Source organism: Schistocerca serialis, chromosome 7, assembly GCF_023864345.2.
Source record: "Schistocerca serialis cubense isolate TAMUIC-IGC-003099 chromosome 7, iqSchSeri2.2, whole genome shotgun sequence".
Taxonomy (NCBI): domain Eukaryota; kingdom Metazoa; phylum Arthropoda; class Insecta; order Orthoptera; family Acrididae; genus Schistocerca; species Schistocerca serialis.
Window position 1 is genome coordinate 175,543,424 of NC_064644.1, and position 1,153,433 is coordinate 176,696,856.

General features: G+C 41.9%; 5 protein-coding genes and 1 non-coding gene across 6 annotated transcripts in view; 4 read left to right on the top strand and 2 right to left on the bottom strand.

Moving 5' to 3' along the window:
- The first annotated feature begins 133,176 nt into the window (after positions 1–133,176).
- LOC126412212 (nose resistant to fluoxetine protein 6-like) lies at positions 133,177–685,755 on the top strand. Its single transcript, XM_050081695.1, has 12 exons — positions 133,177–133,301; positions 179,971–180,113; positions 201,714–201,973; positions 564,989–565,074; positions 572,597–572,778; positions 592,462–592,794; positions 594,976–595,169; positions 614,389–614,521; positions 635,637–635,820; positions 659,382–659,524; positions 673,588–673,696; positions 685,411–685,755. Exons 1-12 carry the CDS (start codon positions 133,181–133,183, stop codon positions 685,569–685,571), a joined length of 2,049 nt encoding a protein of 682 aa, XP_049937652.1. The 5' UTR covers positions 133,177–133,180; the 3' UTR covers positions 685,572–685,755.
- A 153,663-nt stretch (positions 685,756–839,418) lies between these two features.
- Positions 839,419–956,411, top strand: LOC126412945 (nose resistant to fluoxetine protein 6-like). The gene is made up of 9 exons (XM_050082837.1): positions 839,419–839,445; positions 839,692–839,951; positions 881,828–881,913; positions 889,204–889,385; positions 900,501–900,833; positions 903,015–903,208; positions 923,869–924,001; positions 944,930–945,113; positions 956,362–956,411. The coding sequence occupies exons 1-9, from the start codon at positions 839,419–839,421 to the stop codon at positions 956,409–956,411; spliced, it is 1,449 nt and encodes a 482-aa protein (XP_049938794.1).
- Positions 956,412–956,836: 425 nt separating this feature from the next.
- Positions 956,837–1,009,313, top strand: LOC126412946 (nose resistant to fluoxetine protein 6-like). The gene is made up of 4 exons (XM_050082838.1): positions 956,837–956,925; positions 986,366–986,508; positions 1,000,767–1,000,875; positions 1,009,153–1,009,313. Exons 1-4 carry the CDS (start codon positions 956,901–956,903, stop codon positions 1,009,311–1,009,313), a joined length of 438 nt encoding a protein of 145 aa, XP_049938795.1. The 5' UTR covers positions 956,837–956,900.
- Trnal-caa (transfer RNA leucine (anticodon CAA)) lies at positions 994,955–995,029 on the bottom strand. The gene has a single exon. It is a non-coding gene; the product is annotated as a tRNA-Leu (tRNA).
- A 101,017-nt stretch (positions 1,009,314–1,110,330) lies between the features above and the next one.
- On the top strand, positions 1,110,331–1,111,166 carry LOC126412446 (dnaJ homolog subfamily C member 24-like). The gene has a single exon (XM_050082051.1). It carries the CDS (start codon positions 1,110,461–1,110,463, stop codon positions 1,110,863–1,110,865), a length of 405 nt encoding a protein of 134 aa, XP_049938008.1. The 5' UTR covers positions 1,110,331–1,110,460; the 3' UTR covers positions 1,110,866–1,111,166.
- A 34,578-nt stretch (positions 1,111,167–1,145,744) lies between these two features.
- LOC126412691 (uncharacterized) overlaps positions 1,145,745–1,153,433 on the bottom strand; it is an 8,003-nt gene continuing 314 nt past the window's right edge. Inside the window, exon 2 of the mRNA XM_050082402.1 lies at positions 1,145,745–1,148,084. Within this exon, the coding sequence (XP_049938359.1) occupies positions 1,145,814–1,148,081 (2,268 nt within the window). The 5' untranslated portion in view covers positions 1,148,082–1,148,084 and the 3' untranslated portion in view covers positions 1,145,745–1,145,813. The remainder of the gene's footprint in view (positions 1,148,085–1,153,433) is intronic.

Consider the following 1,153,433-nt stretch of genomic DNA (forward strand, 5'->3'; position numbering starts at 1 on the left):
GTAGTGAATTCTAATAAGAAAAGTATGCAGCTCCTCGAATACTTAACTTTATTCTATCCTTGTGGTACATCGCTCTTGATAATACAAATAAGACTCTCTTCAGATACGGTTAATGGCGCCTTGCTAGGTCGTAGCCATGGACTTAGGTGAAGGCTATCCTAACTGTCTCTCGGCAAATGAGAGAAAGGCTTCGTCAGTGTAGTCGCTAGCAAAGTCGTCGTACAACTGGGGCGAGTGCTATTCCGTATCTCGAGACCTGCCTTGTGGTGGCGCTCGGTCTGCGATCACACAGTGGCGACACGCGGGTCCGACATGTACTAAATGAACCGCGGCCGATTTAAGCTACCACCTAGCAAGTGTGGTGTCTGGCGGTGACACCACAGTACGAAGCCACGATCCACTGGAGGTGTGGCTCAGTGGGCAAACATAATTGAGTCTGCCAGATCCCATGCGCCCGCTAGTGGCATCTGATGGAAACTTGCTGTTTCATTGCCAACTGCGACGCCCATGGGTGGTATCGATGTGCGATATCACACTTTCCATAATGGATTATAGATTTTCAATTTTCGGTTTTATCAGGACACCGAGCTGGAAACTCGAAGACACTTTATTTTAGAAGTTTCAAAAAAAGTGATTTTTCAAATTTTAGTTTAAGACAGCTGAAGGCCTTATCATAAAGTATTTCACGTAGACTTCGGCTGAAGGCCACATACGGAACACAGAACAACTCAAGGCTTAAGGCCTGGATGATAATAAAGATTTTCAATAGGCAAAATCCGCTTTATTTAAAAAAAATAGTTTAAGCAAGAATCTACAAAATTTTAATTTAAGACGGTTGAAGGCCTTATCTTAAAATTAAAACAAACTAAATTATTAGGCGGCTGAAGTCGTCGTAAGGTTAGGTGAGCTAGGCAGCCAAGAATAAGATTAAGTAATCAGATGGCAGCCCGACCCAGAGACGGCTGAAGGACCGACCAACAACCAAATCAATCCCGCTACGCCGACCAACGGCAAGACAAGGGAAAATATCAGCCGAGGACGAAAATACCAGCAACAGTACGTCTTCAAAATTGGGTCTAAAAACAGCCAAGACACAATAACCACTCAGAAATATGAACAACACCAAAAAGGCTGTCAAACTACGCGCGGTACGGACAGCATCAACATGGCGAGGAAAAACACACTGCGGAACACTACGTTAAAGCCCTCGCCGCGGAGACTTCCTCGCTGCACTATCCCATCCGACCGACTGCCTACTCCAGTACGAAGATAGCATTAACATAACTGCTCAGTCGAAATTAAACAAGCTAGACACAGTTACACGAAAACACTTCCACAAGAACTCGAACAATCGTAAAAGCAATCACTGTGGAATAACCAGGACAAATGGCAAGTCGACACACACAGAGAACGCGAAGCGGTCGGCGACCAATATACATCGTCCCATGAGACGACCGACCGAACGACCAAACAAGGTCATCCCAACTCAAGTCATGTGTGTCAGCAACAGTCGGGCGAGTATTGGCTGTCCGGACCTCACTGCAGCTCCATCCCAACTCAACTCCACGTCCGTTCGGAACTCGGAGACACAGCGACATGAACACACTGGCTCGGACCCAACCGTGCAGAGGTAACTCTTGCCCATTGGCGACCCGACAGCTCTGCACAAGGTAGGAACCGACCCACGTCCGGCAAGATGACCAACATACACGTTGCCGAATGAGACGACCGACCGAACGACCAACCAACGGTCGTTCCCGCGGCAGTCTCCTTGCGTCGGACAGTACACGTGTGTCGCCAGCGGTCGGCGAGTACTGGCTGTCCGCACCTCACTGGTGCTGCGTCCCGGCTCAACTCCGACAGACCACGAGCCGAAAATGCTAGCTATCGCTCCAGAGATAGTATGATACTGCATTTTATCGATAAGCGCTGGTGCTGCCACTACGGGCAAGCAAACCAGCAACTTAGTGACGCCAGTAAATCGAATAAGAAATTAGACGGCGGCACCGCAAGACAAGCTGTCAAGCAATAAACGGCATGAACGCGAGCCGCGCACGGCTCAAGTTGCGTAGCTGAGACAGCAAAAGCATTGGAATATAAAGATTTGGTCAAATCGGACACATTTTTGTGCCTGGGACACAAACCACCTTGTATGAAAATCTTGTAGACCGCAAGACTTCCACAACTGCGAGGGTCATTCAGTACTTAAAGAGACAAATTGGTCTGGGGAAAAAACTCTTAATAGGGAAAGTTTGGTACTTTTATGGCTTTAAGTTGGCATCACTGGGATGAGCTCTGATCAGCTGATGTACATACATTGTTTTGTTTATAACCTCAAAAATACATTTCAAAATGGCGATTCCGCTTGAAACGTCCACGTTAGTTGAACAACGTTCTGTTATTCGTTTTTTACTTGCTGAAGGCGAGAGGCCAGTGAATATGTACCGTAGAACGTCTAAAGTCTATAGTGAAGGTTGTTTAATTCGTGCAAATTTTAACAAGTGGGAGCAGTTCGAAAACGGTCGCGACTCGTTGACTGACGAACGCGGTTCTGGCCGACCAGTTGCTGTTTCAACTCCCTCACTTGAAAATCGAATTGATGACATATTCGTGGCGATCGTCGTATGACCGTGGAAATGATAGTTGATAAGGTTCACGTTAGTGCTGGTACAGTTCATAACATTATCTGTAACAAGCTGAAGTACCGCAAAACATGTGCAAGATGGGTCCCAAAGGAGTTGACGCTGCTACACAAGGAAACAAGGTTGATAGTGTGCACAGACCTAATGGAACGTTATGAAATAGAAGGTGAGCACTTCTTCAACAAAATTTTAACTTGTGATGAAATTTGTGTTCGCTATTATGAGCCAGAATCAAAAATCCAAAGCATGGAGTGGAGGCATACCTACTCACCCGTCAAAAAAAAAAAAAAAAAAAAAAAAAAAAAGAACAGGAATGAGCAGGAAAAGTCATGTTGACGGTGTTTTGGGATGCTGAAGGTCCAGCTTTTTGTGATTATCTCGAAGAGCAACGTACAATGAACAGCCTATACCACTCGGGTTTGCTTTTAAACAAGGTGAAGTCAGCCATAAGAGAGAGACGTCGTGGATCTCGGAGGAGAGGTGTGATTCTCCAGCAAGACAACTCACGTCCTCATATTGCTCAACTAACCTGTGAAACCATAGAAAAAATGGGCTGGGAAATTCTGACTCCTCCTCATTACAGTCCTGATTGGGCACCTAGTGAATTCCATTCGTTTGGTGCACTGAGGGAGTCATTATCTGGGAAAAAGTTCCACGACAACGAGGACGTGAAAAAGTTTGTGGGAAAGTCGTTCAAACATCAAGATAAAGAGTTCTTTGTAGCTAGAATGAAAAGCTTGTAGCCTGTTGGAAAAAGTGCATAAATGTCAAGGGCTTATGTTGAAAAGTAGGAAAAGTATTGCTTTGCAAAAATAACCGTTTTTTTCTCAAGACCAATTTGTCTCTTTAATTACTGAATGACCCTCGTACATCCCAAATAGGGCTAAGTGAAGGAAGTTTTAAGGTCTCTTCCAATAGGTGGATTCTGCTTTAAGTACATTTATGTGAAATTTCCAGTCATCAGTGAAGAAAAATTGAATTCAGTAATTTTTGTTGGTGCTCGTATTCACAAACCGATGACAGATGAGAAGTTGATAATGCAATGAATGTCAGATAAAGAGATTCACTAACAGCCTTCAGGTCAGAAACTATAAAAATTTCTAGGAAGTAAAGAACAGTCGGATTACAGGAACAATGTCAGAACCACAATGGAAAATTTCAGGAAGTAATGTGTTACATGAGGGTAAAAGTTCACTTCCTACGCGTACCCATTAGCTACTTCCCCGAAAATATGGAATGTTACAGTGAAAAGCAAGGCGATCGCTTCCACATGGACATTAATAAGATGGAAAAAGGTAGACTTTGTATAAATGAACTCACAACCGCTATGAATTTCTTGAGGGCAGTTTTATTTAAGGTTAAAGTAGCGTATTTTAATGTTTTTTAGCTGATACAGTGACAGAAGCCACATAAGGTTCGCGCTTATCTCTTTCCACATACGCACTACACATCTGAGACACGACATACATGTAGATTGTGCCTGTGAAATACTAAGGTCATAAGAAACTATTGCTAAGGACGCCATCAGATGTTGTTACCTCCACACAGATATGTAGAATATAAGATACTATGTGATTACAATTTTTGCTGTGGTATAAGTAACAGAAGTAGCATGAAAATGTCCAGGGAAACGAAATTAGCTAATAGGTAAATTATGAAATAAAGTGACTATTTCAAAATTAAAACAGCATAAACATGAAAATGAGTTCCCTCAAGTAAATGAGATACCGTGGGAGATGAAATGAGAGTGTGGTGAGCGACTGTTGTTGGATGTTGAAAAGGAACAGGAGAGATGATTTTGCAAAGAAACAAAAAAACAAAAAAGTTCGAGAATTAAATGAAGCAGGGTAAGATAACGTTGCTAGGAGAACAGTTTGTAGTATTTTAGTACGTGTTTAAAAATAAAACAATATTTATAAAAATACAGACTTTGAATGAAATTTTACCTTAAAATTTATGCTACAGTCTCTTAAATCTCCAAATTTTGTGACCTTTTTATTTTATGAAAAATTCTGATGTAACGCAACAAAATTAATTTTGATATCAGCATTGCAAATTCATTCTAGAACACTTAATTCTGAGAAATAATTTCACTAAAGTTTTAAAAAAGGCTGGCTTGTGTTACCAGTGCCACGACGTTCTACATAAAAGTTGGTCTATATGAAGCATTATCTTCTATTTATTGCTGTTGTCTTTTATTTGGCTGTGACACATTCATACTCTCTATCACTATTTATACCGTTAAATTTATTTCATTACAGTCTGCCAGTTGCAGATGTTTCCACACTCACGCATAGAATGGGCAAATTTAGTTTATTACATAAAACAAATGGCATGTCTAATATTTGTACTGTGGGCTAGAATTTTTTCTTCTTCATTTCCATAACCATGGCTACAAAAATATTAATGGGAAGTTGATTCAATTGAAGACCTTAATTATTGATTGTTATGCAAGTGAGATAATACGGAGAAATTTTAAATATATCGCTTTTCGATGTAGTCCCTGGGCGAGTAATTAACGCATTCCACCGTTTCTGCTGTATGAGGATATCCAGTGACAAGAATTGTTGTGGCTGTGAGCACAGAAATTCGGGCATCACTGTTTTCATTTCATCGCTTCTGAAATGATTGGCTCCCACCGCCTGTTGGAGCGTCCAAAAACGTGGATGTGAGTAATGCGCTAAACGACGAAATAAAAAATTAAATTACAGACTTACGGAAGCAATAAATTTGCTTTTGTAAGGGGTCTGCCTTGAGCAAAACACAATTTTATCCTTCCTTCTATTACCCAAGCATGTTTTGCTCAACTTTCAGCATCATCAGTAGGCTTTTATTTTCTTTTTGTTAAATAACAATAAAATTGCTCTTCTATAGATATAAATTCGAGGTTTTCGTTAAGTATTTACAAATTTGAAAAACACTAGAAGTTCGTCATACCACATTGTTATAGTATGTTGCAAATTTTTTGTCATCTGCGACCATATAGCATTTAATGTAGAAAAGTTAATTACGTCGAAGTTTTACAACTGGGAATCGTGTGGTTAGACCCAATGTTAAAGAATATATGTGGGAAATTGTGTGTGTGTGTCTGTGTGTGTGTGTGTGTGTGTGTGTGTGTGCACACGTGCACATGTGTGGCCGAAGGGGTGTGGATTTTCACTTATGTGTGTGTGTGTGTGTGTGTGTGTGTGTGTGTGTGTGTGTGTGTGTGTGTTTGTGTGTGAGTGGGTTTGTGTATGTGTGAGTGAGCAAGTGTAGGTGAAGGGGCATGTATTTTTGAATTTTTTATTTATTTAATTGTATAGAAATTAAATAAATAAAAAATTCACACCCCTTCACCATCAATCTCTCTCTCTCTCTCACACACACACAACACACACACACACACACACACACACACACACACGAAAAATTAAGGAAAATGTAAATAAATGGATAACCCCCCCCCCCCCCCACACACACACACACGCACAACACACAATCTCCCTCATATACTTAAGTAATGTTGGGCCTAACCACAACGTTCACAGTCGTTTTTTTTTGTTAAGTTTGTGTGTGTATGCATATGTGAGTGTGTGTATGTGCACATGTGTGTGTGTATGTGTGTGTGTGTGTGTGTGTGTGAGAGAGAGAGAGAGAGAGATAGAGAGAGAGAGAGAGAGAGAGAGAGAGAGAGAGAGAGAGAGAGATCGTTCGTGTGTCTCTAGAACACTGAAACGTCTAGAAAAGGGGGTTGATAAACTGCATACCAGCAGGCATATGTAAATACACAATGTAATTTCATGAGTACAGGAGTATCCCCTATCCACTTTCATGCAGATCCAGGCATGGTACGCCCTTAAGCCCAGCTCGAAGTGAGTTTTGTAATGGCGACTGAGGTGTTGGGCCATTAATACCTTTTATTTCACTCCATTTAACAGGGGCTCCGCTCTTTTAATTGGGGTCCTACGTCATTTTATGTAGGCCTTTCTCAGTCAGAGAATTTCTAGCAGACCTGGGATTGAAGATGATGTACTGTTTCATGCCATGTACCAAGGGTCCACTACTGTAACATACTTTAACTTATTTTAATATTAGATATGCATCCTTTATGGACTCTCATTGCAATGTACGTACAAGGATTTTTTGTTTTTATAAGAATTTCTGTTGGTTCTGTTTAGCTTTTCTTATGTTAACAATGTGGACAGGTGTTATTAATGACTTATAACTTTGCAGATGTACGTGAAGATGGGCACAAATAGAGAAATCAGGCCGTGCTTTCCTTCTTAGAAATAAATATTATTACAACTGTAATGTATTTTAACACTGATGATGAATATCCACCGTTGTGGATGTCCCTCAAGTGGAACGTGTTACACAATATTCTTTCTACATTATTCAGTAGAATCCACCAAAAAATGCGAAATACCTGCATTTAAAAGATGAGACAAAAATAAGTTTGACGTTTTCTCAATCTGATCATGTAAGTGTGGAGCAGATGTGGTTTAAATACAAAGAAACAGTGCCGATGGCAGTTGAGAAATATAAATCAAATAAAGTAATAAGAGATGGTATTGATCCCCCATGATACACAAAACAAGTCAGAACACGGTCACAGAAACATCGAAATAAGCGTGACAAATTTTGATAAACCGCAAAATCTTCAAAATGGGAGAAGTTTAACAGAAACTCAAAATTTAGCGTGAGCTTCAGTACGACATGCTTTAATAGATTCCAGAACGATACTATGTCTCAAGATCTGACAGAAAACACACAGATGAAGTACACTGGCAGCAGGATGCAATCAATATCTTCGCTGCGAGACAGCAATGGTGATGTTGCAAATGACAGTGCAGCTAATGCAGAGTTACTAAACACGGTTTTCTGAAATTCCGTCACCAAAGAACACTAACAAAATATTCTTGAATTCGACCCAAGAACAACTGCTAACATAGGTTAGATGCAGATATCCTCGGTATTGTGAAGCAGCTTAACTCACGTAATAAAGACAAGGTCTCAGATTCAGGTTTTGTACAGGTTAGTATCCTGTAAGAGTATGCTGATACAACAGAGCTCTTACTTAGCAATCGCATACAACCGCTCGCTAGTCTAGAGATCCGTACCTAACGTCTGGAAAATTACACAGGTCACACCAACATTCAAGAAAGGAAATAGGAATATTCCGCTGAATCCGAGATCCATATCACTAAAGTTTATTCGTAATAGAGTTTTCCACCATATACTGTGTTCGAATATTATGAATTATCTCGAAGAAAACGATTTACTGACAAATTGTCAAAGTGGATTCAAAAAATATCGTTCTTTTGAACCACGACTATCTCTTTATTCGCACGAAATAAAGAGTGCTATCGACAGGGGATGTCAAATCTGTTCCATATTTTTGATTTCCAGCAGGCCGTTGACACCGTTCCTGACAACCGACTTCTGATCAAATTGCGGCCCTATGTAGTATCGTCTCAGTTGTGCAACAGGATTCGTGATTTCCTATCAGAAAGGTAACAGCTCGTAGTAACTGACGGAAAGTCATCGAGTAAAACAGAACATCTGACATTCCCCAAGGAAGTGCTACAAGCCCTCTGCTGTTCCTGACCTATTTAAACAATTTAGGAGACAATCTCAGCAGACCTCCTAGATTGTCTGTAGATGATACTGTCATTCACCATCTTGTAAAGTTATCAGATGGTCAAAATCAGTCGCAAAATGGTGCAGACAAGATATGTGTAATTAGAAGTCAGCTGCTGACGGGTGTTGATATGTATCAACGGGGACAGGTGAAAATGTGTGCCCCGACCACGACTCGAACCAAGGATCTCCTGCTTACATGGCAGACTCTCTATCTATCTTTTTTTTTTTTTTTTAATCTCGTCTTGTGCTATATTGTCCGTTGACTTTGTTCGTGGCGGACGTGACGGCTATCCATCTGAGCCACCGAGGCCACAGAGAATAGAGCGACTGCAGGGACTATCTCGCGCACGCCTCCCACGAGACCCCACATTCTCACCCTGTATGTCCACTCACTACATTCGTAGCGTCCCTACGCAACACACTCATTATTCGTGAAAGACATTCTTGCCAAGTCCCGTAAGAGTTCGGGTAATATGTGTGCATCCGCACAGAAGAAGAAGGTCGTGGCTAGTATTGCCAAAACTATATACTTATATGGATATGGTGTCTGTTCTTTCGGACATGTCCGAAAGAACATCCACCATATGTGTAAGGCGTGAAAAATGGCAATTGGCTGTAAATAATGAAAAGTGTGAAGTACTCCACATGGGTACTGAAAGGAATCCGCTAAATTTCAGCTACAATATTAATCCCACAAATATAAAGGCTGTGAATTCAACTAAGTACTTAGTGATAACAATTACTAACAAATGAAACTGGAACGGTCACAGGGATAATGTTGGGAGAAATCGAACCAAAGACTGATTTATTACCAGAACACTTGGAGAATTCAAGAGATCTACTAAAGCGAATGTTTACACTGCACTTGTCCTTCCTCTTCTAGTGTACTGCTATGCGATGTGGGATCCGCATCAGATAGGATTGACGGTGGACACGTGGACATCGAAAAAGTACAAAGAAGAGCAGCTCGTTTTGTATTATCTCTAAATTGGAGAATGTGCCACAGATATGATACGTGAACTAGGGTGTCAATCATTGAAACAAAGGCAGGATCTCTCCATGAACTACTACGAATGCGAAAATATGTTCTTGTTCGCACTTACGTAGAGAGAAATGATCATCATAATACAACAAGAGAAATTAGAGCTCGCGCGGAATGATTTAAGTGTTCGTTTTCCCTGCGCGCTGTTTGAGAACGGAACGGTAGAGAAAAAGCTTGAAGGTGGTTCAATGAACCCTCTGCCAGGCACTTAACTGTGTATTTCAGGGTAATCATGTATATGAAGACGTATATGTAGACGTAACGTAATACTTCCTCACCTCAGCTGCAATGCGCCGGGACTGCAATGCCATAGGGCAGCAATGAGTGCAAGTTTGCAAGCTAAGCTAAAAGTTTTGTCTTTAGGTCAACTCAGTGAGAGATTTTCTGACTGAAAACATGCAGAAATTAACTTTTCACTGAAGAAGCCTAACGCAGCTGACGTCCACTGAAGGGCAGTGTGAGGTGCAATCTGCGGCTACTTGCTGGTGACGCTGAGGTTTGCGTGATGTTGTAGTCGTTGAATGACTATAGGAGGATACAAGATGACTTAGAATTGCCAGCTGGTGTGATGAATGGCAGCTTGCTATAAATTTATAAACACGTAAGTTAATTCAGATGAGTGGGAAAAACGCTCCTGTAATGTTCGAATACAGAATTGGTATTGTGCTGCTTGACAAAGTCATGGTCTACATTAGTTTATTGGGAGAAATTAAGTGAAGTGTAGCTCATCTGTAAAGGAGACCACATATAGAACACCAGTGCGACCAAATCTTGAGTATTGCTCGAGTATTTTAAGATCCCCAACAGGTCGGATTAAGGGAAGACGTAGAAGCAATTCGGAGGCGAACCATTAGCTCTGTTACCTACAGGTTCAGTCAGCACGCAAGTATTACGGAGACACTTCGTGAACTCAAATGGTGATCCCTAGAGGGAAGCTGACGATCTTTTCATGAACCGCTATTGAGAAAATTTAGAGAACCGGTACTTCTGACTGCAGGTCAGTCCTAGTTTCTCCATCGTGCACTTCACGCAAGGACTACGAAAATTAGAGAACGGAAATTAGGGCTTGTGCAGAGACATACAGAGAGTTGTTTTAACCTTGCTCGATATGCGCGTGGAACACAAAGGAAATGAGTAGTAGAGCTACAATGTACGCAACACACCATACGATGGCTTGCAGAGTTTGTATAAGGGGCGATCAAACGAAAAAAGTAAGACAACTGTCTATTATTTGAAAAGTATTCGCCATAACCGTTAATCCATATATCCCACTGTAAGACGATACGGTCAGTGCCTTCATGGGAAAATGTTTGCGGTTAAGTGCAGAACCACGAGTGTAGCCAGGCGCTCACCACTTCGTTAGAAGCGAATCGACGGCCACGAATGTCTTTCTTCAGGGCTCCAAAAATGAGGAAATCACATGGACAGAGGCCAGACCACTATGGAGGATGTGGGCACGCCCACATTTTGCAGGGTGGTTGGTTGGCTGGCTTGTGGGGAGAGGACCAAACAGCGAGGTCATCTGTCCCATCGGATTAGCGGGGAATGAGGAAGGAAATCGGGCGTGGCCTTTCAAATGAACATTCCCGGCATTCGCCTGAAGCAGAAAATCTAAATCACGGAGGCTGTACGCGAGTGTGAACGGTCCCACTTGTTGCCAAGTCCGTTTAGAGTACGCTGGAGAAGTTTCGCTGGGAAACCCTTACGCATCCTCCATCAGTTCGATCAGTCCTCAAGTGATCTTCATATTTTTGGAACCGTGGAGAAAGACATTCGTGGGCGTCGATTTGCTTCTAATGGAGAGGTGTGCGCCTAGCTATACTCATGGTTCTGTAGCCAACCGCAAGCATTCGTCCATGAAGGCAGTGACAGTCTTTGTATATACAGGGTGTTACAAAAAGGTACGGCCAAACTTTCAGGAAAAATTCCTCACACACAAAGAAAGAAAATATGTTATGTGGACATGTGTCCGTAAACGCTTACTTTCCATGTTAGAGCTCATGTTTTTACTTCTCTTCAAATCACATTAATCTTGGAATGGAACCACACAGCAACAGAACGTACCAGTGTGACTTCACTTCGTTACAGGAAATGTTCCAAATGTCCTCCGTTAGCGAGGATACGTGCATCCACCCTCTGTCGCATGGAATCCCTGGTGCAATGATGCAGCCCTGGAGAATGGCGCATTGTATCACAGTCGTCCACAATACGAGCACGAAGAGTCTCTACATTTGGTACCTGGGTTGCGTAGACAAGAGCTTTCAAATGCCCCCATAAATGAAAGTCAAGAGGGTTGAGGTCAGGAGAGCGTGGGGGCCATGGAATTGGTCCGCCTCTACCAATCCATCGGTCACCGAATCCGTTTATGAGAAGCGTACGAACACTTCGACTGAAATGTGCAGGAGCTCCATCGTGTAGGAACCACATGTTGTGTCGTACTTGTAAAGGCACATGTTCTAGAAGCACAGGTAGAGTATCCCGTATGAAATCATGATAACATGCTCCACTGAGCGTAGGTGGAGGAACATGGGGCCCAATCAAGACATCACCAACAATGCCTGCCCAAACGTTCACAGAAAATTGCACAATTGCGTGCGGATTCTCGTCAGTACACATATGTTGATTGTGAAAATTTACAATTTGATCACGTTGGAATGAAGCCTCATCCGCAAAGAGAACATTTGCACTGAAATGAGGATTGACACATTGTTGGATGAACCATTCGCAGAAGTGTACCCGTGGAGGCCAATCAGCTGCTGAGAGTGCCTGCACACGCTGTACATGGTACGGAAACAACTGGTTCTCCCGTAACACTCTCCATACAGTGACGTGGTCAACGTTACCTTGTACAGCAGCAACTTCTCTGACGCTGACATTAGGGTTATCGTCAACTGCACGAAGAATTGCCTCGTCCATTGCAGGTGTCCTCGTCGTTCTAGGTCTTCCCCAGTCGCGAGTCATAGGCTGGAATGTTCCGTGCTCCCTAAGACGCCGATCAATTGCTTCGAGCGTCTTCCTGTTGGGACACCTTCGTTCTGGAAATCTGTCTCGATACAAACGTACCGCGCCACGGCTATTGTCCCGTGCTAATCCATACATCAAATGGGCATCTGCCAACTCCGCATTTGTAAACATTGCACTGACTGCAAAACCACGTTCATGATGAACACTAACCTGTTGATGCTACGTACTGATGTGCTTGATGCTAGTACTGTAGAGCAATGAGTCGCATGACAACACAAGCACCAAAGTCAACACTACTTTCCTTCAATTGGGCCAACTGGCGGTGAATCGAGGAAGTACAGTACATGCTGACGAAACTAAAATGAGCTCTAACATGGAAATTAGGCGTTTCCCGACACATGTCCACATAATATCTTTTCTTTATTTGTGTGTGAGGAATGTTTCCTGAAAGTTTGGCCGTACCTTTTTGTAACACCCTGTGTGTGAAGATGGTATTTGTTCTTTCGGACATGTCCGAATGAACAGATGCCATCTGTGACCATGTAGCTCGTTAGAATGAGATTACTATGAAATAAATACCCCAGCTGCATACAGGCGTTGATATAAGTCAACAGGGACAGTTGAAAATGTGTGCCCCGACCGGGACTCGAACCTGTGATCTCCTGCATACATATCAGACGCTCTATTCATCTGAGCCACTGAGGACGCTGAGGATCGTGTAACTGCAGGGATATATCTGTGGCACGCCTCCCGTGAGACCCACATTCCTAACTTATTGCCCGCACTATATTCGTAGTGCCCCTACCCATTATACTCATTACTTGCGGCTTTTCTGCCGATTCCCATAAGAGTTCGGGCACTGTGCATCCGCACAGAAGATGATGGTCAAATGTTCGGTGAGCCTTAACTATGATGGTATCTGTTCTTTCGGACATGTAATGAGTATAATGGGCAGGGGCACTATGAATATAGTGCGGGACAGTAAGTTGGGAATGTGGGTCTCAGGGGAGGTGTGTCAGAGATAAGTCCCTGCAGTCAGACTAACGTCTGTGTCGTCGGTGGCTCAGATGGCTCACAGTCGTGTTCAGGCACTCGGCATGTGCATATCGTGCGGTGACGGGTGGTAGCGCGGGCCAGTGTTTACGTCGCGAGCAGTGCTGAGTTGGAGAGCTGAGCTGCGTGTGCGAGCGCTGTTAACGTTTGTTTCTGTATAACTGTTATAAGTACTATGGAGACAATTAAAAGAGCGAACAGCGTTCAGTGTGTTTTCGATCGCGCTGCCTTGCGACCGACGGCGTTTGAAATTCACGAGTGGATTTTTGAGGATTTGAAATTGCCTGAAGATATAGTCGACACGCTCCAGTTGGACTTTGTGCAGTACTTGTTATTTGTCAAATTTATTTCGAGTGACACTTATGAGAAATTTGTTGAGGAGCATGCTGGCGTGAGACCATTTTGTCATAATGGTGGCAGTATTAGTAATGTCCAAATCGTGCCTTCTGGATACGGAGTACGAACAGTCAGGGTATTTAATGTGCCACCCGAGTGCCCTAATGATCTGATTGCACGTTCTCTGTCACTGTACGGCGCTGTTTTATCAGTTACCAATGAAGAATGGTCGAGTGCATATCGCTACCGAGTTAACAGCGGCGTGCGAAGTGTACGTATAGACTTAAAGAAGCATATACAGTCGTATGTTGTCATTGGCGGCTGTCGCTCACAGGTGATTTGCATTGGACAACCCCCTACCTGTTCGATTTGCCATTCAACAGAACACCTGCGGATGAACTGCACACGTCGACGTCCATTTCAGCTTCCTCGGGAACGTCCTGCAAACGGTAGTGAAAGGCGTGTTCCATTATTGAGTGAGGTAGTCGCGGAGACTGTACAACAACCCGGGCAGCCGGAATATGTTTACGAGGCGGATATGCCAGTTCAAAAAAAAGAAATGGCTCTGAGCACTATGGGACTTAACATCTATGGTCATCAGTCCCCTAGAACTTAGAACTACTTAAACCTAAATAACCTAAGGACAGCACACAACACCCAGTCATCACGAGGTAGAGAAAATCCCTGACCCCGCCGGAATAGAACCCGGGAACCCGGGCGTGGGAAGCGAAAACGCTACCGCACGACCACGAGCTGCGGACTATGCCAGTTCAGGTGGAACGCAGTGCCAAGGACTTTCGCGGTAGGACGGACGTCGATTCGGCCCCGTCATCCTCGCCGGGACAGTTACCGCTGGATACCAACGATGCGCCAGCCGCCTCTGAAACTAAGCCGTGTGAGACGCAGGAGCGGGTGCAGATCAGTTTGTCTGAACCACTCCTATCGGCAGAGACTGCAGCAGAAACGAAGAAAGGCCACCGAAGGAGAAGCAAAGGTAATAGTAACAAAGAGGAAAAGTCGGATGATTTGAGACCCGTACACATGTCAGAAAGTGGCAGCGAGACTGAACTTCAATCTTCTTGCTCAGTGCGCTGCAAGAACACCGCGAGGCAAGAACGCATTCGTGAACAAACCAAACACCTGAAGGCACTACTGAGCTCTGAGAGGGAGCAGAGCGCCGTAACGGCTAAGAGGAAGAGCGAGCAGAGCAGCGAGCAGCTGCAGCAGCGCTCCCGCAGGAACTCGCTGACGTCAGTCGCAGCCCCGCGTGGTGCCCAGGCGGACGCGGCCACGTTGACAGACTCAGCCGGCGGTGGCGGGCAGGGCGGCGCGCGCACCGCGCAGCACCCCGACGGCAATGAGCCGTGGTGGTAGCAGGACGAGGAGATGCAGCAGTAGCTAGCTGCTCTAGCGCATGACCATCGCGCTGCGACCTTCCCACTCCCTGACCCGTTCTCGGCTTTGCCGTTTTGCCTCATACTCCAGACGTTACCAACGAACTAGGTTCAAAGCCGTCGAGAAGGACGATCCCAACACTCAGAGCTCATTGTCCTCTGAGCCATCATGTGCGACAGCCAAACCTACAACATTACCACACTTAACCTCAATAGGGTTCAAAGTGCGGTGAAACTTCGTTCGCTAACTGATTTCTTGTATGGTACCAGCGTTGACATCGCCCTACTACAGGAGGTAGTCACAGTCTTAGAAGTGCCCGTTTACGTTCTTATTGATAACATCAATAACCAGGATGCTGTAGGCACTGCCATACTTCCGCACGACGGTATATCCTTTACGGACGTGCAGCGGCTGCCTAGTGGTCGTGGCATTTCTCTTCGAGTGAATGGTGTGCAGATTGTTAACGTGTACGCCCCCTCAGGTAGCACTCATAAGAGAGAGCGTTCAAATTTTTATAAAATCGAAGTTCCCATTCTTCTTAGCGCTTATCGTGCACGCCTTATCCTTGGTGGTGACTTCAATTGTGGGCTTAACGACAGAGACCAAACTCCTAACACCAACAGATGTATCGAACTTGAACATTTAATTCATGGCATGCGTCTTCACGATACATGGGAACAACTGCACGGTGAACAGGTAGCGTACACTTTCGTAACCAGTCATTCGGCCAGTCGGCTGGATAGGATCTATGTGTCCGATGCCCTCCAGCGACACACTGTGATCTGTGACATAGCTCCTGTCGACATCTCCGACCACTGTGCACATCAGTGTTACCTTAACCTACAACGCCAGCATATTTACCGCGAGAAAGGCTACTGGAAATTGAATGTCAGCCTTCTGCAGGATGCCCAACTTGAAGAGGAGGTGAACATAACATGGCAACAGCTCCAGCGGCACCGACATTGGTGGATTCAGTGTGCTAAGCCTAAATCACGCCTCGCCCTCATGAGCTACGCCCGACAAAAAAGCTTTTGGCAGAAACAGACTATTGAATTTTATTATCGCTGTTTGAGAGAACTGTACAGTCGCACTACCAATCCTTCTCGCGATATCGATATAAAGATCAAACGAGGTTGTTGTTGTGGCTTTCAGTCCTGGGACTGGTTTGATGCAGCTCTCCATGCTACTCTATCCTGTGCAAGCTTCTTCATCTCCCAGTACCTACTGCAACCTACATCCTTCTGAATCTGCTTGGTGTATTCATCTCTTGGTCTCCCTCTACAATTTTTACCCTCCACACTGCCCTCCAATGCTAAATTGGTGATCCCTTGATGCCTCAGAACATGTCCTACCAATCGATCCCTTCTTCTAGTCAAGTTGTGCCACAAACTTCTCTTCTCCCCAATCCTATTCAATACCTCCTCATTAGTTATGTGATCTATCCATCTAATCTTCAGCATTCTTCTGTAGCACCACATTTCGAAAGCTTCTATTCTCTTCTCGTCCAAACTATTTATCGTCCATGTTTCACTTCCATACGTGGCTAAACTTCATACAAATACTTTAAGAAATGACTTCCTGACACTTAAATCTATACTCGATGTTAACAAATTTCTCTTCTTCAGAAACGCTTTCCTTGCCATTGCCAGTCTACATTTTATATCCTCTCTACTTCGACCATCATCATTTTTTTTCTCCCCAAATAGCAAAACTCCTTTACTACTTAAAGTGTCTCATTTCCTAATCTAATAACCTCAGTATCTCCCGACTTAATTCGACTACATTCCATATCCTCTTTTTGCTTTTGTTGACGTTCATCTTATATCCTCCTTTCAAGACACTATCCATTCCGTTCAACTGCTCTTCCAAGACGTTTGCTGTCTCTGACAGAATTAAAATGTCATCGGCGAACCTCAAGGGTTTTATTTCTTCTCCATGGATTTTAATACCTACTCCGAACTTTTCTTTTGTTCCCTTTGCTGCTTGCTCTATATACAGATTGAATAACATCGGGGAGAGGCTACAACCCTGTCTCACTCCCTTCCCAACCACTGCTTCCCTTTCATGCCCCTCAACTCTTATAACTGCCATTTGGTTTCTGTACAAATTGTAAATAGCCTTTCGTTCCCTGTATTTTACCCCTGCCACCTTCAGAATTTGAAACAGAGTATTCCAGTCAACATTGTCAAAAGCTTTCTCTAAGTCTACAAATGCTAGAAACGTAGGTTTTCCTTTCCTTAATCTAGCTTCCAAGATAAATCGTAGGGTCAGTATTGCCTCACGTGTTCCAATATTTCTACGGAATCCAAACTGATCTTATCCGAGGTCGGCTTCTACTAGTTTTTCCATTCGTCTGCAAAGAATTCGCGTTAGTATTTTGCAGCCGTGACTTATTAAACTGATAGTTCGGTAATTTTCACATCTGTCAACTCCTGCTTTCTTTGGGATTGGAATTATTATATTCTTCTTGAAGTCTGATATATAAAGCGAAAATCACGGCTATACAACGCCAACGAATGCAAGGCATCATCGTGCGAGCCCATCCCAAAGACGTTGCCGGCGAGGAACGGGTCACTCTGTACCACATCCTGAGAACGACGAAACGGTGTAAAGCCATGCTGACTGAAGTCGTGGTTGATGACGCTGAGAATGCCATCACGAAGCAACGTGACATCATCTCGCACGTCTACGACTATTATAGTTACCTTTACAAGAAGCAATCCGTTGATGAACACTCGTGCGACGATTTTATTAGGACCTTGAGCTGTCGCTTGTCACAACAGGATAACGCAAATCTGGAATCTGTTTTCACAGAGGACGAAATCCGACTGGCGGTCCACAGTGTAAAGAAAGCGAAATCACCAGGACCTGACGGTCTCAGCGCCGAGTTTTACCAGCGCTACTGGAACCTCTTCGACCCGACACTAATCGAGATAGCGAATGAACTCTGGCATCTGGAAGTAATACCCAAGGCATTTACGGTACGGAAGATATCATCTTGCCCTTGCCGAAAAAAGGTAACAGCAGGGAGGTCGAAAACATGCGACCCATCATACTCCTGAATGCCGATTTCAAAATCATCACCAGATCGATTAAACTACGGATGTAAACCGTTATGTACAAGGTTTTAGGCAGTTACCACTACAGTGCAGTGCAAGGCCGAAGTGCAATCTCAGCAGCCTGCGATTTGAGGGACATCATCTGTTCATATGCTGAAACCAAAGGACAGGGCGCTCTGATCTTTCTAGATTTTGAAAAGGCTTATGACCGTGTACGTCATGACTTCCTCTTTAAAAGCATGAAGAAACTAGGATTTGGACCTCAGCTCATAGCATTAATTCGCAAACTTACTACTAACGCCTCCTCACGGATTCTCATTAATGGCCATTTTACAAAAGAAGTTTCCATTGGGCAGTCCATCCGCCAAGGATGTCCTCTGTCAATGATTTTGTAAGCCATTGCAGTAGAACCGCTACTGAACAACTTAGCGCATAGCGGGATCGGACTTAGCGTCGAGACTGTCACTATCCTATGCACTGCGTATGCTGACGATATATGCGTAACTGTGTCATCATCGCAACAACTTCTGTCGGTGGAAACTCTGTTACAAACATTCACGTTTCTTTCAGGAGCAATACTAAGTATAACTAAAATCACAGCTTTGCAGATCGGAGGCGGTATCAAAAATGGTTCAAATGGCTCTGAGCGATATGGGACTCAACTTCTCAGGTCATTAGTCCCCTAGAACTTCGAACTAGTTAAACCTAACTAACCTAAGGACATCAGAAACATCCATGCCCGAGGCAGGATTCGAACCTGCGACCGTAGCGGTCTCGCGGTTGCAGACTGCAGCGCCTAGCACCGAATGGCCACTTCGGCCGGCGAGGCGGTATCGGAGACATATCCCATGTTACCTGGTGCAAGGTCATGGATTATCACACAACCCTCGGTGGTACCTTTGAGGCCAAACCAGACAAATTCCTGACGAAGAACTGGTCACACATGCTTAATAAATTAAGTGCTGCTTTGATACTTCACTCCGACCGTGACTTGAACATACTACAGGAAGTTAAGTCCATCGAGATCGCCATTACGAGCAAGATGAATTATTTGGCGTAAATTCTTCCAATCTCTGACCATCTAGCCAAGAGTATGCAACAAGCGTTATGTTGGTTTCTTTCTGGGGGCACATTTTCAAAGTTCAGTTCGACACCTTAACCTTACCTTCGTCCAAAGGTGGCCTTAACCTCATTAAAGTACACAAAAAAATGTGTCACCCTGCTCCTAAATCGCATCAGGAAGGAGTTCCGTACCCGGAGGACCAGTATCATCACAAACCTCATTCAGCGGTGGAAGCCTCGTAGCCTTGACCCACCCGTTAATATCACCGGCATTCCACTTTCCTACCGACATGTGCGACTGTACTACATGGAAATGAGCTACATTCGACACAACATCGTCGATAGCGGAAGCCTGACGAACAGGAAACTTTATGACCTTCTCATGACAACAAACCACAGGAATCGCCTCGAAGAAAAACATCCATATACACATTGGAGTATAGTATGGCGCAAGGTGCACAGCCACATGTTACCGTCACGCGTCGTAGCCGACTGGTATCTAACAGTCAACGATAAAGTAGCAACGAATGAAAAGCTACATAAGATAGGCCTTCATCCAACGCACGCGGAAGAGTCGATACGCTTATTCATGGGCTCACGTGTGGGAACGCAGAAGAAATTACATTTCTTCGTCAACGATTGTCGGTGATAGAACATACGACGCCCAGTGGTGTAAACCTTTTAGAGATCATTCAGCCACAAAAACTGAGATATCCACGAACCAAAAACAACGCTGCAACGTGGATCATGGCTCACACAGAATCGTTTATTATGCAGAATAAACATGCCACTTTCCCAGACTATTATTCTTACATAGAAACTGAACACTTTAAAATGAGCCAACATTGTGACTACAGGAGGATACTTGGAAATATGCTGAAAATCATAATTAACGGTGAAATACTTCAAATACAATGTTTCGTATAGCAGAAGTTGCCAGTGATCTGTATGTATGAATCCTAATTGCTTCCTGGGACTTTATCTGTTGTCTGAAATTTAAGATAATATCCAGACTCCCACCAATGCAGAAGGCATTTTTTCTTTCCCATTTTCGTTTTAACATTTTCCTTCTCTCGCAGAGCAGCGGAACAACTTTCCTTCAACAATGAAGTGATAGTCCTTTGTACACCATAAAATTTTCTGTTTATTACTTGGCAAAAAAAGAAAAAAACAAAAGAAACTCAAGAAGACATTTCATTTCTTATATCGCGCAACGGCAGTCTGGATATGATATATACACTTCGTTCATTCAATTCTCATTACAAATTGGATCAAATGTTTATTTTCCCTTCCTTATAAAAAAAATTAAATTAAAAAAAACAGTGTCTTGACGCAACGGTTCAAGGAGTCGTCAGTTCTAACCGTGGTAGGGGCCAGCGTGTGTGAGCTCTTTTTCTGATTTATTTTATGAGGCTGCGAATTTCCAGAAAAAGTTATGTAACGAAATCAGGAGAAAACCTTTACACATAAAATCCTCTTGGTAGCTCAACACAGTAAGTTGTGTTAATGGTCATATATCTCGCCTTTCTGACTGCCAAGCTGCTTCACAATACAAGCGTCTCTGAAGAAATACGAATCGACCGTCAACGATACGAAATTCAATATTGTTCTTCACTTAAGACTCACATGCCAGGATGATAAGTATGAAGGAAAGGAACCTCTTGGTTACTACAGGGCCTCTATGCCAAATTTCCACAGTAGCAATTAGGAACTCTCTGCAGATATTTGCTAACAACGGTGCTAGCAACTTACATTTTCTCTGGATAGCTTCAAATATGGACAATTTTGTCGCCTTAAATCCAACTGAATATTTTAAATATCACTTTTGAACAGCGTTCACTTCTCCACTATCTAATGTATGGACCTCAAAACAAGCAATTTGCCTTAGTAGCTATAGAGCAGGTTCTGAAAGGTATTGACACAATGTTTCACATCCATTTACCATAGGGAATCAAAGAAAGAAACCAAACACATTACATTGCATTTACTCTCTATACCTTGACTAACACATATGAATCCATGACAAAAATAAATTATTTGAAGAATCTCCTGTGAGAGGAAAAAGAACTGGATGTGACGCTTTAATTATAGTGCACTGGATCAGGAACAATGAAATTAATTCTGTGTCACATTGATGTATTGCATACTAGTGTAACAAAATACTCATCAAATAAAAACGGTTTTGTGCCTCCATTGCTATCGAGTGTGAAACACAAATCGTAGACAGATTTTGTGGATCACCACTCAACAACATTAAAGTTTTTACACTGTCGAGAGTGAGGAGTGGAGCAGAAGTTGTAGGCAGAAGGTGAGGCAGCGCAGGGCGTCAGCCCCTGCCGGTAGGCAGCAAACGGGTCCCAGAGAACTCAGACGCATACGGTGTTCAGAGGCGGATGGTCGGCCAAGAAATCTCTCATTAAAATATTGTTGAACCAAACTGTTATTACCAATGTGACAGAAAGGTAAATATATTGTAGAATCGCTTGAATTATACTCATAGCTTTAGCACCGAGAGGAAAGAGGCGATAAAAATTTTGTTGAATGTGCATTTGGTTACCAGAGATTGTATTACCTAGTCTCGCATTTTACCTCAAGACTATGGTCATAGACAAGAGTGATGTATTCCGACTGCAGTCAACAGTTCCTCTGGCAGTCTACAATGTTGCCAGAACTAACATATTGCCGAACATAGAATTCAGAGGGGAGCACGACTGTATTGTCCACCTTACGTGAACGACTCGGAGGTCCGTTTTTTTCTCGAAGACTGTATCTACAACACGTATTGCACGCTTATGAACCAGAAGAATTAAAAAAAAAATTAGTTCATGAGAGCGACGTTAACTATAGCGTTCGAAGTATTCATTGTATTGTATACGTGTGTATATGTGTGTGCCTTCCAACGCCCACTCAAGGAAGACAAGGATACACAGTCTAGCTTCAATATTATAAATACGCCTCAGTTTGTGGATGAACTCATACTTAGGTTGATAATCATTTTGAATATTTAGCAGTGCTGTACCCATTGATGTTAAGCACGTTCTCAACCAATGATTCCAACAGCTACAGGAACACTACTTGTGATACCTCTTAAACAAAATACTTACGCAGTGCTATCAGACGAAAAGATCAACCTGACACAAACTGTGGGAAGTTTGTTTTACAACCATCGTACCTGGATAAAGAGCATTCCTGTTTGAGATACCTGTGGACGTTGCTACATAAGACGATTTCAGAAGAAACTAAATTCCTTCAGCTACGCCAATGTTTAACGAAATCGTCTTAACGGCACTAAATCCTGGTTTGTGAATCGTTTACCGGCCGTACTCTGCGGCATTTCACTCGTTGGAAGGCAAAAAGCTTATTGACGAAATGTCTCCCACTGGAAGGTCATGTTGTTTTATTTAAATGATCACAAAATCAGGTAAAACGAACAGTGAGGTTGTCAGTATAAGCACATTACTGTTGTCAGTATGATGTTGCACCGCCTTGGGCTTATAATGATAAAGGGCCCGTTTAGGTCAGACGTATTCTATACAGAGGTGGAAGAGAGTGCACCACTAAATTCTACAATCCGTTTGCATTGCATACACACAGAAATTACTGTTACAGTGTACTTATGGAGCCCAATGAGTGAATTGCATATTTTCCGGTGAGAAAGAGCACTGGAAAACAGTCTTCGCTACATTAGGTTACTTAAACTGGTGTAACTCTGAGCTAGAATTTATGGTCAGCGACTAAGTGTAAGGACAATGAGTCGGATGCAGGTTTTGCAACTGAAATACTTTCCTATATTATAGGAGCGAATATTAAATTTGAACTAATATTGCGAAAATTTTGAACTTGGGTAGGTTAGAATGAAAATCTTTCTGTTTATTGCAAAGGAAAACAATTGATTTTTCTAAAACATTCTCTGTCAGACACAACTTGAAACAGGTCACGTCAACCAAATCAAACGGAAGAACTGACAGCGACTTAGTCTATATCGGAAGGCAGTAAGATCCCTTGGCTTTTGGTTGTCAGTATTCGACAGCCATTTCTAGGCGCAAGTAAATGAAGAAAGGCAGCGCGTTTTTGTTATCAAGTGACGTCTTCATCAATTACTTTAGTTTTAATGTAATCTACGAGTAATTGCTGATGTTTGATCTTAACATGAAAAGGATTCCGTAGAAAGGGAAAGAACCTGTTCTTGGGCAACTGCTTCTGTAATGACCAAAAGACCTTAAATGATCTTCAAGCACATGTGTTCCAGCAGCGGTATGAAGAAAATGATAGTAATAATGACGGTAATAATCGAATTATCCGGTAACTTCACACTTCACAGTGGATTTTCTCGAACTAAGAAATTTCCTTAATGGCTTCACATCCGGGCTATGGTGCCTAGAAGAGTCTTTACATCCTGCTGGCATGAGAATAGCATAATCTTCGCGTAAGAACCTTGCTTCTACTTAACCATTTAATAGACTCGCATTTTTTCCACCGTGACTAATTTTGTAAGGTAAGCATATCATCCGTTACAGCACACTCCTGGGGCTGGGAAATGTGGCCACAATGGTCTGGTGGAACGAAATATCACAAGTGCAATGCGTGGGTTCAGGCATTTACTTTTAAGAGGCACAAACAGATTTACTTTACCCCTGGCAACCTCAAGAGAAAGACGTTATAATCCAGAATCCGCATTAAACATCACGTTCCTTCATTCCAAACTGGGCAGAGCCGGTTTACATTGGGAAATGACATAGGTGGAGGTCATGGTAAGCAGAAATACTGTCGCCAGTAAACTTACATTAGAAAATTTTATTTTATTTGATGAACCGATAGCCATCTAAAGGAACAGGGCTCTTATTTTATTTGTACTTGATTGAACTAGAGACGTTGAAAAATTTGGTGCTGGACTGTGATTCGAATTCGTATTTTCTCTCTTGAGGTTCTGAATCTCTCGGAAAAGAATAGTTCAATCATTTCGTTCCTTTCCCAAGAAAAATGGTTCAAATGGCTCTGAGCACTATGGGACTTAACTACTGAGTTCATCAGTCCCCTAGAACTTAGAACTACTTAAACCTAACTAACCTAAGGACATCACACACATCCATGCCCGAGGCAGGATTCGAACCTGCGACCGTAGCGGTCACGCGGTTCCAAACTGACGCGCTTAGAACCGCACGGCCACACCGGCCGGCCCTTTTCCAAGACTGCAATCTTCTCCAGGTCTCCTCCAAAGGTAAGTATGTGGGTCCGAATCCTGAAACAGTACAAAAATATTCATAATTTCATTTCAAGCCCTATCACGTGCACACCGGCCTCCTAGTAAAAGTTAACCTGCATTTTTAATGTCCATTCATGTGTTTCCAACAATTTCTGGTCAAACAAGTACACATCTTACTGTTGGTGAGTAAGCAATTGATACTTAAGCTATATTCGTCACGATAAAGAAGAACGATAGGAGTGCGGTTCGATTCGCGCTCAGCCACAAAAATTTGTATCCTTATTTTAGATTCAAACACCTAGCAGCTGGTAAGAAAAACCGATACGTAACATTTGATTTTACTTAGTTAACAATCCGATTACGTGTTGGGTTCGTATCTCCATCACAGAAATTCACATCATGCACTTCATCTTTATACGCATACACACTATGTTACTTTTGAATGGAGATACATCAGACATCTTTCGTGGTTAGCTATCAGGGATGAATGGGTCTTGATAGGAGTCCCGGTTTATTACAAAAGCTGTCGTCTTTTATTTTCAAGTTTAGGTCTTTTTTGCTAATACTGGCGAAAATATCGGTAATTCATGACTCTTTACAGCTAGTCAGTAACATGATATCATTAGATTAGATTAGATTAATACTTGTTCCATAGATCATGAATACGACATTTCGGAACGATGTGGAATGTGTCATTTTAATGAAAGATTTCTTTACATGCCGGTATTCAATTTCTTTACAACAATTTTTTACCCTCTCTCTCATTCTTTTTTATTTTTATCTCTCTCTCTCCCTCTCTCTCTCATACACACACACACACACACAAACATTCTTTTTATATTTTTATTTGTTTGGTGTGCTCGACTATCGGCGAGGCACGAAAACGTCCGTGAACGAGTTTCTTAGTTTTGAGTACAGTTACGAAAGAAATATATAATCAACTATGAGAGTTACTGATTTATGATGCTTAGTTTGCAGTCAGTTCTGAGTATTATTAGTAACTACGCTCCAATCCCTAAACATAGTTACAGAAATGCGAATCAGACGCAATACGAATTCCAGGCCGTAGCAGCCACGTCTTTGAGACGCCAGCTATGGTCACTTCCCAGCCCGCTGTAGGATCACATCGATTCGTCTTCTTCCTGCTGGTACCGTAACTGAGATTTGGCAACAAGGCAAGGTATGTTTGGCAACTCTGTGATCTACGAGTTACTTCCTGGTGTGCACGGCAGTAAGCCTCAAAGTTCACTTGATTTTTCCTGTCATTTCCATTGAAAAATCTGAGTTATTATCGCTTGAGGTGTAAGAAAAGATTGTGATTTACGGTTTTCAGCCCAGGAAAGTCGTTGCACGTGGAAATCGCAACTAACTCATCCTTTAAATAGAGGTTTACGATTTCTAACCACTATTGACCTCATAAGAGGAAAGCACATCACATACCTCTTTGCTAGCTCTGTGGTGATGTGCTGACCTGTGAGAAAGTGTCTGTTATGGTTTGCGGTTCCAGTCTTGCAGACTGAAACGTTTTTATCCCTTCTGTGGAAGAGCTACAAGCAGTCAGATCAAACATCGATAAGGAAATCGCATGAAAATACTTTCAACTAATAGTGCAATGGTGAAATACTTACAATGCTGCACAACAGGTAACGTCTCTTTGCCCTGCTGACAAGCAAATTTTGAGTTTCTAGGAATACATAACTCTACTTATGAAATGCTGCATTTGCATACCTGTTGCGTATGACACAGTATACCAATTAAACACAGGCCCAATCGAAATCTAAGTGAGTAGTATTTTACTAATTCGTGCCAATAGAGATACTCAGTTTTATTAAAACAGACTTTTGTCGTAAGGTTATTGTGGGTAGTTTTATTTCATTTCTTATAATACAGTGCAAAATTCTCGTACAGTTTCTTTTAGTGTTGTGAAAACAATACTAAACATGAGAGAGAAATTAATAATCAACGATATTTGCGAACTATCTTATGTTATCTATAACAGTCTGACAATGCACGTGCAGTTTATTGATTACATGCATGTAGAAAACTTGTTCTGAGTTAAAGTAGTCAAACAAGGTTTGAAGACGAATAAAATGCCACTACCAGACGACAGCTAATGTAGAATATACTTTTCTGACTATTTTGGCACGATGTGCTCTCCCCATACATAATACAAAAGCTTCGAGATGCATCTGCTGCCTGACCGTCTATTAAACCTGAAAAGAACAAAATGTCGCAGGAGTTAGCCCTTTTTCCACATGCGGCTATTTTGGGTTGAGAAGTGTAGGGAATTATGTTCAAAGTTCCGTTAAATTGATAACATCAGCAGACAGCAGACAGCAGAATTGCATTTTAAAAAATGTAGCAGCGAATGAAATAGAACTCACAACGTCTTATCTATGGTGCGCGATGCTTATGGTTACGCTGCTAGCTGTCATGTAGCTACAGCAGCTCCAGATGTCAACAACAGTTCCTCCAGAACTTCCTCATTCCTCAGTGCTGTGAGATAATGCATATGGCCGGATCTAGACTTCTGAGAGACAGACAGTTACAGCTTTTCTTTTGCACTGCACGACGTTTTCAACAAACAGATAGCGCAACAGATTAGCTAAAATGAAAAGGAACACTTCCTATTTAAATTTCAGCACCCTACACTGGTGGCAGTTGTGTGTAGGTGGCAATTACGTGATTTTATTTCGGTTATTACAAAATAGAGTCGAATGTATGCACTGGGTAGCCAAGGCAGCTAGTTCATGGCGATTCGGTCAACCAAGTAAATGAATGTACTGAACATGCTGCAAACCACTACAGGCAGCCTGTGTGTCAGAATTCTCATCAAGTGTGCCGCAACGTTGTTATGATAGAAAAATGAGTGTCAGTGAAGAGGATTTGGTGGTCTGTTGGATTGCTGATTGGTTACTATGATGATGGTCTGGGTTCGATTCCAATTTCTGCTGATGGCTTTTTAGAGGGAGAGACAGATTCTGTTCTCTTCTGCCTATGCCAAGTGAAGGCGGTATAATGGCACTGTGGTCTGAAATTCACGTTAAACATGATATTCCTTCCCTACCAAGTAGACGTTAGGTTGAACCACAATAAAGTCAAGACTGGCGAAATGTGGGAACTCTATAACCAGTAACCTTTCTTATACTGGTAATTTATTTCTAGTGACGAATCAAACGCTATGTAGGGTCACAGGACACTTATTCCATCTTTTATTTGAGCTTCTGTATGTCGATAAAATTGGTTCTGAACTTGGAATGCAACCCAGACCGCCCTTAAAGCGGAATTTGATCTCTTCGTGACAATACAGCTCTACTACTATTTGTTGTTTGTTCAAAACTGCAGATTCCTCAACATCTCCACATACTGCGTGCGAATGGGTTCGAATCTTGGCCTGGGGATAATAACTTTGATTTTTAATGCATTTTCATTCGTTGTCAGCACTAACGTTATCTGACGTTTTTGACTCCCAGTGAGCCGTCCGAGGTGGCCGAGCGGTTCTAGACGCTATAGTCTGTAACCACGCGACCGCTGCGGTCGCAGGTTCGAATCCTGTCTCGGGCATGGGTGTGTGTGATGTCCTTAGGTTAGTTAGGTTTAAGTAGTTCTATGTTCTAGGGGTCTGATTACCTCAGAAGTTAAGTCTCATAGTGCTCAGAGCCGTTTGAACTATGTTTTGACCCCCAGTGAGACAAAGAACTATTTGAGAGACCACTGAAATTTCAAGGATTTTGTTCCCAGCTGCTGGTGAAGAAAAATTCGGTAGCTGACGTCTCTTTGTGTGTAGTCAACAACGATATGTATGGGGTTCGATTCGCAGTCAGCACTGAGTTCTTCGTCATATTATTTCTAGATCAAACGTGCTCACATGTCTGCTGCTGGTGTAACAAACCCGTATTTAACATTCATTTTCTCTAGAATATAACAGCGATAGGAGCGGGTTGGAGTCCTGGGAAGGAAAAAATTAATGTTTCGTCTCGTCATTTCAGTTAAAACATCTAGCTACTGCCGAGAAAATCCGATATGTCACAGCTGATTGTGCTTCGATAACAATCCGATTAGGTTCTGGGTTCGAATCCCTGTCCAACAATAAGCTTTACCTCACGGCATTTCACGTAAGTAATTTGTGAAGAAGCCATATTTAACATCTCTCGTAGATCGTTAGCAGGGACAGTAGATGCTGGGTAGGAATTCGCGTCCGTTAAAAATGTTTACGTTATGTAATTTAATGTTGATATTTTCTAACTGATACCGTTTAAAATCTAGGTATATCACTCTCTGTATGCCTAGTCAGGAACGACTGTTAGTTTCCGTCAGTCACGAAGTCGTAGTTTGCATGATCTGGGTTTGAATCTATATGCAGAACGAGGCGGTTCGTTGTGTCATTTGAAGTTCATACATATTCTCAAATAGCTGTTAGTGAATAACGTAAATTTTTAATGTCATTTTGTGTTAAATAACAAGTACGGTATGTGTTGTGACTTGGCAAGACAGCCAAGCCACTAGGAGGTAGCCGAAAGGCACGCGTTTAAGCTCACGCAGGCTGACGTCAGGTCTGGAACAGTTAAAGGAATAGAGACTAGCAAAAAAGGTACGTAACTTCTGGAATACTTTAATCCATAATTGTTAAACATCGGTCTGACGGTACATGCATCACAAGATAAATAGCAAATGATAATGGCGCCTTGCTAGGTCGTAGCAAATGACGTAGCTGAAGGCTATGCTAACTATCGTCTCGGCAAATGAGAGCGTAATTTGTCAGTCAACCATCGCTAGCAAAGTCGGCTGTACAACTGGGGCGAGTGCTAGGAAGGCTCTCTAGACCTGCCGTGTGGCGGCGCTCAGTCTGCAATCACTGATACTGGCGACACGCGGGTCCGACGTATACTAACGGATCGTGGCCGATTTAAAGGCTACCACCTAGCAAGTGTGGTGTCTGGGGGTGACACCACAGTATGTTATTTTGAAGAGGAAATCATGAATACGACGAAATTACTACGTGCATTACCTATGTGACGTAATAATGAGAGTGGTAACATTTCAGATATGTCATTTATTGCAATAAATGTGAGCTTACAAGCATTCAGGACAGTCTTATCTGTGATAAGGTGTTCCCTGATATTTGTAGTATCGTGGTATCTTGAGTTATTGCGACACAGAGCAGTGTTTTCTAGTGGTGACTTGTTGGAACCAATTTCAATAGTCAAAAGACTGTACCAACGAGCTATTAGAGGACCTGCTAGACAGCTGGGTTATGTGGGTTGCATGCGAATCAGGCGAAATGCAATTCAGGTCATTCGGATACTTTTGAGCATGACTGTACAACGTTCTCCTTTCAGCTCTTGCTCTAACGGGGTAGACAGGCTGCTACTCTTTTGATGCACAAAATATCTAATAATAAACCAATACTTAAATGTATACTCGATGTTCTTTCCGTCGATATATCAATATACCGATAATTTCTTTGATATATCAAGAGTTGATAATGATACTTCTTTTAAATATCGATATATCGGGTACCCGATATTCTTGAAAATATTAACAGTCCTAGTGCATGTATTTTACTTTGCTCATACGCTGCCACTGGTTATTATACAATGAAAGTTATGCTTGCAGACCTAACTAGCCACAACGAACTGTTAGTCTATTACAGTATAACATCAATGAATCTGCGTGAATAATTCTCCCATATTATGTCACATAGAGGGAGTAAAATTAAGTTTTTCATTATATGGAGGTCGTCCACGACCAGGAGTGACTCTAACTGCATAATAGACAAAAATTCCATAGCTTCTTCTGTGTTAAATTAGCCACACATCATCGAACAGTGTTTCATTTAATACAAAGGGGGGCTTCATAGACAATAAATTGTTGAACCAGAAATTATGTCTCTTGTGGCAAAAAATATATGTATACTGTTGTCTGTTCCTTCAGACATGTCCTAGCTTCGAATCCCAGTCCGGCACATATTTCCAACTTTCTCCATTGATGTAAATCATTGCCCACTAGCAACTACATGTTGTAATTCCTTTACGTCTTGATTGACTGATAATGGCTGCAGGATCAAAATGGTGTCTATTCTTTCAGACATGTCCTCCGAATGAACAGACACTACATTTATAATTAAGGATGCTCACTACACTCGAACTCTTACGGGAACTTCCAAAACGCCGCGAGTAATGATAATGGGGAGCGGGGGGCATTACGCCAGTAGTGAGTGGATACGTAGAGAATTTGGGCCTTTCGGGAGGCGTGCTTGGGTAGTCCGTGCAGATGTGCTGCACGCTATGTCCGGATAGCTCAGTGGACAGTCTGGCTTCAGCGGCCGCCCGGAATGAACGTGCCGTACTTCCGCCTGCGGAGCTTATGATCTCGTGTTTGTTTATTACATTCCGTCTTAGCCTGCGCCCGGGCTACCGTGCACTGAGATCATGGGAAATAAGTTCAGAAAATTGAAATTACGTTTCAACTTTTGCCCGGAATTTGCACGACCGAAAGCCTTAGATGTGGAATGTTTCCTCCATGAGGAGGCCAAGATCACGCCATCGGAACTTCTGGGTATCCACCTCTAGATTCTTAGCAACGCCGTTTCCATTAAAGTGGTCAATGACGCTGCATGCGAGCGCATTTCGAACGGGACCGAAAAAGGATTCCGTTTCCGTCACGCTGACGTTAACGTCGGAGTGGTCAAAATCGAACATGCGGGATTAGACGTTAGAGCTATTCGCGGCCTGCCGGTGTAGCCGAGCGGTTCTGGGCGCTTCAGTCTAGAACCGCACGACCGCTACGGTCGCAGGTTCGAATCCTGCCTCGGGCTTGGTTGTGTGTGATGTCCTTATGTTGGTTAGGTTTAAGTAGTTCTAAGTTCTAGGGGACTGATGACCTCAGAAGTTATGTCCCATAGTTCTGAGAGCCATTTGAACCATTTTGAAGCATTCACGTGTTCAAACCGTCATTCCAGGTATCTGCTGAGGTATTTACAGCGGCTTTCCGGCCATACGACGCTGTTCATGATCATAAGGCTGAACGCTGGACCCTCTTCCGCACATTCCCTGTTCTTAACAGGTTGCGTCGGATCACAATTGATCTGAGCACAATTGATATGAGCAGCCATGTTCCTTCTTATCTGACCATCAGCGGATGTCTGGCTGTAATCATGTACTACGGACGGCCGCGTACTTGTTCTGGGCGTGGAAAAGAGGAACAAATCAGATCTGAATGTCTGCAGCGACGGATAAAGAAGCTACCAACTGGAGGAGTGGTACTTCCCTCGTCATCTACGGTACTTGCTATCACATACGCGACGGCGCCTAAGTAATCGAGGTCGGCCGGCAGCTCTCGGTATCACTTGAACAGTTGATAGGTAGTTTTCCGCTGCTTCCTGAACCGGTTGCGGACGAGGCGACTAACTATGTGACGTCAGCGATGTCCTTAGTTCCGGTGATTGCTCCGGCTGCGCCTGTGGCCGACGCTGATATCGAACGTGACTGCTTGGTCGACTCTCCGGTTGTCCCGACGGCGGCCTTCCTACCTGACCGAGGTGACTCTCTCTCGTCTTCGGACACGGAAGGACGATTGCACAAACCACGTTTCCCTATACGACGCAAAAGGAGGCGCCGTACGACGTTGGAACGGGGCTATTCCCCCAGTCCAAATGATACACTACCTGTTGAGGAAATCAACGATTCAGCGTCTGAGACCGTGGACGACGGCGTCGTCAGTGCGTCTGTGGAACGGCGGCCCTCAGTGGCTGTCGCAACGACGGAACAGAATGTTCCTGCTTCCGAAGCCCCTTTCGAGAAGAGAATGATACCAGCCGATCTGGCAGTGTCGGCAGCCGTTGAACATATGGATACCACGGCGACAATTTTCAAGAAACAGCAGTATCCGTACAGAAGTCTCCAGTGTTGGGGGCGGCGACCTGCTGATGTCAACTTCTGCGCCGTAAGAGGCGTGCCGGTAGCTCCTGCTGCCAGGTGCCCGCATCTTCACAGCCGCGACCTGCAGCCCCCCCCCCCACTTCCCACCCCCCTCCCACCCCCCTGGTAGGGCACAGCTCCACGCATACCGTATCGCGACACTGAATTTCAACGGCATCTACTCGCCGGTCGAGATACAGCTTCTGAAAGAAATCATATGGGCGTCGAGACTAGACATTTCACTGCTATAGGAGGTGCATTTAGCAGAGCTACCCTGGATAGCAGGATACGACATCTATGCCTCTCATGGAGATCACCTTGACCGTGGAGTGCCGGTCTATGTACGCGAAGGCATCCTGACTGACGACATAATGTCTCTCCCATCTGCCAGGGGTATGACTTTTACGATTCACTCCAATCGTTTTATTAATTTTTGTGCGCCTTCTGGTACTGGACGTCAGTGTGAAGGAGCACAATTTAATTCGGAGGAGATTGCCCCACATGAAAATCTTGTCTTTGGAGGCGACTTTAACTCAGCACACTGCCGGAAACATCGATATCAGAATTTTAAACCGTGCCAGAAGCTGCGTCTCATTGTTCGTGATCTAGACCCTACGGGATACCTGAGAGGTACGGCACGTAGACGACCCAGGCTCCACACGAGCTGTTTGGCTAGTCGTTTAAACCACATTTGTGTGTCTCCACTAGGCTGGTTGATGCGGTGCTTGATGTACAGTGCTGGCCTTTTGTATTCTCCGACCACTGCGCCTAATTGTGTACATTGATTCTTCATCGCCAGAAAGTTCGGAGGAGTAGAGCACCATGGAAACTCAATAATCAGAATCTGCTGGATCCTGATTGTCGCAAAAGTATCACTGAGACATGTCCGTCGTGAGCTGGTGGCTGAAATATGCCAAACCGATGCTCCGGCGCACATTTATCACGTACAGCAAAGAGGTAGCACAGACGCAGTTCGGCGCCCTCCGAGACGTTGACGGCCAGCCGCCTTCGCCGAACGCAGCGTGATTAAGGCGAAGCTACTAGCGATTACTCGCCAGAAACGTCAGGGGACTGGTGCGAGCACGCAGACCTGATATGATGTGGCGGGAGAATCCCTCCATGCATCATGTTGTGCACGCTCGCAGACACCGCATACAAAACTTAGCTACCGAACTCGTAGATCATCATGCGCAAAGGGCCAACTGCCAAGTGGACGTAGTCGATAGCTTTGTCGAACATTATCTCCGAGTCTACCGTGCAGATGACGGTACAGTCGTGGACTACGACCCTATCGCCGTGGACGTTCCGCGCACCGTCACACTTGAGGAGGGGGCTACATTAATGAAACCTTTCACCACTGAGAGGATCTCTACCACTGTCTTCAGTGGTGCACTGTAACCTTTCACCACAGAGGACGTCACTACCGCTATCTTCAGTGGTGCACTATGCAAGTCACCAGGCATCGACAGACTCCCTACTGAATTTTATCGTTCTTTTTGTGGTCTCATGTCTACACGATGGATGGAAATGCATAATGAACTGATCACGCCTGTAGCTGCGATTCCGCCAGCTTTTATCGAGGACATTATTGTTTCCGTTCATAAACCGATGCCTGGAATTACTACGGGTCACTTCCGCCCTATCACCTTATTACATACTGATTAGAAGATTTTTATACGATTATTGGCGGCGTGCTGTACCCCATCTTACCATGTGTCCTCTCCACAACGCAAACTATGCCAGGTGACACAGTTAACGTCCAGACAGCAACTGGACACTCGCATGACGTGATTCCCCTGGCAGAGGAGCCGGCCGCGGTGGTCTCGCGGTTCTAGGCGCTCAGTCCGGAGCCGCGCGACTGCTACGGTCGCAGGTTCGAATCCTGCCTCGGGCATGGATGTGTGTGATGTCCTTAGGTTAGTTAGGTTTAAGCAGTTCTAAGTTCTAGGGGATTGATGACCACAGATGTTAAGTCCCATAGTCCTCAGAGCCATTTGAATTTTTGAACCTCGCAGAGACGTGCAGATTTCATGCTGCGATTGTAGCCGTAGATTTTGACAGTGCTTTTCACAGGGTGCGCCATGGCTTCCTACACTCTGTCTTACAACGCCGCGCGGGATTAGCCGAGCGGTCTCAGGCGCTTCAGTCACGGACTGTGCGGCTGGTCCCGGCGGAGGTTCGAGTCCTCCCTCGAGCAAGGTTGTGTGTGTGTTTGTCCTTAGGATAATTTAGGTGAAGTAGTGTGTAAGTTTAGGTACTGATGACCATATCAGTTAAGTCCCATAAGACTTCACACACATTACATCTCACAACGGACGGACTTCCGTGCCCGGTTCATCAGTGTCCTTCGGCGGCTCTTTGACAGCGCGCGTTCGTTGGTCCAGGACAATGGGCATCTAGTGGGTCCAATATAAATTCAACAGTTGGCCTGACACGGCTGCCCCCTGTCCATGTGTTTTTTTTTATGCAGTGTCACTGGAGCTGCTCATAAGGCTGCTGACGACGCAGTTGTCTGGACTCTCCTTATGCAGTTACACCTTCCGATGTCGTGCATATGCAGATGACCTCCTGCTGCTGGTTTGTTCTCGGTAGGAGGTCGCACAGATCCTCGACACCATCACGGCTAATAGGAGAGGAGCTGGGAGTGTGATGAATGTGTGCAGATCCACGGCGCTGTCTATTGGTCGCGGGCTATCTCCGGAAGATGTAGCGCCCCTGTCCTCTGTCCAGTATCTCCTCTATCTTGGGATCATCTTTACGTCGTCAACGCGCCATACAGCGGTGGTCAACTTTCGTCAAGTTCTGAGTGTTACCCTCATGATGATCAGTCACAGCTCCCTACGCCGCCTCGATTCTTTGCAGCGTGTTGCCTAACTTAATGCCTATGTAACATCCACAATGGTTCATATGGCACAGATTCTACCCTGCCGATTACTCTAGGACGTTGTATTCAAGTGGCATTCAGATATTTTCTGACTTCTGGGACCATATTCAAAGTACGCTGTGACTCGCTCACTCGACCCCCGCGTGCAGGAGGGCTTGGTCTTACAAACGTGTGCGGTAGCACTTTACATGGCTATGACGCACAAACAATGACGCAATGTCGAGAGCTCCATTTTTGTGCCAATACACCTCTCTCCGCCGGTCCCCGTCGGTACCATCAGACCCGCGTTTGAACACATCGTGGCCTTCTTTGTCGAACTCAGTTATGTTAGCACCGAACTCCTACAAACGGGCCTGCCACGGGCGAAAGATTTCTACGTCCTTTTCTTGTGTGGCGTCGCCTGTATCGTAGTAGAACGCAAGTTCCTATTGTTGCGGTAGACTGTGATTTCGTGGCACATATCAGATCAACTTGGGATTATACGATCTGTGGGAATTATCCAATTAATGAGCGGCTCCATGCCATAGGACACTCCCCTCTGCGCAGTCTGTCGTAATGTCAACGATAATCATCACCGATTTAATTGTGAATCCGTTGCGGATGTCTGGCTGTTGGGGCGACACATGGTCGCGTGTTTTCATCGAGTGCTGCCGCATGTACTTGACCCTGTGTCCTTGCTTTACCTAGCAATGAAATACACACATAAAAAAAAAAATTTGCATCACCTCGGTTCCGAGAGTTCCGGAACCTGTACAGAAAATTGGAATAGAGATCAACATAGACATCATTTCCGCCCTTTTAACTGCTCGTGAAAACCGCGCATTGCATGTTGTACCACCGTACAGCGAGACCTTCAGTGGTTATGGTCCAGACTGCTGTACACACCGGTACCCCTAATACCCAGTAGCACGTCCTCTTGCATTAATGCATACCTGTATTCGTCGTCGCATACTATCCACAATTTCATCAAGGAACTGTTAGTAAAGGTTGTCCCACTCCTCAACGGCAATTCGACGTAGAACCCTCAGGATGGTTGGTGGGTCACGTCGTCCATAAACAGCCCTTTTCAGTCTATCACAGGCATGTTCGATAGATTTCATGTCTAGAGAACATGCTGGACACTCTAGTCGAGCGATTTCGTTATTCTGAAGGAAGTCATTCACAAGATGTGCGCGATGGAGGCGCATATCATCGTCCATGAAGACGAATGCCTCGCCAATATGCTGCCGATATGGTTGCACTGTCCTTCGGAGGATGGCATTCACGTATCGTACAGCCGTTACCGCGCCTTCCATGACCACCAGCAGTGTACGTCGGCCACACATAATGCCACCCCAAAAAAGCAGGAGAACCTCCACCTTGCTGCACTCGTTGGACAGTGTGTCTAAGGCGTTCAGCCTGACCGATTTGCCTCCAAACATGTCTCCGACCATTGTCTGGTTGAAGGCATATGCAACAGTCATCGGTGAAGAGAACGTGATGCCAATCCAGAGAGGTCCATTCGGCTTGTTGTTGGGCCCATCTGTATCGGGCTGCATGGTGTCGTGATTGCAAAATGGACTTTCCAAGGGGCGTCTGGAGTGAAGGTGCGGAAGTTTCGCATCATGCAGCCTATTGCCCACACTTTGAGTCGTAACACGACGTCCTGTGGCTGCATTAACATGGTGGCGTTGCTGGCAGGGTTCCTCCGAGCCATAATCCGTAGGTAGAGGTCATCCACTGCAGTAGTAGCCCTTGGGTAGCCTGAGAAAGGTATTTCATCGACAGTTGCTGTCTCTGTATCTCCTCCATGTCCGAACAAGATCGCTTTGGCTCACTCCGAGACGCCCTTGTTGAGAGCCTTTCCTGGCACAAAGTATCAATGCGGACGCGATCAAACCATGGTTTCACCATCTAGGCATAGTTGAACTACTTACAACACGAGCCGTGTACTTCCTTCCTGGTGGAATGACTGTAACTGTTCGGCTGTCGAACCCCCTCCGTCTAATAGGGGCTGCTCATGCATGGTTGATTACATCTTTGGGCGGGTCTAGTGACATCTATGAACAGTCTAAGGGGCTGTGTCTGTCATACAATATCCACGGTCAAAGTCTATCTTCAGAAGTTGTGGGGACTGGGGCGATGCAAAAGTTTTTGTGATGTGTGTATCTACATGCCGATGTTCATCACTCGCCCTTGATTTCTGGCAGTGCTGGCAAACTGCACCTCCAGCGGTTGCGAGCAGTTCCCGTTATCAAGCGTGTTTTGCCAGTTATCTTAACAGTTTTTTAACCAAGACTCCACTAAGTTGGCATGTTCCCGGCGTGGCAGTTGCCCGTTCGATTCGGAGTGAAACATGACACACCTACAACGGACTCGGCCCGCCTGCCATCCTGTATCACCTGGTGGGATTTTCAGGGTTCGGGGTGGGTGTGATAGTTTTTTTCTTACTTTCTGTCCCTCCGTATATCTGTACACAAAAAATGGAATAAATAAGTAAGCAAAATTGATACGAACAGTGTGAGGGTACAGCACGGCGGCGGGAAATGGGAGGCATCGTGGCCAGGCCTCGGGATTCGACTCCAGCCTACCTTGTCTCCTCCATCCTGTAGCTGACAGTGGCTCTAACAAACAGGAAGTACAAAAAGAAAATAAATAAATAAATAAAAAATAAAAAGACAAAATAGAAGAAGAAAGATAATAATTTAAAAAGAAAAAAAGGGGTAGCGTTCGAAAAAAAAGAAAAAGACATGGTAACGTGTTTGCAAAAAAATAAAAAAAGTAATCAGAGCATCTGCCTATTGAGCATGGGACCTGGGTTCGAATCCCAGTCTGGTACACACTTTTCAAATTTCTCCATTAATGCTATTAATGAAAAGCAAGGCCCACTAGCAGCTTCATGTCGTAATTATTTTGTGTCTTGAAAAAAGAAATTCACTTGCTCATTAACCTACAGCGACCATTTACGAAGCTGTCTCTATTCGGCTAGCATGCACTGCATCTATAGATAATACCAGCACATTTTATTTGCAAAAAATATGTTGTGCGTTCTTGGAAATGACCGGGAATACTGACCAGATCAGTTCCCTAAAATTTTTGAATTAATACTTCCTCATTTGCAAGCTCCCAAAGCAAATAGAAAAAATATGACATGTAGCGTTTCATTCGCGTCGGACCGGGCTTAACATCTAGCTGCACTTCCAACTGCCTCTCTTTTCGTAGCCAAGTACTCCACTTCAAAGCGCTTGGAGCAATGACACTGTGTGACTGCCTGAAATTCAGAGTCCTCTTTCAGTTAGCCACGACTATTTGAATTATTTTCGTGTGTACTATTGCCGTATTTGGCTAGCTCAGTTAAAAACACATCGATTTTTTTCCGTTTCTCTCTCTCTCTCTCTCTCTCTCTCTCTCTCTCTCTCTCTCTCTCTCTCTCTCTGTCCCCTCCCACATTAGCAGGTCTACGTTCGAACTGTTCCGTCTATAGTTGGAATATAACTTCCTTTAGGTGGATATGTAGTGCCCATGTTCACAGCACAGAGTTCTTAGATACCTGCATATTTAATGACAGGTGATGCGCATTCTGGAATATTCGAGACAGAGCGGGGCGGACACCAGAAGAGGAGAAGAAGCTGGAATGATCGTTCGTTCCCCACCGTCAAATTACCAATGCCACTCACGTTTACCTGGTTCGTGTATCGCTGGGGGCACAACTGCCCTCTCGTCATTTCCGGTAACAAGAGAATGAAACAGCCCCATTTATCTCGCGACAGCAGCTATTTTAAAGCCCGCTTCACTAGCCTTAAAGCCACATACACGAGTACCAGTCACCAGAAAAAAGGCGTCAGAGATTCACTAATAACAGTTCGTCGCTAGAATGGGAATAATTTTATTTTCTTAAAGTATTTTTTTTTTACTTTTACTTTTTCATACCTCTGTATCTACATGGATACTCCGCAAATTACACTTAAGTGCCTGGTAGAGAGTTCATCGAACCTCCTCCACGTTAATTCTTTATTATTCCAATCTCGAACAGCGCGCGGAATATACGAACACGTATATCGTTCCGTGCGAGCTCTGATTCCCCTTATTTTATTATGTGATCGTTTAGTCCTATGTAGGTCGGTGCCAACAGAATATTTTCGCATTCGGAGGAAAAAATTGGTGATTGAAATTTCGTGAAAAGATTCCGCCACACCGAAAAACGCCTTTCGTTTTAATTATGTCGACCGCAAATCCTGTCTCATGTTAGTGACACTCTCTCCCTTACTTCGCTATAATACATAAACATGCTCCCTTTCTTTGAACTTTCTTGATGCACTCCGTTAATCCTGTCTGGTAAGGATTCCAGACCGTGCAGCAGTATTCCAATAAGAGGACGGACAAGCGTAGTGTAGGCAGCGTCTTTAGCAGAGCTGTTACATTTACTAAGTGTTCTGTGAATAAAACGCAGCTTTTGGTTTTCCTTCCCTACAACATATTCTATGTGTTCTTTCCAATTTAAATCGTTCGTAACTGTAGTTCCTAGGTATTTAGTTGAATTGACGATCTTTAGATTTGAACGATTGACCGTGTAACCGAAGTTAAACGGATTCCTTTTAACACTCTATGTGGATGACCTCAAACTTTTCATTACTTAGGGTCAACTGCCAATTTTCACACCATAGAGATACCTTTTATAAATCGTTTTGCAATTTTTTTTATTTTCTGATGAGTTTACTAGACGATAAACGACAACACCATCTGCAAAAACAACCTAAGACGGTTGCTCAGATGTCTCCTAAATCATTTACGTAGACAAGGAACAGCAGGAGCCTGTAACACTACCTTGGGGAACGCCAGAAATCACTTCTGTTTTGCTCTATGACCGTCCGCCAATTACTACGAATTGTGACCTCTCTGACAAGAAATCACGAACCCAGTCACATAACTGAGACGATATTCCACAAGCACACATTTCACTACAAGCCGCTTGTGTGCTACAGTGTCAAAAGCCTTCTGGAAATCTAGAAATACGGAATCGATTTGAAATCCTTTGTCAATAGTAATCAACACTTTGTTTGTGCTTGGGTGGTTGGCGGGGAGGCGACCAAACAGCGAGGTCATCGGTCCCATTGGATTAGGGAAGGATGGGGAAGGGGGTCGGCCGTATCCTTTCAAAGAAACCATCCCGGCATTTACCTGAAGCGATTTAGGGAAATCACGGAAAACCTAAATTACGATGGCCGGACGCGGGTTTGAACCGTCGTCCCCCCGAATGTGAGACCAGTGTGCTAACCGCTGCGCTACCTCGCTCGGTTTCGTTTGTGTAAAAAGCTGCTTGTGTTTCACAAGAAGGATGTTTTCTAAATCTATGTTGACTCTGTATCAGTACACCGTTCTCTTCGAGGTAATTCATAAAGTTCGAATATAATACATGCTTCAAAATCGTGCTGCATATAGACGTTAATGATATGGGGCTGTAATTTAGTGGATTACTCCTACTACCTTTCTTGAGTACTGGTGTGATCTGTGCAACTTTCCAGTCTTTGAGAACGGAACTTCCGTCAAGTGCGCGGTCGTATGTGATTATTAAGTTGGAGCTATTCCATCAGCATACTCTGAAAGGAACCTAACTGTTATATAGTCGACCTGAAGACTTCCTTCCTTTAAGCGATTTAAGTGGTTCACTACTCTGAGGATATATACTTCTAAGTTACTCATGTTTGCAGTTGTTCTTGATTCGCATTCTGAAATATTTACTTAGTCTTCTTTGGTAAAGAAATTTCAGAGGGCTGTGTTTAGATTAATATCTCAAAGTCTTAAAAGATGTACTGGCTGAAACTACACAAGACTGAAGCCATAAAATGGCTGAGTGTCTTGCTCGAAGATGGACAGTAAAAGTTGCATATATTCTTGTAGACAGAAGTGTGTATCCTCGTAATAGGTTGGTTGGTTGGTTGTTTTGGGGAAGGAGACCAGACAGCGTGGTCATCGGTCTCATCGGATTAGGGAAGGATGGCGAAGGAAGTCGGCCGTGCCCTTTCAGAGGAACCATCCCGGCATTTGCCTGGAGTGATTTAGGGAAATCACGGAAAAACTAAATCAGGATGGCCGGACGCGGGATTGAACCGTCGTCCTCCCGAATGCGAGTCCAGTGTCTAACCACTGCGCCACCTCGCTCGGTCGTAATAGGTAGGCAGCAAGTATTTTAACAAAAATGTAATATGCTATCACAGCTTAACATTGCTATATCAATAGAATCTTTCTTTCTTTTCTGCAGCATTTATCTCATTTAATATTGGACTCCTTTTTTCAGTATTTGGCAAATTTTATTTTATTATTTTACTCTGTGGCCGGATGTCCTTCCTGACATCACGGTCGTCAAGGTAACCTAAGGAAAGGGAGCCAGGTGTGCCGTCTGTCTGTGAAACGCGTCAATTTTGTTCTGTGTGTTATCGTATTTTAACTGTTTGTATGTTGTATTCTATGAGACGGAATTGGGACTCAGCCCCGAATTTACCTAAACGAGCATGTGTACCTGGCCTTGATTGTTAAACCATTGGACAGATTCAGTCTTGGTCTATCTCACCTTCTAGTCTCGCAAGCCTGTATGCTGCAGAGCATAAAAGAAATCAGTAGAGCGCTAGAAGAAATGAATCTCAAGCAACCTTGTCTACGACAAGGAAGTTTATTTTTACAACAGAACTACATGGATTCTGACCATATACAAAAACGCAAACTGAGTAAGAACTCATTAACAAAAAAATCTCAGACGTACGTGTTTTCTTCTAGCAGACGCCAGAAAGAGAGGGTGTTTATTTATGAACCCAACTGCACCCAAATTAAGGTCACAGTTTGAAACAGATAAAGCTAACCACTCCGTTAGACCGAGAGTAGAAATAGACTGGCTTTACGATAACTACATTGCAGGATCAGATTCTTTAAAAAACGATCGTTTTTGCTGACAGCTATTTGGTCCATAACAGTAAGGTTCTTGTTAATGAAATTAAGGAGAACCCAGTTAATGATTTCCTCTGTTTGGTTTCACTAGGCACCAGGAATTTATGCCCCATGTTCCCATTAAAGAAACGACTCAGCTAATCAGAAAGAATTTCACTAATACAATAAAATTCCTAGACAAGAACAAGTAACATTTATAGAAATGTTACGGCTGGTTACAAGCTTCAACTGTGTCACTTTCATTCACAAATTGTATATACGAAATAATGATTTAGCCAGGAGGTTCCAGTGTTTCAGGCAGTACAGCTGATGTTTTTATTAACTTTGGATGATTAATACTTAAAATCTGATGAAGACACAGTGAGAAAAGCAGTCTATTATAAAAGATTTCTAGATGACGCACTTTTGTTTGTTGATGGTGCTGAAGAAGATGTAGACGATATAATGACAAAGTTTAACAGTTGAGACATGAAAATTGAGTCCACTATTGAACATTAAACTGACATTGGTTTGCAATTTCTCGATTTTAACATTACAAGTCATGGTAATAAGCATGTGCTTAACATTTATAGACAGCCAACCATGGCTAATTTTATAATTCCTAATGAGTCGTTCCATCCAATAAGTAGGCTGCTTTTCGGAGCTTAGTGCTTACATTAAGCGGTCAATGTGCCAATGAGCTTGAAGGATAAAAATAGAGAATTAAACGCAGTTGATCTTCTTTTATCTTCTTCTTCTTCTTTTTCTTACTTACGCCTTTGTCCCGCAGTTTACACAGGATTGGTGGAAGTTCGTAAGAGTCAAGAAATCTTCAGTAGGATCTTGATTCCTGTCCTAACATACTTATACCTATGTTTAATCACAAAAAAACTAAGATACTGAATTACAGTTGGTCAACAGTTTGATTGTTTTGATTTCCAGAAAACAATTTCCTTTGATTACTATTAAATAATTCACTTAATCTCTAATTGCTCGTTTTTGTTCAGATGTTATGTATTAATGTGGCCTGAAGTCTATATAAAGTGACATGCAATGAGTATAATGTGAGGCAATATAATTCAATCATCCTAAATAAATTTTCCGATTGTTAATTTCTGTCCTCTAACGAATTTTTGCGAAAAGACAAAATTAGTTTCAAGTCTTCATCTTTCTATAGCTTATAATTATAGTGAAGAAATAATGAAATTTCAAAGCATTCATGTATTTCACTGGTAACACAAATACCATGTGTCCGTACAGGCTGTCCATCGTATATATTAAACTTAAAAATCATCTAAAGTATGACCCTAGCATATTTTCTACTTTAAATCACAGGTCTCTGTCCTTGTGTGCTGTGATAACGCTGAAATAAACTTGTCCATATCCTTTGGCAATGCAATCATAGTTATTTCTAACTAAAACGTAAATGTTCGACAGTGCACCAGAAGGTGAATTATTTTGTAGGTAGGTTGCTGACGAAAGTGCGTTACTTCCCCCTGGGATATGATTGAAGAGAATTGAGTTCTACAACTGTTGGAAGCCTTTTCGTGCAGGGAATGAAAGTTGCGAGAAATCTATAAAATACTTGTCGGGCAAGTCACTCACATTACTTTCTTACAGACACACAAACCAAACATGTCTTCATATGTTTTAGGTGTATCATACAAAAAAATACAAAACATGTTATATCTATGCTCCTCACCCGTTTTCAGCAGATTTCCCTTGACTGTAAAACAAAAGCAGCATCTGGTGGTACCCTCTGTAATTTTTCCAACTAGAAATCGCTTTCAGTCTCGTCCAAGCTGAGATTTTGGTTGGCAAGCAGTGAGCTATATGTTAACCAAGATCTCAAACATTCCACCCTATACTTTGGAATGGTACGTAACGAAAAAGAAAATTTTTAGGTTTCGAGGTTGTAGACATTACTCGATGTGTACCAGCTACTATTTCAATGTCAATTGATTGTTCCCTTTGCAAATAATATTTTCTAATGGAGATAAGATTGACATTACTTAGCGTAGAGGATTGATTGTATCAACGCCGCGGTTTGTAGTATAGTTGGGTAGTTGATGTGTTAATTACATTACTGTACAGAATACGACGAAAAAACTCTTCTACATCCATCTTGCTTTAATCTTTTGTTAATGAACGATTGGGCTCTGAATCTTAGGATCCAGTTTTAAAATGCATTCAAAGATCATATGTTATATTACTGTGAGTTCCTGCACCAGTAAATTCTAATGCTTCCTTATGTACAGAAACGTCAATATTAACTCTAATAGTAATGTGGTCACCTTTACGACAAGTATGATGTCGTTCTTCGTCTTTTTTACCTTGGGCTGTCACTAGTACATGTTTACTACAGCGACAGTGTTCGATGATGTTGTAATCTTTGTGAGTTCTGTAACACAAGCGTGCAGTTTCACAATTTTTGTCAGATGGTTACTAAAAAACAAGTATTCTAGAATCAATTTGAAATGCTGAATCTGAAGATTTCTTTTACTTTGTTCTTTCACGTCAGCAATTTTCGCCAAATGAGGTATCGTATTTTGAAGACTTAAGTAATTGAAGCATGAATATTTTTTAAAAATCATTCAAGGTCACTACTTTTGTAATTATTGTTTTATTTTTTAGTGCAAATAGTTCTGTTAACGACATTATGAGGACTCTCTTACAATACATTTTCAGAATTTCTCTCCATTCATTTCCTCGCGGAACCTTTGTCTTTACTGTATCACTTCAACATCCAACATTCAACAATAGGTGGTCGCCACATTGTCATTCCATCTTCCTTAGTACCTCTTCTTTATCACCTTAGTGTCCACAAGAAACTCAGTTAATGTTACAAAAAAGTTATTGATAAACATGTTTAATATCGATCATTTGCTATCAAGCAGACTACTACTGCTACTAACAGTGAAAAGTTTTTTCTTCTGCTGGCCTTGGGACATGTACATCTAAACGTTCCCTATTTCTCATCTGCGTTTTCCATGCGCTCTTCCCTTATTTATTCGTAATAGAAACGCTTTGTTCGTACATTTGATTTTTAACGAGTTTCTGGAGTATTACGTTTCAAACGCCCCAAGTTTATTGCTCTCCGGGGGCGGGCGACATCCAGATGCATTAAATTATGTGCTCTAGACCTACGGTTACAGATAACTCCTTCTTCAGTCTATTCAGTATGTGAGAGCAGCAGATGTTTACTTAGCCTTATTCTCTTTCACATAAGACCTTTGCATAATAAATTATTATATGTCTATAGGGGCATTTCTTCCATTTGACAATATGTCGATTCTTAAAAAAAAGTTTCTTCCCTTTCTTTGTTCCTATGTCTGCATCCATATTCTGTAAACAAATGTGAAGTGCTTGGCAAAGGGTACTTCACGTTTTATCAGTTATTAGAGTTTTCAAGCAATACTAAGTGGAGCAATGACTGCTTAAGCACCTCTGTGTACGCTGTAGTAGTCTAGTCTGGTCTGAGCAACCCTTATGGGTGCGAGACGTCGAAGTTTGTAGTATATTCCTGAATTCATCACTTAACGTTAGTTTCTGAAACTCTGTAAGTAGGTTTAACCGGGACAGTTATGTCGATCTCGAAGTGTCTCCCATTTTACTTTTATCATCAGCTCCGTGAACTCTCTCATTGGTCAAACAAACCTGTGATCATTCGTTCTGTGCTCCTCTGTATACGTTGCGTCTCCGTTGTTAGTCCTACTTGTTGCGGGTCCAAAACACTTCAGCAATATTCTGGTGTTTTGTAAGCTGATTGTATTTTCTTCATATTCAACGAGTGAAGCGAAGTTTGACACCTAATTTACCTACGATTGAGCTAATGTGATCGTTTTTAGGGATACTTACTTGCAAAGAGAACGGCTCTGAAGACAGACGACATAATATTGCTGTTGAAACTTCCTGGCAGTTTAAAACTTTTTGATGGAATTGAACTCAAACCTGAGACTGTTACCTTTCACGGGCAAGTTTTCTACTGACTGAGCTACCCAAGCACGCCAAAAATGTTGTGTTCAGATTTTCCGCTCCGGTTTACCTTCATATCCCTACATATTTTTGCACGCAGGTATTCGTCTGTGTTGACCGACTCCAACTGTGATTCACTGATATTGTAGTCATAAAAAACGTTTTTTTCGTTTTGTGGAGTGCAAAATTTTACATTTCTAACCATTAAAGCAAGTTTCCAATCTTTGCACAAGGCGCTCTTTAAATCAGCGGTCTTGAGTGTTCTAGCTCCATAGGTAGGAGAAATCACTCATTCTTCCTAAAAACACGATGCAGTTGGTCTGGGTTTGATTCCCGGCCAGGTTGGAATTTTTCTCTGCTTTGGGGCTGTGCGGTTTGTTGTCCTAATTATCATTTCATCATCATCCACACTTAAGTCGCCCAGAGGGGCGTCACCCGAAAATATTTGCAACTCGGCCGCCGAACTACCGCAGGTGGAGCCTCCCGGCTGTCAGTGCCATACGATCATTTCATTTCATTTCACTTTATTGACAGCCGAGGTAATTTTATGAAATGCTGACCATAATACGTCATAGTTGTGATGAAATATCAGCGAAGAAGACACGGGTACAATTCAGTGAACGGGGAAAGTGGTAAACACAGGAGTGAAGTTTGAGGATAACCAATGACGTTTGCCATATGAGTGTCGTACATTACGGACGATAACTGCTTCGTTTTTGTACTTCACACAGGCGTCAAGGTGTGGCAGGTGGGTGGGAATTAGACTCTAGGTAATTATTGGTTTTTCTACGTGCTACCTGTAAAAAAATGACTCAGTCAATTAATAGTATCCATTATTGGGATCTGAGTTAGTGGTTTTTATGTTTCATCAGTAGTAATTATTTGCATTCAACTACCATAATAGTACTTTGTCGTATCCAGCAGTGATTCGGATTGCCTGCCCAGCGTGAGTGTCGATGTATGAGGAAAGGTCAGCGGTACTCGGGCTTTATTCCATGGAAGTGCTGAGTCGTGTGAAGTTAGCACCCCTTTTTCGAGAAATACACATTTTTTTCACAGTTCTTGTTAGATGTGCCATAGTTCTAGAGTTCTTTCCACAAAATTTCAATAGTTCTGCAAAATGTAACGAAGAAAACAACAATACTCGAAAAAATTTTCGTATCGAAAATATTCTCTGACAACTTCCGCAAAATGTAAATAAGTACAAGAGTTCTGAGCACAGTTCTGAACAGAGCTCCAAGAGTTCTTTCGAAAATCCAACTAACATTTTTTTCTGCAGCTAATAGTTTACGAGATAATTGCAATTTAAGGAGAAAATCTTTTCACTTACTGTGAAGTTGGCACCCTTTTTTTCACAAATGTATACTTTTTTCAGATTTCTTGATAGATATGCCATAGTTCTAGAGTTCTTTGTACAAAATTTCATTAGTTCTGCAGAATTTAGCGACGAAAACAATATTCGAAAAAATTTTCGTATCGAAGACATCCTTCGTCAATTTTCGCAAATTGTAAATAAGTACAACAGTTCTGAGCACAGTTCTGAACAGAACTCCAAGAGTTCTATCGAAAACCCAAGTAACGTTTTTTTGTGCAGCTAATAGCTTACGAGATAGCTGCAATTTAAGGAGAAAATCTTTTCACTTACTGTGAAGTTGGCACCCTTTTTTTCACAAATGTATACTTTTTTAAGATTTCTTGATAGATATGCCATAGTTCTAGAGTTCTTTGTACAAAATTTCAATAGTTCTGCAGAATTTAGCGACGAAAACAATATTCGAAAAAATTTTCATATCGAAAACATTCTTCGTCAATTTTCGCAAATTGTGAATAAGTACAACAGTTCTGAGTACAGTTCTGAACAGAGCTCCAAGAGTTCTATCGAAAACCCAAGTAACATTTTTTTGTGCAGCTAACAGCTTACGAGATAATTGCAATTTAAAAAGAAAATCTTTTCACTTACTGTGAAGTTGGCACCCTTTTTTTCAGAAATGTATATTTTTTTCAGAGTTCTTGATAGATATGCCATAGTTCTAGAGTTCTTTGTACAAAATTTCAATAGTTCTGCAGAATTTAGCGACGAAAACAATATTCGAAAAAATTTTCGTATCGAAAACATTCTTCGTCAATTTTCGCAAATTGTAAATAAGTACAACAGTTCTGAGCACAGTTCTGAACAGAGCTCCAAGAGTTCTATCGAAAACCCAAGTAACATTTTTTTGTGCAGCTAATAGTTTACGAGATAATTGCAATTTAAGGAGAAAATCTTTTCACTTACTGTGAAGTTGGCACCCTTTTTTTCACAAATGTATACTTTTTTCAGATTTCTTGATAGATATGCCATAGTTCTAGAGTTCTTTGTACAAAATTTCAATAGTTCTGCAGAATTTAGCGACGAAAACAATATTCGAAAAATTTTTCGTATCGAAAACATTTTTTGTAAATTTTCGCAAAAATTATACTTCTAAAACAGTTCTGAGTACAGTTCTGAACAGAGCTCCAAGAGTTCTATCGAAAACCCAAGTAACATTTTTTTGTGCAGCTAACAGCTTACGAGATAATTGCAATTTAAAAAGAAAATCTTTTCACTTACTGTGAAGTTGGCACCCTTTTTTTCAGAAATGTATATTTTTTTCAGAGTTCTTGATAGATATGGCATAGTTCTAGAGTTCTTTGTACAAAATTTCAATAGTTCTGCAGAATTTAGCGAAGAAAACAACAATACTCGAAAAAATGTTTCCATCGAAAACATTTTTTGTCAATTTTCGCAAAAATTAAACTTGTACAACAGTTCTGTGGACAGTTCTGAGCAGAACCCCAAGAGCTCTATCGAAAATCCTAATAACATTTTTCTATGGCGATAATAGTTTGTGATAAATTGATTTAATGTGGGACACACTTTCTCTACAGAAAATATAAATATATTCGTACAACAGTTCTGATGACAGTTCTGGACACCACGTGAAGAGTTCTATCGAAATTCCTAGTAGAATTTTTTAGTGCAGGTAATAGTTTAAGAGGTAATTGCAACTTAATTAAGAACCCCATAAGAGCTCCTACTGTGAAGCTGGCACCCTTTTTTTCAGAAATATATATTTTTTTCAGAGTTCTTGATAGATAAGTCATAGTTATAGAGTTCTCTGTACAAAATTTCAGTAGTTATGCAGAATTTAGCGAAGAAAACAACATTGTATAATATAGCTGATTCAGGAACCCTTTCCTTCTGATACAATTCTTACTGTTGCCACAATAAATCACTTGTGCATAGATTCCAACGGTACTGATCATTACAAAAATACAACCATTGACCAGCGGCGCACATTTCTTGCAGCATGGTACAAAGCATTCGGCTTATCCGCTGTGAAAATACCACGCTTAACGCTATTTTAAAATTTACAGTGGATGGCTCCCGTTTATCTACAATGTCAGCATCTATCGAATTATCTTCATGCAAACGTGATGCCTGGATCACACACGTCCCCTTTTTAGGTACGGAGGAAACTAGAGTTCAGTCTTGTGGAAGCCAAAAAAGGAAATGTGGGCATCCCTTCTTTTACTGATAGCAAACTCTAGAGAAATCTCCACGCTTGTTTTTCTTCATCATGCCAACAAAAGAAAAATTCTCCCTTCATAGCTCTATTATCATTCCAGTACTAGTAAACCAGTTGTCCGCTTTCACATTTCGACCTGACTGATATATAGGTTTACACAGTCACAGAAGAACATCAAAATGTTTATTGCTCAGTTGGTAAATCCTTCTGGTTGCAACACAGCGTATATTTCCAAATTGTACAGGTAAAATACTTAAGAATCCACACTTAAGAATCCATACTCGTTTGTTTTGATTGATACATATTGGCGAAAACTGTACCTTCCACAGAATCCTTCCAGCTTCTTGTCTACTGTAACATTTTCTCCAAGGGTGTAAGATTTGTGGTAGTTGCGTACAAACACAGTAAATATTTCCCGAATAGCTGTTAGGTTGTCTAATTGTCTCCTTTCATCACGAATAGCGCGACTGTAAAATCTAAGGCTCTCCAGAATAAATTTGAAACGTTTTATGTTCATTTGAGAGGTGAAATTTTTCAATGCCATCACCATCAGTTCCACACAGATCTTCCAGGCTTTATCTGTTACTTTTGTTAACAACAATTAAAAACAAGAGACTCATGAAGGCTTTCAATTCAATATCATCTATTGATTTTACCCCTCTCTCACGTTCAAATGAGGCTTTGATGCTCTCAAAATTCTGATTGGAATACAAAACTACAATAGACAAATATCGTTATCTATGAGGTAATTACAGCATCACAAATGCTGCTTTGGCTGCACCTATTGGTACAGGTAAATTTCGAATAATATTATGCTCTTCGAACAATATGCTTTGGATTTCTTCAACACTATCTAGTACTTCCCACTTACAATAATAAAATTTCTATAAAATAACGCAACCACGCGCAGTGTATTGATCTGAAATTTGACGTTCAGACAGCGGACACTGACTATTAAACAGTTCAAACAGAATTTAAGTGCAGTTTACATTCTGGATTAGCTTTGTACTACTTACTACGGTGATAAACATATAAATTAATCGCTGAAATGAAATATGAAAGGGCACATAGGATAAAAACGAGCAATCGGCTCATATCTCATCAAGAGAGCATTAGCGTCGATACTGAATCATACAACAATGAAAGGCACACATGAAGTGTACACTTTTAGAATCAGGAAGAACCAGATGAATTTTATTACGTAAAAAAGTAATTGTTTTGGGCTCTCATGACATCCAGGACCCACTAACAGCTAAAAATATGCCCAGGACCCTCATGGATGACAGTTATGTGGCAACATCACCAGCCGCTAGGATACATAAAAACATGTGCTGTGTGTAACGAATAAATTTGAAATTGCTGTCGTTAATATTGTTGCAAACATTTGTTCTAGTTAGAAAGGAAGTGTGGAAGTTTGATGAGTTACACTACAGCGAGAGTTAAAAGTCTTTACAATGTATAGAAATGTAAGTATATTTACTGAATATATCGTACAAACGAACTAAGTAGTATGTTTAAATCCTAATTCAATACATGACTGATAGAGGTGTTATAATGTTGAGGGGATACAGTATTAAAGTTAATAAGAAGTTCGAAATTTGTAAATAAGAACCTCGTTTATTTGGTCCTCAGTAATCCGGATTTCCGGTTTATCCGGATTCATATTTTGTGTCCCTTGGTATTTTTCTCTTTTTTTCTTATAACACGAAGATGTGTAGTCGGTGAGGTACATAGGCTGCTTATCACTAGGCCGGTAATTTAGTCTAGTACTGAGTGATAAGGAACTCGGAGTGTTTGAATGACATTGTTTCTCAAGTATTGTACATTAATATAACGGTGTATTTATGCCCATCAAGTAAGTTGCATAGTAACCACGCCAACAGCACTCCACCACAGCTCATTGTACCTCTGGTGCGATTCTCGACAGGTGTGACACCATCTGGTTAGTGGCGCGTGTGAATGTATCTGCTCTCTCAGCCATCTGTTTGTTTTGCACTGACGAGCCTTCTCTCCTCGAATCAGCTAAGCGTGCGCATCCCACGCTTCCACCTACAGTTACTACAGTCAGTCTTAAGAAGGTGTACTGGCATTTGTATAGTGCTGAACATTTAGACTTTTTGTATTTAGTAGAATATACATCCGGGTATTCGATTTTCGGTTTTCCAAAATAAAAGTGAGAATTTACGATCATACTCATAGCTGTACTTCCAGCAGTACATTAACTCCTGCGTTCCCAATTTCGTAGAAGTTGTCCTACGAAAATTGCAGAAGAAGCACTCCTGGACAAAAGGATATTGTGACGATATTCTTTCGTCACAGCCTGGGGTTAGAGACCCGGTCCGGCACACAGTTTTTATCTGCCAGTAAGTTTCACATCGGCGCACACCCACTGCAGAGTGAACACACAATCTATTTCATAATCTACTGGCACCATAAAAATGTTATGAGGGTTTTTAAAAGAACTCTTTCGGTGCTATCCAGGACTGTCAGCAAAAGGGTTGTGCCAATTTATTATAATGTAGACCAAGTGGGTCTCTCGAAAATGCTATTATCTCATTAACTGTTATCCCCACAAAAAATGTTATTACAGTTGTCTCTAGAACTCTTAGGGTCGTATTAAGAAATGCCATCAGATCTTTTGTACGAATTTATTACTTTTACATGACAAAAGTGAGTCCCACATTAATTATCTCATATAATGTCATCGTCACAAACAATGTTATTATAGTTTTTGGTAGAACTCTGTGGGTGATATTCAGAACTGTCATCAGAACTATTCTACGAATTTTGCTACACTCCTGGAAATTGAAATAAGAACACCGTGAATTCATTGTCCCAGGAAGGGGAAACTTTATTGACACATTCCTGGGGTCAGATACATCACATGATCACACTGACAGAACCACAGGCACATAGACACAGGCAACAGAGCATGCACAATGTCGGCACTAGTACAGTGTATATCCACCTTTCGCAGCAATGCAGGCTGCTATTCTCCCATGGAGACGATCGTAGAGATGCTGGATGTAGTCCTGTGGAACGGCTTGCCATGCCATTTCCACCTGGCGCCTCAGTTGGACCAGCGTTCGTGCTGGACGTGCAGACCGCGTGAGACGACGCTTCATCCAGTCCCAAACATGCTCAATGGGGGACAGATCCGGAGATCTTGCTGGCCAGGGTAGTTGACTTACACCTTCTAGAGCACGTTGGGTGGCACGGGATACATGCAGACGTGCATTGTCCTGTTGGAACAGCAAGTTCCCTTGCCGGTCTAGGAATGGTAGAACGATGGGTTCGATGACGGTTTGGATGTACCGTGCACTATTCAGTGTCCCCTCGACGATCACCAGTGGTGTACGGCCATTGTAGGAGATCGTTCCCCACACCATGATGCCGGGTGTTGGCCCTGTGTGCCTCGGTCGTATGCAGTCCTGATTGTGGCGCTCACCTGCACGGCGCCAAACACGCATACGACCATCATTGGCACCAAGGCAGAAGCGACTCTCATCGCTGAAGACGACACGTCTCCATTCGTCCCTCCATTCACGCCTGTCGCGACACCACTGGAGCCGGGCTGCACGATGTTGGGGCGTGAGCGGAAGACGGCCTAACGGTGTGCGGGACCGTAGCCCAGCTTCATGGAGACGGTTGCGAATGGTCTTCGCCGATACCCCAGGAGCAACAGTGTCCCTAATTTGCTGGGAAGTGGCGGTGCGGTCCCCTACGGCACTGCGTAGGATCCTACGGTCTTGGCGTGCATCCGTGCGTCGCTGCGGTCCGGTCCCAGGTCGACGGGCACGTGCACCTTCCGCCGACCACTGGCGACAACATCGATGTACTGTGGAGACCTCACGCCCCACGTGTTGAGCAATTCGGCGGTACGTCCACCCGGCCTGCCGCATGCCCACTATACGCCCTCGCTCAAAGTCCGTCAACTGGACATACGGTTCACGTCCACGCTGTCGCGGCATGCTACCAGTGTTAAAGACTGCGATGGAGCTCCGTATGCCACGGCAAACTGGCTGACACTGACGGCGGCGGTGCACAAATGCTGCGCAGCTAGCGCCATTCGACGGCCAACACCGCGGTTCCTGGTGTGTCCGCTGTGCCGTGCGTGTGATCATTGCTTGTACAGCCCTCTCGCAGTGTCCGGAGCAAGTATGGTGGGTCTGACACACCGGTGTCAATGTGTTCTTTTTTCCATTTCCAGGAGTGTATATTAGATAAAGTGAGTATCAGATTAAAACAATTATTGTATAAACTATTATCGCCACAAAAATGTTCTAATCATTTTCAATGCAACTCTTCCGGTGCTATCCAGAACTGCCAACAGAACTGTTATACAAATTTATTTTTTCCAAACTGACAAATAATTTTTTACCATACCAAAATTTTGCCGAGTTAATGTTTTCTTCCCGAAATTCTGTAGAACTATTCGTGTTTTGAGCAGGGAAATCTAGAACTATTGCATATAAATCAAGAACTGTGAAAAAAATTTATATTTATCGTAAAAGGGGTTCAAACTTCACGGGAAATTCTCATAAGCATTCCTTAATAAAGGCAGTTACTACGTAAACAATTACCTGCACAGAATATGTTACTAGTATTTTCGATAGAACTCTTACAATGCTATCCAGAGCTGGCATCAGAGCATACGAACAGACATAATTTTTTTTTTAGTAAGAGTGCCCCACAATTAATCAATTACCATACAAACTATTATAACCACAAAAAATGTTATTATGATTATCGATAGAAGTCTTGAGGTGTTAACCAGAACTGTTCATCAAAACTGTTGAACGAATTTACTTTTTCTGTGGAGAAAGTGGGTCTAACATCAAAGCAGTTACCGTATAAAGTACCATCGCAACAAAAAGATATTATTAGGATTTTCGATAGAGCTCTTGGTGTTCTACTCAGAACTGTTGTACGAATTTACTTTTTGCGAAAATTGACAAAGAATGCATTCGATAAGAAAATTTTTTCGAGTATTGTTGTTTTTCTCGCTAAATTCTGCAGGACTATTCCAATTTTGTACAAATAACTCTAGAACTATGACATTTCTATCAAGAACTCTGAAAAATATATCTTTCTGAAGAAATGGATTCCAGCTTCACAGTAAGTGAAGAGATTCCCTCCTTAAATTGCAATTATCTCGTAACATGTTAGCTGCACAAAAAATTGTAATTAGGATATTCGATAGAACTATTGGGGTTTCTGTCCAGAACTGTCATCAGAACTGTTGTACGAATATATTTCTATTTTCCGTAAAGAAAGTGTGTCCCATATTAAATCAATTTATCTCAAACCATTATCGCCATAGAAAAATGTTGTTGGGATTTTCGATAGAGCTCTTGGGGTTCTGTTCAGAACTGTCCTCAGAACTGTTTTAAAAGTATAATTTTTGCGAAAATTTACAAAAAATGTTTTCGATACGAAAAATTTTTCGAATATTGTTTTCGTCGCTAAATTCTGCAGAACTATTGAAATTTTGTACAAAGAACTCTAGAACTATGGCATATCTATCAAGAAATCTGAAAAAAGTATACATTTGTGAAAGAAAGGGTGCCAACTTCACAGTAAGTGAAAAGATTTTCTCCTTAAATTGCAATTATCTCGTAAACTATTAGCTGCACAAAAAAATGTTACTTGGGTTTTCGATAGAACTCTTGGAGCTCTGTTCAGAACTGTGCTCAGAACTGTTGTACTTATTTACAATTTGCGAAAATTGACGAAGAATGTATTCGATACGAAAATTTTTTCGAATATTGTTTTCGTCGCTAAATTCTGCAGAACTATTGAAATTTTGTACAAAGAACTCTAGAACTATGGCATATCTATCAAGAAATCTGAAAAAAACATACATTTGTGAAAAAAAGGGTGCCAACTTCACAGTAAGTGAAAAGATTTTCTCCTTAAATTGCAATTATCTCGTAAACTATTAGCTGCACAAAAAAATGTTACTTGGGTTTTCGATAGAACTCTTGGAGTTCTATTCAGAACTGTGCTCAGAACTGTTGTACTTATTTACAATTTGCGAAAATTGACGAAGAATGTTTTCGATACGAAAATTTTTTCGAGTATTGTCGTTTTCGTCGCTAAATTCTGCAGAACTATTAAAATTTTGCACAGAGAACTCTAGAACTATGACTTATCTATCAAGAGCTCTAAAAAATATATATATTTCTGAAAAAAAGGGTGCCACCTTCACAGTAGGAGCTCTTATGGAATTCTTAATTAAGTTGCAATTACCTCTTAAACTATTACCTGCACAAAAAAATTTCAGTAGGATTTTCGATAGAACTCTTCACGTGGTGTCCAGAACTGTCATCAGAACTGTTGTACGAATATATTTCTATTTTCCGTAAAGAAAGTGTGTCCCATATTAAATCAATTTATCTCAAACCATTATCGCCCTAGAAAAATGTTGTTGGGATTTTCGATAGAGGTCATGGGGTTCTGTTCAGAACTGTCCTCAGAACTGTTGTACAAGTTTAATTTTTGCGAAAATTGACAAAAAATGTTTTCGATACGAAAAATTTTTCGAATATAGTTGTTTTCTTCGCTAAATTGTGCAGAACTATTGAAATTTTGTACAAAGAACTCTAGAACTATGCCATATCTATCAAGAACTCTGAAAAAAATATATATTTCAGAAAAAAAGGGTGCCAACTTCACAGTAAGTGAAAAGATTTTCTCATTAAATTGCAATTATCTCGTAAACTTTTATCTGCACAAAAAAATGTTACTTGGATTTTCGAAAGAACTCTTGGAGCTCTGTTCAGAACTGTGCTCAGAACTCTTGTACTTATTTACATTTTGCGGAAACTGCCAAAGAACATTTTCGATAAGAAAATTTTTTCGAGTATTGTTGTTTTCGTCGCTAAATTCTGCAGAACTATTGAAATTTTGTACAAAGAACTCTAGAACTACGCTACATCTATCAAGAACTGTGAAAAAAATGTATATTGCTAGAAAAAGGGGTGCTAACTTCACACGACTGAAGCGCTGCTGCCCCCTTCGCGCACGTCACTTGGGCCCGTTCACCGAGTCAACAGTCAGTCCGTAAATACTGTGACCCACCACCTGTCTGGCAGTTCTAACGACCCTCTGAATCATTTTCGATACGCACCACCGACAGCAGAGATATTTACTTTTCCTTTGTTTACGCTTTTCGTTTCGGATCTCTCCCTGAACTGTTTGCACACGGTTACGACGATTTTCACTACTCCCTGGAGTTCACATCTGATTAGCCGTTTACTTCTGGATACCCCACTGTCGTCGACTACAGAAAACGCCTGATTGTTCTACTCGTCTCTGCATCTCCACCGTTGTCAGTGATCATAAACTGTGTTCTATCTACGCCGAGCAGAACAGAAAACACTTAATGCAATGCGACTATCGTTTCAAGGAACACTGGGCTCACTGTCACCCGCCGGCTTTCATTAAATAAGATAAAATTTGACATTTCTCCTAGTTCCTGGTGGTACTTGCAAGCTACTATCTCTTTACTGTGCACCTGCAGCTTGTGTTTATATTTCCAGAGATGGCATTTCGCCAACCTCTAACTATTAACCTACGAAGTACTAAATACTTACATATTTTCATCTACAGTAAAATAAACCTAATTTTTTAAATCCCTTTCTATCATCACTAATTTGCTGATTATGAATATTGTTAGACTTCTTTTCGTGAATGGCTTCTTCTAATTCTTACAGAAAGTGGAGAATTCTTCCTTTCTTTCCAATGTAAGGAATTTCCAAGTGTACCTCGGTGGACCATTTATGCACATAACTGACTACTGCTAACCTGTATTTTCTCTGTGTGTTTTTCGTATCTGTCCCAAGAAATTATGTGCGTTTCTCCAATACAGTTTAATATACAGGACACGCACAGTATACCTTTTCTCCCAATCTTTCACATGTGTTCATCTTACTACCGATCTCATGTTTCAAGTGTACATCACCGAAGAAAACCGGAGAACTATGAAATCGGGGCGTTTGAAGCTTAATGCTACAGAAAACCGTTAAAAATCATTTGTACGAAGTAAGCGTTTTTATAAAGAACAAATAAGGGAAGTGGTCATGGAAAATGTTTTAGAGAAATAGGGAACCGTTAGACGTACATGTGCCAAGTCCAGCAGGAAATCAACATTTCACTGTTAGCAGCAGCAATAGAAAGCTTTCCAGTTACCTGATATTAAATATTTTTATCAATAATATTTTGTTACATTACCTTAGTTTCTTGTGGACAATAAGGAGATAGAGAAGAGGTACTAAGGAAGAAGGAATGGAAATGCAGCGACCGCCTGTTGTTGGACGTTGAAGTGGTACAGTGAAGATAAAGGTTCTCTGAGAAAATGAACAGAGAGAAAGTTTGAAAATTTAGTGTAGCAGAGTACTCATAATGTCGTTAAGAGGCCTATTTGCACTATTTTAGTACATGCAAAAAAATAAAAAATAATTACACAAGTATGGACTTTGATTGAATTGTTTTTATATTCATACTTTAATTATTTAAATGTTCAAAACACGATTCTTCATTAGGCGAAAATTCCTGACCTGAAGGAACAAAATAAAAGTAATCTTCTGAATCAGCATTTCAAATTGACTCAAGATCTCCTACTTCAAAAAAAATCATCTGACAGGAACCACAGGCTTGTATAACAGAAGCTGACAAAAATTAGAACACCACCGATGACTGTTGGGGCAGTAAGTGTAGGGGCAGTCTCAAATAGAAAAGACGAAATATACTAGTCGTAAAGCTGACCATATTACTGCTGCAGAAATTCACGTTTCTGTATGTAAGAAAGCAGTTGAATTTACTGGTGCAGATACTATAGTAATATAATGTACAATCTTTGTATCCATTTTATAATTGGTTCCTAAGATTGAGATGTCAATCATAAATTAACAAAAGTTTAAAGCAAGATAGACATAGAAGAGGTTCTTCATCATATTCTGTACAGTAATGCAATTAACACATCAAGTACCCAACTATACCGTAAACCGTGGTGTTAATACAATCTATCCTTTATGATAAGTAACGCCAATTTCATTTCTATTAACAAATTCTATTTACAAAGGAAGCAATCAATCGACATTGAAACAGCTGCTGGTACACATCGACGAATATCTGTAACCTCAAAACTTAAAAATTACGTTTTTTGTTACATACCATTTGAAAGGTTAGGGTGGAATCTATGAGCTCTTGGGTAATACATAGCTCACTACTTGTCAGCCAACATCTCAGCGTAGACGAGGCTGAAAGCGATTTCTAGTTGGGAAAATTCCATAGAGGCTCACCAATTGCAACTTTTGTTTTACAGCCAAGGGAAACCTGCCGGAAACCGGTCAGGAGCAGAGATATAACCTCCTTTTGCTTTGTTTCTCGGACAGTACATCTCAAACAAACGAAGAAGAGCTTGGTTTGTGCGCCTATAAGAGGGTTGTGTCAATAACTTGCTGAGTGCGGGTATCCATAGCAGACTCAACTACGTAGCTCACTCACCACACCCTGCCACTATTAAGAGCGAAAATGTTTCCCTTTCCCCTAACAAGGGTTTCTCAATGCTGAATTTTGTTTTCATCAAAGTTTTGTTTTTAAATATTTCTCGCTCTCTAACTAGACGATGACCATACGAGCAATAGCTCGCATATAATCAACAACTTAGCAGTCCAAACCGTTGATCAAATCCAAAAGAGTTTATGTAAGTACTGCTTTATTTCAGTATGTACTAGAAGTTTAGCTGCAAGGTAGTTTATCTGGCCAGTGCACCCACCGTTGAAATGACAGAAAGTGTTGCATTTTTGTGCAGTCACCTCCTTGCTGTTCAAAACTATCTCTGGCAGTCACCTACTGCTTCAAGACAGCACAACAAAAATCAACGTTCCGTATATTATTTAAAAGAATACTGATTAGGTATGGATTGATTAAAATAAATCACGCAATATGTCAAAGGCATACGGTCGAAAGGTATTTAAGTGTACAATAAAGCTAGAAGAAGACTGCGTGGCCAGAGTCTACAAAAAATATATAACAAAAAAGGTAGTTCTACAATTAATAAAACCATTAAAAAGAACGAAAGATGTCTTATTTATCCCTGAATGTAACTAAACTGTACCTCAAGTCTATTAACTGCAATTGTCGGCTACGGTACCAGTGCTTGGGCACATTGAAAGTGTGTGTAAACTGTTGTAGGATTACTTTTTAATGGCTGAAATCGCGCTCGTAGTGTTTGAATTTCATAGACGTATGCGCGAAACTTGACAGAGATGCTACACCACAAAGAGACGAGTCAGAAGTGATCTTTGTTCTGTGAAGACGCGCACCAGATTTGTCTGTTCATCGAGAGGAGAGGGAAGGAGAAAGTCAGTGAAGCTTTGGTGTTAGACGTGAACAGTCGAGTTTTGGTTCAGATATCCAGTTCAGAAATCTTTTTGCTTTTCAGTTTTTTGCTAAGACTGATCGATTATTGAGACAGAAATGGATTTAAGAATTAGATTTTGGAATTTTGTTCAAGGAGATACTATATATGTGTAGTTCAATTTTTTAAATTCAATTGTTATAGTTCTTGGATTATAGTTACATGATTTGAGAAAAAGCTTAAGTATTTTTGAAGGTTTCATTAAATGTTATTAAGTCTAAGGAAATGGAACTGGAACTGGGTTCATTTAAACCAGAGTCATTATCCACTTCCCAAGAGTCAATTAATTCATCTTTATTTGAAAACCATTATCAAAAGAAATTATGAACCAAGGTGACAGTAATGTTATTAAGTACGCATTGCACCTTTACGTGCCTCTGTAGTTAGATTTTCAAGGTGTGTTACTGAGACACACGATAGCTATGAGAACAGCTTGTGCCCAGGTCAGATAAAATGTTAGAGAACAGAGTCCTTCTTTAAATAAATTTCGCAGGGACCAACTTTACTTTCAATGTTATAATTTTTTTATCAATGTCCATAGTCATATTTTCCGATTACAATAAGTTTCAGACAGGGCATGATTTTCTTAAGATTCTCACAGCTAATTTTATCTATGTAAGTCGCCAACAGTTAGCATTAAGCTACCAACAGAGTCAACTTCACTTTCAGATTCACTTTCACTCACTAAATCTAATCGAAACAAACAACTTTTAGCATAGGTGCTTATATGCTACTTAACAATATGCTAGTTAAGTGTTCTATGAGGGTCGGTGACCCAAACACTATTACAACTAACCATAGTAGAAAACTGAATGAAATGGTCATATGGTATTATTGGCTGAGAGACCTAGTCTGGAGTTCTTCAGCCACCTAGGAAAGTCTTCTTATTGGACGCCACTTTGGCAGTTGATTGTCGATGAAGATGAGATGATATGATGAAGACGACATTAACACTCAGTCCCCAAGCTACAGAAATCTCTGACCAGACTGGTAATCAAACCTGGGACACTAATGATCTAGAGGCAATTGTGCTAATCAGTAGACCACGAGCTGTGAACTTGGAAGTCGCAGAATTAATGTTCATTTTAGTCTTAGTAACGTACGTTTCAGTAGTGGTAGTTGCTATAGAAAAATAAAGGAAGTGGTGGTAACAATAGGGTGCGAGTGTTCCATCACTGTGTGTGTTATGAATAAGCTATACATCTGCTCTGCAATAGTAGTCGAATTCCCCATTGGATGAAATCTTCTTAAATCTCTATTCTGCACCAACCTATACAAAATCAGTGCTCTCACAGCTTGGAGTTAGAATCATAATTTATTGTACATTGACTGTAAATCAGACAATAAATTAGTCATTAGTATGCTTTTTTATGTGAGGTTGATATTCAGTTCAAACTCTGACATTCAACCAACAGAACAAAAGATGTTTCAAAAATATTTACTATATACTAACATTATTACAATATATCACATTCGAGTGATTGATATTCCTCAGATTTGTACATGGCGCAGAAGTTTCTTCGATGTACCTGTGATAATGTCTGATTCAGCTTTACAAATAAATAAAACAGCCACAACAGAATGTGTTAAATAATAAATCTTCATGCATAACGAAGATTCTGACCCTCGAAATGATCTTCCTACTCAACTGTACCTGAACACACAACTGTGTATGCTAGCATGGGATTTTTGATTCTAATCAAATGGTTTTTCTCGAAATGCTTAGCAAAAATGCAGTTCTCACCTGCCAACCCATGTAAGTAAACAAGCATTGGGCTACATAATCACATGTAATAAATAACAAGTTCATGTGAAAACAACTTCAGTTATTTAAATTACAACTTTTCTTTTTTCTTTATGACTATTCATTGCACTAGATATTACACTTTTCTTCAAAATCAACATGAATTTGTATGTTCGACATACAAAAATATGTATTTATCTGCATGTGCCGCTTAAATATCGCAGTGTCTTCCAAAAGGGACCAGGTTAGTAGTTATGAAAACAAATAAAATAGATAGCTCGTTTGCCCCATGAAACATATCAGTTCCATACAATATTTGATAATACACTTATCGAATTCGTCATTGAGAGATTCATAATGGCCAACTATTTCACCCCAGTCTTAAAAGGTGCAAAAAGACTAGTACAACAAATCAAAAGCGTTCTTCCAAACTCATTACATTAATGATTCATTCACAGTGTAGTTACCAATTAAAAACTAATCTACTAAGGTCAGAAACCTTCTAGGGAGGCTCTACCTTTCACTAATCTTGTTATAACACGTTGTATAGAGCAGATGTAAGGAAGGGTATGCACAATGGAACTACTTCATTTGGTAAGAGGGAGGACAGAACTTCTACCCCAGTAGGGGAACATAAAAAAAGGACAAACTAGGAGCATAAGGACCTAAGAAAGATAACAGAAGATAGACCCCAAACACTGGTATCCTTCCAAACCCCCACCACAGACTCCCTTCCTGGGGGGAGCGAGTATATTGGTGGGGGGGATTTCTTAGTTTCTGGGTCAGAGAACAGTGGTGTTCATTGATCCTAAGGAACAGACATGGACAGCGTCACCCATCTCTGGCCCCAAAAAGTAATCCCTAATCCCTCAGTGAAAAGTAACGTGCAGCTACCTATCTTGATTTCACAAAGAAAAGCAGAATGAAAGGAAACTAAAGACCATCCAAGATCATACACCTGATTATTCAGAGGGTTCTAAGATAACTGTACCTTTCTGTAGAATGGGAATATTTCTACTTAAAACTAAGTACAAGTATCCACCTCTATTAAAATTTGTACAATCTATACCATTCCATTCCAATATAGCAACAAAACAACAATGTACAATTCCATTCACTTTTAAATTTATTCAAACTACAGCTACATGCCCACAGAAAAGATAGAAACCCTCCACAGGAGAGGTTAGGAAAGGAAAAAAATATCTTAAAAGACTTAACACCATGATGTACAAAACTCCCAAAAAATTGAAAAAATTATTCATTTACCTCACAATCCAAATAAAACCTTACACTTTCTGAACCATCAGCAGGTTCGGTACAGCTTTCAACATTTCAGTATCGTTGGGCTGGGTGTTGTGGCCACTGGATAGGTCATTTATAGAGGAGAAAGTAAGGAAAGGTTAAAGCTTCATTCAGTCTCATTGCTAACCGCAGTAACAACAGCTTTGATAATTACTGCTACGAGTATGTATACTACTAAAATCGACGTTTCACACAGTAAGCTATACCTTAGAAAGTCCTTCCAGAACTGTTACTTCAGTCCACACTTAAAACACAACCGCTTTTATAAGAATTTAAAATAAAATCTATTGGTTCACTGCACAGCCTAATACTGCATGTTAAGATTTCTTATGAAATTCAACATTAATGTATACAATAACATAAGTATATATTAAATATCGCCTACTACCCTTTGACAGGGCTTCCACTAACAAAATATTTCCTTGCGGTTGTACTCTAGAGGTGGTAGTAACTTTATAGACTATCCCTCCACTAGATAAATTGTTCCTTTTCATCTTGATACAGAATAAAAATTAAATAATTATAAACACTTTTTGATTACTTAAACTGTGAACCTTTCCCCAAGAGCCCATTAGTTTTGGAATATACTTCTTATAGCAAGAATTTTGAAGAATGTGAATTCTACTGCTTATTATTTCCTTATGGAGTTAAAAATGGTCTTAAATCTCTGATATTATACATGCCTTTATATTCCCCATCTCTGGTTCAGTTGAAACATGGCAGTGAAGATAAAAGTAGCCCATTTAAGTATAAAGGAAATGCAATGAAATTACAGAAACGATGAGCTAAAATTGACTTACCATTTATTTACACTGAAAAATACATGTATTGAAGATGATGAAAGTGACCCAATGCAACATCAATACACAGCTGTGGCCATCTAAGAATATTCAGATATACCCAGTGTAAAGTTTGGATATCAATGGTGGCAACTTCGCAGCTGATGTTGTCCTTCAATTCCTGTATTTTGTGTGGATTTATTTTATAGTCCTTGCTCTTCAAGTGTCCCCATAGCAAAATATCATATGTTGTTAGATCGAACATAATGGCCATAGATGATTTCTGACACTTCATTCCTCAGTGAAGACATCAAGGACTCATTCCTGAGATATATTACATGTGTGGCATGTTGTCCCAGAGTGCTGGAAAAAGCAGTATTGTGTTTCATATTCAGTGAGTTGAGCATAAAATGTATCAAAAATTTCTATATATGCAAACCTGTTGAGTGTAGTGTCAAAAAATATTTGTCCAATGATGTGCATTCCTGTTACCATATGTAACGCCGATTTTTTCGCCTTTTGTCTGCCTCCCATGTTAGCAATTCATTAATATAATTGTATGATACTGTTTGAACATTAGCATTCTCTACCAACCATTCAATCCACCTCAGAATTTGTTCTCCTTCTACTCATGCTCCTCCCGTATCCACTGGAGAGAATTTTGTGGTTAAGTGAGGTACCTCAGTCACGACTGTTTCGGAGTCCACTACCAATTCTGCTCACCTTGAATGTATGACTCTTTCAGTGCAAAAGCTTTGTGGTTGGGATCTAGAAATTCAAATATGATTTACAGTTTTCAGTTCTAGAAATTCTTTGAACTGTACTCTGTTGTCGAACAACTGGGTCTTTGTTTGACCAACATTTTTAAAATAATGATCTCTTAAGTTAATTATTGTACTATTGACCATTGTTCTTTTTAATGGATATAGTTTAACCAACTTAGATAAGCTTCCGAGACACCACTGATGTATCCCATTCCTCCATGGCCTCTAGGTAGCGGACCATAGAAGTCCACTGCCAATAAGTCCTAAATCCTGCCTGGAATAATGACACACTGCACTTTACATTTTTGACAAGTCTTGCAAGATTTAAAAAAAACATTTACTTGGCGACTCATACCTCTAAAGTAATAATACTTATTAATATGCATGATACATTTTTGGCCCATGCAACTACCAACTAACTAATTTCATACTGTTTGTGGTATACAAACCAACATTTTCTCTGCATTCTTATTCCTGTGAAATAAGATCCACATGTACAGTTTGCATTGCTCTCTAGTGTATGTATTATTTTGTTGTAAGTTATCAATATGGCTCCTCAAATGTACATCTTGCCTTTGACATTTTTTAAAGTATAACAGAAGCCTCCCACGTATTTTCAACCCACAAAAGATAAACTACAATTTTTCCTCTTTCTTTCTGACTCAAGGCTAACAGGTGGTCTAGATAGTGCACCTGATACCAAGTTATTTGCCCTCATATGTATGTGATAGAAAATCTTAAATCCCGTAGAAAAAAAGCCCAACTTCCAAGTCCACTATACTGTAACCTGCTTTCTATGAGAAACGTTAATGTACTGTTTTCAGAGGGAATTATTGTTTCATATCCTGATAATAGGTACTTTAACCCTTTAAATGCCCATGATACAGATAAAGTTTTTTGTTTCGTTATAGCGTAACTCAACTCTGCTCATTTCATGTAAGCATTCTACAAGCAAAAGCTACTGGTTTGTGTTCTATTGTGTTGTGTGTATTATCTTCCTGATATGGTACATGTGGTGTACATGTGACATCCAAAACCATAGTCTGACATCTCCACTGTTAAATGGAAATGTAAATTGAAATTTGGGTGAACTAATAATGGAGAGTTTGACAAAGTTTCTTTTATGTTGTTAAATTCATCTTTGCAGTGTATATTCTAGTTGCATGAGGTGTTTTGTTGTAATGATTTGATTAAATTAGGTGCATTAAGCACTGCATGTGGAAGGAGTTTTTCGTAAAATCCTACCATCTCTAGATAAGATTTAAGTTGCTTTTCATTAGAAGCTTCTAGACAGAGTTTAATTGCTTCTAATCTGTGTGGATCAGGCTTAATTTCTAGCGTATTTATAATTTATAATCTACAAATCTGCTCTGTAGTAGTTGTCAGACTCCTGAGTTGATGAAGTTGTCTTAAATCTTGATTCAACACCGATGACTATTAGATCATTATTCTGACAACTTGGAGTTACAATCAGAATTTATAATGCACTTACTACACGTTACACAAGAGACCAGTCATTAGCATGTGTCTTTGCAGAAGGCTTATGTTCTTTTAAGACACTGCTATTCTCCCAACCAAACAAAATGTAATTTCAAAAAAATTCATTACACATTGACATTATTGCTGTATATCACGTTCAAGTGGTTGATATTCCTTAAGCCACATATGGCATAAAAGATTCTTTGCTGTATTTGCGATGACATCAAGCACATGGCCATAGCTCTTGTCTATACGAGGGAGATGTACTTGAGGACCGTATTATGGAAATGGAACAGGACGTAGATGAAGATGAGAAGGGAAGAATTTGACAAAGCACTGAAAGACTAGTGTCGAAACAAGGCCCTGGGAGCAGACAACAATCTACTGGTAGCCTTGGGAGAGCCAGCCATGACTAAACTCTTCCATTTGGTGATCAACATGTATAAGACAGGCGAAATATCCTAAGAGTTCAAGAAGAAAATAATAATTTCAATTCCAAAGGAAGCAGTTGATGACAGGTGCGAAAATAACACAACTAACAGTTTAATAAGTCACAGCTCCAAATTACTAACACGAATCCTTTATAGAAGACTGGAAAATACAGTAGAAGCCGACCTCGTGGAAGATTAATTAGGATTCGAAAGCAATATAGGAACAATCGAGGCAATACTGACCGTACGACTTCTCTTAGAACTTAGGCTGAGGAAAGGGAAACCTCCGTTTATAGCATTTGAAGACTCAGAGAAAGCTTTTGATAATGTTGACTGGAATACTCTCTTAAAGGTGTCAGGGGTAAAATGCAGGGAGCGAAAGGCTATTTACAATTTGTACAGAAACCAGATGGCAGTTAGTAGAGTCGAGGGGAACGAAAGGGAAGCAGTAGTTGAGAAGGGAGTGACACAGCGTTGGGAATTGTCACCGATGTTATTCAATCTGTATATTGAACAAGCTGTAAAGGGAAGAAAAGAAATACTAGGAGTAGGAATTGAAGTCCAGGGAGAAAAATTAAAATTTTGAGTTTTGCCGGTGGTATTGTAATTCTGGCAGAGACAGCAAAGGACTTGGAAGCGCAGTTCAACGGAATGGACAGTGTCTTGAACGGAGTATGTAAGATGAACACCAACAGAAGCAAAACAAGGATAATAGAATGTAGTCGAATTAAATCAGGTGATGCTGAGGGAATTAGATCAGGAAATGAAACATTTAAAGTAGTAGATAAGTTTTGCTACTTGGGAAGCAAGATAACTGATGATGGTTGAAGTAAGGAGTATGTAAAATATAGACTGGCAATCGCAAGCAAAGCATTTCTGAAGAAGAGAAATTTGTTAACATCGACTATAATAGATTTAAGTGTCAGGTAATCCTTTCTGGGAGTATCTGTATGGAGTATAGCCGTGTATGGAAGTGAAATATGGACGATAATAGTTTAGACAAGAATAGAATAGAAGTTTCGACATGTAGTACTACAGAAAAATGTTTAAGATTAGATGGGTAGATCATGTAACTAATAAGGAGGTACTGAATAGAATCAGTCCGGATATGACTCGCGGGGGGTCCACACTCGGACACTAACTCTGATCTATTGCGGGTCCTGGGGGGTCTTCTGCGACACATTCATATACACAGTCACACAGAAAACAGGGCAAACGCTCTCCAAATGTGTGGGTGACTGGATACAATCGAGTATTATGCTATACTACGCCTCCCGATCAGTACATTTGGGCTAGGTGTTCGCAGCTGTATTAAATTTAAAACCAATTCTTGAAAACAGGACGAGAGGTTATTGCACGATCGCATGGATAGAACTGCCATAAAATAGATATAATTGCGAAAAGTGATGTGGGGATGGGTATAAATTGACAAAATATAAATGCCGCGAAATTGAGCAAGTACTTAAGTATCTTCCGGTTGGTACAGAACAATTTGTAAATGGGATCAAGTATGCTGCACCAAGAGGAATCCGAGAAAACGTCAACATGGTAGCGAAGGCAATGAGGGAAGCAGTCAATTTTTGTCCGTTGAGGCAGCATTATACTGTATGTCCATTGAGGTCTCAGTGATACACGCGAGTTGACTACTGTGTTTGACGCTTTTCAGGAAGGCAGAGAACGTTCCGTGTATAAACTTAAATGCGTCTGCGGTCACGTGACATAGCCTGCGTTCGACTTGTACACAGCCGCATGTTCTGTTTATGATTTAAAGCACTGTCTACTTGCGATGACTTCCATCTCATGTGCAATAAAACGTGACACATTCCTCTAAACGAACTATGATTTATGTGATGTACTCCACCCCCCTGTCACGTTTAGGTTGTAAAATCGAGACTTCAGCTTCATAAATAAGTTAGGGATAAGTTCTTGTGAGGTACTGCAACCCAATGTGTATACATTTGCCTGACAGAGTTAGTGGTAGAATGACTTGTAATTTTCGCATGTCGGCCGATGCTGCTATGCGTTTATCTGTTTCCTTGTAAGAGGCTTTCCCCATTAGTAACGGTCATTTTATATATAGGGTTGATGCAAGCATATGATAATTTCTGAACCGTGATCGGATGTGAACTGCGGTCACTATACATCACTGGAAAGCTGTTATTGTACTCGTATCACACAGAGCAAATGTTTTAAGAAAATAGTTTTTTCGTTTTACGGCTCGATACAGAGAAACCGGGAGGAAGGATGTATGTCATGCGCTTGAAATATATTTCTTACATTTAAATATTAACAGAGCTACATTTCATACGAGTGATAGATTGGAAACTTAAGCGATCTAACATTATAGCCCGTTTTAAGTCAGGAATGTCGTAGCCTTAGGAGTGCGTGTGTTTATTTTCTCTCTCTTAACAATACCTTCCAGCTACTGATCCTAGACTCTGGAATAACTGTTTAAAATTGATGGCTTGGTTGATTTACGTAAAAATACCTTGAACTCCATCCGTCTGAAGCTCCATCCATTCACGGGACGTGAAATGTAGCTGAGTACTTCTGGTCGGTTGCAGATTAAATAGGTACCAGTGCCGCAGGGCGGGTTGGTCGATGACAGTGTGAGCATAAGACTGTGCCAGTGTTCTCTGACTCTCATCAGCGTGGACATAGATCGTAAATTAAGCAGTATGTGTAGGTGTCAGAAATATGTAGAGCACTGTCTAATATACTTTGATAATGTATGTGTTCGAGAATTCAAAACGAATGGACGTACTGCACAGTCATCAATCCAGATTCGCAAAGTGGAGAAGGGGTGGTTTAGGTATGATACTGAATTTGGGAAACATGCTCTCACATCGCTGGTCTGAGTTGAAATTAATTTAGAATTGGTTAAATTGTTCATACAATCAATTGTAATGCTTATTATATCAGTAGATCGGCGGTGTCTTTTCCGTCCACTGGCACGTTGTTGGTTACCACATAATGTTTGACTGACAACGCTTGTTCGAGTTGGAGAAACAGTTTTGTTGAGGGGCGACGCCTTCTGGCGGATGTTAGCACCGAAACAGTGATCTCGTACATGACCACAATATGAGGAATCAGTCGAAACGGAACGCATAGCAATAAGATTCGCACTGTAGTTTGGACACCCACACGAACACGATAAAACTACTCTAATTTCGTTATCTTGCAGGTGAATTTTATTTAAAATAATCGAATGTATGTTATAGTAACGGCAGTAAAAAATTTATTTACACCATGCGAAGTCTAGAGGTGTCCCGATTGACCTATCTCATCTCCACAATTCAAACTTCCTGCGAACAGGGGCTTGGCAGGGAAGTGCGGCATTCTCCCATGATCTTGGGTAGCGGTACTCACGTCATCAGCTGACATCAGTCGCATCACTGTGCGAGGTCTAGTTTTCTGCGAGAGTGTGTATTAATGTCAGTTTAGAACTTGACACAGACCTCGAAGTCACGGCGGGGGAAAAAAAAAAATGTTTGACAGTGTACAAAACGTGTTAGAGCAGAAAATTAATGTTTCAAACGACGAGACAGGGTCACGGGGTGTGTCTCTTGCTACTTACAGTATATACATCGGAATACGATAATTGTCCTACGGTACAGGTGGTGAAACTTTAAACTGTTGTGTCCGGTTGATCAAAACGTGTATACTTAATAGGATCATCGCATGTGCTCGATGCGGTAATTTGTTTTCGATATATGGTAGGAGAGAGATGCGGTGAAAATCTTACCGAGTTGCCTGTTGGATGAAGTTAGTGGAGGTTTTATAGTTGGTAATATTTCTCTGTTAGATGGTACAGAATAACGAAGACAGATGTTCCTGGACGCGGATCTGTAGTACTTTTATGTAGTTTGGGAGGGGGGGGGGGCGCACCGCAGTACGGTAGAAAAAATCAGTGTCGTTCTAGCAGTTCCGGTTTCCACGGAATGGTTAAAACACTGTCCTGTTGCAGTAATACAGTTTAGCCTGTTTCTACATGGGTTGCAGAAGGTGGTAGACATATTTTCTCCCAACTCCTACTCAGTTGCGATTTAAATTGGAACTCTCAGATTCGTAAAGCTGGAGAAATGGCAGCAGTTGCATGGGAGCTATCTAAAACGAGGTTGGGATTTTGCTGTAGCAGATCGGCTCGAGAAAGGTGAGTCGTTTCTAGATATGAGAGTGGTAGAAATATGATTCATTATTGGCTGTAATAAAGGACTTCGCCATAGGATACTACGCAGGTATGTGCTTAAATGCGAGGACTTGATACAAAATCGGCTGCTGCATTTCTAGCAGTAGTACTAGAGATCTGAAAAGCTAGTGTACATTTCTCACGACATCATCCAATGTATGCGATCCTTCTCAATCAAGCATCGCCTATGGCCCAGTCGATATACCTCCGACATGGCATAGAAAGAGAGAATGCTTTACAAATACTGGATAAATATCTAGCCGCGGAGACTTGAGGGGGCTGAAAATACCAGTTTCATAACACGTTCCTTAGCAGAATAATTTTCTAAATTGGGAGCATCTGGTTTATAAAGTAGATGCATGTGTTCTGAGATGTGTGTAAAGGATATGACTATGTCCACTGGTAAGGAAGTCTTGGATTTGACGTGGAATATTGTGATAGCAAAGCACAGAGTCAGTCAAGTGATATGAATGGTACAGATATTTCTATTCCCAGAGTTGTAAGCAGGGTGTATTTCGGATACTTCGCTCATTGTCGAATGTCATTCAGCTGTAAGTATAGCGATCAATTATAGATGTGTTCGACTTCGTTGTATGATTCTGTCTATGTGGGACCTGTGGTGGAAATGATTCAAGCTTCCTACTGACAGCGGGAGGCCATCCGAACGGAGAGAGCTGTTGCAATGCGGCAATGTATCTGACTCAACTGTGTAGTCGTCTAGACGACCGAATAGCGAACTAATACTTAGTATGTGTTGGACAGCTTTCGTGATCAAGTGGGAATCTGACATGATTGAATATGTATGTATGTTTGCGTTGGGTCATTATTCTGTTATTATGTAAATTGTTTGGTCGAATGCTTCTTCGCATTTGACTTCTTTATTTAGTTGAGAGGAGGTCGATTGTGAAAGACACGTTTGCTGGTTGTCTAGATATGAGAAATATAATAAATTATAAGGCGTGATTTGGTATCTGCTATACCACGGATATCTATATTCGTGAGTGGAAATATCGGTTTAGAGGTAAATGTGTTCAGAGAGGTAATAAGTTTCTAAGTCGAATGTGAAAAAGTATATAGATTTTTGCTCATAAAACTGAACTTTGTCTATTTTCGTGAAAAATAGGACATTTCTTGTGATCGGAAATGTTTTGCTTTATTATAGGGGCGAAGTTGATGTTAAATAAATAATAATCGAATGGACTCGATCCGAAAACCCTAAACCTTATCAAAGAAACGCTCACAAACACAACTTATAAGATAAAATTCCTGGGTGAAATATCAGAGCCCTTCCTGATCAAAACCGGCGTCAGACAAGGTGACGGCTTGTCTCCACTCCTCTTCAACCTTGTCTTAGACAAAGTCATCCGAGAATGTGAAAAAGAACTGAAGAATCAAAATTACTGGAAGCCTATACAACTAGGAAGATCTAAAGATGGTATTAAAATTTCATGCTTGGCATTTGCAGATGACATGGCCATTCTAGCAGAAAACGAGACCACAGCAATTAAACAGATAGACATTCTCAAAGAATGCGCCGAAAAAGTTGGGCTACAAATTTCCTTCCAAAAAACCAAATTCATCTGCTCAAAATTTGAAACTCAAAAACTGACTACAAAATATGGACAAATTGAGAGAGTTCCATTCTTTAAATACTTAGGCGAGGTCCTAGAACCCACAGGGGGAGAGAAAACTGCACAAAAAGTTCGACTGCAAAAACTGAAAAGAGCATACTGGAAAACCCACAACATCTACAATAAAAAGTGTCTCTCCATTCACTCAAAAATACGACACTACAATACAGTAATCAAGCCCGAAGCACTATATGCCAGCGAAACACTCACAGTCCATAGAAAAGGCGACCTGGAAGGCATCCTGAAAAAGGAACGCAAAATTATCAGAAAGATTCTTGGCCCAAAAAGAACGGAAGATGGATACAGGTTACAGTCTCGGAAAACTACAGAAAAATTATCTAACCTCGCCGCAGACATCCGGAAAAGAAGACTAAAATTTTACGGTCATATCCACAGACTCCCAACACCCAGACTCTCCCACAAAATTTTAATATACATTGAAAAATTGAAAACCATACCCTGGATACAAGAAACCAAAACAGATCTAGCAAATGCACAAATAAATTCTTCAGAAGTTATAAACAGAAATGTATACAGGCAAAAAATCAATAGTTGGAAAGTACAACCCGAGAACGAAGTTTGCAAGAGACAGGGGACAAAATGGACAGAGGAAAGAAAGAGAATTCATGGAGAAAGAATGAGAGAAGTTTGGAGAATTAAAAAATTGAATTGGAAAAGCTTTGCGTGATCCGTATGGGTCCAATCGCACACAATAATAATAAAATAATCGAATCCTGAACGGCGACTCTTGTCCGGCCCTCCTCGAGCGTACTACGTAACGTAAAAACAGTCTGTGAACGCGAGGCGTTGTGGGGCTGTGCCAGCGATGATTCGTAGACATTAGGGATGAACAGGATGCGCTTGAAGGGGAAAGCGTGGTTTTCGCGGCAAGGCATTTCGGGGAGGCAGATGCCGTGAGACTATTAGCGTAGTAGCTCGATCACGTAGTTTGTGATTGTATATGGATGAGAAGGTAGTCTTTTCGGAAGAGGACCTCCCACTGGTTTCGGTAAGGGTGATGTATTTAGTAGGCGTGTGTAATGAACTCTGAGGTCAAATAGGGATAGATGGTATATGTCTGGAGCTAACAGACTTTGTTGAACTCGTATCAGTCAATAGCAGGATCTAGTGAGTTGAATGTTTTTCTCCTAGCTTGTAGGTGTAGTGTAGAGTTTGAGAGTTTCTGTCTCTGGTTTCGAGTGGTATAATTTTTTTCCGAAACAGGATAACACGATTTGTCAGTTTTTTGCATAGTATTGCGGTTCTTGTGCAGTGCTATGGATATAGTTGTGTAATTAAAGCATGATAAGGTGAGTTGCATAGTTAGTTTTTGCGATTTTAAGCCGTCCTTGTGCAGCGCTATGTATATAGTTGTGTAATTACGACCGATATTTGTGATTAATCGTGTGATTAGGATGGATATTTGAGTCATTTTCCCGCATCTGGAGAGTTTATAATGCGTTATGGGGGTGCACCTAGCCTTTCCATCCAGTAGAATCAGGGTTCGAGTGGTTGATGAGTTTTACTTGCACTGAGTGCTTTGCATTGAATTATTTTCAGGTGTTTAAACGTTGTGAGCGTGTTTGCAAGCATTACTTCAGTGATGTGCATGGTGTGTACTGGATTATTTCGGTTGGGTTGTTGTGAGGGAGGAGACCGGACAGCGAGGTCATCGGCCTCATCGCATTAGGTAAGGACGGGGAAGGAAGTCAGCCGTGGCCTTAGGGATATCACGGAAAACCTAAATCAGGATGGGGGCCGAACGTGGGATTGAACTGTCGTCCTCCCGAGTGTGAGTCTAGTGTGCTAGCCACTGTGCGACCTCGTAATTTACTAGTTGTTAGCGTAATGCATTATTTAGGAGTACTTTCGACATCTGTAAACTGTATATTCTGCCTCCAAGCACGTTAGGGTGAATGTTTTGCATCAGCGTAATAAATAAATTAGGTGAAATCTGTAGTTAAATAAATTGTCCAAAAAATAAATAAAGTACACTCCTTCCTCTCTCCAGCGCGCCAGAACAGACTGATTCGTTTTTCACACCTATTTTCCCTCCCTCCAGACTGCCGGCAGGGTGTTTTGTATCAGCGTAATAAACTAGGTAACATACGTCCCTCGATGTATGTAGCAAATGTGGCTGGATGACCTTGAAAAGTAGTTGAAACTAGGTAGTTGAAAGCGCAGTGAACCCCTTTTCTTACCTATGTAAAGCTTTGTGGGACTTCGGCCTCACGTAATGCTGGCCCAGGCGGACCAGAGTTTTCTTAGAGAAAGTGAGAATGTTTGTGTTTGGCTGACGTCAGCGGGTGTGAAAGTAGGCTAGTCAGCTGTCGATCGTATCATCAGTGCGCGACACACACATACAGCATGACGACAACGTGACATATCGCAAAGCGCAGCCTCTTGTGGCGGTAACATGACACTAATGCTGTAGATAATAAATTTAAATAAATTATGTTCAAATTGAATGTAAGCGCTTAGAGTACAACCGGTGAACATTTTCTAAGATGATGGCAAGCACACGTGATGGTGGTACTGCGTATAGTTGTTTAAATAAAGACTTATGTCCAGTGCATTTACTACAGCTCTCGATACCTCAGCCTCTTGTAACGGTAACAAAAAATATTTATAGAAATTATATTGGAATTGAATGTAAGCTCTTAGAGCAAAATTCGAAATTCCAAAAGGATGGTGAACACACTTGATGGTAGTACTGCATATAATTGTTTAAATAAAGACTTATGTCCAGTTCCTAGGAAGAGTTGACTTAGGTTAGTGGAGGTAGCTCAAGTGCCTTTTATTTCCCGCGATTTTCTTAGGTTAGTAGAGGTAGCCCAATTGACCAATCTCCCTACCAAAAGCCGCAATTTCAGACAATGGCCACACTTGATGGTGGTTGTGGCTCTATTTGTTTAAATAAAGACTTGTGTCCAGATCTGAATGAGTCTATGTAATACAGCTATCGATATCTCAGACTCTTGTGATGGTAACACGAAACCAATACTGTAGGTAGATAATAAATTTAAACAAATTTATACACATTTAAAGAAATTGAAACAAATTTATCAAAACTTATATTCAAATTGAATGTAAGCTATTAGAGCAAAAAATTCGAAATTCGTGGAGGATGGTGAAGACACTTGATGGCGGTACTGTTTGTAATTGTTTAAATAAAGACTTAAGTCCAGAGCTGAATGAGTGCATGTAATATAGATATTAAAAGACTGAGAAACTGATATCTCAGCCTCTTGTGGTGGTAACACAACACTAATGCTGTATGCAGATAATAAATGTAAACAAATTTAAATAAATTTAAACAAATTTATAGACTTTTAAAGAAATTTATACAAATTTAAACCAATTTATGGAAATTATATTCGGATTAAAGGAGCAGCCTCTAGTGGGGGTGGCACCATACCAAGTCTGCTCAACAAAATTTTCCAAGAGGATGGCTAACAAAATTGATGGTGGTACTGCTTGTAATTGTTTAAATAAAGACTTATGTCCATTTCCTAGGAAGAGGTGACTTAGGTTAGTGGAGGTAGCCTGAATACCGTTTCTTTGCCACCATTTTCTTAGGCTAGTAGAGGTAGCCCAATTAACGTATCTCCCCACCAAAATTCAAACTTCTGGCCAGTTTCTAGGACGATGTGACTTAGGTTAGTGGAGGTAGTCCAACTGCCCTTTCTTTCCCACCAGTTTCTTAGGTTAGTATAGACAGCTCAATTGACCCATCTTCCCGCCAAAAATTCAAACTTCTCGCGAGTTCGTAGGATGGGGTGACTTAGGTTAGTGGAGGAATCCCAATTGACCTATCTTCCCACCATTATTGGATAACGGTACTCGCATCATCAACTGACATCAGCCGCCGTCTTGGATTTGGGGCGACGCCGGCCCTTCGGGCGACCTTCTTGGGGCCGCGTCCCTGTTGCCCTACTACTGAAGAAGCCCAACAGATGAATACAGTAAGCAGATTCAGAAGGAAGTAGGTCGCAGTAGTTACTCGGAGATGAGGGTTGCACAGGACAGAGTAGCATGGAGAGCTGCGTTAAACCAGTCTTTTGACTGAAGACCACAACAATAACAAGTTCAGAGAGCAGTGTCAAATTACACAGATGTAGAACGTAACGGCGTAGAAACATAACACGAATAATTTAAACACTGTGAATGGAATTTGATGCACTACACAGTAAGGAAACTATGTGAAACAGTGCCATTGGCACTAACAACAGTGAATGTTCTTTAGTACAATCTTTTGACACCAACTGTCACGCTAAGATGCCGCAATAGATCTTCCAGTTTCGAAAAGAATATGTGAACGTTACTTAATGGACTTGCAAAGTGCGACATCAGTTGTACATTTTGTTAGTGACATGAAAATTGTCACTGGACTGAGACTCGAACCCGTATTCCCCACTTATCGCGTGTCACCTTAACCACTTCGGCTACCTTCGCGCGTCTCTCGGACCAACCCAAACTTACATATGTCATGTTGTCCATATCCCCTATGTTCGCACTTTCGTGATTCGCGCACAGGGAGAAACAATTTTTCTATCCTCGTCTTTTCAGCCCGTCGAGGCATATATGCCACTGATTATCAGACTGTCTGTAATTACACAGTGTCCGTATGTTACATCACAATGTCCTTCAGACAGTATCATCTTTGGAATAAGTAAACAGCAGGAAAACTCCTACTTTACGTAACCACGATGCTATTCCACTTGGCCTCCCGAGGCTGATATCGGAAACACACGGTGACATTGCAGGAAACAAGTACAGTGGTCATTAAGGAAAATTCATTGCAGTGTCAGTACTTTCAGGTCAGTTTTGCATATACTATCGACACGTTCAGCGTGTCCTCGTGAAATATCACCAGTAGTGCAGTGAGGTGTTATCCGTAATCATGAATACCCAGGGAGTGAAAAACAGAGCAACATGTCGCAAAAGTGGACAGATCCAGCTGAAAAACAGCTTATATTCTAAGTTATACGATTCTGTCAGGAAGAAAAAGAGAGAATCAGGTAATGTTACCTCTACAGAAAGTAATCTTCTGGACGGAAAGAATGGTACGGAAGTAGAAAGAACAGTAAACTATATTTTGAAAGGCCTTGAGAACACGGAGGAAACCGGGGAAAAAGTTAAAACTACTAGAAGACAAAGTCGTGCTAGAAAAGCAGTTTCTCTGTACGATTTCGGCAAGTCACTTAACAGAAGAAAATTTCTGGAGTATTATGAGCAAAATGAGGAAATCCCAACATCAGAAAGCTGTCCATTTTTTCAAAAACTGGGACAAATTTTCTGGGGGAAAGGAAAACATCTCGGAACATTTTGAAGTACACTAATGGGCATTAAAATTGCTACACTAAGAAGAAATGCAGATGATAAACGGGTATTCATTGGACAAATATACTATACTAGAACTGACATGTGATTACATTTTCACGCAATTTTGGTGCATAGATCCTGAGAAATCAGTACCCAGAACAACCACCTCTGGCCGTAATAACGGCCTTGATATGTCTGGGCATTAAGTCAAACAGAGCTAGGATGGTGCGCATTGGTACAGCTGCCCATGCAGCTTCAACACGATACCACAGTTCATCAAGAGTAATGACTGGCGTATTATGACGAGCCAGTTCCTCGGCCACCATTGACCAGACGTTTTCAATTGGTGAGAGATTTGGAGAATGTGGTGACCAGGTCAGCAGTCGAACATTTTCGGTATCCAGAAAGGCCCGTACAGGAACTGCAACATGCGGTCGTGCATTATCCTGCTGAAATGTAGGGTTTCGCAGAGGTCGAATGAATGGTAGAGGCACGGGTCGTAACACATCTGAAATGTAACGTCCACTGTTCAAAGTGCCGTCAATGCGAACAAGAGGTGACCGAGACGTGTAACCAATGGCACACCATACCATCACGCTGGGTGATACGCCAGTATGCCGATGACGAATACACGCTTCCAATGTGCGTTCACCGCGATGTCACCAAACACGGATGCGACCATCATGATGCTTTAAACAGAACCTGGACTCATCCAAAAAAATTACATTTTGCCATTCGTGCACCCAGGTTTGTCGTTGAGTACACCATGTCAGCACGTTGTAGGTGTCGCCACTGGCACCAACCTTGTGTGAATGCTCTGAAAAGCCAATTATTTGCATATCACAGCATCTTCTTCCTGTCGGTTAAATTTCGCGTCTGTAGCACGTCATTTTCGTGGTGTGGCAATTTTAATGGCCAGAAGTGTATATGGGAGTTCGTTTCAAGAAATGTAAATTTCATAGACTCATCCTGACAGAGTGTTCTGACATTGCTGCAGCGCATGAGGTATCCTTGAAAGCAATCAGAAATACTGAAAAGGGGCCAAATAAATCATGGGTATTCATAATGGATCAAGGGTGATATTACTGTTCATGCTAGAGGAGCAATGGGTTTCACGGAGGGAGCAGAGTTAATTTACGATGCAAAATCTAAATCCCAAGTTTATCACTATGATATGGATGTGGATAATTATTACAAGTGGTTCGAAGAGAAAATTATTCCCAACATCCCCAGTGGTAGTAGTGTTAATCTTGATAACGCACTACATCATGCTGTACAGAAAAATAAAGCCCCCACTACTGCAATTGGCAAAGAGGACAAAATTGAATTGATCTGTCAGAACGAAATCGGTTTTGAACCGAGCCTAACAATAAATGAACTCTTACAAGACTTACTTTATAATAAGCCAAAGTATGTTTTTAAAGGAGGTGCAGTTAGTTTTAAAGTGTAAGGGATATGCTGTTCTCAGGCATCCACCATTCCAATGTGATTTGAACCCTACAGTGCTAATCTTGAATACAATGAAGTTTCTGTCATTATCCCTCGACCCGTCACGCCTTTCTTGTAACGTTCGGCGTCCCGTGGTCATGAGAGACCCCAAAAGGATAAACATCATCTTATTTCTATTACAACATATATTTCGGGCATTATTTTATAGTATTTAGTTACGTGATAGGACCATAATAAAATAAACAAGTAATTGTAAGTTAATTTTTTATTTACACTAAGTAGACATTGTCTTTTTGGAACAAGTTTATCATGGTATTTATTTCTTTATGAAAGCGAAGCAATTTCTGTAAATCTTACAATTATTTGAGCTCAACACAGACATAAAACTAGTAAAAAATAGAAATTAACATGAACTGATGAAAAATGTTTAAACTTTCACATATCTAAGTGGGCCTAGTTTTCGTTTCAGATACAGCCTGTGCATGCTGTTTTGGTATGAGGTGGTCATATATTACGTTTGCAAAAATGACAAATAGATTTGAATTTTCTGTCTGCTCCTCTTGGACAGTGAATGCAACGCTTTCTCGTTGGTACGAACTTGTTATCATCAGGTGCTATATCCTGAACAGTAGGTATGCTTCGCGTTATACACTGTTTCAACTCACGAGACAAAGTCGTTATAGTTGCTCGTAAATCCTGTTGAGGGCGACACAGTTCAGGTGCTATTGTTTTCAAGAAAACTTTACGTTCCATTTCGTGTGCCTGATTGTGTCCAGTATTGTGTGAGCATTCAGTTCACCAACGTCCAGAAACATAGAGAGCAGCCGCAGTGGCCATCGGTGGCAAACTCGCGCAACGGAGTAGCTGCGGATAAGTTGGTCCACTATATCAACGCCCCCTTTTGTTTTATTGGTTCAAATGGCTCTGAGCACTATGGGACTTACCTTCTGAGGTCATCAGTCCCCTAGAACTTAGAACTACTTAAACTTAACTAACCTAAGGACATCACGCACACCCATGCCCGAGGCAGGATTCGAACCTGCGACCGTAGCGGTCGCGCGGTTCGAGATTGTAGCGCCTAGAACCGCTCGGCCACCCCGGCCGGCTTTGTTTTATTGTAAAAGCTTATAATTTCAGGAAGTTTTTTGTGGGCACTGTTATCGATGACGCCACTGTGATGCATTGTTGAAAGAAGTATTACTGTTTTGTTCTTCTTTCGGCAACAAGACAGCAAAGTGATTGTTGGTTGACAGCCAAAAATGGTTGAACGTTCTTGTATACTCCTCTTCTTGAATTCACTTGGAATTTCTGGTTTATTTTTTCGAAGTATACCCACCACCGTCAATCTGTGATCTCTCAGTAGTTCTTCTGCCAAAGCAATGCTTGTGAAGCAATTGCCCATGGTCACATTTCGTCCAGTACCTAATATGGGAGCAGTTAGCCGCTTGGCAAGTGCGTTGGTCGACGTGTCTTGATAAAAAGTTCCCTCCGGCTGATCTCTTATTTTCTGGCGTAAAATGTAACAGTAACTACTATAGAAAACACCTTGATTCCATATTTTGCAGATTTGCAGGACATGTATTGACGAAATCGGCACGATCCTCTGAAATTCTCTAGCATCTCATCCACTGTAATATGCTCATTGTTTCCATAATGTTTCTCACAATTGTTGAGAAAGACATTGTATAACCGCCTGATCGGTGCCCACTTGTCTGTTAGATTTCACTCTCCAAGTGTGTAAATGTTATCAAATCTAAGAGCTCTAACTAAAAACTGAAATCGTTGTTTGGACATAACAGCGTGACGGAAATCAAGACCAGTTCCGTCAGTAATCCAAATATCATCAATAGAAGTATGTGACGACTTATGTAGCTCTGTTATGTACATGACGCCAAACAGAGCTTTTAACTCAGTCAAATTTGTAAGCCCACTGTCTCGTTCTCTGTCATAATTTATCCGCATTGATGTTATTTTTTGTATTTCAGCAGTCTATTATGTGCTGCAACATTTCTAAGTCAATAAACAATAACCAAGATTCTGAAGGGGACCCGGTTGTTGTGTGACAATATCATGAAGTGGTCTTCTAACAGTCAGTTGGTAGGGAGTTTTTTTTTCTTTTGCAAATAACAGTGTAGATTCCGTCTCTTTGTCCTTTGTTGACAGAATAGAAATTATGTGACGATAAATTCGATAATGAAATGTCATCTTCGTCACTGTTTGCGGATTTTGGCGGTAGAAGATGTTTTTGAGGATTGTCATCTTCGCAATCTTGCTCTGACTCATGTGTCATGACCATTAACTTCCTCCAGAAAATCGACAATCTCTTCTTCATCTTCTTCGCCACCAACAATTTCGTCGTTTTCCTCTTCCAGCCATCTCAGAATTCGTTCATGCTGTCGTTCGTTCATGTTTATTTTATTTAAACTGCTCTACAACAAAACGAAACATTCATATAAACACTGTAACAAAAGAAACATAAAAGAATCAAAAACCAAATAAAGGAACCTGTAGAATTTCAGTTACGCCAGTCGTCGCGTGGGGTCCCTCGAAGCCTCCTGCAGAAACACACATCTGTACCTAACGGCGCACACGCGCAGATTGATTCTTGCCAGCGCGGTTGTTAAGTATTGTCCCTTTTAGGAAGCTACCACGAGCAACATACCTCTGGCAAAAATTTAAAAGTGCATAATTTGCGTTTATGTAGAAGCTAGGCTTCTGAAGCCCCACGCTACTGGTCGACGGTTGATTTAACTGCCCTAAAACAAATAATTAATGAGTGTTTATCAAAGATTACCGAGCATAATTGCCTAAAAGCTTACGAACATGTATAAGAAATAGGAAATGGATGTTAATGCAGAGGAATACATAATCAATGTTGGTCTGGTGAAGAAAGATGAATTTGCAGTAAATGGTGGTGACAGTGATATGTTAACTGACATGGCGGATGAAATGGTAACAGAGTCCAGTGAAAGAGATACAGTAAATGGAGAGCTTGTTGTCGGCTGCTCGTATAATGCACCATCCACTTTGCGACGCTAATCGCCTACGTTAGTGCAGTTTCATTGCCTATTTGTACGAAGGTAATCCCAAAAGTAAGGTCTCCTACTTTTTTGTAAGTACACAGACTTGTTTATTTCTACAGTTCACAGCTTGAACATTTAGCTATTTTTCGACATAATCACCATTTCTGTCGATGCATTTTTGTAGACGCTGTGGCAGTTTTTTTATGCCCATGCCATACCAGCTTGCCGCCATGTTTTTCAGAAAGTTAAGAACCTCTTCTCTGACCTCGTCGTCGGAGCTCAGTCGCTTTCCGGCCAAATGTTCTTTTAACCTAGGGAGTAGGTGATAGTCACTAGGCGCCAAGTCAGGACTATAGGGTGGGTGGATGATTGTGTTCCACTGAAACTGCTGCAGGAGAGCAACGGTTTGCCGAGCGATGTGTGAGCGAGCGTTGTCATGGGGAATGTGTACGCCCTTGCTCAACATTCCTCTGCTCCGGTTCTGAATTGCCCGTTTGAGTTTTTTCAGAGTCTCACAGTACCTATCAGCGTTAATTGTGGTCCCAGTGGGCATAAAGTCGACCAATAATACCCCTTTCCGATCCCAAAAAACGGCTGTAATGACTTTACCGGCAGACTGTGTTTGTTTGAATTTCCGGGGCTTTAGCGTAGAAGGACGCCGCCACTTGCGTTATTGTTACTTGGTCTCGGGTGTAAAGTGGTATGCCCAGGTTTCGTCACCCGAGTCGGTTGAGTCCAAAAAGTTGTCCTGTTCGGCTGCAAGGCGGTGAAGAAATGCGCGGGAAGCATGAACTCGTTGCCGCATGTGGTCCTCAGCATGCGTGGCACCCATCTTGCGCACATCTTCCGGTAGTTCAATGTTTCCGTTAAAATTTTGTGAGCGGTGCTTCGGGAAACCTCAGGAACCAACGTGCAGAGATCATCCAGGGTGATCCGGCGATCTTCACGCATGCTTTGCTCAACCTTCAACATTGGCTCCTCAGAAATTGACGGTCTCCCGCTCCTTTGTTCGTCGTGAATTTCGGTCCGACCAGCTGCAAACTCTCTACACCGCTTACGAACATTTTTGACATCCATGCACGACTCACCATCACTTCCGTCAATTGGCGATGGATTTCAATCGGCGCAGTGCCTTTTGCATTCAAAAACCGAAGAACCGCGCGCTATTCACACTTGGCGGTAACATCCAACGGGAGCTCCTTTCTCAACGGCTGCCAAGCCAAGACTGAGCGCCTCAGCGCGGCGTGCGTATGTTTACACACAGCGTGTGAAGCACTCTTCATAACTGTGAGACCAAGTGCCACACACAGTTGTGTACTTAAAAAAATAGAGGACCTTACTTTTGGGATTACCCTCGTATTTGTACCGTCCATCTTTCCCTTCGCAACCCCAAGTAGTCCGAAGTGCCCTCACTCGCAACCGAAATAATAGCGTGGTCAACTAATACCTGAACCAGAACAACAAAGTAACTGATTCCTAGTTGTTTACAATAGAGCCACTATAGCAACAACCAACCAGAGCACGAGTTCTGTCCTTCATTTTGCCTTGTACACAACTGTCATATCACTCTGCTATTTCAGCTGTAGTACCAAGTCAGCTGGACATGACAACTGCAGTCTGTAACATAATCGTTATGATTTGTTCTTACATGTGTTGTTGATCAGGATGGTATGTGATTCTTACGAAATGTGTGAAGCTAATTGTAAATTGCTTAGGGAAGTGATAAGTCTGTTACAACCTTGCAAAGCGATCTCAGTACTGCGTGCTGAGGGGAATGTATGAATGTACTCAGTATGCATCTGCACGGGAGAAGCTATAGTTAGTTGTGTCGGCGTAGATTGACCCATGACAGTTTCAGTGGCGCGTGCGCGGTAGCTTCGCGGCTTCACGTGCCTGCCTGAACCAATAATGTCATCCGTTAGCGCAGGGCCGACCAAGGTGTGCCAAACTCCACGCGTGCAGTGTGTGCGGGCCACGGACGGGCCAAGCACTGCCTGCCACTGGGCTTTGCTCGGTCCTTCTCTGAAGTACCCCATTTCGCTTAGCATTTCGGTGTGGCATTTTTCGGTCGGCATAAGTCTTTACATGTCGGAGAAACGTGCTGTCACCTCTGTTTAACCTTCGCTTGCGAATTGTTCGTGGTATGAAGGACGTTCACTGGCCCAGTGGTTATTTGCACAAAGGAGATAGTCTAGCGATCTGTTGTCGGAATCCTTTACAATGAATGGGAATGACAGAAGAGTGGGATGAGAACTCTCAATTCGCATATGCGACAGGTGGTGCATGTTGTCGTTGTGGTCTTCAGTCCTGAGCCTGGTTTGATGCAGCTCTCCATGCTACTCTATCCTGTGCAAGCTTCTTCATCTCCCAGTACCTACTGCAACCTACATCCTTCTGAATCTGCTTAGTGTATTCATCTCTAGGTCTCCATCTACGATTTTTACCCTCCACGCCGCCCTCTAAAGCTAAATTTGTGACCCTTGATGCCTCAGAACATGTCCTACCAATCGATCCCTTCTTCTAGTCAAGTTGTGCCACAAACTTCTCTTCTCCCCAATCCTGTTCAATACTTCCTCATTAGTTATGTGATCTACCCATCTAATCTTCAGCATTCTTCTGTAGCACCACATTTCGAAAGCTTCTATTCTGTTCATGTTGAAACTATTTATCGTCCATGTTTAACTTCCATACATGGCTACACTCCATACAAATACTTTCAGAAACGACTTCCTCACACTTAAATCTATACTCGATGTTAAAAAATTTCTCTTCTTCAGAAACGCTTTCCTTTCCACTGCCAGTCTACATTTTATATCCTCTCTACTTCGACCATCATCAGTTATTTTGCTCCCCAAATAGCAAAACTCCATTACTACTTTAAGTGTCTCATTTCCTAATCTAATTCCCTCAGCATCACCCGACTTAATTCGACTACATTCCATTATCCTCGTTTTGCTTTTGTTGATGTTCATCTTATATCCTCCTTTCAAGACACAGTCCATTCCGCTCAACTGCTCTTCCAAGTCCTTTGCTGTCTCTGACAGAATTACAATGTCATCGGCGAACCTCAAAGTTTTTATTTCTTCTCCATGGATTTTAATACCTACTCCGAATTTTTTCTTTTGTTTCCTTCACTGCTTGCTCGATATACAGATTGAATAACATCGGGGAGAGGCTACAACTCGGTCTCACTCCCTTCCCAACCACTGCTTCCCTTTCATGTCCCTCGACTCTTATAACTGTCATCTGGTTTCTGTACAAGTTGTTAATAGGCTTTCGCTCCCTGTATTTTACCCCTGCCACATTCAGAATTTGAAAGAGAGTATTCCAGTCAACATTGTCAAAAACTTTCTCTAAGTCTACAAATGCTAGAAACGTAGGTTTGCCTTTTCTTAATCTAGTTTCTAAGATAAGTCGTAGGGTCAGTGTTGCCTCACGTGTTCCAATATTTCTACGGAATCCAGACTGATCTTCCCCAAGGTCGGCCTCTATTAGTTTTTCAATTCGTCTGTAAAGAATTCGCGTTAGTATTTTGCAGCAGTGACTTATTAAACTGATAGTTCGGTAATTTTCGCATCTGTCAACACCTGCTTTCTTTGGGATTGGAATTGTTATATTCTTCTTGAAGTCTGAGGCTATTTCGCCTGTCTCATATATCTTGCTCACCAGATGGTAGAGTTTTGTCAGGACTGGCTCTCCCAAGGCTGTCAGTAGTTCTAATGGAATGTTGTCTACTCCCGGGGCCTTGTTTCGACTCCGGTCTTTCAGTGCTCTGTCAAGCTCTTCACGCAGCCTCATATCTCCCATTTCATCTGCATATTTGCTATGAAACGACATTACTGTACCAGGCAGAAGGAAATAAAAGATTTAGTTGACAATAAAAGAGAAAAAAATTACAAAGATCTACATTGTTTTGTACATCAAAAAGCATATTGCACTACATTCACAGGCCTGGAGGGCATGAAGAAATTGGTGGTACGAATGGTAAAATTTTTAAATATTCTTCCATTGACAGCTGCAACAGTTTTCAGTGGAACTGGACGAAAAGTATGGAGACTCCATCTGTTACTGCTAAGTACGTAGCTCAAGTGAAGGAGCATGCCTGGAACAATTTGTAGATTTAAAACTCGCTACTGTTGCATTCGTGAAGGAAAAAGAGAGTGCAGGAACGAAAATTAGAACATCCGGAATGGAGTGCAACTTCGCATTTTAAGTGAACTTGACATCGCACTGCCCACAGTAAGACATTGGCCTGCAAGGCACATCTGCATCTACCTCTATATCATGCTCCGCAATCCACCCAATAGTGTGTGGCGGAGGGTACTTTCGGTCGTGATGACTGGGTGTTGTGTGATGTCCTTAGGTTAGTTAGGTTTAAATAGTTCTAAGTTCTAGGGGACTGATGACCATAGATGTTAAGTCCCATAGTGCTCAGAGCCATTTGAACCATTTGGTACTTTCGGTACCACTATCTGATCCCTCCAACCCTGTTCCACTCGCGAATAGTGCGAGATGTATGTGTGTGTGGGGGGGGGGGCGGGGGGAGGGGGAGGAATTAAGATGTTGTCCGACTCCTCCTGAAAAGTGCTGTCCCGAAATTTCAATAGTAAATCTCTTTCTGATGCACAACGCTTCTCTTGTAGCGTCTGCCAGAGGAGTTTGTTTAGCTTCTCCGTAACGCTCTCTCGGCAGCGAAACGATTCCGTGACGAAACGCGCCGCTCTTTGTTGGATCTTATCTATCTCCTCTATCAGTCCGATCTGATAGGGGTCCCACATAGATAAATAATACTCAAGAATTGGGCGAACAAGCGGCTTATAAGCCACTTCCTTCGTGAGTGAGTTTACATTTCCTTAAGATTCTTCCGGTGTCTGCTTCTCCCACTGTATGTTTTATACGGTCATTCCACTTATGGTGGCACTGGATAATTCTTGTTCTTCTTTTAGTGTTCAACCCTGAGGTTGGTTAGCGGCTGAGCGCCTTTCCTCTCTTCAGTCTACCTTCCTCTTCAATTACGCCTAGATATTTTACGGCGGACGCTGTCTCCAGCTGTCATCAATAGCGTAGATGTACAGTTATGGATTACTTTTCATACGAATGCGCAATAGGTTACATTTATTTAAGTTCAGGGTCAACTGCCAGAGTCTGCACCATTCATCAGTTCTCTTCAGGTCGTTCTGCAAATTCTTACTATCTTCTGGCGTTGCTACTTTGCTATAGACAACTGCATCATCTGCGAATAGCCTTAAAGAACATCAGCCGCTTTCTACTAGATGTATAAAAATTGCAAAGAGCATCACACTTCGTGGTGGTACTCCGGGTATTACCTTTACATTTGTCGATTTATTTAGTTCCGTTATTAGCGGCGTGAATTCTATCTGCAAGAGAATCTTGAATCCAATCGCAGGCCTGCTCCGATACTCCGTAAGTTCGAATTTTTTCCTTAAATGTCAATGCGGTGCGGTGTCAAATGCCTTATTGAAATAAAGGAGCACAGCATCAACCTGAGCGCCGTTGTCCACTGCGCCGTTGATCTCATGGAGGAACAGAGCGAGCTGAGTTCTGCAGGATCTCTGTTTGTGGAAACCATGTTGATTTTTATAGAGGAGATGTTTATTTTCCAAACATGCCATAATTCTTGAGCATAAAACATGTTCTATACTTTTACAACAGATTGATGTCAACGATATAGGTCTATAATTGTGTGGGTCTGTCTTACGACCTTTCTTAAAAACGGGAATGACCTGCGCTTTTTCCCAGTCGTTAGTTACCTTTCGTTGCTCAATCGATCTACGATAAATTACTGCTACAAGAGGAGCAAGTTCTTTCGCATAATCTTTATAGAATCTTATAGATATCTCATCTTGTCCTTAAACCTTTCCGCTACTAAGCGATTGTAGCTGCTTTTCAATTCCGCGAGCGGTTATCTCAATATCTGGCATTTCGATGTTCGCACGACGATTGGAAGGAGGGACGGTGTTACAATCTTCAGCGGTGAAACAACTTCGGAAGACCGAATTCAGTATTTCAGCCTTCTGTCTGTTATCTTCCGTTTCGGTGCCGGTGTGGTTGCTGAGAGCATCGTCTTTGATCCCAAGGGAGGGGTTCTCTAACCTAAAAAGCCTCATGGGCACGCCACACGTACTCTGCTACCCTAGTTTCAAATGGCTCTGAGCACTATCCAAAGGGAGAGGTTCTCTAACCTAAGAAGCCTCATGGGCACGCCACACGTACTCTGCTACCCTAGTTTCAAATGGTTCTGAGCACTATGGGACTTGACATCTGTGGTCGCTAGTCCCCCAGAACTTAGAACTACTTAAACCTAACTAACCTAAGGACAGCACACACATCCATGCCCGAGGCAGGATTCGAACCTGCGACCGGAGCGGTCACGCTGTTCCAGACTGAAGCGCCTAGACCGCACGGCCACACCGGCCGGCTGCTACCCTAGTAGCAACTTCCTGCGTGTAGTAGGTAATTCCAGTTATGACAAATCTGATCACATTAAAACTGTCCAGGACGACTACCTACATTGCTTCCCTTCTCCAAATTCGGTTAGGTTACAAAAGTGCTACAATATTTCTACCTCTATATTTGTCTGAAAGAACTTTTCTGGATTATGAAACTAAGTAAGTCACGATTACATGGCGACTTGAGTTGGAGACTCTGTGAAATTGTCTGCGTCTGTCCGTATGCCGGCAGTTTGTATCAGGAAAGAATTATATTGTCTTCAGTGCGCCAAAAGTAATTAAATAATACGGAAGATTTGTTTCTTTTGTGACCTACGTTGTTGAGAAATGTGAAATACAAAACCAAGTCACATGCACTGAGACTGCACTGACTTTTAAATGTTGTGGATTCACAGCTTTGCCCTCTTCTCCGTCCTCGCGCTCAGACATCATGACTTGACGGTGGGAGAAATGTGGAGTGAGGCTGAGAGCTGTGGCACCCTTGCCTGGATACGGACCATGAGCCGAAATCTTGGCCACCCCTGCGTTAGCGCTTCGTAGCTGAAAGCTGGCAACAGGGCTGCAGGGAACTTCTTACACCATCCCGACTATAGCGACGTTCGAAACTAGACCCAGAAGCAGTGGCTGTTGCATATGGGTGGCGGGCGGGGCGGCGGGGCGGCCCGCATTAGCAGCCGCGCCGCCGCCGCCAGTCATCCCGCACGCTATTCGTTCGCTTCTTACGTCAGTCGACCGACTGAATCGAGTTATCGAGTAGTTGTACTTCCCTATGTAGCACGCGCGTCCACGTCATCGTATTTTATACGTTCCTGTCTGGCTAAACGATAGCTAACACATACCTAGGAGAAAAGTCGCGGCCATTCTAGTGATCTCGGTCGTTAATCTGTCTGGCATTTTTTCGAGAAAACTCGCGAATATTCTAGTGTTTTGCGATTAAAAAAGAGACTAAGATTCTTCAGTACAAGCAAACGAGCATAAACGCTCTTAGTGATCGTGATTATGTCATGCAAGCGCTGCCTGTTTGTCCTAGATCTAACTATTCTACTTTGCACACGCTGTCCAAATATTTGCTTATCTGCCTGCATCTGAGCGGTTCTAGGCGCTTCAGTCCGGAATCGCGCGACTGCTACGGTTGCAGGATCGAATCCTGCCTCGGGCGTGGATGTGTGTGATGTCCTTAGGTTAGTTAGGTTTAAGTAGTTATAAGTTCTAGGGTACTGATGACCTCACATGTTAAGTCCCATAGTCCTCAGAGCCATTTTGAACCTGCATCTGTTGCTACAGTAGAATGAAGTTTTTCAATATTGCGGCGTACTAAAACATGGTTGAGGTCGACAGTGAAGGAGGATCGACTTAATAGCTTAGATCTGTTGAACACTCACCCTGACATTAATTGTCCAGTTGAAGATGTAGTTAACCAATTTGCCAGAAAGAACAGGCGGATAGAATTCATCATTTAACTTTATTGTACCGTACGATTGCATTGTCTTGCATATGTGTATAATCAGTTTAAAGAAAACTTCCTTAAACTTTGCATAGCTCAAGGTATCATTTTAGCGGCGCGGTCTAGGGCCTCTTGCCACGGTCCTCGCGGCTCCTCCCGTCGGAGGTTCGAGTCCTCCCTCGGCGATGGGTGTGTGTGTTGTCCTTAGCCTAAGTTAGTTTGAGTTAGATTAAGTAGTATATAAGCCTAGGGACCGATGACCACAGCAGTTTGGTCCCATCGGAACTTACCACAAATTTCCAATTTTCAAAATATCTTTAGCGCCCCCTCCTTTAGGTTTTTCTGTATCCGCCGCTGCTCAGAAGTGACTACAAAATGACGTGTCACTCGATGCGATCACAAACCGCGAGCCACACTTGCTTCTTCTGTGTGAATATGCTCTCAGAAATAGCGAAGGTAAGTAACAGCTAATTATTCGTGACAAGCAAGAATACAACTGTTCACTCGCAGCAGTTTAAGTTTTGCTCTTAGGTTCCTGCCGTACCACACGCTTGGAAATCGAGACATATTTAAGAAATAGCTAAATATTCATGAATAAAAATGTCATTGCTTATCATTCAGCTCACAGCATCATCTTTCGTTTTTTTTTTTTTTTAATCAGACTGAAGTCACAAAATAAATGTACATCTGTCCTGAGAGCATGCTGTTGTATGTAAATAACGTCAGATATTGCAGAACATATTTCCATTACATTAATAAGGAAGTCCCAGAATCTGTTATCATAGAGGAAAAGAAACAAATATTAGCATGCAGCACAGGGGCAGCCGAGAATTCATTTCACACTTCGCGTCTTGGCATGAGTGCCATAGTGCATAGCCTGGCTGCACATTTCCCCTAGCACCATGATAGATTGTCCGAGAGGAAGGAGGGTGAAGAGGGAGAATTGTAAATGTTCCATATTCAAATGGTAATGCAATTGCACTACAAACGACTTCGTTTCATACCTCACACAGATGACCAAAAAATTCAGTATTATTTAGTTATTTTTTGACATGCTGAATACATTTTATAATTTTTCTCCAATAGAAACTATCAGTATATGGACAGACACAGAAAATTTCACAAGTTTTCAAACTCACTTTACCATGTGAACATGACTTATTTAGCTTCATAATGGAAGAAGGTCTTCCACACACATACGTTGATGTAACGATTTTAGTACTTTTGCAACCTCATTACGGTGACGTGGAAACTCCTCCTGAGGAAACGATGTAGACGTCCACGACGATTTTGATGTAAAAGATTTGTCTTTAAAACAGGAATTATACTGAAGATCGATCGCTAGCATCCGTACATGCAGTGGGGCACTTTCATTCAAATGGCAAATGGCCTCAGAAGCAGCTCCAAAACAAATGTAAGAATGGCAGTTTCCTCAAAACGTATAGAAAACTTTCGTAATTCTTTCAAAAGCCACAATGAATTCATCAAACCTTGGGTTTTTTTGACGCCATTGAACTTAGGGAAATGGACAATGTTTGTCAGAATGTGTCCCTTTTTCTTGTTAAATGCATCCCCATAAAATCATAAATAAGTTGCTTCTCATCTTGGAATGTTGTACTGAGAGCATTGCGCAGTGAAGCCTACTTAAAATATGAGACCTGCGATCAATTCCGGGTCTTCTAATTTTCGTTCCTGCACTCTCTTTTCCTTCAAAAATTCAACAACTGCGAGTTTTAAATCTGAAATTCTTTCCAGGCATGCCCCTTGACTTAACCAACACACTGGTCAGTAATATATAAAGTCCCCATGCCGTTCGTTCAGTTCCATAAAAGAGTTTGCAACTGACAGTGGAATAAAGCATGCAATGTCAGAGATATTACTGTTCATACCATCAGTTTCTTCATGTGCTCCATGCCTGCAAATTTAGCACAAAGTGCTTCTTGATGCACGTAACAATAAATCTCATCTGTCAATCGTTATAATTTTTTGTTCTTTCATTGTAAACTAAATCACATATTCTTTCTGTAATGTCATTTAATTGCAAATTTGCAGTGCCTGTCAATTATGAGTCGATGTAAGCTCTCCTGGCTATCCAAAATCCTACACCCTGAAGCAAGCATCCAAATCAGGTGAAATTTGCAGCACGCGCTTGCGGTAACGAGAGATGCACGTGATAGCGTTTCAACGCAGTCACCCATCACGTGTACCAGTAGCACCACTTGCAAGCACCATATAAAGGGGAAACACGGCCATATGGACATACTGTAATTCTCCTTTCGTGCGGCTATTTTGGTTAAGCAGCTTCAGTACACCTCGTATAAGACAGCATCATTTTTCGAGCATGTTTCGGAGTTCGACCGAGGATGAATATTTTCCTATAGGGATTGTGGATTATCCTTCGCAGAAATCGGTGGTCGTGTCGTACAGAACCAAGTAACTGTGACGTGGACCTGTAATCGCTGGATGCAGGAGGGAACGACGGACCGACGGGATCGAATGCACCCACCTCACTACACGTGATAATAGGCATGTTATGTGCATGGCAGTGATGAATCACGAACCACATCAGAACAAAAATGGTTCAAATGGTTCTGAGCGCTATGGGACTTAACTGCTGAAGTCCTCAGTCCCCTATAACTTAGAACTACTTAAACCTAACTAACCTAAGCACATCAAATTCATCCATGCCCGAGGCAAGATTCGAAATTGCGACACATGATAACAAATTCGGTCTGTTGCACAACAAGCAGTGTCTGTATGTACAGGGTGATTCAAAAAGAATACCACAACTTTAAAAATGTGTATTTAATGAAAGAAACATAATATAACCTTCTGTTATACATCATTACAAAGAGTATTTAAAAAGGTTTTTTTTCACTCAAAAACTAGTTCAGAGATGTTCAATATGGCCCCCTCCAGACACACGAGCAATATCAACCCGATACTCCAACTCGTTCCACACTCTCTGTAGCATATCAGGCGTAACAGTTTGGATAGCTGCTGTTATTTCTCGTTTCAAATCATCAATGGTGGCTGGGAGAGGTGGCCGAAACACCATATCCTTAACATACCCCCATAAGAAAAAATCGCAGGGGGTAAGATCAGGGCTTCTTGGAGGCCAGTGATGAAGTGCTCTGTCACGGGCTGCCTGGCGGCCGATCCATCGCCTCGGGTAGTTGACGTTCAGGTAGTTACGGACAGATAAGTGCCAATGTGGTGGCGCTCCATCCTGCTGAAATTTGAATTGTTGTGCTTCTTGTTCGAGCTGAGGGAACAGCCAATTCTCTAACATCTCCAGATACTGTAGTCCAGTTACAGTAGCACCTTCGAAGAAAAAGGGACCAAAAACTTTATTGGCTGAAATGGCGAACAAATGTACAACTAAATGAAACTTTATAGCTCCCTTAATTCGCCGACAGATAGTGCTTAGCTCTGCCTTTTGTCGTTGCAGAGTTTTAAATTCCTAAAGTTGTGGTATTCTTTTTGAATCACCCTGTATTATTCGAAGTCGTTTGCAGCAGAGTGCATTGTCCACAAGTCATCGATTGCAGCATTTACCACTGAGTCACCGTCACAGGCGTTTGCCCCAGCAATGGTTCAATGAATGACTGACGTAGAAAACGGAATGGAATGACATTGTTAATAACGACGAATCCCGATTGTGCCTGCACCACGAGAGTGGTCAGATTGGAGTCTGGAGACACAATGGTAAGAGACTTGTGAACTGTTCCCTGATGGATCGCCATACTGTCCTGCAACCGGTGTTAGAGTTAGGCGTGTACTGAATTCCAATCCCGTAAGCCCCTAGTACGCATTGCTGGTACACAAAATATCCATCGTTACGTCTCTGAAGTGTTATAGACTGTTGTCCTACCATACGTTCGGAGCTTGCCGGCGGTCACATTGCAACTGAATAATGGGCGACTACACGTGGCATGCTATGTTGAGGACTTCTTCGTCATCCATCAGATTGTATTCCAGCCTCGGCCTCCCTGTTCTCCCGATCTCTCGCCTGTCGAAAGGTGTGGTCGATGGTTACGAAACGACTGGTCCAGGATACACCATCATCTGCTACACCACTCCAACTGTGGTAATATGTGGACTGCTGCATCCCAACTTCTCTTCCAGAGCCTCTTTAATTCAATGCCGAGGCATGTAGCAGCAGTTATAGGCAGCAATTGCGGCAACACGCAGTACTGATTTCATCATCTCTCTCACTTCACATTCGATATTTGTACAACGTTTTATCTCTCTTTTGGCTGTGACATCTCTGGTCCTTCTTGGTGTTCCATTTTGGATGGGCAGTAGGTACTGAGAAATCTCGTCCCTCTAATATGTCATTCCATTCATTTTTAAAGGTTTGTGACGATAGATCACTAGATTGCCTCTTTTTGTGTAAAAAGCCGCTGGCCCTGTGGACAACCATATCAGGAACGAATGTCAGAGGGTGAACAGCAATGATACCACGATTCTGCCAAACTGAAGACAGTTATGCCGACCGAAATGCGCCACACTAGATATTAAATGAAGCGTCGCACTGTTCCAGGTACTTCTGAGAAGGACCGAGCAAAGCCGAGACAGGCCGAGCCTCGATCTGCACGTGGCCTGCACATTCGGCACATGTGCCTGACGGCATGCCATGGCTGGACACAAAACTACCAGGTGCGTATAACTAAAGTGCAGCTACTCACAGAGGTGCAGCGTGGGCTGTAATGATCAGATGGCAGAGGAACTTGGTTGTTATTCTAATGCTTCCATATGGACCCGATCTATGCTGGAAAAAAATTACTTTCGATTTTGGCCACCAGGTGGAAATCTGACGATGTGAATGCAAGAGAGATATACAGAAATGTTTCCATATATAATGGATCTGGAATGGGATGTGAGCTGAAAAGGTCAAACAAGTAAGAAAGGCATATTGTTAATTTTATTATTAACTACCAGTTACACAATGTGTTCAGTATGAGCACTGCAGACGTCGACGAGATACAGCGCCAGTTTTGCACCTGATGGCTAGAATTGGAACTAACTATTTTATAGCATAAATCGGTTCCGCATCAATGTCTTATCTACCAAGTTTCACTGCAATACAATAATTACAACTGATAAAGGACCTCTATGAGTAGCTGCACTTTAATTATAACCACCTAATACTTTCTATGAGTTCACATCTCTAACAACGTGATCACGGTCAACACGTACAGCTCACAATAATATTATCATTCATCTTAGGATCTCCTGAGGGCTTTTGCCGTAGATATGTCATTAACTTCCATATCGTTATAGCAAGTCGTACGAAGATTGATATTTTTGTGATAAATTGATAAGAAGCAATTGCCTTGAAATGGCATACTGTCATAACATGCATGTCACAGTACAAAAACAATGAAATATGACGAAAATCGTTATGGTATCTCCAACGTTCCTCATTTGTCGACTGATATCGACTTTCGTGGTAGCATAGAGTGACACGTCAGTTTGACACCACTTCTACACATAGGCTTCGAGAAGCATTGGCTTCTCCTGAACTGCACTGCTGCTGCTACTGGAGCCACATTGCGCTTGCGCGTCACAGGGAAACGATACATCACCCCCCTCCTTTTTTTCCATGCATAACTGTCAATCACTTTGTTATTCTGATGCATTTACACAAGAAGTGTGACATCTGCACAAATGCGCTGCATGAAGCAAATATCACTGCGTTCGTCTCACTCTGAGAAGAACCAGCTGAATTGTAGCTAGCAGAGAAGGTAATGAAACGTGTCTTGATACACTATGTGATCGAAAGGATCCGGACACCTGGCTGAAAAAGACTTACAAGTTCGTGGCGCCCTCCATCGGTAATGCTGGAATTCAGTATGGTGTTGGCCAACTCTTAGCCTTTATAACAGCTTCCACTCTCTCAGGCATACGTTCAATCAGGTGCTGGAAGATTTCTTGGGGAATGGCAGCCCACTCTTCACGGAGTACTGCATTGAGGAGAGGTATCTATCTCGGTCGGTGAGGTCCGGCACTAAGTCGGCGTTCCAAAACATCCCAAAGGTGTTCTAAAGGGCTCAGGTCAGGACTCTGTGCAGGCCAGTCCATTACAGGAGTGATATTGTCGTGTAACCACTGCGCCACAGGCCGTGCATTAAGAACAGGTGCTCGATCGTGTTGAAAGATGCATTCGTCATCCCTGAATTGCTCTTTAACAGTGGGAAGCAAGTAGGTGCTTAAAATAACAATATAGGCCTGTGCTGCGATAGTGCCACCCAAAACAACAAGGGTTGCAATCGCCCTCCATGAAAAACACGTCCACACCATAACACCACCGCCTCTGAATTCTACTGTTGGCACAACACACGCTGTCAGGTGACGTTCGCTGGGCATTCGCCATGCCCACACCCTACCATCGAATCACCACATTCTGTACCGTGATTCATCACTCCACGCAACGATTTTCCATTGTTCAATCGTCCAATGTTTACGTTCCTTACACCAAGCGAGGCGACATTTGGCATTTAAAAAAATATGATTCAAATGGTTCTGAGCACTATGGGACTCAACTTCTGAGGTCATCAGTCCCCTAGAACTTAGAATTACTTAAACCTAACTAACCTAAGCACATCACACACATCCATGCCCGAAGCAGAATTCGAAGCTGCGACCGTAGCGGTAGCGCGGTTCCAGACTGTAGCGCCTAGAACCGCTCGGCCACTCTGGCCGGCTTTGGCATTTACCGGCGTGATGTGTGGCCTATGAGTAGCTGCTCGACCATGAAATCCAAGTTTTGTCACCTCCCGCCTAACTGTCACAGCACTTGCAGTGGATCCTGATGCAGTTTGGAACTCCTGTTTGATGGTGTGGATAGATGTCTGCCTATTACACACTACGAGCTACTTCAACTATCGGCGGTCTCTGACAGTGAACAGACGAGGTCGGCTTGTACGCTTTTGAGCTGTATGTGTCCCTTCACGTTTCAGCTTCACTATGACATCGGAAACAGTGGACCTAGGGATGTTTAGGTGTGTGCAAATCTCGCGTACAGACATACCACACAAGTGACACCCAATCACCTGACCACGTCCGAAGACCGTGAGTTCCACGGAGCGCCCCATTCTGCTCTCTCACGATGTCTAATGACTACGGAGGTCGCTGATACGGTGTACCTGGCAGTAGGTGGCAGCACACTGTTCCTAATATGAGAGACGTATGTTTATGGGGTATCCAGATTATTTTCATCACATAGTGTATGTATCTATGTTTATTTTATTATGCCGTCTCCATGCAGACAGAACAGCGAAGACTAATTCGATGTACAGACTAAATGGGAATCCTATCAGTTCATTTTTCAGATCTGTGAATAACTGTCGCATGTTTTCCATTACTTCGTGTTTCATTTTCTTTGACTCACCCATGTTTTCGTCTACTTCAGTGCTCAGACTGTTCATAAACGTTTCCATATTATGCATAACTGTTACTATATCATTATTTATTGGTGTCATTTTGTGTGTGCTTACATCTGTTTCCCACGTGTTTCCATCTACTTTATTGTTCACTTCGTAGAATTTTGCATTTATTTTGTTCATGTCTGTATTGATCTGTTTAAAGCACTGCTTAACTCTGGATTCGACAAACCAAAATTTTAATTTACGTTCCTCATCGCAAATGAATCTGAGAGTTAATTGTAATCAGCCCGCATCTCGTGGTCGTGCGGTAGCGTTCTCGCTTCCCACGCCCGGGTTCCCGGGTTCGATTCCCGGCGGGGTCAGGAATTTTCTCTGCCTCGTGATGGCTGGGTGTTGTGTGCTGTCCTTAGGTTAGTTAGGTTTAAGTAGTTCTAAGTTCTAGGGGACTTACGACCACAGCAGTTGAGTCCCATAGTGCTCAGAGCCATTAGTTAATTGTAATCAATTTCACCTACTTCATGTGCAGTCGACAAAACAAAAATATTCGTATGGGAAATGGCTATGTCTCACGTCGAGCGTTCTCACTGTGTACAGCCACGTCAAAATTTGTAGCAACGTTTTCGCCCCATCCATTCTCATGTTGTGTTTCAGAGCAGCATATTATCATACCAGTGTCACTTACTATACACAACAATGAAAATTAATATCAGTTTCACATCATACACGGGACTGTAGGGTATCGGCAGCCATGTAGTGGTACGTCCGACTGCGGTAGGTGCGATCCGAAGCTGGTGTCATCGTCGCCGTACCTGTAGCATACTCTGCGTTTGGCACCGTGAAATTCATTGTGTCCGCAGTGGGTGGGTGCAGCGGAGCACTTGTTTACTGCGGAGTGTAGTTTGTGCTGCATGGAAGTGTCTACTGAACTGTAAGTAAATGTCTTCCTCCTGGAGAGTAACCTTCAAAGTTATTTTGAATGTCACACAGAAAGCCTACCCCTCCCGCTATTCGAAAAAGGATGATTAAATATGTAAAGCTGCTTGATGAGGAGGTGATAGACATTTAAATTCACAATGGTTTGTGTGGTGTCACCGCCAGACACCACACTTGCTAGGTGGTAGCTTTTAAATCGGCCGCGGTCCGGTAGTATACGTCGGACCCGCGTGTCGCCACTGTGAGTGATAGCAGACCGAGCGCCACCACACAGCAGGTCTAGAGAGTCGTCCTGGCACTCGCCCCAGTTGTACAGCCGACGTTCATAGCAATGGTTCACTGACAAATTATGCTCTCATTTGCCGAGACGATAGTTAGCATAGCCTTCAGCTGCATTTGCTACGACCTAGCAAGGCGCCGTATTCAATTGATAATTGAATATGAAGCATGTACCATAACGAGAGAAGTTCTACAATTGTGGATTAAAGTTAAGTATTATATCAACTACTTACTTTATTTGCAATTCTCAAGATATTGTCCTGTTCCAGACCTCACGCCAGTCAGCGTGTAATTAAACGCGTGCATTTCGGCCTCCTCTAGAAAAACACAGTGTTGGCTCTTCTACCAACACTACAAATTGGCGACGAGATAAATCGCGTTTGTACCAATTGATCTTGCCTTAATTTACATGTGTCATGGCTTCGTCACAATCTCCAGATGTACTGTCCGAATTTTATCGCTTGCAGAATCAGCAGACGCAGGCCTTATTGGATGCCCTTGGACAGCTCGTCCAGGGTCAACGTGCAATGCAAAACGATGCGGCAGCCGCCGCTCCACCGCTACCGCAGCCACAACACGCAGTTGCACCACCTTTTCGTCATTTCGATGCGGCACTGGAAAGCTGGACGGAGTGGTCACGCCAATTTGGATTCCATCTCGCCGCCTACAGAATTCAAGGTAATGAGCGGCAGCCTCACTTATTGTCTTGTGTCAGCGTCCAGACGTACTTTGTGATAGTTAAATTGTTTCCCCAACGCGACGTAGCAACTCTGTCCTACGAAGAAATTTTGTCTGCATTAGATGCATATTTCAAGGAAACAGTCAATGTAGTTGCAAAACGGTATACGTTCTTTCGTACAAAACGTACGGCCGGTAAAACTAATCAGGAGTGGGTTGCAACTTTGCAAGGCCTTACTAGGGATTGTGCTTTTGAGTGTGAATGTGGACTCCCTTATTCAGATACTATGGTGCGTGATGCAATTGCACAGAACGTTTCTGATGTTCGTATATGGGAGCAAATTTTGAAACTAGTCAATCCCTCCCTGCAACAAGTGATGGACATATTGGATAGGCAAGACACACTTGACTTTGCTCAGGAATCATTTGAAACTTCGCCAGCTGTGTGTCACATTAACCGGCCCGCCAGGCGAGCTGCACGGAACGGTAAACAGCCCTCGCGCACGTCCACGCAGCCACGTGTGCCACGTAAGCACGCAAATGGAGTTCTAAAATCATGCCCGCGGTGTGCAACCAGACATTCGCGTGAGAATTGCCCGTCACGCCAAGCTATTTGCTTTTTCTGTAATAAAAGAGGACATGTTCAGAGTGTTTGCCAGAAAAAGCTTAGATCGGACACTAAAAACCATTCCAGGCCCTTTGCTTCGCGCCGGAATCGAACCAAGAATACTCAGGCTCGTGAACCTTCACCCATGGATATTCATGTAGTTCAATCCACTCCGCCCAGTGCCACTCTCTCTAACAGTGACTGTGTTCGTCCCACAAAAAGTGTGCGCCGACGTCGCCGGAAATCACGTCAATTAGCAAGTGATTCTGTACCAGTGTCTGTTCAAATTGCACGAGACAGTCGCTCTTGTCGTCAGCAGGACAATAAACTTTTTGTAGACTTGGACATTCATGGCAACGTGATCCCATTCCAGCTTGATACCGGAGCTGCAGTTTCTCTGATCAATAAAGACACGTACGAACAACTGGGCACACCTCCGTTGCGTGCCGCAAATGTTAAGTTAAATAGTTATTCTGGTCAGAATATCCCTGTGTTAGGACAGTGCAGCCTTCTTGCCACATACAAGGGACAAACAAAACTTGTGTCATTTTACGTACTTCGTTCTTCTTCTGCAGTGAACTTGTTTGGTTTAGATTTATTTCAGTTGTTTAACTTGTCTATAGTCAATCAGGTCCTATCAGTGAACCAGACTGTGCCTTCAGCCAGTGTTTCCAGTCTATGTGAAGAATTTGCAGACATTTTTGCACCAGGCTTTGGTTGCGCTAAGAACTATAAAGCGCATTTGGAACTGAAACTAAACGCGCAACCAAAATTTTTCCGAGCGCGCAATGTTCCCCACGCATTGCGTGATGAGGTCGCAAGAACGTTAAACGATTTGGAATCGCAAGGTGTGATTGAACGTGTGCAGGCTTCTCTCTGGGCATCACCCTTAGTAATTTTGCCAAAACCTTCCGGAAAATTGAGACTTTGTGTGGACTTCAAGGCAACAGTGAATCCACAATTAGTGATTGCAACTTATCCTTTACCCTGCCCAGAAGATCTTTTTGACAAACTGTGCCCGGGTAAATATTTTTCGAAGTTGGACCTAGCAGATGCGTACTTGCAAATACCGATGGACGACGAATCCCAGCGCGTTTTGGTGGTTAACACGCATCTTGGTTTGTACCGGTTCAAAATACTGCCATTCGGGTGTGCATCCACCCCTGTATTGTTTCAGCAATATCTGCAAACTGTTTGTGCCTCGGTCCCTACTGCAGCAAACTATCTGGACGATATTGTGATCTCCGGAAAGACGGAAGAAGAACATTTAGCCAATCTCAGAACATTATTTCAGGTCTTGCGACAAAATGGTCTTCGCTTGCGGAAGGACAAATGTGTATTTTTTGCTCGTGATTTGCCATATCTGGGACATGCAATCAATGCCCAAGGCATACATCCTAGTCCAGAGCACCTCCGTGCCATACAAGACATGCCATCGCCGCAGAATTTGAAGCAGCTACAGAGTGTGCTGGGTAAAATAAATTACTGCCATCGCTATGTGCGCAATGCCTCTTCCATTTCAGCTCCGCTTCATCGCTTACGCCATAACGGTGTTCCGTTCGTCTGGACGACGGAATGCGAACGCGCCTTTCGCCAGTTGAAATCGGCGTTGCTTTCAAATACTTGCCTTACGCCATTCGATCCCCAGAAACCCCTTTTGTTGATGGTAGATGCCTCGGATTTCGGGATCGGTGCTGTGCTTGCGCACAAAGATGGATCGCATGATCGCCCTATTGCCTTTGCGTCCAAATTGCTCACGTCTGCGCAAAGAAATTATTCACAGATCGAGAAAGAAGCTTTGGCTCTCGTATTTGGTGTTACAAAGTTTCATGATTTCTTGTATGGTCGTCACTTTACCATCATCACAGACCAAAATCCTTTGACATCGCTTTTTCATCCGAACACGGCTGTACCTCCACGTACAGCGCAGAAATTCTTTCGCTGGTCTATTTTCCTCTAGCAGTACCGCTACGATATCTTGTATCGGTCCACTGCTAAGCACGGAAACGCCGATGCGTTGTCCCGTTTGCCTGTTGTTGAGGGTAGAGCATTCGATTCTTCCGAACTTGCTTGCATGTTCATTGATGCAGAAACTGATGACGTGGTCGAATCGTTTCCGATTGATTTTCGTCGTGTAGCTACAGCCACAGCTGCTGACCCTGTCCTTGCTACCGTTTTGCGTTTTGTTGCTACGCAATGGCCCTTGTCGAAAACACGGATTGGGGATCCGTTGGTTCGCCGATTTTTTGCTCACAGGGAGAGACTTTTTGTACAACGTGGTGTTTTGCTGTTGCGTTCTGATAATGATCAGTCCAGGGTCGTGGTCCCACGTTCGTTACAGTCCTCTGTCTTACGACTTCTCCACCGAGGACACTGGGGTATAGTGCGAACGAAACAACTTGCTCGTCAGCACTGTACTTGATTCGGAATCGATGCTGCGATTACGAATATGTGCATGGCGTGTGCCGAACAACAATCCGCCCCACCGCGGAAATTCTTTGCATGGCTGAAAGCCACTCCCCCTTAGCAACGCTTACACATCGATTTTGCTGGTCCATTCAAGAATGCTCGATGGTTGGTTGTTGTCGATTCCTTCAGTAATTTTCCTTTTGTTGTCAGGATGTCTTCCACGACGTTTTCAGCCACCATCCAAGCGTTATCCGCTATCTTTTGCATTGAAGGTCTTCCACAGACTATTGTTTCCGACAATGGCCCACAATTCATGTCCGCAGAATTTCAGTCATTCTGCAAGGCCAATGGTATTCAACATCTGACACCCGCGCCGTTTTCGCCTCAGTCCAACGGTGCCGCTGAACAATTGGTCCGGACTTTCAAGTCACAGATGTTGAAGTTCAAAGAGTCGCATTCTCGGGAGGACGCGTTATTGCTCTTTTTGTCCTCCTATCGCTCTCAGCCCCGAGATGGTCGCTCGCCGGCTGAGTTGTTGCACAGTCGTCCCCATCGAACCTTGATGTCTTTGCTGCATCCGCCGCATCAGGTTCCTGTGCAGCGGCAGCCACCTGCATTTGCTCCAGGCGACGTTGTATACTATCACAACTATCGAGGTTCACGGCGTTGGCTCGCAGGGCGCATTCTTCGCTGCCTCGGCCGCGCTATGTATCTGGTTTCGGGGGCCTCTGGTGAAGTGCGTTGGCATCTCAATCAGCTGCGCCTCTGTCGTCGCACGGGTTCTGCCGCTCCCCGTCTGCTTTCAGCGACGGTGCCGTCCGGTCAGAGCCCTGGGGACCCATCTACTGGCTCGCCTCATCCCCAGGTGTTACTGACGCTGCCTTCCATTTTGCCCCGTGGCGACGCGCCGCCGCCGCCGCCGCCGCCGCCGCCGCCTGTTCTCCCGCCGGCGCCGCCCGCAGCGGACGCTTCGCTGCAGCCGCCAAGCGCCTCCCTGGGTCACGCGCCGCCGATCGCTTCCCGTGACCAGCTGTCCTCCGACGTGGAACTCTTGCCCGCTCCGGACCAGATGTCGTCTTCGCCCGTCGGGTACCCCGACGCGATGGAGGTCGACCCTTCGGCCCCTCCTGTCTCTTTACGGGCGCATACACCGCATGTTGGTGTGCACCCTGGAATAGGTTTTCAGGCGTTTCCTAGCTCCCCTCAAACCGAATGGCCGGGTGCGGGTGGCACAGCCTCGCCTGTTGTTAGGCTCCCCACCTCGTCGCATACGTCAACATGGGGTCCTCCCCACGGCGGGCGGAAGCCTTATAACACAACCGTTCGCCGATTTGCGGGGGAGGAATGTTGTGTCGCCGCCAGACACCACACTTGCTAGGTGGTAGCTTTTAAATCGGCCGCGGTCCGGTAGTATACGTCGGACCCGTGTGTCGCCACTGTGAGTGATAGCAGACCGAGCGCCACCACACAGCAGGTCTAGAGAGACGTCTTGGCACTCGCCCCAGTTATACAGCCGACGTTCATAGCAATGGTTCACTGACAAATACGCTCTCATTTGCCGAGACGATAGTTAGCATAGCCTTCAGCTACATTTGCTACGACCTAGCAAGTCGCCGTATTCAATTGATAATTAATATTATGAAGCATGTACCGTAACGAGAGATGTTGTACAACTGTGGATTGAAGTATTACATCAACTACTTACTTTATTTGCAATTCTCAAGATATTGTCCTGTTCCAGAAATCACGCCACTCAGCGTGTAATTAAACGCGTGCATTTCGGCCTCCTCTAGAAAAACACAGTGTTGGCTCTTCTGCCAACACTACAGTTTGAATAGTGTATATGGAAAATGTTTAAGTAGGTAAAGTTAAAAGTAGTCCACTTCCCCTTTGAATGCGAATGCAATATTTCGGCTTTCGAAATAATAGCTGCAACAATGGACAGTTTTATACAATAATGGATTGTTAACTTCTTCTGTCAGCATTTCAGCTTAAATCATCAGTGAAGTTAGACGTTTCTCTTTACGGTCTGCAAAATGAGTTTGGCGAAAGAAGAAATAATCGGAATTGCTGAAGCTCACATGTGGAAAGAGGTTCGATTAAGGAAACTCGAGAAATTTTGTGGGTCAAGTATTCGGATGGAGGACTACCATCAAAGAGAACAATACAGAGTCCGTATAAAAACTGGTGCACCTACATATCTGTGCAAAATGGAAAACGACAAAGAATTCCTTCAGCTCGCACACCAGAAGTTATTGTAAACATTCGCCGAATAATTGTTCAGATCCCAAAGGAACCTACAAGAGCGTGTAAGTAGGAGGAGTTGCCAGCGGATATTGAGAAGTCTTGGTTTGAAACCATATCGCGTGACTATTTGCACAGTTATAGGAGCCTGAGAGTCATAAACGTGTAGATTACAACATGTCGCTTTAGAATAACATCAAAGATGGTTTATTGGACCTCTGCCATAACATCATGAATGATGAAGCATGGTTTCATCTTTCCAGTCACGTAAATTGACAGAACATGAGATACCGGGCAACGGAGAAACCTAAAATTGTGTGTCAGCAACAACTTCATGATGAAAAAATCGAGGTGTAACAGAAACGTGCATCACTGGACCGATTTTATTGACACTACCCTCACCACAGTTGCATATATGGAAATTTTTTTACCCATTTGGTGCTCATCTCACTGGATATAAAAGACAATATTGCTTCTTCCAGCAAGATGGGGCAACACGCCACACGTCTAAGGTATCCCTGGTACGAGTCCATGATGTCTTCACTGAGGAACGAACTGTCAGCAAACATTTATGAGCACCGCGTTCGCCGAGTCTAACAACATGCCATTCTTTCCTGTGGGGCACTTGAAGAGAAAATACTATGAAACAAATTCACATACAATCCAGGAACTGAAAGACAATATCAGCTGTGAAGTTGTCGTCATCGACATCCGATCTTTAAGCCGGGTACATCTGAATATGCTTAGATGTGCACAGCTGTGTATTGATGTTGCAGGGGGGTCACTTTCAACATCTTCTGTAATTGTATTTTTCACTGTATTTTGCGTTGTAAGCAAATGGTAAGTCCACTTCAGCCCTCGTTTGTGTAATTTCACTGCATATCCTTCATATTTACAGTGGCTTCTTTTGTCTGCGTCACCTTACAGAATTACAAAATCACATACAGTCTTATGTGACTGTATGACGTCATAGGGCACACATTTTGTATGGAAACCAGCCTCGCACCTACCATATGTGCACTAAACACCTAATGGGAAGTTGTTACCGTAGACGCCCTGTACAGCTGCATGTTGAGAAATGTCCGTGTGGAGCAATGACATATACAACTGTTCTGTCGGAGCGGAATGACACGACTTTTGGTACATAAGGGCCTGGCCATGGGAGAAATGTAAATAAGGTAGTTACAGAATCCATCTCCGACCAACAAGAGAACCGAACGGAGAGCAAAAAAGCTGATAATACGCGTAACTCTAACAGTAATGGTGGTATCACTGTCACTGGCGACACATATGATGAGGAAGATCAGGACGCGGCTATGAAAGTGGAAGATACTGCGGAGATGGCAACGGGCGTCAGTGAAATGACCGCCCACAGGAAGGAAACGAAATGGAGAGCGGCAGAGGAAACAATCAAAGTAAATTTATGGATGGGCGTGCTATCGTCGTACTGCCAGCGTGAAGCACCAGGAACGTTTGAATGCGCGCCTGGAAGTGGAATAGGATGTAGAGATGGCAGCAAGCATTATTGATTATTGACAGTAAAGAACAATTCAAACATAGTGAAACTAGGTATTCTGAATACACAGAAAACCAATACGATGGCGAACCTACGACCGACGAAGTCACCATGCTGGAAAAATCCGTGAAAAATGGACGCGATACCAAAACCTCTTCTACATTACGACAGTCCTCAAAATATTCATTGCACGCATAAAAACTGACAACAGTACCTTGTTCAAAACCGATACGACGAGCAGCGAAGAGACAGAGAAGAGAACTCCACACTTCAGACTCTAATCTCCAGAAACATAAAAGAGAAAAGAAGGGTTCTAGGCGCTACAGTCTGGAGCCGCGCTACCGCTACGATCGCAAATTCGAATCCTGCCTCGCTCGTGAATGTGTGTGATGTTCTTAGGTTAGTTACGTTTAAGTAGTTCTAAGTTCTAGGGGACTGATGACCTCAGGAGTTAAGTCCCATAGTGCTCAGAGTCATTTAGACCATTTTTGGAAGAGAAGGACAATGGGATTGCGTCCATGTTTATGTTGCATGCCAAAGAATTTCATGGACTGCAAGAGAAGACTGGCAAGCAAAATATTGTAAATATTGTATCCTGGGCAGAGGAACCGCAGGACCCACCGGACGAAACCCATCTTTGACAGTGAAGTAGGAAGTACTGATACTCCGTTGCAGAATGATATGGATGATATTGAAATTGCTGTGTTACGCACGGAGAGAATTTGACCTCAAGTGAATATGTGAAATACAGGCACATTTTTTCTAATTAAGGTGTACTTCAATGGTGGCTGTACGTGTCACCTGCTTCAAAAATATCGTATTTCTTGAGGAGGCTTTTGTGATTGAGCGGAAGTATATTTGCTCTGTTCGTTTTGAATGCTAAACCTGTTTTTTTTAATCTACCTGTACATTAACCTAGAAGAGGACTTAGCAATTCCAATGACCTGCATTTTTCTGTACATTGTAAAGGAATTGAGTGCTCTCCTGTCCATATTTTGTTTCTAGCAGTGTACAACCTAAGGATGTCCAATTCTTTAAATGTACTTACAGACAATGGAACGAACATTTATAGAATAAGATTTACTACTAATAACTTTACGTAATAAATATAATTTTCCTAGTGGATAGACAGGATATGTAGCGCGAGTCTCAAACGTTTGCTCATAAACCTATGGTATACATCTTTGTTGTCCTGATGATCCCATAAGACGCCTACACGCCAGCGCATCACATATGGTTTTATGGTTTTCTGGTGTCTGCAAACTTTGTATGCATTAATAGCTGTATATCTGTACTAAAATGTAAATAACGGTATTTTACATTTTTAAAAGCAAAAGAAAAAAACGTTATAAATGATGTAATGGCTGTATTTAACTAGGAGGGCATTCCGACATAGACGCTTGCTATTCGTTGGAGGCCCCTGACAGCGAGGCGTAGAGCGGTATCAATAAGATCATTACAGACCTCGGTATCGTCTAGAATCCTAGGTTTTAAAAAAAGCGTTGAATTTCCCGACTCTTGAGAGTTGTGCTTGCAGGGCTTTAATATCTGAAGTTGAGTAGCAACTGCAACAATACTCATATTACTACATTCTCCACAAACTACTCTTTCATTAGCTCTAATGAATTGTCTTTCGAACCGAGAAGCATAACTATGAGGCTATACTTATAGAGTAAGATGGCTTATTCTAATATACGATACCACAGGTGTCCAAATACGCGACGATTTCACATATTCGGAAATGGTAGCTCGTATTAGGGTAACTTAATCTTGCCACCCTAATAGCTGGATTCAGTCTCACATTTTTACCCAGTGGTCTGATAATTTTGTGCACCCTGTTAAGCTATCTGGTGACGATCCTCTTGTTCAAATATTTGACAGGCGACTTAGCACGCCTGTGTGCTAGACAAAGAAAGAGAAAACCGTGTTCTCATCATTTGCTTATCACTCCATTCAACGTATAAAATACAGCCTCTTATGTGGTATTCTGAATCTGTGAACTGCAGGGAACGTTTGAAACAGTTCAAAGAGATGAAAGCTATAGAGGAACCAAAGGAGACACAAGTGAAGGTTTTATTCTCGAAAACGAATAAGTAAAAACACAGGAAACAATCTTACAGTAATTCGTAGTCTGATACAGACTTAAACCATGAATACTGCATACAAACTTACACAATGAATGCTTTTTATACAGTGGTCCTTTCTCTGAAGACATATGTGGAGAAACGGGCTCAGTCCATCCAACACTATCCTTGGACTCCCAAAGAATGTTAACTTAAGAAAGAGCTTTTGTATAGCGTAGCTACACGTGTTTAGCACAATAAACACAGGAAAGGAAGAGAACATAATTATTTTAGAGTTTACCTGTTCTTATATAGATCGATATTCAATATTTTCTATGACTGTCTCGTATTGGTATACAATTTAAAATTCTAGTCAACCTAACTTGTTTCAGCTTCTTTTTCAGATATACTTATTTTAAGTGTTAGGTAGCACGAATTAATTAAATAAAATTTAACGTACAATGATTTCATGTAGATTTCCAGTTAACTAACCTACAATTGTATCAAATGTTGTCATACAAAGTGGAGTAATATGAGACAAGGAAAGTTTCACATCGGAGATGACACTAGTATGAGGTCCACCCAATTTTCTCATCAATTACTGGCGTTATCCAACAAGGCATGGAGGCGGTCAACCTCTGAAAATATGTGATCAAAAGTATCCGTACACCCACAAAAACATACGTTTTTCATATTACGTGCATTGTGCTGCCACCTGTTGCCAAGTACTCCATATCAGCGACCTCAGTAGACATGAGACATCGTGAGAAATGGAATGGGGCGCTCCGCGGAATTCACGGACTTCGAACGTCGTCAGATGATTGGGTATCACTTGCGTCATACGTCTGTACGCGAGATTTCCATACTCCTAAGCATATCTAGGTCCACTGTTTCCGATGTGACAGTGAAGTGGAAGCGTGATGGGACACGTACAGCACAAAAGCATACAGGCCGACCTCGTTTGTTGGCTAACGGAGTCCGCTGACAATATAAGAGGGTCGTAATGTGTAATAGACAGACATCTATCCAGGCCATCACACAGAATTTCCAAACTGTATGAGGATTCACTGCAAGCATTGTGACAGTTAGGCGGGATGTGAGAAAACATGGATTTTATGGCCGAGCGGCTGCTCGTAAGCTACACATAACACCGAAAATGCCAAACGATGCCTCGCTTGGTGTAAGGAGCGTACACATTGGACGACTGAACAGTGGTAAAACGTTATGTGGAGTGACGAATCACGGTACACAATGTGGTGATCTGATGGCAGGGTGTAGGTATGGTGGATGCCCGGTGAACGTCATTTTCCAGCGTGTGTAGTGCCAACAGTAAAATTCTGAGTTGGTGGTATTATGGTGTGGTCGTGTTTTTCATGGAGGGGGCTTGCACCCCTTATTGTTTTGCGCGACACTATCACAGCACAGGCCTACATTTATGTTTTAAGCACCTTCTTGCTTCCCACTATTGAAGAGCAATTCGGGGATGGCTATTGCATCCTTCAACACGATCGTGCACCTGTTCATAATGCACGACCTGTGGCGGAGTGATTACACGACAATAACATCCCTGTAATAGACTGGCCTGCACAGAGTCCTGATCTGAATCCTATAGAACACCTTTGGGATGTTTTGGAACGCCAACTTCGTGCCAGGTCTCACCTACCAACATCGATACGTCTCCTCAGTGCAGCACTCTGTGAAGAATGGGCTACCATTCCCCAAGAAACCTTCCAGCACCTGATTGAACGTATGCCTGCGAGAGTGGAAGCTGTCATCAAGGCTAAGGATGGCCCAACAAAATATTGAATTCTAGAATCACCGATGGAGGGCGCCACGAACTTTCAAGTCACGTCCAGAAAGGTGTCCGGATACCTTTGATCACATAGTGTACGCCTTAGCGTCCGTGAGGTTCTCCCATATATCCAACACCATGTCCGGAGGCCGACGTCGGCGAGTGTAACTTCATGAGACGCTTCATTTTGTCCCACAAATTTTCAGTGGATTTCATGTATGTCTGTCGTACAGGCTACTCGATCAGGTGACGCCAGGCTGTTGCGAAAACTATTGCTGAACTTTTCGACTCGTCTGGACCGGTGAGTGATCCTGCTGGAAAAGAATAGCGCACTGAAACCATCATACTGGACGAGTGCCAGGACTTTTTCTCTTGTTGCCTTTATATGTTGAGACATCCTGGCAGTAAATGTTTGTCATATACTCGTCTGTGGCACAGTTTGTTATCATGCTCGACATACCTCAGCTATATTCGTTTTACGTTTTACCATAAACAAACGACGTCAAAAAAATGTATTGAGAGGAAGATTACCTTAATTACTCCTGTGGAAACCCAGATTCTTGAATGCTGCCACCCAGCTACTAACTAACTACACAGCTCTGCTCTTATTTGTACTCGTATATTCAAGGCAGAATCATCTCAGCGTTTCAGATAAACAAATGTAAGGCTATAGTCTATGTATAAAACAATATGCAGCTATAATACGCAATCACAGAATATCGAAGAGGTCTGTAGGTATAATAGTTTCAATAAGAAGGGAACAAATACAGTGCTGAAAGTTTGTTGTATGTGGCGCTACCTCCGTTGCCAGTGTATATTGCATTCCCACTGGTGTGACCTGTATGTAACCGGAGGTACCCAAGCTTATCAAGACACGCGAACAATTTTACCTTGTTGACTGCACATTATCCTCTCCAATTTCTTGACTGTTACCGTTCCTTTCAACAACTTCGTCGCTGTTAACACACCTGTCAGACACTTTAGGAACTGTTGTTTCACTCACTAAAATGTACAAAATTGCAGAGCTATTAAAATCATTCCTAATTTATGCAACCAGAGCTTACATTTACCACTTTTTCTGCCTTTCCAGCCGTCAAATAGGTGACATTAGATTTTTCCACTGTAAATTTTAAGTCACACTCATCATTTATACCTGTCGGCGATTGGACCACGTCTCTGGAGATTTGTTGTATAATCCTCGTCCTGGCATGGTCACCATATCTAAGGCTGCCATAAAGAAATTAGAGACGGTGCTACATTACTCCTCTCCACATTGGTTTTCCATTCAGTCAGTCTTCCATGTCTCTTCAGTAGCATATTATGATGTGGAAAAGAAAAAGGATTTAGTTAACAAGATTTAATGAAGGACCTTAAAATGTATGCTCCATTTTTGGAATTGTTCCTTCTTCAAAATCAGTTCGAAGAACACTCTGATATAGAAAAGTCTTCATAATGGAACGTCATGTATACTGAATCACCGGCATAAATAATTACACTACACCTAATCTCAATAAAGAAGCAGTTTCATCCAAATCTCAATAAAGAAGCAGTTTCATCCCGGTTATATAGAAATGCAAACGCCTAAATGTATCTGCATGTCAAGAACGCTGCGCCCAACAGGTGCTGATCCAAATATTACACGCCCAGTGTGCGTGCAAGAGATCGACTATGGTTTAACCTCCTGAGACTGACGGAAACTGTTGTGCATTTATTTGAAACAAATTTTATGTACCTGTTAAACAGGAGATAGTGAAAAGAATTTCACAAAAATTTTAGAACTTTTTTAAAAAATTCATAGTTTTCAGGAGTGTCTATTGCATTGGACGCTGGGTATTGCTGACATACAAATAAGCATTAGAAAGGAAGATAAAATGTAAAAAAAGCACTTTGTTGGTTGTTTACTTAAAAAAATACAGTTTTATTAGGCACATATCACTTGTATGGAATACAGATTATAAGTTAAAAGAGACATAAATTGTAACAGTCTTATTTCTGATGATACTCAGAGAAACAGTGGTAGTGTGATGTAAGATAGAGGAAAGCTAAACAGCCTTAGCACTAAGTTTCGGTTTTCTATATGCGGCCAGTGTCCTTACATCTCATGTTATTTTTCACCTGTTTCATCTCTGGCGAATTGGCTACAGTAGGTGAACGTGATTGTGAGAGCAACAATCTTCGCCTTTTCGAGTTGAGTCCCTGTCTTGTTCTTCAGAATGCTGTTCGTCTTGGTCAGCTAACAAACGCTCTGATATTCTCAGTTTGAAATGAATACGTTGGCTTCTTTGGCTCATCATTCCCAGATCTACAAAATGAAAAATAGTTTTTACGGCCCAGTTTCTGGTTTTGGTGCAGGTCTTGTAAAAACTCACGATCCTGTCAATCAGGTTTCTACCACCAATATTTTTACTGTAGCAACTGTTGGCTGTTAGATGGGGAACTTGACTGCATCTCCCATCTTTCTATGACTGTCTTGTACATTGATCTATAGGTTGCTTCCCAATCTTGGTTAATGCAGTTATGCCTAGCCTTTGATGGTATAATTATACAATAAACGTTATTCTTCTCTTACAATCTGCAAGAATCTAGTCTGCTGTCAAATGGACTACTGTCAATATTCGTGACTTTATTATTCTTCCAGATATGATTATGTTGACACAGTACCTATTTGCTTACAAATAACAATCACAATGCGTCAAATAATGCCATTTAGTAACAATCACAAGCAATTTATTCGAAATTACCGAAAAGAACTAGCGTTGATACATAGCAACCAGTGCTCGAAAATGTAGTACTGTGTCCCAGCGTCGATTACAATGGACGTTACAATTTTGTAACCGTAATTAATGAGATATAAAGAACGATCAAAACTTATTATACAGCAAAGTCATACAAACAGTACTTACAGATATTTTCTACAATAGGTCCTTATTTTCATGAAATAAGCTTCGGAAAACACATAGTAACGAAGTAGGCTCACCTACCATTGTAACTTGGCGTAAACAAGGCTCCTACTTGGCACCAAGTGATCGTAGTGACTCTTCTCCCACCAGATGTCTACATAGTACTGTCCATTCCAATGTACCACAGGGATTGCGAGGGAAAACGCAGAGACTTTGATAGCAGAATAGAAAACACTATGTCCTTCATTAAGTGATCAAATGCATCCGGACAACAAAAACATACGTTTTTCATATTAGGTGCATTGTGCTGCCACCTACTGCTAGGTACTCCATATCAGCGACCTCAGTAGTCATGAGACATCGTGACAGAGCAGAATTGGGCGCTCTGAGGAGCTCACGGACTTCCATCATTCCGCGCGCTATACGAGACTTGAATAATAGTGAATGCCACGCACTTAAATATGATTTGCAAAGTATCCACGTAGATGTAGATGAACGTGGTCAGGTTATTGGGTGTCACTGGTGTCATACCTCTGTACGCGGGATTTCCACACTCCTAAACATCTCTAGGTCCACTGTTACCGATGTGATAGTCAACTGGAAACGTGAAGGGACACGTACAGCACAAAAGCGTACAGGCCGACCTCGTCTGTTCACTGTCAGAGACCGCCGATAGTTGAAGTGGGTCGTAATGTGTAATAGGCAGACATCTATCTACACCATCACACAGGAATTCCAAACTACATCAGGATCCACTGCAAGTACTATGACAGTTAGGCGGGAGGTGAGAAAACTTGGATTTCATGGTCAAGCGGCTGCTCATAAGCCACGCATCACGCCAGTAATTGCCAAACGACGCCTCGCTTGGTGTAAGGAGCGTAAACATTGGACGATTGAACCGTGGAAAAAAGTTGTGTTGAGTGACGAATCTCGGTACACAATGTGGCGATCCGATGACAGGGTGTGGGTATGGGGAATGCACGGTGAACGTCATCTGCCAGTGTGTGCAGTGCCAACAGTAAAATTCGGAGGCGTTGGTGTTATGGTGTGGTCGTGTTTTTTTATGGAGGGGGCTTGCACCCCTTATTTTTTGCCTGGCAATATCACAGCACAGGCCTACCTTGACGTTTTAAGCACCTTCTTGCTTCCCACTGTTGAAGAACAATTCGGGGATGGTGATTGCATCTTTCAACGCGATCGAGCACCTGTTTATAATGCACGGCCTGTGGCGGAGTGGTTACACGACAATATCACTCCTGTAATGGACTGGCCCGCACAGCGTCCTGACCTGAGCCCTTTAGAACAACTTTGGGATGTTTTGGAACGCCGACTTAGTGCCGGGCGTCACCGACGGACATAGTCACCTCTCCTCAGTGCAACACACCGTGAAGAACGGGCTACCATTCCCCAAGAAACCTTCCAGCACCTGATTGAACGTATGCCTGCGAGAGTGGAAGCTGTCATCAAGGCTAAGGGTGGGCCAACACCATATAGAATTCGAGCATTGCCGATGGAGGGCGCCACGAACTTGTAAGTGATTTTCAGGCAGGTGGCCGGATAGTTTTCTATCTACATCTATATGGATACACTGCAAATCACATTCAAGTACCTGGCAGAGGGTTTTGATAGCATAGTGTATCATGTCTCAAGAGAAAAAACAAAGAAATAGAATATCATGGAAAGCCATTATCGTAGCCATAACGAAGCAAAGTGAACAGCCAACCGTCATGTTTTCGGAAGTCGAAACAAATCGATATTTTGACATGATAGTGCTTAAAGAAATTACGAAAACTTGAGTCAAATAATAAATTCACATTTTCACATAAAGTTAAACACGTGAAAGTTCTTTCTGTGCTTGCGTGTAACACAAATGTGCAAGAACGACATACAGGTGATGTTTTTAAACAGTACTTACTCGAAACAAGATATATTCGTAGTTTCATTGCTTTCGTGCGAGTGCTTTACACTACACAAACTTTAGGCATAATTTCGAAATGAAATTTACCAACAGCTTATCTTACAAGTTGGCTCACGTAGCCTACTACTGTCTTCTTAGAACAACAACGTAATGCCGCCCCTTATAGCTCTAGAGGCTTACCTACAATCGTTCTTCCCACGCACTATTCGCGATTGGGATAGGGTTGGAGAGATCAGATAGTGGTACCGAAAGTACCTTCCGCCACACACTATTAGGTGGCTGGCGCAGTATGTTATAGATGTAGAGATAGATGTACCTTGGAGGTCAATTAGTTAAATCTGCACATGCAAAGAGGCACTTTCAATTGAAGCAGCAAACGGTCTCGAAAACAACTCAGAAACAGATGTAAGATTGACAGTTTCCTAAAAATGTTTAGAAATATCTCGTAATCCTTTCAAAAGCCACAATGGATTCTTCAGACCTCGTCATTTCTTTAATGACATTGAGCATAGGGAAATGGACAGATTTTGTCAGATTGAGTTCCTGAATTCTGTCTTCCGAAGTTGTTTCGCCGCGGAAGATCGTAAAACCGTCCCTCCTTTCAATCGTCGTACGAACATCGAAATGGCAGATATTGAGATAAGCGGCCGCAGAATTGGAAAGCAGCTACAGTCTCTTAGTAGCGGAAAGGCTATAAGACCAGATGAGATACCTGTAAGTTTCTATAAAGATTATGCAAAAGAACTTGCTCCACTTCTAGCAGTAATTTATCGTAGATAGCTTGGACAACAAAAGGTACCTAACGAATGGAAAAAAGCGCAGGCCATTCCCGTTTTTAAGAAATGCCCTAAGACAGATCCATACAATTATAGACCTATATCATTGACGTCAATCTGTTGTGGAATTATGGAACATGTTTTATGCTCAAGAATTATGACGTTCTTGGAAAATGAACAGCTCCTCTATAATAATCAACATGGATTCCGCAAACAGAGGTCCTGCGAAACTCGGCTCTCTCTGTTCCTCCATGAGATCCACAGCGCAGTGGTCAACGGCTCCCAGGCTGATGCCGTGTTCCTTAATTTCAGTAAGGCATTTGACACTGTCACGCATTGCCGTTTAATAAAAAATACGAGCTTACGGAGTATCGGAGCACACCTGCGATTGGATTCAAGGCTTTCTTGCAGATAGAACTCAACACGTCGCTCTTAAGGGGCTCCGGAAAGGCTCAAAATCATGAAAAGTTCAATTTTTACTTTTTTGCGTTTTCTGAATCTGCAGACTATTACCTTTTAATAGATATATAATTTATTCAATTCCGAAGACTACAACTATTTTTAAATTTTTTTTGCAATGTGTTCTATATGGGCGTGACCCACTGTGGCGCTGTTAAACTGCTGTCAAATGGTGTTATTATTAACGTCCGTGTTCATCAGGTACATTTTAGTGATGTGAGATAAAGTATGTGTTGTGGCTAACCTGTGATGGTTCAATATATATCGCTGGTGTGATTGTCGATTGTTTCATGTTTATTTACTCTGTCGTTATCTCGAAAATATTCGTAATTAATTCTGTTTCTTGAGTCTCTGTTTTGTTGAAGTATAATAATGAGTAAAAGTAAAGTTATTAGAAATCCTCTGAAGGCTTTTAAGAAAAGGAGATATGTTGGAAAGCCAAAGGTATGTGTTATTACTGTAAACAATAAAGACGATAACCAAGTGAGTGAACCTAACCTCTCAAGTACACCTGCCCATAGCAGTCAAAGTGGGAAAGAAAATACTTCACAGAAGAAGCTTGGTTCAATGAGTGAAAACTATGAATGTTTTATGGCGAATCGGATGTGAATGAAATATTTGATATGTCGGTTCTCAAAGGAATTTTTTCAAACTGTGTAAGATATATTCATTGTAGTGAAGTTGGTCTGGAACTCTCCATAATAAAGCACGTAGGACTTGCTAGTGAAATACAACTGAAATGTGATAAGTGTTCATACATGACCACCTTTTGGAACAGTGTTGCAGTAACTGCAACTGAAGAAAATGGTAGCAAAATCTACGAACACAACAACGAGCGATGCTTGCTTTAGACAAGGAACGCCTTCGGGCTGCAGACAGGGCTGTAAAGAGTCTAGAAATACAAGCAAGAGTAAACAGGAGGAGGAACAAGAGGAAGCTGGAGGAGGAGTTTGCAGAGGATGAAGATAATCCATCCTATGGACCTGGAATGCACTAAAAAGTTAATCCAATCTTTGTCGCTCGATTCCCAAAACTTTTATTTTCTCATACTAATTACATGTTTTCTAAGGATCTTCCAAACATATTTGTTTCAAACTTTCAGTAAATGTTACACAGTACCTTCTGCATAATTTAACACAGCCTTTTTCCAAAAAACTGTATATTTTTGAATATATAAATAAAAAATTTAAAAAAAATGTTGTGAATTTTCATTACAATTGAAAAAAATCATCTTTAATAACTGAACTAAAATTTTGTAAAATCCCTGTGTTAAGTTGTAGCCCATATTCCAATAAATAATCTGTAAAAAGTTCAACTTCCTACCTCAAATACTTTGTGAGGAAAGATGTAATTTATAAGCGTTATTTTAACATTGCAAGTATAGGGCGTTCCGGAGCCCCTTAACGGAACTAAATCGACAGGTCTCAAGGTAATATCCGGAGTACCACAGGGAAGTGTGATAGGACCGTTGCTGTTCACAATATATGTAAATGATCTAGTAGAAAGTGTCGGATGTTCTTTAAGGCTATTCGCAGATGATCCACTTATTTATACCAAAGTAGCAACGCCAGAAGATAGTAAGAACTTGCAGAACGACCTGCAGAGCATTGATGAATGGTGCAGACTCTGGCAGTTGACCCTGAGCGTAAGTAAATGTTACGTATTTCTCATACCTAGGAAAAGAAAGCCATAACTGTACAGCTAGACTATTGATGAGAAACAGCTGGAGACAGCATCTGCCGTAAAATATCTAGGCGTAACTATCCAGAGCGACCTTAAGTGGAATGACCATATAAAACAGATGGTGGGAAGAGCAGACACCAGACTCAGATTCATCGGAAGAATCTTAAGGAAATGTAACTCCGCCACGATTCTTGAGTGTTGTTCGTCTATCTGGGATCCCTATCAGGTAGGACTGCTAGAGGAGATAGAGAAGATCCAACAAATAGCAGCGCGTTTCATCAGGGGATAGTTTAGCTGGCGAGGGAGCGTTTCGGAGAAGATAAACAAACTCCACTGGCAGACGTTACAAGAGAGACGTTGTGCACCACGGAAAGAGTTACTATTGAAATTTCTGGCCAGCACTTTTCAGGAGGAGTCAAACAACATATTACTTCCCCCCTCCCCCCCCCCCCCCCCCATATATCTCGCATATTGACCACGAGGAGAAAAATCGAGAAATTAGAGCCAATACAGAGGCTTACCGACGATCATTTTTCCCACTCACTGTTCGCGAGTGGAACAGGGTTGGAGGGATCAGATAGTGGTACCGGAAGTACCCCTCGCCACACACCATTAAGTGGCTTGCGGAGCATCATGTAGATGTAGAAGGGGCATAACAGTACCCCTTGGCACCACGTGGAGTGCTGAATTGCGTGCCCCAGCCTCTCTATGTATATTCTGTCTCTTTAACTATAATTCATAAACCAATGTCAACAGGTAAAGATTATTTTTTATTGATGGATACAGCTTAAACAACTGTTGCTGCATAGCTGTCCAGGGCTTCATTTCGGCGGCAACGGGTCGGAACGGCGTTCCAGCACCTTCAAGGAAAATCTTTTTTGAATGCACTGGAACAAGTCGGCACCGACGATTTAAAGTATTACACCTGCATTAAACTGCAATGTAAGTATAATCCGCGACTGTGCCGGCACCAGTGAATGTGCCAGTAGTTGCTGTGTTATAGTGACTCAGTTCATGTTCAAATGTGTTACTTATTTGTAGCAATGAATGTTAACTGCAGGGGCCGCTAGACGATCAATAATATCGTGCCATAATAGTGTGCAATGTTATTGACGTGTTCCCTGCAATGGCCAGTATTATTGTGGATCAAACTTTTCATGATGAAGACGTTGCTGGTTTGATAATTGCTCAACTTCGTTGCAACAGAATAAAGGTGGTTGAAAAACTGCCTCGAGGAGCGTCAAAAATCCGTCACAAGAATTTGTTGAGAGAATTGAGGTTGAATGGGAACAAAAAGGTTATCACAACTTTTTGTGCGTAGATGGTCCACCATCTGAAACATTATTGGATCAACACACTCGTATGTAATCTTCCCCATAACAGGCATTTGCCGCCTCGCCCCTTCTCCCTTGAAATCTGGAGTACGGTGCTTTTATTCATTACAAAATTATTCTACACTTCTAGAAGTGATTTCCCATGATTCCGCTAAAGATCTCATTTAGGCAGGTGTAGCACTATTTGGTTGACTGCAGTGAGACAACACATACCTTCAGCAAATTATGTATAATCCCTTTTTGTTTTTAGTATCAAAGTATTTCACGTGTAACAAATATTTAGTGGATAACGATCACTTCTCTGGGATATTTTCTTTTTGTCTCATATACACTGAAGAGCCAAAGAAACTGGTACACCTGCTAATACCGTGTAAGGCCCTCGCGAACACGCGCAAGTGGTGTAACACGACGTGGCACGGACTCGTCTAATGTCTGAAGTAGTGCTGGAGGGAATTTCCGCCATGAATCCTCCAGGGCTGTCCATAAATCCGTAAGAGATCTCTCCTGAACAGCAAGTTGCAAGTCATCCCAGATATGCTCAATAATGTTCATGCCTAGGGAGATTGGTGACCATCGGAAGTGTTTAAACTCAGAAGTGTGTTCCTGGAGACACTCTGTAGCAATTCTGGACGTGTAGGGTGTCGCATTGTCCTGATGGAATTGCCCAAGTCCGTCAGATGCACAGTATACATCAATGGATGCAGGTGATCAGACAGGACGCTTACGTACGTGTCACTAGTTAGAGTCGTATTTAGACATATCAGAGGTCCCATATTACTCCAACTGCACACGCCCCCTCACCATTACAACTTCAACAGTCCCCTGTTGACATGTAGGGTCCATCATTCATCAGATTGTCTCCATACCCGTACATGTTCACCCTCTCAATACAATTTGAAACCAGGCAACAAGTTTCCAGTTATCAATAGTGCAATGTCGGTGTTGACGGGCCCAGGCGAGGCGTAAAGCTTTGTGTCGTGCAGTCATCAAGGGTACACGAGTGGTCTTCGGCTCCGAAAGGCTGTATCGATGATGCTTCGTTGAATGGTCCGCACGCTGACACTTGTTGATGGCCCACCATTGAAATCTGCAGCAATTAGCGGAAGGGTTGCAGTTCTGGCACGTTGAAAGATTCTCTTCACTCATCGTTGGACCGTTCTTGCAGGATCTTTTTCCGGCCGCAGCGATGTCGGAGATTTGATGTTTTATATGATTTATCGGATTCCTGATATTCAAGGCACACTCGTGAAATGGTCATACGAGAAAGTCCCCACTTCATCGCTACCTCGGAGATGCTGTGTCCCATCGCTCGTGCGCCGACTATAACGCCACGTTAACCTTGATAACCTGCCTAACAACTACGCCAGACACTTGTTGTCTTATATAGCCGTTCCCGACCACAGCGCCTTATTCTGTCTGTTTACATATTTCTGTATTTGAATACACATGCCTATAACAGTTTCTTTGGCTCTTCAGTGTAAAATTTAGTTATTGTGGCATGAAACATCTCAAAACTGACCAACTCATTTAAATCGAAATTGATAATGTTAAGTTTCTGCTGTAGCCCTTATCCGCACGATCAAATGACAAAATACCACAATAAGACCCGTAATTCCACCAGTCAGCGGTTATCCATCATGCTACAATACTTTTCCACTTGGCAATTCTTTCTACGTCTCTAAATTTATAAATGCAGCACCACCTTAAAGAATTTAAGACATAGGTATGGAAACGTGTCGTGAACTTTGAATTAGAAAGGTAAGTTCCTTCGTTTTGTTCAACTTTGTGTGTTATTGCTTAATGATGAGTCATGAAAAAGAGCTAGTTCATTGCATTAAGTGAGCAGTTTTAACTCGATCTCTGAGAACAGTTTTGCCCACCTCTATGTCTGGCACATATTTGCAGCCGTCGAACAGACACCATTTACCTATGGCAGCAGAGAATATCGTCACGAGTTTGGCTGCGTCCTGAATCCACGTCATTGGAAAAGTAAACACGTTGCATTCACTCCAACATGCTGCTCTAAATTCTCTTCCACTATGTTTACGTGCCACCCATGTCCAGAAAAAAAAACCATTATTCGCTCTCATGTTTACCTGTTAGGCCTCAAGAGATTTTCTTTCCCTGTCAGTTATAAGTTTTCTGAGCACCAATTCCATTTCATAAATTATGTTTCGAAATCTACTGCCTGAAATTTTGTGTGCACGATGAAGTGCCGTTAATTGGGTTGGTCGGATATTTCAACACTAAATGCGTTGCGGAGTCCTGGGGGCTCCAAAAAGAAAAAAAGTGTATTGTGTCTGGTAATGATTTTCTGTTCTTTTGGGAAGAATGCATAATCAGAGTTGTATAAGGAACCAAACTTTTTTTAGTTACAGCCAGTTTACAAACAAACTGAAGCGAAAAAAATCTGAATCTAAAGATATTACAAAATAAACATAATCTTTCTGTTATATCTATTTTGCAAGAAAATACTGTCAAATGAAAGCTTTTTTGTTGAATAAACATTTGGTAAGCTTTAACCTATAAGAACAGAACATATATTTGAGAGATTGCAAAGCACCCTCACTTTTGATATGGTGTCATGCTGCTCGATGTTCATAGGGAAGGTGCTCTTTATTATTTGGTTGCTATATTTGATAGGATCTGACTTCATTCATATGAAGAAATGATTGGCAGTAGCTAACGCTCTTGCTTGTGTGCTCTATTGACGGCATAGCGTTAGGCTTTACTTGCGTTTAAAGGAAGAGGGTGCCGAGTTAACTGACTGCAGTAAAAGCGTACAGTGGCTGAGCGCCGAGGGCCGGCCGAAGTGGCCGTGCGGTTCTAGGCGCTGCAGTCTGGAACCGCGAGACCGCTACGGTCGCAGGTTCGAATCCTGCCTCGGGCATGGATGTGTGTGATGTCCTTAGGTTAGTTAGGTTTAACTAGTTCTAAGTTCTAGGGGACTAATGACCTCAGAAGTTGAGTCCCATAGTGCTCAGAGCCATTTTTTTGAGCGCCGAGGGGAGCTTTTTCTGCAGAAACTGGTGAAAATGTTTTCGGACAGCCGACTCCCCCGGTCTCATTGTGCAGACACATTGGGTGGCGCCAGTCGGTTAGCGGCCACGTCTAGGTAGGTTGACTAGGGCTGATGACCGACAATAAACCAGAGTATGGGCCCTTGTTAGGTAGAAAGCGGATGAGATTGCTGAGAGTTTCTGTGAATTCCGTGGGACAGGGCAGTGGTGCCCAGGCGTCCAGACTCTACTACAAAATATATTTGTGAATGCACGAGGCTTTGAACGAGTTTATGGCCGCTCTTTGGAAAGTTCTAAATGCATGCAACAGGCGAGATAACGATCTTTTTATGGAGGGCTGTGGTTCCATCCAAGTCATGGTTTTGACAAAGACATGGCGTAAATGCGTGGGAAAGAGGGTGCGAAACTGAATCTCTTTCCTTTTCTCCCAGTTAATTTTTAAAGTCGTTGGTGGATCAAATCTGTGTATGCAGAGCAAGGAGTGGTCTCCCAGCTTGTGATTGGTTTGTGCTTAAGTCGGTGTAGTCTAAGCATACAAATGTGCTATGCTACCGAGCTGCAGAGGAAAGCTGTAGAGAAAGAGCAGCACACTCTCGTACTGGTGCTTCGCTAGTAAAGAACGGCAGGTCTTTACCTAAATGGTGAGTCTTGTGGCCTTTGCTAGTGTGCCACCTAGAGTTTGTGCCAGTCACCATCTGAACCATCAGAGGTGGTGCTGCTTGCATCATGCACACAACGAGTTACGGGTCAGTGTACTTATTTGTTTTGAGTTGGCCATCTAAACATTTGACATATTCCATCATGCATAGTCGTGTCACAGAGTCAAATAGGTTTGGCAGGCCAGCAAACAGGTCCATCTGCACACTGGAATCCACCGGGGTTTCAGAGGCTCATAAGGAAGCATCTACGTTTCAAGTCAGGCGAACACGAGACTGCATAATTGCTTATTTACGAGCGCGCGCCGTTTATGACAGATTGTCGCTTTCCATGACTGCAGTCAGCGAGCATGTCGTGCTGTGGCGCCCTGACCTGGAGAAGGGTAGAGTATTCGCTGCTATGGCGTAGGGCTCCAATATATGCTTCTCGGCACCCTGTTCTTTGTAACCATATTTTTCTTTATGGGATAGTGGTGTAGTTTTTGGCCCATTCCACAGATTCACATTTATTAAATCAGATAAAGTGATTACTTCTGGTTAGCGTTGTGTGTCGATCCCCGGCTGATCACTTTGTTAAACATAGACAACATATTATTGAAAGAGTTTGTCAAACAAAAAAAAATGTTTGTGTGGCATTTCCCCTCTTTTGTCATGTGATGTTAAGAATGAAAAACTCAATTGTTAATTAGACCACAATTCCTCCCAGTGTTCTGATTTACGTTACCTTTGCCATTTTATTAAAGACTTGGTTGCAAAGGAACGAGTCGGAAGTTTGCACATTTACTCATATAGGAAAACTGTAAAATGTTGATGACGGCCGGCCGCGGTGGCCGTGCGGTTCTGGGAACTTCAGTCCAGAGCCGCGTGACTGCTACGGTCGCAGGCTCGAATCCTGCCTCGGGCATGGATGTGTGTGATGTCTTTAGGTTAGTTAGGTCTAAGTAGTTCTAAGTTCTAGGGGACTGATGTTGAGTCCCATAGTGCTCAGAGCCATTTGAACCATTTTGTTGATGACGTTCCAAACATGCATATAAAAAGAGAGAATACTTAGAAGTCTTGTAGACTTGCAATGCATTGAACACACAATTTTCGTCTTCACTTTCTGTAGCCTGCATCTCGTCGTGGTCACCATATCCATCGCCAAAAATTTCACTTAGAATATCATTTTCGAAGGTAATATTGCTCTCGGGCCCACATTTCTCAATGCATATGCGCCACAGGTTAGATGTTGTGGCCAGGGAGCTGTTACACACTCATCTGTACATGGCAGCCTCCTTAACAAGAGAAGATTGGGATTGGGTAGACCGTGCCTCCTGGTCTTTAGCTGAGTGTGCTAGAAGGAATGCCTCATCTTGCCAATCTGCAAAGTTTGACCGCATGAGCAAGAAAGCACAGCAGATGGAAGAGACACGCACGGTGACGAATCTGAGTGGCATACAGTTTGATGATACAACCTTAAAGGTACTCAGCAGGGGTCTCAACTTTGCTACGACCCCTAGAAACGTACCCATTTCAGGTTTTGTCAGTGCAGTAGAGCAAGTTGCAGCCACACTTCCACCTAATGTGGCAGAGGAAGTCCGCCGAGAGACCCGCAGGGCGCTCACCAAGGCCAGGCCGCCGAAATCGAACATCACAACCGAGGAGAGGCTTGCACTCAAGAAACTACGGGAAGACAACAGCATTGTGGTACTGCCAGCAGACAAAGGGAACTCCACTGTCATCTTACAGCGAGTGGATTATGACGAGAAAGTACGCCAACTTCTGGAGGACCCTGCATACAGAATTCTGGAGTGTGACCCCACGGACAAGGTGGCCAAGAAGACTAGTGCTCTCTTGAAGGAAACAGGGATGCCCGATAAGATCATCAGACAACTACAGGAAAAAGCGCCAGTGCCACCTAGACTGTATGGTCTGCCTAAAATACACAAGGAGGGTGTGCCCCTACGTCCTATTGTCAGTAATATTGGGGCACCTACGTACACAACAGCCAAGTACCTGAAAGGTCTCCTGGCTCCATATGTGGGGAAATGTATTCACCACATCCGCAACTCAGAAGATTTCCTGCAACGCCTCAAGCAACTGCACATCACAGATTCGGACATCATGGTTAGTTTTGATGTGGTATCGCTGTTCACCAGGGTCACACTGAAGGACTCACTAGAACTGATTGCAGAGAAATTTGATGGTGCTCTGTTGGACCTGTTCAGTCATACACTGACATCCACGTATTTCCTGTACAGAAACCAATATTACGAGCAAACTGAAGGTGTAGCTATGGGCATCCCACTGTCCCCTGTGGTTGCCAACATGTTTATGGAGAGTTTTGAGGAGAGGGCATTGGAGACAGCCACATTTAAACCCACATGCTTCTTTAGGTATGTGGATGACACCTTCGTGACCTGGCCACATGGCATGGACAGGCTCAATGAGTTTCTTGAACATCTTAACTCATGCCACCCTAATATCAAGTGCACCATGTAACTGGAGAAGAATGGCCAGCTGTCATTTCTGGATGTACTAGTCCAGAGGAAAGCAGATGGATCAATTGGCCACAGTGTGTACCGAAAACCTACACACACTGATTTATATCTGCAGGCCAGCAGTTGTCACCACCCTGCACAGAAGAATGGGGTTCTGAAGACTTTAGTCCACAGAGCACGTGCCCTATCAGACCAAGAGAATCTACCCATAGAGATAGAACGTCTCAAAACAGTTTTCTCCAAGAATGGATACATGGACAGACAAATTGAGAGGGCACTCCGACCAGCCACTATACCACAGGTTCCTGAAGAAGACCAAGATGAAGCAAGGAAGGTGGCATATCTGCCCTATGCTGGCTCTATTTCTGCCAGAGTCAGTAGGATCCTGCGTAAACACAATATCAAGTGTGTTTTCTGTCCATCCAACAAGATCGGGGGACTGCTGGGGAGTGTCAAAGACGACCTGGGGTTACGAAAAGCAGGGATTTACCATATACCTTGTCAATGTGGCATGTCCTACATTGGCCAGACGACAGGAACTGTGGAGATCAGGTGCAAAGAACATCAGAGGCACACTAGACTAAGACAGGTGACTAAGTCAGCCATTGCTGAACACTGTCTAGAACTAGATCATGCCATGAAGTATGGGGATACCAAGATTCTAGCACAAACACCCAGATTTTGGGACAGTGTTATAAGAGAATCGATTGTGATTAAAATGGCTGACGATCTTATGAATCGTGACACAGGGTACCAACTAAGCAGAGCCTGGGATCCGGCTCTGGAATTGTTAAAGGAGCAACGGGGCCAGCTGCAACACTACACAAACAGAAGAGCCAGAGACATGGAGATGGTAAACGAGCCCCTGACGGACTGCCAGGAGCACCAGACCGAAGATGGAACACCCAGAAGTGGGACTGGTGCGCGCGGACCGCAGAGGGAACATCCAGAGCCGCAGCAGACGAAAAACGGAGCGGCAACGCTCCAACAGGTCGTGGTGAGCGGGCGCGGACCGCAGGGGGAACGCCTGGTACCCCAGACCATAGATGAAACCCCCAGGAGCGGGTTTGGTTGGCGCGGACCGCAGAGGGAACACCTAGAACCGCAGCGGACGGAAAACGGAGCAGCAACGCTCCAGCAGGTCACAGGGAATGAGCGCGGACCACAAAGGAAGCGCCTGCAGCCGTTGGTGGAGGGGGAAGGCCATAGGCATAAATACTGGACCAGGTCCACTCGAGGAGCAGTCTCAGGTCGCACCTGATGAAGGTCTCGAGCTACGTGACCGAAATATCGTGCAAGTACGACGCTGATATCCGGCAGAACACCCGACAACCCAAGATGTCATTAGAACGCCGGGAAAGCCTGAAGAGTTACATCAAAAGTCTCTACGGGGAGGAGATGTATCAGAATATGAAGAAGCTGGACAAGCTACGGCAGAAGAAAGGGAAGATGCTGAGTTCTCTCAGTTTTTACTGAGGTGTCGAGATGGAGAAGTGGTACCAGTATTTGCCAGAATTAAACATCACATCAACTCCAGAGCGGCGAACAAGATAAAACGCAGAGCTAGCATGGCACTGGTGAGAGAGAGGATTCGAGATATGCGCCACAGGTTAGATGTTGTGGCCAGGGAGCTGTTACACACTCATCTGTACATGGCAGCCTCCTTAACAAGAGAAGATTGGGATTGGGTAGACCGTGCCTCCTGGTCTTTAGCTGAGTGTGCTAGAAGGAATGCCTCATCTTGCCAATCTGCAAAGTTTGACCGCATGAGCAAGAAAGCACAGCAGATGGAAGAGACACGCACGGTGACGAATCTGAGTGGCATACAGTTTGATGATACAACCTTAATGGTACTCAGCAGGGGTCTCAACTTTGCTACGACCCCTAGAAACGTACCCATTTCAGGTTTTGTCAGTGCAGTAGAGCAAGTTGCAGCCACACTTCCACCTAATGTGGCAGAGGAAGTCCGCCGAGAGACCCGCAGGGCGCTCACCAAGGCCAGGCCGCCGAAATCGAACATCACAACCGAGGAGAGGCTTGCACTCAAGAAACTACGGGAAGACAACAGCATTGTGGTACTGCCAGCAGACAAAGGGAACTCCACTGTCATCTTACAGCGAGTGGATTATGACGAGAAAGTACGCCAACTTCTGGAGGACCCTGCATACAGAATTCTGGAGTGTGACCCCACGGACAAGGTGGCCAACAAGACTAGTGCTCTCTTGAAGGAAACAGGGATGCCCGATAAGATCATCAGACAACTACGGGAAAAAGCGCCAGTGCCACCTAGACTGTATGGTCTGCCTAAAATACACAAGGAGGGTGTGCCCCTACGTCCTATTGTCAGTAATATTGGGGCACCTACGTACACAACAGCCAAGTACCTGAAAGGTCTCCTGGCTCCATATGTGGGGAAATGTATTCACCACATCCGCAACTCAGAAGATTTCCTGCAACGCCTCAAGCAACTGCACATCACAGATTCAGACATCATGGTTAGTTTTGATGTGGTATCGCTGTTCACCAGGGTCACACTGAAGGACTCACTAGAAGTGATTGCAGAGAAATTTGATGGTGCTCTGTTGGACCTGTTCAGTCATACACTGACATCCACGTATTTCCTGTACAGAAACCAATATTACGAGCAAACTGAAGGTGTAGCTATGGGCATCCCACTGTCCCCTGTGGTTGCCAACATGTTTATGGAGAGTTTTGAGGAGAGGGCATTGGAGACAGCCACATTTAAACCCACATGCTTCTTTAGGTATGTGGATGACACCTTCGTGACCTGGCCACATGGGATGGACAGGCTCAATGAGTTTCTTGAACATCTTAACTCATGCCACCCTAATATCAAGTGCACCATGTAACTGGAGAAGAATGGCCAGCTGTCATTTCTGGATGTACTAGTCCAGAGGAAAGCAGATGGATCAATTGGCCACAGTGTGTACCGAAAACCTACACACACTGATTTATATCTGCAGGCCAGCAGTTGTCACCACCCTGCACAGAAGAATGGGGTTCTGAAGACTTTAGTCCACAGAGCACGTGCCCTATCAGACCAAGAGAATCTACCCATAGAGATAGAACGTCTCAAAACAGTTTTCTCCAAGAATGGATACATGGACAGACAAATTGAGAGGGCACTCCGACCAGCCACTATACCACAGGTTCCTGAAGAAGACCAAGATGAAGCAAGGAAGGTGGCATATCTGCCCTATGCTGGCTCTATTTCTGCCAGAGTCAGTAGGATCCTGCGTAAACACAATATCAAGTGTGTTTTCTGTCCATCCAACAAGATCGGGGGACTGCTGGGGAGTGTCAAAGACGACCTGGGGTTACGAAAAGCAGGGATTTACCATATACCTTGTCAATGTGGCATGTCCTACATTGGCCAGACGACAGGAACTGTGGAGATCAGGTGCAAAGAACATCAGAGGCACACTAGACTAAGACAGGTGACTAAGTCAGCCATTGCTGAACACTGTCTAGAACTAGATCATGCCATGAAGTATGGGGATACCAAGATTCTAGCACAAACACCCAGATTTTGGGACAGTGTTATAAGAGAATCGATTGTGATTAAAATGGCTGACGATCTTATGAATCGTGACACAGGGTACCAACTAAGCAGAGCCTGGGATCCGGCTCTGGAATTGTTAAAGGAGCAACGGGGCCAGCTGCAACACTACACAAACAGAAGAGCCAGAGACATGGAGATGGTAAACGAGCCCCTGACGGACTGCCAGGAGCACCAGACCGAAGATGGAACACCCAGAAGTGGGACTGGTGCGCGCGGACCGCAGAGGGAACATCCAGAGCCGCAGCAGACGAAAAACGGAGCGGCAACGCTCCAACAGGTCGTGGTGAGCGGGCGCGGACCGCAGGGGGAACGCCTGGTACCCCAGACCATAGATGAAACCCCCAGGAGCGGGTTTGGTTGGCGCGGACCGCAGAGGGAACACCTAGAACCGCAGCGGACGGAAAACGGAGCAGCAACGCTCCAGCAGGTCACAGGGAATGAGCGCGGACCACAAAGGAAGCGCCTGCAGCCGTTGGTGGAGGGGGAAGGCCATAGGCATAAATACTGGACCAGGTCCACTCGAGGAGCAGTCTCAGGTCGCACCTGATGAAGGTCTCGAGCTACGTGACCGAAATATCGTGCAAGTACGACGCTGATATCCGGCAGAACACCCGACAACCCAAGATGTCATTAGAACGCCGGGAAAGCCTGAAGAGTTACATCAAAAGTCTCTACGGGGAGGAGATGTATCAGAATATGAAGAAGCTGGACAAGCTACGGCAGAAGAAAGGGAAGATGCTGAGTTCTCTCAGTTTTTACTGAGGTGTCGAGATGGAGAAGTGGTACCAGTATTTGCCAGAATTAAACATCACATCAACTCCAGAGCGGCGAACAAGATAAAACGCAGAGCTAGCATGGCACTGGTGAGAGAGAGGATTCGAGATATGCGCCACAGGTTAGATGTTGTGGCCAGGGAGCTGTTACACACTCATCTGTACATGGCAGCCTCCTTAACAAGAGAAGATTGGGATTGGGTAGACCGTGCCTCCTGGTCTTTAGCTGAGTGTGCTAGAAGGAATGCCTCATCTTGCCAATCTGCAAAGTTTGACCGCATGAGCAAGAAAGCACAGCAGATGGAAGAGACACGCACGGTGACGAATCTGAGTGGCATACAGTTTGATGATACAACCTTAATGGTACTCAGCAGGGGTCTCAACTTTGCTACGACCCCTAGAAACGTACCCATTTCAGGTTTTGTCAGTGCAGTAGAGCAAGTTGCAGCCACACTTCCACCTAATGTGGCAGAGGAAGTCCGCCGAGAGACCCGCAGGGCGCTCACCAAGGCCAGGCCGCCGAAATCCAACATCACAACCGAGGAGAGGCTTGCATTCAAGAAACTACGGGAAGACAACAGCATTGTGGTACTGCCAGCAGACAAAGGGAACTCCACTGTCATCCTGCAGCGAGTGGATTATGATGAGAAAGTACGCCAACTTCTGGAGGACCCTGCATACAGAATTCTGGAGTGTGACCCCACAGACAAGGTGGCCAAGAAGACTAGTGCTCTCTTGAAGGAAACAGGGATGCCCGATAAGATCATCAGACAACTACGGGAAAAAGCGCCAGTGCCACCTAGACTGTATGGTCTGCCTAAAATACACAAGGAGGATGTGCCCCTACGTCCTATTGTCAGTAATATTGGGGCACCTACGTACACAACAGCCAAGTACCTGAAAGGTCTCCTGGCTCCATATGTGGGGAAATGTATTCACCACATCCGCAACTCAGAAGATTTCCTGCAACGCCTCAGGCAACTGCACATCAGAGGTTCTGACATCATGGTTAGTTTTGGTGTGGTATCACTGTTCACCAGGGTCCCAATGAAGGACTCACTAGAAGTGATTGCAGAGAAATTTGATGGTGCTCTGTTGGACCTGTTCAGTCATACACTGACATCCACGTATTTCCTGTACAGAAACCAATATTATGAGCAAACTGAAGGTGTAGCTATGGGCATCCCACTGTCCCCTGTGGTTGCCAACATGTTTATGGAGAGTTTTGAGGAGAGGGCATTGGAGACAGCCACATTTAAACCCACATGCTTTCTTAGGTATGTGGATGACACCTTCGTGATCTGGCCACATGGGATGGACAGGCTCAATGAGTTTCTTGAACATCTTAACTCATGCCACCCTAAAATCAAGTTCACCATGGAACTGGAGAAGAATGGCCAGCTGTCATTTCTGGATGTACTAGTCCAGAGGAAAGCAGATGGATCAATTGGCCACAGTGTGTACCGAAAACCTACACACACTGATTTATATCTGCAGGCCAGCAGTTGTCACCACCCTGCACAGAAGAATGGGGTTCTGAAGACTTTAGTCCACAGAGCACGTGCCCTATCAGACCAAGAGAATCTACCCATAGAGATAGAACGTCTCAAAACAGTTTTCTCCAAGAATGGATACATGGACAGACAAATTGAGAGGGCACTCCGACCAGCCACTATACCACAGGTTCCTGAAGAAGACCAAGATGAAGCAAGGAAGGTGGCATATCTGCCCTATGCTGGCTCTATTTCTGCCAGAGTCAGTAGGATCCTGCGTAAGCACAATATCAAGTGTGTTTTCTGTCCATCCAACAAGATCGGGGGACTGCTGGGGAGTGTCAAAGACGACCTGGGGTTACGAAAAGCAGGGATTTACCATATACCTTGTCAATGTGGCATGTCCTACATTGGCCAGACGACAGGAACTGTGGAGATCAGGTGCAAAGAACATCAGAGGCACACTAGACTAAGACAGGTGACTAAGTCAGCCATTGCTGAACACTGTCTAGAACTAGATCATGCCATGAAGTATGAGGATACCAAGATTCTAGCACAAACACCCAGATTTTGGGACAGTGTTATAAGAGAATCGATTGAGATTAAAATGGCTGACGATGTTATGAATCGTGACACAGGGTACCAGCTAAGCAGAGCCTCGGATCCGGCTCTGGAATTGTTAAAGGAGCAACGGGGCCAGCTGCAACACTACACAAACAGAAGAACCAGAGACATGGAGATGGTAAACGAGCCCCTGACGGACTGCCAGGAGCACCAGACCGAAGATGGAACACCCAGAAGTGGGACTGGTGGGCGCGGACCGCAGAGGGAACATCCAGAGCCGCAGCAGACGAAAAACGGAGCGGCAACGCTCCAACAGGTCGTGGTGAGCGGGCGTGGACCGCAGGGGGAACGCCTGGTACCCCAGACCGTAGATGAAACCCCCAGGAGCGGGTTTGGTGGGCGTGGACCGCAGAGGGAACACCTAGAACCGCAGCGGACGGAAAACGGAGCAGCAACGCTCCAGCAGGTCACAGGGAATGGGCGCGGACCACAGAGGAAGCGCCTGCAGCCGTTGGTGGAGGGGAAAGGCCATAGGCATAAATACTGGACCAGGTCCACTCGAGGAGCAGTCTCAGGTCGCACCTGATGAAGGTCTCGAGCTACGTGACCGAAATATCGTGCAAGTACGACGCTGATATCCGGCAGAACACCCGACAACCCAAGATGTCATTAGATCGCCGGGAAAGCCTGAAGAGTTACAAGAGCTTTCCTCTTATCTTGCACTCAGGAAAGAACTTAAGCGTCAAGTTATCGAAAATTGCTACACTTCGGTCCCCCGAAAGATTCTCACGTCGAAAATGCCTTCCTTCCTTCCTTTTCTTTCTCTGTAGCAACCCAATGTCGCACATTGAATTCGTCTAGTCCATACTTTCATCCAGTCTCTGTGTTGGTCGTGGTTTTTGGCATAACGTATAGCTGTAAGTCTGAAACTTGCATCGTAACTGCGCCGCATTCCTTAGTTTGGTTACACTTTTCACTCTGAACGGTCGCTCATATCGGTATAAATAAGGCTTTCTTACCACTATCCAACTCAAACTGAATTACAAGCTAACGAGATAATATTAGCAGACCTACAAAATGTAACGCCAATAAAATACCAGTATAAGTTTGCATTGCTGCGTAATAAAATGCCTTGCCAAAAGTTCCGGTTGTAGACGCTAGCTATAATGCTGCAAATGGGCATATCTTTTTACAGTAAGCGCCTGTAAAAAGACAACGTAGAGGAGAAGAGAAGCATCCAAACTTTTTGATGATGAAATTTCGACAAAAATGTTGGCTTATATTCGAGTCAGTACTGTGTGCAGGAATCTGACAACCCAACCACGTTCAGAAACGGTTGTGCGTTTACTTGGGAGCGAATGTCAATTGTGCAGGAAAAAGGAGCTGTTGTCAAGGTAATTGTTTTTTCTACGTACTTGCCTAGACAAAACACCGGTTTCTGGAGTCGTCCACTGATAACTCTCCCTAGCAATAAGCTGTGCGATAAGCTACCTCTACCGCGTGCAGTAGCGCTTAAGAATTTGTTGGCGTCGTTTTAGTCTGGAGGAAGAAGACATGTGGGCAGTGGCAATGCTGCTGGCTGCTGCTGCCGTTACGGCCCCTGAGGTAACAGCGATGACCCCTCGTTGCGAAACGGACAACCGCGTTGTGAACCAGGCGGCTCGCAACGGATCTCTTTGGGCGCTACGAAGTGAGTTCCGCAAATGGCTTTTGCCCTGAAATAACATTCAAGAATTATGTGTTCCACTGATCTACGAGGGATACTTTATAAATAATGCTCGCAATTTTTTTACTTACACTTTTATTTTTTATTTTTTAACATTTCTTTACGGTCCTTCTATATAGTCTCCCAGCTTCTCTATAACTGAATCCCAACGTCTCGTAAGTCCTATTATTCCATCCAGGACACCACCTTTGTTCATTTGTCGAATGGCTCGGGTAACGGTGGTTGAAAGCTCCCCGAGAAAAATATAGCGGTGACCACGAATAGGTTTTTTCAGCTTCGGGAGCAAGTCGGTCTGGTGGACTCACGTACAGATTGTAGGGAAGATGCCGCAACACTTCCCATCTCTATTTGGCAAGTTTTTGGGCTATAAGATTGCGGACGTTGTCGTGCAGAATGAGTGGCTCAGCCTCGAGCAACTGTGGTCGGATTTTGTGCATTTTTCTGAGCAGCTTCTGCATGAAGCTACGAGAATACACTACTGTGACACCTGCTGCAACAAGGGACTCTTTCTGTCATGGTGATTCCTTGGCGATCATAAAGTGTCCCGAGTCCCGGTCCGGCTCACAGTTTTAATCTGCCAGGAAGTTTCAGCTAGCTTGCAATATGTAGACGTTTCTGGTTGCTTTCAGCAGTCAAACACTATGGGACCCATCTCGCACAATTCTTTTCTCTTCTTCAAATCATTTGTCGGAATACGGAACACTGGTGTTGCGGGAATTCCGGAGGCTTCAAAGAGTTCCTCACAGCATCTACCACGAGTGTCACATTTCGTTAATCTGTTGACGTTTTTGACCATCCCGGTCTTGGAATATTGCCTACGTTCATAGTACCACCACGAATAGACTGACACAACGTGAAACTGTGCTACGGTCCATTTTAAACTCACCACAAACTTCACTTAAAGCATTAGGGATTTATGTCTGGTTTTTGCAGCGTAAAGTTTCGATCTTAGTGTACGATCTCTGGTCTTCAACAGTCATAGTACACGAGACCCCTCGCAATTTTATGTTAGAGTACACAGAGAAAAAATCAAAAACACGTGCTTCTTCCTCAATCTCCCAACTATAATTGACGAAATTTTCATTGTCATCGCATCAAAAAATTAACAGTGATATCAACTTGTGCATTATTTACGAACTGTCCCTCGTACTTGATATGTTTTGGCCTTTGCATTTTTTTTCATTTTCTCCATCGACACCATCTTTAAGGCAGAGCCGTAAAGAATTTGACATGATTATCAATGTTGGTTACTGAAACAGTTTGCTTCTCCTAGAACGAATAACGTCTACAAATATAGCTTCGTTATGCGATGTAACGAAAAATGTGGAGGAATCATTAATTTCCTCCACAATATAGTCCCTACATATCTTGTTCGACGCTTTAGAAGGAGCCAAAAAAATCAAAATTATTTGTACAGTACGTTCAGTTGTGACGGTGTGTTTCATTATTTTATTTTATTTTATTTCTTTACTTTTCTTCATATTATGCTGGCTAACGTGTACCAAGTTGCGAATTCAGTTTTGCACACGCCATTTGCCGTTTCTTGAGTTCACAATGTTGTTGCTGTGGTCTTCAGCCCAGAGACTGGTTGGATGTAGCTCTCCATGCTACTCTATCCTGTGCAAGCTCCTCCATCTCCCAGTACCTACTGCAGCCTACATCCTTCTTAATCTGTTTAGTGTATTCAGCTCTTGGTCTCCCTATACGATTTTTACCCTCCACGCTTTCCTCCAATACTAATATTCTTCCATATTTTAGACTATGTTGTCAATCATCTGTTTCCCCTTGATATTTTTACAGACTTCTTATCTTTTTGCGTAGATACATTCCTAACTTTAATACTTAAAGATTCCCTGACACTACTGCTTTTGATTTCCTAGAGTAGTTGAAAATTCAATTAATTTCACGCTCAAAGTTAATCACTCTCTCTTTTGTCGTCGTAAGTTATACACACCTGACTATTAACCACCAGGAAGGATAGAAAATCACGAAATACTACTAATTGTACGTACACTGTACAGTAATTGTACGTACACTGTACAGTAAAAATAAAAGTGATTGAATTTTTAGGTGATTTGTGGGTACACAGGGTGTAAATTAGTACACAGAGCTACCACCTATGGTAGCAACAACGGCTCTAACTCAGCTAGGCATCGAGTGGAATTGAGCCTGGTTGGCAGATACGGGTGTTCCACGTTGCTTCATCTGCACATCAGAAGTCGTGAACCACAGCAGCTGGCGAGTGGCGGTGGAGAGTTTCTCGAAGATCCACACATGTTAAGACATTTATCCTACTGGCAGACAGGAAATCATTTCCTGTTTCGTTGAACGCGGTCGGGCGCTGACGGAAACACAACCGCACCCGCTCTTGCACACTTCCCTGTCCGACTGGAACCGACGTCCACACATGTCCTTCTTTAGGTCATTAAAGACGTGAACATCACACTGTAGAAGATGCGAGCTGTACGGAGAATGTTCCAGTGTTTCCCGGACAAACTGCTGAATGCAGCCTCCGTCCGATTTCCAATGTAGGGGCGGGCGTTAAGGTGCAACAGGATGATTCCGTCCGATAGCTTTCCTGGCTGTTTTGACTTTATGGCGTGTCGCTGTTTGTCTAAAGTGTTTTCATAGGGCTGTGCATTGATTGTGGTTCCACGCTCGAGGAACTCTACCAGGAGAGGACCGCTGCAGTCGAAGAGGAAGGTTACCATGACTTTACCGGAACTTGTGGGAACAGCTTTGATCAAGCAATCGATATTTCTCATATATCTTATGCAAACATTCATGGCTAGAATTCCATCATTTGTATCGTGTACATCTTCATCACAGCAGTGGCGGTCCACAGGAATGATAACTGCAATAGTTTTTTTATTACTGCAGCTGTAAATATGAGGGGGAGTCAAATGAAAACTGAACACCCACAACAACGGGACCTTGGAATAGTTCCACTCAAAAGCAATCATCACACTCTCCCCACTGGAAGACGAGACGATCAATTCCTGTTTCGCACAACACGGTTGGCCACTGATGGATCAACAGCCACACCCACTTTCAAATGGTTCAAATGGCTCTGAACACTCTGGGACTTAACATCTGAGGTCATCAGTCCCCTAGCACTTAGAACTGCTTAAACCTAACTAATCTAAGGACATCACACACGTCCATGTCTGATGCAGGATTCGAACCTGCGACCGCAGCGGTCGCGCGGTTCCAGACTGAAGCGCGTAGAACCGCTCGGTCACACTGGCCGGCGCGCGTCTTTCATCAGGTCGCCAACGACGTGAAACTCACATGTCGGCTATAAGGAAAGTGTTGAAGTGTTTCCCAATCAAATCGCTGAAGCGTAGCCTCTGTCTGATTTGCAGTTTGGGGGCGGGCATTACTGTGCAACAGAATGATTCCGGAACTTGTGTGAACAGCTTCAGATTTCATGGGCAGGGGAAAATGTGGGTTGTTTCTACTGTCGGCTTACCGTTTGCCTTCGGGCTGTCGGAATGCTGTTGGATGAGTTCATTCTGTTGCACAATAACGCCCTCCGCCACATTGCCAATCGAACTAAGGCTGCGCTTCAGCTACTTGGTTAGGATAGACTACAACACCCTCCGTACAGCCCAGATACTCCACCGTGTGATTCTTACATCGTTGGTGACCCGAAGAAAAACGTGCGTGGAATTCGATTTCAATCGGACGCAGAAGTGCAAGAGTGAGTGCGGTTGTGTACCCGTCAGCGGCCGACTGCGTTCCACCAAACGAGAATTGACCGTCTCTTCTCCCAGTGGGTAAATGTCTTATCGTATGTGGTCATTACTTTTGCATGGAACCATTCCATGTACCCGTTGTGGCGTGAGTTCGGTATTCATTTGACTGGCCCTCATACATACGGTATATACTCTGAAAACGACTGCGCAGGGTTACCCCTTAATTGCTTCATTGCGTGCTTTGAGCATTTCATTTTATCCATATTGGATATGAGGTCATGGTTGTAAAAATCAGTGTTAAAATGTCAGCTCCACCGCCTATTTACAGTGTAAAAAACATCAAAATTATCGTATTTCGAAGGTCAGGTCTTCATCTTCAGAAAAACTGTACGAGAATCTTTGAAAGTGACCGATATAAAACATAAACATGAAGAACAGTAATTATAAAACAACAGGGCTAATTACCTTGCAGCTAAGTCCTCTTAAGGGGGTAGGACGTCAAACATGCCGACTTGGAGCGGGACAGACACCCCAGGAAATTTTACTTTCCACTATCTACACATTTACAAAGAAATTGATAAAACTTTGTCAGCATGACCAGGAAGGATTCAAGATTCACACTCATAGCAGTGAAAGTTCAAAAACCTAAAAAAATAAATTTTTTACATGTGAAATTTCATCATTTTTTCACTTACTATTGTCTGCATTTGTTGCTATAGGTACACTTTTCTTCGTAAATAAGAGAGATTTTTCGATGAATTTTTGCACAGCATACAAACCATACTTACAGGAGCATGAAACTGTAGAATTTATTTAATTTATGATAAAATGAATGAGCTATTACATTTTAAACTTCTTATTTAGAAAAAAACTCAAATTTTGTAGTTAATAATCTCAATTTTTACCAAATTTTTTAATATATTTGGAAAATTCTAGAGTTTCATACACCTGTAAGTATGGTTTGTATGCTGCGCAAAATTCATCGAAGAATCTCTCTTACTTATGGAGAAAAGTGTACCTATAGCAACAAATGCAGCCAATTGTAAGTGAAAAAAATGATGAAATTTCACGTGTAAAAAAATTTATGTTGTTATGTTTTTGAACTTTCACTGCTATGAGTGTGAATTCTGAATCCTTCCTGGTCATTCTGACAAAGTTTCATCAATTTGTTCGCAAAAGTATAGACAGTGGAAATTAAAATATCCTGTGGTGCCTCTCCTGCTCCAAGACGGCCCGTTTGACATCCTACCCCCCGTAAGAAGTATTTTCACATTACCGTCAACTGATAATATAGATTAAAGAAGCTCCGAAGACAGAACTCTGTGAATAGGGGAAAGAAAGTCATGGACGTGATTCAGGATTTGGGGTGGACATCATTAGAACAAAGACGTTTCACGTTGCGGCGGGATTTCTCATGAAACTTCGATCACCAACTTTCTCCTCAGAATCCGGAAATATTTTGTTGACGCCAACCTGCGTGAGGAGGAACTATCATCATAATAAAATAAGGGAGATGAGGGCTCGCAAGGAAGGATATAGGGGTTCGTTTTTTCTGCGCGCTGTTTAAGAGTGGAATAGTGAAGAATTATTGCGAAGGTGGATCGATGACCCTTTGCCAGGAACTTAAGTGTGATCTGCAGAATATTCATGTAGATGCTGCAGGATGTGGCTTTTAGGACGACACAAGGATTGTGTACACCTACTGCCGTTGTTGTGAAACTGTCAGTACGCAGGACAGCACATGGAACTCCTTTTAATCTACTTTATCAGTTGACTGTTATATCGAACAACATCTTAAGAGGTCACGGCTGCAAGGGGAGCAACCACGATATTTTATTATTATTTTTCTCCTTGCTGATGTTTTATATGGGTCACTTTTAGAGGTTGTCGTACGGTTATTCTGAAGATGAAGCCTTGACCTTCGAAACAATTACATTCGAGTGTTTCTTGCACTGTAAGTATGAGATTGATACGATATTTCAGCATTGCTGTAAGTCTTGTCTACGCTATCCGTATGGCAGCGATACATAGAATTCGTCTGAACTAACTACTTGCCGCCACTCCCGTGTCCAGTGTTGTCGTTGACTGCACTGCTCTCGACCCGCCTCACTCTGCTGCAAAGCAATGGATCCTGCAACAGTGAACAGTGGTCGTCGTCGTAACAGTCCGGGATGCTCCGGACGTCGATACGCCGTCCGTCCGCATAGTGTGTCCGCAGGCGGCGAGAAGGAACACTCGCCCCCGCCCATGGAGTCTGGAGTACAGTGCTTTTATTCATTACAGAACTCTCATACACTGCTAGAAGTTCTAATGTGTCCCGTTAAAAAAAAGAAATGAATGTGTAACGAAACGATTGCACTTGAAATCTTCCAAAATGTAATTTTTTGGAACTGGGATACATCACAGTCACCACTGTAGGAGCACGTTACAATCGCGAATAATTAGAATTTCACGTATCAGACTGTATTATAACTCTTACTTGGCCAAAGACGGTTCCTTTATAAGCATTGCTCGGGTGTTCGTTTCGTGTGAGGAGCAGAGAAACTTGGTGACGGACGACCGTGATAATATGGAATGTACTGCACCCAAATGATTTGCATTATACGCAAACTGTAATCGGACTTTCTAAAGAGAACATTATATTGCAAGGTTCGACTTGTAGAAAACGTAAAACGTATATGAGATAGTGCGGATGGAGCGAAATCGATACATTACCAACTCAATCGCTTCCCAACGTAATTAAACATCTGAAAGATAACAGATCCAGAATATACTATTAGTAATTGCATTTTTACTAAAAGTCTACTATATAAAACTGTAATTAATCATAAATATCATCATGCTTTGTATTAAAGTTACGAGTAACAAGAAAATGCGTCCTTACATGAAGACGGACTGAAGACAAAAGGCGATAGCGAAGAGATTTTAGTGCGTTAATTGCACTACTGGCCATTAAAATTGCTACACCACGAAGATGACGTGCAAGAGACGCGAAATTTAACCGACAGGAAGATGATGCTGTGATATGCAAATGATTATCTTTTCAGAGCATTCACACAAGGCTGGCGTCGGTGGCGACACCTACAACGTGCTGACATGAGGAAAGTTTCCAACCGATTTCTCATACACAAACAGCAGTTGAACGGCGTTGCCTGGTGACACGTTGTTGTCATGCCTCGTGTAAGGAGGAGAAATGTTTACCATCACGTTTCCGACTTTGATAAAGGTCGGATTGTAGCCTATCGCGATGGCGGTTTATCGTATCGCAACATTGCTGCTCGCGTTGGTCGAGATCCAATTACTGTTAGCAGAATATGGAATCGGTGGGTTCACGAGGGTAATACGGAACGCCGCGCTGGATCCCAACGGCCTCGCATAACTAGCAGTCGAGATGACAGGCATCTTATCCGCATGGCTGTAACGGATGGTGCAGCCACGTCTCGATCCCTGAGTCAACAGATGGGGCGTTTGCAAGACAACAGCCATCTGCACGAACAGTTCGACGACGTTTGCAGCAACATGGACTATCAGCTCGGAGACCATGGCTGCGGATACCCTTGACGCTGCATCACAGACAGGAGCCCCTGCGATGGTGTACTCAACAACAAACCTGGGTGCACGAATGGCAAAACGTCATTTTTTCGGATGTATTCAGGTTCTGTTTACAGCATCATGATGGTCGCATCCGTGTTTGGCGACATCGCGGTGAACGCACATTGGAAGCGTGTATTCGTCATCGCCATACTGGCGTATCACCCGGCGTGATGGTATAGGGTGCCATTGGTTACATATCTCGGTCGCCTCTTGTTCGCATTGACGGCACTTTGAACAGTGGACGTTACATTTCAGATGTGTTACGACCCGTGGCTCTACCCTTCATTCGATCCCTGCGAAACCCTACATTTCAGCAGGATAATGCACGACCGCATGTTGCACGTACTGTACGGGCCTTCCTGGATACAGAAAATGTTTAACTTCTGCCCTGGCAAGCACATTCTCCAGATCTCAGACTAACTGAAAACGTCTGGTCAATGGTGGCCGAGCAACTGGCTCGTCACAATACGTCAGTCACTACTCTTGGTGAACTGTGGTATCGTGTAGAAGCTGCATGGGCAGCTGTACCTGTACACGCCATCCAAGCTCTGTTTGACTCAATGCCCAGGCGTATCAAGGCCGTTATTACGGCCAGAGGTGGTTGTTCTGGGTACTGATTTCTCAGGATATATGCACCCAAATATCATGAAAATGTGATCACATGTCAGTTCTAGTGTAATATATTTGTCCAATAAATATCCGTTTATCATCTGCATTTCTTCTTGTTGTAGCAATTTTAATGGCCAGTAGTGTATGTCTGACCCATAGTAAGGGAAAACTGGATTCAAAAAATTCTAATAATTAAATTTCTTGCCTACTAATTGTCTTTGGTAACTATTTTTGACCCTTTAAATTCTCTCTGAATAGCGTAACTGAAGCAAGATTTGCAATTCAATGAAATTTTACTTTACCTTTCTTAGTTAAACCTAATTGATGGGAATGCTTTACTGCTGACATTTGTCAGATAATCCACTTATTATGGGTTTCAATCTATTTCATTAAAGGCAGTAATATTCAAAAAACATTATATAAAATTGCTGTTACCCCACGTCCTCCTATTCTTGTTGGGAATATTAGTGGGAAGCTCGAAGCACATATGGACATCAGTAATTCAGTATGTCCTCGATTAGAACTATCAGCAATGAAGTATGTATCAAAACCTCCACTATCCCTTCACAGTTATTTCTAATAATTGCTTAATGATATTTAAAACGTTTCCTGTTGGGGGATTTTAGAGTGTCAGAACTGCTGTCTCGAATGTTTCCAGTTTTATTACTGACGTACAGCACTCAAATAGCTGTGCAGTGCTTATTCACATAAGCCTATAATCAGGACTCTTTGCGAAGGCCCTCATCTCATTTTCCTCATCTTCAACTTCTGCGTCTTTCAAGTGATGGTCTCTTATGGAGAAAATACCTGTAGAAATATCTTTAGATTTTTGAGTGTTTTCTGTTTAACACCCATCGGAAGATACATTATGACAAAAAAAATCATCTTTTATTTTATAGGAGAAGTCCAAATGTGTCACGATTGTTAAATTTTTTACTCTACAAACCCAATTTACTGCAGCAACTGTGTCTATAGTTATTAAGCAGCTCTGTCTTCCGGAATCACTCACCCTAAAAAAGACTTAGTGAAAATACTAGAAATGACAGGAACTGGGCAGACAACGTTCTGGTTATATTCAGTGGTTCTGTAAATTAGCGATGTAAGTTACCTCTTACTTTATAGATTCAGATGTAGCCCACGTCATGTGTGGTGCAAACGAGTGAAGGAAGACTCATCAGTCACAGCCATGTGTGATCACTCCAACATGCTGAGCGCCTCATAAAGCTCTGCCTTTACACGTTCATCGGAACGCTGTCGCAGGCAGCAGGATGCTGGGGAAAATCCGACAAACGTGAAGTTTTCACTATTTAGACATGGTGTCTGTGTTGTTGAGTATTCGAATACCACACCTGAGAAGTAGATCTCGCGTTTGTAATTACGGATAGTAATAATTAAGAGAGTATAATCAATGAAAAGTGTAATAACAATTGGTTTCAGTACTGAAACTATTACCCCACACAAGGAATGACATTCGTAATTGAATGGGGTTTACCGATATTGACTGTCTATTAGCAGTTTCATTCCAAATGGAAATTTGAACTCCCATGTAGTATACAGGGTGGTCCATTGATCGTGACCAGGCCAAATATCTCACGAAATAAGCGTCCAACGAAAAAACTACAAAGAACGGAACTTGTCTAGCTTGAAGGGGGAAACGAGACGGCGCTATGGTTGGCCCGCTAGATGGCGCTGCCATTGGTTAAACGGATATCAACTGCGTTTTTTAAATAGGAACCCCCATTTTTATTACATATTCGTGTAGTAAATAAAGAAATATGAATGTTTTAGTTGGACCACTTTTTTCGCTTTGTGATAGATGGCGCTGTAATAGCCACAAACATATGGCTCACAATTTTAGGCGAACTGTTGGTAACAGGTAGGTTTTTTAAATTAAAATACAGAACGTAGGTACGTTTGAACATTTTATTTCGGTTGATCCAATGTGATACATGTACCTTTGTGAACTTACCATTATTGAGAACGCATGCTGTTACAGCTTGATTACCTGTAAGTACCACATCAACGCAATAAATGCTCAAAATGATGTCCGTCAACCTCAATGCATTTGGCAATACGTGTAACGACATTCCTGTCAACAGCGAGTAGTTTGCTTTCCGTAACGTTTGCACATGCACTGACAATGCGCTGACACATGTTGTCAGGCGTTGTCGGTGGATCTTGATAACAAATATCCTTCAACTTTCACCACAGAAAGAAATCCGGGGGCGTTAGATCCGGTGAACGTGTGGGCCATGGTATGGTGCTTCGACGAACAATCCACCGTTCATTAAAAATATGCTATTCAATAGCGCTTCAACAGCACGCGAGCTATGTGCCGGACATCCATCATGTTGGAAGTACATCGCCATTCTGTCATGCATTGAAACATCTTGTAGTAACATCGGTAGAACATTACGTAGGAAATCAGCTTACATTGCACCATTTAGATTGCCATCGATAAAATGGGGGCCAATTATCCTTCCTCCCACAACGCCGCACCATACGTTAACCCCCCAAAGTCGCTGATGTTCCTCTTGTCGCATCCATCGTGGATTTTCCGTTGCCCAGTAGTCCATATTATGCCAGTTTACGTTACCGCTGTTAGTGAATGACGCTTCGTCACCAAATAGAACACGTGCAAAAAATCTGTCATCGTCCCGTAACTTCTCTTGTGCCCAGTGGTAGAACTGTACACGACGTTCAAAGTCGTCTCCATGCAATTCCTGGTGCATAGAAATATGGTACGGGTGCAATCGATGTTGATGTAGCATTCTCAACACCGACGTTCATAAGATTCCCGATTCTCGTGCAATTTGTCTGCTACTGATGTGCGGATTAGCCGCGACAGCAGCTAAAACGCCTACTTGAGCATCATCATTTGTTGCAGGTCGTGGTTGACGTTTCACATGTGGCTGAACACTTCCTGTTTACTTAAATGACTTAACTATCTGGCAAACGGTCCGGACACTTGGATGATGTCGTCCAGGATATCGAGCAGCATACATAGCACACGCCCGTTGGGCATTTTGGTCACAATATCCATCCATCAACACGATATCGACCTTTTCCGCAATTGGTAAACGGTCCATTTTAACACGAGTAATGTATCACGAAGCAAATAACGTCCACACTGGTGGAATGTTACGTTATACTACGTACTTATACGTTTGTGACTATTATAGCGTCATCAATCAAACTATTGTGAGTTGTCATCACTAACAGTGGTGGCAAGTGGAAAATTCTTCATAAGAAAGCGAGAGGTATAATTTGCAGTATACAAGCTTACTTCAAGCGCAAAACACGTGTATGCACGTACCATAGCTGTTGCTTGGAACCGACAGTAAGCAATGGCTGTCCGTGGCTCGACCTGCACGAACCGCCATCTTTCGTGCGGACTATAACAGCCCGTAATGTTCGTTAGGCTCATAATTGGTATGTTACACCCATGCTGTATCGTGTTTTCAATTTTACGATGTGCTAGTTGCCAGTGTGTCTTTTTCGCATGTAGATCAAAGTTCGCATGTCAGATTAAAACGCTCTGAATAAAGGTGGATGGCACAAGGGACTGACAGTGTATCATAAACTAGGAGTGTATTTATGTTACGATAATTTTTAGAGGACCCTGGGGAAAACATGCCTCATTAAGAACGTTAATTGCACCGCTGTAACAGCGAGTCGACAAGGCAACTATGACGCAATAAATGACACAAATATTGGCCAATAACTAAAAAATCAATAAATGTCAAACTGCTTATCAATATCGTTTCTGAGTTCCTCTCAGTGATACAGTGATGATTTCCGATGTCTGGCCTGCCAGATGATCCTATTTTCTCCCAATATATACATTTCAGAGACTGATCCACTCATCTTCATCATAATATAATTGAAGCGATGTGACTTGAGAAACCTCTACTAGACCTTCAAAAGCACTGAAGTATTGCAGGTATCTGTGGGTAATCCTAAAAACGCGAAATTCTGACGTAGTTTGGTGTAGCTGAGTACCGTTATCGATTATTCGAGAACCAGAACTGAAAACTGCAGTAAAATCTCCCGTATGCAATTTCGGATATGCAATTCCTGACAGCATTCACGAGGAGGACCAGAACTGAAAATTGAAGTACTAGAAGAAGTTCCAGCTGTCAGTACTCGTGAATGATATCATTTCTCGCTTCCGTTTCGTTTCTGCTGGATCTTACTACGAGCATTTAGGCAACGAGTTTCACTTTTCATACGGAATACAGCGTTACGTTGAAAGTTGTTTTTATAATGATTTTAGGTGTATCAGTGCGGAGAAGCGTCGTAATCGCACGAATAGCGCAACTTTCGCAAGATGTTCCGAACTTCACGGGGTCTGGGATGCGGGCGTTGCTCGCAAATCCGAACATAATATGAGTCTCAGAAAGATTTATATGTGCTGTAAGTACCTTGCTCAAGTTTTCTGGACCACTGATCCGATCAAGACCCCAAAGGTTTCTCCAAGGCGTAATGAAAATTTTCCTGATAGTCAGCACACGCTCCACATCCATTACAGTGCTTCCACCAGCTTGAACAGTCCCCTGCTGATATGTAGGGTCCATACATTTATGAGGTTGTCTCCATACCCGTACATTTGCATCCGTTCGACACAATTTGCAAAAGAGACTCGTCTGACCAGGCTATATGTTTCCAGTCAGCAACAGGCCAATATAGGTGTTGACGGAGCCAGGCGAGGCGTAAAGCTGAGTGTCGCGCAGTCATCAAGGGTACACGAGTGGGCCTTCGGCTCCGAAAGCTCTTATAGACGATATTTCGTTGAATGGTTCCCGCGCTGGCATTTGTTGATAGCACTGAACTGAAATCTGCAGGAATCTGCGGAAGGGCTGCTCTTCTATCACGCTGAACGATTGTTTTCAGTCGTTGGTCCCGTTCTTGCAGGATCTTTTTCCGGCCGACGCCATGTTGGAGATTTGTTGTTTTGCCGGATTCCTGATATACACGGTGCACCCGTGAAATGGTCGTAGGGGAAAATACCCACTTCACCACTACCTCGGAAATGCTGTGTCCCATCGCTCGTGCGCTGACCAAACAATTACGTTCAAACCCACTTAAATCTTCATAACCTGCCATTGTAGCAACAGTAACGGCTGCCCCAGACAGTTGTTGTCTTATATCGACGTTGCCGACCGCAGCGTCGTATTCTGCCTGTTTACATATCTCTGTATTTAAATATGCATGCTTATAGCAGATTCTTTGGGGCTTCAGTGTCGTATCAACGAGAGTGCTGTCCGTATGTAGAATGGGGAAGGCCTGCAATCTATCTTTGTTTGACAGAGACCAGACCGTAATAGCCCGAAGGCTTGGCATGAGCATTTCGGTTCAAAATGGTTCAAATGGCTCTGAGCACTGTGGGACTCAACTGCTGAGGTCATTAGTCCCCTAGAACTTAGAACTAGTTAAACCTAACTAACCTAAGGACATCACAAACATCCATGCCCGAGGCAGGATTCGAACCTGCGACCGTAGCGGTCTTACGGTTCCAGACTGCAGCGCCTTTAACCGCACGGCCACTTCGGCCGGCCCGAGAGCATTTCGGAAACTGCATGGTTTGTTTGGTGTCCCAGGAGTGATGTGGTCATTGTCTTCAACAGATGGCGACACCAAGGTGAAACAATGTCCATATGTCGTGGGGTTGGACGGCCATCTGTCATTACAGATGTCGGGCATTGGAGTGTGGTAAAATAGGACAGGCGGCGCAGTGTGATGGAATTTAATGCTGGGCAGAGTACAAGTGTGTCTGAACACAGAGTGCACCAGACACTCCTAACTATGAGCATCCGCAACCGATGACCCATAGATTTGCCAATGTTAACACCACGACATCGCAAATTACGGTTGACATGTCACTGGATGTTGGAGCAGAGGCAGAGCGTTGCATGGTCTGATGAATCCTGATACCTTTTTGATCATACCAATAGGAGGGCCTGAATCCATCTTCTTCCAGGGGAACAGCTTCTTGGCACCTGTACTGCGAGACAGGCTGGTGGAGCTCCATTATGCTCTGGTGATCATTGACGTGGGCATCCATGGGTCCAGCAGAGCTCGTGCAAGGCACCATGACTGTCAAGGAGTATATTACACTGGTTGCAGACCACGTACGCCCCGTCATGGCCGTCATGTTTCTCAATGGTAGTGGCATTTTGCAACAGGATAATGCTCCACGTCAAAAGGCCAGGAGTGTGATGGAATGGTTCGAGGAACACAATGGTGAGTTCCAGTTGATGTCCTAGCCCCCTAACTCACCAGATCTGAACCCAATTAAAAATATCTGTGACGTGATTGAACGTGGCGTCAGAGCTCATAGCCCCACTCCGCAGAATTTACGGGAATTAGATGACGTCTGTTGGTACATATGGTCCCAACTCTCTTTAGCAACCTACCAAGGCGTCATTTCTTCCACGCCATGATGTGTTGCCGCTCTTATCAGTGTCAAAGGTGGATACACCAGCTATTAGGTAGTTCGTCACATTTTTCTGACTGATCAGTGTACGAGGCGTGCTTTTTAAGTAAGTACCATTTTGAAAATTTAAAAAAAGATGTGCTAAGATATGTCAATAACTTTATTTTTACATGAAAGACTGTACCTTAATCTACTTTTCTACACATTTTCCGTCAATACTGAGGCACTTGTCATAAAGTTGTACCGGTTTTTGAATACCCTCCTCATAGAAGTCTGCCGCCTGACTTGTTAGCCACTGCATCACCACAGTTTTGACTTCGTCATCTTCTTGAAGACGCTGACCTCCCAGGTGTTTCTTCAAGTGCAGGAAATCGTAAAACGTCTGTTTTCTCTCACCTTATTGTCCACCTCCTGCACCAAACTTTCATTAACGACCGAAGGACGCCCACGCCGTTGTTCATCATGCACATTTGTGTGGCCATCTTTAAATGCTCTCACCCACTTTCTTACCATTCCATCGCTCATAATGTTTTCTCCATAAACTGCCCAGATCTCACAATGAATATTGATCGCTTTTAGGCCTTTAGCACTAAGAAATCTTATGACAGCCCGTACTTCACAATCGGTGGGACTCAACACAACGTAAACAAGGAAGAATCAGACTGTAATGGCGCCACTGCATAGACAACAGATGCAGGTACCCAGTGCGCATGCTCAGAACGCCGACCGCAGCGCTGCGGCCGCAGTGTAGCAAAGCGGTACTTACCTAGCAAACATGCCTCGTATAACTGCCCTGAGTGACTGGCAGTGACTGTGTGACTGCTCAGACAGTGGTGGCCTCCCACCACTGAGGCGGCTGTCAGCAGATGCCAGTCAACCTGTAGACAGCCTGATGGTGTGAAGGTGCCAAGTCAATAGCAGTCAGACCCTGCTAAGGCAGTGTCCTGCAGCAAATGGTGACAAAGTCTGGCGCTAGCAGTTTGGTGGTTCATTTCAGACAGCAGACATGGACTTCGTCTCGGGACTAGTGGCTGATAACTGAGGGTACAAAGCACAGCTGAGACTGAGAGGCTAAATTATGTGGCGTATGTATACCAGCCAGGCTGGCTAGTGTTACTAACATGGTAGCACTACTGGCATCTAAGTCAGTATAGGCAGAGCTGCAGGATGTAATCACTAGAAAATAAAAGTATCATTTGCCTATGCTTTCCTACCTTGTCAGCTCCTCCAGAAGCCTTCTCAGCGCTTTATTGTGCCACAACTCTGACCTTAAGAAGCACTGGACACAGTCTTCTTCAGTGCAGTGAATATGTCTTCTTGGATACTGAATACATATTCTTGTGCCATAGCAGTTAGTTACCGAGCTGTCATGCAGTACCCTCTGTTGTGGGACATTTTTCTCCAAAACTGCACTGCAACCTTTATGAAATGTCCCCTTAGAAAATTTATAAATGACTGTGCTTAAACTGACACACAATATTTTAGCACAACGCTATATGACTTTCAATAACCTCTACAAGACAATGGCCCTGACTAACATTAACCTATACGTTTCACAAATCACTTACCTCACAAAAATCTTTGTTACTCGAACTACTGCAATACAGCGAGCACCACTACTGCCAGCTAAATAAAAGATCCAAACTACTGAAGGCACTAACTACTGATAGGCATAGGTAGCAAATGAAAGATTGTGATAGAGAACAAACAATGTATTTACCTTAATAGTGTTACAAAGTCATCATATATATAGCAGTTCATGGCATCCAGTCTTACAAATTTACTGTCTCTGATGGACACGCGTGCAGATCATCCGCTCTCAAAACTCCGCCATTTCTCTCCCCACATACACCACTGCTGGTGGCTCACCTCCAACTGCGCAACGCTACGCGCTGTTAACAGCCTACTGCCCAACACTACAATAACAATGTTCCAACAATGCAACCCAGTCGCAGACTGCACACAGCACAGCCAGTGATTTTCATACAGAGCGCTACGTGACGTTACCAACATAAATACCTAAACAGCCTACTTACATAGCCCCCATGCTCCCCACAAAAAAATTTACAACTTGTTTTGGGCAGTGGCCAACACAGATTTGAAAAAATGTTCATAATTACATTAACAAAGAAATCAAATGCACACACTTATTGATTTTCTCACGGTCCATAAAGATAGTCCTGATCATTCATCAAGGTATTAATTACAATTTTATGCACAATGTCTGAGCAGTAAAAGAAAATGCATACGGAAGTAGTGGATTTCCATGCAGCCTTGAAGAACTAGTGTTGTCCTTCCAAAGGAAAGACAGTGCCGACTCTTGACATGCAGACTGGTAATGGGCCACAACTGAGCAAACCCACAGCATAGTCAGTCGAAGTTTTGAAGAATGTTGGTAGGTAGGTCATCACACAGCAGACCCACTGTAGTCCTGGTAGAGATTATGGTATTGGTGGGCCACCAGAGGTGCAGACCCACTGCAGTCTTTGTAGAAATAATGGTATTGGTGGGCCATCAAAGATGCATACCCAATGTACTCCTTGTAGAGACGGCCAGCAGCCATCTGTTGCGACTGTGAATATGCACAATCACCATCGAAGAGTCTTTCAGAGAATATAGCAAGTCCATAAACCACCACTTGTGCACTCACAAAGTTTTTGGAATTGTCCTTAGAACCAGCAATGCTGTTAATCAGTCCATTGCTGAATTATTAATACACGTCCAAACACTAACAGTCCTCTTTTTTCACATATTGTGCATATCCTATGACCAACAGAAATATGTGCAGTGAAATGAATGTTTACAAGTTACTTAATTTGATGAACTGGTGTCAATTACAATTTTATAACATGAGAATACGATAACAAAGGTACAAAATACATGATTAAAGAACATAAAAATACAGATAACATTTGTAGTAGGACAGGCTTTACAAAAGAATAGAAATAAACAGATACATCAGTGTTACAGGAATTATGACATAAGTAAATAAATAAAATAATGAGAATAGTTTCAAAAGATTAATTTCACACATGAGCATTAAAACAAATCAAAATAAATAATGTCTAAACATCTTTACAAAGTAAATAACATTTTATTACAAAAATTCTACAAGATAAGTCTTATCAGCTAAACACATAAAGACAGGAAAAACACTAATACACAAGGGTACACAAACACATAGCGGAATAACACAAAAGGAAAAGACAGGGTTTGTTTTACTGCAGTATTTTGCAAACAAAACTTTATTTACTTCTTGGAGATCTCCCTTCGTTCTTCATTATTTCCAAAACGTCCTATCTATACCTGCTTTCTGTACTTTTTTCATATAACTTCTCAATGCATTTCTTCCAATTCATCACAACTCATTCTCTTATATAGTCTACCCCCTCTTAAGCTAACTTAAATCTACTGAGCTCAGATGCATAAACAAAGGGACGAGGCAATGCAGCAGCACAAAACAATTAATACAAACAGCAATGAAAAAATGCAAATGTTCAAAGCTAGCAGCAATAAATCTAAATTAGCAAAGCAAATGCAATATTACAACTAATATAAGGCAATGTGCAGCAAACAAGAAAAATAAATCAGTAATGAAACTGGCTTAACAGAGTAATACAAAGTGAAATTCAGTAGCACTATGCCTGGCAAACAGCAGCAGCAAGTGCAATAACTTATATCTAATCATGACAAAGCTCAAGCAGAAAAAATATTACAGTAAAGATGGCCATGTCTAATACCTATGTCACATTTTAACACTAGAGTGATGCATCATGATAAGTTACTCTACGAAACAAGTTACCCAGTCATTGACAAAAATTATGTATGCAATTCCTATGAAGGGAAATGTCTTTTTGTGCTCCCTCAGTTTTTTTTTTTGGAAGTATATCATAAAATTATTATGTACTGGATCTGTAGGCATAAAATATCTGTATTAGTACATCTATTAACTTTTATTTTAGCCAATGCTGCAGTGCAGCTAGAAACTAGATATTAACCGAAATGAGCATATATTATATATATATATATATATATATATATATATATATTATATATATATATATATATATATATATATATATATAAAGCAACATATGAAACATCATTCACTAGGCAAAAGGCGTCTCCAAACGCAAAAAAAAAAAATATCTCTCAACTAGAAAGACAATAGATGTGAAATGTTTCTCATCATTTCATTAGGCATTTTAGTAAATATCAAAAATAAGAGCTCCACAGTGTATTCATATGTTTTCGAGTTTGAGCGTGTCGTATTTGCGATGCTTTCTACAAAGAAATGTCAATAGCGAGGATAATGGCCTCTTTTTTTCTCCACCTAATGGCTTTCTGTTTCCAGACGACTATCTCTCAGCTGGGCGCCCAAAACGCATTCCATCAAGGTCACTTACCTTTCTTACCGACACATTTACGACAGCAGTTTCCGCTACAGTGACAGTCTCATATAAAATTTCACAGGTCGAGAATTTGCATTACAAATGTGTAGAAACCAAGTCCTGTAAATATAACAGTGTACAGAGAATTTTCGCCAGCATTGTGATACATTCACGCATATATACACATTTCATAACTCTTAAAGTACGATTCTTGGTTTCCAACGTCCTTTTTCACAAACCAGTGTCCCTAACCACTACACATTATTCCTTACTTTATTACACATATACATATTCGTGGACACTTCTTCAATATATCATCATAATAAATACATAGCACAATCAAATTCCTCATATAGCATCAGCTTATTGATCATAAACATACCTCAACAGCATAATACACATCGTCATCGTAATAACAACATCATAACACATCAATCACATCTCAAAATCGTCGCAGCTTCTTTCAATAATTTCAAGACCTTCAATAAAGTCATCCACCTCAAACGTACTTCAAAAATCATAATCCCTTACCAAATACGACATTCAAAGCTCTCACAGGATCGCAATGGTTCCGAAAAAATATGAACAGTTCACACAGTACAGACAAAATACAATTTCATAAGTGTGAAGTTATCCAAGTGTGTAATTACATAAACATCTGTCACTGATGTAGTAAAAAAAATGTTTGTCTCTCTCAGTTAAATGATCGGATAGCTGTGTAATTTTATGTGTTAGAGAAATACGGTACCGATGTGTAAAGTTGTATAACCATATACCATATTAGCTAGGGCTCCTTGTGCTTGCCAAACACATGGTACAAAGTAAGCGTGTACCCCCTGAGGATTAATGTAATTATACCCTCAGGTGTTACAGATCACAGCAATGGAATGAAATGTATCACAGAAAACCTTCGTATCTTTGTAATTCAAAAACCTTTAAAAATAAATGTTTTAAGTACAAAATTAATCACTCAAATACGTGTACTGCCGATCTAGATTGTGCGTCTTGTTGTAACATAATCTCTGTCATTAGTTAAGGGTAAAAAATGTGCTAAGTGTCGTAATTATCGTCGTCCATAAGCAAAGTTGTGTGGAAGTCAATGTACTTACCTCGTAATCAACAAAAGCGAAATGCTAGGGGTATAGATATCGTAGTTATTTCGTACAGTACCTTGATCAAGAAAGTACTACACTGTAACGTATTGTTGTGCTACAAAAAACGCTGTCTCATTCTAGCTATACCACAAAAGTTACTACTAAAACAGGTTTTACTTTCTAGAAGAATTCAGAAAAACTGTGCAGACATAAAGCAGATACAGCACAAAAGCAACAATGTAAACTGAGTCACACATAGTAGCATCGTGATATAATTGAGTAGCTGTCAAAGACACCAAATTCTAAGTCATCTTTAAACTCACAGAAAGTACTTCAAATAAAGAATGTCTTTTCAAGTAAACCAAAATGTTGCATTAAAATCTCATTAGCACTACCGGTATACGTTCTAAGTATGTAAGCCTTATAGTCGTTACGAGATTGTGCAACAAACAAGCAAGAATGTATGCACACAATAACACTGCATCCTCTGTTCACTATAACAATGCATTTGTAATTACTTGTCTAAATAAGTTCCCTAGGTTCTTGACTGGATAGTTAACTTTAAAACATAGTTGCATGTTAACAGTTTCTAAGTGTGACAAAGAGTACTAGTAACGAGAGGTGAAAAATTTCATAGCAAAGACTAAGTTAAAAAGCAGATTATCTCTCAATAAACGGTTTTACATGTGAAATATGGTGTAATCCTTTACTCTTCCTAGCATGCAGAGTTTCAACTTCAATGCAATTATCATGTGGTATACATCGGTAAAGAATACTGGAATTTTTCTCAAGGTTAGCGTCTATGTTATTTTTCCCCGAGCCAGACGGCGCACGTGGCTGCCTGCGGTCTAAGTCATTGTCTGTCACTTTGTTGGAGCGCGTCGTTATTGGGATTAGGAGACCTAACTTCTACAAATTCACCTTGTAGAGAGGGCCCTGCCCTGTTGGAATCCCGCCAGTTCTGATGAAATTCAGGTCTGTCGTTTTGTCAGCAGTTTACATAGTTTCTTTTTTGTCAGTCATGTGGTGGAGAATTTCTCCCAGAATCGTAACTGTGTGGTGGACCGTTGCGTCTGACGTTATTCTGTCTCCCTAGATAATAATTATTTTGGTTTCCATATTATCTGTTTCTCTGATTGTCTCTGTGATAGTCATTACCGCGGAGAGGTGATGTATCCCTGTAATTATTACTACTCTGCCAACGGTTGTCATACGGATGGTGTCTGTTTTGATCACGATTTACGTTGTAAGAATAGCCTTGTCGTGTCCAGTTATTATTTCTTTCATCGCGGAATTGTGATGGATGTGACCTGTAATTGTTGTGTTCCTGTTTTCGCGTCTCGCTATTGTCAGTGTCAATTTCCAATTCTTGTAACAGTCCCTGAAAAGCTTCAATGTCGTCTTTGCAACGTCCTGCCAAAATAATATGTCGCAAATGTGTAGGCAATCTGATTAAGCAAATGCGGATGAGTTCTGAGGGGCCGTATGGGTTTGACAGGTACTGATTCTTGTGCAACATGTCTTCAAAACATTTCGCAAGACTGGAAAATTCAGATTGTTCGAAATGTTTCGTCATTATGATGCTATGTTTTACTCGGTCTTGTGTAGCTTGAGACCAATATGCTGAGAGGAAGGCATGATAAAATTCTCCTTGACTGTGACAATCGTGAATGAGCGATCGCATTCTTACAGCTGGTTCATTCTCTAAATAGCCACACATAAATTCTAATCTGTACCCTAATGACCAGTTGGGAGGAAAACAATGAGAGAAATGATGAAGCCACGCTTGTGGATGAATGTCGTTGGCGGAATTCTTAAATGTTTTGAATTTACGTATAGTAATAAACAGCTTATAGTCAAAATCATCATGTCGGCGAGTCGCATCTCGGACATTGCTACATCGTTTCAGCGGTTCCATCTCAAAATTCGGTGTACCTTGCCAATTTCTTTCATAACTTCTGAAGTGCCCTCTGTTATTATTTTGTGGCTGTTCCGTATTTCTATGTCCCTCTTCCCATAGTGGAGTGCGAGTGTCCTCTGAAATATGTAATTCTTGTATTACCTGTGTCAGCTGATCTTGTACTTCCCGGATATCTGCTTGCTGTTGAGTATTAATTTGATTCTTATTTTGTTTGAATTTCCTAATTTGTTCATACTCTTCTGTATCATTAAATACTACCGGTCTTGTGTCATTCAGATTATCGTCTACCTTCATAGATAAATTATTTAGCTGATCCGAAAGTTCGACTACTTTCTCTGATAATGAACTAATTTCGTCCATGTGTCTCTCTGAACCAATTTTCAGAGTATCTAATGTGTCCTTTACATTTCCTGAGTTTTTGCAAGTAGCGTAACCGAATCGGTAGATGCAACTCAATCAATTTTAGCCCTCAAGGTCTCGTGATTTTCATGAACAATAGTTTGAAGTTCTTTTAAGGCTGCTTCGTGATTCTGTAATGCATTTTCATGCCACGAAAAAATAAGTTGAAAATGCTCACAAATTTGCGTTTTTAGGTCATTACAGACTTTTTGACATTTCGATTCAATGTTATGTAACTCAGTAGTTAAATCTTCACGTGTTTGTTCAAGTACGGTGTCTAACTTCCGAAGATTTTGTTCCTTTGTGTCTAACTGTTGCTGTGTTTGTCTCTGGTGTTGTTCCATTGTGTCTAACTTTTGAAGATTTTGTTCCATTGTGTCTAACTTTTGAAGATTTTGTCCCATTTGTTTCTGATTTTGTTCAAGCGTTGTGTCTAACTTTTGTAGCCTTTGTCCCATTTGTTGCATTAATTGTAATAACGATGCACTGGTGTCTGAAACATGTTCCTCAGTGCTATTCGGCAGTGTATTTGAACCGGCAATATTCGCATTTTGAAAAGCAGAAAATGTGTCTTGACTTATTTGAGAAAACGGTGAGGGCGCAAAACCTGAATCTACAGTATTTCCAAGATTGTGTCCTGTCATTTCGGATTCGTGAGGCGAGCTGTTGCCGACCGATCGATCGATAACGTTTCCCTGTTCACTAATTGTTTCACTGTCTACACCATTATTTGCGGCCCGCTCCATTTCCCTATGCACGATTACCAAATTACTACTTTGAACATTAGTTAATTCATTACACGGTGGCGCTAACACACTGCTTTCGTCTTCACTGTCATTTCTCAGTTTACTTTGGAGCCTAGTATTACGTTTTTCACACGCCATGATTGTCGAAATATTTCACATGATAACACAAAAAAGCACAATTTGAAGAGCAAAATAAGAAAACACATTAACATAGCATTGAAAATAATATCTCGTTAATTGCAAGCGCTGCTGCGAAATACTTGGTGCAAATCTACATGCATTAGATATGGGTGGTTCGCGAACGAATGGGTGCAAAGGAACGGTTCACCAAGATGAACGAAAGGACCGAGGAACGAATTTCAAGGAACGATCGGTTCATAGTTCACTTCGGTCGCGGCGATGTACTTAAAGTTCCCAGGAACGAGGAACGATCGGTTCATAGTTCACTAGTTCACTTCGGTCGCCGCGGTCACTTCGGCAGTTCTCGTTCCAGCCTCGGTCGCGTGCTCGTCTCAGTCTCGGTCTCCCACGGCCGCACTCGTCGTTCTTCGCATGGCCACCTGTCTCAGTTCCACCGCCGACTGCTCCTAGTTATTTCAGTATCCAGTTCGTTTCGTTCACTGCGCTCGCCAATTTCACATGTGTTCCAAACTGTTCTTCCACTTGGGTCTGGCTATTCAGCGTCCCCAACCGGTAATCAAGAAGTATTTTATAGTTACGTAAATTACATAAAAATTACGTCGTATGTAATAGGTACGTCTTTTCAGGTAACAAAAGGGCATATCAGCTCACTTCACTATATCGATGAACACCAGAAGACTTACTTATAACAAGGCAAGTTTATTTGTTATTCATATATTTTTTGGTTTCATCAACTTGATTTGGCAACTAACTTTCAATAATTTGCTTAATTTATAGTGTAAGAAAATTCATATAAAACGATTTTCGTGTATCTTTCATATACAAAACATTACATTTAGGAAAGCTCTAATTATTTTTAAGTTTGGTTGTTTCTAATTTGCATTACCTGCTAGTTTGGTTTCTTTGAAAAAAAAAGTGGGTTGTGGGTCATTTTGGCTCAGTAGCAAATGCGGAGCTTCTCCATTTGAAAAGACATATATTGCCATAAAATCGTATTTACTTATTATCTCAAAAACATTTGCTCAGAAGGAGCTTTGAAACCAAAAACTTAATTACTGCAAACTTAATTATTATTATTATTGCTGCATTAACTTTAATAATGCAACATAAAAACCTAATTTTTACTAAGCATGTGGCGCAAGTATGATGAGAAAACCACATTTTATTTTATGCTTCCATAAAGTCTACTTCGCCTGTGAACTCAGAGACAACATGAAGTATATATAGGGTGTAGACGATTACTGTTTACAACGTAGCATAACTATGTAGTGGAAGTCGAAACGAAGAATTTTATAGAAGACACTTTTGGTGTATTAAGTTGGGAAACAGCCACCAACAGGTTTACAAGACTACATGTGCTATAGCCCATGTGCGTCGCATGAGATTTTCATGTTGTCTTCTCCACCTCTCTACACATCATCATCGATTGTTTCGCCATTGTTGCTTGCATTAACTTGTTATTTCTTCACTGCCTAATCATTACATGTTTGTCTGTTTGTTATATCTGCTCGTAACGGGCAACACATCGTCCATAATTGGCGAGCAGTCTGTACTCAGGACCGGTTTTCCGTGCGCCACCCTATATTATTTCCCTGTGGTCAGCCTCAGAACGCTACAGTTGGCTAAATGAGAGGTTCTGCAGAGTCACAGAAATTACTTCTAGAAGTGTGTAAGAATTCTGTAATGAATAAAAACTCTATATTCCAGGGGGGAGGCAAGTGCCCCCTCTTGGGGCCCTCCATCCTTCAGTCACCTACACTACTAGTTTTCAGTTTTTCACAAGAACCATATACAGAGCACAAATGAACGGTGAACGAGTAAAAATGAATGGTTCCCAAAAAAGAACTATCAGCAGTGAGCTAGTTCCCAAGGATGGACGAGTTTGTCCATCTCTAACATCCATGCCACAACTGTTTTACTGTACAAAAACTACAACTACAAAGGAAATTCTCTCTATAATTACACACTAGCAATAAACAATAGCTACACTAATTACACAAACTACAAGAAAAAAATCAGAAGATTCCAGTGAGGTATCCTGGCAGCGTCGCCATATGAAATGTCCCCTTAGAAAAATTATAAATGACTGTGCTTAAACTGACACACAATATTTTTAGCGCAACGCTATCTGACTTTCAATAATCCCTACAAGAGAATGGCCCTGACTAACATTAACCTATACATTTCACAAATCACTTACCTCACAAAAATCTTCGTTACTCGAACTACTGCAATACAGCGAGCACCACTACTGCCAGCTAAATACAAAATTCAAACTACTGAAGGCACTAACTACTGATAGGCATAGTTAGCAAATGAAAGATTGTGATAGAGAACAAACAATGCATTTACCTTAATAGTGTTCCAAAGTCATCATATAAATAGCAGTTCATGGCATCCAGTCTTACAAATTTACTGTCTATGATGGGCACATGTCCAGATCATCCGCTCTCAAAACTCCGACATTTCTCTCCCCACATCCACCACTGTGGTGGCTCACCTCCAACTGCTCAGCGCTACGCTCTGTTAACAGCCAACACTACAATAACAATGCAACCCAGCCACAGAATGCGCACAGCACAGCCAGTGATTTCCATACAGAGCGCTACGTGACGTTACCAACATAAAAACCTAAACAGCCTACTTACACCTTCTAGATAATTTCGTTAGGGAAATCTCATCTATTTAAATGATTAATTCTGTATAGGTCACCAGGTTCCGATCTCGTAGTATATCTGGTGTATACTAAATATTCAACCAACATCTGACACCTTCTTATGTTATCCTGCTGTATAGACAAAAAGCTGTGCACCTTGCCAGGTGAAAGCTTTCCACAACAATCCTCTCCCCTTCAGGAACTCCAGTTCACCAGACTGTGACCTATTTACATTTCTGAAAAAAATCTTAGCAAGGTTTTCCAAAGTATGTTTATAATCTTCTCCCTTGTTTTTACCCTGACTCAGTGGAAAGAACATTGTTCCTTGGCCGTATATTACATGAAGTACTACTTTGTAATATTGATCCAGTCTGCAGCTAACTGATACACTGGGAGCTCAAGTTGTCAGGTGATTTTCCGCCTACAGTAGGTACAGGCTACACCAAGTTGAGTTTCATCCATAATGGTACAAGAAACCGAGACACTGATTGCATTACTTTACTGCATTGCTCATGATAGGTTTGCTGTATACGCTGTAGCATCTATTCCGTGGGAATGGGTCGTTTTTGTGTAGCTGTAACTTTATCCAGTGACCACTGCCATTTCCGGTCAAAACCGCTGACTCAGCATCCATCCACACATACATCTACATTATTATTCTGCAGTACGTAATTAAATGCCTGGCAGAGGGTTCATGAAACCACCTTCAAACTATGCCCCTGCCGTTCAACTCTCGGACAGCATGCGAGAAATATGAACACTTAAATCTTCCCGTGTGAGCTCTTATTTCTCTTATTTTATTATGATGATCATTTTATCGTACGTAGGTGGGCGGCAACAAAATATTTTTGTATTTGGAGGAGAAAATTGGTGATTGAAATTTCACGAGTGAGCCTGCCACAAAGAAAAACTCCTTCGTTTTAATGATTGCCACCCCTATTGGCTTATCATATCAGTGGCACTTTCTCCCTAAAGCTGCCCTTCTTCGATCTTCTTCAGTGTCCTCCGTCAATCCTAAGTGATGTGAACCCCAACCGCATAGCAGTACTCCAGAAGACGACGTACAAGTGTAGTGTAGGCACTCTCATTAGCAGACCTGTTGTATTTTCTAAGAGTTCGCCAGTAAACCGCAGTCTTTGGTTCGCTTTACCCACAACATTATCTAGGTGATCGTTCCAGTTTAAGTTATTCGTAACTGTAATCGCTAAGCACGTAGTTGAATTCACAGCCTTTCGATTCGAGTGATTTATCGTCTAACTGAAATTTAACGGTTTCCCTTTAGTACTCGTGTGGATTACTTTACACTTTACATTATTTAGAGTCAATTGTCATTTTTCGCATCATATAGATATCTTGTCTAAATCATTTCGTACTTTGTTTTTATTGTCTGATGACATTAAAAGACGGCAAATGGCAGCATCATCTGCAAACAATCTAAGATGGATGCTTAGATTGTCTCCCAAATTGTTTATAGAGATTAGGAACAGCAGAGAGCCTATAACACTTCCTTGGGGGACGCCAATATCACTTCTGTTTTACTCGATGACTTTCCATCAAATTATTATCAACTGTGACCCTTCTGACAGCAAATTACGAATCCAGTAACACAACTGAAAAGATACTCCACAGGCACGCAATTTAATTAGAAGTCTGCTCTGAGGAATGATGTAAAAAGTCTTCGGGAAGTCTAAAAGTATGGTATCAATTTGACATCCCTCATCATAGCACTCATTACTTCGAGGTAATAAAAAGTTAGTTGTGCCTCACAAGAGCGATATTTACTTAATCCGATTGTCAGTAAATCATGTTCTTTAAGGTAACCCATGAAATTCAAACAAAGTTTACGAATGCTCGAAAATTCTGCTGCAAATGGACGTAAGTGATAAGAGTCTGTAATTCAGATGATCACTCCTATTTCCTTTCTTGAGCACTGGTGTGAACTGTGCAACTTCCTAGTATTAGGTTTGGACCTTTTGACTAGCGAGCAGTTGTGTATGGTTACAAGGTATGGAGGTATTGTATCATCATACTCTGTCAGCTGTTCTTCATTTGGAGTCTGGAGTATTTACTTCACCATCTTTGGCGAAGGAATGCCGGAAACTGTGTTTAGTAATTCAGCTTTAGTGACACTGTCGTCAGTAACATTACCGTTGCTATAGTACATTGAAGCTATAGATTGCGTCTTCCCACTAGTGTACGAAACAGAGTTTCATTGTGGAAACTGTTAAAAATATCTCGCATTGAAGTCCGCGCTAACTTTCGTGCTTCTGTAAAACGTTGCCAATCTTGGGACGTTACGTTCGTCTGAATTTGGCACGCTATTTTTGTTGCCCCTGCAGTAGTGTTCTGACCAGTTTTGTGTACCGTGGGGTATCAGTATCATATCTTAGTAATTGATCTGGTACATATTTCTCAATTGCCGTCATTGCTATTTCCGTAAATTTAAACTGCATCGGGTCAACGCTTACATAGTCAGAATGGAAGAAGTGGAGTTTGTCTCTTAGGATGTCATAAAGAGAATTTTTATTTGCTTTTTTAAACATTTATATTTTGCGTTTATTTTTGGTGGATTTCGATGTTATTGTTTTCAGTCTTGCTACATCGAACTTGTGCTCACATCTCCTGCATACGCCATGGCGCTCCCTGCTTGCTCAGGATTATTTGTTGCTAGGAGGTCTATTACGTTTTCGCAAACATTTACACTTCGACTGGGTTCAAATGGTTCAAATTGCTCTGAGAACTACGGGACTTAACATCTGAGGTCATCAGTCCCCTAGAATTTGGAGAACTACTTAAACCTAACTAACCTAAGGACATCACACACATCCATGCACGAGGTCGCGCCGTTCCAGACTGAAGCGTCTAGAACCGCTCGGTCACATCGGCCGGCCAGTTGCACTACAAGGAAAGTACTTCTGACAGCAGTAAATATCCCACCACTAACTGTATTTAAACTATCCTTTCTGAACACCGCTAAGCCCTTTAGTGTAAATTTCAGCTGAATTTATATCCAGCTTTGACCAGCTTTCCACGCCTGTAGCGATCCGAACTTCAGTGCTGTCTATTAGTTCTTGGAACTATGGTTCTTTCTCAACAAAGCTGCGGCAATTTACAACTACAATGCCGATTGTTGCTAGGTCCGCACCTACCCTGTATTTGCCTTGCACCCTTTCTGACTGATACCCTTTCTGTAGTTTCCTGAGACCCTCTGACCTAGAAAACGCCCAGTCCCCTCAACACAGCCCCTGATACCCGTGGAGCTGCTTCCTTATCAGCATCAGCACTTTATTATCATCAAGATCGTGACATAATCGCGTTATTGCCCTGCGAAGGCAACTCCCGCCCCCCCCCCCTCCCCATGCACCACCCACGGCCTGCGCATCTGAACCCCCCCTTCCATGCGCCAGCTCCCCCAGTCACCCCTCTTCTCTTGCTGTCAGCCAACTGCATACAAGCTCAGCTCCTACAATTCCCCACAATGTTTTATGTAATAATTTGATTTGTGAGCGCTCCATCATTGGCTGTCCGGAATGGAGCGCCACCAGCCACAGCAATGATGTAATTTGTCAATCTATCCTAATTATTATCAATATTATCTGTGTATTTCGTTATAAAAGGGCTTTGTTACTAAAATTGTTACACACCAGGATACAGAGGCGATTCAAAAGTCACAGCTGTAGCCACTGTCCACTGACGGTCTTCCTGACCTAGCATCGATTAATTGTCTGTGCATTAGCACAGCTGCGACAACAGCAGGAATGAGCCTCTGATCCACAGATGGACGTGGGCACTCAGAGGTTCCTGCCTGACCCACAGCAGCACCAGAAGCCACTGTACATAGAATGTCTCCCCATCCATTCTGATCAAACGTCGTTCGACTATGACGTAGCACAGCCAAAACATCAGAGTCTCACAAGAGTACTGGCATTCACCAACACATACAATGTGATTGCTGGTGGTTCTAATTGCACGGCTATAGTAGATGTATGTCACCTGTGTGCTTTGGTAGTTTAGTGTTTGAATATCTGTATGTTAATTTAATTTATTAGACACATTTCTTGCGTTTTCGTAGATTTCTACAGTAGAGTTGCATTTCATTTGTCGATAGTCGTTTGCTTGTGTGTATAATGTCTTTAGTATCGATAAGGACTGTGACTGCTGTGTACGGATGTGAGCCGAGTTGGTGACTCTTCACTCCCAGCTCCAGGCTGTGATGGGTGCAATGGATGGCCTTCACTGTTGTGGGCCAACTTGAGGATCCAACGGACGTCCAGCATGACCCACGAGTCCGACGATCGGTCCGCGCCAGTGGCCAGCACAGTTATTGCTTTCACTGAGATTGACCCTTCACCTGTAGTAGAGTGGGAGGTCGCCTTGGGGCGTGAAAGGCTGCGCAAACCTCCAGGGGAGCTGAACAAAAGGCTCACCAGTTAATCTGGTAAACAGGTTCCAGGTGTTTCCTGTAGCAGACACTGTCCGTCAGTGAGATGCAGTCGCTTGTCCTGTTTCAGAGGAAACCTCTCAGCTTACAAGAACTGGGCAGTCACAGAGCACCAGTGCTAGGCACTTTATGGAGCCCCTTAGGGACTTGGCTGCCAACGAGGAGAAGAAGCCAATGTGCACTCCCTGTCTGTATTGCGTGGTGTTACTCCAGACGTGGAATGAGTCATTCCAAATGCCAAGAATAGCACAGCTCGCACAGAAAGATTAAGTGTTCGTTTTTTCCGCCCGCTCTTCGAAAGAGGAATAGTAGAAAATTATTGCGAAGGTTTTTTCGATTGACTCTCTGGCAGGCACTTAAGTATAATTTGCAGAGTGTCCATGTACATCGGTCTAAGGCGCTGCAGTCATGCACTGTGCGGCTGGTCCCGGCGGAGGTTCGAGTCCTCCCTCGGGCATGGGTGCGTGTGTTTGCCCTTAGGATAATTTAGGTTAAGTAGTGTGTAAGCTTAGGGACTGATGACCTTAGCAGTTAAGTCCCATAAGATTTCACACACATTTGAACATTTTTTTCCATGTAGTTGTAGATGCAAATGTATGGTGAGGGAACGCTAGAACTAACCTCATGGAACACGAACTTTCATCTAAAACATGCAAATATTGCTAAACTTAAAGACCAATATTACGCATTATCAGTTGCAACAGACAGATTGTGCCACTGACGCCCATACTTACGAGGGGTGTACTATGAAGTGTTTCTGCAACAACAATGTAACTATAGTACAATCGGAGCAACGCGTCAGTGTTCACTTGTTAAATTGATATTGAAGGTCCAGCGATATGAGCTTGAAGGTCTTAAGAAAGACCTCTTCAGGTATATTTCCTGCATCGATTCTGATTGAGAGATCATTAGGACAGTTCGGTCTCATCTAACAGTTTTTTCTCTCTTAGCGCCATCCAGCTAATACGTGCAGGGTGGTAGAGGGGTACTACCAGTGCACGTGAGCAGCAGTGGTCCCTCAGCTCAGTCAAGCAATGTGCCTCACCACAAGGCGTATAGACACTGGATACCAGCACTTAGCGATATTCCACCAACACCCATAAGAAGATCACAGTCATTGCTGAACACGTGGACAAGAATAAGAAGCAAACAAGAATCACCAATTCAGCGTCCGCCGCCGTTAATGGTTCAAATGGCTCTGAGCACTAGGGGACTTAACAGCTGAGGTCATCAGTCCCCTAGAACTTAGAACTACTTAAACCTAACTAACCTAAGGGCATCACACACATCCATGCCCGAGGCAGGATTCGAACCTGCGACCGTAGCTAGCTCCGCCGCCGTAAGCTGAGTGGTCAGCGCGACGGAATGCCACGACAAGGGGCCTGGGTTCGATTCCCGACTGGGGCAGGAGATTTTGTCCGCTCAGGGACTGGGTGTTGTGTCCTCGTCATCATTTCACCCCCAACTCCGACGCGCAAGTCGCCCAATGTGGCGTCGAATGCCCTCGGCGCCCGAACTTGCCCGAATGGGGGACTCCCGGCCCACAATGCCATACGCTCATTTCCATTACCAATTCAGTAAGAAATTTCATCGCGAGAATCCCCGCAACTGAGGTCTAGGAAACCGTCGTGGCGTGCAAAAGTCAGCCTGCAGGACACGAACTTCGGCATCCAAGACGTCTGGACCAGTCAATGGCAGGAACAATCTCCCATAAGGCGACACTTAATGAAAAGTGCCTGTGAGCGACCAGCAGGTTTCCATTTACCCTTACAACACCGGTGAACACTGAATCGCATCATAACTGACCCAGGCAGATGTGGAACGTTGCTACACGACAGAAGTCTTCCCCTGAATGTGACTGCGATGAAGGGCAGTGAACCATACATCAGTTAACATTTGAATGTTCCCTCAGAGCATTCAAAGTTACAGTGGAAGACCTTCACAGTTTGTCTACTGAAGCTTCTGATTCGATTTCATACCTGGACAAACAGCTCATGTCCATTACTCATTACTCATACGAAATCTATGTATTTGTTGTAAACAGTTGTCCATTTTTTTCTGTCAGCGTAAGATAAATAAAAAGATGGACACACTGCAAATCACACTTAAGTGTCTGACAGAGCGTCCATCGAACCACCTTCGCAATGATTTTCTACTATTTCTCTTTCGAACAGCGGGCAGAAAAAACGAACACCTAAATCTTTCCGTGCGAGCTCTGATTTCCCTTATTTTGTTATGATGGTCGTTTCTCTCTATGTAGGTCGGCGTCAACAATTTTTTACTGAAGAATAAAAGAGACATCTGTTGCAAAGTGTTATCTATCGCTTCTTGTGGAATGGCTTGAAGTGTAGGTGGATCAAAACAAAATGTCCAGACACTATGTGACCAAAATGGTACTGAAACAGAGGATGACAGTCTAAAGGCCGAAATACTAAATGTCATTTTCCAAAGCTGTTTCAGAGAGGAATACTACACTGTAGTTCCTTCTCTAGATTGTCGCACAGATGACAAAATGGTAGATAACGAAATAGATGACAGAGGATAGAAAAGAATTAAAATCGCTCAAAAGAGGAAAGGACGCTGGACCTGATGGGATACCAGTTCGATTTTACACAGAGTACGGGAAGGAAGAAGAGCGTAGCGTTCCAAAGGATTGGAAAAGGGCACAGGTCATCCCGGTTTTTGAAGAAGGGACGTCGAACAGACGTGCAGAACTGTAGACCTATATCTCTAACGTCGATCAGTTGTAGAATTTTGGAACACGTATTATGTTCGAGTATTATGACTTTTCTGGAGCCTAGAAGTCTACTCTGTAGGAATTAGCATGGGTTTCGAAAAAGACGATCAAGTGAAACCCAGCTCGCGCTATTCGTCCACGAGACTCAGAGGGCCATAGACACGGGTACCCAGGTATATGCCGTGTTTCTTGACTTCCGCAAGGCGTTCCCCACAGTCGTTTAATGAACAAAGTAATAGCACATGGACTATCAGACCAATTGTGTGATTGGATTGAAGAGTTCCTAGATAAAAGAATGAAGCATCTCATTATCAATGGAGAGAAGTCTTCCGAGATACGAGTGATTTCAGGTATGCCGCAGAGGAGTGTCGTAGCACCGTTGCTATTCACAATATACATAAATGACCTTGTGGATAACATCCGAAGTTCACTGAGGCTTTTTGCAGATGATGCTGTATTACATCGATGGGTTGTAACTGTGGTGTCACCGCCAGACACCACACTTGCTAGGTGGTAGCTTAAATCGGCCGCGGTCCATTTAGTACATGTCGGACCCGCGTGTCGCCACTGTGTGATCGCAGACCTAGCGCCACCACAAGGCAGGTCTCGAGATACGGACGAGCACTAGCCCAGTTGTACGGACGACATTGCTAGCGACAATACGGACGAAGCCTTCCTCTCATTTGCCGAGAGACAGTTGGAATAGCCTTCTGCTGAGTCCATGGCTACGACTTAGCAAGGCGCCATTAGCCTTACCTAGTTTGAGAGTTATCGTATAAATGTCTCAAGAAGAACGTTGTAAACCAACAAAGATTAAAAGTTAAGTATATTCCAAAGCTACGTATTTTCTTTATAGCAGTCTTAACGTATCCTGTTCCAGACTTGACGCCAGTCGGCGTGTGTGTACGCGTGTCTTTCGGCTCCCTTCTCAGTGTGGCGTAACTAGCTTGTTACGCCACAACAGTAACAATGGAAAACTGTACTGAAATGCTGGAAGATCTGCAACGAATTGACGCATGGTGCAGGGAATGGCAATTGAATCTCAATGTGGACAAGTGTAATGTGCTGCGAATACATAGAAAGAAAGATCCCTTATCATTTAGTTACAATATAGTAGGTCAGCAACTGGAAGCAGTTAATTCCATAAATTATTTGGGAGTACGCATTAGGAGTGATTTAAAGTGGAATGATCATATAAAGTTGATCGTCGGTAAAGCAGATGCCAGACAGATTCATTGGAAGAATCCTAAGGGAATGCAATCCGAAAACAAAGTAAGTAGTTTACAGTACACTTGTTCGCCCACTGCATGAATATTGTTCACCAGTGTGGGATCCGTACCAGATAGGGTTGATAGAAGAGATAGAGAAGATCCAACGGAGAGCAGCGCGCTTCGTTACAGGATCATTTATTAATCGCGAAAGCGGTACGGAGATGATAGATAAACTCTAGTGGAAGACTCTGCAGGAGAGACGCTCAGTACCTCGGTACGGGCTTTTGTTAAAGTTTCGAGAACATACCTTCACCGAAGAGTCAAGCAGTATATTGCTCCCTCCTACGTATATCTCGCGAAGAGACCATGAGGATAAAATCAGAGAGATTAGAGCCCACACAGAGGCATACCGACAATCCTTCTTTCCACAAACAATACGAGACTGGAATAGAAGGGAGAACCGATAGAGATACTCAAATTACCCTCCGCCACACACCGTCAGGTGGCTTGCGGAGAATGGATGTAGATGTTGTGATCATGTACTGTTGACTTTCTGCAACATTACAGTACATGAGACCTGGTGCTACCAACACCATCCGGAGACCAAGCGACAGTCACTGTCATGGTCCTAACCGTATTCACTGTCTCCCAAAACAAGTCGGCTGACAAAATCCAAGATTAAGATGATGTTGATCGTCTTTTTCAACAGATGTAGATGCAAATGTATGGTGAGGGCTTGAGTCATTATGAATCTACACCTGAGGGAGGTAAAGAAGACGATGAACACCATGCCATTAAATGTCGCTTCGTCGCTGGATCGTACTGAAAGCACAGGGTCTCATCTCCTGTAATGATGCGGATATCCAGTAATGCGACCCAACACTGGTTCGATCAGTCCCCCAAGGAGCGTTTGCTGGCAGTTTGAACAGCTTTAAAATTCATTTCTGAAAAATCCTGTAGCTCTGAAGGCACAAAAACAATTTTTTTAGTTTATAACTCTCGTTTCCTTCTTTTCTGAGAGCATTCACCAAACTTTTCAGATGTACTTCGCACAAGTCGTTCAAATGCTTTTGAACATGGTGCAAAATTCAGGTGTGAGTGGGCGCGCGCGCGCGTGTGTGTCTGTGTGTGTGTGTGTGTGTATGTGTGTGTGTAGAGAGAGAGACAGAGAGAGAGCATTTTTGATAAATAATTCAGGTTGTTCAGATACTTTTGAACATGGCACCTGTGATCTTGGAGGGTCTACAAAGCACAACCGAGCTAGGTCAGCCTTCTTGTATTTTGAAGATCACCAACTGGCACAATTGGGCAAGTACGCTATCCTTTTCTGTTTTAATATCCTTCCACTTCCGTCTTGGATTTTTTTAAATTTCCCAACGTTGCCATCTTGTCTAACACTGACTGCAGAACCAACTAGCGGCAGCTGCTTGAAATGTGTGTGAAAGGCCTTATAGCTATTCTACTGGCATGTTGACGAAGCTTGAGGGGGTACTGTACCTGAAGGATGGTGTAACTAGGAACACATGACGTTTTCTGCTCAGTACTTCATTCTAGTGACTGGTTTTAGAATCACATGAATGACATTGCACTAAAGACCGCCATAAGCAGTGTCGGTCATTTTCTGCTGTTTTTGTTGTTGCTAGACATAAGGTGGTTGTGTTTTCTTCAGCGTTTCTAAATATTATGAGTTTTACGTGTTTAAGTACTGCATAATACTCGTATATCAAAACTATTTGGAACGTACATATTGATAATTCTTCAGTTACATAATTTTATGGTAAATAAAATCCTATATATTTTGAAAACTAGTTACGTAATGTGTGGACAGTTAAGCCATTCTTCATCGATTATGAGCCATCTTGTACCTTCAAACATGCGATATTTGCAAATTAACTGAGTTGTTTAATGTCTGAACAGTTTCATCTGTCTTGAAAATGGAAATCTGTGTCATTTTCCAATGATTTCAGTTACAAAATATATTTAACTTGTAACTGGTTGTTGATAATTCTTCCGCTTAGTTTGATTTTACTCATTGATTATTGGTAGCAGAGTAACAGTGTAACAGACGACTCAGTACACTACTGGCAAGATTTTTCTCGATTGCACCACTTCTAAATTTCAATTGAATACTTGAGGGGCTGAGAGTACAAGCGAAACATATGCTTGTAGTAGGGAACTGAGTAAATGACTACCAAAGTTAAATGACTATACAAATTATGTGACTCATTATCGAAACATCAGATACTTTTCCCTAACGGTCGCTTAGTTTCTGTACGGTTGTAGGTATGGTTAGAGATTGAAGATTACAGTGCCACTGCATTATTTTTTCAAATGTATTAAAAATTCTTAGAATCCTTGGTCATAAAACGTTTTAGAATGAAACGGGTTCAAATGCAAAAACATTTTACTTACTGTGCTGTATTTCGAAGATTTTTTGGTACAGCACATATGATATACATAGCATGATACATGTTCTTTATAAAGTCAGGATTTGTGAGTACTTAAAACGAAATTAATGTAACAAGCTGAAAACCAATAGATAAATAACAAACAAAATTAAAATACAAAACGAAAATATGTTGGTATAATTCCAATGCATATGAGAGGTTATTCACTGACACTTTCTGTAATCCTCTCATAATCAGTGTCTCTCGAATCAATCATTTCCTGCTGTAGTATCTCTTGAAGAATCTCCTTCTTGGGCACCACTTGTGATGCTGTACCGTTGTGCTGTGCGTTTTTGATTCTTCCTTGTCCTCCTCTTTGACTACTCGCACTGCTTATTCTTTCTCCGCCCTCCCTTTTTACACTCGCAGTAACTGTTGCCTGGAAATGGAATATATTTTATGGAACTCACGATAAAATGGAGGGAGATCATTGTTCTCATTCTTCAAAATTTTCACATTTCTCAAATTTTATTTCAGACTCATCTTGATTCAAAGGCTGTAGAAGAGGTGTTAGTGGGTGACCAATGCTGGACCTCCTAAAATCCACTTCTATAAATTCAAGATCAGTCTTCAGTGAATATTTGAACATCTTTGTTAGAGGGTTTTCTTTGCTGATCGGGATCCATGTGGTATTCTTCCGGTGTATCTTGTTTCCTTCTGTGCCTTTAGCAACTTTATCCTTTACTATAGCATCCATGGCTTTAACTGAGAGAAAGCTTTCCTGTTTCGTGTTCCACTACGGAAAACGTTCTGCTGATGTGCTCCACTGCTTCCATCCTGTCGGTGGGAACAAATACATGTCTGAAGTGTTTCTTTCCCTTTCCAGAGAGACTAAAATCTTTATCACATTCCATATATGTACCACTAGGTGGCAAGAAGCTGATATAGCCTCAAGCTGTACAAGCGTTATTTCAAAATATGACGTATTTAAACATGCATTAATTATTACTATAAGCACACTAAATAGCAAACACAGCAGATTATTGCTGTACTTTCAGAAAAATACATATCTGACCCTTCCTTAGAGATAGTAACAATTCTTCTTCTGTTCATCATTTCTCTTATACCAGTTGTATTTTAAACGCAGTCGAAGCACTGGTTCAGAGCTTTAAGTTTTTCATCACAGAACGCGACATTATGCAGGAAAGAGGTTGTACTTCTTTTACTCAGTAGGGATCCATACTTTAACTATCCAGATTTTCTTGTGTAATCTCACTTGCGCCATGTGTACTCTCAGCCCTTCATTTTTTCCTAGATACCTTGGAACTTGTTTTCATATTTGTAAAAACCTTATTTTTTCTGACAGATTGATGTAATTTCAGTAAAAGGCTGGAGCACATAGAAAGTGAATACTATCATTTAAAAACATAAGAAAATATATTTAAGTTCCATAACAGTGCTGACAAGAGAAAAAGTCTGAAAAGTGTTCTATACTTTATAGACCAAACTTCTATACAAATCACCAGCAGATATAAACTGAAGGGCGAACACCAGTATGGTTGCAACCGATATACAGTCTTTCATACTGGTACTGGTTTTACTAATGCTCGGACGAATTGCTTTTAAACAATATATTCTAAATAGTGTTTCAGCGTTCTCGAAAAGGTACGCAGCCAACATCAGTTCACGAGGCATGGTTCGGAAGCAGTTCACTTACTCAAAGAAGAATGCATCCGTAAAGCGCGATCTCGTTTTCTTGGTAGCTTTTTTACCTTCTGGAAATCAAATGCAGGAGAATCGCACTAATTTCCACTAGTTTGCTCTCATACGTATGGTGCCCATAGACGGAGCTGTGTAAGCATTACTGGCCTGAAAATGTATTACTGGATGTACTGCTGGGTAACAGTGACCAGCGATATTGACAAACATTTGGCTGACATTCGTGTGACTAACAATGTTACCAGGCAGCATTGACAGTCCGTATTGCCTGCAATTTTTATGGCACCTGTATACGTACCTGAACAGGTTGTGTCCGCAGCTCGTGATCGTGCGGTAGCGTTCTCGCTTCCCGCGCCCGGGTTCCCGGGTTCGATTCCCGGCGCGGTCAAGGATTTTCTCTGCCTCGTGATGACTGGGTGTTGTGTGATGTCCTTAGGTTCGTTAGGTTTAAGTAGTTCTCAGTTCTAGGGGACTGATGACCATAAATGATAAGTCCCATAGTGCTCAAAGCCACTTGAACCATTTTTTTGAACAGGCTGTTGTTGTTGTGGTCTTCAGTCCTGAGACTGATGGAGGTCTCCATGCTCCTCTATCCTAAGCAAGCTGCTTCCTCTCCCAGTACGTGCTGCAGCCTACATTCTTCTGAATCTGCTTAGTTCATTCATCTCTGGGTCCCCCTGTACGATTTTTACCTTTCACGCTGCCCTCCATAAGTAAATTGGTGATCCCTTGATGCCTCAGAACATGTCCTACCAACCGATCCCTTCTTCTAGTCAAGTGGTGCCACAAACTCCTCTTCTCGCCAATTCTGTTCAATACCTCATTAGTTATGTGATCTACCCATCTAATCTTCGGCATTCTTCTGTAGCACCACATTTCGGAAGCTTGTATTCTCTTCTTGTCCAAACTATTTATGGTCCATGTTTCACTTCCATACATGGCTACACTCTATACAAATACTTCCAGAAACGACTTCCTGACACTTAAATCTATACTAGATGTTAACAAATTTCTCTTCTTCAGAAATGCTTTTCTTGCCATTGCCAGTCTACATTTTATATCATCTCTACTGCAACCATCATCAGTTATTTTGCTCCCCAAATAGCAAAACTCCTGTTCTACTTTAAGTATCACATTTCCTATTCTAATTCCTTCAGCATCACCCCACTTAATTCGACTACCTTCCTACCTTCCGTTATCCTCGTTTTGCTTTTGTTGACGTTCATCTTATATCCTCCTTTCAAGACACTGTCCATTCCGCTCAACTGCTTTTCCAAGTCCTTTACTCTCTCTGACAGAATTACAATGTCATCGGCGAACCTTAAAGCTTTTATTTCTTCTCCATGGATTTTAATACCTTCTCCGAATTTTTCTTTTGTTTCCTTTACTGCTTGCTCAATATACAGATTGAATAACATCGGGGAGAGGCTACAACCCAATCTCACTCCCTTCCCAACCACTACTTCCCTTTCATGTCCCTCGACTCTTATAACTGCCATCTGGTGTCTGTACAAATTGTAAATAAACTTTCGCTGCCTGTATTTTGCCCCTGCCACCTTCAGAATTTGAAAGAGAGTATTCCAATCAATATTGTCAAAAGCTTTCTCTAAGTCTACAAATGCTAGAAACGTAGGTTTGCCTTTCCTTAATCTTTCTTCCAAGATAAGTCGTAGGGTCAGTATTGCCTCACGTGTTCCAATATTTCTACGGAATACAAACTGATCTTCCCCGAGGTTGGCTTCTACTAGTTTTCCCATTCGTCTGTAAAGAATTCACGTTAGTATTTTGCAGCCATGACTTACCAAACTGGTAGTTCGGTAATTTTCACATCTGTCAACACCTCCTTTGTTTGGGATTGGAATTATTACATTCTTCTTGAAGTCTGAGGATATTTCGCCTGTCTCATGCATCTTCCTCACCAGATGGTAGAGTTTTGTCAGGACTGGCTCCCCCGAGGTTGTCAGTAGTTCCAATGTAATGTTGTCTACTTCCGGGGCCTTGTTTCGACCTAGGTCTTTCAGTGCCCTGTCAAACTCTTTACGCAGTATCATATCTCTCGTTTCATCCTCATCTACATCCTTTTCCATTTCCATTATATTTTCCTCAAGTACATCGCCCTTGTATAGAACCTCTATATACTCCTTCCACCTTTCTGCTTTCCCTTCTTTGCTTAGAATTGGGTTTCCACCTGAGCTCTTGATATTCATACAAGTGGTCCTCCTTTCTTCAAAGGTCTCTTTATTTTTCCTGTAGGCAGTATCTATCTTACCCCTCGTGAGATAAGCCTCTACATCCTTACATTTGTCCTCTAGCCATCCCTGCTTAGCCATTTTTCACTTCCTGTCGATCTCATTTTTGGTACGTTTGTATTCCTTTTTGCCTGCTTCATTTACTGCATTTTTATATTTTCTCCTTTCATCAATTAAATTCAATACCTGAACAGGTATCTGACGCTTAAATGGCTTTTGTATCAGCAGTGCGCTAGGTTCACACAGCTGCCACCAACACAGGACACACATGCTCAACAGTGGAGTTGTACTATTATTTTGCCACAGTATTATACAGGGTGAACATTAATAAAACCGACACACTGCGCGGACGGATTCTGACACTTGTCTAGAAATGCGTCGTTGTCATGATAGATGGCGCTGACGAATGACATTTCCTCTGACCACGTGGCTTGTGTTCCGTGTATGCTGCTGGCTGCGTGATTGACGCAGCTCTGTTAGCAGTAGTATGGTCCGGTACTTATGTCAGGAACAAGCCGAGGTGGTGTTTGTGGACGGTCAGGCAGGTGGGAACGGTCGAGAGGCAGCACGACTTTACAAAAACATCAATCACAACACACAACATTTCACTTCCTGTTAGGGCGATGACGGGTCCTTTCACATAGACGAACATGTAGGGAGGCTGCGGACTGTGGTTACACCAGATTTGGAGTTTGCACTTAGGTTCGCCTGAATATCCTGCAGAACGCGGGCTTCCAGATCTGTTGTGTGCGCAGTCCATCGCCTCCCTGCCCGTTGGTCCACCTGCAAGGACCCATCATCACACAAACGCCCAAACAGGACTTGAAATGTTGTATGGTATGGTTAGTGTCTGTCAGGGTACTTGTTTTGGTACAGCCGTGCTGCCTCTCGACCGTTTCCATCTGTTTGGCCGTACACAAACGCCATCTCGGCTTGTTCCCGACATAAATAACAAACCATTCTGCTGCTTATAGTACGTTGTATCAACGACACAACCTGAAACACACAAGGAACACATGCTCGTGCTCAGAGGAACTTTTATTCGTCAGCGCCAGGTACCATGGCAACGATGCATTTCCGGATACATGTTCATAGGACCTTTTTTCCTGCATTTCCAGTCGTGAATCCGTCCCTGCAATTTGTCAGTTTTATTGATGTTCACCCTGTATAGTCCCAAAGACCGGCGTGCGGATGCTGCAGCAAATATGCAAAATTGGCGGAGGGTTTACGATTTTTGCCGACTTAGGCCGAGTGAAGACAAGCGAGACACGACCGTAGAGGGAGAAAACAAAAAAGGTGGAGGGGGTGCACAGTTTATTTGTCCCTGCCGCCAGTACTTTTGATGCCCCCAATTCTCGGTTGGTGCGATCCACTGTATAAATAAAAAGGAATTCAAGATGAAGTCTAGTGTGGCTGATTAATAACATTACGAGAGCTGTTAGAAGTTGTGCCTGTAACCAGCTACTTACATATATTCTGTTCATTTCCACTGTATCCTCGTGTGAGTAATGTATGATCTGCCATTGGTCATCGGCTGCATTCCACAGTATATGGTTTCGTTAAACCACTGGTAGTAGTCCTTACGTATTAGGCATTTTGTTGTTAGTCTAGTGCAAATGATTCTTTGAGAAATGCTAAAGCTGGAGCCAGACTGCTGCATCTACATATACATTACGCAAGCCGCCGTACGGTGCGTGGCAGAGGGTACCCTGTATCACCACTAGTAGTGTCCTTTCCTGTTCCGCTCGCAGTCAGAGCGAAAGAAAACGACTCTCTATATGCCTCCGTATGAGTTCTAATTTCTCGAATCTTATCTTCATAGTCCTTTCGCGAAATGTATGTTGGCGGCAGTAGGATCATTCTACAGTGAGCCTCAAACGCCGGTTCTTCGACGTCTTCCTTTAATTCGACCTGGTGTTTATGCCAGACACTCGAGCAGTAGTCAAGAGTAGGTCACATTAGCGTCCTATTTGCGGTCTCCTTTACAGGTGAACCACTCTTTCCTAAAATTCTCCCAGTAACCTAAGTCGACTAATCACCTTCCCTACCACAGTCCTACCACGCTCGATCCATTTTATATTGTTCTGCGTCGTTACGCCCAGATATTTAAACGACGCTACTAATGCAGTATGCAAACTTACGGGTTTGTTTTCCTACTCATCCGCATTAACTTTCTTTCTTTTACATTTAGTGCCAGCTGCCATTCATCAAACCAACTAGAAATTCTGTCTGAGTCATCTTGTGTCATCCGCAGTCACTCACCTACACCTTCCCCTACAACACAGCTTCATCATCAAACAACCGTAGATTTCTGCCCATCCTGTCCGCTATGTCATTTATGTATACAGGAAATGAAAGCGGACGTATCACACTTCCCTGGGGCACTCCTGACAAAACTCTTCTCTCTGATGAACAATCGCCGTCGAGAACAATATACTGGGTTCTATAAACCATCTAAAGTCCTGACTCCATAGCCGTGTTTAAGGGGAGTGTGGGTGGCAAGAGGGGTACGTGTTTTTAATTCATTACGGGTTTCTACAGAATTTCAGCAGTCATTGTTTGTGATTCCATAAATTGCAGGTTTAATACTGACGACCGTTACAAGAAATACCTCAGCTTTAGCACTCGCTATACAGGGTGGTCAGAAACTGTCTGAGAAGCTTTTAAGCGTGTTGCAGCGCAGGTTGTCCTGAGAAACAATTGTTAAGAAATAAATTTATACGTCGCTCCGTTTCCGACTTAATTAACACCGATGTTAGTCAAACAGGCCATTCCGCGTGCAAATTGAAGCAGCACGCCAGTACGGTGTCGCTAAACGTGTTCTCCGTTTAGTTCCTAAAACCGAAAAAGAGGGCGATACAAAAATTGGACATAGGTCGGTAGTGTGGATCAAACCTGATCCAAAGGCAGAGCGGTTTTGCACTCTATCATCTCCTGCATGTGAACAACGGACACTAATTGTATTAACGGATCACATCAATTTGCGAGCACAACGGCCTGATTGGCTAACTGCGATGCTAATTAACTCGAGAACGGCGCAATGCATGGAATTTTTTTTCTGAACAATTATTGCTCGGCACGCCCTACCCTGCAACACCCTTACAAGCTTTTCAGGCTGTTTCTGGTCAAAATGGATTCCCATTTCGCGAATGTGGATTGACTCCGACTGTTTACGACACATGAAAATTTGTGCCACAACAAGATCTCCCGCTGATCGCGAGCGAAAAGGTTGTGGGTTTCCTGACAGGAGTCTGTATCAGTCCTGGAGGCGTCGCCCGATAGCCGAAGGGCTTAAGGCATCATTCCAGATACGCAGGAAGTCCAGATTCGAGTCCTGGTCCGGCACAAATTTTTTGTGTGTTGCAGACAGCTGAAGTCTATCCATATCCGTGAGGTTCGAATCTATTTTGTAATATTTACCACAGCTGTAATCGACAAAACAGTTTCTACTCCTGCAGATGTGTCTGCACGTCCAAAGGACGTTGTAATGAGAACATACAGACCCTGTATAAACGCAGACATAGTAACCGATGTTTCGAGCCCTGTATAAATACAGACATTGCAACCAGCCATGATGTTTATGATCACCCATATCACCCACTGTATGTTGAATTTTCTTAGTTGTGACACTATTCACGGGAAATTCTGTTTATTCCCTTTGTGTGCCTGGAATTTTGGCACCGATCTGTAGAAAAGATGGATACGAACCTTTACAGAATCGCACCGATGTAATAACATCAATTCTTTTCTGTCGTGTCGTCGTTCAGTCATTACACACATCACTTCTGCGCTAGAAGAGAGAGAGAGAGAGAGAGAGAGAGGAAAGCGTGAAATTTTAAGGTAAAAGATATGCTCTCCAGAACTGAGACTTTCTCAAAGTTTGTGGGTACGACGCTGCAACACGTGCAGCCACAGTACTTTGACACGGTGAACATAATAAACTTGCCCCATGTCACTAAAAGTTGATGTTATTGGCTGATTTGCGTGTAGTTTAAGGAGATTTCCCACGCTCATCTAGTCGTATATTTCCCCTGGATTACACTTTATCTAACAAACCCAAAAACCTATCTTTCAAAACACATGGTTTTGAACTTTAGTTGTGACATATGACATTAAAAGATAGAAGTCATGAAAGCTATGCAATAAATCTATTAATGCGAACAAAACTGTAGTTTTATAAGATACGAAAGTGTTATGGATGACGTCCATGTCGAGTAAGACTTTTTAAAAATTTATTCCCAATTTCTGCACTTCAAGGGTATTAATGTGGTATGTTTATAGATACCCAGCAGGATTTCCTCGGTGACTAATTTTTTTCCTAGCTCTGATTTTCCATTTTTAGTTTCAGTCTAGCACTGTAGGAGTATGAATAAATTATTTTTGCAAATATTTTCAAGCTCTGTTTTAGAACCAATTCGATATCCTGGATTTAATCAAATGAGGATAGAATTTCAGAGAGTTGAATCAAACTGATGGAATCTATATTTACATTAATAACACAAAAAGTAGTACCTGGTGTGTACTATTGGAGAATGCTTACAGTATGGATATCACAGTAATCCATCTTAAAAATGGTTTAAATGGCTCTGAGCACTATGGGACTTAACATCTGAGGTCATCAGTCCCCTAGAACTTAGAACTACTTAAACCTAACTAACCGAAGGACATCACACACACATCCATGTCCGAGGCAGGATTCGAACCTGCGACCGTAGCGGTCGCGCGGTTCCAGAGTGAAGTGCCTAGAACCGCTTGACCACACCGGCCGGCAAGTAGGTAACTATCAACCTTTTGAGATAGTGGAGATTTTGTGTTCCTCTTCTCGAATTTACTTCCAGGAGCACAACATGTTCTCAGACTCACCAAATCAGTTATGTCAAAACTGGCAAGTTTTGGTTTTTGACCCCTCTCGGAAACATTTCTACGGACGTCCTTGTGTAACCCATGTAATTCTTGTACCAAATGTCAGTGAACAGTTAGTTTCGGTGTGCGTGTCAGTCTGCCCACATGGACTAAAATACAATATCTGACAAAAACAGTAAGATGTAGATAATGTAATGTTTACAATTTTTCTATAAGGATTGTACAGTTTATAATTTATTAACTATGCTGACAGATTTAATTCGTTGCGTGCAATATTTTTCTTCGGTGTGGTTCATTGCAGTTCATTTTCTTATGGAAATTTTTTATGTGAATCATTAATCCTACCTGTTCAGTTAACCTTCTCATGCTAACGACTCTATGTCAAACACATTTCAAACTTAATTCGACTTATTAATAAAACGACTGATACCAACTGTTCTTTATTGTACCTTACTTACCTATGCGAATCTCATTCATAAACACAATGTCACTGTCATTGCCGCCACTTTCTTCACAAACGACAGAGGTGGATCTACATTTCGGCTCTGGGCGAGTTCACAGTTTGTTACTGGCCCCCTCCAAGTGTAACATCCCATCATCCTCAGTTTCAAAGACCCACATATGCCAAAGATTAAAATAATAATAATACTCGTATTATTATTATTATTATACTAGAACATTTATGAAATTTCTTTACGGTCAGTGCTCAGAACATCGCTTCAGCATAAGCTCCACAAAATTTAACTCCAGATAGACCATCAGGAAAGCATTTTTCCAACAATTTTAGAAATAACTATGTCATATAATTGTTTTATGAACTGCAACAGCTACAAGCTTTCGCAACTTTGGCACCTCATTACTTTATATGGTATAAAATCGAAGTCTGCACTCACCATTATCAGTATTCGACTTAGCTGTAAGTTTGTGAACATAGGCCTGCAGACTGTTGATATGCGGTCGAGTAAATGTGTGGAATTCTGTATCTTCCTGCTGTTCCACCTCTTTTTGGGAAAGAGAGCCTTCTGTCATTTTTATTAGCAGAGCATCTTTCTCCTTGTCTTCTTCATGTGGTTTTCATTTACACCTGTTGTTGGAAGCAGGTGCGGTCAGGCTGCTAAGGGGTGCCATTTTTCTGGCTGGGATGTTTCCTTCAGCCATTTAGATTGCAGAGTTGGGCTCAACCTCAGGGGTGCAACTGAAAAGCGTCCTTTCTTAAAAGACGCTTGTAATATTTTAGAATTTCTACCCTCTGTCGGGGCTCTTCGTCCTCACAATGCTGTATTCTGGGAAAGGCAGCTAAGAAAGCAACCGCATTTGTTCTAAATTTCGTAACTTCTGCAGTGCTCGACTCGTGGGGTCAGCTGCCGGTGCCTGGATTTCTGGAGGGCAACACGGCGCTGCTGGGGAACTTTGACGAGTGCCTGGACGCCGGCGCCAAGTACTGTCTGGCCACCGTGCATCTGCCGCAGGCTTCATTGAGAAAGGTGAGTCTTACGCTTTCGACGAGTTAGAGGAACATTGCTCGTGATCTATTTCACGATCCCGCTGATTTTCATCCCTTTAACCTTCGCAGTACCAAGAGAGGTACTTCATGCCCAGCTTTTGAAAATATTGTAATCTAATCAAGTATGGTACTTTATGCAGGATGTTCGGAAATTCCCTTTACATTACTTTACATTACATTTGCATGGATTCCTTGGACAGAAATCTCTGGGATGTGGAAAGAGTCTGTTGTTTTTCTTTTTTTTAACTCAGATACATGGATATTGTATAATTCTAATGCTGACATTGTTATGAGCTATAATCATTGTGAAGATATTCATCAAAGGAGTAGAAGGAGTTGGTCAACAGGAAGTCCTTTACTTCATTCTGAAACCTATCTTTATCAATTACAAGACATTTGATATGCTCTGGAAAGTTATTGAATATGTGAGTACCCATGTATTTGACTCCTTTTCGTACTAATGTTAGACCTTTATAGTCCTTATACAGATTGTTTTTGGTTCTGGTATTATAATCATGTTTTGCACTATTTTGTGTAAAAAGAGACATGTTGGAAATGACAAAAGATATCAATAAGTATATGTACTGAGAAGTAGTAGTTAGAATACAAAGTTTCTTAAAGAGGTATCTGCATGATGATCTAGGACTGACACCAGATATAATTCTGATGACTTGTTTCTGAATTTTGAAAATGTTCTCTTTGTGAGAGGAGTTTCGCCAAAAGATGATTTCATAACTCATTATTGAATGGAAGTAGGCAAAATAAAATAACTTCAATTTTAAATCACCTATTTCTGCTACCATGAGTACTGCAAATGTAACTGAATTAAGGTGTTACATTAAGTCTAGAGTGTGAGTTCTCCAATTTAGGATGTGGTCAGTTTGTAACCCCAAAAAATTTTACACTGTCTACAGCTTTAATTACGTTGTTTGAATACATTATACTTACAGGGCCAGGTATTCTTTGCGATGTACTGAACTGTATGTACTGAGTGTTGTCAAACTTCAGTGACAATCACCCGTTGATACTTACAAGTATTTCATCAGCTGATTGCTCAGTGATGTTACGGCTATGTTTTTTATACCAATACTTGTATTATCTGCAAATAAGAGAAAATTTACAATTTGTGACCTTGCATATGGAAGGTCATTAATATATAACAGGAACAACAAGGGACCTAAAATAGAGCCCTAGGGCACCCCATGTCTCATAGTTTCATATGTTGAATGACTATTGTTACGTGGTAAGCCTGATACAGACACATACTGTTTTCTATTAAAAAGATAGGCTGAGAACCATGTGCCTGCTACTCCTGTTACAGTCTTCTAAGACTTTTGGAGGGGAATACATAATATTTTAAATAGGAACCCACGTCTGGAAACGTACAGTTTCGGTGGTAAACCCGTTTGAAAATATTTTGCTGGGTTAGTACGCAATAGGGTAGTCCGGTGGAAAAGAGGGGTGGGGAGGGTTGGTTATGTCGGATCGGCTGATATCACCTGACGTCTGTCCTTCCTCTCTGACCTGGTTCGAGCCTCATACATGAGTCTGAGTGTTATAGCAGTATGGCTGAATATACGTTTGCAGAATACGTGGATATGATCCTTCGGAGTAGCGAAGGTCGCGGTAACGGAAGAGCTGCTCGTCGCCTTTATCAATGGCGTCCTCCACAACATTCGACTCCATCGCACACCCTTTTCGCCACAATTACGCAACAGCTTCGAGAAAGGGTACCTTCACCGTCAGCAGACGTGATTGCGATGCCTCAAGGAGACGCCGCACACCATTACTGGATGAGGCCTTACTGCATCACTTTGAAGAGAACCCGTCAACGTGTACACGAGCAATTTCTTTGGCTGTTAGTGAGTGTAATTGTGAAGCAAGTGATGTACTGGGTCACGCCTAATAAATTATTTGTGAAAGTGGTCGCGTTACCAACATGTTTTCAAATGGTTGTAGCACGAAAATGGTAGGTTTCCGGACATGTGTTCCAATTCAAAATATTATCTATTGACTTCCCTCTACCTAATCCTAGAAGTTTTGTAATTGGAATTTCCGAACACACTGCATTCTAAAATTTTGGGAAAAAAATTATGGGTTTTAATAAAGTCGCCAACCAGATCCCACAAATTTTTTACATTTTAAATTCAGCTTAACCTAAAAACTTAAGTCTTAGTAATACACGTGAGTTTTCAATATGAACGACATATTCAATATTTTCAGTTTCAGGGCTCTGCGTATACATTAGTATCTCTTAAAAAGGTATGATATGAGCGCAAATCAATAGTTAACGAAATTTGTAATTTTTTAAATATTTTTCATGGGGTCATAAAGTACCGCGCCACCCCCCCCCCCCCTCCCCCTCTCCATGTCATTGGCAGTACACGCTACTGAAAGAGCGTTGGCATTGCTAAGAGTGTGCTGATATATATTTTCAGACTCTGCACCCTACTTACACATCAGCACCTCTTTAAAAAGTATGTTTATAATGTAAGTCAACAAGAATTAAGAAATTTTGCGCTCCCCGTCCTCCGCTCCTCCCCCATCTAGTAATAAAGATAATTAAAAATGCGTTGGTATTGCTAGGGATAAGTAAAAAAACTGATAACTGCTCAACTTCTAGCTTCCTAAACGTAAACCACCAATATCAGCTTCAGACTAAATTCGTCAGCGGCAGCTGTTGCAGCAATGTATACCCACTGTCGATGAAGGACTCTTATTCTTTTGGACTTTTTCAAGCTTTACAATGTTCTCCTATATGCATTATGGCGGTTTCCCATCCATAAATGTTACCACTGTGTCTGCGGGACTGTCCGCATTTGCACTGAAACTGCAGTGCATGCAGTGGTCGCAGTTAGACCTTAACGCATCGGAAGAGACTGCAAGGTTCTCTAAATTGTATTGACCTGGAGTCGTCGCTCCAAGTGGTGGAAGCTGAGGCGTCGGATCTTCATCAGGTAATGTTAGCTGAAGAGTATTGCTACTAAATGGGACTGCGATATTTACGTTCAGGTACACTATTAAGTGATATAACCGAGATTTTAAAAAGATTACCGATTGTTTTATTTACGAAATAGAGGGTCAATCAAATAAGGAAACTACAGTCATTACAGGATCACGGCCTCACATCGGTAGATAATCGACAAATTTAAATGCAAAAGAATGCGCACGTGTAGTAAATATGCCTTTCATGCACCAATGAAAACTACGTGAAAACTTTCTTGCGTTGCTCGCAGATTAACAGCACCAAATACATTTCTCCTGACTGCTGACCAAATTGTAAATCTAAATACCTAGCCCACCAAGGCTCAACTACTAGCTGACAAAAAGGAGAACTGAACTCTATTTATTGGAAGCACTGATTCTTCCAATCTGCCTATGTAAGTGTAGGTCGGATGTGGTTTGGATTCAAAGACATAGTATCGATAGCAATTGAGAGATATATACTAAATAAATTAATAAAATATGGTACCGATCCTCTGTGGCACACGAAAAAGGTCAGTATACTGTCGCAGAAGCAACGAAAAAAAGCATGCCAAATTTAAACGAACGCAAAATCCCCAAGACTGGTGAAGTTTTACAGAAGCTCAAATATTAGCGCGAACATCAAAGCGAGATGACTTTAGTAGTTCCCGTAACGAAACTGTCTCGAAATCTTGCAGAAAACTCAAAGAAATTCTGGTTATATGTAAAGTGCACCAGGGGCAAGACGCTTCATGACAGTGCCACTAAAGCAGAATTTCTAACACCATTTTCCGAAATTACTTCACCAAAGAAAACGAAGTAAATATTCCAGGATAAGAATCAAGAACAAATGCCAACATAAATAACTTAGAAGTAGATGTCCTCGGTGTAAAAAAGCAGCTTAAACCACCTAATAAAAACAAGGCATCCAGTCCAGACCGTATGCCAAACATGTTCGTTTCAGAGCATGCTGATACAATAACTCCATACTTAACAAACATTTATAACCGCTCGCTCGTCGAAAGATCCGTATCTAAAAACTGGAAAGTTTCAAAAGCCAAACCAGTGCCCAAGAAAGGAAATAGGAGTAATCCCCTGAATCACACATCCTTATCACTGACGTAGATTTGCAGTAGGACTTTGGAATATACACTGTGTTCGATCAGTCAAATTAGCTCGAAGAAAACTATTTATTGACAAATATCCAACACGGATTCAGAAAATTTCGTTCGTGTGAAACGCAATTTGTTATTTATTCTCACGAAGTAATGAGTAAAATCGACAGGAGATATCAAATTGAGTCCATATTTCCAGATATCCGGACGGCTTCAGACACATTTCCTCACAGGAGACTACTAATCATATTGCGTGTCTATGCAGTATCGTCTGAGTTGTGGGACTGGATTCGTGGTTTCCTGTCATAAAGGTCACAGTTCGTCGTAATTCACGGAAAGCCATCGAGATAAACAGGAGTAATATCTGGCGTACCTCAACGAATTCTTATAAGTCATCTGTTGTTCCTGATCTACACTATGTGTTCCTGATCTACACCATGTGATCAAAAGTATCCGGATATCCCCAAAAACATACGTTTTTCATATTAGGTGCATACTGCTACCACCTACTGCCAGTTACTCCACATCAGCGACCTCAGCAGTCATTAGACATCGTGAGAGACCAGAATGGGGCACTCCGCGGAACTCACGGACTTCGAACATGGTCAGATAACTGGGTGTCACTTATCACACACGTCTGTACGCGAGATTTTCACACTCCCTAAACATCCCTAGGTCCACTGTTTCCGATGTGGTAGTGAAGTGGAAACGTAAAGGGACATGTAAAGCACAAAAGCGTACAGGTCGCCCTCGTCTGTTGACAGAAACTGCCGACAGTTGAAGAGGGTCGTAATGTGTAACTGGCAGACATCTATCCAGACCATCACACAGGAATTCCAAACTGCATGATGATCCACTGCAAGTACTATATGACAGTTAGGCGGGAGGTGAGAAAACTTGGATTTCATGGTCGAGCGGCTGCTCATAGTCTAGACATTACGACGGTCAGTGCCAAACGACGCCTCGCTTGGTGTAAGGAGCGTTGGACGATTGAGCAGAGGAAAAATGTCGTATGGAGTTACGAATCACTGTACACAATGTGGCGATCCGAAGACAGGGTGTGTTTCAACACGATCGAGCACCTGTTCATAATGCACGGCCTGTGGTGGAGTGGTCACACGCCAATAACATCCCTGTAATGGACTGACATGCCCAGAGTACTGACCTGAATCCTATAGAACAACTTTGGGATGTCTTGGAACGCCGACTTCGTGCCAGGCCTCACAGATCGACATTGATACCTTTCCTCAGTGCAGCACTCCGTGAAGAATGGCCTGCCATTCCCAAAGAAACCTTCCATCACCTGATTGAACGTATGCCTGCGAGAGTGGAAGCTGTCATCAAGGCTAAGGGTGGACCAACGCCATATTGAATTCCCGAATTACCGATGGAGGTCGCCACGAACTTTTAAGTCGTTTTCAGCCAGATAAACATTATAGGAGACAATCTGAGCAACACACATAGATTGTTTGCAGCTAATGCTTTCATTTACCGTCTCGTAATGTTATCGAATGATCAAAACCAATTGCAAAATGAATTAGATTAGACGTCTCTATGTTGCGAAACGTAACATTTAACTCTTAATATTAAAACGTGTGAAGTCATCCACACGAGTACTAAAAGGAATCCGCTAAATTTCAGTTACACGATAAATCACATAACTCTAAATGTGTCAATTCAGTTACGAGTAAATACTCGGACCACTATTAATAATTACTTAAATTTTAAGGATCACATAGATAATGTTGACAGGAAAGCAAACCAAAGTCTGTGATTCACTGGCAGAACGTTTAGAAAACGCAGTATATCTACTAAAGAGACTGCCTACACTACGCTTGTAAGTCCTCTGTAGTACTTCTGTGCAGAGCAGGATCTGCATTAGATAGGATTGACGGTGAACACAGAAGAAGTTCAAAGAAGGGAAGCTCTTTTTGTATTATCACGAAATATGTGCATTATGGTGTCAATCATTAAAACAAAGACTTTTTCGTTGGGCAGTCTCATGAAATTTGTAATACTCCTTTTTGAATATTTTTATATAAAATTCCGTGTAATTGTTGTGACCAAAGGGTCGATATGTCAATTTTTGCGTTATCTGTAGACAAAAACGGAGGCACGACCTTCAGTTTTTTCGCCGTCAGCTAGGAGATGCCTGGTTATTCGTTTTTCCTTTGTCTTCCGGCTTTCATCATGTAATCATGCTGCTCTGTAGTTCTGTATGATTGTAATATAATAAGCTACATCTTAAACAAAACGTGTTCGAATACTTTCTTTCAATATAAGTTCATATATTTATGCTGATTATCAACGTATTATCAATTTCATTTTTCAGCCTTTTGTGAGAGAGAGTCAACATGCTGATGTGGCAGCGATCCGCCATTGGCGTGACTTTACTAAAATTTTCAGTGTCTATTTTTCGCTTATTGTACGACCAGAAACTGCAGTCATTTGGAAAATATGTACGTGAGTTGTAGCTAATTACACAGCCTAGAGCGATAACCAGGTCGCGATGTGCAGTTTTACGTTTCAAAATTTCATTTGCCCACAGCTTTAGTTGCGCTGATACAAACACGAATCAAGGAAAATACACTCCTGGAAATGGAAAAAAGAACACATTGACACCGGTGTGTCAGACCCACCATACTTGCTCCGGACACTGCGAGAGGGCTGTACAAGCAATGATCACACGCACGGCACAGCGGACACACCAGGAACCGCGGTGTTGGCCGTCGAATGGCGCTAGCTGCGCAGCATTTGTGCACCGCCGCCGTCAGTGTCAGCCAGTTTGCCGTGGCATACGAAGCTCCATCGCAGTCTTTAACACCGGTAGCATGCCGCGACAGCGTGGACGTGAACCGTATGTGCAGTTGACGGACTTTGAGCGAGGGCGTATAGTGGGCATGCGGGAGGCCAGGTGGACGTACCGCCGAATTGCTCAACACGTTGGGCGTGAGGTCTTCACAGTACATCGATGTTGTCGCCAGTGGTCGGCGGAAGGTGCACGTGCCCGTCGACCTGGGACCGGACCCCAGCGACGCACGGATGCACGCCAAGACCGTAGGATCCTACGCAGTGCCGTAGGGGACCGCACCGCCACTTCCCAGCAGATTAGGGACACTGTTGCTCCTGGGGTATCGGCGAGGACCATTCGCAACCGTCTCCATGAAGCTGGGCTACGGTCCCGCACACCGTTAGGCCGTCTTCCGCTCACGCCCCAACATCGTGCAGCCCGCCTCCAGTGGTGTCGCGACAGGCGTGAATGGAGGGACGAATGGAGACGTGTCGTCTTCAGCGATGAGAGTCGCTTCTGCCTTGGTGCCAATGATGGTTGTATGCGTGTTTGGTGCCGTGCAGGTGAGCGCCACAATCAGGACTGCATACGACCGAGGCACACAGGGCCATCACCCGGCATCATGGTGTGGGGAGCGATCTCCTACACTGGCCGTACACCACTGGTGATCGTCGAGGGGACACTGAATAGTGCACGGTACATCCAAACCGTCATCGAACCCATCGTTCTACCATTCCTAGACCGGCAAGGGAACTTGCTGTTCCAACAGGACAATGCACGTCCGCATGTATCCCGTGCCACCCAACGTGCTCTAGAAGGTGTAAGTCAACTACCCTGGCCAGCAAGATCTCCGGATCTGTCCCCCATTGAGCACGTTTGGGACTGGATGAAGCGTCGTCTCACGCGGTCTGCACGTCCAGCACGAACGCTGGTCCAACTGAGGCGCCAGGTGGAAGTGGCATGGCAAGCCGTTCCACAGGACTACATCCAGCATCTCTACAATCGACTCCATGGGAGAATAGCAGCCTGCATTGCTGCTAAAGGTGGATATACACTGTACTAGTGCCGACATTGTGCATGCTCTGTTGCCTGTGTCTATGTGCCTGTGGTTCTGTCAGTGTGATCGTGTGATGTATCTGACCCCAGGAATGTGTCAATAAAGTTTCCCCTTCCTGGGACAATGAATTCACGGTGTTCTTATTTCAATTTCCAGGAGTGTACGTCGTGTGTTCAGTAACAGCTTCGGCGATGTTTTAATACGCGGAAATGGAAACCAAACATGAATTTGAGTCACCAACTTTATCTCCAAAGTGTGAAAATATTTTTTGACACCCACCTATATAGCGGAAAATGATCATTATAGTAAAGTAAGAGAAATCAGAGCTCGCTCGGAAATATTTAATTGTTCGTTTTTCCCACCCGCTGTTCTATGAACCCTCTGCCAGGCACTTAATTGTGAACTGCAGAGTAGTCATGCAGATGTAGTTTTAAACCAATCTCTCGGTACGTCCACAGTGGTATATCGTTCGTAACAACACGACAGTGCACGAAGTGATACTGGCTGTTCATAGTTTGTTAGGTGTTCCTAATTATTACACAGTTTAAACCTTTCATACTATACAAATTCATATTTGGTGTTTTAATTACAAATTATAAGTCATAAAGTTACTCGCTTCGGCCTGCATGTAGCCCAGTAGCCAACTGGAGCACAAAATCGCTCCGCGTTGCCATCTCACCTAAATAAAGGCACCCACCAAACTATGGTACGTGTGAAAATGATACGTGTTGTGTTCCTTGGTCGCATATACCGATCACACTTCCCAATGTCATCAGCTGCCTGCTGCAATACTTAGGTTGCTTTGATTGATAAAAAGTAATGATGGTTGCAAGAGCCAGAAATTTTACAGCATCCAAGCTATTCCTGCATCTTTCCGAATAGTAAGACCTCACTTTTAATTATGCAGTCGCCAGTGTCCTTTCATATATCCTAAAATCTGCCAAAGAACTTTCTTGGCCAATTCACCTAGCTATATGTACCACCCAGCTCCATTCCATATTCAGACTAACTAACGAACCACCCCCCTTCGCACTGGTAGCACTTCTTGCATCTCGTAGTAACTCCTAGCTTTCATCTCTCGATTTCTCACTAAGTAGAGGAACGATTTTCGCATCAAAGACCCATGTCTCATTGGTAATACATTCTGCTTGTAAACTTTTGTTTTCAGGCTGACCAGAACCCTTTTTACGAAAATTCAAAAAACTAATACGGCATGTAGGGCGTACAACAAGGATCAGTAATCACGTAGGAACCGGCCGTCGCAAATGCCATCTGCTGCTACTAAATGGCATTGCAGTTATTTAGTCACGTGCTACAAGTGAACTGCCATTGTGGGAGATGCTCAAAGTTTTATCCAGATTCATCGAGACACTCGTGACATCGACGATGCATTGAAGGCCGCACCCTCTCAAAGATACCTGCTGTACCTCGAAGACATCCTGCTGCCGCTACAATCCTGCCCACAAGTCCTTCGGCGATGGAGCAGGTGTTTTATACACAAAGGCCTTCACATACCACCACAGGAACAAATTGATTGGGCACAGATCGGGCGACGGTGGTGGCCGTGCGCCAGGCCCACCGCGACCAACCCAGCGGCCGGGAAAGGTTGACTGCGCATGAGCGCTGCTGAAACGAACGTGGCTCCATTGTGCTGAAATCGAACGCGGCGTGAGTAGGATGGGAACACCATTCAGCATATCCGGCAGAACCTCTCGCAGGAATGCGAGATACGTGCGACCATTAAGTCGGTCCGGGAGAATGTACGGCCCAATTAAACAGTCTCCGACGATGCCAGCCCACACGTGACCGCAACGCTCTGTCGGGGCGTTTGCAACCCCCGGTTCCTATGTGATGACTGATCCTTCTTGTACGCCCGATGTGCCATCTCAGTTTGTAAACTGTTTTTCTTTTTTTTTTTTTTAATCACCCAGTGTAGTTTGCCAAATGCTACCGGACCATTTCCCCTTTCCCCGCTGTCTTAGCGAGTGAGAGATAAGAGTGATTGATGGTCAATGCGAGTGAGGTGGGAGTGAGTCCATGAGTCATTTTACAGGTTTCCTCCTAATTGTTTGATAACATTTTCGTAATTTTATCCACATTCTCTTCTTTTAATGTCTGCAAGGGCACTGATAACGCCGCTCACACGCGCCTACAAGCACCGCACCATTTCAACTTTTACGTTTTGCCAGCAGTCCATGGTTTGCATCCATATGATGCTGTCCTATAGAGGTACATTATCAAAAATTTCACTCTCAAGTTGAGTCCTATGTCTGATGCTCGTAAACGTCAGTTAAAAGCGACTGTTCTTTGTATGTGTGTTAGTTTGCGTCTTATGTCCTCTTTCCTACACCCATCATGCGTTGTTTTAATTTCAATGTAGGATAATTTCTACTACATGATCCCCAACTTTGATATTTTGTTTGTTGCGAATCTCATTTCTGACGCTCCTCTGTACTTTCGACTACCAGTGATTTACTCTCAATCCGTAACCATTCCATTAACAGAACCTGTAATTCTTCCTCACTTTCGTGATATATCAGAGGGGTATTACACTTCACCTAGCACGGTTTGTTAGTAACTGGTTAAAAGAGTTTCTGAACAATTTCAATCAATTTCTGATCTATTCTATGGTAATATTGCTTCCCTTTCGCACTAACGATCTTCCATCGTCGTCAGTCACTCAAGTGAGGACGACTTCTCAATCTGGTTCAACACAGGGTTATACCACAAGTACCTCCGCGGTTTCAGAAGATGAGTGCATGGAAAGTACGAGTAATACAGAAAATAGGCACACACCAGCGGATAGAGATTCGCTCCACGGTTTTAAGTCACATTACAGGTGCCCAATAAAGGCGCGTGACAAAGGTCAGTACGTTCAAGCAACGTACCTGCGTTCACAATGACAGCAGCCGCTTTGGAAATCGGTTAATTGGGATGCTTCTCTGCGGGCCCGAACTAATTCGATGCGGGAATACAGAGTAGATGATTTGTCTATAACTACTGACGCGTGTGCCCCCTAGCGGCGTGCTCTGCAACTACACCACTGGACGCATTGGAAACAGAAACTTGGTGAGCTGCTCTATCCACTGGCGTGTGTCTTGTGGTTTTCGCGCAGTCGTCTGAAATTCTGGGGGAACTTATGAATAACCCTGTTTATACTTTGAACTGTCCTCCCACAGTGGCAGTCCTCAAATAAATCCTACACGGCATAAATTACTTCACTGTGATTGCACCACATGTATAAGACCGAAATAATAATGGATGGTTCATTTCTAAATTTTTCTTACGTAGTTCCCTGTACTTGCAGCACAGGCTCCAAAATTTAATTTATCATCACGTTTCCACAAATAGGTGCAAGTGCAAACAGTACGCTCATGAAGAATAAGGTGTTTATAGGTACTAACCAGGTTTGCAGTTATGTTGCACAGCACATTAGAGTCGGACTACAATGATTTAAATTTCAAATAAATTTTGATCATCAAAGAGGAAATCTAGCCACCTGTCACGCGTATCATACTTTATGGCATTACAAAGCAATGAATGTATTTAAAGCGGCGTACAGACAGAGCATATTTAATTATGTGTAAATACAGACAACGATCTGATTCTCCCACGGAACTGCAGGCTTTACAATAAAGATAATTTGTGTCTTTCAGGTTGAATTAGACAGCGCGAAATTTGATCTACACTCCTGGAAATTGAAATAAGAACACCGTGAATTCATTGTCCCAGGAAGGGGAAACTTTATTGACACATTCCTGGGGTCAGATACATCACACGATCACACTGACAGAACCACAGGCACATAGACACAGGCAACAGAGCATGCACAATGTCGGCACTAGTACAGTGTATATCCACCTTTAGCAGCAATGCAGGCTGCTATTCTCCCATGGAGTCGATTGTAGAGATGCTGGATGTAGTCCTGTGGAACGGCTTGCCATGCCACTTCCACCTGGCGCCTCAGTTGGACCAGCGTTCGTGCTGGACGTGCAGACCGCGTGAGACGACGCTTCATCCAGTCCCAAACGTGCTCAATGGGGGACAGATCCGGAGATCTTGCTGGCCAGGGTAGTTGACTTACACCTTCTAGAGCACGTTGGGTGGCACTGAATACATGCGGACGTGCATTGTCCTGTTGGAACAGCAAGTTCCCTTGCCGGTCTAGGAATGGTAGAACGATGGGTTCGATGACGGTTTGGATGTACCGTGCACTATTCAGTGTCCCCTCGACGATCACCAGTGGTGTACGGCCAGTGTAGGAGATCGCTCCCCACACCATGATGCCGGATGTTGGCCCTGTGTGCCTCGGTCGTATGCAGTCCTGATTGTGGCGCTCACCTGCACGGCGCCAAACACGCATACGACCATCATTGGCACCAAGGCAGAAGCGACTCTCATCGCTGAAGACGACACGTCTCCATTCGTCCCTCCATTCACGCCTGTCGCGACACCACTGGAGGCGGGCTGCACGATGTTGGGGCGTGAGCGGAAGACGGCCTAACGGTGTGCGGGACTGTAGCCCAGCTTCATGGAGATGGTTGCGAATGGTCCTCGCCGATACCCCAGGAGCAACAGTGTCCCTAATTTGCTGGGAAGTGGCGGTGCGGTCCCCTACGGCATTGCGTAGGATCCTACGGTCTTGGCGTGCATCCGTGCGTCGCTGCGGTCCGGTCCCAGGTCGACGGGCACGTGCACCTTCCGCCGACCACTGGCGACAACATCGATGTACTGTGGAGACCTCACGCCCAACGTGTTGAGCAATTCGGCGGTACGTCCACCCGGCCTCCCGCATGCCCACTATACGCCCTCGCTCAAAGTCCGTCAACTGCACATACGGTTCACGTCCACGCTGTCGCGGCATGCTACCGGTGTTAAAGACTGCGATGGAGCTTCGTATGCCACGGCAAACTGGCTGACACTGACGGCGGCGGTGCACAAATGCTGCGCAGCTAGCGCCATTCGACGGCCAACACCGCGGTTCCTGGTGTGTCCGCTGTGCCGTGCGTGTGATCATTGCTTGTACAGCCCCCTCGCAGTGTCCGGAGCAAGTATGGTGGGTCTGACACACCGGTGTCAATGTGTTCTTTTTTCCATTTCCAGGAGTGTAGATACGTTTAAGGGGGAAAAGTTCGTGGGAAATGGGTAACGTTAACAAGCAAGTAGCGAAAGAGAAACAGCTCTTCAACTTAATCATTTGCATTTGAGCTTACAGTAACGAATAAACTTCGCTTGTCACCTGAAGTAAAAGAGGAACAGATTCATCCAGCTATAAGTCACAGTAGGGTGCAGCAAACATCTAGAAAGAAACCGTGTGTAGATCGCTACCGAAAGAAAGTAGGAAGAAAAGACTCTTTCTGGTAAGTAACAGCCATGGGAAGGTTGTACGCCAGATGAGGACAAATGAGGCACAGGGTACCAGGTCACAAGTATTGTGAAGTCAAGTCCTGGTCTTTGCCAGGTGACAGAACTTAGGGAATTTGAGCAAAGTTTTTGACAGAGTATCCGGTTATTGTACTAGGTTGAGTGAGGAGCAACCTGACTAAGGACAGTAATTACAGCATTAAGGGTGACCTGGATGAAACAGAAGTAGCACAAAAGTGAGTTTTGTGGATGTCCTACAGCACCATGACTATCCCTTGGTTAACACTACTGTAGGTCAGGTGAACATTTAATTAAACAGGCTGATGCTGATTGAAATTTCATACTGTTACTTACCAGAAAGAGTCTTTTCTTCCTACTTTCTTTCGGTAGCGATTTACACACGGTTTCTTTGCTAGATGTTTGCTGCACCCTACTGTGAATTATAGCTGGATGAATCTGTTCCTCCTTTACATACAATTGGGAGATGGAAATATACTAGACACCACGCACACCTGAAAAGATGAGGAGAAGATAGGTTGACTGACCTTCTCGCAGAGAATTTGCGGGGGCCACCATCACACAAAGCAAGAGTCGTGTGGTTACAGGCGTCGGAGAAGTACCCTCTTTTAGCTTAGATCAGGATTAAGGCACCCTGATTGAAAGAAGTCAAAATAACAGAAGAGCCACATAAAATGATTAAGAACGCACAAAAAAGTAAGGTTAGCTTATTTCATCAAAATATTAGAGGACTGAGTAATAAGAAACAAGAGCTTCTTGTCTGTTTCGAAAATTTAGAGAGCTCGGAAAAGATATATTTCCTATGTCTATCTGGGCACCACATAACCACAAGAGTATACGTATAAGTGACATATAAAAGATTACACTGAAGCATCTTATTCGTGTAGAACGAATATGGGAAAAGTGTTGTTACATGTATAAGACAGTACACAAGCTCAGAAACATTAAGACAGGTAGATTTTGTAGTGATCAACACATAACAGTGTGTGCCTGTGAATTGATATTGAAAAATAGTTCATTTATAATTTAACTGTGTAATGATCCCCACGGGAAATTTTGAATTATTTATGAGGAATTTAGATTCCTTAAAGTGCTATTTGTCAAACAGCAGCAAGCAGTTTATAGCCTGTGGTGATTTCAACACGTATTTTCTAAGGGACTCTGCTAGGAAACATTATCTGGACACTTTATTTGGATTCTACAATTTCATCTCAGTAATTACCTTTACAACATCAGTGGGAAAAGACAGTAGCACCGTAACTGATAGTTTTTTCTTTGGTGAAGGTCAAAGACAGGAAATAAAGGAAATAGCTGCTTACCCAGTAAAAATTGCTCTCTCTGATCAAGATGCACAGTTAGGATAAATACAATAGCACATTACAGTACTGATACCCCTCAGTGGAAATCGGTCAAATTATTAATACCTCCAGGAAAAACGTTTTCGTGAATAGTTTGCAAGAGATGAATTGGGATGAAATATATAATGAGCGAAATACTGACATAAGATTTAATCTATTTCGTGATAAATTCATATCATTATTTAAAAGTAGCTGTATGCGTAAGCTAATCAGAAAGGAACTGGGGTACTAAAAATTGCTTCCCAACACATTTATTCCTTAATTATATTTGTCATTAAATATATATATTTTTTTTCAAAGCAACAGCTCAGTTCATGGAACTAATACTAGAGATAAGAGAAAGTTTTACAAACATATAAAGTTCCTTACTCGGAAAGATGTCCACTATTCAGCAATACACATTTTCAATAACATGCCAGCAGCCATAAAAAGTTTAACTAACGATAAAATTCAGTTTGATAAGAGTCTAAAGGATTTACTGTTGGCCAACTCCTTCTACTCTATTCATGAATTTCGTAACGGAACCGATTGATGCGTGTATTGATGCATGAAATTTCAACCACCAGTTTTCTCCTCCGATTGCGAAAACATCCTGTTGGCAGTCACCTACATAGGGATAAATGATCATCACAATAAAATACGAGAAATTAGGGCTCGCACAGAAAAATTTAAGTGCTCTTTTTCCCGCGCGCCATTCGAGAGTGGAACGGTAGAGACACAGCTTAAAGGTGGTCCAATGAACCCTCTGCCAGGCACTTTATTGTGAATGGCAGAGTAATCACGCTGAGGCTGATGTAGTCGTATGTTAATAATATCACATAATGTGAATACTGTGTACAATCTTACTTCTGTATAAATTTTGTGCAGTAATGCGTCCATTATAAATAAGTGCTGTAAAATGTTATTTACTTTATTTTTGTATTTGATAATGCGTGACCATAGTAGCCTAAGGACTATCATGTGCACTTAAGTGTGTTGAACGTTTAATATTTGGTGACAAGCTTTTTATCCTTTTAAATGTAGATATGCCTCAGATTTTTTCTTTTCTTTTTTTTTACCGATTCCAAACACACAAGGGCAATTTCATTTGCGATTTATGGAAATTACATTATCATATATGTTCTTATCTTGTACATATTTATTGTGTATTCTTGTTTTCTGGCATGTTTCACGTCCGAGTAGATCTCTTCAGCCGGCCGGAGTGGCCTTGCGGTTCTAAGCGCTACAGTCTGGAGCCGGGCGACCGCTACGGTCGCAGGTTCGAGTCCTGGCTCGGGCATGGGTGTGTGTGATGTCCTTAGGTTAGTTAGGTTTAATTAGTTCTAAGTTCTAGGCGACTGATGACCTCAGAAGTTAAGTCGCATAGTGCTCAGAACCAGATCTCCTCACTACGGATCAACTGGAAGGAAAAGTACATCTAATCTAATCCAAGGGAAGATGAAGACCCAAAAGAGCGGACCCCGCTCTACGTTGTGGTTCAAATACTGAGGAATGAGAGTAAGAAGCAGCTAGAGTCACCTACGATGGGTAATAACATTTTAATGACAGGAATCACAGTCGGCCATAGCCGATTGTAGAAGCGCATACGAGTACAGCATTCGACAATTCAGTATTGGTCAACAAATTTGGATCGTAGCCTGAGATGAACTAGGCAGGTCACTGCTGCGAACAATGCTAAGTCGACAGGTGAAAAGATAGTTCAGGGCGAACACTACGACAGCAGGCAATGTGAGTTCAAGAAAGTGCCGATGAGCAGAGGCAGAACCGCCTTAAACCGGCAACACATAATTTACACTGATGAGGCTGAACACTGCCCACCACGAGACTGAATGCCCCTGGTGGTGTTGCGGGCACGTGGCGCAGTGAGGAAAGTATATAAGCGGAACAGAGACAGATTGCCAGTCATCATAGCGAAGATATGCGCCGCAAATGCGGAAATCCATTGACGTAACCTGGTCTGACAAACGGCACACTTTTGTGGTACTGTGACTAGATGCGAGAATCACTGAAATAGCGAAGCTGCCGCCTGTTTGCGTACTACTGTCGTCAGCGCCTATGGAAAGTGGTTGAATAGAGGTGAAGTAATGAGGAGGCCGCATGATACTGGATGTCCACGTCTCATCACAAATCATAGAGGTCGGAGGACTGCCCACTGAGAAATCCAGGATAGGCACCGATCTGTGGCAGATCTGACGATAGAGTACAGTGCTAGTGCTGGCACAAATGTTTCAAAGAATACCGTTCATGTGTTGACACAACGACAACGTCAGTTACGACTGCAATGGAGACGGGACCATTGGGATTCGACCATCGACCAATGGAAAACGTGTCGCCAGTCGAATGAATCGCATTTCTTATTACACCAGGTCGATGGCTGAGTTCTCACACGCCGTTACCCAGGCGAATGGCTGCTAAAAAGTGCACTGCGCCACAAATTCGGGTTCGCTGTTTTTGACCTGATCCTCCATGCAGTCCGTAATTTCGGCAGTTTACTACTCATTTTGTTGGCTAAAATAATTAGACACATCGGCAAAAAAATATTTTTTGAAAGTTGTTTGAAATTTGATAACTGACTTATGTATCTTTCAGCGCTGATTTCAAAAATGCAATCCATTTTTGTCTATCACGTCAGGTTTTCTCACAAAAAAGGGAGTATTTTTGGGTATAATAAAAAAATTTAAGCAATTTATCACATTTTTTCCAACGTTATAAAATTTTATTTTATTTATAAATCATGTTCTATACTATATTTCCAGTACACTTCCATTTCTCTTTAAGCTTATAAGTCCTTATAATAAGGCTTTCGATTTCTGTTGAAGCTTCTTTTATTGATTTTCCGGCTGTGGACTCGCTGAGAACCATCTCTTTTTATCATCCAGCAGTAGTGCGCTATCATGTTGACGTTCCATCTTCCTTGATATCTTCTTTCCATTTCTTTCATGTCTTGGTGGAATCTTTCGCCCTGATCTTCACTTACATCACCAACGTTTGCAGGGAAGTAAAGATGTGAGTGGAGAAAATGAACTTTAATGCTCATGTTACAGCTCAGCTTCTTAAAGTTGTCGAGAATGTCTGCGACGATTGTCTTGTGGTTTGGATCTCTTTTGTTTCCTAGGAAGCCGGTAACAACTAATTTAAAAGATGTCCATGCTGCCTTTTCTTTTGTTTCCACTTTGTCCACAAAGTTGGGATCTGTCACTAGTTTCCTAATGTCTGGTCCGACAAAGATTCCTTCCTTTAGCTTTGCCACGGATAAACCAGAAAACTGTCCACAAAGATATCTGAAACACTCCTCTTCTTTTGGCAATGCCTTAAATTGTTTCATCACCCCCAACTTAATGTGAAGTGGTGGAAGTAACACTTTTTTTGGGGTCCACAAGGCTTTTCCTCTCAACATTTTTAACCCCTACCTGTAAGATTTTCCTCAATGGCCAATCTTTTTTATGTAGTGTTGCTTTCTGTCTCTACTGTCCTATTCACAGAGAAAGCAATGGAACGTTGTATAGCCACTTTGTTGACCAAGCAGCATTGAAATCACTTTTAAATCACCACGTAGTGTCCATTTGTGGTCTGAATAGCAGTTTGCTTGAAACCAGTTCAAGGTTTTCGTAACATTCTTTTAAGTGAACCGAGTGTCCAACTGGTATAGAATCATACTTAATGCCATTGTGAAGAATTACTTCTTTAAGGCTTCTTTTTGAAGAATCAATAAAAAGTTTCCACACATCAGGAGCATATTCTATTTTGAAACGTGCCATAAGTCTACGAACATCATTGCAAAACACCAGGTCACCTTCTTGAGAGAAGAAAGATACAAAATCTTTTTTCCTCGATCGATGCCAAGAAAAGGCTGTAACCGGAGCCAACATATGTTTATCTTTCAATCAAGATCCTAAAACCCCTGCCGATGCTTTAGAAAGGACTAGGTCTCTAACTAAATCGTTCCGATCAGATTGTGAAAATGGAATAGGATCGGTTGTGCCAGGATCGTAGAAATCTCTGTCCTCTTCACTATCACCTTGCTGAGCCAATGGCTCTTTATCATCTATATCATTCAAAGAATCTGGAGGAGTGAGCACTGGTACTTCAGGTCCATGTTGAACGGGGAGAATGACTGATTGAATGTTAGGGTAAGAAATATCTTGTCTGTTTTTCAAACTGAAACCTCGTACGTTGCAAGAACAAAAATAGCAGTCATCATTACGATTTTTGGGGTCTCTCCAAACCACTGGTATTCCAAAACGAAAGGACTGCATTTTACGTTGAAACCATTGCCTCAGTTCTTGAAAACACACTGAACAAACTTTGTGTGGGTCCCAAGGTTTATCTTGATCGCCTAACTTTATACCAAAATAAGCGAAATTTTCTTTTCCAACAAAATTGGAAATGTTTCTTTGTTGCTTTTTACCGGTATAGTTACACAAATGTAGCAGAAGCAATCTGGCGAGTTTATACATCCTCTGGTAGCTATTGTCCATTGTCCATAAAACAACTTCAAACACAAGAAAACAGTCGCTACTTTAAAGCACTAGTAAGAACAACACGTGAACAGCACAGAGTGAAGAGGTATTGTGAACTGAAGGACAATAGCAGAAGCTCACTGCTTGTCATGGCCGGGGAAGCGACAGCGCGACAGACAGGCACTGACATGAAAATACTGCTGGTTTCTCATAACTACTCTTTGTTTCACCTATATCTAGTATAAAAACGGCTAAATAACAGTTTATGGACATCCTAAAACCCAAAATTCGAACTCATTAGAGTGCTGAAATATCGAGAAAAGCTAAAACTAGACAAGCAGTTTGTGAAATAACTGTACGTGATGGAATTTTTTCACCATTTTCCCGAAAACAGCGTTGAAAACACTTAAAAATCACTTAATAAATTTGGAACAATTTTTATGCCGCAGACCTGCGTTATTTTGCTGCTACAGATCCTTATTTATTACTTGATATGAGCAAACAATTGATGGAGTCCCACCGTTACTTGTAAATGGCTAATTGTTGGTGTGGTAACCTCACACACATTACGGCACCGCTTTAACGATTTCTCTTAACGACTCCCCATCGACTCTGAACCACTGCTGCAACTGGTGCACACCCAAAAACATTAACTGAATTTCTCATTGTTATAATCAGAGAGGTTTAACCGCGCGTTACTGCTGCTTACGCAGGCTGTATTTCGCTTACTGTTGATAGAGAGACAACAATGGTGACGTCACACTTCTAATAACGACACCTTAAAATCTTACTTTTCTGTACTACCACACAAAAAATCCAAATAAACTGAACTGTAGTCCGTGCATTTTTGAATTTGAAATTTAGTTACCCTCACGCCCTGTACTTGGTGGTTAAGGAAGACGGAAGTTTGCGCTCTTATAACACCCACACTTAAGCTAAGTACTGTAAGAGCGATTAACTGATAACTCTTATTTAAAAATTGATAAAACATGTTTTCAATGGCTACAGCAAAGGTCGTCCATCTTATATATTAATGAAGTTTACTAAATGTGTATCATTTTCACCAAGTATTGGATTTTGTGATTCGGCGAAGGATTCAAAAGTGCTGATTAACGACATGTCATTCAGTATGAACGACATTTATGAGGGGTGTTGAATGTCACAAATTTAGTTAGTTACTTACATGTTCCGTAGATCATTTGAACGATCCTCGAATCGAAATGATTTTGAAAGAGCCTGTTTAAGGATATCTATGTACGATTTGTACAAACATTAATGAACACATTTTTTCTGTTTTGCTCACGCAGCTACACTTAAAACAATTTTTTATTTCTTTTCAGGCTACCAATTTTTAAACAGATGTTCGTCCACAGAAAATAAGTTGTCCAGGAGAAATGATTTTAAATTTAATTTAAAATTTGCTTTGATACCTGCAAGACGTAATGTCATTGAGCAACAGATCAAAGATTTCCATACTGAGCCACAGGCAGCTTTAATAATGGGTCATGAAAGACTTTTTCCTCTAGTGTTGTTGGTATGGACCTTACTGTTCTTCTAGAATTGTAATGGATTATTTATGGCGCACTTAAAATGCCTAGCTCCTTGAACAGGTAGCTACATGACGCCCTTGGGTTAACTCCACGTATTGTCCTTATTGTTTGATTTTGCGCAATTAATATTTTATTGTGGTGAGTTACCCCCAAAAATCATTCCATGAGAAATTATTAAGTTTAAATGCGCAAAATGGGTCAGAGCTTAATTCGTCTGTTCCCAAGATCAGCAATTATACGAAGAGCAAGGGTACGTGACTGAGTATTTGGAAGCGCAGCTCAGGTTTTCATCAATATATACATCTAAAAATTTGGAGCTTTCTACCCTACTTACTGATTCCCATTCATGTGCTACATCAGTTGTTGGTATGCTCTATCTGTTGTACAGAACTGAATGCAGTGCGTCTATTCAAAACTTAGGGATAGTCCACTTTCTGAGAATCAGTTAATAATTCTTTCTAAAACATCATTTACAATACCTTCTGCTACTTTCTTTCAAATTGTATTTATAATAACGCTAGTATCAAAATTTTAGGTTCTTGTTATGTAATTTTGTGAGGAAGGGAGGACAGGAGAAGGTAGGGGACAGTATGAGAGAGGAAAGGAGAAGTATGAAGAGGGGGAGGAGAAGAGGTGAGGAGGAACGCCATGGGAGGGGTAAGTGGTGGTGGAGGTTGGAGTGGAGGGCAGGGGGGAGTGGAGACGAGGGAATGGATGGGAGAGGAGGGGGTTGATGGTACCAGCATATTCACGACAATATTTACAAACGTCTTACACCTAGAAAGACTTTTGAGAATCAACAGTCCTGCCCTTTGTTGACATATTGCACCATCGAATATTAGCTTGAATGTGACTTTGTTTGAAGACCCGCAGAGTGCCACGTTGGTCCTTGTCTGTTGACAGCTCCTTGACGGCAACGCCCCTATAGACGACCTCCTGGCTGCGCAGAGGCAGGTGCTGGCGACCACGCCGGGCCACGCTCTGCGCTGGGCGGCATGCGTGCCCCCGTCCTGTGAGCCAGCAGACGTGGTGGTCCTGCTGCAGAAGCGGGTGGCCAGCCTGCTGCCCGGTGTCCAGGCAGACGCTGTAGCAGTGGACGTGCAGCAAAGCCTCTGCAGTGTCAACGAGACGTCGCCACTGGAGCCTAAGGACTGGGCCTTTCTGTAAGTTCTCTGTCCCACACAGCCACTTGAAATCTCCTCAAAGCACTGGTTTTACCTTGAAGCTACACTGCATATTTAAGAATACAAAGTTTGCGAGAACTTGTGCCAACTTCGCTCCTTCACGCTAAGTCGTAAGCCATACTGTGGAACAAATAACCTGTAGCCTGTGACTTACACATTGTCCAGTCACATAAATCTCGCCACCTGTCGGAAGTCTTAATAACTTTTTATTGTTGCACAGACTGCTGCGAGACGTGCAGGAAGAAGTCACTGAGGTTCTGAATTGAACCGACAGGGATGTGGAAGCATGCCGACTCTGTTGCTGTGGCCAGCTGCACTAGGTTTCTCGATTGCAGATCCATGGCGAGACAGCCCGATCGAGGTGGTCCTATACAATCTGGATAGGGTTTAAATCCGGGGAGTCTGGTGGCCCAGGGAGTATGGTAAACTCATCCTGCTACTCTTTGAACCATGCACGTATAGTGCGAGATGTGTGACACGTTGTGTCGCCCTGCTGGTAGATACCATCGTGCCGGGGAAAAAACAAACTGCATGACAACGTCGTCCCCAAGGATAGACGCATACTTGTGTTCATCCAATGACGAAATAACTCATGAAATACCAAGAATACTTTCCCCAGACCGCACATTCCCCTGGACCTTCTGACAGTTGTTGCAAGTTTTCTGCTTTCGGACGTTCCATGCCGAACTCGCTAATGGTCATTTATCTGATGCAGCACGAAATGTTATGCATCTGAAAAGACCACCTGTCGCCACTCAGTGAACGTCCACATGTGGCACTGGCGCGCAAATTTCAGCCTTCGCCGCCGATGAAAGGAGTTAGCAGGGGTGCATGGACCTGGCACCTGCTGAAGAGGCCCATACGCAGAAACGTTCGCTGAACGGTCGTTGAGGAAACACTGTGGCTAGCCCCTTGGTTCACTCGGGCTCAGTTGCTCAATAGTTAGACGCCTACTTTCCAGTACACATCTCAGCAGCCGACATTCCCCTTTCACCTATGGCACGTGGTGCATCACAGTTGCCTTGATGCCGGTTATGGATAGCGCCATTTTGGCATGCACGATATACTGTAACCACGGCTGCAGCGAATAGTTTGAAAACTTTGCTGTTTCGCAAAGACAACGATCATGCCCTTTTGGACGTCAGATAAATCGCTCCATTTCCATGCACGACAACGACTCCTACATTTTCCGCCTTCTCCTGACAACCTTTATATACCCTCCACTGCTAGTACTGCCACCTGCGTCTGTGAGTGGTTTTTGCACGTCAACGTCGAACATAGTCGGTGACCACATTAATATGACTGGCACCTGTATACAACCAACCTGCATTCCCACTATTATACCTTACGTCGCTCAGAGATCATGCCATAGCGCCAGGACATTCAAATCAATTTTTAAAGTCCGAAGACTGGTCTGGGATCCTGGACATTCAACTCAAGTCCTACGACTGGTCCGATAGAGCATTCTATTCTAGCCTATCCTGTGCAATCATGTTCATTTCCGAGTAACTACTGCAACCCATATCCATTTTAGCCTGCTTACTGTGTATTCACCTCTTGATCTCCCTGTACAGCTTTTATCCCTCAAACTTCCCTCCAGCACTAAATTGATGCTTCCTTGATGCCTCATAATGTGTCCTATCAACTGATCCCTTCTTTTAGTCAGCCACAAAATTATTATCTCCCTAATTTGAGTCATTACCTCCTGACTAATTACGCGATCTAAGCATCTAATCCTCTGAATTATTCTGTAGCACCACATTTCAGAACTTTCTCCATTCTCATGTTGTCTGAACAGCTCATCGTTTACGTTTCACTTCCCTTCTCTAGATGAAGAAAAGAATTTCTGACACTTCATGTACATGAGATGTTCACAAATTCCTTTTTTTTTCAGAGATGCTTTCCTTGCCAAAGATAATCTTCATTTTATCTCTAATCTATTTCGGCCATCGTTTTTCTGGGCAGATAGGAAACGTCGTCCGCTACTTTTAGGCCTCAGTTACTAATGTAATTCCCACTGTTTTCCCAGATTTAATTCAACTGCTTTCCATTATCCTTGTTTTCCTTTCGTTGATACTCATAATCTCTTCCAAGACACTACCCAATCCGCACAGCTACCCTTCCAAGTACTTTGCTGTCGCTAACAGAATTATAATGTCATTGGCAAACCTCAACGTTTCTATTTCTTCTCGCTGTTCTTTCATTCCTTCTCCAAATTTTTCTTTGGTTTCCTTTAGTGCTGGCTCAGTGTAAAGACTGAATAACATCGAGGATATGTTACAATCCTGCCTCACTCCCATCTTAATCATTGCTTTGTTTGCATGCTCCTTGACCTTCAGAACCGCCGTCTAGTTTCTGTAGAAGTTGTAAATAGCCTTTCGTTCCCTGCATTTTACCCCTGATATCTTCCGAGTTTCAAAGCGAGTGTTCCAGTCTGCACTGCAAAAGCTTCTCTAAGCCTACAAATGCTATGAACATAGGTTTGCCTTTATATCAGCTACTTTTCACGTAAGTCGTAGGGTCAGCATTGCCTCATGTTTTCCTACATTTCTCCAGAATCTTAACTACTCTTCCCCGAGGACGGCTTCTATCGCTTTTGCTCTCTTCTGTACAGGATTCGTGTCAGTATTTTGCCACCATGAGTTATTTGGTAACATTCACACCTATCAGTAACAGCTTCCTTTGGAACTGGAATGATTAAATTCTTCTTGAAGTCTGAGGGTATGTCACTTGTCCCACACATCTTTCACACCAGATGGAAGTTTTGTCATGGCTGGCTCTTCCAAGGCTATCAGTGGGTCTGATGGAATGTCGTCTACTCCTGGGGCCTTGTTTCAAAATAAGTCTTTCAGTGCTTTGTCAAATTCTTCACGCAGTATCATGTCTCCCTTCTTACCTCCACGTACGTCCTCCTCCATTTCTATAACATTACCTGCAAGTTCATCTCCCTTGTATGGACCTTCTATATACTCCTTTCATCTTTCAGCTTTCCCTTCTTTGCTTGGTATCCACACCACTGTTCTCTTTTCTCCAAAGATTTCTTTAATTTTCCTATAGGCTTATCTATTTTTTCCCCTACTGAAATATGCTTCTATATCCTTAAGCTTGTCCTCTAGATACTCCTAATTAGCCATTTTGCACTTGCTGCCAGTGTAATATTTCATACGTTTGTATTCCATTTCGCCTGCTTCATATGCTGTACTTTTCTGTTTCCTCCTTTCATCAATTAATTTCAGTATCTCCTGTGTCACATAAGGACTTCAACTAGGCATTGTCGTTCTATCTATTTGATCCTCAGCTGCTTCCACTATTTCGTCTCTCAAAACTATCCATTCGTCTTCCACTGCATTCCTTTCTCCTGTTTTAGTCAGTCGTTCCCTAATGCTCCCCCTGAAGCTGCCAAGAACCTCTGGTTCTTTCATCTTATCTAGGTCCCATCTCCTTAATTTCCTACCTTTTTGCAATTTCTTTAGTTTTAATCTAGTGCTCATAATCAATAAATTGTGGTCAAGGCCCCTGCCCCTTCAAATGTCTTACAACTCAAAATCTGGTTCCGAAATCTCTGTCTTACCACTACATAACAAATCTAAAACCTTCCGGTGTCTCCAGGTCTCTTCCATGTGTACGACCTTCTTCCATGATTCCTAAACAAAGTATTAGCGATGATTAAATTGTACTCTGTGCAAAATTCTACCAGGCGGTGTCCTCTTTCATTCCTTTCCTCCAGTGCAAATTCATCTAGCACTTTTCCTTCTCTTTCTTTTCTTACTATCAAATTCCTGTCCCCCATCACAGTTTAATGTTCGTCTCCCGTAACTATCTGAATAATTTCTTTTATCTGATCATAATTTTCTCCAGTCTCTTGCTGGTTGGGATATAAACTTGTACTACTGTAGTGAGTGTGGGGTTTTTGTCTGTCTTGGCTGCAATAGTGCGTTGATTGTGCTGTTAATAGTAGCTTACCTACATTCCTGTTCATTCTTAAACCTACTCCTACATTTCCTCTACTTGATCTTGTACTTATAAGCCTGTATTTATCCAACCAGTAGTCCTGTTCCTGCTGCCACCGAACTTCATTACTTCCCACTAAATCTAACTTCAACCCATCCATTCCCCTTGGTTAAATTTTGCCGGTCGGTGTGGCCGTGCGGTTCTAGGCGCTTCAGTCTGGAACCGCGTGACTGCTACGGTCACAGGTTCGAATCCTGCCTCGGGCATGGATGTGTGTGATGTCCTTAGGTTAGTTATGTTTAAGTAGTTCTAAGTTCTAGGGGACTGATGACCACAGATGTTAAGTCCCATAGTGCTAAGAGCCATTTGAACCATTTTTGGTTAAATTTTCTAATTTACCTACCCGATTAAGGGCTCCAACATTCCACACTCCGATCCGTAGAATGCGAGTTCTGTTTCTCCTGATGGCAACATCCTCCTGGCTAGTCCTCTCCTGGAGATCCGAATGGGGAAGTATTAACCATCTGGTATATTTTGCCCAGGAGGATGCCATCATCATTTAACCACACAGTAGAGCTAAATGCCGTCGGAAAAAATTACAGCTGTGATTTCTCCTTGCTTTCAACTGTTTGCAATACCAGCACGGCGAAGTCGTTTTGGTTGAACAGTCAATCATGCAGACTGTTGCCTCTGCATCTACTGAAAAGGCTGCTGCCCTGCTCACGAACCAAACGTTTGTCTGGCCCTTCAACAGATTCTCGCCCGATGTGGATGCACCTACGGTACGGCTTGAAATGATAATTAAATCAAGACCCTAAGCTGTCGACAGGCATTGATATACATCAATTGGGACAGTTGAAAATGTGTGTCCGAAAGAACTGATACCATCTTCATATAGTTAAGGCTAACCGGCAATTGACCTTGTTCTGTGCCGTGTGCACACACATTGCCCGAACTCTTACGGGACTCGGTAAGGTGTCTGCCGCGAGTAATGAGTGTAGTGGGTAGGGGCACTACGAATGCAGTGTGTGGACATTAAGTTGGGATTGTGGGTATCACGGGGAGCGTGCGAGGGATAAATTCCTGCAGTCGCACTATCCTCTGTGCCCTCGGTGGCTCGGAGGGATAGGGTGTCTCCCATGTAAGCAGGAGATTCCAGGTTCGAGTCCCGGTTGGGGGCACACATTTTCACCCGTCCCCGTTGATGTATATCAACCTCTGTCGACAGCTTAAGGTCTTGATTTAATTATCATTTCATTCTAAGAGAGCTGCAGAGTCACCGATGGCATCTGTTCTTTCGGACATCCGAAAGAACAGATACCGTCTTCATATATGGTACGGCTATCTGTATCGCTGAGACACGAATGCCACCCCACCAATGGCAATGTCCGTGGTTCATGGGGAGGGAGGGGGGACTGGACTTTGCACAAACTGTAAATAACCTTTCCCTCCTTCTATATTGTGCTTGCTACCTTCAGAATTCCAAACAGTGTATTTCAGTCAACATTGTCAAAAATTATCCCCAAGTCTACAAATGCTTGGGCTTGCCTTTCCTTAGCGTGTTTACGCATATTGTCAATTTTATTTTTTAGAAGTCTGTATTCGCGTTCGCCTGCTTCAGTTCCTGCATTTTTATTTCTTCACATTTGTCAGTAAAATTCGATATCTCCTGTTATATCCAAGGATTTCTACTAGGTCATGCCTTACTACCTGCTTGATCCTCTGTGCATTCACTATGTCGAAACTACCCATTCGTTTTCTATTGCATTCCCTTCCACTGTTTCATTCAATCCTTGCCTAATGTTTCCATAGAAACTCTGAATACTCCCTGATTATTTCAACTTATCCAGGAACCATCTCTTTAATTTCCTTCCTTTTCACCAATTCTTAGGTTTCAGCTTACAGTTCATAACCAATAAATTACAGCCAGAGACCACATCTACCCTTGGAAATCCTTTACCTAGTAGTTCGGTGAAGCAGACGACAGTTGGCAGTTTTTACTGTTCTGGCTGTTCTCAGCCTTTTAAAACTTTTTGAATGCGTTAGTACATTGTAAGCAATATTCTATTCCGTTTTCATTTATAACATGAGGTTTCTCGTTGGTACATACATTGTTTGTGGATTCTAATATTCTTCATTATGGGATCACATGAGGAACGTGACATATACGGCGCCTTCGTGCAGTGGCTCCTCACGTCATCTGGGTAAAACAACATTTTATATTAGCTGATGTTGCCTTATGCTAGTTTTAAGATGATTAAGCAGTTATCATACACAACCTATGAAAAATCAGTATACAGGATGAGGCAGCCCAAATATGTACAGAATGAATAAATATATCGAGGTACGGTTTTCGCCAAGTTATTGCTGAAAATATGGCAATTTGATGGCATTTGCAAGTAATTTTTGCCATTTATAGTCGACTTTGTTCTCTTTTCGCTAATGGAGCTACATAATTTTTCTGTGACATTTGAAAGAAGCTTCTAAGAGAACTTCAACGGCCTGACAAGTTTGAGACTGGATCAAATAGTATAAAGATGACAGTGCCGCAAACCACTATTCCACTGTCCACTGTCTGGACAAGCGATTCCACAAACGCCTGGCCTGTTATACCAAATGTAAGCAAACATGTAACTCAGGTCCAGTTCATGTGTTTATTATGACGATTGCCATACCAAGAGCTGCACGTTATAAAGTGGTTCAGGAGAAACAACACCCCACGTTGAATTTCATCTTGAATTAACGGCAGCACAAGCTTCTGTTATAAGACATGTCATGCCTTTGGAATTCGTCGGTGTTTCCTAGTAGATCTCTTGCTTTCATTTTCTCACAGAGTTGTTGAGCGTCCAAAACATTTTGGGTTTCCTGAACGCTCGTTTCAGTGCTCTTTAAATGTTGTCTTAAGAGTGTCTCATTATATGTACGGAATGGAAGGGACATCCGTCATGTTGATACCACACTGACTGCCTGATGTCTACTGGGACGTCTTACAATAACTGTGGCATCAGCATATCTTATGAAGTCGAGATACGTGACCGTATATATATTCCCATCAATAAACAGGAACCCATGATGTTGGTCTTCAAAAACACTCATGGAACGTTGATAGACCAAACTGCGTTGCTTTTATCCACTTCTTTGAGAAAGAGTGGATTTTCAACTGATAATTGGCGCAGATTGTGAAGCTTGACTTTCCCATCCCACAGTGTATAAACGATACCGCTTCCTCAAACAAAATTTTGTATGGATATGCCACATCACTTTGCACTGTTCGTAGAGTTGTTGGAAATCATTGCCACGGAAGTGCAGATGCAGCGAAATGTGAAGACGATGGCGTGGGATGAAGGTAGCGTTTGTATAAAACTCATCTGGTTGATACTCTCATAGTTCGGAGGTACCCTTAGTTTAGTGATATTTCCGATGTGTGTTACTGCTACTAAAATGTTAGTTTCATTTCTTTCATCAGTTACTCTTCTTTTTCTTTGGTGTATTTTATTCTTTACACTTCCAGTTTCTAGAACTTTTTTCTACTATTCGCAAAGACAATTCGTGAGCCTTGGCATGATCTGGATACTCTTCCGCATACAACTGTACAGCTGCTCTAATACTTCGGCGATATTCGCCATAAAAAAATATTCACTTGTTCGACAGTTGCATACATTGTGAATGCCCCAATAGTTTTGCGAGCAAGGTATCCGATTACTACAACAGCAGAAGAAAGACTGATGAGTTTCAAGGGCACATGTAAACACAAGAACCATATTTGAGTGATGTGTTTGCTTACATTTGGTAGAATAGGGCAGATGGTTGTGGAATCTCTTCTGCTGACAGCGGGGCAATGTTTTGCGGTCACTGAAGCTCTCTTAGAAGCTTCTGTCAAACGCCACAGAAAAAGTATGTAATTCCATTAGAAAAAAATCCGTGTCGTAATTCGGCGACCATAAATGGTTAAAATTACTTACAACCATCAAGAAATTTGCCATATTGTTTGTTACAACTCAGTGAAAGCCCCACCTGGATGTATTTATTCAATCAGGATATATTTTGGGTGGCCTGTCTTAGCTGTCTCACTCAGTATATAATAAACCAACTGTAAGTACATATGTCTAGGATTTCTTCCTGAACCCCTGGATTGATTTCAACAAAATGTGGCATACAAACAGTAAACTTCACAAGCATCAGCACTAAGGGGATCACAATATCAAAATTCCAATAGGAGTGTAGATAACAGAAAAAATAACTTTTTAAACTCCTTCCACATAGACCACTCTTCAAAGCAGTCATAGTTTGTGTGGATAGTACCAGCCAGCTTTTTCGACCCCCTTTGTAGGGCAGCCTACATGTCAGGGCCAGAAAAATATTTTCCAGCCTCTGATATGTAGGTTGCCCTGCATGACAGGAATTTTCTGTTGGGGTAGGATAGGCCTGCTTTTCTGGGGCTACACATCTCAATAAATATGGATGGCGGAAGGTTGAAAGAGAGACAGAAGCATTGGAGAGAGAGGGGGACAGTAGGAGATAGAGAGAGAGAGAGAGAGAGAGAGAGAGAGAGAAGGTGGGAGGAGGTTGACAAAAAAGTGTGGAAGAAGACAAGATGGGCAGAGAGATGGGGAATGTGGAGATGGACAGAGTGACAGGTGAAGAGGGGTGGAGATGGAAAGAGTGATAGGTGAAGAGGGATGGACATGGAGAAGGGAGGAAGAGATGATCAGAGAGAAGGGAGGAAGAGTGAGATGCAGGAGTTAGGTGGAAGCTACAAGGGGTAGTGGAGAGGTAGACAAGAAATAGGGTTAAGAGAATATGGAACGTGACTGGGGGAGGAAGACATGCACTGAAGCAGGGGTAAGAAGATATGGTCATTGAAAGGGGACAAAGGAGATTAACAAAGTGAGGAGAGGCAGGAGATGGAGAGACAAACAGTATCAGGGGAAGGAGATGGACAAATTGAAGTGGGAGAGGATGCGGTGGACAGAGGCAGGGGTTGAAGACATGAAGACAAAGAGGGCTGAGGAGGATATTTGTGAAATATACGAGTATCTGATGAAATTGTGCACAGGTGAAGCTGCAAGCAAGAGGCTAGTGTTATATACATATATCAGAGCCTTGGTCTGGGGACAGCCTTATAGAACAAGACTGGTAACCAGAATAAAAAAAGTAAATCTATTGCCATCTGAACTGCCTTTTATTAAAATTTGAACATGTGCCCTGTCATTCTGTCCCATCTTCGAGTTACTGTTTTCCATATATTTCTTCCCTCCCTGGTTATGTGAGAACACCCTTCCTTCTTATGTTAATTTCCAGCACCTTCTGTAACACCACATCTCAAATAATTTGAGCCTTCTCTTTTCCAGTTTTCCTACTGGCCGCAATTCACATCCATACAATGCTGTACCCCAAACCTACATTGTCAGTAATTTCTTTCAGTAAGGAATGATCTCAATTCCAGGGCTATTCTGCATCTAATTTCCATTTCACTTCATACGTCCTGCATTATTTTGCTTCCTAGGTAGATAAACCCCTTCACGTTGTCTGCTGCATAGATCCCAATGTTGAAATCTAACAGTCGCTACTCTCACTTCTGCCCGAACAGCAGAAGCGAGAGGCTACGTCCATACCTTATACCCTTTTCTATCTTGATCTTCTATTTTTACTGTTTCAATCTGCAAGGCCTAAGGTATAGAGAACATCCCTTAGACATTTTTTAAATTATATGAGGAATTTGCAACCGAACGAATTTTCAAATTAATGTGCAGAATCTACGAAACTGGAGACATCCAGTCTAACTTTCGGAAGAATTTCTTCCACATAATTCAAAACGTACCGAAGGCATATTAATGGAAGAACTATCGTATGATCAAATAATGTCAGGTTTCTTGCCCTGTCAGTACATCCCTGACCCTTTGCGATGCATACTCGCCTCCCATATTGTGCACAGACGGTATCTCCTTACATAAATGGCTTAAACTCATGTGGAAGATTTCGTGGAATGTTAACCAAATAAAAATTTCTCGTATTTCCCGCCGCTGCATTTCACGCTATGTCCATACAGAAAAAATTGAAAAGAAAATTGAGGAGCTGTTGTATATTATTATTGTGACTTTGAGAAAAGCCTCAGAGACGCAGTCCTGACGTTGGGCTTCATAATGGAACCATTTATTGGTAAAAATTGGGCACTTTTATAGATCTTTCCCCCACCACCGATTAATCTCATTTAACTGCTAGCTCGAGGCTGAATTTGAAATCATCATCTCAAATCTGGTTTTCATGTTCGTAATTTTGACTTTTGTGTGTCTTTCGCAATGCCAAAACCTGTCTAAAAAGTGGTCGTTAGCAACAGTTGCACAGTTTCTTGAACTGTACGAGCAGCGAACTCGAATGTGGAATCATAATAACGAGTGCTACAAAGACAGAAGTTTACGAGAGTAGGTTTTGTTTGAAATAGTGGATGCTATGCGAGAGAACTTCCGCTGTTTTTATATATGTATAGCAAAAGATATAATAAGAAATGTGCGCTACATCAACAAATACGAGAAAGAGTTGAAACATAAAAATGGTTCGTCTTCAGACGCTTTTTACAAAACGACGCTGGCATACATTCATATGGGAGATTTTGAAAACGTGTTGTCGAAATGAGAGAGAAAAGAGAGGAATTTGACAATAGGTATGTTCATTCTATAAATGGTGAAAATTAATGCAATACTGGCAGTAAATTCAGCCTCTAATACTGGCGGCCAAAGGAACTAAAAGCACTGTAACACCCATACAGAAAATTTGCGAAAGGAAGTAACAAGGTTGCTGCAAGCAAAATAATTTTAGCTTGATTGTAGATTTTGTTAAATAAACTTGAATATCCAGTCATCAATTACATTATAGTATCTTTCAGTGCACATATTGTAAATCTAAAATTCGGTGCTGAATAGCTTTAATATCTACAATACCTAAGATGTGTATTTAACTAACTGACGTGTGATGTTCGAGTCAAAACATTAGCTTTCAAATGAGTCTTTAGGGCGTCATTAACAGCATCCAACATATCACACAAAATCTTTCAAATTGTAGTTTCGGGTACGTGGCAGTTACTACTAGAGAGATGAAGGTGATCGCGGGATGTCAAATATCGGAGTGACACTCGTAGTTTCACTCGAGCCAATACTGCATCTCTAATGTATCAGATCTCTTAACAGAGCTCGACATGCACCCGAATTTTGCTTTTGTTATTCGAAAGTGGTTCAGGAATGAATCTTCATGTTCGAGTGCTACTTCAATTAAACGTGTATTTGATGCTTCCGTGTTATTCCTGAACAAAAGTCACTTCGAAATCCAATATTTATGCTTTCTGTTCTTATTATTGGGTTACAGCCTCCGCTCTAATGCCATAACCTGATTTACGAAACTAATGTCCATCCGAAAACTATCAGATGACGCCATACTGAAACCGGTGCCACTATGCCAACAGCGGCACCCGCCTCCACAGCCATATCAGCCTTCAAGCCGCTCACTGTGGTGCAACTTTAGCTGCAGATGGAAAACAGTCTTTATCAGCATGCAGTAGTGCCGCCACCACTGACATTGACTCTGACCAGCCTTTGTGCCCGCTGAGAAAACCGATAGCATGTGGTTCGCATCGCTAGGCTAACAAACCGCTCGCGAACGACGCACACATTTGCGAGTATCGTGCACGCGAACGGTTCATTAGCCGCTCGGCTCGCAAGTGTATACGCACGTTGTGGTAATAGTAGTTCTCAGAAGGCTGTGCAAATCACTTAAACGGCCTTATCCTTTTTGATATTTCCTAGGCCATTCTGTGTTTCTGATGTAATACGGTGATCCTGACATTCATGTTGATACGACTAACTGCATATACTGCACTGTTGCTCTAGTTTAAACTTCCAAAGATGTGGCTGGCATACTTACCTTTCACATTTGTTACACCCACACAGACATAAAACAAACTATCACACAACAGATTCATGACAAAGGGAATGTACCTGGCAATGTAAGTAGAGGGACAAGGGGCGTGCCACCCCACTCTCCATTGTTGCCAAATTTATTCAAGATGGCGGCGATGACGTCATCCAAGATGGCGGCATGTAGACTTGGCAACACTGCATGACGTCATCCAAGATGGCGGATTTTGGGGGAGAAAAGTCCAATTGTGCTACGTCCACTAACCTAACCTCAAGAAAAAACGGCGGAAAGTTTGAATTTTGGCGGGAAAATAGCCCAATTGTGCTACGTCCACTAACCTAAGCCTCCAGAAGAAAAAAATAATGGCGGGAGGTTTGAATTCCAACAGGACAATGCATGCAAAGACCGTACTTGTCTTTATTATTATTATTGATCATCATTCATTAACATTCATTATCATTCATTATCATTTATTATTATTTATTATCATTTATTATTATTTATTATTATTGGCCTGCCTCCACTAGAAAATTCCCTCCAAATTCAAATTCCAACAAGATAATTACTGCAAAACCTTACTTTTGTTTATTATTCATTATCATTCATTATCATTTATTAAAATTCATTATCATTCATTGTCATTCATTAACATTCATTATCATTCATTATCATTTATTAATATTTATTATTATTGACCTACCTCCTCTAGAAAATTCTCTCCACATTCAAATTCCTACATGATAATGGCTGCAAAACCTTACTTTTGTTTATCATTATTCATTATCATTTATTTACTCTCATTATCATTCATTGTCATTTTTTATCATTTATTACCATTCATTGCTGTTGTTGTGGTCTTCAGTCCTGAGACTGGTTTGATGCAGCTCTCCATGCTACTCTATCCTGTGTAAGCTTCTTCATCTCCCAGTACCTACTGCAGCCTACATCCTTCTGAATCTGCTTAGTGTATTCATCTCTTGGTCTCCCTCTACGATTTTTACCCTCCACATTGCCCACCAATACTACATTTGTGATCCCTCGATGTCTCAGAACATGTCCTACCAACCGATCCCTTCTTCTAGTCAAGTTGTGCCACAAGCTCCTCTTCTCCCCAATTCTATTCAATACCTCCTCATTAGTTATGTGATCTACCCATCTAATCTTCTGCATTCTTCTGTAGCACACATTTCGAAAGCTTCTATTCTCCTCTTGTCCAAAGTATTTATCGTCCAAGTTTCACTTCCATACATGGCTACGCTCCACACAAATACTTTAAGAAGCGACTTCCTGATATTTAAATCTATACTCGATGTTAACAAATTTTTCTTCTTCAGAAACGCTTTCCTTGCCATTGCCAGTCTACATTTTATATCCTCTCTACTTCGACCATCATCAGTTATTTTGCTCCCCAAATAGCAAAACTCCTTTACTACTTTAAGTGTCTCATTTCCTAATCTAATTACCTCAGCATCACCTGACTTAATTCGGCTACATCCCATTATCCTCGTTTTGCTTTTGTTGATTTTCATCTTATACCCTCCTTTCAAGATAGTCTCCATTCCGTTCAACTGCTCTTCCAAGTCCCTTGCTGTCTCTGACGGATTTACAATGTCATCAGCGAACATCAAAGTTTTTATTTCTTCTCCATGGATTTTAATACCTACTCCAAATTTTCTTTTGTTTCCTTTATTGCTTGCTCAATATACAGATTGAATAACATCGGGGAGAGGCTAAAACCCTGTCTCACTTCCTTCCCAACCACTGCTTTCTGTACAAATTGTAAATAGCCTATCGCTCCCTGTATTTTACCCCTGCCACCTTCAGAATTTGAAATAGAGTATTCCAATCAAAATTGTCAAAAGCTTTCTCTAAGTCTACAAATGCTAGAAACGTAGGTTTGCCTTTCCTTAATCTAGCTTCTAAGATAAGTCGTAGGGTCAGTATTGCCTCACGTGTTCCAACATTTCTATGGAATCCAAACTGATCTTCCCCGAGGTCGGCTTCTACCAATTTTTCCATTCGTCTGTAAAGATTGGGATTGGAATTATTATATTCTTCTTGAAGTCTGAGGGTATTTCACCTGTCTCATACATTTTGCTCACCAGACGGTAGAGTTTTTTCAGAACTGGCTCTCCCAAGTCTGTCAGTAGTTCTAATGGAATGTTGTCTACTCCGGGGGCCTTGTTTCGACTCAGGTCTTTCAGTGCTCTGCCAAACTCTTCATGCAGTATCACATCTCCCATTTCATCTTCATCTACATCCTCTTCCATTTCCATAATATTGTCCTCAAGTACAGCGCCCTTGTATAGACCCTCTATATACTCCTTCCACCTTTCTGCTTTTCCTTCTTTGCTTAGAACTGGGTTTCCATCTGAGCTCTTGATATTCATACAAGTGGTTCTCTTTTCTCCAAAGGTCTCTTTAATTTTCCTGTAGGCAGTATCTATCTTACCCCTAGTGAGACAAGCCTCTACATCCTTACATTTGTCCTCTAGCCACCTCCGCTTAGCCATTTTGCACTTCCTGTCGATATCATTTTTGAGACGTTTGTATTCCTTCTTGCCTGCTTCATTTACTGCATTTTTATATTTTCTCCTTTCATCAATTAAATTCAATATTTCTTCTGTTACCCAAGTGTTCCTACTAGCCCTCGTCTTTTTACCTATTTGATCCTCTGCTGCGTTCACTATTTCATCCCTCAAAGCTACCCATTCTTCTTCTACTGTATTTCTTTCCCCCATTCCTGTGAATTGTTCCCTTATGCTCTCCCTGAAACTCTGCACAACCTCTGGTTCTTTCAGTTTATCTGGGTCCATCTCCTTAAATTCCCACCTTTTTGCAGTTTCTTCAGTTTTAATCTACAGTTCATAACCAATAGATTCTGGTCAGAGTCCACATCTGCACCTGGAAATGTCTTACAATTTGAAACCTGGTCCCTAAATCTCTGTCTTACCATTATATAATCTATCTGATACCTTTTAGTATCTCCAGGGTTCTTCCATGTATACAACCTTCTTTCATGATTCTTGAACCAAGTGTTAGCTATGATTAAGTTACGCTCTGCACAAAATTTTACCAGGCAGCTTCCTCTTTCATTTCTTAGCCCCAATCCATATTCACCTACTATGTTTCCTTCTCTCCCTTTTCCTACTCTCGAATTCCAGTCACCCATGACTATTAAATTTTCATCTCGCTTCACTACCTGAATAATTTCTTTTATCTCATCATACATTTCATCAATTTCTTCATCATCTGCAGAGCTAGTTGGCATATAAACTTGTACTACTGTAGTAGGTGTGGGCTTCATGTCTATCTTGGCCACAATAATGCGTTCACTATGCTGTTTGTAGTAGCTTACCCATACTCCTATTTTTTTATTCATTATTAAACCTACTCCTGCATTACCCCTATTTGATTTTGTATTTATAACCCTGTATTCACCTGACCAAAAGTCTTGTTCCTCCTGCCACCGAACTTCACTAACTCCCAATATATCTAACTTTAACCTATCCATTTCCCTTTTTAAATTTTCTAACCTACCTGCCCGTTTAAGGGATCTGACATTCCACACTCCGATCCGTAGTACGCCAGTTTTCTTTCTCCTGATAATGACGTCCTGTGAGTAGTCCCCGCCCAGAGATTCGAATGGGGGACTATTTTACCTCCGGAATATTTTACCCAAGAGGACGCCATCATCATTTAATCATACAGTACAGCTGCATGCCCTCGCGAAAAATTATGGCTGTAGTTTCCCCTTGCTTTCAGCCGTTCGCAGTACCAGAACAGCAAGGCCATTTTGGTTAGTGTTACAAGGCCAGATCAGTCAATCATCCAGACTGTTGCCCCTGCAACTACTGAAAAGGCTGCTGCCCCTCTTCACGAACCACACATTTGTCTGGCCTCTCAACAGATACCCCTCCGTTGTGGTTGCACCTACGGTATAGCTATCTGTATCGTTGAGGCACGCAAGCCTCCCCACCAACGGCAAGGTCCATGGTTCATGGGGGGTATCATTCATTATCATTTATTATTATAGGCCTATCTCCACTAGAGAATTGCGCCAAATTTAAATTCCAACACGATATTCTCTCGATAACTGTACTTCTATGTATTATTATCATTTATTATTTATTCAAGATGTCCGATTTTCTCGGTGAGAAACCCATTCTCCTTGCTTCCATAACAAAAATCTATCACAAGTTCAAGTCACCAACACCATTATTGATCACATGTACAAGCTTTCTCCATCACTTATCTTTTTTCACTGGTAGCCTATCATAATCGCGTCAAATAATAAACCGCACATATAGTAAAGTAATTGACGTCCTTTGATTTTGAAGGGGGGAAGGGACTGAAGACTTTATTTCAAGCAGTACGGTCATCACTTGTTCTCCAACACAGTCAACACACACATCTTTGATATCGCAGTGCAGTCACCACGACATCTGCGCTCCAACTGAATTAGTTCAAATCCTCGCCACCCCCTGGCCAGCACGCGGAGACACTGCCTACGCCTGTCACGTGAGGCGTCCGGCCACCAGTGCGGGGGGCGAGCCCAGCGATCGTTCCCACGTCGTAAACATGTTTTCGCTGGACACACTGGAACTTGTCGAGTTTGACGTCACAGCGGCCCCTTGTCCACTCACCTCGTGTATTCGTCGCCTCCGCACGTTTCCCGCCAAAATTGTCTGCCTCGGTGCTGAATCACACAATGGTGGACCGTTCCCTGAGCAAGTCCGAACCTGCAGATACCGACCTCACACAGCCGTTCGTCACGTGTCCTTGTGCGATCGAGAACGCAGTGCTACACTTTTGGCGGCAAAGTTTGCTCGACAGTGGAATCCGCCATCATTATATAACAGCACGTTTGGACCGCACTAGAACGCCTGCTAATTGACTCGCTCTCACGTGTGCGTAATAACTGTACAATCTCTGCGCCACTGCACCGCTTACGTCACACACCCTCCATACACGCGACGGACATAGCCTTCTGTAAATATCTGGAAAATGACTTTATTTCAGACATTACGGTCATGCAGGTGTGTTCCAACTGACATCTCCATGCTCACACAGCGAAACTGCAGAGCGCAGCTGATGTACGCACGGCCGGCTGTGCCCGCTCCCTGGCCGGCTGACGTCAAGCAGTTTACAGTGCCTGCACAGACCCCACGACCAGCACACCAGCTGGGCGGCGGTGAGCGGCAAGCGCCGCCACAAACGGTCCGGCTACGTAAACATCCTCACCCGCCCGCGAACACTTAACACCGGACGTGATGGAATCTGTCAACAGCGTGCTGTACAAAGGATACGTTTGGCGCCAGAGTTTGACCGACAGTGGAATCCACCATGACCGTATAACAGCGCGTTTACTCATCGCAATAACGCTCGCTAATTCACTCTCACCACTCCGCTATATTAAATAATTCCAGTTACAATTTCATATACATATTCAAACGTGTTCAATTCCCTAATTTCAACTACTTTTCGAGGACCAGACCGCCACCTCCGCCTCCTCCTAGGAACCAGCGCCAAGTTTGAAGTCTGCCAATATACGAAGCTCACTTGTGCTTCCGCCACCAACCTAAGAAAATTGTTTCAAACTAAGCCACCAGCACTCAATCTCTCCCTACACGTTTCTGGTAAATGAACTCACCCTGCAGTAAGTCCATTGATTGAGGAACGAATTTACTTTATTTAGGAATGGAGTATATCTATCACACCGATATGTCCCACATCATACAGACCTGCAAAACACTTCTACATAACTCATTTATAATGTTCTACACACACGCTTGCTAATTGTAAACAGTTAAAAATAACTCATAGCACAGCCTACAGACATGCAAACCGCTCGTAAATAATGCAAAACATTTACCTCCAAATAGCCAAACAACTGCTAATTTTCGGAAATACTTTCAGGGCATAGGCTGATGGAAGGAGGAACGAGTGTACTTTATTTGTTTGCAACATACCTTTTTTTAAACTTTTACTTCTCATAGGTTTCGATATGTAAGACTGACATAAGGCAGTTTCTGAACTCCAGTAGGGCACTACACTTGGCAACACAACCACACCCATCAAGATATTCATTCCAATCCAGACCTGTAACTCCTCTACGGATAAATTTGTGCAGTTATTTGTCTACTTACTCACATTCTGACTAGATTGCCGTTATTGCGCAAAAACAGCTCAGACTGCGCTGTGCTGCTCGGGGAAGTAAGGAAGGGCTGCACTCTATTTATTTGGAGCCCTTTTATTTAGTCGTGGAGTATATTTGTCCCAAAACACCCGCACTGATCCCACTGTGGTCATCGGACACAGGCCACAAACACGTAAACAACTCCTAATTTCACCACACAATACCAAACAGCTCTTAAATAATGCAGTACACAATATCAACAGACGAGCTCTGTACTCTTAAACTCTCCAAATAAAGCACCGCACAGTGCACAGACATGCTCGCAAAATAGTGTAACAGACGCGCCCAAACACCACCAGCTGCCAAACCGACCAAAAGTGTCAGCTCGGCCTCCCCCAAACATGACCTCAACACAGTCGCATTCGCACCTATCACCGGAGAAATTGATATCGCCTATGCGCCTTAGATTGCGCTCCAAGGCAGGCCTCGCGCGCGTGCGGTCGGCGGGGAAGGGGATTCCAGAGTCTCCAGCCAAGTTCAGCTTCCGAGCGCTCGTGACAGCCGACACATGTGAAGCTGCATTGTTCTTCTCATGTATACCGCCGGCGTCTCAGGTCTGGACCTGCCTTCACGTCTATTCTCAGAATAGCTCATAGCTCCTTGACACACTCGATTAACGCGGCCGGGAAAACATTTACTACTCGCATGCAACCGAGATGGTGACGGAAAACCAATCACTCTGATCTGCGCTGCAGGCGCGTGTAATCATTGAGAACACTCTATTTATTTTTTTGAACAACGTATTTAACCATACAGTGTATCTATCACGCTATCACAGAACATCAATCCCAGATGTGCCCTGGACCATGTTGCACAACCCACAGACACGCACCCAATCATAATTTCAGTACACACTACAGCAAACTGCTACTAAATAATACATCACACAGATGTGTAGATACGCTCAGTACTCGTAAACTATCCTAATAACGCATAGCAGAGCCTGCAGATCCGCTCGCAAAATAACTCAGCAGACGTGCGCAGGTACCCCCACTCTGCACCCTGCCCACAGGATCGTGAAGTCACCCATCCGTCTGATTTCAGACCTCGCACAGCCCCTGCTCGGCTTCCGCAAGCGTGAGTTGGCGCGGTCAACACGCTCGTCAGCGGTCAAAGCACACACATACGCCCATCCAGGACCGCGATCCCGAGCCGCGACCACCGAACGCGGGTGAAAGTCAACTTTATATCAACGTAGCATAATTCCAAAGCGCAGCCTCCATACGCTAGACACATCATAGCAGCACATGTCTTTACCTCCTATGACACTGTAGCACACTGCACATTGCTCCTCACACGACATTACACGGCCCTTTAACTAAACATAACTACACATCCGTGTTCTCGCCTCGTCCCGTGACCAGCCATCTAAAAACCTTCTTAATATTATTCTTACTTTACAACATTTTTTTTTTTAATAAGATCTAATTTACACGTCCCACTGCACCTAACCGCCGGCCGAAGTGGCTGGAACCGCAAGACCGCTACGGTCGCAGGTTCGAATCCTGCCTCGGGCATGGATGTTTGTGATGTCCTTAGGTTCGTTAGGTTTAACTAGTTCTAAGTTCTAGGGGACTAATGACCTCAGCAGTTGAGTCCCATAGTGCTCAGAGCCATTTGAACCATTTGAACTGCACCTAACCTCACACCTGTCCCACCATCAACATACGCAAACGTCCTCAACCCCATCTTGACACTCATATATCACCCCACAAAGCATGCCTATCAATCAAATTACCATTCTCATCCCCTCTTTTGGAATTACAAACGTAGCCACTATCTAAACACCAATCAACTCATCTTTCTCGCACTATCAACAGTAAAATTAATTTTACACACACCCATAAATACCAAACGCAATTAAAGAGTCAAACTTTTATACAGAGCATCAAGCACATACGACAATATTCAAAGCCTGGTCCATATTTACCATCTCCACCTTGAATTAAATATTAGTACCATTGCCGTAACATTCTGCCAGCGCTCGATTTGTACCTATTTTTTCCGCTCTTAACTGTTGTCACTAGCGGTCGAATATCACTATCTATACATTACATAAATTTCCACATAAAAAAAATCCCGCCCCGCCGTTTAGAGACTCCTATATCCGAACACATAGCATCATTCAACTATCACTTGCTCTTAACTAATAACCATTCATAAGGACTGGGGGCAAGGTCACCCCTTTCTTTCTTTCAGCAGCAGACAGCTATTTTTTTTACAGTGGTAGCTAAATTGCGCCATCAACTTAACATCACCATTCGCGAAACATATCTTCAAATACGTAAACACACTTAATTACACAGCGGTTCCGCTGAAGACATAACCTTCAATATTACAGTTCTTAATCCAATAACCACCGAAACAAGTACTAAATGTTCAAACTAATCCCATAGCGCCTTACAAAGCGAGTGTCCGAGCGCCGCCGGCGGCATGTCAAAGCCACATAGCTGTCCATCTAAACAGCAGTCCCCTCAGCCCCAGGATCAGAATGCTGAAGTGGGCTCTCCCTATACCTGCTCTCCAGCTATTGTCTAACGACATACAGTGCACAAATGGATTCCTGAATAGCGCAGATCTCTATCTCCCCCTTGCATCTCCAACAGGACATGTAAACAGTGTCTCACCCAGCCAGCGAACCCGACGTCATTCACCTTTCGCTGACAATTTCCACTCACAAATCTTAAAACATTCTCATATATAAAACCATATTCACTCCTGCCAAAACTCACTTAATAATAGAAAAGCATTCTCCCTTTCTAAGCATAGATCAGTATGCATTTATCTTCACCCATCTGATCTCTGCAATTTAAGTCGGAGAAAGACATATCTATTACCTCCTGCAACCTGTCTATAAACAGAACGATCTCAGTTACTAGAACAGGACCTTGTTTTGACCATTCGCCGGAAATGCGCGCAATGTTGTACGCCTCAAACTAAGTACAAGTACAACACATCCTCAACACCCTATCATCTTTATCCTCTACCATCAAACAGTGAAAAAGCCACGAAGGCACCAATGCAATCCACCTCCAGCGCGGACAAACGGAATTCACAATACTCCCCCGAATAACTCAGAATACGACCATCTAGGAATTCCTAACAGCTCGCCAAGTCCGACACCTCAAACTACAGATGCCTATATGAACAAGATCATATTAAATATACACACGCTGCAGAGACCCCTTTAAAGTTTGATCACCCATACTCTAAGCGAATGAGAAGCTGCCTCTCGCCCTTGTTCATACAGTGTTTTCTGACACGCTTTTGCACACTGCCGAGCATTTCGTCTTTCTGCCGCGACTTCGAAGTCAGTGTCTGATTCTAAACAGACATTAACACGGACTGTTGCACAGCCTCTCACAGGAAACTATACCTTGCACCTAGAAAATCTTAGTCCTACAGTCGATAGCATAACGTTGTAGCGACTTCCCTCGAAAGTGATTGACCACCTCTACATTTAAACTCATATGTCGCAGTGACCGAATAGTTTATAATTCAGCATTCAACTTCTAGTGATTGGTCATTTTTGCACACAAGTACAGGATCACCGTTTTTGGTGCTAGCAACCCTGGAAGTTGCGGTCCATCAACCAAAATTTGTCGCCCAACTCAAGCAAACATTGTCAGTCAATCATTATGTCGTACCCAATGCACAGATGCGATGGATAAGACACCACCGATCTACTGTAATATTATCCATCACAGCAGATATCGCGAAAAATTTTACAGTAAGTCCAACACTGGCCAACATGTGACAGCTTGTTTTTCTTAATTTCAGTATCATAGCTAAACCATACATCCTCTACTTTGCAAGTATCATTGCGACCATTTATATATGACTGCTCAGCACGTCCATTCACACTTAATTCTCGAACACACAAAGACGATCAAATTATACCAGACAACGCTATACATATTTCTAAGACCTCGCGCATTGTACTCGATCACTCTCTCTCTGCGTATGGCGGACACAGAGCTACCTAGTCCTCTTACGTTAAAAGACCATCCTCACCGCGCATTGACCTACCTACCCCACAACATCGCTACCCAATTATTCCTCAACCGAGCAGACGAATACAGCTACACTCCACCTCTCTTGACTGAATAGAGCTTTCCTAGTCCTAATCCATCCAAGTGCACCACATTTCTCGAAATGTAACCGAGTCTTGGAGCTTAGCACGCCATATCGATCTATAGTAACAGATCTCAAAGTGCCTTAATTTAATAGCATACAGTTAAGAAGAGCAAGAACGGAGCGATATTTATACACAACGTAGTTCGATAGATTTTTAAGCAAATCATCCAATCTATCATGTGTAAAGTATTGTTCTACAGTCCATGATCGGTGCATCATAAGTTCCGGTAGGAGAGAGAGAGAGAGAGAGAGAGAGAGAGAGAGAGAACATAAACACACCCACACTCCTAAGACTAGAACGTTCAGCACTGAAAAACGGGCAATAACCTTAGATCGCTTACTTTTCCGTCCTGTCAGACATACATCCTTCTCCCCGGTGACCTTACTCTGAGCTATCTCTACCCCAATCGTAAAACTTTTCCTTTCTATGGTACGAGCCCAATATAGCCCTGCGGACAGGTCTAGTGCCCAATGATCACACCAGATCACAAGTCAGAAACAATACTATTACTCCATCAGGTCTATATAAAAAATGATAGTTATTAGCAGCCGGTAAATCCTACAAGCAAACAGATACGTATAACAGCAGCGTCCAACATGTGAAAATTAAAAGTCATCCCGTCACCGACTCTGTAAACACCCGTCTGTCGGGTAAGTGTGTACACAATGATTACAGCCCCTCACACATACCCACACCTAACTTAGTTATGACGCTGAAGTCTCGATTATACACCAAGCATGCGATAGGGTGGGGATCGCGTAAATCAAAGTGCATTTAGAGGAATGTGTCAACCTTCATCACACATGACATGGAAGTCCTCTGATGACCGACGGGTTCACCGTTAACGATCGCAAGTAGAGAGCGCTTTAAACCACATACCGAACACGTAGCCGTATACGACTAGAACGCTGGCTATATCACGTGACTAAAGCATCCAAATAGAATACACGAAAAAAAAAACTACCTTCAGCAACTTGTCCTTCTCTAGAATAAATGAGTCAACGTTTGAATCGTACCTAGTTGCAGCTCTGTCTCAATCAATCATCCCGTACACCCTCTGTTATGATGTAACACAGATGTGAGTAAGTTTAGACGTGAATGATTCTCTGTCCTCCTGAAAAGCATCAAATACAGTATTCAACTCGCGTGTATCACTGCTACCTCAGTAGACATAAACTATAATACGAGAAAAAATTGACTGACTTCCTTATTGGGCTCGCTTCGAAGTCATCGTTTTCCTGCATTCCTCTTGTAGCCGCATACTTGACTCCATGTATAATTCCCCCCCCCCCCCCCCCCCCCTGCGAACCAGAAGATAAGCAAGTACTTTCTCATTTTCACCGCATTTCGGTGTATATTAGGTTAGTTAACATCTATGTGCTAATCAGTTTTCGCATTTCTTTCGATTTTATGTCAGATCCATCCATGCGACCACGACATAAGTTATCGTTCTGTGTTCTAAACTTTTCTCTATATGTAACCAAAGCATATCCAGTCACCTCCGCATGCGGAGAGCGCTTGATCTGTTTTCTGTATCTCTTTGCACATGCACGCCTCGCGGACGGCTCCCAGGACCGGCGGTAGAGTAGGGTTATGAATATGTACATGAAATTGTAAATGGAATTATTTAATATAGTGGGGTGGTGAGAGTGAATTAGCGAGCGTTATTGCGACGAGCAAACGCGCTGTTATACGGTCTTGGTGAATTCCACTGTCGGTCAAACGTATCCTTTGTACAGCAGGTGCCCGCATCTCGTGGTCGTGCGGTAGCGTTCTCGCTTCCCACGCCCGGGTTCCCGGGTTCGATTCCCGGCGGGGTCAGGGATTTTCTCTGCCTCGTGATGGCTGGGTGTTGTGTGCTGTCCTTAGGTTAGTTAGGTTTAAGTAGTTCTAAGTTCTAGGGGACTGATGACCATAGATGTTAAGTCCCATAGTGCTCAGAGCCATTTGTACAGCAGGCGGTCGACAGGTTCCATCATGTCCGGTGTTAAGTGCTCGGGGGCGAGTGAGGATGTTTACGTAGCCGGACTGTTTGTGGCGCCACTAGCCGCCGCCCAGCTGGTGTGCTGGTCGTGGGGGCTGTGCGGGCACCGTAAACCGCTTGCTGTCGGCCGGCCAGGGAGCGGACTCAGCCGGCCGTGCGTACGTCAGCTGCGATCTGGAGTTTTGCTGTGTGAGCATGGAGAAGTCAGTTGGAACACACCTGCATGACCGTAATGTCTGAAATAAAGAGTCATTTTCCAGGTATTTACAGAAGGCTATGTCCGTCACGTGTATGGAGGGTGTGTGTCGTAAGCGGGACGGTGGCGCAGAGATTGTACAGTTATTACGTGCACCCGAGAGCGAGTCAATTGGCAGGCGTTCTAGTGCGGTCCAAACGTGCTATTATATAATCATGGCGGATTCCACTGTCGAGCAAACTTTGCCGCCAAAAGTGTAGCACTGCATTCTCGATCGCACAAGAACACGTGACGAACGACTGTGTGATGTCAGCATCTGCAGGTTCGGACTTGCTCAGGGAACGGTCGACCGTTGTGTGATTCAGCTCCGAGGCAGACAATTTTGGCGGGAAAGGTGCGGAGGCGATGAATACACGTGGTGAGTGGACAAGGGGCCGCTGTAACGTCAAACTCGACAAGTTCCAGTGTGTCCAGGAAAACATGTTTACGACGTGGGAGGGATCGCTGGGCTTGCCCCCCGCGCTAGTGGCCGACCGCCTCATGTGACAGGCGTAGGCAGTGTCTCCGCGTGCTGGCCAGGGGGTGGCGAGGATTTGAACTAATTCAGTTGGAGCGCAGATGTCGTGGTGACTGCACTGCAATATCAAAGATGTGTGTGCTGACTGTGTTGGAGATTATGATAGGCTACCAGTGAAAAAAGATAAGTGACGGAGAAAGCTCGTACATGTGATCAATTATGGTGTTGGTGATTTGAACTTGTGATAGACTTTTGTTATGGATGTAAGGAGAATGGCTTTCTCACCGAGAAAATCGGACATCTTGAATAAATAATAAATGATAATAATACATAAAAGTACAGTTTTTGAGAGAATATCGTGTTGGAATTTGAAGTTGGCGCAATTTTCTCGTGGAGGTAGGCCTATAATATAAATTATAATGAATGATAATAAATGACAATGAATGATAATGAATGAAAATAAATGATAATGAATAATAATAAACAAAAGTCAGGTTTTGCAGCCATTATCGTGTAGGAATTAGAATTTGGAGGGAATTTTCTAGTGGAGGCAGGTCAATAATAATAAATAATAATAAATGATAATGAATGATAATGAATGTCAATGAATGATAATCAGTAATAATAATAAAGACAAGTACGGTCTTTGCATGCCTTGTCCTCTTGGAATTCAAAATTCCCGCCATTATTTTTTCTTCTGGAGGCTTAAGTTAGTGGATGTAGCACAATTGGGCTATTTTTGCACCAAAATTCGAACTTCCCGCCATTTTTTCTTGAGGTTAGGTTAGTGGACATAGCACAATTGGCCTATTCTCCCGCCAAAATCCGCCATCTTGGATGACGTCATGTGCTGTTGCCAAGTCTACATGCCGCCATCTTGGATGACGTCATCGCCGCCATCTTGAATAAATTTGGCAACAATGGAGAGTGGGGTGGCATGCCCCTTGTCCCTCTACTAATGTATATCATAATTGTATCACATTGTAGTGTCCTTAGAGGGAGTGAGGAGGACAGCTAGATGAATGACAGAAGACCTTACCTCGAACGATGAAATTCGATGAAGTTGTAGGTGGACTGCCTGCTGATTTCCCAAACTCAGCTGAAAAGCAAGTTTGGAGTGATGTAGACTACGGAACTCGGTAGGCCTACTCAGGAAACGGGGTAGGAGCAACCGATGTGAGTTCATTTTTGGAAGTACCCCTGGCATATTTCCTCTGTTTACAAGTTCCCATCTATGATGAACTCGACATTCCATAAGTCCGATACACGTCCTTCTTTGTCCGAGGCTATCTAAGTAACTAAGTCCAGCTCAGACCGACGAGCGACATCTGCTCGTTTCTCGTACCATTCTCTCTCCAACAGAGCAAAAAAATGGTTCAAATGGCTCTGAGCACTATGGGCCTTAACATAGGTGGTCACCTAGAACTTCGAACTTAAAACTACTTCAACCTAACTAGTCTAAGGACATCACACACATCCATGCCTGAGGCAGGATTCGAACCTGCGACCGTAGCGGTCGCGCAGTTCCAGACTGAAGCGCATATAACCGCTCGGCCACACCCGCCGGCCCCATAGTGCAGGCGTGTCCTTTTTATACGGCTCCATTTTCACACCGCCTGCTAGAAGCTTCGACGAAGCTGCCCTGGGTGTAGTTGGTCACACAGTTAGTGCATATGCCATCCATATTTGACCATTCCGGAATGTTCCTTTCTTAAGACCCCTCTGTGCTATACGAGTGGGGCTAGTCACGTAAGCTGCTGTCGCTTGTCATGTCACATCAGCACTATCGATATTAAATATTGAATTTCCGCTTCCTTTGTTAAAACAGGCGCTCTGCTGCCTCTTGGCCAAGATGGTCTTCTTAAACTGGATTAACGAACTGGTCGGAATACTTCTTAAATTCGCGACACGTCCCGCCACCCAGGGAAAATTCTGCAAGCTCGGACCTCTGAGGTTATAAAATTTTTGTTGCCTAGTCGCGCGTGCTAGTTGGCTATTCCGTAGCTTTATATTCAAACAATATCAGCATATGACAAAGTGCGTTAGAACAGATCAGTCAAGCAAAATATTTATCACACAAATCTCTTCAACTTGCTCCATTCACATGAATAGTATAAAATCAGTTTTCAGTAGTATAATTTTCGACAGTACAGTCTCATATCAGAATGGAGTTACAATTTTTAATGAGTATATACCACATCATACCTAACTACACATCCTTCTTGGATATAGGTTACATTTTCACATACTCGAAAATTCATGTTCGTGGAATCACTGATATCATAATAGTGATACACTGTTTATAATTACATGCCGTATAATACATCATTTTACCTTTTGTCAGCACGCAACTTGGGAGACTGGCATGAACATATCAACTCCTATATTTCTGGTAAGTTGGGGCATCTGACTTCTTTCCTCCATAAAACTCTATAAGGAGGGGGTACGTCGGTTTGCTCCAGTATCGCATTCGATTAACTGCTCCTCTTCACCGTATGGTCCAGGCTGAGGAGAATGTGTGCACTTTACTATGTATAATACATCATTTTACCTTTTGTCAGCACGCAACTTGGGAGACTGACATGAACATATCAACTCCTATATTTCTGGTAAGTTGGGGCATCTGACTTCTTTCCTCCATAAAACTCTATCAAGGAGGGGGTACGTCGGTTTGCTCCAGTATCGCATTCGATTAACTGCTCCTCTTCACCGTATGGTCCAGGCTGAGGAGAATGTGTGCACTTTACTATGTTTTGGGTCTGCTACTAGGTACTACTGTATTACTTACACACACCTTAGTACGACACCTTTCTCCAACTTAACAAAGTTGTCAGTTACAACTCCTTCAGCATTTACAATAGGTACACAAGAAACAGGTCGTAATGAAGTAATAGAATATTATCGAACCAGCGTATCCTCACATGGAGTACTTACTTATCGACCACCCTGTGAAGGTCGTACGTTGTTGGTAGTCTGTTTCAGTTTTTAGGTCCAATATTTTATATGCAGCGACCCTGAGGTCATCCAGATGTTCAAGTATATGCTCTAATGATAAAATTATAGCGGCCTGGGATACTTCATGTTTCTCTTCCTCCATAGGAAACAGTCTATGCCTATATTTAACTTAAATGGTTCAAATGGCTCTAAGCACTATGGGACTGAGGTCACCAGTCCCCTAGATTTAGAACTACTTAAACCTAACTAACCTAAGGACATCACACACATACATGCTCAAGGCAGGATTCGAACCTGCGACCGTATCAGCAGCGCGATTCCGAACTGAAGCGCGTAGAACCGCTAGGCCACAGCTTTTAACTTAGGTACTTGTCAATTTTACTGGCATTGGTGCGCATCATATGGTGAGGCTGCAACATAATCTGGGCACCATAGCCCTTACATTTACATAAATAGCTTAGGTTGCCCTAGTCTCGCGCGATGAAGTCAGTAGGAGGTAGGTCGTTACACAGCATTGTCAAACCGTCGTTTGGGACGACATACCACCATTCGCTGTTTTTTATTTGCTTCCAGATACTGTCGTTGAGTACTATCTATTGAAGATTGCAGTCTTTTGGAATTTCTCTCACTGCATGCTACAGCATGCGAGCCTTGCATCGTTTGCGATCGTACATGGACATAAGTATGAAATTTTGCTTACATATGTGACATATTAGGGTGACCGTTTTGCATAGAAGTTGGTCACTAGACAGCCGCGCATACTGTCGCTTCGCTTCGTCTATGATCCGGACTATTTGAAACAGTTCAAGCAGAACAGGGAATCAGCGATCATAAAGCGGTTACTACATCGATGATTTCAGCCCTAAATAGAAATATTAAAAAAGATAGGAAGATTTTTCTGTTTAACAGAAGTGACAAAAAAAGCAGATTTCAGAGTACCCGATCGCTCAACACAAAAGTTTTGTCTCAAGTGCAGATAGTGTTGAAGATCAGTGGACAAAGTTCAAAACCATCGTAAAATATGTGTTAGATGAGTATGTGCCAAGCAAGATCGTAAGAGATGGAAAAGAGCCACCGTGGTACAACAACCGAGTTAGAAAACTGCTGCGGAAGCAAAGGGAACTTCACAGCAAACATAAACATAGCCAAAGCCTTGCAGACAAACAAAACTTACGCGAAGCGAAATGTAGTGTGAGGAGGGCTGTGCGAGAGGCGTTCAATGAATTCGAAACTAAAGTTCTATGTACTGACTTGGCAGAAAATTCTAAGAAATCTTGGTCGTATGTCAAAGCGGTAGATGGATCAAAACAAAATGTCCAGACACTCTGTGACCAAAATGGTACTGAAACAGAGGATGACAGACTAAAGGCCGAAATACTAAATGTCTTCTTCCAAAGCTATTTCACAGAGGAAGACTGCACTGTAGTTCCTTCTCTAGATTGTCACACAGATGACAAAATGGTAGATATCGAAATAGACGACAGAGGTATAGAGAAACAATTAAAATCGCTCAAAAGAGGAAAGGCTTCTGGACCTAATGGGATACCAGTTCTATTTTACACAGAGTACGCGAAGGAACTTGCCCCCCTTCTTGCAGTGGTGTATCGTAGGTCTCTAGAAGAGCGTAGCGTTCCAAAGGATTGGAAAAGGGCACAGGTCATCCCCGGTTTCAAGAAGGGACGTCGAACAGATGTGCAGAACTATAGACCTATATCTCTAACGTCTATCAGTTGTAGAATTTTGCAACACGTATTATGTTCGAGTATAATGACTTTTCTGGAGACTAGAAATCTACTCTGTAGGAATCAGCATGGCTTTCGAAAAAGACGATCGTGTGAAACCCAGCTCGCGCTATTCGTCCACGAGACTCAGAGGGCCGTAGACACGGGTTCACAGGTATATGCCGTGTTTCTTGACTTCCGCAAGGCGTTCGATACAGTTCCCCACAGTCATTTAATGAACAAAGTAAGAGCATATGGACTATCAGACCAATTGTGTGATTGTATTGAACAGTTCTTAGGTAACAGAACGCTGCATGTCATTCTCAATGGAGAGAAGTCTTCCGAAGTAAGAGTGATTTCGGGTGTGCCCCAGGGGAATGCCATAGGACCGTTGCTATTCAAATGGTTCAAATGGCTCTGAGCACTATGGGACTCAACTGCTGAGGTCATTAGTCCCCTAGAACTTAGAACTAGTTAAACCTAACTAACCTAAGGACATCACAAACATCCATGCCCGAGGCAGGATTCGAACCTGCGACCGTAGCGGTCTTGCGGTTCCAGACTGCAGCGCCTTTAACCGCACGGCCACTTCGGCCGGCGTTGCTATTCACAATATACATAAATGACCTTGTGGATGACATCGGAAGTTCACTGAGGCTTTTTGCGGCTGATGCTGTGGTATATCGAGAGGTTGTAACAATGGGAAATTGTACTGAAATGCAGGAGGATCCGCAGCGAATTGACGCATGGTGCACTGCATGGAATGGCAATTGAATCTCAATGTAGACAAGTGTAATGTGCTGCGAATACATAGGAAGAAAGGTCCCCTATCATTTAGCTACAAAATAGCAGGTCAGCAACTGGAAGCAATTAATTCTATTAATTATCTGGGAGTACGCATTAGGAGTGATTTAAAATGGAATGATCATATAAAGTTGATCGTCGGTAAAGCAGATGCCAGACTGAGATTCATTGGAAGAATGCTAAAGAAATGCAATCCGAAAACAAAGAAAGTAGGCTACAGTACGCTTGTTCGCCCACCGCTTGAGTATTGCTCAGCAGTGTGGGATCCGTATCAGATAGGGTTGATAGAAGAGACAGAGAAGATCCAACGGAGAGCAGCGCGCTTCGTTACAGGATCATTTAATAATCGCGAAAGCGTTACGGAGATCATAGATAAACTTCAGTGGAAGACTCTGCAGGAGAGACGATCAGTAGCTCGGTACGGGCTTTTGTTGAAGTTTCGAGAACATACCTTCCCCGAGGAGTCAAGTAGTATATTGCTCCCTCCTACGTATATCTCGCGAAGAGACCATGAGGATAAAATCAGAGAGATTAGAGCCCACACAGAGGCATACCGACAATCCTTCTTTCCACGAACAATACGAGACTGGAATAGAAGGGAGAACCGATAGAGGTACCCTCCGCCACACACCGTCAGATGCCTTGCGGAGTATGGATGTAGATGTAGATATCTTTTCGGGCGTGATGCAAGTGAATAACAGCTTCGCCTTACCAAATTCAGCAAGTAAGGACCAAGCCATATACACTATGTGATAAAAAGTATGCGGACACCCCCAGAAACATACGTTTTCATTTTAGGCGCATTGTGCTGCCACCTACTGCCAGGTACTCCATACCAGCGATCTCAGTAGTCATTAGACAACGTGAGAGAGCATAACGGGACGCTCCACGGAACTCACGGACTTCGAACGTGATCATGTGAATGGGTGTCACTTCTGTCATACGTCTGTACGCGAGATTTCCACACTCCTGACCATCCCTACGTCCACTGTTTTCGATGCAGTCGTGAAGCAGAAACGAGAAGGGACACTTACAGCACAAAACCATAAAGGCCGACCTCGTCTGTTGACTGACAGAGACCGCCGACAGTTGAGGAGGGTTGTAATGTGTAATAGGCAGACATGTATCCAGACCATCACACAGGAATTGGGTGGGAGCTGAGGAAACTTGGATTTCATATACGAGCGGCTGCTCATAAGCCACGCAACACGCCGGTAAATGCCAAACGACACCTCGCTTGGTGTTAGGAGTGTAAACATTGGACGATTGAACAGTGGAGAAACGTTGCGTGGAGTGACGAATCACGGTACACAATGTGGCTATCCGATGGCAAGGGTGTGGGTCATCTGCCAGCGTGTATAGTGCCAACAGCAAAATTCGGAAGCCGTGGTGTTATGGTGTGGGGGTGTTTTTCATGGAGGGGGCTTGCACCCCTTGTTGTTTTGCTTGGCACTATTACAGCACAGGCCTACGTTGATGTTTTAAGCACCTTCTTGCTTCCCATTGTTGAAGAGCAATTCGGGGATGGCGATTGCATCTTTCAACACGATCGAGCACCTGTTCATAATGCATGGCCTGTGACGGAGTGGTTACAAGCAGTAACATCCTAGAAATGGACTGTCTTGCACAGAGTCCTGACTTTAATCCTACGGAACACCTTTGGAATGTTTTTAAACGCCGACTTCGTGCCAGGCCTCGTCGACTGATATCGATACCTTTCCTCAGTGCAGCACTCCGTGAAGAAATTTACGTACACAAACATAGCCAGATGGTCTGAAACGGTTAAAGAAGGATGCATTGAGTACCAAACGGTATCTTGCTAATCTCACCAATAAAAATTAGTGTTCCTCGTTTTGTCCCGGTACTTTCGTGCCTGACTAAATGCGCCATGAACTCTTTTGCTTCCACAGGTTTCCCTACATGCCACTCTATTGTCTGCTTCGCGATTTCACCTTCGCATGTGCTTACCTTGACCTGAAAGCGTGTCTGTATGGCAGTGCGTTACCTCTCTGCTGGCCACCCGTTGTGTTTGCTCAAACTTCTCGCGTAATTCCCTTAGGTTTAAATAGCTAACAATCCTCGAAGTTGTAGCGTATAGAGTGGTCATACCGTGCTCATCGTCCTATACTTCCAGTGCAGACTGTAACTGTTGTATTCGTACATTTTGAGACTGTATTCCTCTTTCCACGAGGCAGGTCATCGACACGATTCAGGTAAGGGCTGTCAGCCAGAGTGCCTGTCTCTCTGGCATCTGTAATACAAAGAGACTCTCAGCCTACTGATCGTAGCCTTACTTCAGAATGACTTTTAATCGATTTGCCTGTACTTTTATACATGTCAGTGGTAGTTGCATGTGCTTGGATTTTAGTCGATTTTCCTTAACAGTCTTTACCCTGCGGACGATGTACTTACATCCACACTCTCGCACTAAAAAGCCTCCTCTACCACATTTAAAGTATCTGAAATCGACCTTCCGTCCTTGCAGGCCTCGGTCGCTCCCTAGTACCACACAAGCGGTTCGTAGTGAAATTGCGTGCTTATGGAATATCGTCTCAGTTATGTGACTGGATTTGCGGTTTCCTGTCAGAGAGGTCACAGTTCGTAGTAATTGACGGAAAGTCATCGAGTAAAACAGATGTGATTTCAGGCGTTCCCCAAGGTAGTGTTATAGGCCCTTTGCTGCTCCTTATTTATATAAACGATTTGGGAGACAATCTGAGCAGCCATCTTCGGTTGTTTGCAGATGACGCTGTCGTTTATCGACTAATAAAGTCACCAGAAGATCAAAACAAACTGCAAAACGATTTAGAAAAAAATATCTAAAACGATTCAGGAAAAATATCTGAATGCTGTGAAAAGTGCCAGTTGACCCTAAATAACGAAAAGTGTGAGGTCATCCACATGAGTGCTAAAAGGAACTCGTTAAACTTCGGTTACACGATAAATCAGTCTAATCTAAAAGTCGTAAATTCAACTAAATACCTAGGTATTACAATCATGAACAACTTAAATTGGAATGAACACATAGAAAATGTTGTGGGGAAGGGTAACCAAAGGCTGCGTTTTATTGGCAGGACACTTAGAAAATGTAACAGACCTACTAAGGAGAATGCCTACACTCACTACGCTTGTCCGTCCTCTTTTGGAATACTGCTGCGCGGTGTGGGATCCTTACCAGATAGGACTGACGGAGTACATCGAAAAAGTTCAAAGAAAGGCAGCACGTTTTGTATTATCGCGAAATATGGGAGAGAGTGTCACAGAAATGATACAGGATTTGAGCTCGAAATCGTTAAAAGAAAGGCGTTTTCCGTTGCGACGGAATCTTCTGAAGAAATTCCCATCACCAACTTCCTCCTCCGAATGCGAAAATGTTTTGTTGACACCAAGCTACATAAGGGAAATCAGAGCCTGTATGGAAAGATATAGGTGTTCATTTTTTCCGCGCGCTATACGAGATTAGAATAATAGAGAATTGTGAAGGTGGTTCGATGAATCCTCTGCCAGGCACTTAAATGTGATTTGCAGAGTATGCATGTAGATGTAGATGTAGATAGTTCTCTTTGTCAGATGTAATTGCACCTTTTTCGGTTGTGGCTAAATCAATTGCTTCTGACAGTGTTAACTTCTCACCCTGAGACCGTACCAGTCTTGATTCGTTCATCGCATAAACCCTGAATAAACACAGCTCTTACTAACTTGATAATTAAGGCACTATTGACGAAAACACATTCTTCCATGAATCTCCCCTCCTGCCGGAGGTTCGAGTCCTTCCTCAAGCATGGGTGTGTATGTGTTCTTAGCGTAAGTTAGTTTAAGTACTGTGTAGGTCTAGGGACCGATAACCTAAGCAGTTTGATCCCTTAAGAATACGCAGACATTAGAACATTTAAACATGAATCTCCAAATGATTTCTCCCAAGTGATACTGCATAGAGTCCACGTGAGACTTCCGCTGAACAACACTTTCGTCCTCTCCTTGCCGACTACTGAACTCTGAAAGCTGTTCACGGTCTCCATAGAATTTTCGTGGGACTAGCTTAGTAGCCTAAGGTACTGCCTGTCTCCGCCAGAAGCTGACGTACGGTGGGAATCGGAGTTGGCTACAATGCGTAATGACCTTGCAGATTTGGTGAGGTTTTAGATGCCAGCCGTTGTGGCCGAGCGGTTGTAGGCACTTCAGTCCGGAACTGTGCTGCTGCTACGGTCGCAGGTTCGAATCCTGCCTCGGGTATGGATGTGTGTGCTGTCCTTAGGTTAGTTAGGTTTAAGTAGTTCTAAGTCTAGGGGACTGATGACCTCTGATATTAAGTCCCATAGTGCTCAGAGCCATTTGAACCATTTGAGCTGTTAGATGTACAGCTGAGATGAGCTTTGCGGCACCAGTGATGGTACAGTGCGCTGTACTTTTGTATGATGAGCCTCGTGCTCATGGTGGCGACAGTGTAATGCAATGCTTGCTAACATGGGAGCCTCGTACTCGCAACAGCAGAGTGATGCAATGCCCTCTGGCAATATCGGTCACGTGATCACGGCGGCAGTGTGGTTCGATGCCGTCTGGTATGCTGAGCTTTGTGCTAATGGCGACGACGTGAGCTACGCCATATGATATGGTGAGCCTCGTGCTCACAGCGTTGATATAGTGTGCCCCCCTCTGTTATGATGAGCCTCGTGCTTAAGGAAGCGGTGTGGTGCAATGCCCTCTGGTAGGATGAGCCTCGTGCTCAAAGAGGTGGTGTGGTGTGATGCCTTCTGGTATGGTGAGCCTCTTGCTCATGGCAGTGATATGATAATGTCCTCTGGTATGGAGAGCACCGTGCTCATGACGGTGGTATAGTGTGACGCCCTCTATTTCCTCCTCAAAACTGTCGAGCCAGGCATCCAGACTTGGATCAGGGCTGAAATACCCTTATCAAATGCAGGAAAGATCCTCTGAGAGTGTTACGAGAATGGTATCAAAATCCCCGAACTAAATAGTGGTCAAAGATGTGCAAAAACTAACACATAATAAAATTCATCACCAGCTGACGAGAATATTGCAACGCTGCCTTCGCAAATACCTTCACATACTTCCGTCGCTACACCACAATATTCATCTCCAGCTGACGACACTACAGTTGCACCGCCTACACAGATATCTTCACAAATTTCAGTTGATACAAAATCATCAATTTATTTTCGCCTAAACTACTGTAATTGTTGCTACTGACAGTGTCTCTTTAAAATTCGTAACACATTCCACCTCCACCAATTCAGATCCACCTCTGACTCTCTTTCGATCACAGAATTTTCCACCAAATATACATTCATTCCATGATTCACTTCTATTTCACAAAATAAATATTTCAGCCTCGTCTCATTGTCGCATTTCTCAACACATTTAACAATATTTCTTGCGCCACCTTTATTGTTGCGCTGCTTAAAATTAACCTCAATTTTATTTTTATTTCTTATAACCTCCATCTCCAACACTTTTGGCTTATTTGCCGAATTTCTGACACCCACAGAATCATTAAAATAATGTGTCCTTTTGAACGCCGCGTTATGTCACCATCTCCGGACCTGAGATGCGGCGTGTTCTCCGGCAAGGCCTCTTATTCTACCGTTACATTTTGTAAGTCTCCTGTCCCAAAAATCTTCGTTATCCGCTTTGATTAGCATTCTGAGAATTCTCATTTCCATTTACCCTTTGAAAATTATCGCTACAATTGTGATAGTAAATATTTTGGTGATTATTATGATTGTGAATATTAGTATTGTTCCCGTTCTGGTGCCAATTTCCCTGTCTTCTGTTCCAATTACGTGGCTTGAATTTCAACGCCTGTTAACGCTTCTCAGAAAAATCTAAAACTCGTCAATGGAATTTGCGGACTGTGGAAAAGATCCTACTGTAAAAATTCCAGCAGTCGTCTCTCGAGTGTCGTAATCTCAGTCAACATTCCCAGCAAATGGTTTATATGCGTCAGCTTGGCTAGTTCTCGCACACAAAAATCCCGCTTCGACCCACTTCTGCGTCCGTTGGTCCTTTTAGGAACTCATTCTGAAGTCGTATTTGTTTCACTTCACTCCAGAATTTTTTTTCAGGAAACACCCCTCGAACACTTCATAGGCAGTAAATGAAGCATTCTTTAAATTTGCCTGTGCATTGTTCTCAAGATGTGTTTTAGTTAACATAATTTTTGCCCCTTCCGACATTCAAAAAATTATCCCTACATGCAGCAAGGAAACCACCTGAACGGTATTTTCCATCATTTGCAAAACTCTTTGTCGTTCGTGAATTAACCCACGGAACACTTTCCACAGTAGTAGCCTGATTCCCTGCTAAAAGATATAATTCTGCCCTTATGTCTCTCTTCTTTAATTAATACAGATTCAAAACGTTCTCTATTCTTAAACACCTCTTGCTCACATTCTACTACTCTACCTGACAAATCGTTAACGGATTCAGTGGTCACATTCTCAAGCGCATTTTGCCTGAGCACATAATTCTTAACATTGCCACCCGAGCTGGGTGTTCTATTCCAACTTCTCTCCGAAACATTTTTCTACTGTATCGAGCCTCCTCCGTAATCTTGCCCAGTTCTGCCCTTATACCTTCTAATTTTGAATCAGTCATCCCTTCTATACCAGATGTAATTTTTCCCATCTTATCTCTACACTTTCAATTTTCGAACATAGCTCTGTTTCCACTGAATTTAGCTCTGTATCAAAAACCCCCACGGAGACTGCATTGCTGTCATAGTATATTGAATTTCTAGAAAAATCTGCATTATACTGATTCCCCCTCTCCCCCTCCCCCCCCCCCCTCGGTTTTTAGATATTTGCCTCATAAGTAAGTTCCATATCGGCACTCTCACATTCAGACTTGGGACTAACTGGTCCACTAGCATTATCGAAGCACACAGACTGGGTGATTCCTCTTTCGTTGTAGGCTCCAACGACCCTATGCTATTGGTACATGTACTTAAGTTATCGGTCACGCTGGCGATTTATGTTAAGCTGCTGCTCCCAAATGTGCGGATGTTACCAATGCACACACTGATGAACGATGTCGCCTCCGGTGGCCCACACTACCGTTGCCGCCGCCAGCCTCCGCTGATGCTGGTAGCTGTAGATTCGATCTCAGCTCGCTTTTGCATAGCCTTCTTCTTTCTTGATGCTCAGTGCCTAACATCCCCACACCTAACTTCAGCCACTGCTTCTAATACACGTAACTGCTGCAAAATCTTATGCTCAGAGCCTTTACGCTAACTGCCTGCAATGCAGTACATTAGGGACCTAGATCACGGAATCTTGTCAAGTGTTAGGGATTAACAGATTCAGATCCAAGACTAGCCCCCAACTGAGACAGTACCTGTCGGTTTTCTGCTGCTGAGTTGCTCTTCCAAACAGCATACGAGCTAATCACTTGCGTGTTTACGTGGGGTTACTCGTAATTTAGGTACTTGCGCTATGCACGGCTCAGTTTAAAAATAATAGCACGTTACAGTTGCAGGGTCGAGTCACGCAAGTCTGCTTTCACACCCTGCAGCTAATTCGCTGCAAATACGCAACTGCCACGCGGAGTGGCAGCGCGGTTTGAGGCGCCATGTCACGGAGAGCGCAGCCCCTCCGCCGGAGATTCGAGTCCTCCCACGGGCATGGGTGTGTGTGTTGTTCTTAGCATACGCTATTTTCAGTAGTGTGTAAGTCTAAGGACCGATGACCTCAGCAGTTTGGTCCTTTAGTAATTCACACACATTTGAACATTTTGAACATAAACAACTGTAGCTGTGATGCTGCACTCAAATAGTCTGTGCATTGGCTAGAAATGCAAATAAGTAAAACAGCGGAAGTCCAAAAGAAAAGTTAAATGAATAATTTAATAACAAAGGTTTTATTCTAACGTCTGTAACTGATATAAAGGGCAGTGAATTATCCTGAATGTTTATTCAAGAAAGGACATCTCAACTGAACAGAAAATGGTTCCACGACATTCGGATAAAATACAGACAGGAAATACCCTTAGCAAACGCAGTAAAATTTTGTTGAGACCGTTAGGAGAATGGTAGCAAAATCCCCAAACTAAATAGTCGTCAAAGTTATGCAGAAACTAAGTGCATTTCGCAATCTGAATACACAAAATATTCCACAGCTCAAAGCGGTTCAGATTTCAACATGATGATTTAAAAATTAACACACGTGATACGAAGAACAGTAACTCATACTCTTTCTATCCTCAGTTCCATAATACAAGCGGAAAATGTTATAGATTCCTACTCTGGAGCACATCCATACTTCTAGAATTATAAAGTCCCTCCGAAAGATAGAGTATTGTGGCGGCTGTTCACTGCACACAGTCTATTACCGACTTGACTGAATATTACACATTATCACAGCAAGATCTGCTTCTTCCAGAATGAACATCCAAGTGTCCAGGATCCCACCCTTGAGCTCTTCATTCGTAAGTCCCAGTCTCCCCTTAATTCCTTTAGTGTTGCACTGCTGTCTGCTTTTACATTGGCTCATTCCGTCCGCACCAAAAATACATCTGCAGACATCATCTGACTCAGGTTGGTCACTTCTCAGGCTAAATTAATATATTACAACAATATTTAAAGAAGAAAATGTTGTAATCATTCGGTCACTTTCAGGCCATTCACAGTAAATATAAATATAGGTTTGCCCATATATAAATAAGGTACAATTCTTGCGCAAACGTGCTCACGTTGGCAACAAACTGTCGTTAAATATCGTTGGAACAATTATTTATGCCTTCTTCACAGAAGCTTCTTTTGGTTCTCGTTTCAACTGCCGTGTTCGCTAACACATGAGACTGACAATTTTTAAACTAGCATTAAGCATTTAAATAAAGTTACTGGCAAAATAGTGAAATGTTCATTAAATAACTACACAAGTATGACAATATGCGAGGTATTCATGCTGTGTTCATTTACTGTGTAATTGTGGAGAATATGATGTCCTGACAAATACTAACATAAGAAAAAAGATATAAAAGATGTCATAAGTTATTAAAGTAAATAGATACAGACTAATAACTTTCTGGGATGACGGCTATCGTGTAATGCTTTCATCTGGGGTATCGTTTATTGAAATCGCACGAAGTGTTTAAATGTTGTCAATCAGAGGTTCATTGTGAGAATGTTTATGCGCTGTGAAATATTAACTGCTGTAATATTAAACATTCTGAAACTATTGTGTCATTGGATATGTCCCATTTTTCTGAGATCGCAACTGCGGCGGGAAAAACTGCTGCTTATTTAATTTTTGAAGGTGAAAGTGTTGTAAAATACTTGGAGAAAAAAATTATCGAATTGTCAAAATGTAATTAAATACACAAATCTATGACTTTTTCCCAATCGCACGTGTATTTCCAATCGCACAGGTAATACTGCTACTAATTTGTCATCAGCATCAACACAAACACAGACCACGTGTAATTAAACTGCTACAGACCCCAACTGTAGCACTAAATATAGTCAGTCCAGACATAACTGGCAAAACAGATGTCTTTTTGACGGTAAATCACATACTGCGAAAAAATATAGGTGGAAACGTCGGACAGGTAAACATAATCACGAAAAACTTCAGAAAACCGAATTGAAACCACTTTACACCGATCACGTGCATAAAAATTGATGAGAAATCATACAAATCACGAGAAAACAGCCTCTCAGACAATTAAATACATCCCAATGCCCACTGCAAAACATTGCAGAAGAAAAAATGTAATTGCACTGCTATAGCACGGTGGGAAACGCTCAGTCTGTGATTTCCTGGTCTAATTAAGATTAACGATGTCCTGAATACATTATTACAGACCATCCAGTAACAAATCACAAAAATCAGCATGTATAAAGATCAAAAAATATCGCTAATCGTGATCTAAATATACCACCTCACATGCATCACGTATGGAGTCTGTAATGATACTTGCACCTTCCACAGCAGATTCACAGCGCTAGAAAACACCATCAGAGCACTTCACCTGAGCGCCGTGTGAGCTGCGGTGGTGGGAACACGTTCACACCCCACAGCAGTCAGCGGTCTGCGGGGCCAGGCTGCCAGTCCACGCGGGCCTTTGGTTCCTTTGCCAGTGGAACGGAAGCGGCCCGCCTTTGATGGCGTCTTATAGCAGTTGTATTGGCCTCTGGGGACTCACACAACTGGCGGCTCACATTGATGCGGTCTGTCGGCTTGTAGTGGTTGCATAAAAGACGTTCCTGGAAAACCAGCAAACCGTTAAGGGTTCTGGTTCTGGCTTGTAGGGGCAGCTTAAAACGATTCCTAGAAAGACCGACAAAGAACGGCGAGTTTCTGTCCCCACACACAAGTACTTCTTACAAAGGCATCTAGAAAGGTTTTATGTCAGAGACCAGAATACTGATCTTGGCTTTGATATAGCCGACAACCAATTTTTCCAGGGTGGACCTGTGAACACCGGCAAAGATATGCTGAAATGTTGACCTTACAAATACCACCTGTCCCAGACGATCATGCACCAGCTTTGATGTAGCTGACAACAGGTAATCCAGAAAGAACGTGAACTCTGAGAAAGACAGTCCTTGGGAGAACAAGAACTGCTTACTATCTCACCTGCGTTCTGTGGGACAGTACCTAATGTGTCTGAACCTCCTGATCAGGGTTTTCCCCCACGTGGAAATTGGTGGGAGAGTAGCTCACAATACCAAAACCAGAGGGAGCTTGAAACTGTGGCATCATGGTTTTCCCTCCTCACCAACCCACATCTCCCCTCCCTACATCTCCTTAATTCACCAACCTGGAAATTGGCGGGAAAAGTTCAGTCAGTGATGAGCTGTTGGTGTAGTAAGACATGTCTTTATTTCATAATTTTTTGGATGTGCAGATGTTATCCTGTTGGAAAATGCTTCCTAAAGTTTTGTTGTGTATGTTCACCATGGTGTGTGAAGACTGACTGGTCTTCTTCGCAATACTGCCACCAGAGGGCGTTTAAAACTAGCGGAAAATACAACATGTTTGGGATGTGCAGATGTTGTTCTTTTGGAAACTGCTTCCCAAAATGTTCTCGTGTGTGTTCACGTTGGTGTGTGTAGACTGGGCGCTTAAATGTCGCTGGGGTAAATACGAGGATGTTGAAGAATTTACCTCCCCTCCTCCCCCAACTGCAAACTGAAACATTCTGAGATCTGTTTTTCAGACATGCCGAAAAGGATCAGCTAGTCAACAGAAGCAAAATACATATCTCTTGCCTACTATACCCCAAAACTTGTACAAGCCTGCAGACCTGGGTTTCCCTCATAACACAGTCCTGTAGAAGCTTTCTTACTGTTTCCTGCCAAATTAGTTGTTAGAAGCTTCGATACTCAAAAGGGAATCCCTGGAGGGAAGGCAATGTTCTTGTCAACAAACTCTATTGAGAAAATTTAGAGAACTGACGTTTCAAGCTGACTGCAGGACATTTGGTGTAACAATCACAAAGATAAGATACGAAAAATTAGGACTCATATGGAGGCATATGGACAAAAGATTTCTTTCTCTCACTCTATTTCATGTGGAGGGTACCCTGTGCCACTACTAGTGATTTTCTTTCCTAAGAAAGATGTAGATTTCAATTTAGTCTAACTATTAAGGTGTCAGTCAATCCATTTATAGGCCACAAAACTCACGAAAGAATGTTGTCTCTTCTTTATCGAGAAACCAAAAGACGGAATTTCTGCTGGTGACTTTCGGTAAACACCTTCGTGTTAGCCGGCCGAAGTGGCCGTGCGGTTAAAGGCGCTGCAGTCTGGAACCGCAAGACCGCTACGGTCGCAGGTTCGAATCCTGCCTCGGGCATGGATGTTTGTGATGTCCTTAGGTTAGTTAGGTTTAACTAGTTCTAAGTTCTAGGGGACTAATGACCTCAGCAGTTGAGTCCCATTGTGCTCAGAGCCATTTGAACCTTCGTGTTAGCCACTAATTTTCTCATTGCAGTCACTTTGCAATACGTATGCGAGAAGCTGTATATGATTGTCCACAACACTTGGCAGAAGCTGTATAAAGCTCACCTCTCAACTCCCCTTTCGTCAGAGCCTCGCTTACCTGTTATATTCTCACGAATCTTCCAGTCTTTGGTATATACCATTTGAACCCACATGATTTCGACGAGTAAGAGATGTACCCTGCCAAATCACAGACGCCTACTAATTCTCTGGAATGCCGCCACGTTCCGACAGCACCACTCCATTAGCTAGAAGGCCGGTCGTCCACCGGTCACTGATTAGGTAGAGAGCTGTCACAACGAGAAAAATAGCACACTAACGTACAGGAAGAAATTCACAACCATGCAGAGCGTACGAGCAGTCGAAAAAGATATTCAGAAGCTTAACACCTAAAATTCATCGACGTCGAATGATTGTCTATAAAATATCCCCCTCCAGGTGGCCTAATCCCCTTTACCGTCTTCCTATGATTACTACGTTAGAGATACGACAGTGTAATGGTGTCAGTCTTCGTTGACACCATAGAATTTCGTGAGAATTAAATCACGGTTTGTTTCAAATGGAGCAAACCTCCATAACACGAATCTAACGACATCACATAGCTTCCAATACACTATCCATAGAAACATTTACATTGGTGAAACACGGTAGACGTACCAGCATAACCGTTCATACCCCAGAATCAACAACGCAACACAAATCATTGACATATTTCAGATTATATTTTAAAACTACATACTTAAATACCTTTGTTTACCACAAGCCTTAATTAGATAACAGGCTAGGCTCTATTACTGTAGCCACGCAAATGAGGTAGCAAGTTATTCTACTTTGCGATTTAACACGCGTCGTGACGAGGAAAAGGATGAATGCAGCTAAGTAACTGAAAGTCACTACTTGGAGTCAGTATTTGATGATGCGCTCAAAATCAGTGGACAAAGGTGGCTTTACTCTCGCAAAAAGCACACGCAGAACACGAGCATAAGGTGGACATTAAATAAACTGCTCCTTGTTCAGTCATTTACACACTGACGAAACAAATAATCTTCGCCGAATTACTGGTGACGTCGAATCCCCTGTTGCTTGCAAATAACGCAAAATAATGGTCAAAACGTCTTACTTTAAGTCCGATGACATCCGCAGGGTACGAGTTTCAATGGAAAACCAGGCCTCATCCCCTTTGATCCATTTGCGACCAAGACAGTAACATTGGCTGCTATCACGGTCTTAACGATGCATCACACGTGACACGAGTCACGCCAAACATCAACAAAACGGCGTGGCCTCCTGTACGCTCTCAGACGTCCGCAATTAGAGTCCCTACTCCAGACCGACGCTCTCTCGCAAACCCGGCAGGCAGCCGGCCGCAGCAACTCCACAGGATAAGGAAACAGCAGAGCGCGAAGCGGGAGTTTCAGAAGGAATGCGCTACAGACAATGAGGAAACGCAGAGAACCGACCGTGAAATTTTGTCACGATTCAATGTGAGCGCACATTATTGGTGACAGTGACTATGCAGTGTCGAGTCGTCGAATCGTTGTTACTCCTCAACAGTGCATATCATTTAACCACAAATGGTTCTATGCGTGTTAATGTCCGGATTGCAGCTGACAATAAGCTCATAAAGGTATGGAAGGGGGGTCACTACGCTTTCAGCAACGTATTTTGAGCTGCGTTTCAAGGTCATTCTCCCTTCGGAAATACAGGAACGTAAATCATTGTAAATCGGAACTGTCATGGAATTTTTAGCAGTTTAGCGAATAAGAAAAACAAATACTCTCGCACAAAATCTTTATTAATTTCTTCACGTACATTTGCACCTGGAAAACAACCCTTTGTTTATGTTTTCTGGATGTAGTTTTAATAAGATCCAGCTTAATTTTTAACATAACTTAAATCCACACCTGAATCAGATATTTCTGTCTCCATCCAGTAATTTGACAGGCACAAAGACGGTATGTTCTCGAAATCTAATACGTGTCTATTCTTGTTCCTATAAGCTATCACCTTTATATCTTTAGTAATTAGCTCTGTTCCTTCTTACAGTTCTTCTAGACGACAACATTCGGAGATTTTAATTTTACCTTTTATTTCCTCCATGACACTATTGTTAAAGCACTCCCATCTTCCTGCGTGTACGCCAATACCTCTTCTCCTACACATTCTTGCGGAATTTCTATACAGAACTTAAAATTTACAGTTTTTCCAAACAAGTGTCCATTAGTCCATAAATTATAGACATTCAATCGCTTTTAAACACCGCAAATGGCTGTTCTGTTGCTAGGTGCACAAATATCCATTCGTCACTTCTAGATATAATATAGCAACATTTTTAAGAAAGTCCAAATGGGAATGGCGCTTTATTAAAAAATTGTTCATGTATCCTTCAAGGTAGAAGTCATTCTTGATTCCATTGATTTCGGGCAGCACTCCATCGCGTGGCCAATTTCCAGTGCTGTTTACTGTAAATGTGGATATTTTATATTCCACAGACGTAGCCAGATTTCTACACACATTGTGTTTAAAGCGATGTGTAAACATTCTCACAAAGCTGCAATAGCTATTTCTTTTTCCAATTGAAGTTTATATTCTTCCTTTATGGCAGTTGTCTCCGCCACATACTCCAGTTTTTGTTTCTTGACTTCAGTGTCATTCATTTCCAGTTTTGTTACCTATGCACGTAGTACATTAACTGGACTTAAGGGAGATATTTCCTTAATATGGAGTGGTTTAGGTTGTTCGACACATTCGTTCTTTTCCTTATCACTTTTGACATAACATTGTTTGTGAGAACCAGACCCGACTGGGCAATTTCTGTATTTGATGGTATTGTGGAGATTAATGTCCTAGATTGTGAAAAACATGTTTCTCTTGCTTTAATGTAAAACTTCTGTATAAAACTTATATCAACATTGTTGGATTCAATAGTAAGAATCTCCACATAGTTCACAGGTAGTCAATTAAAATTCTTTGCAGACAGAACACAACTTGTAAACTTTCCTCACTCTTGAGAGGGTGGCAGACTTACTTGCACACCAGTCAATTTACCTACAGGTGGTAGTGCGCATTAAGTAAATGGTAGAGTATAGCGCTGTACTTGAGCGCGGTTTTGGGTGGATTGGTACAGTGCACTAGTGCTATGGTGCTGTACCTGAACGCTAATTAACATGGAGTGGTGTAGTGGTATAGTACACTAACCGGCTAGAAGACTGTAGCACCTTATGTGAACATGGTTTTACATGGTGTAGAGTGGCACAGCGCACTAGCCAGACCATAGTTCTGTACACTGACGAGGTTATTGGTGGTGTTGTACAGGGCATTAGATGGATAATATACCCGCTCTAGCCAGACGCAGTATGTGACTATGCAGCCTCAGGCAGGATGACGCTCCTGAGGGGCAGTCCCCCCACTCCTTCCCTCCCTCCCTCACTGCAGCAGACATCATGGTGTGGTTGTGTGTGTGTGTGTGTGTGTGTGTGTGTGTGTGTGTGTGTGTGTGGCTGAGTGGGTGGGTGGGTGTGGATATGTATGTCCTGTCAGTTGTTTGTGGTGAAAATCGGTCGGGGGAAGCTGATCCATCATCCCATTCACTTGCGTTCACAGCTAGTCAGTGGAGTCGGTTGTGACATTGTTCCAATGAACAGCTCATCCGCTGGTGTCCCCTAAGCGTCCCCTGCTGTCCTACCTACGACAACAGAATAGGACATCAGTGGGGCCGATGCAGAGTCCTAGAATTCGCACTAGTGTCCTCTTCCCCACACTCGCCAGTGGCAGAGTCCTCTTCCCTACCAGTGCCAGTGGATCATTTGTTACTCCAGCCTACTTAATCTTCTTCTCCCCCCCCCCCCCCCCCTCCTACCAATGGAGCAAGCAGCGTTGGCACTGCAGAGGGCGTGTGCCAAACATGGCATAGATATAGCCTCTGACCCACGCATTTACCTAGACCTACTAATGGCAACAGATCTTGTGTGGCGTTCCTAATGCTCATATCAATCCCCGTAAAGTGAACATTTGCCTCGCACTGTGCTTTGTTTCCCTGTGCTCAGTTGTCAGTCGCTCATGCTGGTATTGTGTAGTGTTTTCCTCCATGTTCATTCTCTATGTAGTGCTCAGACTCTCTGCTCCAGATGGATTGATTTGAACATCGAGATTCCTTTCCCTCTTCCAGATTTCAGCTTCACAGCTTTTAGCCAAGCCACCATCAGCTAATGTAGCCACATTCACGCCAGCAGTGACAGTTCATGGCATTGCCATAGGTTGTACAGATACTAAAATAATGTTTCTACATTCTGAAACATATATTAAATACTACTGGTTATTTTGCAATCTCATGTTATAACATTCATTCCAAATTTCATAGCAACAATCGGATTTATTAACTTTGATCGTCACATATGGAGCTGCACCTAAAACTAGTGTACTTATACTCCTTGGCGCTGCAGCCCTATGCCAGTCAAATTACTATTTTACATACATTCAAATATCTAAATATGTCTAAATAGATAAAGGATTTCCTGAGATCATTGGATGGGATTGTCCCACTCCTCAACAGCGATTCGGTGTAGATCCCTCAGAGTGGTTGATGGGTCCCGTCGTCCATAAACAGCTCTTTTCAATCCATCCCAGGCATGTTCGATATAGTTCATGTCTGGAGAACTAGCTGGCCATTCTAGTGGAGCGATGTCGTCATCCTGAAGGAAGCCATTCACAAGACGTGCACGATGGGGGCGCAAATTGTCGTCCATGAAGACGAATGCCTCGCCAATATCTATGGTTGTACTGTTGGTTGGAGGATGGGATTCACGTATGGTACAACCATTACGGCGCCTTCCATGACCACCAGCGGCGTACGTCGGACCCACATAATGCCATCCCAAAACAGCAGGGTACCTCCACCTTGCTGCACTCGCTGGACAGTGTGTCTAAGTCGTTCAGCCTGACCGGGTTGCCTCCAAACACGTCTCCAACGATTGTCTGATTGAAGGCAATGCAATACTCATCGGTGAAGAGAACGTGATGCCAATCCTGAGTGGTCCATTCGGCTTTTGTGGGGCTCATCTGCACCGCGCTGCATGGTGTTGTGGTTGCAAAGATGGACCACGCCATGGACGTCGGGTGTGAAGTTGCGCATCATGCAACCTATTGCGCAAAGTTTGAGTCGTAACATGACGTCCTGTAGCTAGACGAATAGTATTATTCAACATGGTGGCGTTGCTGGCAGGGTTCCTCCGAGCCATAATACGTAGGTAGCGGTCATCCACTGCAGTAGTAGCCCCTGGGCGGCCTGAGCAAGGCATGTCATCGACAGTTCCTGTCTCTCTTTATCTCCTCCATGTCCGAATAACATCTCTTTGGTTCACTCCGAGACGCCTGGACACTTCCCTTGTTGAGAGTCTAGAAGGTATTGACTGTCTAGGCATGGTTGAACTACAGACAACACGAGCCATGTACCTCCTTCCTGGTGAAATGACTGGAACTGATCGGCTGTCGGACTCCCTCCGTCTAATAGGCGCTGTTCATCCATGGTTGTTTACATCTTTGGGCGGGGTTAGTCACGTCTTTGAACAGTCAAAGGGACTGTGTCTGTGTTACAATATCCACAGTCAAAGTCTATCTTCAAGAGTTCTGGGAACTGGGGTGATGCAAAACTTTTTTGAGGTGTGTATTTAGTTGCAGCCTTGGATATCTGGGCAGGTTGGAATTTCACGACCTTTTCAGAAGATGAAGATACCCTTAACGGTGTCGAAATCGGGTCCAAGACAAAAGATAATAAAAATTGGCAGCTGATGGACTGTACATCATCCATTTGAAACCTATTCACAGTTGGTGCTAACAGCGATGTTCTAGCTTATGTACCTTTTTTCCATGTTATTCTATAAATAGTTTATAGCTGTTTACCTATTTTTTATCAGTAATAGTGACATGTTCTCTCCATTGCTGGTATCAAGAGCTTTCAAATGTGTATTGTACATATACATTATGTGTCTGCTTCATTAGTTCCAGACTTTATAAGAAATTATAATTACAAATGTTAATAACTTTGTTAGTAATAATTTTATTGCAGGGTATTAATTTTAGTGAGTTCATTTCACAATCGTGAATCAGACATTGTCTTTAGAGGTTTCGCTGCATGCCTGTAATCTGTTTTGGTATTTCAGTGAATATGTTAGGTTTTCATTTTATACACTCACTTGGTCATCTTAACTCATTCAGCAGGTATGCCACCTGAGTTCCCCCATTACTGGGATTGCCAACCGCTGCTGCCTGATGCCTAACACCTACCTCACGCCAACCCTTGCCATTTCCTTACGGTCACTCTGTCCAGCCGTAAAAACCCAGCTCATCCAGCCAAGCCATATTATGGGAACCTGCCCGACACAGACATATCAACTGCATACTCATAATTCTTAGGGGACTTGTCGCTTTTAATGTTACATCTTCTCATTTTGCTGGGATTCCGGTCTTGTGTTCTTCATATCGTTGTAAAACATTTTTGACAGCAGATGCAGTGCTGATATCCTTCTGTTTTGCTTCCACTGGCCATGCTGAACAACATTTCGACTGAAATCTACATTCAGTTAACACCAGACAGTATTAAAACTGAAGCAGAAGATATGATGAGTCGCTTTCCTAGTTTCGAACATTAACTGAATTAATAAATTTCTCTCTCTTTTAGAATGTCATTGCAGGTTACCTTACTTTCGACACTGAAACTGTGAATATGTGTTCCAGAGGAGCCATGGTCCTGGTAGCAGTCATCCTCATCGTTTCTACAGTCTGTGACATCGTCACATCAAAGAGCAGAGCAATCAACTGCAGAAAGTAATCACACTGACGAATTTCATCTAGAGTTCCATTTATCTCCTTATGAAAGCATGTGCAGTTCATATAAATATTATTGCCGATCAGAAAGTTTCTGTTCAAAGCCAATACAGTCCTCAGGCAAAATTGGCGTAAGAATTGAAGCTTCAGGCTGAAGATATCCATTTGGTAAAACACCACGGCCTACTGTGTAAATAGTCCATAACTGCCTGCTGCAAGTCCTCATCTGGTGGGAATTTTCGATCCTTCAAGGCCTTTCTTAGGAACCGAAGGCACGATAATCGCATGGGGAGAGATGAGGACTATAGGGAGGGCGGGGGGGGGGGGGGGGGGGAGTGCTCAGGTTTCTCCCACTAGTCCATATTAGATGAGGCTGGCCTCCTGGAACGACCAGCGTCTTGTGTGAAACCACGACCAGCACGGAACTTGGTGCACCATTCCACAATGGTGCTTTCCAAAACATGTAATGCTCTAATATGTTCTTCATTCTCTGATGGATGTCTACCGGTGTTAGTCTTTCGGTAGCCTGATGGTTCTGTTTGGACGCATTTGATAACAACGTCGTCAAAGTTCGTGTTTCCACTTTTACTGCACGCGTGTCAGAAAAACACAAATGCCACACTAAACCCTTGCTACATGTCGGTGATTATATACCTGCATCAGAATAACGCTACGTTGCGTATATACTGCAGCAACGCCCTCAAACGGAAGCTTTTTGATTGCCGATTATATTATCATACATTTAGAACCAGATGGCCTCGCAGTCGAGAGGTTGGCGGTTGAAATATCCACCTTGCCATCCATATTTAGATTTTTCATGTTTTCTTAAAAATCTTTTCGGCAAGTGTTGGGATGGTTGCTTTGAAAACGAGAACATACATTACCCACACCATCCTTCATCAATCTGAGCTTGTGCTCTATCACTACTGACCTCTTCGTCGATGGGGCGTTAAATCCTTGTATTCCTTCCTTCTTTAGAAATCTGGTCTGTCAGGCGTCAAAACTTCTGATCGATCGAACAAGAATAAATACGTTGACACAAATGCACAGGGTTACATGAATATGAATTTATCATACCATGGGGAGATGTACATCTCACAACTGACATCAAATGAGAATAATCTTGTACTCGTTATGAAACAGAAGCAAATAGCTTCCGAATGTAATACTGAGGAATTTCTTTTGGTGCCTGAAACTCATCCTACTTCAGTTCTTGTAGACTGCTATCTGGAGGTTGGTATGGAAGTATATGTCTTTCCAATGCTCCCCAGACATGCTACACAATGGCAGATCAGAGGAGCAGACAGACCAGTCAAATATCTGAACATTTCTTAGTGAGTCTGTTGTGTGGGGTATTGCATTGTCTTGCTAGAATATATCATTTGTTATTCTGGTCGTAAAGGTATGATATCAGATTTTCCATTCTTGCCACATACTGGTGAGCGTTCAGGAGCTCTTCAAGAACTCCCTCACACAATTTCTCCAAGAGTTGGTGAGGTATGGGTCTCCCAGTATCACTGATTCCCATGATCTTTCATCAGGTCAGTGGACACGAACGACCGCCACAAACAGAAGCGAGGCTAATAACATCACTGAAAGCCAATCAGTATTGACACCAGATCAGTGACTGTACTTCATCACACTGTATGCTGATTTCAGTGATAAACTTCATCTGAAATTTTTGCTAAATACTGTATCAAATTCTGTGCGACCAGTGACTGTTTTATTTGAGTGTCAGTTATATTTAATATCGAATATCTTTGGAACAGAAGTAAAATAATGTTAAAAATAGAGTAAAAATGCCGGTTAGAGTAAATAGAGTAACAGAGTAATAGAGTAAATAGAGTAAAACAGAGTAAAAATACCGAATACCTTTACGTCTTCGACCACGTTAGGGTGAGAATCATTGTACCATTACTTGCATAGTTTTCATCTTACCAAATACATTCAGTACGTAACGGCATTCAGTAATGATTAAATATACATGTATAGTAAGAAACTCAGGAAGCATTACAGATAGTAGAATCACACAACGAAGTTGATCACTTATTTACACATATAGCGATTGCTACAGAAAATTATTATTCATTTCCAGTTTTTAAAGTATTTGCATCTTTACAGGTAAAAATAAGGATCCATGGATCAGTCACAGTTTCTAGTGAACAAAATTTTCACGGAAATACAGAGTGCTTCAATCAAATGACTAACAAAGACTTGATCATTTGTGAATTACATATGGTGTAGCAGATTTCAATAATTTCATATCTTACGTCTGTATAGAATGAATCATCGATTAATTGTGATTCAGATCGTTACAATCTTTAGGTATCTGACTCGATACAATGCTAAGTGGACTCGATGTCTTCATGAATCGACGGTCAGCGATGGTCCAAAGAAAATGTTGAAGTTACACAAACGCAATGTAGACTCAATGTCCTTCGTCAATGGATTAGGAGTTTCGTTTAAAGAAAGGTGAATTAATACAAACTCAGAGTCGACTTGCAGTATTCTGTCAGTGGCTGACAAAAAGTGTATGAACTTATACAGAAGCAAAGTCGACCCGAGGCTTTCTCATATTGTGCTGTGCTGAAATCTTCACAGAAAATGAATTTGTGGAATACCAAAGAAGGCTCATGGTCATCTGGCATACTGCTTTATAAGAATTTGTTTAGGTGATATCAACTCAATGTACACTCATTGTTTATATATCCTGTGCACCCGCCGAGAAATGCTTGCATTGAGGGAGCGTCTGGTTGATGACCGCAAGCAGCCCCTCCACCCACATCGTCATCATAGTGGCGGTATGCCGAGGCAATGTGTTACGAGTGCGCAGGTGCATGTCAGAAGACTTAAGTGTTGCCAACTCATTGCTGAGTACTTCACAGAATCATGAACAAAGTCAAATCGCAGCATCAGTGCTTAAGACTCATTCACACAATGCTACCAGCGCTATGTTGTGAGCTGATGCCGCTCACGGTAAACAAATTCGTGCTCTATACAAAACTTGGTCCCGATCCGCTGCACCATCTATAAGCTGGTACTATAAAGCCTTTCTACTGGCTTAACAATTATTAGCGTTCAAAACGTTTAACCTAAATAAATAAGGGTGCTTGATAGAGCAGAAAGCTCTCTTAAACTCACACTCATAATGAAAGTGACGCCACAAGCACTCCTCGAGTATCCATGTATACCATACACCCCTCGCAGAAAGTTTTAGGGTTTAAGAACGCACACGTTCTGTCAACAATCATGTTCACAGCTGAGCATGAGACAGTCGGCTACCGTTCGCAGCCAGGCGACTCGTAAGTTCTCAAAACTTCTAAGCTCATCACACACGCTTTTCATTTGTGATAGTGTTTGTGAAAAGTTCACTATATGCAGGAACACAGAATTATAGTGCCCAAGGATTCACAATACATCAGCACCTGATCGAGATCAGGCAGGGTGAGTAAAATGGTTCAGATGGCTCTGAGCACTATGCGACTTAACTTCTAAGGTCATCAGTCGCCTAGAACTTAGAACTAATTAACCCTAACTAACCTAAGGACATCACACACATCCATGTCCGAGGCAGGATTCGAACCTGCGGCCGTAGCGGTCGCTCGGCTCCAGACTGTAGCGCCTAGAACCGCACGGCCATTCCGGCCGGCCAGGGTGAGTAAACATCACTACTGTACACATTCTTTGTTTCGTGTTGATTGATATCACAAAGAGGTGAGACAGTTTTTCTTCACCAAAACGTTAGCCTGTTTATTCATTTTACGATATACAGAATGTCTATGGACCACTGCTAGCAACACGACAGTCTATAAATAAGATGCGCACCAGAACTGTGCAAAATGTTTGGATTATAATCCCAGGATCGTGACAATAGTCTTTCCAAGATTCTCACACATAAAATCATGCCCTGTTAAATTACATTTAGTCATTTGACAAGTAACTAACAATCCTCAATTACAAACGGTATGTTTTCCATGGTGTAACAAATATGATAATATGAAGAAAAGGTTGGTGCATCAAGTCTCCTAAACCAATATATTAGAGAAACAAAGCAAAACGACCATTGCCAGAAAACCAACAAAGCTCGTAAATGCGAATGCCAACATCGCAATGCCCCAGAAGCTAACGTTACATGACGCACTTTAAACATCTACCCAGTAACTCATATTCTGCATACTGTTCAGGACATAGACAAAAAACACATACATACAAAGCTTTAATCAAAATACATTTGAAAAACATGTCATAAAGTACATTTAATCCAACCCAAAAATCATAGAATTTAAATTTGTGTTACTAATTAGGCACTACAGATTACTTCCACTGATGTGTTTAGTTGATAAATTTTAAAATTGCTATATACAGTCTGATTGTAGAGATCTGTACCTCATAGAAACTTGTAGGATAGCGACCAATGCTACGTCTAAGTGTGCTACAATGAGTAGTCCACGTAATGACTGGTCATGAATGTCCTTATGGGACATGCTTCAAGTACAGAAAGTCATCCGCGAACAGGTAATTGCAATGAAATATCACTGATTAGTGACACAGTTAAAGAGAGGATCCACACCCACAATCACTAACTGTCAGTTTACTATTTAACATTACGTAAAACTGTTGACAAGGAGGCACAAATCAGTGTGTACAGGACACAATTATCAAAACATGAATCAGCATTCTAGTACACCGTAGATTATCATACAGTGTGGCATCGTTTAAGCGAATAATTCACGGCTTTGCATAAGCCTTATTAACATTACGTACATTCGAGCAAAAAGCTATGTCAGTCAAGGATTATTTGATAAGATGTCAAGACTTCTTACATATTTTCATTGACATACACGTATCCAGAAACACTATACAATACTTTGCAAATAAAACAAGTACAGGTATAACTACAAGCAACATTAAAATAAATCTCTACTTTAGAAATTTTCTTTGATCTCTGTAGTACTCAAGCCTATCAGCTTCACAAGAATTGGGATATGATAGGAGGAAACATCCTTCGTGGAGAATTTTCACAATACGGTACGAGCCAGTACACAATAACTGACACTTCTTGTTCCGTTTCTTGAGAACAGATGACTTAGGATGACATCTAGGAAGCACCATCTCGTCTAGATCAAACGACTGCTTTCGGCCTAGCTTTTTATCATTCGCTCTCATTCGTGTCACAGCCCTAGCATTCAAAGACACAATCCCTTAGGTGTTTTTTCTTCCCACGAGATATCACTTCTTGGGGCGAGTGGAAGTGGAGCCACCCACTCGTTTCTCTCTACTTTGTTTAACATAATCTCGTTTGGTGTGTGTCCTTGGAAAGATGTGGAAGATCGATTTCCTCAAAGAGGGTGATGAAGTCAACCCACTTTGTTTATGCGTAGTATGGGTTCGAGTTAAATAGTTGAATTTCTGTAAATTTTTTCTGTACAATTACTTTCCGGATGGAAACGTAAAATTAAAATCTGCTAGATGTTATGCTCACAAACCTCGCTCAGTAAAATTCGAAGCTTTATCGGACAATATGGCATTTGCTTTCCGAAGCGAGGGAAGCAGTCATTTAACATCTTCCCTTCCTTGAGGGTATGGCCAAGCTATGTCAATGAAGGCGATTTCTCCAGGTTTAGCTGTCAGAATCGGTGGAGAGGAGGAGATAGAGAGACGGGGGTGGAAGGATGTGATGGGCAGACACAGGGAGGAATTGGTGGACCCAGAGAGGGGTAGGAGGAGATGTATTCAATGTATGTGTTGGGCACATACACAGGTGAAGCCGGTGGAGAAGCTAGTTGTAAATATTTTCCAGACCAGTTTTATTTTTGTCATCCTGTACTTGCTATTTTAAAAGTTAAGCCACCGAATTAATGAAGACGTCTGAGGTAACTGCCATTGCAACAAGTCCGAGAATGTTTTTCTACAACACTGCCATTGTGTAAGGCTTCATTCTTAAGTTCATATCGAATTCGTACTAATAGTAGTTAACTTCACACAAGAAATATTTCTCAGATAAGAGAAGTTGGACAGAAACAATTGAGAATGAACAATTATTAAGTAGAGTTGTTGAAAAAGGATAAACATTACAGGAAATGTAAAGAGAAAAAAAGTTGTTAGTGCACTGTCTAAGAAAATAATGCCTACTGGCAGAATACCAGACAACAGTTATTAGTGTATTCTGAAATTACATCTCCTAATGTCATGGTTTCAGGACATTAACAACATTCAAATTAGTCAAACTAATGATAATATTCACAAGTAGAACGTAATACCACGACCTCAGTTGTTAAACTGGTCAGCGAAGTCATAGTCTCACTTTGTTTGCATTACTGGTCCACACAATGAATAAGAGGCAACATCATTTCCTGTATACGAGTGCAATCAGTGGATGAAACCCGTATCACTTTAATCATGTCAGACCAAAACAACATTTATTCATCCACCTTATTCGACAGCTGCGTATGGACACCCTTTATGGTGAGGACTGGATGCTCTAATTGATGCATGGGTTCTCCAGAGACAACAGTTAATGCCCGTCACACAATCCCCAAACTCCCTTGTGTACAAGGTATAGTTTAAATAAAAGTTTAATGACATATTTGAAAATACTTGTCTTCCGACTGAGCATGTTAGCAGTTTTTAAAGACATTTCCTAATTTAAATGTTAATCACAATACCATTATGCATTTTTGCAACTCTGCTATTTTAAAACTAAAAGATCAGTCGGGGTGGATTTTCCTACAAATTCTAAAAGCTGTCTTCAAAATCTCGTATGACGCCGTTTTCTTCGTAAATCTCTGAAACGTCAAAAATTAAAAGAAAAATGATTATTTGTTACGGTCATAGATGGGATTTAATTAAAAATTAATTGCAATGACAATTTTATATGCCAATATTTGAAGGTATGGTATATACTTAGGACGGACGGAATATTTTGCGACACTGTGCTTCGAGTTTACTATACACTCGCTGACGAGCGGATTCCAAACAATACTAACAAAAAAATATTCTGTTTTATGTGATACAGCCACAGCATGTGCTTCCACTGGGCACTCATTTGACACAGGCAGTGAGTTGGAGGGATGAGGAAGAGGAGTCCAGCATTCACGAATGTTGCAGGTTAGATTGGCTGACAGTAACGTGGCGTGGCAAAGCAAGTTCTGTTACACGAAAATCCTTACGTTTGATGCTAACTATAAACGCTGCATGTGCAGATGTAGTGAGCCACATTGGATAACTGATTACTTACAACAAGATGATACTAATAAATAAATCCCCCTGAGGTTTCTTCTTATCGTTACAGGCATGGTATGGGAAGCATTCTCGGTGCGCAGAAACTGGATCTCTCTCACAGCCATCAGTAATTCGGGCTTCGGCAGCGTCCATGGCCTCAAGTGCCTCACCATGGCGTGGGTCATACTCTATCACGTCTACAAGATTGACAACGTTACTCCCGCCATCAACTGGGACACAACTGTTCCTTCGGTGAGTTCAGTGAGCATTGTGCACTTCAGTAACCATTTAAATGAAATCAGCTTTATTTATTTCATTTACTCATTAGTCCGTTTCGTTACCGCTGTACATCCCTCCCTTCTTAATGCAAATATGTTTTTCCGTAGATTTCATTCCTCAACTATTCTGGCTATTAGCCGTTTCGTACTTTATTTGACATCTTAATTTTCAAAATTCTTCGCCAACACTGCATTTGAAACGCTTTCATTTTCCCACAATGTGCAGTACATTTCTATATAGTATTTCGCATCTGGTGTAACTTCATTTTTAGGCTAATGTTAATATACAAGATGTTCCATTTATCGTGACCAAATACCTGTTTTATCAAGAAGCTATATAAAAGCCGGCCGATCTGGCCGAGCGGTTCTAGGCGCTTCAGTCCGGAACCGCGGTGCTGCTATGGTCGCAGGTTCGAATCCTGCCTCGGGCTTGGATGTGTGTGATGGCCTTAGGTTAGTTAGGTTTCAACAGTTCTAAGTCTAGGGGACTGATGACCTCAGATGTTAAGTCCCATCGTGCTTAGAGCCATTTGAATCAGCTATATAAAATATGTATGAAGAAAATGTTGATTAGCTACCAAGGGGACATTGACAAGAATGATTGCCTTTCTTTTTACTTTCCCTGCTACGAGGATATGAATAAAAGTACGCCTTTCCATATAGAACCTTATATCTTTTATTCGTTAGCCACTTGTTTCCTTTAAAAGCACGCCTGTGTGTGTGTGAATTCTGAAGGTGCTGCGCAATGCGTGATATGGCATCTCAAACCAAGAGGCCACTCCGCGCGGTGCACGCCAGTCATTACTGTTTTACTGACTTACATTCTCCATGGAGGCGTGGAATGTCTACCTGTTATTCGTTGCGCTACATTTTCTGATCAAATGTAACTGGACATCTATTAGTGGACTTTAGTATAGGGAGTGAACCTTCGCCCTTATGACGGCGTGAACTCTGCTGGAGACACTTTCACTGAAGTGTATGAATGTGTGTCGAGGAAGGGCAGCCTCTTTCATACCACGACAAACAGCGAAAGGTAAAACAGCGTTGGACGCATGATTATGCCGAAATGAAGACAGTCCTGCCGACCGAAAAATGCCGCGCCCCAATACTAAACAAAAAGTCACGCTGCACGGATACTTTCGGGAAGGACCGAACAAAGCCGAGACAGGCCGAGCTTGGGCCTGCCCGCTGCCTGTACATCGCGCCCACGTGCTGCTAGGCACGGCGTAGTCAGCGAGGATTTAGAACATCCCATTCCAATTATGCTGAAGACTTGCTCCAGGTCCACACAAGCTATGAAGGCATCATCATTTTTATGTTTGTTGGCACAGCAACACAAAATTACCACCAGAAATTTACACTAAGGACACAGACGCGAATATCGTAAGAATGAACTACAAATAATATCTTCTCACAATATAAGAATATTACCACACTCTTAAAACCATCTCATAAACGATCAGACCTACTTGGCTAATCTTACTTATTAGATTACTAGACTACACAGAACGTTATTAACTATAGGCACACAACTTCAAGTGTGTCACCCACCACCTCACAGTCACTCAGTTCCAAATCATTACTCACATCTAGTGCTAGATGCTATCCCTATCATCACTGCCCCTCTCTCAAACTCCTGCACCAATGCATCCATTTTTCTACTGTACATCCAAAATTTGTCTAATTTACACACACACACACACACACACACACACACAGGCACGCACATATGAATGTGGAAGTGGAAGTGGAAGTGTACAAAATAATTCATTGACAAGATTCGCAGTACTCACAACATACAACCTAAGCGAAATACAACTTAACATACGAAACCACTTTTCCAGGTATGAAACAGGTAAAAGGATAATAATAACTCTGATTTTATCCATACTGGATGAGAGGTCGTGGTTGTGAATATACATGTTAAAAAATATATCAGCTCAACCACTTGTTTATAGTGTAAAACACTAAGATTGGCGCGTTTCGGAAGTCAAGCTTCCATCATCAGAATAATAAAAAGTAAAAGAACCTGTTAAAACTCGCTAAAATGGAACATGCACCAGGCACAGTAAAATTGATAATAAAATTGAAACATCGTGGCTACTTCCCTTGTTGCAGCCGTGTCTTCCAAGGTGCATCTCCACGTAGTCGTCAAAATATTTAAAAAAACTTTAAAATGGTGTCGCCTGATTATCCACGCTATGTATCGTAATTTCCAGTTCTTCTAGTAGATCCAGAACACACTGAATGAACAGCTAACTGGTGATAGAAATAACTTTTTTAAACATTTCACTGGTTTCTTTTAGTAACTACATTTTTAGCAATTGGCAGGATACCATCATTTCATGAGGTCCTTGGAACATGGCTACGTTATCTGTTTGTATAGACATCTCTGTGACTTCCTTGTTTACTTGCGCGTGAGCTCACTCGAGTTTCAGTGTCGTGTTTGGCTACGTGGTGTGTGGTACCAACGAAGACGCACGGGCGGTTTACACCGATAGAGGAGAGAGCCATGTGGTTAGATGTTGAACACCATAGGCGACACCATTGCAGAGGTTTTTTTTATATATTTTGACGACTACGTGGAGATGCACCTTGGAAGACACGGCTGCAACAAGGGAAGTAGCCACGATGTATTAATTTTATTATCAGTTTTACTGTGCCTGGTGCATGTTCCATTTTAGCGAGTTTTAACAGGTTCTTTTACTTTTTATTATTCTGATGATGGAAGCTTGACTTCCGAAACGCGCCAATCTTAGTGTTTTACACTATAAACAAGTGGTTGAGCCGATATATTTTTAACATGTAATAATAACTCTACTAAGACAACAGTAGGGAGACAGTCGACTTATTTGGCGTTTGAGTCATCAAACTTCTGACTGGTCTGATGTGGCCCACCACGAATTCCTCTACTGTGCCAACCTGTTCATCTCAGAGTAGCACTTGCAACCCATGTCCTCATTTATTTACCATATGTCTTCGTCTCTGTTTTCGTCTAAAGTTTTTACCCTCTACAGCTCTCCATGTAGTACCATGGAAATTATTCCCTGCTGTCTTAACAGGTGTCCTGAAATCCCGTCCCTTCTTCTTATCAGTGTTTTCCACATATTCCTCTCCTGTCCAACTCTGCACAGAATCTAATCATCCATACCTTACAAGTCCACGAATCGTCTATAGCACAACATCTCAAATGCTTCGATTCTCTTCTGTTCCGGTTTTCCCACAGTTCATGTTTCACTGCCGCAGAATGCTGTGCTCCAGACGTACAATCCCAGAAATTTCTTCCTCAAATTGAGGCATATGTTTGATGCTAACAGATCAGATATCTCTTGGCCAGAAATGCCCTTTGTGCCACTGCTAGTCTGCTTTTGATGTCCTCCTTGCTCCATCCGTGATTTGTTATTTTGTTCCCTTGGTAGTAGAATTCCCCATCATCTACTTTGTGACCGTCAATACTAATCTTAAGTTTCTCATTGTTCTCATTTCTGCTGCCTCTCATTACTTTCATCTTTCTTTGATTTACTATCAATCCACATTCTGTACTCATTAGACTATTCTTTCCATTCAGCAGTACATACATATATATATATATATATATATATATATATATATATATATATATATATATATATATATATATATCTTTTGTACAAAATAATTCATTCACAAGATTCGCAGCACTCACAACACACAATCTAAGCGAAATAAAACTGAACACACAAAACCACTTTTCTGAGTATGAAACAGGTAAAAGCATAGAAATAACTCTACGTAGACAACAGTAAGGAGGCAATCGACTTTTCCTTTCGTTTATTTTATTTTATATATTTTTTTATCTGAGTCATCAGTCTTCTAACTGGTTTGATGCGTCCCACCATGAATTTCTTTACTGTGCCAACCTCTTCATCTCAGAGTAGCACTTGCAACCTAACTCCTCAATTATTTGCTGGATGTATTCCAGTCTCTGTCTTCCTCAAAAGTTTTTAAACTCTACTGCGCTCCCTCAAGTACCATGGAAATGACTGAAAACTTCCCATATCTCCTCGCATTTTCCAAGTATACCTCCTTCTCTTGTGATTCTTGAAAAGAGTATTCGCTATTACTAGCTGAAATTTATTACAGAACTCAATTAGTCTTTCTCCTCTCTCATTCCTAGTATCAAGCCCATATTTTCCAGTAATCCTTTCATTTACTCCTTCCCTTACAACCTCATTCCAGTGCCTCATGATCATTAGATTATCATTTCCCATTTACGTACTGATCTACCAGTTCAGTATCCTCAAATACTTTTTCTATCTCTTCATCTTCAGCTTGCGACGTCGGCATGTATACCTGAGTTATCGTTGTCGATGTTGGTTTGCTGTCGATTCTGGTGAGTACAACCCTATCACGAAGTGTACATACTAACATACTCTCTGTCCTACCTTCCTACTCATAACGAATCCTACTCCTGCTACACCATTTCCTGGTGCTGTTGATGTTACCCTATACTCATCTGACAAGAAATCCTTATCTTCTTTCCATTTCACTTCACTGATCCATTGTATCTATATTTAGCCTTTGTATTTCCCTTTACAGCTTTTCTAGCTTCCCTGTCACATTCAAGCTTCTGATATTCCACTCCCCGACTCGTAGGACGTTATCCTTTTGTTGGTTATTCGGTCTTTTCCTCATAGTCGTCTCCCCTTTGACGGTCCCCTCCCGGAGATCCGAACAGGGGCTATTCCGGAATCTTTTGCCAATGGAGAGATCATCACGACACTTTTTCAATTACAGGCCACAAGTCCTGTGGTTACACGTTACGTCTCTTTAATTCAGTGGTTTCCATTGCCTTCTGCATGCTCACGTCGTTGATCATTGCTGATACTTCCGTCTTTAGGAGCAGTTTCGCACCCCATGGGTAAGAGATTGCCCTGAACCTCTGTCCGCTCATCCGCCCTCTTTGACAACGCCATTTATAGTATGCCGGAAGTCTTCGGCTCACAATGCTGACTTTTGTTCAAAATTTAAGCGGTGGCAGGGTCCAAACCTGGAACCAAAGACGTTTGTATTACTAATAGAAAACCCTACCCCTAGATCACGGCTGCTAAGTTTGTTACTATTAACTTTGTTTTGCAGTACACATGTTCGTCGTCTTCCGACGATAATACTAACTTATTCCGTGCACAGTGAAAACAGCAAGACATTTCGATGAAATAACACACTGAATAGTGCACTGAACATCCCTGCCTCACCCTCCTTTCGCCACGCACGTAATGTCAACGGGATTGTGCTAGGATATGCATGTATTTTAGTCAGCAAGCTCTCAGACGAGTCGAGATTTGTTCCAAGTTCAGAAGGCATAACCGGAAGTGACGTCATGAATTCGTAAGGGGGCTGTTTTAAGATGTGTACCTATGCTTAGTCAGCAAAGTCTCAGACAAGTTGAGGCTTGCTGAGATATTCAACCTTGCACAAACCGTATTTCTCGTTAGAGAGATGTGGGCTGCACATATTGCACATATATCAGGTTGCTATCAGACACTATAACACTGGACTGCCAATAACAATTAGAGAAAGGAGTGTGTAATATTAAAGAAGGTGTATTTAACAGTTACCTGTGTCATAAATTCCCCAGAGTGATCTGCCTGGGATATTTCAGCAACTTCATATAGACGACTATAGGCTTATGGATCTTGATTTAAAGCATGATTTAACAAAACGGAGATACGTGATTACCTAAAACCAAACCGTGACTTCTATGTGCAAGGAGACTACTGAGGGAACACAATGCGATTGTGAGCACGGATAAGACAGGTGGAATAGGCGGTTTAATGTGGAAGAGCTACAATTACAGTATAAGGATATATAGATGATTCATACGTCATCAGAAGCCCAGAAGTGAACATTGATATCAATAATTATCTTATTGATTTTGTTAAGTGTCCCTGATATGTGTTATGAGAAACGTTTATGTCTTCCTTGGCTATTAAACATCCTCTTACCAAACTGTAAGCTACGATTTATAACTACAGAATGACACTGTGGAAGACTAAGGATATTAAATATCGACTTCCTATGTGCGACAGCATAAGTTAGGAGAAGATTACAAATGTTTAGTTTTGCAAGATAATTTTAATACCCTAGCATGAGATCACTATAATATTTATCTGACTTTGAAAAGTAGTCGGAGATGGGTAGTTGTAAGCATGGAAACACTCGTTTCTTATCAGTTCGAAATTGTATTTAATTGAGACATTAAAAAGACTATTCAGTATATTATTTCATAAGTGTCATTTAATTTCCACCCTGCGACAGCTTAAGTTTGCCCTCGACAAGTGTACCTTGTTATGAGATTGCACCTGTGTAATTTTCTGTGCACAGTAGGCCGATGCAGCTGTTGCATAAAGAGGCAATAAGGTGCACAGGAGTCTTTCCATACCAGATCAGGAGGTATGTGTAATGCTCATGGACCTGTCCGCTGTTGGCTCCATTTGGGGCTTTGTTTTACTGTGTCTCACTTTTAAAAGATTCATTTTATTACATGCATTCAAGTTTGCCTTTGCCTTAGCACTTTGGCAAAGTAAAAGTATTGTCATGATTTCCTTTTCTCAGCCTCATCAGTTCCTTTGATTATAAAGGCAGAATGAAACTAACTGCCTACACTTTCTCACAAATAACAACCTGGAAACGACAAATGGAAATCTCAACAAAATAAAAAAAACTTTATTCATACTTCTGATAAATACACGTTGAAGTTTGGGTGTGATTATGACTAACTTGTGCTGAAGCCATCCTGATTCCTTTACGAACCGTTCTGATTCATAAATAATTTGTATCAATAAGAGGAAAATAAAAGAACACTTATACCTCTAGCAGAAATGTACAACCATAAAATACCTTTGATTGGAAAATGGAATCTGGTATTTCTTCATTAGCCGTCAGCAGTCCTTGTGATGAAGGTCCGTGTACTGCCGAAGCTCCTCTCTCCTATTATTCACAAGTTGCAACTCCCAAGGCACCTGGCCTAGCCAGCGAATCGAATTTATCAGAGCAACAACAAAATGTCCAGATGTTTCTGACTGTTTCCAGTGCTTCAGTCTATGAGCTCTGAAAGTGGACAAAAGTATACATTCCAAATATAAACTGAAAGATTTTCCAAGCATGTTTATTTGAGAGCTGTTACTTTTTTAATTAAAATAAGGTTTTCTCATATTCAGATTTCATCACTGTGATTAAATGCTTTGCGAGATAAACACAACATGTGCAGCTGCATATTCTTGCCCTGTTTACTGTTTATGTTAAGGATCTAACAAGCGTTTTTTTCCTCGCAGTGAGAGTTATAAGTAATGTTAGGTGGTCTTCAATTTGCTTTTATAGAACATGTTTATGCTTCAATCTCGCTGATGCACATTGCTAGCACACATGCTGGCGGCTGGCTCTGATAAACAAACTCACCGACCACTGGCCAACCACATAGGCACACGTAACTCGCAACTGCAACTTGATAACGTGGAGTAGCATGCCTGTTTCTCTCTAGGTGTGAATGGAATCACCCAAGCGCAAATGTTGAGAAAGAGGCATGCAACTATAGCAAGCCTCTACTTGAGTATGGGGCAAGAACAGGCACAGACCAATTAGATGTAAAGCAAACACATGTAACTGCACCTTTAATCTATAAGTTACAACAGTAGCGACAATAAGCAAGCCATGTGTGTTTTTACTGTTTCATAACAATGGTACAGGCGCTTTAGACATGAAAATAACATTGTGAGATTTAATTTGAGATTCCATTGTGCCTTGCATGAAGCGGTATATTCATCGAACTATACTTGTTGGGAAGTCCAACTTAACCTATAAGTGACAACAGTTGTGTGAATAAGTAAGCCACACAAGTTTGTACTGTTGTAGAACAATGGCGTACAAAGACTGAATAACACCCGTTGCTAAGAGCACGTCAATATGTGAGTTACAACAGTAGTACCAGTAAGACAGCCAGTCTTGACACTTGTGTTTTGGACTGTTAGAGAAGAAATATTTCGATATTTTGGTAAATAATAAAGACAAGCTTCGGTTTCTTTAAATTTCTATTTTATTTTTGTGCAAAGATCGAATTTTCGTCGGCGATGAAATGAAACTTTCCTCTGTGAGGGAGCTAGTCCATCGTACGGTGTGTGTGTGTGTGTGTGTGTGTGTGTGTGTGTTGCTGAAAAAGCTGCATCAGTTTGCTGTGAAGTCTGTAAGGTCTCAGACGAGCCGAAACTTGACAAAGCTGTGCGTGTGTTCTGCTGATGAAGCTGTGAGGTTGCTGTGATTACTTACACGATGGCAGCTCTTGGGTACATTCTAACTGGGTGTTTCGTTTCAGTGGGCAGTAAAATACTGTATTGTGACTGCAGTGGGAAAAGGGGGGGGGGGATTTGGCTTAGAAGAGCAGAGGGGGGGACTGAGGAGGGGAAGCAGGGAGGGGAGGGGGAAGGAGGTGGAGTAACAATGTCATGCATTTGCCCCTACCCCTGTGTGTAGACAACCCAAATGTCAAAGGTAACTTTGTATTTAGAAGTCCACTGCCTTCCACCTGACAACTTTTGTAAACAGAATGAGATTTTCGCTCTGCAGCGGAGTGTGCGCTGATATGAAACTTCCTGGCAGATTAAAACTGTGTGCCAGACCGAGACTCGAACTCGGGACCTTTGCCTTTCGCGGGCAAGTATCATATCAGCGCACACTCCGCTGCAGAGTGAAAATCTCATTCTGGAAACATCCCCAGGCTGTGACTAAGCCATGTCTCCGCAATATCCTTTCTTTCAGGAGTGCTAGTTCTGCAAAGTTACCAGGAGAGCTTCTGTAAAATTTGGAAGGTAGGAGACGAGACAATGGCAGAAGTAAAGCTGTGAGGACGGGGCGTGAGTCGTGCTTGGATAGCTCAGTTGGTAGAGCACTTTCCAGCCAAAAGGCAAAAGGCAAGAGGCAAGAGTCCCGAGTTCGAGTCTCGGTCCGGCACATAGTTTTAATCTGCCAGGAAGTTTCAACTTTTGTAAAGTTTTACAAAAATGAAATGCAGCAATCACAAATGCAGCAAGAGACAAAACAGGTTTTTAAGAGTCGAAAAAATCGCGAGAGTTGCAAATGCAACAAAGGTATTTTCGACGACAGTCTCGGCCAACAAAACCGGGAAAACCTGTCGAAATTTTCGTGATTTTAGGTCAACGAGACGTACCATATGGGTTTTTATGAGTTAATTTGCGAGTATCATAATACGTGGCATAAATGGCCATATCTCTTGACTGTACTGACTTAGAAACTTACCCCGCCATCGGAATGTAGACCTTAGTATTTGAAATAAATTTCAACTTATCAAACAGACAGAAAAATGGTTCAAATGGCTCTGAGCACTATGGGACTTAACTTCTGAGGTCATCAGTCTCGTAGAGCTTAGAACTACTTAAACCTAACTAACCTAAGGACATCACACACATCCATGCCCCAGGCAGGATTCGAACCTGCGACTGTAGCGGTCGCGCGGAAACAGACAGATGGTCAACAAAGTGATCCTGTAAAGGTACCGTTCTTTTCTTTAATCTTCCTTTCATACTCAATGCACGCCAGAACGAAAGTGTAGTGGATAAGAAAAGAAAATTGTTTGTCTATTTGCAGACGACTGACGACTGGACGACTGTTCCTCTGATAAGTGGCGGTAGCCTGGCTGTGGACTCGTTCTTCCTGATGAGCGGCATGCTGGTGGGCTTCGGGTTCCTGAGGGAGCGCGCCCACGGCCAGCCCTTCGGCCTCTTCCGTTTCTACCTGCAGCGCTACCTGCGCCTGACGCCCCCCTATGCCGTAATGATTTGGTTCTATGCCACATTCGTGCCTCGGCTTGGCAACGGACCCCTTTGGTCTGAGGAGATGGTGGTCGACAGTGAGCAATGTACCCGCCACTGGTGGCACAACTTGCTGTATGTCAACAACTACGAGGTTAGGCCTAACGTGGTAAGCAAGCTTTAAGTCTTCTCAAGTAAACAGCTGAACAAAAAGATGGAACCCAATCAACGAATTAGCAAAAGGGTATAAATTTCTGAGTTGACCCTACCCGATATAATATGGAATATTAAATCTTCAGACCAACGGTCGAACCACTTCCAACCACTGTTAGCAGCGCCGTTATGAGATGAAATAAAGCTTACAAATACGAAAATATGTAACTCGAGAAATATGAAATATCGTGGTCTAACATACAACCGAAACTCAAACGAAGTAACCACAAAAGGACAACCATAAACTTAGGATTTTGAAACATTTTAATGTGTGTCTACCTAGCTTGGTTGCATAACCCAGAAGAGCTAACACCTCATGTTCATTCACAGATTACTGCCAGTTATGTTGCAGCAACAGCTTGTTAAGAAAGACACCTTGGATTGAACAAAGATTAAATGGAAAATCGATCACGGATTTCTTGAAGGAATCATTCAGTGAAAACAACCCATCTACATCTTTTCAACATTTACAAACAGAGAAACACTATGTAAAACACATAAACGAAGCTATAGAAATCCTCCATATTACGCAAAAGGGAACATTGTTGAACATCCTTGAGGAAATAGATATATATTCACATGCATGCAGCAACCCAACAAATTTACTGAACGAACACACCGACCTAAAGCACAAAAAGTATATAGAAAACTTTATTCACATTATACGTCGGGAAAACGGGTAAAATAATAATGTCAGTGACTCTAAATAATAAATATTCATAGCAACAGCGATATCATGAGAAGCATAAAACAGAGATAAAATACCAACATAAATCATAGACAAAAACAACTATTACGAAAAATTAAAAACGTAAAATAAAATTAAAACTAACTTTAGGCAAAAACATAATTAGAAACAAACCTATATGAGAGAAAAGTAATAATAAACAACTGACTTTTATACATCACTTATTTATAATGGTGACTATGTAAACACGTAACATCACTGACCCACTGTCATCCAACTGTTAGAAAAGTAGCATATTTGGAAAACAAGTAACATATGATATACACCTCCCCTCTTCACCTTGGAGAAAGTAACAATTCCAAAACAGACAGGATATGACAGCAACAATGTTACGTGTAAGGTAGAACACCCAATTATATATTATAAATTTTCATATCATAGTTACAAAACAATTATATCGAGACCATCGCTTATCTATGTATTTACAGAGCACCTGACGATGGCAATTTGCCAAAATGGGTTCATTGTGAATGAGATAAAATATAAACAACTTCCATAGCAGTATAACTGGATATTATTCATAAATAAATTCATAAATAATAAATAAAGAACACATTTGGTATTAAGAAGCTGATATGTCAAGACAGCAACTCAATTTATACTGTACAAACAAGCATAAATTTCAGTTTAGGTACACAGAACACAGAAGAGCATTCACATACTCGGCCAAAAACAACAGCACAACAAAACACCAGACAAAGAAGCACACACAGCAACAGAACAACAATACACAACAATTACAGAAAGAAGATGCAAGATAATACACAATGACCTACAAGCACAAACTCACACACTAAATAACAAATGTTTTCAAAAGGCAAGGCATAAATGTAGCATTCAAAACAGACAGATCAACCCAAAAGTACACTTCAAAAATAACAAAAAACACAGACATGTACCAGAAAATAGGAATATAACAATTGCAATGCAACACATGTAATGGAAGATATTATGTGGGACAAACTAGCAAAATATTCCACACCAGGTAAAAAGAACATATCACAGTATGGAAATATGGGACAAGCCACTCAACTTTTGCAAAACGTTTAAGAGGAAATAATACCAAACCTATTACAAGAGAGAAAGACATGAAAATAGTTAGAATAAATAATGAAAGATACCTCCTAACCTTACAAGAAAATCACCAAGTTTACAAAAGTCCGCAACGAAGATACTACTAATTGACCAAGTGAAAATCACCAACAGCTCACTATTTACACTGATTGATTACGTAACAGCCAGCAGCCCAATAGCTGATTATAAATCCCAGTTCTAGAATGGAACTATCCACCGGTCACAACGTGCATGTGTTTCTAGCTGTTATTTTGTGTCAGCAGTTGCAGATTATAGCCCTTCACACGCCACAGTAGCTTTCGTCTTTGTGTGCAGTGCATGGACCACACGTGGTACCTGGCAGTGGACATGCAGCTGTTCTGGGCATCACCGTTGCTGCTATGGGCACTGTACAAGTGGCGGCGGGCTGGCCGCGTTCTGCTGTTGGGCATTGTGTTCGCCGCGTCTGCCGCCGCCTTTGCCATCACCTTCTGCTACAGCCTGCCCTGGGGTGATATTCCTGGCCTCCCGTGAGTTCTCTTTTCCAGCCTATGTCTTACATTTCTAGTCGTGTGAGGCTATCAACGGCCATTTCTGTGCTCACACAAGCTCAAAACTGTTTCATTATTAGTTTCTTTTTTAGATGTCGATTATTTTCAGACAAATACCAAGGTATGCAAGTAGACATTGCGTATGGCTATGTGGTGAGCCCCTCTTCTTATCATACATCACACATAAACAGGGTAAGCATTAAAAAACCGCCAAACTGCATGGTCGGATTCCTGGCCGGAAATGGAGGTAAAAAAGTCCTATGAACATGTGTCCGGAAATATGTCGTTGCCACGATAGATTGGGCGGACGAATGTACGTTGCTCTAACCGCGTGCCATGTGTTCCTTATGTATTGCATGCTGTGTGATTAGCCAAGCGTATTGTAAGCAGCAAAATGGCCCGGTATTCATATCGAGAATAAGACGAGATGGTGTTTTGTGTTCGACCAAGCAGATTGAAATGGTAAAGAGCCAGCACGGTTATGCCAAAACAAGTTTTCTCACAGACACTAACCGCATCACACAACATTCCAAGCCAGTTTGGGGCCTTTGTGTGATCATGGGTCCTTTCAGACAGAAGAACGTGCCGAGAAGTGGCGGACTGTGCGTACATCAGATTTTGAGAAATTTTGGAAATTTGTGGTAAGATCTTATGGGACCAAAGTGCTCAGATCATCAGCCCCTAAACTTAAACAGTACTTGTTGTTATTGTGGTCTTCAGTCCTGAGACTGGTTTGATGCAGCTCTCCATGCTACTCTATCCTGTGCAAGCTGCTTCATCTCCCAGTACCTACTGCAGCCTACATCCTTCTGAATCTGCTTAGTGTATTCATCTCCCTCTTCGATTTTTACCCTCCACACTGCCCTCCAGTACTAAATTTGTGATCCCTTGATGCCTCAGAACATGTCCTACCAACCGATCCCTTCTTCTAGTCAAGTTGTGCCACAAACTCCTCCTCAATTCTATTCAATACCTCATCATTAGTTATGTGATCTACCCATCTAATCTTCATCATTCTTCTGTAGAAACACATTTCGAAAGCTTCTATTCTCTTCTTGTCCAAACTATTTATCGTCCATGTTTCACTTCCATACATGGGTACACTCCATACAAATACTTTCAGAAACGACTTCCTGACACTTAAATCAAGAGTCAATGTTAATAAATTTCTCTTCTTCAGAAATGCTTTCCTTGCCATTGCCAGTCTACATTTTATATCCTCTCTATTTCGACCATCATCAGTTATTTTGCTCCCCAAATAGCAAAATTCCTTTACTACTTTAAGCGTCTCATTTCCCAACCTAATTCCCTCAGCATCACCCGACTTAATTCGACTACATTCCATTATTCTCGTTTTGCTTTTGTTGATGTTCATCTTATACCCTCCTTTCAATACACTGTCCATTCCTTTCAACTGCTCTTCCGAGTCCTTTGCTGACTCTGACAGAATTACAATGTCATCGGCGAACCTCAAAGTTTTTATTTCTTCTCCATGGATTTTAATACCTACTGCGAATTTTTCTTTTGTTTCCTTTACCGCTTGCTCAATATACAGATTGAACAACATCGGGGAGAGGGTACAACCCTGTCTCACTCCCTTACCAACCACTGCTTCCCTTTGATGTCCCTCGACTCTTATAACTGCCATCTGGTTTCTGTACAAATTGTAATGTCACACACTTTTGAGGCGGGATGGGTTGCTCTAAAGGAGTGTTATTTTTATACGCAGACCAAGAATCAAGCACAAGCAAGTTATTTTGACAAGTTATTGGCCAAAAGCAGTGCTCATACAATAGTTGTAGCTCTCTTACGCCAGATTTCACTCTCTTGCTTGCTGTGACGTAAGTATTATCTACTGCCCTTGCAAGATCATGCACAGGAGAAAGAATCGTAGGGTGCAGAGCACCTCTAACTCTTCTCAGCACAATAAATAACTTACTAGTCAATTTCCCATCCACATTAACAGTCGATATAGTTGTATATGAATGCGTTAAGGCATTGATATTAGTTGATTCTGAAACTGCTTTCTTGATACCTCTAATTTCCAAGGTTCCTTTCGTATGATTTTCCTCTTCAAATCCCGATTGGTAAGGGATGAAAACAATTTCTCACTGAATGACGGGATAAGTTTGTTTATGCCATCTACAAATTTTCGGGCCACTACCGCAGTTTGATGTGCGTCATCAAGTTGACGCTCTGTTTGAAATTTCGTTATCTTACGGCTATCACTTCCGTAGCACTGTCTGAAGTTACACAACCAACCACTGCTTCTCATGACATCACTGTAATCCACGTCGCGCGCAATTTGATGTGCATAGCATAAAAGGTCACTATCATGCAGATTCTGTAAACTGTTTCGAGCATTCTTGAAACGAGCAAACACCAGTTTTTGTAATAAGTGCGCCTTCTCGTCCGTAGTTTTTCTTATGCGCTACAAGGTCATATTGCTGCAGACTTATTCGAAACCTGTTCATAATTTTATTTTTAGTATGGTGCGGGTAATATCCCATGTACAGAATTATATTTAGTACCTGCTCCTTGTACAATGATTGTCCTTTACTGCGTTTCACTGGAGACACCACATGGCTCGACACCTGTTTCAATATCACTTTCACTTGTTAGGCATGTATCGTCATCATTGCACTCCTCATGTCCATTGCCTGCACAGTCAAGCGTATACGACACCACACATTCCACTGACTCATCGTTCAGAAAGGCTAGTATTTCATCTGTCACTACTTTCTCACTCTGCGAAATTCATTTGGTTCCCTTCTAACGAAATGTCGACTTCGGCAACTGTTGTTGTATATATAATGTTTGCTTTGTTTATCTTTGTCATTTCTCTGCTTTGTATCAACACCACTATCACTGTACCACTGTTGTGAGGTACTCGTCGACTAAACAGTTCAACTACGCTCCGTTTCCACGTGCTGTGCTTGCCATTGCATACCTCCAGGCCCGCCTCCTATTCCCACTGGTAGCCAATATTGTGGTTGCATGGTACACAATATCTAAAGCGTCGAATGCCGTAAAGTCACTGGCCTTTTCCGATCTCGCATTCAAGGAGTTTTATTCTGAGACTATATTTGCACACGTAAAACGCAAGTAAAAGGGTACCGTGAGATTAATTGACAGCAGCTACGTCTGCATACAACTAAACTGAATACATATTAAAACTTAATATATATTCTCTCTTAGACCACGGCGCCAGCCGTTCCTCAGATCTATTTTTGGTATGCCCGCTGTATCTGCTACTTTTTGTATGGTTTGACAAGTCATTGTCTAGCTTTACTGTACTGCATGCCGCACATACATTCATTTGCAGCTACCCTTGAGGAGTTAAAATAATATTTCCCGTTTGACTCCAGCTCCCTTTTAACTACATTTTGTGTATTAAATGTAGGTGTATGCAGACGTAGTATAAGATTACATTTTTAAGCACAGTACGCAACAAGCGACGACCCGAAATTACGGGACATTTGTGGCTACTATTGTATCCTGATTTCAATCCATGTGACAATGCTACTACTGCTACGAATACACGTACGTTTTGCTAACTTCCCAGTCTATGTTTATTACGACATTGCTTATTACTAGAATGAGGTTTTCACTCTGGAGCGGAGTGTGCGCTGATATGGGACTTCCTGGTGGATTAAAATTGTGTTCCGGACCGAGACTCGAACTCGAGACCTTTGCCTTTCGCCGGCAAGTGCTCTACCAACTGAGCTTCTGTGAAGGTTGGAAGGTAGGAGACAAGGCACTGGCAGAATTGAAACTGTGACGACGGATCGTGAGTCGTGCTTGGGTAGCTCAGTTTGTAGAACACTTGTCCGCGAAAGGTAAAGGTCCCGAGTTCGAGTCTCGGTCTGGCACACAGTTTTAATCTGCCAGGAAGTTCCATTGCTTATTACTGTTCATAGCGTACCGTTATATACATTCTATAGCATATGCACATTTCTGTGTTTCGATCAATCTGATGATGATCAAAGCTATCGAAACAGGTAATTGAATGAAGATATATTTGCGAACAGTCACTGTTGTGGTGCTATTATCTGTGCTTTAATACAGAAAGCCTCACTTTGATGCTATTGAACTAGCTGCACTCTACCTCTTACTGAATTATTCAAAATGAGTCTTTGTATGCTTGCAGAAATACAAGTACAGTAAATCTTCTGTTTACTGTGATAGCTTGTCGCTAATTATTTCTGCTTCTGTCCTGCTTTCCTACAGCGACTGCTGCTACACTACTCTTAAACCCTCCTCTCCTTACCGCTGTGTGCGAATCTGTACAGGACACATTTAGTTGTGCAGTACGACCATGCAGTAGACATCAGCTCATAAACTCTGTGATGTCTTTATATGAAGACTGATCGACGCAGAGAAAAAACGACCAACATACTGATGTGTGTACCACATACGGTCAGTTCCACAAGAAAGCGTACGCCATAATTTTAAATGTAACGTCCGCAGTGACATCTCTGGTAGTGGTCTAGAATCTGTAATCAATGTGATTTTGCACAGTGTATACAGGGTGGTCCATTGATAGTGACCGGGCCAAATATCTCACGAAATAAGCATCAAACGAAAAAACTACAAAGAATGAATCTTGTCTAGCTTGAAGGGGGAAATCAGATGGCGCAATGGTTGGCCCGCTGGATAACGCTGCCATAGGCCAAACGGATATCAACTGCGTTTTTTAAAATAGGAACCCCCATTTTTTTATTAAACATTCGTGTAGTACGTAAACAAATATGAATGTTTTAGTTGGACCACTTTTTTCGCTTTGTGATAGATGGCGCTGTAATAGTCACAAACGTGTAAGTACGTACTATCACGTAACATTCCGCCAGTGCAGACGGTATTTTCTTTGTGATACATTACCCGTGTTAAAATGGACCGTTTACCAATTGCGGAAAAGGTCGATATCGTGTTGATGTATGGCTATCGTGATCAAAATGCCCAACGGGCGTATGATATGTATGCTGCTCGGTATCCTGGACATCATCCAAGTGTCCGGACCGTTCGCCAAATAGTTACGTTATTTAAGGAAACAAGAAGTGTTCAGCCACATGTGAAACGGCAACCACAACCTGCAACAAATGATAATGCCCAAGTAGGTGTTTTAGCTGCATTCGCGGCTAATCCGCACATCAGTAGCAGACAAATTGCACAAGAATCAGGAATCTCAAAAACGTCGGTGTTGAGAATGCTACATCAACATCGATTGCATCCGTACCATATTTCTATGCACCAGGAATTGCATGGCGACGACTTTGAACGTCGTGTCCATTTCTGGCACTCGGAAAATCCACGATGTCTGCGACAAGTGGAACATCAGCGTCCTTGGCGGATTAATGTATGGTGAGGCATTTTAGGAGGAAGGATAATTGGCCCCCATTTTATTGATGGCAATCTAAATGGTGCAATGTATGCTGATTTCCTACGTAATGTTCTACCGATGTTACTACAAAATGCTTCACTGCATGACAGAATGACGATGTACTTCCAACATGATTGATGTCCGGCACATAGCTCGCGTGCGGCTGAAGCGGTATTGAATAGCATATTTCATGACAGGTGGATTGGTCGTCGAAGCACCATACCATGGCCCGCACGTTCATCGGATCTGACGTACCCGGATTTCTTTCTGTGGGGAAAGTTGATGGATATTTGCTATCGTGATCCACCGACAACGCCTGACAACGTGCGTCAGCGCATTGTTAATGCATGTGCGAACATTACGCAAGGCGAACTACTCGCTGTTGAGAGGAATGTTGTTACACGTATTGCCAAATGCATAGAGGTTGACGGACACCAGTTTGAGCATTTATTGCACTAATGTGGAATTTACAGGTAATCACGCTGTAATAGCATGGGTTCTCAGAAATGGTAAGTTCACAAAGTTACATGTATCACATTGGAACAACCGAAATAAAATGTTCAAACGTACCTACGTTCTGTATTTTAATTTAAAAAACCTACCTGTTACCAAGTGTTCGTCTAAAATTGTGAGCCATATGTTTGTGACTATTACAGCGCCATCTATCACAAAGCGAAAAAAGTGGTCCAACTAAAACGTTCATATTTCTTTACGTACTACACGAATATGTAATAAAAAATGGGGGTTTCTATTTTAAAAAACGCAGTTGATATCCGTTTGACCTATGGCAGCGCCATCTAGCTGGCCAACCATAGCGCCATCTAGTTTCCCCCTTCAAGCTAGAAAAGAATCGTTCTTTGTAGTTTTTCGTTTGACACTTATTTCGTGAGATATTTGGCCCGGTCACCATCAATGGACCACCCTGTATATAAACAGCGTGAGAGTTGAATGTTTTGTGTTGTCGGTTGCAGTTTGAAATGAGTGCAAAACATCTGAAGTGTCACTTATTTATATTTATATTTATCGAAAATGCTTTCTGAGGTCCGTTAAGAAGCTATTTGGTCCGAACGAGGCAAACTGGGTGCTTCAAGAGGATAATGATCCGAAACTTCGCACCCGTCTCTGTACAGCGTGGAAACAAGACAATGAGGGTGTCCACGATGGATTTCCCTGCAATGTCTCCAGATGTAAATCCGATTGGAAATATTTAGTCGTATATTAAAATGAAGGTTAAAGGAAAGCCAATATGCACTTTGGAGCAGCTGCCATATCAAATCAGGACGATATGGAGATCGTTACCGAGAGAATATGCAGAAAATCTCGTGAAAATCACGCCAAAAAGGTGCCAAACTATAATCGATAATGGTGGAAATTAGATTAACTATTGAGTAATCGTGCAATTAGTAATAACGTGTATTTACATGTAAATATATATTTATTGTGGGGTCCTGCCCCCTCTTCTCTTATAGCGTGCCTAAAGGATGCTGTTTTCCCGGATAGCTAAAAAACAGATCAAAGCAAATCACATTAATGGTTTTTATTACAATAAAATAGATTGACAATACTTAACTTTGATTTAAAATGTCATGTCGCAAGCTATTGGCGACGTGCAATTAATCAATGCCTTTCGCTACATAGAATGTCCATGCAAGTAATGGATATGGATCACAAGTAACTGCTCTTCTAGTGCTCTCTTCTAGCCCAGGTCTACTAGTGTCCATCTTCTACTGTCCGGTCGACGGTAGCTGGAGCAGCGCTTATATTCTCTTCAGATAGAGGCCGCTCCTGTCGCGGTGCGGTTCTAGCCAGCATACTATTGGCTGACGGTCGTCTCACGGCCTTCTCTGCTTTTGCGTTCATCTTTGTGCCAGCAGTTGTGGTTACGACGCAACATTTATAATAGTGTCTTTTATCACATACAGGTAACGGAGTACACTTTCTTCTGGAACTAACTGCATAAAAATACCTGCCCTTAATCAATTACACCTTGTGTATATATGTATATATACCTTTCACATAACAAACAGTCTTCCCACAAACACCTCACAAACTTTATGATCTGATGTTTTCTTTAGGGTCCTAACTGCAGCACTAACTGCATTGCAACTGTCACTATAGTCTACCCATTTTGCGTCAAGGCGGCCACACTTCAACAGCTGACAGCTGCCCAGGGTAAAATAAGAATTAATGTCTTGCTCTTTCTATACATACTTGGAGGTATTACCCAAAATAAATACACACGACTCGTAATAGCTGTAATTACTAGTCCTCAAATAACGCAAATGCTGAAGTAATGTTCAGTACACCATCCTCAGTCACCAACAGAAATTCTGCACTAATACCCATTACACCCTGCATGTATATTGTGAACATTTTCTCTAAATTATTTCGTTCAACCTAAGTCATTTCATTTATGGTTTTTCGTAACATAGCTACATGTTGCTGTGCCAAGATCTTGTTCACACTTCTTGGCTCATCACATCTCTCCTCAGATATGGCATGAACAGTTAACTAAATTAATAATATTCTAGCATCGCAAACCATTAGCATTAAACATCCTGTTCTCTGCATGTATTAAAGTTGCAGGTGGAGAAAAATAAGTCGTCAGATAGTGTTGGTAAAAACTGATGATTTGTGAATACAGTGCACAGTGTTTAGGTATATTAGTGAAATGTGTGATGTCCTTAGGTTAGTTAGGTTTAAGTAGTTCTAAGTTCTAGGGGACTGATGACCACAGATGTTAAGTCCCATAGTTCTCAGAGCCATTTGAACCATTAGTGAAATGTTCTGTTGAACATATGATAGCGAGTGGCTCTCTATTTGCAACAGTAAGTGGAGATGTTGTTCTCACAATAAGTTCTAATCTACATATTTTAATGAGGTGTTTGAATAATATTGTTTTCGAGTCTAAATTACGTTTACAGATATGAGGCATCAACCTCATAGCAGTAATTTTGTCTATAATCTGAAAGCATACACATTATCTACTGTTCGATGTTTAGATATGTAGTTAGTCCAAAATCCATGCTCATTGAGGCATCGTTAAACACACATGTGTGTCTGTGACTATTTTGTTAAAAATTGTTTTCAGATCGCGTTTATAATTTGTTTTCTGAGGCATAAATAATTATATATTACCGTATAACTTGATACTTTTGGCCTTTCCTCAATGTCTCGTGCTAGTAGTTCATTTTTACTACACAACATGTGCCTTGCAGGCTTATCAACTCCATATTCATATAAGTCTCGTGGAATATCGATTAATGCAAGCAGCAATATAACGAAACGATAAACGATAGTCTAGATAGAACAGGATCCTACCTCTGAAGATTTCCGATATGTACTGGTAGATGTTTCTGTCTCTTACAGAATGCATAACACCCCATTCCCCCACAGAAACAACACTCTGATGAGATTTCTGGATGACAAAAACCCATTGTGTGCTCTTTCCATACACTCAGGATGTAGATGGTAGTACTTCAATTTACTTTCATTGCGATGAAATACTAACAAGATGCATTTTGAAACATGTAGTATACTACATGCAAGTTCGGGGTTTGTTGCATGCTGCTTTCAGGGCATTCCAACTCTAATGGCCAGCAGTTCAGAGGCACATGCGATTGTTCTGAGGAAAAACAAATTCCAGGTAGAGGTGGACATAGTCCCCAAGGATAAATGTACACTTATGTTGATCCATTGTGCCTTCCAGAATCACAAGCTCACTTAGGGAATGCCAACAAAACAATCCCTAGATCATAATACTCTGACGATTGTTGCAGAATGATTGCTTTCAGATGTCACAAGTAGTAAAGCTAAAGGGGGGGGGTTCAAGCGCATTTTGTTAGTGCAGGTAGCCTACATAAGGGGACTCAGAGGCAAACCTGCTAAGTGCTTTTCCATGTCAGCCTATTGTTCTCCTTTGATTGACAGGTACTTAACCTATTGTCCTGTTAAGTGGTTTTCCATGTCATTGTAGTTAACCTACTGTTCCCCCCACCCCTCTCCCTCCTACAACCCCCTCCTCCCTCACTGTTACAGGTAGACTTTCAGGTATGAGTTACTGGAATAGGCCCCCTCTCATTCTTACCAATTTGATTGACTACTTAATTAAAATGATCAATTAGCTAACCTCTCTGGTGGGAAAGTGCCACGCCCTCCCTGACACACCTCCCAGGTGGGAAATTCAAATTTTGCCATATTTTCGAGAGTGCCACGCCCACCTGAACTTGGAATCAATTTTCGCGAGTTCCACGCAGAACTGGACTTGGAAGGAAATAGTTGAAGTCTCCACCACAATTCTCAACCGACCGCAAGTCCCCTTACCAACCAATGTTGGTGGGCTAACGTGTACTAACGGGTACTAACATTCATTAACGTATGCAACATTTTTGCCTAGAGAAATAAAAACACAAACACAAATTTTACATTATAATATATTTATTTATTCACGATCTACAATTATCATCAGCATGGAAAAAAATAAGTTCATTCTTTTTTAAACGCTGCAGCAGCAGTACAGTATTTGGAAAATAGCTGCTTCTTGTGTCCCTCAAATTCAGCACATATATCTCGTAATGTTTTAGGCGCATTGCAATAGTCTGGTATTCCATCAGTAAATTTGAGTTCAACATTTTCAACACCTATTTGAGGAATAGTACAAGACTTCTGCACTGCAGTTATATAGTTACTATAACAATGATCTATATCTTCTATGTGAATGCTACGTGTGTGAAGTCAGTTAATGCTGTCACTGTATACAGCTTGAACATACGGGTGCCATCTATTTAGTCTCTGTATTGTACTAGTTACTGCCATGCCTAGATTGAATAAGTTATCAACAGTCGATTGCTGCTTGAAAAAAGGTCTCAGTCTGCACTAGGCTGATGGAGAGAGGAAGAAGTGTACTGTATTTATTTGAGAGCATTTTATTTATGGATGGAGTATGTGTATCACAGAACACATACCCCACAGCATACGGACCTACAAACTACTGACGTAAGTCATGTATAAGGCTCTACACACACGCCTGCTAATTGTAAACCGTCAGAAATAACGCATTCCACAGCCAACAGACATGAGAACCACTGGTAAATAATGCAGTACATTTACGTCATATCAAAATAATAATCCATCTAAAAGACTGTGATTGCTAATCGTCAACTTTCGAAATCATACACCACCCTTTATTTAAACAATTAAGGACAGCACCACCACCCAGTGTATTCGCCACTGAGCACAGAGCCCAAATGACTTAGTTCATGTCAATGCCACTAGAGGACACTGTAGTGACGTCAGTTGATGACGCAAGTACCGTAATCTAAGATGGCGCCACCTAGTGGGTTCACCACTAGCTCCAGACCCCAACTGTCTTAGTACATTTTGTCGCCGCCAGAGGACGCCTCCGTAACACCAGCTGATGACGTAAGCACAGTTATCCATGATGGCGGCAAACAGTGTGTTCTCCACGAGGTCTAGTACTCAGTACCACCAGCAGAGGACGCTGTCGTCCGTTTCGTGATGCAAACCAAGATGGTGAGGGAAAATGGTGGGAAAACGACTCAGCCTGCTCTGGGCTGCTGGGGAGAGTAAGGATGGAGTGCACTCTATTTATTTTCAAACAACTTATTTAAGGGTAGAGTATATCTATCACACTGATACAAAACATCCACCCTCATGTGCCTGGGGTCATGTTGCACAGCCCACAGACACACAACCAACTCGTAATTTCAGTACACAATAGCAAACTGCTCCTAAATAATTCTTCACACTGATGTGTAGACACGCTCAGTACTCGTAAACTGTCCAAATAGCGCATAGCACGTCCTATAGAGCCGCTCGCGAAATAATGCAATCAACACGCGCAAGCACAGTCCACCACCCTCTGTCCAATAGAGTGCACAGGAGGTAGTGATAAGTGACGCATCCGTCAGATGTTAAACCGAGAACAGCCCCTTCTCGACTTCCGCAGGCAAGAGGTTGGCGGCACCCCCTTTCATATGTAACACATGAGAAATTCCTTTCGGCAAGACACCGATGACGACGCGATCGCACGTAAGGTCGACACGGCCGTCAGCTGTCAAAGCACTCACAGACGTCCACTTAGGGCCGCGCGCACCACAACCTCCGTGAAGTGGGGCAGCCGCAGCTCGGGTCCTGTGCGCTCCACCACAGTCCCCGAGCCGGCGTCGTCGAACACCGGTGAAAGTTCCATGCTCCTATTAAGTCTCTATTATACATACATCATAGCATTCCAAAGCATGCTCACGCCAGTTGCATATTCGAGGCATCTCCAGGAGCCACTTGTCTTTACCATTGAAGCCATAATAGCACAGAGCATGTTGACACACGAGTTCAGCCACGCATACACGTCCCAGCGTGACTGACACCTCGCCATCTAAAAGATTCTCAATGTTATTCTTACATCACATCGCTTTGGGGAAAAAGAGTATCAGCCAAGTCCAGATCTCCTTAATTTTATAGTGCCCCAGAAATAGTTGAAGCTCGCTTTCTTCTTGTCTCGGCTTTTATTCGCCAATATTCCTACCCTAACAGAACCTGTTTACGAAAATATCGCCCAATCCAGTCTTCCTGCCAGACATAACGTGACAGCCCTCTTGCTCTCAACATACGCAAATGTTCTCACCACTCCTATATCCCACCACAATCAATCGAGCATTCTCATTGGCTCTTATCGAATTTACCAATCGAATTACTAACGCCTTCGGTATCGAAGCACCATCCACCTTTTCTTTCTGTCGTTATTTTGCACGGATTGCTAAATTGCACTGACAGTTCCCTCAATCAGTATATCCCTCACGGTAGGACACACAGTCATCCTCTTTAATCAAGCCGTACCATAAACCATACTAACTTTACAATGCAATATATACACACTAACTATACAATACAATATATACACATTTGACACAAACACTCCACTTATCTTTTATATCTCTACATCACCCGAAAAAATTATCCTATACCTATACTCACACCGTCTATATACCAGAAGGCTCACCATTCCTAGTGAAGCACTTTCAACCTGTTCTTTCTTTCTATACACGCGACACTCAGTGGCAATAAACTATTTTTCACTAATCACCATTTTGCAACGACAACTTGTAAAGTTGTCTACATGTCATCTGATACATACGAGACTCGCAAGAATATTAGGTTGTCAAACCGATCTCCAACCAGGCATTATATCAACACGTACTGTTTCGATGTAGTAAACATACAATTCCTAAATGGCTCTGAGCACTATGGGACTTAACATCTGTGGTCATCAGTCCCCTAGAACTTAGAACTACTTAAACCTAACTAACCTAAGGACATCACACACATCCATGCCCGAGGCAGGATTCGAACCAGCGACCGTAGCAGTCACGCGGTTCCGTACTGAGCGCCTAGAACCACTAGACCACCACGGCCGGCTACAATTCCTATCCTAGGCCTTACAAAATCACCCCTTTTACATGAGAAAGCCCTCACTCAATCGAAGTCACTCTCAGAACGTATGTGCAAAGACTGGTTCATTTCCCCTCGGTACAAACGCGCTACTGTTTCTGTTCCAGACCTGACTGCTTGGTTGCTTTTCTGCACACATTTCCGGAACTCTTGGATTACAAGAACACAACTATTTTTGCAGTACTTTTCGATATCAAGCACACGGCAGTAGACGCCCGATCGCTCACACAACACAATTCCGAATATATAGAATGGAAATTATTTCTCTACAAACCTCAAACTTTAGGTAGGTCGAGCATGCTCTATACCACTAAGTAACTAGAAACAAACAGATGAAAATGTTATTTCCACCCAATAATACCTATCTCGCTGATGTAACAAATTCCAAATCATTCCTATAATTTACAAGCCAGCTAAGGTCTTTCTCATGTCTAGAGAACAGCAAACGTGTCTTCCACATGCCAGATGCACACACCACAATCGATCTTCTCTCAACTAATTAAAGGTCCGAAATGTGCAGAAGCAGTCAACTGAACAATTTACGCGGCAGCGAATAACAGTCCAGCACAAGAGCACATCCATACACAATCTTCTCAAATTTCCACTTGATCTCGAAAGTTGCCCATCTTACGATCACGGTCTCAATTGAACGTCATTCGACCATGAGCTAAGTATCGGAAATATACTCTACCAAAGGCAGTGGCTCTGGAAATGGAAATATCTGTACCCGCCTTAAACTGAAAATACTCTTCCCTTTGCTATCACAGTATCCCAAGTCAAATCCATACCTTCCCTACAACAGGGCTTTGTCATCTCCTTTCCACAAACACATACTTCATAAACCTGATGCTCAAATACGTACATGTCACGCACCCACCGCTACTACTAATTATAATATTTCGTCAGTAAATCTTTGCCCACGATACGAAATAATACTGACCGAAAATCAACAATGCGTGTGCATGCCCCTTATGTTCTTCTTGCGAGTCCTACCACCATGTCATAGAAAGAGAGACAATTGACCAGGTGTTAAAGAAAAGAAAACCGATCCCAACAACTACTACATGTTACTCCCACAAGCGCTCCTGGTTCTACAGGTGCGCACAAATATCCATGTTGAAAACTATATCCGCTTTACAAATTGTAGTAAGACGTTACCTCTGAATTAAGTAGTTTTCTGTTTTCTGGACAAATACCGTGACAGTGTAATTTCTTTAATCGCTTCACAGAGACAGCGATCCCGTAATTTCTTTAATCGCTTCACAGGGACATGGGTCTGCATCTAGTGCGACGGCTGACGTAAATTGATTTTATACTTTCGACTACCGCGCCTCAGCTGCGCGAAGGCGCTTTACGACAGATAGCGCAAATGTAGGTACACCACTACGCATGCGCGGCCCGCTTCTGCTGCAGGGCGCGCCAAATTAGATAGGGGGCGCGGTATTAGCCTTCTCCACTGCGCAGGCACCGCCGCGTCAATTTTCGGTATACATAGAACGACGCGCACCAGTAATCCTCAGTCTCGTACTCACCTGAAGATGGCTGCATGTTTGTTAGCCGAAATATCGTGCCAAGATCTCAACGTGATCCGGCTGCAAGCCCGAAATATGATGGACCATACATCCTTCTTCACAGTTTTTCTACGCTGAACTAACTTACGGAATCGTAAAACGAAGAAACTACTTCCGTAAAACATTTACTTTACATCATACGAGCACAATATAGCTCTGCGGAGACGTATAGTGTCCACTGTTCACATCCGATCACAGTTCAAAAATTATACTATACATGCATCAGGTCTATATAAAATGATAGTTAGTAGCAGGGGATACATCCTACAACGAAACAGATAAACGCATAGCAGCAGCGTCTGACATGAGAAAATTACAAGTCATTCCCCCACTAACTCTGTAAACACAACATCTCTTGGACAAATGTGTACACGGGGATTGTAGCGCGTCACAAGCTCATACGTCTAACTTAGTTATGACGCTGAAGTCTCGATTTTACACACAAGATGCGACAAGCGCGATCGCATAAATCAAAGCTCGTTTAGACGAGTGTGTCAACTTTCTTCGCACATGAGATGGAAGTCCTCTGATGACCGACAGGTTTACCGTTAACGATCACAAGAAGACAGTGTCTTAAAGCACATACGGAACACGTATCTGTATTCAAGTAGAACGCAGGCTATGTCCCATGACAGATGCATCCGGAAAGAACCCTGGGAAAAAAAATTGACCTCCATCAACTTATCCTTCTCTATAACGAATCTGTCTGCAATTAAATCGTACCTTGTTACAACTCCATCTCAATCGATCACCCGGTCCATTCTCTGTTATCCTTTAACGCAGATGGAAGTAAGTTTAGAAATGAATAGTCCTGTCATCCCAAAAAGCATCAGATACAGTGGTCACCTCGCGTGTATCACTGGTACCTCAATAGACATACAGTATAATGCTTCCTCAGTGGGAAAAATTGACTGCCTCCATTATTCCCTCCGTTTCGATATCCACGTTTTCCGGGATTCCTCCTGCTGCCACATATTTGGTACCATATACAAATTGTTCGGCGCGAACCAGAAGATAGCAAAGTACTTCTTAAATTTCACCGCATTTGGGTCTATATTCGGTCAATTTATGCCTATTAGCTCCTCATTTTTCGCAATTCAATCGATTTAGGTCAGGCCTACCCGTGCGATCATGACATAACTTCTAGTTCTGTGTTCTAAAATTGCTTGTAAATGTAGCACAGCTGCCAACGCCTACTCCAAATGCATTGATCGGGAGGGGGGGGGGGGGGGGTAATATAGAACTGTATTCAAATTCCATATTCGGAGAGCGTTTGCTCTGTTTTCTGTATATCTATGTATATGCTTGCCTCGTGGAAGGGTCCCAGGACCCAGTCCCATCTGCTGGTGTACCAAATATCGAACGTAGAATACGTGTCTGTACTGTTGCAATGCACCTATAACATTACGAGATATACGTGCTGAATTTGAGGGATACAAGAAGCAGCTATTTTCCAAATACTGTGCTGCTGTTTCACCATTTACAAAAGAATGAACTTAACTTTTTGCCATGCTGATGATAATTATATATCGTGAATAAATAAATATATCTAGAATGTAAAATTTGTGTTTGTGTTTTTAATTGTTTAGACAAAAATGTCACATACGTTAATCAACGTTAGTACACGTTACCCCACCAACATGGGTTGGTAAGGGAACGTTGTGGCCGGTTGAGAATGGTGGTGGAGACTTTAACTATTTCCTTTCAAGTCCAGGTGGGCGTGCACTCGCGAAAATATGACAAAATTTGAATTTCCCGCCTGGAAGGTGTGGCACTTTCCCACCAGAGAGGTTAGCTAATTGGTAAATTTAATTAAGTAGTCAATCAAATTGATAAGAGTGAGAGGGGCCTATTCTAGTAACTCAGACCTGAAAGTGTACCTGTAGCAGTGATGGAGGAGGGGTTTGGGGGAGGGGGAGCAGTGGGAGGAACAATAGATTAATGGCAGTGACATGGAAAACCAATTAATAGGACAATAGGTTAAGTACCTGGCAATCAAAGAAGGACAATAGCATTGCCTGTGAGTGCATACCTGCCCCTGATGTAGGCAACCTGCACTAACAGAATGTACCAGCATCCCCTTCCTGAGGGGGGAGGGGAGTGGGATGGGGTGGGGGTAACAGGTTAAGTGCAGCGACATGTAAAAGCACTTAGAAGAACAATAGGTTAAGTACCTGTCAATCAAAGGAGACCAATAGGCTGACATGGAAAAGCACTTGACAGGTTTGCCCCTGAGTGCTTACATGCCCCTGATGTAGGCAACCTGCACTAACAAAATGCGCTAGCAGCCCCCTAGCTCTGCTACTATCACACACAATACATGCCAATGGCCCTTTGTCTGATGAAGTATAGAATGTGATTCGTAGGAAAAGGTCATCTATCGCCACTATGTGGGCGTCCAGTTGACATATTGGCATGTATATTCCAGCCTTCATCGTCAATGAACAGCATTCTGCATGGATGCATAAACCAAGTGCTTTCGTGCAGACGCACAAGCACCAATATTCACTGGACGATCGCTGAGGACACACTAAGGTAGCCCCCTTGATTAATCTGAGCGATCAATTGCATAGCTGTTGCGCATTTATTCTCCCATACACATCTCCACAGGCACTGTTCACCTCCATCATATATAGCTCCCAGTGCACCATGCTGGTTTATGATAGCGCCATTTTGCCATGCACAGAGTACATTAACCATGGCAGCACACAAACAGTTTACATATCTAGTAGTTTCCGTAAAGCTTCCATCCTTGGCCAGAAAGCCTATGATGAAGCCCTTTTTGACACCAGATAAATCGCCCCATTCCCACATTAAGACAATGGCTGCACTGTTCTCTGTGTCCCCAGACATGCTTTATTTGCTCTCCACTGTAGTGCTGCCACCTTTGGTCTGTGAGTGATTATTGCACGTTGACATGGAACATAATCAGTGGTCACATTAATGTTAATGGACTGTATAGAATAGTATCAATTTTTTCTGGAAGTGCAATGTATGATCCATGTAGAACAAAATGTTGTGAAAGCACACAGCTTAGTTTAACACAAGTTCTCAAAGTACTCAACCCAACACCTACAGAATAATATTCATGCGCTGAAAGCCCGAAACTCATTTTGCAGTATATATATTATCTTAGTGGGGCGGAGTATGGGGGGTGGAAAACAGTATCATCCATAACTGTTGACGACACTAGCGGACCCCAGAATAATAGGTTCAAAGGACTTCGCGAGCTCGATGACACAATTAGAACGACGTCTGCAAATTACAATTTCAAGTGCATACCATATCATCAGTCTGTCATTACGATATTTCTGAAAAGTATCTCTTCACACTTGCATGCTTTGGCTGCCAGGCTTGACTTGCTTGACTCTAAAACGATGTGGACAGCACATGATCCATTAGTCCAAAGAGTTTGGAAACTAGATTAATAAAAAACAGAGAACTCTTAATATGGTGATTTTAATGCTTCATATGTTCTTCAGTCTCCTCTCACTTGAGTACAGTGCACAGAATGTTCGTAGAATCTTGTGAAACTGTCAGATGTTCAATTCGCGCTTCACATTGGCTTGAAATTCGGTTTGTCGTAAAAGTGCGAATTTATGCACTTTGTCGTTCTGTGGTAGGTTTGTACTGATAACGTCAAGTCTCGTCACCTCCCTGATGATTTTTTTCCAGAAAAGAACTGTCAGCGTGTTTATTTCAGTCACGTCGCGGCAGGGGTCCACGTGTAGTTGTTTTTATTTGGCAGTAAAGATACGTGGGACCAATTTTGCACACATTTTTCTCTTCTTAAAGAGAGTCTAGAGATTGTCTTGAACACATGATGTAGAGATCTTGCTTCATTGAGATTTGTGACGCAACAACGTTCAGCAAGTATGGCCGCACATCCTCTACTTAAAACTGCCTGCTCACAGCTGGCTGGTCGAATGTACATCTCATCTTTTGTTTACAGTTATTAGTTCAAACTGCCACGTAGTTACTCCGTTGACGACGCTTAGACGCCAGGAATAAGATCAGTCTCTGGACTTTTCGGATGGGCGGTCTCGATTCTGTCGGTTTGCCCTCCAACCAAAGTCTTCACACCTGAGGTCTGGTGTTGCCACTGGACTACGCCATGGATCTATTTTAATTGAAGTTACCTTCACGTTGACGGTTGTTGATAATTGGCTTGAGGTTCTTACATCCTGCTGATATTTACAAGAGTCTCTGTAGGTGAGCAAGATTTTGACACCTACTTTGACGGTGGTGCTCCAGCCAAAACACTCGACTCGCATTTTGCAAAATCTTCCTTCGGATTCAAGTGGGACTACTGAAAATAAGATGTAACATGGCCTTCCCGGATCACATGAGATGAGTGTCTTTGATAAAACTGTAGTTAATTTTCTGTCCTACTGCGACTGAAGTAATGTTTCGATTGTAGTAGCTATGCTATCGAAGAAACATTAAACGGTGATTATGCTTTTATTCTCTTCTGACAGAGTACGAGGAAAACGTAACGATTACCTATAGATGTAATTCCTTGTGATGTTCTTCGATCATCTCATACTATGTTAACGAAATTTACAGACACGAGCAGTGGGCGGAGTACGTGTCGCTCATGTACGTGCCCACATACTCGAGGATCGTGCCCTATGTGACTGGTGTGGGTCTTGGTTGGGTCCTCTTCTACAGCAAAGACAAGAAGTGCGGGATGAATGAGGTGAGTAGCTAGAAATGAATATCCGAGATTTTAGTTGCCTATCAGCTACCTGACGAGTATGTTCTAAATATAAGGCGTTTCATAAGATTTCGCTCGACAAATGTTCCTTTTCAAAATATAGATTACAGCAGCATAAACAGTAGACTCACGTGCTGCTGAATTACGAGATGCTTACCACGTGTGGGGTACTGGTAGTGCTCCTATAGCGCTAATTACAGAGGTCGTCCATCATGTTGGCATGGATTTCACAGTAATTATTGGGAAGTTAGGCTGATATATGACTGTTCACCATTGCTCACACGCCATCCGATCAAAAGTACCCCGTATTTAATGCAGATTTAATCACTGCGTGTCACGAGACGCGGAACTTCCAGTATAAAGTAGAGAAGCTGTAACAAGAGAATTAGTCAGTCAGGGCGTGTAACGAGATGAGGAACTGTCAGTATAAAGTAGAGAAGCTGTAACAAGAGAATGAGTCAGTCAGGGCGTGTAACGAGATGAGGAACTGTCAGTATAAAGTAGAGAAGCTGTAACAAGAGAATTAGTCAGTCAGGGCGTGTAACGAGATGAGGAACTGTCAGTATAAAGTAAAGAAGCTGTAACAAGAGAATGAGTCAGTCAGGGCGTGTCACAAGACACGGAACTGTCAGTATAAAGTAGAGAAGCTGTAACAAGAGAATGAGTCAGTCAGGAGAGCTCAGTGACTTCGACTGTGGACTAGTCATCGGATGTCACCTGAGCAACAAATCCATCAGGCAAATTTCAAACCTTTCACAGCTACTCAAGTCGACACTGTTGGTGATGTGATCGTCAAGTGGAAACGCGAAGGAACAACCACAGCTAAACATAGTCCACGCAGACCTCACGTACTGACGAGCACTGAAACGAGCGATTTGGAGTGATGAATCACGCTACTCCCTCTCGAATGGTTTGGGTTTCGCCAATGGATGGAGAACTTTACGTGCCATCATGCATTGTGCCAACAGTGAAGTACAGAGATAGCTACGTTGTGGTATGGGATGTTTTTCGCGCTTAGGGTGTGATACCCTGATAGCAATTAAAAAAATCGCTAAATGCAGAAGGATATGAACGCATTTTACATCATGCATACTGTGTACTGTGGAGGAACATGACGATGACTCTCCATATCAGCATGACAACGTACCGTGTAAGCATCTGTGAGGCAAAGGTTTGTGAAAATTAACATTCCCGAACTGGACTGGTCTGCCTAGAGTCCCAAGCTGAAATCAGTGGAACATATTTGGGATGAGTTATAACGTCAACTTTGCTCGAAACCCTAGCGTCCGACATCTGAAAGTGTCCCAGTGGAGCTCAAGCCGTCAAAAGATGAAGGGTAAAAAACATCCAATATTAATATCCACTGATATGGGTTCAGATACTTTTGATGAGTGCATCTCTGTCTGTAGCATTTTAGATGCGCTCAGTACACATTAGTCATGTGATGGGCATAGGAGCTGGAGGGAGTTGAGCTCACAAGCACTTTGCTTCCCGCCGTTCATGGAATACTGCTCAAACCACTCTGCCACAATCCAGAAGTGATGCGATAGTGCATCTGTGGCTGATAGTACTGGTCGCCTGAAGCTGCGGAATAGTGAAGGAAAATAAGCGGATTCGCACGTTCTGATGATATGTTCCAGCGTCGTTCATTGGCCAAATATGAACAATCCTCCCTCCTACAACCCACACATGGGCACACAACACTTGCCAGAATGGTGACGTGTCGGCAATAGGTGTTTATTGCTTCGTGTGGATGCCGATGGCTCGTATCTTGCACTAAGTACTGCAACTCATCAGTTTGGATGATCTTTCCCAATGATGATTTTTTATGCCCTGTGACGTGGCATGAAATGAGGCATACGATATAAGTGGCACCGTCTGCATCCCATAGCAAGAAGCCGGTTCTGGATGGTGTCGTAGCTTACCAATATTGTTGTGGTCCAGGAGAATATTCTTCTACATCTGCGAATCACACTTAAATGCCCGGCAAAGAGTTCATCGAACCACCTTCACACTAATTCTCCATTATTCCATTCTCGAACAGCGTGCGCAAAAAACGAAAACCTATATCTTTCCGTGTGAGCTCTGATTTACATTACTTTGTTATAGTAATTGTTTCTCCCTATGAAGGTCGGTGTCAACAAAATACATTACTGGCCATTAAAATTGCTACACCACGAAGATTACGTGCTACAGACGAGAAATTTAACCGACAGAAAGAAGATGCAGTGATATGCAAATGATTAGCTTTTCAGAGCATTCACACAAGGTTGGTGCCGATGGCGACAAGCGGAAAGTTTCCAACCGATTTCTCATACACAAAGACCAGTTAGTTTCCAACCGATTTCTCATACACAAACAGCAGTTGACCGCGCGTTGCCTGGTGAAACGTTGTTGTTATGCCTAGTGTAAGGAGTAATGCGTATCATCACGTTTCCGACTTTGATAAAGGTCGGATTGTAGCCTATCGCGATTGCGGTTTATAGTATCGCGACATTGCTCCTCGCGTTGGTCGAGATCCAATGACTGTTAGCAGAATATGGAATCGGTGGCTTCAGGAGGGTAATACGGAACGTCGTGCTGGATCCCAACGGCCTCGTATCACTAACAGTCGAGATGAGATGACAGGCATCTTATCCGCATGACTGTAACGGATCGTGCAGCCACGTCTCGAACCCTGTGTCAACAGATGGGGTCGTTTGCGAGACAACAACGATCTGCACGAACAGTTCGACGACGTTTGCAGCAGCATGGTCTATCAGCTCGGAGACCATGGCTGCGGTTACTCTTGACGCTGCATCACAGACAGGAGCCCCTGCGATGGTGTACTCAACAACAAACCTGGGTGCACGAATGGCAAAACGTCATTTTTTCGGGTGAATCCAGGTTCTGTTTAAAGCATCATGATAGTTGCATCCGCGTTTGGCGACATCGCGGTGAACGCACATTGGAAGCGTGTATTCGTCATCGCCATACTGCCGTATCACCCGGCGTGATGGTATGGGGTGCCATTGGTTACACGTCTCGGTCACTTCTTGTTCGCATTGACGGCACTTTGAACAGTGGATGTTATATTTCAGATGTGGTTCGACCCGTGCCTCTACCCTTCATTCGATCCCTGCGAAACCCTACCTTTCAGCAGGATAATGAACGACCGCATGTTGCAGGTCCTGTACGGGCCTTTCTGGATACAGAAAATGTTCGACTGCTGCCCTGGCCAGCACATTCTCCAGATCTCTCACCAATTGAAAACGTCTGGTCAATGGTGGCCGAGCAACTGGCTCGTCACAATACGCCAGTCACTACTCTTGATGAACTGTGGTATCGTGTTGAAGCTGCATGGGCAGCTGAACATTCCACGCCATCCAAGCTCTGTTTGACTCAATGCCCAGGAGTACCAAGGCCGTTATTACGGCCAGAGGTAGTTGTTCTGGGTACTGATTTCTCAGGATCTATGCACCCAAATTGCGTGAAAATTTAATCACATGTCAGTTCTAGTTAATATATGTGTCCAATGAATACTCGTTTATCATCTGCATTTCTTCTTGGTGTAGCAATTTTAATGGCCAATAGTGTATTTTCGCATTCGAGGGAGAAAATTGGTCATTGAAATTTCATGAGAAGCTCCAGCTGCAACGAGAAACGCCTTTGTTTTAATGGTGTCCAACATAAATTCTGTATCACGTCCCTTACACGCTCTCCCCTATTACTCGATAATGCAAAAGGTGCTGCTCTTCTTTGAACTTCCTCGATGTACATCGTTAATCCTATCTGGTACGGATCCCACACTGCCCAGTAGTACTCCAAAAGAGGACGGTCAAACGTAGTGTAGGAGTCTCTTCAGCAGATCTGTTGCATCTTCTAAATATTCAGCCAATAAATCAGTCTTTGGTTTGCCTTCCCAACAACATTTTCTGTGTGTTCTTTCCAATTTAAATTTTTCGTAATTGTAAATCCTGGTATTTAGTTAAATTTATGGCCTTCAGATGTGATTTATTTATCGAGTAACAGAAGCTTAACGGATGCGTTTTAGCACTCACATGGATGACCTCACACTGTTCATTTTTTAGGGTCAAATTCAAATTTTCGCACCATACAGATATCTTCGATTAGTGAGTGATTTGTTGATTTGTTGGAACTGTGCCCCGTTTATTCACTGATATAATCTGCGGCATTTGGCCGCGCCCCATTTCAAGAACAATGATCTACACTACGTACATACTATGCAAGCCAGCATATGGTGCATGGTGGAGTGTACCCTGTACCACTGCTAGTCATTCCTTTTCCTGTTAGACTAATAAACGGGGCGAAGGAAAAGCGACTGTCTATATGCTTCCATACCAGCCCTGATTTCTTTATCTTTTCTTCATGGTTTTCATGAGGAGCGTACGTTGTTGGCAGTAGACAACTTCCGCTCTCTGTGACAAACTTACCCAGTAATGTTTCGAGAAATGAGCGTATCCTTCCATCCAAGAAATCCCATTTGGGTTCGCAGCATTTCCATAATACTCGTATGTTGATCGAACCGACCGGTAACAAATCTAGCAGCATCCCTCTGAATTTTTTCGATGTCTTCCTTTAGGCCGACGTGGTAGCGATTCGAAGCACTTGAGCAGTACTCAAGGATGAAATTTCTCATTTTAAGAATGTGGAAAGAGCGATCTGTTTTACTTGGAAAGCCGAATTTGATGGCAAAACCATCAACGTGAGTTTACTGCCATGCTCCTAAAAACCACTGCAGCACGGGTGTGGCTTTCTAACACGGATAGTTATCCTGATGGAAGATTCCATCGCTTTTGAGGAAGACATCAAGCATAAGAGGTTCAGATGGTCCCTAATAATGTTCATGTAGTCCAAAGCTGTTATGGTGCCTTCCATTACTACCACAGAGCCCACAGAAGCCGAGGAGAATGTCCCCAATAACATAACACTGCTCCCACCTGCCTGCGTCCATTGTGCGCTGCATGTTCGCCTAGATGATGACGCATCGGGGCATGACCATCGACCTGATACAACAATAAACGGGATTAATCCGACCATGCGACACGATTCCATTGATCCGCGGTCCAATCGCGAAGATCTCGCGCCCACTGTAATCGTAATTGATGAAGTTGTTGCGTCAGCGTGGGAACACGTAGGCTTCCTCTGCTATGGAGCAACATGTTCAGCACTGTGCACTGAACAGTGTGCTTCAAAACGCCTTTGCTTGAACCACCACCTACCACAGATCACCGCCTGTCCTACATTAGAGAGCGGGCAAACCTCCGATCCCTACGTTCTTGATTAGATATGGACGCCCAACTTCTTGTCACCTATTCGTATTTTCAGTGTTCTTCAACTACTCTTCATAGATCCTCACGAGAGTAGCGAAGAGCCGACCAGCTTCGTCGTTTCCGAGATGCTCGCTCCCAGGCACTGGCCCACGACAATCTAGCTTTTGTTAAAGTCGTTGAAGTTGGCTGATTTCCGTATTTGTGCCACTTGTCGTCGCTAGAAGACTCCCCGTTTGTCTCTGCTCGCTCATGTACTTCTCTTACCGCGTCAAGTGCCCTGAGGGCCACCAGGCAGCATGTAACCTCGAGGTGGGCTGTGGTCATAATGTTCTGGCTCATCAGTGTTTGTTGTGGCTATTGATATTTTAGTACGTGTGTTGTTTGCGACTCCAGACGCGCCACTTTACACATTACCACACGACTACCTGCATCTGTCTCTTTGGCCTCTGACTTTCCCAGTGGTTCGCACCAGGATAAGAGGTAAAACCAGATAAATTAGCATATGGTAACACTAGCAGGTCACCAACCGACTTTGTGTGGAAATGTCATAACAGGACTTTAATAATGCTGGGTTTGATGCCATAATTACAAATGAAATACTTGCTTGTAACCGTAGTTTATTCTGCTGACCCAAGTGGCCAACTAGTGGTGGTTTCTTATCAGTAGCAAGATAACAAAAGGATTAATTGTCTTATACTTATGGTTCTAAGCTTAGAAAGCATCACTACAATAGATGCAGGCATGAATACGGTCATACACAGTTGATCATCCATGAGTGTTACTAAGCCACGCCTGCCTTCTAGCTCGGTCTGTCACGAAGTGGCCGAGTATATGATATTATCGGCGCTACTCGTACTCTGGCCAGTGGCCACCACACCTCTTTGTCGATCCTTAAGATTTTGAAAGTGATGAACTCTGATTCGCAAGAAATTTTACACGTGTTGAATGTTCGAGCGCCAAAGTGTGTTGACAAGGGAACGGTCGAATCCAACACGTCGAAACCTACCCTGAAAGTTTTCCCGCAGGACGAATAAACCGAAGAAGCGCGCTCTCAAAATTTTACCTGCTAAGGCTATCAGCAAGATTTTTTTTTCAGTGTTACGGCTGTTCGTTTTTGCTGCACAAAGAACCGCTTATAACCTTGTACAGCCCTCCCTGACTTGCGCGTGACTCGGCGAATAGGCAGGCGCAGCCGTGACAAGAAAACGTAGTGCAACGTAGCGCTATTACATTTTTTTGAATAACTTGCAGTTCGTGTTGAAAGTTAAACTGTTGCAGATGTAACTGTCTTACAAGTGACAAGCAAAGGGGAAAAATCTAGGCAGTGTATAATATTACATTACAGACGACTTCCAACAACTGGGACTTCCATTTTCTGACATTAAATATTTTATAACAATTCTTGTAGCGCACTTCTTATGATAATTTTTAATAACGTGCATTGTAATAACAATGAAACAGTTCCTTGTTTATTCCCTATAATCTTCACAAAAATGCAAGTGTTATTGGATGATGAAAACAAACATTTTCCATACACCAGGCATACCTGAAAAAAAATTAATGCACTCAGGCCCTTTAGAGTAATTACTAATTTTCTTTAGACATAACTGGAATGCCGCAAGAAATGACCATGGCCATTGTTCTGCATATTGTCCTGCGTACCAGGTATACTTTAAAATTCTTAAAATGTGGTGATGCAAACTGACAATGCAGAAATAACTGAAGTTTAACAATACTGTTCCACTGAAAAATCTGAAATGACAACAGCACAGTTTTCGGAAATTGTACTGTCGGACAACCTGAAAGATACTATACACTGTTGAGTTTTTTTAATCGAAAGCCTGAATCACACCATTAATTCCGCGTGGTATCCGAATTGTATTAACATCTTTTCGTCGTCCCCTAAAGGACAGAGGTGACGTTATGTTCAGACCAAGAACTGAATTATTTTCTGCAACTAGTAAGAAGACGTTTTGGATATAACATTGAAAATTATTCTCTGCTACTTTTCCAGATTTTGTTACCATGATTACAAGATTTTTGGAAGTAAACAGCCCTTTTCTGAATTCTTCGTCCGAATTTCCCGCGAATTCCTTAACACAGAATAAAACTGCAAAAACAGAAATTCATTGATACTCAACACTGGCGTTGTTGTATAAGAATGTATTATATCAGTCATCGACTGCACGAATGACTCTGGTTTTTTTCTCGCTCGAATGCAATTTGCACACTGTTCTTGCCCGAAATCTGATTGATTGGCTTCATACACAGCATTTTAGGGGATAACAAGAAACTTCGTCTTCACGTCAGGTGCGAATTTATCTATAGTATTACCTATTAATGACATCCCCTCTGCACGTTCACTTGGAGTAAGCTTCGTAATTTTGCGACTTCTTTTCCCGTATAATTTCCTGAATCTGTTTAAGCAGGTCGAAGAAGCCTGGAAATCATAAATGTTAAGCCCACTTGCAAGTCAGAAGGCCCAGTCTCATGGAACTCTCTCGGTAACAGTGTACTGAAACTCACGAGCAGTTCTAAACCATTCGAATACTTTTTATTTCACACTTCTGCTAGTTTCAGTTTGGCTCATATTTCTTACTTTGTATAAACCTTTCTTCCGTTTATACAATTCAAGTACAGATCTTACGAAATGAAACCGACTTTGCTCAGTGCTTAACTTTATGCACTTCTTCCTCCTTTGTTTAACCAAAAAAGTTACAGCCTTATCTTTTTCACTGAAGCTATCACTGCACATGTTTTCTTTTGTCTTGGAAAGTACTCTATTTTTGTTCTATACTTTATTAGCACAATAATCATCGTTCGAAATATAATTCACGGAGTCGTCAGAGTTATTTCCTGTTTCTTCTAACGTTTCCACACTTTCTAACGAAATGTCGACATCATTTGAATGATATACGAAGAATTAACTACTAAGTAATACATATCTAGGTGCTCAGGAAAAGTTGGTGATTTTGATTGCATCCCATGTTCTTCACGTTTCATGCTGCACATGCTCTGTCTGTTATGGCTACAGAAGAGATGTCCAGTTCTCCAACCGCCAAGCGAGCAATAAATTGGCAATTTTCAATTTTTAGCTAAAATTTTGGCAGTGTGTTCCTTTTGGTGTATTCTTCCTATAAAAAAAAATTCATGGCCGGTTTCGACATGTCGGATTGGACCGTTCCGTCGCGATTCCCGTTATGTACGGTAATGCCATCAGCTACCTTGTCTCGGATGTCTCTTGGAAGGATACTTGCGCCAAACCAAGTTTGGTCGTTTCCGTCCACCCTAAGTCGTTTGAGTACGCTGTATCCATATACTCAGCACTGCGGACTTTTTCTCCTGCCGTGCAATTAAATGCTGATAAAATTACCGATACTCCGAACCCTCTGCTCTCTAAAAGTTCGCTAGCGCTTTTCCCATTCCAGTCCCACTCCGCCACCTCGTCGTAAGTTGAATTAATTGCGAGGTATGACTTCTCTGTATTCTCGGACCTTCGATGCGCACCACGGTTAATTTTGGCAGTGGGTGTTTTTTTCCATAAGAAGTTCCTCGGGACACAAGCGTAACCTAGTGACGAGTGCAAAGTTCAGCGCCTGTACGACCTCGGAATGTCCTATACATCGAGCCTCATGATTTGGCCAAGATAAAATGCACTGTGCTATACATGAATGTATTTAACCAGTGGTCTGCTTCGACCATTCCCTCTCGATATAAAGATCACCTCACTACAGTTCATGTGTATGATAATGAGGTATGCACCTGGAAATCGAACATGTGAGTGACCCCGACAAATCAATCATAGCTGTGAAATTGGTGTTAAATTAATAATTGTGGGTGTGGGGGGAGGGTACGTTCATCTACTAAAATTAAAATGGAATTCATTAAAACCATGGTTTGCCCATATGTAAACACAGGACATGAAATTACAAATCCGATTATCTCACAAATCGGAGATGCGTGTAGAATGTTATCTGACTCTGTAGACATTAGTTCATTATGATATAGAATAGGGAAGGGCACACCAGGAAAAAATGGAAGACTCTTGTACGATATACCAAACTGAACAGCAAGTGCGGTGTTGGATTGGTCACGATGATTGGGTCGATTCCGAAAAGTGAAGGGGTGAAACATACATGAACACCAATTAGCAATAGCATGACCCGGGAAACTCAAGATGCATGACCGATGTAAGTCCATAGTTACTTGAAGCGTATACAAAGGCACCTATTGTCATATCATTGCTACTGCTCGCCCATTGCTGCCTGAACCTACACTTAATATGTGGTGAGCTTGCACTATAGCAGTTGGTGAATTGCAGAAGGCCATCGAGCTTCTCTTGAATGTCGGACATGGGCGTCATACTATTCTGCAAGCTCAAAGTTCTAACCTGAATGACGAATCTTGGATATCTCTGTCAAATTCTGAATCGTGAATCTTGAACCTAGAATCTCAAATACTGAATTTTGAATGAAGCTGTAGCTTACGCTCTGCCATTCCTTCATTCGTGATGCTCCCAAGAATTACATGTAAGTCAATCTGACGGATCGTCTCACGTCTCACCCTCAGCCAATGAGAGTCTACGGCTGTAACATTTCTCTCTGTTGCGCTGAATTTTTGTTATAGGTGTAGCCAAAGCTTTTTTTATTTTTTTTTTATTTATTTAAAGGAAAAGCAAGTGGTGGGATACCGCTGCTTCAGAAACTTGCGTGTTCCGACGAATGGTATAATTCTTTTTCTAAAGTTTCCGAGCATCGACCAAGCAGAACGTGGCTTGGTTTCCGTGTCCAGAACTCCACGTGGACTGTCCCTAAATAGTGACACTAGCAGGCCATCGGCAGACTACAAAGCTGTCCCTTAGCCTTTAATTGTTAACATGGTGTCCGACAAATCCCCAGCACATTTATGGTAGCTAAATTTATTTTCGGTCACCAATTTTTCATTCGTATGTTGCTCATTTTTGTTAGCGTTTGACAGTTATTTAGTGGCTGGAGATTTCCTAGACCCCTACATCAACACTTCCGTTACAAGGCAGTGTCGAAGAAGTAGGTGTAAATTCGTTTACTCATGCTTTCCTGTCACTTTGAAGCTTTTGAATTTGGAATTCTCATTAACGATTTTATTTTTGTAACAGATGATGGAAGAAGACGCTTCCAGTTGCTTCGTTGAGGAGATTTCAGATGAAGATGCCTGTGTAGTTGGGCTGTCTTCCGATTCTGTATCAGACTACAGTATCGAGTCTCAACATAACTCCACTAGTAAGCAGTCTGGTGATTCAGATGATGCAGATTCAGACTTGTCCAATTTTTTCATAGGCAAAAACAAGAGTACAAAATGGAGGAAGGTTCCCGTCAATCAGAGAGTCAAAGCTAGAAGGAGCAATATCATAACTCCTTTTCCTGGAATAAAGGGATCGGCAAAGATTTTTAAATCTCTCAATGATTGTTTCTCTGCGCTAATAGACATCACACGTATTAGTGCTATTACAATAAGTACAAACATAAAAATTGATAAAGACAGAGAAAAGAATAAGAATGGCAGAAATGCATATTTGATGATACTGAAGTAAAAGCCGTCATTGGACTTCTGATTTTAGCAGGATCCATTCTCTCAAGTCACCGAAACTTTCTGAAGCCAACTTGGAATACAATTGCTATTTATACATTCTTCTAGAGAGAAGCGTACGAAATTAAAATAAAACTGTTGTTTTCCGATCTAATAACTGGAGTTGGGATTCCGATCACAGTTGAGATTTCTTCGCACTTTTCTCGTTTTATCCCATTATTCTAAGAAAGTGTGCACGCCATCTACAGTGTCCTCCTCCTCAACCAGAATTATCCCATTTTTATATATTTTTTAAAACGTAGCAGGCCTTTCAGTTTTCTTCTCAACAGAATTGAACTGCTTTATTTATGAACACTATTCCATCGGTTTATTTATGAACACTATTCCATCGGAGCGTACTCTTCGATACTGTATATTTGGACGGTGAGAATCCATTTCAGCCGATGCTAAGGATTCGCATAAGTAGTAACGCACTATGACCATAACGTGACTATACAACGCCGAGACACGTGTGTCCATCGAGTACTGTCGGGTATTGTCAGACGCCTGTGGTCCCGCCTGTACGTGAACAAAGTTTAGTTAAGCGTTCTGCCGTTGGCAATTGTAAAATGAATAAGTTATAGTTAAGATTTAAACTAACAAATCTAAAGTAAACCTGACAGAAAGGCGAGATGGTCCAGTGAGCAAAAAAGCAAGTATAGAGAAAACAGCAGCGCAACTGGTGCTGCGCTAGACGCTGTTAGATTGTAGGTACCCAAGGGGTGGGCGGTCCACACGCACGGCCTCTGTTCCTTCGCCACGGGAGAGGCTCTTCTACTTAGTTACATGCTCTATGTTCACAGCCCGACGTCCACGTCTACTCGCCCCCACCCACCTTGCATTCGGTTTCCTACGATCGTGAGACGCCCTGTTGATAAATGTCAGCCTCGCGTATGTGCTGTTTACCGTAAGAGGGCCCCGCCAGATAGGCGCCCCCAATTCGCCGAAATGTTGATCCCCTCAAACGGCGCTTCTCGACCGACCACCTGAACTGACTGGTCGACACAGGAGGCGGCCAGTGTGGTCTCATCTACATCTAGATCTACGTCATTACGCTGCTATTCACAATAAAGTGCCTGGCAGGGGGTTGACTGAACCACCTTCGAGCTGTCTCTCCACCGTTCCACTCTCGAAAAGCGCGCGAGAAAAACGAGCACTTAATTTTTTCTGTGCGAGCCCAGATTTCTCTTATTTTATCGTGATGATCATTTCTCCCTATGTAGGTGGGTGCCAACAGAACGTTTTCGCAATCGGAGGAGAAAACTGGTGATTGAAATTTCGTGAGAAGATCCCGTCGCAACGAAAAACGCCTTTGTTTTAATGATTGCCACTTCAATTTATGTATCATGTCTGTTGCACTATCTCCTCTATTTCGCGATAGTACAAAACGAGCCGCCCTCCTCTGAACTTTCTCGATGTCATCCGTCAGTCCCACCTGAAGCGGATCGCACACCGCACAGAAATACTCCAGAACAGAGCGGACAAGCGTGGTGTAAGCAGTATCTTTAGTAGACCTGTTGCACCTTCTAAGTGTTCTGCCAATGAATCGCAGTCTTTGGTTTGCTCCACCAACAACATTGTCTATGTGATCACTCCAATTTAGGTGATTTGTAATTGTAATTCCTAAGTATTCAGTTGAATTTATAGCCTTCAGATTTGTGTGACTTATCGAGTAATCGAAATTTAGCGGATTTCTTTTAGTACTCATGTGAGTAACTTCATACTTTTCTTTATTCAGGGTCAATTTCCACTTTTCGCACCATACAGATGTTGTTGTTGTGGTCTTCAGTCCTGAAACTGGTTTGATGCAGCTCTTCATGCTACTCTATCCTGTGCAAGCTTCTTCATCTCCCAGTACCTACTCCACCCTACATCCTTCTGAATCTGCTTAGTATATTCATCTCTTGGTCTCCCTCTACGATTTTTACCCTCCATGCTGCCCTCCAGTACTAAATTGGTGATCCCTTGATGCCTCAGAACATGTCCTACCAACCGATTCCTTCTTCTAGTCAAGTTTTGTCACAAACTCTTCTTCTCCCCAATTCTATTCAATACCTCCTCATTAGTTATATGATCTACCCATCTAATCTTCAGCATTCTTCTATAGCTCCACATTTCGAAAGCTTCTATTCTCTTCTTGTCTAAACTATTTATCGTCCATGTTTCACTTCCATACATGGCTATACTCAATACAAATACTTTCAGAAACGACTTCCTGACACTTAAATCACTACTCGATGTTAACATATTTCTCTTCTTCAGAAACGCTTTCCTAGCCATTGCCAGTCTACATTTTATATCCTCTCTACTTCGACCATCATCAGTTATTTTGTTCCGCAAATAGCAAAACTCCTTTACTACTTTAAGTGTCTCATTTCCTAATCTAATTCCCTCAGCATCACCTGACTTAATTCGACTACATTCCATTATCCTCGTTTTGCTTTTGTTGATGTTCATCTTATACCCTCCGTTCAACTGCCCTTCCAAGTCCTCTGCTGTCTCTAGACAGACCATACAGATATGTTACCTAAATCATTTTGCAATTCGTTTTGGTCATCTGATGACTTTACAAGACGGTAAATGACAACATCATCTGCAAACAATCTGATAGAGCTACTCAGATTGTATCCTGTTAATATAGATCAGGATCAATAATAGAGGGCCTATAACACTTCCTTGACGAACGCCGGATATTACATCTGTTTTACTCGATGACTTTCCGTCTATTACTTCGAACTGTGACCTTTCTGACGGGAAATCACGTGGTCCTGGCCCTTTCGGGCCCCCGGTCCTTTCTGCACCCCTTGCAGTTTTACGAGAGCTGCCTTGGCTATGGCACAGCTGCTGCGATCAGTAACTATATACAGTCTCACTACTTTCTAAAATAGGAAGAGTGATCTCTGCAATCGTAATTTCTGTCGCATACAGTAATGGAAATCACTGTAAAGGCATGGATATTTGCAGGAAAATTAAAATTGTCGGTTGGAATAGTTGTGCATAATATATATGCAATAGTTTGAATCCAGTATGCCGACAAATTCAGTCAAATGATATCGCATTTGATGTCAGCAGTTCAGTACATCAGCGGTTCAGGTGGTAGAGTGTGGAACTGGGTATAAAGGCAGTCGGCTCTCTGCTGCATTACACCTACGTCTGCATCATACTCTGCAAGCCACCTTATGGTGTGTGGTGGAGGTTACTTTCGGTACCACTATCTGATCCCTCCAACCCTGTTCCACTCGTGAACAGTGCGTGGGAAGAATGATTGTCGGTAAGCCTCTGTATTGGCTTTAATTTCTCGAATTTTCTCCTCGTGGTCAATGCAGGAGATGTATTGCTTAGGGGGTGGGGGGGGGGGGGGGGGGGGAAGTAATATATTGTCCGACTCCTCCTGAAAAATGCTGTCCCGAAATTTCAAAAGTAAATCTCTCCGTGATGCACAACGCCTCTCGTAACGTCTGCCAGTGGAGTTCGTTTAGCATCGCCGTAACGCTCACTCGCCAGCTAAACGTTCCTGTGACAAAACGCGCCGCTCTTCGTTGGATCTCCTCTATCAGTCCTACCTTATAGGGATCCCAGATAGATGAACAGTACTCAAGAATCAGAGCAACAAGCGCCTTATAAGCCACTTCTTTCGTGGATGAGTTACATTTCCTTAGGATTCTTCCGATACGTCTGCGTCTGATGACTGCTTTTCCCACTATCTGGTTCATGTGGTCATTCCACTTAAGGTCGCTCTGCATAGTTACGCCTGGATATTTTACGGCAGACACTGTCTCCAGTTGTTTGTCATCAATAGTGTAGCTGTACAGTAGTGGATTTCTTTTCCTATGTATGCGCAATATGTTACATTTATTTATGTTCAGGATCAACTGCCGGAGCCTCCACCAGTCATCAATTCTCTGCAGGTCGTTCGGCAAATTCGTACTATCTTCTGGCGTTGCTACTTTGGCACAGACAACTGCACCATCTGCGAGTAGCCTTTAAGAGCGTCCGACGCTTTGGTTCAAATGGCTCTGAGCACTATGGGACTTAACATCTGAGGTCATCAGTCCCGTAGAACTTAAAACTACTTAAACCTAACTAACCTAAGGACATCACACACATTCATGCCCGGGGCAGGATTCGAACCTGCGATCGTAGCGGTCGGGCGGTTCCAGACTGAAGCGCCTTGAACCGCTCGGCCACTGCGGCCGGCTCCGACGCTTTCTACTAGATCATTTATGTACAGATTGATTCACTAAAATATGCACATATTTTAATATGTTAGTCTACAAGTAAAACTGAAGAAAATAGTTCATATAAACATAGGTCCGCAAATGTTTAGCTACGGAGTTACAGCTAATGAAAGATTTTGCCTGAAATTTAGCAACTTCGCAAATACGAAGGTTTCGAAAACGGTTACGAGGTTAAAGTAATGCACGATTTTAATTTATTTTGTTGTCACTGATCTGGTGAATCTAATAACACATGTCCCAGACGTGTATCTGCAGTAGTTTTCCAGAACATCCAGAGAAGGATAGACGCAATTTGGTAAAATTTTTAATTTATTAACTATTTGGCCCAATTAGTTTTTTAAATTCCAGACAATTGCACAAAGTTTTCAACAGAAGTTGTAGAGGATTTAATTTTTGGAAAAATGATGGTAAGGAAGTTAACTGAAGCTGTTTGAATGTGTCAGATAATCTGCTTTTATTAATACCATAGCACACGGGAATTCATGTTAAACCGGAAAAAACAAAGTTCACTGTTAATGAAGTTGTACTGTGTACATACATTTTTGCAATACACTCACAATAAATGTTCAAAAATGTCTCCACCGAGTTCGATGCATTTAGCTGCACGCGTATGAACAGATTTTGGTGCTCGTTTCAGTTTGACAGGGCTGTTCTTAATTTCGTCTATTGCATTCACAATGCGAGCAAGTAACGCCCCATGTGTATTGACTTTGCCCTCATAAACTATGTCTTTCATCCATCCCCATACACAAAAATCCACTGGTGTTAAATCGGGAGATCTGGGTGGCCACAGACGTGTAGCACCACGACCAGACCATTTCTGGGAAAAATATTCATTTAAATGTGTAGTAACGGCGTTGGAGAAATGTGGAGGCGCGCCGTATTGTCGAAAATACATTTGCAATCGTGTAGCAAGTGGAACTTCTTCGAGCAAGCGTGGTATTTCTTCTTAAAAGAATTGTAAGTACGTCTCGCCAGTTAGACGTTCTGGGAAAATGAATGGTCCAATAAAGTATGTGTTTATTACACTAGACTACACATTTATGCTAAATCGCTGCTGGAAATTGCGTTGCGCTGTTGCGTGTGGGTTTGACTCAGACAATATTGTTGTGGTCTTCAGTCCTGAGACTGGTTTGATGCAGCTCTCCATGCTACTCTGTGCTGTGCAAGCTTCTTCATCTCCCAGTACCTACTGCAACCTAAATCCTTCTGAATCTGCTTAGTGTATTCATCTCTTGGTCTCCTCAGACAATATGTGCTCGTTACGTAAATTGTTTACACCATTTCGAGTAAGCTATGCCTCATCAGTAAATAAACTGTATTTGTGTAACCACCGGTTAGTATTTAACCAGTTACACACCTCCTTGCGAAGGGCAGGATCTCCCGGATGTAAATGATGCACTTTTTGTTTATGGTAAGGATACAAATTGTACTTCAGTGTACGCCATACCTTAGCTCGTGAAATGGCAAATCGTTTAGACATACGTCGTGTACTTGTACCCAGGCTACGTTGAACAGCATCCATAATATCCTCACCATCTTCTTCACGAATCGAGCGTCGTACTGATTATGAACGATAGGTAGAGAACCTGTTTCCCGTAACATCCGAAATACTCCGCTAACGGTTCGTGCATTCGGTATCTTCCCAGTTGGATAACGTACGCGTTATTCGTTAACTGCAGTCGTATCATTACCATCACATATGCCATAAATAAACACCAAATCGACGTGTTCCACTGTCGTAAATTTGAAAAGCATGCATATTTCATAAATAATTTAGAAACTACAATAGTTACTATGTGGCTTCATTTAAATACACTGTTCTTATTATGTTCTTTCACTGGACAATACAGAAAATTAACTCCTTACGAAGTTACGGCTAATAAAAGATTTTGCCTGAAATTTAGCAACTTCGCAAATACGAAACCATCGCAAAACTGTAAGAGGTTAAAGTATAGCACCATTTCCATTTATTTTGTTGTCACATCTGCTGTGATTTCGAGTTCTCTTATGTCTTACTTAATTTCTTTGATCCATTTAGTGTTCCTCTTAGTACTCCACAATTTTTCTATTATTCTCTTACTAATTCTGTTTCCTGGTTTTGTCATCAGATGTCCAAAGAATGAGATATATTATTTCCTAGTTGCGCTCATTTGAAGCTATTTTCCATGGACCATTTACTTGATATTGTTTATTTATGTATGTCCTAATTATTCTTGTTTCTATGCTTATTGTTTTGTCAGTTTCTGCTGTATTAGTTGTTTTGAGGGTGGTTTCAGCTGCATAAGTTATTTCTGGTAGTGCAACTGTTTTATTACGTCTTAGTTTTGCATCCATGGATAGGCTTTTCTTGTTGTATGTGTTTTTTCTAATGTAATTTGCTTTCGTCAGTTTTTTGTTCTGTTTTGCCATGATGGTTTACCACTTAGATTGTAAGTTATAATTTCACCTAAATATTTAAATTTATCAACTATATATTTTTTTGTTCTTCTATCGTAATTTTGTTTGCAAGTGATGGGTCAGTTAGCATAATCTCTGTTATACTGATCAGCTAGAACATTATGACCACCTACCTAATAGCCAGTATGCTTAACTTTGGCACAGATAACAGCGGAGACGCGCCATAACATGGAAGCAATGAGGCCTTACTAGGTTGTTGGAGGGAGTTGGCTCCACATCTGCTCACACAAGTTGTCTAATCCCCAAACATTCCTGAGAAGGGGCGATGAGCTCTGACGCCAAGTTCAGTCTCATCCCAGATATGTTTGATCTGGTTCAAATTTGGCAATTTGGTTGAGCCAGCACATCAATTAGAACACGCTATTGTGTGACTCGAGCCACTCCATCACATACCTGGCCTTGTGACATGGCTAATTGCATTATCTTGTTGAAAAATGCCACTGCCGTCTAAAAGCACGTTCGTCATGAAGAGGTGTACGAAGTCTGTAACCAGTGTACGATACTCCTTGGCCATCAAGATGTCGTGCACGAGTTCCACTGGACCCGTGGATGCCCACCTGAATGTTCCCCAGAGCATAATGGAGCCGCCGCCAGCTTGTCTCAATTCTGCAGTACAAGTATCAAGGAGCTGTACACCTGGAGTCTGGAACCGCGTGACCGCTACGGTCGCAGGTTCGAATCCTGCCTCGGGCATGGATGTATGTGATGTTCTTAGGTTAGTTAGGTTTAAGTAGTTCTAAGTTCTAGGGGACTGATGACCACAGACGTTAAGTCCCATAGTGCTCAGAGCCATTTGAACCATTTGTTCCCCAGGAAGACGACAGACTCACACCTTCCCATAGGCGAGATGAAGAAGGTATCATCAGAACATACAACGCTCTGCCCACTACGCCGACGTCCAGTGTCCAGTGCCGATGGTTACGTGCCCATTTCAGTCGTAGTTGCCGATGTCGTGATGTTAACATTGGCACACGGAGGAATCGTCGGCTGCGGAGGCCCATCGTTAGGAGCGTTCGGTCCACTGTGTGTTCAGACATACCTGTTCTCTGGCCAGCATTAAAGTCTGATTTAGTTCCGCCACGGTTAGCCGCCTGTTCTTTTTTAACAGGCTGCCCAGCCTACGTCGCGACATCCGACATCTGCAATGAGGGGTGGCTGCCCTACTCCACGACGTGTGGACGTGGTTTCATCTTGGTTTCACCACGTGTTGAAGACACTCACCACAGCACTCCTTGAACACCCAATAGGTCGTGCAGTTTCCGAAATGCTCGTTCCTAGCCTTTGGGCCATCACAATCTGCCCTTGGTCAAATTCAGATGGATCGTGTCAGGTGACGTTGCTATCGCTTGGACGGGTTTATATCTATAGTAGTCCAATGATCATAGTGTTCCGTCTGATCAGTATATACAGGGTGGTCCATTGATAGTGACCGAGCCAAATATCTCACGAAATAAGCGTCAAAAGAAAAAAATACAAAGTACGAAACTTGCCTAGCTTGAAGAGGGAAACCAGATGGCGCTATGGTTGGCCCGTTATATGGCGCTGCCATAGGTCAAACGGAAATCAACTGCGTTTTTTAAAATACGAACCCCCATTTTTATTACATATTCGTGTAGTACGGAAATAAATATGAATATTTTAGTTGGACCACTTTTTTCGCTTTGTGAAAGATGGCGCTGTAATAGTCACAAACGTATAAGGGCGTGGTATCATGTAACATTCCGCCAGTGCGAATCGTATTTGCTTCGTGATACATTACCCGTGTTAAAATGGACCGTTTACCAATTGCGGAAAAGGTCGATATCGTGTTGATGTATGGATATTGTGATCAAAATGCCCAACGGGCGTGTGCCGTGCATGCTGCTCTGTATCTTGGACGACATCATCCAAGTGTCCGGACCGTTCGCCGGATAGCTACGTTATTTAATGAAACAGGAAGTGTTCAGCCATATGTGAAACGTCAACCAAGACCTGCAACAAATGATGATGCCCAAGTAGGTGTTTTACTGCTGTCGCGGCTAATCCGCACAACAGTAGCAGACAAATTGCGCGGGAGTCGGGAATCTCAAAAACGTCGGTGTTGAGAATGCTACATCAACATCGACTGCACCCCTACCATATTTCTATGGACCAGGAATTGCATGGGGACGACTTTGAACGTCGTGCACAGTTTTGCCACTGGGCACAAGAGAAATTACGGGACGATGACGGATTTTTTGCACGCGTTCTATTTAGCGACGATGCGTCATTCACCAACAGCGGTAACGTAAACCGGCATAATATGCACTCCTGGGCAACGGAAAATCCACGATGGCTGCGACAAGTGGAACATCAGCGACCTTGGCGGATTAATTTATGGTGTGGCATTATGGGAGGAAGGATAATTGGCCCCCATTTTATCGATGGCAATCTAAACGGTGCAATGTATGCTGATTTCCCACGTAATATTCTACCGATGTTACTACAAGATGTTTCACTGCATGACAGAATGGCGATGTACTTCCAACATGATGGATGTCCGGCACATAGTTCGCGTGCGGTTGAAGCGGTATTGAATACTATATTTCATGACAGTTGGATTGGTCGCCGAAGCACCATACCATGGCCCGCACGTTCACCGGATCTGACGTCCTCGGCTTTCTTTCTGTGGGGAACGTTGAAGGATATTTGCTATCGTGATCCACCGACAACGCCTGACAACATGCGTCAGCGCATTGTCAATGCATGTGCGAACATTACGGAAGGCGAAACTCGCTGTTGAGAGGAATGTCGTTACACGTATTGCCAAATGCATGGAGGTTGACGGACATCAATTTGAGCATTTATTGCATTAATGTGGTATTTACAAGTAATCACACTGTAACAGCATGCATTCTCAGAACTGATGAATTTACAAAGGTACATGAATCACATTGGAACAACCGAAATAAGAAGTTCAAACGTACCTACGTTCTGTATTTTAATTTAACAAACCTACCTGTTACCAACTGTTCGTCTAAAATTGCGAGCCATATGTTTGTGACTATTACAGCGCCATCCATCACAAAGCGAAAAAAGAGGTCCAACTAAAACGTTCATATTTCTTTACGTACTACTCGAATAGGTAATAAAAAATGGTGGTTCCTATTTAAAAAAAAAAAAAGTTGATATCCGTTTGACCTATGGCAGCGCCATCTAGCGGGCCAACCATAGCACCATCTGGTTTCCCCCTTCAAGCTAGGCAAGTTTCGTTCTTTTTAGTTTTTTCGTTTAACGCTTATTTCGTGAAATATTTGGCCCGGTCACCTACAATGGACCACCCGGTATACTAAAGTAAAATACACGCGGATTTCAGTCGAATTTTGCCCTGAAAAGGACATCGGAAAAGGCGTTATCTCACAGTATTGTAATGTTCAGTTGGCTCTAATGAGGTTAGAGTATCACTTTCGCGCAGTAATCCTAGGTATCGGCTGTTTATGTTGATAGAGCTAAATTCCTTTTCCAGGTGGCGGTGAGTGCCTGTTGGGCAGCGTCGACGGCTCTGGCGCTGTTCGCCACGTACGGGCTGCACCTCAGCTACCACAGGCCCTACAGCAGGCTGGAGGCTGCGCTGTTCGCCACCCTGCAGCCGCTCGCCTGGGCCCTGTCCATCTCGTGGGTCATCTACGCCTGCGAAAAGGGACGCGCAGGTCAGTTGCTGGCACAAGTCATTCAGTAATAGTACCTCGCACTAACACTCCCTTACTTGAAACATGCTAATAATTATCTCAAAGCGCCAAAACAAAGCTGTAGAATTTGTCACACTACCACCTTGCATCCATAGCAAAAACAGACATAATGTCTGCAGGGATACCGCAATCACTTTTTATACAATGTTATTTATAATCCGTCTTGATTGCAAAAATGTTTATTCACATGACCGGTTTCGGTTCCTCTAGAACCATCTAAAGATCTGCAATTTCGGTTGCAGGAGTAACCCGTCCACACTCAACAACCTTCACATGGTGTGTCACGAAAGTGCAGATGTGAAGATGGTTCTAGAGGAACCGAAACCGGTCATGTGAATAAACATTTTTGCAATCAAGTCGGATTATAAACAGTCTTCCATCCAGTTTCCTTTACAGATGTACTACACTTTCACAGAACCGTTTCAACAAATCTAGGTGTTCCACTCACCTTTTTCAATACTAATTTTACGTGTCTGTCCCATTTGACATCGTATCTCGGTACTGCCAGTAAATACTAATACGATGTGACGTGCTCAAGATGCTCACCACTAACATTGTAATCGGACATAGTAAGGTTATTTCTATATCTCCATCAACATCTCCATGGCTACTCTGCAAATCACACATAAGTGCCTGACAGAGGCTTCATCGAACCACCTTCTCACCAATTATCTGTTATTCCACTGGCGAACGGCGTGCGGAAGAAACGAACACTATATCCTTCCGTGGGAGTACTGATTTCCCTTATTTTATTATGATGATCGTTTCTCCCTATGGAGGTCGACGTCAACAAACTATTTTCGTATTCGGAGGAGAAAGTTGGTGACTGAACCTTCGTAAGAAGATACCGCCGCAACGAGAAACGCCTTTGTTTTACTCATCTACATCCAAAATCCTGTATCCTCTCCGTGACACTCTCTCCCCCTATTTCTCGATAATACAAAACGTCCGCCGGCCGAAGTGGCCGTGCGGTTAAAGGCGCTGCAGTCTGGAACTGCAAGACCGCTACGGTCGCAGGTTCGAATCCTGCCTCGGGCATGGATGTTTGTGATGTCCTTAGGTTAGTTAGGTTTAAGTAGTTCTAAGTCCTAGGGGACTGATGACCTCAGCAGTTGAGTCCCATAGTGCTCAGAGCCATTTGAACAAAACGTCCTGACCTTCTCTGAACTTTCTCCATGCACCCGTTAATCCTATCTGGTAAGGATCCCACACCACGCAGCAGTAATCCAAATGGGGACGCACAATCGTAATGTAGGCAAACTCTTCAGTAGATCTGTTGCGTCGTATAAGTGTCCTGTCAATACAACTCAGTCTTTGGTTCGTCATCCCCCACAACATTTTCTGTGTATTCTTTCCAATTTAAGTTGTTCGTAACTGTAATTCCTAGATACTTAGTTGAATTTATGGCCTTTAGATTTGATTGATTTATCGTGTAACCGCAGTTTAACCAATTATTTTTAGCACTCATTACTTAGGATCAACTGACAATTTTCACACCACACAGAAATCTTTTCTAAATCGTTTTGCAATTGGTTTTGATGTTTTGATAACTTAACTAAACGGTAAACGACAGCATTATCCACAGGTAACCTAAGATGGCTACTCAGATTGTCTCCTAAATCACTTACACATATCAAAAAAAGTTTTGCATCACGAGCCGTGTACCTCCTTCCTGGTGAAATGACTGGGACTGATCGGCTGTCGGACCCCCTCCGTCTGTTAGGTGATGCTTATGCATGGTTGTTTACATCTTTGGGCGGGTTTAATGACATGTCTGTACCGTCAGAGGGACTAAAAAAATGGCTCTGAGCACTATGGGACTTAACTTCTGAGGTCATCAGTCCCCTAGAACTTAGAACTACTTAAACCTAACTAACCTAAGGACATCACACACATCCATGCCCGAGGCAGGATTCGAACCTGCGACCGCAGCGGTCGCGCGGTTCCAGACTGTAGCGCCTAGAACCGCTCGGCCACTACGGCCGGCGTCAAAGGGACTGTGTCAGTGATACAGTATCCGCAGCCAACGTCTATCTTCAGGAGTTCTGGGAACTGTGGTGATGCAAAACTTTTTTTTTTTTTTTTTTGTTGATGTGTGTGTATAGATAACGAACAGCAGAGGGCCTTTATCACTCTCTTGGGGAACGCCAGAAATCGATTCTGTTTTACTCGGTGACTTTCCGTCATTTACTACGCACTGTAACATCTCTGACCGGAAATTACGAATCCAGTCGCGTAGCTGGAACGATAATCTGTAAGCACGCAGTCTGATTACAAGCCGCTTGTGAAATATGGTGTCAAAAGCGTCCTGGAAATCTAGAAATACGGAATCAATATGAAATCCCTTGTCAGTAACATTCAAAATTTCGTGTGTATAAAGAGCTAGTTGCGTTTCACGAGAACGATATTTTCTAAATTCGTGTGGCTGTGTGTCAATAGACCGTTCTCTTCGAGGTAATTCACAATGTTCGAACACAATACAGGGTGTTACAAAAAGCTACGGCCAAACTTTCAGGAAACATTCCTCACACACAAAGAAAGAAAATATGTTATGTGGACATGTGTCCGGAAACGCTTACTTTCCATGTTAGAGCTCATTTTATTACTTCTCTTCAAATCACATTAATCATGGAATGGAAACACGCAGCAACAGAACGTACCAGCGTGAATTCAAACACTTTGTTACAGGAAATGTTCAAAGTGTCCTCCGTTAGCGAGGATACATGCATCCACCCTCCGTCACATGGAATCCGATGCGCTGATGCAGCCCTGGAGAATGGCGTATTGTATCACAGCCGTCCATAATACGAGCACGAAGAGTCTCTATATTTGGAACCGGGGTTGCGTAGACAAGAGCTTTCAAATGCCCCCATAAATGAAAGTGAAGACGGTTGAGGTCAGGAGAGCGTGGAGGCCATGGAATTGGTCCGCCTCTACCAATCCATCGGTCACCGAATCTGTTGTTGAGAAGCGTACGAACACTTCGACTGAAATGTGCAGGAGCTCCATCGTGCATGAACCACATGTTGTGTTGTACTTGTAAAGGCACATGTTCTAGCATCACAAGTAGAGCATCCCGTATGAAATCATGATAACGTGCTCCATTGAGCGTAGGTGTGAAGAACATGGGGTCCAATCAAGACATCACCAACAATGCCTGCCCAAACGTTCACAGAAAATCTGTGTTGATGAAGTGATTGCACAATTGCGCGCGGATTCTCGTCAGCTCACACATGTTGATTGTGAAAATTTACAATTTGATCACGTTGGAATGAAGCCTCATCCGTAAAGAGAACATTTGCACTGAAATTAGGATTGACACATTGTTGGATGAACCATTCGCAGAAGTGTACCCGTGGAGGCCAATCAGCTGCTGATAGTGCCTGTACACGCTGTACATGGTACGGAAACAACTGGTTCTCCCGTAGCACTCTCAATACAGTGACGTGGTCAACGTTACCTTGTACAGCAGCAACTTCTCTGACGCTGATATTAGGGTTATCGTCAACTGCACGAAGAATTGCCTCGTCCATTGCAGGTGTCCTCGTCGTTCTAGGTCTTCCTCAGTCGCGAGTCATTGGCTGGAATGTTCCGTGCTCCCTAAGACGCCGATCAATTGCTTCGAACGTCCTCCTGTCGGGACACCTTCGTTCTGGAAATCTGTCTCGATGCAAACGTGCCGCGCCACGGCTGTTGCCCCGTGCTAATACATACATCAAATGGGCATCTGCCAACTCCGCATTTGCAAACATTGCACTGACTGCAAAACTACGTTCGTGATGAACACTAACCTGTTGATGCTACGTACTGATGTGGTTGATGCTAGTACTGCAGAGCAATGAGTCGCATGTCAACACAAGCACCGAAGTCAACATTACCTTCCTTCAATTGGGCCAACTGGCGGTGAATCGAGGAAGTACAGTACATGCTGACGAAACTAAAATGAGCTCTAACATGAAAATTAAGCGTTTCCGGACAAATGTCCACATAACATCTTTTCTTTATTTGCGTGTGAGGACTGTTTCCTGAAAGTTTGGCCGTACCTTTTTGTAACACCTGTAACAAATAAAAAATATAATAAAATATATAATAATTTGTAATAATAATAATTGTTAGTTTGGATAAGTAATTGAGGGATTAAAATTTTACGCCGTGAATTTGTCGAGCTTCGCACGTCCGAAGATGTACGGAACGTAGCCAGGGCTCATTATGCATTTTTTTTTTTGTAGACAAAGCTCATATCTGACCTCAGCTTCAATCATGAAAATGGAGTGACTAAAACTACTAAAACAAAGAAAAGCATACGATTAAATAAAACATATATTCATTTTAACATATACATTGCGATATAAATGACACGTAAAATTCTATCTAAATAATTGCAGATAATTCACAAATGAGGGCGACTTATTAATTCTGCGCCTCTTTTCTGCAAATAAATTTCAAATGGCTTACTGTGGAGCCGCACAAAATAATATGTCCTCCTAAGACAACGAATGACATGAGAGTGATGATGCCTACTGGCTGTGACGAGAGAGCGGTGTTTATTGCTTTATTTTGCATTCTCTTGTCTTGAAAAATCGATACATATAATCTAAGTTAACTAAATTAAATATTGTCTGTGCTCGAGTGCAAATGGTTCCTTAAATACCCTTTATACGTTCCAGAATCCTGTTGCATATCGACGTTAATGATATGGGCCTGTAATTTAGTGAACTGCTCATAATGCTTTTCTTGAATATTGGCATGACCTGTGCAACTGTCCAATCTTTGGGTGCAAATCTTTCGTTGAGCGAGAGGTTGTATTGTTAAGTATGGAGCTGTTGCACTAGCACACTCTTGAAAGGAAACTAACTAGTAAGCAATCTGGGTTGGAAGGTATTATCTTGCATTCATCCCAGTTTAAAAAGAGCTGTCATTCATTACACCAAGTACTTTCTTTATTTCATTAGGATCGTCCAACGACGATACCTTCCTCACTCTCTGATCAAAAGTATCTGGACACCTATTACTAGACATTAATAAGAGGCATGTCCACCATTCGCCATTATAATGGCTTGAATTCTACTGCGTGCGTTTTTAATGAGGCGACTGAATGTCTGTGGGGCAGAGAAGGCATTGACATTAGACACTGGGTTCTGGAGCCTATTCGACGATTTGACCCATCGCAAAGGTGTTCCATTGGGCAAAACTCGGTAATTTGGGAAGGCCAGTCCATTTCAAGAACGTTACTGTCCGCACCGCTGCCCCACACGTGTCGCTTTATGAGAGGATGCATTGTCATGTTGTTATATCGCCTCTGAACTGTTCTTATACTATACGCTTTACACAGCTCTGCAAAATGTGTTCGTATCCTTCCGCATTTTGCGTCCTCTTAAGCATAATAGGAATACAAATGGTGCACTTCACCTTACAACAAGTATTTTGCGGAGCTTAGTGCTAACCTTCACAAATACTGCAGTTAATATTATTTCTTCAGCCTTGAGAGCCAAACTGTCTGAATTGCCACGAATTTTGATTGATTTTAGCCGTAGTCTCTACCCTAAAGGGAAAACAGAGCAACAGAATTTTAATATGTGACCTCCAGAACGACCGATCAGAGGTAACACTTTGCAAAACATATCAAATAATTTTCTCTTACAGGGTTCACGATGTTAATTACAGGACATGTAGAAACGTGATGGCGAGCGCTTTGAGGCGAGATTTAACGAACTGTGTAGCGGCATTATTGTCAATTATTTCACAAATGGAGAGTACTCCTGAGACTATATTTACTAGGGACACACATAAAAACACCAATCCTATGGCTCCACAAGATCAAACAATACTAACGCTCCGATCATTTATCATCAAAGGGAAGAGTAGATTGAGGGAGCGCAACACGGACGCGCAATTACTCTCATACAAAAATTCGTAAGCAAAATTTGCCACTTTCCACTACTAACTGAGCCATCGAGGCCAGTTCGTGACTCATAGCAAAAAGAATCATGATAACCAATTGGGTGAACGTTGCAAGAAGTGCTTCGTGAGCGTTCAGATACCGAATTCGGTTCAACTTCAGCTGCCTCGCCTCTGTATACAGAGAATGACAAAAGTTGGGGACGTGTTGACCAATCCCCAAACTGCTTCTCTTAGAAAGTGCAAGCGTTTGTTCCAATCAGATGACAGGAGAACAGATTTCCGCTTCTCTCGGCCTAAAATGTTCCATTCAGTACAACGGCTGAAATTTTGAAGAACCGCATCCCAGTGCTCGGGTTCGAAAATAGCCAACCGCGAAGCTCCATCTCTGCAAAAGCGCAGCTCCGTCTGGCGATATAATGTCGCGCCGACCTGTCGCCACCGAAGCTGGCGTCGAAAATAGTGTTCAGCTGCGTTCCCAGGCTGCTACCACATAGCTAAACCAAGACCTTCCACCTGAATTTGCCTAGTTGTATGCATCTGTTATGACGCCCCCATTCACTCAAAATGAAGGAGCATCCATGCTTAGGACAGGTGGTTATAGGTTCATGTTGCGCTGACGGTCAGTTGTCTTTAAAGGCGTCCTCTCACGGGACGTGAGGACTCGCGTGAACGAGGAGCTGGTGACGGCACAGCGGGGAATTCCACGTTCCCCTACACTGCGGAGCTTGAAATGAAGAAGCTGGCATGTCCGATATTTGCCCCGTGGAGAGGAACGTGACCGATAACAGGCGACATCGTTTAACCTCACAAGCAGAACTTACGAGCCGCCATATTGTACTGAGTTGAACTACATATTTGGCGGGTTTTCCTTATCATAGAGTACGTGGTATGAATATAAGCTGTTTCAAAGTATCAGCAAACTGAGAATCTGTCGAAAACGCATTTTAGCTACAACTGGTCGTAATAAAGTGACAAGAAACTATATATAGGTAGATAAAGGCTTCCTGTATTTCATGTTTTTATTGTTACAACACGTGTGCTACGAAAGTTTACCGTTTATTGCTACGGCACAGTGATGATCCATCAAAAGCGCATCGTATGGATACAATTTGAATCAAATAATGACTTTTGTAGATACAGTCTTTAAACAGTGTATACCATAAAAGTAGCTGTGTCTGGTGAAGCCGTAACTAAGCTGATAGCGTCGTAAGCTGCATGCACTCCTTCCAAAAATTTATTTTCAGCTTCGTTTTCTAAAAGATTCTGGGTCTTTGTTAATGGTTAAATAGAAACACGTGGGGCGTTCAATAAGTAATGTAACACTTTGTTTCTCAAAGCAGGTCGGTTTTTTTTTTTTTTTTCGGGATTCTACCACACATATTTTTCCTCATTCTTTTGGCTACAAAACCCTAACTTTCAAAACAGTCTCCGTTCAATGCCATGGCCTTATGCCACCTTACAGAGGTCTGTACTCGTATGCCCACATGATACCACTACAATGGTCGATGTCGGAGCCAATGTCATGCTGCACAAATAACTGCATCAAACATTGTCACGATCAGCCTCGTACACAAGCAATTCTGCGCAGATGGTCCTTCGTTGCTCTTTATGGACTTTTGTCAGGCGGCGAGGTATCCAGGGTGCACACGCCTTTGAGTACCACAGTTGGTGGTCAAGTGTGTCAACGCCACTAACAGAGATGTTCAGTTAAGCAGCGAGGTGTTTCATTGCAATCCGTCAATGTCCACGAATAACAGTGTCCGCACATTCCAACATTGCAGGAGTCACAGCTGTGTATGGCCGGCCGCCATGAGGCAGATCGGACAGGTTTGTGCGATCTTGCTGCGATGACGACAGACGCCTCGCCCAACGACTCACCATGCATTTGTTGACCGTCAGGTTTCCATAGACATTCACCCAGCGCCTGTGGATATATTTTACAGGCGCTATTTTGAAAGCGACGATAGCGCCGCTATCTATCGGAACTTCATGAAACTAGAGCGGCTAAAGAGGGAATATTCTACGACGACTCACGACAAATTTCGAATTTTTTCAACCGGAACGGGCCGAGAAAAATGTGTTGCATTAGTTATTTGAACGCTCTTCGTATTACCTGCAGCAGTAGAAGTTAAATTTTATAAATAATGTATTTGCTGCAATTCTTGTTGCAAAGACCAACAACTGGAATGTTTCCCCAGTGCCGAGAAATCTTAACGTAACTGTCAGTCTATGTCAGAAAGCAAATACGAGTTACACACAGGAAGTTTTTATTCTTCTGAAACTTTATGTGAAATGTACATAAACTTATCTCTTGGTTTTGTGGACTTCCTCATGTTTGTATCCTTTCAGTAATATCTTTTTCAATGATGGTGAGCAGCTTCGAAAAAATCTCCCCTTCCATTCAAATGAAATTACGAAACGAATCTCGATTTTGAAATCTATGTTACTTCAGAATAATGATAGTCGACGCAACATCGAGAATATGGATATTTTGCATCTGCACACTGACATTGGACGATATAACTATATTCAGTTTAAAAACGAAAATGGGATGAGGATTCAATTGAGTTAACGAATAACTTCCACTAATGTGGTACACATTTCAGATCATAGTACAGCATGATTCGCTACATTAGTATTGGGACAAGGGCGGTACGACACCAAAGTACCGTTATCCAAGATGGCGGCGATGATGTCATCAACTGACGTCAGTTGATGACATCATCCAAGATGGCGTCTGTGACGTCAGTTGATCCAAGATGGAAGCCATGACGTCAGCTGATGATGCAAGTACCATTACCCTAGATGGCGGGATATTTGAATTTTGGCGGGAAAGTGCCACACCCCCATCCCCCCAAAAAAATGGTGGTAAGTTCAAATTCCAAGAGGATAATGCACCACACCACGGTTATCTCTACTAAGCAACGAAAATCACAGGAGGATAGCTCACTTGGGCTACCTCCACTAACCTAAGTCACCCGACCGCCACTTCTTCCTACGAACTGGTGCCAAGTTTAAATTTTCACAGTAAACAAAGTTCAGTTCGCCTATCTACTAAGCTAAGAAAATGGCGCAAAAGAAAGGACACTTTTACTAACCTCACACACCCGACCACGACCTCCTCATATGGATTTGTGGGAGAAAAGGACTTGAAGATATGTCTTTATTATTCAAACAATTTCATGTAGGTGTGTTCGCCACTGAGCCCAGAGCCCAACTGGCTTAGTACACATCGCCACCACCAGAGGACACTCTCATGACATCAGGTGATGACACAAGTACCGTTATTCAAGATAGGTGCAAACATTTTGCTTGCCATGTGACCTAGTTCATATCGCCACCACCAGAGGGCGCTACTGTGACGTCAGGTGATGGCGGAAGTACCATTATTCAAGATGGAGGCATACAATGTGTTCACCACGAGGCCTAGTACATATTAGCGCCTCCAGAGTGCGCTACTGTGGACTTGGGAGAATTTTCGTGAATGCCCCGCCCATCTGGACTTGGAAGGAAATAGTTAAACTCTCCACCATGATCCTCAACCGACTGCCATGTACCTTTACCTACCCATGCACTAACGTGCACAGTACACGATGTAATAAAAGATAGTGGGGGAAAATTGCGGGAAAACGACTCTGCCTATGCTAAATGTAAGTCTTAATTAATTTGCAAACAATCTCTCCACCACAAGATCTAGACTCCAACTGACCTACTACACATTACTGCCACCAGAGGGTACTGTCATCTCTCCTGTGACCTAATCCCAGATGGTGGTCTGCAGAGGAAAAATGGCGCGAAAATGACTCAGGTTGCGCTGGGCTGCTTGGGAGAGTAAGGAATGAGTGTACTCTATTTAGGTTGGAACATTTTATTTAGCGATTGAGTATATTTATCACACTAACTCGAAACACTCGCCCTAATGTGCTTGGGGTCACAATACACAGTCTGCAGACACGCAAACAACTCCTAATTTTCCGAAATAATTTCAGTACATACCTGCAAACTGCTTCTAAATAATGCAGCACAGTGATCTGTAGACATGCTCAGTACTCATAAACTGGCCAAATAGCGCATGGCACAGCCTACAGGCCAGCTCGCAAAATAATGCAATCAAAGCGCGCAAGCACTGCCCCCCCCCCCTCTCCACACCCCGTCCACCAGACCAGGAAGTGAGCGGCCGTCTGCTGTCAAACCACACACAGGCCCCTGCTCGGGTCCTGCAAGCATTAGGTGGCCACATCCGTTTCATACTTGATTTCTCAGAAATTCCTATCCAAATACGTGTTCACCTAGACACAGGTCCTGGAGCGATTGGGCAGGGACGTGCGCACTGTCGCAGTCATGAGCCATCGCCGAACACAGGTGAAAGCTGCCTCTTGGCGCCATTGATGACGCGATCAGGTAGGAGTGAAGACTTATTTACAGACCACAGACACTCCAATTTGGGCCGCGCGCGCGGGTTCGTCGCTACCCTCCCTATAACTGTAGTCCGGTGAAGACGCTGCAAAAATCCACTCCAGAATAGCGCAAGCTGCTTTCTCCTTAGCAAACCTGATGGACCATGCGTGACGTGTGGTTGACGGTTTGCTGCACGTAGCTACTTACCATCGTAAGTGCGTCTAGCAATGTTCTCAATGTTATAATGAAGCCACATTGCTATCTAAAGTAATAACCAAATCGAACTCTAGTAAATTGCATAGTCCCTCAGAAATACATAACGTGCGCTTTTGTAGGGGTTTTCGTGTTGTCTCAGCTTGTATGCACGGAAATTCCTGCCCTAACAGAACTTCTTTACGACAATAACGCGCAATAACGTCGAACGCAGTCTTCCTTGCGGACCTAACGTGGTACCCACTCCATCACGTGCTACCTTTCTGCTCTCAACCTACGTAAATGTTCTCACCTCTGTGTAGAGGCTCCTATATCCCAGCACAAAGGATGTGATTCAATCGAGCATTATGATTGGCTATTGTCGAATTTACCCGCCGAATTACTGATACCGCCGATATCGTAGGACTGTCCGCCTTTTTTCCTTCTGCAGACGAGACTTTCAGCGGTTATTTTACACAGATCGCCATATTGCACTGACAGTTAAATCATACAAACTACCACACATATCGTCAAATAAGGAAAGACACACAGCCATCCTCTCTACTCTTGCCATAACATAAACCAGGTAACTTTACAATGCAGTATATACACATTTTACACAATGTAAGCCACAGTAACTTTACAATACAGTATATACAAATTTTACACAAACAGTGCAGTTATCTTTTATATCTCTACAGCACCCGAAAAAATTATGGAATGCCTACACTCACACAGGCTATATATATATCACGATGCTCCCCAGTCCTAGGAAAGCGCCGTCAGCCTTTTCTTTCTTTCTACAGACTTGACATTCAGCGCCATACAAAATCATCCCCTTTACATAAGAGCACCCTCAGCGGACCGAAGTCGCTCTCAGAACTCTTCTACAAATTCGAGATCGTTTCCTCTCGGCACAAACGCGTTACTGTTTCTGCTCTGAACCTGATCTTTTTTCTACAGACATCTCCGGACTCGGGGATTACAAGAACACACTTATTTTCACCATAATATCATACCATTTTCGCCGTACTTCTCGACATCACGCACTAGGCAGCATCCTACCGATCGCTAGCGCAACATAATTTACAAGTTATAGACTGTAAATTATTTCTGTACAAACGCCAAACTTTAGCGAGGTCCAGCGTGCTGTAAACCACTCAGTAACTAGTAACAAATGGAGTAAACCGATTTTTCCATTCTCGAATACCGAAATCGGCGCTGTAACAGATTCCAAATCATTCCTATAATTTACAAGCCAACTAAGGTCTAAAACAGGAAAACGTGTCTTCCACATACCACAATCGATCTTCTCTCAACCAAATAAAAGCGCGAAATGTGCAGAAGAAATCAACTGAACAATTTACATGGGAGGGAATAACGGTCCAGCGCAAACGCAACATCTTCTCAAATTTCCACTTGATTACGAAAGCCACCCAACACATACTAAGTATTAGTTCGCTATTTGGTCGTCTAGAGGACGGAAAAGTTAACTCACGTACATTCCTACAATCCAACAGGCCTCTGAATTCGGACAGCTGTTGCAGTTAATGGGAAACATTAATCATTCCCACCACAGGCCATGCATGCACGGAATCATTCTAGAAAACCTGTCACAAATATATTGTATCATTATACTCACAATTAAATGTTACGATCGCAGTCTCAATTGAACAGCACTCGACAAGGAGCGAAGCATCAGAAATACACCCTGCTGTCGGCAGTAGCTCTGGAAATAGAAATATCACTACCTTTCTTATCATTTGACATACTCTTCCCTTTGCTATCACAGTACCCCAAGTCAAAACCATACTCTCCTTACGACTGGACATAGTCATTTCTGTTCCACAAACACATACTTTATAAACCTGGTGCTCAAATGCGAACATAAGAGCCACACACCACAACTACTAAGTAAAATACTTCCTCAATAACTGATTGCCCACGATACGAAATAATACTGATCGAAAATCAACCACGGGTGGCCATGTCTCTCATGTTTTTCTTGCAAGTGAGACCATTGTGTCTTAGAAAGAGAGACGTAATTGGCCTGATGTTAAAGAAAAATCCGATCGCAGCAACTACCGTATGATACTATCATCTTCGTTCTACAGGCGCACACAAGTATCCAGGTTAAAAGCTATACCCACTTTACGAATCTAGATATGACATTACCTCTGAATGAGATGGTTTTTTCCGGACAAGTACCATGACGGTGATCGTAGGAGGGTGTAAGACCACGATGCACCCTCGAGATAAAATTACCGCATTTTGAAAGTGATTTGGCTAAGGAACATAGTATGTAAGCGGTATTTGACACTCTCTCAAACAGATAATTCTATACTATTTCTAGCCCATTCTGTCTCGATACCATGTCATAGATTCTGCTATATATCCACTGAGTTACAGGCGATGACTGATTCAGAAGGAACACAAACAGTGGTAGTAGATGATCTGCCGATTGAGGTCAAATAAAATGTACACTAACTTTTTCAGCTCTCTAGTCTTACGCTATCCTCTAGAAATGATGTCCATCATTTGGAATCAATCACACCCATGAGTGAATCATATTTCTGGCACTAACATATCTCGAAACGAATCACCTTCCTCAAACCTGTCTGCTATAGTAAAATTACAACCTGGTCTTAGTCATCCCCTACACATCTTGTATCCACGCCCATTTCTACGGCTTCGCTCATGTGATCACTCCATTTTAAGTCGTAACTGACCAGAAGTTGGAGAAAGGCAGATCCACCACCTTCTGCACCCTATGTAGAAATAGAACGATCTGAATCAGTGCAGCAGGAGCAGGTTTTGACCATTCGATGGAAACGCGCACATTGTGGTACGACCCCAAACTACATACAAGTACCACAGATCCGCGTCCATTCAAATCAATCAGCCCAACATGCTATCATCGTTATTCTCGACCCCCCCCCCCCCCCCCCCCGAACATAGAAAAATTACGAACTATAGAAGTTCCACTAGCTTCATCTGATATAGAAGTCACATAGGCATTGATGCCGAAGCAATGACGCAGACCTGCGGTGGGCCTCCAGGACGGAGAAAGAGATTTTGCAACGCTCATCCCAGAATAGCGAAGCGTGCAGCCCTCCAAGCATTCCTAACAGTATACCCAATCCCTCACCGAATCCACACCTTAAATTGCTTCTGCTACTGCCGCCTATTAAATATACAGACACCGCAGAGGCCACTATAAAGTTTGATCACCTACACTCTAGGCGAATGATCGTATCCCACAGACTATAATAAGTCACAAGAGATGCTCCCTCTGGTCCTGGTTCAAACATTGTTTTCTAACACGCTTTCGTACAATGCCAAACATTTCGTTTCTCTGCCACGACTTCGAGGGCAGTGTCAGGTTCTAACCTGACATTGAGAAGTTCTGATCCACGGCCTTCCGCAGATAACTAGACGTTGCATGATGTAAATCAAATTCTTACGGCGGATAGCATAACACGTCACACACCGGTTGATTTTAAATAAAACAGTTACAACATAAGCAAACTCGAACAGTTGTACTGCGTTGGCGTAGGTTTCCAAACTACAGTTCGAAGGTCATTCACGAGCTCTACATTTAGACTCTTCTCTCACACTGACGGTATAGCTGATGACTCTGCATTCCCTTTCGGCTGATTTCTCATATTGCATTCATGTACGCGGTCGGTGTTTTGGTGCTATCCACCCCAGAAGTTGCTGTCCATCCACCAAAACTTTTTCCCAACTCAAACAAGCGATATCAGTCAATCATTATCTGGTAGCCAGTGCATGGATGAGATGGATAAGACACCATCCATGCACTCTAATAATAAGCATCATAGTTCATAGTGTGAGCAATTTTACAGTAACTTCAGCGCTGCCCATTGATGTGACAGCATGTTTTCCCAGTTTGAGTATCATAGCTAAACCACCCCTTCTCCACTTTGCGAGTATCAGTGCGAAAATGTATAGATGACTGTGCAGTACATCCATTCAATGTTAATTCTCGAACAAATAAATAATCAAAGTATACCAGACAGCCCTCCACATATTTCTATCACCTAAAACATAATGTTTAATTTACGATCTATCTCTCTCTGGATATGGGAGTCACAAAGCATTCTCGATGTCTTAGGGTAAAATTAGAGAGTGAAAAACCCTCCTCACACTGTCATTGACCAACCCGCATTGCAACACCTTTAGCGAATTAATCTGCAACCGACCAGAAAAGACCGCTACACTCCACCTGGAGTGAATGAATGGAGCTTTCCGAGTCCTCTCCAATCTCGAGATGCGTCCATGTCGAGAGCTTAGCACACCTTATCGATGTATAGTAATAGATTTCAAAGTGCCGTGATGTAATATCAGACAGTTACGAAGAACAAGAAAGGAATGATTTTTATAGGCGATGGAGCTCCAGACAGATGGAGTTCGGCGCATTTTTACGTAAATCAACCAAGCTATCAACTCTAAAGTACTGTTCTAAGAGTCTAGGATCGGTACCTGGAATGTATTGGTAAGAGAGAACATAAACACACGCACTCCTAAGGCTACATCGTTCTGCATTCAAAACGGGCCTATAGTGTTATATCACCTACGTTTCCGACCTATCAGACGTATGGAACGCAGCGTTCCTAATATTAATTTGTGAGAACATACATCCTCCTTCCCGGTTTCTCTACGAAAAACTATGTTATTGAACCGTAAAACACCTGCTCTATGAGATACGAGCACAATACAGCTTTCCAGAGACGTATAGTGTCCACTGTTCACATCCGAACACCGTTCAGGAATTATACAATGACTGCATCAAACCTATATAAAATGATCGTTAGTAGCAGGGGATACATCCTACATGGAAACAAATAAACGCATAGCAGGAGCGTCCGAAGTGTGAAAATTATAACTCAGTCCATCACTAACTCTGTAAACAACACATCTGTCGGGCAAATGTATATATGGGGAATGCAACGCATCACAAGCTCCTATCGCTAACTTAGTTATGACGCTGATGTCTCGATTTTACACCCAAGATGCGATAGGGGGGGGGGGGGGGGGGGATGGAATACATCACATAAATCAAAGATCGTTTAGAGCAATGTGTCAAGGTTGATCACATATGAGATGGAAGTCCTCTGATGACCGACATGTTTACCATTAACGATCGCAAGCAGACAGTGCTTTAAAGGCATACAGAACACGTGGCTGTATACGAGTAGAACGCAGGCTATGTCACGCGACTGTTGCATCCGGACAGAACAAGGGGAAAAAATTGACCTACAGCAACTTCTCCTTCTCTAGAATGAATCAGTCAACCATTAAATCGTACTTCGCCACAGCTCTATCTGAATCCATCACCCGTCCACTCTCTGTTATCTTTTAACGCAGATGCAAGTAAGTTTAGAGGCCACAGCGGCCGGCATAGCATTTAGTCTCATTACAACAACCTGATCAACACTAATCCCTGTATCGATCATGACGCTCCATATTAGCTCAGGAATATTTGTTGCAAAAAGGTCAAATATGTTCTTGCAACCATTTACACTTCGAGTAGTCTCCTGAACTAATTGTTCTAAATAACTAAATAATTTTCTGAGAACGCTTTGAGAACGCAGTCTGACGATACCTAGCAGCGACTTTGAACATGTATTTTCGCCATCGTATCGAGGGTAGATTGAAGTCACCACCAACTCTAATTGTACCAATGGGGTACGTACTTGAAATGAAACTCAAGTTTTCTTTAAACTCTTCAGAAACTGTATCATCCGAGTCAGTGGTGAGGGGGGGGGGGGGGGGGGGAGAGAAGGTAAAAGGAATCAATTATTAATTTATTCTGGCGGCCAAGTATAACTTCTACCTAACTATCTACTTCAATTTCACTACAAAGTAAACTACCTCTGACAGCAATAAACACTCCAGCACCAACTGTGTTTAATCTATCCTCTCTGTACACCGCTTGGTTCTTTGTATAAATTTCGTTTGAACGGTTTTTCAGCCTTATCCAGCTTTCCGTGCCTATAACGATTTAAGCTCCAGTGCTTTCTCTTAGTATTTGGAGCTCTGGCTTCGTCAGCCACAGATATCCTTCGAAATATGTTCGTCAGACACAACAGGCAGGCTCTGCAATCGGCCTCGCGGAAGTTTTTCGCCACCTCCCACACTTTGCAGCGACCTCCCACTCGCCAACGAGTGAGGGGTCAACCTCAACAGCCTCAACCTTTGTGACAGAAACCAACACCGCCTGGAACTGTGCGCGAGGGTCATCCACTCCGCTCGCATGAGGACGGCGCAGTCACAGTCCCTATCCATAGCAAAGACGGCAGAATTGTACCTCATATAGTTATGAGAACAGAAGACTGTCCCCAGTAAGCACAGTTGATAGCCACTTGCTTCAATTGGGCGGTCAGTTGTTCAGCAATTGCACGTCTATTCGCCTGTACACATTTCTGCAGCTGTCGTTCACCCCTGTCATCTATGGCCTGTGCTGCATCACGGCTGGCTCGGTGCCAGTTTTGTATAGTCTCATTTTGCCGTACACGGTACACTTTTACAGCGGTGGTACGCCAAACTTAGGCCTTTCGAGAATGGTTTCATCCTTGCCCCAAAAGCCAATGATCAGACTCTTCTGGACGTCAAATAAATCACTCCCTCTCTGCATTACAGAAAGTGCGCTGATATGAAACTTCCGGCAGATTAAAACTGTGGGCCGGATTGAGACTCTGACTCGGGACCTTTGCCTTTCGCGGGCCAGTGCTCTACAAACTGAGCAACCTAAGCACAACTCGCGACCCCTCGTCACAGCTTCAATTCTGCCAGTACTTCGTCTCCTTGTTTCCGAGAGTGCTAGATCTTCAAGGATCACAGGAGAGCTTCTGTGAAGTTTGGAAGGTAGGAGACAAGGTACTGGCAGAATCGAAGCTGTGAGGACAGGTCGTGAGTCGTGATTGGGTAAAGTAAAGCACTTGCCCGCGAAAGGCAAAAGTTTCGAGTTCGGGTCTCGGTCCGGCACACAATTTTAATCTGCCAGGTAGTTCATCTCAGCGCAGTCCGCTGCAGAGTGAACATCTCATTCTATAAAGATTACAGCACTTCCCGTATCCTCCTGATAAGTGTCTAGCGCTGCCACATGCCGTCTGTAAGTGGTTACATTAAAGTTGCTGGACTGAGTAGTTTCTTTATGCACTTTGAAAGACTGTGTTTGTGCACTTAGCTCTGTTATACACGATATCTGAGGTAATGTTCACTAACCATACTTCTCCGAGATCACCAGCATACCTAGAATTACATTCCAAAAACTGAACAACGGGCTACTACGAAACGTAAGATCACACCAACGGAAAATGATAAATAATTGTACTGAGCTGTCCTTATCGCCAAGCTTGGTTTGAACACCGCATTGCTTTACTAGACGTAGCCCTAGTGGAAGTCGGACTTTCTTGACGTACTTTGTCTTTCAATCTATCTTACCCAGGCAGCTACAAGGGGATCTACAACTCCGACAATTGGCTTAGGTGGAATTTTTTCCGTGCAGAAAACATTGCAGAGGCGATACAAGGGATAAATGACAGAAAAATTATAGGATGGACTGTGGGGTGAACCCCAGGCTTTATGATTTCTAATACGGTAATAACCTACAGAGACACCGAGGATCCCTCAAAAATCTTAGACATAACTAAATGAGTATCCGACGTTTGCCTGCGTATGTGTTTATTCCAACCTTCTATCAGTTCATCTCCTCCTTACACTCTCTCTATGCAACCCTGCTCTCTCCCCTAACTACCTGTCTTCTCCTCTCCTCTCTCTGTCCATCCCCTCCTCTCTCCTGCCTCTGTTCATCTCCCCTTCCTCCTCTGCCTGTTCATCTGCTCTGGCGCCCTCTCGCATCCATCTCCTACTCCCTTCTTTCTCTGTCCACTTCCTCCTCTTCCCTTTCTGTGAATTTGCGCCTTTCCCTTTCTCTGTCCATCTCCTCCTCCTGCCTTTCTATGTCCATCTCTTCCTTCCTGCTCTCTATCTGTCCAACTCCTCCACACCCTCCCCCACTTCTCTCTCTCCACGTTATCACTTCTACCCCAATACAATATTCCTTTTTTTATCTCCGTCGCAACAGTATGTCTTTCAAGACAGTAAGCATCATGTTTAGCAAGTTCGGTTGAAATCCGTACAAGGGTCTGGGGGCTTTTTATCCATGGCTTTGCCCGCATGCGCAAGTGTCACATATATTTAAAGTACTTCGGTCTTCCTCGGTAGCTGCACGGTCAGCTCAGCGGCTTGCTAACCAAAGGCACCTGGATTCGATTCCCGTCCGGGTCAGAGATTTTCTCTGCTTGCGGACTGGATACTGTGTTGTCCTTGCATTCGTATCGTCATAAATGATATTCCATTGTTGAGACGGCTGTATGGGCACATCGCGAAAGGCAATTTAAAAAAAGAAGAACGTATATCAAACATATTTCTACACATATTTTATCTGTATCCCTACCGAACTTGTCCCTGCACTTCCGCTTCCATGTCGCTGTGGCTGTTCAACACTAGCAAGTCCCATGCATAGTTTCGCAAAAATCCTTAAGGCACTGCTGTTCACCATTTTCAGGAACGATCTTGATTTAATGTTTGGGCAGGAATTATTCACAACTAAGTAGTGGGGCCTTACACTCTTCCACACCGTCTAACTGGTCGCGTTTACCACGTATTTCTATAACATGTACACTCCTGGGAATTGAAATAAGAACACCGTGAATTCATTGTCCCAGGAAGGGGAAACTTTATTGACACATTCCTGGGGTCAGATACATCACATGATCACACTGACAGAACCACAGGCACATAGACACAGGCAACAGAGCATGCACAATGTCGGCACTAGTACAGTGTATATCCACCTTTCGCAGCAATGCAGGCTGCTATTCTCCCATGGAGACGATCGTAGAGATGCTGGATGTAGTCCTGTGGAACGGCTTGCCATGCCATTTCCACCTGGCGCCTCAGTTGGACCAGCGTTCGTGCTGGACGTGCAGACCGCGTGAGACGACGCTTCATCCAGTCCCAAACATGCTCAATGGGGGACAGATCCGGAGATCTTGCTGGCCAGGGTAGTTGACTTACGCCTTCTAGAGCACGTTGGGTGGCACGGGATACATGCGGACGTGCATTGTCCTGTTGGAACAGCAAGTTCCCTTGCCGGTCTAGGAATGGTAGAACGATGGGTTCGATGACGGTTTGGATGTACCGTGCACTATTCAGTGTCCCCTCGACGATCACCAGTGGTGTACGGCCAGTGTAGGAGATCGCTCCCCACACCATGATGCCGGGTGTTGGCCCTGTGTGCCTCGGTCGTATGCAGTCCTGATTGTGGCGCTCACCTGCACGGCGCCAAACACGCATACGACCATCATTGGCACCAAGGCAGAAGCGACTCTCATCGCTGAAGACGACACGTCTCCATTCGTCCCTCCATTCACGCCTGTCGCGACACCACTGGAGGCGGGCTGCACGATGTTGGGGCGTGAGCGGAAGACGGCCTAACGGTGTGCGGGACCGTAGCCCAGCTTCATGGAGACAGTTGCGAATGGTCCTCGCCGATACCCCAGGAGCAACAGTGTCCCTAATTTGCTGGGAAGTGGCGGTGCGGTCCCCTACGGCACTGCGTAGGATCCTACGGTCTTGGCGTGCATCCGTGCGTCGCTGCGGTCCGGTCCCAGGTCGACGGGCACGTGCACCTTCCGCCGACCACTGGCGACAACATCGATGTACTGTGGAGACCTCACGCCCCACGTGTTGAGCAATTCGGCGGTACGTCCACCCGGCCTCCCGCATGCCCACTATACGCCCTCGCTCAAAGTCCGTCAACTGCACATACGGTTCACGTCCACGCTGTCGCGGCATGCTACCAGTGTTAAAGACTGCGATGGAGCTCCGTATGCCACGGCAAACAGGCTGACACTGACGGCGGCGGTGCACAAATGCTGCGCAGCTAGCGCCATTCGACGGCCAACACCGCGGTTCCTGGTGTGTCCGCTGTGCCGTGCGTGTGATCATTGCTTGTACAGCCCTCTCGCAGTGTCCGGAGCAAGTATGGTGGGTCTGACACACCGGTGTCAATGTGTTCTTTTTTCCATTTCCAGGAGTGTATATGTCGTCAACCATGCGTCTACGATCTGTACTCGCACAGCCATTATGTGTATTCCCTTACAGATCGGACATCGTGCTTGAAAGTCGCATGCTCGGTATTGGCAGATAAATACGATATTGCAGTACCTGTGTTAGTCTGATTACGATGAAAAGTTCCTTTGGACATGCTCGCTTTTCCAGAGGAACTCTGCATCGTAATCAGAATAACACAGGCACTGCAATATCGTATTTATCTGCCAATACCGGGCAACCGACTTTCAAGTACAGCGTCTGACCTGTACGGGAATATACATAATGGATGTGCGAGCACAGGTCGCAGACGCATGGTTGACGACATACGGAGGGTTGGGTCTAGCAGTGAGTCGTGCAAGGGTAGCCAGATGGTAAGGCGACCGCTCGCGATAAGCGGGAAATTCGGGTTCGAGCCCCGGTCCGGCAAAAATTTACATTGTCGTCATTCCATTCTACAGCTGATGGTAGTCGTTATTCGCAATTCCGAATTCATCTGCTGTGCCATCTACAGTTAGTTAAACCTCTACCGTTAGCAATGTGAGGCAGGCACACCGTCCTCTGGTGAACCTGACTGGCGTCGGCTGGCAGGCAGCTGTCTTCCGGCCCAGTGAAGAGATGCATGTGTAGGCGCCATGCGTTGTTGGCGTCGGGCCGAGCAGTGGCCGGTGGCCGGACACTGGGCTACAGCTTCGACGTCAGCAGTGCTCTCCTGCTTCTGCTGCGACGGCATTCCATGTGGTATGGTGTCTCAGGCCCTGCTCGCATCCATCACGAGGGCGAGTTAAGACTGCTGTGCAAGAGACATGACCCACTGCCTCTCTGGCAGGTATCTGACGATGGCAGGAGCTGACAGAAGGTCAGGAACGCTGTGGCGCCGAGTCCCACAAGCAGAGGCGAATTTAGCTGTTTGCCGCCTTTAGCCAGAGAAAAATGTCTCCGCCTCTCATTTCGACTTAAATGTACCACCAAGTAACGTGCAAAAAAAACAGAGTTCAAATGTGTGTGAAATCTTATGGGACTTAACTGCTAAGGTCATCAGTCCCTAAGCTTACACGCTACTTAACCTAAATTATCCTAAGGACAAACACACACACACACACCCATGCCTGAGGGAGGACTCGAACCTCCACCGGGACCAGCCGCACAGTCCATGGCTGCAGCGCCTAAGACCGCTCGGCTAATCCCGCGCGGCGCTGCTAAAAACAACAAAGAATATATGCATATTGAACTCATCACACTGGAGCCATTCAAAGCTGTTTACGGCGCGCTTTCTTTGCAGCAAATGCATTCATCTCGTCTTCATACTCCTATTGCGTTGTCATGACAGATTTCATGAAGAGGCCGACAAGACTACTCACTCGAGCTTGCAACATGGATGATCGCAAATAATTCTTAAGCCTTTTGAGGAGGGAGAAAGATCACTCGGCCGAGCAATTTTTTGCAGTGATTGACAGAAATAGTCGTAGAGTAAAATCTAAATAAGGAAACAGTTCTTGAACGTGGTTTTAACGCAACATTCTATACAGAGTAGTTACGGAGGAGGTTTATATTGCGTTCCTCGCCAGTCAATAATTATTCCAGGTCGTCTGTGTAACTATTTTGCAGTTTTCTAGCATATTTCAGTAGTTCTCTGTTGTCTCTTCAAGGAAATCAACTTAGAAACTCAAAATTGCTACAAAACTCTTTTAGCGATCTTTTCTTTCCTCCAGTTCAAATATCAATCTCTCTACAATAAGCAGAAAGTCTTTTTTCCTTTAAAAGTAGTATCTGACAAGGCAGTTTCGTCCACTTTCAGTTTTCTTAAACTTTACCTTTCTGTGGCTGTTTCGTACATATTTATTACTCTTTTCGATTCCAGCGTTTCTATATGTGTCGTGCGTAGAACATTTCTCTCGAACGTAATCAAGTCAAGAATCGTACAACTTTATTAAAGTACCCGAATCTGTATCAACACTTGACAACAATTTATTTCTAGCATTAAATCGCTTCGGAAGCGCGGTACCCATTCTTCTCGTCATCTAGCATGGACCTGATGTCGCGGTGGTCCTGCTAGACTCGGAACGTATCTGCCTCAAAATTCACACATATTTATCGTTGAACTATCACCCAGCCCCCGGTCACGTAGCTCACAGCATGGTGTATTAAGACGTCCTGCTAGCTTCTGCTGTCACTGATGTGCGGTGCAGGTTTCACCAAGCATGTCTCGCCCGTGCCACAGTCCTTTTGCCTATGTGTTATTCTGACCTACACGTCAACACACTGTGCTTAACAGCCCGTGGTAGCTAACGCAACGCGCCACACGGCAGCCACAAGCTTTACTTAAATCTGAGTAGTGACACTACATGACCAGTCGACTCTGTCGTCGTTGTCATAGTGGATGCTGTAGCCATACCAGGCACGTAAAAAAAAAGGTTAATTGTTCCTGATTCTTAAACCATAATAAATAAACGTTAGGATGAAGATGCTATGTGGAAAATAATGTCCGCCGACAACTACTCTTTTAATGTTCATTGTTAACGGGTTAGTTCAGCTTTATCACAAAAGTAAAATCCAGGCTGATGATTAACCTCATCGCTGTTGTTGAACGAATATAAAATAGCTCGAGCCCCAACGTAGTGATTTGTAAACTCATTATATGCAGGGTGTGCGGAAGTTCCCGTTACAAACTTGTAGGTCTCATAGAGGAAAGTGAGTACATACTATTTTGAATATCCGAAAACTTTATCCAACGACGCTAGAGAGCGCCAAAGATACAGTCGCCTGCGTCTGTAGATGTATTGTATATACAGGATCATTCTGTGATGATGTTATACAAACTGTCAATGGTGATGGAGACGGATAAATGTATCAGCTTGAGGTAAGGGTCCTGTTTCGGTAACAAACGAGTCGAAAGTGACAAGCGAAAATCATTCTGATACTTCTGACCGTGGAATACATGTGCCGGTCCTGTCGTTGCTAAGAATGTAGGGTATGCAACTTTCAGGGGTGGTAGTATGGAACAAAACAAGAAAAATGTCTAGTAAATTTGGGTTCTGAAATGCATATCCGAGGATCTATGAGCACTTGTTCAGCTTCAATAGTGTGAAACACATCTCCTCTGTTGAACAAGTACCCATGTTTACTAAACTTTTCTTTTTTGTTCTGGCCCATACTATCACCTCTGAAAGTCGCATACATCACGTTCTTAGCAGCAGCAGTACCGGCACATGTATTCCACGGTCAGATGTATCAGAATAATTTCCGGTTATAGCTTCCGACTCGTTCGTTTCCGGTATAGGGACCCTTACCTCAAATTGATACATTTATTCTTCTCCGTCGTCATTGAAAGTTTGTAACATTATCACGGAATCACCCTGTATATACATATACTTACATGTGCCTGTACGTATAACTGTGACACTCTGCAAAGTCGTTGGATGACGTTACCGGACATGTGTTCCTATTCAAAACGTCATGTACTGATTCCCCTCTACAAGTTTGTAATGGAATTTCTGAACATCCTGTGTTTAAAACAACTGGCAACAGTGAACGTGTTCACAGTTCAAAATTGCCCTATGTTCATATCAACGCTAACACAGCATGTGCAAGTCGAATAGACACCGAATGAAATGATTGTAAGTGTCGATCAGCACTAAAATAGTCAGAGTTTCCTCTAAGCAGACTGAGTTAAAATTCAACTCGAAACGAAATCGCTCGAAGTCCGAATCAGGTTAACGCCCGAAAATTACGTATTCCAGTGAACTTCAGACAAGATAATTCCAAGTGCTGACCAATTCAATTTTTTTTATGTCCCCACTGAACTATCGCGGGAAATACTTCAAAGTGTCACGGCCGTCTTTTCGAAAAACATCTACGTTCATAAACGTGTGCAGTTGTATCATCGTCCAGAGCAGAATAGGTCCTGCCTGCTCAGTTCCGTCCAAGCAATTGCACCAGTTATACTGGCATATTTTTATACGTAAGTCCAATCTTAAAACTGGATACAACGTTAAGAGTATGCTAAAACCCTGATTATATTGACATATTACATTTAATAAAACGTTAAGTAGGTTGCCCATAAATCTAAGTTGAATGAATACATGTTTTAGTTGCAGTGATCAGTTTTCAGACTCTGCTCACTGCGTCTCGAATTATTATTGTAAATACATGTACGCTACGTGTATTTTATTGGAAATGACCTCCTCTTTTCGCTGTTGCACTCTAAATTCACGTATCTTTAACCACATTAAACAATGAACGAAACCACATACATTACTTACGCAGTCTCTCTATATAACCAACGAACCTGCTCTTTCTCCTCTTCTAGATGGTGGATAGCACTTCACTGTAATTACTACAGTTTGCACTGCATGTGTGCAAACGTAAACAAAACTATGCAGCTCTTCCTATGCTCTTGTTACAGAACGTCATGCCACATACTAAATACGACTTTCAGTGTTCAGTTCGATGTATGTGTATAATAAAGTTTTGTAAGAATAAGAAAAATCCAATAGTATGGATGATATGACGCTGAATCAATTATCTAATTATCCACCATCATCAAAACTACACTGATGACAATGGTAGATATTTAAGATTATTCTGCATGTATTATGTTTGCTTGTTACATGTAAACAACATTACTGTCATCATATTCAGGGCCAGTGAAAACTCTTCTGTCGTGGCGAGGTTTCCAGCCACTGGCCAAACTGAGCTACTGCGTCTACTTGGCACATTCAGTCATCCTCTTCTACCACTGGGGGATTACGAGGACACCTATCATCTTCGGGCGGTACTATATTGTAAGTATTGCTCTCTGCTATTACACTCGTAGATACCACTCACTTTTCCAAAATAATAAGTGCCCTGCTCATGTAAAAACCTAATATACTTTTGAAACGGAGACCAAATTAAGAAACATTTCAGAAACGCAGGCGACAATGAAAAATTAAGTCTTACATGTTGAAGTACTGCGATATATGAGTCCCCAAACTTTTAGGGTCATAATTATGCAGATAGTGGGCGATTCTTAGCTGGAACTTTGAGATAAGGAACAAATTGCTGAAAATGAGCATTTAGCTTTTTATCAACATAAATTACTTACACTTTAAAGCAACAACTTCTGCTCATACAGTAACCCTCCACTGCACTCGGCACAATTCATTAGCCCGTGTACCTAATAAATCAGAAAATCAGAATAAACCATTGATTCCGAAGCACTGCAAATGGAACTGTATGGGAAAGTACTCACCTATTCACCAGAATGGTAATTTATTCCTTTATCTTAGCAAATACCAAATTAAAGCTATCATAGGTGTGGTGCAGTTATACTCAAACACTATAGCTGGAATAATGCGTAATCACTATTCGTATTTAAGTGAAATACTAATAAAACTACAAAAGAATACTGATGCCAGTGCTCACAGTGGACAGAAAACATAAAAACCAGTTGTTCGTGATTATAACATGGATTTACGTAACAGTCTGTTATACTAGCATTAATGATATCAGTCACTACAGGTGTGCAAACAAAATCAGGGCGACATAAAATGTGATTACTATTGCCTTTCACTTAACAAATTTAGGTAATTTAATATGGCAGTAAACAAATCGATTACCACACAACACCCCATTACGAAGACGGCATACATCCCTTCATTCTCTAAAAGAAGTTCGTCCTCTGACATTACTTGGACCTTTTTAAACATGAACTGCAAGTATTTTTTACCTGGCATGTCAGCAAGCAGCGTTCAGAAATCAATAAAAAGGAGGTCTTTGTAACACCCGCTGAAATTCAGCGTTAACACAGAAATCACGTTTTTACATAGAATCACCCTTTTACACAGAAATCACGTTTTTACGTATAATGCGAGTTGATACCCCAATAATACCGCTATCGAACGGAAAAAGAGTTAGGAGGCTGAGAAATTACGACAGACGACTTCTTGCGGGCAAATAGGCGCGAAACCATTGCTGTTAGAATACACGATATCCAAGCAATCACTGGGAACAGTCTCGTTTGGAAATATCTAGGAGTATACATACGGAGCGATCGGATGCGGAAAGAGCAAGCGTCGAAAAGGCAGATGTCATAACGAGACACATTGGAAGAGTCCACATGGAGTAAAGACTACTCACGAAGGTCTCCAAAACTCTGAGATTCGACAAATGCTCCTCAGTCCAAGACAATTACCATGTACGATTGAAAAACAAACTAGTGAACCTACGAAGAGGAGCAGCGTATTTTATCTTTATCATAATTCTAGCAAGTGAGAAATTGTCATAGAGAATGTTCATCCAATTCCTGTGGCAGACATTACAATAGTTGCGTTCTTCATCATGATGTGGTTTAGTGTTTAACTACCGAGACCTTACGTTGGTAGAAGAGCCAACCAATATTTTGCTGCCTTCATTATATGTCTTGCAAAAAGAAAGTGAACGTAAAATCAGAGAGATTCGGGCTCATACGAAGATTTATCAACTGTCGTTGTTACCACACACCATTCGCGACTGAAACAGGAAAGTCGGGAATTGGTAGTGGTAGAAGAAATAGATGACAATTTCATTTTTCTAAATATCTTACTGGTTTTACTGTCCACCAAATACTAACCCAATTTAATAACATTTTAATTATTTTTATTTCGATCAAAACGAGAATCTGGCTGTCGGCTGGCTATGCTCTCTGAGTGTAACAAAATTCCAGGATGTCAGTTTACGCAAAATTCACGACTGTGGTATGAACTGAGTAAATCTCAGATAAACAAATACTCGTCTTAAACTTAAAAAGCCATATATTGGAATTTGTTAGGGCCCGAGAGTTTCTAATGACACTTTCTCTTTAAGCTGCTTCCGGACTCTTTGCAGTTTTGCTTCACAGTCAGGATTACTAAATACTAGACAGTTTTAGGATGTAATCACCCATTTAATGAATGGATGAGTGTAGTTTTACTATGGCTTTGTTGTGCCAATTTTCGAAGTTTATCCCAAGGCATTTCCAGCTCATCCTTGAATAATGCACTCTTATTAATCATCTTTCGGGGTGAATAGTTCCCACAAATATTGCTTTCCACCTATATTGTATACAGAGCATAACCTAATTAATAGCGGAAACTGACACAAGTGTTAAGTGTACGACAATACAATCGAAGACATGGAAACAATATATATGCGAGATAAGTGCGTTGTTGCGAACCGCTAGAGAGTTCAACATGGAATATGTCCTAGTAAGTACAAACGTGTTTGAAATGTAAATTTCCAATTAGGTCCCTATCCAGTTGGACTCAAACTCCACCCATAGCCTACATTAACAGGAAGTACAATACTAATTCAGTGCATTGTATGTTACAGTTCACTCTACACTCGTACCTCTAAATGGAGGTATTCCGTTCTGTCAAAGATGCTTTTGGGAAGCAAGCACTTATCGGTATGTTTAGTGTGGCAAGCGAGAAAGTGAATTTTCTCTTTCGCTCGGCCAACGCCAAGCCAAGCCAAGCCAAGCCTAATGCCTACCATGAATAGAGGAACAAAGAGACTGCCTAATAATCTTATGTGAAATTAAATGTTTAAATACTGTTACAAAATTTAGCCGTATTATACAAAACTATGCAAAGGCCTTAGGTTCTGAGTCTCGGAGTGATCCGCTATTTGTTTCTTCAAAAATACACTTAATACATTTTTTCTAAATTTTGAAAGTGCATAATACTGGACTTGGATTGTTTTATCTTCGGAATTATGTTGCGATGGTTATAAAAGCATTCTTTAGAGGTTTTCATGAAGCTACCACATTTACTTTTCGAATTATTCTACTTTCCTCGAAATCTTAAAAGCACGTAATATTGAAGTTAAAAGTTCTATTTTTGCAGTGAGGTTCAGTTTTTTCTAAAAACCTAGGGTAGAAGTTTTTATGAAGCTACCTCAATTAAAATTTTTTGGAACATTTACTTTTTGAATTAGCAAGTAAAATCCAATTTTCGTGCCAAAAGCCAGAAAAAAGTGTTAGATTAACTTACCTTAACAAATAAGATACAAAACTAAAATGAGAGCACTGTATTCGTGTAAGTAATAATGAAACTGTACCAAATTTTACTGTGATACTGCAATTTAACAAAAGGTACAAACGTTAGAAAGAGACGGTTCAGATGATTCTGTCCGCGTCTGTGTCCGCTTAAGCCCCAGATGGCGTTAATGACGACTGATGTGATTGGTTTTTCGATCGAATGAGATATCGCGCACATCTTGAGAAACGGTGTGAAAGTGAACGTACTTGGATTAATAATTTAACTTGAAAACCCGTGTTTAGTTTTCCGTGCTGCGATTCTGTTTCACCCGCTACATTGTAGAAAACTGTGAGGCAACCGAATGAGATTATTCTCCACTTTTAAGGTGAGCTATTAACTTCAGGAACAAAACTCTCTAAACTGTACCAATTGCTAATTACGATAGAAAAATCTGTAATGAATTTTCAAACTAATTCTTGTGCTTGTGAGTATTTGTCAGAATCTTCAGCTCACTTAAATGACAGTAGACTTTTATTTATCGTCGTGGTACCTGACTCCTCTGGCTTATTCTTAGAAAGTTATAATATTTTATTTCAATTTCGGGGAGCTGAATTGTTGATCTGTGCACTGAAGCCTATGAATAGTATCTTTTCCATCCCTTTTTGGCTGTTCACACAAAAAGTTTTCAGTCCCTTGCAAATGGCTGTGGTACCTTAAAATCGCACAAGACTACCAAACATTTCAACTTACAAAACTAATAACAAACCAAAAAATTTTACTCGTCGCCACACAGCCCCTGGATCACTTCGTATTGCTTGAGAAGGCTGTTCAATTCATATTCTGGTGCTTCAAACTTATCAATGGGCGTTCTGTACACTTCACTATTCAGTTGACCCCAATTAACCCACAAACTGCACTTTTGTGGGCGCTTGTTTGTCGTAACGTTTGCTTCTATTACTTTATACTTTCACCCCTATAAGTTGTCGCTGTCAATTTTCATTCCCTCTTTATTTGACCTTACGAATCTGTTCACAGCACGTTAGCATATAATAAATAAACACTGATTATGCAGGGTGTAAACGATAACCGTGTAGAACGTACCACCGTTTTGTAGGGGCAGTCGAGTTGAACAACTTGATACAGTACACTTGCGGTCTATCAAATCGAGAAACAGCTTCAAAGTAGCCAACAAAAACCATCTAAGCTACAGCGAATGCGTGCTGCACGAGCTTTCGGCTAAAACCGTCCTTGAATATTAAAAACTCCTTGTTGTAGCTCTTACAAAGAGTAGAATTGACGTTTGTGTAAATTTTACCTCAAACTTTTGCGAATTTTAACAGCATAAAATTAACAATTAAATTGGTTTATTTGTCTTCCTGTCTGACAACGAAACTGCTGTGCTTCCATCCGAATCCACCAAAAATAACCGCAAATATACAGGGTGAGTCACTAACTATTGCCACCAAGAATAACTCCGAAAGTATGATAGGATCTGGAAAGTTCGTGGGACAAAAGTTGCATGGGACAACGGGGCCAAAATATGACGTTGGTTTTTTGTTGCTAGGTGTGGTCGCTTCAGAGATGTGAAGGTCAACTTTGTTTTTTTAAGTCGGGTGCTATAATTTGGTACTTATTTTCTGATAGCGGCTATCGAGACGAATCCAGTGATGTGTAACAGTAAGGTCTTTGAAGATCAACGAAGGTCAAAATGGTGGCATGAACGTTCATTTACAGAAGGTGTTCAAACTGATGACCTTGGTATCAATGCAATGCTGCAATCTTCTTATCATGGATTGAGTGGTATTCCTTATCACAGTGGCACTTATCGAAGCGCATGCTCTGACAATTCTCTCTCGCATACCTTCAGATGTCGTTGGAACGTCTTTATAAACAATGCCTTTTACGAATCCCCACAAGAAAAAATCCAGAGACGTCAAGTCTGGCGAAAGAACCGGCCACGACACATATCCGCGTCGACTCAAACGATTTGGGAATTGTCTCTGCAACTCATTTCTAGCCATTAGCGAAAAATGTCCCGAACATCCATCGTGTTGATATCACATTCTATTCCTCGTTCCTAAAGGTATTTCTTCCAATAACAGACCTAATGTTTCTTGCAGGAATGTGGTATACTTCCCACCATTAAGATTTTCTTCGATAAAACAGGGTCTTATATTTCTGTCCTCCAGAATCCCACACCGTACATTCACCGACCACGGTTTTTGGTGTGCAACTTGCCGCAACCAACATGGATTTTCAGTTGCCCAGTAATGCATGTCATGCAAATTAACATTTCCATGGTTCCTGAATGTAGCCTCGACAGTGAACAAAATCAAATTAATAAATGTGTCATCCCTCTGAATCTGAAGTTGAGCCCATCGGCAGAATTCAGTGCGACGCATACAATCCGTATTAGTTAATTCTTGGTGGAGACTGACATTGTAAGGACGATAGTCATGGCGATGCAGAACACGAACAACATTACTCTGGCTCATGCAAGATTCCCTTGCGATTTGACGCGAACTAACACAATGATCTCGAAACACAGTGGCAATAGTACCAATTTCCGTTTCCTCGTTAGTAACTTTCCTTTGCTGGATATGTTTCGGAAGCATTGAAGATCATGTTGTTCTCAATTTATCAAACACATTTTTAAGTGTACGACGTATAAGGTGAGTACGTTGAGGATATCTTTCAGCGTATAAGTCTGTAGCTCTCACTGAATTTCGTTGGCATTCTTCGTAAATGAGAAGCATATCGATTTGTTCATCGAAGGAATACATAATTCTCATTCGCTTGATTCGACGATACTGGCCTTACCGTTCCTGTTAGCGTTGTATTCCTAAACCGTCGAATGGTGTTCATATGTCAATGGCACTTTAGATGGATACGGCGTATGCGACGAATATTTACTATTTGCACGATGTATGAGACAGAATTGTCAGAACAAGTGCTTCGATAAGTGTCAAAGTGATAAGGAATACCACTCAATCCATGATACGAAGATTCACCACTGCATTCATACCAATGGTCATCACTTCGAACACATTCTGTAAATGGACGTTTATTCCACCTTTTTGATCTTCGTTGACCTTCAAATACTTTACAGCTACACATCACTGGATTCGTCTCGAGAACAGCTATCAGAAAATAAGTACCAAAGTATAGTATCCCATTTAAAAAAACAAAGTTGACATTCATATCTCTGAAGCGACCGCACCTAGCAACAAAGAACCAACGTCATATTATGGACCCCGTTGTCCTATGCAACTTTTGTACCACAAACTTTCCAGCTCATTCCTTATTTTCGGAGTTTTTCTCGGTGGCAATAGTTAGTAACTCACCCTTATATCCCTTTCAAAAAGCAGATAAAAATTCACTTGACGGTTTCCTAAGAGACATCTCCACTCCTTTATGTAAATACAGACCAGACTGGTTTAAATTCAAAGAAATAGTATCGATGGCAATTGAGACATATATACCAAATAAAACAGGTCAGAACACTGTTGCAGAAACAACGAAAGAAACATGCCAAATTTAAAAGAACGCAAAATCCCCAAGACTGGCGAAGTCTAATGGAAGCTCAAAAATTAGTGAGAACTTCAAAGAGAGATGCTTTTAATAGTTTCCACAACGAAGCTCTGTCTTGAAATCTGGTAGAAAATCCAAAGAGATTCTATTATATGTAAAGTACATCAGTGACAAGACGCAATCAATACCTTCACTGCGCGATAGCAACGGTAATATTATTGCTGACAGTGCCACTATAGTAGAGTTGCTATACACAGTTTTCCTAAATTCCTTCACCAAGAAAGTCTAAGTAAATATTCCAGAATTCGAATCAGGAACAACGAAAAATGGTTCAAATGGCTCTGAGCACTATGGGACTTAACTTCTGAGGTCCTCAGTCCCCTAGAACTTAGAACTACTTAAACCTAACTAACCTAAGGACATCACACACATCCATGCCCGAGGAAGGATCCGAACTTGCGACCGTAGCGGTCGCGCGGTTCCAGACTGTAGTGCCTAGAACCGCTCGGCCACCACGGCCGGCGAATCAGGAACAACTGCCAACATGAGTAATTTAGACATAGATATCCTAGGTGTAGCGAAGTAACTTACATCACTTCATAAAAGCAAGGCCTTCGTTCCAGATTCTATACCAGTTAGGTTACTTTCAGAGTATGCTGATACAATATATCCATACTTAACAATCATAGACAAGCCTTCGCTCGTTGAAAGAATGGAAAGTTGCACAGATTACACGAATACTCCAGAAAGGAAATAGGAGTAATCTGCTGAATTACACAACCATAACACTAATGTCGATTCGAAGTAGGATTTTGGAACATATACCGTTGGTTTGGCCATGTACCCGACGTTCGTCTAAAGAGATCGGCAATCTCTCGGGCATTGAAGGATTACGGGATTGCATATGTAAGAGGCTGGGCTGATCACAAGGACGTAAGACTGCAGGACAAGCGCCAAGAGATCCTCCGTGCTAGGGACCTATTTCCTCCGGCGTGTCACTTGTGTGGAACTGGATCGGCATGTATTTCTCCGCGCCCCGCTACACAGGGCAAGCCAACACCTCCGCAATTCGCTCCACCGAAGTTCTGAGACAATTTGTGCACCGGCTCTTAGCAGTCCATCAGTCAGAGACCGGTCGGAAGCAACCGCAGCGGAACGTACGACTCTCCAGCGACATTCTGAGACGTACCCGTCAGTCAGCTACGCCGAACGCTCAACCTCCGTCGTTACGGATTATCAGGGGCAAAGTTTCCACGTGCCACTACGCTTATTCACTGTGTGCTCCAGACATATGCCTTTTGGTGTCTGAGAAGTTGTATCATTTTTTACTAAGAAGAGATTTTCCTCTATTATTAAATCTCTCTACTGCGGTCTTACTAAACTCTTGTCCTTGAAACTTCCTGGCAGATTAAAACTGTGTGCCGGACCGAGACTCCAACTCGGGACCTTTGCCTTTCGCGGGCAAGTGTTCTACCAACTGAGCTACCCAAGCACGACTCACGCCCCGTCCTCACAGCTGTACTTCTGCCAGTACCTCGTCTCCTACCTTCCAAACTTAACAGAAGCTCTCCTGCGAGCCTTGCAGAACTAGCACCCGTGAAAGAAACGATATTGCGGAGACATGACTTAGCCACAGCCTGGGGGATGTTTACAGAATGAGATTTTCACTCTGCTGCAGAGTGTGAGCTGATATGAAACTTCCTGGCAGATTAAAACTGTGTGCCGGACCGAGACTCGAACTCGGGACCTTTGCCTTTCGCGGGCAAGTGCTCTACCAACTGAGCTACCCAATCACGACTCACGCTCCGTCCTCAAAGCTTTACTTCTGCCAGTACCTCGTCTCCTACCTTCCAAACTTAACATAATCTGCCAGGAAGTTTCATATCAGCACACACTCCGCTGCAAAGTGAAAATCTCATTCTCTTGTTCTTGTTTACCTCTGTCTTTTTCTTTTATTATTAAATCTCTCTAATGCGGTCTTAATAAACCCTTGTGCTTGTTTACCTGTGTCTTACAATTGCTTGTCAGACATCTACCCAGTGAAAGATTTAGCAGCTTACTTCGAAGAGAACAGTTTATTGACCAACAGCCAACACGGATTCAGAAAATATCATTCTAGTGAAACACAACTTCCTCTTTATTCTCAAGAAGTAATAAGTGCTATCGACAGGAGATCTTAAAATGATTCCATATTGCTATATTTCCTGAAGGGTTTTGACGCCGTTCCTCATAAGCAACTTATAATCAAATTGCATGCCTACAGAGTATCATCTTTAGTGGTGTGACTGGATTCCCGATTTCCTGTCAGAAAGGTCACAGTTCGAATCTGGCGTTCCCCAAGAAAATGTTCCTGATCTGCTTAAACAATTTAGGAGACAATTTGAGCAACCCTCTTATATTGTTTGCAGATGATGCTGTACTTTACCGTCTTGTAAAGTCTTCAGACGATCAAAACCAACTGCCAAACGATTAGGGCAAGTTATCTGTACAGTGAAAAAAGTGGCAATTGCCTCCATATAATGAAAAGTGTAAGTAAACCTAACTAACCTAAGGACATCACACACATCCATGCCCGAGGCAGGATTCGAGCCTGCGACCGTCGCAGACGCGTGGTAGCGGACTGAAGCGCCTAGAACCGCTCTGCCACAGCAGCTGGCATTCCATTTCACCCGTACATACCGAGGCACAGCATATTTCAACTGCAATGCGGACTGAAGACCTTAATATACAGTACCCTTGTATTCCACAACTTGAGGAATTACTATAGGCATTTTTGGTAATGAACATTTGTGAGCAAAAGACAATAAATGGCGAGGAAGAATTTAAGTTAAATCCAGTTTCGCTAATGCTATTTTTTATTGAATGTGAAAACACATAAATCTTCTCCGATAAGTGTTGCAGTATTGCACCAAAAGCAGTACTACATAACAAATTACAGATTTATTGATTTGCTAAATTTGTTGACATTTTCGCTCAAAACGTGCCCAACATACTTAAAATCAGATGAACACAAGACAATTAGGACGTATATGTCAGCAACAAATCAATTTTATTGGAAAAGCACCTAGTCTCAATCGAAATTTAAGAAGGTTATTAGCAGGCGAAACGGTAACATCGGTTGAGTGTCAAAGAGCTTTCTACCTATGAAATGTATTCAAGTGCAAAATACCTGTAGAATACTTTGATTTATATTTAAAAACTGACATTCTGTTTCCTGCTGATATGTTCAAAAACTTTCACGGTCTTCGCCTCAAAACATACGAATTGGATCCTGCACATTACATTACTTCGCCTGGCTTCTCATGGAAAATTACTAAAGAGGAATTGTAGTTTATTACCGACATCAAACAACTTCAGCTTGTTGAGAGAGGCCCTAGATGTGGTATTGTCCATTGTTTTTGTAAATATGCAATTGCCAACAACACATACATGGTAAATTATGACGACAAAATTGACGAATCTTACATCATATATCTTAAAGTGAATAGCCACTACAGCTGGGTGATGTTGCAGTACCTTCCATGTCCAATTTTGAATGGCTTCCTCCAGAGAGAGCTAAAACTTTCAGCATGGAAAACGCACCAAACAATTCGAAAGTAGGGTACATTTTAGAAGTGAGTCTCAAATACCGTGAGAGTATTCACAATTTGCATTTGCAATGCCACCACCATCCGATATTAAGAAACCAAAGAAATTAATTTTGACCTTGTCTGAGAATAAAAACCATATTTTCATTACACGAATTTGAGATAATATTTACAGCACAAACTGGCTTTACAAAAAGATTCAGAGTATTTTGTAATTGAGGCAAGCTATACAGAAACTAGCTATACATTGACGTTAATGCACAAAAACACTTGAGTGCAATAAATGGTTTCCAGATATCCTGGAGACGCAGATTTGAGTCAGCTGCATTAATTGCTAAGACAGATTTTCGAAGGACTGTGAGTTTTTAACGAAAATTTAGTCGCCACTGCATTGATCAGGCTAAATGCTGCCTTCGATAAACTCACTACAGCAGGAATGGCCATTTTGGATATTTCGTGAACGCTTCTTTAAGATTTCCATTTTGGTTACATATTAAACAAACTTCTGGCACATCGTCGAAAGCTATACTACAAGGATACTAACAACTTAATTTACCAGATTAAAACTCTGAGTATTTATGAGCGTATCAAGAGTGATATGCATACGAAATTCGGTTTATGGGTTTCAATGCAAATAACGGTTAAGATATTCTACTGATAAATAAAAAATAGTTTGGATTAATGAAAGACAAACAAAAACGTGAACCTATTACAGAATTTGTCAGTCTTTGAGCAAAGATGTATGCTCTTGATAAGAAACCTAGGCACGTAATGTGCCGAGCGAAGGGAACAAAGCAGCCTCCTGTTAATGTTAACCATCAATGATTACAAGCAGTGTGTATTGCGCCTGGAAGTACAAATGACTGAGCAACATTTAATTCAAACTAAGCAGTAAATTGCTTCTTCTATTAGGCAACATAAATTCGTCTCATTTGCACAAGACGATAAACATTTGATACTTCCTGATAAGGAAAATACAATGTCTTTGGATCACTGTTGCATTAATAATGATGATCGATTTTATCCTCAGTAGCTGTATAAACCAAAATACTTGAAAAATGGAAATGAAATGTGTGTGAAAATGTAAATTGTAGGTATTAATTTGAGGTCACTTTCATCTTTGTAAGTTATGTGAATTCACATACTTCTTACTCATGTTCTCGTTAGCTTCATAAATACGTTTCGAGGAAAATTTTGTTATATATCGTACGTGCTCGGATACTGAATGTGTAAGAAACACTGAATGTAAAAACAGTATAAGAAAAAAAAGTTTGTAACAAATTTTATGCCTAGAGTATTTTTGTTTGGTTTTTTTTTTCCTTCCCATTGCCTCTACAATGTATTATTTATGCTTCAGTGTATGTGTGTGTGTGTACGCGCGCGCCCGCATGTATCTTGCATACACAGTTTAGATGAAGATGCTTAAATACATTTTTAAAATATTGTGGCATAAATCTTTCAACATGGAAACAGTTCAACTGAGATTTACGTATTTTTCGATATGGAAAATACTGTGGTATTGACAAATATCTGTGAATGTGTACTATTTTTACAAAATTCAGTAGTATCTTGACAGCTACATTGTGACTCGGTGTTCCACTTGAATACTACATTGTAGTTAATGGTGAGGGGGGGAGGGGGGAGGAGGCGGAGGGGCGTGGGTTGGGGTTAGGGGAGGGGGGGAAGGTGGCATGAGTGCGTAATGCTTTCAAGACCATTTCCATTGCCCCCTGATTCTTTTGGTAAGATGGTTAAAAGCCAGCTACCAGGATTGCCATATACATACCTCTGATAACAACCAATATTATTATCGAATCCATAGTTTTGGGATCGCTACGCTTATTGGTGACAGTCCTTGGACATTTCGGCTCTCTATGTAGGGGCAGAGGCCGGGAGACGGGGGGGATGGTGCATGACCAGTGACATATCAGACCATATCTGTAACCCTTTAAGTAATTTCTATCTAACTGGGCACATGTATCACTTGTAACCTGGAAAAAATTACTGTGACAGTGAGACACTCCTGGAATCCATTCAGCTGCAGGTGCGGCGAAACGGAGTGTCATAAAAGCATGACTCAGCGACGCCAAGCTCAATTTCAACCTATTTGATATACACATGACTAATTTTTTTTATGTGACTATTGTAGGAGTAAGATACGCCTTCACCCCTAGGGATGGGGATGGAGATGAGAAGGGGGTATATAAAAATGTTCTAAAACGTGCTGCCTGCTGGTATCTTTTCTGCGAATTTAGAAGACTTAGAATGCTTTAAAAATATGAAGTGCAGTTTATCTCCTACGTGTGCTGCTCGGCGCGTCAACCAGGTCGCGAGAACTAGCAGTACAGAAAGACAATAATTTTGTGTATGTGTTCCGAGAACTAAGATTATACCAGACAGATGACTTTTTTTGGTCATCAGTCTTCTGACTGGTTGGAAGCGGCCAGCCACAAATTCCCCTACTGTGCCACCCTCTTCATCTCAGAGAAGCACTTGCAACCTACGTCCTCAATTATTTGCTGGACGTATTGTAATTCTGCCTTCCTGTACAGTTTTTACCCTCTACAGCTCCCTGTAGTATTCTGGAAGTTATCTCGTGAAGTCTTAACAGATGCCATGCCATCCTATCCTTCCTTCTTGTCATTGTTTTCCATATATTCCTTCCCTCGCGAATTCTGCGGCGTACCTCCCCATTCCTTACTTTATCAGTCCACCTGTTTTCAACATTCTTCTGTAGCACCTCATCTCAAGTGCCTATTTTCTATTCTGTTCCGGTTTTCCGACAGTCCGTGTCTCACTGCCGTAAGGTCTATATTTAAACACTACTAGACTTCTCTTCGCCAGGAGTGCCACTTTTGCCAATGCTAGTCTGATTTTTATATCCTCCTTGCTCCGTTCATCATGGGTTATTTTGTTGATTAGGTAGCAGAATTCCTTAACTTCATGATCACAAATTTTGATGTTAAGTTTCTCGCTGCTCTGATTTCTGCTAATTATCATACCTTTCCTCTTGCTTCTATTTGCTGTCAATCCGTGTTCTATAGTCATTAGACTGTTCATTCCAATCAGCAGATTGAGTAATTCTTCTTTATTTTCACTGAGTGTAGCAATGTCACCAGCGAATCTTATCATTGATAACCTTTCACCTTAATTTTTAATTCCACGTCTGAACCTTTCTTTTGTTTCCGTTATTGCTTCTGCGATGTACAGATTGAACAGTAGGGGCAAAATCCCAAGTCTTAAACACTTTTTAAACTAAGTACTTCGTTCTTGGCCTTCCACTCTTATTTTTCCCTCTTGGCTCTTGTACATGTTGTACATTACACGTCTTTTCCTGTGGCTTGCCCCTATTTTTGTCAGAATTTCGAACATCTTCCACCATTTGACATTGTCGAACACTTTTTGTAGATTGAAAAATCCTATGAAAGTGTCTTGAATTTTATTCAGTCTTTCTTCCATTATGAATTGCCTATCTGGTGCCTTTACCTTTGCTAAAGCCAAAGTGATCATCATCTAACACATCCTCAAGTTTCTTTTCCATTCTTTTGTATATTATTCTTGTGAGAAACTTGGATGCATGAGCTGTTAAGCTCATTGAGCGATTACTTTCGCAATTCTCGATTCTTGCAGTCTTCGGAAATTGTGCGGATGACGTTTTACCGAAAGTCAGATGGTGTAACTCCAGATTCATACATTTTACACATCAACGTGAACAGTCGTTTTGTTGCCACTCCCCCCAACGATTTTATGAATTCAGATGGATTGTCATCTATCCCTCCCACTTCATTTGATATCAAGTCTTCCAAAGCTTTTTTAAAAAAATTATGATTCTAATACTAGGTCCCTTATCTCTTTTATATCGACTCATGACAGCTGAACAACACAGGAAAGTTTAAGATTCTCTTTGAAGTCGTATGGTGTAAAACAGCACAGGCTCAGGCATATATGTCTGCATTGTTTGTGATAAAGACTTAACACGAGAGAAGCCGCGGTTAAAAAGCTGGTATGCTTATATACATTGTGTGTAAATTGCAGGTCCAGAAAGCATTGGGCGTCTTGCTGATGGTGTTACCAGTGGCAGCGGTCCTTTCCCTGAGCTTCGAGATGCCTGTCCTCAATCTATCTAAGGCTTTTCTCAATCCAGGTGAGATACTAGCAATAGAAACACAGGCTGCCAAAAACAAATGTCGATGTTTTTTTCGTTTATTGTTACACGGATGAGCCAAAACGTTATGACACCCTACTTAGTAGCTTGTTTGCCCAGTTCTGGGACAAAACGCACAACTGATTCTGCGTATCAGAGATCCGACGGTTTGCTGGTAAGTTTGTGGAGGTATGCGGCATTAGATCTCTGCGCACAGGTCACGTAATTCGCGTAAATAACGGACCGCTGATTTGGGTACGTGGTGATGGCGCCCGATAGCGACCCATGTGGGTTCCATAGGATTTGCATCAGGCGAATTTGGTCGCCGTCTCATCAACGTGAGTTCCCTATAACGCTCCTCAAACCACTGTAGCACAGTTCTGGCTCTGAGACACGGACAATTATATTGCTGAAAGATGACATCGCCGACGGGAAAGACATCAAGCATATAGGGATGTAGGTGGTTTACAGCTGTCAACGTGTCTTCGATTACTGCCACAAGTCCCATGCAAGCGCAGAAGAATGTCTCCCATAGCATAATACTGCTCCCACCGGCCTGCGTCCCTGGCGCGCTGCGCCTTTCGAGCCGCCGTTCACTTCGATGACGGCTTTTGTGGAGACGACCATCAAGCTAGTGTAGCAAAAATTTGATACACCCGAAGAACCGACACATTTCCGTTGATCGGCTGTAGAATCCCGATCGTCCCGTGCCCACTACAATCGTAATTGACGATGTCGTTGGGTCAACGTGTGAACAAGTAGGGGTGGTCTGCTGCGGGTTTTCGTGTTGAACACTGTGCGATGAAGAGAGCGCTCCGAAACACTTTTGCGTGCACCAGCGCTGTTGCTGTTCTCTTTCGGCAGTGATATCACAAATCACCATCTGTCCTACTTTACAGAGCAGACAAACTTACGAACTCCATGTTCTGTGAAGAGTTGTGGGCATCCAACCATTTAGCGCCTAGTGGTAATTTCCTTCCACCTCGTAGACGCTCACGACAGTAGCACGTGAACATTCGACTAGCTTTGCCGATACTCGATCGCAGGCTCTGAGTAATCTTCCCTTTGTCAAAGTCGCTTGACTCAAAGGATTTGCCCATTTGCGGCCCGTGTCTTCGCTAGGGTGATCCTCTGTTCGTGTCTGCTCACATACTTTTGTTACCGCGTCACTTGCGCGCAACGCCACCAGGTGGCATCGAACGCCGCGGTGGACAGTCGTCACAATGTATTGGCTATCAGTGGATCTACTGTGATTACATGAACCGGAGAGGTATTATGTGGAAAACTAATACTGAAGGTGATCAATACCCACGTCAATACAACGTGCAATAATACTTCCTTTAACGGAAAACAGCGTATAATGTAAGTACTTTTCCCCAGTCCGCCCCCGGTAGCTGAGTGGTCGTCGCGACAGAATGTCAATCCTAAAGGTCCGGCTTCGATTCCCGGCTGGGTCGGACATTTTCTCCGCTCAGGGACTGGGTGTCGTGTTGTCCTAATCATCAACATTTCATCCCCATAGACGTGCAGGTCGCCGAAGTGGAGTCAAATCGAAAGACTTGCACCTGGCGAACTGTCTACCCCAGTCACACGGCATTTTTATTTACTTTTCCTCAATCCTTTCAGTAGCCGACTTTCCAGCTCAGGGCACTTCCTATCACTCTTATGGTCGCTGCCAAGCTGATGGCATACAGTTTAGTTCCACCTTTCTGAGAGCTCATTGTGTGCATGTAGTAGGTATCAGTTTGCATACGTTTTCAGCGTATAAAAGTATTTTCTGCGTCTAATTAAACCAAAGATAAATGTGTAATGTGTTCCGTTCTGAAGCATCTGTTAGAACAAAGAGGTATAGTAAATTTCTGTAATTGTATACCTCACGTATCCCGTTACCCACTCTGCCTCTTTTCTTCATACTGTTCCCGTACTCCAACAGCAATTAGTATTCAGCATCTACAATTTCTAGTTCTAAAATTAAAAATGAAATGAAATGTGTGTGAAACCTTGTGGGACTTAACTGCTAAGGTCATCAGTCCCTAAGCTTACACACTACTTAACCTAAAATGTCCTAAGGACAAACACACACACCCATGCCCAAGGGAGGACTCGAACTACCGCCGGGACCAGCCGGACAGTCGACGACTGCAGCGCCTCAGACCGCTCGGCTAACCCCGCGCCGCTAAAATTAAAAGAATATTCGGGATTCTGTCCAAATCTCAGGCTAGTTACAAGCCTGAAAGTCACAAAGAAATTGTTAAAACTTGAGACACTGAGGATATCTGTACCAGACAAAAAGTCTCAATAAACATAGAACATAAGTGATATTTCAACATCCGACGAACTTTTGGCTGTGCATAAAAAGATGGACAGTTAGCTGTTATAGTAAATATAAATTATAAAATTGCTTAACGATTTACTAACACCTATTATTTTTCATAAATCAAGGATAAATTAGAAAATTAATAATAAGTTTTATGCCGAGTTCAACGAAACATAGGTGAAATGTAGAATATAGAGCAACAATTATAACATGAACCTTCATTAGAACGAAATAAGTTCGAGCAAAGAACTTGTCTTAAGTTAACAAAATTGATATGGTTGTTTTGTTCAGCACAAGTAATGCCGCTACACAGTGCAGTAACCCTGCGGAGCAATCCAGCTCATTCAGCGGTATGTGGTACCGATAACGATGGTAGCCGGCCGTGGTCGCCGAGAGGTTCTAGGCGCTTCAGTCCAGAACCATGCGGCTGTTAAGGTCGCAGGTTCGAATGCTGCCTCGGGCATGGATGTGTGTGGTGTCCTTAGGTTAGTTAGGTTTAAGTAGTTCTGAGTTCTAGGGGACTGATGACCTCAGATGTAAGGTCCCATAGTGCTTAGAGCCATCTGATAACGATGGTATCTATGAGCTTCAGCAGGTAGTGAAACCTGTCAGGGGAATGGAAAGACGACTGAGAAGAATTACAGAGCTGTCAAGAATACTCCAAAAGGACCAAGAATGTCCTCTATATAGAACTACACAATCATAATATTTTGCAAAGAAATGTCGACGTCTATGCTACAGCAATAGTCATTTCTTATTTTTTGTTTATTGACATGAGTTCCAGACTCCTTGCTTACAGACGGATACTATCCGTCAGATACAAGCTAAACTATTGATAATCTACAAACAGATGGTTTTCTGCATTCCACTGTACAAACATGTTGGGTTGGCATGACCATCACAGTCGCTCACTGCTGTGGCAATACTGAGGACGCTAGCGATGGACGATGATGAATTTTTAAATTTCCATTCTGAGGACAGCGAATAAATGGAAGGACAGAAGACAAGGAAATTGACATTCTGCATACATTTTATTTTACATTTTGAGCATTGTAGTACGTAACGTCGTCTGTTGCATCTTTCATCCTGTTAACAGCGAAAGACGTGTTTTGTGACATTTATTTTGCGTTGTGGGTGTTTCATTTAGCACTGCTTCCGACTGATCCTACACTATCTAATTGAGTGCAGTAAGGTGACCACTACCGAAAAATTTTCTATGTGCAGGTTTATTGGAAACATCTTAGTTCCTCCATCCACACAAACAGTACTAACAGATCAGCCCTTATTCTGAATCCCAAAACTATCACAACACCAACCAAACTTCTGCTAGCTGCCCTACTTTCCAGCCTATACTGTCGCGGAGATCTTTTCCCACTACTCTTCAAGATACGACACTTTTTTCCTGTGCCCTACACTTCTGCAGAACCACTTCTTTTCCGCTGTCTCCCTTCATGGGACCACATAAAAGGGTGATCGGGACCAGACGCGTCGATTAAATCGCAGATCCCCACTTGAGACGAATTTTTTTTAGATACTAACCAAAGAGGCGACAACAGATCTTCCTGGATGTTCGCCATCCAAGTGCAGGCGTAGAAGGGCTCTACTTAATATTCACAAAAAGTATGAGCATAGGCTTCAGCTTAGTACGGCACTTCCCTCCAGCGCTCTGTATTTCTCCCACTGTACACTGACAGCCCGGAAACCCCCACCACTATCGCTCTCGCACGCCTTCCCAGCCGACTGCGCATCTACCAGCCACATTATTCTGCACACACTTTACTAGCTTTCAGATCACAGAACACCAAGTTATAAGTGCAAGCCCGTGTTACGACACAGAAACAGAGAACGATAGCAGCGCTCCCAGTGGCCTGACAGTCAACTTTGAATATGGGAAAATGCAGCGTGGAAATCGGTATTTTTGCTATGCGAAATACCTGATATTTTTCATTTATACGTTATTAGTGTGCCTCGTAGCCTGATGGTAAAGTGTGTACTTGGAAACGTTTGTGACCTTATAAAGCAATATATTTCACAAATCTCAATTCAAAGATAAGATTAATATCTAGTAGCTGAGATTGAGAGATGTAAAATTTTGTAAATGACATCTTGGTCGCCTTTGGACTGTAAAACTATTTTTTTGTAAAACCTAACATTGCAATTTCGACCGTGCGTTTATTATCAAGTGGGAATAATTACGCTTTGGCACCTAAAAAGCATCTGACATTGGGTTCATTTAAATCGAGCAGCTCACACAAGACTAAATAAGCACTAACAAACGTTGATCCACACAACATTATGCAATGAAACCAGCTTCTGTTTCATATGAAACAAAAACAAATATGGAATCATTTATTTCGCGCAATATTACGGATACGAGTAGAAATCAAGAAGAATATGAGTAATACATTTACAATGCAGTTCAGAGTGCAACACACACGAGAATTTGCAAATAGAAACACAATGCGATGAACCCAACTTCGGTTTACTACGAAACAGAAGCAAAGATGGAAGACTTGAAATTACACAATAAGAAAATGAGATGTTGAAGAATTGATAAAACTGCAGCTCTCCAAGTGTCCCGACAGTGAACTAAAGTCGTGTTACCGGAAGTCCCTACATGAGTTATACCCCTTGGTCCATATGTCATAACTAAGATTTCCCACAATGAATTGTTCAGCACTGTGATTGTAATGTGTATAACAAAGGAGCAGTTTATAACAACCAGTTACTTTTTCAGAGTTTCAGAATGACTTGTCCATCACCTGTTTTCACATCCATCTAGAAAAGCCAGATACATACAGAGGAAATAAGACCCTTTATAAATATGTGGTTTCTTGTCATCCCTCAATCGACTTTTTCTTTTTGTTGGCGTAGTTATAGAATCTGTATAAGCATATATGGTATACATAGTTATTAAGTCAGATACACATGTATGTTATTGGACAACAAATAATATGCAGTGTAGGGTGCTACGATAAATATTTTACAATATCAATGTATGCTGTTGTTTGTTTATTTGCAACATGCTCCATCACAACTTTTCGTAATACTGCATGTACGTATTGTGTGTGAGTGTGTTTGTGTGTCTGTGTGTGTGTGTGTGTGTAATGTTTGTGTTGTATGATGATGTGATGATGATGAAATCCAGTGCTGGCACATAGCCTACTCCCCGTGAATAACACCAAGGGGGCCGCCAAGATTAACGTTCCCATCCGATGGACGGATAACTGTCAAAAGAGACACTGCAGAGAGGTTGGGTATTTAAACCAGGACATTGGCGCAAAGTCTGGTGATAATGAGCTTTATACGACCATCAAATGCTAGCAGCGAAAATTTTTTCCACCTCCAAGATTCGAACTGGCTTACCCCTGGGTCGAGCACCTCCACAAAAGCGTACATTAACGACCTCGGTCAAGGAGGGAGAGGGGGAAGGGAGGGGGGTTGATGTATGCAGTAATTATCAAAAGTTCACCCTCATTTCATTTTTGTGTATTCTAATTTCTGTCACATCTGTTAACACAAGAAATTTATCGTATATTATTATGTAGATGTAAAATATAGTTTTAATTTAAATATAGACCAGTAGCAGCTATTCGTGAGTTGCTGTCAGGTATTACTTTTGTACATTTGATTAGCCTTAGACATAAATAAAAACTACACATAAATAAGTTTTGAAATCAGGTGATTTTTAATTCTCTATGGAGTATTTTGTAGAGAATAATAAAGGAAAAAACAGACTACTTAAATTCTTCAGTGTTTTTATTAAGAATAACCTGAACTGGATGTCACAAGTTACACATTATGTTAAACGTTTAGACTTTGCAACGGCTGAAAGTGTGAAAATCATTTACTTTTCCTATTTCCATTCACTAGTATTACAGGGCACCTCCTACTGGGGTAACTTGTCACTGAGGAGAAAAGTGATCATTGCACAAAAGTGCATTATAAGCACAATATTTGTTGCTACGGTGACCATATTTTCTGGACCTAAATTCGAAACATGTCAAAAATTTTTAACGCTGCAAAAAAAATCTTAATGAAATGCAATAAAAATGAACTATCACTTGAACTTGTTGCAAAAAGTACGTTAATTTATATTTTATTAGTACTTCCTCAGCTGAACGTGTGCTAGCGGACAAGCTGTATTTATCAGTGTTGTGAATTTCTTCAGCATGTCTGTATCCTTAAACTGCATATGAAAAATTCAAAACTGTTTCACCATAATTCATATAATACTGAAACACAGTATAACGAAATGTAGTATCTCAGTACCCACCCACCCCCACCCCCACCCCTAGCCCCCAGTAATGCAATAGTCCTAAATATATGTGTTCATCACAAAGGGATCGAGTATTTCATCTCATAACATGTAACTAAGGCTGGAATAGTCAGAGTTCTGATGATTCTTGACGTTACAAACTATTGCTTTCAATAAGAGGAATTCATATGTAAGAAAAAAATAAACTCCGTCCGAATAGACCACGAAGGCCCAACGGTACCGATCGGCCGCAGTGTCACCCTCAGACCACAGGCGCCACTGGATGCGGATATGGAGGGGCATGTGGTCAGCACACCGCTCTCCTTGCCGTATGTCAGTTTACGAGAACGGAGCCACTACTTCTCAGTCAAGTAGCTCCTCAGTTTGCCTCACAAGGGCTGAGTGCACCCCACTTGCCAACAGCGCTCGGCAGACCAGATGGTCACCCATCCAAGTGTTAGTCCAGCTCGACAGCACTTAACTTCGGTGATCTATCAGGAACCAATGTTACCACTGTGCAAAGCCATTGGCTAGTTCATGTGTACCAAAAATATTTGTTGTTGCTGTTTTGGTCTTCAGTCCTGAGACTGGTTTGATGCAGCTCTCCACGCTACTCTATCCTGTGCGAGCATCTTCATCTCCCAGTACTTACTGCAACCTACATCCTTCTGAATCTGCTTAGTGTATTCATCTCTTGGTCTCCCTCCACGATTTTTACCCTCCACGCTGTCCTCCAATGCTAAATTTGTGATCCCTTGATGCCTCAGAACATGTCCTACCAACAGGTCCCTTCTTCTTGTCGAGTTGTGCCACAAACTCCTCTTCTCCCCAATTCTAATCAACACCTCCTCATTAGTTATGCGATCTTCCCATCTAATCTTCAGCATTCGTCTGTAGCACCACGTTTCGAAAGCTTCTATTCTCTTCTTGTCCAAACTACTTATCGTCCATGTTTCACTCCCATACATGGCTACACTCCATACAAACGTCGGCTTCTACTAGTTTTTCCATTCGTCTGCAAAGAATTCGCGTTAGTATTTTGCAGCTGTGACTTATTAAACTGATAGTTCGGTAATTTTCACATCTGTCAAGACCTGCTTTCTTTAGGATTGGAATGATTATATTCTTCTTGAAGTCTGAGGGTATTTCGCCTGTCTCATACATCTTGCTCACCAAATGGCAGAGTTTTGTCAGGACTGGCTCTCCCATGGCTGTCAGTAGTTCTAATGAAATGTTGTCTACTCGCGGGGCCTTGTTTCGACTCAGGTCTTTCAGTGCTCTGTCAAACTCTTCACGCAGTATCGTATCTCCCATTTCGTCTTCATCTACATTCTCTTCCATTTCCAGAATATTGTCCTCAAGTACATCGCCCCTGTATAGATCCTCTATATACTCCTTCCACCTTTCTGCTTTCCCTTCGTTGCTTAGAACCATGTTTCCATCTGAGCTCTTGATATTCATACAAGTGGTTCTCTTTTCTCCAAAGGTCTCTTTAATTTTCCTGTAGGCAGTATCTATCTTACCCCTAGTGAGACAAGCCTCTACATCCTTACATTTGTCCTCTAGCCATCCCTGCTTAGCCATTTTGCACTTCCTGTCGATCTCATTTTTGAGACGTTTGTATTCCTTTTTGCCTGCTTCATTTATTGCATTTTTATATTTTCTCCTTTCATCAATTAAATTCAATATTTCTTCTGTTACCCAAGGATTTCTACTAGCCGTCGTCTTTTTACCTACTTGATCCTCTGCTGCCTTCACTACTTCATCCCTCAGAGCTACCCATTCTTCTTCTACTGCATTTCTTTCCCCCATTCCTGTCAATTGTTCACTTGCGCTCTCCCTGAAACTCTGTACAACATCTAGTTCTTTCAGTTTGTCCAGGTCCCATCTTCTTAAATTCCCACCTTTTTGCAGTTTCTTCAGTTTTAGTCTACAGTTCATAACCAATAGATTGTGATCAGAGTCCACATCTGCCCCTGCAAATGTCTTACAATTTAATACCTGGTTCCTAAATCTCTGTCTTACCATTATATAATCTATCTGATACCTTCTAGTATTTCCAGGATTCTTCCATGTGTACAACCTTCTTTTATGATTCTGTGCAAAATTCTGCCAGACAGCTTCCTCTTTCATTTCTTTCCCCCAATCCATACTCACCTACTACGTTTCCTTCTCTCCCTTTTCCTACTCTCGAACTCCAATCACCCATCACTATTAAATTTTTGCCTCCCTTCACTACTTGAATAATTTCTTTTATCTCATCATACATTTCATCAATTTCTTCATCATCTGCAGAGCTAGTTGGCATATAAACTTGTACTATTGTAGTAGGTGTGGGTTTCGTGTCTATCTTGGCCACAATAATTCATTCACTACGCTGTTTGTAGTAGCTTACCCGCACTCCTACTTTTTAATTCATTGTTAAACCTACTCCTGCATTAAGTCTATTTCATTTTGTATTTATAACCCTGTATTCACCTGACCAAAAGTCTTGTTCCTCCTGCCACCAAAGTTCACTAATTCCCACTATATCTAACTTTAACCTATCCATTTCCCTTTTTAAGTTTTCTAACCTACCTGCCCGATTAAGGGATCTGACATTCCACCCTCCGATCCGTAGAACGCCAGTTTTCTTTCTCCTGATAACGACGTCCTCTTGAGTAGTCCCCGTCCGGAGATCCGAATGGGGGACTATTTTACCTCCGGAATATTTTACCCAAGAGGACGCCATCACCATTTAACCATACAGTAAAGCTGCATGCCCTCGGGAAAAATTACGGCTGTAGTTTCCCTTTGCTTTCAGCCGTTCGCAGTACCATCACATCAAGGCCGTTTTGGTTAGTGTTACAAGGCCAGATCAGTCAATCATCCAGACTTTTGCCCCTGCAACTACTGAAACTGCTGCTGCCCCTCTTCAGGAACCACACGTTTGTCTGGCCTCTCAACAGATACCCCTCCATTGTGGTTGCACCTACGGTACGGCCATCTGTATCCCTGAGGTACGCAAGCCTCCCCACCAACGGCAAAGTTCATGGTTCATGGAAAAAAATATTTAAAATAACCAAAAACCATCCCCAAAACGCCTACCATATGTTACCAGTGTTGATGTGGTAAGATGACTGCTATACGTTGGCTCTGTATTAGTTCAGCCCACAGCGTCCGGTAAAGATTAGACAAGGTCACATAGTTCCGAAGAACTTAGCAACCAAAGATATTACTAATCATATACCTAAGCCTCTCGACTTTGGCAAGAACAAATGGCCCTCAAGTATGCAGTATCCTTAAATATATGTGAACTTCACCACAAAAGGATCGAATATTTCATCTCGTAATATATAACAGTGTGGCATGTGGAGCACACAATACAATCTGACACAATTTCGTGTGTAAAGATGACATATGGCGGTTGACAACACCCCAGCACAGAAAGATCTGACACTACCTGGAAGATTAAAACTGTTTGCTTGCCAATGACTCGATCCTGGGACCTTTGACTCATGTGTAACAGTGTATTTGGGTACTGTTTGGTAACAGTAGAATCTCTTTATCAAATGCTTTCGCCAACTGAACTAAAACTAGTAGTAATACATACCGATAGAGGTGGAGTAAATCCCTAATTCGGGATAAATCATTTCACATTGGAATTACCTTTGAAAAATTCGGTACACAGCTACAAATATCATGACTGCCCCGAAAAAAACCCTTGAAGTTAACTCTTTAAGCAACTGAGCAGACCGACAACAGTTTCACAATACATTTTGTTGTTAATAATAAGTAATAGTTTGTAGAAAACAGCAACTTGCATAAATATAATGTTAGAAGGAGACAATAATTGTATCAGACATCACTCAGTCTTAACATGAACGAAAGAGGCATTCAGTTGATGTAAATAATTTAATAGATAATAAAATTAACTTCAAACACAAACGGAAATCACACCTGCTTGACAGCTCCTTCTACTCCATAGAGAAAATTGTGAACATGTAGCAGTATGGTGTGTGTATTAAAAAATGTTGCCATATTTTTCGCTGGTAAAGTATACTGTAATTGTAAAGCTGGCTGCCACTGACCATCCACTTGCATCTAAGTAGTACATTACGAAGATGGTTATGAAGACATCCGAAACCACAAAGTTTAATTAAGTAAAACTGAAAACATTACAGTTTTACTATCATTTCCTGCATTTGACTACTATTTTCTTTTGCTAAAATTTCTATGAATTGCGATATGTTCACACATTGTTACTAGATTAAATTGACAATGTGTAATACCTCATTAAATACTAAAGACGTGCTGTAACCGACATGCCAGAGTGTCCTGTGTTGGATAGCAGCAGCGAAGCACAAAATGTTTCTATGGAGCCACTAATGTATCGCATTTTTTTCGATTCCAGGGAGGCAACAGGGAAACTGCTGGCGCTCTCGAACCAAACCAGTATCAGATGCAACTGAACAGAAGCTGCCGGCAGACCCGCAAGTGAGAGATGTCCATATGACAGTTGAGAATTCCAAGGAGCAATCGGGGTTCAACCCAAACGAAGTCGTGCATCTATAGAGGGGGCAGGGGGAGTACAAAAATTTTCCCTGTTTCTACTGACGACATCTACAATTCCCTACAGAAATGGATATTGAGATACATGCATACTTTGCTGGTCCTTATACTAGCTGCAAACGCAATGGTCAGATTTGTACTGTGTGAAACATATTGGGAATGTCTATGGTATCAACGTCGTCTGTAACACTCCTGCATAAGTGCAGGTATATTTACATTAAAAAAAAATACAAAATGCAGAGCATTGATAAAAACCTCACTGTGACGCAGGTTTGCATAAAAATTCGAAGATTCCATTACACCATGGAAAAAATAATTCGTAGGTAATTGAACCAAGAGACTTGCTAAATAATTTCCTTTTATTCTTCTTAAAGAGAGTTGAGTTAAGCACGAAGTGTTCGACCAGCGAACGAGTGAATGATCATCTAGTCCCAGTTTGGGTAGTATGCATGGACAACAAACAAACGGAAGAATGCATAGAATCCTTGAAGGGTCTTCGCTTGCGTTGCTCATTTCTCAGGCCAAATATATACAAACGCAGCCTAGACGGTCGTTCTCTTGCCTGTCCTTTCTGTAACACGTGATTTAGAATTGTCGTGCGTTTTCCTTTATGTTGTTGTTTCTATTGTAGTCTGTAGTCCGAAGACTGGTTTGATACAGATCATTGGGCTAATCGATCCAGTGCAAGCCTCTTCATCTCTGCATAACTACTGCAGCACAGATCCAGTTGCATCTCATTCTGCACTCTAGCCTTGGTTTTCATCTACAATTAGCAACATTCCACATCCCATTATCACCACATTAACTATTTCTTGAAGTCTCAAGTTCTGTGCAATCCATCTATGTGCCTTCTAGTCAAGCTGTGCAATAAATGCCTTTTTCTCCCTGATTCGGTACAATACCATTTCATTAATTATTCGAACTACCTACTTAATCTTCAGCACTTTTATGCACCACAAAATTCCAGTCCTAGTCTCATTTTGTCTGTACTGCTTATCTTCTTCATTTCGTTTCAAAATAAAACTGCACCCTAGACAAACATTTTCATAAAAGACTTCCTAACAGCTAAATTTGTTTCATGAAATTCATGACACGTGGCTGCATAAGAGCAGTTTATTAAACTGATACCGGTTTCGGTCACTGACCATCATCATGTACCTGAATCAACCGCAGAAAACAGAAACATCATGTACAAAAGACATAAATACACGAAATACAAAAACATAACTTACGGAAAAATTGCCTATTGCATGTCACAAGCCAGTCATGCTGAACCTTGCAATCGTATTGATGTCAGTGTCATGAATAATAACATAGAACAATACGTTTCATACATCAACGGGAAATTGACCATATGTAGTCAGCACATAGCATGAAGAGTCAAAGCACTTGCAACTTCAAAGACAACACTAAGAAGATGTTCAGTCGACATAAATTATGACATACAAAGATGATTTTAAGATAAAAAGAACCATAATTACAACAATTACAGGACAGTCATAATTCAAAAATGTACAAAAGCCACAAGCATCAATTATCACAAACAGTTGGTTTAATAAGCATTACACGACAATAATGTAAGTAAAGTGTCCTATGACACACACTTTTCAAAATTAAAACAAGAGTGACAAATGTTGGGTACACTATACAAATCAGTGTATCAGGTGTCCCAACAGAGAGGGTCACAGGAACAAATAATTATTAAGATTCCCATTATATGACTTAGAAGCTACATCAACACGGAAATAAAACCATGGTACAAGGTGCACAGTACTACAACTCGAAAACTTAGTAAAGGGTACCTTAGTGATAGTATGCAAAATACCGGTCAATTAAAACTTTATTTCACGTCCGTATGTATGAGTAAAGTAATGTAGCACACACATCTAACTTATAGTGAAACAGGAGTTACATGGAACATGTTCCCTCAGAGGTATCAATGCAAAATACCCAAATGTGTCATATCAGTGCGGAACTTCAGACACATAACTAATGAGCTTATAATAGTTATTCGAAACCAAGGAAGAATCAGGGTTTTCAGGTTTATATATAGTGAATGGAATGAAGAGGGTGACCAAGAAATGGATAACTTAAAAATATAGAATTAAACATACAAAAACAGTTCTCATCCACTGAAACCTATTAACACACTTACCTAACTATTCACAGCAGGGACTGTAATTGTTGTAATTATTGATGATTTTATCTTAAAATTATCTTTGTGTGTCATGGATTTTAGTGACTGGACGTCTTCCTAGACTTGTGTTCGGGGTTACAAGTGCTTTGACTTCTCATGCTATGTCCAAACTACTACATATGGTCAGTTTCCTATTGTGTGTGGACGAGGAAGTTTGTTGATGTATTAAACGTATTGTTCTTCTATAGCAATGTAATTGTGTAGTTCAGCATGACTAACACGTGACTGGCAGAAGCCAAAGTTTTCGTAAGTTACGTTTTTGTATTTCGTGTCTATATCACGTTTTGCACATGACGTTTTGTTGTCATTTCTGTTTTATAACGTTGATTCAGATGCCAGATGATGGTCAGTGTCCGAAACAGGTAGAAAATTAATAAATTCTTCTATTGCAGCCAGGAGTCATGAATTTTCTGAAACATATGTCCCCTGCTGACAGTCAGCTGAAGAAAACACTTGAATTTGCATTAAATGTTAACGACGTCAAATTTGATCAGCATTTTATTGACGTATGAAAAAAACATCATGGATCCTAAAAAAAACTAACGAAAATATTACCAATAGATGGTGCTGTAAGCGTCTTAACATAAATGGGGTCGGCTACAAACAACAGATGAATCTCTATACGGTGGCTATGATTTGAGTTGCACATTACACCGTCCGTATTGTTCAATGTGAATGACTGCACAAGTTCGGCAATCAATCGCTGTGGAACTTATAGTTAACTAAACCCATCTGTCACGGCAAGGTCGTTCCACATAGGATAGGAAATAACGGTATTTGTTTGTCCTGAGACCTAAAAACGCATAAAAAACAAAATTACGTCGGTTTTTAATTGTCCTGGGGACAAAAACAGCATAAAAAGCAAAATTAATTGTTGTGAGATTGGCGCGAGACATGCTTCATATCCTGCCCACCGTTTTCTGCAAGTTGAAATCGAGAAACTGCATGTTCCACAACATATCGGAGTGTTTCGGGGGTCACGTTCAGAGTGCGTTGCACAATGCGTGCTTTCAGCTACGTTCGTAATTGCAACACTGAACACAATATCTTCCAGATAACCCCACAGCCAGAAGTCACACTGATTAAGGCCAGGTGATCTGGACGGCCAAGATGTAGGGAAATGGCTGCAGATAACTCTAATACTCCCGCAACGCATCTGCAGCAGAGACGCTTCACTGGCTGTGCAGTGTGCAGAAGAGCTCAATTTTGCATAAAAATGATCCTACTCACACATCCACGCCATTGAAGGATTGGAAAGATGATCGTGCGCAGAAGACTCTCATAACGTTTACCAGTGACGGTATAGGTAATACGAAGCGCAAGACGGCGCCTCTAAAAAATACGGCCCTATTGTAAGCGATGCCGTCAACCCGCACCACACAGTCACCTCTGCAGAAAGAAGTGGTACCGACTGATGAGCGTTCGAGTTTTCCGCTGAAGATATTCTGCAGTTCTGCGTATTGATACATCGGTGGAGGTAGAAATGTGGATCACCTGTCCACAGAATATTCCACGGCCATTCATTGTCCACTTCCATGGGAGCAAGATATTCCAGAGAGAATTCTTGTCTTGCTGGCAGGTAAGCAGGAAGAAACGCCCGAACATGGACGATTTTGTATCGACAGCGATGCAGTATATTTCATAGGATTTTATGCACTGTGCTCGCAGGCCTGTCCGACGTTTGGATAATTCCCGTGCACTGCACGTCTGCTCACCACCTTTCGACCCTTCTTGCCTTGCTGTGCCATATCTTCGACATACGTCGGATCAGCTGCTTTCCTCCCTCTGCTACATTTCACTATACAAGAACCTGCATTTTCGAATTTGGAATCAGTTCCTCCACACCTTTAGCAGATATCGGACCAGTGCCTTTTTTCATGGCGTTGAGTGTCTGGAACTTCTCCAGGGATACTGGCGCACAGCCACCGTTCTTGTAAAAGAGCTTTACCAGCCGCGCGCGATCCTTTCCGGAGATAGTCATGTCGAGCGTCTCGAACGCAAACTGAGGAACAGCCGTGTGCCGTCCGTTTGTTAGTGTGCATAATCTGATGTTTACCGGTATAGCGCCATCTATTGGTCAAATTTTTGTTAAATTTGTTTTTATTCCATGACGTCAGTAATACGCTGCTCAAATTTCACGTCATTCTGAGCAGTGGTTCTCCTTCTACATCGTTTTGGAACTGGAATTTTAACTATGAACATTCTTTCCTTTCTACCTCTGCCGTAATCAATCATTTTGCCCTCCAAATAGAGAAACTCGTCTTCTGCTATTAGTATCTTATTTCGCAATCTAATTGCTTCAGCATCACCTGACTTAATTCTGTTGCGCTCCATTACCCCGATTTTACCTCCGCTATTGATCTTCTCATAACTTCTTTTCAAGATTGTATGCAATCCATTCAACTGATCGCCCAGGTCATTTGCCATATCTGGAAGAATTGCACTGTCACCGTAATTTTTTTTTCCTCGCATAAATTTAATTCCTTTTCCAAATTTCTCTTAGATATTCCTTACCGCTTTTGCATCGTACAGATTAAATAATATGGGGATAGGTTATAACCTCGTTTCACTCCCTTCTCAACAGCCGACTCCCTTTCGCATCCATCAACCGCAGTCTATCGTGTCCTTCGACTGCATTTTGTGCACAAGTTGCAGATAACATTCAGCTCTCTGTATTTTATCACTGATACCGTCAGAATTTGAAAGTGTGTACCCCCTCCCCCAATTGACACTGTGGATGGATTTTTCTAAATTTTTGTAAAGGGCACAACAGTCACTGATCGCAAATATTTGTTTGTTCAGTTATTGTTTTCGATCTTTCTGACCTTTTCAAATCGATCTAAATACAGAAATGAGCCTATGTTATAAAAAAATGTACTTAACAGTAGGCTATCAACTGTACTGAGGAGTGTCGTAATATACACAGACTTGAAAGTTGGTAAAACGTACCTGTCTTCATGAAGTTAACACAGTAATCCATTAAAATATGTAGCCATGTGTGGCATTGTCACATAGTTAAAAATTATGAAAAAATAGTAGCGACAGATGGCCCTAAGTGTCGGGTCGTCACTTGCGTACTATGCTCACAATACTGGTGTGAACAGCTGAGGGGGTGTGGCTGCTATATTTTGGCCGAATAGAGTTTGCAGCAGCGTAATACAAAGTCAGATGTAATCTTAGATTACGTATACATGCAACTAGATCTAATACATAAAATACAATTGAAAGGAGCTAGAACTTTAACCAAAAGGGAAATATTAGTTTAAATTATGAAGGGCAGGTGCAAGTAAACGTATGCACCATATGCAGTACAGTAAAGTTAATAAACAGCTTCTTGTCAACGACAAAAGTTTGCGAGACCAGCGGGCATACCAAAAACAGATCTGAGCAACCGCTGGTGGCACGGGGCCGGGAGATAGTGAAAATGGGCAAACTGAGGAATAAAATTAATAAAAGCTCCAAGGCTAAACAAAAGTACGACACTAAAATATTGTTAAAATTATAAAAAATTGTGCCTAGAAGTAGTCTGTAACATGTGCAATACATAAATAAGCGAACTGAAAGCAGCATATCAAAACATGATATGAACGCTGTGAGTACAACGCACTCGCCGGAACCGAAGCAAGAAAATTGTGGGAGCAGGGGGAGGAGAAGAGTTCTACCAGAATAAGAAAGCTACAGCAGCTTGCCATACAAGGAAAAATAGGCACTGGACGCAGATTCACTCTGTTCATTAAGACGTTTTAAGGGGTGGCGTTTCCTATTCTGTCTCTTCCAAAAGATTCAATAGACGTCCTTTGGGGGCACCGTGTATAGCGTGCATATTGTGGTCTGTGTTACTAATAGTATGTTGTTGCACAATCAGGTCCTGTCCAAAAGTTGTTGTGTTTCGTGCATGTGTGTGCTCCTTCAACCTCATGCTAAAATTCCTGCCCATCTATCCTAGGTAATTCTTCTCACTACCGCCATATTGTAAGAGTATTTTAGAGGCCTGAATTTAAAAATTTATTCCGTTTGTCGTCTATCTTGTATCTGAGCTGCATTTTTAGAGAGGTAGTTATTCGAAAAGCGCATCTGATGGTTGTGTTTCTTAACTGCTTCTCTAACTCTCGAGAATTTCTTCCAAAATATTTCATCCAGACAAATTACTTCTTACTGTTAACGGTTTTCTGTGGTCCTGAGTGTTTATATTGCTCTTTTTTACTTTGTTGTATGGACGCATGGCAAACCTTTTGGCTTACCCGATTACCACGGCTATTTGTTTAAGTATATTTAGTTAGTTACCTCGAAACTGATAGCTGAACTAAAAAATATTTGCGATCGGTGATTGTTGTGGCATCTACAAAAATTTCATAACATTGGATCGCTCTCACCTTCACAGTCATTATGTCACTGTTCATCATATGTTTCTAAATCTACTAAAGCTATAAAATAAAGATCACGTCATTCCATCTTCCTGTAGACAGACCCATTACACAGAAGCAGCTTTCGACATGTCTCCAGTATGTCCACAAGAAACAAGGTTCAAATCTGGAAACGCAAACCGAGTCTGAAACAAAGGAAGAACATCGCATAGGAAAAACGGGGTCTGTTCCCAGAAATAATTAATTACTCTCGTTAAACTTCCCCTTCCTGGAATCTTCAAATATCTCATTTATATGCTAGTATACGTAATATGCGCCTTCTTGTACAATGCCTATCAAACAAATCTTTCTTTTACCGTGCCTCCTCTATCTGCATTCGATCATGACTAAGTCCTTGAATGCTTTCTCAATCAAAAATTCATCTCCAGCTTTTTTTCCAACACTGCACGTTCCTGAATGCCATAACGTCGTCGTGTCGACGTTTTAAAACATCTTGCGGGCCCTACTGTCTTATTTCATCGACATGTTATATCTATAGCAAGACATTTGTCACATATTAGTCCATGGCTCTGCACCAGAAAATGACGACCTCCAGGACAGTGTCAATTCTTCGCTGATAAATTAATCTAAAATAACTTTACAGGACCTTAATGTCAACCTCTTTCAGCTCCAGTCTCATTTATATAAAACAACAGCTATTCACTTCCTTCAGTTTGCAGTTTTGGACCTTTTTCTACTTTCTTCTAAAAAAATTAGGATTTTTCATCTCCAACCTTCGCGAACATACCGTAAACTATCATAATTATTCTTTGATGACTGTCACTTGACAGTGGTCACGAGTACGTTTTTTAGTATACTGGCCCCCCGTTGGATGACAAATTACATAGTCGGTACTATGGTTGATCCCATGCCAGAAAACAAATTATGTTGTTGCTCGATTGTCTTTATTTACGGCCGTGCTTCATGTTATTATTGGACAGCAGGTAACAGAACTTGACAAAAATACTATTATATAGTGATAAATTTTATGTTAATTCAATCCGAAGCATCGTATATTGTTAGTAATGACCCAAATAGAAAGAGTATTAGTTGACCAGCAACTGCTAACGTCTTCCAGTAATCGTTTGATGACAGAATAAAATGAACCAGTTGAATAATGTGTCCTATGCTCAGTAATAAACAAATGACCTATCACTTATGAAATATTAAAGAAACCGACAGTGGACATGACATTACTGTAATATAACTGTATTTACTTAATGGTAAGTAGTATACAAAGTATTTAAGCATGTAAATTAGTAACCATGAAAAACACTCTTGTCAGGACATCTGCTCCTACTGCCATAATTTATAAATAAACTATGCCCTTGACAGAATGATTCTCGGCTGATATATTATGCCCACGAAACAGCATTTCAGCAAAACTAACAATACGCTATTGGGTATTCTATACAAAGTTTTCTAATTGGAATTCGTACGGAAAAAGCACATTACACATCACGAAATATTACATCTTAAAACAAATTCTTTAACTGTGTTCAGTAATAATTGACTGCAAAATCCATCTCAGCTCTTTCGTATGTAGGAAACCTGTCGCTGAACACAAAATAACATTTATTAAACAAGTAACTGGGCTGTGATCATACAAATCCTACATCACTTGCGTTTAGTGAACGAAGGTAATATCTCTCTTCACATAGCTTTCCACGTGTCAAATGCTTAAGTCTATCAAAATGAATGAAGACGTGAGGAACGTGACTAAAGCCTCTTGTCCTAATGAAAGCATCATATTTCCGCAGGAGTGCTGGAAATAATGTTCACTTTCGCCTACCTTTGTTGGTAGACTTCAGTCAGCACTACGCTCACACTACTCCTACACTGCTTCGAACCTTCTCTCTAAAACTAACCTTCCTGTACAATTGACACTAGCTTTCGTAAGGACACGACAGGAAAAAGATTATTTCCAAGGTACAGTATATGAGTAGCAGATCTACAGGTAGGAGCATTTACTATCGACAACAGAAACTTTAACACATCCAAAGAACAGGTCTTTTAGTATCACATTCATTGCTTAATTCATGTTCTTTTTCCCCACTTGCTGGTCATTAAAACCTTGCTTCCAGTCAGGATATCCATTTTATTTAGGATAGCATTCACTTCTAAATTTTCGCAATACATGCATTCTGTAGAAATCATTTTTATACGCTCTTTGACATGGATGATCTGCGTCTGTTTCAGGCTTACCAGTTGCCTCCTTCGTATGAATTCTTCTTAGTCCTACCATTCATGTGTCGTAATTTCCACAAAATTTGAGCGGACACTAATTTTCAGACTCTGATTTTCAGGATTTCTTTTCATGTATCTTGCCCAAACTGTTTCTCAGCACCTAAGTACAGTAGTTTTTCTTCCGATTACCTCTTCGCAGTTTTTTAAGTGAAAATAATGCAGTTTTTATCCATGTTTGAGTCACTTGGACCTTACGTTTCCTTACAATTTACAAAAGGAAACAAGGCTCTAAATACAAATACAATAACAGAGGAAAAATCATCAGAGGAAAAGGAATAATGTGGAAACTGTGATACAAGCTATCAATTATGACCATTGACCCAATAAACATGCCTCAGACGACTACATGGCAACTATAACGTCATGTTCAACGCTACGATGCCCAAGCATTGGTAATTAACACAATGATTTGTCGGTAAGAACATGAATCAAGGATTGGTGTGGTAAAATATTGGCTATAACTATAATAGATAGAGCGACACACGTTTCGAACTTCTTTTAAAAAATTACATATTTATCGTAAAGAAATAGATGGCAATATCATTAAGTATACTTTAGCTGTATAGCTCAGTTGGAGATCAGACCACAAATATAATAAAAAAGGAAACATCAGTCAAATGAAACACTTATAAAGAACAATACAATTTAAATAACTTACCTGGTCTTTGATGTACACGTACCTTGCCGTACAAACATACCACGAGCATTCAGTTGCAGTGGTCCTGAGCTCATGCAAACGTCTGTGAGGTATGAGCTGCGGTGAACTAGAGGTACACATTCTCTGTAACCTGCAGCGAGTTAATGGAGCTCCACACTACGGCTTCTCGCTGGTTCTTGTTGCCCAGCAACGGACTGGATGCGCTATGGCCCGTATCTCCATTGTTGCTATCCCGGGTCTAGTGAAGCAATGACGTCAGAGTTGGCCCGAGAGAGTATTTATTACACACATGAAAGAAGCTGACAAGACTGTTCAGAAACAACGGAATACGACAGACGAAAAATATAGTTGACATATATCAAGACAAGTAGTATTTTCACGTTAAGGATATCTCGTGTTTGTATTATTTCTGTGGAAAATTAAGGGAGAAAATGGATGGAAATACTGGTCGCATAGAATGCGTACCTCACGTCACATATACAGGGTGTTACAAAAAGGTACGGCCAAACTTTCAGGAAACATTCCTCACACACAAATAAAGAAAAGATGTTATGTGGACATGTGTCCGGAAACGCTTAATTTCCATGTTAGAGCTCATTTTAGTTTCTTCCACCTACGCTCAATGGAGCACGTTATCATGATTTCATACGGGATACTCTACCTGTGATGCTAGAACATGTGCCTTTACAAGTACGACACAATATGTGGTTCATGCACGATGGAGCTCCTGCACATTTCAGTCGAAGTCTTCGTACGCTTCTCAACAACAGATTCGGTGACCGATGGATTGGTACAGGCGAAACAATTCCATGGCCTCCACGCTCTTTTGACCTCAACCCTCTTGACTTTCATTTATCGGGGCATTTGAAAGCTCTTGTCTACGCAACCCTGGTACCAAATGTAGAGACTCTTCGTGCTCGTATTGTGGACGGCTGTGATATAATACGCCATTCTCCAGGGCTGCATCAGCGCATCAGGGATTCCATGCGACGGAGGGTGGATGCACATATCCTCGCTAACGGAGGACATTTTGAACATTTCCTGTAACAAAGTGTTTGAAGTCACGCTGGTACGTTCTGTTGCTGTGTGTTTCCATTCCATGATTAATGTGATTTGAAGAGAAGTAATAAAATTAGCTCTAACATGGAAAGTAAGCGTTTCCGGACACATGTCCACATAAGATATTTTCTTTCTTTGTGTGTGAGGAATGTTTCCTGAAAGTTTGGCCGTACCTTTTTGTAACACCCTGTATACGGGTTGTATCTCGAACCTCATTCGAACTGTATTGGTTAACTGCAGTACGGGATACAAGTTTAGCGTACGTCGATTTCTTCGTTTTCGTTAGCATTGATTCTGTTGTTCAATTGAATTATATAGGTCAACTGAAGCAAGGGATACAAATTTTGCATGTGTTGTTTCTTTCGCCTCTGCTACCACTAATAGTCTATTCTTACGCAGATAGTAGTATTACCGATGGCAGAAGGAGCTACGTACATAATATTTGTACCCCGTACTACCGTTGACCTATATATTTGTACACTGCTAACGAAGACGTGGAAATGGACGTACGTTACATTTGCAACCTGTACCTCAGTTGAACTACACGAAGAGGCAATAAGACGACACATAAACAATTTGTATCCCGTACTTCACTATAGGGTACGGTTTTTTCGCCTTTGATGGTAATAGTATCGACTGAAAGTTATAGTTTTGATCACAGCAGTGACAACAGTATCCCATTCTTTAGTTGAGCTGTATAGCTATACACAACATTTGTATCATGCTCTTCCAGTTGACATATATAGGTAAACCTCATCAATGTTACATATGTCGTTCTTTTCGAATAGGTAGTGTCAGTGTAAAGGTCAACTGAAGGACGGGATACAAATTTTAGTTGGGTTGGCGTTTCGCCTTTAATATTGCTAGTACAGATCCGGAAAAATCGTACTGATACTAGTGCTGGGAAACGAAAGAAGAACGACAGATGCAAAATTTCTATTACGTACTGAATTACACGAAAACATACGTAATGGCGTAATACATAAATGAAATAAGTCGAAATAGTCAAATGCAGTAAAAGAAAAAAAATGGAAAACTGAACTTACCACACGGGAACTTCTTAAAAGAACCGAAGCTCGGCTCGCCTAGAACGACGTCAGCAAAAATCACATACCCACATACACAACAAGCAAAACATTACGAAAACACACACACACACACACACACACACACACACACACACATTCACCCCATCCCCCATCCTAATGTGAAATCAGCTAACACATTTCGGGCGGTACATTTGCCCATCACATTTAACAAAACATTTAAACGGGCAATATGTTTGGGGAATTCTACACCTCCATGAATATTCGTCTAAGTGACATTGAAGTGTGGAAATCCGGCGTTTCCCTTCCCTACAAGAGACTTCACAGCTGACCAATAACCGTCTATGCTATTTGTGCAAGCCCCTGTGGACAATGATCTGAACTCAATATTGTGATTAACTACGAGATGCTGATAACCCCTTTCCCCTAAATCCCTATATGAAGAAAAACCATCTGAAATTACAGTGGAACCCTCTGCAACGTGATCTTAAATTAAACTGACCAAAACTTCCTTCCTTCGATTAGGTACTACTTTAAACACTACATCGTCACATTCTTGGCAAACTACAGCCCCCCAAACCCATAATCCCACCAGAGGTTCCCCCCTGTTGTACTTCCTTTTGCCAAAATGCGACTCGTCATTTTCGACCATAACACACGCCCCCCGCCCCCCCCCCCCCCCCCAACGGCCCCCTATATCTCGCCTATTCCCTGCAAAAAGAGTACCAGTCCACAACTGTATGATTACTCACACGACGTTCATGGACACACAGCCACACAGGATATCTTAAACACCATCAGTACGCGATTTTCATAATGTCTCTCAAGGCGAGCTTAGATTTTTCCAACCACGTCCCTCGTCTAATGGACCGCCACAACCGATCTTTCCTGTAGCGCCATACGAATAAGTCGTGAGTACGGCGACGAGATACACTTGTGAGGCCCATATGTTCGCCACACTCACGACATTGAACATACTTGGCAACGAGACCACACATTTGTAAAAAATAAATCGTGTCCAACATGTCTACGCCCATAGCCTCTCTCAAATCTTCTATGTACATCGGAACAAATAAATCAATACCTACAAACGAAAATGAGATACTAAAAATTGTCCTAAAATAAGAAAATGAGAATGAAATTAAGAACGGAATGAATTGCAAACAACCAATTATTTAAATAAATGCACACGAAGAATATTTTGAGCAATATGTAGTGACCTCAAATTATTTTAATGTACAATGATAGCGCTTATCCGGAACACAGAACTGTTTTATTATCTACGGCCGAAAGTGAAGACATTATTATCTATGAGTAATGTATGACGTCATTGGTTAAAGCAGATGGGTTGTAACCTCTGCTTCACTAGACCCTACAATTTAAATAACTTACCTGGTCTTTGATGTACACGTACCTTGCCGTACAAACATACCGCGAGCATTCAGTTGCAGTGGTCCTGAGCTCATGCAAACGTCTGTGGGGTATGACCTGCGGTGAATTAGCGGTACACGTTCTCTGTAGAGTGCAGCGAGTTAATGGAGCTCCACGCGACGGCTTCTCGCTGGTTCTTGTTGCCCAGCAACGGACTGGATGCGCTATGGCCCGTGTCTCCATTGTTGCTATCCGTGACGGCTGAGGGCTATTTTCCTTGAACAGATGTGCTAACAGTTAACTCCTTAACAAGCAGTTCGCGAAAAAGTCTGTGCCTGCACCGACGAGTGGAGCACCTAACATCTGGCCTCAGTCAAATTCACTGGTATCACGCATCTTGTGTATTTTGATCTTCACGATCGCCTCAGTCGAAAGGCGCCTTGCGTCTCCCGTATTTCGCGAGAACTTCTGTTTGAAGAATCTTCGAGTCACGTGAGCTTCTCATGGTTGTACGATTGTACGCCGACTGTTGAACAAAGTTTACACATCTACTTCTACACTCCGCAAGTCATTCTAAGGTGCGTGGCGGAGAATACATATGGTACCAAGTATCTTTCGCCGTCTTCCCTGTACCAATCACGAATGGTACATGGGGAAGAACGACTGTCTATAAAACTCCGTGTGGGCTCTAATTTCTCTAATTTTTTTTTTTTCGTTGATGTCGTTTCCTTATATGTACGATTGTCAGTCAAAAAGTAATACCTCCTTTTCTGTTTGCTCCTTAAATAAAATTTGTTAAGTGAGAAATTGAGATCTGGCGCTATTCGGCGAAGGTTCTTCTCCAATCCACGGCAAATAATAACTTTCTGCGTTAACAGATGCCAGTACTGCGGTCGCTTGCAAAATGGCCGACGTCGATGTTGGTATTAGACAGCGTTCAATGACAGAATTCTTGAATGCAGAAGGTGAAACGCCCATTCGCATTCGTAAAAGATTAAAAACGTTTATGGTGATGCAGCAGTAGATAGGAGTACTGTTAGGCGATGTGTTTTTCGCTGTAGCGAAGCTGAAGGGCAGACACCGTTAGGTAACGAAACGTGGAGTAGCAGGTAGGTGACTGCAGTGACTCCACACGACATTCAGCGAGTCGATGGCATCATTCGTGGTGACCACTGGGTGACTTCAGATGATTTGCATTGCATTACCTCTCTCAGTAAGGCAATGTGATGACGGTTACACAACAAGTGGGATGCTCAAAGGTTTGTGAAACTTGGGTACCAAGAATGTTAACTGACCACTGAAGACATTGTGAAATTTGTGTGGGAAGTCTTGCCTCATCCCTCACACAGTCCTGATATAAAACCATGAGACTCCCATCTGTTTCGTCCACTAACAGTAGCTCATCGTGGGATGAAGGTGACGGGTTAGTGAAAACGTCTGTGCGTCTATGGCTTCGGAAGCAGGACCGTGCGGTTTAGCACACTTTTACCACATTTTTACCGCCCTTTATAAAAAATGGATCAAAACTGTGGAAATGGATGGAGATTATATTAAAAGTCATAAAGTAATCGTAAATGTTGTTATTTCAAACCTACGTAGTTGCGTTATAAATTCTTGACAAGTAATAAAAAATTATGGGAGGCATTACTTTTTGACCCTCGTATATATGGGGGGGGGGGGGGGGGGAGGGAGGGAGTAAAATGTTGCGTGACTCTTCTTTGAACGTACATTCGTTGGAATTTCAAGAGCAAATCTCTCCGTGATGGACAACGCTTCCTTTGCAGCGTCTGCTATTCGAATTTGTTGAGCATCTCCGAAACGCTCTCGCACAAACTGAACGATCTCCTGAGACGATATAGCACTCTTCGTTCGCTCTTCACTATCTCTCCTATGAATGCTACTTCATAAGGGCATCAGAATGATTATCGGTACTCAAGAATAGGTCGAAAAAGTGCCTCTTTCGTGAATGAATTATATTTTCTTGAGATTCTCCCAATGAATGACCTCGGCACCTGTTTGTTACGTGTGGTTATTCCCCTTTCGGCCACTCCAGTTGTCGGTTATTTACGGTAGTTTCAGTTTCTAGTGATTTGTAGCCAGGAGTGGACTCGAACAATAAGTTACATTTACTAACGTTCAGAGTCAACAGATAGTACCTGCATCAATAGTCATTTTGTTTTTTATTTTTATTTTCATTTCGCAACGCCTTTAGTTTGCAAGTATGACTGAGTCTTTCAGAAAGACTCTAGGACTACTCCCATGGTTCCTCCTGTACTAAAAGACTGCATATAATCCGGCTGTTCTGGATGGCACACTAAACATGGAACAAATTAATGACTGCTTGCTAAACTATAATTTAAAATCAATCGTTAACAACGTGTTAGGGTGATTTTAGTACACTGGTAAATAAATAACTCAGATACTCTGGAATACAGTAACATGGAATGTACACTAAAGAAAAGCAGGAATGACTTCATTTGTGAACAAGACTAAGTAGCAATTTGCGCAATACCTGAGACAAACTACATACCACAATCTAAGTATCTCTGTCAAGGCAAAGTCGCTGCTGGACCGGGGATCGATTTCTAATCCAGCCTTTCATAATCTTGCTGAAAGGTTTAGCTTGTTACTGCTTATTTCCCATACCTTTCAAACGCCACAGAACATGAGATCGCCCGTGAATGATCTCATATGTCATGAAGTAGTTTTTAAGGAGGAAACATCCATGGAAAATTGAAGTTTGATAGTCTTGGAGAGTAACTCGTGGCCAGCTGATGATATGTGTCGTTATGTTATCCATGTCTGGATATTACAATTAGCAACGTTCTCTCTGCGAAAGGCAGAGATTCATGTCTGGGCCCCCGTCCAGAACATAATTTTAATTTGACGTGGATGTTGATCAGCGTGTTACTCAAGATGTAAACAAGTGCTTTTAAATTATTTCTTTGCTTCAAGTCGCCAATGAGTGCTATATTAAACATACAACCCAGAGCAACAATGACGATATGAAATATATTAATCACCAATTCCTCTCGTTATCGTTCCAAAGCCGCACTAGTTCGTGGTACTGCGGCGATTTTCATGATGAACAGTGGTTCCTTATGCACACACACGTGTACAATTTCCTCGCAGACCATGTCCCTCTGGCCGTTCCTGACTCAAATGTAAATCTCAAATGGTCCATATGGCTCTGAGCACTATGGGACATAACATCTGAGGTCATCAGTCCCCTAGAACTTAGAACTACTTAAACCTATCCAACCAAAGAACATCACACACATCCATGCCCGAGGCAGGATTCGAACCTGCGACCGTGGCAGTCGCGCGGTTCCGGACTCAGCGCCTAGAACTGCTCGGCCACCGCGGCCGGCAAGTAAATCTCAGGCAATTATAAACATCACATAATAGTAGTTTATAATCAAGTTGTTTAGATTCAAATGCGAACGTACTAGGTTAGGCTCTAGGGTGACTGTTACTGATATCGAAGGAAACAAGGTCACTGCTACCAGTCACTGTTTATCGACGCCCATGTTGAGAAAAATAAGAACACCTGGAACGACTGGAGATATGACCTTCATATTCACAGGACATGTACGTTAGTATGTTGTGCAGAAACGATTACTGTTAAATCCAGCCTAGTCGGCAAAAATGGGGTGTCTAGGAATCACGCTTTTTCGGATCGCTAGGCAGCATACAAACAAATCGTATTGATGTGGAGCACCAACACAAGTACAAGGATAGGTTACCAATAGGGACAAGAAAGGAGACATGAAGGGCGCCAAAAACAGAAATAACAATCATCCATTTATTGCACCATTACACACGCACACCATGATATATGAGACATTATAATTGTCATACTCAAATCTTTTATGACAAACAATATGTATCATGAAGGGCACACACAATGGAGTTTAAGAAATTACAATGGCACATCAACTCCTCTATGACAAACAGTGTGCATAATGAAGGCCGCACAATTTTACCAATGTAAGAAATTAAAATACTAGCATAAAATTAACTAAAATGCCTTGAAAGAAATGTTTATGAGAAGAACACGACGGGGCCGCAAGGGAGGAGGCAACACAACGCTTAACTCAGGTGCATTCCCGGCGGGGTCAGGGATTTTCTCTGCCTCGTGACGACTGGGTGTTGTGTGATGTCCTTAGGTTAGTTAGGTTTAAGTAGTTCTAAGTTCTGGGGGACTTATGACCATAGTGCTCAGAGCCATTTTTGAACTCAGGTGCATCGAAACAAACAACGGACACCAGGCTGTGCCAACAACGAACACGTAAGGCACGCAACTACTCCTCTCCGTTGCGGTTCCGCGCGCTCCGCCCAAGTAATAGCTGCCTGAAACATTTCAATACTTGGAACAGTACAGCAGTGATCAGCACATTAAAAAAAACAATAGCATGACATAAAAATACAATAATTTAAGAAAATCACGTCAATGACTATGAGCTTAAGGTCTTTCGGTAATTAACAGATTACGAAACAGGTAAAGGGGCATGTTCCACTATTAAATCTTCCGTAATTACACTACTAAATTTCTCAGTGCCCAAGTTGCAATTAACGTAACAAGAATTAAATCATTTAAGTGGTAATGTTACTTTAAAATAATAATAAACTTATTTCATATAGCAGAGGACCAAGAATGGCCAGATCAGTACTCCCCAGTGAAGCAATTCACACAAATTGTACTCCACGGGTCCGAGCACACAGCCCCATACAAACTGCAACACAACCACAGCGACCCGGCGTACTACCAGAACCACCAGGCAGTAAACCAAAATCGTACTGAGCCAAAACAAGGACCGACTTTTAAAATAACGAGACCTAGCCCGGGCCTGACAACAGACCAAATGCCGGGAAATCCATAAGAAACCTCAGCCAACTTAATACCAAAACAACAATTTATGAACAATATGCAAAACAAAACCTCTCAGTCCAAAGACTTCCGTTTAGTCACGAAGGTGGCTCCGACCCACCTGCTGAGGGGCCAAGCGTCGTACGGAGTGCCGAATCAAGCTTAACCTTCGTTAACGGAAAGCGGAAGCACCACGAGACAAAAAAATGGTTCAAATGGCCCTGAGCACTATGGGACGTAACATCTATGGTCATCAGTCCCCTAGAACTTAGAGCTACTTAAACCTAACTAACCTAAGGACATCACACAACACCCAGTCATCACGAGGCAGAGAAAATCCCTGACCCCGCCGGGAATCGAACCCGGGAACCCGGGCGCGGGAAGCGAGAACGCTACCGCACGACCACGAGCTGCGGACGCGCCACAAGACAAAATAAACTCCAATGTAACTGCACGAGGCAAACTCTAAGGAGTGCCACTCGAAAACTATGCACTTGAAGATCAAACATAAAGCACCCAGACTAACGTGCGGCTGAACGACGCACTTCCAGCACCAGCGTCTAGTAGAGTACGGAGAGCAGCGTACCCCATCGATACACATCCATGGGACGGTAAACGAGGATAGCGATCCCAGCGACGGTGAGACAGGAGGACGAAATGACATCCCGCGGCACATAGAAGGTATTTCAAACTCAGGCTCGACAAACTACAACAGGCGAGATTTTGCTCCCCTTGCGAACCAAGTTAAACGCCACACCACGCCGTTGTCCACACTATTAACCGTAAAATCACGGTCCGGTCTTCCCATCGGGCCCACTCGGCGTCCAGTCGCAAACACTCCCAGCCGAGCCGAACTGTCTTCACGCCAAGCCAGCCACTTCTTACCTCCTCACACGCCTCCAGCTAAGCTCCGGCCAGCGATCACACACGGAAACAACCGCCAAACGCCAAAGCGCGGTCTGAGTGAAAACTCAGCCTAAGATCGATACGGACTTGAAAATAAGCGAGCATCGTAACGCGTATTAATGAGTTATATTATAAAATGCAAAAATACAATACTTAACTTTGTATTACACAGATGTGTCGCAACCAAAGAGCGACAGACAAACTAAGAAATCTCTTCAGTATAACAATTCCCAAGTCCGTGTTACATAGACTTTACAAGCAAGTAATTAGAGTTGACGCTTCTAGCCAAGTTGCTAGTTCTGTATCCCACGTGGAAGGCGGCGCATGGGTCTGCCCCTATAAACTGAAGGGTAGGCCGAATGTAGGAAGCGAGTAGGAGCAGATGAGGTGAAAATCTTGGTACTCATTAAAGTAAAAGTGGTTTTACTATATCCAAACACACTAAAATATGTGAATACATAACTTTGTACTGAGGAGCACGTAGGTCATGTATCTATGCTAACACAGGCAAAATCTGTAGTGGCTTGCTCACTGTGCTATAGAAACAATAAAGTCCATAGTACGTACCCGCGAGAGTGCGTGGTGTGGAGCTTGCTCATCTGCAACTTAAACGTATGTGCAAAGCGTTCAGCCTAAACGTGCAACTGGGGGTGGAAGGGGGCTGAGGTCAGATGGCGAATGCCATTAGCAGCACAGAACGCGTCAAACTCTGAGGACACAAAGGCCCTCAATCGCAAAAAATAGACGTCAAAGTCTGAATACTACTGGCAGATGTCGTAGAAGACATAGGCACAACAAAAGGAAAGTTGCTGTACGCATCAATAACTATCAACCAGCGGGTGTCCCAGAAAGGACCCACAAAATCAATATGAACGTGCTGCCAAGGCGCAGTAGGAGTCGGCCACGCAAAGAAGCGGTGGCGGGGAGCTGATTGATGCTCAGCGCAAAAGCGACAATTAGCAAGCAAATTCTCAATTTGTTTATCGATGCCGACCCAAGTGCAGTGACGAAGCGCTAATTGCTTCGTCCGCACTATACCCCATTGACCAGCGTGCAGTAATCGGAGGATTTCCGACTGCAAAAAACGAGATAAAACCACACGAGACTGATCATTGTCAGTTCGTAACAAGATAACACCGTGGTGTACAGACAAGTTGTGACGTTGCGCAAAGTAACGTCAAACGAGTGGATCACGAACCTGCGTAGCAGATGCAGGCCATTGAGTAAGAATATACTGCAAAAGAATCTGCAAAGAAGCATCACGGCTGTCGCGGAACCAATGCGACGAAAATCCACCGGAAAACCATCAGCTAATTCTTTATTTTGCGAATCAATAAACATGCATGACAATTCGGAAGAATCAAACACTTCGTCAGGAACGATAGGTAGACGAGACAAAGCATCGGCATTGCCATGCTGGGCCGTAGGCCGAAACAAAATTTCGTAATTGTAGTTGGGCAAAAACAAAGACCAACATTGCAACTTTTGTGCAGTACGGGCCAGAAATGGCTTTGACAGGTGAAACAACGATGTCAAAGGCTTATGGTCGGTGACCAAATAGAACTTTCGACCACACAATAAATCATGAAACTTTGTCACTCCATACACAATAGCTGAAGCTTCTTTCTCGATTTGAGAATAGTTTTGCTGGGCAGAATTGAGCAACTTAAACGCAAAAGCGAGCGGGCGATCGACAGAATTAATGCGGTGCGAGAGAACCGCTGCAATGCCGTGAGAAGATGCGTCGACAGCCAAAACAACTGGTTTGGAGGGATCGAAAGGAATCAAACAGCGATCACTCAACAAAGCAGATTGGAGCTTCTGGAAAGCAGCCTCACATTCCGAAAACCAAACAAAAGAAACGTTCTTACGCCTAAGGCGATGCAAAGGCGCTACAATCTGCGGCGCGTTTGATATAAACCAAATATAATACGTAGTTTTGCCCAACATAGACTGAAGTTCTTTCCAGTTCCTGGATGCTGGTAAGTCTCTAATCGCACGGGGATGTAACGGTGAGGGGTGGATTGCCTGTCCTTTAATCATATGTCCTAAATACTGAATCTCAGTTTGAAAAAATTTGCACTTGGCTCTGTTACACTTTAGTCCTGACTGTAAAAGTACAGTAAATAAGGCACGCAAATTCTGCAGATGTTCGCCAGGGGTGCGACCCGACGCAACTATATCGTCCAGATAATGTGAGCAACCAGGGGCTGTGGCATACAACTGCTGCAATAAGACTGAAGAATAGCAGGAGCCGAAGCACAACGAAACGGAAGGCGGCGAAACTTGGAACAATCCAAGGTGGGTGTTGATCACAAAATAGCGCTGCGACTGTTCGTCGAGTAGAATTTGAAAGTATGCGTCCCACAACTCAATCGTGGAAAAGAATGTTCCCGCACCAAGCTTATCGAAAATGTCTTCAGGACGCGGTAAGGGAAACGTAGCGACCACTGTCTGGGGATTTACTGTAGACTTAAAATCAGCACAAATACGGAGCGACCGTTTGGTTTCTTCACACACACTATAGGTGAAGCCCATGGCAAAACAGAAACAGGTTCAATGACACCACTGTCTTGCAAATGCGTAAGTTCAGCAGCTACGGCGTCGCACAGTGCGTGCGGTACCGGGTGTGCACACCGGAAAACAGGCATGGCATTGTCTTTAACTACAACATGCGCTGCAAAGTCCGTGACACAGCTAAGGCCATCAGAAAAGAGTTCAGCAAATTTATCGCATAGTGCGGCAACACTGTGTGCATGGTCACTAGCGTTGATGCAGAGTACATTGTCCTGAATCGCGAGACCAAAAAGTGCAAATGCGTCGATGCCAAAAATGTTTGTAGCATCACTAGAGCGGAGCACATGGAAAGACACAGTACATGTCGTTGCACCATACGTGGCTTGCAAACTACACACGCCAAACACTATTTCCTGTCCAGTAAATGTAGTCAGTGTGAAATGTGAACTGCGAAGCGGGGGCGAACCAAGCAGGTCATACGTTGATCTGTTCAGTAAAGAAACTGACTCCCAGTGTCCAGCTGCATGCGAACAGAACGTCCACAAATGTTCGAAGTTACAAAAATTTGCCATGCCGGAGATGAAAGAATTTGTAGCGTGCAGCTACCATATTTACACTGACACGGAAGTGGGAGTTCAAAGCGTCAATCACTTCGTCGTAAATTTTACTTTCTGGGCGGGTGGTGGGAAACAATTTTATGAGCACACGGTATAACACAACACCCTCGTTGGCAATGAAAAAGGCAAGCCGCTCTGTACCTGGCATGTTGTATACTGCGAAGTGTGCCTCGAGCTGGGCGATGTGTTCAGGCCAGCGTTCAACGTCAGGATTGAAGGCACGAAATGGCGGCGCCGGAGGCGTCCGCGGCGGTGGTATAGGTGGAGGCGTCGGAGGCGCCGTAGTAGCTGCAGTTTGTAGAGTGACCAGTCCATTTACAGCAGCAAGCAGCTGCATCATTTGCTGCGCCTGAAACCATACAAGATCAGACAGCGAAGCCTGTTCCTGTGGCGAAGCCATCGTTGATACAAACTTAAAGTCTTATAGCGTAGGGTGGAAGCACTCATACACTGAATCACACAGGGAAAGTGACAAAGCTAAAGCAGTACCGAAAAAAAACACAGAGTAGAGAAGAAAAAAATGAGGAGAGAAGAAAAAAATTTTGAGTCCGTACTCGTCGCCAACTCTTTTGTATCTCGCCTGGAAGGCGGCGCGTGGGTCTGCTCCTGTAAACTGAAGGGTAGGCCGAATGTAGGAAGCGAGTAGGAGCAGGTGAGGTAAAACTCTCGGTACTGACAGAAAAGTAAAAGCGGTTTTACTATATCTAAACACACTAAAATATGTAAATATATAGCTTTATACCGAGGGGCACCTAGGTGCGAAGCCGGATGTATCAAAGCTAACACAGGCAAAATCTGTAGTGGCTCGCCCACTATCCAATAGAAACAATCTTGCTAGGTCGTCTGCTCGGGATCAAACGGGCTGAGTCTGGAGCGGCGCTCGTAGAGCTGCACAGCACCAGCTAGGGGGCGCTGTCGTCGGTGTCGGTACCATAGTGCCAACCTAAGAACTTTTACCTACGCCGTGGCATCGTAGCAATCGATACCACAGCTAGTCCTGAAGCTGCTGTAGAAATGAGCCGTGACTGGTCGGGCGCGGTGGTTATGTCCTCTTCACCTAGGGTCCGCTGCTGTCGCGTTGTGGTCCTGGAGAGAGGTCGGTAAGCGTGCAAATTGGCTGACGACTTCTCACAGCCCTCTCTTCCCCCTCGTTCCCGATTGGCATGCTGGCGCCGTAACAATAAGTATTTCATTCGCCACAGTTCAGCATGTGTCCTGTTGCCTAGTAGGCACAGGGTCCACGGTAGACCCTGATAAATTGTTCCACCGTGATGGCATTGACGCGTATAAGGCAAGAAGGGCGTCGTGTGGTATAGCCATCCACGCTGCATTTACATGGTTTCTAAGTTCACCGTGGTGGTTGACACTGGGTCACGGCACTGCACCCATCGTTACACTATACCCCACAAATTTTTGACTGGCAACAAGTCTGATAATCTGGCATGCCAGGGCAAAAGGCTGACGATCTGTGACACCAAGAGCGGACGTTTTCATGCCTAAACTTTTGGTCGTGCATTGTCTTGCTGAAAATGGTGTCTGGGGCGTTGTTAAGAAAGGGTATGGCTACGGGTGGCGGGATGTCACTCACGTCGATCACACTGCGCTCAGTGGCCTGGACAGACACCAGCTGTGATTTTTGGTTGTCCCAGTAGCACCCCACACCACAAGGCATTGTGCTGATGCTGTGTGTCTTGTGCGAATGCAGTCACTGTGATGCCACTCCTCCTGTCTGTGACGAACCAAAATGCGGCCATCATTGTCAAACAAACAGAACCTGGATTCATAAAATGAATTCGCAATTTCAAATTAGGACAACCATCAGCTGTAGAATGGAATGACGACAATGAAAATTTGTGCTGAACCGGGACTCGAACACGGATTTCCCGGTTATCTCGAGCGGTCGCCTTACCATTTAGCTATCCGTGCATGACTCACGGCTACACCCAAACTTTCATATGTCGTCAACCATGCGTCTGCGACCTGTATTCGTACATCTATTAAGTATATTCCCGTAAAGCTCAGACGCTGTACTTCAAAGTCGCTTGTCCGGTCCGGGGCAGATACATACGAAACTGCAGTGCCTGTGTTATTCTGATTACGATGCAAAGTTCCTTCGGACTTGCATACATGCCCAAAGGAAATTTGCTTCGTAATTAAAGTAGCACAAGCACTGCAATATCGTATAGAACCTAGATACGTCCGAAAACATTATCTGACGCCGTTCCTGTCCCCAGTGGCATCGTTCCGTACACCATACCCATCTAGCATGTTTTTGTACATTCGTCAAAGGTAGGCAGAGGACTGGACAACGCGCACATAACCCATGCCGTAATAAACGGCGACGGACTGTCATCCCTGATAGTGTACAATGTGATACACTGTTCCATTGTTGCGCTAGAGCGAAGGAAGACGCAGATCTGTCCTGTAATGCCATTCGAATGAGGTGTCGAACTTCTCGAGCGGGCAGGGAAAGCGGGGAGGGGGGGGGGGGGGGGGGGGGGTCTGGGTGGAGCGAGCTGGTCCATCTCGTCATGTTCTACGACCTTCCGTGAATCGTGAACCGAACCATTCTGCACAGACCTACTGCACTGCCGAAACACTTCGTCCCACACGAGCAGCAGTTTCTCGGATGGATCCATCACATTCTCCCTTGCCAATAATGCGCCCTCTTTCAAACTCATTGATTTGGCGGTACGGTTCGCGCATACGTCTGCGACGCATCCTGAAGGTCTGCATAAGTCACACTGATCACTACCTCCGGTTTATAGCGACAACGAGAGCCACCGGTACATTTTAGAGGTAGGTGGTGCTGTACCGTGATACAGACGTTGACCTTGAACCCGCGGGCCATAAGGTTAAATGCTAATCATTCCTGCAGGACATACTAATACACATGTCCTGTGACTACGAACGTCCTGTCTCTAGTCGTTCAAGGCGTTCCGTTTTTTTTTCTGAACATGTGTGTATTTCCACAATACGTTTCGAATGTTTAAACCTTCACTATCAGGTGGATTTGCGTTGATCAATGTGGTATGTATGTGTTGTGTTACGACTCTGGGGTGGCCTGTGTCAGTGCCTAGTATAGGAAAACAACTTTCATTTACGTCCAATCTCTAGTCAGCCTTCACAGAATAAGTGTTTTGTTTAAGTGCACAAGGTTTAAACTTTCCAAAGGCGTTTAGATCAAAGAGTCGCTTTTCTAGTAGCCTCGCATTACTGGTAGAGTTTCAAGCTTACTGAATACTAAATGTCCGTCTTACTTCGTCGTTGACACAGCTACCTCAAGGAAGTGAGAGGTCATTTGGAATGTGATTATAGTTTTGTCTAGTTTAATTATTTGCATTTCCCTTGAATCAAGCTTGCGACGGCTCTCACTGAACGGATCTCATCAGTAGTTTTACAAACATTACACATTCTGTCGTGAAAAATATAGCTACATGCTGATTATATACTTAACCAGATTTTTACTTTTATCTTAAACCATAAAAAAATTGTAGGGGTGCCGATCGAAGACGCGTCTACATTGTCAGGATGTGTTGTGGATCATGTAGAGCGTCTTTCGGCGCTAATAAAACATGATTAGCTAGTTAGTGTTTATTCGTTCACATTTTCAGTTCTGTGTCTTCTCATCTGTGTCTGCTGGTGCCTCGTGCCAGTGACACAGTGGAATTCCTCTGACTCCTGTTGTCAGCTTGGCTGGCCAGTCGCGAAGACTGCTACACCAGCTATTCGGCAGAAGCCCTGCAGGCTGCTCAGGCCGCTATCTGGCAGTCTGCATGTGAAGCTATAGTATGAGCATGTGCCACATATTGTGTTAGAGCGTCCTCGATCCCACTCCGGAAGATGATGATGATTGGCAATGAACCATCGGGATGTCCTGCGGTGTGGGAAGACATGTAGTTGACTGATCTTGCCTCTACCAAACATGTAGGTCCTAACTGCTGGAACTGCCTGTAGCTATGATAAGGAACAGTGGCACCGGATGGCCCTCTCACCCAGCGGTGTCGTAGATGTTGTGAGACGCATCGTGACATGTGCTGGTATTGGAAGACCTACGGTCCCCGCATCAGTGACGTGATAGGTGGTGGCCAATGTGAAGTTGCACGAATTGGGGTGGGGGGGGGGGGGGTTACTTGGATGTTGTCTTCTCGGGAATTGTAAGCAGCATGTTCACGAGAAGTGCTGGAACATCTAACTCACGGAGGTCACTACACAGAGTCAGTCACTGAATCTAGTATTACAGTATGAATGCCATCAGTCCTAATGACCAACTGAATTCAGAGCTGGAGATTTGCGGTATTTATGAAGACAGGTGGAAGGTGCTCCCTGCCGCCGTTGGATAAGCAGCTGAGCAGCAAGTCGTATACTCCTAGCTCACTCATTTGTTACATAGTTTAATTCTTAATTTCTTTGCGTGTTTTTGGTACTTGCATTGTTTAATTCATAAATTTCGAGCGTATTATAGTATTTGAGAGTTGTAGCATCGCGTTTTAGTACCTGAATAGTGTAAATTCGCGTAGTCGTTTGTCTACTGTTTTGTTTTGAACGGCCAGTGTCGGTTGGTCGCAGTCAGTGTGCTCCCTGCCGCCGTTGGATAAGCAGCTGAGCAGCAAGTCGTATACTCCTAGCTCACTCATTTGTTACATAGTTTAATTCTTAATTTCTTTGCGTGTTTTTGGTACTTGCATTGTTTAATTCATAAATTTCGAGCATATTATAGTATTTGAGAGTGTAGCATCGTGTTTTAGTACCTGAATAGTGTAATTTCGCTTAGTCTCCTTCCGCCGCCGAGCAGTGTCAGCAGTGCGCAAGTAGCAGCATTACTGCATTTACTAGGCAATCTTGTATTTTAATAACCGTTTAAATTTTGTCGATTTGTTTGCGCTCTCTGTAGATTAGTTCAGACGTTCTTAGCAAAACAGTTTTTAGCATGGATAGGGACTGCAACTGCTGTGTTCGGATGCAGGCTGAGTTGGCATCCCTTCGCTCCCAGCTTCAGGCGGTGTTGGCTTCGGTCACACAGCTTGAGGCTGTTGCCAATGGGCATCACTGTGGGGGTCGGGATGGGGGTTTGTCGGGGACGGCCAGCTCGTCCCACGCATCCCCTGATCGGACTACGACTGTGGTTGCCCGGGATACTGCCCGCATTGAGGCTGATCCCTCACCTGTGGTAGAGTGGGAGGTCGTTTCAAGGTGTGGCAGGGGGCGAAAGACATTCCGGAGGGCTGAACGGAAAGCCTCTCCAGTTTGTCTGACGAACCGGTTTCAGGCTCTGTCTCAGGCTGATACTGATCTTCGGCCTGACATGGCTGCTTGTCCTGTTCCAGAGGTTGCCCCTCAGTCTGCAAGATCCGGGCAGTCGCAGAGGGTGGGCTTACTGGTAGTTGGGAGCTCCAACGTCAGGCGCGTAATGGGGCCCCTTAGGGAAATGGCAGCAAGAGAGGGGAAGAAAACCAATGTGCACTCCGTGTCCATACCGGGGGGAGTCATTCCAGATGTGGAAAGGGTCCTTCCGGATGCCATGAAGGGTACAGGGTGCACCCATCTGCAGATGGTCGCTCATGTCGGCACCAATGATGTGTGTCGCTATGGATCGGAGGAAATCCTCTCTGGCTTCCGGCGGCTATCTGATTTGGTGAAGACTGCCAGTCTCGCTAGCGGGATGAAAGCAGAGCTCACCATCTGCAGCATCGTCGACAGGACTGACTGCGGACCTTTGGTACAGAGCCGAGTGGAGGGTCTGAATCAGAGGCTGAGACGGTTCTGCGACCGTGTGGGCTGCAGATTCCTCGACTTGCGCCATAGGGTGGTGGGGTTTCGGGTTCCGCTGGATAGGTCAGGAGTCCACTACACGCAACAAGCGGCTACACGGGTAGCAGGGGTTGTGTGGCGTGGGCTGGGCGGGTTTTTTAGGTTAGATGGTCTTGGGCAAGTACAGAAAGGGCAACAGCCTCAACGGGTGCGGGGCAAAGTCAGGACATGCGGGGACCAAGCAGCAATCGGTATTGTAATTGTCAACTGTCGAAGCTGCGTTGGTAAAGTACCGGAACTTCAAGCGCTGATAGAAAGCACCGAAGCTGAAATCGTTATAGGTACAGAAAGCTGGCTTAAGCCAGAGATAAATTCTGCCGAAATTTTTACAAAGGTACAGACGGTGTTTAGAAAGGATAGATTGCATGCAACCGGTGGTGGAGTGTTCATCGCTGTTAGTAGTAGTTTATCCTGTAGTGAAGTAGAAGTGGATAGTTCCTGTGAATTATTATGGGTGGAGGTTACACTAAACAACCGAACTAGGTTAATAATTGGCTCCTTTTACCGACCTCCCGACTCAGCAGCATTAGTGGCAGAACAACTGAGAGAAAATTTGGAATACATTTCACATAAATTTTCTCAGCATGTTATAGTCTTAGGTGGAGATTTCAATTTACCAGATATAGACTGGGACACTCAGATGTTTAGGACGGGTGGTAGGGACAGAGCATCGAGTGACATTATACTGAGTGCACTATCCGAAAATTACCTCGAGCAATTAAACAGAGAACCGACTCGTGGAGATAACATATTGGACCTACTGATAACAAACAGACCCGAACTTTTCGAATCTGTATGTACAGAACAGGGAATCAGTGATCATAAGGCCGTTGCAGCATCCCTGAATATGGAAGTTAATAGGAATATAAAAAAAGGGAGGAAGGTTTATCTGTTTAGCAAGAGTAATAGAAGGCAGATTTCAGACTACCTAACAGATCAAAACGAAAATTTCTGTTCCGACACTGACAGTGTTGAGTGTTTATGGAAAAAGTTCAAGGCAATCGTAAAATGCGTTTTAGACAGGTACGTGCCGAGTAAAACTGTGAGGGACGGGAAAAACCCACCGTGGTACAACAACAATGTTAGGAAACTACTGCGAAAGCAAAGAGAGCTCCACTCCAAGTTTAAGCGCAGCCAAAACCTCTCAGACAAACAGAAGCTAAACGATGTCAAAGTTAGCGTAAGGAGGGCTATGCGTGAAGCGTTCATTGAATTCGAAAGTAAAATTCTATGTACCGACTTGACAGAAAATCCTAGGAAGTTCTGGTCTTACGTTAAATCAGTAAGTGGCTCGAAACAGCATATCCAGACACTACGGGATGATGATGGCATTGAAACAGAGGATGACACGCGTAAAGCTGAAATACTAAACACTTTTTTCCAAAGCTGTTTCACAGAGGAAGACCGCACTGCAGTTCCTTCTCTAAATCCTCGCACAAACGAAAAAATGGCTGACATCGAAATAAGTGTCCAAGGAATAGAAAAGCAACTGGAATCACTCAATAGAGGAAAGTCCACTGGACCTGACGGGATACCAATTCGATTCTACACAGAGTACGCGAAAGAACTTGCCCCCCTTCTAACAGCCGTGTACCGCAAGTCTCTGGAGGAACGGAGGGTTCCAAATGATTGGAAAAGAGCACAGATAGTCCCAGTCTTCAAGAAGGGTCGTCGAGCAGATGCGCAAAACTATAGACCTATATCTCTTACGTCGATCTCTTGTAGAATTTTAGAACATGTTTTTTGCTCGCGTATCATGTCATTTCTGGAAACCCAGAATCTACTATGTAGGAATCAACATGGATTCCGGAAACAGCGATCGTGTGAGACCCAACTCGCCTTATTTGTTCATGAGACCCAGAAAATATTAGATACAGGCTCCCAGGTAGATGCTATTTTTCTTGACTTCCGGAAGGCGTTCGATACAGTTCCGCACTGTCGCCTGATAAACAAAGTAAGAGCCTACGGAATATCAGACCAGCTGTGTGGCTGGATTGAAGAGTTTTTAGCAAACAGAACACAGCATGTTGTTATCAATGGAGAGACGTCTACAGACGTTAAAGTAACCTCTGGCGTGCCACAGGGGAGTGTTATGGGACCATTGCTTTTCACAATATATATAAATGACTTAGTAGATAGTGTCGGAAGTTCCATGCGGCTTTTCGCGGATGATGCTGTAGTATACAGAGAAGTTGCTGCATTAGAAAATTGTAGCGAAATACAGGAAGATCTGCAGCGGATAGGCACTTGGTGCAGGGAGTGGCAACTGACCCTTAACATAGACAAATGTAATGTATTGCGAATACACAGAAAGAAGGATCCTTTATTGTATGATTATATGATAGCGGAACAAACACTGGTAGCAGTTACTTCTGTAAAATATCTGGGAGTATGCGTACGGAACGATTTGAAGTGGAATGATCATATAAAACTAATTGTTGGTAAGGCGGGTACCAGGTTGAGATTCATTGGGAGAGTGCTTAGAAAATGTAGTCCATCAACAAAGGAGGTGGCTTACAAAACACTCGTTCGACCTATACTTGAGTATTGCTCATCAGTGTGGGATCCGTACCAGGTCGGGTTGACGGAGGAGATAGAGAAGATCCAAAGAAGAGCGGCGCGTTTCGTCACTGGGTTATTTGGTAACCGTGATAGCGTTACGGAGATGTTTAATAAACTCAAGTGGCAGACTCTGCAAGAGAGGCGCTCTGCATCGCGGTGTAGCTTGCTCGCCAGGTTTCGAGAGGGTGCGTTTCTGGATGAGGTATCGAATATATTGCTTCCCCCTACTTATACTTCCCGAGGAGATCACGAATGTAAAATTAGAGAGATTAGAGCGCGCACGGAGGCTTTCAGACAGTCGTTCTTCCCGCGAACCATACGCGACTGGAACAGGAAAGGGAGGTAATGACAGTGGCACGTAAAGTGCCCTCCGCCACACACCGTTGGGTGGCTTGCGGAGTATCAATGTAGATGTAGATGTAGATGTAGATGTAATGATGTGAGGCTCTGTTCATTATGACCGAATGAGCCGGCCGCTGTGACCGAGCGGTTCTAGGCGCTTCAGTCCGGAACCGCGCTGCTGCTATGCTCATAGGTTCGAATCCTGCCTCGGGCATGGATGTGAGTGATGTCCTTAGGTTAGTTGGGTTTAAGTAGTTCTAAGTCCAGGGGACTGATGACCTCAGATGTTAAGTCCCATAGTGCTTAGAGCCATTTGAACCATTTTTTTTATGACCGAATGTGACCTGCCCCTTTACTAGTGGTCAGCAGTCCTAGTTCACTGCCGGCCGAAGTGGCCGTGTGGTTAAAGGCGCTGCAGTCTGGAACCGCAAGACCGCTACGGTCGCAGGTTCGAATCCTGCCTCGGGCATGGATGTTTGTGATGTCCTTAGGTTAGTTAGGTTTAACTAGTTCTAAGTTCTAGGGGACTGATGACCTCAGCAGTTGAGTCCCATAGTGCTCAGAGCCATTTTTCCTAGTTCACTGTGTTGGCTTAACGATTTGTTACAGTCTCTTAACTGCACTATCAAGTCTCTAAAAATGTTTTTTCGTCCAAGGTGAAGCTTTTTGCTCTACCTAACAAGAGCTAACGAATATATCTCTTTCTCTCTCCCTTTCGGTGACCATTTTGCTGAACGTGTATCTTGTGCCTGGCGATTGATGGTGATGTAGCAACGTGTGGTTCTGTTGCTTCTGTACATGACTGACTTACAGAGGTTATTGTTTCTTTCTGCTGCATAACAATGTCACCATCTTTGCCTGATGTCGCCTGTGGCAGTGCTAGCGTGAAATGAAAGAAAATTTTAATTTCTTCCCCTTTTCTGCTCTCTGGCGTAACAAAATTAATAAATGCAAATTAAATGCACACGTCTACATTTTAGATTCATAATTAGACACTGTAGAAGTTTTTTAACTTGGGAAGTTGAAATGTTTTGTGCATTGGATGCACAGAGGTTCTTCTACTGTGGATCACGGGATCGCAGTAAGCGTCTCGAAATATTTTTTTGTTTAGCGAGCCAGCCGTATATATGGGCTTGAAGTTTCTTAACTTCGTCTTTTGCCATGGTACTGGTTTGCCGAGACACCTGGCTGAAAGTAATTCTCTAGTGGCTAATATCTAAGCTCAGTCGTCTCTGCTCAGATCTTCTCCCGTTGACATGATAAGCAAATCAGATAAAAAATACTCAACCCCCCCCCCCCCCCCCCCAGAACACATCTTGTTAATACCGCACAACACCAGATCTAGCCATGATAATGGCCTCAGTACGGTGTGGAAGACAGTCCACAAGATTCTTCAGGTGTTTCGTATGCAGCCGAACCACTCACTGGTTCTAGGCGCGCAGTCCGGAACCTTGCGACTGCTACGGTCGCAGGTTCGAATCCTGCCTTGGGCATGGATGTGTGTGATGTCCTTAGGTTAGTTAGGTTTAAGTAGTTCTAAGTTCTAGGGGACTGATGACCACAGCAGTTGAGTCCCATAGTGCTCAGAGCCATTTGAACCATTTGAACCACTCACTGACGCTAAGATACGGTAGAGCTGCTAAATTGCAGGGATGTTCATTAGCACATTTAATACGTTGTTCCAAGCAGTCACAGACATTTTCTGTGGGATTATTATTGGGTGAATTAGCGGACCATTCAGGGTGCGAAAGTGTGCCTGAGTGTATCGAACGATGAATGTGTGCGTGCAGCGCTGTGAACATGGGTGTTGTCATCTTGGAAGATGGGTGTGTCCACAGCGTACATCGTAACACGAATGAGTGAGCATAATCCATGATACAGTAAAGACCACCAAAATATTCTGCGTCGTACCACAGTTAAAACTTGATCTTTCAAAGAGTATCACCATATTCTTCGTCAGGAGATGACAGTCCTCCTGGAGCAAAGTCTGCTTTCTTAATAATGGCGTTCAAGCTTGTAACTGATGAGATGATAAAAACCTTAAACAGTACTATAAAGGAACCAGACTTCACTCCCGGCAGATAATCATTGAAGATTATCACCGTCTTCTTCACCAGGAGATGATTATTTGCCAGAAGCGTAGTCTAATTCCTTTGTAGTAGCACTAAAGCTTGCCATTGGAAGTGCGACGACAAGCTTGAACGTCCACTGTAAAGGAAGCAGACCTCACTCCTGGAAGACAATCATCTCCAGATTAAGAAGATCTCTGATGAAAAAAAAAAACGGTTCAAATGGCTCTGAGCAATATGGGACTTAACTTCTGAGGTCATCAGTCCCCTAGGACTTAGAACTACTTAAACCTAACTAACCTAAGGACATCACACACAGCCATGCCCGAGGCAGGATTCGAACCTGCGACCGTATCGGTCGCGCGGTTCCAGACTGTACCGCCTAGGACCGCTCGGCCACCCCAGCCGGCGATCTCTGATGACCATCTGCCTGGAGCGAAGTCTGTTTTCTTAATAGTGGCGTTCAAGATTGCCATTGGTCGGTTGATGACAAGCTTGAACACCACCATGAAGGAATCAGACTTCGCTGCTGACTGTCATCACCATCTACCTCGTCAGGAGATGACTATCTGCTGGGAGTGAAGTCTGCTTCCTTCTTAGTGTTGTTGAAGCTTGTCATTGGTCGTGTATGATAGGCTTGAACACTATCTGCTGGGAGCGAAGTCTGTTTCCTCTATTATGGCGTGCAAGCTTGTCACACACGACCAATTACAAACTTTAACACCACTATGAGGAAAAGAGACTTCACTCCCGACAGATAGTTATCTCCTGACGAGGAACGTGGTGACAATCTTCGAAAACTCGAGTCTTAACTTCGATGTGACCCGGTCTGAACACCGACAAGATTTTAGAAAAGGGTGTCACCGCGAAAAACGTCAACGAGACACCACCAAAATGTACTACTGCCATCAACGGTATAAACTGTACCTTCCACACACTGTGGGGGTAGGTGTCTCATTGGACAGTGGTTTATTCGTTAGCCTGCATCTCTGGAAAGAGGCCGAATCGGAATCAGGAACACAACACGCCCCTCCAGTCGGTTACCGTCCTGCTTCTGTGTTGTTTGACCCAATAAAGACGAACAGCTGTGTGTGCCGCTATGAGTAATGGTCTTTTAAGAGGTACCCGACAGCAAATGTCCACTGCGTGCATTTCTATTTGAAGAGTGCGCTCGACAAATGGTTGAGATGGACGTGCATGCATTGGCGTAGCAATTCTTGCCGGGTTTGAAAACGATTGTCATTGAGAAGGCGTAACACTTGGCTAGGCTCCCAATCGGTTCGGGTTCTTTTATGTCCACTGTTCTTACGCCGTGTTACATGGCTGTGAGTTGTACGCCGTTCTTTCTAGACATGTTGTACAGTCCGCGTCGATACGACAACAATTCGGAAAGCTCCATTCGCAGTGTGACAATGGGCAAGTCTAATCACACTAGCTTCTTTTTGCCACTTTGTCACCTCTCCATGTCGACCCATTTTACTGTGTTGTTACCATACGGGTATAACCTGCTGTGACATAAACATGACTTCATTGCCATTATTTACATTGGCTGGACAAAAATATGGAAATTCTACACACTTTAACATAAACGCAGATGCTAGCCAAGCTTCTAAGTTGCATTGTTCTACACTGAGGTGACAAAGTCATGGGATACCTCTTAATATCGTGTCGGACCTCCTCTTACCCGGCGTAGTGCACCAACTCTACGTGGCATGGGCTCAACAATTCGTTGAAGTCCCCTGCTGAAATATACAGCCAGATGCCTCTATAGCCGTCCATAAGTGCAAAAGTGTTGCCGGTGCAGGATTTTATGCACAAACTGACCTTTAGGTTATGACGCATAAATGTTCTGCCGGGCGGCTGGGTGGCCATTGTGATGCAGTGACACGGCGCATTGTCATCCACAAAAACTTCACCATCGTTTGTGAACATTAAATCCATTAATGGCAGCAAATGGTCTCCAAGTAGCCAAGAATAACCATTTCCAGTCAATGATCGGTTCAGTTGGACCACAGGACCGAGTCAATTCCATGTAAATGCAAGCCATACCTTTATGGAGCCGCCACCAGCTTGTACAATACCTTGGGTCCATGGCATCGTGGGTCAGCGAAACACTCGAATCTTACCATCAGCTCTTACCAACTGAGATCGGGACTGATCTGACCAGGTCACGGTTTTGCAGTGTCTGACCTATGGTCACGAGTCCAGGAGAGGCGCTGCAGGCGATGTCATGCTGTTAGCAAATACATTCGCGTCGGTCTTTTGCTGCCATGGCTTATTAACGCCAAATTCGGCCGCACTGTCCTAGTGGATGCGTTCGTTGCACGTCCCACATTGATTTCTGCGGTCATTTCATGCAGTACTGCTTATCCATTAGCACTGACAACTCTGCGCAACAGCCACTGCTCTCGGATATTAAGTGAAGACCGTCGCCAATACATTGTCCGAGAGGTTATGCCTGAGATCTGGTATTCTCGGAACACTCGTGACACTTTGTATCATGCAATACTGAATTCCTTAACGATTTCGGAAATGAACGTCCCATGCGAGTAGCTGGAACTACCACTCCGCGTTCAACGTCTGTTAGCTCCTGTCGTGCGACCATAATAACGTCGAAAATCTTTCCACCTGTAACACCTGAGTAGAAATGACAGCTACGCCAGCGCACTGCCCTCTTATACTTCGTGTACGCGATAGTATTGTTCCTGGTCTATATTAACGACATAGGAGACAATCTGAGTAGCCGTCTTAGATTGTTTGCAGATGATGCTGTCATTTACCGTCTTTTAAAGTCAAATGGTTCAAATGGCTCTGAGCACTATGGGACTCAACTGCTGAGGTCATTAGTCCCCTAGAACTTAGAACTAGTTAAACCTAACTAACCTAAGGACATCACAAACAACCATGCCCGAGGCAGGATTCGAACCTGCGACCGTAGCGTTTTAAAGTCATAAGATAATCAAAACCACTTGCAAAATGATTTAGATAATATATGTGTATTGTGCGAAAAGTGGAAATTGACCCTGAATAAAGAAAAGTGTGAAGTTATTCACATAAGTACTAAGAGAAATCAGCTAAATTTTGATTACGCGATAAGTCACACAAATCTGAGGGCTGTAAATTCAACTAAATACTTAGGGATTACTATTACAAATAACCTAAATTGGAACGATCACATAGATAATATTGTGGATAGAGCAAACCAAAGACTGCGATTCATTCGCAGAGCACGTAGAAGGTGCAACAGGTCTACCAAAGAGACTGCTTACACTACGCTTGTTCGCCCTATTCTGGAGCATTGCTGTGCGGTGTGGGATCCGCATCAGGTGGGACTGACGGATGACATCGAAAAAGTACAAAGAAGGGCAGCTCGTTTTGTATAATCGCGAAATAGGAGAGATAGTGTCACAGACATGATACGTGAATTGGAGTGGCAATCATTAAAACAAAGGCGATTTTCGTTGCGACGGGATCTTCTCATGAAATTTCAATCACCAGTTTTCTCCTCCGATTGCGAAAACATTCTGTTGGCACCCACCTACATAGGAAGAAATGATCATCATGATAAAATAAGAGAAATCGCCGCCTGGGATGGCCGAGCGGTTCTAGACGCTACAGGCTGGAACCGCGCGACCGCTACGGTCGCAGGTTCGAATCCTGCCTCGGGCATGGATGTGTGTGATGTCCTTAAGTTAGTTAGGTTTAATTAGTTCTAAGTTCTAGGGGACTGATGACCTTAGAAGTTAAGTCCCATAGTGCTCAGAGCCATTTTTTAAAGAGAAATCAGGGCCCGCACAGAAAAATTTAAGTGCTCGTTTTTCCCGCGTGCCGTTCGAGAGTGGAACGGTAGAGAGACAGCATGAAGGTGGTTCATTGAACCCTCTGCCAGGCACTTTATTGTGAATAGCAGAATAATCACGTAGATGTAGGTGTAGATGTAGTACCGACACCTGTATACGTGCATATCACTACCCCATGACTGTTGTCACCTCAATGTATTTAACCACAAACGGCACCCGTGGAATGTCCTCAATAAGTTGGAAGCCTCAGTCGTGGTCAGAACAGTGTTCTGTGTAGTTGTTAGCGCACAATGTTGAAGGTGACTAAACTCGAACGTGGGCTCGTATGGTGTGTGCTTCCGTAACCAAGGTACCCGAAGAGTTTGGGGTTTCAACAGGCAACGATCGAAGATTTATACCGCACACAGAGAAAGCGGAAAACGTTTGGCTTAAGTCACAAGGCGGACGTAAGAGTGTGCTGAGTGGTCGTGACGGACTTGAAGAGGACTCTAACAAAAAATAGGAGAGTAACAGCTTCAAAAGTCAATGCAGAATTGAATGTCGCTTTCGCGAATCGTGTCCGTACCAAAACAACATGAAGGGAGCTCCTTAAGCAGGGAATTGCTAGGTGAGTTGGAATGCCTAAACCATTCGTCAGTGATGCAAATACCCGAAACTGGAAAACGTACTGCTGAAGCCATAAAACGTGGACAGTGAAGCGATAGAAGAATGTCATTTGGTCGAATGAGCCTTGTTGCACACTGTTTCCAACTTCTGGCAGAGCTTACGTCTCAAGAGTGACGATTTGGGTAGCCGTCTCATGGTATTCCATGAGCCCCATGGTTACTCTGCAGTGCCGCATTACTACCATCAATCATGTGGCCCTTTTGGCTGAACAGCTCCATCCACAGGACAACGTCTGTTCCCTTGTGGTTATGCTGTGTTCCAAGACCGCAGGGCTACTGTTCACACAACTCACATCGTCCAGTATTACTTTTATAAGCACGAGGATAAATTGTCGCATCTGCCCTGGCCACCAGAGTCACCAGATCTCAATATTAGTGAGCATTCGTGCTCTACTTTGGAGAGTAGGGTGCGTGATCGCTGTCCACCTCCATCATCGTTACCTGAACTTACCACTATTTTTCAGGAAGAACAGTATAAGATTCCCCTGAAAACTATATGTAACCTGTAGTTACGCATTCCAAGACGACTGGAAGCTGCTTCGGATGCCAACGGATTGTTGTACCGTATTAGGCTTGGTAATGTGTTGTGTCTTCGGTGTTTTCATACTATTGCCCATCCTCTACCCTCCCCCCCCCCCCCCCCCCCCTCAGCCCTCCTCCTCCCCCCACCGTATGTCAGGGGTTGAGAGTCAAATGACCAGACAATACGGCGTTCCAAAGCAACTAGTGTGTTCTTTAAAAAGGATTACCAACATTATGCCCATTGAGTTTATATTTTCTCATAAAACATACAGCTACCTGGCGATTACACATGTAACTGTTTTGTTATTTTAATCTTAATCAATTAAAAAATTACTATGTACAATTAAATCAAACACAAATGTTACCTGTTCTGTATTAATCACTGTAGCAAGAATTTCAGTTTCATAGTTGGAATATTTTCTCCATTGGAAGCATAGAAGTTTCTTCACTATTGAAACAGGATCGCAGTAAGCGCCATCGAATATGTTTTCGTTAAGCATACCCTCGTTATATAAGGGAGGATCGAAAATAAACGAACTGGAGGCATAACTACAGAAACCAGTACCTGTATGTTAGAAGTATTGACCTTGGTTGCTGAGGCACTTGTCCCACTGTGACACAAGGCGGTGAATAACTGTCTCATAAAATTTCCAGGGCAGCGATGTTAACCAGTTCCGCATGTACAGCTGGACATTGTCGTTCGAGGTGAATCGTCTGCCCCTCAGAGCCTTTTCAAGGGGACCAAAACTGGCGTAATCGCAGGGAGAGAGGTACGAACTGTATGGAGGGTGGCCGAGAACCTCCCATTTGAATTTCTGCAGGAGTGCAGCGACTGTGTTGGCGGTATGAGGCTTTGCATTGTAGTGGAGCAGAATGATCCCACAGGTGAGATTGCCTGGTCGTTTGATCGTTTGGTGAAGAGTGGTCAAGGTTTGCGAGTAACGCTGGGTATTCACTGATGTCCCGTGCTGCAGGAAGTGAATCAGAAGAACGTCAGCATAACCTTTCCTGCACTTGTGTGGATGGCCTTGGCTATCTTTTGGTGGTAGTGATCCTGGATGCTTCCATTGGAGACTTTGTCGTTTCGATTCTGGTTCGAAGTGATGACACCATGCTTCATCTCCAGCCACCACTCGTGCCAGGAACGCATTTCGTTCCCGAGCATAGCGCTGCAGATGAGCAAGACAGTGGGCCATTCGGCATGCTTCCTGGTGTGGTTGAAGGCTGTGGAGCACCCATTGGGTACACACTTTGCACATGTGCAGTCGTTCCTTCATGAACAAGATGGGACCTTGATAATTTGGAAGAACGAGAGGTTGGTGAGAGCTTCCAACGCTCGTCAGACCACGGCGGCAAAGGCTTTCACTGTCACTCGGCGGTCCTGGGTAATGAGTGCATCCACCAGCTGAACGATGTCATCGGTAATGCAGTGTGGTGCTCCTGAGCGTGCATCATCGACTAACGACACCCCTCCTTTCCAGAAGCTCTTGTGCCACGCCTTGACCCTTGCAAGGGACATGCAGTGTTCGCCGTACACTTGTGACATTCGTTGATGAATGTCCGTTCCTCCTACTCCTTCTGCTGTCAGCAAACAAACAACATCTCTTTGCTTTCCTGTTGACACCTACATGTCACTGTTTGTAATGCGACTGGCAGCGTTGGACGATTGATGAATCCTGCTGCTAGCTCTGTGTAGTCACGTGACGTGCAAGTGTGCCCTCTAGCGACGGGCTGTGAACTTCCACGCTCTGGTCGGAACCACACCTCGTTACAAACGCCACGATATTACCCTCCTGTCACCGGTTTGTGCTTTCCAGACGCCGGATCGTTTCTATTTGAACGCCCCTTACATACTAGGTGGTCCATTGATCGTGACCGGGCCAACTATCTCACGAAATAAGCGTAAAAAAAAACTACAAAGAACGAAACTTGTCTCGCTTGAAGGGGGAAATCAGATGGCTCTGTGGTTGGCCCGTTAGATGGCGCTGCCAAAGGTCAAACGGATATCACCTGCATTTTTTTTTTAAATAGGGACCCCCATTTTTATTACATATTCGTGTAGTGCGTAAAGAAATATGAATGTTTTAGTTGGACCACTTTTTTCGCTTTGTGGTAGATGGCGCTATAATAGTCACAAACATATGGCTCACAATTTTAGACGAACAGTTGGTAACAGGTAGGTTTTTTAAATTAAAATACAGAACGTAGGTACGTTTGAACATTTTATTTCGGTTGTTCCAATGTGATACATGTACCCTTGTGAACTTATCATTTCTGAGAACGCATGCTGTTACAGCGTGATTACCTGTAAATACCACATTAATGCAATAAATGCTCAAAATGATGTCCGTCAACTTCAATGCATTTGGCAATACGTGTAACAACATTCCTCTCATCAGCGAGTAGTTCGCCTTCCGTAATGTTCGCACATGCATTGACAATGCGCTGACGCACGTTGTCAGGCGTTGTCGGTGGATCACGATAGCAAATATCCATCAACTTTCCCCACAGAAAGAAATCCGGGTACGTCAGATCCGATGAACGTGCGGGCCATGGTATGGTGCTTCGACGACCAATCCACCTGTCATGAAATATGCTATTCAATACCGCTTCAGCCGCACGCGAGCTATGTGCCGGACATCTATCATGTTGGAAGTACATCGCCATTCTGTCATGCAGTGAAACATCTTGTAGTAACATCGGTAGAACATTAGTAGGAAATCAGCATACATTGCACCATTTAGATTGCCATCAATAAAATGGGGGCCAATTATCCTTCCTACCATAATGCCGCACCATACATTAACCCGCCAAGGTCGCTGATGTTCCACTTGTCGCAGCCATCGTGGATTTTCCGTTGCCCAGTAGTGCATATGATGCCGGTTTACGTTACCGCTGTTGGTGAATGACACTTCGTCGTTAAATAGAACGCGTGCAAAAAATTTGTCATCGTCCCGTAATTTCTCTTGAGCCCAGTGGCAGAATTGTACACTTCGTTCAGAGTCGTCGCCATGCAATCGCTGGTGCATAGAAATATCGTACGGGTGCAATCGATGTTGATGTAGCATTCTCAACACCGACGTTTTTGAAATTCCCGATTCTCGCGCAATTTGTCTGCTGCTAATATGCGGATTAGCCGCGACAGCAGCTAAAACACCTACTTGGGCATCATCATTTGTTGTAGGTCTTGGTTGACGTTCCACATGTAGCTGAACACTTCCTGTTTCCTTAAATAACGTAACTATCTGGCGAACGGTCCGGACACTTGGATGATGTCGTCCAGGATACCGAGAAGCATATATAGCACACGCCCTTTGGGCATTTTAATCACAATAGCCACACATCAACATGGTATCGACCTTTTCCGCAATTGGTAAACGGTCCATTTTAACACGGGTGATGTATCACGAAGAAATACCGTCCGCGCTGGCGGAATGTTACGTGATACCACGTACTTATACGTTTGTGGCTATTACAGCGCCATCTGTCACAAAGCGAAAAAGTGGTCCAAATGAAACATTCATGTTTCTTTACGTACTACTCTAATATGTAATAAAAAAAGGGGCTTCCTACTTTAAAAAACGCAGTTGATATCCGTTTGCCCTATGGCAGCGCCATCTAGCGGGCCAACCATAGTGCCATCTGGTTTCCCCCTTCAAGCTAGACGAGTTTCGTTCTTTGTAGTTTTTTTCGTTTTATGTTTATTTCGTGAGACATTTGGCCCGGTCACTATCAATGGACCACCCTGTATAGGCCTGAGGCTTGTCCACTTCGATGGAGAGTTTGTCACTATACTGAAAAAGAATCTCCATTCGGAAAGACGAGTTCTGATGAGACATGAGGCTGAAAAATAATTGTATGGTAGCTAATATTTAATCTCTGTCGTCTCGGCGCAGATCTGCTGCTGTTGATGTACGAACTTGCAGTCATAAACCTTGCTCCCAGTGGAGAAAGCAACTTTCAGCCAATGTCTCCTGGTAAAACATATTCCCTTTAGCTGTTGAACGTTAACTAAAACACGTTCGCCTGCCAGGTACGCTAGTGTTATAAAATGGGGTTCCTTTAGAGCCGTTCCGTCATAGAGTCCATCAGTTCATTAAAATCGCCCTGGTATATTGAGGGCTCGTGGGTCGATTCATCTGTGATAATAGGTCGTTCTTTGACTTGTGTACCACTGCATGAAGAAGGCTGGTCATCCTGCGTTGATACTTGTCAAGCTGGAGAGCTTCGTCCAGTCAGAACCTGAACTGAACCCTCTGGTCAGCTATAACGACCCGAAAGGCTATGGTCCAAGTTTCAAAGTGAGATTTTCCTGTAACAGGTGCTAGTTAGTCAATTAGTTGCAAGTTCCAGCCCGCATCTCGTGGTCGTGCGGTAGCGTTATCGCTTCCCACGCCCGGGTTCCCGGGTTCGATTCCCGGTGGGATCAGGGATTTTCTCTACCTCGTGATGGCTGGGTGTTGTGTGCTGTCCTTAGGTTAGTTAGGTTTAAGTAGTTCTAAGTTCTAGGGGACTGATGACCATAGCTGTTAAGTCCCATAGTGCTCAGAGCCATTTTGCAAGTTCCATGGATCATATTCACGATAGACTTCACGAAAAAGATTGTATCAATTGTACCAAAAATTGCACGAACAGTTAATAATATGGCTTCACACTGGCAGAAAAGAGTATTTTAAAGGCATCTGCTAAAAATGGAAAAAAGTGGTAAAGGCACTAGAGCCAATTCCGTGTGCTGAAAATTTCCGGAATATGCTTATTTTTGATCTAATTAATCATCTACATATTCCGTAGATGATACCCGCAATATATATTGTCATAGACATAAAAATCAACCTAAAATTTCCACTGTTCTTTAATGGTTGATTATCGCGAGGGAAAAGGTACCGTCGTTTTGTGAAACCTCCAGGTGAGAAGTAAGACCGCAAAGGACTGAAAAAGAAAGAGTAAGGCAACTAACAGTTGGTCCTGAGCTAAATGCGTCGAAGGAACGTGGAAAATATGTGCAAGACATTCATTCGGAGCGCTGTATCGCATTTACAGTGAGCTAAGTGCTTTGCCGCTGATGTACTCATTAATTGCTTAAAGGTATTCGTTAATGACGCATTTAAAGGCGACAAAAGCTAACACGTATGCGACCCTATCGGTGACGCGGTGAGAGTTGCCTGTTTTAGCACGGGGCGTGTATGCATAGCGAAGCTCTGTAATTATAGCGGTCTCAGACAAAGACGACTAATGTAAGGTAAGTGTAAGAATTTTTTCCGAAAGAATGCGTCATTGTATTCCATCGCGAGCAGACGTTCTAATCAGTTCTCCATCAAGTTAATGTGACGTTAAACGAGAAAGCTTAAGAGCCTTTTATCGTGACTATTAATTTTCTGAAGAGCTCAACAGATTTGTTTTTCATACCAATTAGCGGAGAAAAGTAAATTTCACCGTCGTAAAAAGCGTTCATGTTACAGATGGCACATTGGTTTAGAAAACAAATAAGTTTGAGTGAGTTAAAGAACCGAAAGAGGTAGTACGTGAGAATAGTAAAAGCAGAGAGAATTTCAACATTGTATTTTCACAGTACATTTTAATTTTATTTCTCATTTTCAGAAATGAAGACCCACAGACGATGGTAAGGCTTTGCCGAAACATTGTTCGGGTAAAGTTAAATCAGAATGGTTTTCATCAATGCAGATATTCAAAATCTACATTAATTAAGCGACTTGGACATATGGCAGGTTGTTATGGGTCGTCAACTGGGAAGAAGCATCTCGAAAATTACGAATATGAGTGTCTATCAGTGCGAATCACCTTAAGTATCCTTCTCCATATGCACATTTCTAAATTTTCCATTATCTTTCTTCTTCCTTTTTAAGTGACAATGATTCATTGCTGTATAACATAACATTTACCAAAGCTATCCCTTTGCTCCATTGGACATCTTTTAGTTGTTAGTAACCACTTCACCTTTTCAAATCTCTCTTTGCCATAGAGATCCTCCTCCTAATGTCTTTTTATAGCTTCCTTTCCATGTCAATAAACTTCCCATATATAGAAAGGATTTTACTTGTTCGATCATTTTTCCGTTTAAGAATATGTCAACTGGTGTTTCACACTTGATTATTTTTATCACTTTTTCCTTCCTACATTCATTCTCATCCTATACTCCTCGTTTCTTCTTGTAATACTCTTCACTATTTGCTACAGCTCCCGCTCAAAACATGCATCGCGTCACAGACGCAGGCCGACGGTGGCAATATTGAGCCATGGAGGACATTCACCTGGCCTTCATTCGGACCATTCATTGTAATCAAAGCCTCCATGATTGTTGTGGACTATGCGACCATTATTGCGGACCACCTGCATCGCTCCATGCTTGAAGTCTTCCTCGACGATAAGGTCATCTTCCAGCAGGATAACTGCCACAAGGTTAGAACTTGTTTCAGGAGCATAATAGTGAATTCACGGCGATGCTTTTATCACCAAATTCGCCTGATCTGAACCCGGGTCTCGTTGCGGCCTTCAGTTAGAAGACTGATTTGGTGCAGCTCTCCACCCTGCTCTTTCCTGTGCAAGCCTCTTCATCTCCGAACAACTACTGCAACCTACATCCATTTAAATCTGGTTTCCGTATTCATATCTTGATCTCCCTCTATAATTTTTACCCTCCGCACTTCCCTCCAATACCAAACTGGAGATCCCTTGCTGTCTCAGAAAGTGACCTAAACTGTTTACCGTCCATGTTTCATTTCCGCACATCACTACGCTCCAAACAAATACCTTCATAATAGACTTGCTAACACTTAAATCGATATTCGGTATTAACAAATTTCTCTTCTTCAAAAATGCTTTTCTTGCCATTGCCAGTCTACTGTTTAATCCTCTCCACTCCGGCCATAGTCACTTATTTTTCTTCCCAAATAGCAAAACTTATCTGCTACTTTTAGTGTCTCGTTTCCTGATCTAATTCCTTCAGCATTGCTTTACTTTGTTCGACTATGTTTCATTATTCTTGTTTAGCTTTTGTTGATGTTCATCTTATATCCTCATTTCAAGGCGCTGTCCATTCCATTCAACTGTTCTTTCATGTCCTTTGCTGAGTCTTGCAGAATTACAATGTCATCGGCAAATCTCAAAGTTTTATCTTTCTTCCTGAACTTTAATTCCTTCTCCAGATTTTTCTTAGGATTCCTTCAGTGCTTGCTCAATCTACAGATTTAATAAATCGAGGATAGGCTGCAACCCTCTCTCACCCCATTCTCAACTACTGCTTTCCTTTCATGCCCTCGACTCTTGCAACTACCGTCTGATTTCTGCACAAGTCGTATATAATTTTTCGATCCCTGTATTTTATCCCTGCTGCCTGCAGAATTTCAAAGAGTGTATTCCAGTCGACACTGTCAAATCTTCCAACATAAGTCGTAGGGTCAGTGTTACCTTGCATGTTCCTACATTTCTCCAGTACCCAAACTGATCTTCCCCGACGTCGGCTTCTACTAGTTTTTCCTTTCTTCTGCAAAGAACTCGTGTTAGTATATCGCAACCACGACTTTTTAAAGCAATTGTTCGGTAATATTCACACCTGTCAGTATCTGCTTCCTTTGGAATTGGAATTATTACATTCTTCTTGAAGTCGGCAGGTATTTTTCGTGTCTCATATATTTTGCACGCCTGACGGAATAATTTTGACATGGTTAGTTTTCCCAATGATATCCGTAGTTCTGATGGAATGCCGTCTACTCCAGGGGCCTTTATTCGACTTACGTCTTTCAGTGATCTGTCAAATTTTTCTTACAGTATCATATGTCTCATCTCACCCTCACCTCCTCTTCCATTTATATTGTTTCCAAGTTCATTTCCGTTATATAGCCCCTTTTCCTTTCATTGCTTAGTATTGGTTTTCCATCTGAGGTCTTGATATTCATACAGCTGCATCTCTTTTCTCCAAAGGTCTCTTTAATTTCCCTACAGGCAGTATCTATCTTACCCTAGTAATATATGCTTCTATATCCTTGCATTTGTTCTATGGCCGTTCATGTTTAGCCATTTTGCACTTCGGATCAATGTCATTTTTTAGTAATTTGTATTTTCTTTCTGCTGCTTCATTTGCTGCATTTTCGTATTTTCTCTGTCGTCAGTTAAATTCATTATCTCGTGCGATATTCAAGGATTACTTCTGGGCCTTGTTTTTTATCCCACTTGATCCTCTCTTTCATTCACTATTTCATCTCTCAATGCTACTCATTCGTCTTCTACTGCATTCATTTCTCCCGTTCTAGTCAATCGTTACCTAACACTCCCTCTCAAGCTCTCACCAACCTCTCGTTTTTCCAATTATCCAGGTCCCATCTCGTTAATTTCCTACCTTTTTGCAATTTCTTCCGATTCAATCTACAGTTCATAACCAATAATTTGTGGTCAGAGTTCACATCTGCACCTGGAAATTGTCTAACAATTTAAAATCTGATTCTGAAATCTCTGTCTTACCCATATCTGGAACCTTCCGGTATCTCCAGTTCTCTTCCACCTATACTACCGTCTTTCATGATTCTTTAACCAAGTGTTAACAATGATTAAAATATGCTCTGTGCAAAATTTTACCAGACGGCATTATCTTTCATTCTTTGCCTCCAGTCCATATCCGCCTACTATTTTTCCTTCTCTTCCTTTTCCTACTATCGAATTCCAGCCGCCCTTCACAATTAAATTTTCGTCTCCCTTAACTATCGGAAGAATTTCTATTATTTCATCATACTGTTCTTAAGTCTCTTCATCATATGCAGTGCTAATTGGCATATAAACTGCGTTCGCTATGCTGTTCACAACAGCTTATCCGTATTCCTGTTTTCTTACTCATTACGAAACCTACTCCATCATTAGCCCTATTTTACTTTGTATTTAGAACCCTCTATTCACCTTACCAGAAGTCCAGTTCCTCCTGCCATCGAACTTCACTAATTCCCACTATATCTAAATTCTACCTATCCACTTCCCTTTTTAAATTTTCTAACTTACCTGTGGGATTAAGAGATTTAACGCCTCACGCTCCGATCCGTAGAATGCCAGTTTTGTCTCTCCTGATGACGACATGCTACTGAGTAGTCGCCGACCAGAGATCCGAATGGGGGACTATTTTACCTCCAGAACATTTTACCCAAGAGGATGCCGTCATCATTTAACCATACAAGAGAGTTGGACGCCCTCGGGAAAAATTACGGCTGTGGTTCCCCCTTGATTTCAGCTGTAAGGTCCATGGAACACATCTGGGACGCTACCGCGCATCACCTCCACGCTCACAGACTACCACGTCATAATTTACAGAATCGTGTGATCAGCACATAGACATCTGGTGCCACTTACCTGCGTAAACTTACCAAGTACTTGTCGAATCCCTGCCAAGCGGAATCGCTGCTGTATTGCGTTCCATATCTGGATCATGATGCTATTAAGTAGGGATCATGATATGTTTGTTCGTCTTTGTATGTGCACATTTAAAAGCGAACTTTTATTATAACTTTACACAAATGCCTTCTAAATGAAAACAGATAGTTTATCAGATATCGGTACATTTCCCGATGTGTTTGATAAAGTTACGTCATACAAAGTTTACATTCGTAATTAAGGCTGTCTCTGTTCCCTCTTTTTTCTACCAGATGTCATAGAAAACAGTAATGTTCTGGCATTGGTATGATAACAAACGGAATTCTATGGACACATTACACTCAGAGCTTCCGAGGCAAACTGAGGAGCTACCTGATGGAGAAGTAGTGGCTCCGATCTCGTAAACTGACATACGGCCGGGGGAGCGGTGTACTGTCAACATGTCCCGCCATATCCGCATCCAGTGACGCCTGTGGGCTGAGGATGACATGGCGGCCGATCGGTACCTTTGGTCCTTAATGGCCTGTTTGGGCGGGGATTTTTATACGCAGGAAAAATAAAGACAGAATAACAACTCTAATCTTTAACTTGCTAAACAATTACAAATCCAAAACCACATAACTGAAATTTGGAAATTTGTGGTAAGGTCTTTTGGGACCAAACTGCTGAGGTCATCGGTCCCTAAGCCTACACACAACTTAATCTAACGTAAACTAACTTACGATATGGGTAACACACACACCCATGCCCAAGGGAGTACTCGAACCTCCGACGTGGGGAGCCGCATGGACCGTGACAAGGCGAATTAGACCGCGGGGTCACATGGCTGAGAGAGATATCCAAAATGTGAGAGTCTGCACAGTCACAACAAGCGACACAATACTTTTTAAAGAAGCAATAGAAAAGCAGGCCTTCAGGACAAAAAAAAAATCCAGTATTGGAGGAACTAGAAGAGAAGGAACAACATTCTGGAAGAATGAAATAAGTGTGGACCAAAGGAAACTCCATTTGAAAACAACGAAGCAGAAACAATACTGATTTATCGCTCCCTCTAGAAGCGCTATACGAAATTAAAAAAAAATATATTTTGTGCACAATTAATTCGTTAAATTCGCTAAATTTCTTGCCAAATGGCGGGAAATAAACCGACTGCACAACTATCTATACGTGCTGGGATTGTCGCTTTATTTTGTATTTTGCAGGGTTACTATAAATAATTCCTTAGTTTTCTAAGCTCTATATTTTTCAAGGTATTACATCACAAACAGGAATGGTGCACGAATAGAACAGTAAACTCATCAACTTCGCATTTTGCACTCTACAAATATACTGTGAGGGTCCCTCTAGTCAAATGGCACACATCCAAGTGCAAGTAATGTTTCATACCTTATGTAACAACATCCTGTCAATGGTCATAATAGGAGCATTCATGCGTTCTCTGAACTGTTCCAGTATTCCTGGCAGCAGTGTACGTAAACAGGGTCTGTAATGTACCCTGAAAGTAAAAAGTCACAAGGGGTAAGGTCAGGCGACCAGAGACACTTCATCTTCACCACTATGCCCAATACAGTGATGCGGAAGTTCGACTTTTCAATAGCAACGAAAATGCTCCTATGAGATAGGCGCCCCGTCGCCCTGGAAGGTGAAATTGTCGGAATCACGGGTCAGTTGCGGGAATAGCTACAACTGCAACATATCACAGCCTTCTCAGAAAAGGAAAACGGCGCATAGAGCTCGGGAATAGCTACAACTGCAACATATCACAGCCTTCTCAGAAAAGGAAAACGGCGCATAGAGCTTCGTCTGTGACATTGCCCCGAAACCAATCTTTGGCGAAACTCGTTCATGCGCCACAATTTTCATGAGGATATTCTGTGCCTCTCACTCTCACATTGTGACGATTATCCCGTCCAGATAAATGAACGGTTGCTTCATTGCTGAATGTCGGCATCGACGCGAAATCTTCATCCTCAGGTGCTTCCTGCACTATAATGCAAACCTGAAGATGCTGGCTATAACGGCCATAACTTTCCGGTTTTAATTGTTGCACGAGCTGTAGACGGTTCAGTCTGAAATGTAACCGCCGTCGCAGAATTGCCCACACAGTTTGCTGCGGTATTCCAAGGTGGTGCAGAACGCTGATTTCTTTTTAATTACTTTTTTTTTACTGCGTACGAAATTTTGCATAAGGGCTTTCCTTTATCTACCCCAGAGAGCACAGCGTACTGTTTCAGATCCGACCCATTAAAGAGACATGGTTCGCTTCATTCAGATGTCTCTGCGGGTTAGGAATGGGGCAGTGGGAATCCCAAATGGTGACCGAGCGAGGTGGCGCAGTGGTTAGACACTGGACTCGCATTCGGAAGGACGACGGTTCAATCCCGTGTCTGGCCATCCTGATTTAGGTTTTCCGTGATTTCCCTAAATCACTCCAGGCAAATGCCGGGATGGTTCCTCTGAAAGGGCACGGCCGACTTCCTTCCCTAATCCGATGAGACCGATGACCATGCTGTCTGGTCTCCTTCCCCAAACCAACCAACCAACCCAAATGGTAATATTTGGGCGGGGACTTCTGGTTCGGCATTCGCCTGATAACCAAGAAAAAATTTCGGAAGACCTTGGTCAGAACTGCGGGAAAGAGACTAATTTAATTCATTTCTGGAACAATGTTATCAATTTTCCCACACAAAAATTAAAAGTTCGCATATGTGTTTGTAGCAGGTGTGTGTGTGTGTGTGTGTGTGTGTGTGTGTGTGTGTGTATGTGTACACATGTGTGTCAGAGTGAGTATCCTGGTGCGTAGGCCAGGCCAACTGCAAATACCAACAACTAATATTTGTGGATTTGAGGTTCAGAATACGAGTATTACAAAATCAAGAGTATCACAAAACCAATTGACAAATAAGTCACATTATCTCCAGGGTACGCTTCGATTATCACACTTAACCATATGCAGATGGAGTACTATTGCACTGCAGGAGTGATGTTGAATTTGAAATCTTTTTTGGTAGTTTCACGTAACTGTCAAACACATCATTCAACATGTTGTACAGATAGACATAAAACAACATTTCAGTTGCTACCAAATTTTTTCTCGTGTTGTATCAACCTTCGAAACGCCTCGCGGATATAACAAATAACAATAGTGATGTATGTAGCCTGCTTCAATTGACAACTAAATCTAATATTTCGTGTTGCGATAAATCGGTGACGACAATTCTGGCGTTGGTTCAATAATAGAATGCTCTAATGTCCAAGAAGCTAAAAAGAAAGAAAAATTGTAAGTATAAGCTTAACTGTTAAATAGAAAAAAACGCATGCACACATTTTTTCTGCGGTTTTTTCACACATTATTGCTTGTCTGTTAGCAGTGACAGCTGTATGCAAACGCCTCTGTTCTCGGTCGTTAAGTGAATGCCGTCGGCCACTAAGTTGTCCGCAGTGAGAGGTAATCCCTGAAATTTGGTATTCTCAGCACATTCTTGGCATTTTGGATCTCTGAATATTGAATTCCCTAACGATATCCAAAATGGAATGTTCCACGCGTCTAGCTGCAACTGCCATTCCGCGGACAAAGTCTATTAATTCCCGTCGTCCGGCTATAATCACGTCGGACACCTTTTCACATGAATTTCCCGCAATGCCATTTTATACCTCGCGTACGCTATACTACCGCCATGTGTGTATGTACATACTGCTTTCGTCACCTCAGTCTATTGTACAAGATATTCATTGATTTGAAGAATATTACGTGAAAAATATTTAATATTTGAAAAAGCTATTTACTCTTTGACATGTGATCTTTATCATATTTGTGAAAATGCTTTTATAGGCTGAAACGTGCTGCATGACACGATTCAAATTAATGAATACAGTGCTTATACAATCTTCAGTGTCTTCAGCCCATACTTCCACACTATTTGGTCTAGAATATACATTTTGTGCAATGTGCAGTATAGTTACTCCAACAACATTACTGGTAGATCGACGTTGCACATCCCGACACATCATGCACTGGGACAGCTTGGGAGGCAGGAGAGTGGGGCACACATATCACAAGCTCTGCTTATCCGAACAGGCAGACATGTGAGGGCAGCTGATGTTGTTGCACGAACAGCTGCCTACTTACTCACCATCACTCAAAACAAAACGATTGAGCGCAGCTGCGGGTAACAGTCAGTTTTCTAATAACGCTTCACAGTTCTGTAAGGTTTCTAATGGTTCAAATGGCTCTGAGCACTATGGGACTCAACTGCTGAGGTCATTAGTCCCCTAGAACTTAGAACTAGTTAAACCTAACTAACCTAAGGACATCACAAACATCCATTCCCGAGGCAGGATTCGAACCTGCGACCTTAGCGGTCTTGCGGTTCCAGACTGCAGCGCCTTTAACCGCACGGCCACTTCGGCCGGCTGTAAGGCTTCTAATATTGTCGCAGCTCAGTATCCTAAATCCTTAAATAAACACACAATTAAAAGGCAACTTAGCTCACAATTATAGCTAAGGATAGAGAAAACAGAGACGGAAGTGAAGGGTAATAGAAAGGATAACAGAGTCTTCTGTACATCTTAAGCAGGAAAGACATGGAAGAAAGGCCTTATCAAGAAGCTTTCTTCAACGAAACTACTCTAGTGGTACCAAATATTCAAATGAAACTCAGGAAGATGCTGCTGAAAACGCATTTTTGGAGCACGGCATCATATTGAAGTGGATCTGTGTAACGGTAAAAAATGAAATGAAATGATCGTGTGGCATTGTTGGCCGGGAGTTCCCATGCGGGTTCGGCCACCAAGTGCAAGTCTTATTTCAGTCGGCGCCACATTGGGTGACTTGGGGTCGACGATGAGGACAACGCAACACCCAGTCCAAGGGCGGATAAAATCTCCAACGCGGCCGGGAATCTAACCCAGGTCCGCTGCACTGGAGGCAAGCCCATTAACACACACCCAAGCAGGCGGACTGTATAATGGGAAGAAGCACAATAAACATGACGCGCTTGGAAATGCAACGCTGTAGAGAGATAAGCAGACACAAAAAATAAGACTATAAGGCATTCTAGAAAGTATAGAGGTGGAAAACAAGCAGTAAAAATCTTAGCCAAAGACAGGTCTGGTTAGTGGTGGAAGTGCGAAGACTTTCAGGTATGATTAACCCTTCAATGGTGTACATTAACTCTTACTGTGTCTTAGCTGCAACAGAAGTATTTTTTTCCCAATGGAAACCTGAAGTACACATTTTCAATGCTCAATATTTTCATCTTACGAAGTGCTCCCACATGGATGTGGTTGGTTTGATATATTCCACTGTATAATTGAGTACTGTTATTGTTATTTGGTATGATAATTATTAAATGATCATTTTACTATTTATTACAATAGAGAGTAATTCGTGATTAGATATTTTAGTTCATAAAATGAAGGCAAATATACAAAGTATGTTTTGAGAATGGGTACATATTTTTGTACAAATCTTACTTCTAAAATCATTAAAAAATCACCTAAGAACATTACTGCATAAATAAAAACTTTCCTCTCTCCAGAAAAAATTCGGATCTGAAAGGGTTCAGTTTACTGCGGAAGGAACAGTTGTGTAAAACATGCAAGGTCAGCGAATTAAAACACACTACTGGCCATTTAAATTGCTACACCACGAAGATGACGTGCTACAGACGCAAAATTTAACCGACAGGAAGAAGATGCTGTGATATGCAAATGATTAGCTTTTCAGAGCATTCACACAAGGTTGGCGCCGGTGGCGACACCTACAACGTGCTGAAATGAGGAAAGTTTCCAACCGATTTCTCATACACAAACAGGAGGAGAAATGCGTACCATCACGACTTTGATAAAGGTCGGATTGTAGCCTATCGCGATTGCGGTTTATTGTATCGCGACATTGCTGTTCGCGTTGATCGAGATCCAATGGCAGTTAGCAGAATATGGAATCGATGGAGTCAGGAGGGTAATACGGAACGCCGTGCCGGATCCCAACGGCCTCGTATCACTAGCAGTCGAGATGACAGGCATCTTATCCAAATGGCTGTAACGGATCGTGCAGCCACGTCTCGATCCCTGAGTCAACAGATTGGGACGTTTGCAAGACAACAACCATCTGCACGAACAGTTTGACGACGTTTGCAGCAGCATGGATTATCAGCTCGGATACCATGGCTGCGCTTACCCTTGACGCTGCATCACAGACAGGAGCGCCTGCGATGGTGTACTCAACGACGAACCTGGGTGCACGAATGGCAAAACGTCATTTTTTCGGATGAATCTAGGTTCTGTTTACAGAATCATGATGGTCGCATCCGTGTTTGGCGCCATCGCGGTGAACGCACATTGGTCCGCAGCTCGTGGTCGTGCGGTAGCGTTCTCGCTTCCCATGCCCGGGTTCCCGGGTTCGATTCCCGGCGGGGTCAGGGATTTTCTCTGCCTCGTGATGACTGGATGTTGTGTGCTGTCCTTAGGTTAGTTAGGTTTAGGTAGTTCTAAGTTCTAGGGGACTGATGACCATAAATATTAAGTCCCATAGTGCTCAGACCCATTTGAACCATTTGAACGCACATTGGAAGCGTGTATTCGTCATCGCTATACTGGCGTATCACCCGGCGTGATGGTATGGGGTGCCGTTTGTTACCCGTCTCGGTCACCTCTTGTTCGCATTGACGGCACTTTGAACAGTGGACGTTATATTTCAGATGTGTTAGACCCGTGGCTGTACGCTTCATTCTATCCCTGCGAAATCCTACATTTCAGCAGGATAATGCACGACTGCATGTTGCAGGTCCTGTACGGGTATTTCTGGATACAGGAAATGTTCGACTGCTGCCCTGGCCAGCACATTCTCCAGATCTCTCACCAATTGAAAACTTCTGGTCAATGGTGGCCGAGCAACTGGCTCGTCACAATACACGACTCAGTACTCTTGATGAACCGTGGTATCGTGTTGAAGCTGCATGGGTAGCTGTACCTGTACACGCCATCCAAGCTCTGTTTGACTCAATGTCCAGGCGTATCAAGGACGCTATTACGGCCAGATATGGTTGTTCTGGGACTGATTTCTCATGATCTATGCACCCAAATTACGTGGAAATGTAATCACATGTCAGTTCTAGTATAATATATTTCTCCAATGAATACACGTTTATCATCTGCATTTCTTCTGGGTGTAGCAATTTTAATGGTTGGTTTGGGGAAGGAGACCAGACTGCGTGGTCATCGGTCTCATCGGTTTAGGGAAGGATGGGGATGGAAGTCGGCCGTGCCCTTTCAGAGGAACCATCCCGGCATTTGCCTGGAGTGATTTAGGGAAATCACGGAAAACTTAAATCAGGATGGCCGGACGCGGGATTGAACCGTCGTCCTCCCGAATGCGAGTCCAGTGTCAATTTTAATGGCCAGTAGTGTAGATTATTGGGACACTCGGAGGTAGGGAATATGCAGATACAAGAAGGGTAGGGAAGAAATGGGGAATGCCATGGCACCAGTCATAGGGTAGATTACTGCGTGTGAGACATATGTAATGGGCTGCTGAAATAACATATCATATTACAATGAAATGCTTCATACAAGAGTTGCAGTGGATAAATACATTTTATGATATATTTTGTTTACTACATATATATGAACCAAATTATACCTTTGCAAATAGGCAATGTTGGCTTGCCTTGAAAAAATCAGAGCATGCCACCAGTCTATATTAGCATCATTCATAGGATATAGTGTGAGCGTTCGGGCTCATAGATAGCAGCTTGTGATGCCAGCTTCATTAGTGAGGAGAGCTCACCGACGAACGAAGATTAAATGGCGCCTACTGCACTACTCCAAATGATGCATTATTGGTGATTCTAGGAAGATATCCATTGGACTTGGAAATTAGGGGAGCCCTGTATTGATTAAATTAAGGCAGTAAAGTGAAAGTAAGAAGGAGACTCGAAACCGAGGCCACTACAAAAAATTTAATAAAAGATTGCATATTATAACTGTGACAGAATGAAGGGGACACTTCAGATGCAGGCAGGAGAACATACGATTTTCTCCCTAACATCAGGGAAAGACTAAAAATGAATGGACTGATACATTACACGACAGTTCATGTCCAGTATGCTACGTATCTGCACAAAATTAAAAAAAATATGAATGATTGCTGCATCTGCAGCAGTGTGGGCACACAATGTTAGACTGCACGCTCTTCAAAGACACTGTGGGTAATGATCGTCAGGCATCAAGGATGTTGGATCCGATAGCAATACTGAGGAGTGACGGAAACTGGCGCATAAGGGACGATACTACAGTCGCAGTATCCAGGAAGAGCAAGGGAGACTTCACGAGGCATTGAACCACACGTCAGCATGCTGCCATCCCGGATAAACGATATACTCTACAGATGGAGAGAAGCCAACTGGGTTCAGCGACCACTGAATGAAGTGTTCTCTCCAGAACTCACATTGCATTGGCTCAAAATGGCTCTGAGCAGTATGGGACTTAATATCTGAGGTCATTAGTCCCCTAGACTTGGAACTACGTAAACCTAAGGACGTCACACACAACGATGCCCGAGGCAGGATTCGAAACTGCGACCGTAGCAGCCGCGTGGATCCGGACTGAAGCCCCTAGAACCGCTCGGCCACAGCGGCCGGCCATTGCATTGGTGAGAATGGTCATGGAAGTGTGGATTCTAAGCTGTAACAGTGAATTGTGAAATTGTTTCTCTTAGTGGAAACGCTGCTGACGTGCTGCTCTAGTCAAAAGGAAGCCATCAGACAATGGCTGCTGACCAGGATAGCATGTGGGTGGATCAGCGACGAAAACAACAATCTAAAATTTAAATGCACCAAAATAAATTAACAAAAAACATAACAGATTCTGTAGTGCAGACAGTAGTATTAGTTGTTGGTTAACAGGCTAAGTGCTTCTTTTGTAGTTGTACAGCAGACTACAAGAAATAGTTTAAGATTAGCATTTTTGTAGTATTAGTTTTCCTATTAATCCCAGCAATACCAAGGCATTTTCCGTAATGCGCATTATCAAGAGGGGTGGGGTTAATTTATGCTCACCGCTTACAAAATTAAAAAAATATTCCTTACTTGTTGTTGGACTGTGTTAACAACATACTTTTTAAGGAGATACTGATGTGTATCAGGGTCCAGAACCCGATAATATATTTTAACACACTCTTAGCATTTCCAGTTACATATACTACCGACTTTATGACCACCCAAAAAGAGTATAAAATGCACATTTAGTTCAGTGTTGTTGGCTTGTACTCTCTATATAGTTTTTAAAGAGATGTTGATGTATAGGTAAGGCCCTGAACCTGAAAATATTGAATATGGCCTTCCTTGGGAAAAGTGACATCTAATATTGAGATCCTAATTTTTGGGTCAAGTTTAACTGAAGAATTTAAAACATATGTGGAATCTCATAGAAAAATTCATTAAACAGAACAAATATTTTTTTAAATCTTAAAAACACAATACTTTCAAAAGGTGGGCATGAAGTACACCCTCCTTTGTATTGCCATGGATAAATACCAGGAATACACAATTACTGCATAAATTTATTATTATCCAAGAAAATGTTATTTGTATGGTCCATTTAGGCTACTCAGATAATAGGCTACAATTGTGGAGATAAATAAATAAATACCACACATCTTCTGTTCTCCTTTAAGGATGTGAAATTTGACCCATGTATCAAAGCACTGAAAAACGAAGATTGCTCTAAGATACATTTTATTGTCATCTTTTGCGCATTCCCTGGATGTTGTAAACATCTACTTTTAAGGTCCATCGGAAGAAAAAGCAAAGATTACTGCTATACTCTGATTAGCCAGAACATTATGACCACCTACATAATAGTCAGTATGTCCACCTTTGGCATGGATAACAACGATGTCTCATCGTGGCATGGAAACAGTAACACCTTGTTAGGTCGCTGCAGGAAGCTGGCAGCATATCTGCACAGGCAAGTCACCTAATTCCCATAAATTTGGGTGACGGGGGTGGTGAGCTCTGACACTGCATTCAATCACATTCCAGATATGATCGACTTGTTTCAGTTCTGGCGAGTTGGGGGGGGGGGGGGCAGTACATCAACTGGAACTCGCCACTGTATTCCTCGAACCACTGCATCACACTCCTGGTCTTGCGACATGGAGCATTATCTGAAAAATGCCACTGCCATTGGGAAACATGATCATCATGAAGGGGTGTACATGGCCTGCAACCAGTGTACGATGCTGTTTGCCCATCATGGTGCCATGCACGATCTCCACTGGACCGACAGATGCACACGTGAATGTTCCTCAGAGCATAATGGAGCCGCCGCCAACTTGTCTCCGTACTGCAGCACAGGTGGCAGGGAATTGTTTCCCTGGAAAATGACGAATCCGCGCCCTCTATCAACTTGGTGAAGAAGGTATCGAGAGTCATCAGACCATGCAAAGCTCTGCCACTGCGCCAAAAACCAATATTAAGAGTCACATGCTCATTTCAGTCATAGTCGTCGGTGTCATTGAGATAACATTGGCACATGCATGGCTCGTTGGCCACGGAGGCCCATCATTAGGACTGTTTGGTGCATTGTGCGTTCAGACACACATGTACTCCGCCCAGGATTAAAGTCTGATGTTCAGTCACAGTTCGCCACCTGACCTGTTTTACCAGTCTGCCCACCCTACAACATTCGACGTCTGTGATGAGGGGTAGCCGCCCAACCCCACAAAGTCTGGAGGCGGTTGCACCTTGGTTTCGCCACGTGTTGAAGACACTCACTCCAGCCTTCCTCGAACACTCGACAAGTCGTACAGTTTCCGAAATTCTCGTGCCGTGTCTCCAGGCCAATCATAATCTGCTCTCGATCAAACTCAGGTAGATCGCGCGCCTTCCCCATTCCACACGACAGCGAGCTCACTGGTACTACATGCACTGTGCATGCATGTGACTAGCAGTCGTTCCTCGCCAGAGGACGTTGCTATTGCCTAGAGGGGTCTATATCGTTAGCACCTCGGTGGTCACAATATTCCGGCTGATCAGTGTACTTTATAAAACAAAGAGGGGTCTATATCGTTAGCACGTCGGTGGTCACAATATTCTGGCTGATCAGTGTACATTATAAAACAAATATAGACATTATATTTGGCACTTATTATGAGAGGCGAGAGATATACTTTACTTACAATGTATTATTGAAGCTAATGTACAAGATAAAATGCCCGTTGGAAGACGGAAAAACTCGTGGCTTAAAGACATCCGAAGATGTCACCATGTACATATGCCACTAGTTCAGTGGCTTGATTTATTGATGGGTACAATATGAAATTGCTAACTGAAAAAAAAGCGCTTCAACTGAGTGTGTTGTGTTGTTGTTCTTGTAGTAGACTGAATGTTACATACTTTGAAGTTCCTGCGGCTCTCAGAGTAAAGATGTATTACTAGAGGTAACAGAATCTTGACGCATTTTATAACAGAAATGTGATGCGCTACATATTGTCCTTCAGAGAATTAGAAGATTCAGCTTATTTAATCACGGTAACACTTCGACGTTCACGATTATACGACAAGCTTTCTACTTCTCTACAACAAACGTGAAACACGTGAAAGAAATTCTCTCTATATATAAAGGAAAGACATTACTTTCATTTCAAGAAGTAACGTCATGCAAAAGAGATAGTAGCAATATTTATTTTAGTCAAGTTTAAAGATTATTTTTCAAACAATAAATTCAAAAATTACATTATATCCAGAAACAGGAAATACAGTGTATCGTTTGCCACGCTTCTTAAAACAAATCCTTGATTGGTCTCAAATCTACGATAAACAAACGGTTAAAATACAACAACATACAAAATAAAGTTTGTACGAGGCACAGACAGATGACAGATGAGACTCCACTTCATTAGGTTGACTGACAACTGTAAACAAGTCTGGGCACCCAGGGCTATGCTCCTGGGCCAATGAAGCTAAGGGGCTCCTGGGTGCAGAAACGGAAGGCAGGAAAAAGATACAGGAAACAACGACTGAAAGGAAAAGTGGATGGGCAGAAAATACAGCATCCGTCGATGTACGTTCTTTTCCTTGTTCATTAATACAGGGAAGGTAATCATGACGCAATTTACCAGAAAACACATACAGTTAAGAATCATTAGAGTGGAATGAAGCTTTAGTAGGCAACAGATTGACCTACATGCAACACGTCCGAAGAAATAGAAACAATATTCTGTAAACTTTACACAGCTAAGTCCCCTTCCACGACAGTAAAGCTTTAAATCAACAAACCAAACTCGGAATTTATAAATTAATACAGGACTTGCTGTAAGGTAACGCCTCCGAATTTTATGTGAAAAGTCTTAAAGCTTCGTAAATAAAAAAAACTGTGACTCAAATGAAAAAGAGCTTATAGTTGCACTAAATTATGTTTATTTTAAACCTTGACCATGGTTTGAGCTATAATAATACAGCCTTCTTCAGAAGTCCTAAAAATGATCGAAATAACATCTAGACCAGTGATACAATCCACACATAAACTTCAAAATTAGGTAAGTGGTAACATCTTCCTTACATACACACTAATAAACGAAAAACGTCTTAGCCCAGCGGCTGCGTCAACGCCAATAAAATAACTTCAGTAGACATAAGCCTGTTTCTAACATGAGTAAAATTACATATGGCACCGTATGTCCTCCGCCACTACCTCTGTTATACGGGGCTTACTGTTGTCAAATGCTGCACCCCACGCGCCATAGGTGCCGCTCATCACAGTGAGTTACGTCGCACCGTTTATCAGGTAACTAGTCAATATGTACGACAATAAATTAGTAACAAGCATACATGTGCCAATGAAGCACCATATACTATTAATACGAATGTCCAACAGATGAAATACTGTTGCACACTATCATTAGAGTGGTAGAACATTAACAATTTCATAGAACAAACTAATAGCTTATAGCGCTAGTTCTACCAGCCCACTGTAGTCGTTGTACATAGCCGCACTACCAACGATTGACATTATTTCTACGACTAGCACCCTAGTGCATGAGTGCGGTAACATGGTACAAGATGATAAAGGGCACATTACTATATCTATCTCAACATAAACCACTGTTAACATAAAAGCAGCTCATGACTCTTTATGACAAATTGCTACTGGAGCATTGTCCTAAAACATTAGTTTATCTCAAAAGATAATCGTACAATCATATGGCACAGTCGAGTAACTACTAGTGCCTATTTGCTACGCCCAATACGGGCTGAAAACCTTCAAGGAAGCTGGAACTTTTAAAATAACACTGATCAAAAAAATGTTCAAATGTGTGTGAAATCTTATGGGATTTAACTGCTAAGATCTTCAGTCCCTAAGCTTACACACTACTTAACCTAAGTTATCCTAAGGACAAACACACACACCCATGCCCGAGGGAGGACTCGAACCTCCGCCGGGACCGGCCACGCAGTCCATGACTGCAGCGCCATAGACCGATCGGCTAATCCCGCGATCCCGCGTGGCTAACGCTGATCATTCAGAAACCATGGTCAAGGTTTAAAATAAACATGATTTAGGCAACTGTGGGCTGTTTTTCATTCGAGGCAATTTCGTAACGGTTGGTGTGGTCGCTGCCATGATGAAAATAATGGAAAAAACTTTAATAACATTCAACATCTTTATTCTTCATTTCTATATCTTTATTTGCCAACAAAGTCACCATGGCGATGAACACATTTCTACCAGCAAGAGACCAGTTTTCTGATAGTCGACTGTAGAATGTTTGACATTGTTGATGGAGTGACAACCTCACCTCTGCTCGCATTGCTTCATCATTATCAATGTGAAGTCCTCAGATGTGTTCTTCAAGTTTTGGAAACAGATGAAAACGGATGAGGCCAAGATAGATCTGTTTGGTGGTTGGTCGATGACAGTGAACCCGAGGCGTCAGACTGTTGCATATGTCGCAGCACTCGTGTGTGGTCTGGCACCATCATGCTGAAGGAAAGGGCGCTCCATGTTTGCACAAACTCTTCGAATTCGTGCTTTCAGTTTTCTGAAGGATTACAGCACGCTGTTTTTCGCGCACCAACTTAGTTACATTACACACTGCAGTTTACATGTTACAATTAGGAGCCCTTTACCGCAAAAGGGCTGCAACTTGCGTCAGCCAAGTGGGAAAATCGGATGAGTAATATGCATTACATGAATATCTCAACTGATATTGACAACAGACTAAAAAAATTCGGAGGCATTATTTTTCAGTTCAAGAAAGCAACCAAACAAAACAGTACCAATTAATGGATCTACAAAATTAAAATTCATACTACTTTGGATAGTCTGTACAAATGCGACACTTACAAAGAATAATTCAGAATTATTTGAGACTATAACACAAACTTCACTGAGTTTGACTCCTACCAAAAAGTAAAAGCTTTTTTAGAGGAGGGAGGAGGTGGTTGGAACAGCAGAAACACTTGTTGAAGAAGTTGAAAGGTTTGAATGAAGCTTTCAATAAATAGTTTCCAAATGAAAAGCAGATTAAATATCAAAATTAATGGTCGATTAAAAACCATTTATTGTGAAGACATGACCTTCTATCTTCGCAGCAGAAGGATACGAAGCTTTTGTTGAAATAACATCTGATTCGTTTTAAATTAAATTTAAATCAAAGATGCTTTCAGAATTCTGATGTAGTTTGAAAAAAGAGTAACCTCAATTTTCGCAAAAGGTTATGTTAGTACTTTTACCATTTGAAAGTACATATATTTCAGAAACGGAGTACTCAGTTTATGTGTCGAAAGAAAATAACGCTACTCATTTGATGATGAACTTGTCATGGTAAATGACCTTTCATCCTTAAACCCTAATAGTAAGTATCTGCGAAAATAAAAAATCAGCCCCACTCATAACATTAAAATTGAAATCTAAATGTACTATTCTATTATGTTACTTAAAATTTAAGTTACTTTAAGAACGTTTGGGTTAATGAAACATGTAAATATTATTTGAAGAACCGTCATTTTTGTTGCAAGTAATCCATTTACAGAATGTAGCATCAAAAACCCTACAGAAGAAAAATATTCAGTAACTCACATTCCACATACACTGAGCATGAAATGGTCCACAGCCATTAGCCAACAAACAAGGACACAATAATACTTGAATCCAGCCATGATCTGTACCAAAAATTCACCATAGAAAAAAGCTTCAGCACACTGAGGATGGTAGCAGAATCGTTACAGGTTTGAAATGAATGTATAAAACTATGCAGTACGCTAAAAGAATTGAGCAGCAAAACCAACAAAGCGGCATTAACACTTCGGAGACCATACACTTGCAGGAATATTGGGCCTAGGAAACCGGCCATTTCTGCCGTTACTTAAACCGTGATACACATGTAACTGATGGATCTTAATGAGTAAAACATACTAAAAAGGGGCCAAGCTTCAAGATTTATCCTTCGTATTTACTTTATTTCTTCGATAGATCACAAATTTCAAAATAATGATAGAAAGATAATTTCCTCCAAAAGAAAGAATTGCGAGGCCAACTATTGCGCAAGTTTCTTCTTCTTGAACTTCCAAAATTACTTGCTCACTCAACAAACGTGACGTATTTGTAGCAGAATTACAAAGAACTGCGGAACATATCGAGTAAACGCAAAAAATTACGTCAGTGATCGTACTGGCTCAGATATTAACGACAGTAGCTATTACATTCACTGTTTCTTTCGAAATAATACTAGTGAACAAAACAAGGCAGCACCAGTCAAGGGGAGGGTTGCGAGACGTTCGTGTATGGTTGTTCTATGAAATGAGTCCAGTTTTAAAGCGACTGGTGGCTCACGCGTCAATAAAATCGCAGTGCGACCTCCACTCGGGCGCGGTCTTTGTAACACAGTCGCGGCCCGAGCTGTGTTCGGGATTAATCTCCAAAGTGTTAAACGAAGGGTAAAACACACACATACAAATACAGCGCAAGACACAGAAAGAACGAGAAAAAAGAGAGATTCAACTGAAGAACCAGACGTAGGATAAAAACCTCAACTTTGGTACCAGCCATACAAATGAAATGAGCAAAGTGTTTCATTAAACCAGAAAGGAAAGGAAGTGTATTGGTGCCGGGTTCTCTGGCGGACATGGATGAGTAGCACAAGTCATGGACAGCTTGAAGGTATTTCAATATTTATTTCCCAACAGTTTATTAGAGAAGACTCGTGCACATATCATGTGGGCAGTGGGTGGTGGGCGTCGAACACATGAACCAGTTTACAATATGTGGATGTGACATAGCCCTGTTGGGTCAGTTGATTACAAGATGCCTTGGGCTGGTTGAGCCATAGGTAAAGAGGTCTAGCAATCTGCCTCAGATTACGGCAGACTCTCAGTGGGTCTACAACTGAAAGGACTTAAGTTCGCCCCTCGGCCCATGGGTGCTGCAGCTGGACCATCACGAAAGGGGTCCTGTCAGGATGACGACTGAATTATGGTGGTGACCTCACTGTGGAAGTGACTCGCTGATCCCATTCCCTAGCCTCACTAGGCAGACGTATTTATATGCACTGTGGAGGGCTTGTTCTTGAGAGGAACGGCTCATGTATAACAGACCTACACTTTCAGCTAATTGAAACAATTGATGACATGTGTTCCTAGTGTCCTATTTTTTGGGAAAAAGCATCGGTTTCGAAGAACAAATTAAATCCAAAAAACATGTAGAATCAGTTGTAACCGAATCGTTATTATGGTACTACTTCAACACAATAACGATCGGAAGCATTTTGACAAATGATAAAAGCTGCAAAGTGATTATTAAAATTTCAGATAATGACGTTAAATATTTTTTTAGTTTAAATTGCAATGGTTATAGAAAACAGTCGCCAGCTCACGGTTGGAGCGAACAATATGTATAGTTGTTAATCAATGTGGAAAAGTGTTTACATAGTAAATAGTGCAAGTCAGTCTGGGGGGAGCAGGCACAGCAACACTGACTCGAACTCAGATTCAAAATCACAGTTAGCAATATGAAATAAATCTAATCGTGAAATCACTAAAGCAAATTGCGCTAAGCATATGCCATTCACTGCTAATTGTTTGGCACTCAGTTTGTGTATTAAATAGCTTTTCACAGCCTACCTTAATGGCTACTGTTAATATTTCTACTATTGTAATTTTTCTTGAATAAATATTTTCTGTTAAGCAAAATATGTCTCATTAGCACACAAATTTCATTAAATAACTACTGATCAACTTTGCATAACACTGTTACATGTTTTGGAAATTAGAGAGGAAATTATTCATCACAGAAAGAAATTAAACATTCTTGTCTACAATAATCTTTAAAAATTCACCAGAATTACTTTTTCATGATCATTGCATATTAATACTGATTTTTCAGGCGAAGATTTCGCTGAGGAACAAAGTCCATTAACTATCATTCTCAATTATTTTTTAAGTTTTGATAACTTTCAATTTTTTAAATAAATTATCAAAATTAAACTAGTTAAGAATTTTTAGTCTTTTTACCATCGACAGTGACACTCGGTCTTAATTAATAATGACAGGATAGGTCCCTCCTTGGTAATACTTAACGTTTAAGCACTTCTAACACAGCACTAACGTTAAGTTGGTAATTATTCACAAAATGAAACTACTAAGCTGTTTAACCTTGATACACTTCTAAATATTAAAGTTGGTCCGGTCTTAATTCAGTTAGTTGTTGCTGGTGGTGCATAAGGTAATAATCGTCAACAATGCATGGTAAGAGGCTCTTCTTAGAGCTGTTTTGCAACAAACAATTTTTCACTGTGCCTAATTAACACCATAACTGTGCCTGACCATAACATACCATTCTTCCAGTTTGATACCTTACAATGTACTGCACTACATGCCCCTAACAACCACTATGCCTGAGCGCTACTTTCAGACTCCACTGCCAAAGAGCTCGCGAGAGGCAGACCTGAACTGTGAATGTCTGCGCTCAGCAACAGTCTTCCCTACTTCAAATATACTCTTTGACTGTCAACAAAAAAAAATTGCCCTTTTAAATACTGCATTTAAATTACATAACCATATTCATTCATAAGAAAATATTTACAAAATAGTGACAAAATATAGTACATAAAAATTATCTGTGACTGAAAATTATAACATTAATTCTATGAAAATGTCTTATGTCAGACATGTGCCCAAGTTTCATTGATTTATATTGGCAGATACAGACTTAAGTAAACGTCCAAACACCAGGAACCAGTGGCTAGGCTTTTTCATGCTTTTTAGCAAAATATTAAAAAATCTGACTACTTATTTTCACTGTCTTTTGCTTGAAACATTTTACACTACTCACATGACATCCTTTTGCAGTTAACATTTTATCCACTACAAACAAATTTTCTCATTATAGGAAGAGACAGGTGGTTTACATTACATAAGTCATTTTAATTAATATTTCGTTGCAAAGCAAATGAATTGGTAATCATATATAGCTGAAAGCAACGTCTATCTTTTAAACCTACCACTTCTCATTTACTAATGTCTTGACTTACTACTACTCAAAGTAATTTATGAAATTCATCACACAGGCACTAATATTTTCTGTGTCCATGTGGATATTTTTTTATAATCAGAACTACTCCTTTCAAATTACAAAGTTCACATAAACATTATATGCATGTTTCTTTCCAGAAAATAAAAACACGTTATTAGTGGAGGACTGGCTTGTCCTTTTGGTAGGCAACACACAGTTCCACCCTTTAATAAGCATCCATTCTTTTTAGATTTTCACCCCTCTAAGTTCATCTGAAGTAAAAAATTACATTTATCTCTTTAAATTAATTACTGTTTACAAGACAAAATGTAGCGAGATTTTGCACAATATAATAATTATTCATAATTTTTTAGAATGGCGTCAGTACTGCTGATTTTAAATGAAAAAGTCAAAAGTCTTTCTTGTACTAATTATTCAGGGTTATTTACAGTCAGCATAAACATTAACTATTCTTGCTCTGATACATTTTCAGATCTACAGAGTTTTGCACATCTAATTTTCTGCTTGACTGAGGGTATATCAAACAATAATCATTAGACTGAGTAGGCTTGGCAACTTGGAAAGGCCCTCTGGAAATACACTTTAACTTGGAGGTTTCATTAACTGTCTCAATAGATTTTACGTGTGTTTTCACGAGGACACTGTCCACTATCTTAAACTTTACTGGTTTCAGATTAGCATCATGTCTTTTAAATCGTGCCACAGCACACTTCCTCATTTTTTTCTCATACATCTCTTTCTGTTGGGCAATGTCTAGGTTTTGTTGTGGCGTAAAAACGATCATCTCTGCTTTTATACTCTCTGATTTAAAACCTAACGTAATTTCCTCAGACTTAAAACCTGTACTTTCGTGAGGCATAGAGTTTATAATTTTTTTCAATGTCAGCCACATATTTGCCCCGCCCCATGTGATTATTACGCCAATGTATCCTAAAATACCTGCCTAATCCACACATATAACGTTCCGAAGGGTTCCCCGACAGGTAATAGGCCAACATACGAATCACCGCTATACCTTTTTCCTTCGTGCCTTCATTGCAAATTCTGCATATGAACTGAGGTCCATTGTCCGACAATATAGCTTTTGGTTCCCTTATCTTTACGCAATAATCGTCTCCCAATTTACTTAATACTCCTTTCGTTGTGGCTTTAGCTAACATACAGCTTCATAAATTTTGAAATGGTATTCAACACGACCAAAATGTACGCAGATTTACCAGTTGTTTTAGGTAACAGACCGTAAACATCCGTTGCAAGTTTTTCTAAATTATCATTTGGCTGGATGGTCTGCAAGGGACCTTGGCTAGCTGCATTCATCACTTTCACCTTCTGACATCTGTCACACGTCTTTATTCTCTCTACCACTCTTCAGTTCATATTGTAAAACTTATTCAGCTATCTTGTCTACACACTTTTTATCCTACAATGACCAAAAGCTTCTTTTTTCCCACAAAATCCTTGAAGTACAGCACTTTATACAATCACTCTGAATTTTCCTTGTTAATTCACCCACCAGGATCATGCAGTAGGCTATACAATGTGTCTGCCACATTATTGTCTACACCCCTTACATGACAAATTTCGTAGTCGAATTGTTACATAAATAGTGCCCATCTCCTCAGCCTATTGTGCAACAATCTACACTTTTTCAAACGTTAAATCCTTATGGTCAGTATGTGCAATAACTTTGTGCCCCCATAGGAAACCTCTGAATTTTTTGAATCTCCATTATGTTAGCTATAGCTTCTTTTTTCGATACGGTATAATTTCTTTAGTATTTCGTAGTTGCATGAATCGGTGCCTATATGAAATGGCACTACCAAATCTGGATGATGTAAAACTATATCCCTCATAAGTTCTTCTTTCAACTTTCGGAACGCTAACTGACAATTCTCTGTCCAAATAAACGGACTATTCTTCTTTAGTGCATTTCTAAAATTTGTTTCAGTAAAACCTCGTCCCTTCGCATATTTGCGATAGAAACTACAAAGGCCAAGAAACACTTGCAATTGTTTTATGGTTCTCGGTGGCAGGCAGTTTGTTACCGCCTCTAATTTCCAAGGGTCTTCTGCTATTCCAGAAGTTGTAATAATATGGCCCAAAAGCTCTATTTCTTTTTTCACAAATACACATTTTTTTTTTTATTTTCAGTGTCATTCCTCTGCGTCTCAATGCTTGGAAAAACTCGTTCAACAGTTTACAGTGCTGTCCCATGAAGAGGTCTTATTAACAAATCGTCAACGTAAATCGTAATTCTGGTACCAAGTTCTTCCTTAGTACACTATCCAATGCTCGTCTGAACACTGACACAGACATGTTGAATCCGAAAGGACTGACTTTATACTGGTAACATATTCCTGCAAACAAGAATGCGATCAGTTTTCGTGATTCTTGTTCGAGAGCGATCTACCAATAGCGGGCCATCAGGTAAAGGCTCATCCTATACTGCACATAATAGAATTTTTGCAACACCTCGTCTAAACACTCAGGACGATCTGTCTCACATTTCACAACCTTGTTAAGATGGCATGCATCTATCTCAATCTTCGTGAAATTATCTTTCTTATTTACCAAAACAAGCGGGTTATTATATTGGCTCTTAGATTATTCTATTATACCCGATTTCTCCACATGGGTTACCTCTTTTTCTACTGCTTCTTTCCTACCTAATGGTACCTGATAGACTGGTCCAAAAATTGGTTCACGGGGTATCGTTTCAATTTTGTACTCAAAATCATGTATGCGACTGGGTTTGTCCGAAAATACCTCTCTTTTAATGATCAAAATGTTATACAACTCACCCATTTGTTCTGGAGAGAGACCCGAAACACTCTCCACTATCTTTGCAAGGTCGTCATAAAAAGGAGATATCACGTCCACATTACTCACAATATAAGCCTCAGACTCTTCACTCATAGGTAAGCAATTAAACTCAGTCTTGTATTGTGATTTTTCAACTACCTGATTAACATCGTCAAAATTCGTTTCTAATATACTGTCTCCTACAGGACATGTCGTTGCTTCTTCTGACAGTCAACAATTACTTTATATTTCATCATCCAATCCACACCCATAATAGTTTCAGTACTTAACTGATACACCACTAACAAGTCATCCTCACATAAAATATCTTTAATACGAAATTGCAGCAAGACTTGCTTCTTAATCGGTTTCAATAGACACCAGTGGCACAAATAACTTCTACTCCCATAACAGGCATCTCAATATCTATTACTCTCTTGGTATGCTCATAAAATGATTGAGACATGACACTAATTTGAATACCACTAGGAATTAATACTTGAGTTTCTATTCCATACACCTCAACAGGTATAATAAATTGCTCACAACGCTTCGATTCATTCCCTTTATCTTCCCACAAGAAGTCTCGCTCTATTTCCAGATCGTTCCACGAAACGTTATCTATTTTAGTTAATTTATCTGGTTTTTTTTCAGTCTTCCCTTTCCTCCTCTTGACACAAGACACGTTTAACCATCGATGCATCTAACTAATTGGGAAGTTCACTTTCATTTTCACTGTCATCTGAACGTATCTCATGAACCTTCACTTCGAACACATTGCAACCATCTGTTTCGCTTACTAATTTCATTCGGTTGTCAGAAGCTACATACTCTTGTCATATATTACAGTTTCTGGCTGTTTGATTAAATCTGTCGAATGCGACTGAATCGGGAATGGATTCTGCGAAATTCTTATTCACTCGCCCTTCACGTGCACCCACCTCCTCACTATATTCATTAATATCAGCGACATTACTCATTACACACTTATTAACTTCATCTACATCGCCGGCCGAAGTGGCCGTGCGGTTAAAGGCGCTGCAGTCTGGAGCCGCAAGACCGCTACGGTCGCAGGTTCGAATCCTGCCTCGGGCATGGATGTTTGTGATGTCCTTAGGTTAGTTAGGTTTAACTAGCTCTAAGTTCTAGGGGACTAATGACCTCAGCAGTTGAGTCCCATAGTGCTCAGAGCCATTTGAACCATTTTTTTTCATCTACATCGCACAGCATCTCTCTCGCACTGCTAGCCCCTTTCGCAGCACACGCTTCATAATTATCATTACTCTCACTTACCTTCCCACTCAAATATATTTTCCTATTTATCTTCCATTCTTCAAACCCATCATACATTTTACTTAATTTCATTAGTCACTCCTTCTCCTTGCCTGCTGATCCGACGTACTTAAGAACGACAACATGCTTCTTCGCGACCGGACACTGATGAATTATCGATGCTGCCGCACAACTCGTACGCGACAGACCCGATGTCGCTTCGACAACACCTCTGATTTCATTCGCTACCGCATTTGATTTACTTAATTCACAAAAGTCGTTACCCTTGCAGTGGTCCCCATTATTGTTGCGGATCTCCGTTTCCCGGACAGTGATTTTCTCACGCTCGTGCATTTTCATTTTGTCTTCCGCGACCACAACCTCTTCCTCTCCTCCTACCTCTTTCTACGTGAGCACACCTCGTAATCATTGTTACGGTTATTGTTCAGGCTGTCGTGGTTAAAATTGTTCCTATTTTGGTGACTGTTGTCGCTGTGGCACCGATCTTCGTTGTCTTGGTGCCAAGTAGGAGTTTATTGATTCTGGTAGTGAAGTAGCACTTGTTTCTAGTGGATTCTTTAATACGTTAAGAATTAACAATAACTTACTTATTGAGTTGAACTAACAATTACTTACTTATATTACCAGTAATGCGAGTCTATATAATCGGTATAACTGGAACTAAAAGCAAGCTTGTCAAATACGAAACCCAAGTAAATTGTGACATCAGTGAGATGACGTTCTGGCAAACACTGCTGGTCGAAGAAAATATTAGTAGAGAGGCGGTATTTGGCTTAGATTGGCTGTCAGAATTTAACGTGATATTGAATTTTGAAGAGTGCTGCCTTTATTTTTGACTCGGGCAAAATAAATATTGTGTTAAGTTTCTAACAGACAGTTATGACGATAAACAAACAACTGAATATCAGAGATTACGATTAACCGCGACAGCGCAATTGTCACCAGAGATAGAAAACGTAAATCATGCATCACAACAAGCTGACATACAAGATAAAGTAAATGAACCCCCAATATTAACCAATGACCAGAAAACAGATTTAGCCTAAATTCTATTAGAATATTAAATGGTGTTTTCGGATAGTCCAGGTAATATTAGTGATTAAGTATGTAAATTTAAGATCAAAGATGATACCCTTTCTTCTGTAAACCGTACCCGATGCTGGTGAGTTTAAAAGAAGCTGTTAAAGAGGAGATAAATAAAATGGTACATAATAAAATAATACCACAGAATCCTGAGAAATCAGTACCCAGAACAACCACCTCTGGCCGTAATAACGGCCTTGATACCCCTGGGCATTGAGTCAAACAGAGCTTAGATGGCGTGTACAGGTACAGCTGCCCATGCAGCTTCAACACGATACCACAGTTCATCAAGAGTAGTGACTCGCGTATTGTGACGAGCCAGTTGCTCGGCCACCATTGACCAGACGTTTTCAGTTCGTGAGAGATCTGGAGAATGTGCTGGACAGGGCAGCAGTCCAACATTTTCTGTATCCAGAAAGGCCCGTACATGACCTGCAACATGCGGTCGTGCATTATCCTGCTGAAATGTAGGGTTTCGCAGGGATCGAATGAAGGGTTGAGCCAAGGGTCGTAACACATCTCAAATGTAACGTCCACTGTTCAAAGTGCCGTCAGTGCGAACAAGAGGTGACCGAGATGTGCAACCAATGGCACCCCATGCCATCACGCCGGGTGATACGCCAGTATGGCGATGACGAATACACGCTTCCAATGTGCGTTCACCACGATGTCGCCAAACACGGATGCGATCATCATGATGCTTTAAACAGAACCTGGTTTCATCCGAAAAAATGACATTTTGCCGTTCGTGCATCCAGGTTTGTCGTTGAGTGCACCATCGCAGATGCTCCTGTCCGTGATGCAGCGCCAAGGGTAACCGCAGCCATGGTCTCCGAGCTGGTAGTCCATGCTGCTGCAAACGTCGTCGAACTGTTCGTGCAGATGGTTATTGTCTTGCAAACGTCCCCATCTGTTGACTCTGGGATCGAGACGTGGCTGCTCGATCTGTTACAGCCATGCGGATAAGATGCCTGTCATCTCGACTGCTAGTGATACGAGGGCGTTGGGATCCAGCACGGCGTTCCGTATTACCCTCCTGAACCCACCGATTCCATATTCTGCTAACAGTCATTGGATCTCGACCAACGCGAGCAGCAATGTCGCAATACGATAAACCGCAATCGCGATAGGCTACGGAAACATGATGGTACGCATTTCTCCTCCTTACACTAGGCATCACAACAACGTTTCACCAGGCAACGCCGGTCAACTGCTGTTTGTGTATGAGAAATCGGTTGGAAACTTTCCCCATGTCGTGCACGTTGTAGGTGTCGCCACTGGCGCCAACCTTGCGTGAATGCTCTGAAAAGCCAATCATTTGCATATCACAGCATCTTCTCCCTGTCGGTTAAATTTCGCGTCTGTAGCACGTCATCTTCGTGGTGTAGCAATTTTAATGGTCAGTAGTATATGTGGGAGTTCGTTTCAAGAAATGTAAATTTCATATAATCACCCTGACAGAGTGTTCTGACATTGTTGCATCGCATGAGGAATCCTTGAATGCAATCAGAAATACTGAAAAGGAGCCAAATAAATCATGGGTATTCATAATGGAACAAGGGTGCTATTGCTGTTCATGCTAGAGGAGCAATGGGTTTCACGGAGGGAGCAGAGTTAATTTACGATTCAAAATCTAAATCCCAAGATTATCGCGGTGATATGGATGTGGATAATCATCACAAGTGTTTCGAAGAGAAAATTATTCCCAACATCCCCAGTGGTAGTAGTGTTAATCTTGATAACGCACTACATCATACTGTATAGAAAAATAAAGCCCCCACTACTGCAATTGGCAAAGAGGACAAAATTGAATTGATCTGTCAGAACGAAATCGATTTTGAACCGAGGCTAACAATAAATAAACTCTTACAAGACTTGCTTTATATTAAGCCAAAGCATGTTTTTAAAGGAGGTGCAGTTAGTTTTAAAGTGTAAGGGATATGCTGTTCTCAGGCATCCACCATTCCAATGTGATTTGAACCCTATAGTGCTAATCTGGAATACAATGAAGTTTCTACCATTAACCCTCCACCCGTCGCGCCTTTCTTGTAACGTTCGGCGTCGCGTGGTCATGAGAGAACCGAAAAGGATTAACATCATCTTATTGCTATTATAACAAATATTTTGGGCATTATTTTATAGGATTTAGTTATGTAATAGGACCATAATGAAATAAACAAGTAATTGTAAGTTAATTTTTTATTTAAACTAAGTAGACATTGTCTCTTTGGAACAAGTTTATCATGATATTTATTTCTTTATGAAAACGAAGCAATTTCTTTAAATCTTACAATTATTTGATCTCAACACAGACATAAAACTAATAAAAAATAGAAATTAACATGAACTGATGAAAAATGTTTAAACTTTCACATATCTAATTGGGCCTAGTTTTTGTTTCAGATACAGCCTGTGCATGCTGTTTTCGTATGAGCTGGGCATATATTACCCTTGCAAAAATGACAAATAGATTTGAATTTTCTGTCTGCTCGTCTTGGACAGTGAATGCAACGCTTTCTCGTTGGTACGAACTCGTTATCATCAGGTGCTAGATCCTGAACAGTAGGTATGCTTCGCGTTATACACTGTTTCAACTCACGAGGCAAAGTCGTTACAGTTGCTCGTAAATGCTGTTGAGGGCGACACAGTTCAAGTGCCAATGTTTTCAAGAAAACTTTACGTTCCATTCTGTGTGCCTGATTGTGTCCAGTATTATGTGAGCATTCAGTTCACCAACGTCCAAAAAAATAAAGAGCAGCCGAAGTGGCCATCGGAGGCAAACTCGTGCAACAGAGTAGCTGCGGATAAATTGTCCACTATGTCAACGCCCCCTTTTGTTTTATTGGCTCAAATGGCTCTGAGTACTATGGGACTTAACTTCTGAGGTCATCAGTCCCCTAGAACTTAGAACTACTTGAACCTAACTAACCTAAGGACATCACACACACCCATGCCCGAGGCAGGATTCGATCCCGCGACCGTAGCGGTCGCGCGGTTCCAGACTGTAGCACCTAGAACCTCTCGGCCACCCCGACCGGCTTTGTTTTATGGTAAAAGCTTATAATTTCAGGAAGTTTTTTGTGGGCACTGTTATCGATAACGTCACTGTGATGCATTGTTGAAAGAAGTATTACTGTTTTGTTCTTCTTTCGGCAACAAGACAGCAAAGTGATTGTTGGTTGACAGCCAAAAATGGTTGAACGTTCTTGTATACTCCTCTTCTTGAATTCACTTGGAATTTCTGGTTTATTTTTTCGAAGTATACCCACCACCGTCAATCCGTGATCTCTCAGTAGTTCTTCTGCCAAAGCAATGCTTGTGAAACAATTGCCCATGGTCACATTTCGTCCAGTACCTAATATGGGAGCAGTTAGTCGCTTGACAAGGGCGTTGGTCGATGTGTCTTGATAAAAAGTTCCTTCCGGTTGCTCTCTTATTTTCTGGAGTAAAATGTAACAGTATCTACTAAAGAAAACACCTTGATTCCATATTTTGCATATTTGCAGGTCATGTATTGACGAAATCGGCACGATCCTCTGAAATTCTCCAGCATCTCATCCACTGTAATATGCTCATTGTTTCCAGAATGTTTCTCACAATTGTTGACAAAGAGATTGTATAACCGCCTGATCGGTGCCCACTTGTCTGTTAGATTTCACTCTCCAAGTGTGTGAATGTCATCAAATCTAAGAGCTCTAACTAAAAACTGAAATAGTTGTTTGGACATGACAGCGCGACAGAAATCAAGACCAGTTCCATCAGTAATCCAAATGTCATCAATCGAAGTATGTGTCGACTTATGTAGCTCTGTTACGTACATGACGCCAAACAGAGCTTTCAACTCAGTCAAATTTGTAAGCCCACTGTCTCGTTCCCTGTCATAATTTATCCGCATTCATGTTATTTTTGCATTTCAGCAGTCTATTATGTGTTGCAACATTTCTAAGTCAATAAACAATAACCAAGATTCTGAAGGGGACCCGGTTGTTCTGTGACAATATTATGAGGTGGTCTTCTAACAGTCAGTTGGTAGGGAGTTTTTTTTTTCTTTTGCAAATAACAGTGTAGATTCCGTCTCTTTGTCCTTTTTTGACAGAATAGAAGTTATGCGACGATAAATTCGATAACGAAATGTCATCTTCGTCACTGTTTGCGGATTTTGGCGGTAGAAGATGTTTTTGAGGATTGTCATCTTCGCAGTCTTGCTCTGACTCATGTGTCATGACCATTAACTTCCTCCAGAAAATCGACAATCTCTTCTTCATCTTCTTCGCCACCAACAATTTCGTCGTTTTCCTCTTCCAGCCATCTCAGAATTCGTTCATGCTGTCGTTCGTTTATGTTTATTTTATTTAAACTGCTCTACAACAAAACGAAACATTAATATAAACACAGTAACAAAAGAAACATAAAAGAATCGAAAACCAAATAAAGGAACCTGTAGAATATCAATTACGCCAGTCGTCGCATGGGGTCCCTCGAAGCCTCCTGAAGAAACACACGTCTGTACCTAACGGCGCACACGCGCAGATTGATTGTTGCCAGCGCGGTCGTTAAGTATTGTTCCTTTTAGGAAGCTACCAAGAGCAACAGACCTCTGGCAAAAATTTGAAAGTGCATAATTTGCATTTATGTAGAAGCTAGGCTTCTGAGGCCCCACGCTACTGGTCGAGGGTTGATTTAACTGCCCTAAAACAAATAACTAATGAGTGTTTATCAAAGATTACCAAGCATAATTGGCTAAAAGCTTGCGAACATGTATAAGAAATAGAAAATGGATGTTAATTCAGAAGGAATGTAATAATCAATGTTGGTCTGGCGAAGAAAGATGAATTTGCAGTACATGGTGGTGACAGTGATATATTAACTGACATGGCGGATGAAGTTGTAACAGATTCCAGTGAAACAGATACAGCAAATGAAGAACTTGTCTACTCCTCGTCCAATGCACCATCAACGTCAGTGCAGTTTTCATTGCCTATTTGCATTTGTAACGTCCCTCTTTCCCTTCGCAACCCCAATTACGTGCTGACTCATGACGAGTAGTCCAAAGTGCCATCATTCCCAAGCGCAATAATAGCTTGGTCACCTAATACCTGAATCAGAACAACAAAGTGACTGACTCCTAGTTGTTTACAATAGAGCCACCATAGCAACAACCAACCAGAGCACTAGTTCTGTCCTTCCTTCTGCCTTGTACACAACTGTCATATCACTCTGCTACTTCAGCTGCCAGTGCCAAGTCAGAAGCGCATGACAACTGCAGTCTGTGAAACTTCCTGGCAGATTAAAACTGTGTGCCGGACCGAGACTCGAACTCGGGACCTTTGCCTGCCACGGGCAAGTGCTCTACCAACTGAGCTACCCAAGCACGACTCACGCCCACTCCTCACAGTTTTACTTCTGCCAGTGTGAGGACGGGGCGTGAGTCGTGCTTGGGTAGTTCAGTTGGTAGAGCACTTGCCCGCGTAAGGCAACGGTCTCGAGTTCGAGTCTCGGTCCGGCACACAGTTTTAATCTGCCAGGAAGTTACATATCAGCGCACACTCCGCTGCAGAGTGAAAACCTCATTCTGGAAACTGCAGTCTGTAACATAACTTTTATGATTTGTTCTTACATGTGTTGTTTCTCAGGACGGTATGTGATTCTTAAGAAATGTTTGAAGCTTATTGTGAAATTGCTTAAGGAGGTGATAAGTCTGATACAATCGTGCAAAGCGATCTCAGTACAGCATGCTGAAGGGAACGTATGAATGTATTCAGTATGCATCTGCATGGGAGAAGCTATAGTTAGTTGAGTCGGCGTAGATTGATCCCCGAAAGTTTCAGTTGCCTGTGCGCGGCAACTTCGCGGCTTCACGTGCCTGCCTGAACCAATAATGTCATCCGTTAGCTACGGTCGCAGTTTCGAATTCTGCCTCGGGCATGGATGTGTGTGACGTCCTTAGGTTAGTTAGGTTTAAGTAGTTCTAAGTTCTAGGGGACTGATGACCTTAGCAGTTAAGTCCCATAGTGCTCAGAGCCATTTGAACCATTTTTTCATCCGTTAGCGCAGGGCCGACCATGGCCTGCTAAACTCCACGGGTGCAGAGTATGTGCGCCACGGACAGGCCAAGCACTGCCTGGCACTGGGCTTTGCTCGGTTCTTCTCTGAAGTACCCGGAACAGAGTGACATTTCCCTTAGCATTTCGGTGCGGCATTTTTCGGTCCGCATAAGTCTCTACATGTCGGAGCAACGTGCTGTCAGCGCTGTTTAACCTTCGCCAATTGTTCGTGGTATGAAGGACGTTCATTGGGCCAGTGGCTGTTTGCACAAAGGAGGCAGTCTAGCGATCTGTTGTCGGAATTCTTTAAAATGAATGGGAATGACAGAAGAGAGGGAGGAGAATTCTCAAATCGCAAAAGCGACACGTGATGCATATTATCTATGAAACGACATTACTAAACTATGCGCAAAGAAATTAAAGATTTAGTTGACAATTTAAGAGAAAAGAACTACAAAGATTCATTTTTTTGTACATGAAAAAGCATTTTGTACTAAATTCGCAGGCCTTAAGAGAATGAAGAAATTGGGGGTACGAATAGTAAAATTTCTGAAACATTGTTCCATTGACAGGACGCAACAGTTTTCAATGGAACTGAACGAAAAGTATAGAGACTTCATGTGTTACTGCAAAGTACGTAGCGTAAGTCAAAGAGCGTGCCTGGAAGAATTTATCGATTTAAAACTCACTACTGTTGAATTTATGAAGGAAAAAGGGAGTGCAGGAACGAAAATCAGAACATCCGGAATGGAGTGTAACTTCGCATTTTAAGTGGACTTGACTGCGCACTGCCCACAGGAAGACATTGCAAGGTAATTTCGTTCTGATTTGGTGGGAATACATTTAAAAAGAGGATATCATTGTAGAAGGGACTCATTTTGATAAACTCATACAATTTACCAATGTCATTAATGAAAACACGAGGTTTGAAGAATCCATTGTGGCTTTTGAAAGGATTACGAGAGTTTTCTTAACGTTTTGAGGAAACTGTCACTCTTACATCTGTTTTTCAGCTGTTTTCGAGACCGTTTGCCGCTTCAATTGAAAGTGTCCCAGTGCATGTGCAGATGTAACTAATTGACCTGCAATGTACATCTACATCTACATCATGCTCCGCAAGCCACCTAATAATAGTGTGTGGCACAGGGTACTTTCGGTACCACTACCTGATCCCTCCAACCCTGTTCCACTCGCGAATAGTGCGTTGGAAGAATGATTGTCGGTAAGCCTCTGTGATGTACAACGCCTCTCTTGTAGCGTCTAACAGTGGAGTTTGTTTAGCATCTCCATAACGCTCTCTCTCCAGCTAAACGATTCTGTGACGAAACCCGCCGCTCTTTGTTGGATATTCTCTACCTCCTCTATCAGTCCTATCTGATAGGGATCCCACATAGATGAACAATACTCAAGAATTGGGCGAACAAACGCCTTATAAGCCACTTCCTTCGTGAGTGAGTTACATTTCCTTAAGATTCTTCTGGTGTCTGCTTCTCCCACTATATGTTTTATGTGGTCATTCCACTTATGGTGGCTCTGGATAATTCTTCTTCTTCCCTTTAGTTTTCAAACCTGAGGTTGGTTAGCAGCAGAGCGCCTTTCCTCTCTTCAGTGTGCCTTCCTCTTCAATTACGCCTAGATATTTTACGGCAGACGCTGTCTCCAGCTGTCATCAATAGCGTAGATGTACAGTAGTGGATTATTTTCCCTACGAATGTGCAATAGGTTACATTTATTTAAGTTCAGGGTCAACTGCCAGAGTCTGCACCATTCATCAGTTCTCTGCAGGTCGTTCTGCAAATTCTTACTATCTTCTGGCGTTGCAGCCGCTTTCTACTAGATATATAAAAATTGTAAACAGCATCACACTTCGTGGTGGTACTCGGGTATTACCTTTACATTTGTCGATTTATTTAGTTCCGTTAATAGCGACGTGAATTCTATCTGCAAGAGAGTCTTGAATCCAATCGCAGCCCAGCTCCGATAATCCTTAAGTTCGAATTTTTTCCTGAAATGCCAATGCGGAACGGTGACAAATGCCTTATTGAAATAAAGGAGCACAGCATCAACCTGAGTGCCGTTGTCCATTGTGCCGTTGATCTCATGGAGGAACAGAGCGAGCTGAGTTCTGCAGGATCTCTGTTTGTGGAAACCATGTTGGTTTTTATAGAGGAGATGTTTATTTTCCAAACACGCCATAATTCTTGAGCATAAAACATGTTCCATAATTCTACAACAGATTGATGTCAACGATATAGGTCTATAATTGTGTGGGTCTGTCTTACGACCTCTCTTAAAACCGGGAATGACCTGCGCTTTTTCCCAGTCGTTAGTTACCTTTCGTTGCTTAATCGATCTACGATGAATTACTGCTACAAGGGGAGCAAGTTCTTTCGGATGATCTTTATAGAATCTTATAGGTATCTCATCTTGTCCTTAAACCTTTCCACTACTAAGCGATTGTAGCTGCTTTTCAATTCCGCGAGCGGTTATCTCAATATCTGCCATTTCGATGTTCGCACGACGATCGGAAGGAGGGACGGTGTTACAATATTCCGCGGTGAAACAACTTCGGAAGACCGAATTCAGTATTTCAGCCTTCTGTCTGTTATCTTCCGTTTCGGTGCCGGTGTGGTTGCTGAGAGAATCGTCTTTGATCCCAAGGGAGGGGTTCTCTAACCTAAAAAGCCTCATGTGCATGCCACACGTACTACGCTACCCTAGTAACAACTTCCTGCGTGTAGTAGGTAATTCCAGTTATGACAAATCTGATCACATTAAAACTGTCCAGGACGACTAACTATATTGCTTCCCCTCTGCAAAATGCGGTTAGGTTACAAAAGTGCTACAATATTTCTATCTCCATATTTGTGTGAAAGAACTTTTCTGGATTATGAAACTAAGTAAGTCACGATTACATTGCGACTTGAGTTGGAAACTCTGTGAAATTGTCTGCGTCTGTCCGTACGCCGGCAGTTTGTATCAGGAAAGAATTATGTTGTCTTCAGCACGCCAAAAGTAATTAAATAATACGGAAGATTTGTTTCTTTTGTGACCTACGTTGTTGAGAAATGTGAAGTATAAATCCAAATGACATGCAGTGAGACTGCACTGACTTTTAAACGTTGTGGGTTCACAGCTTTGCCCTCTTCTACCTCGTAGCTCTCAGACATCATGACTTGACGGTGAGAGAAATATGGAGTGAGGCTGAGAGCTTTGGCACTCGTGCCTGGATACGGACCATGAGCCGAAATCTTGGCCACCCCTGCGTTAGCACTTCGTAGCTGAAAGCTGGCAACAGGACTGCAAGCAGTCAGGTAAATTCTTACACCATCTCGACTATTGTGATATTCGAAAGTTACTCAGAAGCAGTGGCTGTTACATATGGGGGGGGGGGGGGGCGCATTGTCACCCGCGCCGCCCCCGCCAGTCAGTCCGCACGCTATTCGTTCGCTTCTTTCGTCAGTCGACTCGACTGAATCGAGTTATCGAGTAGTTGTACTTCCCTATGTAGCACGCGCGTCCGCATATTTTATACGTTTCTGTCTGGTACACGGACAGCTAACACATACCTAGGAGAAAATTTATTTATTTAGCGTATGGCTCATAACATCACAGTAAAAATTACAGAAACGACACGATTTTTAAAAAATCACATATGTATGAACAGAATAATAAATAACAGTTCGTATATAAGGACACCAACAATTGTAAATTTACACTCACAGAAGAGCAATCACAAACAAACGTCCAGCTTAGATAACATATAGTCGATTGCCTCTTGGATCGCCATTAGGAAATCCTGTGGATCACCCTCATATGCCCTTAGTGGGCATTCCTGCACGATGAGTTTGACCGTCTGTCTCTCAGCGCCACAGTCGGAAGCGGCCGAAGAAAGTTTACCCCATCTGTGTAAGGAGTCGGCGCATCTCCCAAACTTTGCGAGGGCAATCAAATCCTTTTGGTTTACCGAAGATGCATGGCACACTGTGGCAGTTTACTGCTGTTCTGCTCTCCCATTCCTCTTTCAATCGGTCATTTAATTTAAAGTTGATATGGTGCAGCGCCTTGCGGTCTTTAGTGGAGGATTCCTAGACCGGAGTCGGTTTCCTTGGATGTCGTGAGTATCTTCATAGATTTGTAATTGAGGGTTGGTCCTGATTTTTTGAAATTCTCTAACCAGAGCGTGTTCTCGGCGCAGGTTAGGAGGGGCTATGTTACTGAGAACGGTCAGCCACACTGTAGGAGTTGGCCTGATTGTGCCTGATATTATACGCATTGTTGCATTGAGTTGGCTATCTACCATGTGTGTGTGTTTGCTGTTGAGCAACACTAGGGCACAGTATTCTGCCACTGGATACACCAAGCCAAGTGCGGATGTTCTTAAGGTAGATGCTGAGGAGCCCCAAGTGGTGCCACAGAGCTTCTGCAATATGTTGTTGCGTGTTTTAAGTTTCGCTGCAGTTTTCATCAGGTGTTCTTTGAATGTTAGCGTCCTATATAGAGGTAACCGCAAGGAACTTTGGGTGTTTGTTATGATTTAGTATTTTCCTGTCTGGATATACATGTAGTTCTCTGTTGGCCATTTTGTTGTTCAAATGGAAGGCAGATACTTCCGTCTTTGTAGCAGTAGGTTGTAGCCTCCATTTTATAAAGTACTCGCTGAGAATCCCTAGGTCACTCGTAAGGATATCTTCGGCAGTTTCTATATTTCTGTGGGCTGTTGCCAGAGCCCAGTCGTCAGCATAATCAAATTTGCGCGATCTGGTTGCAGGCATGTCAGCGATGTAAAGGCTGACAAGAAGGGGTGCAAGGACAGAGCCTTGTGGGAGTCCATTATTGAGTTTCATCTGTTTACTTCTCTCATTCCCCATTATTACTTGGAAGGTTCTATTTGACAACATATCATCAATGAGATTGGTTATCTTCTTGCAGGGACGGCACAGATTAATTTGTACATGAGTCCCTGTTTCCAAACTGTATCATAGGCTGCTGTTAGGTCTATGAATGCTGCAGCTACTTTATATTTCTTCTGCAACCCCGCCTCTATATATGTTGTCAGTGATAGGACTTGATCTGTACAGCAGCGATAGGGACGGAATCCTGCTTTTACGATAGGGATTTTTTTGAGTATAGTTTGGCCTATTCTGTTGAGGAGCAGTCTTTCTAGTAATTTATAGACCATACTGAGAAGGGCAATTGGCCGGTAACTCTCTGGTCTATCGCCTGGTTTACCAGGTTTAAGGACTGCGATGATCTTTGCTCGTTTAAGTGAGGGAGAAATGTTACCCACTTGGAGAATGTCCGTAAAGAACTTAGCCAGCCATTGTTTTGTGTAGGCTCCGACATGTATGAGGAACTCAGGGTGGATACCATCGAAACCCGGAACTTCTCCCTGGTTTAACCTTCTCAGGGCATTGGTAACCTCCTCGATACGAATATCTGATGAATATTCTGAGTCCATTGCACGGGTCCTTTTTAATGTTTTAAGTCCTTCTTCACTTATGTTATGTGCTTTCTATCTCGTGGGGCTCTAGACGCAGAAACTATGTGGGATGCAACCTTGTTGGGAGATATTTCGTCCTTTCTATGTCCAGGTGGATTTGCGCCTCCAAGTTTACGCAGTAGGGACCAGGCTTGTCGGCTTGACTTTGAAAAGTCTAGATTTTCAACAGTATTCTCCCATTTTTGCCATCTAATAAAATCGATGTTATATAATAGTTCATCCGCTATTCCCCGGTCCCCATTCTTGAGGAACTCCGCGTACAGGTCATCGCATATCCCAGTCCAACCGGGAATGTACTTTTTGAAGTACCCTCTTGGGATCGCTGTTTTCGCAGAGCTAATGACCGCTCCCACAAATCTCTCATAGCTCTTGCTGATTGGAGGGATCCATCTCAAGGTATAATCAAGTTGTTCAGAGAAATTTGTCCAGTCAGCTTTTGTAAAATTCCACCTTGGTCGAGGGTAAGACCTTATTATCGGGATGGATATACCAATATTAATAAGCACAGTGCGGTGCTGGCTATGAGGAAAGTCCGTCAGGAAAAAGACGCGGCCATTCTAGTGATCATGATACGTTATTCTGTCTGGCATTTTTTCGAGAAAAGTAGCGAATATTCAACTGTTTTGTGATTAAAGAGACCAAGATTCTTCAATACAAGCAAACGAGCATAAACGCCCTTAGTGCTTGTGATTCTGTCATGCAAGTGTTGTCAGTTTGTCCTAGATCTTACTATCCTACTTTGCACACGCTGTCCAAATATTTGCTTGTCTACCTGCATCCATTGCTACAGCAGGAAGAAGTTTTTCAACATGGCGGCGTACAAAGACATGGCTGAGGTCGACAATGAAGGAAGATGGACTTAATGGCTTAGCTCTGTTGAACACTCACCTTGACATTAATTGTCCAATTGACGATGTAATTAACCAATCTGCCAGGAAGAACAGGCGCATAGAATTCATCATTTAAGGAAGAGAACCACAATTGTAACTTTTTTTATATTATTAGATGGCATTGTCTTGTACGAGGTGCATTCAAGTTCTAAGGCCTCCGATTTTTTTTCTCCGGACTGGAAAGAGATAGAAACATGCGCATTGTTTTAAAATGAGGCAGCGTTCATTGTCAATACGTCCCAGAGATGGCAGCACCGTACGGAAGATGGAATTTTGCCGCCAGCGGCGAGAATGAGAACTGTTTTAAATACTTAAAATGGCGACGTTTTCCTTACTTGAACAGCGTGCAATCATTCGTTTTCTGAATTTGCGTGGTGTGAAACCAACTGAAATTCATCGACAGTTGAAGGAGACATGTGGTGATGGAGTTATGGATGTGTCGAAAGTGTGTTCGTGGGTGCGACAGTTTAATGAAGGCAGAACATCGTGTGATAACAAACCAAAACAACCTCGGGCTCTCACAAGCCGGTCTGACGACATCATCGAGAAAGTGGAGAGAATTGTTTTGGGGGATCGCCGAATGACTGTTGAACAGATCACCTCCAGAGTTGGCATTTCTGTGGGTTGTGCACACAATCCAGCATGACGACCTGAAAATACGAAAAGTGTCATCCAGGTGGGTGCCACGAATGCTGACGGATGACCACATGGCTGCCCGTGTGGCATGTTGCCAAGCAATGTTGACGCGCAACGACAGCATGAATGGGACTTTCTTTTCGTCGGTTGTGACAATGGATGAGACGTGGATGCCATTTTTCAATCCAGAAACAAAGCGCCAGTCAGCTCAATGGAAGCACACAGATTCACCGCCACCAAAAAAATTTCGGGTAACCGCCAGCGCTGAAAAAATGATGGTGTCAATGTTCTGGGACAGCGAGGGCGTAATCCTTACCCATTGCGTTCCAAAGGGCACTACGGTAACAGGTGCATCCTACGAAAATATTTTGAAGAACAAATTCCTTCCTGCACTGCAACAAAAACGTCCGGGAAGGGCTGCACGTGTGCTGTTTCACCAAGACAACGCACCCGCACATCGAGCTAACGTTACGCAACAGTTTCTTCGTAATAACAACTTTGAAGTGATTCCTCATGCTCCCTACTCACCTGACCTGGCTCCTAGTGACTTTTGGCTTTTTCCAACAATGAAAGACACTCTCCGTGGCCGTACATTTACCAGCCGTGCTGCTATTGCCTCAGCGATTTTCCAGTGGTCAAAACAGACTCCTAAAGAAGCCTTCGCCGCTGCCATGGAATCATGGCGTCAGTGTTGTGAAAGATGTGTACGTCTGCAGGGCGATTACGTCGAGAGGTAACGCCAGTTTCATTGATTTTGGGTGAGTAGTTAATTAGAAAAAAAATCAGAGGCCTTAGAACTTGAATGCACCTCATATATGTGTATAATCAGTTTAAATAAAACTTCCTTAAACTTTGCATGTAACTTGGTTATTATTTATTACGGTAAAAATAAAAGTAGCTCAAGATATCTTTTTAGCCAGGGTAGCTGCGCGGTCTCAGGTGCCTTGCCACGGTCCTCGCGGTGGAAGATCGAGTCCTCCCTCGGGCACGGGTGTGTTTGTTGTCCTTAGCCTAACTTAGTTTGCGTTAGATTAAGTAGTGTATAAGCCTAGGGACCGATGACCTCAGCAGTTTGGACCCATAGGAACTTACCACAAATTTCCAATTTTCAAGATAGCTTTAGGGCCCCCTTCCCCCCCTCCCTTTAGGTTTTTCTGTATCCGCCGCTGCTCAGAAGTGACTATGAAATAATGTTGTAACCTCCCCACAAAAAATAATAAATAATAATATGAATAATGAATGTGATTCTAATTTAGTGTAACCTCTCTACAGAAATTCATTCACATTTAACCTCCACACAAAATTTGTTTCCCATTTAATGTACCCGCAAAATTCTTTTCTCATTTAATGTAAGCTCGAAACAGAAAAATTCCTAAACCTTGTAATAAAAAGCAAATTCAGTAACCTGGTAAATTTCGGACGACAGCAGTGCTGCGTCATGGCCCTGTAAGATCATTCTGAATAGAAAGCAAAAGTTCTTACCTCAAAAAAGTCGCCAACTATCTGCTCTTACAATAGCTTTTTTCGGCACAGCTCTGTGCAATGCTGGCCTATAGATTTGTCATTTATGAAAGGAAGCAACTGATTTTTCTTTTGCAACAATCGGAATGATCATGGATTGGAGAAATTAGTAAATTCTTTAAATTGAAATGAATGCTTGTTAGAAATTACTTCATATGACAAAGGTTATTATTAGGACATTTTTAAAAGATTTACATGGGAGTTCACATAACATTACTAGATATGCGCGTGGCTGCTTTTACCTTATACTATAACGCTCAGGCTCTGCCATCGCTGCACCACGACCGGCCCAGCCAACATGATACACCAGACTAGACTGCTCGATAGCACTACTTACTGCTACACAGTTCCTACTGCAGTCAACACTGCTCTCTGGTCAGAGATTTTCTTATACATAGCATATTGCAGGCAACGCATACCTCTTACATAACCCTCCACTGGGGGGGCAAAAATTTGGCAGCAATGGTGAGTCAATTGGACTTGCCATGAGCAACAAATTTTTCTATAACCTACCTAATTAACTAAGTCTACAGTCACAGAGTATATACACTATTGATAAGTGCAGAACATATTAAGAAAGACAAAATGTATGTGCAATGAATACAAAATATATTAACAAATGACAAAGTGCACACGCGCTGTAAAACTCTTTAGCATTTTTACAACTAATAAACATATCAAGGAGTGAAATAAAGCGCACTCGCACTCTAGAAGTCTTTAGCATTTTTTACATAACATATCATGGAGTGAAATAAAGTGCACACGCACTGTAGAAGTCTTTAGCATTTTTACATAACATATCATGGAGTGAAATAAAGTGCACACGCACTGTAGAAGTCTTTAGCATTTTTACATAACATATCATGGAGTGAAATAAAGTGCACACGCACTGTAGAAGTCTTTAGCATTTTTACATAACATATCATGGAGTGAAATAAAGTGCACACGCACTGTAGAAGTCTTTAGCATTTTTACATAACATATCATGGAGTGAAATAAAGTGCACACGCACTGTAAAAGTCTTTAGCATATGTAGGACAACTGATCTTGCTAACAAATGAAATGAAGTGCACACGCACTGTATATGTCTTTATCATTTTACAATAATTTAAACGCACTGTGTAAGTCTTTACCATTTTACAAGAACTAGGAAAGGAATGGGAGGGATTGCATCGTGGTTGTAGCACAGTAGGTTGCACGTAGCTGCGCTGAAAGTCCATATCTTTCTACAGAAGCACAACACCAAGTGAGACAATCTGAAGTTCTCTTCCCTGAAGTATTAATCAGTGTAGCCAAGACGCTGAAATGTTGTATTAATATTGTATGTTATCATTTTGGTAGTACATTAGGTACACCAAATAGTATAGCCATAATAACATCTCCATTGTTCAAGGTGGTGGACAGCATGTCGTGTCAACACCACACTCTTTCACCAACGTATAATTAGTGCAAAAACCAAATATGGTGGTCCATGATCATAAGGATAGACAGGACAAACGGATATTGCAGTAATTTCTGGTAATTAGGTCAGAAGGTGAAGGACATTAAGTCTTATGCTAGTCATCATTGAGAATTACACTAGTCTATCAACCGATTTGAGTAATTGGTGGCACTCATTGCCTAGTTACTAAACATTGCTGTAATATGTATTAAGTATTACAGAATAATATTCATAAGTCATCTGATTACAGTGAACATTGGCACTCATTGGCCAGTTACAAACCATTTTTATGCATTATTCAATACTGATAATTCAAAACAAGAGTTAATTAATGGCATACCATTTACATAATTCATCTAGTTATAGTAATCATTGGCACTCATTGGCCAGTTACAAACCATCAGAAGTCATCACTCAAAACAGGAGCTAATGAGTGTAGCATCAAGCTACTGGTATTCATATATAATAGCATGTAAGTGACATAATACAAATTTAAAATATAAGAAACAGTGGCATTCATTGGCCAGTTACTAAACATATAGCAAGTATTGAATATTACAAAACATTTTTCATCGTTCAAGTGACATACGACATATTTAAAATAATTATTGGCACTCATTGGCCAGTTACAAACCATCAGAAGTCATCATTCAAAACAGGAGTTAATTAATGGCATAACATTAAGATAATTCATGTAGTTATAGTAATCATTGGCACTCATTAGCCAGTTACAAACCATCAGAAGTCATCACTCAAAACAAGAGTTAATTAATGGCATAACATTAACATAATTCATCTAGTTATAGTAATCATGGGCACTCATTGGCCAGTTACAAACCATCAGAAGTCATCATTCAAAACAAGAGTTAATTAATGGCACAGTATTTATAGAGTATAACAAAAACATTATTTACAGAAATTATTGGCATAGTATTTATGCATTACTACAAAACATCGTTCAGTATTACTCAGAACTCATCATTCAAGTGACATAGGACATATTTAAAATGCAACACACTGTAACTATTACTCAAGGTCTGTGGTTAGTAAACATCACTCAGTATTACTCAGAACTCTCTTAAACTGGTAGCATTATTTGGGACTGGTAATACATTTTTTTGTGCTAGCAATGCATTGCGTTGGGATCGATAATTAATTGCTGGGGCATATATTTGCTTTTGACTTATTGCTGCAAATAACGATTAGTAACGTCATTCGTCATGAGTCAGCTGTAGCAAGGTTATGAAACAAGTGGAGTATATGTGATCATGTTCATGAACGACACACACAAATGGGTAAAAAAATGCAAGTACTAGAACAGGTTTAATGACTAACGGCTTATAGCACATTAATTTCATGAATAGCTTCTCCTAGAAAAAATGCAAAATCGATTATTAAGCTGAAAGAAGAAACGCATATTATCCTGAAAAGTAGTGAACTTCGAATTAACAGGTAATGAAACGTGTACTCAATATGTATTTACTCTAGCTGTCCTTTCCAAAGTCGGCCGGTGTGGCCGTGCGGTTAAAGGCGCTTCAGTCTGGAACCGCGGGACCGCTACGGTCGCAGGTTCGAATCCTGCCTCGGGCATGGATGTGTGTGATGTCCTTAGGTTAGTTAGGTTTAATTAGTTCTAAGTTCTAGGCGACTGATGACCTCAGAAGTTAAGTCGCATAGTGCTCAGAGCCATTTGAACCATTTTGTCCTTTCCAAAACATTCAGTCATTATACCATGCGACATAAGACATACTGTCAAAACGAACTGCAACAAATACTTAAATAACTACATAGCATTTCTTAACTAACAGTAAATATATAAACTTCATCATTATTCTCATCTGCAAAGAAAAAACTTAAAAGTGGTGCGTTAAGTGGCCATATAAAATTTATCACTATCACCACTTGCAAACAAAAACTTCATTATTCATATCACCATAACTTCATTACTATCATCAGCTGCAAAGAAAAACTTCATAATTCATTTTAGCATATTCTCCATATAACTATTCCTCAACATTCATTATCATCTGCCAAAAGACACTTCATTATTCATTATTCATATTACCATTTACTTCACACAACTATTCATAGTACAGAGTTTCTTATTTCTAGCATATTTCATCACTAAGACTAAGATGTGTAGTTCTGTCTGACAGCCCGCATCAATCGCCTCGTATTGTGAAAGAAAAAATTAGTTAAAACTGCTATCATACGATGTGTATAGTATATTCTTGTTAATGCTTGTTAATTCTGATCCATTTACTCTTCGTGACGAGGTATTGCATCTTCTTTCGTTCATTCCGAAGGTGAAATTCTCATTTCATAGTAATCCACTGTGGTTTGTTTAATTTATTTCTTTTACACGTTATTGCTTTCTGAAAATGTTGAACAGGCATTAATATCTTGCATTTAAATCATATACCCATTAAATAAAAACCGGTTTCTAGTGATATAATTAAGCATACAGCATAGCATGACAGAAAACGTATTATGTCAAAAATATAGACAGTGTTCAGATGCAAAAATGTACACAGAGTATCATAATGTAGTAGCAAACAAAATGTAAAATAGTCACGATGTTGAGATATGATAAGGCAAAATGTCGAAGTCAACTGGTGTTTCTTACAGCTTAAACATTTCATAGTGCATACAAACAAACAGGAAAACAATCATACATACATGAAAAATAGAAAATGTGCACGGTCTGATATATAACGACAAGAAAAGCGACCTGCTAACCTTACCTTGCCGGGCGCTTGCCATGAAAAAATACGATAATCATCAGTAAGTGTTCATATAAATATCATTCTTTAAGTGGTCATAATATGTGTAAGTTTATCTGGAAAAATATGCACGGTCTGATATATAACGACAAGAAAAGCGACCTGCTAACCTTACCTTGCCGGGCACTTGCCAAGAAAAAATATGATAATCATCAGTAAGTGTTCATATAAATATAATTGCATAAGTGGTCATATAAAAATCAGGAAATGGCATTACAGTGTGATAAATCATAAAGTATGTTCATTCAATAAAGGGTTTAATATTGCAGACATGGTGATTGCCTTTGCTTTTTCTGGTTCTCAGAGTTTCGACGTGTACTACATTGGGGTGACGAATGCTGCGAATTCGATATGGACCTGCATATAGAAGCTCAAATGTACTACATCTATTCTTTCCTCTGTTGGATAAATAGTGTGTATGTACTAATATCTTCTGTCCAATCTGAAAGTCACGGCGTGTACAAACCTGTTTTTGCTGTCTTCTCCGGCGCTCTGCGGCACGTTTGATGTTGTTCAGCGCAATGTCAATTATTTCATGGTGTCGTAGTCGACGAGATGTAGGAAAGGATACTAATTCTTTAATTTTGTTAGGTGGTTCAACATTTTTCATTATAACAGTCGGGGATACCATAGTAGATTCATTTGGTATGGAATTAATTACATCCTGGAATGAGAGTATGTGTGTGTCCCAATCAATATGTCTTTTATGGCAGTATATTCTACACAGTTTACCAATTTCTTTCATCAGTCGTTCACAAGGGTTCGAAGAAGCATGGTACCTGGATATATAGATCGGAGAAATGTTTCTAGCTCGTAACATACGTGTCCATATACCAGATCGAAACTGTGATCCATTGTCGGAAATTACTTTCAATACATGCCCTACATGGAATAAAAAATGTTTTACAAATGCATTCGAACCAGATTTAGCAGTAGCTTTGCGTAACGGAGTGAAGGTAACAAATTTCGAAGTGAGTTCAACTGCGACAAAGATGTAGCAAAAACCTCTATTAGTTCTGGGAATCGGACCAAAAGTGTCTACAGCGGCCATGTGTCTCAATTTAACAGGTACAATGGGATGCAACGGAGGAATATGTGAAGTCGTGTCTGATTTAGCTTTCTGGCAGATTTTACATGACGCTAAAACTCGTAAAATACGTTTCTCCATGCTGGCAAAATAACAGTTCTGTCTCAGTATAAGAAAACATTTTCTGGCTCCATAATGTGCGTAACTTAAATGAGTATACCAAATTAATTTGTTAACAAACTCGTCAGGAATGCATAGTAACCAGTTGTTGGTGTCCGGGTGAGAGCGGCGAAACAGAATGTTGTTGCGTACAGTGTAATGGTTTCTAATGGTAACATTATTCCCATCTTGCCAAAAGTGTTTAATTTCTTTCCATACGTTGTCTTTACTCTGCTCTTGTTCTATGTCTCGTAATGACGACGAAATGAAATTTTCAAATGCAACTTGTGGAATATACATGACGCTGAAATTTGCTTTGCAGAAGTTGGTTGCGATGTCTTGCTGAGTGTTGCTGAGAGAACGGGATAGCGCGTCTGCTACAATATTTTGTGTACCGGGAATGTGAGCAATTGTAAAATTAAATTCCTGTAAATAAAGTTTCCATCTGCTTAACCTATCGTGTGTAAATTTTGCTGAAAGTAAAAACTGTATCGCTCTATGATCTGTGTAAACGGTCGTATGTCTTCCATAAAGAAAATGCCGAAATCTCGTAAATGCCCATACAACACATAATGTTTCAAGTTCTGTGACAGAATAATTGCGTTCAGCAGGTGACAGAATGCGACTCGCAAAGGCGATGTTTTTAATTACTGTAGTACCGTCTTCTTCAATTTCCTGAAAAATATATACGCCTAAAGCGGTGTTAGAACTGTCGGTGGCAATGGAAAAATTTCTAGTAAGATCTGGATGTGATAAAAGTGGTGCATTCAACAAAGCTTGTTTCAGATTGACAAATTCAGAATGTGTTTGGCTATCCCAGGACCAAATAGTGTTTCTACCCATCAACTGGCATAATCTACAGGTGTCTAAAGCAGAGTAATGAATAAATTTACGAAAAAAGTTAATTAAACCCAAAAAGCTGCGTAGTTGTTTCTTCGTCGTAGGTACAGTAATGTCACGTAAAGCTTGAAGTTTTTCCGGGTCAGGCGCAATGCCTTCTGCTGAAATTACATGTCCAAGAAATTTTATAGAAGTTTTGCCAAAGTGCGATTTACTGAGATTAACTGTGAGTCCTTGTGCACGAAAAGTTCGTAACAGTTGTTCAAGAATCAGATTGTGTTCAGACCAGTTAGCTTCTGCAATAAGAATGTCGTCTACATACGTTGTGATTCTGTCTTTTAATTCTGTCGGAAGTATAGTATTCAAACCACGAATAAATGCTGCTGAAGAAATAGTTAAACCGAACGGTAATTTACAAAATTGATAACAGTCACCAAAACAGAGAAATGCTATGTACTTTCTGCAGTCTGGATGGAGCTGAATTTGCCAAAATCCCGATTTCAAATCTAATGTGGAATAAATAGCAGTACCACGAAATTTCTGTACAAGTTCTTCTAGTGTCTGTGGGCGATCTGTTTCATTAATAATAATGTCATTGATGTGACGCGAATCAAGTACGAGGCGAAGTGAACCATCCTTTTTCTTAACAATATGGAGCGGGTTTATGTACGGACTAACTGCCGGTTCAATAATTCCTTGGTCTAGCATAGCTTGCAATTCTTTCTTAACTCGTTCTCTGTGAATATACGGAATGAGAAAATGTTTGGCTTTAAACGCGTCGTGCTGTTTAAATTGAAATTCATACATAAAACCGGACATAGTACCAGGGACGTTGTCAAAAACTGGAGCTTGCTGTAAAAGAATTTTGCGTAGTTGCGTGCGTTCGTCGTCTGTATTTGCACTGCTCTGTTTGACTTTATCAGAAATCATTTGCATAACGTCATAGTCGGCTTCGACTGGAGTATTATAGTTGTGTACATACGTATCTGTGAACAATGTGGAATGACAGTCTATGTTACATGATGCGGAAATGACCTCTGTACGGTTAATTGTTTGTTCTTCTGCAGATGAGTGCTGAAATTCTAAATCCAGTTGTACATTTTCATCCTTTAACATTAAATAGGAGTTTTGAAAGTCAATAACTGCGTCGTGTTGTACCAGAAAATTCGTACCTAAAATAACGTCTGTTGTCAATAAGGGAACAATCCAAAAATTTGAGTGAAATGTATGACCTGCAATGCAAAATGATAAATGTGTCTGTAATTTTACATCTACTCCTTTACCAGATACTGCTCCTTTTACTTTAGTTTTGCCTAATGGTAACGTACGATAGGTATTCTCTTTGTTACATTCGTTGAAAGTTTCCTCATTTATAACTGACATAGGTGATCCAGAATCGATTACTGCTGAATATTTGGATGATCCAATCTTTACGTCAAAGACAGGGTGGGAAATGGTTTTTTGAATACCTGGTCTTTCCTGCAAAAGAGTGTCTCGGATGTCGTCAAAAGTTATAACATTTTCGTGAACAAAATTCTCTGTGTCAAAAGCATTGCTTGCGTTGCTGGAAGATGCAACCTGTACTGTCTCTAGTCAAATTCTATCTGACGTGCTATTATTTGCGGGAGGATGGTGTGGCATTTCAACTATTTGTACTGTTCTGTTATTTCGTCCTGACGCAGTAGGTTCGGGATGATACCTACTGTCTGGTTCATTCATGATAATCTGTTGTTGCGGATGATTTTGCTGCTGGTAAGACCGACTGTTATTAAACGTACGCTGAAAAATGTGCTCATTACTTTTACGTCTGTCATGATAGTCATTTCTATACGGTGCATTGCGATATGAGTTAAAATGGTGTGTTTTCTGTACGTACTGATTTCTTTGTTGCTGTGCGTTACTATTTGGTGGAGCCGACGCTATACGTGTAGGCGGCGAAACATTAAAGCTTGGTTGACCTTGCACATTACATTGTTGGTTAGGTATGTTAACCGGTTGGTTTGTTGCTGTTGTGGGGAAAAACCTCTATTGTTACCAAAATGTGTCTGCGATTGCTGAAAATTTTGTACATACTGATTAAAATTTTGCCTGTTATTAAAATTACGCTGGTAGTTCTTGTCGCTTCGGGAGTGTCTAAAGAAAACTGTCACTTTCGCTAAAATTTGTCACATCAGGTTTTCTTTACTCTTTCATAATTATAGATAGATCGATAGTTGAAGAGCTGTTTTGACACATATAAAGGATAGTAGAACAGAAGGCAGCAGTGCAGAAAACTAAAGATGAAATAGCACTACTAAGGCTCGGGGCCCTGTGCACGCTACGGCACATATTCATCGAAGCGTAATGAATCCCCTCAGGTCAATTACGCGCTGCAATTGAATTTTAGTTTTTGTGTTACAGGTAATGCCGGTGAAAATTCTAAAGCAAGTTGTTGTATCCAATCCAATTCTAGTTTCTGCGTTACAGGCCAAGCTGATAAAAATACGAAAGCAAATTGTCGTATCCAGTCCAAAGCGTGAATCTGTGTTCTGTCATTATTAAATACCTTAGATTTTTTTACGGATAGAAAGTGCTTGTAATCAAAGTTTTCGTCTCTGAATGTCTGAACAGGTTCATGATTGTATGATAATCTGTTTGTCTGTGTCTCTTTGGATTCTAAGTCGCGTGGTCTCTGTAAATTACTTAAGTTATACTTGCTGTGTGAGTGTGACAAGTGTTCGGAACGTGGCGTATGCTGTGACGTGTTAGTGACTGAAACATTATTCATTTCTGTCACTTTAAAACGTTCGTCAATTTGGCTGATCTGTTGTTCAAATTTCTTATCGACTTCCGTATCCAGAGTGCGTGAAACTTCTGCTGACATTAATTTAAACTCGTCGCATAACTGTGTTGCGTTTTCAGAACATTGTTTAGCGACTGCGCTAATTTCATCTCTAAGTGATTCTGTTGTGGCTGCATGTATATTATTTAATTCTTGTGCAACAGATCTAATTTCTTCACTACTGTTCCTAGCACAAGCCTCAATTTCCTCACATAATTGTTCTTTAGTATCATGGCGTTGCACGGTAACGGCTGTAATTTGTTCACTAAGTTGTTTTTTCTGTTCGTTAAGGTTGTCGTGTTTTTCATTCGACTGTTTGAAACTTACATTCAACTGTTTGGAATTGTTGTCTAGTTTTTCAATCCACTGTTCGAGATTTTTATTACGTTGTTTGTACGATTCATTAATTTGTAGCAATAATGCCACAACTTGATCCCACCCAAAATTAGCGGCTCTATTTTCTATGTTGTGTGTTGGTGTGTCTGCATTTGTCACGTTTTCTGTAATTCTTGAAAAGGTTTGCCAATTGAATGTGCACTGTTGGTCACTACACCGGAATCAAATAAACTTGACGTGTTTTGTGAATATTGTTCACCTTCGTTAGAAACAATTATCTGTTCACTACGTAAATTTTGCAAATTAGGCGTGTCAAACAGGGCAGCGTTCATTGTATCAGAACGTGCCACGTCATAAATTGCCGTTAAATTAACAGAGGACACAATTGAATTTGTTTGCTCATCATTAGCATTAAAATCATTATTAGTGGTCGTATGCACTGATTGTCTGTAAATGGAGGATTATCGCTATTACACTGAGTGTCGCAAGTGTTATCGGTCAAATTAATCGAGTCAGCTTTTTCACTCACTGCACATCGCTGACTGTTAACAATTTTCCGCGGCATTTTTCACTAATCAAAATTAAGCACAAAATAAAACAAAGACAAAGCGAAATGGAACAAACAATTACAACAAAGAGCAATAAATTGCCGATTATCTGTGAAAGAAAGCGTGACAAATTAGTAAATGCGTTGCGCCAGATCCAAACTACATTTAAGTAAATAAGAGCAGATATATGACTACTACTCAGAGATTCACAAAGAAATACGATCCTGGCTGGTTTTCGCCAAGTGTAACCTCCCCACAAAAATTAATAAATAATAATATGAATACCCGTGTGAGGTTGATAGATCCTCCATCGGGCGCCTCCCCAGGTGGCGGATAGGGGAAAGCCTCCCAGATATGGGTGGCACCGAGGAAATCAAATACTCGGGGCGGACCAAAACTATCACATCCTCGAGGATAAGTACCCGGAGTAAAAACCGGCGAAACGAAGAAAACTAACACAAAAGCCCAGACACGTCTGTGTGGTAACCACCGGTACTCTGGCCAGCGTCTGTCACCAATGGTGCGGCTGATGCGAGCTCCAGGAACTGAAAATCCCTGGTTCTACCAAACTGGCGCAAGCCAGACGAATTACAAGCATAATGGCAAGTACACCTAAAAACAACATTACCCCAGGTGGACGATCCACCCGTCGCAAGACGGCAACCAGGCACTCGGATTCTGGGGGACCTGGAGATGTACTAAAGGGCGAGTCGGAGCGCTCTGGCAAACTACCCAAGAAAACACACACATACTTTGGCACCTTCAACATACAGACACTAATACAAACGGGAAAATTACACAATCTAACAACGGAACTCACCAGTCAAAAGATCTCGATCCTAGCGCTACAAGAAACAAGATACACGGATTCAGACACAATAGACTACGGAAACTACAGATTCTTCAAGAGTGGAACCAACAGGAAAATCGGCAAAGGAGGAGCACTCCTCGGCATGGCCTTCGCAGTAAACAAAAACATCCTAGACTCAGTAAAAGACGTCAACGCGATCAACAACAGGCTCATGACCATGCGAATCAAACACGCCAACAAGAACTACACCCTCATCAACGTACATGCCACCACGAACGCAGACAACAAGGACAAACCAGAAGAAACAGACAAATTCTGGGACAAACTCGAAACCACCCTGGCAAAAATACCCCAAGACAACGCGAAAATTCTACTAGGCGACTTCAACGCACAAATCGGCAGAGAAAAACGCTACAGAAAAACAGTAGGAAATTTCCCTGCACACAAATTCACCAACAAAAACGGCACCAGACTGATCGAACTCTGCCAGCAAAACAACCTCAAAATCATGTCAACCTCCCTGATGAAAAAGCCCAAGAAACAAAAGACGTGGCGATCACCAGTCCACTCACTAGGCGAATTCCAGATAGATCACGTGGCAATCTCCTATGAATACCAGAAAGAAATCCACGACGTCCAAGTGAGAAAAGGCGCCAACATAGATTCGGACCACTACCTAACAAGAATCAAAATCAAACTCACACCTAGAAGACAACACAAAAAGAAATTGACCTCACCGAAATTTGATACAAGAAAGATCAGAGAATCGAACATCACAGAACACTGGGAAAAACAAGAGGCGGAAGATTGGACCAGCTTTAAACAAAAAATTGTGAACACAGCCAAAGAACTGATCCCGCTGACTAGAAAACCCAGGCACCCTTGGTGGAACACTACCTGCGAAATCGCCCTACAAAATCGAAGAACAGCTTTCACAAACTACAACAGCAACAAAACACAAGAAACACAGGACAACTTCTATGAAATTCGAAGACAAACATCGAAAACAATAAGACAAGAGAAACGCAAATACATAAACGATCAGCTAAACTCCATCGAAGAAGACTTCAGAAATTTCAACACACGGGATTTCTACAGGACGTTCGCCAACCAAGTCAAAGGATACTCACCACAGAACCTCTGCTTCAGAAAAGAAGACGGAAAACTGGCACTTACCAACAAAGAAAACTGTGAAGAGCTTGCGAAGTACTTTTCAAAGTTACTAAATTGCCCGGAACCTAACTCAACCTTCGAACCCCGAGAACCGGCCAACGCACCGGAAGACTCACCATCACCAACAAAAGAAGAAATCCTCCACTGCATAAAGAAACTGAAAAACAACAAGGCAGCCGGTGAAGACGGAATAACGGCAGAACTGCTGAAGAACCTAGGACCAAACTCGCTAAACGAAATCACACAAATCATACAGAACACCTGGACAACCGAAATCATACCTGACGACTGGAAGACCGCACTCATTCACCCGCTACACAAGAAAGGTGACAGGACAGACACAAACAATTATAGAGGAATTTCCCTGCTACCGGTCATCTACAAAATTCTATCAACCTGCCTTCTCACCAGAACGCAAGGACAACTGGAACCCGCCATCTCGGAATACCAAGCGGGTTTCAGACCCAACAGAGCCTGCCCCGAACAAATCTTCAACCTGAAATCAATCATAAAATCCCACATGACAAGCCCCAAAAAAATCATCTGCACTTTCGTCGACTTCAAAAAGGCTTACGACTCGATCGACAGAAAGTCCCTCATCCAAATCCTCAGAGAAAAAGGCCTAGACCAAAAGACCCGAAGACTAATCGAACAGACACTAACCAATACAAAATCCAAAGTCAAATTCATGGGCGAAATCTCGGACCCCTTTGAAATCCACACTGGCCTAAGACAAGGAGATGGACTATCTCCGCTATTGTTCAACATCGTCCTGGACAAAGTAATGAGCGAATGGGAAGCTGAAGTCAGGAGACAAAACACCTGGAGACCAGTCACATTAGGAAGGAAAAGACTGGAAATCCCTTACCTAGCATTCGCAGACGACCTAGCGATACTGACCTATGACCCAACATCAGCAAAAACACAGATCGAAATCCTGAAAGAATGCGCCGAGAAAGTCGGCCTACAAATCTCTTTTGAAAAAACGCAAGTCCTAACAAGAGAAGGCGACGACATCACAACCAAGTACGGCAAAATTAAAGGGGTCACACACTTCAGATACCTAGGCGAAATCATCGAACCGACCGGAACAGAGAAACTGGCTTACGAAGACAGACAACAGAAGACACGGAAATCACTAGGCATGGTACGAAACGTCTACAACAAACAATGCATTTCCAGAAACACCAAGATCAGACACTATAACACAGTGATCAAACCCGCCGTACTGTATGCCAGCGATACACTAGCACTCAACAGGAAAATCAAAATTGAAGAAATCAAAAAAGAAGAACGCAAAATCATGAGGAAAATTTTAGGAGGAAGACCCACACCAGATGGCTACAGACTACAGAAGAACTCGACAGTAGAAGCATATTCGAACATCGAGAACGATATGAGAAAAAGGCGCCTTAAATTCTACGGACATTTAGATAGACTCCCTGAAACAAGACTCACCAAGAAAATTCTAGAACACATCAAGACACTTAAAGTCTCGACACCCTGGATGGAAGGAGTCCGAAAAGACCTACAAGCGATTGGCACCACAAACACCACAGACAGAAGCACCTTCCGAAAACACATAGACAATTGGGAAGTAAAGTCAGAAGCGCTAAAACAGCGGACCAAACAAGAATGGTCTGAGGAGAGAAAAGAGGCCCTCTCCAAGAGAATGAAGGAGTACTGGAAGGACAAGAAGAACAAGCCTTCAAAGTCATAAGCTTAACGATTTCCTTTTAGGGAAAATTCGCCAACAATAATAATAATAATAATAATATGAATAATGAATGTGATTCTAATTTAGTGTAACCTCTCTACAGAAATTCATTCACATTTAACCTCCACACAAAATTTGTTTCCCATTTAATGTACCCACAAAATTCTTTTCTCATTTAATGTAAGCTCGAAACGGAATGATCATGGATTGGAGAAATTAGTAAATTCTTTAAATTGAAATGAATGCTTGTTAGAAATTACTTTATATGACAAAGATTATTATTAGGACATTTTTAAAAGATTTACATGGGAGTTCACATAACATTACTAGATATGCGCGAGGCTGCTTTTACCTTACACTATAACGCTCAGGCTCCGCCAGCGCTGCACCACGATCGGCCCAGCCAACACGATACACCAGACTAGACTGCTCGATAGCACTACTTACTGCTACACAGTTCCTACTGCAGTCAACACTGCTCTCTGGTCAGAGATTTTCTTATACCTTGCATATTGCAGGCAGCGCATACCTCTTACAACGTGTCACTCGATGCGACCACAAGCCGCGGGTGACACTTGCTTCTTCTGTGTGATTATGCTCGCAGAAAAAGCGAAGATAAGTAACTGCTAATTATTCGTGACAAGCAACAATATATCTGTTCACTCGCGGCAGTTTAAGCTGTGCTCTTAGGTTCCTGCAGTACCACATGCTTGTAAATCGCGACATACTAAAAAAATGGCCAACTGTTAATGAATAAAAATGTCATTGCTTATTATTCCACTCATAGCAACAATATCTTTCGTTGTTTTTAAGCAGATTGAACCCACAAAATAAAAGTACATCAGTCCAGAGAGCATGCTCTTGTATGTAAATAACATCAGATATTGCAGAGCATACTTTCATTACATTAATAAGGAACTCCCAGAATCTATTATCATAGAGAAAAAGAAAAAACTATTAGCATGCAGCACAGGGGCAGCCGAGAATTCCTCTCACACTAAGCATCTTGGCATGAATGCCATAGTGCACAGCCTGGCTGCACATTTCCCCTACCACCATGACAGATTGTCTGAGGGGGAGGAGGGTAAAGAGGGAGAATTGCAAATGTGCCATATTAAAATGGTAATGCAATTGCACTAAATACGACTTCGTTTTATACCTCACACAAATGACCAAAAAATTCAGTATTATTTAGTTATTTTTTGCTGTGCTGAATACATTTTATAATTTTTCTCCAATAGAAACTATCAGTATATGAACAGACACAGAAAATTTCACAAGTTTTCAAACTCACATTACCATGTAAACATGACTTATTTAAAACTTCCTGGCACATTAAAACTGTGTGCCGGACCGAGACTTGAACTCGGGACCTTTGCCTTACGCAGGCAACTACTCTACCAACTGAACTACCGAAGCACGACTGATGACGCGTCCTCACAGCCCTACTTCTACCAGTACCTCGTCTCCTACCTTCCAAACCTAACAGAACCTCTCCTGCAAACCTTGCAGAACTAGCACTCCTGAAAGAAAGGATATTGCGGAGACATGGCTTAGCCACAGTCTGGGGGATGTTTCATATCAGCGCACACTCCACTGCAGAGTGAAAATCTCATTCTGGAAACATCCCCCAGGCTGTGGCTAAGCCATGTCTCCGCAATATCCTTTCTTTCAGGAGTGCTAGTTCTGCAAGGTTCGCAGGAGAGCTTCTGTTAAGTTTGGAAGGTAGGAGACGAGGTACTGGCAGAAGTAGAGCTGTGAGGAGGGGGCGTGAGTCGTCCTTGGGTAGCTCAGTTGGTAGAGCCTGTGCCCGCGAAAGGCAAGGGTCTCGAGTTCGAGTCTCGGTCCGGCCCACAGTTTTAATCTGCCACGAACTTTCATATCAGCGCACACTCCGCTGTAGAGTGAAAATCTCATTCTGGAATGACTTATTTAGTTTCATTATGGAAGAAGGTCTTTCACACACATACGTTGATCTAACGATTTTAGTGCTTTTGCAACCTAATACGGTGACGTGGAAACTCTTCCTGAGGAAACGATGTAGACGTCCAGGACGGTTTTGATGTAAAGGATTCGTCTTTAAAATAGGAATTATACTGAAGATCGATCGCTAACATCCGTACATGAAGAGGGGCACTTTCATTCAAATGGCAAATGGCCTCAAAGGCAGCTCTAAAACAAATGTAAGAATGGCAGTTTCCTCAAAACGTATAGAAAACTTTCGTAATTCTTTCAAAAGCCACAATGAATTCTTCAAACCTTGGGTTTTCTTTAACGCCATTGAACTCAGGGAAATGGACAATGTTTGTCAGAATGTGTCCCATCTACGATATTTTCTTTTTATACGCGTCCCCATAAAATCATAAATAAGTTGCTTCTCATCTTGGAATGTTGTACTGAGGGCATTGTGTAGTGAAGCCCACTTACAATGTGAAGCCTGCAATCAATCCCGGATATTCTAATTTTCGTTCCTGCACTCTTTTTTCCTTCAAAACTTCAACAACTGCGAGTTTTAAATCTGAAACTCATTTCAGGCATGCCCCTTGACTTAACCAACATACTGGGCAGTAATATATAAAGTCGCCATTCCGTTCGTTCAGTTCCACAAAAAAAATTTGCTACTGACAGTGGGATAAATAATGCACTGTCAGAGATATTACTGTTCATACCATCAGTTTCTTCATGTGCTCCGTGCCTGCAAAAAATAGCACAAAGTGCTTCTTGATGTACGTAACAATAAATCTCATCTGTCAATCGTTGTAATTTTTTGTTGTTTCATTGTCGACTAAATCTACAAATGGTTCAAATGGCTCTGAGCACTATGGGACTTAACATCTGTGGTCATCAGTCCCCTAGAACTTAGAACTACTTAAACCTAACTAACCTAAGGACATCACACACATCCATGCCCAAGGCAGGATTCGAACCTGCGACCGCAGCAGTCGCGCGGTTCCGGACTGAGCGCCTTAACCGCGAGACCACCGCGGCCGGCAACTAAATCTACATATTCTTTTTGTAATGTCATTTAGTTGCAAATTTGCAGTACCCGTAAATTATGAGACGGTGTAATACATTCCTGGCTATCCAAAATGCAACACCCTGAAGCAAGCATCCAAAACAGGCGAAATTTGCAGCATGTGCTTGCGGCAACGACAGATGCACATGACAGCATTTCAGCGCAGTCACACATCACGTGTGCCAGTAGCACCACTTGCAAGCACTATATAAATGAGGAACACGACCATGTGGACATACTGCAATTCTCCTTTCGTGCGGCTATTTTGGGTAAGCAGCTTCAGTACACCTCGTAGAAGACAGCAATCATTTTTAGAGCATGTTTCGGAGTTCGACCGAGGATGAATATTTTCCTATAGGGATTATGGATTATCCTTCTCGGAAATCGGTGGTCGTCTCGCACAGAACCAAGTAACTGTGATGTAGACCTTTAATCGCTGGATGCAGGAGGGAACGACGGACCGACGGGACCGATTGCACCCACCTCACTACACGTGATGATAGACATGTTGTGTGCATGGCAGTGACGAATCACGTACCACATCATAACAAATTTGGTCTGTTGCACAACAAGCAGTGTCTGTGTGTACTATTTGAAGTCGTTTGCAGCAGAGTGGATTGTCCACAAGTCGTCGATTGTAGCATTTACCACTGAGCCAACGTCACAGGCGTTTGCTCCAGCAGTGGTTCAATGAATGACTGACGTGGAAAACGGAATGGAACGACGCTGTTAGTAACTACGAATCCCAATTGTGCCTGCATCACGACAATGGTCATATTAGAGTCTGGAGACACAATGGAAAGAGACTTGTGAACTGTTGCCTGATGGATTGTCATACAGTCCTGCAACCGGTGTTATAGTTAGGGGTGGTATTGAATTCCTCTACTGCACCCCCATAGTAAGCATTGCTGGTACACTAAACATCCATCGTTACATCTCTGGAGTATTATAAGCTGCTGTCCTTCCATACCTTCGGGGCTTGCCGGCGGTCACATTGCCACTGGAAAATGGGCGACCACACGTGGCACGCTATGTTGAAGGCTTCTTCGTCACCCATAAGACAGCATTCCTGCCTTGGCCTCCTTGCTCTCCCGATCTCTCGCCTGTCGATAGGTCTGGTCGATGGTTGCCAAACGACTGGTCCAGGATACACCATTCTCTGCTACACCACACCAACTGCAGCAATATGTGGGCTGCTGCATCCCAACTTCTCTTCCAGAGCCTCTTTGATTCAATGCCGAAGCGTGTAGCAGCACTTATAGGCAGCAATGGTGGCAACACGGAATACTGACTTCACCATCTTTCTCACTTCACATGTGATCTTTGTACAACGTATTATCTCTCAAATCAGTTTGGCTTTAACATCTCTGGTCTTCTTGGCGTTTCATTTTGGATGGGCCGTAGGTACTGAGAACTCTCATCCCTCTATTCTGTCATTCCCCTTCATTTCTAAAGGTTTGTGACGATAGATCGCTAGACTGCCTCTTTTTGTGTAAACAGCCGCTACCTCTGTGGACATCCTTCATATCAGGAACGAGTGTCAAAGGGTAAACAGCAACGATACCACGATTCTGCCAGACTGAAGACAGTTATGCCGACCGAAAAGTGCCACACTAGGATATTAAAGGAAGTGTCGCACTGTTCCAGGTACTTCCGAGAAGGACCGAGAAAATCCGAGACAGGCCGAGCCTCGATCTGCACGTAGCCTGCACATTCGGCACATCTGTCTGATGGCATGCCATTCTGACTAGAGCAGGACACGAAACTACCTGGTGGGTATAACTAAAGTGGAGCTACTCACAGATGTACAGTGTGGGCTGTAATTATCAGATGGCAGAGGAACTTGGTGGTTGTTCTAATGCTCCCATTTGGACCCGATCTATGCTGGAAAAAAATTAGTTTCGATTTTGGCCACAAGGTGGAAATCTGGCACTGTGAATGCAAGAGAGACTTACAGACATGTTTCCATATGTAATGGATCTGGAATGGGATGTGAGCTGAAAAGGTCAAACAAGTAAGAAATGCATATTGTTCATTTTATTATTAACTACCAGTTGCACAATGTGTTCAACATGAGCATTGGAGACGTCGACGGGGTACAGCGCCAGTTTTTCTCCTGATGGCTAGAATTAGAACTAACTATTTTCCAGCATAAATCTGTTCCACATCAAAGTGTTACTACCAAGTTTCACTGCAATACAACAATTACAACTCACACAGGACCTCTGTGAGTAGCTGCACTTTATTTATAACCACCCAATACTTTCTATGACTTCACATCTCCAACGACATGATCACGGTTAACACGTACAGCTCACAACAATATTATCACTCATCTTAGGGTCTCCTTAAGGCTTTTACCGCTGATGTGTCGTTAACTGCTATTTCATTATAGCAAGTCGTACCAAGATTGATATTTTTGTGATAAATTGTGAAAAAAGCAATTGCCTTGAAATGGCATACTGTCATAACATGCACGTCACAGTACAAAAACAATTAAATGTGACGAAATCCGTTATGGCATCTCCAACGTTGTTCATTTGTCTACTGATATCTACTTTCGTGGTAGCATAGAGCGACACGTCAGTTTCACACCACTTCTACACACAGGCTTCGTAAGTAGCACTAACTTCTCCTGAACTGCACTACTACTGCTAATGGAGCCACACTGCGCTTGCGCGTGACAGGGAACCAAAATCATCCCCCCTTTTTTTCATGCGTAACTGTCAATCACTTCGTTATTCTGATCCATTTATACAAGTACTGTGATATCTGCACACAGCAAAAAATGCGCTACACAAAGCAAAGATCACTGTGTTCCTCTCACTCTGACAAGAACCAGCTGAATTGAAGCTGACAGAGAAGGTAATGAAACGTGTCTTGATACACTATGTGATCAAAAGTATCCGGACATCTGGCTGAAAATGACTTACAAGTTCGTGGCGCCCTTAATCGGTAATGCTGGAATTCAAAATGGTCTTGGCCCACTCTTAGCCTTGATGACAGCTTCCACTCTCGTATGCATACGTTCAATCAGGTGCTGGAAGGTTTCTTGGGGAATGGCAGCCCATTCTTCAGGTAGTGCTGTATTGAGGAGAGATATTGATGTCGGTCGGTGATACCCGGCACGAAGTCGGCGTTCCAAAACATCCCAGAGGTGTTCTATAGGATTCAGGTCAGGACGCTGTGCAGTCCAGTCCATTACAGGGATGTTATTGTCACGTAACAACTCCGCCACAGGCCGTGCATTATGAACAGGTGCACGATCGTGTTGAAAGATGCAATCGCCATCCCCGAAATGCTCGTCAACAGTGGGAAGCAAGAAGGCACTTAAAACATCAATGTAGGCCTGTGGTGAGATGTTGCCACGAAAACAACAAGCGGTGCAAGCCCCCTCCATGAAAAACACGCCCACACCATATCACCACCGCCTCCGAATTTTATTGTTGGCACTACACACACTGGCAGATGACGTTCACAGGGCATTCGTCATACCCACACCCTGCCAGCAGATCGCCACATTGTGTACCGTCATTCGTCACTCCACGCAACGTTTTTCTGTTGTTCAATCGTCCAATGTTTACGCTCCTTACTCCAACGAGACGTCGTTTGGCATTTAGCGGAGTGATGCGTGGCTTATGAGCAGCCGCTCGACCATGAAATCCAAGTTGTCTCACCTCCCACCTAACTGTCATAGTGCTTGCAGTGGATATGACGCAGTTTGGACTTCCTTTGTGATGGTGTGGATAGATGTCTGCTTATTACACATTACGACCCTGTTCAAATGTCAGCGGTCTCTGTGAGACAACAGACGAGATCAGCTTGTACGCTTTTGTGCTGTACGTGTCCCTTCACGTTTCCGCTTCACTATCACGTCGGAAACAGTGGACCTACGGACGTTTAGCAATGCGGAAATCTCGCGTACAGACGTACGACACAAGTGACACCCAATCACCTGACCACGTTCGAAATCCGTGAGTTCCACGGAGCGCCCCATTCTGCTCTCTCACGATGTCTAATGACTACTGAGGCCGCTAATATGGAATATCTGGCAGTAGGTGGCAGCACAGTGCACCTAATATGATCGGCGTATGTTTTTGGGATGTCCAGATACTTTTGATCAGATAGTGTATATATCCATATTTATGTTATTATGCCGTCTCCATGCAGACAGAACAGAGAGGAATAATTCGATGTACAGACTAAGTGAGGATCCTGTTACTTCATTTTTCACATCTGTGAATAACTGTTGCATGTTTTCCTTTACTTCGCGTTTCATTTTCTTTAACTCACCCGTGTTTTCATCTGTATCCTTGCTCAGACTGTTCACTTCGTACAAGTTTGCATTTATTTTGTTCATGTCTGTATTGATCTGTTTTAAGCACTGCTTAACTCTGGATTCAACAAACTATCTTTTTAATTTACGTCCCTCGTCGCAAATGAATCTGAAGGTTAACTGTAATCAATTTCACCTACTGCATGTACAGTTGACAAAACAAAAATGTTCGCATGGAAAATGGCTAAGTCCCACGTCGGGCATCAAAATTTGTAGCAACATTTTCGCCCCATTCCCGCTCATGCTGTGTTTCAGAGCAACATATTATCATACCAGCGTGCCAAACTATACACAACAATGAAAATTAATATCAGTTAAACGTTATACACGGGACTGTAGGATATCAGCAGCGATGTAGCGATAAGACCGACTGCGGCAGGTGCGATCCGAAGCTGGTTTGATCGTCGCCGTACAAGTGGCATACCCGCTACGGCTGTGTGCAGCGGAGCGTTTGTTTGATGTGGAGTGTAGTTTGTGTTGCAGGGAGGTGTCTATTGAACTGCAAGGAATACGTCTTCCTCCTGGAGAGAAACCTCTAAAGTTACTTTTGAATGTCACACAGAAAAGCTTACCCCTCCCGCTATTCGAAAAAGGATGATAAAAGATGTAAAGCTGCTTGATTAGGTGATAGCATTTAAATTCACAATGTTGTGAATAGTGTGTACGGAAAATGTGTTACTACGTAAAGTTAAAAGGAGTCCGCTTCCCCTCTGAATGCAAATACAATACTTCGACCTCTGAAATAATAGCTGCAACAATGGACAGTTTTATGCAATAACTGATTGTTAGCATTCTTCTGTCAGCATTTCAGTTTATTCCATCAGTGAAGTTAGACGTTTCTCTTTGCGGTCTGCAAAATGAGTTTGTCGGTAGAAGAAATAATGGAAAATGTGGAAGCATATGTGAAAAGAGGTTTGATAAAGGAAACTCGAGAAATTTTGTGGGATAGAAGACTACCATCAAAGAGAGCAATATCGAGTCTGTATAAAAACTGACGCACCTACAGATCTGTGCAAAATGTAAAACGACAAAGAATTCCTATAGTTCGCACACCAGAATTTATTGTAAACATTCGCCGAATAATTGTTCAGATCCCAAAGAAACCTACACGTAAATTGTCCCAATAGGCGCGTGGAAGTTGGAGGACTTGCCAGCGGATATTGAAAAGTCTTGATTTGAAACCATATCGCGTGACTGTTTGCACAGTTATAGGAGCCTGACAGTCATAAACGTGCAGATTACAACATGTGGCTTTAGAATAACATCAACGATGGTTTATTGGACCCCTTCCATAACATCATGAGTGATGAAGCATGGTTTCATCTTTCCAGACATGTAAATTCACAGAACATGAGATACTGGGCAACGAAGAAACTTAAAATTTTGTGTCAGCAACAACTTCACGATGAAAAAATCGGCGTGTAACAGAAACGTGCATCACTGGACTGATACTTTTTGACACTACCCTAACCACAGTTGCATATATGGAAATTTTTGATACATTTTGTGCTCATCTCACTGAATATAAAAGACAATATTGCTTCTTCCAGCAAGATGGGGCAACACGTCACACGTCTAAGGTATCCCTGGTACAAGTCCATGATATCTTCAATGCTTAGATGTGCACAGCTGTGTATCGATGTTGCCGAGGGGGGCCACTTTCAACATCTTCTGTAATTGTATTGTTCACTGTATTTTGCGTTGTAAATAAATGTTAAGTCCACTTCAGCCCTCGTTTGCGTAATTTCATTGCATTTCCTTCATATTTACATGGGCTTCTATTGTCTGCGTCACCTTATAGAATTACAAAATCACATACACTCTTATGTGACTGTATGCCGTCATACGGCACACATTCTGTATGAAAACCAACCTCGCACCTGACATATGTGCAATTCCACTAAACACCTAATATGAAGTTGTTACTGTAGACGCCCTGTAGAAGTGCATGTTGAAAAATATCCATGTGGAGCAATGACATATGCAACTGTTCTATCGGAGCGGAATGACACGACTGTTGGTCCATAAGGGCCTGGCCATGGGACAAATGTAAATAAGGTAGTTACAGAATCCATCTCCGACCAGCAAGAGAACCGAACGGAGGGCAACAAAGCTGATAATACACGTAACTCAACCAGTAATTGTGGTATCAGTGTCACGGACGACACATATGATGGGGAAGACCAGGACGCGGCTATGAAAGTGGAAGATACTGCGGAGATGGCAGCGGGCGTTAGTGAAATAATCGCCCCCGGGAAGGAAACGGAATGGAGAGTGGCAGAGGAAACAATCAAAGTAAATTGATGGATGGGGCTGCTATCGTCGTACTGCCAACGTAAAGCAGCAGGAACGTCTGAATGCAGGACGTAGAGATTGCAGCAAGCATTATTGACAGTAAAGAACAACTCAAACATAGTGAAACTAGGTATTCTGAAAACACAGAAAACCAATGCGATGACGAATCTACGACCGATGAAGTCACCATGCTGGAAAAATCCGTCAAAAATAGACGCGATACCAAAACCTCTTCTACATTACGACAGTCTTCAAAATATTCACTGCACGCATACAAACTGACAACATTACCTTGTTCAAAACCGATACGGCGAGCAGCGAAGAACCAGAAAGAGAAATTCACACTTCAGTGTCTAATCTCCAGAAACATAATAGGGAAAAGAAGGACAATGGGATTGCATCAATGTTTATGTTGCATGCCAAAGAATTTCATGAACTGCAAGAAAAGACTGGCAAGCAAAATATTGTATTCTGGGCAGAGAAACCACAGGACCCACCGGATGAAACCCATGTTTGACAGTGAAGTAGGAAGTAAGCCTAATAATATTCTGATGCAGAATGATACGGATCATATTGAAATTGCTGTGTTACGCACGGAGAGAAATTGACCTCAAGTGAATATGGGAAATACAGGCACACTTTTTCTAATTAACGTGCACTTCACTGGTGGCTGTACGTTTGAGATGTTTCAAAAACATCGTATTGCTTGAGGAGGCTTCTGTGATTGAGAGGGAGTATATTTGCTCTGTTCGTTTTGATTACTAAACCTGTTTTTTTTTTAAAATCTACATTAACCTAGAAGAGGTCTTAACAATTCCAACGGTCTGCATTTTTCTGTACATTCTGAAAGGAATTGAGTATTCTCCTGTCCATATTTTGTTTCTAGCAGTGTACAACCTAAGGATGCCCAGTTGTTTAAATGTACTTACAAGCGATGGAACGAACATTTAACGAATAATATTTACCACTAATAACTTTACGTAAAAAAATATAGATGCTCTTAGTGGCTGGACAGGATACGTTGCGTAAGTATCAAACGTTTGATCGTAAACCCATGGTATATAATCTTTGCCGTCCTGATTCCACAAGAAGCCGAAGCGTAAGCACATGACATATGGTTGTATGGTTTTCTTGTGTCTGCAAACTTTGTATGCATTAATAGCTGTATATCTGTCCTAAAATGTAAATAATGGTATTTTACGTTTTTAAAAGCAAAAGAAAAAAATATCATAAATGAAGTAATGGCTGTATTTAACAAGGGGGGCATTCCGGCATAGACGCTTGCTATTGATTGGAGACCCTTGCCCTCATGGCGAGGCATAGAGTGGTATCAATAACATCATTACAGATCTGGATGTCGTCTAGAATCCTAGGTTTTAAAAGTGTTGAATTTCCCGACTCTTGAGTGTTGTGCTCTGAAGCTGAGTAGCAACTGCAACAATACTCATATTATTACATTCTCCACAAACTACTCTTTCATTACCTCTAATGAATTGTCTTTCGAACCGAGAAGCATAACTATGAGGCTAGACTTATAGAGTAAGATGGCTTATTCTAATATGCGAACCACATGTGCCCAAATACGCGACGATTTCACATATTTGGAAACGGTAGTTCGTATTAGGGTAACTTAATCTTGCCACCCTAGTAGCTTGGTACAGTCTCACATTTTTACCCAGTTGTCTGATAAATTTGTGGAACCTGTGAAACCATCTGGTAACGATCCTGTTGTGCAAATATTTGACAGGCAGCATAGCACACTTGTGTGCTAGACAAAGCAAGAGAAAACCGTGTCCTCATCATTTGATTATCACTCCATTTCACGCATAAAATACAGCCTCAAGTGTGGAATTCTGAATCTGTGGCGTGCAGGAAACGTTTGAAAGAGTTCAAAGAGACGAAAGCTATAGAGCAACCAAAGGAGAGAGAAGCGAATGTTATATTCTCGAAAATAAATAAGAAAAAAAAAACACGAAACAATCTTACAGTAATTCGTAGTCTGATACAAACTTAGACCATGAACACCGCATACAAACTTAGACAATGAATGCTTTTTATCATTGGTCCTTTCTCTGAAGACATATCTTGAGAAACGGGCTCAGTCCATCGAATGCTATCCTTGGACCCCCAAAGAACGTTAGCTTAAGAAAGAGCTTGTAAGAGATCCATGATTAAAAAATTTGTTGCTAGCGCACTCGAGCAGATGTAATTTCGATGGATTGCTCACGCGCTGCCTGCGATATGTGAGCTGTAAGAGAATCTCAGACCAGAGAGCACTGTTGTGAGCAGTAGGAACTGTGTAGCAGTAGGAGTAAGTAGTAGCTAGGAGTCGTGTGTATGGAGTTGGCTGGGCCGGTCGTGGGGAGCGATGGCGGAGCCTGAGCGTTGTAGTATAAGGTAAAAGCAGCCTCGTGCATATGTACTATTGTAATATCAAGTGCCATGTAAATGTTTTTAAAAATCTCTTAATAATAATCTTTCTTATAAAAAATTAACTTTTGATAATCATTCATCTCAATTTAAAGAACTTACTAATTTCTCCAATCGACGGTCATCCCCATTGTTGTAAATAAAAATCAGTTTTTTCCATTTATACATGACAAATCTGTCGGCGGATAATACTAGCGACAGTGTCTTAATGATAATCCTCCAATTACTGACAATCAGTGCGTGCCGATCACTAGTATTGATTTAAATCCTAATGATGAGCAAACAAAATCGATTATGTCCACAGTAAATTTAACAACTGAGACGCGGCACGTTCCGATACAATGAACGCTGCCCAGTTTGACACACCTGATTTGCAAAATTTGCATAGTGAACAGATACATTTTTCTCACGAAGATGAACAATGTAATCAAAATACGTCAGATTTATTTGATTCCGATGTAGTGACCCACAGTGTACATACAATTAGCAAACCTTTTCGTAACTCAGACAATGGCCAAATGGTTTCATAAAACGTGGCAAATGCAGATACACCATCACACAGTACAGAGAATAGAGTCGGTAATTTTGGCATGGATCAAATTGTAGCATTATTGTTACAATTCAATGAAAAACAAGACAACAATTACAAACAACTTAATGAAAAACTAGACAACAATCTCAAACAGTCGAATGAGAGACAAGACAACAATTTCAAACAACTTAATGAACAGAACAAACAAATTAGTGAACAGATTACAGCCGTTGGCGTGCTATGTCATGATACTAAAGAACAATTACGTGAGGAAATTAAGGCTTGTGCTAGGAACAGTAGTGAAGAAATTAGATCTGTTGAACAAGAATTAAGTAATACACATGCAGCCACAACGAAATTACTTAAAGATGAAATTAGTGCAATCGCTAAACAATGTTCTGAAAACGCAACAGCGTTACATCTCTGTTCCGGCCGCGGTGGGCGAGCGGTTCTAGACTAAATTAACACAGTAATCACTAAGCTAAATAAAAATTTATTTTCAGAAAGATCACATAATTTCTTGCCCCTCTATTTTAGGTGGGCCATCTATGACCTTAATCCTAAAAGATACAGGCTGGGAGATAAAGCAACAGACTTTACAGAGTTGCAAAAATGGTTGTGTGGACGATTTGGCCTATTCTACACCTGATTTTAGATCTATGTGATAATGCTGTGCTGAGTACGTTTATATGTTTTGACGATGCCATTACGGCTTATCACTTTAGGACATGGTGTAGAAAAGATCTGAGGATGATCACTACTGACTGAAACCGGTCATCGTCGAAAGAATTGATATTGTGATCAGAGACTGGAATAAAAAACATTAGACGTTGCAGATTTTGAAAGTTTTTCATGAGGTAAGTAAAAAGGTTTCCTCAGAGAAAACAGTCTCAAAAATTAAAATTTGGCCAAGATTAATGAACAGTAACTAAAATTTTTCAAAGAGGAAAATATAGAATGTCCTCAAAAAATAGATTCATTTGTTAATAATTTAATAAAAGGATAATAGTAACTTTTCCTGTCTCCAGCAACAAACAATTAGTCAGGCAAGTTCACTGGATCCGCGATTCAAAAGACAAGTTTTTGCAACTGGCATAATATTCCAGGATTGCTGCACGAATGTTATTTTAGAAATGAGAGCGTTGGCTGTTGAGGAATAACATTTGGCAATTATCGAACTAGACAAATATTTATTGTCTAGAAACAGCTATCCCTTAAACTGTTTGGAAACAAGAAACTGTGAGCGAATCTTTTCAAAAACAGGACAACTCGCCGAGAAAGGAAACCGAGTCATTTCAAGTAAAATGGGTCAAATTTTATGTTGTAAATCATAATACTGATTAAATTTTCCATCTTGTGTACAAACATTGTCATGTTGTTGTTCTTATTGCAGTCCTTAGGCCATAGAATGGTTTGATGTAGCTCTCCACGTAACTCTATCCTGGGCAAGCCTCTTGATCTCCAAATAAATACCGCAACCTACATCCTTCTGAACCTGCTTAGTGTATTCATCTCTTGACCTCCCTCTACAATTTTTACCCTTCACGTTGCCCTCCAGCACAAAATTGGTGATCCCTTGATGCCTCAGAACATGTCCTACCAATCATTCCCTTCTTCTAGTCAAGTTGTGCCACAAATTCCTCTTCTCCCCAATTCGATTCAGTACCCCCTCACTAGTTACGTTATCTACCCATATAATTTTCAGCATTATTCTGTAGTACCACATACTGAAGGCGACTATTCTCTTGTTGTCTAAGCTATTTATCGTTCATGTTTCACTTCCATACACGGCTACACTCCACTGCAAATACTTTCAGAAAAAACTTCCTGACAGTTACATCTATATTCGATGTCAACAAATTTCTCTTCTTCAGAAACGCTTTCCTTCCAATTTTATATCCTCTCCACTTCGACCGTCAGCAGTTATTTTGCTCCCCAAATAGCAAAACTCATCTACTACTTTAAGTGTCTCATTTCCTAATCTAATTCCTTCAGCATCACCAGATTTAATTCGACTGCATTTTATTATCCTCTTTTTGCTTTGGATGTTGTTCATATTATATCCTCCTTTCACGACACTGTCCATTCCGTTCAAATGCTCTTTCACCTTCTTTCCTGTCTCTGAGAGAATTACAATGTCATCTGCAAACCACAGTTTTTATTTCTTCTCCATGGATTTTAATTCCTATTCCGAAGTTTTCTTTTGTTTCCTTTATTGCTTGATCAATATACAGACTGAATAGTATCGTGGATAGGCTGCAAGCCCGTCTCACTCCCTTCTCAACCACTGTCCCTCGATCTTTAAAACTGTCATCTGGTGTCTGAACAAATTGTAATTATCCTTTCGCTCCCTGTATTTTACCCCTGCAACCTTCAGAATTTGAAAGACAGTATTCCAGTCAACTTTGTCAAAAGCTTTCTCTAAGTCAACAAATATTGGAAATGTAGGTTTGCCTTTCCTTAATCTAGCTTCTAAGATAAGTCGTAGGGTCAGTATTGCCTCAGGTGTTCCAAAATTTCTGCGGAATCCAAACTGATCTTCCCCGAGGTCGGCTTCTACCAGTTTTTCCATTCGTCTGTAAAGAATTCGCGTTAGTATTTTGCAGCCGTGACTTATTAAACTGACAGTTCGGTAATTTTCACATCTGTCAACGCCTGCTTTCTTTGGGATTGGAATTATTACGTTCTTCTTGGAGTCTGAGGATATTTCGCTTGTTCCATACATCTTGCTCTCCAGATGGTAGAGTTTTGTCAGGGCCCGCTCTCCCGGGGCTATCAGTAGTTCTAATGGGATGTTGTCTACTCCTGGGACCCGTTTCGACTTAGGTCTTTCAGTGTTCTGTCTAATTCTTCACACAGTATCATATCTCCTATTTCATCTTCATCTACATCCTCTTCTATTTTAATTGCCATCAAGTACATCGCTGTTGTATAGACACTTTATATACTCCTTCCACCTTTCTGCTTTTCTTCTTTGCTTAGAACCGGTTTTCCATCTGAGCTTTTGATATTCATAAACGTGGTTCCCTTTTCTCCAGAGGTCTCTTTAATTTTCCTGTAAGCAGTATCTATCTCACCTCTAGTGATATATGCCTATACATCCTTACATTCGTCCTCTAGCCATCCTTGCTTAGCCATTTTGCACTTTCTGTCGATCTCATTTTTGAGACGTTTATATTCCTTTTTGCCTGTTTCATTGACTGCATTTTTATATTTTCTCCTCTTATCAATTAAATAGAATATATCTTCTGTTACCCATGGATTTTTAATAGCCCCTGTCTTTACCTACTCGATCCTCTGCTGCCTTCATTATTTCATCTCTCAAAGCTACCCATTCTTATTCTACTGTATTTCATTCCTATGTTCTTCTCAATTGTTCCCTAATGCTCTCTCTGAAACTCTCTGCAGTCTCTGGTTCTTTTGGTTTATTCAGGTCTCATCTCCTTATATGCTCACCTTTTTGCAGTTTCTTCAGTTTTAATCTAAAGCCCACATTTGCCCCTGGAAATATCTTACAATTTAAAACCTGGTTCATAAATCTCTGTCTTACCATTATGTAATCTATGTGAAACCTTCTAGCGTCTCCAGGCTTCTTCCACGTGTACCATCTTCTTTCATGATTCCCAAACCAAGTGTGAGCTATAATTAAATTATGCTCTTTGCAAAATTCTACCAGGCGGCTTTGTCTTTCATTCCTTACTCCCAGCACAAATTCACCTCTCTGTCTTACCATTATATAATCTATCTGAAACCTTCGAGCGTCTCCAGGCCTCTTCCACGTATACAATCTTCTTTCATGATTCTGAAACCAAGTGTTAGCTATGATTAAATTATGCTCTTTGCAAAATTCTACCAGGCAGCTTCGTCTTTCATTCCTTACTCCAAGAATATATTCACCTATTACTTTTCATTCTCTTCTTTTTCCTACTATCGAATTACTGTTCCTTATCACTATTAAATTTTCGCCTCCTTTCACTATCTGAATAACTTCTTTTATCTCATCATACATTTCTTCAAGCTCTTCGTCACCTGCGGAGCTAGTTGGCATATAAACTTTTACTACTATGGTAGTTGTGGGCTTCGTGTTTATCTTGGCTACAATAATGCGTTCACTATGCTGTTTGTTGCAGCTTACCCGCGCTCCTATTTTTTTATTCATTATTAAACCTCATGCGGTATTACCCCTATTTGATTTTGTATTTATAACCCTGAATTCACCTGACCAGAAGTCTTGTCCCTCCTGCCACTGAACTTCACTAATTTCCACTCTATCTATCTATGTATCTATCTATCTATCTATCTATCTTTCTATCTATCCCACCTATCCATTTCCGTTTTTAAATTTTCTAGCCTATCTACGCGATTAAGGGATCTGACATTCCATCCTCCAGTCCGTAGAACGCCAGTTTTGTTTCTCCTGATAACGACGTATTTCTGACTATTTCTTGCTACAATAATTTACCAACAGCTGTATGTATTGTAGAAATTTATTTTATCAACTTCTTATGTGCTACCAGTTTCGGCATTACATTGATGCCTTCTTCAGGCCCCACACGTCATAGTCGTAAAAACGCTCAGTAGTCCCCACCCAGAAATCTAAATTGGGGATTATTTTACCTCTGGAATATTTTATTCAAGAGGACGCCATCATCATTTAACCATACAGTAAAGCTGCATGTCCTTGGGAAAAATTACGCCTGTTGGTTTCCCCTCGTTTTCAGCCGTTCACAGTACCAGTGCAGCAAGACCGTTTTGGTTTATGTTACAACGCCTGATCAGTCAATCATCCAGACTGTCTCCCTCTTCAGGAACCACACATTTGTCTGGTCTCTCAATAGACACACCTCCGTTGTGGTTGCACCTACGGTACGGCTATTTGTATCGCTGAAGCGCACAAGCCTCCCCACCAACGGCAAGGTCCTTGATTCATGTGGACATTGTCATACTGATTGAAACGACGACTCCAGATGCCTTAATTATAGTTATGATGTATTTCTTATAAATTTTTTAATAAAAGTATAAGAATATAGCCAGAAAAATCGTCATTTTTAAATTTTTTCCATTTTATTTTTTAAGATTTTGTCATAGTATTTCTAATTTTTATAGCACCGAAATGTAAAACTTTAACATCTCAGTACTACTAGGCACGTAAAATAAAATTATTACTCCTTTTTATATCTCCTTTCAAAATGGGACATAACCAGATAAAAATATAGTTAAGGCGCCTTGAATTACAAAGTAAGTTCCTTCCTTTAACTTAACTTTGCGTGTTATTGGTTAATGATGAGTCATAAAAAAGAGCTAGTTCATTGCATTAAGTGAGCAGTTCTCACCTGATCTCTGAAGAGAACATTTTTGCCCATCTCTATGTCCGGCACACATTTGCAGCTGTTGAACACACACCATTGCAGCAGAGAATATTGCCGAGAGTTTGCTGGGTCCTGAATCCACGTAATTGGAAAAGTAAACACGTTGCATTCACTCCAACATGCTGCTCTAAATTCTCTTCCACTATCTTTACGTGCCACCTAACGTCCGGAAAAAGAAAACCGAATTTCAGAAGCCATTATTCGCTTTCATGTTTACCTGTTAAGCATGAAGCGATTTTCTTTCCCTACCAGTTATCAGTTTTCTGGGCACCAGTTCTACTTCATAAATTATGTTTCGAAATCTACTGCCTGAAATTTTGTGTGTACGATGAACTGCCGTTAATCGGATTGGTCGGATATTTCAACACTAAATGCGTTGCGGAGTCCTGGGGACTCCAAAAAGAGAATAGTATATTGTGTCTGGTAATGATTTTCTGTTGTTATGGGAAGAATGCGTAATAAAAGATGTGTAAGGAAACTAACTTTTTTTAGTTGTAACCAGTTTACAAATAAAATAAAGCGAAAAAAATCTCAATCTAAAGATATTACAAAAATAAACATAATCTTTCTGTCATATCTATTTTCCAAGAAACGACTGTCAAATAAAAGCTTTTTTTTGTTGAATAAACATTTGATAAGGTCTAACCTATAAGAAAAGAACATACATTTGCGAGATTGCAGGGCACTCTCACTTCTGATACGGCGTCATGCTGGTCAATGTTCATAGGGAAGGCGCTCTTTATTGTTTGGTTGCTGTATTTGATACGATCTGACTTCATTCATATGATGAAATGGTTGGCAGAAGCTAACGCTCTTGCTGGTGTGCTCTAGTGAAGGCATAGTGGTAGGCTTTGCCTACGTTTGAAGGAACAGGGTGCCGAGTTAATTGACTGCAGTAAAAGCTTACGGCGGCTGAGCGCCGAGGGGAGCTTTTTGTGCAGAAACTGGTGAAAACGTTTGCCGACAGCCAAGTCCCCCGGTCTCATTGTGCAGACGCATTGGGTGGCGCCAGTCGGTCAGCGGCCACGTCTAGGAAGGTTGACTAGGGCCGATGGCCAGCAATAAAGCAGAGTATGGGCCCACGTTAGGTAGAAAGCGAATTAGGTGGGTGAGAGTTTCTGTGAATTCCGTGGGACAGGGCAGTGGCGCCCAGGCGTCCAGGCTCTCTTACAAAACATATTTGTGAATGCACGAGGCTTTGAACGAGTTTATGACCTTTCTTTGGAAAGTTGTAATGGATGCAACAGGCGAGATAACGATATTCTTATGGAGGGCTGTGCTTCCGTCCAAGTTATGCTTTTAGCAAAGACACGACGTAAATGCGTAGGAAAGAGAGTGCGAAACTGAACCTTTTCTTCAGGTTAATTTTTAAAGTCGTTATTTGGTCAGATCTGTGTATGCAGAGCAGAGTTGGTCTCCCAGCTTTGAATGTCGAGCTCCAGCTTGTGATTGGTTTGTGCTAAAGTGGGTGCAGTCTAAGCACACAAAAAATGTACTATGCTACCGAGCTGCAGAGGAAAGCTGTAGAGAAAGAGTAGAACACTCTTGTACTGGTGCTTCGCTAGTAAAGAATGGCAGGTCTTTACCTAAATGGTGAGTGTTGTGGCCTTTGCTAGCGTGCCACCTAGAGTTTGGACCAGTCACCATCTGAACCATCAGAGGTGGTGCTGCTTGCTTCATGCACACAACGAGTTATGCGTGGGTGTACTTATTTGTTTTGAGTCGGCCGTCTAAACGTTTGACATATTCCATCATGCATAGTCGTGTCATGGAGTCAAATTAGTTTGGAAGACCACCAAACGGGTCCACCTGCACACTGGAATCCACCAGGGTTTCAGAGGCTCATAAGGAAGTATCCGCGTTTCGAATCAGCCGAACACGAGACTGCATACTTGCATATTTACGAGCGCGCGCCGTTTATGACAGATTGTCGCTGTCCATGACTGCAGTCAGCGAGCATGTTGTGCTGTGCCGCCCTGACCTGGAGAAGGGTAAAGTATTCGCTGCTATGGTGTAGGGCTCCAATATATGCTTCTCGGCACCCTGTTCTTTATGGAATCGTAGAGTACTGATGCTTGATAGTAGTGTAGTTTTTGGCCCATTCCACAGATTCACATTTATGAAGTCAGATAAAGTGATTACTTCTGGTTAGTGTTGTGTGTCGACCCCCAGCTGATCACTTTGTTAACCATAGACAACATATTATTGAAAGAGTTTGTCAAACAAAAAAATGTTTGTGTGGCATTTCCCATCTTTTGTCATGTGATCTTAAGAATGAATAAATCAATTGTTAATTAGACCACAACTCCTCCCTGTGTTCTGATTTACACTATCTTTGCCATTTTATTAAAGTCTTGGTTACAAATGAAGGAGTCGGAAGTTTGCACATTTACTTCTACAGGAAAACTGTAAAATGTTGTTGATCCAAACATGCATATAAAAAGAGAGAATACATAGAAATCTCGTAGACTTGCAATGCATTGAACACACAATTTTTTCATCTTCACCTTCCGTAGCCTGCATCTCGTTGTCATCATAACCATCCCCCAAAATTTCACTTAGGATATCATTTTGGAAGGTAATGTTGCTCTCGGCCCCACAGTCTTGATTTAAACAGTCAGCATCACATTTCTCAAAGCATCTTATTAAACATTCCTGAAAAATGGGAACTGTAGCGTTAGCTTTTTTTGGATTCACGAACATATTCACTGAACTGAAAATATTACATTAACTGTGTCGTGGAGGCCCGGGGACTCTTTAAGTTCAGTGTCTACAATGTTTGTCTCGATAGCAGACTACAATCGCTTGAGCACGCAACATGCCTTCCCACCACAGGAAGATACCGAATAGGGCTTGCTCCCTAATCAACAAATACGAAAGTCATTACAACTTCATACTTCCCTAGAGCCCCAGACACTCCGCAACGCCGGTGATGATTAATAAAGAGGGAATACTACAGCCTTGTGGGTGTCAGTTAAGTAAGGAAGAACAGTAGACTGCTCGAGAAGATATGTTTATTTTATTAATCCACCTAAATTACTCTCATGGTGCCATGGTAGGGCTAAAAAACTTTGGCATGAATGAAGATAAGTGGTTCAAATGGCTCTGAGCACTATGGGACTTAACATCTGAGGTCATCAGTCCCCTAGAACTTAGAACTACTTAAACCTAACTAACCTAAGGACATCACACACATCCATGCCCGAGGCAGGATTCGAACCTGAATGAAGATACTTTCACATTCTTGCTCACAGAGTTAGTCAATGATTTGTCACCAGCCATTGACATTGTACGAGAGCCTGTTCAACTAAAAGAGAGAACAGGTGCAGTAAAAAAATATTAATTATACTGTGTAATGAAAACTTATGTTAAAATGACAAGTTCGATATCATTACGAAATGTCGCATGCATGATCTATGGAAGAAGTATTAATGTAATTTAATGTAATGTACAAATTAACCAGTTACACAAAATATAGGGTTGTTACCAATCAACTTGATTTTTCTAATCCACCTAAATAGAGAAAAAATATCCTTTCCTTCGATCTAATATATACAATGCATTACTATCTCATCATTCGAGTACTTCTTTTTCTTTACTCCACGTAAAATCGCTTCGTCCACTTTAACCAAAGTACTGTTTCGCTCTATGATTACCCGCCACCGCGCATAAGCCGCAACGCTAAATTTCGAGGAAAGAAAAAAAAAAAAAAAAAACAATATTTTGCGCAAAATAAGCCGCACACTGATTGAGAGGAGAAAAATTACCAGAAATTTACATGTACTTACATGTAAGACGTAAACATTTCATCTAACATATGATTCAACACATTGGCACCTAACACACAGGTTCCATATTTTGTCTTGTTCACTCCCCCCACTGTCAGTACAGGTATTCACTTCATCACTCTCACTCATGTAAATTTCTTCATCCTCTTCCCACAGTACGTCATCCTCACTGCCACCCAGGGATATATGAAGCCTTTATTGAACTTCTCGATGATGGATTCTGAAGATATGGAAGACCATGAAGCAACAATTCACTCGCACCAAAGGATGAATGGTAGCTTCTTAATCTTACCAGACGCCATAATGGCGTGATCTTCTTCCAGGAGCCAATTTGAATACATTTTTCAGTGGTTATCCTTGAATGACTTGTTTATGGCCACACTGAGCATCTGTAGTTTTGAAGTCATTCCTCCGGGTATTACGAGAAGGTCTGTCTTCAGCAAGTTTATCTTTTACTTCAGCAGTTAGGCGCCTCTTGAAACCAATCAAAACTAGCATGGATCTCTTAGCAAGCAGTGCCCCAGGTTTGCGAATCCAAACAGTAGACAGTCAGTCAACAATCAGTTGCGTTGTAATCCAGCCTTTTTCTTGGCAGTGAATCACTAAGCCTTTAGGAGACGTTCCTTTGAGCATAGTTCTGCTCTTCAGAATACCATAAGGGGGTAACTTTCTCGTTCCCGACTCCTCTTCATGAGACACTTCTTGCCCTTTTCATATGTACTGTTGTATTGCTCAGCATGTCAAAAAATACTGGCGTTTCGTCAATATTGCCAGTCTGATGTAAAGGGAATGAGTGACATTTTGGCAACTGAATGACGTACCGCTAGAGACTAACAAGTTTCTCCTCGAAATCAACTGGCATTCTTTGTGCATGTGTAGTAATTCGTCAGAGAGCAAGAGCTTTCCTCTTATCTTGCACTCAGGAAAGAACTTCAGCGTCAAGTTATCGATAATTGCTACACTTCGGTCCCCCCGAAAGATTCTCACGTTGAAAATGCCTTCCTTCCTTTTTTTCTCTGGAGCAACCCAATGTCGCACACTGAATTCGTCTAGTCCATACTTTCATCCAGTCTCTGTGTTGGTCGTGGTTTTTGGCATAACGTATAGCTGTAAGTCTGAAAGCTGCATCGTAACTGCGCCGCATTCCTTAGTTTGGTTACATTTTTCGCTCTGAACGGTCGCTCATATCGGCATAAATCAGGCTTTCTTACCACTATCCAACTCAAACTGAATTACAAGCTAACGAGATAATATTAGCAGACCTACAAAATGTAACGCCAATAAAATACCAGTATAAGTTTGCATTGCTGCGTAATAAAATGCCTTGCCACCAGTTTCGGTTGTAGACGTTAGCTATAAGGTTGCAAATTAGCATATATATTACAGCAAGGCTTGTAAAGAGACAACGTAAAGGATAAAAGCCGCATCTTAAATTTTTGCTCATGAAATTTCGACAAAAATGTTGTCTTATATTCGAGGCAATACTGTATGTAGGAATCTGACAACCCAACCACGTTCAGAAACGGTTGTGCGTTTACTTGTGAGCGAATGTCAATTGTGCAAGAAAAAGGAGCAGTTGTTCAGGTAATTGCTTTTTCTACGTACTTGCCTAGACAAAACAATGGTTTCTGTAGTCGTACACTGATAACTCTCCCTAGCAATAAGCTGTGCGATAAGCTACCTCTACCGCCTGCGGTAGCGCTTAAGAATTTGTTGGCATCGTTTTAGTCTGGAGGAAGAAGACATGTGGGCGGTGGCAATGCTGCTGGCTGCTGCTGCCGTTACGGCCCCTGAGGTAACAGCGATGACCCCTCGCTGCGAAACGGACAGCCGCGTTGTGAACCAGGCGGCTCGCAACGGATCTTTTTGGGCGCTACGAAGTGAGTTCCGCAAATGGCTTTTGCCCTGAAGTAACATTCAAGAATTGTGTGTTCCACAGATCTACGAGGGATATTTTATAAATAATGCTCGCCATTTTTTTTTACTTACACTTTTATTTTTTGTATTTTTTAATATCTCTTTACGGTTCTTCTATATAGTCTCCCAGCTTCTCTATGACTGAATCCCAACGTCTCGTAAGCCCTATTATTCCATCCAGGACACCACCTTTGTTCATTTGTCGAATAGCTCGGGTAACGGTGGTTGAAAGCTTCCCGAGAAAAATATAGCGGTGACCACGCATAGGTTTTTTCAACTTCGGGAGCAAGTCGGTCTGGTGGACTCACATACAGGTTGTAGGGAAGATGCCGCAACACTCCCCATCTCTATTTGCGAAGCTTTTGGGCTATAAGATTGCGGACGTTGTCGTGCAGAATGAGTGGCTCAGCCTCAAGCAACTGTGGTCGGGTATTGCGCATTTTTCTGAGCAGCTTCTGCATGAAGCTACGAGAATACACTACTGTGACACCTGCTGCAACATGGGACTCTTTCTGTCATGGTGATTCCTAAGCGATCATAAACAAAGATCATCATTTGCTTTAACCTTGAATGAGCATGTGCGATTTTTTTTCCCTTGTTGCAAGTGAGAATTAAACTCTCTACTCACTGGACTGTGATTTCAACCCCTTTTCGAAGTCTGTAATCAACGTTTCAACAATAGTGACGATTCGACACAAGAATCTTTTAGAATGAGATTTTCACTCTGCAGCGGAGTGTGCGCTGATATGAAACTTCCTGGCAGATTAAAACTGTGTGCTGGACCGAGACTCGAAATCGGGAGCTTCTGTAAAGTTTGGAAGGTAGGAGACGAGATACTGGCAGAAGTAAAGCTGTGAAGACTGGCCGTGAGTCGTACTTGGGTAGCTCAGTTGGTAGAGCACTTTCCCGCGGAAGGCAAGTGTCCCGAGTTCGAGTCTACATCTACACCTACATCTACATTTATACTCCGCAAGCCACCCAACGGTGTGTGGCGGAGGGCACTTTACGTGCCACTGTCGTTACCTCCCTTTTCTGTTCCAGTCGCGTATGGTTCGCGGGAAGAACGACTGTCTGAAAGCCTCCGTGAGCGCTCGAATATCTTTAATTTTACATTCGTGATCTCCTCAGGAGGTATAAGTAGGGGGAAGCAATATATTCGATACCTCATCCAGAAACGCACCCACTCGAAACCTGGCGAGCAAGCTACACCGCGATGCAGAGCGCCTCTCTTGCAGAGTCTGCCACTTGAGTTTGCTAAACATCTCCGTAACGCTATCACGGTTACCAAATAACCCTCTGACGAAACGCGCCGCTCTTCTTTGGATCTTCTCTATCTCCTCCGTCAACCCGATCTGGTACGGATCCCACACTGATGAGCAATACTCAAGTATAGGTCGAACGAGTGTTTTGTAAGCCACCTCCTTTGTTGATGGACTACATTTTCTAAGGACTCTCCCAATGAATCTCAACCTGGTACCCGCCTTACCACCAATTAATTTTATTTGATCATTCCACTCCAAATAGTTCCGCACGCATACTCCCGGATATTTTACAGAAGTAACTGCTACCAGTGTTTGTTCCGCTATCATGTAATCATACAATAAAGGATCCTTCTTTCTATGTATTCGCAATACATTACATTTGTCTATGTTAAGGGTCAGTTGCCACTCGATGCACCAAGTGCCTATCCGCTGCAGATCTTCCTGCATTTCGCTACAATTTTCTAATGCTGCAACTTCTCTGTATACTACAGCATCATCCGCGAAAAGTCGCATCCGGCTCACAGTTTTAATCTCCTAGGAAGTTTCAAGAATCTTTTACCTTCACAGTCGAATAGTTGTTCCAGCAAGCTTGCAATATCTAGACGTTTCTGGTTGCTTTCAGCAGTCAAAGACTATGGGACCCATCTCGCAGAATTTTTTTCTCTTCTTCAAATCATTTGTCGGAATACGGAACACTGGTGTTGTGGGAACTCCGGAGGCTTCAAAGAGTTTCTCACAGCATCTGCCACGAGTTCACATTTCGTTCATATGTTGACGTTTTTGACCATCCCGGTCTTGGAATATTGTCTATGCTCATACTACCACCACTAAAAGACTTACACAACGCGAAATTGTGCTGCGGTCCATTTTAAACTCATCACAAACTTCACTTAAAGCATTAGGGATTTATGTCTGGTTTTTGCAGCGTAAAGATACGATCTTGATGTACGATCTCTGGTCTTCAACAGTCATAGTACACGAGACCCCTCGCAATTTTATGTTAGAGTATACAGCGAAAAAACGAAAACACGTGCTTCTTCCTCAATCTCCCAACTATAACTGATGTAATTTTCATTGCCGTTTCATCAAAAAATCCACAGTGATATCAACTTGTGCATTATTTATGAATTGTCCCTCGTACTTGATATATTTTGGCCTTTACAGATTTGTCATTTTCTCCATCGATACCATGTTTAAGGCAGAGCCGTAAAGAATTTGACCCGATTATCAATGTTGGTGACTGAAACTGTTTGCCTCTCCTAGAACGAATAACTTCTACAAATATAGCTTTGTTATGCGATGTAACGAAAAATGTTGAGGAATTATTAACTTCCGCCACAATATAGTCCTACATATCTTGTTCGACGATTTAGAAGGAGCCAAAAATTCGATATTATTTGTACAGTACGTTCAGTTGTGACTGTGTGTTTCATTATTTTATTTTATTTTATTTACTTTTCTTCGTATAATGCTGGCTAACGTGTACAAAGTTCCGACTTTAGTTTCGCACACGCCGTTTGCTGTTTCTTGAGTTCACAATATTCTTCCATATTTTAGCGTAGTGTTTTCCCTTGATATTTCTACAGACTTCTTATCTTTTTGCGTAGATACCTTTGAAATTTAATACTTAAACATTCCCTAACACTACTGCTTTTGATTTCCTAGAGTAGTTGAAAATCCAATTAATTTCATGCTCGAAGTTAATCACTCTCTCTTTTGTCATCGTAAGTTATACACACCTGACTATTAACCACCAGGAAGGATAGAAAATTACGAAATACTACTAACTGTACGTACACTGTGCAGTAAAAATAATAGTGATTAAATTTTTAGGTGATTTGTGGGCAAACAGGGTGTAAATTAGTACACAGAGCTACCACCTATGGTAGCAACAACGGCTCTAACTCTGCTAGGCATCGAGTGGAATTGAGCCTGGTTGGTAGATACGGGTGTTCCACGTTGCTTCATCTCCACATCAGAAGTCGTGAACCACAGCAGCTGGCGAGTGGCGGTGGAGAGTTTCTCGAGGATCCACACATGTTAAGACATTTATCCTACTGGCAGACAGGAGATCAATTTCTGTTTCGTTGAACGCAGTCGGCTGCTGACGGAAACACAACCACACCCGCTCTTGCACACTTCCCTGTCCGACTGGAACCGACGTACACACATGTCTTTCTTTAGGTCACTAAAGACGTGAACATCACACTGTAGAAGATGCGAGCTGTACGGAGAATGTTTCAGTGTTTCCCGGCCAAATTGCTGAATGCAGCCTCCGTCCGATTTCCAATGTAGGGGCGGGCGTTAAGGTGCAACAGGATGATTCCGTCCGATAGCTTTCCTGGCTGTTTTGACTTCATGACGCGTCGTTGTTTGTGCAAAGTGTTTTCATAGCGCTGTGCATTGATTGTGGTTCTACGCTCGAAGAACTCGACCAGGAGAGGAGCCCTGCAGTCGAAGAGCAAGGTCACCATGACTTTACCGGAACTTGTGTGAACAGCTTTGATCAAGCAATCGATATTTCTCATATATCTTACGCAAACATTCATGGCTAGAGTTCCATCATTTGTATCGTGTACAACTTCATCACAGCAGTGGCGGTCCACAGGAATGATAACTGGACTAGCTTTTTCATTATTGCAGCTGTAAATATGACGGGCAGTCAAATGAAAACTGAACACCCACTACAACGGGACCATGGAAGAGTTCCCCTCAAAATAAATCACCACACTCTCCCCACTGGAAGACGAGACGATCAATTCCTGTTTCGTAGAACACGGTTGGCTACTGATGGATCAACAGCCGCACCCACTTTTACACTTCCTTGTCCGACTGAAACCAACGCCCACGCACGTCCTTCAAATGGTTCAAATGGCTCTGAGCACTATGGGACTTAACATCTGAGGTCATCAGTGCTCAGAACCATTTGAACCATTTGAACCCGAGACAGGATTCGAACCTGCGACGTAGCGGTCGCGCGGTTCCAGACTCAAGCGCCTAGGACCGCTCGGCCACACCGGCCGGCGCACGTCTTTCATGAGGTCGCCAACGACGTGAAAATCACATGTCGGCTCTAAGGGAAACGTTGCAGTGTTTAACAAACAAAACGCTGAAGCGTAGCCTCTGTCTGACTGGCAGTTTGGGGTCGGGCATTACTGAGCGACAGAATGATTCCGGAGCTTGTGTAAACAGCTTCAGATTTCTTTGGCAGGGGAAAATGTGGGTTGTTTCCACTGTCGGCTTACCGTTTGCCCTCGGGCTGTCGGAATGCTGTTGGATGAGTTCATCCTGTTGCACAATAACGCCCTCCGCCACATTGCCAATCGAACTAAGGCTGCGCTTCAGCTACTTGGTTAGGATAGACTACAACACCCTCCGTATAGCCCAGATACTTCACCGTCTGATTCTCACATCGTTGACGACCCGAAGAAAAACATGCTTGGAAGTCGATTTCAATCGGACGCAGAAGTGCAAGAGTGAGTGCGGTTGTGTACCCGTCAGCGGCCGACTGCGTTCCACCAAACCAGAATTGACCGTCTCTGCTCCCAGTGGGTAAATGTCTTTACGTATGTTGTCATTACTTTTGCATGGAACCATTCCACGTTCCCGTTGTGGCGTGTGTTCGGTATTCATTTGACTGGCCCTCATACATACGGTATATACTCTGAAAACGACTGCGCAGGGTTACCCCTTAATTACTTCATTGCGCGCTTTGAGCATTTGATTTTATCAATATTGGATATGAAGTCATGGTTGTAAAATCAATGTTAAAATGTCAGCTCCACCGTCTATTTACAGTGTAAAAAAACATCAAAATTATCGTGTTTCGAAGGTCAGGTCTTCATCTTCTGAATAACTGTACGAGAATCTTTGAAAGTGAACGATATAAAACATAAACGTGAAGGACAGTAATAATAAAACAACAGGGCTACTTTCCTTGCAGCGAAGTACTCTTAAGGGGGTAGGACGTCAAACATGCCGACTTGGAGCAGGAGAGAGACCACAGGAAATTTTACTTTCCACTATCTGTACTTTTACGAAGAAATTGATAAAACTTTGTCATCATAACCAGGAAGGATTCAGAATTCAAACTCACAGCAGTGGAAGTTCAAAAACATAACTAAATAAATTTCTTTTACATGTGAAATTTCATCATTTTTTCACTAATTATTGGCTGTACTTGTTGCTATAGGTACACTTTTCTTCGTAAGTAAGAGAGATTCTTCGATGAATTTTTGCACAGCATACAAACCATACTTACAAGAGTATGAAACTCTAGAATTTATTCATTTTATGAAAAAATGAATGAACTATTACATTTTAAACTTCTTATTTAAAAAAAACTCAAATTTTATAGTTAATTATCTGAATTTTTACCAAATTTTTTAATATATTTGGAAAATTCTAGAGTTTCATACACCTGTAAGTATGGTTTGTATGCTGTGCAAAATTCATCGAAGAATCTCTCTCACTTATGGAGAAAAGTGTACCTATAGCAACAAACGCAGCCAATAGTAAGAGAAAAAATGATGAAATTTCACGTGTAAAAAAATTTATGTTTTTAATGTTTTTGAATTTTCACTGCTATGAGTGTGAATCCTGAATCCTTCCTGGTTATGCTGACAAAGTTTTATCAATTTATTTGTAAAAGTATAGACAGTAGAAATTAAAATATCCTGTGGTGCCTCTCCTGCTCCAAGACGGCCCGTTTGACATCCTACCCCCCGTAAGAAGTACTTTCGCATCACCGTCAACTGATAATATAGATTAAAGGAGCTCCGAAGACAGAACTCTGTGAATAGGGGAAAGAAAGTCATGGACGTGATTCAGGATTTGGGGTGGACATCATTAAAACAAAGACGTTTCTCGTTGCGGCGGGATTTCTCACGAAACTTCGATCACCAACTTTCTCCTCAGAATCCGGAAATATTTTGCTGACGCCGACCTGCGTAAGGAGGAACGATCATCATAATAAAATAAGGGAGACGAGGGCTCGCACGTAAGGATGTAGGGGTTCGGTTTTTCTGCGCGCTGTTTGAGAGTGGAATAGTGAAGAATTATTGCTAAGGTGGATCGACGACCCTCTGCCAGGCACTTAAGTGTGATCTGCAGAATATTCATGTAGATGCTGCAGGATGTGGCTTTTAGGACGACACAAGGATTGTGTACGCCTACTGCCGTTGTTGTGAAACTGTCAGTACGCAGGACAGCACATGGAACTCCTTTTAATCTACCAGTTGACTGTTATATCGAACAGAATCTTAAGAGTTCACGGCTGCAAGGGGAGTAACCACGATATTTTATTATTATTTTTCTCCTTGCTGATGTTTTATATGGGTCACTTTTAGAGGTTGTCGTACGGTTATTCTGAAGATGAAGCCTTGAGCTTCGAAACACGTACATTCGAGTGTTTTTTGCACTGTAAGTATGGGATTGATACGACATTTCAGCATTGCTGTAAGTCTTGTCTACGCGATCCGTATGACAGCGATACATAGAATTCGTCTGAACTAACTGCTTTCCGCCACTCCCGTGTCCAGTGTTGTCGTTGATTGCACTGCTCTCGACCCGCCTCACTCTGCTGCCGTGGCAAGGGAACCTGCAACAGTGAACCGTAGTGGTCGCCGTGGTAACAGTCTGTGATGCTCCGGACGTCGACACACCGTCCGTACGCTTAGTGTGTCCGTAATTGGGCGGGGGAGGGGGGGGGGAGGGGGGGGGGGGCGGCGAGGAGGTTCTCGCCCCCGCCCGCGGAATCTGGAGTACAGTGTTTTTATTCATTACAGAACTCTCATACACTACTAGAAGTTCTAATGTGTCCCGTTAAAAAAAAGAAATGAATGTATAATGAAGCGACTGCACTTGAAATCTTCCAAAATGTAATTTTTCGGAAGTGGGATACATCACAGTCACCATTGTAGGAACACGTTACAGTCGTGAATAACTAGAATTTCAAGTATCAGATTGTATTATAGCTCTTACGTGGCCAAAGACGGTTCCTTTAGATGCATTACTCGGGTTTTCGTTTCGTGTGAGGAGCAGAGAAACTTGGTGACGTAGGTCCGTGATAATGTGAAATGTACTGCACCCAAATGATCTGCATTACACAAAAACAGTAATCGGACTACGTAATGATAGAATTAGATTGCAATGTTCGACTTCTAGAAAACGTAAATACGTATGTGAGATCACGCGGATGGCGCGAAACCGATACATTACCAAATCAATCGCTTCCCAACGAATTTAAACAGCTGTAAGATAAACAGATCCAGAATATACTATTATTAAATGTATTTTTACCAAATGCCTACTACGTAAAAGTGTAATTAATCTTAAATATCGCCATACTTTTTACTAAAGTTACGAGTAACAAGAAAATGCGTCCTTGCATGAAGACAGACTGAAGACAAAAGTCAATAGAGAAGAAACTTCTAGTGCCTTAATTATCTTGAAAATTTGAAAAACGAAATTACATCAACTATTGGTAAACATTAGTAGAGATACAGAGTTATAACTTTATCCTTGACAGAGAGAGATACTTTATATTACAAACTGATTTCCCATAATTCCACAAAAACTGTCGTTCAGCCACTTGTAGCTTGATGTGGTTGGTTGCAGTGAGATAATGCTATAGCAGTCACTATCTTCTCTTTAGAAAGTCAAACACCAGTCATCGACCGTGTGTTTCATTCGTCTGTGAACCTCCCTCCGTTCTGTAACAATGATTAATGAGCACGGCGCTGTCTCGCGGATGAAATGAAGGCGGCAAAAAAGCCGCCCTTGTGAACCGTGCCGACTTTCCTTATGGTCATTTTTGAAGTTATGTTCCAAGTTGGCTACGTTGTGTATCCCAACTGTAGTGGAATCAAAGTCCCCGTCGTAGTCTTCTTAACGTAATCGAAAATAGCTAAAAGTAGCGCTTCCTGGAACACTGTTTGGTTTCGCATAACGCCGGGGACGGTACCATACGTACTGCGCTACGCCTTAAGATCGCGTTAACCTTAGATTCGTTACCCTAATCGCGATCTCGTTATCACTGTGCCAGAAACATCTGAGCGTAATTTACGCCATTTCACAGTGTTGCAAGGAGCTATAGCCTGCGTGAGGAAGCTTCGTGCGTTAGTTTAGTGTACTATGTTTATTTGACGACAAGGGACACTTCTGCTAAGGCTCTAAATGAGGCTTAGCCGTTTGCTTCGGTATTCTAAAGCCGGAAACAACTACTATCCATATCTTTCAGGGCTGGAATGGCCCGGCAGGAGCCAGGGATGGAAGTGTTCAATAGAAATTAACTTCTCACAAGTCGCAGCTGCCTCCATTACTAACATGTAAGTAATTCAGACTCTGGAAGATAAGGGCGTGCGGAAAAGCAGTCAGTGTTACTATTTCTGGAGTCCTTTCTCCTTTGTAAAAACATTCACTTCCGACATAACATCTTCCTGTATTCTCGATTGGTTTCAGGTGACGAAGTCTGTATAGGTAGCTACCAATATTGTACATAGAGCTATACGCATTTTCTCAAATCACACTAATAATTAGGTTCATTCTGCAATTTTCTATACGTAGACATTATTTGAATCTGCATATGCACTGATTGGCTTTTCGAAACTGCTCACAAGAAATTTAGCATGTGACATACGTGCATGATAATTTAAGCTCCTTAAAGCCATGGACCTTGCCGTTGGTGCAGAGGCTTGCGTGCAGTGGTACAGATAGCCGTACCGTGGGTGCAACCACAACGGAGGGGTATCTGTTGAGAGCCGAGACAAACGTGTTGTTCCTGAAGAGGGGCAGCAGCCTTTTCAGTGGTTACAGGGGCAACAGTCTGGATTATTGACTGAACTGGCCTTGTAACACTAAAGAAAACAGCAATGCTGTACTGGTACTGCGAACGGCTGAAATAAATGGGAAACTACAGTCATAATTTTTCCCAAGGACATGCAACTCTACTGTACCGTTAAATGATGATGACGTCCTCGTGGGCTAAATATTCAGGAGGTAAAATAATCCCCCATTCGGATCTCTGGGCGGGGACTCCTCAGGAGAACGTCGTTATCAGGAGAAACAAAACTGGCGTTCTACGGGTCGGAGCATGGAATGTCAGATGCCTTAATCACATACGTAGGTTAGAAAATTTAAAAAGGGAAATGGATAGGTTAAAGTTAGATATAGTGGGAATTAGTGAAGTTCGGTGACAGGAAGAACAGGATTTCTGGTCAGGTGAATACAGGGTTATAAACAAAATCAAATAGGGATAATGCAGGAGTAGGTTTAATAATGATTAAAAAATAGGAACGTGGATAAGCTACTACCAACAGCACAGTGAACGCATTATTGCAACCAAGATAGACACGAAACCCACATATACCACAGTAGTACAAGTTTATATGCCAACTAGCTCCCCAGATGATGAACATACTGAAGAAATTATTCAAACTGTTAAGGGAGACGAAAATTTATTAAGTCATTAGGGAATGGAATTCAATAGTAGGAAAAGGAAGAGAAGGAAAAGTAGTAGGTGAATATGGACTGGGGGTAAGGAATGAAAGAGGAAGCCGCTTGGTAGTATTTGCACAGAGCATAACTTAATCATAGCTAACACTTGGTTTAAGAATCGTGAAAGAAGGCTGTATACGTGTAAGAGCCCAGGAGACACTGAAAGTTTCAGACTGATTACATAATGGTAAGACAGAGGTTTGGAAACCAAGTTTTGAATTGTAAGACATTTCTAGGGGCAAATGTGCACTCTGATCACAATTTATTGGTTGCGAACTGTAGATTAAAACAGAAGAAACTGCAGAAAGGTAGGAATTTAAGGAGATGGGACCTGGACAGACTGAAAGAACTAGAGGTCGTAGAGAGTTTCAGAGGGAGCATTAGGGAACGATTGAGAATAACGGTGAAAGAAATACTGTAGAAGAAGAATGGGTGGCTTTGAGAGAAGAAATAGTGAAGGCAGTGAAGGATCAAGTAGGTAAAAAGATGAGGGCTAATAGAAATCCTTGGGTAACACAAGAGGTGTCGAATTTAATTGATGAAAGGAGAAAATGCAGTAAATGAAGCAGGAGAAAAGGAATACAAATGTCTCAAAAATGAGATCGACAGGAAGTGCAAAACGGCTAAGCGAGAATGGCTAGAGGACAAATATAAGGATGAGGAAGCTTATATCACTCAGGGTAAGATAGATGTCGCCTACAGAAAAATTAATGAGACCTTTGGAGAAAAGGGAACCACCTACATTAATATGAAGAGCTCAGATGGTAAACCAGTCCTAAGCAAACAAGGGAAAGCTGAAACGTGGATGGAGTATACAGAGTGTCTATGCAAGAGCGATGTACTTGAGGGCAATAAAATGGAAAAGGAAGAGAACGCAGATGAAGAGGAGATGAGAGATATGAAACTGCGTGAAGAATTTGAGACAGCTACGGTCGCAGGTTCGAATCCTGCCACGGGCATGGATGTGTGTGATGTCCTTAGGTTAGTTAGATTTAATTAGTTCTAAGTTCTAGGCGACTGATGACCTCAGAAGTTAAGTCGCATAGTGCTCTGAGCCATTTGAACCATTTTTGAAGAATTTGACAGAGCACTGAAAGACCTAATTAGAAACAAGGTAATTGGAGTAGGAAACATTTCGTTAGAACTACTGATAGCATTGGGAGAACCAGCCATGACCTGGCGTGCAAGACGTTTGCAACAGGCGAAATACCCTCAGACTTTAAGAAGAATATAATAATTCCAATTTCAAAGAAGGCAGGTGCTGACAAGTGTGAAAATTGTCGAACAATCAGTTTAATAAGTCACGGCTGAAAAATATTAACACAATTCTTTACAGAGGAATGGAAAAACTGGTAAAAACCGACCTCGGAAGAATCAGTGTGAATTCCGCAGAAACGTAGAACACATGAGGCAATAATGACCGTATGATGTATCTCAGAGGCTAGGTTAAGGAAAGTCAAACATACATTTGTAGCACTTGTAGACTTAGAGAAAACTTTTCACAATGTTGACTAATCTCTTTCAACTTCTTGAGGTGGCAGGGATGATATACAGGGAGCGAAAGGCTATTTATAATTTGTGTTGAAACCAAATGGCAGTTGTAAGAGTCAGGAGACACGAAAGGGAAGCAGTAGTTGAGGAGGGACTGAGACAGGGTTGTAGGTTATCTCCGATGTTATTCAATCTATATATTCAGCAAGCAGTAAAATAAACAAAAGAAAATTTGGAATAGGTATCAAAATCATGGAAAAGAAATAAAAACATTGAGACTTGCCGACGACATTGTCGTTCTGTCAGAGACAGCAAAGGACCTGGAAGAGCAACTGAACGGAATGGGCAGTGTGTCGAAACGAAGATATAAGATGAACATCAACAAAAGCAAAATGAGTATAATGGAATGTAGTCGAATGAAATCAGGTGATGGGAGGGGATTTAGATTAGGAAATGAAACACAGTAGTAGATACGTTTTGCTATCTAGGACTCAAAATTACTGATGACGGTGAAATAGAGAGGATATAAAATGTAGACTGGCTATGACCAGGCAAGCGTTTCTGAAGAAGAGAAATTTGTTATCCTCGAGTATAGATTTAAGTGTCAGGAAATATTTTCTGAAAGTGTTTGTGTGGAGTGTATCCATGTATGAAGTTCAAACATGGACGATAAATAGTTTAGACAAGAAGAGAATAGAAGCTTTCGAAACGTGGTGCTACAGAAAAATGCTGAAGATTAGGTGGGCAGATCACGTAACTAATGAGGAGGTACTGAACAGACGTGGAGAGAAGAGGAATTCGTCACTCAACTGGACTAGAAGAAGAAATTAGTATTTTGGCTAACATACCGTCATAGCCAGAAGTGTTACTACTGTTTAGTGACAAAATGGTCTTTGTGGTTTCTCTAACAGATGAGTTGACAGATCTGCATACGTTACTTTCTTAGATCTGCTTTCGATGGCCATTTTTTGTCCTCGTGTTTTCAGTGACTGTTAGAAAGAATTCGTTGAATTTAGTAACCACTGATTCGAATCTCATTTCATTTGTCTGGCTGCTACTGTCATCTGGGTGCTCAGTATTATCTGCCTGGCCGAGTTTATTCATTTAATGCCTAATACTGCTCCAAATTACTCTTGAATTATTTTTTATATTTTGAGTTTTTATGCATGGTGTATCGTTTTCCCATTTTGATTACACACTGAAGAATCTTGGAATACTGCTTATAGTTCGTTTTTAAGCCTTCATTGTATCTAATCCTTCGAATTAAATAAAATTCTCTCCTCCTAGTACACGATAGACAGATATTCCTAATCTTCCCTCGGCCATTGTAAATACCTCTGACCCATAGTAAAGGAAAACTGGATTCAAAAAGTTCTAATAATTAAATTTGTTGCCTACTAATTGTCTTTGGTAACTTCTACCTATTTTTGACCCTTTGATTTCTCTCTGAATAGCATAACTGAAACAAGATTTACAATTCAATGAAACTGTACCTTTCTTTGTTAAATCTAATTGATGGGAATGCTTTATTGCTGACATTTGTCAGATAATTCACTTATTATGGGTTTCAATCTATTTCATTAAAGACAGTAAGATTTAGAAATAAATTATATAATATTGCTCTTGCCCACGTCCTTCTATTCTTGTTGGGAACGTTATGGGAAGCTCAAACCACATATGGACATCAGTAATTCAGTATGCCCTCGATTATCCGCAATGAAGTATGTATTAGAACCTCCACATATTATCCCTTCACAGTTATTTCTACTAATTGCTTGATGATGTTTAAAACATTTCCTGTTTGGGGATTTTAGAGTGTCAGAACTGCTGTCTCGAATGTTTCCAGTTTTATTACTGACGTACAGCACTCAAATAGCTGTGCAGTGCTTATTCACATAAGCCTATAATCAGGACTCTTTGCGAAGGCCCTCATCTCATTTTCCTCATCTTCAACTTCTGCGTCTTTCAAGTGATTGTCTCTTATGCAGAACATACCTGTAGAAATATCTTTCGAGTTTTGAGTGTTTTCTGTTTAACACCCATCGGATGATACATTATGATTAAAAAAATCTACTTATACTTTATAGGAGAAATCCAAATGTGTCACGATTGTTAAATTTTTTACTCTACAAACCCAATTTACTGCTGCAACTGTGTCTACAGTTATTAAGCGGCTCTGTCTTTCGGAAACACTCACCCTAAGAAAGACTTAGTGAAAATATCGGAAATGACAGGAAATGACAGGAACTGCGCAGACACCGCTCTGGTCATATTCAGTGGTTCTGTAAATTAACCATATAAGTTACCTCTTACTTTATAGATTCAGATGTAGCCCATGTTATGTGTGGTGCAAACGAGTGAAGGATGACTCATCAGTCACAGCCATGTGTGATCACTCCAGTATGCTGAGCGGCTCATAAAGCTCTGCCTTCACACGTTCATCGGAATACTGTTGCAGGCAGCAGGATTCTGGGGAAAATCCGACAAACGTGAAGTTTTCGCGATTTCGACATGGTGTCTGTGATGTTGAATATTCGAATACCACAATTGAGAAATAGATCTCGCGTTCGTAATTACCGATAGTAATAATTAAGAGAGTATAATCGACGAAAAGTGTAATAACTATTGCTTTCAGTATTCAAACTAGTACTCTATACAAGGAATGACAAGCGTAATTGAATGGGGTTTACCAATATTGACTGTCTATTAGCAGTTTCAATCCAAATGGATATTTGATCTCCCATGTACTATACAGGGTGGTCCATTGTACGTGACCGGGCCAAATATCTCACGAAATAAGCGCCAAATGGAAAAACTACAAAGACGAAACTTGTCTAGCTTGAAGGGGGAAACCCGATGGCGCTATGGTTGGCCCGCTAGATGGAGCTGCCATAGGTCAAACGGATACCAACTGCGTTTTTAAAATAGGAACCCCCATTTTTATTACATATTCGTGTAGTACGTAAAGAAATATGAATGTTTTAGTTGGACCACTTTTTTCGCTTTGTGATAGATGGCGCTGTAATAGTCACAAACATATGGTTCACAATTTTAGACGAACAGTTGGTAACAGGTAGGTTTTTTAAATTAAAATACAGAACGTAGGTACGTTTGAACATTTTATTTCGGTTGTTCCAATGTGATACATGTACCTTTGTGAACTTACCATTACTGATAACTCATGCTCTTACAGCGTGATTAGCTGTAAATACCACATTAATGCAATAAATGCTCAAAATGATGTCCGTCAACCTCAGTGCATTTGGCAATACGTGTAACTACATTCTTCTCAACAGCGAGTGGTGCGCCTTCCGTAATGTTCGCACATGCATTGACAATATGCTGACGCATGTTGTCAGGCGTTGTCGGTGGCTCACGATAGCAAAATCCTTCAACTTTCCCCACAGAAAGAAATCCGGGGATGTCAGATCTGGTGAACGTGCGGTCCGTGGTATGGTACTTCGACGACCAATCCACTTGTCATGAAATATGCTATTCAATGGCACTTCAACCGCACGCGTGCCATGTGCCGGACACCCATCATGTTGGAAGTACATCGCCATTCTGTCATGCAGTGAAACATCTTGTAGTAACATCGGTAGAAAAATATGTAGGAAATCAGCTTACATTGCACCATTTAGATTGCCATCGATAAAACGGGGGGCAATTGTCCTTCCTCCCATAATATCGCACCATACATTAACCCGCCAAGGTCGCTGATGTTACACTTGTCGCAGCCATCGTGGATTTTCCGTTGCCCAATAGTGCATATTATGCCGGTTTACGTTACTGCTGTTGGTGAATGACGCTTCGTCGCTAAATAGAACGCGTGCAAAGAATCTGTCATCGTCCCGTAATTTCTCTTGTGCTCAGTGACAGAACTGTACACGAAGTTCAAAGTCGTCGCCTTGCAATTACTCGTGCACAGAAATATGATACGGGTGCAATCGATGTTGATGTAGCATTCTCAACACCGACGTTTTTGAGATTCCTGATTCTCGCGCAATTTGTCTGCTACTGATGTGCGGATTAGCCGCGACAGCAGCTAAAACACCTACTTGGGCATCATAATTTGTTGCAGGTCGTGATTAAAGTTTCACATGTGGCTGAACACTTCCTGTTTACTTAAATGACTTAACTATCTGGCAAACGGTCCGGACACTTGGATGATGTCGTCCAGGATACCGAGCAGCATACATAGCACACGCCCGTTGGGCATTTTGATCACAATATCCATACATCAACATGATATCGACCTTTTCCGCAATTGGTAAACGGTCCATCTTAACACGGGTAATGTATCACGAAGCAAATACCGTCCGCACTGGCGGAATGTTACGTGATACTACGTACTTATACGTTGTGACTATTACAGCGCCATCAATCACAAAGCGAAAATATTCGTCCAACTAAAACATTCATATTTCTTTACGTACTACACGAATATGCAATAAAAAATGGGGGTTCTTATTTTAAAAAACGCAGTTGATAACCGTTTGACCTACGGCAGCGCCAACAAGCGAGCCAACCATAGCGCCATCTAGGTTCCCACCTTTAAGCTAGACGGGTTTCGTTCTTTGTAGTTTTTTCGTTTGACGCTTATTTCGTGAGATATTTGGCTCGGTCATTGTATGTGGACCACCCTGTACAGTGGGGTGCTACATGTAACACTTTCCAACAAAAAGATATAGCACGTGCGACGTACACGGTGGATTTGTGAATCCAGAATCCGTGCCGTCTAAACTTAATTACCTCTCATCTTCTGCTCCGCTGTTCACGGGCGCTAACGAGCATGCAATAAACAGTGCATAACAGAGTGGCAAATGGGAAGGTTCGATTGTTACCGTAATGAGAATTGCGAGACGTTAGGATGTCAACTAATTTTGTTTCGTTTGCTTAATCGCAAAATCAGTAAAAACGATTCCTGGAGCCACTCTACTATCAGTGTCCATAGCAAGGTTGCCAGATACTAATCAGTATTTCCCGAACACCATATAAAGTCACAAGAAATGCTTCACACCACCATGAGATTAAGAATATTTGTCTCCCAGGGCAACATTTAACAAACTGTTCCACCAGTACGCGATATAACATTTCACGCATTAAATCATGTGTTGCTTCCCCAGAAACTGAGCGTAGATTCCATTCCCAAGCGGGTGCTTGGGAATGGTTCATCTCATCCACCAATGACTATCAACTGTAACACTAATTTTTTATTAGTCTCTGAATGCGAACTGAAGTTTATAGAAATTACTGCTAACAAGTTCTCAGTACAAGTAACGTCAAGAGCAAATTTAAACAGTAAATATAAATAACAAAAGGTACACTGCTTGGCGCCAAGCCTAACAGGTGATGTTCCAGCACGATATAGTTTCAACTCACCCCACCGTTCTCACATTCCAAGACCATCCAGGGCTTAGTGGGATGGGTGCTCCTAATGATCCTTGTTTCTTGTTAGCATCCAGTGAATAAAATCTTTCTATATTGAGCGTTGAAACGTGTCGCATGAACTGCACACTTTCGGCTGTGTCGCCGTTTTCAATTGAGTCTGAAATACATGCCGGTGTAACATAGTTAAAAATGCAAAATATGAAACTACCATTGGCTGTTTAGTCGAAAAAATAACCAATAAAACAGACGTACTAGGGGAACAGCATAAACGTTCTTCTTACCATACATCGTTAAAAATGTAATGGGCAACTTAGGAAATGGTAGGCATACAACAGGAGTGTAAGTCGTTTAGTAAAACAGTTTACCATATTACCGGACATTAAAATTAAAGCCCGGACATTAAGTATTCCCTGAGCAGCAGTTATGTAACATGCTACATTATTGTTACATACGTAAGACCATTTGTGACCGTTTAGAGCAACACGTCACGTCCGTCTGGTGAGTGATAAACTTAAGTGGCAAAACAGGGTCACTTTTATCTTTGACTACTCGATAAGCAGTAGAGTCTACGCTTTTTCTGCACACCTACGTCACGCCTTCTCCGACAACCAATGAGCGTTCAGTAGAGTTCTGAGAGATCTGCGTTATCATAGCGAGCTGTTTAGTGAATTTTTGCTCCATCTTTGTGAGCTGTCATCGCTAACAGTGGTGGCAAGTGGAAAATTCTGCATAAGAAAGCGAGAGGTATAATTTGCAGTATACAAGCTTTCTTCAAGCGCAAAACATGTGTATTCACGTACCATAGCTGTTGCTTGGAACCGACAGTAAGCAATGGCCGTCCGTGGCTCGACCTGCACGAACCGCCATCGTTCGTGAATCGGACTGTAACAGCCCGTAATGTTCGCTAGGCTCATAATTGGTATGTCACACCCATGCTGTATCGTGTTTTCAATTTTACGATGTGCTAGTTGTCAGTGTGTCTTTTTCGCATGAAGATCAAAGTTCGCATGTCAGATTAAAACGCTCTGGATAAAGGTGGATGGCACAAGGGACTGATAGTGGATCATAAACTAGGAGTGCACTTAAGTTACGACCCTGGGGAAAACATGTCTCGTTAAGAACTTTAATTGCACCGCTGTAACAGCGAGTCGACAAGGCAACTATGATGCAATAAATGACGTAAATATTGGCCAATAACTAAAAAATCAATAGATGTCAAACTGTAATTCTTCATGCTTTCCCGGCGATCTGTTGACATCTTGGATATTTGGGAATCCAGCAGGATGTTCGCGTCGTTCTCGCACGATATTTCAACAGCGTGCCTCGCTGTCTTCTTCAGGTGCTACCTGAGACTGGTCCTTGGGTGCGCGCCTGCACAATGGACTGAGGAAGATAACCTCGACTGAGGGCGAAGTACTAGCGCAACAAGGCGCTTCACCTTCTGGCATGACGGTTTGGCTAGGGAAATTTCATGGCGTTATTGTTCGGCTTGACTCTTTGTGCATTATTATTTATTTATTATTTTTTTTTAATAAAAGAAAGAGGAAAGGATAGTAAGAGAGACAGTGAGAGAAAAGGAAAACGAACGGCCCAATTGACTGGCCGGGAATTACGATTAGTTACAGAAGAAAGGACAGAAGGAGGAATAGTGAGAGTGAGTGAAAGCGAACGGCCATTATCCTGGCCTCTTCTGCTTCGTATCGGCGACGCGATGGCGGCGGCAGGCAGTCTTGAAATGGCGAATTGGGGGGGGGGGGGGGGAAGAGAAAGAAGTCAGAGGGTGACAGTTGAAGAAGTGGAAAAAGGAAGGGCCTATCATGATTAGGCCAACATTGGGGGGTAGTGTGGGGGGAAGAGGGTGGCGTGTTGGGGGAGCGAATGACATGGCATGTGGGGGGGAATAATCTATGGCGCGAGGGAGGTAGTCGGCATGAGATGAGGTGCCTGGTTCAGGCGAGGTCATGGGGGCGAAATAAAAGGTCGGGCCATCGAGTGGTGGCTAGTCGGTGAACACGGGTGCCCAGGGAAAGGATTAAGGGATTAGGAGAGTGACGAGTTTTGTGGTAAAAGGAGTGGGCGGCGGAGAGGATGCGGGTACGAAGGAGCGGCACTTCAGCCAGGAGGTGGAGCTCGCGGGTTGGGAAGTCGAAGGGGAGGCGGAGGGCACGCCGGAGAGCCCGGTTCTGGACGGTTTGGAGTCGGCGGAAGTGGGTGGGGGCAGCATTGCCCCACACCACCACCGCGTATTCAAGGATGGGGCGAACAAGGGAGGTGTACAGTCGAGCAGCAAGGTGCGTGGGAAGGGAAGATGTTGGGTTGATGAGAGGGTAGAGCAGGCATAGCCGCCCCATTGCCTTACGACGCACCTCGTCAATGTGGGGGCGCCAGGTTAGGCGTTGGTCCAGGGTAACACCCAAGTACTTTGCAGTACGAGTCCAGGGGACTGGGGTACCAAGGACCGCCACCTGAGGGAGCCGAATGGGAATACGGCGTCGGCAGATGATAAGGGCTTGGGTTTTGGAGGGACTAAATGCCAGACGCCAGGTCCTAGCCCAGTCGGTAAGGGAATCTGTAGCCCCCTGGAGCCGCTGTTGAAGAACTTCCGCACTCCGAGAACGAGAGAAGAGTGCAGTGTCATCTGCGTAGAGAGCTAAATGTACCCTCGGCGCAGAGGGCAGATCAGCTGTGAAGAGGGAGTAGAGTAGCGGCCCAAGTACGCTGCCCTGTGGTACTCCTGCCCTGATGCGTCGTCGCGTGGATTTCCCGTCAGGGATCCTAACATGGAAGGTGCGACCTTCCAGGTATGCGGCTATTAGCCGTACATGGGACACTGGGAAGCCAAGGGAAAATAATTTGTAGAGCAGCCCTTCGTGCCAGACCGAGTCAAACGCTCTGGACACGTCGAGGAGTATGGCCCCGAAGTACTCCCTACGTTCAATGGCGTCCAGTGCCTCTTCTACAAGGCACAGGAGTTGGTGAGTGGTGGCGTGGCCCTGCCTGAAGCCAAACTGCTCATCAGGGAGGACTCGTTCTCGGGCAATGTGGATGAGCAGTCGTTTAAGGTACAGCCTCTTGAACACCTTGGAGATGGCGGGCAAGAGGCTGATGGGGCGGTAGCTGGCAGGGGAACGAAGATCCTTCCCAGCCTTGGGTATGGTGACCACTTCAGCGTGTTTCCAGGCAGAGGGATATTGCCTGGTGGTGAGGATGTTGTTGAATGTGGCCGTCAGGATGGGAATAGAAGCTGGGGGTAATTGCTTGAGGAGGGCATTCGTCAGCTTATTGGCGCCGCCAGCTTTCTTGGATTGGAGGTACCGCAATTGCAGTGCAACCTCCTCTTCGTTGATGGGGGTGATTTCATCCGCAGGGTCCTGGACGGCAAGGAATTGAGGGAGGCGTGCCGTGACCAGGCGAATATGGTAGGGGTCAATGGGGTCATTGACCGGGGTGAAGTCGCGCGCGAAGACATCAGCCATGGCGTTAGCCTTGGCGTCTGGTTCGGACACAAAGTCATTGCCGACCTGTAGGGGGGGATCCGTTGCCCTCGTCTCAGAAGGCTTTTTGTGAGCCGCCAAGCAGACGGGTCACGCAGGTTAATGGCAGAGATTTTGTTCTCCCATGCCTGATTGCGGTGGTCTTGCACCGCAGCCTTGATTTGGAGCTGTAATCTATTGATGAGGTGCTTGGTTGCCGGATTCCGAGTGAGCTGCCATTCACGGGTGGTCCGGTTTCTCTCTGTGATGAGAGCAAGGATGTGGGGGGGGAGCGGACGCAGATGATCTGGGGGCCAGTGCGGACGGGGAGGGGTCGCTGCTGTTGCAGCATCTAGTACAACGGTGGTGAGGTGGATGAGGGTACAATCTGCGTCCGTGTGATCGGCAGCAGGGATGGTGGGTAGGGCTGCTTCGACCCGTCTCTGGTAGGACTGCCAGTCAATACCGCGGATGTCTAGGCCTTCCCTCGGCACGGTCGAGGTTCCAGCGAGATCGATGGAACAGATGACCGGTCGGTGATCGGAGGCTAGAGCGATGCGGGTGGCTGCAGTGATGGTGTGGGGTAGACCTTTCACCACTGCGATGTCTAGGACATCTGGGGGACGTCCACCAGAAGGGTAAATGGTGGGGTCGTGCGGGCCGATGGTGCAGGCATGATGCCGCTCTGCGACCCGGAGGAGTCGACGACCTGATGTGTTGGTTAACCTACTGTTCCAGGCAGCATGTTTGGCATTGAAGTCACCGCCAACGAAGACGTCGTTGCCGAGCGACAGCAATGCTTCATAGTCCGGTGTTTCGAGAAGGCCTCGTGGTGGCCTGTAGAGAGCCACGAACGTGATGGGACCCCTCACCGTGTGGACGACAATGCCAGTGGCTTCCACAGTGTGAAGTGGGGGGAGGGGAATAGGGTGGTGGCGGAGGGAGTTACGCACGTACACCGCCGTGCCACCATAGGCGGTGGGCCTGTCTGTCCGGTAGCAGGAGTAGTTTGCTACACGGACAAAAATACCGGGTTTGAGGTGCTTCTCTGCAACAAGGCAAACATCAACCCTCTCATCCAGGAGGAACTGTCGGAACTCGCCCTGTTGTTTGGGGAGACCGTTGGCATTCCAGATCATGGCTGTCAATCCGTGATGTCTAACAGCCATGACTGGTTGGAATGGGAGCGGGAGTGGCGATGGGGGACATGGATTGGGAGAGGGCGGTGGCAAGTTGGTGTGGGAGGGATTGGAGGAGGGAGGTGAATGTGTCGGAGATGGCTGAGGTCAGTGCCTCAACAACAGTGGCGATGAGGTCACCAAGGGGGGTGGGAACAGAGGAGGGGGTGGGGAGAGGGTGCTGCTGAGAGTGTACCGGGATGGGAGAGGGGGAGGCAGTGCTTAACGCCTGCCGGGGGGATGGGGAAGGAACAGTGGAGCGTGACACCCGCTGGGAGGAGGGGGAAGCAGTGCTTGACACCTGCTGGGTGGGGAGGGGAGGGAAGGCTGTTGAAGGGGGTAGGATGGGGAGGGAGAGGAGCGGGGGTGGGTAGGAGCCCAGAGGGCCGGGATGGGAACGAGACGCAAGGGGGGGGCGGGCCCGCGACGCCGACCCGACCAGCGCACCAGAGTAACTGGTGCCCGGGCGGGCCGCCGCCGATGTCCCTGCAAACCGTTTCTGGCTTGCCTTGAAAGACTTAATTTTGGGGCAGCCTGTGTGATTCCCTCCACAGCGGGCACAGGTGGGGGGGACGTCTCGGGATTTAGAGCACTCCGAGGAGGCGTGACCACCAGCACACTTTACGCAACGCACCTAGCGGGTGCAGTCACCTGCGAAGTGCGCCAATCCCTGGCAGCGGTAGCATACCAGGGTCATCCTCCTGGAGCGCGGCTTCTCCATCGTCACGCTAACGTGATCGAGGAGCGAGAGGGTTAGGAGGCGGCGGTTCTCCGGCGGAGACGAAAAAGAGAGGGGTGGGGCGTCGGGTTCGAGGGGAGATGATCCGGGATATAACTGTAGGGGTGATGTTCAATGACACAAGCGCCGTCCGCAGGTCATCATCAGAACACTCCATAGGGAGCCCCCTGACAACAACCCGGAGGCGGCGGGTCCGTTTAGGAGGGGTGGAGAATCCCACGTTGAACTTGTCGAGGATAATAAGGGACTTAGCAAGGTCAGTGGGGGACTGTACATACAGGCGATAGTCATCATTACCCATCCATTTTAAACGGAAGGGGAAGTCAGTGTGAGTAGTGAGGATATCTAAAAGCACCTTGAAGGGTCCCTTGTGTTGGATGGATATGGGTGGGGGGGCAGGAGGGGTGGCCGACGGCGGGGGGGGGGGCGGGGGAGGGGGGGGGGCGTCCGCGGCACCATCAATAGCCGCGAACGCGTTGCTGACGGGCACGCCCGACAAGGACATGGTGAACTGGCGACGAGGTGCCGTTTTGCGCGGCACCTGGAAGCCCTCCGCGTCAATAACGGCCTTCTTCTTCTTGGTGTGCCCGCGGTCAGCGGGCGGAGGGGCCTCAGAGTCCGATGAGGAGGCTAACTGCCGCTTCCGGCGCTCAGCGACCGGGCGCCGATGGTCGTCATCGAACTCCATCCCGCCCCCGGTATCGCTGTCGGTGGCCGCGGCAGTCATGTTGGGGTAGAGGGCGGTCTGAAGCCGGACAGGGTCGACATGCTGGCCCTCTTCCTCTGCAGCGTCACGGAGAGCGGTGAGGTGTTCCTCCAGGCCCTCCGCGATGTCGCTGTCATCCATGAAGCCGCCAAGGGAGGCGCAGTCCGACTCCTCAGGGACATTGACCGCGTCGGAAATGTCCAGCATGTCGAGGGCGGACGAGGGACGAAGGAAAGTGGAATCCTGTCTTTGCCTCGGCGCGCGCGGGCTGGTCCCACGTGAAGGGGGCCCTGACGTGCCACGTGCCCTATCTAACCGCCTAAGGGCGGCGGTATCGATTCCTGAGTCGATACCACATCGCCCAGAAGAATCAGCAGAAAAGGACGGCGTCGGCGGCAAGCCGCCAGCGGAGGAGACAGTAGTTCCAGGCGAAGGCGGAGAATCCAAAGAATGAGCCATCTCAGAGTCCGGGTGCATTGGCCGGATGGGGCCGCCGACGAAGCTAGCTCCGCCAGGCGGCGATCCGCCACACCCTCAGCTCCAGAACACACAACATTCGCAAGAGACATCGCAGCTCGGAATGGTCCTTGGGTCGATCGAGTCCAGTATTTATGCCTGGAAGGAGCTGGGCGTTCCCTAATCGGTCCGCGCCGAGTCGAGTGTTCCATCTGTGGTCCGCGCCCGCCAGACTCGGCTTCAACGGACCTCTCCAGTCACGGATGTTCCGACTGCCGTCAGCGCCCGTTTTGGCCGTCGTCAACGGTTGTGGTTGTCATCTGAGGTGTGTCAGACCCGATCTGAGATGTTGGGTACTCTATCTCCTGACTGTTACTATGATTTCCACTTCTGTTTCGTGCTGGGCGCTCTCTAATCGGTCCGCGCCGCCTCGTGTGTTCCGTCTGAGGTCCGAGCCCGCCAGACGCGGCTACATTGTCTCTCTCTGGTCGCCGGTGTCCTCCGCCGTCCGCGCCCGGCCTGGGCGTCTTCTGAAGTCGAGTTCATGATCTGGGGTGTGTCAGATCTGGTCTCTGATGTCCGACACCTTGTCTCATGGCTGTTCTCTCGGTCTCCACTTCTATTTCTTGTAGAATCCCGGAATGTCCTGCATTGAGTTTCCACAAGCTCAAGCGCTGAATTCCAGGCGATGGGCAGCCCTCTGTCACCAGTGGTGGCCAACCTATTTATGGAAAGGTTTGAAGAGGAGGCACTCTCTTCAGCCACATATAAACCCTAGTGCTTTTTTAGGTATGTGGATGATACCTTTGTCATCTGGCCCCATGGTAGAGAGAAATTAGATGAGTTCCTGCTACATCTGAACTCTTGCCATCCGAACATTCAGCTCACAATGGAGATGGAGAAGGATGGATTTCTTCCGTTCTTGGATGTTCTGGTGAAGAGAAAGGCAGAAGGCACATTTGGACACACTGTGTACTGCAAACCTACGCTCAATGACTTATACCTACAAGCCAGCGGTTGCCAGCATCCGGCACAGAAGAATGGAGTGCTGAAAACACTGGTCCACAGAGCACAAACTCTGTCAGTCTGGCCACAGAAATAGAACACTTACAATCAGTGTTCAGTGGCAATGGGTGCTCCTCCAGATATATCCAGAAGGCACTTCAACCTGCCAACCGGCCAAAGGATCCAGAAGAAGAACCATAAGAGGCAAAGAAGATGGCATACCTGCCATACGCCGGTCCTATCTCTGCCGAGATCAGCAGGATTCTCCATAAATATGACATCAAGAGCATATTTTGCCCACCCACCAAAATTGGGGCTATGCTGGGGAATGTAAAAGATGACCTGGGGCTACGCAAGCCAGGTATTTACAACATACCATGCCAGTGTGGGATGTCATACATTGGCCAGACAACCAGAACTGTGGACATCAGGTGTAAAGAACACCAGAGACATACCAGACTCAGGCAGGCAACTAAATCAGCCATAGCAGAGCATTGTCTGTAACTTGGTCATTCAATGGATTACAATGACACCAAGATTGTGACACAGACCTCAAGATTTTGAGACAGTGTCATTAAAGAAGCCATTGAGATTAAGGTCACAGACAATCTAATCAACCGTGACTCGGGATACCAAATCAGCACTGCCTCGAATCCAGCGCTTGAGCTTGTGAAAACTCAACGCAGGACACTCCGGGATTCTACAAGAAATAGAAGTGGAGACCGAGAGAACAGCCGTGAGACAAGGTGTCGGACATTAGAGACCAGATCTGACACACCCCAGATCACGAACTCGACTTCAGAAGATGGCCAGGCAGGGCGTGGACGGCGGAGGGAACACCGGCGACCAGAGAGGGACAATGTAGCCGCGTCTGGCGGGCGCGGACCTCTGACGGAACACACGACGCGACGCGGACCGATTAGGGATCGCCCAGCTCCTTCCAGGCATAAATACTGGGCTCGATCGAACCAAGGACCAGTCTCAGGTAGCACCTAAAGAAGACAGCGAGGCACGCTGTTGAAATATCGTGCGAGAACGATGCGAACATCCGGCTGGATTCCCGAATATCCAAGATGTCAAATGTCAAACTGCTTACCAATATCGTTTCTGAGCTCCTCACAGTGATACAGCGATGCTTTCCGATGTCTGGCCTGCCAGATGATCCTATTTTCTCCCACTATATACATTTCAGGGACTGATCCAGACATCTTCATCAGATATTTGAAGCGATGTGACTTGAGAAACCACTACTAGACCTTCAAAAGCAATGTTAAGTGTTGAGGTACCTGTGGACAATCCGAAAAGCGTGAAATTCCCGTCATTCGGACGTACTTCGGTGTAGCTGAGTACCGTTATCAAGTATTCGAGTACCACAACTGAGAACTATAGTAAAATCTCCCGTATGCAATTGCGGATCTGCACGTCCCGACAGTATTCACGAGGACCAGAACTGAAAATGGAATTATTACAAAAAGTTCCAGGCCATCTGATGTGTATTCGTTTCGTTGTCTTCCTGCTGTCAGTACTCGTGAATGATCTCATTTCTCGCTTCCGTTTCGTTTCTGCTGGACCTTTCTACGAGAATTTAGGCAATGAGTTTCACTTTTTATACAGAATAGAACGTTACGCTGAAAGTTGTTTTTCATAAAACTCTGCAGAATTATTTTAGGTGCATAACTTACAGTACGAAGAAACTTCGTAATCACAAGATTCGCGCAACTTTCGCAAGATGTTCCGAACTTCACGGGGCCTGGGATGCCGGCGTTGCTCGCAAATCCGAACATAATCTGAGTCTCAGAAAGATTTATATCCGCTATGAGTACCTAGCTCATGTTTTCCGGACCAGCCACTGACCCGACCGGGACTCCAAAGGTTCCTCCAAGGCATAACAGAAATTTTCCTGATCGTCAGAAGGCAAAATTAAGTTACCAGTATGTGATCTAGGCATCATCAATGAACAGAGGATTTTTATTTGTTGTGGAGGAGGCTTGCCTATGCTCTTGGGTAAAGAATAAGTAAATCGTTGTGTGTTATGGCTGTTGAAGTCAGGATGTACAATCTCTATGGTGGCAGATGAGCTGACGTTGATATGACAGGATGCAGTGCCATCCACCTCCCAGGACGTGGCTGCGGTGATATAGTGGCAGTTTTTAAACGGTGACCCATCATAGGAACCTTTCTTGTTGAATATGTCTCTCATTCCTTACCAAATGCAGTGGTACCGTTGGAGCTGCACCGTCGGCGAAGTATACAGGCGTCAGCAACAGGTCGCCAGGATGGCGAAGCATGGCATGTACCCACAGGCGACAGCGGCTGTTAGCAGGGGGCTGTGAACAGCGCAGCAGCATTGTCACAGAGAGGTGGCGGTGCTGCCAGCGGCCGACAGCGGTGGGCTGAAAGTGTCCACAGCCGCTGGCCTCCTTCTGCAGCTTGGTTCACGCTATGTAGAATCAAACACAGCCTCCAGCATGGGTGATTATGATGGCGTATGTCCACATGGGCTAAAGGACAGCGACAGTGTGCACTAATCAGCCAGAATATTATGAAATCCGACCTACTATCGATGTAAACTCGTACAGGCGATAGCAACTTCACCTGGAGAAAAGTGACTGCTAGTCAGACAGACGCAAGGTGCATGTACACTGAAGAGCCAAAGAAACTGGTACGCCTGCCTAATATCGTGTAGGGCCCCCGCGAACACGCAGAAGTGCCGCAACACGACTTGACATGGACTCGACTATAATGTCTGAAGTATTGCTGTAGGGAACTGACACCATGAATCCTGCAGGGCTGTCCATAAATCCGTAAGAGTACGAGGGGGTGGAGATCTCTTCTGAACAGCACTTTGCAAGGCATCACAGATATGCTCAATAACGTTCATGTCAGTATGGTGACCAGCGGAAGTGTTTAAACTCAGAAGAGTGTCCCTGAAGCCATTCTGTAGCAACTGTGGACGTCTGGTTCAAATGGTTCTGAACACTATGGGACTCAACTGCTGAGGTCATTAGTCCCCTAGAACTTAGAACTAGTTAAACCTAACTAACCTAAGGACATCACAAACATCCATGCCCGAGGCAGGAGTCGAACCTGCGACCGTAGCGGTCTTGCGGTTCCAGACTGCAGCGCCTTTAACCGCACGGCCACTTCGGCCGGCGGACGTCTGGGGTGTCACATTTCCCTGCTGGAGTTGTCCAAGTCTGTCGGAATGCACAATGGACCTGAATCTATGCAGGTGATGAGACAGCATACTTACGTATGTGTCACCTGTCAGTCTTATCTGGGCATATCTGGGGTCCCGACATCACTCCTCATGCACGCGCCCCATACCATTACAATGCCTCCACCAGCTTAAACAGTCCCCTGCTGACATGCAGGGTTCATGGATTCATGAGGTTGTCTCCATAGCCATACATATCCATCCGTCCGATACAATTTGAAAAGAGACTCGTCCGACCAGGCAACATATTTTTAGTCAGCAACAGTCCAATGTCGGTGTTGACAGGCCCAAGTGAGGCGTAAAGCTGTGTGTCATGCAGTCATCAAGGGTACACGAGTGGGTCTTCGATTCCTAAAGCCAGTATCGATGATGTTCCGTTGAATGTTTCGCACACAGACAGTGTTGTTGGCCCAGCACTGAAATCTGCAGCAATTTGAAGAAGGGTTGCACTTCTGTCAAGCTGAACGATTCTCTTCAGTCGTCGTTTTTGCCGTTCTTGATGTCGTAGATTTCTTGTTTTGTCGGATTCCTGATATTCATGGTAAACCCGTGAAATGGGCGTACGGGAAAGTCCCCACTTCATTGCCACCTCGGGGATGCTGTGTCCCATCGCTCGTGCGCTGACCATAACAATATGTTCAAGCTCACTTAAATCTTGATAACCTGCCATTGTAGCAACAGCAACCGAACTAACAACTGCGCCAGACACTTGTTGCTTATATAGGCGTTGCCGATCGCAGCATATTCTAGCTATTTACATATCTGTTTATTTAAATAAGCTTGCTTATACCAGATTCTTTGGCGCTTCAGTGCAGTATCAACGAGCGTGCTGTCTGTGTGTAGAATATGGAAGGCTTGTAATCTGTCTGTGGTTGACTGAAGGCGGATTGTAATGGCCCGGAGGCTTGGCATGAACATTTCCGAAACTGCACGACTTGTCGGATGTCCCAGGAGTGGTGTGGTCTTTGTCTTCAATACAGGTCGACAACAAGGTGAAACAACGTCTGTATGTCGCGAGATTTGGGCAGCCATCAGTCATTACAGACGTCGGACATCAGAGGGTGGTAAAACAGGGTAGGTGGCGAACTGTGGTGGAATTTTATGCTGGGCAGAGTGCAAGCGTGTCTGAACACACAGTGCAACAAACACTCCTAACGATGAGCCTCCGCAGCCGATGACCCATACATGTGCCAGTGTTAACACCACGACAAGGGCCCTGGATGTTGGAGCAGAGGCAGAGTGCTGCATGGTCTGATGAATCCCGATACCTTTTTCATCATACCAGTGGGAGGGGGCGAATCCATCGTCTTCCAGGGGAACAGCCCCTTTGCATCTGTACTGCAGGACGGTGACAAGATGGCGGAGCTCCATTATTCTCTGGTGAACATTCACGTAGGCATGCATGGGTACAGTGGAGCTCGTGCAGGGCACCATGGCGGTTAAGGAGTATATTAAACTGGTTGCAGACCACGTACACCACTTCATGACGGTCATATTTCCCAACGGTAGTGGCATTTTGCAACAAGATAATGCTCTATGTCAAGGCCAGGAGTGTGATGAAGTGGTTCGAGGAACACAATGGCAAGTTACAGTTGATGTACTGGCCCCCTAACTCGCCAGATCTGAACCCAATCAAACATATCTGTGATGTGATTGAACGTGGCGTCAGAGCTCGTAGCTCCACTCCGCAGAATCTACGGGACTTAGGTGACTTGTGTGTGTAGATATGGTCCAACTCTCTCTAGCGACCTATGAAGGCGTCATTTCTTCCATGCCATGATGTGTTGCCGCTATTATCCGCGACAAAGGTGGACATACCGGCTGTTAGGTAGGTCGTCACATTCTTCTGGCTGATCAGTGTATATCTGCCCCGAGTGAGGGGCAGTGACTGTGTGACTGCTCAGACAGTGGTGGCCTCCCACCACAGAGGCGGCTGTCAGCAGATGCTAGTCACCCAGTGGATAACCTGATGGTGTGAAGGTACCAAGTCGACAGCAGTCAGACAATGCTAAGGCAGTGGCCTGCAGCAAATGGTGACGAAGACTGGCGCTAGCAGCTTGGTGGTTTATTTCAGACAGCAGACATGGACTTCGTCTCGGGACTAGTGGCTGGTGTTGACTGCTAACTGAGGATGCGAAGCACAGCTGAGAGTGAGAGTCTAAATTAGTTGGCGTATGTATACCAGCCAGACTGGCTAGTTTTTCTCACATGGTAGCACAACTGGCATCTAAGTCACTATAGGCAGAGCTGCAGGATGTTATCACTAGAAAATAAAGATATCATTTGCCCTGGCTTTCCTGCCTTGTCAGCTCCTCCAGAAGCCTTCTCAGCGCTTTATTGTGCCAAAACTCTGACATTAAAAAGCACTGGGCACCGTCTTCTGCAATGTCAGTGCAGTGGATATGTCTTCTTGGATACTGAATACATGTTCTTGTGCCATGGCAGTTAGTTACCGAGCTGACTTGTAATACCCTCTGTTGTGGGACATTTTTCTCCAAACTGCATCGTAACCTTCTATATAATTTCGACAGGGAGATCTCATCTATTTAAATGATTAACTCTGTATAGGTCACGAGGTTCCGATCTCTTAGTATATCTGGGGTATACTAAATGTTCAACCAGCACCTCACACCTTCTTTTGTCATCCTGCTGTATAGACGCAGAAGCTGTGCACCTCGCCAGATGAAAGCTTTCCACAACACTCCTCTCCCCTTCAGTAACTCCAGTTCACCAGACTGTGACCTATTTACATTTCTGAAAAAATCTTAGCAAGGTGTTCCACAGTATGTTTGTAATCTGCTCCCTTATTTTTACTCTGACTCAGTGGAAAGAACATTGTTTCTTGGCTGCATATTGAATGAAGAACTACCTTGTAATATTGACCCAGTCTGCTGCTAACTGAGGCACTGGGAGCTCAAGTTGTCAGGTGATTTTCCGCCTATAGTAGGTACAGGCTACACAAAGTAGAGTTAGATCCACAATGGTACCAGAAACCGAAACACTGATTGCATGACTTTACTGCATTTCTCATGATGGGATTTCTGTACACGCAGTAGCATCTATTCTGTGGGAATACATCATTTTTGCGTAGCTGTAACTTTATCCAGTGACCACTGCCATTTCTGGTCAAAACCGATGACTCATCATCCGTCTACATATACATCTACATTATTATTCTGCAGTACGTAATTAAATGCCTGGCACAGGGTTCATGAAACCATCTTCAAACTATTCCCCTGCCGTTCAACTTCCGAACAACATGTGAGAAATATGAACACTTCAATTTTCCCGTGTGAGCTCTTATTTCTCTTATTTTATTGTGATGATCATTTTCTCGTACGTAGGTAGGCGCCAACAAAATATTTTTGTATTTGGAGGAGAAAATTGGTAATTTAAATTTCACAAGTGAGTCTGCCACAAAGAAAAACACCTTTGTTTTAATTATTGCCACCTCAATTGGCTTATCATATCAGTGGCACTCTCTCCCCAATTACCCGATGATACAATAGAAGCTGCCCTTCTTTCATCTTTTTCAATGTTCTCCGTCAATCCTATGTGATGTGAACCCCAACCACATAGCAGTACTCCAGAAGACGACGTACAAGTGTAGTGTAGGCAGTCTCATTAGCAGGAACAGCAGAGAGCCTATAACACTTCCTTGGGGGACGCCAATATCACTTCTGTTTTACTCGGTGACTTTCCATCAATTACTATGAACTGCGACCCTTCTGACAGGAAATTACGAATCCAGTCACACAACTGAAACGATACTCCATTGGCACACAATTTAATTAGAAGTCTACTCTGTGGAATGGTGTAAAAAGCCTACTGGAAATCTAAAAATATGGTATCGATTTGACATCCGTTATCATAGCACTCATTACTTCGAGGGAATAAAAAGTTAGTTGTCCTGCAGAAGAGAGATATTTTCTTAATCCGTTTGTCAATAAATCATGTTCTTTAAGGTAATCGATGATATTCAAACAAAGTATATGAATGCTCGGAAATTCTACTGCAAATGGACGTTAGTGATATGAGTCTGTAATTCAGATTATCACTACTATTTCCTTTTCCTTTCTTGAGTACTGGTGTGACCTGTGCAACTTTCCAGTATTAGGTATGGACCTTTTGACTAGCGAGCAGTTGTGTATGATTACAAGTCATGGAGGTATTGTATCAGCATACTCTGTCAGTTGTTCTTCATTTGGAGTCTGGAATATTTACTTCACCATCTTTGGTAAGGAATTTCGGAAAACTGTGTTTAGTAATTCAGCTTTAGTGACACTGTCATCAGTAACATTGCCATTGCTATAGTATAGTGACGCTATTGATTGTGTCTTGCCACTAGTGTTCGAGAGAGTGTTTCGTTGTGGAAACTATTAAAAACATCTCGCATTGAAGTTCGCGCTAAATTTCGTGCTTCTGTAGAACGTTGCCAATCTTGGGATGTTGTGTTGTTCTAAATTTGGCGTGTTGTTTTTGGATCTCCTGCAATAGTGTTCTGATCAGTTTCCTGTACCGTGGGGGATCAGTACCATCGCTTAGGAATTGATCTGGTACATATCTCTCAATTGCCATCAATGTTATTTCCGTGAATTTAAACCACATCGGGTCAACGCTTATGTAGTCAGATTGGAAGATGTGGAGGTTGTCTCTTAGGATGTCATGAAGTGAATTTTTATTCGCTTTTTTAAACAGACATATTTTTGTCTTTATTTTTGGTAGATTTGGATGTTGTCGTTTTCAGTCTTGCTACATGGAACTTGTGCTCACTAACTCCTGTATGCGCCATGACGCTCCCTACATGCCCAGGATTATTTGTTGCTGGGAGGTCTATTATGTTTTCGCAAACATTTACACTTCGACTGGGTTCCTGAACCAATTGTTCATAATAATTTCTGAGAAAGCATTCGGTACGATTTCTGACGACCTTTTATGCCTAATACCGACTTTAAAAATGAATTTCTGCCAACATATCGAGGATCGATTGAAGTCACAACCAGCTACAATTGTATGAGATTTGAAATACGACTCAAGTGTTTTTGAACTGTTCACAGTTGAGTCAGTGGGGGGTTGGTAAAAGGAACAACTTATTAATTTATTTTGACTGTCTATACAATCTCTACTCATACAAACTCACGGGAAGTATCTACATCAGTTTCACCACAAGGAAAGTACTTCTGACAGCAGTAAATATTCCACCACTAACTGTGTTTAATCTATCCTTTCTGAACACGGCAAAGCCCTTTGTGAAAATTTCAGCTGAATTTAAATCCAGCTTTGGCCAGCTTTCTGTACCTGTAACGATCTGAACTTCAGTGCTCTCTATTAGTGCTTGGAGCTCTGGTTCTTTCTCAACACAGCTACGACAATTTATAACTGCAATACCGATTGTTGCTAGGTCAACCCTCGTCGTGTCTTTGCCTTGCACCCTTTCTGACTGATGCCCTTTCTGTAGTTTCCTGAGACCACCTAACCGAGGAAAACGCCCAGTCCCCTCAACACAGCCCCTGATACCCGTGGAGCTGCTTCCTTATCAGCTTCATTACTTTATTATCATCAAGATCTTGAATCATCGCGTTACTGCCCTGCGAAGGCCACCCTCCGCCCTGGTGCCACCCACTCCCTGCGCATCTGCCCCCCCCCCCCCCACCCCAAGCACCAGCCCCCCTCCCCCCCTTCTCTTGCTGTCAACCAACTGCATACAAGTTCAGCTCCCGTCCTTCCAGCAACGTTTTATGTAATAATTTGATTTGTGAGTGCGCCATCATTTGCTGTCCAGCATGGAGCGCCACCAGCCGCAGCAATGAAGTAATTTATCAATCTGTCCTTAATTATTATCATTATTATCTGTGTATGTCGTTATAAAAGGGCTTTCTTGCTAAAATTGTTACAGATGAGGATATAGAACGTTTCAAATGTCACAGCTGCAGCCACTTTCCACTGACTGTCCTTCTGACCTAGCATCGATTAATTATCTATGCATTACCACAGCTGCAACAACGGCAGGAATGAGCCTCTGATCCACTGATGGATGTGGACACTTAGAGTTTCTCACCTGACCCACAGCAGCAGCAGTCACCGTCCATAGAATGTCTCCCCAACCTTTCAGATCCCGTGTCGTTCGACTATGACATAGCACAGCCACAACATCAGAGTCCCACAAGAGTACCACTATTCACCAACACATACAGTGTAACTGCCGGTGGTTCTAAATGCTTGACTATGGTAGGTATATGTCACCTGTGTGCTTTGGTAGTTTAGTTTTTGAATCTCTGCATTTTAACCTAATTTATTAGACACAGTTCTTGCTTTTTCGTGGATTTCTACAGCAGAGTTGCATTGCATGTGTCGATAGTCGTTTACCTGTGTGTGCAATGTAGCTTTCCACGTTCTTTAGTATCGATAGGGACTGTGACTGCTGTGTGCAGATGTGAGCCGAGTTGATGACTCTTCGCTCCCAGCTCTCGGCACCGTGACAGAAAGGCGATGTGAAGGTGCCACACCGAAGTTCTTGAAATGTAAGCGCCTATTCAGCACCGCCCAAGCACATCGTATCTACGACAGAATGGAACGAGCTTTCCTTCGTGAGCGAACTCATACAACACGGAGAGACTTGGCAAGAACGGATCAGGAACTTTTGGACATCTTCTATCAACTAAGTAGCAGAATGCATCGAGACGACTGGGACAAGATCGACAGCATCACTCACAGGAGCATGCAGAACGAACTCGAGCGCTGCACCGAGCGGCAGAAGAAAAAGTTTGAAAGATGCCGGAAGCAGGTCGACAAGGCGATTCCCGACGTGTCACACACAGTGGTAACCTCACTGAACGACAATTGACCAAAGAGGAAGTGTCTGTTCTTCGAAAAGGAGGGAATTTCGCTATCATCCCGAGAACTATACCTATGCAGGACATCATTGCCAACACCGAAGCGGCCATTCGGACCCTTCCTTGTGAAAGGGCAGAGGAAATACGCACTGAAACAGCTAGGATACTGCACCGAGCAAAACCACCAGCTTGCAACCTGAAGAAAGAAGAGCTACAAGCCATTAAGAATCTCAACGCCGACAAGAGTATATTGGCACTGCCTGCCGATAAGGGGAATGCGACCGTCGTAATGAAGACCGAAGATTATGAGCAAAAGATCTGAGACCTACTAGATCCGACGAAATACCGAAAACTAAGCATAGATCCGACGCAGCGTATCACACGGAATACGAATCGATTAATCAAGGAGTCTTCTCTGCCGCCGGACATACAGAGAAACCTGCGCAATACAGAAGCCCTACTACTTCGGCTGTATTGATTACCCAAGATCCATAAGAACAACGTTCCACTAAGACCGACTGTCAGCGCTCCTGGCTCACCGACGTATAAACTGGCTAAACACTTGGCCTCTCTGCTCCAGCCACACGTTAGGAAGAACGACACATACATAAAGGACTCAGGACATTTCACTGAGGAGCTGAAGAAACTAAAACTTGCACCAAACGACATGCTGGTCACCTTCGATGTTGTTCCTTTGCTTACGAAAGTGCCACTCAGTGAGCCTCTGGAGCACATCGGTTCCATTTTCCCGCAAGACATCACAAAGCTCTTCCATGCATTTCTCACCACGAGCTATTTCACGTGGAATGGCGATTTCTACGGACAGCTGGAAGGCGGCGCCATGGGTGGTCCTCTCAGTCCGGTCGTGGCCAACTTCTTCATGGAATAATTCGAAGCACAGGCACTGGACTTGGCGACTTGCAAACCTAAAGTGTGGTACAGGCACGTTGATCACACTTTCGTTGCGTGGAGCCATGGTGAAGAACAGCTCGGTGACTTCCTAAGACACATGAACAGCCTCCATGCCAACATCAAATTTACCATGGAAGTAGAAAAGGACAAAAAACTGCCATTTCTAGATGTGCTGGTCACAAGGGATGGTGAAAACCTGGGACACAGCGTGTATCGAAAACCGACACGCACGGACCGGTACCTGCACAAACTATCAAACCACCACCCGAGCCAAAAAAGAGGCATGATTAATACGCTCGTAACGCGAGCAGGACGAATATGTGAGCCGTAGCACGTCAGATGCGAAATGCAACACCTGGAAAGTGTTCTGAGGAGCAATGGGTACTCCACAAGTTATATTAGAAGTGTAACAGAGCCAAACACTCAGCGAAGGAAGGAATCAGAAAATAGATGTCTCGTACGGCCTTTCTGCCATACATTCCCAGAGTGATGGACAGAATCGGCCGTATATTGCGCAAACACGGCGTAAAGACGAATTTCAAACCGACAGGGAAGATCAAAGAGTGTCTTAGATCGGCAAAGGAGAAAAGGGACCCATTTGCAATGTCGGGAGTATATCGTATACCATGCACATGCGGAAAAGTTAATGTCGGAATGACTGGACGATCAATCAACACCAGGATCAAAGAACATAAGCGACATTGCAAGGTGGGGCAGGTGGAGAAATCGGCCGTGGCAGAGCAAGCACTGAGTGAGACTGACCACGTAATAAAATTCGCCGACACGGAAGTTCTGGCTATAGAGAAGCATTATCACACGCGCTTGTTCAGAGAAGCTGTAGAAATACAAAAATACGCGAACAGTTTCAACAAGAAAGAGGAAAGCCTTAAGGTAAACTTACCCTGGCTTCCTGTACTGCAGCGAACGACCGTCGCAGGTAGCAAGAGGAGAACCGCACCGGAAATGACCTTGGAGAAGCCCTCGGACGTTGGCGCGCCAGGTACATGTAGTCTGCGGCCGCGAGCTCGGTTCCAGTTCACCACCGGCAATGGAGGGTGAAGCTTTGACAATGCCAGCCACTTGTGCTGGTGCAACGTCAGTAAAATCATTAGATGGACGTCAGCCGAAGAACCCGATACAGAAACCAATAGGCAGTTTGTCATTATGAGTTACCTCAAAGAGAATGGTTTATTGACACACAGCCAACACGGATTTAGAAAACATCGTTCTTGTGAAACACAACTAGCTCTTTACTCACACGAAGTGATGTATGCTATTCAGAAGTGATTTCAAATTGATTCCGTATTTCTAAATTTCCAGAAGGCTTCTGACACAGTACCTCATGAGTGGCTTGTAATCAGATTGTGTGCTTATGGGATATCGTCTCAGTTACTCGACTAGATTCGTGGTTTCCTGTCAGCGAGCTCACAGTTCTTAATAACTGACGGAAAGTCATCGAGTAAAACAGAAGTGATTTCTGGTGTTCCTCAACGTACTGTTATAGGCTCCCTGCTGTTCCTTATCAATATAAACTGTTTAGGAGATATTCTGAGCAATCGTCTTAGGTTTTTTGCAGATAATGATGTCGTTTATCGTCTGTTATAGTCATTAGAAGATCAAAACCAATTGCAAAGCGATTTAGATAAGATATCTGTATGGTACAAAAATTGGTAATTGATCCTAAATAATGAAAAGTGTGAGGTGTTCCATATGAGTGCTAAAAAGTATCCGTTAAACTTAGGTTTCACGATAAATCAATCAAAACTGAAGGCCGTTAATTCAACTAAATACCTAGGAATTACAATTACGAACAACTTAAATTGGAAAGAATACATATAAAATGTTGTGGGGAAGGCGATCGAAAGACTGCGACTTATTGGCAGAACACTTGGAAGATGCAACACATCTACAAGAGATACTGCGTGCACTGCGCTTGTCCGTCCTCTTTTGGAGTACTGCTGCACGGTGTGGGATCCTTACAAGATTATCGAGAAATGCGGGAGAGAGTGTCACGAACGTGATCCAGGATTTTGGGTGGGCATCATTAAAACAAAGGCATTTCTCGTTGCGTCGGGATCGTTTCACGAAATTTCAGTCACCTACTTTCTCTTCCGAATGCGAAATTATTTTTTTGACGCCGACCTACATAGAGAGAAACGACCATCATGACAAAATAAGGGAAATCAGAGCGCGCACGGAAAGATTTAGGTGTTCCTTTTTTCCGCCCACTGTTCGAAAGAGGAATAGTAGAAAATTAATGCGAAGGTGGTTAGATGGACACTCTGCCGGGCACTTAAGTGTGATTTGCAGTGTGTCCATGTACGAGGGTCACTCCAAAAGAAATGCACACTTTTTTTTAAATCCATCTTTTATTCTACATGTTTGAAAGTGTGTAGATACATCCTTTAAGAACAATATTTTCATTTCTCCACACAATTTCCATCGCTCTCAACTGCCTTACGCCATCTTGGCACCAGCGCCTGTATACCCGCACGGTAAAATTATGGACCAACCCGTTGGAGCCACTGTTTGGCAGCGTGCACAAGGGAGTTATCATCTTCAACCTTGCTCCACGAAGAGAGTCTTTCAGTTTCCCAAAGAGATGATAGTCACATGGAACCAGATCAGGACTGTAAGACGGGTTTTTCAGTGTTGTCCATCCGAGTTTTGTGATCGCTTCCATGGTTTTTTGACTGATATGTGGCCGTGCATTGTCGTGCAACAGCAAAACATCCTGTTTTTGCCGATGTGGTCGAACACGACTCAGTCGAGCTTGAAGTTTCTTCAGTGTCGTCACATATGCATCAGAATTTATGGTGGTTCCACGTGTCATGATGTCCACAATCAAGAGTCCTTCTGAATCGAAGAACACCGTAGTCATAACTTTTCCAGCAGAAGGTGTGGTTTTGAATTTTTTTTTCTTGGGCGAATTTGTATGATGCCACTCCATTGATTGCCTCTTCGTCTCTGATGAAAAATGATGGAGCCATGTTTCATCACCTGCCACAATTATTAGAAGAAATTCATCTCCACCATTCTCGTATTGTTCCAAAAGTTCGCTGCATACCGTTTTTCTTGTTTCTTTGTGAGCCACTGTCAACATCCTGGGAACCCACCTGGTACAAACCATTTTTAACGCCAACAATTTCAGTATTCTTCAAACACTTTCTTCCCCTATACCAACGTAGCGTAACAATTCGTTCACTGTGATGCGTCTGTCAGCAGTCACCAATTCGTTAACTCTCTGCACATTGTCTGGAATGTGTGCAGTGCGTGGCCTGCCGCTGCGAGGGTAATACTCAATACTGCCGTGCCCGCTTTCATCACGTAACCTGCTTGCCCACTGACTAACTGTACTGTGATCGACAGCAGCATCTCCATACACCTTTTTCAACCTCTTGTGGATGTTTCCCACTGTCTCGTTTTCACAGCACGGGAATTCTATGACAGCACGTTGCTTCTGACGAACGTCAAGTGTAGCAGCCATCTGGAAGACATGCAGTGACGGCGCCACTCACGGGAACAGGTTGAACTAAGTTTGAAAACACGCGGGAAGGATGTATCTACACACTGTAAAACTTTCACACGTGCAGAATGAAAATTGTATTTTTACAAAAATAGTGTGCATTTCTTTTGGAGTAACCCTAATAGATGTAGATGCAAATGTATGGCGAAGGAAACTTAGAACAAACTCATGGAACACAAACTTTTATCTAAAACATGCAAATATTGTTAAACTTAAAGACCTGTATTACGCATTACCAGTTGCAACAGACAGATTGTGCCACTGACGCCCATACTTACGAGGGGTGTACTATGAAGTGTTTCTGCAACATCAGTGTAACTATAGTGCAAGTGGAACAACGCGTCAGTGTTCACTTGTTAAATTGATATTGAAGGTCCAGCGATATGAGCTTGAAGGTCCTAAGAAAGACCTCTTCAGGTATATTTCCTCCATCGATTCTGATTGAGAGATCATTAGGACAGTTCGGTCTCATCTAACAGTTTTTTCTCTCTTAGCGCCATCCAGCTAATACGTGCAGGGTAGCAGAGGGGTACGACCAGCGCACGTGAGCAGCAGTGGTCCCTCAGCTCAGTCAAGCAATGTGCCTCACCACAAGGCGTATACACACTGGATACCGGCACTTAGTGATATTCCACCAACACCCATAAGAAGATCACAGTCATTGCTGAACACGTGGACAAGAATAACAAGCAAACAAGAATAACCAATTCAGCGTCTGCCGCCGTTAGCTGAGTGGTCAGCGCGGCGGAATGCCACGCCAAGGGGCCCGGGCTCGATTCCCGACCGGGGCAGGAGATTTCCTCCGCTCAGGGATTGGGTGTTGTGTCCTCATCATCATTTCATCCCCATCTCCGACGCGCAAGTCGCTTAATGTGGCGTCGAATGCAATAGGTACTTCCCCTGAGCGGACGAACTTGCCCGAATGGGGGACTCCCGGCCCACAATGCCATACGCTCATTTCCATTACCAACTCAGTCAGAAATTTCATCACGCGAACCCCCGCAACTGACGTCTAAGAAACCGTCGTGGCGTGCAAAAATCAGCCTGCAGGACATAAACTTCGGCATCTAAAACGTCAGGACCGATCATTGGCAGGGACAATCTCCTGTAAGGCAACACTTAATGAAAACTACCTGCGAGCGACCAGCAGGTTTTCATCTACCCTGACAACACCGATGAACACTGAATCTCATCAGAACTGACCCAGGCAGATGTGGAACATTGCTACACGACAGAAGTCTTCCTCTGAATGTGACTGCGATGAAGGGCAGCGAACCGTACATCATTTAACATTTGAATGTTCCCTCAGAGCATTCGAAGTTACAGTGGAAGACCTTCACAGTTTGTCTACTGAAGCTTCTGATTCGATTTCAAACCTGGACTAAGAGCTGAAATCCATTACCCATTACTCATGCGAAATCTATGCATTTGTTGTAAACAATTGTCTACATTTCTCTGTCAGCGTAAGATAAATAAAAAGATGGACACACTGCAAATCACACTTAAGTGCCTGGCAGAGAGTCCATCGAACCACCTTCGCAATAATTTTCTACTATTCCTCTTTCGAACAGCGGGCAGAAAAACTAACACCTAAATCTTTCCGTGCGAGCTCTGATTTCCCTTATTTTGTTATGATGGTCGTTTCTCTCTATGTAGGTCGGCGTCAACAAGTTTTTACTGAAGAATAAAAGAGATATCTGTTGCAAAGTGTCATCTGTCGCTTCTTGTGGAATGGCTCGAAGTGCTGTGATCATGTACTGTTGACTTTCTGCAACATTACAGTACATGAGACCTGGTGCTACCAACACCATCCAGAGACCAAGCGACAGTCAATGTCATGGTCCTAACCGTGGTGTGTGTCTCCCAAAACAAGTCGGCTGGCAAAATCCAAGATTAAGATGATGTTGATCGCCTTTCTCGACAGATGTAGATGCAAATGTATGGTGAGGGCTTGAGTCATCATGAATCTACACCTGAGGAAGGTAAGGAAGACGATGAACACCATGCCAATAAACGTCGCTTGGTCACTGGATCGTAATGAAAGCACTTGGTCTCATCTCCTGTAATGATGTGGATATCCAGTAATGCGACACCACAATGTTTCGGTCAGTACCCTAAGAAGCGTTTGCTGACAGTTTGAACAGCTTTAAAATTCATATCTGAAAATCCTGTAGCTCTGAAAGCCCAAAAAAATTTTTTTGTTTTGTAACTCTTGTTTCTTTCTTTTTTGAAAGCATTCACCAAACTTTTCAGATGTACTTCGCACAAGTCGTTCAAATGCTTTTGAACATGGTGCAAAATTCAGGTGTGTATGTGTGTGTGTGTGTGTGTGTGTGTGTGTGTGTGTGTGTGTGTGTGTGCAAAGAGACAGAGCGCATGCGTATGTGCATGTTCTTACATATTTTTGATAAATAATTCAGGCTGTTAAGACACTTTTGAGCATGCACCTGTACCGTGATCTTGGAGGGTCTACAAAGCACAACCGAGATAGGTCAGCCTTCTTGTATTTTGAAGATCACCAACTAGCACAATATCCCTCCACTTCCGTCTTTCATTTTTTTTAAATTTCCTAATGTTGCCATCTTGCCTTTTTCACTGACTGCAGAACCAACTAGCGGCAGCTGCTTGAACTGTGTGTGAAAGGCCCTATAGCTGCTACTGGCATATCGACGAAAGTTCAGAGGAGTATTGTACCTGAAGGATGGTGTAACTAGGAACACATCACGTTTTCTGCTCAGTACTTCATTCTAGTGACTGGTTTTAGAATCACATGAATGACATTGCACCAAAGACCGCCATAAGCAGTGTCGGCCTTTTTCTGCTGTTTTTGTTGTTGCTAGACATAAGGTTGTGTTTTCTTCAGCATTTCTAAATATTATGAGTTTTACGTGTTTAAGTACTGCATAATACTCGTATATCAAAACTATTTGGAACGTACATAATGCTAATTCTTCATTACATAATTTTATGGCAAATAAAAATTCTATATATTTTGAAAACTAGTTACATAATGTGTGGACAGTTAAGCAATTCTTCATCGATTATGCACCATCTTGTACCTTGAAACAAAAGAAATCTTTTAACATGGAACATGCGATGTTTGCAAATTAACTGAGTTGTTTAATGTCTGAACAATTTCATCTGTCTTGAAAATGGAAAACTGTCATTTTCCAATAATTTCAGTTACAAAAATATTTAACTCGTAACTGGTTGTTGATAAATCTTCTGCTTAATTTGATTTCACTCATTGATTATTGGTGTGTAGTAGAGTAATAATGTAACAGACGACTCAGTACACTAATGACAAGATATTTCTCGATTGCACCAGTTCTAAATTTCAATTAAATATTTGAGGGGCAAGTGCTTGTAGTAGGGAACTGAGTAAATGACTACCAAAGTTAAATGACTATTTATAAATTATGTGAGTCACTATCGAAACATCAGATACTTTTTCCCAACGGTCGCTTAGTTTACGTATAATTGTAGGTAAGGTTAGAGTTTAAAGATTACAGTGCCACTGCATTATTTTTTGAAATGTATTAAAAATTCTTAGACTCCATGCGTCACGAAACGTTTTATAGTGAAACGAGTTCAAGTGCAAAAACATTTTACTTGCTGTGCTGTATTTTCAAGATTTTTTGGTACAGCACACATGATATACATAGCATGATACACGTTCTTTATAAAGTTAGGATTTGTAAGTATTTAAAACGAAATTAATGTAACAAGCTGAAAAGCAATAGATAAATAGCAAAAAAAATAAAATACAAAACGAAAATATGTTGGGGAAATTCCAATGCATATGAGAGGTTATTCACTGACACTTTCTGTAATCCTCTCACAATCAGTGTCTCTCGAATCATAATCGTTTCCTGCTGTAGTATCTATTGAAGAATCTCGTTCTTGGGCATCACTTGTGATGCTGTACCGTTGTGCTGTGCGTTTTTGACTCTTCCTTGTCCTCTTCTTTGACTACTCGCACGTCTTATTCTTTCTCTGCTCTCCCTTTTTACATTCGCAGTACCTGTTGCCTGGAAATGGGATATATTTTATGGAACTCACGATAAAATTGAGAGAGGTCATTCTTCTCATTCTTCAAGATTTTCACATTTCTCAAATTTTCTTTCAGACTCATCTTGATTCAATGGCTGTAGAAGAGGTGTTGGTGGGTGACCAATTTTGGACCTCCTAAAATCCACTTCTATAAACTCAAGATAAGTCTTCAGTGAATGTTTGAACTCCTTTGTTAGAGGGTTTTCTTTGCTGGTTGGGATTCACGTGGTATTCCTTCGGCGTATTTTGTTTCCTTCTATGTCTTTAATAACTTTATCCTTTACCATAGCATCCATGGCTTTAACTGAGAGAAAGCTTTCCTGTTTCGGCTTCCACTACGGAAAACGTTCTGCTGACCTGCCCCACTTCTTCCATCCTGTCTTGGGGAACAAATGGATATCTGAAGTGTTTCTCTTTCTAGAGAAACTAAAATCTTTATCACATTCCATATATGTACCGCTAGGTTCAAGGACCTTATTATCCATTGTGCCAATAAGCTGATTTAGCCTCAAGCTGTACAAGCGTTATTTCATAATATGACGAATTCAAAGATGAATTAAATATTACTGTAAGCACTCTAAATATTACACACAACAAGTTATTGCTGTACTTCCAGAAAAATACATATCCAAACCTTCATTAAAGGTAGTAACAATTCTTCTTCTGTTTATCATTTCTCTTATACCAGTTGTATTTTAAACGCAGTCGAGGCATTGGTTCAGAGCTTTAAGTTTTTCATCACATAATGCGGCATTATGCAGGAAAGAGGTTGTACTTCTTTTACTCGGTAGGGATCCATACTTTAACTATCCAGATTTTCTTGTGAAATCTCACTTGTGCCATGTGTACTCTCAGCCCTTCATTTCTTCCTGGATACCTTGGAACTTGTTTCCACATTTGAAAAAAACTTATTTTTTCGGACAAATCGATGTAATTTCAGTAAAAGACTGGAGCACATACAAAGTGAACGCTATCATTCAAAAACATAATAAGAAAATATATTAAAGTTCCATAACAGGGCTGACAAGAGAAAAAGTCCGAAAAGTGTTCTATACTTTATAGACCAAACTTCTATACAAATCACCAGCAGATATAAACCGAAGAGCGAACATCAGTGTGGTTGAACCGATACACAGTCTTTCACACTGGTACTGGTTTTACTAATGCTCGGACGAATTGCTTTTAAACAATATATTCTAAATAGTTTTTCAGCGTTCTGGAAAAGGTACGTAGCCAACATCAGTTCACGAGGCAATGGTTCGGAAGCAGTTCACTTACTCAAACAAGAATGCATCCATAAAGCGTGATTTCTCGTTTTCTTGGTAGCTTTTTTTCCTTCTGGAAATAAAACGCGGGAGAATCGCACTAACTTCCACTAGTTTGCTTTCATACTTATGGTGACTATAGACAGAGCTGTGTAAGCATTTTTGGCCTGCAAATTGATTACTGGATGTACTGTTGGGTAACAGTGACCAGCGATATTGACAAACATTTGGCTGAAATCCGTGTGACTAGCAATGTTACCAGGCAGCATTGACAGTCTGTATTGCCTGCAATTTTATGGCCCCTGTATATGTGCCTGAACAGGTTGTTGTTGTTGTGGTCTTCAGTCCTGAGACTGGTTTGATGCAGCTATCCATGCTACTCTATCCTGTGCAAGTTGCTTCATCTCCCAGTACGCACTGCAGCCTACATCCTTCTGAATCTGCTTAGCGTATTCATCTCTTGGTCTCCCTCTACGATTTTTACCTTCCACGCTGCCCTCCAATACTAAATTGGTGATCCCTTGATGCCTCAGAACATGTCCTACCAACCGATCCCTTCTTCTAGCCAAGTTGTGCCACAAACTCCTCTTCTCCCAAATTCTATTCAATACCTCTTCATTTGTTATGTGTTCTGGCCATCTAATCTTCAGCATTCTTCTGTAGCACCACATTTCGAAAGCCTCTATTCTCTTCTTGTCCAAACTATTTATCGTCCATGTTCCACTTCCATACATGGCTACACTCCATACATATACTTTCAGAAACGACTTCCTGACGCTTAAATCTGTACTCTATGTTAACAAATTTCTCTTCTTCAGAAACGCTTTCCTTGCCATTGCCAGTCTACGTTTTATGCCCTCTCTACTTCGACCATCGTCAGTTATTTTGCTCCCCAAATAGCAAAATTCCTGTTCTACTTTAAGTGTCTCATTTCCTAACCTAATTCCCTCAGCATCACCCGACTTAATTCGACTACATTCCATTACCCTCGTTTTGCTTTTGTTTATGTTCTATCTTATTCCCTCCTTTCAAGACACTGTCCATTCCGTTCAACTACTCTTCCAAGTCCTTTGCTGTCTCTGACAGAATTACAATGTCATCGGCGAATCTTAAAGTTTTTATTTCTTCTCCATGGATTTTAATACCTACTCCGAATTTTTCTTTTGTTTCCTTTACTGCTTGCTCAATATACAGATTGAATAACATCGGGGAGAGGCTACAACCCTGTCTCACTCCCTTCCGAACCACTGCTTCCCTTTCATGTCCCTCGACTCTTATAACTACCATCTGGTTTCTGTACAAATTGTAAATGGACTTTAGCTCCGTGTATTTTACCCCTGCCACCTTCAGAATTTGAAAGAGTATTCCAGTCAACATTGTCAAAAGCTTTCTCTAAGTCTACAAATGCTAGAAACGTAGGTTTATCTTTCCTTAATCTGTTTTCTAAGATACGTCGTAGGGTCAGTATTGCATCACGTGTTCCAATATTTCTACGGAATCCAAACTGATCTTCCCTGAGCTCGGCTTCTACCAGTTTTTCCATTCGCCTGTAAAGAATTCGCGTTAGTATTTTGCAGCTATGACTTACTAAGCTTATAGTTCGGTAATTTTCATATCTGTCAACACCTGCTTTCTTTGGAATTGGAATTATTATATTCTTCTTGAAATCTAAGGATATTTCGCCTGTCCCATGCATCTTCCTCACCAGATGGTAGAGTTTTGTCACTACTGGCTCTCACGAGGCTGTCAGTTGTCCTAATGGAATGTTGTCTACTCCTGGGTCCTTGTTTCGACTTAGGTGTTTCAGTGCTCTGTCAACCTCTTAACGCAGTATAATATCTCCCGTTTCATCCTCATCTGCATCCTTTTCCATTTCCATAATATTTTCCTCAAGTACATCGCCCTTGTATAGACCCTCTACATACTCCTTCCACCTTTCTGCTTTCCCTTCTTTGCTTAGAATTGGGTTTCCACGTGAGCTCTTGATATTCATACAAGTGGTTCTCTTTTCTCCAAAGGTCTCTTTAATTTTCCTGTAGGCAGTATCTATCTGACCCCTAGTGAGATAAGCCTCTACATCCTTACATTTGTCCTCTACCCATCCCTGCTTAGCCATCTTGCACTTCCTGTCGATCTCATTTTTGAGACGTTTGTATTCCTTTTTGCCTGCTTCATTTATTGCAATTTTATATTTTCTCCTTTCATCAATTAAATTCAATACCTGAACAGGTATCTGGCGCTTAAATGGCTTTTGTATCAGCAGTGCGCTTGGTTCACACAGCTGCCACCAACACAGGACTCACATGCTCAACAGTGGAGCTGTTACTGCTACTTTGCCACAATATTATACAAGGTGAACATTAATAAAACCGATACACTGGGGGGACGGATTCCTGACTGGAAATAGATGAAGACAAGTCCTATGAACACTTGTCTAGAAATGCGTCGTTGCCATGGTAGCTGGCGCTGATGAATGACACTTCCTCTGACCACGTGGCTTGTGTTCTTTGTGTGTCGCTGGCTGCATGATTGACGCAGCTCTGTTAGTAGTAGTATGGTCCAGTATTTATGTCAGGAACAAGCCGAGGTGGTGTTTGTGGACGGTCAGGCAGGTAGAAACGGTCGAGAGGCAGCACGACTATACAAAAACAACCACAACACACAACATTTCAATTCCTGTCTGGGCGATGACAGCTCCTTTCAGATAGACGAAAGTGTAGGGAGGTTGCGGACTGTGTGGTTACACCAGATTTGGAGCTTGTACTACGGATCGCCTCAATCTCCTGCAGATCGCGGGCTTCCAGATCTGTTGTGCGCACAGTCCGCCGCCTCCCTGCACTTTCGTCTGTCTGAAAGAACCCATCATCACAGGAACGCCCAAACAGGACTTGAAATGTTGTATGATATGGTTAGTGTGTCAGGGTACTTGTTTTGGTATAGTCGTGCTGCCTCTCGACCGTTTCCATCTGCTTGGCGGTACACAAACGCCATCTCGACTTGTTCCCGACATGAATAGCGGACCACTCTGCTGCTTACAGTACATTGCGAACCACACAACCTGAAACACACAAGAAACACACGGCTCGTGGTCAGAGGAACTTTCAAAAAAATGGTTCAAATGGCTCTGAGCACTATGGGACTTAACATCTGTGGTCATCAGTCTCCTAGAACTTAGAACTACTTAAACCTAACTAACCTAAGGACATCACACACATCCATGCCCGAGGCAGGATTCGAACCTGCGACCGTAGCGGTCACGCGGTTCCATACTGAAGCGCCTAGAAGCGCACGGCCACACCGGCCGGCGAGGAACTTTCATTCGTCAGCGCCAGCTACCATGGCAACGATGCATTACCGGATACATGTTCATAGGACCTTTCTTCCTCCATTTCCAGTGGTGAATCCGTCCCTGCAATTTGTCGGCTTTATTAATGTTCACCCCGTATAGTCCCAAAGACCGGCGGGCGGATGCTGCAGCAAATATGCCAAATTGACGGAGGGTTTACGATTTTTGCTTACTTATTCCGAGTGGAGACGAGCGAGACACGACCATGCAGGGAGAATACAAAAAGGTGGAGGGTGTGTACAGCTTATTTGTCCCTCCCGCCAGTACTTTTGATGCCCCCAATTCTCGGTTGGTCCGATTGGATGTACAAATAAAAAGGAATTCAAGATTAAGTCTAGTGTGACTGATTAATAATATTACAGGAGCTGTTAGAAGTTCTGCCTGTAACCAGCCGCCGGCCGGTGTGGCCGTGCGGTTCTAAGCGCGTCAGTTTGGAACCGCGTGACCGCTACGGTCGCAGGTTCGAATCCTGCCTCGGGCATGGATGTGTGTGATGTCCTTGGGTTAGTTAGGTTTAAGTAGTTCTAAGTTCTAGGGGACTGATGCCTCAGTAGTTAAGTCCCATAGTGCTCAGAGCCATTTTTTTTTGTAACCAGCTACTTATAAACATAGTGGTTGGAAATTCCCGTTACAAACTTCAAGGACGTGTAGAGGGTAGTGACTACAGAACATTTTGAATAGGAACCCATGTCCGGAATCGTATCGTTTCCGTTCTACGACAGTTTCAGTTCAGATGTGTACCTCGTCAACTTTCGCTTAGAGCAAGAGAAACGTCTCAGAGTTCCCTGTCCTGGTATGCAACGGGGTAGACACGATGACGTGTACTACGTCAAACGATCCCCAGATGTCACTTATTGCCCGCTTTGCTGTGAGACCGAGTCAGTACCTGTGCATCACCGGTAGAGGAAACATGGCGCAGTACACGTTTGCGGAATACACAGACATGCTCCTTGTGTATGGCGAAGTTGGAGGTAACGGAAGAGTTACTAGTCGGCTGTATAACGAACGTTTTCCACACCGTCACTCTCCATCGCACAAACTGTTTGCCCAAGTTACACAACGGCTACGAGAAACGGGTACCTTCACCGTGAGGAGGCAGGACTGTGGTGCTCCACGGCGACGCAGCACTCCCGAATTTGAAGAAGGTGTTCTGCGTCGCATTGAAGATAGCCCGTGAACAAGTTCGCGAACAATTGCGCGTGCAATGGCTGTTAGTCACAGTACCGTCTTGGACGTCCTGAATGAGGAACAATTACATCCGTACCACTTACAAAGGGTACACGCTATGGGTCCACCACACTTTCCACAACGAGTCGCCTTCCGCACATGGTTCCTGTACCGTTGCATCGACGCGCCTCTGTTTCCACATCGAGTTCTCTTCACAGATGAATGTAGGTTTACAAGGGATTGTGTTCTGAATGCTCAAAATAGCCATCTCTGGGCGGACGAAAACCCTCATGCCGCGCATGTTCAGGGATTTCAAGACAGGTTTGGAATTAACGTGTGGGCTGGTATTCTGGACGGTCATGTGATTGGACCATACCTCTTTCCATCCAAGCTCACGGGTCCCGCATACTTAGTCTTACTACGACACGTACTGGACCCGTTCTTGGAAGCTGTGCCATTGAATGTCCGTCAGGAAATGTGCTTTCAGCATGATGGAGCACCACCTCACTTTTCACTGGCTGTGCGGAGACGTCTCAACAGACGGTATGGTGAAAGATGGATAGGCCGTGGTGGTTCAACCGCGTGACCGCCACGATCGCCCGATTTAACCCCTATGGACTACTTCTCGTGCGATCGTATGAAGAGCTTAATTTATGAGACACCTGTAGAGGCGGAGGAAGATCTGCTGGCACGAGTTCTGGCCGCTGCACAAGACATTGAAGAGACACCAGGTGGGATGGAGAGAGCGTACCAGAACATGCTTCGGAAGTACAATGTGTGTAACAACGTTGGTGGTCGCCGCATCGAGCCACTGTTGTAATGCATCGGTACGTTGCGGCTGGTGCCGTAGATGCCGGGTTCTTGTTGTTGTCGTCGTCGACTAATGTAAACCATAAGGTGTAAGTTGCAACGCAAATGCGTAAGTAATAACAGAACGAATCAGTATTCTTTTCAAATGGTTTGCAACAATTGTACTGGGTCACACCTAAGTACATTCCTCACGTGGGTGTGGCTGAGATAATCATCTGCATTGAAACTGTCGTAGAACGGAAACGATACGTTTCCGGACATGGGTTCCTATTCAAAATGTTATTTACTCACTACCCTCTACATGTCCTAGAAATTTGTATCGGGAATTTCCGAGCACCCTGTAAGTTCTGTTCATTTTTACTGAACTGTCGCGTGAGAATCGCCTGCATTCCACAGTATCTGGTTTCGTTAAACCACTCGTAGCAGGCCTTATGTATTAGGCATTTTGTTGTTATTCTAGCGCAAATGATTATTTGAGAAATGATAAAGCTGGAGCCAGACTGCTGCATCTACATATATACTACGCAAGCCGCCGTACGGTGCGTGGCAGAGGGTACCATGTATCACCACTAGTAGTGTCCTTTCCTGTCCCGCTCGCAGTCAGGAAATAACTGTCCATATACCTCCGTATGAGTTCTAATTCCTCGAATCTTATCTTCATAGTCCTTGCGCGAAATGTATGTTGGCGGCAGTAGGATCACTCTGCAGTCAGCCTCAAACGCCGGTTCTTCGACGTCTTCCTTTAATTCGACCTGGTGCGGATGCCAGACACTCAAGCAGTAGTCAAGAATAGGTCACGGTCTCCTTTACAGGTGAACCATTCTTTCCTAAAATTTTCCCAGTAACCAAAGTCGACTATTCACCTTGCCTACCACAGTCCTACAACGCTCGATCCATTTTATATCGTTCTGCGACGTTACGCCCAGATATTTAAACGACGCTACTAATGCAGTATGGAAACTTACGGGTTTGTTTTCCTACTCATCCGCATTAACTTTCTTTCTTTTACATTTAGTGCCAGCTGCCATTCATCAAACCAACTAGAAATTCTGTCTGAGTCATCTTCTGTCATGCGCAGTCACTCACCTACACCTTCCCCTACACCACAGCTTCATCAGCAAACAACCGTAGATTGCTGCCCATCCTGTCCGCTATGTCATTTATGTGTACCGAAAATGATAGCGGACGTATCACACTTCCCTGGGGCACTCCTGACAATACTCTTCTCTCTGATGAACAATCGCCGTCGAGAACAATATACTGGGTTCTATAAACCATCTAAGTCTTGACTCCATAGCCGTGTTTAAAAGGAGTGTGGGTGGCACGAGGGAGAACTTGCCCCCCCCCCCCCCTGAAAACCGGGTACGTGTTTTTTATTCATTACGGGTTTCTATAGAATTTTAGCAGTCATTGTTTGTGATTCCAACAAATTGCAGGTTTAATACTGCCGACCATTACAAGAAATATCTCAGCTTTAGCACTCGCTATACAGGGTGGTCAGAAACCGTCTGAGAAGCTTGTAAGCGTGTTGCAGCGCAGGTCGTCCTGAGAAATAATTGTTAAGAAATAAATTTATACGTCGCGTCGTTTCCGACTTAATTAACACCGATGTTAGTCAATCAGGCCATTCCGCGTGCAAATTCGAGCAGCACGCCAGTACGGTATCGCTAAACGTGTTCTCCGTTTAGTTCCTAAAACCGAAAAATAGGGCGATAAAAAAATTGGACATAGGTCGGTAGTAAGGATTGAACCCGATCCAAAGGCAGAGCAGTTTTGCACTCTATCATCTCCTGCATGAGAACAACGGTAATTGTATTAACGGGCCACTTCAATTTGCGAGCACAACGGTCTGATTGGCTATCTGCGATGCTAATTAACTTGAGAACGGCACAATGCATCGAATTTTTTTTCTGAACAATTATTGCTCGGCACTCCCTACCCTGCAAGTCCCTTACTAGCTTTTCAGGCTGTTCCTGGCCAAAATGGATTCCCATTTCGCGAATGTGGATTGACTCCGGCTGTTTACGACACATGAAAATGTGTGCCACAACAAGATCTCCCGCTGATCGCGAGCGAAAAGGTTGTGGGTTTCCTGACAGGAGTCTGTATCAGACCTGGAGGCGTCGTCGGAGAGCCGAAGGGCTTAAGGCATCATTCGAGGTAAGCAGGAAGTCCAGATTCGAGACCCGGTCCGGCACAAATTTTTTGTGTGTTGCAGACAGCTGAAGTCTATCCATATCCGTGAGGTTCGAATCTATTTTGTAATATTTACCACAGCTGTAATCGACAAAACAGTTTCTACTCCTTCAGATGTGTCTGCACGTTCAAAGGACGTTGTAATGAGATCATACAGACCCTGTATAAACGCAGACATTGTAACCGATGTTTCGAGCCCTGTATAAATGCAGACACTGCAACCAGCCATGATGTTTCTTATCACCCAGTGTATGTTGAGTTTTCTTATTTGTGACTCTATTCACGGGAAATTCTGTTTATTCCCTTTGTGGGCCTGGAATTTTGGCACCGATCTGTAGAAAAGATGGATACGAACCTTTGTAGAATCGCACCGATGTAATAACATCAATTCGTTTCTATCGTGCCCTCGTTCAGCCATTACACACAACACTTCTGCGCTAGAAGAGAGAGAGAGAGAGAGAGAGAGAGAGAGGAAAGTGCGAAGTTTTAAGGTAAAAAATATGCTCTCCAGGACTGATACCTTCTCAAAGTTTGTGGGTACGACGCAGCAACACGTGCAGTCACAGTACTTTGACGTGGTGAACATGATAAACTTGCCCTAGGCTACTAAAAGTTGATGCTATCGACTGCTTTGAGTGCAGTTTAGGGAGATTTCCCACATTCATCTAGTCGTGTATTTTTTCTGGATTACACTTTACCTAACAAACCCAAAATAATATCTTTCAAAACCCACGCTGTTGACCTTAATTTTGACAGACGGCATTAAAAGACAGAAGTCATGAAAGCAATGTAGTAAATCTATTAATGCGAACAGAATTGAAATTTTATAAGATACAAAAGTGTTATGGATGACGTACATGTTGAGTAACCCTTTTTTAAAATTTATTCCCAGGTTCTCCACTTCACGGGGTACTAATGTGGTATGTTTATAGATACCCAGCAGGATCTTCTCAGTGAATTTAATTTTTTTCCTAGCTCTGATTTTCATTTTTAGTTTCAGTCTAGCACTGTAGGAGTATGAATAAATTTTTTCGCAGATATTTTCAAGCTCTATTTCAGAACAAATTCGATATCCTGGATTTAATCAAATGTGGAGAGAATTTCAGAGATTTGAATCAAACTGATTCACATTAATAACACAAACAGTTGTACTTCGTCTATACTATTGAAGTATGCTTACAGTATAGATATCGCAGTAATCAATCTTAAAAATGCTAAATAGATGACTATCAATCTTTTGGGACAGTGTAAATTTTGTTTATTTCTTATCGAATGTATTTCTAGCAGCACAACGCATTCTCAAACTCATCAAATCAGTTACGTCAAAACTGGCAAGTGTTGGTTCTTGACCGCTCTCGGAAAAATTTCTGCGGACGCCCTTGTGTAACCCATGTAATACTTGTACCTAATGTCAGTGAACAGTTAGTTATGGTGTGCCTGTCAGCCTGCCCACATGGACTAAATTACAGTATCTGACAAAAACAATAGACGTAGATAATGCAATGTTTTCAATTTTTCTATAGGGATTGTACAGTTTGTAATTTATTAACTATGCTGACAGATTTAATTCGTTGCATGCAATGTTTTTCTTCAGTATGGTTCATTGCAGTTCATTTTCTTATGGAAATTTTTTATGTGAATCATTAATCCTACCTGTTCAGTTAACATTCTCATTCTAACGACTCTACGTGAAACACATTGCAAACTTATTTTGACTCATTAATAAAACGTCTGACGCCAACTGTTATTGTACCTTACTTTCCGATGTGAATCTCATTCATAAACATAGTGTCATTGCCATTGCCGCCACTTTCTCCATAAACGACAGAGGTGGATCTACATTTCGGCTCTGGGTGGGATCACAGTTTGTTACTGACTCCCCTCCAAGTGTAACATCCCATCAGACTCAGTTTCAAAGACCCACATATGCCAAAGATTAAAATAATAATAATAATATTTTTATTATTATTTTATTATTATTATTATTATTGTATTAGAACATTCACGAATGTATTTACATCAGTGCTCAGAACATCGCTTCGGCATAAACTCCACAAAATTTAACTTCAGATATAACATCATCAGGAAAGCATTTGTCCAAAAATTTTAGAAATAAGTCTGTCATATAACTATTTTATGAACTACAACAGCAACAAACTTTCACAAATTGGGCACCTGATTATTTTATATGGTATAAAATCGAAGTCTGCACTCACCATTATCAGTGTTCGACTTAGCTGTAAGCTTGTGAACATAGGTCTGCAGACTGTTGATATTTGATCGAGTAAATGAGTGGAATTCTATATCTTTCTGCTGTTCCTCCTCTGCTTGGGAAAGACAGACTTCTGTCATTTTTATTAGCAGAGCATCTTTCTCCTTGTCTCCTTCATACGGTTTGGCATTTCCACCTGTTATTGGAAGCAGGTGTGGCCAGGCTGCGAATGGGCGCCATATTTCTGGCTGGGATGTTTCCTACAGCTACTCAGACTACAGACCAATGTATGTGGGCTCAACCCCAGGGGTGCGACTGAAAAGCGTCCTTTCTTAAAAGATGCTTGTAATATTTTAGAATTTCTTCCCTCTGTCGGGTCTCTTCGTCCTCACAATGCTGTATTCTCGGAAAGTCAGCTAAAAACGCAACTGCATTTGTTCTAAATTTCGTAACTTTTGCAGTGCTCGACTCGTGGGGTCAGCTGCCGGTGCCTGGATTTCTGGAGGGCAACACGGCGCTGCTGGGGAACTTTGACGAGTGCCTGGATGCCGGCGCCAAGTACTGTCTGGCCACCGTGCATCTGCCGCAGGCTTCACTGAGAAAGGTGAGTCTTACCTAGCTGTGTGCGATTTCGACGAGTTAGAGGAATACTGCTCGTGATCGATTTCACGATCCCGCTGATTTTTATCCCTTTAACATTCGCAGTACCAAGAGAGGTATTTCATGCCCAACTTTTTAAAATATTGTGATCTAATCAGGTATGGTACTTTATGTAGCATGTTCGGAAATTCGCTTTACAAACTTTTGGGACTTTTAGAGGTGATTACATAATATTTTAAATAGACACCCACTAAGTAGGCAATAGGGTAGTCACGGTGGAAACGGGGGGGGGGGGGGGGGGCAGGCTTGGCTATGTCGGATCGGCTGATCTCACCTGACGTCTGTCCTTCCTCTCTGACCTGGTTCGAGCCTCATCCGCGAGTCTGTGAGTGTTAGAGCAATATGGCTGAGTATACGTTTGCAGAATACGCAGATATGATCTTTCTGAATGGCGAAGGTCGCGGTAACAGAAGAGCTGCTCGTCGCCTTTATCAATGGCGTCCTCCACAACATTCGACTCCATCGCATACCCTTTTCGCCACAATTACGCAACGGCTTCGAGAAAGGGTACCTTGACCGTCAGCAGGAGTGATTGCGATGTCTCATGGAGACGCCGCACACCATTACTGGATGAGGCCTTACTGCATCACGTTGAAGAGAACCCATCAACGTGTACACGAACAATTTCTTTGGCTGTTAGGCGGGAGGGGAGAAAGCATGGATTTCATGGTCGAGTGGCTGCTCATAAGCCACACATCATACCGGTAAATGCCTAACAACGCCTCGTTTAGTCTAAGGAGCGTAACATTGGACGATTAAACGGTGGAAAAACGTTGTGTTGAGTGACGAATCACGGTACACAATCTGGCGATCTGATGGCAGGGTGTGGGTGTGGCAAATGCCCGGTAACGTCATCTGCGAGCGTGCGTAGTGCCAACAGTAAAATTCGGAGGCGGTGGTGTTATGGTGTGGTCGTGTTTTTCATGGAGGGGGCTTGCACCACTTCTTATTTTGCGTGGCTCTATCTCAACACAGCCCTACATTGGTGATTCAAGCACCTTCTTGCTTCACACTGTTGAAGAGCAATTCAGGGTTGGCGATTGCATCTTTCAACACGATCGAGCACCTGTTCATAATGCACGACCTGTGGCGCAGTGGTAATCCTGGTAATGGACTGGCCTGCAGAGTCCTGACCTGAATTCTATAGAATAACTTTGGGACGTTTTGGAACGCCGACTTCCTGCCAGGCCTGACCGACCGACACCGATACTTTCCTCAGTGCAGCACTCCGTGAAGAATGGCCTGCCATTCCCCAAGAAACCTTCCAGCATCATATTGAACGTATGCCTGCGAGAATGGAAGCTTTCATCAAGGCTAAGGGTGGTCCAACACCATATTGAATTCCAGCTTTACCGATGGAGGGCGCCACGAACTAGTAAGTCATTTTCAGCCAGGTGTCCGGATATTTCTGATCACATAGTGTACGTAAACAATTTAGGAGACAATCTGAGCAACAATCTTAGATTGTTTGCAGGTAATTCTTTCATTTAGCTTCTCGTAAAGTTATCAAATGATCAAAACCAATTGCAAAATGATTTAGGTAAGACGTTTATAGTGCGAAACGTAACATTTAACCTTAAATAATGAAAAGTGTGAAGTCATCCTCACGAGTACTAAAAGCAATCCGCTAAATTTCAGTTGCACCATAAATCACATAGCTGTAAATTGAACAGGCTGCTGCTGATGGAAATGAAATGTTATATTAGTGCCGTGGCTGCTGTTGCAATTGGGAGATGGAGATATACTAGGCACCACACGCACCTGAAAAGAAGAGAAGATAGGTTGACTGACCTTCTCACAGAGAATTTACAGGGCCCATCATCACACAAACCAAGAGTCCTGTGGTTACAGGCATCAGAGAAGTACCCTTTTTGAGGTTAGATCAAGATTAAGGCACCATGTTTTAAAGAAGTCAAAATAACAGAAGAGCCACACAAAATGCCTAAGAATGCACAATAAGGTTAGCTTATTTCATCAAAACATTAGAGGACTGAGTAATAAGAAACAAGAGCTTCTTGTCTGTTTCGAAAATTTAGAGGGCTCGTAAAAGATAGACATCTTCTATCTAGGCACACATAACCATTAGGGTGTATGTATAAGTGACATATAAAAGATTACACTCAAGCATCTTATTCGTGCAGAACGAATGTGGGGAAAGAAAAAGTTCAAAGAAGGGAGGCTCGTTTTGTATTATCGCGAAGTAGGTGCATTAGGGTGGCAACCATTAAAACATATTTTTATGTAAAATTCTGTGTAAATGTTGTGACCATAAGGTCGATGTCAATTTTTGCTTTATCTGTAGACAAAAACGAAGGCAAGATCTTCAGTTTTTTCTTGGTCAGCTGCCTGCTTATTCGCTTTTTCCTTTGCCTTCTGGCTTTCATCATGTAATCATGCTGCTCTCTAGTTCTGTATGATTTGTAATACAATAAGCTAAATCTTAATCAAAATGTGTTCGAGTACTTTCTTTCCATACGAGTTCATATATTTATGCTGATTACCAACGTATTATCAATTTCATTTTTCAGCTTTTGTGAGGGAGAAGCAACATGTTGATGTGGCAGCGATCCGCCAATGGCTTGATTTTACTAAAATTCTCACTGTCTATTTTTCGGTTATTGTACGACCTGGAGCTGCAGTCATTTGGAAAAGTACGAGAGTTGTAACTAATTACACAGGATAGAGCGATAACTAGGTAGCGATGTACAGTTTTAATTTTCAAAATTCCATTTGTCCACAGCTTTAGTTGCGCTGATCCAAACAAGAATCAAGGAAAATACATCGTGCATTCAATAACAAAAAAAATGGCTCTGAGCACTATGGGACATAACTTCTAAGGTCATCAGTCCCCTAGAACTTAGAACTACTTAGACCTAACTAACCTAAGGACATCACACACATCCATGCCCGAGACAGGATTCAAACCTGCGACCGTAGTGGTCGCGCGGTTCCAGACTGCATTTAATAACAACTTCGGCTATGTTTTAGTAAGCGGAGGTGGAAGCCAACTCATGAATTTGAATGACCAACTTTCTTCTCAAAGCCTGAAAATAATTTTTGACCCCCACCTATACACCGGAAAATGATCATTAAAGTAAGAGAAATCAGATCGCACGGAAATATTTAATTGTTCATTTTCCCCACGCGCTGTTCGATGAACCCTCTGAAAGGCACTTAATTGTGAACTGCAGAGTAATCATGCAGATGTATATTTAAACCACTCTCTTGGTACATCCACAGTGGTATATCGTTCGTAAAAACACGACAGTGCATGAAGTGATTCTGGCTGTTCATAGTTTCTGTTCCTAATGATTACACTGACGAGAACAAAGATGTAGGAATAGCTTGGATACTGTAATATTTCTGGCTCTTTGAGTCATCATTACTTTTTATCAATCTAAGCAACCTAAGTATTGCAGCAGGCAGCTGATGACATTGGGAAGTGTGATCGGTACATGCGGCCAAGGAACACAACACGTATCACTTGCACATGTACCATAGTTTGGTGGGTGCCTTTATGTGGTGAGATGGCAACGGCGGAGCGATTCTGTGCTCCGATTGGCTACTGGGCTGCATGCAGGTCGAAGCTAGTAACTTTATGACTTATAATTTGTAATTAAAACACCAAATAGGAATTTGTTTCACTATAAAACCTTCAGTATAAAAGGTTTCGTGCGAATGCACAAACAGTGCCCGAACTCTTACGGGAATCGGCAACGCGCCGCGAGCAATGAGTATAATGGGCGGGGGCACTACGAATGTAGTGCGGGACGATACGTTGAGACTGTGGGTTTCGCGGGAGGCGTGCCAGAGATAAATCCCTGCAGTCGCGCTATCCTCTGTGTCCTCGGTGGCTCAGATGGATAGAGCGTCTGCCATGTAAGCAGGAGATCCCGGGTTCGTGTCCCGGTCGGGGCACACCTTTTCATCTGTCCCCGTTGACGTATTTCAACGCCTGTAAGCAGCTAAGGGTGTTCATTTCATTGTAAATTCATTCTAACGAGCTGCTTGGTCTCCGATCTTCGTACTCCGAAAACGCAAGTTCGGTACTGCGAAGAATAGCGCGCCTGTGTCGTCTGCTAGCCGCTTTGTGTTCGTGGCGCTGTGCGCGCTGCAGTGCGCATGCGCGGATGTGCGGCCGCTTGCTTTTGATTGGCTTGCGCGACACGAACCGACAACAGCGCTTCGGTTCTCTAGACGCGAACATTATCGCTACCGAAATGCATACTGAATAAAGATCGAACTCTAATTCGAGTACTAGACCGTTCGGTGCTCTTGAGTACCGAAACGATCGGCACAACGGAGGAAAGGTACAGAATAGGCACCCTGGCAAAGAAACTGTGTGTAAATCGCTACCGAAAGAGGGTGGGAAGAAAAGACTCTTGCTGGTAGGTAACAGCCATTGGAAGGTTGTACGCCAGATGAGGACAAATGAGGAACAGGATACCAGGTCACAATTATTGTGAAATCAAGTCCTAGTCTTTGGCAGGTAACAGAGAAGGTAGGGAATTTGTGCAAAGGTTTTGACAAAGAGTATGTGATTATTGCACTAGTTTGAGTGAGGAATAACCTGGCAAGGACAGTAATTACAGTATTAAGGGTGATCTGGATGAAACAGGAGCAGCACAAATGTGAGTTTTGTGGATGTCTTACAGCACCATGACTATCCCTTGGTTAACACTACTGTTAGCCACGTGAACATTTAATTGAACAGGCTGCTGCTGATAGAAATGAAATGTTATATTAGTGCCGTGGCTGCTGTTGCAATTGGGAGATGGAGATATACTAGGCACCACACGCACCTGAAAAGAAGAGAAGATAGGTTGACTGACCTTCTCACAGAGAATTTACAGGGCCCACCATCACACAAACCAAGAGTCCTGTGGTTACAGGCATCAGAGAAGTACCCTTTTTGAGGTTAGATCAGGATTAAGGCACCCTGTTTTAAAGAAGTCAAAATAACAGAAGAGCCACACAAAATGCCTAAGAATGCACAATAAGGTTAGCTTATTTCATCAAAACATTAGAGGACTGAGTAATAAGAAACAAGAGCTTCTTGTCTGTTTCGAAAATTTAGAGGGCTCGTAAAAGATAGACATCTTCTATCTAGGCACCACATAACCATTAGGGTGTATGTATAAGTGACATATAAAAGATTACTTCAAGCATCTCATTCGTGCAGAACGAATGTGGGGAAAGAAGAAGTTGTTACATGTATATGATAGTACACAAGTCTACAAACGTTGACAAAAGGTAGATTTTGTAGTGATCAGCACATAACAGTGTGTGCCTCTGAATTAATATTGAAAAATAGTTCATTTATAATGTAACTGTGTAATGGTCCCCACAGGAAATTTTGAATTGTTTATGAGGAATTTAGATTCCTTGCCGTGGTATTTGTCAAACAGCAGCAAGCAGTTAATAGCCTGTAGTGATTTCAACACTGATTTTCTAAAGGAGTCTGTTAGGAAACATTATCTGAACACTTCATTTGGATTCTACAATTTCATCTCAGTAATTACCTTTACAACACCGGTTGAAAAAGACAGTAGCACCATAACTAATAATTTTTTCTTTGGTGAAGCTCAAAGAAATAAAGTAGCTGTTTACCCAGTAGAAAACGCTCTCTCTGATCAAGATGCACAGTTAGGGTAAATACAATAGCACATTATAGTACTGATCCTCCTCAGTGGAAATCGGTCAGAAGAATTAAAGCCTCCAGGAAAAACTTTTTCGTGAATAGTTCAAAAAATGGTTCAGATGGCTCTGAGCACTATGGGACTTAACTACTAAGGTCATCAGTCCTTTAGAACTTAGAACTACTTAAACCTAACTAACCTAAGAACATCACACACATCCATGCCCGAGGCAGGATTCGAACCTGCGACCGTAGCGGTCGCGCAGTTCCAGACTGTAGCGCCTAGAACCTCTCAGCCACCACGGCCGGCGTGAACAGTTAGCAAGAGATGAATTGCGATGAAATTTATAATGAACGAAATGCTGACATAATTTAATCTATTCCATGATAAAATAGTTGTCAACGTAACCTAATCAGAAAGGAACTGGGGTACTAACAATTGCTTCCCAACATATTTGCTCCTTAACGATATTTGTCATTAAATATATATCTTTTTTTTTTCAAAGCAACAGCTCAGTTCATGGAACTAATACTGGAGTTAAGAATAAGTTTCACAAATACTCGTATTTAAAGTTACTTGCTTTGGTTCGGAAAGTTGTCCACTATTCAGCAATACACATTTTCAATAACATGCCAGCAGCCATAAAAAGTTTAACTAATGATAAAATTCAGTTTGGTAAGAGTCTAAAGGATTTACTGTTGGCCAACTCTTTCTACTCTATTGATGAATTTCTTAGCAGAACCGATTGATGCGTGCACTGATGTATGAAATTTCAGTCACCACTTTTCTCCTCCGATTGCGAAAACATTCTCTTGGCACTCACCTACATTGGGATAAATGATCACAACAAAATACGAGAAACCAGGACTTGCAAAGAAAAATTTAAGTGCTCTTTTTTCCGCGTGCCATTCGAGAGTGGAACGGTAGAGAGACAGCTTGAAGGTGGTTCACTTTATTGTGAATAGCAGAGTAATCACGCTGATGTAGATGTATGTTATTAATAATATCACTTAATGTGTGAATACTGCGTACAATCTCACTTCTGCATAAATTTTGTGCAGTAATGCGTTCACTATAAATAAGTGCTGTAACATTTTATTTATTTTATTTTTATTTTATTTTTATTTTTATTTATTTTATTTTTGAATTTGATAATTCGTGGATATACTAGCCTAAGAACTATCAAATGCACTTAAGTATGTTGGACATTTAATATTTGGTGACAAGTTTTTTTTATCCTTTTAAATGTAGATATGCATCATTTTTTTTCTTTTCTTTATTTTCCGATTCCAGATCCACAAGGCCAATTTCATTTGGGATTTATGTAAGTTACATTATCATATCTGTTCTTAGCTTGTACATGTTTATTGTGTATTCTTGTTTTCTGGCATGGTTCACGTCCCAGAAGATCTCACTACGGATCAATTGGAAGGAAAAGTACATCTAATCTAATCGAATCTAATCCAAGAGAAGATGAAGACCCAAAAGAGCGGACCCCGCTCTACGTTGCGGTTCAAATACTGAGGAATGAGAATAAGAAGAAGAAGCAGCTAGAGTCACCTACGATGGGCAATAATATTTTAATGACAGGTACCACAGTATGCCATAGTCGATTGTGGAAGCGCATACGAGTACAGCATTCGACAATGCACTACTGGACAACAAATTTGGATCGTAGCCTGAGATGGACTAGACAGGTCACTGCTGCGAACAATGGTAAGTCGACAGGCGAAAAGAGAGTTCAGGGCGAACATTACGACAGCAGGCAATGTGAGCTCAAGTAAGTGCCGATGGGCAAAGGCAGAATCGCCTTAAATCGGCAACACACATAATTTACTCTGGAAATGGAAATGAGCGTTTGGCGTCATTGGCCGGGAGGCCCCTTACGGGACAGGTGCGGCCGCCTTGGTGCAGGTCTTATTACATTCGACGCCACATTGGGCGACCTGCACGCCGGATGGGGATGAAACTATGAAGACAACACAACACCCAGTCCCTGAGCGGAGAAAATCCCCGACCAAGGCGGGAATCGAACCCGGGGCCGAAGGACGGTAATCCGTCACACCGACCACTCACCTATCGGGGCGAACATAATTTACACTGATGAGCCTAAACATTATGACCACTGACCACCGCGAGACTGAATACCTTCTGGTGATGTTGCGGGAACGTGGCGCAGTAAGGAAAGAATGTAAGCGGAAGAGGGACAAATTGCCTGTCATCATAGTGAAGATACTGGCCGCAAATGCGGAAATCCACTTATATAAGCGGGTTTGACAAATGGCGCATTGTTGTGGTACTGCGACTAGAAACGAGAATCAGTGAAAAGGCGAAGCTGGTCGCCTGTTTGCGTACTACTGCCGTCAGCGCCTATAAAAAGTGATTGAATGGTGGTGAAGTAATGAGCAGGCCGCATGATACTGGATGTCCACGTCTCATCACAGGTCATAGAGGTCGGAGGATCCGCCACTGTGTAATCCAGGATAGGCAGCGATCTGTGGCACATCTGGCGACAGAGTACAGTGCTGGCGCATGCACAAATGTTTCGGAGAACACCGTTCCTGTGTTGACCCAACGACAACGTCAGTTACGGTTGCAATGGAGGCGGAACCACTGGGATTCGACCATCGGCCAATGGAAACGTGTCGCCTGTCGAATAAATCGCATTTCTTATTACACCAGGTCTATGATTGAGTCCTCATACCCCGTCATCCAGGCGAATGGCTGCTTGAAAAATGCACTGCGCCACATATTCGTGTGCACTATTTTTGACCTGATCCTCCATGCAGTCAGTAATTTCGACAATTTACTACTCATTTTGTTGGCTAAAATAATTCACAGGTATGCAAAAAATATTTTTTGAAAGTTGTTTGAAATTTGATAACTGACTTATGTACTTTTCAGCGCTGATTTCAAATATGCAATTCATTCATTTCTATCACGTCAGGTTCTCTCACAAAAAAGGGAGTATTTCAGGGTACAATAACAAAATTTAAGGAATTCATCACATTTTTTCCAACGTTATAAAAATTTTATTTATAAGTCATGTTGTAAACTACATTTCCAGTACACTTCCATTTCTCTTTAAGCTCATAAGTCCTTATAATAACGCTTTCGCTTTCTGTCGAAGCTTCTTTTATTGCTTTTCCGGCTGTGGACTCGTTGAGGACCATCTCTTTTTATCATCCAGCAGTAGTCCGCTATCAAGTTGACGTTCCATCTTCCTTGATATCTTCTTTCCATTTCTTTGATGTCTTGGTGGAATCTTTCACACTGCACTTCACTTACATCACCAAGGTTTGCAGGGAAGTAGTCAAGATATGAGAGGAGAAAATGAACTTTAATGCTCATGTTACAGCCCAACTTCTTAAAGTTGTCGAGCCTGCCTGCTACGATTGTCTTGCAGTTTGGATCTCTTGTTTCCAAGGAAACTGGTAACAATTAATTTAAAAGATGTCCTGCTGCCTTTACTTTTGTTTCCATTTTGTCCACAAAGTTGGGATCAGTCATTAGGTTTCTAATGTCTGGTCCGACAAAAATTCCTTCGTTTAGCTTTGCCTCGGATAAACCAAAAAACTGTCCACAAAGATATCTGAAACACTCCTCTTCTTTTGGCAATGCCTTAACAAATTGTTTCATCAGCCCCAATTTAATGTGAAGTGGTGGAAGTAACACCTTTTTGGCATCCACAAGGCTTTTCCTCTCAACATTTTAACCCCTACATGTAAGGTTTTCCTAATCGCCAAGCTTTCTTTATGTAGTGTTGCTTTCTGTCTCTAGTAGCCCATTCACATAGAAGGCAAGGGAACTTTATATAGCCACTTTGTTGACCAAGCAGCATTGAAATCACTTTTAAATCACCACATAGTGTCCATTAGATGGTCTGAATAGCAGAATTTGCTTAAAACCAGTTCAAAGTTTTCGTAACGTTCTTTTAAGTGGACCGTATGTCCAACTGGTATAGAAGCATACTTATTGCAGTTAGCACACTGGACTCGCATTCGGGAGGACGACGGTTCAATCCCGTCTCCAGCCATCCTGATTTAGGTTTTCCGTGATTTCCCTAAATCGTTTCAGGCAAATGCCGGGATGGTTCCTTTGAAAGGGCACGGCCGATTTCCTTCCCAATCCTTCCCTAACCCGAGCTTGCGCTCCGTGTCTAATGACCTCGTTGTCGACGGGACGTTAAACACTAACCACCACCACCATACATATTGCCATTGTGTAGAAGTACTGCTTTAAGGCTTCTTTTTGAAGAATCAATAAAAAGTCTCCACTCATCAGGAGCATATTATCTTTTGAAACGTGCCATAAGTCGTAGCAATCTCTGTCTTCTTCACTATCACCTTGCTGAGCCAATGGCTCGTGATCATCTGTATCATCCAAAGAATCTGGAGGAAAGGGTATTGGTACTTCAGGTCCATGAGGAACAGGGCGAATGGCTGATTGAATGTTAGGGTATGAAATATCCTTTACGTTTTTCAAACTGAAACCTCGTACGTTGCAAGAACCAAAATAGCAATTCTTCCAATCCATCTGTGTCATGAATCAGCAAAACAGTGTTCAATAGTATTAGTCGAAAACATTCTATGGTTGCAATTTTAGGTTTCTATTTATCAACTACGCGTTTCACCTTATTGAGGCATCTTCAGGCCTGAAGACGCCTAAATAATGTGAAATGAGTAGTTGATAAAAAAACAAAATTGTAAATAAGACTGTTTTCAAATAATACTAACAAAAACAGGAGTCATCACTATGAGTTTTGGGCTCCCTCCAAACAACTGGTATTCCAGGATTGCGATTTCGTTGAAATCATTGCCTCAGTTCTTCAACACACACTGAGCAAACTATGTGTAGGGCCTAAGGCTTATCTTCATCGCCTAACTTTATACCAAAATAGGCGAAATATACTTTTTTAACAAAATCGGAAAAGTTTCTTTGTCGCTTTTTAACGGTATAGTTACCACAAATGTAGCAGAAGCAATCTGGCGAGTTTAAACATCTTCTGGTAGCCATTGTCCATAAAACAAGTTAAGAACACAAGAAAAAAGTCATTACTTTAAACCACTAGCAACAACAACACGTGAACAGCACAGAGTGAAGAGGTACTGCGAACTGAAGGTCAATATCAGAAGCTCAATGCTTGGTGATGGCGGGGGAAGGGGCAGCGCGACAGACAGGCACTGACATGAAAATACTGCTGGTTTCTCCTAATTACTCCTTATTTTACGTGTATCTAGTACAGAAACGGCTAAATAACAGTTTATGGAGATCCTGAAAATCAAAATTAAAACTCACTAGAATGCAGAAATATCGGAAAAAGCTAAAACTAGACAAGCAGTTTGTGAAATAACTGTACGCGATGGAATTCTTTCACTATTTTTCCCAAAATCAGCGTTGAAAACGCTATAAAAATTTTTTATCTCGCAGACCTTTGTTATTTTGCTGCTTCAGATCATTATTTATTACTTGATATGAGCAAACAATTGATCGAGTCCCACAGTTACTGGTACATGGCTAAGTGTTGGTGTGGTAACCTCACACACATTACGGCACCGCTTTAACGACTCTGAACCTTGCTACAATTGGTGCACACCCAAAAATAACTAACTGAATATCTCATTGTTATGACCAGAGAGGTTTAACCGCGCGTTGCTGCTGCTTACGCAGGCTATATTTCGCTTACTGTCGGCAGAGAGGCAACAATGGTGACATCACACTTCTAATAACGACACCTTAAAATCTTACTTTTCTGTACTACCACACAAAAAAGTCCAAATAAACTCAATTGTAGTCTGTACATTTTTGAGTTTGTAATTTTGTTACCTTCACGCCTTGAACTTGGTGGTTGACAAAGACGGAAGCTCGCGCTCTTATGACACCCACACTGAAGCTAATTACTGTAACAACAATTAACTGACAACTCTTCTAAAAAAAATTGATAAATCATGTTTTGAATGGCTACAGCAATGGTAGTCCATCTTATATATTAATGAAGTTTACTAAAAGTTTATCATTTGTACCAACTATTGACTTTTGCGATTCCGTGAAGGATTCAAATGTGCTGATACAAGTATGAACGATATGTATGAGGGGTGTCGAGTGTTACAAATTTATATAGTTACTTACATGTTCCACAGATTATTTGAAAGAGTCTTTAATCGAAATGCCGTTGAGCGAGCCTTTTTACAGGATATCTCTGTACGATTTGTGGAAACATTAATGAACACATTTTTTCTGTCTTGCTCACACAGTTTAACTTGAAACCAATTTTTTTATTTCTTCTACAGGCTACCTATTTTTAAATAGAAATTCGTGTACAGAAGAGGAGTCGTCCAAAATTTAAAATTTGCTGTGATACCTGCAAGACATTTTATGTCATTGAGCAAAAGATCAAAGATTTCCATTCTGAGCCACTGACAGCTTTAATAATTGGTCATGAAAGACATTTTTTCCTCTAGTGTTATTGGTATGGACCTTACTGTTCTTGTCGAATTGTAACGGACTGTTTATGACGAATTTCACCAGCGAATGCATGTATTACGATGGCACCCTTAAAATGCCTAGCTCCTTGAACAGGTAGCTACATGACGCCCGTAGGTTACCACCACGTATTATTCTTATTGTTTGATTTTCAGCAATTAATACTTTATTGCGGTGAGTTACCCCCCGAAAATTATTCCATAAGAAGTTATTGATTTCAAATACGCAAAATGGGTCAGAGCTTAATTCGTCTGTTTCCAAGATTAACAATTATACGAGTAGCAAGGGTAGGTGACTTTTGAGTATTTGAGAAGTTCAGCTCAGGTTTTCATCAGTATGTACATCTAAAAATTGGGAGCATTCTACCCTACTTACTGATTCCCATTCATGTGCTACATCAGTTGTTGATATGGCTCTATCTGTAGTACAGAACTGAATGTAGTGCATCTATTCAAAACTTAGGAAAAGTCCATTTTCTGAGAATTAGTTAATAATTCTTTCGAAAACATCATTTACAATATCTTCTGCTGCTTTCTTTCAAATTGGATTTATAATAACGCTAGTATCAAAATTTTAGGATGGTGTTTAATAATATTGTGAGGAAGGGAGGACAGGAGAAGGTAGGGGACAGTAAGAGAGGAAAGGAGAAGTATGACGAGGGGGAACGTCACGGGAGGGGTAAGTGGGGGTGGAGGTTGGAGTGGGGGGCAGGGGGGAGTGGAGACGAGGGAATGGATGGGAGAGGAGGGGGTTGATGGTACCAGCATATTCACGACAATATTTACAAACGTCTTACACCTAGAAAGACTTTTGAGAATCAACAGTACTGCCCTTTGTTGACATATTGCACCATCGAATACTATCTTGAATGTGACTGCATTTGAAGACCCGCTGAGTGCCACGTTGGTCCTTGTCTGTTGGCAGCTCCTTGACGGCAACGCCCCTACAGACGACCTCCTGGCTGCGCAGAGGCAGGTGCTGGCGACCACACCGGGCCACGCTCTGCGCTGGGCGGCATGCGTGCCCCCGTCCTGTGACCCAGCAGACGTGGTGGTCCTGCTGCAGAAGCGGGTGGCCAGCCTGCTGCCCGGTGTCCAGGCAGACGCTGTAGCAGTGGACGTGCAGCAAAGCCTCTGTAGTGTCAACGAGACGTTGCCACTGGAGCCTAAGGACTGGGCCTTTCTGTAAGTTCTCTGTCCCACACAGCCACCTCAAATCTCCTCAAAGCACTTGTTTTACCTTGAAGCTACACTGCATATTTAAGAATACAAAGTTTTCGAGGACTTATGGCAACTTCGCTCCCTCAAGCTAAGTCGTAAGCCATACTGTGGAATAAATACCCTGTAGCCTGTGACTTACACATTGTCCAGTCACATTAATGTCACCACCTGTCAGAAGTCTTAATAACCTTTTTTTGTAACATAGACTGCTGCGAAACGTGCAGGAAGAAGTCACTGATGTTCTGAATGGAACCGACAGGGATGTGGAGGCATGCCGACTCCGTTGCTGTGGCCAGCTGCACTAGGTTTCTCGGTTGAAGATCCATGGCGCGAACAGCTCGATCGAGGTGGTCCTACACATTCTTGATTGGCTTTAAATCCGGGGAGTCTGGTGGCCCAAGGAGTATGGTAAACTCATCCTGCTACTCTTTGAACCACTCACGTACAGCGCGAGTTGTGTGACAGGTTGTGTCGCCCTGCTGGTAGATACCATCGTGCCGGGGAAAAAACAGAGTGCATGACAACGTCGTCCCCAAGGATAGACGCATACTTGTGTTCGTCCAATGACGAAATCACTCAGGAAATACCACGAATACTTTCCCCAGTCCATACATTAACCTGGACCTTCCGACAGTTGTAGCATGTTTTCTGCTTTCGGACGTTTCATGCTGTACACGCTAATGTTCATTTGTCCGATGCAGCACGAAACGTTATTCATCTGTAAAGACCACCTGTCGCCACTCAGTGGACGTCCACTTGCGCCACTGGCGTGCAAATTCCAGACGTCGTTGCCGATGAACAGCAGTCACCATGGGTGCATGACCCAGAACCTGCTGAAGAGGCCCATACGCAGCAACGTTCGCTGAACGGTCGCTGAGTAGACGCTGTTGATAGCCCCTTGGTTGATTTGGGCTCAGTTTCTCAACACTTAGAGCCCTACTTTCCAGTACATATCTCCGCAGCCGACATTCACAAAAATGGTTCAAATGGCTCTGAGCACTATGGGACTTAACATCTGTGGTCATCAGTCCCCTAGAACTTAGAACTAGTTAAACCTAACTAACCTAAGAACATCACAAACATCCATGCCCGAGGCAGGATTCGAACCTGCGACCGTAGCGGTCTCGCGGTTCCAGACTGCAGCGCCTTTAACCGCACGGCCACTTCGCCCGGCTACTACTTTTCCTTCTCTTTCTTTTCATACTATCAAATTCCTATCCCACACAAAATTTGATGTTCGTCTCCCGTAACTATCTGAATAATGTCTTTTATGTGATCGTACTTTTCTTCAATCTCTTGCTGGTTGGCATATAAACTTGTACTACTGTAGTGAGTGTAGGGTTTGTATCTGTCTTGGCTGCGATTGTGCGTTGATTATGCTGGTCATAGTAGCTTACCTACATTCCTATTCATTATTAAACCTACTCCTACATTTCCTCTACTTTTTGTGCTTATAGACCTGTATTTATCCGGCCAGTAGTCCTGTTCCTGCTGCCACCGAACTTCATTACTTCCCACTAAATCTATCTTCAACCCATCTATTCACCTTGTTTAAATTTTCTAATTTACCTACCCGATTAAGGTATCTAAGATTCCAAATTCCGATCCATAGAATGCGACTTCTGTTTCTCCTGATGACAACATCCTCCTGGCTAGTCCTTTCCTGGAGATACGAATGGCGAACTATTTCACCTCTGGCATATTTTACCCAGGAGTATGCCATCCTCATTTAACCATACAGTAGAGCTGCATGCCGTTGGAAAAAATTAAGGCTGTAATTTCTCCTTGTTTTGAACTGTTTGCAATACCAGCACAGCAAAGCCGTTTTGGTTGATCAGTCAATCATGCAGACTGTTGCCTCTGAAACTACTGAAAAGGCTGCTGCCTCTGCTCACGAACCAAACCTTTGTCTGGCCCTTCAACAGATTCCCGCCCGATGTTACTGCACCTATGGTACGGCTTGAAATGATAATTAAATCAAGACTCTAAGCTGTCGACAAGCGTCCATATACATCAAAGGGGACAGTTGAAAATGTGTGTTCGAAATAACAGATACTATCTTCATATAGTTAAGGCTAACCGACAATTGACCTTCTTCTATGCTGTACGCACAGGCATTGCCCGAACTCTCACGGGACTCGGTAAAATTGTCTGCTGCGATTAATGAGTGTAATGGGTAGGGGCACTACGAATGTACTGCGTGGACATTAAGTTGGAAATGCGGGTCTCACGGGGAGCGTGCAAGGGGTAAATCCCTGCAGTCGGGCTATCTTCTGTGCCCTCGGTGGCTCAGATGGATCGAGCGTCTGCCATGTAAGCAGGAGATCCCACGTTCGAGTCCCGGTTCAGGCACACCTTTTCAACTGTCCCCGTTGATGTATATCAACCCCTGTCGACAACTTAGGGTCTTGATTTAATTATCATTTCATTCTAAGACAGCTGGATGGTCACCGATGGTATCTGTTCTTTCGGATGTGCGAAAAAACAGATACCATCTTCATATACGGTACGGCTATCTGTATCGCTGAGACACGAAGGCCACCCCAGCAATGGTAACGTCCGTGGTTCATGGGGAGGGCGCAGGGGGGAGACCGAACTTTGTACAAACTGTAAATAACCTTTCCCTCCTCCTATATTGTGCTCGTTACATTCAGAATTCCAAAGAGTGTATTTCAGTCAACATTGTCAAAAATTATCCCCAAGTCTACAAATGCTTGAGCTTGCCTTTCCTTAGCGATTTTACGCATACTGTCAATTTCATTTTTTAGAAGTCTGCATTCACGTTCACCTGCTTCAGTTTCTGCATTTTTATTTCTTCACATTTGTCAGTAAAATTCGATATCTTCTCTTATATCCAAGGATTTCTACTAGGCCATGCCTTTTTACCTACTTGATCCTCTGCTGCCTTCACTTTGCCGAAACTACTCATTCGTTTTCTATTGCATTCCCTTCCACTGGTATTAGCACATTGTAAGGAGTATTCTATTCCGTTTTCATGTATAACATAATGATTTTCGTTGGTACATACACTGTTTGTGGATTCTGATGTTCTTTATCATGGGATCACATGAGGAACGTGACAGATACGGCGCCTTTCTGCAGTGGCTCCTTACGTTATCTGGGTAAAACAGCATTTTCTATTAGCAGATGTTGCCCATATGCTAGTTTTAAGATGATTAAGCATTTATCATACACAACCTATGAAAAATCAATATACAGCATGAGGCAGCTAATAAGGGCCACCCAAATATGTACAGAATGAATAAATGTATCGAGGTACGGTTTTCGCCAAGATATTGCTGAAAATATGGAAATTTCACGGCATTTGCAAGTAAGTTTTGCCTTTTATAGTCGCCGAATTACGATACCGACTTCGTTCTCTTTTCGCTAATGGAGCTATATAATTTTTTCTGTGACATTTGAAAGAAGCTTCTAACAAGGGAACCTCCCCATCGCACCCCCCTCAGATTTAGTTATAAGTTGGCACAGCGGATAGGCCTTGAAAAACTGAACACAGATCAATCGAGAAAACAGGAAGAAGTTATGTGGAACTATGAAAAAAAATAAGCAAAATATACAAACTGAGTAGTCCATCCGCAGATAAGCAACATCAAGGATAATCTGAATTTAGGAGCGTCGTGGTTTCGCGGTTAGCGTGAGCAGCTGCGGAGCAAGAGGTCCTTGGTTCAAGTCTTCCTTCGAGCGTAAAATTTTATTTTTTATTTTCAGACAATTATCAAAGTTCAGGCACTCACACATAATAAACTTCGCTATCCAAAATTCTAGGACATGTTCAGATTTGCTTGGACATATGCAGGATTTGACGGTCTACACACGGAAAAATTTGAAAACGTTAAAAACATATGTTTTGACAGAGCACAGGGAAAAGTGTGCGACTGTGAAACTGTTGGATTCATTTGTTGCAGTTTATGTGACTAACTCTTATGTTTTCATCACTTTTTTGGGAGTAATTCTCACATCCACAAGAAAACCTAAATCGGGCAATGCAGAAGAATCTTTTTACTCATTCGCCAAGTGTACAAGTTAGGTGGTTCGACAACATATTCCTGTCATGTGACGCACATGTCCTCACCAGTGTCGTATAGAATATATCAGACGTGTTTTCCTGTGGAGGAATCGGTTGACCTATGACCTTGCGATCAAATGTTTTCTGTTCCCATTGGAGAGGCACGTCCTTTCGTCTACTAATCGCACGGTTTTGCGGTGCGGTCGCAAAACACAGATACTAAACTTATTACAGTGAACAGAGACGTCAATGAACGAATGGACGGATCATAACTTTGCGAAAATAAAGAAAGTAAACTTTTCACTTGAGGGGAGACTTGAACCAAGGACATCTCGTTCCGCAGCTGCTCACGCTAACCACGGGACCACGGCGCTCCTGAGATCAGATTATCTTCGCATGGACTATTCAGTTTGTATATTTTGCTTATTTTTTCATAGTTCCACACAACTTCTTCCTGTTTTCTCGATTGATCTGTGTTCAGTTTTTCAAGGCCTATCCACTGTGCCAACTTATAACTAAATCTGAGGGGGGTGCGATGGGGAGGTTCCCTTGTAAGAGAACTTCAACGGCATAATACGTTTGAGACTGGATCAAATAGTATAAAGATGACAGCGAAGCAAACCACTATTCCGTTGTCCACTGTCTGGACAAGCTATTCCACAAACGCCTGGCCGTACCAAGTGCTACACGCTATAAAGTGATTCAGAAGAAACAACACTGCACGTTGAATTTTATCTGGAGTTAACGGCAGCACAGGCCCGTGCTATAACACATGTCATGCCTTCGGGATTCATCGGTGTTTCCTAGTAGACCTCTTGATTTAATTTTCTCACAGACTTTTTGAGCGTCCAGAACATTTTGCGATTCCTGAACGCTCGTTTCAGTGCTCTTTAAATGTTGTCTTAAGAGTGTCTCTCATTATATGTGCGGAATGGAAGGGACATCCGTCATGTTGGTACCACACTGACTGCGTTGTGTGTACTGGGACGTCTTCCAATAACTGTGGTAGCAGCATATCTTAAGAATTTGAGATACATGAATATATATATATTATTCCCATCAATCAACAGGAACCCACGATGCGGGTCTTCAAAAACACACATCGAACTTTGATAGACAAAGAGCGTTGCTTTTATCCACTTCTTTGAGAAAGATTGGATTTTCAACTGATAATTGGTGCAGATTGTGAAGCTTGACTTTCCCACGGTGTATAAACGATGCAGCTTTGTGAAACAAAATTTTGTATGGATACGCCACATCTACATCTACATCTACATCTACGTCCATACTCCGCAAGCCACCTGACTGCTCGTAAAGTTGTTGGAAATCACTGCCACGAAAGTGCAGATGCAGCGAAATGTGAAGACGATGGAGTGGGATGAAGCTAGCGTTTGCAGAAAACTCATTTGGTTGATCCTCTCATACTTCCGAGGTATCCTTAGTGATATTTCCGATGTGTTTTACTGCTGCTAAAATGTATATTTCATTTTTTTATCAGTTACTCTTCTTTTTCTTTGGAGTAATTTATTCCTTACACTTCCAGTTTCTATAGCTTTTTTTTGCTATTCGCATAGACAATTCGTGAGCGTTAGGCATGATCTGGGTACTCTTCAGCATACAACTACACAGCTGCTCCAATTCTTTGGCGACATTCGCCATAAACAATATTCACTTGTTCGACCGTTGCACACATTGTGAATGCCACAATAGCTTTGCGAGCAAGGTATCCGATTACTATAACACCAGAAGAAAGACTGATGAGTTTCAAGAGCACATGTAAACATAAGAACCATATCTGAATGACGCATTTGTTTACCTTTGGTAGAATAGGGCAGATGGTTGTGGAACCTTTTCTGGTGACAGTGGGGCAATGTTTTGCGGTCAGTAAAGTTCTCTTAGAAGCTTCGGTCAAATGCCACAGAAAAAGCATGTAATTCTATTAGAAAAAAGTGTGTCGTAATTCAGCGACCATAAACGGTTAAAATTACTTGCAATCATCAAGATATTCGCTACATTGCTCATTAAAACTCTGCGAAAGCCCAACACGGATGTATTTATTCAATCTGGATGTATTTTGGGTGGGCTGTCTTAGCTGTCTTACCCTGTATATAATAAACCAACTGTAAGTAAGTATGTCTTGAATTTTTTCCTGAACCCCTGGATTGATTTCAACCAAATTTGGCATACAAACAGCAAACTCCACAAGCATCAGCACTGAGGGGATCACAATATCCCAATGCCAATAGGAGTGTATATAACAGAAAAAATACCTATTTGAGCTCCTGCCACATAGATCACTCTTCAAAGCAGTCATGGTTTGTGTGGGTAGTATCAGCCTGCTTTATCAACCTGCTTTGCAGGGCAGCCTACATTTCAGGGGCAGGAAGAGATTTTTTTTTTCCAGCCTCTGATATGTAGGTTGCCCTGCATGACAGTCATTTTATGTTGGGATAGGAAGGCCTGCTTTTCTGGGGCTACACATCTAAATAAATATGGATGGGGGAAGGTTATGACACATAGAGTAGGGGTTGGAGAGATGGGGGATACTAGGAGATAGAGAGAGAAGGTCAGAGGAGGTGGGCAGAGAAAGTCTGGAGGAAGACAAGATCGGAAGAGAGATGGGGGTTGTGGAGATGGACAGAGTGATAGGTGAAGAGGGGTGGGCATCGAGAAGGGGGGAAGAGATGGTCAGAGAGAATTGAGGAAGAGTGAGATGCAGGAGTTAGGTGGAGGCTACAAAGGGTAGTGGGAAGGTAGACAAGAAATAGAGGTAAGAAAATATGGAATGTGATTGGGGGAGGAAGATATTCACTGAGGCAGAGGGAAAAGGGATAAAGGCGATTAACAAATGGTTCAAATGGCTCTGAGCACTATGGGACTCAACATCTTAGGTCATCAGTCCCCTAGAACTTAGAACTACTTAAATCTAACTAACCTAAGGACATCACACAACACCCAGCCATCACGAGGCAGAGAAAATCCCTGACCCCGCCGGGAATCGAACCCGGGAACCCGGGCGTGGGAAGCGAGAATGCTACCACACGACCACAAGATGCGGGCACGATTAACAAAGTGAGGGGAAGGGAGGAGATTGAGAGACAAACAGTATTGGGGGGAGGAGATGGACAAATTGAAGTGGGAGAGGATGAGGTGGACAGAGGCAGGGAGTGAAGAGATGAAGACAAAGAGGGCTGAGGAGGAGATTTGTGAAATATATGTGATTAAAGTGTACACAGGCGAAGCTGTAAGCAAGAGGCTAGTGTTACATATATCAGAGCCTTGGTCTGGGGATGGCCTTATAGAACAAGATTGGAAACAAGAATAAGAAACAAAAATCTATTGCCATCTGAACTGCCTTTTATTAAAATCTTAACATATGCCCTGTCATTCTGCCCCATCTTATGTTTTCCATATATTCCTTTCCTCCCTGATTATGTGAGACCGCCCTTCCTTCTTTTGTTAATTTCCAGAACCTTCTGTAATATCACATCTGAAACAATCTGAGCCTTCCCTTTTCCAGTTTTCCTACCAGCCATGGTTCATGTCCATACAATGCTGAACTCCAAACCTACATTCTCAGTAATTTCTTTCAGTGAGGAATGATCTCCATTCCAGAGCTAGTCTGCATCTAATTTCCATTTTACTTCATAGCTAGTCTGCATCTAATTTCCATTTTGCTTCATAAATCCTGCATTATTTTGCTTCCTAGGTAGATAAACGCCTTCACGTTGTCTGCTGCATAGATCCCAATTTTGACATTAACAGTCGCTACTCTCACTTCTGCTTGAATAGCAAAAGCGAAAGGCTGCGTCCCTAACTTACTCCCTTTTCTATCTTGATCTTCTATTGTTATTGTTTCAATCTGCAAGACGTAAGGGGTAGAGAACATTCCTTAGAAATTTCTAAAATTATATGAGGAATTGAAGTTTATATTCTTCCTTTATGGCAGTTGTCTCCGCAACATACTCCAGTTTTTGTTTCTTGACTTCAGTGTCATTCATTTCCAGTTTTGTTACCTAAGCACATAGTACATTAACTGTACTTAAGGGAGATATTTCCTTAATATCGAGTGGTTTAGGTTGTTCGACACATTCGTTCTTTTCCTTATCACTTTTGACATAACATTGTTTGTGAGAACCAGACCCGACTGGGCAATATCTATATTTGATGGTATTGTGGAGATTAATGTCCTAGATTGTGAAAAACATGTTTCTCTTGCTTTAATGTAAAACTCCTGTATAAAACTTATATCAACATTGTTGGATTCAATAGTAAGAATCTCCACATAGTTCATAGGTAGTCAATTAAAATTCTTTGCAGACAGAACACAACTTGTAAACTTTCCTCGCTCTTGAGAGTGTGGCAGACTTACTTGCACACCAGTCAATTTACCTACAGGTGGTAGTGCGCATTAAGTAAATGCTAGAGTGTAGCGCTGTACTTGAGCGCGGTTTTGGGTGGATTGGTACAGTGCACTAGTGCTATGGTGCTGTACCTGAACGCTATTTAACATGGAGTGGTATAACGGTATAGTATACTAACCGGCTAGAAGACTGTAGCACCTTATGTGAACATGGTTTTACATGGTGTGGAGTGGCACAGCGCACTAGCCAGACCATAGTTCTGTACACTGATGAGGTTATTGGTGGGGTTGTACAGGGCATTAGATGGATAATATACCCGCTCTAGCCAGACGCAGTATGTGACTATGCAGCCTCAGGCAGGGTGACGCTCCTGAGGGGCAGTCCCCCCACTCCTTCCGTCCCTCCCTCCCTCACTGCAGCAATCATGGTGTGATTGTGTGTGTGTGTGTGTGTGTGTGTGTGTGTGTGCGTGTGTGTGTGTGTGGCTGAGTGGGTGGGTGGGTGTGGATATGTATGTCCTGTCAGTTGTTTGTGGTGAAAATCGGTCGGGGGAAGTTGATCCATCATCCCATTCACTTGCGTTCAGGACCTGTAGGATCTCCGAAGCCATCATTTGCAAGCCAGCTAGTCAGTGGAGTCGGTTGTGACTTTGTTCCAAAGAACAGCTCATCCTCTGGTGTCCCCTAAGCGCCCCCTGCTGTCCTACCTACGACAACAGAATAGGACATCAGTGGGGCCGATGCAGAGTCCTAGAATTCGCACTAGTGTCCTCTTCCCCACACTCGCCAGTGGCAGAGTCTTCTTCCCTACCAGTACCAGTGGATCAGTTGTTACTCCAGCCTACTTAATCTTCTTCCCCCCCCCCTTCTACCAATGGAGCAAGCAGCGTTGGCACTGCAGAGGGCGTGTGCCAAACATGGCATGAATAGAGCCTCTGACCCATGCATTTACCTTGACCTACCAGAGGCAACAGATCTTGTGTGGCGTTCCTAATGCTCATATCAATCCCTGTAGAGTGAACATTTGCCTCGCACTGTGCTTTGTTTCCCTGTGCTCAGTTGTCAGTCGGTAATGCTGGTATTGTGTAGTGTTTTCCTCCATGTTCATTCTCTATGTAGTGCTCAGACTCTCTGCTCCAGATGGATTGATTTGCACATCGAGATTAGTTTCCCTCTTCCAGATTTCAGCTTCACAGCTTTTAGCCAAGCCACCATCAGCTAATGTAGCCACATTCACGCCACCAGTGACAGTTCATGGCATTGTCATAGGTTGTACAGATATTAAAATAATGTTTCTACATTCTGAAATATATATTAAATACTACTGGTTATTTTGCAATCTCATGTTATAACATTCATTCCAAATTTCATAGCAACGATCGGATTTATTAACTTTGTTCGTCACATCTGGAGCTGCACCTAAAACTAGTGTACTTATACTCCTTGGCGCTGCAGCCCTATGCCAGTCAAATTACTATTTTACATACATTCAAATATCTAAATATGTCTAAACAGATAAAGGATTTCCTGAGATCAATGGATGGGATTGTCCCACTCCTCAACAGCGATTCGGCGTAGATCCCTCAGAGTGGTTGATGGGTCCCGTCGTCCATAAACAGCTCTTTTCAATCCATCCCAGGCATGTTCGATATAGTTCATGTCTAGAGAACATGCTGGCCATTCTAATCGAGCGATGTCGTCATCCTGAAGGAAGCCATTCACAAGACGTGCACGATGGGGGCGCAAATTGTCGTCCATGAAGACGAATGCCTCGCCAATATGCTGCAGATATGGTTGTACTGTTGGTGGGAGGATGGCATTCACGTATGGTACAACCATTACGGCGCCTTCCATGACCACCAGCGGCGTACGTCGGCCCCACATAATGCCGCCCCAAAACAGCAGGGTACCTCCACCTTGCTGCACTCGCTGGACAGTGTGCATAAGTCGTTCAGCCTGACCGGGTTGCCTCCAAACACGTCTCCAACGATTGTCTGGTTGACGGCAATGCAATACTCATCGGTGAAGAGAACGTGATGCCAATCCTGAGTGGTCCATTGGGCGTGTTGTTGGGCCCATCTGTACCGCGCTGCATGGTGTCGTGGTTGCAAAGATGGACCACGTCATGGACGTCGAGAGTAAAGTTGCGCATCATGCAACCTATTGCACACAGATTGAGTCGTAACGCGACGTCCTGTGGCTGCACGAAAAGCATTATTCAACATGGTGGCGTTGCTGTCAGGGTTCCTACGAGCCATAATACGTAGATAGCAGTCATCCACTGCAGTAGTAGCCCCTGGGCGGCCTGAGCAAGGCATGTCATCGACAGTTCCTGTCTCTCTGTATCTCCTCCATGTCCGAATAACATCTCTTTGGTTCACTCCGAGACGCCTGGACACTTCCCTTGTTGAGAGTCTAGAAGGCATTGACTGTCTAGGCATGGTTGAACTACAGACAACACGAGCCATCTACCTCCTTCCTGGTGAAATGACTGGAAATGATCGGCTGTCGGACTACCTCCGTCTAATAGGCGCTGTTCATCCATGGTTGTTTACATCTTTGGGCGGGGTTAGTGACGTCTTTGAACAGTCAAAGGGACTGTGTCTGTGATACAATATCCACAATCAACGTCTATCTTCAAGAATTCTGGGAACTGGGGTGATGCAAAACTTTTTTGAGGTGTGTATTTAGTTGCAGCCTTGGATATCTGGGCAGGTTGGAATTTCACGACCTTTTCAGAAGATGAAGATACCCTTAACGGTGTCGAAACCGGGTCCAAGACAAAAGATAATAAAAACTGGCAGCTGATGGACTGTGTACATCATCCATTTGAAACCTGTTCACAGTTGGTGCTAACAGCGATGTTCTAGCTTATGTACCTTTTTCCATGTTGTTCTATAAATAGTTTATAGCTGTTTACCTATTTTTTTATCAGTAATAGTGACATGTTCTCTCCATTGCTGGTATCAAGAGCTTTCAAATGATGTATTGTACATATACATTACGTGTCTGCTTCATTAGTTCCAGACTTTATAAGAAATTATAATTACAAATGTTAATAACTTTGTTAGTAATAATTTTATTGCAGGGTATTAATTTTAGTGAGTTCATTTCACAATCGTGAATCAGACATTGTCTTTAGAGGTTTCGTTGCATGCCTGTAATCTGTTTTGGTATTTCAGTGAATATGTTAGGTTTTCATTTTATACACTCACTTGGTCATCTTAACTCATTCAGCAGGTATGCCACCTGAGTTCCCCCATTACTGGGATTGCCAACCGCTGCTGCCTGATGCCTAACACCTACCTCACGCCAACCCTTGCCATTACCTTACAGTCACTCTGTCCAGCCGTAAAAACCCAGCTCATCCAGCCAAGCCATATTATGGGAACCTGCCCGACACAGACATATCAACTGCATACTCATAATTCTTAGGGGACTTGTCGCTTTTAATGTTACATCTTCTCATTTTGCTGGGATTCCGGTCTTGTGTTCTTCATATCATTGTAAAACATTTTTGACAGCAGATGCAGTGCTGATATCTGTCTGTTTTGCTTCCACTGGCCATGCTGAACAACATTTCGACTGAAATCTACATTCAGTTAACACCAGACAGTATTAAAACTGAAGCAGAAGATATGATGAGTCGCTTTCCTAGTTTCGAACATTAACTGAATTAATAAATTTCTCTCTCTTTTAGAATGTCATTGCAGGTTACCTTACTTTCGACACTGAAACTGTGAATATGTGTTCCAGAGGAGCCATGGTCCTGGTAGCAGTCATCCTCATCGTTTCTACAGTCTGTGACATCGTCACGTCAAAGAGCAATCAACTGCAGAAAGGTAATCACACTGACGAATTTCATCTAAAGTTCCATTTATCTCCTATATGAAGCATGTGCAGTTCATATAAACATAATTGCCGATCAGAAAAGTTTCTGTTCAAAGCCAATACAGTCCTCAGGCAAAATTGGCGTAAGAATTGAAGCTTCAGGCTGAAGATATCCATTTGGTAAAACACCACATACCGAGCGAGGTGGCGCAGTGGTTAGCACACTGGACTCGCATTCGGGAGGACGACGGTTCAATCCCGTCTCCGGCCATCCTGATTTAGGTTTTCCGTGATTTCCCTAAATCGTTTCAGGCGAATGCCGAGATGGTTCCTTTGAAAGGGCACGGCCGATTTCCTTCCCAATCCTTCCCTAACCCGAGCTTGCGCTCCGTCTCTAATGACCTCGTTGTCGACGGGACGTTAAACACTAACCACCACCACACCACGGCTTACTGTGTAAATAGTCCATAACTGCCTGCTGCAAGTCCTCATCTGGTGGGAATTTTCGATCCTTCAAGGCCTTTCTTAAGGAACCGAAGGCATGATAATCGCATGGGGAGAGATGAGGACTATAGGGGGGGGGGGGGGGGGGAGTGCTCAGGTTTCTCCCACTAGTCCGTATTAGATGAGGCTGGCCTCCTGGAACGACCAACGTCTTGTGTGAAACCACGACCAGCACGGAACTTGGTGCACCATTCCACAATGGTGCTTTCCAAAACATGTAATGCTCTAATATGTTCTTCATTCTCTGATGGATGTCTACCGGTGTTAGTCTTTCGGTAGCCTGATGGTTCTGTTTGGACGCATTTGATAACAACGTCGTCAAAGTTCGTGTTTCCACTTTTACTGCACGCGTGTCAGAAAAACACAAATGCCACACTAAACTCTTGCTACATGTCGGTGATTATATACCTGCATCAGAATCACGCTACGTTGCGTATATACTGCAGCAACGCCCTCAAACGGAAGCTTTTTGATTGCCGATTATATTATCATACATTTAGAACCAGATGGCCTCGCAGTCGGGAGGTTGGCGGTTGAAATATCCACCTTGCCATCCATATTTAGATTTTCCATGTTTTCTTAAAAATCCTTTCGGCAAGTGTTGGGATGGTTGCTTTGAAAACGAGAACATATATTACCCACACCATCCTTCATCAATCTCAGCTTGTGCTCTATCACTACTGACCTCTTCGTCGATGGGGCGTTAAATCCTTGTCTTCCTTCCCTCTTTAGAAATCTGGTCTGTCAGGCGTCAAAACTTCTGATCAATCGAACAAGAATAAATACGTTGACACGAATGTACAGGGTTACATGAATATGAATTTATCATACCATGGGGAGATGTTAATGTCACAACTGATATCAAATGAGTATACTCTTGTACTCGTTATGAAACAGAAGCAAATAGCTTCCGAATGTAATACTGAGGAATTTCTTTTTGTGCCTGAAACTCATCCTACTTCAGTTCTTGTAGACTGCTATCTGGAGGTTGGTATGGAAGTATATGTCTTTCCAATGCTGCCCAGACATGCTACACAACGGCAGATCAGAGGAGCAGACAGACCAGTCAAATATCTGAACATTTCTTAGTGAGTCTGTTGTGTGGGGTATTGCATTGTCTTGCTAGAATATATCATTTGTTATTCTGGTCGTAAAGGTATGATATCAGATTTTCCATTCTTGCCACATACTGGTGAGCGTTCAGGAGCTCTTCAAGAACTCCCTCACACAATTTCTCCAAGAGTTGGTGAGGTATGGGTCTCCCAGTATCACTGATTCCCATGATCTTTCATCAGGTCAGTGGACACGAACGACCGCCACAAACAGAAGCGAGGCTAATAACATCACTGAAAGCCAATCAGTATTGACACCAGATCAGTGACTGTACTTAATCACACTGTATTCTGATTTCAGTGATAAACTTCATGTGAAATTTTTGCTAAATACTGTATCAAATTCTGTGCGACCAGTGACTGTTTTATTTGAGTGTTAGTTATATTTAATATCGAATATCTTTGGAACAGAAGTAAAATAATGTTAAAAATAGAGTAAAAATGCCGGTTAGAGTAAATAGAGTAATAGAGTAAATAGAGTAAAACAGAGTAAAAATGCCGAATACCTTTAGGTCTTCGACCACGTTAGGGTGGGAATCATTGTACCATTACTTGCATAGTTTTCATCTTACAAATACATTCAGTACGTAACGGAATTCAGTAATGATTAAATATACATGTATAGTAAGAAACTCAGGAAGCATTACAGATAGTAGAATCACACAACGAAGTTGATCACTTATTTACACATATAGCGATTGCTACAGAAAATTATTATTCAGTTCCAGTTTTTAAAGTATTTGCATCTTTACAGGTAAAAATAAGGATCCATGGATCAGTCACAGTTTCTAGTGAACAAAATTTTCACGGAAATACAGAGTGCTTCAATCAAATGACAAACAAAGACTTGATCATTTGTGAATTACATATGGTGTAGCAGATTTCAATAATTTCGTATCTTACGTCTGTATAGAATGAATCATCGATTAATTGTGATTCAGATCGTTACAATTTTTAGGTATCTGACTCGATACAATGCTAAGTGGACTCGATGTCTTCATGAATCGACGGACAGCGATGGTCCAAAGAAAATGTTGAAGTTACACAAACGCAATGTAGACTCAATGTCCTTCGTCGATGGATTAGGAGTTTCGTTTAAAGAAAGGTGAATTAATACAAACTCAGAGTCGACTTGCAGTATTCTGTAAGTGGCTGACAAAAAGTGTATGAACTTATACAGAAGCAAAGTCGACCCGAGGCTTTCTCATATTGTGCTGTGCTGAAATCTTCACAGAAAATGAATTTGTGCAATACCAAAGAAGGCTCATGGTCATCTGGCATAGTGCTTTATAAGAATTTGTTTAGGTGATATAAACTCAATGTACACTCATTGTTTATATATCCTGTGCACCCGCCGAGAAATGCTTGCATTGAGGGAGCGTCTGGTTGATGACCGCAAGCAGCCCCTCCACCCACATCGTCATCATAGTGGCGGTATGCCGAGGCAATGTGTTACGAGTGCGCAGGCGCATGTCAGAAGACTTAAGTGTTGCCAACTCATTGCTGAGTACTTCACAGAATCGTGAACAAAGTCAAATCGCAGCATCAGTGCTTAAGACTCATTCGCACAATGCTACCAGCGCTATGTTGTGAGCTGATGCCGCTCACGGTAAACAAATTCGTGCTCTATACAAAACTTGGTCCCGATCCGCTGCACCATCTATAAGTTGGTACTATAAAGCCTTTCTACTGGCTCAACAATTATTAGCGTTCAAATCGTTTAACCTAAATAAATAAGGGTGCTTGATAGAGCAGAAAGCTCTCTTAAACTCACACTCATAATAAAAGTGACGCCACAAGCACTCCTCGAGTATCCATATATACCATACACCCCTCGCAGAAAGTTTTAGGGTTTAAGAATGCACACGTTCTGTCAACAATCATGTTCACAGCTGAGCATGAGACCGTCGGCTACCGTTCGCAGCCAGGCGACTCGTAAGTTCTCAAAACTTCTAAGCTCATCACACACGCTTTTCATTTGTGATAGTGTTTCTGAAAAGTTCACTATATGCAGGAACACAGGATTATAGTGCCCAAGGATTCACAATACATCAGCACCTGATCGAGATCAGGCAGGGTGAGTAAAATGGTTCAAATGGCTCTGAGCACTATGCGACTTAACTTCTAAGGTCATCAGTCGCCTAGAACTTAGAACTAATTAACCCTAACTAACCTAAGGACATCACACACATCCATGTCCGAGGCAGGATTCGAACCTGCGGCCGTAGCGGTCGCTCGGCTCCAGACTGTAGCGCCTAGAACCGCACGGCCATTCCGGCCGGCCAGGGTGAGTAAACATCACTACTGTACACATTCTTTGTTTCGTGTTGATTGATATCACACAGAGGTGAAACAGTTTTTCTTCACCAAAACGTTAGCCTGTCTATTCATTTTACGATATACAGAATGTCTATGGACCACTGCTAGCAACACGACAGTCTATAAATAAGATGCGCACCAGAACTGTGCAAAATGTTTGGATTATAATCCCAGGATCGTGACAATAGTCTTTCCAAGATTCTCACACGTAAAATCATGCCCTGTTAAATTACATTTAATCATTTGACAAGTAACTAACAATCCTCAATTACAAACGGTATGTTTTCCATGGTGTAACAAATATGATAATATGAAGAAAAGGTTGGTGCATCAAGTCTCCTAAACCAATATATTAGAGAAACAAAGCAAAACGACCATTGCCAGAAAAGCAACAAAGCTCGTAAATGCGAATGCCAACATCGCAATGCCCCAGAAGCTAACGTTACATGACGCACTTTAAACATCTACCCAGTAACTCATATTCTGCATACTGTTCAGGACATAGACAAAAAACACATACATACAAAGCTTTAATCAAAATACATTTGAAAAACATGTCATAAAGTACATTTAATCCAACCCAAAAATCATAGAATTTAAATTTGTGTGACTAATTAGGCACTACAGATTACTTCCACTGATGTGTTTAGTTAATAAATTTTAAAATTGCTATATACAGTCTGATTGTAGAGATCTGTACCTCATAGAAACTTGTAGGATAGCGACCAATGCTACGTCTAAGTGTGCTACAATGAGTAGTCCACGTAATGACTGGTCATGAATGTCCTTATGGGACATGCTTCAAGTACAGAAAGTCATCCGCGAACAGGTAATTGCAATGAAATATCACTGATTAGTGACACAGTTAAAGAGAGGATCCACACCCACAATCACTAACTGTCAGTTTACTATTTAACATTACGTAAAACTGTTGACAAGGAGGCACAAATCAGTGTGTACAGGACACAATTATCAAAACATGAATCAGCATTCTAGTACACCGTAGATTATCATACAGTGTGGCATCGTTTAAGCAAAAAATTCACGGCTTTGCATAAGCCTTATTAACATTACGTACATTCGAGCAAAAAGCTATGTCAGTCAAGGATTATTTGATAAGATGTCAAGCGCTCTTACATATTTTCATTGACATACACGTATCCAGAAACACTATACAATACTTCGCAAATAAAACAAGTACAGGTATAACTACAAGCAACATTAAAATAAATCTCTACTTTAGAAATTTTCTTTGATCTCTGTAGTACTCTAGCCTATCAGCTTCACAAGAATTGTGATGTGATAGGAGGAAACATCCTTCGTGGAGAATTTTCACAATACGGTACGAGCCAGTACACAATAACTGACACTTCTTGTTCCGTTTCTTGAGAACAGATGACTTAGGATGACATCTAGGAAGCACCATCTCGTCTAGATCAAACGACTGCTTTCGGCCTAGCTTTTCATCATTCGCTCTCATTCGTGTCACAGCCCTAGCATTCAAAGGCACAATCCCTTAGGTGTTTTTCCTTCCCACGAGATATCACTTCTTGGGGCGAGTGGAAGTGGAGCCACCCACTCGTTTCTCTCTACTTTGTTTAACATAATCTCGTTTGGTGTGTGTCCTTGGAAAGATGTGGAAGATCGATTTGCTCAAAGAGGGTGATGAAGTCAACCCACTTTGTTTATGCGTAGTATGGGCTCGAGTTAAATTTCTGTAAATTTTTTCTGTACAATTACTTTCCGGGTGGAAACGTAAAATTAAAATCTGCTAGATGTTATGCTCACAAAACTCGCCCAGTAAAATTCGAAGCTTTATCGGACAATATGGCATTTGCTTTCCGAAGCGAGGGAAGCAGTCATTTAACATCTTCCCTTCCTTGAGGGTATGGCCAAGCTATGTCAATGAAGGCGATTTCTCCAGGTTTAGTTGTCAGAATCGGTGGAGAGGAGGAGATAGAGAGACGGAGGTGGAAGGATGTGATGGGCAGACACAGGGAGGAATTGGTGGACCCAGAGGGGGGTAGGAGGAGGTGTATTCAATGTATGTGTTGGGCACATACACAGGTGAAGCCGGTGGAGAAGCTAGTTGTAAATATTTTCCAGACCAGTTTTATTTTTGTCATCCTGTACTTGCTATTTTAAAAGTTAAGCCACCGAATTAATGAAGACGTCTGAGGTAACTGCCATTGCAACAAGTTCGAGAATGTTTTTCTACAACACTGCCATTGTGTAAGGCTTCATTCTTAAGTTCATATCGAATTCGTACTAATAGTAGTTAACTTCACACAAGAAATATTACTCAGATAAGAGAAGGTGGACAGAAACAATTGAGAATGAACAATTATTAAGTAGAGTTGTTGAAAAAGGATAAACATTACAGGAAATGTAAAGAGAAAAAAAGTTGTTAGTGCACTGTCTAAGAAAATAATGCCTACTGGCAGACTACCAGACAACAGTTATTAGTGTATTCTGAAATTACATCTCCTAATGTCATGGTTTCAGGACATTAACAACATTCAAATTAGTCAAACTAATGATAATATTCACAAGTAGAACGTAATACCACGACCTCAGTTGTTAAACTGGTCAGCGAAGTCATAATCTCACTTTGTTTGCATTACTGGTCCACACAATGAATAATAGGCAACATCATTTCCTGTATACGAATGCAATCAGTGGATGAAACCCGAATCACTTTAATCATGTCAGACCAAAACAACATTTATTCATCCACCTTATTCGACAGCTGCGTATGGACACCCTTTATGGTGAGGACTGGATGCTCTAATTGATGCATGGGTTCTCCTGAGACAACAGTTAATGCCCGTCACACAATCCCCAAACTCCCTTGTGTACAAGGTATAGATTAAATAAAAGTTTAATGACATATTTGAAAATACTTGTCTTCCGACTGAGCATGTTAGCAGTTTTTAAAGACATTTCCTAATTTAAATGTTAATCACAATACCATTATGCATTTTTGCAACTCTGTTAATTTAAAACGAAAAGTCAGTCGGGGTGGATTTTCCTACAAATTCTAAAAGCTGTCTTCAAAATCTCGTATGACGCCGTTTTCTTCGTAAATCTCTGAAACGTCAAAAATTAAAAGAAAAATGATTATTTGTTACGGTCATAGATGGGATTTAATTAAAAATTAATTGCAATGACAATTTTATATGCCAATATTTGAAGGTATGGTATATACTTAGGACGGACGGAATATTTTGCGACACTGTGCTTCGAGTTTACTATACACTCGCTGACGAGCGGATTCCAAACAATACTAAAAAAAAATATTCTGTTTTATGTGATACAGCCACAGCATGTGCTTCCACTGGGCACTCATTTGGCACAGGCAGTGAGTTGGAGTGATGAGGAAGAGGAGTCCAGCATTCACGAATGTTGCAGGTTAGATTGGCTGACAGTAACGTGGCGTGGCAAAGCAAGTTCTGTTACACGAAAATCCTTACGTTTGATGCTAACTATAAACGCTGCATGTGCAGATGTAGTGAGCCACATTGGATAACTGATTACTTACAACAAGATGATACTAATAAATAAATCCCCCTGAGGTTTCGTTTTCTTATCGTTACAGGCATGGTATGGGAAGCATTCTCGGTGCGCAGAAACTGGATATCTCTCACAGCCATCAGTAATTCGGGCTTCTGCAGCGTCCATGGCCTCAAGTGCCTCACCATGGCGTGGGTCATACTCTATCACGTCTACAAGATTGACAACGTTACTCCCGCCATCAACTGGGACACAACTGTTACTTCGGTGAGTTCAGTGTGCGTTGTGCACTTCAGTAACCATTTAAATGAAATCAGCTTTATTTATTTCATTTACTCATTAGTCCGTTTCGTTACCGCTGTACATCCCTCCCTTCTTAATGCAAATATGTTTTTCCGTAGATTTCATTCCTCAACTATTCTGGCTATTAGCCGTTTCGTACTTTATTTGACATCTTAATTTTCAAAATTCTTCGCCAACACTGCATTTGAAACGCTTTCATTTTCCCACAATGTGCAGTACATTTCTATATAGTATTTCGCATCTGGTGTAACTTCATTTTTAGGCTAATGTTAATATACAAGATGTTCCATTTATCGTGACCAAATACCTGTTTTATCAAGAAGCTGTATAAAAGCCGGCCGATCTGGCCGAGCGGTTCTAGGCGCTTCAGTCCGGAACCGCGGTGCTGCTATGGTCGCAGGTTCGAATCCTGCCTCGGGCTTGGATGTGTGTGATGGCCTTAGGTTAGTTAGGTTTAAACAGTTCTAAGTCTAGGGGACTGATGACCTCAGATGTTAAGTCCCATCGTGCTTAGAGCCATTTGAATCAGCTATATAAAATATGTATGAAGAAAATGTTGATTAGCTACCAAGGGGACATTGACAAGAATGATTGCCTTTCTTTTTACTTCCTCTGCTACGAGGATATGAATAAAAGTACGCCTTTCCATATAGAACCTTATATCTTTTATTCGTTAGCCACTTGTTTCCTTTAAAAGCACGCCTGTGTGTGTGTGTGAATTCTGAAGGGACCAAACTGCTGACGTCTTCGGTCCCTAGACCTACACACCACTTAAACTTAGTTGAACTAACTTCTGCTAAGAACAACACACACACCCATGACCGAGGGAGGACTCGAACCTCCGCCGGAAGGTGCCGCGCAATCCGTGATATGGCATCTCAAACCAAGCGGCCACTCCGCGCGGTGCACGCCAGTCATTACAGTTTTACTGACTTACATTCTCCATGGAGGCGTGGAATGTCTACCTGTTATTCGTTGCGCTACATTTTCTGATCAAATGTAACTGGACATCTATTAGTGGACGTTAGTATAGGGAGTGAACCTTCGCCCTTATGACGGCGTGAACTCTGCTGGAGACACTTTCACTGAAGTGTATGAATGTGTGTCGAGGAAGGGCAGCCTCTTTCATACCACGACAAACAGCGAAAGGTAAAACAGCGTTGGACGCATGATTATGCCGAAATGAAGACAGTCCTGCCGACCGAAAAATGCCGCGCCGCAATACTAAATAAAAAGTCACGCGGCACGGATACTTTCGGGAAGGACCGAACAAAGCCGAGACAGGCCGAGCTTGGGCCTGCCCGCTGCCTATACATCGCGCCCACGTGCTGCTAGGCACGGCATAGTCAGCGCGGATTTAGATCATCTCATTCCAATTATGCTGAAGACTTGCTCCAGGTCCACACAAGCTATGAAGGCATCATCATTTTTATGTTTGTTGGCACAGCAACACAAAATTACCACCAGAAATTTACACTAAGGACACAGACGCGAATATCGTAAGAATGAACTACAAATAATATCTTCTCACAATATAAGAATATTACCACACTCTTAAAACCATCTCATAAACGATCAGACCTACTTGGCTAATCTTACTTATTAGATTACTAGACCACACAGAACGTTATTAACTATAGGCACACAACTTCAAGTGTGTCACCCACCACCTCACAGTCACTCAGTTCCAAATCATTACTCACATCTAGTGCTAGATGCTTTCCCTATAATCACTGCCCCTCTCCCAAACTCCTGCACCAATGCATCCATTTTTCTACTGTACATCCAAAATTTGTCTAATTTACACACACACACACACACACACACACACACACACACAGGCACGCACATATGAATGTGGAAGTGGAAGTGGAAGTGTACAAAATAATTCATTGACAAGATTCGCAGTACTCACAACATACAACCTAAGCGAAATACAACTTAACATACGAAACCACTTTTCCAGGTATGAAACAGGTAAAAGGAAATAATAACTCTGATTTTATCCATACTGGATGAGAGGTCGTGGTTGTGAATATACATGTTAAAAAATATATCGGCTCAACCACTTGTTTATAGTGTGAAACACTAAGATTGACGCGTTTCGGAAGTCAAGCTTCCATCATCAGAATAATAAAAAGTAAAAGAACCTGTTAAAACTCGCTAAAATGGAACATGCACCAGGCACAGTAAAATTGATAATAAAATTAAAATATCGTGGCTACTTCCCTTGTTGCAGCCGTGTCTTCCAAGGTGCATCTCCACGTAGTCGTCAAAATATTTAAAAAAACTTTAAAATGGTGTCGCCTGATTATCCACGCTATGTATCGTAATTTCCAGTTCTTCTAGTAGATCCAGAACACACTGAATGAACAGCTAACTGGTGATAGAAATAACTTTTTTAAACATTTCACTGGTTTCTTTTAGTAACTACATTTTTAGCAATTGGCAGGATACCATCATTTCATGAGGTCCTTGGAACATGGATACGTTATCTGTTTGTATAGACATCTCTGTGACTTCCTTGTTTACTTGCGCGTGAGCTCACTCGAGTTTCAGTGTCGTGTTTGGCTACGTGGTGTGTGTTACCAACGAAGACGCACGGGCGGTTTACACCGATAGAGGAGAGAGCCATGTGGTTAGATGTTGAACACCATAGGCGACACCATTGCAGAGGTTTTTTTTATATTTTGACGACTACGTGGAGATGCACCTTGGAAGACACGGCTGCAACAAGGGAAGTAGCCACGATGTTTTAATTTTATTATCAATTTTACTGTGCCTGGTGCATGTTCCATTTTAGCGAGTTTTAACACGTTCTTTTACTTTTTATTATTCTGATGATGGAAGCTTGACTTCCGAAACGCGTCAATCTTAGTGTTTTACACTATAAACAAGTGGTTGAGCCTATATATTTTTAACATGTAATAATAACTCTACTAAGACAACAGTAGGGAGACAGTCGACTTATTTGGCGTTTGAGTCATCAAACTTCTGACTGGTCTGATGTGGCCCACCACGAATTCCTCTACTGTGCCAACCTGTTCATCTCAGAGTAGCACTTGCAACCCATGTCCTCATTTATTTACCATATGTCTTCGTCTCTGTTTTCGTCTAAAGTTTTTACCCTCTACAGCTCTCCATGTAGTACCATGGAAATTATTCCCTGCTCTCTTAACAGGTGTCCTGAAATCCTGTCCCTTCTTCTTATCAGTGTTTTCCACATATTCCTCCCCTGTCCAACTCTGCACAGAATCTAATCATCCCTACCTTACCAGTCCACGAATCGTCTATAGCACAACATCTCAAATGCTTCGATTCTCTTCTGTTCCGGTTTTCCCAGAGTTCATGTTTCACTGCCGCAGAATGCTGTGCTCCAGACGTACAATCCCAGAAATTTCTTCCTCAAATTGAGGCATATGTTCAAATGGTTCAAATGGCTCTGAGCACTATGGGACTCAACTGCTGTGGTCATAAGTCCCCTAGAACTTAGAACTACTTAAACCTAACTAACCTAAGGACAGCACACAACACCCAGCCATCACGAGGCAGAGAAAATCTCTGACCCCGCCGGGAATCGAACCCGGGAACCCGGGCGTGGGAAGCGAGAACGCTACCGCACGACCACGAGATGCGGGCAAGGGGCATATGTTTGATGCTAACAGATCAGATATCTCTTGGCCAGAAATGCCCTTTGTGCCAGTGCTAGTCTGCTTTTGATGTCCTCCTTGCTCCATCGGTGATTTGTTATTTTGTTCCCTTGGTAGTAGAATTCCCCATCATCTACTTTGTGACCGTCAATACTAATCTTAAGTTTCTCACTGTTCTCATTTCTGCTGCCTCTCATTACTTTCATCTTTCTTTGATTTACTATCAATCCACATTCTGTACTCATTAGACTATTCTTTCCATTCAGCAGTTCATCTAATTTTTCTTCACTTTCTTTGAGGATAGCAGTGACATCACTGAATCGTATTATTGATATCCTTCCACATTGAGCTTTCATCCCTCTCCTGAACATTTCTTTATTTCCACCACTGCTTCTTCGATGTACAGATTGAACAGTAGGGGAGAAAGACTACATCCCTGTTTTACACCCTTTTTAATCCGAGCTCATCGTTCTTTGCCTTACACTCATATTATTCCCTCTTGGCTCTTGTACATGTTGTATATTACCTGTCTCTCCCTAAACTTTACCCCATTTTTCCTCAGAATTTCGAACATCTTGCACCATTTTACATTACTGAACGCTTTTTCCACATCGACAAATCATATGAACGTGTCTTGATTTTTCCTTAGTATTGCTTACATTATCAGCTGCAGCGTCAGAATTGCCTCTCTGATGCCTTTACCTTTCCTAAAGCCAAACTGGTCGTCATCTAACACATCCTCAATTTTCTGTTCCATTCCTCTGTATATTATTCTTGTCCGCCACTTGGACGCACAAGTTGTTAAGCTGATTATGTGATAATTCTCGCACTTACCAGGTTTTGCAGTGTTTATAGTTGTGTGGATGATATTTTTTTCTAAAGTCAGATGGTATATCGCCAGATTCATACACTCTACATACCCCCGATTCCGATAGTGGATCCCCTATCTCTTCTAAACCTCCTCCCGTCAATTTTTCTGTCACATCAGGCAAATCTTCACTTTCATAGAGGTCTTCAGTGTACTCTTTCCACCTATCACCTCTCTCCTCCGCATTGAACAGTGGAATTCCGTTGCACTCTTAATGTTACCACCCTTGCTTTAAGTTCAGTGAAGTTTTTTTATTTTTCTATATTCTGAGTCAATCCTTGTGACAATCATGTCTTTTTCGATTTCTTCACATTTTTCATGCATCCATTTTGTCTTATCTTCGCTGCACTTCCTATTTATGTCATTCCTCAGCGACTTATGTTTCTGTATTCCTGAATTTCCCAACATTTTTGTACTCTCTTCTATCATCGATCAACTGAAGAATTTCTTCATTCACCCATGGTTTCTTCACAGTTACCTTCTTTATACCTATGTTCTTCTTTCCAACTCTTTCCAACTGCTGTTACTGCCCTTTTTAGATGTGTCCATTCATCTTCAACTGCACTGCCTACCGAGCTATTCCGTATTGCATTATCTATCGCCTTAGAGAACTTCAAGCGCACCTCTTCATTTTTTAATACTTCTGGTTCCCACTCTTTGCATATTGATTCTTCCCGACTAACCTCTTAAACGTCAGCTTAATCTTCATCACCACTACATTGTAATCTGAGTCTGTATCTGCTCCTGGGTGCACATTCCAATCCAGTATCTGATTTCGGAATCTGTGTCTGACCATAAAGTTCTCTAATTCACACATACACATTATATATACACTCCTGGAAATGGAAAAAAGAACACATTGACACCGGTGTGTCGGACCCACCATACTTGCTCCGGACACTGCGAGAGGGCTGTACAAGCAATGATCACACGCACGGCACAGGGGACACACCAGGAACCGCGGTGTTGGCCGTCGAATGGCGCTAGCTGCGCAGCATTTGTGCACCGCCGCCGTCAGTGTCAGCCAGTTTGCCGTGGCATACGGAGCTCCATCGCAGTCTTTAACACTGGTAGCATGCCGCGACAGCGTGGACGTGAACCGTATGTGCAGTTGACGGACTTTGAGCGAGGGCGTATAGTGGGCATGCGGGAGGCCGGGTGGACGTACCGCCGAATTGCTCAACACATGGGGCGTGAGGTCTCCACAGTACATCGATGTTGTCGCCAGTGGTCGGCGGAAGGTGCACGTGCCCGTCGACCTGGGACCGGACCGCAGCGACGCACGGATGCACGCCAAGACCGTAGGATCCTACGCAGTGTATAAAATAAATAAAATAAAATAAAATAAAATATTAATTATGTATTATTGTATGATAGTGATTGGTTGTAATTAATATTTACGTGACGTTTAATTATTTGGTATCAGACGCTTGACAATGGCTTTTTCGTAAATGTAATGTTATTCGTAGTTGACCGTGAAATAAGACTCAAATAATCGGACTTCGTAATTAAATCGTTTCCAAAGACTGCTGCGGTAGGTGCGGACTCATAAACTAAATCTCAATATTACAATAATTTGCCAGCCATGCCAAAACGTCGTACAGAGGTGATTGTCTACTAAACAAAAAAATTACACAGTTAGTTAAATCAGATATATTCAATGAATAAGCCTACAGTTCATAATCCTACTTACTTTTATAAATATAAATTCTTTTCAGAATCGAGTGCCTAGTATGGTTGCAACTCGCAGTAATTTTCTATAACATGAAATATGGCGGTGTGCCAGACAATAAACTAAAATACGTGCTTCTCCCACCACTTCAACGAGAGCTCTCCTTTCTTTAATCAAACATACGAGTAACGTAATTCTGTTTTTGTTTTATCAGCGACACAGCGCTGCAGTTCTGTGCCATAGGCTTTATTTATTTGTCACTGATTATTTATTTAATTAATATCTCGCGTTTCCGAGGAAACTCACGCTCGGCATGCAAATGTGCCTTTATATTGCCCCCTGAATTGCGAGGCGAAAGGTCACACCTGCAGGCAAGCAATTCACCTAAAGGCACAAGAAAATCTACGTTATCTACAACTATTTACATGACTTACATTATACTGTATATTATATACAAAATTTGAATGACGCGCGTGCGCCGAAAAAGTTCTTATGTTGGCAAAACAGAGTGCGCGCATGCGCAGAAGCGTCTGTGTAACTACAGCACTGCCGTTATTTCGTAAATTTAGATTACGCGGCACAGTATTGCAGTTCATATTGTTCGTGTGCGCGCGCATTTCTTAGTCGTTGCACAAAGAAAATATTCCACCAAGATTACATATGAAGACTACATTCTATGACAGGTAACTTAGTTTTAAAATTACAATATTTGTTATAATACAATACAACTTTAGATTGTTGAATGTTCTTAGTTACATAGCATTGCAATGAAATGCTTCAACGAAAAATGTTCTGTTGTTTCAGGTGCGTTGACCTATACACATCGTGTGGTTATTACAGTTTATATTCATCTACTGCACAGTACTGTTTCACAGGTTAGTGTCGTCGTGGTAAAGTTTTTTGATCACAGTAACATCGTTGTATAACAACGTGATTAATACATAAGCGTGTCCATTTCCCATTTCCATTATAGTCGTTGTGATGCAGTTCGTTGTAAGTAAAAGCATTGTTTATTACAGATCAGACGTGACCCGTCGAGTAATTAGTCCATATGCAGTTCGTTTTCGATATTCCGTGGAAGCTTGGTTGCAGAACCTCGGACGGCACATAGCTGGCGTCGATCCTTGGACAGTCCAGGTAAGAGTATCCGTCACATTTCGAGAACATTTCATTCCCTGAAGTTCCAACCAGAATTCTTCCACCCGTTGTGTTGTTTTCTGGACAGGCACTTTGTGTCCATTTAATCCAGTTAACATCTTGAAGTTGGGTACTGTAGTAATGTCACTAGACGATGCACGAATTATTCACTTCACATTTTCAGTTTTTTGCTGAATATAGCTCACCTAAATGTTCGTTAATGTCCGTGAACAGAGGTTCACTATGCAATGTCTTTTTGGCACTCGTTTTGTTCAAATTTTTACATGATACATCAGTTAAAAAGAAAAAAAGTAATAATACATACACACGTCACATATTTTCTTAGCATAAACATAATACAGTTACACATAAACATGTTTTCATCGTTATTACATAGCTATAAATTATTACATTGTGTCACATTTGATTACATGGATTGCAGATATTTACATCCTCTTTAGCGGTTTTGCTGGGATATTATCGGTGTTTTTTGTGATGTCATCTGAAATTAAGATAGGTTAGACACAACATTCATTACATCAGTAGGCAAGACCAGGCGTTTTCGCTACTCAATAAATACTCAAAATAGTAAGAGAGAGAAAATGTTCGATTCCTCGCGTTTTGTGCGTGTGTGTAGAGTGTCTGTGTGGCCTTGACTACTGATAGATGCTTTTCGTGTTGAGAGATGTGCGTCTAATCTATTTCTCGAAGTAAAAGATCGCTTCACAGATGATGTCTGTCGGTTCGTCAGGTGTCATACCAGGTCAGTGGTACCTACAGTCACAAATGTTCCGTGAAAAATTTGTATATCATTCACTGCTACGTAATCATAAATTTTACTTCAATATTCAGTCTTCTCGGTGGTGCCGCGGCGTTGAAAGAAAAGTTCTTCTGTCTTCAACTGCGTCACTGGAACCGCTGAAATGAAAATTTCTATACTACTTACAATCTATGTTGTAATTTGTTTTAGTTCTTGCCACACAGCAGGTCGTTGAGATAACGGTACGTTATATGTCTTATGGTAGAAGATCTTGTGAGGCTTAACTTCAATCTTGTACACATATGTGTTGATAACACCTAATCGTTTGGTAAAAACTTGTAAATATTTGGTTAACACTTCCTGTAGTTTTTATACGTTCATGTACACTGAGAGCTGTAGCTTCACTTATCTTATGATCAAGCAATGTTTTCAAGTCCATTAGCTCTGTGTCAGATGAGTGTGTGTGCGTGTCTTGAATGTCATTGTCAAGTACTAACTGAACCTTGTACCCTGTACAGTGTTTGTCATGCTTTAGAGTTCTCCTGTCCAAATCAATAATTATCATTTAAAATACATTTACCTTTGGAGAAGTCTATAATGCAGTCCTTCTCGCTCATAATATCTATTCCTAATATGCAATTTGTCACAAGGTTTTGTACAACCAGGAATGGCCATTGTACGGTTCCATTACCTATTTTAACGTTTACAAAAACTTGCTTCGTAACCCTACATGACTTATTACCTAGTGCAGTAGTTATTTTACAGTTTTGGGCAGGAAACTCAGGCACAGGTTCCAATTCACACATCTTTTTATAGAAATTAAAAGACAAAACGCTCACAGCTGCACCTGTATCTAGGATAATAGTAGTTGGAATCCCACCTACTACACCAGTAGTAGATGCTAAAACAATTTCATTTGTGTTTAAACGACATTGTGTACTGTCTTGTAAAAGTTCATCTGATATATTGTCATTGTGGTTGTATCTTATAAATAAAACAGGTAGCTTTTGTTTAGAATTATTAGGCACATCAATATTTTGTTGTTCAATTGTGGTGTCAAATAACTGATTAACATTGAAGTCGCCCCCCAAGAATTCTTCAGCCACGACCTGGGGCAAAGTAGTGACTGTTTCTAGTTTGTTGGATTATCATTTGTACTAGGTACTGACACAGATTGGGGTTGTGCATCAGGTGTCATTTCTATTATATTCACATTCGGATATTGCCTATTATGATCTCCAAACTTTTGCGGTTGTTGTTGCTGTTGCGCATTATAACTTACCTGTCGGTCGTAAGGTATGTTCCAATTTTGTCCTGGTGGCTGCTGTGGTAAAGCAGTATTTGAATGAAAGTATTGATCGCTACGAGTCCAGCCTTGATGCTGTCTTGGCTCGTAGTTATTATTATTTCTATTTCTGTTTGTGTTTTTGTTGTTACATTTGTATCCGTTGTTACCGTTGTTGTTATTACCGCGGTGCCTTTTGTATGGATTGCCGCATGAAATGTTATTACTGTTGTAACTATTGTTCGTATTGGAATACGCGTGTTGATTTTGATTTCCGTACTGAGACGGCATGTGAGTTTGCTGTTTTTGTTGTACCGCGTATCCAACTGTGGGCGCGCCAGAATTGTGTTGGCAAGCCTGCATGTTTTGCATACCACTAGTGTAAACATTGTGGCTGCTGTTTTGCCGCGCGAAGCGCTGATCTTCAAGTAACATGTCAACCGAATCTAAAGCTGTTAAAAAATAATCTGAATCGTCATCCGGGATATGTAGAAGTTTTTCCTTAATGTTGAAAGGCAATTTGGCCTTCAACGCTCGGAGTATATCACGCGTTGCGACTGGTTCGTCTAAAAAATGTCCCATGTTCAAGTATTTTTCAAAATATCTGCGTAAGTTACCATTTTTACTGTTAAAAGTTTCAGGTTCTAAAATTTGTCTTCTGAGTCGCTCCTGGACGGATTGCGACCAGAATTTGTTCAGAAAAGCGCGCTCAAACTCACTGTACGTGGTACATACGTCAGCTTGACTGTATGCCCAGACAGCTGCATCGCCTTGGATGTAACCGACAATATATGAAATCTTTTTCCGGTCACTCCAAGTGCGTGGAAATGCGTTACTAAAAGATTTGAGAAAAATCACCGGATGAATGGTTCGTTTTTCTGGGATAAAAGCCTGAAATTGCCTGTGTTTTATTAAGCTCTCTTCTTCCTTTGCATTATGATATGGATTTGTTCCACTGTAATTACTGCAATGCTCAGCTGGCGAGTAATTACGATAACGTTGCTGTAGTTTACCATGATAATAGCTTGTGCTTGTGTTTGCACGTTGTGGTATGTGTTGTTGTCGTGGTGTGTTTTGTTCTTGTGTGTATGTTGTGTGCGGTATGTGTGCGTCACACTCGTATGTATATTGGTTTCTGAACTGTACATTTTGACTGATATTTTCGTTACATTCAGACTGTGGTTGATCGGTGAATTGTCTCATGGGTGCAGTGACGGATTGTACTGCTTCACTAATCAGCTGTTTGTTATTAGTGATGTATTCCGCTACGGAGTCGTGCACAATTGTTGGTAAATTTTCACGTATGCATCTATCAAAATGTTTGTCTTTGTTCTCTACCCAATCATGAAATTCTTTATTAATATTTTGAAAATGAGCTGTGGCATCAGATTGTAAGATGTCAGTCAGGTGTTGTTCAACATCGTCAAATTTATTCTGCACGTCAGTAATTCGTTTTTCAAGGTTGTCGTGTACTGAAGGATATGTTTGAATTTGTTCAGTAAGAGCTTCACACGTGACATTAAGGTTTTTTACTTGTGTCTGTAAAAGTGCTACGTCATTTGTAGTCTTTTCTTGTCTCGTATTAAGCTTGGAAAATTTTGTACTGAGTTCAGTCATCTGTTTGGTCAGTGTGGCGTCTATAAGTTCCACACGTTTACACAAAGTGTCATTACATGCCTTGATTGCTATGAGGTCAGATTTAATTTCGTCATTTTGTGTCTTTAAGGTTGCCATGTTTTCCGCGTTCTGTTTCATTAGCATTTGTAACATGTTGGCAATGTTTACTGTTTGCAAGGTCTCTGCCCCCGCCGCGTCATTAGACGTGACGTCATGTATTAACATGGGCTCTGACTGAGACTTTGAAATTTTTGTGGTGGACGGCCTATTGTCAAAATTTCCGTTAACACTTGCGTCAATATTTGATGAATCGTCACTACCGGTTGCTGTCGTAAAGTCATTTTCTAACATTTGTCTCTCGTCCGAGTCGGATTGCGTCTGAATAGTATGTCTTTGCTGTTCCATCTTTGCGTATTGTTTTCTAGTTATGACCATGCCACACGTGATATATATTTCAAGAAATTAATGTTTGACACCGGTTTTAAAATAAAATGCAGTTGAGCATGACTCGCTCGTAGCAACAATGGCTGTTTGTTAATTTAAAAATGTAAACTGAATATGGGATTATTGTTAATGGCTGCTGTCCATGTTACAACGTATCGTACAGAAGTCGGCCATATTGTACACTCGTGTATTGGTATTGTTGCAGAAGTTATTGTTTAAGGAAAAGTACTGAGAATGAAATTTATCACTGAAAACTGCTACGCGCGAAAGAAATACTACAGAATCTACTGAAGAGCTAATACACTGAATTATGCGTCTGGTCAAGCCTGCCAATGCAAAGATGCTGCGTCTTACCTTATTTTGCTGGAAGCTTCATTGCGTCTTCCCGCAAAATTTTAGAATTGGAAAATATCTTCAGATCTTTGTTATTTCTCATACATTCACGTCCAGGTCCAGATAGTTAATTTTTCACATGAAACAAAGAGAACAGTGTAACAAATGACAAAATAACAAGTCCTGTCACGGTCGCCAATATAAAATAAATAAAATAAAATAAAATAAAATATTAATTATGTATTATTGTATGATAGTGATTGGTTGTAATTAATATTTACGTGACGTTTAATTATTTGGTATCAGACGCTTGACAATGGCTTTTTCGTAAATGTAATGTTATTCGTAGTTGACCGTGAAATAAGACTCAAATAATCGGACTTCGTAATTAAATCGTTTCCAAAGACTGCTGCGGTAGGTGCGGACTCATAAACTAAATCTCAATATTACAATAATTTGCCAGCCATGCCAAAACGTCGTACAGAGGTGATTGTCTACTAAACAAAAAAATTACACAGTTAGTTAAATCAGATATATTCAATGAATAAGCCTACAGTTCATAATCCTACTTACTTTTATAAATATAAATTCTTTTCAGAATCGAGTGCCTAGTATGGTTGCAACTCGCAGTAATTTTCTATAACATGAAATATGGCGGTGTGCCAGACAATAAACTAAAATACGTGCTTCTCCCACCACTTCAACGAGAGCTCTCCTTTCTTTAATCAAACATACGAGTAACGTAATTCTGTTTTTGTTTTATCAGCGACACAGCGCTGCAGTTCTGTGCCATAGGCTTTATTTATTTGTCACTGATTATTTATTTAATTAATATCTCGCGTTTCCGAGGAAACTCACGCTCGGCATGCAAATGTGCCTTTATAAGTGCCGTAGGGGACTGCACCGACACTTCCCAGCAAATTAGGGACACTGTTGCTCCTGGGGTATCGGCGAGGACCATTCGCAACCGTCTCCATGAAGCTGGGCTACGGTCCCGCACACCGTTAGGCCGTCTTCCGCTCACGCCCCAACATCGTGCAGCCCGCCTCCAGTGGTGTCGCGACAGGCGTGAATGGAGGGACGAATGGAGACGTGTCGTCTTCAGCGATGAGAGTCGCTTCTGCCTTGGTGCCAATGATGGTCGTATGCGTGTTTGGCGCCGTGCAGGTGAGCGCCATAATCAGGACTGCATACGACCGAGGCACACAGGGCCAACACCCGGCATCATGGTGTGGGGAGCGATCTCCTACACTGGCCGTACACCACTGGTGATCGTCGAGGGGACACTGAATAGTGCACGGTACATCCAAACCGTCATCGAACCCATCGTTCTACCATTCCTAGACCGGCAAGGGAACTTGCTGTTCCAACAGGACAATGCACATCCGCATGTATCCCGTGCCACCCAACGTGCTCTAGAAGGTGTAAGTCAACTACCCTGGCCAGCAAGATCTCCGGATCTGTCCCCCATTGAGCATGTTTGGGACTGGATGAAGCGTCGTCTCACGCGGTCTGCACGTCCAGCACGAACGCTGGTCCAACTAAGGCGCCAGGTGGAAATGGCATGACAAGCCGATCCACAGGACTACATCCAGCATCTCTACGATCGTCTCCATGGGAGAATAGCAGCCTGCATTGCTGCGAAAGGTGGATATACACTGTACTAGTGCCGACATTGTGCATGCTCTGTTGCCTGTGTCTATGTGCCTGTGGTTTTGTCAGTGTGATCATGTGATGTATCTGACCCCAGGAATGTGTCAATAAAGTTTCCCCTTCCTGGGACAATGAATTCACGGTGTTCTTATTTCAATTTCCAGGAGTATATATATATATATATATATATATATATATATATATATATATATATATATATATATATATATATATATATATATATTGTACAAAATAATTCATTCACAAGATTTGCAGCACTCACAACACACAATCTAAGCGAAATAAAACTGATCACACAAAACCACTTTTCTGAGTATGAAACAGGTAAAAGCATAGAAATAACTCTACGAAGACAACAGTAAGGAGGCAATCGACTTTTCCTTTCTTTTATTTTATTTTTTATATTTTTTTATCTGAGTCATCAGTCTTCTAACTGGTTTGATGCGTCCCACCATGAATTTCTTTACTGTGCCAACCTCTTCATCTCAGAGTAGCACTTGCAACCTACCTCCTCAATTATTTGCTGGATGTATTCCCGTCTCTGTCTTCCTCAAAAGTTTTTAAACTCTACTGCGCTCCCTCAAGTACCATGGAAATGACTGAAAACTTCCCATATCTCCTCGCATTTTCCAAGTATACCTCCTTCTCTTGTGATTCTTGAAAAGAGTATTCGCTATTACTAGCTGAAATTTATTACAGAACTCAATTAGTCTTTCTCCTCTCTCATTCCTAGTATCAAGCCCATACTTTCCAGTAATCCTTTCATTTACTCCTTCCCTTACAACCTCATTCCAGTGCCTCATGATCATTAGATTATCATTTCCCATTTACGTACTGATCTACCGGTTCAGTATCCTCAAATACTTTTTCTATCTCTTCATCTTCAGCTTGCGACGTCGGCATGTATACTTGAGTTATCGTTGTCGATGTTGGTTTGCTGTCGATTCTGGTGAGTACAACCCTATCACGAAGTGTACATACTAACATACTCTGTGTCCTACCTTCCTACTCATAACGAATCCTACTCCTGCTACACCATTTCCTGGTGCTGTTGATGTTACCCTATACTCATCTGACAAGAAATCCTTATCTTCTTTCCATTTCACTTCACTGATCCATTGTATCTATATTTAGCCTTTGTATTTCCCTTTACAGCTTTTCTAGCTTCCCTGTCACATTCAAGCTTCTGATATTCCACTCCCCGACTCGTAGGACGTTATCCTTTTGTTGGTTATTCGGTCTTTTCCTCATAGTCGTCTCCCCTTTGACAGTCCCCTCCCGGAGATCCGAACAGGGGCTATTCCGGAATCTTTTGCCAATGGAGAGATCATCACGACACTTTTTCAATTACAGGCCACAAGTCCTGTGGTTACACGTTACGTCTCTTTAATTCAGTGGTTTCCATTGCCTTCTGCATGCTCACGTCGTTGATCATTGCTGATACTTCCGTCTTTAGGAGCAGTTTCGCACCCCATGGGTAAGAGATTGCCCTGAACCTCTGTCCGCTCATCCGCCCTCTTTGACAACGCCATTTATAGTATGCCGGAAGTTTTCGGCTCACAATGCTGATTTTTGTTCAAAGTTTAAGCGGTGGCAGGGTCCAAACCTGGAACCAAAGACGTTTGTATTACTAATAGAAAACCCTACCCCTAGATCACGGCTGCTAAGTTTGTTACTATTAACTTTGTTTTGCAGTACAAATGTTCGTCGTCTTCCGACGATAATACTAACTTATTCCGTGCACAGTGGAAACAGCAAGACATTTCGATGAAATAACACACTGAATAGTGTACTGAACATCCCTGCCTCACCCTCCTTTTGCCATGCACGTAATGTCAACGGAATTGTGCTAGGATATGCATGTATTTTAGTCAGCAAGCTCTCAGACGAGTCGATATTTGTTCCAAGTTCAGAAGGCATAACCGGAAGTGACGTCATGAATTCGTAAGGGGGCTGTTTTAAGATGTGTACCTATGCTTAGTCAGCAAAGTCTCAGACAAGTTGAGGCTTGCTGAGATATTCAACCTTGCACAAACCGTATTTCTCATTAGAGAGATGTGGGCTGCACATATTGCACATATATCAGGTTGCTATCAGACACTATAACACTGGACTGCCAATAACAATTAGAGAAAGGAGTGTGTAATATTAAAGAAGGTGTATTTAACAGTTATCTGTGTCATAAATTCCCCAGAGTGATCTGCCTGGGATATTTCAGCAACTTTATATAGACGACTATAGGCTTATGGATCTTGATTTAAAGCATGATTTAACAAAACGGAGATACGTGATTACCTAAAACCAAACCGTGACTTCTATGTGCAAGGAGACTACTGAGGGAACACAATGCGATTGTGAGCACGGATAAGACAGGTGGAATAGGCAGTTTAATGTGGAAGAGCTACAATTACAGTATAAGGATATATAGATGATTCATACGTCATCAGAAGCCCAGAAGTGAACATTGATATCAATAATTATCTTATTGATTTTGTTAAGTGTCCCTGATATGTGTTATGAGAAACGTTTATGTCTTCCTTGGCTATTAAACATCCTCTTACCAAACTGTAAGCTACGATTTATAACTACAGAATGACACTGTGGAAGACTAAGGATATTAAATATCGACTTCCTATGTGCGACAGCATAAGTTAGGAGAAGATTACAAATGTTTAGTTTTGCAAGATAATTTTAATACCCTAGCATGAGATCACTATAATATTTATCTGACTTTGAAAAGTAGTCGGAGATGGGTAGTTGTAAGCATGGAAACACTCGTTTCTTATCAATTCGAAATTGTATTTAATTGAGACATTAAAAAGACTATTCAGTATATTATTTCATAAGTGTCATTTAATTTCCACCCTGCGACAGCTTAAGTTTGTCCTCGACAAGTGTACCTTGATATGAGATTGCACCTGTGTAATTTTCTGTGCACAGTAGGCCGATGCAGCCGTTGCATAAAGAGGCAATAAGGTGCACAGGAGTCTTCCCATACCAGATCAGGAGGTATGTGTAATGCTCATGGACCTGTCCGCTGTTGGCTCCATTTGGGGCTTTGTTTTACTGTGTCTCACTTTTAAAAGATTCATTTTATTACATGCATTCAAGTTTGCTTTTGCCTTAGCACTTTGGCAAAGTAAAAGTATTGTCATGATTTCCTTTTCTCAGCCTAATCAGTTCCTTTGATTATAAAGGCAGAATGAAACTAACTGCCTACACTTCCTCACAAATAACAACCTGGAAACGACAAATGGAAATCTCAACAAAAAAAAAAAACTTTATTCATACTTCTGATAAATACACGTTGAAGTTTGGGTGTGATTATGGCCAACTTGTGCTGAATCCATCCTGATTCCTTTATGAACCGTTCTGATTCATAAATAATTTGTATCAATAAGAGGAAAATAAAAGAACACTTATACCTCTAGTAGAAATGTACAACCATAAAATACCTTTGATTTGAAAATGGAATCTGGTATTTCTTCATCAGCCGTCAGCAGTCCTTGTGATGAAGGTCCGTGTACTGCCGAAGCTCCTCTCTCCTATTATTCACAAGTTGCAACTTCCAAGGCACCTGGCCTAGCCAGCGAATCGAATTTATCAGAGTAACAACAAAATGTCCAGATGTTCCTGACTGTTTCCAGTGCTTCAGTCTATGAGCTCTGAAAGTGGACAAAAGTATACATTCCAAATATAAACTGAAAGATTTTCCAAGCATGTTTATTTGAGAGCTGTTACTTTTTTAATTAAAATAAGGTTTTCTCATATTCAGATTTCATCATTGTGATTAAATGCTTTGCGAGATAAACACAACATGTGCAGCTGCATATTCTTGCCCTGTTTACTGTTTATGTTAAGGATCTAACAAGCGTTTTTTTCCTCGCAGTGAGAGTTATAAGTAATGTTAGGTGGTCTTCAATTTGCTTTTATAGAACATGTTTATGCTTCAGTCTCGCTGATGCACATTGCTAGCACACATGCTGGCGGCTGGCTCTGATAAACAAACTCACCGACCACGGGCCAATACACATAGGCACACGTAACTCGCAACTGCAACTTGATAACGTGGAGTAGCATGCCTGTTTCTCTCTAGGTGTGAATAGAATCACCCAAGCGCAAATGTTGAGAAAGAGGCATGCAACTATAGCAAGCCTCTACTTGAGTATGGGGCAAGAACAGGCACAGAGCAATTAGATGTAAAGCAAACACATGTAACTGCACCTTTAATCTATAAGTTACAACAGTAGCGACAATAAGCAAGCCATGTGTGTTTTTACTGTTGCATAACAATGGTACAGGCGCTTTAGACATGAAAATAACATTGTGAGATTTAATTTGAGATTCCATTGTGCCTTGCATGAAGCGGTATATTCATCGAACTATACTTGTTGGGAAGTCCAACTTAACCTATAAGTGACAACAGTTGTGTGAATAAGTAAGCCACACAAGTCTGTACTGTTGTAGAACAATAGTGTACAAAGACTGAATAACACCCGTTGCTAAGAGCATGTCAATATGTGAGTTACAACACTAGTACCAGTAAGACAGCCAGTCTTGACACTTGTGTTTTGGACTGTTAGAGAAGAAATCTTTCGATATTTTGGTAAATAATAAAGACAAGCTTCGGTTTCTTTAAATTTCTATTTTATTTTTGTGCAAAGATCGAATTTTCGTCGGCGATGAAATGAAACTTTCCTCTGTGAGGGAGCTAGTCCATCGTACGGTGTGTGTGTGTGTGTGTGTGTGTGTGTGTGTGTGTGTGTTGCTGAAAAAGCTGCATCAGTTTGCTGTGAAGTCTGTAAGGTCTCAGACAAGCCGAAACTTGACAAAGCTGTGCGTGTGTTCTGCTGATGAGCTGTGAGGTTGCTGTGATTACTTACACGATGGCAGCTCTTGGGTACATTCTAACTGGGTGTTTCGTTTCAGTGGGCAGTAAAATACTGTATTGTGACTGCAGTGGGAAAAGGGAGGGGGGATTTGGCTTAGAAGAGCAGAGGGGGGGACTGAGGAGGGGAAGCAGGGAGGGGAGGGGGAAGGAGGTGGAGTAACAATGTCATGCATTTGCCCCTACCCCTGTGTGTAGACAACCCAAATGTCAAAGGTAACTTTGTATTCAGAAGTTCACTGCCTTCCACCTGACAACTTTTGTAAACAGAATGAGATTTTCGCTCTGCAGCGGAGTGTGCGCTGATATGAAACTTCCTGGCAGATTAAAACTGTGTGCCAGACCGAGACTCGAACTCGGGACCTTTGCCTTTCGCGGGCAAGTATCATATCAGCGCACACTCCGCTGCAGAGTGAAAATCTCATTCTGGAAACATCCCCAGGCTGTGGCTAAGCCATGTCTCCGCAATATCCTTTCTTTCAGGAGTGCTAGTTCTGCAAAGTTAGCAGGAGAGCTTCTGTAAAATTTGGAAGGTAGGAGACGAGATAATGGCAGAAGTAAAGCTGTGAGGATGGGGCGTGAGTCGTGCTTGGATAGCTCAGTTGGTAGAGCACTTTCCAGCCCAAAGGCAAAAGGCACATAGTTTTAATCTCCCAGGAAGTTTCAACTTTTGTAAAGTTTTACAAAAATGAAATGCAGCAATCACAAATGCAGCAAGAGACAAAACAGGTTTTTAAGAGTCGAAAAAATCGCGAGAGTTGCAAATGCAACAAAGGTATTTTCGACGACAGTCTCGGCTAACAAAACCGGGAAAACCTGTCGAAATTTTCGTGATTTTAGGTCAACGAGACGTACCATATAGGTTTTTATGAGTTAATTTGCGAGTATCATAATACGTGGCATAAATGGCCATATCTCTTGACTGTACTGACTTAGAAACTTACACCGCCATCGGAATGTTAGAAACTTCCACCGCCATCGGAATGTAGACCTTAGTATTTGAAATAAATTTCAACTTATCAAACAGACAGAAAAATGGTTCAAATGGCTCTGAGCACTATGGGACTTAACTTCTGAGGTCATCAGTCTCATAGAGCTTAGAACTACTTAAACCTAACTAACCTAAGGACATCACACACATCCATGCCCCAGGCAGGATTCGAACCTGCGACTGTAGCGGTCGCGCGGAAACAGACAGATGGTCAACAAAGTGATCCTGTAAAGGTACCGTTCTTTTCTTTAATCATCCTTTCATACTCAATGCACGTCAGAACGAAAGTGTAGTGGATAAGAAAAGAAAATTGTTTGTCTATTTGCAGACGACTGACGACTGGACGACTGTTCCTCTGATAAGTGGCGGGAGCCTGGCTGTGGACTCGTTCTTCCTGATGAGCGGCATGCTGGTGGGCTTCGGGTTCCTGAGGGAGCGCGCCCACGGCCAGCCCTTCGGCCTCTTCCGTTTCTACCTGCAGCGCTACCTGCGCCTGACGCCCCCCTATGCCGTAATGATTTGGTTCTATGCCACATTCTTGCCTCGGCTTGGCAACGGACCCCTTTGGTCTGAGGAGATGGTGGTCGACAGTGAGCAATGTACCCGCCACTGGTGGCACAACTTGCTGTATGTCAACAACTACGAGGTTAGGCCTAACGTGGTAAGCAAGCTTTAAGTCTTCACAAGTAAACAACTGAACAAAAAGATGGACCCCAATCAACGAATTAGCAAAAGGGTATAAATTTCTGAGTTGACCCTACCCGATATAATATGGAATATTAAATCTTCAGACCAATAGTCGAACCACTTCCAACCACTGTTAGCAGCGCCGTTATGAGATGAAATAAAGCTTACAAATACGAAAATATGTAACTCGAGAAATATGAAATATCGTGGTCTAACATACAACCGAAACTCAAACGAAGCAACCACAAAAGGACAACCATAAACTTAGGATTTTGAAACATTTTAATGTGTGTCTACCTAGCTTGGTTGCATAACCCAGAAGAGCTAACACCTCATGTTCATTCACAGATTACTGCCAGTTATGTTGCAGCAACATCTTGTTAAGAAAGACACCTTGGATTGAACAAAGATTAAATGGAAAATCGATCACGGATTTCTTGAAGGAATCATTCAGTGAAAACAACCCATCTACATCTTTTCAACATTTACAAACAGAGAAACACTATGCAAAACACATAAACGAAGCTATAGACATCCTCCATATTACGCAAAAGGGAACATTGTTGAACATCCTTGAGGAAATAGATATATATTCACATGCATGCAGCAACCCAACAAATTTACTGAACGAACACACCGACCTAAAGCACAAAAAGTATATAGAAAACTTTATTCACATTATAAGTCGGGAAAACGGGTAAAATAATAATGTCAGTGACTCTAAATAATAAATATTCATAGCAACAGCGATAACATGAGTAGTATAAAACAGAGATAAAATACCAACATAAATCATAGACAAAAACAACTATTACGAAAAATTAAAAACGTAAAATAAAACTAAAACTAACTTTAGGCAAAAACATAATTAGAAACAAACCTATATGAGAGAAAAGTAATAATAAACAACTGACTTTTATACATCACTTATTTATAATGGTAACTATGTAAACACGTAACGTCACTGACCCACTGTCATCCAACTGTTAGAAAAGTAGCATATTTGGAAAACAAGTAACATATGATATACACCTCCCCTCTTCACCTTGGAGAAAGTAACAATTCCAAAACAGACAGGATATGACAGCAACAATGTTACGTGTAAGGTAAAACACCCAATTATATATTATAAATTTTCATATCATAGTTACAAAACAATTATATCGAGACCATCGCTTATCTATGTATTTACAGAGCACCTGACGATGGCAATTTGCCAAAATGGGCTCATTGTGAATGAGATAAAATATAAACAACTTCCATAGCAGTATAACTGGATATTATTCATAAATAAATTCATAAATAATAAATAAAGAACACATTTGGTATTAAGAAGCTGATATGTCAAGACAGCAACTCAATTTATACTGTACAAACAAGCGTAAATTTCAGTTTAGGTACACAGAACACAGAAGAGCATTCACATACTCGGCCAAAAACAACAGCACAACAAAACACCAGACAAAGAAGCACACACAGCAACAGAACAACAATACACAACAATTACAGAAAGAAGATGCAAGATAATACACAATGACCTACAAGCACAAACTCACACACTAAATAACAAATGTTTTCAAAAGGCAAGGCATAAATGTAGCATTCAAAACAGACAGATCAATCCAAAAGTACACTTCAAAAATAACAAAAAACACAGACATGTACCAGAAAATAGGAATATAACAACTGCAATGCAACACATGTAATGGAAGATATTATGTGGGACAAACTAGCAAAATATTCCACACCAGGTAAAAAGAACATATCACAGTATGGAAATATGGGACAAGCCACTCAACTTTTGCAAAACGTTTAAGAGGAAATAATACCAAACCTATTACAAGAGAGAAAGACATGAAAATAGTTAGAATAAATAATGAAAGATACCTCCTAACCTTACAAGAAAATCACGAAGTTTACAAAAGTCCACAACGAAGATACTACTAATTGACCAAGTGAAAATCACCAACAGCTCACTATTTACACTGATTGATTACGTAACAGCCAGCAGCCCAATAGCTGATTATAAATCCCAGTTCTAGAATGGAACTATCCACCGGTCACAACGTGCATGTGTTTCTAGCTGTTATTTTGTGTCAGCAGTTGCAGATTATAGCCCTTCACACGCCACAGTAGCTTTCGTCTTTGTGTGCAGTGCATGGACCACACGTGGTACCTGGCAGTGGACATGCAGCTGTTCTGGGCATCACCGTTGCTGCTATGGGCACTGTACAAGTGGCGGCGGGCTGGCCGCGTTCTGCTGTTGGGCATTGTGTTCGCCGCGTCTGCCGCCGCCTTTGCCATCACCTTCTGCTACAGCCTGCCCTGGGGTGATATTCCTGGCCTCCCGTGAGTTCTCTTTTCCAGCCTATGTCTTACATTTCTAGTCGTGTGAGGCTATCAACGGCCATTTCTGTGCTCACACAAGCTCAAAACTGTTTCATTATTAGTTTCTTTTTTAGATGTCGATTATTTTCAGACAAATACCAAGGTATGCAAGTTGACATTGCGTATGGCTATGTGGTGAGCCCCTCTTCTTATCATACATCACACATAAACAGGGTAAGCATTAAAAAACCGCCAAACTGCATGATCGGATTCCTGGCCGGAAATGGAGATAAAAAAGTCCTATGAACATGTGTCCGGAAATATGTCGTTGCCATGATAGATCGGACGGACGAATGTACGTTGCTCTAACCGCGTGCCATGTGTTCCTTATGTATTGCATGCTGTGTGATTAGCCAAGCGTATTGTAAGCAGCAAAATGGCCCGGTATTCATATCGAGAATAAGGCGAGATGGTGTCTTGTGTTCGACCAAGCAGATTGAAATGGTAAAGAGCCAGCACGGTTATGCCAAAACAAGTTTTCTCACAGACACTAACCGCATCACACAACATTCCAAGCCAGTTTGGGGCCTTTGTGTGATCATGGGTCCTTTCAGACAGAAGAACGTGCCGAGATGTGGCGGACTGTGCATACATCAGATTTTGAGAAATTTTGGAAATTTGTGGTAAGATCTTATGGGACCAAAGTGCTCAGATCATCAGCCCCTAAACTTAAACAGTACTTGTTGTTATTGTGGTCTTCAGTCCTGAGACTGGTTTGATGCAGCTCTCCATGCTACTCTATCCTGTGCAAGCAGCTTCATCTCCCAGTACCTACTGCAGCCTACATCCTTCTGAATCTGCTTAGTGTATTCATCTCCCTCTTCGATTTTTACCCTCCACGCTGCCCTCCAGTACTAAATTTGTGATCCCTTGATGCCTCAGAACATGTCCTACCAACCGATCCCTTCTTCTAGTCAAGTTGTGCCACAAACTCCTCCACAATTCTATTCAATACCTCATCATTAGTTATGTGATCTACCCATCTAATCTTCAGCATTCTTCTGTAGAAACACATTTCGAAAGCTTCTATTCTCTTCTTGTCCAAACTATTTATCGTCCATGTTTCACTTCCATACTTGGGTACACTCCATACAAATACTTTCAGAAACGACTTCCTGACACTTAAATCAATAGTCAATGTTAATAAATTTCTCTTCTTCAGAAATGCTTTCCTTGCCATTGCCAGTCTACATTTTATATCCTCTCTACTTCGACCATCATCAGTTATTTTGCCCCCCAAATAGCAAAATTCCTTTACTACTTTAAGCGTCTCATTTCCCAACCTAATTCCCTCAGCATCACCCGACTTAATTCGACTACATTCCATTATTCTCGTTTTGCTTTTGTTGATGTTCATATTATACCCTCCTTTCAATACACTGTCCATTCCTTTCAACTGCTCTTCCGAGTCCTTTGCTGACTCTGACAGAATTACAATGTCATCGGCGAACCTCAAAGTTTTTATTTCTTCTCCATGGATTTTAATACCTACTGCGAATTTTTCTTTTGTTTCCTTTACCGCTTGCTCAATATACAGATTGAACTACATCGGGGAGAGGGTACAACCCTGTCTCACTCCCTTCCCAACCACTGCTTCCCTTTGCTGTCCCTCGACTCTTATAACTGCCATCTGGTTTCTGTACAAATTGTAATGTCACACACTTTTGGGGCGGGATGGGTTGCTCTAAAGGAGTGTTATTTTTATACGCAGACCAAGAATCAAGCACAAGCAAGTTATTTTGACAAGTTATTGGCCAAAAGCAGTGCTCATACAATAGTTGTAGCTCTCTTACGCCAGATTTCACTCTCTTGCTTGCTGTGACGTAAGTATTATCTACTGCCCTTGCAAGAGCATGCACAGGAGGAAGAATCGTAGGGTGCAGAGCACCTCTACCTTTTCTCAGCACAATAAATAACTTACTAGTCAATTTCCCATCCACATTAACAGTCGATATAGTTGTGTATGAATGCGTTAAGGCATTGACATTAGTTGATTCTGAAACTGCTCTCTTGATACCTCTAATTTCCAAGGTTCCTTTCGTATGATTTTCCTCTTCAAATCCCGATTGGTAAGGGATGAAAACAATTTCTCACTGAATGACGGGATAAGTTTGTTTATGCCATCTACAAATTTTCGGGCCACTACCGCAGTTTGATGCGCGTCATCAAGTTGACGCTCTGTTTGAAATTTCGTTATCTTACGGCTACCACTTCCGTAGCACTGTCTGAAGTTATGCAACCAACCACTGCTTCTCATGAGATCACTGTAATCCACGTCGCGCGCAATTTGATGTGCATAGCATAAAAGGTCACTATCATGCAGATTCTGTAAACTGTTTCGAGCATCCTTGAAACGAGCAAACACCAGTTTTTGTAATAAGTGCGCCTTCTCGTCCGTAGTTTTTCTTATGCGCTACGAGGTCATATTGCTGCAGACTTATTCGAAACCTGTTCATAATTTTATTTTTAGTATGGTGCGGGTAATATCCCATGTACAGAATTATATTTAGTACCTGCTCCTTGTACAACGATTGTCCTTTACTGCGTTTCACTGGAGACACCACATGGCTCGACACCTGTTTCAATATCACTTTCACTTGTTAGGCATGTATCGTCATCATTGCACTCCTCATGTCCATTGCCTGCACAGTCAAGCGTATACGACACCACACATTCCACTGACTCATCTTTCAGAAAGGCTAGTATTTCATATGTCACTTCTTTCTCACTCTGCGAAATTCATTTGGTTCCCTTCTAACGAAATGTCAACTTCGGCAACTGTTGTTGTATATATAATGTTTGCTTTGTTTATCTTTGTCATTTCTCTGCTTTGTATCAACACCACTATCACTGTACCACTGTTGTGAGGTACTCGTCGACTAAACAGTTCAACTACGCTCCGTTTCCACGTGCTGTGCTTGCCATTGCATACCTCCAGGCCCGCCTCCTATTACCACTGGTAGCCAATATTGTGGTTGCATGGTACACAATATCTAAAGCGTCGAATGCCGTAAAGTCATTGGCCTTTTCCGATCTCGCATTCAAGGAGTTTTATTCTGAGACTATATTTGCACACGTAAAACGCAAGTAAAAGGGTACCGTAAGATTAATTGACAGCAGCTACGTCTGCATACAACTAAACTGAATACATATTAAAACTTAATATATATTCTCTCTTAGACCATGGCGCCAGCCGTTCCTCAGATCTATTTTTGGTATGCCCGCTGTATCTGCTACTTTTTGTATGGTTTGACAAGTCATTGTCTAGCTTTACTGTACTGCATACCGCACGTACATTTATTTGCAGCTACCCTTGAGGAGTTAAAATAATATTTCCCGTTTGACTCCAGCTCCCTTTAAAACTACATTTTGTGTATTAAATGTAGGTATATGCAGACGTAGTATAAGATTACATTTTTAAGCACAGTACGCAACAAGCGACGACCCGAAATTACGGGACATTTGTGGCTACTATTGTATCCTGATTTCAATCCACGTGACAATGCTACTACTGCTACGAATACACTTGCGTTTTGCTAACTTCTCATTCTATGTTTATTACGACATTGCTTATTACTAGAATGAGGTTTTCACTCTGGAGCGGAGTGTGCGCTGATATGGGACTTCCTGGTGGATTAAAATTGTGTTCCGGACCGAGACTCGAACTCGAGACCTTTGCCTTTCGCCGGCAAGTGCTCTACCAACTGAGCTTCTGTGAAGGTTGGAAGGTAGGAGACAAGACACTGGCAGAATTGAAACTGTGACGACGGATCGTGAGTCGTGCTTGGGTAGCTCAGTTTGTTGAACACTTGTCCGCGAAAGGTAAAGGTCCCGAGTTCGAGTCTCGGTCTGGCACACAGTTTTAATCTGCCAGGAAGTTCCATTGCTTATTACTGTTCATAGCGTACCGTTATATACATTCTATAGCATATGCACATTTCTGTGTTTCGATCAATCTGATGATGATCAAAGCTATCGAAACAGGTAATTGAATGAAGATATATTTGCGAGCAGTCACTGTTGTGGTGCTATTATCTGTGCTTTAGTACAGAAAGCCTCACTTTGATGCTATTGAACTAGCTGCACTCTACCTCTTACTGAATTATTCAAAATGAGTCTTTGTATGCTTGCAGAAATACAAGTACAGTAAATCTTCTATTTACTGTGATAGCTTGTCGCTAATTATTTCTGCTTCTGTCCTGCTTTCCTACAGCGACTGCTGCTACACTACTCTTAAACCCTCCTCTCCCTACCGCTGTGTGCGAATCTGTACAGGACACATTTAGTTGTGCAGTACGACCATGCAGTAGACATCAGCTCATAAACTCTGTGATGTCTTTATATGAAGACTGATCGACGCAGAGAAAAAACGACCAACATACTGATGTGTGTACCACATACGGTCAGTTCCACAAGAAAGCGTACGCCATAATTTTAAATGTAACGTCCGCAGTGACATCTCTGGTAGTGGTCTCGAATCTGTAATCAATGTGATTTTGGACAGTGTATACAGGGTGGTCCATTGATAGTGACCGGGCCAAATATCTCACGAAATAAGCATCAAACGAAAAAACTACAAAGAATGAAACTTGTCTAGCTTGAAGGGGGAAATCAGATGGCGCAATGGTTGGCCCGCTGGATAACGCTGCCATAGGCCAAACGGATATCAACTGCGTTTTTTAAAATAGGAACCCCCATTTTTTACTAAACATTCGTGTAGTACGTAAACAAATATGAATGTTTTAGTTGGACCACTTTTTTCGCTTTGTGATAGATGGCGCTGTAATAGTCACAAACGTATAAGTACGTACTATCACGTAACATTCCGCCAGTGCGGACGGTATTTGCTTTGTGATACATTACCCGTGTTAAAATGGACCGTTTACCAATTGCGGAAACGGTCGATATCGTGTTGATGTATGGCTATCGTGATCAAATTGCCCAACGGGCGTATGATATGTATGCTGCTCGGTATCCTGGACATCATCCAAGTGTCCGGACCGTTCGCCAAATAGTTACGTTATTTAAGGAAACAAGAAGTGTTCAGCCACATGTGAAACGGCAACCACAATCTGCAACAAATGATAATGCCCAAGTAGGTGTTTTAGCTGCATTCGCGGCTAATCCGCACATCAGTAGCAGACAAATTGCGCGAGAATCAGGAATCTCAAAAACGTCGGTGTTGAGAATGCTACATCAACATCGATTGCATCCGTACCATATTTCTATGCACCAGGAATTGCATGGCGACGACTTTGAACGTCGTGTACATTTCTGCCACTCTGAAACTCTACGATGTCTGCGACAAGTGGAACATCAGCGTCCTTGGCGGATTAATGTATGGTGCGGCATTATGGGAGGAAGGATAATTGGCCCCCATTTTATCGATGGCAATCTAATTGGTGCAATGTATGCTGATTTCCTACGTAATGTTCTACCGATGTTACTACAAGATGCTTCACTGCATGACAGAATGACGATGTACTTCCAACATGATGGATGTCCGGCACATAGCTCGCGTGCGGCTGAAGCGGTATTGAATAGCATATTTCATGACAGGTGGATTAGTCGTCGAAGCACCATACCATGGCCCGCACGTTCATCGGATCTGACGTACCCGGATTTCTTTCTGTGGGGAAAGTTGATGGATATTTGCTATCGTGATCCACCGACAACGCCTGACAACGTGCGTCAGCGCATTGTTAATGCACGTGCGAACATTACGGAAGGCGAACTACTCGCTGTTGAGGGGAATGTTGTTACACGTATTGCCAAATGCATAGAGGTTGACGGACATCAGTTTGAGCATTTATTGCACTAATGTGGTATTTACAGGTAATCACGCTGTAATAGCATGGGTTCTCAGAAATGGTAAGTTCACAAAGTTACATGTATCACATTGGAACAACCGAAATAAAATGTTCAAACGTACCTACGTTCTGTATTTTAATTTAAAAAACCTACCTGTTACCAACTGTTCGTCTAAAATTGTGAGCCATATGTTTGTGGCTATTACAGCGCCATCTGTCACAAAGCGAAAAAAGTGGTCCAACTAAAACGTTCATATTTCTTTACGTACTACACGAATATGTAATAAAAAATGGGGGTTTCTATTTTAAAAAACGCAGTTGATATCCGTTTGACCTATGGCAGCGCCATCTAGCTGGCCAACCAAAGCGCCATCTGGTTTCCCCCTTCAAGCTAGAAAAGAATCGTTCTTTGTAGTTTTTCGTTTGACACTTATTTCGTGAGATATTTGGCCCCGTCACTATCAATGGACCACCCTGTATATAAACAGCGTGAGAGTTGAATGTTTTGTGTTGTCGGTTGCAGTTTGAAATGAGTGCAAAACATCTGAAGTGTCACTTATTTATATTTATATTTATCGAAAATGCTTTCTGAGGTCCGTTAAGAAGCTATTTGGTCCGAACGAGGCAAACTGGGTGCTTCAAGAGGATAATGATCCGAAACTTCGCACCCTTCTCTGTACAGCGTGGAAACAAGACAATGAGGGTGTCCACGATGGATTTCCCTGCAATGTCTCCAGATGTAAATCCGATTGGAAATATTTAGTCGTATATTAAAATGAAGCTTAAAGGAAAGCCAATATGCACTTTGGAGCAGCTGCCATATCAAATCAGGACGATATGGAGGTCGTTACCGAGAGAATATGCAGAAAATCTCGTGGAAATCACGCCAAAAAGGTGCCAAAGTATAATCGATAATGGTGGAAATTAGATTAACTATTGAGTAATCGTGCAATTAGTAATAACGTGTATTTACATGTAAATATATATTTATTGTGGGGTCCTGCCCCCTCTTCTCTTATAGCGTGCCTAAAGGATGCTGTTTTCCCGGATAGCTAAACAACAGATGAAAAAAAATCACATTAATGGTTTTTATTACAATAAAATAGATTGACAATACTTAACTTTGATTTAAAATGTCATGTCGCAAGCTATTGGCGACGTGCAATTAATCAATGCCTTTCGCTACATAGAATGTCCATGCAAGTAATGGATATGGATCACAAGTAACTGCTCTTCTACTGCTCTCTTCTAGCCCAGGTCTACTAGTGTCCATCTTCTACTGTCCGGTCGACGCTAGCTGGAGCAGCGCTTATATTCTCTTCAGATAGAGGCCGCTCCTGTCGTGGTGCGGTTCTAGTCAGCACACTATTGGCTGACGGTCGTCTCACAGCCTTCTCTGCTTTTGCGTTCTTCAACTTTGTGCCAGCAGTTGTGGTTACGACGCAACATTTATAATAGTGTCTTTTATCACATACAGGTAACGGAGTACACTTTCTTCTGGAACTAACTGCATAAAAATACCTTCCCTTAATCAATTACACCTTGTGTATATATGTATATATACCTTTCACATAACAAACAGTCTTCCCACAAACACCTCACAAACTTTATGATCTGATGTTTTCTTTAGGGTCCTAACTGCAGCACTAACTTCATTGCAACTGTCACTATAGGCTACCCATTTTGCGTCAAGGCGGCCACACTTCAACAGCTGACAGCTGCCCAGGGTAAAATAAGAATTAATGTCTTGCTCTTTCTATACATACTTGGAGGTATTACCCAAAATAAATACACACGACTCGTAATAGCTGTAATTACTAGTCCTCAAATAACGCAAATGCTGAAGTAATGTTCAGTACACCATCCTTAGTCACCAACAGAAATTCTGCACTAATACCCATTACACCCTGCATGTATATTGTGAACATTTTCTCTAAATTATTTCGTTCAACCTAAGTCATTTCATTTATGGTTTTTCGTAACATAGCTACATGTTGCTGTGCCAAGATCTTGTTCACACTTCTTGGCTCATCACATCTCTCCTCAGATATGGCATGAACAGTTAACTAAATTAATAATATTCTAGCATCGCAAACCATTAGCATTAAACATCCTGTTCTCTGGATGTATTAAAGTTGCAGGTGGAGAAAAATAAGTCGTCAGATAGTGTTGGTAAAAACTGATGATTTGTGAATACAGTGCACAGTGTTTAGGTATATTAGTGAAATGTGTGATGTCCTTAGGTTAGTTAGGTTTAAGTAGTTCTAAGTTCTAGGGGACTGATGACCACAGATGTTAAGTCCCATAGTTCTCAGAGCCATTTGAACCATTAGTGAAATGTTCTGTTGAACATATGATAGCGAGTGGCTCTCTATTTGCAACAGTAAGTGGAGATGTTGTTCTCACGATAAGTTCTAGTCTACATATTTTAATGAGGTGTTTGAATAATATTGTTTTCGAGTCTAAATTACGTGTTTACAGATATGAGGGATCAACCTCATAGCAGTAATTTTGTCTATAATCTGAAAGCATACACATTATCTACTGTTCGATGTTTAGATATGTAGTTAGTCCAAAATCCATGTTCATTGAGGCATCGTTAAACACACATGTGTGTCTGTGACTATTTTGTTAAAAATTATTTTCAGATCGCGTTTATAATTTGTTTTCTGAGGCATAAATAATTATATATTACCGTATAACTTGATACTTTTGGCCTTTCCTCAATGTCTCGTGCTAGTAGTTCATTTTTACTACACAACATGTGCCTTGCAGGCTTATCAACTCCATATTCATATAAGTCTCGTGGAATATCGATTAATGCAAGCAGCAATATAACGAAACGATAAACGATAGTCTAGATAGAACAGGATCCTACCTCTGAAGATTTCCGATATGTACTGGTAGATGTTTCTGTCTCTTACAGAATGCATAACACCCCATTCCCCCACAGAAACAACACTCTGATAAGATTTCTGGATGACAAAAACCCATTGTGTGCTCTTTCCATACACTCAGGATGTAGATGGTAGTACTTCAATTTACTTTCATTGCGATGAAATACTAACAAGATGCATTTTGAAACATGTAGTATACTACATGCAAGTTCGAGGTTTGTTGCATGCTGTTTTCAGGGCATTTCAACTCTAACGGCCAGCAGTGCAGAGGCACATGCGATTGTTCTGAGGAAAAACAAATTGCAGGTAGAGGTGGACATAGTCCCCAAGGATAAATGTACACTTATGTTGATCCATTGTGCCTTCCAGAATCACAAGCTCACTTAGGGAATGCCAACAAAACAATCCCTAGATCATAATGCTCTGACGATTGTTGCAGAATGATTGCTTTCAGATGTCACAAGTAGTAAAGCTAAGGGGGGGAGGGGGGGGGGGAGGGGGGCGGGTTCAAGCGCATTTTGTTAGTGCAGGTAGCCTACATAAGGCGACTCAGAGGCAAACCTGCTAAGTGCTTTTCCATGTCAGCCTATTGTTCTCCTTTGATTGACAGGTAATTAACCTATTGTCCTGTTAAGTGGTTTTCCATGTCACTGTAGTTCAAAAATGGTTCAAATGGCTCTGAGCACTATGGGACTTAACAGCTGTGATCATCAGTCCCCTAGAACTTAGAACTACTTAAACCTAACTAACCTAAGGACATCACACACATCCATGCCCGAGGTAGGATTTGAACCTGCGACCGTAGCAGTCGCGCGGGTCACTGTAGTTAACCTACTGTTCCCCCCACCCCTCTCCCTCCTACAACCTCCTCCTCCCTCACTGCTACGGGTACACTTTCAGGTCTGAGTTACTGGAATAGGCCCCCTCTCATTCTTACCAATTTGATTGACTACTTAATTAAAATGATCAATTAGCTAACCTCTCTGGTGGGAAAGTGCCACGCCCTCCCTGACACACCTCCCAGGTGGGAAATTCAAATTTTGTCATATTTTCGAGAGTGCCACGCCCACCTGAACTTGGAATCAATTTTCGCGAGTTCCACGCAGACCTGGACTTGGAAGGAAATAGTTGAAGTCTCCACCACAATTCTCAGCCGACCGCAAGTCCCCTTACCAACCAATGTTGGTGGGCTAACGTGTACTAACGGGTACTAACATTCATTAACATATGCGACATTTTTGTCTAGAGAAATAAAAACACAAACACAAATTTTACATTATAATATATTTATTTATTCACGATCTACAATTATCATCAGCATGGAAAAAAATAAGTTCATTCTTTTTTAAACGCTGCAGCAGCTGTACAGTATTTGGAAAATAGCTGCTTCTTGTATCCCTCAAATTCAGCACATATATCTCGTAATGTTATAGGCGCATTGCAATAGTCTGGTATTCCATTAGTAAATTTGAGTTCAACATTTTCAACACCTATTTGAGGAATAGTACAAGACTTCTGCACTGCAGTTATATAGTTACTATAACAATGATCTACATCTTCTATGTGAATGCTACATGTGTGAAGTCAGTTAATGCTGTCACTGTATACAGCTTGAACATATGGGTGCCATCTATTTAGTCTCTGTATTGTACTAGTTACTGCCATGCCTAGATTGAATAAGTTATCAACAGTCGATTGCTGCTTGAAAAAAGGTCTCAGTCTGCACTAGGCTGATGGAGAGAGGAAGAAGTGTACTTTATTTATTTGAGAGCATTTTATTTATGGATGGAGTATGTGTATCACAGAACACATACCCCATAGCATACGGACCTACAAACTACTCTGACATAACTCATGTATAAGGCTCTACACACACGCCTGCTAATTGTAAACCGTCAGAAATAACGCATTCCACAGCCAACAGACATGAGAACCACTGGTAAATAATGCAGTACATTTACGTCATATCAAAATAATAATCCATCTAAAAGACTGTGACTGCTAATCGTCAACTTTCGAAATCATACACCACCCTTTATTTACACAATTAAGGACAGCACCACCACCCAGTGTATTCGCCACTCAGCACAGAGCCCAAATGACTTAGTTCATGTCAATGCCACTAGAGGACACTGTAGTGACGTCAGTTGATGACGCAAGTACCGTAATCTAAGATGGCGCCACCTAGTGGGTTCACCACTAGCTCCAGACCCCAACTGTCTTAGTACATTTTGTCGCCGCCAGAGGACGCCTCCGTAACACCAGCTGATGACGTAAGCACAGTTATCCATGATGGCGGCAAACAGTGTGTTCTCCACGAGGTCTAGTACTCAGTACCACCAGCACAGGCCGCTGTCGTCCGTTTCGTGATGCAAACCAAGATAGTGAGGTAAAATGGTTGGAAAACTACTCAGGCTGCTCTGGGCTGCTGGGAAGAGTAAGGATGGAGTGCACTCTATTTATTTTCAAACAACTTATTTAAGGGTAGAGTATATCTATCACACTGATACAAAACATCCACCCTCATGTGCCTGGGGTCATGTTGCACAGTCCACAGACACACAACCAACTCGTAATTTCAGTACACAATAGCAAACTGCTCCTAAATAATTTTTCACGCTGATGTGTAGACACGCTCAGTACTCGTAAACTGCCCAAATAGCGCATAGCACGGCCTATAGAGTCGCTCGCGAAATAATGCAATATACACGCGCAAGCACAGTCCACCGTCCCCTGTCCAATAGTGTGCACAGGCGGTAGTGATAAGTGACGCATCCGTCAGATGTTAAACCGAGCACAGCCCCTTCTCGACTTCCGCAGGCAAAAGGTTGGCGGCACCCCCTTTCATATGTAACACATGAGAAATTCCTGTCGGCAAGACACCGATGACGACGCGATCGCACGTACGGTCGACACGGCCATCAGCTGTCAAAGCACTCACGGACGTCCACTTAGGGCCGCGCGCACCACAACCTCCGTGAAGTGGGGCAGCCACAGCTCGGGTCCTGTGCGCTCCACCACAGTCCCCGAGCCGGCGTCGTCGAACACCGGTAAAAGTTCCATGCCCCTATACAGTCACTATTATACATACATCATAGCATTCCAAAGCATGCTCACGCCAGTTGCATATTCGAGGCATCTCCAGGAGCCACTTGTCTTTACCATTGAAGCCATAATAGCACAGAGCATGTTGACACACGAGTTCAGCCACGCATACACGTCCCAGCGTGACTGACACCTCGCCATCTAAAAGATTCTCAATGTTATTCTTACATCACATCGCTTTGGGGAAAAAGAGTATCAGCCAAGTCCAGATCTCCTTAATTTTATAGTGCCCCAGAAATAGTTGAAGCTCGCTTTCTTCTTGTCTCGGCTTTTATTCGCCAATATTCCTACCCTAACAGAACCTGTTTACGAAAATATCGCCCAATCCAGTCTTCCTGCCAGACATAACGTGACAGCCCTCTTGCTCTCAACATACGCAAATGTTCTCACCACTCCTATATCCCACCACAATCAATCGAGCATTCTCATTGGCTCTTATCGAATTTACCAATCGAATTACTAACGCCTTCGGTATCGAAGCACCATCCACCTTTTCTTTCTGTCGTTATTTTGCACGGATTGCTAAATTGCACTGACAGTTCCCTCAATCAGTATATCCCTCACGGTAGGACACACAGTCATCCTCTTTAATCAAGCCGTACCATAAACCATACTAACTTTACAATGCAATATATACACACTAACTATACAATACAATATATACACATTTGACACAAACACTCCACTTATCTTTTATATCTCTACATCACCCGAAAAAATTATCCTATACCTATACTCACACCGTCTATATACCAGAAGGCTCTCCATTCCTAGTGAAGCACTTTCAACCTGTTCTTTCTTTCTATACACGCGACACTCAGTGGCAATAAACTATTTTTCACTAATCACCATTTTGCAACGACAACTTGTAAAGTTGTCTACATGTCATCTGATACATACGAGACTCGCAAGAATATTAGGTTGTCAAACCGATCTCCAACCAGGCATTATATCAACACGTACTGTTTCGATGTAGTAAACATACAATTCCTAAATGGCTCTGAGCACTATGGGACTTAACATCTGTGGTCATCAGTCCCCTAGAACTTAGAACTACTTAAACCTAACTAACCTAAGGACATCACACACATCCATGCCCGAGGCAGGATTCGAACCAGCGACCGTAGCAGTCACGCGGTTCCGTACTGAGCGCCTAGAACCACTAGACCACCACGGCCGGCTACAATTCCTATCCTAGGCCTTACAAAATCACCCCTTTTACTTGAGAAAGCCCTCACTCAATCGAAGTCACTCTCAGAACGTATGTGCAAAGACTGGTTCATTTCCCCTCGGTACAAACGCGCTACTGTTTCTGTTCCAGACCTGACTGCTTGGTTGCTTTTCTGCACACATTTCCGGAACTCTTGGATTACAAGAACACAACTATTTTTGCAGTACTTTTCGATATCAAGCACACGGCAGTAGACGCCCGATCGCTCACACAACACAATTCCGAATATATAGAATGGAAATTATTTCTCTACAAACCTCAAACTTTAGGTAGGTCGAGCATGCTCTATACCACTAAGTAACTAGAAACAAACAGATGAAAAATGTTATTTCCACCCAATAATACCTATCTCGCTGATCTAACAAATTCCAAATCATTCCTATAATTTACAAGCCAGCTAAGGTATTTCTCATGTCTAGAGAACAGCAAACGTGTCTTCCACATGCCAGATGCACACACCACAATCGATCTTCTCTCAACTAATTAAAGGTCCGAAATGTGCAGAAGCAGTCAACTGAACAATTTACGCGGCAGCGAATAACAGTCCAGCACAAGAGCACCTCCATACACAATCTTCTCAAATTTCCACTTGATCTCGAAAGTTGCCCATCTTACGATCACGGTCTCAATTGAACGTCATTCGACCATGAGCTAAGTATCGGAAATATACTCTACCAAAGGCAGTGGCTCTGGAAATGGAAATATCTGTACCCGCCTTAAACTGAAAATACTCTTCCCTTTGCTATCACAGTATCCCAAGTCAAATCCATACCTTCCCTACAACAGGGCTTTGTCATCTCCTTTCCACAAACACATACTTCATAAACCTGATGCTCAAATACGTACATGTCACGCACCCACCGCTACTACTAATTATAATATTTCGTCAGTAAATCTTTGCCCACGATACGAAATAATACTGACCGAAAATCAACAATGCGTGTGCATGCCCCTTATGTTCTTCTTGCGAGTCCTACCACCATGTCATAGAAAGAGAGACAATTGACCAGGTGTTAAAGAAAAGAAAACCGATCCCAACAACTACTACATGTTACTCCCACAAGCGCTCCTGGTTCTACAGGTGCGCACAAATATCCATGTTGAAAACTATATCCGCTTTACAAATTGTAGTAAGACGTTACCTCTGAATTAAGTAGTTTTCTGTTTTCTGGACAAATACCGTGACAGTGTAATTTCTTTAATCGCTTCACAGAGACAGCGATCCTGTAATTTCTTTAATCGCTTCACAGGGACATGGGTCTGCATCTAGTGCGACGGCTGACGTAAATTGATTTTATACTTTCGACTACCGCGCCTCAGCTGCGCGAAGGCGCTTTACGACAGATAGCGCAAATGTAGGTACACCACTACGCATGCGCGGCCCGCTTCTGCTGCAGGGCGCGCCAAATTAGATAGGGGGCGCGGTATTAGCCTTCTCCACTGCGCAGGCACCGCCGCGTCAATTTTCGGTATACATAGAACGACGCGCACCAGTAATCCTCAGTCTCGTACTCACCTGAAGATGGCTGCATGTTTGTTAGCCGAAATATCGTGCCAAGATCTCAACGTGATCCGGCTGCAAGCCCGAAATATGATGGACCATACATCCTTCTTCACAGTTTTTCTACGCTGAACTAACTTACGGAATCGTAAAACGAAGAAACTACTTCCGTAAAACATTTACTTTACATCATACGAGCACAATATAGCTCTGCGGAGACGTATAGTGTCCACTGTTCACATCCGATCACAGTTCAAAAATTATACTATACATGCATCAGGTCTATATAAAATGATAGTTAGTAGCAGGGGATACATCCTACAACGAAACAGATAAACGCATAGCAGCAGCGTCTGACATGAGAAAATTACAAGTCATTCCCCCACTAACTCTGTAAACACAACATCTCTTGGACAAATGTGTACACGGGGATTGTAGCGCGTCACAAGCTCATACGTCTAACTTAGTTATGACGCTGAAGTCTCGATTTTACACACAAGATGCGACAAGCGCGATCGCATAAATCAAAGCTCGTTTAGACGAGTGTGTCAACTTTCTTCGCACATGAGATGGAAGTCCTCTGATGACCGACAGGTTTACCGTTAACGATCACAAGAAGACAGTGTCTTAAAGCACATACGGAACACGTATCTGTATTCAAGTAGAACGCAGGCTATGTCCCATGACAGATGCATCCGGAAAGAACCCTGGGAAAAAAAATTGACCTCCATCAACTTATCCTTCTCTATAACGAATCTGTCTGCAATTAAATCGTACCTTGTTACAACTCCATCTCAATCGATCACCCGGTCCATTCTCTGTTATCCTTTAACGCAGATGGAAGTAAGTTTAGAAATGAATAGTCCTGTCATCCCAAAAAGCATCAGATACAGTGGTCACCTCGCGTGTATCACTGGTACCTCAATAGACATACAGTATAATGCTTCCTCAGTGGGAAAAATTGACTGCCTCCATTATTCCCTCCGTTTCGATGTCCACGTTTTCCGGGATTCCTCCTGCTGCCACATATTTGGTACCATATACAAATTGTTCGGCGCGAACCAGAAGATAGCAAAGTACTTCCTAAATTTCACCGCATTTGGGTCTATATTCGGTCAATTTATGCCTATTAGCTCCTCATTTTTCGCAATTCAATCGATTTAGGTCAGGCCTACCCGTGCGATCATGACAAAACTTCTAGTTCTGTGTTCTAAAATTGCTTGTAAATGTAGCACAGCTGCCAACGCCTACTCCAAATGCATTGATCGGGAGGGGGGTGGGGGGGGGGGGTAATATAGAACTGTATTCAAATGTATCCAGTCACCTCCATATTCGGAGAGCGTTTGCTCTGTTTTCTGTATATCTATGTATATGCTTGCCTCGTGGAAGGGTCCCAGGACCCAGTCCCATCTGCTGGTGTACCAAATATCGAACGTAGAATACGTGTCTGTACTGTTGCAATGCACCTATAACATTACGAGATATACGTGCTGAATTTGAGGGATACAAGAAGCAGCTATTTTCCAAATACTGTGCTGCTGTTTCACCATTTACAAAAGAATGAACTTAACTTTTTGCCATGCTGATGATAATTATATATCGTGAATAAATAAATATATCTAGAATGTAAAATTTGTGTTTGTGTTTTTATTTGTTTAGACAAAAATGTCACATACGTTAATCAACGTTAGTACATGTTACCCCACCAACATGGGTTGGTAAGGGAACGTTGTGGCCGGTTGAGAATGGTGGTGGAGACTTTAACTATTTCCTTTCAAGTCCAGGTGGGCGTGCACTCGCGAAAATATGACAAAATTTGAATTTCCCGCCTGGAAGGTGTGGCACTTTCCCACCAGAGAGGTTAGCTAATTGGTAAATTTAATTAAGTAGTCAATCAAATTGATAAGAGTGAGAGGGGCCTATTCTAGTAACTCAGACCTGAAAGTGTACCTGTAGCAGTGATGGAGGAGGGGTTTGGGGGAGGGGGAGCAGTGGGAGGAACAATAGATTAATGGCAGTGACATGGAAAACCAATTAATAGGACAATAGGTTAAGTACCTGGCAATCAAAGAAGGACAATAGCATTGCCTGTGAGTGCATACCTGCCCCTGATGTAGGCAACCTGCACTAACAGAATGTACCAGCATCCCCTTCCTGAGGGGGGAGGGGAGTGGGATGGGGTGGGAGTAACAGGTTAAGTGCAGCGACATGTAAAAGCACTTAGAAGAACAATAGGTTAAGTACCTGTCAATCAAAGGAGACCAATAGGCTGACATGGAAAAGCACTTGACAGGTTTGCCCCTGAGTGCTTACATGCCCCTGATGTAGGCAACCTGCACTAACAAAATGCGCTAGCAGCCCCCTAGCTCTGCTACTATCACACACAATACATGCCAATGGCCCTTTGTCTGATGAAGTATAGAATGTGATTCGTAGGAAAAGGTCATCTATCGCCACTATGTGGGCGTCCAGTTGACATATTGGCATGTATATTCCAGCCTTCATCGTCAATGAACAGCATTCTGCATGGATGCATAAACCAAGTGCTTTCGTGCAGACGCACAAGCACCAATATTCACTGGACGATCGCTGAGGACACACTAAGGTAGCCCCCTTGATTAATCTGAGCGATCAATTGCATAGCTGTTGCGCATTTATTCTCCCATACACATCTCCACAGGCACTGTTCACCTCCATCATATATAGCTCCCAGTGCACCATGCTGGTTTATGATAGCGCCATTTTGCCATGCACAGAGTACATTAACCATGGCAGCACACGAACAGTTTACATATCTAGTAGTTTCCGTAAAGCTTCCATCCTTGGCCAGAAAGCCTATGATGAAGCCCTTTTTGACACCAGATAAATCGCCCCATTCCCACATTAAGACAATGGCTGCACTGTTCTCTGTGTCCCCAGACATGCTTTATTTGCTCTCCACTGTAGTGCTGCCACCTTTGGTCTGTGAGTGATTATTGCACGTTGACATGGAACATAATCAGTGGTCACATTAATGTTAATGGACTGTATAGAATAGTATCAATTTTTTCTGGAAGTGCAATGTATGATCCATGTAGAACAAAATGTTGTGAAAGCACACAGCTTAGTTTAACACAAGTTCTCAAAGTACTCAACCCAACACCTACAGAATAATATTCATGCGCTGAAAGCCCGAAACTCATTTTGCAGTATATATATTATCTTAGTGGGGCGGAGTATGGGGGGTGGAAAACAGTATCATCCATAACTGTTGACGACACTAGCGGACCCCAGAATAATAGGTTCAAAGGACTTCGCGAGCTCGATGACACAATTAGAACGACGTCTGCAAATTACAATTTCAAGTGCATACCATATCATCAGTCTGTCATTACGATATTTCTGAAAAGTATCTCTTCACACTTGCATGCTTTGGCTGCCAGGCTTGACTTGCTTGACTCTAAAACGATGTGGACAGCACATGATCCATTAGTCCAAAGAGTTTGGAAACTAGATTAATAAAAAACAGAGAACTCTTAATATGGTGATTTTAATGCTTCATATGTTCTTCAGTCTCCTCTCACTTGAGTACAGTGCACAGAATGTTCGTAGAATCTTGTGAAACTGTCAGATGTTCAATTCGCGCTTCACATTGGCTTGAAATTCGGTTTGTCGTAAAAGTGCGAATTTATGCACTTTGTCGTTCTGTGGTAGGTTTGTACTGATAACGTCAAGTCTCGTCACCTCCCTGATGATTTTTTTCCAGAAAAGAACTGTCAGCGTGTTTATTTCAGTCACGTCGCGGCAGGGGTCCACGTGTAGTTGTTTTTATTTGGCAGTAAAGATACGTGGGACCAATTTTGCACACATTTTTCTCTTCTTAATGAGAGTCTAGAGATTGTCTTGAACACATGATGTAGAGATCTTGCTTCATTGAGATTTGTGACGCAACAACGTTCAGCAAGTATGGCCGCACATCCTCTACTTAAAACTGCCTGCTCACAGCTGGCTGGTAGAATGTACATCTCATCTTTTGTTTACAGTTATTAGTTCAAACTGCCACGTAGTTACTCCGTTGACGACGCTTAGACGCCAGGAATAAGATCAGTCTCTGGACTTTTCGGATGGGCGGTCTCGATTCTGTCGGTTTGCCCTCCAACCAAAGTCTTCACACCTGAGGTCTGGTGTTGCCACTGGACTACGCCATGGATCTATTTTAATTGAAGTTACCTTCACGTTGACGGTTGTTGATAATTGGCTTGAGGTTCTTACATCCTGCTGATATTTACAAGAGTCTCTGTAGGTGAGCAAGATTTTGACACCTACTTTGACGGTGGTGCTCCAGCCAAAACACTCGACTCGCATTTTGCAAAATCTTCCTTCGGATTCAAGTGGGACTACTGAAAATAAGATGTAACATGGCCTTCGCGGATCACATGAGATGAGTGTCTTTGATAAAACTGTAGTTAATTTTCTGTCCTACTGCGACTGAAGTAATGTTTCGATTGTAGTAGCTATGCTATCGAAGAAACATTAAACGGTGATTATGCTTTTATTCTCTTCTGACAGAGTACGAGGAAAACGTAACGATTACCTATAGATGTAATTCCTTGTGATGTTCTTCGATCATCTCATACTATGTTAACGAAATTTACAGACACGAGCAGTGGGCGGAGTACGTGTCGCTCATGTACGTGCCCACATACTCGAGGATCGTGCCCTATGTGACTGGTGTGGGTCTTGGTTGGGTCCTCTTCTACAGCAAAGACAAGAAGTGCGGGATGAATGAGGTGAGTAGCTAGAAATGAATATCCGAGATTTTAGTTGCCTATCAGCTACCTGACGAGTATGTTCTAAATATAAGGCGTTTCATAAGATTTCGCTCGACAAATGTTCCTTTTCAAAATATAGATTATAGCAGCATAAACAGTAGACTCACGTGCTGCTGAATTACGAGATGCTTACCACGTGTGGGGTACTGGTAGTGCTCCTATAGCGCTAATTACAGAGGTCGTCCATCATGTTGGCATGGATTTCACAGTAATTATTGGGAAGTTAGGCTGATATATGACTGTTCACCATTGCTCACACGCCATCCGACCAAAAGTACCCCGTATTTAATGCAGATTTAATCACTGCGTGTCACGAGACGCGGAACTTCCAGTATAAAGTAGAGAAGCTGTAACAAGAGAATTAGTCAGTCAGGGCGTGTAACGAGATGAGGAACTGTCAGTATAAAGTAGAGAAGCTGTAACAAGAGAATGAGTCAGTCAGGGCGTGTAACGAGATGAGGAACTGTCAGTATAAAGTAGAGAAGCTGTAACAAGAGAATTAGTCAGTCAGGGCGTGTAACGAGATGAGGAACTGTCAGTATAAAGTAAAGAAGCTGTAACAAGAGAATGAGTCAGTCAGGGCGTGTCACAAGACACGGAACTGTCAGTATAAAGTAGAGAAGCTGTAACAAGAGAATGAGTCAGTCAGGAGAGCTCAGTGACTTCGAATGTGGACTAGTCATCGGATGTCACCTGAGCAACAAATCCATCAGGCAAATTTCAAACCTTTCACAGCTACTCAAGTCGACACTGTTGGTGATGTGATCGTCAAGTGGAAACGCGAAGGAACAACCACAGCTAAACATAGTCCACGCAGACCTCACGTACTGACGAGCACTGAAACGAGCGATTTGGAGTGATGAATCACGCTACTCCCTCTCGAATGGTTTGGGTTTCGCCAATGGATGGAGAACTTTACGTGCCATCATGCATTGTGCCAACAGTGAAGTACAGAGATAGCTACGTTGTGGTATGGGATGTTTTTCGCGCTTAGGGTGTGATACCCTGATAGCAATTAAAAAAATCGCTAAATGCAGAAGGATATGAACGCATTTTACATCATGCATACTGTGTACTGTGGAGGAACATGACGATGACTCTCCATATCAGCATGACAACGTACCGTGTAAGCATCTGTGAGGCAAAGGTTTGTGAAAATTAACATTCCCGAACTGGACTGGTCTGGCTAGAGTCCCAAGCTGAAATCAGTGGAACATATTTGGGATGAGTTATAACGTCAACTTTGCTCGAAACCCTAGCGTCCGACATCTGAAAGTGTCCCAGTGGAGCTCAAGCCGTCAAAAGATGAAGGGTAAAAAACATCCAATATTAATATCCACTGATATGGGTTCAGATACTTTTGATGAGTGCATCTCTGTCTGTAGCATTTTAGATGCGCTCAGTACACATTAGTCATGTGATGGGCATAGGAGCTGGAGGGAGTTGAGCTCACAAGCACTTTGCTTCCCGCCGTTCATGGAATATTGCTCAAACCACTCTGCCACAATCCAGAAGTGATGCGATAGTGCATCTGTGGCTGATAGTACTGGTCACCTGCAGCTGCGGAATAGTGAAGGAAAATAAGCGGATTCGCACGTTCTGATGATATGTTCCAGCGTCGTTCATTGGCCAAATATGAACAATCCTCCCTCCTACAACCCACACATGGGCACACAACACTTGCCAGAATGGTGACGTGTCGGCAATAGGTGTTTATTGCTTCGTGTGGATGCCGATAGCTCGTATCTTGCACTAAGTACTGCAACTCATCAGTTTGGATGATCTCTCCCAATGATGATTTTTTATGCCCTGTGACGTGGCGTGAAATGAGGCATACGTTATAAGTGGCACCGTCTGCATCCCATAGCAAGAAGCCGGTTCTGGATGGTGTCGTAGCTTACCAATATTGTTGTGGTCCAGGAGAATATTCTTCTACATCTGCGAATCACACTTAAATGCCCGGCAAAGAATTCATCGAACCACCTTCACACTAATTCTCCATTATTCCATTCTCGAACAGCGTGCGCAAAAAACGAAAACCTATATCTTTCCGTGTGAGCTCTGATTTACATTATTTTGTTATAATAATTGTTTCTCCCTATGAAGGTCGGTGTCAACAAAATACATTACTGGCCATTAAAATTGCTACACCACGAAGATTACGTGCTACAGACGAGAAATTTAACCGACAGAAAGAAGATGCAGTGATATGCAAATGATTAGCTTTTCAGAGCATTCACACAAGGTTGGTGCCGATGGCGACACCAACAACGTTCTGACAAGCGGAAAGTTTCCAACCGATTTCTCATACACAAAGACCAGTTAGTTTCCAACCGATTTCTCATACACAAACAGCAGTTGACCGCGCGTTGCCTGGTGAAACGTTGTTGTTATGCCTAGTGTAAGGAGTAATGCGTATCATCACGTTTCCGACTTTGATAAAGGTCGGATTGTAGCCTATCGCGATTGCGGTTTATAGTATCGCGACATTGCTCCTCGCGTTGGTCGAGATCCAATGACTGTTAGCAGAATATGGAATCGGTGGCTTCAGGAGGGTAATACGGAACGTCGTGCTGGATCCCAACGGCCTCGTATCACTAACAGTCGAGATGAGATGACAGGCATCTTATCCGCATGACTGTAACGGATCGTGCAGCCACGTCTCGAACCCTGCGTCAACAGATGGGGTCGTTTGCGAGACAACAACGATCTGCACGAACAGTTCGACGACGTTTGCAGCAGCATGGTCTATCAGCTCGGAGACCATGGCTGCGGTTACTCTTGACGCTGCATCACAGACAGGAGCCCCTGCGATGGTGTACTCAACAACAAACCTGGGTGCACGAATGGCAAAACGTCATTTTTTCGGGTGAATCCAGGTTCTGTTTAAAGCATCATGATAGTTGCATCCGCGTTTGGCGACATCGCGGTGAACGCACATTGGAAGCGTGTATTCGTCATCGCCATACTGCCGTATCACCCGGCGTGATGGTATGGGGTGCCATTGGTTACACGTCTCGGTCACTTCTTGTTCGCATTGACGGCACTTTGAACAGTGGATGTTACATTTCAGATGTGTTACGACCCGTGCCTCTACCCTTCATTCGATCCCTGCGAAACCCTACCTTTCAGCAGGATAATGAACGACCGCATGTTGCAGGTCCTGTACGGGCCTTTCTGGATACAGAAAATGTTCGACTGCTGCCCTGGCCAGCACATTCTCCAGATCTCTCACCAATTGAAAACGTCTGGTCAATGGTGGCCGAGCATCTGGCTCGTCACAATACGCCAGTCACTACTCTTGATGAACTGTGGTATCGTGTTGAAGCTGCATGGGCAGCTGAACATTCCACGCCATCCAAGCTCTGTTTGACTCAATGCCCAGGAGTACCAAGGCCGTTATTACGGCCAGAGGTAGTTGTTCTGGGTACTGATTTCTCAGGATCTATGCACCCAAATTGCGTGAAAATTTAATCACATGTCAGTTCTAGTTAATATATGTGTCCAATGAATACTCGTTTATCATCTGCATTTCTTCTTTGTGTAGCAATTTTAATGGCCAATAGTGTATTTTCGCATTCGAAGGAGAAAATTGGTCATTGAAATTTCATGAGAAGCTCCAGCTGCAACGAGAAACGCCTTTGTTTTAATGGTGTCCAACATAAATTCTGTATCACGTCCCTTACACGCTCTCCCCTATTACTCGATAATGCAAAAGGTGCTGCTCTTCTTTGAATTTCCTCGATGTACATCGTTAATCCTATCTGGTACGGATCCCACACTGCCCAGTAGTACTCCAAAAGAGGACGGTCAAACGTAGTGTAGGAGTCTCTTCAGTAGATCTGTTGCATCTTCTAAATATTCAGCCAATAAATCAGTCTTTGGTTTGCCTTCCCAACAACATTTTCTGTGTGTTCTTTCCAATTTAAATTTTTCGTAATTGTAAATCCTGGTATTTAGTTAAAGTTATGGCCTTCAGATGTGATTTATTTATCGAGTAACAGAAGCTTAACGGATACGTTTTAGCACTCACATGGATGACCTCACACTGTTCATTTTTTAGGGTCAAATTCAAATTTTCGCACCATACAGATATCTTCGATTAGTGAGTGATTTGTTGATTTGTTGGAATTGTGCCCCGTTTATTCACTGATATAATCTGCGGCATTTGGCCGCGCCCCATTTCAAGAACAATGATCTACACTACGTACCTACTATGCAAGCCAGCATATGGTGCATGGTGGAGTGTACCCTGTACCACTGCTAGTCATTCCTTTTCCTGTTAGACTAATAAACGGGGCGAAGGAAAAGCGACTGTCTATATGCTTCCATACGAGCCCTGATTTCTTTATCTTTTCTTCATGGTTTTCATGAGGAGCGTACGTTGTTGGCAGTAGACAACTTCCGCTCTCTGTGACAAACTTACCCAGTAATGTTTCGAGAAATGAGCGTATCCTTCCATCCAAGAAATCCCATTTGGGTTCGCAGCATTTCCATAATACTCGTATGTTGATCGAACCGACCGGTAACAAATCTAGCAGCATCCCTCTGAATTTTTTCGATGTCTTCCTTTAGGCCGACGTGGTAGCGATTCGAAGCACTTGAGCAGTACTCAAGGATGAAATTTCTCATTTTAAGAATGTGGAAAGAGCGATCTGTTTTACTTGGAAAGCCGAATTTGATGGCAAAACCATCAACGTGAGTTTACTGCCATGCTCCTAAAAACCACTGCAGCACGGGTGTGGCTTTCTAACACGGATAGTTATCCTGATGGAAGATTCCATCGCTTTTGAGGAAGACATCAAGCATAAGGGGTTCAGATGGTCCCTAATAATGTTCATGTAGTCCAAAGCTGTTATGGTGCCTTCCACTACTACCACAGAGTCCATAGAAGCCGAGGAGAATGTCCCCTATAACATAACACTGCTCCCACCTGCCTGCGTCCATTGTGCGCTGCATGTTCGCCTAGATGATGACGCATCAGGGCATGACCATCGACCTGATACAACAATAAACGGGATTAATCCGACCATGCGACACGATTCCATTGATCCGCGGTCCAATCGCGAAGATCTCGCGCCCACTGTAATCGTAATTGATGACGTTGTTGCGTCAGCGTGGGAACACGTAGGCTTCCTCTGCTATGGAGCAACATGTTCAGCACTGTGCACTGAACAGTGTGCTTCAAAACGCCTTTGCTTGAACCACCACCTACCACAGATCACCGCCTGTCCTACATTAGAGAGCGGGCAAACCTCCGATCCCTATGTTCTTGATTAGATATGGACGCCCAACTTCTTGTCACCTATTCGTATTTTCAGTGTTCTTCAACTACTCTTCATAGATCCTCACGAGAGTAGCGAAGAGCCGACCAGCTTCGTCGTTTCCGAGATGCTCGCTCCCAGGCACTGGCCCACGACAATCTAGCTTTTGTTAAAGTCGTTTAAGTCGGCTGATTTCCGTATTTGTGCCACTTGTCGTCGCTAGAAGACTCCCCGTTTGTCTCTGCTCGCTCATGTACTTCTCTTACCGCGTCAAGTGCCCTGAGGGCCACCAGGCAGCATGTAACCTCGAGGTGGGCTGTGGTCATAATGTTCTGGCTCATCAGTGTTTGTTGTGGCTATTGTTATTTTAGTACGTGTGTTGTTTGCGACTCCAGACGCGCCACTTTACACATTACCACATGACTACCTGCATCTGTCTCTTTGGCCTCTGACTTTCCCAGTAGTTCGCACCAGGATAAGAGGTAAAACCAGATAAATTAGCATATGGTAACACTAGCAGGTCACCAACAGACTTTGTGTGGAAATGTCATAACAGGACTTTAATAATGCTGGGTTCGATGCCATAATTACAAATGAAATACTTGCTTGTAACCGTAGTTTATTCCGCTGACCCAAGTGGCCAACTAGTGGTGGTTTCTTATCAGTAGCAAGATAACAAAAGGATTAATTGTCTTATACTTATGGTTCTAAGCTTAGAAAGCATCACTACGATAGATGCAGGCATGAATACGGTCATACACAGTTAATCATCCATGAGTGTTACTAAGACAAGCCTGCCTTCTAGCTCGGTCTGTCACGAAGTGGCCGAGTATATGATGTTATCGGCGCTACTCGTACTCTGGCCAGTGGCCACCACACCTCTTTGTCGATCCTTAAGATTTTGAAAGTGATGAACTCTGATTCGCAAGAAATTTTACACGTGTTGAATGTTCGAGCGCCAAAGTGTGTTTACAAGAGAACGGTCGAATCCAACACGTCGAAACCTACCCTGAAAGTTTTCCCGCAGGACGAATAAACCGAAGAAGCGCGCTCTCAAAATTTTACCTGCTAAGGCTATCAGCAAGTTTTTTTTTTTTCAGTGTTACGGCTGTTCGTTTTTGCTGCACAAAGAACCGCCTATAACCTTGTACAGCCCTCCCTGACTTGCGCGTGACTCGGCGAATAGGCAGACGCAGCCGTGACAAGAAAACGTAGTGCAACGTAGCGCTATTACATTTTTTTGAATAACTTGCAGTTCATGTTGAAAGTTAAACTGTTGCAGATGTAACTGTCTTACAAGTGACAAGCAAAGGGGAAAAATCTAGGCAGTGTATAATTTTACATTACAGACGACTTCCAACAACTGGGACTTCCATTTTCTGACATTAAATATTTTATAACAATTCTTGTAGCGCACTTCTTATGATAATTTAATAACGTGCATTGTAATAACAATGAAACAGTTCCTTGTTTATTCCCTATAATCTTCACAAAAATGCAAGTGTTATTGGATGATGAAAACAAACATTTTCCATACACCACGCATACCTGAAAAAAAATTAATGCACTCAGGCTCTTTAGAGTAATTACTAATTTTCTTTAGACATAACTGGAATGCCGTAAGAAATGACCATGGCCATTGTTCTGCATATTGTCCTGCGTACCAGGTATACTTTAAAATTCTTAAAATGTGGTGATGCAAACTGACAATGCAGAAATAACTGAAGCTTAACAATACTGTTCCACTGAAAAATCTGAAATGACAACAGCACAGCTTTCGGAAATTGTACTGTCGGACAACTTGAAAGATACTATACACTGTTGAGGTTTTTTAATCGAAAGCCTGAATCACACCATTAATTCCGCGTGGTATCCGAATTGTATTAACATCTTTTCGTCGTCCCCTAAAGGACAGAGGTGACGTTATGTTCAGACCAAGAACTGAATTATTTTCTGCAACTAGTAAGAAGACGTTTTGGATATAACATTGAAAATTGTTCTCTGCTACTTTTCCAGATTTTGTTACCATGATTACAAGATTTTTGGAAGTAAACAGCCCTTTTCTGAATTTTTCGTCCTACTTTCCCGCGAATTCCTTAACACAGAATGTAACTGCGAAAACAGAAATTCATTGATACTCAACACTGGCGTTGTTGTATACGAATGTGTTATATCAGTCATCGACTGCACGAATGACTCTGGTTTTTTTCTCGCTCGAATGCAATTTGCACACTGTTCTTGCCCGAAATCTGATTGATTGGCTTCATACACAGCATTTTAGGGGATAACAAGAAACTTCGTCTTCACGTCAGGTGCGAATTTATCTGTAGTATTACCTATTAATGACATCCCCTCTGCACGTTCACTTGAAGTAAGCTTCGTAATTTTGCCACTTCTTTTTCCGTATAATTTCCTGAATCTGTTTAAGCAGGTCGAAGAAGCCTGGAAATAAGAAATGTTAAACCCACTTGCAAGTCAGAAGGCCCAGTCTCATGGAACTCTCTCGGCAACAGTGTACTGAAACTCACGAGCAGTTATAAACCATTCGAATACCTTTTATTTCACACTTCTGCTAGTTTCAGTTTGGCTCATATTTCTTACTTTGTATAAACCTTTCTTCCGTTTATACAATTCAAGTACAGATCTTACGAAATGAAACCGACTTTGCTCAGTGCTTAACTTTATGCACTTCTTACTCCTTTGTTTAACCAAAAAAAATTACAGCCTTATCTTTTTCTCTGAAGCTATCACTGCACATGTTTTCTTTTGTCTTGGAAAGTACTCTATTTTTGTTCTATACTTTATTAGCACAATGATCATCGTTCGAAATATAATTCACGGAGTCGTCCGAGTTATTTCCTGTTTCTTCTAACGTTTCCACACTTTCTAACGAAATGTCGACATCATTTGAATGATATACGAAGAATTAACTACTAAGTAATACATATCTAGGTGCTCAGGAAAAGTTGGTGATTTTGATTGCATCCCACGTTCTTCACGTTTCATGCTGCACATGCTCTGTCTGTTATGGCTACAGAAGAGATGTCCAGTTCTCCAACCGCCAAGCGAGCAATAAATTGGCAATTTTCAATTTTTAGCAGCTAAAATTTTGGCAGTGTGTTCCTTTTGGTGTATTCTTCCTATAAAAAAAATTCAGGGCCGGTTTCGACATGTCGGATTGGACCGTTCCGTCGCGATTCCCGTTATGTACGGTAATGCCATCAGCTACCTTGTCTCGGATGTCTCTTGGAAGGATACTTGCGCCAAACAAAGTTTGGCCGTTTCCGTCCACCCTGTGTCGTTTGAGTACGCTGTATCCATATACTCAGCACTGCGGACTTTTTCTCCTGCCGTGCAATTAAATGCTGATAAAATTACCGATACTCCGAACCCTCTGCTCTCTAAAAGTTCGCTAGCGCTTTTTCCATTCCAGTCCCACTCCGCCACCTCGTCGTAAGTTGAATTAATTGCGAGGTATGACTTCTCTGTATGCTCGGACCTTCGATGCGCACCACGGTTAATTTTGGCAGTGGGTGTTTTTTTCCATAAGAAGTTCCTCGGGACACAAGCGTAACCTAGTGACGAGTGCAAAGTTCAGCGCCTGTACGACCTCGGAATGTCCTATACATCGAGCCTCATGATTTGGCCAAGATAAAATGCACTGTGCTATACATGAATGTATTTAACCAGTGGTCTGCTTCGACCATTCCCTCTCGATATAAAGATCACCTCACTACAGTTCATGTGTATGATAATGAGGTATGCACCTGGAAATGGAACATGTGAGTGACCCTGACAAATCAATCGTAGCTGTGAAATTGGTGTTAAATTAATAATTGTGGGTGTGGGGGGAGGGTACGTTCATCTACTAAAATTAAAATGGAATTCATTAAAACCATGGTTTGCCCATATGTAAACACAGGACATGAAATTACAAATCGGATTATCTCACAAATCGGAGATGCGTGTAGAATGTAATCTGACTCTGTAGACATCAGTTCATTATGATATAGAATAGGGAAGGGCACACCAGGAAAAAATTGAAGACTCTTGTACGATATACCAAACTGAACAGCAAGTGCGGTGTTGGATTGGTCATGATTGGGTCGATTCCGAAAAGTGAGGGGGTGAAACATACATGAAGACCAATTAGCAATAGCATGACCCGGAAAACTCAAGACGCATGACCGATGTAAGTCCCTAGTTACTTGAAGCATATACAAAGGCACCTATTGTCATATCATTGCTACTGCTCGCCCATTGCTGCCTGAACCTACACTTAACATGTGGTGAGCTTGCACTGTAGCAGTTGGTGGATTGCAGAAGGCCATCGAGCTTCTCTTGAATGACGGACATGGGCGTCTTACTATTCTGCAAGCTCAAAGCTCTAACCTGAATGACGAATCTTGGATATCTCTGTCAAATTCTGAATCGTGAATCTTGAACCTAGAATCTCAAATACTGAATTTTGAATGAAGCTGTAGCTTACGCTCTGCCATTCCTTCATTCGTGATGCTCCCAAGAATTACATGTAAGTCAACCTGACGGATCGTCTCACGTCTCACCCTCAGCCAATGAGAGTCTACGGCTGTAACATTTCTCTCTGTTGCGCTGAATTTTTGTTATAGGTGTAGCCAAAGTTTTTTTATTTTTTTATTTATTTAAAGGAAAAACAAGTGATGGGATACCGCTCCTTCAGAAACTTGCGTGATCCGACGAATGGTATAATTCTTTTTCTAAAGTTTCCGAGCATCGACCAAGCAGAACGTGGCTTGGTTTCCGTGTCCAGAACTCCACGTGGACTGTCCCTAAATAGTGACACTAGCAAGCCATCGGCAGACTACAAAGCTGTCCCTTAGCCTTTAATTGTTAACATGGCGTCCGACAAATGCCCAGCACATTTACGGTAGCTAAATTTATTTTCGTTCACCAATTTTTCATTCGTATGTTGCTCATTTTTGTTAGCGTTTGACAGTTATTTAGTGGCTGGAGATTTCCTAGACCCCTACATCAACACTTCCGTTACAAGACAGTGTCGAAGAAGTAGGTGTAAATTCGTTTACTCATGCTTTCCTGTCACTTTGAAGCTTTTGAATTTGGAATTCTCATTAATGATTTTATTTTTGTAACAGATGATGGAAGAAGACGCTTCCAGTTGCTTCGTTGAGGAGGTTTCAGATGAAGCTGCCTGTGTAGTTGGGCTGTCTTCCGATTCTGTATCAGACTACTGTATCGAGTCTCAACATAACACCACTAGTAAGCAGTCTGGTGATTCAGATGATGCAGATTCAGACTTGTCCAATTTTTTCATAGGCAAAAACAAGAGTACAAAATGGAGGAAGGTTCCTGTCAATCAGAGAGTCAAAGCTAGAAGGAGCAATATCATAACTCCTTTTCCTGGAATAAGGGGATCGGTAAAGATTTGTAAATCTTTCAATGATTGTTTCTCTGCGCTAATAGACATCACACGTATTAGTGCTATTACAATAAGTACAAACATAAAAATTGATAAAGACAGAGAAAAGAATAAGAATGGCAGAAATGCATATTTGATTATACTGAAGTAAAAGCCGTCATTGGACTTCTGATTTTAGCAGGATCCATTCTCTCAAGTCACCGAAACTTTCTGAAGCCAACTTGTAATACAATTGCTATTTATACATTCTTCTAGAGAGAAGCGTACGAAATTAAAATAAAACTGTTGTTTTCCGATCTAATAACTGGAGTTGGGATTCCGATCACAGTTGAGATTTCTTCGCACTTTTCTCGTTTTATCCCATTATTCTAAGAAAGTGTGCACGCCATCTACAGTGTCCTCCTCCTCAACCAGAACTATCCCATTTTTATATTTTTTTTAAAACGTAGCAGGCCTTTCAGTTTTCTTCTCAACAGAATTGAACTGCTTTATTTATGAACACTATTCCATCGGAGCGTACTCTTCGATACTGTATATTTGGACGGTGACAATCCATTTCAGCCGATGCTAAGGATTCGCATAAGTAGTAACGCACTATGACCATAACGTGACTATACAACGCCGAGACACGTGTGTCCATCGAGTACTGTCGGGTATTGCCAGACGCCTGTGGTCTCATCTGTACGTGAACAAAGTTTAGTTAAGCGTTCTGCCGTTGGCAATTGTAAAATGAATAAGTTATAGTTAAGATTTAAACTAATAAATCTAAAGTAAACCTGACAGAAAGGCGAGATGTTCCAGTGAACAAAAAAGCAAATATAGAGAAAACAGCAGCGCAACTGGTGCTGCGCTAGGCGCTGTTAGATTGTAGGTACCCAAGGGGTGGGCGGTCCACACGCACGGCCTCTGTTCCTTCGCCACGGGAGAGGCTCTTCTACTTGGTTACATGCTCTATGTTCACAGCCCGACGTCCACGTCCACTCGCCCCCACTCACCTTGCATTTGGTTTCATACGATCGTGAGACGCCCTGTTGATAAATGTCAGCCTCGCGTATGTGCTGTTTACCGTAAGAGGGCCCCGCCAGATAGGCGCCCCCAATTCGCCGAAATGTTGATCCCCTGAAACGGCGCTTGTCGACCGACCACCTGAACTGACTGGTCGACACAGCAGGTGGCCACTGTGGTCTCATCTACATCTACGTCATTACTCTGCTATTCACAATAAAGTGCCTGGCAGGGGGTTGACTGAACCACCTTCGAGCTGTCTCTCTACCGTTCCACTCTCGAAAGGCGCGCGAGAAAAACGAGCACTTAAATTTTTCTGTGCGAGCCCTGATTTCCCTTATTTTATCGTGGTGATCATTTCTCCCTATGTAGGTGGGTGCCAACAGAATGTTTTCGCAATCGGAGGAGAAAACTGGTGATTGAAATTTCGTGAGAAGATCCCGTCGCAACGAAAAACGCCTTTGTTTTAATGATTGCCACTTCAATTTATGTATCATGTCTGTGGCACTATCTCCTCTATTTCGCGATAGTACAAAACGAGCCGCTCTCCTTTGAAATTTCTCGATGTCATCCGTCAGTCCCACCTGAAGCGGATCGCACACCGCACAGAAATACTCCAGAACAGAGCGGACAAGCGTGGTGTAAGCAGTCTCCTTAGTAGACCTGTTGCACCTTCTAAGTGTTCTGCCAATGAATCGCAGTCTTGGTTTGCTCCACCAACAACATTGTCTATGTGATCACTCCAATTTAGGTGATTTGTAATTGTAATTCCTAAGTATTCAGTTGAATTTATAGCCTTCAGATTTGTGTGACTTATCGAGTAATCGAAATTTAGCGGATTTCTTTTAGTATTCATGTGAATAACTTCATACTTTTCTTTATTCAGGGTCAATTTACACTTTTCGCACCATACAGACGTTGTTGTTGTGGTCTTCACTCCTGAAACTGGTTTGATGCAGCTCTTCATGCTAGTCTATCCTGTGCAAGCTTCTTCATCTCCCAGTACCTACTGCATCATACATCCTTCTGAATCTGCTTAGTATATTCATCTCTTGGTCTCCCTCTACGATTTTTACCCTCCACGCTGCCCTGCAGTACTAAATTGGTGATCCCTTGATGCCTCAGAACATGTCCTACCAACCGATCCCTTCTTCTAGTCAAGTTTTACCACAAACTCCTCTTCTCCCCAATTCTATTCAATACCTCCTCATTAGTTATGTGATCTACCCATCTAATCTTCAGCATTCTTCTATAGCTCCACATTTCGAAAGCTTCTATTTTTTTCTTGTCTAAACTATTTATCCTCCATGTTTCACTTCCACACATGGCTACACTAGATACAAATACTTTCAGAAACGACTCCCTGGCACTTAAATCAATACTCGATGTTAACAAATTTCTCTTCTTCAGAAACGCTTTCCTTGCCATTGCCAGTCTACATTTTATATCCTCTCTACTTCGACCATCATCAGTTATTTTGTTCCCCAAATAGCAAAACTCCTTTACTACTTTAATTGTCTCATTTCCTAATCTAATTCTCTCAGCATCACCTGACTTAATTCGACTACATTCCATTATCCTCGTTTTGCTTTTGTTGATGTTCATCTTATACCCTCCGTTCAACTGCCCTTCCAAGTCCTTTACTGTCTCTAGACAGACCATACAGATATGTTACCTAAATCATTTTGCAATTCGTTTTGGTCATCTGATGACTTTACAAGACGGTAAATGACAGCATCATCTGCAAACAATCTGATAGCTACTCAGATTGTTTCCTATGTCGTTAATATAGATCAGGATCAATGGAGGGCCTATAACACTTCCTTGACGAACGCCGGATATTACATCTGCCTTATTCGATGACTTTCCGTCTATTACTTCGAACTGTGACCTTTCTGACAGGAAATCACGTGGTCCTGGCCCGTTTCTGGCCCCCGGTCCTTACTGCACCCCTTGCAGTTCTACGAGAGCTGCCTTGGCTATGGCACAGCTGCTACGATCAGTAACTACATACAGTCTCACTACTTTCTAAAATAGGGAAGAGTGATCTCTGCAACCGTAATTTCTGTCGCATACAGCAATGGAAATCACTGTAAAGGCATGGATATTTGCAGGAAAATTAAAATTGTCCGTTGGAATAGTTGTGCATAATGTATATGCAATAGTTTGAATCCAGTATGCCGACAAATTCAGTCAAATGATATCGCATTTGATGTCAGCAGTTCAGTGCAGAAGACATCAACGATTCAGGTGGTAGAGTGTGGAACTGGGTATAAAGGCAGTCGGCTCTCTGCTGTATTAAACCTACGTCTGCATCATACTCTGCAAGCCACCTTATGGTGTGCGGTGGAGGTTACTTTCGGTACCCTCCAACCCTGTTCCACTCGTATACAGTGCGTGGGAAGAATTATTGTCGGTAAACCTCTGTATTGGCTTTAATTTCTCGAATTTTCTCCTCGTGGTCAATGCAGGAGATGTACTGTTTAGGGGGTGGGGGAAGTAATATGTTGTCCGACTCCTCCTGAAAAATGCTGTCCCGAAATTTCAATAGTAAATCTCTCCGTGATGCACAACGCCTCTCTCGTAACGTCTGCCAGTGGAGTTCGTTTAGCATCTCCCTAACGCTCTCTCGCCAGCTAAACGTTCCTGTGACAAAACGCGCCGCACTTCGTTGGATCTCCTCTATCAGTCCTACCTTATAGGGATCCCAGATAGATGAACAGTACTCAAGAATCAGAGCAACAAGCGCCTTATAAGCCACTTCTTTCGTGGTTGAGTTACATTTCCTTAGGATTCTTCCGATACGTCTGCGTCTGATGACTGCTTTTCCCACTATCTGGTTCATGTGGTCATTCCACTTAAGGTCGCTCTGCATAGTTACGCCTAGATATTTTACTGCAGACACTGTCTCCAGTTGTTTGTCATCAATAGTGTAGCTGTACAGTAGTGGATTTCTTTTCCTATGTATGCGTAATATGTTACATTTATTTACGTTCAGGATCAACTGCCGGAGCCTGCACCAGTCATCAATTCTCTGCAGGTCGTTCTGCAAATTCGTACTATCTTCTGGCGTTGCTACTTTGGCACAGACAACTGCATCATCTGCGAATAGCCTTTAAGAGCGCCCGACGCTTTGGTTCAAATGGCTCTGAGCACTATGGGACTTAACATCTGAGGTCATCAGTCCCCTAGAACTTAGAACTACTTAAACCTAACTAACCTAAGGACATCACACACATTCATGCCCGGGGCAGGATTCGAACCTGCGATCGTAGCGGTCGGGCGGTTCCAGACTGAAGCGCCTTGAACCGCTCGGCCACTGCGGCCGGCTCCGACGCTTTCTACTAGACCATTTATGTACAGAGTGATTCACGAAAATATGCACATATTTTAATATGTTATTCTACAAGTAAAACTGAAGAAAATAGTTCATATAAACATAGGTCCGCAAATGTTTAGTTACGGAGTTACAGCTAATGAAAGATTTTGCCTGAAATTTAGCAACTTCGCAAATATGAAGGTTTCGAAAACGGTTACGAGGTTAAAGTAATGCACGATTTTAATTTATTTTGTTGTCACTGATCTGGTGAATCTAATAAAACATGTCCCAGACGTGTATCTGCAGTAGTTTTCCAGAACATCCAGAGAAGGAAAGACGCAATTTGGTAAAATTTTTAATTTATTAACTATTTGGCCCAATTAGTTTTTTAAATTCCAGACAATTGCACAAAGTTTTCAACAGAAGTTGTAGAGGATTTAATTTTTGGAAAAATGATGGTAAGGAAGTTAACTGAAGCTGTTTGAATGTGTCAGATAATCTGCTTTTATTAATAACATAGCACACGGGAATTCATGTTAAACCGGAAAAAACAAAGTTCACTGTTAATGAAGTTGTACTGTGTACATACATTTTTGCAATACACTCACAATAAATGTTCAAAAGTGTCTCCACCGAGTTCGATGCATTTAGCTGCACGCGTATGAACAGATTTTGGTGCTCGTTTCAGTTTGACAGGGCTGTTCTTAATTTCGTCTATTGCATTCACAATGCGAGCAAGTAACGCCCCATGTGTATTGACTTTGCCCTCATAAACTATGTCTTCCATCCATCCCCATACACAAAAATCCACTGGTGTTAAATCGGGAGATCTGGGTGGCCACAGACGTGTAGCACCACGACCAGACCATTTCTGGGAAAAATATTCATTTAAATGTGTAGTAACGGCGTTGGAGAAATGTGGAGGCGCGCCGTATTGTCGAAAATACATTTGCAATCGTGTAGCAAGTGGAACTTCTTCGAGCAAGCGTGGTATTTCTTCTTAAAAGAATTGTAAGTACGTCTCGCCAGTTAGACGTTCTGGGAAAATGAATGGTCCAATAAAGTATGTGTTTATTGCACTACACTACACATTTATGCTATATCGCTGCTGGAAATTGCGTTGCGCTGTTGCGTGTGGGTTTGACTCAGACAATATTGTTGTGGTCTTCAGTCCTGAGACTGGTTTGATGCAGCTCTCCATGCTACTCTGTCCTGTGCAAGCTTCTTCATCTCCCAGTACCTACTGCAACCTAAATCCTTCTGAATCTGCTTAGTGTATTCATCTCTTGGTCTCCTCAGACAATATGTGCTCGTTACGTAAATTGTTTACACCATTTCGAGTAAGCTATGCCTCATCAGTAAATAAACTGTATTTGTGTAACCACCGGTTAGTATTTAACCAGTTACACACCTCCTTGCGAAGGGCAGGATCTCCCGGATGTAAATGATGCACTTTTTGTTTATGGTAAGGATACAAATTGTACTTCAGTGTACGCCATACCTTAGCTCGTGAAATGGCAAATCGTTTAGACATACGTCGTGTACTTGTACCCAGGCTACGTTGAACAGCATCCATAATATCCTCACCATCTTCTTCACGAATCGAGCGTCGTACTGATTATAGAACGCTAGGTAGAGAACCTGTTTCCCGTAACATCCGAAATACTCCGCTAACGGTTCGTGCATTCGGTATCTTCCCAGTTGGATAACGTACGCGTCATTCGTTAACTGCAGTCGTATCATTACCATCACATATGCCATAAATAAACACCAAATCGACGTGTTCCACTGTCGTAAATTTGAAAAGCATGCATATTTCATAAATAATTTAGAAACTACAATAGTTACTATGTGGTTTCATTTAAATACACTGTTCTTCTTATGTTCTTTCACTGGACAATACAGAAAATTAACTCCTTACGGAGTTACGGCTAATAAAAGATTTTGCCTGAAATTTAGCAACTTCGCTAATACGAAACCATCGCAAAACTGTAAGAGGTTAAAGTATAGCACCATTTCCATTTATTTTGTTATCAGATCTGCTGTGATTTCGAGTTCTGTTATGTCTTACTTAATTTCTTTGATCCATTTAGTGTTCCTCTTAGTACTCCACAATTTTTCTATTATTTTCTTACTAATTCTGTTTCCTGGTTTTGTCATCAGATGTCCAAAGAATGAGATATATTTTTTCCTAGTTGCGTTCATTTGAAGCTATTTTCCATGGACCATTTACTTGATATTGTTTATTTATGTATGTCCTAATTATTCTTGTTTCTATGTTTATTGTTTTGTCAGTTTCTGCTGTATTAGTCGTTTTGAGGGTGGTTTCAGCTGCATAAGTTATTTCTGGTAGTGTAACTGTTTTACTACGTCTTAGTTTTGCATCCATGGATAGGCTTTTCTTGTTGTATGTGTTTTTTCTAATGTAATTTGCTTTCGTCAGTTTTTTGTTCTGTTTTGCCATGATGGTTTACCACTTAGATTGTAAGTTATAATTTCACCTAAATATTTAAATTTATCAACTATATTTTTTTTGTTCTCCTATGGTAATTTTGTTTGCAAGTGATGGGTCAGTTAGCATAATCTCTGTTATACTGATCAGCTAGAACATTATGACCACCTACCTAATAGCCAGTATGCTTAACTTTGGCACAGATAACAGCGGAGACGCGCCGTGACATGGAAGCAATGAGGCCTTACTAGGTTGCTGGAGGGAGTTGGCATCACATCTGCTCACACAAGTTAGCTAATCCCCAAAAATTCCTGAGAAGGGGCGATGAGCTCTGACGCCATGTTCAGTCTCATCCCAGATATGTTTGATCTGGTTCAAATTTGGCAATTTGGTTGAGCCAGCACATCAATTAGAACACGCTACTGTGTTACTCGAGCCACTCCATCACATACCTGGCCTTGTGACATGGCTAATTGCATTATCTTGTTGAAAAATGCCACTGCCATCTAAAACCACGTTCGTCATGAAAAGGTGTACGAAGTCTGTAACCAGTGTACGATACTCCTTGGCCATCAAGATGTCGTGCACGAGTTCCACTGGACCCATGGATGCCCACCTGAATGTTCCCCAGAGCATAATGGAGCCGCCGCCAGCTTGTCTCAATTCTGCAGTACAAGTATCAAGGAGCTGTACACCTGGAGTCTGGAACCGCGTGACCGCTACGGTCACAGGTTCGGATCCTTCCTCGGGCATGGATGTGTGTTATGTCCTTAGGTTAGTTAGGCTTAAGTAGTTCTAAGTTCTAGGGGACTGATGACCACAGACGTTAAGTCCCATAGTGATCAGAGCCATTTGAACCATTTGTTCCCCTGGAAGACGACAGACTCACGCCTTCCCATAGGCGAGATGAAGAACGTATCATCAGAACATACAACGCTGTGCCAACTACGCCGACGTCCAGTGTCCAGTGCCGATGGTTACGTGCCCATTTCAGTCGTAGTTGCTGATGTCGTGATGTTAACATTGGCACACGGAGGAATCGTCGGCTGCGGAGGCCCATCGTTAAGAGTGTTCGGTGCACTGTGTGTTCAGACATACCTGTTCTCTGGCCAGCATTAAAGTCTGATTTAGTTCCGCCACGGTTAGCCGCCTGTTCTTTTTTAACAGGCTGCCCAGCCTACGTCGCGACATCTGACATCTGCAATGAGGGATGGCTGCCCTACTCCACGACGTGTGGACGTGGTTTCATCTTGGTTTCACCACGTGTTGAGGACACTCACCACAGCGCTCCTTGAACACCCAATAGATCGTGCAGTTTCCGAAATGCTCGTTCCGAGCCTCTGGGCCATCAAAATCTGCCCTTGGTCAAATTCAGATGGATCGTGCTCCTTCCCCACTCTGTACACAGACAGAACGCTCATTGATACTACATGCAGCGTGTGTGTGTCTGACTGGCAGTCATTCCTCGTCAGGTGACGTTGCTATCGCTTGGACGGGTTTATATCTATAGTAGTCCAATGATCATAGTGTTCCGTCTGATCAGTATATACAGGGTGGTCCATTGATAGTGACCGGGCCAAATATCTCACGAAATAAGCGTCAAAAGAAAAAAATACAAAGTACGAAACTTGTCTAGCTTGAAGAGGGAAACCAGATGGCGCTATGGTTGGCCCGCTATATGGCGCTGCCATAGGTCAAACGGAAATCAACTGCGTTTTTTAAAATACGAACCACCATTTTTTATTACATATTCGTGTAGTACGGAAATAAATATGAATATTTTAGTTGGACCACTTTTTTCGCTTTGTGATAGACGGCGCTGTAATAGTCACAAACGTATAAGTGCGTGGTATCACGTAACATTCCGCCAGTACGAATGGTATTTCCTTCGTGATACATTACCCGTGTTAAAATGGACCGTTTACCAATTGCGGAAAAGGTCGATATCGTGTTGATGTATGGATATTGTGATCAAAATGCCCAACGGGCGTGTGCTATGTATGCTGCTCGGTATCTTGTACGACATCATCCAAGTGTCCGGACCGTTCGCCGGATAGTTACGTTATTTAATGAAACAGGAAGTGTTCAGCCATATGTGAAACGTCAACCACGACCTGCAACAAATGATGATGCCCAAGTAGGTGTTTTACTGCTGTCGCGGCTAATCCGCACATCAATAGCAGACAAATTGCGCGAGAATCGGGAATCTCAAAATGCGTCGGTGTTGAGAATGCTACATCAACATCGACTGCACCCCTACCATATTTCTATGGACCAGGAATTGCATGGGGACGACTTTGAACGTCGTGCACAGTTTTGCCACTGGACACAAGAGAAATTACGGGACGATGACGGATTTTTTGCACGCGTTCTATTTAGCGACGGTGCGTCATTCACCAACAGCGGTAACGTAAACCGGCATAATATGCACTCCTGGGCAACGGAAAATCCACGATGGCTGCGACAAGTGGAACATCAGCGACTTTGGCGGATTAATTTATGGTGCGGCATTATGGGAGGAAGGATAATTGGCCCCCATTTTATCGATAGCAATCTAAATTGTGCAATGTATGCTGATTTCCCACGTAATATTCTACCGATGTTACTACAAGATGTTTCACTGCATGACAGAATGGCGATGTACTTCCAACATGATGGATGTCCGGCGCATAGTTCGCGTGCGGTTGAAGCGGTATTGAATAGCATATTTCATGACAGTTGGATTGGTCGCCGAAGCACCATACCATGGCCCGCATGTTCACCGGATCTGATGTCCTCGGCTTTTTTTCTGTGGGTAACGTTGAAGGATATTTGCTATCGTGATCCACCAACAACGCCTGACAACATGCGTCAAGCGCGTTGTCAATGCATGTGCGAACATTACGGAAGGCGAACCACTCGCTGTTGAGAGGAATGTCGTTACACGTATTGCCAAATGCATGGAGGTTGACGGACATCAATTTGAGCATTTATTGCATTAATGTGGTATTTACAAGTAATCACACTGTAACGTGCGTTCTCAGAACTGATGAGTTTACAAAGGTACATGAATCACATTGGAACAACCGAAATAAGAAGTTCAAACGTACCTACGTTCTGTATTTTAATTTAAAAAACCTACCTGTTACCAACTGTTCGTCTAAAATTGCGTGCCATATGTTTGTGACTATTACAGCGCCATCCATCACAAAGCGAAAAAAGAGGTCCAACTAAAACATTCATATTTCTTTACGTACTACTCGAATATGTAATAAAAAATGGTTGTTCCTATTTTTTAAAAAAACAGTTGATATCCGTTTGATCCATGGCAGCGCCATCTAGCGGGCCAACCATAGCGCCATCTGGTTTTCCCCTTCAAGCTAGACAAGTTTAGTTTTTTCGTTTGACGCTTATTTCGTGAAATATTTGGCCCGGTCACCTACAATGGACCACCCGGTACACTAAAGTAAAATACGCGCGAATTTCAATCGAATTTTGCCCTCAAAAGGAGATCAGAAAAAGCGTTATCTCACAATATTGTAATGTTCAGTTGGCTCTAATGAGGTTAGAGTATCACTTTCGTGCAGTAATCCTAGGTATCGGCTGTTTATGTTGATAGAGCTAAATTCCTTTTCCAGGTGGTGGTGAGTGCCTGTTGGGCAGCGTCGACGGCTCTGGCGCTGTTCGCCACGTACGGGCTGCACCTCAGCTACCACAGGCCCTACAGCAGGCTGGAGGCTGCGCTGTTCGCCACCCTGCAGCCGCTCGCCTGGGCCCTGTCCATCTCGTGGGTCATCTACGCCTGCGAAAAGGGACGCGCAGGTCAGTTGCTGGCACAAGTCATTCAGTAATAGTACCTCGCGCTAACACTCCCTTACTTGAAACATGCTAATAATTATCTCAAAGCGCTAAAACAAAGCTGTAGAATTTGTCACACTAGCACCTTGCATCCATTGCAAAAACAGACATAATGTCTGCAGGGATACCGCAATCAGTTTTTATACAATGTTACTTATAATCCGTCTTGATTGCAAATATGTTTATTCACATGACCGGTTTCGTTTCCTCTAGAACCATCTTCAGATCTGCAATTTCGGTTACAGGAGTAACCCGTCCACACTCAACAACCTTCACATGGTGTGTCACGAAAGTGCAGATCTGAAGATGGTTCTAGAGGAACCGAAACCGGTCATGTGAATAAACATTTTTGCAATCAAGACGGATTATAAATAGTCTTCCATCCAGTTTCCTTTACAGATGTACTACACCTTCACCGAACCGTTTCAACAAATCTATGTGTTCCACTCACCTTCTTCAATACTAATTTTACGTGTCTGTCCCATTTCACATCGCATCTCGGTACTGCCAGTAAATACTAATACGATGTGACGTGCTCAACATGCTCACCACTAACATTGTAATCGGACACAGTCAGGTTATTTCTATATCTCCATCAACATCTCCATGGCTACTCTGCAAATCACACTTAAGTGCCTGACAGAGGCTTCATCGAACCGTCTTCTCACTAATTATCTGTTATTCCACTGGCGAACGGCGCGCGGAAGAAGCGAACACTATATCCTTCCGTGGGAGTACTGATTTCCCTTATTTTATTATGATGATCGTTTCTCCCTATGGAGGTCGACGTCAACAAACTATTTTCGCATTCGGAGGAGAAAGTTGGTGACTGAACCTTCGTAAGAAGATCCCGCCGCAACGAGAAACGCCTTTGTTTTACTCATCTACATCCCAAATCCTGTATCCTCTCCGTGACACTCTCTCCCCTATTTCTCGATAATACAAAACGTCCTGACCTTCTCTGAACTTTCTCCATGCACCCGTTAATCCTATCTGGTAAGCATCCCACACCACGCAGCAGTAATCCAAATGGGGACGCACAATCGTAATGTAGGCAAACTCTTCAGTAGATCTGTTGCATCGTATGAGTGTCCTGTCAATACAACTCAGTCTTTGGTTCGTTGTCCCCCACAACATTTTCTATGTGTTCTTTCCAATTTAAGTTGTTCGTAACTGTAATTCCTAGATACTTAGTTGAATTTATGGCCTTTAGATTTGATTGATTTATCGTGTAACCGTAGTTTAACCGATTATTTTTAGCACTCATTACTTAGGATCAACTGACAATTATCGCACCACACAGAAATTTTTTCTAAATCGTTTTGCAATTGGTTTTGATCTTTTGATAACTTAACTAAACGGTAAAAGACATCTGTATGGTGCGAAAATTTGAATTTGACCCTAAAAATGAACAGTGTGAGGTCATCCATGTGAGTGCTAAAACGCATCCGTTAAGCTTCTGTTACTCGATAAATAAATCACATCTGAAGGCCATAAATTTAAGTAAATACCAGGATTTACAATTACGAAAAACTTAAATTGGAAAGAACACACAGAAAATGTTGTTGGGATGGCAAACCAAATACTGATTTATTGGCTGAATATTTAGAAGATGCAACAGATCTACTGAAGAGACTGCCTACACTACGCTTGACCGTCCTCTTTTGGAGTACTACTGCGCAGTGTGGGATCCGTACCAGATAGGATTAACGACGTAAATCGAGGAAGTTCAAAGAAGAGCAGCACCTTTTGCATTATCGAGTAATAGGGGAGAGCGTGTAAGGGACATGATACAGAATTTATGGTGGGCACCATTAAAACAAAGGCGTTTCTCGTTGCAGCTGGAGCTTCTCAGGAAATTTCAATGACCAATTTTCTCCTTCGAATGCGAAAATACACTACTGGCCATTAAAATTGCTACACCAAGAAGAAATGCAGATGATAAACGAGTATTCATTGGACACATATATTATACTAGAACTGACATGTGATTAAATTTTCACGCAATTTGGGTGAATAGATCCTGAGAAATCAGTACCCAGAACAACTACCTCTGGCCGTAATAACGGCTCATGCATGGTTGTTTACATCTTTGGGCGGGTTTAATGACATGTCTGTACCGTCAAAGGTACTAAAAAATGGCTCTGAGCACTACGGAACTTAACTTCTGAGGTCATCAGTCCGCTAGAACTTAGAACTACTTAAACCTAACTAACCTAAGGACATCACACACATCCATGCCCGAGGCAGGATTCGAACCTGCGACCGCAACGGTCGCGCGGTTCCAGACTGTAGCGCCTAGAACCGTTCGGCCGCTACGGCCGGCGTCAAAGGGACTGTGTCAGTGATACAGTATCCGCAGCCAACGTCTATCTTCAGGAGTTCTGGGAACTGGGGTGATGCAAAACTCTTTTGTTTGTTAATGTGTGTGTATAGATAAGGAACAGCAGAGGGCCTCTGGTTCTCCCGTAGCACTCTGCATACAGTGACGTGGTCAACGTTACCTTGTACAGCAGCAACTTCTCTGACGCTGACGTTAGGATTATCGTCAACTGCACGAAGAATTGCCTCGTCCATTGCAGGTGTCCTCGTCGTTCTAGGTCTTCCCCAGTCGCGAGTCATAGGCTGGAATGTTCCGTGCTCTCTAAGACGCCGATCAATTGCTTCGAACATCTTCCTGTCGGGACACCTTCGTTCTGGAAATCTGTCTCGATACAAACGTACCGCGCCACGGCTATTGCCCCGTGCTAATACATACTTGAAATGGGCATCTGCCAACTCCGCATTTGCAAACATTGCGCTGACTGCAAAACCACGTTCGTGATGAACACTAACCTGTTGATGGTACGTACTGATGTGCTTGATGCTAGTACTGCAGAGCAATGAGTCGCATGTCAACACAAGCACCAAAGTCAACATTACCTTCCTTCAATTGGGCCAACTGGCGGTGAATCGAGAAAGTACAGTACATACTGACGAAACTAAAATGAGCTCTAACATGAAAATTAAGCCTTTCCGGACGCATGTCCACATAACATCTTTTCTTTATTTCTGTGTGAGGAATGTTTCCAGAAAGTTTGGCCGGACCTTTTTGTAACACCCTGTATACGTTCCATAATCCTGTTGCATATCGACGTTAATGATATGGGCCTGTAATTTAGTGTACTGCTCCTAATGCTTTTCTTGAATATTGGCATGACCTGTGCAACTGTCCAATGTTTGGGTGCAAATATTTCGTCGAGCGAGAGGTTGTATTGTTAAGTATGGAGCTGTTGCACTAGCACACTCTTGAAAGGAAACTAACTAGTAAGCAATCTGGGTTGGAAGGTATTATCTTGCATTCATCCCAGTTTAAAAAGAGCTGTCATTCATTACACCAAGTACTTTCTTTATTTCATTACGATCGTCCAACGACGATACCTTCCTCACTCTCTGATCAAAATTATCCGAACACCTATTACTAGACATTAATAAGAGGCGTGTCGACCATTCGCCATTATGATGGCTTGAATTCTACTGTGGGCATTTTTAATGAGGCGACTGAATGTCTGTGGGACAGAGAAGGTATTGACATTAGACACTGGGGTCTGGAGCCTGTTCGACGATTTGACCCATCGCAAAGGTGTTCAATTGGGCAAAGCTCTGTAATTTGGGAAGGCCAGTCCATTTCAAGAACGTTACTGTCCGCACCGCTGCCCCACACGTGTCGCTTTATGAGAGGATGCATTGTCATGTTGTTATATCGCCTCCGAACTGTTCTTATACTGTACGCTTTACACAGCTCTGTAAAATGTGTTCGTATCCTTCCGCATTTTGCGTTCTCTTATGCATAATAGGAATAAAAATGGTGCACTTCACCTTACAACAAGTATTTTGCCGAGCTCAGTGCTAACCTTCACAAATACTGCAGTTAATATTATTTCTTCAGCCCTGAGAGCCAAACTGTCTGAATTGCCACGAATTTTGATTGATTTTAACCGTAGTCTCTACCCTAAAGGGAAAACAGAGCAACAGAATTTTAATATGTGACCTCCAGAACGACCGATCAGAGGTATTTGCAAAACATATCAAATAATTTTCTCTCACAGGGTTCACGATGTTAATTACAGGACATGTAGAAACGTGATGGCGATCGCTTTGAGGCGAGATTTAACGAACTGTGTAGCTGCATTATTGTCAATTATTTCACAAATGGAGAGTACTCCTGAGACTATATTTACTAGGGACACACATAAAAACACCAATCCTATGGCTCCACAAGATCAAACAATACTAATGCTCCGATCATTTATTATCAAAGGGAAGAGTAGATTGAGGGAGCGCAACACGGACGCGCAATTACTCTCATACAAAAATTCGAAAGCAAAATTCGCCACTTTCCATTACTAACTGAGCCATCGAGGCCAGTTCGTGACTCATAGCAAAAAGAATCATGATAACCAATTGGGTGAACGTTGCAAGAAGTGCTTCGTGAGCGTTCAGATACCGAATTCGGTTCAACTTCAGCTGCCTCGCCTCTGTATACAGAGAATGACAAAAGTTGGGGACGTGTTGACCAATCCCCAAACTGCTTCTCTTAGAAAGTGCAAGCGTTTGTTCCAATCAGATGACAGGAGAACAGATTTCCGCTTCTCTCGGCCTAAAATGTTCCATTCAGTTCAATGGCTGAAATTTTGAAGAACCGCATCCCAGTGCTCGGGTTCGAAAATAGCCAACCGCGAAGCTCCATCTCTGCAAAAGCGCAGCTCCGTCTGTCGACATAATGTCGCGCCGACCTGTCGCCACCGGAGCTGGCGTCGAAAATAGTGTTCAGCTGCGTTCCCAGGCTGCTACCACATAGCTAAACCAAGACCTTCCACCTGAATTTGCCTAGCTGTATGCATCTGTTATGACCCCCCATTCACTCAAAATGAAGGAGCGTCCATGCTTAGGACAGATGGTTATAGGTTCATGTTGCGCTGATGGTCGGTTGTCTTTAAAGGCGTCCTCTCACGGGACGTGAGGACTCGCGTGGACGAGGAGCTGGTGACGGCACAGCGGGGAATTCCACGTTCCCCTACACTGCGGAGCTTGAAATGAAGAAGCTGGCATGTACGATATTTGCCCCGTGGAGAGGAACGTGACCAATAACAGTTGACATCGTTTTACCTCACAAGCAGAACTTACGCGCCGCCATATTGTACTGAGTTGAACTACATATTTGGCGGGTTTTCTTTATCATAGAGTACGTGGTATGAATATAAGCTGTTTCAAAGTATCAGCAAACTGAGAATCTGTCGAAAACGCATTTTAGCTACAACTGGTCGTAATAAAGTGACAAGAAACTATATATCGGTAGATAAAGGCTTCCTGTATTTCATGTTTTTATTGTTACAACATGTGTGCTACGGAAGTTTACCGTTTACTGCTACGGCACAATGATGATCTATCAAAAGCGCATCGTATCGATACAATTTGTCGTAGTAAAGAATCAAATAATGACTTTTGTAGATACAGTCTTTAAACAGTGTATACCATAAAAGTAGCCGTGTCTGCCATGGTGAAGCCGTAACTAAGCTGATAGCGTCGTGAGCTGCATGCACTCCTTCCAAATATTTATTTTCAGCTTCGTTTTCTAAAAGATTCTGGGTCTTTCTTAATGGTTTAATAGAAACACGTGGGGCGTTCAATAAGTAATGCAACACTTTGTTTCTCAAAGCAGGTCGGTTTTTTTTTTTTCAGGATTCTACCACACACATTTTTCCTCATTCTTTTGGCTACAAAACCCTAATTTTCAAAACAGTCTCCGTTCAATGCGATGGCCTTATGCCACCTTACAGAGGTCTGTACTCGTATGCCCACATGATACCACTACAATGGTCGATGTCGGAGCCAATGTCATGCTGCACAAATAACTGCATCAAAAATTGTCACGATCAGCCTCGTACACAAGCAATTCTGCGCAGATGGTCCTTCGTTGCTCTTTATGGCCTTCTGTCAGGCGGCGAGGATTCCAGGGCGCACACGCCTTTGAGTACCACAGTTGGTGGTCAAGTATGTCAACGCCACTAACAGAGATGTTCAGTCAAGCAGCGAGGTGTTTCATTGCAATCCGTCAATGTTCACGAATAACAGTGTCCGCACATTCCAACATTGCAGGAGTCACAGCTGTGTATGGCCGGCCGCCATGAGCCAGATCGGACAGGTTTGTGCGATCTTGCTGCGATGACGACAGACACCTCGCCCAACGACTCACCATGCATTTGTTGACCGTCAGGTTTCCATAGACATTCACCCAGCGCCTGTGGATATATTTTACAGGCGCTATTTTGAAAGCGACGATAGCGCCGCTACCTATCGGAACTCCATGAAAGTAGAGCGGCTAAAGAGGGAATATTCTACGATGACTCACGACAAATTTCGAATTTTTTCAACCGGAACGGCCCGAGAAAAATGTGTTGCATTAGTTATTTGAACGCTCTTCGTATTACCTGCAGCAGTAGAAGTTAAATTTTATAAATAATCTATTTGCTGCAATTCTTGTTGCAAAGACCAACAACTGGAATGTTTCTCCAGTGCCGAGAAATCTTAACGTAACTGTCAGTCTATGTCAGAAAGCAAATACAAGTTACACATAGGAAGTTTTTACTCTTCTGAAACCTTATGTGAAATGTACATAAACTTATCTCTTGGTTTTATGGACTTCCTCATGTTTGTATCCTTTCAGTAATATCTTTTTCAATGATGGTGAGCAGCTTCGAAAAAAATCTCCCCTTCCATTCAAATGAAATTACGAAACGAATCTCGATTTTGAAATCTATGTTACTTCAGAATGATGATAGTCGACGCAACATCGAGAATATGGATATTTTGCATCTGCACACTGACACTGGACGATATAACTATATTCAATTTAAAAACGAAAATGGGATGAGGATTCAATTGAGTTAACGAATAACTTCCACTAGTGTGGTACACATTTCAGATCATAGTACAGCATTATTCGTTACGTTAGTATTGGGAGAAGGGCGGTACGACACCAAAGTACCGTTATCCAAGATGGCGGCGATGACGTCATCAACTGACGTCAGTTGATGACATCATCCAAGATGGCGTCTGTGACGTCAGTTGATAAAGTCATTCAAGATGGAAGCCATGACGTCAGCTGATGAGGCAAGTACCATTACCCAAGATGGCGGGATATTTGAATTTTGGCGGGAAAGTGCCACACCCCCTCCCCCCAAAAAATGGTGGTAAGTTCAAATTCCAAGAGGATAATGCACCACACCACGGTTATCTCTACTAAGCAAAGAAAATCACAGGAGGATAGCTCACTTCGGCTACCTCCACTAACCTAAGTCACCCGACCGCCACTTCTTCCTACGAACTGGTGCCAAGTTTAAATTTTCACAGTAAACAAAGTTCAATTCCCCTATCTACTAAGCTAAGAAAATGGCGCAAAAGAAAGGACACTTTTACTAACCTCACACACCCGACCACCACCTCCTCATATGGATTCGTGGGAGAAAAGGACTTGAAGATATGTCTTTATTATTCAAACAATTTCATGCAGGTGTGTTCGCCACTGAGTCCAGAGCCCAACTGGCTTAGTACACATCGCCAACACCAGAGGACACTCTCATGACATCAGGTGATGACACAAGTACCGTTACTCAAGATAGGTGCATACATTTTGCTTGCCACGTGACCTAGATCATATCGCCACCACCAGAGGGCGCTAATGTGACGTCAGGTGATGGCGGAAGTAGCATTATTCAAGATGGAGGCATACAATGTGTTCACCACGAGGCCTAGTACATATTAACGCCACCAGAGTGCGCTACTGTAGACTTGGAAGAATTTTCGTGAATGCCCCGCCCATCTGGACTTGGAAGGAAATAGTTAAACCCTCCACAATGATCCTCAACCGACTGCCATGTACCCTTACCAACCCATGTTGTCAGGCTAACGTACACTAACATGCACTAACGTGCACAGTACACGATGTAATCAAAGATAGTGGGGGAAAGTGGCGGGAAAACGACTCTGCCTATGCTAAATGTAAGTCTTAATTAATTTGCAAACAATCTCTCCAGCACAAGATCTAGACTCCAACTGACCTAGTACACATTATTGCCACCAGAGGGTACTGTCATCTCTCCTGTGACCTAATCGCAGATGGTGGTCTGCAGAGGAAAAATGGCGCGAAAATGACTCAGGTTGCGCTGGGCTGCTTGGGAGAGTAAGGAATGAGTGTACTCTATTTAGGTTGGAACATTTTATTTAGCGATTGAGTATATTTATCACACTAACTCGAAACACTCGCCCTAATGTGCTTGGGGTCACAATACACAGTCTGCAGACTCGCAAACAACTCCTAATTTTCCGAAATAATTTCAGTACATACCTGCAAACTGCTTCTAAATAATGCAGCACAGTGATCTGTAGACATGCTCGGTACTCATAAACTGGCCAAATAGCGCATGGCACAGCCTACTGGCCAGCTCGCAAAATAATGCAATCAAAGCGCGCAAGCACTGCCCCGCCCCCCCCCCCCCCCCCACTCCCCCTCTCCAAACCCGTCCACCAGACCAGGAAGTGAGCGGCCGTCTGCTGTCAAACCACACACAGGCCCCTGCTCGGATCCTGCAAGCATTAGGTGGCCACATCCGTTTCATACTTGATTTCTCAGAAATTCCTATCCAAATATGTGTTCACCTAGACAAAGGTCCTGGAGCGACTGGGCAGGGACGTGCGCACTGTCGCAGTCATGAGCCATCGCCGAACACAGGTGAAAGCTGCCTCTTGGCGCCATTGATGACGCGATCAGATAGGAGTGAAGACTTATTTACAGACCACAGACACTCCAAGTTGGGCCACGTGCGTGGGTTCGTCGCTACCCTCCCTATAACTGTAGTCCGGTGAAGACGCTGCAAAAATCCATTCCAGAATAGCACAAGCTGCTTTCTCCTTAGCAAATCTGATGGACCATGCGTGACGTGTGGTTGACGGTTTGCTGCACGTAGCTACTTACCATCGTAAATGCATCTAGCAATGTTCTTAATGTTATAATGAAGCCACATTGCTATCTAAAATAATAACCAAGTCGAGCTCTAGTAAATTGCAGAGTCCCCCAGAAATACATAACGTGCGCTTTTGTAGGAGTTTTCGTGTTGTCTCAGCTTGCATGCACGGAAATTCCTGCCCTAACAGAACTTCTTTACGACAATAACGCACAATAACGTCGAACGCAGTCTTCCTTGCGGACCTAACGTGGTACCCACTCCATCACGTGCTACCTTTCCTGCTCTCAACATACGTAAATGTTCTCACCGTTGTGTAGAGGCTCCTATATCCCAGCACAAAGGATGTGATTGAATCGAGCATTATGATTGACTATTGTCGAATTTACCCGCCGAATTTCTGATACCGCCGATATCGAAGCACTGACCACCCTTTTTTCCTTCTGCAGACGAGACTTTCAGCGGTTATTTTACACAGATCGCCATATTGCACTGAAAGTTAAATCATACAAACTACCATACATATTGTCAAATAAGGAAAGACACACATCCATCCTCTCTACTCTTGCCATAACATAAACCAGGTAACTTTACAATGCAGTATATACACATTTTACACAATGTAAGCCACAGTAACTTTACAATACAATATATACAAATTTTACACAAACAGTGCAGTTATCTTTTATACCTGTACAGCACCCGAAAAAATTATGGAATGCCTAACTCACACAGGCTATATATACATCACGATGCTCCACAGTCCTAGGGAAGCGCCGTCAGCCTTTTCTTTCTTTCTACAGACTTGACATTCAGCGCCATACAAAATCATCCCTTTTACATAAGAGCACCCTCAACGGACCGAAGTCGCTCTCAGAACTCTTCTACAAATTCGAGATCGTTTCCTCTCGGCACAAACGCGTTACTGTTTCTGCTCTGAACCTGATCTCTTTTCTACAGACATCTCCAGACTCGGGGATTACAAGAACACACTTATTTTCACCATAATATCATACCATTTTCGCCGACATCACGCACTAGGCAGCATCCTACCGATCGCTAGCGCAACATAATTTACAAGATATAGACTGTAAATTATTTCTATACAAACGCCAAACTTTAGCGAGGTCCAGCGTGCTGTAAACCACTCAGTAACTGGAAACAAATGGAGTAAATAGATTTTTCCACTCTCGAATGCCGAAATCGGCGATGTAACAGATTCCAAATCATTCCTATAATTTACAAGCCAACTAAGTCTTTCCTATGTCTAGAAAACAGGAAAACGTGTCTGCCACACACCACAATCGATCTTCTCTCAACCAAATAAAAGCGCGAAATATGCAGAAGAAATCAACTGAACAATTTACATGGGAGGGAATAACGGTCCAGCGCAAACGCAACATCTTCTCAAATTTCCACTTGATTACGAAAGCCACCCAACACATACTAAGTATTAGTTCGCTATTTGGTCGTCTAGAGGACGGAAAAGTTAACTCACATACATTCCTACAATCCAACAGGCCTCTGAATTCGGACAGCTGCTGCAGTTAATGGGAAACATTAATCATTCCCACCACAGGCCATGCATGCACGGAATCATTCTAGAAAACCTGTCACAAATATATTGTATCATTATACTCACAATTAAATGTTACGATCGCAGTCTCAATTGAACAGCACTCGACAATGAGCGAAGTATCAGAAATACACCCTGCTGTCGGCAGTAGCTCTGGAAATAGAAATATCACTACCTTTCTTATCATTTGAAATACTCTTCCCTTTGCTATCACAGTACCCCAAGGCAAAACCATACTCTCCTTACGACTGGACATAGTTATTTCTGTTCCACAAACACATACTTTATAAACCTGGTGCTCAAATGCGAACATATCAGCCACACACCAGAACTACTAAGTAAAATACTTCGTCAATAACTGATTGCCCACGATACGAAATAATACTGATCGAAAATCAACCACGGGTGGCCATGTCTCTTATGTTTTTCTTGCAAGTGCGACAATTGTGTCTCAGAAAGAGAGACGTAATTGGCCTGATGTTAAAGAAAAATCCGATCGCAGCAACTACCGTATGTTACTATTACAAGCGATCTTCGTTCTACAGGCGCACACAAGTATCCAGGTTAAAAGCTATACCCACTTTACGAATCTAGATACGACATTACCTCTGAATGAGATGGTTTTTTTCCGGACAAATACCATGACGGTGATCGTAGGAGGGTGTAAGCCCACGATGCACCCTCGAGACAAAATTATCGCATTTTGAAAGTGATTTGGCTAAGGAACACAGTACGTAAGAGGTATTTGACACTCTCTCAAACAGATAATTCTATACTATTTCTAGCCCATTCTGTCTCGATACCATGTCATAGCTTCTGCTATATATCCACAGAGTTATAGGCGATGACTGATTGACTGGAACACAAACAGTAGTAGTAGATGATGTGCCGATTGAGGTCAAATAAAATGTACGCTAACTTTTTCAGCTCTCTAGTCTTACGCTATCCTCTAGAAATGATGTCCATCATTTGGAATCAGGTCTTTCCATTCAAGCACATACCTGCAACGGATCACACCCATGAGTGAATCATATTTCTGGCACTAACATATCTCGAAACGAGTCACCTTCCTCAAACCTGTCTGCTATAGTAAAATTACAACCTGGTCTTAGTCATCCCCTACGCATCTTGTAGCCACGCCCATTTCTACGGCTTCGCTCATGTGATCACTCCATTTTAAGTCGTAACTGACCAGAAGTTGGAGAAAGACAGATCCACCACCTTCTGCATCCCATGTAGAAACAGAACGATCTGAATTAGTGCAACAGGAGCAGGTTTTGACCATTCGATGGAAATGCTCACATTGTGGTACGACCCCAAACTACATACAAGTACCACAGATCCGCGTCCATTCAAATAAATCAGCCCAACATGCTATCATCGTTATTCTCTCCCCCCCCCCCCCTCACCCAACATAGAAAAATTACGAACTATAGAAGTTCCACTAACTTCATCTGATATAGAAGTCACATAGGCATTGATGCCGAAGCAATGACGCAGACCTGCGGTGGGCCTCCAGGACGGAGAAAGAGATTTTGCAACGCTCACCCCAGAATAGCGAAGCGTGCAGCCCTCCAAGCATTCCTAACAGTATACCCAATCCCTCACCGAATCCACACCTTAAATTGCTTCTGCTACTGCCGCCTATTAAATATACAGATACCGCAGAGGCCACTATAAAGTTTGATCACCTATACTCTAGGCGAATGATCGTATCCCACAGACTATACTAAGTCACAAGAGATGCTCCCTCTGGTCCCGGTTCAAACACTGTTTTCTAACGCGCTTTCGTACAATGCCAAACATTTCGTTTCTCTGCCACGACTACGAGGGCAGTGTCAGGTTCTAACCTGACGCTGAGAAGTTCTGATCCACGGCCTTCCGCAGATAACTAGACGTTGCATGATGTAAATCAAATTCTTACGGCGGATAGCATAACACGTCACACACCGGTTGATTTTAAATAAAACAGTTACAACATAAGCAAACTCGAACAGTTGTACTGCGTTGGCGTAGGTCTCCAAACTACAGTTCGAAGGTCATTCACGAGCTCTACATTTAGACTCTTCTCTCACACTGACGGAATAGCTGATGACTCTGCATTCCCTTTCGGCTGATTTCTCATATTGCATTCACGTACGCGGTCGGTGTTTTGGTGCTATCCACCCCAGAAGTTGCTGTCCATCCACCAAAACTTTTTCCCAACTCAAACAAGCGATATCAGTCAATCATTATCTGGTAGCCAGTGCATGGATGGGATGGATAAGACACCAACCGTGCACTCTAATAATAAGCATCATAGTTCATAGTGTGAACAATTTTACAGTAACTTCAGCGCTGCCCAATGATGTGGCAGCATGTTTTCCCAATTTGAGTATCATAGCTAAACCACCCCTTCTCCACTTTGCGAGTATCAGTGCGAAAATGTATAGATGACTGTGCAGTACACCCATTCAATTTTAATTCTCGAACAAATAAATAATCAAAGTATACCAGACAGCCCTCCACATATTTCTATCACCTCAAACGTAATGTTTAATTTACGATCTATCTCTCTCTGGATATGGGAGTCACGAAGCATTCTCGATGTCTTAGGGTAAAATTAGAGAGTGAAAAACCCTCCTCACACTGTCATTGACCAACCCGCATTGCAACACCTTTAGCGAATTAATCTGCAACAGACCAGAAAAGACCGCTACACTCCACCTGGAGTGAATGAATGGAGCTTTCCGAGTCCTCTCCAATCTCGAGATGCATCCATGGCGAGAGCTTAGCACTCCTTATCGACGTATAGTAATAGATTTCAAAGTGCCATGATGTAATATCAGACAGTTAAGAAGAACAAGAAAGGAATGATTTTTAGAGGCGATGGAGCTCCAGACAGATGAAGTTCGGCGCATTTTTACGTAAATCAACCAAGCTATCAACTCTGAAGTACTGTTCTAAGAGTCTAGGATCGGTACCTGGAATGTATCGGTAAGAGAGAACATAAACACACGCACTCCTAAGGCTACATCGTTCTGCACTCAAAACGGGCCTATAGTGTTATATCACCTGCGCTTCCGACCTATCAGACGTATGGAACGCAGCGTTGTTAATATTCATTTGTGAGAAATATAATTCAACCTCAGTACATAATCCTCCTTCCTGGTTTCTCTACGAAAAACTATGTTATCGAACCGTAAAACACCTGCTCTATGAGATTCGAGCACAATACAGCTTTCCAGAGACGTATAGTGTCCACTGTTCACATCCGAACACCGCTCAGGAATTATACAATGACTGCATCAAACCAATATAAAATGATCGTTAGTAGCAGGGGATACATCCTACATGGAAACAAATAAACGCATAGCAGGAGCGTCCGAAGTGTGAAAATTATAACTCAGTCCATCACTAACTCTGTAAACAACACATCTGTCGGGCAAATGTATACATGGGGATTGCAACGCATCACAAGCTCCTATCGCTAACTTAGTTATGATGCTGATGTCTCGATTTTACACCCAAGATGCTATAGGGGGGATGGAATACATCACATAAATCAAAGATCGTTTAGAGCAATGTGTCAAGGTTGATCACATATGAGATGGAAGTCCTCTGATGACCGACATGTTTACCATTAACGATCGCAAGCAGACAGTGCTTTAAAGGCATACAGAACACGTGGCTGTATACGAGTAGAACGCAGGCTATGTCACGCGACTGTTGCATCCGGACAGAACAAGGGAAAAAAATTGACCTACAGCAACTTCTCCTTCTCTAGAATGAATCAGTCAACCATTAAATCGTACTTCGCTACAGCTCTATCTGAATCCATCACCCGTCCACTCTCTGTTATCTTTTAACGCAGATGCAAGTAAGTTTAGAGGCCACAGCGGCCGGCATAGCATTTAGTCTCACTACAACAACCTGATCAACACTAATCTCTGCATCCATCATGACGCTCCATATTAGCTCAGGAATATTTGTTGCAAAAAGGTCAAATATGTTCTTGCAACCATTTACACTTCGAGTAGTCTCCTGAACTAATTGTTCTAAATAACTAAATAATTTTCTGAGAACGCTTTGAGAACGTAGTCGGACGATACCTAGCAGCGACTTTGAACATGTATTTTCGCCATCGTATCGAGGGTAGATTGAAGTCACCACCAACTCTAATTGTAGCAATGGGGTACCTACTTGAAATGAAACTCAAGTTTTCTTTAAACTCTTCAGAAACTGTATCATCCGAGTCAGAGGTGGGGGGGGGGGGGGGGGGGGGGGAGAGAGAGAAGGTAAAAGGAATCAATTATTAATTTATTCTGGCGGCCAAGTATAACTTCTAACTTCTACCTAAGTATCTACTTCAATTTCACTACAAAGTAAACTACCTCTGACAGCAATAAACACTCCAGCACCAACTGTGTTTAATCTATCCTCTCTGTACACCGCTTGGTTCTTTGTATAAATTTCGTTTGAACGTTTTTTCAGCCTTATCCAGCTTTCCGTGCCTATAACGATTTAAGCTCCAGTGCTTTCTCTTAGTATTTGGAGCTCTGGCTTCGTCAGCCACAGATATCCTTCGAAATATGTTCGTCAGACACAACAGGCAGGCTCTGCAATCGGCCTCGCGGAAGTCTTTCGCCACCTCCCACACTTTGCAGCGACCTCCCACTCGCCCACGAGTGAGGGATCAACCTCAACAGCCTCAACCTTTGTGACAGAAACCAACACCGCCTGGAGCTGTGCACAAGGGTCATCAACTCCGCTCGCATGAGGACGGCGCAGTCACAGTCCCTATCCATAGCAAAGACGGCAGAATTGTACCTCACATAGTTATGAGAACAGAAGACTGTGCCCAGTAAGCACAGTTGATAGCCACTTGCTTCAATTGGGCGGTCAGTTGTTCAGCAATTGCACGTCTATTCGCCTGTACACATTTCTGCAGCTGTCGTTCACCCCTGTCATCTATGGCCTGTGCTGCATTTTGCCGTACACGGTACACTTTTACAGCGGTGGTACGCCAAACTTAGGCCTTTCGAAAATGCTTCAATCCTTGCCCCAAAAGCCAATGATCAGACTCTTCTGGACGTCAAATAAATCACTCCCTCTCTGCATTACAGAAAGTGCGCTGATATGAAACTTGCTGGCAGATTAAAACTGTGTGCCGGATTGAGACTCGGGCTCGGGACCTTTGCCTTTCGCGGGCCAGTGCTCTACAAACTGAGCAACCCAAGCACAACTCGCGACCCCTCGTCACAGCTTCAATTCTGCCAGTACTTCGTCTCCTTGTTTCCGAGAGTGCTAGATCTTCAAGGATCACAGGAGAGCTTCTGTGAAGTTTGGAAGGTAGGAGACAAGGTACTGGCAGAATCGAAGCTGTGAGGACAGGTCGTGAGTCGTGATTGGGTAAAGTAAAGCACTTGCCCGCGAAAGGCAAAAGTTTCGAGTTCGGGTCTCGGTCCGGCACACAATTTTAATCTGCCAGGTAGTTCATCTCAGCGCAGTCCGCTGCAGAGTGAACATCTCATTCCATAAAGATTACAGCACTTCCCGCATCCTCCTGATAAGTGTCTAGCGCTGCCACATGCCGTCTGTAAGTGGTTACATTAAAGTTGCTGGACTGAGTAGTTTCTTTATGCACTTTGAAAGACTGTGTTTGTGCACTTAGCTCTGTTATACACGATATCTGAGGTAATGTTCACTAACCATACTTCTCCGAGATCACCAGCATACCTAGAATTACATTCCAAAAACTGAACAACGGGCTACTACGAAACGTAAGATCACACCAACGGAAAATGATAAATAATTGTACTGAGCTGTCCTTATCGCGAAGCTTGGTTTGAACACCGCATTGCTTTACTAGACGTAGCCCTAGTGGAAGTCGGACTTTCTTGACGTACTTTGTCTTTCAATCTATCTTACCCAGGCAGCTACAAGGGGATCTACAACTCCGACAATTGGCTTAGGTGGAATTTTTTCCGTGCAGAAAACATTGCAGAGGCGATACAAGGGATAAATGACAGAAAAATTATAGGATGGACTGTGGGGTGAACCCCAGGCTTTATGATTTCTAATACGGTAATAACCTACAGAGACACCGAGGATCCCTCAAAAATCTTAGACATAACTAAATGAGAATCCGACGTTTGCCTGCGTATGTGTTTATTCCAACCTTCTATCAGTTCATCTCCTCCTTACACTCTCTCTATGCAACCCTGCTCTCTCCCCTAACTACCTGTCTCCTCCTCTCCTCTCTCTGTCCATCCCCTCCTCTCTCCTGCCTCTGTTCATCTCCCCTTCCTCCACTGCCTGTTCATCTGCTCTGGCGCCCTCTCGCATCCATCTCCTACTCCCTTCTTTCTCTGTCCACTTCCTCCTCTTCCCTTTCTGTGAATTTGCGCCTTTCCCTTTCTCTGTCCATCTCCTCCTCCTGCCTTTCTATGTCCATCTCTTCCTTCCTGCTCTCTATCTGTCCAACTCCTCCACACCCTCCCCCACTTCTCTCTCTCTCCACGTTATAACTTCTACCCCAATACAATATTCCTTTTTTTATCTCCGTCGCAACAGTATGTCTTTCAAGACAGTAAGCATCATGTTTACCAAGTTCGGTTGAAATCCGTACAAGGGTCTGGGGGCTTTTTATCCATGGCTTTGCCCGCATGCGCAAGTGTCACATATATTTAAAGTACTTCGGTCTTCCTCGGTAGCTGCACGGTCAGCTCAGCGGCTTGCTAACCAAAGGCATCTGGATTCGATTCCCGTCCGGGTCAGAGATTTTCTCTGCTTGTGGGCTGGATACTGTGTTGTCCTTGCATTCGTATCGTCATAAGTGATATTCCATTGTTGAGACGGCTGTATGGGCACATCGCGAAAGGCAATTAAAAAAAAAGAAGAACGTATTTCAAACATATATCTACACATATTTTATCTGTATCTCTACCGAACTTGTCCCTGCACTTCCGCTTCCATGTCGCTGTGGCTGTTCAACAGTAGCAAGTCCCATGCATAGTTTCGCGAAAATCCTTAAGGCACTGCTGTTCACCATTTTCAGGAACGATCTTGATTTAATGTTTGGGCAGGAATTATTCACAACTAAGTAGTGGGGCCTTACACTCTTCCACACCGTCTAACTGGTCGCGTTTACCACGTATTTCTATAACATGTATTTCCCGGTCTCCTCGAAGATGTGTCGCTTCAGGACAGAAGACGGATTTTCTTCCAGCTTCATGAGGCATCTCCCAATTTCACAAATTGAGTGAGAAGGTTGTTGGACAGATAATACACTGGACGCTGTATTCGGCATAACGGACCTGTTCACTGGTCTGCAATATCCCCAGATCTCACATCACTTGATTTTTATCTTTGGAGCCACCTGAAGGCTCTTGCGTGTCAAACTCCTGTAAACACTGTGGAAGAACTAGTAAATCGAATTACTGTTGCTGCAGGAGTCGTCTTAGATCACACCAACGTAACATTATCCATTGTTCACCGTTCCGTTTTTTGACGGCTTGAGTCAATGGCGCACACTTAGAGTATTTACTGCAGTAATCACAATGTACGAGTACGGTGATGTTTCCTGCAGGCAAAGCGAATACTTTTTAGCGTTGTCTAGCGCACTAACTACGAGTCAGAGATCCCACGTTCGTATACTTAAGATAACTATCTATATCCAACCTATCATCCCATAAAAAGTGTGTATTTATTTCTGAAACACGCGGTATATGTGCCTGTACCGTGCCACAACATCTACTAACTTCTTATGCAATTTTCTTAGTATCTAAAATAACATCGTCTGCAATTCCACTCTGTACGACGCAAGAATTATCGGCACATCCACTTCCCTGTGCATCTGGCCCAGACTCTCCGACCTCAATACAACCCCCATTATCAGCCAATGGCGCAGATACTACTGCAATTAAATAAGCTATGTTGCCAGCCCCGCACTTAATCACTTCTTTACAGCCCGGACTCATTCCTGCTACCTCAGACTCGACAATTTCACTCGATATAGGAGCTGGTACTTGTACATTACTCATCTTAACTTCAGCGTCATTACTCTGTGCCTCGGGCTACCTCCCAGGAATTTGTATTTATTACGACACCATCTACAATTACAATATTGCAGTGGTTGTGTTATTCTGACCACAGCTGTTATGAACCACGTCAGATGAATTCGCAATTTCGAATAGTGACTACCATCACCTGTAGAATGGAATGATGACAATGAAAATTTGTGCCGGACCTGGGCACGAACCCGGATTCCCCGCTTATCGCGAGCGGTCGCCTTACCATTTGGCTATCCGTGCACGACTCCAGGCCAGACCCAAATTTCTATATGTCGTCAACCATGCGTCTACGATCTGTACTCGCACAGCCATTATGTGTATTCCCTTACAGATCGGACATCGTGCTTGAAAGTCGCATGCTCGGTATTGGCAGATAAATACGATATTGCAGTGCCTGTGTTAGTCTGATTACGATGAAAAGTTCCTTTGGACATGCTCGCTTTTCCAGATGAACTCTGCATCGTAATCAGAATAACACAGGCACTGCAATATCGTATTTATCTGCCAATACCGGGCAACCGACATTCAAGTACAGCGTCTGACCTGTACGGGAATGTACATAATGGATGTGCGAGCACAGGTCGCAGACGCATGGTTGACGACATACGGAGGGTTGGGTCTAGCAGTGAGTCGTGCAAGGGTAGCCAGATGGTAAGGCGACCGCTCGCGATAAGCGGGAAATTCGGGTTCGAGCCCCGGTCCGGCAAACATTTTCAGTGTCGTCATTCCATTCTACAGCTGATGGTAGTCGTTATTCGCAATTCCGAATTCATCTGATGTGCCATCTACAGTTAGTTTAACCTCTTCCGTTAGCAATGTGAGGCAGGCACACCGTCCTCTGGTGAACCTGACTGGCGTCGGCTGGCAGGCAGCTGTCTTCCGGCCCAGTGAAGAGATGCATGTGTAGGCGCCATGCGTTGTTGGCGTCGGGCCGAGCAGTGGCCGGTGGCCGGACACTGGGCTACAGCTTCGACGTCACCAGTGCTCTCCTACTTCTGCTGCGACGGCATTCCATGTGGTATGGAGTCTGAGGCCCTGCTCGCATCCATCACGAGGGCGAGTTAGGACTGCTGTGCAAGAGACATGACCCACTGCCTCTCTGGCAGGCGTCTGACGATGGGAGGAGCTGACAGAAGGTCAGGAACGCTGTGGCGCCGGGTCCCACAAGCAGAGGCGAATTTAGCTGTTTGCCGCCTTTAGCCAGAGAAAAATGTCTCCGCCTCTCATTTCGACTTAAATGTACCACCAAGTAACTTACAAAAAAAAAAAAGAGTTCAAATGTGTGTGAAATCTTATGGGACTTAACTGCTAAGGTCATCAGTCCCTAAGCTTACACACTACTTAATCTAAATTATCCTAAGGACAAACACACACACACACACCCATGCCTGAGGGAGGACTCGAACCTCCACCGGGAGCAGTCGCACAGTCCATGACTGCAGCGCCTAAGACCGCTCGGCTAATCCCGCGCGGCGCTGCTAAAAACAACAAAGAATATATGCATATTGAACTCATCACACTGGAGCCATTCAAAGCTGTTTACGGCGTGCTTTCTTTGCAGCAAATGCATTGATCTCGTCTTCATACTCCTATTGCGTTGTCATGACAGATTTCATGAAGAGGCCGACAACACTATTCACTCGAGCTTGCAACATGGATGATCGCAAATAATTCTTAAGCCTTTTGAGGAGCGAGAAAGATCACTCGGCCGAGCAATTTTTTGCAGTGATTGACAGAAATAGTCGTAGAGTAAAATCTAAATAAGGAAACAGTTCTTGAACGTGGTTTTAACGCAACATTCTATACAGAGTAGTTACGGAGGAGGTTTATATTGCGTTCCTCGCCAGTCAATAATTATTCCAGGTCGTCTGTGTAACTATTTTGCTGTTTTCTAGCATATTTCAGTAGTTCTCTGTTGTCTCTTCAAGGAAATCAACTTAGAAACTCAAAATTGATACAAAACTCTTTTAGCGATCTTTTCTTTCCTCCAATTCAAATATCAATCTCTCTACAATAAGCAGAAAGTCTTTTTTCCTTTAAAAGTAGTATCTGACAAGGCAGTTTCGTCCACTTTCAGTTTTCTTAAACTTTACCTTTCTGTGGCTGTTTCGAACATATTTATATTACTCTTTTCGATTCCAGCGTTTCTATATGTGTCGTGCGTAGAACATTTCTCTCGAACGTAATCAAGTCAAGAATCGTACAACTTTATTAAAGTCCCCGAATCTGTATCAACACTTGACAACAATTTATTTGTAGCATTAAATCGCTTCGGAAGCGGGGTACCCATTCTTCTCGTCATCTAGCATGGACCTGATGTCGTGGTGGTCCTGCTACACTCGGAACGTATCTGCCTCAAAATTCACACATATTCGTCGTTGAACTATCACCCAGCCCCCGGTCACGTAGCTCACAGCATGGTGTATTAAGACGTCCTGCCAGCTTCTGCTGTCACTGATGTGCGGTGCAGGTTTCACCAAGCATGTCTCGCCCGTGTCACAGTCCTTTTGCCTATGTGTTATTCTGACCTACACGTCAACACACTGTGCTTAACAGCCCGTGGTAGCTAACGCAACGCGCCACACGGCAGCCACAAGCTTTACTTAAATCTGAGTAGTGACACTACATGACCAGTCGACTCTGTCGTCGTTGTCATAGTGGATGCTGTAGCCATACCAGGCACGTAAAAAAAAATGGTTAATTGTTCCTGATTCTTAAACCATAATAAATAAACGTTAGGATGAAGATGCTATGTGGAAAATAATGTCCGCCGATAACTATTCTTTTAATGTTCATTGTTAACGGGTTAGTTCAGCTTTATCACAAAAGTAAAATCCAGGCTGATGATTAACCTCATCGCTGTTGTTGAACGAATATAAAATAGCTCGAGCCCCCAACGTAGTGATTTGTAAACTCATTATATGCAGGGTGTGCGGAAGTTCCCGTTACAAACTTGTAGGTCTCATAGAGGAAAGTGAGTACATACTATTTTGAATATCCGAAAACTTTATCCAACGACGTTAGAGAGCGCCAAAGTTACAGTCGCCTGCGTCTGTAGATGTATTGTATATACAGGATCATTCTGTGATGATGTTATACAAACTGTCAATGGTGATGGAGACGGATAAATGTGTCAGTTTGAGGTAAGGGTCCTGTTTCGGAAACAAACGAGTCGAAAGTGACAAGCGAAAATCATTCTGATACATCTGACCGTGGAATACATGTGCCGGTACTGTCGTTGCTAAGAATGTAGGGTATGCAACTTTCAGAGGTGGTAGTATGGAACAAAACAAGAAAAATGTCTAGTAAATTTGGGTTCTGAAATGCATATCCGAGGATCTATGAGCACTTGTTCATCTTCAATAGTGTGAAACACATCTCCTCTGTTGAACAAGTACCCATGTTTACTAAACTTTTCTTTTTTGTTCTGGTCCGTACTATCACCTCTGAAAGTCGCATACATCACGTTCTTAGCAGCAGCAGTACCGACACATGTATCCCACGGTCAGATGTATCAGAATGATTTTCGGTTATAGCTTCCGACTCGTTCGCTTCCGGTATAGGGACCCTTACCTCAAATTGATACATTTATTCTTCTCCGTCGTCATTGAAAGTTTGTATCATTATCACGGAATCACCCTGTATATACATATACTTACATGCGCCGGTACCTATAACTGTCACACTCTGCAAAGTCGTTGGATGACGTTACCGGACATGTGTTCCTATTCAAAACGTCATGTACTGATTCCCCTCTACAAGTGTGTAATGGAATTTCCGAACATCCTGTATTTAAAACAACTGGCAACAGTGAACGTGTTCACAGTTCAAAATTGTCCTATGTTCATATCAACGCTAACACAGCATGTGCAAGTCGAATAGACACCGAATGAAATGATTGTAGGTGTCGACCAGCACTAAAATAATCAGTTTCCTCTAAGCAGACTGAGTTAAAATTCAACTCGAAACGAAATCAGGTTAACGCACGAAAGTTACGTATTCCAGTGAACTTCAGACAAGATAATTCCAAGTGCTGACCAATTCAATTTTTTTATGTCCCCACTGAACTATCGCGGGAAATATTTCAAAGTGTCGCGGCCGTCTTTTCGAAAAACATCTACGTTCATAAACCTGTGCAGTTGTATCATCGTCCAGAGCAGAATAGGTCCTGCCTGTTCAGTTCCGTCCAAGCAATTGCACCAGTTATACTGGCATATTTTTATACGTAAGTCCAATCTTAAAACTAGATACGACGTTAAGAGTATGCTAAAACCCTGATTATATTGACATATTACATTTAATAATACGTTAAGTAGGTTGCCCATAAATCTAAGTTGAATGAATACATGTTTTAGTTGCAGTGATCAGTTTTCAGACTCTGCTCACTGCGTCTCGAATTATTATTGTAAATACATGTATGCTACGTGTATTGTATTGGAAATGACCTCCTCTTTTCGCTGTTGCACTCTAAATGCACGTATCTTTAACCACATTAAACAATGAACGAAACTACATACATTACTTACGCAGTCTCTCTATACAACCAACGAACCTGCTCTTTCTCCTCTTCTAGATGGTGGATAGCACTTCACTGTAATTAATACAGTTTGCCCTGCATATGTGCAAACGTAAGCAAGACTATGCAGTTCTTCCTATGCTCTTGTTACAGAACGTCATGCCACATACTACGTACGACTTTCAGTGTTCAGTTCGATGTAAGTTTTGTAAGAATAAGAAAAATCCAATAGTATGGATGATATGACGCTGAATCGATTATCTAATTATCCATCATTATCAAAACTACACTGAGGACAATGGTAGATATTTAAGATTATCCTGCATGTATTATGTTTGCTTGTTACATGTAAACAACATTACTGTCATCATATTCAGGGCCAGTGAAAACTCTTCTGTCGTGGCGAGGTTTCCAGCCACTGGCCAAACTGAGCTACTGCGTCTACTTGGCACATTCAGTCATCCTCTTCTACCACTGGGGGATTACGAGGACACCTATCACCTTCGGGCGGTACTATATTGTAAGTATTGCTTTCTGCTATTACACTCGTAGATACCACTCACTTTTCCAAATCAATAAGTGCCCTGCTCATGTAAAACCTAATATACTTTTGAAACGGAGACCAAATTAAGAAACATTACAGAAACGCAGGCGACAATGAAAAATTAAGTCTTACATGTTGAAGTACTGCGATGTATGAGTCCCGAAACTTTTAGGGTCATAATTATGCTGATAGTGGGCGATTCTTAGCTGGAACTTTGAGATAAGGAACAAATTGCTGAAAATGAGCATTTAGCTTTTTATCAACATAATTTACTTACACTTTAAAGCAACAACTTCTGCTCATACAGTAACCCTCCACTGCACTCGGCACAATTCATTAGCCCGTGTACCTAATAAATCAGAAAATCAGAATAAACCATTGATTCCGAAGCACTGCAAATGGAACTGTATGGGAAAGTACTCACCTATTCACAAGAATGGTAATTTATTCCTTTATCTTAGCAAATACCAAATTAAAGCTATCATAGGTGTGGTGCAGTTATACTCAAACACTATAGCTGGAATAATGCGTAATCACTATTCGTATTTAAGTGAAATACTAATTAAACTACAAAAGAACACTGTTGCCAGTGCTCACAGTGGACAGAAAACATAAAAACCAGTTGTTCGTGATTATAACATGGATTTACGTAACAGTCTGTTATACTAGCATTAATGATATCAGTCACTACAGGTGTGCAAACAAAATCAGGGCGACATAAAATGTGATTACTATTGCCTTTCACTTAACAAATTTAGTTAATTTAATATGGCAGTAAACAAATCGATTACAACACAACATGCCATTACGAAGACGGCATACATCCCTTCATTCTCTAAAAGAAGTTCGTCCTCTGACATTACTTAGACCTTTTTAAACATAAACTGCAAGTATTTTTTACCTGGCATGTCAGCAAGCAGCGTTCAGAAATCAATAAAAAGGAGGTCTTTGTAACACCCGCTGAAATTCAGCGTTAACACAGAAATCACGTTTTTACATAGAATCACCCTTTTACACAGAAATCACGTTTTTACGTATAATGCGAGTTGATACCCCAATAATACCGCTATCGAACGGAAAAAGAGTTAGGAGGCTGAGAAATTACGACAGACGACTTCTTGCGGGCAAATAGGCGCGAAACCATTGCTGTTAGAATACACAATATCCAAGCAATCACTGGGAACAGTCCCGTTCGGAAATATCTAGGAGTATGCATACGGAGCGATCGGATGCGGAAAGAGCAAGCGTCGAAAAGGCAGATGTCATAACAAGATCCATTGGAAGAGTCCACATGGAGTAAAGACTACTCACGAAGGTCTCCAAAACTCTGAGATTCGACAAATGCTCCTCAGTCCAAGACAATTACCAAGTACGATTGAAAAACAAACTAGTGAACCTACGAAGAGGAGCAGCGTATTTTATCTTTATCATAATTCTAGCAAGTGAGAAATTGTCATAGAGAATGTTCATCCAATTCCTGCGTTCTTCATCATGATGTGGTTTACTGTTTAACTACTGAGACCTTACGTTGGTAGAAGAGCCAACCAATATTTTTCTGCCTTCATTATATGTCTTGCAAAAAGAAAGTGAACGTAAAATCAGAGAGATTCGGGCTCATACGAAGATTTATCAACTGTCATTGTTACCACACACCATTCGCGACTGAAACAGGAAAGTCAGGAATTGGCAGTGGTAGAAGAAATAGATGACAATTTCATTTTTCTAAATATCTTACTGGTTTTACTGTCCACCAAATACCAACCCAATTTAATAACATTTTAATTATTTTTATTTCGATCAAATCGAGAATCTGGCAGTCGGCTGGCAATGCTCTCTGAGTGTAACAAAATACCAGGATGTCAGTTTACGCAAAATTCACGTCTGTGGTATGAACTGAGTAAATCTCAGATAAACAAATACTCGTCTTAAACTTAAAAAGTATGATTTCCGACAAAGCCATATATTGGAATTTGTTAGGGCCCGTGAGTTTCTAATGACACTTTTTCTTTGAGCTGCTTCCGGACTCTTTGCAGATTTGCTTCACAGTCAGGATTACTGAATACTAGACAGTTTTAGGATGTAATCACCCTTTTAATGAATGGATGAGTGTAGTTTTACTATGGCTTTGTTGTGCCAATTTTCGAAGTTTATCCCAAGGCATTTCCAGCTCATCCTTCAATAATGCACTCTTATTAATCATCTTTCGGGGTGAATGGTTCCCACAAATATTGCTTCCCACCTATATTGTATACAGAGCATAACCTAATTAATAGTGGAAACTGACACAAGTGTTAAGTATACGACAATACAATCGAAGACATGGAAACAATACATATGCGAGATAAGTGCGTTGTTGCGAACCGCTAGAGAGTTCAACATGGAATATGTCCTAGTAAGTACAAACGTGTTTGAAATGTAAATTTCCAATTAGGTCCCTATCCAACTGGACTCAAACTCCATCCATAGCCTACATTGACAGGAAGTACAATACTAATTCAGTGCATTGTATCTTACTGTTCACTCTACACTCGTACCTCTAAATGGAGGTATTCCGTTCTGTCAAAGATGCTTTTGGGAAGCAAGCACTTATCGGTATGTTTAGTGTGGCAAGCGAGAAAATGAATTTTCTCTTTCGCTCGGCCAACGCCAAGCCAAGGCAAGCCTAATGCCTACCATGAATAGAGGAACAAAGAGACTGCCTAATAATCTTACGTGAAATTAAATGTTTAAATACTGTTACAAAAGTTAGCCGGATTATATAAAACTATGCAAAGGCCTTAGGTTCTGAGTCTCGGAGTGATCCGCTATTTGTTTCTTCAAAAATACACTTAATACAATTTTTTCTACATTTTGAAAGTGCATAATACTGAACTTGGAATGTTTTAACTTCGGAATTATGTTGCGATGGTTATAAAAGCATTATATAGAGGTTTTCATGAAGCTACCTCATTTAGTTTTCGAATTATTCTACTTTCCTCGAAATCTTAAAAGCACGTAATATTGAAGTTAAAAGTTCTATTTTTGCAGTGAGGTTCAGCTTTTTCTAAAAACCTAGGGTAGAAGTTTTTATGAAGCTACCTCTATTAAAATTTTTTGGAACATTTACTTTTTGAATTAGCAAGTAAAAACCAATTTTCGTGCCAAAAGCCAGAAAAAGGTGTTAGATTAACTTACCTTAATAAATAAGATACAAAACTAAAATGACAGCACTGTATTCGTGTAAGTAATAATGAAACTGTACCAAATTTTACTGTGATACTGTAATTTAACAAAAGGTACAAACGTTAGAAAGAGACAGTTCAGATGATTCTGTCCGCGTCTGTGTCCGCTTAAGCCCCAGATGGCGTTAATGACGACTGATGTGATTGGTTTTCCGATCGAATGAGATATCGCGCACATCTTGAGAAACGGTGTGAAAATGAACGTACTTGGATTAATAATTTAATTTGAAAACCCGAGTTTAGTTTTACGTGCTGTGATTTAGTTTCACCCGCTACATTGTAGAAAACTGTGAGGCAACCGAATGAGATTATTCTCCACTTTTAAGGTGAGCTATTAACTTCAGGAACAAAACTCTCTAAACTGTACCAATTGCTAACTACGATAGAACAATCTGTAATGAATTTTCAAACTAATTCTTGTGCTTGTGAGTATTTGTCAGAATCCACAGCTCACTTAAATGACAGTAGACTTTTATTTATCGTCGTGGTATCTGACTCCTCTGGCTTATTCTTAGAAAGTTATAATATTTTATTTCAATTTCGGCGAGCTGAATTGTTGATCTGTGCACTGAAGCCTATGAATAGTATCTTTTCCATCCATTTTTGGCTGTTCACACAAAAAGTTTTCAGCCCCTTGCAAATGGCTGTGGTACCTTAAAATCGCACAAGACTACCAAACATTTCAACTTACAAAACTAATAACAAACCAAAAAATTTTACTCGTCGCCACACAGCCCCTGGATCACTTCGTATTGCTTGAGAAGGCTGTTCAATTCATATTCTGGTTCTTCAAACTTATCAATGGGCGTTCTGTACACTTCACTATTCAGTTGACCCCAATTAACCCACAAACTGCACTTTTGTGGACGCTTGTTTGGCGTAACGCTTGCTTCTATTACTTTATACTTTCACCCCTATAAGTTTTCGCTGTCAATTTTCATTCCCTCTTTATTTGACCTTACGAATCTGTTCACAGCACGTTAGCATATAATAAATAAACACTGATTATGCAGGGTGTAAACGATAACCGTGTAGAACGTACCACCGTTTTGTAGGGGCAGTCGAGTTGAACAACTTGATACAGTACACTTGCGGTCTATCAAATCGAGAAACAGCTTCAAAGTAGCCAACAAAAACCATCTAAGCTACAGCGAATGCGTGCTGCACGAGCTTTCGGTTAAAATCGTCCTTGAATATTAAAAACTCCTTGTTGTAGCTCTTACAAAGAGTAGAATTGACGTTTGTGTAAATTTTACCTCAAACATTTGCGAATTTTAGCAGCATAAAATTAACAATTAAATTGGTTTATTTGTCTTCCTGTCTGACAACGAAACTACTGTGCTTTCATCCGAATCCACCAAAAATAACCGCAATTATACAGGGTGAGTCACTAACTATTGCCACCAAGAATAACTGCGAAAGTATGATAGGATCTGGAAAGTTCGTGGGACAAAAGTTGCATGGGACAACGGGGCCAAAATATGACGTTGGTTTTTCGTTGCTAGGTGTGGTCGCTTCAGAGATGAGAAGGTCAACTTTGTTTTTTTAAATCGGGTGCTATAATTTGGTACTTATTTTCTGATAGCGACTATCGAGACGAATCCAGTGATGTGTAACAGTAAGGTCTTTGAAGATCAACGAAGGTCAAAAAGGTGGCATGAACGTTCATTTACAGAAGGTGTTCAAACTGATGACCTTGGTATCAATGCAATGCTGCAATCTTCTTATCATGGATTGAGTGGTATTCCTTATCACAGTGGCACTTATCGAAGCGCATGCTCTGACAATTCTCTCTCGCATACCTTCAGATGTCGTTGGAACGTCTTTATAAACAATGTCTTTTACGAATCCCCACAAAAAAAATCCAGAGACGTCAAGTCTGGCGAAAGAGCATACCCGCGTCTACTCAAACGATTTGGGAATTGTCTCTGCAACTCATTTCTAGCTATTAGCGAAAAATGTCCCGAACATCCATCGTGTTGATATCCCATTCTATTCCTCGTTCCTAAAGGTATTTCTTCCAATAACACACCTAATGTTTCTTGCAGGAATGTGGTGTACTTCCCACCATTAAGATTTCCTTCGATAAAACAGGGTCCTATATTTCTGTCCTCCAGAATCCCACACCGTACATTCACCGACCACCGTTTTTGGTGTGCAACTTGCCGCAACCAATATGGATTTTCAGTTGCCCCGTAATGCATGTCATGCAAATTAACATTTCCATGGTTCCTGAATGTAGCCTCGACAGTGAATAAAATCAAATTAATAAATGTGTCATCCCTCTGAATCTGAAGTTGAGCCCATCGGCAGAATTCAGTGCGACGCATACAATCCGTATCAGTTAATTCTTGGTGGAGACTGACATGGTAAGGACGATATTCATGACGATGCAGAACACGAACAACATTACTCTGGCTCATGCAAGATTCTCTTGCGATTTGACGCGAACTAACGCAATGATCTCCAAACACAGTGGCAACAGTACCAATTTCCGTTTCCTCGTTAGTAACTTTCCTTTGCTGGATATGTTTCGGATGCATTGAAGATCCAGTTGTTCTCAATTTATCAAACACACATTTAAGTGTACGACGTATAGGGTGAGTACGTTCAGGATATCTTTCAGCGTATAAGTCTGTAGCTCCCACTGAATTTCGTTGGCATTCTTCGTAAATGAGAAGCATATCGATTTGTTCATCGAAGGAATACATAATTCTCATTCGCTTGATTCGACGATACTGGCCTTACCGTTCCTATTAGCGTTGTATTGCTAAACCGTCGAATGGTGTTCATATGTCAATGGCACTTTAGATGGATACGGCGTATGCGACGAATATTTACTATTTGCGCGATGTATGAGACAGAATTGTCAGAACAAGTGCTTCGATAAGTGTCAAAGTGATAAGGAATACCACTCAATCCATGATACGAAGATTCAGCACTGCATTCATACCAATGGTCATCACTTCGAACACATTCTGTAAATGGACGTTCATGCCACCTTTTTGATCTTCGTTGACCTTCAAAGACTTTACAGCTACACATCACTGGATTCGTCTCGAGAACAGCTATCAGAAAATAAGTACCAAAGTATAGTATCCCATTTAAAAAAACAAAGTTGACATTCATATCTCTGAAGCGACCGTAGCTAGCAACAAAGAACCAACGTCATATTATGGACCCCGTTGTCCTATGCAACTTTTGTACCACAAACTTTCCAGCTCATTCCTTATTTTCGGAGTTTTTCTCGGTGGCAATAGTTAGTAACTCACCCTTATATCCCTTTCAAAAAGAAGATAAAAATTCTCTTGACGGTTTTCTAAGAGACATCTCCACTCCTTTATGTAAATACAGACCAGACTGGTTTAAATTCAAAGAAATAGTATCGATGGCAATTGAGACATATATACCAAATAAAACAGGTCAGAACACTGTTGCAGAAGCAACGAAAGAAACATGCCAAACTTAAAAGAACGCAAAATCCCCAAGACTGGCGAAGTCTAATGGAAGCTCAAAATCAGTGAGAACTTCAAAGAGAGATGATTTTAATAGTTTCCACAACGAAGCTCTGTCTTGAAATCTGGTAGAAAATCCAAAGAGATTCTATTATATTTAAAGTACATCAGTGACAAGACGTAATCAATACCTTCACTGCGCGATAGCATCGGTAATATTATTGCTGAAATTGCCACTATAGTAGAGTTGCTATACACAGTTTTCCTAAATTCCTTCACCAAGAAAGTCTAAGTAAATATTCCAGAATTCGAATCAGGAACAACAAAAAATGGTTCAAATGGTTCTGAGCACTATGGGACTTAACTTCTGAGGTCATCAGTCCCCTAGAACTTAGAACTACTTAAACCTAACTAACCTAAGGACATCACACACATCCATGCCCGAGGAAGGATCCGAACTTGCGACCGTAGCGGTTGCGAGGTTCCAGACTGTAGTGCCTAGAACCGCTCGGCCACCACGGCCGGCGAATCAGGAACAACTGCCAACATGAGTAACTTAGACATAGATATCCTAGGTGTAACGAAGTAACTTACATCACTTAATAAAAGCAAGGCCTTCGCTCCAGATTCTATACCAGTTAGGTTTCTTTCAGAGTATGCTGATACAATATCTCCATACTTAACAATCATAGACAAGTCTTCGCTCGTTGAAAGAATGGAAAGTTGCACATATTACACGAATACTCCAGAAAGGAAATAGGAGTAATCTGCTGAATTACACACCCATAACACTAATGTCGATTCGAAGTAGGATTTTGGAACATATACTGTTGGTTTGGCCATGTACCCGATGTTCGTCTAAAGAGATTGGCAACCTCTCGGGCATTGAAGGATTACGGGATTGCATATATAAGAGGCTGGGCTGATCACAACAAGGACGTAAGACTGCAGGACAAGCGCCAAGAGATCCTCCGTGCTAGGGACCTATTTCCTCCGGCGTGTCACTTGTGTGGAACTGGATCGGCATGAATTTCTCCGCGCCCCCGCTACACAGGGCAAGCCAACACCTCCGCAATTCGCTCCACCGAGGTTCTGAGACAATTTGTGCACCGGCTCTTAGCAGTCCATCAGTCAGAGAGCGGTCGGAAGAAACCGCAGCGGAACGTACGACTCTCCAGCGACATTCTGAGACGTACCCGTCAGTCAGCTACGCCGAACGCTCAACCTCCGTCGTTAGGGATTATCAGTGGCAAAGTTTCCACGTCCCACTACGCTTATTCACTGTGTGCTCCAGGCATATGCCTTTTGGTGTCTGAGAAGTTGTATCATTTTTTACTAAGAAGAGATTTTCCTTTATTATTAAATCTCTCTACTGCGGTCTTAATAAGCTCTTGACTCTTGTTCTTGAAACTTCCTGGCAGATTAAAACTGTGTGCCGGACCGAGACTCCAACTCTGGACCTTTGCCTTTCGCGGGCAAGTGCTCTACCAACTGAGCTACCCAAGCACGATTCACGCCCCGTCCTCAAAGCTTTACTTCTGCCAGTACCTCGTCTCCTCCCTTCCAAACTTAACATAATCTGCCAGCAAGTTTCATATCAGCGCACACTCCGCTGCAAAGTGAAAATCTCATTCTCTTGTTCTTGTTTGCCTCTGTCTTTTTCTTTTATTATTAAATCTCTTTATGCGGTCTTAATAAACCCTTGTTCTTGTTTACCTGTGTCTTACAATTGCTTGTCAGACATCTACCCCGTGGAAGATTTAGCAGCTTACTTCGAAGAGAACAGTTTATTGACCAACAGCCAACACGGATTCAGAAAATATCATTCTTATGAAACACAACTTCCTCTTTATTCTCAGGAAGTAATAAGTGCTATCGACAGGAGATCTGAAAATGATTCCATATTGCTATATTTCCTGAAGGGTTTTGACGCCGTTCCTCATAAGCAACTTATAATCAAATTGCATGCCTACAGAGTATCATCTTTAGTGGTGTGACTGGATTCCCGATTTCCTGTCAGAAAGGTCACAGTTCGAATCTGGCATTCCCCAAGAAAATGTTCCTGATCTGCATAAACAATTTAGGAGACAATTTGAGCAACCCTCTTATATTGTTTGCAGATGATGCTGTACTTTACCGTCTTGTAAAGTCTTCAGACGATCAAAACCAACTGCCAAACGATTAGGGCAAGTTATCTGTATAGTGAAAAAAGTGGCAGTTGCCTCCATATAATGAAAAGTGTAAGTAAACCTAACTAACCTTAGGACATCACACACATCCATGCCCGAGACAGGATTCGAGCCTGCGACCGTCGCAGCCGCGTGGTCCCGGACTGAAGCGCCTAGAACCGCTCTGTCACAGCAGCTGGCATTCCATTTCACCCGTACATACCGAGGCACAGCATATTTCAACTGCAATGCGGACTGAAGACCTTAATATACAGTCCCCTTGTGTTCCGCAACTTGAGGAATTACTATAGGCATTTTTGATAATGAACATTTGTGAGCAAAAGACAACAAATGGCGAGGAAGAATTTAAATTAAATCCAGTTTCGCTAATGCTATTTTTTATTGAATGTGAAAACACATAAATCTTCTCCGATAAGTGTTGCAGTATTGCACCAAAAGCAGTACTACATAACATATTACAGATTTATTGATTTGCTAAATTTGTTGACTTTTCACTCAAAACGTGCCCAACATATTTAAAATCAGATGAACACAAAACAATTAGGACGTATATGTCAACAACAAATCAATTTCATTGAAAAAGCACCTAGTCTCAATCGAAAAATTAAAAAGGTTATTAGCAGGCGAAACGGTAACATCGGTTGAGTATCAAAGAGCTTTCTACCTATGAAATGTATTCAAGTGCAAAATACTTGTAGAATACTTTGATTTATATTTAAAAACTGACATTCTACTTCCTGCTGATATGTTCAAAAACTTTCACAGTCTTCGCCTCAAGACATACGAATTGGATCCTGCACATTACATTACTTCGCCTGGCTTGTCATGGAAAATTACTAAAGAGGAATTGTAGTTTATTACCAACATCAAACAACTTCAGTTTGTTTAGAGAGGCTCTAGATGTGGTATTGTCCATTGATTTTGCAAATATGCAATTGACAACAACACGTACATGGTAAATTATGACGACAAAATTGACGAATCTTACATCATATATCTTAATGTGAGTAGCCTCTACAGCTGGGTGATGTTGCAGTGCCTTCCATGTCGAATTTTGAATGGCTTCCTCCAGAGAGAGTTAAAACTTTCATCATGGAAAACGCACCAAACAATTCGAAAGTAGGGTACATTTTAGAAGTGAGTCTCAAATACCGTGCGAGTATTCACAATTTGCATTTGGAGAAAATACCTCACCATCCGATATTAAGAAACCAAAGAAATTAATTTTGACTTTGTCTGAGAAGAAAAACCATATTTTCACTAAACGAATTTGAGATAATATTTACAGCACAAACTGGCTTTACAAAAAGATTCAGAGTATTTTGTAATTGAGGCAAGCTATACAGGAACTAGCTATACGTTGACGTTAATGCACAAAAACACATGAGTGCAATAAATGGTTTCCAGAAGAACTTTTTCAGATATCCTGGAGACGCAGATTTGAGTCAGCTGCATTAACTGCTAAGCCAGATTTTCGAAGGACTGTGAGTTTTTAACGAAAATTTAGTCGCCACTGCATTGATCAGGCTAAATGCTGCCTTCGATAAACTCACTACAGCAGGAATGGCCATTTTGGATATTTCGTGAACGCTTCTTTTAGACTTCCATTTTGGTTACATATTAAACAAACTTCTGGCACATCATCGAAAACTATACTACAAGGGTACTAACAACTTAATTTACCAGATTAAAACTCTGAGTATTTATGAGCGTATCAAGAGTGATATGCATACGATATTCGGTTTATGGGTTTCAGTGCAAATAGTGGTTAAGATATTCCACTGATAAATAAAAAATAGTTTGGATTAATGAAAGACAAACAAAAATGTGAACCTATTACAGAATTTGTCAGTCTTTCAGCAAAGATGTATGCTCTTGATACGAAACCTAGGCACGTAATGTGCCGAGCGAAGGGAACAAAGCAGCCTCCTGTTAATGTTAACCATCAATGATTACAAGCAGTGTGTATTGCACCTGGAAGTACAAATGACTGAGCAACATTTAATTCAAACTAAGCAGTAAATTGCTTCTTCTATTAGGCAACATAAATTCGTCTCATCTGCACAAGACGATAAACATTTGATACTTCCTGATAAGGAAAATACAATGGCTTTGGATCACTACTGCATTAATAATGATGATCGATTTTATCCTCAGTAGCTGTATAAACGAAAATACTTGAAAAATGGAAATGAAATGTGTGTGAAAATGTAAATTGTAGGTATTAATTTGAGGTCACTTTCATCTTTGTAAGTGATGTGAATTCACATACTTCTTACTCATGTTCTCGTTAGCTTCATAAATACGTTTCGAGGAAAATTTTGTTATATATCGTACGTGCTCAGATACTGAATGTGTAAGAAACACTGAATGTAAAAACAGTATAAGAAAAAAAAGTTTGTAACAAATTTTATGCCTAGAGTATTTTTGTTTGAGGTTTTTTTTCCTTCCCATTGCCTCTACAATATATTATTTATGCTTCAGTGTATGTGTGTGTGTGTGTACGCGCGCGCCCGCATGTGTCTTGCATACACAATTTAGATGAAGATGCTTAAATACATTTTTAAAATATTGTGGCATAAATCTTTCAACATGGAAACAGTTCAACTGAGATTTACGTATTTTTCGATATGGAAAATACTGCGGTATTGACAAATATCTGTGAATGTGTACTATTTTTACAAAATTCAGTAGTATCTTGACAGCTACATTGTGACTCGGTGTTCCACTTCAATACTACATTGTAGTTGGGGGTGAGGGGGGGAGGGGGGAGGAGGCGGAGGGGCGTGGGTTGGTGATAGGGGGGTGGGGGGGGGCGGGGGGGAAGGTGGCATGAGTGCATAATGCTTTCAAGACCATTTCCATTGCCCCCTGATTCTTTTGGTAAGATGGTTAAAAGCCAGCTACCAGGATTGCCATATACATACCTCTGATAACAACCAATATTATTATCGAATCCATAGTTTTGGGATCGCTACGCTTATTGGTGACAGTCCTTGGACATTTCCGCTCTCTATGTAGGGGCAGAGGCCGGGGGACGGGGGGGATGGTGCATGACCAGTGACATATCAGGCCATATCTGTAACCCCTTAAGTAATTTCTATCTAACTGGGCACATGTATCACTTGTAACCTGGAAAAAATTACTGTGACAGTGAGACTCTCCTGGAATCCATTCAGCTGCAGGTGCGGCGAAACGGAGTGTCATAAAAGCATGACTCAGCGACGCCAAGCACAATTTCAACCTATTTGATATACACATGACTAATTTTTTGAATGTGACTATTGTAGGAGTAAGATACGCCTTCACCCCTAGGGATGGGGATGGAGATGAGAAGGGGGTATATTAAATGTTCTAAAACGTGCTGCCTGCTGGTATCTTTTCCGCGAATTTAGAAGACTTAGAATGCTTTAAAAATATGAAGCGCAGTTTATCTCCTACGTGTGCTGCTCGGCACGTCAACCAGGTCGCGAGAACTAGCAGTACAGAAAGACAATAAGTTTGTGTATGTGTTCCGAGAACTAAGATTATACCAGACAGATGACTTTTTTTGGTCATCAGTCTTCTGACTGGTTGGAAGTGGCCAGCCACAAATTCCCCTACTGTGCCACCCTCTTCATCTCAGAGAAGCACTTGCAACCTACGTCCTCAATTATTTGCTGGACGTATTCTAATCTCTGCCTTCCTGTACAGTTTTTACCCTCTACAGCTCCCTGTAGTATTCTGGAAGTTATCTCGTGAAGTCTTAACAGATGCTATGCCATCCTATCCTTCCTTCTTGTCATTGTTTTCCATATATTTCTTCCCTCGCGAATTCTGCGGCGTACCTCCCCATTCCTTACTTTATCAGTCCACCTGTTTTCAACATTCTTCTGTAGCACCTCATCTCAAGTGCCTATTTTCTCTTCTGTTCCGGTTTTCCGACAGTCCGTGTCTCACTGCCGTAAGGTCTATATTTAAACACTACTAGACTTCTCTTCGCCAGGAGTGCCACTTTTGCCAATGTTAGTCTGATTTTTATATCCTCCTTGCTCCGTCCATCATGGGTTATTTTGTTGATTAGGTAGCAGCATTCCTGAACTTCATGATCACAAATTTTGATGTTAAGTTTCTCGCTGCTCTGATTTCTGCTAATTATCATAACTTTCCTCTTGCTTCTATTTGCTGTCAATCCGTGTTCTATAGTCATTAGAATGTTCATTCCAATCAGCAGATTGAGTAATTCTTTTTTATTTTCACTGAGTGTAGCAATGTCACCAGCGAATCTTATCATTGATATCCTTTCACCTTAATTTTTAATTCCACGTCTGAACCTTTCTTTTGCTTCCGTTATTGCTTCTGCGATGTACAGATTGAACAGTAGGGGCAAAATCCCACGTCTTAAACACTTTTTAAACTAAGTACTTCGTTCTTGGCCTTCCACTCTTATTTTTCCCTCTTGGCTCTTGTACATGTTGTACATTACACGTCTTTTCCTGTAGCTTGCCCCTATTTTTGTCAGAATTTCGAACATCTTCCACCATTTGACATTGTCGAATACTTTTTGTAGACCGAAAAATCCTATGAAAGTGTCTTGAATTTTATTCAGTCTTTCTTCCATTATGAATTGCCTATCTGGTGCCTTTACCTTTGCTAAAGCCAAAGTGATCGTCATCTAACACATCCTCAAGTTTCTTTTCCATTCTTTTGTATATTATTCTTGTCAGAAACTTGGATGCATGAGCTGTTAAGCTCATTGAGCGATTACTTTCGCAATTCTCGATTCTTGCAGTTTTCGGAAATTGTGCGGATGACGTTTTACCGAAAGTCAGATGGTGTAACTCCAGATTCATACATTCTACACATCAACGTGAACAGTCGTTTTGTTGCCACTCCCCCCAACGATTTTATGAATTCAGATGGATTGTTATCTATCCCTCCCACTTCATTTGATATCAAGTCTTCCAAAGCTTTTTTTAAAAATTATGATTCTAATACTAGGTCCCTTATCTCTTTTACATCGACTCATGACACCTGAACAACACAGGAAAGTTTAAGATTCTCTTTGAACTCGTATGGTGTAAAACAGCACAGGCTCAGGCATATATGTCTGCATTGTTTGTGATAAAGACTTAACACGAGAGAAGCCGCGGTTAAAAGCTGGTATGCTTATATACATTGTGTGTAAATTGCAGGTCCAGAAAGCACTGGGCGTCTTGCTGATGGTGTTACCAGTGGCAGCGGTCCTTTCCCTGAGCTTCGAGATGCCTGTCCTCAATCTATCTAAGGCTTTTCTCAATCCAGGTGAGATACTAGCAATAGAAACACAGGCTGCCAAAAACAAATGTCGATGTTTTTTTCTTTTATTGATACACGGATGAGCCAAAACGTTATGACATCCTACTTAGTAGCTTTTTTGCCCAGTTCTGGGACAAAACGCATAACTGATTCTACGTATCAGAGATCCGACGGTTTGCTGGTAAGTTTGTGGAGGTATCCGGCATTAGATCTCTACGCACAGGTCATGTAATTCGCGTAAATAACGGACCGCTGATTTGGGTACGTGGTGATGGCGCCCGATAGCGACCCATGTGGGTTCCATAGGATTTGCATCAGGCGAATTTGGTCGCCGTCTCATCAACGTGAGTTCCCTATAAAGCTCCTCAAACCACTGTAGCACAGTTCTGGCTCTGAGACACGGACAATTATATTGCTGAAAGATGACATCGCCGACGGGAAAGACATCAAGCATGTAGGGATGTAGGTGGTTTACAGCTGTCAACGTGTCTTCGATTACTGCCACAAGTCCCATGCAAGCGCAGAAGAATGTCTCCCATAGCATAATACTGCTCCCACCGGCCTGCGTCCGTGGCGCGCTGCACCTTTCGAGCCGCCGTTCACTTCGATGACGGCTTTTGTGGAGACGACCATCAAGCTAGTGTAGCAAAAATTTGATACACCCGAAGAACCGACACATTTCCGTTGATCGGCGGTAGAATCCCGATGGTCCCGTGCCCACTACAATCGTAATTGACGATGTCGTTGGGTCTACGTGTGAACAAGTAGGGGTGGTCTGCTGCGGGGTTCCGTGTTGAACACTGTGCGATGAAGAGAGCGTTCCGAAACACTTTTGCGTGCACCAGCGCTGTTCACTTTCGGCAGTGATATCACAGATCACCATCTGTCCTACTTTACAGAGCAGACAAACTTACGAACCCCATGTTCTGTGAAGAGTTGTGGGCATCCAACCATTTAGCGCCTAGTGGTAATTTCCTTCCACCTCGTAGACGCTCACGACAGTAGCACGTGTACATTCGACTAGCTTTGCCGATACTCGATCGCAGGCTCTGAGTAATCATAATCTTCCCTTTGTCAAAGTCGCTTGACTCAAAGGATTTGCCCATTTGCGGCCCGTGTGTTCGCTAGGGTGATCCTCTGTTCGTGTCTGCTCACATACTTTTGTTACCGCGTCACTTGCGCGCAACGCCACCAGGTGGCATCCAACGCCGTGGTGGACAGTCGTCACAGTGTATTGGCTATCAGTGGATCTACTGTGATTACATGAACCGGATAGGTATTATGTGGAAAACTAATACTGAAGGTGATCAATACCCACGTCAATACAACGTGAAATAATATTTCCTTTAACGGAAAACAGCGTATAATGTAAGTACTTTTCCCCAGTCCGCCCCCGGTAGCTGAGTGGTCATCGCGACAGAATGTCAATCCTAAAGGTCCGGCTTCGATTCCCGGCTGGGTCGGACATTTTCTCCGCTCAGGGACTGGGTGCTGTGTTGTCCTAATCATCAACATTTCATCCCCATAGACGTGCAGGTCGCCGAAGTGGAGTCAAATCGAAAGACTTGCACCTGGCGAACTGTCTACCCCAGTCACACGACATTTTTATTTACTTTTCCTCAATCCTTTCAGTAGCCGACTTTCCAGCTTAGTTCCACCTTTCTGAGAGCTCATTGTGTGCATGTAGTAGGTATCAGTTTGCATACGTTTTCAGCGTATAAAAGTATTTTCTGCGTCTAATTAAACCAAAGATAAATGTGTAATGTGTTCCGTTCTGAAGCATCTGTTAGAACAAATACGTATAGTAAATTTCTGTAATTGTATACCTCACGTATCCCGTTACCCACTCTGCCTCTTTTCTTCATACTGTTCCCGTACTCCAACAGCAATTAGTATTCAGCATCTACAATCTCTAGTTCTAAAATTAAAAATGAAATGAAATGTGTGTGAAATCTTGTGGGACTTAACTGATAAGGTCATCAGTCCCTAAGCTTACACACTACTTAACCTAAAGTGTCCTAAGGACAAACACACACACCCATGCCCAAGGGAGGACTCGAACCTCCGCCGGGACCAGCCGGACAGTCCACGACTGCAGCGCCTGAGACCGCTCGGCTAACCCCGCGCGCCTAAAATTAAAAGAATATTCGGGATTCTGTCCAAATCTCAGACTAGTTACAAGCCTGAAAGTCACAAAGAAAGTGTTAAAACTTGCGACACTGAGGATATCTGTACCAGACAAAGAGTCTCAATAAACATAGAATATAAGTGATATTTCAACGTCCGACGAACTTTTGGCTGTGCATAAAAAGATGGACAGTTAGCTGTTATAGTAAATATAAATTATAAAATTGCTTAACGATTTACTAACACCTATTATTTTTCATAAATCAAGGATAAATTAGAAAATTAATAATAAGTTTTATGCCGAGTTCAACGAAACGTAGGTGAAATGTAGAATATAGAGCAACAATTATAGCATGAACCTTCATTAGAACGAAATAAGTTCGAGCAAAGAACTTGTCTTAAGTTAACAAAATTGATATGGTTGTTTTGTTCAGCACAAATAATGCCACTACACAGTGCAGTAACCCTACGGAGCAATCCAGCTCATTCAGCGGTATGTGGTACCGATAACGATGGTAGCCGGCCTTGGTCGCCGAGCGGTTCTAGGCGCTTCAGTCCAAAACCATGCGGCTGTTAAGGTCGCAGGTTCGAATCCTGCCTCGGGCATGGATGTGTGTGGTGTCCTTAGGTTAGTTAGGTTTAAGTAGTTCTGAGTTCTAGGGGACTGATGACCTCAGATGTAAGGTCCCATAGTGCTTAGAGCCATCTGATAACGATGGTATCTATGAGCTTCAGCAGGTAGTGAAACCTGTCAGGGGAATGGAAAGACGACTGAGAAGAATTACAGAGCTGTCAAGAATACTCCAAAAGGACCAAGAATGTCCTCTATATAGAACTACACAATCATAATATTTTGCAAAGAAATGTCGACGTCTATGCTACAGCAATAGTCATTTCTTATTTTTTGTTTACTGACATGAGTTCCAGACTCCTTGCTTACAGACGGATACTATCCGTCAGATACAAGCTAAACTATTGATAATCTACAAACAGATGGTTTTCTGCATTCCACTGTACAAACATGTTGGGTTGGCATGACCATCACAGTCGCTCACTGCTGTGGCAATACTGAGGACGCTAGCGATGGACGATGATGAATTTTTAAATTTCCATTCTGAGGACAGCGAATAAATGGAAGGACAGAAGACAAAGAAATTGACATTCTGCATACATTTTATTTTACATTTTGAGCATTGTAGTACGTAACGTCGTCTGTTGCATCTTTTATCCTGTTAACAGCGAAAGACGTGCTTTGTGACATTTATTTTGCGTTGTGGGTGTTTCATTTAGCACTGCTTCCGACTGATCCTACACTATCTAATTGAGTGCAGTAAGGTGACCACTACCGAAAAATTTTCTATGTGCAGGTTTATTGGAAACATCTTAGTTCCTCCATCCACACAAACAGTACTAACAGATCAGCCCTTATTCTGAATCCCAAAACTATCACAACACCAACCAAACTTCTGCTAGCTGCCCTACTTTCCAGCCTATAGTGTCGCGGAGATCTTTTCCCACTACTCTTCAAGATGCGACACTTTTTTTCCTGTGCCCTACACTTCTGCAGAACCACTTCTTTTCCACTGTCTCCCTTCATGGGAACCACATAAAACGGTGATCGGGCCCAGACGCGTCGATTAAATCGCAGATCCCCACTTGAGACGAATTTTTTTTAGATACTAACCAAAGAGGCGACAACAGATCTTCCTAGATGTTCGCCATCCAAGTGCAGGCGTAGAAGGGCTCTACTTAATATTCACAAAAAATATGAGCATAGGCTTCAGCTTAGTACGGCACTTCCCTCCAGCGCTCTGTATTTCCCCCACTGTACACTGACAGCCCGGAAACCCCCACCACTATCGCTCTCGCACGCCTTCCCAGCCGACTGCGCATCTACCAGCCACATTATTCTGCACACACTTTACTAGCTTTCAGAACACAGAACACCAAGTTATAAGTGCAAGCCCGTGTTACGACACAGAAACAGAGAACGATAGCAGCGCTCCTAGTGGCCTGACAGTCAACTTTGAGTATGGGAAAATGCAGCGCGGAGATCGGTATTTTTGCTATGCGAAATACCTGATATTTTTCATTTATCCGTTATTAGTGTGCCTCGTAGCCTGATGGTAAAGTGTGTACTTGGAAACGTTTGTGACCTTATAAAGTAATATATTTCACAAATCTCAATTCAAAGATAAGATTAATATCTAGTAGCTGAGATTGAGAGATGTAAAATTTTGTAAATGACATCTTGGTCGCCTTTGGACTGTAAAATTATTTTTTTGTAAAACCTAACATTGCAATTTCGACCGTGCGTTTATTATCAAGTGGGAATAATTACGCTTTGGCACCTAAAAAGCATCTGACATTGGGTTCATTTAAATCGAGCAGCTCACACAAGACTAAATAAGCACTAACAAACGTTGATCCACACAACATTATGCAATGAAACCAGCTTCTGTTTCATATGAAACAAAAACAAATATGGAATCAATTATTTCGCGCAATATTACGGATACGAGTAGAAATCAAGAAGAATATGAGTAATACATTTACAATGCAGTTCAGAGTGCAACACACACGAGACTTTGCAAATAGAAACACAATGCGATGAACCCAACTTCGGTTTACTACGAAACAGAAGCAAAGATGGAAGACTTGAAATTACACAATAAGAAAATGAGATGTTGAAGAATTCATAAAACTGCAGCTCTCCAAGTGGCCCGACAGTGAACTAAAGTCGTGTTACCGGAAGTCCCTCCATGAGTTTCACCCCTTGGTCCAGATGTCATAACTAAGATTTCCCACAATGAATTGTTCAGCACTGTGATTGTAATGTGTATAACAAAGGAGCAGTTTATAACAACCAGTTACTTTTTCAGAGTTTCAGAATGACTTGTCCATCACCTGTTTTCACATCCATCTAGAAAAGCCAGATACATACAGAGGAAATAAGACCCTATAAATATGTGGTTTTTTGTCATCCCTCAATCGACTTTTTCTTTTTGTTGGCGTAGTTATAGAATCTGTATAAGCATATATGGTATACATAGTTATTAAGTCAGATACACATGTATGTTATTGGACAACAAATAATATGCAGTGTAGGGTGCTACGATAAATATTTTACAATATCAATGTATGCTGTTTTTTGTTTATTTGCAACATGCTCCATCACAACTTTTCGTAATGCTGCATGTACGTATTGTGTGTGAGTGTGTTTGTGTGTGTGTGTGTGTGTGTGTGTGTGTGTGTGTGTGTGTGTGTGTAATGTTTGTGTTGTATGATGATGTGATGATGATGAAATCCAGTGCTGGCACATAGCCTACTCCCCGTGAATAACACCAAGGGGGCCACCAAGATTAACGTTCCCATCCGATGGACGGATAACTGTCAAAAGAGACACTGCAGAGAGGTTGGGTATTTAAACCAGGACATTGGCGCAAAGTCTGGTGATAATGAGCTTTATACGACCATCAAATGCTAGCAGCGAAAATTTTTTCCACCTCCAAGATTCGAACTGGCTTACCCCTGGGTCGAGCACCTCCACAAAGCGTACATTAACGACCTCGGTCAAGGAGGGAGGGGGGGAAGGGAGGGGGGTTGATGTATGCAGTAATTATCAAAAGTTCACCCTCGTTTCATTTTTGTGTATTCTAATTTCTGTCACATCTGTTAACACAAGAAATTTATCGTATATTATTATGTAGATGTAAAATATAGTTTTAATTTAAATATAGACCAGTAGCAGCTATTCGCGAGTTGCTGTTAGGTATTACTTTTGTACATTTGATTAGCCTTAGACATAAATAAAAACTACACATAAATAAGTTTTGAAATCAGGTGATTTTTAATTCTCTATGGAGTATTTTGTAGAGAATAATACAGGAAAAAACAGACTACTTAAATTCTTCAGTGTTTTTATTAAGAATAACCTGAACTGGATGTCACAAGTTACACATTATGTTAAACGTCTAGACTTTGCAACGGCTGAAAGTGTGGAAATCATTTACTTTTCCTATTCCCATTCACTAGTATTACAGGGCACCTCCTACTGGGGTAACTTGTCACTGAGGAGAAAAGTGATCATTGCACAAAAGTGCATTATAAGCACAATATTTGTTGCTACGGTGACCATATTTTCTAGACCTAAATTCGAAACATGTCAAAAATTTTTAACGCTGCAAAAAAAATCTTAATGAAATGCAATAAAAATGAACTATCACTTGAACTTGTTGCAAAAAGTACGTTAATTTATATTTTATTAGTACTTCCTCAGCTGAACGTGTGCCAGTGGACAAGCTGTATTTATCAGTGTTGTGAATTTCTTCAGCATGTCTGTATCCTTAAACTGCATATGAAAAATTCAAAACTGTTTCACCATAATTCATATAATACTGAAACACAGTATAACGAAATGTAGTATCTCAGTACCCACCCACCCCCACCCCCACCCCTAGCCCCCAGTAATGCAATAGCCCTAAATATATGTGTTCATCACAAAGGGATCGAGTATTTCATCTCATAACATGTAACTAAGGCTGGAATAGTCAGAGTTCTGATGATTCTTGACGTTACAAACTGTTGCTTTCAATAAGAGGAATTCATATGTAAGAAAAAAATAAACTCCGTCCGAATAGACCACGAAGGCCCAACGGTACCGATCGGCCGCAGTGTCACCCTCAGACCACAGGCGTCACTGGATGCGGATATGGAGGGGCATGTGGTCAGCACACCGCTCTCCTTGCCGTATGTCAGTTTACGAGAACGGAGCCACTACTTCTCAGTCAAGTAGCTCCTCAGTTTGCCTCACAAGAGCTGAGTGCACCCCGCTTGCCAACAGCGCTCGGCAGACCAGATGGTCACCCATCCAAGTGTTAGTCCAGCTCGTCAGCACTTAACTTCGGTGATCTATCAGGAACCAATGTTACCACTGTGCAAAGCCATTGGCTAGTTCATGTGTACCAAAAATATTTGTTGTTGCTGTTTTGGTCTTCAGTCCTGAGACTGGTTTGATGCAGCTCTCCACGCTACTCTATCCTGTGCGAGTATCTTCATCTCCCAGTACTTACTGCAACCTACATCCTTCTGAATCTGCTTAGTGTATTCATCTCTTGGTCTCCCTCCACGATTTTTACCCTCCACGCTGTCCTCCAATGCTAAATTTGTGATCCCTTGATGCCTCAGAACATGTCCTACCAACAGGTCCCTTCTTCTTGTCGAGTTGTGCCACAAACTCCTCTTCTCCCCAATTCTATTCAACACCTCCTCATTAGTTATGCGATCTTCCCATCTAATCTTCAGCATTCGTCTGTAGCACCACGTTTCGAAAGCTTCTATTCTCTTCTTGTCCAAACTACTTATCGTCCCTGTTTCACTCCCATACATGGCTACACTCCATACAAATACTTTCAGAAACAACTTCCTGACACTTAAGTCTATACTCGATGTTAACAAATTTCTCTTCTTCAGAAACGATTTCCTTGCCATTGCCAGTCTACATCTTATATCCTCTCTACTTCGACCATCATCAGTTATTTTGTTCCCCAAATAGCAAAACTCCTTTACTACTTTAAGTGTCTCATTTCCTAATCTAATTCCCTCAGCATCACCCGACTTAACTGGACTACATTCCATTATCCACGTTCTGCTTTTGTTGATGTTCATCTTATATCTTCCTTTCAAGACACTATCCATTCCGTTCAACTGCTCTTCCAAGTACATTGCTGTCTCTGACAGAATTACTATGTCATCGGCGAACCTCAAAGTTTTTATTTCTTCTCCATGGATTTTAATACCTACTCCGAAATGTTCTTTTGTTTCCTCTAGTGCTTGCTCAATATACAGATTGAATAAATCGTGGAGAGGCTACAACCCTGTCTCACTCCCTTCCCAACCGCTGCTTCCCTTTCATGTTCCTCGACTCTTATAACTGCCATCTGGTTTCTGTACAAATTGTAAATAGCCTTTCGCGCCCTGTATTTTACCCCTACCACCTTTAGAATTTGAAAGAAAGTATTCCAGTCAACATTGTCAAAAGCTTTCTCTAAGTCTACAAATGCTAGAAACGTAGTTTTGCCTTTCCTTAATCTTTCTTCTAAGATAAGTCGTAAGGTCAGTATTGCCTCACGTGTTCCAATATTTCTACGGAATCCAAACTGATCTTCCCCAGCGTCGGCTTCTACTAGTTTTTCCATTCGTCTGTAAAGAATTCGCGTTAGTATTCTGCAGCTGTGGCTTATTAAACTCATAGTTCTGTAATTTTCACATCTGTCAAGACCTGCTTTCTTTAGGATTGGAATGATTATATTCTTCTTGAAGTCTGAGGGTATTTCGCCTGTCTCATACATCTTGCTCACCAAATGGTAGAGTTTTGTCAGGACTGGCTCTCCCAAGGCGGTCAGTAGTTCTAATGAAATGTTGTCTACTCGCGGGGCCTTGTTTCGACTCAGGTCTTTCAGTGCTCTGTCAAACTCTTCACGCAGTATCGTATCTCCCATTTCATCTTCATCTACATTCTCTTCCATTTCCAGAATACTGTCCTCAAGTACATCGCCCCTGTATAGACCCTCTATATACTCCTTCCACCTTTCTGCTTTCCCTTCGTTGCTTAGAACCATGTTTCCATCTGAGCTCTTGATATTCATACAAGTGGTTCTCTTTTCTCCAAAGGTCTCTTTAATTTTCCTGTAGGCAGTATCTATCTTACCCCTAGTGAGATAAGCCTCTACATCCTTACATTTGTCCTCTAGCCATCCCTGCTTAGCCATTTTGCACTTCCTGTCGATCTCATTTTTGAGACGTTTGTATTCCTTTTTGCCTGCTTCATTTATTGCATTTTTATATTTTCTCCTTTCATCAATTAAATTCAATATTTCTTCTGTTACCCAAGGATTTCTACTAGCCGTCGTCTTTTTACCTACTTGATCCTCTGCTGCCTTCACTACTTCATCCCTCAGAGCTACCCATTCTTCTTCTACTGCATTTCTTTCCCCCATTCCTGTCAATTGTTCACTTGCGCTCTCCCTGAAACACTGTACAACATCTGGTTCTTTCAGTTTGTCCAGGTCCCATCTTCTTAAATTCCCACCTTTTTGCAGTTTCTTCAGTTTTAGTCTACAGTTCATAACCAATAGATTGTGATCAGAGTCCACATCTGCCCCTGTAAATGTCTTACAATTTAATACCTGGTTCCTAAATCTCTGTCTTACCATTATATAATCTATCTGATACCTTCTAGTATTTCCAGGATTCTTCCATGTGTACAACCTTCTTTTATGATTCTGTGCAAAATTCTACCAGACAGCTTCCTCTTTCATTTCTTTCCCCCAATCCATATTCACCTACTACGTTTCCTTCTCTCCCTTTTCCTACTCTCGAATTCCAATCACCCATCACTATTAAATATTTGTCTCCCTTCACTACTTGAATAATTTCTTTTATCTCATAATACATTTCATCAATTTCTTCATCATCTGCAGAGCTAGTTGGCATATAAACTTGAACTATTGTAGTAGGTGTGGGTTTCGTGTCTATCTTGGCCACAATAATTCATTCACTATGCTGTTTGTAGTAGCTTACCCGCACTCCTACTTTTTAATTCATTGTTAAACCTACTCCTGCATTAAGTCTATTTCATTTTGTATTTATAACCCTGTATTCACCTGACCAAAAGTCTTGTTCCTCCTGCCACCAAACTTCACTAATTCCCACTATATCTAACTTTAACCTATCCATTTCCCTTTTTAAGTTTTCTAACCTACCTGCCCGATTAAGGGATCTGACATTCCACCCTCCGATCCATAGAACGCCAGTTTTCTTTCTCCTGATAACGACGTCCTCTTGAGTAGTCCCCGTCCGGAGATCCGAATGGGGGACTATTTTACCTCCGGAATATTTTACCCAAGAGGACGCCATCACCATTTAACCATACAATAAAGCTGCATGCCCTCGGGAAAAATTACGGCTGTAGTTTCCCTTTGCTTTCAGCCGTTCGCAGTACCATCACATCAAGGCCGTTTTGGTTAGTGTTACAAGGCCAGATCAGTCAATCATCCAGACTTTTGCCCCTGCAACTACTGAAACTGCTGCTGCCCCTCTTCAGGAACCACACGTTTGTCTGGCCTCTCAACAGATACCCCTCCATTGTGGTTGCACCTACGGTACGGCCATCTGTATCCCTGAGGTACGCAAGCCTCCCCACCAACGGCAAAGTTCATGGTTCATGGAAAAAAATATTTAAAAAAAAATATTTAAAATAACCAAAAACCATCCCCAAAACGCCTACCATATGTTACCAGTGTTGATGTGGTAAGATGACTGCTATACGTTGGCTCTGTATTAGTTCAGACCACAGCGTCCAGTAAAGATTAGACAAGGACACATAGTTCCGAAGAACTTAGCAACCAAAGATATTACTAATCATATACCTAAGCCTCTCGACTTTCGCAAGAACAAATGGCCCTCAAGTATGCAGTATCCTTAAATATATGTGAACTTCACCACAAATGGATCGAATATTTCATCTCGTAATATATAACAGTGTGGCATGTGGAGCACACAATACAATCTGACACAATTTCGTGTGTAAAGATGACATATGGCGGTTGACAACACCCCAGCACAGAAAGATCTGACACTACCTGGAAGATTAAAACTGTTTGCTTGCCAATGACTCGATTCTGGGACCTTTGACTCATGTGTAACAGCGTATTTGGGTACTGTTTGGTAACAGTAGAATCTCTTTATCAAATGCTTTCGCCAACTGAACTAAAACTAGTAGTAATACATACCGATAGAGGTGGAGTAATTCCCTAATTCGGGATAAATCATTTCAGATTGGAATTACCTTTGAAAAATTCGGTACACAGCTACAAATATCATGACTGCCCCGAAAAAAACCCTTGAAGTTAACTCTTTAAGCAACTGAGCAGACCGACAACAGTTTCACAATACATTTTGTTGTTAATAATAAGTAATAGTTTGTAGAAAACAGCAACTTGCATAAATATAATGTTAGAAGGAGACAATAATTGTATCAGACATCACTCAGTCTTAACATGAACGAAAGAGGCATTCAGTTGATGTAAATAATTTAATAGATAATAAAATTAACTTCAAACACAAACGGAAATCACACCTGCTTGACAGCTCCTTCTACTCCATAGAGAAAATTGTGAACATGTAGCAGTATGGTGTGTGTATTAAAAAATGTTGCCATATTTTTCGCTGGTAAAGTATACTGTAATTGTAAAGCTGGCTGCCACTGACCATCCACTTGCATCTAAGTAGTACATTACGAAGATGGTTATGAAGACATCCGAAACCACAAAGTTTAATTAAGTAAAACTGAAAACGTTACAGTTTTACTATCATTTCCTGCATTTGACTACTATTTTCTTTTGCTAAAATTTCTATGAATTGCGATATGTTCACACATTGTTACTAGATTAAATTGACAATGTGTAATACCTCATTAAATACTAAAGACGTGCTGTAACCGACATGCCAGAGTGTCCTGTGTTGGATAGCAGCAGCGAAGCACAAAATGTTTCTATGGAGCCACTAATGTATCGCATTTTTTTCGATTCCAGGGAGGCAACAGGGAAACTGCTGGCGCTCTCGAACCAAACCAGTATCAGATGCAACTGAACAGAAGCTGCCGGCAGACCCGCAAGTGAGAGATGTCCATATGACAGTTGAGAATTCCAAGGAGCAATCGGGGTTCAACCCAAACGAAGTCGTGCATCTTTAGAGGTGGCAGGGGGAGTACAAAAATTTTCCCTGTTTCTACTGACGACATCTACAATTCCCTACAGAAATGGATATTGAGATACATGCATACTTTGCTGGTCCTTATACTAGCTGCAAACGCAATGGTCAGATTTGTACTGTGTGAAACATATTGGGAATGTCTATGGTATCAACGTCGTCTGTAACACTCCTGCATAAGTGCAGGTATATTTGTATTTTTTAAAAAAAATACAAAATGCAGAGCATTGATAAAAACCTCACTGTGACGCAGTTTTGCATAAAAATTCGAAGATTCCATTACACCATGGAAAAAATAATTCATAGGTAATTGAACCAAGAGACTTGCTAAATAATTTCCTTTTATTCTTCTTAAAGAGAGTTGAGTTAAGCACGAAGTGTTCGACCAGCGAACGAGTGAATGATCATCTAGTCCCAGTTTGGGTAGTATGCATGGACAACAAACAAACGGAAGAATGCATAGAATCCTTGAAGGGTCTTCGCTTGCGTTGCTCATTTCTCAGGCCAAATATATACAAACGCAGCCTAGACGGTCGTTCTCTTGCCTGTCCTTTCTGTAACACGTGATTTAGAATTGTCGTGCGTTTTCCTTTATGTTGCTGTTTCTATTGTAGTCTGTAGTCGGAAGACTGGTTTGATACAGATCATTGGGCTAATCGACCCAGTGCAAGCCTCTTCATCTCTGCATAACTACTGCAGCACAGATCCAGTTGCGTCTCATTCTGCACTCTAGCCTTGGTTTTCATCTACAATTAGCAACATTCCACATCCCATTATCACCACATTAACTATTTCTTGAAGTCTCAAGTTCTGTGCAATCCATCTACGTGCCTTCTAGTCAAGCTGTGCAATAAATGTCTTTTTCTCCCTGATTCGGTACAATACCATTTCATTAATTATTCGAACTACCTACTTAATCTTCAGCACTTTTATGCACCACAAAATTCCAGTCCTAGTCTCATTTTGTCTGTACTGCTTATCTTCTTCATTTCGTTTCAAAATAAAACTGCACCCTAGACAAACATTTTCATAAAAGACTTCCTAACAGCTAAATTTGTTTCATGAAATTCATGACACGTGGCTGCATAAGAGCAGTTTATTAAACTGATACCGGTTTCGGTCACTGACCATCATCATGTACCTGAATCAACCGCAGAAAACAGAAACCTCATGTACAAAAGACATAAATACACGAAATACAAAAACATAACTTACGGAAAAATTGCCTATTGCATGTCACAAGCCAGTCATGCTGAACCTTGCAATCGTATTGATGTCAGTGTCATGAATAATAACATAGAACAATACGTTTCATACATCAACGGGAAATTGACCATATGTAGTCAGCACATAGCATGAAGAGTCAAAGCACTTGCAACTTCAAAGACGACACTAAGAAGATGTTCAGTCGACATAAATTATGACATACAAAGATGATTTTAAGATAAAAAGAACCATAATTACAACAATTACAGGACAGTCATAATTCAAAAATGTACAAAAGCCACAAGCATCAATTATCACAAACAGTTGGTTTAATAAGCATTACACGACAATAATGTAAGTAAAGTGTCCTATGACACACACCTTTCAAAATTAAAACAAGAGTGACAAATGTTGGGTACACTGTACAAATCAGTGTATCAAGTGTCCCAACAGAGAGGGTCACAGGAACAAATAATTATTAAGATTCCCATTATATGACTTAGAAGCTACATCAACACGGAAATAAAACCATGGTACAAGGTGCACAGTACTACAACTCGAAAACTTAGTAAAGGGTACCTTAGTGATAGTATGCAAAATACCGGTCAATTAAAACTTTATTTCACGTCCGTATGTGTGAGTAAAGTAATGTAGCACACACATCTAACTTATAGTGAAACAGGAGTTACATGGAACATGTTCCCTCAGAGGTATCAATGCAAAATACCCAAATGTGTCATATCAGTGCGGAACTTCAGACACATAAGTAATGAGCTTATAATAGTTATTCGAAACCAAGGAAGAATCAGGGTTTTCAGGTTTATATACAGTGAATGGAATGAAGAGGGTGACCAAGAAATGGATAACTTAAAAATATAGAATTAAACATACAAAAACAGTTCTCATCCACTGAAACCTATTAACACACTTACCTAACTATTCACAGCAGGGACTGTAATTGTTGTAATTATTGATGATTTTATCTTAAAATTATCTTTGTGTGTCATGGATTTTAGCGACTGGACGTCTTCCTAGACTTGTGTTCGGGGTTACAATTGCTTTGACTTCTCATGCTATGTCCAAACTACTACATATGGTCAGTTTCCTATTGTGTGTGGATGAGGAAGTTTGTTGATGTATTAAACGTATTGTTCTTCTATAGCAATGTAATTGTGTAGTTCAGCATGACTAACACGTGACTGGCAGAAGCCAAAGTTTTCGTAAGTTACGTTTTTGTATTTCGTGTCTATATCACGTTTTGCACATGACGTTTTGTTGTCATTTCTGTTTCATAACGTTTATTCAGATGCCAGATGATGGTCAGTGTCCGAAACAGGTAGAAAATTAATAAATTCTTCTAATGCAGCCAGGAGTCATGAATTTTCTGAAACATATGTCCCCTGCTGACAGTCAGCTGAAGAAAACACTTGAATTTGCATTAAATGTTAACGACGTCAAATTTGATCAGCATTTTATTGACGTATGAGAAAAACATCATGGATCCAAAAAAAACTAACGAAAATATTACCAATAGATGGTGCTGTAAGCGTCTTAACATAAATGGGGTCGGCTACAAACAACAGATGAATCTCTATACGGTGGCTATGATTTGAGTTGCACATTACACCGTCCGTATTGTTCAATGTGAATGACTGCACAAGTTCGGCAATCAATCGCTGTGGAACTTATAGTTAACTAAACCCATCTGTCACGGCAAGGTCGTTCTAGATAGGATAGGAAATAACGGTATTTGTTTGTCCTGAGACCTAAAAACGCATAAAAAACAAAATTACGTCGGTTTTTAATTGTCCTGGGGACAAAAACAGCATAAAAAGCAAAATTAATTGTTGTGAGATTGGCGCGAGACAAGCTTCATATCCTGCCCACCGTTTTCTGTAAGTTGAAATCGAGAAACAGCATGTTCCACAACATATCGGAGTGTTTCGGGGGTCACGTTCAGAGTGCGTTGCACAATGCGTGCCTTCAGCTACGTTCGTAATTGCAACACTGAACACAATATCTTCCAGATAACCCCACAGCCAGAAGTCACACTGATTAAGGCCAGGTGATCTGGACGGCCAAGATGTAGGGAAATGGCTGCTGATAACTCTAATACTCCCGCAACGCATCTGCAGCAGAGACACTTCACTGGCTGTGCAGTGTGCAGAAGAGCTCAATTTTGCATAAAAATGATCCTACTCACACATCCACGCCATTGAAGGATTGGAAAGATGATCGTGCGCAGAAGACTCTCATAACGTTTACCAGTGACGGTATAGGTAATACGAAGCGCAAGATGGCGCCTCTAAAAAATACGGCCCTATTGTAAGCGATGCCGCCAACCCGCACCACACAGTCACCTCTGCAGAATGAAGTGGTACCGACTGATGAGCGTTCGAGTTTTCCGCTGAAGATATTCTGCAGTTCTGCGTATTGATACATCGGTGGAGGTAGAAATGTGGATCACCTGTCCACAGAATATTCCACGGCCATTCATTGTCCACTTCCATGGGAGCAAGATATTCCAGAGAGAATTCTTGTCTTGCTGGCAGGTAAGCAGGAATAAACGCCCGAACATGGACGATTTTGTATCGACAGCGATGCAGTATATTTCATAGGATTTTATGCACTGTGCTCGCAGGCCTGTCCGACGTTTGGATAATTCCCGTGCACTGCATGTCTGCTCACCACCTTTCGACCCTTCTTGCCTTGCTGTGCCATATCTTCGACATACGTCGGATCAGCTGCTTTCCTCCCTCTGCTACATTTCACTATACAAGAACCTGCATTTTCGAATTTGGAATCAGTTCCTCCACACCTTTAGCAGATATCGGACCAGTGCCTTTTTTCATGGCGTTGAGTGTCTGGAACTTCTCCAGGGATACTGGCGCACAGCCACCGTTCTTGTAAAAGAGCTTTACCAGCCGCGCGCGATCCTTTACGGAGATAGTCATGTCGAGCGTCTCGAACGCAAACTGAGGAACAGCCGTGTGCCGTCCGTTTGTTAGTGTGCATAATCTGATGTTTACCGGTATAGCGCCATCTATTGGTCAAATTTTTGTTAAATTTGTTTTTATTCCATGACGTCAGTAATACGCTGCTCAAATTTCACGTCATTCTGAGCAGTGGTTCTCCTTCTACATCGTTTTGGAACTGTAATTTTAACTATGAACATTCTTTCCTTTCTACCTCTGCCGTAATCAATCATTTTGCCCTCCAAATAGAGAAACTCGTCTTCTGCTATTAGTATCTTATTTCGCAATCTAATTGCTTCAGCATCACCTGACTTAATTCTGTTGCGCTCCATTACCCCGATTTTACCTCCGCTATTGATCTTCTCATAACTTCTTTTCAAGATTGTATGCAATCCATTCAAGTGATCGCCCAGGTCATTTGCCATATCTGGAAGAATTGCAGTGTCACCGTAATTTTTTTTTCTCCTCGCATAAATTTAATTCCTTTTCCAAATTTCTCTTAGATATTCCTTACCGCTTTTGCATCGTACAGATTAAATAATATGGGGATAGGTTATAACCTCGTTTCACTCCCTTCTCAACAGCCGACTCCCTTTCGCATCCATCAACCGCAGTCTATCGTGTCCTTCGACTGCATTTTGTGCACAAGTTGCAGATAACATTCAGCTCTCTGTATTTTATCACTGATACCGTCAGAATTTGAAAGTGTGTACCCCCTCCCCCAATTGACACTGTGGATGGATTTTTCTAAATTTTTGTAAAGGCCACAACAGTCACTGATCGCAAATATTTGTTTGTTCAGTTATTGTTTTCGATCTTTCTGACCTTTTCAAATCGATCTAAATACAGAAATGAGCCTATGTTATAAAAAAATGTACTTAACAGTAGGCTATCAACTGTACTGAGGAGTGTCGTAATATACACAGACTTGAAAGTTGGTAAAACGTACCTGTCTTCATGAAGTTAACACAGTAATCCATTAAAATATGTAGCCATATGTGGCATTGTCACATAGTTAAAAATTATGAAAAAATAGTAGCGACATATGGCCCTAAGTGTCGGGTCGTCAGTTGCGTACTATGCTCACAATACTGGTGTGAACAGCTGAGGGGGTGTGGCTGCTAGATTTTGGCCGAATAGAGTTTGCAGCAGCGTAATACAAAGTCAGATGTAATCTTAGATTACGTATACATGCAACTAGATCTAATACATAAAATACAATTGAAAGGAGCTAGAACTTTAACCAAAAGGGAAATATTAGTTTAAATTATGAAGGGCAGGTGCAAGTAAACGTATGCACCATATGCAGTACAGTAAAGTTAATAAACAGCTTCTTGTCAACGACAAAAGTTTGCGAGACCAGCGGGCATACCAAAAACAGATCTGAGCAACCGCTGGTGGCACGGGGCCGGGAGATAGTGAAAATGGGCAAACTGAGGAATAAAATTAATAAAAGCTCCAAGGCTAAACAAAAGTATGACACTAAAATATTGTTAAAATTATAAAAAATTGTGCCTAGAAGTAGTCTGTAACATGTACAATACATAAATAAGCGAACTGAAAGCAGCATATCAAAACATGATATGAACGCTGTGAGTACAACGCACTCGCCGGAACCGAAGCAAGAAAATTGTGGGAGCAGGGGGAGGAGAAGAGTTCTACCAGAATAAGAAAGCTACAGCAGCTTGCCATAGAAGGAAAAATAGGCACTGGACGCAGATTCACTCTGTTCATTAAGACGTTTTAAGGGGTGGCGTTTCCTATTCTGTCTCTTCCAAAAGATTCAATAGACGTCCTTTGGGGGCACCGTGTATAGCGTGCATATTGTGGTCTGTGTTACTAATAGTATGTTGTTGCACAATCAGGTCCTGTCCAAAAGTTGTTGTGTTTCGTGCATGTGTGTGCTCCTTCAACCTCATGCTAAAATTCCTGCCCATCTATCCTAGGTAATTCTTCTCACTACCGCCATATTGTAAGAGTATTTTAGAGGCCTGAATTAAAAAATTTATTCCGTTTGTCGTCTATCTTGTATCTGAGCTGCATTTTTAGAGAGGTAGTTATTCGAAAAGCGCATCTGATGGTTGTGTTTCTTAACTGCTTCTCTAACTCTCGAGAATTTCTTCCAAAATATTTCATCCAGACAAATTACTTCTTACTGTTAACGGTTTTCTGTGGTCCTGAGTGTTTTTATTGCTCTTTTTTACTTTGTTGTATGTACGCATGGCAAACCTTTTGGCTTACCCGATTACCACGGCTATTTGTTTAAGTATATTTAGTTAGTTACCTCGAAACTGATAGCTGAACTAAAAAATATTTGCGATCGGTGATTGTTGTGGCATCTACAAAAATTTCATAACATTGGATCGCTCTCACCTTCACAGTCATTATGTCACTGTTCATCGTATGTTTCTAAATCTACTAAAGCTATAAAATAAAGATCAAGTCATTCCATCTTCCTGTAGACAGACGCATTACACAGAAGCAGCTTTCGACATGTCTCCAGTGTGTCCACAAGAAACAAGGTTCAAATCTGGAAACGCAAACCGAGTCTGAAACAAAGGAAGAACATCGCATAGGAAAAACGGGGTCTGTTCCCAGAAATAATTAATTACTCTCGGTAAACTTCCCCTTCCTGGAATCTTCAAATATCTCATTTATATGCTAGTATACGTAATATGCGCCTTCTTGTACAATGCCTATCAAACAAATCTTTCTTTTACCGTGCCTCCTCTATCTACATTCGATCATGACTAAGTCCTTGAATGCTTTCTCAATCAAAAATCCATCTCCAGCTTTTTTTTTTCAACACTGCACGTTCCTGAATGCCATAACGTCGTCGTGTCGACGTTTTAAAACATCTTGCGGGCCCTACTGTCTTATTTCATCGACATGTTATATCTATAGCAAGACATTTGTCACATATTAGTCCATGGCTCTGCACCAGAAAATGACGACCTCCAGGACAGTATCAATTCTTCGCTGATAAATTAATCTAAAATAACTTTACAGGACCTTAATGTCAACCTCTTTCAGCTCCAGTCTCATTTATATAAAACAACAGCTATTCACTTCCTTCAGTTTGCAGTTTTGGACCTTTTTCTACTTTCTTCTAAAAAAATTAGGATTTTTCATCTCCAACCTTCGCGAACATACCGTAAACTATCATAATTATTCTTTGATGACAGAGTCACTTGACAGTGGTCACGAGTACGTTTTTTAGTATACTGGCCCCCCGTTGGATGACAAATTACATAGTGGGTACTATGGTTGATCCCATGCTAGAAAACAAATTATGTTGTTGCTCGACTGTCTTTATTTACGGCCGTGTTTCATGTTATTATTGGACAGCAGGTAACAGAACATGACAAAAATACTATTATATAGTGATAAATTTTATGTTAATTCAATCCGAAGCATCGTATATTGTTAGTAATGACCCAAATAGAAAGAGTATTAGTTGACCAGCAACTGCTAACGTCTTCCAGTAATCGTTTGATGACAGAATAAAATGAACCAGTTGAATAATGTGTCCTATGCTCAGTAATAAACAAATGACCTATCACTTATGAAATATTAAAGAAACCGACAGTGGACATGACATTACTGTAATATAACTGTATGTACTTAATGGTAAGTAGTATACAAAGTATTTAAGCATGTAAATTAGTAACCATGAAAAACACTCTTGTCAGGACATCTGCTCCTACTGCCATAATTTATAAATAAACTATGCCCTTGACAGAATGATTCTCGGCTGATATATTATGCCCACGAAACAGCATTTCAGCAAAACTAACAATACGCTATTAGGTATTCTATACAAAGTTTTCTAATTGGAATTCGTACGGAAAAAGCACATTACACATCACGAAATATTATACCTTAAAACAAATTCTTTAACTGTGTTCAGTAATAATTGACTGCAAAATCCATCTCAGCTCTTTCGTATGTAGGAAACCTGTCGCTGAACACAAAATAACATTTATTAAACAAGTAACTGGGCTGTGATCATACAAATCCTACATCACTTGCGTTTAGTGAACGAAGGCAATATCTCTCTTCACACAGCTTTCCACGTGTAAAATGCTTAAGCCTTTCAAAATGAATGAAGACGTGAGGAACGTGACTAAAGCCTCTTGTCCTAATGAAAGCATCATATTTCCGCAGGAGTGCTGGAAATAATGTTCATTTTCGCCTACCATTGTTGGTAGACTTCAGTCAGCACTACGTTCACACTACTCCTACACTGCTTCGAACCTTCTCTCTAAAACTAACCTTCCTGTACAATTGACACTAGCTTTCGTAAGGACACGACAGGAAAAAGATTATTTCCAAGGTACAGTATATGAGTAGCAGATCTACAGGTAGGAGCATATACTATCGACAACAGAAACTTTAACACATCCAAAGAACAGGTCTTTTAGTATCACATTCATTGCTTAATTCATGTTCTTTTTCCCCAGTTGCTGGTCATTAAAACCTTGCTTCCAGTCAGGATATCTATTTTATTTAGGATAGCATTCACTTCTAAATTTTCGCAATACATGCATTCTGTAGAAATCATTTTTATACGCTCTTTGACATGGATGATCTGCGTCTGTTTCAGGCTTACCAGTTGCCTCCTTCGTATGAATTCTTCTTAGTCCTACCGTTCATGTGTCGTAATTTCCACAAAATTTGAGCGGACACTAATTTTCAGACTCTGATTTTCAGGATTTCTTTTCATGTATCTTGCCCAAACTGTTTCTCAGCACCTAAGTACAGTAGTTTTTCTTCCGATTACCTCTTCGCAGTTTTTTAAGTGAAAATAATGCAGTTTTTATCCATGTTTGAGTCACTTGGACCGTACGTTTCCTTACAATTTACAAAAGGAAACAAGGCTCTAAATACAAATGCAATAACAGAGGAAAAATCATCAGAGGAAAAGGAATAATGTGGAAACTGTGATACAAGCTATCAATTATGACCATTGACCCAATAAACATGCCTCAGATGACTACATGGCAACTATAACGTCATGTTCAACGCTACGATGCCCAAGCATTGGTAATTAACACAATGATTTGTCGGTAAGAACATGAATCAATAATTGGTGTGGTAAAATATTGGCTATAACTATAATAGATAGAGCGACACACGTTTCGAACTTCTTTTAAAAAATTACATATTTATCGTAAAGAAATAGATGGCAATATCATTAAGTATACTTTAGCTGTATAGCTCAGTTGGAGATCAGACCACAAATATAATAAAAAAGGAAACATCAGTCAAATGCAACACTTATAAAGAACAATACAATTTAAATAACTTACCTGGTCTTTGATGTACACGTACCTTGCCGTACAAACATACCACGAGCATTCAGTTGCAGTGGTCCTGAGCTCATGCAAACGTCTGTGAGGTATGAGCTGCGGTGAACTAGAGGTACACATTCTCTGTAACCTGCAGCGAGTTAATGGAGCTCCACACTACGGCTTCTCGCTGGTTCTTGTTGCCCAGCAACGGACTGGATGCGCTATGGCCCGTATCTCCATTGTTGCTATCCCGGGTCTAGTGAAGCAATGACGTCAGAATTGGCCCGAGAGAGTATTTATTACACACATGAAAGAAGCTGACAAGACTGTTCAGAAACAACGGAATACGACAGACGAAAAATATAGTTGACATATATCAAGACAAGTAGTATTTTCACGTTAAGGATATCTCGTGTTTGTATTATTTCTGTGGAAAATTAAGGGAGAAAATGGATGGAAATATCGGTCGCATAGAATGCGTACCTCACGTCACATATACAGGGTGTTACAAAAAGGTACGGCCAAACTTTCAGGAAACATTCCTCACACACAAATAAAGAAAAGATGTTATGTGGACATGTGTCCGGAAACGCTTAATTTCCATGTTAGAGCTCATTTTAGTTTCTTCCACCTACGCTCAATGGAGCACGTTATCATGATTTCATACGGGATACTCTACCTGTGATGCTAGAACGTGTGCCTTTACAAGTACGACACAATATGTGGTTCATGCACGATGGGCTCCTGCACATTTCAGTCGAAGTCTTCGTACGCTTCTCAACAACAGATTCGGTGACCGATGGATTGGTACAGGCGAAACAATTCCATGGCCTCCACGCTCTTCTGACCTCAACCCTCTTGACTTTCATTTATCGGGGCATTTGAAAGCTCTTGTCTACGCAACCCTGGTACCAAATGTAGAGACTCTTCGTGCTCGTATTGTGGACGGCTGTGATATAATACGCCATTCTCCGGGGCTGCATCAGCGCATCAGGGATTCCATGCGACGGAGGGTGGATGCACGTATCCTCGCTAACGGAGGACATTTTCAACATTTCCTGTAACAAAGTGTTTGAAGTCACGCTGGTACGTTCTGTTGCTGTGTGTTTCCATTCCATGATTAATGTGATTTGAAGAGAAGTAATAAAATTAGCTCTAACATGGAAAGTAAGCGTTTCCGGACACATGTCCACATAAGATATTTTCTTTCTTTGTGTGTGAGGAATGTTTCCTGAAAGTTTGGCCGTACCTTTTTGTAACACCCTGTATACGGGTTGTATCTCGAACCTCATTCGAACTGTATTGGTTAACTGCAGTACGGGATACAAGTTTAGCGTACGTCGATTTCTTCGTTTTCGTTAGCATTGATTCTGTTGTTCAGTTGAATTATATAGGTCAACTGAAGCAAGGGATACAAATTTTGCATGTGTTGTTTCTTTCGCCTCTGCTACCACTAATAGTCTATTCTTACGCAGATAGTAGTATTACCGATGGCAGAAGGAGCTACGTACATAATATTTGTACCCCGTACTACCGTTGACCTATATATTTGTACACTGCTAACGAAGACGTGGAAATGGACGTACGTTACATTTGCAACCTGTACCTCAGTTGAGCTACACGAAGAGGCAATAAGACGACACATAAACAATTTGTATCTCGTACTTCACTATAGGGTACGGTTTTTTCGCCTTTGATGGTAATAGTATCGACTGAAAGTTATAGTTTTGATCACAGCAGTGACAACAGTATCCCATTCTTTAGTTGAGCTGTATAGCTATACACAACATTTGTATCAAGCTCTTCCAGTTGACATATATAGGTAAACCTCATCAATGTTACATATGTCGTTCTTTTCGAATAGGTAGTGTCAGTGTAAAGGTCAACTGAAGGACGGGATACAAATTTTAGTTGGGTTGGCGTTTCGCCTTTAATATTGCTAGTACAGATCCGGAAAAATCGTACTGGTACTAGTGCTGGGGAACGAAAGAAGAACGACAGATGCAAAATTTCTATTACGTACTGAATTACACGAAAACATACGTAATGGCGTAATACATAAATGAAATAAGTCGAAACAGTCAAATGCAGTAAAAGAAAAAAAATGGAAAACTGAACTTACCACACGGGAACTTCTTAAAAGAACCGAAGCTCGGCTCGCCTAGAACGACGTCAGCAAAAATCACATACCCACATACACAACAAGCAAAACATTACGAAAACACACATACACATACACACACACACACACACACACACACACACATTCACCCCATCCTAATGTGAAATCAGCTAACACACTTCGGGCGGTACATTTGCCCATCACATTTAACAAAACATTTAAACGGGCAATATGTTTGGGGAATTCTACACCTCCATGAATATTCGTCTAAGTGACATTGAAGTGTGGAAATCCGGCGTTTCCCTTCCCTACAAGAGACTTCACAGCTGACCAATAACCCTCTATGGTATTTGTGCAAGCCCCTGTGGACAATGATCTGAACTCAGTATTGTGATTAACTACGAGATGCTGATAACCCCTTTCCCCTAAATCCCTATATGAAGAAAAACCATCTGAAATTACAGTGGAACCCTCTGCAACGTGATCTTAAATTAAACTGACCAAAACTTCCTTCCTTCGATTGGGTACTACTTTAAACACTACATCGTCACATTCTTGGCAAACTACAGCCCCCCAAACCCATAATCCCACCAGAGGTTCCCCCCTGTTGTACTTCCTTTTGCCAAAATGCGACTCACCATTTTCGACCATAACACACGCCCCCCCCCCCCCCCCCAACGGCCCCCTATATCTCGCCTATTCCCTGCAAAAAGAGTACCAGTCCACAACTGTATGATTACTCACACGACGTTCATGGACACACAGCCACACAGGATATCTTAAACACCATCAGTACGTGATTTTCATAATGTTTCTCAAGGCGAGCTTAGATTTTTCCAACCACGTCCCTCGTCTAATGGACCGCCACAACCGATCTTTCCTGTAGCGCCATACGAATAAGTCGTGAGTACGACGACGAGATACACTTGTGAGGCCCATATGTTCGCCACACTCACGACATTGAACATACTTGGCAACGAGACCACACATTTGTAAAAAACAAATCGTGTCCAACATGTCTACGCCCATAGCCTCTCTCAAATCTTCTATGTACATCGGAACAAATAAATCAATACCTACAAACGAAAATGAGATACTAAAAATTGTCCTAAAATAAGAAAATAAGAATGAAATTAAGAACGGAATGAATTGCAAACAACCAATTATTTAAATAAACGCACACGAAGAATATTTTGAGCAATATGTAGTGACCTCAAATTATTTTAATGTACAATGATAGCGCTTATCCGGAACACAGAACTGTTTTATTATCTACGGCCGAAAGTGAAGACATTATTATCTGTGAGTAATGTATGACGTCATTGGTTAAAGCAGATGGGTTGTAACCTCTGCTTCACTAGACCCTACAATTTAAATAACTTACCTGGTCTTTGATGTACACGTACCTTGCCGTACAAACATACCGCGAGCATTCAGTTGCAGTGGTCCTGAGCTCATGCAAACGTCTGTGGGGTATGACCTGCGGTGAATTAGAGGTACACGTTCTCTGTAGAGTGCAGCGGATTAATGGAGCTCCACGCGACGGCTTCTCGCTGGTTCTTGTTGCCCAGCAACGGACTGGATGCGCTACGGCCCGTGTCTCCATTGTTGCTATCCGTGACGGCTGAGGGCTATTTTCCTTGAACAGATGTGCTAACAGTTAACTCCTTAACAAGCAGTTCGCGAAAAAGTCTGTGCCTGCACCGACGAGTGGAGCACCTAACATCTGGCCTCAGTCAAATTCACTGGTATCACGCATCTTGTGTATTTTGATCTTCACGATCGCCTCAGTCGCAAGGCGCCTTGCGTCTCCCCTATTTCGCGAGAACTTCTGTTTGAGGAATCTTCGAGCCACGTGGCCTTCTCATGGTGGTACGCCTACTGTTGAACAAACTTTCCACATCTACTTCTACACTCCGCAAGTCATTCTAAGGTGCGTGGCGGAGAGTGCTTCTGGTACCAACTATCTTTCCCCGCCTACCCTGCTCCTTTCGAGAACGGTACATAGGGAAGAACGACTGTCTATAAAACTCAGCGTGAGCTCTACTTTCTCTAATTTTTTTTCGCTGCTGTCGTTTCCTTATATGTACGATTGTCGGTCAAAAAATAATGCCTTCTTTTCTGTTTGCTCAGTAAATAAAATTTTTAAGTGAAAAATTGAGATTTGGCGCTATTCCAGCAAAGGTTCTTCTCCAATCCACTGCAATAATAACTTTCTGTGCCAACAGATGCCAGTACTGCGGTCGCTTGCAAAATGGCCGACGTCCATATGGTACTAGACAGTGTTCTGTGACAGAATTCTAGAATGCAGAAGGTGAAACCCCATTCGCATTCATAAAAGACAAAAAAAGTTTATGGTGATGCAGCAGTAGATAGGAGTACTGTTAGGCGATGTGTTTTTCGCTGTAGCGAAGCTGAAGGGCAGACACCGTTAGGTAACGAAACGTGGAGTAGCAGGTAGGTGACTGCAGTGACTCCACACGACATTCAGCGAGTCGATGACATCATTCGTGGTGACCACTGGGTGACTTCAGATGATTTGCATTGCATTACCTCTCTCAGTAAGGCAATGTGATGACGGTTACACAACAAGTGGGATGCTCAAAGGTTTGTGAAACTTGGGTACCAAGAATGTTAACTGACCACTGAAGACATTGTGAAATTTGTATGGGAAGTCTTGCCTCATCCCTCACACAGTCCTGATATAAAACCATGAGACTCCCATCTGTTTCGTCCACTAACAGTAGCTCATCGTGGGATGAAGGTGACGGGTTAGTGAAAACGTCTGTGCGTCTATGGCTTCGGAAGCAGGACCGTGCGGTTTAGCACACTTTTACCACATTTTTACCGCCCTTTATAAAAAATGGATCAAAACTGTGGAAATGGATGGAGATTATATTAAAAGTCATAAAGTAATCGTAAATGTTGTTATTTCAAACCTACGTAGTTGCGTTATAAATTCTTGACAAGTAATAAAAAATTATGGGAGGCATTACTTTTTGACCCTCGTATATGAGGGGGGGGGGGGGGGGAGTAAAATGTTGCGTGACTCTTCTTTGAACGTACATTCGTTGGAATTTCAAGAGCAAATCTCTCCGTGATGGACAACGCTTCCTTTGCAGCGTCTGCTATTCGAATTTGTTGAGCATCTCCGAAACGCTCTCGCACAAACTGAACGATCTCCTGAGACGATATAGCACTCTTCGTTCGCTCTTCACTATCTCTCCTATGAATGCTACTTCATAAGGGCATCAGAATGATTATCGGTACTCAAGAATAGGTCGAAAAAGTGCCTCTTTCGTGAATGAATTATATTTTCTTGAGATTCTCCCAATGAATGACCTCGGCACCTGTTTGTTACGTGTGGTTATTCCCCTTTCGGCCACTCCAGTTGTCGGTTATTTACGGTAGTTTCAGTTTCTAGTGATTTGTAGCCAGGAGTGGACTCGAACAATAAGTTACATTTACTAACGTTCAGAGTCAACAGATAGTACCTGCATCAATAGTCATTTTGTTTTTTATTTTTATTTTCATTTCGCAACGCCTTTAGTTTGCAAGTATGACTGAGTCTTTCAGAAAGACTCTAGGACTACTCCCATGGTTCCTCCTGTACTAAAAGACTGCATATAATCCGGCTGTTCTGGATGGCACACTAAACATGGAACAAATTAACGACTGCTTGCTAAGCTATAATTTAAAATCAATCGTTAACAACGTGTTAGGGTGATTTTAGTACACTGGTAAATAAATAACTCAGATACTCTGGAATACAGTAACATGGAATGTACACTAAAGAAAAGCGGGAATGACTTCATTTGTGAACAAGACTAAGTAGCAATTTGCGCAATACCTGAGACAAACTACATACCACAATCTAAGTATCTCTGTGAAGGCAAAGTCGCTGCTGGACCGGGGACCGATTTCTAATCCAGCCTTTCATAATCTTGCTGAAAGGTTTAGCTTGTTACTGCTTATTTCCCATACCTTTCAAACGCCACAGAACATGAGATCGCCCGTGAATGATCTCATATGTCATGAAGTAGTGTTTAAGGAGGAAACATCCATGGAAAATTGAAGTTTGATAGTCTTGGAGAGTAACTCGTGGCCAGCTGATGATATGTGTCGTTATGTTATCCATGTCTGGATATTACAATTAGCAACGTTCTCTCTGCGAAAGGCAGAGATTCATGTCTGGGCCCCAGTCCAGAATATAATTTTAATTTGACGCGGATGTTGATCAGCGTGTTACTCAAGATGTAAACAAGTGCTTTTAAATTATTTCTTTGCTTCAAGTCGCCAATGAGTGCTATATTAAACATACAACCCAGAGCAACAATGACGATATGAAATATATTAATCACCAATTCCTCTCGTTATCGTTCCAAAGCCGCACTAGTTCGTGGTACTGCGGCGATTTTCATGATGAACAGTGGTTCCTTATGCACACACACGTGTACAATTTCCTCGCAGACCATGCCCCTCTGGCCGTTCCTGACTCAAATGTAAATCTCAAATGGTCCATATGGCTCTGAGCACTATGGGACATAACATCTGAGGTTATCAGTCCCCTAGAACTTAGAACTACTTAAACCTATCCAACCTAAGAACATCACACACATCCATGCCCGAGGCAGGATTCGAACCTGCGACCGTGGCAGTCGCGCGGTTCCGGACTCAAGCGCCTAGAACTGCTCGGCCACCGCGGCCGGCAAGTAAATCTCAGGCAATTATAAACATCACATAATAGTAGTTTATAATCAAGTTGTTTAGATTCAAATGCGAACGTGCTAGGTTAGGCTCTACGGTGACTGTTACCGATATCGAAGGAAACAAGGTCACTGCTACCAGTCACTGTTTATCGACGCCCATGTTGAGAAAAATAAGAACACCTGGAACGACTGGAGATATGACCTTCATATTCACAGGACATGTACGTTAGTATGTTGTGCAGAAACGATTACTGTTAAATCCAGCCTAGTCGGCAAAAATGGGGTGTCTAGGAATCACGCTTTTTCGGATCGCTAGGCAGCATACAAACAAATCGTATTGATGTGGAGCACCAACACAAGTACAAGGATAGGTTACCAATAGGGACAAGAAAGGAGACATGAAGGGCGCCAAAAACAGAAATAACAATCATCCATTTATTGCACCATTACACACGCACACCATGATATATGAGACATTATAATTGTCATACTCAAATCTTTTATGACAAACAATATGTATCATGAAGGGCACACACAACGGAGTTTAAGAAATTACAATGGCACATCAACTCCTCTATGACAAACAGTGTGCATAATGAAGGCCGCACAATTTTACCAATGTAAGAAATTAAAATACTAGCATAAAATTAACTAAAATGCCTTGAAAGAAATGTTTATGAGAAGAACACGACGGGGCCGCAAGGGAGGAGGCAACACAACGCTTAACTCAGGTGCATTCCCGGCGGGGTCAGGGATTTTCTCTGCCTCGTGACGACTGGGTGTTGTGTGATGTCCTTAGGTTAGTTTGGTTTAAGTAGTGCTAAGTTCTAGGGGACTGATGACCATAGTGCTCAGAGCCATTTTTGAACTCAGGTGCATCGAAACAAACAACGGACACCAGGCTGTGCCAACAACGAACACGTAAGGCACGCAACTACTCCTCTCCGTTGCGGTTCCGCGCGCTCCGCCCAAGTAATAGCTGCCTGAAACATTTCAATACTTGGAACAGTACAGCAGTGATCAGCACATTAAAAAAAAAACAATAGCATGACATAAAAATACAATAATTTAAGAAAATCAGGTCAATGACTATGAGCTTAAGGTCTTTCGGTAATTAACAGATTACGAAACAGGTAAAGGGGCATGTTCCACTATTAAATCTTCCGTAATTACACTACTAAATTTCTCAGTGCCAAAGTTGCAATTAACGTAACAAGAATTAAATCATTTAAGTGGTAATGTTACTTTAAAATAATAATAAACTTATTTCATATAGCAGAGGACCAAGAATGGCCAGATCAGTACTCCCCAGTGAAGCAATTCACACAAATTGTACTCCACGGGTCCGAGCACACAGCCCCATACAAACTGCAACACAACCACAGCGACCCGGCGTACTACCAGAACCACCAGGCAGTAAACCAAAATCGTACTAAGTCAAAACAAGGACCGACTTTTAAAATAACGAGACCTAGCCCGGGCCGGACAACAGACCAAATGCCGGGAAATCCATAAGAAACCTCAGCCAACTTAATACCAAAACAACAATTTATGAACAATATGCAAAACAAAACCTCTCAGTCCAAAGACTTCCGTTTAGTCACGAAGGTGGCTCCGACCCACCTGCTGAGGGGCCAAGCGTCGTACGGAGTGCCGAATCAAGCTTAACCTTCGTTAACGGAAAGCGGAAGCACCACGAGACAAAAAAATGGTTCAAATGGCCCTGAGCACTATGGGACGTAACATCTATGGTCATCAGTCCCCTAGAACTTAGAGCTACTTAAACCTAAGTAACCTAAGGACATCACACAACACCCAGTCATCACGAGGCAGAGAAAATCCCTGACCCCGCCGGGAATCGAACCCGGGAACCCGGGCGCGGGAAGCGAGAACGCTACCGCACGACCACGAGCTGCGGACGCGCCACAAGACAAAATAAACTCCAATGTAACTGCACGAGGCAAACTCTAAGGAGTGCCACTCGAAAACTATGCACTTGAAGATCAAACATAAAGCACCCAGACTAACGTGCGGCTGAACGACGCACTTCCAGCACCAGCGTCTAGTAGAGTACGGAGAGCAGCGTACCCCATCGATACACATCCATGGGACGGTAAACGAGGATAGCGATCCCAGCGACGGTGAGACAGGAGGACGAAATGACATCCCGCGGCACATAGAAGGTATTTCAAACTCAGGCTCGACAAACTACAACAGGCGAGATTTTGCTCCCCTTGCGAACCAAGTTAAACGCCACACCACGCCGTTGTCCACACTATTAACCGTAAAATCACGGTCCGGTCTTCCCATCGGGCCCACTCGGCGTCCAGTCGCAAACAGTCCCAGCCGAGCCGAACTGTCTTCACGCCAAGGCAGCCACTTCTTACCTCCTCACACGCCTCCAGCTAAGCTCCGGCCAGCGATCACACACGGAAACAACCGCCAAACGCCAAAGCGCGGTCTGAGTGAAAACTCAGCCTAAGATCGATACGGACTTGAAAATAAGCGAGCATCGTAACGCGTATTAATGAGTTATATTATAAAATGCAAAAATACAGTACTTAACTTTGTATTACACAGATGTGTCGCAACCAAAGAGCGACAGACAAACTAAGAAATCTCTTCAGTATAACAATTCCCAAGTCCGTGTTACATTGACTTTACAAGCAAGTAATTAGAGTTGACGCTTCTAGCCAAGTTGCTAGTTCTGTATCCCACGTGGAAGGCGGCGCATGGGTCTGCCCCTATAAACTGAAGGGTAGGCCGAATGTAGGAAGCGAGTAGCAGCAGATGAGGTGAAAATCTTGGTACTCATTAAAGTAAAAGTGGTTTTACTATATCCAAACACACTAAAATATGTGAATACATAACTTTGTACTGAGGAGCACGTAGGTCATGTATCTATGCTAACACAGGCAAAATCTGTAGTGGCTTGCTCACTGTGCTATAGAAACAATAAAGTCCATAGTGCGTACCCGCGAGAGTGCGTGGTGTGGAGCTTGCTCATCTGCAACTTAAACGTATGTGCAAAGCGTTCAGCCTAAACGTGCAACTGGGGGTGGAAGGGGGCTGAGGTCAGATGGCGAATGCCATTAGCAGCACAGAACGCGTCAAACTCTGAGGACACAAAGGCCCTCAACTGCAAAAAATAGACGTCAAAGTCTGAATACTACTGGCAGATGTCGTAGAAGACATAGGCACAACAAAAGGAAAGTTGCTGTACGCATCAATAACTATCAACCAGCGGGTGTCCCAGAAAGGACCCACAAAATCAATATGAACGTGCTGCCAAGGCGCAGCAGGAGTCGGCCACGCAAAGAAGCGGTGGCGGGGAGCTGATTGATGCTCCGCGCAAAAGCGACAATTAGCAAGCAAATTCTCAATTTGTTTATCGATGCCGACCCAAGTGCAGTGACGAAGCGCTAATTGCTTCGTCCGCACTATACCCCATTGACCAGCGTGCAGTAATCGGAGGATTTCCGACTGCAACAAACGAGGTAAAACCACACGAGACTGATCATTGTCAGTTCGTAACAAGATAACACCGTGGTGTACAGACAAGTTGTGACGTTGCGCAAAGTAACGTCAAATGAGTGGATCACGAATCTGCGTAGCAGATGCAGGCCATTGAGTAAGAATATACTGCAAAAGAATCTGCAAAGAAGCATCACGGCTGTCGCGGAACCAATGCGACGAAAATCCACCGGAAAACCATCAGCTAATTCTTTATTTTGCGAATCAATAAACATGCATGACAATTCGGAAGAATCAAACACTTCGTCAGGAACGATAGGTAGACGAGACAAAGCATCGGCATTGCCATGCTGGGCCGTAGGCCGAAACAAAATTTCGTAATTGTAGTTGGGCAAAAACAAAGACCAACATTGCAACTTTTGTGCAGTACGGGCCAGAAATGGCTTTGACAGGTGAAACAACGATGTCAAAGGCTTATGGTCGGTGACCAAATAGAACTTTCGACCACACAATAAATCATGAAACTTTGTCACTCCATACACAATAGCTGAAGCTTCTTTCTCGATTTGAGAATAGTTTTGCTGGGCAGAATTGAGCAACTTAAACGCAAAAGCGAGCGGGCGATCGACAGAATTAATGCGGTGCGAGAGAACCGCTGCAATGCCGTGAGAAGATGCGTCGACAGCCAAAACAACTGGTTTGGAGGGATCGAAAGGAATCAAACAGCGATCACTCAACAAAGCAGATTGGAGCTTCTGGAAAGCAGCCTCACATTCCGAAAACCAAACAAAAGAAACGTTCTTACGCCTAAGGCGATGCAAAGGCGCTACAATCTGCGGCGCGTTTGATATAAACCAAATATAATACGTAGTTTTGCCCAACACAGACTGAAGTTCTTTCCAGTTCCTGGATGCTGGTAAGTCTCTAATCGCACGGGGATGTAACGGTGAGGGGTGGATTGCCTGTCCTTTAATCATATGTCCTAAATACTGAATCTCAGTTTGAAAAAATTTGCACTTGGCTCTGTTACACTTTAGTCCTGACTGTAAAAGTACAGTAAATAAGGCACGCAAATTCTGCAGATGTTCGCCAGGGGTGCGACCCGACGCAACTATATCGTCCAGATAATGTGAGCAACCAGGGGCTGTGGCATACAACTGCTGCAGTAAGACTGAAGAATAGCAGGAGCCGAAGCACAACGAAACGGAAGGCGGCGAAACTTGGAACAATCCAAGGTGGGTGTTGATCACAAAATAGCGCTGCGACTGTTCGTCGAGTAGAATTTGAAAGTATGCGTCCCACAACTCAACCGTGGAAAAGAATGTTCCCGCACCAAGCTTATCGAAAATGTCTTCAGGACGCGGTAAGGGAAACGTAGCGACCACTGTCTGGGGATTTACTGTAGACTTAAAATCAGCACAAATACGGAGCGACCGTTTGGTTTCTTCACACACACTATAGGTGAAGCCCATGGCAAAACAGAAACAGGTTCAATGACACCACTGTCTTGCAAATGCGTAAGTTCAGCAGCTACGGCGTCGCACAGTGCGTGCGGTACCGGGTGTGCACACCGGAAAACAGGCATGGCATTGTCTTTAACTACAACATGCGCTGCAAAGTCCGTGACACAGCTAAGGCCATCAGAAAAGAGTTCAGCAAATTTATCGCATAGTGCGGCAACACTGTGTGCATGGTCACTAGCGTTGATGCAGAGTACATTGTCCTGAATCGCGAGACCAAAAAGTGCAAATGCGTCGATGCCAAAAATGTTTGTAGCATCACTAGAGCGGAGCACATGGAAAAACACAGTACATGTCGTTGCACCATACGTGGCTTGCAAACTACACACGCCAAACACTATTTCCTGTCCAGTAAATGTAGTCAGTGTGAAATGTGAACTGCGAAGCGGGGGCGAACCAAGCAGGTCATACGTTGATCTGTTCAGTAAAGAAACTGACTCCCAGTGTCCAGCTGCATGCGAACAGAACGTCCACAAATGTTCGAAGTTACAAAAATTTGCCATGCCGGAGATGAAAGAATTTGTAGCGTGCAGCTACCATATTTACACTGACACGGAAGTGGGAGTTCAAAGCGTCAATCACTTCGTCGTAAATTTTACTTTCTGGGCGGGTGGTGGGAAACAATTTTATGAGCACACGGTATAACACAACACCCTCGTTGGCAATGAAAAAGGCAAGCCGCTCTGTACCTGGCATGTTGTATACTGCGAAGTGTGCCTCGAGCTGGGCGATGTGTTCAGGCCAGCGTTCAACGTCAGGATTGAAGGCACGAAATGGCGGCGCCGGAGGCGTCCGCGGCGGTGGTATAGGTGGAGGCGTCGGAGGCGCCGTAGTAGCTGCAGTTTGTAGTGTGACCAGTCCATTTACAGCAGCAAGCAGCTGCATCATTTGCTGCGCCTGAAACCATACAAGATCAGACAGCGAAGCCTGTTCCTGTGGCGAAGCCATCGTTGATACAAACTTAAAGTCTTATAGCGTAGGGTGGAAGCACTCATACACTGAATGCAAAGCTAAAGCAGTACCCAAAAAAAAACACAGAGTAGAGAAGAAAAAAATGAGAAGAGAAGAAAAAAATTTTGAGTCCGTACTCGTCGCCAACTCTTTTGTATCCCGCCTGGAAGGCGGCGCGTGGGTCTGCTCCTGTAAACTGAAGGGTAGGCCGAATGTAGGAAGCGAGTAGGAGCAGGTGAGGTAAAACTCTCGGTACTGACAGAAAAGTAAAAGCGGTTTTACTATATCCAAACACACTAAAATATGTAAATATATAGCTTTGTACTGAGGGGCACCTAGGTGCGAAGCCGGATGTATCAAAGCTAACACAGGCAAAATCTGTAGTGGCTCGCCCACTATCCAATAGAAACAATCTTGCTAGGTCGTCTGCTCGGGATCAAACGGGCTGAGTCTGGAGCGGCGCTCGTAGAGCTGCACAGCACCAGCTAGAGGGCGCTGTCGTCGGTGTCGGTACCATAGTGCCAACCTAAGAACTTTTACCTACGCCGTGGCATCGTAGCTATCGATACCACAGCTAGTCCTGAAGCTGCTGTAGAAATGAGCCGTGACTGGTCGGGCGCGGTGGTTATGTCCTCTTCACCTAGGGTCCGCTGCTGTCACGTTGTGGTCCTCGAGAGAGGTCGGTAAGCGTGCAATTGGCTGACGACTTCTCACAGCCCTCTCTTCCCTCTCGTTCCCGATTGGCGTGCTGGCGCCGTAACAATAAGTAGTTCATTCACCACATGGCGCTATAATAGTCACAAACATATGGCTCACAGTTTTAGACGAACAGTTGGTAACAGGTAGATTTTTTAAATTAAAATACAAACGTAGGTACGTTTGAACATTTTATTTCGGTTGTTCCAATGTGATACATATAACCTTGTGAACTTATCATTTCTGAGAACGCATGCTGTTACAGCGTGATTACCTGTAAATACCACATTAATGCAATAAATGCTCAAAATGATGTCCGTCAACTTCAATGCATTTGGCAATACGTGTAACAACATTCCTCTCAACAGCGAGTAGTTCGCCTTCCGTAATGTTCGCACATGCATTGACAATGCACTGACGCACGTTGTCAGGCGTTGTCGGTGGCTCACGACATCAAATATCCATTAACTTTCCCCACAGAAAGAAATCCGGGTACATCAGATCCGATTAACGTGCGGGTCATGGTATGGTGCTTCGACGACCAATCCACCTGTCATGAAATATGCTATTCAATACCGCTTCAGCCGCACGCGAGCTATGTGCCGGACATCTATCATGTTGGAAGTACATCGCCATTCTGTCATGCAGTGAAACATCTTGTAGTAACATCGGTAGAACATTACGTAGGAAATCAGCATACATTGCACCATTTAGATTGCCATCAATAAAATGGGGGCCAATTATCCTTCCTACCATAATGCCGCACCATACATTAACCCGCCAAGGTCGCTGATGTTCCACTTGTCGCAGCCATCGTGGATTTTCCGTTGCCCAGTAGTGCATATGATGCCGGTTTACGTTACCGCTGTTGGCGAATGACACTTCGTCGCTAAATAGAACGCGTGCAAAAAAGTTGTCATCGTCCCGTAATTTCTCTTGTGCCCAGTGGCAGAATTGTACACGTCATTCAGAGTCGTCGCCATGCAGTCCCTGGTGCATAGAAATATCGTACGGGTGCAATCGATGTTGATGTAGCATTGTCAACACCGACGTTTTTGAAATTCCCGATTCTCGCGCAATTTGTCTGCTGCTAATATGCGGATTAGCCGCGACAGCAGCTAAAACACCTATTTGGGCATCATCATTTGTTGTCGGTCTTGGTTGACGTTTCACATGTAGCTGGACACTTCCTGTTTCCTTAAATAACGTAACTATCCGGCGAACGGTCCGGACACTTCGATGATGTCGTCCAGGATACCGAGAAGCATATATAGCACACGCCCTTTGGGCATTTTAATCACAATAGCCACACATCAACATGGTATCGACCTTTTCCGCAATTGGTAAACGGTCCATTTTAACACGGGTAATGTATCACGAAGAAATACCGTCCGCGCTGGCGGAATGTTACGTGATACCGCGCACTTATACGTTTGTGGCTATTACAGCGCCATCTGTCACAAAGCGAAAATGTGGTCCAAATGAAACATTCATGTTTCTTTACGTACTACTCGAATATGTAATAAAAAACGGGGCTTTCTACTTTAAAAAACGCAGTTGATATCCGTTTGTCCTATGGCAGCGCCATCTAGCGGGCCAACCATAGCGCCATCTGGTTTCCCCCTTCAAGCTAGACGAGTTTCGTTCTTTGTAGTTTTTTTCGTTTTATGTTTATTTCGTGAGACATTTGGCCCGGTCACTATCAATGGACCACCCTGTATAGGCCTGAGGCTTGTCCACTTCGATGGAGAGTTTGTCACTATACTGAAAAAGAATCTCCATTCGGAAAGACGAGTTCTGATGAGACATGAGGCTGAAAAATAATTGTATGGTAGCTAATATTTAATCTCTGTCGTCTCGGCGCAGATCTGCTGCTGTTGATGTACGAACTTGCAGTCATAAACCTTGCTCCCAGTGGAGAAAGCAACTTTCAGCCAATGTCTCCTGGTAAAACATATTCCCTTTAGCTCTTGAACGTTAACTAAAACACGTTCGCCTACCAGGTACGCTAGTGTTATAAAATGGGATTCCTTTAGAGCCGTTCCGTCATAGAGTCCATCAGTTCATTAAAATCGCCCTGGTATATTGAGGGCTCGTGGGTTGATTCATCTGTGATAATAGGTCGTTCTTTGGCGTGTGTACCACTGCATGAAGAAGGCTGGTCACCCTGTGTTGATACTTGTCAAGCTGGAGAGCTTCGTCCAAGTAGAACCTGGACTGAACCCTCTGGTCAGCTATAACGACCCGAAAGGCTATGGTCCAAGTTTCAAAGTGAGATTTTCCTGTAACAGGTGCTAGTTAGACAGTTAGTTGCAAGTTCCATGGATCATATTCACGATAGAATTCACGAAAAAGATTGTATCAATTGTACCAAAAATTGCACGAACAGTTAATAATATGGCTTCACACTGGCAGAAAAGAGTATTTTAAAGGCATCTGCTAAAAACGGAAAAAAGTGGTAAAGGCACTAAAGCCAATTCCGTGTGCTGAAAATTTCCGGAATATGCTTATTTTTGATCTAATTAATCATCTACATATTCCGTAGATGATACCCGCAATATATATTGCCATAGACATAAAAATCAACCTAAAATTTCCTCTGTTCTTTAATGGTTGACTATCGCGAGGGAAAAGGTACCGTCGTTTTGTGAAACCTCCAGGTGAGAAGTAAGACCGCAAAGGACTGAAAAAGAAAGAGTAAGGCAACTAACAGTCGGTCCTGAGTTAAATGCGTCGAAGGAACGTGGAAAATATGTGCAAGACATTCATTTGGAGCGCTGTATCGCATTTACAGTGAGCTAAGTGCTTTGCCGCTGATGTACTCATTAATTGCTTAAAGGTATTCGTTAATGACGCATTTAAAGGCGACAAAAGCTAACACGTATGCGACCCTATCGGTGACGCGGAGAGAGTTGCCTGTTTTAGCACGGGGCGTGTATGCATAGCGAAGCTCTGTAATTATAGCGGTCTCAGACAAAGACGACTAATGTAAAGTAAGTGTAAGAATTTTTTCCGAAAGAATGCGTCATTGTATTCCATCGCGAGCAGACGTTCTAATCAGTTCTCCATCAAGTTAATGTGACGTTAAACGAGAAAGCTTAAGAGCCTTTTGTCGTGACTATTAATTTTCTGAAGAGCTCAACAGATTTGTTTTTCATACCAATTAGCGGAGAAAAGTAAATTTCACCGTCGTAAAAAGCGTTCATGTTACAGATGGCACATTGGTTTAGAAAACAAATAAGTTTGAGTGAGTTAAAGAACCGAAAGAGGTAGTACGTGAGAATAGTAAAAGCAGAGAGAATTTCAACATTGCATTTTCACAGTACATTTTAATTTTATTTCTCATTTTCAGAAATGAAGACCCACAGACGATGGTAAGGCTTTGCCGAAACATTGTTCCGGTAAAGTTAAATCAGAATGGTTTTCATCAATGCAGATATTCAAAATCTACATTAATTAAGCGACTTGGACATATGGCAGGTTGTTATGGGTCGTCAACTCGGAACAAGTATCTCGAAAATTGCGAATATGAGTGTCTATCAGTGCGAATCACCTTAAGTATCCTTCTCCATATGCACATTTCTAAATATTCCATTATCTTTCTTCTTCCTTTTTAAGTGACAATGATTCATTGCTGTATAACATAACATTTACCAAAGCTATCCCTTTGCTCCATTGGAAATCTTTTAGTTGTTAGTAACCACCTCACCTCTTCAAATCTCTCTTTGCCATAGAGATCCTCCTCCTTATGTCTTTTTATAGCTTCCTTTCCATGTCAATAAACTTCCCATATATAGAAAGGATTTTACTTGTTCGATCATTTTTCCGTTTAAGAATATGTCAACTGGTGTTTCACACTTGATTATTTTTATCACTTTTTCCTTCCTACATTCATTCTCATCCTATACTCCTCGTTTCTTCTTTACTCTTCACTATTTGCTACATCTCCCGCTCAAAACATGCATCGCGTCACAGATGCAGGCCGACGGTGGCAATATTGAGCCATGGAGGACATTCACCTGGTCTTCATTCGGACCATTCATTGTAATCAAAGCCTCCATGATTGTTGTGGACTATGCGACCATTATTGCGGACCACCTGCATCGCTCCATGCTTGAAGTCTTCCTCGACGATAAGGTCATCTTCCAGCAGGATAACTGCCACAAGGTTAGAACTTGTTTCAGGAGCATAATAGTGAATTCACGGCGATGCTTTTACCACCAAATTCGCCTGATCTGAACCCGGGTCTCGTTGCGGCCTTCAGTTAGAACACTGATTTGATGCAGCTCTCCACCCTGCTCTTTCCTGTGCAAGCCTCTTCATCTCCGAACAACTACTGCAACCTACATCCATTTAAATCTGGTTTCCGTATTCATATCTTGATCTCCCTCTATAATTTTTACCCTCCGCACTTCCCTCCAGTACCAAACTGGAGATCCCTTGCTGTCTCAGAAAGTGACCTAAACTGTTTACCGTCCATGTTTCATTTCCGCACATCACTACGCTCCAAACAAATACCTTCATAATACCTTCATAATAGACTTGCTAACACTTAAATCGATATTTGGTATTAACAAATTTCTCTTCTTCAAAAATGCTTTTCTTGCCATTGCCAGTCTACTATTTAATCCTCTCCACTCTGGCCATAATCACTTATTTTTCTTCCCAAATAGCAAAACTTATCTGCTACTTTTAGTGTCTCGTTTCCTGATATAATTCCTTCAGCATTGCTTTACTTTGTTCGACTATGTTTCATTATTCTTGTTTAGCTTTTGTTGATGTTCATCTTATATCCTCATTTCAAGGCACTGTCCATTCCATTAAACTGTTCTTTCATGTCCTTTGCTGAGTCTTGCAGAATTACAATGTCATCGGCAAATCTCAAAGTTTTATCTTTCTTCCCGAACTTTAATTCCTTCTCCAGATTTTTCTTAGGATTCCTTCAGTGCTTGCTCAATCTACAGATTTAATAAATCGAGGATAGGCTGCAACCCTGTCTCACCCCATTCTCAACTACTGCTTTCCTTTCATGCCCTCGACTCTTGCAACTGCCGTCTGATTTCTGCACAAGTCGTATATAATTTTTCGATCCCTGTATTTTATCCCTGCTACCTGCAGAATTTCAAAGAGTGTATTCCAGTCGATACTGTCAAATCTTCCAACATAAGTCGTAGGGTCAGTGTTACCTTGCATGTTCCTACATTTCTCCAGTACCCAAACTGATCTTCCCCGACGTCGGCTTCTACTAGTTTTTCCTTTCTTCTGCAAAGAACTCGTGTTAGTATATCGCAACCACGACTTTTTAAAGGGATTGTTCGGTAATATTCACACCTGTCAGTATCTGCTTCCTTTGGAATTGGAATTATTACACTCTTCTTGAAGTCGGCAGGTATTTTTCGTATCTCATATATCTTGCACGCCTGACGGAATAATTTTGACATGATTAGTTTTCCCAATGATATCCGTAGTTCTGATGGAATGCCGTCTACTCCAGGGGCCTTTATTCGACTTATGTCTTTCAGTGATCTGTCAAATTTTTCTTACAGTATCATATGTCTCATCTCACCCTCACCTCCTCTTCCATTTATATTGTTTCCAAGTTCATTTCCGTTATATAGCCCCTTTTGCTTTCATTGCTTAGTATTGGTTTTCCATCTGAGGTCTTGATATTCATACAGCTGCATCTCTTTTCTCCATAGGTCTCTTTAATTTCCCTACAGGCAGTATCTATCTTACCCTAGTAATATATGCTTCTATATCCTTGTATTTGTTCTATGGCCGTTCATGTTTAGCCATTTTGCACTTTGGATCAATGTCATTTTTTAGTAATTTGTATTTTCTTTCTGCTGCTTCATTTGCTGCATTTTCGTATTTTCTCTGTCGTCAGTTAAATTCATTATCTCGTGCGATATTCAAGGATTACTTCTGGGCCTTGTTTTTTATCCCACTTGATCCTCTCTTTCATTCACTATTTCATCTCTCAAAGCTACTCATTCGTCTTCTACTGCATTCGTTTCTCCCGTTCTAGTCAATCGTTACCCAACACTCCCTCTCAGGCCCTCACCAACCTCTCGTTTTTCCAATTATCCAGGTCCCATCTCGTTAATTTCCTACCTTTTTGCAATTTCTTCCGATTCAATCTACAGTTCATAACCAATAATTTGTGGTCAGAGTTCACATCTGCACCTGGAAATTGTCTAACAATTTAAAATCTGATTCTGAAATCTCTGTCTTACCCATATCTGGAACCTTCCAGTATCTCCAGTTCTCTTCCACCTATACTACCGTCTTTCATGATTCTTAAACCAAGTGTTAACAATGATTAAAATATGCTCTGTGCAAAATTTTACCAGACGGCATTATCTTTCATTCTTTGCCTCCAGTCCACATTCGCCTACTATTTTCCTTCTCTTCCTTTTCCTACTATCGAATTCCAGCCGCCCTTCACAATTAAATTTTCGTCTCCCTTAACTATCGGAAGAATTTCTATTATTTCATCATACTGTTCTTAAGTCTCTTCATCATATGCAGTGCTAATTGGCATATAAACTGCGTTCGCTATGCTGTTCACAACAGCTTATCCGTATTCCTGTTTTCTTACTCATTACGAAACCTACTCCTTCATTAGCCTTATTTTACTTTGTATTTATAACCCTCTATTCGCCTTACCAGTAGTCCAGTTCCTCCTGCCATCGAACTTCACTAATTCCCACTACATCTAAATTCTACCTATCCACTTCCCTTTTTAAATTTTCTAACTTACCTGCGGGATTAAGAGATTTAACGTCTCACGCTCCGATCCGTAGAATGCCAGTTTTGTCTCTCCTGATGACGACATGCTACTGAGTAGTCGCCGACCAGAGATCCGAGTGGGGGACTATTTTACCTCCAGAACATTTTACCCAAGAGGATGCCGTCATCATTTAACCATACAAGAGAGTTGGACGCCCTCGGGAAAAATTACGGCTGTGGTTCCCCCTTGATTTCAGCTGTAAGGTCCATGGAACACATCTGGAACGCTACCGCGCATCACGTCCACGCTCACAGACTACCAGGTCATAATTTACAGAATCTTGTGATCAGCACGTAGACGTCTGATGCCACTTACCTGCGTAAACTTACCAAGTACTTGTCGAATCCCTGCCAAGCGGAATCGCTGCTGTATTGCGTTCCATATCTGGATCATGATGCTATTAAGCAGGGATCATGATATGTTTGTTAGTCTTTGTATGTGCACATTTAAAAGCGAACTTTTATTATAACTTTACACAAATACCTTCTAAATGAAAACAGATAGTTTATCAAATATCGGTACATATCTCGATGTGTTTGATAAAGTTACATCATACAAAGTTTACATTCGTAATTAAGGCTGTCTCTGTTCCCTCTTTCTTCTACCAGATGTCATAGAAAACAGTAATGTTCTGGCATTGGTATGATAACAAACGGAATTCTATGGACACATTACACTCAGAGCTTCCGAGGCAAACTGAGGAGCTACTTGATGGAGAAGTAGCGGCTCCGATCTCGTAAACTGACATACGGCCGGGGGAGCGGTGTACTGTCAGCATGTCCCGCCATATCCGCATCCAGTGACGCCTGTGGGCTGAGGATGACATGGCGGCCGATCGGTACCTTTGGGCCTTCATGGCCTGTTTGGGCGGGGATTTTTATACGCAGGAAAAATAAAGACAGAATAACAACTCTAATCTTTAACTTGCTAAACAATTACAAATCCAAAACCACATGGCTGAAATTTGGAAATTTGTGGTAAGGTCTTTTGGGACCAAACTGCTGAGGTCATCGGTCCCTAAGCCTACACGCAACTTAATCTAACGTAAACTAACTTACGATATGGGTAACACACACACCCATGCCCAAGGGAGTACTCGAACCTCCGACGTGGGGAGCCGCATGGACCGTGACAAGGCGAATTAGACCGCGGGGTCACATGGCTGAGAGAGATATCCAAAATGTGAGAGTCTGCACAGTCACAACAAGCGACACAATACTTTTTAAAGAAGCAATAGAAAAGCAGGCCTTCAGGACAAAAAAAATCCAGTATTGGAGGAACTAGAAGAGAAGGAACAACATTCTGGAAGAATGAAATAAGTGTGGACCAAAGGAAACTCCATTTGAAAACAACGAAGCAGAAACAATACTGATTTATCGCTCCCTCTAAAAGCGCTATACGAAATTTAAAAAAAAAAATATTTTGTGCGCAATTAATTCGTTAAATTCGCTAAATTTCTTGTCAAATGGCGGGAAATGAACCGACTGCACAACTATCTATACGTGCTGGGATTGTCGCTTTATTTTATATTTTACAGGGTTACTATAAATAATTCCTTAGTTTTCCAAGCTCTATATTTTTCAAGGTATTACATCACAAACAGGAATGGTGCACGAATAGAACAGTAAACTCATCAACTTCGCATTTTGCACTCTAACAAATATACTGTGAGGGTCCCTCTAGTCAAATGGCACACATCCAAGTGCAAGTAATGTTTCATACCTTATGTAACAACATCCTGTCAATGGTCATAATAGGAGCATTCATGCGTTCTCTGAACTGTTCCAGTATTCCTGGCAGCAGTGTACGTAAACAGGGTCTGTAATGTACCCTGAAAGGAAAAAGGCGACCAGAGACACTTCATCTTTACCACTATGCCCAATACAGTGATGCGGAAGTTCGACTTTTCAATAGCAACGAAAATGCTCCAATGAGATAGGCACCCCGTCGCCCTGGAAGGTGAAATTGTCGGAATCACGGGTCAGTTGCGGGAATAGCTACAACTGCAACATATCACAGCCTTCTCAGAAAAGGAAAACGGCGCATAGAGCTCGGGAATAACTACAACTGCAACATATCACAGCCTTCTCAGAAAAGGAAAACGGCGCATAGAGCTTCGTCTGTGACATTGCCCCGAAACCAATCTTTGGCGAAACTCGTTCATGCGCCACAATTTTCATGAGGATATTCTGTGCCTCTCACTCTCACATTGTGACGATTATCCCGTCCAGATAAATGAACGGTTGCTTCGTTGCTGAATGTCGGCTTCGACGCGAAATGTTCATCCTCAGGTGCTTCCTGTACTATAATGCAAACCTGAAGATGCTGGCTATAACGGCCATAACTTTCCGGTTTTAATTGTTGCACGAGCTGTAGACGGTTCAGTCTGAAATGTAACCGCCGTCGCAGAATTGCCCACACGGTTTGCTGCGGTATTCCAAGGTGGTGCGGAACGCTGATTTCTTTTTAATTACTTTTTTTTTTACTGCCTACGAAATTTTATATAAGGGCTTTCCTTTATCTACCCCAGAGAGCACAGCGTACTGTTTCAGATCCGACCCATTAAAGAGACATGGTTCGCTTCATTCAGATGTCTCTGCGGGTTAGAAATGAGGCAGTGGGAATCCCAAATGGTAATATTTGGGCGGGGACTTCTGGTTCGTCATTCGCCTGATAACCAAGAAAAAATTTCGGAAGACCTTGGTCAGAACCGCGGGAAAGAGACTAATTTAATTCATTTCTGGAACAATGTTATCAATTTTCCCACACAAAAATTAAAAGTTCGCATATGTGTTTGTAGCAGGCGTGTGTGTGTGTGTGTGTGTGTGTGTGTGTGTGTATGTGTACACATGTGTGTCAGAGTGAGTATCCTGGTGCGTAGGCCAGGCCAGCTGCAAATACCAACAACCAATATTCGTGGATTTGAGGTTCAGAATACGAGTTCAAAATGGTTCAAATGGCTCTGAGCACTATGGGACTTAACATCTATGGTCATCAGTCCCCTAGAACTTAAAACTACTTAAACCTAACTAACCTAAGGACATCACACAACACCCAGCCATCACGAGGCAGAGAAAATCCCTGACCCCGCCGGGAATCGAACCCGGGAACCCGGGCGTGGGAAGCGAGAACGCTACCGCACGACCACGAGATGCGGGCAGAATACGAGTAATACAAAATCAAGAGTATTACAAAACCAATTGACAAATAAGTCACATTATCTCCAGGGTACGCTTCGATTATCACACTTAACCATATGCAGATGGAGTACTATTGCACTGCAGGAGTGATGTTGAATTTGAAATCTTTTTTGGTAGTTTCACGTAATTGTCAAACACATCATCAACATGTTGTACAGATAGACATAAAACAACATTTCAGTTGCTACCAAATTTTTTCTCGTGTTGTATCAACCTTCGAAACGCCTCGCGGATATAACAAATAACTTGCTTCAATTGACAACTAAATCTAATATTTCGTGTTGCGATAAATCGGTGACGACAATTCTGGCGTTGGTTCAATAATAGAATGATCTAATGTCCAAGAAGCTAAAAAGAAAGAAAAATTGTAAGTATAAGCTTAACTGTTAAATAGAAAAAAACGCATGTCCACATTGTTTCTGCGGTTTTTTCACACATTATTGCTTGTCTGTTAGCAGTGACAGCTGTATGCAAACGCCTCTGTTCTCGGTCGTTAAGTGAATGCCGTCGGCCACTAAGTTGTCCGCAGTGAGTGGTAATCCCCGAAATTTTGTATTCTCGGCACATTCTTGACATTTTGGATCTCTGAATATTGAATTCCCTAACGATATCCAAAATGGAATGTTCCACGCGTCTAGCTCCAACTGCCATTCCGCGGACAAAGTCTATTAATTCCCGTCGCCCGGCTGTAATCACGTCGGACACCTTTTCACATGAATTTCCCGCAATGCCATTTTATACCTTGCGTACGCTATACTACCGCCATGTGTGTATGTACATACTGCTTTCGTCACCTCAATCTATTGTACAAGATATTCATTGATTTGAAGAATATTAGGTGAAAAATATTTACTATTTGAAAAAGCTATTTACTCTTTGACTTGTGATCTTTATCATATTTGTGAAAATGCTTTTATAGGCTGAAACGTGCTAAATGACACTATTCAAATAAATGAATACGGTGCTTATACAATCTTCAGTGTCTTCAGCCCATACTTCCACACCATTTGTTCTAGAATATACATTTTGAGCAATGTGCAGTATAGTTACTTCAACAACATTACTGGTAGATCGACGTTGCACATCCCGACACATCATGCACTGGGACAGCTTGGGAGGCAGGAGAGTGGGGCACACATATCACAAGCTCTGCTTATCCGAACAGGCAGACATGTGAGGGCAGCTGATGTTATTGCACGAACAGCTGCCTACTTACTCACCATCACTCATAACAAAACGATTGAGCGCAGCTGCGGGTAACAGTCAGTTTTGTAATAACGCTTCACAGTTCTGTAAGGTTTCTAATATTGCCGCAGCTCAGTATCCTAAATCCTTAAATAAACACACAATTAAAAGACAACTTAGCACAGAATTATAGCTAAGGATAGAGAAAACAGAGACGGAAGTGAAGGGTAATAGAAAGGATAACAGAGTCTTCTGTACATCTTAAGCAGGAAAGACATGGAAGAAAGGGCTTATCAAGAAGCTTTCTTCAACGAAACTACTCCAGTGGTACCAAATATTCAAATGAAACTCAGGAAGATGCTGCTGAAAACGCATTTTTGGAGCACGGCATCATATTGAAGTGGATCTGTGTAACGGTAAAAAATGAAATGAAATGATCGTGTGGCATTGTTGGCCGGGAGTTCCCATGCGGGTTCGGCCACCGAGTGCAAGTCTTATTTCAGTCGGCGCCACATTGGGTGACTTGGGGTCGACGATGAGGACAACACAACACCCAGTCCAAGAGCGGATAAAATCTCCAACGCGGCCGGGAATCGAACCCAGGTCCGCAAGCCCATTAACACACACCTAAGCAGGCGGACTGTATAATGGGAAGAAGCACAATAAACATGACGCGCTTGGAAATGCAACGCTGTAGAGAGATAAGCAGACACAAAAAATAAGACTATAAGGCATTCTAGAAAGTATAGAGGTGGAAAACAAGCAGTAAAAATCTTAGCCAAAGACGGGTCTGGTTAGTGGTGGAAGTGCGAAGACTTTCAGGTATGATTAACCCTTCAATGGTGTACATTAACTCTTACTGTGTCTTAGCTGCAACAGAAGTATTTTTTTCCCAATGGAAACCTGAAGTACACATTTTCAATGCTCAATATTTTCATCTTACGAAGTGCTCCCACATGGATGTGGTTGGTTTGATATATTCCACTGTATAATTGAGTACTGTTATTGTTATTTGGTATGATAATTATTAAATGATCATTTTACTATTTATTACAATACAGAGTAATTCGTGATTAGATATTTTAGTTCATAAAATGAAGGCAAATATACAAAGTATGTTTTGAGAATGGGTACATATTTTTGTACAAATCTTACTTCTAAAATCATTAAAAAATCACCTAAGAACATTACTGCATAAATAAAAACTTTCCTCTCTCCAGCAAAAATTCGGATCTGAAAGGGTTCAGTTTACTGCGGAAGGAACAGTTGTGTAAAACATGCAAGGTCAGCGAATTAAAACACACTACTGGCCATTTAAATTGCTACACCACGAAGATGACGTGCTACAGACGCAAAATTTAACCGACAGGAAGAAGATGCTGTGATATGCAAATGATTAGCTTTTCAGAGCATTCACACAAGGTTGGCGCCGGTGGCGACACCTACAACGTGCTGAAATGAGGAAAGTTTCCAACCGATTTCTCATACACAAACAGGAGGAGAAATGCGTACCATCACGACTTTGATAAAGGTCGGATTGTAGCCTATCGCGATTGCGGTTTATTGTATCGCGACATTGCTGTTCGCGTTGATCGAGATCCAATGGCAGTTAGCAGAATATGGAATCGATGGAGTCAGGAGGGTAATACGGAACGCCGTGCCGGATCCCAACGGCCTCGTATCACTAGCAGTCGAGATGACAGGCATCTTATCCAAATGGCTGTAACGGATCGTGCAGCCACGTCTCGATCCCTGAGTCAACAGACTGGGACGTTTGCAAGACAACAACCATCTGCACGAACAGTTTGGCGACGTTTGCAGCAGCATGGACTATCAGCTCGGATACCATGGCTGCGGTTACCCTTGACGCTGCATCACAGACAGGAGCGCCTGCGATGGTGTACTCAACGACGAACCTGGGTGCACGAATGGCAAAACGTCATTTTTTCGGATGAATCTAGGTTCTGTTTACAGAATCATGATGGTCGCATCGGTGTTTGGCGACATCGCGGTGAACGAACATTGGAAGCGTGTATTCGTCATCGCTATACCGGCGTATCACCCGGCGTGATGGTATGGGGTGCCCTTTGTTACCCGTCTCGGTCACCTCTTGTTCGCATTGACGGCACTTTGAACAGTGGACGTTACATTTCAGATGTGTTAGACCCGTGGCTGTACGCTTCATTCTATCCCTGCAAAACCCTACATTTCAGCAGGATAATGCACGACTGCATGTTGCAGGTCCTGTACGGGTATTTCTGGATACAGGAAATGTTCGACTGCTGCCCTGGCCAGCACATTCTCCAGATCTCTCACCAATTGAAAACTTCTGGTCATTGGTGGCCGAGCAACTGGCTCGTCACAATACACGACTCAGTACTCTTGATGAACTGTGGTATCGTGTTGAAGCTGCATGGGTAGCTGTACCTGTACACGCCATCCAAGCTCTGTTTGACTCAATGTCCAGGCGTATCAAGGACGCTATTACGGCCAGAGATGGTTGTTCTGGGACTGATTTCTCATGATCTATGCACCCAAATTACGTGAAAATGTAATCACATGTCAGTTCTAGTATAATATATTTCTCCAATGAATACACGTTTATCATCTGCATTTCTTCTGGGTGTAGCAATTTTAATGGCCAGTAGTGTAGATTATTGGGACACTCGCAGGTGGGGAATATGCAGATACGAGAAGGGTAGGGAAGAAAAGGGGAATGCCATGACACCAGTCATAGGGTAGATTATTGCGTGTGAGACATATGTAATGGGCTGCTGAAATAACATATCATATTACAATGAAATGCTTCAGACAAGAGTTGCAGTAGATAAATACATTTTATGATATATTTTGTTTACTACATATATATGAACCAAATTATACCTTTGCAAATAGGCAATGTTGGCTTGCCTTGAAAAAATCAGAGCATGCCACCAGTCTATATTAGCATCATTCATAGGATAAGGTGTGAGCGTTTGGGCTTGTGATGCCAGCTTCATTAGTGAGGAGAGCTCACTGACGAACGAAGATTAAATGGCGCCTACTGCACTACTCCAAATGATGCATTATTGGTGATTCTAGGAAGATATCCATTGGACTTGGAAATTAGGGGAGCCCTGTATTGATTGAATTAAGGCAGTCAAGTGAAAGTACGAAGGAGACTCGAAACCGAGGCCACTACAAAAAATTTAATAAAAGATTGCATATTATAACTGTGACAGAATGAAGGGAACACTTCAGATGCAGGCAGGAGAACATACGATTTTTTCCCTAACATCAGGGAAAGACTAAAAATGAATGGACTGATACATTACACGACAGGTCATGTCCAGTATGCTACGTATCTGCACAAAATTTAAAAAAAGATGAATGATTGCTGCATCTGCAGCAGTGTGGGCACACAATGTTAGACTGCACGCTCTACAAAGACACTGTGGGTAATGATCGTCAGGCATCAAGGATGTTGGATCCGATAGCAATACTGAGGAGTGACGGAAACTGGCGCATAAGGGACGATACTACAGTTGCAGTATCCAGGAAGACCAAGGGAGACTTCACGAGGCATTGAACCACACGTCAGCATGCTGCCATCCCGGATAAACGATATACTCTACAGATGGAGAGAAGCCAACTGGGTTCAGCGACCACTGAATGAAGTGTTTTCTCAAGAACTCACATTGCATTGGCTCAAAATGGCTCTGAGCAGTATGGGACTTAATATCTGAGGTCATTTGTCCCCTAGACTTGGAACTACGTAAACCTAAGGACGTCACACACAACGATGCCCGAGGCAGGATTCGAAACTGCGACCGTAGCAGCCGCGTGGTTCCGGACTGAAGCTCCTAGAACCGCTCGGCCACAGCGGCCGGCCATTGCATTGGTGAGAATGGTCATGGAAGTGTGGATTCTAAGCTGTAACAGTGAATTGTGAAATTGTTTCTTTTAGTGGAAACGCTGCTGACGTGCTGCTCTAGTCAAAAGGAAGCCATCAGACAATGGCTGCTGACCAGGATAGCATGTGGGTGGATCAGCGACGAAAACAACAATCTAAAGTTTAAATGCACCAAAATAAATTAACAAAAAACATAACAGATTCTGTAGTGCAGACAGTAGTATTAGTTGTTGGTTAACAGGCTAAGTGCTTCTTTTGTAGTTGTGCAGCAGACTACAAGAAATAGTTTAAGATTAGCATTTTTGTAGTATTAGTTTTCCTATTAATCCCAGCAATACCAAGGCATTTTCCGTAATGCGCATTATCAAGAGGGGTGGGGTTAATTTGTGCTCACCGCTTACAAAATTAAAAAAATATTCCTTACATGTTGCTGGACTGTGTTAACAACATACTTTTTAAGGAGATACTGATGTGTATCAGGGTCCAGAACCTGATAATATGTTTTAACGCACCCTTAGCATTTCCAGTTACATATACTACCGACTTTATGACCACCCAAAAAGAGTATAAAATGCACATTTAGTTCACTGTTGTTGCCTTTTACTCTCTATATAGTTTTTAAAGAGATGTTGATGTATAGGTAAGGCCCTGAACCTGAAAATATTGAATATGACCTTCCATGGGAAAAGTGACATCTAATATTGAGATCCTAATTTTTGGGTCAAGTTTAACTGAAGAATTTAAAACATATGTGGAATCTCATAGAAAAATTCATTAAAAAGAACAAATATTTTTTTAAATTTTAAAAACACAATACTTTCAAAAGGTGGGCATGAAGTACACCCTCCTTTGTATTGCCATGGTTAAATACCAGGAATACACAATTACTGCATAAATTTATTATTATCCAAGAAAATGTTATTTGTATGGTCCATTTAGGCTACTCAGATAATAGGCTACAATTGTGGAGATAAATAAATAAATACCACACATCTTCTGTTCTCCTTTAAGGATGTGAAAGTTGACCCATGTATCAAAGCACTGAAAAACGAAGATTGCTCTAAGATACACTTTATTGTCATCTTTTGCGCATTCCCTGGATGTTGTAAACATCTAATTTTAAGGTCCATCGGAAGAAAAAGCAAAGATTACTGCTATACTCTGATTAGCCAGAACATTATGACCACCTACATAATAGTCAGTATGTCCACCTTTGACATGGATAACAACGATGTCTCATCGTGGCATGGAAACAGTAACACCTTGTTAGGTCGCTGCAGGAAGCTGGCAGCATATCTGCACAGGCAAGTCACCTAATTCCCATAAATTTGGGTGACGGGGGTGGTGAGCTCTGACACCGCATTCAATCAATTTTCCAGATATGATCGACTTGTTTCAGTTCTGGCAAGTTGGGGGGGGGGGGGGGGGGAGGGCAGTACATCAACTGGAACTCGCCACTGAATTCCTCGAACCACTGCATCACACTCCTGGTCTTGTGACATGGAGCATTATCTGAAAAATGCCACTGCCATTAGGAAACATGATCATCATGAAGGGGTGTACATGGCCTGCAACCAGTGTACGATGCTGTTTGGCCATCATGGTGCCTTGCACGATCTCCGCTGGACCGACAGATGCACACGTGAATGTTCCTCAGAGCATAATGGAGCCGCCGCCAACTTGTCTCCGTACTGCAGCGCAGGTGGCAGGGAATTGTTTCCCTGGAAAATGACGAATCCGCGCCCTCTATCAGCTTGGTGATGAAGGTATCGAGAGTCATCAGACCATGCAAAGCTCTGCCACTGCGCCAAAAACCAATATTAAGAGTCACATGCTCATTTCAGTCATAGGTGTCGGTGTCATCGAGATAACATTGGCACATGCATGGCTCGTTGGCCACGGAGGCCCATCATTAGGACTGTTTGGTGCATTGTGCGTTCAGACACACATGTACTCCGCCCAGGATTAAAGTCTGATGTTCAGTCACAGTTCGCCACCTGACCTGTTTTACCAGTCTGCCCACCCTACAACATTCGACGTCTGTGATGAGGGGTAGCCGCCCAACCCCACAACGTCTGGAGGCGGTTGCACCTTGGTTTCGCCACGTGTTGAAGACACTCACTCCAGCCCTCCTCGAACACTCGACAAGTCGTACAGTTTCCGAAATTCTCGTGCCGTGTCTCCAGGCCAATCATAATCTGCTCTCGATCAAACTCAGGTAGATCGCGCGCCTTCCCCATTCCACACGACAGCGAGCTCCCTGGTACTACATGCACTGTGCATGCATCTGACTAGCAGTCGTTCCTCACCAGAGGACGTTGCTATTGCCTAGAGGGGTCTATATCGTTAGCACCTCGGTGGTCACAATATTCCGGCTGATCAGTGTACTTTATAAAACAAAGAGGGGTCTATATCATTAGCACGTCGGTGGTCACAATATTCAGGCTGATCAGTGTACATTATAAAACAAATATAGACATTATATTTGGCACTTATTATGAGAGGCGAGAGATATACTTTACTTGCAATGTATTATTGAAGCTAATGTACAAGATAAAATGACCGTTGGAAGACGGAAAAACTCGTGGCTTAAAGACATCCGAAGATGTCACCATGTACATATGCCACTAGTTCAGTGGCTTGATTTATTGATGGGTACAATATGAAATTGCTAACTGAAAAAAAGCGCTTCAACTGAGTGTGTTGTGTTGTTGTTCTTGTAGTAGACTGAATGTTACATACTTTGAAGTTCCTGCGGCTCTCAGAGTAAAGATGTATTACTAGAGGTAACAGAATCTTGACGCATTTTATAACAGAAATGTGATGCGCTACATATTGTCCTTCAGAGAATTAGAAGATTCAGCTTATTTAATCACGGTAACACTTCGACGTTCACGATTATACGACAAGCTTTCTACTTCTCTACAACAAACGTGAAACACGTGAAAGAAATTCTCTGATTATATAAAGGAAAGACATTACTTTCATTTCAAGAAGTAACGTCATGCAAAAGAGATAGTAGCAATATTTATTTTAGTCAAGTTTAAAGATTATTTTTCAAACAATAAATTCAAAAATTAAATTATATCCAGAAACAGGAAATACAGTGTATCGTTTGCCACGCCTCTTAAAACAAATCCTCGATTGGTCTCAAATCTACGATAAACAAACGGTTAAAATACAACAACATACAAAATAAAGTTTGTACGAGGCACAGACAGATGACTGATGAGACTCCACTTCATTAGGTTCACTGACAACTGTAAACAAGTCTGGGCACCCAGGGCTATGCTCCTGGGCCAATGAAGCTAAGGGGCTCCTGGGTGCAGAAACGGAAGGCAGGAAAAAGACACAGGAAACAACGACTGAAAGGAAAAGTGGATGGGCAGAAAATACAGCATCCGTCGATGTACGTTCTTTTCCTTGTTCATTAATACAGGGAAGGTAATCATGACGCAATTTACCAGAAAACACATACAGTTAAGAATCATTAGAGTGGAATGGAGCTTTAGTAGGCAACAGATTGACCTACATGCAACACGTCCGAAGAAAAAGAAACAATATTCTGTAAACTTTACACAGCTAAGTCCCCTTCCATGACAGTAAAGCTTTAAATCAACAAACCAAACTCGGAATTTATAAATTAATACAGGACTTGCTGTAAGGTAACGCCTCCGAATTTTTTTATGTGAAAAGTCTTAAAGCTTCGTAAATAAAAAAACTGTGACTCGAATGAAAAAGAGCCTATAGTTGCACTAAATTATGTTTATTTTAAACCTTGACCATGGTTTGAGCTATAATAATATAGCCTTCTTCAGAAGTCCTAAAAATGATCGAAATAACATCTAGACCAGTGATACAATCCACACATAAACTTCAAAATTAGGTAAGTGGTAACATCTTACTTACATACACACTAATAAATGGAAAACGTCTTAGCCCAGCGGCTGCGTCAACACCAATAAAATAACTTCAATAGACATAAGCCTGTTTCTAACATGAGTAAAATTACATATAGCACCGTATGTCCTCCGTCACTACCTCTGTTATACGGGGCTTACTGTTGTCAAATGTGCTGCACCCCACGCGCCATAGGTGCCGCTCATCACAGTGAGTTACGTCGCACCGTTTATCAGGTAACTAGTCAATATGTACGACAATAAATTAGTAACAAGCATACATGTACCAATGAAGGACCATATACTATTAATACGAATGTCCTACAGATGAAATACTGTTGCATACTATGATTAGAGTGGTAGAACATTAACAATTTCATAGAACAAACAAATAGCTTATAGCGGTAATTCTACCAGCCCACTGTAGTCGTTGTACATAGCCACACTACCAACGATTGACATTATTTCTACAACTAGCACCCTAGTGCATGAGTGTGGTAACATGGTACAAGATGACAAAGGTCACATTACTATATCTATCTCAACATAAACCACTGTTAACATAAAAGCAGCTCATGACTCTTTATGACAAATTACTACTGGAGCATTGTCCTAAAACATTAGTTTATCTCAAAAGATAATCATAAAATCATATGGCACAGTCGAGTAACTACTAGTGCCTATTTGCTACGCCCAATACGGGCTGAAAACCTTCAAGGAAGCTGGAACTTTTAAAATAACACTGACCAAAAAAATGTTCAAATGTGTGTGAAATCTTATGGGATTTAACTGCTAAGATCATCAGTCCCTAAGCTTATACACTACTTAACCTAAGTTATCCTAAGGACAAACACACACACCCATGCCCGAGGGAGGACTCGAACCTCCGCCGGGACCAGCCACGCAGTCCATGACTGCAGCGCCATAGACCGATCGGCTAATCCCGCGATCCCGCGTGGCTAACGCTGATCATTCAGAAACCATGGTCAAGGTTTAAAATAAACATGATTTAGGCAACTGTGGGCTGTTTTTCATTCGAGGCAATTTCGTAACGATTGGTGTGGTCGCTGCCATGATGAAAATAATGGAAAAAACTTTAATAACATTCAACATCTTTATTCTTCATTTCTATATCTTTATTTGCCAACAAAGTCACCATGGCGATGAACACATTTCTACCAGCAAGAGACCAGTTTTCTGATAGTCGACTGTAGAATGTTTGACATTGTTGATGGAGTGACAACCTCACCTCTGCTCGCATTGCTTCATCATTATCAATGTGAAGTCCTCAGATGTGTTCTTCAAGTTTTGGAAACAGATGAAAACGGATGAGGCCAAGTTAGATCTGTCTGGTGGATGGTCGATGACAGTGAACCCGAGGCGTCAGACTGTTGCATATGTCGCAGCACTCGTGTGTGGTCTGGCACCATCATGCTGAAGGAAAGGGCGCTCCATGTTTGCACAAACTCTTCGAATTCGTGCTTTCAGTTTTCTGAAGGATTACAGCACGCTGTTTTTCGCGCACCAACTTAGTTACATTACACACTGCAATTTACCTGTTACAATTAGGAGCCCTTTACCGCAAAAGGGCTGCAACTTGCGTCAGCCAAGTGGGAAAATCGGATGAGTAATATGCATTACATGAATATCTCACCTGATATTGATAACAGACTAAAAAAATTCGGAGGCATTATTTTTCAGTTGAAGAAAGCAACCAAACAAAACAGTACCAATTAATGGATCTACAAAATTAAAATTCATACTACTTTGGATAGTCTGTACAAATGCGACACTTACAAAGTATAATTCAGAATTATTTGAGACTATAACACAAACTTCACTGAGTTTGACTCCTACCAAAAAGTAAAAGCTTTTTTTAGAGGAGGGAGGAGGTGGTTGAATCAGCAGAAACACTTGTTGAAGAAGTTGAAAGGTTTGAATGAAGCTTTCAATAAATAGTTTCCAAATGAAAAGCAGATTAAATATCAAAATTAATGGTCAATTAAAAACCATTTATTGCCAAGACATGACGTTCTATCTTCTCAGCAGAAGGATACGAAGCTTTTGTTGAAATAACATCCGATTCGTTTTAAATTAAATTTAAATCAAAGATGCTTTCAGAATTCTGATGTAGTTTGAAAAAAGAGTAACCTCAATTGTCGCAAAAGGTTATGTTAGTACTTTTATCATTTGAAAGTACATATATTTCAGAAACGGAGTACTCAGTTTGTGTGTCGAAAAAAAATAACGCTACTCATTTGATGATGAACTTGTCATGGTAAATGACCTTTCATCCTTAAACCCTAATAGTAAGTATCTGCGAAAATAAAAAATCAGCCCCACTCATAACATTAAAATTGAAATCTAAATGTACTATTCTATTATGTTACTTAAAATTTAAGTTACTTTAAGAACGTTTGGGTTAATGAAACATGTAAATATTATTTGAAGAACCGTCATTTTTGTTGCAAGTAATCCATTTACAGAATGTTGCATCAAAAACCCTACAGAAGAAAAATATTCAGTAACTCACATTCCACATACACTGAGCATGAAATGGTCCACAGCCATTAGCCAACAAACAAAGACACAATAATACTTGAATCCAGCCATGATCTGTACCAAAAATTCACCATAGATGAAAGCTTCAGCATACTGAGGATGGTAGCAGAATCGTTACAGGTTTGAAATGAATGTATAAAACTATGCAGTACGCTAAAAGAATTGAGCAGCAAAACCAACAAAGCGGTATTAACACTTCGGAGACCATGCACTTGCAGGAATATTGGGCCTAGGAAACCGGCCATTTCTGCCGTTACTTAAACCGTGATACACATGTAACTGATGGATCTTAATGAGTAAAACATACTAAAAAGGGGCCAAGCTTCAAGATTTATCCTTCGTATTTACTTTATTTCCTCGATAGATCACAAATTTCAAAATAATGATAGAAAGATAATTTCCTCCAAAAGAAAAAATTGCGAGGCCAACTATTGCGCAAGTTTCGTCTTCTTGAACTTCCAAAATTACTTGCTCACTCAACAAACGTGACGTATTTGTAGCATAATTACAAAGAACTGCGGAACATATCGAGTAAACGCAAAAAATTACGTCAGTGATCGTACTGGCTCAGATATTAACGACAGTAGCTATTACGTTCACTGTTTCTTTCGAAATAATACTGGTGAACAAAACAAGGCAGCACCAGTCAAGAGGAGGGTTGCGAGACGTTCGTATATGGTTGTTCTATGAAATGAGTCCAGTTTTAAAGCGACTGGTGGCTCACGCGTCAATAAAATCGCGGTGCGACCTCCACTCGGGCGCGGTCTTTGTAACACAGTCGCGGCCCGAGCTGTGTTCGGGATTAATCTCCAAAGTGTTAAACGAAGGGTAAAACACACACATACAAACACAGCGCAAGACACAGAAAGAACGAGAAAGAAAGAGAGATTCAACTGAAGAACCAGACGTAGGATAAAAACCTCAACTTTGGTAGCAGCCATACAAATGAAATGAGCAAAGTGTTTCATTAAACCAGAAAGGAAAGGAAGTGTATTGGTGCCGGGTTCTCTGGCGGACATGGATGAGTAGCACAAGTCATGGACAGCTTGAAGGTATTTCAATATTTATTTCCCAACAGTTTATTAGAGAAGACTCGTGCACATATCATGTGGGCAGTGGGTGGTGGGCGTCGAACACATGAACCAGTTTACAATATGTGGATGTGACATAGCCCTGTTGGGTCAGTTGATTACAAGATGCCTTGGGCTGGTTGAGCCATAGGTAAAGAGGTCTAGCAATCTGCCTCAGATTATGGCAGACTCTCAGTGGGTCTACAACTGAAAGGACTTCAGTTCGCCCCTCGGCCCATGGGTGCTGCAGCTGGACCATCACGAAAGGGGTCCTGTCAGGATGACGACTGAATGATGGTGGTGACCTCACTGTGGAAGTGACTCGCTGATCCCATTCCCTAGCCTCACTAGGCAGACGTATTTATATGCACTGTGGAGGGCTTGTTCTTGAGAGGAACGGCTCATGTATAACAGACCTACACTTTCAGCTAATTGAAACAATTGATGACATGTGTTCCTAGTGTCCTATTTTTTGGGAAAAAGCATCGGTTTCGAAGAACAAATTAAATCCAAAAAACATGTAGAATCAGTTGTAACCGAATCGTTATTATGGTACTTCAACACAATAATGATCGGAAGGATTTTGACAAATGATAAAAGCTGCAAAGTGATTATTAAAATTTCAGATAATGACGTTAAATATTTTTTTTAGTTTAAATTGCAATGGTTATAGATAACAGTCGCCAGCTCACGGTTGGAGCGAACAATATGTATAGTTGTTAATCAATGTGGAAAAGTGTTTACATAGTAAATAGTGCAAGTCAGTCTGGGGGGAGCAGGCACAGCAACACTGACTCGAACTCAGATTCAAAATCACAGTTAGCAAGAAAGATGAATTTGCAGTACATGGTGGTGACAGTGATATATTAACTGACATGGCGGATGAAGTTGTAACAGATTCCAGTGAAACAGATACAGCAAATGAAGAACTTGTCTACTCCTCGTCCAATGCACCATCAACGTCAGTGCAGTTTTCATTGCCTATTTGCATTTATAACGTCCCTCTTTCCCTTCGCAACCCCAATTACGTGCTGACTCATGACGAGTAGTCCAAAGTGCCATCATTCCCAAGCGCAATAATAGCTTGGTCACCTAATACCTGAATCAGAACAACAAAGTGACTGACTCCTAGTTGTTTACAATAGAGCCACCATAGCAACAACCAACCAGAGCACTAGTTCTGTCCTTCCTTCTGCCTTGTACACAACTGTCATATCACTCTGCTACTTCAGCTGCCAGTGCCAAGTCAGAAGCGCATGACAACTGCAGTCTGTGAAACTTCCTGGCAGATTAAAACTGTGTGCCGGACCGAGACTCGAACTCGGGACCTTTGCTGCCACGGGCAAGTGCTCTACCAACTGAGCTACCCAAGCACGACTCACGCCCACTCCTCACAGTTTTACTTCTGCCAGTGTGAGGACGGGGCGTGAGTCGTGCTTGGGTAGTTCAGTTGGCAGAGCACTTGCCCGCGTAAGGCAAAGGTCTCGAGTTCGAGTCTCGGTCCGGCACACAGTTTTAATCTGCCAGGAAGTTTCATATCAGCGCACACTCCGCTGCAGAGTGAAAACCTCATTCTGGAAACTGCAGTCTGTAACATAACTTTTATGATTTGTTCTTACATGTGTTGTTTCTCAGGACGGTATGTGATTCTTAAGAAATGTTTGAAGCTAATTGTGAAATTGCTTAGGGAGGTGATAAGTCTGATACAATCTTGCAAAGCGATCTCAGTACAGCATGCTGAAGGGAACGTATGAATGTATTCAGTATGCATCTGCATGGGAGAAGCTATAGTTAGTTGAGTCGGCGTAGATTGATCCCTGAAAGTTTCAGTTGCCTGTGCGCGGCAACTTCGCGGCTTCACGTGCCTGCCTGAACCAATAATGTCATCCGTTAGCTACGGTCGCAGTTTCGAATTCTGCCTCGGGCATGGATGTGTGTGACGTCCTTAGGTTAGTTAGGTTTAAGTAGTTCTAAGTTCTAGGGGACTGGTGACCTTAGCAGTTAAGTCCCATAGTGCTCAGAGCCATTGGAACCATTTTTTTCATCCGTTAGCGCAGGGCCGACCATGGCCTGCTAAACTCCACGGGTGCAGAGTATGTGCGCCACGGACAGGCCAAGCACTGCCTGGCACTGGGCTTTGCTCGGTTCTTCTCTGAAGTACCCAGAACAGAGTGACATTTCCCTTAGCATTTCGGTGCGGCATTTTTCGGTCCGCATAAGTCTCTACATGTCGGAGCAACGTGCTGTCAGCGCTGTTTAACCTTCGCCAATTGTTCGTGGTATGAAGGACGTTCATTGGCCCAGTGGCTGTTTGCACAAAGGAGGCAGTCTAGCGATCTGTTGTCGGAATTCTTTAAAATGAATGGGAATGACAGAAGAGAGGGAGGAGAATTCTCAAATCGCAAAAGCGACACGTGATGCATATTATCTATGAAACGACATTACTAAACTATGCGCAAAGAAATTAAAGATTTAGTTGACAATTTAAGAGAAAAAAATTACAAAGATTCATTTTTTTGTACATGAAAAAGCATTTTGTACTAAATTCGCAGGCCTTAAGAGAATGAAGAAATTGGGGGTACGAATAGTAAAATTTCTGAAACATTGTTCGATTGACAGGACGCAACAGTTTCCAATGGAACTGAACGAAAAGTATAGAGACTTCATGTGTTACTGCGAAGTACGTAGCGTAAGTCAAAGAGCGTGCCTGGAAGAATTTATCGATTTAAAACTCGCTACTGTTGAATTTATGAAGGAAAAAGGGAGTGCAGGAACGAAAATCAGAACATCCGGAATGGAGTGTAACTTCGCATTTTAAGTGGACTTGACTGCGCACTGCCTACAGGAAGACATTGCAAGGTAACTTTGTTCTGATTTGATGGGAATACATTTAAAAAGAGGATATCATTGTAGAAGGGACTCATTTTGGTAAACTCATACAATTTACCAATGTCATTAATGAAAACACGAGGTTTGAAGAATCCATTGTGGCTTTTGAAAGGATTACGAGAGTTTTCTTAACGTTTTGAGGAAACTGTCACTCTTACATCCGTTTTTCAGCTGTTTTCGAGACCGTTTGCCGCTTCAATTGAAAGTGTCCCAGTGCATGTGCAGATGTAACTAATTGACCTGCAATGTACATCTACATCTACATCATGCTCCGCAAGCCACCTAATAATAGTGTGTGGCACAGGGTACTTTCGGTACCACTACCTGATCCCTCCAACCCTGTTCCACTCGCGAATAGTGCGTTGGAAGAATGATTGCCGGTAAGCCTCTGTATTGGCTCTAATTTCTCGAATTTTCTGCTCCTGTTCAATACGTGAGATGTGTATGGGGGGAAGTAAGAAGTTGTGCGACTCCTCCTGAAAAGTGCTGTCCCGAAATTTAAATAGTAAATCTCTCTGTGATGTACAACGCCTCTCTTGTAGCGTCTAACAGTGGAGTTTGTTTAGCATCTCCGTAACGCTCTCTCTCCAGCTAAACGATCCTGTGACGAAACCCGCCGCTCTTTGTTGGATCTTCTCTACCTCCTCTATCAGTCCTATCTGATAGGGATCCCACATAGATGAACAATACTCAAGAATTGGGCGAACAAACGCCTTATAAGCCACTTCCTTCGTGAGTGAGTTACATTTCCTTGAGATTCTTCCGGTGTCTGCTTCTCCCACTATATGTTTTATGTGGTCATTCCACTTATGGTGGCTCTGGATAATTCTTCTTCTTCTTCTTTTAGTTTTCAAACCTGAGGTTGGTTAGCAGCAGAGCGCCTTTCCTCTCTTCAGTGTGCCTTCCTCTTCAATTACGCCTAGATATTTTACGGCAGACGCTGTCTCCAGCTGTCATCAATAGCGTAGATGTACAGTAGTGAATTACTTTCCCTACGAATGCGCAATAGGTTACATTTATTTAAGTTCAGGGTCAACTGCCAGAGTCTGCACCATTCATCAGTTCTCTGCAGGTCGTTCTGCAAATTCTTACTATCTTCTGGCGTTGCAGCCGCTTTCTGCTAGATATATAAAAATTGTAAACAGCATCACACTTCGTGGTGGTACTCGGATATTACCTTTACATTTGTCGATTTATTTAGTTCCGTTAATAGCGACGTGAATTCTATCTGCAAGAGAGTCTTGAATCCAATCGCAGCCCAGCTCCGATACTCCTTAAGTTCGAATTTTTTCCTGAAATGCCAATGCGGGACGGTGTCAAATGCCTTATTGAAATAAAGGAGCACAGCATCAACCTGAGCGCCGTTGTCCATTGCGCCGTTGATCTCATGGAGGAACAGAGCGAGCTGAGTTCTGCAGGATCTCTGTTTGTGGAAACCATGTTGATTTTTATAGAGGAGATGTTTATTTTCCAAACACGCCATAATTCTTGAGCATAAAACATGTTCCATAATTCTACAACAGATTGATGTCAACGATATAGGTCTATAATTGTGTGGGTCTGTCTTACGACCTCTCTTAAAACCGGGAATGACATGCACTTTTTCCCAGTCGTTAGTTACCTTTCGTTGCTTAATCGATCTATGATGAATTACTGCTACAAGGGGAGCAAGTTCTTTCGCATGATCTTTATAGAATCTTATAGGTATCTCATCTTGTCCTTAAACCTTTCCACTACTAAGCGATTGTAGCTGCTTTTCAATTCCGCGAGCGGTTATCTCAATATCTGCCATTTCGATGTTCGCACGATGATCGGAAGGAGGGACGGTGTTACAATATTCCGCGGTGAAACAACTTCGGAAGACCGAATTCAGTATTTCAGCCTTCTGTCTGTTATCTTCCGTTTCGGTGCCGGTGTGGTTGCTGAGAGAATCGTCTTTGATCCCAAGGGAGGGGTTCTCTAACCTAAAAAGCCTCATGTGCACGCCACACGTACTACGCTACCCTAGTAACAACTTCCTGCGTGTAGTAGGTAATTCCAGTTATGACAAATCTGATCACATTAAAACTGTCCAGGACGACTAACTATATTGCTTCCCCTCTGCAAAATGCGGTTAGGTTACAAAAGTGCTACAATATTTCTATCTCCATATTTGTGTGAAAGAACTTTTCTGGATTATGAAACTAAGTAAGTCACGATTACATTGCGACTTGAGTTGGAAACTCTGTGAAATTGTCTGTGTCTGTCCGTATGCCGGCAGTTTGTATCAGGAAAGAATTATGTTGTCTTCAGCGCGCCAAAAGTAATTAAATAATACGGAAGATTTGTTTCTTTTGTGACCTACGTTGTTGAGAAATGTGAAGTATAAATCTAAGTGACATGCAGTGAGACTGCACTGACTTTTAAACGTTGTGGGTTCACAGCTTTGCCCTCTTCTACCTCGTAGCTCTCAGACATCATGACTTGACAGTGAGAGAAATATGGAGTATGGCTGAGAGCTTTGGCACTCATGCCTGGATACGGATCATGAGCCGAAATCTTGGCCACCCCTGCGTTAGCGCTTCGTAGCTGAAAGCTGGCAACAGGACTGCAAGCAGTCAGGTAAATTCTTACACCATCTCGACTATTGTGATATTCGAAAGTTACTCAGAAGCAGTGGCTGATACATATGGGGGGGGGGGGGGGGGCGCATTGTCACCCGCGCCGCTCCCGCCAGTCAGTCCGCACGCTATTCGTTCGCTTCTTTCGTCAGTCGACTCGACTGAATCGAGTTATCGAGTAGTTGTACTTCCCTATGTAGCACGCGCGTCCGCGTCATCGTATTTTATACGTTTCTGTCTGGTACATGGACAGCTAACACATACCTAGGAGAAGATTAATTTATTTAGCGTATGGCTCATAACATCACAGTAAAAATTACAGAAACAACACGATTTTTAAAAAATCACATATGTATAAACAGAATAATAAATAACAGTTCGTATATAAGGACACCAACAATTGTAAATTTACACTCACAGAAGAGCAATCACAAACAAACGTCCAGCTTAGATAACATATAGTCGATTGCCTCTTGGATCGCCATTAGGAAATCCTGTGGATCATCCTCATATGCCCTTAGTGGGCATTCCTGCACGATGAGTTTGACCGTCTGTCTCTCAGCGCCACAGTCGGAAGCGGCCGAAGAAAGTTTACCCCATCTGTGTAAGGAGTCGGCGCATCTCCCAAACTTTGCGAGGGCAATCAAATCCTTTTGGTTTACCAAAGATGCATGGCACACTGTGGCAGTTTACTGCTGTTCTGCTCTCCCATTCCTCTTTCAATCGGTCATTTATTTTAAAGTTGATATGGTGCAGCGCCTTGCGGTCTTTAGTGGAGGATTCCTAGACCGGAGTCGGTTTCCTTGGATGTCGTGAGTATCTTCATAGATTTGTAATTGAGGGTTGGTCATGATTTTTTGAAATTCTCTAACCAGAGCGTGTTCTCGGCGCAGGTTAGGAGGGGCTATGTTACTGAGAACGGGCAGCCACACTGTAGGAGTTGGCCTGATTGTGCCTGATATTATACGCATTGTTGCATTGAGTTGGCTATCTACCATGTGTGTGTGTTTGCTGTTGAGCAACACTAGGGCACAGTATTCTGCCACTGGATACACCAAGCCAAGTGCGGATGTTCTTAAGGTAGATGCTGTGGAGCCCCAAGTGGTGCCACAGAGCTTCTGCAATATGTTGTTGCGTGTTTTAAGTTTCGCTGCAGTTTTCATCAGGTGTTCTTTGAATGTTAGAGTCCTATATAGAGGTAACCCCAAGGAACTTTGGGTGTTTGTTGTGATTTAGTATTTTCCCGTCTGGATATACATGTAGTTCTCTGTTGGCCATTTTGTTGTTCAAATGGAAGGCAGATACTTCCGTCTTTGTAGCACTAGGTTGTAGCCTCCATTTTCTAAAGTACTCGCTGAGAATCCCTAGGTCACTCGTAAGGATATCTTCGCCAGTTTCTATATTTCTGTGGGCTGTTGTCAGAGCCCAGTCGTCAGCATAATCAAATTTGCGCGATCTGGTTGCAGGCATGTCAGCGATGTAAAGGCTGACAAGAAGGGGCGCAAGGACAGAGCCTTTTGGGAGTCCATTATTGAGTTTCATCTGTTTACTTCTCTCATTCCCCATTATTACTTGGAAGGGTCTATTTGACAACATATCATCAATGAGATTGGTTATCTTCTTGCAGGGACGGCACAGATTAATTTGTACATGAGTCCCTGTTTCCAAACTGTATCATAGGCTGCTGTTAGGTCTATGAATGCTGCAGCTACTTTATGTTTCTTCTGCAACCCGGCCTCTATATATGTTGTCAGTGATAGGACTTGATCTGTACAGCAGCGATAGGGACGGAATCCTGCTTTTACGATAGGGATTTTTTTGAGTATAGTTTGGCCTATTCTGTTGAGGAGCAGTCTTTCTAGTAATTTATAGACCATACTGAGAAGGGCAATTGGCCGGTAACTCTCTGGTCTATCGCCTGGTTTACCAGGTTTAAGGACTGCGATGATCTTTGCTCGTTTAAGTGAGGGAGAAATGTTACCCACTTGGAGAATGTCCGTAAAGAACTTAGCCAGCCATTGTTTTGTGTAGGCTCCGACATGTATGAGGAACTCAGGGTGGATACCATCGAAACCCGGAACTTCTCCCTGGTTTAACCTTCTCAGGGCATTGGTAACCTCCTCAATACGAATATCTGATGAATATTCTGAGTCCATTGCACGGGTCCTTTTTGATGTTTTAAGTCCTTCTTCACTTATGTTATGTGCTTTCTATCTCGTGGGGCTCCAGACGCAGAAACTATGCGGGATGCAACCTTGTTGGGAGATATTTCGTCCTTTCTATGTCCAGGTGGATTTGCGCCTCCAAGTTTACGCAGTAGGGACCAGGCTTGTCGGCTTGACTTTGAAAAGTCTAGATTTTCAACAGTATTCTCCCATTTTTGCCATCTAATAAAATCGATGTTATATAATAGTTCATCCGCTATTCCCCGGTCCCCATTCTTGAGGAACTCCGCGTACAGGTCATCGCATATCCCAGTCCAACCGGGAATGTACTTTTTGAAGTACCCTCTTGGGATCGCTGTTTTCGCAGAGCTAATGACCGCTCCCACAAATCTCTCATAGCTCTTGCTGATTGGAGGGATCCATCTCAAGGTATAATCAAGTTGTTCAGAGAAATTTGTCCAGTCAGCTTTTGTAAAATTCCACCTTCGTCGAGGGTAAGACCTTATTAATAAGCACAGTGCGGTGCTGGCTATGAGGAAAGTCCGTCAGGAAAAAAGACGCGGCCATTCTAGTGATCATGATACGTTATTCTGTCTGGCATTTTTTCGAGAACAGTAGCGAATATTCAACTGTTTTGTGATTAAAGAGACTAAGATTCTTCAATACAAGCAAACGAGCATAAACGCCCTTAGTGCTCGTGATTCTGTCATGCAAGTGTTGTCAGTTTGTCCTAGATCTTACTATCCTACTTTGCACACGCTGTCCAAATATTTGCTTGTCTACCTGCATCCATTGCTACAGCAGGAAGAAGTTTTTCAACATGGCGGTGTACAAAGACATGGCTGAGGTCGACAATGAAGGAAGATGGACTTAATGGCTTAGCTCTGTTGAACACTCACCTTGACATTAATTGTCCAATTGACAATGTAATTAACCAATCTGCCAGGAAGAACAGGCGCATAGAATTCATCATTTAAGGAAGAGAACCACAATTGCAACTTTTTTTATATTATTAGATGGCATTGTCTTGTACGAGGTGCATTCAAGTTCTAAGGCCTCCGATTTTTTTTCTCCAGACTGGAAAGAGATAGAAACATGCGCATTGTTTTAAAATGAGGCAGCGTTCATTGTCAATACGTCCCAGAGATGGCAGCACCGTACGGAAGATGGAATTTTGCCGCCAGCGGCGAGAATGAGAACTGTTTTAAATACTTAAAATGGCGACGTTTTCCTTACTTGAACAGCGTGCAATCATTCGTTTTCTGAATTTGCGTGGTGTGAAACCAATTGAAATTCATCGACAGTTGAAGGAGACATGTGGTGATGGAGTTATGGATGTGTCGAAAGTGTGTTCGTGGGTGCGACAGTTTAATGAAGGCAGAACATCGTGTGATAACAAACCAAAACAACCTCGGGCTCTCACAAGCCGGTCTGACGACATGATCGAGAAAGTGGAGAGAATTGTTTTGGGGGATCGCCGAATGACTGTTGAACAGATCACCTCCAGAGTTGGCATTTCTGTGGGTTGTGCACACAATCCAGCACGACGACCTGAAAATACGAAAAGTGTCATCCAGGTGGGTGCCACGAATGCTGACGGATGACCACATGGCTGCCCATGTGGCATGTTGCCAAGCAATGTTGACGCGCAACGACAGCATGAATGGGACTTTCTTTTCGTCGGTTGTGACAATGGATGAGACGTGGATGCCATTTTTCAATCCAGAAACAAAGCGCCAGTCAGCTCAATGGAAGCAAACAGATTCACCGCCACCAAAAAAATTTCGGGTAACCGCCAGCGCTGAAAAAATGATGGTGTCCATGTTCTGGGACAGCGAGGGCGTAATCCTTACCCATTGCGTTCCAAAGGGCACTACGGTAACAGGTGCATCCTACGAAAATATTTTGAAGAACAAATTCCTTCCTGCAATGCAACAAAAACGTCCGAGAAAGGCTGCACGTGTGCTGTTTCACCAAGACAACGCACCCGCACATCGAGCTAACGTTACGCAACAGTTTCTTCGTGATAACAACTTTGAAGTGATTCCTCATGCTCCCTACTCACCTGACCTGGCTCCTAGTGACTTTTGGCTTTTTCCAACAATGAAAGACACTCTCCGTGGCCGCACATTCACCAGCCGTGCTGCTATTGCCTCAGCGATTTTCCAGTGGTCAAAACAGACTCCTAAAGGAACCTTCGCCGCTGCCATGGAATCATGGCGTCAGTGTAGTGAAAGATGTGTACGTCTGCAGGGCGATTACGTCGAGAGGTAACGCCAGTTTCATTGATTTCGGGTGAGTAGTTAATTAGAAAAAAAAATCAGAGGCCTTAGAACTTGAATGCACCTCGTATATGTGTATAATCAGTTTAAATAAAACTTCCTTAAACTTTGCATGTAACTTGGTTATTATTTATTACGGTAAAAATAAAAGTAGCTCAAGATATCTTTTTAGCCGGGGTAGCTGCGCGGTCTCAGGTGCCTTGCCACGGTCCTCGCGGCTCCCCACAGTGGAAGATCGAATCCTCCCTCGGGCACGGGTGTGTTTGTTGTCCTTAGCCTAACTTAGTTTGCGTTAGATTAAGTAGTGTATAAGCCTAGGGACCGATGACCTCAGCAGTTTGGACCCATAGGAACTTACCACAAATTTCCAATTGTCAAGATAGCTTTAGGGCCCCCCTCCCCCCCCCCCCTTCCCTTTAGGTTTTTCTGTATCCGTCGCTGCTCAGAAGTGACTATGAAATAATGTTGTAACCTCCCCACAAAAATTAATAAATAATAATATGAATAATGAATGTGATTCTAATTTAGTGTAACCTCTCTACAGAAATTCATTCACATTTAACCTCCACACAAAATTTGTTTCCCATTTAATGTACCCACAAAATTCTTTTCTCATTTAATGTAAGCTCGAAACAGAAAAATTCCTAAACCTCGTAATAAAAAGCAAATTCAGTAACCTGGTAAATTTTGGACGACAGCAGTGCTGCGTCATGGCCCTGTAAGATCATTCTGAATAGAAAGCAAAAATTCTTACCTCAATAAAGTCGCCAACTATCTGCTCTTACAATAGCTTTTTTCGGCACAGCTCTGTGCAATGCTGGCCTATAGATTTGTCATTTATGAAAGGAAGCAACTGATTTTTCTTTTGCAACAATCGGAATGATCATGGATTGGAGAAATTAGTAAATTCTTTAAATTGAAATGAATGCTTGTTAGAAATTACTTCATATGACAAAGGTTATTATTAGGACATTTTTAAAAGATTTACATGGGAGTTCACATAACATTACTAGATATGCGCGAGGCTGCTTTCACCTTATACTATAATGCTCAGGCTCTGCCATCGCTGCACCACGAACGGCCCAGCCAACACGATACACCAGACTAGACTGCTCGATAGCACTACTTACTGCTACACAGTTCCTACTGCAGTCAACACTGCTCTCTGGTCAGAGATTTTCTTATACATAGCATATTGCAGGCAACGCATACCTCTTACATAACCCTCCACTGGGGGGGCAAAAATTTGGCAGCAATGGTGAGTCAATTGGACTTGCCATGAGCAACAAATTTTTCTATAACCTACCTAATTAACTAAGTCTACAGTCACAGAGTATATACACTATTGATACGTGCAGAACATATTAAGAAAGACAAAATGTATGTGCAATGAATACAAAATATATTAACAAATGACAAAGTGCACACGCGCTGTAAAACTCTTTAGCATTTTTACAACTAATAAACATATCAAGGAGTGAAATAAAGCGCACTCGCACTGTAGAAGTCTTTAGCATTTTTTACATAACATATCACGGAGTGAAATAAAGTGCACACGCACTGTAGAAGTCTTAAGCATTTTTACATAACATATCATGGAGTGAAATAAAGTGCACACGCACTGTAGAAGTCTTTAACATTTTTACATAACATATCATGGAGTGAAATAAAGTGCACACGCACTGTAAAAGTCTTTAGCATATGTAGTACAACTGATCTTGCTAACAAATGAAATGAAGTGCACACGCACTGTATATGTCTTTATCATTTTACAAGAATTTAAACGCACTGTGTAAGTCTTTACCATTTTACAAGAATTAGGAAAGGAATGGGAAGGATTGCATCGTGGTTGTAGCACAGTAGGTTGCACATAGCTGCGCTGAAAGTCCATATCTTTCTACAGAAGCACAACACCAAGTGAGACAATCTGAAGTTCTCTTCCCTGAAGTATTAATCAGTGTAGCCAAGACACTGAAATGTTGTATTAATATTGTATGTTATCATTTTGGTAGTACATTAGGTACACCAAATAGTATAGCCATAATAACATCTCCATTGTTCAAGGTGGTGGACAGCATGTCATGTCAACACCACACTCTTTCACCAACGTATAATTAGTGCAAAAACCAAATATGGTGGTCCATGATCATAAGGATAGACAGGACAAACGGATATTGCAGTAATTTCTGGTAATTAGGTCAGAAGGTGAAGGACATTAAGTCTTATGCTAAACATCATTGAGAATTACACTAGTCTATCAACCGATCTGAGTAATTGGTGGCACTCATTGCCTAGTTACTAAACATTGCTGTAATATGTATTAAGTATTACAGAATAGTATTCATAAGTCATCTGATTACAGTGAACATTGGCACTCATTGGCCAGTTACAAACCATTTTTATGCATTATTCAAAACTGATAATTCAAAACAAGAGTTAATTAATGGCATACCATTTACATAATTCATCTAGTTATAGTAATCATTGGCACTCATTGGCCAGTTACAAACCATCAGAAGTCATCACTCAAAACAGGAGCTAATGAGTGTAGCATCAAGCTACTGGTATTCATATATAATAGCATGTAAGTGACATAATACAAATTTAAAATATAAGAAACAGTGGCATTCATTGGCCAGTTACTAAACATATAGCAAGTATTGAATATTACAAAACATTTTTCATCATTCAAGTGACATACAACATACTTAAAATAATTATTGGCACTCATTGGCCAGTTACAAACCATCAGAAGTCATCATTAAAAACAGGAGTTAATTAATGGCATAAAATTAAGATAATTCATGTAGTTATAGTAATCATTGGCACTCATTAGCCAGTTACAAACCATCAGAAGTCATCACTCAAAACAAGAGTTAATTAATGGCATAACATTAACATAATTCATCTAGTTATAGTAATCATGGGCACTCATTGGCCAGTTACAAACCATCAGAAGTCATCATTCAAAACAAGAGTTAATTAATGGCACAGCATTTATAGAGTATAACAAAAATATTATTTACAGAAATTATTGGCATAGTATTTACGCATTACTACAAAACATCATTCAGTATTACTCAGAACTCATCATTCAAGTGACATAGGACATATTTAAAATGCAACACACTGTAACTATTACTCAAGGTCTGTGGTTAGTAAACATCATTCAGTATTACTCAGAACTCTCTTAAACTGGTAGCATTATTTGGGACTGGTAATACATTTTTTTTGTGCTAGCAATGCATTGCGTTGGGGTCGATAATTAATTGCTGGGGCATATATTTGCTTTTGACTTATTGCTGCAAATAACGATTAGTAACGTCATTCGTCATGAGTCAGCTGTAGCAAGGTTATGAAACAAGTGGAGTATATGTGATCACGTTCATGAATGACAAACACAAATGGGTAAAAAAAATGCAAGTACTAGAACAGGTTTAATGACTAACGGATTATAGCACATTAATTTCATGAATAGCTTCTCCTAGAAAAAATACAAAATCGATTATTAAGCTGAAAGAAGAAACGCATATTATTCTGAAAAGTAGTGAACTTCGAATTAACAGGTAATGAAACGTGTACTCAATATGTATTTACTATAGCTGTCCTTTCCAAAACATTCAGTCATTATACCATGCGACGTGAGACATACTGTCAAAACGAACTGCAACAAATACTTAAATAACTACATAGCATTTCTTAACTAACAGTAAATATATAAACTTCATCATTATTCTCATCTGCAAAGAAAAAACTTAAAAGTGGTGCGTTAAGTGGCCATATAAAATTTATCACTATCACCACTTGCAAACAAAAACTTCATTATTCATATCACCATAACTTCATTACTATCATCAGCTGCAAAGAAAAACTTCATAATTCATTTTAGCATATTCTCCATATAACTATTCATCATCATTCATTATCATCTGCAAAAAGACACTTCATTATTCATTATTCATATTACCATTTACTTCACACAACTATTCATAGTATAGAGTTTCTTATTTCTAGCATATTTCATCACTAAGACTAAGATGTGTAGTTCTGTCTGACAGCCCGCATCAATCGCCTCGTATTGTGAAAGAAAAAATTAGTTAAAACTGCTATCATACGATGTGTATAGTATATTCTTGTTAATGCTTGTTAATTCTGATCCATTTACTCTTCGTGACAAGGTATTGCATCTTCTTTCGTTCATTCCGAAGGTGAAATTCCCATTTCATAGTAATCCACTGTGGTTTGTTTAATTTATTTCTTTTACACGTTATTGCTTTCTGAAAATGTTGAACAGGCATTAATATCTTGCATTTAAATCATATACCCATTAAATAAAAACTGGTTTCTAGTGATATAATTAAGCATACAGTATAGCATGACAGAAAACGTATTATGTCAAAAATATAGACAGTGTTCAGATGCAAAAATGTACACAGAGTATCATAATGTAGTAGCAAAAAAAATGTAAAATAGTCACGATGTTGAGATATGATAAGGCAAAATGTCAAAGTCAACTGGTGTTTGTTACATCTTAAACATTTCATAGTGCATACAAACAAACAGGAAAACAATCATACATACATGAAAAATGGAAAATGTGCACGGTCTTATATATAACGACAAGAAAAGCGACCTGCTAACCTTACCTTGCCGGGCACTTGCCAAGAAAAAATACGATAATCATCAGTAAGTGTTCATATAAATATAATTCTTTAAGTGGTCATAATATGTGTAAGTTTATCTGGAAAAATATGCACGGTCTGATATATAACGACAAGAAAAGCGACCTGCTAACCTTACCTTGCTGGGCACTTGCCAAGAAAAAATATGATAATCATCAGTAAGTGTTCATATAAATATGATTGCATAAGTGGTCATACAAAAATCAGGAAATGGCATTACAGTGTGATAAATCATAAAGTATGTTCATTCAATAAAGGGTTTAATATTGGAGACATGGTGATTGCCTTTGCTTTTTCTGGTTCTCAGAGTTTCGACGTGTACTACATTGGGGTGACGAATGCTGCGAATTCGATATGGACCTGCATATAGAAGCTCAAATTTACTACATCTATTCTTTCCTCTGTTGGATAGATAGTGTGTATGTACTAATATCTTCTGTCCAATCTGAAAGTCACGGCGTGTACAAACCTGTTTTTGCTGTCTTCTCCGGCGTTCTGCGACACGTTTGATGTTGTTCAGCGCAATGTCAATTATTTCATGGTGTCGTAGTCGACGAGATGTAGGAAAGGATACTAATTCTTTAATTTTGTTAGGTGGTTCAACATTTTTCATTATGACAGTCCGAGATAGCATAGTAGATTCATTTGGTATGGAATTAATTACATCCTGGAATGAGAGTATGTGTGTCCCAATCAATATGTCTTTTATGGCAGTATATTCTACACAGTTTACCAATTTCTTTCATTAGTCGTTCACAAGGGTTCGAAGAAGCATGGTACCTGGATATATAGATCGGAGAAATGTTTCTAGCTCGTAACATACATGTCCATATACCAGATCGAAACTGTGATCCATTGTCGGAAATTACTTTCAATACATGCCCTACATGGAATAAAAAATGTTTTACAAATGCATTCGAAACAGATTTAGCAGTAGCTTTGCGTAACGGAGTGAAGGTAACAAATTTCGAAGTGAGTTCAACTGCGACAAAGATGTAGCAAAAACCTCTATTAGTTCTGGGAATCGGACCAAAAGTGTCTACAGCGGCCATGTGTCTCAATTTAACAGGTACAATGGGATGCGACGGAGGAATATGTGAAGTCGTGTCTGATTTAGATTTCTGGCAGATTTTACATGACGCTAAAACTCGTAAAATACGTTTCTCCATGTTGGCAAAATAACAGTTCTGTCTCAGTATAAGAAAACATTTTCTGGCTCCGTAATGTGCGTAACTTAAATGAGTATACCAAATTAATTTGTTAACAAACTCGTCAGGAATGCGTAGTAACCAGTTGTTGGTGTCAGGGTGAGAGCGGCGAAATAGAATGTTGTCGCGTACAGTGTAATGGTTTCTAATGGTAACATTATTCCCAGCTTGCCAAAAGTGTTTAATTTCTTTCCATACGTTGTCTTTACTCTGCTCTTGTTCTATGTCTCGTAATGACGACGAAATGAAATTTTCAAATGCAACTTGTGGAATATGCATGACGCTGAAATTTGCTTTGCAGAAGTTGGTTGCGATGTCTTGCTGATTGTTGCTGAGAGAACGGGATAGCGCGTCTGCTACAATATTTTGTGTACCGGGAATGTGAGCAATTGTAAAATTAAATTCCTGTAAATAAAGTTTCCATCTGCTTAACCTGTCGTGTGTAAATTTTGCTGAAAGTAAAAACTGTATCGCTCTATGATCTGTGTAAACGGTCGTATGTCTTCCATAAAGAAAATGCCGAAATCTCGTAAATGCCTATACAACACATAATGTTTCAAGTTCTGTGACAGAATAATTGCGTTCAGCAGGTGACAGAATGCGACTCGCAAAGGCGATGTTTTTAATTACTGTAGTACCGTCTTCTTCAATTTCCTGAAAAATATGTACGCCTAAAGCGGTGTTAGAACTGTCGGTGGCAATGGAAAAATTTCTAGTAAGATCTGGATGTGATAAAAGTGGTGCATTCAACAAAGCTTGTTTCAGATTGACAAATTCAGAATGCGCTTGGCTATCCCAGGGCCAAATAGTGTTTCTACCCATCAACTGGCATAATCTAGGGGTGTATAAAGCAGAGTAATGAATAAATTTACGAAAAAAGTTAATTAAACCCAAAAAGCTGCGTAGTTGTTTCTTCGTCGTAGGTACAGTAATGTCACGTAAAGCTTGACGTTTTTCCGGGTCAGGCGCAATGCCTTCTGCTGAAATTACATGTCCAAGAAATTTTATAGAAGTTTTGCCAAAGTGCGATTTACTGAGATTAACTGTGAGTCCTTGTGCACGAAAAGTTCGTAACAGTTGTTCAAGAATCAGATTGTGTTCAGACCAGTTAGCTTCTGCAATAAGAATGTCGTCTACATACGTTGTGATTCTGTCTTTTAATTCTGTCGGAAGTATAGTATTCAAACCACGAATAAATGCTGCTGAAGAAATAGTTAAACCGAACGGTAATTTACAAAATTGATAACAGTCACCAAAACAGAGAAATGCTATGTACTTTCTGCAGTCCGGATGGAGCTGGATTTGCCAAAATCCCGATTTCAAATCTAATGTGGAATAAATAGCAGTACCATGAAATTTCTGTAGAAGTTCTTCTAGTGTCTGTGGGCGATCTGTTTCATTAATAATAATGTCATTGATGTGACGCGAATCAAGTACGAGACGAAGTGAACCATCCTTTTTCTTAACAATATGGAGCGGGTTTATGTACGGACTAAATGTCGGTTCAATAATTCCTTGGTCTAGCATAGCTTGCAATTCTTTCTTAACTTGTTCTCTGTGAATATACGGAATGGGAAAATGTTTCGCTTTAAACGCGTCGTGCTGTTTAAATTGAAATTCATACATAAAACCGGACATAGTACCAGGGACGTTGTCAAAAACTGGAGCTTGCTGTAAAAGAATTTTGCGTAGTTGCGTGCGTTCGTCGTCTGTATTTGCACTGCTCTGTTTAACTTTATCAGAAATTATTTGCATAACGTCATAGTCGGCTTCGACTGGAGTATTATAGTTGTGTACGTACGTATCTGTGAACAATGTGGAATGACAGTCTATGTTACATGATGCGGAAATGACCTCTGTGCGGTTAATTGTTTGTTCTTCTGCAGATGAGTGCTGAAATTCTAAAGCCAGTTGTACATTTTCATCCTTTAACATTAAATAGGAGTTTTGAAAGTCAATAACTGCGTCGTGTTGTACCAGAAAATTCGTACCTAAAATAACGTCTGTTGTCAATAAGGGAACAATCCAAAAATTTGAGTGAAATGTATGACCTGCAATGCAAAATGATAAATGTGTCTGTAATTTTACAACTACTCCTTTACCAGATACTGCTCCTTTTACTTTAGTTTTGCCTAATGGTAACGTACGATAGGTATTCTCTTTGTTACATTCGTTGAAAGTTTCCTCATTTATAACTGACATAGGTGATCCAGAATCGATTACTGCTGAATATTTGGATGATCCAATCTTTACGTCAATGACAGGGTGGGAAATGGTTTTTTGAATAACTGGTCTTTCCTGCAAAAGAGTGTCTCGGATGTCGTCAAAAGTAATAACATTTTCGTGAACAAAATTCTCTGTGTCAAAAGCATTGCTTGCGTTGCTGGAAGATGCAACCTGTACTGTATCTAGTCAAATTCTATCTGACGTGCTATTATTTGCGGGAGGATGGTGTGGTATTTCAACTATTTGTACTGTTCTGTTATTTCGTCCTGACGGAGTAGGTTCGGGATGATACCTACTGTCTGGTTCATTCATGATAATCTGTTGTTGCGGATGATTTTGCTGCTGGTAAGACCGGCTGTAATTAAACGTACGCTGAAAAATGTGCTCATTACTTTTACGTCTGTCATGATAGTCATTTCTATATGGTGCATTGCGATATGAGTTAAAATGGTGTGTTTTCTGTACGTACTGATTTCTTTGTTGCTGTGCGTTACTATTTGGTGGAGCCGACGCTATACGTGTAGGCGGCGAAACATTAAAGCTTGGTTGACCTTGCACATTACATTGTTGGTTAGGTATGTTAACCGGTTGGTTTGTTGCTGTTGTGGGGAAAAACCTCTATTGTTACCAAAATGTGTCTGCGATTGCTGAAAATTTTGTACATACTGATGATTAAAATTTTGCCTGTTATTAAAATTACGCTGGTAGTTCTTGTCGCTTCAGGAGTGTCTAAAGAAAACTGTCACTTTCGCTAAAATTTGTCACATCAGGTTTTCTTTACTCTTTCATAATTATAGATAGATCGATAGTTGAAGAGCTGCTTTGACACATATAAAGGATAGTAGAAGAGAAGGCAGCAGTGCAGAAAACTAAAGATGAAATAGCACTACTAAGGCTCGGGGCCCTGTGCACGCTACGGCACATATTCATCGAAGCGTAATGAATCCCCTCAGGTCAATTACGCGCTGCAATTAAATTTTAGTTTTTGTGTTACAGGTAATGCCGGTGAAAATTCTAAAGCAAGTTGTTGTATCCAATCCAATTCTAGTTTCAGCGTTACAGGCCAAGCTGATAAAAATACGAAAGCAAATTGTCGTATCCAGTCCAAAGTGTGAATCTGTGTTCTGTCATTATTAAATACCTTAGATTTTTTTACGGATAGAAAGTGCTTGTAATCAAAGTTTTCGTCTCTGAATGTCTGAACAGGTTCATGATTGTATGATAATCTGTTTGTCTGTGTCTCTTCGGATTCCAAGTCACATGGTCTCTGTAAATTACTTAAGTTATACTGGCTGTGTGAGTGTGACAAGTGTTCGGAACGTGGCATATGCTGTGACGTGTTAGTGACTGAAACATTATTCATTTCTGTCACTTTAAAACGTTCGTCAATTTGGCTGATCTGTTGTTCAAATTTCTTATCGACATCCGTATCCAGACTGCGTGAAACTTCTGCTGACATTAATTTAAACTCGTCGCGTAACTGTGTTGCGTTTTCAGAACAATGTTTAGCGACTGCGCTAATTTCATCTCTAAGTGATTCTGTTGTGGCTGCATGTATATTATTTAATTCTTGTGCAACAGATCTAATTTCTTCACTACTGTTCCTAGCACAAGCCTCAATTTCCTCACATAATTGATCTTTAGTATCATGGCGTTGCACGGTAACGGCTGTAATTTGTTCACTAAGTTGTTTTTTCTGTTCATTAAGGTTGTCGTGTTTTTCATTCGACTGTTTGAAACTTTCATTCAACTGTTTGGAATTGTTGTCTGGTTTTTCAATCCACTGTTCGAGATTTTTATTACGTTGTTTGTACGATTCATTAATTTGTAGCAATAATGCCACAACTTGATCCCACCCAAAATTAGCGGCTCTATTTTCTATGTTGTGTGTTGGTGTGTCTGCATTTGTCACGTTTTCTGTAATTCTTGAAAAGGTTTGCCAATTGAATGTGCACTGTTGGTCACTACACCAGAATCAAATAACCTTGACGTGTTTTGTGAATATTGTTCACCTTCGTTAGAAACAATTATCTGTTCACTATGTAAATTTTGCAAATTAGGCGTGTCAAACAGGGCAGCGTTCATTGTATCAGAACGTGCCACGTCATAAATTGCCGTTAAATTAACAGAGGACACAATTGAATTTGTTTGCTCATCATTAGCATTAAAATCATTATTAGTGGTCGGTACGCACTGATTGTCTGTAAATGGAGGATTATCGCTATTACACTGAGTGTCGCAAGTGTTATCGGTCAAATTAATCGAGTCAGCTTTTTCACTCACTGCACATCGCTGACTGTTAACAGTTTTCCGCGGCATTTTTCACTAATCAAAATTAAGCACAAAATAAAACAAAGACAAAGCGAAATAGAACAAACAATTACAACAAAGAGCAATAAATTGCCGATTATCTGTGAAAGAAAGCGTGACAAATTAGTAAATGCGTTGCGCCAGATCCAAACTACATTTAAGTAAATAAGAGCAGATATATGACTACTTCTCAGAGATTCACAAAGAAATACGATCCTGGCCGGTTTTCGCCAAGTGTAACCTCCCCACAAAAATTAATAAATAATAATATGAATAATGAATGTGATTCTAATTTAGTGTAACCTCTCTACAGATATTCATTCACATTTAACCTCCACACGAAATTTGTTTCCCATTTAATGTACCCACAAAATTCTTTTCTCATTTAATGTAAGCTCGAAACGGAATGATCATGGATTGGAGAAATTAGTAAATTCTTTAGATTGAAATGAATGCTTGTTAGAAATTACTTTATATGACAAAGATTATTATTAGGACATTTTTAAAAGATTTACATGGGAGTTCACATAACATTACTAGATATGCGCGAGGCTGCTTTTACCTTACACTATTACGCTCAGGCTCCGCCAGCGCTGCACCACGATCGGCCCAGCCAACACGATACACCAGACTAGACTGCTCGATAGCACTATTTACTGCTACACAGTTCCTACTGCAGTCAACACTGCTCTCTGGTCAGAGATTTTCTTATACCTTGCATATTGCAGGCAGCGCATACCTCTTACAACGTGTCACTCGATGCGACCACAAGCCGCGGGTGACACTTGCTTCTTCTGTGTGAATATGCTCTCAGAAAAAGCGAAGATAAGTAACTGCTAATTATTCGTGACAAGCAACAATATATCTGTTCACTCGCGGCAGTTTAAGCTGTGCTCTTAGGTTCCTGCAGTACCACATGCATGTAAATCGCGACATACTAAAAAAATGGCCAACTGTTCATGAATAAAAATGTCATTGCTTATTATTCCACTCATAGCAACAATATCTTTCGGTGTTTTTAAGCAGATTGAACCCACAAAATAAAAGTACGTCAGTCCTGAGAGCATGCTCTTGTATGTAAATAACGTCAGATATTGCAGAGAATACTTTCATTACATTAATAAGGAAGTCCCAGAATCTATTATCATAGAGAAAAAGAAAAAAACTATTAGCACGCAGCACAGGGGCAGCCGAGAATTCCTCTCACACTAAGCATCTTGGCATGAATGCCATAGTGCACAGCCTGGCTGCACTTTTCCCCTACCACCATGACAGATTGTCTGAGGGGGAGGAGGGTAAAGAGGGAGAATTGCAAATGTGCCATATTAAAATGGTAATGCAATTGCACTACATACGACTTCGTTTTATACCTCACACAAATGTCCAAAAAATTCAGTATTATTTAGTTATTTTTTGCTGTGCTGAATACATTTTATAATTTTTCTCCAATAGAAACTATCAGTATATGAACAGACACAGAAAATTTCACAAGTTTTCAAACTCACATTACCATGTAAACATGACTTATTTAAAACTTCCTGGCACATTAAAACTGTGTGCTGGACCGAGACTAGAACTCGGGACCTTTGCCTTGCGCAGGCAACTGCTCTACCAACTGAACTACCGAAGCACGACTGACAACGCGTCCTCACAGCCCTACTTCTGCCAGTACCTCGTCTCCTACCTTAGAAACCCAACAGAACCTCTCCTGCGAACCTTGCAGAACTAGCACTCCTGAAAGAAAGGATATTGCGGAGACTTGGCTTAGCCACAGTCTGGGGGATGTTTCATATCAGCGCACAGTCCACTGCAGAGTGAAAATCTCATTCTGGAAACATCCCCCAGGCTGTGGCTAAGCCGTGTCTCCGCAATATCCTTTCTTTCAGGAGTGCTAGTTCTGCAAGGTTCGCAGGAGAGCTTCTGTTAAGTTTGGAAGGTAGGAGACGAGATACTGGCAGAAGTAGAGCTGTGAGGACGAGGCGTGAGTCGTCCTTGGGTAGCTCAGTTGGTAGAGCCTGTGCCCGCGAAAGGCAAGGGTCTCGAGTTCGAGTCTCGGTCCGGCCCACAGTTTTAATCTGCCACGAACTTTCATATCAGCGCACACTCCGCTGCAGAGCGAAAATCTCATTCTGGAATGACATATTTAGTTTCATTATGGAAGAAGGTCTTTCACACACATACGTTGATCTAACGATTTTAGTGCTTTTGCAACCTAATTACGGTGACGTGGAAACTCTTCCTGAGGAAACGATGTAGACGTCCAGGACGGTTTTGATGTAAAGGATTCGTCATTAAAATAGGAATTATACTGAAGATCGATCGCTAACATCCGTACATGAAGAGGGGCACTTTCATTCAAATGGCAAATGGCCTCAAAAGCAGCTCTAAAACAAATGTAAGAATGGCGGTTTCCTCAAAACGTATAGAAAACTTTCGTAATTCTTTCAAAAGCCACCATGAATTCTTCAAACCTTGGGTTTTCTTTAACGCCATTGAACTCAGGGAAATGGACAATGTTTCTCAGAATGTGTCCCTTCTACGATATTTTCTTTTTATATGCGTCCCCATAAAATCAGAAATAAGTTGCTTCTCATCTTGGAATGTCGTACTGAGGGCATTGTGTAGTGAAGCCTACTTACAATGTGAAGCCTGCAATAAATCCCGGATAGTCTAATTTTCGTTCCTGCACCCTTTTTTCCTTCAAAACTTCAACAACTGCGAGTTTTAAATCTGAAACTCATTCCAGGCATGCCCCTTGACTTAACCAACATACTGGGCAGTAATATATGAAGTCGCCATGCCGTTCGTTCAGTTCCATAAAAAAATTTGCTACTGACAGTGGGATAAACTGTCAGAGATATTACTGTTCATACCATCAGTTTCTTCATGTGCTCCGTGCCTGTAAAAAATAGCACAATGTGCTTCTTGATATACGTAACAATAAATCTCATCTGTCAATCGTTGTAATTTTTTGTTGTTTCATTGTCAACTAAATCTACAAACGGTTCAAATGGCTCTGAGCACTATGCAACTTAACATTTGTGGTCATCAGTCCCCTAGAACTTAGAACTACTTAAACCTAACTAACCTAAGGACATCACACACATCCATGCCCAAGGCAGGATTCGAACCTGTGACCGCAGCAGTCGCGCGGTTCCGGACTGAGCGCCTTAACCGCGAGACCACCGCGGCCGGCAACTAAATCTACATATTCTTTTTGTAATGTCATTTAGTTGCAAATTTGCAGTACCCGTAAATTATGAGATGGTGTAATACATTCGTGGCTATCCAAAATGCAACACCCTGAAGCAAGCATCCAAAACAGGCGAAATTTGCAGCATGTGCTTGCGGCAACGAGAGATGCACATGACAGCATTTCAGCGCAGTCACACATCACGTGTGCCAGTAGCACCACTTCCAAGCACTATATAAATGAGGAACACGACCATGTGGACATACTGCAATTCTCCTCTCGTGCGGCTATTTTGGGTAAGCAGCTTCAGGACACCTCGTAGAAGACAGCAATCATTTTTAGAGCATGTTTCGGAGTTCGACCGAGGATGAATATTTTCCTATAGGGATTATGGATTATCCTTCTCGGAAATCGGTGGTCGTCTCGCACAGAACCAAGTAACTGTGATGTAGACCTTTAATCGCTGGATGCGGGAGGGAACGACGGACCGACGGGACCGATTGCACCCACCTCACCACACGTGATGATAGACATGTTGTGTGCATGGCAGTGACGTATCACGTACCACATCAGAACAAATTTGGTCTGTTGCACAACAAGCAGTGTCTATGTGTACTATTTGAAGTCGTTTGCAGCAGAGTGGATTGTCCACAAGTCGTCGATTGTAGCATTTACCACTGAGCCAACGTCACAGGCGTTTGCTCCAGCAGTGGTTCAATGAATGACTGACGTGGAAAACGGAATGGAACGACGTTGTTAGTAACTACGAATCCCAATTGTGCCTGCATCACGACAATGGTCGTATTAGAGTCTGGAGACACAATGGAAAGAGACTTGTGAACTGTTGCCTGATGGATTGTCATACAGTCCTGCAACCGGTGTTATAGTTAGCGGTGGTATTGAATTCCTCTACTGCACCCCCATAGTAAGCATTGCTGGTACACTGAACATCCATCGTTACATCTCTGGAGTATTATAAGCTGCTGTCCTTCCATACCTTCGGAGCTTGCCGGCGGTCACATTGCCACTGGAAAATGGGCGACCACACGTGGCACGCTATGTTGAAGGCTTCTTCGTCACCCATAAGACTGCATTCCTGCCTTGGCCTCCTTGCTCTCCCGATCTCTCGCCTGTCGATAGGTCTGGTCGATGGTTGCCAAACGACTGGCCTAGGATACACCATTCTCTGCTACACCACACCAACTGCAGCAGTATGTGGGCTGCTGCATCCCAACTTCTCTTCCAGAGCCTCTTTGATTCAATGCCGAAGCGTGTAGCAGCACTTATAGGCAGCAATGGTGGCAACACGGAATACTGACTTCATCATCTTTCTCACTTCACATGTGATCTTTGTACAACGTGTTATCTCTCAAATCAGTTTGGCTTTAATATCTCTGGTCTTCTTGGCGTTTCATTTTGGATGGGCCGTAGGTACTGAGAACTCTCATCCCTCTATTCTGTCATTCCCCTTCATTTCTAAAGGTTTGTGACGATAGAGCGCTAGACTGCCTCTTTTTGTGTAAACAGCCGCTGCCTCTGTGGACATCCTTCATATCAGGAACGAGTGTCAAAGGGTAAACAGCAACGATACCACGATTCTGCCAGACTGAAGACAGTTATGCCGACCGAAAAGTGCCACACTAGGATATTAAAGGAAGTGTCGCACTGTTCCAGGTACTTCCGAGAAGGACCGAGAAAATCCGAGACAGGCCGAGCCTCGATCTGCACGTAGCCTGCACATTCGGCACATCTGTCTGATGGCATGCCATTCTGGCTAGAGCAGAACACGAAACTACCTGGTGGGTATAACTAAAGTGGAGCTACTCACAGATGTACAGTGTGGGCTGTAATTATCAGATGACAGAGGAATTTGGTGGTTGTTCTAATGCTTCCATTTGGACCTGATCTATGCTGGAAAAAAATTAGTTTCGATTTTGGCCACAAGGTGGAAATCTGGCACTGTGAATGCAAGAGAGACTTACAGACATGTTTCCATATGTAATGGATCTGGAATGGGATGTGAGCTGAAAAGGTCAAACAAGTAAGAAATGCATATTGTTCATTTTATTATTAACTACCAGTTACACAATGTGTTCAACATGAGCATTGGAGACGTCGACGGGGTACAGCGCCAGTTTTTCTTCTGATGGCTAGAATTAGAACTAACTATTTTCCAGCATAAATCTGTTCCACATCAAAGTGTTATCTACCAAGTTTCACTGCAATACAATAATTACAACTCACACAGGACCTCTGTGAGTAGCTGCACTTTATTTATAACCACCCAATACTTTCTATGACTTCACATCTCCAACGACATGATCACGGTTAACACGTACAGCTCACAACAATATTATCACTCATCTTAGGGTCTCCTTAAGGCTTTTACCGCTGATGTGTCGTTAACTGCTATTTCATTATAGCAAGTCGTACCAAGATTGATATTTTTGTGATAAATTGTGAAAAAAGCAATTGCCTTGAAATGGCATACTGTCATAACATGCACGTCACAGTACAAAAACAATTAAATATGACGAAATCCGTTATGGCATCTCCAACGTTGTTCATTTGTCTACTGATATCTACTTTCGTGGTAGCATAGAGCGACACGTCAGTTTCACACCACTTCTACACACAGGCTTCGTAAGTAGCACTAACTTCTCCTGAACTGCACTACTACTGCTAATGGAGCCACACTGCGCTTGCGCGTGACAGGGAACCAATATCATCCCCCCTTTTTTTCATGCGTAACTGCCAATCACTTCGTTATTCTGATCCATTTATACAAGTACTGTGATATCTGCACACAGCAAAAAATGCGCTACACAAAGCAAAGATCACTGTGTTCCTCTCACTCTGAGAAGAACCAGCTGAATTGAAGCTGACAGAGAAGGTAATGAAACGTGTCTTGATACACTATGTGAGCAAAAGTATCCGGACATCTGGCTGAAAATGACTTACAAGTTCGTGGCGCCCTTAATCGGTAATGCTGGAATTCAAAATGGTCTTGGCCTACTCTTAGCCTTGATGACAGCTTCCACTCTCATATGCATACGTTCAATCAGGTGCTGGAAGGTTTCTTGGGGAATGGCAACACATTCTTCAGGTAGTGCTGTATTGAGGAGAGATATTGATGTCGGTCGGTGATACCCGGCACGAAGTCGGCGTTCCAAAACATCCCAAAGGTGTTCTATAGGATTCAGGTCAGGACGCTGTGCAGGCCAGTCCATTACAGGGATGTTATTGTCACGTAACAACTCCGCCACAGGCCGTGCATTATGAACAGGTGCACGATCGTGTTGAAAGATGCAATCGCCATCCCCGAAATGCTCGTCAACAGTGGGAAGCAAGAAGGCACTTAAAACATCAATGTAGGCCTATGCTGAGATGTTGCCACGAAAACAACAAGCGGTGCAAGCCCCCTCCATGAAAAACACGCCCACACCATATCACCACCGCCTCCGAATTTTATTGTTGGCACTACACACACTGGCAGATGACGTTCACAGGGCATTCGTCATACCCACACCCTGCCATCAGATCGCCACATTGTGTACCGTCATTCGTCACTCCACGCAACGTTTTTCTGTTGTTCAATCGTCCAATGTTTACGCTCCTTACTCCAACGAGACGTCGTTTGGCATTTAGCGGAGTGATGCGTGGCTTATGAGCAGCCGCTCGACCATGAAATCCAAGTTGTCTCACCTCCCACCTAACTGTCATAGTGCTTGCAGTGGATATGACGCAGTTTGGACTTCCTTTGTGATGGTGTGGATAGATGTCTGCTTATTACACATTACGACCCTGTTCAAATGTCGGCGGTCTCTGTGAGACAACAGACGAGATCGGCTTGTGCGCTTTTGTGCTGTACGTGTCCCTTCACGTTTCCGCTTCACTATCACGTCGGAAACAGTGGACCTAGGGACGTTTAGCAATGCGGAAATCTCGCGTACAGATGTACGACACAAGTGACACCCAATCACCTGACCACGTTCGAAATCCGTGAGTTCCACGGAGCGCCCCATTCTGCTCTCTCACGATGTCTAATGACTACTGAGGCCGCTAATATGGAGTATCTGGCAGTAGGTGGCAGCACAGTGCACCTAATATGATCGGCGTATGTTTTTGGGATGTCCAGATACTTTTGATCAGATAGTGTATATATCCATATTTATGTTATTATGCCGTCTCCATGCAGACAGAACAGAGAGGAATAATTCGATGTACAGACTAAGTGAGGATTCTGTTACTTCATTTTTCACATCTGTGAATAACTGTTGCATGTTTTCCTTTACTTCGCGTTTCATTTTCTTTAACTCACCCGTGTTTTCATCTGTTTCATTGCTCAGACTGTTCACTTCGTACAAGTTTGCATTTATTTTGTTCATGTCTGTATTGATCTGTTTTAAGCACTGCTTAACTCTGGATTCAACAAACTATCTTTTTAATTTACGTTCCCCATCGCAAATGAATCTGAGGGTTAAGTGTAACCAATTTCACCCACTACATGTACAGTCGACAAAACAAAAATGTTTGCATGGTATGTCTCACGTAGGGCATTCTCAGTATGCACAGCCACGTCAAAATCTGTAGCAACATTTTCGCCCCATCTATGCTCTTGTTTCCATATTATGCATAACTGTTACTATTCCATTATTTATTTGTGTCATTTAGCGTGTGCTTACATCTGTTTCCCACATGTTTGCATGTAGTTTATTGTTCACTTCGTACACGTCTGCATTCATTTGGTTCATTCCTGTATTGTTCTGTTTTAAGCACTGCATAACTCTTGATTCAACACACCATCATTTTAATTTACGTCCCTCGTCGCAAATGAATCTGAAGGTTAACTGTAATCAATTTCACCTACTGCATGTACAGTTGACAAAACAAAAATGTTCGCATGGAAAATGGCTAAGTCCCACGTCGGGCATCAAAATTTGTAGCAACATTTTCGCCCCATTCCCGCTCATGCTGTGTTTCAGAGCAACATATTATCATACCAGCGTGCCGAACTATACACAACAATGAAAATTAATATCAGTTAAACGTTATACACGGGACTGTAGGATATCAGCAGCGATGTAGCGATAAGGCCGACTGCGGCAGGTGCGATCCGAAGCTGGTTTGATCGTCGCCGTACAAGTGGCATACCCGCTACGGCTGTGTGCAGCGGAGCGTTTGTTTGATGCGGAGTGTAGTTTGTGTTGCAGGGAGGTGTCTATTGGACTGTAAGGAATACGTCTTCCTCCTGGAGAGAAACCTCTAAAGTTACTTTTGAATGTCACACAGAAAAGCTTACCCCTCCCACTATTCGAAAAAGGATGATAAAAGATGTAAAGCTGCTTGATTAGGTGATAGCATTTAAATTCACAACGATGTGAATAGTGTGTACGGAAAATGTGTTACTACGTAAAGTTAAAAGGAGTCCGCTTCCCCTCTGAATGCAAATACAATACTTCGACCTCTGAAATAATAGCTGCAACAATGGACAGTTTTATGCAATAACTGATTGTTAGCATTCTTCTGTCAGCATTTCAGTTTATTCCATCAGTGAAGTTAGACGTTTCTCTTTGCGGTCTGCAAAATGAGTTTGTCGGTAGAAGAAATAATGGAAAATGTGGAAGCATATGTGAAAAGAGGTTTGATACAGGAAACTCGAGAAATTTTGTGGGATAGAAGACTACCATCAAAGAGAGCAATATCGAGTCTGTATAAAAACTGACGCACCTACAGATCTGTGCAAAATGTAAAACGACAAAGAATTCCTTTAGTTCGCACACCAGAATTTATTGTAAACATTCGCCGAATAATTGTTCAGATCCCAAAGAAACCTACACGTAAATTGTCCCAATAAGCGCGTGGAAGTCTTGATTTGAAACCATATCGCGTGACTGTTTGCACAGTTATAGGAGCCTGACAGTCATAAACGTGCAGATTACAACATGTGGCTTTAGAATAACATCAACGATGGTTTATTGGACCCCTTCCATAACATCATGAGTGATGAAGCATGGTTTCATCTTTCCAGACATGTAAATTCACAGAACATGAGATACCGGGCAACGAAGAAACCTAAAATTTTGTGTCAGCAACAACTTCACGATGAAAAAATCGGCGTGTAACAGAAACGTGCATCACTGGACTGATATTTTTTGACACTACCCTAACCACAGTTGCATATATGGAAATTTTTGATACATTTTGTGCTCATCTCACTGAATATAAAAGACAATATTGCTTCTTCCAGCAAGATGGGGCAACACGCCACACGTCTAAGGTATCCCTGGTACGAGTCCATGATATCTTCAATGCTTAGATGTGCACAGCTGTGTATCGATGTTGCCGAGGGGGGCCACTTTCAACATCTTCTGTAATTGTATTGTTCACTGTATTTTGCGTTGTAAATAAATGTTAAGTCCACTTCAGCCCTCGTGTGCGTAATTTCATTGCATTTCCTTCATATTTACATGGGCTTCTATTGTCTGCGTCACCTTATAGAATTACAAAATCACATACACTCTTATGTGACTGTATGCCGTCATACGGCACACATTCTGTATGAAAACCAACCTCGCACCTGCCATATGTGCAATTCCACTAAACACCTAATATGAAGTTGTTACTGTAGACGCCCTGTACAAGTGCATGTTGAAAAATATCCATGTGGAGCAATGACATATGCAACTGTTCTATCGGAGCGGAATGACACGACTGTTGGTCCATAAGGGCCTGGCCATGGGACAAATGTAAATAAGGTAGTTACAGAATCCATCTCCGACCAGCAACAGAACGGAACGGAGAGCAACAAAGATGATAATACACGTAACTCAACCAGTAATTGTGGTATCAGTGTCACGGACGACGCATATGATGGGGAAGACCAGGACGCGGCTATGAAAGTGGAAGATACTGCGGAGATGGCAGCGGGCGTTAGTGAAATAATCGCCCACAGGAAGGACACGGAATGGAGAGTGGCAGAGAAAACAATCAAAGTAAATTGATGGATGGGGGTGCTATCGTCGTACTGCCAACGTAAAGCAGCAGGAACGTCTGAATGCAGGACGTAGCAAGCATTATTGACAGTAAAGAACAACTCAAACATAGTGAAACTAGGTATTCTGAAAACACAGAAAACCAATGCGATGACGAATCTACGACCGATGAAGTCACCATGCTGGAAAAATCCGTGAAAAATGGACGCGATACCAAAACCTCTTCTACATTACGACAGTCTTCAAAATATTCACTGCACGCATACAAACTGACAACATTACCTTGTTCAAAACCGATACGGCGAGCAGCGAAGAACCAGAAAGAGAAATTCACACTTCAGTCTCTAATCTCCAGAAACATAATAGGGAAAAGAAGGACAATGGGATTGCATCAATGTTTATGTTGCATGCCAAAGAATTTCATGAACTGCAAGCAAAAACTGGCAAGCAAAATATTGTATTCTGGGCAGAGAAACCACAGGACCCACCGGATGAAACCCATGTTTGACAGTGAAGTAGGAAGTAAGCCTAATAATATTCTGATGCAGAATGATACGGATCATATTGAAATTGCTGTGTTACGCACGGAGAGAAATTGACCTCAAGTGAATATGGGAAATACAGGCACACTTTTTCTAATTAACGTGCACTTCACTGGTGGCTGTATGTTTGAGCTGTTTCAAAAACATCGTATTGCTTGAGGAGGCTTCTGTGATTGAGAGGGAGTATATTTGCTCTGTTCGTTTTGATTACTAAACCTGTTTTTTTTTTTTTTTTTTAAAATCTACATTAACCTAGAAGAGGTCTTAACAATTCCAACGGTCTGCATTTTTCTGTACATTCTGAAAGCAATTGAGTATTCTCCTGTCCATATTTTGTTTCTAGCAGTGTACAACTTAAGGATGCCCAGTTGTTTAAATGTACTTACAAGCGATGGAACGAACATTTAACGAATAATATTTACCACTAATAACTTTACGTAAAAAAATATAGATGCTCTTAGTGGCTGGACAGGATACGTTGCGTAAGTATCAAACGTTTGATCGTAAACCCATGGTATATAATCTTCGTCGTCCTGATTCCACAAGAAGCCGAAGCGAAAGCACATGACATATGGTTGTATGGTTTTCTTGTGTCTGCAAACTTTGTATGCATTAATAGCTGTATATCTGTCCTAAAATGTAAATAATGGTATTTTACGTTTTTAAAAGCAAAAGAAAAAAATATCATAAATGAAGTAATGGCTGTATTTAACAAGGGGGGCATTCCGGCATAGACGCTTGCTATTGATTGGAGACCCTTGCCCTCATGGCGAGGCATAGAGTGGTATCAATAACATCATTACAGATCTGGATGTCGTCTAGAATCCTAGGTTTTAAAAGTGTTGAATTTCCCGACTCTTGAGTGTTGTGCTCTGAAGCTGAGTAGCAACTGCAACAATACTCATATTATTACATTCTCCACAAACTACTCTTTCATTACCTCTAATGAATTGTCTTTCGAACCGAGAAGCATAACTATGAGGCTAGACTTATAGAGTAAGATGGCTTATTCTAATATGCGAACCACATGTGCCCAAATACGCGACGATTTCACATATTTGGAAACGGTAGCTCGTATTAGGGTAACTTAATCTTGCCACCCTAGTAGCTTGGTACAGTCTCACATTTTTACCCAGTTGTCTGATAAATTTGTGGAACCTGTGAAACCATCTGGTAACGATCCTGTTGTGCAAATATTTGACAGGCAGCATAGCACACTTGTGTTCTAGACAAAGCAAGAGAAAACCGTGTCCTCATCATTCGATTATCACTCCATTTCACGCATAAAATACAGCCTCAAGTGTGGAATTCTGAATCTGTGGCGTGCAGGAAACGTTTGAAAGAGTTCAAAGAGACGAAAGCTATAGAGCAACCAAAGGAGAGAGAAGCGAATGTTATATTCTCGAAAATAAATAAGAAAAAAAAACACGAAACAATCTTACAGTAATTCGTAGTCTGATACAAACTTAGACCATGAACACCGCATACAAACTTAGACAATGAATGCTTTTTATCATTGGTCCTTTCTCTGAAGACATATCTTGAGAAACGGGCTCAGTCCATCGAATGCTATCCTTGGACCCCCAAAGAACGTTAGCTTAAGAAAGAGCTTGTAAGAGATCCATGATTAAAAAATTTGTTGCTAGCGCACTCGAGCAGATGTAATTTCGATGGATTGCTCACGCGCTGCCTGCGATATGTGATCTGTAAGAGAATCTCAGACCAGAGAGCAGTGTTGTGAGCAGTAGGAACTGTGTAGCAGTAGGAGTAAGCAGTAGCTAGGAGTCGTGTGTATGGAGTTGGCTGGGCCGGTCGTGGGGAGCGATGGCGGAGCCTGAGCGTTGTAGTATAAGGTAAAAGCAGCCTCGTGCATATGTACTATTGTAATATCAAGTCACATGTAAATGTTTTTAAAAATCTCTTAATAATAATCTTTCTTATAAAAAATTAACTTTTGATAATCATTCATCTCAATTTAAAGAACCTACTAATTTCTCCAACCGACGGTCATCCCCATTGTTGTAAATAAAAATCAGTTTTTTCCTTTTATACATGACAAATCTGTCGGCGGATAATACTAGCGACAGTGTCTTAATGATAATCCTCCAATTACTGACAATCAGTGCGTGCCGATCACTAGTATTGATTTAAATCCTAATGATGAGCAAACAAAATCGATTATGTCCACAGTAAATTTAACAACTGAGACGCGGCACGTTCCGATACAATGAACGCTGCCCAGTTTGACACACCTGATTTGCAAAATTTGCATAGTGAACAGATAAATTTTTCTCACGAAGATGAACAATGTAATCAAAATACGTCAGATTTATTTGATTCCGATGTAGTGACCCACAGTGTACATACAATTAGCAAACCTTTTCGTAACTCAGACAATGGCCAAATGGTTTCATAAAACGTGGCAAATGCAGATACACCATCACACAGTACAGAGAATAGAGTCGGAAATTTTGGCATGGATCAAATTGTAGCATTATTGTTACAATTCAATGAAAAACAAGACAACAATTACAAACAACTTAATGAAAAACTAGACAACAATCTCAAACAGTCGAATGAGAAACAAGACAACAATTTCAAACAACTTAATGAACAGAACAAACAAATTAGTGAACAGATTACAGCCGTTGGCGTGCTATGTCATGATACTAAAGAACAATTACGTGAGGACATTAAGGCTTGTGCTAGGAACAGTAGTGAAGAAATTAGATCTGTTGCACAAGAATTAAGTAATACACATGCAGCCACAACGAAATTACTTAGAGATGAAATTAGTGCAATCGCTAAACAATGTTCTGAAAACGCAACAGCGTTACATCTCTGTTCCGCCCGCGGTGGGCGAGCGGTTCTAGACTAAATTAACACAGTAATCACTAAGCTAAATAAAAATTTATTTTCAGAAAGATCACATAATTTCTTGCCCCTCTATTTTAGGTGGACCATCTATGACCTTAATTCTAAAAGATACAGGCTGGGAGATAAAGCAACAGACTTTACAGAGTTGCAAAAATGGTTGTGTGGACGATTTGGCCTATTCTACACCTGATTTTAGATCTATGTGACAATGCTGTGCAGAGTATGTTTATATGTTTTGACGATGCCATTACGGCTTATCACTTTAGGACATGGTGTAGAAAAGATCTGAGGATGATCATTACTGACTGAAACCGGTCATCGTCGAAAGAATTGATATTGTGATCAGAGACTGGAATAAAAAACATTAGACGTTGCAGATTTTGAAAGTTTTTCATGAGGTAAGTAAAAAGGTTTCCTCAGAGAAAACAGTCTCAAAAATTAAAATTTGGCCAAGATTAATGAACAGTAACTAAAATTTTTCAAAGAGGAAAATATAGAATGTCCTCAAAAAATAGATTCATTTGTTAATAATTTAATAAAAGGATAAAAGTAACTTTTCCTGTCTCCAGCAACAAACAATTAGTCAGGCAAGTTCACTGGATCCGCGATTCAAAAGACAAGTTTTTGCAACTGGCATAATATTCCAGGATTGCTGCACGAATGTTATTTTAGAAATGAGAGCGTTGGCTGTTGAGGAATAACATTTGGCAATTATCGAACTAGACAAATATTTATTGTCTAGAAACAGCTATCCCTTAAACTGTTTGGAAACAAGAAACTGTGAGCGAATCTTTTCAAAAACAGGACAACTCGCCGAGAAAGGAAACCGAGTCATTTCAAGTAAAATGGGTCAAATTTTATGTTGTAAATCATAATACTGATTAAATTTTCCATCTTGTGTACAAACATTGTCATGTTGTTGTTCTTATTGCAGTCCTTAGGCCATAGAATGGTTTGATGTAGCTCTCCACGTAACTCTATCCTGGGCAAGCCTCTTGATCTCCAAATAAATACCACAACCTACATCCTTCTGAACCTGCTTAGTGTATTCATCTCTTGACCTCCCTCTACGATTTTTACCCTTCACGTTGCCCTCCAACACAAAATTGGTGATCCCTTGATGCCTCAGAACATGTCCTACCAATCATTCCCTTCTTCTAGTCAAGTTGTGCCACAAATTCCTCTTCTCCCCAATTCGATTCAGTACCCCCTCACTAGTTACGTGATCTACCCATATAATTTTCAGCATTATTCTGTAGCACCACATACTGAAGGCGACTATTCTCTTCTTGTCTAAGCTATTTATCGTTCATGTTTCACTTCCATACACGGCTACACTCCACTGCAAATACTTTCAGAAAAAACTTCCTGACAGTTACATCTATATTCGATGTCAACAAATTTCTCTTCTTCAGAAACGCTTTCCTTCCAATTTTATATCCTCTCCACTTCGACCATCAGCAGTTATTTTGCTCCCCAAATAGCATAACTCATCTACTACTTTAAGTGTCTCATTTCCTAATCTAATTCCCTCAGCATCACCTGATTTAATTCGACTGCATTTTATTATCCTCTTTTTGCTTTGGATGTTGTTCATATTATATCCTCCTTTCACGACACTGTCCATTCCGTTCAAATGCTCTTTCACCTTCTTTCCTGTCTCTGAGAGAATTACAATGTCATCTGCAAACCACAGTTTTTATTTCTTCTCCATGGATTTTAATTCCTATTCCGAAGTTTTCTTTTGTTTCCTTTATTCCTTGCTCAATATACAGACTGAATAGTATCGTGGATAGGCTGCAACCCCGTCTCACTCCCTTCTCAACCACTGTCCCTCGACCTTTAAAACTGCCATCTGGTGTCTGAACAAATTGTAATTATCCTTTCGCTCCCTGTATTTTACCCCTGCAACCTTCAGAATTTGAAAGACAGTATTCCAGTCAACTTTGTCAAAAGCTTTCTCTAAGTCAACAAATATTGGAAATGTAGGTTTGCCTTTCCTTAATCTAGCTTCTAAGATAAGTCGTAGGGTCAGTATTGCCTCACGTGTTCCAAAATTTCTGCAGAATCCAAACTGATCTTCCCCGAGGTCGGCTTCTACCAGTTTTTCCATTCGTCTGTAAAGAATTCTCGTTAGTATTTTGCAGCCGTGACTTATTAAACTGACAGTTCGGTAATTTTCACATCTGTCAACGCCTGCTTTCTTTGGGATTGGAATTATTACGTTCTTCTTGGAGTCTGAGGATATCTCGCTTGTTTCATACATCTTGCTCTCTAGATGGTAGAGTTTTGTCAGGGCCCGCTCTCCCGAGGCTATCAGTAGTTCTAATGGGATGTTGTCTACTCCTGGGACCCGTTTCGACTTAGGTCTTTCAGTGTTCTGTCTAATTCTTCACACAGTATCATATCTCCTATTTCATCTTCATCTACGTCCTCTTCTATTTTAATTGCCATCAAGTACATCGCTGTTGTATAGACACTCTATATACTCCTTCCACCTTTCTGCTTTTCTTCTTTGCTTAGAACCGGTTTTCCATCTGAGCTTTTGATATTCATAAACGTGGTTCTCTTTTCTCCAGAGGTCTCTTTAATTTTCCTGTAAGCAGTATCTATCTCACCTCTAGTGATATATGTCTATACATCCTTACATTCGTCCTCTAGCCATCCTTGCTTAGCCATTTTGCACTTTCTGTCGATCTCATTTTTGAGACGTTTATATTCCTTTTTGCCTGTTTCATTGACTGCATTTTTATATTTTCTCCTCTTATCAATTAAATAGAATATATCTTCTGTTACCCGTGGATTTTTAATAGCCCCTGTCTTTACCTACTCGATCCTCTGCTGCCTTCATTATTTCATCTCTCAAAGCTACCCATTCTTATTCTACTGTATTTCATTCCTATGTTCTTCTCAATTGTTCCCTAATGCTCTCTCTGAAACTCTCTGCAGTCTCTGGTTCTTTTGGTTTATTCAGGTCTCATCTCCTTATATGCTCACCTTTTTGCAGTTTCTTCAGTTTTAATCTAAAGCCCACATTTGCCCCTGGAAATATCTTACAATTTAAAACCTGGTTCATAAATCTCTGTCTTACCATTATGTAATCTATGTGAAACCTTCTAGCGTCTCCAGGCTTCTTCCACGTGTACCATCTTCTTTCATGATTCCCAAACCAAGTGTGAGCTATAATTAAATTATGCTCTTTGCAAAATTCTACCAGGCGGCTTTGTCTTTCATTCCTTACTCCCAGCACAAATTCACCTCTCTGTCTTACCATTATATAATCTATCTGAAACCTTCGAGCGTCTCCAGGCCTCTTCCACGTATACAATCTTCATTCATGATTCTGAAACCAAGTGTTAGCTATGATTAAATTATGCTCTTTGCAAAATTCTACCAGGCAGCTTCGTCTTTCATTCCTTACTCCAAGAATATATTCACCTATTACTTTTCATTCTCTTCTTTTTCCTACTATCGAATTACTGTTCCTTATCACTATTAAATTTTCGCCTCCTTTCACTATCTGAATAACTTCTTTTATCTCATCATACATTTCTTCAAGCTCTTCGTCACCTGCGGAGCTAGTTGGCATATAAACTTTTACTACTATGGTAGTTGTGGGCTTCGTGTTTATCTTGGCTACAATAATGCGTTCACTATGCTGTTTGTTGCAGCTTACCCGCGCTCCTATTTTTTTATTCATTATTAAACCTCATGCGGCATTACCCCTATTTGATTTTGTATTTATAACCCTGAATTCACCTGACCAGAAGTCTTGTCCCTCCTGCCACTGAACTTCACTAATTTCCACTCTATCTGTCTATCTATCTATCTATCTATCTTTCTATCTATCCCACCTATCCATTTCCGTTTTTAAATTTTCTAGCCTATCTACGCGATTAAGGGATCTGACATTCCATCCTCCAGTCCGTAGAACGCCAGTTTTGTTTCTCCTGATAACGACGTATTTCTGACTATTTCTTGCTACAATAATTTACCAACAGCTGTATGTATTGTAGAAATTTATTTTATCAACTTCTTATGTGCTACCAGTTTCGGCATTACATTGATGCCTTCTTCAGGCCCCACACGTCATTGTCGTAAAAACGCTCAGTAGTCCCCACCCAGAAATATAAATTGGGGATTATTTTACCTCTGGAATATTTTATTCAAGAGGACGCCATCATCATTTAACCATACAGTAAAGCTGCATGTCCTTGGGAAAAATTACGCCTGTTGGTTTCCCCTTGTTTTCAGCCGTTCACAGTACCAGTGCAGCAAGACCGTTTTGGTTTATGTTACAACGCCTGATCAGTCAATCATCCAGACTGTCTCCCTCTTCAGGAACCACACATATGTCTGGTCTCTCAATAGACACACCTCCGTTGTGGTTGCACTTACGGTACGGCTATTTGTATCGCTGAGGCGCACAAGCCTCCCCACCAACGCAAGGTCCTTGATTCATGGGGACATTGTCATACTGATTGAAACGACGACTCCAGATGCCTTAATTATAGTTATGATGTATTTCTTATAAAATTTTTAATAAAAGTATAAGAATATAGCCAGAAAAATCGTCATTTTTAAATTTTTTCCATTTTATTTTTTAAGATTTTGTCATAGTATTTCTAATTAATATAGCACCGAAATGTAAAACTTTAACATCTCAGTACTACTAGGCACGTAAAATAAAATTATTACTCCTTTTTATATCTCCTTTCAAAATGGGACATAACCAGATAAAAATATAGTTAAGGCGCCTTGAATTACAAAGTAAGTTCCTTCCTTTAACTTAACTTTGCGTGTTATTGGTTAATGATGAGTCATCAAAAAGAGCTAGTTCATTGCATTAAGTGAGCAGTTCTCACCTGATCTCTGAAGAGAACATTTTTGCCCATCTCTATGTCCGGCACACATTTGCAGCTGTTGAACACACACCATGGCAGCAGAGAATATTGCCGAGAGTTTGCTGGGTCCTGAATCCACGTAATTGGAAAAGTAAACACGTTGCATTCACTCCAACATGCTGCTCTAAATTCTCTTCCACTATCTTTACGTGCCACCTAACGTCCGGAAAAAGAAAACCGATTTTCAGAAGCCATTATTCGCTTCCATGTTTACCTGTTAGGCATGAAGCGATTTTCTTTTCCTACCAGTTATCAGTTTTCTGGGCACCAGTTCTACTTCATAAATTATGTTTCGAAATCTACTGCCTGAAATTTTGTGTGTACGATGAACTGCCGTTAATCGGATTGGTCGGATATTTCAACACTAAATGCGTTGCGGAGTCCTGGGGACTCCAAAAAGAGAATAGTATATTGTGTCTGGTAATGATTTTCTGTTGCTATGGGAAGAATGCGTAATAAAAGTTGTGTAAGGAAACTAACTTTTTTTAGTTGTAACCAGTTTACAAATAAAATAAAGCGAAAAAATCTCAATCTAAAGATATTACAAAAATAAACATAATCTTTCTGTCATATCTATTTTCCAAGAAACGACTGTCAAATAAAAGCTTTTTTTTGTTGAATAAACATTTGATAAGGTCTAACCTATAAGAAAAGAACATACATTTGCGAGATTGCAGGGCACTCTCACTTTTGATACGGCGTCATGCTGGTCAATGTTCATAGGGAGGGCGCTCTTTATTGTTTGGTTGCTGTATTTGATACGATCTGACTTCATTCATATGATGAAATGGTTGGCAGAAGCTAACGCTCTTGCTGGTGTGCTCTAGTGAAGGCATAGTGGTAGGCTTTGCCTACGTTTGAAGGAACAGGGTGCCGAGTTAATTGACTGCAGTAAAAGCTTACGGCGGCTGAGCGCCGAGGGGAGCTTTTTTTGCAGAAACTGGTGAAAACGTTTGCCGACAGCCAAGTCCCCCGGTCTCATTGTGCAGACACATTGGGTGGCGCCAGTCGGTCAGCGGCCACGTCTAGGAAGGTTGACTAGGGCCGATGGCCAGCAATAAAGCAGAGTATGGGCCCACGTTAGGTAGAAAGCGAATTAGGTGGGTGAGAGTTTCTGTGAATTCCGTGGGACAGGGCAGTGGCGCCCAGGCGTCCAGACTCTCCTACAAATCATATTTGTGAACGCACGAGGCTTTGAACGAGTTTATGGCCTTTCTTTGGAAAGTTGTAATGGATGCAACAGGCGAGATAACGATCATCTTATGGAGGGCTGTGGTTCCATCCAAGTTATGCTTTTAGCAAAGACACGACGTAAATGCGTAGGAAAGAGAGTGCGAAACTGAACCTTTTCTTCCAGTTAATTTTTAAAGTCGTTATTTGGACACATCTGTGTATGCAGAGCAGAGTTGGTCTCCCAGCTTTGAATGTCGAGCTCCAGCTTGTGATTGGTTTGTGCTAAAGTGGGTGCAGTCTAAGCACACAAAAATGTACTATGCTACCGAGCTGCATAGGAAAGCTGTAGAGAAAGAGTAGAACACTCTTGTACTGGTGCTTCGCTAGGAAAGAATGGCAGGTCTTTACCTAAATGGTGAGTGTTGTGGCCTTTGCTAGCGTGCCACCTAGAGTTTGGACCAGTCACCATCTGAACCATCAGAGGTGCTGCTGCTTGCTTCATGCACACAACGAGTTATGCGTGGGTGTACTTATTTGTTTTGAGTCGGCCGTCTAAACGTTTGACATATTCCATCATGCATAGTCGTGTCATGGAGTCAAATTAGTTTGGAAGACCAGCAAACGGATCCACCTGCACACTGGAATCCACCAGGGTTTCAAAGGCTCATAAGGAAGTATCCGCGTTTCGAATCAGCCGAACACGAGACTGCATACCTGCATATTTACGAGCGCGCGCCGTTTATGACAGATTGTCGCTGTCCATGACTGCAGTCAGCGAGCGTGTTGTGCTGTGCCGCCCTGACCTGGAGAAGGGTAAAGTATTCGCTGCTATGGTGTAGGGCTCCAATATATGCTTCTCGGCACCCTGTTCTTTATGGAATCGTAGAGTACTGATGCTTGATAGTAGTGTAGTTTTTGGCCCATTCCACAGATTCACATTTATGAAGTCAGATAAAGTGATTACTTCTGGTTAGTGTTGTGTGTCGACCCCCAGCTGATCACTTTGTTAACCATAGACAACATATTATTGAAAGAGTTTGTCAAACTAAAAAATGTTTGTGTGGCATTTCCCATCTTTTGTCATGTGATCTTAAGAATGAATAAATCAATTGTTAATTAGACCACAACTCCTCCCTGTGTTCTGATTTACACTATCTTTGCCATTTTATTAAAGTCTTGGTTACAAATGAAGGAGTCGGAAGTTTGCACATTTACTTCTACAGGAAAACTGTAAAATGTTGTTGATCCAAACATGCATATAAAAAGAGAGAATACATAGAAACCTTGTAGACTTGCAATGCATTGAACACACAATTTTTTCATCTTCACCTTCCGTAGCCTGCATCTCGTTGTCATCATAACCATCCCCCAAAATTTCACTTACAATATCATTTTGGAAGGTAATGTTGCTCTCGGCCCCACAGTCTTGATTTAAACAGTCAGCATCACATTTCTCAAAGCATCTTATTAAACATTCCTGAAAATTAGGAACTGTAGCGTTAGCTTTTTTTTGGATTCACGAACATATTCACTGAACTGAAAATATTACATTAACTGTGTCGTGGAGGCCCGGGGACTCTTTAAGTTCAGTGTCTACAATGTTTGTCTCGATAGCAGATTACAATCGCGTGAGCGCGCAACATGCCTTCCCAACACAGGAGGATACCGAATAGGGCTTGCTCCCTAATCAACAAATACGAAAGTCATTACAACTTCGTACTTCCCTAGAGCCCCAGACACTCCGCAACGCCGGTGATGATTAATAAAGAGGGAATACTACAGCCTTGTGGGTGTCAGTTAAGTAAGGAAGAACAGTAGACTGCTCGAGAAGATATGTTTATTTTATTAATCCACCTAAATTACTCTCATGGTGCCATGGTAGGGCTAAAAAACTTTGGCATGAATGAAGATAAGTGGTTCAAATGGCTCTGAGCACTATGGGACTTAACATCTGTGGTCATCAGTCCCCTAGAACTTAGAACTACTTAAACCTAACTAACCTAAGGACATCACACACATCCATGCCCGAGGCAGGATTCGAACCTGAATGAAGATACTTTCACATTCTTGCTCACAGAGTTAGTCAATGATTTGTCACCAGCCATTAACATTGTACGAGAGCCTGTTCAACTAAAAGAGAGAACAGGTGCAGTAAAAAAATATTAATTATACTGTGTAATGAAAACTTATGTTAAAGTGACAAGTTCGACATCATTACGAAATGTCGCATTCATGATCTATGGAAGAAGTATTAATGTAATTTAATGTAATGTACAAATTAACCAGTTACACTAAATATAGGGTTGTTACCAATCAACTTGATTTTTCTAATCCACCTAAATAGAGAAAAAATATCCTTTCCTTCGATCTAATATATATAATGTATTACTATCTCATCATTCGAGTACTTCTTTTTCTTTACTCCACGTAAAATCGCTTCGTCCACTTTAACCAAAGTACTGTTTCGCTCTATGATAACCCGCCACCGCGCATAAGCCGCAACGCTAAATTTCGAGGAAAGAAAAAAAAAACAATATTTTGCGCAAAATAAGCCGCACACTGATTGAGAGGAGAAAAATTACCAGAAATTTACATGAACTTACATGTAAGACGTAAACATTTCATCTAACATATGATTCAACACATTGGCACCTAACACACAGGTTCCATATTTTGTCTTGTTCACTCCCCTCACTATCAGTACAGGTATTAACTTCATCACTCTCACTCATGTAAATTTCTTCATCCTCTTCCCACAGTACGTCACCCTCACTGCCACCCAGGGATATATGAAGCCTTTATTGAACTTCTCGATGATGGATTCTGAAGATATGGAAGACCATGAAGCAACAATTCAATCGCACTAAAGGATGAATGGTAGCTTCTTAATCTTACCAGACGCCATAATGGCCTGATCTTCTTCCAGGAGCCAATTTGAATACATTTTTCAGTGGTTACCCTTGAATGACTTGTTTATGGCCACACTGAGCATCTGTAGTTTTGAAGTCATTCCTCCGGGTATTACGAGAAGGTCTGTCTTCAGCAAGTTTATCTTTTACTTCAGCAGTTAGGCGCCTCTTGGAACCAATCAAAACTAGCATGGATCTCTTAGCAAGCAGTGCCCCAGGTTTGCGAATCCAAACAGTAGACAGTCAGTCAACAATCAGTTGCGTTGTAATCCAGCCTTTTTCTTGGCAGTGAATCACTAAGCCTTTAGGAGACGTTTCTTTGAGCATAGTTCTGCTCTTCAGAATACCATAAGGGGGTAACTTTCTCGTTCCCGACTCCTCTTCATGAGACACTTCTTGCCCTTTCCATATGTACTGTTGTATTGCTCAGCATGTCAAAAAATACTGGCGTTTCGTCAATATTGCCAGTCTGATGTAAAGGGAATGAGTGACATTTTGGCAACTGAATGACGTACCGCTAGAGACTAACAAGTTTCTCCTCGAAATCAACTGGCATTCTTTGTGCATGTGTAGTAATTCGTCAGAGAGCAAGAGCTTTCCTCTTATCTTGCGCTCAGGAAAGAACTTCAGCGTCAAGTTATCGATAATTGCTACACTTCGGTCCCCCCGAAAGATTCTCACGTTGAAAATGCCTTCCTTCCTTTTTTTCTCTGGAGCAACCCAATGTCGCACACTGAATTCGTCTAGTCCATACTTTCATCCAGTCTCTGTGTTGGTCGTGGTTTTTGGCATAACGTATAGCTGTAAGTCTGAAAGCTGCATCGTAACTGCGCCGCATTCCTTAGTTTGGTTACACTTTTCGCTCTGAACGGTCGCTCATATCGGCATAAATCAGGCTTTCTTACCACTATCCAACTCAAACTGAATTACAAGCTAACGAGATAATATTAGCAGACCTGCAAAATGTAACGCCAATAAAATACCAGTATAAGTTTGCATTGCTGCGTAATAAAATGCCTTGCCACCAGTTTCGGTTGTAGACGTTAGCTATAACGTTGCAAATTAGCATACATATTACAGCAAGGCTTGTAAAGAGACAACGTAAAGGATAAAAGCCGCATCTTAAATTTTTGCTCATGAAATTTCGACAAAAATGTTGTCTTATATTCGAGGCAATACTGTATGTAGGAATCTGACAACCCAACGACGTTCAGAAACGGTTGTGCGTTTACTTGTGAGCGAATGTCAATTGTGCAAGAAAAAGGAGCAGTTGTTCAGGTAATTACTTTTTCTACGTACTTGCCTAGACAAAACAATGGTTTCTGTAGTCGTACACTGATAACTCTCCCTAGCAATAAGCTGTGCGATAAACTACCTCTACCGCCTGCAGTAGCGCTTAAGAATTTGTTGGCATCGTTTTAGTCTGGAGGAAGAAGACATGTGGGCGGTGGCAATGCTGCTGGCTGCTGCTGCCGTTACGGCCCCTGAGGTAACAGCGATGACCCCTCGCTGCGAAACGGACAGCCGCGTTGTGAACCAGGCGGCTCGCAACGGATCTTTTTGGGCGCTACGAAGTGAGTTCCGCAAATGGCTTTTGGCCTGAAGTAACATTCAAGAATTGTGTGTTCCACAGATCTACGAGGGATATTTCATAAATAATGCTCGCCATTTTTTTTACTTACACTTCTATTTTTTTTTATTTTTTAATATCTCTTTACGGTTCTTCTATATAGTCTCCCAGCATCTATGACTAAATCCCAACGTCTCGTAAGCCCTATTATTCCATCCAGGACACCACCTTTGTTCATTTGTCGAATAGCTCGGGTAACGATGGTTGAAAGTTTCCCGAGAAAAATATAGCGGTGACCACGCATAGGTTTTTTCAACTTCGGGAGCAAGTCGGTCTGGTGGACTCACATACAGATTGTAGGGAAGATGCCGCAACACTCCCCATCTCTATTTGTGAAGCTTTTGGGCTATAAGATTGCGGACGTTGTCGTGCAGAATGAGTGGCTCAGCCTCAAGCAACTGTGGTCGGGTATTGTGCATTTTTCTGAGCAGCTTCTGCATGAAGCTACGAGAATACACTACTGTGACACCTGCTGCAACATGGACTCTTTTTGTCATGGTGATTCCTAAGCGATCATAAACAAAGATCATCATTTGCTTTAACCTTGAATGAGCATGTGCGATTTTTTTCCCCTTGTTGCAAGTGAGAATTAAACTCTCTACTCACTGGACTGTGATTTCAACCCCTTTTCGAAGTCTGTAATCGACGTTTCAACAATAGTGACGATTCAACACAAGATTCTTTTAGAATGAGATTTTCACTCTGCAGCGGAGTGTGCGCTGATATGAAACTTCCTGGCAGATTAAAACTGTGTGCTGGACCGAGACTCGAAATCGGGAGCTTCTGTAAAGTTTGGAAGGTAGGAGACGAGATACTGGCAGAAGTGAAGCTGTGAAGACTGGACGTGAGTCGTGCTTGGGTAGCTCAGTTGGTAGAGCACTTTCCCGCGGAAGGCAAGTGTCCCGAGTTCGAGTCTACATCTACATCTACATCTACATTTATACTCCGCAAGCCACCCAACGGTGTGTGGCGGAGGGCACTTTACGTGCCACTGTCGTTACCTCCCTTTTCTGTTCCAGTCGCGTATGGTTCGCGGGAAGAACGACTGTCTGAAAGCCTCCGTGCGCGCTCGAATATCTTTGACTTTACATTCGTGATCTCCTCAGGAGGTATAAGTAGGGGGAAGCAATATATTCGATACCTCATCCAGAAACGCACCCACTCGAAACCTGGCGAGCAAGCTACACCGCGATGCAGAGCGCCTCTCTTGCAGAGTCTGCCACTTGAGTTTGCTAAACATCTCCGTAACGCTATCACGGTTACCAAATAACCCTCTGACGAAACGCGCCGCTCTTCTTTGGATCTTCTCTATCTCCTCCGTCAACCCGATCTGGTACGGATCCCACACTGATGAGCAATACTCAAGTATAGGTCGAACGAGTGTTTTGTAAGCCACCTCCTTTGTTGATGGACTACATTTTCTAAGGACTCTCCCAATGAATCTCAACCTGGTACCCGCCTTACCACCAATTAATTTTATATGATCATTCCACTCCAAATAGTTCCGCACGCATACTCCCAGATATTTTACGGAAGTAACTGCTACCAGTGTTTGTTCCGCTATCATGTAATCATACAATAAAGGATCCTTCTTTCTATGTACTCGCAATACATTACATTTGTCTATGTTAAGGGTCAGGTGCCACTCGATGCACCAAGTGGCTATCCGCTGCAGATCTTCCTGCATTTCGCTACAATTTTCTAATGCTGCAACTTCTCTGTATACTACAGCATCATCCGCGAAAAGTCGCATCCGGCTCACAGTTTTAATCTCCTAGGAAGTTTCAAGAATCTTTTACCTTCACAGTCGAATAGTTGTTCCAGCAAGATTGCAATATCTAGACGTTTCTGGTTGCTTTCAGCAGTCAAACACTATGGGACCCATCTCGCAGAATTTTTTTCTCTTCTTCAAATCATTTGTCGGAATACGGAACACTGGTGTTGTGGGAATTCCGGAGGCTTCAAAGAATTTCTCACAGCATCTGCCACGAGTTCACATTTCGTTCATATGTTGACGTTTTTGACCATCCCGGTCTTGGAATATTGTCTATGCTCATACTACCACCACTAAAAGACTGACACAACGCGAAATTGTGCTGCGGTCCATTTTAAACTCATCACAAACTTCACTTAAAGCATTAGGGATTTATGTCTGGTTTTTGCAGCGTAAAGTTACGATCTTGATGTACGATCTCTGGTCTTCAACAGTCATAGTACACGAGACCCCTCGCAATTTTATGTTAGAGTATACAGCGAAAAAACGAAAACACGTGCTTCTTCCTCAATCTCCCAACTATAATTGATGTAATTTTCATTGCCGTTTCATCAAAAAATCCACAGTGATATCAACTTGTACATTATTTATGAACTGTCCCTCGTACTTGATATATTTTGGCCTTTACAGATTTGTCATTTTCTCCATCGATACCATCTTTAAGGCAGAGCCGTAAAGAATTTGACCCGATTATCAATGTTGGTGACTAAAACTGTTTGCCTCTCCTAGAACGAATAACTTCTACAAATATAGCTTTGTTATGCGATGTAACGAAAAATGTTGCGGAATTATTAACTTCCGCCACAATATAGTCCTACATATCTTGTTCGACGATTTAGAAGGAGCCAAAAATTCGATATTATTTGTACAGTACGTTCAGTTGTGACTGTGTGTTTCATTATTTTATTTTATTTTATTTACTTTTCCTCGTATAATGCTGGCTGACGTGTACAAAGTTCCGACTTTAGTTTCGCACACGCCGTTTGCTGTTTCTTGAGTTCACAATATTCTTCCATATTTTAGCGTAGTGTTTTCCCTTGATATTTCTACAGACTTCTTATCTTTTTGCGTAGATACCTTTGAAATTTAATACTTAAACATTCCCTAACACTACTGCTTTTGATTTCCTAGAGTAGTTGAAAATCCAATTAATTTCATGCTCGAAGTTAATCACTCTCTCTTTTGTCATCGTAAGTTATACACACCTGACTATTAACCACCAGGAAGGATAGAAAATTACGAAATACTACTAACTGTACGTACACTGTACAGTAAAAATAATAGTGATTAAATTTTTAGGTGATTTGTGGGTAAACAGGGTGTAAATTAGTACACAGAGCTACCACCTATGGTAGCAACAACGGCTCTAACTCAGCTAGGCATCGAGTGGAATTGAGCCTGGTTGGTAGATACGGGTGTTCCACGTTGCTTCATCTCCACATCAGAAGTCGTGAACCACAGCAGCTGGCGAGTGGCGGTGGAGAGTTTCTCGAAGATCCACACATGTTAAGACATTTATCCTACTGGCAGACAGGAGATCAATTTCTGTTTCGTTGAACGCAGTCGGCTGCTGACGGAAACACAACCACACCCGCTCTTGCACACTTCCCTGTCCGACTGGGACCGACGTACACACATGTCTTTCTTTAGGTCACTAAAGACGTGAACATCATACTGTAGAAGATGCGAGCTGTACGGAGAATGTTTCAGTGTTTCCCGGCCAAATTGCTGAATGCAGCCTCCGTCCGATTTCCAATGTAGGGGCGGGCGTTAAGGTGCAACAGGATTATTCCGTCCGATAGCTTTCCTGGCTGTTTTGACTTCATGACGCGTCGTTGTTTGTGCAAAGTGTTTTCGTAGCGCTGTGCATTGATTGTGGTTCTACGCTCGAAGAACTCGACCAGGAGAGGACCCCTGCAGTCGAAGAGCAAGGTCACCATGACTTAACCGGAACTTGTGTGAACAGCTTTGATCAAGCAATCGATATTCCTCATATATCTTACGCAAACATTCATGGCTAGAGTTCCATCATTTGTATCGTGTACAACTTCATCACAGCAGTGGCGGTCCACAGGAATGATAACTGGACTAGCTTTTTCATTATTGCAGCTGTAAATATAACGGGCAGTCAAATGAAAACTGAACACCCACCACAACGGGACCATGGAAGAGTTCCCCTCAAAATAAATCACCACACTCTCCCCACTGGAAGACGAGACGATCAATTCCTGTTTCGTAGAACACGGTTGGCTACTGATGGATCAACAGCCGCACCCACTTTTACACTTCCTTGTCCGACTGAAACCAACGCCCACGCACGTCCTTCAAATGGTTCAAATAGCTCTGAGCACTATGGGACTTATCATCTGAGGTCATCAGTGCTCAGAACCATTTGAATCTTTGAACCCGAGACAGGATTCGAACCTGCGACCGTAGCGGTCGCGCGGTTCCAGACTCAAGCGCCTAGGACCGCTCGGCCACAGCGGCCGGCGTACGTCTTTCATCAGGTCGCCAACGACGTGAAAATCACATGTCGGCTGTAAGGGAAACGTTGCAGTGTTTAACAAACAAAACGCTGAAGCGTAGCCTCTGTCTGACTGGCAGTTAGGGGGCGGGCATTACTGAGCAACAGAATGATTCCGGAGCTTGTGTAAACAGCTTCAGATTTATTTGGCAGGGGAAAATGTGGGTTGTTTCCACTGTAGGCTTACCGTTTGCCCTCGGGCTGTCGGAATGCTGTTGGATGAGTTCATCCTGTTGCACAATAACGCCCTCCGCCACATTGCCAATCGAGCTAAGGCTGCGCTTCAGCTACTTGGTTAGGATAGACTACAACACCCTCCGTACAGCCCAGATACTTCACCGTCTGATTCTCACATCGTTGACGACCCGAAGAAAAACATGCTTGGAAGCCGATTTCAATCGGACGCAGAAGTGCAAGAGTGAGTGCGGTTGTGTACCCGTCAGCGGCCGACTGCGTTCCACCAAACGAGAATTGATCGTCTCTTCTCCCAGTGGGTAAATGTCTTATCGTATGTGGTCATTACTTTTGCATGAAACCATTCCACGTTCCCGTTGTGGCGTGTGTTCGGTATTCATTTGACTGGCCCTCATGCATACGGTATATACTCTGAAAACGAATGCGCAGGGTTACCCCTTAATTGCTCCATTGCGCGCTTTGAGTATTTGATTTTATCAATATTGGATATGAAGTCATGGTTGTAAAATCAATGTTAAAATGTCAGCTCCACCGCCTATTTACAGTGTAAAAAAACATCAAAATTATCGTGTTTCGAAGGTCAGATCTTCATCTTCTGAATAACTGTACGACAATCTTTGAAAGTGAACGATATAAAACATAAACGTGAAGCACAGTAACAATAAAACAACAGGGCTACTTTCCTTCCAGCGAAGTCCTCTTAAGGGAGTAGGACGTCAAACATGCCGACTTGGAGCAGGAGAGACACCACAGGAAATTTTACTTTCCACTATCTGTACTTTTACAAAGAAATTGATAAAACTTTGTCATCATAACCAGGAAGGATTCAGAATTCAAACTCACACCAGTGGAAGTTCAAAAACATACAAAAATTAATTTCTTTTACATGTGAAATTTCATCATTTTTTCACTAATTATTGGCTGTATTTGTTGCTATAGGTACAGTTTTCTTCGTAAGTAAGAGAGATTCTTCGATGAATTTTTGCACAGGATACAAACCATACTTACAAGAGTATGAAACTCTAGAATTTATTCATTTTATGAAAAAATGAATGAACTATTACATTTTAACTCAAATTTTGTAGTTAATTATCTCAATTTTTACCAAATTTTTTAATATATTTGGAAAATTCTAGAGTTTCATACACCTGTAAGTATGGTTTGTATGCTGTGCAAAATTCATCGAAGAATCTCTCTCACTTATGGAGAAAAGTGTACCTATAGCAACAAACGCAGCCAATAGTAAGAGAAAAAATTATGAAATTTCACGTGTAAAAAAATTTATGTTTTTTATGTTTTTGAATTTTCACTGCTATGAGTGTGCATCCTGAATCCTTCCTGGTTATGCTGACAAAGTTTTATCAATTTATTTGTAAAAGTATAGACAGTGGAAATTAAAATATCCTGTGGTGCCTCTCCTGCTCCAAGACGGCCCGTTTGACATCCTACCCCCCGTAAGAAGTACTTTCACATCACCGTCAACTGATAATATAGATTAATGGAGCTCCGAAGACAGAACTCTGTGAATAGGGGAAAGAAAGTCATGGACGTGATTCAGGATTTGGGGTGGACATCATTAAAACAAAGACGTTTCACGTTGCGGCGGGATTTCTCATGAAACTTCGATCACCAACTTTCTCCTCAGAATCCGGAAATATTTTGCTGACGCCGACCTGCGTAAGGAGGAACGATCATCATAATAAAATAAGGGAGACGAGGGCTCGCACGTAAGGATGTAGGGGTTCGGTTTTTCTGCGCGCTGTTTGAGAGTGGAATAGTGAAGAATTATTGCTAAGGTGGATCGATGACCCTCTGCCAGGCACTTAAGTGTGATCTGCAGAATATTCATGTAGATGCTGCAGGATGTGGCTTTTAGGACGACACAAGGATTGTGTACGCCTACTGCCGTTGTTGTGAAACTGTCAGTACGCAGGACAGCACATGGAACTCCTTTTAATCTACCAGTTGACTGTTATATCGAACAGCATCTCAAGAGTTCACGGCTGCAAGGGGAGTAACCACGATATTTTATTATTATTTTTCTCCTTGCTGATGTTTTATATGGGTCACTTTTAGAGGTTGTCGTACGGTTATTCTGAAGATGAAGCCTTGAGCTTCGAAACACGTACATTCGAGTGTTTTTTGCACTGTAAGTATGGGATTGATACGACATTTCAGCATTGCTGTAAGTCTTGTCTACGCGATCCGTATGACAGCGATACATAGAATTCGTCTGAACTAACTGCTTTCCGCCACTCCCGTGTCCAGTGTTGTCGTTGATTGCACTGCTCTCGACCCGCCTCACTCTGCTGCCGTGGCAAGGGAACCTGCAACAGTGAACAGTAGTGGTCGCCGTGGTAACAGTCTGTGATGCTCCGGACGTCGACACACCGTCAGTACGCTTAGTGTGTCCGTAATTGGGCGGGGGGGGGGGGGGGGAGGGGGGGGCGGCGAGGAGGTTCTCGCCCCCGCCCGCGGAATCTGGAGTACAGTGTTTTTATTCATTACAGAACTCTCATACACTACTAGAAGTTCTAATGTGTCCCGTTAAAAAAAAGAAATGAATGTATAATGAAGCGACTGCACTTGAAATCTTCCAAAATGTAATTTTTCGGAAGTGGGATGCATCACAGTCACCATTGTAGGAACACGTTACAGTCGTGAATAATTAGAATTTCAAGTATCAGATTGTATTATAGCTCTTACGTGGCCAAAGACGGTTCCTTTAGATGCATTACTCGGGTTTTCGTTTCGTGTGAGGAGCAGAGAAACTTGGTGACGTAGGTCCGTGATAATGTGAAATGTACTGCACCCAAATGATCTGCATTACACAAAAACAGTAATCGGACTACGTAATGATAGAATTAGATTACAATGTTCGACTTCTAGAAAACGTAAATACGTATGTGAGATCACGCGGATGGCGCGAAACCGATACATTACCAAATCAACCGCTTCCCAACGAATTTAAACAGCTGTAAGATAAACAGATCCAGAATATACTATTATTAAATGTATTTTTACCAAATGCCTACTACGTAAAAGTGTAATTAATCTTAAATATCGCCATACTTTTTACTAAAGTTACGAGTAACAAGAAAATGCGTCCTTGCATGAAGACGGACTGAAGACAAACGTCAATAGAGAAGAAACTTCTAGTGCCTTAATTATCTTGAAAATTTGAAAAACGAAATTACATCAATTATTGGTAAACATTAGTAGAGATACAGAGTTATAACTTTATCCTTGACAGAGAGAGATACTTTATATTACAAACTGATTTCCCATAATTCCACAAAAACTGTCGTTCAGCCACTTGTAGCTTGATGTGGTTGGTTGCAGTGAGATAATGCTATAGCAGTCACTATCTTCTCTTTAGAAAGTCAAACACCAGTCATCGACCGTGTGTTTCATTCGTTTGTGAACCTCCCTCCCTTCTGTAACAATGATTAATGAGCACGGCGCTGTCTCGCGGATGAAATGAAGGCGGCAAAAAAGCCGCCCTTGTGAACCGTGCCGACTTTCCTTATGGTCATTTTTGAAGTTATGTTCCAAGTTGGCTACGTTGTGTATCCCAACTGTAGTGGAATCAAAGTCCCCGTCGTAGTCTTCTTAACGTAATCGAAAATAGCTAAAAGTAGCGCTTCCTGGAACACTGTTTGGTTTCGCATAACGCCGGGGACGGTACCATACGTACTGCGCTACGCCTTAAGATCGCGTTCACCTCAGATTCGTTACCCTAATCGCGATCTCGTTATCACTGTGTCAGAAACATCTGAGCGTAATTTACGCCATTTCACAGTGTTGCAAGGAGCTATAGCCTGCGTGAGGAAGCTTCGTGCGTTAGTTTAGTGTACTATGTTTATTTGACGACAAGGGACACTTCTGCTAAGGCTCTAAATGAGGCTTAGCCGTTTGCTTCGGTATTCTAAAGCCGGAAACAACTACTATCCATATCTTTCAGGGCTGGAATGGCCCGGCAGGAGCCAGGGATGGAAGTGTTCAATAGAAATTAACTTCTCACAAGTCGCAGCTGCCTCCATTACTAACATGTAAGTAATTCAGACTCTGGAAGATAAGGGCGTGCGGAAAAGCAGTCAGTGTTACTATTTCTGGAGTCCTTTCTCCTTTGTAAAAACATTCACTTCCGACATAACATCTTCCTGTATTCTCGATTGGTTTCAGGTGACGAAGTCTGTATAGGTAGCTACCAATATTGTACATAGAGCTATACGCATTTTCTCAAATCACACTAATAATTAGGTTCATTCTGCAATTTTCTATACGTAGACATTATTTGAATCTGCATATGCACTGATTGGCTTTTCGAAACTGCTCACAAGAAATTTAGCATGTGACATACGTGCATGATAATTTAAGCTCCTTAAAGCCATGGACCTTGCCGTTGGTGCAGAGGCTTGCGTGCAGTGGTACAGATAGCCGTACCGTGGGTGCAACCACAACGGAGGGGTATCTGTTGAGAGCCGAGACAAACGTGTTGTTCCTGAAGAGGGGCAGCAGCCTTTTCAGTGGTTACAGGGGCAACAGTCTGGATTATTGACTGAACTGGCCTTGTAACACTAAAGAAAACAGCAATGCTGTACTGGTACTGTGAACGGCTGAAATAAATGGGAAACTACAGTCATAATTTTTCCCAAGGACATGCAACTCTACTGTACCGTTAAATGATGATGACGTCCTCGTGGGCTAAATATTCAGGAGGTAAAATAATCCCCCATTCGGATCTCTGGGCGGGGACTCCTCAGGAGAACGTCGTTATCAGGAGAAACAAAACTGGCGTTCTACGGGTCGGAGCGTGGAATGTCAGATGCCTTAATCACATACGTAGGTTAGAAAATTTAAAAAGGGAAATGGATAGGTTAAAGTTAGATATAGTGGGAATTAGTGAAGTTCGGTGACAGGAAGAACAGGATTTCTGGTCAGGTGAATACAGGGTTATAAACAAAATCGAATAGGGATAATGCAGGAGTAGGTTTAATAATGATTAAAAAATAGGAACGTGGATAAGCTACTACCAACAGCACAGTGAACGCATTATTGCAACCAAGATAGACACGAAACCCACATATACCACAGTAGTACAAGTTTATATGCCAACTAGCTCCCCAGATGATGAACATACTGAAGAAATTATTCAAACTGTTAAGGGAGACGAAAATTTATTAAGTCATTAGGGAATGGAATTCAATAGTAGGAAAAGGAAGAGAAGGAAAAGTAGTAGGTGAATATGGACTGGGGGTAAGGAATGAAAGAGGAAGCCGCTTGGTAGTATTTTGCACAGAGCATAACTTAATCATAGCTAACACTTGGTTTAAGAATCGTGAAAGAAGGCTGTATACGTGTAAGAGCCCAGGAGACACTGAAAGTTTCAGACTGATTACATAATGGTAAGACAGAGGTTTGGAAACCAAGTTTTGAATTGTAAGACATTTCTAGGGGCAAATGTGCACTCTGATCACAATTTATTGGTTGCGAACTGTAGATTAAAACAGAAGAAACTGCAGAAAGGTAGGAATTTAAGGAGATGGGACCTGGACAGACTGAAAGAACTAGAGGTCGTAGAGAGTTTCAGAGGGAGCATTAGGGAACGATTGAGAATAACGGTGAAAGAAATACTGTAGAAGAAGAATGGGTGGCTTTGAGAGAAGAAATAGTGAAGGCAGTGAAGGATCAAGTAGGTAAAAAGATGAGGGCTAATAGAAATCCTTGGGTAACACAAGAGGTGTCGAATTTAATTGATGAAAGGAGAAAATGCAGTAAATGAAGCAGGAGAAAAGGAATACAAATGTCTCAAAAATGAGATCGACAGGAAGTGCAAAACGGCTAAGCGGGAATGGCTAGAGGACAAATATAAGGATGAGGAAGCTTATATCACTCAGGGTAAGATAGATGTCGCCTACAGAAAAATTAATGAGACCTTTGGAGAAAAGGGAACCACCTACATTAATATGAAGAGCTCAGATGGTAAACCAGTCCTAAGCAAACAAGGGAAAGCTGAAACGTGGATGGAGTATACAGAGTGTCTATGCAAGAGCGATGTACTTGAGGGCAATAAAATGGAAAAGGAAGAGAACGCAGATGAAGAGGAGATGAGAGATATGAAACTGCGTGAAGAATTTGAGACAGCTACGGTCGCAGGTTCGAATCCTGCCACGGGCATGGATGTGTGTGATGTCCTTAGGTTAGTTAGATTTAATTAGTTCTAAGTTCTAGGCGACTGATGACCTCAGAAGTTAAGTCGCATAGTGCTCTGAGCCATTTGAACCATTTTTGAAGAATTTGACAGAGCACTGAAAGACCTAATTAGAAACAAGGTAATTGGAGTAGGAAACATTTCGTTAGAACTACTGATAGCATTGGGAGAACCAGCCATGACCTGGAGTGCAAGACGTTTGCAACAGGCGAAATACCCTCAGACTTTAAGAAGAATATAATAATTCCAATTTCAAAGAAGGCAGGTGCTGACAAGTGTGAAAATTGTCGAACAATCAGTTTAATAAGTCACGGCTGAAAAATATTAACACAATTCTTTACAGAGGAATGGAAAAACTGGTAAAAACCGACCTCGGAAGAATCAGTGTGAATTCCGCAGAAATGTAGAACACATGAGGCAATAAGGACCGTATGATGTATCTCAGAGGCTAGGTTAAGGAAAGTCAAACATACATTTGTAGCACTTGTAGACTTAGAGAAAACTTTTCACAATGTTGACTAATCTCTTTCAACTTCTTAAGGTGGCAGGGATGGTATACAGGGAGCGAAAGGCTATTTATAATTTGTGTTGAAACCAAATGGCAGTTGTAAGAGTCAGGAGACACGAAAGGGAAGCAGTAGTTGAGGAGGGACTGAGACAGGGTTGTAGGTTATCTCCGATGTTATTCAATCTATATATTCAGCAAGCAGTAAAATAAACAAAAGAAAGTTTGGAATAGGTATCAAAATCATGGAAAAGAAATAAAAACATTGAGGCTTGCCGACGACATTGTAATTCTGTCAGAGACAGCAAAGGACCTGGAAGAGCAACTGAACGGAATGGGCAGTGTGTCGAAACGAAGATATAAGATGAACATCAACAAAAGCAAAATGAGTATAATGGAATGTAGTCGAATGAAATCAGGTGATGGGAGGGGATTTAGATTAGGAAATGAAACACAGTAGTAGATACGTTTTGCTATCTAGGACTCAAAATTACTGATGACGGTGAAGTAGAGTGGATATAAAATGTAGACTGGCTATGACCAGGCAAGCGTTTCTGAAGAAGAGAAATTTGTTATCCTCGAGTATAGATTTAAGTGTCAGGAAATATTTTCTGAAAGTGTTTGTGTGGAGTGTATCCATGTATGAAGTTCAAACATGGACGATAAATAGTTTAGACAAGAAGAGAATAGAAGCTTTCGAAACGTGGTGCTACAGAAAAATGCTGAAGATTAGGTGGGCAGATCACGTAACTAATGAGGAGGTACTGAACAGACGTGGAGAGAAGAGGAATTCGTCACTCAACTGGACTAGAAGAAGAAATTAGTATTTTGGCTAACATACCGTCATAGCCAGAAGTGTTACTACTGTTTAGTGACAAAATGGTCTTTGTGGTTTCTCTAACAGATGAGTTGACAGATCTGCATACGTTACTTTCTTGGATCTGCTTTCGATGGCCGTTTTTTGTCCTCGTGTTTTCAGTGACTGTTAGAAAGAATTCGTTGAATTTAGTAACCACTGATTCGAATCTCATTTCATTTGTCTGGCTGCTACTGTCATCTGGGTGCTCAGTATTATCTGCCTGGCCGAGTTTATTCATTTAATGCCTAATACTGCTCCAAATTACTCTTGAATTGTTTTTTATATTTTGAGTTTTTATGCATGGTATATCGTTTTCCCATTTTGATTACACACTTAAGAATCTTGGAATACTGCTTATAGTTCGTTTTTAAGCCTTCATTGTATCTAATCCTTCGAATTAAATAAAATTCTCTCCTCCTAGTACACGATAGACAGATATTCCTAATCTTCCCTCGGCCATTGTAAATACCTCTGACCCATAGTAAAGGAAAACTGGATTCAAAAAGTTCTAATAATTAAATTTCTTGCCTACTAATTGTCTTTGGTAAATTCTACCTATTTTTGACCCTTTGATTTCTCTCTGAATAGCATAACTGAAACAAGATTTACAATTCAATGAAACTGTACCTTTCTTTGTTAAATCTAATTGATGGGAATGCTTTATTGCTGACATTTTTCAGATAATTCACTTATTATGGGTTTCAATCTATTTCATTAAAGACAGTAAGATTTAGAAATAAATTATATAATATTGCTCTTGCCCACGTCCTTCTATTCTTGTTGGGAATGTTATGGGAAGCTCAAACCACATATGGACATCAGTAATTCAGTATGCCCTCGATTATCCGCAATGAAGTATGTATTAGAACCTCCACATATTATCCCTTCACAGTTATTTCTACTAATTGCTTAATGATGTTTAAAACATTTCCTGTTTGGGGATTTTAGAGTGTCAGAACTGCTGTCTCGAATGTTTCCAGTTTTATTACTGACGTACAGCGCTCAAATAGCTGTGCAGTGCTTATTCACATAAGCCTATAATCAGGACTCTTTGCGAAGGCCCTCATCTCATTTTCCTCATCTTCAACTTCTGCGTCTTTCAAGTGATTGTCTCTTATGCAGAACATACCTGTAGAAATATCTTTCGATTTTTGAGTGTTTTCTGTTTAACACCCATCGGATGATACATTATGATTAAAAAAATCTACTTATACTTTATAGGAGAAATCCAAATGTGTCACGATTGTTAATTTTTTTACTCTACAAACCCAATTTACTGCTGCAGCTGTGTCTACAGTTATTAAGCGGCTCTGTCTTTCGGAAACACTCACCCTAAGAAAGACTTAGTGAAAATGTCGGAAATGACAGGAAATGACAGGAACTGGGCGGACACCGCTCTGGTCATATTCAGTGGTTCTGTAAATTAGCCATATAAGTTACCTCTTACTTTATAGATTCAGATGTAGCCCATGTCATGTGTGGTGCAAACGAGTGAAGGATGACTCATCAGTCACAGCCATGTGTGATCACTCCAATATGCTGAGCGCCTCATAAAGCTCTGCCTTCACACGTTCATCGGAATGCTGTTGCAGGCAGCAGGATGCTGGGGAAAATCCGACAAACGTGAAGTTTTCGCGATTTCGACATGGTGTCTGTGTTGTTGAATATTCGAATACCACAATTGAGAAATAGATCTCGCGTTCGTAATTACCGATAGTAATAATTAAGAGAGTATAATCGACGAAAAGTGTAATAACTATTGCTTTCAGTATTCAAACTAGTACTCTATACAAGGAATGACAAGCGTAATTGAATGGGGTTTACCAATATTGACTGTCTATTAGCAGTTTCAATCCAAATGGATATTTGATCTCCCATGTACTATACAGGGTGGTCCATTGTACGTGACCGGGCCAAATATCTCACGAAATAAGCGCCAAACGGAAAAACTACAAAGACGAAACTTGTCTAGCTTGAAGGGGGAAACCCGATGGCGCTATGGTTGGCCCGCTAGATGGAGCTGCCATAGGTCAAACGGATACCAACTGCGTTTTTAAAACAGGAACCACAATTTTTATTACATATTCGTGTAGTACGTAAAGAAATATGAATGTTTTAGTTGGACCACTTTTTTCGCTTTGTGATAGATGGCGCTATAATAGTCACAAACATATGGTTCACAATTTTAGACGAACAGTTGGTAACAGGTAGGTTTTTTAAATTAAAATACAGAACGTAGGTACGTTTGAACATTTTATTTCGGTTGTTCCAATGTGATACGTGTACCTTTGTGAACTTACCATTACTGATAACTCATGCTCTTACAGCGTGATTAGCTGTAAATACCACATTAATGCAATAAACGCTCAAAATGATGTCCGTCAACCTCAGTGCATTTGGCAATACGTGTAACTACATTCTTCTCAACAGCGAGTGGTGCGCCTTCGGTAATGTTCGCACATGCATTGACAATGCGCTGACGCATGTTGTCAGGCGTTGTCGGTGGCTCACGATAGCAAATATCCTTCAACTTTCCCCACAGAAAGAAATCCGGGGACGTCAGATCTGGTGAATGTGCGGTCCGTGGTATGGTGCTTCGACGACCAATCCACTTGTCATGAAATATGCTATTCAATGACACTTCAACCGCACGCTTGCTATGTGCCGGACACCCATCATGTTGGAAGTACATCGCCATTCTGTCATGCAGTGAAACATCTTGTAGTAACATCGGTAGAACATTATGTAGGAAATCAGCTTACATTGCACCATTTGGATTGCCATCGATAAAACGGGGGGCAATTATCCTTCCTCCTATAATACCGCACCATACATTAACCCGCCAAGGTCGCTGATGTTACACTTGTCGCTGCCATCGTGGATTTTCCGTTGCCTAATAGTGCATATTATGCCGGTTTACGTTACTGCTGTTGGTGAATGACGCTTCGTCGCTAAATAGAACGCGTGCAAAAAATCTGTCATCGTCCCGTAATTTCTCTTGTGCTCAGTGACAGAACTGTACACGACGTTCAAAGTCGTCGCCTTGCAATTCCTCGTGCACAGAAATATGGTACGGGTGCAATCAATGTTGATGTAGCATTCTCAACACCGACGTTTTTGAGATTCCTGATTCTCGTGCAAGTTGTCTGCTACTGATGTGCGGATTAGCCGCGACAGCAGCTAAAACACCTACTGGGGCATCATAATTTGTTGCAGGTCGTGATTAAAGTTTCACATGTGGCTGAACACTTCCTGTTTACTTAAATGACTTAACTATCTGGCAAACGGTCCGGACACTTGGATGATGTCGTCCAGGATACCGAGTAGCATACATAGCACACGCCCGTTGGGCATTTTGATCACAACATCCATACATCAACACGATATCGACCTTTTCCGCAATTGGTAAACGGTCCATCTTAACACGAGTAATGTATCACGAAGCAAATACCGTCCGCACTGGCGGAATGTTACGTGATACTACGTACTTATACGTTGTGACTATTACAGCGCCATCAATCACAAAGCGAAAATATTCGTCCAACTAAAACATTCATATTTCTTTACGTACTACACGAATATGCAATAAAAAATGGGGGTTCTTATTTTAAAAAACGCAGTTGATAACCGTTTGACCTACGGCAGCGCCAACAAGCGGGCCAACCATACCGCCATCTAGGTTCCCCCCTTTAAGCTAGACGCGTTTCGTTCTTTGTAGTTTTTTCGTTTGACGCTTATTTCGTGAGATATTTGGCTCGGTCATTATATGTGGACCACCCTGTACAGTGGGGTGCTACATGTAACACTTTCCAACAAAAAGATATGGCACGTGCGACGTACACGGTGGATTTGTGAATCCAGAATCCGTGCCGTCTAAACTTAATTACCTCTCATCTTCTAAAGATGACCACTAGTCGTCGTCCCAGTTGGCTTCTGCTCCGCTGTTCACGGGCGCTAACGAGCATGCAATAAACAGTGCATAACAGAGTGCCAATGGGAAGGTTCGATTGTTACCGTAATGAGAATTGCGAGACGTTAGGATGTCAACTAATTTTGTTTCGTTTGCTTAATCGCAAAATCAGTAGAAACGATTCCTGGAGCCACTCTACTATCAGTGTTCATAGCAAGGTTCCCAGATACTAATCAGTATTTCCCGAACACCATATAAAGTCACAAGAAATGCTTCACACCACCATGAGATTATGAATATTTGTCTCCCAGGGCAACATTTAACAAACTGTTCCACCAGTACGCGATATAACATTTCACGCATTAAATCATGTGTTGCTTCCCCAGAAACTGAGCGTAGATTCCATTCCCAAGCGGGCGCTTGGGAATGGTTCATCTTATCCACCAATGTCTATCAACTGTAACACTAATTTTTTATTAGTCTCTGAATGCGAACTGAAGTTTATAGAAATTACTGCTAACAAGTTCTCAGTACAAGTAACGTCAACAGCAAATTTAAACAGTAAATATAAATAACAAAAGGTACACTGCTTGGCGCCAAGCCTAACAGGTGATGTTCCAGCACGATATAGTTTCAACTCACCCCACCGTTCTCACATTCCAAGACCATCTAGGGCTTAGTGGGATGGGTGCTCCTAATGATCCTTGTTTCTTGTTAGCATCCAGTGAATAAAATCTTTCTATATTGAGCGTTGAAACGTGTCGCATGAACTGCACACTTTCGGCTGTGTCGCCGTTTTCAATTGAGTCTTAAATACATGCCGGTGTAACATAGTTAAAAATGCAAAATATGAAACTACCATTGGCTGTTTAGTCGAAAAAATAACCAATAAAACAGACGTACTAGGGGAACAGCGTAAACGTTCTTCTTACCATACATCGTTAAAAATGTAATGGGCAACTTAGGAAATGGTAGACATACAACAGGAGTGTAAGTCGTTTAGTAAAACAGTTTACCATATTACCGGACATTAAAATTAAAGCCCGGACATTAAGTATTCCCTGAGCAGCAGTTATGTAACATGCTACATTCTTGTTATATACGTAAGACCATTTGTGACCGTGTAGAGCAATACGTCACGTCCGTCTGGTGAGTGATAAACTTAAGTGGCAATACAGGGTCGCTTTTATCTTTGACTACTCGATAAGCAGTCGAGTCTACGCTTTTTCTGCACACCTACGTCACGCCTTCTCCGACAACCAATGAGCGTTCAGTAGAGTTCTGAGAGATCTGCGTTATCGTAGCGAGCTGTTTAGTGAATTTTTGCTCCATTTATTGTGAGCTGTCATCGCTAACAGTGGTGGCAAGTGGAAAATTCTGCATAAGAAAGCGAGAGGTATAATTTGGAGTATACAAGCTTTCTTCAAGCGCAATACATGTGTATTCACGTACCATAGCTGTTGCTTGGAACCGACAGTAAGCAATGGCCGTCCGTGGCTCGACCTGCACGAACCGCCATCGTTCGTGAATCGGACTGTAACAGCCCGTAATGTTGGCTAGGCTCATAATTGGTATGTCACACCCATGCTGTATCGTGTTTTCAATTTTACGATGTGCTAGTTGCCAGTGTGTCTTTTTCGCATGAAGATCAAAGTTCGCAAGTCAGATTAAAACGCTCTGGATAAAGGTGGATGGCACAAGGGACTGATAGTGGATCATAAACTAGGAGTGCACTTAAGTTACGATAATTTTTAGACGACCCTGGGGAAAACATGTCTCGTTAAGAACTTTAATTGCACCGCTGTAACAGCGAGTCGACAAGGCAACTATGATGCAATAAATGACGTAAATATTGGCTAATAACTAAAAAATCAATAAATGTCAAACTGTAATTCTTCATGCTTTCCCGGCGATCTGTTGACATCTTGGATATTCGGGAATCCAGCAGGATGTTCGCGTCGTTCTCGCACGATATTTCAACAGCGTGCCTCGCTGTCTTCTTTAGGTGCTACCTGAGACTGGTCCTTGGGTCGATCGAGTCCATTATTTATGCCTAGAAGGAGCTGGGCGTTCCCTAATTGGTCCGCGGCGAGTCGAGTGTTCCATCTGTGGTCCGCGCCCGCCAGACTCGGCTTCAACGGACCCCTCCAGTAGCGGCTGTTCCGACTGCCGTCGGCGCCCGTTTTGGCCGTCGTCAACGGTTGTGATTGTCATCTGAGGTGTGTCAGACCCGATCTGAGATGTTGGGTACTCTATCTCCTGACTGTTACTATGATTTCCACTTCTGTTTCGTGCTGGGCGCTCTCTAATCGGTCCGCGCCGCGTCGTGTGTTCCGTCTGAGGTCCGCGCCCGCCAGGCGCGGCTACATTGTCTCTCTCTGGTCGCCGGTGTCCTCCGCCGTCCGCGCCCGGCCTGGCCGTCTTCTGAAGTCGAGTGCATGATCTGGCCCTCCACAGACGCCACGGTGGAATCTGCGACGTACACACTGGGATGGCTACCGGGATCGGCTCCCCCATCTGCTGGCATTCACTCCACCGGATGCACCCGTCGATGATGCCACGGCGGGGCTCACCACTGCTGTTACCACAGCTCTCCGGCAGTCCACGCCAGAGGCCAGACAGCGGCAGCCACTTCGTCCAGGGTTACCCCAAGACATCCTGGACCTTATACGTCTCCGCAATCGTCTCTGCAAAGACTGGCGTCTCACGAGGGATCCAGACCTTAAGAGACGTATCAACCAACTTCGGCGCGACGTCAAGGCCGCCCTCATCGCCCACAGGAACCAGCAGTGGGCCACGAAACTCGAGGCCTTTACACCGGATGCCAATCACTGGGACATGGTTCGATTTTTCACTAAACGTCGGACGACTATTCCTCCGTTGGAAGCCCCGGCTGGACTCGTCTACACCCCCGAGGACAAGGCCAACGCCATCGCCGATGTATTTGAAGCTAATTTCGTCCCTGTGAACGACCCGATTGACGTCAATCACGTTCAGCGCGTGGAAGCGGAACTCCAACAATACCTGGACCAACCTGCTGCTGCAGATGAGGACCAAATTCCGCCCGTCACGATGGAAGAAGTTCGGACATGGTCTGAACACCACCAAGGCACCGGGGGCAGATGACATACCCAACAGAGCCCTGAAGGAACTTCCTCCGGCAGCCTATATCTGGCTGGCTGCAGTTTTTAACAACATCTTCCGGACGCTGACATATCCAGTGGCATGGAAATGGGCTACAGTTATCCCCCTTCCAAAACCGGGGAAGAACAGGAAGGAACCGGCCGCCTATCGACCTATTAGCCTCCTCCCTCATATCAGTAAGGTGTTCGAACGGCTGCTGCTACGAAGAATCCACACCATAATGGACCGACGGAGGATACTCCCACCGGAGCAATTTGGGTTCAGAAGAGGCCACTCCACTGAACAACAGGTGATCCGCGTCGTCGAAGACATCACCCTCGCCTTCAACAACCGGGAATACTGTGGGGCGGTATTCCTCGACATTTCCAAGGCGTTCGACAGCGTCTGGCATCAGGGGCTCCTGTGGAAATTGAAGCAGCACGGATTTCCTCGCTCAGTGGTACGGCTGCTCGCATCATACCTCCGAGGGCGAACCTTCTCTGTTCGCGTTGCCAACTCCTGCTCGACTCTCCGGCACATCGACGCTGGCGTACCTCAGGGCTCCGTCCTTGGGCCGATCCTTTACTGCATCTTTACATCGGACATCCCCACCTCCCCCAGGGTGGAAAAAGCTATGTATGCTGACGACACCGCCATCTACACGCGCAGCCGTTGGCCTCAGGCCATGCACCGCCGACTTCAGGAAGCCTGTTCCGACCTTGAAGGCTGGTCCCGCAAATGGAGGATTCGCTTCAACGCTCAGAAGAGCCAAGCAGTCATCTTTACCAGAAGACGACCGCCGCCAGTGCCGGAAACTCGGTTATTCGGCGAAGACATCGCGTGGCTGCCCTCAGCAACTTATCTCGGAGTTGTGCTGGATCGTCAGCTCATATGGCAACAGCACGTCACGGCCACCCGCAGGAAAGTGGACCAGCGCCTGGGAGCACTATACCCGCTGCTTAATGAAGGCTCCTCACTGTCAGTTGCAAATGGCCTCCTCATCTACAGGCTATTCGTCCGGCCGATCATGGACTACACCTGCGTCGCCTGGGGCAATGCTGCCACCCGCCACATTCAACGTCTCCAAGCGCTGGAGAATAAGGCCTTACGAAGAGTCCTACATGAGCACCCGCAGTTCCCGTCTCGTTACGTACATGAAGCTCTGCAAGAACCTGAGGTCCTTCGCAGATTTCAACAAAAAGCCAGACGCCTGTATCAAAAAGCCGTGGTCTCGGAAAACCCACTCATAAGGAACATCGGAGTCCCGTCAGATGTCCGGGACACATACCAAAGACCGGTCGCACTGCTCAACAGGTAATGCACCTGGCAGTGTCCAACCCACTGAAGTCCAAATGAATTTGATTCTATAATCCGCAAATAAAGATGACAATTTCCTACACCTGATGTTCCATATCTCATACCCAGAATTAGTAGTCAATGCCTTCGGGTAAATACTACCTTCCCTCAACCCCTGCCGGTAGTTTAGACGATGCGGACCGGTGATGCATGATCTGGGGTGTGTCAGATCTGGTCTCTAATGTCCGACACCTTGTCTCATGGCTGTTCTCTCGGTCTCCACTTCTATTTCTTGTAGAATCCCAGAATGTCCTGCATTGAGTTTTCACAAGCTCAAGCGCTGAATTCCAGGCGATGGGCAGCCCTCTGTCACCAGTGGTGGCCAACCTATTTATGGAAAGGTTTGAAGAGGAGGCACTCTCTTCAGCCACATATCAACCCAAGTTCCTTTTTTAGGTATGTGGATGATACTTTTGTCATCTGGCCCCATGGTAGAGAGAAATTAGATGAGTTCCTGCTACATCTGAACTCTTGCCATCCGAACATCCAGTTCACAATGGAGATGGAGAAGGATGGATTTCTTCCGTTCTTGGATGTTCTGGTGAAGAGAAAGGCAGAAGGCACATTTGGACACAGTGTGTACTGCAAACCTACGCACAATGACTTATACCTACAAGCCAGCGGTTGCCACCATCTGGCACAGAAGAATGGAGTGCTGAAAACACTGGTCCACAGAGCACAAACTCTGTCAGTCTGGCCACAGAAATAGAACACTTACAATCAGTGTTCAGCGGGAATGGGTACTCCTCCAGATATATCTAGAAGGCACTTCAACCTGCCAACCGGCGAAAGGATCCAGAAGAAGAACCATAAGAGGCAAAGAAGATGGCATACCTGCCATACGCCGGTCCTATCTCTGCCAAGATCAGCAGGATTCTACAGAAATATGACATCAAGAGCATATTTTGCCCACCCACCAAAATTGGGGCTATGCTGGGGAATGTAAAAGATGACCTGGGGCTACGCAAGCAAGGTATTTACAACATACCATGCCAGTGTGGGATGTCATACATTGGCCAGACAACCAGAACTGTGGACATCTGGTGTAAAGAACACCAGAGACATACCAGACTCAGGCAGGCAACTAAATCAGCCATAGCAGAGCATTGTCTGTAACTTGGTCATTCAATGGATTACAATGACACCAAGATTGTGACACAGACCTCAAGATTTTGAGACAGTGTCATTAAAGAAGCCATTGAGATTAAGGTCACAGACAATCTAATCAACCGTGACTCGGGATACCAAATCAGCACTGCCTCGAATCCAGCGCTTGAGCTTGTGAAAACTCAACGCAGGACACTCCGGGATTCTACAAGAAGTAGAAGTGGAGACCGAGAGAACAGCCGTGAGACAAGGTGTCGGACATTAGAGACCAGATCTGACACACCCCAGATCACGAACTCGACTTCAGAAGATGGCCAGGCAGGGCGTGGACGGCGGAGGGAACACCGGCGACCAGAGAGGGACAATGTAGCCGCGTCTGGCGGGCGCGGACCTCAGACGGAACACACGACGCGACGCGGACCGATTAGGGAGCGCCCAGCTCCTTCCAGGCATAAATACTGGGCTCGATCGACCCAAGGACCAGTCTCAGGTAGCACCTAAAGAAGACAGCGAGGCACGCTGTTGAAATATCGTGCGAGAACGACGCGAACATCCGGCTGGATTCCCGAATATCCAAGATGTCAAATGTCAAACTGCTTACCAATATCGTTTCTGAGCTCCTCACAGTGTTACAGCGATGCTTTTCGATGTCTGGCCTGCCAGATGATCCTATTTTCTCCCACTATATACATTTCAGGGACTGATCCAGTCATCTTCATCAGATATTTGAAGCGATGTGACTTGAGAAACCACTACTAGACCTTCAAAAGCAATGTTAAGTGTTGAGGTACCTGTGGACAATCCGAAAAGCGTGAAATTCCCGTCATTCGGACGTACTTCGGTGTAGCTGAGTACCGTTATCAAGTATTTGAGTACCACAACTGAGAACTATAGTAAAATCTCCCGTATGCAACTGCGGATCTGCACGTACCGACAGTATTCACGAGGACCAGAACTGAAAATGGAATTATTACAAAAAGTTCCAGGCCATCTGATGTGTATTCGTTTCGTTGTCTTCCTGCTGTCAGTACTCGTGAATGATCTCATTTCTCGCTTCCGTTTCGTTTCTGCTGGGCCTTTCTACGAGAATTTAGGCAACGAGTTTCACTTTTTATACAGAATAGAACGTTACGCTGAAAGTTGTTTTTCACAAAACTCTGCAGAATTATTTTAGGTGCATAACTTACAGTACGAAGAAACTTCGTAATCACAAGATTCGCGCAACTTTCACAAGATGTTCCGATTTTCACGGGGCCTGGGATGCCGGCGTTGCTCGCAAATCCGAACATAATCTGAGTCTCAGAAAGATTTATATGCGCTATGAGTACCTAGCTCATGTTTTCCGGACCAGCCACTGACCCGACCGGGACTCCAAAGGTTCCTCCAAGGCATAACAGAAATTTTCCTGATCGTCAGAAGGCAAAATTAAGTTACCAGTATGTGATTCAGGCATCATCAATGAACAGCGGATTTTTATTTGTTGTGGAGGAGGCTTGCCTATGCTCTTGGGTAAAGAATAAGTAAATCGTTGTGTGTTATGGCTGTTGAAGTCAGGGTGTACAATCTCTATGGTGGCAGATGAGCTGACCTTGATATGAAAGGACGCAGTGCCATCCACATCCCAGGACGCGGCTGCGGTGATATAGTGGCAGTTTTTAAACGGTGACCCATCATGGGAACCTTTCTTGTTGAATATGTCTCTCATTCCTTACCAAATGCAGTGGTGCCGTTGGAGCTGCACCGTCGGCGAAGTATACAGGCGTCAGCAACAGGTCGTCAGGATGGCGAAGCATGGCGTGTACCCACAGGCGACAGCGGCTGTTAGCAGGGGGCTGTGAACAGCGCAGCAGCATTGTCACAGAGAGGTGGCGGTGCTGCCAGCGGCCGACAGCGGTGGGCTGAAAGTGTCCACAGCCGCTGGCCTCCTTCTGCAGCTTGGTTCACGCTATGTAAAATCAAACACAGCCTCCAGCATGGGTGATTATGATGGCGTATGTCCACATGGGCTAAAGGACAGCGACAGTGTACATTAGTCAGCCAGAATATTACAATGCCTCCACCAGCTTGAACAGTCCCCTGCTGACATGCAGGGTTCATGGATTCATGAGGTTGTCTCCATAGCCGTACGTATCCATCCGTCCGATACAATTTGAAAAGAGACTCGTCCGACCAGGCAACATATTTTAAGTCAGCAACAGTCCAATGTCGGCGTTGACAGGCCCAAGTGAGGCGTAAAGCTGTGTGTCATGCAGTCATCAAGGGTACACGAGTGGGTCTTCGATTCCGAAAGCCAGTATCGATGATGTTCTGTTGAATGTTTCGCACACAGACAGTGTTGTTGGCCCAGCACTGAAATCTGCAGCAATTTGAAGAAGGGTTGCACTTCTGTCAAGCTGAACGATTCTCTTCAGTCGTCGTTTTTGCCGTTCTTGATGTCGTAGATTTCTTGTTTTGTCGGATTCCTGATATTCATGGTAAACCCGTGAAATGGGCGTACGGGAAAGTCCCCACTTCATTGCCACCTCGGGGATGCTGTGTCCCATCGCTCGTGCGCTGACGATAACAATATGTTCAAACTCACTTAAATCTTGATAACCTGCCATTGTAGCAACAGCAACCGAACTAACAACTGCGCCAGACACTTGTTGCTTATATAGGCGTTGCCGATCGCAGTGTATTCTAGCTATTTACATATCTGTTTATTTAAATACGCTTGCTTATACCAGATTCTTTGGCGCTTCAGTCCAGTATCAACGAGCGTGCTGTCTGTATGTAGAATATGGAAGGCTTGTAATCTGTCTGTGGTTGACTGAAGGCGGATTGTAATGGCCCGGAGGCTTGGCATGAACATTTCCGAAACTGCACGACTTGTCGGATGTCCCAGGAGTGGTGTGGTCTTTGTCTTCAATACAGGTCGACAACAAGGTGAAACAACGTCTGTATGTCGTGGGTTTGGGCAGCCATCAGTCATTACAGACGTCGGACATCAGAGGGTGGTAAAACAGGGTAGGTGGCGAACTGTGGTGGAATTTTATGCTGGGCAGAGTGCAAGCGTGTCTGAACACACAGTGCAACAAACACTCCTAACGATGAGCCTCCGCAGCCGATGACCCATACATGTGCCAGTGTTAACACCACGACAAGGGCCCTGAATGTTGGAGCAGAGGCAGAGTGCTGCATGGTCTGATGAATCCCAATACCTTTTTCATCATACCAGTGGGAGGGGGCGAATCCGTCGTCTTCCAGGGGAACAGCCCCTTTGCATCTGTACTGCAGGACGGAGACAAGATGGCGGAGCTCCATTATTCTCTGGTGAACATTCACGTAGGCATCCATGGGTACAGTGGAGCTCGTGCAAGGCACCATGGCGGTTAAGGAGTATATTACACTGGTTGCAGACCACGTACACCACTTCATGACGGTCATATTTCCCAACGGCAGTGGCATTTTGCAACAAGATAATGCTCTATGTCAAGGCCAGGAGTGTGATGAAGTGGTTCGAGGAACACAATGGCAAGTTACAGTTGATGTATTGGCCCCCTAACTCGCCAGATCTGAACCCAATCAAACATATCTGTGATGTGATTGAACGTGGCGTCAGAGCTCGTAGCCCCACTCCGCAGAATCTACGGGAATTAGGTGACTTGTGTGTGTAGATATGGTCCAACTCTCTCTAGCGACCTATGAAGGCGTCATTTCTTCCATGCCATGATGTGTTGCCGCTATTATCCGCGACAAAGGTGGACATACCGGCTGTTAGGTAGGTCGTCACATTCTTCTGGCTGATCAGTGTATATCTGCCCCGAGTGAGGTGCAGTGACTGTGTGACTGCTCAGACAGTGGTGGCCTCCCACCACAGAGGCGGCTGTCAGCAGATGCTAGTCACCCAGTGGATAACCTGATGGTGCGAAGGTACCAAGTCGACAGCAGTCAGACAATGCCAAGGCAGTGGCCTGCAGCAAATGGTGACGAAGACTGGCGCTAGCAGCTCGGTGGTTTATTTCAGACAGCAGACATGGACTTCGTCTCGGGGCTAGTGGCTGGTGTTGACTGCTAACTGAGGATACGAAGCACAGCTGAGAGTGAGAGTCTAAATTAGGTGGCGTATGTATACCAGCCAGACTGGCTAGTTTTTCTCACATGGTAGCACAACTGGCATCTAAGTCACTATAGGCAGAGCTGCAGGATGTAATCACTAGAAAATAAAGATATCATTTGCCCTGGCTTTCCTGCCTTGTCAGCTCCTCCAGAAGCCTTCTCAGCGCTTTATTGTGCCAAAACTCTGACATTAAAAAGCACTGGGCACCGTCTTCTGCAATGTCAGTGCAGTGGATATGTCTTCTTGGATACTGAATACATGTTCTTGTGCCATGGCAGTTAGTTACCGAGCTGACTTGTAATACCCTCTGTTGTGGGACATTTTTTCTCCAAACTGCATCGTAACCTTCTATATAATTTCGACAGGGAGATCTCATCTATTTAAATGATTAACTCTGTATAGGTCACGAGGTTCCGATCTCTTAGTATATCTGGGGTATACTAAATGTTCAACCAGCACCTCACACCTTCTTTTGTCATCCTGCTGTATAGACGCAGAAGCTGTGCACCTCGCCAGATGAAAGCTTTCCACAACACTCCTCTCCCCTTCAGTAACTCCAGTTCACCAGACTGTGACCTATTTACATTTCTGAAAAAATCTTAGCAAGGTGTTCCACAGTATGTTTATAATCTGCTCCCTTATTTTTACTCTGACTTAGTGGAAAGAACATTGTTTCTTGGCTGCATATTGAATGAAGAACTACCTTGTAATATTGACCCAGTCTGCTGCTAACTGATGCACTGGGAGCTCAAGTTGTCAGGTGATTTTCCGCCTATAGTAGGTACAGGCTACACAAAGTAGAGTTAGATCCACAATGGTACCAGAAACCGAAACACTGATTGCATGACTTTACTGCATTTCTCATGATGGGATTTCTGTATACGTTGTAGCATCTATTCTGTGGGAATACATCATTTTTGCGTAGCTGCAACTTTATCCAGTGACCACTGCCATTTCTGGTCAAAACCGTTGACTCAGCATCCGTCTACATATACATCTACATTATTATTCTGCAGTACGTAATTAAATGCCTGGCACAGGGTTCATGAAACCACCTTCAAACTATTCCCCTGCCGTTCAACTTCCGAACAACATGTGAGAAATATGAACACTTAAATTTTCCCGTGTGAGCTCTTATTTCTCTTATTTTAAAGTAGGTAGGCGCCAACAAAATATTTTTGTATTTGGAGGAGAAAATTGGTAATTTAAATTTCACAAGTGAGTCTGCCACAAAGAAAAACACCTTTGTTTTAATTATTGCCACCTCAATTGGCTTATCATATCAGTGGCACTCTCTCCCCAATTACCCGATGATACAATAGAAGCTGCCCTTCTTTCATCTTTTTCAATGTTCTCCGTCAATCCTATGTGATGTGAACCCCAACCACATAGCAGTACTCCAGAAGACGACGTACAAGTGTAGTGTAGGCAGTCTCATTAGCAGGAACAGCAGAGAGCCTATAACACTTCCTTGGGGGACGCCAATATCACTTCTGTTTTACTCGGTGACTTTCCATCAATTACTATGAACTGCGACCCTTCTGACAGGAAATTACGAATCCAGTCACACAACTGAAACGATACTCCATAGGCACACAATTTAATTAGAAGTCTACTCTGTGGAATGGTGTAAAAAGCCTACTGGAAATCTAAAAATATGGTATCGATTTGACATCCGTTATCATAGCACTCATTACTTCGAGGGAATAAAAAGTTAGTTGTGCTGCACAAGAGAGATATTTTCTTAATCCGTTTGTCAATAAATCATGTTCTTTAAGGTAATCCATGATATTCAAACAAAGTATATGAATGCTCGGAAATTCTACTGCAAATGGACGTTAGTGATATGAGTCTGTAATTCAGATTATCAGTACTATTTCCTTTTCCTTTCTTGAGTACTGGTGTGACCTGTGCAACTTTCCAGTATTAGGTATGGATCTTTTGACTAGCGAGCAGTTGTGTATGATTACAAGGCATGGAGGTATTGTATCAGCATACTCTGTCAGTAGTTCTTCATTTGGAGTCTGGAATATTTACTTCACCATCTTTGGTAAGGAATTTCGGAAAACTGTGTTTAGTAATTCAGCTTTAGTGACACTGTCATCAGTAACATTGCCATTGCTGTAGTATAGTGACGCTATTGATTGTGTCTTGCCACTAGTGTACGAGAGTGTTTCGTTGTGGAAACTATTGAAAACATCTCGCATTGAAGTTCGCGCTAAATTTCGTGCTTCTGTAGAACGTTGCCAATCTTGGGATGTTGTGTTGTTCTAAATTTGGCGTGTTGTTTTTGGATCTCCTGCAATAGTGTTCTGATCAGTTTCCTGTACCATGGGGGATCAGTACCATCGCTTAGGAATTGATCTGGTACATATCTCTCAATTGCCGTCAATGTTATTTCCGTGAATTTAAACCACATCGGGTCAACGCTTATATAGTCAGATTGGAAGATGTGGAGGTTGTCTCTTAGGATGTCATGAAGTGAATTTTTATTCGCTTTTTTAAACAGACATATTTTTTTCTTTATTTTTGGTAGATTTGGATGTTGTCGTTTTCAGTCTTGATACATGGAACTTGTGCTCACTAACTCCTGTATGCGCCATGACGCTCCCTACTTGCCCAGGATTATTTGTTGCTGGGAGGTCTATTATGTTTTCGCAAACATTTACACTTCGACTGGGTTCCTGAACCAATTGTTCATAATAATTTCTGAGAAAGCATTCAGTACGATTTCTGACGACCTTTTATGCCTAATACCGACCTTAAAAATGAATTTCTGCCAACATATCGAGGATCGATTGAAGTCACAACCAGCTACAATTGTATGAGATTTGAAATACGACTCAAGTTTTTTTGAACTGTTCACAGTTGAGTCAGTGGGGGGTTGGTAAAAGGAACAACTTATTAATTTATTTTGACTGTCTATACAATCTCTACTCATACAAACTCACGGGAAGTATCTACATCAGTTTCACCACAAGGAAAGTACTTCTGACAGCAGTAAATATTCCACCACTAACTGTGTTTAATCTATCCTTTCTGAACACGGCAAAGCCCTTTGTGAAAATTTCAGCTGAATTTAAATCCAGCTTTGGCCAGCTTTCTGTACCTGTTACGATCTGAACTTCAGTGCTCTCTATTAGTGCTTGGAGCTCTGGTTCTTTCTCAACACAGCTGCGACAATTTATAACTGCAATACCAATTGTTGCTAGGTCAACCCTCGTCGTGTCTTTGCCTTGCACCCTTTCTGACTGATGCCCTTTCTGTAGTTTCCTGAGACCACCTAACCGAGGAAAATGCCCAGTCCCCTCAACACAGCCCCTGATACCCGTGGAGCTGCTTCCTTATCAGCTTCATTACTTTATTATCATCAAGAGCTTGAATCATCGCGTTACTGCCCTGCGAAGGCCACCCTTGGTGCCACCCACCGCCTGCGCATCTGCCCCCTCCCACCCCAAGCACCAGCCCCCCTCCCCCCCTTCTCTTGCTGTCAACCAACTGCATACAAGTTCAGCTCCCGTCCTTCCAGCAACGTTTTATGTAATAATTTGATTTGTGAGTGCGCCATCATTTGCTGTCCAGCATGGAGCGCCACCAGCCGCAGCAATGAAGTAATTTATCAATCTGTCCTTAATTATTATCTGTGTATGTCGTTATAAAAGGGCTTTGTTACTAAAATTGTTACAGATGAGGATATAGAACATTACAAATGCCACAGCTGCAGCCACTTTCCACTGACTGTCCTTCTGACCTAGCATCGATTAATTATCTATGCATTAGCACAGCTACAACAACGGCAGGAATGAGCCTCTGATCCACTGATGGATGTGGACACTTAGAGGTTCTCACCTGACCCACAGCAGCAGCAGTCACCGTCCATAGAATGTCTCCCCAACCTTTCAGATCCCGTGTCGTTCGACTATGACATAGCACAGCCACAACATCAGAGTCCCACAAGAGTACTGTTATTCACCAACACATACAGTGTAACTGCCGGTGGTTCTAAATGCTTCACTATGGTAGGTATATGTCACCTGTGTGCTTTGGTATTTAGTTTTTGAATCTCTGCATGTTAACCTAGTTTATTAGACACAGTTCTCGCTTTTTCGTGGATTTCTACAGGAGACTTGCATTGCATGTGTCGATAGTCGTTTACCTGTGTGTGCAATGTAGCTTTCCACGTTCTTTAGTATCGATAGGGACTGTGACTGCTGTGTGCAGATGTGAGCCGAGTTGATGACTCTTCGCTCCCAGCTCTCGGCACTGTGACAGAAAGGCGATGTGAAGGTGCCACACCGAAGTTCTTGAAATGTAAGCGCCTATTCAGCACCGCCCAAGCACATCGTATCTACGACAGAATGGAACGAGCTTTCCTTCGTGAGTGAACTCATACAACACGGAGAGACTTGGCAAGAACGGATCAGGAACTTTTGGACATTTTCTATCAACTAAGTAGCAGAATGCATCGAGACGACTGGGACAAGATCGACAGCATCACTCACAGGAGCATGCAGAACGAACTCGAGCGCTGCACCGAGCGGCAGAAGAAAAAGTTTGAAAGATGCCGGAAGCAGGTCGACAAGGCGATTCCCGACGTGTCACACACAGTGGTAACCTCACTGAACGACAATTGACCAAAGAGGAAGTGTCTCTTCTTCAAAAAGGACGGAATTTCGCTATCATCCCGAGAACTATACCTGTGCAGGACATCATTGCCAACACCGAAGCGGCCATTCGGACCATTCCTTGTGAAAGGGCAGAGGAAATACGCACTGAAACAGCTAGGATACTGCACCGAGCAAAACCACCAGCTTGCAACCTGAAGAAAGAAGAGCTACAAGCCATTAAGAATCTCAACGCCGACAAGAGTATATTGGCACTGCCTGCCGATAAGGGGAATGCGATCGTCGTAATGAAGACCGAAGATTATGAGCAAAAGATCTGAGACCTACTAGATCCGACGAAATACCGAAAACTAAGCACAGATCCGACGCAGCGTAACACACGGAATACGAATCGATTAATCAAGGAGTCTTCTCTGCCGCCGGACATTCAGAGAAACCTGCGCAATACAGAAGCCCTACTACTTCGGCTGTATTGATTACCCAATATCCACAAGAACAACGTTCCACTAAGACCGATTGTCAGCGCTCCTGGCTCACCGACGTATAAACTGGCTAAACACTTGGCCTCTCTGCTCCAGCCACACGTTGGGAAGAACGACACATACATAAAGGACTCAGGACATTTCATTGAGGAGCTGAAGAAACTAAAACTTGCACCAAACGACATCCTGGTCAGCTTCGATGTTGTTCCTTTGTTTACGGAAGTGCCACTCAGTGAGCCTCTGGAGCACATCGGTTCCATTTTCCCGCAAGACATCACAAAGCTCTTCCATGCATTTCTCACCACGAGCTATTTCACGTGGAATGGCGATTTCTACGGACAGCTGGAAGGCGGCGCCATGGCTAGTCCTCTCAGTCCGGTCGTGGCCAACTTCTTCATGGAACAATTCGAAGCACAGGCACTGGACTTGGTGACTTGCAAACCTAAAGTGTGGTACAGGCACGTCGATCACACTTTCGTTGCGTGGAGCCATGGTGAAGAACAGCTCGGTGACTTCCTAAGGCACATGAACAGCCTCCATGCCAACATAAAATTTACCATGGAAGTAGAAAAGGACAAAAAACTGCCATTTCTAGATGTGCTGGTCACAAGGGATGGTGAAAACCTGGGACACAGCGTGTATCGAAAACCGACACACACGGACCGGTACCTGCACAAACTATCAAACCACCACCTGAGCCAAAAAAGAGGCATGATTAATACGCTCGTAACGCGAGCAGGACGAATATGTGAGCCGTAGCACGTCAGATGCGAAATGCAACACCTGGAAAGTGTTCTGAGGAGCAATGGGTACTCCACAAGTTATATTAGAAGTGTAACAGAGCCAAACACTCAGCAAAGGAAGGAATCAGAAAATAAATGTCTCGTACGGCCTTTCTGCCATACATTCCCAGAGTGATGGACAGAATCGCCCGTATATTGCGCAAACACGGCGTAAAGACGAATTTCAAACCGACAGGGAAGACCAAAGAGTGTCTTAGATCGGCAAAGGAGAAAAGGGACCCATTTGCAGTGTCGGGAGTATATCGTATACCATGCACATGCGGAAAAGTTAATGTCGGAATGACTGGACGATCAATCAACAACAGGATCAAAGAACATAAGCGACATTGCAAGGTGGGGCAGGTGGAGAAATCGGCCGTGGCAGAGCAAGCACTGAGTGAGACTGACCACGTAATAAAATTCCCCGACACGGAAGTTCTGGCTGTAGAGAAGCATTATCACACGCGCTTGTTCAGAGAAGCTGTAGAAATACAAAAACACGCGAACAGTTTCAACAAGAAAGAGGAAAGCCTTAAGGTAAACTTACCCTGGCTTCCTGTACTGCAGCGAACGACCGTCGCAGGTAGCAAGAGGAGAACCGCACCGGAAATGACCTTGGAGAAGCCCTCGGACGTTGGCGCGCCAGGTACATGTAGTCTGCGGCCGCGAGCTCGGCTCCAGTTCACCACCGGCAATGGAGGGTGAAGCTTTGACAATGCCAGCCACATGTGCTGGCGAAACGTCAGTATAATCATTAGATGGACGTCAGCCGAAGAACCCGATACAGAAACCAATAGGCAGTTTGTCATTATGAGTTACCTCAAAGAGAATGGTCTATTGACACACAGCCAACATGGATTTAGAAAACATCGTTCTTGTGAAACACAACTAGCTCTTTACTCACACGAAGTGTTGTATGCTATTCAGAAGTGATTTCAAATTGATTCCGTATTTCTAAATTTCCAGAAGGCTTCTGACACAGTACCTCATGAGTGGCTTGTAATCAGATTGTGTGCTTATGGGATATCGTCTCAGTTACTCGACTAGATTCGTGGTTTCCTGTCAGCGAGCTCACAGTTCTTAATAACTGACGGAAAGTCATCGAGTAAAACAGAAGTGATTTCTGGTGTTCCTCAACGTACTGTTATTGGCTCCCTGCTGTTCCTTATCAATATAAACTGTTTAGGAGATATTCTGAGCAATCGTCTTAGGTTTTTTGCAGATAATGATGTCGTTTATCGTCTATTATAGTCATTAGAAGATCAAAACCAATTGCAAAGCGATTTAGATAAGATATCTGTATGGTACAAAAATTGGTAATTGATCCTAAATAATGAAAAGTGTGAGGTGTTCCATATGAGTGCTAAAAAGTATCCGTTAAACTTAGGTTTCCCGATAAATCAATCAAAACTGAAGGCCGTTAATTCAACTAAATACCTAGGAATTACAATTACGAACAACTTAAATTGGAAAGAATACATATAAAATGTTGTGGGGAAGGCGATCGAAAGACTGCGACTTATTGGCAGAACACTTGGAAGATGCAACACATCTACAAGAGATAATGCGTGCACTGCGCTTGTCCGTCCTCTTTTGGAGTACTGCTGCACGGTGTGGGATCCTTACAAGATTATCGAGAAATACGGGAGAGAGTGTCACGAACGTGATCCAGGATTTTGGGTGGGCATCATTAAAACAAAGGCATTTCTCGTTGCGTCGGGATCGTTTCACGAAATTTCAGTCACCTACTTTCTCTTCCGAATGCGAAAATATTTTTTTGATGCCGACCTACATAGAGAGAAACGACCAACATAACAAAATAAGGGAAATCAGAGCGCGCACGGAAAAATTTAGGTGTTCCTTTTTTCCGCCCACTGTTCGAAAGAGGAATAGTAGAAAATTAATGCGAAGGTGGTTAGATGGACACTCTGCCGGGCACTTAAGTGTGATTTGCAGTGTGTCCATGTACGAGGGTCACTCCAAAAGAAATGCACACATTTTTTTAAATCCATCTTTTATTCTACATGTTTGAAAGTGTGCAGATACATCCTTTAAGAACAATATTTTCATTTCTCCACATAATTTCCATCGCTCTCAACTGCCTTACGCCGTCTTGGCACCAGCGCCTGTATACCCGCACGGTAAAATTATGGACCAACCCGTTGGAGCCACTATTTGGCAGCGTGCACAAGGGAGTTATCATCTTCAAACCTTGCTCCACGAAGAGAGTCTTTCAGTTTCCCAAAGAGATGATAGTCACATGGAACCAGATCAGGACTGTAAGACGGGTGTTTCAGTGTTGTCCATCCGGGTTTTGTGATCGCTTCCATGGTTTTTTGACTGATATGTGGCCGTGCATTGTCGTGCAACAGCAAAACGTCCTGCTTTTGCCGATGTGGTCGAACACGACTCAATCGAGCTTGAAGTTTCTTCAGTGTCGTCACATATGCATCAGAATTTATGGTGGTTCCACGTGTCATGATGTCCACAATCAAGAGTCCTTCTGAATCGAAAAACACCGTAGTCATAACTTTTCCAGCAGAAGGTGTGGTTTTGAATTTTTTTTTCTTGGGTGAATTTGTATGATGCCACTCCATTGATTGCCTCTTCGTCTCTGATGAAAAATGATGGAGCCATGTTTCATCACCTGCCACAATTATTAGAAGGAATTCATCTCCACCATTCTCGTATTGTTCCAAAAGTTCGCTGCATACCGTTTTTCTTGTTTCTTTGTGAGCCACTGTCAACATCCTGGGAGCCCACCTGGTACAAACCTTTTTTAACGCCAACAGTTTCAGTATTCTTCAAACACTTTCTTCCCCTATACCAACGTAGCGTAACAATTCGTTCACTGTGATGCGTCTGTCAGCAGTCACCAATTCGTTAACTCTCTGCACATTGTCTGGAATGTGTGCAGTACGTGGCCTGCCGCTGCGAGGGTAATACTCAATACTGCCGTGCCCGCTTTCATCACGTAACCTGCTTGCCCACTGACTAACTGTACTGCGATCGACAGCAGCATCTCCATACACCTTTTTCAACCTCTTGTGGATGTTTCCCACTGTCTAGTTTTCACAGCACAGGAATTCTATCACAGCACGTTGCTTCTGACGAACGTCAAGTGTAGCAGCCATCTTGAAGACATGCAGTGACGGCGCCACTCACGGGAACAGGTTGAACTAAGTTTGAAAACACGCGGGAAGGATGTATCTACACACTGTAAAACTTTCACACATGCAGAATGAAAATTGTATTTTTACAAAAATAGTGTGCATTTCTTTTGGAGTGACTCTAATAGATGTAGATGCAAATGTATGGCGAAGGAATCTTAGAACAAACTCATGGAACACAAACTTTTATCTAAAACATGCAAATATTGTTAAACTTAAAGACCTGTATTACGCATTATCAGTTGCAACAGACAGATTGTGCCACTGACGCCCATACTTACGAGGGGTGTACTATGAAGTGTTTCTGCAACAACAGTGTAACTATAGTGCAAGTGGAGCAACGCGTCAGTGTTCACTTGTTAAATTGATATTGAAGGTCCAGCGATATGAGCTTGAAGGTCCTAAGAAAGACCTCTTCAGGTATATTTCCTCCATCGATTCTGATTGAGAGATCATTAGGACAGTTCAGTCTCATTTAACAGTTTTTTTCTCGCTTAGCGCCATCCAGCGAAAACGTGCAGGGTAGCAGAGGGGTACGACCAGCGCACGTGAGCAGCAGTGGTCCCTCAGCTCAGTCAAGCAATGTGCCTAATCACTAGGTGTATACGCACTGGATACCGGCACTTAGCGATATTCCATCACCACCCCTAAAATGATCACAGACATTGCTCAACACGTGGACAAGAATAACAAGCAAACAAGAATAACCAATTCAGCGTCTGCCGCCGTTAGCTGAGTGGTCAGCGCGGCGGAATGCCACGCCAAGGGGCCCGGGCTCGATTCCCGACCGGGGCAGGAGATTTCCTCCGCTCAGGGATTGGGTGTTGTGACCTCATCATCATTTCATCCCCATCTCCGACGCGCAAGTCGCTTTATGTGGCGTCGAATGCAATAGGTACTTCCCCTGAGCGGACGAACTTGCCCGAATGGGGGACTCCCGGCCCACAATGCCATACGCTCATTTCCATTACCAACTCAGTCAGAAATTTCATCACGTGAACCCCCGCAACTGAGGTCTAAGAAACCGTCGTGGCGTGCAAAAAATCAGCCTGCAGGACATAAACTTCGGCATCTAAAACGTCAGGACCGATCATTGGCAGGGACAATCTCCTGTAAGGCAACACTTAATGAAAACTACCTGCGAGCGACCAGCAGGTTTTCATCTACCCGGACAACACCGGTGAACACTGAATCTCATCAGAACTGACCCAGGCAGATGTGGAACATTGCTACACGACAGAAGTCTTCCTCTGAATGTGACCGCGATGCAGGGCAGCGAACCGTACATCATTTAACATTTGAATGTTCCCTCAGAGCATTCGAAGTTACAGTGGAAGACCTTCACAGTTTGTCTACTGAAGCTTCTGATTCGATTTCAAACCTGGACTAAGAGCTGAAATCCATTACCCATTACTCATGCGAAATCTATGCATTTGTTGTAAACAATTGTCTACATTTCTCTGTCAGCGTAAGATAAATAAAAAGATGGACACACTGCAGATCACACTTAAGTGCCTGTCAGAGAGTCCATCGAACCACCTTCGCAATAATTTTCTGCTATTCCTCTTTCGAACAGCGGGCGGAAAAACTAACACCTAAATCTTTCCGTGCGAGCTCTGATTTCCCGTATTTTGTTATGATGGTCGTTTCTCTCTATGTAGGTCGGCGTCAACAATTTTTTACTGAAGAATAAAGGAGATATCTGTTGCAAAGTGTCATCTGTCGCTTCTTGTGGAATGGCTCGAAGTGCTGTGATCATGTACTGTTGACTTTCTGCAACATTACAGTACATGAGACCTGGTGCTACCAACACCATCCAGAGACCAAGCGACAGTCAATGTCATGGTCCTAACCGTGGTCTGTGTCTCCCAAAACATGTACTGTTGACTTTCTGCAACATTACAGTACATGAGACCTGGTGCTACCAACACCATCCAGAGACCAAGCGACAGTCAGTGTCGTGGTCCTAACCGTGGTCTGTGTCTCCCAAAACAAGTCGGCTGGCAAAATCCAAGATTAAGATGATGTTGATCGCCTTTCTCGACAGATGTAGATGCAAATGTATGGTGAGGGCTTGAGTCATCATGAATCTACACCTGAGGAAGGTAAGGAAGACGATGAACACCATGCCAATAAATGTCGCTTGGTCACTGGATCGTAATGAAAGCACTGGGTCTCATCTCCTGTGATGATGTGGATATCCAGTAATGCGACACCACAATGTTTCGGTCAGTACCCTAAGAAGCGTTTGCTGACAGTTTGAACAGCTTTAAAATTCATATCTGAAAAATCCTGTAGCTCTGAAAGCCCAAAAAAAGTTTTTTGTTTTGTAACTCTTGTTTCTTTCTTTTTTGAAAGCATTCACCAAACTTTTCAGATGTACTTCGCACAAGTCGTTCAAATGCTTTTGAACATGGTGCAAAATTCAGGTGTGTGTGTGTATGTGTGTGTGTGTGTGTGTGTGTGTGTGTGTGCGTGTGTGTGTGTAAAGAGACAGAGCGCATGCATATGTGCATGTTCTTACATATTTTTGATAAATAATTCAGGTTGTTAAGATACTTTTGAACATGCACCTGTTCCGTGATCTTGGAGGGTCTACAAAGCACAACCGAGATAGGTCAGCCTTCTTGTATTTTGAAGATCACCAACTAGCACAATATCCCTCCACTTCCGTCTTGCATTTTTTTTTAATTTCCTAATGTTGCCATCTTGCCTTTTTCACTGACTGCAGAACCAACTAGCGGCAGCTGCTTGAACTGTGTGTGTGAAAGGCTCTATAGCTTCTACTGGCATATCGACGAAAGTTCAGAGGAGTATTGCACCTGAAGGATGGTGTAACTAGGAACACATCACGTTTTCTGCTCAGTACTTCATTCTAGTGACTGGTTTTAGAATCACATGAATGACATTGCACCAAAAACCGCCATAAGCAGTGTCGGCCTTTTTCTGCTGTTTTTGTTGTTACTAGACATAAGGTTGTGTTTTCTTCAGCATTTCTAAATATTATGAGTTTTACGTGTTTAAGTACTGCATAATACTCGTATATCAAAACTATTTGGAACGTACATATTGCTAATTCTTCATTACATAATTTTATGGCAAATAAAAATTCTATATATTTTGAAAACTAGTTACATAATGTGTGGACAGTTAAGCAATTCTTCATCGATTATGCACCATCTTGTACCTTGAAACAAAAGAAATCTTTTAACATGGAACATGCGATGTTTGCAAATTAACTGAGTTGTTTAATGTCTGAACAATTTCATCTGTCTTGAAAATGGAAAACTGTCATTTTCCAATAATTTCAGTTACAAAAATATTTAACTCGTAACTGGTTGTTGATAAATCTTCTGCTTAATTTGATTTCACTCATTGATTATTGGTGTGTAGTAGAGTAATAATGTAACAGACGACTCAGTACACTAATGACAAGATTTTTCTCGATTGCACCACTTCTAAATTTCAATTAAATATTTGAGGGGCAAGTGCTTGTAGTAGGGAATTGAGTAAATGACTACCAAAGTTAAATGACTATTTATAAATTATGTGAGTCACTATCGAAACATCAGATACTTTTCCCCAACGGTCGCTTAGTTTACGTATAATTGTAGGTAAGGTTAGAGATTGAAGATTACAGTGCCACTGCATTGTTTTTTGAAATGTATTAAAAATTCTTAGACTCCATGCGTCACGAAACGTTTTATAGTGAAACGAGTTCAAGTGCAAAAACATTTTACTTGCTGTGCTGTATTTTGAAGATTTTTTGGTACAGCACACATGATATACATAGCATGATACATGTTCTTCATAAAGTTAGGATTTGTAAGTATTTAAAACGAAATTAATGTAACAAGCTGAAAAGCAATAGATAAATAGCAAAAAAACTAAAATACAAAACGAAAATATGTCGGGGAAATTCCAATGCATATGAGAGGTTATTCACTGACACTTTCTGTAATCCTCTCACAATCAGTGTCTCTCGAATCATAATCATTTCCTGCTGTAGTATCTATTGAAGAATCTCGTTCTTGGGCATCACTTGTGATGCTGTACCGTTGTGCTGTGCGTTTTTGACTCTTCCTTGTCCTCTTCGTTGACTACTCGCACGTCTTATTCTTTCTCTGCTCTCCCTTTTTACATTCGCAGTACCTGTTGCCTGGATATGGGATATATTTTATGGAACTCACGATAAAATGGAGAGAGGTCATTCTTCTCATTCTTCAAGATTTTCACATTTCTCAAATTTTCTTTCAGACTCATCTTGATTCAATGGCTGTAGAAGAGGTGTTGGTGGGTGACCAATTTTGGACCTCCTAAAATCCACTTCTATAAACTCAAGATAAGTCTTCAGTGAATGTTTGAACTCCTTTGTTAGAGGGTTTTCTTTGCTAGTTGGGATCCATGTGGTATTCCTTCGGCGATTTTGTTTCCTTCTGTGTCTTTAATAACTTTATCCTTTACCATAGCATCCATGGCTTTAACTGAGAGAAAGCTTTCCTGTTTCGGCTTCCACTGCGGAAAACGTTCTGCTGACCTGCCCCACTTCTTCCATCCTGTCTTGGGGAACAAATGGATATCTGAAGTGTTTATCTTTCTAGAGAAACTAAAATCTTTATCACATTCCATATATGTACCGCTAGGTTCAAGGACCTTATTATCCATTGTGCCAATAAGCTGATTTAGCCTCAAGCTGTACAAGCGTTATTTCAAAATATGACGAATTCAAAGATGCATTAAATATTACTGTAAGCACTCTAAATAGTACACACATCAAGTTATTGCTGTACTTCCAGAAAAATACATATCCGAACCTTCATTAAAGATAGTAACAATTCTTCTTCTGTTTATCATTTCTCTTATACCAGTTGTATTTTAAACGCAGTCGAGGCATTGGTTCAGAGCTTTAAGTTTTTCATCACATAATGCGGCATTATGCAGGAAAGAGGTTGTACTTCTTTTACTCGGTAGGGATCCATACTTTAACTATCCAGACTTTCTTGTGAAATCTCACTTGTGCCATGTGTACTCTCAGCCCTTCATTTCTTCCTAGATACCTTGGAACTTGTTTCCATATTTGAAAAAACGTTATTTTTTCGGACAAATCGATGTAATTTCAGTAAAAGACTGGAGCACACACAAAGTGAACGCTATCATTCAAAAACATAATAAGAAAATATATTAAAGTTCCATAACAGGGCTGACAAGAGAAAAAGTCCGAAAAGTGTTCTATACTTTATAGACCAAACTTCTATACAAATCACCAGCAGATATAAACCGAAGAGCGAACATCAGTGTGGTTGTAACCGATACACAGTCTTTCACACTGGTACTGGTTTTACTAATGTTCGGACGAATTGCTTTTAAACAATATATTCTAAATAGCTTTTCAGCGTTCTGGAAAAGGTACGTAGCCAACATCAGTTCACGAGGCAATGGTTCGGAAGCAGTTCACTTACTCAAACAAGAATGCATCCATAAAGCGTGATTTCTCGTTTTCTTGGTAGCTTTTTCTCCTTCTGGAAATAAAATGCAGGAGAATCGCACTAACTTCCACTAGTTTGCTTTCATACTTATGGTGACTATAGACAGAGCTGTGTAAGCATTTTTGGCCTGCAAATTGATTACTGGATGTACTGTTGGGTAACAGTGACCAGCGATATTGACAAACATTTGGCTGAAATTCGTGTGACTAGCAATGTTACCAGGCAGCATTGACAGTCTGTATTGCCTGCAATTTTATGGCCCCTGTATACGTACCTGAACTGGTTGTTGTTGTTGTGGTCTTCAGTCCTGAGACTGGTTTGATGCAGCTCTCCATGCTACTCTATCCTGTGCAAGTTGCTTCATCTCCCAGTACGCACTGCAGCCTACATCCTTCTGAATCTGCTTAGTGTATTCATCTCATGGTCTCCCTCTACGATTTTTACCTTCCACGCTGCCCTCCAATACTAAATTGGTGATCCCTTGATGCCTCAGAAGATGTCCTACCAACCGATCCCTTCTTCTAGCCAAGTTGTGCCACAAACTCCTCTTCTCCCCAATTCTATTCAATACCTCTTCATTTGTTATGTGTTCTGGCCATCTAATCTTCAGCATTCTTCTGTAGCACCACATTTCGAAAGCCTCTATTCTCTTCTTGTCCAAACTATTTATCGTCCATGTTCCACTTCCATACATGGCCACACTCCATACATATACTTTCAGAAACGACTTCCTGACGCTTAAATCTGTACTCTACGTTAACAAATTTCTCTTCTTCAGAAACGCTTTCCTTGCCATTGCCAGTCAACGTTTTATGCCCTCTCTACTTCGACCATCGTCAGTTATTTTGCTCCCCAAATAGCAAAATTTCTGTTCTACTTTAAGTGTCTCATTTCCTAACCTAATTCCCTCAGCATCACCCGACTTAATTCGACTACATTCCATTATCCTCGTTTTGCTTTTGTTTATGTTCTATCTTATACCCTCCTTTCAAGACACTGTCCATTCCGTTCAACTACTCTTCCAAGTCCTTTGCTGTCTCTGACAGAATTACAATGTCATCGGCGAATCTTAAAGTTTTTATTTCTTCTCCATGGATTTTAATACCTACTCCGAATTTTTCTTTTGTTTCCTTTACTGCTTGCTCAATATACAGATTGAATAACATCGGGGAGAGGCTACAACCCTGTCTCACTCCCTTCCGAACCACTGCTTCCCTTTCATGTCCCTCGACTCTTATAACTACCATCTGGTTTCTGTACAAATTGTAAATGGACTTTCGCTCCGTGTATTTTACCCCTGCCACCTTCAGAATTTGAAAGAGTATTCCAGTCAACATTGTCAAAAGCTTTCTCTAAGTCTACAAATGCTAGAAACGTAGGTTTGTCTTTCCTTAATCTCTTTTCTAAGATAAGTCGTAGGGTCAGTATTGCATCACGTGTTCCAATATTTCTACAGAATCCAAACTGATCTTCCCTGAGCTCGGCTTCTACCAGTTTTTCCATTCGCCTGTAAAGAATTCGCGTTAGTATTTTGCAGCTATGACTTACTAAACTTATAGTTCGGTAATTTTCACATCTGTCAACACCTGCTTTCTTTGGAATTGGAATTATTATATTCTTCTTGAAATCTAAGGATATTTCGCCTGTCCCATGCATCTTCCTCACCAGATGGTAGAGTTTTGTCACTACTGGCTCTCCCGAGGGTGTCAGTAGTCCTAATGGAATGTTGTCTACTCCTGGGTCCTTGTTTCGACTTAGGTGTTTCAGTGCTCTGTCAACCTCTTCACGCAGTATAATATCTCCCGTTTCATCCTCATCTGCATCCTTTTCCATTTCCATAATATTTTCCTCAAGTACATCGCCCTTGTATAGACCCTCTACATACTCCTTCCACCTTTCTGCTTTCCCTTCTTTGCTTAGAACTGGGTTTCCACGTGAGCTCTTGATATTCATACAAGTGGTTCTCTTTTCTCCAAAGGTCTCTTTAATTTTCCTGTAGGCAGTATCTACGAGTATCTTACCCCTAGTGAGATATGCCTGTGCATCCTTACATTTGTCCTCTACCCATCCCTGCTTAGCCATTTTGCACTTCCTGTCGATCTCATTTTTGAGACGTTTGTATTCCTTTTTGCCTGCTTCATTTATTGCAATTTTATATTTTCTCCTTTCATCAATTAAATTCAATACCTGAACAGGTATCTGGCGCTTAAATGGCTTTTGTATCAGCAGTGCGCTTGGTTCACACAGCTGCCACCTAAACAGGACACACATGCTCAACAGGGGAGCTGTTACTGCTACTTTGCCACAATATTATACAAGGTGAACATTAATAAAACCGATACACTGGGGGGACGGATTCCTGACTGGAAATAGATGAAGACAAGTCCTATGAACACTTGTCTAGAAATGCGTCGTTGCCATGGTAGCTGGCGCTGATGAATGACACTTCCTCTGACCACGTGGCTTGTGTTCTTTGTGTGTTGCTGGCTGCGTGATTGACGCAGCTCTGTTAGCAGTAGTATGGTCCAGTATTTATGTCAGGAACAAGCCGAGGTGGTGTTTGTGGACGGTCAAGCAGGTAGAAACGGTCGAGAGGCAGCACGACTATACAAAAACAACCACAACACACAACATTTCAATTCCTGTCTGGGCGATGACAGCTCCTTTCAGATAGACGAAAGTGTAGGGAGGTTGCGGACTGTGTGGTTATACCAGATTTGGAGCTTGTACTACGGATCGCCTCAATCTCCTGCAGATCGCGGGCTTCCAGATCTGTTGTCCGCGCAGTCCGCCGCCTCCCTGCACTTTCGTCTGTCTGAAAGAACCCATCATCACAGGAACGCCCAAACAGGACTTGAAATGTTGTATGATATGGTTAGTGTGTCAGGGTACTTGTTTTGGTATAGTCGTGCTGCCTCTCGACCGTTTCCATCTGCTTGGCGGTACACAAACGCCATCTCGACTTGTTCCCGACATGAATAGAAGACCACTCTGCTGCTTACAGTACATTGCGAACCACACAACCTGAAACACACAAGAAACACACGGCTCGTGGTCAGAGGAACTTTCAAAAAAATGGTTCAAATGGCTCTGAGCACTATGGGACTTAACATCTGTGGTCATCAGTCTCCTAGAACTTAGAACTACTTAAACCTAACTAACCTAAGGACATCACACACATCCATGCCCGAGGCAGGATTCGAACCTGCGACCGTAGCGGTCACGCGGTTCCATACTGAAGCGCCTAGAACCGCACGGCCACACCGGCCGGCGAGGAACTTTCATTCGTCAGCGCCAGCTACCATGGCAACGATGCATTACCGGATACATGTTCATAGGACCTTTTTTTCTCCATTTCCAGTGGTGAATCCGTCCCTGCAATTTGTCGGCTTTATTGATGTTCGCCCCGCACAGTCCCAAAGACCGGCGGGCGGATGCTGCAGCAAATATGCCAAATTGACAGAGGGTTTACGATTTTTGCTTACTTATTCCGAGTGGAGACGAGCGAGACACGACCATGCAGGGAGAATACAAAAAGGTGGAGGGGTGTACAGCTTATTTGTCCCTCCCGCCAGTACTTTTGATGCCCCCAATTCTCGGTTGGTCCGATCGGCTGTACAAATAAAAAGGAATTCAAGATTAAGTCTAGTGTGACTGATTAATAATATTACAGGAGTTGTTAGAAGTTCTGCCTGTAACCAGCCGCCGGCCGATGTGGCCGTGCGGTTCTAAGCGCGTCAGTTTCGAACCGCGTGACCGCTACGGTCGCAGGTTCGAATCCTGCCTCGGGCATGGATGTGTGTGATGTCCTTGGGTAAGTTAGGTTTAAGTAGTTTTAAGTTCTAGGGGACTGATGACCTCAGTAGTTAAGTCCCATAGTGCTCAGAGCCGTTTTTTTTTGTAACCAGCTACTTATAAACATGGTGGTCGGAAATTCCCGTTACAAACTTCAAGGACATGTAGAGGGTAATGACTACAGAACATTTTGAATAGGAACCCATGTCCGGAATCGTATCGTTTCCGTTCTACGACAGTTTCAGTTCAGATGTGTACCTCGTCAACTTTCGCTTAGAGCAAGAGAAACGTCTCAGAGCTCCCTGTCCTGGTATGCAACGGGGTAGACACGATGACGTGTACTACGTCAAACGATCCCCAGATGTCACTTATTGCCCGCTTTGCTGTGAGACCGAGTCAGTACCTGTGCATCACCGGTAGAGGAAACATGGCGCAGTACACGTTTGCGGAATACACAGACATGCTCCTTGTGTATGGCGAAGTTGGAGGTAACGAAAGAGTTACTAGTCGGCTGTATAACGAACGTTTTCCACACCGTCACTCTCCATCGCACAAACTGTTTTCCCAAGTTACACAACGGCTACGAGAAACGGGTACCTTCACCGTGAGGAGGCAGGACTGTGGTGCTCCACGGCGACGCAGCACTCCCGAATTTGAAGAAGGTGTACTGCGTCGCATTGAAGATAGCCCGTGAACAAGTTCGCGAACAATTGCGCGTGCAATGGCTGTTAGTCACAGTACCGTCTTGGACGTCCTGCATGAGGAACAATTACATCCGTACCACTTACAAAGGGTACACGCTATGGGTCCACCACACTTTCCACAACGAGTCGCCTTCCGCACATGGTTCCTGTACCGTTGCATCGACGCGCCTCTGTTTCCACATCGAGTTCTCTTCACAGATGAATGTAGGTTTACAAGGGATTGTGTTCTGAATGCTCAAAATAGCCATCTCTGGGCGGACGAAAACCCTCATGCCGCGCATGTTCAGGGATTTCAAGACAGGTTAGGAATTAACGTGTGGGCTGGTATTCTATACGGTCATGTGATTGGACCATACCTCTTTCCATCCAAGCTCATGGGTCCCGCATACTTACTACGACACGTACTGGACCCGTTCTTGGAAGCTGTGCCATTGAATATCCGTCAGGAAATGTGCTTTCAGCATGATGGAGCACCACCTCACTTTTCACTGGCTGTGCGGAGACGTCTCAACAGACGGTATGGTGAAAGATGGATAGGCCGTGGTGGTTCAATCGCGTGACCGCCACTATCGCCCGATTTAACCCCTATGGACTACTTCTTGTGCGATCGTATGAAGAGCCTAATTTATGAGACACCTGTAGAGGCAGAGGAAGATCTGCTGACACGAGTTCTGGCCGCTGCACAAGACATTGAAGAGACACCATGTGGGATGGAGAGAGCGTACCAGAACATGCTTCGGAAGTACAATGTGTGTAACAACGTTGGTGGTCGCCGCATCGAGCCACTGTTGTAATGCATCGGTACGTTGCGGCTGGTGCCGTAGATGCCGGGTTCTTGTTGTTGTCGTCGTCGTCTAATGTAAACCATAAGGTGTAAGTTGCAACGCAAAAGCGTAAGTAATAACAGAACGAATCAGTATTCTTTTCAAATGGTTTGCAACAATTGTACTGGGTCACACCTAAGTACATTCCTCACGTGGGTGTGGCTGAGATAATCATGTGCATTGAAACTGTCGTAGAACGGAAACGATACGTTTCCGGACATGGGTTCCTATTCAAAATGTTATTTACTCACTACCCTCTACATGTCCTAGAAATTTGTATCGGGAATTTCCGAGCACCCTGTAAGTTCTGTTCATTTTTACTGAACTGTCGCGTGAGAAATTTATGATCTACCATTGGTCATCGCCTGCATTCCACAGTATCTGATTTCGTTAAACCACTCGTAGCAGGCCTTATGTATTAGGCATTTTGTTGTTATTCTAGTGCAAATGATTATTTGAGAAATGATAAATCTGGAGCCAGACTGCTGCATCTACATATATACTACGCAAGCCGCCGTACGGTGCGTGGCAGAGGGTACCTTGTATCACCACTAGTAGTGTCCTTTCCTGTCCCGCTCGCAGTCAGGAAATAACTGTCCATATACCTCCGTATGAGTTCTAATTCCTCGAATCTTATCTTCATAGTCCTTGCGCGAAATGTATGTTGGCGGCAGTAGGATCACTCTGCAATCAGCCTCAAACGCCGGTTCTTCGTCGTCTTCCTTTAATTCGACCTGGTGCGGATGCCAGACACTCAAGCAGTAGTCAAGAATAGGTCACGGTCTCCTTTACAGGTGAACCACTCTTTCCTAAAATTTTCCCAGTAACCAAAGTCGACTATTCACCTTGCCTACCACAGTCCTACCACGCTCGATCCATTTTATATCGTTCTGCAACGTTACGTCCAGATATTTAAACGACGCTACTAATGCAGTATGGAAACTTACGGGTTTGTTTTCCTACTCATCCCCATTAACTTTCTTTCTTTTACATTTAGTGCCAGCTGCCATTCATCAAACCAACTAGAAATTCTGTCTGAGTCATCTTCTGTCATGCGCAGTCACTCACCTACACCTTCCCCTACACCACAGCTTCATCATCAAACAACCGTAGATTGCTGCCCATCCTGTCCGCTATGTCATTTATGTATACCGAAAATGATAGCGGACGTATCACACTTCCCTGGGGCACTCCTGACAATACTCTTCTCTCTGATGAACACTCGCCGTCGAGAAAAATATACTGGGTTCTATAAACCATCTAAGTCTTGACTCCATAGCCGTGTTTAAAAGGAGTGTGGGTGGCACGAGGGAGAACTTGCCCCCCCTGAAAACCGGGTACGTGTTTTTTATTCATTACGGGTTTCTATAGAATTTTAGCAGTCATTGTTTGTGATTCCAACAAATTGCAGGTTTAATACTGCCGACCATTACAAGAAATACCTCAGCTTTAGCACTCGCTATACAGGGTGGTCAGAAACCGTCTGAGAAGCTTGTAAGCGTGTTGCAGCGCAGGTTGTCCTGAGAAATAATTGTTAAGAAATAAATTTATATGTCGCGTCGTTTCCGACTTAATTAACACCGATGTTAGTCAATCAGGCCATTCCGCGTGCAAATTCGAGCAGCACGCCAGTACGGTATCGCTAAACGTGTTCTCCGTTTAGTTCCTAAAACCGAAAAAGAGGGCGATAAAAAAATTGGACATAGGTCGGTAGTAAGGATTGAACCCGATCCAAAGGCAGAGCAGTTTTGCACTCTACCATCTCCTGCATGAGAACAACGGTAATTGTATTAACGGGCCACTTCAATTTGCGCGCACAACGGCCTGATTGGCTAACTGCGATGCTAATTAACTCGAGAACGGCACAATGCATCGAATTTTTTTTTCTGAACAATTATTGCTCGGCACTCCCTACCCTGCAAGTCCCTTATTAGCTTTTCAGGCTGTTCCTGGCCAAAATGGATTCCCATTTCGTGAATGTGGATTGACTCCGGCTGTTTACGACACATGAAAATGTGTGCCACAACAAGATCTCCCGCTGATCGCGAGCGAAAAGGTTGTGGGTTTCCTGACAGGAGTCTGTATCAGACCTGGAGGCGTCGTCGGAGAGCCGAAGGGCTTAAGGCATCATTCGAGGTAAGCAGGAAGTCCAGATTCGAGACCCGATCCGGCACAAATTTTTTGTGTGTTGCAGACAGCTGAAGTCTATCCATATCCGTGAGGTTCGAATCTATTTTGTAATATTTACCACAGCTGTAATCGACAAAACAGTTTCTACTCCTTCAGATGTGTCTGCACGTCCAAAGGACGTTGTAATGAGATCATACAGACCCTGTATAAACGCAGACATTGTAACCGATGTTTCGAGCCCTGTATAAATGCAGACACTGCAACCAGCCATGATGTTTCTTATCACCCAGTGTATGTTGAGTTTTCTTATTTGTGACTCTATTCACGGGAAATTCTGTTTATTCCCTTTGTGTGCCTGGAATTTTGGCACCGATCTGTAGACAAGATGGATACGAACCTTTATAGAATCGCACCGATGTAATAACATCAATTCGTTTCTATCGTGCCCTCGTTCAGCCATTACACACAACACTTCTGCGCTAGAAGAGAGAGAGAGAGAGAGAGAGAGAGAGGAAAGTGCGAAGTTTTAAGGTAAAAAATATGTTCTCCAGGACTGAGACCTTCTCAAAGTTTGTGGGTACGACGCAGCAACACGTGCAGTCACAGTACTTTGACGTGGTGAACATGATAAACTTGCCTAGGCTACTAAAAGTTGATGCTATCGACTGCTTTGAGTGCAGTTTAGGGAGATTTCCCACATTCATCTAGTCGTATATTCTTTCTGGATTACACTTTACCTAACAAACGCAAAATAATATCTTTCAAAACCCACGCTGTTGACCTTAATTTTGACAGACGGCATTAAAAGACAGAAGTCATGAAAGCAATGCAGGAAATCTATTAATGCAAACAGAATTGAAATTTTATAAGATACAAAAGTGTTATGGATGACGTACATGTTGAGTAACCCTTTTTTAAAATTTATTCCCAGGTTCTCCACTTCACGGGGTACTAATGTGGTATGTTTATAGATACCCAGCAGGATCTTCTCAGTGATTTTAATTATTTTCCTAGCTCTGATTTTCATTTTTAGTTTCAGTCTAGCACTGTAGGAGTATGAATAAATTTTTTCGCAGATATTTTCAAGCTCTATTTCAGAACAAATTCGATATCCTGGATTTAATCAAATGTGGAGAGAATTTCAGAGATTTGAATCAGACTGATTCACATTAATAACACAAACAGTTGTACTTCGTCTATACTATTGAAGTATGCTTACAGTATAGATATCGCAGTAATCAATCTTAAAAATGCTAAATAGATGACTATCAATCTTTTGGGACAGTGTAAATTTTGTTTATTTCTTATCGAATGTATTTCTAACAGCACAACGCATTCTCAAACTCATCAAATCAGTTATGTCAAAACTGGCAAGTGTTGGTTCTTGACCGCTCTCGGAAAAATTTCTGCGGACGCCCTTGTGTAACCCATGTAATACTTGTACCTAATATCAGTGAACAGTTAGTTTTGGTGTGCCTGTCAGCCTGCCCACATGGACTAAATTACAGTATCTGACAAAAACAATAGATGTAGATAATGTAATGTTTTCAATTTTTCTATAGGGATTGTACAGTTTGTAATTTATTAACTATGCTGACAGATTTAATTCGTTGCCTGCAATGTTTTTCTTCAGTATGGTTCATTGCAGTTCATTTTCTTATGGAAATTTTTTATGTGAATCATTAATCCTACCTGTTCAGTTAACAAAAAAATGGTTCAAATGGCTCTGAGCACTATGGGACTCAACTGCTGTGGTCATTAGTCCCCTAGAACTTAGAACTACTTAAACCTAACTAACCTAACGACATCACACACATCCATGCCCGAGGCAGGATTCGAACCTGCGACCGAAGCACTCGCACGGTTCCGGACTGCGCGCCTAGAACCGCGAGACCACCGCGGCCGGCTGTTCAGTTAACATTCTCATTCTAACGACTCTACGTGAAACACATTGCAAACTTATTTTGACTCATTAATAAAACGTCTGACGCCAACTGTTATTGTACCTTACTTTCCGATGTGAATCTCATTCATAAACATAGTGTCATTGCCATTGCCGCCACTTTCTCCATAAACGACAGAGGTGGATCTACATTTCGGCTGTGGGTGGGATCAGAGTTTGTTACTGACTCCCCTCCAAGTGTAACATCCCATCAGACTCAGTTTCAAAGACCCACATATGCCAAAGATTAAAATAATAATAATAATATTTTTATTATTATTTTATTATTATTATTATTATTATTGTATTAGAACATTCACGAATGTATTTACATCAGTGCTCAGAACATCGCTTCAGCATAAACTCCACAAAATTTAACTTCAGATAGAACATCATCAGGAAAGCATTTGTCCAAAAATTTTAGAAATAAGTATGTCATATAACTATTTTATGAACTACAACAGCAACAAACTTTCACAAATTGGGCACCTGATTATTTTATATGGTATAAAATCGAAGTCTGCACTCACCATTATCAGTATTCGACTTAGCTGTAAGCTTGTGAACATAGGTCTGCAGACTGTTGATATTTGATCGAGTAAATGAGTGGAATTCTATATCTTTCTGCTGTTCCACCTCTGCTTGGGAAAGACAGACTTCTGTCATTTTTATTAGCAGAGCATCTTTCTCCTTGTCTCCTTCATATGGTTTGGCATTTCCACCTGTTATTGGAAGCAGGTGTGGCCAGGCTGCGAATGGGCGCCATATTTCTGGCTGGGATGTTTGCTACAGCTACTCAGACTGCAAACCAATGTATGTGGGCTCAGCCCCAGGGGTGCGACTGAAAAGCGTCATTTCTTAAAATATGCTTGTAATATTTTAGAATTTCTTCCCTCTGTCGGGTCTCTTCGTCCTCACAATGCTGTATTCTCGGAAAGTCAGCTAAAAACGCAACTGCATTTGTTCTAAATTTCGTAACTTTTGCAGTGCTCGACTCGTGGGGTCAGCTGCCGGTGCCTGGATTTCTGGAGGGCAACACGGCGCTGCTGGGGAACTTTGACGAGTGCCTGGATGCCGGCGCCAAGTACTGTCTGGCCACCGTGCGTCTGCCGCAGGCTTCACTGAGAAAGGTGAGTCTTACCTAGCTGTGTGCGATTTCGACGAGATAGAGGAATACTGCTCGTGATCGATTTCACGATCCCGCTGATTTTTATCCCTTTAACCTTCGCAGTACCAAGAGAGGTATTTCATGCCCAACTTTTTAAAATATTGTGATCTAATCAGGTATGGTACTTTATGTAGCATGTTCGGAAATTCGCTTTACAAACTTTTCGGACTTTTAGAGGTGATTACATAATATTTTAAATAGATACCCACTAAGTAGGCAATAGGGTAGTCACCGTGGAAACGGGGGGGGGGGGGGCAGGCTTGGCTATGTCGGATCGGCTGATCTCACCTGACGTCTGTCCTTCCTCTCTGACCTGGTTCGAGCCTCATCCGTGAGTCTGTGAGTGTTAGAGCAATATGGCTGAGTATACGTTTCCAGAATACGCAGATATGATCTTTCTGAATGGCGAAGGTCGCGGTAACAGAAGAGCTGCTCGTCGCCTTTATCAATGGCGTCCTCCACAACATTCGACTCCATCGCATATCCTTTTCGCCACAATTACGCAACGGCTTCGAGAAAGGGTACCTTGACCGTCAGCAGGCGTGATTGCGATGTCTCATGGAGACGCCGCACACCATTACTGGATGAGGCCTTACTGCATCACGTTGAAGAGAACCCATCAACGTGTACACGAACAATTTCTTTGGCTGTTAGGCGGGAGGGGAGAAAGCATGGATTTCATGGTCGAGTGGCTGCTCATAAGCCACACATCATACCGGTAAATGCCTAACAACGCCTCGTTTAGTCTAAGGAGCGTAACATTGGACGATTAAACGGTGGAAAAACGTTGTGTTGAGTGACGAATCACGGTACACAATGTGGCGATCTGATGGCAGGGTGTGGGTATGGCAAATGCCCGGTAACGTCATCTGCGAGCGTGTGTAGTGCCAACAGTAAAATTCGGAGGCGGTGGTGTTATGGTGTGGTCGTGTTTTTCATGGAGGGGGCTTGCACCACTTCTTATTTTGCGTGGCTCTATCTCAACACAGCCCTACATTGGTGATTCAAGCACCTTCTTGCTTCACACTGTTGAAGAGCAATTCAGGGTTGGCGATTGCATCTTTCAACACGATCGAGCACCTGTTCATAATGCACGACCTGTGGCGCAGTGGTAATCCTTGTAATGGACTGGCCTGCAGAGTCCTGACCTGAATTCTATAGAATAACTTTGGGACGTTTTGGAACGCTGACTTCCTGCCAGGCCTCACCGACCGACACCGATACTTTCCTCAGTGCAGCACTCCGTGAAGAATGGCCTGCCATTCCCCAAGAAACCTTCCAGCATCATATTGAACGTATGCCTGCGAGAATGGAAGCTTTCATCGAGGCTAAGGGTGGTCCAACACCATATTGAATTCCAGCTTTTCCGATGGAGGGCGCCACGAACTTGTAAGTCATTTTCAGCCAGGTGTCCGGATATTTCTGATCACATAGTGTACGTAAACAATTTAGCAGACAATCTGAGCAACAATCTTAGATTGTTTGCAGGTAATTCTTTCATTTAGCTTCTCGTAAAGTTATCAAATGATCAAAACCAATTGCAAAATGATTTAGGTAAGACGTTTATGGTGCGAAACGTAACATTTAACCTTAAATAATGAAAAGTGTGAAGTCATCCACACGAGTACTAAAAGCAATCCGCTAAATTTCAGTTGCACCATAAATCACATAGCTGTAAATTGAACAGGCTGCTGCTGATGGAAATGAAATGTTATATTAGTGCCGTGGCTGCTGTTGCAATTGGGAGATGGAGATATACTAGTCACCACACGCACCTGAAAAGAAGAGAAGATAGGTTGACTGACCTTTTCACAGAGAATTTACAGGGCCCATCATCACACAAACCAAGAGTCCTGTGGTTACAGGCATCAGAGAAGTACCCTTTTTGAGGTTAGATCAGGATTAAGGCACCATGTTTTAAAGAAGTCAAAATAACAGAAGAGCCACACAAAATGCCTAAGAATGCACAATAAGGTTAGCTTATTTCATCAAAACATTAGAGGACTGAGTAATAAGAAACAAGAGCTTCTTGTCTGTTTCGAAAATTTAGAGGGCTCGTAAAAGATAGACATCTTCTATCTAGGCACACATAACCATTAGGGTGTATGTATAAGTGACATATAAAAGATTACACTCAAGCATCTTATTCGTGCAGAACGAATGTGGGGAAAGAAAAAGTTCAAAGAAGGGAGGCTCGTTTTGTATTATCGCGAAGTAGGTGCATTAGGGTGGCAACCATTAAAACATATTTTTATGTAAAATTCTGTGTAAATGTTGTGACCATAGGGTCGATGTCAATTTTTGCTTTATCTGTAGACAAAAACGAAGGCAAGATCTTCAGTTTTTTCTTGGTCAGCTGCCTGCTTATTCGCTTTTTCCTTTGCCTTCTGGCTTTCATCATGTAATCATGCTGCTCTCTAGTTCTGTATGATTTGTAATACAATAAGCTAAATCTTAATCAAAATGTGTTCGAATACTTTCTTTCCATACGAGTTCATATATTTATGCTGATTACCAACGTATTATCAATTTCATTTTTCAGCTTTTGTGAGGGAGAAGCAACATGTTGATGTGGCAGCGATCCGCCAATGGCTTGATTTTACTAAAATTCTCACTGTCTATTTTTCGGTTATTGTACGACCTGGAGCTGCAGTCATTTGGAAAAGTACGAGAGTTGTAACTAATTACACAGGATAGAGCGATAACTAGGTAGCGATGTACAGTTTTAATTTTCAAAATTCCATTTGTCCACAGCTTTAGTTGCGCTGATCCAAACAAGAATCAAGGAAAATACATCGTGCATTCAATAACAAAAAAATGGCTCTGAGCACTATGGGACATAACTTCTAAGGTCATCAGTCCCCTAGAACTTAGAACTACTTAAACCTAACTAACCTAAGGACATCACACACATCCATGCCCGAGACAGGATTCGAACCTGCGACCGTAGTAGGCGCGCGGTTCCAGACTGCATTTAATAACAACTTCGGCTATGTTTTAGTAAGCGGAGGTGGAAGCCAACTCATGAATTTGAATGACGAACTTTCTTCTCAAAGCCTGAAAATACTTTTTTGACCCCCACCTATACACCGGAAAATGATCATTAAAGTGAGAGAAATCAGATCGCACGGAAATATTTAATTGTTCATTTTTCCCACGCGCTGTTCGATGAACCCTCTGAAAGGCACTTAATTGTGAACTGCAGAGTAATCATGCAGATGTATATTTAAACCACTCTCTTGGTACATCCACAGTGGTATATCGTTCGTAAAAACACGACAGTGCATGAAGTGATTCTGGCTGTTCATAGTTTCTGTTCCTAATGATTACACTGACGAGAACAAAGATGTAGGAATAGCTTGGATACTGTAATATTTCTGGCTCTTTGAGTCATCATTACTTTTTATCAATCTAAGCAACCTAAGTATTGCAGCAGGCAGCTGATGACATTGGGAAGTGTGATCGGTACATGCGGCCAAGGAACACAACACGTATCACTTGCACATGTACCATAGTTTGGTGGGTGCCTTTATGTGGTGAGATGGCAACGGCGGAGCGATTCTGTGCTCCGATTGGCTACTGGGCTGCATGCAGGTCGAAGCTAGTAACTTTATGACTTACAATATGTAATTAAAACACCAAATAGAAATTTGTTTCACTATAAAACCTTCAGTATAAAAGGTTTTGTGCGAATGCACAATCAGTGCCCGAACTCTTACGGGAATCGGCAACGCGCCGCGAGTAATGAGTATAATGGGCGGGGGCACTACGAATGTAGTGCGGGACGATACGTTGAGACTGTGGGTTTCGCGGGAGGCGTGCCAGATATAAATCCCTGCAGTCGCGCTATCCTCTGTGTCCTCGGTGGCTCAGATGGATAGAGCGTCTGCCATGTTAAGCAGGAGATCCCGGGTTCGTGTCCCGGTCGGGGCACACGTTTTCATCTGTCCCCGTTGACGTATTTCAACGCCTGTAAGCAGCTAAGGGTGTTCATTTCATTGTAAATTCATTCTAACGAGCTGCTTGGTCTCCGATGGTATCTGTTCTTTCGGACATGTCCTAAAGTACAGATACCATCTTAGTACCGCGCGACTGCTACGGCCGCAGGTTCGAATCCTGCCTTGGGCATGGATGTGTGTGATGTCCTTAGGTTAGTTAGGTTTAAGTAGTTCTAAGTTCTAGGGGACTAATGACCTCAGCAGTTGAGTCCCATAGTGCTCAGAGCCATTTGAACCATTTTGAACCATCTTAGTAAGTATGAGAATAAGATGACATAATGCGGAATTTACGGCAATCTGCAGAATACAGTCAAAAACGCTATCGTTATGCATGCATGGAAACATGTGGTCAAGGGTAACTAAAAATTTCTATGCTTTTCAGCTGAGAATCATTTTTGTCCGACATTTCCGCTGGTATTTTAGCAACACTTCGTACTCCAAAAACGCAAGTTCGGTACTGCGAAGAATAGCGCGCCTGTGTCGTCTGCTAGCCGCTTTGTGTTCGTGGCGCTGTGCGCGCTGCAGTGCGCATGCGCGGATGTGCGGCCGCTTGCTTTTGATTGGCTTGCGCGACGCGAACCGACAACAGCGCTTCGGTTCTCTAGACGCGAACATTATCGCTACCGAAATGCATACTGAATAAAGATGGAACTCTAATTCGAGTACTAGACCGTTCGGTGCTCTTGAGTACCGAAACGATCGGCACAACGGAGGAAAGGTACAGAATAGGCACCCTGGCAAAGAAACTGTGTGTAAATCGCTACCGAAAGAGGGTGGGAAGAAAAGACTCTTGCTGGTAGGTAACAGCCATTGGAAGGTTGTACGCCAGATGAGGACGAATGAGGAACAGGATACCAGGTCACAATTATTGTGAAATCAAGTCCTAGTCTTTGGCAGGTAACAGAGAAGGTAGGGAATTTGTGCAAAGGTTTTGACAAAGAGTATGTGGTTATTGCACTAGTTTGAGTGAGGAATAACCTGGCAAGGACAGTAATTACAGTATTAAGGGTGATCTGGATGAAACAGGAGCAGCACAAATGTGAGTTTTGTGGATGTCTTACAGCACCATGACTATCCCTTGGTTAACACTACTGTTAGCCACGTGAACATTTAATTGAACAGGCTGCTGCTGATAGAAATGAAATGTTATATTAGTGCCGTGGCTGCTGTTGCAATTGGGAGATGGAGATATACTAGGCACCACACGCACCTGAAAAGAAGAGAAGATAGGTTGACTGACCTTCTCACAGAGAATTTACAGGGCCCACCATCACACAAACCAAGAGTCCTGTGGTTACAGGCATCAGAGAAGTACCCTTTTTGAGGTTAGATCAGGATTAAGGCACCCTGTTTTAAAGAAGTCAAAATAACAGAAGAGCCACACAAAATGCCTAAGAATGCACAATAAGGTTAGCTTATTTCATCAAAACATTAGAGGACTGAGTAATAAGAAACAAGAGCTTCTTGTCTGTTTCGAAAATTTAGAGGGCTCATAAAAGATAGACATCTTCTATCTAGGCACCACATAACCATTAGGGTGTATGTATAAGTGACATATAAAAGATTACTTCAAGCATCTTATTCGTGCAGAACGAATGTGGGGAAAGAAGAAGTTGTTACATGTATATGATAGTACACAAGTCTACAAACGTTGAGAAAGGTAGATTTTGTAGTGATCAGCACATAACAGTGTGTGCCTCTGAATTAATATTGAAAAATAGTTCATTTATAATGTAACTGTGTAATGGTCCCCACAGGAAATTTTGAATTGTTTATGAGGAATTTAGATTCCTTGCCGTGGTATTTGTCAAACAGCAGCAAGCAGTTAATAGCCTGTAGTGATTTCAACACTGATTTTCTAAAGGAGTCTGTTAGGGAACATTATCTGAACACTTCATTTGGATTCTACAATTTCATCTCAGTAATTACCTTTACAACACTGGTTGAAAAAGACAGTAGCACCATAACTGATAATTTTTTCTTTGGTGAAGCTCAAAGAAATAAAGTAGCTGTTTACCCAGTAGAAAACGCTCTCTCTGATCAAGATGCAAAGTTAGGGTAAATACAATAGCACATTATAGTACTGATCCTCCTCAGTGGAAATCGGTCAGAAGAATTAAAGCCTCCAGGAAAAACTTTTTCGTGAATAGTTCAAAAAATGGTTCAGATGGCTCTGAGCACTATGGGACTTAACTACTAAGGTCATCAGTCCTCTAGAACTTAGAACTACTTAAACCTAACTAACCTAAGAACATCACACACATCCATGCCCAAGGCAGGATTCGAACCTGCGACCGTAGCGGTCGCGCAGTTCCAGACTGTAGCGCCTAGAACCTCTCAGCCACCACGGCCGCCGTGAATAGTTAGCAAGAGATGAATTGCGATGAAATTTATAATGAACGAAATGCTGACAAAATTTAATCTATTCCATGATAAAATAGTTGTCAACGTAACCTAATCAGAAAGGAACTGGGGTACTAACAATTGCTTCCCAACATATTTGCTCCTTAACGATATTTGTCATTAAATATATATCTTTTTTTTTTTTCAAAGCAACAGCTCAGTTCATGGAACTAATACTGGAGTTAAGAATAAGTTTCACAAATACTCGTATTTAAAGTTACTTGCTTTGGTTCGGAAAGTTGTCCACTATTCAGCAATACACATTTTCAATAACATGCCAGCAGCCATAAAAAGTTTAACTAATGATAAAATTCAGTTTGGTAAGAGTCTAAAGGATTTACTGTTGGCCAACTCTTTCTACTCTATTGATGAATTTCTTAGCGGAACCGATTGATGCGTGCACTGATGTATGAAATTTCAGTCACCACTTTTCTCCTCCGATTGCGAAAACATTCTCTTGGCACTCACCTACATGGGGATAAATGATCACAACAAAATACGAGAAACCAGGACTTGCAAAGAAAAATTTAAGTGCTCTTTTTTCCGCGTGCCATTCGAGAGTGGAACGGTAGAGACACAGCTTGAAGGTGGTTCACTTTATTGTGAATAGCAGAGTAATCACGCTGATGTAGATGTATGTTATTAATAATATCACTTAATGTGTGAATACTGCGTACAATCTCACTTCTGCATAAATTTTGTGCAGTAATGCGTTCACTATAAATAAGTGCTGTAACATTTTATTTATTTTATTTTTATGTTATTTTTATTTATTTTATTTTTGAATTTGATAATTCGTGGATATACTAGCCTAAGAACTGTCAAATGCACTTAAGTATGTTGGACATTTAATATTTGGTGACAAGTTTTTTTTATCCTTTTAAATGTAGATATGCATCAATTTTTTTCTTTTCTTTATTTTCCGATTCCAGATCCACAAGGCCAATTTCATTTGGGATTTATGTAAGTTACATTATCATATGTGTTCTTAGCTTGTACATGTTTATTGTGTATTCTTGTTTTCTGGCATGGTTCACGTCCCAGAAGATCTCACTACGGATCAATTGGAAGGAAAAGTACATCTAATCTAATCGAATCTAATCCAAGAGAAGATGAAGACCCAAAAGAGCGGACCCCGCTCTACGTTGCGGTTCAAATACTGAGGAATGAGAATAAGAAGAAGAAGCAGCTAGAGTCACCTACGATGGGCAATAATATTTTAATGACAGGTACCACAGTATGCCATAGTCGATTGTGGAAGCGCATACGAGTACAGCATTCGACAATGCACTACTGGACAACAAATTTGGATCGTAGCCTGAGATGGACTAGGCAGGCCACTGCTGTGAACAATGGTAAGTCGACAGGCGAAAAGAGAGTTCAGGGCGAACATTACGACAGCAGGCAATGTGAGCTCAAGTAAGTGCCGATGGGCAAAGGCAGAATCGCCTTAAATCGGCAACACACATAATTTACTCTGGAAATGGAAATGAGCGTTTGGCGTCATTGGCCGGGAGGCCCCTTACGGGACAGGTGCGGCCGCCTTGGTGCAGGTCTTATTACATTCGACGCCACATTGGGCGACCTGCACGCCGGATGGGGATGAAATGATGAAGACAACACAACACCCAGTCCCTGAGCGGAAAAAATCCCCGACCAAGGCGGGAATCGAACCCGGGGCCGAAGGACGGTAATCCGTCACACCGACCACTCACCTATCGGGGCGAACATAATTTACACTGATGAGCCTAAACATTATGACCACTGACCACCGCGAGACTGAATGCCTTCTGGTGATGTTGCGGGAACGTGGCGCAGTAAGGAAAGAATGTAATCGGAAGAGGGACAAATTGCCTGTCATCATAGTGAAGATACTGGCCGCAAATGCGGAAATCCATTTATATAGGCGGGTTTGACAAATGGCGCATTGTTGTGGTACTGCGACTAGAAACGAGAATCAGTGAAAAGGCGAAGCTGGTCGCCTGTTTGCGTACTACTGCCGTCAGCGCCTATAAAAAGTGATTGAATGGTGGTGAAGTAATGAGCAGGCCGCATGATACTGGATGTCCACGTCTCATCACAGGTCATAGAGGTCGGAGGATCCGCCACTGTGTAATCCAGGATAGGCAGCGATCTGTGGCACATCTGGCGACAGAGTACAGTGCTGGCGCATGCACAAATGTTTTGGAGAACACCGTTCCTGTGTTGACCCAACGACAACGTCAGTTACGGTTGCAATGGAGGCGGAACCACTGGGATTCGACCATCGGCCAATGGAAACGTGTCGCCTGTCGAATAAATCGCAGTTCTTATTACACCAGGTCTATGATTGAGTCCTCATACCACGTCATCCAGGCGAATGGCTACTTGAAAAATGCACTGCGCCACATATTCGTGTGCGCTATTTTTGACCTGATCCTCCATGCAGTCAGTAATTTCGACAATTTACTACTCATTTTGTTGGCTAAAATAATTCACAGGTATGCAAAAAATATTTTTTGAAAGTTGTTTGAAATTTGATAACTGACTTATGTACCTTTCAGCGCTGATTTCAAATATGCAATTCATTCTTTTCTATCACGTCAGGTTCTCTCACAAAAAAGGGAGTATTTCAGGGTACAATAACAAAATTTAAGGAATTTATCACATTTTTTCCAACGTTATAAAAATTTTATTTATAAGTCATGTTGTAAACTACATTTCCAGTACACTTCCATTTCTCTTTAAGCTCATAAGTCCTTATAATAACGCTTTCGCTTTCTGTCGAAGCTTCTTTTATTGCTTTTCCGGCTGTGGACTCGTTGAGGATCATCTCTTTTTATCATCCAGCAGTAGTCCGCTATCATGTTGACGTTCCATCTTCCTTGATATCTTCTTTCCATTTCTTTGATGTCTTGGTGGAATCTTTCACACTGCACTTCACTTACATCACCAAGGTTTGCAGGGAAGAGGTCAAGATATGAGTGGAGAAAATGAACTTTAATGCTCATGTTACAGCCCAACTTCTAAAATTGTCGAGTCTGCCTGCTACGATTGTCTTGCAGTTTGGATCTCTTGTTTCCAAGGAAACTGGTAACAACTAATTTAAAAGATGTCCATGCTGCCTTTACTTTTGTTTCCATTTTGTCCACAAAGTTGAGATCAGTCATTAGGTTTCAAATGTCTGGTCCGACAAAAATTCCTTCGGTTAGCTTTGCCTCGGATAAACCAGAAAACCGTCCACAAAGATATCTGAAACACTCCTCTTCTTTTGGCAATGCCTTAACAAATTGTTTCATCAGCCCCAATTTAATGTGAAGTGGTGGAAGTAACACCTTTTTGGCATCCACAAGGCTTTTCCTCTCAACATTTTTAACCCCTACATGTAACGTTTTCCTAATCGCCAAGCTTTCTTTATGTAGTGTTGCTTTCTGTTTCTAGTAGCCCATTCACGTAGAAGGCAAGGGAACTTTATATAGCCACTTTGTTGACCAAGCAGCATTGAAATCACTTTTAAATCACCACATAGTGTCCATTAGATGGTCTGAATAGCAGAATTTGCTTAAAACCAGTTCAAGGTTTTCGTAACGTTCTTTTAAGTGAACCGTGTGTCCAACTGGTATAGAAGCATACTTATTGCCATTGTGTAGAAGTACTGCTTTAAGGCTTCTTTTTGAAGAATCAATAAAAAGTCTCCACTCATCAGGAGCATATTATATTTTGAAACGTGCCATAAGTCGTAGCAATCTCTGTCTTCTTCACTATCACCTTGCTGAGCCAATGGGTCGTGATCATCTGTATCATCCAAAGAATCTGGAGGAAAGGGTATTGGTACTTCAGGTCCATGAGGAACAGGGCGAATGGCTGATTGAATGTTAGGGTATGAAATATCCTTTACGTTTTTCAAACTGAAACCTCGTACGTTGCAAGAACCAAAATAGCAATTCTTCCAATCCATCTGTGTCATGAATCAGCAAAACAGTGTTCAATAGTATTAGTCGAAAACATTCTATGGTTGCAATTTTAGGTTTCTATTTATCAACTACGCGTTTCACTTTATTGAGGCATCTTCAGGCCTGAAGACGCCTAAATAAGGTGAAATGAGTAGTTGATAAAAAAAAACAAAATTGTAAATAAGACTGTTTTCAAATAATACTAACAAAAACAGGAGTCATCACTTTGAGTTTTGGGCTCCCTCCAAACAACTGGTATTACAGGATTGCGATTTCTTTGAAATCATTGCCTCAGTTCTTCAACACACACTGAGCAAACTATGTGTAGGGCCTAAGGTTTATCTTTATCGCCTAACTTTATACCAAAATAGGCGAAATATACTTTTTTAACAAAATCGGAAAAGTTTCTTTGTTGCTTTTTAACGGTATAGTTACCACAAATGTAGCAGAAGCAATCTGGCGAGTTTAAACATCCTCTGGTAGCCATTGTCCATAAAACAAGTTAAGAACACAAGAAAAAAGTCATTACTTTAAACCACTAGTAACAACAACACGTGAACAGCACAGAGTGAAGAGGTACTGCGATCTGAAGGTCAATATCAGAAGCTCAATGCTTGGTGATGGCGGGGGAAGGGGCAGCGCGACAGACAGGCACTGACATGAAAATACTGCTGGTTTCTCCTAATTACTCTTTATTTTACGTGTATCTAAATAACAGTTTATGGAGATCCTGAAAATCAAAATTAAAACTCACTAGAATGCTGAAATATCGAAAAAAGCTAAAACTAGACAAGCAGTTTGTGAAATAACTGTACGCGATGGAATTTTTTCACTATTTTTCCCAAAATCAGCGTTGAAAACGCTATAAAATTTTTTTATCTCGCAGACCTTTGTTATTTTGCTGCTTCAGATCATTATTTATTACTTGATATGTGCAAACAATTGATCGAGTCCCACAGTTACTGGTACATGGCTAAGTGTTGGTGTGGTAACCTCACACACATTATGGCACCGCTTTAACGACTCTGAACCTTGCTACAATTGGTGCACACCCAAAAATAATTAACTGAATATCTCATTGTTATGACCAGAGAGGTTTAACCGCGCGTTGCTGCTGCTTACGCAGGCTATATTTCGCTTACTGTCGGCAGAGAGGCAACAATGGTGACATCACACTTCTAATAACGACACCTTAAAATCTTACTTTTCTGTACTACCACACAAAAAAGTCCAAATAAACTCAATTGTAGTCTGTACATTTTTGAGTTTGTAATTTTGTTACCTTCACGCCTTGAACTTGGTGGTTGACAAAGACGGAAGCTCGCGCTCTTATGACACCCACACTGAAGCTAATTACTGTAACAGCAATTAGTTGACAACTCTTCTAAAAAAAATTGATAAATCATGTTTTGAATGGCTACAGCAAAGGTAGTCCATCTTATATATTAATGAAGTTTACTAAAAGTTTATCATTTTTACCAACTATTGACTTTTGCGATTCCGTGAAGGATTCAAATGTGCTGATACATGTATGAACGATATGTATGAGGGGTGTCGAGTGTTACAAATTTATATAGTTACTTACATGTTCCATAGATTATTTGAACGAGTCTTTAATCGAAATGACGTTGAGCGAGCCTTTTTACAGGATATCTCTGTACGATTTGTGGAAACATTAATGAACACATTTTTTCTGTCTTGCTCACACAGTTTAACTTGAAACCAAGTTTTTTATTTCTTCTACAGGCTACCAATTTTTAAATAGAAATTCGTGTACAGAAGAAGAGTCGTCCAAAATTTAAAATTTGCTGTGATACCTGCAAGACATTGTTTGTCATTGAGCAAAAGATCAAAGATTTCCATTCTGAGCCACTGACAGCTTTAATAATTGGTCATGAAAGACATTTTTTCCTCTAGTGTTATTGGTATGGACCTTACTGTTCTTGTCGAATTGTAACGGATTGTTTATGACGAATTTCACCAGCGAATGCATGTATTACGATGGCACCCTTAAAATGCCTAGCTCCTTGAACAGGTAGCTACATGACGCCCGTGGGTTACCACCACGTATTATTCTTATTGTTTGATTTTCAGCAATTAATACTTTATTGCGGTGAGTTACCCCCCGAAAATTATTCCATAAGAAGTTATTGATTTGAAATACGCAAAATGGGTCTGAGCTTAATTCGTCTGTTTCCAAGATTAGCAATTATACGAGTAGCAAGGGTAGGTGACTTTTGAGTATTTGAGAAGTTCAGCTCAGGTTTTCATCAGTATGTACATCTAAAAATTGGGAGAATTCTACCCTATTTACTGATTCCCATTCATGTGCTACATCAGTTGTTGATATGGCTCTATCTGTAGCACAGAACTGACTGTAGTGCATCTATTCAAAACTTAGGAAAAGCCGATTTTCTGAGAATTAGTTAATAATTCTTTCGAAAACATCATTTACAATATCTTCTGCTGCTTTCTTTCAAATTGGATTTATAATAACGCTAGTATCAAAATTTTAGGATGGTGTTTAATAATATTGTGAGGAAGGGAAGACAGGAGAAGGTAGGGGACAGTAAGAGAGGAAAGGAGAAATATGACGAGGGGGAACGTCACGGGAGGGGTAAGTGGTGGTGGAGGTTGGAGTGGGGGGCAGGGGGAAGTGGAGACGGGGGAATGGATGGGAGAGGAGGGGGTTGATGGTACCAGCATATTCACGACAATATTTACAAACGTCTTACACCTAGAAAGACTTTTGAGAATCAATAGTTCTGCCCTTTGTTGACATATTGCACCATCGAATACTATCTTGAATGTGACTGCATTTGAAGACCCGCTGAGTGCCACGTTGGTCCTTGTCTGTTGGCAGCTCCTTGACGGCAACGCCCCTACAGACGACCTCCTGGCTGCGCAGAGGCAGGTGCTGGCGACCACGCCGGGCCACGCTCTGCGCTGGGCGGCATGCGTGCCCCCGTCCTGTGAGCCAGCAGACGTGGTGGTCCTGCTGCAGAAGCGGGTGGCCAGCCTGCTGCCCGGTGTCCAGGCAGACGCTGTAGCAGTGGACATGCAGCAAAGCCTCTGCAGTGTCAACGAGACGTCGCCACTCGAGCCTAAGGACTGGGCCTTTCTGTAAGTTCTCTGTCCCACACAGCCACCTGAAATCTCCTCAAAGCACTTGTTTTACCTTGAAGCTACACTGCATATTTAAGAATACAAAGTTTTCGAGGACTTGTGGCAACTTCGCTCCCTCAAGCTAAGTCGTAAGCCATACTGTGGAATAAATACCCTGTAGCCTGTGACTTACACATTGTCCAGTCACATTAATGTCACCACCTGTCAGAAGTCTTAATAACCTTTTGTTGTAGCACAGACTGCTGCGAAACGTGCAGGAAGAAGTCACTGATGTTCTGAGTGGAACCGACAGGGATGTGGAGGCATGCCGACTCCGTTGCTGTGGCCAGCTGCACTAGGTTTCTCGGTTGAAGATCCATGGCGCGAACAGCTCGATCGAGGTGGTCCTACACATTCTTGATTGGCGTTAAATCCGGGCAGTCTGGTGGCCCAAGGAGTATGGTAAACTCATCCTGCTACTCTTTGAACCACTCACGTACAGCGCGAGTTGTGTGACAGGTTGTGTCGCCCTGCTGGTAGATACCATCGTGCCGGGGAAAAAACAGAGTGCATGACAACGTCGTCCCCAAGGATAGACGCATACTTGTGTTCGTCCAATGACGAAATCGCTCAGGAAATACCACGAATACTTTCCCCAGCCCATACATTAACCTGGACCTTCCGACAGTTGTAGCATGTTTTCTGCTTTCGGACGTTTCATGCTGTACACGCTAATGGTCATTTGTCCGATGCAGCACGAAACGTTATTCATCTGAAAAGACCACCTGTCGCCACTCAGTGGACGTCCACTTGTGCCACTGGCGTGCAAATTCCAGACGTCGTTGCCGATGAACAGCAGTCACCATGGGTGCATGACCCAGAACCTGCTGAAGAGGCCCATACGCAGTAACGTTCGCTGTACGGTCGCTGAGGAGACACTGTTGATAGCCCCTTGGTTGATTTGGGCTCAGTTTCTCAACACTTAGAGCCCTACTTTCCAGTACATATCTCCGCAGCCGACATTCACAAAAATGGTTCAAATGGCTCTGAGCACTATGGGACTTAACATCTGTGGTCATCAGTCCCCTAGAACTTATAACTACTTAAACCTAACTAACCTAAGGGCATCACACACATCCATTCCCGCAGCAGGATTCGAACCTGCGACTGTAGCGGTCACGCGGTTCCAGACTGAAGCGCATAGAACCGCACGGCCACACCGGCCGGCGACATTCACCTCTGTCACCTATGGCATGTGGCGCAGCACAGTTACCTTGGGGCCGGTTCTGGACAGCGCCGTTTTGGCATGAAAGGTATACGTTAACCACGGCTGCACGCGAATAGTTTGCAAACTTCGCTTTTTCGGAAATGCTTCCACCTTTACCCCGAAAGACAACTATCATGCCCTTTTAGACGTCAGACAAATCGCTCCATTTCCATACACGACAACGACTCCAACATTTTCCGCCTTCTCCCGAACGGCTTTATATACCCTCCACTGTAGTACTGCCACCTGCGTCTGTGAGTGGTTTTCGCACGTTAACGTCGAACACAGTCGGTGACCACATTAATGTGACTGACACCTATACACAACCAACCTGCATTCCTGCTATTATTCCTTACGTCGCTCAGAGATCATGCGATAGCGCCAGGACATTCAAATCAATTTTTAAAGTCCGAAGACTGGCCTGAGCTCCAGGATATTCAATTCAAGTCCGACGACTAGTCCGAAGCAGCATTCAATTCCAGCCTATCGTGTGCAAACGTGTTCATTTCCGAGTAACTACTGCAACCTATTTCCATTTTAACCTGCTTACTGGTTATTCACCTCTTGATCTCCCGGTACAGCTTTTACCCCTCAAACTTCCCTCCAGCACTAAATTGATGCTTCCTTGATGCCTCACAATGTGTCCTATCAACTGATCCCTTCTTTTAGTCAAGTTCGCGACAAAATTCTTATCTCCCAAATTTGATTCAGTACCTCCTGACTAATTACGAGATCTTAGCATCTAATCGTCTGAATTCTTCTGTAGCACCACATTTCAGAACTTTCTCTATTCTCATGTTGTCTGAACAGCTCATCGTTTACGTTTCACTTCCCTACTCGAGATGAATACCTTCAGAAAAGACTTTCTGTCACTTGCATGGACAGGAGATTTTCACAAATTCCATTTTTCCAAGATGCTCGCCTTGCCAAAGATTATCTGCATTTTATATCTCCTCTCTTTCGGTCATCGTTTTCCTAGCCAGATAGAAAACGTCGTCCGATACTTTTAGGTCTCAGTTACTAATGTAATTCCCACTGTTTTCCCAGATTTAATTCAATTGCTTTCCATTATCCTTGTTTTCCTTTCTTTGATACTCAATCTCTTTCAAGACACTACCCAATCCGCACAGCTGCTCTTCCAAGTAGTTTGCTGTCGCTGACAGAACTACTATGTCATTGGCAAACCTCAACGTTTCTATTTCTTCTCGCTGTTCTTTCATTCCTTCTCCAAATTTTTCTTTGGTTTCCTTTAGTGCTGGCTCAGTGTAAAGACTGAATAACATCGAGGATATATTACAATCCTGCCTCACTCCCTTCTCAATCATTGCTTCGTTTCCATGCTCCTTGACTTTCAGAACTGCCGTCTAGTTTCTATACAAGTTGTAAATAGCCTTTCGTTCCTTGTATTTTACCCTTGATATCTTCCGAGTTTCAAAGAGAGTGTTCCAGTAATCAGTGTAAAAGCTTTCTTTAAGCCTACAAATTCTATGAACATAGGTTTGCCTTTCCATCAGTTACTTCTAAGGCAAGTCGTAGGGTCAGCATTGCCTCTTGTTTTCCTACATTTCTCTGGAATATGATCTTCCCCGAGGTCGGCTTCTATCACTTCTGCACTCTTCTGTAAAGGATTCGTGTTAGTATTTTGCCACCATGAGTTATTAAACTTATAGTTCGGTCATATTCACACCTGTCAGTAACAGCTTCCTTTGGAACTGGAATGATTATATTCTTCTTGAAGTCTGAGGGTATGTCACCTGTCCCAAACACCTTGTACATCAGATGAAACAGTTTTGTCATGGCTGGCTCTTCCAAGGCTATCAGTGGGTCTGACGGAATGTCGTCTACTCCTGGGGCCTTGTTTCAAGATAAGTTCAAAAGGCTCTGAGCACTATGGGACTTAACATCTGAGTTAATCAGTCCCCTAGAACTCAGAACTACTTAAACCTAAGGACATCACTCACATCCATGCCCTAGACAGGATTCGAACCTGTGACCGTAGTGGTCGCGCGGCTCCAGACTGAAGCGCCTAGAACCAATTGTCACACCGGCCGGCTCAAGATACGTCTTTCAGTGCTTTGTCAAATTCTTCTCGCAGTATCATGTCTCCCTCCTTATCTCCATGTCCATCCTCCTCCATTTCTATAACATTACCTGCAAGTTCATCTCCCTTGTAAGGACCTTCTATATACCCCTTTCATCTTTCCCTTCTTTGCTTGATATCCACATCACTGCTTCTTTTTTCTCCAAATATGTCTTTAATTTTCCTATAGGCGTATCTATTTATCTCCTACTGAAATATGCTTCTATATCCTTACGCTTCTCCTCTAGATACTCCCGATTAGCCATTTTGCACTTGCTGCCAGTGTAATATTTTATGCGTTTGTATTCCATTTCGCCTGTTTCATATGCTGTACTTTTCCATCTCCTCCTTTCATCAATTAATTTCAGTATCTCCTGTGTCACACAAGGACTTCTACTAGGTATTGTCGTTAAATCTGTTTGATCCTCAGCTGCCTCCACTATTTCGTCTCTCAAAGTTATCCATTCGTCTTCCACTGCATTTCTTTCTCCTGTTTTAGTCAATCGTTCCCTAATGCTCCCCCTGAACCTCTGGTTCTTTCATCTTATCTAGGTTCCATCTCCTTAATTTCCTACCTTTTTGCAATTTCTTTAGTTTTAATCTAGTGTTCATAATCAATAAATTGTGGTCAGAGGCCACTGCCCCTGCAAATGTCACACAATTTAAAATCTGGTTTCTAAGTCTCTGTCTTACCACTTACCTATCTCCAGGTCTCTTCCACGTGTACGACCTTCTTTCATGATTCCTAAACAAAGTATTAGCGATGATTAAATTGTGCTCTGTGCAGAATTCTACCAGGCGGTGTCCTCTTTCATTCCTTTCCCCCACTCCATATTCATCTACTACTTTTCAAAAATGGTTCAAATGGCTCTGAGTACTATGGGACTCAACTGCTGAGGTCATTAGTCCCCTAGAACTTAGAACTAGTTAAACCTAACTAACTTAAGAACATCACAAACATCCATGACCGAGGCAGGATTCGAACCTGCGACCGTAGCGGTCTCGCGGTTCCAGACTGCAGCGCCTTTAACCGCACGGCCACTTCGGCCGGCTACTACTTTTCCTTCTCTTTCTTTTCTTACTATCAAATTCCTATCCCACACAAAATTTGATGTTCGTCTCCCGTAACTATCTGAATAATGTCTTTTATGTGATCGTACTTTTCTTCAATCTCTTGCTGGTTGGCATATAAACTTGTACTACTGTAGTGAGTGTAGGGTTTGTGTCTGTCTTGGCTGCGATAGTGCGTTGATTATGCTGGTCATAGTATCTTACCTACATTCCTATTCATTATTAAACCTACTCCTACATTTCCTCTACTTCTTGTGCTTATAGACCTATATTTATCCGGCCAGTAGTCCTGTTCCTGCTGCCACCGAACTTCATTACTTCCCACTAAATCTATCTTCAACCCATGTATTCCCCTTGTTTAAATTTTCTAATTTACCTACCAGATTAAGGGATCTAACATTCCACATTCCGATCCGTAGAATGCGACTTCTGTTTCTCCTGATGACAACATCCTCCTGGCTAGTCCTTTCCTGGAGATCCGAATGGCGAACTATTTCACCTCTGGCATATTTTACCCAGGAGGATGCCATCCTCATTTAACCATACAGTAGAGCTGCATGCCGTTGGAAAAAATTACGGCTGTAATTTCTCCTTGTTTTGAACTGTTTGCAATACCAGCACAGCAAAGCCGTTTTGGTTGATCAGTCAATCACGCAGACTGTTGCCTCTGAAACTACTGAAAAGGCTGCTGCCTCTGCTCACGAACCAAACCTTTGTCTGGCCCTTCAACAGATTCCCGCCCGATGTGACTGCACCTATGGTACGGCTTGAAATTATAATTAAATCAAGACTCTAAGCTGTCGACAAGCGTCCATATACATCAAAGGGGACAGTTGAAAATGTGTGTTCGAAATAACAGATACTATCTTCATATAGTTAAGGCTAACCGGCAATTGACCTTCTTCTATGCTGTACGCACACGCATTGCCCGAACTCTCACGGGACTCGGTAAAATTGTCTGCTGCGATTAGTGAGTGTAATGGGTAGGGGCACTACGAATGTACTGTGTGGACATTAAGTTGGAAATGCGGGTCTCACGGGGAGCGTGCAAGGGGTAAATCCCTGCAGTCGGGCTATCTTCTGTGCCCTCGGTGGCTCAGATGGATAGAGCGTCTGCCATGTAAGCAGGAGATCCCACGTTCGAGTCCCGGTTCAGGCACACATTTTCAACTGTCCCCGTTGATGTATATCAACCCCTGTCGACAACTTAGGGTCTTGATTTAATTATCATTTCATTCTAAGACAGCTGGATGGTCACCGATGGTATCTGTTCTTTCGGATGTCCGAAAAAACAGATACCATCTTCATATACGGTACGGCTATCTGTATCGCTGAGACACAGAAGGCCACCCCACCAATGGTAAAGTCCGTGGTTCATGGGGAGGGTGCAGGGGGGAGACCGAACTTTGTACAAACTGTAAATAACCTTTCCCTCCTCCTATATTGTGCTCGTTACATTCAGAATTCCAAAGAGTGTATTTCAGTCAACATTGTCAAAAATTATCCCCAAGTCTACAAATGCTTGAGCTTGCCTTTCCTTAGCGATTTTACGCATACTGTCAATTTCATTTTTTAGAAGTCTGTATTCACGTTCGCCTGCTTCAGTTTCTGCATTTTTATTTCTTCACATCTGTCAGTAAAATTCGATATCTCCTGTTATATCCAAGGATTTCTACTAGGCCATGCCTTTTTACCTACTTGATCCTCTGCTGCCTTCACTTTGCCGAAACTACTCATTCGTTTTCTATTGCATTCCCTTCCACTGTTTCATTCAATCCGTGCTTAATGTTCCCATCGCAACTCTGAATACTCCATGGTTATTTCAACTTACCCAGGAATCATCTCTTTAATTTCCTTTCTTTTTACAATTTCTTAGGTTTCAGCTTACAGTTCATAACCAGTAAATTACAGTCAGAGTCCACATATACCCTTGGAAATCCCTTACCTAGTAGTTCGGGGAAGCAGACGACAGTGGGCAGTTTCCACTGTTCTGGCTGTTGTTCTCAGCCTTTTAAAAGTTTTTGAATGTATTAGCACATTGTAAGGAGTATTCTATTCCGTTTTCATGTATAACATAATGATTTTCGTTGGTACATACACTGTTTGTGGATTCTGATGTTCTTTATTATGGGATCACATGAGGAACGTGACAGATACGGCGCCTTTCTGCAGTGGCTCCTTACGTTATCGGGGTAAAACAACATTTTCTATTAGCAGATGTTGCCCATATGCTAGTTTTAAGATGATTAAGCATTTATCATACACAACCTATGAAAAATCAATATGCAGCATGAGGCAGCTAATAAGGGCCACCCAAACCTGTACAGAATGAATAAATGTATCGAGGTACGGTTTTCGCCAAGATATTGCTGAAAATATGGAAATTTCACGGCATTTGCAAGTAAGTTTTGCCATTTATAGTCGCCGAATTACGATACCGACTTCGTTCTCTTTTCGCTAATGGAGCTATATAATTTTTTCTGTGACATTTGAAAGAAGCTTCTAACAAGGGAACCTCCCCATCGCACCCCCCTCAGATTTAGTTATAAGTTGGCACACCGGATAGGCCTTGAAAAACTGAACACAGATCAATCGAGAAAACAGGAAGAAGTTATGTGGAACTATGAAAAAAAATAAGCAAAATATACAAACTGAGTAGTCCATCCGCAGATACGCAACATCAAGGATAATCTGAATTTAGGAGCGTCGTGGTTGCGCGGTTAGCGTGAGCAGCTGCGGAGCAAGAGGTCCTTGGTTCAAGTCTTCCTTCGAGCGTGAAATTTTATTTTTTATTTTCAGACAATTATCAAAGTTCAGGCACTCACACATAATAAACTTCGCTATCCAAAATTCTAGGACATGTTCAGATTTGCTTGGACATATGCAGGATTTGACGGTCTACACACGGAAAAATTTGAAAACGTTAAAAACATATGTTTTGACAGAGCACAGGGAAAAGTGTGCGACTGTGAAACTGTTGGATTCATTTGTTGCAGTTTATGTGACTAACTCTTATGTTTTCATCACTATTTTGGGAGTAATTCTCACATCCACAAGAAAACCTAAATTGGGCAATGTAGAAGAATCTTTTTACTCATTCGCCAAGTGTACAAGTTAGGTGGTTCGACAACATATTCCTGTCATGTGACGCACATGTCCTCACCAGTGTCGTATAGAATATATCAGACGGGTTTTCCTGTGGAGGAATCGGTTGACCTATGACCTTGCGATCAAATGTTTTCTGTTCCCATTGGAGAGGCACGTCCTTTCGTCTACTAATCGCACGGTTTTGCGGTGCGGTCGCAAAACACAGATACTAAACTTATTACAGTGAACAGAGACGTCAATGAACGAATGGACGGATCATAACTTTGCGAAAATAAAGAAAACCTTTTCACTTGAGGGGAGACTTGAACCAAGGACATCTCGTTCCGCAGCTGCTCACGCTAACCACGGGACCACGGCGCTCCTGAGATCAGATTATCTTCGCATGGACTATTCAGTTTGTATATTTTGCTTATTTTTTCATAGTTCCACACAACTTCTTCCTGTTTTCTCGATTGATCTGTGTTCAGTTTTTCAAGGCCTATCCACTGTGCCAACTTATAACTAAATCTGAGGGGGGTGCGATGGGGAGGTTCCCTTGTAAGAGAACTTCAACGGCATAATATGTTTGAGACTGGATCAAATAGTATAAAGATGACAGCGAAGCAAACCACTATTCCGTTGTCCACTGTCTGGACAAGCTATTCCACAAACGCCTGGCCGTACCAAGTGCTACACGCTATAAAGTGATTCAGAAGAAACAACACTGCACGTTGAATTTCATCTGGAGTTAACGGCAGCACAGGCCCGTGCTATAACACATGTCATGCCTTCGGGATTCATCGGTGTTTCCTAGTAGACCTCTTGATTTAATTTTCTCACAGACTTTTTGAGCGTCCAGAACATTTTTCGATTCCTGAACGCTCGTTCCAGTGCTCTTTAAATGTTGTCTTAAGAATGTCTCTCATTATATGTGCAGAATGGAAGGGAAGGGACATCCGTCATGTTCGTACCACACTGACTGCGTTATCTCTACAGGGACGTCTTCCAATAACTGTGGTAGCAGCATATCTTAAGAATTTGAGATATATATATATATATATATATATATATATATATATATATATATATATATATATACATCAACAGGAACCCACGATGCGGGTCTTCAAAAACACACATCGAACTTTGATAGACAAAGAGCGTTGCTTTTATCCACTTCTTTGAGAATGATTGGATTTTCAACTGATAATTGGTGCAGATTGTGAAGCTTGACTTTCCCACGGTGTATAAACGATGCAGCTTTGTGAAACAAAAATTTTTATGGATATGCCACATCACTTTGAACTGCTCGTAGAGTTGTTGGAAATCACTGCCACGAAAGTGCAGATGCAGCGAAATGTGAAGACGATGGAGTGGGATGAAGGTAGCGTTTGCAGAAAACTCATTTGGTTGATCCTCTCATACTTCCGAGGTATCCTTAGTGATATTTCCGATGTGTTTTACTGCTCCTAAAATGTATATTTCATTTTTATCATCAGTTACTCTTCTTTTTCTTTGGAGTAATTTATTCCTTACACTTCCAGTTTCTATAACTTTTTTTTTACTATTCGCATAGACAATTCGTGAGCGTTAGGCATGATCTGGGTACTCTTCAGCATACAACTACACAGATGCTCCAATTCTTTGGCGACATTCGCCATAAACAATATTCACTTGTTCGACCGTTGCACACATTGTGAATGCCACAATAGCTTTGCGAGCAAGGTATCCGATTACTATAACGCCAGAAGAAAGACTGATGAGTTTCAAGAGCACATGTAAACATAAGAACCATATCTGAAAGACGCATTTGTTTACATTTGGTAGAATAGGGCAGATGGTTGTGGAACCTTTTGTGGTGACAGTGGGGCAATGTTTTGCGGTCAATAAAGTTCTCTTAGAAGCTTCGGTCAAATGCCACAGAAAAAGCATGTAATTCTATTAGAAAAAAGTGTGTCCTAATTCAGCGACCATAAACGGTTAAAATTACTTGAAATCATCAAGAAATTCGCCACATTGCTCATTACAACTCTGCGAAAGCCCAACATGGATGTATTTATTCAATCTGGATGTATTTTGGGTGGGCTGTCTTAGCTGTCTCACCCTGCATATAATAAACCAACTGTAAGTAAGTATGTCTTGAATTTTTTCCTGAACCCCTTGATTGATTTCAACCAAATTTGGCATAGAAACAGCAAACTCCACAAGCATCAGCACTGAAGGGATCACAATATCCCAATGTCAATAGGAGTGTAGATAACAGAAAAAATACCTATTTGAGCTCCTGCCACATAGATCACTCTTCAAAGCAGTCATGGTTTGTGTGGGTAGTATCAGCCTGCTTTATCAACCTGCTTTAAAGGGCAGCCTACATTTCAGGGGCAGGAAGAGATTTTTTTTTTCCAGCCTCTGATATGTAGGTTGCCCTGCATGACAGTCATTTTATGTTGGGGTAGGAAGGCCTGCTTTTCTGGGGCTACACATCTAAATAAATATGGATGGGGGAAGGTTAAGACACAGAGAGAAGGGGTTGGAGAGATGGGGGATACTAGGAGATAGAGAGAGAAGGTCAGAGGAGGTGGGCAGAGAAAGTCTGGAGGAAGACAAGATCGGGAGAGAGATGGGGGTTGTGGAGATGGACAGAGTGATAGATGAAGAGGGGTGGGCATCGAGAAGGGGGGAAGAGATGGTCAGAGAGAAGGGAGGAAGAGTAAGATGCAGGAGTTAGGTGGAAGCTACAAAGGGTAGTGGGAAGGTAGACAAGAAATAGAGGTAAGAAAATATGGAATGCGATTGGGGGAGGAAGATATGCACTGAGGCAGAGGGGGAGAAGCTATGGTCAGTGAAAAGGGATAAAGGCGATTAACAAAGTGAGGGGAAGGGAGGAGATGGAGAGACAAACAGTATTGGGGGGAGGAGATGGACAAATTGAAGTGGGAGAGGATGAGGTGGACAGAGGCAGGGAGTGAAGAGATGAAGACAAAGAGGGCTGAGGAGGAGATTTGTGAAATATGTGAGATTAAAGTGTACACAGGTGAAGCTGTAAGCAAGAGGCTAGTGTTACATATATCAGAGCCTTGGTCTGGGGATGGCCTTATAGAACAAGATTGGAAACAAGAATAAGAAACAAAAATCTATTGCCATCTGAACTTCCTTTTATTAAAATCTTAACATATGCCCTGTCATTCTGCCCCATCTTACGTTTTCCATATATTCCTTCCCTCCCTGATTATGTGAGACCACCCTTCCTTCTTTTGTTAATTTCCAGAACCTTCTGTAACACCACATCTGAAACAATCTGAGCCTTCCCTTTTCCAGTTTTCCTACCAGCCATGGTTCATGTCCATACAATGCTGTACTCCAAACCTACATTCTCAGTAACTTCTTTCAGTGAGGAATGATCTCCATTCCAGAGCTAGTCTGCATCTAATTTCCATTTTACTTCATAGCTAGTCTGCATCTAATTTCCATTTTGCTTCATAAATCCTGCATTATTTTGCTTCCTAGGTAGATAAACGCCTTCACGTTGTCTCCTGCATAGATCCCAATTTTGACATTAACAGTCGCTACTCTCACTTCTGCTTGAATAGCAGAAGCGAAAGGCTTCCTCCCTAACTTACTCCCTTTTCTATCTTGATCTTCTATTTTTATTGTTTCAATCTGCAAGACGTAAGGAGTAGAGAACATTCCTTAGAAATTTCAAAAATTATATGAGGAATTTGCAACCGAACGAGTATAGAAATTCATTTGTAGAATCTCTGAAACTAGAGACATTCAATCCAACTTTCGGAAGAATTTCATCCACGTAATTCAAAACACATCAAAGGCACATTAACGGAAGAACTTTCGTACGATCAAATATTGTCAGGTTTCTTGGCCTGTCAGTTCGCAGTGCATCCGTGACCCTTTTCGATGCATATCCTACTCCCATAGAGATGGCTTAAACTTATATGGAAGATTTCGTGGAATGTTAACCAAATGAAAATTTCTCACATTTCCCGCCGCGTCATTACACAGTATGTCCGTACACCAAAAAAAAGGAAAATAAAATTGAAGAGCTGTTGTTTGTGATTATTGTGACTTTGGGAAAGGCCTCAGGGACGCAGTCCTGACGTTGGGCGTCGTAATGGAAGCATTTCTTGGTAAAATTTAGGCACTTTTACAGATCTTTCCCCCCACCACCGATCACCCTCATTCAACTGCCAGCTCGTACCTGAATTTGAAATCATCATCCCAGATCTGGTTTTCATGTCGTAATTTTGAACTGAGTGTGTCTTTCACAATCCCAAAACCTGTCTAAAAAGTGGTCGTTAGCAACAGTTGCACAGTTTCTAGAACTTTATTAGCAGTGATCTCACTTTTGGAATAATAATAACGAGTGCTACAAAGACAGACGTTTACAAGAGTACGTTTTGCTTGAAATAGCGGATGGTATGCTGCAAAACTTCCGCTGTTTTTATATATGTATGGCAACAGGTAGAATAAGAAATATTTGCAGTGCTATATAAACAAATAGGACAAAGAGTTGAAACCTCATAAAAATGGTTGGTCTTCAGACGCATTTTACAAAACCACACTGGCATACATTCATATCGGAGATAGATTTTTGAAAACGTTGTCGAAATGAGAGAGAAAAGAGAGGAATATGACAATAGGTATCTTCATTCTATAAATGGAAAAAATTAATTCAATACTGGCAGTAAATTCAGCTTCTAATATTGGCAGCCTCAGGAACTAAAAGCACTTTAACAACCATACAGGAAATTTGCGAAAAGAAGTAACAAGGTTGCTGCAGGCAAAGTAATTTCAGCTTGATTGTAGATTTTGATAAAGAAACTTAAATATCCAATGATCAACTACATTATAGTATCTTTCAGTGGAGTTGCACTTATTGTAACTCTAAAATTCGGTGTTGAATAACTTTGATATCTACAATACCTAAGATGTACATTTAACTAAATGACGTATGACGCTCGAGTCAGAACATTAGCTTTCAAATGGGTCTTCAGGGCATCATAAACAGCATCCAAAATATCACACAAAAATTTTGAAATTGTAGTTTTTGGTACGTGGCAGTTGCTTCTAGAGAGATGAAGGTGATCGCCAGATGTCAAATATCGGAGTGACACTTGTAGTTTCACTACTGCATCTCTAATGTGAGTATCAGATTTTCTACTAGAGCTCGACAAGCACCCGTATTTTCCTTTTGTTGTTCGAAAGTGGTTGAGGAATGAAGCTTCACCTTCGAGTGCTACTTCAATTAAAGGTGTATTTGACGCCTCCGTGTTGTTCCTGAACAAAATCCTCTTCAAAATCCAACATTTATGCTTTCTCGTCCTCTTATTGGATTATAGCCTCCTTTTTAATGCCATAACCTGATTTACGACGCTAATGTCCATCAGAAAAATATCAGATGACGCCATATTGAAACCGGTGCCACTATGCCAACAGCCACAGCCGTATCAGCCGTCAAGCCGTTCACTGTGGCGTAACTTTAGCTGCAGGTGGAAAACAGTCTATATCAGCATGCAGTAGTGCCGTCACCACTGACATTGACTCTGAGCGCCCCTTTGTGCCCGCCAAGAAAACCGATAACAAGTGGTTCGCATCGCTAGGCTCACAAACCGCTCGCAAACGACGCATACATTTGCGAGTATCGAGTACGCGAATGGTTCATTAGCCGCTCGGCTCGCAAGTGTATACGCACGTTTAGGTAATAGCAGTTCGCAGACGTCTGGCCGAATCACTTAAACGGCCTTATCCTTTTTGATATTTCCTAGGCCATTCCGTGTTTCTGATGTAATATGGTGATCCTGACATCCATGTTGATACGACTAACTGCATCTGCTGCACTGTTGCTCTAGTTTAAACTTCCAAAGATGTGGCAGGCATAATTATCTTTCACTTGTGTTGAGCCTATGCAGACATAAGACACACAATCAGTCAACAGATTCATGAGAAAGGGAACGTACCTGTCAATGTATGTCATAATTGTATCATAGTGTAGTGTCCTGAGAGGGAGTGAGGACGACAGCCTAGATGAGTGGCAGAAGTCCTTACCTCGAACGATGAAATTCGATGAAGTTATTGGTGGACCGCCTGCTGATTTCCCCAAATCAGCTGAAAAGTAAGTTTGGAGCGGTGCAGACTACGGAACTCGGTAGGCCTACTCAGGAAACGTGCTAGGAGCCACCGATGTGAGTTCATTTTTGGAAGTACCCCTGGGATAGTTCCCTATTAACAAGTTCCCATCTATGATGAACTAACTCGACATTCCGTAAGTCCGATATACGTCCTCCTTTGTCCGAGGCTAGCTAAGGAAACTAAGTCCAGCTCAGACTGACGAGCAACATCTGCTCGTTTCTCGCACCGTTCTCTCTCCAACAGTGCAAAAAAAATGGTTCAAATGACTCTGAGCACAATGGGACTTAACATCAGAGGTCATCAGTGCCCTAGAACTTAGAACTACTTAAACCTAATTAACCTAAGGACATCACACACATCCATGCCCGAGGCAGGATTCCAACCTGCGACCGTAGCGGTCGCGCTGTTCCAGACTGAAGCGCCTAAAACCGCTCGGCCACACCGGTCGGCCCAACAGTGCAGGCGGATTCTATTTATATGGCTCCATTTGCACACCGTCATGCTAGAAGTTTCGATGAAGCTGCCCTGGGTGTAGTTGATCAGACAGTTAGTGCATGATGCCATCCATATTTGACCATTCTGGAATGTTCCTTTCTTAAGACCCCTCTGTGCTGCACCAGTGGGTCTAGTAATGTAAGCTGCTGTTGCGTGTCGTGTCACATCAGCACTATCGATATGAAATATTGGATTTCCGCTCCCGTAGTTGAAACAGGCGCTCTGCTGCCTCTTGGCAAAGATCTTCTTCCTAAACTGAATTAACGAACTGATCGGAATATTTCTTACATTCGCAACACGTCCGCCACCCAAGGAAAATTCTATAAGCTCTGACCTCTGAGGTTATGAAATTTTCGTTGCCTAGTCGCGCGTGCCAGCTGACTATTACGTAGCTTTATATTCAAACAATATAACAGCGTATGACAAAATGCGTTAGAACCGATCAGTCAAGCAAAATAGTTATCACACAACAAATCTCTTCAGCTTCCTCCATTCACATGAACAGTATAAAATCAGTTTTCAGTAGTATGCATTTTCGTGCAATACAGTCTCAGATAAGAACGGAGTTACAATTTTTAATGAGTGTATACCATATAATACGTAACTACAGCCGGCCGGTGTGGCCGAGCGGTTCTAGGCGCTACAGTCTGGAACCGCGTGGCCGCTACGGTCGCAGGTTCGAATCATGCCTCGGGCACGGATGTGTGTGATGTCCTTAGGGTAGTTAGGTTTAAGTAGTTCTGAGTTGTAGGGTACTGATGACCTCAGAAGTTAAGTCCCATAGTGCTCAGAGCCATTTGAACCATTTTCGAACGTAACTACACATCATTCTTGAATATAGGTTATATTTTCACATACTAGAAAATTCATATTACTGAAATCACTGATACCATAATAGAGATACACTTTTTATAATTACATACCGTATAATACATCATTTTATCTTTTGTAAGTGCGCAGCTTGGGAGACTGACATGAACATATCAGATCATATCTCTCTGTTAAGTTGGGGCATCTGACTTCGTTCCTTCCATAAAACTCGATCAAGGAGGGGGTATGTCGGATTGCTCCAGCATCGGATTCGACTAACTCCTCCTCTCCACCGTATCGTCCACGCTGAGGAGGGTGTGTGTACATTACTATGTTTTTGGGACTGCCACTAGGTATTACTGTATTACTTACACACACCTTAGTACGACACCTTTCTCCAGCTTAACAATGTCGTCGGGGCACAACTCCTTCAGCATTTACAATAGGTACGCAAGCAACAGGCCGTAATTAAGTAACAGAATATTATCGAACTAGCGAATCCACGCATGAAGTATTCGCTTATCGACCACCCTGTGAAGGTCGTACGTTGTTGGTAGTCTGTTTCATTTTTAGATCCACTATTTTATATGCAGCGACCTTGAGGTCATCCAGATGTTCAAGTATATGCTCTAATGATAGAATTATAGCGGCCTGGGATACTTCTGGTTCTCTTCCTCCACTAGGGAACAGCCTACATCTATATTTAACTTAAATGGTTCAAATGGCTCTAAGCAGTATGGGACTTAACATCTGAGGTCATCAGTCCCCTAGACTTAGAACTACTTAAACCTAACTAACCTAAGGACATCACACACATCCATGCCCGAGGCAGGATTCGAACCTGCGACCGTAGCAGCAGCACGGTTCCGGACTGAAGCGCCTAGAACCACTCGGCCACAGCTTTTAACTTAGGTACATGTCTATTTTACTGGTATTGGTGCGTATCATATGGTTAGGCTGCAACATAATCTGGGCACCATAGCCCTTACATTTACATAAAAAGCTTAGGTTGCCCTTGTCTCGCGCGATGAGGTCAGTAGGAGGTAGGGTGTTACACAGCATTGTCAAACCTTCGTCGTATGGGGCGACATACAACCGTTCACTGTTTTTTATTTGCTTCCAGATACAGTCGTTGGGTATTATCTATTGAAGATAGCAATCATTTGGGATTTCTCTTACAGGCTACAGCATGCGAGCCTTGCATCGTTTGTGAACGTACATGGACATAAGTATGAAATTCTGCTTACATAGCTGACGTATTAGGGTGACCGTTTTGCATAGAAGCTGGTCACTAGACAGCCGCGCATACTGTAGCTTCGCTTCGTCTATGATCCGGAATATCTTTTCTGGTGTAATGCAAGTGAATAACTGCTTCGCCTTACCAAATTCAGCTAGTAGGGGTCAAGCCATATACACTATGTGATCAAAGGTATCCGGACACTCCCAAAAACATACTTTTTTTCATATTAGGCGAATTTGTGCTGCCACCTACTGCCAGGTACTCCATATCAGCGATCTCAGTAGTCATTAGACATCGTGAGAGAGCAGAATGAGGCGCCCTGCGGAACTCATGGACATCGAAGGTGGTCAGGTGATTGAGGTCACTTGTATCATACGTCTGTACGTGAGATTTCCACACTCCTAAACATCACTAGGTCCACTGTCTCCCATGCGATAGTGAAGCGGAAACGCGAAGGGACACGTACAGCACAAAAGCGTACAGGCCGACCTCGTCTGTTGTCTGACAGAGACCGCCGACAGTTCAAGAGGGTCGTAATGTGTAATAGGCAGACACCTATCCAAGACACAGCATTTCCAAATAGCATCAGGCTCCACCGCAAGTACCATGAGAGTTAGGCGGGAGGTGAGAAAACTTGGATTTCATGGTCGAGCGGCTGCTCGTAAGCCACACATCACGCCGGTAAATGCCAAACGACGCCTCGCTTGGTGTAAGGAAGCAAACATTGGACGATTGAACAGTGGAAAAACGTTGTGTGGAGTGACGAATCACGGTGCGCAATATGGTGATCCGATGGCAGGATGTGGGTATGGCGAATGCTCGTGAACGTCACCTGCCAGTGTGTGTAGTGCCAACAGTAAAATTCGGAGGCTCTGGTGTTATGGTGTGGTCGTCTTTTTCGTGGAGGAGGCTTGTACCCCTTGTTGTTTTGCGTGGCACTATCACAGCACAGGCCTACATAGATGTTTTAAGCACCTTCTTGCTTCCCACTATTGAAGATCAATTCGGGGATGGCGACTGCATCTTTCAGCACGATCGAGCACCTGTTCATAACGCACGGCCTGTGGCAGAGTGATTACAAACAGTAACATCCCAGTAATGGACTGGCTTGCACAGAATCCTGACTTGTGTCCTATAGAACATCTTTGGGATGTTTTTAAACGCCGACTTCGTGCCAGGCCTCATCGACTGACATCAATGCCTCTCCTCATTGCGGCACTCCATGAAAAATGGCTACCATTCCCCAAGAAACCTTCCAGCACCTGATTGAAGGCGAAGGATGTGCCATCACCATATTGAATTCCAGCATTACCGATGGAGGGCACCACGAACTTGTAAGTGGTTTTCAGCCAGGTGTCCAGATACTTTTGATCACATTGTGTATATTCATAGTGATGCCCAACAGTTGGTAGCACTTGTGCATGATGAAAAGAGTGAAGATTTGCAAATATGTACAGTCATACTCAAAAGTATCCGAACGTCCTGAATTGCATTTCGCCTGATTTGCATGCAACAGGAATACCGCAACTGTCTAGCAGGTCCTCTAATCGCTCCTTGGTACAGTCGTTTGACTATTGAAAATGGTTCCAACAAGTCACCACTAGAAAACACTGCTCTGTATCGCAGTAACTCAAGATGTAAAGTAATACCACGCTGCTACTAATATCAGGGAACACCTTATCACAGATAAGACTGTCCTTAAGACTTGTAAGCTCACATTTATTACAATAAATAACATACCTGAAATGTTACCACTCTCATTATTGCGTCAGATAGGTAATGCACGTAGTAAGTTCGTCGTAGTAACTACGTTCCAGTCCCTAAACCTAGTTACAGAAATGCGAATCATACTCATTACGTATTCCAGGCCATAGCAGCTGCGACTTGGAGACACCAGCTATGGTCACTCCCCAGCCCGCTGTAGGATCACATCGGTTCGTCTTCTTCCTGCTGGTACTGTAACTGAGATTTGGCAACAAGGCAACGTATGTTTGGCAACTCTGTGATCGACGAGTTACTTCCTTGTGTGCATGGAATTAAGCCTCAAAGTTCACTTGATTTTACCTGTCATTTCCATTGAATAATGTCAGTTATTATCGCTCCAGGTGTAACAAAAGATTGTAAACTTACGGTTTTCAGCCCAGGAAAGTCGTTGCAGATGGAAATCGCAACTAATCTCGTCCTTTAAAGAACGGTTTATGAGTTCTAGCCACTATTGGCCTCGTAAGAGGAAGCTAAGACGCATACCTCTTCGCCAGCTCTGTGGTAACGTGCTGACCTGTGAAAAAGCGTCTGTTATGGTTCGCAGTTCCAGTCTCACTGACTTCAGTGTTTTTACCCCTTCTGTGAAAGAGCTAAAAGCAGTCAGATCAAACATCAGTAAGGAAATCGCAAGAAAATACTTTCGGCTCATAGGGCAATGGTGAAAAATTTACAATGCTGCACAACAGGTAACGCCTCTTCCTGCTGCTGACAAGCAAATTTTGGGTTTCTAGAAATACATAACCGTATTTACGAAATGCCACATTTGCATACCTCTTGAGTATGACACAGCATACCAATTAAACACAGACCCAATCAAAATCTAAGTGAGTAGTATTTTACTAATTCGTGTCGATAGAGGCATGCTTGTGTACAGATACTCAGTTTTATTAAAACAGACTTTCGTCGTAATGTTATCGCGGGTAGTTTTATTTCATTTCTTATAATACAGTGCACAATTTCCGCAAGGTTTCCTTTAGTGTTGTTGAAACAATAGTAAACATGAGAGCGAAATTAATCATTAACGATATATGCGAATTTTCTGATGTTATCTACACTCCTGGAAATTGAAATAAGAACACCGTGAATTCATTGTCCCAGGAAGCGGAAACTTTATTGACACATTCCTGGGGTCAGATACATCACATGATCACACTGACAGAACCACAGGCACATAGACACAGGCAACAGAGCATGCACTATGTCGGCACTAGTACAGTGTATATCCACCTTTCGCAGCAATGCAGGCTGCTATTCTCCCATGGAGACGATGGTAGAGATGCTGGATGTAGTCCTGTGGAACGGCTTGCCATGCCATTTCCACCTGGCGCCTCAGTTGGACCAGCGTTCGTGCTGGACGTGCAGACCGCGTGAGACGACGCTTCATCCAGTCCCAAACATGCTCAATGGGGGACCGATCCGGAGATCTTGCTGGCCAGGGTAGTTGACTTACACCTTCTAGAGCACGTTGGGTGGCACGGGATACATGCGGACGTGCATTGTCCTGTTGGAACAGCAAGTTCCCTTGCCGGTCTAGGAATGGTAGAACGATGGGTTCGATGACGGATTGGATGTACCGTGCACTATTCAGTGTCCCCTCGACGATCACCAGTGGTGTACGGCCAGTGTAGGAGATCGCTCCCCACACCATGATGCCGGGTGTTGGCCCTGTGTGCCTCGGTCGTATGCAGTCCTGATTGTGGCGCTCACCTGCACGGCGCCAAACACGCATACGACCATCATTGGCACCAAGGCAGAAGCGACTCTCATCGCTGAAGACGACACGTCTCCATTCGTCCCTCCATTCACGCCTGTCGCGACACCACTGGAGGCGGGCTGCACGATGTTGGGGCGTGAGCGGAAGACGGCCTAACGGTGTGCGGGACCGTAGCCCAGCTTCATGGAGACGGTTGCGAATGGTCCTCGCCGATACCCCAGGAGCAACAGTGTCCCTAATTTGCTGGGAAGTGGCGGTGCGGTCCCCTACGGCACTGCGTAGGATCCTACGGTCTTGGCGTGCATCCGTGCGTCGCTGCGGTCCGGTCCCAGGTCGACGGGCACGTGCACCTTCCGCCGACCACTGGCGACAACATCGATGTACTGTGGAGACCTCACGCCCCAGGTGTTGAGCAATTCGGTGGTACGTCCACCCGGCCTCCCGCATGCCCACTATACGCCCTCGCTCAAAGTCCGTCAACTGCACATACGGTTCACGTCCACGCTGTCGCGGCATGCTACCAGTGTTGAAGACTGCGATGGAGCTCCGTATGCCACGGCAAACTGGCTGACACCGACGGCGGCGGTGCACAAATGCTGCGCAGCTAGCGCCATTCGACGGCCAACACCGCGGTTCCTGGTGTGTCCGCTGTGCCGTGCGTGTGATCATTGCTTGTACAGCCCTCTCGCAGTGTCCGGAGCAAGTATGGTGGGTCTGACACACCGGTGTCAATGTGTTCTTTTTTCCATTTCCAGGAGTGCATAACAGTCTGACGATGCACATGCAGTTTATTGATTACATGCATGTAGAAAACTTGTTCTGAGTTAAAGCTGTTAAACAATGTTTGAAGAAGAATAAAATCCCACTACCACACAACAGGTAATGTAGAAAATACTTTTCTGACGTATTTGAGCACGATGCACTCTCCCCATACCTAATACAAAAGCTTCGAGATGCATCTGCTGCCTGGCTGTCTATTAAACCTGGACAGAACAAAACGTCACAGAAGTTAGCCCTTTTTTCCACATGCGACTATTTTGGGTTGAGAAGTGAAGGGAATTATGTTCAAAGTTCCATTACATTGGTAACTTCAGCAGACAGCAGAATTGCGTTTTAAAAAAATTTAGCAGTAAATGTACTCGAACTCGCGACATCTTATCTATGGTATACGACAGTTACCATTACGCTACTAGCTGACGCATAGCTACAACAGCTCCAGAGCTGAACAACAATTCCTCCAGAACTTCTGCATACCACAGCGCTGCGAGATAATGCAAATGGCCGGGTCTAGACTTCTGAAAGAAACAGTTACAGCTTTTCTTTTGCGCTGTACGACGTTTTTTACAAACAGATAGCGCAATAGAATAGCTCAAGTGGAAAGGAACACTTCTTATTTAAATTTCTGCATCCTACACCGTTGGCAGTTCTGTGTAGGTGGCAATTACGTGATTTTATTTCGGTGATTACAAAATAGAGTCGAATGTATGCACTGGGTAGCCGAGGTAGCTAGTTCATGGTGATTCGGTCAACCAAGTAAATGAATTTACTGAACATGCTGCAGTTTACTACAGGGAGCCTGTGTGTCAGAATTCTCATCCAGTGTGGCTCAATGCCGTGGCGATAGGAAAGTGAGTCACAGAAAAGAGGGTTTGGTGGTCTGTTGGACTGATGGTAGGCTCTTATACCTATGGACTGGGTTCGATTCTACTTCTGTCAATGGTTTTAGATAGGGAGAGAAAGATTCCATTCTCTTCTGACTACCCCAAGTGAAGAAGATATAATGGCAGTGTGGTCTGAAATTCACATTGAAGATGATGTTCCTTCACTGCCAAGTAGACGTTAGGTTGAACCACAATAAGGTCTGGAGTGGCGACATGTAGAAACTCCATCGCCAATAACCTTTCTTATGCTCGTTATTTATTTCTAGTGACGAAACAAACGCTATGTAGGGTCACAGGACACTTATTCCATGTTTTATCTGAGCTTCTGTATATCGATAAAATTGGTTCTGAACTGAGAATACAACTCAGACCGCCCTTAACGCGGAATTTGATCCCTTCATGACAATACAGCTCGGCTACAATTTGTTGTTTGTTCAAAACTGCAGATTTCTCAACATCTCCACATATTGCGCGTGAATGGGTTCGAATCCTGGCCCGGCACTAAAGATTTCATTATGTATTATCAAGCTCTAGCATGAGAACACCTATCTGCTGGAGGATAATAATTTTGATTTTTTGTGTTTTTTTCATTCGTTGTCAAACTAACGATATCTGACGTTTTTGACTCCCAGTGGGACACAGAACTATTTGCGAGATCACTGTAGGTTCAAGATGTTATTCCGAGCTGTTCATGGAGAAAAATTCGGTAGCTAAAGTCTCTTTGTGTGTAGTCAACAACGATATGTGTGGGGCTCTATTCCCAGTGAGCACTGAACTTTTCGTCATATTATTTCTAGTTCAAACATGCTCACATGTCACTGCTGGTGTAACAATCCCATATTTAACGTTCGTTTTCTCTAGGATGTAACAGCGATAGGTGCCAGGTTGGAGTCCTGGGAAGGAAAAAATTAATGTTTCGTCTCGTCATTTCAGTTAAAACATCTAGCTACTGCCAAGGAAATCTGATATGTCACAGTTGGTTGTGCTTCGATATCAATCCGTTTAGGTTCCGGGTTCGAATCCCTGTCCAACACAAAGCTTTACCTCATGGCATTTCAAGTAAGTTACTTGTGAAGAAGCAATATTTAACATCTCTCGTAGGTCGTTAACAGGGACAAGAGATGCTGGGGAGGAATTCGCGTCCGTTAAAAATGTTTGCGTTATGTAGTTTAAAGTAGATATTTGCTAACTGATACCGTCTAAAATCGAGGTATGTCACTCTCTGTATGCCTAATCAGGAATTACTGTTAGTTTGGGTCAGTCACGAAATCTTTGCTTAGTCTGCCTGACCTGGGTTTGAATCCATATGCAGAACGAGAAGGTTCGTCGTGTCATTTGAAGTTCACACGTATTCTCAAGTAGCTGCTCGTGAATAACTCAAATTTTTAATGTCATTTTGTGTGAAATAATAAGTACTATATGTTACTTTGAAGAGGAAATCATGAATACGACGAACTTACTACGTGCATTACCTATCTGACGCAATAATGAGAGTGGTAACATTTCAGGTACGTTATTTATTGTAATAAATGTGAGCTTACAAGTCTTAAGGACAGTATTATCTGTGATAAGGTGTTCCCTGATATTAGTAGCATCGTGGTATTACTTTACATCTTGAGTTACTGCGATACAGAGCAGTGTTTTCTAGTGGTGACTTGTTGGAACCATTTTCAATAGTCAAACGACTGTACCAAGGAGCGTTTAGAGGACCTGCTAGACAGCTGCGATATGCCGGTTGCATGCGAATCAGGCGAAATGCAGTTCAGGTAGTTCGGATACTTTAGAGCACGACTGTACCTCAGGTTTCCATTGGGGAAAAAATATTTCTATTGCAGCTAGTATACAGTGAAATTTAATGTACACAATCATAGCCAGATGGTCTGAAACGGTTAAAGAAGGATGCATCGGCTTCGTCTAGTGTACCAAACAATATCTTGTTAGTCTCACCAATCAAAATTAGTGTTCCTCGTTTTGCCCTGGTGCTTTCGTGTTTGACTAGATGTCCCAATAACTCTTTTGCTTCCACAGTTTTCTCTACATGCCACTTTATTGTCTGCTTCGCGATTTCACACTCGCATGTACTTATCTTCACCTGGAAGCGTGTGTGTAAGGCAGTGCGTTACCGCTCTGCTGGACACACGTTGTGTTTGCTCAATGTTCTCGCGTAGTTCTCTTAGGTTTAAATAGCTACCAATCCTCAAAGTTGTAGCGTATAGAGTGATCATACCTTGCTCATCGTCCTATATTTCCAGAGAAGACTGGAACTGTTGTATTCGTATATTTTGAGACTGCATTCCTCTTTCCACGAGGCAGGTCATCGACACGCTTCAGGTAACGGCTGTCACCCAGACTGCCTGTCTCAAAAAATGGTTCAAATGTCTCTGAGCAGTATGGGACTTAACTTCTGAGGTCATCAGTCCCCTAGAACTTAGAACTACTTCAACCTAACTAACCTAAGGACATCACACATATCCAAGCCCGAGGCAGGATTCGAACCTGCGACCGTAGCGGTCGCGCGGTTCCAGACTGTAGCGCCTAGAACCGCTCGGCCACCCTGGCCGGCTAAGTTCTAGGGATTGATGACCTCAGAAGTTAAGTCCCATAGTGCTCAGAGCCATTTGAACCATTTTCTTCCTAACTTGACAATTAATGCATCATTGACGGAATTTTTTTTTCCTCCATGAATTTCCAAATGATTTCCCAGAAGTGATACTGCATAGAGTCCACGTGAGAATTCTGCTGAACAAAACTTTCGTCCTCTCCTTGCCGACTTCTGAAATCTGAAAGCTGTTCACTGTCGCTGTAGAATTTTCGTGAGATTATCTTAGTAGCCTAAGGCACTGCCTGTCTGCATCGGAAGCTGACTTATGGTGGAAATCGGAGTGTTGGGTACCACGCGTAATGAGCTTGCAGACTTGGTGAGCTGTTAGATGTGCAGGTGAGTTGAACTTTGCGGCCACAGTGATGGTGCAGTGCGCTGTCCTTAGGTATGATGAGCCTCGTGCTCATGGTGGCGACAGCGTGATGCAATGCTCGTTGACATGGGACCCTCGTACTTGTAACAGCAGTGTGATGCAATGTCCTCTGGCAATGACGGCCTCGTGCTCATGGCGGCAGTCTGGTGCGATACCCTCTGGTAGGTTGAGCTTTGTCCTAATGGCGACGACGTGAGCGACGCCATTTGGTATGGTGAGCCTCGTGCTCACAGCGTTGGAATGGTGTGCTGTCCTCTGTTATGATGAGCCTCGTACTTAAGGAAGCGGTGTGGTTCAATGCCCTCTGGTAGGGTGAGCCTCATGCTCATGGCAACAATGTGAACAACGCCCTCTGTTATGATGAGCCTTGTGCTCAAAGAGTGTTATGGTGCGATGCCCTCTGGTATGGTGAACCTCATGCTCAAAGAGGTGGTGTGGTCCGATGTCCTCTGGTATGGTAAAACCCGTGCTTGTGGTGCCAATGTAAGTGAAGCTCTCTGATATGATCAGCCTCGTACTTAAGGAGCTGTGTGGTGTGATGCCCTCCAATATGGTGAGCCTCTTGCTCATGGCAGCGATATGAGCAGTGTCCTCTGGTATGGAGAGCACCGTGCTCATGACGGTGGTACAGTATGACGCCCTCTATTTCCTCCTCAAAACTATCGAGCCATGCATGCAGACTTGGATCAGGGCTGAAATTCACAGGTATACCATGTTATTCCTGTACCAATTCCTGTACTCCTATCTCACCATTCAAGAAAGTACACTTCACACATGGCACCACTTTCATGTGCCCCTGTGATGTCATCAGAGGGAGCGAGAAGGGCAGCTAGGTGAGAAACAGACCTTACATCGAACGATGAAATACAATGATTTTTATAAAATGCGTTTTAACTATCCGCTGTTTATTTGTCCCATTAGTCACCTGCCGGTTTCGGTTATTAACCATGATCCAGGATGTAGGGTACAACAGATTAGTTAAAAGCATCCCATCATCCTTTGAAGCTGAACACGTCGAAATTATCTAGTGAAATTGAATTAGATGCCTGGATGTGGTTGACCACACGATTATGATGCCATCCATATTTGGCTATTCTGGAATTTTCCTTCCTGACGACCCCTGTGTGTTACAGCAAGAGGGGCTAGTCTTTTAAGCTGGTACTGCTCATCAATTAGCGCTATCGAGAGAATATTGAGGAATTTCGTGTATGTGGTTTACCATCTGTACACTTTCGAAACCTCATCTTCAATGACTTTTCAAATAGTTTTTGTACATAAGAGCTTCTGCGTGCGTTAAACGATTTCACTGAGATGTTCTCTGCTCCTTAGTTAACTCCAAAATTTAATTGAAGTGTTCTTTCTGAGCCCTCGACTTTACTTGAAAATGATTTACATTACCAGTATAGAAATCTGCATTATGTGTTTCAATAGGGCAAGGAGAAAATTTCTGAGCCTTGCATAGAGATAGCGTTGATATTAGTGAATCTCAGATTCTTTTACCTTGGTACATGTTGAAACACAATTCTGATGATAGCTTTATTTGAGGAACAGTTTCATTTCTACGCTGTGCCGTCATACGAGTAAAATACATTTGTATGAACGGTATAATTCTGATAGAAATTCGCGCAATGTTGGTGAAGGGTCATAAGCAACCTGCTCCTACATTTTCAGTGGGTAAGAAATGAGCGGCTGTAACTTAAACTACGTTGTACCTCTGAGGGTGCTCTAAATAAATAACGTCCCAAAACTGCAACCACAGATAGAAACACAGGGGCGACAACACCTATAGGTTTTCTGGTGCTGAGTCGCTCTCCCAAACAGTATACCATACGAATAAACCACTTGCGTGTTTACCTGCAGTTACTCATACTTTAAGTATTTGGCCTTGCCCGGCTTTCTTTAAAAATAACTCGTTGTAGTCATAGGGTCGAGCCGCTGACATCTACTTCAATACCCCGCAGCTAATTCGCTGAAAACGAAAACCTGCAGTCAAACAGTCTGTGCATTGACAAGAATTGCAAATAAATAAAATACGCGAAGTACAAAAGGAAGGTTAAATGAATAATTTAATAACAAAGGCTCTGTTCTAACATCTGTAACTGATATAAAGGGCAGTGAATTATTGTGAATATTCTAACGTCTGTAACTGATATAAAGGGCAGTGAATTATTCTGAATAATTTTTATTCAAGAAAATACATCTCAAATATGCAGAAGATGGTCCCACAACATTCAGTTAAAATTCCGACAGAAAATACCCTTATCAAATGTAAAGTTCCTCTGAGAACCTTATAAGAATGGTAGCAAAATCCCAAAACTAAATAGTCGTCAAAGATGTGCAAAAACAAACACATAACAAAATTCATCGCCAGCTGACGAGATTATTGCCACGCCGCCATCGCAAATACCTTCACAAGATTCATCTCCAGCTGACGACACTACAGTTGCACCGCCTATACAGAAATTTTCACATATTTCAGTTGATACAAAATCATCAATTTTAGTTTCGCCTACACTACTATAATCGTTGGTACTGACAGTGTCTCATTAAAATTCGTAACACATACCACCTCCACCGAATTCAGATCCACCTCTGACTCTTTCAATCACAGAATTTTCCACGAAATATACATTCATTCCATAATTCACTTCTCTTTCACAAAATAAATATTTCAGCCCCGTGTCCTCATTATCGAATTTCTCAACACATTTAACAATATTTCTTGAGCCCTCTTTATTGTTGCGCTGCTTAAAATTAACCTCCATTTTATTTTTATTTCTTATAACCTCCATCTCCAACATTTTTGGCTTCTTTGCCGAATTTCTGACACCCACAGAATCTTTAAAATAACGTGTCCTTTTCAACGCCGCGTAATGTCACCATCTCCGGATCTGAGATGCGGCGTGTTCTCCGGCAAGGCCTCTTATTCTACCGTTACATTTTATAAGTCTCCTGTCCCACAAATCTTCGTTTCCCACTTTGATTAGCATTCTGAGAATTCTCATTTCCATTTACCCTTTGAAAATTATCGCTACAATTGTGATAGTAAATATTTTGGTGATTATTATGATTGTGAATATTAGTATTGTTCCCGTTCTGGTGCCAATTTCCCTGTCTTCTGTTCCAATTACGTGGCTTGAATTTCAACGCCTGTTAACGCTTCTCAGAAATATCTAAAACTCGTCAAAGGAATTTGCGGACTGTGGAAAAGATTCTACTGTAAAAATTCCAGCAGTCGTCTCTCGAGTGTCGTAATCTCAGTCAACATTCCCAGCAAATGGTTTATATGCGTCAGCTTAGCTAGTTCTCGCACACAAAAATCCCGCTTCGACCCACTTCTGCGTCCGTTGGTCCTTTTAGGAACTCATTCTGAAGTCGTATTTGTTTCACTTCACTCCAGAATTTTTTTTCGGGAAACACCCCTCAAACACTTCATAGGCAGTAAATGAAGCATTCTTTAAATTTGCCTGTGCATTGTTCTCAAGATGTGTTTTAGTTAACCTAATTTTTGCCCCTTCCGACATTCAAAAAATTATCCCTACATGCAGCAAGGAAATCACCTGAACGGTATTTTCCATCATTTGCAAAACTCTTTGTCGTTCGTGAATTAACCCACGGAACACTTTCCACAGTAGTAGCCTGATTCCCTGCTAAAAGATATAATTCTGCCCTTATGTCTCTCTTCTTTAATTAGTACAGATTCAAAACGTTCTCTATTCTTAAACACCTCTTGCTCACATTCTACTACTCTACCTGACAAATCGTTAACGGATTCAGTGGTCACATTCTCAAGCGCATTTTGCCTGAGCACATAATTCTTAACATTGCCACCCGAGCTGGGTGTTCTATTCCAACTTCCCTCCGAAACATTTTTCTACTGTATCGAGCCTCCTCCGTAATCTTGCCCAGTTCTGCCCTTATACCTTCTAATTTTGAATCAGTCATCCCTTCTATACCAGATGTAATTTTTCCCATCTTATCTCTACATTTTCAATTTTCGAACATAGCTCTGTTTCCACTGAATTTAGCTCTGTATCAAAAACCCCCACGGAGACTGCATTGCTGTCATAGTAGATTGAATTTCTAGAAAAATCTGCATTATACTGATTCCCCCTCTCCCCCTCTACCCCCCCCCCCCCCCCCGGTTTTTAGATATTTGCCTCATAAGTAAGTTCCATATCGGCACTCTCACATTCAGACTTGGGACTAACTGGTCCACTAGCATTATCGAAGCACACAGACTGGGTGATTCCTCTTTCGTTGTAGGCTCCAACGACCCTATGCTATTGGTACATGTACTTAAGTTATCGGTCACGCTGGCGATTTATGTTAAGCTGCTGCTCCCAAATGTGCGGATGTTACCAATGCACACACTGATGAACGATGTCGCCTCCGGTGGCCCACACTACCGTTGCCGCCGCCAGCCTCCGCTGATGCTGGTAGCTGTAGATTCGATCTCAGCTCGCTTTTGCATAGCCTTCTTCTTTCTTGATGTTCAGTGCCTAACATCCCCACACCTAACTTCAGCCACTGCTTCTAATACACGTAACTGCTGCAAAATCTTATGCTCAGAGCCTTCATGCTAACTGCCTGCAATGCAGTACATTAGGGACCTAGATCACGGAATCTTGTCAAGTGTTAGGGATTAACAGATTCAGATCCAAGACTAGCCCCCAACTGAGACAGTACCTGTCGGTTTTCTGCTGCTGAGTTGCTCTTCCAAACAGCATACGAGCTAATCACTTGCGTGTTTACGTGGGGTTACTCGTAATTTAGGTACTTGCGCTATGCACGGCTCAGTTTAAAAATAATAGCACGTTACAGTTGCAGGGTCGAGTCACGCAAGTCTGCTTTCACACCCTGCATCTAATTCGCTGCAAATACGCAACTGCCACGCGGAGTGGCAGCGCGGTTTGAGGCGCCATGTCACGGAGAGCGCAGCCCCTCCGCCGGAGATTCGAGTCCTCCCACGGGCACGGGTGTGTGTGTTGTTCTTAGCATACGTTATTTTCAGTAGTGTGTAAGTCTAAGGACCGATGAACTCAGCAGTTTGGTCCTTTAGTAATTCACACACATTTGAACATTTTGAACATAAACAACTGTAGCTGTGATGCTGCACTCAAATAGTCTGTGCATTGGCTAGAAATGCAAATAAGTAAAACAGCGGAAGTCCAAAAGAAAAGTTAAATGAATAATTTAATAACAAAGGTTTTACTCTAACGTCTGTAACTGATATAAAGGGCAGTGAATTATCCTGAATGTTTATTCAAGAAAGGACATCTCAACTGAACAGAAAATGGTTCCACGACATTCGGATAAAATACAGACAGGAAATACCCTTAGCAAACGCAGTAAAATTTTGTTGAGACCGTTAGGAGAATAGTAGCAAAATCCCCAAACTAAACAGTCGTCAAAGTTATGCAGAAACTAAGTGCATTTCGCAATCTGAATACACAAAATATTCCACAGCTCAAAGCGGTTCAGATTTCAACATGATGATTTAAAAATTAACACACGTGATACGAAGAATAGTAACTCATACTCTTTCTATCCTCAGTTCCATAATACAAGCGGAAAATGTTATAGATTCCTACTCTGGAGCACATCCAGACTTCTAGAATTATAAAGTCCCTCCGAAAGATAGAGTATTGTAGCGGCTGTTCACTGCACACAGTCTATTACCGACATGACTGAATATTACACATTATCACAGGCAGATCTGTTTCTTCCAGAATGAACATCCAAGTGTCCAGGATCCCACCCTTGAGCTCTTCATTCGTAAGTCCCAGTCTCCCCTTAATTCCTTTAGTGTTGCACTGCTGTCTGCTTTTACATTGGCTCATGCCGTCCGCACCAAAAATACATCTGCAGACATCATCTGACTCAGGTTGGTCATTTCTCAGGCTAAATTAATATATTACAATAATATTTAAAGAAGAAAATGTTGTAATCATTCGGTCACTTTCAGGCCATTCACAGTAAATATAAATATAGGTTTGCCCATATATAAATAAGGTACAACTCTTGCGCAAACGTGCTCACGTTGAATGGCAACAAACTGTCGTTAAATATCGTTGGAACAATTATTTATGCCTTCTTCACAGAAGCTTTTTTTGGTTCTCGTTTCAACTGCCGTGTTCGCTAACACATGAGACTGACAATTTTTAAACTAGCATTAAGCATTTAAATAAAGTTACTGGCAAAATAGTGAAATGTTCATTAAATAACTACACAAGTATGACAATATGCGAGGTATTCATGCTGTGTTCATTTACTGTGTAATTGTGGAGAATATGATGTCCTGACAAATACTAACATAAGAAAAAAGATATAAAAGATGTCATAAGTTATTAAAGTAAATAGATACAGATTAATAACTTTCTGGGATGACGGCTATCGTGTAATGCTTTCATCTGAGGTATCGTTTACTGAAATCGCACGAAGTGTTTAAATGTTGTCAATCAGAGGTTCATTGTGAGAATGTTTATTCACTGTGAAATATTAACTGCTGTAATATTAAACATGCTGAAACCATTGTGTCATTGGATATGTCCCATTTTTCTGAGATCGCAACTGTGTTCAGATTTGCTCTAATACTTGACTGTAGATTATTGTAGATTCTCAGAGAGCTATATGAAGCCATCCTTTAGCTTGTCTGATACTCCGAAATTTTTGGTCCACCTCCTGCACAAAGGCCATGCCAGCAACAGCCGTCCACATTTCCATCTTATGGATTTACCTACTTTCAGTGACACTGCTCCTATCGTACGTGGACTCGCCCACACCGGTCACCTGTCACGGCGTGCCCTGCGCCCTGGGCCCGCTAGCGCTCCACCGGACAACATCTTAAGTCCTACCAAACAGGACAGACCTACATATGCGTAACGTTACAGTGTGTAGAGCGGTATTCGACAATGCTCAGTTAAAGCTGTAAGGAATAGTTGATGCTTCAGGCATAACAAAGAAAGACCATGGTTCATTTGCTATTAACAATTTATTATTATAATGCATTTTTCGATCATATTAAAAGAGCAGCAGACCAGAGCAAGAAACAAAGAGACTGGAAGGCAAAGTTTAAGAACTTTTGGGTCAGTCAAAAGGACTACATAAAATCCCAGCATTTGTCCAGAAAACAGAAGGCAACCTGTCGTAAGTTTTTTTTTCAGTCTACTCTGGTCCTCTGAGAATGAACAACTGTCCATGTAGCTGTGTGAGAGAGTTAGATGATAAAGATTGGAAAATTTTGTGGGTCTCATGACATACTTAATGTCAAACCATTTGTAGAGTGGCTTCTGTTGAAGAACTGAAACAATAGGTAATTCTGTTTTGTTCGTACGTTTGAGAATTCTATTGATGTGTACTCAATACAATTCGTTAAGTAGTCTGTAAGGTACGATTTCCTTCTATAGCTTGAAAATGTTTGTAAAGTTATGCTGAAGTGTCTTTGATGTATTTTTTTATTTTTATTTTTTTATTTGAGTGTGGTATCGTGTATAATGCTGTGGTTTTGTGGTGGTTGTTTCCTTTGGTTAAAGAATTCATTGGTGAGACTGTTGTCCTGTAAAGACGAACTAAGGTGGTGTTAGCTGAACGAGTATCCTGTAAGTGTTAAAGGACTCTGGTCCTCAGATGATGTTTAAATGTAGATTGGCAAGCTTTCTGCCACTCGAAGTTTGCTGTCAGTTGGTTTCTCTAAGAAATGTGAAGTTGTTGTGATATTTAAGAGTATTGGAAGAAGGATGATATGGCGTCACTTTCAATTTATTTAAGATGGCAGACACTCACCCCCACCTCAACCCTCACCACAGCTCCCCCACTTCCCTTCCACATTCACACTTCCCCTACCCTCTCTCATTTGGAAATTGGTGGGAAAAAAGCTCGATCTGTATTGAACTGCAGGAGTGGAAAGACATAAGGTAATTTCTATATTTTTAGAGTTATCGTGTATGTTCACTATCTGCTATCCCCACTACCCTCCTCCCCCCCCCCTCCCCGCCACTTTGGAAGGAAATTCTAATTTTTGGTGATAAATGTATTCAGTTCATGAGATATTGAAGTTGTACAGAGTGGAGTTGAAGAATTGTGATACCTGTAAGCACTCAGCTGCGAACTGTGTCCACAGCGCCCTACGTGAGGATTGAATTGGAAAAATAATGGAGGATCGTAAGAAGAATATTTTTCAGCAAAACCAACAGTGTCAGTTACATTGCAGAGGACGTAATATACTGTTTATTTATAAAATTCAGTTTGCAAATTCTTTATTTAATCACTTTGTGGGAGACAGAGCAGTGGATCTCTATTCGGCGGGAAAAACTGCTGCTTATTTAATTTTTGAAGGTGCAAGTGTTGTAAAATACTTGGAGAAAAAAATTATCGAATTGTCAAAATGTAATTAAATACACAAATCTATGACTTTTTCCCAATCGCACGTGTATTTCCAATCTCACAGGTAATACTGCTACTAATTTGTCATCAGCATCAACACAAACACAGACCACGCGTAATTAAACTGCTACAGACCCCAACTGTAGCACTAAATATAGTCAGTCCAGACATAACTGGCAAAACAGACGTCTTTTTGACGGTAAATCACATACTGCGAAAAAATGATAGGTGGAAACGTCGGACAGGTAAACATAATCACGAAAAACTTCAGAAAACTGAATTGAAACCACTTTACACCGATCACGTGCATAAAAATTGATGAGAAATCATACAAATCGCGAGAAAACAGCCTCTCAGACAATTAAATACATCCCAATGCCCACTGCAAAACATTGCAGAAGAAAAAATGTAATTGCACTGCTATAGCACGGTGGGAAACGCTCAGTCTGTGATTTCCTGGTCTCATTAAGATTAACGATGTCCTGAATACATTATTACAGACCATCCAGTAACAAATCACAAAAATCAGCATGTATAAAAATCAAAAAATATCGCTAATCGTGATCTAAATATACCACCTCACATGCATCACGTATGGAGTCTGTAATGATACTTGCACCTTCCACAGCAGATTCACAGCGCTAGAAAACACCATCAGAGCACTGCACCTGAGCGCCGTGTGAGCTGCGGTGGTGGGAACACGTTCACACGCCACAGCAGTCTGCGGGGCCAGGCTGCCAGTCCACGCGGGCCTTTGGTTTCTTTGCCAGTGGAACGGAAGCGGCCCGCCTTTGATGGCGTCTTATAGCAGTTGTATTGGCCTCTGGGGACTCACACAACTGGCGGCTCACATTGATGCGGTCTGTCGGCTTGTAGTGGTTGCATAAAAGACGTTCCTGGAAAACCAGCAAACCGTTAAGGGTTCTGGTTCTGGCTTGTAGCGGCAGCTTAAAACGATTCCTAGAAAGACCGACAAAGAACGGCGAGTTCCTGTCCCCACACACAAGTACTTCTTACAAAGGTATCTAGAAAGGTTTTATGTCAGAGACCAGAATACTGATCTTGGCTTTGATATAGCCGACAACCAATTTTTCCAGGGTGGACCTGTGAACACCGGCAAAGATATGCTGAAATGTTGACCTTACAAATACCACCTGTCCCAGACGATTATGCACCAGCTTTGATGTAGCTGACAACAGGTAGTCCAGAAAGAACGTGAACTCTGAGAAAGACAGTCCTTGGGAGAACAAGAACTGCTTACTGTCTCACCTGCGTTCTGTGGGACAGTACCTAATGTGTCTGAACCTCCTGATCAGGGTTTTCCCCCACGTGGAAATTGGTGGGAGAGTAGCTCACAATACCAAAACCAGAGGGAGCTTGAGACTGTGGCATCATGGTTTTCCCCCCTCACCAACCCACATCTCCCCTCCCTACATCTCCTTAGTTCACCCACCTGGAAATTGGCGGGAAAAGTTCAGTCAGTGATGAGCTGTTGGTGTAGTAAGACATGTCTTTATTTCATAATTTTTTGGATGTGCAGATGTTATCCTGTTGGAAAATGCTTCCTAAAGTTTTGTTGTGTATGTTCACCATGGTGTGTGAAGACTGACTGGTCTTCTTCGCAATACTGCCACCAGAGGCCGTTTAAAACTGGTGGAAAATACAACATGTTTGGGATGTGCAGATGTTCTTTTGGAAACTGCTTCCCAAAATGTTCTCGTGTGTGTTCACGTTGGTGTGTGTAGACTGGGCGCTTAAATGTCGCTGGGGTAAATACGAGGATGTTGAAGAATTTACCTCCCCTCCTCCCCCAACTGCAAACTGAAACATTCTGAGATCTGTTTTTCAGACATGCCGAAAAGGATCAGCTAGTCAACAGAAGCAAAATACATATCTCTTGCCTACTATATCCCAAAACTTGTACAAGCCTGCAGACCTGGGTTTCCCTCATAACACAGTCCTGTAGAAGCTTTCTTACTGTTTCCTGCCAAATTAGTTGTTAGAAGCTTCGATACTCAAAAGGGAATCCCTGGAGGGAAGGCAATGTTCTTGTCAACAAACTCTATTGAGAAAATTTAGAGAACTGACGTTTCAAGCTGACTGCAGGACATTTGGTGTAACAATCACAAAGATAAGATACGAAAAATTAGGACTCATATGGAGGCATATGGACAAAAGATTTCTTTCTCTCACTTTATTTCATGTGGAGGGTACCCTGTGCCACTACTAGTGATTTTCTTTCCTGAGAAAGATGTAGATTTAAATTTAGTCAAACTATTAAGGTGTCAGTCAATCCATTTATAGGCCACAAAACTCACGAAAGAATGTTGTCTCTTCTTTATCGAGAAACCAAAAGACGGAATTTCTGCTGGTGACTTTCGGTAAACACCTTCATGTTAGCCACTAATTTTCTCATTGCAGTCACTTTGCAATACGTATGTGAGAAGCTGTGTTATGTTTGTCCACAACACTTGGCAGAAGCTGTATAAAGCTCACCTCTCAACTCCCCTTTCGTCAGAGCCTCGCTTACCTGTTATATTCTCACGAATCTTCCAGTCTTTGGTATATACCATTTGAACCCACATGATTTCGACGAGTAAGAGATGTACCCTGCCAAATCACAGACGCCTACTAATTCTCTGGAATGCCGCCACGTTCCGACAGCACCATTCCATTAGCTAGAAGGCTGTTTGGTCGTCCACCGGTCACTGATTAGGTAGAGAGCTGTCACAACGAGAAAAATAGCACACTAACGTACAGGAAGAAATTCACAACCATGCAGAGCGTACGAGCAGTCGAAAAAGATATTCAGAAGCTTAACACCTAAAATTCATCGACATCGAATGATTGTCTATAAAATATCCCCCTCCAGGTGGTATAATCCCCTTTACCGTCTTCCTATGATTACTACGTTAGAGATACGACAGTGTAATGGTGTCAGTCTTCGTTGACACCATAGAATTTCGTGAGAATTAAATCACGGTTTGTTTCAAATGGAGCAAACCTCCATAACACGAATCTAACGACATCACATAGCTTCCAATACACTATCCATAGAAACATTTACATTGGTGAAACACGGTAGACGTACCAGCATAACCGTTCATACCCCAGAATCAACAACGCAACACAAATCATTGACATATTTCAGATAATATTTTAAAACTACATACTTAAATACCTTTGTTTACCACAAGCCTTAATTAGATAACAGGCTAGGCTCTATTACTGTAGCCACGCAAATGAGGTAGCAAGTTATTCTACTTTGCGATTTAACACGCGTCGTGACGAGGAAAAGGATGAATGCAGCTAAGTAACTGAAAGTCACTACTTGGAGTCAGTATTTGATGATGCGCTCAAAATCAGTGGACAAAGGTGGCTTTACTCTCGCAAAAAGCACACGCAGAACACGAGCATAAGGTGGACATTAAATAAACTGCTCTTTGTTCAGTCATTTACACACAGACGAAACAAATAATCTTCGCCGACTTACTGGTGACGTCGAATCCCCTGTTGCTTGCAAATAACGCAAAATAATGGTCAAAACGTCTTACTTTAAGTCCGATGACATCCGCAGGGTACGAGTTTCAATGGAAAACCAGGCCTCATCCCCTTTGATCCATTTGCGACCAAGACAGTAACATTGGCTGCTATCACGGTCTTAACGATGCATCACACGTGACACGAGTCACGCCAAACATCAACAAAACGGCGTGGCCTCCTGTACGCTCTCAGACGTCCGCAATTAGAGTCCCTACTCCATACCGACGCTCTCTCGCAAACCCGGCAGGCAGCCGGCCGCAGCAACTCCACAGGATAAGGAAACAGCAGAGCGCGAAGCGGGAGTTTCAGAAGGAATGCGCTACAGACAAGGAGGAAACGCAGAGAACCAACCGTGAAATTTTGTCACGATTCAATGTGAGCGCACATTATTGGTGACAGTGACCATGCAGTGTCGAGTCGTCGAATCGTTGTTACTCCTCAACAGTGCATATCATTTAACCACAAATGGTTCTATGCGTGTTAATGTCCGGATTGCAGCTGACAATAAGCTCATAAAGGTATGGAAAGGGGGTCACTACGCTTCCAGCAACATATTTTGAGCTGCGTTTCAAGGTCATTCTCCCTTCGGAAATACAGGAACGTAAATCATTGTAAATAGGAACTGTCATGGAATTTTTAGCAGTTTAGCGAATAAGAAAAGCAAATACTCTCGCACAAAATCTTTATTAATTTCTTCACGTACATTTGCACCTGGAAAACAACCCTTTGTTTATGTTTTCTGGATGTAGTTTTAATAAGATCTAGCTTAATTTTTAACATAACTTAAATCCACACCTGAATCAGATATTTCTGTCTCCATCCAGTAATTTGACAGGCACAAAGACGGTATGTTCTCGAAATCTAATACGTGTCTATTCTTGTTCCTATAAGCTATCACCTTTATATCTTTAGTAATTAGCTCTGTTCCTTCTTACAGTTCTTCTAGACGACAACATTCGGAGATTTTAATTTTACCTTTTATTTCCTCCATGACACAATTGTTAAAGCACTCCCATCTTCCTGCGTGTACGCCAATAGCTCTTCTCCTACACATTCTTGCGAATTTCTGTACAGAACTTAAAGTTTACAGTTTTTCCAAACAAGTGTCCATTAGTCCATAAATTATAGACATTCAATCGCTTTTAAACACCGCAAATGGGTTTCTGTTGCTAGGTGCACAAATATCCATTCGTCACTTCTAGATATAATATAACAACATTTTTAAGAAAGTTTAAATGGGAATGGCGCTTTATTAAAAAATTGTTCATGTATCCTTCAAGGTAGAAGTCATTCTTGATTCCATTGATTTCGGGCAGCACCCCATCGCGTGGCCAATTTCCAGTGCTGTTTACTGTAAATGTGGATATTTTATATTCCACAGACGTAGCCAGATTTCTACAAACATTGTGTTTAAAGCGATGTGTAAACATTCTCACAAAGCTGCAATAGCTATTTCTTTTTCCAATTGAAGTTTATATTCTTCCTTTATGGCAGTTGTCTCCGCCACATACTCCAGTTTTTGTTTCTTGACTTCAGTGTCATTCATTTCCAGTTTTGTTACCTATGCACATAGTACATTAACTGTACTTGAGGGAGATATTTCCTTAATATGGAGTGGTTTAGGTTGTTCGACACATTCGTTCTTTTCCTTATCAATTTTGACATAACATTGTTTGTGAGAACCAGACCCGACTGGGCAATATCTATATTTGATGGTATTGTGGAGATTAATGTCCTAGATTGTGAAAAACATGTTTCTCTTGCTTTAATGTAAAACTCCTGTATAAAACTTATTTCAACATTGTTGGATTCAATAGTAAGAATCTCCACATAGTTCACAGGTAGTCAATTAAAATTCTTTGCAGACAGAACACAACTTGTAAACTTTCCTCGCTCTTGAGAGTGTGGCAGACTTACTTGCACAGCAGTCAATTTACCTACAGGTGGTAGTGCGCATTAAGTAAATGCTGGAGTATAGCGCTGTACTTGAGCGCGGTTTTGGGTGGATTGGTACAGTGCACTAGTGCTATGGTGCTGTACCTGAACGCTATTTAACATGGAGTGGTATAATGGTATAGTATACTAACCGGCTAGAAGACTGTAGCACCTTATGTGAACATGGTTTTACATGGTGTGGAGTGGCACAGCGCACTAGCCAGACCATAGTTCTGTACACTGATGAGGTTATTGGTGGGGTTGTACAGGGCATTAGATGCATAATATACCCGCTCCAGCCAGATGCAGTATGTGACTATGCAGCCTCAGGCAGGGTGACGCTCCTGAGGGGCAGTCCCCCCACTCCTTCCGTCCCTCCCTCCCTCACTGCAGCAATCATGGTGTGATTGTGTGTGTGTGTGTGTGTCTGTGTGTGTGTGTGTGGCTGAGTGGGTGGGTGGGTGTGGATATGTATGTCCTGTCAGTCGTTTGTGGTGAAAATCGGTCAGGGGAAGTTGATCCATCATCCCATTCACTTGCGTTCAGGACCTGTAGGATCTCCAAAGCCATCATTTGCAAGCCAGCTAGTCAGTGGAGTCGGTTGTGACTTTGTTCCAAAGAACAGCTCATCCGCTGGTGTCCCCTAAGCGCCCCCTGCTGTCCTACCTACGACAACAGAATAGGACATCAGTGGGGCCGATGCAGAGTCCTAGAATTCGCACTAGTGTCCTCTTCCCCACACTCGCCAGTGGCAGAGTCTTCTTCCCTACCAGTACCAGTGGATCAGTTGTTACTCCAGCCTACTTAATCTTCTTCCCCCCCCCCCCCCCCTCCTCCTACCAATGGAGCAAGCAGCGTTGACACTGCAGAGGGCGTGTGCCAAACATGGCATGGATAGAGCCTCTGACCCATGCATTTACCTAGACCTACTAGAGGCAACAGATCTTGTGTGGCGTTCCTAATGCTCATATCAATCCCTGTAGAGTGAACATTTGCCTCGCACTGTGCTTTGTTTCCCTGTGCTCAGTTGTCAGTCGGTCATGCTGGTATTGTGTAGTGTTTTCCTCCATGTTCATTCTCTATGTAGTGCTCAGACTCTCTGCTCCAGATGGATTGATTTGCACATTGAGATTCGTTTCCCTCTTCCAGATTTCAGCTTCACAGCTTTTAGCCAAGCCACCATCAGCTAATGTAGCCACATTCACGCCAGCAGTGACAGTTCATGGCATTGTCATAGGTTGTACAGATACTAAAATAATGTTTCTACATTCTGAAATATATATTAAATACTACTGGTTATTTTGCAATCTCATGTTATAACATTCATTCCAAATTTCATAGCAACGATCAGATTTATTAACTTTGTTCGTCACATCTGGAGCTGCACCTAAAACTAGTGTACTTATACTCCTTGGCGCTGCAGCCCTATGCCAGTCAAATTACTATTTTACATACATTCAAATATCTAAATATGTCTAAACAGATAAAGGATTTCCTGAGATCATTGGATGGGATTGTCCCACTCCTCAACAGCGATTCGGCGTAGATCCCTCAGAGTGGTTGATGGGTCCCGTCGTCCATAAACAGCTCTTTTCAATCCATCCCAGGCATGTTCGATATAGTTCATGTCTGGAGAACATGCTGACCATTCTAATCGAGCGATGTCGTCATCCTGAAGGAAGCCATTCACAAGACGTGCACGATGGGGGCGCAAATTGTCGTCCATGAAGACGAATGCCTCGCCAATATGCTGCAGATATGGTTGTACTGTTGGTGGGAGGATGGCATTCACGTATGGTACAACCATTATGGCGCCTTCCATGACCACCAACGGCGTACTTCGGACCCACATAATGCCATCCCAAAACAGCAGGGTACCTCCACCTTGCTGCACTCGCTGGACAGTGTGTCTAAGTCGTTCAGCCTGACCGGGTTGCCTCCAAACACGTCTCCAACGATTGTCTGGTTGACGGCAATGCAATACCCATCGGTGAAGAGAACGTGATGCCAACCCTGAGTGGTCCATTCGGCTTTTGTGGGGCTCATCTGTACCGCGCTGCATGGTGTCGTGGTTGCAAAGATGGACCACGTCATGGACGTCGGGAGTAAAGTTGCGCATCATGCAACCTATTGCACACAGTTTGAGTCGTAACGCGACGTCCTGTGGCTGCACGAAAAGCATTATTCAACATGGTGGCGTTGCTGTCAGGGTTCCTACGAGCCATAATACGTAGATAGCGGTCATCCACTGCAGTAGTAGCCCCTGGGCGGCCTGAGCAAGGCATGTCATCGACAGTTCCTGTCTCTCTGTATCTCCTCCATGTCCGAACAATATCTCTTTGGTTCACTCCGAGACGCCTGGACACTTCCCTTGCTGAGAGTCTAGAAGGTATTGACTGTCTAGGCATGGTTGAACTACAGACAACACGAGCCATGTACCTCCTTCCTGGTGAAATGACTGGAACTGATCGGCTGTCGGACTCCCTCCGTCTAATAGGCGCTGTTCATCCATGGTTGTTTACATCTTTGGGCGGGGTTAGTGACGTCTTTGAACAGTCAAAGGGACTGTGTCTGTGATACAACATCCACAATCAACGTCTATCTTCAAGAATTCTGGAAACTGGGGTGATGCAAAACTTTTTTGAGGTAAGTATTTAGTTGCAGCCTTGGATATCTGGGCAGGTTGGAATTTCACGAGCTTTTCAGGAGATGAAGATACCCATAACGGTGTCGAAACCGAGTCCAAGACAAAAGATAATAAAAATTGGCAGCTGATGGACTGTGTACATCATCCATTTGAAACCTATTCACAGTTGGTGCTAACAGCGATGTTCTAGCTTATGTACCTTTTTCCATGTTATTCTATAAATAGTTTATAGCTGTTTACCTATTTTTTTATCAGTAATAGTGACATGTTCTCTCCATTGCTGGTGTCAAGTGCTTTCAAATGATGTATTGTACATATACATTACGTGTCTGCTTCATTAGTTCCAGACTTTATAAGAAATTATAATTACAAATGTTAATAACTTTGTTAGTAATAATTTTATTGCATGGTATTAATTTTAGTGAGTTCATTTCACAATCGTGAATCAGACATTGTATTTAGAGGTTTCGTTGCATGCCTGTAATCTGTTTTGGTATTTCAGTGAATATGTTAGGTTTTCATTTTATACACTCACTTGGTCATCTTAACTCATTCAGCAGGTATGCCACCTGAGTTCCCCCATTACTGGGATTGCCAACCGCTGCTGCCTGATGCCTAACACCTACCTCACGCCAACCCTTGCCATTACCTTACGGTCACTCTGTCCAGCCGTAAAAACCCAGCTTATCCAGCCAAGCCATATTATGGGAACCTGCCCGACACAGACATATCAACTGCATACTCATAATTCTTAGGGGACTTGTCGCTTTTAATGTTACATCTTCTCATTTTGCTGGGATTCCGGTCTTGTGTTCTTCATATCATTGTAAAACATTTTTGACAGCAGATGCAGTGCTGATATCTGTCTGTTTTGCTTCCACTGGCCATGCTGAACAACATTTCGACTGAAATCTACATTCAGTTAACACCAGACAGTATTAAAACTGAAGCAGAAGATATGATGAGTCGCTTTCCTAGTTTCGAACATTAACTGAATTAATAAATTTCTCTCTCTTTTAGAATGTCATTGCAGGTTACCTTACTTTCGACGCTGAAACTGTGAATATGTGTTCCAGAGGAGCCATGGTCCTGGTAGCAGTCATCCTCATCGTTTCTACAGTCTGTGACATCGTCACGTCAAAGAGCAATCAACTGCAGAAAGGTAATCACACTGACGAATTTCATCTAGAGTTCCATTTATCTCCTATATGAAGCATGTGCAGTTCATATAAACATTATTGCCGATCAGAAAAGTTTCTGTTCAAAGCCAATACAGTCCTCAGGCAAAATTGGCGTAAGAATTGAAGCTTCAGGCTGAAGATATCCATTTGGTAAAACACCACGGCCTACTGTGTAAATAGTCCATAACTGCCTGCTGCAAGTCCTCATCTGGTGGGAATTTTCGACCCTTCAAGGCCTTTCTTAGGGAACCGAAGGCATGATAATCGCACGGGGAGAGATGAGGACTATAGGGGGGGGGGGGGGGGGAGTGCTCAGGTTTCTCCCACTAGTCCGTATTAGATGAGGCTTGCCTCCTGGAACGACCAGCGTCTTGTGTGAAACCACGACCAGCACGGAACTTGGTGCACCATTCCACAATGGTGCTTTCCAAAACATGTAATGCTCTAATATGTTCTTCATTCTCTGATGGATGTCCACCGGTGTTAGTCTTTCGGTAGCCTGATGGTTCTGTTTGGACGCATTTGATAACAACGTCGTCAAAGTTCGTGTTTCCACTTTTACTGCACGCGTGTCAGAAAAACACAAATGCCACACTAAACCCTTGCTACATGTCGGTGATTATATACCTGCATCAGAATCACGCTATGTTGCGTATATACTGCAGCAACGCCCTCAAACGGAAGCTTTTTGATTGCCGATTATATTATCATACATTTAGAACCAGATGGCCTCGCAGTCGGGAGGGTGGCGGTTGAAATATCCACCTTGCCATCCATATTTAGATTTTCTATGTTTTCTTAAAAATCCTTTCGGCAAGTGTTGGGATGGTTGCTTTGAAAACGAGAACATACATTACCCACACCATCCCTCATCAATCTGTGCTTGTGCTCTATCACTACTGACCTCTTCGTCGATGGGGCGTTAAATCCTTGTCTTCCTTCCTTCTTTAGAAATCTGGTCTGTCAGGCGTCAAAACTTCTGATCGATCGAACAAGAGTAAATACGTTGACACAAATGTACAGGGTTACATGAATATGAATTTATCATACCATGGGGAGATGTTCATCTCACAACTGATATCAAATGAGAATACTCTTGTACTCGTTATGAAACAGAAGCAAATAGCTTCCGAATGTAATACTGAGGAATTTCTTTTGGTGCCTGAAACTCATCCTACTTCAGTTCTTGTAGACTGCTATCTGGAGGTTGGTGTGGAAGTATATGTCTTTCCAATGCTCCCCAGACATGCTACATAATGGCAGATCAGAGGAGCAGACAGACCAGTCAAATATCTGAACATTTCTTAGTGAGTCTGTTGTGTGGGGTATTGCATTGTCTTGCTAGAATATATCATTTGTTATTCTGGTCGTAAAGGTATGATATCAGATTTTCCATTCTTGCCACATACTGGTGAGCGTTCAGGAGCTCTTCAAGAACTCCCTCGCACAATTTCTCCAAGAGTTGGTGAGGTATGGGTCTCCCAGTATCACTGATTCCCATGATCTTTCATCAGGTCAGTGGACACGAACGACCGCCACAAACAGAAGCGAGGCTAATAACATCACTGAAAGCCAATCAGTATTGACACCAGATCAGTGACTGCACTTCATCACACTGTATGCTGATTTCAGTGATAAACTTCATCTGAAATTTTTGCTAAATACTGTATCAAATTCTGTGCGACCAGTGACTGTTTTATTTGAGTGTTAGTTATATTTAATATCGAATATCTTTGGAACAGAAGTAAAATAATGTTAAAAATAGAGTAAAAATGCCGGTTAGAGTAAATAGAGTAATAGAGTAATAGAGTAAATAGAGTAAAACAGAGTAAAAATACCGAATACCTTTAGGTCTTCGACCACGTTAGGGTGAGAATCATTGTACCATTACTTGCATAGTTTTCATCTTACCAAATACATTCAGTACGTAACGGCATTCAGTAATGATTAAATATACATGTTTAGTAAGAATCTCAGGAAGCATTACAGATAGTAGAATCACACAACGAAGTTGATCACTTATTTACACATATAGCGATTGCTACAGAAAATTATTATTCATTTCCAGTTTTTAAAGTATTTGCATCTTTACAGGTAAAAATAAGGATCCATGGATCAGTCACAGTTTCTAGTGAACAAAATTTTCACGGAAATACAGAGTGCTTCAATCAAATGACAAACAAAGACTTGATCATTTGTGAATTACATATGGTGTAGCAGATTTCAATAATTTCATATCTTACGTCTGTATAGAATGAATCATCGATTAATTGTGATTCAGATCGTTACAATCTTTAGGTATCTGACTCGATACAATGCTAAGTGGACTCGATGTCTTCATGAATCGACGGTCAGCGATGGTCCAAAGAAAATGTTGAAGTTACACAAACGCAATGTAGATTCAATGTCCTTCGTCGATGGATTAGGAGTTTCGTTTAAAGAAAGGTGAATTAATACAAACTCAGAGTCGACTTGCAGTATTCTGTTAGTGGCTGACAAAAAGTGTATGAACTTATACAGATGCAAAGTCGACCCGAGGCTTTCTCATATTGTGCTGTGCTGAAATCTTCACAGAAAATGAATTTGTGCAATACCAAAGAAGGCTCATGGTCATCTGGCATAGTGCTTTATAAGAATTTGTTTAGGTGATATAAACTCAATGTACACTCATTGTTTATATATCCCGTGCACCCGCCGAGAAATGCTTGCATTGAGGGAGCGTCTGGTTGATCACCGCAAGCAGCCTCTCCACCCACATCGTCATCATAGTGGCGGTATGCCGAGGCAATGTGTTACGAGTGCGCAGGTGCATGTCAGAAGACTTAAGTGTTGCCAACTCATTGCTGAGTACTTCACAGAATCATGAACAAAGTCAAATCGCAGCATCAGTGCTTAAGACTCATTCACACAATGCTACCAGCGCTATGTTGTGAGCTGATGCCGCTCACGGTAAACAAATTCGTGCTCTATACAAAACTTGGTCCCGATCCGCTGCACCATCTATAAGCTGGTACTATAAAGCCTTTCTACTGGCTCAACAATTATTAGCGTTCAAAACGTTTAACCTAAATAAATAAGGGTGCTTGATAGAGCAGAAAGCTCTCTTAAACTCACACTCATAATGAAAGTGACGCCACAAGCACTCCTCGAGTACCCTTATATACCATACACCCCTCGCAGAAAGTTTTAGGGTTTAAGAATGCACACGTTCTGTCAACAATCATGTTCACAGCTGAGCATGAGACCGTCGGCTACCGTTCGCAGCCAGGGGACTCGTAAGTTCTCAAAACTTCTAAGCTCATCACACACGCTTTTCATTTGTGATAGTGTTTGTGAAAAGTTCACTATATGCAGGAACACAGAATTATAGTGCCCAAGGATTCACAATACATCAGCACCTGATCGAGATCAGGCAGGGTGAGTAAAATGGTTCAAATGGCTCTGAGCACTATGCGACTTAACTTCTAAGGTCATCAGTCGCCCAGAACTTAGAACTAATTAACCCTAACTAACTTAAGGACATCACACACATCCATGTCCGAGGCAGGATTCGAACCTGCGGCCGTAGCGGTCACTCGGCTCCAGACTGTAGCGCCTAGAACCGCACGGCCATTCCGGCCGGCCAGGGTGAGTAAACATCACTACTGTACACATTCTTTGTTTCGTGTTGATTGATATCACACAGAGGTGAGACAGTTTTTCTTCACCAAAACGTTAGCCTGTTTATTCATTTTACGATATACAGAATGTCTATGGACCACTGCTAGCAACACGACAGTCTATAAATAAGATGCGCACCAGAACTGTGCAAAATGTTTGGATTATAATCCCAGGATCGTGACAATAGTCTTTCCAAGATTCTCACACATAAAATCATGCCCTGTTAAATTACATTTAGTCATTTGACAAGTAACTAACAATCCTCAATTACAAACGGTATGTTTTCCATGGTGTAACAAATATGATAATATGAAGAAAAGGTTGGTGCATCAAGTCTCCTAAACCAATATATTAGAGAAACAAAGCAAAACGACCATTGCCAGAAAAGCAACAAAGCTCGTAAATGCGAATGCCAACATCGCAATGCCCAGACGCTAACGTTACATGACGCACTTTAAACATCTACCCAGTAACTCATATTCTGCATACTGTTCAGGACATAGACAAAAAACACATACATACAAAGCTTTAATCAAAATACATTTGAAAAACATGTCATAAAGTACATTTAATCCAACCCAAAAATCATAGAATTTAAATTTGTGTTACTAATTAGGCACTACAGATTACTTCCACTGATGTGTTTAGTTAATAAATTTTAAAATTGCTATATACAGTCTGATTGTAGAGATCTGTACCTCATAGAAACTTGTAGGATAGCGACCAATGCTACGTCTAAGTGTGCTACAATGAGTAGTCCACGTAATGACTGGTCATGAATGTCCTTATGGGACATGCTTCAAGTACAGAAAGTCATCCGCGAACAGGTAATTGCAATGAAATATCACTGATTAGTGACACAGTTAAAGAGAGGATCCACACCCACAATCACTAACTGTCAGTTTACTATTTAACATTACGTAAAACTGTTGACAAGGAGGCACAAATCAGTGTGTACAGGACATAATTATCAAAACATGAATCAGCATTCTAGTACACCGTAGATTATCATACAGTGTGGCATCGTTTAAGCGAATAATTCACGACTTTGCATAAGCCTTATTAACATTACGTACATTCGAGCAAGAAGCTATGTCAGTCAAGGATTATTTGATAAGATGTCAAGCGCTCTTACATATTTTCATTGACATACACGTATCCAGAAACACTATACAATACTTTGCAAATAAACCAAGTACAGGTATAACTACAAGCAACATTAAAATAAATCTCTACTTTAGAAATTTTCTTAGATCTCTGTAGTACTCAAGCCTATCAGCTTCACAAGAATTGGGATGTGATAGGAGGAAACATCCTTCGTGGAGAATTTTCACAATACGGTACGAGCCAGTACACAATAACTGACACTTCTTGTTCCGTTTCTTGAGAACAGATGACTTAGGATGACATCTAGGAAGCACCATCTCGTCTAGATCAAACGACTGCTTTCGGTCTAGCTTTTTATCATTCGCTCTCATTCGTGTCACAACCCTAGCTAGCATTCAAAGACACAATCCCTTAGGTGTTTTTTCTTCCCACGAGATATCACTTCTTGGGGCGAGTGGAAGTGGAGCCATCCACTCGTTTCTCTCTACTTTGTTTAACATAATCTCGTTTGGTGTGTGTCCTTGGAAAGATGTGGAAGATTGATTTCTTCAAAGAGGGTGATGAAGTCAACCCACTTTGTTTATGCGGAGTATGGGTTCGAGTTAAACGGTTGAATTTCTGTAAATTTTTTCTGTACAATTACTTTCCGGGTGGAAACGTAAAATTAAAATCTGCTAGATGTTATGCTCACAAAACTCGCTCAGTAAAATTCGAAGCTTTATCGGACAATATGGCATTTGCTTTCCGAAGCGAGGGAAGCAGTCATTTAACATCTTCCCTTCCTTGAGGGTATGGCCAAGCTATGTCAATGAAGGCGATTTCTCCAGGTTTAGCTGTCAGAATCGGTGGAGAGGAGGAGATAGAGAGACGGGGGTGGAAGGATGTGATGGGCAGACACAGGGAGGAATTGGTGGACCCAGAGAGGGGTAGGAGGAGGTGTATTCAATGTATGTGTTGGGCACATACACAGGTGAAGCCGGTGGAGAAGCTAGTTGTAAATATTTTCCAGACCAGTTTTATTTTTGTCATCCTGTACTTGCTATTTTAAAAGTTAAGCCACCGAATTAATGAAGACGTCTGAGGTAACTGCCATTGCAACAAGTCCGAGAATGTTTTTCTACAACACTGCCATTGTGTAAGGCTTCATTCTTAAGTTCATATCGAATTCGTACTAATAGTAGTTAACTTCACACAAGAAATATTACTCAGATAAGAGAAGTTGGACAGAAACAATTGAGAATGAACAATTATTAAGTAGAGTAGTTGAAAAAGGATAAACATTACAGGAAATGTAAAGAGAAAAAAAAGTTGTTAGTGCACTGTCTAAGAAAATAATGCCTACTGGCAGACTACCAGACAACAGTTATTAGTGTATTCTGAAATTACATCTCCTAATGTCATGGTTTCAGGACATTAACAACATTCAAATTAGTCAAACTAATGATAATATTCACAAGTAGAACGTAATACCACGACCTCAGTTGTTAAACTGGTCAGCGAAGTAATAGTCTCACTTTGTTTGCATTCCTGGTCCACACAATGAATAAGAGGCAACATCATTTCCTGTATACGAGTGCAATCAGTGGATGAAACCCGTATCACTTTAATCATGTCAGACCAAAACAACATTTATTCATCCACCTTATTCGACAGCTGCGTATGGACACCCTTTATGGTGAGGACTGGATGCTCTAATTGATGCATGGGTTCTCCTGAGACAACAGTTAATGCCCGTCACTCAATCCCCAAACTCCCTTGTGTACAAGGTATAGTTTAAATAAAAGTTTAATGACATATTTGAAAATACTTGTCTTCCGACTGAGCATGTTAGCAGTTTTTAAAGACATTTCCTAATTTAAATGTTAATCACAATACCATTATGCATTTTTGCAACTCTGTTATTTTAAAACGAAAAGATCAGTCGGGGTGGATTTTCCTACAAATTCTAAAAGCTGTCTTCAAAATCTCGTATGACGCCGTTTTCTTCGTAAATCTCTGAAACGTCAAAAATTAAAAGAAAAATGATTATTTGTTACGGTCATAGATGGGATTTAATTAAAAATTAATTGCAATGACAATTTTATATGCCAATATTTGAAGGTATGGTATATACTTAGGACGGACGGAATATTTTGCGACACTGTGCTTCGAGTTTACTATACACTCGCTGACGAGCGGATTCCAAACAATACTAACAAAAAAATATTCTGTTTTATGTGATACAGCCACAGCATGTGCTTCCACTGGGCACTCATTTGGCACAGGCAGTGAGTTGGAGGGATGAGGAAGAGGAGTCCAGCATTCACGAATGCTGCAGGTTAGATTGGCTGACAGTAACGTGGCGTGGCAAAGCAAGTTCTGTTACACGAAAATCCTTACGTTTGATGCTAACTATAAACGCTGCATGTGCAGATGTAGTGAGCCACATTGGATAACTGATTACTTACAACAAGATGATACTAATAAATAAATCCCCCTGAGGTTTCGTCTTCTTATCGTTACAGGCATGGTATGGGAAGCATTCTCGGTGCGCAGAAACTGGATCTCTCTCACAGCCATCAGTAATTCGGGCTTCTGCAGCGTCCATGGCCTCAAGTGCCTCACCATGGCGTGGGTCATACTCTATCACGTCTACAAGATTGACAACGTTACTCCCGCCATCAACTGGGACACAACTGTTCCTTCGGTGAGTTCAGTGTGCATTGTGCACTTCAGTAACCATTTAAATGAAATCAGCTTTATTTATTTCATTTACTCATTAGTCCGTTTCGTTACCGCTGTACATCCCTCCCTTCTTAATGCAAATATGTTTTTCCGTAGATTTCATTCCTCAACTATTCTGGCTATTAGCCGTTTCGTACTTTATTTGACATCTTAATTTTCAAAATTCTTCGCCAACACTGCATTTGAAACGCTTTCATTTTCCCACAATGTGCAGTACATTTCTATATAGTATTTCGCATCTGGTGTAACTTCATTTTTAGGCTAATGTTAATATACAAGATGTTCCATTTATCGTGACCAAATACCTGTTTTATCAAGAAGCTATATAAAAGCCGGCCGATCTGGCCGAGCGGTTCTAGGCGCTTCAGTCCGGAACCGCGGTGCTGCTATGGTCGCAGGTTCGAATCCTGCCTCGGGCTTGGATGTGTGTGATGGCCTTAGGTTAGTTAGGTTTAAACAGTTCTAAGTCTAGGGGACTGATGACCTCAGATGTTAAGTCCCATCGTGCTTAGAGCCATTTGAATCAGCTATATAAAATATGTATGAAGAAAATGTTGATTAGCTACCAAGGGGACATTGACAAGAATGATTGCCTTTCTTTTTACTTCCTCTGCTACGAGGATATGAATAAAAGTATGCCTTTCCATATAGAACCTTATATCTTTAATTCGTTAGCCACTTGTTTCCTTTAAAAGCACGCCTGTGTGTGTGTGAATTCTGAAGGGACCAAACTGCTGACGTCTTCGGTCCCTAGACCTACACACCACTTAAACTTAGTTGAACTAACTTCTGCTAAGAACAACACACACACCCATGCCCGAGGGAGGACTCGAACCTCCGCCGGAAGGTGCCGCGGAATCCGTGATATGGCATCTCAAACCAAGCGGCCACTCTGCGCGGTGCACGCCAGTCATTACTGTTTTACTGACTTACATTCTCCATGGAGGCGTGGAATGTCTACCTGTTATTCGTTGCGCTACATTTTCTGATCAAATGTAACTGGACATCTATTAGTGGACGTTAGTATAGGGAGTGAACCTTCGCCCTTATGACGGCGTGAACTCTGCTGGAGACACTTTCACTGAAGTGTATGAATGTGTGTCGAGGAAGGGCAGCCTCTTTCTTACCACGACAAACAGCGAAAGGTAAAACAGCGTTGGACGCATGATTATGCCGAAATGAAGACAGTCCTGCCGACCGAAAAATGCCGCGCCGCAATACTAAATAAAAAGTCACGCTGCACGGTTACTTTCGGGAAGGACCGAACAAAGCCGAGACAGGCCGAGCTTGGGCCTGACCGCTGCCTGTACATCGCGCCCACGTGCTGCTAGGCACGACATAGTCAGCGCGGATTTAGAACATCCCATTCCAATTATGCTGAAGACTTGCTCCAGGTCCACACAAGCTATGAAGGCATCATCATTTTTATATTTGTTGGCACAGCAACACAAAATTACCACCAGAAATTTACACTAAGGACACAGACGCGAGTATCGTAAGATTGAACTACAAATAATATCTTCTCACAATATAAGAATATTACCACACTCTTAAAACCATCTCATAAACGATCAGACCTACTTGGCTAATCTTACTTATTAGATTATTAGACTACACAGAACGTTATTAACTATAGGCACACAACTTCAAGTGTGTCACCCACCACCTCACAGTCACTCAGTTCCAAATCATTACTCACATCTAGTGCTAGATGCTATCCCTATCATCACTGCCCCTCTCCCAAACTCCTGCACCAATGCATCCATTTTTCTACTGTACATCCAAAATTTGTCTAATTTACACACACACACACACACACACAGGCACGCACATATGAATGTGGAAGTGGAAGTGTACAAAATAATTCATTGACAAGATTCGCAGTACTCACAACATACAACCTAAGCGAAATACAACTTAACATACGAAACCACTTTTCCAGGTATGAAGCAGGTAAAAGGATAATAATAACTCTGATTTTATCCATACTGTATGAGAGGTCATGGTTGTGAATATACATGTTAAATAATATATCGGCTCAACCACTTGTTTATAGTGTAAAACACTAAGATTGACGCGTTTCGGAAGTCAAGCTTCCATCATCAGAATAATAAAAAGTAAAAGAACCTGTTAAAACTCGCTAAAATGGAACATGCACCAGGCACAGTAAAATTGATAATAAAATTAAAATATCGTGGCTACTTCCCTTGTTGCAGCCGTGTCTTCCAAGGTGCATCTCCACGTAGTCGTCAAAATATTTAAAAAAAACTTTAAAATGGTGTCGCCTGATTATCCACGCTATGTATCGTAATTTCCAGTTCTTCTAGTAGATCCAGAACACACTGAATGAACAGCTAACTGGTGATAGAAATAACTGTTTTAAACATTTCACTGGTTTCTTTTAGTAACTAAATTTTTAGCATTTGGCAGGATACCATCATTTCATGAGGTCCTTGGAACATGGATACGTTATCTGTTTGTATAGACATCTCTGTGACTTCCTTGTTTACTTGCGCGTGAGCTCACTCGAGTTTCAGTGTCGTGTTTGGCTACGTGGTGTGTGGTACCAACGAAGACGCACGGGCGGTTTACACCGATAGAGGAGAGAGCCATGTGGTTAGATGTTGAACACCATAGGCGACACCATTGCAGAGGTTTTTTTTTATATTTTGACGACTACGTGGAGATGCACCTTGGAAGACACGGCTGCAACAAGGAAAGTAGCCACGATGTTTCAATTTTATTATCAATTTTACTGTGCCTGGTGCATGTTCCATTTTAGCGAGTTTTAACAGGTTCTTTTACTTTTTATTATTCTGATGATGGAAGCTTGACTTCCGAAACGCGTCAATCTTAGTGTTTTACACTATAAACAAGTGGTTGAGCCGATATATTTTTAACATGTAATAATAACTCTACTAAGACAACACTAGGGAGACAGTCGACTTATTTGGCGTTTGAGTCATCAAACTTCTGACTGGTCTGATGTGGCCCACCACGAATTCCTCTACTGTGCCAACCTGTTCGTCTCAGAGTAGCACTTGCAACCCATGTCCTCATTTATTTACCATATGTCTTCGTCTCTGTCTTCGTCTAAAGTTTTTACCCTCTACAGCTCTCCATGTAGTACCATGGAAATTATTCCCTGCTGTCTTAACAGGTGTCCTGAAATCCTGTCCCTTCTTCTTATCAGTGTTTTCCACATATTCCTCCCCTATCCAACTCTGCACAGAATCTAATCATCCCTACCTTACCAGTCCACGAATCGTCTATAGCACAACATCTCACATGCTTCGATTCTCTTCTGTTCCGGTTTTCCCACAGTTCATGTTTCACTGCCGCAGAATGCTGTGCTCCAGACGTACAATCCCAGAAATTTCTTCCTCAAATTGAGGCATATGTTTGATGCTAACAGATCAGATATCTCTTGGCCAGAAATGCCCTTTGTGCCAGTGCTAGTCTGCTTTTGATGTCCTCCTTGCTCCATCCGTGATTTGTTATTTTGTTCCCTTGGTAGTAGAATTCCCCATCATCTACTTTGTGACCGTCAATACTAATCTTAAGTTTCTCACTGTTCTCATTTCTGCTGCCTCTCATTACTTTCATCTTTCTTTGATTTACTATCAATCCACATTCTGTACTCATTAGACTATTCTTTCCATTCAGCAGTTCATCTAATTTTTCTTCACTTTCTTTGAGGATAACAGTGACATCACTGAATCGTATTATTGATATCCTTCCACATTGAGCTTTCATCCCTCTGCTGAACATTTCTTTATTTCCATCACTGCTTCTTCGATGTACAGATTGAACAGTAGGGGAGAAAGACTACATCCCTGTTTTACACCCTTTTTAATCCGAGCTCATCGTTCTTTGCCTTACACTCATATTCCCTCTTGGCTCTTGTACATGTTGTATATTACCTGTCTCTCCCTAAACTTTACCCCATTTTTCCTCAGAATGTCGAACATCTTGCACCATTTTACATTACTGAACGCTTTTTCCACATCGACAAATCATATGAACGTGTCTTGATTTTTCTTTAGTATTGCTTACATTATCAGCTGCAGCGTCAGAATTGCCTCTCTGATGCCTTTACCTTTCCTAAAGCCAAACTGGTCGTCATCTAACACATCCTCAATTTTCTGTTCCATTCCTCTGTATATTATTCTTGTCCGCCACTTGGACGCACAAGTTGTTAAGCTGATTATGTGATAATTCTCGCACTTACCAGGTTTTGCAGTCTTCATAGTTGTGTGGATGATATTTTTTCTAAAGTCAGATGGTATATCGCCAGATTCATACACTCTACATACCCCCGATTCCGATAGTGGATCCCCTATCTCTTCTAAACCTCCTCCCGTCATTTTTTCTGTCACATCAGGCAAATCTTCACTTTCATAGAGGTCTTCAGTGTACTCTTTCCACCTATCACCTCTCTCCTCCGCATTGAACAGTGGAATTCCGTTGCACTCTTAATGTTACCACCCTTGCTTTAAGTTCAGTGAAGTTTTTTTTATTTCTCTATATTCTGAGTCAATCCTTGTGACAATCATGTCTTTTTCGATTTCTTCACATTTTTCATGCATCCATTTTGTCTTATCTTCGCTGCACTTCCTATTTATGTCATTCCTCAGCGACTTATGTTTCTGTATTCCTGAATTTCCCAACATTTTTGTACTCTCTTTTATCATCGATCAACTGAAGAATTTCTTCATTCACCCATGGTTTCTTCACAGTTACCTTATTTATACCTATGTTCTTCTTTCCAACTCTTTCCAACTGCTGTTACTGCCCTTTTTAGATGTGTCCATTCGTCTTCAACTGCACTGCCTACCGAGCTATTCCGTATTGCATTATCTATCGCCTTAGAGAACTTCAAGCGCACCTCTTCATTTTTTAATACTTCTGGTTCCCACTCTTTGCATATTGATTCTTCCCGACTAACCTGTTAAACGTCAGCTTAATCTTCATCACTACTACATTGTGATCTGAGTCTGTATCTGCTCCTGGGTACACATTCCAATCCAGTATCTGATTTCGGAATCTGTGTCTGACCATAAAGTTCTCTAATTCACACATACACATTATATATATATATATATATATATATATATATATATATATATATATTGTACAAAATAATTCATTCACAAGATTCGCAGCACTCACAACACACAATCTAAGCGAAATAAAACTGAACACACAAAACCACTTTTCTGAGTATGAAACAGGTAAAAGCATAGAAATAACTCTACGAAGACAACAGTAAGGAGGCAATCGACTTTTCCTTTCTTTTATTTTATTTTTTATATTTTTTATCTGAGTCATCAGTCTTCTAACTGGTTTGATGCGTCCCACCATGAATTTCTTTACTGTGCCAACCTCTTCATCTCAGAGTAGCACTTGCAACCTACCTCCTCAATTATTTGCTGGATGTATTCCAGTCTCTGTCTTCCTCAAAAGTTTTTAAACTCTACTGCGCTCTCTCAAGTACCATGGAAATGACTGAAAACTTCCCATATCTCCTCGCATTTTCCAAGTATACCTCCTTCTCTTGTGATTCTTGAAAAGAGTATTCGCTATTACTAGCTGAAATTTATTACAGAACTCAATTAGTCTTTCTCCTCTCTCATTCCTAGTATCAAGCCCATATTTTCCAGTAATCCTTTCATTTACTCCTTCCCTTACAACCTCATTCCAGTGCCTCATGATCATTAGATTATCATTTCCCATTTACGTACTGATCTACCAGTTCAGTATCCTCAAATACTTTTTCTATCTCTCCATCTTCAGCTTGCGACGTCGGCATGTATACTTGAGTTATCGTTGTCGATGTTGGTTTGCTGTCGATTCTGGTGAGTACAACCCTATCACGAAGTGTACATACTAACATACTCTCTGTCCTACCTTCCTACTCATAACGAATCCTACTCCTGCTACACCATTTCCTGGTGCTGTTGATGTTACCCTATACTCATCTGACAAGAAATCCTTATCTTCTTTCCATTTCACTTCACTGATCCATTGTATCTATATTTAGCCTTTGTATTTCCCTTTACAGCTTTTCTAGCTTCCCTGTCACATTCAAGCTTCTGATATTCCACTCCCCGACTCGTAGGACGTTATCCTTTTGTTGGTTATTCGGTCTTTTCCTCATAGTCGTCTCCCCTTTGACAGTCCCCTCCCGGAGATCCGAACAGAGGCTATTCCGGAATCTTTTGCCAATGGAGAGATCATCACGACACTCTTTCAATTACAGGCCACAAGTCCTGTGGTTACACGTTACGTCTCTTTAATTCAGTGGTTTCCATTGCCTTCTGCATCCTCACCCCGTTGATCATTGCTGATACTTCCGTCTTTAGGAGCAGTTTCGCACCCCATGGGTAAGAGATTGCCCTGAACCTCTGTTGGCTCATCCGCCCTCTTTGACAACGCCATTTGTAGTATGCCGGAAGTCTTCGGCTGACAATGCTGATTTTTGTTCAAAATTTAAGCGGTGGCAGGGTCCAAACCTGGAACCAAAGACGTTTGTATTACTAATAGAAAACCCTACCCCTAGATCACGGCTGCTAAGTTTGTTACTATTAACTTCGTTTTGCAGTACAAATGTTCGTCGTCTTCCGACGATAATACTAACTTATTCCGTGCACAGTGAAAACAGCAAGACATTTCGATGAAATAACACACTGAATAGTGCACTGAACATCCCTGCCTCACCCTCCTTTCGCCATGCACGTAATGTCAACGGGATTGTGCTAGGATATGCATGTATTTTAGTCAGCAAGCTCTCAGACGAGTCGAGATTTGTTCCAAGTTCAGAAGGCATAACCGGAAGTGACGTCATGAATTCGTAAGGGGGCTGTTTTAAGATGTGTACCTATGCTTAATCAGCAAAGTCTCAGACAAGTTGAGGCTCGCTGAGATATTCAACCTTGCACAAACCGTATTTCTCATTAGAGAGATGTGGGCTGCACATATTGCACGTATATCAGGTTGCTATCAGACACTATAACACTGGACTGCCAATAACAATTAGAGAAAGGAGTGTGTAATATTAAAGAAGGTGTATTTAACAGTTATCTGTGTCATAAATTCCCCAGAGTGATCTGCAAGCATGATTTAACAAAACGGAGATACGTGATCACCTAAAACCAAACCGTGACTTCTATGTGCAAGGAGACTACTGAGGGAACACAATGCGATTGTGAGCACGGATAAGACAGGTGGAATAGGCGGTTTAATGTGGAAGAGCTACAATTACAGTATAAGGATATATAGATGATTCATTCGTCATCAGAAGCCCAGAAGTGAACATTGATATCAATAATTATCTTATTGATTTTGTTAAGTGTCCCTGATATGTGTTACGAGAAACGTTTGTCTTCCTTGGCTATTGAACATCCTCTTACCAAACTGTAAGCTACGATTTATAACTACAGAATGACACTGTGGAAGACTAAGGATATTAAATGTCGACTTCCTATGTGCGACAGCATAAGTTAGGAGAAGATTACAAATGTTTAGTTTTGCAAGATAATTTTAATACCCTAGCATGAGATCACTATAATATTTATCTGACTTTGAAAAGTAGTCGGAAATGGGTAGTTGTAAGCATGGAAACACTCGTTTCTTATCAATTCGAAATTGTATTTAATTGAGACATTAAAAAGACTATTCAGTATATTATTTCATAAGTGTCATTTAATTTCCACCCTGCGACAGCTTAAGTTTGTCCTCGACAAGTGTACCTTGATATGAGATTCCACCTGTGTAATTTTCTGTGCACAGTAGGCCGATGCAGCCGTTGCATAAAGAGGCAATAAGGTGCACAGGAGTCTTCCCATACCAGATCAGGAGGTATGTGTAATGCTCGTGGACCTGTCCGCTGTTGGCTCCATCTCGGGCTTTGTTTTACTGTGTCTCACTTTTAAAAGATTCATTTTATTACATGCATTCAAGTTTGCCTTTGCCTTAGCACTTTGGCAAAGTAAAAGTATTGTCATGGTTTCCTTTTCTCAGCCTAATCAGTTCCTCTGATTATAAAGGCAGAATGAAACTAACTGCCTACACTTCCTCACAAATAACAACCTGGAAACGACAAATGGAAATCTCAACAAAATAAAAAAACCTTTATTCATACTTCTGATAAATACACGTTGAAGTTTGGGTGTGATTATGGCCAACTTGTGCTGAAGCCATCCTGATTCCTTTACGAACCGTTCTGATTCATAAATAATTTGTATCAATAAGGGGAAAATAAAAGAACACTTATACCTCTAGCAGAAATGTACAACCATAAAATACCTTTGATTGGAAAATGGAATCTGGTATTTCTTCATTAGCCGTCAGCAGTCCTTGTGATGAAGGTCCGTGTACTGCCGAAGCTCCTCTCTCCTATTATTCACAAGTTGCAACTCCCAAGCCACCTGGCCTAGCCAGCGAATCGAATTTATCAGAGCAACAACAAAATGTCCAGATGTTTCTGACTGTTTCCAGTGCTTCAGTCTATGAGCTCTGAAAGTGGACAAAAGTATACATTCCAAATATAAACTGAAAGATTTTCCAAGCATGTTTATTTGAGAGCTGTTACTTTTTTAATTAAAATAAGGTTTTCTCATATTCAGATTTCATCATTGTGATTAAATGCTTTGCGAGATAAACACAACATGTGCAGCTGCATATTCTTGCCCTGTTTACTGTTTATGTTAAGGATCTAACAAGCGTTTTTTTCCTCGCAGTGAGAGTTATAAGTAATGTTAGGTGGTCTTCAATTTGCTTTTATAGAACATGTTTATGCTTCAATCTCGCTGATGCACATTGCTAGCACACATGCTGGCGGCTGGCTCTGATAAACAAACTCACCGACCACTGGCCAACCACATAGGCACACGTAACTCGCAACTGCAACTTGATAACGTGGAGTAGCATGCCTGTTTCTCTCTAGGTGTGAATGGAATCACCCAAGCGCAAATGTTGAGAAAGAGGCATGCAACTATAGCAAGCCTCTACTTGAGTATGGGGCAAGAACAGGCACAGAGCAATTAGATGTAAAGCAAACACATGTAACTGCACCTTTAATCTATAAGTTACAACAGTAGCGACAATAAGCAAGCCATGTGTGTTTTTAGTGTTTCATAACAATGGTACAAGCGCTTTAGACATGAAAATAACATTGTGAGATTTAATTTGAGATTCCATTGTGCCTTGCATGAAGCGGTATATTCATCGAACTATACTTTTTGGGAAGTCCAACTTAACCTATAAGTGACAACAGTTGTGTGAATAAGTAAGCCACACAAGTCTGTACTGTTGTAGAACAATAGTGTACAAAGACTGAATAACACCCGTTGCTAAGAGCACGTCAATATGTGAGTTACAACAGTAGTACCAGTAAGACAGCCAGCCTTGACACTTGTGTTTTGGACTGTTAGAGAAGAAATCTTTCGATATTTTGGTAAATAATAAAGACAAGCTTCGGTTTCTTTAAATTTCTATTTTATTTTTGTGCAAAGATCGAATTTTCGTCGGCGATGAAATGAAACTTTCCTCTGTGAGGGAGCTAGTCCATCGTACGGTGTGTGTGTGTGTGTGTGTGTGTGTGTGTGTGTGTGTGTGTGTGTTGCTGAAAAAGATGCATCAGTTTGCTGTGAAGTCTGTAAGGTCTCAGACAAGCAGAAACTTGACAAAGCTGTGCGTGTGTTCTGCTGATGAAGCTGTGAGGTTGCTGTGATTACTTACACGATGGCAGCTCTTGGGCACATTCTAACTGGGTGTTTCGTTTCAGTGGGCAGTAAAATACTGTATTGTGACTGCAGTGGGAAAAGGGGGGGGGGGGATTTGGCATAGAAGAGCAGAGGGGGGGACTGAGGAGGGGAAGCAGGGAGGGGAGGGGGAAGGATGTGGAGTAACAATGTCATGCATTTGCCCCTACCCCTGAGTGTAGACAACCCAAATGTCAAAGGTAACTTTGTATTCAGAAGACCACTGCCTTCCACCTGACAACTTTTGTAAACAGAATGAGATTTTCGCTCTGCAGCGGAGTGTGCGCTGATATGAAACTTCCTGGCAGATTAAAACTGTGTGCCAGACCGAGACTCGAACTCGGGACCTTTGCCTTTCGCGGGCAAGTATCATATCAGCGCACACTCCGCTGCAGAGTGAAAATCTCATTCTGGAAACATCCCCAGGCTGTGGCTAAGCCATGTCTCCGCAATATCCTTTCTTTCAGGAGTGCTAGTTCTGCAAAGTTAGCAGGAGAGCTTCTGTAAAATTTGGAAGGTAGGAGACGAGATAATGGCAGAAGTAAAGCTGTGAGGACGGGGCGTGAGTCGTGCTTGGACAGCTCAGTTGGTAGAGCACTTTCCAGCCAAAAGGCAAAAGGCAAGAGGCAAGAGTCCTGAGTTCGAGTCTCGATCCGGCACATAGTTTCAATCTGCCAGGAAGTTTCAACTTTTGTAAAGTTTTACAAAAATGAAATGCAGCAATCACAAATGCAGCAAGAGACAAAACAGGTTTTTAAGAGTCGAAAAAATCGCGAGAGTTGCAAATGCAACAAAGGTATTTTCGACGACAGTCTCGGCTAACAAAACCGGGAAAACCTGTCGAAATTTTCGTGATTTTGGGTCAACGAGACGTACCATATAGGTTTTTATGAGTTAATTTGCGAGTATCATAATACGTGGCATAAATGGCCATATCTCTTGACTGTACTGACTTAGAAACTTACACCGCCATCGGAATGTAGACCTTAGTATTTGAAATAAATTTCAACTTATCAAACAGACAGAAAAATGGTTCAAATGGCTCTGAGCACAATGGGACTTAACTTCTGAGGTCATCAGTCTCGTAGAGCTTAGAACTACTTAAACCTAACTAACCTAAGGACATCACACACATCCATGCCCCAGGCAGGATTCGAACCTGCGACTGTAGCGGTCGCGCGGAAACAGACAGATGGTCAACAAAGTGATCCTGTAAAGGTACCGTTCTTTTCTTTAATCTTCCTTTCATACTCAATGCACGTCAGAACGAAAGTGTAGTGGATAAGAAAAGAAAATTGTTTGTCTATTTGCAGACGACTGACGACTGGACGACTGTTCCTCTGATAAGTGGCGGGAGCCTGGCTGTGGACTCGTTCTTCCTGATGAGCGGCATGCTGGTGGGCTTCGGGTTCCTGAGGGAGCGCGCCCACGGCCAGCCCTTCGGCCTCTTCCGTTTCTACCTGCAGCGCTACCTGCGCCTGACGCCCCCCTATGCCGTAATGATTTGGTTCTATGCCACATTCTTGCCTCGGCTTGGCAACGGGCCCCTTTGGTCTGAGGAGATGGTGGTCGACAGTGAGCAATGTACCCGCCACTGGTGGCACAACTTGCTGTATGTCAACAACTACGAGGTTAGGCCTAACTTGGTAAGCAAGCTTTAAGTCTTCTCTAGTAAACAACTGAACAAAAAGATGGAACCCAATCAACGAATTAGCAAAAGGGTATAAATTTCTGAGTTGACCCTACCCGATATAATATGGAATATTAAATCTTCAGACCAATAGTTGAACCACTTCCAACCACTGTTAGCAGCGCCGTTATGAGATGAAATAAAGCTTACAAATACGAAAATATGTAACTCGAGAAATACGAAATATCTTGGTCTAACATACAACCGAATCTCAAACGAAGCAACCACAAAAGGACAACCATAAACTTAGGATTTTGAAACATTTTAATGTGTGTCTACCTAGCTTGGTTGCATAACCCAGAAGAGCTAACACCTCATGTTCATTCACAGATTACTGCCAGTTATGTTGCAGCAACATCTTGTTAAGAAAGACACCTTGGATTGAACAAAGATTAAATGGAAAATCGATCACGGATTTCTTGAAGGAATCATTCAGTGAAAACAACCCATCTACATCTTTTCAACATTTACAAACAGAGAAACACTATGTAAAACACATAAATGAAGCTATAGAAATCCTCCATATTACGCAAAAGGGAACATTGTTGAACATCCTTGAGGAAATAGATATATATTCACATGCATGCAGCAACCCAACAAATTTACTGAACGAACACACCGACCTAAAGCACAAAAAGTATATAGAAAACTTTATTCACATTATAAGTCGGGAAAACGGGTAAAATAATAATGTCAGTGACTCTAAATAATAAATATTCATAGCAACAGCGATAACATGAGTAGTATAAAACAGAGATAAAATACCAACATAAATCATAGACAAAAACAACTATTACGAAAAATTAAAAACGTAAAATAAAACTAAAACTAACTTTAGGCAAAAACATAATTAGAAACAAACCTATATGAGAGAAAAGTAATAATAAACAACTGACTTTTATACATCACTTATTTATAATGGTAACTATGTAAACACGTAACATCACTGACCCACTGTCATCCAACTGTTAGAAAAGTAGCATATTTGGAAAACAAGTAACATATGATATACACCTCCCCTCTTCACCTTGGAGAAAGTAACAATTCCAAAACAGACAGGATATGACAGCAACAATGTTACATGTAAGGTAAAACACCCAATTATATATTATAAATTTTCATATCATAGTTACAAAACAATTATATCGAGACCATCGCCTATCTATGTATTTACAGAGCACCTGACGATGGCAATTTGCCAAAATGGGCTCATTGTGAATGAGATAAAATATAAACAACTTCCATAGCAGTATAACTGGATATTATTCATAAATAAATTCATAAATAATAAATAAAGAACACATTTGGTATTAAGAAGCTGATATGTCAAGACAGCAACTCAATTTATACTGTACAAACAAGCGTAAATTTCAGTTTAGGTACACAGAACACAGAAGAGCATTCACATACTCGGCCAAAAACAACAGCACAACAAAACACCAGACAAAGAAGCACACACAGCAACAGAACAACAATACACAACAATTACAGAAAGAAGATGCAAGATAATACACAATGACCTAGAAGCACAAACTCACACGCTAAATAACAAATGTTTTCAAAAGGCAAGGCATAAATGTAGCATTCAAAACAGACAGATCAATCCAAAAATACACTTCAAAAATAACAAAAAACACAGACATGTACCAGAAAATAGGAATATAACAACTGCAATGCAACACATGTAGTGGAAGATATTATGTGGGACAAACTAGCAAAATATTCCACACCAGGTAAAAAGAACATATCACAGTATGGAAATATGGGACAAGCCACTCAACTTTTGCAAAACGTTTAAGAGGAAATAATACCAAACCTATTACAAGAGATAAAGACATGAAAATAGTTAGAATAAATAATGAAAGATACCTCCTAACCTTACAAGAAAATCACCAAGTTTACAAAAGTCCGCAACGAAGATACTACTAATTGACCAAGTGAAAATCACCAACAGCTCACTATTTACACTGATTGATTACGTAACAGCCAGCAGCCCAATAGCTGATTATAAATCCCAGTTCTAGAATGGAACTATCCACCGGTCACAACGTGCATGTGTTTCTAGCTGTTATTTTGTGTCAGCAGTTGCAGATTATAGCCCTTCACACGCCACAGTAGCTTTCGTCTTTGTGTGCAGTGCATGGACCACACGTGGTACCTGGCAGTGGACATGCAGCTGTTCTGGGCATCACCGTTGCTGCTATGGGCACTGTACAAGTGGCGGCGGGCTGGCCGCGTTCTGCTGTTGGGCATTGTGTTCGCCGCGTCTGCCGCCGCCTTTGCCATCACCTTCTGCTACAGCCTGCCCTGGGGTGATATTCCTGGCTTCCCGTGAGTTCTCTTTTCCAGCCTATGTCTTACATTTCTAGTCGTATGAGGCTATCAACGGCCATTTCTGTGCTCACACAAGCTCAAAACTGTTACATTATTAGTTTCTTTTTTAGATGTCGATTATTTTCAGACAAATACCAAGGTATGCAAGTTGACATTGCGTATGGCTATGTGGTGAGCCGCTCTTCTTATCATACATCACACATAAACAGGGTAAGCATTAAAAAACCGCCAAACTGCATGGTCGGATTCCTGGCCGGAAATGGAGGTAAAAAAGTCCTATGAACATGTGTCCGGAAATATGTCGTTGCCACGATAGATTGGGCGGATGAATGTACGTTGCTCTAACCGCGTGCCATGTGTTCCTTATGTATTGCATGCTGTGTGATTAGCCAAGCGTATTGTAAGCAGCCAAATGGCCCGGTATTCATATCGAGAATAAGACGAGATGGTGTTTTGTGTTCGACCAAGCAGATTGAAATGGTAAAGAGCCAGCACGGTTATGCCAAAACAAGTTTTCTCACAGACACTAACCGCATCACACAACATTCCAAGCCAGTTTGGGGCCTTTGTGTGATCATGGGTCTTTTCAGACAGAAGAACGTGCCGAGAAGTGGCGGACTGTGCGTACATCAGATTTTGAGAAATTTTGGAAATTTGTGGTAAGATCTTATGGGACGAAAGTGCTCAGATCATCAGCCCCTAAACTTAAACAGTACTTGTTGTTATTGTGGTCTTCAGTCCTGAGACTGGTTTGATGCGGCTCTCCATGCTACTCTATCCTGTGCAAGCTGCTTCATCTCCCAGTACCTACTGCAGCCTACATCCTTCTGAATCTGCTTAGTGTATTCATCTCCCTCTTCGATTTTTACCCTCCACGCTGCCCTCTAGTACTAAATTTGTGATCCCTTGATGCCTCAGAACATGTCCTACCAACCGATCCCTTCTTCTAGTCAAGTTGTGCCACAAACTCCTCCTCAATTCTATTCAATACCTCATCATTAGTTATGTGATCTACCCATCTAATCTTCATCATTCTTCTGTAGAAACACATTTCGAAAGCTTCTATTCTCTTCTTGTCCAAACTATTTATCGTCCATGTTTCACTTCCATACATGGGTACACTCCATACAAATACTTTCAGAAACGACTTCCTGACACTTAAATCAATAGTCAATGCTAATAAATTTCTCTTCTTCAGAAATGCTTTCCTTGCCATTGCCAGTCTACATTTTATATCCTCTCTACTTCGACCATCATCAGTTATTTTGCTCCCCAAATAGCAAAATTCCTTTACTACTTTAAGCGTCTCATTTCCCAACCTAATTCCCTCAGCATCACCCGACTTAATTCGACTACATTCTATTATTCTCGTTTTGCTTTTGTTGATGTTCATCTTATACCCTCCTTTCAATACACTGTCCATTCCTTTCAACTGCTCTTCCGAGTCCTTTGCTGACTCTGACAGAATTACAATGTCATCGGCGAACCTCAAAGTTTTTGTTTCTTCTCCATGGATTTTAATACCTACTGCGAATTTTTCTTTTGTTTCCTTTGCCGCTTGCTCAATATACAGATTGAACTACATCGGGGAGAGGGTACAACCCTGTCTCACTCCTTTCCCAACCACTGCTTCCCTTTGATGTCCCTCGACTCTTATAACTGCCATCTGGTTTCTGTACAAATTGTAATGTCACACACTTTTGAGGCGGGATGGGTTGCTCTAAAGGAGTGTTATTTTTATACGCAGACCAAGAATCAAGCACAAGCAAGTTATTTTGACAAGTTTTGGCCAAAAGCAGTGCTCATACAATAGTTGTAGCTCTCTTACGCCAGATTTCACTCTCTTGCTTGCTGCCCTTGCAAGATCATGCACAGGAGAAAGAATCGTAGGGTGCAGAGCACCTCTAACTTTTCTCAGCACAATAAATAACTTACTAGTCAATTTCCCATCCATATTAACAGTCGATATAGTTATATATGAATGCGTTAAGGCATTGATATTAGTTGATTCTGAAACTGCTCTCTTGATACCTCTAATTTCCAAGGTTCCTTTCGTATGATTTTCCTCTTCAAATCCCGATTGGTAAGGGATGAAAACAATTTCTCACTGAATGACGGGATAAGTTTGTTTATGCCATCTACAAATTTTCGGGCCACTACCGCAGTTTGATGCGCGTCATCAAGTTGACGCTCTGTTTGAAATTGCGTTATCTTACGGCTACCACTTCCGTAGCACTGTCTGAAGTTATGCAACCAACCACTGCTTCTCATGACATCACTGTAATCCACGTCGCGCGCAATTTGATCTGCATAGCATAAAAGGTCACTATCATGCAGATTCTGTAATCTGTTTCGAGCATCCTTGAAACGAGCAAACACCAGTTTTTGTAATAAGTGCGCCTTCTCGTCCGTAGTTTTTCTTATGCGCTACAAGGTCATATTGCTGCAGACTTATTCGAAACCTGTTCATAATTTTATTTTTAGTATGGTGCGGGTAATATCCCATGTACAGAATTATATTTAGTACCTGCTCCTTGTACAATGATTGTCCATTACTGCGTTTCACTGGAGACACCACATGGCTCGACACCTGTTTCAGTATCACTTTCACTTGTTAGCATGTATCGTCATCATTGCACTCCTCATGTCCATTGCCTGCACAGTCAAGCGTATACGACACCACACATTCCACTGACTCATCTTTCAGAAAGGCTAGTATTTCATATGTCACTACTTTCTCACTCTGCGAAATTCATTTGGTTCCCTTCTAACGAAATGTCAACTTCGGCAACTGTTGTTGTATATATAATTAAATGTTTGCTTTGTTTATCTTTGTCATTTCTCTGCTTTGTATCAACACCACTATCACTGTACCACTGTTGTGAGGTACTCGTCGACTAAACAGTTCAACTACGCTCCGTTTCCACGTGTTGTGCTTGCCATTGCATACCTCCAGGCCCGCCTCCTATTACCACTGGTAGCCAATATTGTGGTTGCATGGTACACAATATCTAAAGCGTCGAATGCCGTAAAGTCATTGGCCTTTTCCGATCTCGTATTCAAGGAGTTTTATTCTGAGACTATATTTGCACACGTAAAACGCAAGTAAAAGGGTACCGTAAGATTAATTGACAGCAGCTACGTCTGCATACAACTAAACTGAATACGTATTAAAACTTAATATATATTCTCTCTTAGACCATGGCGCCAGCCGTTCCTCAGATCTATTTTTGGTATGCCCGCTGTATCTGCTACTTTTTGTATGGTTTGACAAGTCATTGTCTAGCTTTACTGTACTGCATACCGCACATACATTTATTTGCAGCTACCCTTCAGGAGTTAAAATAATATTTCCCGTTTGACTCCAGCTCCCTTTTAACTACATTTTGTGTATTAAATGTAGGTGTATGCAGACGTAGTATAAGATTACATTTTTAAGCACAGTACGCAACAAGCGACGACCCGAAATTACGGGACATTTGTGGCTACTATTGTATCCTGATTTCAGTCCATGTGACAATGCTACTACTGCTACGAATACACGTACGTTTTGCTAACTTCCCAATCTATGTTTATTACGACATTGCTTATTACTAGAATGAGATTTTCACTCTGGAGCGGAGTGTGCGCTGATATGGGACTTCCTGGTGGATTAAAATTGTGTTCGGGACCGAGACTCGAACTCGAGACCTTTGCCTTTCGCCGGCAAGTGCTCTACCAACTGAGCTTCTGTGAAGGTTGGAAGGTAGGAGACAAGGCACTGGCAGAATTGAAACTGTGACGACGGATCGTGAGTCGTGCTTGGGTAGCTCAGTTTGTAGAACACTTGTCCGCGAAAGGTAAAGGTCCCGAGTTCGAGTCTCGGTCTGGCACACAGTTTTAATCTGCCATGAAGTTCCATTGCTTATTACTGTTCATAGCGTACCGTTATATACATTCTATAGCATATGCACATTTCTGTGTTTCGATCAATCTGATGATGATCAAAGCTATCGAAACAGGTAATTGAATGAAGATATATTTGCGAACAGTCACTGTTGTGGTGCTATTGTCTGTGCTTTAGTACAGAAAGCCTCACTTTGATGCTACTGAACTAGCTGCACTCTACCTCTTACTGAATTATTCAAAATGAGTCTTTGTATGCTTGCAGAAATACAAGTACAGTAAATCTTCTGTTTACTGTGATAGCTTGTCGCTAATTATTTCTGCTTCTGTCCTGCTTTCCTACAGCGACTGCTGCTACACTACTCTTAAACCCTCCTCTCCTTACCGCTGTGTGCGAATCTGTACAGGACACATTTAGTTGTGCAGTACGACCATGCAGTAGACATCAGTTCATAAACTCTGTGATGTCTTTATATGAAGACTGATCGACGCAGAGAAAAAACGACCAACATACTGATGTGTGTACCACATACGGTCAGTTCCACAAGAAAGCGTACGCCATAATTTTAAATGTAACGTCCGCAGTGACATCTCTGGTAGTGGTCTCGAATCTGTAATCAATGTGATTTTGCACAGTGTATTCAGGGTGGTCCATTGATAGTGACCGGGCCAAATATCTCACGAAATAAGCATCAAACGAAAAAACTACAAAGAATGAAACTTGTCTAGCTTGAAGGGTGAAATCAGATGGCGCAATGGTTGGCCCGCTGGATAACTCTGCCATAGGCCAAACGGATATCAACTGCGTTTTTTAAAATAGGAACCCCCATTTTTTATTAAACATTCGTGTAGTACGTAAACAAATATGAATGTTTTAGTTGGACCACTTTTTTCGCTTTGTGACTGATGGCGCTGTAATAGTCACAAACGTATAAGTACGTACTATCACGTAACATTCCGCCAGTGCGGACGGTATTTGCTTTGTGATACATTACCCGTGTTAAAATGGACCGTTTATAATTGCGGAAACGGTCGATATCGTGTTGATGTATGGCTATCGTGATCAAAATGCCCAACGGGCGTATGATATGTATGCTGCTCGGTATCCTGGACATCATCCAAGTGTCCGGACCGTTCGCCAAATAGTTACGTTATTTAAGGAAACAAGAAGTGTTCAGCCACATGTGAAACGGCAACCACAATCTGCAACAAATGATAATGCCCAAGTAGGTGTTTTAGCTGCATTCGCGGCTAATCCGCACATCAGTAGCAGACAAATTGCGCGAGAATCAGGAATCTCAAAAACGTCGGTGTTGAGAATGCTACATCAACATCGATTGCATCCGTACCATATTTCTATGCACCAGGAATTGCATGGCGACGACTTTGAACGTCGTGTACATTTCTGCCACTCGGAAAATCTACGATGTCTGCGACAAGTGGAACATCAGCGTCCTTGGCGGATTAATGTATGGTGCGGCATTATGGGAGGAAGGATAATTGGCCCCCATTTTATCGATGACAATCTAAATGGTGCAATGTATGCTGATTTCCTACGTAATGTTCTACCGATGTTACAACAAGATGCTTCACTGCATGACAGAATGACGATGTACTTCCAACATGATGGATGTCCGGCACATAGCTCGCGTGCGGCTCAAGCGGTATTGAATAGCATATTTCATGACAGGTGGATTAGTCGTCGAAGCACCATACCATGGCCCGCACGTTCATCGGATCTGACGTACCCGGATTTCTTTCTGTGGGGAAATTTGATGGATATTTGCTATCGTGATCCACCGACAACGCCTGACAACGTGCGTCAGCGCATTGTTAATGCATGTGCGAACATTACGGAAGGCGAACCACTCGCTGTTGAGAGGAATGTTGTTACACGTATTGCCAAATGCATAGAGGTTGACGGGCATCAGTTTGAGCATTTATTGCACTAATGTGGTATTTACAGATAATCACGCTGTAATAGCATGGGTTCTCAGAAATGGTAAGTTCACAAAGTTACATGTATCACATTGGAACAACCGAAATAAAATGTTCAAACGTACCTACGATCTGTATTTTAATTTAAAAAACCTACCTGTTACCAACTGTTCGTCTAAAATTGTGAGCCATATGTTTGTGACTATTACAGCGCCATCTATCACAAAGCGAAAAAAGTGGTCCAACTAAAACGTTCATATTTCTTTACGTACTACACGAATATGTAATAAAAAATGGGGGTTTCTATTTTAAAAAACGCGGTTGATATCCGTTTGACCTATGGCAGCGCCATCTAGCTGGCCAACCATAGCGCCATCTGGTTTCCCCCTTCAAGCTAGAAAAGAATCGTTCTTTGTAGTTTTTCGTTTGACACTTATTTCGTGAGATATTTGGCCCGGTCACCATCAATGGACCACCCTATATATAAACAGCGTGAGAGTTGAATGTTTTGTGTTGTCGGTTGCAGTTTGAAATGAGTGCAAAACATCTGAAGTGTCACTTATTTATATTTATATTTATCGAAAATGCTTTCTGAGGTCCGTTAAGAAGCTATTTCGTCCGCACGAGGCAAACTGGGTGCTTCAAGAGGATAATGATCCGAAACTTCGCACCCGTCTCTGTACAGCGTGGAAACGAGACAATGAGGGTGTCCACGATGGATTTCCCTGCAATGTCTCCAGATGTAAATCCGATTGGAAATATTTAGTCGTATATTAAAATGAAGCTTAAAGGAAAGCCAATATGCACTTTGGAGCAACTGCCATATCAAATCAGGACGATATGGAGATCGTTACCGAGGGAATATGCAGAAAATCTCGTGAAAATCACGACAAAAACGTGCCAAACTATAATCGATAATGGTGGAAATTAGATTAACTATTGAATAATCGTGCAATTAGTAATAACGTGTATTTACATGTAAATATATATTTATTGTGGGGTCCTGCCCCCTCTTCTCTTATAGCGTGCCTAAAGGATGCTGTTTTCCCGGATAGCTAAACAACAGATCAAAGCAAATCACATTAATGGTTTTTATTACAATAAAATAGATTGACAATGCTTAACTTTGATTTAAAATGTCATGTCGCAAGCTATTGGCGACGTGCAATTAATCAATGCCTTTCGCTACATAGAATGTCCATGCAAGTAATGGATATGGATCACAAGTAACTGCTCTTCTAGTGCTCTCTTGTAGCCCAGGTCTACTAGTGTCCATCTTCTACTGACTGGTCGACGCTAGCTGGAGCAGCGCTTATATTCTCTTCAGATAGAGGCCGCTCCTGTCGTGGTGCGGTTCTAGTCAGCATACTATTGGCTGACGGTCGTCTCACAGCCTTCTCTGCTTTTGCGTTCTTCATCTTTGTGCCAGCAGTTGTGGTTACGACGCAACATTTATAATAGTGTCTTTTATCACATACAGGTAACGGAGTACACTTTCTTCTGGAACTAACTGCATAAAAATACCTGCCCTTAATCAATTACACCTTGTGTATACATGTATATATACCTTTCACATAACAAACAGTCTTCCCACAAACACCTCACAAACTTTATGATCTGATGTTTTCTTTAGGGTCCTAACTGCAGCACTAACTGCATTGCAACTGTCACTATAGGCTACCCATTTTGCGTCAAGGCGGCCACACTTCGACAGCTGACAGCTGCCCAGGGTAAAATAAGAATTAATGGCTTGCTCTTTCTATACATACTTGGAGGTATTACCCAAAATAAATACACACGACTCGTAATAGCTGTAATTACTAGTCCTCAAATAACGCAAATGCTGAAGTAATGTTCAGTACACCATCCTCAGTCACCAACAGAAATTCTGCACTAATACCCATTACACCCTGCATGTATATTGTGAACATTTTCTCGAAATTATTTCGTTCAACCTAAGTCATTTCATTTATGGTTTTTCGTAACATAGCTACATGTTGCTGTGCCAAGATCTTGTTCACACTTCTTGGCTCATCACATCTCTCCTCAGATATGGCATGAACAGTTAACTAAATTAATAATATTCTAGCATCGCAAACCATTAGCATTAAACATCCTGTTCTCTGCATGTATTAAAGTTGCAGGTGGAGAAAAATAAGTCGTCAGATAGTGTTGGTAAAAACTGATGATTTGTGAATACAGTGCACAGTGTTTAGGTATATTAGTGAAATGTGTGATGTCCTTAGGTTAGTTAGGTTTAAGTAGTTCTAAGTTCTAGGGGACTGATGACCACAGATGTTAAGTCCCATAGTTCTCAGAGCCATTTGAACCATTAGTGAAATGTTCTGTTGAACATATGATAGCGAGTGGCCCTCTATTTGCAACAGTAAGTGGAGATGTTGTTCTCACGATAAGTTCTAGTCTACATATTTTAATGAGGTGTTTGAATAATATTGTTTTCGAGTCTAAATTACGTGTTTACAGATATGAGGCATCAACCTCATAGCAGTAATTTTGTCTATAATCTGAAAGCGTACACATTATCTACTGTTCGATGTTTAGATATGTAGTTAGTCCAAAATCTATGCTCATTGAGGCATCGTTAAACACACATGTGTGTCTGTGACTATTTTGTTAAAAATTGTTTTCAGATCGCGTTTATAATTTGTTTTCTGAGGCATAAATAACTATATATTACCGTATAACTTGATACTTTAGGCCTTTCCTCAATGTCTCGTGCTAGAAGTTCATTTTTACTGCACAACATGTGCCTTGCAGGCTTATCAACTCCATATTCATATAAGTCTCGTGGAATATCGATTAATGCAAGCAGCAATATAACGAAACGATAAACGATAGTCTAGATAGAACAGGATCCTACCTCTGAAGATTTCCGATATGTACTGGTAGATGTTTCTGTCTCTTACAGAATGCATAACACCCCATTCCCTGACAGAAACAACACTCTGATGAGATTTCTGGATGACAAAAACCCATTGTGTGCTCTTTCCATACACTCAGGATGTAGATGGTAGTACTTCAATTTACTTTCATTGCGATGAAATACTAACAAGATGCATTTTGAAACATGTAGTATACTACATGCAAGTTCGAGGTTTGTTGCATGCTGTTTTCAGGGCATTCCAACTCTAACGGCCAGCAGTGCAGAGGCACATGCGATTGTTCTGAGGAAAAACAAATTGCAGGCAGAGGTGGACATAGTCCCCAAGGATAAACGTACACTTATGTTGATCCATTGTGCCTTCCAGAATCACAAGCTCACTTAGGGAATGCCAACAAAACAATCCCTAGATCATAATGCTCTGACGATTGTTGGAGAATGATTGCTTTCAGATGTCACAAGTAGTAAAGCTAAGGGGGGGGGAGGGGGGGGGGGGGGTTCAAGCGCATTTTGTTAGTGCAGGTAGCCTACATAAGGCGACTCAGAGGCAAACCTGCTAAGTGCTTTTCCATGTCAGCCTATTGTTCTCCTTTAATTGACAGGTAATTTACCTATTGTCCTGTTAAGTGGTTTTCCATGTCACTGTAGTTAACCTACTGTTCCCCCCACCCCTCTCCCTCCTAAAACCTCCTCCTCCCTCACTGCTACGGGTACACTTTCAGGTCTGAGTTACTGGAATAGGCCCCCTCTCATTCTTACCAATTTGATTGGCTACTTAATTAAAATGATCAATTAGCTAACCTCTCTGGTGGGAAAGTGCCACGCCCTCCCTGACACACCTCCCAGGTGGGAAATTCAAATTTTGTCATATTTTCGAGAGTGCCACGCCCACCTGAACTTGGAATCAATTTTCGGGAGTTCCACGCAGACCTGGACTTGGAAGGAAATAGTTGAAGTCTCCACCACAATTCTCAACCGACCGCAAGTCCCCTTACCAACCAATGTTGGTGGGCTAACGTGTACTAACGGGTACTAACATTCATTAACGTATGCGACATTTTGGTCTAGAGAAATAAAAACACAAACACAAATTTTAAATTACAATATATTTATTTATTCACGATCTACAATTATCATCAGCATGGAAAAAAATAAGTTCATTCTTTTTTAAACGCTGCAGCAGCAGTACAGTATTTGGAAAATAGCTGCTTCTTGTATCCCTCAAATTCAGCACATGTATCTCGTAATGTTATAGGCACATTGCAATAGTCTGGTATTCCATCAGTAAATTTGAGTTCAACATTTTCAACACCTATTTGAGGAATAGTACAAGACTTCTGCACTGCAGTTATATAGTTACTATAACAATGATCTATATCTTCTATGTGAATGCTAGATGTGTGAAGTCAGTTAATGATGTCACTGTATACAGCTTGAACATATGGGTGCCATCTTTTTAGTCTCTGTATTGTACAAGTTACTGCCATGCCTAGATTGAATAAGTTATCAACAGTCGATTGCTGCTTGAAAAAAGGTCTCAGTCTGCACTAGGCTGATGGAGAGAGGCAGAAGTGTACTTTATTTATTTGAGAGCATTTTATTTATGGATGGAGTATGTGTATCACAGAACACATACTCCACAGCATACGGACCTACAAACTACTCTGACATAAGTCATGTATAAGGCTCTACACACACGCCTGCTAATTGTAAACCGTCAGAAATAACGCATTCCACAGCCAACAGACATGAGAACCACTGGTAAATAATGCAGTACATTTACGTCATATCAAAATAATAATCCATCTAAAAGACTGTGATTGCTAATCGTCAACTTTCGAAATCATACACCACCCTTTATTTAAACAATTAAGGACAGCACCACCACCCAGTGTATTCGCCACTGAGCACAGACCCCAAATGCCTTAGTTCATGTCAATGCCACTAGAGGACACTGTAGTGACGTCAGTTGATGACGCAAGTACCGTAATCTAAGATGGCGCCACCTAGTGGGTTCACCACTAGCTCCAGACCCCAACTGTCTTAGTACATTTTGTCGCCGCCAGAGGACGCCTCCGTAACACCAGCTGATGACGTAAGCACAGTTATCCATGATGGCGGCAAACAGTGTGCTCTCCACGAGGTCTAGTACTCAGTACCACCAGCAGAGGACGCTGTCGTCCGTTTCGTGATGCAAACCAAGATGGTGAGGGAATATGGTGGGAAAACGACTCAGTCTGCTCTGGGCTGCTGGGGAGAGTAAGGATGGAGTGCACTCTATTTATTTTCAAACAACTTATTTAAGGGTAGAGTATATCTATCACACTGATACAAAACATCCACCCTCATGTGCCTGGGGTCATGTTGCACAGCCCACAGACACACAACCCACTCGTAATTTCAGTACACAATAGCAAACTGCTACTAAATAATTCTTCACACTGATGTGTAGACACGCTCAGTACTCGTAAACTGTCCAAATAGCGCATAGCACGTCCTATAGAGCCGCTCGCGAAATAATGCAATCAACACGCGCAAGCACAGTCCACCACCCCCTGTCCAATAGAGTGCACAGGAGGTAGTGATAAGTGACGCATCCGTCAGATGTTAAACCGAGAACAGCCCCTTCTCGACTTCCGCAGGCAAGAGGTTGGCGGCACCCCCTTTCATATGTAACACATGAGAAATTCCTGTCGGCAAGACACCGATGACAACGCGATCGCACGTACGGTCGACACGGCCGTCAGCTGTCAAAGCACTCACAGACGTCCACATAGGGCCGCGCGCACCACAACCTCCGCGAAGTGAGGCAGCCGCAGTTCGGGTCCTGTGCGCTCCACCACAGTCCCCGAGCCGGCGTCGTCGAACACCGGTGAAAGTTCCATGCTCCTATTAAGTCTCTATTATACATACATCATAGCATTCCAAAGCATGCTCACGCCAGTTGCATATTCGAGGCATCTCCAGGAGCCACTTGTCTTTACCGCTGAAGCCAGAATAGCACAGAGCATGTTGACACACGAGTTCAGCCATGCATACATGCCCCAGTGTGACTGACACCTCGCCATCTAAAAGATTCTCAATGTTATTCGTACACCACGTCGCTTTGGGGAAAAAGAGTATCAGCCAAATCCAGATCTCCTTAATTTTATAGTGCCCCAGAAATAGTTAACGCTCGCTTTCTTCTTGTCTCGGCTTTTATTCGCCAATATTCCTACCCTAACAGAACCTGTTTACGAAAATATCGCCCAATCCAGTCTTCCTGCCAGACATAACGTGATAGCCTTCCTGTTCTCAACATATGCAAATGTTCTCACCACTCCTATATCCCACCACAATCAATCGAGCATTCTCATTGGCTCTTATCGAATTTACCAATCGAATTACTAACGCCTTCGGTATCGAAGCACCATTCACCTTTTCTTTCTGGGGTTTTCTGTCGTTATTTTGCACAGATTGCTAAATTGCACTGACAGTTCCCTCAATCAGTATGTCCCTCACGATAGGACACACAGTCATCCTCTTTAGCCAAGCAATACCATAAACCATACTAACTTTACAATGCAATATATACACACTAACTATACAATACAATATATACACATTTGACACAAACACTCCACTTATCTTTTATATCTCTACATCACCCGAAAAAATTATCCTATATCTATACTCACACCGTCTATATACCAGAAGGCTCTCCATTCCTAGGGAAGCACTTTCAACCTGTTCTTTCTTCCTATACACGCGACACGCAGTGGCAATAAACTATTTTACACTAATCACCATTTTGTAACGACAACTAAACATTGTAAAGTTGTCTACATGTCATCAGATACATACGAGACTCACAAGAATATTAGATTGTCAAACCGATCTACAACCAGGCATTATATCAACACATACTGTTTCGATGTAGTAAACATACAATTCCTATCCTAGGCCTTACAATATAACCCCTTTTACATGAGAAAGCCCTCACTCAATCGAAGTCACTCTCAGAACGTATGTGCAAAGACTGGCTCATTTCCCCTCGGTACAAACGCGCTACTGTTTCTGGTCCAGACCTGCCTGCTTGGTTGCTTTTCTGCACACATTTCCGGAACTCTTGGATTACAAGAACACAACTATTTTTGCAGTACTTTTCGATATCAAGCACACGGCAGTAGACGCCCGATCGCTCACACAACACAATTCCGAATATATAGAATGGAAATTATTTCTCTACAAACCCCAAACTTTAGGTAGGTCGAGCATGCTCTATACCACTAAGTAACTAGAAACAAACAGATGAAAAATGTTATTTCCACCCACTAATACCTATCTCGGTGATCTAACAAATTCCAAATCATTCCTATAATTTACAAGCCAACTAAGGTCTTTCTCATGTCTAGAAGACAGCAAACGTGTCTTCCACATGCCAGATGCACACACCACAGTCGACCTTCTCTCAACTAAATAAAGGTCCGAAATGTGCAGAAGCAGTCAACTGAACAATTTACATGGCAGCGAATAACAGTCCAGCACAAACGCACCACCATACACAATCTTCTGAAATTTCCACTTGATCACGAAAGTTGCCCATCTTACGATCACAGTTTCAATTGAACGTCATTCGACCATGAGCTAAGTATCGGAAATATGCCCTACCAAAGGCAGTGGCTCTGGAAATGGAAATATCTGTACCCGCCTTAAACTAAAAATACTCTTGCCTTTGCTATCACAGTATCCCAAGTCAAATCCATACCTTCCCTACAACAGGGCTTTGTCATCTCCTTTCCACAAACACATACTTCATAAACCTGATGCTCAAATACGTACATATCACGCACCCACCGCTACTACTAATTATAATATTTCGTCAGTAAATCTTTGCCTACGATACGAAATAATACTGACCGAAAATCAACCATGCGTGTGCATGCCCCTTATGTACTTCTTGCGAGTCCTACCACCATGTCATAGAAAGAGAGACATAATCGACCAGGTGTTAAAGAAAAAAAAACCGATCCCAACAACTACTACATGTTACTCCCACAAGCGCTCCTGGTTCTACAGGTGCGCACAAATATCCATGTTGAAAGCTATATCCGCTTTACAAATTGTAGTAAGACGTTACCTCTGAATTAGGTAGTTTTCTTTTTTCTGGACAAATACCGTGACAGTGATCGTAGGAATGTGTAAGCCCACGATGCAACCTAGTGATAAAATTACCTCATTTGAAAGTCAATCTGCTAAGGTACGTTGTATGTAAGCGGTATTTGCGACTTCCTGACACAGCCCAAGCTAAACAATTCTATTGTATTTCTAGCATATTCCTTCTCGAGACCACATCAGACGTTCAGCGATATATCCACTGAGTTATAGGCGATGACTGATTGAGAAGGAACACAAACAATAATAGTAGTAGACGATGTCCTGACTGAGATCGTAAGAAAATGTACACTAGTTTCACCGATCTCTAGTGTCATGCTATCTGCTAGAAATGATGTCAGTCATTTGGAATCGGGTCTTTCCATTCAAGCACATATGCGCGCTCGATCCAATTCACAATTCCTTTAGTTATTACAACCACTACTGAATGATATTTCTGTCATTGTCACATTTCGAAATAAGTCACCTTTCCCGAACCTAGCTGCTACAGTAAAATTCACCCGCTACACATCTTGCAACTGCTCCCATTTCTACAGCTTTCAACATGTGATCGTTCCAATTTAACCCCGAACTGAGCAAAAGTCGGAGAAAGACATATCCACCACCTCCTGCAACCCATGTAGAAAGAGAAAGACCTTAGTTAGTGCAACAGGACCGTGTTTTGAACATTCGGCAGAAATGTGCGCAATGTGGTACGTCCCCAAACTACATACAAGTACTACAGATCCGCGCCCATTCAAATCAGTCAGCCCAACATGCTATCATTGCTATTCTCCACCCCCAAACAGAGAAAAATTACGAACTATAAAAGCTCATCCCATTTAGAAGTCAACTACGCACTGATGCCGGCGCAATGACGCACATCTGCTCTGCGGTCCTGTGCAGAGAAAGAGATTTCACAATACTCTCCAGAATAGGGCAGCGTGCAGCCAGCCAAGCATTCCTAGTAGTATACACAATCCCTCTGCGAATTTTCATCACAAACTGCTGCTGCTACTGCCTCCTGTGTCTTACCGTGGAAACCATAACACACCACACATCTGCTGCTTTTAAATAAAACACACTTACAACAAAAGCAAACTGGAAGACTTTCACGGCGTTGGCATAGGTTTCCAAAACTATAGTCCGAAGGTGATTCACGAGCTCTACATTCAGACTCGTCTCTCACACTGACGAAATAGCTGACGACTATGCGTTCCCTTTCGACTCATTCCTCATATTGCACTCATGTACGCGATCACTGTGTCGCTGCTAGCAATCCCTAGAAGTTGCTGTCCATCCACCAAAACTTTTTCCCCAACTCAAACAAGCCATATCAGTCAACCATTATCTGCTAACCAATGCTGGGATGGGATGGAAAAGACACCATCCATGTACTGTAATATTAAGCAACACACTTGAAAGCGTGGAGAATTTTACAATAACTCCAACACCGGCCAATCAGAAGACAGCATGTTTCCCCAATTTCAGTATCATAGCTAAACCATCCCTTCTCTACTTTGTGCATGTCATTGCGAACATGGATAGATGACTATTCAGTACGCCCATTCACAGTTAATTCTCGAACACATAAATCATCAAAGTACACCAGACAGCGCTCTACATATTTATAAGACCTCGAGCATAGTACTTAATTTACGATCCATCTCTCTGTGTATGGGAGTCACAGAGCATTCTCCCCATCTTAGGTTAAAAGACCATCCTCACACAGTCATTGACCAACCCGCCCTCTAGCACCGTTAGAGAATTAATCTCCAACCAACCAGAAGAAGACCGTTACACTCCATGTCGCATGAATTAATAGAGCTTTCCAAGTCCTAACCCGCCCAAGTGCAAGAGATTTCTCGACATGTGACCATGTCGAGGAGCTTAGCACTCCTTATCGATTTATAGTAACAGATTTCAAAGTGCCGTAATGTAATAGCATACAGTTAAGAAGAACAAGAAAAGACTTAGTTTTATATGTGACGCAGTTCGAGACAATATGTGACAGCATGTTTCCCCAATTTCAGTATCTTAGCTAAACATTCCTTCTCTACTTTGTGCGTAACACTGCGAACATGGATAGATGACTACTCAGTTATCCCATTCACAGTTAATTCTCGAACACATTTTTACCTAAATCAACGAAGCTATCAACTCTAAATTATTGTTCTAAAGTCTAGGATCTGTAACTGGAAGGTATTGGTAAGAGACAGAACATAAATACATGCACTCCTAAGACTACAACGTTCTGCACTTAAAAATGGGCTGTAATGTTGTATCGAACACATTTCCAGCCTATCAGACATACACCCTTCTTCACAGTTTTTCTACGCTGGACTAACTTACGGAATCGTAAAACGAAGAAACTACTTCCGTAAAACATTTACTTTACATCATACGAGCACAATATAGCTCTGCGGAGACGTATAGTGTCCACTGTTCACATCCGATCACAGATCAAAAATTATACTATACATGCATCAGGTCTATATAAAATGATAGTTAGTAGCAGGGGATACATCCTACAAGGAAACAGATAAACGCATAGCAGCAGCGTCTGACATGAGAAAATTACAAGTCATTCCCCCACTAACTCTGTAAACACAACATCTCTTGGACAAATGTGTACACGGGGATTGTAGCGCGTCACAAGCTCATACGTCTAACTTAGTTATGACGCTGAAGTCTCGATTTTACACACAAGATGCGACAAGCGCGATCGCATAAATCAAAGCTCGTTTAGACGAGTGTGTCAAGTTTCTTCGCACATGAGATGGAAGTCCTCTGATGACCGACAGGTTTACCGTTAACAATCACAAGAAGACAGTGCTTTAAAGCACATACGGAACACGTAGCTGTATTCAAGTGGAACGCAGGCTATGTCCCATGACAGATGCATTCGGAAAGAACACTGGGAAAAAAATTGACCTCCATCAACTTATCCTTCTCTATAACGAATCTGTCTGCCATTTAATCGTACCTCGTTACAACTCCATCTCAATCGATCACCCGGTCCATTCTCTGCTATCCTTTAACGCAGATGGAAGTAAGTTTAGAAATGAATAGTTCTGTCATCCCAAAAAGCATCAGATACAGTGGTCAACTCGCGTGTATCACTGGTACCCCAATAGACATACAGTATAATGCATCCTCAATGGGAAAAATTGACTGCCTCCATTATTCCCTCCGTTTCGATGTCCACGTTTCCCTGTATTCCTCCTGCTGCCACATATTTAGTCCCATATACAAATTGTTCGGCGCGAACCAGAAGATAGCAAAGTACTTCCTAAATTTCACCGCATTTGGGTCTATATTCGGTCAATTTATGCCTATTAGCTCCTCATTTTTCGCAATTCAATCGATTTAGGTCAGACCTACCCGAGCGATCATGACATAACTTCTAGTTCTGTGTTCTAAAATTGCTTGTAAATGTAGCACAGCTGCCAACGCTTACTCCAAATGCATTGATCGGGAGGGGGGGCGGGGTGGGAGGGGGGGGTAATATAGAACTGTATTCAAATATATCCAGTCACCTCCATATTCGGAGAGCGTTTGCTCTGTTTTCTGTATATCTATGTATATGCTTGCCTCGTGGAAGGGTCCCAGGACCCAGTCCCATCTGCTGGTGTACCAAATATCGAACGTAGAATACGTGTCTGTACTAGTGCAATGCACCTATAACATTACGAGATATACGTGCTGAATTTGAGGGATACAAGAAGCAACTATTTTCCAAATACTGTACTGCTGTTGCACCATTTACAAAAGAATGAACTTAACTTTTTGCCATGCTGATGATAATTATAGATCGTGAATAAACAAATATATTTAGAATGTAAAATTTGTGTTTGTGTTTTTATTTGTTTAGACAAAAATGTCACATACGTTAATGAACGTTAGTACATGCTAGCCCACCAACATGAGCTGGTAAGGGGACGTTGCGGCTGGTTGAGAATCGTGGTGGAGACTTTAACTATTTCCTTCCAAGTCCAGGTGGGCGTGGCACTCGCGAAAATATGACAAAATTTGAATTTCCCGCCTGGAAGGTGTGGCACTTTCCCACCAGAGAGGTTAGGTAATTGGTAAATTTAATTAAGTAGTCAATCAAATTGATAGGAGTGAGAGGGGCCTATTCTAGTAACTCAGACCTGAAAGTGTACCTGTAGCAGTGATGGAGGAGGGGGTTTGGGGAGGGGGAGCAGTGGGAGGAACAATAGATTAACGGCAGTGACATGGAAAACCAATTAACACGACAATAGGTTAAGTACCTGGCAATCGAAGAAGGACAATAGCATTGCCTATGAGTGCATACTGCCCCTGATGTAGGCAACCTGCACTAACAAAATGTACCAGCATCCCCTTCCTGAGGGGGGAGGGGAGTGGGATGGGGTGGGGGCAACAGGTTAAGTGCAGCGACATGTAAAAGCACTTAGAAGAACAATAGGTTAAGTACCTGTCAATCAAAGGAGACCAATAGGCTGACATGGAAAAGCACTTGACAGGTTTGTCCCTGAGTGCATACCTGCCCCTGATGTAGGCAACCTGCACTAACAAAATGCGCTAGCAGCCCCCTAGCTCTGCTACTGTCACACACACTACATGCCAATGGCCCTTTGTCTGATGAAGTATAGAATGTGATTCATAGGAAAAGGTCACCTATCGCTACTATGTGGGCGTCCAGTTGAGATATTGGCATGTATATTCCAGCCTTCATCATCGATGAACAGCAGTCTGCATGGATGCATAAACCAAGTGCTTTTGTGCAGACGCATAAGCACCAATATTCACTGGACGATCGCTGAGGACACACTAAGGTAGCCCCCTTGATTAATCCGAGCAATCAATTGCATAGCTGTTGCGCGTTTATTCTCCCATACACATCTCCACAGGCACTGTTCACCTCCATCATATATAGCTCCCGGTGCACCATGCTGGTTTGGGATAGCGCCATTTTGCCATGCACAGAGTACATTAACCACGACAGCACACAAACAGTTTACATATCTAGCAGTTTCCGTAAAGCTTCCACCTTGGCCAGAAAGCCTATGATGAAGCCCTTTTTGACACCAGATAAATCGCCCCATTCCCACATTATGACAATGGCTTCCCTGTTCTCTGTGTCCCCTGACATGATTTATTTGCTCTCCACTGTAGTGCTGCCACCTTTGGTCTGTGAGTGATTATTGCATGTTGACATGGAACATAATCAGTGGTCACATTAATGTTAATGGACTGTATAGAATAGTATCAATTTTTTCTGGAAATGCAAAGTATGATCCACGTAGAACAACATGTTGTGAAAGCACACAGCTTAGTTTAACACAAGTTCTCAATGTACTCAACCCAACACCTACAGAATAATATTCATGCCCTGAAAGCCCGAAACTCATTTTGCAGTATACATATTACCTTAGTGGGATGGAGTATGGGGGGTGGAAAACAGTATCATCCATAACTGTTGACGACACTAGCGGACCCCAGAATAATAGGTTCAAAGGACTTCGCGAGCTCGATGACCCAATTAGAATGACGTCTGCAAATGACAATTTCAAGTGCATACCATATCATCAGTTTGTCATTACGATATTTCTGAAAAGTATCTCTTCACACTTGCATGCTTTGGCTGCCAGGCTTGACTTGCTTGACTCTAAAACGATGTGGACAGCACATGATCCATTAGTCCAAAGAGTTTGGAAACTAGATTAATAAAAAACAGAGAACTCTTAATATGGTCATTTTAATGCTTCATATGTTCTTCAGTCTCCTCTCACTTGAGTACAGTGCACAGAATGTTCGTAGAATCTTGTGAAACTGTCAGATGTTCAATTCGCGCTTCACATTGGCTTGAAATTCGGTTTGTCGTCAAAGTGCGAATTTATGCACTTTGTCGTTCTGTGGTAGGTTTGTACTGATAACGTCAAGTCTCGTCACCTCCCTGATGATTTTTTTCCAGAAAAGAACTGTCAGCGTGTTTATTTCAGTCACGTCGCGGCAGGGGTCCACGTGTAGTTGTTTTTATTTGGCAGTAAAGATACGTGGGACAAATTTTGCACACATTTTTCTCTTCTTCAAGAGAGTCTAGAGATTGTCTTGAACACATGATGCAGAGATCTTGCTTCATTGAGATTTGTGACGCAACAACGTTCAGCAAGTATGGTCGCACGTCCTCTACTTAAAACTGCCTGCTCACAGCTGGCTGGTCGAATGTACATCTCATCCTTTGTTTACAGTTGTTAGTTCAAGCTGCCAGGTAGTTACTCCGTTGACGACGCTTAGACGCCAGGAATAAGATCAGTCTCTGGACTTTTTGGATGGGCGGTCTCGATTCTGTCGGTTTGCCCTCCAACTAAAGTCTTCACACCTGAGGTCTGGTGTTGCCACTGGACTACGCCATGGATCTACTTCAATTGAAGTTACCTTCACGTTGATGGTTGTTGATAATTGGCTTGAGGTTCTTACATCCCGCTGATATTTACAAGAGTCTCTGTAGGTGAGCAAGATTTTGACACCTACTTTGACGGTGGTGCTCCAGCCAAAACACTCGACTCGCATTTTGCAAAATCTTCCTTCGGATTCAAGTCGGACTACCGAAAATAAGATGTAACATGGCCTTCCCGGATCACATGAGATGAGTGTCTTTGATAAAATTGTAGTTAATTTTCTGTCCTACTGCGAGAAGTAATGCTTCGATTGTAGTAGCTATGCTATCGAAGAAACATTAAACGGTGCTTATGCTTTTATTCTCTTTGTGATGTTCTTCGATCATCTCATACTATGTTAACGAAATTTACAGACACGAGCAGTGGGCGGAGTACGTGTCGCTCATGTACGTGCCCACATACTCGAGGATCGTGCCCTATGTGACTGGTGTGGGTCTTGGTTGGGTCCTCTTCTACAGCAAAGACAAGAAGTGCGGGATGAATGAGGTGAGTAGCTAGAAATGAATATCCGAGATTTTAGTTGCCCATCAGGTACCTGACGAGTATGTTCTAAATATAAGGCGTTTCATAAGATTTCGATCGACAAATGTTCCTTTTCAAAATATAGATTACAGCAGCATAAACAGTAGACTCACGTGCTGCTGAATTACGAGATGCTTACCACGTGTGGGGTACTGGTAGTGCTCCTTTAGCGCTAATTACGGAGGTCGTCCATCATGTTGGCATGGATTTCACCGTAATTATTGGGAAGTTACACTGATATATGACTGTTCACCATTGCTCACACGCCATCCGATCAAAAGTACCCCATATTTAATGCAGATTTAATCACTGCGTGTCACGAGACACGGAACTTCCAGTATAAAGTAGAGAAGCTGTAACAAGAGAATGAGTCAGTCAGGGCGTGTAACGAGATGCGGACCTGTCAGTATAAAGTAGAGAAGCTGTAACAATAGAATGAGTCAGTCAGGGCGTGTAACGAGATGAGGAACTGTCAGTATAAAGTAAAGAAGCTGTAACAAGAGAATGAGTCAGTCAGGGCGTGTCACAAGACACGGAACTGTCAGTATAAAGTAGAGAAGCTGTAACAAGAGAGTGAGTCAGTCAGCAGAGCTTAGTGACTTCGAATGTGGACTAGCCATCGGATGTCACCTGAGCAACAAATCCATCAGGCAAATTTCAAACCTTCCACAGCTACTCAAGTCGACACTGTTGGCGATGTGATCGTCAAGTGGAAACGCGAAGGAACAACCACAGCTAAACATAGTGCACGCAGAACTCACGTACTGACGACCACTGAAACGAGCGATTTGGAGTGATGAATCACGCTACTCCCTCTCGAATGGTTTGGGTTTCGCCAATGGATGGAGAACTTTACGTGCCATCATGCATTGTGCCAACAGTGAAGTACAGAGATAGCTGCGTTGTGGTATGGGATGTTTTTCGTGCTTAGGGTGTGATACCCTTATAGCAATTAAAAATCGCTAAATGCAGAAGGATTTGAACGCATTTTGCATCATGCATACTGTGTACTGTGGAGGAACATGACGATGACTCTCCATATCAGCATGACAACGTACCGTGTAAGCATCTGTGAGGCAAAGGTTTGTGAAAATTAACATTCCCGAATTGGACTGGTCTGCCTAGAGCCCCAAGCTGAAATCAGTGGAACATATTTGGGATGAGTTATAACGTCAACTTTGCTCGAAACCCTAGCGTCCAACATCACTACCTTCTATTGTTTCAGCTCTGGAGGAAGAATGGGCTATCATTCCTCCACAAACCTCCAGACACCCCATTGAAAGTGTCCCAGTGGAGCTCAAGCCGTCAAAAGATGAAGGGTAAAAACATCCAATATTAATATCCACTGATATGGGTTCAGATACTTTTCATGAGTGCATCTCTGTCTGTAGCATTTTAGATGCGCTCAGTACACATTAGTCATGTGATGGGCATAGGAGCTGGAGGGAGTTGAGCTCACAAGCACTTTGCTTCCCACCGTTCATGGAATATTGCTCAAACCACTCTGCCACAATCCATAAGTGATGCGATAGTGCATCTGTGGCTGATAGTACTGGTCGCCTGCAGCTGCGGAATAGTGAAGGAAAATAAGCGGATTCGCACGTTCTGATATGTTCCAGCGTCGTTCATTGGCCAAATATGAACAATCCTCCCTCCTACAACCCACACATGGGCACACAACACTTGCCAGAATGCTGACGTGTCGGCAATGGGTGTTTATTGCTTCGTGTGGATGCCTATAGCTCGTATCTTGCACTAAGTACTGCAACTCATCATTTTGGATGATCTTTCCCAATGATGATTTTTTATGCCCTGTGACGTGGCGTGAAATGAGGCATACGATATAAGTGGCACCGTCTGCATCCCATAGCAAGAAGCCGGTTCTGGATGGTGTCGTAGCTTACCAATATTGTTGTGGTCCAGGAGAATATTCTTCTACATCTGCGAATCACACTTAAATGCCCGGCAAAGAATTCATCGAACCACCTTCACACTAATTCTCCATGATTCCATTCTCGAACAGCGTGCGCAAAAAACGAAAACCTATATCTTTCCGTGTGAGCTCTGATTTACATTATTTTGTTATAATAATTGTTTCTCCCTATGAAGGTCGGTGTCAACAAAATACACTACTGGCCATTAAAATTGCTACACCACGAAGATTACGTGCTACAGACGCGAAATTTAACCGACAGAAAGAAGATGCAGTGATATGCAAATGATTAGCTTTTCAGAGCATTCACACAAGGTTGGTGCCGATGGCGACACCTACAACGTTCTGACAAGCGGAAAGTTTCCAACCGATTTCTCATACACAAACAGCAGTTGACCGCGCGTTGCCTGGTGAAACGTTGTTGTTATGCCTAGTGTAAGGAGGAGTAATGCGTATCATCACGTTTCCGACTTTGATAAAGGTCGGATTGTAGCCTATCGCGATTGCAGTTTATAGTATCGCGACATTGCTCCTCGCGTTGGTCGAGATCCAATGACTGTTAGCAGAATATGGAATCGGTGGCTTCAGGAGGGTAATACGGAACGTCGTGCTGGATCCCAACGGCCTCGTATCACTAACAGTCGAGATGAGATGACAGGCATCTTATCCGCATGACTGTAACGGATGGTGCAGCCACGTCTCGAACCCTGTGTCAACAGATGGGGTCGTTTGCAAGATAACAACGATCTGCACGAACAGTTCGACGACGTTTGCAGCAGCATGGTCTATCAGCTCGAAGACCATGGCTGCGGTTACTCTTGACGTTGCATGACAGACAGGAGCCCCTGCGATGGTGTACTCAACAACAAACCTGGGTGCACGAATGGCAAAACGTCATTTTTTCGGGTGAATCCAGGTTCTGTTTAAAGCATCATGATAGTTGCATCCGTGTTTGGCGACATCGCGGTGAACGCACATTGGAAGCGTGTATTCGTCATCGCCATACTGCCGTATCACCCGGCGTGATGGTATGGGGTGCCATTGGTCACACGTCTCGGTCACTTCTTGTTCGCATTGACGGCACTTTGAACAGTGGATGTTACATTTCAGATGTGTTACGACCCGTGGCTCTACCCTTCATTCGATCCCTGCGAAACCCTACCTTTCAGCAGGATAATGAACGACCGCATGTTGCAGGTCCTGTACGGGCCTTTCTGGATACAGAAAATGTTCGACTGCTGCCCTGGCCAGCACATTCTCCAGATCTCTCACCAATTGAAAACGTCTGGTCAATGGTGGCCGAGCAACTGGCTCGTCACAATAGGCCAGTTACTACTCTTGATGAACTGTGGTATCGTGTTGAAGCTGCATGGGCAGCTGAACATTCCACGCCATCCAAGCTCTGTTTGACTCAATGCCCAGGAGTACCAAGGCCGTTATTACGGCCTGAGGTAGTTGTTCTGGGTACTGATTTCTCAGGATCTATGCACCCAAATTGCGTGAAAATGTAATCACATGTCAGTTCTAGTATAATATATGTGTCCAATGAATACTCGTTTATCATCTGCATTTCTTCTTGGTGTAGCAATTTTAATGGCCAGTAGTGTATTTTCGCATTCGAAGGAGAAAATTGGTCATTGAAATTTCGTGAAAAGCTCCAGCTGCAACGAGAAACGCCTTTGTTTTAATGGTGTCCACCATAAATTCTGTATCATGTCCCTTACACGCTCTCCCCTATTACTCGATAATGCAAAAGGTGCTGCTCTTCTTTGAACTTCCTCGATGTACAGCGTTAATCCTATCTGGTACGGATCCCACACTGCCCAGCAGTACTCCAAAAGAGGACGGTCAAACGTAGTGTAGGAGTCTCTTCAGTAGATCTGTTGCATCTTCTAAATATTCAGCCAATAAATCAGTCTTTGGTTTGCCTTCCCAACAACATTTTCTGTGTGTTCTTTCCAATTTAAGTTTTTCGTAATTGTAAATCCTGGTATTTAGTTAAATTTATGGCCTTCAGATGTGATTTATTTATCGAGTAACAGAAGCTTAACGGATGCGTTTTAGCACTCACATGGATGACCTCACACTGTTCATTTTTAGGGTCAAATTCAAATTTTCGCACCATACAGATATCTTCGATTAGTGAGTGATTTGTTGATTTGCTGGGACTGTGCGCCGTGTATTCACTGATATAATCTGCGGCATTTGGCCGCGCCCCATTTCAAGAACAATGATCTACACAACGTACATACTATGCAAGCCAGCATATGGTGCATGGTGGAGTGTACCCTGCACCACTGCTAGTCATTCCTTTTCCTGTTAGACTAATAAATGGGGCGAAGGAAAAGCGACTGTCTATATGCTTCCATACGAGCCCTGATTTCTTTATCTTTTCTTCATGGTTTCCATGAGGAGCGTACGTTGTTGGCAGTAGACAACTTCCGCTCTCTGTGACAAACTTACCCAGTAATGTTTCGAGAAATGAGCGTATCCTTCCATCCAAGAAATCCCATTTGGGTTCGCAGCATTTCCATAATACTCGCATGTTGATCGAACCGACCGGTAACAAATCTAGCAGCATCCCTCTGAATTTTTTCGATTTCTTCCTTTAGGCCGACGTGGTAGTGATCCGAAACACTTGAGCAGTACTCAAGGATGAAATTTCTCATTTTAAGAATGTGGAAAGAGCGATCTGTTTTACTTGGAAAGCCGAATTTGATGGCAAAACCATCAACGTGAGTTTACTGCCATGCTCCTAAAAACCACTGCAGCACGGGTGTGGCTTTGTAACACGGATAGTTATCCTGATGGAAGATTCCATCGCTTTTGAGGAAGACATCAAGCATAAGGGGTTCAGATGGTCCTTAATAATGTTCATGTAGTCCAAAGCTGTTATGTTGCCTTCCACTACTACCACAGAGTACGTAGAAGCCGAGGAGAATGTCCCCTATAACATAACACTGCTCCCACCTGCCTGCGTCCATTGTGCGCTGCATGTTCGCCTAGATGATGACGCATCAGGGCATGACCATCGACCTGATACAACAATAAACGGGATTAATCCGACCATGCGACACGATTCCATTGATCCGCGGTCCAATCGCGAAGATCTCGCGCCCACTGTAATCGTAATTGATGAAGTTGTTGCGTCAGCGTGGGAACACGTAGGCGTCCTCTGCTATGGAGCAACATGTTCAGCACTGTGCACTGAACAGTGTGCTTCAAAACACCTTTGCTTGAACCACCACCTACCACAGATCACCGCCTATCCTACTTTACAGAGCGGGCAACCCTCCGATCCCTATGTTCTTGATTAGATATGGACGTCCAACTTCTTGTCACCTATTCGTATTTTCAGTGTTCTTCAACTACTCTTCATAGATCCTCACGAGAGTAGCGAAGAGCCGACCAGCTTCGTCGTTTCCGAGATGCTCGCTCCCAGGCACTGGCCCACGACAATCTAGCTTTTGTTAAAGTCGTTTAAGTCGGCTGATTTCCGTATTTGTGCCACTTGTCGTCGCTAGAAGACTCCCCGTTTGTCTCTGCTCGCTCATATACTTCTCTTACCGCGTCAAGTGCCCTGAGGGCCACCAGGCAGCATGTAACCTCGAGGTGGGCTGTGGTCATAATGTTCTGGCTCATCAGTGTTTGTTGTGGCTATTGTTATTTTAGCACGTGTGTTGTTTGCGACTCCAGACGCGCCACTTTACACATTACCACACGACTACCTGCATCTGTCTCTTTGGCCTCTGACTTTCCCAGTGGTTCGCACCAGGATAAGAGGTAAAACCAGATAAATTAGCATATGGTAACACTAGAAGGTCACCAACAGACTTTGTGTGGAAATGTCATAACATGACTTTAATAATGCTGGGTTTGATGCCATAATTACAAATGAAATACTTGCTTGTAACCGTAGTTTATTCTGCTGACCCAAGTGGCCAACTAGTGGTGGTTTCTTATCAGTAGCAACATAACAAAAGGATTAATTTTCTTATACTTATGGTTCTAAGCTTAGAAAGCATCACTACGATAGATGCAGGCATGAATACGGTCATACACAGTCAATCATCCATGAGTGTTACTAAGCCACGCCTGCCTTCTAGCTCGGTCTGTCACGAAGTGGCCGAGTATATGATATTATCGGCGCTACTCGTACTCTGGCCAGTGGCCACCACACCTCTTTGTCGACCCTTAAGATTTTGAAAGTGATGAACTTTAATTCGCAAAAAATTTTACATGTGTTGAATGTTCGAGCGCCAAAATGTGTTGACAAGGGAACGGTCGAATCCAACAAAGTTTTCCCGCAGGACGAATAAACCGAAGTAACGCGCTCTCAAAATTTTACCTGCTAAGGCTATCAGAAAGTTTTTTTTTTTTCAGTGTTACGGCTGTTCGTTTTTGCTGCACAAAGAACCGCTTATAACCTTGTACAGCCCTCCCTGACTTGCGCGTGACTCGGCGAATAGGCAGGCGCAGCCGTGACAAGAAAACGTAGTGCAACGTAGCGCTATTACATTTTTTTGAATAACTTGCAGTTCGTGTTGAAAGTTAAACTGTTGCAGATGTAACTGTCTTACAAGTGACAAGCAAAGGGGAAAAATCTAGGCAGTGTATAATATTACATTACAGACGGCTTCCAACAACTGGGACTTCCATTTTCTGACATTAAATATTTTATAACAATTCTTGTAGCGCACTTCTTATGATAATTTTTAATAACGTGCATTGTAATAACGATGAAACAGTTCCTTGTTTATTCCCTATAATCTTCACAAAAATGCAAGTGTTATTGGATGATGAAAACAAACATTTTCCATACACCAGGCATACCTGAAAAAAAATTATGCACTCAGGCTCTTCAGAGTAATTACTAATTTTCTTTAGACATAACTGGAATGCCACAAGAAATGACCATGGCTATTGTTCTGCATATTGTCCTGCGTACCAGGTATACTTTAAAATTCTTAAAATGTGGTGATGCAAGCTGGCAATGCAGAAATAACTGAAGTTTAACAATACTGTTCCACTGAAAAATCTGAAATGACAACAGCACAGCTTTCGGAAATTGTACCGTCGGACAAACTGAAAGATGCTATACACTGTTGAGTTTTTTTAATCGAAAGCCTGAATCACACCATTAATTCCGCGTGGTATCCGAATTGTATTAACATCTTTTCGTCGTCCCCTAAACGACAGAGGTGACGTTATGTTCAGACCAAGAACTGAATTATTTTCTGCAACTAGTAAGAAGACGTTTTGGATATAGCATTGAAAATTATTCTCTGCTACTTTTCCAGATTTTGTTACCATGATTACAAGATTTTTGGAAGTAAACAGCCCTTTTCTGAATTTTTCGTTGTTGTATACGAATGTGTTATATCAGTCATCGACTGCGCGAATGACTCTGGTTTTTTTCTCGCTCGAATGCAATTTGCACACTGTTCTTGCCCGAAATCTGATTGATTGACTTCATACACAGCATTTTAGGGGATAACAAGAAACTTCGTCTTCACATCAGGTACGAATTTATCTACAGTATTACCTATTAATGACATCCCCTCTGCACGTTCACTTGAAGTAAGCTTCGTAATTTTGCGACTTCTTTTTCCGTATAATTTCCTGAATCTGTTTAAGCAGGTCGAAGAAGCCTGGAAATCAGAAATGTTAAACCCACTTGCAAGTCAGAAGGCCCAGTCTCATGGTCTCATGGAACTCTCTCGGTAACAGTGTACTGAAACTCACGAGCAGTTCTAAACCATTCGAATACCTTTTATTTCACACTTCTGCTAGTTTCAGTTTGGCTCATATTTCTTACTTTGTATAAACCTTTCTTCCGTTTATACAATTCAAGTACAGATCTTACGAAATGAAACCGACTTTGCTCAGTGCTTAACTTTATGCACTTCTTCCTCCTTTGTTTAACCAAAAAAAATTACAGCCTTATCTTTTTCACTGAAGCTATCACTGCACATGTTTTCTTTTGTCTTGGAAAGTACTCTATTTTTGTTCTAGACTTTATTAGCACAATAATCATCGTTCGAAATGTAATTCACGGAGTCGTCCGAGTTATTTTCTGTTTCTTCTAACGTTTCCACACTTTCTAACGAAATGTCGACATCATTTGAATGATATACGAAGAATTAACTACTAAGTAATACATATCTAGGTGCTCAGGAGAAGTTGGTGATTTTGATTGCATCCCCTGTTCTTCACGCTTCATGCTGCACATGCTCTGTCTGTTATCGCTACAGAAGAGATGTCCAGTTCTCCAACCGTCAAGCGAGCAATAAATTGGCAATTTTCAATTTTTAGCAGCTAAAATTTTGGCAGTGTGTTCCTTTTGGTGTATTCTTCCTATAAAAAAAATTCAGGGCCGGTTTCGACATGTCGGATTGGACCGTTCCGTCGCGATTCCCGTTATGTACGGTAATGCCATCAGCTACCTTGTCTCGGATGTCTCTTGGAAGGATACTTGCGCCAAACCAAGTTTGGCCGTTTCCGTCCACCCTGTGTCGTTTGAGTACCCTGTATCCATATACTCAGCACTGCGGGCTTTTTCTCCTGCCGTGCAATTAAATGCTGATAAAATTACCGATACTCCGAACCCTCTGCTCTCTAAAAGTTCGCTAGCGCTTTTCCCATTCCAGTCCCACTCCGCCACCTCGTCGTAAGTTGAAGTAATTGCGAGGTATGACTTCTCTGTATGCTCGGACCTTCGATGCGCACCACGGTTAATTTTGGCAGTGGGTGTTTTTTTCCATAAAAAGTTACTCGCAACACAAGCGTAACCTAGTGACGAGTGCAAAGTTCAGCGCCTGTACGACCTCGGAATGTCCTATACATCGAGCCTCATGATTTGGCCAATATAAAATGCACTGTGCTATACATGAACGTATTTAACCAGTGGTCTGCTTCGACCATTCCCTCTCGATATAAAGATCACCTCACTACAGCTCATGTGTATGATAATGAGGTATGCACCTGGAAATGGAACATGTGAGTGACCCTGACAAGTCAATCGTAGCTGTGAAATTGGTGTTAAATTAATAATTGTGGGTGTGGGGGGAGTGTACGTTCATCTACTAAAATTAAAATGGAATTCATTAAAACCATGGTTTGCCCATATGTAAACACAGGACATGAAATTACAAATCCGATTATCTCACAAATCGGAGATGCGTGTAGAATGTAATCTGAATCTGTAGACATTAGTTCATTATGATATAGAATAGGGAAGGGCACACCAGGAAAAAATGGAAGACTCTTGTACGATATACCAAACTGAACAGCAAGTGCGGTGTTGGATTGGTCACGATGATTGGGTCGATTCCGAAAAGTGAAGGGGTGAAACATACATGAAGACCAATTAGCAATGGCATGACCGGGGAAACTCAAGATGCATGACCGATGTAACTCCCTAGTTACTTGAAGCATATACAAAGGCACCTATTGTCATATCATTGCTACTGCTCGCCCATTGCTGCCTGAACTTACACTTAATATGTGGTGAGCTTGCACTATAGCAGTTGGTGGATCGCAGAAGGCCATCGAGCTTCTCTTGAATGACGGACATGGACGTCATACTATTCTGCAAGCTCAAAGTTCTAACCTGAATGACGAATCTTGGATATCTCCGTCAAATTCTGAATCGTGAATCTTGAACCTAGAATCTCAAATACTGAATTTTGAATGAAGCTGTAGCTTACGCTCTGCCATTCCTTCACTCGTGATGCTCCCAAGAATTACATGTAAGTCAATCTGAAGGATCGTCTCACGTCTCACCCTCAGCCAATGAGAGTCTACGGCTGTAACATTTCTCTTTGTTGCGCTGAATTTTTGTTATAGGTGTAGCCAAAGTTTTTTTTTATTTTTTTTATTTATTTAAAGGAAAAGCAAGTGGTGGGATATCGCTGCATCAGAAACTTGCGTGTTCCGACGAATGGTATAATTCTTTTTCTAAAGTTTCCGAGCATCGACCAAGCAGAACGTGGCTTCGTTTCCGTGTCCAGAACTCCACGTGGACTGTTCCTAAATAGTGACACTAGCAAGCCATCGGCAGACTACAAAGCTGTCCCTTAGCCTTTAATTGTTAACATGGCGTCCGACAAATCCCCAGCACATTTATGGTAGCTAAATTTATTTTCGGTCACGAATTTTTCATTCGTATGTTGCTCATTTTTGTTAGCGTTTGACAGTTATTTAGTGGCTGGAGATTTCCTAGACCCCTACATCAACACTTCCGTTACAAGACAGTGTCGAAGAAGTAGGTGTAAATTCGTTTACTCATGCTTTCCTGTCACTTTGAAGCTTTTGAATTTGGAATTCTCATTAATGATTTTATTTTTGTAACAGATGATGGAAGAAGACGCTTCCAGTTGCTTCGTTGAGGAGGTTTCAGATGAAGATGCCTGTGTAGTTGGGCTGTCTTCCGATTCTGTATCAGACTACTGTATCGAGTCTCAACATAACACCACTAGTAAGCAGTCTGGTGATTCAGATGATGCAGATTCAGACTTGTCCAATTTTTTCATAGGCAAAAACAAGAGTACAAAATGGAGGAAGGTTCCTGTCAATCAGAGAGTCAAAGCTAGAAGGAGCAATATCATAACTCGTTTTCCTGGAATAAAGGGATCGGCAAAGATTTGTAAATCTATCAATGATTGTTTCTCTGCGCTAATAGACATCACATGTATTAGTGCTATTACAATAAGTACAAACATAAAAATTGATAAAGACAGAGAAAAGAATAAGAATGGCAGAAATGCATATTTGATGATACTGAAGTAAAAGCCGTCATTGGACTTCTGATTTTAGCAGGATCCATTCTCTCAAGTCACCGAAACTTTCTGAAGCCAACTTGGAATACAATTGCTATTTATACATTCTTCTAGAGAGAAGCGTACGAAATTAAAATAAAACTGTTGTTTTTCGATCTAATAACTGGAGTTGGGATTCCGATCACAGTTGAGATTTCTTCGCACTTTTCTCGTTTTATCCCATTATTCTAAGAAAGTGTGCACGCCATCTACAGTGTCCTCCTCCTCAACCAGAACTATCCCATTTTTACATTTTTTTTAAAACGTAGCAGGCCTTTCAGTTTTCTTCTCAACAGAATTGAACTGCTTTATTTATGAACACTATTCCATCGGAGCGTACTCTTCGATACTGTATATTTGGATGGTGACAATCCATTTCAGCCGATGCTAAGGATTCGCATAAGTAGTAACGCACTATGACCATAACGTGACTATACAACGCCGAGACACGTGTGTCCATCGAGTACTGTCGGGTATTGTCAAACGCCTTTGGTCTCGTCTGTACGCGAACAAAGTTTAGTTAAGCGATCTGCCGTTGGCAATTGTAAAATGAATAAGTTATAGTTAAGATTTAAACCAACAAATCTAAAGTAAACCTGACAGAAAGGCGAGATGTTTCAGTGAACAAAAAAGCAAATATAGAGAAAACAGCAGCGCAACTGGTGCTGCGCTAGGCGCTGTTAGATTGTAGGTACCCAAGGGGTGGGCGGTCCAGACGCACGGCCTCTGGTCCTTCGCCACGGGAGAGGCTCTTCTACTTGGTTACATGCTCTATGTTCACAGCCCGACGTCCACGTCCACTCGTCCCCACTCACATTGCATTTGGTTTCCTACGATCGTGAGACGCCCTGTTGATAAATGTCAGCCTCGCGTATGTGCTGTTTACCGTAAGAGGGCCCCGCCAGATAGGCGCCCCCAATTCGCCGAAATGTTGATCCCCTCAAACGGCGCTTGTCGACCGACCACCTGAACTGACTGGTCGACACAGCAGGCGGCCACTGTGGTCTCATCTACATCTACGTCATTACTCTGCTATTCACAATAAAGTGCCTGGCAGGGGGTTGACTGAACCACCTTCGAGCTGTCTCTCTACCGTTCCACTCTCGAAAGGCGCGCGAGAAAAACGAGCACTTAAATTTTTCTGTGCGAGCCCTGATTTCCCTTATTTTATCGTGGAGATCATTTCTCCCTATGTAGGTGGGTGCCAACAGAATGTTTTCGCAATCGGAGGAGAAAACTGGTGATTGAAATTTCGTGAGAAGATCCCGTCGCAACGAAAAACGCCTTTGTTTTAATGATTGCCACTTCAATTTATGTATCATGTCTGTGGCACTATCTCCTCTATTTCGCGATAGTACAAAACGAGCCGCTCTCCTTTGAACTTTCTCGATGTCATCCGTCAGTCCCACCTGAAGCGGATCGCACACCGCACAGAAATACTCCAGAACAGAGCGGACAAGCGTGGTGTAAGCAGTCTCCTTAGTAGACCTGTTGCACCTTCTAAGTGTTCTGCCAATGAATCGCAGTCTTGGTTTGCTCCACCAACAACATTGTCTATGTGATCACTCCAATTTAGGTGATTTGTAATTGTAATTCCTAAGTATTCAATTGAATTTATAGCCTTCAGATTTGTGTGACTTATCGAATAATCGAAATTTAGCGGATTTCTTTTAGTACTCATGTGAATAACTTCATACTTTTCTTTATTCAGGGTCAATTTACACTTTTCGCACCATACAGATGTTGTTGTTGTGGTCTTCAGTCCTGAAACTGGTTTGATGCAGCTCTTCATGCTAGTCTATCCTGTGCAAGCTTCTTCATCTCCCAGTACCTACTGCATCCTACATCCTTCTGAATCTGCTTAGTATATTCATCTCTTGGTCTCCCTCTACGATTTTTACCCTCCACGCTGCCCTCCAGTACTAAATTGGTGATCCCTTGATGCCTCAGAACATGTCCTACCAACCGATCCCTTCTCCTAGTCAAGTTTTACCACAAACTCCTCTTCTCCCCAATTCTATTCAATACCTCCTCATTAGTTATGTGATCTACCCATCTAATCTTCAGCATTCTTCTATAGCTCCACATTTCGAAAGCTTCTATTCTTTTCTTGTCTAAACTATTTATCCTCCATGTTTCACTTCCACACATGGCTACACTAGATACAAATACTTTCAGAAACGACTCCCTGGCACTTAAATCAATACTCGATGTTAACAAATTTCTCTTCTTCAGAAACGCTTTCCTTGCCATTGCCAGTCTACATTTTATATCCTCTCTACTTCGACCATCATCAGTTATTTTGTTCCCCAAATAGCAAAACTCCTTTACTACTTTAATTGTCTCATTTCCTAATCTAATTCTCTCAGCATCACCTGACTTAATTCGACTACATTCCATTATCCTCGTTTTGCTTTTGTTGATGTTCATCTTATACCCTCCGTTCAACTGCCCTTCCAAGTCCTTTACTGTCTCTAGACAGACCATACAGATATGTTACCTAAATCATTTTGCAATTCGTTTTGGTCATCTGATGACTTTACAAGACGGTAAATGACAGCATCATCTGCAAACAATCTGATAGCTACTCAGATTGTTTCCTATGTCGTTAATATAGATCAGGATCAATAGAGGGCCTATAACACTTCCTTGACGAACGCCGGATATTACATCTGTTTTACTCGATGACTTTCCGTCTATTACTTCGAACTGTGACCTTTCTGACAGGAAATCACGTGGTCCTGGCCCGTTTCGGGCCCCCGGTCCTCACTGCACCCCTTGCAGTTCTACGAGAGCTGCCTTGGCTATGGCACAGCTGCTACGATCAGTAACTATATACAGTCTCACTACTTTCTAAAATAGGGAAGAGTGATCTCTGCAATCGTAATTTCTGTCGCATACAGCAATGGAAATCACTGTAAAGGCATGGATATTTGCAGGAAAATTAAAATTGTCCGTTGGAATAGTTGTGCATAATGTATATGCAATAGTTTGAATCCAGTATGCCGACAAATTCAGTCAAATGATATCGCATTTGATGTCAGCAGTTCAGTGCAGAAGACATCAACGATTCAGGTGGTAGAGTGTGGAACTGGGTATAAAGGCAGTCGGCTCTCTGCTGTATTACACCTACGTCTGCATCATACTCTGCAAGCCACCTTATGGTGTGCGGTGGAGGTTACTTTCGGTACCCTCCAACCCTGTTCCACTCGTGAACAGTGCGTGGGAAGAATTATTGACGGTAAACCTCTGTATTGGCTTTAATTTCTCGAATTTTCTCCTCGTGGTCAATGCAGGAGATGTACTGTTTAGGGGGTGGGGGAAGTAATATGTTGTCCGACTCCTCCTGAAAAATGCTGTCCCGAAATTTCAATAGTAAATCTCTCCGTGATGCACAACGCCTCTCTCGTAACGTCTGCCAGTGGAGTTCGTTTAGCATCGCCGTAACGCTCACTCGCCAGCTAAACGTTCCTGTGACAAAACGCGCCGCTCTTCGTTGGATCTCCTCTATCAGTCCTACCTTATAGGGATCCCAGATAGATGAACAGTACTCAAGAATCAGAGCAACAAGCGCCTTATAAGCCACTTCTTTCGTGGATGAGTTACATTTCCTTAAGATTCTTCCGATGCTTCTGCGTCTGATGACTGCTTTTCCCACTATCTGGTTCATGTGGTCATTCCACTGAAGGTCGCTCAGCATAGTTACGCCTGGATATTTTACGGCAGACACTGTCTCCAGTTGTTTGTCATCAATAGTGTACCTGTACAGTAGTGGATTTCTTTTCCTATGTATGCGTAATATGTTACATTTATTTACGTTCAGGATCAACTGCCGGAGCCTGCACCAGTCATCAATTCTCTGCAGGTCGTTCTGCAAATTCGTACTATCTTCTGGCGTTGCTACTTTGGCACAGACAACTGCATCTTCTGCGAATAGCCTTTAAGAGCGTCCGACGCTTTGGTTCAAATGGCTCTGAGCACTATGGGACTTAACATCTGAGGTCATCAGTCCCCTAGAACTTAGAACTACTTAAACCTAACTAACCTAAGGACATCACACACATTCATGCCCGGGGCAGGATTCGAACCTGCGATCGTAGCGGTCGGGCGGTTCCAGACTGAAGCGCCTTGCACCGCTCGGCCACTGCGGCCGGCTCTGACGCTTTCTACTAGATCATTTATGTACAGAGTGATTCACGAAAATATGCACATATTTTAATATGTTATTCTACAAGTAAAACTGAAGAAAATAGTTCATATAAACATAGGTCCGCAAATGTTTAGTTACGGAGTTACAGCTAATGAAAGATTTTGCCTGAAATTTAGCAACTTCGCAAATATGAAGGTTTCGAAAACGGTTACGAGGTTAAAGTAATGCACGATTTTAATTTATTTTGTTGTCACTGATCTGGTGAATCTAATAAAACATGTCCCAGACGTGTATCTGCAGTAGTTTTCCAGAACATCCAGAGAAGGAAAGACGCAATTTGGTAAAATTTTTAATTTATTAACTATTTGGCCCAATTAGTTTTTTAAATTCCAAACAATTGCACAAAGTTTTCAACAGAAGTTGTAGAGGATTTAATTTTTGGAAAAATGATGGTAAGGAAGTTAACTGAAGCTGTTTGAATGTGTGAGATAATCTGCTTTTATTAATACCATAGCACACGGGAATTCATGTTAAACCGGAAAAAACAAAGTTCACTGTTAATGAAGTTGTACTGTGTACATACATTTTTGCAATACACTCACAATAAATGTTCAAAAATGTCTCCACCGAGGTCGATGCATTTAGCTGCACGCGTATGAACAGATTTTGGTGCTCGTTTCAGTTTGACAGGGCTGTTCTTAATTTCGTCTATTGCATTCACAATGCGAGCAAGTAACGCCCCATGTGTATTGACTTTGTCCTCATAAACTATGTCTTTCATCCATCCCCATACACAAAAATCCACTGGTGTTAAATCGGGAGATCTGGGTGGCCACAGACGTGTAGCACCACGACCAGACCATTTCTGGGAAAAATATTCATTTAAATGTGTAGTAACGGCGTTGGAGAAATGTGGAGGCGCGCCGTATTGTCGAAAATACATTTGCAATCGTGTAGCAAGTGGAACTTCTTCGAGCAAGCGGGGTATTTCTTCTTAAAAGAATTGTAAGTACGTCTCGCCAGTTAGACGTTCTGGGAAAATGAATGGTCCAATAAAGTATGTGTTTATTACACTACACTACACATTTATGCTAAATCGCTGCTGGAAATTGCGTTGCGCTGTTGCGTGTGGGTTTGACTCAGACAATATTGTTGTGGTCTTCAGTCCTGAGACTGGTTTGATGCAGCTCTCCATGCTACTCTGTCCTGTGCAAGCTTCTTCATCTCCCAGTACCTACTGCAACCTAAATCCTTCTGAATCTGCTTAGTGTATTCATCTCTTGGTCTCCTCAGACAATATGTGCTCGTTACGTAAATTGTTTACACCATTTGGAGTAAGCTGTGCCTCATCAGTAAATAAACTGTATTTGTGTAACCACCGGTTAGTATTTAACCAGTTACACACCTCCTTGCGAAGGGCAGGATCTCCCGGATGTAAATGATGCACTTTTTGTTTATGGTAAGGATACAAATTGTACTTCAGTGTACGCCATACCTTAGCTCGTGAAATGGCAAATCGATTAGACATACGTCGTGTACTTGTACCCAGGCTACGTTGAACAGCATCCATAATATCCTCACCATCTTCTTCACGAATCGAGCGTCGTACTGATTATGAACGCTAGGTAGAGAACCTGTTTCCCGTAACATCCGAAATACTCCGCTAACGGTTCGTGCATTCGGTATCTTCCCAGTTGGATAACGTACGCGTTATTCGTTAACTGCAGTCGTATCATTACCATCACATATGCCATAAATAAACACCAAATCGACGTGTTCCACTGTCGTAAATTTGAAAAGCATGCATATTTCATAAATAATTTAGAAACTACAATAGTTACTATGTGGTTTCATTTAAATACACTGTTCTTCTTATGTTCTTTCACTGGACAATACAGAAAATTAACTCCTTACGGAGTTACGGCTAATAAAAGATTTTGCCTGAAATTTAGCAACTTCGCTAATACGAAACCATCGCAAAACTGTAAGAGGTTAAAGTATAGCACCATTTCCATTTATTTTGTTGTCACATCTGCTGTGATGTCGAGTTCTCTTATGTCTTACTTAATTTCTTTGATCCATTTAGTGTTCCTCTTAGTACTCCACAATTTTTCTATTATTCTCTTACTAATTCTGTTTCCTGGTTTTGTCATCAGATGTCCAAAGAATGAGATATATTATTTCCTAGTTGCGTTCATTTGAAGCTATTTTCCATGGACCATTTACTTGATATTGTTTATTTGTGTATGTCCTAATTATTCTTGTTTCTATGTTTATTGTTTTGTCAGTTTCTGCTGTATTAGTTGTTTTGAGGGTGGTTTCAGCTGCATAAGTTATTTCTGGTAGTGTAACTGTTTTATTACGTCTTAGTTTTGCATCCATGGATAGGCTTTTCTTGTTGTATGTGTTTTTTCTAATGTAATTTGCTTTCGTCAGTTTTTTGTTCTGTTTTGCCATGATGGTTTACCACTTAGATTGTAAGTTATAATTTAACCTAAATATTTAAATTTATCAACTATATATTTTTTTGTTCTTCTATCGTAATTTTGTTTGCAAGTGATGGGTCAGTTAGCATAATCTCTGTTATACTGATCAGCTAGAACATTATGACAACCTACCTAATAGCCAGTATGCTTAACTTTGGCACAGATAACAGCGGAGACGCGCCGTAACATGGAAGCAATGAGGCCTTACTAGGTTGCTGGAGGGAGTTGGCACCACATCTGCTCACACAAGTTGTCTAATCCCCAAACATTCCTGAGAAGGGGCGATGAGCTCTGACGCCAAGTTCAGTCTCATCCCAGATATGTTTTATCTGGTTCAAATTTGGCAATTTGGTTGAGCCAGCACATCAATTAGAACACGCTATTGTGTGACTCGAGCCACTCCATCACATACCTGGCCTTGTGACATGGCTAATTGCATTATCTTGTTGAAAAATGCCACTGCCGTCTAAAACCACGTTCGTCATGAAGAGGTGTACGAAGTCTGTAACCAGTGTACGATACTCCTTGGCCATCAAGATGTCGTGCACGAGTTCCACTAGACCCGTGGATGCCCACCTGAATGTTCCCCAGAGCATAATGGAGCCGCCGCCAGCTTGTCTCAATTCTGCAGTACAAGTATCAAGGAGCTGTACACCTGGAGTCTGGAACCGCGTGACCGCTACGGTCGCAGGTTCGAATCCTGTCTCGGGCATGGATGTATGTGATGTCCTTAGGTTAGTTAGGTTTAAGTAGTTCTAAGTTGTAGGGGACTGATGACCACAGACGTTAAGTCCCATAGTGCTCAGAGCCATTTGAACCATTTGTTCCCCTGGAAGACGACAGACTCACGCCTTCCCATAGGCGAGATGAAGAAGTTATCATCAGAACATACAACGCTCTGCCCACTACGCCGACGTCCAGTGTCCAGTGCCGATGGTTACGTGCCCATTTCAGTCGTAGTTGCCGATGTCGTGATGTTAACATTGGCACACGGAGGAATCGTCGGCTGCGGAGGCCCATCGTTAGGAGCGTTCGGTCCACTGTGTGTTCAGACATACCTCTTCTCTGGCCAGTATTAAAGTCTGATTTAGTTCCGCCACGGTTAGCCGCCTGTTCTTTTTTAACAGGCTGCCCAGCCTACATCGCGACATCCGACATCTGCAATGAGGGGTGGCTGCCCTACTCCACGACGTGTGGACGTGGTTTCATCTTGGTTTCACCACGTGTTGAAGACACTCACCACAGCACTCCTTGAACTCCCAATAGGTCGTGCAGTTTCCGAAATGCTCGTTCCTAGCCTTTGGGCCATCACAATCTGCCCTTGGTCAAATTCAGATGGATCGTGTCAGGTGACGTTGCTATCGCTTGGACGGGTTTATATCTATAGTAGTCCAATGATCATAGTGTTCCGTCTGATCAGTATATACAGGGTGGTCCATTGATAGTGACCGAGCCAAATATCTCACGAAATAAGCGTCAAAAGAAAAAAATACAAAGTACGAAACTTGTCTAGCTTGAAGAGGGAAACCAGATGGCGCTATGGTTGGCCCGTTATATGGCGCTGCCATAGGTCAAACGGAAATCAACTGCGTTTTTTAAAATACGAACCCCCATTTTTATTACATATTCGTGTAGTACGGAAATAAATATGAATATTTTAGTTGGACCACTTTTTTCGCTTTGTGATAGATGGCGCTGTAATAGTCACAAACGTATAAGTGCGTGGTATCACGTAACATTCCGCCAGTGCGAATCGTATTTGCTTCGTGATACATTACCCGTGTTAAAATGGACCGTTTACCAATTGCGAAAAAGGTCGATATCGTGTTGATGTATGGATATTGTGATCAAAATGCCCAACGGGCGTGTGCCATGCATGCTGCTCTGTATCTTGGACGACATCATCCAAGTGTCCGGACCGTTCGCCGGATAGCTACGCTATTTAATGAAACAGGAAGTGTTCAGCCATATGTGAAACGTCAACCAAGACCTGCAACAAATGATGATGCCCAAGTAGGTGTTTTACTGCTGTCCCGGCTAATCCGCACAACAGTAGCAGACAAATTGCGCGGGAATCGGGAATCTCAAAAACGTCGGTGTTGAGAATGCTACATCAACATCGACTGCACCCCTACCATATTTCTATGGACCAGGAATTGCATGGGGACGACTTTGAACGTCGTGCACAGTTTTGCCACTGGACACAAGAGAAATTACGGGACGATGACGGATTTTTTGCACGCGTTCTATTTAGCGACGATGCGTCATTCACCAACAGCGGTAACGTAAACCGGCATAATATGCACTCCTGGACAACGGAAAATCCACGATGGCTGCTAGAAGTGGAACATCAGCGACCTAGGCGGATTAATTTATGGTGCGGCATTATGGGAGGAAGGATAATTGGCCCCCATTTTATCGATGGCAATCTAAACGGTGCAATGTATGCTGATTTCCCACGTAATATTCTACCGATGTTACTACAAGATGTTTCACTGCATGACAGAATGGCGATGTACTTCCAACATGATGGATGTCCGGCACATAGTTCGCGTGCGGTTGAAGCGGTATTGAATACTATATTTCATGACAGTTGGATTGGTCGCCGAAGCACAATACCATGGCCCGCACGTTCACCGGATCTGACGTCCTCGGCTTTCTTTCTGTGGGGAACGTTGAAGGATATTTGCTATCGTGATCCACCGACAACGCCTGACAACATGCGTCAGCGCATTGTCAATGCATGTGCGAACATTACGGAAGGCGAAACTCGCTGTTGAGAGGAATGTCGTTACACGTATTGCCAAATGCATGGAGGTTGACGGACATCAATTTGAGCATTTATTGCATTAATGTGGTATTTACAAGTAATCACACTGTAACAGCATGCGTTCTCAGAACTGATGAGTTTACAAAGGTACATGAATCACATTGGAACAACCGAAATAAGAAGTTCAAACGTACCTACGTTCTGTATTTTAATTTAACAAACCTACCTGTTACCAACTGTTCGTCTAAAATTGCGAGCCATATGTTTGTGACTATTACAGCGCCTTCCATCACAAAGCGAAAAAAGAGGTCCAACTAAAACGTTCATATTTCTTTACGTACTACTCGAATAGGTAATAAAAAATGGTGGTTCCTATTAAAAAAAAAAAAACAGTTGATATCCGTTTGACCTATGGCAGCGCCATCTAGCGGGCCAACCATAGCGCCATCTGGCTTTCCCCTTCAAGCTAGGCAAGTTTCGTTCTTTTTAGTTTTTTCGTTTGACGCTTATTTCGTGAAATGTTTGGCCCGGTCACCTACAATGGACCACCCGGTATACTAAAGTAAAATACGCGCGGATTTCAGTCGAATTTTGCCCTCAAAAGGAGATCAGAAAAAGCGTTATCTCACAGTATTGTAATGTTCAGTTGGCTCTAATGAGGTTAGAGTATCACTTTCGCGCAGTAATCCTAGGTATCGGCTGTTTATGTTGATAGAGCTAAATTCCTTTTCCAGGTGGCGGTGAGTGCCTGTTGGGCAGCGTCGACGGCTCTGGCGCTGTTCGCCACGTACGGGCTGCACCTCAGCTACCACAGGCCCTACAGCAGGCTGGAGGCTGCGCTGTTCGCCACCCTGCAGCCGCTCGCCTGGGCCCTGTCCATCTCGTGGGTCATCTACGCCTGCGAGAAGGGACGCGCAGGTCAGTTGCTGGCACAAGTCATTCAGTAATAGTACCTCGCACTAACACTCCCTTACTTGAAACATGCTAATAATTATCTCAAAGCGCCAAAACAAAGCTGTAGAATTTGTCACACTACCACCTTGCATCCATAGCAAAAACAGACCTAATGTCTGCAGGGATACCGCAATCACTTTTTATACAATGTTATTTATAATCCGTCTTGATTGCAAAAATGTTTATTCACATGACCGGTTTCGGTTCCTCTAGAACCATCTTCAGATCTGCAATTTCGGTTACAGGAGTCCACACTCAACAACCTTCACATGGTGTGTCACGAAAGTGCAGATCTGAAGATGGTTCTAGAGGAACCGAAACCGGTCATGTGAATAAACATTTTTGCAATCAAGTCGGATTATAAATAGGCTTCCATCCAGTTTCCTTTACAGATGTACTACACTTTCACAGAACCGATTCAACAAATCTAGGTGTTCCACTCACCTTTTTCAATACTAATTTTACGTGTCTGTCCCATTTCACATCGCATCTCGATACTGCCAGTAAATACTAATACGATGTGACGTTCTCAAGATGCTCACCACTAACATTGTAATCGGTCACAGTCAGGTTATTTCTATATCTCCATCAACATCTCCATGGCTACTCTGCAAATCACACTTAAGTGCCTGACAGAGGCTTCATCGAACCACCTTCTCACCAATTATCTGTTATTCCACTGGCGAACGGCGCGCGGAAGAAACGAACACTATATCCTTCCGTGGGAGTACTGATTTCCCTTATTTTATTATGATGATCGTTTCTCCCTATGGAGGTCGACGTCAACAAACCATTTTCGTATTCGGAGGAGAAAGTTGGTGACTGAACCTTCGTAAGAAGATACCGCCGCAACGAGAAACGCCTTTGTTTCACTCATCTACATCCCAAATCCTGTATCCTCTCCGTGACACTCTCTCCCCTATTTCTCGATAATACTAAACGTCCTGACCTTCTCTGAACTTTCTCCATGCACCCGTTAATCCTATCTGGTAAGGATCCCACCCCACGCAGCAGTAATCCAAATGGGGACGCACAATAGTAATGTAGGCAAACTCTATAGTAGATCTGTTGCGTCGTATAAGTGTCCTGTCAATACAACTCAGTCTTTGGTTCGTCATCCCCCACAACATTTTCTGTGTATTCTTTCCAATTTAAGTTGTTCGTAACTGTAATTCCTAGATACTTAGTTGAATTTATGGCCTTTAGATTTGATTGATTTATCGTGTAACCGCAGTTTAACCGATTATTTTTAGCACTCATTACTTAGGATCAACTGACAATTTTCACACCACACAGAAATCTTTTCTAAATCGTTTTGCAATTGGTTTTGATCTTTTGATAACTTAACTAAACGGTAAACGACAGCATTATCCACAGGTAGCCTAAGACGGCTACTCAGATTGGCTCCTAAATCATTTACACACATCAAAAAAAGTTTTGCATCACCTCGGTTCCGAGAGTTCTGGAACATGTACAGAAAATTGGAATAGAGATCAACATAAACATCATTTCCGCCTTTTCTATTGCTCATGAAAACCACACATTGCACGTTGTACCACCATACAGCGAGACCTTCAGAGGTCGTGGTGCAGATTGCTGTACACACCGGTACCTCTAATACCCAGTAGCACGTCCTCTTGCATTGATACATGTCTGTATTCGTCGTGGCATACTATCCACAACTTCACCAAGGCACTGTTGGTCAAGATTGTCCCACTCCTCATCGGCGATTCGGCGTAGACCACTCAGAGTGGTTGGTGGGTCATGTCGTCCATAAACAGCCCTTTTCAATCTATCCTAGGCATGTTCGATACGGTTCATGTCTGGAGAACATGCTGGCCACTCTAGTCGAGCGATGTCGTTATCCTGCAGGAAGTCATTCACAAGATGTGCACGATGGGGACGCCAATTGTCATCCATGAAGACGAATGCCTCGCCAATATGCTGCCGATATGGTTGCACTATTCTTCGGAGGATGGCATTCACGTATGGTACAGTCGTTACGGCGCCTTCCATGACCACCAGCGGCGTACGTCGGACCCACATAATGCCATCCCAAAACAGCAGGGTACCTCCACCTTGCTGCACTCGCTGGACAGAGTGTGTCTAAGTCGTTCAGCCTGACCGGGTTGCCTCCAAACACGTCTCCAACGATTGTCTGGTTGACGGCAATGCAATACTCATCGGTGAAGAGACGTGATGCCAATCCTGAGCGATCCATTGGGCGTGTTGTTGGGCCCATCTGTACCGCGCTGCATGGTGTCGTGGTTGCAAAGATGGACCACGCCATGGACGTTGGGGGTGAAGTTGCGCATCATGCAACCTATTGCGCAAAGTTTGAGTCGTAACATGACGCCCTCTGGCTGCACGAATAGTATTATTCAACATGGTGGCGTTGCTGTCAGGGTTCCTCCGAGCCATAATCCGTAGGCAGCGGTCATCGACTGCAGTAGTAGCCCCTGGGCGGCCTGGGCGAGGCATGTCATCGACAGTTCCTGGCTTTCTGTATCTCCTCCATGTCCGAACAACATCGCTTTGGTTCACTCCGAGACGCCTGGACACTTCCCTTGTTGAGAGCCCTTCCTGGCACAAAGTAACAATACAGACGCGATCGAACCTCAGTATTGACCGTCTAGGCATGGTTGAACTACAGACAACACGAGCCGTTTACCTCCTTCCTGGTGAAATGACTGGGACTGATCGGCTGTCGGCCCCCTCCGTCTGTTAGGCGATGCTTATGCATGGTTGTTTACATCTTTGGGCGGGTTTAATGACATGTCTGTACCTTCAAAGGGACTAAAAAATGGCTCTGAGCACTATGGGACTTAACTTCTGAGGTCATCAGTCCCCTAGAACTTAGAACTACTTAAACCTAACTAACCTAAGGACATCACACACATCCATGCCCGAGGCAGGATTCGAACCTGCGACCGCAGCGGTCGCGTGGTTCCAGACTGTAGCGCCTAGAACCGCTCGGTCACTACGGCCGGCGTCAAAGGGACTGTGTCAGTGATACAGTATCCGCAGCCAACGTCTATCTTCAGGAGTTCTGGGAACTGGGGTGATGCAAAACTAGATAAGGAACAGCAGAGGGAATTTATCACTCTCTTGGGGGACGCCAGAAATCGATTCTGTTTTACTCGGTGACTTTCCGTCATTTACTACGCACTGTAACATCTCTGACTGGAAATTACGAATCCAGTCGCGTAGCTGGAACGATAATCTGTAAGCACGCAGTCTGATTACAAGCCGCTTGTGAAATATGGTATCAAAAGCGTTCTGGAAATCTAGAAATACGGAATCAATTTGAAATCCCTTGTCAGTAGCATTCAAAATTTCGTGTGTATAAAGAGCTAGTTACGTTTCACGAGAACGATATTTTCTAAATTCGTGTGGCTGTGTGTCAATAGACCGTTCTCTTCGAGGTAATTCACAATGTTCGAACACAATACAGGGTGTTAACAAAAAGCTACGGCCAAACTTTCAAGAAACATCCCTCACACACAAAGAAAGAAAATATGTTATGTGGACATGTGTCCGGAAACGCTTACTTTCCATGTTAGAGCTCATTTTATTACTTCTCTTCAGATCACATTAATCATGGAATGGAAACACACAGCAACAGAACGTACCAGCGTGAATTCAAACACTTTGTTACAGGAAATGTTCAAAATGTCCTCCGTTAGCGAGGATACATGCATCCACCCTCCGTCGCATGGAATCCGATGCGCTGATGCAGCCCTGGAGAATGGCGTATTGTATCACAGCCGTCCATAATACGAGCACGAAGAGTCTCTACATTTGGCACCGGGGTTGCGTAGACAAGAGCTTTCAAATGCCCCCATAAATGAAAGTGAAGACGGTTGAGGTCAGGAGAGCGTGGAGGCCATGGAATTGGTCCGCCTCTACCAATCCATCGGTCACCGAATCTGTTGTTGAGAAGCGTACGAACACTTCTACTGAAATGTGCAGGAGCTCCATCGTGCATGAGCCACATGTTGTGTCGTACTTGTAAAGGCACATGTTCTACCAGCACAAGTAGAGTATCCCGTATGAAATCATGATAACGTGCTCCATTGAGCGTAGGTGTGAAGAACATGGGGCCAAATCAAGACATCACCAACAATGCCTGCCCAAACGTTCACAGAAAATCTGTGTTGATGACGTGATTGCACAATTGCGCGCGGATTCTCGTCAGCTCACACATGTTGATTGTGAAAATTTACAATTTGATCACGTTGGAATGAAGCCTCATCCGTAAAGAGAACATTTGCACTGAAATGAGGATTGACACATTGTTGGATGAACCATTCGCAGAAGTGTACACGTGGAGGCCAATCAGCTGCTGATAGTGCCTGTACACGCTGTACATGGTACGGAAACAACTGGTTCTCCCGTAGCACTCTCTATGCAGTGACGTGGTCAACGTTACCTTGTACAGCAGCAACTTCTCTGACGCTGATATTAGGGTTATCGTCAACTGCACGAAGAATTGCCTCGTCCATTGCAGGTGTCCTCGTCGTTCTAGGTCTTCCTCAGTCGCGAGTCATAGGCTGGAATGTTCCGTGCTCCCTAAGACGCCGATCAATTGCTTCGAACGTCTTCCTGTCGGGACACCGTCGTTCTGGAAATCTGTCTCGATACAAATGTACCGCGCCACGGCTGTTGCCTCGCGCTAATACATACATCAAATGGGCATCTGCCAACTCCGCATTTGCAAACATTGCACTGACTGCAAAACTACGTTCGTGATGAACACTAACCTGTCGATGCTACGTAGTGATGTGCTTGATGCTAGTACTGCAGAGCAATGAGTCGCATGTCAACACAAGCACCGAAGTCAACATTACCTTCCTTCAATTGGGCCAACTGACGGTGAATCGGGGAAGTACAGTACATTCTGACGAAACTAAAATGAGCTCTAACATGAAAATTAAGCGTTTCCGGACAAATGTCCACATAACATCTTTTCTTTATTTGCGTGTGAGGACTGTTTCCTGAAAGTTTGGCCGTACCTTTTTGTAACACCTGTAACAAATAAAAAATATAATAATAATAAAATACATAATAATAATTTGTAATAATAATAATTGTTAGTTTGGATAAGTAATTGAGGGATTAAAATTTTACGCCGTGAATTTATCGAGCTTCGCACGTCCGAAGATGTACGGAACATAGCCAGGGCTCATTATGCATTTTTTTTTTAGACAAAGTCTCACATCTGACCTCAGCTTCAATCATGAAAATGGAGTGACTAAAACTACTAAAACAAAGAAAAGCATACGATTAAATAAAACATATATTCATTTTAACATATACATTGCGATATAAATGACACGTAAAATTCTATCTAAATAATTGCAGATAATTCACAAATCAGGGAGACTTATTAATTCTGCGCCTCTTTTCTGCAAATAAATTTCAAATGGCTTACTGTGGAGCCGCACAAAATAATATGTCCTTCTAAGACAACGAATGACATGAGAGTGATGATGCCTACTGGCTGTGACGCGACTGCGGTGTTAATTGATTTATTTTGCATTCTCTTGTCTTAAAAAATCGATACATATAATCTAAGTTAACTAAATTAAATATTGTCTGTGCTCGAGTGCAAATGGTTCCTTAAACTGCCCCCCAAATTGCGAGAGCAAAGGTGTACCACCTGCAGCTGAGCAATTTGTTGACGTATTTTCTTTATTTGTCATGTCATGAATCATAAGTTATTACGTATCTTGTTTCACAGATTCAACATACTTAAAATATGATAAAATGTCATACATCTACACAAATACATAAATAATATTTACATACAAGATAAATGAAAGTGAAAAGAAGAAATAAAAATATTTGTTTCTAAGCAGTATTGAAACGGGGAACTCCGGTACCAAATGCCAGTGTAGTGGTTCAGTGCTATCACTGCTAGCCCGCGTTTGGCTCTCAACTTCATGTAACAGTGGAACAAATTTCACAGTTCGTATTCACTTGTGCTGTTACTTTGTAAAAATTTTGTTGGGCATATAGTCCGTTGTTCTCTTTCACTTCAAAATGTTATTACACATGTTCATTCAATAAATAAAATTAATTAATGGTTTTGTGCATATTCAGAGATATGTGAACATATTCTCTTTAGAATGTCACTTGGAAGTAAAGGTTTATACTGTGCTAAAGTCTTTGCACTTTGACATAAATGTCAACTGTCACACGTTTTGTTTACATTGAGACGAAAGTTCTTGAAGAAACAAGTTGGAAATCAAGAATCTCGCAATGAAGCGTGGTTTGGAAGACGTAGTTAAAATGTGGTTTCGTCTTGGTAGGAATACATGGTGTCAGTGGTTCCATACTGACCAGTCCGTGTTACATCTACTCAATAACCTCCAATTTCGTCTTCCGAAAGGCGTATGTCGTCTCCTGGATATTGTGTCGTCGTTTCGTCGAAAAGTGTGCCGTGGTTTTGCAACTCACGTCACCTATAGTGTCCCATCATGAGTGCAGTAAACCGTTTTTCTTTTTTTTTTAAATTTGCACACAACTTTTTCGTACATTGTTCGTTGCAAAACAAAATGTTCGTTCACAACAGAGAGCACAAAACTTCACATTGAGTACAGTTTTCTGTTACATATTTACGTAGATATAAAAAATTTCAGTGGAAAATGTACCTATACATTTACATTACATTGTTTGCTTATACATTTACATATTTTATATTTTTCAATTGCATTAAACTAGATATTTACAAATACATATGGGTCAGACATAAAAAAAAATTATCTTATAGGTTCAATGTATTGTGATACATTCAGAAAATCCATTTTCTTTTATAGGTCTCTTCCCTTTTTTAATAAAGTTTTCCTTTTAAGTATATTTTCCTTTACATCAGTACTACACAATAAGTGTTCTTCCTCATTAAATGTTTCCTGCAACATAAACTTTCATAATAGGTTAGAAAACATCTTTGAGATGATCTGTCCTGGAAGGTCATGATTACAATAAGACACGACACGTCACATCCGCAATCAATTCCAAATCAGCACATGCACAAAGTATCATTTACAAATAAAATAAATTATGTAGCCTTGCTCAATTAATCTCATTTGTCATTTCCTGTAGAGTGGTTTTTTTTTTTTTTTTTTTTTTTTTTTTTTTTTTTTTTTTTTTTTTTTTTTTTTTTTTTTTTTTTTTTTTTGCTCATGTGGATTGTGGTGTGAGTGTGAATAGCAAATCAAGTGTCTGTCATGCCAATTAATATATCAGGTTCAGGGCAGCAATTGTCTCTGGTCATTTAGTCTGTCAGCTTGTCTGCAGGGTATTAATAAATATAATGAGTAGCTGTGCTTTTCATGAAAATCGTTAGTTCTTCCTGTGTCTTATCTTCTTGCTGCTGCTGTTATTGCTGGTGCTGTAAAATGTAGATACTTAAGATTATAGCTTATATCTTCTTCTTCTTCCAGCTTGAAGTACCAGATGTGACTTACCTTGTTTTTGTATCAACATACTCTGCTAAAAGTTTTCAAATCTTTGTGAGGGTACAATCCTAAAATTCTCTTATTCTTGGGGTTTTGTAGAAGATATGCTCCAGGGTGTGGTATATCAATGATTGTGTAAGGACCTTCATATAATGGACGCCACTTAACATTACGTTTTAGAGGTGATGACGATTTGTAGTGGGTCTTAAGTAAAACTTGCATGCCTATTGTAAAGTTTTGCCTTCTTTTCAGATTAGCACCATAGTTCTTATTTCTAATGTCAGCTTGTTCAGTAATTGCAATGAGTACTTCCCTTACCTTTTCCTCGTGTGAAGGTTTGGTGTCAGAAAATAATGGTAGTGGGTTGCTCCATTCATTAGTTTCCTTTGTGTCAAACATGATTTCTCTGGGAGTATAGGGTGTGTTGTAAATATTTAAATTGTTGTGTATTTCCTCAAAAAGTGCTCTAATGTATCCAGTTTGTGTGCTGTGTTGAGGTATAAGTTCTCATCTATTTAATTCTCTAAAAACTCTCTCACAAGGGTTGGCTGATGCATGAAACTTTGAAATAAAGATGCTCTTAATGTTATTGTCCTTTAGAAATTTTCTCCAGGTGAATCCTGCATAATACTTGGCGTTATCTGATAGAATGGCTTTAGGTTTTCCACAGTATGGCATGTAATCATTTGTGAATCTTCTGATGATGGTGTTTGCTGTGGGTGACTTAATGGAAAAAGTTTGATGTGCTTAGAAAATATGTCATAAAATGCTAGAATGTATTTGCAACCTCCGCTGCTAGTTGGATGAGGTCCGCTAACATCTGTACAAAGTATCTCTCTAGGTCCGGTAGGTAAGATAGAGTGCAAATCTGTTTTGGTGGATTGATGTTGTGGCTTGGATTTTTGACTTATGAGACATTTGCTGATAACTTCATGTATTTTTCTTCTCATGTTTGGAAAATAGCAATATGTATGTAACTTGTTTAGACATTTCTTTGTTCCGTAATGTCCCCAAACTGTGTGAGTGTGTGCAACGAGATTGTGTACAGAATCTTGTGGTATGCAAACGCACCAGTTAGTAGCATTTGTGTGTCTTTTGTAGAAAAGTATGTTGTTGTGTAACATGTATCTGTCTTGTAAAGTGTCATTGTGTTGTTGTACTATGATTTGTTTTATTTTGTACAAGTGTGGATCTGAATCTTGTAGTGTTGCCATGTTCGTGCATAGGTCTATGTAGTATTGTGTAAACTGTTTAGTATTCTGTAATCGTGTCTGTTCTCAAAGTCTGTATTGTTATGGTGTAATCCTTGCGGTAGTCTTGAAAGTGTGTCAGCTATTATGTTGTCTTTTCCCCTGATGTGCTTGATTTCAAAAGAGTAATTCTGTAATGCAAGTGCCCATTGTGTAAGTCTAGGATGAATGAGTTTACATGACAAAAGGAAGGTAAGTGCTTGATGGTCAGTGTATATAATGGTGTGTCTTCCATACAGATAATAATTAAACTTTTTAAATGCCCATATAATAGATAATGTTTCCAATTCTGTGGTGGAGTAAGATCTTTCACATTCCGTTAAAGTCCGACTGGCAAAACCAATGATCTTCATATGTTCTGAAGTTTCTGTTTTAACAAGTTGGAATAAACAACATCCGAAACCAATGTTTGATGCATCACAAGCAATACAAAAGTTCAAATTGAAGTCTGGATGTTCCAGCATGTTAGAATTTACTAAGGCTTCTTTGATTTTAGTAAAGTCATTTTCACAGTCTTGGTTCCAAATCCATACCTGGTTCTTCTTTAATAAGTTTAGTAAGTATCTGCTATTGAGGAACTGTTTAGGTATGAATCGTCTGAAAAATGAGCATAGACCGAGAAATGATTTTAACTGTTTCTTTGTAGTGGGACTGGGGAAATGTCTGATAGCATCTAATTTTGAAGGGTCAGGTTTGATGCCTTGTGTGTTGATGATGTGTCCTAGGTAGTTGATCTCAGAACAAGCAAATCTAGATTTACAAATATTGGCAGTGATACCAGCTTGTGTGAATCTGCATAGTAAAGTGTTCAGGGTATCAGTGTGTTCCTTCCAGGTTTTTGAGGCAATCAGTATGTCATCTACATAGTGTGCAACAGTTTCTAGTAACTCATCACCGAGTACAGAGTTTAGTGCAGTAATGAATACTCCTGAGCTTACATTTAGGCCAAATGGTAATACACAAAATTGATAAGTTCTACCACCAAACATAAAGGCTGTATATTTTCTAGATTCTTTGCTTATTGGCACCTGCCAAAACGAATTTTTAAGGTCTATTGTAGAGAAATATTTTGCATCCAAGAATTTGTGAAGTTGTTCGTCAAGATTTTCTGGTTGTGTCCTCACAGGTAAGATAATTTGGTTTGTAGCTCTTGCATCTAATACTAACCTGATACTTCCATTGTGTCTTGTCACTACATGCAAAGGGCTACCATATGGAGATGTTGATGGTTCTATAATATTCCATGTAATCATTTTCTTTAGTTCTTCCCAAACTGCAGGTCGCAGAGCTAGAGGTACATTGTATGACTTGTGGTAATAGATTTGGTGAGGCTTGACTTCAATCATATACATATATGTGTTGATCCTACCTGGCTTACTAGTGAAAACATCCTTATTCTTAAGTAAAATATGTTTAAGCTGGGATCTCTCCTCTTCATTAATAGCATCACATTCTGATAACTTAGAATTAATTTGTGTAAGTACATCATTCACTACCTCACTGTGTGATACAGGTTGTTGTGTGGAATCTACGTCAGTCTCGTGTATAATCTGTATCTTGTAGCCAGAACAGTGCTTGTTATGGTCTACTAGTCGAGTGTCCAAGTTCAAAACTATGTCTCTGCCTTCATACTTAAAATAACAAATGCCTTTGGAGAAGTCTATAGTACAGTCCTTCTCGCAAAGAAAATCAGTACCCAATATATAATTGGCAGCAAGGCTTTGGACAACTAGGAAAGGCCATTGTACAATTCCATTTCCCATATTAACAGTCACAAATACCTGCTTATTAACTCTACTTGACTTATTACGTAATGCAGTTAATATTAAACAGTTTTGAACTGGGAACTCTGGTATCTTAGAAGTTTTCTTCATCATTGTATAAAAATTGTGAGAAATCACACTGACAGCAGCTCCTGTATCAATAATTATGTTAGTAGGTATACCTCCTACAATGCTTGAGGTGGAAGACGGTACAAATCTTTTCTTTACTTTGTGTGTTGTCATTTATCAGATCATCAGCTAAGTTTCCACTTTCATTATATCTTAAGAATAGTGTAGGCAATTCTTGTTGTGTAAATGTTAATTTTTCTTGTTTCACAGTTTCACTAGCAAGTGTGTATTCAAACATAGTTTCTAAATTGAAGTTGCCCCCCAAATGTTCCTCAGTCACGACCTGGGGCTCAGTAATGACTGGTTCTAGTTTACCTGGTTTGTTTGGTCATTGGCAAGTGTAGTTGTAGTTTCATTAGCTACCTCAATAATATTTACATTAGGATATTGTCTTTGCCAATCGCCTGTCTGTTTTCGGTTGGCTGAAGTCACTTGTTGGTTTGTGTTGCTTGTTTGTGCAAAATTCCCTTGTTGCATAGGAATATGATTTTGTGGTGGCGGTTGCGGTGTTTGCCACTGTCTCACATAATACTGGTTGTCGTTCTGGTTAAAGTGCGGTGTAGGTGTTCCATTTCTTGTGTAATTTGTGTTGTTGTTTCTTTGCCAGTGTTTCTGTTTGGCTTTGTGTCCGTTGTTGTTCCCATTATTCCTTCTTGAATTAAAATTGTCGTTTCTTCGTTTTTTGTACGGGTTATCTCCTTGTGTATAGTTACAGTTGTTGTTTGTATGCAGCTCTGAGTTTTGGTGATTGTTTTGCATGTTTACTGTGTGTTGTGAATTTTGCTGCGTGTTTGGTAATGTAGACATGTTGATTCCTACTGCGTGAGTTGTGTGTTGGTTCTTGTTCTTTATACAGTAAATCAACAGCATCTAACTTTTCCAAAAAATATTCAGGATCGTAGTCCGGTAAGTACAGTAATTTCTCTGTAATATTAAAAGGAAGTCTTGCTTTCAGTGATCGGATCACATCTTTTGGTTTCACTGGTTCATTAAGGAAGTGTGTCATGTTTAGGTACTTCTCGAAATATCTGCGCAGGTTGCCGTTTTTAGGATTGAAGTGTTCGGGTTCAGTGACTTGTTTGCGGATACGTTCCTGCACAGTGGGTGACCAAAACTTATTCAAGAAGACGCGTTCAAACTGCTCGTATGTTACACATCTGTCGTTTTCATGGTAAGCCCAGACAGCAGCGTCCCCTTGAATGTAATCCACAACGTACGCAATGCGTTTGTGGTCGCTCCACGAACGTGGGAATGCGTTCCTAAAAGCTTTTAAGAAGATGACAGGGTGTACAGTGTTTTTGCCTGGTATAACAGGTTGGAATTTACGGTGCTTGAATAGACTTTCTTCTTCTTTGTTACGTGTTCGTCTGTTTCTTTCCGTCTAATCATTGAATTCTTCCCTGTGTGTACATGGTTCTTCATCAGAATGATAATTGTATTGTATTTCGGGTGATGGGTATCTGTTGCTATGCGTGTCAGTGTATTGTGTATTTGAGTGTTGAAATTCGTGTGTGTACATGTGTTCATTCCCGAATCGAGATTTTCTTCTGTGTGTGTAAAAATGTGTATTGGGTGTACTATTCTGTTGTGCTTGGCATTGAGTTGTCTTTGTTTGCATATCGTCATCGATTACTTGTCTATTGTTGTTCGTGTATTCCACTACAGAATCGTGCACAATATGTGGCAATTTGTTTTGTATACATTCTTCAAAAATTTCGTCTTTGTGTGCCGTCCATTCTTTAAATTGTGAATTAATGCGAGACAAATGGGGTTCAGCCTCTATCTGTATTGTTGTGTGAATCTGTTTGTGAATGTCAGCTACGTTTGTTTCTATTGTATTCACCTTTAAATTAATTTCGTCACATGCGTGCGTGTTTGATTCTAATTTGCAATTAATAGTTTCACAGGTTTTTGTCAAGTCATGGATGTGATTGGCATTGTCGCTTTGTCGTTGTTTCAAATCAAGTTCTCACTTTTACTTTTAAAACACTTTATTTAAAATATACACATGTTGACTTTATTAAAATAGGCGCACGAAGACTGACTAATGCGCCTCAACACACACACATATATACACAAACATCTGTCACCACAATCGATATTTCTCGAACATACTCGATATCCGATATAAATGTATTACAATTCCAACACGCCTCCTTACATTTATATCGCGATGTTTAACATATTCCTAATTTTAATGAATTTTTCTTTACATAACGACTTTGTGAATATATCTGCAACATTTTCATTCGAATCTACTTTAACAATATCAATGAGTCCCTGTAAATAATACTCATGCACAAAATGGTAATGTACTTCTATATATTTTGAATTCTTTGTGAAATTACCAAACTTCGCTATATTTAATGCTCCTGAATTATCTTCATATATGACAATAGGTTTTTCAAATTTAACATTAAAAATGTCTAAAATATCATGTACAAGTTTCACCTCGCTAACAGCTTCAGACAATGCTACATATTCTGCAAAAGTTGAAGCCTTTGTGACACTCGCTTGTTTTCTTGACTTCCAGAATACAACATTACTAAATAATCTAATTACATAACCAGAAGTTGACTTTCTATCCACACTATCACCTGCCCAATCTGAATCCACAAAACAATCTAATATCTCAGCACCTTCATTCCTACAATAGTTTAATTTCAAATCTTTAGTTAAATATAAATATTTCAAAATTCTCAAAGCATATTTAAAATGAGTACTACTGTAACAACTTTGGAATCTGCTCAAGTAATTCACACTATAGCTAATATCTGGTCTAGTACCCGAACTTATGTACAAGAGTGCACCTATCAAGTTTCTATATCTAACGTCATTACAATCTTCATACGCTGGTTCTAACTTTAAATTTACTTCCATTGGAGTTTTGTACAAGATCGAATCTTCAATTTTATATTTCGCAGCTAACGAATCAATGTATTTTTCTTGACTCAAACTCATAACTCTTGTTTCATAATCATAATTAATATCGATGCCAAGATATCTTTTTACCTCACCTAAATCTTTCATATTAAATCGCTTTGACAATAAGTTCTTAATCTTAACAATTTTTTCTTTTCTCACACAGCAAATGAGCAAATCGTCGACAAAAATAATCAAATAAATCAAGACATCTCCATCTCTCAATACATAAAGACAATAATCATATTTACTCCTTTTAAAACCTAAACTTCTTAAAAACTCGTCAAGACAATTGTACCAAGCTCGTGAGCTTTCTCGCAAACCATACAATGCTTTATACAATTTACAGACTCTACCCGTACCATCATCATATCCTCTTGGCTGCTTTACATAAACTTCAGATAAAACTTTACAATTTAGAAACGCAGTCTCTACGTCCATTTGTTCTATAACCAAACCTTCTTGACAACAGTATGACAACAAAATCTTTAATGTTTGCATATTGGTTACTGGAGAATAAATATCCTCAACGATTTCTTTTTGTTGAAACCCCCTGACAACTAATCTTGCTTTGTAAACACCCTCTGATTTCTTTGTGAAAACCCACTTTACATCAATGGCTTCTTTATCAACTGGTTTATCTACTAATTCCCATGTTTTGTTTTTGTTCAAACAATCAATTTCCTTATTCATCGCTTTTTCCCAATAATTTGATTCGGCACTGTTAATCGCCTCCTCAAAGCTTTCCGGACTATTTGCACTGCAAAAGTTTACATAAATAAAATTGCTGTAAACATAATCATTTAATATTTTTGGTTTTCTTTCTCTAGATGATCTCCTCAACTCAAGTACTTTCTCTGATTCATGATTATCAGAAAGCTTTTCATTTTTCTCAATTTCCTTCTGTTTTTCTATTAGTTCAGTTTCATTTTCTATACTTTCGTGTTCAGAATCACTAGAATATTCACTTACTGAATCATAATCTTTAAACCCAATACATTTAACACCACTTTCAACAATGTCCACATGTCTAGCAACAACTATCTTATTATTTATTAGCACTCTGTAGCCTACTTCACAATAACCCATTAAAACCCCCAAATCGGCTTTCCTATCCCATTTCGACTTTCTCAGTTGCTCAGGTACTCTTACAAAAACTCTACTCCCATACAACTTCAAATGATTAACATTAGGTTTTTTTCCCAGTAATATCTCATAAGGAGTTTTCTTTTCAATGGTGTTAGCTAAAGTTCTGTTTTTGAGGTATGCTGCTGCACAAACCACTTCAGGCCAAAATCTCTTGTCTACTCGCGCTTCGGCTAGCAGACACCGTGACATGTCCATGATGGATCTGTTATACCTTTCAGCAGTACCATTAAGCTCATGCACATAAGGTGGACAAGCATTCAATACAATTCCTTTTTGTCTCACAAATTCATAGACATTTTCATTTAAATATTCCTTCCCATTGTCACATCTTATCTTTTTAACAGTTTTCCCAGTGAGATTCTCAACTTCATTAATATACTCTACAAAACATTTGTATACTTGATCTTTAGATTTTATGGTGTAAACACGAGCTGCCTTACTGTAATCATCAATGAAAGAGAGAAAATATCTTTCCCCATGCATTCCAGTAGTTGAGTGAGGCCCATTTAGATCTGTGTGAACAATTTCTAAGATTTCTTTTGCTTTGGTTCTATTATTTTTAAAAGGAACATTATGCATTTTGTTTTCGATACAGATTTTACATTTCATAAATTCTGATTCTAGTTCTGAAGGAACCCCATCTAACAATTGATGTTTACATAAAGTATTTAGATAATTGAAATTAACATGTCCCAAAATGCGGTGCCATTTTTCCTTTGCTGTCATATTATTGTCTTTACTCATAACATTAACATTAACTTCTCCTTTATTAATAGTACTACTCATTTTATACAACCGACCCTCTTTCCATGCAATCGCAATCAATCCATTAGCTTTATCAAAAATTTTTGCATTATTCCCTACCGATACAATTTTGTGATTATCTGTAATTTTAGCATAGCTGATCAAGTTTTTGTCTATGTCTTTTACAAAGAAAACATTTCGCATATTAATTGGAACCATTTGATCATAGACAGGAAAATTACTAATTACATTACCAACTTTAGTAGCTTGCAAAATTTTTCCATCAGCAATTTTTACATTTATAGGTTGTTTTAAAGTTATACTCTTAGAAAAATATTCCTCATTATTAATAACATGATCAGTACAGCCACTGTCTAATAACCAATTGATTTGAATTTGATTGTTATTACTTGACTCTACTGTTCTATTTTGACCTATCATAAAATTAACCTCTGTTATAAAACTACTCATACCATGATCACTCTGATGGTAACCTTGCTTGCTGTGATGCCGACCGCTGTTAAAACCATGCTGCTCTCCTCGACCACGTTGCCTGTTGCCATAACCTCCACGCTGCATGTTGCCGTAATATCCACGCTGTACATTGCTATAGCCTCCACGCTGCATATTTCCATTACCTCTGTCGCTGCTTTGAAAATGTACTCCACGATGCCATGTGCCTCTGTTACTTGTTCTTCCCTGGGTACAATCACGTTTGAAGTGACCTGCTTTGCTGCATCGATAACATACTTGCTCCTGATTTCTTGAATTCAATTTTCTTTCTGTGTGAAATGCATTTGATTTTACCTCTTCATTTCCAGTTTTTGCATTCAATAATTGAATCTTACTTTTAACGTATTCAACTGTCTGGTCCTCTTCCTTCAAGACGTCCACTAAGTCCCCAGTATAGCTCATTGACTCTGGTAACGTTCGCAGCATATAATTTAACTTCTCCTTTTCCGTTACTTTGGCGCCTGCAGATTTCAGCTCATTTACAGTTTTTTCAAATGCACTGAAAAATGTCCCCGTATCACTGTAATCACTTAACCTCAATTTGTCCAACTTGTTTCTGCATAATATTTGAAGGGCTGTAGACTCTTTCGAATATAATTCATCAAATTTCTTCATGATCTCGAAAGCACTTTCTCTGTCACTCACGAATTCTAGTTGCTTATTTGTGATTGCACCATAAATATAGTTGATAGCCTTCAAGTCCTCTTCATCCCACGTTTCGTTGTCTGAACTCACTTTTGCCCTCGTAGTCACTGTATAGCATTTCTTCATTTTTAGGTACATGATTATCCGCTGCTTCCAGTTCCCATAGTCTTCGCCATCAAATACAGGAATAGTTATATCAGCCATGTCGAACTTTCTGAATAACACGCGACGGCCACAATATAATATTTAACTTCTACTTTTCTTTTCAAGAACCACGCTCTGCTACCATGTTTCAAATCAAGTTCTCACTTTTACTTTTAAAACACTTTATTTAAAATATACACATGTTGACTTTATTAAAATAGGCGCACGAAGACTGACTAATGCGCCTCAACACACACACACATATATACACAAACATCTGTCACCACAATCGATATTTCTCGAACATACTCGATATCCGATATAAATGTATTACAATTCCAACAGTCGTAACTCTAAATTTTCGAATTTTTCCTTAAGATCGTCGACCTGTTTGGAAAGACGTGTATTAATTTCATCTACCTTTTGAGTCAGTGTGGCGAAGTCTGATTTTATGTCATTCCTGAAGGCTGCATTGTCTGTCATTAATTGTGAGAATTTTTCGTCATTATCTTGCTTAATATTGGATATGCCTTCCAAAATTGAATTCAGTATAGCGGCAAAATTTTGATTGCAAAATGAGCTTGCCCCCGCCGCGTCATTAGACGTGACGTGGTGCCTCAGGTTTGGTTCTGAATTGCTCCTCTCGGCGTTTATGTGTGTCTGTAGCGGATTATTTTGATGTGTTTGCGTGTCTGTAGTAATTTCTGTGTCTGAATGTGTCTGTGTACCCATGTTTGCATTACTTGATTGTTGTTCCATTGTGTACTGGTGTCGAGTTTTCACCATATCGTCAATAAATTGTGTGCAAGAAAAAAAATTGTTTAAACGCGTAGTGTGTTTAAAGGATTAAGAATGATTGAGAGATGACTTTAAAGATCGAAAGTAGCATACGTCTAATGGTGACTAGCCATGTTGCTTGAATCTTGCACAATGTCGGCCATATTGTGCAATGTAACTTGCGTATTGTTGGCTCGGAATGTAGTCGTCTGAATAATGAGATTTCGCGGAATTTGTAAAAAATTACTGAATGGTAAATGAATATTGAATTTAATGCCGAGAAAAATAATTTTGAATGAAAAATGTGCTTGGAATCAATTGTGGATGCGCGAGTGCTGCGTCTTACCGTACATATCGTCTTGATGCGAAGATTGCATTTCCAGTCCAAATTGTCTCCAGATTTTATTCGTTTTCTTCAATATTCTCGTCACATAGGTTGTTACCGGTCAGGATGTACATGAAAAAGAACAATTAGTTGTAGTACAGATACAATAATGAGTCCTGGCACATAGTCGCCAGTGTAACAAATAAAAAATATAATAATAATAAAATATATAATAATAATTTGTAATAATAATAATTGTTAGTTTGGATAAGTAATTGAGGGATTAAAATTTTACGCCGTGAATTTATCGAGCTTCGCACGTCCGAAGATGTACGGAACGTAGCCAGGGCTCATTATGCATTTTTTTTGTAGACAAAGTCTCATATCTGACCTCAGCTTCAATCATGAAAATGGAGTGACTAAAACTACTAAAACAAAGAAAAGCATACGATTAAATAAAACATATATTCATTTTAACATATACATTGCGATATAAATGACACGTAAAATTCTATCTAAATAATTGCAGATAATTCACAAATGAGGGATACTTATTAATTCTGCGCCTCTTTTCTGCAAATAAATTTCAAATGGCTTACTGTGGAGCCGCACAAAATAATATGTCCTTCTAAGACAACGAATGACATGAGAGAGATGATGCCTACTGGCTGTGACGAGAGAGCGGTGTTAATAGCTTTATTTTGCATTCTCTTGTCTTAAAAAATCGATACATATAATCTAAGTTAACTAAATTAAATATTGTCTGTGCTCGAGTGCAAATGGTTCCTTAAACACCCTGTATACGTTCCAGAATTCTGTTGCATATCGACGTTAATGATATGGGCCTGTAATTTAGTGAACTGGTCATAATGCTTTTCTTGAATATTGGCATGACCTGTGCAACTGTCCAATCTTTGGCTGCAAATGTTTCGTCGAGCGAGAGGTTGTATTGTTAAGTATGGAGCTGTTGCACTAGCACACTCTTGAAAGGAAACTAACTAGTAAGCAATCTGGGTTGGAAGGTATTATCTTGCATTCATCCCAGTTTAAAAAGAGCTGTCATTCATTACACCAAGTACTTTCTTTATTTCATTAGGATCGTCCAACGACGATACCTTCCTCACTCTCTGATCAAAATTATCCGAACACCTATTACTAGACATTAATAAGAGGCGTGTCCACCATTCGCCATTATGATGGCTTGAATTCTACTGTGGGCATTTTTAATGAGGCGACTGAATGTCTGTGGGACAGAGAAGGTATTGACATTAGACACTGGGGTCTGGAGCCTATTCGACGATTTGACCCATCGCAAAGGTGTTCCATTGGGCAAAGCTCGGTAATTTGGGAAGGCCAGTCCATTTCAAGAACGTTACTGTCCGCACCGCTGCCCCACACGTGTCGCTTTATGAGAGGATGCATTGTCATGTTGTTATATCGCCTCCAAACTGTTCTTATACTATACTCTTTACACAGCTCTGCAAAATGTGTTCGTATCCTTCCGCATTTTGCGTTCTCTTAAGCATAATAGGAATAAAAATGGTGCACTTCACCTTACAACAAGTATTTTGCGGAGCTTAGTGCTAACCTTCACAAATACTGCAGTTAATATTATTTCTTCAGCCTTGAGAGCCAAACTGTCTGAATTGCCACGAATTTTGATTGATTTTAACCGTAGTCTCTACCCTAAAGGGAAAACAGAGCAACAGAATTTTAATATGTGACCTCCAGAACGACCGATCAGAGGTAACACTTTGCAAAACATATCAAATAATTTTCTCTTACAGGGTTCACGATGTTAATTACAGGACATGTAGAAACGTGATGGCGAGCGCTTTGAGGCGAGATTTAACGAACTGTGTAGCTGCATTATTGACAATTATTTCACAAATGGAGAGCACTCCTGAGACTATATTTACTAGGGACACACATAAAAACACCAATCCTATGGCTCCACAAGATCAAACAATACTAACGCTCCGATCATTTATCATCAAAGGGAAGAGTAGATCGAGGGAGCGCAACACGGACGCGCAATTACTCTCATACAAAAATTCGAAAGCAAATTCGCCACTTTGCATTACTAACTGAGCCATCGAAGCCAGTTCGTGACTCATAGCAAAAAGAATCATAATAACCAATTGGGTGAACGTTGCAAGAAGTGCTTCGTGAGCGTTCAGATACCGAATTCGGTTCCGTCCGAATACGTAAGTATCATGACTCGCGAAAATTCCGCACTACACCTGATGGTGGAGTTGCATCGTTATAGAGAGACCTAACTTGAAAATGAAACTAACTCTCATCCAGAATCAGTACTTACTTGATCACAGAGTAAATTCTGTCTAAAACTTCAACTGCCTCGCCTCTGTATACAGAGAATGACAAAAGTTGGGGACGTGTTGACCAATCCTCCAACTGCTTCTCTTAGAAAGTGCAAGCGTTTCTTCCAATCAGATGACAGGAGAACAGATTTCCGCTTCTCTCGGTCTAAAATGTTCCATTCAGTTCAACGGCTGAAATTTTGAAGAACCGCATCCCAGTGCTCGGGTTCGAAAATAGCCAACCGCGAAGCTCCATCTCTGCAAAAGCGCAGCTCCGTCTGGCGACATAATGTCGCGCCGACCTGTCGCCACCGGAGCTGGCGTCGAAAATAGTGTTCAGCTGCGTTCCCAGGCTGCTACCACATAGCTAAACCAAGACCTTCCACCTGAATTTGCATAGTTGTATGCATCTGTTATGACCCCCCATTCACTCAAAATGAAGGAGCGTCCATGCTTAGGACAGATGGTTATAGGTTCATGTTGCGCTGACGGTCGGTTGTCTTTAAAGGCGTCCTCTCACGGGATGTGAGGACTCGCGTGGACGAGGAGCTGGTGACGGCACAGCGGGGAATTCCACGTTCCCCTACACTGCGGAGCCTGAAATGAAGAAGCTGGCATGTACGATATTTGCCCCGTGGAGAGGAACGTGACCAATAACAGTTGACATCGTTTTACCTCACAAGCAGAACTTACGCGCCGCCATATTGTACTGAGTTGAACTACATATTTGGCGGGTTTTCTTTATCATAGAGTACGTGGTATGAATATAAGATGTTTCAAAGTATCAGCAAACTGAGAATCTGTCGAAAACGCATTTTAGCTACAACTGGTCGTAATAAAGTGACAAGAAACTATATATCGGTAGATAAAGGCTTCCTGTATTTCATGTTTTTATTGTTACAACATGTGTGCTACGAAAGTTTACCGTTTGCTGCTACGGCACAATGATGATCTATCAAAAGCGCATCGTATCGATACAATTTGTAGTAGTAAAGAATCAAATAATGACTTTTGTAGATACAGTCTTTAAACAGTGTATACCATAAAAGTAGCCGTGTCTGCCATGGTGAAGCCGTAACTAAGCTGATAGCGTCGTGAGCTGCGTGCACTCCTTCCAAATATTTATTTTCAGCTTCGTTTTCTAAAAGATTCTGGGTCTTTCTTAATGGTTTAATAGAAACACGTGGGGCGTTCAATAAGTAATGCAACACTTTGTTTCTCAAAGCAGGTCGGTTTTTTTTTTTTTTCAGGATTCTACCACACACATTTTTCCTCATTCTTTTGGCAACAAAACCCTAATTTTCAAAACAGTCTCCGTTCAATGCGATGGCCTTATGCCACCTTACAGAGGTCTGTACTCGTATGCCCACATGATACCACTACAGTGGTCGATGTCGGAGCCAATGTCATGCTGCACAAATAACTGCATCAAAAATTGTCACGATCAGCCTCGTACACAAGCAATTCTGCGCAGATGGTCCTTCGTTGCTCTTTATGGACTTCTGTCAGGCGGCGAGGTATCCAGGGCGCACACGCCTTTCAGTACCACAGTTGGTGGTCAAGTGTGTCAACGCCACTAACAGAGATGCTCAGTTAAGCAGCGAGGTGTTTCATTGCAATCCGTCAATGTCCACGAATAACAGTGTCCGCACATTCCAACATTGCAGGAGTCACAGCTGTGTACAGCCGGCCGCCATGAGGCAGATCGGACAGGTTTGTGCGATCTTGCTGCGATGACGACAGACGCCTCGCCCAACGACTCACCATGCATTTGTTGACCGTCAGGTTTCCATAGACATTCACCCAGCGCCTGTGGATATATTTTACAGGCGCTATTTTGAAAGCGACGATAGCGCCGCTACCTATCGGAACTCCATGGAAGTAGAGCGGCTAAAGAGGGAATATTCTACGATGACTCACGACAAATTTCGAATTTTTTCAACCGTAACGGGCCGAGAAAAATGTGTTGCAATAGTAATTTGAACGCTCTTCGTATTACCTGCAGCAGTAGAAGTTAAATTTTATAAATAATGTACACTCCTGGAAATGGAAAAAAGAACACATTGACACCGGTGTGTCAGACCCACCATACTTGCTCCGGACACTGCGAGAGGGCTGTACAAGCAATCATCACACGCACGGCACAGCGGACACACCAGGAACCGCGGTGTTGGCCGTCGAATGGCGCTAGCTGCACAGCATTTGTGCACCGCCGCCGTCAGTGTCAGCCAGTTTGCCGTGGCATACGGAGCTCCATCGCAGTCTCTAACACTGGAAGCATGCCGCGACAGCGTGGACGTGAACCGTATGTGCAGTTGACGGACTTTGAGCGAGGGCGTATAGTGGGCATGCGGGAGGCCGGGTGGACGTACCGCCGAATTGCTCAACACGTGGGGCGTGAGGTCTCCACAGTACATCGATGTTGTCGCCAGTGGTCGGCGGAAGGTGCACGTGCCCGTCGACCTGGGACCGGACCGCAGCGACGCACGGATGCACGCCAAGACCGTAGGACCCTACGCAGTGCCGTAGGGGACCGCACCGCCACTTCCCAGCAAATTAGGGACACTGTTGCTCCTGGGGTATCGACGAGGACCATTCGCAACCGTCTCCATGAAGCTGGGCGACGGTCCCGCACACCGTTAGGCCGTCTTCCGCTCACGCCCCAACATCGTGCAGCCCGCCTCCAGTGGTGTCGCGACAGGCGTGAATGGAGGGACGAATGGAGACGTGTCGTCTTCAGCGATGAGAGTCGCTTCTGCCTTGGTGCCAATGATGGTCGTATGCGTGTTTGGCGCCGTGCAGGTGAGCGCTACAATCAGGACTGCATACGACCGAGGCACACAGGGCCAACACCCGGCATCATGGTGTGGGGAGCGATCTCCTACACTAGCCGTACACCACTGGTGATCGTCGAGGGGACATTGAATAGTGCACGTTACATCCAAACCGTCATCGAACCCATCGTTCTACCATTCCTAGACCGGCAAGGGAACTTGCTGTTCCAACAGGACAATGCACGTCCGCATGTATCCCGTGCCACCCAACGTGCTCTAGAAGGTGTAAGTCAACTACCCTGGCCAGCAAGATCTCCGGATCTGTCCCCCATTGAGCATGTTTGGGACTGGATGAAGCGTCGTCTCACGCGGTCTGCACGTCCAGCACGAACGCTGGTCCAACTGAGGCGCCAGGTGGAAATGGCATGGCAAGCCGTTCCACAGGACTACATCCAGCATCTCTACGATCGTCTCCATGGGAGAATAGCAGCCTGCATTGCTGCGAAAGGTGGATATACACTGTACTAGTGCCGACATTGTGCATGCTCTGTTGCCTGTGTCTATGTGCCTGTGGTTCTGTCAGTGTGATCATGTGATGTATCTGACCCCAGGAATGTGTCAATAAAGTTTCCCCTTCCTGGGACAATGAATTCACGGTGTTCTTATTTCAATTTCCAGGAGTGTATCTGCTGCAATTCTTGTTGCAAAGACCAACAACTGGAATGTTTCTCCAGTGCCGAGAAATCTTAACGTAACTGTCAGTCTATGTCAGAAAGCAAATACAAGTTACACACAGGAAGTTTTTACTCTTCTGAAACCTTATGTGAAATGTACATAAACTTATCTCTTGGTTTTATGGACTTCGTCATGTTTGTATCCTTTCAGTAATATCTTTTTCAATGATGGTGAGCAGCTTCGAAAAAATCTCCCCTTCCATTCAAATGAAATTACGAAACGAATCTCGATTTTGAAATCTATGTTACTTCAGAATGATGATAGTCGACGCAACATCGAGAATATGGATATTTTGCATCTGCACACTGACACTGGACGATATAACTATATTCAATTTAAAAACGAAAATGGGATGAGGATTCAATTGAGTTAACGAATAACTTCCACTAGTGTGGTACACATTTTAGATCATAGTACAGCATTATTCGTTACGTTAGTATTGGGAGAAGGGCGGTACGACACCAAAGTACCGTTATCCAAGATGGCGGCGATGACGTCATCAACTGACGTCAGTTGATGACATCATCCAAGATGGCGTCTGTGACGTCAGTTGATAAAGTCATCCAAGATGGAAGCCATGACGTCAGCTGATGATGCAAGTACCATTACCCAAGATGGCGGGATATTTGAATTTTGGCGGGAAAGTGCCACACCCCCTCCCCCCAAAAAATCGTGGTAAGTTCAAATTCCAACAGGATAATGCACCACACCACGGTTATCTCTACTAAGCAAAGAAATTCACAGGAGGATAGCTCACTTGGGCTACCTCCACTAACCTGTCACCCGACCGCCACTTCTTCCTACGAACTGGTGCCAAGTTTAAATTTTCACAGTAAACAAAGTTCAATTCCCCTATCTACTAAGCTAAGAAAATGGCGCAAAAGAAAGGACACTTTTACTAACCTCACACACCCGACCACCACCTCCTCATATGGATTCGTGGGAGAAAAGGACTTGAAGATATGCCTTTATTATTCAAACAATTTCATGCAGGTGTGTTCGTCACTGAGTCCAGAGCCCAACTGGCTTAGTACACATCGCCAACACCAGAGGACACACTCATGACATCAGGTGATGACACAAGTACCGTTACTCAAGATAGGTGCATACATTTTGCTTGCCACGTGACCTAGATCATATCGCCACCACCAGAGGGCGCTAATGTGACGTCAGGTGATGGCGGAAGTAGCATTATTCAAGATGGAGGCATACAATGTGTTCACCACGAGGCCTAGTACATATTAACGCCACCAGAGTGCGCTTCTGTAGACTTGGAAGAATTTTCGTGAATGCCCCGCCCATCTGGACTTGGAAGGAAATAGTTAAACCCTCCACAATGATCCTCAACCGACTGCCATGTACCCTTACCAACCCATGTTGTCAGGCTAACGTACACTAACATGCACTAACGTGCACAGTACACGATGTAATCAAAGATAGTGGGGGAAAATGGCGGGAAAACGACTCTGCCTATGCTAAATGTAAGTCTTAATTAATTTGCAAACAATCTCTCCACCACAAGATCCAGACTCCAACTGACCTAGCACACATTATTGCCACCAGAGGGTACTGTCATCTCTCCTGTGACCTAATCGCAGATGGTGGTCTGCAGAGGAAAAATGGCGCGAAAATGACTCTATTTAGGTTGGAACATTTTATTTAGCGATTGAGTATATTTATCACACTAACTCGAAACACTCGCCCTAATGTGCTTGGGGTCACAATACACAGTCTGCAGACTCGCAAACAACTCCTAATTTTCCGAAATAATTTCGGTACATACCTGCAAACTGCTTCTAAATAATGCAGCACAGTGATCTGTAGACATGCTCAGTACTCATAAACTGGCCAAATAGCGCCACAGCCTACTGGCCAGCTCGCAAAATAATGCAATCAAAGCCGGCGCAAGCACTGCCCCGCCCCCACCCCCCCCTCCACCCCCCCTCTCCACAACCCGTCCACCAGACAGGAAGTGAGCGGCGGTCTGCTGTCAAACCACACACAGGCCCCTGCTCGGATCTGCAAGCATTAGGTGGCCACATCCATTTCATACTTGATTTCTCAGAAATTCCTATCCAAATTATGTGTTCACCTAGACACAGGTCCTGGAGCGACTGGGCAGGGACGTGCGCACTGTCGCAGTCATGAGCCATCGCCGAACACAGGTGAAAGCTGCCTCTTGGCGCCATTGATGACGCGATCAGATAGGAGTGAAGACTTATTTACAGACCACAGACACTCCAAGTTGGGCCACGTGCGTGGGTTCGTCGCTACCCTCCCTATAACTGTAGTCCGGTGAAGACGCTGCAAAAATCCATTCCAGAATAGCACATGCTGCTTTCTCCTTAGCAAATCTGATGGACCATGCGTGACGTGTGGGTTGACGGTTTGCTGCACGTAGCTACTTACCATCGTAAGTGCATCTAGCAATGTTCTTAATGTTATAATGAAGCCACATTGCTATCTAAAATAATAACCAAGTCGAGCTCTAGTAAATTGCATAGTCCCCCAGAAATACTTAACGTGCGCTTTTGTAGGAGTTTTCGTGTTGTCTCAGCTTGCATGCACGGAAATTCCTGCCCTAACAGAACTTTCTTTACGACAATAACGCACAATAACGTCGAACGCAGTCTTCTTGCGGACCTAACGTGGTACCCACTCCATCACGTGCTACCTTTCCTGCTCTCAACATACGTAAATGTTCTCACCGTTGTGTAGAGGCTCCATATCCCAGCACAAAGGATGTGATTGAATCGAGCATTATGATTGGCTATTGTCGAATTTACCCGCCGAATTTCTGATACCGCCGATATCGAAGCACTGTCCGCCTTTTTTCCTTCTGCAGACGAGACTTTCAGCGGTTATTTTACACAGATCGCCATATTGCACTGAAAGTTAAATCATACAAACTACCATACATATCGTCAAATAAGGAAAGACACACAGCCATCCTCTCTACTCTTGCCATAACATAAACAGGTAACTTTACAATGCAGTATATACACATTTTACACAATGTAAGCCACAGTAACTTTACAATACAATATATACAAATTTTACACAAACAGTGCAGTTATCTTTTATACCTGTACAGCACCCGAAAAAATTATGGAATGCCTACACTCACACAGGCTATATATACATCACGATGCTCCACAGTCCTAGGGAAGCGCCGTCAGCCTTTTCTTTCTTTCTACAGACTTGACATTCAGCGCCATACAAAATCATCCCTTTTACATAAGAGCACCCTCAGCGGACCGAAGTCGCTCTCAGAACTCTTCTACAAATTCGAGATCGTTTCCTCTCGGCACAAACGCGTTACTGTTTCTGCTCTGAACCTGATCTCTTTTCTACAGACATCTCCAGACTCGGGGATTACAAGAACACACTTATTTTCACCATAATATCATACCATTTTCGCCGACATCACGCACTAGGCAGCATCCTACCGATCGCTAGCGCAACATAATTTACAAGATATAGACTGTAAATTATTTCTATACAAACGCCAAACTTTAGCGAGGTCCAGCGTGCTGTAAACCACTCAGTAACTAGAAACAAGTGGAGTAAACCGATTTTTCCACTCTCGAATGCCGAAATCGGCGATGTAGCAGATTCCAAATCATTCCTATAATTTACAAGCCAACTAAGGTCTTTCCTATGTCTAGAAAACAGGAAAACGTGTCTGCCACACACCACAATCGATCTTCTCTCAACCAAATAAAAGCGCGAAATGTGCAGAAGAAATCAACTGAACAATTTACATGGGAGGGAATAACGGTCCAGCGCAAACGCAACATCTTCTCAAATTTCCACTTGATTACGAAAGCCACCCAACACATACTAAGTATTAGTTCGCTATTTGGTCGTCTAGAGGACGGACAAGTTAACTAACATACATTCCTACAATCCAACAGGCCTCTGAATTCGGACTGCTGCTGCAGTTAATGGGAAACATTAATCATTCCCACCACAGGCCATGCATGCACGGAATCATTCTAGAAAACCTGTCATAAATATATTGTATCATTACACTCACAATTAAATGTTACGATCGCAGTCTCAATTGAACAGCACTCGACAATGAGCGAAGTATCAGAAATACACCCTGCTGTCGGCAGTAGCTCTGGAAATAGAAATATCACTACCTTTCTTATCATTTGAAATACTCTTCCCTTTGCTATCACAGTACCCAAGTCAAAACCATACTCTCTTTACGACTGGACATAGTTATTTCTGTTCCACAAACACATACTTTATAAACCTGGTGCTCAAATGCGAACATATCAGCCACACACCAGAACTACTAAGTAAAATACTTCGTCGATAACTGATTGCCCACGATACGAAATAATACTGATCGAAAATCAACCACGGGTGGCCATGGTCTCATGTTTTTCTTGCAAGTGCGACAATTGTGTCTTAGAAAGAGAGACGTAATTGGCCTGATGTTAAAGAAAAATCCGATCGCAGCAACTACCGTATGTTACTATCACAAGCGATCTTCGTTCTATAGGCGCACACAAGTATCCAGGTAAAAAGCTATACCCACTTTACGAATCTAGATACGACATTACCTCTGAATGAGATGTTTTTTCCGGACAAATACCATGACGGTGATCATAGGAGGGTGTAAGCCCACGATGCACCCTCGAGACAAAATTACCGCATTTTGAAAATGATTTGGCTAAGGAACATAGTACGTAAGAGGTATTTGACACTCTCTCAAACAGATAATTCTATACTATTTCTAGCCCATTCTGTCTCGATACCATGTCATAGCTTCTGCTATATATCCACTGAGTTATAGGCGATGACTGATTGAGAAGGAGCACAAACAGTAGTAGTAGATGATGTGCCGATTGAGGTCAAATAAAATGTACACTAACTTTTTCAGCTCTCTAGTCTTATGCTGTCCTCTAGAAATGATGTCCATCATTTGGAATCAGGTCTTTCCATTCAAGCACATACCTGCAACGGATCACACCATGAGTGAATCATATTTCTGGCACTAACATATCTCGAAACGAGTCACCTTCCTCAAACCTGTCTGCTATAGTAAAATTACAACCTGGTCTTAGTCATCCCCTACGCATCTTGTAGCCACGCCCATTTCTACGGCTTCGCTCATATGATCACTCCATTTTAAGTCGTAACTGACCAGAAGTTGGAGAAAGACAGATCCACCACCTTCTGCATCCCATGTAGAAACAGAACGATCTGAATTAGTGCAACAGGAGCGGGTTTTGACCATTCGATGGAAATGCTCACATTGTGGTACGACCCCAAACTACATACAAGTACCACAGATCCGCGTCCATTCAAATCAATCAGCCCAACATGCTATCATCGTTATTCTCTCTCCCCTCCCCCCCCCCCCTCACCCAACATAGAAAAATTACGAACTATAGAAGTTCCACTAACTTCATCTGATATAGAAGTCACATAGGCATTGATGCCGAAGCAATGACGCAGACCTGCGGTGGGCCTCCAGGACGGAGAAAGAGATTTTGCAACGCTCACCCCAGAATAGCGAAGCGTGCAGCCCTCCAAGCATTCCTAACAGTATACCCAATCCCTCACCGGATCCTCACCTTAAATTGCTTCTGCTACTGCCGCCTATTAAATATACAGATACCGCAGAGGCCACTCTAAAGTTTGATCACCTATACTCTAGGCGAATGATCGTATCCCACAGACTGTACTAAGTCACAAGAGATGCTCCCTCTGGTCCTGGTTCAAACACTGTTTTCTAACGCGCTTTCGTACAATGCCAAACATTTCGTTTCTCTGCCACGACTTCGAGGGCAGTGTCAGGTTCTAACCTGACGCTGAGAAGTTCTGATCCACGGCCTTCCGCAGATAACTAGACGTTGCATGATGTAAATCAAATTCTTACGGCGGATAGCATAACACGTCACACACCGGTTGATTTTAAATAAAACAGTTACAACATAAGCAAACTCGAACAGTTGTACTGCGTTGGCGTAGGTCTCCAAACTACAGTTCGAAGGTCATTCACGAGCTCTACATTTAGACTCTTCTCTCACACTGACGGAATAGCTGATGACTCTGCATTCCCTTTCGGCTGATTTCTCATATTGCATTCACGTACGCGGTCGGTGTTTTGGTGCTATCCATCCCAGAAGTTGCTGTCCATCCACCAAAACTTTTTCCCAACTCAAACAAGCGATATCAGTCAATCATTATCTGGTAGCCAGTACATGGATGGGATGGATAAGACACCAACCATGCACTCTAATAATAAGCATCATAGTTCATAGTGTGAACAATTTTACAGTAACTTCAGCGCTGCCCAATGATGTGGCAGCATGTTTTCCCAATTTGAGTATCATAGCTAAACTACCCCTTCTCCACTTTGCGAGTATCAGTGCGAAAATGTATAGATGACTGTGCAGTACATCCATTCAATTTTAATTCTCGAACAAATAAATAATCAAAGTATACCAGACAGCCCTCCACATATTTCTATCACCTCAAACATAATGTTTAATTTACGATCTATCTCTCTCTGGATATGGGAGTCACGAAGCATTCTCGATGTCTTAGGGTAAAATTAGAGAGTGAAAAACCCTCCTCACATTGTCATTGACCAACCCGCATTGCAACACCTTTAGCGAATTAATCTGCAACCGACCAGAAAAGACCGCTACACTCCACCTGGAGTGAATGAATGGAGCTTTCCGAGTCCTCTCCAATCTCGAGATGCGTCCATGTCGAGAGCTTAGCACACCTTATCGATGTATAGTAATAGATTTCAAAGTGCCATGATGTTATATCAGACAGTTAAGAAGAACAAGAAAGGAATGATTTTTAGAGGCGATGGAGCTCCAGACAGATGAAGTTCGGCGCATTTTTACGTAAATCAACCAAGCTATCAACTCTGAAGTACTGTTCTAAGAGTCTAGGATCGGTACCTGGAATGTATCGGTAAGAGAGAACATAAACACACGCACTCCTAAGGCTACATCGTTCTGCACTCAAAACGGGCCTATAGTGTTATATCACCTGCGCTTCCGACCTATCAGACTTATGGAACGCAGCGTTGTTAATATTCATTTGTGAGAAATATAATTCAACCTCAGTACATAATCCTCCTTCCTGGTTTCTCTACGAAAAACTATGTTATCGAACCGTAAAACACCTGCTCTATGAGATTCGAGCACAATACAGCTTTCCAGAGACGTATAGTGTCCACTGTTCACATCCGAGCACCGTTCAGGAATTATACAATGACTGCGTCAAACCAATATAAAATGATCGTTAGTAGCAGGGGATACATCCTACATGGAAACAAATAAACGCATAGCAGGAGCGTCCGAAGTGTGAAAATTATAACTCAGTCCATCACTAACTCTGTAAACAACACATCTGTCGGGCAAATGTATACATGGGGATTGCAACGCATCACAAGCTCCTATCGCTAACTTAGTTATGATGCTGATGTCTCGATTTTACACCCAAGATGCGATAGGGGGGATGGAATACATCACATAAATCAAAGATCGTTTAGAGCAATGTGTCAAGGTTGATCACATATGAGATGGAAGTCCTCTGATGACCGACATGTTTACCATTAACGATCGCAAGCAGACAGTGCTTTAAAGGCATACAGAACACGTGGCTGTATACGAGCAGAACGCAGGCTATGTCACGCGACTGTTGCATCCGGACAGAACAAGGGAAAAAAATTGACCTACAGCAACTTCTCCTTCTCTAGAATGAATCAGTCAACCATTAAATCGTACTTCGCCACAGCTCTATCTGAATCCATCACCCGTCCACTCTCTGTTATCTTTTAACGCAGATGCAAGTAAGTTTAGAGGCTACAGCGGCCGGCATAGCATTTAGTCTCACTACAACAACCTGATCAACACCAATCCCTGTACCCATTATGACGCTCCATATTAGCTCAGGAATATTTGTTGCAAAAAGGTCAAACATGTTCTTGCAACCATTTACACTTCGAGTGGTCTCCTGAACTAATTGTTCTAAATAACTAAATAATTTTCTGAGAACGCATTGAGAACGCAGTCTGACGATACCTAGCAGCGACTTTGAACATGTATTTTCTCCATCGTATCGAGGGTAGATTGAAGTCACCACCAACTCTAATTGTACCAATGGGGTACCTACTTGAAATGAAACTCAAGTTTTCTTTAAACTCTTCAGAAACTGTATCATCCGAGTCAGAGGTAGGGGGGGGGGGGGAGGGGAGGGGAGGGGAGAGAAGGTAAAAGGAATCAATTATTAATTTATTCTGGCGGCCAAGTATAACTTCTACCTGAGTATCTACTTCAATTTCACTACAAAGTAAACTACCTCTGACAGCAATAAACACTCCAGCACCAACTGTGTTTAATCTATCCTCTCTGTACACCGCTTGGTTCTTTGTATAAATTTCGTTTGAACGTTTTTTCAGCCTTATCCAGCTTTCCGTGCCTATAACGATTTAAGCTCCAGTGCTTTCTCTTAGAATTTGGAGCTCTGGCTTCGTCAGCCACAGATATCCTTCGAAATATGTTCGTCAGACACAACAGGCAGGCTCTGCAATCGGCCTCGCGGAAGTCTTTCGCCACCTCCCACACTTTGCAGCGACCTCCCACTCGCCAACGAGTGAGGGATCAACCTCAACAGCCTCAACCTTTGTGACAGAAACCAACACCGCCTGGAACTGTGCGCGAGGGTCATCAACTCAGCTCACATGTGGACGGCGCAGTCACAGTCCCTATCCATAGCAAAGACAGCAGAATTGAACCTCACATAGTTATGAGAACAGAAGACTGTGCCCATTAAGCTCACTGACACGCAATAAATTAAAAGGGTAAATTAGTATCCACAAAGATAACTGGAAGTAAGTTGCTCCTGTTTGAAGCTCATAAGTATGGTCTGCACCAGTAAATTTCAGTGCACTCAGTGGAAGGTCAGTTGCTGGGCTGGTGTGCAAATTTCGGCCTTCGTCGCCGATGAACAGTAGTCAGCCTGGCTTGATGATGGACCAAGCACCTGCTTCTGAGGTCCATAAGCAGCAACAGCCTCAACCTTTGTGACAGAAACCAACACCGCCTGGAGCTGTGCACAAGGGTCATCAACTCCGCTCGCATGAGGACGGCGCAGTCACAGTCCCTATCCATAGCAAAGACGGCAGAACTGTACCTCACATAGTTATGAGAACAGAAGACTGTGCCCAGTAAGCACAGTTCATAGCCACTTGCTTCAATTGGGCGGTCAGTTGTTCAGCAATTGCACGACTATTCGCCTGTACACATTTCTGCAGCTGTCGTTCACCCCTGTCATCTATGGCCTGTGCTGCATCACGGCTGGCTCGGTGCCAGTTTTGTATAGTCTCATTTTGCCGTGCAGGGTACACTTTTACAGCGGTGGCACGCCAAACTTAGGCCTTTCGAAAATGCTTCCATCCTTGCCCCAGAAGCCAATGATCAGACTCTTCTGGACGTCAAATAAATCACTCCCTCTCTGCATTACAGAAAGTGCGCTGATATGAAACTTCCTGGCAGATTAAAACTGTGTGCCGGATTGAGACTCGGACTCGGGACCTTTGCCTTTCGCGGGCCAGTGCTCTACAAACTGAGCAACCTAAGCACAACTCGCGACCCCTCGTCACAGCTTCAATTCTGCCAGTAGTTCGTCTCCTTGTTTCCGAGAGTGCTAGATCTTCAAGGATCACAGGAGAGCTTCTGTGAAGTTTGGAAGCTAGGAGACAAGGTACTGGCAGAATCGAAGCTGTGAGGACAGGTCGTGAGTCGTGATTGGGTAAAGCACTTGCCCGCGAAAGGCAAAAGTTTCGAGTTCGAGTCTCGGTCCGGCACACAATTTTAATCTGCCAGGTAGTTCATCTCAGCGCAGTCCGCTGCAGAGTGAACATCTCATTAAAAGATTACAGCACTCCCCGCATCCTCCTGATAGGTGTCTAGCGCTGCCACATGCCGTCTGTAAGTGGTTACTGAGTTTTGACATCGAACTTAAGCGATGATGACATTAAAGTTATTGGACTGAGTAGTTTCTTTATGCACTTTGAAAAACTGTGTTTGTGCACTTGGCTCTGTTATACACGATATCTGAGGTAATGTTCACTAGCCATACTTCTCCGAGATCACCAGCATACCTAGAATTACATTCCAAAAACTGAACAACGGGCTACTACGAAACGTAAGATCACACCAACGGAAAATGATAAATAATTGTACTGAGCTGTCCTTATCGCGAAGCTTGGTTTGAACACCGCATTGCTTTACTAGACGTAGCCCTAGTGGAAGTCGGACTTTCTTGACGTACTTTGTCTTTCAATCTATCGTACCCAGGCAGCTACAAGGGGATCTACAACTCTGACAATTGGCTTAGGTGGAATTTTTTCCGTGCAGAAAACATTGCAGAGGCGATACAAGGGATAAATGACAGAAAAATTATAGGATGGACTGTGGGGTGAACCCCAGGCTTTAGGATTTCTAATACGGTACTAACCTACAGAGACACCGAGGATCCCTCAAAAATCTTAGACATAACTAAATGAGTATCCGGCGTTTGCCTGCGTATGTGTTTATTCCAACCTTCTATCAGTTCATCTCCTCCTTACACTCTCTCTATGCAACCCTGCTCTCTCTCCTAACTACCTGTCTCCTCCTCTCCTCTCTCTGTCCATCCCCTCCTCTCTCCTGCCTCTGTTCATCTCCCCTTCCTCCTCTCCCTGTCCATCTGCTCTGGCGCCCTCTCGCATCCATCTCCCACTCCCTTCTTTCTCTGTCCACCTCCTCCTCTTGCGCCTTCCCCTTTCTCTGTCCATCTCCTCCTCCTGCCTTTCTATGTCCATCTCTTCCTTCCTGCTCTCTGTCTGTCCAACTCCTCCACACCCTCCCCCACTTCTCTCTCCCCACGTTATCACTTCTACCCCAATACAATATTCCTTTTTTTATCTCCGTCGCAACAGTATGTCTTTCAAGACAGTAAGCATCATGTTTACCAAGTTCGGTTGACATCCGTACAAGGGTCTGGGGGCTTTTTATCCATGGCTTTGCCCGCAGGCGCAAGTGTCACATATATTTAAAGTACTTCGGTCTTCCTCGGTAGCTGCACGGTCAGCTCAGCGGCTTGCTAACCAAAGGCACCTGGATTCGATTCCCGTCCGGGTCAGAGATTTTTCTCTGCTTGTGGACTGGATGCTGTGTTGTCCTTGCATTCGTATCGTCATAAATGATATTCCATTGTTGAGACGGCTGTATGGGCACATCGCGAAAGGCAATTTGAAAAAAAGAAGAACGTATTTCAAATATATTTCTACACATATTTTATCTGTATCTCTAACGTACTTGTCCCTGCACTTTCGCTTCCATGTCGCTGTGGCTGTTCAACAGTTGCATGTCCCATGCATAGTTTCGCGAAAATCCTTAAGGCACTGCTGTTCACCATTTTCAGGAACGATCTTGGTTTAATGTTTGGGCAGGAATTATTCACAACTAAGTAGTGGGGCCTTACACTCTTCCACACCGTCTAACTGGTCGCGTTTACCACGTATTTCTATAACATGTATTTCCCGGTCTCCTCGAAGATGTGTCGCTTCAGGCCAGAAGACGGATTTTCTTCCAGCGTCATGAGGCATCTCCCAGTTTCACAAATTGAGTGAGAAGGTTCTTGGACAGATAATACGCTGGACGCTGTATTCGACATAACGGACCTGTTCACTGGTCTGCAATATCCCCAGATCTCACATCACTTGATTTTTATCTTTGGAGCCACCTGAAGGCTCCTGCGTATCAAACTCCTGTAAATACTGTGGAAGAACTAGTAAATCGAATTACTGTTGCTGCAGGATTCGTCTTAGATCACGCCAACGTAACATTATCCATTGTTCACCGTTCCGTTTTTTGACGGCTTGAGTCAATGGCGCACACTTAGAGTATTTACTGCAGTAATCACAATGTACGAGTACGGTGATGTTTCCTCCAGGCAAAGCGAATACACTTTAGCGTTGCCTAGCGCACTAACTACGAGTCAGAGATCCCACGTTCGTATACTTAATTTAACTATCTATATCCAACCTATCATCCCATAAAAAGTGTGTATTTATTTCTGAAACACGCGGTATATGTGCCTGGACCGTGCCACAACATCTACTAACTTCTTATGCAATTTTCGTAGCATCTAAAATAACATCGTCTGCAATTCCACTCTGTACGACGCAAGAATTATCGGCACATCTGGCCCAGACTCTACGACCTCAATACAACCCCCATTATCAGCCAATGGCGCAGATACGACTGCAATTAAATAAGCTATGTTGCCAGCCCCGCACTTAATCACTTCTTTACAGCCCGGACTCATTCCTGCTACCTCAGACTCGACAATTTCACTCGATATAGGAGCTGGTACTTGTACATTACTCATCTTAACTTCAGCGTCATTACTCTGTGCCTCGGGCTACCTCCCAGGAATTTGTATTTATTACGACACCATCTACAATTACAATATTGCAGTGGTTGTGTTATTCTGACCACAGCTGTTATGAACCACATCAGATGAATTCGCAATTTCGAATAGTGACTACCATCACCTGTAGAATGGAATGATGACAATGAAAATTTTTGCCGGACTGGGGCTCGAACCCGGATTTCCCGCTTATCGCGAGCGGTCGCCTTACCATTTGGCTATCCGTGCACGACTCCAGGCCAGACCCAAATTTCAATATGTCGTCAACCATGCGTCTGCGACCTGTGCTCGCACATCCATTATGTATATTCCCGTACAGGTCAGACGCTGTACTTGAAAGTCGGTTGCCCGGTATTGGCAGATAAATACGATATTGCAGTGCCTGTGTTAGTCTGATTACGATGAAAAGTTCCTTTGGACATGCTCGCTTTTTCAGAGGAACTCTGCATCGTAATCAGAATAACACAGGCACTGCAATATCGTATTTATCTGCCAATACCGGGCAACCGACTTTCAAGTACAGCGTCTGACCTGTACGGGAATATACATAATGGATGTGCGAGCACAGGTCGCAGACGCATGGTTGACGACATACGGAGGGTTGGGTCTAGCAGTGAGTCGTGCAAGGGTAGCCAGATGGTAAGGCGACCGCTCGCGTTAAGCGGGAAATTCGGGTTCGAGCCCCGGTCCGGCAAAAATTTACATTGTCGTCATTCCATTCTACAGCTGATGGTAGTCGTTATTCGCAATTCCGAATTCATTTGATGTGCCATCTACAGTTAGTTTAACCTCTACCGTTAGCAATGTGAGGCAGGCACACCGTCCTCTGGTGAACCTGACTGGCGTCGGCTGTCAGGCAGCTGTCTTCCGGCCCAGTGAAGAGATGCATGTGTAGGCGCCATGCGTTGTTGGCGTCGGGCCGAGCAGTGGCCGGTGGCCGGACACTGGGCTACAGCTTCGACGTCAGCAGTGCTCTCCTGCTTCTGCTGCGACGGCATTCCATGTGGTATGGTGTCTCAGGCCCTGCTCGCATCCATCACGAGGGCGAGTTAAGACTGCTGTGCAAGAGACATGACCCACCGCCTCTCTGGCAGGCGTCTGACGATGGGAGGAGCTGACAGAAGGTCAGGAACGCTGTGGCGCCGAGTCCCACAAGCAGAGGCGAATTTAGCTGTTTGCCGCCTTTAGCCAGAGAAAAACGTCTCCGCCTCTCATTTCGACTTAAATGTACCACCAAGTAACTTACAAAAAAAAAAAAAGAGTTCAAATGTGTGTGAAATCTTATGAGACTTAACTGCTAAGGTCATCAGTCCCTAAGCTTACACACTACTTAACCTAAATTATCCTAAGGACAAACACACACACACACCCATGCCTGAGGGAGGACTCGAACCTCCACCGGGACCAGCCGCACAGTCCATGGCTGCAGCGCCTAAGACCGCTCGGCTAATCCCGCGCGGCGCTGCTAAAAACAACAAAGAATATATGCATATTGAACTCATCACACTGGAGCCATTCAAAGCTGTTTACGGCGTGCTTTCTTTGCAGCAAATGCATTCATCTCGTCTTCATACTCCTATTGCGTTGTCATGACAGATTTCATGAAGAGGCCGACAAGACTATTCACTCGAGCTTGCAACATGGATGATCGCAAATAATTCTTAAGCCTTTTGAGGAGGGAGAAAGATCACTCGGCCGAGCAATTTTTTGCAGTGATTGACAGAAATAGTCGTAGAGTAAAATCTAAATAAGGAAACAGTTCTTGAACGTGGTCTTAACGCAACATTCTATACAGAGTAGTTACGGAGGAGGTTTATATTGCGTTCCTCGCCAGTCAATAATTATTCCAGGTCGTCTGTGTAACTATTTTGCAGTTTTCTAGCATATTTCAGTAGTTCTCTGTTGTCTCTTCAAGGAAATCAACTTAGAAACTCAAAATTGCTACAAAACTCTTTTAGCGATCTTTTCTTTTCTCCAATTCAAATATCAATCTCTCTACAATAAGCAGAAAGTCTTTTTTCCTTTCAAAGTAGTATCTGACAAGGCAGTTTCGTCCACTTTCAGTTTTCTTAAATTTTACCTTTCTGTGGCTGTTTCGTACATATTTATATTACTCTTTTCGATTCTAGCGTTTCTATATGTGTCGTGCGTAGAACATTTCTCTCGAACGTAATCAAGTCAAGAATCGTACAACTTTATTAAAGTCCCCGAATCTGTATCAACACTTGACAACAATTTATTTGTAGCATTAAATCGCTTCGGAAGCGGGGTACCCATTCTTCTCGTCATCTAGCATGGACCTGATGTCGTGGTGGTCCTGCTAGACTCGGAGCGTATCTGCCTCAAAATTCACACATATTTATCGTTGAACTATCACCCAGCCCCCGGTCACGTAGCTCAAATGGTTCAAATGGCTCTGAACACTACGGGACTTAACATCTATGGTCATCAGTCCCCTAGAACTTAGAACTACTAAAACCTAACTAACCTAATGACATCACACAACACCCAGCCATCACGAGGCAGAGAAAATCCCTGACCCCGCCGGGAATCGAACCCGGGAACCCGGGCGTGGGAAGCGAGAACGCTACCGCACGACCACGAGATGCGGGCTCACGTAGCTCACAGCATGGGTCTTGCCCTGGTGTATTAAGACGTCCTGCCAGCTTCTGCTGTCACTGATGTGCGGTGCAGGTTTCACCAAGCATGTCTCGCCCGTGTCACAGTCCTTTTGCCTGTGTGTTATTCTGACCTACACGTCAACACACTGTGCTTAACAGCCCGTGGTAGCTAACGCAACGCGCCACACGGCAGCCACAAGCTTTACTTAAATCTGAGTAGTGACACTACATGACCAGTCGACTCTGTCGTCGTTGTCATAGTGGATGCTGTAGCCATACCAGGCACGTAAAAAAAAATGGTGAATTGTTCCTGATTCTTAAACCACAACAAAATAAACGTTAGGATGAAGATGCAATGTGGAAAATAATGTCCGCCGACGACTATTCTTTTAATGTTCATTGTTAACGGGTTAGTTCAGCTTTATCACAAAAGTAAAATACAGGCTGATGATTAACCTCATCGCTGTTGTTGAACGAATATAAAATAGCTCGAGCCCCCAACTTAGTGATTTGTAAACTCATTATATGCAGGGTGTGCGGAAGTTCCCGTTACAAACTTGTAGGTCTCATAGAGGAAAGTGAGTACATACTATTTTGAATATCCGAAAACTTTAGCCAACGACGCTAGAGAGCGCCAAAGTTACAGTCGCCTGCGTCTGTAGATGTATTGTATATACAGGATCATTCTGTGATGATGTTATACAAACTGTCAATGGTGATGGAGACGGATAAATGTATCAGTTTGAGGTAAGGGTCCTGTTTCGGAAACAAACGAGTCGAAAGTGACAAGCGAAAATCATTCTGATACATCTGACCGTGGAATACATGTGCCGGTGCTGTCGTTGCTAAGAATGTAGGGTATGCAACTTTCAGAGGTGGTAGTATGGAACAAAACAAGAAAAATGTCTAGTAAATTTGGGTTCTGAAATGCATATCCGAGGATCTATGAGCACTTGTTCATCTTCAATAGTGTGAAACACATCTCCTCTGTTGAACAAGTACCCATGTTTACTAAACTTTTCTTTTTTGTTCTGGTCCATACTATCACCTCTGAAAGTCGCATACATCACGTTCTTAGCAGCAGCAGTACCGGCACATGTATTCCACTGTCAGATGTATCAGAATGATTTCCGGTTATAGCTTCCTACTCGTTCATTTCCGGTATAGGGACCCTTACTCAAATTGATACATTTATTCTCCTCCGTCGTCATTGAAAGTTTGTAACATTATCACTGTATCACCCTGTATATACATATACTTACATGCGCCAGTACCTATAACTGTGACACTCTGCAAAGTCGTTGAATCACGTTACCGGACATGTGTTCCTATTCAAAACGTCATGTACTGATTCCCCTCTACAAGTTTGTAATGGAATTTCCGAACATCCTGTATTTAAAAAAACTGGCAACAGTGAACGTGTTCACAGTTCAAAATTGCCCTATGTTCATATCAACGCTAACACAGCATGTGCAAGTCGAATAGACACCGAATGAAATGATTGTAAGTGTCGACCAGCACTAAAATAATCAGAGTTTCCTCTAAGCAGACTGAGTTAAAATTCAACTCGAAACGAAATCACTCGAAGTCCGAATCAGGTTAACGCACGAAAATTACGTATTCCAGTGAACTTCAGACAAGATAATTCCAAGTGCTGACCAATTCAATTTTTTTTATGTCCCCACTGAACTATCGCGGGAAATATTTCAAAGTGTCGCGGCCGTCTTTTCGAAAAACATCTACGTTCATAAACCTGTGCAGTTGTATCATCGTCCAGAGCAGAATAGGTCCTGCCTGTTCAGTTCCGTCCAAGCAATTGCACCAGTTATACTGGCATATTTTTATACGTAAGTCCAATCTTAAAACTAGATACGATGTTAAGAGTATGCTAAAACCCTGATTATATTGACATATTACATTTAATAATACGTTAAGTAGGTTGCCCATAAATCTAAGTTGAATGAATACATACTGCGTCTCGAATTATTATTGTAAATACATGTATGCTACGTGTATTTTATTGGAAATGACCTCCTCTTTTCGCTGTTGCACTCTAAATTCACGTATCTTTAACCACATTAAACAATGAACGAAACTACATACATTACTTACGCAGTCTCTCTATACAACCAACGAACCTGCTCTTTCTCCTCTTCTAGATGGTGGATAGCACTTCACTGTAATTAATACAGTTTGCCCTGCATATGTGCAAACGTAAACAAAACTATGCAGTTCTTCCTATGCTCTTGTTACAGAACGTCATGCCACATACTACGTACGACTTTCAGCGTTCAGTTCGATGTAAGTTTTGTAAGAATAAGAAAAATCCAATAGTATGGATGATATGACGCTGAATCGATTATCTAATTATCCATCATTATCAAAACTACACTGAGGACAATGGTAGATATTTAAGATTATCCTGCATGTATTATGTTTGCTTGTTACATGTAAACAACATTACTGTCGTCATATTCAGGGCCAGTGAAAACTCTTCTGTCGTGGCGAGGTTTCCAGCCACTGGCCAAACTGAGCTACTGCGTCTACTTGGCACATCCAGTCATCCTCTTCTACCACTGGGGGATTACGAGGACACCTATCACCTTCGGGCGGTACTATATTGTAAGTATTGCTCTCTGCTATTACACTCGTAGATACCACTCACTTATCCAAATTAATAAGTGCCCTGCTCATGTAAAACCTAATATACTTTTGAAACGGAGACCAAATTAAGAAACATTACAGAAACGCAGGGGACAATGAAAAATTAAGTCTTACATGTTGAAGTACTGCGATGTATGAGTCCCCAAACTTTTAGGGTCATAATTATGCTGATAGTGGGCGATTCTTAGCTGGAACTTTGAGATAAGGAACAAATTGCTGAAAATGAGCATTTAGCTTTTTATCAACATAAATTACTTACACTTTAAAGCAACAACTTCTGCTCATACAGTAACCCTCCACTGCACTCGGCACAATTCATTAGCCCGTGTACCTAATAAATCAGAAAATCAGAATAAACCATTGATTCCGAAGCACTGCAAATGGAACTGTATGGGAAAGTACTCACCTATTCACCAGAATGGTAATTTATTCCTTTATCTTAGCAAATACCAAATTAAAGCTATCATAGGTGTGGTGCAGTTATACTCAAACACTATAGCTGGAATAATGCGTAATCACTATTCGTATTTAAGTGAAATACTAATTAAACTACTGTTGCCAGTGCTCACAGTGGACAGAAAACATAAAAACCAGTTGTTCGTGATTATAACATGGATTTACGTAACAGTCTGTTGTACTAGCATTAATGATATCAGTCACTACAGGTGTGCAAACAAAATCAGGGCGACATAAAATGTGATTACTATTGCCTTTCACTTAACAAATTTAGGTAATTTAATGTGGCAGTAAACAAATCGATTACCACACAACACGCCATTACGAAGACGGCATACATCCCTTCATTCTCTAAAAGAAGTTCGTCCTCTGACATTACTTGGACCTTTTTAAACATAAACTGCAAGTATTTTTTACCTGGCATGTCAGCAAGCAGCGTTCAGAAATCAATAAAAATGAGGTCTTTGTAACACCCGCTGAAATTCTGCGTTAACACAGAAATCACGTTTTTACATAGAATCACCCTTTTACACAGAAATCACGTTTTTACGTATAATGCGAGTTGATACCCCAATAATACCGCTATCGAACGGAAAAAGAGTTAGGAGGCTGAGAAATTACGACAGACGACTTCTTGCGGGCAAATAGGCGCGAAACCATTGCTGTTAGAATACACGATATCCAAGCAATCACTGGGAATAGTCTCGTTTGGAAATATCTAGGAGTATGCATACGGAGCGATCGGATGCGGAAAGAGCAAGCGTCGAAAAGGCAGATGTCATAACAAGATACATTGGAAGAGTCCACATGGAGTAAAGACTACTCACGAAGGTCTCCAAAACTCTGAGATTCGACAAATGCTCCTCAGTCCAAGACAATTACCATGTACGATTGAAAAACAAACTAGTGAACCTACGAAGAGGAGCAGCGTATTTTATCTTTATCATAATTCTAGCAAGTGAGAAATTGTCATAGAGAATGTTCATCCAATTCCTGTGGCAGACATTACAATAGTTGCGTTCTTCATCATGATGTGGTTTACTGTTTAACTACCGAGACCTTACGTTGGTAGAAGAGCCAACCAATATTTTTCTGCCTTCATTATATGTCTTGCAAAAAGAAAGTGAACGTAAAATCAGAGAGATTCGGGCTCATACGAAGATTTATCAACTGTCGTTGTTACCACACACTATTCGCGACTGAAACAGGAAAGTCGGGAATTGGCAGTGGTAGAAGAAATAGATGACAATTTCATTTTTCTAAATATCTTACTGGTTTTACTGTCCACCAAATACTAACCCAATTTAATAACATTTTAATTATTTTTATTTCGATCAAAACGAGAATCTGGCTGTCGGCTGGCTATGCTCTCTGAGTGTAACAAAATACCAGGATGTCAGTTTACGCAAAATTCACGTCTGTGGTATGAACTGAGTAAATCTCAGATAAACAAATACTCGTCTTAAACTTAAAAAGTGTGATTTCCGACAAAGCCATATATTGGAATTTGTTAGGGCCCGAGAGTTTCTAATGACACTTTTTCTTTAAGCTGCTTCCGGACTCTTTGCAGATTTGCTTCACAGTCAGGATTACTAAATACTAGACGGTTTTAGGATGTAATCACCAATTTAATGAATGGATGAGTGTAGTTTTACTATGGCTTTGTTGTGCCAATTTTCGAAGTTTATCCCAAGGCATTTCCAGCTCATCCTTGAATAATGCACTCTTATTAATCATCTTTCGGGGTGAATAGTTCCCACAAATATTGCTTTCCACCTATATTGTATACAGAGCATAACCTAATTAATAGTGGAAACTGACAAAAGTGTTAAGTATACGACAATACAATCGAAGACATGGAAACAATATATATGCGAGATAAATGCGTTGTTGCGAACCGCTAGAGAGTTCAGCATGGAATATGTCCTAGTAAGTACAAACGTGTTTGAAATGTAAATTTCCAATTAGGTCCCTATCCAACTGGACTCAAACTCCACCCATAGCCTACATTAACAGGAAGTACAATACTAATTCAGTGCATTGTATCTTACAGTTCACTCTACACTCGTACCTCTAAATGGAGGTATTCCGTTCTGTCAAAGATGCTTTTGGGAAGCAAGCACTTATCGGTATGTTTAGTGTGGCAAGCGAGAAAATGAATTTTCTCTTTCGCTCGGCCAACGCCAAGCCAAGCCAAGCCTAATGCCTACCATGAATAGAGGAACAAAGAGACTGCCTAATAATCTTATGTGAAATTAAATGTTTAAATACTGCTACAGAATTTAGCCGGGTTATACAAAACTATGCAAAGGCCTTAGGTTCTGAGTCTCGGAGTGATCCGCTATTTGTTTCTTCAAAAATACACTTAATACAAGTTTTTCTAAATTTTGAAAGTGCATAATACTGAACTTGGAATGTTTTAACTTCGGAATTATGTTGCGATGGTTATAAAAGCATTCTTTAGAGATTTTCATGAAGCTACCTCATTTAGTTTTCGAATTATTCTACTTTCCTCGAAATCTTAAAAGCACGTAATATTGAAGTTAAAAGTTCTATTTTTGCAGTGAGGTTCAGTTTTTTCTAAAAACCTAGGGTAGAAGTTTTTATGAAGCTACCTCAATTACAATTTTTTGGAACTTTTACTTTTTGAATTAGCAAGTAAAAACCAATTTTCGTGCCAAAAGCCAGAAAAAGGTGTTAGATTAACTTACCTTAATAAATAAGATACAAAACTAAAATGACAGCACTGTATTCGTGTAAGTAATAATGAAACTGTACCAAATTTTACTGTGATACTGTAATTTAACAAAAGGTACAAACGTTAGAAAGAGACGGTTCAGATGATTCTGTCCGCGTCTCTTTCCGCTTAAGCCCCAGATGGCGTTAATGACGACTGATGTGATTGGTTTTTCGATCGAATGAGATATCGCGCACATCTTGAGAAACGGTGTGAAAGTGAACGTACTTGGATTAATAATTTAACTTGAAAACCCGTGTTTAGTTTAGCGAGCTGCGATTCTGTTTCACACGCTACATTGTAGAAAACTGTGAGGCAACCGAATGAGATTATTCTCCACCTTTAAGGTGAGCTATTAACTTCAGGAACAAAACTCTCTAAACTGTACCAATTGCTAACTACGATAGAACAATCTGTAATGAATTTTCAAACTAATTCTTGTGCTTGTGAGTATTTGTCAGAATCCACAGCTCACTTAAATGACAGTAGACTTTTATTTATCGTCGTGGTACCTGACTCCTCTGGCTTATTCTTAGAAAGTTATAATATTTTATTTCAATTTCGGCGAGCTGAATTGTTGATCTGTGCACTGAAGCCTATGAATAGTATATTTTCCATCCCTTTTTGGCTGTTCACACAAAAAGTTTTCAGCCCCTTGCAAATGGCTGTGGTACCTTAAAATCGCACAAGACTACCAAACATTTCAACTTACAAAACTAATAACAAACCAAAAAATTTTACTCGTCGCCACACAGCCCCTGGATTACTTCGTATTGCTTGAGAAGGCTGTTCAATTCATATTCTGGTTCTTCAAACTTATCAATGGGCGTTCTGTACACTTCACTATTCAGTTGACCCCAATTAACCCACAAACTGCACTTTCGTGGACGCTTGTTTGCCGTAACGTTTGCTTCTATTACTTTATACTTTCACCCCTATAAGTTTTCGCTGTCAATTTTCATTCCCTCTTTATTTGACCTTACGAATCTGTTCACAGCACGTTAGCATATAATAAATAAACACTGATTATGCAGGGTGTAAACGATAACCGTGTAGAACGTACCACCGTTTTGTTGGGGCAGTCGAGTTGAACAACTTGATACAGTACACTTGCGGTCTATCAAATCGAGAAACAGCTTCAAAGTAGCCAACAAAAACCATCTAAGCTACAGCGAATGCGTGCTGCGCGAGCTTTCGGCTAAAATCGTCCTTGAATATTAAAAACTCCTTGTTGTAGCTCTTACAAAGAGTAGAATTGACGTTTGTGTAAATTTTACCTCAAACTTTTGCGAATTCTAACAGCATAAAATTAACAATTAAATTGGTTTATTTGTCTTCCTGTCTGACAACGAAACTACTGTGCTTCCATCCGAATCCACCAAAAATAACCGCAAATATACAGGGTGAGTCACTAACTATTGCCACCAAGAATAACTCCGAAAGTATGATAGGATCTGGAAAGTTCGTGGGACAAAAGTTGCATGGGACAACGGGGCCAAAATACGACATTGGTTTTTTGTTGCTAGGTGTGGTCGCTTCAGAGATGTGAAGGTTAACTTTGTTTTTTTTAAATCGGGTGCTATTATTTGGTACTTATTTTCTGATAGCGACTATCGAGACGAATCCAGTGATGTGTAACAGTAAGGTCTTTGAAGATCAACGAAGGTCAAAAAGGTGGCATGAACGTTCATTTACAGAAGGTGTTCAAACTGATGACCTTGGTATCAATGCAATGCTGCAATCTTCTTATCATGGATTGAGTGGTATTCCTTATCACAGTGGCACTTATCGAAGCGCATGCTCTGACAATTCTCTCTCGCATACCTTCAGATGTCTTTGGAACGTCTTTATAAACAATGTCTTTTACGAATCCCCACAAGAAAAAATCAAGAGACGTCAAGCCTGGCGAAAGAGCCGGCCACGACACATATCCGCGTCCACTCAAACGATTTGGGAATTGCAACTCATTTCTAGCCATTAGCGAAAAATGTCCCGAACATCCATCGTGTTGATATCACATTCTATTCCTCGTTCCTAAAGGTATTTCTTCCAATAACAGACCTAATGTTTCTTGCAGGAATGTGGTGTACTTCCCACCATTAAGATTTCCTTCGATAAAACAGGGTCCTATATTTCTGTCCTCCAGAATCCCACACCGTACATTCACCGACCACCGTTTTTGGTGTGCAACTTGCCGCAACCAACATGGATTTTCAGTTGCCCAGTAATGCATGTCATGCAAATTAACATTTCCATGGTTCCTGAATGTAGCCTCGACAGTGAATAAAATCAAATTAATAAATGTGTCATCCCTCTGAATCTGAAGTTGAGCCCATCGGCAGAATTCAGTGCGACGCATACAATCCGTATCAGTTAATTCTTGGTGGAGACTGACATGGTAAGGACGATATTCATGACGATGCAGAACACGAACAACGTTACTCTGGCTCATGCAAGATTCCCTTGCGATTTGACGCGAACTAACACAATGATCTCGAATCACAGTGGCAATAGTACCAATTTCCGTTTCCTCGTTAGTAACTTTCCTTTGCTGGATATGTTTCGGATGCATTGAAGATTCAGTTGTTCTCAATTTATCAAACACATATTTAAGTGTACGACGTATAGGGTGAGTACGTTCAGGATATCTTTCAGCGTATAAGTCTGTAGCTCTCACTGAATTTCGTTGGCATTCTTCGTAAATGAGACGCATATCGATTTGTTCATCGAAAGAATACATAATTCTCATTCGCTTGATTCGACGATACTGGCCTTACCGTTCCTATTAGCGTTGTATTGCTAAACCGTCGAATGGTGTTCATATGTCAATGGCACTTTAGATGGATACGGCGTATGCGACGAATATTTACTATTTACGCGATGTATGAGACAGAATTGTCAGAACAAGTGCTTCGATAAGTGTCAAAGTGATAAGGAATACCACTCAATCCATGATACGAAGATTCAGCACTGCATTCATACCAATGGTCATCACTTCGAACACATTCTGTAAATGGACGTTCATGCCACCTTTTTGATCGTCGTTGACCTTCAAAGACTTTACAGCTACACATCACTGGATTCGTCTCGAGAACAGCTATCAGAAAATAAGTACCAAAGTATAGTATCCCATTTAAAAAAACAAAGTTGACATTCATATCTCTGAAGCGACCGCACCTAGCAACAAAGAACCAACGTCATATTATGGACCCCGTTGTCCTATGCAACTTTTGTACCACAAACTTTCCAGCGCTTTCCTTATTTTCGGAGTTTTTCTCGGTGGCAATAGTTAGTAACTCACCCTTATATCCCTTTCAAAAAGCAGATAAAAACTCGCTTGACGGTTTTCTAAGAGACATCTCCACTCCTTTATGTAAATACAGACCAGACTGGTTTAAATTCAAAGAAATAGTATCGATGGCAATTGAGACATATATACCAAATAAAACAGGTCAGAACACTGTTGCAGAAACAACGAAAGAAACATGCCAAATTTAAAAGAACGCAAAATCCCCAAGACTGGCGAAGTCTAATGGAAGCTCAAAATTAGTGAGAACTTCAAAGAGAGATGATTTTAATAGTTTCCACAACGAAGCTCTGTCTTGAAATCTGGTAGAAAATCCAAAGAGATTCTATTATATTTAAAGTACATCAGTGACAAGACGCAATCAATACCTTCACTGCGCGATAGCATCGGTAATATTATTGCTGACAGTGCCACTATAGTAGAGTTGCTATACACAGTTTTCCTAAATTCCTTCACCAAGAAAGTCTAAGTAAATATTCCAGAATTCGAATCAGGAACAACAAAAAATGGTTCAAATGGCTCTGAGCACTATGGGACTTAACTTCTGAGGTCATCAGTCCCCCAGAACTTAGAACTACTTAAACCTAACTAACCTAAGGACATCACACACATCCATGCCCGAGGAAGGATCCGAACTTGCGACCGTAGCGGTCGCGAGGTTCCAGACTGTAGTGCCTAGAACCGCTCGGCCACCACGGCCGGCGAATCAGGAACAACTGCCAACATGAGTAACTTAGACATAGATATCCTAGGTGTAGCGAAGTAACTTACATTACTTAATAAAAGCAAGGCCTTCGTTCTAGATTCTATACCAGTTAGGTTTCTTTCAGAGTATGCTGATACAATATCTCCATACTTAACAATCCTAAACAAGCCTTCGCTCGTTGAAAGAATGGAAAGTTGCACAGATTACACGAATACTCCAGAAAGGAAATAGGAGTAATCTGCTGAATTACACACCCATAACACTAATGTCGATTCGAAGTAGGATTTTGGAACATATACTGTTGGTTTGGCCATGTACCCGATGTTCGTCTAAAGAGATCGGCAAGCTCTCGGGCATTGAAGGATTACGGGATTGCATATATAAGAGGCTGGGCTGATCACAACAAGGACGTAAGACTGCAGGACAAGCGCCAAGAGATCCTCCGTGCTAGGGACCTATTTCCTCCGGCGTGTCACTTGTGTGGAACTGGATCGGCATGAATTTCTCCGCGCCCCCGCTACACAGGGCAAGCCAACACCTCCGCAATTCGCTCCACCGAAGTTCTGAGACAATTTGTGCACCGGCTCTTAGCAGTCCATCAGTCAGAGACCGGTCGGAAGCAACCGCAGCGGAACGTACGACTCTCCAGCGACATTCTGAGACGTACCCGTCAGTCAGCTACGCCGAACGCTCAACCTCCGTCGTTAGGGATTATCAGTGGCAAAGTTTCCACGTCCCACTACGCTTATTCACTGTGTGCTCCAGGCCTTTTGGTGTCTGAGAAGTTGTATCATTTTTTACTAAGAAGAGATTTTCCTTTATTATTAAATCTCTCTACTGCGGTCTTAATAAACTCTTGACTCTTGTTCTTGAAACTTCCTGGCAGATTAAAACTGTGTGCCGGACCGAGACTCCAACTCTGGACCTTTGCCTTTCGCGGGCAAGTGCTCTACCAACTGAGCTACCCAAGCACGACTCACGCCCCGTCCTCACAGCTGTACTTCTGCCAGTACCTCGTCTCCTACCTTCCAAACTTAACAGAAGCTCTCCTGCGAACCTTGCAGAACTAGCACCCCTGAAAGAAACGATATTGCGGAGACATGAGTTAGCCACAGCCTGGGGGATGTTTCCAGAATGAGATTTTCACTCTGCTGCAGAGTGTGAGCTGATATAAAACTTCCTGGCAGATTAAAACTGTGTGCCTGACCGAGACTCGAACTCGGGACCTTTGCCTTTTGCGGGCAAGTGCTCTACCAACTGAGCTACCCAAGCACGACTCACGCCCCGTCCTCAAAGCTTTACTTCTGCCAGTACCTCGTCTCCTACCTTCCAAACTTAACATTATCTGCCAGGAAGTTTCATATCAGCGCACACTCCGCTGCAAAGTGAAAATCTCATTCTCTTGTTCTTGTTTACCTCTGTCTTTTTCTTTTATTATTAAATCTCTCTAATGCGGTCTTAATAAACCCTTGTTCTTGTTTACCTGTGTCTTACAATTGCTTGTCAGACATCTACCCCGTGGAAGATTTAGCAGCTTACTTCGAAGAGAACAGTTTATTGACCAACAGCCAACACGGATTCAGAAAATATCATTCTTGTGAAACACAACTTCCTCTCTACTCTCAGGAAGTAATAAGTGCTACCGACAGGAGATCTTAAAATGATTCCATATTGCTATATTTCCTGGACGGTTTTGACGCCGTTTCTCATAAGCAACTTATAATCAAATTGCATGCATACAGAGTATCATCTTTAGTGGTGTGACTGGATTCCCGATTTCCTGTCAGAAAGGTCACAGTTCGAATCTGGCATTCCCCAAGAAAATGTTCCTGATCTGCATAAACAATTTAGGAGACAATTTGAGCAACCCTCTTATATTGTTTGCAGATGATGCTGTACTTTACAAGACGGTAAAGTCTTCAGACGATCAAAACCAACTGCCAAACGATTAGGGCAAGTTATCTGTATAGTGAAAAAAGTGGCAGTTGCCTCCATATAATGAAAAGTGTAAGTAAACCTAACTAACCTTAGGACATCACACACATCCATGCCCGAGGCAGGATCCGAGCCTGCAACCGTCGCAGCCGCGTGGTCCCGGACTGAAGCGCCTAGAACCGCTCGGCCACAGCAGCCGGCATTCCATTTCACCCGTACATACCGAAGCACAGCATATTTCAACTGCAATGCGGACTGAAGACCTTAATATACAGTCCCCTTGTATTCTACAACTTGAGGAATTACTACAGGCATTTTTGATAATGAACATTTGTGAGTAAAAGACAACAAATGGCGAGGAAGAATTTAAGTTAAATCCAGTTTCGCTAATGCTATTTTTTATTAAATGTGAAAACACATAAATCTTCTCCGATAAGTGTTGCAGTATTGCACCAAAAGCAGTACTACATAACAAATTACAGATTTATTGATTTGCTAAATTTGTTGACATTTTCACTCAAAACGTGCCCAACATGCTTAAAATCAGATGAACACAAAACAATTAGGACGTATATGTCAGCAACAAATCAGTTTTATTGGAAATGCACATAGTCTCAATCGAAAAATTAAAAAGGTTATTAGCAGGCGAAACGGTAACATCGGTTGAGTATCAAAGAGCTTTCTACCTATGAAATGTATTCAAGTGCAAAATACCTGTAGAATACTTTGATTTATATTTAAAAACTGACATTCTGTTTCCTGCTGATATGTTCAAAAACTTTCACGGTCTTCGCCTCAAGACATACGAATTGGATCCTGCACATTACATTACTTCGCCTGGCTTGTCATGGAAAATTATTAAAGAGGAATTGTAGTTTATTACCGACATCAAACAACTTCAGTTTGTTGAGAGAGGCCCTAGACGTGGTATTGTCCATTGCAAATATGCAGTTGCCAACAACACCTACATGGCAAATTATGACGACGGAAAACGCACCAAACAATTCGAAAGTAGGGTACATTTTAGAAGTGAGTCTCAAATACCGTGAGAGTATTCACGATTTGCATTTGAAGAGAAAATGCCACCACCATCCGATATTAAGAAACCAAAGAAATTAATTTTGACTTTGTCTGAGAAGAAAAACCATATTTTCATTACACGAATTTGTGATAATATTTACAGCACAAACTGGCTTTACAAAAAGATTCAGAGTATTTTGTAATTGAGGCAAGCTATACAGGAACTAGCTATATATTGACGTTAATGCACAAAAACACATGAGTGCATTAAATGGTTTCGAGAAGAACTTTTTCAGATATCCTGGAGACGCAGATTTGAGTCAGCTGCATTAATTGCTAAGCCAGATTTTCGAAGGACTGTGAGTTTTTAACGAAAATTTAGTCGCCACTGCATTGATCGGGCTAAATGCTGCCTTCGATAAACTCACTACAGCAGGAATGGCCATTTTGGATGTTTCGTGAACGCTTCTTTTAGACTTCCATTTTGGTTACATATTAAACAAACTTGTGGCACATCATCGAAAACTATACTACAAGGATACTAACAACTTAATCTACCAGATTAAAACTCTGAGTATTTATGAGCGTATATGCATACGAAATTCGGTTTATGGGTTTCAATGCAAATAACGGTTAAGATATTCCACTGATAAATAAAAAATAGTTTGGATTAATGAAAGACAGACAAAAATTTGAACCTATTACAGAATTTGTCAGTATTTGAGCAAAGATGTATGCTTTTGATACGTAATGTGCCGAGCGAAGGGAACAAAGCAGTCTCCTGTTAATGTTAACCATCAATGATTACAAGCAGTGTGTATTGCACCAGGAAGTACAAATGACTGAGCAACATTTAATTCAAACTAAGCAGTAAATTGCTTCTTCTATTAGGCAACATAAATGCGTCTCATCTGCACAAGACGACAAACATTTGATACTTCCTGATAAGGAAAATACAATGGCTTTGGATCACTACTGCATTAATAATGATGATCGATTTTATCCTCAGTAGCTGTATAAACGAAAATACTTTAAAAATGGAAATGAAATGTGTGTGAAAATGTAAATTGTAGGTATTAATTTGAGGTCACTTTCATCTTTGTAAGTGATGTGAATTCACATACTTCTTACTCATGTTCTCGTTAGCTTCATAAATACGTTTCGAGGAAAATTTTGTTATATATCGTACGTGCTCAGATACTGAATATGTAAGAAACGCTGAATGTAAAAACAGTATAAGACAAAAAAGTTTGTAACAAATTTTATGCCTAGAGTATTTTTGTTTGAGTTTTTTTTCCTTCCCATTCCCTCTACAATGTATTATATATATTTCAGTAAGTGTGTGTGTGTGTGTGTGTGTGTGTGTGTGTGTGTGTGTGTGTGTGTGCGCGCCCGCATATGTCTTGCGTACACAATTTAGATGAAGATGCTTACATACATTTTTAAAATATTGTGGCATAAATCTTTCAACATGGAAACAGTTCACTGAAATTTACGTATTTTTCGATATGGAAAATACTGTGGTATTGACAAATATCTGTGAATGTGTACTATTTTTACAAAATTCAGTAGTATCATGACAGCTACATTGTGACTCGGTGTTCCACTTCAATACTAGATTGTAGTTGGGGGTGATGGGGGGAGGAGGGGGAGGAGGCGGAGGGGCGTGGGTTGGGGAAAGGGGGGGGGCGAAGGTTGCATGAGTACGTAATGATTTCAAGACCATTTCCATTGCCCCCTGATTCTTTTGGTAAGATGGTTAAAAGCCAGCAACCAGGATTGCCATATACATACCTCTGATAACAACCAATATTATTGTCGAATCCATAGTTTTGGGATCGCTACGCTTATTGGTGACAGTCCTTGGACGTTTCGGCTCTAGCTATGTAGGGGCAGAGGCCGGGGGACGGGGGGGGGGGGGGGGGGATGGTGCATGACCAGTGACATATCAGGCCATATCTGTAACCCCTTAAGTAATTTCTATCTAACTGGGCACATGTATCACTTGTAACCTGGAAAAAATTACTGTGACAGTGAGACTCTCCTGGAATCCATTCAGCTGCAGGTGGGGCGAAACGGAGTGTCATAAAAGCATGACTCAGCGACGCCAAGCACAATTTCAACCTATTTGATATACACATGACTAATTTTTTGAATGTGACTATTGTAGGAGTAAGATACGCCTTCACCCCTAGGGATGGGGATGGAGATGAGAAGGGGGTATATAAAAATGTTCTAAAACGTGCTGCCTGCTGGTATCTTTTCCGCGAATTTAGAAGACTTAGAATGCTTTAAAAATATGAAGTGCAGTTTATCTCCTACGTGTGCTGCTCGGCGCGTCAACCAGGTCGCGAGAATTAGCAGTACAAGAAGACAATAATTTTGTGTATGTGTTCCGGGAACTAAGATTATACCAGACAGATGACTTTTTTAGGTCATCAGTCTTCTGACTGGTTGGAAGCGGCCAGCCACAAATTCCCCTACTGTGCCACCCTCTTCATCTCAGGGAAGCGCTTACAACATACGTCCTCAATTATTTGCTGGACGTATTCTAATCTCTGCCTTCCTGTACAGTTTTTACCCTCTACAGCTCCCTGTAGTATTCTGGAAGTTATCTCGTGAAGTCTTAACAGATGCCATGCCATCCTATCCTTCCTTCTTGTCATTGCTTTCCATATATTCCTTCCCTCGCGAATTCTGCGGCGTACCTCCCCATTCCTTACTTTATCAGTCCACCTGTTTTCAACATTCTTCTGTAGCACCTCATCTCAAGTGCCTCTATTCTCTTCTGTTCCGGTTTTCCCACAGTCCGTGTCTCACTGCCGTAAGGTCTATATTTAACACTACTAGACTTCTCTTCGCCAGGAGTGCCACTTTTGCCAATGCTAGTCTGATTTTTATATCCTCCTTGCTCCGTCCCCATGGGTTATTTTGTTGATTAGGTAGCAGCATTCCTGAACTTCATGATCACAAATTTTGCTGTTAAGTTTCTCGCTGCTCTAATTTCTGCTAATTATCATCACTTTCCTCTTGCTTCTATTTGCTGTCAATCCGTGTTCTATAGTCATTAGACTGTTCATTCCAATCAGCAGAATGAGTAATTCTTCTTTATTTTCACTGAGTGTAGCAATATTACCAGCGAATCTTATCATTGATATCCTTTCACCTTAATTTTTAATTCCACGTCTGAACCTTTCTTTTGTTTCCGTTATTGCTTCTCCGATGTACAGACTGAACAGTAGGGGCAAAATCCTACGTCTTAAACACTTTTTAAACTGTGCACTTCGTTCTTGGCCTTCCACTCTCATTTTTCCCTCTTGGCTCTTGTACATGTTGTACATTACACGTCTTTTCCTGTAGCTTGCCCCTATTTTTGTCAGAATTTCGAACATCTTCCACCATTTGACATTGTCGAACACTTTTTGTAGATTGAAAAATCCTATGAAAGTGTCTTGATTTATATTCAGTCTTTCTTCCATTACGAATTGCCTATTTGGTGCCTTTACCTTTCCTAAAGCCAAAGTGATCGTCATCTAACACATCCTCAAGTTTCTTTTCCATTCTTTTGTATATTATTCTTGTCAGCAACTTGGATGCATGAGCTGTTAAGCTCATTGAGCGATTACTTTCGCAATTCTCGATTCTTGCAATCTTCGGAAATTGTGCGGATGACGTTTTCCCGAAAGTCAGATGGTGTAACTCCGGATTCATACATTTTACACATCAACGTGAACAGTCGTTTTGTTGCCACTCCCCCCAACGATTTTATGAATTCAGATGGATTGTTATCTATCCCTCCCACTTCATTTGATATCAAGTCTTCCAAAGCTTTTTTTTAAAAATTATGGTTCTAATACAAGGTTCCTTATCTCTTTTATATCAACTCATGACAGCTGAATAACACAGGAAAGTTTAAGATTCTCTTTGAAGTCGTATGGTGTAAAACAGCACAGGCTCAGACATATATGTCTGCATTGTTTGTGATAAAGACTTAACACGAGAGAAGCCGCGGTTAAAAAGCTGGTATGCTTATATACATTGTGTGTAAATTGCAGGTCCAGAAAGCACTGGGCGTCTTGCTGATGGTGTTACCAGTGGCAGCGGTCCTTTCACTGAGCTTCGAGATGCCTGTCCTCAATCTATCTAAGGCTTTTCTCAATCCAGGTGAGACACTAGCAATAGAAACACAGGCTGCCAAAAACAAATGTCGATGTTTTTTTCGTTTATTGTTACACGGATGAGCCAAAACGTTATGACCCCCTACTTAGTAGCTTGTTTGCCCAGTTCTGGAACAAAACGCATAACTGATTCTGCGTATCAGAGATGCGACGGTTTGCTGGTAAGTTTGTGGAGGTATGCGGCATTAGATCTCTACGCACAGGTCACGTAATTCGCGTAAATAACGGACCGCTGATTTGGGTACGTGGTGATGGCGCCCGATAGCGATCCATGTGGGTTCCATAGGATTTGCATCAGGCGAATTTGGTCGCCGTCTCATCAACGTGAGTTCCTTATAACGCTCCTCAAACCACTGTAGCACGGTTCTGGCTCAGACACACGGACAGTTATAATGCTGAAAGATGACATCGCCGACAGGAAAGACATCAAGGGGATGAATGTAGGAATGCAGATGTCAGCGTGTCTTCGATTACTGCCACAAGTCCCATGCGAGCTCAGGATAATGTCTCCCATTGCATAATAATGCTCCCACCGGCCTGCGTCCGTGGCGCGCTGCACGTTTCGAGCCGCCGTTCATTTCGATGACGGCTTTTGTGGAGACTACCATCAAGCCAGTGTAGCAAAAATTTGATACACCCGAAGAACCGACACATTTCCGTTGATCGGCGGTAGAATCCCGATGGTCCCGTGCCCACTACAGTCGTTATTGACGGTGTCGTTGGGTCAACGTGTGAACAAGTAGGGGTGGTCTGCTGCGAGGTTCCATGTTGAACAATGTGCAATGAAGAGAGCGCTCCGAAACACTTTTGCGTGCACCAGCGCTGTTCTCTTTCGGCAGTGATATCACAGACCACCATATGTCCTACTTTACAAAGCAGACAAACTTCTGTGAAGAGTCGTGGGCATCCAACCATTCAGCGCCTAGTGGTAATTTCTTTCTACCTCTTCACGTAGAGACGCTCACGACGGTACCACGTGAACATTCAACCAGCTTTGCCGTTTTTGAGATACTCGATCGCAGACTCTGCGTAATAATAATCTTCCTTTTGTCAAAGTCGCTTAACTCAAAGGATTCGCCCATTTGGGCCCGTATCTTCGCTAGGGTGATCCGCCGTCAGTGTGTGCTCCGCTCACACACTTTTGTCACCGCGTCACGTGCGCAAACGCCACCAGGCGGCATCCAACGTCGCGGTGGACAGTCGTCACAATGTATTGGCTGATCAGTGTATCTACTGTGATTACATGAACCTGAGAGGTATTACGTGGAAAATTAATACTGAAGGTGATAAATATCCACGTCAAGACAACGTGAAATAATATTTCCTTTAACGCAAAACAGCGTATAATGTAAGTACTTTCCCCAGTCCACTCCCGGTAGCTGAGTGGTCAGCGCGACAGAATGTCAATCCTAAGGGCCCGGGGTCGATTCCCAGCTGGGTCGGAGATTTGCTCCGCTCAGAGACTGTGTGTGGTGTTGTTTTAATCATCATCATTTTATCCCCATAGACGCGCAGGTCGCCGAAGTGGCGTCAAATCGAAAGACTTTCACCCCGCGACCTGTGTACCCGACTGGAGGCCCTAGTCACACGACATTTTTATTTACTTTTCCCCAGTTCTTTCTGCAGCCGACTTTCCAGCTCAGGACACTTCCTATGTTTCTTATAGTCACTGCCAAGCTGATGGCATACAGTTTAGTTGCACCTTTGTGAGAGCTCACTGTGTGCATGTAGTACGTATCGTTTTGCACAGCGTATAACTAAACCAAAGATAAATGTGTAATGTGTTCCGTTATGCAGCATCTGTTAGAACAAAGAGGCATAGTAAATTTCTATAATTGTCTTCTCACGTGTCCCGTTGCCCATCTCCGCCTCTTTTCTTCATACTCTGTTCTCGTTCTCCAACAGCAATCTACAATTTCTAGTTCTAAAATTAAAAGAATATTCGGGGCTCTGCCCAAATCTCAGACTAGTTACAAGCCTGAAAGTCACCAAGAAAGTGTTAAAACTTGCGCCACTGAGGTTATCTGTACCAGGCAAGAAGTCTCAATAAACATCGAATGTAAGTGATATTTCATCGTCCGACGAACGTTCGGCTGTGCATAAAAAGATGGACAATTAGCTCTTATAGTAAATCTAAATTATAAAATTGCTTAACGTTTTAGTAATACCTATTGGTTTTCATAAATCAAAGATAAATTCGAAAATTAATAATACGTTTTATGCCGAGTTCAGCCAAACCTAGGTGAAATGTAGAATATACAGCAACAACTACAGCATGAAGCTTCATTAAAACGAAATAAGTTCGAGCAAAGAACTTGTCTTAAGTTAACAAAATTGATATGGCTGTTTTGTACAGCACAAGTAATGCCGCTACACAGTGCAGTAACCCTACGAAGCAATCCAGCTCATTCAGTGGTATGTGGTAGTGATAACGATGGTATCTGTGAGCTTCAGCAGGTAGTGAAACCTGTCAAGGGTCTGGAAAGACGACTGAGAAGAGTTACGCAGCTCTCAAGAATACTCAAAAAAGGACCAATAATGTCCTCTATATAGAACTACACAATCATAATATTCTGCAAAGAAGTTTCGGCGTCTATGATACATCACCTGGCATTTCTTATTTTTTGTTTACTGACATGAGTTCCAGACTCCTTGCTTACAGATGGATATTATCCGTCAGATACAAGCTAAACTGTTGCTTATCTGCAAACAGATGGTTTTCTGCATTCCACTGCACACACATGTTGGCATGACCATCACAGTCGCTCACTCCTGTAGCAATACTGAGGATGGTAGCGGTGGACGATAATGAATTTTTCTCCTTTCCATTCTGAGAACAGCGAATAAATGGAAGGACAGAAGACAAAGAAATTGACATTCTGCATACTTTTTATTTTACCTTTTGAGCATGTTGTTGTTGTTGTTGTTGTTGTTGTTGTTGTGGTCTTCAGTCCTGAGACTGGATTGATGCAGCTCTCCATGCTACTCTATCCTGTGCAAGCTTCTTCATCTCCCAGTACCTACAGCAACCTACATCCTTCTGAATCTGCTTAGTGTATTCATCTCTTGGTCTCCCTCTACGATTTTTACCCTCCACGCTGCCCACCAATGCTAAATATGTGATCCCTTGATGCCTCAAAACATGCCCTACCAACCGATCACTTCTTTTAGTCAAGTTGTGCCACAATCTTCTCTTCTCCCCAAAAAAATGGCTCTGAGCACTATGGGACTTAACATCTACGGTCATCAGTCCCCTAGAACTTAGAACTACTTAAACCTAACTAACCTAAGGACATCACACAACACCCAGGCATCACGAGGCAGGGAAAATCCCTGACCCCGCCGGGAATCGAACCCGGGAACACCGGCGTGGGAAGCGAGAACGCTACCGCACGACCACGAGATGCGGGCTCTTCTCCCCAATCCTATTCAATTCCTCCTCATTAGTTACGCGATCTACCCACCTTATCTTCAGCATTCTTCTGTAGCACCACATTTCGAAAGCTTCTATTCTCTTCTTGTCCAAACTAGTTATCATCCATGTTTCACTTCCATACATGGCTACACAGCATACAAACACTTTCAGAAACGACTTCCTGACACTTAAATCTATACTTGATGTTAACAAATTTCTCTTCTTCAGAAACGATTTCCTTGCCATTGTCAGTCTACATTTTATATCCTCTCTAATTCGACCATCATCAGTTATTTTACTCCCTAAATAGCAAAACTCCTTTACTACTTTAAGTGTCTCATTTCCTAATCTAATTCCCTCAGCATCACCCGATTTAATTTGACTACATTCCATTATCCTCGTTTTGCTTTTGTTGATATTCATCTTATATCCTCCTTTCAAGATACTGTCCATTCCGTTCAACTGCTCCTCCAAGTCCTTTGCTGTCTCTGGCAGAATTACAATGTCATCGGCGAACCTCAAAGTTTTTACTTCTTCTCCATGAATTTTAATACCTACTCCGAATTTTTCTTTTGTTTCCTTTCCTGCTTGCTCAATATACAGATTGAATAACATCGGGGAGAGGCTACAACCCTGTCTCACTCCTTTCCCAACCACTGCTTCCCTTTCATGCCCCTCGACTCTTATAACTGCCATCTGATTTCTGTACAAATTGTAAATAGCCTTTCGCTCCCTGTATTTTATACCCGCCACCTTCAGAATTTGAAAGAGAGTATTCCAGTTAACATTGTCAAAAGCTTTCTCTCAGTCTACAAATGCTAGAAACGTAGGTTTCCCTTTTCTTAATCTTTCTTCTAAGATAAGTCGTAAGGTTAGTATTGCCTCGCGTGTTCCAACATTTCTACTGAACCCAAACTGATCTTCCCCGAGGTCCGCTTCTACCAGTTTTTCCATTCGTCTGTAAAGAATTCGTGTTAGTATTTTGCAGCTGTGACTTATTAAACTGATAGTTCGGTAATTTTCACATCTGTCTACACCTGCTTTCTTTGGGATTGGAATTATTATATTCTTCTTGAAGTCTGAGGGTATTTCGCCTGTCTCATACATCTTGCTCACCAGATGGTAGAGTTTTATCATGACTGGCTCTCCCAAGGCCATCAGTAGTTCTAATGGAATGTTGTCTACTCCCGGGGCCTTGTTTCGACTTAGGTCTTTCAGTGCTCTGTCAAACTCTTCACGCAGTATCTTATCTCCCATTTCGTCTTCATCTACATCCTCTTCCATTTCCATAATATTGTCCTCAAGTACATCGCCCTTGTATAAACCCTCTATATACTCCTTCCACCTTTCTGCCTTCCCTTCTTTGCTTAGAACTGGGTTGCCATCTGAGCTCTTGATATTCATACAAGTGGTTCTCTTATCTCCAAAGGTCTCTTTAATTTTCCTGTAGGCGTTATCTATCTTACCCCTAGTGAGATAGGCCTCTACATCCTTACATTTGTCCTCTAGCCATCCCTGCTTAGCCATTTTGCACTTCCTGTCGATCTCATTTTTGAGACGTTTGTATTCCTTTTTGCCTGTTTCACTTACTGCATTTTTATATTTTCTCCTTTCATCAATTAAATTCAATATTTCTTCTGTTACCCAAGGATTTCTACAAGCCCTCGTCTTTTTACCTACTTGATCCTCTGCTGCCTTCACTACTTCATCCCTCAAAGCTACCCATTCTTCTTCTACTGTATTCCTTTCCCCCATTCCTGTCAATTGTTCCCTTATGCTCTCCCTGAAACACTCTACAACCTCTGGTTCTTTCAGTTTATCCAGGTCCCATCTCCTTAGATTCCCACCTTTTTTGCAGTTTCTTCAGTTTCAATCCGCAGTTCACAACCAATAGATTGTGGTCAGAATCCACATCTGCCCCTGGAAATGTCTTACAGTTTAAAACCTGGTTCCTAAATCTGTCTCACCATTATATAATCTATCTGATACCTTTTAGTATCGCCAGGATTCTTCCAGGTATACAACCTTCTTTTATGATTCTTGAACCAAGTGTTAGCTATGATTAAGTTATGCTCTGTGCAAAATTCTACAAGGCGGCTTCCTCTTTCATTTCTTCCCCCCAATCCATATTCACCTACTATGTTTCCTTCTCTCCCTTTCCCTACTGACGAATTCCAGTCACCCATGACTATTAAATTTTCGTCTCCCTTCACTACCTGGATAATTTCTTTTATCTCGTCATACATTTCATCTATTTCTTCATCATCTGCAGAGCTAGTTGGCATATAAACTTGTACTACTGTAGTAGGCGTGGGCTTCGTATCTATCTTGGCCACAATAATGCGTTCACTATGCTGTTTGTAGTAGCTTACCCAAACTCCTATTCTTTTATTCATTATTAAACCTACTCCTGCATTACCCCTATTTGATTTTGTGTTTATAACCCTGTAGTCACCTGACCAGAAGTCTTGTTCCTCCTGCCACCGAACTTCACTAATTCCCACTATATCTAACTTCAACCTATCCATTTCCCTTTTTAAAGTTTCTAACCTACCTGCCCGATTAAGGGATCTGACATTCCACGCTCCGATCCGTAGAATGCCAGTTTTCTTTCTCCTGATAACGACGTCCTCTTGAGTAGTCCCCGCCCGGAGATCCGAATGGGGGGACTATTTTACCTCCGGAATATTTTATCCAAGAGGACACCATCATCATGTAATCATACAGTAAAGCTGCATGCCCTCGGGAAAAATTACGGCTGTAGTTTCCCCTTGCTTTCAGCCGTTCGCAGTACCAGCACAGCAAGGCCGTTTTGGTTATTGTTACAAGGCCAGATCAGTCAATCATCCAGACTGTTGCCCCTGCAACTACTGAAAAGGCTGCTGCCCCTCTTCAGGAACCACACGTTTGTCTGGCCCTCAACAGATACCCCTCCGTTGTGGTTGCACCTACGGTACGGCCATCTGTATCCCTGAGGTACGCAAGCCTCCCCACCAACGGCAAGGTCCATGGTTCATGGGGGGAGGGGGGGAGATCCCTTATAAATATGTGGTTTCTTGTCATCCCTCAATCGACTTTTTCTTTTTGATAGTGTAGTTATAGGATCCGTATTAGCATATATGGTATACACAGTTATTAAGTCAGATACACGTATATGTTGTTGGACAACAAATAATATGCAGTGTTGGGAGCTACGATAAATATTTTACAATATCAATGGATGCAGTTGTTTGTTTATTTGCAACATGCTCCATCACAACTTTTCGTGATACTGCATGTATGTATGTATTGTGTGTACGTGTGTGTGTGTGTGTGTGTGTGTGTGTGTGTGTGTGTGTGTGCGTGTGTTGGATGATGACGATGATGATGAAACCCAGTGCTGGCACATAGCCTACTCCTCGTGAATAACACCAAGGGGGCCGCCAAGCTCAACGTTCCCATCCGATGGATGGATAACTGTCAAAAGAGACACTGCAGAGAGGTTGGGTATTTAAACCAGGACATTGGCGCAAAGTCTGGTGATAAGGAGCTTTATACCACCATCAAATGCTAGCAGTGAAAATTTTTTCCACCTCCAAGATTCAAACTGGCTTACCCCTGTGTCGAGCACCACCACACAAGCGTACATTAACGACCTCGGTCAGGAGGGGGGCGGGGGGGGGGCGGGATTGATGTATGCAGTAATTATCAATAGTTCACCCTCATTTCATTTTTGTGTATTCTAATTTCTGTCACAGCTGTTAGCACAAGAAATGTATCGTATATTATTGTGTAGATGTAAAATATAGTTTTAATTTAAATATGGACCAGTAGCAGCTATTCGTGAGGTACTGTCAGGTATTACTTTTGTGCATTTGATTAGCCTTAGACATAAATAAAAACTACACATAATTAAGTTTTGAAATCAGGTGATTTTTAATTCACTATGGAGTATTTTGTAGAGAATAATAAAGAAAAAAACAGACTACTCAAATTCTTCAGTGTTTTTATTAAGAATAACCTGAACTGGATGTCACAAGTTACACATTATCTTAAACGTCTAGACTCTGCAAAGGCTGAAAGTGTGAAAATCATTTACTTTTCCTATTTCCATTCACTAGTATTACAGGGCACCTTATACTGGGGTAACTTGTCACTGAGGAGAAAAGTGATCATTGCACAAACGTGCATTATAAGCATAATATTTGTTGCTAAGGTGACCATATTTTCTAGACCTAAATTCGAAACATGTCAAAAATTTTTGACATTGCAAAAAAAATCTTAATGAAATGCAATAAAAATTAACTGTCACTTGAATTTGTTGCAAAAAGTACGTTAACTTACATTTTATTAGTACTTCCTCAGCTGAACGAGTGCCAGCCGACATGCTGTATTTATCAGTGTTGTGAATTTCTTCAGCATGTCTGTATTCTTAAACTGCATGTGAAAAATTCAAAACATGTTTCACCATAATTCATATAATACTGAAACACAGTGTAACGAAGTGTAACGAAGTGTAGTATCTCAGCCACTGGCTGCCACTGACCATCCACTTGCATCTAAGTAGTAGATTACGAAGATGATTATGAAGACATCCGAAACCACAAATTTTAATTAAGTAAAATTGAAAACGTTATTATTTTACCGTTATTTCCTGCTTTTGACTACTATTTTCTGTAGCAAAAATTTCTATGAATTACGATATGTTCACGCGTTGTTACTAGATTAAATTGACAATGTGTAATACCTAATTAAATACTAAAGACGTGCTGTAACCGACATGCCGGAGTGTCCTGTGTTGGATAGCAGCAGCGAAGCACAAAATGTTTCTATGGAGCCACTAATGTATCGCATTTTTTTCGATTCCAGGGAGACAACAGGGAAACTGCTGGCGCTCTCGAGCCAAACCAGTATCGGATGCAACTGAACAGAAGCTGCCGGCAGACCCGCAAACGAGAGATATCCATATGACAGTTGTGAATTCCAGGGAGCAATCGGGGTTCAACCCGAACGAAGTCGTGCATCTATAGAGGGGGCAGGGGGAGTACAAAAATTTTCCCTGTTTCTACTGACGGCATCTACAATTTCCTACAGAAATGGATATTGAGATACATGCATGCTTGCTGGTCCTTAGACTAGCTGCAAACGCAATGGTCAGATCTGTACTGTGTGAAACATATTGGGAATGTCTATTGTATCAACGTCGTCTGTTACACTCCTGCATAAGTGCAGGTATATTTACTTTCTTTAAAAAAAGATACAAAGTTCAGAGCATTGATAAAAACCTCACTGTGACGCAGTTTTGCATAAAAATTCGAAGATTCCATTACACCATGAAAAAATTATTTCATATGTAATTGAACCTAGAGCCTTGCTAAATAATTATATTTCCTTTTACTCTTCTTGAAGAGAGTTGAGTTAAGCCCGAAGTGTTCGACCACCGAACGAGTGAATGATAATCTAGTCCCAGTTTGGGTAGTATACCTGGACAACAAACAAACGGAAGAATGCATAGAATCCTTGAAGGGTCTTCACTTGCGTTGCTCATTTCTCAGGCCAAATACACACAAACGCAGCCTAGACGGTCGTTCACTCGCCCATCCTTACTGTAATACGAGATTTAGAATTGTCGTGCATTTTTCTTAATGTTGTTGTTTCTATTGTAGTCTGTAGTCCAAAGACTGGTTTGATACAGATCATTAGGCTAATCGATCCAGTGCAAGCCTCTTCATCTCTGCATAACTACTGCAGCACAGATCCAGTTCCATCTCTTTCTGTACTCTAGCCTTGGGTTTCATCTACAATTCGCAGCATTCCACATCCCATTATCACCACATTAACTATTTCTTGAAGTCTCAAGTTCTGTGCAATCCATCTACGCGCCTTCTAGTCAAGCTGTGCAATAAATGTCTTTTTATCCCTTATTCGGTTCAATACCTCTTCATTAGTTATTCGAACTACCTATTTAATCTTCAGCACTTTTATGCAGCACAAAATTCCAGTCCTTCTAGTCTGATCTTGTCTGTACTGCTTATCTTCTTCATTTCGTTTCAAAATAAAACTGCACCCCAGACAAATATTTTCATAAAAGACTAACAGTTAAATTTGTTTCAAGAAATTCATGTCACGTGGCTGAATAAGAGCAGTTTATTAAATTGCTACCGATTTCGGTCACTGGCCATCATCATGCACGTGAATCAACTGCAGGAAACAGAAACCTCGTGTACAAAAGACACAAAGACACGAAATACAAAAACATAACTTACGAAAAAATTGCCTACTGCATGTCACATGCAAGTCATGCTGAACCTTGAAATCGTATTAATGTCAGTGTCATGAATAATGATACAGAAAAACAATACGTTTTATACATCAACAGAAAACTGACCATATGTAGTCAGGACATAGCACGAAAAGTCAAAACACTTGTAACTTCAAAGACGACACTAAGATGTCTAGTCGACATAAATTATGACATACAAATATGATTTTAAGATAAAAAGAACCATAATTACAATAGTTACAGGACAGTCATAAGTAAAAAATGTACAAAATCCACAAGCATCAATTATCAAAAACACTGATTTAATAAGCATTACACGACACTAATGTAAGTAAAGCGTCCAATGACAAAGATCTTCCAAATTTAAAACAAGAGTGACAAATCCTGCGTATAATGTATAAATCACTGTATCAGGTCTCCCAACAGGGAGGGTCACAGGAACAAATAATTACGATTAAGTTTCCCATTATATTACTTAGAAGCTGCATCAACATGGAAATAAAACCATCTTTAACACTACAATGTGCACAGTGCTACAACTCGAAAACTTAATAAAGGGTACCTTAGTGATAATATGCAAAATACTGGTCAATTAAAACTTTATTTCATGTCTGTATGTGTGACTAAAGTAATGTAGCATACACATCTAATTTATAATCAAACAGGAGTTACATGGAACACGTTACCTCAGAGCTATCAATACACAATACCCAAATGTGTCAGATCATTATGGAACATTAAACACATAACTAATGAGCTTATAAAAGTTATTCGAAACCAAGGAAGAATCAGGGTTTTCAGGTTTAGGCAGTTAGCCAATATAGTGAATGGAATGAAGAGTGTGATCAATAAATGGATAACTTAAAAATATAGAATCAGAAATATAAAAACAGTTTTCATCTACTGCAACCTATTAACACACTTACATAACTATCCACAGCAGGGATTGTAATTGTTGTAATTATTGATGTTTTATCTTAAAATTATCTTTGTATGTCATGGTTTTTATTGACTGGACATCTTCGTAGACTTGTCTTCGAGGTTACAACTACTGTGACTTCTCATGCTATGTCCTAACTACTACATATGGTCAGTTTCCTGTTGTGTGTGATGTGAAAGTTTGTTGATGTATTAAACGTATTGTTCTATTTTATTCCTCGTACAACTAACAGTTAATTCAGCAGTGTGATTCAACGTGACTGAGGCGTGACTTGCAGTGGCCAAAGTTTTCGTAAGTTACGTTTTTGTATTTCGTGTCTTTATGACGTTTTGCACATGTCGTTTTGTTGTCATTTCTGTTATAACGTTGATTCAGGTGCCTGATGATGGTCAGTGTCCGAAACAGGTGCAAAATTAATAAATTCTTCTAATGCAGCCAGGAGTCATGAATTTTCTGAAACATATATCCTCTGCTGACAGTCGCCTGAAGAAAACACTTGACTTTGCATTAAATGTTAACGACGTCAAATTTGAACAGCATTTTATTGACGTATGAGAAAAACATCATGGAGCAAAAAAAACTAACGAAAATTTTACCAATAGATGGTGCTGTAAGCGTCTTAACGTAAATGGGGTCGGCTACAAATGACAGATGAATCGCTGTATGATGGCTGCGATTTGAGTTGCATATTACACTGTCCGTATTGTTCATTGTGAATGACTGCACAAGTTCGGCAATCAGTAGCTGTGGAACTGATAGTTAACTTAGCCCATCTGCTACGGCAAGGTCGTTCCACATAGGATAGGAAATATCGGTATTTGTTTGTCATGAGACCAAAACCCGCACAGAAAACAAATTGACGTTGGTTTTTAATTGTCCTGGGACCAAAATTCGCATAAAAAGCAAAATTAATTGTCGTGAGATTGGCGCGAAACATGCTTCATATACTGCCCACCGTTTTCTGCAAGTTGAGATCGAGAAACAGCATGTTCCACAACAGATCGGAGTGTTTCGGGGGTCACGTTCAGAGTGCGTTGCGCAATACGTGCCTTCAGCTACGTTCGTAATTGCAACACTGAACACAACATCTTCCAGATAACCCCACAGCCAGAAGTCACACTGATTAAGACCAGGTGATCTGAACGGCCACGCTGCAGGGAAATGGCTGCTGATAATTCTAATATTTCCGTAATGCCTCTGCAGCAGACGCTTCACTGGCTGTGCAGTGTGCGGAAGAGCTCCATTTTTAATAAAAATGATCCTAATCAAAATATCCACGGGTGTGCTGCCGGTCTATAGTGTCCAACGGGCACAATATTTCGGCGATCATACATGTTGCCATCATCAGGTGAACTGACGGACTGAGCTCCTGTGAACGTGCCGGCACGGAGATCCGTACGCTATGGCTGCTCAGAGGGAACTGGGTTCGGTGGCGGCGGCGGCCGATTTAAATACCCTCCGTCCGCGGCGCGCTCCCTCCGCCGTTCGCGCCCCGCGCCACGGTCGCGCGGTGGAACAGATTGCGACGGCGTCTGAGATGACGTCGGTGTGATGGCTCTGTCCGCCGTGGTCGTCACAACTATACGTTTGCTCGATTTACTCTTGATTAACCCAATCGCTGGTTCCCAAGCCTTGCTAAGATTATAGCCACAGTCACGGTTTATGAGGTCGTCATTGGTGCCATCGAAATTCGGCGGTACGTCCACCCGGCCTCCCGCATGCCCACTATACGCCCTCGCTCAAAGTCCGTCAACTGCACATACGGTTCACGTCCACGCTGTCGCGGCATGCTACCAGTGTTAAAGACTGCGATGGAGCTCCGTATGCCACGGCAAACTGGCTGACACTGACGGCGGCGGTGCACAAATGCTGCGCAGCTAGCGCCATTCGACGGCCAACACCGCGGTTCCTGGTGTGTCCGCTGTGCCGTGCGTGTGATCATTGCTTGTACAGCCCTCTCGCAGTGTCCGGAGCAAGTATGGTGGGTCTGACACACCGGTGTCAATGTGTTCTTTTTTCCATTTCCAGGAGTGTATTTAAGCATGTAAATTGGTAATCATGAAAAACACTCTTGTCAGGACATCTGCTTCTACTGTCATAATTTATAAATAAACTGTGCCCTTGACAGAATGATTCTCGGCTGATGTATTATGGCCACGAAACAGCATTTCAGCAAACCTAACAATATGCTATTGGGTATTCTATACAAAGTTTTCTTATTGGAATTCGTACGAAAAAAGCACATTACACATCACGAGATATTACTTCTTAAAACAAATGCTTTAACTGTGTTCAGTAATAAGTACCTACAAAATCCATCTCAGCTCTTACGTATGTAGGAAACATGTCGCTGAACACAAAATAACATGTATTAAACAAGTAACTTGCGTTTAGTGAACGAAAGCAATCTCTCTTTTCACATAGCTTTCCACGTGCCAAATGCTTAAGCCTTTCAAAATGAATGAAGACGTGAGGAACGTGACTAAAGCCTCTTGTCCTAATGAAAGCATCATATTTTCGCAAGAGTGCTGGAAATAATATTCATTTTCGCCTACCTTTGTGTGGTAGACTTCAGTCAGCGCTACATTCACACTTCTCCTACACTGCTTCGAACCTTCTCTCTAAATCTAACCTTCCTGTACAATTGACACTAGCTTTCGTAAGAACACGACAGGAAAAAGATTATTTCCAAGGTACAGTATGTGAGTAGCAGATCTACAGGTAGGAACATTTACTGTCGACAACAGAAACTTTAACACATCCAAAGAACAGGTCTTTTAGTATCACATTCATTGCTTAATTCATGTTCTTTTTCCCCAGTTGATGGTCATTAAAACATTGCTTCCAGTCAGGATATCCATTTCATTTAGGATAGCATTCACTTCTAAATTTTCGCATTACATTAATTCTGTAGAAATCATTTTTATACGCTCTTTGACATGAATGAGCTGCGTCTGTTTCAGGCATTCCAGTTGCCTCCTTCGTTTGAATTCTTCTTAGACCTACCATTCGTGTGTCGTAATTTCCACAAAGTTTGAGCGGACACTAATTTTCAGACTCTAATTTTCAGGATTTCTTTTCAGGTATCCTGTTGTTTCTCAGCACCTAAGTGCAGTAGTTTTTCTTTCGATTACCTCTTCGCAGTTTTTTTAAGTGAATATAATGCAGTTTTTATCCCTGTTTGAGTCACTTGGACCTTACGTTTCCTTACAATTTACAGAAGGAAACAAGGCTCTAAATACAAATGTAATAAAAGAGGAAAAATCATCAGAGGAAAAGGAATAATGTGGAAACTGTGATACAAGCTGTCAGTTATGACCAGTGAGCCAATAAACATGCCTCAGACGACTACAAGGCAACTATAACGTCACGCTCAACGCTACGATGCCCAAGCATTGGTAATTAACACAAAGATTTATTGGAAAGAAGATGAATCAAGGATTGGTGTGGTAAAATGTTGGCTATAACTATAATAGATACAGCGACACACGTTTCGAACTTTTTTTAAAAAAAATTACATATTTATCGTAAACAAATAGATGGCGATACCATTAAGTACACTTTAGCTGTATAGCTCAGTTGGAGATCAGACCGCAAATATAATAAAAAAGGAAACATCAATCAAATGAAACACTTATAAAGAACAATACAATTTAAATAACTTACCTGGTCTTTGATGTACACGTACCTTGCCGTACAAACATATCACGAGCATTCATTTGCAGTCGTCCTGAGCTCATGCAAATGTCTGTGAGGTATGACCTGCGGTGAACTAGAAGTACACGTTCCCTGTAGACTGCAGCGAGTTAATGGAGTTCCACACTACGGCTTCTCGCTGGTTCTTGTTGCTCAGCAACGGACTAGATGCGCTATGGCCTGTATCTCCATTGTTGCTATCCCAGGTCTAGTGAAGCAGGGGATACAACCCGTCGGCTTTGACCAATGACGTCAGAATTGGCCAGAGAGCATTTATTACACAGATGAAAGAGCTGATAAGACTGTTCAGAAACAAAGGAATACGACAGACGAAAAATATAGTTGACATTTATCAAGACAAGTAGTATTTTCACGTTAAGGATATCGCGTGTTTGTATTATTTCTGTGGAAAATGAAGGGGAAAAATGGATGGAAATATTGGTCTCATAGAATACGTACCTCACGTCACATATATATGGGTTGTATCTCGAACCTCATTCGAACAGTCTTGGTTAACTCTAGTACGGAATACAAGTTTAGCGTACGTCGATTTCTTCGTTTTCGTTAGCATTAATTCTGTTGTTCAGTTAAACTATATAGGTCAACTGAAGCACGGGATACAAATTTTACATGTGTTGATTATTTCGCCTCTGCTACCACTGATAGTCTGTTCTTACGCAGATAGTCGTATTACCGATGGCAGAAGGGGCTACGTACATAATATTTGTACCCCATACTACCGTTGACCTATATATATGCACACTGCTAACGAAAACGTGGAAATGGACGTACGTTACATTTTCAACCTGTACCTCAGTTGAACTACACGAAGAGGCAATAAGACGACACACACACAATTTGTATCCCGCACTTCACTATGCGGTACGGCTTTTTTTCGCCTTTGATGGTAATAGTATCGACTGAAAGTTATAGTTTTGATGACAGAAGTGACAATAGTATCCCATTCTTTAGTTGAGCTGTATAGCTATACACAACATTTGTATCCTGCTCTTCCAGTTGACACGTATAGGTAAACATCATCAATGTTACATATGTCGTTCTTTTCGAATAGATAGTGTCAGTGTAAATGTCAACTGAAGGACGGGATACAAATTTTAGTTGTGTCGGGTGTTTCGCCTTTAATATTGCTAGTACAGATCAAGAAAAATCGTACTGATACTAGTGCTGGTAAACGAAAGAAGAACGACAGCTGCGAAATTTCTAGTACGTACTGGAGTACACGAAAACATACGTAATGGCGTAATACAAAAATGAAATACGTCAAATAGTCAAATGCAGTAAAAGAAAAAAATGGAAAACTGAACTTACCACGCAGGAACTTCTTAAAAGAACCGAAGCTCGGCTCGCCTAGAAAGACGTCAACAAAAATGAGATACTCACATACACAACAAGCAAAACATTACGAAAACACACACACACATACACACACACACACAAACACACACACACACACACACACACAGGCATACACATTCATTCACCCCACCCCCCATCCTAATGTGATATTAGCTAACACATTTCGGGCGGTACATTTGCCCATCACGTTTAACAAAACATTTAAACGGGCAATATGTTTGGGGAATACTACACCTCCATGAATATTCGTCTAAGTGACTTTGAAGTGTGGAAATCCGGCGTTTCCCTTCCCTACAAGAGATTTCACGGCTGACCAATATCCCTCTATGCTATTTGTGCGAGCCCCTGTGGATAATGATCTGAACTCAATATTGTAATTACCTACGAGATGCTGATAACCCCTTTCCCCCAAATCCCTATAAGAAGAAAAACCATCTGAAATTACAGTGGAACTCTCTGCAACGTGATCTTAAATTAAGCTTACCAAAACTTCCTTCCTTCGATTGGGTACTACTTTAAACACTACATCGTCACATTCTTGACAAGCTACAGCCCCCCAAACCCATAATCCCACCAGAGGTTCCCCCCTGCTGTACTTCCTTTTGCCAAAATGCGACTCGTCATTTTCGACCATAACACCCTCCCCCCTCCCCCCACCCCTCAACGGCCCCCTATATCTCGAGTATTCCCTGCAAAAAAGAGTACCAATCCACACTGTACGCTTACTCACACGACGTTCATGGACACACCGCCACACAGGATATCTCAGACATCATCAGTAGGTAATTTTCATAACGTCTCTCAAGGCGCGCTTAGATTTTTCTAACCACGTCCCTCGTCTAATGGACCACCACAACCGATCCTTCCTGTAGCGCCATACGAATAAGCCGTGAGTACGGCGACGAGATACACTTGTGAGGCGCATATGTTCGCCGCACTCATGACATCAAACATATTCGGCAACGAGACCACACATTTGTAAAAAACAAATCGTGGCCAACATGTCTACGCTCATAGCCTCTCTCAAATCATCTATGTTCATCGGAACAGATAAATCAATGCCTACAACCGAAAATGAGATACTAAAAATAGTCCTAAAATAATAAACTAATATTCCAAATTACCTCAATATCACTAAGAATGAAATTGAGAACGGAATGAATTGCAAACAACCAATTATTTAAATAAATGCACACGAAGACTATTTTGAGCATTATGGAGTGATACCTTTTAAAATCACATTCAATTATTTTAATGTACAATGATAGCGCTTATCCGGAACACAGAACTGTTTTATTATCTATGGCCGAAAGTGAAGACATTATTATCTATGAGTAATGTATGACGTCATTGGTCAAAGCCGACGGGCTATATCCCCTGCTTCACTAGACCCTACAATTTAAATAACTTACCTGGTCTTTGATGTACACGTATCTTGCCGTACAAACATACCGCGAGCATTCAGTTACAGTGGTCCTGAGCTCGTGCAAACGTCTGTGAGATTTGACCTGCGGTGAACCAGAGGTACACGTTCTCTGTAGACTGCATCGAGTTAATGGAGCTCCACGCCACGGCTACGCGCTGGTTCTTGTTGCCCAGCATCGGACTGGATGCGCTATGGGCCGTATCTCCATTGTTGCTATCCGAGACGGCTGATGGCTGTTTTCCTTGAACAGACATGCTAACGGTTAAGTCCTTAATAGGCAGTTTGCGAAAAAGTTTGTGCCTGCACCGACGAGCGGAGTACCTAACATCCGGCCTCAATCAAATGCGCTGGTATCACGAGTCTTGTGTGTACATTTAGATCTTCACGATCGCCTCAGTCGAAAGGCGCCTTGCGTCTCCCGTATTTCGCGAGAACTTCTGTTTGAAGAATCTCCGAGTCACGTGGGCTTCTCATGGTTGTACGATTGTACGCCGACTGTTGAACAAAGTTTACACATCTACTTCTACACTGCGCAAGTCATTCTAAGGTGCGTGGCGGAGAATACATATGGTACCAAGTATCTTTCGCCGTCTTCCCTGTACCAATCACGAATGGTACATGGGGAAGAACGACTGTCTATAAAACTCCGTGTGGGCTCTAATTTCTCTAATTTTTTTTTTTTCGTTGCTGTCGTTTCCTTATATGTACGTTTGTCAGTCAAAAAGTAATACCTCCTTTTCTGTTTGCTCCTTAAATAAAATTTGTTAAGTGAGAAATTGAGATCTGGCGCTATTCGGCGAAGGTTCTTCTCCAATCCACGGCAAATAATAACTTTCTGCGTTAACAGATGCCAGTACTGCGGTCGCTTGCAAAATGGCCGACGTCGATGTTGGTATTAGACAGCGTTCAATGACAGAATTCTTGAATGCAGAAGGTGAAACGCCCATTCGCATTCGTAAAAGATTAAAAACGTTTATGGTGATGCAGCAGTAGATATCAGTACTGTTAGGCGAGGTGTTTTTCGTTGTCACGAAGCTCAAGGACAGACACCGTTCGGTAAGGAAACGCGGAGTGGCAGGTAGGTGACTGCAGTGACTACACACAACATTCAACGAGTTGATGGCATCATTCGTGGTGACCGCTGGGTGACTTCAGATGATTTGCATTGCATTACCTTTCTCAGTAAGGCAATGTGATGACGGTTATACAACTGGGATACTCAAAGGTTTGTGAAACTTGGGTACCAAGAATGTTAACTGACCACTGAAGAGATTGTGAAATTTATATGGGAAGTCTTGCCTCATGCCTCACACAGTCCTGATATAAAACCATGAGACTCCCATCTGTTCCGGCCACTAACAGAAGCTCATCATGGGATGAAGGTGAAGGTGTAGTGAAAACGTCTGTGTGTCTATGGCTTCGGAAGCAGGACCGTGTGGTTTAGTACACTTTTACCACATTTTTATAAAAGATGGATGAAAACTGTGGAAATGGATGGAGATTATATTAAGTCATAAATTAATCGTAAATGTTGTGGTTTCAAACCTACGTAGTTGCATTAGAAATTCTTGACAAATAATTAAAAAAATATGGGAAGTATATGGGGCGGGGGGGGGGGGGGAAGTAAAATGTTGCGGGACTCTTGTTCGAAAGTACATTCGTTGGAATTTCAAGAGTAAATCTCTCCGTGATGGACAATACTCCTCTTGCACCGTCTGCTATTCGAATTTGTTGAGCATCTCCGTAACGCTCTCGCACCAGCTGAACGATATCCTGGGCAATATAGCACTCGTCGTTCGATCTTCACTATCTTCCCTACGCATGTTACTTCACAAGGGCACCAGAATTGTTATCGGTACTCAACAATAGGTTCAAAAAGTGTTTTATAAGGAGCTCCTTTCATGAATGAATTACATTTTCTTGAGATTCTCCAAATGAATCCGACCTCGGCCCCTGTTTGTTACGTGTGGTTATTCTGCTTTAGGCCACTCCGGTTGTAGGTAATTTACGGCAGCTTCTACTTCTAGTGACTTGTCGCCAGAAGTGGACTCGAACAATGAGTTACATTTACTTACGTTCAGAGTCAACGGATAGTCCCTGCATCAATAGTCATTTTGTTCTTTCTTTTCATTTTCATTTCGCAACGCCTTTGACTTGCAAGTATGTGTCCGAGTCTCTCAGAAAGACTCTCGGACTACTCCCATGGTTCCTTCTGTACCAAAAGACTGCATATAATCCGGTTGTTCTGGATGGCACATCAAACATGGAACAAATTAACGACTGCTTGCTAAGCTATAACTTAAAATCATTTGTTAACAATGTGTTAGGATGCTTTTAAACAAATTAGAACACTGCTAAATAATAACTCACTTACTCTGGAATGAAGAAACACGGAATGTACACTAAAGAAAAGCAGGAATGACTTCATTTGTGAACAAGAGTAAGCAGCAATTTTCGCAATACCTGAGACAAACTAAAGACCACAACCTAACTATCTCTGTCAAGGCAAAGTCGCTGCTGGACCGAGGATCGATTTCTAATCCTGCCTTTTACAATCTTGCTGAAAGGTTTAGCTTGCTACTGCTTTTTACCCCATAACTTTCGAAAGCCACAGAACATGAGTTCGCCCGTGAATGATCTCATATGTCATGAAGTAGTTTTTTAAGAAGGAACATCCGTGGAAAATTGAAGTTTGATAGTCTTGGAGAGTAACTCGTGGCCAGCTGATGATATGAGTCGGTGTGTTATCCATGTCTGGATATTACAATTAGCAACGTTCTCTCTGCGAAAGGCAGAGATTAAGGTCTGATCCCCAGTCCAGAACATAATTTTAATTTGACGCGGATGTCGATCAGCGTATTCTTCAAGATGTAAACACGTGCTTTTAAGTTATTTCTTTGCTTCAAGTCGCCAATGAGTGCTATATTAAACATGCAACCCAAAACAATAATTATGATATGAAATGTATTAATCACCAAGTTCTCTCGTTAGCGTTCCAAGGCGGCTCCAGTTCGTGGTACTGCGGCGATTTTCATGATGAACATTCGATACGTTTCATGTAACTGACAATCTTTCTGCCATGTAGCCATGTGCTACAGTTCCCTCTTTATTTGTATCAGAGAAATGTCTGTTAGAACAGTCGCTATTGCGCTGGCATGTAATATTTATTGCAAGAACATGAATTTGTTACACGTACTGTCTTGAGTCATATTACAGTCGAACTGATTCTTTATGCACACACACACACACACACACACACACACATAAACACACACACACACATGTACAACTTCCTCGCAAACTATGTCCCTCTGGTCGTTCATGACTCAAAAGTAAATCTCAGGCAATTATAAACATCACATAACAGTAGTTTATTAATCAAGTTGTTTAGATTCAAATGCGAACATATTAGGTTAGGCTCTACCGTGACTGTTACTGATATCGAAGGAAACAAGGTCACTGCTACCAGTCACTGTTTATGGACGCTCATGTTGAGAAAAATGTCCGCCACGATATCTGAATGGTCAGCGTGACGGACTGCCGTCCTAAGAGGCCCGGGTTCGATTCCCGGCTGGGTCAGGGGTTTTTCTCCGTTCAGGGACTGGGTGTTGTGTTGTCTACATCATTTCATCCCCATCCGGCGTTCAGGTCGCCCATTGTGGCGTGGAATATAATAAGACCTGCACCAAGGCGGCCGGACCAGCCCCGTAAGCGGCCTCCCGGCCAATGACGCCAATCGTTCATTTTCATTTTCCATGTTGAGAAAAATCAGAAAACCTGGAACGTCTAGAGATAGGACCTTCATATTCACAGGACTTGTACGTTAGTATATTGTGTAGAAAAGATTACTGTTAAATCCAGCCTAGTCGGCAAATATGGGGTGTCTAGGAACCCTGCTTTTTAGGATCGCTAGGCAACATACAAACAAATCGTAATAATGAGTTTTATTATAAAATGCAAAAATACAACACATAACTTTGTGTTACACAGATGTGTCGCAACAAAAGAGCAAAAGACAAAATAAGAAATGTCTTCAGGGCAACAATTCCGAAGTCTGTGTTACACAGAAATTACAAGCAAGTGATTAGAGTTGAAGCTTCTATCCAAGTTGCTAGTCCTGAAGCTGTTGTAGAACTGAGTCGCGACTGGTCGGGCGTGGCGCTTATGTACTCTTTACCTAGGGGCCACTGCTGTCGCGTTGTGGTCCTGGAGAGAGGTCGGTCAGAGTGCAATTGGCTGACGTCTTCTCACAGCCCTCTCTTCTCTCTTGTTCTCGACCTCACAGCCATTATTTGCATGGTTGGACAAAAATATGAAAACTCTGCTTACTTAAACATTAAGGCAGATGCTAGCCAAGCTTGCAAGCTGGGTTGTTGTACCAGCTTGCACAATACTTGTTGACAACCGGGGTCCATGGCTTCATGGGGTCGGCGTGACACTCTAATCCTACCATCAGCTCTTACCAACTGAGATCGGGATTAATCTGAGCAGGCCACGGTTTCACAGGGGCGGCCGATGTGGTCACGAGTCCAGGAGAGGCGGTGCAGGTGATGTCGTGCTGTTAACAAAGACACTCGCGTCGGTCTTTTGCTGCCATGGCCCAATAACGCCAAATTTCGCCGCATTGTCCAAGCGAATCCGTTCGTCGCACGTCCCACATTGATTTCTGTAGTCATTTCATGCAGTGCTGCTTATCTGTTAGCACTGACAACTCTGCGCAAAAGCCGCTGCTCTCAGACATTACGTGAAGGCCTTCGGCCACTGCGTTGTCCGAGAGGTCATGCCTGAGATCCTGTATTCTCGAAACACTCGTGGCGCTTTGTACCACACAATACTGAATTCCTTAACGATTTCGGAAATGAATGTCCCATGCGTGTAGCTCTAACTACCACTCCGCGTTCAGCGTCTGTTAGCTCCTGTCGTGCGACCATAATAACGTCGAAAATCTTTTCACCTGAAACACCTGAGTACAAATGACAGCTATGCCCTATGACTTTTGTCACCTAAGTGTATTTAACCACAAACAGCACCTGTGGAATGTTCTCAATAAGTTGGAAGCCTCAGTCATGGTCAGAACAGTGTTCCGTGTAGTTGTTAGTGCATAATGTTGAAGTTAACAAAACTCGAACCTGGGCAAATTGTTGGTGCAGAGAAAGCGGAAAATCGTTTTCCTATAAGTCACAAGGCGGACGTAAGTGTGTGTTGAGTAGTCGTGACGGACTGTCATTGAAGAGGATTGTAACGAAAAATAAGAGAATGACAGCTTCAAAAGTCAATGCAGAACTGAATGTCGCTTTCGTGAGCGTGTCCGTACCAAAACAACACGAAGGGATCTCCATAAGCAGGGAACTGCTGGGTGAGTTGGAATGCCTAAACAACTCATCAGTGACGCAAATACCCGCAAGAGGAAAACGTGCTGCTGAAGCCATAAAACCTGGACAGTGGAGCAATAGAAGAATGTCATTTGGTCGAATGAGTCTTGTTGCATACTGTTTCCAACTTCCGGCAGAGCTTACGTCCCAAGAGTGAAACTTGGCGGGGTTCGTTGATGATTTGGACAGTCATGGCATGGTACTCCATGAGCCCCATGGTTACTCTGCAGTGCCGCATTACTACCATCGATTATGTGACCCTTTTGGCTGAACAGCTCCATCCACAGTACAACGCTTGATCCCAAGTGGTGATGCTGTGTCCCAAGACGGCAGGGCTACTGTTCACACATCTCACATCGTCCAGTAGTACTTTTATAAGCACGAGGATAAATTGTCGCATCTGCCCTGGCCACCAGTCACCTGATCTCAATATTAGTGAGCATTCGTGCTCTACTTGGAGAGAAGAGTGTGTGATCGCTATCCACCTCTGTCAACGTTACCTGGACTTCCCACTATTTTTCAAGAAGAACGGGATAAGATTCCCTTGAAAACTATACATAACCTGTAGTTATCCATTCCGAGACGACTGGAAGCTGTTTCGAATGGCAACGGAGTGTTGTACAATATTAGGCATGATAATATGTTGTGTCTTTGGTGTTTTCATACTGTTGTCCATCCCCCCCTCCCCCAATCCACCCCCCCCCCCCCCCCCCAACGCCACTCCGCCGTATGTCAGCGGTTGAGAGTCAAATGACGAGACAACATGGCGTTCCAAAGCAACCAGTGTGCTCTTTAAAAAGGATCACTAACATTTTGCCCACTGAATTTAATTTTTGTCATAGAACATACAGCTACCTGGCGATTATACATATAACTGTATTGTTACTTTAATCTTAATTTAAAAATTACTAAGTACAATTTAATCAAACACAGATGTTACCTGTTCTCTATTAATCACTTAGCAAGAATTTCAGTGTCATTTTGGAATATTTTCTCCATTGGAAGCACAGAAGTTTCTTCACTATTGAAACAGCAACGCAGTAAGCGCCATCGAATATGTATTCATCAAGTATACCCTCGCTATGTAAGGGGCGTTCAAAAAGAAACGAGCCGGAGGCGTAATTACAGAAACCAGTACCTGTATGTTAGAAGTACTGACCCTGGCTGCTGAGGCACTTGTCCCACTGTGACACAAGGCGGTGAATGACTGTCTCATAAAATTTCCAGGGCTGCGATGTTAACCAGTTCCGCATGTACAGCTGGACATCGTCGTTCGAGGTGAATCGTTTGCCCCTCAGAGCCTTTTTAAGGGGATGGCGTAATCACAGGGAGAGAGGTCCGGACTGTATGGAGGGTGGACGAGAACCTCCCATTTGAATTTCTGCAGGAGTGCCGCGACTGTGTTGGCCATATGAGGCTTTGCGCTGTCGTGGAGCAGAATGACTCCGCAGGTGAGATTGCCTGGTCGTTTCGATTTGATCGCTTGGCGAAGTGCGGTCAAGGTTTGCGAGTAATGCTGGGCATTCACTGTTGTCCCGTGCTGCAGGAAGTGAATCAGAAGGGGGCCATCTTGGCCAAAGAAGAACGTCAGCATAACCTTTCCTGCACGTGTGTGGATGGCCTTGGCTTTCTTTTGGTGGTAGTGATCCTGGATGCTTCCATTGGAGACTCTGTCGTTTCGATTCTGGTTCGAAGTGATGACACCATGATTCATCTCCAGCCACCACTCGTGCAAGGAACGCATTTCGTTCCCGAGCATAGCGCTCCAGATGAGCAAGACAGTGGGCCATTCGACATGCTGCCTGGTGTGGTTGAAGGCTGTGAGACATCCATCGGGTACACACTTTGCACATTTACAGTCGTTCCTTCATGAACGAGATGAGACCTTGATAATCTGAAAGAATGAGAGATTGGTGCGATCTTCCCAACGCTCATCCGACCACGGCGGCTATGGCTTTCACTGTCACTCGGCGGTCCTGGGTAATGGGTGCATCCACCAGCTGGACGATGTCATCGGTAATGCAGTGTGGTGCTCCTGAGCGTGCATCATCGACTAACGACACCGGTGCGTCCCTGAAGCTCTTGCGCCACGCCTTGACCCTTGCAAGGGACATGCAGTGTTCGCAGTACACTTGTGACATTGGTCGATGAATGTCCGTTTCTCCTACTCCTTCAGAAAACGAACAACACCTCTTTGCTTTTCTGTTGACGCCTCCATGTCACTATTTGTAATGCGACTGGCAGCGTTGGACGATTGATGCATGCTGCTGATAGCTCTGTGTAGTCACGCGACGTGCAAGTGTGCCCTCTAGCGACGGGTTGTGAACTTCCACGCTCTTGTCGGAACCACACCTCGTTACAAACGCCACGATATGACCCTCCTGTCACCGGTTTGTGCATTCCAGACTCCGGCTCGTTTCTTTTCGTACGCCCCTTATATATAGGCCTGAGGCTTGTCCACTTCAATAGAGAGTTTGTCACGATACTGAAAAAGAATCTCCATTCGGAAAGACGAGTTCTGATGAGACATGAGGCTGCAAAATAATTGTATGGTAGCTAATATTTAATCTCTGTCGTCTCGGCGCAGATCTTCTGCTGTTGATATACGAACTTGCAGTCATAAACCTTGCTCCCAGTGGAGAAAGCAACTTTCAACCAATGTTTCGCGGTAAAACATAGTCCCTTCAGCTCTTGAACATTAACTAAAACACGTTCGCGTATCAGGTACGCTAGTGTTATAAAATGGGATTCCTTTAGAGCCGTTCCTTCATAGAGTCCACCAGTTCATTAAAATCACCTTGATATATTGAGAGCTCCTGGGTTCATTCATCTGTGATAGTACGTCGTTCTCTGGCGTGTGTACCAGTGCAGGAAGAAGACTGATCGCCCTGTGTTGATACTTGTCAAGCCAGAGAACTTCTTCCCGTCAAAACATGGACTGAACCATCTGTTCAGCTCCGTCATTAATTCTCATTCCATAACACATTTATTTAAGGCATTTTCATACTTCTCAGCCAATCACATATGTTTATTCCTACAGAGCATGTGATCAGCACATGTATTTGACCGCTATCAAGACCGGAAAGGCTATGGTCCAAGTTTAAAAGTGAGATTTTCTTGTAACAGGTGCTAGTTAGTCAGTTAGTTGCAAGTTCCATGGATCACATTCACGATAGACTTCATGAAGAAGAATATTTCAATTGAACCAAATATTTCACGAACAGTTAATAATATGGCTTCATACTGGCAGAAAAGAGTATTTTAAAGACATCTGCTAAAAACGGAAAAAAATGGTAAGGCACTAGAGCCACTTCCGTTTGCTGAAAATTTTCGGAATCTGCTTTTTTAAATAATTAATTACCTACAACATGTTCCGTAGATGATACCCGCAATATATATTATCACACACATAAAAATCAATCTAAAATTTCCACTGTTCTTTTATGGTTGATTATATCGAGGGAAAAGATACTGTCGTTTTGTGAAACCTCCATGTGAGAAGTAAGACAGCAAAGGACTGAAAAAGAAAGAGTAAGGCAACTAACAGTTGGTCCTGAGCTAAATGCGCCGAGAGAACGTGGAAAATATGTGCAAGACGTTCATTCAGAGCACTGTATCGCATTTACAGTGAGCTAAGTGCTTTGCCGCTGATGTACTCATTAATTGCTTAAAGGTATTCATTAATGACGCATTTAAAGGCGACGAAAGCTCACACGTATGCGACCCTATCGGTGACGCGGTGAGAGTTGCCTGTTTTAGCACGGGGCGTGTATGCATAGCGAAGCTCTGTAATTATAGCGGTCTCAGACAAAGACGACTAATGTAAAGTAAGTGTAAGAATTTCTTCCGAAAGAATGCGTCATTGTATTCCATCGCGAGCAGACGCTCTAATCAGTTCTCCATCAAGTTAATGTAACGTTAAACGAGAAAGCTTAAGAGCCTTTTATCGTGACTGTTAATTTTCTGAAGAGCTCAACAGATTTGTTTTTCATACCAATTAGCGGAGAAAAGTAAATTTCACCGTTGTAAAAAGCATTCATGTTGCAGATGGCACATTGGTTTAGAAAACAAATAAGTTTGAGTGAGTTAAAGAACCGAAAGAGATAGTACGTGAGAATAGTAAAAGCAGAGAGAATTTCAATATTGTATTTTCACAGTACATTTTAATTTTATTTCTCATTTTCAGAAATGAAGACCCACAGACGATGGTAAAACTTTGCCGAAACATTGTTCGGGCAAAGTTAAATCAGAATGGTTTCCATCAATGCAGACATCCAAAACCTACATTAATTAAACGACTTTGACATATGGCAGGATGTTATGGGCCGTCAACTGGCAACAAGTGTCTCGAAAATTGCGAATGAGTGTCTATCAGTGGGTTTCACCTTAGGTATTCGTCTCTATATGCACATTTCTAAACTTTCCATTATCTTTCTTCTTCCTTTTTAAGTGTCAATGATTCATTGCTGTATAACATAACATTTACCAAAGCTTTCCCTTTGCTTCATTGGAAATCTTTTAGTTGTTAGTAACCACCTTACCTTTTCAAGTCTCTCTTTGCCATAGAGATCCTCCTCCTTACGTCTTTTTTATAGCTTACGTTCCATGTCAATAAACTTCCCATATATAGAAAGGATTTTACTTGTTCGATCATTTTTCAGTCTAAGAATGTGTCAACTGGTGCTTCATACTTGCTTATTTTTATCACTTTTTCCTTCTTACATTCATCCTCATTCTATACTCCTCGTTCCTTCTTGTAATACTCTTCACTATTTGATATAGCTCTCGCTCAAAACATGCATCGAGTCACGGACGCAGGCCGACGGTGGCAATATTGAGCCATGGAGGACATTCACCTGGCCTTCATTCGGACCATTCATTGTAATCAAAGCCTCCATGACTGCTGTGCACTATGCGACCATTATTGCGGACCACCTGAAACGCTTCACGCTTGAAGTCTTCCTCGACGGCAAGGGCATCTTCCAGCAGGATAACTGCCACAAGATTAGAACTGGTTTCAGGAGCATAATAGTGAATTCACGGCGATGTTTTTACCACCAAATTCGCCTGATCTGAACCCGGGTCTCGTTGCGGCCTTCAGTTAGAAGACTGATTTGATTCTGCTCTCCACCTTGCTCTTTCCTGTGCAAGCCTCTTCATCTCCGAACAACTACTGCAACCTACATCCATTTAAACCTGCTTTCCGTATTCATATATTGATCTCCCTCTATAATGTTTACCCTCTGCACTTCCCTCCAATACCAAACTGGTGGTCCCTTGATGTCTCAGACAGTGCCCTAAACTGTTTACCGTCCACGTTTCAGTTCCGCACATCGCTACACTCCAAACAAATACCTTCATAAAAGACTTGCTAACACTTAAATCTATATTCGATATTAAAAAATTTCTCTTCTTCAAAAATGCTTTTCTTGCCATTGCCAGACTGCAGTTTAAATCCTCTCTACTCTGACCATAATCAATTATTTTTCTTCCCAAATAGCAAAACTTATCTGCTACTTTTAATGTCACGCTTCCTTTTCTAATTCCTTCAGGATTGCTTTACTTAATTCGACTATATTTCATTATTCTTATTTATCTTTTGTTGATGTTCATCTTATATCCTCTTTTCAAGGCACTGTCCATTACATTCAACTGTTCTTTCACGTCCTTTGCTGAGTCTTGTTGAATTACAATGTCATCGGCAAACCTCAAAGTTTTATCTTTCTCCCTGAACTTTAATTCCTTCTCCAGATTTTTCTTAGGATTCCTTCAATGCTTGCTCAATCCACAGATTTAATAAATCGAGGATAGGCTGCTACCCTGTCTCACTCCCTTCTCAACCACTGCTTTCTTTTCATGCCCTTGACTCTTGCAACTGCCGTCTGGTTTCTGAACAAGTCGTATATAATTTTTCGATCCCTGTATTTTACCCCTGCTACCTGCAGAATTTCAAAGAGTGTATTCCATTCGACACTGTCAAAAGCTTGCTCCAAATCTGCAGAAGCTATAAACGTAGGTTTGCCTTTTCTTAACGTATCTTCTAACATAAGTCATAGGGTCAGTGTTACCTTGCATGTTCCTACATTTCTCCAGTAACCAAACAGATCTTCCCCGAGGTCTGCTTCTACTAGTTTTTCCTCTCTTCTGCAAAGAACTCGTGTTAGTATTTCGCACCCACTACTTTTTAAACCGATTTTTCGGTAATATTCACACCTGTCAGTATCTGATTCCCTTGGAATTTGAGTTATTACACTCTTCTTGAAGTCGGCATGTATTTTTCCTGTCTCTGCACGCCTGACGGAATAATTTTGGCATGGTCAGTTTTCCCAATGACATCCGTAGTTCTAACGGAAAGTCATCTATTCCAGGGGCCTTTTTACGACTTAAGTCTTTCAGTGATCTGTCAAATTTTTCTTGCAGTACCATATATCTCATCTCACCCTCACATCATCTTCCATTTATATTGTTTCCAAGGTCATTTCCCTTATATAGCCCCTCTATAAACTATATCCATCTTTAAGGTTTCCTTTCTTTGCTTAGTATTCGTTTTCCATCTGAGGTCTTGATATTCATACAGATGCATTTCTTTTCTCCAAAGATCTCTTTCTTTCCCTATAGGCAGTATCTATTTTGCCCCTAGTTGTTCTATGGCCGTTCCTGTTTAGCCATTTTGCACTTCCGATCAATGTCTTTTTTTACTCATTTGTATTTTCTTTCTGCTGCTTCATTTGCTGCATTTTCGTATTTTCTCCTGTCGTCAATTAAATTCATTATCTCCTGCGATATTCAAGGATTTCTTCTAGGCCTTGCTTTTTACCCACTTGATCCTCTCTTGTATTCTTGCTTTTTACCCACTTGATCCTCTCTTGCATTCACTATTTCATCTCTCAAAGCTACTCATTCGTCTTCTACTGCATTCATTTTCCCCGTTCTAGTCAATCGTTACCTAATGCTCCCTCTGAAGCTCTCACCAACCCCTCGTTCTTCCAAATTATCCAGGTCCCACCTCGTTAATTTCCTACCTTCTTGCAGTTTCTTCCTTTTCAATCTACAGTTCATAACGAATAATGTGTGGTCAGGGTTCACATTTGCACCTGGAAATTGTCTAACAGTTTAAAATCTGATTCTGAAATCTCTGTCTTAGCCCTATCTGGAACCTTCCGGTATCTCCAGTTCTCTTCCACCTATACTACCGTCTTTCATGATTCTTAAACCAAGTGTTAACAATGATTAAAATATGCTCTGTGCAAAATTTTACCAGACGGCATTATCTTTCATTCTTTGCCTCCAGTCCATATTCGCCTACTATTTTTCCTTCTCTTCCTTTTCCTACTATCGAATTCCAGCCGCCCTTCACAATTGAATTTTCGTCTCCCTTAACTATCGGAAGAATTTCTATTATTTCATCATACTGTTCTTAAGTCTCTTCATCATATGCAGTGCTAATTGGCATATAAACTGCGTTCGCTATGCTGTTCACAACAGCTTATCCGTATTCCTGTTTTCTTACTCATTACGAAACCTACTCCTTCATTAGCCCTATTTTACTTTGTATTTATAACCGTCTATTCACCTTACCAGAAGTCCAGTTCCTCCTGCCACCGAACTTCACTAATTCCCACTACATCTAAATTCTACCTATCCACTTCCCTTTTTAAATTTTCTAACTTACCTGCGGGATTAAGAGATTTAACGTCTCACGCTCCGATCCGTAGAATGCCAGTTTTGTCTCTCCTGATGACGACATGCTACTGAGTAGTCGCCGACCAGAGATCCGAATGGGGGACTATTTTACCTCCAGAACATTTTACCCAAGAGGATGCCGTCATCATTTAACCATACAAGAGAGTTGGACGCCCTCGGGAAAAATTACGGCTGTGGTTCCGCCTTGATTTCAGCTGTAAGGTCCATGGAACACATCTGGGACGCTACCGCGCATCACCTCCACGCTCACAGACTACCAGGTCATAATTTACAGAATCGTGTGATCAGCACGTAGACATCTGGTGCCACTTACCTGCGTAAACTTACCAAGTACTTGTCGAATCCCTGCCAAGCGGAATCGCTGCTGTATTGCGTTCCACATCTGGATCATGATGCTATTAAGCAGGGATCATGATATGTTTGTTCGTCTATGTATGTGCACATTTAAAAGCGAACTGTTATTATAACGATACACAAATATCTTCTAATGAAAACAGATAGTTTACCAAATATCAGTGCAGATCTCGATGTGTTTGGTATTGTTACATCGGACAAAGTTTACATTCGTAATTAAAGCTGTCTCTGTTCCCACTTTTTTCTATCAGATGTCATAGAAAACAGTAATGTTCTGGCATTCGTATGATAACAAACGGAATTCTATGGACACAGTGCATCCAGCCCTTCCGAGGCAAAATGAGGAGCTACTTGATTGACACGTAGGGGCTCCGGTCTCGCAAACTGACATACCGCTGACCGCTGGGAGAGCGGTGTGCTGACCACATGCCCCTCCATATCCGCATCCAGTGACGCCTGTGGGCTGAGGATGACAAGGCGGCCGGTCGCTACCTTTGGGCCTTCATGGCCTGTTTGGACGGAGATCTTTATACGCAGGAAAAATAAAGAGAGAATGACAACTTCAATCTTTGACTTCCTAACCAATTACAAATCCAAAACCACATGGCTGAAATTTGTAAATTTGTGGTAAGGTCTTATGGGACGAAACTGCTGAGGTCATCGGTCCCTGAGCCTACACACTACTTAATCTAACATAAACTAACTTACGATGTGGGCAACACACACACACCCATGCGCGAGGGAGGACTCGAACCTCCGACGTGGGGAGCCGCATGGACCGTGACAAGGCGAATTAGACCGCGTGGTCACATGGGTGAGAGGAATAAAAAGATATATCCAAAATGTGAGAGTCTACACAGTCACAACAAGCAACACAAGACTTTTTAAAGAAGCAATACAAAAGCAAGCTTTCAGGACCAAAAAAAATCGAGAAGTGTAGGAACTAGAAGAGAAGGAACAAGATTCTGGAAGAATGAAATAAGTGTGGACCATCATAGGAAACTCCATTCGAAAACAACGAAGCAGAAACAATACTGATTTATCGCTCCACTAGAAGCGTTATATGAAATTTAAAAAAAAAGTGCTTTGTGCGCAATTAATTCGTTAAATTGGCTGAATTTCTTGTCAAATGTCGGGAAATGAACCGACAGTACAGGAATCGACACGTGCTCGGATTGTCGTTTTATTTTATATCTTACAGGGATACTATAATTAATATCTTAGTTTTCTAATCTCTGTATTTTTCAAGGTATTACATCACAGACCGGAATGGTGCACGACTAGAACCGTAAACTCATCAACTTTGCATTTTGCACTCTATAAATGTACTGCGAGTGTCCCTTTGGTCACATGGCACACATCCAAGTGGAAGTCATGTTTCTTACCTTACGTAACAACATCCTGTCAATGATTACAATAGCAGGATTCTTGCGTTCTCTGAGCTGTTCCAGTATTCCTGGCAGCAGTGTACGTAAACAGCGTCTGTAACGTACCCTGAAAGGAAAAAGTCACAAGGAGTAAGGTCGGGCGACCAGAAACACTTCACCTTCACCGCTACGCCCAATACAGTGATGGGGAAGTTAGTCTTTTCGACAGCAACGAAAATTGATGCTCTAGTGAGAGAGGCGCTCCGTCGTCCTGGAAGGTGAAATTGTCGGAATCACGGGTCAGTTGCGGGAATAGCTACAACTTCAACATATCACAGTCTTCTCAGAAAAGGAAAACGACGCATATACCTTTGTCTGTGACATTGCCCGGAAAACAATCTTTGCTGAACCTCGTACAAAATAGCTCTGAGCACTATGGGACTTAACTTCTGAGCTCACCAGTCCCCTAGAACTTAGAAACTACTGAAACCTAACTCACCTAAGGACATCACACACAACCATGCCCGAGGTAGGATTCTAACCTGCGACCGTAGCGGTCGCACGGTTCCAGACTGTAGCGCTTAGAACCGCTCGGTCACCCCGGCCGTCGGTGAATCTCGTTCATGCGCCACAATTTTCATGAGGATATTCTGTGCCTCACACTCTCACATTGTGGCGATTAATCCGTCCAGATAAATGAGTGGTTGCTTCATCGCTGAATGTCGGCTTCGTGGCGAAATTTTCATCCTCAGATGTTTCCTGTACTATAATGCAAACCTGAAGACGCTGGCCATAATGGCCATAAATTTCCGGTTTTAATTGTTGCAGGAGCTGCAGACGGTGCAGTCTGAAAGCGTGCGAAATTTTATATAAGTGCTTTCCATTATTTAACCCAAGGAGCAGAGCGTACTGTTTCAGATCCGACCCATTAAAGAGATGTGGTTCGCTTCATTCAGACGTCTCAGCAGGCTAGGAATGGGGCACTGGGAATCCCAAATGGTAATATTTGGGCAGTGATTTCTGGTTCCGGCATTCGCCTAATAACCAAGAAAAATTCCTTGTTGGTCAGAACCGCGGGAAAGAGACTAATTTTGTGTGTGTGTGTGTGTGTGTGTGTGTGTGTGTGTGTATATGTGTGTGTGTCTACACACATATGTGTGTCAGTGTGAGTGACCTGTGCGTAGGCCAGACCGGCTTCAAACACCAACAACTAATATTCGTGGATTTGAGGTTCAGTCTACGAGTATTACGAAACCAATTGACAAATAAAACATACAGTCACTATTATCACATATTATCTCCAAGGTGCGCGTCGATTATCTCACTTAACCACGTGCAGATGGAGTACTATAGCACTGCAGGAGTGATGTTGAATTTGAAATTTTTTTTTGTAGTTTCTCGTACTTGTCAAACACATCATCCAACATGTTGTACAGATAGGCATTAAACAACATTTCAGTTGCTACCAAATTTTTTCTCGTGTTGTACCAACCTCCGAAACGCCTCGCAGATCTAACAAATAACAATAGTGATGTATGTAGCCTGCTTCGATTGACAACTAAATCTAATATTTCGTGTTGCGTTAAATCAATTACGACAATTCTGACGTTGGTTAAATAATAGAATGCCCTAATCTCCAAGAAGCTAAAAAGAAAGAAAAATTGTAAGTATAAGGTTAACTGTTAAATAGAAAAAAAGCATGCACACATTTTTTCTGCGGTTTTTTCACACATTATTGCTTGTCTGTTAGCAGTGACAGCTGTATGCAAACGCCTCTGTTCTCGGTCGTTAAGTGAATGCCGTCGGCCACTAAGTTGTCCGCAGTGAGTGGTAATCCCTGAAATTTGGTATTCTCGGCACATTCTTGACACTTTGGATCTCTGAGTATTGAATTCCCTAACGATATCCAAAATGGAATGTTCCACGCGTCTAGCTCCAACTGCCATTCCGCGGACAAAGTCTATTAATTCCCGTCGTGCGGCTAAAATCACGTCGGACACCTTTTCACATGAATTTCCCGCAATGCCATTTTATACCTCGCGTACACTATACTACCGCCATGTGTGTATGTACATACTGCTTTCGTCACCTCAATCTATAGTACAAGATATTCATTGATTTGAAGAATATTACGTGAAAAATATTTACTATTTGAAAAAGCTATTTACTCTTTGACTTGTGATCTTTATCATATCTGTGAAAATGCTTTTATAGGCTGAAACGTGCTACATGACACGACTCAAATTAATGAATACAGTGCTTATACAATCTTCAGTGTCTTCAACCCATACTTCCACACTACTTGTTCTAGAATATACACTTTGTGCAATGTACAGTATAGTTACTTCAACAACATTACTGGTAGATCAACGTTGCAGATCCCGACACATCATGCACTGGGACAGCTTGGGAGGCAGGAGAGTGGGGCACACATATCATAAGCTCTGCTTATCCGAACAGGCAGACATGTGAGGGCAGCTGATGTTATTGCACGGACAGTTGCTTACTTACTCACGATCACTCATAACAAAACGATTGATATGCGAGCGCATCTGCGGCTAACATTCAGCGTTATAATAAGGCTTCACAGTTCTGTAAGGTTTCTAATATTGTCGCAGCTCAGAGTCCTAAATCCTTAAACACAGAATTGAAAGACAAGATAGCACAGAATTATAGCTAAGGATAGAGTAAACAAAGAAGGAAGTGAAGGGTAATAGAAAGGATAACCGAGTCTTCTGTACATCTTAAGTAGAAAAGACACAGAAGAAATGGCTTATGAAGAAGCTTTCTTCAAAGAAACTACTCTAGTGGTACCAGATACTCAAATGAAACTGAGTAAGATGCTGCTGAAAATGCATTTTTGGAGCACGGCATCATGTTGAAGTAGATCTGTGTAATTGGAAAAAATGAAATGAAATGATCGTATGGCATTGTCGGCCGGGAGTTCCCATGCAGGTTCGACCGCCAAGTGCAAGTCTTATTTCAGTCGGCGCCACATTGGGCGACTTGTGGTCGTTGATGAGGACAACACAACACCCAGTCCACGAGCAGCGAAAATCTCCAACCCGGTCGGGAATCGAACCCGGGACCGCTGCACTGGAGGCAAGCACGTTAACACCCAGCTAAGTAGGCGGACTGTGTAATGCGAAGCAGCACAATAAACATGATGCACTTGGAGATGCAACGCTGTAGAGAGATAAGCAGGCACAAAAAATAAAAATAAAAGGCATTCTAGAAAGTATAGAGGTGAGCAGCAAGAATCTTAGCTAAAGGCAGGTCTGGTTAGTGGTGCATATGCGAAGACATTCAGGTATGATTAACCCTTCCAGACCCTCTAGCTACAATGGTGTACATTAACTCTTACTGTGTCTTAGCTGCAACAGAAGTATTTTTTTTTCAATTAAAACCTGAAGTACACATTTTCAATGTCTCAAATTCCATCATGCGAAGTGCCTGCCAGCTGTTGGGCGTCACTACGAAAGTATCAGCAAGTCAATGTAGAAGTGCGGAGCAGCTCGTGACCACTAGAATACATGGATGTGGTTGGTTTGATATATTCCACTGCAGACTTTAAGCAACACTTTCACCAAAAATGAGACAACTCCATCAATTAGTTTCTAAGTTATGGACTTTTAAACAATGGATACATTTTTTTGGGCCACTCTGTATAAAGGAAAGACATTACCTACTTTAATTTCAAGAAGTAACGTCATGCAAATGAGATAATAGCGATATTTATTTTAGTCAAGTTTGAAGTTTATTTTTCAATTATAAATTCAAAAATTACATTATGGCCAGACTCAGGAAAGACAGTGTATCGTTTGCCACGCTTCTTAAGGCAAATGCTTGGTTGGTCTCAAACAAACGGTTAAAATACGACAACATACAAAATAAAGTTTGTACGAGGCACAGACAGATGACAGATGAGACTTCACTCCATTAGATTGACTGACAATTGTAAACAAGGCAGGGCTCCCAGGGCTATGCTCCTGGGTCAATGAAGCTAAGGGACTCCCTGGCGCAGGAAAGAAGGGCAGGAAAAAGATACGGGAAACAACGACTGAAAGGAAAAGGGGATGGGCAGAAAATACTGCATCCGTCGATGTACGTTCTTTTCCTTGTGCCTTACTACAGGGAAGGTAATCATGACGCTATTTACAAGAAAACACATACAGTTAAGAATAATTAGAGTGATATGGAGCTTTATCAGGCAACAGATTAAACCACATGCAACATGTCCGAAGAAAAAGAAGCAATATTCTGTAAACTTTACACACTTCCACGACAGTAAAGCTTTATACCAACTAACCAAACTCGGAATTCATAACTTAATACACGACTTACTGAAAGGTAACGCCTCCGAATTTTTTATATGAAAATCATTAAAGCTTTTTAAATAAAAAAACTTTAATAACGTTCAACATCTTTATTCCTCATATGTGTATCTTCATTTGCCAACAAAGTCACCATGGCGATGAACACATCTCTCCCAGCAAGAGACCAGTTTTCTGATAGTCGACTGTGGAATGTTTGACATTGTTGACGGAGCGACAACCTCACCTCTGCTCACATTGCTTCATCATTATCAATGTGAAATCGTCAGATGTGTTCTTCACGTTTTGGAAACAGATGAAAACGGATGAGGCCAAGTCAGAACTGTTTGGTGGATGGTCGATGACAGTGAACCCGAGGCGTCAGACTGTTGCAGATGTCGCAGCACTCGTGTGTGGCCTGCCACCATCATGCTGGAGGAAAGGGCGCTCCATGTTTGTACAAACTCTTCGAATTCGTGCTTTCAGTTTTCTGAAGGATTACAGCACGCTGTTTTTCACGCACCGAATTAGTTACATTACACACTGAAATTTACATGTTACAATTAGGAGCCCTTTACCGCCAAAGGGCTGCAACTTGCGTCAGCCATGTGGGAAAATCGGATGAGTAATATGCATTACATGAATATCTCAACTGATATTGATAAGAGACTAAAAAAATTCGAAGGCATTATTTTTCAGTTCAAGAAAGCAACCAAACAAAACAGTACCAATTAATGGATCTACAAAATTAAAATTCATACTTCTTTGGATAGTCAGTACAAATGCGACACTTACAAAGAATAATTCAGAATTATTTGAGACTATAACACAAACTTCACTGAGTTTGACTCCTACCCAAAAGTAAAAGCTTTTTTAGAGGAGGGAGGAGGTGGTTGAAACAGCAGAAACACTTGTTGAAGAAGTTGAATGAAGCTTTCAATAAATAGTTTCAAAATGAAAGCAGATTAAATATCAAAATTAATGGTCGATTAAAAACCATTTATTGTCAAAACATGACCTTCTGTCTTGTCAGCAGAAGGATACGAAGCTTTTGTTGAAATAACATCCAATTCGTTTTAAATTAAATTTAAATCAACGATGCTTTCAGAATTCAGATGTGGTTTTAAAAAAGAGTAACCTCAAATCTCGCAAAGGGTTATGTTAGTACTTTTACCATTTGAAAGCACATATATTTCAGAAACGGAGTACTCAGTTTATGTGTCGAAAAAAAAATAACGCTACTCATTTGATGATGAACTTGTCGTGATAAATGACCTTTCATCCTTAAAGCCTAATATTAAGTATCTGCGAAAATAAAAAAGCAGCCCCACTCATCTCATTAAAATTTAAATCTAAATGTACTATTCTATTATGTTACTTAAAATTTAAGTTACTTTAAGAACGTTTGGGTTAATGAAACACGTAATATTATTTGAAGAACTGTCATTTTTGTTGCAACTAATCCATTTACAGAATGTTGCATCAGAAACACTACAGAAGAAAAAAATTCAGTAACTCACATTCCACATACACTGAGCATGAAATGGTCCACAGCCATTAGCCAACAAACAAAGACACAATAATACTTCAATCCAGCCACGATATATACCAAAAATTCACCATAGATGAAAGCTCCAGCATACTGAGGATGGTGGCAGAATCGTAACAGGTTTTAAATGAATATATACGACTATGCAGTACGCTAAAATAATTGAGCAGCAAAACCAACAAAGAGGTATTAACACTTCAGAGAGCATGCACTTGGAGGAATATTGGGCCTAGGGAACCGGCCATTTCTGCCGTTACTTAAAGCGTTTCTGGCACACATGTAATTGATGGATCTTAAAGAGTAATACATACTAAAAAGGGGCCAAGCTTCAATATTTATTTTTCACATTTAGTTCTTCGATAGATCACAAATTTTAAAATAATGACAGAAAGTATAATTATTTTCCCAAAAAAAAATGCGAGGCGAGCTATTGAGCAAATTTCTTCTCCTTGAACTTCCAAAATTACTTGCTCAGTCAGCAAACGTGACGTGTTTGTAGCAGAATTACAGAGAACAGCGAAATCCATCGAGTACACGCAAAAAATTACGTCAGTGTTCGTATTGGCTCAGACATTAACGACAGCAGCTATTACGTTCACTGTTTGTTTCGAAATAACTCTAGAAATGAACAAAACAATGCAGCACCAGTGAAGGGGCGGGTTGTGGGACTTTCGTACATGGTTGTTATATGAACTGAGTCCAGTTTTAAGGCGACTGGTAGCCCGCGCGTCAATAAAATCGCGGTCCGACCATTACTCGGGTGCTGTCTTTGTAACACAGTGGCAGCCCGAGCTGTGTTAGGGATTGGTCTCCATAGTGTTAAACGGAGAGTAAGTCTCACACATACAAATACAGCGCAAGACACAGGAAGAACGAGGAAGAAAGAGAGATCCAACTGAAGAACCAGACATAGGATAAAAACCTCAACATCGGTACCAGCCACACACATGGAATGAGCACAGTGTTTCATTAAACCAGAAAGGAAGGGAAGTGAATGGGTGCCGAGTTCTCTGGCGGACATGGATGAGAAGCACAAGTCATTTACAGCTTGAAGACATTTCAATATTTATTTTCCAATAGTTTATTAGAGAAGACTCATGCACATGGTGGGCGTCGAACACATGAACCACAGTGTACGGTATGTGGATGTGACATAGCTCTGTTGGGTCAGTTGGTTGCAAGGTGCCTTGGGCTGGTTAGGCTGTAGATAAAGAGGGCTAGCAATCTGCCTCAGATTATGGCGGACTCTCGATAGATCTACAACTGAAAAAGCTTCAGTTCGCTTCTCGGCCCATGGGTGCTGCAGCTGGACCATCACGCCAGGGGTCGTGTCAGGATGACGACTGAGTGATGGTGGTGGCCTCACTGTGGAAGTCCTCACAGCGGACACCGACTCAATGACTCGCTAATCCCATTCGCTAGCCTCACTAGGCAGACGTATTTATATGCAACATGGTGGGCTTGTTCTTGAGTGGAATGGCTCATTTATAACAGGCCTACACTTTCAGCTAATTGAAATAATTGATGGCATGTGTTCCTAGTGTAATGGTTTTTGGGGAAAAGCATCGGTTCCGAAGAACAAATTAAATCCAAAAAACATGTAGAATCAGTTACAACCGAATCGTAATTGTGGTAGCACTTCAACTCAATAACAATCGAAAGGATTTTGACAAATGATAAAAGCTGCAAAGTAATTAGTAAAATTTCAGATAATGAAGGTAAATATTTTTTAGTTTAAATTACAATGGTTATAGAAAGCGGTCGCCAGCTCAGAGTTGGAGAGAACAATATGTATAGTTGTTAATCAATTTGGAAAAGTGTTTACATAGTAAATAATGCAAGACAGTCAGGGGGGAACAGGCACAATAACACTGACTCAAACTCAGAATCAAAATCACAGTTAGCAACAGGAAATAAATCTAATAGCGAAATCAGTAAAGCAAATTGTGCTAAGCATATGCACTTCACTGCTAATTGTTTGACACTCAGTTTTTGTATTAAATAGCTTTCCACAGCCTACCATAATGGCTACTGTTAATATTTCTACTATTGTAATTTTTCTTGAATAAATATTTTCTGTGAAGCAAAATATGTCTAATTAGCATGCAACTTTCATTAAATAAGTACTGGTTAACTTTTGCATAATAGTGTTAGGTGTTTTGGAAATTAAAGCAGAAATTATTCGTCACAGAAAGAAATTAAACATTCTGGTCTACAGTAATCTTTGAAAACTCACTGGAATTACTTTTTCATGGTCATTTGATATTAATACTGGTTTTTCAAGCGAAGATTTCGCTGAGGAACGAAGTCCATTAACTATCAGTCTCAGTTACTTTTTAAGTTTTGATAACTTTCAATTTTTTAAATAAATTATCACAATTAAACTAGCTCAGCAATTTCACTCTTTTTACTATCAACAGTGACACTTGGTTTTAATTAATAATGACAGGATAGGTCCCTCCTTGGAAATAGTTCATGTTTAAGGATTTCTAACACAGCGTTGATGTTAAGTTGGTAATTATTCACAAAATGAAACTACTATGCTGACTAACCTTGACAAACTTCTAAATATTAAAGTTGGTCCAGTCTTACTTCGGTGAGTTGTTGCTGGTGCTACATAGGGTAATAATAGTCAACAATGCATGGTAACTGGCTCTTCTTAGAGTTGTTTTGCAACAAACAATTTTGCACTGTGCCCAATTAACACCATAACTGAACCTGGCCATAACATACCATTCTTCCAATTTGGTACCTTACAATGTACCGCACTACATGCCACTAATAACCACTATGCCTGAGCGCTTCTTTCAGACTCCGCTGCCAAAGAGCTCGCGAGAGGCAGACCTGAACTGTGAATGTCTGTGCTCAGCTACAGTGTTCCCTACTTCAAATAAACCCTTTGACTGCAAGAAAAGCAAACTGCCCTGCCTAGACCAGCGCGTTTATTAAATGTTATTACATAATTCTTTTTTAGATACTGCATTTAAATCACATAATCATATTCATTCATGAGAAAATATTTACAAAATAATGACACAATATATTACAAAAAAATTACCTGTTTCTGAAAATTATAACATTAATTCTGGGAAAACCTCTTATGTCAGACACTGTGTTGTTGTGTTGCGTGTGCTCCAAGTTTCATTGATTTATATTGGCTAATATAGACTTAAGTAAACGTCCAAACAACAACCAGTGGCTAGGCTTTTTCATTCTTTTTACCAAAATATTAAAAAAACTGATTACTTATTTACACTGTCTTTTGCTTGAAACATTTTACACTATTCATATGACATCCTTTTGCAGTTAACATATTATCCACTACAAAAAAATCTCATTATAGGAACAGACAGGTGGTTTACCTTACATAAGTCATTTTTAATTAATATTTCGTTGCAAAGTAAATGAATTGGTAATCGCATACAGCTGAAAGCATCGTCTTTTTTTTAAACCTACCACTTCTCATTTACTAATGTCTTGAATTACTATTACTCAAAGCAATTTCATCTCACAGGCACTAATATTATCTGCGTGCATGTGAATATTTTTTTTTGTAATCACAACTAAACCTTTAAAATTACAAAGTTCACATAAACATTATATGCACATGTCTTTCCAGAAAATAAAAAAACATTAGTGGAGGACTGCCTTGTGCATTTTCACCAGCTTTGACTCCTGCACATGCATGTCATACATGTCCACAAGTACAATTTTTTTACATCATTTTCTCTTCGTCCTTTTGGCAGGCAACACACAGTTCCGCCCTTTAATAAGCATCCATTCATTTTAGGTTTTCACCTGTCGAAGTTCATCTGAGGTAAAAAATTACGTTTATCTCTTTAAATTAATTACTATTTACAAAACAAAACGTAGCGAGATTTTGTGTAACGTAATCATTATTCATAATCCTTTAATATGGTGTTAGTATTGCTGATTTTAAATGAAAAAGTCAAAATTCTTTCTTATTCTAATTACTCATGGTTATTTACAGTCAGCGTCAACATTAACTATTTCTGCCCTGATACATTTTCAGATCTACAGAGTTTTGCACATCTAACTTCCTGCTTGATTGAGGGTATATCAAACAGTAAACATTAGGATGAGGAGGCCTGGCAACCTGGAAAAGCCCTCTGGAAATACACTTTAACTTGGAGGTTTCATTAACTGTCTCACTAGATTTTTCGTGTGTTTTCAGGAGGACAGTGTCCGCTATCTTAAACTTTACTGCTTTCAGATTAGGATAGTGTCTTCTAATTCATGCCTCAGCAAAAAAAAAAATGGTTCAAATGGCTCTGAGCACTATGGGACTTAACATCTAGGGTCATCAGTCCCCTAGAACTTAGAACTACTTAAACCTAACTAACCTAAGGACAGCACACAACACCCAGCCATCACGAGGCAGAGAAAATCCCTGACCCCGCCGGGAATCGAACCCGGGAACCCGGGCGTGGGAAGCGAGAACGCTACCGCACGACCACGAGATGCGGGCCCATGCCTCAGCACACTTCCTCATTTTTTTCTCGTAACATCTCTTTCTGTTGGGCAATGTCTAGGTCTTGTCGTGGCGCAAAAACCATCATCTCTGCTGTTATACTCTCTGACTTAACACCCAACATAATTTCCTCAGGCATAAAACCTGTACTTTTGGGAGGCAGAGAGTTTATAATTTTTTTCAATGTCAGCCACATATTTGTCCCTCGCCGTGTGGTTATTACGCCAATATATCCTAAAATACCTGCCTAATTCACGCATATAACGTTCCGAAGGGTTCCCCGACGGGTAATAGGCCAATACACGAATCACCGCTAAACCTTTTTCCTTCGTGCCTTCATTGCAAATTCTGCATATTAACTGAGGTCCATTGTCCGACAATATAGCTTTTGGTTCCCTTATCTTTACGAAATAATCGTCTCCCAATTCACTAAATACTTCTTTGGCTGTGGCTTTAACTAACATATAGTTTCACAAATTTTGAAATGCTATCCAACAAGACCAAAATGTATGCAGAATTACCAGTTGTTTTAGGTAACAGACGTTGAAGATCCGTCGCAAGTTTTTCTAAATTATCATTTGGTTGAATAGTCTGCAAGGGACCTTGGCTAGTTGCATTCATCTGTCACACGTCTGTATTCTCTCTGCCACTCTTCAGTTCATTTTGTAAAACACATTCAGCTATCTTGTCTACACACTTTTTATCCTACAATCACCAAAAGCTAAATAAAAATAATCAATCAACTCAGGTACATACTTATTTGCCCACTTTACTTGCCACTCTTCCTTGTCGGTTTTCTTTCGTGAGTATACTATGCCACTATAGATCTTATGATATCTCCACAATTTTTCACCTTTCTCATTCTTGGCACACTCTCATCTTTGTTCTGATAACGACACATATTCTTACATACATTTTCTATTTTCTTTTTTCCGTCTAAATCCTTGAAGTACAGCAATCCTTGAAGCTCTATTTCTTTTTTCACAAATTCATCCTTTTTTGTTTTCAGTGTCATTCCTTTGCGTCTTAATGCTTGGAAAACCTCATTCAACAGTTCACAATGCTGCTCCCATGAAGAGCCCTTATTAACATATCGTCAACGTCAATTGTAATTCTGGCAACAAGTTCTTCCCTAGTATACTATCCAATGCTCGTATGAAAACTGACACAGACATGTTAAATCCGAAATGAATGACTTTGTACTGGTAACATTTTCCTGAAAACAAGAATACGATCAGTTTTCGCGATTCTTGTTCGAGAGCGATCTACCAATTGAGGGCCATCAGGTCAAGGATCATCCTATACCGCACATTATAGAAACCTCGTCTAAACACTCAGGACGATCTGTCTCACATTTCACAACCTTGTTAAGGTGGCATACATTTATCGCGATCTTCATGCTATTATCTTTCTTATTTACCAAAACGAGCGGGTTATTATATTGGCTCTTAGATTATTCTATTATGCCCCACTCCTCCACACGGTTTACCTCTTTTTCTACTGCTTTCCAGTGCCTGATACACTGGTCCAAAAATTAGTTCACGGGGTATCGTTTCAGTTTTGTATCCAAAATCGTGTATGCGGCTGGGGGTATCTGAAAATACCTCTCTAGTAACGATCAAAATGTTATACAACTCACCCATGTGTTCGGGAGATACACCCGAAACACTCTCCACTATCTTTGCAAGGTCGTCATAGGAAGAAGATGTCACGTCCACATTATTGACAATATAAGCCTCAGACTCTTCACTTTTAGGTAAGCAATTAAACTCAGTCTTGTACCGTGATTACCAATTACCTGATTAAAATTGTCAAAATTCGTTTCTAATTCACCGTCTCCTACAGAACACGTCGTTAATTTCTTCTGACAGTCAGCAATTACTTTATATTTTATCATTCAATCCATACCCATAATAATTTCAGTACTTAACTGATACACCATTAAGAAGTCAAGCTGACATAAAATGTCTTTAATACGAAATTGCAGCGAGACTTGCTTCTTAATCGGCTTCAATAGGCACCAGTGGCAATCTACCACTCTCTTGGTATGCTCATAAAATGATTGAGACATGACACTAATTTGACTACCACTAGCAATTAATACTTGAGTTTCTATTCCGTACACCTCAACAGGCAACATAAATTGCTCACAACGCTTCGATTCATTCCCTTTATCTTCCCACAACAAGTCTTGCTCCATTTCCAGATCGTTCCACAAAACGTTACCTCATTCATTTAATTTATCTGTTGTTTTTTTTTTTTTCAATCTTCCTCTATCCCTTCCCTCCTTTTGACACAAGAGATGTTTAACCATCGATGCATCTAACATAAGTAATTGGGAGGTTCACTTTCATTTTCGCTGTCATCTGAACGTATCTCATCAACCATCACTTCGAACACATTGCAACCATCTGTTTCGCTTACTAATTTCATTCGGTTGTCAGAAGCTGCATACTCTTGTCGTATATTACAGTTTCTGGCTGTATGATTAAATCTGCCGATTTCACTGAATCGGGAATGGAATCTGCGAAGTTCTTATTCACTCGCCCTTCACGTGCCCCCACCTTCTCACTATATTCGTTAATATCATCGACATTACTCGTAACACACACTTATTAACTTCATCTACATCGGACAGCATCTCTCTCATACTGCTTGCCCCTTTCGCAGCACACGCTTCATAATTATCATTACTCTTACTTATCTTCAAATTCAAATGGTTCAAATGGCTCTGAGCACTATAGGACTTAACTTCTGAGGTCATCAGTCCCCTAGAACTTACAACTACTTAAACCTAACTAACCTAAGGACATAACACACACCCACGCCCGAGGCAGGATTCGAACCTGCGACCGTAGCGGTCGCACGGTTCCAGACTGTAGCGCCTAGAACCGCTCGGCCACCACGGCCGGCCACTTATCTTCCCACTGAAACTTATTTTCCTATTTACCTTCCATTCTTCAAACCCATCATACTGTTTACTTAATTTCATCAGTCATTTCTTCTCCTTGCCTACCGATCCGACGTACTTGAAAACGACAACACGCTTCTTCGCGACCGGACACATGCATTATCGGCGGCCGCCGTACAACTTGTACGCGCCGGACCCGACGTCGCTTCGACAACACCTCTGATTTCATTCACTACCGCATTTGATTTACTTTATTCACAAAGTCATAATCCTTGCGGTGATATTCATCCGCATTGTTTCTTACTTGAACCTGCTCGTATTTACATGCTTCACTTTGTTGCTTACTGAGTACTATGTTATGACTGCTACAATAACCTTGTTCTTCGAACCAGTGCGCTCCATTATTGTTGTGGATCTCCGTTTTCCGAACAGTGATTTTCTCACATTCGTCCATTCTGATTTCGTCTTCCGCGACCGCCACCCCTTCCTCCCCTCCTACCCCTTTGCACGTGAGCACACCTCGTAATCATTGTTACGGTTGTTGTTCAGGCTGTCATGGTTAAAATTGTTCCTATTTTGGTGATTGTTGTCGCTGTGGCACCTATCTTCGTTGTCTCGGTACCAAACATCAATGTCGCCTACCTTTTTCAGAAAAGAATTTTTGTCATTTTCGCTCACTAAGTGGCCTCTGACACTCCATGGTAATTTTCCGCGCAGCACCGTTAAAAAGACCTTTCTGACATTTGGCCTTTTACGTACTCGACTCTTTTAAGCAATTCCTCGCAACGAGATTTCATGTTTCTATTTTTGCCTGGCTGGCATGGAGAAACTTGCGTAAATTCCTGCAATACTTCGTCCTGTTTATCTACAGACCTCAAACTTATTTAAAAAGTCGTTTCAAGTGCGACAATAGGCCTTGGTGTGGACTACCCAGCTGTTAGCGTCACTGGTTAATTTTTTTCATGCAGTTCTAATTCGCTTCTCTTCAGGAAATGCTGAAGGGATTATTTTCCTGCATGCGTCCATAAAAATAACAGGATGGCCTCCGTCTTTTGGGTGGAACATTTCAATCTCAAAATTTACATAGTTAGAGCAAGTTTTTCCTACAGAAATGTAGCAGCCCTGTTCTTCACATTCTCTAGTTTTTTTCATTTGTTCTTTGATTTTATTTCTTTCAGATCCCAAACTCTCTACTTATTTATTTTTAAATTTCACCAGTTTGTGATTGAAGCTAACTTCTATCGTCTGAATTTTAGCCTGCACGCCAGTGTTAATACCAGACATGGTTTATTTTAATTTGGTCTCTGTCTCGTTTTGAACTTCCATGCTCTATCCCTTTAAAGTTTTAACAGATCGATCTAATTCGCCACGAATTTTTTCCTGCTCATCATTTACTGTTTTAATCCCCTGGTCTACCTTCGTTTTTAAATCCCCATGAAGAGCGTCAAAATCTTCAGTTATTTTACCACTAACTACATCGTACAATTCTCCTCTTTGCTTTGTGATTTCATCGCGTACTACCTTCTTTAAAGACTCCATTTTACTGTCAATTTTACAGTCTAGTTCATATATTTCCGTAGCTATTTCATCGTCCATTTGTTGCGTCAGAGTTTTATACCTGTTTACCAATTTTGGTGTCCAACGACCCCATTTTATTACCCAATGTCTGGCTTGACTAAGATAATTCATTTTTCTAATCGTTATTCATCGTTAATATCTTCCCCCCCCCCCCCCCCCCCATGAACCATGGACCTTGCCGTTGGTGGGGAGGCTCGCGTGCCTCAACGATACAGATAGTCGTACCGTACGTGCAACCACAACGGAGAGATATCTGTTGAGAGGCCAGACAAACGTATGGGTCCTGAAGAGGGGCAGCAGCCTTTTCAGTAGTTGCAGGAGCAACAGTCTGGATGATTGACTGACCTGGCCTTGTAACACTAACCAAAATGGTCTTGCTGTTCTGGTACTGCGAACGGATGAAAGCAAGGGGAAACTACAGCCGTAATTTTTCCCGAGGGCATGCAGCTTTACTGTATGATTAAATTATGATGGCGACCTCTTGGGTAAAATATTCCGGAGGTAAAATAGTCCCCCATTCGGATCTCCGGGCGGGGACTACTCAAGGGGACGTCGTTATCAGGAGAAAGAAAACTGGCGTTCTACGGATCGGAGCGTGGAATGTCAGATCCCTTAATCGGGCAGGTAGGTTAGAAAATTTAAAAAGGGAAATGGATAGGTTAAAGTTAGATATAGTGGGAATTAGTGAAGTTTGGTGGCAGGAGGAACAAGACTTTTGGTCAGGTGAATACAGGGTTATAAATACAAAATCAAATAGGGGTAATGCAGGAGTAGGTTTAATAATGAATAAAAAAAAATAGGAGTAAGGGGAAGCTACTACAAACAGCATAGTGAACGCATTATTGTCGCCAAGATAGACACGAAGCCCACGCCTACTACAATAGTACAAGTTCATATGCCAACTAGCTCTGCAGATGACGAAGAAATAGATGAAATGTATGATGAGATAAAAGAAATTATTCAGGTAGTGAAGGGAGACGAAAATTTAATAGTCATCAGTGACTGGAATTCGAGAGTAGGAAAAGGGAGAGAAGGAAACATAGTAGGTGAATATGGATTGGGGCTAAGAAATGAAAGAGGAAGCCGCCTGGAAGAATTTTGCGCAGAGCATAACTTATTCATAGCTAACACTTGGTTCAAGAATTATGAAAGAAGGTTGTATACTTGGAAGAAACCTGGAGATACTAGAAGGTATCAGATAGATTATATAATGGTAAGACAGAGATTTAAGTACCAGGTTTTAAATTGTAAGACATTTCCAGGAGCAGATGTGGACTCTGACCACAATCTATTGGTTATGAACTGTACATTAAAACTGAAGAAACTGCAAAAAGGTGGGAATTTAAGGAGATGGGACCTGGATAAACTGAAAGAACCAGAGGTTGTACAGGGTTTCAGGGAGAGCATAAGGGAACAACTGACAGGAATGGGGGAAAGAAATACAGTAGAAGAAGAATGGGTAGCTTTGAGGGATGAAATAGTGAAAGCAGATGATCATATAGGTAAAAAGACGAGGGCTAGAAGAAACCGTTGGGTAACAGAAGAAATATTGAATTTAATTGATGAAAGGAGAAAATATAAAAATGCAGCAAATGAAGCAGGCAAAAAGGAATACAAACGTCTCAAAAATGATATCGACAGGAAGTGCAAAATGGCTAAGCAGGGATGGCTAGAGGACAAATTTAAGGATGTAGAGACTTATCTCACGAAGGGCAAGATAGATACTGCCTACAGGAAAATTAAAGCGACCTTTGGAGAAAGGAGAACCACTTGCATGAATATCAAGAGCTTTGATGGAAGTCCAGTTCCAAGCAAAGAAGGGAAAGCAGAAAGGTGGAAGGAGTATATAGAGGGTCTATACAAGGGTGATGTACTTGAAGACAATATTATGGAAATGGAAGAGGATGTAGATGAAGATGAAATGGGAGATATGATACTGTGTGAAGAATTTGACAGAACACTGAAAGACCTGAGTCGAAACAAGGCCCCAGGAGTAGACAACATTCCATTAGAACTACTGACAGCCTTGGGAGAGCCAGTCCTGGCAAAACTCTACTCTTGTGTGCAAGATGTATGGGACAGGTGAAATACCCTCAGACTTCAAGAAGAATATAATAATTCCAATACCAAAGAAAGCAGGTGTTGACAGATGTGAAAATTACCGAACTATCAATTTAATAAGTCGCAGCTGCAAAATACTAAGGCGAATTCTTTACAGACGAATGGAAAAACTGATAGAAGCCGACCTCGGGGAAGATCAGTTTGGATTACGTTGAAATGTTGGAACACGTGAGGCTATACTGACCCTACGACTTATCTTAGAAGAAGGTTTAAGGAAAGGCAAACCTATGTTTCTAGCATTTGTAGACTTAGAGAAAGCTTTTGACAATGTTGATTGGAATGCTCTCTTTCAAATTCTGAAGGTGGCAGGGGTAAAATACAGGGACGGAAAGGCTATTTACAATTTATACAGAAAGCAGATGGCAGTTATAAGAGTCGAGGGACATGAAAGGGAAGCATTTGTTGGGAAGGGAGTGAGACAGGGTTGTAGCCTCTCCGAGATGCTATTCAATCTGTATATTGAGTAAGCAGTAAAGGAAACAAAAAAAAGTTCGGAGTAGGTATTAAAATCCATGGAGAAGAAATATAAACTTTGAGGTTCGCCAATGACAATGTAATTCTGTCAGAGACAGCAAAGGACTTGGAAGACCAGTTGAACGGAATGGACAGTGTCTTGAAAGGAGGGTACAAGATGAACATAAACAAAAGCAAAACGAGGATAATGGAATGAAGTCGAATTAAGTCGGGTGATGCTGAGGGAATTAGATTAGGAAATGAGACACTTAAAGTAGTAAAGGAGTTTTGCTATTTGGGGAGCAAAATAACTAATGATGGTCGAAGTAGAGAGGATATAAAATGTAGACTGGCAATGGCAAGGAAAGCGTTTCTGAAGAAGAAAAATTTGTTAACATCGAGTATAGATTTAAATGGCAGGAAGTCGTTTCTGAAAGTATTTGTATGGAGTGTAGCTATATATGGAAGTGAAACGTGGACGATAAATAGTTTAGACAAGAAGAGAATAGAAGCTTTCGAAATGTGGTGCTACAGGAGAATGCTGAAGATTAGATGGGTAGATCACGTAACTAATGAGGAGGTATTGAATAGAATTGGGGAGAAGAGGAGCTTGTGGCACAACTTGACTAGAAGAAGGGATCGGTTGGTAGGACATGTTCTGAGACATCGAGGGATCACCAATTTAGTATTGGAGGGCAGTGTGGAGGGTAAAAATCGAAGAGGGAGACCAAGAGATGAATACACTGAGCAGATTCAGAATGATGTAGGCAGCAGTAGGTACTGGGAGATGAAGAAGTTTGCACAGGATATAGTAGCATGGAGAGCTGCATCAAACCAGTCTCAGGACTGAAGACCACAACAACAACAACAATATCTTTTGCTTCAATTCATTCAAAACACCCAGTTGCACAAGGCCCGCCCACTTGATTCAGAACCCAGTTTTATTTCTGTTTTCGTTTCGATCTCATCGGTATGACCAAGGCCCTCTGAGACATCTCTTCCGCATTTTCCTAGTACTATTTCGTCGATCTCCTGTTTTATTGTAACGTTACTCAGATATGTCTTGTTTACTGAGCTACCCATTCCACTGCCATTAGTAAGCTCGCCCTCAAACAATTCCGAGCTCGGCTCAAGCTTTGGGCACTGAAGCATCGCCTGCATTGTCGATTTCAGCATTTTTGCCTTCTCTATTGTTTGATCAGAATTCCACTAACTAACATTAATTTCAGAAATAAAACTTACGATGTTCGGCCATTGGCCAACCCAAGATTAAGAAACGTCCTGTCACCAGGTGCCCACTTACAACGGATCAATATTTTCGGGTAAATGAAATAATTGATGATATGTATTCTTAATTTCTCTGTTGTTTGGGAAAAAGTATCGGCTCCGAAAAACAGATTAAGTCCAGAAAACGTAGAATCAGTTATAACCGAATCTTATTGGGAGACTATCTCTTGCGCAACAACGATAGAAAGAATTTTGACAAATGATAAAACTGCAACATAGTTAGTGAAAATCCAAATAATGAAGTTAAATATTTTTTTAGTTTGGATATAACAGTTATAGAAAACGGTCGCCAGCTTACGGTGTGAGCGAACAATATTGTATAGTTGTTAATAAATTTGGAAAAAGTATTAACGTAATAATTAACGCAAAACAATCAGCTGGGAATGGGCACAATAACACAAACTCGAGCTCAGATTCAAAATCACAGTTAGCAAAATGAAAAAACGTGGACGAATAAGCGACGCATTTTTAAGTTCCTGAAGAGATCGTTAGCACTCTCCAGGACCAATATTTTTAACTGGAAGCGAAATAAAGCAGCGGCTATTTGGACTGCGTCAGGAATGATTGTGATGTAATATGTCAGTTTCCTATTGCGTACACAAATTAAAGGCACTGTGAAATATATTTCACGCAAATGATGAAAAGCTTTACAATTATCGATTACTGCCACGGTAAAACCAGACTCCTCACCAATGTGTGGAAAAAGCCAGAATCGTCGCCAGTGGGCGGAAAACGTCAGACTCGTCATAACGAGATAACTAATGTGTCGGTAGTTGACTGGTGAATAATGAAATAAGATATCTACAAAAAGATAATATGCCCATAAATTTATTTACAGCATGTACACTTAAAAGAAGAGATGTGCGTAGCAGTAGGTTCTTCTGTGGTTCTCAGCTATGTACAATGGGAATAATGTTCATGATAGTAATAAAAAGTCTTGAATGTTAATACATTCTGATCAGATTCTGACACACAGTAACTGCTTAGTAGCATCGTGCTACGTCAATATATTGTCGCCACTGCAGTCTTCTGTGCTAATGTTGATAAGTTTGTAAGTTCACTGAATCTCTGGATGTACCTCCGAGTGTGACCGCTTAAAAAAGACACACCAGCCAATGAGAGTCGCAGGCAGTGAATCCATGAGAAATTAGCGTCTTCTGGTGGCATGTATGCACAGTGCCACCCATTGGAGAACAGGACTGGGGAGTGGGAGACAGAACACATAACTTTTCTGATGCACGTCAGCAATACTTCGCCACTATATTTTTTCGTATGAAAGTAAAGTTTCTACCACTCTTAAAAAACCAATGGCTGTTAAATGCAATAAAGGGTTCAGCAGTTTACGTCATAATAGATACATAGCATGTGGGTAGCGGTGGATGTTGTAAATGTGATGATGGCTAGAGATGCCACAATAAGTCAGAGAACTGTATAATTCTCTAGGAATCCCAACACGCAGCTACAGCTCTGTTCCATTAGACAGGCCTCTGTCCATGACTAGCTATGTAGGGAGCTATCGGAATGAGAAAAGTAGCATAGTAATGTACTTAAAACTACAATAATTAGAATTATCGGCAGACAGAACAAACATATTCCTTGGTGAAACTTCAAAAATGGTTCAAATGGCTCTGAGCACTATGGGACTCAACTGCTGAGGTCATTAGTCCCCTAGAACTTAGAACTAGTTAAACCTAACTAACCTAAGGACATCACAAACATCCATGCCCGAGGCAGGATTCGAACCTGCGACCGTAGCGGTCTTGCGGTTCCAGACTGCAGCGCCTTTAACCGCACGGCCACTTCGGCCGGCGGTGAAACTTCCTGGCAGATTAAAACTGTGTGCTGGACCGAGACTCGAATTCGGGACCTTTGCCTTTCGCGGGCACGTGCTCTACCAACTTTTTTTCTTTTCTTTTCTTTTTTTTCTTTTTTTTACGATTACCCCCTTTATTTATTTATTTATTTATTTATTTCCAATGTCAGGCTTGCCACCTTTGCTGACATATATTTTGTTGTACTACCGCATAAATAGTGTCTACAATGTCCATATGTTGACAATAGTGCCTAATTAGAAAATTAATTAATTAAGGAAATGAATAAAACTGAAAATGCCCAAATGAAAGACATGAAGACATTGCGGATAGTACAAAAGCAAAAGAAACATGCTCCTGTAGCAATGAAATGAAATTCGTGTCGGGGGCGACACCTGCTCACGACCCGACGTTCGATAGAGCAAGAGAGCCATCTATCGACTCGTTCTCCAGACGTCGGTGTAAGACTGGGTCGTCTTCTCGAAATTAACTAAGGGTCCGTAAGTGTGATCGATGTCTATCTCGGCTTCTTCGTCTATCTCATCTCTCACCCGTCACACCCCATCTGGCCGGCGGGTCGGTAAGTCGCAAGTAATTAGCGAAGTCTTGCCCATATTTCTTATGCTGTTGCAGTTTCGTGTGTCCATCCAGGAGAAAATGCCAAAAATCAATTTTGTCCTTTTCCGATTCGTTATACACGTAGCCCACCAACATTCCCCGTACCCATGTCACTGCATTGGGTTTTTGGACCGGAAAATAAGATTCTTGGGGGGAAAAAAGTGTGTCTGATGAAATTGTGTGAGGGGCGGAGCGTAACAGGAACGCCAATATCTGTTGTGCCAAGTGCCACACTGGAGCCGTCCCACTACATTCTAAACGATGTTCATCAGTGTCCACTGTTGCGCAGCCTAAATATAGTGGACTGTCTGCCAAATGAATCGCGTGCCGCCGTTGATTCGTTGCGAACTTCCTATTTACCACCACATACCATGTTGATCGTACCGACGTTGGGAGGTAAACGTTCCGTATAACGCACCATATCTGTCGCCAGTTCTTGTCTGGGTACTTCTTTTCCAGGTATTCCTGGGACACCGGCGCAGTAAGAGTTGGTATATATCTCGCGTCGTCGGTAGTTGTGTTGTTGGGAAGGAATCTCTGACTTAGCTAAGCTCCAAAAAAAAAAGACTTGAAATGTGATAGCTTCGGTGAAATATGGCCCACATTGACTGGGGGCAGCATTGAAGTGGGCGCTAGTACATCGGCCAACGCACCCGAGATATTGCGAAATTGACCGCGCCACTGTCGGAAAATCGTACTGACGAATAACGCCCGTGCCTTTTCATATACGTTCACTAGACCAAGTCCACCCTCTCCAGGTGGTAGCGTAAGCGTTGTGTATTGGATCCTAAACAGGTGTCCCACACTCACGTAGGTTCCGAAAGTTGCTTGTATACGTGATGCCATTGTGCGCGTTAAAGGCAGGACATGCACTTCGTGGGTGAGTCTCGGTGCTAGGTATACGTTAACATAGGTCACCCTCTGAATCATATCCAACGCTCTTAATTTCTGTAACAGCACCATTGTCCGCATCAGCTTCAATATGCTGTCCGCTGCACATCCGTGTGGAACGTAATACCTAGGCATTTTATCGTCTTAACTAACATGAGCGGGCCTTCCTCCCCCAGATGTAATCCTCGACCGACATTCATGCAGCGTGATTTATGTAGATTAAGCGCGCTTCCCGCCGCCATCCCGTATCGCTGTATCCATGCCAACGCCGTACGTACTTCTTCGCCTGTCCGTGTCACCAGCATCACATCGTCAGCATAAGCGCGGCAATGAAAGGTCAGTTGTGGCAACGGCACTCCCTCCAACCGTCTTCGGAGACCATATAGACAGGGTTCCAAAGCCATTGCATACAAAAATATCGAAAGGGGGCAACCTTGACGAACTGACCTTGAAATTACAATGTAGTCAGTGCCCCGCCCATTCACCGAGACCTTTGATCGCACGCCGTGTAACAGTCGCATGATCACTAGAATGAAGGCCTGTGGGATTCCCAATCTGCCCATCACCGCATGTAAAAAGGTATGATCCACTCTCTCGAACGCATGATCGAAGTCAATAGCGACGAGTGCCCCACGCACTCGGCATGCCGCTGCTAATGCGATGATATCTCGGTAGTCACCAAGCGCTGTATGTACGTTACTCTTACCGCCGAGGCAAGTTTGATCTATGAGGAGTCTATTAGAAATTGAAGACCGCAGGCGAGCCCCAAGCATACGCGCGAAAATCTTATAGTCGCAGTTCAAGAGAGTGAGTGGTCTATAATCTCCTGGCCTTCTGCCACCGCGTGGTTTGGGTATTGGGATGATGATACCCTCCGTGAATTCGGCAGGTATCTCAGTCTGCGGTAACAGGAGTTCGTTGTACATCTGAATCCAGGTCCGTCCCATGGGGTATGCAAAGGCACGGTAAAATTCAATTGGGAAGCCGTCGTGTCCTGGGGACTTGTTCGGAGCCCCCCTGGAAATTGCATCCGTCAGCTCGTCCTCTGTTATCGCTGTGATGAAAGTCTCTGCATCCAGTGGTGGTCCTCTATCTGGCATTTCCGAGATGACATCATGTAGTGTCTCGTGCTTCACTTGTTGTTGTTGTTGTGGTCTTCAGTCCTGAGACTGGTTTGATGCAGCTCTCCATGCTACTCTATCCTGTGCAAGCTTCTTCATCTCCCAGTACCTACTGCAACCTACATCCTACTGAATATGCTTAGTGTATTCATCTCTTGGTCTCCCTCTACGATTTTTACCCTCCACGCTGCCCTCCAATGCTAAATTTGTGATTCCTTGATGCCTCAAAACATGTCCTACCAACCGATCCCTTCTTCTACTCAAGTTGTGCCACAAACTTCTCTTCTCCCCAACCCTATTCAATACCTCCTCATTAGTTACGTGACCTACCCATCTAATCTTCAGCATTCTTCTGTAGCACCACATTTCGAAAGCTTCTATTCTCTTCTTGTCCAAACTAGTTATCGTCCATGTTTCACTTCCATACATGGCTACACTCCATACAAATACTTTCAGAAACGACTTCCTGACACTTAAATCTATACTCGATGTTAAAAAATTTCTCTACTTCAGAAACGATTTCCTTGCCATTGCCAATCTACATTTTATATCCTCTCTACTTCGACCATCATCAGTTATTTTACTCCCTAAATAGCAAAACTCCTTTACTACTTTAAGTGTCTCATTTCCTAATCTAATTCCCTCATCATCACCCGATTTAATTTGACTACATTCCATTATCCTCGTTTTGCTTTTGTTGATGTTCATCTTATATCCTCCTTTCAAGACACTGTCCATTCCGTTTAACAGCTCTTCCAAGTCCTTTGCTGTCTCTGACAGAATTACAATGTCATCGGCGAACCTCAAAGTTTTTACTTCTTCTCCATGAATTTCAATACCTACTCCGAATTTTTCTTTTGTTTCCTTTACTGCTTGCTCAACATACAGATTGAATAACATCGGGGAGAGGCTACAACCCTGTCTCACTCCTTTCCCAACCACTGCTTCCCTTTCATGCCCCTCGACTCTTATAACTGCCATCTGGTTTCTGTACAAATTGCAAATAGCCTTTCGCTCCCTGTATTTTACCCCTACCACCTTCAGAATTTGAAAGAGAGTATTCCAGTCAACATTGTCAAAAGCTTTCTCTAAGTCTACAAATGTTAGAAACGTAGGTTACCCTTTTCTTAATCTTTCTTCTAAGATAAGTCGTAAGGTTAGTATTGCCTCGCGTGTTCCAACATTTCTACGGAACCCAAACTGATCTTCCCCGAGGTCCGCTTCTACCAGTTTTTCCATTCGTCTGTAAAGAATTCGCCTTAGTATTTTGCGGCTGTGACTTATTAAACTGATAGTTCGGTAATTTTCACATCTGTCAACACCTGCTTTCTTTGGGATTGGAATTATTATATTCTTCTTGAAGTCTGAGGGTATTTCGCCTGTCTCATACATCTTGCTCACCAGATGGTAGAGTTTTGTCATGACTGGCTCTCCCAAGGCCATCGGTAGTTCTAATGGAATGTTGTCTACTCCTGGGGCCTTGTTTCGACTCAGGTCTTTCAGTGCTCTGTCAAACTCTTCACGCAGTATCTTATCTCCCACTTCGTCTTCATCTACATCCTCTTCCATTCCCATAATATTGTCCTCAAGTACTTCGCCCTTGTATAAACCCTCTATATACTCCTTCCACCTTTCTGCCTTCCCTTCTTTGCTTAGAACTGGGTTGCCATCTGAGCTCTTGATATTCATACAAGTGGTTCTCTTCTCTCCAAAGGTCTCTTTAATTTTCCTGTAGGCAGTATCTATCTTACCCCTAGTGAGACAAGCCTCTACATCCTTACATTTGTCCTCTAGCCATCCCTGCTTAGCCATTTTGCACTTCCTGTCGATCTCATTTTTGAGACGTTTGTATTCCTTTTTGCCTACTTCATTTACTGCATTTTTATATTTTCTCCTTTCATCAATTAAATTCAATATTTCTTCTGTTACCCAAGGATTTCTATTAGCCCTCGTCTTTTTACCTACTTGATCGTCTGCTGCCTTCACTACTTCATCCCTCAGAGCTACCCATTCTTCTTCTACTGTATTTCTTTCCCCCATTCCTGTCAATTGTTCCCTTATGCTCTCCCTGAAACTCTCTACAACCTTGTACAGGTCCATATAACGGGCGGAAATAGTGAGTAAACACATGCGCAATATCACGCTGATGCACAACTTGCTGGCCAGTTTCAGAGATTAGTTCCCTGATCAATGTCCTGCGTCGTCGTTGGCGTTCACGTACTACGTGGTGCATGGAGGGGGTTTCGGCAGCAACTGTGTCCGCCAATCTCGCCCGGACCATTATACCTTCCATTCTTAGTCTCGTCAGCTGTAATAACTTGGCTTTTATCCTGCGCATGGCCGTGTGCCTTTCCGGCGATGGTTGTTGGGTCATCAGCTCCCTCAGGGCTGTAAAATTAAAATCAGCCGTCGTGCGGTTCCACTGCGATTTGTCCTGCTCGTATCGTATCAACGCTCTCCGTAACGTTGGTTTTGCGCATTTAATCCACCATTGGAGAACCGAGGTGTATGCTCGTTGGCGGCGAACGCAGGTCTCCCAGGCCGCTTCTATCGTCCGGCGACATTCAGTGTCACGTAAAAGTGCACAATTCATTTTCCAGTGACCCTTACTCCGCCATATCTTCTGACGCGTTAGTGAAATCGTACAGACGTACGCCATATGATCCGTAAAAGCCGCTGGCCAGATTTTGGCATCCAGTATCGCCGTCCGTAGAGCTCGCGTCACATACACTCTATCAAGTTTACTCGCCGAGGGTCCCGTTACAAACGTATAACCCGGTCTGTCGCCATGCTGCAGTTCCCAGGTATCCAGAAGCGCCATTTCGGTAATCAACGCACGCAGTTCCATGCATGGTACATAATGAGGTACTTGGTCCTTTTTGTCGACGACACAATTAAAGTCGGCGCCCACATATAGTTATCATAGCGTCCAGCGAACAACGGTGCTATCTCTTCGGTGTAAAAGGTCGCCCTTTCTCTTCGTTTTGTGGAGCCAGATGGCGCGTATAAATTGATGAAACGAACGCCGTCGACAGTGATCGCTATGCCACGTGCCGAAGGGAGAGACATGACGTCCTCCAGTCCTATTCCTTCCCTGGTGAGAATCGCCACACCGCATCCACTTTCATTGTGCACTGAATAATGTGCCTCGTAGCCGTAGAACTCTGGCGGCAATGTGAAACGCACTTCTTGTAGGAGTACAATATCCACGTCCGCAGCGCTTAACATATCTTTCAGCATTTGAATTTTAAGCGGTGTCCGAATGCCATTAATGTTTATCGTGGCAATGCGGTACGCCTGGCGTGTGTTCATCAGTTGTAGGGCGGTAACATTAAGCGTCTATCTGCACCCCCGGCGCTCCTCACCACACTAAGTTGTTCAACATTTCCCGACCCCTCCCGGCCTCTGGCCAGGACTATCCTCAATCGTCGCGTTCGTATTTTCATTCTGTTCCTGGTGGTCCATTTCTTGCGCCCAGTCCCCCAGCATGTTTACGGAACTGGTCGAAGGATGGGAGGCAACGTCGTCACCGCTCTGGTGTTGGACAGTTGTCATCTCCACTTCTGTCTTCCGGTCACCAGAAGGACAGTTCAAGTTATAGTCGCTGTGTAATTCCTGCATCGTCATCTCGGTATCTGTTGAATCCACTGGTCTCAGGTCGATACTGTCTTTGTCGTCCACTGTCCCCTCGGGACTATGGCTATCGTCAGCAGAAGTCAGTCGGCGCTTCTTTCTTCTTTTCGGCGAACGCTGTTTCCGTTGCCTTGCTTCCGCATCAGCTGTTTGGGTTGCGTATCCTCCGTCTTGGACCTGGCCTACCACGCTCTCGGTGGAAGCACTGGCAGCCACCACGGATGATCCTGGAGCGTCCGTCAGTTGCATCTCTTGTGTGGTGTCCTGTGTCTGCTGTGGTGGAACCGGTGTTCGGAGTTCCAGTCCGTTGGTGTCCATATTCTCTATAGGGGGCAGCTGCTGGTGGCCATCGGAAATCTCCCTCACATCGCCTCTCAGGGCTTCCACAAAGGTCGACGGTAAGACAGTCATCTGTTGTGGCGCCTGAACGTCATCCTGTGGAGTTTGCACTAAACGTCGCTGGAGGCATTCCGAGCGGATGTGACCTTCTTTCCCGCACCCCGAGCAAGTGCGAGGTTGCCCATCATAGATTATAATCGCTCGACAACCTCCTATGTACAAATAAGAGGGGACGTGCTTTCGCAGTTCTATCCGTATTTGACTCACCCCATTTAAAACGGGGTACGTGGTAAAACTCGTCCATTTTTCGGCCACATGGGATAGAACTGTACCGTATGGTCGAAAGGCGTCGGTAACAAGTTCAGACGGGACCTCAAACGGAAGTTCGAAGACTCGTTTAGTGCGGATCCCCATTCCCGCGTGATCGACTGTAACCGCACCAACATTCCCGTCAGCATAACAGAAACGATACCTGTTCGGTGATCGTTGTAGAAGTCTTTCGCAGGTAGCCTCGTCAACAAGCTTGACATAGACGACGCTAGAAACGATCGATAAATTGATTCCCACGATTTCCTGTGGATCGATTTTTACCTCTTCTCTTAAGAAACGTTCAATCTCGTGTGCGTTTGGTCGTGTGTAGTCGTTCGCAAAATTGAGCTTCAAAGTCGTTTTTCTGTACGAGTGTGCCATCTCGTTCTAGACTCACAACACCGCACACGCGAAGCTGCTCCGGCGTAAACAAACAGGCGCGCGCACCGGCGGCCGGCAGGCAACACGGTCCGCACTGTGTCACTGCCGAAGGCAGACTGCCCAACTGAGCTACCCACGCACGACTCACGCACCGTCCTCTGCCAGTTCCTCGTCTCCTACCTTCCAAACTTAACAGAAGCTGTGAGGACGGCGCGTGAGTCGTGCTTGGGTAGCTCAGTTGGTAGAGCACTTGTCTGCGAAAGGTAAAGGTCCCGAGTTCGAGTCTCGGCTCGACACACAGTTCTCATCTGCCAGGAAGTTTCATATCAGTGCACACTCCGCTGCAGAGTGAAAATCTCATATTGGAAATATTCCTTGGTGTACGTCAGCAACACTTCTCCACCATACTTTTTCCGTATAGAACTAGGTTTTCCACTACTTTTAACAAACCAATGGTTGTTAAATGTAATATACCATTCGGCAGTTTACAGCACAATAGTGACATTTATAGCAGGGATGTATTTTAGTATGAAAATAATGCATTGCACCACCATCGAGTTATAAATAAAAGCTTAATGCATCTTCCTGTAGTCAGGAGGACGCAGATCAGAGCATGTTATAAGACTAGTGTCCGTCTCGATAGCTGAGTGCTCAGCGTGACGGAATGCCGTCCTACGGGCCCGGGTTCGATTCCCGGCTGGGTCGGGGATTTTCTCCCTTCAGGGACTGGGTGTTGTGCTGTCTTCGTCATCATTTCATCCGTACTGTGGCGCTGAACGTAATAAGACCCGCACCAAGGCGGCCGGACGTGCCCCGCAGGGGGGCCTCCTGGCGAATGACGCCAAACGCTCATTTCTATTTCCCATGCGCCTAGTAAAATGATTACAGTAGTAAAATTACAAATGTGTGTCTCGTTTCTTTTATTTTTCCTTAACCCTTTATTCGGCAATGCCGGTCTCAAGCAACGTTGCACACTATTTTCTGCAACATGTTTCAAGTTTCCTTCTTGAATGGGTAATTGTTCTTGCAAACAAGATTTAAGCCCTCATATACAGCGATATTCTGTTGTGTCTAGTGAAAAGTTTCTGAATAGTATGCATCTTTAGTAGACATCTTGCAAATTTATATGAGCATCGGTTTTCGATGTATCAGTTTCATTCAATTCTATGGTGCTGCTTTTTAACGTGCAGCGAAAACTGCTTACCAACGGAAGGAGAAAGTCTTGAAGGCGAATTATTATACAAACGTGTTAGCGAAATCTTATCTGAGTCGTTGAAAATGGACTTATCTTTTCTGGAAAAAGGAAGCCTGGCTTTGTGTATACAGTGGACAACAAGTCCAGAAGGAGAAGAAAACAGCAGCGCCTGTTTAGTGAAAGATGTATGGAATGATTCACAGCTGAGGATTCTGTGTCGTGTCTGTTCTTTCGGACAGAGACCACGCATTCATATAAAGGATAGTTTTCGTCACTGGCCAGAGTACGGGCCGAAAGGTAAGTGTAGACTTTGGCCTCTGGCACAGTTGACTGTAAAATGCGGAAAATTTGAAATTGTTCTGTGCTCTGTAGCAAAAAGGAATTGTTTTGAGACACTTCACATGCAATAGTAAAAATTGCAATCATTTTCTCAACCTCAGGAACAGCACTACAGTACTTTTATTGTACCAGCCATGGACCTTTTCCGGGCAATGATTCTTACCAGTGACGTACCGTATTTTGAAGTAATGTATGTAAAATTGTTTGCATGGCTGTAGGCATCTCATTTAAGTAACTTCATTCTTTTGCTTCATGATGTTTCAATGTGTGCCAAATAAAAGGTTAAAAAACATGTACTGTGTTACCACTACTTTTGAAGTAGTATAGGGAAGTGGGTTGGTGTTTTATTCTAGGATTTGGGTACTGTTTTGTTTATCTGGTTGTTTTATTTCAATTACGTGATCGTCTGCAGACCCATAAAGTAGGTTGCTCAGTCGCTGCAGCCAGTGCCGCACCAGCAACCACACCACACTAATATGTGCCGCCTATTCATCTGTCAACCATGACAGCTGCCTAGTCCAGCACTGAGAGTTGCGGGAGTATTTCTACGCCTCTGACTAAACAGAAGATTGTTATCTTATGACACCAGTGGACATCCAGTATGGAACATTGTAAAACATCTTGTCTGTGTACAGTCAGTTACTCTAGTTATAAAATCGCAGTTTCTTTGGCTAAGAAGTCGAATGTCAGATTTAACACGGCCACTGAGTCGTAAATAGCAGAGTATTTCAGAATTTTTCGTGGGGGAGCAAATACGAAAACAAATATTCTTGTGCAGAATCTTTATTGCTTTTTCCACACATACATTACACACACAAAAATCACTCTTTATTTTTGGTAGGTGTAACTTTTATAGCATCTAGCTTAATTCTTACTTCGTAATTTAAACCTTCTTTTTCCACGCAGTAATTTGACAAATGGAAAGACAGTTTGTTCTCAAATTCTAATACATATCAATTTTTCCTGCTAACTATCTCTTTTATAGCTTTAACAATCACCTCCATTCCTTCTTGCAATTCTTCTAGCTGAGAGCATTCATAAATTTCAGTTTTGCTCCTTATCTCCTGCATTACACTTTGTTAAAACATTCTACATCCTTCTGGCTGTACTTTGGCAACTCTTCTGTTCCACATTCTTGCAGAATTTCAGTGCAGAACTTTACGTTTATAACTTTTGGAAACTGATCTCCATTAAATGTTTTTATTCAGACTCTTGTAAAACTCTGCAAATGGCTGTTCTGCTACTAGGTGCACAACATGTTTATACATAACGTAACGATACCTTGTTATGCATATCCAAATTGGAAAGTGTCTCACAAGCAGATTCTTTATGCTTCTAACAAAATAAATATTCTCGAATCTATCATATTTCTCAGGCAGTACTTGAACGCATAGCCATTTACCATTATTATTCGTAGTAATTGCTGATACTTTATATTTTTCACTTGTATCCAGATTTTTCCATACACTGTGTTTATAGTAATTTGTAAGCTCTGTCCACACCTCTGCAGTGGCTCTTTTTGGGATGACATTGTTTCTTCCACAGTTTCTGGAGCCAGGCATGAATTCATCTACAGTGGTTACTTCCATCTCCTGTGTCGAGTTTTCTGATAGTGTGACTTTGTATAAAGTTTTTCTTTCTTTTTGTTCAGGCACACGATTAATTGACACAGAGTGTTGAGTGGTATTCAAGTTGGTTTTTGCTAAGTTGTGACGTTGGAGTCTACCTTCTAGATTTACATAGCCTTGCATCAGGTCTGTTTGAGCTTGAATTTTCAGAATTTTTCTTGTTAAATTAGCAACTGATTTGTTTCACGTTTTGTCGTAACAGCGGTGCTACTTGTTTAGCGCCCTGGTGTGTCAGTCTGCTCTTCTGTATAGAAGAATTTCCTTTAGGATTTTCCTACTTTGCAGCGTTATAATTGAACTTTTGTGCTGATCCATCCTGGATTACAGAAGCATGCACTTCATGAAAAACACCGGTCATTTTTGTTTCTTCCTGTTTTGGCAAAGTCACCTCTGTGACATTACGTTTTTCCATGAGAGAATCCAGGTCTCGTATATTATTAGTTAAGGTGACATCTATGGTTCCTGACCAGAGTTTCAGTCCACTGGCTGCCACTGCTTATGTCACGGGTAGCGTTGTTGTAACAAGGGGTGGTGGGGGTGAAGGGGGGTCTTGCACTTCAAGCGGCAGGTATCTCGACCACTCGCAATTGTTAAAACTGCTTGTAAACGGTCCACCGAACCATAGGCAGCACAAGTTCGCCACTAAAGTCATATATTACTACAGTGTGACGTCTGCATAGTTTAACATGCCACTGAACGGTTATATAAACTTGCCTCACCACTTTTATCAAAGGAATTACCTGACAGTTGGATCACCTTTTAGCGAATCTACTGATAACGTTGCCACGAAGTTATGTTACAGCATTTATCTGCCCCAGAGTTATTTTGACAGTGTGGATGACAAAGCATGCGTAACTGCTACTCGTACATCACTAATATTTATGTCTGTAAGTTTAAACTTCATTACATCTCTGTAAGATTCTACTATTTTTTCAATCGATTCAGAGTTTTTCTTTTTGATGTAGACAGTGCAGTTCACTATAGATATGTTAATAGCCATAACATCTTTATAGATTATTTCCGGTACTACTTCTAGCCAGGATTCTATTTCAAACTAATTTTGTTGAGTAATGTTCCCGTCAATTTAAGCTTCAGGGTATCTTTCCTAGCTAGGTACAACATCACTGCAATCGTTAGTCAACTGTATTCACATTTATACATACAGGTGTACGCAGTATGTACTCTAAGCTCACCACACGGAGTGTACCTGGCAACAGCGAATACTGCAGTACTATAAATGCGCACTTTGCCAGTGCAATCTTCTGCAGTCTATGGTCTCCTCTGGGCAGTTTCATGGCAAACACACGAACATTCGCTTTATTATAGGCTCAAGTCCACTATTCCCAATATGTCAGGTGAATATATCATTTGCAGTGCTTCCTGCCTTTGATCTACTCCTAGTTGACTGCAGTCAGAGAGGCATGGCTATGTCAATAATAAATTTTAGGTCGCCCTCTGAATGAAGCAGATTACCTGCTCTCATGTCTCCATCGGTATTAAACTGTTATACTGTAAGTCTTTTCCCCTACAAGGACACGTTGAGTGCAACCAATCCCCTGATTCATCAGTCAACCTCTCATCACGTCATTGTCTATACCGTGTGACTGCTGTTGTCTTTACATATTTCACATGACTGTGCAGCACCCACCCACGTTAAGGACAGCACACAATCACAAGATACTTACAAGGCATCAGTGGCGAAGGCTTACTGTAACACAACTCCAAAATTTGCAGGACTGGACTTGAACCTGGGACCATTTACATGCAAAGCAGGCGCTCTAGCAGCTATGTTAACTCCCCACCTCTTTCTTCATGGCCTCTAATACACAGTTACATTTCTTGTGTCTGACAAACATTCCACTCAGTCAAGCATTCTGAGGAGATTCGTTGCAAAAATATCGCAACAATTAAACCTCATCTCAAAATACAGGATATCAAAGAACAAGGGGCCCCAGTTAAGACCTACTTTTATATATATATATATATATATATATATATATATATATATATATATATTATTTGAAGAAAAATTGTTTGCACATGGCTGCTATTTATTTATTGGCTGACTAGTTTCGAGCTTTGCCCATTTTCAAAAACTACATGTTTTGTATTTGGAATATAACTGGTGTAGACAGTTTTATTTATGTCATCTCACTTAGGTGTGTTTCAGATGATTATCCAACACGATTTGATCCATGTGATAACGATATTTCGGATCACGCTGAATAATGAGTATCTGAGCTACATCTGAACTGTGATGACATAAACAGGACCGTCACATAGAGTATATCCCAAATATAAAATATGTGACTTGTGAAACTGGGCAAAGCCTGAAACTAGTCAACCAATAAACAAATAGCAGCTTTGGTGGTAAAACTGAAAAAAGTCTTTTCTTCTGTATTTGAGAGCTGCAAGACATAACACACGTAAAACCTTTATATGTGCATCCATTATTTTGACGGAAAGGTGAGCTGCAGTCACTACAGTTGCTAATGTAGAGCTCTAGTGGATATACTTACCTTGTATTCTTTGATTTGCCCAAGGTTATAGGCTCATGGCTTCATATCATGACTGATTTGATTTTAAAATAATAAATAAAGAACAAAACTTTGCCTAATATTTGTTAATTATTATTCATCGACAAATAAGAATATATTGCACCACCCAGTATCCTGTCATCAGTATTTCCACTATATTATTTATTAGAATTGAATCATCTGGAACTATCGCTTTTGCCTCTCTCCTAATAACTGGCGAGATTACTGAGAACCCTCCAGAACTGACGTCTGGAACTGTTGACTTTCAGCTAAGGCAGTTCCTTTTTATTATGGTGGCTTTGGACGTTTTCTTATATCATCAAACAAACTCTTCATCAGAAATGCAAAATGTCTTATGAATCGAATTATGATTCGTAGAATATCAAGCGACACTGGAGTCCAATTTTCAGTATGATTCAGTGGATCAAATTTGGGAATCCTCACAGATTGCTGGTTCTGTTCACATGCAAATCATGTTTATAATATATTGACTTAACCGGCATGACTTGGGGTTAGACCTAAAAACGTTTTCTTAGTCATAAGTATTTTGCATAGTTTGATGCAGTCTGTCACTAATTCCACTCCTGTGCTAACCTCTTCATCTGAGAGTAGCACCTCCACCCCACATCCTCAATTATTTGTTGGATATATTCCATCTCTGCCTTTCCCTACAGTTTTTGCCCTCTACAGCTCCCTCTAGATCAACAGGGGTTAATTCCTGATGTCCTGTCATCCTGTCCCTTCTCCTTGTCGGCGTTTTCCAAGTGTTCCTTTCTTCGCCAATTCTTTAGGGGACGTTTTCATTTCTTATCTCAATGTCCACCTAATTTTCAACGTTCTTCAGTAGCACCACATCCCAATCCCTTCAATTCTCCTGCACCCCAGTTTCTCCTTTGTCTATGATTCACTCCCATACAATGCTAGGCTCCAATCGTACATTCTCAGAAATTTCTTTCTCAAATTAAGAACTCTGTTAGATACCAGTAAACTTCATTTGGCCAGGAATGACCTCATTGTCTGTCCTAGTCTGCATTGTATGTCCATCTTACTTTGTCTGCCATGAGTTAGTTTGCTTTAAGGCAGCAGAATTACTCAGATTTGTCTATTTTGTGGTCACCAATTTTTATGCTGAGTTTCTCGCTATTCTGATTCCTGCTACACTTCATTACCTTTGTCTTTTTTCGGTTTACCTCAATCTATATTGCAAACTCATTAGACTGTGCAGTGTAACCACCTCGCTGGAGATAATAATTGTCAAATAAAAGTAAATTTAACCAAAAGTTTTCACAAATGTTAATCTTGAATTTCGATGGGTATAAATCATATTGTTCAAAAATTGTTGGTGTGAATGTCACACATTTTCGTTGCTCCATTGCAGTTGAGTCTTCCTGTAAATTTCTTAAGCGATAGTGGGCCAGAGTACACCACAGTTCTGTAATAACGTGAAAAGTCAAAGAAAAGTTCAGGTGTACCCAAATTTATTTTACATTACATTAAACAGTGCAGCTCAAAATCTCACACTGTGCTGGGTCTCCCCACAGTTTCTAGCGGGTCTTGCATACTCTTGCTAACAATTTGAACACTGTTAGATTTAGCAGTTTTGTTAATTTCAGTCACAGAAGTTGTTCAAAGTTACAGGAAATGCTACCATTCAGAGATTGCAATCTAAATACACGAAAGAGTATACAAACTCAAATACGAACCTATCGTTTTCATGGAAAAATAAGTGAAATGATTCAAGTAAACAATGGAGATTACATTATTGTTAACTGCACTGAAACTACCATATCCCTAGTACTCCTACCATGTTTCATACTTCAAATATGAGTACATTATTATTTTGGTGTCTACAGAATTTTAATATACGTGATGTTCAAAAAGGATCTCCGCAGTGCTATATGATTGTTAGCCATGTGTGCTGTATGAGTGTTCGCCTGCCTGGGATACTTCCCTTCAAGTTGGCTCTCCCACCATTCCATTGTTTCGTTTACCTCAGTAAAAATGAATATTCGATAAATTAATAACTTGTATTTCACTGAGTTTCATTTTGGTATATTCACTGCGGCATACGGCATGTGTGGCTAACAGTCATACAGCACTGTGGAGAGACTTTTTGAACACCCTGTATACTCCAACAGCCTAAATAAATACTTTCTTTACATTATCATACATTACAACAATTACGAAGTAATTAAATGCCATTATGTTAAACAACAGTATAGAAAGTTGACAGCATGAAAGACAGAGTTGTTACAGGTTTCTAACAGTATAACACAGAGTATTTGGTGCTTCTTTTATTATCCAATTGTTTGTAAATGGTAAGTCCTATTCGCAATTAAATGAATCGCCAATACATGTTCCAACCAACTGATGGACGTAATATTAACCAATACTTCACTATGAAGTTGTTGAGAACCACATAGTAGAGCTCAAAAGGTGAGGTTTGAGGTTACATACATTGGTCTTACCCAATGACTTAACAGTTAATCAGGCGATCCAAATTAAACCAGAAATCTTATGAAAAATGGGCTGTCACATTTCAGTGCCATTCTCCTTCAAAAGTCTTGTAGAAACATGGGTGGACAAAACGTTTGCAGGCAATCTGTGAGAAAGCTCACAAAATACAGTAACATATGTATTCATACATCCTCTAGAATTGATCACTTATGTGAAATAGTAATGCAATGTAATACTGTGTACAAACCAACAAAATTCAGTTTTCCCTTATATACTAAAGATCAGTCTTCTTCTTTAACACGACTCATTTTAATAATGTTGGAATGACGCAGACAAATCTAACATATCACTTGACTTTCATTTTGAGACAGGCAAGCACAACTCATATCTCAGTCTCTAACTTAAAAAAAAATGGTTCAAATGGCTCTGAGCACTAAGGGACTCAACTGCTGAGGTCATTAGTCCCCTAGAACTTAGAACTAGTTAAACCTAACTAACCTAAGGACATCACAAACATCCATGCCCGAGGCAGGATTCGAACCTGCGACCGTAGCGGTCTTGCGGTTCCAGACTGCAGCGCCTTTAACCGCACGGCCACTTCGGCCGGCCTCTAACTTAAAATATAATACATATTGATTGTGTAATAGATCTCCCCATGCACGTTTTTGTAGTCAGTAATCAGTATTGTAAGTAGGCTGTTTAGGTTTTTATGCTGGTAATGCAACATAGCGCTCTGTATGAAAGTCACTGACTGTGCTGTGTGCAGTGTGTGGCTGATTGGACTCATTCTTGGAATATTCGCTTGTGTAGTGTTGGGCAGTGGAATGTGAACAGCACATAGCGTTGGGCAGCTGGAGGTGAGCCACCAGCAGTGGTGGACTTTGTGCAATGTAATTTCTACTGTGATGAATGATCAGGGCTGTCTTTATGGGAAGAATTTTTGCTTTTGATCAACATTGTATCAATAATTGTTACCATTAATATAAAAAAATTAGCAAATAATTATTGTATATATATATATATATATATATATATATATATATATGTATGTATGTATGTACAGGGTTATTACAAATGATTGAAGCGATTTCATAAATTCACTGTAGCTCCATTCATTGACATATGGTCACGACACACTACTGATACGTAGAAAAACTCATAAAGTTTTGTTCGGCTGAAGCCGCACTTCAGGTTTCTGCCGCCAGAGCGCTCGAGAGCGCAGTGAGACAAAATGGCGACAGGAGCCGAGAAAGCGTATGTCGTGCTTGAAATGCACTCACATCAGTCAGTCATAACAGTGCAACGACACTTCAGGACGAAGTTCACCAAAGATCCACCAATTGCTAACCCCATTCGGCGATGGTATGCACAGTTTAAAGCTTCTGGATGCCTCTGTAAGGGGAAATCAACGGGTCAGCCTGCAGTGAGCAAAGAAACGGTTGAATGCGTGCGGGCAAGTTTCACGCGTAGCCTGCGGAAGTCGACGAATAAAGCAAGCAGGGAGCTAAACGTACCACAGCCGATGGCTTGGAAAATGCGGGCAAGTTTCACGCGTAGCCTGCGGAAGTCGACGAATAAAGCAAGCAGGGAGCTAAACGTACCACAGCCGATGGCTTGGAAAATCTTACGGAAAAGGCTAAAGCAGAAGCCTTACCGTTTACAATTGCTACAAGCCCTGACACCCGATGACAAAGTCAAACTCTTTGAACAGCTCATGGAAGAGGATGCGTTCAGTGCGAAACTTGTTTTCAGTGATGAAGCAACATTTTTTCTTAATGGTGAAGTGAACAGACACAATGTGCGAATCTGGGTGGTAGAGAATCCTCACGCATTCGTGCAGCAAATTCGCAATTCCCCAAAAGTTAACGTGTTTTGTGCAATCTCACGGTTTAAAGTTTATGGCCCCTTTTTCTTCTGCAAAAAAAAAACTTTACAGGACACGTGTATCTGGACATGCTGGAAAATTGGCTCATGCCACAACTGGAGACCGACAGCGCCGACTTCATCTTTCAACAGGATGGTGCTCCATCGCACTTCCATCATGATGTTCGGGGGAAAACCGATGGATCGGTCGTGGTGGAGATCATGATCAGCAATTCATGTCATGGCCTCCATGCTCTCCTGACTTAACCCCATACGATTTCTTTCTGTGGGGTTAAGTGAAAGATTCAGTGTTTAAACCTCCTCTACCAAGAAACGTGCCAGAACTGCGAGCTCGCATCAACGATGCTTTCGAACTCATTGATGGGGACATGCTGTGCCGAGTGTGGGAGGAACTTAATTATCGGCTTGATGTCTGCCAAATCACTAAAGGGGCACATATCGAACATTTGTGAATGCCTAAAAAAACTTTTTGAGTTTTTGTATGTGTGTGCAAAGCATTGTGAAAATATCTCAAATAATAAAGTTATTGTAGAGCTGTGAAATCGCTTCAATAATTTGTAATAACCCTGTGTATATATATATATATATATATATATATATATATATATATATATATATATAATGACTTTTGAACACTATTAAGGTAAATACATTGTTTGTTCTCTATCAAAATATTTCATTTGCTAACTACACCTGTCAGTAGTTAGTGCCTTTAGTAGTTAGAATCTTTTATGTAGCTGGCAGTATTGGCACTCGCTGTATTGCAGTAGCTCGAGTAATGAAGATTTTCGTGAGGTAAGTGATTCATGAAAGGTATAGGTTATTGTTAGTGAGGGCCATTCTTTTGTGGGGATTATTGAAAATCAGATTGTGTTGCGCTAAAAAATATTGTGTGTCAGTTCAGCGTTGATCAGAATAAGTAAAGAGAGAAGTGTCTGAGTATGTTCAGTTTTGCTCAGCTGTTAGAAAATCAAATAACGAAAGAGGTTTTCCAGTACTGTCATTTTTATAACTTTTCTAAGGGGACATTTCATATGGCGACCCTGCCAGGATACTTCACTTGAATCTTCTGATTTTTTCTTGTAGTTTGTGGAATTAATGTAGCTGTTGTTTATTGCTGGTGTGTAATTGTAGAGAGAATCTCCTTTGTAGTTGTAGTTTTTCTTTGTTGTACTGTAAAACAGTTGTAGCATGCATGTAGATTTGCACCATATATTTCGCAGCTGTGCTTACAATTAATTAGATTTTATTTTCAGTGCTATGTTAATATGTTTTCTTATTTTTCTCTTCAAATTGTGCGTTTCTTTGTCATCGTGTGAAATATTGTGACAGTATGGCATGTGAAAAACGTAATAATAGACTCAAAAGTAAACTGATAAATGACAGTGAAGACGACAGTAGTTTGTTAGCGCCACTGTGTAATGAAATAACTAATGTTCTACACAGTCATTTGGTAATTCTGGATACGGAAATGGAACAGGCAATAAATAATGGTGTAGACAGTGAAACAGCTAATGAACAGGGTAGTATTGTCGATCGGCCGGTCGGCAACAGCTCGCCCCAGGAATCTGAAATGACAGGACTCAGTCTTGCAAATACTGTAGATTCAGGTTTTGTGTCATTACCCATTTCTCAATCAAGTCAAGACACATATTCTGCCTTTCAAAATGCAAATGTTGCCGGTATAAATGCACTGCCGAAAAGTACAGAGGGACATGTTTCAGACACCAGTGCATTGTTATTACAATTTAATGCAATAAATGGGACAACATCTTCAAAAGTTAGACCCAATGGAACAAAGTCAGAGGTAAACACAGCAACAGCTTCAAAAGCTAGACACATTGGAACAAAATCAGAGACAAACACAGCAAAAGCTTCAAAAGTTAGACGCAATGCTTCAACAAACACACGAAGATTTAACTGCTGAGTTACTTAACATCGAATCTAAATGTCAAAAAGTCTGTAATGACGTAAAAACACAAATTTGTGAGCATTTTGAACCTATTTTTTCGTGGCATGAAAATGCATTACAGAATCACGAGGTAGCCATAAAAGAACTGCAAACTATTGTTCATGAAAATCACGAGACCTTGTGGACTAAAATTGACTCAGTTGCATCTACCAATTAGGTTACACAACTTGCAAAAACTCAGAAAAACTTAAAGGACTCAGTAGATACTCTAAAACTTGGTTCAGAAAAACACACAGAGGAAATCAGTTCATTATCAGAGAAAGTAGCTAGCTTTTGGATCAGTTCACTAACTTATCTACAAAGGTAGATAATGATCTGAATGATACAAGACCAGTAGTCTTTACTGATACAGAAGAGTACGAACAAATTAGGAAATTCAAACAAAATTAGAATCAAATTAATACACAACACAGAAGAGAAATCCAGGAAGTACAAGATCAGTTGGCACAAGTATTACAACAATTACATATTTCGGAAGACACTCGCGATCCAACATGGGAAGAGGGACTTATAAATACGGAAAAGCCACAAAATAATAACACAGGGCATTTCGGAAATTATGAAAGAAATTGGCAAGGTGCACCGAATTTTGAGACGGAACTGTGGACTCGACGTAACAATGACCGATATGCGACTCGCCATCATGATGACTTTGACTATAAGCTGTTCATTACTAAACATAAATTCAAAACATTTAAGAATTCTGGCAACGGCATTCATCCACAAGCATGGCTTCATCAATTCTCACATTGTTTTCCGCCCAAATGAACATTAGAGAACATATTAGAATTTATGTGTGGCTACTTAGAGAATGAACCAGCTGTAAGAATGCGACCGGTCATTCACGGTTGTCACAGTGAAGGAGAATATTTTCATACCTTCCTCTCAGCATATTGGTCTCAAGTTACTCAAGATCACGTAAAACATAGCATCATAATGATGAAACATTTCGAACAGTCTGAATTTTCCAGTCTCGTCAAATATTTTGAAGATATGGTGCACAAGAATCAGTATCTGTCAAACCCATAAAGCCCCTCGGAACTTAAATGCATTTGCTTAATCAAATTGCCTGAACATGTAAGACATATTATTTTGGCAGGACGTTGCAAAGACGACATCAAAGGTTTTCAGGGAGTTTTACAAGAATTAGAAATTGACACAGACAGTCGCGGGACCCAAAACCAGGAGAACGACAGTTTCAGGTCACATCCATCACAATATTGTGACGACAGAAATAATAACTGGACACGACAAGGCTATTGTTACAACGCAAATCGTGACCAAAACAGACAACACCCGTATGACAACCGTTGGCAGAGTAATAATAATTTCAGGGAAAGGTCACCTCTCTGCAGTAATGACTATGACCAAGGCAATAAGAGAAACAGACAATATGGGAACCAAAATGATTAATATCAAGGGAGACAGTATAACTTTAGATGTAACGGTCAACTGTGCAGTTACGATTCCAGGAGAAATTCTCCACCATATGACCGACAAGAAAGAAATTATAGAAACTACCGACATGACGACAGACGATATAATCATAACGACAGAACTGAATTTCATCAGAACTGGTGGGATTCAAACCAGGCAGGGCCCTCTTGGCAAGGTGAATTGGTAGAAGTTAGGTCTCCTAATCCCAAAACGACGTGCACCAACAAAGAGGCAGTAGACAATGACTCACACCGCAGGCAGCCAATTGCGCCAGCTGGCTCAGAGAAAAATAACATAGACGCTAACCTTGAGAAAAATTTGAGCATTTTTTACTGACGTATACTGCACAATAATTGCGTTCAATTTGAAACTCTACATACTTGGAAGAGTAAAGGTTTACACCACATTTCACATGTAAAACCGTTTATTAAGAGATCATCTGCTTTTTAACTTAATCGTTGCCATAAAATTTTTCACGTCACATTACTTGTATACTTTGTCACTCTTAGAAACTGTTAACATGCAACAATGTTTTGAAGTCAACTATCCAGGCAAGAACCCAGGGAACTTATTTAGACAATAATTACGAATGCATTTTTATAGTGAACAGACGACACAGTGTTATTGTGTGTACATTCTTTCTTGTTAGTTGCACGATTATGTAACGACTATGAGGCTTACATATTTGGAACATATACTGCTAATGAGATTTTAATGCAACATTTTGGTTTACTTGATAAGGCATTCTTTATATAAAGTACTTTCTGTGAGATTACAGATGACTTAGTATTTGGTTTGTTGGACAGCTATACGATTATATCACGATGCTACTAATGTGTGACACAATTTACATTGTTGCTTTTGCGGTGTATCTGTTTTATATCTGCGCAGTTTTTCTATATTATACTGGAAAGTAAAACATACTTTAGTAGGAACTTTGTGGTATAGCTACAATGAGACAGCCTTTTCTGTAGCACAACAATATGTTACAGTATAGTACTTTCTTCATCACGACAATAAGCGTAATAACTACGATATCTATACGCAAATCATTTCACTTTTGTTTATGACGAGGTAAGTACATTGACTTCTGCAGAACTTTGCTTATGGACGACGATAATTACGACACTTGGCACATTTGTACCGTTAAGTAATGACAGAGATTATCTTACAACAAGATGCACAGTTCAGCGCTACAGTACACGTTATTTGAGTGATTAATTTTGTACTTAAAACATTTATTTTAAAGATTTTTGAATTACAAAGATACAAAGGTTTTTCGTGATACATTTCATTCCATTGCTGTAATCTGTAACACCTGAGGGTATAATTACTTTTGTCCTCAGGGGGTACACATTTGCTATGAGTACTAAGCGTGTGGCAAGCACTAGCAGCCCTAGTTAAAATGGTGTTTGCTTATACAACTTTACACATCAGTACCATATTTCTCTAACACAGAATTACACAGCTGTCTGATCATTTAAGAGAGAAAAATATTTTTTTTACTATGTCAGTGAATTCACACTCATGAATTTTGTATTTTGTCTATACTTTGTAAAATGTTCATATTTTTTTGGAACCAGTGTGATACTATGAGAGCTTTCAATGATGTATTTGGTATGGGATCATGATTTTTGAGGTACATTTGCGGTAGATGACTTTATTGAAACGAACAGAGAGCGTTTTCTTTAGGTTTTGAAATTACTGGAGGAAGCTACGACGATTTTGAGATTTGACTGAGGTGTTATGATATTATAGCAATGACGATGTCTATTATGCTGTTGAGGTATGTTTGTGATCAATGAGATGATGCTATATGAGGAATTTGATTATGCTACTTATTTATTATGATAAAATATTGAAGAAGTGTCGACAAATATGTATATGTGTAGTAAGGTAAGGAGTAATGAGTAGTGGTTAGGGACTGATTTGTGAAAAGGATGTTGGAAACCAAGAATCGTACTTTAAGAGTTATGAAATGTGTGTACACGCGTGAATATATCACAATGCCAATGGCAATTTTTGGACACTGTTATATTTATGGGATTTTGTTTCTACAGATTTGTAACTTAAATTTTCAACCAGTGAAATTTTTATACGAGATTGTCACTGTAGCAGAAACTGCCATTGTAAATGTTTCGGTAAAGAAGGTAAGTGACCTTGACATAATGCGCTGTGGGCGCCCAGCTGCGCAACAGTCGCTTGGAAAAAGCCATTGGAGAAAAATGTAGCCATTAACATCGCTATTGACATTTCTTTGTAGAAAGCATCGCAAATATGACATGTTCATACTTGAAAACATATGGTTACACTTTGAAACTCAAAATTTCTGATTTTTATTGAAATACCCAACGAAATGATAAGAAACATTTTACATCTACTGAGATTTTTTTACTGTCTTATGAAATGCCATATGGCTAGTGAATGATGTTTCATGCCTTGCTTTATGTATATATTTGCTCATTTTGTTTAATATCTAGTTTGTAGCTGCACTGCAGCATTGGTTAAAATAAAATTTAAGAGATGTACTAATAGAAATGTTTCTTTCTACAGATGCATTAAATAATAACTTTATCATCTACTTTCTTAAAAAAAAAGCATGAAAGAAAGGGAGCACTAGGAAACGAAAGAACTACAGGGACGAGAACTGATATAGACGTTAGGATGTAAATAGACATTTCCCTTCACAGGAATTGCTTACATAATTTTTTTAACGACTTGTTTTTTAACGTGTTTGATAGAGTAAGTTATTGTGATGCATCACTCTAGTGTTAAGATCACAGGAATTGCTTACATAATTTTTTAACGATTTGTTTTTTAACTTGTTTGGTAGAGTAAGTTATTGTGATGAATCATTCTAGTGTTAAGATGTGACATAGGTATTAGACATTTCCTAACTTTACTGTAATATTTTTTCTGCTTGAACTTTGTCATGTTTTGGTACAAGTTATTGCATTTGCTGCTGCTGTTTGCCAGGCATTGTCCTACTGAATTTTATGTTGTACTAAGCCAGTTTTACTACTGATGTATTTTTCTTGTTACTGCACATTGGCTCATATTAATTGTAATTCTGCATTTGCTTTGTCAATTTATATTTTTTGCTGCTTGCTTTGCCAATTTGCAATTTTTTTCCATTGCTGTTTGTGTTAATTGCTTTGTGTTGCTGCATTGGCTCATTCTCTAGTATTTATACCTGAGCTAAGTAGATTTGAGTTAGCTTAAGAGGGGGTAGACAGGCTATATAAGAGAATGAGTTGTGATGAATTGGAAGAAATGCATTGGCAAGGTATAAGAAAAAGGTTTGGCCAAAAAAGTAGAATACAATGAAGAATAATTATTTTGAAAGAGGATATGATCACAAAAGTAGGGTTTAGGGACAAAAGGTTTAGGTAGAATTTTCTTGGAAACAAATGATGAGGTGAGATAAGGGAAAATAAATAATGAGGTAAGAAATATGTGAACATACAAATACAGAAAGCATGCTTGGATGGGATTTTTCTTTCTTTTTTTGTGGGAACAAACGTTGAAATAAGAGGAAATATCTATGGAACGAAGTTTTGGGTTGCAGTACCAAATGTTACACTGAAAACAAACCCTGTCCTTTCCTTTTGTGTTATTCTGCTATGTGTTTGTGTACCCTTGTGTATTTGTGTTCTTCCTGTCTTTAGGTTTTCATCTGATAAGAGTTATGTTGTAGAATTTTTCTAATACTATGCTACATTCACTATGATGAGGAATACTGTTATCCTCTAATATAAAATTCATTAATAATATGTTATTTACTTTGTAAAGATCTTTAGACATTATTTATTCTGTTCTGTCTTAATACTCATGTGTAAAGTGAATGTTTTGAAAGCTATTCTCATTATTATATTTATTTACTTATGTCATAATTCCTGTAACACTGATGTATATGTTTATTTCTATTTTTTTGTAAAGCCCGTATTACTACAAATGTTATCTGCATTATTATGTTATTTAATGTATTTTGTATCTTTGTAATTGTATTCTCATGTCATAAATTTGTAATCATATAGACACCAGTTCTTCAAGTTGTTTCATTTCACTGCACACATTTCTGTTGGTCTAGTATATGCACAATATGTGAGAAGTTAAAAAAAAGGGGGGCTGTTAGTGCTCGCATGTGTGCTGATAATTCATGAAGGGACTGGTTAACAGCACTGCTGGTTCTAAGAACATTCCAAAAAGTTTGCAAGAGCACAAGTGGTGGTTTAGAGACTTGCTATATTGTCTACAAGACTCTTCGATGGTGACTGCGCACCCACACAGTCGGAACAGATGGCTACTGGCCATCTCTACAAGGATTACAGTGGGTCTGCACCTTTGATGGCCCACCAATACCACTATCTCTACAAGGACTACAGTGGGTCTGCACCTTTGATGCCCCACCAATACTATTATCTCTACTAGGACTGCTCCTTTGGTGGCCCACCAATACCATAATCTCTACCAGGACTACAGTGGGTCTGCTCTGTGATGACCTACCTACCAATATCCTTCAAAACTTCGACTGACTCTGCTGTGGGTTTGCTCTGTTGTGGCCTGTTACCTATCTGCATACCAAGAGCCAGCACTGTCTTTCCATTGGAAGGACAACACTACGTCTTCAAGACTGCATGGAAATCCACTACTTCCATGCGCATTTTCTTTTACTGGTCAGACTTTGTGCAATATATATATATGTATATATATATATATATATATATATATATATATATATATATATATATGATGACTTTTGAACATTATTAAGGTAAATACATTGTTTGTTCTCTATCAAAATATTTCATTTGCTAACTACACCTGTCACTAGTTAGTGCCTTCAGTAGTTAGAATCTTTTATTTAGCTGGCAGTATTGGCACTCGCTGTATTGCAGTAGCTCGAGTAATGAAGATTTTTGTGAGGTAAGTGATTCATGAAAGGTATAGGTTATTGTTAGTGAGGGCCATTCTTTTGTAGGGATTATTGAAAATCAGATTGTGTTGCGCTAAAAATATTGTGTGTCAGTTAAGCGATGATCAGAATAAGTAAAGAGAGAAATGTCTGAGTGCGTTCAATTTTGCTCAGCTGTAGAAAAATCAAATAACGTAAGAGGTTTTCCAGTACTGTCATTTTTATAATTTTTCTAAGGGGACATTTCAGTATATCATTTCTCTCTGTTTACTCTAATCTGTGACAGTCAACCATAAATACTTTCCATTTGCTAAAAGCACATAGAATAAGCTATCAATATTTTCCCAGCATAAATCATTTACATCCAAATACACGTTTTCTTTCTTCACAGAGCATAGCAATATAAGTTCTGCTGCCTATGACAAGGCATTTTCAGTTAAAATATCGGTTCTCTCTTTCCAGAATTATTTGAGTATGTCATCTCTCAGTCATACAGTAAGTGTTAGAATCAAATAAAGATTCCCTCAGTTTATACAATCACATAAGTACAAGGTAAGTAATGTAAATAAGTACTGTTTATATCAGTTTTGCTAGTATAAATGGTAATACTCAATTCAAGAAATCACATACTTATACCTAAGAAACATTACTGTGTATACACACAGTAATGTTAAGGTGTACATCATGTGTCTGGCAATGACAAATCAGTTCACAAATTCAAGCATATATATATATATTGGTAATGTCAGTTACTGCTAAATGTGGTGATGTTGACTACATTCAAAATTGTTGATGTTGTTGCATGGTTGCACAATCAACAAAAGGTCAGACTTCAAATTAAAACCAAAAGTAAACCCGTCCTTCTATCCATTTCTTCAAACACATATAAAATGGCATGGGTGAAAAATAAACAGAGCCTACATTTCTGTCTCAGTGTTTCTGCATTAACAAAGTGCAGTGTTGAATACAGGGTAGTGCAATGACATGAGTGGTCAACTTTTCATCAATGAATTTGTCAGTACTACTGTGTTATACATCTGGTTGTGTATCATAGTGTCTTTCTTGTAATGTAAAAATTTCTTGCCGCAGCCTAATCAATATGTCTTCGTCTCAAGATTACACATAATCAATAATACAGTTCATAAATTCAAATATGTATATACACATTTCTGGTAGTAAGTGTATCAATTCATCAAAGTTACTAGCATGTAATCATAAAAATAACATCAAAATGTCTATATCAGTTTACATCTCCCATTCTCTTACGATGAAACGAACAATGAACATAACATAACTACAATGTGCCATATATGTTTATAGCATTTACTGCAACTCACAAAACAGAAGCACAACATTCACTCTAATTGTATGGAAATCAGATTTCACCTTATAGGCAGGCAGTAGCACAAAACCTACATTCCCTATCTGGAAAGATGGAATGTAAAAAGCTGCACGGGATTAGCCGAGCAGTCTAAGGTGCTGCAGTCATGGGCTGTGCGGCTGGTCCCGGTGGAGGTTCGAATCCTCCCTCGGGCATGGGTGTGTGTGTGTGTCCTTAGGATAATTTCGGTTAAGTAGTGTGTAAGCTTAGGGACTGATGACCTTAGCAGTTAAGTCCCATAAGATTTCACACACATTTGACCATTTGAACATTTTTGAATGTAAAAAAATATGTAGCCCAGTACAGTTTAGACTAGGTCAAATGTTGACATGAGCACTGTTGTATCATTATCCATTAGGAAGTCAGTTACAGTTTTGACTTACTAAGTGATTCATTCAGTTGTTAAACTTTAATTTCTGTTCCACATAACAGTATGTATCTCAATTTGCAACAGAGTAATTCAGAAAGCAATTCTGAACGTCTCTCCTGTGTTTTAACACCACAAACCATAACACATAATATGCAAAACAAAATATGAAATACTTTCAGAACTCATCATCATTCTTCATCTGTATATGCACCTATTCATCAAGTGCTTTACATGACAATACAAAAACTGAATGCAATAGTGATATGAACAAATAAAGATGGCAGCACCTCCTCCTTCACTTGATAAAGTATCATAGTGCAGTGTAATGAAGAGCATCCATAATCAAAAGTACTTCACTGTAATTATCATAGCAAAATAAATCATCCACTTGTAAGTAACTGTGTACTCTAGGTATGTATGTAGAAGCTACTGCATATGCATTGATCTTTAAGTAGCGAGACTTGCATCTGAGTATGTGGTTCAAAAACACTTGCCTTATCAAGATCAATGCAGTAAGATTATATTCATGATTGTTGATCCAATAATGTGTATCATAGAGATGAGAAGTGTTGAAGTCTCAAATGGAAGAACCAAGTAGTTTTCCAGACACATCCATCTACATCTACATCTACATTTATACTCCGCAAGCCACCCAACGGTGTGTGGCGGAGGGCACTTTACGTGGCACTGTCATTACCTCCCTTTCCTGTTCCAGTCGCGTATGGTTCGCGGGAAGAACGACTGTCTGAAAGCCTCCGTGCGCGCTCTAATCTCTCTAATTTTACATTCGTGATCTCCTCGGGAGGTATAAGTTATAAGTAGGGGGAAGCAATATATTCGATACCTCATCCAGAAACGCACCCTCTCGAAACCTGGCGAGCAAGCTACACCGCGATGCAGAGCACCTCTCTTGCAGAGTCTGCCACTTGAGTTTATTAAACATCTCCGTAACGCTATCACGGTTGCCAAATAACCCTGTGACGAAACGCGCCGCTCTTCTTTGGATCTTCTCTATCTCCTCCGTCAACCCTATCTGGTACGGATCCCACACTGATGAGCAATACTCAAGTATAGCTCGAACGAGTGTTTTGTAAGCCACCTCCTTTGTTGATGGACTACAATTTCTAAGGACTCTCCCAATGAATCTCAACCTGGTACCCGCCTTACCAACAATTAATTTTATATGATCATTCCACTTCAAATTGTTCCGCACGCATACTCCCAGATATTTTACAGAAGTAACTGCTACCAGTGTTTGTTCCGCTATCATATAATCATACAATAAAGGATCCTTCCTTCTATGTATACGCAATACATTACATTTGTCTATGTTAAGGCACAGTTGCCACTCCCTGCACCAAGTGCCTATCCGCTGCAGATCTTCCTGCATTTCGCATTCAGAGTACAGTCAATCCACAAATCATAAACTTCCAGCAAACAAGAGAGATATATAAGTGTTTATGACATAGTGTAAACAAAATCTTCTTATCGTAACATGGTAGAAGTATTCCTGGCATAAATATTATAAGAGCAGTGTACACTAAGTTGACAAAAGTCATGGGATACCAATATGCATACATACAGATGGCGGTAGTATTGTGTACACAAGATTTAGAAGGCCCGTGCATTGAGAAAGCTGTCATTTGCACTCAGTTGGCTGATGCGAAGAGGTGGCCAACATGATTATAGCTGCATAACGGAAATTAACAGACTTTGAATGCAGAATGGTAATTCGAGCTCAGTCCATGGGATATTCCATTTCTGAAATCGTTTGGGAATTTGATATTCCGAGCTGCACAATGTCATGAGTGAGTGAGAATACCAAATTTCAGGCATTACCTCTCATCACAGACGATGCAGTGGCCAACAGCCTTCACTTAACGACCAAGAGCAGTGCTGTTTGTGCAGAGGTGTCAGTGGTGACAGACAAGTTACACTGTGTGAAATTACTGCAGAAATCAATGCGGAGCAAACGACAAATGCATACGTTAGAACAGAGTGGCTAAATTTGGCATTAATGGGCTATGGCAACAGATGACCGACGCAAGTGCCTTCTCTAAGAACACAACATCACCTGCAGCGCCTCTACTGGGACCACATCGGTTGAAACCTAGACAACTTGAAAACCATGGCCTAGTCAGATGAGTCCCAACTTTGGTTGATAGGAGAGGATGGTATGGTTCAATTGTGATGCAGACCATGCGAACCCATGGAACCAAGTTGCCAACAATACAGTTTGCAAGGTGATATGGATCTGTAATGGTGCTGGATGTGTATACATGGTCTAATTGAACCAGTCAATGACTGCAAATGGTTATGTTTGGCTACCTGGATATCATTTGCAGCCATTCATGGGCTTCTTGTTCCAAAACAACGATGACAATATCACTGGTCCACAATTGTTCCCTATCGGTTTGAAGAACATTCTGGACATTTTTCATCCAACATGAATCCCACTGAACATTTATGGGAAACAATTTAGAGGTCAGTTTATGCACAAAATCCTGTACTGGCAACTCTTCCGAAATTATGGACAGCTATAGAGGCAGCATGGCTCAATATTTCTGCAGGGGACTTTCAACGACTTGAGTCCATGCCACATCAAGTTGCTGCGCTACTCTGGGCAAAAGGAGGTCCAATGCGATATTATGAGATATTCCATGACTTTTGTTATCTCATTGTATTTGTGTAAAAAAAATTAAGTACATCTTCATATTCAAAGTTCCATCTTTCACCAATTATAAACATATCGAAACATCAAAGTGTACAGGCAAAATAAATAAGTGTATATACATAGGTGTGCAAGTTAGAGATCAAGGATGTTGATTTGTATCTCTGAATACTGATACTCTTTGTAAGGACAATTATATCTCTGAATAATGATATCTTTGTAAGATATAACTCTTTAATATATGTATCATCTATGACTTGTAAAGAAAGTGTTTTGTTAAGACTACAATCCGCTGCTTACTAGTGTGATTCGAGAAATATGGTCAGTAGGTCAGAAGTCAATGCATCTTGCAGAGGTGCCTCTAACTTTGTGGAAGCTCCTGAGGTCCATGAGATACTCCTTGGGCCATCTTTTCAGAAAGTCGTCTGCTAGTTTTTTCTGTAGTTTAAATTCTTTAGTCAGATTGTGGGTAATGGTAGATTCTGGTCCAATGCACACATTTAAATGGCCTTTACCAACCAGAATTTGTGCTGTTGTGAGAACTTCTGCATCATCTCCTGGAGAGATCGGCCTTGAGTTTACTGTAGCTTTGATGCTGACCAAAATGATATAGAGTTGTTCTGCAGTTAGATTTGAACGTCCCAATATCTTCTGTAAGCATCGCTTGATGGTACCCACCATCCTCTACAACCATCCTCCCCACCAAGACATCTGTGGCGCAATGAACTTCCAAGCGATTAAGTTTTGGTGAAGAAGCCGTGGGTCTCTGAGGTGGTTAGTGGGTTCCATAGTTCCAATAATTCATAGTTAGAGGTGTGAAAGTTTTTTGTATTGTCAATGTAGACAGTGTGGAGCAATCAACATCTAGTAACAAATCTCTGTAAAGCTATTAAAAATGTGTTAGTATTGATATTTGAGCAGAGCACTAAGTGCACTGCACATGTTGCGCAAGTGAAGAGTGTTATACAGACCTCTTTACATCAAGACAGGCTTAACCATGGAAAAGGACTAAATAACACTCTTCACTTGCGCAACAACACATGCAGTATATTTAGAGCTCTGCTCCAATATGAATACCAACACATTTTTGATGGTTTTTCAGAGATATGGTAGCATTTGTGGATTGCCGCACGCCATCTTGAATTGAAGTCGTCAGGACATTTATATCTTTGCATTCTTTGATATATGTACGATCTGTGACTTCTAAATGAAGTGTTGTGTTAAGACTATAAATCGCTGCTTACTACTATGATTCACAACAAATAATAATCTAAGAAAATATGTGACATCAGATATGGATGACTGTAGAAGCAAATGTCACATGACTGGGGCCTGCATTTGCCACACGCATGACTCACAAATTCTCCTGAGAGAATGCAAAATGTAGTACAACACAGAATTTCAAGTAAACAAAATAGTATACATCAGTCAGCATCTCAGTTTGTTTGTGTAATATCCGCTGTGTTACATCCCAAAGTCTATAAAGTTTCCTGGATTTTATAGATAACTCTGAATGCATTTGGATGTGAATTTTCTAAAACTTCAAAGGGTTCAACACATACATTAAAAAACTTCTTAATCACACTGTTTATAAATTTTGACTTGGTATGACTTTTGGTTAATATGAAGTCTTCAATACTGAATTGTGTAGGTTTCACTGGTTGTCAGAACTCTGTTTTTTTTCTATAGTGTTGTTCCAAGGTCTTCCTAACAAAGACTTCTCTCTCAAGCGCATGAATAATCTTACCTGATGGAAATTCAACCAATTCGTTGACAATATAGACAGGTTTCTTATCATATAAAATTTCATGTTGTGGTGTTTTGTAAAGTGTTTAGTACATCTTCAAAGTAACGAATATAATCTATCCAGTTTGAGTAATCTTTGCACTTCAGCACAGACAGCCTGTTTCCCTCGTGTATGTCTCAGTGGGATTACAAGATGGTGAATAAACAGAAATACGTAACCATCAGTAAACTCCTTCCAAACTTTTGTCATAAAGTTACTCTCATTTCAGAAAGAATAGTATTGGGAATACTAACAGTGTGAAAATAGTCATGGTAATTTTGGTTATAACTTTTCTACCAGCAGCTTCTTTCAAAGGATAAATTTTAATGAATTTAGAAAATAAGTCTACCATGATATATATATATAGCAGTATCCTCCTTTTGCTTTAGCCAGTTGGCCAAATACATAAAAACCAACTAGCTCCATCTGTTTGCTAGGAATTACACTTAGCCAAATGACCTCTGTCTATCTGCTTGTTAACTATGACTTTCTGACATCTGTCACAAGTAGCAAAACATTTCCTGACTCTTCCAAAAATATTACAGAAGTAAGCACTTTCTTGAATTTTCTGTGTCCATTTCAATGAACTGCTGCGACAAAAGCATTCATATGTGTCAGTGTATTGCTCAGGCCAGCAAACTTTCCATCTGTCAAAGTGTGGGCCATGTCTATAGAACGATACATCTTTGAGAACCTGATAATAACGCTGCACTTTCTCATAACCCTTCTGCACCAAGAAACTTCTAACTACCTTTCAATGATCATCATGATTTTGGTTTCTCCTGAATTGACTGCAAAATTTCCAAATTTCTCTCTTGACTTCCATTTCCATGTTCATCCCCCCCCCCCAAATGGTAACATAGACAAGCATAAACAATAACATTCTCTTTTCCTTTGATGCACTCTACTGTGTAATCAAATTTTTATAAATAGACCTTGTGATCCTTCCATGATACAATTTACATTCCACAGTGTGATATATGCTTTATAATCTCAGTTAACTTTAACTTCATGATCAACTAAATAATTTCTGAATTTCCTAAATCCCCAAATTATTGCTAAATGCTCATTTTCTTACATTTCTGCAAATTTCTGGTTTTGAATGCAACCGAATGATGTTCTGCAACCCACTTTTACTACCTTTTCCTGAAACATGTCAACATCCAAGCCTGAATCGCTGATATTAGTCATTAAACAGAATGGCAAAGAATAATCTGGTCTATGTAGAATTTCACTCTTACTAAGTTGTTTTTTAATCTCATCAAAGGCAGTATAACACTCCTCACTCCATTCCCAAATAGCCTTCTTTTTCAACAGATTGCTTAAACAAGATGCACTTAAAGCTCCAGTCCTGACATATATTCTATAGGAATGTACAAGACCAAAGAAAGTTTTAGCTCCCTATTAGACTCTGGCTTGGGAAATTTGGGAATTGATTGGGTTTTCTCATTGGTAAGCAAAATCCCTCCCCTGTTGTTCTTTATTCTGTGGTCAAGTTAGTTAAGTTGTTTCACAGGAAATCTGCATTTCTCTAATTTCAAAGTAATACCTCCTCGTTTCAGTTTTTCCATTTGCCCTTGAATTACTCATATGATTTTTCGAGCTCTCAGTGGATAATAGAACGCGATTTACACAAATACTTAATTTGGCTAAAAGTTCCTCACACAAAACTAAATCAGAGTCCTAATAAATTCAGCTACAGAATCATTCAAGCCAAATGAACAAACCCACAATACTGAAAACATTTATCATTACATAAAAATGCAGCATACTTCTTAGACTTATATTCTAATTCAGTTCGATGAAAACCAGAAATTAGGTTGAGGTAAGTCATGTATTTTACAATCTCAAATTTATTCAGTTACTCATCTAGGTTTTCTGTGTGATCACCCTCTCTCTCCAAGAACTTGTTCAAATTACATGATAGTCCAGAACTAGTCTAATCCCAGCATCTTGTCTAGAAATCACCACCAATAAATTATTATAGTGGTTACAATGCCTTTCCACTATCCTTCACTTTTGCATTTTCTGTAACTCCCTTTCAACAACGTTTTTCTTACAGATGGGTAACCTTAAGGCCCAATGAAAAACAGGTCCTGAGGTCAGCTTTAGTTTACATTGATAATTCTTCACTCTAACTGGTCTCTCATCAAAAATATAATTACATTCCCATAAAAAGTTTTCTAGTTCCCCCTTATCCTCTGCATCAAAGTTCAGCTTCCCCTGTCTTTTTTGCTAGAAGTTAATTTCCCCATCACAAAATCCTTCATCTTCCTCATAGCATCTTCTATCATTAAATTGATCTACCCCTTGATCTGACTGCTATTACCATTATTTATCATCACAATCTCTGTCTTCCCAGAATTTCATCTCATTCCAATTAAAAACAAATTTGGCCTTGACAATTGAGTTCATTCCTGATACTAAACTTTCATTCATATCCTCAATCACTAAACTTCCCTGCACAAAAGAAACTTCATTTTTTTTTAAAAACAACATAACTTATCCGGTAATCACTTTACTACATTTTTCAGTGGTGCCTTTAATCTTGACTCCAGTTACAGGAAATTCAGCAAATTTCTACACATCTTTTATTTTCTTTCTAAGCTTTCCTGATATTCCACGAACAGGACTTCCCATGTTAACGAGGGAACTACCCCCCCCCCCCCCCCAATTATCAGTTTCAACACAGAATATGGACTGGACTCCCCTGTGTATCACAATTACCAACGTTTCCATCTTTGTACAACAAATTTCTTCTATTTCTCTGCAGCCCATACCTTTCTATTTTTCTACAGATTCTCCACTTTTCACAGGCTGTAAACTTTCCAAAACTGCATTGTAATCCATTGGCCCTTTATTAGGCTCAAAACTCACCCACCCTTTTGGATGTATATTTTGACAGATTTCCTAGGAAACATGATGCATTTCATGGCCATTAACATCATTATCAAAACAATCACAAGCAACCTTCCAAATACCATCAGCATTTAGCTCACTTTGCTTACCGGCTCACTGGCATCAGAAGCAGTGAACAATATTACATGATATTAACTGGTACAAGTAGTTCATCATATACTTCCCTATTCTACACTTAATCAGCAGCATCAAGACCTACAACTGTACTTTTATCATCATCTTTGATCAACCTTTCCTCTTTAATCTCAACATAAATCACGCCACTTAATTCTTTACAAAGCTTAACACCATCGTCTTTTTCAACCTCAGAAACATCATCAACAGTGACATTACCTATACTGTCATCAATAACAGCACTTTTACAGCACATGCATCATCAGTATCACCAGCAACATAGCTAGCAGCTGTCTTCCATTCTCCTCTCTCAAATACTTGATTCTAAGTCTAAACACATTCAACCTTAGCACAAATAGGTTCATTGTTCTCCTCTGTATCTTCAACACTCATTAACCTCACAAGACTCAACTTGTCACAATTATCATCGCTAATATCTTTAATCAACACTCTGTTTAACTACAAGATTCATCTCCACTCCTTATTTTCTTCCTCTTTCATATCCATTAATATATCTTTCCAAAATTCTCCGCTAAACTCTATCCTATTAACGTAATATGAACTACTGTAATCTCTACTGCAGAACCCCCAGAAAATTACCTCTTCCTTTCCCAAAATGATTAGCCTGATTTTGGTATCTCTGTTCTCTTGCCCCAAACCATTGTCCTCCCCATGAGGCACAGTTTAATGTTGTGATCCATTCCTCCTGTTTTCAAAATCGCTGTTATCAAACATTTTATCATTACCTTCCCCTTGCCTATTGCTTAGCTCATGACCCATCATCCCTTTGTGTATCATTCCAATTGTTATTTCTGCTGTCATCTGTGTGTCTCTCATTCCAGTGGTTGTTCATACTATTACTAGTATTATGGTAATTGTTCCTGTTATCTCTTCTACTGTCTTTGTCTCCATGATGATCACTGGGCGACCACCTCTCCCTCCTCCATTCTGATAAAATCCATATTCGTTTTGCCAATTCCTCTGTCCCTCATTTCTTTCCCATGCCATATCTAATTCGTCAACATATTTTAAAAAAGGTTCAGTAGAGTCATCTGGTCCCTCTGCTAACCTCAACTCAACTTTCTGTGGCAAATGCCTCTTTAATGCATCTACCTTCATTATCTCACATATCAGTGTATCTAAGTGTACAAGTGTTTTAAGCTGCACTTCACAAAATTCTTTCATGTGAATGCCACCTTTGTAGTGCCTCGAGAATTTTGGGGTAAATTCTAGAGACCCTCGTATTTCCACCGTCTCGAACACGCGTTATTTTAGAGATGAGTGTCGTAAAGTAGACCTGCATCTACTGCACCACAATTATGTGTGTGCAGGACGGACGTGTAGCAGACGGATGATCGGCGCGGGCAGGTAGTCGCCAAGCCCACCTAAGAAGTGACATGTCCAGCTCAAGGAATAAACGCGCTGTACTCCATGCGACATCAAACATTATCGTGTGGACATTTGAATGTTATTGAAAGAAGAGAAGAGACAATTACTTATTCATTCATTCTCTCACTTTCATAAGGTCCAGAAAGTTGTCTTATTAAACTTGGAGAGATTTGTAGACTGTATTTATGGAAGAATTAATGTTGTAGTTTCTGACGGACCAGAAGGCGTCGAGTTTACGAAAAATGTTTTAGTTGTATGAAAACTGTTATGTGTGCTGAAAATAGAGTGAGATTGAGTTCAAAACATTCTCGAGTGTACGGAGTTATTTTAAAAGTACACAAAAATTCCTCCAAAGTAGCATCTTATCTTCGGCGAAGAAGTTGTGCAGGACATCACAACCGCCTATCCTGAAAAGAAGATTGGCGAAACAACTCAAAGTAAGTTCTGTAACCAAGGGGGTGTGTGCTTCTTGTACACCAGTACAACACTTCCGCCCTTAATCACCGGAAACTGCCAGACCTTCTTTGAAACATGGACCAATCAAGGCTTCTAATTTAATCCTAGCTTGTTTGGTTTCAGACCAAACTGTTCAGAACGCATTTTCGAATTCTGCGAAAGTCAGCTCCGTACATACATTCTGTTTAGTCAACGAGAGTGCCTTTCCATCGAAAAATTTCTTTACGAATTTAATTTTCAAGTTGTCTGACACACTATCAGTAAACTTATTCCAACACTGGACAATAAAGTCCATGGAGGGAAGTTTGTTTTACTCAGGTAAGTCCTTCATGTTTATAAAATTCCCAGTAATACCGTTGTTTCTACAAATACTTCTGGCTGTAACGTATTCCTCGGTTTCATCTAACTTTGCCTTACCATTTGAAATATCACTAACATATGCACAGCATCAGTTTTTACATCTAACAATTCTTAATTAAATATTCTATTTCAGTCACTTAATTTCAAATGAATACTGTCATTTTCATTTTTAATGTAACTTAAGGTTTCTAGGCTCCTATCATTTCTCTCTGTTCGTTGATCAGTTTGTTTCCTGCATTCTCGCTACTGTTTTCTATAGATTTTTTTACAGATCGTACTATGCACTGTGTTTGCATGCATTTCAAAATCATTTAAATCCACTTCTAAACACTAAGTTATCTCTACAGTTTTATCTACCAAAACTCTGACATCGTCTAAATATTTTCTGATGAAGTTTAGTACTTGACCTTGCCTCTTAACACTCTAATTTTTGTCTAATTTCACACTCTATTTTTCAAATTTTTTCTCAGTCCGCCTGTCTAGCTTCTGACACTGTTTAATTTCTCTCCAGTGAATTTCGTAAGCATATTAAAAATGTTGCTGCTGTTGCCAACTATTTCCTCACAACTGTAACCTTGAATCAGTGAAGATACTGTCTGAATCTTCACCTACTGTTTCCCTTTCTGATTGTATATCACTAAAATTAATTTGAACTGTCTCCTCATGCTCTTGCATCAAATTTACCACCTTCTCCACCTCCTGACTGTCAGCGTTACTGCCATCGCAGATCATGAAGCCAAATGAAAGACACTACCTAAACAACAAGTTCTTCAAAGGGCCTATTGAACTGACAACACTAAGGAATAGATGAAATAATAGAAGATGATACATCTCAGTTCTTGTGATGTCCAAATTACTGTAGCCGTTGGTACTCTTACTTCCATAGTCCATTTCCCTCATCCTCATAATCTTTTGGTTCCAGAATATTTCAGCATCCAGTCCAAAATTTTGCTTGCCAAATAATATTGTCTTTCAGTCTTGATTTTAGAATGGTACACCTGAAACTCACAAGCTTACTTTATCACTTTGATCCAAGCTAAATCACTATTCCAGCTCACCCCACCATCTAGCAGTATAGCCAGCCTGCTGGGGACAATCATTATCAAATAAAAACACGCAAATTTATTTGACATTATCTCACACAGTACAGCCAAAACTCTGACGTGTATTGCCTCTCCTGCATGATTTCTTGCAGGTCTTATAACTCCCAGTAATAATTCGAACACCATTGCATTTAGTAATTTCGTTACTTACAGTCACAGAGGTTATTCAAAATTACAAAAAATGTTATGAATCGCAGATTAAAATCTAAATACATGAAATGGAAAACAAACTCAAATATATACTGTCGTTTTCATGGACAAATAAGTGAAATAATTCAAGCAAATAATTCTGATTACATTTTTGTTAATTGCACTGAAACTACATTATTCCAAGGATCCCTCCATGCTTCATGCTTCAAATATGAGTACATAATTTTTTAGTGTACATAGAAATTCAGTATACAATTCAATAGCCTAAATAAATAGTTTGTTTACATTGTCAATTATTTTCTTATTGTCAGTTACAGTAATTATGAATTAATTAGATGCTTTTATGTTAAACAATAGAATTGCAAGTCCACAGCATGACAGACAGAGTTTTTATAGGTTTTTAACATTATAAAATACATTATATTTGGAGCTTATTTTGTTATCCAATTTTTTATAAGTGAAAAACCTTAATACCAACCAAATTAATCAATGATATATGTTTCAACCAACAGAGGGACTTACTATTAGCCCATACTTTACTATGAAGTTGTTGAAAATCACATAGCAGAGCTCAAGAGACGAAGTTCCATATATGGCTCCTACTTAAAGATTTAAGAGTTAATCAGGCAATCTAAATCAGCTTCGAAACCTTATGAAAAATGTGCTGTTACTTTGCAAGTGTTTATTCCATCCAACAGATTCTGAAATCCTTTGCACTCACTTCGGACAGCAATTTCATCACTGAACCTTACCATTGATATCCTTTCACATCGAATTTGAATCCCACTCTGGAACCTTTCTTTTATTTCTGTCATTGCTTCTTTGACATACAGATTGAATAGTAGGGGCAGAAAGTAGCAGCTCTGTCTCAAACCCTTTTTAATCTGATTCACTTCGTTCTTGGTCATCCAATCTTACTGTTTCCTCTTGGTTCTGTTACTTATTGCATATTGCCCATCTTTCCCTATGGATTACTCCTATTTTTCCTCAGAATTTCGACCAACTTACGTCGTTTTACGTTGTCGAGCACTTCTGCTAAGTCGACATAGCCAATGAACTTATCTTGATTTTTGTTCAGTCTTGCTTCCATTGTCAAGTGCAACATCAGAACTATGTTTCTGGTGTCTTTGCTTGTCATAAAGCCAAACTAATGGTCATAAAACAGATTGTAAATTCAATTTAAAAATCTAAAGAGAATGTTGTTGATACATATTAATGACATTCTGAGTTCATATTTGTAATCTGTGAATCCAGTCCAGTCATTTGATTACTGGATACATCGATTACAAATCTGAACTCAGACATTGCCAAAGTAATATGTTTGCTAAGTTAATGATGTATTTGGATTGATGTTATAATTAATTAATATTAATTAAGATATCAACTTTTAGTTGGAATAGATTGCCTCTGTCGACGTAATTCTACTTCATGTGTAGACTTAATACCTCAATTTCTTCAGCACACTTTTAAAAGAAATTGTTGAAAAAGTAAGCTGAGAAATGTTCATCAAGATTTTTTGAGATTCAGTCTTAATTACTTTTGTTTTACTTTATGCAAGATCTTTTCATATGTGGTATTTGAGAATGAGAGCATGTCGTGACTTCCAACAAACTTTACTACATTTTCACTCTTTGTGTAGTAAAACTTTAGCATCAGAGATGATGTTTTAATTTATAACCTCTTTTTCTCACATAAAAGCTTAGTGAATTATCCGCTAATGTTGTATCATTAGCGCCTGACATGCCAATTGGCCTGCTCCACCACTCTCCACACTCCATCAACCTGACTACAGTAGAGGTCTCAACCTGTGCCACTACACAAATAACAAAAGAAGCTCTACTAGATACTGTACAAACATCATGTATAACACTTTGTACTTGCTGACTTTCTTTCCAATTTCAACAAACTTGGAATCTATATCTTCATTGACTTTTTCCATTTACTTTTCAGTGATGGACACATATTCAGGTTCTACTTCTTTTTTTACTGTCTTTGTTGTATCATCTACATCTGTTTTAATCTGATCAAACTGAATTTCAATCTCCTACAGTTAGAGCAAAATTTCTTTGATACTCATAAATTATTATGAGATGACCTCTTAACAGATTCCATTCCCTTTTTATCAGTTTACACAATTTAATTTTTGCTTGCTGCACAAACATTGATGACTTCATTTAAGTTCACCTCAGTATTTTGTACCAGTTTTTTTATTCCATTTTCAATATCAAATGTTGAAGATTCAAATTTTGTATCCACATTTGTGAGGCTATTATTAATCCCACCAATTCCTCTATCGCTTTTGTCCATTTTTTAATCTTATCTACCAACAATTTAATGTTTTCAGCCCAAAATTTTTTCTCTTCTCCTCAGCTGACTTCACGTGAGTCTGAGTCCAAGTTAACTTTTTCCACCTATTTGGAACTGTCCTCCTCCTTCACATTACACTAATCAGTCGGTGAAGCCCTCAACATTTTACCTCTAAGTTTTTGTATCAGTTGTGGCTACCCTCACATCATCTGCTAGCTGCTCCAGCTTATAAGCTCCACGTTGTCTCCTCTATGTTGCTTTGTTGGCTTTTCAATGTACTCCACACTAGCCAGTTTCTGTGTTCCATGATGTGATGTTGACTGAGATCATTTGCTGCTGGGCTGCTGTCCAAGTTGGCACTTGCCAGGATGTCAAGCAGTCCTGCTCTCCCATTGGCTGAAGTTCTCTCTGTATAATTGCACCCGCATATTTCAAAACATAAAGTTTACACTGTTCTGAAAATTGTCTGTGCCCTGTCCCATTCTCCAGCATTAACATAATTTTAGTGTGCTTGTATCACACACATATATTTACACTGTCCAATAGCCATTACTCCTCTTTATATAAATAATTCACTGTCTAACAAACAGTTTACTAAAATGTCACGTTTTTCAGTTTTCATGAGTCTGCAATTACTTTGCCAGGACAGAACACTTCTCAATTGATTGGGCACCAAATGTGACAAAACTGATTTGTGATTTGTAGCCTCAAGTAGTTAGCACCTCCTCCTAATCACCTTGAGGCTGATTGCCATAAGTATGGAATGGTGATGCTCAAAAATGTGCACAGCAGCGACAGTTTAGTTGACAATAACACACACAATTTATTCAGGAGAAGTTCAGTTATTAATAACAGTTACTAGTTTTTACACTAGAAACAATCATTAGGAGAAGTCTACAGGCCAGCAAGTGCAATTCAAAGGGGAAGTAAGTTGTTCCATTGTGGCGCAAAACGAGGTTCCCACTTTCATGAAATTATCATAGCCCTGATTTATCATGGGACATTTCAAATTTAGCATGATTCTTTTGGAATTTTTTAAACATTATTATACTTCAGTGGTTCATTTAAGTGACTCCATCACATGAATCACTGAATGTAATGATATCTCAGTCTGATACACAAAATTATTGATCACATCACTGTTAAATTATAACATTCATTAATCTAGGTCACAAAGATCACTTGTGAGCACATTACATTAAAGTTTTTGAGTTTCATGGTGAATGGAGTGCATGTTCTCATGTAAAGAATATACATTACTATGGCATCAGTCCAACAATGAGAGCACTTCTAACATGGATGTTACCTGTTTGATTTCAAACTATGGACTGACTACTCTGGGGTGATGTCCAACTACTTGCAGACAGTCGTAAGAATAAACCATTATTTCTAAAGCTATGTAGCGACATTTATCATATACATATGAAATGTGCACATGGGCTGTCATATGATAATATGCACTTTATTGTACACAGCCACAAAATACACATTTGCAAACATTAATGAACAAAACAGAACAGGAAACAACAAAGAAAATGAGAAGTTAAAGATACACTGCACTTGTCACATGTAATCGATTAGTTGATTTTGTCAATCTCACACAGCCTCCCCCCCCCCCCACACACACACACAAAATAAATATGGAGCACCAGGCATAAAGGGGGTTAAACTTGACTTCGTGCCCAGCTCATGAGTGGATGGCTGGGCGTTAAGGCACATAACTGAACTGGGTAACACAGCTGGTTCCATATAGTGGCGGTCAAAAGGATGGCTATTGGTAGAAGTCAGCAGGAAAGAAGTGCGAGGTCTTAGTTACCATTGGGTCATTATGCTGCATCGGAAGTTGGTGGTAAAACCCTAGCAGACTTAACCTGCTCAATGGAGGCATAGGTCTCATTTAGCCATTCCAGTGCAATCCAACAGATGCATGAAGAAACCAGTGGAGGAGGAGTGATGTGAATATGGTGCACCATTGTGTGTGTGGCCACACCACACAGTTTCACAGTGTGCTGTATTTTCGAGGACGCTGCGGTGAGAGAAACACAGTTACACTGTGGGAGGTTTCACAAGCCTTTCTAATTTTTTCAGGCTGTTTGTAGTTCACAATCTGTTTCCATCAGAGTATATTCTAATACACTGTTCTCATTAACTTAGTAGTTTCAGGCGCCACTCTCCCATGTTATGGAGTTCATACACCAAGTTGTGACAGTAGGACTCACAGTAGCATCAATCATCGTTCGAAACAGAAATACTTAAGTTGTCTACTTGTGAGTCGTGTGTTGTAAAACGATCCTTTACACTGGGAACAGTGCGACCATCGGCGGAATAAATCAGGCAGGCATTCTGTAAGTCCACAGACAAAGTGGTCACCATGAGAAAATCAGCGCCCAAAATAGGCTGAGCAAAGTTAGTTAATAGGTAGGTCCACTTGTTATTATTGGTGAGACCAATGTCAAACACCAAAGTCTTGTAACTGTATGTGCATAGGAGAGAATGATTGACTGCCATTAAGGAAGCCATACTAGTTTGTCTGTGACCAGCAGCATGCCGACATCCAATGCTGTGTCGACTACAAACACCATGCCTTAAGAGTGGCCAGCTATGAACAGCCTCTGTGGAGTACAGTTATAATGGAGGTGGCAGTGCCATTGGCAGTACAATGAGTAGTCCTACCAGGATTTTTATCAAAGAGAGTCACAGATGTTCTGTGTTAAGTGTTGTAGATGAATGTCTGTCAAACCAGCAAATAATCGCCTGGGGTAGCTCACAACTGCATGACTGGTGCAGGATGTGGTGAGCACTCGCGCTCTCTGCAGGTGTGGTTGACAGTTGCAATGTATCTAACTGCTTAACCAGCTTCTCGATGGTGGTGTGGAGGCTTCAGAGAGCCTTGGGTACACTCGGTGGTTGTTGGGCAGAGGCGACGTCGCAACAAAGCATCTATGCATGGGACTGGTCTGGAATCGACTGGCTATCTTCGATAGCAACAGAGATTGTCAAGGTGGCACTATAACATGCGAGTTGAGCGAACTGTGTGCTCTACCAGTAACTTGAAGCCTCTTCCATTATGTCTGTCTTTTGATGACAGTTAACATTAGCTGAATTTCTAAATTTGAGGTGCCAGTTGTTGTTGCCAGTAGTGTAGTAGAAAAATATCCAAAATGGTATTGACATCAATCGTTCCACACACATATCTTCAGAATTTCGATGGTATCTTTCCATCAAGCCTCTCATACAGGATTTGTGCGAGCCTTTTGTCGATTGGTTTTGTGCAGCATGATATCAGCGCCATCTTGGGAGTGTTGTAGATGTATTGGAGAAGAGGGCTTAGTATAATATTCCAAACACCAATTAGGTAATTCGCTGATGGAGGTTACTGAGCACTAAAGTTAACTGTTCGGAATCATCACACATTTACTGTCGGATGAAAATGTTCTCCATTATCGAAAACCATATTTCTGATTGAAAAGTCAAAAACAGAAAGGACTGTCTATGCAAACACAATCTGGGAGGGCTGTAAGAGCAGACAGGAGGGAAGTCTATTGTTCTGTAAAAGTGGTACCAGCGCAAGTGAAAGGACCAGGAGCATGTTCATATTGAGATTAATGTCACTTGACACTGCTGTACAGGTGTACAAAGCATTGTTCTCTGGTTGCATCACTATACGTGATGGTGCGACCGACATGGCTCTTAATGTGAGATTCTGAGTTGGGTCGGTGTGTGGTGCAGAATCGAGTGGTTGAAGTACAGGAGATGGGGTTGTAGAACCTTAATCTCGTTTTTATGTCCTAGATGGCGCTGTAGATGGCGTGTGGCAGGTTTAGTGTGGTAGTACTTATCAGCGTGAATCGTGGCAGACAACGTTTTCACAAGAACACAGTTTCTTGTTTGGAGGCACCAGTTATGTAGAGACACTATCGTCTACACATAAATTGCATACACAAACCATCGGTTTGATAATTTCCACTTTATTGTACACAGTCACAAAATGTATATGCAAAAATATTAATGACCAAAACAACAGGAAGCAACAAGGAAACGAGTAGGTAAAGACGCACTGAACTTGTCACATACTGATTAGTCACTTATGTCATACCCATAACTACATTATGCTTTGAAAAATGACTAGGTTTGAAATTACTGTTTTGGATGAAGTACAAGAACCAACAGGTTCTGGATTACAGAAAACATTCCTGGTTATCTTTTTATGTCAAAACAAGGACGATAATTTTCCTCTGCATTGTGATTTCATTTACTTGAATAAGCACCTTAATTGTAATGTAAGATAATCAGGTTTTGGAAATTTAAAATATTAGTTTATGGGCTTTCTCGTGTAGTGAACTATACTGCTAACTTCAATTAACTGCAACTTTTAATTAACACTGCTCTAATAAAAATTAACTACAAACATTGTATTGGAACACTTGAAATAAGAACTGAATAATACATTCCAATGACATTTTGTCTTAACAAGAACTTGAGATTTCCAAGAAAGTATCACATATCAGCAGCTAAACATATTGAAAATAAGATGAAATTTATAAAAAATATTGATTATTTTCGGAACTAGAGAAATGTAATGGATGGAAAGAATCCACTTGTTTTGGCACAAACGTGGTTATGAGATACCATTTGTGATACAAAAGTGGAACTGTAGTATTAGAATTAATAAACTACCATCAATGGTGTATAATAATGGCTAAAGTGAAATTCATAACGGATGTTCTTGACAAAGTTTGCACATTAAACTGCTGAGAAGTCAAACACTCGTAAAAGTGTAGTCGAATCATTTCATAGTATCAACAATTATTTCATACTGAAAATATATAAGAGGTAAAAATACACATCAAAACATTTAAATGGCAATACATGAAATCTTATTACCTTGTCCCTATTCTTTTCCTTTCTTTCTAGTTATCAAATCACTTTAAACACAATTGTGTTTTTCTCTTTCAATAGAAGTTGTTTAATTAAAATTATTTGACCAATTTATGTTCTTTATTAGGCTAAGTGTTGAATTTATGCAGATATTATAAAAATCTAAATATTTTTTTGCTTTCAGATATATAGCCCCTTTAACAGAAGAACATTCGTAGTAAAAAAATCAGTGCCTGGTGAAATGCTTGCAAGCAAGGAACACAATTTAAAAGTTTCTAGTATTAAAGCAAAAGTAATGGCATTCTGAGGGAAATATCTAGTCATCTGAAAAACTGTTTACATCATTCAGTTTTAGAACAAGTCTCTCAAATCTCTTACTTAAATTCTGATATAAGTTTAGATTTTGACTCCAATATTGAAAATAAAGCACACAACTTCCGAGTTGTCTGTGGAACTGTTGGCAGGAAATGGAGCTATAAAGTACAAAAAGACACCCTCATTCCATGCTCCTGAGGACGTGGGTATCCACAAGAAGAGACATGATTACAAATTAAGATGTTAGAACAGAATTAAATATTTTTAACATGAATGAAAAATTTTGAAAAAACTTTAAAATTGAACACAACACCTCATGAAAATGCCGGGTCATTGAATTTCCCAGAAGATCCTGAACCACAAGCCAAATGGGAAAACAGGTATTGGTAAAATCTTGGGAAAGAGGGGAATGATTTTATTTGTGAGTCCAGAATAGGACATAACCTAATAGTTAAAAGGAAGGCAATGACGACAAAGGACATTTACTCCCCAACTAACAATTATGTAAACTCACTGAGTACAGTGTCATCTCCCAGCTAATGTTGACTACAGTGGCTGCACCTGGAAAGCTGTGAGTATCGACTATACTATTGAATCCATTAGTACCAACCGAAATGAGCCACTAAAATGAATATGATACAGGCTAATTCACACTGGCCATCATTGTCCATCAAGGCACCATCACGTCAAAACGTATACACACTGTCCAAAACGTCATGGCAATCAAGTCAATCCTAATCACGTGATCTAAACTCATGGCTGTCCTCAACTGTTTTTTTTTCCACGCCAGTTCTGACCTTCGCAATATGATCCTCAACTGTTTTCATGCATGAAGTGCACATACATAACATGATAACTTATATACCTTATAAAAGTTGGTGCTGTATTCCACACTTGTACGAAAATTAGATTTATTGGACTCAAACGCTATGCAGCTTGAGGGCTAGCTTGCACATTAGAGGAAGATAAATGAATTTGGGTCAGAAAAATATCATTACGTGATACAGAAGAGGAATTTCATACACTATACAAGGAATCTGCATTTCATATATATTTTTGGAAACTTTAAGCACCAGTTTTTTTACATCAAATTGCACCCAAAATTACTAAAAGGAGCATAGTGTTGTGGGCTGCCATCACATCTAGTTAAAAATTGGTTTGTTTAATTTTAAGCTTAGTTGCCAGTCCAGTGCAAATTTTTTGTTTGGTAGTCACATCTCCCTCAATACATTTCCTTTCATCATTTATAGGTTTTCTTTACATTTTGTATTTGACTTTTAATAAATCAAGTGCCTTATTTGTACCAGTGAAACCACATAAATGTTGACCACTGATTGCAAAACAGTTTCACACACATTCCAGAGAGCTACTTAATAAGAAATAGGCCTTCCACAAACACATCTTTAAACAAACAGCTCTAATACATTAATTGATTTATATTCCCCAAAAAAGCATTTTGCCACTGTTACAGTGTCTGAAGGTTTCAGTACATTTCTTTATGAAATGTAACAAATGTCTGACAGCTTACAAATAAATTACACTTAGTAATCAATCTGATTCTTTCCACAGCACTTTTTTCACGTAAAATTGCAGCCACATTGAAATCCGTTTCATTGCAAAATATTAAATACATTAACAGCACAGTGTAACATAACAGTCGTGACACTTCCCCTCGATTTTGTTGCCTACTGTACCAGCGGCATGCCAAAGTTGCCAGTAAGAAAAACTGTTGAATTTGGCTTCATCGTGAAAGCGAAAGAGAATAGTAGTGGTTTATTTTGGTTTGTACACAGGTTTTTACAAACGGAAGCATCTGTAGTGCAATAAATTGCAGCAACATCAAGAAAAAGACATCGCATCTGTCTTTTTTTATGTTTCCTAAAAACCCTGATAGGAATGTACCATCATGTTACTAAACTGTATCATCACATTTCGCTTGCAAACTACATGTGTATTAATGGTTTATGCTTCGTTTTATGAGCAGAAAATGACTGGTGAATAGCAAATGGGAAAATCTTATGAAAAAATATCCTGTTTACCTTCATATTAATGTTACGTTTTTTTCGCTGCACTTCCAGCCAAACCAGTACATAAATACAGACAATAATAAACTCGTGTGGAATGAAGTACCCACACTGTTTGACATTCCAATGATGCCACCTTAACCGACCATGAAGAGGAAACTGCCACCAAGGTTCGACAATCCATCTAAAGCTGTAAAACAGTCCTGTGGCACAGAAGCAGACAGTTCAACTCACCATATATCAGTGCCAGATTCATCTGAATAGTCAACACAGACCTGCTTTGATGATGAAGTGGCCAGATCAAGCTCAGTTATTCGTGTCTTGCACAAGCATGTGAAGTGTCAGAATGTGCAGATCGCTAGACTTCATGCAAAACTATTACAGGACAAGGAATGTGCCTATCATTTTCAGTACAGACAGCAACTGAGACTGTATCAGAAGGTTCAAGCGAAGAAGAACAAACAAATTTTGAAGACATAGGATTCCTATATTTTTTTTAAAAAGATGCCCTTAACTTGTTAAGACAGATTAGCATGCTATTGAAGGAAAAACTTGTTGTAAAATGGAAAGACGAAAATAAGCTGTTTGCTCTAAATTTATAATATTGCAGCACTCAGGTATACAGGTGTTGTCAGAATGTTTTATGCTTCCAACAGTGCATACATTACAGAGGTATGTTGAAGGCATACAAATAAAATGCAGAATAAATAACAATATATTACACCTTTTAAAGCAGAAGGTACAGCATTTCTCCGATACTGATAAACTAGTGAATATGTTATTGGCTGAAATGTCTGTAATGGCAAATTTAACATATGACAGCACTTCTGACAGTATTATTGGCTTTGAACACTTGGGGTTTACACGCACAGCATATTTCTCCCTCTATTTGGCAGTTGCTTGTCCCACATAGAGTGATTTAATTTGGCAACAGGCGACAATGACTAAAATGCAGTAGACCTACAGGATGAGAAATGGGGCATCGATCCCTTCTACATACAGAGTTACATGTCTATGCTTCTTATGTTTGAATCTGTGTGTTTATATTCTTTTGTTATCAACGTGGTAAGCTGCATTTCTACCCAATGCCACAAGTGTTTCTTCACGAATGTGTTGTACCTTGCCACTGGATTCATGATTCTCATACCTATTTGCATTTATTTTAGAATCAGTTTTATAAACATCTATGTCTTCTGATACTACACAAACTCTTGGAGGCATAAAAATAATTCAAACATTTCGTAAATTACGTAGGAAAGGGATGTAAAACAAATATTATACATACAATGCATCTGACGCTCTCCATTCTCGCCACTTGGAGAGCTAGTATCGCTCCAGCTGTCAAGATGGTAACTCTTACAGCAGTGGCAAATGTTATGTTAGTCTGTGGTAACAGTATGTGAAATCCACTTTATAAATGTAGGAGATGGCAAGTAATTGGTTGCACTCACATCGTAGAATTCATACTGATGACTCACTGTTTCAATTAATCTTTCATCATTATAAAAATATGAATTTAACAAAAGAAATAACGAAACGAAACAATTTATAACAAATAACAAAACTAATGAACAAGCAACAACATATATCAGCCATAAAAACTACAACAAAACGAAATATGGAGATGTATGCATGGCCATGTATCATGAGGAAATGAACTTTGCAGTCACATGATCAACAGCAGATAGGTAATGTCAACCATCAAATTTTCCTTCCCAAGAAGCAATGATGGAACAGGACAGGACAGGATGGCCAGTGTGGATGCTGTTACGTAAAATGCATAACTGAGCTGGACTGTCCACCATATTTTCCCAAAGTACAAAATATTTATACTTATTTACATATGAATCACATTATGAGTGGAGATTTCTAATTAAATGTATTGAAGAATTAGTCATAAATATGGTTCGTGACTCAGCTGTGAACTGCACTAACTATTGCAAAAATAGTTTTCACATGTTTGGACTTCCTCCCCAAGTGATGACAAGATGGACCATAAATTGCCAGAGAGACAACTGGAAACTGGGACCTGATGCTCATTAGTGCATTGCAAATCTATGTTTATGGAAGAAAACCTTGTATATGTCGCATCTCTTCCACCAGCCGAAAACAATATTCAAGGATTCTGGAATATTTTAGCAGTTCGTTTCATTTTTTTCGATCCCTGAGATATTTTCGCAAATTGGAGAGGAATATTTGCGATGTACTTACACATCGTTATTATAAACATACATACACAAACTGAATAATACTTAATTCCATTTCTTACATAGATATGGAAGGACAAGTGACAATTAAGATATTTTTATAGCTGACTGATGATTGTGAGGGAACCTGCACAAGTAACATAACCTTCAACGAATAAAGTTTTTACTACAACTCAGTAAGCAACAAATCTATCATGAAGTACACAAAATGAATACTGGTTAAATGATAGATGAAACTATAATAAAATTTCATTTCACTGTAACATGAAATTTTACTCCCCCCCCCCCCCCATGTACAACAAAAATGCTGCATTTCTTAAAGTACCTACTTATGATTAAAAAATAAACACCACTTTTATAAAAGCCTATAAATGGGCAAAATCTAATAGACAGGCACAGGTACACCCATATTTGAAGACATTCTTAACTCATTACATTTAATATTTACAAACTACCATACATGTTCAGAACCTACATTTCTATACCCTTGTAATATAACATTTCAGTTTTTCTCTTATTTGAAGAGAGCATTCTAAATATCTTTATACACAACACTTACATTTTGGTGAGCTTCATACATCCAATATCAAATATCTTATAAGAAATATTGTAAACAATTTTGTGAATTGGTTAACCATCCATAATGTAAACATTGGCAAATCCTCAAGTTGAGGATAACGTAGGGGACAATTCAACCTATTATATAGGAGCTCTAGCCTTTGTTAGTTGGCGTACAACTGGAGTTTGGTTGGTATCGATCGAATTGGGTATGGTGATGGTATTAATTTACTCGGTTTTGAGATGTCGAAGTCAATGAATGTGAATTTCAAATGAAGGTTTTGGTAACAGGTTGACCTGCAGTGTAGCCTAATGTTTTTGTTCGTGTGACACCTGATAAACACTGTAACCAGTGAGACTGAAACATGCCAGTCTGCAATAGATAACATAATCACTGATATTCACCTTTATGATCTTATACCTTCTGTTGTTATAAGTGCTTTGTCAGACAATCATGCAGTAGATCTAGGTGTGAATATAAAAAAGCCTCCTACACACAGTTGCTATGGATATATTATGATGAATACAGACCAAAATATAACTCATTTGAATAATATGCTAAGCAATTTGGATAGGACATTATTCTAACAACCATTGCAGTTATGGCAAATTCTCAAGTGAACTATACTACATTCTCAATAAGCCTGGCCATTAATAAAAAACAGAATTCAGTCTCATGCTGTAACCTGAAAGTGGATATCAAGTTCAGTCAATGAGAAAAACTGAGATGCTATGAGTATACTAAGTTAAATGACTTGAGGAAAATAAATTAAGAAGAGTTCAAAAAATATCAGAAATACTATATAGACCTCCTAAATTCTGAAAAACAGAAAGATTTCCAAAGCATCATTCAAGCCTCAAATAATATTTCCAAAACATCATGGTCGCTAGTAAATAGAGAAATCGGTAAATCTGGAAAACATACAACAGAAGATCACTTGCTGATAAATAGTACATAGAAACTGATCAGAATAAAGTAGCAGATCTATTTCAAAATTACCTTGCCTCTATTGGCTCCAGCATAAACAATCAGCTTGGAAATCACAAATAAATTCAGAGGAACAGCAGCATCAGGAAGTACATTTTTGACACCAACAAGTGGAGGGGAACTAATTAAAATAGTTGGTAGTTTGAAGAATTTTCATGCATCAGGACAATATGGTTTTGGTCTGGACACTCTTAAGAAATGTATTCATAAAATTTCATCACCTTTATCAGCAATTATCAACTTTCATATGGAAGGTGGTCAACCTCCAGATGAATTGAAAACTGCTCAAATTGTGCCTATTTTTAAAAAAAGGAAACAGATATCTAGTAGAAAACTTTCAATACATATCTGTTCTTCCAATACTGTCCAAAATCTTTGAGAAAGTAATATACATATTAATCTGGAACTTCCTGGTAAATAAAAAAGTGATTTCTAAGAAGCAGTACGGGTTTGTCAAGGTGCTGTCCTCCATTACAGCAGCATCCAATGTAATCGAAGTCTTCACTCAAGCAATAGACAATAAATAACATGTATGTGGCATCTTTCTAGATTTACAAAAAGCATTTGACTGTGTTGATATGACCATATTGCTGGACAAACTGTGGAACTACGGCATTCGAGACACAGTCCATAATTTGATTATATCCTACTTGACAAATATGAAGCAGTTTGTGTCTATTAGCCCTATAGAGGGAGCGTACAAATCAAGCACCACTGACATTAATTTTGGTATTCCACAGTGGTCAATATTATGACAACTTTTTTTCATTATTTATGTTAATGATGTTCAGTCTATAACAAACTCTGCTGCAGCTTTCTTATATGCAGATACCACGTTAATATGCAATAATCCTAGTTATACACAACTTGAAGTGCACTCTGATATTGGAGCAGGCATAATTCTGCGGTATTTTAATGAAAACAAAATAAAGTTAAATACAGTATTGGCAAAAAACTCATGAAAATCGAATTTTAATGGGTGATGAATACATTAAAAAAGAATATCGTCCAAGTTTCTTGGCCTGACACTTGATAAAGAGTTAAATTGGGCTGATCATGTAAATGATATTTCCAAAAAGCTATCTACTCCTATATATGCCCAAAGAAAACTGACACCTTTTTGTAACATAACCTCTCCGAGGCAAATATATTTTCCACTATTTGAATCCCATCTAAGCTCTCGGATAGAGATATGGGGTACCAGCAGTAAAGGTAATATGAAAAAATGTTCAAATGTGTGTGAAATCTCATGGGACTTAACTGATAAGGTCATCAGTCCCTAAGCTTACACACTACTTAACCTAAATTATCCTAAGGACAAACACACACACCCATGCCCGAGGGAGGACTCGAACCTCTGCCACGACCAGCCTCGCAGTCCATGACTGCAGCGCCTTAGACCACTCGGGTAATCTCGCGCGGCGAAGGTAATATGAAAAATGTACCTCTCCTACAGAAGAGGAGTCATAGAATTATTGGATAAATGTCCAAGGGAATTGTGCAGAAATTTGTTTAAGATTTTAAAATGCTAACTGTTCGCAACCTGTATGTTATTAAGATATCATAATAGCAGCAAACAGTAACAAGACACTTAATAAAGAAATACACGAACACAGCACTAGAGGTAGAGAGAGAACCCACAATGTCTCTCAAAGAGCAACACTTTACAAGAAAAACCTTCACTATGCAGGCATAAAACTACTGAATTGCTTCCACCTTAATATCTCCAAATTGCTCATTACAAAACTAAAAAAGAAATGAAAATTATGGCTCCTAAACAACCATATGTATTCAGTAGATGAGTTTCTAGATTTAGTACATTCGTATGATGAATGACCCTTTTTCTGCAAATGTATGAATCTCAGATTTTAGACTGTGTCACAAACTGTAAATTTCTTAATTTATGTATTGCAATAGCAAATTGTTTTTGTGTAGTCCATGTATGTTCTCTCAACTAAATTTAGAAAAATTTGTGTAGAAAATAATACCAGGCAATAATTTGTGACGCTTGTAAGTAAGGCTCTGACTTACCAAGAAGACTGCAATAAAAAAAATTGTAATCAGTTGATGTGGGATCAAAAACAAATAAATAAATACTTAATGGGCCGATTTTAAGCTGAACCCAAGTTGTACCGACTCGTCCGACCAGCACCACTCGATACTCCCGTCAGCCACCGCGTGCTGAGTACTGCAAATTCTTGGTATTCCTTTCTTTGCAGAGTCAGTGTTGCCAATTTAGCGACTTTGTTGCTAGAAATGGCTACTTTTGCATTCGTCTTAGCGACAAAAATTATTTAGTGACTTATCTGGCGACTTTTGGAGTACTGACGACTTTTGAAGTACAAATCAAAACTATTTTGGGCCAGTATTTTCATTAACGAAACTAAGATTTTAACTGTAAAATGGGTGTTACACTGACTTTGTTCTAGATTTACCAAGTTAAATTAAGTTCTTAGCAGATCATGTAGCATTGTTCAGCATTTAGTAAACCTGAATGTGGGAATTGCCTACAGAGTAAGAAAACCTTGACTATAGAACAATTCATTATTCATTACCCACTAGCTTGTTATCGTCGATAGCGTATCGATCTATAATACTTCAACTCTTGAACTCCCTTTATTTTTCGAATTGACAAAAAACTACGTAATATTAAGTATAATAAAATACAGTTCTGTCCAGCAACCTCTAATTTTTCGAAATGTTAACTCGCAGTCAAATTATTACCGCATGCACAGTGGTAACGCAAAAACAATTCGGTGGGGGTCTCTCAGACATTATTACGTTTTAAACAATGAACAATAGGACTGATACCGAGTTACCGAGTGAGTAGATTGTTTCATGACCTCCAGTTCGCCTGAGTTTTAATGTATTTTCAGTGATTCTAATTGGTAAAACTTATGTTGTGCTGGCTTACATAATGGATTTACCGCAGAAGAAGAAGCAGTACGCTCAAAAATATCGGGATGCGTGGGAAGCAGAACCTGAATTCAATGGGTGGCTGAAACCAGTCATTGGAGACTTATCCAAGGCAAGATGTCAAGTATGTGCAACAGAGTTCTATGCTAAATTGTGTGATATTAAAAAGCATTCGAAAACTATTAAGCATAAACAAAAAACTGATTTAAAAAACAACACAAACCACCTTACCTGTGAAAATTGTTCCGAAAACTACAGTTAGAATAGTAAGCAGAGCGGAAGGTGCCCTTTCTTTATTTATTGCTGAACATTGTTCTATTTTAGCTGTAGATCATTTAGGAATACTGTGCAAGAAGGTGTTTTCCGGTGATGAAGGCGCTAAAAACATGCAATTACATCGTACAAGTGCACTAACATTATAACTGAAGTTTTGGGTCCATATTTTACACAATCATTGGTTGAAGATATAGGTAACCAAAAATACAGTGTACTTATAGATGAATCCACAGATGTATCTATATCTAAAATGCTAGGTATCGTTATACAGTACTATAGTGCAAACAACCAAATCATTAGATCAGCATTTCTCAAACTCGCTGTAGTAGAAACTGCAGATGCAAGAAACCTGGCTGCTGTTCTTCTGAATTCTTTGAAAGATCTCCAACTTCCAATCGCTAATATGGTAGGAATTGGCACAGATAATGCTTCTGCAAAGGCTGGAATAAACAATGGGCTTTTCGAACAACTGAAGAGAGAATATGGTGTGAAGCATTTGGTATTGATCCGTTGCATTTGTCACTCTCTTAAGTTTGCAGTTTCGCACGCCTCAGTGAATACCATACCTAGAAACATAGAGTTTCTTGTACGGGAAACCTACAATTGGTCCTCCATTTCACCCAAAAGACAAGAGGAATATAAAAAGGTTTATGAGACAATAAATTGTGGAAAACAGCCACTAAAAATTTTGAAGGTCTTTGCAACATGTTGGCTTTCAATTGAACCAGCAATACGAAGAATTCTGGAGCAGTGGGAAGAACTAAAGCTACATTTTTCACTTGCCATGGTTCAAGACAATTGTTACACTGCCAATCTTTTGTACAAGATGAATTGTGACGAATAAAATCAACTTTACATGTTTTACCCTAAACATGCTTTAAAAGACGTACACATAGCAATAAAAGCTTTTGAAGGAGAAGACAATGACCCCACTAAATTACTAGATACACTTGTGTTTCTCATGCAGTCACTCGGAGAAAACATAGTTTTTCCAACTCTTGATTTGTTGACAACACCAGTTCCAAGCGAATGTATGTACGCAAATCCGAACCTTGGCTTTATGTTTGAACAGAAATTGTCTGAGCCAAGTTTGTCTGAAGAAAATAAAGTTTATTTGAAGAAGAGATGCATTCAGTTTAGTCTGAAACTCATTAAGGAAATTCAACAAAGACTGCCAAGTAACGTAACGATCCTGAAAAAAATGTCAATGCTGAATGTTGAAAAAACACTAAAAGTGAACAAAAATAATGCTGTAGCGGATGTAGCCAAGGAATCGGGTTTTAGTGGCGATTTCATAGACGGTATGCTGCAAGAATGGCATAATATTAACTTCATTAGGTGGAATAACACTACTAACACTGTTCGATTTTGGAGTGAGGTTTTGCAGTATAAAAATGTCGCAGGGGAGAATCCTTTTTCTTTGATTTCACAGCTAGCTATGCCTACCGCATTCAAATGCAGAAGTGGAAAGAATATTCAGTTCTATGAACATTATAAAAACAAACAACGTAACAGATTATCGTTAAAGACAATTAATGCTTTGAACATATTGAGAGACCAGCTGAAGAAACAAAATAAAGATTGTGCATCTTTTGACATACCGTCAGACGTATTGGAGCTTATTGGAACGAACAAAAGTTACTCTTTTGCGACAAAACCAGTCGAACTGCAACATCATCTTTTGAGCGACGTTCAACCCTCTACATCAACTATAGTTCTATCAGAGCATGAAACAGAAGAGTTATTCGATCTTCTGAGTGACGACATACCGGTATGTATATATTGTAACCTAATTTGAGTTCTTGCTTTCTTCTGTTACAAATATAGTTGTATATTTCTAGTATATTTGACTACTGAGATTGAAACAACAATTTATGTGTTGTGTCAATTATAATAACATGTTTAATTAAGCGTTAGCGTATTTTATATGTATGTTGTTGCAAGCGATGCGTCATTTAATTAAGACAATATAGCAATTACGTATGAGGCAATTTTTATTAATATTTTATTACACACCCCCCCCCCCCCCACACACACACACACACACTGGCTTATTGCACCATTCACAGCACGAAATTTTCAGTACACCCCTAGTAAAATCAGTTTTAGCGACTTCTGATATTGAATCTAGCGACTCGGGTTTTTTAGAGTTGGCAACGCTGTGCAGAGTTGACACTTGACCAGTTGACCGTCACAGGAGATGAAGATAATAGTCGTTCGTGTATTGTGCTTTCGTTTAATGGTTTAATTCGTATGTACCGATTCGATAGCTCTGAAAGATCAGCATAAGTTATCGCTGTTTCTGGTGTCCCTTCCTTAATGGATGATCTATATGCAGTATTGGGATGCACTAAAAATGCTTCGCCTGAGGAACTGAAGAGGAATTATCATCTACTGGCTATAAAAAATCATCCAGACAAAATGAAAGCTGCTACTGACGATACTAAATTCAAGCAAATTACGGAAGCTTGGCAGATTTTACGTGATCCTGAAACAAGGAAAAAGTACGACGCAGAACAGCTAAACGTCACACGTTGTGAAACACCAGTTGTGTTTGAAATCGTGAATGTCCAAGAAATGGAATATGACGTGACCGCAAGAACGTACTATTACAGTTGTCGATGTGGTGGCTCCTATTCCGTCTGTCGAGATGACTTGTATACGGATACAACGTATGTGAATTGCAGTGAATGCTCTCTAGCAATACTCATTAAGCTGAAGTAATTTATACAGATTATCGAATTTAGGTGACAACGAAAGCATGTAAAAATTTCCTTCGCTGGTGAAACATTCTAAGAAGTTTCCTTCGTTTCTCGTATGGGATGCGTTCCGCTATGAGGTTGTGTAAAAACATGAACAATATTAGAAATAAAGTTTTGACAGTAATACTGTGAGCAAAACTGAAATTGTGTAACACACACTTTTGCTATAGGAAGTAGAACTATTTACAATACACAAGTACTTCTACGAAGTCCTATTAAACGTGAAACTATTTGAAATTTTTCGACGTAATAAGATTCTTTGTGTATTGTGACATTCTTTATTGATACAAAATAGTCTGTTTTCTCTATCTAACTAAATGTTACTCTATTAACTATCTGTGACGTATAGGCACTCATTGTTTGTGTCAAACGAAATACAGTATTTATTTATCTATGAATATAATTGCTGTTGGTAAACAAAACACAAGAAAAGAACACTGACATTACCATTGTTGTTACTGGCGACATTAAATTGAAGCAAAAATACTATGCAGAAGCTTGGCAGATTTTGCGTGATCTAGTAACAAGACATAAATATGAAACAGAGCAGGTAAATGTTATAGTGAGAAACTCCAGTTGTGCTTAAACTTTGGCAGTTTAGGAAATAGAAATTGATGGGATTGCTAGAACTCATTATTACAGTTGTTGATATGTGGCTTATATTTTTTATGCCCTGACAGAATCCATCAGTTTTGATGAGTAGGAGAAGGAGAGGGCCACATGAATATTACCATATCCTATCATTCTCATATGCCCCTTTCAGCCAAGTACCTTCAGTGTTTCAAACACAACAGTGTGTGTGTGTCCTAATATTTTTCCAACATATCCCTCTTTACTCACCAAAGCAGCAAGATAAAAACTCCTGAAAGATGGGTATAGATTTTTTTTTTTTTTAAACGTCGGTTGCTAATATGTGGAATTTTGGCTCCTGATGGGAAGTAAAGTAATAAACGGCCCCTCAGTACTCTTATAATTTAATATTTTTCTCCATTGAATTATTTTAGTTTCAAATTTTATTACAAACTTGGAATTGCTTTCATCATAAAAATCTACTATATGAAAGTGTTGAAGAGTAAACAAACTTTTTGTGTACCTTTATGATAGCCGACATAGGTGAAATGAGAGTTGTGAAAAGTCATTGCAGGATATGTAATTACACTGCTGATATTAAGTTCAGTCAGTATTGTAGACTCAGCCAAAACCTACTTGCAGTCTCAATGTAACGAAACTTTGAGTGGCTCTTTTGTAACTGATGTTGTTGTTGTTGTTGTTGTGGTCTTCAGTGTGGAGACTAGATTGATGCAGTTCTCGAAGCTGCTGTATCCTGTGCAAGCCTGTTAATCTCTGAATAGCCCAACTGCAATCTACATCATTTTGAACCTGCTCAATATATTCATCTCTTGGTTTCCCTCTATGACTTTTACCCACCACTCTTCTCTCCAGTGCTGACTTTGTGATTTGTTTGTCTCAGAATGTGTCCTATCAACCGATTCCTTTTTCTTGTCAGTTTCTGCCACAAATTTCTTTTCTCCTGAATTCTATTCATTGGTCACTTATTCTGATCATCTAATGTTAAGCATTCTTCTGTAGCACCACATTTCAAAAGCCTCTATTCCCTTTTTGTGTAAACTTTTTACTGTTTATATTTCACTTCCATTCATGGCAACAGTGTCATTCCATGTCAAGTCACCCAGGCCTTGACACCAACCATGTCAGATTTTGATGAAACTTGGTACAATTACTTCTTTTATCATCCTGAAAGCACTTGTAAAATTTTTTTGCTCTATCTCTTATAGTTTTCTTTTTATAAATTTTTGAAGTTTTTAGATTTGGCGTTGTTTCAGCAGTCGGAAATCTTAACTTAAACGTGTCCTCACAACTAAAAAAATTTGTATATTAAAGAATACTCAAGATATCAGTATGAAATTTTGGAATAAGTTTGTTTATGATATAAATTATCATAAAGATGTATTAAAATCTTCCAAATGAAAAAAAAATTACAAGTTTTTTTTTTTCCTAACGGATGTTTAGTTTTACAAAAACTGCAATATCTAGAGTCTCGGACCTGATAGAAAGCTCAAATTTGTTTTAAAATACTCTTTAATTGTATAGGCTATTAGATAAAAGAAGAATTATGTTGGCTTTTTAACCTGTTTAATAGTTATCTAATTTTTAAAATAATATTAATTATAATTTAAAAATAAAAAGTACCAAGTGACTTAGACACCGAAAATAAGTTTTTGTCTTCTTGGAGTAACAATGTACGCTTGGATTTTGTTTTGTTACTCCTGTGTTTTGAAGTAAAAAATTATTAGAGTGTTAAATAGTGCTTGGATAGTATTTTATTAAGTTTATTCGAACTTTCAGTAAGTACTGTTACTTAGTTTACAGAGATTCTTTTCCAGTATCCTATAAAAGTAACCAGAACAGTAATCAGACCAAAAGTGAAATCAGTATGTCAGATATTCAAACCTGTAGCGTAGGGTTATTTAAAAAATCTGACTGTTTCCAAACAACCTACACACCTTCAAAAAAGTTACAACTGGTATCTGAATTGAGTGAGGAAGAAAAAGATTTGATCCACTTACGATCTGGAATTAATCTGTGTGAATTTAAGAATATATGTTCACACCACAGCTACTACTTTTTAAATGTTTTTGAAAAGTATCAAACAACATGTGTGGACCCACTAAAAAAAAAAAAAACACAAAAAGCCCATCAAAAAATCGTTGAGAAGTGTAGGCTTGGATCTTTCTAAACAATTACTGACAAAAAATATTAGCATAAAACCTGGGCAAAAGCTTTGCTCAACATGCCGTAACTTTTGTGAGGAAAAATTAAGAGTTGAAGTCAATGAAAGTGAAACAGATGATGAAGTCATGGTTGAATTAGAATCATTGGAATCCAGAAATGAATCCCTCGTACAAACAAACATTGCTGTTGATAATTTAGGTTTAACACCAATAAAGCTTCATGGCTTGTCAGAACAAAGTAAAGGGTATTATTGTAAAAGGAAGGTTAGCAGTATTGAAAAGACTGCAAAAAAGGCGGTTTTAAAAGCACTAAAATATGATGCACCAAGTTCTGATGATGACGAAGAAGAGACAAGTGTGGTTGAGAAAGCAAATGATTTTGATGTAATGATTTCTCTTATGAAAGAGAAGATTTCATCTGTTGGGATGTCTAGAAATATCCAGGTTCTGACCTTGGCTCAAGACTCTTGGAGTCGAAATAAAGTGATGAAAGAATTTAATGTAAGTGAGTACATGGTGTGACAAGCTAGAAAGCTAAAATCTGAAAAGGGTATTTTGGAAACTCCTGGTCCAAAAAACAGGTAAAACTCTTTCTGAAAATACAGTAAGACTTGTAACAGATTTTTATGAAAAGGATGAAAGTTCCAGAGTGCTACCTGGAACAAAAGACAAAGTAAGTGTTCCAAAAATGTTTACATGCAAAAAAGACTCATTTTGTGTAACTTGAGAGAACTATATTATTCTTTCAAATGGGAGAATCCCAAGGTAGAAGTAGGATTTTCAAAATGTTGTTTCTTGAGACCTAAATGGTGTATCCTTGCTGGTGCTGCAGGCACACACACTGTATGTGTATGCAGTATCCACCAGAATGTTAAACTATTACTGGATGCTGTGAAAATTGAAGAATCTTATAAAGACCTAATTAAGATGCTTGTGTGCAACACGGAAAACCAAAACTGCATGCTACATCATTGTGACAGCTGTCCTGCAAATACTGCACTAACTGAGTACTTAACTGAAAAACTAAGTGAAGATTATGATTTAGAAGAAGAAATTGTAATCAGTCAGTGGATTAACACAGACACGGCAGAAATGATCAAACAGTCTATCAGTGTTGAAGACTACATTTCTTTATTGGTTAGGTCATTGGAAAAGCTCTCCCCACACTCGTTTATAGCAAAATCCCAATCAATAGCCTTTAAAAGACTGAAAGAAGACCCACCACCCAAAACAGCAATTATTGTGATTGATTTCAGTGAAAATTATTCCTTTGTTATACAAAATGAGATCTAAAGTTACCACTGGAATAGAGGTGGTTGTACTCTACACCCAGTTGGAGTTTTTCTAAGTAATGAGGAAAACAATGTTTTTGTTTCCAACAACTGTTTTATTAGTGATTACCAAGAACTTGACACTGGTTTTGTTAACTTTGTACAAAAAGAAATTACAAAGTGGCTGTCATTACATCATACTGACATTGACTCGGTTCACTACTTTACAGATGGTTGTGCTGGGCAGTACAAAAATAGAACCAGTTTTAAAAATTTGACTGAACACTTGAGAGACTTTAATTTGAAGGCCCAACACTCTTTTTTGCAACCAGTCATGGGAAGTCAATTTGTGATGGTGTGATGGCCTAGGAGGAACTATTAAAAGAATTTTAAGGAAAGCCAGTCTACAGCTTTCAGACGAAGAACAAATAATGACAGCAATCGATGTGTACAAGTTTTGTGAAAAAAATGTTGAAAACATTCATTTTCACTTTATTGACAAAAAACAAGCTGATTTGCTACAGTTAAAACTAGAAAAACGTTTTTCAGCAACCCGAACCATTCCTGGAACAAGAAGTTTTCATAACTTCAAACCGCTTCCAACAAACAACCTTGAAATTAGAAAGACTACAGATAGTGTAAAACCCTCCTTAGTCTTTTCTTTCCATTCTTCTTCTGATTGGATTCATGTTGAACCATCCATAAATAGCTATGTGGCTGCAAATTATGATGGTAACTGGTACTTTGGAATGGTAAAAACAATATTCAGTGATGAAGAAGATGCAGAAATTCTATTTCTACATCCTTCAGGACCAGCTGCATCATTTTATTGGCCTGAAAGAGAAGATTCTTGCATAGTGCCTTTGGAGCACATAGTCTGTGTAGTAGACGCACCTCAATCAAGCGGCACTGGAAGAATGTATTACTTCAAAAAAAGACTGTATCAAAAGAACTGAAAACTCTTGGATGAAGTGGAAAAACAGTTTGAATCAGCATTAATGTTTATTAAAAAGACAAAATTACTCAAAAAATTCAATGTTTCAAGCAATCAGTTGGGTTATACATAAGTGTCGTAAGTACACTATCTTTGTACATAATTCTGATGTAATCTAACCATAATTAATAAACATGTTAAAAAAGCCATCATTATTTTTGTTTTATCATGTAGCCTATATGTTTAAGAGTAAATTAAAACAAATTTGAGCATTCTATCAGGTCTGAGACTCTAGATATTGCAATTCTTATAAAACAAAACATCCGTTAAAAAAAAAATACATATATCTTTTTTTTTTTTCATAGAAAATATTATATTTTAATAGTATCATTTTTATCTTCAAATATGTGTAATAAATAAACTTTCTGCAAAAATCATGATGTTATCTAAAAGAGTTTTTAAGATAAGCAATTTTAAAGTTTTGAATACAAATTAAATTTACCATTTCCGAAGGTTCGGAAAACGCAAAACATAAAAACTTTAAAAATTTATTAAAAAAAAAAACTATAAGAGATACAGCAAAAAAAAATTTGCAGGTGTTGTCAGGATGGTGTTAGAACCATTTGAGCCAAATTTCATGAAAATCTAAGGAGGTGGGTGTAAAATTTATTTTTTATTGGGTGATTTGATATGGAATGACCCAACACTCTATGGAAATACTTTAGGAAAGGACTTCCTATCGCTTAGATCTATATTCGATGTTAACAAATTTCTCTTCTCCAGCAATGCTTTTCTTATGGTAGCCAGTTTACTTTTTGTATTTCCTCCATATTCATCATCAGCAGTTATATTGCTGCCCAGACAGCAAAACTTGTGTGCTACTTAGTCTCTCATTTCCTAATCTAATTCTCTGAGCATCATCTGATTTAATTTGACTACATTCCATTATCCTTGTTTTGCTTTTCTTGATGTTCATCTTATATCTTCCTTCCAAGGCACTGTATATTCTGTCAGCTGCTCTTCCAAGTCCTACGCTGTATTTGACATAATTACAATGTCATCAGCAAACCTCAAAGTTTTTATTTCCTCTCGCTGAACTTCAATCCCTTCTCCAAATTTTTCTTTAGATTCCTTTACTGGTTGTACAAAGTACAGACTGAACAACATTGGGTATAGCTTACAAACCTGTCTCACTCCCTTCTTAACCATTGCTTTCCTTTTATGCCCCTCAACTCTTGTAACTGCCATCTGGTTTCTGTACAAGGTGCAACTAACTTTGTGCTCCCTGTATTGTACCCCTGGTACCTCCAAAATTTCAAAGAATCTATTCCAGTCAAAAGCTGTCTATAGGTCTACAAAAGGTATAAACACAGATTTGCTTTTCCTTACCCTATCTTCTAAGGAAAGTTCTAGGGCCAGTATCACCTCACATGTTGCTTCATTTCCCCAGAATGCAAACTGATCTTCCCCAAGGTCATCAGCTTACATCAGTTTTTCCATTCTTCTGTAAATAATTCGTGTTAGCATTTTGCAGCTATGACTTATGGAACTAACAGTTCTGTAATATTCACACCTGTCAGCATCTGCTTTCTTTTGAATTGGAATCATATTCTTCTTGAAGCCTGGTCGTATTTCACCTATCTCATACATCTTGCACACCAGATGGAGTAGTTTAGTCATCGGTGGCTCTCAAAGGGCTGTAAGTAGTGCTGACAGAATGTCGTCTACTCCTATTGCATTGTCTCAATTTAGGTCAAATTCTTCTAGCAGTATCATACCTCCCTTCCCATTCTCATCTGCATCCTCTTCCATTTCTGTACCATTGCCTTCAAGTACATCTCCCTTGTATAGATGTGCTATGCACTCCTATTACTTTCAGCATTCCCTTCTCCTCTTAGGAGTGGTTTTCCATCTGAGCTCTTGATATTAATACAGCTGCTGCTGCTTTTTCCCAAAGGCCTCTTTAAATTTCCTGTAGGCAGTATCTATCTTCCCCCTGCTGCTATATACTTCTAAATCCTTACATTTGTCCTGTAGCCATTCCTGCTCAGCCATCACCATCTACTGTATTCCTTCCACCTGTTGTTGTCGGTCATTGCCTAATGCTTCCTCTGAGACACTCAGCTTCTGGTTCTTTAAACTTATACAGTTCCTATCGCCTTAATTTCCTACCTTTTTGCAATTTCTTGGTTTTAATCTGTAATTCATAACCGATACATTGTCAGAGTCTACATCGGCACCTGGAAATATCTTACAGTTTGAAACTTCCTGGCAGATTAAAACTGTGTGCCGGACTGAGCCTCAAGTTGTACTTGGGTAGCACAGTCACTAGAGCATTTGTCCGCAAAAGACAAAGGTCCAGAGTTCAAGTCTGGGTCCGGCACACAGATTTAATCTGCCAGGAAGTTTCATATCAGCACACAATCCGCTGCAGAGTGAAAGTTTCATTCTGGAGCTTACAATTTAAAATCTGGTTCCAAAATCTCTGTCTTACCATTACATAATGCAATCTGAAATCTTCCAGTGCCTCCAGATCTCTTCCATGTATACAGCCTTCTTACATGAGTCATAAATCAAGTGTTAGCAATGATGAAACTATTGTCTGTGCAAAATTCTACCAGCACACTTCCTCTTTCATTCCTTGCCCCAGCCTATATTCACCTACTACTTTTCCTTCTCTTGCTTTTCTTGATAGCCTTATGAAATTCTAGTGCCCCATCACTACTGAATTTTCTTCTCCCTTAAATATCTGAATAATTTCTTTTATCTCATTATGTGAGGTGTGATCAAAAAGCAATGGTGTGCTTTTTTTTAAGATTCTTTATTTCATCATCATCAACAATGTTGTCCCCTTCAGAGTAACACCCACAGGTATAATACACTTGTGCCAGCACTTTTTCCAATCTAGGAAGCACTTTTCATTGTAGTGTTTAGCGCTCTGTCAGCAGTTCTACATCTACATCTACATTTATACTCCGCAAGCCACCCAATGGTGTGTGGCGGAGGGCACTTTACGTGCCACTGTCATTACCTCCCTTTCCTGTTCCAGTCGCGTATGGTTCGCGGGAAGAACGACTGTCTGAAAGCCTCCGTGCACGCTCTAATCTCTCTAATTTTACATTCGTGATCTCCTCGGGAGGTATAAGTAGGGGGAAGCAACATATTCGATACCTCATCCAGAAATGCACCCTCCCGAAACCTGGCGAGCAAGCTACACCGCGATGCAGAGCGCCTCTCTTGCAGAGTCTGCCACTTGAGTTTATTAAACATCTCCGTAACGCTATCACGGTTACCAAATAACCCTGTGACGAAACGCGCCGCTCTTCTTTGGATCTTCTCTATCTCCTCCGTCAGACCGATCTGGTACGGATCCCACACTGATGAGCAATACTCAAGTATAGGTCGAACGAGTGTTTTGTAAGCCACCTCCTTTGTTGATGGACTACATTTTCTAAGCACTCTCCCAATGAATCTCAACCTGGTACCCGCCTTACCAACAATTAATTTTATATGATCATTCCACTTCAAATCGTTCCGCACGCATACTCCCAGATATTTTACAGTGATGATAAAATGACGTCCTTTCATGGCTCTCTTCAGCCTTGGGAATAGAAAGAAGTCATAGGCGGCCATGTTCAACAAAAACGGTGGATGGGGCAGCATGATGGTTTCCTTGTTTGCCAAATAATCGTGAGCAAGCATTAAGGTGTAGGCAGGAGGATTATTGCGATGCAGTTGGCACATCCCCCCCCCCCCACGCACACACACACACGCGCGCGCACACACACACTTCATATTTCTTATTGATCATGCAACCATAAGCTAGGAATTCGTGATACACTATCCCAATATAATCCAGGAAAACAGTAAGAACCACCTTCACACGTGGTCGAACTTTTTTTTCCCCCCCTTGGCTCTTAGGGCAGTTTCCATTGGGACGATTATGCCTTGGTTTCAGTGTCATACCCATGTTTCATCACCTGTTATACCTGTCTTTAAAAGTTCTGAATCATTGTTGACTTCATTCAGCACTTCCTGAGTGATGTTTGCACAACTTTGTTTTTTGTCAAAATCAAACAGTTTTGGAACAAACTTTACTGCTAACTAAATGTTTGATGCCCAAAACATCCAAAAGAATTGCATAGCATGACCCAGAGGATATGCTGACATCATCAGCAACCTCTTTGATGGTGACTCAGTGACTGTCCAGAACCATTTTCCTTACTTCTACACTGTCTTCAGTAATTGATGACCTACGGCATCCAAGGCAGTTGTCGGCTTTAATGTTTTCTCGAACCTCTTTGAAACATTTATACCACTCATAAACTCATGTCATATTCATAAAAGATGCACCAGAAGCCACAGTCAGCATTACAAACACAATGCTGCACTTTATTCCAGTTTTATCAAGCAAAACTTAATGCAAATTCTTTGATTAGTCTTTTCTGAAAGTAAAATTTTGAAAACACACAACATTTTTTACTATGAACAACAAACTAAATATTCAAAACAACCAAAAATGCAAACACATCAGGGATATGGGTACCAACTAGATACAAAAATTTTTGGAAATTGGGTGCATAAAGCCTGCGAAATTTAGAAATTACCTTTTGATCACAAATTTTACATTTCTTTAATCTGTTTATCATTTGCAGAGCTAGACGACATATAAAGTTGTACTACTGTGGTGGTTGTTGGCTTTGTGTCTATCTTATCTGTGATAATACATTCACAATACTGTCCACATTTCTACTTTCTTATTCGTTATTGAACCTACTCCTGACCAGAAGGCCTGTTCTCCTGCCACTGAACACTTATTCCCACTATACCTGACTTTAACCTCTCCATTTTCTTTTTTGAATTTTCTAACTTCTGCCCAATTAGGGAATCTAACATTCCATGATCCAATTTTTTTTTTTTTTTTTTTTTTTTATAGAAAACAAATGTGTTTCTCCTGATGACATGTTGAGTAGTGCCCACCCAGATACCCAAATGAGGAACTATTTTGCTTCCAAAATATTTCACCGAAAAGGATGCTATTATCATTTAACCTTAGAGTAGAGCTGCAAGCCCCGGGGAAACATTGCAGCTGTAGTTTCCCTTTGCTGTTAGCAGTAGCAACAGAACACAGTTGTTTTTGTTGATGTTATAAGGCCAGATCAGTGAATTGTCCAGACTGCTGCCCCTCTTCAGGAACCACATTTGTCTGGCCTCTCAACAGATACCCCTGTGTTGTGGTGGCACCTATGGTATGGGTACCCGTATTGTTGAGGCACACAAGCCTGCCCACCAACAACAAGGTCTGTGATATATTGGGAGGGGGGGGGGGGGGGGGGATTTCGTGTTTACTAACAATTCTCTATCCTTATTACAAAATCCATCATTAATTACAATGTCTCATTGACTATAGAAATGTAAGATGATAACTTGTTTTATTGAGCTCTGCAATATTTTGAAGGCAATTTTTTTCCCAGTGAGTACACAATATATGGTACCATAAATTTTCAGGATTTTTAGAAATGCCAGAGAAATATTTAAAATTATGTCCATGCGGTGATTGTGGGGACAACTCCTGAAGTATACAGTCTACAACAACTAGTATTATATGCGTTCTACAATGCATGAGCCAAGGAATGAAAGTACTCTTTCGGTTTATAATGGGCATGAAGATGGTGTAAGTGTTGTGCCAAAACTAGTTGTTTGAAATAAAGTTCTTCGATGATCTGGCTGTGGTGATTCATTTTCGGTATTTATTTCTCATACTTCCCAAAGACTCAAAAGTTTTTCTCATGTTTGTTGCTAACAGAAACTGTTTGCACCTCCAGAAGCTGAAATAGTGTATTTAACGACTTACTTCTGACAATTCAAATAACTATGCAACAGTAATATCCCATTCACTCCATTTTCATATAGACACATTGTTGGTCACATCCCTCAACTGATGTAGGAACGATTGTTTACTGAAATTATCTTGTATAAAATTTGGAACTACACCAACATTTATGAAAATTGCAACATCCAGAACAAATGTCAAGTAATCCATACTTGGATGTCTTGCAGAAGAGCTTTCCAATGATAACTGATTAAGGTTGCAGAGGCATGATTTACATATACCCAGCTGTGCAGCAGCCAGAAACATTTTGTTACACTAAGCTCTGTTTGTGATATAGTGTGAAATAATTTGGAAACTTCAAAGCAAGAGTCAGTATGCCTCATCAACATTAAAGGCCAAGATGTGAATGAACGTAGTTGAGGAATATTCACAGGACTCAAAGATTGGGTTTGTCATTCCATGACAGTTATTCTTACGGACCATGTTGATATAACTGTTTGTAATACTAGTGTGTAGATAATGATTGTATGTTGGACTTAGTGTGTACTGGACCATGCATGTTGCGCACAGCATGGTTTGACTGTAGTCTTCTCTTCATTGTCATAATGAGTTAGTCAGCTTCATATGGACTTTTCAGTATCAATGCTTTGTGCTCAGACAAGAGTGGGCATATGTGCCTGAGCAGTATTGTGGGTCTTGGTGTGGCAACTGTCAAGGTACTGTCTTCTTCAAAGCACTCTATCTGCCATATTTTTGTGGGACAACACTATATGAAGCAAGGGATGCACATGCCTTTTTCATACACATGCATTCATCAACTTGCAAGTTTGCCCAATATGTTTCCCATTCTACATTTCTGGGATTTGATCGATTTTGTTTGTTGGTGCTCTTAGCGTACTGAACCCAGTCCCACAGCCATGCTAATAGTACTGAAGTACTTTCATCCATAGAATAAATATAACTGTAGAAAATTATTTAGTCACTCCCTACTATTTGCTTCATAATAAAATCTGTCATTGTGCAGCAGACTGCTTAGTAATGAGTATTATTGTGGCATGGACGAATATAGAAAGAGCTCATTTAAAGCAGTTTGTTCACCATTCATTAGAAATAAAATGTTTTTTGCTACAGGGCTTCATGGTTTTGTTTTGATATGTTTTCAGGTACACCCAAAATTGTTCATGCAAGATTTCATAAAGAAGCTCTTTTTGTTTGTTGTTTCCATCATATTGTTTTATTATTGTACAATGTATTTTATTGGCAACAGGTATCTGATTGGCCGTGGGCTCAACAGAATACAAACTTAAAGCAAAATTCTGTATTTCAAGACGCACTGAAAAAAGATATGATTCTAAAAGTGACACCAAACAATTTAGTGCATCAGAAAGACAACTGCCGAGTTTGGCGTTTCTGAAAGAATGGTGAAAACTGACAACAGGAAAAATAAGATCAGTATTTTTGCTTCATCAGGTGAAAAAAGGCTAAGTAAGGTTCTATCTCATGCTGTAAAAAGATTGACTGCTTTTTTATAATGAGGAATTAATGGATTAAAAACTACAAAAGCCAGTTCTTGAAGCACCCTTTTTGGGTAGACAACAGTTTCCCAGACGATTTGGTTGACAGAATATCAGCAATAAGAAAGAAGCTTTTATAACTTATTTTTTTAAGTTCAGCCACAAAATCCTGCAGATTTGAACTTATTTTATGTCTTACTGTACTGCCTTGCAGAATGCCGTTCTTAAGAACGTCAAAAAAAGTTCTTGCTAATAGCATTGCCCAAAATTGTTAATGCCACTAAATATTGCTTGCTGCATCAGTATAACATTTGTCTAGGAAATACTGCTTTGGTGTCACGCCTTTGTTTTGTAAAAGAAGTTGTTGATGCAGATTATCATGAGTACAAATATTGGGTGCAGGCAGTTCATGCATCACTTGAGAAGAACTGTGTGTTGCAGATTTAATAACAGATTGTCCATTAAAAAAAATCTCTGGTTTGACAGTTGCAGTTGACTGGAAGAATACTGAAGTGAAGTAAGTTTTTAGAGATTTGTTGGCAAAATTTCTAACTCAATAGAGCATCAGCTGGAGTTTGAAGTTTGTTGACGGGAACTTTTTATTTGAATTCCAGCAGTTTTATTTATCGAGGATTGTGCTGCGAGAACATTCACAGGTCACTGTGTATATGCACAAAAGACAATAGGTTTTGCTTTGGTAACATTTCTTAAATTTCACTTCAGGAACATGATGTTCAGATTACTATCATGCATCCTTGTGAACCTTCATGTTTCTGACATTGGCCACGCAGAAGGGAGAATATCTGGTTCCCCAGTTAACATGCTCTTCAAAAGCAGCCAGTTCTTGAAGCACCCTTTTTGGGTAGACAACAGAGTTTCCCAGACGATTTGGTTGACAGAATATCAGCTTGGAATCCATTACGCAACTGACTTGAGATTTGCAAATGTCGCTTGAGAAGTCCACTCAGAAGCTTGGGTGCCTCAGAAAAGTGCCCATCTGCGGCTGGCTACTAGGCATGTCACCATGGCAACTGGAATACCATTTCCTCTGGAGTGGTAGTGGCCAATAATCACCATGGACCAACACAGGTTAGTGCCCAGAGGACCCCAGCACCAGCAACAAACTTTTGTTTGCAATGCAACTGAGGATAAATTTGCATGTAAACTGAAACTGAATGGGCCAGTTTTTAAGGCATGCTTTGTAAAAGTGAACTTTGCCATGGTTTTGAAAAATTGCGTATTTTATGCAGCAGGAAATAATAGGACTTCTCTTACCATCAAAATAACCAAGGGACATCAATATGTTTTAAACAATAAACAAGTGTTTCTTCGTTTATGAAATTTTGTATGAATATATCTTGGATAATTCCGAGCTTGTCTGAAAAGACACTAAAATGAAATGAAGTTGCCTTGTAATGAAAAATGTGCTATTTCTAATGGGTGATGAATGTGGCGTTTCTAAGGTTGTCAGGTCTTCAGTCAAAAGACTGATTTGATCAGCCTGTCCACTCTAATAATTCTGTGCAAGTCTTTGCATAACTGCTGCACCTAACATGCACTGGAACTTGCTTTCTATATTCAATCTTTGGCAAGGTGTCTGCTGGTCATGAAATTAATTACAATGAACAGATGATCATAAAAGTAATGAAATTGACTGAGTGGTCATGAATTTTGTTTTGAGGAACAATCATTCAAAGCAAAGAAAGGTCTCATGGGCTCTAAAATGCATACCGTAAGGCTGTGAGCACTTTTTCATCTCCACTACTGTGGAACCTCTCTTCTACTGAACTGTCGTTGTTATCTGTAGAGGACTTATATATCCATCTAAGCAATCCATGTTAGCACAGCCTTTGCTACTGAAGGATAGGCTTACCATACGTCTGGAATTATCCCGGACAGTCACGCTGTGTTTTAAGTGCTGCCCGAGGTTGCAGAAATGTCGTTGGGTTTGAGAACATTGACTGTTGAGGTTTTTTTTATTTTAATATCAACACCATGTTTATAAGCACTCTCTTATGGCCACTCCTTTGTGCTCTGACATTGGAGAAAACGCTGCCACAACTTTGCACTTACTCTTAGTCGTTGGGCATTGCAAGAGGAGCAATTTGTTTGTGTTGTTGTGTGTCAACTAACTCGTTTTTTATCATTTTATCTCTGTTCAGTTTTTGTGTCGTCGTTTAGCAATGGGTAGAGATAGATTAATGCTAATCTGCAACAAAAATACAAATTTCTGGTTGTGAATTATACGATGTAATTAAAAGAAACAAACCATTTCTGAAAGAAAGTTGTGTCTAGCAAAAAATACAGTTGACTAAATTAAGTCTAATGTTTCAGTAAACTTTTAAGAAATTTGAAGCATATGTCCTGGGTTGGACCCAAAAGAAAAAATGGTAAGCCTACATAAGGGGCCGGTGCTGAGGCAGAAATTTGGAGGTGTGGCTTCATTAACACACAGCTATATGAGGCATATACACCTAATGGAAATGATGTGTGAACTGTAATGCTGCCCAAAAGAGTGCTGCCATCTAACATGTTTCTGGAGGAGTATCAGAACAGCTGTTTTCTTTAATTCTATTCACTATTCTATTTAAATCTCTTTAATCCATGTCATTTTTAGAAAGGCATTTATTTAAACATTTTTAATAATCAGTATAAATTATTGTAGTTTTGATCTTATTTTAAAGGTGATAAGGAAAATCAGAGTGAATTCAATTTCTCACTAGCCAAAAAGTTTTCCGAGCTATATTAGTACATAGGAGCTTGCAGTTGTGTCTGCTGGTTTTTAAGTTTGTTTTCTTCATCCCACATGAGATTTTAGAGTATTGTGCAATACAAATAGCGTAATAATATGAATTTACTGTTAGTGAAATGAAGGCTATAAATAGTTTGATTCATAAGCATTTTCTTGTTAGGTCATTAGAGGAGAAAATCAGAATAAAAAGACTTGATAAACCAACACCTGCCATCAAACTTACACAGACAATTTCATTCAAATTTTAGAAGTGAGTGCACAGTTATTTTGCAAGATTTGTATTTAAAATTTGCTGGGAAGAGTACTTTGAAATTAAAGATTGTGTATCGTGGCTCCCATGTTTATCACCTGAGGTTATCCATAGATTCATTTCGAGAACCATTAACAGTGAAGAGAATATTTTGAAGTTTCAGACTGTTATGAAAAACAACTGAAACAATTCAGTTCCAAGGAGGACAAATTTGATCACTTTTTGATGAATGTAGAGCAAAGTGTGAACGATAACTACATGAAGTTATGCATGTTTCATGAAAATGTTGCTTCTCTGTTAACAAAGAAGTTTTAATTGAAAACTTAAAAGGGTATAGTTTCTCCAGAAATAAGTGTTTACAATGCAGTACATTCAATAGGCGATTTACTTAGTGAAAAGTAACTGAATGTGGACAGAACAAAATCAATGGTACTTGCTGTGAAGAACACTTCACCACAAAGAGTATGAGCCTCAAATAAAGAGAAATATGATGAAACTGTAGTGGCCAGGAGAATAGTGCAAGAAATATGGGGTCAAAGATTAAAAAAAGAAAAAAAATTGTTATACAGAAGGCAAAGGAAGAAGATTCAGTTTTAGATGTTGAATTTCAAGTTTAACTAACACGCTTAAACACTGAATCTTTTACTTCGAAATTTGATATTTATTTTGTACTTTCGTAAGGATTATTGTCTCAAGGAAAATTGTAAATTTTGATTACATTACTATGTTAAAACAATTTGTATTTTAATTGATGTAATGATAAATATATATCTGAAAATAGCCATACCCCATCCTAGATGAAAGTTGAATGTCTTTATAGCATTTAACGAATGGTGTAGTAAAAGTCATATATAGTAATGTTATTCATATTGACATACTGTTTAAGTGATACAAGAATTATCACATTCTTGCTTTCATTTCAGTCGGCTTTCAGGCTTTAAAAAACTGTACTTTTTGGTAAGTGGGATATATAAAGTACCCTAAGGTCTCCCTGGTCACTGCCTCTCCTAAACAAAATCCCTTGATCTACCACTGGCATGCTTCTTACTGTCAGATCAATGAACAGTGATAGGTTCTGTATTTTCTGGACAGGAGACATATTGATAATATCTGTGAGAAACAATCATACGTGCGGTACTTTTTGTACCTCTAGTACATGACTTTGTCATTTCACTCAGAAACCCATTTGCATCAGCTTCTAATCAGTCTACAGTAATCAAGGCAAATTTCATCTTTTTACAAACAGCAACTAACTCATCACATACCCGAGAATAGCATTCACAGTGGGGCTGTATTGTGGCTGGTGAAATTATTCTGGGCGTAATCTATTGGGTTGTTGTTGTTGTGGTCTTCAGTCCTGAGACTGGTTTGATGCAGCTCTCCATGCTACTCTATCCTGTGCAAGCTTTTTCATCTCCCAGTACCTACTGCAACCTACATCCCTCTGAATCTGCTTAGTGTATTCATCTCTTGGTCTCCCTCTACGATTTTTACCCTCCACACTGCCCTCCAATACTAAACTGGTGATCCCTTGATGCCTCAGAACATGTCCTACCAACCGATCCCTTCTTCTGGTCAAGTTGTGCCACAAACTCCTCTTCTCCCCAATTCTATTCAGTACCTCCTCATTACTTATGTGATCTACCCATCTAATCTTCAGCATTCTTCTGTAGCACCACATTTCGAAAGCTTCTATTCTCTTCTTGTCCAAACTATTTATCGTCCATGTTTCACTTCCATACATGGCTACACTCAATACGAATACTTTCAGAAATGACTTCCTGACACTTAAATCAATACTGGATGTTAACAAATTTCTCTTCTTCAGAAACGCTTTCCTTGCCATTGCCAGCCTACATTTTATATCCTCTCTACTTCGACCATCATCAGTTATTTTGCTCCCCAAATAGCAAAACTCCTTTACTACTTTAAGTGCCTCATTTCCTAATCTAATTCCCTCAGCATCACCCGACTTAATTAGACTACATTCCATTATCCTTGTTTTGCTTTTGTTGATGTTCATCTTATATCCTCCTTTCAAGACACTGTCCATTCCATTCAACTGCTCTTCCAAGTCCTTTGCTGTCTCTGACAGAATTACAATGTCATCGGCGAACCTCAAAGTTTTAATTTCTTCTCCATGAATTTTAATACCTACTCCGAATTTTTCTTTTGTTTCCTTTACTGCTTGCTCAATATACAGATTGAACAACATCGGGGAGGGGCTACAACCCTGTCTTACTCCCTTCCCAACCACTGCTTCCCTTTCATGTCCCTCGACCCTTATAACTGCCATCTGGTTTCTGTACAAATTGTAAATAGCCTTTCGCTCCCTGTATTTTACCCCTGCCACCTTTAGAATTTGAAAGAGAGTATTCCAGTCAACATTGTCAAAAGCTTTCTCTAAGTCTACAAATGCTAGAAACGTAGGTTTGCCTTTCCTTAATCTTTCTTCTAAGATAAGTCGTAAGGTCAGTATTGCCTCACGTGTTCCAGTGTTTCTACGGAATCCAAACTGATCTTCCCCGAGGTTGGCTTCTATTAGTTTTTCCATTCGTCTGTAAAGAATTCGTGTTAGTATTTTGCAGCTGTGACTTATTAAGCTGATAGTTCGGTAATTTTCACATCTGTCAACACCTGCTTTATTTGGGATTGGAATTATTATATTCTTCTTGAAGTCTGAGGGTATTTCGCCTGTTTCATACATCTTGCTCACCAGATGGTAGAGTTTTGTCAGGACTGGCTCTCCCACTGCCGTCAGTAGTTCCAATGGAATGTTGTCTACTCCGGGGGCCTTGTTTCGACTCAGGTCTTTCAGTGCTCTGTCAAACTCTTCACGCAGTATCATATCTCCCATTTCATCTTCATCTACATCCTCTTCCATTTCCATAATATTGTCCTCAAGTACATCGCCCTTGTATAGACCCTCTCTATACTCCTTCCACCTTTCTGCTTTCCCTTCTTTGCTTAGAACTGGGTTTCCATCTGAGCTCTTGATATTCATACAAGTCGTTCTCTTATCTCCAAAGGTCTCTTTAATTTTCCTGTAGGCGGTATCTATCTTACCCCTAGTGAGATAGGCCTCTACATCCTTACATTTGTCCTCTAGCCATCCCTGCTTAGCCATTTTGCACTTCCTGTCGATCTCATTTTTGAGACGTTTGTATTCCTTCTTGCCTGTTTCACTTACTGCATTTTTATATTTTCTCCTTTCATCAATTAAATTCAATATTTCTTCTGTTACCCAAGGATTTCTACTAGCCCTCGTCTTTTTACCTACTTGATCCTCTGCTGCCTTCACTACTTCATCCCTCAAAGCTACCCATTCTTCTTCTACTGTATTTATTTCCCCCATTCCTGTCAATTGCTCCCTTATGCTCTCCCTGAATCTCTGTACAACCTCTGGTTCTTTTAGTTTATCCAGGTCCCATCTCCTTAAATTCCCACCTTTTTGCAGTTTCTTCAGTTTTAATCTACAGGTCATAACCAATAGATTGTGGTCAGAGTCCACATCTGCCCCTGGAAATGTCTTACAATTTAAAACCTGGTTCCTAAATCTCTGTCTTACCATTATATAATCTATCTGATACATTTTAGTATCTCCAGGGTTCTTCCATGTATACAACCTTCTTTCATGATTCTTAAACCAAGTGTTAGTTATGATTATGTTGTGCTCTGTGCAAAATTCTACCAGTTTCACTTCTGTCCCCCAATCCATATTCACCTACTATGTTTCCTTCTCTCCCTTTTCCTACACTCGAATTCCAGTCACCCATGACTATTAAATTTTCGTCTCCCTTCACAATCTGAATAATTTCTTTTATTTCATCATACATTTCTTCAATTTCTTCGTCATCTGCAGAGCTAATTGGCATATAAACTTGTACAACTGTAGTAGGTGTGGGCTTCGTATCTATCTTGGCCACAATAATGCGTTCACTATGCTGTTTGTAGTAGCTTACCCGCATTCCTATTTTCCTATTCATTATTAAACCTTCTCCTGCATTACCTTTATTTGATTTTGTGTTTATAACCCTGTAGTCACCTGACCAGAAGTCTTGTTCCTCCTGCCACCGAACTTCACTAATTCCCACTATATCTAACTTCAACCTATCCATTTCCCTTTTTAAATTTTCTAACCTACCTGTCTGATTAAGGGATCTGACATTCCACGCTCCGATCCGTAGAACGCCAGTTTTCTTTCTCCTGATAACGACATCCTCTTGAGTAGTCCCCGCCCGGAGATCCGAATGGGGGACTATTTTACCTCCGGAATATTTTACCCAAGAGGACGCCATCATCATGTAATCATATAGTAAAGCTGCATGCCCTCGGGAAAAATTACGGCTGTAGTTTCCCCTTGCTTTCAGCCGTTCGCAGTACCAGCACAGCAAGGCCGTTTTGGTTATTGTTACAAGGCCAGATCAGTCAATCATCCAGACTGTTGCCCTTGCAACTACTGAAAAGGCTGCTGCCCCTCTTCAGGAACCACACGTTTGTCTGGCCTCTCAACAGATACCCCTCCGTTGTGGTTGCACCTACGGTACGGCTATCTGTATCGCTGAGGCACGCAAGCCTCCCCACCAACGGCAAGGTCCATGGTTCATGGGGGGGAGGATCTATTGGGTAGAAGATCTGTATCTAATACAGCTGATGTCAAGAAGTTTGCAGTCAGCAAATTATTTCATAAAGCTGTGGATTGTGAAGTGTTAGTTCTTTCAGACATGCATGTATTAGTTGACCACAATATTACTGCACTTGGGAGTGAGAGTTCTTCGGTCAGCTTATGGTGCTTTTTTATCGTGATATTTCACAGGGACATACTGAACCACTTGATGATATATGCACAACTGTCTTGAAATCATTCACAGTGCACTGTGCTTTCTTTACAACACCGTTTACTGTGAAGTTTCAGTGTTTTTGTGATAATGGCCACTGGAGGCCAAGTGCAATAATATCATGGTTGAGCAGTGATTAATTTATTGTATTGACATGGCTCATTCTCTTAGCCTCTCCATTGACATTTCTCAAAACCTAACAGTTCTGTGTAATAATATGCTGGGTATAGCTAGTCATTGGAGTGCAGTCCTTGATAACAACCTCTTAATTATATGTTATTTTGATAGTTTTGCCATCCACAATGACTCTGTCACTGCAGTGGTTGTTTTTTGTGTGTGTGTTTACTAGTATTTATCATAAAACTTTGTACAATTAATACCTCCTGCCACTGAACTTTCTTCTTCAGTCATAGGCATAATTTCACTACAAGTGAACTCGTGACCAAAATTTCTTGCCTCAATTTATGTCGAACATATTTTCAAGTCTGAAGATCAGTGTCTGATGATCTGATAACCCATCAATGCCCCTCCCATAATGAAACCACTAATGGTGCATCAATAAACATATCCATTGCTGTAGAGCTTTTCTTCATATTCTTAGCAGGAAATTCATATTCCACAAGATTTCGGGATTGCAGCCGGATCTCATCGACTTCTTTCCAAGATATTTCGGCTGACAACCTTACAGCCATCTTCAGGCGAGTGTTTGACACTGGAGACTGCTAGTGCAAGTCGCTCTATTTATACGTAAAAGTGCCGCCTGCGCGCATGCGCAAGTTACCGTAGCATGCGCGCCACCTGTCGATTCCAAGGCCCTCTACAATATTACTGCATCTATGGAGCGCAAATGAATGCGTGAAAAAAGTAAAACACGCACGCAGATGTGTCCAAAACAATAAAAAGCAAAATTTCAATATTAAAATTAAAATTACTTGTCGCTCGACATGTCAGAAGCCATAAAAAGTTTTCTTTTTGTTGAAATTAAAGAAATCAACAGGTCCCAGGCCTTATTCAATAAAAGGCTGCCATCACGGTTAATGAGATTTTCCGCTAAACGTATTTCCACGGATTCCTTCACAACTGAATCCCAGAAAGATCTCGATGGGGCCAAGATTTTCGTGGCCGAATAATCCATAGTATGTCCTGTGGAAATACAAAGTTCGGCTATGGCCGACTTACTGGGCTGTAAAAGGCGAGTGTGGTGCTCATGTTCAACGCAGCGGTCGTGTACTGTGCATGTGGTCTGACCAATGTAGGCTTTCCCACACTCGCAAGGTATTTTATAAATTCCAGCCTTCCGTAATCCCAAATCATCCTTGGCTGAGCCCAGTAGAGCACGAGTCTTTGTAGGTGGCCGGAAGATTGCTTTCACACGATGTTTCTTTAAAATTCTGCCTACTTTTGATGAAATGTTCCCGACATATGGGAGAAATGCTCTGGACTTAAACATCTCCTTTTCCTCTTGTCTTGTGGGTGGTCACGTTTTTTCCTCCTTAAAGCAGTACTGACCTGATGTACAGAATATCCATTATGTTGAAATACAGATTTCAAGTGCTCTAATTCGTCTGCAAGGCTGTCTTTATCAGACACGACATGTGCCCTATGCACCAACGTTCGAAGGACGCCCATTGTTTGTGACGGGTGAGGACAGCTTGACGCCTGCATGTACAGGTCCATATGCATGGGTTTTTGATAGACAGAATGCCCCACTGACCCATCCACCCTGCGTTTAACCATGACGTCCAGAAATGGTAGGCAACCATCCTTTTCAACTTCCATCGTAAACTGAATGTTTGTGTGGATGGAATTCAGATGTAAAAACCGTGAAAGCTCTTCTTCACCGTGAGGCCACACTACAAAGGTATCGTCGACGTACCGCCAAAAGACTGTTGGTTTCAACATCGCCGAATCGAGAGCCCTCTCCTCAAAGTCTTCCATATAAAAGTTTGCTACCAGAGGGGACAGAAGACTACACATGGCAACACCATCAAGTTGCTCAAAATATTCATTATTAAACAGAAAGTAAGTAGAGGACAGGGCGTGGTGAAACAGCGCCGTTATATCGGCCGTAAACTTATTGCCGATAAGTGACAATGAATCCAAAAGAGGGACCCTCGTGAAGAGTGAAGCGACATCGAAACTTACTAACAAGTCCGAATCCTTCAGCTGTAGTGTTCTTAGTCTGTTGATAAAGTCCACAGAGTTGCGAATATGGTGCGTACATTTGCCAACAAAAAGTCTCAGTAGCGAAGCCAGATGACTAGATAAATCATACGTTGGAGCACCGACACTGCTCACTATGGGGCGTAAGGGCACATTATCCTTATGGATCTTTGGAAGACCATATAACCTCGGTGGAAGAGAACTCTGAGGTCTCAATCTTTTCACAACTTCTTGCGGCAGAGAAGAGGAGTTTAGCAACTCTGACATTTTCCTTTCTACTTTCCGAGTAGGGTCTTTATCAAGCATCCTGTATGTTGTCTCACTCAGCAGACTATATATCTTCTGATCATACATATCACGTGGCAACAGCACAGTGGCATTCCCCTTATCCGCCGGAAGGACCACCGTCTGAGGATCTTCCCGTAACTTGCGCAGCGCAGCCCTTTCCATTGAAGAAATGTTGCTCTTCTGAGGCCGAGTTCTCGTAAGGGTGCACCATGTTTCACGCCTGATTTCTTCTGCTGCTTCACTGGATAGAGGCCTGACAGCTTCTTCAACAGCACTAACAAAATCTGTTAAAGGTAAGATCCTAGGTGTCGGTGCGAAGTTCAGACCTTTCCCAAGTACAGACAGTGTCACGTTGTCTAAATCCTTATCCGTGAAATTTACCACAGAGCGTCGAAAAACATCTTGTCGTGACGTTGCTGAGAGTCGGCTGAACTTCGATGATTGTCTTAAAGAATACTCCTGATGGACTCAGTCTGATTTGGCCCATGTTACACCATCGACCCATTCCCAGGAAAGGGAAGGAAGATTAGATGCAATCTCCATATGCAAATAAAACAGCTCTTTCGAAACCATGTCCAGTTCCCGGCGAGTGAAGCGTATCCTCTCTTTCACAAGGGCTAAACTTGCTTTACGAGTGATGAACTTCGCAGCGGCGGTCTTGATAAAATGTGTCACTCTGGCAAACTTTGGAATAAGGCCATTATCCCAGCATTTCAGTAAGAAACCTAAAGCACTTAACAATCTCACACAGTTGTTTCGTAACTTATCCAACTTCTGGATGTCAGATGCCATCTCCTCCCCAAAGATGTATTTGATGTGACTCTTGAAATTTTCCCGGCGTATCAAATATTCCACAAGATTTCGGGATTGCAGCCGGATCTCATCACTTCTTTCCACGATATTTCGGCTGACAACCTTACAGCCATTTAAAATTTAAATTAAATGTTTACGAATCTTTTCTTCAGAAATGGTTTTCTTGCCATTTTCAGTCTACTTTGGTCATCACCAGTTATTTTACTGCCCAATTAGCAGATCTTGTCTGCTACTTTCAATGTCTCATTTCCTAATATAATTCCGTAAGCATCATCTGATTTAACTCACCTACATCACAGTCGTCTTATATCCTTTCAAGACCGTAGCCATTCCATTTAACTGATCTGTCTGTGACAGAAGTACGATGTCACTGCCAAACCTCAAAGTTTAACTCCTTTTCTAATTTTTTTTAGCTTGCTTTAATGCTTGCTCAATGTACAGAATGAATAACATCAGAGATAGACTATGACTGTGTCACACTCCCTTCACGGCAACTGCTTCCCTTTCATTCCCCTCAACTCTTAGAACAGCTGTCCAGTTTCTGCACAAGTTGTAAATAGCCTTTTGCTCCGTGTTTTATCCCTGCTACCTTCATAATTTCAAAGAGAGTATTCCAGTCTACATTGACAAAAGCTTTCTGTAAGTCTCCAAATGCTGTAAATGTAGGTTTGCCTTTCTTTAACCCTACCTTCTAACATAAGACATACAGTCAATAAAGCCCCACGTGTTCCGGCATTTCTCCAGAACCCACACTGCTCTTCTCTCAGGTTGGTTTCTACTGTAAGTAGTTCGTGTCTGTATTTCCCAACTATGATTTATCAAACTAATAGTTTGATGATGCTCACATTTGTCAGCACCTGCTTTCTTTGGATTTGGAATTATTACATTCTTCTTGAAGTCTGAGGGTATTTTGCCCCTCTCACACACAGCAGGTGGACAAAAATATGGAAACACGAAAAATACAACACATTACAATGTCTAGTAAAGTGTACGAAAACTATTGGCTTCAAAATAGCTTCCAGTTGTCTCAGAATGGATAAATACTGCTCCTCTGTGGTTTCCAAGGGAAGATTATATCCATCTTTCTGTAAAATAGTGGCAAATTCAGGTAACAGTAATGGAGCTGAATAGCAATCATGCACTCATCTCTCCGAAGTAGACCACAAAGGCTCAATAATATTGTGTCCAGTGATTGTGGTAGACAGCAACAATTCACCCTCAAGCTCATAAGGCCAGCCCAGGATGATGCGAGCTGTCTGAACAGGTGCCGTGTTGTCTTGGAACACAGCATCACTATTGGGGGGGGGGGGGGGGGGGGGGGACCATTAAACCATGAGATGGAGCTAATCAGCCAAAATGGTCACATAATCCTTGGCAGTAATGCAACACTGCAGAGCAACCATGGGGCCCACGGATTACCACGATATAGCTGCCAGAATCATCACATTTTAGGGATGTAAACTTGATAAAAAGTGGAAACTATGAAACAAGACTCATCCAAGCAAATGACCTCCTTCGATAAGCCCACACTACACATTTTATGGCTTTGGCACCACTTTGTCCTGATATGGGCATTTGCATCACTGATGTGTGGTTCTGAAATTATGCCTCACCGGGCAATTCCCCACTTCTGTAGCGGACTTCATGTTGTTTTGATGCTGACAGCTTTCACAAGTGCAACATTCAGTTCTGCAGTGATTTTTGTAGTAGTTGTCCTCTTATTTTTCGTCACAATCCTCTTCAATGACTGTCTGTCAAGATCACTCAGCATGCACTTTCATCTGTGCTGCCTTAGCAGATTACGTTGTTCCCCTTCCTCTGTATGCAGTATAAATCTTCGATACGGTGCCTCTTCAAACACCATAAACTTTGGCTCCCTTGATTATGGAAGTACCTGCCATATGAGCATCCACAATTTGCCAATGTTTGAATGCACTAAGCTCTGACATAATGCACTCCCAGTCACACACAGCACTGTTCGGACCACAAATGACCCTTGCAACATGCCGAGGGCATGGCACAGGCGCTGTTCATAGTCGTAGTGCAACCAACTGGCTTGGCTAGCACCTAACTTGATCTTCAAGTGTGCATTTCTTGTGGTGTTTCCTTATTTTTGTCCACCCCCTACACCTCCCATACCAAGTGGAGTTTTATGTCATGGCTGGCTCTCCCAAGGGTATGAGCAGTTCTGAAGGAATGTTGTATACTCCAGGGGCCTAGTCTTGGGTTAGACCTTTCAGTGATCTGTCAAATTCTCCTCACCGTATCATGTCTCCAATCTTGTCTCCAGCTACGTTCTATTCTCTTTCAATACTACTGCCCTTAAAATCATTTCCGTTGTACAACACCTCTACATATCCCGTTCACCTTTCCCTTCTTTGCATAGTACCGATTTTCCACCTGAGCTCTTGATATTCATGCATCTGCTTCTCTTTTCTGCAAAGACCTCTTATTTTCCTATACGTGGTATCTATCCTTACCTGTGGTTATATATGCTTGTGTAGTGTGGCATTTGTCCTCTAGCCATTCCTGGTTAGCCATTTTGCACTTCCTGTCAATCTCATTTTTTTAGACTATTCCCTTTTGCTTGCTTCGGTTGCTCCATTTACATATTTTCTCCTTTCATCAATTAAATTCAATATTTCCTGAGATATCCAAGCATTCCTACATGGCCGTTTCTTTTTACCTATTTGGTCCTCTGTTGCCTTCAATATTTCATGTTTCGAAGCTACCCATTCACCTTCTCCTGTATTACTTTCCAGTGCTTCTAGTTAATTGTTGCCTAATGTTCCCTTTGAAACTACAAGCAGCCTCCGATTCTTTAACCATACCCACGTCCCAATTCGACTTTTCACAAAATTCTTAAGTTTTAGTCTACAGTTCATAATCAAAAAATTATGGTTAGAGTCCACATCTGCCCCTAGAAATGTCTTACAGTTTAAAAACAGGTCCCGACATCTCCGTCTTACCATTATATAATCATTCTGAAATGCCAGTGTTCCTAGTTCTCTTCTTTCATGATTCTTATACCAAATGTTAGCAAATGATTAAATTATGCTCTGTGCAAAATTCAATCAGCTGGCTTCCTCTTCCATCCTTTTTTTCCCAGTCCATATTCTCCCACTATTATTTCACATATAAAAGTACAAACCTAACTTAGATTTCAGAATAATTAGTTCCTTCCTTGGGAGAAAAGAGGAATCATGGATCGCAGATTAGAAGGGAGGGGGCCAATCACGCAAGATGTTACACACCCATCTTAAGATAAAGTGACCACTCTAACCACTGAATGCTATGTCTGAGTCAAGTATTGATGATATATCAGTAATAGAGGAACTGGATGTCCTATGCAGCATACTTATAGTGGCACTAATTCTTATATAAATGGCCACCAAGCAACAATATTGCAGCATTATTTCCACGTAGTGCATGTCCCAGTCACTGAAGATATTTCTAAGCTCTTCTATCTAATCTCCCCTCGTTCTCATCTTGTGGTATGAGTGGCCTATTCCTCTTTTGTTCCCAAGAAGGAAACAATTACCCAAAACCTAGACTAACATACCTGTTAACTCTGTTGTTGCTCATGCTATTCTTGATGGTTCTGTAGTTTTTGTAGGATGTAATTTGAAATTCAGTTTGGGTGTTAATGATACATTTTTCCACTGTAATGGCTGGTTTACAGTACCCATTGTTAGGGGACATAGTGGTGAATTTAATGTTCCTGTTCAGCTTGTCTAAACGAGATGTAATTGCTTTTCGCACCTATCATGTTTGAGAAGTAGTCAACAGGTATTTTGGAAAGTCTTATCCTATTTCACCATCCGATTTTAGTTTGCAGACTCATAATAAAAGTAAAATAAACTCTGATGGAAGTGTTCGTGTCTGAGTTAAAGGTAAAGGAGTACGTGAATATGTAAAAAAGACTGATGATTGTACTGTATATTATCATAAATAAATTTATTTTTACAAAAAATGAGCTACACTTTAATCTTGTGAAAAGCCAAAATGCAGTTCTTCTTAGTGCTTTAGCTCCCTGGAGCACTCTGGGATGCTCTGTGTCATACATAAACTGGATAACGAGGCACGAGTCGTCTATTTTTGGTACATGACATTGGCTGGTTCCTACTGCTCTGGCTGCTTGTGCGGCATGTACTAGAGATCCTATACACACCGGTGGGATAATGACTAATGCAGATCCCTGCCATGAATTTTTCTCCAAGTCCCACATGGGTATATAAAGCAAGTGCAGTCACTTCCTTGCAGTGGTCTGGATCGGGCTGCTGCAGGGCAACGGCATTGAATGCCAGCGTGCCTCTATGTGGAAGATTTTGTCGTCGTTCAAGATATACTGTATATAAATCTATTTTAATATAGAGCTGACTACTACCACGGCCGATAAGAGGGAATAAAATACCTGTTAAAACTGTTGCTCCTCATGCTATTCTTGACGGTCCTGTAGTTTTAGTAGGATGTAATTTGAATTTTAGTTTGTAATTTTGTCTCTGTCAGCAGTACTCAGAATTTTGTCTTCTTACAGTCTCTTCCTGATATCTCATGATCATGGATGCTGGATGAATCTGGTCAGTTTTGGAATCAGGCTGCTGTAGAAACTGAAGATCAGACAGAACCTGAGAGTTTAGAGTCCAGCCTAGAACTAATTTCTACTTGACTCTGTGGATAACTACATGGCAACAGCCCTAAAGTTATACAAAATGCTCCCTGAGCATCATACATACACAAGATTATGCTATTCTCCCAAGATGTGACAGTTCAACAGTTGAATTTCATGTCTGTGTCAGTTGTCAATGGTGTATCATGTCATCAGATGTATTATATAGTTTAATTATGGTGGTAGTAATTCCTATGTCAGCTGCCTACATTCAACAATGTTGTGTTATTTAAAGGTAGCGTACTTTTTACTCACTGAAGATGCTGATATGTTCTCTAATCAAAGGTACAGACACAGTCATCACACTTTTATTCCCCTCATCAGCCTCAGTATGATGCAATGGCCTGCAGAAATACTGCCTTCTATCAAAATAAATGGTAGAGACGAAGGAGGAGGCAAAGCTTGTGATATTCCCGTATCTGCTCTACAGTTCACAGCTTTCCGTCTTCTCTATAGGAAAAAAGTCATGGTAAAAATTCATAGAATGCTAAGAAATGACTGCTGAATGAATAAAAGTGTTACAGTACTGCTGGATAATAGGAGGGCATGAGGGGAATTATGTTTTGAGATTTAGACCTTAGCAGAATAACAGCAATGTGCTACCAATATACTTTTCAGCTGAGCTCATTAAAAAGTATTTTTGTTTGCATAGTGTGTTTTGACTCGTGAATTACTATTGACTCTAGATGATTGTGGCAAATGCACAAAATATGTTACTGATGCTGCAGAACAGAAGGGGAAACATGATACCAGTAAATAACATTTACCTCTCTCTAATAGCACAAATGTTACTAGGGAGAACAGTGTTCTATGTTTTTGTTGTTGTTGTGGTCTTCAGAGACTGGTTTGATGCAGTTCTCCATGCTACTTTATCCTGTGCAAGCTGCTTCATCTCAAAGTACCTACTGCAACTTACGTCCTTCTGAATCTACTTAGTGTATTCATCTCTTGGTCTCCCTCTACAGTTTTTACCCTCCACAGTGCCCTCCAATACTAAATTGGTGATCCCTTGATGCCTCAGAACAGGTCTTACCAACCAATCCCTTCTTCTAGTCAACTCGTGCCACAAATTTCTTTTCTCCCCAATTATATTCAGTACCACCTCATTATTTACTTGATCTACCCATCTAATCTTCAGCATTCTTCTGCAGCACCACATTTCGAAAGCTTCTATTCTCTTCTTGCATAAACTGTTTATCATCCACGTTTCACTTCCATTCACGGCTACACTCCACACAAATACTTTAAGAAAATCCTGACACTTAAATCTACACTTGATGTTAACAAATTTCTTTTCTTCAGAAAAGCTTTCCTTGCCATTGCCTACATTTTAGATCCTCTCTACTTCGACCATCATCAGTTATTTTGCTCCCCAAATAGCACAACTCATCTACTACTTTAAGTGACTCATTTCCTAAACCAATTCTCACAGCATCACCTGATTTAATTCCATTATCCTCATTTTACTTTTGTTGATGTTCATTTTATATGCTCCTTCCAAGACACTGTCCATTCCATTCACCTGCTCTTCCAGTCCTTTGCTGCCTCTGACAGAATTACGTTACTGGCAAACCTCAACGTTTTTATTTCTTCTCCACAGATTTTAATTCCTATTCCAAATTTTTATTTTGTTTCCTTTACTGCTTGCTCAATATTCAGATTGAATAACATCGGGGATAGGCTACAACCCTGTCTCACTCCCTTCCGAACCACTGCGACCTCAAGTACATCGTATAAATCCTCTATATACTCCTTCCACTTTTTTGCTTTCCCTTCTTTGCTTATGACAGGTTTTCCATCTGAGCTATTGATATTCATACAAGTGGTTCTCTGTTCTCCAAAGGCCTCTTTATTTTTCCTGTAGGCAATATCTATCTTACCCCTAGTGATATAGGCCTCTACATCCTTACATTTGTCCTCTGGCCACCCCTGCTTAGTCATTTTGCACTTACTGTCAATCTCATTTTTGAGACATTTACACTCCTTTTTATCTGTTTCATTTACTGCATTTTTATATTTTCTCCTTTCATCAATTAAATTCAATATCTCTTCTGTTTCTACTAGCCCTCATCTTTTTACCTACTTGATCCTCTACTGCCTTCAGTATTTCATCTCTCAAAGCTACCCATTCTTCTTCTACTGTATTTCTTTCCCCTGTATTTGTCAATTGTTCCCTAATGCTCTCTCTGAAACACTCTACAACCTCTGGTTCTTTCAGTTTATCCAGGTCCCTTCTCCTTAAATTCCCACCTTTTTGCAGCTTCTTCCATTTTAATCTACAGCTTATGACCAACAGATTGTGGTCAGAGTCCATATCTGCCCCTGGAAATATCTTACAATTTAAAACCTGGTACCTAACTCTCTGTCTTAGCAGGATATAATCTATCTGAAACCTTCCAGTGTCTCCAGGCCTCTTCCACATATATAACCTTTCATGACTCTTAAACCAAGTGTTAGCTACGATTAAGTTATGCTCTGTGCAAAATTCTACCAGGCGGCTTCCTCTTTCATTCCTTACCCCCCCATTCCATATTCACACACTACTTTTCCTTCTCTTCCTTTTCCTACTATCAAATTCCAGTCCGCCATGACTATTAAATTTTCGTCTCCCTTCAGTATCTGAATAATTTCTTTTATCTAATCATACATTTCTTCAATCTCTTCATCATCTGCAGAGCTAGTTGGCATACAAACTTGTACTAGTGTGGCAGGTGTGGGCACCACCATTTCTCCTCCTTCCACTCCACTTGCCATTCAAATTTTGGGCTCTTAACATTTCTCCCAAAACTGTGATTTGTACTGGCCATCTACGAGATGAGCACCATATGACTACCAAACGTTAATGATCACACCTGTGTGGTGAATGAGTCTGGAAGTTAATAACAAAATATGATAAATATCTATTGTCTGACGAAGAAATAATGACGTTAAAACCTGTGGGAAGCAGCTAAAAACTGATCAGTGATGTGGGAAAAACGGAAATGGAAATAAAGCAAAAGTTGTTAGAACTAGCCGAAATGGTTGTTAAATAGGTGAAAGGAACCGTTTGTGAACTGGTAACGGTTGATTTTATTGCAGCAGTAGTGTTGAAAGCGGAAAAAAAATTTTTGGTTATGGCTTGGAAGTAAGTTACGTATTATTGAGTATATATAGGCAGAATAAAATTGGATGGTAGATTACGGTAAAAAGGAGGAGGTGAACACAAAGTGAAACTATTTGCACAAACAAAAAGTGAAAGTAAGATGACAGAAAAGATTTCAGAATGCAACAGTGACAATAACAAATGTAATTATTGGGTTCAAATTGATGATATGAATATAATAGAGAGAAACATTCCATGTGGGAAAAATATATCTAAAAACAAAGATGATGTAACTTACCAAACGAAAGCGTTGGTACGTTGATAGAAACAATAACTAACAAACACAAAAACACACACACACACACACACACACACACACACACAAAATTCAAGCTTTCACAACCCACGGTTGCTTCATCAGGAAAGAGGGAAGGAGTGGGAAAGACGAAAGGATGTGGGTTTTAAGGGAGAGGGTAAGGAGTCATTCCAATCCCGGGAGCAGAAAGACTTACCTTAGGGGGAGAAACGGACAGGTATACACTCGCGCACACACACACTCATATCCATCCGCACATATACAGAGACAGGCAGACATATGTAAAGACAAAGAGGTTGGGCAGAGATGTCAGTCGAGGCGGAAGTACAGACACAAAGATGATGTTAAATGACAAGTGATGTACGAGGAGCGGCAACTTGAAATTAGCGGAGGTTGAGGCCTGGTGGGTAACGGGAAGAGAGGATATATTGAAGGGCAAGTTCCCATCTCTGGAGTTCTGATAGGTTGGTGTCAGTGGGAAGTATCCAGATAACCAGGACGGTGTAACACTGTGCCAAGATGTGCTGGCCATGCACCAAGGCATGTTTAGCCACAGGGTGATCCTCATTACCAACAAACACTGTCTGCCCGTGTCCGTTCATATGAATAGACAGTTTGTTGTAATATATATATAATAGAGGGAAACATTCCACGTGGGAAAAATATATCTAAAAACAAAGATGATGTAACTTACCAAACAAAAGCGCTGGCATGTTGATAGACACACAAACATACACACAAAATTCAAGCTTTCGCAACAAACTGTTGCCTCATCAGGAAAGAGGGAAGGAGAGGGAAAGACAAAAGGATATGGGTTTTAAGGGAAGAGGGTAAGGAGTCATTCCAGTCCCGGGAGCGGAAAGACTTACCTTTGGGGGAAAAAAGGACAGGCATACACTCGCGCATTTCATGTCTGCTTGTGTCTGTGTACGTGCGGATGGATGTGTGTGTGTATGCGTGCGCGCGCTCGCGCGCGCGAGTGTATACCTGTCCTTTTTCCCCCCAAAGGTAAGTCTTTCCGCTCCCAGGATTGGAATGACTCCTTACCCTCTCCCTTAAAACCCACATCCTTTCGTCTTTCCCCCTCCATCCCTCTTTCCTGATGAAGCAACCGTTGGTTGCGAAAGCTTGAATTTTGTGTGTATGTTAGTGTTTGTTTGTTTGTGTCTATTGACATGCCAGCGCTTTCGTTTGGTAAGTTACATCATCTTTGTTCACACACACACACACACACACACACACACACACACACACACACACACACACACACACACACAGAGAGAGAGAGAGAGAGAGAGAGAGAGAGAGAGAGAGAGAGAGAGATATTTTACACCTCATCCACACTTCTTATTTCAAATAGTTCCATTACCGCCATCTTGTAAAAAATGAGTCAAATACAGCCCTTGTAAGAGGTAATTATGATCAAGAGTTTAACACTATTGACAATGAGCTCATTAGAGATGAAGCACAAGCTTGGCTTGGGGAACGAAGTCAGCTTTGCACCCTTTCATACAAACCACCCAAGCATTTACAGTCAATCAGTTAAGGAACTCACAGACAACCTAAATATGAATGGCCAGACAGGAATTTGAAGTGCCAAGGCTGAGCTGAAGAGGATTCCTCATGCTCAACTAATACAGAAGTGTAGGTCACATTACAGTTTTACATGTGCCTCCTCAGCATAAACATTAAAATTTCCAAGTAGAATTCTCACAACAAATCAAGGTACCGCATATGTCCTTCCCAAATAAATTAATTAATTAATTTACAAGGCATGAGACAAAAACACTCGCCCCAGTATTAAAATTTCATATAAACTAAATCACCTAGAACTGACACGTCTGTGATAAATAAATGTCACATTACCTTTTGAAATGATGTATGTGAAACTATATATATTACTTGGCAAAGCCCACAAACTGGCTATAGTGGAAACTAGCTCAGTCATGTGACTTAAGTAGAGTTATATTCTGCATCCAAGTAGCGCACTTGTTATCTGTCAGCACAAACATGAACAGTGCCCATATGAGATGTCTTCAGAGACAGCTTGCTATAATATCATAAAATGTATTCAACACGAAGAAAGGGGAGAGACTGCCAAGAAAGAAAGTTATGAAATGTGCTCGCAAAATGTTAAAGTCAAATAAGTTCATGGTGTCCAACTTGTCGAGTGGTGTGTGATGCCAAAAGGAACGAGATTGGAGTGTCTATCCTACAAAAGAACAACCGAAAGTGTTATCTACATCCATATTTTGCAAACCAATGTGAAGTAAATGGCAGAAGGTAATTCTAACTGTACCACATCCTGGTACTGTTTCTTGGACCCATTCCATTCATGTGTGGAACACAGGAAGATTGACTGCTTAAATGTATCTGTGCACACTGCAACTAATCTTATTTCATCTACAGATGTCCCTACAGGGGTACCACCTAGGAGAATCAAATATATTCTTCAATTGCTCACTTAATACTGGTTTTTGAATCTGTAAACAAGCACTCACACTACAGTTCATGTCCATCTTCAAGTACCTGCCCGTACCAATTTCTAACCATTTCTGTGATTCTGCCTAGTTGAAGAACAGTGACAATTTGTACTCAACTTATTTGTGTATCTCTAATAGCATGAATCCCCCGTGACTTAGGTAAGCAATCTTCTTTGTAAAACAACTGTATTTTCCCAGTACCCTGCCAGAGAACTGAAGTCTGCCATTTGCATTACATATAACTGTGGCTACATAATAATTCCATTTCATACCCCTACAAATTGTTACTCCCAGGTATTCATACAAATTGACCAATTATAATTCTGAATCAATGATATAATAGTCATTTTTGTTTTATTTTGTGAAATGAGCACTTCGATATCCTTGACATTTACAAGTTGCCAATCTTTGCATCAGTTTGAAATTTTATCAAGATCTGAATGAATATTTGTGCAACATTTTTCATACAGGTCACATCACATGATCAGCAAGAGCTCCAACATACTTCTCTGGCGCACACCTTAAGTTACTCCTACATCTGTCAATGATTTTCCATCCAAGATGACATGCTGCTTCCTTCCTACTTTGAAATCCTCAATCCTGACACAAATTTTAATTAATGCCCTATATCATGTACTTTCTTTAATATGCATTTGAGCTGTATCAAGTCTAATGCATAACACAACTTGCAGCAAGTTAACTTTAAGATTCAAAATTACTAAAACATGTTAACAGATTTTTGCTCATAGTAGGGCACCTAGTATGACAGTTAATATCCAGCCACATAAAAAAAATACTTTAAGAATTGTGCAGTAGCTTAAATGAAGCACTAAAAAAATTTGAAGCAAAAGTAGCTCGTTTTACAAAAATAAATATAATTACATAACAACAATGATAATTAAACACAAATGATTTGCCATTTTTAAAAAGCCTAACCACCATACATTGTATTTATATTTTCTTTTTATTTCTATTTCTATTTTTCACATTATGCGTAGCATAGAAATTACTTCCAATCTTTTTAGGCCGATTTTGTCTTTCTATTCTTCTTCGCATTTTACTTGTTAGCTGAGGAAGAGAAGCACTGTCTTGATCAACCTTTCGTCTTTTCTTGTGTTTCAGATTTGTTACCTGGAAATTACCACTTGTTGATTCCACACTAACATTATGCTTACTTTCAAAGTATTCGTCATCAGAATCAAATAGAGATGAACTGTCACTATCACCATTACCGCCCCCTTTCTGGTTTTCTGCACTATTTTCATTGTCCACTTCACTATCTGAATCTTCTACAGAACCCTCACTGTCACTGAAGTCTGAAGGATTATCTTCACAACCTAGTTTCTGTCTTAGCTCTCTGTCCTCCTTAGCAATATATGGCAATGCCACTTTTATTTTACTAAAGTTCTGCATTACTTTCAACAAAGGTTCCTTCTTATTGCTGTCTTGCGTGATTTCCTCATTTATCTGCATATTAACTGTAGCCTGTGTTTCAACTGACATTTCACATTCTTCCACAGATTTTATTGGATCGGCTCTTTCCTGTATGACACTAGCACTATTATGATTACCTGATACATTATCATTTGTATTCTCATTAGATACTTTATTCTCACTTTCAGTGGTGACAATTTTCCCTTCATCTTCTTTGTCAATGGTTTTCGTTGTTGGTACTTCACTTCTGTTACCTGTTTCCTTTATTTCAGTAGTGCATGGGGTTTGGCTATTACTGCTTTCATTTGCAGGAACAGAACTTTCATTTCCATGTTCACTGTTTCCTGTTTGCTCCTTCATGGAAAGAGGAATCTCAAATCCAGGTGGCATAACATAGAAGGGCAACTTCCCTCTCTGCCAATCATTGAGAATGATGCGGGAAACTATTGTAATATCAGGTTCACCTCCTTTCAAAAGCTTCCCAGTTCGAAATGCTAATTTCTCAAGAAATTCTTCAGCTGTTTCCCAGCCATCTACTTGGTATGTTTTAACAATGTATTCTCTCTTAACACGCTCAAGGACAGGTGGAATATAGTCCTCTGGGTTTTGAACTAGCTCAACCCTCACTACTCCCTTAAGAACTTTCTCAGTATCAGTTTCTGCTGATGGGTACACAACACCTGGACAGTCTATCAGGTAAATTCGCCTCATTAAAGTGACATACTGCCACACTTTGGTTTCACCAGCTATTGGTGCCACTTTGCATACCTTCTTTGAGCGAAGTGTGTTAATTATAGAGCTTTTTCCCACATTTGGGTATCCTATGAGGCCAACACTAATCTGTTTCTTATCAATATGAAGCTTTGAAAATTGTCTCAGTAGGTTTATCAGAGATCCTTTACCAAAAGGATGTGTTATAGAAGCATGAAATGCTATCGTAGGATATTCTGAGCTGAGGACAGCAACCCATCTTTGTGTCACCCACGTGGGGACCAAATCAACTTTATTCAAAATAAATATGAGGTGTTTATGAGGCTTTTCTGTCTTCAAAAAATTTTCAATGTATGGGCACCTGGTGCCTAATGGATCTCTGGCATCTAAAACTTGCAACACAACATCAGAAGAGTCAATCACCTTGTGTAGCTCATTCCAAATACGTTTACTCTGCCCAGCTGCCATTATCCACTCCCGGGGTGCATCTTTAATACCGCTGTCCTCTTTCACTAAATCACGATCTTTATCTTCTTTGTAATTAGCAGCACTACTTTCAGCCATTTTTGATAAGTTTTCAAGATCTCCTACTCTTATATGCGGTCTCTTTCTGCTTTTTTTAGGCCCAAAAACACTGTCAAAACTTTCTGTGTCTAAAATATGTACTCTTGTGTTCTTAGCTTTCTCATTCAACAGTGTTATTGGCAGCTTTGTTGGTTTCATAACAACATCATATGGATTTTTTACAGCTACTCCTAATTCCTCTTGAAACTTCTGGAGTGCATTTTGTGTGATGACACGAGAATTCCCAAACCATTTCTGATTTGGCTCAATTCTTGCCACTGTACCAGATGCTAATTTCCCTTGAAAAGGTGCTGGACTTATGATTTTTCCTGTTCTATCTCGTTTTGGTTTGAAGTTCCTGTACATCTGAAGACGCTTAATTGTAGATTTCGTTCGTACTTTTGCAACTCCCTTCAGTCCTTCTGTCCTTCGTTCTGGATTCATGCTGTGACCAGACCGGTTGAACCCCTCTTTTCTGGGGGCTTTATTTTCAGATTTACTCTTTGCCATGATCTACAAAAGAAAAAAAAAATGCTTTAATGGAACATCCTAAATACTTTAATGAAATTCATCATAGGATAGGAAGGAAAAAACATTATGCACATGAAGCAAACAAACTGAAAAAAAGTCTTGCTGTGTAATTCTGAAAACTACAACTTACACTGTGTGATCAAAAGTATCTGGACACCCCCAAAAACATAAGTTTTTCATGTTAGGTGCAATGTGCTGCCACCTACTGCCAGGTACTCAATATCAGCTACCTCAGTAGTCATTAGACATTTTGAGAGAGCAGAATGGGGTTTTCCATGGAACTCTTGGACTTCGAATGTGGTCAGGTGATTGGGTGTCATTTGTGTCACACATCTGTACGATATATTTCCACACTCCTGAGCATCCCTAGGTCCACTGTTTCCGCTGTGATAGTGAACTGGAAATGTGAAGGGACATGTACAGCACGAAACCGTACAGGCCGACCTTGTCTGTTGACTGACAGAGACCGCCGACAGTTAAATAGGGTCGTAATGTGTAATAGGCAGACATCGATCCACACCACCACACAGGAATTCGAAACTGCATCATGATCCACTGCAAGTACTATGACAGTTAGGTGGGAGGTGAGAAAACTTGGATTTCATGGTCAAGCGCGGCTGCTCATAAGCCACACATCACGCCAGTAAATGCCAAACAACGCCTCGCTTGGTGTAAGGAGCATAAACATTGGACAATTGAACAGTGGAAAAACACTGTGTGGAGTGACAAATCACAGCACACAATGTGGCAATCGGATGGCGGGTGTGGGCATGGCGAATGCCCGGTGAACGACATGTGTCAGCACGTGTAGTGCCAACAGTAAAATTAGGAGGCCGTGGTGTAATGATGTGGTCGTATTTTTCATGGAAGGGGCTTGCACTCCTTGTTGTTTTGCATGGCACTAGCACAGAACAGGCCTTCATTGATGTTTTAAGCACCTTCTAGCTTCCCACTGTTGAAGAGCAATTCGGGGATGGCGATTGCATCTTTCAACACAATCGAGCACCTGTTCATAATTCACGGCCTGTGGCATTTGGTTACATGACAATAACATCCCGGTAATGGACTGTCGTGCATGAGTCCTGACCTGAATCCTATATAACACTTTTGGGATGTTTTGTAACGCTGACTTCGTTCCAGGCCTCACCGACTGACATCGATACCTCTTTTTAGTGCAACACTCCAAGAAGAATGGGCTGCCATTCGCCAAGAAACCTTCCAGCACCTGATTAAATGTATGCCTGCGAGAGTGGAAGCTGTCATCAAGGCTAAGGATGGGCCAACACCATACTGAATTCCAACATTACTGATGGAAGGTGCCATGAACTTCTAAGTCAATTTCAGCCAGTAGTCGGAATACTTTTGATCACACAGCGTATCAACAACAACAACAATAATAATAATGCATCAAATCACTGGGCTCTAAAAACAAAATATGAACAAAATTTGGGTTTTGGCTACAGAAAGGGAAGAGGCATATCATTTTGGCACTAGAATATTATTACAAATAAAAATGAATTTCATCACTGATTTGCATACTGTAATAAACCTAGAAACGTATCTCTGGCAGATGCTGGGGCAACCTAACAAAAATCATGAAACATATGCCCCACTATTGGAAAGATTATTTGAGTTACACAAAAGTGGAATCCAGAAAGTCAATGGACAGCAATGAAAAGCCACAATATGCTTGTTCAAAATTTCCAATCAAAAAACTTTAAATCAACTGGAATCACACAATATTTCCACACATTGGCTAAGGTTTGCTACTGACAGTACATTACGAGATGACACCACATGTAGTCAAGATATCAATTAAATTTCCATCTATTTTGGAGGACTATCAATCAACAGTAATAAAATCAGAATAACTGTTGCAGTATCACCTGGGCAAAACAGAATATGGTATGATGAGTTTTGTAATTAATCTGAATCATAAGACAGAATAGATTCTGCACTGTAATTAGGATAACAATTTTAATATTAAATGAGTTCATATTGGGAAGGAAGCAAACAATTGCACTTACTAGAAAAGGGAAATAGTCCATTTATATTTTATCAATATAATTAATTCACTTTTTGCAAGATTTCTTTTTAGCTGCTTAAGATATAAACTGACACAAAGTGATGGCTTCTTAAACGTAATTTTCAAAATCAGTGCCTCCATGAAATATTCAGCAGCTCTCTGGCAAGTTTCCAATGTCTCTCTTCCAGCATGGGCACATTCCTTGTATTCCATTATTTCTTCAGGGTCATAGTCTTTAAAAGAGTCTTTAAGAAAAGCCTCTAGTCACATTTTTCCTGGACATTCCTCACAATGTTGGAGCATACAATTTTTTGATTCCAAACTGCATACAATTTTTTCATCAAATTCTCATAGTCATCTTGAATGGATGTTGCTGAAGCCAACATTAATTTGACATTTTGATGTCTTGCACATACACATACTGAATGTGACCCAGAAGCACCACTGTACTACACCACTTCAGGCTGAGCTCACAAAGTTTTGAGGTGCTTAGTTCATTTACATATTGCTTACAATAAGCAATAAACATTTCTTTAAGGTTACAAAGGAGTAGGTGTTTCTCCTTGTGAATCTTATACTATTAAAAGACACTACAACTACACATTTTTTTGATTTACAACTTCAAATTGTATTAATTTTTGCATTTATCAGTAATCCATTTTCCCTAATTTTGATAGGTATTCTTACTCATCAGTATGCAAGATCCAGAAATTAAACAATATAGCTTTGAAAGCTTAAAGGATGCTCTATCCAGCTGTGACAAGAAAAATAGGATTGAGGTAGACACAGTTGAGATATTGTCCCCCAAAAATACCCTAAAATTTGCACCTAGAAAATTTTGGCCAAATTTGCAGGTGCATATCTTTTCATGTGGGCATCCAGTACTAATTAAATTTGATTGGTATATAGACATCATAAGTAGGAATAGTTTTGATGTGATTGGCTCATACGAAAAGTAGCAGTGGTCGGTGAAACCATGTCTCTCAGAATAGCGTGATGAATTTTTAAGCCACTTTAGAGGCTTGTATCTATATTTAGGTATGGCTAAATCCCTAATTTTTGCAAGGGTGTGATTCAGTATTTCTGTCTATGTATATTAAAGCAAATGCCCAAATGTCTGCTAGAACTTTTAAAAAAGCCTAGCAAAGTTGGCACATTTGCACCTTCCTACATGATGTGAAGGTGAGTAGCCTCTCTTTAAAATCCCCCAAGAATTCAACCACTTAAGGTACTAGTCTGAAATTTGGTATATAACCACCAAAGCCCATGTAGAACCCTCACACCAAATTTCATTAGAGTTTGAGATGGCTGATTGGGGACACTTTTCAATATCGCTCCCTTTGATGTGGAATGACCCTACTACCATGTTTTTATTGGTAGATAATTATGTACCTTGCCCTGTACTGTGTAAAACCCAATTTTCTTTATTCTAGACACTAAAGTACTATCTATAAACTTAGTCAAATAGTTTCCATTTCTTAACTTTTGCAAGGTTTCGATATTTTTCGAAAGAACCGAGTTTTAGTGTATGTATTTACCCGATCAAATGTGTGTCAACTAACACTCCTCGCCAAGCATATCCCTGTGTCATTTCATACAAAGAACAAGCATAAGAAATTATGATTATATCAGAGGGATCTCAGGAGGTTGTTACAGGGCCATCTTTGACAAAATACAGAAAGTACTAAGTACACAATCTAGGAACTTTCTGGGATTTACTATGATCAATGTAATCTGACAATGTGAAAGAAAGATTATATTGTGAAGATTACTGTGTGGTGGTGCAGCATGTCTACACAAGAAGCAGGACAGAAAACAGTTATCTTGCAATTTTTGTTTTTAAATACTCGATCTATTTTTAAACACGATTCTAAGAACATATATTTTCTATTAGGAGTCATGCTCTCTAACCTAAGCCAGTAGATGTCTGATGATTCAGAGCAAATGTTACAGCGAAACAACCCTTCAGTAAATGAGCAACCATACCACCATTTCTACTCTAAATCTCAGGCTTTAGGCAAAAATAATACTGTAGTAGGCCTAATGCATAACTATTATTTTATACCCTGCAGAAATCATAACTTTAATTGTGTAAAACAGTTAAAACATTGGTTACCTCTGTGTACTACTCCCCTAAAGAATAATACTTATAAGACAGAGCTTACTCTTTCTGTACCGCAATCTCACCCTAGGTATTTTAAATGTATTTGCTGCTTTCCTCTACCACCTGCATCTTCCATCTAAAATCTATCAGAAGAATGTGTACAATCTGTTATCCATGCTGTGAGGAAAGTTACAATAAAATCTGACAAAACAGTATAAAAGTATACAGTCATTACAAAGCAGGCAGGGTGCTTAATTATGGAATGAAGTATTTTGACCTAATATTATATGACAACAAACATACAGATATAGATCCAAATCACACTATAAATTAAGTTACAACTTATTATGTTTCAATTAACATATTCATCTGATTTTTAATTTCATATCTTATTTGTCTGCAGACATTCACTACAGAACTGAAGCAGTACCTTATGAAGGTGCTTTATTTAGGCTACTATGAACGTCTATTTTTTTCTTATTGCAAACGGCCACTCAAATAGTATCACCATGTGATTATAGAACATGTAACTGCAGTAATATAATAGTGACACGTAATGAACAATAACATGACAGTAAGATTACAGTGTCTTCCTTATTGCTGGGAAAGCATGTTCGTTCATTTTCTTTAGTTTCTGAGAGACTCTGATGGTCTCTGCCATTTGCATCATGACAGCCTATGATACGATGGTCTATATCATTTGCATCAATGACAGCCTAAGATATGATGGTCTATGTCATTTGCATCATGACAGCCTAAGATATATAGCACACAACCATCGAACACTAAAATTAGAATATACATAATCCATCCCAAATGCTGAAAGTGGCAAAGAGGCCTGATTTGTAGCGTAGCCCAAGGTCTTGGTTCACTTTTATCGGCACTGAATCTGGGTTAAATATGCATATTATGTCCATGTATGCAACTTAAAATAACTGACTGTTTGCACGTGTAACTTACAAGTCATGCCTACAAGCATCGATGCATTTTATACAATGGTCAGGCAATAATTTTTGACTCATTATGGTTGGGGCAGTTAACCGGAGGTTAATAACACGTACATATATAACAACATAACCTTAGGCCATGGGAATCATCTGAAAGAAATGTCAAGGTAACTTTGATCTCGTTCACTAGGCTTAAATGTGCAGTCCTGCGTTGGCAACAACGGTAGGTAAACTTTATAATATAGTTGAAAATG

Bases quoted from the DNA above. Each gene is read 5' to 3' on its own strand.
- LOC126412945 (XM_050082837.1), top strand. From the start codon at position 839,419: ATGACGAGGGGGAACGTCACGGGAGGG. The intron at 839,446-839,691 runs GTAAGTGGTGGT...GTCTGTTGGCAG, and splicing joins GGGGGAACGTCACGGGAGGG to CTCCTTGACGGCAACGCCCC. The intron at 903,209-923,868 runs GTGAGTTCTCTT...CGAAATTTACAG, and splicing joins GGTGATATTCCTGGCTTCCC to ACACGAGCAGTGGGCGGAGT.
- LOC126412212 (XM_050081695.1), top strand. From the start codon at position 133,181: ATGCTGCTGGCTGCTGCTGCCGTTACGGCCCCTGAGGTAACAGCGATG. The intron at 565,075-572,596 runs GTAATCACACTG...TTATCGTTACAG, and splicing joins GAGCAATCAACTGCAGAAAG to GCATGGTATGGGAAGCATTC. The intron at 572,779-592,461 runs GTGAGTTCAGTG...GTCTATTTGCAG, and splicing joins GGGACACAACTGTTACTTCG to ACGACTGACGACTGGACGAC.
- LOC126412446 (XM_050082051.1), top strand. From the start codon at position 1,110,461: ATGGATGATCTATATGCAGTATTGGGATGCACTAAAAATGCTTCGCCT.
- LOC126412946 (XM_050082838.1), top strand. From the start codon at position 956,901: ATGTTACACATCTGTCGTTTTCATG. The intron at 956,926-986,365 runs GTAAGCCCAGAC...CGTCATATTCAG, and splicing joins ACACATCTGTCGTTTTCATG to GGCCAGTGAAAACTCTTCTG. The intron at 986,509-1,000,766 runs GTAAGTATTGCT...TGTAAATTGCAG, and splicing joins CCTTCGGGCGGTACTATATT to GTCCAGAAAGCACTGGGCGT.